Source organism: Rhineura floridana, chromosome 11 (assembly GCF_030035675.1).
Source record: "Rhineura floridana isolate rRhiFlo1 chromosome 11, rRhiFlo1.hap2, whole genome shotgun sequence".
Taxonomy (NCBI): domain Eukaryota; kingdom Metazoa; phylum Chordata; class Lepidosauria; order Squamata; family Rhineuridae; genus Rhineura; species Rhineura floridana.
In genome coordinates, this window is record NC_084490.1 from 70,072,837 (window position 1) to 71,081,537 (window position 1,008,701).

Sequence of the window (1,008,701 nt, forward strand, 5' to 3'; positions counted from 1 at the left end):
CTGTGTGTGTGTGTGTGTGTGTGTGTGTGTGTGTGTGTGTGTGTGTGTGTGTTTGAATACTGTGCTTGCACTTGGCACACAAAGTGGCCTCCATCACCCTCTCTGGCTACTGTGCTGCATTTGCAGTATTTTAACTTTTTTGCATCTCAGGAGAAAATGTTTGCTTGGGTGAGTGTCCCTTAGTTGGTGGCAGGGCAGGGTCCAAGAGGTGGTTAAGTGAGAGAGATTATGCTTGCTGGCTGAGGGGGGTTGCACTTGGTTTGACGTGCAAAGACCTGAGTGGCGGCCTCTGCCTCACTTCCCCCCTTCCTTACCAGCGGAGAGACCACCATTGCTATCTTATGGATAAAAATAATTATTCTACTACCTCTGGATGTGTGTGTATATTTTTAATGTTGTTTTAGGCTACTTAGATGTGCAGCAGCCAAGGCCAGCACCTTGCTGGCGTTTTTTTAAAAAGTAACTGAAATGTAATTGTAGTGATTACTTTTGAGAAAAAGTAATCAATTACTTTCAGAGCAATTGTAATGGTAATTACTACTTTTTGGGGCCTGTAATTGTAACTGTAATTTATTACTTTTTAAAGTAATCTTTTAAGCTCTGCTGGAGACATAGTCTCCCTTGCTGAGACCCTGTTTCCAAAAATGTAGGGGGTCTAAGACCTCTCCAAGACCCTGGGCAACTACACCCCTGGTTGTTGCCCAGAGTTCTCTTAGGATTGAGGGGTTAACAATATCCAAGATAGCATCTATGCTAATTACACCTAGCGATGCTGTACTCAGCCTGCCAAATTTCAACTATAAGTAGTAGTAATAAGACTATAACCATCTTACACGTTTTTTTCCTGACAAACTCTGTACCTTCAACAGCTGCATCACAGGAAAAAAACCTGATACATACTCACTAATTTGAGTAATGGTTTTCAAATTTCAGAAGAGCCTTGGTAAAATTTATGCTGAACTCTGTTGTGGAGGTGGAAACTTTTATTTTTAAATGTCAAGTACTGAAAATAATCAGGGGAAAAAGTGTTTTCAAAAATGAACATTGATTTGTATTTGATAAAACAAACACGTTCTCTGTTTTACTATTTCAGTTTCAATTTAAAAAGTCCATATTGTCTTTTAGTTTTTAGCGAGTCTTTTATTGGAGTGATTATTATTTTCTCATCGAGTTCTGTGAGCATAATTATTTATTTATTTATTTTATTACATTTTTAGACCGCCCTATAGCAATAAGCTCCCAGGGCGGTGAACAGCATTATAAAACAGATTAAAATACATGCGGATGTAAATACAATACAGTACACAATAAAACAATTAAAATTTCCAAATTTAAATTCAATTTTTAAAATTTTTAAAATTTTTAAAATGCCTGGGCAAAGAGTTAGGTCTTTACCTGGCGCCGAAAAGATAACAGAGAAGGCGCCAGGCGTATCTCGTCAGGGAGGGCGTTCCATAGTTCGGGGGCCACCACCGAGAAGGCCCTAGCTCTAGTTGTCATTCTCCGTGCCTCCTTATGCGTTGGGACACGGAGAAGGGCCTTCGACGTCGAGCGCAGTGACCGGGTAGGTACATAGCGGGAGAGGCGTTCCGCCAGGTATTGCGGTCCGATGCCGTTAAGGGCTTTATAGGTAAGAACCAACACTTTGAATCTGGCCCGGAAACATATTGGTAGCCAGTGCAGCTGGGCCAGAACAGGTGTTATATGATCAAATTTTTTAGTCCCAGTAAGGACTCTGGCCGCAGCATTCTGCACCAGCTGAAGTTTCTGAACCGTCTTCAGAGGTAACCCTACGTAGAGTGCATTACAGTAGTCCAATCTAGCATAGTTCTTTTAAATTTAAACTATGTGGTATAGTCTTTTTAAATAGAATTCACATGCAATCAAGACATGCCAATTCTGTTCATATAAGTCAGATATGGAAAACACAGGGTGAAAATGACAATATTTTCAACAACTTTAATTGCTGGTGAAGGTTCACTCTTCTCAGACGACAGAAATTATTTATTACAGATTAGGAGAAAGGAAGGGGGAATATTTTGATGTTACTGAACTGCATTTCTTCTTACTAATTGAACCACCCAAAAATGATAAATAAGGTGTATTTTTCATCTACTGAATATATCCATTAAAGTGGATTTATCTGCATCATTTGCCTTAAATTGCAATCATGCCCTGCTTTGTTGCAATTGTCTGTATTTTGTGAAATTATGTTATTTTTATTTGGGATAGCATTTTAATAGAAATTATAGAATATAGAGAGAGAGACAGTCACTTACGTCCAGTGATTTCAATGGCTTCACATTGATTTTCAGGAAGGTTTGAATTTGTACAATATGACAGGATAAATATGCATATTTGCATCTGAAGGTGCGACTCCAGCATCATCAGCCATTCTGTCCAACAAGATCAGAGCTTGGAAAAGTTACTTTTTTGAACTACAATTCCCATCAGCCCAGTCCAGTGGCCATGCTGGCTGGAGCTGATGGGAGTTGTAGTTCAAAAAAGTAACTTTTCCAAGCTCTGAACAAGATCAGCCTCAAAAGACCTTCTCTCTATCCCATCAGTCAAAACAGCTGGACTGGTGAGGACTAGAGAGAAGGCTTTTTCAATTGTGGCCCCCACCCTGTGGAACTCCCTCCCAAATGATCTCCGCCAGGCCCCGTCATTAATGAGTTTCCACCAGGCCATGAAGACCTGGCTCTTCAGGCAGGATTTTGGGGTGGGCTAGATTTTATTATTCTTGTTTCCAGATTTTTAATGCTTATTGTATTTGTATGTTTATGTTGTACGTCGCCCAGAGTGGCTGGATAGCCAGCCAGATGGGCGACTAAGAAATTCAATAAATAAATAAATAAATATTGCCTTTACATTAATAAAAGAAAAAGTCATCAGAGGCAATTTTACCCTAAGCTGCTCATTTTTTTAACTGTTTGAGCAAAATATCTATATGACATAGTGAAAACCTAATACTGACATACTTACAAGTCCTACTCAGCATAAACATATTGAAATTAATGAACCTCAGTTATGGCACAATCCTATTCGTATTTACACTGGGCTGGTGGGAGTTAGGATACTGTAGATCTCCAGCACACGAGGGAGGGCTGCTGCTGCCAACACCATTGGGAAAAGAGAGGGGGGGTTGGAGGTGCAGGCTGCCCATCCCTGGGGTCATCCCCGCCTCAAAAACCACCTGGTTGCTGTCTGTGCCGAGGCTGTAACTGTGTATCTTGTATTATTATTATTATTTATTGCACTTGTATCCCGCCCCATAGCCGAAGCTCTCTGGGCGGTTTACAGCAATCAAAAACATTAAAACAAATATACAATTTAAAACACATATTTTAAAATTTAAAACAATATAAAAACAATTTAAAACACATGCTAAAATGCCTGGGAGAAGAGGAAAGTCTTGACCTGGCGCCGAAAAGATAACAATGTTGGCGCCAGGTGCACCTCATCAATCAAATCATTCCATAATTTTGGGGCCACCATTGAGAAGGCCCTCTCCCTTGTTGCCACCCTCCGAGCTTCCCTTGGAGTAGGCACCTGGAGGAGGGCCTTTGATCTTGACCGTAGTGTACGGGTGGGTTTGTATCCATCAGGTATTGTGGTCCCAAGCCGTGTAAGGCTTTATAGGTCAAAACCAGCACCTTGAATTGAGCTCGGAAACATACAGGCAGCCAATGCAAGTGGGCCAGAATTGGTTTTATATGTTTGGACCGTCTGGTCCCTGTTACCAATCTGGCCATTTTGCACAAGCTGCAGTTTCCGAACAGTCTTCAAAGGCAGCCCCAAGTAGAGTGCATTGCAGTAATCTAATTTGGAGGTTACCAGAGCATGGACAACTGAAGCCAGGTTATCCCTGTCCAGATAGGGACGTAGTTGGGCCACCAACCGAGCTGGTAGAAGGCACTCCGTGCCACCGAGGCTGCCTGAGCCTCAAGTGACAGAGATGGTTCTAGGAGAACCCCCAAGCTACGAACCTGCTCCTTCAGGGGGAGTGCAACCCCATCCAGGACAGGTTGGACATCCCCCATCCACTCAGAAGAACCACCCACTAGCAGCATCTCAGTCTTGTCTGGATTGAGCCTCAGTTTATTAGCCCTCATCCAGTCCATTGTCGTAGGTTGCTTTCAATAAACTGTCCTTTCACATCTTCCCATGTGTGCATCCTCTGTGCGCAATTGGGGTGCTTGCAGGGTGCACAATCTGGGTGCTGCTCTGGCAGTCTGTGTTCTTCTGATTTCCCCCCCCCCCTGAGCTCTGCTGGCACAATCAGCGTTCTTCATGCCTGGGAGCTCCTGAACAGAGTTAGGATGTGATGGAACTTTATGCCACCTTCCTTTGCACCAATTCCACTTACACCAGACTCCTCCATGCTCTGCCCATCAGGTATACTAACTTTACTGAGTTTACTATGAGTAGGACTACCATTGAATACTACCTGTAAAATCAAGCTATAGGACAGCCAGTTTTTATTTCAATGGTGGCAATACTGCAGATTGAGGATAGGATTCAAATAAGAATTCTGAGTTCTGCCAAGAGCTTGGGCATACTCAGTACAATTTTTTACTTTTTACTTTTAACAGCAGACACCCCCATGCAATATAACAAACTGATTTTTCACCCCTCTCCATTCCAGAAGAGGTTTATGATGTGCATGTGGGATGGCTGTCAGGGAGTAACATCAATGTTTTCATTGGATGAGTGGCAAACAGTCATGCAGTTATTTGGATCCCAGTCACTGATGCATGCAAAAGTATCACTGAATTCAAAGGGATTTACCCTGTAAAGTGTATGCATATGCCCTTATTTTTGTCAGTATAATAAAACCTTCTTGCTTCCCCAGAAGTACTGACAACAAATATTAATTTATTATTTTATTTACATTTCTATCCCGCATTTCCTCCAAGGAGCTCAAGATCCTCTCCCTCCCTATTTCATCCTCACAACAATCATCTGAAGTAGATTAGGCTGAGAGACAGTGCCAGGTCACCCAATGAGCTTCATGGTTGAGTGCGAATTTGACTGGTTTCCCAGGTCATAGCTGGGAGTGGTCCTCTAACCACTAAACCACACTAACCATAACAGAATATTGATATTCATTAAAAAGCCTGCCAAAACTATTCAGATTGAGTAACATGCTATGAGCTCTTTTTATGCTTTTCATTCACAGCTACTTATACCAGATTGGGGAGAGAGGAGTTGGAACTATTTTTCAGATATAAAATGATTGGCATCCCAGTAAAGACAAGGAAGTGAGCCATCAATTCTAGTGAAACAAAATCCCAAGGCCCAAACTAGCCATTACAGGGGACCAGTAACTGCCACAATGACCCACATCTCCAACTTACATCTCCCCAGTAACGTTTAGAAAAAGACTACATCTCATTGGGCTTAGTTTCCCCACCTCCTGTTCCATTTACTGCTGTTATGATGTCATCCCATCACATGTCTTTTACTAGACATTATAGTAGCTCAAAATGGAAAACAAGTATCACTCAAGAGCAGCGGCGTCACTAGCGGGAGTGCAGGGGGGTGCGGACCTCCGGTGCTCGCCCTCCCAGGGGCATGGACGAGGTGGCTGGGCTTGTGTGCGCACGCACACTTGCAGCCAGTCACCCCGTCCATGCCCCTGGGAGGGCGCACGCTGGAGGGGCACCCAGCCGGAGAAGGCCTGGGAACACCGGCGCGCCGCCCTCATCCCGCCAACGCTGCTCCCGGTCTCACCCGCCCGCCCGCCTCTGAGGAGTTGGAGCAGCCTTGCTGGGCAATGGCACGGGGCGGGGTGGCTCTGGGTGTCATCCCCCTCATGGTGACACCCGGGTGCAGGCCGCACCCTCCGCACCCCGGTAGTGACGCCCCTGCTCAAGAGTCAGATATAAGAAACCATCAGACTAATCTAGCATGGGTGTGTTGAACAAGGAACAAGCACCTATAGAACAAGCACAAATAGAAGAGAATAAGGAAAGCTTGCTTGTATGGGAACTTCATGTGCATATTGAAGCATCCAAAAAATTCTGGACTGAGGCAATATCTTTTTCGTCTATCTTCTAATATCTATCTTTTGACATCTAAGGTCTGTTTGGAGGAAGAACAAACAAAATTTAGTGTCCTCAGAAGTACCTCTGTTTTCATCATTCTTATTTTACTTTTTTCCCCTCCTTGCTTGGCCTATATATTGGCAATGTAGCAGTCATACGTTCTGCTCTTGTGTGACTCAGAAAAGTTAGAAAGTCTAACAAGCTGGGGGTCTGTAAGGAATAATGGGGAGACAAAACAATTGGAAAGTTGCCTCCATAGTGCAACGGTAAAATTCTAGGACTAGATTAGTTTCCTTCTCACCTAGTGCAGGGTAGAGAAATATGCTTGCTCCTCCCTGTCCACCTGTTAATTTGGCCTGTGAGGCTGATCCCAGTAAGGATCTGGCCCATGGAGCCCAAAGGCTCCCAGCTCCTGCCTTAAGGGGTTATAGCCTCCTAGAAATGGACTCAAGGTAAGGTTATTTGGGTTGGGAAAGCACGTGGCCAACCTCTCCCAAACCTAACACCCGCCCCCCCCAGAATACTAAAAACAATGAAGGCTCAAGCAGGCCAATTCTCCCCTCCTGCATTTCCTTTCTCTTCTTTTTATTTCCTTCTGAACACTGACCCTCAGTTGCATTTTACATTCTGTGCCTCTTAAAGGCCACTGAGTATGTTTAGTCAACAAGCTTTTTTTGAATGGTGATGGGGAGATATCTTTCCTTTTCCTTTACAAGTAATATTTCTGCATACCTGCCCAGTCCTTCAAGTTTCCATAAACCCCTGCTATTGATCAAACTCATAGTCATGGTACCACCAAGTTCAAGGAATTGTTATATTTGAACTCTGTCCACAGAAACTCTTCAAGTGACTCATGTTCACTAAAACGACAATGCCCCATATTTTGAAAAAAATGAGACAAAGTTAGGATCTTTCTCAGAATTATGCTCTCCCTATCTTTGGGGTTACCAAAAGTTATAAAAATTGGGTCTCACATTAAAGGTGAGATATGCATTGTCTCTTTGCTGTGCAACTGCTGGGATGGGAGACATTATGATACGGAAGCCACTCTGAGCTTCTAAGAGGAAACGTGTAATAAAATTTAAAAATGTGTTCTAAGGAGCAGAAACTTTAGCTTCACAACTTAAGGTTGTTGTATTAGCCCTGAAGACTCAATGTAATTTGGAGGAAAGGAGGTTAAAAAGGAGCCAATGGAGGCTGATCTATTAGGGTGCATAGGGGACAGCCCTGCCAACTTCTGCCTGCGCCAACCTGCCCACCTTCTTACTTCCAACGTCAGGATGACTCTGACTGTTGCTGGTCCAGGCTTCACCTATTTGTTGATCTTCCTGCCTTTCATCTACCAGTACCAATGGGACACAGCCACCACGGGAAAGAGATGCTGCTTTATTCTTATGTTGTTTCTCTGTGCATGGTTTTAGGACAGGATTGGGAGCTTGTTGCCCTTTAGATGTTGCTGGACTTCAACTCCCATCACCCCTTACTGGCCATACTGGACAAGACTGATGGGAATCTGAGTGCAACAACATCTGGAAGGGCACAGGTTCTCCTCCAGGGGTTTGGAAAGATCATGTTTTCTTCCTCTTCTAATGCTTGTGTGAACCTACTATCCCAGTCCACAGATTCTTGCATGCAGTGGCAGGTTGTATGTAAACTACAGCATGCAGCAATCTCTGCACAGTCAACTGTGGAACAGACTGTTGGTACTAGGCTAGGGGATCCCAGAGACAGAGTTTAGAAAGGGAAACCCAGGTTCAAAAACTGAAAAACACTGATTAAGCACAATATCTTTTCCTTAACTTTCTGCCATTAGGCAGCCAACTCCAGCGTTGACCCAAACTTTCAGCTTTCACATTAGTATGATGAGGTAGTAAAGGTGCAGTTACCCACACAAATTCAATGTGGATTAGTAAGAGGCCACTCCCAGGGTACATTCCATCTACCCAGGCCTTGGCAAGTGGAGAAGAAAGGAACTTCATGCCTTCTCTGCAAGTGGACCATGCCAGCTTTACAGTCTGAGAACAACTGCATAAAATTGTTGGCTTGTTGCTATTTTTCCTTACCTGAATGAGTTATAAAATCCACCCAGCAGCTTTCCAGAGGGCACCAATGGATTATATGTACACAATGCAGAAATGAAAGTTTTATGAAGTCATATAGGCAGCTGATTCAGCAAAACTGAAACATTGAAAGGAACTCATTTTATCTCATGTGCTGCCAGAAAATAAGAATCTTCTAGAAAATAAATTGCTCTTTGGATGAAAATGCTAATTAAGTCACACTACTCCTTTTCCCCCTTTTCCAGAGCTTGGCAAAGTTACTTTTTTGAACTACAGCTCCCATCAGCCCAATCCAGTGGCCATGCTGGCTGGGGCTGATGGGAATTGTAGTTCAAAAAAGTAACTTTGCCAAGCTCTGCCCTTTTCTTACAAATAATCAAGGGCAGTTGTATCTACTTAGAAAGTTGTTCTCTATGCATTTGGGTACTTCTTAAGATATTGGAACCAAATTTTGCATGATTGTTCCTAAGATCAAGAAGCAGGTTTTTGTCTTGTTTGGATACAATTGGATGCCATTTTAAACCAAGATGGCAAATTAACCTTTCAGGACTGAATTGATTTTCACTAAATGTAACATATATGCAAGTTTTGCATAATGGTTCCCTAGATCAAGGAACAGGTGGTTTTTTTGTTTGCCTGGTTTTGTCTTTGGTTAGATATAGTTGATACCATATTGAATGAAGATGGTGGGCTAAACCTTTCAAAACTGCACTGATTGTTTTGCTTTCTTAGAATTCCCTAGCAACTTTCAGCTAGTTTTCAATATAAGGAATTTTCTGCTTTGCGTGTTTTACTAAGTTAACAGATTCACTAAATTTCAAAAAGTAGAAGAAGGAACAAGGGGATCGGCAATTCTGGAGCTGATCTTAACTAACAGGGACGAATTGGTCACGGGAATTAAAGCGGTCGGTACCTTGGGGGAAAGTGACCACGTAATGCTGGAATTCGGGATTCTGGGGAAAGCCAAAGAAGAATATAGTCAAATATGGACCTTGGATTTCAGGAAAGCCGATTTTAGCAAGCTCAGGGACATGATGGGTAGGATCCCGTGGCTAGATAGACTAAAGAAAAAAGGAGCCCAAGAAGTGTGGGAGTTCATGAAGAACGTATTACAAAAAGCTCAATCGCAAACAATTCCAAAGAGAAAGAAAAATGGAAGACATCGGAAAAAGCCAATGTGGCTACATGGAAGACTGGTGGAGGAGATAAAAGTAAAAAAGAGCATGTATAAAGAATGGAAGGAAGGACGCATCACCAAGGAAGAGTACCGACGAGCAGCTCAGGCTTGCAGGAATAGCGTAAGGAAAGCTAAAACCCAGAATGAGCTGAGGCTGGCGAGGGAAGTGAGGAACAACAAAAAGGGGTTTTTCAGATATGTTCGAAGCAAGAGAAAGACCAAGGAAACTGTGGAACTGCTGCTCAATGAGGATGGCAAAATGTTGACAGATAACAAGGAAAAGGCAGAACTGCTCAACGCCTATTTTGCCTCCGTTTTCTCCCAAAAAGGGAACAGTGTGCAACCTTGCATCGGTAGCAATCTCAGTAAGGGGTCGGGATTGCAGTTCAAGATTGATAAGGAGATAGTCAGGAAATACCTAGTTAACCTAAATGAGTTCAAATCTCCAGGGCCTGATGAACTGCATCCCAGAGTATTGAAGGAACTTGTGGATGTACTCTCGGAACCTCTTGCCATCATCTTTGAGAAATCCTGGAGAACGGGAGAGGTGCCGGAGGATTGGAGATGGGCAAACGTTGTCCTGCTCTTTAAAAAGGGTAAAAAAGAAGATCCGGGGAATTACAGGCCGGTCATTCTGACTTCAATACCGGGAAAGATATTAGAACAGATAATAAAAGAGTCCATTGGCAACTATGTAGATGACAATGCTGTGATTAGTAGGAGCCAGCATGGGTTTGTTAAGAAAAAACCCTGTCAAACTAATCTCATCTCTTTTTTTGATCGGGTCACTAGATTAGTAGATGGTGGAAATGCTGTAGATGTCATCTATCTAGATTTCAGCAAAGCGTTTGACAAAGTCCCCCACGACCTTTTGATTAGCAAACTGGTCAAATGCGGACTAGATGGAAATGCTGTCAGGTGGATTCACAACTGGTTGGAAAACCGTACTCAAAGAGTGGTCGTCGGTGGCTCTGCTTCGGACTGGAAGGAGGTTTTGAGTGGAGTGCCACAGGGTTCTGTCCTGGGGCCGATACTCTTCAACATTTTTATCAATGACTTAGATGATGGGGTGGAGGGAAGCCTTATGAAGTTTGCAGATGATACGAAACTGGGAGGGATAGCTAACACAATGGAAGACAGGAATAAAATCCAAAGGGACCTGGATAGACTAGAAAATTGGGCTGAAATTAATAAAATGAAATTCAATAAAGACAAATGCAAGATTCTGCATTTAGGCCACAAAAACAAAATGCACGGGTACAGGATGGGAAATACCCGGCTTAGCAGTAGTGCGTGTGAGAAGGACCTTGGAATTGTAGTGGATCGCAAGTTGAACATGACCCAGCAGTGTGATGCTGTGGCAAAAAAGGCAAATGCGGTTTTGGGATGCATAAACAGAGCTATAGTTTTCCAGATCGAGGGAAGTAATAGTCCCACTATATTCTGCATTAGTCAGGCCTCATCTGGAATACTGCATTCAGTTCTGGGCGCCTCATTTTAAGAAAGATATAGACAAGTTAGAGCGGGTTCAGAAGAGGGTGACGAGGATGATAGCTGGTATGGAGAACAAGTCTTATGAGGAAAGGTTGAAGGAACTTGGCATGTTCAGTCTGGTGAAGAGAAGGCAGAGGGGTGACATGATTGCACTCTTTAAGTACCTGAAGGGCTGTCACATAGAGGAGGGTACAGATTTGTTCTCTGCTGCCCCAGAGGGTAGGACTAGGTCTAATGGTTTTAAATTCCAGGAGCGTAGATTCAGATTGGACATTAGAAGGAACTTCTTGACAGTAAGGGCAGTTCGGCAATGGAACCGACTGCCTAGGGAGGTGGTGGGATCCCCTTCGCTGGATGTCTTCAAGCAGAGGCTGGACAGCTATCTGCGGGAGATGCTCTAGCTGTGGATTTCCTGCTGTGAGCAGGGGGTTGGACTTGATGGCCTACAAGGCCCCTTCCAACTCTATGATTCTATGATTCTATGATTCTATAAATGTGTGGGAGGCAGGATATACATACTGAAATAACATTTTAAAAGTATTCTTTTTATATCATCCTAACAGTCATTTATTTGAGAAACCTGACAATATAGCTATATTTATGTCTGAGGCAAGTGTTTATTCATATGAGGCATTTTTCTAGATTTTAATTTGCAGTACCACATCACCTTTGCATTTTACCTTAAGATGTTCAAAATTTCCCATTTAGATAATTTCTACATTTATCATGTGGGAAAGGTTGTTTATTTACTATCAATATTATTTTGATAGTTAAAACTAACATTGGTTCAAGAAAAGATATATGAGCAAGGAGCAAGTCTGTGATACAATTATTTTAGATTCTACTTTGCCACTCAAAAGGAAAGTCTCCAGTAAAAAAAGTGTGAATTTGCCAAACTGGTTATAACTTATTAGTGATGTTAAAGGAATCTGTTGAAAATGGACTATCAAATGGGTTTCTTTCCATCCACCCATTTGCCGCCTGCCATGGTGGCATAGACTTTTGCTGTGAAAGCTATTTGCCTTAGTTCTCTGTTTTAACATGCACACATTATACATAACTAGATATGTTAATTGCTTTGCAATGTACATTATTTACATAGTCATTTAAATATATATGGGTGTCTCTTCCTTTTTCTTTGGATGGGAATGGTGTACGCTGCAATTGATTTTGGTATTTTTTCTGTCCGGCCACCCAGAATAGATGCTCTGTTCTCACTGGTTTTCCTTCCACTGCCTGTGAAGTTTTCCTTCTGTATTAACTGACATTAGAAATGAAATCGGAAGATGTATTTCTACTTTCTTCACTGGTTATTTCCCCCCTTTTTCCCAAATTGCCCATCCCTGCAGGAAAGCAGGCTGAGTGAAAGATGATAGATTTTTGCCCCAAACTAAAATTATTCATGGCTTAAATCCTTATTATTTCCAAATAATGGTGTTGCACAAGAAATATCACACAGATGAAAATATCACACAGATGAAAAAGAATGTGCAACTGCTGCCTTGGTTGAGGAAAGCATGCCATTATGATAACATTTCGGAGCTGGATATCTCCCAAGGACGTCTAATCTCTGATTTATACAGTCTGTTGAGCCAGTCCCACCACCACTGCAGAAAGTGAGTTTGGGAAGATTTGAAGAACCAAAACTTTGTTATCAATGCTATCAACATCTGTTTATGCCATCAGAGCTGTGGAAATTTTTTTTTGCTAGATCAAGTCATCTCTTGCACACATACTTCAATTTCGTTGCATTACTTGTCAAAGCAGATTGCCACCTGTCACTGTCATTTTCCTGACAGCTTGTTTTTAGCATAGTTATTCAAGTTAGTCTCTGCATTGCCAGAGTCAATAACTATGAAGCATTTTTCTGTGTTTTTTAAAACAAGTTCACTGCACAAACTTGGGAGATCTCCAAGTTTGCCCATGCTGCTGAATGCATAAAATATTTGCACGATACATATCTACCTTCTTTCTTCTTTCTGATATTCACTCAGGTATATGTCACTGGGGCTATCGGTCTTCCTAGCCTATCCTTTAATATAATGAATATATTAAAGGATAGGAAAAAAATTTATTACATAAGCTTTGAGGGATTGCCAAAAATGATAAAGTAGGCTGTATTATTATAAACTGTTTTGCTAAAATTGCACTGTGATCTACTTTTCAGGATTGTTATAAAGCTAAAAAGCCTTGCTAGCCAAGCCAAAAATTGTAATTGTCAGAGCTCCTCACCTGTGAAATGCTCTACCAACATTTTCCAAGAGAAGGGCCATGTGTGTGTGCGTGTGTGCATGCATGCATGGGAAGGAGGATTGTGTGTGGTTGGGTACCACTTCTTTGGCGTGAAGCACCCAGTGATCCAATCCTCTTGGTCCTTCCTGAGGGAAAATCCTGGCAGGGAGGAAGCCAAAGGCACATGGAAAGCCTTCAAACAGCAGTGCTCAGTGCTATCCCTCAAGTCTTTCCCAAGAGGAAGGCAGGACAGGGCAAGAACAATCTGGGAAAATATGTGGAAACCATAGTTAAAGATAAAATAACCAAGCATATATAAGAATAGGCCATGCTAAAACAGAACCAGAATGACTTCTACAAGGGTAAATCCTATCTCACTAAGATAGAAACTCATAGAAACTGTCAACACACATATACTGTAAATAGAGGTGACCCACCTCAGCCAACACAGTGTACTTGTACTTTCAAAAAGCTTTAGATAAGACTTCTGAGTAAGCTCGGCAGTCATGGAATATGAGGAGAGATCGTCTTGTGGATCAGGGCTAGGAAACAGAAAGCAGAAGGCAGGGACAAATAGACGGGTCTCCCAAAGGAGGGATGTAGAAAGTGGAGTCCCCCAAGGATCAGTATTCAAAGCTGTGCTTTTCAACTTGTTCAAAAATGATCTAGAGTTAGGGGTGAGAAGTGAGATGGCCAAGTTTGTTGATGATACTCAGGGTCATTAAAACAAAAAGGCATTGCAAAGAGCTCCAACAACAGAACCTCTCTAAATGGAGTGAATGGGCAGTAAAAGGGCAAATGTAGGTCAATGTAAACTAGGGATGGGGTTAGCTGCCTAGTTCTCATCAACTTGAATTCTGAGAGTCCAGCTTTCATTACCAAGCTGTCCTTTTTTTGTTCCCCTTTGCTTTCGCAATTGCCAATTTGCTGACTTTTTAAAGTGAAAAAAAATAACATTTTTTAACAAAAATGGTTTTGAAAATGCTTATGCTGTTCCACCTTTTTTTTCTATTTACATATCAGTTAGGCAGATAATCACCCATTGAGTCTGTCTCTTGCCTCAGGCTAACTGATGTGCTCCTTAATGATTCCTCCCTCTTTCACTACCCTTGTTGAAGGGAGTTACAGCAGGCAAACACATTTAGCACACAGAGACAGACAGTCTATGATGAGCACCGCAGTAATGACAGCAATTCAGAAGCGAGAGGGCAGGTTGTGGTGGGTCAGTCATCTCATCAATCATAATTACAATCAGATATTGCAAGAGGATGAGGCAGATTCCGTATGCTCTAAAGAGCTGCCTTGTTGACACAGGAAAATGCAGGCAGCATGATTTGACAATGACATATAGCCTAGGCAGGCAGGCATCACTGGCTGGCAGAGTCTGGCAGCAGTACAAACACCTAGACAGCAATTAAGAATGCATCAGCTTAGAAGAAAGCCAATTACAAAGACGATAATGTAACATTCAAAGCAGATTTTTAAAAAGTGTCAATGACAGCTGCGACCCACATCAAGAAATCAAAGTCAATCCGAAAAGAGAGCAGATTGTCAGACTATGTCTAACTCCAGTACTAAATCTGATTTAGCAGATATTCTCCCCCATCCCTAATATAATCATATATACGGTCATGTGGTCTGAACTGGCAGTAACTGAGACTTTGGGGCCATAGTGGATACCTCAAAAATTGACCAGGTGTGCAGCAGCTGTGAAAAAGGCAAACTCCATGTTAGGGATCACTAGGAAAGAAATTAAAAATAAAACTGCTGACATAATAATGTTATATAAATCTTTGATGCAATCACATTTGGAATACCATGTGCAGTTCTGGTTGCCTCACCTTAAAATGGTATTATAGAGTTGGAAAAGGTTCAAAAATGATCAAGGGCATGGAGAGACATCCCTATGAGGAAAGGTTGCAGCATTTGGGGCTCTTTAATTTAGAAAAAAGGCAAGTAAAAAAGGCAAAACATGATAGCAGTGTATAAAATTATACATGGTATGGAGAAAGTGGACAGAGAAAAGATTTTCACCCTCTCTCATAACACTAGAGTTCATGAACATCCAATGAAGCTCAATGTTGGAGGATTCAGGACAGATGAAAGAAAGTATTTAAGAACATAAGAACATAAGAACATAAGAAGAGCCTGCTGGATCAGGCCAGTGGCCCATCTAGTCCAGCATCCTGTTCTCACAGTGGCTAACCAGGTGCCTGGGGGAAGCCCGCAAGCAGGACCCGAGTGCAAGAACACTCTCCCCTCCTGAGGCTTCCGGCAACTGGTTTTCAGAAGCATGCTGCCTCTGACTAGGGTGGCACAGCACAGCCATCATGGCTAGTAGCCATTGATAGCCCTGTCCTCCATGAATTTGTCTAATCTTCTTTTAAAGCCATCCAAGCTGGTGGCCATTACTGCATCTTGTGGGAGCAAATTCCATAGTTTAACTATGCGCTGAGTAAAGAAGTACTTCCTTTTGTCTGTCCTGAATCTTCCAACATTCAGCTTCTTTGAATGTCCACGAGTTCTAGTATTATGAGAGAGGGAGAAGAACTTTTCTCTATCCACTTTCTCAATGCCATGCATAATTTTATACACTTCTATCATGTCTCCTCTGACCCGCCTTTTCTCTAAACTAAAAAGCCCCAAATGCTGCAACCTTTCCTTGTAAGGGAGTCGCTCCATCCCCTTGATCATTCTGGTTGCCCTCTTCTGAACCTTTTCCAACTCTATAATATCCTTTTTGAGATGAGGCGACCAGAACTGTACACAGTATTCCAAATGCGGCCGCACCATAGATTTATACAACGGCATTATGATATCGACTGTTTTATTTTCAATACCTTTCCTAATTATCGCTAGCATGGAATTTGCCTTTTTCACAGCTGCCGCACACTGGGTCGACATTTTCATCGTGCTGTCCACTACAACCCCGAGGTCTCTCTCCTGGTCGGTCACCGCCAGTTCAGACCCCATGAGCGTATATGTGAAATTAAGATTTTTTGCTCCAATATGCATAATTTTACACTTGTTTATATTGAATTGCATTTGCCATTTTTCCGCCCATTCACTCAGTTTGGAGAGGTCTTTTTGGAGCTCTTCGCAATCCCTTTTTGTTTTAACAACCCTGAACAATTTAGTGTCGTCAGCAAACTTGGCCACTTCACTGCTCACTCCTAATTCTAGGTCATTAATGAACACAGCTTAAACTATGGGGTCATCTACACATGTGGTTTAGTGTTGTCCTTTTAATTTGCATGGTTCTCATGACATTACTGGCAAACAGGAAGCTATCATGCAGTTTTCCTCCTGCAAATCTGTACTACCCAATCTGCTGATAATATGAAAAGTTTAGAACAATACGGTTTCACAAGTCTTTAGTGAAGTTTTTAGTGGGCGGGTGCATCGTCACTTTCAGCTCTTCCCCTTTCTTCCCCCACTAACTCTCCCATGAATTCCATTTTGTTTCCAGTGGTTTATCTAGCAACTTCTGACTGCACTGTCCTCCCTCCTTCACAGTTTGCTGCAGCCCTTCCTTCTTCTCTCTTTCTCCCTGAGTAAACTTACTTCACTCCTTGTAACTAGTGATGGAAATAGCCATTGGATTTTATCATTCTTTCTTGTATTCTCTCTTTGCGGAGAGAATTTTGACATAACATCTCTCCATTCCTGGTTTCTGATTTTTTTTCTAAAAAAATCTAAAGCGGATTTCTTTTTTAAAAAGCCACCTCATAAATATCAATATTAATATTGATATTATGAGAAAATATCAGTATTGATATTGATATTTCCTCAAAAAATGATGATAATATTTTATTTAAAATATTGATATTATACTTATTTTTTCCAGTGGGGCAAAATTAACAGAAAAAGCAAGGGGCCGCAGAGAAAGGGAAGGGCAACATTTCAACTGTCAAATGTCAGGAAGCGGTGAGGGCAGGAGGGAGTGGAAATACCATGTAGGTCAAAAATATTTGTGCATGCCACCAGAGGGAGTAAAAATGTAAAATTAGAGGGTGGGGCCACAAGGAAACAGCGACACTAATCCTTCCCAGAGGAACACTGACTTGTAAATGGAAAACAACGGATTTAAAACTACCATTGAGCATGAAGTGTGGACCTTGCAAATCTATTACAACAGTAAAAGCAGTGTATTTGCTACGAAGAAATGCTCCCATGTGGATAAGCCCTATGGAATTCACTCTCACAGCAGTCAGTGATGGCCACCAACTTGGATGGCTTTAAAAGGGGATTAGACAAATTCATGGAGGATAACGCTATAAATGGCTATGCTCTGTTTCCATGGGCAGAGGCAGCATGCTTTTGAATATCAGTTGCTGGAAACTGCAGGAGGTGAGAGTGCTTTTGTGCTCAGATCTTGCATGCAGGCTTCCCATAGACATTTGGTTGATCACTGTGAGAACAGGATGCTGGTTGATCACTGTGAGAACAAGATGGGCCACTGACCTGATCTAAAAGATGGGCCACTGGCCTGATGTAGCAGGCTCTTTTAATGTCCTTACACTGTTGGCACCACTGCTTGAGAAAACATAGAGTGCCTTTGGTCAGCAGCGTCAAATTACCTCTTGTACCATTCTTTTCTGGTGGCAATGCTTAATAGTGCCAAGTCCAAATGCCAGGTCTGTTTGGCTATAAAAGACAAGCGCAAGAAATTCACACACTAAATAAATGCACATAAAACACAAAACCTGTGAAACTTTCCAATAAAACTGAAGCTATGTCTAGTGGTATACAAGCCAGGGTCTACAGAAATTTCTTCTCTCTCTTCATTTTTCAGCACAATCCTACACATGTCTACTCAGAAGTAAGTAAGTTAGTAAGAAGTACCTAAGTAAGAAAAAAGTCCCATTAAGTTCAGCAGACCATGCTTCCAGTAAATGGGTATAAAATTGCAGCCTCAGTTGTCGCACTTACTAATGAGCAGTATTGCCTTCCGCAAACTTACTAAGCTTCATTGAATGCAATAATGCTGATGTCCCAGCAAACATGCATTGAATTGCTCTGTTACTGCTGCATTCAATGTGGCTTGCTTCCAGATAAGAGTGCACAGGGTGGCATTCCTCTCACCAACAAATCACTGGCTTTTACCAAGAAGTGAGTGATAAAGTGTAACACTGATAACCATAACACATTTTGTTAACAGGTCAATAGGTACAACTAGGCTAGTGACAAGTTTGGCAGGGCTCTCAAGGCCCCTTTGCAGTGGCACATTGGGTGCAGCAGCAGCAAAAATAAATTTAAAAAATGCTCTAGCTAGCAAGTACTGCTGCTGGTACCCACGAGGCCTGGGTACAACAGAAGCAAGACACATCAGGTTTCACTTGTCTAAGAAAGAAAAGAATGCAAAATTAAGAATTAAAGCCAGAAGACATATTTTTATTGATATGTAATGGGCAAGTGTATCATGATCCCTTTGTGATTTACACCATCAGCTATGAGCCTGATCTGTACAATCGCAACCATTAATTTTAAAACAATAGCAAAACTCCAACAGATACTGAAGGCAAGAAAAGAGAAACACAATCTTGCTACACCAATTTTAATGCAGTCCAGCATGTTACAACACACTTTAGAGATAGCAGGATTGACATCCATTTTTAAATATATTAATTGATAAGTACATTTATAATCTCTCATTACAAGATATTGCACAAATATTATTCTTGTATAAAGTGAGGGTACACTGCAATATTAAACAAATAAATTTTCCTCCTTTTCAGCCCCTACACACCTTTGAAGTTTGATTTTCTGTTAAAGTATATTTATGAAATTACATAATTATGGCAAACAATACATAATTTCAGCAGTTTTGTAAGCTTTGGATGAAAGGGCACCTTGGTTCACTGATTAACCAGTCATAATACATAGTAAATCTATGAATGGCCAATTACATGTGGAGAAATAGTGCCAAACAACAGTGTTCAGACATACACATTTTACAAGCAAGTTTTTTGTTCTTCAGTGAATAAGACAATATAAGCACAACAGAATAGCAATTAACTATCTACCAAACTAGATTAAATGCAACAAACCTTTGCCATATCATATCACTCCCAGTAAGGTTGTCAGCTTTTTTTCCTGACATGACTATTGAACAGAAACGTTACAGGTTTTTGCCTGCAATGATTGGAAGAGTTTCAGCTGCTGAATTTCTGCCTGCCCATGCAGCTGTAAAAGCACAGGAGTCCTGCCAGCAAAAATAAATAGAAAAAGAGATAAGGACCTAAGGTTTGAAACAGTTTATTACTTTGTCCCAAAAACGTCCACAGGCTAATAATATTGTACTTTCTGGAATGCCACAACAGATCTGGGGTATTAAAAATCCATTTGTTGTACAAGTACTATTCATTTACAATCTGGAGTATATGAGTGTCTTTGGTAATAAAATGTTCTCCCTTGAAATGTTTATTTATTACATTTTATCCTCACAATACCACTGAGAAATAGTAACTAACCCAAGGTCGCTTATGGAGCTTAATGGCTGAGTGGTGATTTGAACATGAGTGTCATAGTCCAACACTCTTAACAACTACACCAGACTGCTGCTACTTGATGTTGTAGTGCTTGGTTATGATGGTTTTTTTAAACACCAGTACCAGTGCCAGTGGTTATGCCAGTGGTGATGAAGCCACTTCTCCAACCATAGAAGTATTAGGAGAGGATTTTATTACATCATCTCTGTGTAACCTATGTTCCTTTCGGGCTAGCAGTGATGAGCATGAGGGCCAGCAGTCTCTTTGTGTGGCCTGTGAGTGTCAGATGGACTTATTCCAGAGCATCTAGTGATTACGATCCATGTATGAGATCTATTTTTCCTTTTCTTTCCCTAATACAAGTAAGGCTGCTGACCAGTTGTCACAGTCATCACATGTCAGCTGGTGGCAACTGATCTATCACAAGTAACAGGAGCAGCAGTATCAGATTAGTGAGCAAGTTTGGCCTAGGAGCTCTTAAGGGGTCAAGCAGTAAGACATGAGTAGCTCTGGCCGCTTGTTGCTTTTGTGCTAATCCGACCGCAGTCTGCTAGCATGACTGGAATCCTTTGGCCAGGGCTGAGTTGGGTAAGAAAGGGATGGGTAAGAAAGTCAGTAAAAACCAACTGCCCATTGGACTACCACACAGGTTGCAAGTTCGCTATCTTTGCAGGCTGATCTTGTTCACTACAAGCTTCTGCAGCTTTACCCTGCTACTGGGTTTTTTTAAAAAAACAACAGTAAATATAATAACATTACATTACTTCAATGAAAGTGACAGCAAAATAAATTAAGCTTGTAATTAGAATCAGGGTTTTAGACATATCTGAGTTATTATACAGCCACAAGAGTGGCTGTAAACTATAGCCAATGTGGATTCTTCATATTCCACAATGTTAAATTGAAAATACCCCTCATGCCTTTCTGATGCTTCCCATAAGTCCATTTCAAAACAAAACCTTACAAAACTTATAGTCCTGTTCACAATGTTTTCCTTTTGGAAAAGGACTTTCCCTCTGCCTGGTGCCCACCCACCCAATCTCCTCCCCTCCCTGCCCCTCCCCCGGGTCAGCATTGGACTACAACTCGGGAGACCAGAGTTGGAATCCCCACACAGCCATGAAGCTCACTGGGTGACCTTGGGCCAGTCACTGCCTCTCAGCCTCAGAGGAAGGCAAACTACCTCTGAATACCATTTACCATGAAAACCCTATTGCCATAAGTCAGGACCGACTTGAAGGAAGTCCATTTCCATTTTCAAACATGATTGCACAGAAATAAATCCCACTGAACTCAAAAAGTATACAAATGATTAAACTCACCCTCCCATCTCCTCTCTCCTATCCCCTCTCTTTTGCCCCTCCCCATCCCCTTGCAATCCCCTCCTTCTCCTTCCCCCTCCTCCCCCTCCCTTTCCTCCTTCCCATGGTCAGTTTTACCTATCTTAAGAATATTGCATGGGAGTAAATACCATTGAACTCTATAAGCATGAAAATGATCAAACCTGCCCTCCCCCTTCCTTTGCCCCCTCCAATCCGCTCCTTCCCCTTCCCCCTCCTCCCTCCTCATGGTCAGTCTTACCTATTCTAACCATGAATGCATAGGAGTAAATCCCATTGAACTCAATAAGCATGCAAATGATGACCTGCCTTTCCCCTCTCCTCTCCCTTCCTCCTCCCCTCTATGCTTCCTTCTCCATCCTCCCCTGCCCACTACAGCCCTCCCTTCCTCCCCCCCGGTCAGTTTTACCTATCCTAAGCATGATTGCACGGGAGTAAATCCCACTGAATTCAATAAACATGCAAATGATCAAACCTGTCTTTCTCCTACCCCTACCCCTCCTGTCTGCTCCCATTCCAGTCCTCCCCTCTGCCCTTCCTCCCCTCCCTCCTCCCCTCCCCATCCCCTGTGGTCAGTTTCGCCTATCCTAAGCATGATTACAGGGGAGTAAATCCCACTGAACTCAATAAGCATGAAAATGATCAATCCACTCTCCTTGCACAGGATCCCATTTCTTACCTCCCGGATTAAAAAGCAGAGAAATTCACTAACAGACAAAAAACCTTGTGGTTTAGGAATCAGCCCAAATAATAGAAAGAAGACATGCACTGTGCTGATCTTGTTTTAGCAGGAAGGAAGCAATATTATTAAGACAGTTGATATAGTTCAGATGATCACTTTAAATATGTCTGATTTACTTTGCATTTTAATGAAGTTTCCTATAGGAAATCATTTTCTTTTGTTTTTATTTCTGTGAATATGTGAAGTACAGCAACACTCAAAATTTACACTAAAAAAACCTCAAAAGATAATTGTGGAATAATGGCACTGACTATTCTGCAGAATAGTCTCCAGTGGACATCAGGAGTGTCTCAGTTTGCACAAGATAAAACAGTGGGGGGTGAAATATATTCTAGCAAAATTCTAGGTGTGCTCTATGTTTTTAATTGACTATGCCCACCTTGCCTTAAATGAAGTGGTTTAAACATAGCACACTGGAAACATGCATCCCCTTTTTTCCAACAGCTAGAGTCATTGCTGAAGGAGCAACATATTGTAAAAATGTAAATGTACTGCCTTCAAGTCGATTCCAACTTATGGTGACCCTATGAATAGGGTTTTCATGAGGTTGAGAGGCAGTGACTGGCTGAAGGTCATCCAGTGAGTTTCATGGCTGTGTGGGGATTTGAACCGTGGTCTCCCAGGTCGTCGTCCAACACCTTAACCACTACGCCACACTAGCTCTGTAATCAGTCTGATTTTACATCAGACTGCAGTTTCAGATTCAACCGTTAATGCACCCAAAATAGAAATAGAGCATAACGTTCAATTTGAAACACAAAAGGCTGTCTTCAGCATCATATGACATTGACTAATAAAAAGGCTTTGAAATTAATAAAAATAAATTTGACAGAGTTTTCTAGGATGAATAATGAGGGAAATAAAATTTTCTAGATTAGATCTATGTAGAAACATTAGTAACACAGGAAAGAAACAAAGTAAGAAGAACACCAACAATCATACAAAACATACAAAAATATTCTTCATCTTTGGAGATGGCAGCAGGAAGTGGATTGGACTGTGGAAGACCAACCCAAATGGTGGTTGCATTTTGACCAATTTGTAGGGCAGTCCAATATCTCAGAGAGGAGGTCAGGTCTCCTGCTCCCCTGGTGCATTCACTAGAGCTGCCCAATTTCCCTGCTTTTTAAAGTTTGATAGAAATAGCTGTGGGCTACAGGTATGTTCTTAAACCGCAATGGTTTTTTGCCTATTAGTGAATTAATACTTTCTTCACTTGGATTTTGTATGTGTCATCACATATTTGTTCATACTAGCAAAATTACCATGTTAATGGGGGGGAATGATATGATCCAGAAGGATTTGTTTATCCAAGAAAGGTTCCTGGGATAACTACCCCTTAATTTGCATCAGTTTTTGTTTACATCATCAAGGAATTCATCAGAGGATGCAGGAACTAGCAAACTGAGAACAAAGAAAAAAGACTAGAGATCGTTTTGTTTTTCGGAACAAGTGACACTGGAAACATTTCATAATCAGTATCTGTAGTGATAGATGGGATTCAGGATTCAAGTAGATGGGAGTGAGCTGAGTAGAAGTAAGCAATGATTACTCATTCAGGGTAGCAACCCTCAGGAATCCCAAATCCTGAAAATGTAAAAAATATAGTGACTGATCCCAATAGCTTGGAAAAACTAATAATTAAGTGTGTTTCACAAACCAAAAGGATAGTTTTCCAAATATTATTAATTTCCAGTCTTAACACTACTAGCTATAATACAATACCATTTCTCTTCTTTTCTTACTACTTCCTCTTACAACTTTCACAAAATATGTGTTGTTTGTTTTTTAATATCTAAAATTTTAATATTGTCTGGTTTTGATCATCATTTTATTTCCACAAATGATTGTGCTCAAAGTGGCTTACAACAAAGGATGTGTACTAATTCCACCTACCACAAGATACGGTGATGGCCACTGGCTTAGATGGCTTAAAAAGAAAAAAAAGTAAGACAAATTCATGGAGGGCAGGTTTATAAAAAAATATTAGCCTTGATTGTTAAATGGAACTGCTATGTATAAAACCAGTATACCACTGCATATCAGATGCTGGGCACAAATAACAGAATACCCTCATTGTGGCTTGGTTGGAGGCCTTCAGAGGCATGTAGTTGGCCACTGTCAGGAACAGAATGCTTAGTCAGAAGGATCTTGGTCTGGGCAGGCAAAGCAATTCTTGTGTTTTTAGCTACATACTGCATTACAGCACAGTTTACAGATGGTAGTTTTGCAAGTATGAGACATGCCAGGAAACAAAATAATTAATTACTAGTTTGTCCATCATTCCTTAAATCTTCAAGTGAATCAAATCCTGTACTTTTAGCCATTACTTTTGCTGCTTCTGTGCTTTCAAAAGTTCATTTGCCAGCTTTGTGATGTGCTTCCAGGCAAACTGAACATGGGCAAACTCTACTGTGCGGGCACAAATTGCAAAACGCAGCACAAATTTCCCCTTAAGGTGGCATGGAACAAGATGAATCTTCCTGGCATCGTTTATGCTTTTGAGAAGAGCTTCATTAAGGTCATTAGTACCCTAGAATAAAGACAAAGGAAACAAAAGTGGTCATTAACATTGCACATGCCATTCTAGTAGCTCTGCCAAGGATAATAGGGGAGTAATAGAGTACCTCCAACCTGCAGGTCTGACTAGGCCCATGAGGCCATTTTGGGCAAGCCACACCAACATTTATTTTATTTAACGAAAGTAATGTGCAGTGAGCAGCTTTCCTCTTCATGACAGTACTCAACAGTGCCCTCAGGCACTGAGACGATTTGGGAGCCCTACCACTTGTTTTATATGTTTTGTTATGTACATCGCTCAGAGTGGCTGGTAAATCCAGCCAGATGGGCGATTAATAAATCGAATTAAATTTAAAAAATTATTTAATGCTTACTCAAGCAAAAGACCTCTAAGTGGTTTACAAAAGACAATATAAAATATTCATTTAAAAATACCAATAAAAGTGAACATTAAAAACAAATTACATATTTTTTAAAATAAAATTAGTAATTTTAAAACAATTATACTTACACAGAAAAATGACATGCCTAGGTAGGCTTGCTGGAACGAAAATGTTTTTAACAGGTGCTGAAACAATACAGCCAAACTGCCTGCCTCATGTCAATGCGCAGGGAGTTCAAAGGGTGCTACCACATGAACGGACTGATTTCTTGCAAGTGCAGAAGAAACTTTATGTGGCACTTGTAGTAGTGCAAGTTCTACTAATCTAAGCAGTCCAGTGGGCACATATGGACTGACGCAATCCTTCCAGTAAACTGGTTCCAAGCTGTTGAGGGCTTTATATACTAATAGTAACACCTTGACTTTGGCCTGCTAATAAATTGACAGCCAGTTCAGATATCTAGGGAGGGGTGCTACTTGCTGGTAGGGTCTCACTCCTGTCAGCGATTATGCTGCACCATTCTCCGCTAACTGTAGCTTCCAGACCAAACACGAAGGGAGCCCCATGTAGAGTGCATTGTAGTATTCTAGTCGTGAAGTCACTAATGCCTACCATAGTTAAGCTATCCTAATACAGGAATGGCTGCAGTGTCACACCAGCTGAAGCTGATAAAAGGTAATTCTAGCAACTGAGGCCACCTGGGCCTCCAATGGCAAAGCTGAATCCAGAAGCATCCCCAGACTGCAAACCTGCTCCTTCAGGGGGAGTCTAGGGATGAAAATTGGCCAGTTCTTCAGACATGGAAACCACTTGCCCACAGTAACCTCTGTCTTGTTAGGATTCAAACTTAATTTATTTTCCCTCATCCAGTCCGTCACTGCATCCAGACACTGGTCGAGGGCCCACACAACCTCTCCTGTTTCAGATGTTAAGGAGAAATGGAGCCAAATGTCATCAGCTCCTAATGACTAAAGCCTACATAGAGTGGAAGAAAATTCTCCAAAATCAGTCTTTGCCAGCACTAATGCAAAGGAGCATCATAGTCTAATCCATACAAGAGGTATTCTGAAAGAGGCCAACAAAGCTTTATTTGGAGTGGGGGACATTTAAAAAATAAGAACAAGAAAAGAAGCCACAGAAGCACAAACACAGTGGGCCTGCAGGCCTCAGCTCACACCCTTCTTAGTACAATAGTATACAATATAGTATTGAACCACTGTTTACACTATTTAAAAAAATAGTGACCTAACACAAAATGGTTGCCACCTCAAAAAGAGCAGAAAAAGAAAAGAGACAGAGTAATAGTCATGATTATGCTAGTTGATGATGCTTCTGCACTGTGTTTCCTCACTCCAACATGCAACAATTCGATCCCCACTCTGCTTCTTTCACCACTCCCCCACACACCCACTTCCCAAACACTCCTCCATGGACATATCAGCTGCTCATTGCCTCCCTTACGAGGCCAGCAAAACAAACAGGAGGTGAATGGGCACCAGCACCTCTCTCTTCTCATCCTCCATTTTCAAAAAGCCCCTCCATGTTGCAGATTACAACAAAATTACCCAAATTACTCCAAATAAAGCTACCCCCATCCCTGTTTGTCTTAGGGCTGTGCCATCACTTTGACTGAATACTGAGGTGTGGTGAGCATGTTTGGACCAAGGCAAACCCGTTACCAAAGCAATCCAAAGTGAATAACCCATTACCCCCCCAACCCTGCTATTCTTTACAGTTTAAAAAATGTGACCAAAGTCAGATGACCCATCTCCAAAATGAAAGGGAAAACAGGTAACAAAACACCATATAAGGGAAATGCTAAGGTGGGAGGTAGGGGAGCTGGAGTTTGTTCACTGACAGCACTAGCTTCAAATCTAGGGCTAGAATCTCCCCAACACTCTCCAATCACAGTGCTGGGGGGGGGAGGGATGCTGATTCTACAAATCCTTTTTCCCAGTGCCTTTTACAACAAAAGTTTGTTTCTTAGTTATGCTTGTCCTAGGATTTCTACTTGTTTGTTTTCTCTCAGTTCTTTTCCATCCCCATCCATCTTAGTTCCTTCTCCATTCTACACACACGCACACACAAGTGCCTCTTGTCTGTGTCTCAATTATTTATACTATTAGTCTTCAGTTAAATAGTGTTAGGTTTTGCATTTAAAGCTGTATCCTCTGTCAATCTACCTTATTCATTTATCTTTCAGTGCTTATTATAATTCTTTAATTGCTGCCTGCATGCGTAACGTATATTACTCACTGCATTTACAAAAATGTTACTGCCGTTCTGAATTTTCAAAACCCCTGAATCTACCTATCTGAAATTTGGCAGGGTTAATCCCCTCTTGAGGGGCTACTATATCTTCAGTACCTATGTGAAAAAAACTAGAAAGTTATGCCCATTTCACTTTTAATGTTTTTTTTGAAAAAAGCAAACTTTAAAGGCGATAGCACAGAAACCCCTTGATCTACCTGTCTGAAATTTGGCAGGTTACTCTGCCCACATCCACACCATACATTTAAAACACATGTAGAATTATTATTATCATTATCATCAGTGTTAGTATTAGCGCGGTTTGGCGTTGAATGTGGAATTTGTATTGTATTCATTTTTAGTTGGGATATATAGAGATTTCTGTTGAAATATAACATGGCATATAAATAAATCTCCAGAAAGAGTTGATTGATCCAGTAACCATTTTGTGTCCCGGAAGATCATCTGCATATTAAGTTTTTCTTTTCTTCTCTGATAAAAATGAAATTATTACAGAAACTGTAGCTAAATTGCTGTTGAGAGCAATGAAGACACTAGCTAAACTCTTATAGAAATAAATATAAGCATGTTTTCTTATCTGTCAATACAGTCAGTTGATCTTTTTGTCATTTTTGTTGGACTACAACCTGGGAGACCAGGGTTCGAATCCCAATGCAGCTATGAAGCTCACTGGGCCATTCACTGTCTCTCAGCCTCAGAGGAAGTCAATGGTAAACCACCTCTGAAACCACTTACCATGAACACCCTATTTTGCCATAAGTCAGGATCGACTTGAAGGCTGTCCATTTCCATTTTGTATGTTAACGAACATATTCACTAATAGGCAAAAAACCTTGCGGTTTAAGAACATACCTATAGCCCACAGCTATTTCTATCAAACTTTAAAAAGCAGGGAAATTGGGCAGCTATAGTGATTGCACCAGGGGAGCAGGAGACCTGAACTCCTCTCTGAGATATTGGACTGCCCTACAAAGTTGTCAAAATGCAAACACAATTTGGGTTGGTCTTTCACAGTCCAATCCACTTGCTGTGTAGCTTGGAAGAATTTGGTAACATGTGCCTCTGAGCATATGGTGAGTGGTGGCAACTCCTGCCATCCCCAAAGATGGAGGATTATATTTTTGTATGTTTGTTGGTGTTCTTCTTACCTTGCTTCTTTCCTGTGTTACTAATGTTTCTACAGAGAATCTAAACAAGAAAATTTTATTTCCCTCATTCATCCTAGAAATATGTATCATATTTATTTTTATTAATTTCAAAGCCTTTTTATTGGTCAATGTCATATGATGGTGAAGACAGCATTTTTTGTGTTTCAAATTGGAGGTTATGTTCTATTTCTATTTTGGGTGCATTAACAGTTGAATCTGAAACTGCAGTTTGATGTAAACTTGATATTGTAATCAGACTGATTACAATATGTTGCTCCTTCAGCAATGACTCTAGCTGTTGGAAAAAAGAGGATGCATGTTTTCAGCCTGCTATGTTTAAACCACTTCATTTAAGGCAAGGTGGGCATGGTCAATTAAAAACATAGAGCACACCTAGAATTTTGCTAGAATATATTTCACCTCCCACTGTTTTATCTTGTGCAAATTGAGACACTCCTGAGCTCCACTGGAGACTATTCTGCAGAGGTTGGTGCCATTATTCCACAATTATGTTTGGAGTTTTTTTAGTGTAAATTTTGCAAAGTGTTGCTGTACTTCACATATTCACAGAAATAGAAAAAAAGAAAATGATTTCCTATAGGAAACTTCACTAAAATTGCAAAGGAAATCAGACATATTCAAAGTGACCATCTGAACTGTCTTAATAATGTTGCTTCCTCCCTGCTAAAACAAGATCAGCACATGTGTTGTTTCTATTATTTGAGCTGAGTGTAGGTGTTGCCACCACTCACCATATGCTCAGAGGCACATGTTACCAAATTCTTCCAAGCTACACAGGAAGTGGATTGGACTGAGAAAGGCCAACCCAAATTGTGTTTGCATTTTGACAGCTGAGAGGCTTTTAGAATTCTGACGGTTCTTACTGAGCATGCCTTGCATTATCATAGGCTGACAGCCAAAATTTATTAAATTAATTAAAAATCAGCCAGGCATTTTTTTAACTTTTAAACTGCAGAAGATGAAGGTCAGAGTATGGGGCAAGGTCAGTATTAGGATTACAGGTACTCTGTGAATATCACTGATTTTTAATGAATTTCAACAGAATATGAGAACTCTCAGGGGGGGAAGTCCAAAAGGGCTCTGGGTTTTTTCCCTCTCTTTTTAGACTTTGAACTCTCTATTCTCTCTGACTGTTTTGTGTATCGCCATGAAAATTGAGAGGGTTGTTAAGCAAGCGTTTCTGAGTTCAGGACTGTAAGTTTTGTAAGGTTTTGTTTTGAAATGAGCTTATGGGAAGCATCAGAATGGCATGGGGGTATTTTCAATTTAACATTGTGGAATGTGAAAAACCCATGCTGGCTATAGTATACAGACACTCTTGTGGCTGTATAAGTGTTATTGTGAGGTCTGTGGACTGGCTTAATGAATTGACTGGGGAAAATGAAACAAGTTGTAAGAAACATGGGGCTGCCATCAAAACGGCAGGTCTGTGTTGAATCACCCTCCCATTCAACTTAACATATCTTGATTCATTACAGTGTTCATTTTCCTGCTATCATCAGTAACAGAAAATGATGTGATATAGAAGTGGGGAAATGTCCAGCATAATTATATCAAGCCACGGGAATAGTTATACTAGAAATCATGGAGATAAAAAAATCAACATAGAGCTACTTTTTTCAGTGGTAGCCTGATGTTCCTTGCAATGTGTAGTTCTGCTTTCACATTCTCAATAATGTATCGGGTATGACGTCTGAGAGTTATATCTTTTTCATTGAAAAATAAATGTCAGCTAAGCTTACAAGTATTTTTTTAAAAATATTTTCCTTGAAACTGGATGGAAAGGCGTGCCCAAATGATAAACTCTGTAACAAGGGTGAACCAAAAGGTTAATTTTCTCAATTTCTTTGCTTTTTGTAAAAACTATTTTTCCCTGGTTAACCAAGCCCCATAAATCTTAGCACATCTCTTTTTGTATCTGCTCATTTGGTAAGCTAACGATAGCTTGATATCTCACCATTTTATCTCTCCAAATGTCAAAGAAAGCAATCTGGAGGGTTAATGTGAATAAGGGTATGGTTTTGGTCGTCCTTGTCAAAGCAGCATATGAGCAGTATTAAAAAAGCTGATTATTTCTTTAAGAGAACTGGAAGAATGATATTAAACCTAATAGGGTCAATCACTGCCAACTATTTGTTTCCCACAGCCAAGGGAGAAATTTTAAACATCACTAATGTCAGTTTCATGTAGCAACCAGGTGCTTCAATTGCTCATAGTTAAGTGCTGCCACCAAATGAATGAATGGGCTGCCTTCAAGTTGATCCCGACTTATGGCGACCCTGTGTTTAGGGTTTTCATGGTAAGCGGTATTCAGCAGGGGTTTCCCATTGCCTGCCTCTGAGGCTAGTCCTCCCCAGCTGGCTAGGGCCTGCTCAGCTTGCCACAGCTGCACAAGCCAGCCACTTCCTTGTCTGCAACTGCCAGCTGAGGGGCAACTGGGACGATGCAACTTGCCCACGGCTGCACATGTGGCAGGGCATGTAACCCCTGAGCCACTGTGGGGGTGATCTTTAGCTGACCCTTGACACAAGCAGGGATTTGAACTCACAAACACTGGACTGCCAGCCAGGCTCTCCTCCCCACTGTGCAGCCACCAAAGTTCACCTAAAATCAGCTGAATGTTTAGGTCCTTGCTCCAGCAATACATGCAAGGAATTTCAAGAGAAGCAAAAGGAATTTTGAAAAGGACAGTGAAATTTCTCATGATGCTTTTGGAAATGTAATATAAGAAACATAACAAGGACAACATATTTTAAAAACCCAAACATTTAATTAATGACCGAATACCTGTGTCAAGTGAACAACATTCTTTACATTCCTCTAATAGAAGGGCTATGATAATAGAAAATCATTCAAACCAAGCACCTGCTTTAGTCTGCATTGTTTTCAATTAAATACTCTGACTGTGACTTATGATTAAGTTTAAAATGTTAGCTATAGTCAAAAATAACAAAGAATATAAGAACTGGAAATTACTGCAACTTTACCTTTAGTCGGAAGCACACCAGTCCCAGTATGACATCAGCACAGATCTCAAATCGATCATCCTGAAGCACTAAGTCCTTAAATTCATGTGCTAGCCTAACATGCTAAAATGATAAAGAGAAGTTACTTAATATATGTAACAGGGTTCATCCAAAAAAAGAAAGAAAGAAGAAACAGAATTGCAGGACTGTCATATTTTTTCTAGCTATCTAGTCCTATCTCTACCCTCCACTGAGGCTATTACATGTCTAAACAATGGAGCACATATAACAGAAAATAGATAGCAGTATTACAGAGCCCACCCTTACACATAAAGCCACAAAAGTTCCTAGTTCATTGAAGCTGTTGCTAGTAATCTGCCCACACATACCGGTGACATATCAGCTGCCTGATACTTAAAAAAGAATCAGCTCTTTTGGAATGTACAGACACTTCTCTATCTGTTCACTTGAAGGTGATTCTTACTCTCCATGGGTGATCAGTCAAAGGCTACTCTTTCTTCTCCACTCTTATACCATAAAAACAATTATACATGTCCTGACAGCAAAAAACCTCACTATGAAATGTATTTTTCTCTCTGTGATGTAATCCCTTCAAGTAGTAATAAGTGTTAGGGAAATAAAGACTGCAGATGAGAAGGTGGGGACTAGCCACTGAACCTGGAACAAAGACTGGTGGTTCCCATTCATCAAGCATTTTACAAACACTTTATAGAGTCTGGGAATATGTCAAATAAATCATGCTTTGCAAACCAAGCTACTGTGGAGCACTTTTCATGAAGCCTGAACCTGTAAGAAGTTAGTTGGGAAACTCCCTCTGGCAGACAGCCATTTCTGGTAGCAGCTAGAGACAAGAGATTAAATATTTCTAGCAGAATGTTGTCATTTCTTTTAAGCTACCATGATAAATTAGACATTAAAGGTATCACTTTGGTAATAAATGTGACTGCCTGCTTCCACAGGTGTGCAGAAAATCTCCAAACTAAGAATGGGATTTTCTGAAAATCTCGTGTCAAGCTTATCCACAGATTCCACACTGATTTTTTTCCAAATTCCAGCCTCACTCCTTAAGCTCAATGAGGGTTTTTTTTAAAAACAAAAACAAAACTGGTTTTACTAGCATGAACAATGTTTGCATATTATATGCATTATTATGGGGAGATGCAGAGTTGGAGAAAGGAGAGAAGGAGGGCAAGGTACATCAAAGTGCTTGTCCATGTGCTTCACCTGCTGTATTTCAGAATCTGGCTATGTCAGTTAGCTGCTCCCATGACCTGACGGTGGTGTTAAATGCCAAAATAAAACATCCATCATCCACAATTTAATTGTAGATGAGGGGACTGATATGGCATATATAAATGAGACCTGGGTGGATGAACTTGGTGGCCCTATGCTAACCCAGCTGTGTTTGCCTGGGTGCTTGTTGCAGCACCATTCCAGGTCAGGGGGCAGGGAGAGGAAGTTGCAGTCATCCATAACAATTCCATCTCCCTCACCAGGAGACCGATCCACACTCTGTCTGGGATTGAGGAATTGTTTGTGGTGTTGAGCCAGAGAGACAGAACGGGGATGTATTAATGTACCATCCTCCCTGCTGCACTATAACTCCCTAACTGAGCTGACAGAGGTAATCTCAGATATGGTTTTGGAGAGTCCTTTCATGGCGGTGTTGGGGGACTTCAATATCCACACCAAGGTTAACATAAATGGCCTCCATGACAACCGTGGGGTTGTCTCAATATTTCAATGGTCCAACACATCCACATTCAGATATACCTTCAAACCATTGACTAGGGGGCTTGCTGTGAGTCATGGGTGGACCATTCCCTGGTGAGGTTTGAGCTGAATGTAGTTACTCCACTCTGCAAGTGTGACTGTGTGTGGGGAGCCATTAAGATGGTTTGCCCTCTGAGATTTAAGGAATCTGATGGATTCCTGAATGCTCAGGGAGATATTCTGGCTGGCATGGCATTCCTTTCAAGGCTCTTGTCATATTGTGGAATGGTGAGATAAATAAAGCCATTTACACGATTGCTCCTGAGTGCCCTTGCCATCACTGTGGAGAATGTAGGTCCCCTTGGTACCATAGTGACTGTGTGCAATGAAGCAGGAGGTTCAGTGGCTAGGGCACAGCTGAGGTAAATCTTGGTCCAAACATGACTGAATATGGACAAAGTTGCATCACTGAGCCTACCACATAGGGCATGGCAGCAGCAAAGAAAACCTTCTTCGCCGCCACCATTGCATCAGTAATTGCCAAGCAGAACTTTTCTAAGTGGTGAATGGGCTTTCATCATCTGGCCAAGAGAGCATTGCTCTGACACCCTCCCATGAGGCACTTCAGGGGCAAAAAATCACTCAGATTTGGGCAGAGTTGGATGTCACAGTTACAGCAAGTCCAATGGAGGCATTGGAATTGTTTGTTCCAAAGAGAATGTCAAGCTTTAAAAAAAAATCTGTCCATATCTCAAAGCCACACATTCTATCCTGACCCATACAATTTTATACTTTGTTGAACTTACAGAGGTTTGTGAAGGCATTTCTGTCAATCTCCTGTTCTCTGGCCAATTAGCTCTCTGCAACACTCTGCAATGCTAATCCAAAAGTATAGGTATGGCAAAGAGATCCCTTTCATTTGTCTCTAAGTAGAAAAACCGTGTGACTGTCAGCATGGGATGGTCGGCTTTTCAGCCCTGCCTGGAAGGCTCCTGCTCCATCTGTTATGAAGACAATCCACCCCAGCCACTATAGAAGATTAGGGAAGAGTCAGGACTGCTTCAAGAACAGCCCTATGTGGCAATGCCAGTAAAGAAGTATATGTAAACAGAATCTCACTTTACACTGGATGATGCTTATATTCAACAGGTCTCAGTAGAATCTGTTGACTACTGAATTATGAGCACAGAAGATGCTCCAGAATCCTTTGGAATGGGCAGGGCAAAAAAAGGTCCCCAGAGTGCAGGAACTCTGAAGGTTTTTACAGGCAATCAGGAGAGTTTTACGGTACAGTATATGAACATGGAAATGTAAGATATTAAATGAATTGCCTTTTAAATATATGCCTGTCTGTCTATGGATGATATATATCATATATGTCAATATTTAAATGAATGTTATAAATATATTCTCTATGTGAAATGGAAATTGATGGTCTTCAAGTCAATCCTGACTTATGGTGACCCTATGAATAGGGTTTTCATGGTAAGCGGTATTCAGAGGTATTTCATGGTAAGCGGTATTAATGCCAACCTCTGAGGCTGAGAGGCAGTGACTGGCCCAAAGTCACCCAGTGAGCTTCATGGCTGTGTGGAGATTTGAACCCTGGTCTCCCAGGTCATAGTCCAGCACCTTAACCACTACACCACACTATGTACAATGTGGCTTTTTAGTAGATTAATATACTGAAGCTCAGTTTTCATTCAGTATGGCAACAATTTAACAATAACAATTTAACAATTTAATATTTAATTTGCCTCAGAAAGTTAGAACTGAGACACTAACTTGGCTTATTGTATTAATTTGTTTGGCAAATTCCAAATTGCTACTCAAACCTCTGCATAGCATCTCTGTTCAAATATTTAATAGTTCTTCAATTACAAAGTAGAAACAAGATTAAAATGCTTCTTTGGATTTACAGCAGGGTTTTTTAAACAGAAAAAATAGTTCACTGAGGTTTTAAAATCAGAACTCCTATTATTTATTAACTCTATAATGAATACCTCTTACCATGAAAACCCTATGAATATATCCAGAAGATTCATAGGGTCACCATCAGTCATAACTGACTTGAAGGCATATTAACAACAAATAATGAACAATATTTAATAAAACCACTGGGAGGCGCCAAGGGCTTTGGAGTTTAAAATTCCATAAAAGGCTGTGAACTGAAGTACTTTCTCTGTAGTTGCAACAAAATGCTTTACAGCCTATATCCCATGCATATACATACAGAAGCCAATTCCATTTTGTTCCCTTTGTTCCCAAAAAATATTTTGCCTTTTAAAAACTTAAAATATTGAAACTATCCCCAAGCTTTCTGGGGCTAATAGTTACTAGAGTACTAGTATTACAAAGGAGACATTTTATTTTATTTTTAAGAGGGATTGTGTGGGGATCTTCGTGAGGAGTTGGAGTATGAATTTTAAGAATTTAGGTGCCACATTCTATCAGCTGTTAATGGAGCAATACTTTAATATTATAGCAGAGTTCAGAATAATTTACAAAAGGCCAGAATAAACATAATTCTATGTGTTTATCATAATGTAGCCTATAAATTCTACTGCTGCCTAAATACTTATTGTAGAATCTTCACATTCTCAGTAAAACTGTTTAGCCTTAACACATGCTAAGCACACATGCCCACTGTATCCTGACCTAACATTGGACAAAATGTATCAGTAATACATATAGGCACAGAGACAAAGCAAAAAAACCACAATCTGTTCACAGAAAAATCAGGTAAAGGTTAGGCTGATTCACATGAGACGTTATGGGATGGATCCAAAGAGTAGTTGCACTTCATTCCCTTTGAAATCAATGTGAAATGTTAGCAGGTCAGCACCAGACTTCAAGAAGCCCTAGTACAATGCTACCAACAGCTTCTCTCCCATCTACACTTCCCTCCATGGCCATGAACATGCAGGGTTTTTTCCTGCTGCTGCAACTGCTGCCACAGTAGCAACAGCACTACTGCCTGTCCTGGATTGCCTTTTAGTGGTGGTTAATGCTGGTGTCACTTTCAATTTGGAGCCAAGCTCAGCCCCTATCTGTGATGGCTGCCCAAAGAGCAATGCCCTGGCCTATAGATCTATAGCCTCATCCAGCCTGATATGAAATGAGATATATAGTTTGGAAACTATAGTATGTGTAGTGTTAATATGACACAGCAGAAAATGGATTAACCTGAATTAACTTAGAAGCAGAAAAGCAAAATTCCTCTGTGGATACTAAAAGTGCCTGAGAAGGCCAAACTGCTTAGTTGCTGTTTGATGCTCAAAATGCTAGCTTACCAATGTAACGGGACACCTTCCAAGAAAATAGGGACTGAGCGAAGAATATGCTGTGCCTGGAGGAGTTAAGAACACAGCGGAAGAATGCTCAGGGTTAGAAAGCTAGCTCAATGCAGAGACAATGAAATTCACTGAGAAAGTGTTGCTAACAAGATGGGAGGGGCTGTTTTAGGAGGACTTGGAAGCCATATATCAATGTAATCTGTGGAGCTACGCTTTCAGACTAGGATTCTGGCGTTAGTCGAATGCTTTGTCTCTCTTTTACAAAAGATGTAGGTAATTAATCAATAAAGGTGTTGTTTTATATCTGGTTTCTCATCTGGTGATTATTGAAGCTTCCTCCAGATGTAAACAGCCTTTTTGCGTAACAAGCCTATAGATCTATGAAATTCAAAAGCAGTGTTGCTGCCTGCCTACTATTAAAATGGCTGTCCAGGAACTCAGCAGGGAGGGTGATGAGTAGAGATGGGCAAATCTCTCAGTGTTCACATTTGACCAATCTTAAATTCAGTTTTATTACATTTCAGCAACAATTTACAATTAAAAAAAAATCCTTATCAAAATAGTGAGAATTTCTCCATACATATTTTTGTATGCAGCTTTGACTAATATATACATCTTTGCAAGCAATTTTCCCTAATATAATGCATTTTGGTATTTTTTTTCCACCCATATATTCATTTTTATTCACACTTTACCCTAGTATATGCATTTGTATACATATTACTTTGGCTGGAGAACTGCATTATGAAATTCAGAGAAGTGTCCGTTTCAAAGAATGGCTGTTTCAGTTTGCATATTGTTTCAAAAAGTGCATATTTGGTAAGTTCATGTTTAAATGCCCTGAAAGCGAGCCATGAGTTAAGTCCCATTGATTACAATGGGAACTAACTGCAGATAACTGGATCCAATCCTATGAATACACATCACATATTATTTTATTTATTTATTTATTTATTTTATTTAATTTATATACCGCCCTAAGCCCGAAGATGTTTGTTTAATGTATAACCCACCCCTCCTCCCAGAAGAAGCCCAGGGTGGCAAACAAAAACATGAAAAACACTCTAAACATCTTAAAAACAAGACTTTAATACATATTAAAACAAAACATCTTTAAAAACCTTTTTTTAAAAAGCTTTAAAAACATCCAAAAAAGTAATTCCAACACAGGAGCAGACTGGCATAAAGTCTCTACTTAAAAGGCTTGTTGAAACAGAAAGGTCTTCACTACATGCCGAAAAGATAACAGAGATGGCGCCTGTTTAATATTTAAGGGGAGGGAAGTCCAAAGGGTAGGTGCCACAACACTAAAGGTCTGCTTCCTATGTTGTGCAGAAAAGACCTCCTGGTAAGATGTTATCTGCAGGAGGCCCTCACCTGCAGAGCACAGTGATCAACTGGGTATATAAAGGCTAAGACAATCTTTCAGGAATCCTGGTCCCAAGCTGCATAGGGCTTTGTACACCAAAACCAGCATCTTGAACTTGGCCTGGCAGCTAATGGGCAGCCAGTGCAATTCTTTCAGCAGTGGGGTTACATGTTGGCAATATCCTATCCCAGTGAGCATTCACGCTGCTGCGTTTTCCACCAGCTGCAGCTTCTAGACCAACCTCAAGGGTAGCCCCACATAGAGCACATTACAGTAATCCAGCCTGGAAGTGAATGGACAACAGTGGCCAGGCTATCCCAGTCCAGAAACGGCCACAGCTGTCTCACCAGCTGAAGCTCATAAAAGGCACTCCTAGCCACTGAGATCACCTGGGACCAATGATGGATCCAGGAACACTCCCAGACTGCTTTCAGAGGGAGTACAGCTTGGTACCAACTACACCTTATACGTAGGCTGCAACCCTACCTTCCTGTTCATCAGCTCCCACTGGTAGTACATGCCCTGGTCACCTCTCGATTAGATTACTGTAATGCGCTCTATGTGGGGTTACCCTTGAAAACGGTCCGGAAACTACAACTTATTCAGAATGCGGCGGCTCGATTACTCACAAACAGTCGTCGCCGGGACCACATCACGCCAGTGTTGTTCGATCTACACTGGCTTCCAGTTGTTTTCCGGGCCCAATTCAAGGTGTTGGTATTAACCTTTAAATTCCTACACGGTCTTGGCCCAGTTTATCTAAAGGAGCGCCTACAACGCCACCAATCATGCCGCCTGACAAGATCGGCCACACAAGGCCTTCTCTTAGTCCCGCCAACCAAAGCAGCTAGGTTGGCGGGCACTAGAGAGAGGGCCTTTTCAGTGGCGGCCCCCACCCTCTGGAACTCCCTCCCACAAGATCTTCGGCACATCTCTTCCCTGAATATGTTCCGCAAGGCCTTAAAGACCTGGCTTTTTCAGCAGGCTTTCAGGACTTTTGGGGAGGCTTAATATCTTTCTGTTTTAAATGCCTCCTATTATGTATTGTTTGCTTTTATAATTTATATTATTTCACTGTATTTTGTACTGTATTCTGCTATATTTATTGTATGTACGTCGCCTAGAGTGGCCACTGGCCAGATAGGCGACACATAAATTAAATTTATTATTATTATTATTACAACCCATCCAAAGCAGGCAACTGACTAATTATCTGAACTGGGAACAACCAATCTGCAGAGCCTCCATCTTGCTAGGATTCAGACTCAGTTTATTGGCCCTCATCCAGCCCACCACTGAGTCCAGGCACTGGACCAGGCTTCCACAGCCTCTCCCGATTCAGATGTTACACAGAAATAGAGCTGGGTATCATCAGTGTACTGCTGATACTTCACCCAAATCTCCTGATGAAAGCTACCGAGGACTTCATGTAGATCAGTGGTTCCCAACCTTTAGGAGTATGGGACCCCCTTTTTAAACTCAAAAAATTTTGTGACCCCCACATGCTAATTGTTGTAATTTTAGTATCTGTTAATTGAAAAAAATACATAATGAAGTGTTAAGTAATGTCATTTTTTGTTCATCTCAACAACAAATATGATATTTATTATCTGCCCTTCACCAGAAAGTCCCAGGGCAGATTACGGAATATAAACAACTTATAACAAAATTTGAAGGATAGTCAACTTACTAGGTAACTAGGGGCTTCACGCACCAACCCCATACACATACACATACATGTACACACACACACGAGCTCCCAAAACACACCCATCCACACCCATACCCAGGGACTCCCACCCCTCAAGGATGCTGTGACAGTGGCTCACTGTGTTACCATATTTCGATTTTGCTAACAAAAAAGCAAAACAAGGGATAGAAACTAAAGATAAAATCCCTTACATCTCTTTATCAAAGGGGGGGTGACAGAGGTACACACACACACACAATCTTCCATAAGCCAGCCAAAAATTACCTCTTTGTATCTGAACATTTTTATGATCCTTATGTATCAATACCACACTTACTCAGAGGGGTGGCACGGGACACCCTGAAGGTCATCTATTCTCCTTAACTATAGTGGATCAGTACAAGGTTGTTGCTTTTTAAAAGATTTGGGCCATATATAGAGTTAAGCCCCCAGATGAGAACAGGATCCAAATAACGAAAGGGGGAAGGGCTGTCCATTAATTTAAGAAGGGGATGGTTCCTTGAGCAAAGCAAGTTGGGAAACACACCGTCCTCTCCCTCCTTTTCATGAGACAGCCTGAACAGTTGTTAACTCCATCACACTCAGGCATCCCCTTGCCCCCCCACCAGACACAGGTTTGGCCAGACACCGTCCCACCCTGACCCCTCCACCTACTGCTTCCGCCCCCTCCCAATGTTAGCAACCCTGGGAGAAAGCCCTGCATATCACTAGTGGGGGGGAGGAGAAATGTGTGGGGCAGTCTCCCGCAAGCCTTCCCTCCACACCCTTCTAATTTGGGAACCTCTCAGTAGCAATTTCAAACCTAAGCGGAAAAAAGAGAGGGAAAGGAGTAGTCGGCTGGTTTCTCACCTGCATCTCCAGCAGGCCAGGCTGCTGCACAGGGGAGCCATGATGACGGAAGCAGCAAAGGACAGCGTGCTGCTGTTCCTGCTCCACTGTTGCTGCCCCTCCTCCTCGTTTGAGGCGGTTCCAGGAACGGAAGGATTCACCTCAGCACCATCACCTCCTCCACCCACACACCCCAATCCACCAGGGCTACCAACGGACCATGGAAGGAACATGCGAGGGGAGGACTTGTGTGGTGTCCGTGCACGCGCATAGAAGGCGGGCGCTGAACAAGCAGTGAGCCTTCCTGAGTTTCACTCTTGAATTTCTTGAAATAATCGCATATTCTTCTGCCTGCTGTTCTTGCGGTGGCGGCAGAGGCAGAATTCCTCTGCACTCTTCTTCGTGGGATTTTTCAGGAGCAGTCAGATCACTGCCTCTTTCAGGACAAGCTTTGATCCAGAAACTCCAACCTGAAAATTTCCAGACCAGCTTAGACTGGTATAGTTCAGACCAGTTGGATGATGGACTCCTGGAAGTCATAGAGACTGAAAGACCCACACAAGGAGCTGAGAACATTGCAGGATGAGAGTAAAAAAACCATAAGGCAAAAACTCTATTAATTCAATGTTTGGCTGACTCTCAGCTAATATATGCAAAGAATGAAAGGACTGCTAGGAGATGCTGTTAATCTTAAAAAATCTGTATCAGAAAATTAGAATGCAATATAGTATCCAGATTTATAAAGAGTTGTTTTCTACTCAATTAAAGGAGGGAAGTTGCCCTTTACAACATGTGGAAAAGTTGTTGGAACTTTTGGATACATTGCATGCCTCAGGAGGGAGACTTGATAATGAACAGAAAATTGCAATGTTGCTGGCATCTTTACCACAGGACTCTTCTTCTGTTTTGGCTGTGGATGCAAAGGCAAACCCAGATTTTAAAATGGTCCTAACAGACTTTTGGACATTATGATCTGAATGTCATACTTGATCTAGAAAGAATCTAACCAAAGGCATAAGAATAAAGGTGTGCAATAGGAGCAAAGCCAGATGCGTGAACTGCACAAAGGGGAAGGGCACAAGGCTGTCCATTCTCAGAGTGAAAGGCACTCAAGAAAGCCACTCCAACTGGTACACACTGACCTATGTGGACCCATTCAGACAACTTCTAAAGCAGGAAACCATTTACTTTGAGATGATTATTTCATATATTGTGTGAGCTTCGGGCAGGAAACTTCAAGCTCTTCAGACAGTCAATGGTAAGCATGTCACACCACACCCAAGCATAGCTAAGAGAGCAGGATATAGCATACAGACACACAATACCTTACATGTCTCAACAGAACAGGATTGCAGAAAGAACAGATGGACATGGTAAAATGCATATTGTTGAACTCTAGGCTACCCAACCAATACTGGAGAGAGGCTGTGATGACAGCTACTTTCTTGCAGAACCGACTACCAACCAAGGCAAAAGACAGGACTCTGTTTGAACCAGAGCTTGGAAGTAACTCGTTAGAAATAACAAGTTACTTGTAATTCATTACAATTTTAAGTAACGAGTGGGTAACTTCATTACATTTTGCTAGTAACAGAACGACTAGCAATTTCCTTACATTTTAGCAGTAACAATAACTTTTCCGACGTTTCTTTTGGATGTTACTTAGGAGGGGGGAGCAGGGGAAGCCTTCTGCTCCTGTGATTGGTGGACAAAAGACATTTGCCTCGCACTGCGCTTCTGCGCAGTGTAGCTCTTCCCTCATGCTCTGTGTTAGGAGGCATGAGGGAGGAAGTGGAGAGCCAGACCGTGCCAGAGGGTAAGCAGCAGAATGGAGGTGAAGAGCTAAGGTGAGTGATGATGGTGTGTGTGTGCATGAGCCTCCTTGCGGCTTTCCCCCTCATGCCTGCTGCCTCGCCCCCCAGCCGAGGAGATAAGAACAAGAGGCATGGGGAGGGCAAGGTGAGTGGTACTCAGGACCAGCGCCAGGCATGCTGTTCCCGCAGGCATGTCACCACCTGACCCCGCACCACATGGGCATGGATCTTTTCCTCGTTCAGAGTGCAGCCGGCACCTTTGAGCATCCTTGTCGAGAGAGGAGCCCCACAGGCTCTGGGAGGCTGCAAAGGTCACAGAATCCAAGACTTTGTTCAAATTTCCCGCCTGAATTGAGTTGCTCTGTAACTGCCTCTCCCCTCCCAGAGCTTCCACCTCCATTTATTTGCGTTTATGAGCTCATAAGCTCGAGACTGGGTTGGCTGTCAAAGTGAGTTTATAGCATCCCACAGGGGAGACAGAAAAGAGTAGAGCATTTTGGAATTCTAACTGCTATCATCCCTGACCATTGATCATGCTTTCTCTGGGACTGATGGGAGTTGGGAGTCCAATGACATTCGGAAGACACCAGGTTGGGGAAGCTTGTCCTAGATTAAAAGCCATTCATTGGTCTTGTTTGCCATGTAAAACAATAACTTTTAAAGCTTGTTCACACATTGCACTGAACTAAAGTACAAGCTTGTACAAGTGTAGGCCCCTTCCAACTCTGATTCTATGATTCTATGATCATCATCTTCAAATCCTACCTCAATTCATTGTACATGGCTCCCCCCCTTCATTTTATTCTCACAACAACCCTGCTAGGTTAGACTGGCCCAGGCAGGGTTATTCAGTGAGCAAAAATTATGCAAATAGGATCTTTTTAAATTGTGCTATCAACCTGCTTACTTCCACTCTGACTGGGGGGATCTTGCAAGACAGGGAGGAGATGGGGGCACACTTCACACTATTCTACTACCCTCTGTGTGTGTGTGTGCCTAATGTTGTTTTAGGCTACTTAGATGTGCAGCAGCCAAGGCCAGCACCTTGTAGGCATTTTTTTAAAAAAAAGTAACTGAAATGTAACTGTAGTGATTACTTTTGAGAAAAAGTAAAGTAATCAGTTACTTGCAGACCAATTGTAATTGTAACGGTAATTACTACTTTTTTGGGCCATGTAATTGTAACTGTAATATATTACTTTTTAAAAGTAATCTTCTAAGTTCTGGTTTGAACTGTGGCACAGACGAAAGCCAACCATGAAGCACATCAGAGTGTTTGAATCCAAGGCCTATGCGCATGCACCAAAAGAAAAGAGGATGAAACTGCATAGCAGAGCTGCAGAAGAAATAATGGTCAGCTATGCTTCAGGAAGCAAAGGCTACAGAATATTGGATCCAAGACCAGGAAAAATCACAATGAGCAGTGCTATGTACTTTGGTGAAAGTGAGAGAACTAACACAAACCATGCTGCTGTAGAGTATCCAACAGATGGAACCTGCAGTAAAAGAATCAAAATGACATACCAACCAGTATGCAAAGCCAAAGGTTACCCACCTCCATCACCAGCCGACAGTGGAGAGATGCAAGATCATGCAAGAGCAGAAGGGGATGTGGAACAGGCAGAGCTGGAAGTCGCCACACAAGCCAATGAAGCTCCTGAACCAAATTCAGATGTCCATCCTGACTGAACAAAGGCACACCAGCTACATGACTGCCCCACCTTGCAAAGGGCAGCAGTGCTATGAGAACACTCAATATGGGAAGAAATTGAAATAATACCCACAACAGAAGCTAGTGAGTAGAGAAAAGCTGCACAAGAGGCAATAGAGGCTCTGCACAAAAATCAGACACTCACAGAACTACCAGAAAACAAAAGGCCTGTGGGATGCAAATGGGTCTTCAAAGCAAAGCAAAATTAAGAAGGGGAGATCCAGAGATAGAAACCAGACTAGTAGCCAAGGGCTATTCCCAGAAATGTGGAGAGGATTACAATGAAACACTGATGCATGTTGAACACTTAGATGTAAAGATTGCTTCTCTACACAGAGAAATTAAGGAGTAAATCTACATGGAGCAACCTCCTGGGTTTGAGAAATCAGGAGACAAACCATTTAGAATCAGAGAATAGCAGAGTTGGAAGGGGCCTATAAGGTCATCAAGTCCAACCCCCTGCTCAATGCAGGAATCCAAATCAAAGCATTCCCGACAGATGGCTGTCCAGCTGCCTCTTGAATACCTCCAGTGTCGGAGAGCCCACTACCTCTCTAGGTAATTGGTTCCATTGTTGTAGGGCTCTAACAGTTAGGAAGTTTTTCCTGATGTTCAGTTGAAATCTGGCTTCCTGCAACTTTAGCCCATTATTCCATGTCCTGCACTCTGGGACGGTCAAGAAGAGATCCCAGCCCTCCTCTGTGTGGCAACTTTTCATGTACTTGAAGAGTGCTATCTTATCTCGCCACAGTCTTCTATTCTCCAGGCTAAACATGCCCAATTCTTTCAGCCTCTCCTCATAGGGCTTGGTTTCCAGTCCCCTGATCATCCTTGTTGCCCTCCTCTGAACCTGTTCCAGTTTGTCTGCATCCTTCTTGAAGTGCCGAGACCAGAACTGGATCCAGTACTCAAGTTGAGGCCTAACCAGTGCTGAATAGAGGAGAACTAATACTTCATGTGATTTGGAAACTATACTTCTGTTAATGCGGTCTAAAATAGCATTTGCCTTTTTTGCAGCCACATCACACTGTTGGCTCATATTCAGCTTGTGATCAACAACAATTCCAAGATCCTTCTCACATGTATTGCTGAGCCAAGTATCCCCCATCTGATAACTCTGCATTTGGTTTCTTTTTCCTAGGTGTAGAACCTGTTCCTAGGTGTATCCCTGTTGAATTTCATTCAGTTGTTTTTGGCCCAATGCTCCAGCCTATCAAGGTACCTTTGAATTTTGTTTCTGTCTTCCACGGTATTAGATGTGCCCCCAATTTTGTATCATCTGCAAATTTGATAAACATGCTCTGTATCTCCTCCTCCAAGTCGTTAATAAAAATGTTGAAGAGCACTGGACCCAGGACTGAGCCCTGTGATACACCACTCATTACTTCCACCCAGTTTGAGAAGGAACCATTGATAAGCATTCTTTGAGTACTATTCTAGAGCCAGCTGTGGATCCACCTGAAAGTTGTTCCATCCAGCCCTCATTTAGCTAACTTGTTAATCAGAATATCATGGGGCACTTTGTCAAAAGCTTTGCTGAAGTCGAAATATATTATGTCCACAGCATTCCCAGAGTCTACAAGGGAGGTTACCTGATCAAAAAACAAGGTAAGATTAGTTTGGCAGGATTTGTTCTTCATAAATCCATGTTGGCTCCTAGTAATCACTGCATTGTTTTCAAGGTGCTTCCATATTGACTGCTTTATAATCTGCTCCAGTTTTTCCAGGGATTGATGTTAGGCTGACTGGTTTGTAGTTCCTTCTTTTTGAAGATAGGGACAACATTAGCTCTCCTCCAGTCATCCAGCACTTAACCAGTGTTCCATGATTTCGCAAAGATAACAGAGAGCGGTTCTGAGAGTTCTTCAGCCAGTTCCTTCAATACTCTAGGATGCAGTTTATCAGGCCCTGCCGATTTGAACTCATTCAAAGTGATTACATATTCCTTGATCATTTGTCTATCAGTCTCAAGCTCCAATTCTGCCTCTTCTACTTCATGTTTCCCGGGAGGGTCATAGGCCCTTTTTTGGGAGAAGACTAAGCCAAAGTAGGAATTGAGCACTTCTGTCTTTTCTTTGTCATCATTTTGCCATCCTCATTGAGTAGCTGTGCCACCATTTCTTTTCTCTGTCTTTTACTAGAGACGTACCTAAAGAAAGCATTTTTTGTTGCTTTTAGCATCCCTCGCTAGCCTCAGCTCATTCTCAGCTTTAGCCTTCCTGACACTATCCTGGCAATTCCATGATACCTGCCTGTACTCTTCCTTTGTGGCCTGGCCTTCTTTCCACTTCTTATATGTATCCTTTTTTGTTTTCAGGTAATCTCTAAGCTTTTTGTGAAGCCACATTGGCTTCTTCTGCTGTTCCCCCCCTTTTTCCCTTGTTGGAATTGCTTGCCATTGAGCTTTTAGAATTTCCTTATTTAGAAACTCCCACTCAGCTTGGACTCCTTTTCTCATTGGGATGGCTTGCCATGGAACTGTACTTACAATTGTTCTGAGTTTATTAAAATCACCTTTCCTGAAGTCCAGGGTACGCATATGGCTACTCTCAGCTTTTGCTTCTGTTAAAATCAAGAATTCAAGTATGGTGTGGTCACTTTCCCCTAGAGTTCCCATAACTGCCACTTCATCTACCAAATAATCTCTATTGGTTAGAACCAAGTCCAGGATAGCTGATCTTTTGGTTGCTTCCTCTACTTTCTATAGGAGAAAGTTATCTCCAACACAAGTCAGAAATTTCTTGCACTTGTGTGCAAACTTCAGAAAAGTATATATGGATTAACAGGCAGCAAGAGCACAAAATGAAAAACTGAATCAGATGCTCATCAGAGAAGGTTTCAAACAAGATCAAGCTGAGGCCTGTCTCTGTGAATGATACAGAACTTGCAGATGGACATATACTCATTTATGTTGAAGATCTACTTTTGAGTTATGAGGATGAAACTAATAATGCATCACTTGAATTGAGAGGAAGCAACTGGGAGACATCACCCGTTACTTCAGGATTTTAATAGAAAGAGAGAAAGATGGAAGCTATCTCCTTGGCCAGAGACAAAAGCTCTATGAGTTATTGAAGTACCTAGGACTCAGAGATGCCAAATCCAGTGGCCACACAAATTATTTAAAGGGACATGAGAACAGTAAACCAGCAGGAACTTGTTCTTCTATGGAGGTGTAACAGTTAGATAGTAAAAAGCAAGATGCAGTGGCAGCTTCATGGAATGTGTTAGCCACTCCAGTATGCCATGAACTGAAATGGCTATGTCAGTTATTGGAAAATCTAGGAATGGATGAACCAAAGCCCATATGCTGGAAGACAACCAAAGGTACATAAAGGTCTCACAGCACATAAGAATCAGTGCACATACTAAACACATTGATGTGAAGCATCGCCTGTTGCATAACATGCACAAACAAGACCTTATTGAAATGGAGTATTCCCCAACAGGGGGCATAATTGTAGATATTCTCCCTAAGCCACTTCCCACACACCACTTCCACATATGCAAAAGCTTAGACAGCACATAGCTGAATAGCAGGCCTACAGACACATTGTTTTTAAAGATACCCCTCCCCACACCACCTGGTAAGTTGGGGCAAGACAAGACAGCAGAGCAACAGGGGTAGGGGGAGAAAACAGGGCAGCAGAAGTAGAGGCAGCACAGCAGCATGAAATGGGCAGCCCCTTGGAGGCACCTTGCCCAAGGGCTTCTTAAACCTAGCAGGCTGAAAAAAACAAGTGCAACCTACTGTTGCTAATGCATATATAAATCACTTTGCGCGATCATCCCCAGTATGTTTAGATAAAGCAAGAAGCTTGACTTTTGTTATTGTTGTTGAAATTATCTTCCTATATATAGTTATGTAAGTACAAGAATATATTCTTGTAGTAAGAACAGTACAAGGTTCTATATGCAGGTGCAAGCCTGCGCAGAAGCATTCATGTGTAGCATGACATAGTGAGGCAGGGCAGCAGTGGTACTGCCACTCACTCATGGCACCCGGTAACGGTGGTGGCAGCAGCACGAGTTGCCTGGCAACCAGCGGAAGCAGCAGCAGCAGCAATGCCCAAGGTGCTCGCTGGCAGAGGTGGCATTGGCAAGCAGATCAGTGACCCATTTTGGGGTAATTATTTTTCCATTATCCTTTGCTTTTACCGTTCTGATTTTTTCTCTCCCGAAAATAATATTATTAACAATGTTTTCCTTTGTGAAAGTAAAGGAAAGTGCCTTTCCCTCTGTCCAGTGCCCTGCCCAGTGCCCACCCACCCAATCCTCCCTCCCCCTACTCCAAAATAGTACTGGATCCTTCCCCCCAGCCCTGGGTGAAAGCAAGAGATTGCTTTAATATAAAGCAAAGATAAAGGCTCATCAATTTCATGTTAGCAAAGCACAGACACAGGCAAATCATTGTATCCTGAGCAAAGCAAAGACAGAGAGTGAGCAAAGCTAAGACACAGGGTTTTCAGTTTCATGTTAGCAAAGCAAAGACACATGTTGGTCAATTTTATGTTAGCAAAGCAAAGACATAGGCTTGTCAATTTAGTGTCAGCAAAGCAAAGAGGCAGGCTGCTCAGTTTCACAGCAGGGAAAAACCAGGGAAACTTGCAGCATTCACAATGGTTAGCAAACCTGCAAAATATCGGGAAGTCTGGTGCTGCCCTGGGCTCCTGCCGGGAGGAAGGGCAGGATATAAATCAAATAATAAATAAATAAATAAATAAGTTCAATTTTAGCAGAATTCTCACCTATCACTACCCACCATGTCAAATGCAGCATATCATCAGCCAGGTGTTTGACAGTCACCACTAAAAAAAAAATCAGGCCGGGCTGCAGGTTCTATCAAGTGTGTAATGGGTGTCATTACATTTGATAGGTCACAAATTGTTCAGCCCTGCATGAAGATATTGTGATATAATTTAAGAAAATATCGTATTATTTGACACCCCCACAAGCCTATCTGAGTGTAAAACTCTTTCATCTTTTCTCATCCTTTCTGAATATTCAATGATAAAATAAAATATGTTCACCTTGCGGATGTACTCTTGTAGTCCTTTCACACCATACATTCGAAACACAAACCACATTTTCAAGGAACGGAATCGCCGGCCTAAAGGAATCTGCCAGTGCTGGAGGCAAGACCAAGGAAAATTACTTTTGATACAGAACAGAATCTGCCTCAGAAGAAGAAACCGCTTAAACACTTTCATACTCCTCATTAACCAGGAGGATTAGACAAATTGTGACAAAAATGGTCAAGAAACCGAATGTGCCAGATTCCAGAGTTCTTAAGAAGCAGCATTCAGACATGTGGATATGAAACCCAGTCTCTCTCTTATGAATTATTTTGACATGAATGAAAAGTAAAAATATTGTGAGGTGTGAATTGATGTTCTAGAAGGAAAATCTGTACTTACCCTATAATCTGTAATAAGTCCTGCATTTGGGGAAAAAATATAATGTAATAATATAAAAACATACATTCACTACTATAGATCTCTTTAAGACAATAGCAACCATAGATCAGAAAGTTCTTGCTTTCCTGCATTCCCACCACAAATGTTTAAAATCTCCTTTCTCTTTATTTGCAATGCCAACATATCAGCACTTTTCCCAATTTTATAAGACTTCCAAGGTCTCCAGTGCCATTGGAAACAATCTTAACACAGTTTACTCTACAGCAAATTGAAATCGAAAAGGTGGATCTCTTCTCCAGACTTCTGCTGGTATATTCTGCTGCAAGACTTGGTTTCATTATCTTTATAATGCATGTTACCATTATTTAACAAGTTCTGTTGACTGGATTGTATCTTTTCTCCCTCTAGCTTACCACTTGATTTTCAATTCATTTTTCATTAATAATTTTTCAAACTTATTTTATTTTTATTTAGACTGTTTCTGTACCATATATATTATATATATAAATATATCTAAGCCGTGTACAGAAAACAAAAACAACAAATGCTATAAAAATACACAATAAAACCATCAACACAAATTGCCAATAAATATATATAGACAGCAGTTCCTTCCTCTGATATACCTCCCCACTCCCCATTTCTCAGCCTCCTGGCTCTCACCAAGGACTCTACACATTCACCCGGGCTCTCACCCAGAGCCCACATCACCCCCCCTTCTCACAACAAAGAGGGATCATGGAATCTGCTGACATCACCCTGGTCTCTCATTCTAGACTTAGTCTAGACTGCCAGATTTAGTCCAGAACTCACTGCCCAATCAGATCTCTTACTTGTGACATAAACCAGACCTGCAGCAAACCAAATGTTTCTTTTTTCCAAATGACAGTACCTTTTATCCTGATAATCGGCATATATCCCACTATCAGCATAATCCTGAAATGTCCTAGTTCTCTCCTGTAATATCCTACTTCTCTCCTGTCTATTAATGTTGGTTTCTCACAATGCTCAAGCACATAGTTAAGTCACATTCAGCGGATGTATATTTTGTGAATTATGATCTTAACCAAATGATTCTGGCTTATCTTTAGGGGTACTGTTCCCCACTCCTCATCTCCAAATAATTTCTGGAACTTGGTTTTATCCAATACAAGTCTCTGAGCGGAACTTGATGATACAAGCGAAGTGTGGAGTTCTCTCCTGATCCCCATTTATTGTTTACATTTTTATACCACCCATACAGCCATGCTTACATAAAGAATGAAATAACAAAATACAATTTACAATAAAAACACTTAAAACCAAAAAATAAAATCACAAAGCAGAAAGTCCAGCAAAAAACTCAGGTTAAATCAACATGAAGTATAGCAGCTAAAACCACATAAACCATCATGAATAGCAGCAAAGGGGAACTTGGTTCAAAAACTGAAGCATCCAATAGGTTGTAATTAAAAGGCCTGGGACAACAGAAACATTTTCATCTGGTGCCTAGAAAATCAGAGCATAACTGCCAGATGACCATATCTGGGGAAGGCATTCCATACATTTGATGTCACCAAAGTATAGTGGTGCCTGTCACACTTCATCAGTTAGGGGATACTGGAAAAGACCCTCTGAGGATAATCTCAAGATCTGGACAGCTATCTATGAAAGAATGTGATCCTTTGTGTAGAAATGGGTGAGAATTTCACTGAATTTGGATGTAGCACCAGATTTTCCATCTTAGCAGAACAATTCCATTTGCTCTGTGGCTTTAGCTGTGTCAACCAGCTTTTTTACTGTCAGAATTTCCCTCGAATATATTGTTCTTTTATTGATTTACTCACAGCGTAGCACAGCAGTACAGCTCTCTCTTTCTCTCTCTCTGCAATCCCCGCTCAAATCATCCAAGCTCCAAGCAGGGAGGAAGCAAGCCAAGCCTATAATAGCCTATAATAGCGGGGGACATGAAGCTGCTTTCCTTTCAAAATATTGACAATTCCTTTCCAAATATTGTATTAATATTGACAATTGGGGGAGAAAAAATGGACTAGTAAAAGCAATGGATAGTGGACAAAGAATGAACTCAAATCAATACTGTCTTTTAGTTGACAGAATGCTTTTGAAGTGGTGCCATCCAACAGATCTCATCCCTACCTTCAGGTAACTTGGCCCAAATTTTGTTGTAATATTTCTGTTGTAATGGTAGGTATTTGCCATTAAGAACTAGTGGATGGGAGGCAAATACACCAGGCTGGGGCAAACAGCCTAGAGATAATTTGCAGGACACCCATTCATCCTCTCAATGATCCTAAAATTGAAGGGTGGGGAACTGCCAGCCTGCAGGCCAAATGCAACCCTATATGCCTCCCCACCTAGCTTGCTGCCTCCTTGCCTTCCTCCAGTGCTGAATTGCACATTTTAAAACCTCATATTAAAGGGAATAGGAGTTTTTCCACAAGTCTAAATGTCATTCACGGGAACTGGTTTTTTTTGGGGGGGGGGATGGTCACAGCTGTGATCCCTCACTGGAAACACTCCAGCTCTGCCTTTCAGTTTTTTGGGGAAAATCTTCCTACTTGGCTCCATTAGATTTTCCCAAAACAAAATGCAGGGGGGAGGTATATGGGGTGGGAGGTCACAAGTGGGATGAATCCTTTCCTTCCCAGCTGTGACACCTCCCCCTCCCCAAAATCCCACTCCTCCTGCATTAAGGCTTAAAAAAACCTTTTTGGCTCTAATCGAAGGTCCTTGAAGCCTAATAGAAGGATTACAGTCTCTTACAGTGAGAGATTGGATATGCCTGTTTGTGTTTAGTGTGTGTGCATAATTGGGTGCAGCTGTACTAAGGGTATGTGTGGGGGTGGGGGTGTTAAATGGTGTACAGGTCCATGCGTATGTGTTTCGTAATGCTAGGGTTAAGTGTCTGTCTGCCTGCATGGACGTGAGAGAGATTGCGTGACCTGGGGTTTATGTTAGGCTGTGCAACTGTGTCTATTTCTGGATTTGCCCACTTTTTACAGCCTTTGGCTGGGTAGTGTGGCCCTTGGCCCAATAAAAAGGTTCCACATCCCTGATGTAATTGCCTACTGCCTTATTCCCATAATCTTGGCAAATATGGGGCCATGCATCTACCATCAATACATCAATATATAGATAATCCTCCCATTTATCTATTTCTGGAAAACAAATTCTCCATGGAATTAGCATAAATAAAGGTGTACAGAACTGGAATAATAAATATCTCATCTCAGTGAATCAGAACTCCAAATAAGCAGCAGAAAAGCATGGTTTCCATCTCACTGGCAATATTGATTTAATGGCTGCAGGACTGGAGCAAGAGACTGAAACAACTGGTAATGGATAACTAATTTCATGTTGCTATAACAGGTGATACATCTAATGAGCCACGAGTAACCCCTTAAAAACAAGCTGTACAGCATAATGTGGTCTGCTATTAGCCCTTGTCACCATAATTATAAGCTTACATCTCAGTGGAGCACAGATGAACTTAATTAAGGCTGCATATGCAGTATTTATAATATGGTATAAAGGCACATCCTTCCAGCACTGCCATCTGACTGCCATCCTTTGGCTGCCAGGAAGTAGAATACAATCACTGACACAAAATTATAGCACCAGACAAAAATATGGATTTTCTCCTCCAGAGCAGAGCTTCTTGACAATAATTGATTAGCAATTATGAACGTACATAGGACAAGCAGATGGACAAAAAAGCAACAACTAGCCCATACCACTTTGGTTTTCCAAAGAACAGCTTTTAGTATGTTAATCTGTCAGCTAGAGCCCCCAAACTGGACCTAAAATTAGGCTCTAACTTGTCCCTTCAAACATGCTTCCCTGGTTTTATATTCCCATTTCTCAACAAGAAGTACATTACAAGGAAACTGTCACTGAAGAGGCTAGGATCCATTAATTCCTAACCCTTTTCCTACTGAAAGTACAACGTTTATTCCAAGAGTTTCTTCCAAGAGCATGAAGCAGCTTTACGCAGGTCAGACAGGTACAAGACATTGAGAGCTGACCATTGGTCCATCTGACTGGTTCTGTTTTTATAGCATGGCACTTTTTAGAAACAAAAAATGGTGGCTGTTCGAGGAGCTTACAGACTAAATTTAAAGAAAGTGGAGGGGGATGGGAGGCAAAGGGAATAGAGGGAATGGGAGGGGGGAAATGACAAAAGAAATACGACCAAATGCACATACTTAGGCTTCATTTCATTTGAGGATGAGAATTAAGAGGATAAACCAATGTCTGCATCAAGGCTTATGAACATCTATTTCAAGCTGAAGTTGAAAATGGTGCAAAGAAAATGAATAAAAATCAAAATGGCATGTACTAAAAGGCTTTAAGCACAATTATGAAAATTTTACATGAAGGAAGTGAAAGGCAATATATTTTACAAAAACAGAATGAAGTGAGATAATGTTATGGGTGTCCTAGCAGACTTCATGAAGCAATACGTGGTCAGCTTTTCAGACATGACCAAGAAGTGCTGCAAGCATATTGTGTTCTGGTGATTTGTCTCTATGAGAGCTAAGAAGGCTAGCTGATGAGTCATCTCGATTCTATCCCAATAGTTCTCATCTGGGATGTGCAAACTCCTCCATACCTACCACTCACCAGCTACCCTCCTCCTCATCAGGAGCATGGACCTAAGGCACTGGGTGGGTAGGTAAGCATTTTAAATTGGAATGATTCAGCTGCTCTCAGCAGCAGCAGCTTCCTGTTATAAAATTACCCAGCATGCAATGTCCAGATGGGGTATTTCATGTTGGTAAATTAATGGCGGGCAGCAGCTGCCCAGAGGAGCCAAATCTGCACATTAGTCAGCCCGTTGAGTGTCTCTCCTTTCCCCAGGCAGCTCCTGGTGCTTCACTACAGCAAACAGACAGACAGCAAACAAAGCAGCAGCAAAGCAAGCTATTTGTTGTTATTGCTCTTTCTTCATGCTTATGAGGTTGAACTTGATGGGGACAAAAAAGTGTGTGTGTGTGTGCGTGCGTGCGTGCGTGCGTGCGTGCGTGCGTGCGTGCGTGCGTGCGTGTGTGTGTGTGTGTGTGTGTGTGCGTGTGCGCGCGCATGTAATACGTGGGGGAGGAGATCATTGCCAGTACTTTCTAAAATTTCTACTTAAGTTATCTGACTTCCACTTTTTTGGAGTGTTTAGAAATCATCTTAGTAAGATAGAGTTAAACCTGTATTACTGCATTGTTGTGAGTAGGGATGGAATGATCTGTCAATTTCTGTTCTCTCTGCTTCTCACTTTTTCCAGTCTTAAATTCTGTTCTCCACATTTCCGCAGAAATTTGCAATTTTTTTTTAAAAAAATCCTCATTAAAATTATCCAGATTTTAGTGTGAATTTCTCCTAATAAACACATATTTGTAGGCAGTTTTGACTCATATACATTTTTGCAAGCCATTTCTTATCATATAATACATTTTTGTATGTTATTTTCACTCAAATTTTTATGCACACGTTCTCCTAACATATGCATTTTTGTAAACATTGATTGGTGAACTGCACTGCAAAAGTCTAAGAACTGCAAATTTTGAAGGATGACTGAGTTTCAGTTCCCATATTGTTTTAGAAAGTGTGAATTTGATAGATTTGGCTTGAAACATGAAGTGAATCACCCATCCCTAGCATGAGTTTGTATGGTAGCACTTTCCTCCTCAAAATGATAGAGAGATTTCCAGAACAAATTGCCCTAAACAGTTTTAAAGAAGAGAAGCTACCTGACCTAACCATTTGCCTTTAGAAAATCACATTAACTGCTTAGCCAGGTTATTTTCTCAATGCTTTGATAACTACCTTCTGCATTAGCTTAGCTGGCATTAAGGAAAAAAAGTTTTAATATAGAATATTAAAAAAACTTTGAACATCCAACCCCTGAAAGCTGCAAAACAGCACCAGCTGTTCTGTTGTGATGAATAAAAAGTGAATTCATTTCAAAGCGTTACATAATAGTTTTTTTATTATGCATTTTCTCAATTAATGGTGCCTAAAATTACAACAATTAGCATGCAGGGGGTATCAATGTTTTTGGTTACAGGGGTCCTTGTACTAGTGAAAGTTTGGGAACCACTGTTCTACCCCTCACACACACACTCCCACCAATGGGCACAGGAACAGGAACAAGGTGTCTCTCTGTGTAAAAAGAACAACAGAACAATTTATCTCCTTTTCCTTCCTCTGTGCTTTCCATTTTTTCCTTGTGTGTGAGGACTGTAAGAGAAGGCAGCTGCATTGTCAGGAGAACTCGGAGGCAGCGTTCTGGACAGAAGAGGGCAAACTTAATAAATTAAGTTTATTACATTTTTTTCTCACACCCCCTACTTGGTCCCCCCCCAACATTTAGGCTGGCTATGAGCCTGTTATGATCAAATAAATAATACAGAAACAGTATGAATAAAAATACGAGTCATACTATCCCCCATTGCTACTCTGGCAATTCTTCCTAATCCGGCAAGAGGTGCTGCACGGGCAGTAGCTGAAAACACCAGAGATGTGTCAAACCCAAATAGATTTTTGCAACTTTCTGCTCTGACATTATTCACCACCTCAGGATGGAGAGACAGAGACAGATTCCAGTCTCCTTTCTCTCCACAACAGACATTCAAACCTGTCAGGAACAATCAGCAATTGGTAAAATAAACTTCTTGGCTTTTCAATAGAGTCCTGCAAATTGCTATGGGAAATCTTTCCATGTAACGTACAGTAGGGCCCCACTTTTCGGCATTCTGCTAATATGGCGGCTTTCAATTAGAGTAAGGCCCCACTCATACGGCGCTTGTTCCACTTTTATGGCATTTTTTGGGCATTGGGCGCCATTTTATTGATGGAGTTCTGCTTTTCGGCGGGTTTCGCTTTTCGGCAGGGGTCTGGAACGTAACCAGCCGTATGAGTGGGGCCCTACTGTACTTGGAATCAAAAAAATAATTGCTTAATTTCTCCCTTACCATACTCTAGCAAGCACCACTCTTTTATACTCTACAAACAGGATGCATCTTTTATATTCTTCCCATTAGTGCGTATATTGGTCATTTTAATGTCAGAAAGTTGTATTTTTCCCTCTTTGATTTTTGCAGACACTTCTAATATCAGACACTTTTCTGAACCCATGAAAATCTGATTTCCATACTTGGTTTACACTTCTTTTAAAGAAAAAATAGAAAAGATGAAAGCAATCTCTTACCATTTTGAAATGCTGAGAATGTTTAACCTGAATCAAACACTGATAGCCAAAAAGAATTTTAAAGTAAGGGAAAAGATAATACACTTTACCAGATTCCTGATGGTCATGCTTCAGATAAACAGGATCTATTTTAAAGGCACACGTTAAATCTGCTCTCTTCTTCACCCTGCACAAATTTTGAATATGGATGATTTGCCAGTGCATTGCCTTACTTAAGATTAAGTTCAGCTACTTCTGTGATGTTTAAAAGTAGAGGTGCAAGTTTTAGTCAATTTACTTGGTAGATTAATCAGTTTAAAAGCTTTGATTGCAGATTCAATTTGTACTGCCTCAACTGAAGGGCCCATTCTCTGCAAGTCCCATAGACATATCAGTTCCTTTCTTCTTGTGCTAGATTTGATTTAACATTGAATGTAACCCACTAAAACATGGCTTTTCCAACTACTTTGTATCCCAAACTAGGAGATATTTTGCTAGCTTTCCTCTCAGATTTATTTCATGTGTAATAAACTTTGGTAACATGATGGGCCACAACATGTAAACTGCCCCTAAGTAATCTCATCAAACTCTGGACACTAATTTCATCCCTTACCACATTTTCTTGAGATAAATTTTCTTGAGAGAAATACTGTACATTTGAACAGTCTGAGAGAAACAAAGACCTGGTTCATACATCACATGGTTTAAATCAAGGGTAACAAACAGGATCTGGCCAGTAGCCCGGATCCTTAAACCCTGCCCCATCTCCTGCAAGCCACTTTGACAGGTAGGCAGAGCTGCCCCCGTCAATCATGTGATGTCACAACGATGTCAGGTATCGTCCCAATTCTTTCCTGACTTCTTTTGCAGGTTTGCATGCAAAGGATTACCTGTGCTTGCAAAGGAACCTTTTTTCTTTGCACCCAGCTAGAGTTCAATGTGTGGCTGCAAAGGAAAAATATAATTTTTCAAGTTTGGTTATTCAAGCCATGGCTACAAAACAACATTTTCCTTTGTAGCCTGGCTCAAGCTTTCAAATAACTTTTCCCAGTTTTTGTAAGGTTCTGGCTCTATAAGCTCCCATCTGGTGATAGAGGGAGAAAGTTTGTCATAAGAAGCATCCTTGGCAACTGGATACTCGATGCTAGAGGAGGCAAAACACTCAAAGAAAGAGGAAAAAATCCCAAAATGTTGCGAGAAAATATTTATTGGGAAAAAATAAATTTTCTCTTAGCATTCTGGGGTTATTTTCTCTTTCTTTGTGGTTTTTTGGATGCTGTTTTTTTTTCTGGAGCCAAAAAATGCTGATTTCAAATGCACCTTACAGGGCAAAGTCACAGATGGAATTTACAAGCTGCAACTGCTACTGAAAGGGCAATTAGTGATAGGGGCAACCATTGGTGACTTGCAGTGGTGTCAGGTTATGTCACATGATTCAGCATGATCTTGAAGAAATAGCCTGGTGGGCCTAATTAGGCCCATAGATCATAAGTTCCTCACCAGTGGTTCATATAAACCTGAGATATTAAACCATGGCTTAGCATTATGTCTGAACCCACCACAGTGCCTTAACTATGGTTTAACTATGTTTTTTCTTCTTCGTGGAAATTGTTCTGACTTACTGATCTTAACTATGTGTTAACATATGAACATGGGCATATCCTCCTATGTTTCAAGTGTGGCTTGTTTTGTTACCCTGCCCAAATCGCCTACCAAGTAACAGAAATGCTAAGCAAGAGCAGCTGGAAATTTAATCCACTCTCAGAGTTCAGTTCCTCTCATTGGTGCTTTTACAGATACCAGTATTGCTGCTATTCAGCCTGGTAACAGGATCCTTCTCCCCGCCCAACTCCACCCTTTCCCCCCTTTGATTCACGGCTGTACCTCAAGCTGGAGTTAAAAACTTAAAGGGAACTATTTTGAACTATTGCTTTGCAGACACTTCCACAGCTAGGTGCTTGATTAATCTGGCTGGGGATGAACAATTTTAGGGAATGTGCCTCACTTCAATTTGGGCAGCTTTTCAAGGAAAAGTACAGGCAGCAAATATTGCTTCTTAACTTGCTATCTCCTCATTTCTTCACACCACCTGCCATCTATTCACAGCAGTGCCCACAGTGTGATGTGTAAAGTCATTTGTCAGTGAAGTGGTGGAAGCTTGGGGCAATTGTTGCTGAACTGTTTTGATTTATTAGAAGTGAATTATGTATTATGCCCACACAACACTTTTGTTTTGCAAGACATGCAGAAATGGAAAACAGTACCTGCAGTTCAAGATCTCAATAACAATATATGTGGGTAACAAAGACAGAATAATCATGTAACACTACCACTCCCATCAGTGACCCAGGTGACATGAGGTGCCTACACGCTTTATCAGAAAGACTTGCGCAGCTGGAAAAAGTTTACCTTTTAACACAGAAGTAGAAACATTCACTTTTTTTTAATAAACCTTTATTATTTATGCAATAACATACAACAAAAAATACAACTAATCCAAATGAAAACCCTTTCCCCTCCCACTACTTGTAATAATAAAGCACCTCATATATAGTACTACAGGATCATACAGATAAGCATAGAAGTACAGGTAAGTGTCTTACAATTCAAATAACCAATTTAAAACTAGAAAGCCTGAGTAACATAAAAAATGTGTGTTCCAAGTTAATTGCTCATGAGAGCCAAATAGTTTTTGCTGCTGAAGGAAGCCTGCCACAAAGTGTAATCTATAAACCTCCACCATATGGGCATAAATGATTCTGGTTTTGTATTGCCTGGTAGAAACCGGAGATGCAGCGTGATTTTGTCCAAGATTGCAACTGTCCAGATGTTTCTATACCAAACCTGTATGTCCAGCTCATCCAAATGTTTCCAATGTTGCACTACTGATATTCTTGCCGCCAATAACAATTTGGAAACAATTTGGTAAGCCTGAAAAGGAGTCATAGGTGACTAGAACAGAGATAATTTAGATTGCCAAGATTTCCAAATGGTGAAAGTAGCTTTTGTTGAGGGATGTGTAAGATTTCTTACCCAAGAGTTACGGATTAGCAAGTATGGTAAAATCCACATTTTACCTGGGGTCAGCATTAATTCCTCTAATCTGATCCAAGCCTTTGATGGGCGGTTCTTGGGCGGTTCCCCATATCCCTTCCCTCATTCTCAGCCAATCACGTATTTCCACTGTTGCGCATGTGCGCGAATGTCCAGGGAAAGCCCGGGGAAAAGGAACCTATCAGAGCAATGGTGTGGTGTTGGGGGGGCCCCCTGCAACTTCTACTGCGCAGATGCAAAAAAGCGCATTTGCGCAGAAGCAGCAACAGCGGTTAATTTTTAGCCAGCCTGCAAACTGGCCAGCCACTCAGGGTGAGATCTGCAAGTGTGGTTGTTTGTAAACTTTTTCAAGGGAGAAAATATTTATCTTTGCCTAACCTCCACCTCCCACCCCTCACCCCCCCATCTTGAATGTATTCGTCTTTGCTTCCAGGCATCCAGAGTCGAGGGAGAGGGGGGGAGAAGAGAAATAGAGGCTTTCCTCTTGGATTACAGACACTCATAAGAACATAAGAACATAAGAAGAGCCTGCTGGATCAGGCCAGTGGCCCATCTAGTCCAGCATCCTGTTCTCACAGTGGCCAACCAGGTGCCTGGGGGAAGACCGCAAGCAGGACCCGAGTGCAAGAACACTCTCCCCTCCTGAGGCTTCCAGCAACTGGTTTTCAGAAGCATGCTGCCTCTGACTAGGGTGGCAGAGCACAGCCATCACAGCTAGTAGCCATTGATAGCCCTGTCCTCCATGAATTTGTCTAATCTTCTTTTAAAGCCATCCAAGCTGGTGGCCATTACTGCATCTTGTGGGAGCAAATTCCATAGTTTAACTATGCACTGAGTAAAGAAGTACTTCCTTTTGTCTGTCCTGAATCTTCCAACATTCAGCTTCTTTGAATGTCCACGAGTTCTAGTATTATGAGAGAGGGAGAAGAACTTTTCTCTATCCACTTTCTCAATGCCATGCATAATTTTATACACTTCTATCATGTCTCCTCTGACCCGCCTTTTCTCTAAACTAAAAAGCCCCAAATGCTGCAACCTTTCCTCGTAAGGGAGTCGCTCCATCCCCTTGATCACTCACACACCCTTAGTCAATTTCGCTTTCCTGCCTGCAAGGAGTCTTGTCAATTTCAACCACAGCCTGCAGGTTCTCCGCAGCCCAGCTGAGCTGACAAGCATAGTCACTTTTGCGAAAGTGGTCTTGGATGTTCTGCTGAGATCCCCTAGACTGTTGGTGCTGGGGGATGTCAACATTCATGCCAAGGCCGCCTTATCTGGGGCGGCTCAGGACTTCATGGCTTCCATGACAACCATGGGGCTGTCACAATATGTTGTTGGCCCAACACAGGTAGCAGGACACACTCTGGATTTAGTTTTTGCCACTGGACAGGGCGATGGTGATCTGTATATAGGGGGTTTTACGTCAGTCCCTTTGTCATAGACAGATCACCGCTTGCTGAGGTTTAGACTTACAGCGACCTCTTCCCTCTGCAAGGGTGGGGGACCCATTAAGATGGTCCGCCCCCAGAGACTAATGATTCCTGAGGATTTTCAAAGGGCTCTGGGGAGTTTTCCGGCTGATAGGGCTGGCGCCCCTGTCGAAACCCTGGTAGAACTGTGGAATGCAGAAATGTCCCAGGCAGTTGACACGATCGCCCCAGTGCGTCCTCTTCGCTGTAGAGCTCATACAGCTCCATGGTATACCTTGGAGCTGAGAGCGATGAAACAGTGTAGGAGACGGCTTGAGTGCAGATGGAGGCGAACTCCTGATGGATGCAATTATGTACTGGTAAGTGCCTATACTAAGTTGTACTTAGCGGCGGTGAGGGCAGCAAAAAAGCAGTATTTTGCTGCCACCATTAAATCATCGATCTGCTGTCCAGCGGAGCTCTTCAAAATTGTCCGAGGGCTATTACATTCTGGCCCTATGGACATGGTGCAGTCATCTCAGGCGCGCTGTGATGAATTTGCTAGGCACTTCCAGGATAAGATCTCTTACATCCGCCAGGACTTGGACTCCAATGTTATAGCAGTGGAATCGATTGAGGTGTCCAGCGCACAGTCTTGTCCTGTTTTTTTGGATGAGTTTCAGTTGGTACAGCTTGAAGACGTTGACAAGGTGCTTGGTCTGGTGCGTGCGACCACTTCTAGGTTGGATCCTTGCCCTTCGTGGCTAATAAAAGCTAGCAGGACTGGAACAGCCAGCTGGGCCAGGGCGGTGATTAACGCTTCTTTGCGGGAGGGAGTGGTCCCTGGACTCTTGAAAGAGGTGACAGTAAGACCACTCCTAAAGAAACCATCCCTGGACCTGGAAAATCTTAACTATTGGCCGGTAGCTAATGACCCATTCCTGGGCAAGGTCCTGGAACGAGTGGTCGCCAACCAGCTCCAGACACTCTTGGATGAAATCGATTAGCTGGATCCATTTCAGTCCAGCTTTAGGCCCGGTTTTGGCACAGAGACAGCCTTGGTCGCCCTGTATGATGACCTTTGTCGGGAGACAGATAGGGGGAGTGTGACCCTTCTGATTCTCCTTGATCTCTCAGCGGCTTTTGATACCATCGACCATGGTATCCTTCTGGGGCGACTCGCTGATTTAGGAGTGAGCGGTACTGCATGGCAGTGGTTCCGCTCCTATTTGGCGAGCCGTCCCCAGAGGGTAGTGCTTGGGGAGCATTGCTCGGCACCTTGGGACCTCCGGTATGGGGTTCCACAGGGGTCAGTCCTGTCCCCCATGCTCTTTAATATCTATATGAAGCCACTGGGTGTGGTCATCAGGAGTTTTGGGGTGCGTTGCCATCAGTACACTGATGACACGCAGCTCTATTTCTCCTTTTCATCTTTTTCAGGTGAGGCTGTCGACGTGCTGAACCGATGTCTGGCCGCGACAATGGACTGGATGAGAGCTAACAAACTGAGGCTTAATCCAGACAAGACTGAGATGCTGCTGGTGGGTGGTTCTCCTGACCAGATGGCGGTTGTTCGACCTGTTCTGGATGGGGTTGCACTCCCCCTGAATGATCAGATCTGTACCTTGGGAGTTCTTTTAGAACCATCCCTGTCGCTTGAGGCTCAGATCTCCTCGGTGGCACAGGGTGCTGTTTACCAACTCTGGTTGGTGGCCCAGCTACGCCCCTATCTGGACAGAGAGAACCTCGCCTCCGTAGTTCATGCGCTGGTAACCTCGAAATTAGATTACTGCAATGCGCTCTACGTGGGGCTGCCTTTGAAGACGGTTCGGAAACTGCAGCTTGTGCAGAATGCAGCGGCCAGATTGTTAACGGGGACTAGACGATCCGACCACATTACACCGGTTCTGGCCCGCCTGCATTGGCTGCCTATATGTTTCCAGGCCCGGTTCAAAGTGCTGGTTTTAACCTACAAAGCCTTACATGGCACAGGACCACAATACCTGTTGGAACACCTCTCCCGATATGAATCTGCCCGTACACTATGCTCATCATCAAAGATCCTCCTCCGAGTCCCTACTTATAGGGAAGCTCGGAGGGCGGCAACACGGAAAAGGGCCTTTTCAGTGGTGGCCCCCAAATTGTGGAACAACCTCCCAGAGCAGATATGCCTGGTGCCAACGTTACTATCTTTTCGGCGCCAGGTTAAAACTTTCCTTTTCGCCCAGGCATTTTAATCATTTTAACCATCTTAATCATGTTTGTATGTATGTATTGGAATTGTTTTAATTTAATATTCTGTATTTTAATTGCGTTTTAATGTGTTATATGCTATTGTGTTTTTATGTTATTTTGTTCTTGTTAACCGCCCAGAGAGCTTTGGCTATGGGGCGGTCTATAAGTTTAATGAAATAAATAAATACATTTAATGAAATAAAATAAATACAAGCAAAAAACCCACAGGAATTATTGGCATATAAGTGGTTTGCTAGAGCGTCTCAGCCACCTGCAACCATAGAGAATGCTGGTCTACCTTCCTAGACATGACACATCGTTACTTGCTGTTCTGGAGAAATAAGTGGAATTGCAATCATGTGTATCTCCAGAAACGTTAAAGGTAGAAAAGCATACAGTCGGTTTTGCGAAATATCGCAAATACAAACAAACAAAAATACAGGAATTACAGGCATATAAGTGCTTTGCATGTTTCTTTTATCAGAGGGAACACCGCAAAGCCTGTGCTGGTCGCTTCAGCGCAGATTGACACAGCAGCATGCGGGGCTGTTTGCCCGCATTACCTGCCCGAGCCAAGAGCGGCCACCCTTGGGGGGGGCTGTTTGCTTCCCTCAGGGGCAGCATTCCAGCCACCGAGCTGCATAACGGTCGGGGCTGAAACCTGCAGTGAGTGAGCCCAAGGGTTACGGGGGATTCACCCAGCGATTACAAGCGCTGATCCCTTGCACTGCCCACAATCCCCCTGGATGGTCAGGGGCACCTGGAGACACCCCCCCAGCCAGCGCTGCTCCAGAGTGGTGAGCAACAAGGAACTCCATTACAGCCACTACTACCAAACCATCAGGAAATTCAAACTTTTGCGCTCGTACGTTCAAGCACATGCGCCTTGTTGTGCTTTGTTGCAAAGGGGGAGAGGAGCATACGTCATATTTTTGCGGACCAATTGGCTGATAGGGGGGAGTGTTATGGACGGAGTTGGGAAAAAGCAAGAAGTAGTACGGGTCCTCTCGCTGTGTGTGTGGGCGCAAAAAAGCAGGTTTTTTATAGGGAAAGAGCGAACAAACAGGCAAAGTGAGGACTGTCAGATGATGAACCGGATATGGAAAAAGTGGATTATCCCACTCCATTTGGATGAGCCCTAAATCTGGTTGCTATTATGGCTGGGAACAATTTTTTATCTTGATTTAGAAAGTTTATCGACTGATAAGATTCTACTTTCATCCTGTCTTTATTTGTCTTGGGAATTACTATTATACGAGATGACTTCCATGTGTCTGGAATAGCTCCCCCAGCCCAAATATGATTAAACAAATGCTTACTGCCCCATTCATAATATTTTTGCTTAGTGTACCAGATAAATTTAGCTGTTTTAGGGAGTCTAGTGCTTTCTATTCTTCCCCAACCTGTAATTCCTTATGGACAGATCACCGCCTGCTGAGTTTTAGACTCACGACGACTCTTTCCCTCTGCAAGGGTGGGGGACCTATTAAGTTGGTCCGCTCCCGGAGGCTTATGGATCCTATTGGTTTTCAGAGGGCTCTGGGAGTTTTTCCAGCTGATAGTACTGGCGCTCCTGTCGAGGCCTTGGTCGAACTGTGGAATACAGAGATGGCCCGGGCTATTGACAGTCTGTGGATGTGCTGAACCATTGCCTGACCGCGATAATGGACTGGATGAGAGCTAATAAACTGAGACTCAATCCAGACAAGACTGAGACACTGTTGGTGAATGCCTTCCCTGCCCAGATGGTGGATGTTTACCCTGTTCTAGATGGGGTTACACTCCCCTTGAAGGAACAGGTTCGTAGTCTGGGGGTTCTTTTCGATCCTTCCTTGTCTCTTGAGGTGCAAGTGGCCTCGGTGGCAAGGAATGCGTTCTACCACCTTCAGCTGGTAGCCCAGCTACGCCCCTATCTGGACAGGGATGACCTCGCCTCAGTTGTTCATGCTCTGGTAACTTCTAGGCTGGATTACTGTAATGCGCTCTACGTAGGGCTGCCCTTGAAGACAGTTCGGAAGCTCCAGCTAGTGCAAAACACAGCAGCCAGACTGCTGATGAGGACCAGCCGGTCAGCGCATATAACACCTGTTCTGGCCCATTTGCACTGGCTACCCATCTGTTTCCGAGCCAGATTCAAGGTGCTGGTTTTGACCTATAAAGCCTTACACGGCGTGGGACCGCAATATCTTGTGGAACGCCTCTCCCGCTATGAACCTACCCGGTCACTTCGCTCAGCATCTAAGGCCCTCCTCCAGGTACCAACCCATCGGGAAGCCCGGAGGACAGTTACTAGATCTAGGGCCTTTTCTGTAGTGGCCCCCGAACTGTGGAACAGCCTCCCCAAAGAAGTACGCCTGGCGCCTACGCTTCTATCTTTCCGGCGCCAGGTTAAGACCTGGCTATGCTCCCAGGCATTTTAAGCGTTTAATGTTATAATTTTAAATTTTCTACTTTCTTTTGTTGCTGCTTGTGTTCATTGTTTGTAGGCTGATTTTATTGTGATATTTTGTATTTTAACTTTTTTGTACACCGCCCAGAGAGCTACTCGCTATGGGCGGTTTATAAATGAAACAAATAAAATAAATAAATCCGCCGGGACCTAGACTCTCAAGTTATAGCAGTAGATCCTAGTGAGGTGTCCGGAGCACAGTCTTGTCCTGTTTTGTTGGATGAGCTTCAGTTGGTTCAACTCGAGGACGTGGACAAGGTGCTTGGACAGGTACGTGCAACCACTTCGGTACTGGATCCTTGGCCCTCCTGGCTGATAAAAACTAGCAGGAATGGAACAGGTAGCTGGGCCAAGGAAGTGATAAATGCCTCTTTACGAGAGGGAGTGGTCCCGGGCTGTCTGAAAGAGGCAGTGGTGAGACCACTCCTGAAAAAGCCTTCCTTGGACCCAGACAATTTTAACAGCTACAGGCCAGTGGCGAATGTTCCATTCCTGGGCAAGGTCTTGGAACGGGTGGTTGCTGGCCAGCTCCAGGCGCTATTGGATGAAACTGATTATCTAGATCCATTTCAATCGGGTTTTAGGCCCGGTTTTGGCACTGAGACAGCCTTGGTCGCCCTGTACGATGACCTATGTCGGGAAAGAGACAGAGGGAGTGTAACTCTGTTGATTCTCCTTGATCTCTCAGCGGCTTTTGATACCATCGACCATGGTATCCTTCTGGAGAGGCTCGCGGAGTTGGGAGTTGGAGGTACTGCTTGGCAGTGGTTCCGCTCCTACTTGGCGGGTCGTCTCCAGAAGGTAGTGCTTGGGGAACATTGCTCGACACCGCGGGCTCTCCAATATGGGGTCCCGCAGGGGTCAGTTTTGTCCCCCCTGCTTTTTAATATCTACATGAAGCCGTTGGGAGAGGTCATCAGGAGTTTTGGAGTGCGTTGTCATCAGTATGCTGATGACACGCAGCTCTACTTCTCCTTTTCATCTTCTTCAGGTGAGGCTGTCGATTTGCTGAACCGTTGCCTGGCCTCGACAATGGACTGGATGAGAGTTAACAAACTGAAGCTCAATCCAGACAAGACTGAGATGCTGTTGGTGGACGGGTTCTCTGATCGGATGGTGGATATATACCCTGTCCTGGACGGGGTTACACTCCCCCTAAAGGACCGGGTTCGTAGTCTGGGAGTCTTTTTAGACTCTTCCCTCTCACTTGAGGCTCAAGTAGCCTCGGTGGTTAGGAATGCGTTTTACCAACTTCGGTTGGTAGCCCAGCTACGTCCCTATTTGAGTAAAGAGGACCTTACATCAGTGGTACATGCTCTGGTAACCTCACGTTTGGATTACTGTAATGCGCTTTACGTAGGGCTACCTTTGAAGACAGTTCGGAAGCTACAACTAGTGCAAAATGCGGCGGCCAGATTGCTGACAAGGACCAAGCGGTCCGAGCATATAACACCTGTTCTGGCCAGCTTGCACTGGTTGCCAATATGTTTCCGGGCTAGATTCAAAGTGTTGGTATTAACCTATAAAGCCTTATACGGTGCGGGACCACGATACCTTGCGGAACGCCTCTTCTGATATGAACCGGCCCGTGCACTACGTTCTCCTACGAAGGCCCTCCTCCGGGTTCCAACTCACAGGGAGGCCCGGAGGGTGATGACAAGATCTAGGGCCTTCTCAGTGGTGGCCCCCGAACTATGGAACAGTCTCCCTGAGGAAGTACGCCTGGCAACGACTCTGCTTTCCTTCCGGCGCCAGGTCAAAACCTTCCTATTCTCTGAAGCATTTTAAGTTACATTGATCTAATTTTAATAATGTTTATTGTATTGTTGGTTGTATTTTAATATTATTTTGTTATTCATTGTATTTTTATACTATTTTATGTTCACCGCCCAGAGAGCTATCGCTAGTCGGGCGGTATATAAATTTAATAAATAATAATAATAATAATAATAAATAAATAAATACACTGTTGGAGCCTTTTTCCTTATGTTCAGTTTCTAACCTCTCCACTTCTCTTAATAACTGAATTTTAATAGGATCAATGTTACATTTCTTTTTAACTGCTTCAGCTATACAATGCCCTCTCATTTTAGCTTTCATAAGGTCCCAGACAATGTTATAGCTAATTTCTGGGGTAGTATTTATTTCAAAATATTTCCCCAATTTATCTTGTAATGTTTTAAAAACTGACTGATCTGAAAGAAGAAATGGGTCAATCCTCCACATGGGTGTGTACGGGGTACATGGGAGAATGTTTACAAACACCTCAACTGCTGCGTGATCTGAGACTAATCTAGGAAATATATCAGCTCTAATAATACCTGATACTAAATTAGAGGACAACAGGATATAATCTAACCAGGAAAATTATTTAAATCTGGATGAATAATAAGTGTAATCTTTAATTCCAACATTGGCATGATGCCAAGCATCTATTAACCCATGCCAATGTAACAATTTAAGCATGGGAGACTTACTCTTTCTAATAGGTGATTGTTGTCCCACACTTCTGTCCAGTTTGAGGTCACATATCATTTTCAGATCTTCGCTAATAATAATTTCTCCTAATGCAAATTTATGCAGCCATTTTGATGCATTTCATTTCTTCCTTGTGGAAGTCAATCTTGTAGATCTCTGAGGAATGACATTAATGTTGGAAGCCTCACCTCTCTGACACCTTCTACATTTAGTAGCCCAAGGGAAGGATTTCCAATCCTCCCCCACTACGACCATGTTAATAAGAGCGTCAGATTCAAGTACTTCTTGTTCCCAGGGTGATGTTAAATTGAGCAATGCCAGCAAGCTCACCAGTTCCTTCTTGTTTGCAGCTCTTTGCTGTATGCCGTCAACTTCCATTATCAGGGGAAATGGAAAGCCCCAGCGATACTTGGCACCGGATGCACACAGTAACAGGACGAAATGATTTATGTTGGCGTAGGGTTTCTGCACTCAAATCTTGTAGAAAAAGCACTGGAGTACCTTCAGTCTGGCCTTTGTCATATACAGCTTTAAGCAGTGCTTCTTTCTTAGCAAAGCTATAAAATGCAACCACAATGTCTCTTGGGGGGGCATTATTCTTCGACCGGGGGCCCAGGCTCCAATGTGCATGCTCTATATCAGAGGTAGTGATGTCCACTTCTGGTATTATTTTTGACCACCAATCTAATAAGACTTGAGTGACATATTTATGATCTGACCATTCTCCAATTCAACGAACTCTAAGATTCCAGCGACAGCCCCAATTCTCCTGATCATCCACCCGATTTAAGAGATCCCGTTGACTGCTCACAATATGTTTAATCACATCTGTGTGCTGAATTCCTAGCTCTAATGCTTCATCTGCTATTTTATAGCAGTGTCCTCCATTTTGTTTGTCAAAGGCAATTTTTTTTCATCTAGAACCCTAAAGCTATCACCCATTTTTTAATAAAGAGCTATTAATAAAGAGATGCTATTTGGGAAATGAGTGAATCTTGGTCAATATCGGGAGTTAATACGTGCAATAAGTTGTCTTTCGTTGTTCTAAGCATTTTCACCGCCATTTTGATGTCACAAATTCCCAGGCCTTCTCTTAACGTGCATTGCTGCTTTCAGAGGTAAAAACAGTAGCGGCAGTTATTTTTTATTTTAGAACGTTGAAAAGGCTTTGGGAGAATCTGCTATGACTTCTGACACCTCTTTTGCTGTAATTACGTCTCTCAGCAGCACAAAAGGGGCTTACCCTGCTGCTCCATCGATTGCACGCATGCAGCCCCCCAGAAACGTTCATGGTCATGGTAGGCATTCTTATTGTGGTCAGTGGATCCATGATCCAGGCACAAAAATTTAGATTTCCAATGCAATAAACTTTATGCATTTATTTATGGTGGTCCATAGCTTAGATCAGGTTCTCAAAGAGGTCTGTGACCCAAAAAAGGTTAAGAAACCCTGGGTTATGGAGTAGTGAATTGTTATGGGTGATGAATTGCTGTTTGGAAACAAACACATTTTTTCAAGAGAGCTCACAGGAGCAGCAGCTTTACACCTTGATAATGAGGCACAGAAATAAAACACAGAAACAGAAGAACAGGTGCTAAGGGGGGAGGGCAAACTGAGGTTCCTTCCTAGCAATCATTACAGCTAACAGGTTAAACTGCTTAAGTATGCAGTCGTTAAAACCTGCCTGGCAGCAAAGGGGAAGAGGAGAGGTAAGGGATGCAAGGCTTACTAAACATTAAGTCTGCGTCTGTGTTGGAACTGTTTTTTAATATGTTTTTAAAGCTTTTTTAATGGTTTTAAAATGTTCGTAATGCTTTTGTTTGCTGCCCTGGGCTCCTACTGGGAGGGAGGGCGGGATATAAATCTAAGAAATAAATAAACAATTTTTTAAAAAACAAGCTAAAACCATAAATTAATGGTAAGTGGAGAAGAAGAAAGGGAATCAAAACTTACAAGCTGTAAAAGAGTCTGAGTGTTTCTTTCTTGGGGAAACAGAACAGAGAGCAGCTGTTTGATGATAGCTGCCAAAGATTGCCATACCCTCATTCTCAGAGCCAACCAATGGAAAGAGACACAGTGAGCAATGCCAGCAGTTATACGTTGCAAAAGCTTAAGGGATCTTGTGTGGAGAGATAGCTGAGGGTGGGAAGGAGGCAGGGTTGAAGGATGCAGAGTATGATTTAACAAACCATAGTTACTTTGATCATCTGCAGAACATCATTTGGCTTAATTGTGTTTTGTTCAATAAATAACATTTTAAATAAACCATGGTTTAAGAATGGTTTAATGGGAACATGTGAACTCTCAATTTTTGTGTTTCTCACTTACCACATAGTAGAGCAGTCAAAGTTCACTAGGAGCCATTTGTGTGGGTTAAAGTTAAATGAATCTGCAAACTGAAAGGATTGAAAAACAATCAGGAAAATAATTACAACCTGATCAACAATTATCGGATGACAGACTTGCCAGATTTTCCAAAGAATCCACTTGGTGTTTTAATCATATATGGCAAACATTGGAATATTCAGAGCCGTCTATAGAGAAATTCAGCAGTTCACATTCACAGAGGAAGATTTTGAATGTTGGTGGGTTGGTGAAGCCCTCTTTGTAGTCTGGGGTTTTTATTTAAGATTCTATTCAGCAATTTCAACCTACCTTCTTAAAGTTAGCGAGGCATATCCAGGGCTATGCTCAGGGGAAAAAATGAAATGCTTTGGGTTAATTTTATGGGCCAAGATTCAAATATCTGTTTGGAAAGATCCATGTTTCCAAGAGTTTTTGAATGTGTATATTCTGAACAGCAACCCCTACCCTATCCCGATGCTGCATGACAAAAGGCTTTTGAAATTGAAGTTTTATTGAGCATTCATCCTGATTTGTTTGTTCAGAAGCTGTATGACCAGCACAGCAAGCAATTGTTATCCCACACTTTTCAATGCATTTTCTCATCTGCTCCCTTACTGCAAAAAGTCAGTTGTTGTTTTTTAAAGTGTATTTGTTGCACAAGAGCACCAGTCTGAATTTTCCAATACTTGATTGGATTCCACTGCAAAACAGAAAGAGTCTGGAAGTGGGCTGAGGAGACTTGGTAAAGCAGTTTGTGATATATCTTCCATACAACAAAAAGCTATTTGTATCTTGGCCCTGGTGACAGAAACGTCTTTCTCCTTGATAAACACAGTATAGCCTTTCCCATTTTCCCTAGGTAGCAATCCTCCATCACCGAGTGGCAGCTCTATAGGTTTTCCCCACAAGGATTTTCATGTCACAAACCCCATTTTGCAAAGTTAACAAATCATGTAAGTTGATTTTGTTGATTTCTGAAAGTATCTGTAGTATGAATGGTACAGTGCTTTGGAACATCAACATTTGTCTGTTTTGCCTAAGTACAATCCAATTTCATCAGCTTCCTTATTAATATACAGGTCTTTTGTCAAGAACCATTGAACTACCCTATTGGGGGGGCATATGGCTAGGGGTAGGAAATCTATTTAGATCTGTTGAATGGTTGCTACATTGAAGGTTAGCAACACTGCAAGTGATGATTCATTTCCTTCAGGAGCCAATAAAACCTACACAGGAAATTACAGCAAGCTTTGTTGATAAAAATGAGAAACAGGGATGGTTTATTGGTTAGGACTTTTTCGCTTCTTTTTCTTTATTAGCTTTTACCCACTGGCATTATTCAGCAAACAGTAATATTTTTTCTGTACTGACAAGGAAGACAAGGAGTTTATCTGGCAGCCTGGAAAGAGACTCAGGAAATTGCACTGCCCTTATCTAAGGAAGCACATGCAAAGCAGCCGGGCATTATTGAAAAATTTAAAAAAGAAGAAAGCCAACTATTTATACTATGTGAAACAGAATACTATTTGGTGGCTCTGCATGGACTGTTCAGACTAGATGCAAGCAAGGAAAGTGGTCACTAAATGATCATGTTTGTTTCAAATAATTGCTTGACAATATCTACATAGATATAACAGTGTAGAAAGACAGCCTTTTCCACCTGTTATTATAGCTCTGTGCTGCTCTGCCCTTCTGTGGGCAGAGGGCGATTCAGAGTAGACATTCCAGCATTAGCCCATGGAAAGATCAAGGGAATCTTTCTCCATTGGTTTTCTGCCAATCTGTTTATTTCCAGTATTTATGGTTGTGGCTAGGAGACAGCAGGCAGTGCCAGCAAAAAGGAAGAATACGTATAGGCAACTGAGCAACAGGCTTACGCTCACAAGGGCTTCTTCTACCTAACCAATAACCCAGCCACAGTCCCAAATCAACTGTTACACATACAAAGCCTACACATGGGTCATGGCTCTTTCCTTGCTTTTCTTCCTTCTTCTTTTTGTCCCTGTCTTCAAAATTTAGATTGCAAGCTCTTTGGGCTCCTGTCAAATGCCATATAAAGTTTAACAACAATAGAGACTACACTCATTCTCTCCAAATTTTATTTTGAGGGCTGCTTTCACACTGCACTTTATTCCAACATTCTGATGATTTCTTACCTAGTAATCTGGACATTTTATTTGATGTTTCACACAACATAAAAGCTAGTTCTGCAAATCTAGTGGAACACAGAGGAACTTTAGTGCTCATTTCTGTGATAAATTATTCTAGAAACAATCTGTTTGCAAGCTTGGGAACCCAGAAAATATGGAAGTTTTGTGCTTGCTGCAGCTGTTCACATGACAGGGATCCCTGCATGCAATGCATTCCTGCCCCTTTGGTACGCATCAATTTTTATTTATTTTGCACCTGTTTATTTTTGTACTGATATTCTGGGGTAGATGCAAGTAGCAGCTTCTGCTTTCTCCTTTTCTTACACATATCCCTGTGTCCAGTCACTAACTCATAGAGTGAATTAAGGGGGAACGACAGTGCGCATGTGTATAACGAGTGAGGGATGAAAACAAGACTTTGTTCATTACAGCTGTGTGAAAGACATTTGTGCGAAATGCCGGTATATTGGTCAAAAAAGGCACTGTTCCTTAATGCTACAGGTACTGCAGCGTGAAAAGAATTTTAGAAATCAGGACATAAGTGCTACCATTTTAATCCTCAAAAGTGACACAGGGTGCTTTCACACTGCACTTTATTCTGTTATTCTGACGATTTCTTACCTGGTGATTTGCGCATTATATTTGAGCTTTCACATGACATACCGGGTAGCTCCGGAATTCTGGTGGAATGTAATGCAAGTATAGCACTAATTTCCGCAATAAATGATACCAGAAATAATCCGTTAGCAAGACTGGGAACCCAGAAGATTGTGGGAGTTTTTCGCTAGCTGCTGCTGCTGCTCACGTAACAGGCTTCCCAGCATGCAGTGCATTCCTGAATTTTAGTCACGCAATATTTTTTTTCCTGACGAATGTTGTACCAGTATTCCGGCATCGGCACAGATAGCAGCAGCATTTCCCACACACCACTGTCTTGATACAACTAAAACAATTTTAAAAGCCAGATACTAAAGGGAGAAGGCTTGCATGGCAACGGGACAAGATCTTAGACCTCCTACACAGTGGGGAACAGTGTGCATGGGTGAGGGACGAAAACAAGCTGTGTGAAAGACAGTTGCGTGAAATGTCACTATATCGGCTGAAAAAGTACTGTTCCTTATTGCAAGAGGTACTGCAGTGTGAAAAGGATTTTAAAAATCAGGACAGAAGCGCTAACTTTTTTATCTGTTAAACTAGCGCTATTAGCCCCATGTGTGAAAGCAGCCACAGTAAGGGCTGATTCACACGGGAGCTTAACTTCATAGTAAATATGCACCTTTTGCCATCGCAATAGCTTTGGAAGGTTTACACTCCCCAGCTTCCAATACGTTTATTTTTACTTTCAATTCACATGGTGTTTCTCTGGAAAGGGTAGTATCACTGTTGGTTGCCCTGCCCCCAAATCTGCATGTTTACTCCCTCTGGAGTATTGCCAATGGAGAAGGGGAGGCAGTTTTTTTCATTGTCAATTGCACACTGAAGCGGGAAGAGCGTGGGGGGAACCACCCCTTTTCAAAGTATTTATGAAATGCATTTTTTAGTGGAAGCATGAGTGTGTGCCTTCTGCAGCCTCAAGCAACTACCTGGTCCTTGTTTACTCAGAAGTAACCCTCAACAGTGCTTACCCTCTGCTCAGAATGCATCACTGATAACCATAGAGAGGTTCCTCCCGACAGATAGACCATTGAAGTTGTTAGTTGTTATGCACTCAGGGCTCCCCCGAAGTCATTACTACCCTTCTCCCTCTCTCCCCCATGTTGCTACTTCTACAGAGAGAGATCTCTTACATGTTTACACCCTCCCAAGTATCGATTTTGCTATTGAAGAGGTGTTTTTTTGTCAGTGGCATTGTTTCTTGTCAATTACATGCCTCTCCGAAGCCTGGGGGGGGGGGGAATTGACATGAAAGGTGGGGGAGGGAGTGAAAGCAAAGTAGGACAACTTTGCAGGTGACAGAGAGACAGGGAGCCTTCTTTCATTTCTGCTTCTGATAGTAAACTGGGGTATTCCTCTCACATTTGTTTTTTTTTAATCTACTATTTTGCGATCAACCATAAAATAAAATGTTAAATTAATAATATTTCCACAATGGCAATTTTGCGATATTACACAAACAGAGTTTAGAGAGGTTTTTAACTGAGCATCCTTGGGCTGAAAAGCCTCTCTTTTCCTGCCCAACAGCTGATGGGGATGGGAGGGGGAGCTAAAAATCAGGGAATGTAAGGAAGGGGAAATCAGGTTCTCTCCCTCCAGGCAGACAGATCTGTGTGTGTGTGTGTGTGTGAGCGCACACACTATAAGTTGTGTTCTTTTCCTCCCAGCCTAAAACAACCCAGATGTTTATTTTGCTTGCACTTGGGGGAACATTAACGTCGCCCTTTTGCACACCCACAAACCTGTGTTAACGTTATGGGGGGGAGTGAAGGGGCAGAAAGGAAGGCTAGAGCGGTGGAAGTGGCCGGCTTAGCAGACGGAAATGAAATGGAGTTGATGGGGAGTTTAGTGGGGTGGAGAAAGGGGAGTATGTGCAAGTTATGATCCACCACCCCCAGCAGGAAACATCAGAATAAGGCGACTACATGAGCAGGATGCAGCGAAGCAGAGGCAGTTTTTTCCTTACTATTCAGATTTTCAGCAGATTGGTTTGATTCGCATTTAAAGGGAAATGTAGCGGCTCGCCCTCCCTTTCCAAAAAATGTTATGCGATCGCTGCAAATTAAAAGGGAATGCAGCCAGCCTCGATCTCATATTCAATTGCTGTGTGAACAAGCCCTAAGGCCCATGTGTGAAAGCAGCCCAGGAGATCTTGCAGATTCCATATGTGGCTGACCACACACAGGTTTAAAGGAGCTTAGGAGCTTTAGGAAATCTTAACCTAAGGTTAACCTAAACCTCTTCCATCTCTAAGGAGAGCATAGTTATATAGTGTTTGTTGGAACTGGAGTGAAAGTATGCCCTCCCTGGAGTGAACGAATGGCACCCATGGTTACCAGATGTTAATAATAATAATAATAATAAAATTTTATTTTTAGGTCGCCTATCTGGCCAAATGAACGGCCACTCTAGGCGGCATACATAATTAAAAATACAACATATAATACAGTTTTAACATATAAAACAATTATAATCCACCGACCTACATCTATACACTGTGAACTAAAATTATCTAGGAGACTTGTATGCCCGCTGAAACAACCAAGTTTTCAATCCTTGGCGGAAACCTACCAGGGAGGGGGCATGGCGAAGGTCGTATGGCAGAGAGTTCCAGAGGGTGGGGGCCACAACTGAGAATGCCCTCTCTCTGGTCCGCACCAGCCTAGCTGTCTTAACTGGTGGGACCGAGAGAAGGTCTTGTGAGGCAGATCTCGTCAGGCGGCATATTTGGTGATGCTGGAGGCGCTCCTTTAGATAAACTGGACCAACACCATATAGGGCTTTAAAGGTTAACACCAACACCTTGAATTGGGCTCGGTACACAACTGGTAGCCAGTGCAGATCTTCCAGCACTGGGGTGATATGATCCCGGTGGCGGCTGTTTTTAATATAGGAACATAATGTTTGAATAGGATGTAGATATACAAAATCCAGTATGCTTAGGCCTAAGTTTACACAGCTGATCCACAGGTTTTTCTGGGAGATTGATTGTACCATTTGAGTCTATGTACTTTTGATTTTATGTGTTCAAGTGATATCCTATTCAAATGATATGCTACTGCCAGAATAAATGCACCAAGACAGAAAGGTGTGATCTTACCTGTCTATTTTCAGTTGCATTAAAGGAGAGAAATGGAAGCAAAATCTTGCCAAGCCACCCAGCTTTCCACTGTATCAGGTATGATTATAAAGGTTGTAAAATCAGGGGTTAGCAACTAAAGATTCTACTTGAATTTCATTTTGAATTTCCATGACTATTGCTTACCTCCACTCCATTTAAAAGGTAGCGGAATTCAGGGCAGATGAATGAACTCCCAGCATAGGCTGCATCAATATGCATCCAAATATTCTCCTCATTACCTAGAAAGAAAAAAATCTTAGGAACAAGAATATTTTTTATAATTCATCTAATCAGCATCATGGGTGGAGTTGGGTTGCTGTTTGCAGAATACCCTTTTTAAAAAAAGACATTGCAGAATGTCCTTTTTTAAAAAATAAATTGTCGCATAACACAACTAAAAATTGTAAAGCTAATTCTGGGCAGTAATCAAAATAGTTAGGAAGTGCAAGTCTCACATGTATTTTGGCCTTTACACAAAATTTCCCTATTCAAACAGAAACGACCTTATGGCCTTTAAAGACTGACAATAATATTGTGGCATGAACTTGTAAGATATACATTTTAAGGATCCTCTCTAGTTGTGAAAGCAATTTGTTTTACGCTATTTTTAATAATGTATTTTATATTCTTGTGACCCACCCTTGGACCTACTGGTGAAAGGTGGGCAATAAATTTAACAATAATAACAGTAGTAACAATAATAATCTTGCTACAAAAGCTTGTGGCACAATTCATGGATTAATTTTTAAGGTGCTATAAAACTCCATTCTTTTTTCCTGCAACAGACTAATATGGATATTCTTCTAGTATTCATTTAAAGGTAACAGCACAATATCCAATCCACATATTTATTTATTTATTTATTTATTGTACTTTTATACCGCCCCATAGCCGAAGCTCTCTGGGCGGTTTACAGTAACTAAAAACATTAAAACAAATACAATTTAAAAACAGATCTTATAATTTAAATTTAAAATACAATTTAAAAATTTAAACAGTATAAAACACATGCTAAAATGCCTGGGAGATAACAAACAGTGAGACAAAAATAGCTTTATTTTATAAACATACAGTGAATAAATAAATACATATTTTTCTGTGTTGTTTTCTGATTTTGTTTTTAGTCTGTAAATTACTTTGAAGGCCTAGAAATACAAATGTGCTAAAATATTGCTACCCTAACCTTTTACCAATTTTCAGAGTAGATATGTGCTCCTGTGTTGGCAAATGTGCAGACTTCAAAGAACTACATTAATTTTTTTAAAGCTAAAGGATCACAAAACAATGAAATGTTGCTATGGTGGGGCAGTCTTGCTGATGTTTGCTTCTTAAAAAAGGCTTATGAATGGTATACAGTAGGGCCCCGCTTTACAGCGCTTCGCTTTACAGCGATTCGCTAATGTGGCGGCTTTCAATAAGGGAAAGTCCCCACATTAAGGCACTTGTTCCACTTTTACGGCGTCTTTTTAATGTTGCATGCCATTTCAATGTCATTTTCGCGCAATGCGCCTCATTATCATCAATGGGTTCTGCATTACGGTGATTTCTGCTTTACGGCAGTAGTCCGGAACGGAACCTGCCATATAAGCGGGGCCCGCCTGTATTCTGGAAATAGTCAAATTTTAAAGTATAAATTACAATATCTACTTAAGTGACAAAAAAAGCTCAGACATTATGTTGCCCACCACTTTACACATCACAGGCAATAGTGAGTGCTTGTGACACTTGCCCACAACCATGTTCTATGTAGCAATAAATGGGCTCTCAGGTGGAAGAGTCACATTTTCCCAGACACAATGTATAGCATATCCAGTGCTGAGAAAATGTAATCTTCCTGCAAGAAAGAGTGCAAGATGAAGGAAGGTGTTTAAATTGCTCACTGCATATGAGCAGTGATGTAATGGAGAGGGAACATGAAGGAATACAACTCAAGAACATTTTTCAGAAAAGTAGTAATGATGTCATCTGCCAAAGCTCCAGGGTAATTGTTTTACTCTGCTCTCAGCTTTAACAAGTTTAAAAACATACTAAATTAAAAAAACTCCCAGAAATGTTGACACATAATTGTTTGTTTAGTTAAACAGCATAAACACTGCTCACTAAAATTATTGCTATAGGATTGTGGGGTTGATTTGGATGATATCTGTGAGTCCCTCCCAGTTTATAATCCTGTGACCGTAAAAGATGTAGTTTGTATTATAGGGACCTGCCAGACTAGTCAAACCAGTTCCTTTCATAAGTTAATAGAACTGGCCAGGCCAGTTTCTTTGTTCTTTTGATGGGCTGATCTTCATACCTAAACATGCAGTTCAGAGAAATCCTGTTGCTATAGGAACTCTTGCAGGAAAGTGATTACCCCTTTCCTCCTGGGGCCAGGAGGGGCCCCAGGAGATGGGGCCAGGAGCTTGTCTCTGTGTGTGTGGTAGTCTGAGGGGAAAGTGGAAAGACACAGAGTGGCTTGCCTCGCTCTCTGTGCTGAACCCCAAGCTATGGCTTGGAAGTCTCCCCCCTTGAAGCCTAATGGGGAAGCAAGACCTGAGAACCCTTTCATCTTATGCTCAGGTTGTATATTTATTTATTTATTTATTTTATTACATTTCTAGACCGCCCTATAGCAGAAAGCTCTCAGGGCGGTGTACAACAAATAAAATCACAATTAAAATATGAGCAAGTGTGAAAAATATAACATGATAAAAATCCGAAATAGAATTGCCATGAGTTTATGAATTAAAATCCATATTAGGTTTAAAATTAAATTTAAAATGTTTAAAAAGCCTGGGCGAAAAGGTAGGTTTTTACCTGGCGCCGAAAAGATAACAAAGAAGGCGCCAGGCGTATCTCGTCTGGGAGGGCATTCCATAGTTCGGGGGCCACCACCGAGAAGGCCCTAGATCTAGTTGTTGATCTCCGGGCCTCTTTATGAGTTGGGACCCGGAGAAGGGCCTTTGACGTCGAGCGTAGTGAACGGGTAGGTACATAGCGAGAGAGGCGTTCCACCAGGTATTGCGGTCCGATGCCGTTTAGGGCTTTATAGGTAAGAACCAACACTTTGAATCTGGCCCGGAAACATATCGGTAGCCAGTGCAGCTGCGCCAGGACAGGTGTTATATGGTCAAATTTCTTTGTCCCAGTGAGAACTCTGGCCGCAGCATTTTGCACTAGCTGAAGTTTCCGAACCGTCTTCACAGGTAGCCCCACGTAGAGTGCATTACAGTAGTCCAATCTAGAGGTTACCATAGCATGGATAACTGAGGCGAGATTCTCCCTGTCCAGATAGGGTCGTAGTTGGGCTACCAGCCGAAGCTGGTAGAATGCATTCCGTGCCACCGAGGCTACCTGAGCCTCAAGTGACAGGAGCGGATCTAATAAGACCCCCAAACTACGTACCTGCTCCTTTAGGGGGAGTGTAACCCCATCTAGGGCAGGTCGAACGTCAACCATCTGGGCAGAGGGCCCTCCCACCAACAGCATCTCAGTCTTGTTAGGATTGAGTTTCAGTTTATTAGCTCTCATCCAGCCCATTATCGCGGCCAGGCAGCGGTCTAGTACATCAACAGCCTCACCTGACGAAGATGAAAAGGAGTAGTAGAGCTGCGTATCATCAGCATATTGCTGGAAACGCACTCCAAAACTCCTGATGACCTCACCCAGCGGCTTCATATAGATATTGAAAAGCATGGGGGACAGAACTGAACCCTGTGGGACTCCATATTGGAGTACCCAGGGACTCGAGTAATGTTCCCCCAGCATCACCTTCTGGAGACGATTCCCGAGATAGGAGCAGAGCCACCGCCAAGCAGTGCCTCCCACTCCTAAATCCGTAAGTCGCTCCAGAAGGATACCATGGTCGATGGTATCAAACACCGCTGAGAGATCAAGGAGAACCAACAGAGTTACACTCCCTCTGTCTTTCTCCCGACAGAGGTCATCATACAGGGCGACCAAGGCCGTTTCTGTACCAAACCCCGGCCGAAAGCCCGATTGAAATGGGTCCAGATAATCAGTTTCATCCAAGAGAGCCTGGAGTTGGCGAGCGACCACACGCTCTAGGACCTTGCCCAGGAATGGAACATTTGCTACCGGCCTATAGTTGTCCAAATTATCAGGGTCCAAGGAGGGTTTTTTTAGGAGCGGTCTCACCACCGTCTGTTTCAGGCAGGATGGGACCACTCCCTCTCGTAAAGAGGCATTAATCACCTCCTTGGCCCAGCCGGCTGTTCCATTCCTGCTAGCTTTTATTAGCCATGAGGGGCAAGGATCCAGAGCAGAAGTGGTCACCCGCACCTGTCCAAGCACCTTGTCCACATCCTCGAGCTGTACCAACTGAAACTCATCCAGTAAAACAGGACAAGACTGTGCTCTGGACACCTCATTAGGATCAACTGCTACAATAATGGAGTCAAGGTCCCGGCGGATGTTCATGATCTTATCACGAAAGTGTCGCGCAAACTCATTACAGCAGGCAATTGATGGTGTTATTGCGTCCTGGGAACCAGAGTGTAAAAGTCCCCGGACAACTTTATGAAGTTCTGCTGGGCGGTTAAGAGATGACTGAATAGAGACAGCAAAGTATTGCTTCTTTGCTGCTCTCACTGCCTTCACATAGAGTTTGGTAGAGACCCTCACAAGTGCATGATTACAGCCGTCGGGAGTTCGCCTCCATTTGCACTCAAGCCGTCTCCTTTCTTGCTTCATCACTCTTAGCTCCGGGGTAAACCAGGGAGCCAATTGAGTTCTGCAACGGAGAGGGCGCACCGGGGCGATCGTGTCAACTGCCCGGGCCATTTCTGTATTCCACAGTGTGGCCAGGGTTTCGACAGGACCGTCAATTCTATCAGCCGGAAAATTCCCTAGAGCCATCAGAAAACCCTCAGGATTCATTAGTCTCCGGGGACGGACCATCTTAATTGGTCCTCCACCCTTGCAGAGGGGAGAAGACAATGTGAGTCTAAACCTTAATAGGCAGTGATCTGACCATGACAAAGGAATAGATGTAAAATTCCTCACTCTCAGATCACCATCCCCTAATCCAGAGGCAAAAATCAAGTCCAGAGTGTGCCCCGACACATGCGTAGGGCCAGTAGCAAATTGAGACAGCCCCATGGCTGTCATGGAGGTCATGAAGTCCTGAGCTGCTCCAGATTAAGCGGCCTCAGCATGAATGTTGAGATCCCCCAATACCAAAAGTTTGGGGGAACGCAACAATAGATCCGAGACCACCTCTGTCAGCTCAGTTAGGGAGGCTGTTGGGCAGCAGGGTGGACGGTACACCAACAGTATTCCCAGTCTGTCTCGCTGACCCAACGTTATGTGTAGACACTCTAGACCATTAGCCACCTGGATAGGGTGCCTAACAAGAGGGATGGAACTTCTATAGACCACAGCGATTCCCCCTCCCCGACCCTCGGATCTACCCAGATGCTGAACCGAATACCCAGGTGGGCACAACTGGGAGAGATTAATACCTCCCAGGTCGCTCACCCAGGTCTCGGTAATACATGCCAGATCGGCCGCCTCATCCACAATTAGGTCATGGATGAGGGAGGTTTTATTATTTACCGATCTGGCATTGAAAAGCAGCAACTGGAGATCCGAGGGTTGGCTGATAGAACTACCAGCAATCCTGTGGGTGTGAGAAGGACCGGAACACGTCACAGCCACCAGTTGTCTGGGTCGAGTTCCCCTTAACTGGCATGTCCTACTCACAGCGCCATACCTCCCATTACCCGTCACTACACTAATAGGGGCCCCCTTTGGTCCTCCCTCCCACAACACTGTCCTCTCGCCCAGGCACATGATAAAAATAAAATAAATAATAAAACTCATGGCATATACACACAATCACACACTCACTCATACAACCCACTCATACATTCAGACAGCACAGCAGCATCCGAGGGGCTTCAGCAACCGGCAGTCCGTAGTAACTGATGTAATAGGGGCCCAAAAGTGATGGACAGCAGGCAATGGGTCTCCCAAGCCCCCTCAGCCAGCCGGCTTATATATCCCCTCCAGAGAAGGGACAGGTGGAACAGTATCAGGCACAGCTGGCTGAGTACCTGGAGCCTGGTCCTGCAAGGTGCCCACGTGCAGAGCAGGAGCCCAAGAAGGAGAGAGCAGAGATGTTGGCCAAGCAGCAGCAGCAAAGCAGGCAGATGGCTCTCCCTCCCTGGGCAGTGATGGTCCTCTTCCCCTTGCAGGCAGTGGGTATATATGTGTAGATAAACCATATATCGTAAAGGCAACACAGTCTCCAGTCACCTTCATTCCAAGGAAACCAAGCCCTGGGTAAGCACTGGAACCCATGCAAGTCTTGCATCGCTCGGAGACTGGGGTGGGAGTAACAGCATTTAATTATGTGACAATATGAAATTCCATGGAAATGAAATGGTAGTTGGTTTACAACAACTGATTTTCAACTCTGAGATAAAATGAATACTTGTTGACTTACAAATAGGACCCAGTTCTAACAGTTTATCAAAGGAGCAGCATGTTGTGGTTCCAAGCGTTGCACAAAACTACAGGACCAAAAACAAAAGGCAATAATTAAAAATAAAAACCTAATCAGCAAGCCAAAAACAAAACTACTAGCATACTCCTGGATGGTACAAAATTAGCTACATAGAACTAATATGAGAACTAACATTCATGCAGCATTTCCCATTACAAATTTCAGCTAAAACCAGTCCAGATTGGCTCCATGTTAAACATGATTACAGATAATATGGGCTAGTTTTATGAAATATGAGATAATTCCAGAACTGAAGAGCTACTGGATCATGATCACAGCACAGATCTATGATCCACTCCCCACTCCCCATGTGGGAGGCTTTGTCTTGGAGCTCTAAAGGACCTGTTGCTTCAGCAGTGAAGCAGCTCAGATTAAGACCTTAGACAGGAGATGGAGGTTCCACCCCTTCTAGCTTCTCAGCCAGATCCTTATCCAGGCAGGTGGTTACATGTATTTCTTCCCAAGTAGGCTCACGTGTAACTAACTGGGCTCTTTGCCAGCAACTCTAGTGTTCCTGCCTAGTTCATCATCTCTGCTGCTGTAGTCCAGGGCATGACAAGGAGTCTGACAGCTATCCAGGAAACCAGGGACTTGGTGCAAAGGCCATATTATTAATGGTGCAATTGCTTCAATTGCACCAGGGCCCTGCCTGCAAGAAGACCCAGACTCTGAGCTTTCTTTTTTGTAAAAAAAGTAAGTAAATCAGCCTTATATTAAGGAAATTAGGAAGTAAAACATACAAAGAGATGAGCCAGTCTTGGTTTTCCCTCCTTTTCAGTGCTTTTAGTTAATGAGTGAAGTCAATTGTTTCAACACCAGGATAAAGAAATTCCCAAGTCTTAAAGAGCAACTGTGCCCTGTGATGTCCTTCCCTGGTTCTCCCTGTCAGGTTCCCACCTGCTTGTGGCTACTGCCTTTCACTAGGCACCACCAGTCAGGACCGTCCTTGATAAGGTTTCTCACTCTGCTCTAGCACAGATCTCACTAGATCCCACTGCTAGGCAGCACCACCAGTTACTTTCTGTAACCAATACTCCCAGAGACCTTGCCTCAGTCTCTCTATAGCTTGTTACTTTGTGACTGTGTGCCTATCCCAACCCCCTTGTATCTTTATATATAAAGCATACAACTCTGGGTTGTTCTGGATACTTGACTTGTTACAATATCTCCCTTCAAATCTGCCACCATTAGATACAGTTTCTGTTCAGCCTTGGTAATTACCTTGCCCTCCCTTCTGGTCTGTATATTTCCCCAGCCAAGGATCAGACCTTTGGTAAACCAAATAAGTATTTATTTACTAACAACAGGAAATAACAAGATTACTTTAGGAATGTTTCACAAGCGTATGGCCACTCTTTATGTTTCTGTTCATATATATACTCTTTAAATATCAGCAAAATACAATCCAAACTTCCCTCAGAACTCTGCCAACCAACCCTCACCAAACGACCTCACTCCAACCAACTCAACAACTTCTCCCCCATCACTCACAAACCTCCATTTATACCTTCAGCCAGCCAGCCACTCAGCCAATCATCATCCAGCATACTTCAGCTTCTCACCCATGTACTCCCCCTTTCTCTCTCAGTCAATTATCATACATCACCTAATAGACCCGCACTTACCATATTTACAGATGCTTAACCTACAGCAACATCACATGCCCCCCCCATGTCTGTTTCCTAGTCTATCTCTGCAGTTCGCGGCAGCAGTCAGTCAGTTCAGAGAACACTATGTACATTTGTAATTGATGTATTACAGCCTTTCCCAACCTAAATATTTTGGTTATCTCCTTCCCACCCACCCAATTTTTTTTTTGGAGATTTGGGGATAGGAAGTGATTTATAGTGTTCTTCAAATTAAGAGTTTGGCTAAATTTAATCTGAACAGGGTTAGACTTTGCATCCTGAGGTTTGTGTTTGGCTTCAAAGAATGGAAGGAAGGACGCATCACCAAGGAAGAGTACCGACGAGCGGCTCGGGCTTGCAGGAATAGCGTAAGGAAAGCTAAAACCCAGAATGAGCTGAGGCTGGCGAGGGAAGCGAGGAACAACAAAAAGGGGTTTTTCAGATATGTTCGAAGCAAGAGAAAGATCAAGGAAACTGTGGAACTGCTGCTCAATGAGAATGGCAAAATGTTGACAGATAACAAGGAAAAGGCAGAACTGCTCAACGCCTATTTTGCCTCCGTTTTCTCCCAAAAAGGGAACAGTGTGCAACCTTGCATCGGTAGCAATCTCAGTAAGGGGTCGGGATTGCAGTTCGAGATTGATAAGGAGATAGTCAGGAAATACCTAGTTAACCTAAATGAGTTCAAATCTCCAGGGCCTGATGAACTGCATCCCAGAGTATTGAAGGAACTTGCGGATGTACTCTCGGAACCTCTTGCCATCATCTCTGAGAAATCCTGGAGAACGGGAGAGGTGCCGGAGGATTGGAGACGGGCAAACATTGTCCTGCTCTTTAAAAAGGGTAAAAAAGAAGATCCGGGGAATTACAGGCCGGTCAGTCTGACTTCAATACTGGGAAAGATATTAGAACGGATAATAAAAGAGTCCATTGGCAACTATGTAGATGACAATGCTGTGATTAGTAGGAGCCAGCATGGGTTTGTCAAGAAAGTATCCTATCAAACTAATCTCATCTCTTTTTTTGATCGGGTCACTAGCCTAGTAGATGGTGGAAATGCTGTAGATGTCATCTATCTAGATTTCAGCAAAGCATTTGACAAAGTCCCCCACGACCTTTTGATTAGCAAACTGGTCAAATGCGGACTAGATGGAAATGCTGTCCGGTGGATTCACAACTGGTTGGAAAACCGTACTCAAAGAGTGGTCGTCGGTGGCTCTGCTTCGGACTGGAAGGAGGTTTCGAGTGGAATGCCACAGGGTTCTGTCCTGGGGCCGATACTCTTCAACATTTTTATCAATGACTTAGATGATGGGGTGGAGGGAAGCCTTATGAAGTTTGCGGATGATACGAAACTGGGAGGGATAGCTAACACAATGGAAGACAGGAATAAAATCCAAAGGGACCTGGATAGACTAGAAAATTGGGCTGAAATTAATAAAATGACATTCAATAAAAACAAATGCAGGATTCTGCATTAAGGCCACAAAAACAAAATGCACGGGTACAGGATGGGAAATACCCGGCTTAGCAGTAGTGCGTGTGAGAAGGACCTTGGAATTGCAGTGGATCGCAAGTTGAACATGACCCAGCAGTGTGATGCTGCGGCAAAAAAGGCAAACGTGGTTTTGGGACGCATAAACAGAGCTATAGTTTCCAGGCCGAGGGAAGTAATAGTCCCACTATATTCTGCCTTAGTCAGGCCTCATCTGGAATACTGCGTTCAGTTCTGGGTGCCTCATTTTAAGAAAGATATAGACAAGTTAGAGTGGGTTCAGAAGAGGGTGACGAGGATGATAGCCGGTATGGAGAACAAGTCTTATGAGGAAAGGTTGAAGGAACTTGGCATGTTCAGTCTGGTGAAGAGAAGGCTGAGGGATGACATGATTGCACTCTTTAAGTACCTGAAGGGCTGTCACATAGAGGAGGGTACAGATTTGTTCTCTGCTGCCCCAGAGGGTAGGACTAGGTCTAATGGTTTTAAGTTGCAGGAGCGTCGATTCAGATTGGACGTTAGAAGGAACTTCTTGACAGTAAGGGCAGTTCGGCAATGGAACCGACTGCCTAGGGAGGTGGTGGGATCCCCTTCCCTGGATGTCTTCAAGCAGAGGCTGGGCAGCTATCTGCAGGAGATGCTCTAGCTGTGGATTTCCTGCTGTGAGCAGGGGGTTGGATTCGATGGCCTACAAGGCCCCTTCCAACTCTATGATTCTATGGTCCTATGATTCTGCACCAAGTGACAATGATGAGAAGTGTGTGGAAAAGAGATGGCTGATTGTTAAAGCATTTACATTTTTATTATTGATTAGAATTTGTCTTATTGCTGATCTTCATAAACTACTCTGGAAGCCTTTTTAAGCTGAACAGTGAGGTAAAATGCTTTTTTTTGTCAAAAGTATAGTATGCAAAATAGACTCAACAAACCAGAAACAATATTTTTTAAAAAATTGCAATGGTGGTGGTGGTGGTGAGTCCGAATATAAGAACCACCAGACGTGATGAAACCAAAGGTCTAGCATCCTGCTTCCCACAATGGCAGCCAGATGCATCAGGAAACCCATAAACAGGGTTTGAAGCCAATAACCCTTTTCTATTGTTTGTCCTTCCTCAGCATAATCAGAGGTAGACCACCTCTGAACGTTACCCCAAAGTTCTTGATAAATCCTTTCTGAAGAATTTATTCCGTTTAAAAGCTTTGCAAGTGTTTGCTTCTTCAATCCTTAAAAATTACAAGAGATAACAAAACGGACAGTGTTTTTCCAAATGTAGATGTTGCCCTCAGAATTTACTTGTGCCATCCCATCAGCAAATCATCTTCAAAAATGGCACATATAAAAAATGAACTGAGGGAAAAATGCTGAATGCAAGACTGAATGCTTTGGTGCTGATGAGTGCAGAAACAGTGTAGATTTTGAGGACATAGTCAATGACTTTGCAATAGCAAAGGCAACAAAAGGTCAATTGTAAGGAAAGCCTTCTGCTTTGTAGAACTCATTGTCATTTCATCTGATATTAGACACATACCCACAGTTTTAATTTTTAGGCCCCTAATTACAACATTTATTTCATTCTAGCCTTTTCAAGTGTATAATCTGCCATTATTTTATTATTGCCGTTTAATTAATGGTTTTTCAGAACTGCACACCATTCAGATATGAGTATGCATGTGTTGCAGTATACAAATACAACTAATAAAACAAATAAATAAGCATTAATTCAGTAAGATTTTTTTTTTTAATCATGCAAGTGCACCAGGGCCCCCAGCCACCTTAATGCAGCCTTGGCTGGTGTGATTGAAAACCTCCAGTACTGGGGCAGGAATATCTAGATCAGATAGCTCATTAGGGTCACTGGCAGAGTGGAGCCCTGCAACCCCTATTCTTCCTCTAAGGAGACTCTTAGCTCCTTATCTTGGCAGAACTGAAACCTGACATTCACTGAACACTGCAGCCTAGTGTTATTTTTGTTGTTACTTATTTTGAGAGTTTTACAGTAGAATTCCTGTTCCTCTTTCCCAAATATATACAAATATGTAAATAAATGAATAAGCTTTCATTTCCTATGATTCCCTTTCTCTTATCTTAAATGGTCCATACTCCATAAATGCTTTGGAAGGAAGGCACATGCATATGCAAAAAGGAACACTTAAAGAATAATCCATTCCCTGTCGTTCTCACTTTCTGCCCATTATTCTTTGGGAAAATAGACTTTAGTTTTTTTTCAGAGTTGTCATCTCCAGTCAAACAGGTTTTACGTAATGCTGCAAAAATCAACAGAATAATTTTGACCAGACATGATAAAGTCTTGGGGCACCAGTGGCTCTATCATATAATCATGGAACACCATCCTCAGACAGACTGACCGAGCGTCTATATTCTGATCTTTTTGGTGCTAGGTAAATATGCTTTAAGACCCTCTGTGGCACAGAGTGGTAAGCGGCAGTAACGCAGCCGAAGCTCTGCTCACAGCCGGAGTTCGATTCCAATGGAAGGAGGAAGTCGAATCTCCGGTAAAAGGGGTCGAGGTCCACTCAAAGAAAGGCCGGGAAAGGAACTGGCAATCCCACCCCATATATACGGTCTGCCTTGTAAACATTGCAAGACGTCACCCTAAGAGTCAGATACGACTCGCACTACAAGTGCGGGGACACCTTTACCTTTTTAAAATATGCTTTTATTTTCCCAGGCTTTTCAGTCTCTTCAGTTTTATAATTTTTTAGTAACTCATAGACCCTTTGGATATCTCTGAAATTTAAAGACATGTAAATCTTTGGTACTGCTGTCAGCTTTTTTTAATGGTTTCCTTCATTGCTGGTTTTACGGTCCATTAGATTATATGGGTTTAGGGTTTTATTTCTGCCTGCAACTGTTTTTAGCTTTTATTGAAAGGTGCCCAGACAATTTTAGTTATTGGGCGGCATATAAATAATGCAAATATATAAATAATGCAAATTTCAATTCTTTGACAAATATTGCTAGCCAGAGGTACAGTACAAAGGAGGGCCTTTGGGGAAAGTGCAACAATTAAACTGGTTTCAAATTGGTTTAAATAGTGAAGTGTAAACATACTCATTAATTTGTGGCTAAATTTGCTCCCAGGTGTGTGTAATGGCAAACTTCAAGTGTTGGGCTAGCACTGGGGAGACCCAGATTCAATTCCCACTTAACCATGAACCTGCATGGGCCTGTCACTGTCTCCCTCACAGGGTTTTTGTGAGAATAAAATGAGGGTTAGGGAGAACCATGCTCCTTGGACTCCTTCATTTGTTACACAAACTATAAATAAAGATATAGGCATATACTGGAAATAACGTTCCAATCTCTGATCATTTTGGATAAATCTGAACGTGCACCCATCCACGTGGGGTCACATTTGTATATACATGAAAGGGAAAGGCTGTAGCGCAGTGGAAGAATATCTGCCTTGCATGCAGAAAGCCCCGAGTTCAGTCCCTGGCTTCTGCAGGTAGGGCTAGCAGAGTATCCAGCCTGAAAGCCTGGAGAGCCAATGCCAGTCAGTGTAGACAATATTGAGCTAGATGGACCAATGGTCTGACTCCGCATAAGGCAACTTTCTATGTTCCTAAGAAATTTTGCAAATTTATTATTAGCACAAAAATGGTTCTGAACATTTTGCAAATGTAAATTAGTTCTTTAAATGAAGCATGTGCAAACTTCAAGATGAATAACAGATTATTATTATTTTTTAAGTGTTTGTTCTTGGCCAAAGATTGTGGTTATTGAGCAGAGCGTTTAACCATGAGGCAGCATTCTGTGCCAAACCTTGGCTTAGGTCATGGTTGCAAAGAGGACCAGGGAGAAGCAAAGCGGCTGTGAGCAACTCTCTAGGAGCTTGCACATTCACACAGTCCTAGAAAGCCAAGGTTTGGCTTAGCATGTCATGCAAACCAGGGCAAACATTGATTTCAGTGGAAACCACTAGAACCAAATTAAAGATACAACATCTTGGTGCCAATGTTCTCTTACTGCAGTTATACACAGGTCCCAATAATCAGTTCAATCTATACCATTACAAGAGATGCACACATGTGATGAAGCTCTGCTGGATTTCATTGTCCTGGATGTCTTTCCTGTAGAGATGTGTGACCTTGAAGCTCCTTGAATCTATTTCCAAAAGCTATAAAGCATCTGTTGTCCTGGGTAGGGAAGGGGTGTTTTTTATGCTGTGTCAGTACCAGCCAATGCCTCTAACCCAATTTGGAACCCATATTACAACAGTGTAATCACATCAGGAGCAGGGACAGGCTGCCTCTTGCAAATGGAGCTGACAATTTCGAGGAGGCCCTAGGCGTGATGATAGGATTGAATCAGATGATAGGATTAAATATAGCATTGCTGCTCTCACTCTGCATCAATCAGGAAATGATAGCATTTGGCTGAGCACAGGGCCTCACCTCTACATTTATTAGAGGCCCATAACCAGAAGCTTTGTAGTACTCCAGGCATAAAATAATATGGAGGACATAAATTATTGTAAAACAAAACAACACAACACCCAGTGTAATTAATACAACCAACAGCCCTATTGTACACTGAACACTAAGAAATTTATTCAGGCATAAACCTTTCTAGACCTAACTCCAGTTCATCAGTTGCATGAAGACAAGGTGCACAGAAACTGGTTTCCTTCCATTTCTGGTTCCCTCACAGTCTCTAGTTTGTGCTGAAAATTCGGGGGAATTTGGGCCCTGCATATATTTATGATATACTATAATGATCAATATGGGCTGTGTGATTTCCCTAATTAACATGGATGCACCCCTCCATGCAGATACAGTTCACAGCCTTCACAATACATTCACACAAATATTTGCACACCGCTCCCGTTCTCATATATGTGCTTTAAAATAATTCAAGGATCATTACCAGTCTTTGGAGACAGGATTGTCAATCTTTTCTTCTGGTAGGGATCCTGTTACTTTAACAGCAATACAACTGGCAAAAATCCAGTGTATAGGTCTATCCCATTACTGTCTCTTCATGCTCAGTTGCACTTTTAGAATGCCTACATGACATGTGGTTATTGCAATCCTGACAGGTTGCAAGGAGCAGAAGGAAGAGGAGGATGGGGAATTCTGCAAAGTAAAATTACCAAGGCCAGGAACAAACAAAGTTTTCCCCCCAAAAACTGCCCAATTCAAATATTGTTTGATATTTAATAGGCCCTATTTGTATCTTATTTGAACTAGGCGTTGTCCAACAATCTTGCTCTGATTAAGGAAAAATTTATTAAGAATATTTCTAACCTATCCTTCATTATAACTGATCTCATAGTGGGGTATAAAACAATTAAACAATCAAATTCAAACAACTGCAATGAAAACTATCTCACAAGAGGAAAAATAAACATAAATAGAACCCCAAATCTACAAGTCCTTTAAAGCAAAAGAGCAGGCTGCATACTTTCATGTACAGAATTAATATCATGCCAAATGGTCAGGCATGTTGCAATGCAACGCCTGTTGCATTTTTTAAAAAACCAAGAGCAGAATCCAATCTATACAGCTAGGAAACATGTGAGAAGTTTTTTATCTCTTTAATTTGCAGGCTTGGGCGGAGGGGGGAAATCCATATTTGCGCTGGAACCACAGTGCATGAGGAGGGAAGATTTAACTCTTTCCTTCCCAGCCACAGTCCTGGCAAAGTTCACACAGTCACATTGCAATACCTTTGGAACAGAAGCTCCCATTCCTGCCATGTGCTTGGGGTCCTAGTGCAAACTAAAGAGGCCCTGTGCCTGTAGTTAATGGGAAAAAACTTGCCATCCTCTGTAGCTACACAATAAAAATAATGTTCAGTTTGGCCATAAGCAAATGTTTTAACTACTGAAGTCAGGATTAAAAAGAACTTGTTCACCCTGAAGTTTAATGTGGAATTGAACCTGCTTGTGTTTGTTTTGTTTTGTTCTGTTTGTGGCATCCACACAACATCCTCCTCATCCAAGGGGCAGCCTGCACTCCCCCCACCACTCCACTAAACTAGAATTTTCCCAATCGACAGATAATTTGATAAAGGAAGAAAATCCAGTCTACAATCACATGTTCACTGTGAACACTCTGAACTGCATTGTGTGGGTGGGCTTTTTACATGTGTGGTGACATGTCATTGGGCGACTGTCACCACATCCCCTACCATTTTTTTCTATCTGCCCACAGAAAAGGATGCAGCCTGCCCTTTTGCACCAGTTGCTGAAGACATTGTCACAGTATTTTTACTTTTATTTTTAACACAGCTCGTTTGCACAAAACTGTTGTTACATAAAGCAGCTGTCCTAAAAAGAAAATGAAAAATTGCCCTTGCAGGTACAGGAGGCAGAAAAGGAAAAGGGGAGGAAAGGAAGGGGCAGCCTTTCATGTGAGCAGCTCCAAATTCTTCCCTGGCTTGGAGCAACACACTTTTTTAAAAAAAATGACTGCTTTTTTGTGCAAATCTGATAAATCAGCAAATTTACATTAAAAATGTAAAACTATCTGCACACAAGTAAACAAATACCAGCCTGCATACCCAAAATGGACCTTAGGCTCCCTGGCTTGGAGCAAAAACTGCTCTTTTGTTCAAGAGACACAATTCTAAAAATTATTATTTTTATGACTTTTTTTTTCCAAATCTGGTATATCAGAAATCTCATATTTAATTTAAAAAAATTAAAGTGCAGACAGAGCTAAACAACTGCCTGTGCACGTGCCTGCAATGAACTTCAGGTTTCCAGAGCTTGTGATGGGGACAACACCACAGAGTCCACTAGTGTGGACAGGAAACATTGAGACAGATTTTGGAGGCATACAATTGAAAGTGTTTATGTGCGGAGTTGACAACGATGCATAAATGCACACACAGAAACAACCCATGTGTGCACGAATGCCCTAGTGTGGACACAGACGAAGTGGTGGATTGTGTCCCAAGCTGATAAGTTGAATGTGTCCCAGGTTTCGATAAGTAACAAACAAGCAATGTGCTGCTGCAGTTTACTCTTCAAAAATTGACAGAATGTGTAACAGTTTGAACAGCTAGCCGCCCCCATCTTTCAAGATTGCCAAGCCGATAAAGCCAATGTTCATCTACATCAGTAGTTCCCAACCTGGGGGCTGTGACCCTCAGGGGGCAGCAAACAGTACATATTTTTTTTTAAGTCTTCACTCCCTAGACGCTGTCTGCTTCCCACTGCCGCTGCAGATGACACCCCCCCTTGCACCAAACAAGAGGGGAGGACTTTGCTTGAAGTGCCAGAGTATCTTTCAGGCATGTCAAGGGCAGGCATCTGCCTACCATGCATGGCAGATGCCAAAGGGGGCTGGGGGAGGTGCTACCAGGAGCAAGAAGGGATCACTATCCCGTCTCCTCGCACTGCCGCCGCTGATGACGCCCTTACTCAGAATGAGAGGAGAAGGCTTTTTGTGAAGCAAAAAGAAGCAAGGCTACAAGGAAAGGCTGCTTTGCCCCCTTCTTCCTGACAGCCAGCCTGCTTGCCTTGCTTGACTCCTAGTTCGCTGCCACCTCCTTTTAAAAATTAGTCTTGTTTTCAAGGCTGCCCAGATCTCGCCTTTGACCCAGACAGAGCCAAGGAGCAGTGAGGAAGCTCAGGACTTGCTTGCCCCCCATCTCTGAGGCTACGTGTGTGTGCCAATGCCCCCCTTTCTTCCAGGTACATTTTGCCCCCACAGCCTCTCGCTCCAAGACACTGCAGCAGTTGAGGGTTTTCCCCCTCCCACATACCCAAATGCATGCACGCCTGCAGATGCTTGCAGGGGGGCAGATGTGTTTGTGTCTGTGCATGCACTGATCTGTCTTCTGCTGCACTTTCATTCCCCAAGTGCACGCTAACCAAGTTATCAGTTCTGATTATTAAACGCACTCACCCCCCTCCTTCAACCTATCCACCCTTCTGTCTTCACAATCTAGCATCCCCAACACTAACACATTGCTGCTTCTTGATGATGATGATGATGATTTTAGAAAAGCTCAGCAGGTTGGCTGAGGCTGGGGTCCACATATTGCAGCTGAAATTTGTTTGTTTGTTTATTTATATCCCTCCTTTCCTCCAAGTTGCTCAAGGTGGTCACATGGTTCTCCCCTTCCATTTTATCCTTACACCAACCCTGTGAAATATGTCAGGCTGAGAGACTCTGTCTGGCCCAAGGTCACCCAGTGGGCTTCATGGCTGGGTGTGAATTTGAACCTGGGTCTTAGCCCAACACTGTAACCCTCTGGTGTTGGGAGACAGGATTGTACATCTTCAGATTGTCGGGGGGGGGAAGAGGGATCCCAATTTGATTGGACCTTTGCATTAAGAAAATAAGGCAACATCTCCCTGTCTGCAGGGAGCTTTTTATGGAAAGGGATATTTGGAGATGTGATTTAGCCACCCACCATTTTTTCAATTAACAGAGACTAAAATTACAATTAGAGTGGGGGGAGGTCATGAAATTTTTTGAGCTTACAAAGGGGGTCCCGTACTCATGAAGGTTGGGAACCACTGGGCCCTCGAGGACATTTTCTCTAAACCATGCACATCCGCCCACTAGCTAGCATTAGCTGATAAGCAGCCTTTTACACTGTGCATGTTTCTCCTTCAGACTGCAAATGTCTAAGGAAGAAGCATAGGGGGAGGGGCATTTGAAGGCACAGTCCCGTCTGCCCTTCAGCTGACGGGCTGATCAGAACACACCATCAATCCTCTCCATGCTTCTCTGCCGTGGTTGGGGAGGCATTTGAAGACATGCTTCCATCCTAAGCAGATTGAAGTGTGCCTTTGGGTTCGCTTTGAAGTCCCAGAAACCAGGGCTTCAAAGGGAAGTATCACTTGATGTCACTTTGATATCAGGTGATTGCTAGGTGGGTGGCCCCACCAGGGATCGGAGAAATGCAGATCTGGCCCACCAGCCACAAAAGATTCCCCATCCCTTGCACTAAGATAACAAAGCTTGGGTTGATATAAGGAACATAAGAACATAACATCAAATGAACCCTGCTGGATCAAGCCAAAGGCCCGTCTTGTTCTCAGTGGCCAATGAGAAACCCACAAGCAGTGTAACAGCACTCTACCCACTTGCGATTCCCAGCAACTAGGGATGGAAGGATCTCTCAGTTTCTCACTTTTCCAATCTTAAATTCAGTTCTCCACATTTCTGCAGCAATTAGCAATTTTTTAAAAAAAATCCCCATGAAAATTCTTTAGCATTTTAGTGTGAATTTCTCCTAATATACACATTTTGTATGCTGTTTTGACTAATGTGCACATCTTTGCAAGCATTTTCCCCTAATATATGCATTGTTAGAGCTACATCACAAATTTCAGGTAAATGAAATTTAAGTATGCCTGTGTTTCAGTTTTCACATTGTTTCAGAACATGGTAGATTCAGCTTCAAATGGGAATTGAGTCTAATTTCTCCCCCTATCCCTACCATCAACTGGTATTCAGAGGCATACGGACTCCAACAGTGGAGGGAGAGCATAACCATCACGAGTAGCCATTGATAGCCTTAATGTCCATGCATTTCTGTAATCCTCTTTTAAAGCCATTGAAGTTGGTGACCATTGCTACATCTTGCAGGATTGAGTTCCATGTGCTGTGTAAAGAAGTACAGTAGGGCCCCACTCATATGGCGGGTTACGTTCCAGACTCCTGCCTAAAAGCAAAACCTGCCTAAAAGCGGAACTCTGTCAATAAAATGGTGCCCGGCACCCAAAAAACGCCGTAAAAGCAGAACAACTGCGTATGAGTGGGGCCTTACTCTAATTTTAGCTGCCGTATTAGCGGAATGCCAAAAAGTGGGGCCCTACTGTACTTCCTTTTGTCTGTCCTGAATCTTCTAATTGCTCAGCCTCAGGTTCTAGTATTACGAGAGAGTGAGAAAAACTCCCTGCTTACTTTCACTACACCATGCATAATTATATACATCTCTGTCATATCCCCCCTTACTTGCCTTTTTGTAAGCTAAAAAGCCCCAAATGTTGTAACCTTTCCTCATAGGGGAGTTGCTCCAGCTCTTTGCTAATTTTGGTTGCCCTTTTCTGAACCTTTTCCAGCTCTACAGTATGCTGTTTGAGAATATTCAGCTTAAATTTTAGCTAACACATTTCTTGTGTACAAAGTGAAGGCCTGGTATAGATTAACTCCAGTTGATAGTCGTGAATTCATTAAACTGACCTTGCAAAGATAAGAAAGGAACAGATGAAAAAGAACAGTGCAAAAAAGCTAGTCCCTTGGGGCTAACAATACATTAAGGGCTGTGCAACCGCCACTGACTTTAATCCTCCCCACACCTCTCCCAGAAATGGTGAAAAAAACTCACACTACTGCACTTTGGGCAGACCTGCGTAAGGTTCTGGTGTCAAACTAGAGACAAAACATTCAATGCCAAAACCAATGATTTTTTAAAAAATTAAAAATGTATTTTATTTAAATCTGATGGTTTTTATTTAAACTGAATTTTTTATTTAAATTGGATTTAAAAAATTTAAATCAGATTTCAAAATTTTCTTAAAACTATTCTTAAAAAAAAGCCTAGGTCAAAGATATCATCATGAATACTAATTATACAACTTCTAATTATATTCTATGAATATCTTAACAGGAGTTCATGGAGATGGGAGATAATCTGATCAGTCCTATTCTGCAGGTGGGTGTACATGCACACACACACTCTCTCTAGGTCTTGCCTCTCTCTATGTGCAAAAATAGAGGTTATTAATAGAGAATTTGAGTAGATGGAACAGATCTGAAGAAGAGACCACTGAAGTGGTAATCTAGCTCTTAACAGTTTTCTCTGCAGAATTCTGCAGAATTTTTTCTTCCTTTGGACTAATTCATTCTAAACTGGGAAATAACTTGGGAAATGAAAAAGCAGAGAAGCTTGTATTTCTTTTCCAGACAATGAACAAGGAAGACAACAGTGAAGAAAAAGAAGTAGACTGAGTTAACAATATTTTAAGTTTCTCATGTTGACTGGGTTGAAATTGCCTACATTTTGTTTTTAAAAGAAGTTTACCTTTATCTAAAAACTGAAATGGTAAACCATGCAAAAATCCATGTTTATGTTTTGTTAATATTGTTTGTTGAAAAAGAAAATGAACCAAAAGAGTAAACAATCTTATTAGTACAATTTAAAAACCTGTTTGGTGATGATGATTCTGGCACATCATGATGATAATATCATAATTAATTGAACAGTTGGAGCTGGTTCATATCCTGAATGACTTCATAAATTCATTCTGCTTTAATGGCCAAATTATCATCCAATTTTTTTGATGAAAAGTAAACTGAAAACAATTCAGAACAACTGCTTAGGATGAAATCCAACCTGCATTGAGGCCAGGCTGAGGAGAGTTGATGTGGCTGGGACCTGGCTCAGCTGGGTATGCCGGCATAAGTCCTTCAGCCCAGCTTAGCCAGGGCTCAGCCGGCCCAGCCTGGCTCAGCCACCTCAGCAGACAGCAGCTTAAGTAAAGCCAGTGTAAGTGCGTAAATCCTGAAAAAAGGATGAGGCCAAGGGGAGGGAAGTTAGGCCACATCCAACTCGTGTTCAGAGCGCTCCTGCAAGTCCCAATTCAGGCAAAATTTCTGCTAGGAAAAACATCAGTCTAAGAAAATAAATACAATAGAAGTCAATGGAGAGGGGTATTTGAGAGAGCAGGCTTTTAGTTTCTGGTCCCTGCACACAGCTCCCAGAGGCTCCTGAACAGCAATTGGATGTGACAAAACTTTACACCGGCTTCTCTTGCGCCAGCACTACTTACGACTGTTTCCCCTGAGTTGGATTGCTTTGCCCACCGGTACCTACCTTCTAATGAAACCTACATCTCTGAATATGTATTAAGGTTATATTAAACAATAATGTATGTCTACTAAAATGATTAAATGGAATCTTCCTCATTAGTGATTTAAACTGTGATTTAAATGATTAAATTGAGTTGTTCAGATAAGTGATTTAAATCAAATCAACCATGTTCAATTCAAAACAATTATTAACTGCCAACTTGGGGAGACAGTGATTGCAGAGTCGGTGGGTGGCTAGAAGGGTAGTCTTCTCCATTGGAATGTCAGTGAGCACCATTCACTTCTGCTGGCTCTGGTTTTAGCAGACCATGTTCTTTTGGACACTCATGAGCCCCCTGTCATAATTACTGTCATGCTCCCACATTAAGTGCATTGTTCAGAAATAGTGCACAACATTTCAACTATTAAGAATATTATGCTGAGTATGTTTACTAGGGAGAAAGCCCTTCTGAACTCTGCAGGACATACTTTTCAGTAAATATACACCTCATTCCTGGATGTCAAGCTTCCCTGTCCCCCTCGTATACCACCAGCACTTGCTAGGCTTTTCAAGTTTCCTTACAGAGAGATGGCTAATCGATGGGCCATTAGGGAAAGAAAATTCTACCCGGGTGTCAGCTGTTCAATCCAGTCCTGATATGTGTGCAAGTGCGAGGACTGGAACATGCATCTGGAATGCATAAAATTCTATGCCATCCATAACAGCATCTCACATATGTAGTAATGCCCTAGTTTGGACACATTCAAAGTCACCTTATCTTCTATTTCTTTTACCAGCAGTAGGAACACATCAACCTGTACGTTTTAGGGCCAAAAGTAGATTGCATTTGTGGGAGGCCTCATGCAGACTGAGAACATCATGCAGGGTAGTAGGGGTCTTTCATCTGTGCTGTGGTCTTAAGCCAAATCAAGGGCATCATGCCTGCTATTTGGAGTGGGTGAAAAGCTTCTACTCGAGCAAGTGGAAGATTCACATTCACACACACACACACACACACAAATAATGCAAATAGCAGATGTGATGGGCTGATCCAGATTGGAACTTCAGTGGGGAGCAAAGGTTTAAGTTCCCTGCCCTTATGCCAACGTTGTAGTCCTGATCAGCCCCCACCCACCCATGCCTGCAATTTATTTTAAAGAAGCCATTCACACAATTGTTAATTGCATAAATTGTATCTTATGTAATTTTGTCCTCAGGCAGACTTTGCCAATGAAACTCTTAATGAAAGTTTTGATTTCCAAATGGGGGTTTTAAATTTAGAAATTAAAAGTGGGGGGAATATTGGCAAAAGAAAAGCTGCACAATGTATATTTGTGAAGAGGTTCTGAGCAGGCATACATAGTATACTGAACTGCTAAACTACTTCCTTTAACAAAGCACCCTGAAATCTTTAAAAGAAAATGTATGCGTTCTGTAAGACATACAGTAGCAACCAGCTCATAGAGATATTAAACATTTAATGTAACATCTTCATTTTAAAAACTTGGGAAAACCTAAAACTAATGCAAACTAATTTTGCTGGAAGCGCAAGATTTTGCCAATTGCCACTGACTATTATATCAATGACAAACAGGAAAGCCCTGACAAAAGCTAATGTTCGGTTTTTTGTTGGGTTTGGCAAAGGTTGCACAAGTTATCCAGCTGCTTCTTGTTATAATATGTGTAATTTTGTGAATCAGTTTTACTGACCTTGCTTCCTTTTCATAATGTGAGAATTTAATCTGATTTTAGGAAAGAAGATAGTACAATAGGAAAAAAGACAATATTTATATTTTCCTATATACCTTCCTTTGTTGTCATCTATAAAAATAAGGCAAATATGAAAAGAAATAGAGTTGGCTGAACTTTTGAACTGCTCCATTGCTTTCTGCCTAGAAACTGTTTATTTATTTATCCAGATTGATAAACCACTCTATGTTCAAATAATATGAGAGTGATGTACACAGAGTATAAAATATAATACAAATCATAAAACAGTGTGTTAAAAACATGATGCCAAGAAGAATTAAAAGCTGCAGAAATTAGCAGGTAAAGGTTTTCAAAGCATGGCAATAATGGCCCCGGATCTGCACTATACATTTAAAGCAGTCATGGCCTTACCCAAAGACTCCTGGGAAGTGTAGTTTGTTAAGGGTGCTGAGAGTTGTTAGGATATCCCTATTCCCCTCACAGACCTACAGTTCTCAGAGTGGTTTAACAATCAACCCCTGTTCCCAGGGAACTCCCATGATTCTTTGGGGGAAACCATGACTGTATTTGTATAGTGCAGATGGGACAGAGCAGCAGGCCAGTTCAAAGTTTGTCAACCCTAGTTGTCTTCTTATTAATTGGGCATTAGAACGATAAACCAAAACTGAGATATCAGTACTTACAAAGAATGGAATCAGACCAGCAGCTTTATCTTTGTCTATTACTTCCCTTAGGGCTGACCCACATACAGCAAATGTGTCATCTGTGGCGATCTGCTTAATTTTAACTCCAGCAATCAAGCCATCCTTTTCAACTGATGAATGAGCCTGCAATTAAATGGGACAAACTGTATCCTAAAAACAGTTACACACAAAGTTTAGTTTATTGAATTTATCACTTTACACAACAGCATCGCAAAATGAATTGCAAGAAAAATAAAATACACAATTACATAACAAAATGCCCATAAAAATAATACAAAAATAGTAAAAGTGTTCATCTAAAATCACTTGTTCATGCAAAAGCAGACATAGTATTATAGGACTGGAGGTTGGTTTGGATGATGTCTTTGAGTCTCCTCCCAGCCTATAATCCTGTGCCTGTAAAAGAGTAGCAGAGAAGTCTACTCCACTGGTCAAACAAGTTCCTTTGACAAGTTAATAACTCTGTCTGGTCAATCTCTTTGTTTGCTGGATGGACCAATCTCAGTATATGTCATACAAAGAGATCACATTGCTATGGGAACTCTTTCAGGAGAGAGGCCCACCTCCCCTCCTCACCTAGCTGCACCAGGAAATGGTCTGGGTTAGTGTTCATCTTGAGGTGCAGCTGAGAACTGAAAATAGAGAGAGAGGCTTGCCTGCTCTCTATTTCTGAATCTCAAGCTGTAACTTTCAGGTGCCTCCCTGTAAACTCGATGGGGAAGCAAGATCTGTTTGGCTGCTAATGTTGTGAACTCCTCTGTCTTACACATAGGTTGTATATATGTGTAAATAAACCATATACCATAAATATACCACAGTCTCCAATGACTTTCGTTCCAAGGAAGCCAAACCCTGTGTAAGCACAGAAACCCCTGGAAATCTCACACAGCTCAGAAATTGGGGTGTGCACAACAACACAAACAATTTTCTGCAACATTTTACAGAGGCAGGAATGCAATAAAATCAAAATGCAGGATATAGCAAACGTCCTGTACAGCCATGCATGTCACTCAATGACTGCAATCTCCAGTGAAGACTTACTGATGAGAAAGAGCCACCACAAAACAAATATGATAAAAGCAATAAAGACAATTCACAGTTTCAGCTATGTGTTATCAAGTGCTAATCAAGTGATGTACATGAATATGTTAGCTGGCTCACAGAAAGAGGGTGATCCAGCAATGTGTGTATGCAAATAAATACTAGTCTCAATCTCCCATCTGCAACATGGAGATAAAAGTACTGGCTTAGCTACCTTGCAAATCTGTTGTAAAGTTTGCCAAGAAAATGCATGTGATGCACTTTGAGTGCATGAAATTAAACAAACTGTTATCTTGAAGTGACATACCTGCTTTAATATCAGATCAAGGTTTACCTTTCGGTGAAATTTCTTAGCATGATAAACAAAGATCACAAATCCTGTTGCCTGACGTTCTAGGGTTCCTTCCTTCCAGTGAATATTATACTATAAGGTAGGGTTTCTAATTTACCTTTAATGATCTTGAATTAAATTTATCTGGACTAATAAATGTGAAAAATGTATCCATTGACAACAATTCTGTTACATTCCTTGAAGACTTTGCTCAAAACCTACAAATTAGAGATTCTGTGAAACCTTGCAGCATTCTGAATTTTGTAAGATCCTGAAGGTGGTTCAACACCAACATTTAATATTGCAAACAAGTCATTTTAGATATCACTTTTTTTAAAATGAAAAAACCTATCAGATGTTTCATGGGTAATTTTCAAGATTCATTTTCTCATCACATCCCTACTACAGCACTTCCCCATTTACAGCACAATCCTAACCGTGTCTACTCAAAAGTAAATCCTATTATTATTATTATTATTATTATTATTATATTATATTTATTAGTTGCCCATCTGGCTGGTTGACCAGCCACTCTGGGCGATGTACAAGATAAAATACAATGAACATTAAAAAATTAAAATTTAAGAACCCAACAGTAAAACTTAACCCATTCCAAAGGCCTGCCGGAAAAGCAATTCAATGGGGTTTATTCCCAGATATGTGGGATTAGCTTTGCAGGCTTACTCCCAGAAAAGTGAGTATAGGATTAATGCTCCATATTGGAAAGATTTTCAAAACAGACTATGAATTAGACAAACTGCCATCTTCAGCAGCCCAGGAAATTTAAACTTGTTATACTTTTCTAATTAAGAGGAGTCTAACATATTATAATGGCATCATAAGATGCATGTACACTTTTAAAAGATTTCTGTTCAAAAAATATTTGAAAGATCAAATGTGTAATATACTATTTTTGCAAGTAATTAAAAAAATGTGCATGTACACTTTTATTATTATAATTGTAACTGAAATTCTTTACTGTGCATGCTTACTAGCGATGCCAGGTCTCCGGCAAATGGCCGGAAACTCCGGCCCCGCCCTTGCTTTTCTCACCTCTGGCCAGAATTGCCCCCATGTTGTTTAATCTCTGGTTTTCGGCCGGAGTCTCTGGTTTTTTGGGGGGCCCTCCAGATTTCTGGCTAGCACCCCTTAATCTCCAGACTTTCAGCTTCAATCAAAAAAAAAAGTTTCTAGGTGGTCTGGTTCCCGAGATATACACCAAAATGTCAACCGCCCCTGCCCGACTGTTTTTTACAGATCTTTAGAACAATTCCTTGCTCTAGCTACAACTCCCATCAGCCCAATCCAGGCTCGGGCTGATGGGCATTGTAGTTTTAAAAAGTAACTTTTCAAAGCTCTGGCTGTAACCCCGCCCTTTCAGGATTGTAGCCAATGAAGCCAGGGTTGTGAGTTGTTGATCCAGGCATGCCTAGGCTTAATTTCAATGTCAGAAAATGGTGGCTTTAAGATTTTTGCAGTTTGTGTAAGTAATATGGCTTAACATTGTTTTTTCTCTTCTGTCCAAGAGTCAGACCCTGGGGTATGAAATATGAAACTATTTAATCCAATATCTGCTTTTCTGGGAGTAAAGCAATTCTAATCCCATGTACCTGGAGTAAACCCCATTGAACGCCATTAGGACTTACTTTTGAGTAGACATGGTTAGGATTGTGCTGTAAATTAATGGGACTTTTGAGTAAATATAGCACAGACTTGTGTTTGTGTTGTAAATCTTTCTCTCTCCCTCCAACCCTATTTTTAAAGAAATTAGGCAGAGTTTATCACAGTTTTTATTATGTAGGAAACATACTGATTTTTTTAAAAAAAATGAATGAAGTTTATTTATTTATTTTTATTTATTTATTATTTGGTTTATATCCTGCCCTTCCTCCCAGTGGGAGCCCAGGGCGGCAAACAAAAGCACTAAAAACACTTTAAAAATAATAAAAACAGACTTTAAAATATATTAAATGATATGAGGCGGGCGTTGGACAAGGGAGAATTCACCTTCCTCGTCCTCCTGGATCTCTCAGCGGCTTTCGATACCGTTGACCATGGTATCCTTTTAGATCGCCTGGAGGGATTAGGAATAGGGGGCACTGTTTTACGGTGGCTCCGTTCCTATCTCTCAGACAGGCACCAACGGGTGGCATTGGGGGATGAGGTTTCAGACCCTTGGCCTCTCAATTGTGGAGTGCCACAGGGCTCTATCCTCTCCCCCATGCTATTCAACATCTATGTAAAGCCGCTGGGGGCCATCATCAGGAGATTTGGGCTGCGGTGCCACCAATATGCGGATGACACTCAGTTCTATCTCTCATTTAACTCCTCACCAGAGGTGGCAGTGGACACCATTTCCAATGCCTGGAATCCGTAAGTGAATGGATGGGAAGGAATAGGCTGAAACTAAATCCCGACAAGACCGAGGTGTTGCTCATGGGAGACAGGGGCAGGTTGGGGGATATAGACCTGGTGTTCAATGGGGTAAAATTGCCCCTAAAAGACCAGGTCCACAGCCTCGGGGTCATTCTTGACTCCCAGCTGTCCATGGAGGCTCAGGTTTCGGCAGTGAGCCGGGCAGTTTGGTATCAATTACATCTGATAAGGAGACTGCAACCCTACCTTCCTGCCCATCTGTTCCCACGGGTGATACATGCCCTGGTCTTCTCCTGCTTAGACTACTGTAATGCATTCTACGTGGGGTTACCCCTGAAAATGGTCCGGAAATTACAACTGATACAGAATGCGGCGGCACGTTTGATTAAGAACAGCCGTCGCCGTGATCATATCACTCCGGTGTTAGTAGATCTACACTGGCTACCAGTTGCTTACCGGGCCCAATTCAAGGTGTCGGTGTTGACCTTCAAAGCCCTATAATGGTTTCGGCCCAGTTTATCTGAAGGAGCGCCTCCAGCAGCACCAATTATGCCGCCTGACGAGATCAGCCACACAAGACCTTCTCTCGGTCCCACCAGTTAAGATAGAGAGGCTGGTGCGGACCAGAGAGAGGGCATTTTCGACTGTGGCCCCCACCCTCTGGAATTCCCTTCCTTTTGACCTTCGCCATGCCCCTTCCCTGATGGGTTTCCGCCGGGCCTTGAAGACCTGGCTGTTCAGGCAGGCCTATGGGATCTCTGGGGTAGGTTGCTTTTAATACTGGTACTTTAATTACTGTTTTGGTTTTCATTGGTTTTTATTGTATTTTAATATGTAAATGTACGTCGCCTAGAGTGACCGTTAATTCGGCCAGATAGGCGACTCACAACTAAAATTTTATTTTATTATTATTTTATTAAAACAAAACATCTTTAAAAACATTTTTAAAAGCTTTAAAAACTTTTTTTTTTAAGAAAAGGTTTAAAAACATATCAAAAAGCAATTCCAACACAGACTCAGACTGGGATAAGGTCTCAACTTAAAAGACTTGTTAAAAGAACAACTTACTTATCACTTCAGGGTACAGTTTTCCCTGGTTGAGTAAGCCCCATATTGAATACATTGGGACTTGCTTCTGAGTAAACAAACATAGGATTGCACTATAAATATCTTTACAGGTTGTATAAATAATAAACATATTTGATAGTCATGCTTATATAAATATTTTCATAGAATCATAGAATAGTAGAGTTGGAAGGGGCCTATAAGGCCATCAAGTCCAACCCCCTGCTCAATGCAGGAATCCAAATCAAAGCATTCCCGACAGATGGCTGTCCAGCTGCCTCTTGAATGCCTCCAGTGTTGGAGAGCCCACTACCTCTCTAGTAATTGGTTCCATTGTCGTATGGCTCTAACAGTTAGGAAGCTTTTTCTGATGTCCAGTCGAAATCTGGCTTTCTGCAACTTGAGCCCATTATTCTATGTCCCGCACTCTGGGACAATCGAGAAGTGATCCTGGCCCTCCTCTGTGTGGCAACCTTTCAAGTACTTGAAGAGTGCTATCATATCTCCCCTCAGTCTTCTCTTCTCCAGCCTAAACATGCCCAGTTCTTTCAGTCTCTCCTCATAGGGCTTGGTTTCCAGTCCCCTGATCATCCTTGTTGCCCTCCTCTGAACCTGTTCCAGTTTGTCTGCATCCTTCTTGAAGTGCAGAGACCAGAACTGGATCCAGTACTCAAGTTGAGGCCTAACCAGTGCTGAATAGAGGGGAACTAATACTTCACATGATTTTGAAACTATATTTCTGTTAATGCAGCCTAATATAGCATTTGCCTTTTTTGCAGCCACATCACACTGTTGGCTCATATTCAGCTTGTGATCAACAACAATTCCAAGATACTTCTCACATGTCGTACTGCTGAGCCAAGTATCCCCCATCTTATAACTGTGCATTTGGTTTCTTTTTCCTAAGTGTAGAACTTTGCATTTATCCCTGTTGAATTTCATTCTGTTGTTTTCAGCCCAATGCTCCATCCTATCAAGGTCCCTTTGAATTTTCTTTCTGTCTTCCACGGTATTAGCTATGCCCCCCAATTTTGTATCATCTGCAAATTTGATAAGCATGCTCTGTACCTCCTCATCCAAGTCAATAAAAATGTTGAAGAGCACTGGGCCCAGGACCGAGCCCTGTGGTACCCCACTCGTTACTTCTGCCCAGTTTTGTCATGCTGAGTCCCTATAAGTATCTAATTTCACACTATGCTTGTACAATACTTCCTTTACATTTTAAGTATGCCTTGGGGTAGTCATGGTTCTCCATTGTTCTCATCCTGAGGGGCAGATAGGCTGAGAGATGGTGAGTAGCCCATGGTCACCCACTACAGTTTATAGCTCATTTCCATTTTGAAAAATTCATTACAACAATTTACATGCAGGCAATATTTATTAAGTGGATTCACACAATATGTGTAAAGCACATCCAACTCTCATTTAAAGTGCATGATTTCCCCTAAAGAATTCTGGGAAGTGTCATTTCCCCCTCACAGTTATAGATCTCACCACTCTTAACAAACTGCAGTTCCCATGGTTCTGTGGTGGGATTCATGTGCTTCAAATGGGTGTTGAATGTGCTTTAAATGGATTGTGTGGATCTGCCCTAGGTATGATGTTCATTCAAGAGTGAATTGAAAAGAACAATTTTAAAAGATACGTCTTACTCTTACTCATTTCTCAGACCTCTTTCTGAAGTAAAGGGTCAAATCTGTAAAAACGTTTGGAGCAGCCACGTTAAAAGATAAGAGCAGGGTATTCCAGGCAGGGGGTTGCCAACCCTGCTTGGATATGGATGTCTTTGCAGAAGAACCCTAGTCAAGGTTTACCAACAGCACAATCCAAACTATATCTACTTAGAAGTCAGTCCTGTTGAGTTCTATGGGGCTTAATCCCTTAGTAAGTGTGTTTAGAATTGCAGCCTTCAGGACCATCCATCTTTACTCTCCAAAGCTCCCATCTAACATCTCCACCACACTAGGCTCCCTGCAGTGGCCTTCTGGTGACTGCCCTGGCCTGAAGGCACTTAACCGTTCTTGCTGAAAACAAGTAGGCTAGATTAAATGTTCCCTACCCAGGCTCCATCTTTTAGCTAAGATTTCTATCTTAATTTCCAATCAGATTTTTTTAATTGTATGCTCCAAGCAACTGTGCTTGATGCTTAATGTATCATGCTTAATGACATCACTGGGGCCCACCCTGTGACATCACTGGGGCCCGCCCCGTGACATCACTCGGGCCCACCCTGTGACATCACTCGGGCCCGCCCCTCAAATCTCAGGTTTTGGGATGCTTCTGACCTGGCAACCCTAATGCCTATCAAGATCCTGCTGTGATCTGTTCTTAGAGCTCCTGCTTGATTATTGTGCAGTATATGCACACAGAAAAAAGGCCCTCTTCTTTCTGCTGAAAGCTATAAACTTATTCAACTTGTGATGTGCAGATAAGCAGGAAAAGGCAGCTGTTTTCAGGCCTTGAGATGGGTTCTAGCTATTTGCCTAGGGGTCAACAAATCCGTCGTCAATGACTTCACTTACTGGCTAAAAACAGACATCTGTCTGTTATTCAGACATCTGTCTGTTAGCTCATTTGACAGAAATTGTGTGGATGCAGCTAACATTTTTGGTGTATATCTCTTGAACCAGACCACCTAAGAGCTTAATTCTTTTTATAAAATGAAAGCTGAGAGCCTTCAGATTGGGGTGACTCACCTGGAGACCCGAAAGTACCCCCAAAAAAACAGAATCTCAGGTGAAAACCAGAGACCTGGCAACCCTAAGTTGGAGTGGGGAGTTGAGATGAGAGGGAGAATTGGTTGATGAGTGAGTAGCTGAGGGAAGAACTGAGGAAAGAATCAGCAGAGCTTGGAAAAGTTACTTTTTTGAACTACAGCTCCCATCAGCCCCAGCTAGCATGGCCACAGGATTGGGATGATGGGAGTTGTAGTTCAAAAAAGTAACATTTCCAAGCTCTGAGAATCAGTACCCAGGGTGTCATAGTTGTGTGATGAAATCAGAAGGGAGCTGGTTACTGAGAGGCTGTCCTGAAGAAAGGTGTTCCCAGATGAAAGTGACATGAATGGGGGGTTGTAATGGTGGCTAAACTGTCCAAACAACCTGGAGTGCAACCAGAGGAGCTTTGGGGTACAGAGGCAGATTGGCCCCAGTAGCTGGACTGGGTTGTGGGAGTAATTGGCTGGGCTGGAGAGGTTTAGGGAAATTGGCCCAAGGGGAGATGTACTTAAGAGGCTGGTGAGAGCAACTGTGTCTGGAGTCGTTAGAACCCATCAGCAAGTATCTGTAAAGTCTCAAAATAAGTATCAGTATTCCCTTTTGTAAAGAGCATCCCTCTAATAAACCAACAGACATAGTTTACGATTCATCCTGTCTCTCAGTGGTGGTGTCCATCTCATGCCTGGAACCTTCCACACATGCTATTAGGAGGGTTTTTAAAGTATTGCATGTGAATTGGTGGCAGCAAAGAATTGAGGAAGCCTGTGTGTACATGAAATGTGACTGAGGGCCTGGGGATCCCTGGAAGTTTGTCACAGAAACTACTAGTTGGAGATGCTTCTAGTAGGTGGGCTAACCCCAGTGGTGTGCTGGAGCCAGCTCGTACCGGCTCGTGAGAGCCAATTGTTAAATTTTTGGGAATTTGGGGAGCCAGCTGTTAAACACAGCCATCATTAAAAATTAAATCTCTTCTCATGAGGACGGATCCTGCCTGTTGGCATTTGTGCAGGAGCAGCATCACTCTAACTGAGGTACGCTCAGAGAGAGAGAGAGAGAGAGAGAGAGAGAGAGAGAGATTGGGCAGTCTCTTGGATCTGCCCCCTCAGCCGCAGGATGGTGTGACAGACCCACAGAGAGAGAATGATAATAATAATAATAATAATAATAATAATAATAATAATAATAATAATAATAAATTTTATTTTTCAGCCGCCTGTCTGTCCGGGTTAGGGACACTCTAGGCGATGAACAACAGAATAAAAGCAATACATATACATCAACATAATCAAATTTTAAGCTAAAGAAACCATCTGTTAATTCAATTATAACATAAATTAATCTGTCCCAATCTTGTAGGCCTGCCTGAACAGCCAGGTCTTCAAGGCTCGGCGATAGCTGGATAAGGAGGGAGCATGTCTGAGATCAAAAGGGAGGGAATTCCAGAGGGTGGGGGCCACAACAGAGAATGCCCTCTCTCTGGTCCGCACCAGCCTAGCTGTTCTCACCGGTGGGACCGAGAGAAGGTCTTGCGAGGCTGATCTCGTCAGGTGGCACAATCGGTGATTCTGGAGGCGTTCCTTCAGATATACTGGACCAAAACCGTATAGGGTTTTAAAGGTCAACACCAACACCTTGAATTGGGCCCGGTAGACAACTGGTAACGGGGGGAAGCGGGGAGGCGGCTTCGGCCGCCGTTTGCTGCTGTTGTCGTTAGCGGTGCATTGCATCCGGGCCTCTCCTGCCTCCCCGCCCCCTATTTCCCCTCATGTCAGGGGTTGGGAGCATCGAGCGCTGCCGCCGCCGCCCACCCCGGCCATGTTCCCCTGCCAGTCGCCTTGGAAGCATTGCCAGAGGAGGCTCCAAGGTGGCTATGAAAGGATGGACGCAGACAAGGTGACCATCCACAAGCAGAACTTCCGCAGCCAAGTGTGCATAGCCGCCTGAGTACACGGTGCATAGCCGCCTGAGACGGCGGGCCCTTTCGGGGCTGGCACCGCCTCTCTCTGTCTCTCTCTCTCTCTTCGTCCTGTAGCTGTAATGTCTTGACCTGAATTTGCCTGTTTATTATGTCGCTCACCCACTGCCCCCGCCCTGAGAATGCCCGCCGACACACAGAGTCGGATTAAGCTGAGGAGGGCCCCTAGGCTGATTCGTGTTTGGGGGGCCCTTCTCCTCTTAGGTAGATCCATGGAAACAGCCGCAGGAAGGATTGCAGGACAGGAGCTTCTGAGCCACCCGCCGTCCCGTCCCATCCCATCCACTTCACCTACCTTTCCGCTGTTTTTGCTGCTGCGCACACTGCATGCGCAGGTTTACCATCAGTCAAGATAGCGGCCGAGGTTTCCCTAAGGGGCTGAAGCCTCTGCCGCCATCTTGGTTGATGGCAGCAATGTGCGCATGTAGCATGCATGCGTGCCATCAACCAAGATGGTGGCAGAGGCTTCAGCCCCTTTTAGGAAAACCTTGGCCGCCATCTTGATTGTTGGCAAACTGCAAAAAACAGCAGAGAAAAAGGTAAGTGAAGCAGGGGGATGGCGGATGGTTCAGAAGCTCTTGCACGGGCCCCCAAGAGCTCCGGGCCCCTAGGCTTCAGCCTACAAAGCCTAATGGATAATACAGCCCTGCCGACACAGCCCCCCCCATGCTGGGAGAGGGTGCTGCGCTCTCGCTTATTGCTCCCTTACAAGGGGCGCCAAGTGTGGTTGTTTTACACCTTGCGTTTTACACCAGTAGTTTTTTAAAAACTTCCCTTGTCATAAGTTGCATCCAGCAGGTCCCCCACCTTTCGTGGGTCGCGCTTCGCCTCAGTGCTCTCCCTCCCCTGAACTTAAGAAAACTAGTTCACTTTTTTTGCTTATTTTGTGTACTTGCTCTTTGCAGTCACAGCTGAGGCTGCAGTCCAATACATACTTACCTGAGAGTAAGTCCCATTGAACCCAATGGAGCTTACTTCTGGGTAGATGTTTATTGGATTGCAGCCTTAGTGACGAAACCCAATCTTTTAAGCACTGTGTTGTTGTGAAGGCAAAAAAATAAAAAGGTAATAAAATCATTAACCAGGTTGCACTTCTCCAGTGCTAGTGACTGGAAGTGTGTGGTCAGAGTTTCCATCTCCAAGGAGGACTGGCCTAAGATGTTTCTGTACCTGAGCCAGAGAATCTAATTCTCTTTCTCCTGCTTCAAGGCAGACGAGATTTAACAATAAATACCAGTTCACTACCTTTGTAATAGTATCAATCTTCCTAATAGTTGGTCCAAATTGTCTCTAGAGGGGGGTTCTGCGTTCTGCTTAGCCCAGGTATATGGTGTAAGATATATGATTTTATGGTCTACAGCTTTATATATGCTGGGTTAATATTTATTAGTTGCTGATCATCACACTGGGATCCTTTTGAGAAGGGAAGTTTGGAAATAACATGAAAAAATGAACAAACATATCTGACACTACTGGGCAAAGGTAATGTAGGTCAAATGTATTCATAGGACACTTTTGTAGTGACCTTTTGTTTCAGCAAATAAAATACTGGTTGGCTGACATTTGGCTTACTAAGATCTTTTCAGCTTGGAAAAGCTTACCCTTGGCTTTACAGGGTAGGGGAAGAGCACTTGCTGGCGTGTGGGTCCTGGAGGTTGCTGAGTTTATAATGTCACCACTTGATTATGCTGGCGTCTTTTGCCACAGCTAGGTTATAGGCTTATAAATTGTACTTGCCTAGATTGCCCCCAGACAGTTTGCATTTTATGTGAGGTTGTTGTTATGTGCCTTCAAGTCGACTATGACTTATGGCAACCCTATGAAACGGCGACCTCCAATAGCATCTGTCATGAACCACCCTGGTCAGATCTTGTAAGTTCAGGTCTGTGGCTTCCTTTATAGAATCAATCCATCTCTTGTTTGGCCTTCCTCTTTTTCTACTCCCTTCTGTTTTTCCCAGCATTATGGTCTTTTTTAGTGAATCATGTCTTCTCATTATGTGTCCAAAGTATGATAACCTGTTTCATCATTTTAGCTTCTAGTGATAGTTCTGGTTAATTTGTTCTATCACCTAATTATTTGTCTTTTTCGCAGTCCATGGTATCCGCAAAGCTCTTCTCCAACACCACATTTCAAATGAGTTGATTTTTCTCTTATCCACTGTTTTCACTGTCCAACTTTCACATCCATACATAGAGATGGGGAATACCATGGTCTGAATTATCCTGACTTTAGAGTTCAGTGATACATCTTTGCATTTGAGGACCTTTTCTAGTTCTCTCACAGCTGTCCTCCCCAGTCCTAGCCTTCTTCTGATTTCTTGACTATTGTCTCCATTTTGGTTAATGACTGTGCCAAGGTATTGATAATCCTTGACAAGTTCAATGTCCTCATTGTCAACTGTAAAGTTACATAAATCTTCGGTTGTCATTACTTTAGTCTTTTTGACGTTCAGCTGTAGTCCTGCTTTTGTGCTTTCCTCTTTAACTTTCATCAGCATTCGTTTCAAATCATTACTGGTTTCTGCTAGTAGTATGGTATCATCTGCATATCTTAAATTATTGATATTTCTCCCTCCAATTTTCACACCTTGGACCATCTTGGTCCAATCCCACTTTCTGCGTATAGATTAAACAAATAGGGTGATAAAATACACCCCTGTCTCACACCCTTTCTGATGGGGAACCAATTGGTTTCTCCATATTCTGTCCTTACAGTAGCCTCTTGTCCAGAGTACAGGTTGCACATCAGGACAATCAGATGTTGTGGCACCCCCATTTCTTTTAAAGCATTCCATAGTTTTTCATGATCTACACCGTTAAAGGCTTTGCTGTAGTCTATAAAGCACAGGGTGATTTTCTTCTGAAATTCCTTTCTTTGTTCCATTATCCAACTTACGTTTGCGATATGATCTCTGGTGCCTCTTCCCATTCTAAATCCAGCTTGGACGTCTGGCTTTTCTTGCTCCATATATGGTAAGAGCCTTTGTTGTAGAATCTTGAGTAAGCATGGGATATTAAGGCAATAGTTCGATAATTACTGCATTCTCTGGGATCCCCTTTCTTTGGAATTGGGATATGTATTGAACGCTTCCAGTCTTTGGGCCATTGTTTAGTTTTCCATATTTCTTGACAAATTTTTGTCAAAATTTGGAGAGATTCAGTCTCAGTAGCTTGTAGCAACTCTATTGGTATGTCATCTGTTCCTGGTGATTTGTTTCTTCCAAGTATTTTAAGAGCAGCTTTTACCTCATATGGTTCTTCATCATATGGTTCCTCCGTGAATGAATCTAACATCCTTGCATCTCGTTTATAGAGTTCTGCAGTGTATTGCTTCCATCTTCCTTTTATTTCATCTCAGTCAGCCAGTGTGTTCTCCTGTTGATTATTCAGCATTCCTACTTGTGGTTTAAATTTCCCTTTCATTTCTCTAATCTTTTGGAACAGGGCTCTTGTTCTTCCCTTTTTGTTGTCCTTTTCTATTTCTATACAATAACTATTGTAATAGTTTTCTTTGTCCCTACGTACTAGTCGTTGTATTGTTGCATGTAGGGTTCTGACTGTGTTTCTATCTCCTTTTGCTTTTGCTTTCCTTCTCTCTTTAACCATTTTAAGAGTTTCTTCAGTCATCTATTGAGGTCTTTCTCTCTTTTTAACTAGAGGCATTGTCTTTTTGCATTCTTCCCTGATCATGTCTCTGACTTCACTCCATAGTTCTTCTGGTTCACTGTCTACTAAGTTTAGAGCCTCAAATCTGTTCCTTATTTGATCTTTATATTCTTCTGGGATGTTATTTGAGTTGTATTTTGGCATTATGATTGCTTTGTTGTTCTTCTTTAGCTGTACTCTGATTTTTGATACGACCAGTTCATTATCTGTACCGCAGTCTGCTCCTGGTCTTGTTTTTGCAGAAAGTATGGAACTTCTCCATCTTTTGTTTCCAATTATATAATCAATTTGATTCCTATATTGACCATCCAGTGATGTCCATGTGTACCCTTCACTGGCTTCATGAGTATTATATCCTGTTCCTGCTCCATTTTATCCTCACAACAACCCTGGTGAGGTAGGTTTGGCTGAGAAAGTGACTTGCCCAAGGACACTAAGTGAGCTTTCATGGCTAGCCATGGATATTTCAACCCAGATCCTAGTCAGACATCCTCATTGCTACACTACACTGCCTCATCCCTCCACCTCCTTAAAATAAAATAACCGCCTTTTAAAAATAAAGAGTATTGTATATTTTATAATTATTTGTAAATTGTGTGCTACTTATGCTTTATATCAGTACAATTTATAATAAACGTATGTATGTATATATATGCATACATTTTTTCCAGAGAGCTGGTTGTTAAACATTTACCAGCATACCACTGGCTAACCCCCTCCCCATCTAAAGACAATGTCTTTGGTGAGTATAGGAGGATGATAGGGCAGGGGAGAGACTCGGGGACAGATGGGGCTGGGAAAAGACACAGAAACTTGACTTTCTCTCTGGGCTGAATACAAAGCTATGACTTTGTGTGGGGTAGAAATCTAAATGGGAGCAAGATCTGTCAGATATGTATAAATAAAACCGTATATCACAAAGACGCCACAATCTCCAGTGAGCTTTATTCTGAGGCAACCAAACTAGACAATTCTCACCGTTGGGAGATAGCTCTGGACATAGTAATATGCATATAGACACACATGCCCTTCTTATAATAGTCCCACACGAAAGACAGTCATAGAACAACCACATTTGGAGGGAAAGGGGATGATCCATTATAATATTCCTGAACACTCTGCTATTTTTTATTATAGCAACCTTGTTAAACCTGATCTTTCTCCTTAGGTTGGATTTGTTCTCTCTCCTTTTCCATTACTGAGTCACACAGAAAGAACTGTGAGTTCAGCAACAGGCTTCTTTAAAAGGTCAGAAATGTCTTAAGGCAAATCCTTGTGCAGCCAAAAAAAAAAATCCCTGACCTTCAGCAGACATGGAGGCCTGTCAATCCTTACTGAGGATCAGCCATTTGCAATCCATGGTGGTGGTGGGGAATTCTATACAGTTGACTCAGGGCAGTATGGCTGGGACTGCACAGCAGGGATTCAAAGGCTCCAAAGAACAGAAGAAAGGCTTAATTGCTCACATAAGTGTTCACATAAGTGTTTCTGTGATCTTAAAGCAGGAATGAGGAACCTCTGGCCCATGGGCTGAATTTGGCCCGCCAGGATGTTTTGGGGAAGACATGCCCACCCACCCTACACTGGCCATCATACATGACATTAAATGTGGGGCAGGTAAGGGCGGTGCTCCAAAGCAACAATCAGGAGCATCAAGTGGGATCCCAATTGTTATTTTGCTGGAGCAAGGTGCACTCTCACACACCAATCACCTGATGGGCAGCAGGAGTGCACCTTCCTCAAGGAAGGGGAAGCTGCATTTAATGGAAACTGCTTCTCCCTCCCAGGGATGCTCTTTGAAGCAGCTTTGTACCACTCCTGTACATCTCTGAAAACCGGAGGTTTAAAGGAGCAGCACAAAGCTCCTTGCAAAGGGCTTCCAAACAGCAGGAAGCAGCCAGGTGTTGCTGCTTTGAAAATCAGAGGCTTCAAGGAGCAGCAGACAGCTGTTTAAAAGTCCTTTGCAAGCAGATTCATGCCACTCCTGTAAACCTCTGGTTTTCAGAGGTGTGACGCAGCAACGCAAAGCTGCTTCCAAGAGCAGTGCTGGGAGGGTTTAAAGGACCAGTGCATAGCTGTTTTAATGCCCTTTGCAAAAAGAAAAGGGCTTTCAAACAGCCCTGTGCTGCACTTTGAAAATGTGGCCCACCAGGGGCCGAGGAGATAACAATCCAGCCTGCCCACCTATCTTAAACCGTACCTCTCTGCTTTCTCACATTTCATCCCCTTCTCATGCATATGGTGGGTCCTAACAATACTTGGAAGAAATACAGACGTTGAAAAAGAAGCCTAGAGCAAGGAAGGAGAGGGAAATTTATTGAAACCACTTTATCTTTTATTTATTACAGTGAAACAAAATCATATGTTGCACATAAACCAGTTAAATATTTTAGTATTCATTTGTATTGATCGAATTACACAACTTATTAAGGGTAATTCTATCCTTTTGGAAAGCAGAGATAATTGCAATCAGTAACAGGCAACTGTTACTTCAAAGTTTCTTTCATCATACAGCCATGAGAGAGCATGGATTTTTCACATTCTGCTATGTTAAATTAAAAATACCCCATGGTATTCTGCTGCTTCCCATAAGCTCATTTCAAAGCATAAGCTTACAAAACTACAGTCCTGAAATCAGAAATGCTTGCTTAACAACCCTCTAAGTTTTCATGGTGATACACAAAACACTCAAGAGAAAATCCAGGCTTTAAATCTGAAACACGAGTAAAAGAATCCAGACCCCTATTGGACTTTTTTGTCAGTGGTCTCATAATTTGTTGAAATTAATTAAAAATCAGCCAAGTTTACAGAGTACGTGTAATAATATTACTGTCCTTGCCCCAAACTCTGACCATCTTCTGCAGTTTAAAAGTTTTTAAAATGCATGGCTGATTGTTAATTAAATAAAATTAACATTTGAGTCTATCATAGTGCAGGCATGCTCACTAAGAACCAACTGTCAGTGTTCTAAAAGCTAGACTAACAGCTGCTTGGCTTGGCTAATCAGTGGGCAACACCCATGGCAGACATTTATTCCACTTTAAACAGTCATGGCTTCCCCCAAAGAATCCTGGGAAGTATAGTTTGTGAAGGGTGCTAAGAGTTGTTAGAAGACTCCTACTTCCCTGACAAAGCTCCAGTGGCCAGAATGGTTTAATGGTCAGCCCCTCTTCCAAGAGAATTGTGGTGAATGTAGCTCTGTGAGGGGAATAGGATTCTTTGGGGAAAGCCATGACTGCTTAAAATGGAATAAATGTCTGGAGTGGATGTGGCCAGGGACAGTTTTGGTTTAAATTTGGGTGGGAGATTTTATGTGTCTGATGTAGAAGAAAAAGATGGAGGAAACCCCGAAAAATAATGATACTCTTAGCAATGTCTTCTTTTTGGAAAAGAAAGGGGCTTTTCCTCTGCCCAGTCCCCACCCACACAATATCCTCCCCTTGTTTTTCCTCCCCTCCCTCTTGCCTTCCTCCTCCTTTTCCTCCCCCTACTCTTCCCCTTCTCCCTCCATCCCTCTTTCCCCTCCTCCTATCTGCCCCTCCCCCAGGTCAATTTCCCCTGTCCTAAGAATGATTGTATAGAAGTAAATCCCACTGAACTCAATATGCATGCAAATGATCAAACCTCCTTTCCTCTCCTCTCCCCTCCCCACTCCACCTCCCCACTCCAGCCATTCCCCTCCACCTTCTCCTCCTTTGTGGTCCATTTCACATATCCTAAGCATGATTGCGTAGGTGTAAATCCCACTGAACTCAGTGACCATGCAAATGATCAAACCTGTCCTCCCCCTCTCCCCCTCCCTTCCCCTGCTCTCCTCATTCTCCTTTCCTCCCCCTCCCCCTTATCCTCCTCCCCCATGGTCAGTTTTACCAGTCCTAAGCATGATTGCATGAGAATAAATTCCATTGAAAATAACCATGCAAATGATCGATCCATTCTCAGCAAACTTGCACAGGATTCAATTTCTTATCTTCCAGATTAAAAAAGCAAAGAAGTTCACTCAGGCAAAAAACCCTTGCTGTTTAAGAATGTACTGCTAGCCAGGGCCGGCTCCAAAGGGTGGCCAGGTCAGGCCTTGTCCGAGGGCCCCATGGTCCACAGGGGCCCTTGAAGGGGCCCTTGTTAGAGTGGGGGAGTAGCACTTCCGCGATCCACGGCAGAGACCCTGCCACGGATCGCAGGGAGGGAGCTTCCAGGCTGCCCGCCGGTTCACTCACTCCACCTACCTCTCTCCTGTCTGTTGCTGCTATATACACTGCGCGCAGAGCGCTACCAGCAACCAAGATGGTGGCAGAGGCTTCTTTAAGGGGCTGATCCACCTACTGCCATCTTGGTTGTGGGTGCACGTAGCATACCGCACATGCATGCCATCAACCAAGATGGCGGTGATAGTATCAGCCCCTTAGAGAAGCCTCCGCCACCATCTTGGTTGATGGCAGCCCTTCGTGTGCAGTGTGCGCAGCAGCAGGATGCAGGAGAGAGGTAGGTGGAATAGGCAGGAGCTGCACGCCTGTGGCACATGCCTGGCTGCGTGCATGCCTGCAGGTGCTGGGGCCCAGGGCAGACTGGTGCCTAAGGGCCCTGGCATGCCTAGCACCAGCCCTGCCAATAGACAACAGATATTTCAATCAAACTTTAAAACAACAGGGAAATTGGGCAGCTATAGTAAATGCACCAGGGAGCAGGAGACTTGACCTCTCTGCCCAACAAATTTGTAAAAATTCAAACACAATTTGGGTTGGTCTTTCACAGTCCAATCCCCTTCCTGTGTAGCTTGAAAGAATATGGTAACATTCACTATAGCTGCCCAATTTCCCTACTTTTTAAAGTTTGATAGAAATATCCCTTGGCTATAGCTATGTTCTTAAGCTGCAAGAGTTTTTTGCCTATTAGTGAATTAAGTCTAAGTTGCATTCCTTCTTACATTTTATAAGATTTTGTCTTAGGGTTCTTTATTTAGTTTTTTGCTAGATATGCTGCCAATGGCATTAACTGATTTCTAAAGTGCAGCAATGAAAGAAGTTCATTTAGGTCTGAAGAAGCACTTTGCTGTTTCCATTGGATTCTCACTATGTTGTCCAGCAGAGCTTTCCCAAGTAATATGGTCATGGTACTTTCCTGATGCGCACCCTATACTCTGGACAAGAGGCTACTGTAAGGACAGAATATGGAGAAACCGATTGGTTCCCAATAGAAAAGGGTGTGAGACAGGGTTGTATTTTATCACCCTATTTGTTTAATCTGTACGCAGAAAGTGGGATTGGACCAAGATGAAGGAGGTGTGAAAATTGGAGAGAGAAATATTAATAATTTAAGATATGCAGACGATACCATACTACTAGGAGAAACCAGTAATGATTTGAAAAGAATGTTGATGAAAGTTAAAGAGGAAAGCACAAAAGCAGGACTACAGCTCAAGGGCAAAAAGACTAAAGTAATGACAACAAAAGATTTATACAGTTAAAACACAATAAGATAAAATACAATGGTACAATATAAAAACAGTAGAAAAACAATACAGCAGCAGACAATGATATTAAAACAGGGTATTAAAACAGGGTAGGAGGCAATTCAATCTCAGTAATTAATCCTCCCCGGAAATCCCAAAGGCCTGTTGAAAGAGCCAGGTCTTTAAAGCTTTACGAAATGTATTTAGGGAAGAGGTGTGCCGGAGATCTTGTGGGAGGGAGTTCCAGAGGGTGGGGGCCGCCACTGAGAATGCCCTCTCTCTCGTACCCGCCAATCTAGTTGTTTTTGTCGGCGGGATTGAGAGAAGGCCCTGTGTGGCTGATCTTGTCAGGCGGCATAATTGGTGGCGTTGAAGGCGCTCCGTAAGATAAACTGGGCCGAGACCGTATAGGGATTTAAAGGTTAATACCAACACCTTGAATTGGGCCCGGAAAACAACTGGAAGCCAGTGTAGATCGAACAACACTGGTGTGATGTGATCCCGGCGGCGACTATTCGTAAGTAGTCGAGCCGCCGCATTTTGTATAAGTTGTAATTTCCGGACCGTTTTCAAGGGTAACCCCACGTAGAGCGCATTACAGTAATCCAAACGAGAGGTGACCAGGGCATGTACTACCAGTGGGAGCTGATGAACAGGAAGGTAGGGTTGCAGCCTTTGTATGAGGTGTAGTTGATACCAGGCTGCCCGGCTCACTGCCGAAATCTGAGCCTCCATGGACAGCCTGGAATCAAGTACAACCCCAAGGCTGCGGACCTGGTCCTTCAGGGGTAAACTCACCCCATTGAACTTCAAGTCAACTTCTCCCAGCCTTCTTTTGTCCCCCACAAGCAGCACCTCGGTCTTATCAGTGTTCAGCTTCAGCTTGTTCCTTCCCATCCATCCACTCACGGATTCCAGGCACTTGGACAAGGTCTCCACAGCCGACTCTGGTGAAGATTTAAACGAGAGGTAGAGCTGAGTGTCATCTGCATATTGGTGACACTGCAGCCCAAACCTCCTAATGATTGTCCCCAGCGGCTTCATATAAATGTTAAACAGCATGGGAGAGAGGATAGAACCCTGTGGCACACCATAATTGAGAGGCCAAGGGTCTGTAACCTCCTCCCCCAATGCTATCTGTTGAAACCTATCGGAGAGGAAGGAATGGAACCACTGCAATACAGTACCTCCAATTCCCAATCCCTCCAGGCGATGTAAAAGGATACTGTGGTCAACAGTATCAAAAGCCGCTGAGAGATCGAGGAGGACAAGAAAGGAGAATTCTCCCCTATCTAATGCCCTCCTCAAATCATCTACCAGAGCGACCAAGGCTGTTTCAGTTCCGTGACCAGTCCTGAAACCCGATTGGTATGGATCCAAGTAATCTGTTTCATCCAAGTGTGCTGACAACTGGTTGGCCACCACTCACTCAATGACCTTGCCCAAAAATGGTAGATTCAAAATTGGGCGAAAGTTATTAAAAACGTGGGGATCCAAGGAGGGCTTCTTCAAGATGGGCTTTACAATTGCCTCCTTGAAGGCTGATGGCATCACACCCTCTTTCAAGGATGCGTTTACCACCGCTTTGATCCCCTCGCCCAATTTCTCTCTGCAGCTCATAAGGAGCCACGATGGGCAAGGTTCAGTTAGACAAGTGGTAGGCTTCACAGTTGTAAGCACCTTGTCCACATCCTCAGAAGGGAGAAGCTGAAACCGATCCCAACCTACCGGCATGCAATTGGCCAACTCTGGTTCATCCACTGTATCCACGGCGCACAGAATCGAGCTCCGTAAGTGTTCGATTTTATCAGCGAAGTGCTTTGCTAATATGTCACAGGAGGCCTTTGACTGTTCCAAGGGTTCCTGAGCAACTGGACTGACCAGGCTTCGGACCACCTGGAACAGCCTCCTGGACAGCACTACGCGGACGCAATAGAGGCAGCAAAGAAAGCCTTCTTTCCTGCCTTTATTGCCACCTGGTAGGCAGCTACTGCTGCTCTAACCTGTGTCCGGACATCTTCGGAATGGGATTTCCGCCACCAGCTTTCTAGTCGTCTCACCTCCTGTCTCAGACTACGCAACCGTGGTGTATACCATGGCGCCAGCTGAGTTCTATTCAGGGGGAGAGGACATTTCGGAGCCACTCGGTCTAATGCCCTGGTGATACCCTCATTCCACTCCTTCACCAGGGTTTCGACCAGGCGACCTTCAGCAGGTTCCAATTCCCCAAGCGCAGTCAGGAATCCATCCAGATCCATCAGGCGCCTGGGGCAGACCATTCTAATAGGTCCTTTACCCCTGCGGAGGGGGCATGGTATCGAGAAGTTCATGTTTACCAGGTAGTGATCTGACCATGACACAGGGGTGGAATAAACCACTCCCAACTTCAGACCACTTCTCTCCTCTTGGACAAACACAAGGTCAAGAGTATGACCGGCTACATGGGTGGGCCCAATATTACTAAGGTGCAGTTCCCTGGAAGCCATGGTTTCCAGGAAATCCCGAGGGGCTCCAGTGAGAGTGGTCTTGGCATGCACGTTAAAGTCACCCAGCACTAACAATTCTGGGGACAATGCCCGTACAGCCGAGACCACCTCCAGCACCTCCGCCAGGGAGTCTGCTGTGCAGCGGGGTGGGCGGTACACCAGCAGGATCCCTAAACTGCCCTTCGGGCCCAACCTCCAGTACATACAATCAACGAATTGAGTCCTATGAAGAGCAGGTCTGGCGAAAACTAAGGACTCTCTATAGATGACTGCCACGCCCCCTCCCCACCTTCCCACCCTCGGCTGCTGTGCATAACGGAAACCTGGTGGACACATGGCCTCAAGAATGGGAGCAGAGGCTTCGTCCAACCAAGTCTCCGTAATGCATGCCAGGTCTGCCCGCCCATCCAAGATCATGTCATGGATGAGTGAGGTCTTCTGCGTTACAGACCTGGCATTACATAACAGCAGTTGAAGGTCGGTAGGAACCTTGCGTCCCCCAGTTACCGTCTGGTTCTGAACAGACCCGGAACATGGGATGGATATAATGCATCTATCCCGTGTTCCCCTATTCTGGCATGGTCTGCCAGCAGCACCCTTCCAGCGCCTGCCGCCCAAACTTTCTATAACTTGGCCCCCCACCTCGCTCCCCAGCTTGCACATGCCTCTATCCCTATCCTAGTCAACAGGCCACCCACCCTAGCAAAATTAGTCCGGAGACCCACCTCCGTATCCTATACAGCTGTAATAATTAAAATAAATCAAATTAACTTAAACTAAATCAATATAAATTAATATAAATTGCAACCCAATTTCACATTCACACATTCATACACACTCCACAAGCCATCCAATTGTGACCAGCCATAATGATGGATCACCCGAACAAACAGTGGCAGTAAAGCTGCGATGACGAGTCCGCAACAGCAAGTGCTTGCTCCGGGTCATAGCGATGGTATTCCAGATGACACGACTCATAACGGTGGTATCCCAGGCGGCATGGGTGGGCATCGGCAATTATGACAACGCAGCGATGGCGGCGACAGCGCAAGCCGCACAGACCAATGTCCAAGCAGCAGTGCAGCCCGCAACGGCGGGACAACAGCAGCGACGCCCACTCTCCAGAGGGCAAGGGCGACAGCGACAAACAGACAGGTCACAATGGTGGCCCTCAAGGAACAACCCATCTGCAACAGCAACAACGGCACCGGGCCACAGACAGGCGGCAACGACGACGATGACGCAGGGCCGCGGCGCCCCGGCAACGGCACACCCGGCAGCGACACAAGGCCCAAGCAGGTAGGGAGCAGCAGCGGCAGCTGAGAAACCAGCCGCAATGGCGAGCCCCTGAAGTGACACGACCCCCAATGGCAGCAGCAAGCAAGCAGGCAGCGACCACAGCGACCCCCAACCACAGCATGGTTGATGAGGACATTGAACTTGTCAAGGATTATCAATACCTCGGCACAGTCTTTAACCAAAATGGAGACAATAGTCAAGAAATCAGAAGAAGGCTAGGACTGGGGAGGGCAGCTGTGAGAGAACTAGAAAAGGTCCTCAAATGCAAAGATGTATCACTGAACACTAAAGTCAGGAATATCCAGACCATGGTATTTCCGATTTTTATGTATGGATGTGAAAGTTGGACAGTGAAAAAAGCAGATAAGAGAAAAATCAACTCATTTGAAATGTGGTGTTGGAGAAGAGCTTTGCGCATACCATGGACTGCGAAAAAGACAAATAATTAGGTGTTAGAACAGATTAAACCAGAACTATCACTAGAAGCCAAAATGATGAAACTGAGGTTATCATACTCTGGACACAGAATGAGAAGAAATGATTCACTAAAAAAGACCATAATGCTGGGAAAAACAGAAGGGAGTAGAAAAAGAGGAAGGCCAAACAAGAGATGGATTGATTCCATAAAGGAAGCCACAGACCTGAACTTACAAAATCTGAACAGGGTGGTTCATGACAGATGCTCTTGGAGGTCACTGATTCATAGGGTCGCCATAAGTCGTAATCGACTTGGAGGCACATAACAACAACAACAATCTCTGACTGGAGATTAAAATAGAAATCTTACCTAAAATAGGGTGTTCCCAGGTCCATCTGAAGTGACAAGGTCATTCCTTCTCACAAGCTTAGGGAGCATGGATGCAAAATGGAAATGGACTGCCTTCAAGTTGATCCCAGATAGGGTCTTCATGGTAAGCAGTATTCAGTCAGAGGTGGTTTACTATTGCCTTCCTCTGAGTCTGAGAGGCAGTGACTGGCCCAAGGTCACCCAGTGAGCTTCATGGCGGTGTGGGGATTCCAACCCTGGTCTGCCAGGTCACAGTTCAATGCCTTTAGGGAACATTTAATCTAGCTTACTTGCTTCTGGCAAGAAGGGTTTTCGTGCCCTCAGGCCAGGCCATTATTGGAAGAAAGAAGCTTAGTGTTGCAGAGATGTTAGATGGGAGCACAGATAGATGCCCCTGAAGGCAGCAACTGTAAACATGCTTATTAAGGAACTAAGCCCCATAGAACTCAATAGGACTTACTTCTGAGCAGATATGGTTGCAGCCATGTTAAGGACAAGGGAGGGCATTCTAGGCAAAACAGACAAATAATTGGGTGTCAGAACAAATTAAACCAGAACTATCACTAGAAGCTAAAATGATGAAACTGAGGTTATCATACTTTGGACACATCATGAGAAGACATGATTCACTAGAAAAGATAATAATGCTGCGAAAAACAGAAGGGAATAGAAAAAGAGGAAGGCCAAACAAGAGATGGATTGATTCCATAAAGGAAGCCACACACCTGAACTTGAAAGATCTGAACAGGGTGGCTCATGACAGATGCTCTTGGAGGTCACTGATTCATAGGGTCACCATAAGTCATAATCGACTTGAAGGCACATAACAACAATAAAACAAAGGAGGAAAGCAGAACCAACAGTGGCCTGCTATGACATTTGCAAAACAGTTTGAGGATAAAATCGTTTATGTCCACTGGGACGTTTGGGTTATCTACATGGTGATTTATTGTGTGTTTGATGCTAGTCACATCTCCTTTTAATTTGCATAGTTCATATGACGTTATTAGCAAACAGAAGCTATTGCAGAGTTTTCTCTCTATAAATCCGTACTAATCCAATTTGCTGATAATACAAAAAGTGGAGAAAAATATGTCTCCATTGCCCTGCACTCCTCCTTGTAGGCACTTTGCTTCACTGTTTTCAGGTGGGTGCCAGTTGTTCTCCTCTCCATGCCTACTATCTCCTCCCTTCATTCATTTTGTTTCCTTTGGGCTAACAAGCACCTTCTGGTTGCTCTCCTCTATTCTGCTGGCTTTTTTTCTATTGATGGAAGCAGTGCCGTTATTTTCCTTCCCCCCCCCCCAACTTATGTGCAATAGCATAACATTTCTCAAACAAAGAGGTGTATGTCAGCTGTATTGTAGCTGTGAAAATAATAGCACTTCTGGGTGTGTGTTTTTTAAAAGGAACCTACTGCAGCTGGTAGATCAAACTGAACATTCTCAGTTACCTAGAAACCAGGAAACTGCGTGATTGATCCTTCATAGAGGGTGTGAATGGAAATCTACATGTTTGCAACTGGCATTGAGCACTTACTACAGACAGTTCAAATCTCTTACAAAGGGAAAAGCAGTATATTTGCTACAAAGAAATGCTCCCATGTTGATTATCCCTTTGACTCTGCTATTATAGCAGGTAAATCTCAAGAGGTATCTAGAACACTGTCTATGTCATGCCTCCATCAGATGAGTCCTCAGAGGAGGATGAGGAGCAGGGGATTGGCACAACAGACCCAGGAGAGGGAATAAGTAGACCCACCCAAGATTCAGCTGCAGACCTCCCATCACTATTTATTTATTTATTATTTGATTTATATCCCACTCTTCCTCCCAGCAGGAGCCCAGGGCAGCAAACAAAAGCACTAAAAACACTTTAAAACATCATAAAAACAGACTTTAAAATACATTAAAACAAAACAATTTTAAAAACATTTTTAAAAAGCTTTGAAGAATCTTTAAAAAAAAAGGTTAAAAAACATATTGTTTTAAAAGAAGGTTTAAAACATTAAAAAGTAATTCCAACACAGAAGCAGACTGGGATAAGGTCTCAACTTAAAATGCTTGTTGAAAGAGTAAGGTCTTCAATAGGTGCCAAAAAGATAGCAGAGATGGCGCCTGTCTAATATATAAGGGTAGGGAGTTCCACAGGGTTGGTGCCACTACACTAAAGGGCCATTTCCTATGTTGTGCAGAACGACCTCCTGATAAGATGGTATCACCGCCCAGGGAGGGAGAGCCATCTGCCTGCTTTGCTGCTGCTGCTTGGCCAACATCTCTGCTCTCTCCTTCTTGGGCTCCTGCTCTGCACTTGGGCACCTTGCAGGACCAGGCTCCAGGTACTCAGCCAGCTGTGCCTGATACTGTTCCACCTGTCCCTTCTCTGGAGGGGATATATAAGCCGGCTGGCTGAGGGGGCTTGGGAGATCCAGTGCCTGCAAGGGAAGAGGACCATCACCGCCCAGGGAGGGAGAGCCATCTGCCTGCTTTGCTGCTGCTGCTTGGCCAACATCTCTGCTCTCTCCTTCTTGGGCTCCTGCTCTGCACGTGGGCACCTTGCAGGACCAGGCTCCAGGTACTCAGCCAGCTGTGCCTGATACTGTTCCACCTGTCCCTTCTCTGGAGGGGATATATAAGCCGGCTGGCTGAGGGGGCTTGGGAGATCCAGTGCCTGCAAGGGAAGAGGACCATCACCGCCCAGGGAGGAAGAGCCATCTGCCTGCTTTGCTGCTGCTGCTTGGTCAACATCTCTGCTCTCTCCTTCTTGGGCTCCTGCTCTGCACTTGGGCACCTTGCAGGACCAGGCTCCAGGTACTCAGCCAGCTGTGCCTGATACTGTTCCACCTGTCCCTTCTCTGGAGGGGATATATAAGCCGGCTGGCTGAGGGGGCTTGGGAGATCCAGTGCCTGCAAGGGAAGAGGACCATCACCGCCCAGGGAGGAAGAGCCATCTGCCTGCTTTGCTGCTGCTGCTTGGTCAACATCTCTGCTCTCTCCTTCTTGGGCTCCTGCTCTGCACTTGGGCACCTTGCAGGACCAGGCTCCAGGTACACAGCCAGCTGTGCCTGATACTGTTCCACCTGTCCCTTCTCTGGAGGGGATATATAAGCCGGCTGGCTGAGGGGGCTTGGGAGATCCAGTGCCTGCAAGGGAAGAGGACCATCACCGCCCAGGGAGGGAGAGCCATCTGCCTGCTTTGCTGCTGCTGCTTGGCCAACATTTCTGCTCTCTCCTTCTTGGGCTCCTGCTCTGCACTTGGGCACCTTGCAGGACCAGGCTCCAGGTACTCAGCCAGCTGTGCCTGATACTGTTCCACCTGTCCCTTCTCTGGAGGGGATATATAAGCCGGCTGGCTGAGGTGGCTTGGGAGATCCAGTACCTGCAAGGGAAGAGGACCATCACCGCCCAGGGAGGGAGAGCCATCTGCCTGCTTTGCTGCTGCTGCTGCTTGGTCAACATCTCTGCTCTCTCCTTCTTGGGCTCCTGCTCTGCACTTGGGCACCTCGCAGGACCAGGCTCCAGGTACTCAGCCAGCTGTGCCTGATACTGTTCCACCTGTCCCTTCTCTGGAGGGGATATATAAGCCGGCTGGCTGAGGGGGCTTGGGAGATCCAGTGCCTGCAAGGGAAGAGGACCATCACCGCCCAGGGAGGGAGAGCCATCTGCCTGCTTTGCTGCTGCTGCTGCTTGGTCAACATCTCTGCTCTCTCCTTCTTGGGCTCCTGCTCTGCACTTGGGCACCTTGCAGGACCAGGCTCCAGGTACTCAGCCAGCTGTGCCTGATACTGTTCCACCTGTCCCTTCTCTGGAGGGGATATATAAGCCGGCTGGCTGAGGGGGCTTGGGAGATCCAGTGCCTGCAAGGGAAGAGGACCATCACCGCCCAGGGAGGGAGAGCCATCTGCCTGCTTTGCTGCTGCTGCTTGGCCAACATTTCTGCTCTCTCCTTCTTGGGCTCCTGCTCTGCACTTGGGCACCTTGCAGGACCAGGCTCCAGGTACTCAGCCAGCTGTGCCTGATACTGTTCCACCTGTCCCTTCTCTGGAGGGGATATATAAGCTGGCTGGCTGAGGGGGCTTGGGAGATCCAGTGCCTGCAAGGGAAGAGGACCATCACCGCCCAGGGAGGGAGAGCCATCTGCCTGCTTTGCTGCTGCTGCTGCTTGGTCAACATCTCTGCTCTCTCCTTCTTGGGCTCCTGCTCTGCACTTGGGCACCTTGCAGGACCAGGCCCCAGGTGGCGTTTTACGTGGGAAGAAGAACGGTCTTAGAGCTGGCGTTTGGGCGCACAGAATACGGGACTGTGTCTTCTGTGTGGGTTTGAAGTGGATGAATGGGTGTTATATGAGTGTATGTTGTGAGTGAATGTGTATTTTTATGTATATGAGTTTTTTGTATTTATAGTTTATCATGTGCCTCGGGAAGAGATTTTATCATCAAGAGGGGAGACCTGAGGGGGCCCCAATTGCCGTAGTGACGGGTAGAGGGAGGTATGGTAATATGAGAGGGACGTGCCAGGTAAGGAGAACGCAGCCCAGACATGTAGTGGCTGTGCCGCGTTCTGGTCCTTCTCATACCCGCAGGGTTGTTGGTTGTCCTATCAGCCAACTCTCAGATCTCCAGTTGCTGCTTTTTAATGCCAGATCGGTACATAATAAAACCTCCCTCATCCATGATTTGATTGTGGACGAGGTGGCCGATCTGGCATGTATAACCGAGACCTGGGTGGGCAAACAGGGAGGAGTTAGTCTGTCCCAGCTCTGCCCACCGGGGTATCTGGTTCAGCATCATGGTAGATCTGAGGGTCGGGGGGGTCGCTGTGGTCTATAAGAGTTCCATCTCACTCACCAAGCACCATGTCCATGCAATCACTGGTCTGGAGTGTTTGCACCTTGTGCTGGGCCAGAGGGACAGACTGGGAATCCTTTTGGTGTACCGCCCACCTTTCTGCCCAATGGCTTCCCTAACTGAGCTGACGGAAGTGGTCTCGGAGATACTGTTGAGATCCCCCAGACTATTAGTACTGGGAGATCTCAACATTCATGCTGAGGCTACTTTGTCTGGGGCAGCTCAGGACTTCATGGCCACCATGACAACCATGGGGCTGTCTCAATATGTTAGTGGCCCAACACATACATCGGGGCATACACTCGACCTGGTCTTTGTTACTGGACATGGGGATAGTGATCTGGATGTAGGGAGTTTTACATCTCTCCCGTTGTCATGGACAGATCATTGCTTGCTGAAGTTTAGACTTTCAGTAGCCTTTTCCCTCTGCAAGGGTGGGGGACCTATTAAATTGGTCCGCCCCCGGAGACTAATGAATTCTGAAGGTTTTCAAAAGGCTCTGGGGGTTTTTCCGGCTGATAAGACTGGCGCTCCTGTCGAAGCCCTGGTCGATCTGTGGAATACAGAGATGACCCGGGCTGTTGACACGATCGCTCCTGCGCGCCCTCTCCTATGTAGAGCTCATACAGCTCCTTGGTATACTCCGGAGCTGAGAGCGATAAAACAAGACAGGAGGCGGCTTGAGCGGAGATGGAGACGAACTCCCGACGAATGCAATTATGAGCTGGTTCGTGCTTCTACTAAGCTCTATGTAGGAGCGGTGAGGGCGGCAAAAAAACAACATTTTGCCGCCACTATTCAGTCATCTCTCTCACGCCCACGGGAGCTTTTTAAAGTGGTTCGTGGCCTACTTCATCCAGGCCTACAAGATACAGCAGATACATCGGTAGCTCGATGTAATAAATTTGCTGAACACTTCCAGCATAAGATCTCATGCATTCGCCGGGACTTAGACTCCTATTTAATAGCAGTTAATCCTACTGAGGTGTCCAGAGCACAATCTTGTCATGTTTTGTTGGATGAGTTTCAGTTGGTTCAGCTCGATGACGTGGACAAGGTGCTTGGACAGGTTCGTGCGACCACTTCGGTACTGGATCCTTGCCCCTCTTGGCTAATTAAAACTAGCAAGGAAGGAACAGTTGGCTGGGCCAAGGAAGTGATTAATGCCTCTTTACGAGAGGGAGTGGTCCCTGGCTGTCTGAAAGAGGCAGCAGTGAGACCACTCCTGAAAAAACCTTCCTTGGACCCAGAGGATGTCAGCAACTACAGACCAGTAGCCAATGTTCCGTTCCTGGGCAAGATCCTGGAACGTGTGGTTGCTGACCAGCTCCAGGCGCTATTGGATGAAACCGATTATCTAGATCCATTTCAATCGGGGTTCAGGCCTGGTTTTGGCACTGAGACTGCCTTGGTCGCCCTGTTTGATGACCTATGTCGGGAGAGAGACAGAGGGAGTGTGACTCTGTTGATTCTCCTTGACCTCTCAGCGGCTTTTGATACCATTGACCATGGTATCCTTCTGGAGAGGCTTGCGGAATTGGGAGTTGGAGGCACTGCTTGGCAGTGGTTCCGCTCCTACTTAGTGGGTCGTCTCCAGAAGATAGTGCTTGGGGAACATTGCTCGACACCGTGGGTTCTCCAATGTGGGGTCCCGCAGGGTTCGGTTCTGTCTTCCATGCTTTTTAACATTTATATGAAGCCGCTGGGGGCGGTCATCAGGAGTTTTGGAGTGCGTTGTCATCAGTATGCTGATGACACGCAGCTCTACTTCTCCTTTACATCTTCTTCAGGTGAGGCAGTCGATGTGCTGAACCGTTGCCTGGCTGCGACAATGGACTGGATGAGAACTAACAAACTGAGACTCAATCCTGACAAGACTGAGATGCTGTTGGTGGATGGTTTCTCTGATCGGATGGTGGATATATACCCTGTCCTGGATGGGGTTACACTCCCCCTAAAGGAACAGGTGCGTAGTCTGAGAGTCATCTTAGACTCTTCCCTCACACTTGAGGCTCATGTAGCCTCGGTGGCCCGGAATGCGTTCTACCAACTTCGGTTGGTAGCCCAGCTACGTCCCTATCTGAATAAGGAGGACCTCTCATCAGTGGTACATGCTATGGTAACCTCGCGTCTGGACTACTGCAATGCGCTTTACGTAGGGCTACCTTTGAAGACGATTCGGAAGCTACAGCTAGTGCAGAATGCGGCAGCCAGACTGCTAACAAGAACTAAGCGGTCTGAGCATATAACACCTGTGCTAGCCCGTTTGCACTGGCTTCCAATATGCTTCCGGGCCAGATTCAAAGTGTTGGTACTTACCTATAAAGCCTTATACGGCGCGGGACCACGATATCTGTCGGAACGCCTCTCCCGCTATGAACCGGCCCATACACTACGGTCTACTACGAAGGCCCTCCTCCGGGTTCCGACTCATAGGGAAGCCCGGAGAGTGGTGACAAGATCTAGGGCCTTCTCAGTGGTGGCCCCCGAACTATGGAATGGTCTCCCCGAGGAGGTGCGCCTGGCGCCGACACTATCATCTTTTCGGTGCCAGGTTAAAACCTTTCTCTTCTCTGAGGCATTTTAATTCCTGTTAATCGTAAATTATTATATTTTGATTTTAGACTGTACAGTTTTGTGTACAGTTTTGTGTTATTTTTATTGTATTTTTAATGTTCACCGCCCAGAGAGCTGTTGCTAGTCGGGCGGTATATAAGCTTAATTAAATAAATAAATAAATATCTGCAGGAGGCCCTCACCTGCAGAGCACAGTGATTGACTGGGTATATAAGGGATAAGATGGTGTTTCAGGTATCCTGGTCTCAAGCTGTATAGGGCTTTGTACACCAAAACTAGAACCTTGAACTTGGCCCAGTAGCAAATGGGCAGCCAGTGCAATTCTTTCAGCAGCTGGGTGACATGTTGGTGATACCTGCCCCAGTGACCAGTCTCGCTGCCACATTTTGCACCAGCTGCAGCTTCCGGACCAACCTCAAGGGCAGCCCTACATAGAGTGCATTACAGTAATCCAGCCTGGAGGTTATCAATTCGTGGACAACAATGGCCAGGCTATCCTGGTCCAGAAATGGCTGCAGTTGTCTTACCTGCCGTAGCTCATAAAAGGCACTCCTAGCCACTGAGATCACCTGGGCCTCTAGCAACAAAGATGAATCTAGGGGCACCCCCAGACTACGGACCTGCTCTTTCAGAGGGAGTACAACCCCATCCAAAGCAGGCAACTGACCAATTATCTGAACTCGGGAATCACCAACCCACAGCGCCTCCATCTTCAGACTCAGTTTATTGGCCCTCATCCAGCCCACCACTGAGTCCAGACAGTGGTCCAGGGTTTGCACGTCCTCTCCTGATTCAAATGTTGCAGAGAAATAGAGCAGGGTATTGTCAGCATACTGCTGATGCCTTGCCCCAAATCTCCTGATGACTGCTCCCAAGGGCTTCATATAGATGTTAAACAGCAGGGGGGACAAGATGGTACCCTGTGGCACCCCACAGCACAACTGCCAGGGTGCTGAAATGCTATTCTCTGAAAACAACTCTGAAGATAGGATTGGAACCAATGTAAAACAGTGCCTCCAATACCCATCTCACCAAGTCGACCCAGGAGGATACCATGTTCAATGGTATCAAAAGCCGCTGAGAGATCAAGTAAGAGTAACAGGGTCACACTCCCCCTGTCCTTTTCCCGATAAAGTTCATCCATCAGGGCAACCAAGGCCGATTCAGTCCCGTAACCAGGCCTGAACCCAGACTGGAATGGGTCAAGATAATCTGTTTCATCCAAGAGTACTTGCAATTGCTGCGCCACAACCCTCTCCATCACCTTCCCTAAAAGGGGGTATTTGCGACCAGTTGGTAATTGTCGCAGACCAATGGGTCCAGGGTGGGCTTTTTCAGGGTGGCTGGAACCACTCCCTCCCGCAATGATGTGTGGACCACAACCTGGATCCACTCGGTCAACCCCCCTTGGCAGGCTTTAATAAGCCAAGAAGGGCAAAGGCGAGAGGATATGATGCTGGACTAGAAGATGTTCAGGATACAGCTGGAGGCCCTCAGTCAGTGAGTGAACAGGAGGCCCCTCCACACCCTGCAGAGCAAAGACGCCTGTGAGTAGCACAGCAATGCAGGCATTCTGGCCATTTAAGGCTACAAGCTCCTGGGAGTCAGAGGGCTGATTGCTAGCACCTGAACCAGGGAGGGGAGCTTAAAAGGCTGTGAGTGGCTTGGGGCTGTTGCTGGAAACAATGTTGACCTTGCATGACTCCTTGTAGCCAGCCGGCTTGTCATGGTATGGCTTGACCCTGCCCTATCTCATTGGATTCCCTTGACTTTGGACTTCCCCAGGACTTGTCTGTTTTTCACTCTTGGTATTTACACTGACTATGGTTGTGGGCCTCTTGCCTCAAGCCTGACAGATTTATGGCCTGGCTGCTGGTTGTTATCTGTCAATTACTTTACAGCAGCCATAAATTATTGCCTTCAGTCAGCAGAGACTGATAGTCTAGTCTTGTTTTATTGGATGAATTTCAGGTGGTACAGCTTAAGGACAAGGTACAGGAGATCGTGTCTCTGGACCCTTGTCCCTCATGGCTGATAAAAACTAGCGAAGAAGGCATGGCCAGCTGGGCCAGGGAGGCGATCATTGCGTCTTTATGAGAGGAAGTGCAAAAGACGACAGTTGTAAGAAATCCTACCTGGATCGAGAAAATTTCAATAACTATTGTATGGTCACAAATGTCCCCTTCTTATGCAAGGTTCTTCAGTGAGCGGTCATTTACTGGTTCCAGGCTCTCTTGGATGAAACTGATTTTCCAGATCCATTTCAATCAAGGTTTAGACCAGGGATGGAAACTGCCTTGGTCACCCCTTTATGATGACCTCTGTCGAGAAAGAGACAGGGAGTGTGACCCTACTGATTCTTCTTGATCTCTCAGCAACTTTTGATACCATTGGCCATGGTATCCTCTTGGAGTGGCTGTCTGAATTGTGACTCGGTGGCACTGCTTTGTGGTGATTCTGTTTGGTCCTATTTGGATGGTCATCTCCAGAGGGCTTATTTGGAGAAAAATTCCAAATATCAAAGAAACAGTTCTATGACACTGATGTTTAGAACACTAAAATATCATCTTTGTTAGAAGATGCTACATTAATTGACTTCCTCTGGAAGGATTCACTGTTTTTTAAAAAAAGTAAAAATGGTAAAAGTGCAAGGTCAAGGTTAAATTTCATTTAAGTTCAAAAGCTTTTCCTGGTCCTGCTGAGAATTTATACATATGGATGGCTGCTAAATACTAGTCACATTGTGCAAAGAAGGACTGCTTTGGGATAAACATAAGGCCAGTTTAAATAAAATATTTTTTGACAGGACAATTTAGGTTACTCACTATCTGTTAAAAAGCCTCATATGCAGTAATATTTGAATATGTCATGCACCAGACTGCAAGAAGGTAATTGTGGTGCCAGTTATCAGTAAACATTTGAAACATCATCCAGTGGCGTCACTAGGGTTGGTGTCACCTGGTGCGGTAACTCATGGTGTCACCCCCATGGACCTCCTCCCGGACCAGACCATACAGATCCTTAGTAATGTTTTTTGTACTAATGTTACTCGTAAATCGTAATTCCTGTATATCACTGAATGTAATGGCAATAGTAGTGACATCAACAACTAGCAAAATTAAAATTACACCTTTAAATTACAATATCATATGCACAGCTCAAATTCTTGCTCTTATTACTAATGGGAGTTAATTATCTTGCATATGCCCATAGTAAATTTTCAGATACTTTCAGACCCTCAGCAATTTTCAAGTGGTCTATGTAGAAGAAAAGTTTGGGAACCCCGCTATAAGACATCTGCTTATGTCCCTATGCTGCTCTCACCCCTCATTTAGGTGCCTGGGATGCATGCGTGTGGACACACCTCCTTACAATTATGGAAAGTGATTCTTAATAATAAGCCTCCAGACACAAAGTTACATAGGTATTTATCAGTTGTTTAGTAGAAAATTCAGAAGTGCAGAGTACCTTCATGATAGTTGCAGCCACATACACCCTTTTTTACTCCTGGATTAAGGATGAGATCTTTGTTAATGCATTCTCTCACAACAACAAACATCTCTAGGAGCCAATCAGCATGTAAGTGGAGAGTGTTAGCAATTGAGAAGAGTCTTCTCAGTGGCTGACTCACCTCCTTTCACTCTGATTGGCTCCAATCAGCAGGAAAGGCAAGGAAGCCTATTAGAAGACTCTTCTCAGTGACTAACACACTCCCTTTTCATGCTGACTGTAGGATGCTTGGAGACATAGGGACCCTGCTCCCAAAAAAGCAGAGGGACTAAGTTTCCCTGGACGACTACCCTCCTGGTGCTTATGGACATGACCGTAATATATTTTGTGATGTGCAAGTTCGATATTATTTATTAAGTGTGTTTAGGATTACACTGATGGCATTCCCAAATATGTACTTTCACACAGACTTTGGTTTTCCATAACACAATGTTTGTCCAAGCCTCCACACTTGGGAAGGGGCACTACTTGCACACCCATTCCATAAGCACATCAAAGTTGGATACACACCTGAACCAAGACCCAGACAAAAGGGCACTCAAAACAAAAAGGTAATTACAGTGGCTGAGTAGATCTTGTACAGTGGTTATACTGACTGGGCAGCCACTGTCCTTCATATTTTACAAAATACTTTTTCCTATACAAAGATTAAATTTCTGTGTATGAAAAAGTAATATATGAAGCGGTCTCAATAGTGAGAAAAGTAAACAAGTGAATGGTGATCCAAATGTTTTTCATTCTCACGTTATGAAGCTAGCTGCCAGATGATGTATCACCTTCCCTACACATGCAGTGTAGACTGAAAAAACAGCACCCAATACATGCACGTGTTCTTTCCAACATGAATCTACAGGTCTCAAAAAGTAATGTGTGACAAAGTCCTCAAACACCGTATAACATTCCTCAGACATGGTCTCTTATTCTTCCAGCATGCCTTCACACCATCACTTTGCCAAAACATAAGGATAGGGGGAGGTTCACAATTATGATTTCCTATTTATTTAATCTAAAAATATTTAAAATACACAAAAACAGCCAGGGGAAGATATTGGAGAAATATAAAATAAATACAAATTAAAAAGGGGGGGAGGTGAAGAGACTTTAAATGTGCTACTCACCATCTCTCAGCCTCCCCTCCCCTCAGGATGAATAATAATAACAATAATAAACTTTATTTCCACCCCGCCCTTTTTCCAATAGGACTCAGAGCAGCTTACAACTAAAAACAACACCATTAAAACATACAGAAGTATACAATTAAAAAAGAATGAAACTATGAGAAAAATTAAAACCATAAAATATAGGTTAAAAACAGCGGACAATTTAAAATAATAAAATCATATAATGTAATCACCAAACCTATGACACTTAATCCTGGTCGTTCTCTATCCCAAATGCCCGTTGAAATAAAACAGTCTTTACTTGTCGCCGGAAAGACGGCAAGGAGGGAGCTGATCGCACCTCACTCGGAAGGGAGTTCCACAGCCTAGGGGCGGCCACCAAAAAGGCCCTATCTCGTGTCCACATCATATGTGCTTGCGAAGGTGTGGGGAACACAAGAAGGGCCTCACCTGAAGATCTCAAATCCTGGACAGGTTCATGTAGGGAGATACGATCTGTCAAATAGTCTGGGCCTGAACCGTATAGGGCTTTGTAGGTCAAAACCAGCACTTTGAATTGTGACCGGAAACAAAATGGCAGCCAGTGGAGCTGTTGTAACAGGGGAGTTGTATGGTCCCTGTAACCAGCCCCGGTTAGCACTCTGGCTGCAGCTCTTTGTACCAATTTAGTTTCCGAACAGTCTTCAAAGGCAGCCCCACATAGAGCATGTTACAGTAGTCTAAGCGGGATGTAACCAAGGCATGCATCACTCTAGTCAAATCAGGCAGCTCCAGGAACGGGCGCAGCTGGCGCACCAGTTTTAATTGGGCAAATGCGCTCCTAGATACAGCAGCAATCTGGGCCTCCAAATTCAAAGCTGAGTCCAGGAGTACACCCAAACTGCGAACCTGAGACTTCAGGGGGAGTGCGACCCCATCCAGCACCATTTGAATCCCTAGACCCTGATCTGCCCTCCGGCTGACCAGGAGTACCTCTGTTTTATCAGGATTTAATCTCAACTTGTTTGCCCTCATCCAGTCCATCACTGATGCCAGACACTGGTTTAGGACCTGTACGGCTTCCTTGGCTTCAGGTGGAAAAGAGAAATAGAGTTGAGTGTCATCAGCATACTGATGGCACCGAACCCCAAAACCCCAGACAACCTCTCCCAGTGGTTTCATGTAGATGTTGAATAACATGGGGGACAAAATGGAACCCTGAGGGACCCCATAGGTCAATGGCCAAGGGGTCGAGCAGGAGTCCCCCAGTACCACCTTCTGGGTTTGGTCCTCCAGGAAGGATTGGAGCCACTGTAACACAGTGCCCCCAAGTCCCATCTCGGCAAGGCGGCCCAGAAGGATACCATGATCGATGGTATCGAAAGCCGCTGAGAGGTGCAGTAGAACCAGCAGAGACACACTCCCCCTGTCCAGTTCTCTGCATAGGTCATCCACCAAGGCAACCAAAGCCATCTCTGTCCCATAGCCAGGCCTGAAACCAGATTGAAATGGATCCAGATAATCCGTATCATCCAGGAATCTCTGGAGTTGGGCAACCACCACATGCTCTATATCTTGCTTAAAAATATTGCTTAAGAATATTGGAGACTGGCCGGTAGTTACCTAGTAAAGAGGGATCCAGGGAGGGCTTTTTCAGCAGTGGTCTTATAACTGCCTCCTTTAAGCATGATGGAATTCTGCTCCCTTGTAGAGAGGCATTAACTACTTCCCTGACCCAATCGACCAGTCCCCCTCTGGTACTTCTAATGAGCCAGGAAGGGCAAGGGTCCAGTACACACGTGGTGGCACGCGCCGCTCCAAGGATCTTGTCCACATCCTCGGGTAGAACAAGTTGAAAAGAATCCATTTTAATTGGACAGGCACCGAAGTTACATCCTCAGAGACTGTATCAATTTTAGCATCCAAGTCACAGCGAATCTGAGCGACTTTGTCTGCAAAGTGCCGTGCAAATTCTTGACAGCGGTCTGCTGAGTGGTCAGAATTACCCTCACGGGGTCTGGAACTTAAAAGCCCCCTAACCACTTGAAACAGTTCCACTGGACGACTCCCAGCAGATGCAATGGAGGCCGAGAAGAAATATTTCTTCTTAGCCCGTACTGCCTCGGAGTAGGCCTTCAAATAGGCTCTAGCCCGAGATCAATCAGCTTCGCTCCGAGTCTTCCGCCAACGTCGCTCTAGTCCCCGACTGACACGCTTCATCACCACCAGCTCCTTGGAAAACCATGGAGCTGGTTTGGCTCCACTCCGAAAGAGGGGACGCTTGGGAGCGATCGTGTCCACCGCCCTGGCCATTTCTCTATTCCAGAGGTCAACCAGGGCTTCGACAGGAACACCTGCCAAGGTGACAGGAAAATCTCCAAGAGCCATCAGGAAACCATCTGGATCCATCAGCCTCCTGGGACGGACCATTCTAATCGGTCCCCCACCCCTGCAGAGGCTCTGAGTCCCAATGAGTCTAAACCCGGCCAGGTAGTGATCTGTCCATGACAACGGAACCACCGCAAGTTCTTCCACACCAAGATCACCGTCATCCCGACCAACACAGAAAACAAGGTCGAGGGTGTGACCAGCAACATGAGTGGGGCCAGATACTACTTGGGACAGACCCATGGTTGTCATGGAGGCCATGAAGTCCTGAGCCACTCCCAACAGAGCAGTCTCTGGAGAATGTCAATGGAGAACCATGAGCAACCCCAGGAAGAAGGGCACACTTAAAATGTAGAGGAAAAAATCATCTATAACCATAGTGTGAAATCAAATACTTATTGGGACACAGTATGAAGAAATATTTACATAAACATGACTCTCAAATATGTTTATAAATTACACAATCTGTAAATATATTTATAGTGCAATCCGATGTTTATTTACTCAGAAGCAAGTCCCAATGTATTCAATGGGGCTTACTCAAACTGGGAAGTGTGCAGAGAACTACAGCCTCAAGTGATAAGGAACTTGTTCTTTCAACTTGTTCTTTTAAGTTGAGACCTTATCCAAGTCTGAGTCTGTGTTGGAATTGCTTTTTAATATGTTTTTAAGCCTTTTCTTTTTTTAAAAAAAATGTTTTATTAAAGCTTTTAAAAAATATTTTCAAAGATGTTTTAATATATTTTAAAGTCTGTTTTTATGATGTTGTAAAGTGTTTTTAGTGCTTTTGTTTGCCGCCCAGGGCTCCTACTGGGAGGAAGGGCGGGATATAAATCAAATAATAAATAAATAAACTTCATTCACCCAACCCAAAATTCTGAATCATGCCTCTTTAGGCTGTTTTCCAACTGTTTATTCTTGCTTTATGGTTATTGGATTTTAAATGGCTTTATTTTTTGTTGTGAGCTGCCTTGGTTTCCAACCCTACCTCACGGGTTGTTGGAAAGACTACACACACACACTGCAGATGTATAAATACATACAGCCCATGTAATAGTTTATTGTCAAACCAGTTGGTCATTGCAGAAAAATCAGTATTAGTTTTTTAAAAAGCAGTATTAGTTTCCTACAGAATAAAAACTGTAATACCTAAGTAAGCCCTGCCTACTTGCTTTAAAATAGGACTGGAGGGGGGGGGACAGAAAGAGAACACAAACACAATTTTTTACATTCACTCCAATGTCCCATTGATTTTCAGCACATTCATAACCATGTCTACTCAAAAGTAAATCCTATTGAATTCAATGGGATTTACTCTGGAGATATGGGATTAGCAATGCTTTTACCCCCACAAAAGCAAGTACTGGGAAGGTTTTCAAAACACTGCCCAGGATCTGACTCCTACACACAAGAGGGGAAAAAACTGAAATGTATATACTTACCCAATTTATGAGATTTTCAGATAAACAGGGGGGGGGAACCACCATTTTCTGGCCTTGCAATGAGGTTTACTAGACACTGCCACAGGTCAAACAAACACTTCACTGATTGGCTGCAATCCTGAACGGGCAGGGTTAAAGCTACGAAGTGCTATACAGTAGTTTAAAAAAAGATTTAACAGGGGCGGCTGATGTTTTTATGTATATCTCAAGAACCGGACCACCTAGAAACTTAATTTTTTTTTAATTAAAGCTGAGAATCACCCCCCTCTGATGGTGTCACCTGGTACGGTCCGCACCCCCCGCACCCCCCTAGTGATGCCACTGACATCATCTCCTTTTAGTAAGTTATTAATCTTCCCTAATATGGTGTTCTCCATACATTTGGATTATAACTCCCATCAGCACCAGCCAGTATGGTTCTGTTGACTGAGGCCAATGGGAGGTTTAGTAAAAAAAAATCTAGAGGGCACCAGCTTGGGAACTGCATATTAGAACATTGCTTACAGAGTAAAGACCACAACATTCCAATGTCAGTAAACATAAGTTATTGTTCACTATTAGTGAATTCACTATTAGTGAATTTCCCTGCTTTTTAATCCGGGAGGTAAGAGATGGAATCCTGTGCAAGTTAGCACCAGCAGTAACAGAAATAGTTCAGCAGGGTATTTTAAATGTTATATTACCGTCAAGAATGCCTTTACTTTTACAAGAGGTCATGGCTTAGTGGCAGAGAACATGCTTTGCATGCAAAAGTCCCCACGTTCAATACCCAGCATCTCCAATTAGGGCTGGGAGAGATCCTTATCTGAAACCTTGTCAGTCACTACTGAGCTAGATGGACCAATGGTCCGACTTGGTATAAAGCAGCTTCCCATGTTTCCTATACTCTGCAGGGGATACACAAAGAAATATGCTTGAGACCCTTTCTTTAAACATTGTGCATCTTGCAATCTATATTACTTTGCAAAGTATCAGCAGGTACTACCTCTTCTGCTTTAATCTCTGAATGCCAGTCATAGGGCTCACTGTGACAGATTATACACTTAAGAAGCAACTGTGTGTTCTGAGATTCTGAAAAGAGTCACATTATCCACAGTATGGAAAATACTGATTAAAATTAAATCGTAGCAGACAACAGCAGTGTTGCAAAGGAAGGCTATATTACAACCAAGTTACTTTCCAAGCTAACCTCTGACTTATTTATTATTTAAATCCTATGAACCAATCAGCATGAAATGGGAGTGTGTTAGCTGCTGAGAAGAGTCTTCTAACATGCTTTCTTGTCCTTTCCTGCTGATTGGAGCCAATCAGAGAGAAAGGAGGTGAGTCAGTCACTGAGAATACTCTTTTCAGAAGCTAATACTCTCGTCTTTTGTGCTTATCCTACGGATGTCTATTGTTATGGGAGAAGGCATTAAAAAGGATCTTATTTTCAACCCAGCAGCAAAAAAAGAAGGAGGGGCATGGCTGTGACTATCATGAAGAGACCCTGCACTTTTTAATTTGCTACCGCACTACTGGTCACAAACAGAAAAACCACTTGGCCACCTCATTAGTGTAATATGGTTGTTACACTAACTGCAACAACCAAGAGCTAAATTCAAGATTAAAGTGTTAAAAACAAAGAGTCGCATCAAATCTCAAAATAACTACAGCAATGTTATGAGCACAGGTCAAACAGCCGCACACACTTCAAACAAAAAGTATTTGAGCATTTTGTCATTTATAAACCCATTTAAGGATTTATACCACCAGCATCAACCCAAACACAAGAAGCCTCTATTTTTCTCCCATGAGTGGGAAAACAATGATCCCTCCACCCATTGCCACCCTGGGCTCCTTCTGGGAGCAATGGTGGGATATAAATTTAATAAATTAAAGAAATAAATGCTGCTGCTACAGTCAATTTAAAAGTTCTTTTCAAAAAAGAAAAAACACAAAACCAAGAGACTGAGCAACTACACTTCAGGGTTGTCATACACAACTCCCTCTCAGCCCCCCCCCCACAATATCTGTACAGCCACACTAGGCTACTTTGCAGGGCTGCTGTAACCTATCCAGCACTATATCCACCCCTCCCCACTGCTGCACTATGCATATACTAATGAGTGTGTGTGTGTGTGTGTGTGTGAGAGAGAGAGAGAGAGAGAGAGAGATTTAAGAAGCAAGAGCTAAATTCAGGATTAAAGTGTTACAAACAAAGAGTCTCATACAATTTCAAAATAACTACAACAATGTTATGAGCTCAGGTCAAACAGCCACACACACTGCAATCAAAAAGTATTTGAGCTTTTGTCATTTATAAACCCATTTAAGGATAGGGGGTGGGGGTGGCAAGGGCGATTGAGCCAGCGGAAAGAGCAGGCAGCGGGAGACAGCGCGGGTGGCAACACACACACATCACCGTCACTCACCTCAATTCTGCTGCTGCCTTCTCCGTCATCCTTGCCCTCTGGCTTTCTCCCTCCATCGTCCATTTTTTTCTCTCTCTCTCTCCTAACTGTCTGGCTCTCCATTTCCTCCCTCCTGCTTCTTCACACAGAGCACGAGGGAAGAGCAACAGTGAGCAGAAGGCCAGTGTGAGTCACATGTCTGTTGCCTACCAATCACAGGAGCAGAAGACTTCCCCTGCTTCCTCCAAGTAACTGGAAGGGGAGCGGGAGGGGGAGTGAAACGAAAGAACTCCTGGTTTCTACTGCGCCTACATGACATTATAATCCACGGTAATGCATTTTTTATCTATTAATTAAAAACAAACCATGCTTTTTTTTTACTTTAAACCTACTGAAGATGAAGCTCTGTGTTTGGGGCAAGCTCAGGGATTTGATTAGAGATATGTTACAGTCAGTGGTGTGCTGGAGCTGGCTCATACGGGCTTGCGAGAGCCGATTGTAAAAGTTTCGAGAATTTTGCGAGCCGGTTGTTAACCGAGGGAGCAGGGGAAGTCTTCTGCTCCTCTGATTGGTGGATGAAAGACATGTGCCAGGAGCATGGACTTCTGGGCAGAGCTTGGAAAAGTTACTTGTTTGAACTGCAACTCCCATCAGCCCAATCCAGTGGCCATGCTGGCTGGGGCTGACTTTTAGTTCAAAAAAGTAACTTTCCCAAGCTCTGCTTCTGGGCAGCGTCGCTCTTCCCTCATACAGAGGCACAAGGAAGGAAGTGGAGAGAGGGGGGGGAAATGCTACCACAGTGGAGGGAGAAAGCCAGAGGAGAAGGCAGCTGCAGAATGGAAGTAAAGAGCTGTGGAAGTGAGTGATTATGATGTGTGTGTGTGTTACCCTTTCTGGCTTCCAGGGGTGAACTTTGCACATGCCCTACTGCCCACCCGCTCTTTCGTCTCCCTGTCCGCCCCCCGCTCTGTTTCTGTCAACAGCACAAGAAAACTGGGAATAATGAAACAAGCAATTCCTGTAATCACTGCTGACCTACCCCAACACCAAATTTGTTTTCTGTCTTTTTTGGGGTAGGGCTACAAATGACACAGCTCAGTGTAATTTTAAGAAATATAATTATAGTGATTAGCATTACTCATTTTGAGATGGCAGCAATTCTTTTCATGTACCTTGTCACATTGTGCTATACAGGACTATTTTTTTAACCATTCTGGGCCAATCATGCAATGGAAATGTGCATGGTTTGCAATTGTGCTGGGATTGTGGAATATTGCCAGAACCAGAGAGCAAAATCTAGCTGCTGTTAAAGCAATCTTGATAATCTGAGAGTATGTTTTTTTAAAAAAAGGTAGGTTTCTAGAACTAATGTTCTGGTTTCTAACTATTTAACTGACACTAGGAATTGTTTGAAAACAGTAATTTTGACAGTCCTCCTAGGGTCTGTCAACAGGGCTAGCCAACACCATGCCTTTTCATTGTTTTGGACTAAAACTCCCATGAGCCCCAACCAGCACGGCCAATTGTCAGGGACTATGGGAGATGTAGTCTACACCACCTGGAGGGCACCATATTGGCTACCCCTTCCCTAGAAACAGTACAAGAAAAATTATTCCAGTACTAATAGGATGAAATGGGTGTGTTTCCCTTGGCTTAGAAGCCCATTTCAGAAGCCATCATATTGGGTGGTATTCTGTTAACACATCTTGTTAATGCAGGGATTTCCATTTGCATAACAAGACTCCCGCCTCAACCCTCTGTATATGCCCCTTTCTCAAATCTGTTCTGGAGGGTTGGGGAAACCCCTACAACAAATTTAGAGGATGCATGGGGGAAGGAGAGGGGGGATGTCCTATCCTATCACTCAAGCAAAAATCTTTGCACTGATGGGACCACGACTAAATACATTGGATACAAGCTATTATGTCAAATAGTGTTGATCATCAGTTCAGAGAAGAGGACATAATGGAAGTCTAGATTTAGTCTTTCCCTTCCCCCCACCACACTAAATGGACGATAAGTGGTACCAAGCATAGCCTGACTGCTTCATTATTGAACTTTATGATTGATGGGAAACGTGCATGTAGCATGCATTTGCATGTGCATTTCCTCTTATTGGACCGAGTTGCTAGAGAAACTGAAATGGAGAACTACAAGAAGAAATGTCAATATCCTATGCTAGTGGCAGAATTATTATTCTGTTTTTATATATTTTTATATATATTTTCATATATGTCAAGCATACCGATGAGGTGCGCCTGGCGCCAACGCTGCTATCTTTTCGGCGCCAGGTGAAAACCTTTTTATATTCCCAGGCATTTTAATGTGTACTATTAATATTTATTGATGTATTTTGCTGCTGTTTTGATTTTTGTTTATGTCTGTTTGGTTTGATTCCATTGTATTATTGTATTTATATATTTTCTGATTGTTTTATTGTTATGTACACCGCCCAGAGAGCCCTTGGGCTTAGGGCGGTATATAAATTAAATTAAATAAATAAATTAAATTAAATTAATTTTTGAGACTAATAAATTTCTCTTTGTGTTCTGTTATTTTATATCTGTGTAGTTAAACCCTGATAGTTATTGAAAACTTCCATCCTGATGAATATATTTATTTATTAATTAAAAAATTATATACTGCTGGATTGTAAGAAACCTCTAAGAGCTTTACAAAACATTAAAATTATCAATAAAACAGTTAAAAACACTTTAAAACATTTTTAAATGAACTAAAAACAGCAACAGACAAACACAAACATCAGCATCTATGCATCTGGATAGGCTTGCCTAAACAAAAAAGTTTTAAGCAGGCGCCGAAAAGAATATAACAAAGGCACTTGCCTAATGTCAATGATTAAAAAGAAAGGGCATATTTAATTTGTTGTTATCTTGCAATCATTTATTTCTTTTCTTTTTTGCTCTCTCTTTTAGTTTTGAGTGATGCACATCATGGTCAATTTTCTAAAGTAATGCTCTAATTTTAGGTTCCTCATATGGCTAAAAGACATTGAGGAAGACTACAGAGTGGTTCTAAGGCAACCACAGTTTGGTATGAGAGTTCAGAAATTGGTTGCTATGTGCCTTCAAGTCAATTACGACTTATGGCAACCCTTTGAATCAGCGACCTCCAATAGCATCCGTTACAAACCACCCTGTTCAGTTCTTGTAAGTTCAGGTCTGTGGCTTCCTTTATGGAATCAACCCGTTTCTTGTTTGGTCTTCCTCTTTTTCTACTCCCTTCTGTTTTTCCCAGCATTATGGTCTTTTCTAGTGAATCCTGTCTTCTCATTATGTGTCCAAAGTATGGTAACTTCAGTTTCATCATTTTAGCTTCTAGTGACAGTTCTGGTTTAATTTGTTCTAACACCCAATGACTTGTCTTTTTCACAGTCCATGGTATGCACAAAGCTCTTCTCCAACACCACATTTCAAATGAGTTGATTTTTCTCTTATCTTCTTTTTTCACTGTCCAACTTTCACATCCACACATAGAGATTGGGAATACCATGGTCTGAATGATCCTGACTTTAGTGTTCAGTGATACATCTTTGCATTTGAGGACCTTTTCTAGTTCTCTCACAACTGCCCTCCCCAGTCCTAGCCTTCTTCTGATTTCTTGACTATTGTCTCCATTTTGGTTAATGACTCTGCCAAGGTATTGATAATCCTTGACAAGTTCAATGTCCTCATTATCAACTTTGAAGTTACATAAATCTTCTGTTGTCATTACTTTAGTCTTTTTGATGTTCAGCTGTAGTCCTGCTTTTGTGCTTTCCTCTTTAACTTTCATCAGCATTCATTTCAAATCATTACTGGTTTCTGCTAAGAGTATGGTATCATCTACATATCTTAAATTACTGATATTTCTCCCTCAATTTTCACACCTCATTCATCTTGAGCCAATCCCACTTTCCACATGATGCGTTCTGCATATAGATTAAACAAATAGGATGATAATACACCCCTGTCTCACACCCTTTCTGATGGGGAACCAATTGGTTTCTCCATATTCTGTCCTTACAGTAGCCTCTTGTCCAGAGTATAGGTTGTGCATCAGAACAATCAGATGCTGTGGTACCCCCATTTCTTTTAAAACCATTCTATAGTTTTTTGTGATCTACACAATCAAAGACTTTGCTGTAATTTATAAAGCACTGGGTGATTTTCTTCTGAAATACCTTGGTCCATTCCATTATCCAGCATATGCTTGCAATATGATCTCTGGTGCTTCTTCCCTTTCTAAATCCAGCTTGGATTCCCCCCCCCAGAGAGCTGGTTGTTAAACATTTACCAGCACACCACTGCTTACAGCCATCTCTGAGTTTTAATGAACGACAACAGATTATGAGAACTTCTCAAGAAAAAAGTTCAAACAGCTTCTTGTTTTTCTCTCTCCCATTTTTCACTTTAACCTGTGAATTCTCTGTGGGGGGGTTGTGTATCACCAAGAAAACTTTCAGAGTTGTAGAGCAAGCGATTCTGAATCCAACAGTATAAGACTTGTAAGTTTTTGTTTTGAATTGGGACTATACAAAGCACCAGAAAGGTGTGGGGGGGGTATTTTCATTTAACATGGTAGAATGCGAAAAATACCTACTGGCTATAGTATACAGCCACTCTTGTGGCTGTATAATGATAAGGCAGAATGGTCAAAAAGCATTAATGCCCAGTTCTTACATTTCTCAAATTGTAGGAACTGATTAGAAGTTATCCCCTTGCTTATTTTGTTGAATGACATGGAGAATGCTTTGAGCTGGATTCTGAACACTTTCTGAGCAATTAACTGCTTAAAAACTGCATAGATTATCGTCAAACTACATGTTATGATAACTACACATTTAAACAAGTGTGTTTAAATTAGCCACTTTTAATTTGAAGAAAAAGCAGCAGTAAGACCTCAGATCCAGAATGTGCTCCCAATCTACATTGGGGCCCTGCAACTGGTTCCTGCTGAAAATCCCAACTGCTGCTATTTGTCCACAGATGTGGAAGCAGTAGTGGGAGGGAAATTTCAGCGGGAAAACAGCACAGGCCCCCAATAAGGATCAGGAGCACATTAAAGATTGGAGCCCTGCAGCTACTTTTTCTACAAATATAAAAGCAGTTAATTTAAACATATGTTTAAAAATGTGTGTATCATAATGTGCAGTTTGGTCCTCAACTGTATGCATTCCTTAGGAACCACTCCATAAGCTAATTTGTCGGTAAAAGACATTACATCACAACCAAAGAGACTATATTGTTTGACTATTATGTGGCACATTATTCCCAACACCCATACTCCAGGGGGTAGAAGTACTCACTTGATCAGAGGTATAAGCCACCAGTTGACCAATGATATCTCCCTGAGTGAGTTTTGCATTTTCTGATTGGACACGATCGATTGCTTTGGTTCTAGCTGCAAGCAGCGCAACCAAGGTAGCTTCACTGGCAGTACTCTGTAATGAAAAAGAGGCACATTCAGTTGGACAGGCAAATCCAATGGAAAATGCCCCAGAATAGTGGTGAATATCCTTTGCATAGAAGAGAACTTGTTAAATATTTAGGGGGCTACCAAACTGGGAAAAAGGAAGCACAGCAGGAAGTACCTCATTAAACTGGCATTTCTTCTTGAAACAATTTAGAAACACTGTTTTGATACAATGAGTTATTTCTCCTGTACAGATTCTGCTAATCCATGTGGTCTAGCAGTAACCAGAATAGAAGTCCTTTCTTTCTGCTTCAGATGTGTAGTTTGCAGCTGACTGATGCTCTGATTTAGAGTGCCAGTCACCTGAAAACACATTTATGTGAAAGCATTGTAAGACAATTCTAGAAAGAGGAGGTCACCAAACATACCAACAAGGAATGCTTGTATAAGTAGCTTGTTAAAATAAAGGGCACAATCCAACTCAAGTTAAATGTTTTTAAACACTATTGATTTCAAAGGCCATTAAGCGCTTGCCTACAGCCCCCCCATTGGAATGAATGGGTCTTGAAATATGGCTGGATCAGGCCACAATAAAATGACAGAGGGGGGAAATTGCGGTGCCTATAATGAAAGCTCTGCTGAGAAAGATGGTTTTATGACATACCTACTAAGTAAAGCTGGCTATTATGCTTTTTTCTTCACTGCAAACACACAAAGGTTACCATGGTGAGCAGCTTCAAGAGGTGGTAGAAATATTGGTAATGCTGCTTGTGTCAACCAGAGCTCCAAGCTGAATTTTTCTTTCGTCTTTGAATTTTTCAAGTGTCACCTCTGAGGCAGCAAGAGAGGATTTCATAATGATTTGGTCTTTCAAACATAATTAAGCACCCATTTACAAAGGTCAACATTGCAATATTCATTTGATTTTAGATCCAGGAATGATTGTCAGTCTAATATAAAGTCCATCTCAGTCATGCCCTTTTTTGTTTTTGTAATTGTTGATGCAAGTATTAGGTGAGGTCCAACTCTACAAATTGCCTAATCTTCAGTAGCAGCACGGACATCCTCCACCCTTATCCTTCAGTCCCTAAATTAAATAATGATCTGCGTCCCAAAACTATAGGCAATCAGGAATTGTCAGCTGAAAAGGGCAGCATTTCCCTTTAGCAAACAGATATAATTGCCCCTTGTCCTCAGCATAAAATTGGGCCTACAGTGAGATCAAGTAAAAAGACACTTTTAGTCATCCTGACATTAGACTTCAGCAGCTGCTAAGGATTCAAACCAGGGTTGATAAAAATCAATATTTTTTTAAAAAAAATAAAAATCAGATTTTTAAAAATTTTAAAGGGATTTTCTTATAGAAATCTTTTAATTTAAATCAGATTTCAATTTTTTCTTAAAACAAATAGCAAAGGGGGCGTGGCAAAGGGGGGCATGGCCAAGACCCAGAGAGAATGGTCATTTGAAACGAGAGCTCTGTGGATGACCCCAGACGCATTCCACCATGGCAAAAGGAAAATTGGCTACAGGCTGTTAAGATTATTTGGAAATTGTTGGGGAATGTCTGTCCTATCCTGGAAAACTAAACTGGCAGAGATTTCAATTTTTTTTAAACCAAAGGAAGAAGACTTCCCTGCTGACAGACCTCCAGCTGAAAAGCTGCAGGCTAAAATGGCGATGGCGCCTATTAATCCAAAACTTGGAGAAACCAGTGAAGAATCAACAGAAGGTTAAGATTAATTTGAAAGAGGGCTTTGCAATGCAATTAACAGAGATGAAGGCTATGTTGCCTGAAACATTTAAAGAGTGGATGTCTCCGACGGAGAAGAAACTAACAACAATAAGTACCCAGCTGGAAGAGATAGTGGCAACTGCTTCTGCAGCAATGGATACGGGGATTAGACATGAGAAAAAAGAAACATAAAAAGGATACCAAGAAATAAAGGGAAAACTCACAGATCTGGAAAACAGAGAATAATACGCAAGAACCTATGACTTCAATATCCCGAACCTTGAGATCAGCAACAAGCAGAATAAGATGAGAGTTGGGGAGGAGGGGTGGAATATTATCCAAATATGATGATTAATAAGTCTATTAATTATTATTTATGAAACAAATGTGGTGTCCAGAAGAGCAATTTAATTCTATTTATTTTATGTATATAAACTTAGTCGAAAACTTAGTAGAAAAAATGGAAGTGTATTGCCCAAGCTATAGTCCTGGCAATACTTATGCCAGGAGTGGGAACAGCAGGTTAAGGTTCTCACGTCTTTGCTTAAAGGGAGGGTTGTTTTTATTGGGTGGAAATGAGCCAAAAAGAGTTTATGTTAATGGAAAATCAGTACAGAGTAACAGGTAATGGAGACAGAGGATGAGTGGGGGGGGATCGTTAAAGAAAATTATGAAACTCATGGAGGGAACATATCTTAAAGTGTTAACGTTAAATGTGAAAGGAATGGGAGATTCAGTTAAAAGGAGAAGGTTGACAAATTATGTTAGTGCATTGAAACCAAATATAATCTTCCTGCAAGAAACTCATAAGGCACAGCAAACAGAGACATTATTTAGACACAAGTGGTTTGGGCTGCAATATATAGCAAAAGGTACTGCTAAGTCAAGGGGTACAGCTGTAATAATTTAGACTTTAAAGTAACCAAAATATTAAGAGATAAAAATGGAAGATTTATATTTTTACGAGGTTTATTGAATAACACTAGACAGTTGACAGTTGGCTCGATATATACGCCTAATAGTTAAATTATTTATGATCTATATTTGCCAAATTAATGAGATTTGCTCAGGGGGGAATTATATTAGGTGGGAATTTAACCTGGAATATTTGTGGCCACTCTCAAAGAGAGATAAAGAAATTGAGGGAACACTGGATTCAGTTGAGGGAGGTGAGAAAACAGTTTAAAATGCTGGGATTATTTCAAGAATGGGGAGTAATTGATGTGTAGAGTGAACTTTATCCTACTAATAAACTTTTACGTTCCACTACGTTCCCCACAATACGAACACACAGATAGATTTTATTCTGACATCCAGTTCCCTTCTGGAGCAGGTTACCTGCAGATATAGGACAAATAAAGATAACAGATCATGCCCAGGTGGAGGTGCCACTTCCTTTGCATGGACATTCCCTGCAGTGGTAGTAACAAATCCAGAATGCAGAGAGAAATAGCATGAATCGATACAAAATCATTTGAAGAAAAATGATGTGGAAGGTATAAACAGTGTTCTGCTATGGGAAGCAAAAAAAGTCTGCCATTAGAGGAATTAGTATAAAGGAATACAGCACATCAAAGAGGAACAGAAGAGCAGACATTGAGAAGCTAGAGAGGGAAATAGAGGAACTAGCATTGAAATATAGGAGAACAGGGGCATACAGAATCTATAAACAGTTGGAAACTAAGCGAAGGGAATTAGAAGTTTTAAAAATAAATTGAGTAATGGTAAACTTGTATCTGAAGCAAAGGTATTAAGATATGGGGGCAAAGGCTCGAAGCTATTAGCTCAAAGCTATTAGCGCAACGTTGCAAAAAAGAGAGAGCCAGAGTCAAAAACGTAGTTAGGGATGAGCACATATTCCACTGAGAGTATCAGTGGAGAATTTCAGAAGTGTTATAAGAACTTGTATAGCTCATCAACCCCCCAGTGGAAACAATTAGGAAATATTTGAACTCAGTGAACTTACCACAGTTGACTGAAGACGATAGATCAATGTTAGAAGATCTGATTACAATAGAAGAAGTGAATCTAAAGTCAGCTTGAGCTGAGTGTATGCACTTCTAGCCACAGAAGCCACCTGGGCTTCAAGTGAGAAAGATGAGTCCAAGAGTACAGAACAAAAGGGTGCACTCCTGTTAAAGGACAGGTTGGGGTACTCTTGGAATCATCTTTCTCACTTGAAGCCCAGGTGGCTTCTGTAGCTAGAAGTGTCTATACTCAGCTCCAGCTGGCGCACCAGCTAGGGCAATCCCTAGACAGAGACAGCTTGGCCACAATTATGCACACTCTGGTAACTTCCAGGCAGCACCATATTTATTATGCCAACAGGGTGCCCAGACTCTGAGATTTCCTTTAAAAAAAGTAAGCCTCTCTGTTCTAGAAATATAAATATAAAGCATAATGTTCAGGCAACCTTCTAAGTAATTTCCATTAGATGAGTCAGATTGACTGTTCCTGCCTTTCACTGTTTTTAGCCAATAGGTGAAGTCAGAGCTGTAATTGATGAGTGAATAGTTTGGACACCAGGCTATAGGAATCCCTAGAGTACTAAAGAACTGTAATAATCAAGCATAGGAAAAAATAACTGAGGTACACATAAACTAGCCCTCCAACAGGATAAAAAGTACATCCTACATATAGGCTCAGACATACTAAACCATGGTTTGCACTAATCATAGCACAGAACCCAAAACAGAGTTTTAAATTTCAAATATACATGGCCAACCATGGTTTACAACTTGCATTTTCTATCAGTTGAGTCTTCCAATCTCCAGTGCAGTGGCTCCTAGAAGCAGGGCAATGACCATAACTATGGTTTGTTGATTTAGATGACATGTCAAACTATAGCTCAAATAAGGGTTTGCAAACCAATGTTCAACAATGATTCCTAATTCTGGTTTGTTTCCTTAACCATGTATTTGATGAGATGTCTGAACTGAGGCACTGAGACTGAGAGAAGCACACTGGTCATAGTCTATCCCAGACATTAAATTCACTGAAGACAATTGATTTTAATGGGCCAAAATGTGTTTAATTCAGAATGAGATATGGTCATTATTTTCACCCACCACAGTTGTTTTGTGACACGAATTTGTGTGGAGTGCGCTGATCCCATTCCCATTCCAGATTCACATGTTTTTCCCAGTGTCCACAGTGAAGGTTTGGAGAACTCAAAGCCAATAACAAGATATGATGACAAGCAGTTAACATATTTAGAAGAGGATCTGCAGCACAAATATTATTTTGAAATGGACTATAACCAAATGGAGCATCAACTGACCATGCTCACATTGCATCAACAGAATGAGGCCTTTCTTTTCCATTATTTGGCTAGGTTCTTATGCATGTCTTCTGCAAGTTTATGGGAACCATTTATCCATATAATATACTAAAAATAATTTAAAGATACATGAGTTTCAAACTAGTTTGAACAGAACATACACCATGCATTAACTAAAGCCACAAGAATTCCAGCTTACCTGGATCACTCCACCTCCCTCTCCATCCTTCCCAGCCAAAAATGGTGGAGGCAAATTGATCATCTTCCCTAGCCAATCCAACATGACTGTTTCTAGCTCTGTGCAAGCTGGACTTGATGCCTAGAATGGAGAAACATGGTAAAACGAAACTAGAAGAGTTTGGTAGCTTCCCCTCAATATTTACACATAGAAGCACAGAGCCCAACCCCCTGTTGATGCAGGAAACCTGCTCCTATAGCATCCCTGATAGGTGGCCATGCAGTCTGTGCTTACAACCTCTAATGAAAGCTGAGCCCATCGCCTTCCGAGTCAGTCTGTTCCACAGCTGAACAGTTCATATCATCAGGAAAGTATTTCTAAAATTTAGTCTAAATACTTTTTCTTGTAACTTGAAACCACTAGTTTGACTCCTATCCTCTGGAACAACAGAAAACAAATTGGCTTCATCATCTATATGACAGCCCTTTCAATATTTGAAGATGGCTGTCATATTGCTTCTTAATTATCTTTTCACCAGGCTAAACAAACCCAACTCCTTCCATCTTTATCTATATTTTTTTCAAATATCTATTTACCTCTTTGTATTTTTTTAAAAAATCTGAAGCGGTTCACAACCATAAAACAAAAAGCACTTGGTCTCCAGGCCCCTCACCATCTTTATCACCTTCCTGTAAACACTTTCCAGTTTGTTGATATCCAGCTTCAACTGCAGTGCCCAGAACTGGACATAGTACTCCAAGTAAGGTCTAACCAAAGTAGAATACATTGCTATTTTTACCTCAGATCTGGACTGTATATTTCTGTTGACGCAACCTAGAATTGCAATAGCCTTTTTAGCTACAGCATCACTCTCCTGACTCACGTTTAGCTTATGGTCTACTGAAACCCTTAAATTCTTTTCACATGAACAGCTTTCACCCATCCTCCATTTGTGCATCAGATTCTTCCTACCTAAATGTAGAACTTTGGGTTGTATTCAGATAAGTCCTACTCAGAGCAGACCCACTGAGATTAATGAACCTATTAGGCATGTTTATTAACTTCAGTGGGTCTACTCTGAGTAGGACTAGTGTTGAATACCACCATTTATATTTATCTCTGTTGAAATTCATTTTGCTAGTTTTGGCCAGTTCTCCATCTCGTCAAGCTCATCTTGGATCTTGTTTCTGCCATAAAGTATTAGCTACTCCGCCCAGTTTACTTCCAGGGATGGGAAACTGGATCCAGCCAGCAAGTAATAGTACAGTTGGGGAGGAAAGATGCTTCTCTGCAGAATCATTAAACAGGCACTTGAATGAACACATTTCATGAGGACAGGGGCATGCACAGAAGCCCCATCCCCAATGTCTCCCGGCATGTGGACTGGTCTTATTTATTTATCTATTTACCTAGTGTTTCTTGTACACCAGTTTTCATTGACCTCAAACAGTTAAAACAAAATATATTGATAAGAATCACAAAAACAGGTAAAAAAAGAATAAATCTATATAAAATACATAAAAATTAAAAATTCACACCTTATGTTTATTCCACTATTATTCCACTTTAAACAGTCCTGGCTTCCCCCAAAGAATCCTGGGAACTACAGTTTGTGAAGGGTGCAGAGAGGAAACTCCTATTCTCACAGAGCTACAGTTTCCAGAGTAGTTTAACTCAGTTTCTCTTCCCAGAGGTCTAATATTTGTCAGCATCCTTCACAAACTACACTTCCCAGGATTCTTTGGGGGAAGCCATGACTGTTTAAAGTGGAATAATAATGAAATAAATGTATGGTGTCAATGTGATCTAAGAGTGAAAAAAGTAAAAGTAAACTACACATGGCCTGTGAAAGCTTAGGAGAATAAATGAGTCTTTACTATGTGCTTATCAGTGTTATCAGTGTCCATTTACACCTCCAAGTTTCTAAATGCACAAAGGTTTGAAGAGGGTTTCTAAGTGAGTTCAGTTAAATAGACTTAGAAACCTCCCCATGAGTGAATACCCTGACTTATTAGGGCCTCTTCAGACGTTGGATTTAAAAGATGGAAAGTCTGAAAAGCAACCCATAACTCAGGGCATTGGGAGCAGGGCTTGTATGCACACCACCCTGCCCTTGTTGTAAGGCCTTCTTTTAAACACCTAAACACAGCTCTAATAAAATTATATAATCACAGACAGACAGACAGACAGATAGACTCTCTGCAGCATTACTGCACATATGTGATTACACTTCTGTCCACTATAATGGTGAGTGGCAAAGACATTTTTCATTGCAGCAGCTATTTTGAATTTCCCAAAATACACTCCCTCCAAAAATCATGGCCACTAATACTGTAGAAGATCTGATTCTCCCCTCTACTTTCTCCTAAAAGAAAAAGCAGAATTCAAACTGCAATTTTCAAGGTAGGGGAAATTATTTCAAAATCCTGTGTGTCATTGCAGGTCAGCCCTAGAGAAAAGTGCCTCAGAAACAGAGGCACTTTTGTTTACACAGAGATAATGTGCCTAGGGTTGATTGTGGCAATAAAGCTCTGTCAAAGCTGTAGCATTTCACAATGCAGGTGGAAGCTCACATGACAGAATTCTGCTCCAACTATCGCATGTACTTCTAAGATATTGGTGTCCAGCGTGGTCACCACTAGGGACGAGGGAGAAATTGGATTCAGTTTGCATTGAAAGCCAAATTTATCAAATTTGAACTTTCCAAAACAATATGAGAACCAAAATACAGCCATTCTTCAAAATTCACACTTAAACAAATTTCTCCAAAATTTGAAATTCTCCAACCAAGGACTTTTTACAAAAATGCATAGACGATGGGAAAGTGAGCACACAATGAATATATTGATAGAAATAACATACAAAAATGCATTTATATTAAGGTAAAATGCTTGCAAAAATGTGTACATTAATCAAAATCGCATACAAAAATGTATTTAGTAGGAGAAATTCTCACTAAAATGCTAAAGAATTTTAAAGAGGATTTTTTTAAAAAAAGCGAATTGGTATAGAAATGTGGAGAACCAAATTTAAGATTAGAAAAATGAGAAAGAGAGAACAGAAATTGACAGATCATTCCATCCCTTGTCACCACTTGCCACATGTGGTGAAATGGCTATTGACTGGTGGCAATTGGTACTTTACTTCTACCACCTATATTTTAAATACATTTTATACTTGCTCCAGTTCAAAAAAGTGTCCACCCTCTGCCCTTACCAATTACAGATTCATCCTTGGGTCCTATATGCTTTTCCAATTTTGAATTCATGCAGGATCTTTGATATTTACAATTCTCAACTATCTCAAGAGCTTATGAGGCTTCTTTCTCTAGAGAGGCACTTTTTCAAGACAGATTTTTGTTTTATTATTTATTTTTATTTAATTTATTAAATTAATATTTTGCCCTTCCTGCCAGCAGGCACTTAGCATTTGAAAGATGATTAAGTTGTTATGATGTGAACTCATATTTTAAATAAAAATGAGTTTGTGGTTCTAACTACAGTTATTCCAAAATTATTTTTTCAGTTTTTGGTTCAATGTGGCTCTGTAAGTCAACTTTTTCTGTGGTTAAAATGAAGAAATGAAAATATAGGTTGCAGATATTGCATGAAAAATTGGAGGCAGTTTTCTCTGCACTACTTAATGAAAAGACATGTCAGATTTCTCACTAATTCTACTAATAAATAATTCAAAACATTATTGTGTATTTTTCTACCTTCCAAAACAGTTTTTTTTGTCACGTGGTGAAAATGTTAACACATTTGCCACAAATTTGGCAAATATGAAAAAAATATTGGACACAAAGCTGTTCTAGGAGCATTCAGTCATGTTAGCCTCTGCCTACACTCTGAAGTAATATAGCCAGTTGCAGCTTTATCACCTGAATGAGCCTTTGAAGAACCCTTTTTATCCTGCTATTCACCACAAATATTAATAAACTGTCAAAAATTGCCCAACAATCCACCTTTGTAACTTTTTAATATTCAAAATCACCTCTTTGGACACTTAAAATAAAACCTTCATGGAAACTGATGAACAGATGTGTGCCTTCCTGGTAGTCCAAACATGATTGCTTTGTACTTTCTTTGTACTCGAATCAAACTTTTTCCTCATCCGTACCTGTAGGAATACTCTTTTTTGTTTACAAACTCCTCTTCCCTCCTTCTCACCTTTTTGTGTTGCTGATTGGCTCAGATTAGAAGAGAGATGGGTGAGGGAGTCAATGGGAACCCGACAGAAGCAGGAGGCATGGAAGGAGGTAAAATTAGAAAAAAAAAACCCACACACACACACAGAGGGAACTGCAAGTCAAAGCAACCAGCCTCCCTCCTTAGCAACTGTTTGCTGTTTCTCTCCTTTTCAGGGTATACTTGGTATTGGAAACTCCAGAGCTTGGAAAAGTTACTTTTTTGAACTACAACTCCCATCAGTCCAATCCAGTGGCCATGCTGGCTGGAGCTGATGGGAGTTGTAGTTTAAAAAAGTAACTTTTCCAAGCTCTGGAAACTCCGGATAAAGGCAGGGGGAAGTGTAGGAAAGCAATGACTGGAGGAGAACGTCATATGGATGAAGATGAATTAATGGAGCCACAGGGGCTTACGTTACAGATTATACAGATGTATGGAGGAGCCCTGAGAGAGGTGCCAATGCTCAAACCTTCTCAGGAGCCATAACCACAAATGAACAATTCCCAGATGGGCTCTTTATGAACTACATTACATGCCCACAAGGAACATACCCATGAAAATCCAATGCATCCTATGCCCCCAGACAGCATGTCAGCCAGAAGAGCTGGGAAAGAGTTGGCAGTTGGGAAGTAGGCAAAGAAGTAGGGACTATGCCAATGAGTCACCTGGTGGAAAGAACAGAAACAAGCATTCATCAGGACAAAGAGCTAGAATGAAGGATTACGGTTAATATTTCTGAATCTTGGACAAGATATTAAGAGGTTAAATGTACCATATTGACTATAAATTGACTATTGACCTTTGACTATTGAGTTTATATTGATTATAAACTCCAGCAATTATTTGCTAGGAAATGTCTTGATTATTTACAATTTCTGCTTTCTGAAACATTTAAAATTTAACTTTAACTTTAAATTGAAATAATATTTAAATTTAAATTTAAATATTATTTAAATATTTAAACATTTAATATTATTGGAAGATCTACATATGTATGCACAATTTAAATTTGAAAAGGAGGGGAGTGGAAGGCAACAGATTGCTTGTCTCTCCTTCCTCTATCAAAAGAAAAAGAGCTGAGTTTGGAGTGCCCCAAAATGTGGCCCCACTTAATTTTTTCCATGACAACAAACTACAGTATTAAAAATATTAAAAGTCGAATGACAGAATGATTGATCACAAACTAACATTTAAGCTTGTGAATACATTTATGATGAATTTAACAAAAGTGATCATGACAGTATGCAGAAACAAGAGGACAAAAATACTGTGGCATTTTAGAGATTAAAGCACAGATCATGTGTACTTACTGAGTCAGTGATCCTCCCCATATAGCTGGGGGAGCAAATGTGCACTATAGTCGATACCAGTGGGTAGCAGAATGTGCAAATGTGCACTTTCTAGGGCCAGACCCAATACCAGGCTCATCAAGACCAGCTTGGCCCTCACTTTGCAAACTGCCTCTGGTTTTGCTAGCACCCATGCTAGCACTTTAGTATATTCCTCACTTGATCTGTGTATCCCCTTTCCTCTCACTGGCTGCACATTTGCCCCCCCCACACACACACACACCATCATTTAAGAGGGCCTTTGCATAAGGCTTACAAAAAGAGCCAGCTCTGGCATGTGCTCATCTTTCCCTTAAGTAATATGTGAAGCAAGCATACCACATGGAGGCCAAATTCATGAAACAGTAGGGGCAGAGATTGAATTAATCAAGCTTTATGCATATACTGACCTCCAAATGTTATGTCATGATGTACACAATGTAGGGGAGGGGCAGATTCCCACTTTTCCACCACATTAATATGATCACTGGCTCAATAATGTATGGACACAATAACTGTTTCTCCATAACCTCTGAATCAGCAGAGGCTGTGAACGCTCTAGATCGGTGTCTGAATGCTGTAGTGGACTGGATGAGGGCCAATAAACTGTGCTTGAATCCTGGGAAGATGAAAGCTCTTTGGGTAGGTGGTGCCCATATCTGGGAGACAGGCAGGTTACTTGTTCTGGATGGGGTTGACCTCCCTCTGAAGGACCAGGTCCGTAGGCTAGGGGTACTCCCAGATTAATCTTTGTCACTAGAGGCCCACGTATCCTTTGTGGCTAGGAGTGCCTTTTACCAGCTTTGTCTGGTTTGTCAGCTACAGCCATTCCTGGACAGCCTGACCCCTGTAATCCATGCATAGGCTGGATTACTGCAATTCACTCTATGTGGGACTGCCCTTGGCCCTGGTTCAGAAGCAATAGCTGGTGCAAAATGTGGCCAGATTGCTGATGGGAGCATATAGCCAACAACATGTGACACCACTTTGAAAACATCTGCACTGGCTGCCCATCCACTCCTGAGACAGGTTCAAGATATTACAAAGCCCTGAAGAATTTAAGTCCAGGGTATATTAGGGACTGCCTGAACCCTTATATCCCAGCTCAATCACTGAGAAAATCTGCAGGGGCAGCTTTGGTCATCCCCCAAGTTGGCGAGGCTCATTTAACATTGACACAAAATGGAGCCTTCAAGGTCATCGGCACAGTTCTCTCGACTGCTCTGCCAACAGAGATTCAGCAGGCGCCTTATGTTTCATCTTCTAAGCGCCTGCTGAAAACCTTTCTGTTCCACCAGGATTATGCAGACAATTACGAAGATTTTTTTGCAAATTGACCTTTGTTTTTATTGTATTTTTAATGTCTTTTATTCTGTGGTTTTTCTTGTTGTTTTTAGTATGTTGTAAACCACTTTGATGTTTTTAATGAAATAGCGCTATACAAATATTTTTATATATAAATGAAATAAGTAAATAAGCCAGTTGCTTTCTAAGCTATCTAAACACTTTTTTTTGCTCCAATCCACAAAACTCACAGGAGCATGCACACAGATCCACACACCTACCTGTCCCTGTGGATACAAATTCACAAGTTTGCATATAGACTGCCACATGGGGATCTATATAAGGTAAAACATGATCCTGCCTGTTGTCTCTCACACAGCAAATGTGTTAACACCTGGTATACCAGTTCCATCCTTTCCACCAGAACCCCACTGTGATATGCATAGTTAGGGCAGGCATATGCCTTACTTTACAGTGAACAGCACTCTTCAAGGGCTGTCTGGTCTGTGTCCAATTTAAAGATTAAAAAACAAGGGAAAGCAAGGTCCTTGAAGTTGCCCATCAACAGCTAGCAGCAGGGCAGAAGACTGAGCAGGCAGGCATATAGATGGTGACTGCAACAGTTCAGGGTTTTGGCAGTGGCTTCTGCAGCAGCAGTTCTGAGCAACCCACTGCCATTGAGAGCAGGTCAAAGCTCTCTGGAAACAGGAAGGACTGCTACTGTAGAACTGTCACTGTCCTTCTCTTCTTTTTGAACAGGTATATCCTTTAATCACTGTGTTCCAGTCATGGGAGTCATCCCACCAAGTTTCAGTTACACCCATCCATATTTACTCTCCTGTATTAAGAGTTTAAGTTTGTCCTGTTTGTTTCCCATACTCTGGGCATTAGTATACAGGCATTGAAGACCATGTGATTTACGGCCTGACTTCTTCCTACATTTTTATGAAGACTATTACTTTGCCCTATTATAGCCATTCCCTCAGTTCCTTTTTGTTAGTAGTTACTACCAAGTTTACGTCTCCCTGAATTTCTCCATGCTGCGGCCACACACATTCTTCCTAGTCCTTGTGAGGTGCAACTCATCACTTGCCAGCAGTGCATCTTCCCGGAAGCATAGCCTGTGGTCCCAGAATCCAAATCTGTCACATCAGCACCACCTTCGTAGCCAGTCATTCACCCGGAGTATTTTTCTTTCCCTTTCCACTCCACTTCAAAATACCAGAAGGATGGATGAAAAAACTATCTGGGCCCCAAAGTCCTTGAGTTTCCTTCCCAGAGCTTCAAAGTCTGATTTGATTTCTTCTTAGCGCTGCTGGGCAGTATCATTTGTTCCCACATGGATGAGAAAGGGATATGTGTCAGTGGGCTTTATGAACAATGGCAACCCTTCTGTCACATCTCTAATTCATCCTCCAGGGAGGCAAGCATACCTGATGAGTCCATGGATTTTTCGGCATACTTGGGTGTCAGTCCCACACAGTAGGGAGTCTCCCACTACACTTCTCTTTTTTTTTGTTGTGGGGCATGGTTTCTTTGCCTCTGCTTGACTGAGCTTCAGCCTCTCACTTGCTGTTGTGGTGTCTCCTGTAATTATCAGTGTCACTACTGGTAAATTTGGCAGAGGACTGGCAGGCCTTTAAGAATGGCTTGGCAGCCTGATCCAGCCCAGTCACCATCCATTCTATATATGACCACAGTAGCGGCTGGCAAAGCAGTGTGAATGGGGTTGTGTTGCTGACCTGGCTTCCCAAAGCCATACATCACTGCTAGTTAACAAGAGGGAGGTGGAGGAGCAAGGCAGTGAGGAGCTCTGCATGGTGCAGCCACAGCATCGGAAGCATCGAATTGGCTCTACCACTGCTTCCACACCATACCAAGCTCCCTGCTGCCTTGCCCCTCCCTCTCAGTAACTGGCAGCAATGCATGGCAATGCTGGCTGCTACTGTATAATCATATTCAGAGCAACTAACAGATATTATAACCCTAACATTTCATAAAACAACTTTAACATTATTAAAAACACAGTTAAGCTAACATAACAAAAATGAAGGTTACAAAGCTCATAATGATACAGACTAAGCCAACTAAACACTTCAACACAGGAAAAAATTAAAGGTGTACTTTAAAAAGTGCATTTAAGGAGTCCTCTTAAATGTGGGGAAAGTCTGGCAGATCATCCCAGGGAAAGCATTTGGCACCACCATCCATGAAAAGTGCCAACCACATCTCTACTGGTGATCAGAGAGAATACAGGGTATCTGAAACTGACTTTGGCGGGCTCATAATGGAAAAGGCAGTTATTCATTTAAAATTGAGGGAAATAGGTAGGGCAAAAAGAAATGTAAAAAAACTCTTGATTTGTACAGGGATGCAGATCTTGTTCATCATATTGGTTATCTGATGAATGAGGAGGAGTGATATGCATTGCCATCACGGTACATGCCTTGGAGGAGAGGTTTAAACCTCTCCATCCTACCCAGTACCACAATGGAGATAAACATCACTCCATCTCCAATTGACTCTGTACACTTTTTTTTCCAGTGTCAGTGCTCCATCACCTCCAGAACATTCATTTGGGGGCTAATAGGCAACTGTGGCTGGCAAGCCACATCAGGCTCATGGGTCATTAGTTCCACCACCCGTGACTTAAGGCAAATACTCCACAACACATATCAGCTGCCACTTGGGAATAATTTTTTATTTAAAATGTAGTACTTCTTGCTAGTAGCAATGATGTCACCATGCAGCTAATTAGATTTGGCTATATTGCAATGCCATTAAGGGCAATTGGCTAGTTCAGAGTGAGGGCAATACTTATTCAGGAAGCGCTGCTCTCACTCTGAATTAGCTACATTTACTCTCAATGATGGCATCGCATAACCAAACGTCGCTGGGTAATGACATCGGTGTTACTAGAAAGGAGGACTTTTTTTACTCATACACATGTACACACAGAGTGACAAAGCAAAAGCCAATCAGGTCTACTTAGCAGCAAACTATTGCAAAAAAAAAAAGTACATTTAGAAGAGTCTTTTAAGAAATTTCTTCCCAAAGCCCCTTTTCCATGTCAAAAAATATTCATTTGATAACATTCAACTCAACCCTAAAACAGCACAAAAAGAAAGGACTCCAGGAGTGCAGCCTATGCAGAACACCCAGAGATGCATTGCAGCATCCTGGCATTTCTCCATCCTCATCATCATAATGTTAAGTATTTTACAAGGCAAGCAATAAATGATTAAATTTAACACAAAATTAATCTGAGCAGAAAAAAGAAATGTATAAAATAAATTTATAAAATAACTGAAATTATGTGCAAAGGAGAAAGGATATCACCAAGGTTACATCCACTCCATACAATTAAAGCAGGTGGCTACCCCCAAAGAATCCTGAGAACTGTAATTTGTAAAGGGTGCTGGAAAATATAGGTCTGTTGGGATAAACTACAGTTCCCAGGTTTCTTTGGGAGAATCCATGTGCTTTAAATGTAAGGTGTGGTTGTGACCACATACTCTTAAGGAAAAGCTTCCCCATGACATTGTAAATGCATCCATTGTTTATCTCTATTTGAAATCAGCAATGCAAAACAAACTCCCCAAATTATGTTATGTCAAATGACTTCTGGATTACATTAGGTGCTTTTGAAGAGAAAATGATATGGTAGGTCTCTAGTCTGATATTTAAATGAAAAGGGCAATTATTACGAGAAACCCAGGAAACGTCTAATGCTAGAGAAATGGAGATGCTGGCCACAGACCTTTCTGACTCATATTGATACTTTTGATGAGATAGAAGTGGGGAAGCAGCTTATTTTGATAATCCTGTGCAATAGTCTTAAATCACTGAGGGATTAATAAAAAACCACTCTCTTTTAGGCTATTTGCTGAATGAAACAAAAGAGAAGACTCTGCAAAGAGGCAGATTACAGAGAAAGTCAGTTATTTTGACACTCACTGGACTCTCACTCCAGCCTGGTACAGATGGCATTTTCTACATGGGAGTGGGAGAAGAGACTGTGATTGTACCAGCTGCCCCCCTTCCTTGATTTACCAGACTTCCACACACTGCAAAAAGTATCAAGAAGTGGATTGTTTATGGATTATGCAATGCATTCAGACTCCAGCTATACACTCTTATACACTCGTTTTGTCTGGTGGGCAGAACACACTGTTGGAGTAAAGACACCTTATGACAGATTTTATGTGCTGTAGTAATTCCTACAGACATGGAAGAGGAAGATTCAAGCATTCCCATATGCTGAAGTCTCTATAGATCAGAATGATTGCCTAAAGATCTTTGTTGCAACTATTTACAAAATAATTCATATTCTTTCAAGCTCATAAGTAGTTTATAGACATTATTACCCCAGGCATAATAATGTTTTCAACATCTTTAAGGATATCTTCAAATCTCTCAGGTTCTTCAGGAGCAGAATCTGGGATGAGGGGCCTCAGGTAGCCTGGCTCCACATCAGGATAGACCTGTCTCTTCTCTATTTTCTCAAGATAATCCGCAACATAGTCCACCATCTCTTTTCCTCTTTTCCGGAATTCTGTGACATCCATATCAAGATTTCAGAATAACCTAAAAGAAACAAATTGGCAATGTTTGAAAAATGAACACCTGAAATTGACCTGTTTTCATCATAAATGAAGTCTGATGCATACAAAAATGGTATGATTTTGCAACCACTTAAAATGCCAACAAATGGAAGCAGGATTGTTAGCTCTTGAAAAAGACAACAACAACAACAAGAAGAAGTTTGATAAAAGGACAAAGACTGGCACTAAAATGCATGGGCCAGAAACATGAAAGGTTTAGCAGAGATGGGGGAGAAATTCAATATAGTTTGCATTTAAACACATTAAATTGTGAGAATATGTTTTTCTCTACTGAAGTTCTCTCTGTGTAGAAATATTGTAATGAATGATATGGCCTTAACCCAAGTGTGTACATATTGTTATGGAATTCAGGATGCCTGCATTGCACATCCCTTCCAGCTCCCATGATTCTAGTTGTGAGACTGGGGTCTGGAGAAGAGGGGATTGCTAAAATGGTCAAACCAGTTTCCTTTTGTTATGTAAACAGATCTGACCAGGGCTTGCAGTGGATAAATGTAGTTTTTCTCAATCCAGAATCGTTTATGCTCATCCTCAACATGCTGCTTGCAGTCTAGATTGATTCTACATCCTGCTGTCCACAAGGGTAGGTGTGGTTATTCATTCACATTTAAAAACCTTGATTAGGTTATCCATGCCTTTTCCTCCCTAAACATGCTCCAGGTGAATGAAGAAGGAAGTGGCGATTGCGATCTTGGTATGCACCCACCCACATCGTAATCAGGTAGGTGTAGATACCCATTGATATCTACACATAGATATCCATTACTGGGACCACTTACATCTGTTTTAATCTATTTTCAAATGGACACACTACAGGGCAATGCAGAATCAATCTGCAAGGAGCTTTTATTTTTGGAATGAAGCCAGTTTCTCAAGAAGCACTTTTGTGGGGCAAAAAATATGCAATAGATCTAGATTGTGTGTCGATTATGTAGAAAAAACAAGTACTCAGTCTCCGTTGATTCTAAAATAAAGTGTTGTGTGTATGCACCCATGTTTGCTAGGGACAATAGGTTGCCATGGAAACTAAATAGTTGGAGACATATCTGGAAGATGAGAGCCAGTATGGCAAGAGGGCATAACTCCCCCGCCCCCCGCCTGGAAGAGATGTCAGTGTGAGCATGAAATAAAAAAGACCTGCAGGTTTGGAGTCACACAGAAGCCCCATCCAGGTATTCTGTTCATGTGCAAAGCCTACATGCGAGCAGAACAAGCAGGAACAAGTGTGCAAAGGTCTGTCCTAGACATTAACTTTCCTTGTTTCCCTCCAGCACATTGAGAGTGACTGTGTAAAGTAGGGAACCTATTCTAGCCTTACAGACTAGTCACATGAATTAGAACCCCAGTTTTGTAGAAATCCTCCACAAGTAGAGGATGCTTCAAGGGTAGGAGGAGGATGAGAATGGTGATGTAGAAGGTACAGCTTAGCATGCTTGTCTCCTCTCATCCTACTCATGTGCAGGGATGACACATGAGCAGGTTGCCTGAAAAAGAATAGAGCAGTGGTGGGAAACCTTTGGCCTTACAGATGTTGTTGGACTACAACTCCCATCAGCCCCAGCCAGCATGGCTAATGATCAGGACTAATGGCAGTTGTAGTCCAACAACATCCAAAGGTTGAAGGTTCCCCACTACTGGGCTAGACAGGGAGTCTGCGTTTAGACTCTGGAAGCTAACAGTATTTGGGGGGGGGCTGGTTGTATCATCCTAGGAATCTGATGGGGGAGCAGTGAGCTTTGGGACATCTGTTGGAGTTAAGCTGTATCTCCACCAATGCTTAGCCTGTGTAATTAAATTATGTATCACAAAACACCAATAAGTCTCCAGTGACCTTATTCCAAAGGAGACAGAACCTGGGTACACATTGCAGTGTTCAGGGAACTCGGGCACGCATAACAATTTAATGCAGAAGAATAGGCCACAGTCATAAGAAGCCTTGGTAAAATCATCAATCAAGCCAGCTATCACTGTGGCCAGCTAGACATGAATTAAAATTCTAGAACTGAACAAGATACCGATTACTCTTAAATTTCTAAAGGATGGGACTAAAATGAGTATAAGTATTCAAGCATATTTAAAATTCCCATTGAATTCAATAGAAGGTTGTTAAATATCATCTTGAAAACAACTTAGAGGGGCTATCACCAATTACACTGAAAGAGATAATGGGAAAATAATATATGAATATTTACCAACATAGGAAGCTGCCTTACTCTGAGTCAGACCATTGGTCCATCTAGCTCAGCATCGTGGTCACTGACTAGCAGCAGCTCTCCAGAGTTTCAGGCAGGAGTCTCTCCTTGCCCTACCTGGAGATGCCGGGGATTGAACTTGGGGCCTCAGATGCTCTATCACTGAGCTACGGCCCTTCACCTAGTTTAGATATGGAATCATATCCAGAGCTTGGAAAAGTTACTTTTTTGAACTCCCATCAGCCCAATCCAGTGGCCATGCTGGCTGGGGCTGATGGGAGTTGTAGCTTAAAAAAGTAACTTTTCCAAGCTCTGATCATACCCCTTGTTTGGATATGCGGGGATTTAACTATACACAAAAAGGGAATGTGATCCAGGGGCAAATATTTCACCTTGGGGTATCAAAATGATATGGTGAAATGTGACTAGAAATCTAATTAATGTTAATATGAAAGAAAACTTACAAAACAGTTCTATTGGTACCTGTTTCTTGATCAATGCATATATAATCTGCAGCATGTTAATTGTTGGTGATCTCACCTACCAGTTCCATATACCATGGACATCTCCCATACCTTTTTTTAAATAATTAAAGAAATTGCTAGTATTTCACAGGATTTTTTTAAAAAATAGTGCTCCTGGAATATTTAACAGATCCTATTACAGATTATGATCCTGAACTTTCTTAACAACAACAGCAAAAATACAGGCTGCTTTTTATTGGAAATATCTGAGACACCATCACATTTAACGGAATAGTAAAAAAAAAACCACCAGTCTGGGCTGTGACACTGTTAACTAAGCTCCTGGAACAGAGGAGAGCAAAAGAAATGACACATTTGATTGTTGGGAAACAGATTTTATTTACTATGCACCAGAAGAGTAAATTTCAAGATAAAACGCAACCTTATGCATTTTCACTTTTGAAATAAATAACTATACTATATAATTATCTTGTTCATTTTTACTGATATAATAGAATTTAAACAAACAGTTTAAAAGTATTTAACATTAGTTGGTTTATGCCCTAGCCTAGATTAACACTAATGATAATGCTAATAAAGTTAGCTTAAACTTTATATTTTGTCTTGTCATTTTAAACAGTTTCATTTAAATAAAATGTGTTCTGCTTCAGTTCCTATAGAATGGATCCTTTAAGATTTGATGTTTATTCCAAAACAACATATTTCATTATAGAGAACACAAAACAGAGAATTATGTGCCTGTTCTAGCCACTGCCTTATCTGCCAACACAGCTGAACAGTGCATTTGCTTTTATATGTAGAGTGCATTGTATGTACCTGCCCACCATTTATATTTTGATCCCAAAAATATTATACTGAAGACACATTTATTTGCAAATGCACTTTCTTTCATTTAATGTGCAAAGGATCAGCATATTTCAAGTTTATTTTGTCATATTATACAACCTCAAATATGCAAATACATGCTATGCATATTAAAATACACTGTCAATTTTGAAATGGTCACAAAATTAAACATTAATTTATGTGTATGTGTGCTTGCACGTGTGCAATTGAGACATTAGAAATATTGCTACTCACTGGCTATTTTAGTAAAGTTCTAGGCTAGTATGCAATGAAATACTGCATTAAGATGACATTTTCATTATTGCTAAGCTTAGAAAGTTAGGACTTATACTTACTGTTGGTGAAATTCTGTCCTGTCTCTTTCACCCGTCTGCTTTCTTTGTGACAGTTATAAAGATGATGCAGTTGCCCGTTTATATCTACAGTATCCACTTTTCATGAACCAATCAGAGGATGGTGCTTTGCATGTTAACATTCTGTACGTCACACTTCTCCCTTCCTCTCTGCATCCATTTATTCACAAACCCTACTTTAAATATCTTTAGAAAGCTCTGTTTAATGTACTATTCACCCTCAATATGTCAGTGAGCTTTCATTACTGTTGAAGCGTCTAAAACACATTTTATTTACACACCACAATTATTGAAGTAAACATTTGGCACAGACAGAGTTTTGTTTGAGCATGTCTGAAATATGTCCCTGCAAGCTTTGTTGGGTACACATCAATGAAAGGCCTATCTGTGTGCACAGGATTAATGTGGAGTTATACATACTGTGAGCTTTATGAGAATGGCTTTCCTTTTAGAAACCCATTTAATACAGGCTGAAAAACTACAACCAACTAACCAACAAAACCTAAGAAGCAGGTGTCAAATCATACAATTCCCATCCAAAACAAGCCTTGCTGAAATAAATTGTGGGCTTATTTTCTCTACTGTTTATGTGTTTCAAATTCCAGTTTGTTTATCTCTGTGGTACAGAGGAGGGGGTGGGCTGGGATGGATAATGCCTGAAATAATCACTTTAAGGTCTGCTTAAGGAGCTTATCAGTCTTTACCTCAAAAGGTACTATGACCTGCAAGATTACTAGCACTGTGAAAATTGTCAGGAGATTAAGAAAACTATGGAGAAGCAGAATAGTGTAGTGCAGTAGACAGAGCATTAGACTAGGACTTGCATTCAAATTTTTGCTCAACTATGACACTCATGTTGGCTTGGACAAATGGTCGCTTTCCCTCAGCCTAATAGGGGTGTGGATTCATTTCAGAATTAATAAATAATCGAACTAAATGGGATCTGTTTGTTATGCTTTTACACGTATAAATGCACCAAAAAAAGAATGGGTATACTATTCACTAATCTAATTAGTACCCATTGGATGGGAGGCCTACCTGCCCTGGTGACAGCAGAGAGCTAATCAGTGGCTGTCTCCAGATGGTCACCACTTTATGTCAGGTACCATTTGGTTGTCCCTCTCTACAGTTTGTTTTTATTACTATAGTGGGGTGTTTAATGGCGACAGGTGAGTTTCTAAGCTGCTTCCCGGCGATTTTCTTCCCAGATAGCTCCTTATTTTGAACAAGTTTAGAAGGCCGGTCTTTCTTCAAACGAACAGTTGAAAGTTTACAGCTGAAAACTTTAAGCATTCCTTCTGGCCAGTCGGTATAGGCAATTAGTATACGGCCTTGAAACTATCTGCTCGGTTTATCTACTGGCCAAGCATGCTAGCTATGTGTTTCTAATCACTAACTTGGCCGCTAGATAAGAAACCCAAAGAAATTTATAACCTACACAGCTGTCCTCTGGAGTTGAGGGAAGGTAACCTCTCACATTGATGTCTACTGCCTAGGGCCATAAGGGTGATATAAAGTACATGCACAAAAATGGCTTTGACAAGGAGAGCGAGGAAAGCTCAAGGATTACCCCCCCCCATGAAAGCTTACCTTTACGAAACTCCAAGAGAGGGAAGAAGGAACAGGCAATATCTCACGTACAACAACAACAGGCGGCAGTTGAAGCATCCAAGGAGCAGGGTGGCCAGCAAAAAATAACTCATTTTTTTTACACTATTCCTCAAAAGCCGTGGGAGACGGGGGCCATACAAGGGCTTCCGTCTCCTCATGACTGGTCCATTATGTCTAAAGATGTCTTGCAAAGGACCAGGGAAGAACCCGCAGGCATAAGCCTGGCTGAGGAAATTGCCATGGCTGAGAGCAAGAATACAATTTGTGTAACACCCGCACTGGGCAATAGTCGAACACAGCTACTATTAGATACTCTTGATGAGAGTGCACAGTGGCTTACTGATCAAATGCAGTCTCCCCCTATTGGTCTGATGGCCTTATCACCAGAACCCATGCTGATGGACTTGGGGGGTGGAAAGGTTTCTATTAATGAAGAACATAACAGTCCCCTACCGGAGTCATATAACCAACTTGCTCAAGCAGATTCCTCTGGGTTGGGGCTTATTCTGAAAGGCTGGATGTTTCTGTTGACATTGGAACTGGACGGGATGAAAACCTTCCTAAGTGAATGTAATCAGCTCTTAACATGCCTAGTTGAACAGCAAAAACAAAAACCCACTGTGTCTAGGTCACCCGCTGAGCTGACATCTATTCAAAAGGTTATTGTGTCAGATTCCCCATCACAATCTGTAACTAACCCCCCCGAAAGCCAAGCCTTCTCGTAAATGCAGACCAACTGTAATAAATGCCAAAAAGAGTAAAAACCAAAAAGTGCAAAAACCAGCGCGGGGAAATAAGATGAAGTTTAAGAGACTCTAAATTGATGGATAAAAAAACTTCAGTGAGTGGTGAGAAAACAAGATGTGTGTCTTCAAAGCAACCCAGCATGGAAGGGTCATCCCACTCACTAGTGGATGATACTAACTTGTGCCCCTTTCCATCTGCCAAGGACTTGCCCAGAAATAATTTTGCCAGAGTGCCGGATAGTTATATCCCTATGCAGGACCCTTGGCAAGATGCACTCAGGAGGGGACAAGAAACCCAGGATAGGGTGACATCGGACCCGGTACAACATTGGAATCTGGTCCTGAATCAGCGTAAGCTGGTATTTGCAAACTACCACAAACCCTGGGGTGCTATATCAGCAGTCGAATGGAAGTGCCACTTCGTTAAAACAGTACAGGCCGCCCTCCCATTAGCCATTTCGATAAAAGATATCGAGCAGGTGGAATACCTATATTTCAATGGCAGAAGAGCTCGTGCGGTGGTTACTTTTCTCACACAGAATGTTGCGAACCAAATTATTCATAATAAGGAGGCCTTGCTGTGTGCGGGATTAGTCACATTAAGATTCTTCGAAAATAGGATGCAGCCAACAGATCTAATGCCCCGATCCTGCTCACGACATAACATCTCCCAGGGAGTGGCCCAGCCAAACTGTGGTCTTCTGATTGACTTGGATTCACTGATAACCCATGATAAGAGAGGAACCCCTGTACTGAGGGCTCATAAGGGCTGGGAGGAGCTACAGCCACAGGATAAGTGGCAAAGTGTGGATGGGGACATTGTCCCCTTGGTTGAAGAGGAAATAACACTCCTACAATCTTTTGGAGCTCTCCCCTTTGCAGAGCGGAAAGCGATACTAAATAGACTGGACAGTCTAACCAAGCACCTTTCTGTTATACAAGCGCGAGCCAACAGCATTGAAGTATCACCTCCGCTTAGAACCTGTGAAGAAAGGGCAGGAGGCGAGGCCCATTTGGCACCCCATGAAAGACCCCCAACACCAAGATCAGCTGCAAGCTACAGGGCAATCAAGGAGGCTACCTCTCCCCTTGACTTAGGGTATAGCCCAAAGTATATGGATGAGGACAAGAGGGGAATTATTGAACATACTCTAGATACAAAGGCTCCTGCCTGTCGGAACATCATACACACTGTCATTGTGAGAGAGGGAGTAACAACTCCCTGTAGTACCCAAGAAAGGGTTCACCAGGGCCCTGGCTTGCCCGCGTTCCCTCGGCTGCCTTTACTCTCCTCAGCTAATGGCTGTGTATGCCCCTCAGAAGTAGCGGATGTAATACTCCCAGAATGACAATTTACAATCTTCTCATGGAACATAATGGGCTGGGATAGTAAACTTAGGGAGGATGACCTGAGTTCCTTTTTTAAAGGTTTTAAGATCATATGCCTTCAGGAAACATGGATCCCTCATGATAAAATATTGAGCCTTAGTGGCTTCCAAGCCTTTTCTACCCCGGCAGTTAAACTTAAACCCAAAGGCTGGGCTAGTGGTGGTCTCAGCATTCTTATTTCTGTTGACTTGCCGGCCGAGATACATACGCTAAATACGAACTGTACTCAGTGGATTCAGGGTTTGAGACTAGAAGGGATGGTCATGGGATCTCTTATCATTTTAAATGTTTATTTCCCCCCAGTTATCGCAAAGAGGGTTGAGGTGGGAAGCGTATGGGACCAACTATCGGAATATATAACCTTATTGGAGTCCCAGTTCCCAGGCTCTAGACTGATTATATGTGGTGATTTTAACGCCAGAATGGGGGGCTTGGGGCTGGTGGAGGGTCTTACTTTGAACCATGGACCCGATATCACTGCTTCCCCCCTTGTTAGGGTCTCCCAGGACCTTAAGTTAAACAAACAAGGTCGAAGATTAGGAGACCTTACTCAACAACATCAACTGGAATGTCTGCACGGCTCCTCGGTCGACATGACCAAAGGAGCTTTTACATATTCTACTAACAGAGGAGCCAGCGTGATTGATTATATGTTTGTATCCTGTGCATTGATGCCAGAAGTGGGAGAATTTGAGGTTGTCAATAGAATTGAAAGCGACCATTTCCCTCTGCTGACTCGGTTGAGTCTGCGCCATGCTCTCCCCTCCCCCCCTTCTGAAAAGTTAGAGGGAATTCAAATAGCTGATCGGAGAGTGCGCTGGTCTACATTAATTGAAAATTACATTCATCCACTACACAGCTTCTGGACAGTGTAGCACTACTTTCTGCCAGGCAAGAAATTTTGGACGCTGAGACAGACGTCCTTAAGCCCTATCAGCACATGATCTCTCTTCTGAGACCTATGTTGATCCAAGACAAGCAATCTAAGAACCAATGGCGTAGGGGCAACAGATGGTTCGACCAGGAATGTAGGGTTGCCAAGAGACACCTGATAAAATATGCCCGGAAGGCAATAAGAAACCCAGGGTTGTTTACCCACGACCGCCTGGTGTACCTCCGAACCGCGTACAAATCTTTGTTAAAAAAGAGAAAGGACTTGTACGTGAGAACACAATGGCAAAAATTAGATCAAGCAATCACGGACGGAAATGAGCGTCAGTTCTGGGACCTGGTGGCCATTGGGATGCAGGATTATAGACAACTAATAGCGGGTCAAATCCCTGCCTCTATTTGGCAAGACCATTTTTGTAGTCTCTACACGGCCCGTAATGTCAACAGCGGGCCCTGCCCCTCCCCGCAGGTGGCTGATTTACCACAGTGGCCCCCAGTCACCCCGGCACAGATTGGAGCCCTTATTTCCACATTAAAGTTGGGAAAGGCACCGGGGGAAGACATGCTAGTTTTTTAAAAACTTCCTGGAGTGGTGGGAGCCTATTTTGGCCAAGATTTTCACCCTCTTTAATTCTACAGGGATACTACCAGAGGGATGGAAACAGAGCATTGTAATCCCCATCTTTAAACAGGGAGAGAGGCAAGACCCGAAAAATTATCGTCCCATCAGTCTATTAGATATTGGTGCTAAATTATACAGCAAGTATCTGCTGAATAAATTAGAAGAGTGGGAAGCAGCTAATCAGATTATTAGCCTGGAACAAGCAGGCTTCCGAAAAGGACAAAACACAATAGATCACTGCTTTACCCTTTATTATTTAGTGAGGAAGAGTATCCTTGGCCCCACAAAGCACCTTTATCCGGCTTTTGTGGACTTGGCAGCTGCCTTCGATTTGATAAATAGATCTATGATGTGGTCCAAACTCGCCAAAACCAATATCGACAAGCGGCTTCTGTTTCTAATTAAAGAATTGTACTCTAACACCTCTGCTAGAATCAGAGTAGGCCCCTCTGGCTCCCTAACTGACCCTATAGCAGTTAACAAAGGGGTTAAGCAGGGCTGTCTTCTGGCTCCAGCCTTGTTTAACCTCTACCTTAATGATATAATCTCAGAATTAACGGGCCTGGCCTTCTTCCCCCCTTCGGCAGGGAATAGGAAAGTATCGCTATTGTTGTATGTGGATGATATGATCCTACTATCTATTTCCCATATAGGCCTAAGGAGACTTCTGACAAGTTTGAACGAATACTGCAAAAAGGAACAACTCCAGATTAATTACCTAAAAACAAAGGTTATGGTTTTCGGGAAAAGACAGCAGAATCTCAAATGGTCCATTGGGGGCCACTTTTAAATAGCTGGGTATCCAGTTTCAGGATACTCTTTCCTGGAAAAATCAGCTTGCCGCTATGAAAGCCACAGCTCTAAGAACATCCGGAGCTATTCTTAGATTCTACAGGACTGCTGGGGGTAATCTGGTGGCCCTGGTATTGAAAGTTTTCCAGAGCAAGGTCCTGGCGCAACTTCTTTATGGGGCAGCAGTATGGGGATGGGAGGACTCTCTCCTCCCTTCCCTCGAGTCCATCCAAAATAACTACCTTAGAAGTCTTTTGCGATTACCCACCGGTATGCTAGCCGCGTTTCTCCATACGGAGGCCGGTCTAATCCCACTTAGTGCACACATTCATTGTGCCCTGCTTACCTTTTGGGGGTTCACAACAAAGGCACCTGCTAAGATTTTATTGAATGCCTGTTACTCAACCGCCTCCACCGATAGTTTTTGGCTCAATAAATTTACGGACATAGCTCACAGGTACCATATCCCGATGCAGACTTTAAATACTCTCAGTAGAACAAAGTTACGGGAAGCCATTGCCGGGCACTGTGAGTGGATGGATAGATTAGCAATTACCAATGCCAAATTTTTGAGGTGGTATGGTCTATTTAAGCAGGACCATTTGAGGGCAAGCTATCTGACTTACCCTCTATCTGTCCAATTTAGGCATGCCTTTACAGAGTTAAGGTTTCAGATGATGCCCAGTGCGACCCTTTCTGGCCGCTATTCACAGGTACCCTGGGAGCAACGATTATGCATCTGTGGGTCCGGGAAGGTAGAAGACCTTCCCCACTACCTATTGGCCTGCCCTCTTTATAAACAGCCCAGGTCCAAATTTTTAGGTGATCTGATTCTATGGCAAGGAGTCCCACAGGGTATTAATGTTATTCCCTTTTTCGCTAGCTGACAATGACTATACGATCACATACAGAATAGCTCAATTTGCCCTGGTGGCCCAAAAACTACGGATTAAACATCTCGATGGCCTGGGTCAATAGTAGGCACGTGCCTACCAAGGGGATCCTGTAGAATTTTTTTATTTAGTTTTATGTGGTGTATTTTTGCTGTACATCTGGTTTTAATATGAGATTTGTGTTTGTCTGTTGTTGCGATGGCCTATGGCTTTGCAATAAAATTCTACCTACCTACCTATTACTATAGCAGTTATGGAAGTGATATTGTTTTCATATTTTTATCATTGTAATTTATAAACATAATTTGTAATACAGCTTTTACTGTATAACGTCCCTGAAGAAGAATTCATATGTGAAATGTATTGGGCTCAGTAAAACACACTTTTAGTGCATCTGCACCTTTCCCCATGCATCATAAGAATACCAGCTGTTGGATGGACTGCTGTTCCCCACCCTCCATTATATACCTCAGCATGACACAGTGTGTGGGACTTTGTGGGTAAATAAATTAAAATGGTAGCCAAGAGGCAGCCAAAACCAGCTTTGCTGCCATTATTACAGGCAATGGCAAAACATCATAAAAAAGAAAGCTACAAAGCTAATGTGTGGTGGTGGTGGTGAGCTCACCTTCAAAGATTCTGAGCTCTCTTCCCTGGACAGCAATGATGACATGATTTACACCAGATAATCATCAATCCTCCTCACAATTAAACCAGCAAAGGCTACAAGGATACTACCCATCACATCTGTGAATAAAGAAATCTTCACAGCTACTTCACAACCAGAGAAAGGGGGAGGGAGGGGAATAAGTGACACATTAACCAAAGATGAAACAATAGATCCAAACATGCCTCCAAAAGCCTTAAAACTCTAAAAGAAATAAATGGCCTCCTGGCTGAAATTAATCAAATCGTTGCTAAATCTGGGAGGACCTTACTTCTGAATGAGATGCAGCAATAAAACCATTAGAGACTAACATTAACGACCTGACAGACAAAATAGCAAATACTGCCAAAACAGCAAGTGAAGCCATGAATATGGGCACTGAACATCAAAGAAACGTAAAATGGCTTCAAAGAAAAAACTTAGAATTAGATCAAAGGCTCAAGACCCTGGAGAACCAGTCATAGATTAAATTTTTGGGTGCGGGCACAAAGAACAAATGGAAGCTTGATCAGTTATATTTACTCAGACTCTTTGCATGCACTGATCTGCAAACTAAAGCAAGAGACATTGTTGCCCTCCTCTGAACCTGTTCCAGTTTGTCTGCATCCTTGTTGAAGTGCAGAGACCAGAACTGAAAGCAGTACTCAAGATGAGGCCTAATCAGTGCTGAATAGAGGGGAACTAATACTTCACACGATTTGGAAACTATACTTCTGTTATAGCATTTGCCTTTTTTGCAGCCACATCTCACTGTTGGCTCATATTCAGCTTGTGATCAACGACAATTCCAAGATCCATCTCACATGTCGTACTGCTGAGCCAAGTATCCTCTTTTTCCTAAGTGTAGAACTTTGCATTTATCCCTGTTGAATTTCATTCAGTTGTTTTCAGCCCAATGCTCCATCCTATCAAGGTCCCTTTGAATTTTCTTTCTGTTTCCCATGGTATTAGCTATGCCCCCAATTTTGTATCATCTGAAAATTTGCTAAGCATGCTCTGTGCCTCCTCATCCAAGTCATTAATACAAATGTTGAAGAGCACTGGGCCCAGGACTGAGCCCTGTGGTACTCCACTCATTACTTCAACCCAGTTTGAGAAGGAATCATTGATAAGCACTCTTTGAGTATGATTCTGGAGCCAACTGTGGATCCACCTGATAGTTGTTCCATCCAGCCCACATTTAGCTAGCTTGCTAATCAGAATATTATGGGGCACTTTGTCAAAAGCTTTGCTGAAGTTGAGATACATTATGTTCACAGCATTCCCACAGTCTACAAGGGAGGTTACCCAATCAAAAAATTAGATAAGATTAGTTTGGCAGGATTTGTTCTTCATAAATCCATGTTGGCTCCTAGTAATCACTGTATTGTTTTCATGGTGCTTACAGATTGACTGCTTTATAATCTGCTCCAGAGTTTTTCCAGGGATTGATGTTAGGCTGACTGGTCTGTAGTTTCCCGGTTCCTCCATTTTGCCCTTTTTGAAGATAGGGACGACATTAGCTCTCCTCCAGTCATCCAGCACAAAGATAATAGACAGCAGTTCTGAGAGTTCTTCAGCCAGTTCCTTCAATACTCTAGGATGCAGTTTATCGGGCCCTGCTGATTTGAACTCATTCAAAGTGATTAGGTATTCCTTGACCATTTGTCTATCAAGCTCAAGCTCCAATCCTGACCCTTCTACTTCATGTTTCCCGGGAGGGTCATGGATCCTTTTTTAGGAGAAGACTGAACCAAAGTAGGAATTGAGCACTTCTGCCTTTTCTTTGTCATCTGTTATCATTTTGCCATCCTCATTGAGTAGCTGTGCCACCATTTCTTTTCTCTGTCTTTTACTATGGATGTACCCAGTTGTAAGCAAGCAACTAAATATTACTATTATACATATAGAATGGGACAAGGATGGTAGATATATATTTTTAAAAGTTAATGTGTAAGGCATAGTCTTAACAATAGGCTTTATTTATGTGCTCAACTCTCAACAAATGGCATTTTTACAAACAATGTTGGAGAAATTAGACAAACTTAAACAGGGAGATGTTATATTAGGAGGTGATTTTAGTTTGATTACTGATCCTAAACTAGACAGGAAAAGTGAAGGCAAAACTAATACATGGAGAGACACTGCAGAATTTAAAAATTGAATGTCTTCATACAACCTAATAGATGCATGGAGAACCCTTAACCCAGTGGTAAAGGATTTCACACATTATTCATCACTATATAATGCATACACCAGAAGATCTCAAAATATGATACCTAATTTGATAGATGCTGTATATTGTCACATTATCTGATCATGCTCCCATCTCCATTACACTATATACACATCTAAGCAAACAAACAATGTTCTCATGGAAATTAAACCTTATTCTATTACAAAATACATTAAACGCATAACAATTTACAGGAGATATTGAAAATTATTTTGAATTAAATCAGTCTGATGAGATATCCAATAATATAATCTGGGACTGTATGAAAACTGTCTTGTGAGGCCACCATATCCATGAATATAGTATATCACAAAAAAATTAAATGGAAAAGGGGGAAAATCATACTTTTCAAGAAATTGGAACAAATGGAAAAAGAACATAAACACACTGGATCTTAAAGACTATTAATTTTATTAGGAAAAATAGCAGAATTAGAAACATTGCATAAAATAATAAACTCAAAGCAATTTGTGCACCAAAATATTATGAATTTGGGGATAAAGCTTCAAAAATATTAGCTAATAATTTTAAAATGATATATAATAAGAAAATACAAAAGAGAAAATAATCAATTGGCACTTTTAACATATGATTCACTAATAGGCAAAAAATCTTGCAGTTTAAGAATGTACCTATAGCCAACAGATATTTCTATCAAACTTTTAAAAGCAGGGAAATTGGGCAGCTATAATGAATGCACCACGGGAGCAGGAAACCTGACCTTCTCTCTGAGATATTGTACTGGCACCAGGACTGGTTCCAGGCATGCCAGGGCCCTTGAGCACCAGCCTGCCCCGGGTCCCTCTGCTCCCCTTCCGCGATCTGTGGCAGGAGTGCAGATTACAGAACAGGAGCTGCCGAGCCACCCGCTATCCCCCCACTATCCCCCCGTTTCACCTACCTTTTTCTGCTGTTTTTTGTGGCTGCGCACACTGTGCACGCAGGGTTGCCATCAATCAAGATGGCGGCTGAGGTTTCCGTAATGGGCTGAAGCTTCTGCCACCATCTTGGTTGATGGCACTCATGCGTGTGCATTGCTGCCATCAACCAAGAGGCTTCAGTCCCTTACAGAAACCTCAGCCACCATCTTGATTGATGGCAACCCTGTGCACACTGCAAAAAACAGCAGAGAGAAAGGTAGGTGAATCAGGCGGATGGCAGGTGGCTCGGAACCTCCTCCTGTCCTGCGATCTGCAGCACCTGCTGCAGATCGCGGAAGGGTAGCAGAGGGGCCCCTCAGGGGCCTCTGTAGCTCCAGGGGCCCTCAGGCCAGTGCCCACCTGGCCACCCTTTAGAATGGGCCCTGCGTACTGCGCTACAAATTTGTCAGAATGCAAACACAATTTGGGTTGGTCTTTCACAGTCCAATCCGCTCCCTGTGTAGCTTGGAAGAATTTGGTAATGTGTGCCTCTGAGCATATGGGGAGTGGTGGCAACACCAGCAGTCAGCCCAAAGAATAGAAACAAAAAATGTGTTGTGCTGATCTTATTTTAGCAGAGAGGAAGCAACTATATTGAAACAGTCGATATCATTCAGATAGTCACTTTAAATATGTTTGATTTACTTTGCAATTTTAGTGAAATTTCCTATAGTAAATCATTGTTTTTTGTTTCTATTTCTGTGAATATGTGAAGTACAGCAACACTTCACAACACTAAAAAAAGCTCCAAAAACAATTGTGGAATAATGGCACTGACTGTTCTGCAGAATAGTTTCCAATGGACATGAGGTGTGTCTCAGTTTGAACAAGATAAATCAGTGGGAGGTGAAATATATTCTAGCAAAATTCTAGGTGTGCTCTGTGTTTTTAATTGGCCATGCCCATCTTTCCTTAAGTGGAGTAGTTTAAGCATAGCAAGCTGAAAATATGCATCTTGGGCAGACCAAGTTTGTTTTTTCCAACAGCTAGAGTCATTGCTTTAGCAACATATTGTAACCCGTCTGATTTTTACATCAAACTGCAGTTTCAGATTCAACTGTTAATGCGCCCAAAACAGAGCATAATCTCCAGTTTGAAACAAAAAAGGCTATCTTCACCATCATATGACATCGACCAATAAAAAGGCTTTGAAATTAATAAAAATAAATTTGACACAGATTTCTACAATGAATAATGAGAGAAATATAATTTTCTAGGTTACATTCTCTGTAGAAACAGTAGGAACTAGGGTTGCCAGGTCTCCGGTTTTCTGCCGGAGTCTCCGGCAAAAGGGGGCCATCTCTGGCCTCCTGCAATACTTTGTTTAAACTGGAGGATCTCCGGCTTTTCATTGGCCCCCTCAGCCACGCATGCGTGATTGACACACGCATACGTTGGGCTATGGCTGGCTGCCTTCCCGCTCTTTCTCAGTCAGGCAGCAGGGACTGCAGTGCAGACAGACAGGAGGACTTGAGCAGCCACCGCCCCTGCAGGGACCCCCCCAGCAGTAAAAAGTAAAATCACTCATTCTCCCTGCCTCCACCCCATTCTCTCCCCCGTCTGCCCTCCTAAATGGTTTAAAAGTAAGAGATCACTCACTCTCCCTGCCCCCACCCCCATTCTCTCCCCCCACCTGCCCTCCTAAATGGTTTAAAAGTAAGAGATCGCTCAGTCTCCCTGCCCCCACCCCATTCCCTCCCCCCGCCTGCCCTCCTAAATGGTTTAAAAGTAAGAGATCGCTCACTCTCCCTGCCCCCATCCCCATTCTCTCCCCCCACCTGCCCTCCTAAATGGTTTAAAAGTAAGGGATCGCTCACTCTCCCTGCCCCCACCCCCATTGTCTCCCCCGCCTGCCCTCCTAAATGGTTTAAAAGTAAGAGATCACTCACTCTCCCTGCCCCCACCCCCATTCTCTCCCCCCGCCTGCCCTCCTAAATGGTTTAAAAGTAAGAGATTGCTCACTCTCCCTGCCCCCACCCCCATTCTCTCCCCCGCCTGCCCTCCTAAATGGTTTAAAAGTAAGAGATCGCTCACTCTCCCTGCCCCCACCCCCATTCTCTCCCCCTGCCTGCCCTCCTAAATGGTTTAAAAGTAAGAGATCGCTCACTCTCCCTGCCCCCACCCCCATTCTCTCCCCCTGCCTGCCCTCCTAAATGGTTTAAAAGTAAGAGATCGCTCAGTCTCCCTGCCCCCACCCCCATTCTCTCCCCCTGCCTGCCCTCCTAAATGGTTTAAAAGTAAGAGATCGCTCAGTCTCCCTGCCCCCACCCCCATTCCCTCCCTCCGCCTGCCCTCCTAAATGGTTTAAAAGTAAGATCGCTCACTCTCCCTGCCCCCACCCCCATTCTCTTCCCCCGCCTGCCCTCCTAAATGGTTTAAAAGTAAGAGATCGCCATTCCACTCCTGCTGAGGCTGCCAGGCCCTTTGTCAGTGAGGCAGGCAGGGACTGGAGAGACAGGAGGAGGACTTGAGCCCCCCCCGAGCAGCAGCCCCTGCCTGAATCAGGTGAGGGTGCTGGATTGGAGCCGCCTGGCCATGAAGAGGTGGCGGCAGTGGAGGTGAGGCTGGGCGGGCTCCTTCTTAGCCCCAGGCCGGAGCCAGTTCCCATGCTCCGGAAAGGCCGGGCATCCGCTTCAACCCTCCTGCTGTGGGTGCCACTGGGCGGCAGTGGCTGCGATGGGGCTTAGCAGTCTCTGGCTGGGGGGGGCCATCGCAGCGGCTGCCGCCCAGTGGCGCCCACAGCAGGAGGAGTGAAGCGGCCGGCCATCCTTTCTGGAGCAGGGAAACCGGCTCCGGGGCTAGGAAGGAGCCGGCCCTGGCCGGCCTCCACTCCTGCTGAGGGTGGCAGGCCGCTAGACGCCATCTCCTAGCAACCGCTGCCGAGACAGGGCCCACGGGGCCTGGCAGCCTCAGCAGGAGCCGTGGAGGGCAGGCCAGGCAGGCTCCTTCTTAGCCCCGGAGCCGGTTCCCCTGCTCCAGAAAGGATGGCTGGCCGCTTCACCCCTCCTGCTCTGGGCGCCGCTGCAACATTCTGCAACACCTAAACCCCTAGTAAGTCCCACTGAATGTCTTACTTACGAGTGCACATGTTTATGACATATTAATAGCACACACAAATATTCCAGGTGACTGAGACTGGATCAATGGTCCCCTAGTGCCTGTAGTTGTCCTTCTGAATTCACAATCAAGGAGACTGAAGAATTTTTAAAGTCTACCTATGTTTCTCTGTAGTCTTTTCAATGCTTTCTGGTCTATGGGCTGGCCATTCTAATTTGTATTAACGATTACAGAATGGGGGAGAGAGAGGGAGGCAGATAACATGACATGCAACATGTGCTACTTTGATTAGTCCTTATCAACAAATGCAATAAAAAAATGGGGATGGAATAGGTAGCTTTGCCTATTTGCCTATATTGTGCAGCCATGAGGGCTAGAAACTTGCTCTTAAAAGCAATCAAGCCCATATATTGCCAGGAGACCAAATTCTGCACTTAAGTATTTCATTTCAGATTGATGGAATACATACAGCACTTCTTGTCCAAAGCTGGCCAAACTGTTTAAGAGAAAAAAATGAATCTGTGTTTGTGTATAAAATCTAGTCAATGGGCCATCTCTTTAACAAGCTTGAGCCTTTATCACCATCTTAGCAGTTTTGGCATGAGGAGAGGATCCTGGAGCAACAGCTAAATAGGCATCCTGTCCCTGACAAATAAGTTGTGGCTATTCAGTTCATCCTGCTTGCTGTTGTAACACGCCTGCATATGTCTTGCTTAATATATTGTTGGTACAGATTTGTCCCAGGACTCGAGAAATGGGGCTGCTCTTGGCAGTATTGGGTTGAGATCTGAGCAGCTGATGCTTCCTTTCTACAGAGCATTGGGCAGCCTTTCAGACGCAATTCTCTTGCACCAGGCCCTATGTGCTGTTGTGGCTGCAGACTGCATCACAAGACCGGGTTTCTACATAGGAGCTCAGTTTGCTGGGTGGCACACAGCGATAGCCTATGATGTCATGGTGTCACAAACCTCCCATCTACCAACTCATGTTCTTTTGTTCCTGAAATATTTAATTTAGGTCATGGGGGGATCCCTTTTCAAACAACATGTGATGACTGCATTGCTTTTTGCAGGATGAACTGTTGAATTCACTGGTGACGCAGTTTGGACACGACTGGAAGTTCCTAGCAAGTCACTTTCCTGTAAGTGGAGTTTTTCAGTAGAGTGGAAGGTTTTCTTCCTGTTGTTTTGCTAGGGTGTTTTTGACCAGAGATGAAAATAAGCAAGAACTGCAAAAGAGCAAGCTGCTAGTTGAATAAGGTGGCAGTCTCTCTCTCTGGTCCTTTTGGTTTCTCTGTATGCCTGCCCTAGCAACCTTCTCTTTAACATGTACCTATTTACATTTGCTCATGGAATCATGTCTTCTCATTACGTGCCCAAAGTATGATAACCTCAGTTTCATCATTTTAGCTTCTAGTGATAGTTCTGGTTTAATTTGTTTAACATGGCTGCAACCATATCTACTCAGAAGTAATTCCTATTGAGTTCTATGGGGCTTAGTTCCTTAATAAGCATGTTTACAGTTGCTGCCTTCAGGGGCATCCATCTGTGATCCCATCTAACATCTCTGCAACACTAAGCTCCTTTCTTCCAATAATGGCCTGGCCTGGGGCACAAAAACCCTTCTTGCCAGAAGCAAGTAATCTAGATTAAATGTTCCCTAAAGGCATTGAACTGTGACCTGGCAGACCAGGGTTTGAATCTCCACACAGCCATGAAGCTCACTGGGTGACCTTGGGCCAGTCACTGCCTCTCAGACTCAGAGGAAGGCAATAGTAAACCACCTCTGTCTGAATACTGCTTACCATGAAGACCCTATTTGGGATCAACTTGAAGGCAGTCCATTTCCATTTTGCATCACCCTAAGCTTGTGAGAAAGAATGACCTTGTCACTTCAGATGGACCTAGGAACACCCTATTTTAGGTAAGATTTCTATTTTAATCTCCAGAGAATTTTTTTTGAATGGTATGCTCCAAGCAACTGTGGTTGATACAATGTATCATGTTTAATGACGTCACTAGGGCCCACCCCATGACGTCACTAGGGCCTGCCCCGTGACATCACTAGGGCCCGCCCCCATTTTCTCAGGTTTTTGAATGGTTCCGACCTGGCAACCCTAGTAGGAACACAGAAAAGAAGCAAAGCAAGAAGAACACCAACAAATATACAAAAATGTAATTCTCCATCTTTGGAGATGGCAGGTGTTGCTACCACTCACCATATGCTCAGAGGCAAGGTTTTTTGCCTATTAGTGAATTTCCCTGCTTTTTAACCTGAGAGGTAAGAAATGGGTTCCTGTGCAAGTTTGCTGAGAATGGATTGATCATTTCCATGCTTAATGAGTTTAGTGGGATTTACTCTCTTGCAATCATGCTTAGGATAGTTAAAATTGACCATGGGGAGGGAAGCCCAGAGTGGGCAGGGGAGGAGGAAAAAGGAAGAGGGGAGGAGAGGAAGAAGGGAGGAGGAAGAGAGTGGAGAGGGGAAGAATGGAAAAGGCAGGTCTGATCATTTGCATGCTTATTGAGTTCAATGGGATTTACTCCTGTGCAATCATGGCTAGTATAGGTAAAACTAACCATCAGGGGGAGGAGGGGGAGGGGAGTCTAGAAGGAAGAAGGGGGAAGGAGAGCAGAAGGAGTGGGAAGGAGGGGGTTGGAAGGGGAGGGGTGAAGGAAGAGGGAGGGAAGGGGCAAAAGGGAGTGGATGGTAGTGAGGAGGAGGGGAGGGCAGGTGTGACCATTTGCATACTTATTGAGTTCAATGGGATTTACTCCTGTGCAATCATGTTTGAAAATGAAATGGACTGCCTTCAAGTCAATTCTGATTTATGGTGACCCTATGAATAGGGACTTCATGGTAAGCGGTATTCAGAGGTGGTTTACCATTGCCTTCCTCTGAGGCTGAGAGGCAGGGACTGGCCCAAGGTCACCATGTGAGCTTCATGGCTGGGTTGGGATTCGAACCCTGGTCTCCCAGGTCGTATTCCTAGGATATGTAAAACTGACAATGGGGGAGGATGAGGGGGACGGGAAAGGGCAGAGGAGAGGGGAAGGAGGAGGGGGAAGGAGGGGATTAGAAGGGGATGGGGAGGGGAAGGGAGGGGTGAAGGGGAAGGGGAGGGCAGGTTTAGTAATTAGCCCATTTTTATTGTGGAGTCTTAAAGAGCTTTTATTCTCTTTTCCTTCATTTTCATTTCCCCTCTCTCCCTTCCTTCTTCCCCCGCCCCCTTTCTACAGGGCCCTGTTCAGACCAATTTTATGACTCAAACTTATTATTCACAGAATACAACAGCAGGCTTGATCATTTGCATGCTTTTTGAGTTCAGTATTCCTGTACAATGATGCTCAGGATAGCTGAAACTGACATGGGGGAGGGGCAGGGAGGGGAGGGGGAGGACAGGAAAAGGGAGAGGAGGGGAGGAGATTGGATGGGTGTGCACTGGGCAGAGAGGAAGCCCCTTTCCTTTCCAAAAGGAAATCATTGTGAGCTGTATCATTCTTTTTGCAAGGTTTTCCCCACCTTTTTATTCTACAGCAGTCACATGTAGCCTCCCACCCAAATTTAAACCAAAGCTGTCCCTGGCCACATCCACACCAGGCTTTTATTTCACTTGGGAGAGTCATGGCTTCTCCCAAAGAATGCTGGGAAGTGTAGTTAGTGAAGGGTGCTGAGAGTTGCTAGGAGATGCCCTGTTCCCCTCACAGACCTTCAATCAGAGTGGCTGACTGTTAAACCACACTGGCCACTGGAGCTCTGTCGGGGGAATAGGAGTCTCCTCTCAGCACCCTTCACAAACTACACTTCCCAGGATTCTCCATGACTGTGTCAAGTGAAATTAAGGTCTGGCTTGCGTGTGGCCCCCTGATTAGGCAAGCCTAGCAGCTGTTAGTCTGGCTTTTAGAACACTGACAGTTGGTTCTTACTGAGCATGCCCGATACTATCATTCAGTTCAATGCAAAATTTCTTAAATTAATTAAAAATCAGCCAGGCATTTTGTTAACTTTTAAACTGCAGAAGATGAAGGTCAGAGTATGGGGCAAGGTCAGTAACAGGATTACAGGAACTCTGTGAACGTGGCTGGTTTTTAATTAATTTCAATAAATTATGAGACCACTGACAGACTGAAGTCCAACAGGGGTGTGGATTTCTTTCTCTCTTTTTACACTTTGAACTCTAGATTCTCTCTGAGTGTTGTGTGTATCACCATGAAAACGGAGAGGGTTGTTAAGCAAGCATTTCTGAATTCAGGACTATAAGTTTTGTAAGTTTGCCTTTTTAAAATGAGCTTATGGGAAGGACCAGTATGGCATGGGGGGTATTTTCAATTTAACATTATAGAATGCTAAAAATCCATGCTGACTATAGTATACAGCCACTTGAGTGGCTGTATAATAGACATAAAATTCTAGATCAATTTGTGAAACACTTTTCTTTACTGGATATACCTTGCAATAATTCAAAGGTTGATATAGCTGAACACTTGAACAAAGTACAGCTTTTGAAATTAACTCTGAAACAGACAGGCATGCTAACTAGAACAATATCAGAAGAAGTAAAAAGAACTATCAAAGGACTTAAAAATAATAAAGCTCCTGGCATAGATGGCCTGACTAGTGAATTTTATAAAGCATACCTTGAAATATTAGCACCTATCATCATGAATTTATTGAATGAAACAGATGGAGCTCCTATACTAGACACTTGGCAGATATCTAAGATTATTCTCTTACTCAAGATTCCCCTCTGACGAGCCCAACTGACCATACTGTGGCCACAGATCAAGGCTCACCACTCCAGCCAACACCTGTTAAGAACTGAAATGGAACATGAGAATAAAAAAACTATCCTAAAACGCTGCACCCAAGCAGACATAGACGATATCCAGGAGCACATTGTTTAAAACAGGGGTGGTAATCTCCAGCCTGCAGGCTTATTTTGGCCCACCAAGGGGTCTAAGTTGGTTTGTGAGGCCATTTCCCCCAAACCACTCCCACTCTTGCATCAGCTGATATGATGTCATCTGATGGGTGCAAGGGTGGGGTTAAATACTATGTTGGCTGCATGCTCTTGTTTCCAGGAGGAAATGGGACTGCAGCCAAACTAAGCAGGATTTACCCCCCATTCATCAGCTGATGAGTGGAGGTTAAATCCTGTTGTCCTGATTCCTATCCGGAGGAGCAGATTTAGGACCCAGTAACTGGGTTTTTCTTCATAAAGCTTTATTCCAGAAATCAGAACAGGAATCTAGCATCTCATGCTAGGCCTAAATTGGGATTCAAACAGGAGGAGGAATACTGGATGTTGAAAGCAGCAGTAGCCGAGTTGTCACAACAGCAAATAGAAGCAGTGCTGCTTCTTATATACAGAAAAAGGGAAGGCATTTGACACCATTCAGGTTCTTTTCAGCATGCGCTACAAGGTGGGGGCTACGACGGGGGTGGATGAAATTTGGCTACTTGTAAACATCTCATCTCTAACCTCTGCAACCTTGGAGACATGCCAGCAGGGTTGGCATCAGGCATGCCGGGGCCCTTGGGAACCAGCCTGCCCCAGGCCTGGACACACGCACGCATGCCCCACCTACCTACCTTCCACGATTTGCAGCAGCGTCAGCTTCCCAACCCTGCCAAAGATCATGGAAAGGGAGCTCCCAGACACACCCTACTGCCATGCAGCCCCACAACACCCACCTGCATGCTCCACTTACCTCTCCCTTGACATAAATGCTAGTTGTGCTGCAGGCACAAGCCTGCCATCAACCCAGATGGCAACCAAGGGGCTGATGCCTCCGCCACCATCTTGGTTGATGGCACACATGCGTGCTACACATGCATATCCCTGCCATCAACCAAGATGGCGGAAGGGGATTCAGCCCCTTAGGGAAACCTCGGCAGCTATCTTGGTTGTTGGCAGATTTGTGCCCACAGTGCAACCAGCATTTACTTCAAGGGAGAGGTAGATGGAGCATGCAGGCAGGCATCATGGGCCTATGTGGCAGTAGGAGGGTGTCTGGGAGCTCCCTCTCATGATCCGCAGAGGGTCAGGAGCCGAAGCAGATCATGGAGGGGAGCACTACCCATCCTAAGGAGGGCCCCTTGGGACCCAGGGGCCCTCAGCCAGGGCCTGACCTGGCTGCCCTCTGGCACCAGCTCTGCATGCCACTCTCTGACTCTGCTGAGTTACTTTCAGTTTCCCCTGTTCCATTGTTTTTGTTAGTACTTATCTGTTCTGCCATTATGCTTCGCCTTGGTGCCAGCAGAAGGTCATCACCAGCTGGCTAAGACAAGGAAAGTCTCTTTGGAGCCTTCCTCAGTGTTGGAAGTGGGGCAAGAGCAACTCCTGCTGTGTTCTTTTGTTTATATTCCAGAAGGGAGATAGAGCAAGGGTCCTCCAGATGGCTAGGCTTGACTACCTTTATGTGTGATTTTTAATTGACTCAGGCTGTACAACCCACCTTATGAAAGATAAAAACCTGTTTAAAGGTTTTAAAAATCATACACAGGAAGTAAAAACTGCTTCTGCAGACATGTTCAAGGAATAGGAATGGTGCAACTGCTTTGCAAAATGCCAGAAGGTGAAAGACGGCTTGAACTTAAAAACTGCCTATATATTCCAGATTTTAAAAACAACTTAATAAGTGCTACTAGAATTATGGAACTGGGAGGGGAACTTTATATGAGTGGAGAATTTTGCCACGTTCTAGATGAAGGAGAAATTTGTTGCACTGCGAATTTGAAAAATTGACTTTTACATTTCGAATACCTTGAAGCTATGCATGCAAATATGGTCAAGGAAACCTGTAATTCTGAATGTTTGCATATTTGGCATAGAAGAATGGGACATGCCAGATTAGCCAGAGAAAGAGAATTTGGCTAGAGGCATTAAAATGGGACAATGCAAATGTATAGCGCTGTATAAAGACAAAAAGTGTGAAACCAAAAGAAAAGTGAAAGGAAAACCAAAAGGCCTCTAGAATTAATTCACACTGACCTTTGTGGGCCAATGAAACTGCCATCCCAAGGTGGAAATTTATACATGCTGACTTTTATAGATGTCTGCTCGAGGTATACTACAATGTACCTGCTAAAAGAGAAAAGTCAAGTACTTCAAAAATTGAAGGACTATGTCAGAATTATGTCCAACACATTTGGCAGAAAGCCACAGATCATAAGATCTGACAATGGAGGAGAATATGTGTCTAGGGCTATGCAAGACTTTCTCCATGAGGAAGGCATAAAGCACCAGACTATGGTTGTCAACAACCCAGAACAAAATGGGGTTGTGGGACGCATGAACTGGACTCTTGGACAGATGATTTGTTCCTTGTTGGAAGATGCACAGTTACCACAGAAGTACTGGAGAGAAGCAGCGGTTACTGCTACCTACCTGCAGAACTGACTTCCTGCATCTGCAACCAAGAAAACACCATTTGAACTATGGCATGATAGTACACCAAGCATGTTTCACCTTCGTGTATTTGGGTGCAAGGCCTTTGTGCACATCCAGAAACAAAAGAGGTCAAAACTTAACAACACTGCCAGGGAAGTAATATTCATTCGATATTCTTCAACACAGAAAGGATATCAAGTAATAGATCCCAAAACTGGCGAAGTTGGAGTATACAGAGCTGTCCACTTTGATGAAGGAAAGCGTGTACACCAACCAGAAGGGGTGCCACACTAAACAGATGACAGCAAAATGGAAGAAGGCATTCTTCCACCACAGAGGGTATAATAATAACACACCTGCAGAGGAAGGCGAGGAATCTGAGCCAGAAGAGGCAACAGAGCCAGAAGGTGCAGCCGAAGCGCCAGCACCCAGATGCTCTGAACGTACCAACAGAGGTGTACCATCAGAAAGACTTGCTTACCTCGTGAGAGATGAACTTCCAGAACCAGAGACCTGGAAAGAGATTGAAGCCTTACCTAAAGCTGAAGCTGAGAGGTGGAGGCAGGCACCCAAGGAAGAGCTGGAAGTTCTACATAAAAGTAAAACTTGGACACTGACCAAGCTTCCTCAAGAAAGGAAAGCTGTAGGCTACAAGAGGAAATTCAAGAAAAAGCCAGATGCTAAAGGAAATGCTGAGAGATACAAGACAAGCCATCACAAAACATCTGTATATCAGTACAGTTACCAGGCCAGATGTGGTGGTAGCGGTGGGATACTTGTGCAGAAAAACCAGCTCGCCAACCAAGAAGGACTGGGAAGACAACCAAAGATGCATCAGACTCATGGAGTCAGAAGGGGTGAGTTCACGGACCAAGCACACAGAAGTGAAGCACCATTTCATTAGAGATACCTACTGCAGAGGACTACTCAAGATGTATTGTCCAACAGAAGACATGACTGCAGACTGTCTCAAGAAGGCGTTAGGCAAAGTCAGACATTGCAAGCTGTGAGATAAGATGAACCTCATGGGCTGACCAAACACTCATTGAGAAGGGGTGTTGGAAGTGGGGCAAGAGCAACTCCTGTTTTGTTCTTTTGTTTATGTTCCAGAAGGGAGATAGGGCTAGGGTCCTCCAGATGGCTAGACTTGAATACCTTTACCTGTGATGCCCTGACTGACTTCCTTCCATTGTTAGATTGCTATGCTTAGGGAAGCTTATCTGCCCCTCCTCCTTCCGCCCTTTCCTTTTCTTCTCTTGTTTGACTGTCTGAGAGAGAGGAGACACCTGAGCCATGAGGGCAACTCCCACATCTGGGCGTTGCGCCTCCAACTTAGTTAGAACTAGGTATGCCTTTCCTATCTACTATGTATTCCTATAAATGAAGTAGCTTTTCTTATTTTACTAAATCTTAAGTCTCAGTGATCTAAATGCAGGGTAAAAGCCTGCCACTTAGGTAAATGCACACACTGGCACACACGCATCTCTTGACATCTCTGCTAATATCTATACAAATTTACATAACACTCAGTACCTCCAGCAGCCAGCTTTGAGGCTTCTGGAGACACATTTTCTGTAATGCTTTCATTTCCCATCAGTGCTGGCAGTGCCCTCCTCAATGTTGGTTATCCCTGGAAACTGGCAAGACCAGCCCCCTGTCCTGTGAATGCACAGGATCAAGGGTCTTACTTTCTCCCCTTTACCCGTATCTGTTCAGAGTCCTTGCATGTTAGATGTTAGCTCATGTAAGCTTGCAGGTTTCCAACAGCAGTTGTCTGAATAGGAGGGTTAAATGGTTAGAGAAACCCCTGCTAAAATGTGTAACAGGGAGATCCTTGACTAGACTTTTCTTTGGTTCATGTCAATGGGCCATACTGTTAAGTCTTGCGTGCATGGCATTATGGGACCAGCTTCTCCATGACCCTCACTCCTGTCTGTGACATTAAGTTGAATGCTACATTAGATTCAGAAAAATGTAGTGAGACTAATATTGATAACAACTGACAATGAGAGATGTGTCTAGGAGAAATTCCCAACTGTTTTCAACTATCAGTCCTTCCAGAGAATAGGTTTCTTTTAACATCAGTGTCTGAGCAAGACTTAAGCTGCAATCCAAGACATGTCTACTCAGAAGTAAGCTCCATTGGGTTCAATGGATTTACTCCCAGGTAAGTGTGTATGGGATTACAACCTTCATTTAACAACCAAAGAGGAAGGTCCCCAATATAGGAGCAGAAAAGAAGACAAAAACAGGAACCAATAGGCATGAATAAAGTGCTGTTAATATGATCGATAATTAGGCAAGAAAGACCCAAAACATAAAAGAATGATAAATCAATACTACTACATAAACATAAATAAGATACTCCAAACACTCTGCTCCAATGATCCTCTACACATCTTCCCTAGGATCAACTTAAGCACACCGCTGGACACCAGACCAAGCGGAGGGTGATCTCTATTGCTTGAATTACCTGTTGATGTGGAAGGGAAGAGCTTAACTCTCACAGGCATAGAAATTATTATCCTAGTCCTTGCGCCCTGATCACCTTTTATTAATCTAATTGCAGGATTGCTCTAGTGAGAAGCCAGTGCATCTTGCCTGCCCCGGAGCTTTTTATGGGCACATGGCACTGATGTGGGCATCTAGGAACAACCAAAATAGCCAAACCAAGGACTTCCGGGAAGGGTGACTTCGCCTGTGCCTGCTTTTGAGACGAGCTCTCATCTCAGAAGAAGCTTTTTCAGTTTTAAAATCAGTCAGAACGTTCTTTTTGACTGGTAAAGATTTTCTCCCGGGCAGGGAGAAACGTAGAGATTAACCACAAAAGCCTGTGTTAGTTGGGAGGACTGGATTTCATTAATTTATGAGAGAAGGTTCAGCCAGCAATGCCGGATGGATTTTCAAACAAGCTCTAACTGATTAAGCGACACGTTTATCTTTTCTTCAAAGAAAAACGGATTCTAACAGGCAAGCACTCTTCTTTCTATTTTTTTCATCTGGTTTAAATTGTTGCAGCAAATAGAGATTTGTCAATGAATCAGCTATAAAGAATTTCTGGGTGAGTTATAACTCTTCTCTTTCATTCACGAAATTAAGGAGGAAAGAAATTGAAAAAGCTTATCTTTGTTTTGATTGCAAAAAGCTGACCTGGAATTGTGAATTTTAAAGATACAAACGGATGAGGGATTTCTATTCCAAGGAGATAAATAAATAAATTTGATTTATGAACTTTGGAGTATTTTATGTCTGGGACTATTTTTTTTTGGTCTATTTCATTTTGACGAATCTGCTTGTTCACGACGCCACTAACTGTTCTGAAGCTGTGAACTAAATTTGTTTTGCATTCCTGAACATATAAGAGATAAGGCAGGCTGTGTTGTCTACACTGTGATGTCATCAGGCCTGAAATATTAACCCAATTGTTGCTGAAATAAGAAGTGGTTTTTCTTTTTTCTTCGTGGTTTTAAGAATGGCAATCAAGAAAGTGGCTGAGAATCTGGAAGTAATTATGTTTCAGAAAATAATGGATGAGATTGAGATAACGAAACAAACCCTGAGACAGGGTAGAATGGAGATGAAAATTGAATTTGGCAAAATGAACCAGGAGCTTAAAGAAATAGGGGATCTTGTGAGAGAGGAGATTGATGAGATCAGAGATGAGAAAAGAAAAATTAAAGAGAAGATGCAAGCCCTGGAGATTGGAACAAATGTGGAATCGGAAAAAGACCTGGATTTTATGGATATTAGAGATAAAGTTTACTGTTTGGAATTCAACGTTGTCTCTGAAGAAATTAATGAAGATATTAGAGATATTAATGTCTTGGATAAATTTTTGGACTGGAATGATGTGACGGAGCTTGACATAGAAAAAATCTATGGAATTAACTACAGACATGTGACAATGGACAAACTCTCAAGAGATGTGCCAGTGCATTATGTAAAAAAAAAGAACAGAGATATGACTTTACAACAATATTTCAGCAACATATTCAGAATTGATGGCAAGGAAATATTTGTGAGAAAGGAAATTCCCATTAGACTCTTATTATATGACTATGGCTATGACAGCAAGATTATTATGGGATACTGACAATGGAAGAATGGCTACTGAAATTACTGGATTTAACAGGATTATTGAAGATGGAAGATGGAATTAACATTGATAATGGAAGAATGGCTATTGAAATTATTGGACCTAACAGATTTGATGAGATGGATTAAATATTTGTGAGAAAGGAAATTCCCATTAGACTCTTATTATATGACTATGGCTATGACAGCAAGATTATTATGGGATACTGATAATGGAAGAATGGCTACTGAAATTATTGGATTTAACAGGATTATTGAAGATGGAAGATGGAATTAACATTGATAATGGAAGAATGGCTATTGAAATTATTGGACCTAACAAATTTGATGAGATGGATTAATTGATATGTTTATTTGGAGAAAAATTGATAGATATATTTCTCAAGGAAGTGAAACCTCTCTTTGACTTTTTGTGGAAAGAATAAAGTAATGTTTATGAGATTTGATAACTAAGATAACTACTGGAGGAAAGTGATTTTGTAATATAATTTAAGAGACAGGATTGTTATATATTGTAGACCTATAACTGATCTGCGACAAATCGGAAGTCAACATTTTATTTTATTGTTTAATTATTTTTGTTTTGTTTTGTTATGTTTTTGAAAATTTGAATAAAAATTAATGATAAAAAAAAACAAAATAGCCAAACCAAGTAGAAAAAATAAGGAACTAGGGATGCCCACCCCAAAATATGCTTTGGGGACCACAAATCATACAGCCACACATATGGAAGAGGGTCCTCTACAGGATGGCATTGAATCTGACCCAGCCCAGAGCTTCTTCTGGGCTCATAGCACAGCGAAGGGCTATGTGCAACAAAAATAGTCAAAATGCATAGGAAAGAAAATAAGTAACTGGAGGCGCCCCCCACAAAAAAACCTCTGCGTGGGCCAGGACAAATTATACACAAAAGTGTAGGGGAGAGTGTCCTCTATAAGACGCCAATGCATCCCACCTGGCATGGGTCTTCTTATGGGTATGCTCTACGCACAACAAAAATAGCCAAAACGTGTAGAGGTAAGGAAATGGGGGTGCCCACCCCAAAATATGCTTTGCTGCATCACCCACATATATGGGAGAAGGTACTGTTCAGGATGACACTGGATGATGCCCAGCCTTGAGCTTTCTGTGGACACATGGTATCAACAAGGACATCTATATGCAGCAAAAATATTCAAAATGTATAGGAAAGAAACTCCACAACTTTTGTAATCAGGACTTGAGTACAGAGGATAATGAACACCTGTTTGAAGAGGAGATGGATGAACATTATGATGACTAATTTGAAAATGAGCAAGTTAGACTATATATGCCCAGGAAAACTTAAACAAACATTTCAGTTAACATTTGAAATTGTGAAACACCTTTTGCCTCAGGGCATGATGAGCCATCTTGAAGGGGAGAGTTTCCCAGTGATGGCGATATGTGATATGATATTTTTTGGTATAGGGTCAAATAAACTATCTAGGCTATTCCAACTGGGAACTAGGCAACAAATTCAGCTTCATAAAAAACATTTTAAGATGATAACTGCAAAGTCACCAACTATTTTCCAGCTACTTAAGTATAGAATCACTAATATGCAAAAAACCTTCCAGTTTAAGAATGTGTCTATAGCCAACAAATATTTCTATCAAACTTTAAAAAGCAGGGATTGGGCAACTATAGTGAATGCACCAGGGAAACAGGAGACCTGACCTCTTTTCTGAGATATTGGACTGCCCTACAAAGTTGTCAAAATGCAAACACAATTTGGTTGGTCTTTCACAGTCCAATCCACTTCCTGTGTAGCTTGGAAGAATTTGGTAACAGTTTGGTAATGGCTGTGTGGAGATTTGAACCCTGGTCTCCCAGGTCATAGTCCTAAGATAGATAAAAGTGACCATGGGGGAGGAGGAGGGGATGGGAAGAGGGGATGGGAAGGGAGGGGTGAAGGAAGGGGGAGGGGAGGCGCAAGAGGGAGGGGATAGGAGGGGGGAGGAGAGGGCAGGTTTGATAATTTGCATGCTTTTTGAATTCAGTGGGATTTACTGCTGTACAATGATGCCTCGGATAGGTGAAACTGACCTGAGGGAGGGGCAGGGATGGGAGGAGGAGGACAGGAAGGGGGAGGGAAGGGGGAGAGGAAGGGGAGATTGGATGGGTGGGCACTGGGCAGAGGGGAAGCCCCTTTCCTTTCCAAAAGGAAAACATTGTGAACAGTATCATTGCTTTTCAGGGTTTCCCCCACCTTTTTATTCTACAGCAGGCACATGTAGCCTCCCAAATTTAAAACAAAGCTGTCCTTGGCCACATCCACACCAGACCTTTATTTCCGTTTAGATAGTCATGGCTTCTCCCAAAGAATCCTGGGAAGTGTAGTTAGTGAAGGGTGCTGAGATTTACTAGGAGACACCCTGTGCCCCTCACACAGCTTCAGGCTGACTGTTAAACCACTCTGGCTACTGGAGCTCTGTCCGGGGAATAGGAGTCTCCTCTCATTTGTTTTGAAATGAGCTTATGGGAAGCATCAGATGGCATGGGGGGCATTTTCTGTTTAACATTGTGAAATTCAAAACAATCCATGCTAACTATAGTATAAGAACGTAAGAACATAAGAAGAGTCTGCTTGATCAGGCCAGTGGCCCATCTAGTCCAGCATCCTGTTCTCACAGTGGCCAACCAGGTGGCTGTATAATCTTGCAAAAAATCACATTCAACCTTATTCAGCACACCTGATACCAATTCACAATTTTTGGTGGTGTGGCTCATATATTATTTATTTATTTATTTATATTGCCGCTCTGGGCTCCTGCTGGGAGGAAGGGCAGGATATAAATCAAATAATAAATAAATAAAATTAATTAATTAATTAAATTTATTGTATCACACCCCTCCTCCCAGAACAATCCCAGGACAGCAAACATCAATAGTTAAACACTAAAAACATCTTTTAAAAAATCTTAAAACATTTTAAAAACATCCTTTTAAAAATCTTTTCAAAAATCTTAAAAACAATTCCAGTACAATACAGACTGGGAAAATGTTTCTACTTGCTTGCTTAAAAGAGCAAGGCTATGATCTCGGGCAGCATGTTTCCAGAAATATTAAGATGTAATGACACTCCTTTTATGTGTGGATGTCATCTCATAGAAGACACTCTCCCAGATGTGTGGAAGTATGATTTGTGCTGCCCCAAAGCATATTTTGGGGCAGACACCCCAAGTTCATGAAGTTGTGAAGTTTCCTTCTTTTTTTGTGTTTCAAACGTTTCAATATGAAGGCCATGAATAGAAAAGGGACTGTGCTATAGGTTTGGGGGTTTAGGTTGGGCAGTGCCCCACCTACCTTAATGGACCCATCTCCACTGTGCCTTAGTAAATATAAAACACACACAAACATTTTATTTTATGTTTTTATTTTTTTACTATTAGGATGGAAATGGTTGATGGGGAAAGGACTAGAAAACAAATGGCTGGGTGCTGGATGGTGGTAGCATAAAACAGAAAGGAAGATTGGCACTGCAAAGACTCCCACACGCATTCACACACAAGGCAAGAGAAAATGGAACAGACAGCTATGCAGACTTACAATATAGCATACAATATAGTGTGTGTGTTGTGTGTGTAAAGTTGGGTCATAATAAGACAATAAACAAGACAAGCTGCGTAATAAAACTAATCACCACACAAACTCTTACTAACAAACTATTTTAAATGTTCTCTTTCAAAGAACTAACAAAAGAATGAAGCCAGTGAAAAAAAGCTCATGGTTTTAAGATTTCACTATCCCTCTTCCAAATGCTGTGATTGACCAGTTGTTGGGTTTTTTGTAGCCCTGGTCCTGGACTAGAATCAAGACAGCTGCCTCAATAAGCAAATCCCCCGACACTTTTAGCCCTGGATAGGAAAGAGAGTTGTCAATAAGCAAGTCCACCTCCCTTCCCTACTCTGCCATTTTTTTAGCCCTGCATTGGAAGGAACTAGCTGTCCATAATAATAAGCAAAGTCCAGCAAACTCCTCCCCACCCTGATGTTTTCCTTATATAGCATCTGACTTTTTGTTTCATTTTAAAAAACAGTTTGGAGACAGTCATTCTGGGATGTTCTGTTTCTTTTTAACTCCGAATGACCCCAGACCTCGAAGACAATTTGAGATGCACTGCTGGGAAGTGATGGGTTGCATTTCACAAGGACTGGGAAGAATGTGTTTGGCCACAGCATGGAGAAGTTCATCTGGAGGGCTTTAAACTGATTCCTAAAGGGGAGGGAGACGTAAACTTGGTGGTAACGACTGATGAAGGCTTATGCACAGTAGTGGGACCAAAGAGATCGGCTCTAATAGGGCCCAGTAACAGTCAGAAAAAAGTATTCTTTACTTTATTTAATATTTGCATATAGCCAAAGGCTGTTACAAAAAAACAAGTGTTTATACAGGAAAGGTAGAAAATAAAATGCCCATTCTGGGTGAAATAGATAACATTCAACCAATTTAGTTACAACATCTGTTCATAACATAAGTAGCTCTGAGTTTCTTTGCTGCCAAGGCAAAGTTGGCGATAGAAAGTATTACATGTGGCTGATTGGAGGATAATAAAAAGATCACTGCCTGAGTCCTGCTGTCGTCGTTATTTGATTGGATTAATGGTAAAATGAATCTGGCTCTGGGAAGAGAGAACAAAGGACAATCTAACATATAATGTATTAGATCTTCTGGAACTTTGCACCCTACTATGCAAAGCCTTTCGGCGTAGGGGATACCGGAGTATCTGCCATGAAGGTACGCTGAAGGCATCACCTGAAAACGAAGCTCAGTGTATGCTTTTCGAAGGGGAGCACTTGTTAGGATGTCGAGGTAGTGAGGCCACACTTGGTTAGATTTAATCAGGGCAAACCATTTAGAGAATTTGGAAGTGGTGATCACTACACTATCCTGTTTAGCATCATGTTCATAAATCTGCTGTCGCAAAGCCTTTGGAGTTAGGTTGGCAAGCAAGGGGGGGTCAAAAGATATTGGACACCCAAAGCAGCCCAACCCCCTTTTTCCGTTTGATCCTCCCAACAAAGTTTAGCCAGAGAAGGAGGATCGGCAACCGAATATTTCTTCCATAGGCGTAAATACGCTAAATCGACCCTAGCCATTAAAGAGGGGGAATTGAGTTCAGCTCTTACGTGGGCCACCGGGGTACCCTTGGGTAGACCCAAAATTTGTTTATAGAAGGTGTTTTGAATTGGATCGAGGGAAGATCGCAAGGAAGGGCCCCAGATCTCACATCCATACAAAATAGTCGGGAGAATTTTTATTGTATATAGTTTAGCCATAGGTCTCAACAGTTGGCCTCCCTTAGAGTAGAAAAAATTCTTCAAAAAGTAGTAAGGAAGCCAAGCCATAAATCACATGGTCTTCGATGTCTGTATACTAATGTGCAGAGCATGGGAAACAAGCAGGACGAACTTGAAAATACAGGAGAGCAATTACGACTTGATAGGTATAACTGAAACTTGGTGGGATGACTCCCATGATTGGAATACAGCAATTGAAGGATATAACTTATTCAAGAAAAACAGAAGGAATAAAAAGAGAGATGGAGTTGCGCTATAATGTAAAAAAAATATATCCCTGCACAGAAATACAGGAAGATGAGCTTGGTGGCTCCACCGAGAGTATCTGGATTAAAATTAATGGGGCAAGTAACAAAAGGAATGTGGTGCTTGGAGTCTACTACCAACCACCCAATCAAGGAGAAGATGAGAAAGTAACTTTTGCAAAGCAAATTGCCAATGTTTCGAGGAGGCATGATGTAGTAGTAATGGGGGACTTCAATTATCCCGATATCTGTTAGGAGACAAACTGTGCCAAACGTGGCCCCTCCAAGAAATATCTGACTTGTGTTGGAGATAAATTTCTCCTACAGAAAGTGGAGGAAGCAACCAGAGGATCAGCTAACCTGGACTTGATTCTAACCAATGGAGATCATTTGGTGGATGAAGTGGCAGTTACACGAACTCTGGGGGAAAGTGACCACACCATACTTGAATTCTTGATTTTAACAGAAGCAAAAGCTGAGAGTAGCCATACGTGCACCCTGGACTTCAGGAAAGCTGATTTTAATAAACTCAGAACAATTGTAAGTACAGTTCCATGGCAAGCGACCCCAATTAGAAAAGGAGTCCAAGATGGGTGGGAATTTCTAAAAAAGGAAATTCTAAAAGCTCAATGGCAAGCAATTCCAACAAGGGAAAAAGGGGGGGAACAGCGGAAGAACCCAATGTGGCTTCACAAAAAGCTTAGAGAGGACCTGAAAACAAAAAAGGACACATACAGGAAGTGGAAAGAAGGCCAGGCCACAAAGGAAGAGTACAGGCAGGTATCATGGAATTGCCAGGATAGTGTCAGGAAGGCTAAAGCTGAGAATGAGCTGAGGCTAGCGAGGGATGCTAAAAGCAACAAAAAAGCTTTCTTTAGGTACGTCCATAGTAAAAGACAGAGAAAAGAAATGGTGGCACAGCTGCTCAATGAGGATGGCAAAATGATAACAGATGATAAAGAAAAGGCAGAAGTGCTCAATTCCTACTTTGGCTCAGTCTTCTCCCAAAAAAGGGCCTATGACCCTCACGGAAAACATGAAGTAGAAGGGTCAGGATTGGACCGTGAGATTGATAGACAAATGGTCAAGGAATACTTAATCACTTTGAATGAGTTCAAATCAGCAGGGCCTGATAAACTGCATCCTAGAGTATTGAAGGAACTGGCTGAAGAATTCTCAGAACCGCTCTCTATTATCTTTGTGAAATCATGGAGGACCGGTGAAGTGCAGGAGAGCTACTGTTGTGCCTATCTTCAAAAAGGGCAAGAAGGAGGAACCAGGGAACTACAGACCAGTCACCCTAATATAGGGTTGCCATATTCCAGTTCCACAAATCTGGGCAGGCTAATTTGCATATTATGTAAATTATTTGCATATTATGTATATTGTTTGCATATTATGCATATTATTTGCATATTAATATTTGGATTGTCCAGTTGTTTCATTTTTGTGCCTAGGAATTACCACCAAATACTGGGAAAAGATGTGAGAAATCTTTTTTTTAAAAGCAACATTTTCAGCCTTAAATGCCTAGACTCTAGTTTCCAACACTATGGAGTATTTATTGATTGATTAAGAGGATTTATATCCTGCCCTTCTGCTGTTAAAAACAGAGCTCAGCACAGCTTACAAATATAATAAAAACAATAAAAATACACAATCAATATAAAAACATAATAAAAACACACATAAAGTAAGTCAGGGCAGCAGTATGGTTAACCATATACGACATATTTCAGAGATGTGGTGGGTGGAGAAAAACAATAAGCCAAAATGTTAGGAAAAGGAGTCTTTCACACCACATGCTCAGTTCTAAATACTGTTGCAGCAAGTTTTACAAGTTCCTCCAGTATTCCACTGGTGCAGGCACTCAGACATTCAAAGTATCTGTATGTTTCTTAGGTTTTATAAAAGCAGAGCTTTGCTTAACTCAACATTTCTTCTCCCTTTGATCAACCACATCTACACAGGTTCCACCTCCATACTCAAAATGAAACTGGGCCTGGAAGTGTGCAACAACCCCACACATACCTTGCTAATTAGATTACCAATGCCAGGATGTCTGTCTTATCGACTACTCTCCTGCTCCCCCCCCCGCACCAGGCATCATTAAAGACCCAGTCCTGGGTTCAGAAAGAAAATAAATATCTGGTCCTCTTCAAAGTATTGATAAGCCTCTTGTTTTAATTGAAATAATAATTATAAATTCTTGTTCTTATCACTAATGGGAGTTAATTATCTTGCATATGCTGCTGTTGCTTCTATGGCTGTAACGGAGTGAGGTTAAAGATAAGTGAAATGCAAATAGGAAAAAAACAACACAAAAGGCAGTATCACTTTCCTAAATTTAATACCATACCAACCACAAGATTCCTTTGAGTAAGGCAGAAAACTAAGCATCTCACAACCAGTCAGGATTCCTAACCAAAAACCAAAAATAGGATACATGAAGAAATATTTATATAAGCATGACTATCAAATATATTTATTATTTACACAAACTGTAAAGATATTTATAGTGCAATCCTAAGTTTATTTATTCAGAAGCAAGTCCCAGTGAATTCAGTGGGGCCTACTCAAACAGGGACAGAAATGCAACCTCAAGTGATAAGCAACATATAGGATTAGCATTGCTTTTACAAAAAGCAAGTATTGGGAAGGTTTTCAAAACACTGCCCAAGATCTGACTCCTGCACACAAGAGGAAAAGAAACTGAAATGTATATACTTACACAATTTATGAGATTTTCAGATAAACGGAGGGGGGGGAACCACCATTTTGTTTTCTAGACACTACCTCAGGTCAATAAAACTGAAACCATCCTGGGTTCTCTGATTGGCTGCAATGCTGAACAGGCGGGGTTAAAGCTACGAAGTGCTATAGTACTGTATACAGTACTGTTTAAAGAAAGATTTAACAGTCGGTGGGGCGGCTGACATTTTTCTGTATATCTTCAGAACCGGACTACCTAGAAACTTATTTTTTTTTAATTAAAGGTGAGAATCTGGGCCACCTAAGGGGCTAGCCGGGTGCCAGGTGGCATGCAAAGAATCCGGGTAAAACCCGGCTAACCAGGCAATATGGCAACCCTACCCTAATATCAATCCCTGGAAAAATTCTGGAGCAGATTATAAAGCAGTCAATCTGTAAGCACCTTGAAAGCAATGCAGTGATTATTACGAGCCAACATGGATTTATCAAGAACAAATCCTGCCAAACTTATCTCATCTCATTTTTTTGATTGGGTAACCTCCCTTGTAGACTGTGGGAATGCTGTGGACATAATATATCTCGACTTCAGCAAAGCTTTTGACAAAGTGCCCCATGGTATTCTGATTAGCAAGCTAGCTAAATGTGGGCTGGATGGAACAACTATTAGATGGATCCACAGTTGGCTCCAGAATCGTACTCAAATGGTTCCTTCTCAAACTGGGTGGAAGTAATGAGTGGGGTAACACAGGGCTCAGTCCTGGGCCCAGTGCTCTTTAACATTTTTATTAATGACTTGGATGAGGAGGTACAAAGCATGCTTATCAAATTTGCAGATGATACAAAATTGGGGGCATAGCTAATACCATGGAAAATTCAAAGGGACCTTGATAGGCTGGAGCATTGGGCTGAAAACAACAGAATGAAATTCAACAGGGATAAATGCAAAGTTCTACACTTAGGAAAAAGAAACCAAATTTATTTATTTTATTTATTTATTTAATTTAATTTATATACTGCCCTAAGCCAAAAAGGCTCTCTGGGCGGTGTACATAGAAGATAAGCAAGAAAATATATGAATAGAACAAATATAAGAAAATCAAAAAGCAAAACAAACAAAGAACAGAAACCAAACAACATCAGAACATACCAGCAATGAAACACTGTTTTAAAATACACTACAAAACAATTTCTTTAAAAAGAATATTTTAAATTTTTAAATTTTTTAAAATGCCTGGGAGTATAAAAAGGTTTTCACCTGGCGCCAAAAAGATAGTAGCGTCGGCGCCAGGCGCACCTCATCGAGGAGACTATTCCACAATTCGGGGGCCACCACCGAAAAGGCCCTGGATCTAGTCACCGCCCTCCGAGCTTCTCGATGTGATGGCACTCGGAGGAGGGCCTTAGATGTCGACCACAGTGTACAGGTAGCTTCGTATTGGGAGAGGCGTTCCACCAGGTATTGTGGTCCCATGCCATGTAGGGCTTTATAGGTCAAAACCAGCACTTTGAATTTAGCCCGGAAACAAATAGGAAGCCAGTGCAGACGGGCCAGAACAGGTGTTATATGAGCGGACCTTCTGGTCCACGTCAATAGTCTGGCCGCTGCATTCTGGACTAACTGTAGTTTCCGAACTATCTTCAAGGGCAGCCCAACGTAGAGTGCATTGCAGTAGTCCAACCTAGAAGTTACCAGAGCGTGAACAACTGAGGCGAGGTCATCACTGTCCAGATAGGGACGTAGCTGGGCTACCAATCGAAGATGGTAGAAAGCGTTCCGTGCCACCGAGGCCACCTGGGCCTCGAGAGACAAGGAAGGATCGAAAAGAACTCCCAAGCTACAAACCTGTTCCTTCAAGGGGAGTGTAACCCCATCAAGAACAGGATGAACATCCTCCATCTGGGCAGTGAAGGCACTCACCAACAGCGTCTCGGTCTTATCTGGATTGAGCTTCAGTTTATTAGCCCCCATCCAGTCCATTATCGCGGTCAGGCAACGGTTTAGTACGTTAACAGCCTCACCTGAAGAGGATGAAAAGGAGAAATAGAGCTGCGTGTCATCAGCATACTGATGACAACGCACCCCAAAACTCCTGATGACCGTACCCAGCGGCTGCATGTAGATGTTGAAAAGCATGGGGGACAGTACCGATCCCTGCGGGACTCCACAACGGAGAGTCCAGGGTGTCGAGCAATGTTCCCCAAGCACTACCTTCTGGTGACGACCCACCAAGTAGGAGCGGAGCCACTGCCAAGCAGTACCCCCGACTCCCAACTCCGTGAGTCTCCCCAGAAGGATACCATGGTCGATGGTATCAAAAGCAGCTGAGAGATCAAGGAGAATCAACAGAGTCACACTCCCCCTGTCCCTCTCCCGACAGAGGTCATCATACAGGGCGACCAAGGCTGTTTCGGTGCCAAAACCGGGCCTAAAACCGGATTGAAATGGATCAAGATAATCAGTGTCATCCAAGAGCCCCTGGAGCTGGCCGGCAACCACCCGCTCCAGCACCTTGCCCAGGAACGGAACATTCGCCACAGGTCTATAGTTGTTCAGGTTATCTGGGTCCAAGGAGGGTTTCTTCAGGAGCAGACTCACCACTGCCTCTTTTAGGCAGTCAGGGACCACTCCCTCTCTTAAAGAGGCATTTATTACCTCCTTGGCCCAGTCGGCGGTTCCGGACCTGCTAGCTTTCACCAGCCAAGAGGGGCAAGGGTCCCGAACAGACGTGGTCGCCCGCACCAGTCCAAGGATCTTGTCAACATCCTCGAGCTGCACCGACTGGAACTCATCCAATAAATGGGGACAAGACCGTGCTCTGGATGCTTCATTAGGACCAACTGCTATAATATTGAAGTCTAAGTCCCGACGAATGCAAGCGATCTTATCTTGAAAATGCCTGCAAATTCATCACAGCGGGCCACAGATGAATCTATAATGTCCCGAGGGCCAGAATGTAAAAGCCCTCGTACAATTTTAAAAAGCTCCGCTGGGCTACCCTCACCGCTACTATATACTGTTTTGAACAGGCACTTACCAAGGCATAATTACATTCATCGGGAGTCCGCCTCCATCTGCACTCAAGCCTTCTCCGCTCTTGCTTCATCGCTCTCAGCTCCAAGGTATACCATGGAGCTGTATGAGCTCTGCAAAGGAGAGGGCTCATGGGAGCGATCATGTCAACCGCCCAGGTCATTTCCATATCCCACAAATCAACCAGAGCTTCAACAGGAGCGCCAGTCTTCTCAGTCGGAAAAAACCCCAGAGCCCTTTGGAAACCCTCAGGATCCATTAGTCTCCGGGGGTGGACCATTTTAACAGGTCCCCCGCCCTTGCGGAGGGAAAGGGTTGCTGTGAGTCTAAACCTCAGCAAGCGGTGATCTGTCCATGACAATGGTATAGATGATAAGTCCCCAACCTCCAGATCACCATCTCCATGTCCAGTGGTGAAGATCAAATCAAGGGTATGTCCCGACACATGTGTCGGGCCAGTAACAAATTGAGACAGCCCCATGGTCGTCATGGAAACCATGAAGTCCTGAGCCACCCCAGATAAAGCAGTCTCGGCATGGATGTTGAAGTTCCCCAGTACCAATAGTCTAGGGGACCGCAACAGTACCTCCGAGACTACCTCTGTCAGCTCAGTTAGGGAATTTGTTGAGCAGCAAGGAGGGCGGTACACCAACAAAATTCCCAGTCTGTCTCTCTGGCCCAGCACAAGGTGGAGACATTCCAAGCCAGTCGTCACTTGGACAGGGTGCTTGGTGAGTGAGCAAGAACTCCTATAGACCACAGCAACCCCGCCTCCCCGTCCTTTGGTTCTACCACAATGCTGAACCATATACCCAGGTGGGCAAATCTGGGAAAGAGCAACTCCTCCCTGGTCACCCACCCAGGTCTCAGTTATACAGGCCAGGTGGACAGCTTCTTCCACAATCAGATCGTGAACAAGAGAGATCTTATGACATACCAACCTGGCATTTAATAACAGCATGTGGAGATCCGAAGGCTGACTGACAAAACAACCAGCAGTCCTGGGGATGTGAGGAGAACCGGAACAAGTCACTGGCACTATTTGTCTGGGACAAGTTCCCCTTACCTGGCACGTTCTCCTCACAACACCATACCTCCCATTACCCGTCACTACGCTAATTGGGGGCCCTGAAAGTCTCCCCGAACGATGTATAATACTCTCCCCCAGGCACATATTAAATAACTAAAACTCACAAATACACACACACTGGGTAACATTCACACCAGACAATACGTATTAACACAATACACGCAAAAATTCATACATACACACACACACACACATCATTAACTCAGACAATAAAATTCACACTATACAGCCAATCAATTAATTACATAACGACAAAACAACAAAACTTCCAAATAAAAACATAAATACCAACCAACTCAATCATTCATACAAACACCATACACATTCAACCATTAATTACATCCAGGTGGCAACAGTGAGTTAAAATGTTGCAATCTCAAAGGCCGCAACTAAGTTGGCAACAGTAGCTGCACAGTTATAAGATGGGGCATACTTGGATCAGCAGTACGACATGTGAGAAGGATCTTGGAATTTTCGTTGATCACTAGCGGAATATGAGCCAACAGTGTGATGTGGCTGCAAAAAAGGGAAATGCTATATTAGGCTGCATTAACAGAAGTATAGTTTCCAAATCGCGTGAAGTACTAGTTCCCCTCTATTCAGCACTGGTTAGGCCTCATCTTGAATACTGCATCCAGTTCTGGTCTCGGCACTTCAAGAAGGATGCAGACAAACTGGAACGGGTTCAGAGGAGGGCAACAAGGATGATCAGGGGACTGGAAACCAAGCCCTATGAGGAGAGACTGAAAGAACTGGGCATGTTTAGCCTGGAGAAGAGAAGACTGAGGGGAGATAGGATAGCACTCTTCAAGTACATGAAAGGTTGTCACATAGAGGAGGGTCGGGATCTCTTCTCGATTGTCCCAGAGTGCAGGACACGGAATAATGGGCTCAAGTTGCAGGAAGCCAGATTTCAACTGGACATCAGGAAAAACTTCCTAACTGTTAGAGCCATATGACAATGAAACCAATTACCTAGAGAGGTGGTGGGCTCTCCGACACTGGCGGCATTCAAGAGGCAGCTGGACAGCCATCTGTCGGGAATGCTTTGATTTGGATTCCTGCATTGAGCAGGGGGTTGGACTCGATGGCCTTGTAGGTCCCTTCCAACTCTACTATTCTATGATTCTATGATTCTACTCCACCTTAGATCAATCCAGGTATTGCCCACCCTGCTCTGTGCCTGGCACGATTGTCTGAAGGCACCCCGATTCCATTTAGGGTTTAGCTGGATTGGTTGCCAGCCCTAGTCAACATACTAGCACTATATGCTATGAGAGGATCAGATGTCAGAGGCTGCTAGACATGCACTTTTTTGGTAAAATTAAGAACCTGAAAACCCTGCCTGCCACTAGTGACACCTTGCAGCAAAACATTAAGCATTGCCACCTGCAAACTGGAAGAGTATCCACTAGGTTGTAGCTGGAAAGAGGGTCTCAAATCCATTGCTAAAACAAAATTTCACCCCATTCCTCAGGCTTGCTTCAGTGTAGTGGAGGGCAGCTGCAAAACAGGGTGTGACAATTGGCTGTGCAAATGCAAGAAAGCACAACTAACTACAATGCACAAAACAGTGTTTCTATAGTGTCACCTCTGCAAATGTGGATTGCGCATTTAATTGTTCTGTATTTGTTCATGAAATCTTTGTTAAATATGTTTATATTTTAAACATCATAGAAATCATTCATTGCGGCTTGATTTCAAACAGATAAAATATTGTTAGCCTGTAAGCCATGCCAACCAGTCAAAGGACAATTGAACTCAAACTGCAAGCTACACTGACACCTGTAAATACAAACGTATTTTGAAATAGTGACAGCTCTATGCTTTCAGCTATAACATTTCATTTATTCTACTGTTACTAGAATGCCAGATATCATATTATGAAATCCAAATACTTACAAAACAAGACAATTTAAAGGAATTGTATGTTGTGACAGGACTATATGGGTTGCAGCACTGATTTTGTGACTTTCTGTTTTAGGACACTGATATATATTATGTTGATTTTGTAGGTATCCCAATTCAGTTACTGAAGTTCAAGCTCCTATACAGCCATGGAAACAGGAAGCATTAATTCAGGACATCACCTTGGCTGCCATCTTGAATTGTGGGGCATCACTGTGTTGACTACCAGAGAAAACACTTTTCCAGTTCAGAAATCAGCTTGGGAACTGTGATTTTCAGATTCATCATGATCAAATTAGTCTAGAAAAGTAGGGTTCCTTTTATTGTTTTTTTCCTATAGTGAAAATACACACCCACAAGGCTTCCTTCTTTTAATGTATGCTCAGTTGATCTAATTTTAGATTACCTGCAAGTGAGTAAACAAAACAAAAAAGGAAATTGGGTTCACTGAGAAAATCTTACTTAAGTATAACAAGGACAGAAATCCTCTTTCATGTGATTAAAAAAAAACTAATAGGAAAATCCAGGTTTCAAGTATACAGCAGTTGCAACAATCAAAGCAAGACTTTCAGAGTGAATGAACTACAAAGAAATCTGAAGCTGTAATGAGTCAACCAAAGAGGACATTGAAGTAGTCAAACCTTGATGACAGAAGGTAGACACAGAAAACCATTTAACATAGTTCCTATTTGTCACTGCTCTTTCCTTTTCCTTCTTTTAAGGCAGACCATGCATAGCACTTGATAGAGTGTTTCTGAGACTTTGGGGCAGGCCCTCTTCGGGCTGCATGGAGCACCTGATGGAGAGCAGGAAGTTCCAGGGAAGGGAAGAATACCAACCAAAACTGATTACTCCGTGGTGTCTTTACAATTGTTATAGCGTTTTTAACTTTAACTTTCACTCCACCATATAGTCAACTTAATTAATTACACCATTTGTTGATCTTCCCTTGGCTTGGCGGGCGGGGAGGTGCATCCCTCCTTGCCACTTCCCTTATTTAGCCTTCTAGCCAAACTGTCTCCTTAACAGCTCCTTGACAAGCTACAGTTACTCCACTGCAACCCTCTCCTCTCTTCTCAGTGGACTTCTGATTATTACCCACCATCTCTTTGGCTACCACCTTTGTTCGCTTGATTAGTCTGCAAATCAGATCCTCTCACACCTTCTTCCTGGCTGGCCTTTCCTCCTTTGCCTGCCTGGCATTTCCCCCATGTTGCCTGTTCCCCACTCCCTGGAGATAATATCAGGCCTTGTCTCTCTGCCAGCTCTCATAATCCACCCCTGCACTTTGGGGTTGCCAGGTTTGTGTGTTCCTCCTCTGTGGCAACTCCCTGATGGGCCAATGGCTGTTCTACATCTTCACAATCTGATTTTTAAATTACAGTTTGTACATTCTCTGTATGTGGGCTGCTTCTGCACTGACTGCATACAATACACTGGACTGTATACAATGTACTCACAAGGCTAACAAGGCACACAGAGAGAATACTAATAAAGACAGATACAGAAAACAACACAGCTATGAATACAGCACAAACCTAACCTAAAAATTAGGGATAAAATGGGAGGGATAAAGGGGGGTAAGGGAAGTGACACTGCTGAAGTATCTAAAAGTGAGATAGAAAATTTTGTAAGAGTGGGACTGGGACTGATTAGGAAAGGATTGGGAAATAAACAGGTATTTAAGAAAGGCTGGGAATTTGTATGAAGTGAAAAAATGAAAAAGGATGGGTAGTTGTTGTTATGTGCCTTCAAGTCGATTATGACTTATGGCAACCCTATGAATCAGGGACCTCCAAGAGCATCAGTCATGAACCACCCTGTTCAGATCTTGTAAGTTCAGGTCTGTGGCTTCCTTGATGGAATCAATCCATCTCTTTTTGGCCTTCCTCTTTTTCTACTCCCTTCTGTTTTTCCCAGCATTATGGTCTTTTCTAGTGAATCATGTCTTCTCATTCTCCAAAGTATGATAACCTCCGTTTCATCATTTTAGCTTCTAGTGACAGTTCTGGTTTAATTTGTTCTGACACCCAATTATTTGTCTTTTTCGCAGTCCATGGTATGCACAAAGCTCTCCTCCAACACCACATTTCAAATGAATTTATTTTTCTTTTATCCGCTTTTTTCACTGTCCAACTTTCACATCCATACATAGAGATCGGAAATACCATGGTCTGAATGATCCTGACTTTAGTGTTGAGGACCATTTGAGGATGGGACTGGGACGGATTAGGAAAGAATGGAAAACAAACAGATTATATTGAACAAATACCACCTAAGATCACCAAATTCTAATGTTCAGAGCACTTACAAAAAGAGTGAAAGGCAGTGAGAGCCAGTCCTCCCAAGCACTGTGATTGGAAAGTGTTGGTTGAGCTTCCAGCCCTTGATTGGCAGCTAGGGCTCTCAATGAGCAATGTTCTCTCCTCTCTCCCCCCCCCACATGTTATGACACAAGGAGAAAAACTGTTCTCTCCACCAGGGCCGGCTTTAAAGGGAGGCCAGGTGGGGCCCTGGCTGAGGGCCCCTGGAACTACAGGGGCCCCTCCCCTTCCACAGTTGGATCACAGGGCAGGAGTTTCCAAGCCACTCGCCATTCCCCCTCTCCACCTGTCTTTCTCTGTGCTGTTTTTGCTGCTGCGTGCACTGTGCACACAGGGTTACCATTAACCAAGATGGCAGCTGAGGTTTCCCTAAGGGGCTGAAGCCTCTGCTGCCATCTTGGTTGATGGCAGCAATGCACACGTGTAGCACACATGCGTGCCATCAACCAAGATGGCGGCAGAGGCTTCAGCCCCTTAGGGAAACTTTGGCCGCCATCTTGATTGATGGCAACCCTGTGCACGTACCGGTCTGTAATTTCTGGGATCCCCCTGGATCCCTTTTTAAAAAATGGTGTTACATTGGCCACTTTCCAGTCCCCAGGGATGGAGACTGGTTTTAGTTACATTTTTTTGTTGGAACATCAGTAATTTCACATTTGAGTTCTTTGAGAACTTTGGGGTGGATGCCATCCATATCTGGAGATTTGTCACTTTTTATTTTGTCAATAAGGCCTAGAACTTTGTCTCGTGTCACCACTATTTGCCTCAGCTCCTCAGACTCCCTGCAAAATTAGTTCAGATGCAGGGATTTCCCCATGTGCAGGGGTGGATTATGAGAGCTGGCAGAGAGGCAAGGCCTGCTATTATCTGCTGGGAGTGGGGAACAGGCAGAAAGGTAGGTTGAGTGAGGAAATGGCTGGCGGCTTGGAAGCTCCCACCCTGCGATCTGTGGTACCAATCCTGCTGCGAATCACAGAAGGGGAGTGCCGGGGCCTGGAGAAGGCTGGTGCCCAAGGCCCCGGTGTGCCTGGGGCCGGCCCTGATCTCTACTTTCTCCACACCATGCATAATTGCATACTATCATGTCTCCTCTAACCTTTTCTCTAAACTAAAAAGTCCCAAATGTTGTAACCATTCCTCATATGGGAGTTGCTCAATCCTATTGATAATTTCTTTTCTGAACCGTTTCCAACTCTACAATATTCTTTTTGAGGTGAGATGATCAGAACTGTACACAGTACTCCATGTGCAGTTGCATCATAGATTTGTATTATGGCATTATGATATTGACAGTTTTATTTTCAATTCCTTTCCTGATGATCCCTAGAATGGAATTTGCATATGCCACACACTGGGTTGACATCTTCACCTAGCTATCCACTATGGCCATAAGATCTTGTTCTTGGTCAGTCATTGCTGCTCCAGGCCACATGAATTTATATGTGAAATGTAGATATCTTGGCCCAGCATGCATCACTTTACATTTGTTTGCATTTGGCATTTTCTTGCCCATCTGCTCAGTTTGGAAAGATCCTTTTGGAGCTCTTCACAATCCTTTTCGTTTTAACAACCCTGATTATTCAGCATCATCAGCAAACTTGGCTATCTTCCTGCTGACCCCTAACTCTAGATTGTTTATGAACAAGTTAAAAAGCACAGGTCCAAATTTGATACTTGGGGGATTCCACTTTCTGCATTCCTGCATTGGGAAAACTGTCCATTTATTCCTACTCTCTGCTTTCTGTTTCCTAGCAGTTCCTAATTCACAAAAGAACATCGACTCTGATCCCATTACTGCTAAGTTTATTCAGAAGTCTTTGGTGAGGTATTCTGTTGAAAGCTTTTTGAAAGTCCAAGTACACTTTGTCAGCTGGATCTATCTATATACTTGCTGATACTCTCAAGAAGTCTAATATACTAGTGAGCAAGGACTTACTCTTGCAGAAGCCATGCTGGTTTTGCTTCAGTATGGCTTGTTCTTCTATAAGCTTGGCTATTTTTATTTTTAGCAATACTTTCCATCAGTTTTTTCAGAACAGACATTAAGCTAACCGGTCTGTAATTGCTGGGATCCCCCTGGATCCCTTTTTTAAAAATGGTGTTACATTGGCCACTTTCCAGTCCTCAGACTCCCTGCAAAATCAGTTCAGGTGTAGGGATTTCCCCATGTCTTTTGCTGTGAAGACAGATGCATAGAATGCATTCACCTTCTCTACAACAATCTTCTTATCCCCTTTAGCACATCTTTCATTGCCTTGTCATCCAAGGGCCCAACAGCCTCTATAGCCAATTTCCTGCTACTAATGTATTTAATTTTTTGTTGGTGGTGGTCTTTATGTTCTTAGCAATGTGTTCCTCAAATTCTTGTTTAGCATCCCTTATTGTCTGCTTGCATTTCTGCTGCCAAAGTTTGTGTTCCTTTTTGTTCTCCTCATTTAAATAAGACTTCAATTTTCTAAAGAAATCCAAATTAAAGCATACCCAACAAGTGGCTGTCCAGCTGCCTCTTGAATGACTCCAGTGTTGGAGAGCCTGTTGAGAAACTACAGAGTGTGTCATAATGTATAATAGAAATAAAGTACAGCCAAATTGAAGGTCAAAAGACCTCAGGGAACTGATTACAATGTACTGAGATAAGGATAAAGAAACTAGCTGGAAGTTCTGGTTTATCTTGTGTCTGCAGATGTAATAGGCAGATAGCCAAACGATGGCACATCTTGGCTTTCATTTCCTGTGTTAAACTGCTTGAGCTTTGTAACTTTTTATTGCCACATAGCATTACTGAGATAAGGTATACAATGAGGGCCTGCTCAGTAACATGCAGGCAGCTTAATTTTATGCATGAGCGTGTGAGTGTGTCTCTATTCTGCAGAATAAACTTGGGTTGAACCCTCGACTGACTGACTTCTCGTTCTTGGTGGTATATCAGAGAAAGCCTACCAAAGGGAACAAAAACTGGCGAGTCAGCCAGGAGTCCCCTGAGTGACTTGAGAGCCAGTGGCGGAGATGACACTAGGAGTGGAGGATGTCCCGAGTCCAGTTGAGACTCGCCACTTGAGCAGGGTCTGCGCCTCGGTAGCCTGACTTCCAATGGGCTCCTGTAAAATCGAGAGGAAGCAGCGAGGGTTCATTTGGGGATGGGATGCCATTGGCTTGGGACTGCCGCAAGAAGGGTAAGTGCAGCCTCTTTTCCCTACACCCATTTGGGAATCTGGTCAGTGGGGCTGGGTTCGTTTGCAGCACAAGCCAATTGACATTAGAGTAGCAGCACTGTGCAGTTGGGTGAATTATGAGGGCAGCTGAGTCTCATGAGGAGAAGAGAACGGATCCCTTGGCATGCATGCTTCAGAATTTTAAAGTGTTTAAAAGGGATTATGGGGTAGAAATGACCAAAGATAAGCTTATCATATTTTGTAACAGGGAATGGGTAACATTTGCGGTCAGCTGGCCGACCGGGGGTACTTGGGACAGAGAAGTAATTTCCGCTGTGCATCAGAAGGTGGTCCAAGATGGCCATTGGGATCAGTTCCCATACATTGATGTATGGCAGTTCTGGGAAAAGAAAAACCCACCATGGGTAACGAAGTGTAAAAGAAAAACTTGTAAAGCTATGATGGTGAAAACCTGATAGGGAAAGCGCCCTCCCGTAATACCTGACTCCAGACTCCCCGAAGGCCAATGGGGGTGTGGGGACCCTGGGAGGGACGCTCAAGGAATACCGGGTATAATTCGACCAGAAGCGGGGAGGCCAGTAGTCCCAAATAATGTCAGTAATGGGTCAGCGGGCCTTCCTGTCCAACCAGCAGAGGGGGAAGTGCCGCCACCACTGCCGTGTTACGGAGAGTCGTTAAAGGAAGCAGAAAATGCTGCATGGAGGGTGGACCCAGTTATAAGCACGGCTCTGGATGGAGGAGGAAATGTTTATTCAACCCCACATACAAGATCCTGAACCATTAAAGGCTCCTTTGAATGTCCAAGAGGATTGCCCCAAGGACACTTTCCTTTACGAGAGGCGGTTGGACCTGAGGGGGGCAGGGTCTTTGTATATGTGCCCTTCACAACCTCTGACTTGTTCAATTGGAGAAACCAAAACCCCTCTTAAAGAGAGGATTCGGAGAAAATGCACAGGTTGTTTACATCTATTTTCCGAAGCCATAACTCCACATGGGGAGATGTCCAGACCATGTTAAATGAACTATTGAGCCTGAAGGAAAGGAAAGAAGGTTGTCGAAGGCTAGAGAAAGATGAGTGCGTATTGCAGAGAAAAAGGCCACTGGCGCCAAGACAGCCCAAAGCTAAAGAAGGAGAAGAAGGGGGCGGATTTGGTTATGTTACAGGGCGAAGATTCAGATTGACGGGGACTGTGGATCCCAGACTATGGGGGAAAGCCAAACCCCTGTATGAGGCTCTAACAAAAGGAAATATCCCAAAGTGGAAATGGACCAAAGAAATGGAAAAGGCTTTTCTCAGTCTAAAGCAAACACTGCTTTCAGCTCCAGCCTTGGCTATCCCAGACGGTTTGCAGCTCCGGCTCAGAGGTTATCGCTTGAGGGGCCGTTACATTCACTAAAACCAGGTGACTGGGTACTCCTAAAGACATGGAGAGATGACCTGCTGAAAGAAAAGTGAATCGGACCGAAGCAAGTGCTATTGACTACCCACTCAGCAGCAAAGCTCGAGGGGACGGAGAAGTGGGTACACCATTCCAGGCTGAAGAAGGAGCCGGAGCCGGAGGACGAGACAGCCAAGGTCTCACAGCTGGGAGGGGAGAAAAAGCAAGCACCCAAAGAAAAGTGGTTATCGGAGACAGTACCGGGTCTCGACCTGGAGTTAAAGCTGAAAAGAATTAGAGACTAAAAGTTAGACGTTAATCAGAGATTTCGCATGGGAGGAGGACTTAAGCCCAGACTAAGTATGACATATCAGCTTTGCCCAGGTCCTAGAGAGCAAAAGGAAAGAGAAAGGCTAGGTTTGCAGCCCCATGAACGAGTCAGGGACCCCCAACCAATCATAAAAGGGCTGCCTTTTTGTGGAAACACTCCCATCTGTTGGAAGCAATTGGTAAAGGAATTTTGGGTAGGCAACAGTAGGGAGGTCAAACAGATTTTTAGGTGAACTTCAGTGGTTTATCCTATGGTTTTTGTTGTTTCACCACTTTAAAAGGCAAACCACGAGGCAAACGAGGATGGCTCAACTTGGGCTTATGTAGTTGACCTTAGCTCCTTGGCTGGTATAACACATGGGATACTCACACAAAAGTTGGATGGCCAGACAAATTGTAAACACGAGTTCCTTTTGCTTGGCAGGGGGAGTGTCAGTTAATCAAGTGTTTATGTCATGTTTGATCGGGATCAACACCCCACCGGAAGTCCTTATGAATGCATCCTTTCTGGGGAATTTTGAGAATCTCACTGGTGATTATAATTATCATGCTTGGGGCCAAATTTTCACCCATAACGACTGAAAGTGCTTTGCCCTCAAGGTTCAGATGGTAGCCTCTCCAAATAACACCCAATGTGTGAATTTCATTAATTGCTCTCAAGAATGTGTGGATATAAGTCCTACGAATGCTTTTAACTGTAATGATACGGTCAATGCCTCTTATATGTATGCCCATGTAGTGTTGCCTCCAGGATGGTTTCTTTTATGTGGAAAAATTGCATATTCCTATGTTCCAGCAAATATAACAGGTGGTCCCTGTGCGGTGGGAAGGTTAACAACTTGGCTTCCCCTTACCCACACCTGATAAAGCCCAGGAGGAGAAGGGACCTGAATACCTTGGATGCCACCTGTGATAATACTGTGAAATTATTAAGTAAAGGTGAAGTAGTGGCATTGGCTGTATCCCTGGTCGGGGTACCAGCCCTAATCATGGTCAACTTACAAAGGTAGCATGTGCCTTGGCTAAAAGTATAAACTTCACATCACAAGCAATAACAGCTCTGAATATGGATGTGATAAGCCTAAGGGAGGCAACTCTCCAAAATAGGGCTGCCATTGATTACTTATTGTTGAGACATAACCATGGGTGTGAAGAGTTTAAAGGGCTCTGTTGTTTTAACCTTTCAGATCATTCAAGACTCACACAGTCCAAGGTAGCAAGTCTCAAAGAGTTACAGACACATCTGAGACAGAGTGATGGATGGGACCTGTCCTGGCTTCTTTCTTGGTTACCTGGGTGGGGGTGGCTCAAACAACTCATCCTGGGACTCATAATTCTCATAATTGTGCTTTTGCTTATTACTTGTATGTTTAAATGCTTAATTTCCTGCCGGGCCAAGACAAATTATGGGTTATAGAGAAAAGCCTTTTGAGGGGAAAGTGTTGAGAAACTACAGAGTGTGTCATAATGTATAATAGAAATAAAGTACAGCCACATCGAAGGTCAAAAGACCTCAGGGAACTGATTACAATGTACTGAGATAAGGATAAAGAAACTAGCTGGAAGTTCTGGTTTATCTTGTGTCTGCAGATGTAATAGGCAGATAGCCAAACGATGGAACATCTTGGCTTTCATTTCCTGTGTTAAACTGCTTGAGCTTTGTAACTTTTTATTGCCACATAGCATTACTGAGATAAGGTATAAAACGAGGGCCTGCTCAGTAACGTGCAGGCAGCTTAATTTTACGCATGAGTGTGTGAGTGTGTCTCTATTCTGCAGAATAAACTTGGGTTGAACCCTCGACTGACTGACTTCTCGTTCTTGGTGGTATATCAGAGAAAGCCTACCAAGGGGAACGAATGGCAATATTTGCAACATGCCCATCACCTCCCTAGGTACTTCGTCCCATTGTTGTACCACTCTAACAGTTAGAATGTTTTTCCTGATGTTCAGCTGAAATCTGACTTCCTGTAACTTGAGCCCATTATTCCATGTCCTGCACTCTGGAATGATTGAGAAGCGATCCTGGCCCTCCTCTGTGTGGCAACCTTTCAAGTACTTGAAGAGTGCTATCCCACCCAGGGCCAGCACCAGTCTGCCTCAGGCCCCAGCACCCACACACACAGCCAGGCATGACTGGGCCCTTGGGCACCATCCTGCCCTGGGCGCACAGCCTCTGTCTGTTCCACCTACCTCTCTCCTGCATCCTGCTGCTGGGTGCACTGCTCGCGCAGGGCTACCATCAACCGAGATGGCGGTGGAGTCTTCTCTAAGGGGCTGATACTCCCTCCATCATCTTGGTTGATGGTACGCATGTGCAGTAAGCTGTGTGCATGCGTGCACATGCCTGCCATCAACCAAGATGGCAGTAGGTGCATCAGCCCCTTAAAGAAGCCTCCATCGCCATCTTGGTTGATGACAGCCCTGTGCACACAGCGTGCGCAGCAGCAGAACACAGAAGAGAGAGGTAGGTGGAATGGCTGAATGGTTGGGCAGCCTAGAAGCTCTCTTCCTGTGATCCACAGTGGATCACAACAGGGGAGTGCTACTCCCCCACCCTAATGAGGGCCCCTTCAGTGGCCCCTATGGGCCATGGGGCCCTCAGCCAGGGCCCAACCTGACTGCTCTTTGGCGCCAGTCCTGATCCTATCTCCCCTCAGTCTTCTCTTCTCCAGGCTAAACATGCCCAGTTCTTTCAGTATCTCCTCATAGGGCTTTGTTTCTAGTCCCCTGATCATCCTAGCCGCCCTCCTCTGAACCCACCTTCTTGTCTCTAATAGTGTCTTTGACTCTGCTTGTTAACTGCACTAGCATCCTGTTGTCCCTGGTGGTGCCTTTCCTGATCTGCAGTATACATTCCTGCTGAGCTTCTATTATCGTTTTAAACAACTCCCAAGCATTTTGCAGTGATTTGACTTTCTTGACTTTGCTTTTCAGATTGTTTTTTTACTAGTTTCCTCATTTTGGTGGGGATGTTTTCCCTTTTGAAGCCAAAAATGACCAAGTTGGATTTTCTTGGCAATAAGCCATTTACATATATATTGAGTCTGGTAGCCCTATGGTCACTGTTCGCAATGGTTCAACAACATCTCACACCATGTCCTGGGTGGCACTTAAAATTAAGTCCAGGGTCACTGTTCCTCAGATTAGTTCCATGACCAACTGCTCTAAAGCACAGTCATTTAGGTTATCTAGAAATTTTACCTCTTTATTGTGACAGCCAGTCCATGCCAGGGTAGTTGAAGTCACCCATTACTACAGCATTTCCTAGTTTGGATATTTCCTCAGTTTCATTTTTCATCTCAAGATCTCCTTCAGCATTTTGGTTAGGGGGACAATAGAGCATCCCCAGTACTAAATTGCTTTTGGTGCCCGGTATCACCAACCACAATGATTCTGTGGAGGTGTCTGCTTCTTTGGGGATTTCTAGCTTGTTCAGTTCTATGTCTTCTTTCATGTAAAGAGCAACACTCAGCTCCAGTACATCCTTTCCTGACCTTCCTATAGAGCTTGTATCCAGAGATAACAGTGTCCCAGTGGTTATCTCCATTCCACCATGTTTGCATTATCCCCGCTATATCAATACTGTCCTCTAAGACCAAGAACTCTTCAGTCATCTTAGCTCAGAAGCTTCTAGCATTTTCTGGAGTAAAGCACCAACACTTGTAACACGTATCCTGAACCAGTGGGGGGGGGGACTCAGTTTATTGTTCCTTATCCAGCTAACCACCAAGTCCAGGCACTGGTCCAGGGCTTGCATGGCCTCTCCCGATTCAGATATTACAGAGAAATAGAGCTGGGTATAATCAGCATACTGCTGACACCTCTCCCCAAATCTCCTGATGACCACTCCTAAGGGCTTCATATAGATGTTAAACAGCATTGGGGACAAGATGGTACGCTGTGACACCCCACAACACAACTGCCAGGGGGCCAAAAGACAATCACCCAAAGCTTTTCTCTGGAAATGACCCTGGAGGTAGGATCAGAACCACTGTAAAACAGTGCTTCTGATACCAATCTCACCATCGGCTCAGAAGGATAACATGTTCAATGGTATCAAAAGCTGCTGAGAGATCAAATAAAGATAACAGGGTCGCACTCTCTCTGTCCTTCTCCTGATAAAATAAGGGTGGCCAATTCAGTCCCATAGCCAGGCTTGAACCCAGATTGGAATGGGACTAGATCATTGGTTTCAGCCAAGAGAACTTGCATTGCTATGCTACAACCTGCGTGACCACCTTCCCTGAAAAGGGAGTGTTTGCAACTGGGCAGTAGTTGTCACAAACCAATCAGTCCAGGGTGGGCTTTTTCAGGAGCGGTCAGATCACCGCCTCTTTCAGGGCAGCTGAGACCACTCCTTCTCACAAAGACTTATTGACCACACCCATGACCAAGCTTAAATAAGCCAAGGGCAAGAGTCAAGAGGATACATTGCTGGCCACATAGTTGCAAACACCTTGTCCATGTCATCAAGCCACATCAACTGAAACTGATCCTAAGAAGTTGTGGCAGATATTGCACTGGACACCTCATGGGGGACTAAAGTAGATGTAGATGGGGCATCAAGATTGCTATGGAGGTGAGCAACTTTACCTTCGAAGTGCTTTGCAAACAAATCACAGTGAATCACTCAAGGGTCTAATACTTCATTTCCTGGAGTTGATGTGAACAGACCCGACAATATGAAAAAGCTCTACTGGACAGCTTACTTGGGGATGCAATGGAGGCAGTGGGCCTTCTTCACCACCCTCACTGCCACACAGTGGGCATGGTTATGATGTTTGACCCATGACCGATCAGCCTCACTACATGTCTTTTGCCACTTGTGCTCTAGCTGTCATCCAGCCTGTTTCATTGCTCTTAGTTCACTGGTGTACCAAGGAGCAAACCGGGCTCCATAATGCCAGAGACGGCACCCAGTGGCAACCTGTTCAGTAAGAGCCCAATGCATTGTTCCACAGCATGACAAGGGCCTCAACAGTGTCACCTCCTCTATCTACTGGAAACTCCCCCAGGGCATTCAGGAATCCAGTAGATTCAATTTGTCTCCTGGGGCAGACCATTTTAATCTGTCCACCACTCCTGCTGGGGAGGATTGGAGCCATAAGTCTAAACTTCAGCAGGAAGTGGTCTGAGCATGACAATGGGGTGACATCAACCCCCGCCCCCATCTCCAGACCACCTTTTCCTCCATCTGGAGCAAAAACCAAATAGAGGGTGTGCCCTGCTTTATGTGTCAAACTGGTGACAGCTTGAGACAGTCCCATGGTTGTAATGGAAGCCATAAAGTTGGAACACTAGAGGCAGCCTCAGCATGGACACTGAAATCACCCAGGACTATTTTTCTGTGCTCCTCCAATACCATAGCCAAGATGGCTTCTGCCAGCTCAGTCAGAGAAGTTGCTGGGCATCAAGAGGGATGGTACACCCACAGAAACCCTAGTTTACTTGGCCCAACACCAGGTGCAGGCTTTCACAGCAAGGTCCAAGACCAAGAGGTTTCCTGATGACAGAGATGGAAGTTCTGTAGACCACAGCAACCCCTCCCCTCTGTCCCTGCAGCTTGTGCTGGTGTTGCACCAAGTATTCAGGTGGGCAAAGCTGGGTCAAGTCAACTCCTCCCAGCTCACCCACCCAAGGTCTACATAATGCACACCAAATTGGCACCCTCATCCATGATCAAACCAAATCAAATCATTGATGATCAAATTATGGATGAGCATGGTCTTATTGTGTACCAGTCTGGCTACTTTTACTTTTTATAATAAAATGCTCAAATGCTTTTGAAGTATTGATATCATAAATCTGCAAGGTGATACAGTGTACCACCAAGCAAGGGTAATTGCATCTCTTCTCTTTGTTACCCCCCCCCATTATTCAGCACAATGGCCATATAGTTCAAGGTCCCATGCAAATAATGATCTAACTATTTTATCAGGATCCAGATTTCCAAGTGGGGAGAATATGACAAGAACAGAGATCTAAAGGAGATGAAGTCCAAAGACCACACCATGTCCCAAGTCAAGACAATAAGTGACCTGAAACAAAGGCAAAGAACTTCCAGTTTCTTTATTACTTTTAAAAAGGAATAAACTACAATTACTGTTACATGGCTGCCAAAAGGAATAAATTACCATTACAATTGTTATGAAAGGAATTGATTACTTTTCCATTATTCAAAAGTAATCACTACAATTACACTTAAGTTACTTTTAAAAAACCTAGAGTGCCTACAAGGTGCTGAACACCTAAGTTGCCTAAAGAACATTACAAATAAACAGACACACACAGAGGTAGTGGAATAATTCTTTTTATCCAAAAGATAGCAATGGTGGTCTCTCTGCTGGTAAGGGAAGTGGGGAGGGAGGCTGAGGCCCCTACTCAGATCTTTGCACGTCAAACCAAGCGCAACACCCCCACACACACTCAGCCAGCAAGGATAATCACTCTCACTTAAGCACCTCCTGGACCCTGCCCTGCCACCAACTAAGGGACACCCACCCAAGCAAACATTTTCCCCTGAGATGCAAAAAAGGTAAAATACTGCAAATGCAACAAAGTAGCCAGGGAGGGTGGAGGAGGCTGCTTTGTGTGCCAAGTGCAAACACAGTATTCAAACGTGTGTGCACGCACACACACACACACACACACATGTTGTCATCTTTCACCTCCACAATTCTTTATCTCCATTCTGCTGCTGCTTTCTACTCCTCCTTTATCCATGTTCTTACCCTCTGGCTCCTTTGTCCCTCCACTCCATTCTTCACCACCACCATCCATTTTTTAAAACAATTGTTTTCTCCACTCCACCCCGTCTCACTCTCCACCTCCTCCCTCATCACCTCCTACCCACCCACAGAGCACAAGGGAAGAGCGATGCTGCACAGAAGCCCAGTTTGAGGCACATGATTTTCATCCACAAATCAGAGGAGCAGAAGACTTCCCCTGTTCCCCCCCCCAGTAATGCCCAAAAGTAATGCTGGAAACATTACAATTACTCCTCAAAAGTAATAAAATTACTCCTCATCGTATTACAGGCAAAATGTAAAGGAATTATACACTCATTCCTCAAAAAGTATTAAATTACAAGTAATTCGTTTTTGGTAACTACTTCCAAGCTTTGCTGATTACTACCTATCCTGTTTTGTGAGGACTTCAATGGGCAACTTCAATTCAAAGTGAATTTAGGCAACTGCTGAAGAAGTGGTAGCAGACCACTAGGTGTCTGTAGTATCTGCCCATGCGATTAAGAAAAGTTAAGCCCGCATCCCAGCCAGAGATCTCACTGGGGAGTTAAGAGCAAATAGGCAGGGAAGTCTTAAATATACCTGGCAAGCAGGCCTGGCTTCAGGGTTTGAGACTGACTTTTGGGCCCACTGTCTACCCTGCTGTTCTCCCAAACTGCTGACAACAGCCACTCAGGCCCAGTATGTCTCTTAGCACTGGAGCTGTCATTTGTCAAGTGAACGTTCACTTTATTGTATTTTTTAATCATGATGCCATAGGTATATTTTGTAATGGGTGAACAAGTAGGCATTTGAAAACAGGCAAAAAACAGATTTGGGAAAAAGCCAGAATTATGAGAGGCATCTAACAAGCAAAAATCATGCTGAAAATCCCAACTGAATGCATGTTGTAATTTCCAACAAGCATGTTAAGGGAAACATTACTAAATTATTAAATGAATCTTTTGCCTTAGTTGTTAGAAATGAAGAAAGAATTGTTGGAGGGATGCCAACATTAAATATACATTTCCTAGAGGAATACTGAAACAGTACTGGATCATGCCTGGAGAAGAAACTTGAGTACAGAATAGGAAGGAAGCAAAAATAAATTAGAATTGAAGCATACAATAGAGCAGAAATGAATTTTTGAGAGAAATCTTTCAAATAGCAACCAAAGAGAGATTAACTATAAAGGTACCAAAAGTGTGGCATATTTTCTAGGGCTGTGCACTGACTCCAGACAAATCCTGGATCCCGAATCAAATTGGGCCCATTCAGATCAATCTGGGATTTGCCTAGAGTGGGTCAAAGCAGCTCCAGAGTGCCTTGGGTTGGGTTGGGGGTCACCCAGAGTGATATGGGGCTGTCAAAAAGGGGGGCAGTCATATGACCACATATTTAATCAGGGTTTAAAACCCTAAATAAGCATGTGTCAGTGATGAAGGGGAGACTCTTGCCTGTCCTTCCCCCTTCTCCTTGATGCCAACCACATGTTTAAATAGGGTTTAAAATCCAGATTAAACATGCCATAGAGGGGAGGGGGGACATGCAGGCAACAGTCTCTGCCTCTGTCTCCTTCTCCTCCACTTTCCTTGCACCAGTCACATGTTTAATGAGGGTTTAAAACATGATCACTGGGCCTATTTTGGCCTGAGTAAGAAATGTATACCATATCTAAATTTTATAACAATACGGCAGTTGTGTATGGCAGTTTTGGTTTTGGTTTTATTTATTTATTTATTAATTTAATTTAATTTATATACCGCCCTAAGCCCGAAGGCTCTCTGGGTGGTGTACATAAAGATAAAACAAGCACAGTGTATAAGTACAATAAATACAATAAATCAAGAACCAAAAACAAACAAACAATAAAAGAACCAAACAACGTCCAAAATACAAGATAATAGTGAAATGCAGTTAAAACACACTTTAAAATGCCTGGGAGTATAAAAAGGTTTTCACCTGGCGCTGAAAAGATAGTAGCGTCGGCGCCAGGCGCACCTCATCGAAGAGACTGTTCCACAGTTCGGGGGCCACCACTGAAAAGGCCCTAGTTCTAGTCACCACCCTCCGAGCTTCTCGATGGGATGGTACTCGGAGGAGGGCCTTAGATGTTGAGCGTAGTGTCCGGGTAGTTTCATATTGGGAGAGGTGCTCCACCAGGTATTGCGGTCCCATGCCGTGTAGGGCTTTATAGGTCAAAACCAGCACTTTGAATCTAGCCGGGAAACAAATAGGAAGCCAGTGCAGACGGGCCAGAACAGGTGTTATATGAGCGGACCTTCTGGTCCGCGTCAGCAATCTGGCCGCTGCATTCTGTACTAACTGTAGTTTCCGAACAGTCTTCAAGGGCAGCCCAATGTAGAGCGCACTGCAGTAGTCCAATCTAGAAGTTACCAGAGCATGAACAACTGAGGCGAGGTCGTCACTGTCCAGATGAGGACGTAGCTGGGCTACCAATCGAAGATGGTAAAAAGCATTCCGTGCCACCGAGGCCACCTGGGCCTCAAGAGACAAGGAAGGATCGAAAAGAACTCCCAAGCTACGGACCTGTTCCTTCAAGGGGAGTGTAACCCCATCAAGAACAGGATGAACATCCACCATCTGGGCAGAGAAGGCACTCACCAACAGAGTCTCAGTCTTGTCTGGATTGAGCTTCAGTCTGTTAGCTCCGTGAGTCTTCCCAGAAGGATACCATGGTCGATGGTATCAAAAGCAGCTGAGAGATCAAGGAGTATCAACAGAGTCACACTCCCCCTGTCCCTCTCCTGACAAAGGTTATCATACAGGGTGACCAAGGCTGTTTCAGTGCCAAAACCGGGCCTAAAACCGGATTGAAATGGATCAAGATAATCAGTGTCATCCAAGAGCCCCTGGAGCTGGCCGGCAACCACCCATTCCAGCACCTTGCCCAAGAACAGAACATTCGCCACAGGTCTATAGTTGTTCAGGTTATCTGGGTCCAAAGAGGGTTTCTTCAGGAGCGGTCTCACTACCGCCTCTTTTAGGCAGTCAGGGACCACTCCCTCTCTCAAAGAGGCGTTTATTATCTCCTTGGCCCAGCCGGCGGTTCCGGTCCTGCTAGCTTTCACCAGCCAAGAGGGGCAAGGGTCCAGCACAGATGTGGTCGCCCGCACCAGTCCAAGGATCTTGTCAACATCCTCGAGCTGCACAGACTGAAACTCATCCAATAAATAAGGACAAGACCGTGTTCTGGATGCTTCATTAGATCCCACTGCCATAATATTGGAGTCTAAGTCCCGGCGAATGCATGCGATCTTATCCTGGAAGTGCCTCGTGAACTCATCACAGCGGGCTGCAGATGAATCTATAATATCCCGAGGGCCAGAATGTAAAAGCCCTCGTACAATTTTAAAAAGCTCCGCTGGGCGGGAGAGAGATGCCTTAATTGTGGCAGCAAAATATCTCTTTTTTGCTGCCCTCACCGCTACTATATACCACTTAGAACAGGCACTTACCAAGGCATAATTGCATTCGTCGGGAGTTCGCCTCCATCTGCACTCAAGCCTCCTCCTCTCTTGCTTCATCACTCTCAGCTCCGAGGTATCCCATGGAGCTGTATGAGCTCTACATAGGAGGGGGCGCATGGGAGCGATCGTGTCAACCACCCGGGTCATCTCCGTATTCCACAAATCAACCAGGGCTTCGACAGGAGCGCCAGTCTTCTCAGTCGGGAAATCCCCCAGAGCCCTTTGGAAACCCTCAGGATCCATTAGTCTCCGGGGGCGGACCAATTTAATAGGTCCCCCACCCTTACAGAGAGAAAGGGTCGCTGTGAGCCTAAACTTCAGCAAGCGGTGATCTGTCCATGACAATGGGGTAGATGAAAAAACCCCAACCACCAGATCACCATCTCCATGCCCAGTGTTAACATATTTTAATGTTTTACCCTCTAAGTTTCTAGATGGCAGGTTTGCCAATGTTCCATTCAATATAAGGATGGAAAAGAACTTTGTTTGCATTTTCCAAAACAATGTGTGAACCAAACAAAACACAGATATCCTTTAACATTCACACTTATCCAAATTTTGCAGTTAAGCTTTCCAGCCAAAAATGCATAAACTAGTGTAAAGTGTATAAAATGCATGAATTACACAAAGATGCATCGTATTAGAAAATTGCTCTGCAAAAATGTGTATATTGGGCAAAATTGCACATGAAACGTGTATAGTAGAAATTTGTGCAAACAGAACTTAAGATGGGAAAAATGAGAAATACAGAGAAAGTGGAATTGTTCAAACAGTCTCTCAAGTGTTTTTATACTATAGATTTTATCAAGGGGTCAGGGAATGCATAATTTATGCCCTTACAGTAGGGCTCCACTTTACAGCTTTCCGCATTACGGCGTTCCGCTAATGTGGCGGCTTTCAAGCAGGGGAAATTCCCCATTTTAAAGCCAATTTTGCTGTTTTGCGACGTTTTGGCGTCATTTTTTTTGTGACGCAACCCATTATAGTCTATGGGGCCGCGCTTTACGGCGATTTCCGCTTTACGGCGGGGGCCTTGTCCCTAATCTGCCGTATTAGTGGGGCCCTACTGTATGATGAAGCTTCTTGGTTGATCCTTAAGAGATCATTTTAAGTATCTTTGAGAGGTCCAATCTGTTACTAAACAGTATCTGAATGTTGTAATATCTCTTAGACCTGATATGATTGTTAATTCTTAGCTTACTACCTTTAATACAGCAGTTAGTAATTGATTCTTCTTTGGCTGTGAAGTTGTACTTTGATTAATGATAGGACAAACATAATAAATATAGTATTGATTGAACCAGGAGGTTACTGAAGAACAATCATTATAGCAGTCAACTCCTATCCTAAAGCCACCAAACTTAGATGTTAACTATGATAAGACTACTAGAAATGGTGCTTTTCTTTTGAGCTATAGTTTAATTTAAGGATTATTTGGTCAACAGAAATATGTAAGTTTGTTGTGCAAGAGTATGCCAATAAATCAAGAGTACTTCTAGTCATTGTTCTCTGCATAATCATTTCTTTCTACAAACTCCCTTTAATGAGGTAATGAGACAGCTGACTAGTGTGATTTTGATAGCTTGGGACATATGTCCATAAAAATGGCTGACCTTTGCTTCCTTTTTCCTATTCTCTGGGTGAAGTCCTCTGAATAAAGCTGACTAATCTTTATTTATAACATTCTCACATTTTCTTGTATGTAACATACCCCAGCGCAGGCAGAGAAAACAAACAGATACTATTTCATTACTAATTTGACTCTGATCTTTATTGAAAATGGAAATGGGCTGCCTTCAAGTCAATCCTGAGTTATGGTGACCCTATGAATAGGGTTTTCATGGTAAGCGGAATTCAGAGGGGGTTTACCATTGTCTTCCTCTGAGGCTGAGAGGCAGTGACTGGTGCAAGGTCACCCAGTGAGTTTCATGGCTGTGTGGGGATTTGAACCCTGGTCTCTTAGGTCATTGTCCAGCACCTCATTTAGAACTTGTGTATGACTGTTGCATATGCTGTCTGTAATCTTATGCTTATAACAGTAAGAATATGCATGGAAATATGACATTTCCCCTTCCCTTAGCCTCCTCTTCCTCCACATTGCCTTTCTTGAGCCATCTGCTTTTCCAATACCATTTATTAGGGTAGCTTTCCATCCAAAAAGGAGAACTACAGGAACAACTTCACTAATGAAACAAGGAATGTGATGTTCAGCTCTGAATAATTATTATGAAAACCAAGGCAGGAATCAGACCAACAATCTCGTCTATAGCATATACCTTCAAAACCAGACTCACTGAAACATGTACTCTTGGATAACCTGGTCTCAAGTCCTCTGTGGTGTATTGAAATGCCTTTTCTCCTCTTAATTCAGACCCTGCTTCCTATCTTTCCTTTAGACTTCTCGGATTCTGCACCTGCTTCAATGAAATTTCCATTAAATGACTGGAAGGTGCCTGGATAAAAAGGCATATAACTTATGTTCATGAAAATAGCATTAAACATACTGTGATCTTATAAAACAGTAGTATTGAAAACATGGTATTCAACTAGTCAGTTACAATAGTGCAGAGCTGACAATTTTAGAAAGCCTAATACAAAGGTTAACCGATAATGTTCAGATTCCCAGTCCTTTTACTTACTTTTTCCTTGCAACTTCCAGATGTTTTGGATAAAGTGGATAGTACAGTGTAGAGTCCTTAAACCACAAACAAGTCAAGATTTAAGAAACAAGAATTCAGTTAGCAGGAAAACCAAGCAGTTTTACTCACAACTGAGCACAACAATAATTAACCTTCTGTAGCATTCAAAACTCCTCCCCCACACCTCACTCTATTCACTGGAATTTATTCAGTAGACACAAAAACAAAATTTGACTGCATTGGCAGTGGCTGATCAGGAAAGTGATCTTGGGGTCATAATGGATGATGGTATGGTATGGTATGAAAATGTTGAGCCAATGTGCAGTTGCTGTGAAAGAGGCAAATTTGAAGTTGGGAATAATTAGGAAAGGATTCAAAACTAAAACTGCCGATATCACACTTCTGTACAAATCTATGGTACACTTGGAATAAATACTGTGTACAGTTTTGGTCACTGCACCTCAAAAGGTTATTGTAGAACTGGAAATAGTGCAGAAAGGGCCAACCAAAATAATCAAGGGGCTGGTACAATTCCCCTATGAAAAAAGTTACAATATCTTTTTTCAAAGGTGAGTACGTGGGGGGGGGGGAAGAGATATGATACGAAGTGTATAAAATTATGCATGGTGTGGAGAAAGTGGACAGGAACACACACACCCCACTACTAAAACACAGGGTAATCCAGTGAAGCTAAATTTTGGGAGATTCAGGACAGACAGAAGGAAGTACTGTACTTGTTTACACAGAACAGCTATGGAATTTGCTACCACAAGATGGTATGATGGCCATCAACTTGGATGGCTTTAAAAAGGGATTAGACAAATTCATTGAGAATAAGGGTATAAATGGCTAGTCACTATAGTTATATATTACCACCAGGATCAGAGGCAATATACCTCTGAATACCAGCTGCTAGTGAACATGAGTGCATTCACATTCTCCTTTTGTAGGAATTTGCTTGAACTAGAATGTTGGACTAAATGGGCCAATGCAGCAGGACTGTTCTTATCACTGGCAGCAATGCCTCCATCATGCCATTTTCAACACTGTCTCATAACATAATCCATTGTCTAACTCCTTGTGTGGATATCTATAAATGTTGATAGGTATGGGAGCTCCCTCTGTTGACAGAATGAAATCAGCACAAAACACAGCACAATGCTGTGAAGAAGGCTCCCTCCCTTTAATAGCTCTGAAGTTTCAGCAGAAGCAGTTTTTCTTACCCCACATGAGAAGCTGCCACTGCCAAAATTACTTCTCCTGAACATCTAGGGGGTATTCACACATTACTCTGTACCCAAGTAGAAGCCCCCTATACCTGGGTACAGCTGCTCTTGAGAAAGAGGCCCTGTTCACACGTTACAGTCAACGAGTGTACAGTCTGTGTACCTGGGTACACAAGTAGCTGGGCTGTACACTCGTACAGTTATTCACATGTAACATTCACATGTTATATACACATTTGCTGCCAATGAAAGAAAATGGCTTCAATGACACTTTTTAAATTCGCCATTGAAGCAATTCCCTTTTACTGGCAACAAGGCAAGGCATGCTGGGTCTGTTATACTTCCTGAAACTGTTTCCTGTCAAGGGGTACATTCAACAGAAAGAGTTTTGGCAGAAACAGAAATGTAGTTTTACTCTTTTCATTTCATTCTTAAGTTTTTAAAATCAAAACCCCAACTTTTAAAAAGAAAATACTCACCTGTAACTATCATAATTATAGTTATTAAAATATTGCATTTTTCATTGCCTGTTATTAGAGTATGTATGGTTTTTGATGTAGGCGTTCATGAAACAATCCTATACATGTCTATACCAGGGGCGTCACTACTGGGGTGCGGAGGGTGAGGCCCGCACCCGGGTGTCACCATGAGGGGGGTGACACCCAGAGCTGCCCCACCCCGCGCCCTTGCCCGGCAAGGCTGCTCCAACTCCTCAGAGGCGGGCAGGCGGGCGAGACCGGGAGCAGCTTCGGCGGGGTGAGGGAGGCATGGCGGCGTTCCCAGGCCTTCTCCGGCTGGGTGCCCCTCCGGCGCGTGCCCTCCCAGGGGCATGGATGGGATGGCTGGCCTCGAGTGCGCATGCACGTGCATGCGCACGCAAGCCCAGCCACCTCATCCATGCCCCTGGGAGGGCGTGCACCAGAGGTCCGCAGCCCCCCGCACTCCCGCTAGTGACGCCGCTGGTCTATACAGTTCTATAGAGATCAATAGGACTTACTCATAGATAAATCTGTGAAAGTGCAGACCTAAATATATTGAATATTTATATATGAAAATATTTTGAGGGGGCTGCAACAAAAACAAGCTGCTTAAAAGAGAATAAACTGAAACTATCCTTCCAACATGGTACACCTGATTCTTTCTTGAGGATATCATCCGTTTTAATACACAAAACTACACTCAAAATATAAATGTGGGGGAAATTATTTATCAGTTGGGTTTTCCAGCCTACTGCTCCCACTGTAACATACTCTGTCCCCTGTGACCTCCTCCCTCCAGGAAGGCAGCTTGGCTGCCAGGAAGGGAGAAAAGCAGCCTTTGCTTGCAGCCTTGCTTCTTTTTGCTTCACTAAAAGCCCTCTCATTCTGAGTAAGGACATCAGCAGCAGTGATAGTGTGAGGAGACGGAAGTCAGTGGTAGTAATTCCCTCTTCTTTCTGGTAGCTCCACCTCAGCCTCCTTTGGTGTCTGCCATGTATTTTAGAGGCAGATGCCTGCCTTTGGTGCGCCTGGAAGATGCTCTAGCACTTGAGCAAAAGTCCTCCCTTCTCATTTGGAGCAAGGAGGAGGTGTCATCTGCAGCGGCAGTGGGGAGCAGACAGTGTCCAGGGAGTGAAGACTTTTAAAAAATAATAATAATTAATTTCTTTACTGTTCGCAGCCCCTTCCGGATTACTTCACACCGCCCAGGTTGGGAACCACTGATCTATGTCATAATATTTAGCTTTTGGATAGCACTTTAAATGCAGGGTGGGCAGAACGTAGATCAAAATGTATTGGTGTATCTCAGGATGACTCACAGAAGATCAGTGAGGATTTCAGAGTCCTGTTTCACAATGAAAACAAGAAAATGACCACCCCACCATTATACTGCTGAAATGAAAGTGGGGGGGGTAGTCTGAGTGGATTTTTGTGTGGAAATACTGTGAGCTCAGTTCAATTTTGGAACTCCAAACAAATTCCTGGGCTAAAAATTATTTAACTCTAAGTGCATATATTTTGTGGCTTGCTCTGGTTGGTGGATCTTGGGTTTTTGTAATAATAATAAAAAAATCAATACCAAAACCCTGAAGTCTAACCATCCTGATCTAGAGTATTAGATCCTGATCTAGTCTAACCATGACGTCTAACCATCCAACCATAGAGTATTTACCACCCTGGGCTCCTGCTGGAAGGGCAGGATATAAATCAAATCAAATAAATAAATAAGTAATCAAAACATTACGAGCCTACAAGGCAGGTTTGTGTTACCATAAAACCATGTGATGCAGCTACGCCTGACAGCAGTTTCTAATGGAGGCAGCCATTAACATGTGTTTGACCATCAGGTGTGTCTAATTTTGATGCACAACACTTGACATAAAAGGTAAGAGCTGCACAGAGATGAGCAGATCCACAATTTTTCTCTTCTCAATTTCTGGATACACAGTAGAAAGGTGACATTGCTTTTTTGAGAATGCCTTCTTTGTCAATGTTTTGAAGAGTCTTACCTCTGCTATTGTAGTTTCATTCTTGCAAGCACTCCTTTGAACCATGCTACAACAACCCTGCAAGGTAGGTCTGTGCCCATACAAATGATTTAGTGCAGGGATGGCCAGAAGATAGACTGTAATCTATTGGTAGATCCCTGGGAGATTTGTAGTTAATTGGCAAGCGCTTCTGGCTTCCAGTTGTTTAATAGCAACAAAAGGACACACATCTGTTTTGAAATTTGACAACTGAAATTAAGAATATTTGTGGAAAGTAGGAATAGATCTATGTGTGGAAAGACTGTGAGCTCATCTCAGTTCTGATAACCCTGTGCTCAGCAGCTTCTCAGACACCATGTTCTTTCATACTAGACTTATGTCTTTTACAGCTGGCTGCAGTTGGTGGTTCTTGAGGTTTTAGCAAAACGCAGGGTGGATCCCAGACTCTGCAATAGCAGTGTTCTCTCAGTAATGGCAGCATTGCCACTCACTGAATGAGACAAGGTGCCTGCAAGTTCAGAGCAGGTGACACCACCATCCTGCAGCACGTGGGCACACACCTGCAAGCTTGTGCTGCATTCCACCAAAGTACCCCCAACCTTGCCATCTCTGTGCCACTGCCATTCTCCCCCCCCCCATGTATCCCTGCTGACCTATGTCATCAAATTATTGGAAGAGTCTTGATAAATTTCTCTTATTGACCTTTAAGAGGAAATAGAAAGCACACAACAGAATTTACCTTACCAATGATTTCAATAGGTTTTAAAAGACCAAGGAAGAGAAGTATAAAGGGTAATTTATATTGGATTTATAAAGGTACTGTAGTGTACAAGTTCTGCAAAAGCCAGTGTGGTGTAGTGATAAGAGTCCTGGGCTAGGGCCTGGGAGACCTGGATTCAAACCCTCATTCAGCCATGAAACTCACTGGGTGACTTCTGGGCTAGTCACCTTCTCAGCCTAAACTACCTCATAGGGCTGTTCTGAGGATATATTTGAGAGGTGCAGGACTACGTATGCCACACTGAGCTCTTTGCAAGAAAGTTGAGACGTAAAGGAAATAAGGCATTAAATAAGATTAAGGCTACAATCCTTTGCACAATTACTTGAGAGTAAGCTTCAGTGAACTGTGAGTTACTTTCGATAAACCTGCTTGGGATTATGTTGTTAAGATACAAGGGATAGCTATTACCCAACATTTCTATTATTTATTGATAACTATCATTTCTGAGCAATGTGTTACCTAGCCATTAAGTTATTTTATTATTGCAGTTGTGATAGCAGCTATTATTCATTACCTGCACAGGGGGGTTGGAGCAACTTTTGGAATCTATTTGTGGCACTATCCTGAATAGTAGGTGTACTACTCGTAACAAGCAACAATAAGAGTCACGTGATGACACACTGAACATTTAACAGACATAAATTTTATAATATTTATTGATAAATCACCTAATATTTAAAGGAAAGGATTGAATTTAGAAGTTAAAGGCTGTAAGTCTATATTCACATTCACTTCAGGAGTAAGCCCCATTAAACTCAGTGGGACTCACTTCTGGGTAAACATGGCTAGGACTGGACTGGACTGTGAGCAGACACAGAGGCAAACTCCCCTCCCTTTCTCTGCCCCCCCCGTTTCTTTTAAGGGGCTGGAATCCTAATGCTTCTTACCTGGCAGTAAGTCCCACCAAACTGAATGGGATTTACTTTAGAGTAGGCATGGGGTTAGGATTGTCCTTTAACAATGTAAACAGTCCTTGCCTAGCTCTAGCTTCTCTGGCAGAACACTTGCTTTTTTTAGGCAATCCTAACTCCACTTACCTGTGAGTAAGCCCCATTGAACTCAGTGGGATTTACTTCTGAGTAGACATTTTTAAAATTCAAATGTGAATCCTGCAAAGCTCTCTCCTCTCCATTTTTTTCCTCTGTCCTTTCTTCAAGCTCACTCATTGCCAGCACACAGAAGCACTGCACTCAATGGGACTTTCTTCTGAGTAGACCTTTTAAAAATTGCAGAGAGTCCTTCAAAGCTCCCCCCCCCCGTTTTTTGCCTCTTCCCTTCCCTCAAGCTCTTTCGTTGCTTCAGGCTGGTCTCCCTTTCCTCTTCCTTGCACTTGCCTTCATTTTAGCTTTAGTCTTCTTTCCCTCTCCATGGCTCCAGCAACTGATGTTTTTCTTCAGCCCATTTCTGATTGGCTGTTGCTGCTGCTGCTGATACAAGGCTCAGGCTGTCCCCAGGGAGAAAAACTGATTGCTCACGATCAGCTCCACGGGGACAGCATGTAAGGAGAATCACCATGTGAGCAGAAGACGGCTTTTTTCAAGGTACCTGTACACGTGGTGATTTTTGAAGTCACCAAGTGTACACTCTTTCTCACGAGCAGCTGTACCCAGGTACAGGGGGCTTCTACCTGGGTACAGAGAATGTGTGAATATCCCTAGAGCACAGCTTGGAAAAGTTACTTTTTTGAACTACAACTCCCATCAGCCTCAGCCAGCATGGCCACTGGATTTGGCTGATGGGAGTTGTAGTTCAAAAAAGTAACTTTTCCAAGCTCTGCCCTAGAGTCTACACGTGGTGATTTCAACAATCACCACGTGTACAGGTACCCTGAAAAAAGACGTCTTCTGCTCACGTGGTGATTCTCCCTGCATGCTGTCCATGTGGAGCTGATTGTGAGCAATTAGTTTTTCTCCCGGGGGACAGCCTGAGCCTTCGTTCTAGCAGCAGCAGCAGCCGCCAATCAGAAATGGGCTCAAGGAAACATCAATTGCTGGAGCCACAAAATGGAGGGAAGGGAAGGGAAGGGAGACCAGCCTGAAGCAACGAATGAGCTTGAGGGAAGGAAAGAGGCAGAAAACGGGGGGGGGGGAGCTTTGAAGGACTCACTGCAATTTTAAAAAAGTCTATTCAGAAGTAAATCCCACTGAGTGCAGTGGGGCTTACTCCCAGGTAAATGGAGTGACTAAAAATGTGAGAGACTTGTTGTCATGGCCCCGTCAGAGGTCTCCTCAGATGAGGATGACTCGGGAGTAACAGCAGCAGACCCAGGAGCAGCAGGAGACATGGAGGAGCCTCCTGAGAATCCAGCTCCTTCTGCCCCTCAGCTGCAGAGCACCCCAGGGACAGCAGAGGCCCTGCAGCCAGACACAGACAGTGAACAGGATACTCCCCCCTCACCTGCAGAACGTAGACAGCAGAAGGTCAGGCAGAAGAGAGGCAGGCCTGTCTCCTTAAGGCCCAAACGCTGAGGGCTCACACCTGCTGTCCATCCTGCTCTTTATAAGGCACACCTTGGCTGCAGCCTGTTGCTGACTGCAACGTCAGGCGTGGCTTTGTGTAGACCTAGTTTCCCTGCGGCATCTCTTTGACTGATCTCCTTGGCAATTGATCCCGGACCTCCACTGACCTCGCTTCTGGACTTCTGACTCGGCAAGTACGCTTCGGATAGGCCTGGCCCTTATCAGCTCCCCTCCTCCTAGACCTGGCAGATTTATGACCAGACTGCCGGCTAAGGACTTTGCTTCCCTGCCAACCACCCAGGAATTTCCAGCCCCCCACCGGCACTGCTGACGCAGTGTAGAGCTGACATTTGTCAGGAAGCTAGAGCTAGGTTTAAAAAATAAATTTGTTTTACAAACTTAAATGGAGTTTAAGCCTCTTGTGGGCTCAGGCGAGTGAAAACTGCTATCTTGAGAGAAGGGCAGAAGGAAGGAGCAATCAGAAAGCGAGTGAAGAGAGAGGGCAGAGATTCTGAGGGCTCACAATATAATTCTACAAACATTACTCAAAAGTAAGTCTCACTGAGTTCAATGCGGCTTACTCACAGGTAAGTGGAGTTAGGATTGCCTAAAAAAAGCAAGTGTTCTGCCAGAGAAGCTAGAGCTAGGCAAGGACTGTTTACATTGTTAAAGGACAATCCTAACCCCATGCCTACTCTAAAGTAAATCCCATTCAGTTTGGTGGGACTTACTGCCAGGTAAGAAGCATTAGGATTCCAGCCCCTTAAAAGAAACAGGGGGGGGGCAGAGAAAGGGAGGGGAGTTTGCCTCTGTGTCTGCTCACAGTCCAGTCCAATCCTACCCATGTTTACCCAGAAGTGAGTCCCACTGAGTTTAATGGGGCTTACTCCTGAAGTGAATGTGAATATAGACTTACAGCCTTTAACTTCTAAATTCAATCCTTTCCTTTAAATATTAGGTGATTTATCAATAAATATTATAAAATTTATGTCTGTTAAATGTTCAATGTGTCATCATGTGACTCTTATTGTTGCTTGTTACGAGTAGTACACCTACTATTCAGGATAGTGCCACAAATAGATTCCAACACTTGCTCCAACCCCCCTGTGGACTCCCTCATCTTTCCAGTTCTTCTAACCTGCTCACACAGCTCTTCTAATGCTGCTACGATTTATTTATTTATATATAACTTTTTGATCCATAAGGAAGCCCAAGGTAGCTTACATACAAATAAAATTCACTAATAAACCCTTGCAGTTTAAGAATTCCTGCTTCCCATTAGCTCATTTCAAAACAAAATCTTACAAAATGTATAGTCCTGAATTCAGAAATTTGCTTAACAACCCTCTAAGTTTTCATGGTGATACGCACAACACTGAGAGAATCTAGAGTTCAAAATGTAAAAAGAGAAAAAATCCACACGCCTGTTGGACTTCAGACTGTCAGTGGTCTCATAATTTATTGAAATTAATTAAAAACCAGCCACATTCACAGAGTTCCTGTAATCCTGTTACTGACCTTGCCCCATACTCTGACCTTCATCTTCTGCAGTTTAAAAGTTAACAAAATGCCTGGCTGATTTTTAATTAATTTAAGAAATTTTGCATTGAACTGAATGATAGTATCAGGCATGCTCAGTAAGAACCAACTGTCAGTGTTCTAAAAGCCAGACTAACAGCTATTTGCCTTGGCTAATTAAGGGACCACACCCATGGCAGACATTTGTTCTACTTTAAACAGTCATGGCTTCCCCCATAGAATCCTGGGAAGTGTAGTTTGTGGAAGTGTTGAGAGCTGTTAGGAGACTCCTATTCCCCTAACAGAGCTCCAGTGGCCAGAGTAGTTTAACAGTCTGCTCCTCTTCTGGGGATTGTCATTTATTATATGCTGTATATGTAAATGTTTTTATAAATGTACTGATGACTGTCCAGTATTTTATTTATTGAGATTAATGTGACTGCATTTGATACTATTGTATTTTATCCCATTTTAATGTACATCGCCTAGAGTGGCTATCTGCCAGATAGGCGACACACAAATTAAATATTATTATTATTATTATTATTGTAGCTCTGTGAGGGGAATAGGGCCTCTCCTAGCTACTCTCAGCCCCTTCACAAACTAGACTTCCCAGGATTCTTTGGGGGAAGCCATGACTGTCTAAAATGAAATAAAGGTCTGGTGTAGATGTGGCCAGGGGCAGGTTTAATTTAAATTTGGGTGGGAGACTACACGTCTGCTGTAGAATAAAAAGGTGGGGAAACACATCCAAAATAATGATACTGTTCAGTGTTCTCCTTTTGGAAAGGAAAGGGGCTTTCCCTCTGCCCAGTGCCCACCCACCCAATCTCCTCCCCTCCTCCTCCTCCTCCTCGTCTCCCTCCCCTCCCCCTGCAATCACCCCAAATAACAGAAACAAGGCATGTGCTGTGCTGATCTTGTTTTAGCAGAGAGGATTAAGACAGTTGATATTTATTATTATTATTTATTCAATTTATTAGTTGCCCATCTGGCTGGTTATCCAGCCACTCTGAGTGACGTACAAAAACAAAACATACAAGAACATCAGTACAACAGTACAACAGAACCTAACTCTGTTCTTATCCAAAGCCTTCTTACTCTTCCCCGAACAACGACAGAGTGGAGCCGGTGGTAGTGTTCATGGTGGGCGGCAGTGATGTATAGGCTGGGAGCCGGTATAGATAGCAGCGTGGAATTCCTGCATGATTACAAGGGCAGGGACACAAGCCGGGCAGCGAAGGGGGACCTCGTCTAGGCGTTCGTATGTCACGGTGAGGCTCAGCTTGACCACAGAGCCATACAGCGCGCTGCCGCCGCCGCCCTTTGGATCAGTAAAGCTGTGCATCTCCAGAGCCTGCCATGCCCTGCCAGGAAGTCATTCTGTCTCATTAGCTGGAACGTTCCATTTTCCATGCACCCAAAGGTCACTTATTTTGCAAGTTTCTTATTGCTCCGTGGAGGAAGCGGCTTTCTTCCCTTGTAAGGTGTAGCTGATGAGGGCTCTTTCTCAGATAGTTCAGATAGTCACTTTAAATATGTTTGATTTACTTTACAATTTTAGTGACGTTTCCTATAGTAAATTTTCTTTTGCTTCTGTTTCTGTGAATATATGAATTATAGCAACACTTTGCATAATTTACATTAAAAAATCTCCAAAAACAATTGTGGAATAATATCACTGACTATTCCAGTGGACATGAGGAGTGTCTCAGTTTGCACAAGATAAAACAGTGGGAGGTTAAAATGTTTTCTAGAAAACTTTCTAGGTGTGCTGTATGTTTTTAACTGACCATGCCCACCCTTCCTTAAGTGGAATAGCAGGCTGAACACATGCATCTTGGATGAGCCAAGTTTGTTTTTTTCCAACAGCTAGAGTCATTGCTTAAGTAGCAACTACATCAAACTGTAGTTTAAGATTCAACTGTTAATGTACCCAAAATAGAAATAGAATGTAACCTCCAGTTCGAAACACAAAAGGCTATCTTCACCATCGTATGACATTGACCAACAAAAAGACTTTGAAATTAATAAAAATAAATTTGACACAGATTTCTACAATGAATAATAAGAGAAATATAATTTTCTAGGTTACATTCTCTGTAGAAACAATAGTAACACAGGAAAGAAACAAAGTAAGATGAACACCAACAAACATACAAAAAATGTAATTCTCCATCTTTGGAGATGCAGTCCTGATTGCAAGTGTTGCCACTACTCACCATATGCTCAGAGGCACATGTTACCAAATTCTTCCAAGTTACACAGGAAGTGGATTGGACTGTGAAAGACCAACCCAAATTGTGTTTACATTTTGACAAATTTGTGGGACAGTACAATATCTCAGAGAGGAGGTCAGGTCTCCTGCTCCCCTAGTGCATTCACAGAGCTTGGAAGTAACTTGTTAGAAATAACGAGTTACTTGTAATTCATTACTTTTTTAAGTAACGAGGGGGTAACTTCATTACATTTTGCTAGTAACAGAACGACTAGCAATTTTCCTACCTTTTAGCAGTAACTATAACATTTCATGCCTTACATTTGAATGTTACTGGGGGAGGAAGGGCAAGTCTTCTGCTCCTGTGATTGGTGGACAGAAGACATGTGCCTCACACTGGGCTACTCGCTCTTCCCTCGTGCTCTGTGAAGAGAAAAAAATGGACGGTGGAGGAGAAAGCCATGGGAAGGATGACGGAGAAGGCAGCAGGCAGCAGAATGGAGGTGAAAAGCTGTGGAGGTGAGTGATGATGTATGTGTATGTGTGTGTGTTACCCCCCACCCCACTCTCTCCCCCCACCTGCCCTCCCCACTCGCTCTCTCCCCCGCCTGCCCTGCCCGCTCACTCACTCATTCAGTTGCTTTATTGTATCTACAAAGTGGTATTTGTTTGTTCCCAACTCCTTCCATTCCACCCCCTTCCTCTCCCACCAACCCTCCCCTTTCCCTTCTCTTGGCTTGGTAAGCATGTATGAATGGGTGGATGGATGCAGAGCCTTGTACAGGAAACACCAAGAGGAAAAAGGAAGGGAATTCTTCAAAAAGCCCAAGCAAACAAACAGCACTGTAAGCGGCTCTGTGCTCTGCCAAGCTCTCTTTACATGAGATGGGAGGTATTTTACCTAACTACCTGCAAAAAGAGCTGTGTAAAGCCAAGGGGTTGAGGGACTAAAGGAAGACAGAATTGTTGAGCTTCCCAGAAAAGGTTGAGCTCCGTTCCTCCCTCCACCTTCCCTCCCCCTGCCTTTTCCCCCCCACACACACCCATTAATGAGGACACATTAAGAAAAGCAACAGCCCTGGTGCTCTCTTCTCCTGCAAAAGCCATTGCTCTGCAACGCACTGTGGCAGAGAGCAGTGATTTCGAGTGAGATATATTTATGTATAACAGGAGGGGGAGATGCCTTTTGAGACAGCTCAGCCTGGCCCTCTCTCCCGCTCAGCAGGGATTTAAATGTGCCTGCTTCCACTGATAGTAAATGCATGGTGGTGGGTTTCTGGTGTGTGTGTGTGTGTTGTTTGCCCTCAACTAAAAAACTCCTCCCCGTCAGCACAATCTCCCCTTCCTTGTTTTTTCTTTACAAAGACTTCTCTATATTTTCTGGTCATTTTACAACATGGACATTGTGAGAATCTACAACTGTAGACCACACAAACACACACACACAAATTGTTTTCTGTCCTTATGCATTTTATTCCCTGACAACCTGAGCCCATTTTTTTAAGCTTCTCTTGCAGGTAAAAATACATATATAACCTAAGAAGGTTGTCTACCCAGTGGACTAATAATGTGAACATCACCACAAGGCAGCTATTTTCTGGACCACAGTAGCAATTCTAGCCTCCCATTCAGAAGAAAGATTATGAAATTGATGGAGTACTACCTACCATCACTGGCAATGCCAACTCCAGAATTAGGGGATCTTTGGACTAAGTATTCTCAGAAGGCTCTCCTCTTTGAGTGTGCACCCTCCTCTTCCTTGCCACTGATAAAAGATATTTATTTATTTATTTTATTTGTTTCATTTATAGACCGCCCATAGCGAGTGGCTCTCTGGGCGGTGTACAAAAAGGTTAAAATACAAAATATCAACAATAAAATCAGACAACAAACAATAAACACAAGCAGCAACTAAAGAAAAAAAGAAAAAATAAAAAATTTAAATTATAACATAAACACTTAAAATGCCTGGGAGCATAGCCAGGTCTTAACCTGGCGCCGAAAAGATAGAAGTGTAGGCGCCAGGCGTACTTCTTCGGGGAGGCTGTTCCACAGTTCGGGGGCCACTACAGAAAAGGCCCTAGATTGAGTAACTGTCCTCCGGGCTTCTCGATGGGTTGGTACCCGGAGGAGGGCCTTAGATGCTGAGTGAAGTGACCGGGTAGGTTCATAGCGGGAGAAGCGTTCCACAAGATATTGCGGTCCCACGCCGTGTAAGGCTTTATAGGTCAAAACCAGCACCTTGAATCTGGCTCGGAAACAAATAGGTAGCCAGTGCAAACGGGCCAGAACAGGTGTTATATGTGCTGACCGGCTGGTCCTCGTCAGCAGTCTGGCTGCTGCGTTTTGCACTAGCTGAAGCTTCCGAACTGTCTTCAAGGGCAGCCCTACGTAGAGCGCATTACAGTAATCCAGCCTAGAAGTTACCAGAGCATGAACAACTGAGGCGAGGTCATCCCTGTCCAGATAGGGGCGTAGCTGGGCTACCAACCGAAGGTGGTAGAACGCATTCCTTGCCACCGAGGCCACTTGCGCCTCAAGAGACAAGGAAGGATCGAAAAGAACTCCCAGACTACGAACCTGTTCCTTCAAGGGGAGTGTGACCCCATCTAGAACAGGGTGAACATCCACCATCTGGGCAGGAGAGGCACTCACCAACAGTGTCTCAGTCTTGTCTGGATTGAGTTTCAGTTTATTAGCTCTCATCCAGTCCATTATCGCGGTCAGGCAATGATTCAGCACATCCACAGACTCACCTGTAGAAGATGAAAAGGAGAAATAGAGCTGCGTGTCATCAGCATACTGGTGGCAACGCACTCCAAAACTCCTGATGACAGCACCCAGAGGCTGCATGTAGATGTTAAAAAGCATGGGGGACAAAATCGACCCCTGAGGGACTACACAATGGAGAGTCCAAGGTGTCGAGCAATGTTCCCCAAGTACTACCTTCTGGCGACGATCCGCCAAGTAGGAGCGGAACCACTGCCGAGCAGTGCCTCCAACTCCCAACTCCGCGAGTCTCCCCAGAAGGATACCATGCTCGATGGTATCAAACGCCGCTGAGAGATCAAGGAGAATCAACAGAGTCACACTCCCTCTGTCCCTCTCCCAACAGAGGTCATCGTACAGGGCGACCAAGGCTGTTTCAGTGCCAAAACCAGGCCTAAAACCGGATTGAAACGGATCCAGATAATCGGTCTCATCCAAGAGCCCCTGGAGCTGATTGGCAACCACCCGCTCCAGAACCTTGCCCCAAAAGGGGATATTTGCCACCGGTCTATAATTGTTCAAGTTAACTGGGTCTAAGGAAGGTTTCTTCAAAAGAGGTCTCACTACTGCCTCCTTGAGGCTACTAGGGACTACTCCCTCACTCAAGGAGGCATTTATCACTTCCTTGGCCCAGCCGGTGGTACCAGTCCTGCTAGCCTTGACCAGCCAAGATGGACAAGGATCTAGAGCAGACGTGGTCGCCCGCACCATTCCAAGCATCATTGCTTCTTCCACCCAGAAGTCACGAGGAAAGACAAGGCAAAGGAAGACACTGCAACATTGTGCTGACCACAGTGCAACAAGGCATGTTGTCACACAATCCAGCACAGAGTCTGATGTTGATAACATTTCTGCCTTCCAGTTGCAAAGCTTCACACACGCCAGAACATAAGCACCTACTGGACCAGGCCAGTGGCCCATCTAATCCAGCATCCCGTTCTCACAGTGGCCAACCAGATGCCCATGGGAAGCCTGTAAGTGGGACCTGAGTGCAAGAGCACTCTCCCCTCCTCCAGTTTCCAGCAACTGGTATTCAGAAGTATAATGCGCCAGCTGCGCCCGTTCCTGGAGCTGCCTGATTTGACTAGAGTGATGCATGCCTTGGTTACATCCCGCTTAGACTACTGTAACACGCTCTATGTGGGGCTGCCTTTGAAGACTGTTCGGAAACTTAAATTGGTACAAAGAGCTGCAGCCAGAGTGCTAACCGGGGCTGGTTACAGGGACCATACAACTCCCCTGTTACAACAGCTCCACTGGCTGCCAATTTGTTTCCAGTCACAATTCAAAGTGCTGATTTTGACCTACAAAGCCCTATACGGCTCAGGTCCAGGCTATTTGACAGATCGTATCTCCCTACATTAACCTGTCCGGGATTTGAGATCTTCAGGTGAGGCCCTTCTTGTGTTCCCCACACCTTCACAAGTACATATGACGTGGACACGAGATAGGGCCTTTTTGGGGCCGCCCCTAGGCTATGGAACTCCCTTCTGAGTGAGGTGCGATTAGCTCCCTCCTTGCCGTCTTTCCGGCGACAAGTACAGACTGTTTTATTTCAACGGGCATTTGGGATAGAGAACGACCAAGATTAAATGTCATAGGATTGGTGACTACAGTATATGATTTTATTATTTTAAATTGTCCACTGTTTTTAACATATGTTTTATGGTTTTTAATTTTTCTCATAGTTTAATTCTATTTTAATTGTATATTTCTGTATATTTTAATGGTGTTGTTTTTAGTTGTAAGCCGCTCTGAGTCCTATTGGAAAAAGGGCAGGGTAGAAATAAAGTTTATTATTATTATTATTATTATTATTATTATGTAGTAGACGCTGATAGCTTTATTCTCTCTCTTTTTTTTAACATTAATTTTTATTCAAATTTTCAAAAACAAAACAAAACAAAAAGAAAAAGAACAAATTAATAACTAATACAATAAAAACTATTGACTTCCGATTTATCGTAGATCAGCTATAAGTCTATAATATATAACAAACCTGTCTCTTAATAGATTATAAAATCACTTTCCTCCAGTGGTTATCTTAACTGGTATCACATTAACATCATATCATTTTATTCTTTCCGCAAAAAGTCAAAGAGAAGCTTCCAATCCTTGAGATATATATCCATCAATTTTTCTCCAAATAGGCATGTCAATTGATCCATCTCTTCAAGTCTACTAAGTCCAGTAATTTCAATAGTTCTTCCATTATCCGTGTTGGTTCCATCTTCCATCTTCCATCTTTGCACACCCAATAATCTTGCTGTCATAGTCATATAATAAGAGTCTGATAGGAATTTCCTTCATCACAAATATTTCCTTGCCATCAATTCTGAACGTATCACTGAAATATTGTTGCAAAGCTGCATCTCTGTTCCTCTTTTTTACAGAATGCACTAGCACATCTCTTGAAAGTTTTTCCATTTTCACAAATCTGGAATTAATTCTGTAAACTTTCTCCATTTCAAATTCTATCAAATCCTTCCAGTCCTGGAATTTTTTCAAACCGATGATATCTTTATCTCCAATCTCTTCACCAATTCCTTCAGGGACAGCGCTGGGTTCCAAACAGTAATATTTGTCTCCAGGATCCATCACAGCCATAAAATCCAAATCTTTTTCCAAGTCCATATTTGATAAATCTATTCCAATCTCCAGGGCTTGAACCTTCCCTTTAATTTTTCTTTCATCTCCTTTTATTTGTCTAATTATATCTTTGGTCCTGTCTTCCTCCTTTCTTGTAGAATCCTCTATTTCTATCAGCTCCTGTCTCATTCTGCCAAATTCAATTTTCATTTCTTGTCTGCTCTGTCTCATCTCTTGTTTCATTAGCTTAATCTCATTCATTATTTTCTGAAACATATTTCCAATATAGCCACTATTCCCAAGCAAAGAACAGTTTATTTCTTTTTCCAGTCACAAACGAGTTAATCTTCCAAACCTGATGACATCAGTCCTCTAGACAGCACAAACTGCCTTATCTCTTATGTGTCCAAAAATGCAAAACAAATTTAGTTCACAGCATCCAAATAATTAGTGGCATAAAGAATCAGCAGATTCGTTAAAAAGAAGTAGACCAGAAAAAATAGTCCCAGACATATAATATTCAAATATCAAATAAATCAAATTATCTCTCTTCAAATCAGATGCCCCTCATCCATTTGTATCTTTATAATGCTCAATTCCATATCAGCTTTTTGCAATAAAAACAAAGATAGGTTTTTTTCGATTTTCTTCCTCCTAGTTCCGAGTGTAAAAGAGAAAGTTATAACTCACCCAGGAATTCTTGTTGCTGATTCTTTTGACAAATCTCTTTTGGTGTAACGATTTAAGCTAGATAATAATAGACAGAAGGATGCTTGCCTGTTAGCACGTTTTTCTTTGAAGAAAAAAAAATGTCTCGCTTAATCAGTTAGAGCTTGCATGTAATCCCCTGGCTCCATCCGACGCTTGCTGGCAAGACCTTCGTTCATAGACGTTCCTAATGAATTCCAGCCCCCAACAAACACCACAGAACTTCAGTGGGTAATCTCTAAGTTTCTCCCTTGCCTGGGAGAAAAAATTCCCAGTCAAAAAACTCTTCTAACTGGTTTTAAAACTGAAAAAGCTTCCTCTGAGACGAGAGCTCGTCTAGAGGCAAGCACAGGTGGAGCGATCCTCCTGGGAAGTCCGATAGCTTTATTCTCCATGAATTTGTCTAGTCCTCTTTTAAAGCTATCCAAGTGGGGTGCCTCTTATGGGAGCCAATTCCATAGTTTAACTATGTGTTGTGTGAAGAAGTACTTTCTTTCGTCTGTCCCAAATCTTGCAACATTCAGCTTCATTGGATGTCCTCATTTTGGGGGAAATCTCCACTTTTGAAGTCAAATGTGACCATTGGATTTTCTTGGTAATTGCTTGATTAATATTATAATAGTCTTCAGTGAAATACAAAATCAGTGACAAATGGAGACTTTTTTAAAAATGCTGTTGAGTCCTCAATATGTATTGTGATCTGATTCTCCCCACCCCAAAGAATTTTGTAAGGGATTTGCATGATCTATGCAATCTAGGTATTATCCATAGAACACTATTAAAAAGGCAGGCCTCCAGTCTTAAAGCACTCTCTGCGATCATTTCAATATTAATAGTCATATTCTACAAAAGTGATGCTGGGAAGAGGGGGAAAGCATCCAGGGTGAAAGGAAATTAGTTTTATTACATAGTAATTACAGGAAAAAATGGTGACAGCTGACTTTAGTCACCCTCTCATGTTATTCCAGTGCTGCTTGGTTAAAAAGATCTTGATCTATGCTGTTTGGCTAATGGCCAAGAGTTTTAGAAATGACATCTCCTAGGAACATGTTCTTTGCATTATGTGGGCCCTCCTTTTCTCTGATACAGTTGCTGGATCTTTCAAATTGTTGAGCACTAACAAATACAAGTAGTGCATTTTCTTCATTGTGGAGTATCTGGTGCTGAAAACATTTTAACGCTTGTTTAGTATTGCCTGAAGCTGCATATTCAAGATATATTGACCACCTCAGAAAACAACAAAATAACAGCAACCAGGGAGCAAAATGTACTTTCACTGAGTTGAAAAGGTGCAATTAGAAAGGCATATTTTGAGATGAAAGAATTGTTAAAGCGGTTTTCCAGAAAGTAAGGCCAGATGCAAATGCAAAGGATGAAAACACAGACTTTTGATCATAAGAATTTGGGTGGGAACCTTAGAAACAGATATGTTCAGCTAGCTCAGCCTTCACCACCCTGTTGCCCTCCAGATACTTTGGTGAAGGTTGAGAGAAAAACTTCCTCACCTTTGGGACCTTTGGTGCATGGCTGAACTTTCCTCTCCTGGCATCAGCAACCCCATTTGAAACATCACACTGTATATACAAAATGTCAGGGTAGAAGTTGCATCCTTGGTTTCCCCCCAGTGTGCTAAAGTTCAATTTATACAGGGAGATCCACTCTATGAAGGCTCATCCAAACATCTGGGCCCCTCTGCTGTGCCAACCTAGAGCTGGCACAGCAAAAAAGGTAAAACTAACTCAGGGCTGGATTAAGCTGAGGAGGGCCCCTAGGCTGTTTGGGGGGCCCTTCTCCTCTTAGGCACGCATGCGTGCCATCAACCAAGATGGCGGCAGAGGCTTCAGCCCCTTAAGGAAACCTCAGCAGCAATCTTGATTGATGGCAAACCACAAAAACAGCGGAGAAAAAGGTAAGTGAAGCGGGGGGATGGCGGGCAGTTTGGAAGCTCTTGTCCTGCAATCCACGGCTCCTGTCCTGCTTCTGTGGATTGTGGAAGGAGAGCGGAGGGCCCTCTGTAGCTCCAGGGGCCCCCCTGGCCAGTGCCCCATGGGCCCCCAAGAGCTCCAGGCCCCTAGGCTTCAGCCTACTAAGCCTAATGGATAATCCGGCCCTGAACTAACTGCCCCTCAGCTTTCACTCTGGACAGGGCTTTGGATGTGGAGGTCAATGCGCCCCCTGCTGCTCCCAGCCAGCACTTTGGATTTCTCCCTTAAGCCCTCTTGTCTGAAGGGGAAAAAATGAATACAAAACATTTGGACCCACCCATGAAGTCATATGGCTCCTCAGTTATTTTTTTTACTGATATTTTCCAATAATTGTGTGCATAGGTTAATAATGAAAGCAGCAACAAAAAAATGAGTACAGAGCCATTCATTTTACACACTTGTAGCAAGTGTTTTGTGCAAATTATATCCTGTAACAGAACAGCACTATGTGGCAAAACCTTCCTGAGATTTCAAATGATTTGGGTAACTTCCATTTGAGCTGCCATCATGGATTGGCTCTTTATGAAATAGCGCTGCTTTGCGAGATGGAATTGCTGGAGAGAGATAGAGAGATGGGGTGTGATGTCTGACATTCTAAACCCCTTTGTCGGACAGAATGTTTGTGCTTTCGACAGGTCCATAAAAAAAAATTATTCTACTACCCTCGGTGTGTGTGTATTTTTACTGGTTTTAGGCTACTTGGATGTGCAGCAGCCAAGGCCTGCACCTTATAGGCATTTTTTTTTTAAAGTAACTGAAATGTAACTGTAGTGATTACTTTTGAGATAAAGTAGTTACTTTCAGAGCAGTTGTAATTGTAACGGTAATTACTACTTTTGGGGCCATGTAACTGTAACTTACTACTTTTTTAAAGTAATCTTCCAAGCTCTGTGCATTCACTATTGCTGCCCGATTTCCCTGCTTGTCAAAGTTTGATAGGAATATCTGTGGGCTATAGATATGTTCTTAAACTGCAAAGGTTTTCTTTTCTTTTTTTTGCCTGTTACTGAATTTCTTTGCTTTTTAATTCAGGAGCTAAGGAATGGAATCCTATGCAACTTTACTGAGAATGGATTGATCATTTGCATGCTTATTGAGTTCAATGGGATTAACTCCTGTGCAATCACACTTACGTGGAACTGACCATAGGTGAGAAGGGTAAGGGAGAGGGGTGAGAGGAAGGATAGTAGGGTAGGGCAGGTTTGAACATTTGCATGCTTATTGAGCTCAGTGGGATTTACTCCTGTGCAATCATGCTTAGGATAGGTGAAACTGACCGGGGGGAAGCGAGGCGGAGGAGGGGGAAGTGGAAGGGTCAGCAGAGTTCCACTGGTGCAGCAGCACTTCCTTTTCTTCTCCTCCTGCTGTCCACTGTCAAAATCTTCTCCAGAGGGTCCCCCAACCCTCTGGAACTGATTTTGAGGGTGCATAGGGTGCTGCAGGGAAGAGGAGGGAAATGTTTCATAGGTTCATAAAACAGTAGAGTTGGAAGGGGCCTATAAGGCTAAAAAGTACAACCCCCTGCTCAATGCAGGAATCCAAATCAAAGCATTCCCAACAGATGGTTGTCCAGCTGCCTCTAGAACACCACCAGTGTCAGAGAGCCCACTACCTCTCTAGGTAATTGGTTCCATTGTCGTATGGCTCTAACAGTTAGGAAGTTTTTTCTGATGTTCAGTCGAAATCTGACTTCCTGCAACTTGAGCCTATTATTCCGTGTCCTGCACTCTGGGACAATCGAGATCCTGGCCCTCCTCTGTGTGGCAACTTTTCATGTACTTGAAGAGTGCTATCATATCTCCCCTCAGTCTTCTCCAGGCTAAACATGCCCCGTTCTTTTAGTCTCTCCTCATAGGGCTGTTTCCAGACCCTTGAGCATCCTTGTTGCCTTCCTCTGAACCTGTTCCAGTTTGTCTGCATCCTTCTTGAAGTGTGGAGACCAGAACTGGACACAGTACTCAAGATGAGGCCTAACCAGAGCTGAATAGAGGGGAACTAGTACTTCATGAGATCTGGAAACTATACTTTTGTTAATGCAGCCTAAAATAGCATTTGCCTTTTTTGCAGCCACATCACAGTTAGCTCATATTCAGCTTGTGAACAATTCCAAGATCCTTCTCACATGTCGTATTGCTGAGCCAAGTATCCCCCATCTTATAACTGTGCATTTGGTTTCTTTTTCCTAAGTGTAGAACTTTGCATTTATCCCTGCTGAATTTCCTTGTTTTCAGCCCAATGCACCAGCCTATCAAGGTCCCTTTGAATTTTGTTTCTGTCTTCCATGGTATTAGCTGTGCCCCCAATTTTATATCATCTGCAAATTTGATAAAGCATGCTCTGTACCTCCTCATCATGAGATCAGATTAGTTTGGCAGGATTTGTTCTTCATAAATCCGTTTTCAAGGTGCTTACAGATTCACTGCTTTATATCTGCTCCAGAGTTTTTCCAGGGATTGATGTTATGCGCACTGGTCTGTAGTTATGTTCTGCTAGTGCAAGCCTCTTACGCTAGAGGAATGGGAGTGTTGGATATAATACCTCCAATACAATAACCAATTTGGGTCTACTTATGCTCCCTCCAGCACATGGCACATTTTACTGGTTTCTATGAATTTAAATAGCTAAAAGATTTCTGTATTGCCTTAGCACAATGTCAAGTCTTGTAGTCCAGTTCAGTAATCACTGCTTCAGTTCAAGCAGTTTTGTTGCTGTGTCTTCTTGAGGTAGTTTCTTCTTGAGGCATTACAAACTATGTAGATCTTAGCCTGTGTTAAGGTCTCTAATTTTGCCATGCATTTCTAAAAAGCTATTCTATATTGTTTGGCAAGGACAGAGGGAGGAGCAGCTGTATCTTGGGAGAGCTCCTGAGTGTTTAGATTACCAGGAAGTGTGCTGCTTAATACCTTCCCCCAGGACCACAGGCATTTTTACTGTCCGTCAACGAGACCCCAAGGTGCAACAGCTGGGATTCAGACTGCTAAACCTGTGTGAGGGTTTAGTAATTTCCCAAATAAAAAGCTAATTTTAAAAAGTTCTGCTCTACTTCCCAGCAACATCAATCTATTTTTGAGTTGCTCCCTCAACTTCCAAAATACTACTTTTCATCTCTTAAGAACAGCCAATTTATCATAATAGGCTGCACTTAACCTGTATCCATTCCACCAAATGTTCTTGAAACTTTTGTACCCTGCCTTTCCAGTAGGGCTGTGAATGGACCTCCCCCTCCATCTGATTTGTGGCTCAGATTTGTAAACACAGATCAATTCAAATCAGGTCTGGACAGATTCGGACCCGATCAGACCTGATTTGGATGAGAATCTGGATCACAATCTGGATATTACAAATCTCCGCAAATCCTACTGATTTATGTACTTTGCAAAACCAAAATGGCCTAAACTTTCTTGGTTTTTTTTACCTAGAGACATATTTGACAACATGGCAGCTGCTATATAGTGGATTAAATCTGCCAGGTTGCAGGTGGGTAGCTCAAGAGATTTTTTATGATAGCCACCTTTTAACTTTTAAAATGTTTTAATATTAAAACAGACAATGGTTTGTTTTTTCACACAAGGACATGAACTTTGGTGAGATGGTAGCTCCTATAGAGGGAATTAACCATGTCAAATTTCAGGTGGGTAGTTCTAGGGTATTTCATGCTAACTGCCTTTAAAGTTTGTTTTATTCCAAAAATGTTTTTAAAAAGAGTGTGGCTGCTCAATCATGCCATGTTTCCCATTCCTTTCTTCAGGATTTTGAAAAAAAATGAGTTTTTAAAAATAAGGTTTGCGGTACTAGACATGTATGGATACCAGGCAAGCATGGGCTGGTAGCACCATGGAGATAATACGCACATAGGGACATGAAATTTGGGGACATGTAGCCCCTATAGAAGGCTTTAACCCTGCCACACCTCAGGTGAATAACTCCAAGGGTTTTCATACTAGCCACCTTTAAAATTAGCTGATGGTCTGTGCCCAACGGTCCCCAGAAAACTGGAGTCACCTCTGTCTGTCATATAAGGGGCTGTTTACCAACAGCAGCAGTGAGGGAAACAGAAATATTACTTAATATTAATAATATTCACTGGTGTTAGCAACTGGAGATTAATAACTACTCAGAATTCTGACTAATGTGCCCACAAGGGTTTGGCTGGCTGGCTGGCTAATAGCAATGATAAAAAAAAGTATAACCGCACAAGCTGGCTGCTTCTTATTGTGTGTGGGTAGCAACTGGAAAATAATAATAATACTGAATTCAGAATGCTGTTGGTAAATATGCTCACAAGGTTTAATCATAATTCTTAGCAATGAGAATAAAATCAAATAAAAAATAACACAAACTTTTTAAAAATGTAAATATGGACGGGACTGGGATTGTCGAGATGTGTAACTGCTTCAACGCAATCTGGACAGGATACAAACCAGTCCAAATTGGCCCGATTTGGTTTGTGATTCACACAAACACAGTGCACAGCCCTACTTTCCAGCCATGTGTCAAAGGTGCCTCATGCTACCAGTGTTCATCTGATATCCATCTCCACCTCCAACAGTTCATTCCTCCTAAATTGGCAGCCAGGAAATAAAGGTTCTGTGGATCAGAGAATGAAGCTTCTCCTCTGCTGGGCGTGCCTCACGCGTCATCTTCTGCTTTGCAGTAGCTCTTCCTAGTGGCAGAAAGGCCCGGGTGGGGAAATGCAAGATGGCAGAGTCCTCACCCAGCCCACATGTTTCAGCTGCTGCTCACTCTTGAAAATGTGGCAGGCCTGATATTATTTATATTTATTTATTTAATTAAGCTTATATACCGCCCGACTAGCAACAGCTCTCTGGGCGGTGAACATTAAAAATACAATAAAAATAACACAATACAGTATATCACAATACAAAACTGTACAAAAAACTGTACAGTCTAAAATCAAAATATAATAATTTAGAATTAACAGGAATTAAAATGCCTCAGAGAAGAGAAAGGTTTTAACCTGGCGCCGAAAAGATGATAGTGTCGGCGCCAGGTGCACCTCCTCGGGGAGACCATTCCATAGTTCGGGGGCCACCACTGAGAAGGCCCTAGATCTTGTCACCACTCTCCGGGCTTCCCTATGAGTCGGAACCCGGAGGAGGGCCTTCATAGTAGACCGTAGTGTACGGGCCGGTTTATATCGGGAGAGGCGTTCCGACAGATATCGTGGTCCCGCGCCGTATAAGGCTTTATAGGTAAGTACCAACACTTTGAATCTGGCCCGGAAGCATATTGGAAGCCAGTGCAAACGGGCTAGCACAGGTGTTATATGCTCAGACCGCTTAGTTCTTGTTAGCAGTCTGGCCGCCGCATTTTGCACTAGCTGTAGCTTCCGAATCGTCTTCAAAGGTAGCCCTACGTAAAGCGCATTGCAGTAGTCCAGACGCGAGGTTACCATAGCATGTACCACTGATGTGAGGTCCTCCTTACTCAGATAGGGACATAGCTGGGCTACCAACCAAAGTTGGTAGAACGCATTCCGGGCCACCGAGGCTACATGAGCCTCAAGTGTGAGGGAAGAGTCTAAGATGACTCCCAGACTACGCACCTGTTCCTTTAGGGGGAGTGTAACCCCATCCAGGACAGGGTATATATCCACCATCCGATCAGAGAAACCATCCACCAACAGCATCTCAGTCTTGTCAGGATTGAGTCTCAGTTTGTTAGTTCTCATCCAGTCCATTGTCGCGGCCAGGCAACGGTTCAGCACGTTGACTGCCTCACCTGAAGATGTAAAGGAGAAGTAGAGCTGCGTGTCATCAGCATACTGATGACAACACACTCCAAAACTCCTGATGACCGCCCCCAGCGGCTTCATATAAATGTTAAAAAGCATGGGAGACAGAACCGAACCCTGCGGGACCCCACATTGGAGAACCCACGGTGTCGAGCAATGTTCCCCAAGCACTATCTTCTGGAGACGACCCGCTAAGTAGGAGCGGAACCACTGCCAAGCAGTGCCTCCAACTCCCAACTCCGCAAGCCTCTCCAGAAGGATACCATGGTCGATGGTATCAAAAGCCGCTGAGAGGTCAAGGAGAATCAACAGAGTTACACTCCCTCTGTCTCTCTCCCGACATAGGTCATCAAACAGGGTGACCAAGGCAGTCTCAGTGCCAAAACCAGGCCTGAACCCCGATTGAAATGGATCTAGATAATCGGTTTCATCCAATAGTGCCTGGAGCTGGTCAGCAACCACACGTTCCAGGATCTTGCCCAGGAACGGAACATTGGCTACTGGTCTGTAGCTGCTGAAATCCTCTGGGTCCAAAGAAGGTTTTTTCAGGAGTGGTCTCACTGCCGCCTCTTTTTTGATAGGAAATATTTTTCTCATATCTGATGTCGCCTGGAAATCGGAGGTATCAGATAAGGACTAGTCCTTTAAAATGAATTAGGTTTATCTTTTCCACATATGGTTTCCAAGGTACCTCATTCACACCCCGATTAGAGAAGCTGCTACTGAGTAAATGCAATTTCCTCAGTCTAATACATCCCAAAGACTATCCTGTCAAACTACCTATTGAGAAAGCGTGTTCTGGTAGTCCAATGTTTCATCCAACAGCACAGAGGAGAAAAGCTGTAAAGTTCATGACACTTGTCTCCTAGTAAACAGGGCATGTTAAAATAAGAAATGCATCCTTTTAGGAGGTCAATGTGTCAATAAAACTAGGTGTTCAAATATACATCCCTCAGATCTTGAGGGGGAGAATGGAGCTGTGCCTAACAGCACTGCCCTGTTAATTCAGTATCCAGCCACACACCCTGTCATTCATGCACTGGTGGCCATGCCAACGTACAAATGTATGTGCCGAGTGCTCCTTCAGGAGGAGAGATCCTAGGCAAATCAAGACACCCCATTCTGTAGGGGAACTGTTTGTCCTTATGTTGACACATGTATACAGAGACCCTTAATATGGATGCTAAATACATGGCCAATGAGATGCATGTCCAGCAGCAGGACTATAATCTTTTTAAAACAAAAAGAGTGTGAAGAGCTCCAAAAGGGCCTCTCCAAACTGAGTGAATGGGCAGTAAAATGACAAATGCAATTTAATGTGAGCAGGTGTAAATTGATGCACATTGGGGCAAAAAAAATCTTAAATTTCACATATATGCTCATGGGGGCTAAACTGGCAGTGACTGACCAGGGTCATAGTAGGGGACAGTTTGATGAAGGTCCACATCTTCCATGCTAGAAAAAGGCAAATTCCATGCTAGGGATCATTAGGAAAGAAATTGAAAATAAAACTGCCAATATCATAATGCAGTTATACAAATCTACAGTGTGAATGCATTTGGAATATTTCATACAGTTTTGGTTGCCTCATCTCAAAAAGGATATTGTAGAGTTGAAAAAGATTAAAAAAGCTTTTAGTTGAGAGAAAAGATGAGAAAGAGGTGACATGATAAAAGTTTTAAAAATTATTCGTGGCATGGAGAGTGTAGATGGAGAGACGTCTTGCTCCCTCTCTCATAACATTAGCACTTGTGGACATCCAATGAAGCTGAATGTTGGAACATTCAGGACAGATAAAATAAAGTACTTCTTTACAAAACACACTGTTAAGCTATGGAACTTGCTCCCAGAGGAGGGAGTGATGCCCCCATCCCAATACGGAGTGCTTTAAAAAAAAGGATTAGACAAATTCATGGAAGATAACGGTATCAAAGGCTACTAGCCATGATGGCTATGCTCTGCCTCCACAGTTGGAGGCAGCATGCATCTGAATACCAGTTGCTGAAAACCACAGGAACAAAGAGTGTTTCCCCCAGGCACCTGGTTGGCCACTGTGAGAACAAGATACTGAACTAGATGGGCCATTGGCCTGATCCAGCAGGCTCTTATGTTCTTATGCAGCACAACACCTTCATGCATTATTTCAATGCATGAAAAGGTTTGAGTGCACCTCGCTACTGGCAGCACTATGTATGTGAGCAGGATCAATTGTCATTTACCCATGTCAAGTGGTAATGTTTGTTGTTAAGTAATTTTGATTAGTTTGGCACATGTACCCCTTCCAAAATACAAAACAAATATTACCAGCAATATAAAATGAATACCATTGTATGAATGTTTATTTTTAGTTACAAGAAACAGAATCAGCCCCTCATTTGTAGAAAAATACCTGAAAGATTACAATTAGGTTCACAAGCCCCCAAAAGCTATATACAGTACAAAGCAACACATACTGAGTAAGAGGTTTTGTCTCTTAAGTTAATACCTTTTGCATTCCCTGAAAACATCTTTTATTCCATATTACAGTCACTAAAAAGTCTTGCATTGTGACAATATAATTTACAATAAGCAAGTCTTGCCACTGGAAAGGTGCATTGATTGGTCAAATCAGTCAGGTACTTAGTGCAGAAAAGAGAAGACAAAACATCTAAAAACTGAGGCACATGTTTCTTCAAGATTAAGTCAACAAACAAAAAAGCTGTTTGTTTTAAAAATACCTACTTAATATAACTTATCTACTAATTTTTTCATTTTTTTTTACCAAATGGGTTTGGCATTTTCCTTCTCAATATATTCCAAGATTGCTACATGAAGTACTTTATTTAGAAAATAAAGATCACAGGTAAACAAACAAAACCAAAAAAGATAAAAATTCAACAGGCTCCAGAAACAACCCTGAGCGTCCCTCTTTACATTCATATCATTTAAATACAACAAAAAGTCAATTGTCCTTCAGTCCTTGGTTTTGAAGCTGCTAACCAGCTGTAAATACTTAAGGTAGGATTTTAACCATTTCATTTCCAGCAAAGAAAACAATAAAATGGAGGGGGGAGCAATAATGGTGTGCTCAAGTACTGCAGCTACCACTTTGATGTGGCTCATTTCTTTAAAACAGCTCATTTTAAAGTTGGGAAAGAGTGTACAAAATAGTCAGCCATCTCCATAGAAACTTATGATTAAACAGTCAAAGAATGCAAGTTGTATAAATATGAAACAATACAAAATGATTTTTAAAGTTTGCTAATTGCTTGTTTAGACAAGAACTTATTTTAAAAGTCTAAATGATCTTATTGAAACTGGAAAATGAGAATGTTAAACCATTTAAAATACTGTATATAGGAAGGGTGAAACAGAAAATTTAGAGTGACATCAGATATGCAAATTAGCTTAATATGATGCTTATGAACATTGACTTTTTTAATATGCACATATAAAACCAGCAAGTTTCTAATAAAAACTACATCAAGTATCTTCATATGTAGGCATTTCATGGGAAAAAGCTACTAGAATGTGTTCGGTAAACTAAGACACAGTGTTTCTATACCATTGATAATTCAGCTGGTATGCATGACTCAAGCTGGTTATTTTATCTTAAAGCTACTCTCACCACTTTATGAATATCTGGTGAATAAAGAACTGTTTTCCCAACTTCAATCTTTGGGATGGGCTATTAGTTACAAGAGATAATCAGTATAATCAAACTTGTATAAAATGATTCAGTAAGATCTCTGGAGATAGAAAGAAGATACTCATCTTGCAACAGTAATTCTGAACATTCCTAGGGTGAATACACTTCTTGCTTTATGAATCATGCAATACACACAAAATACTTCCTGTATGTACTTGACCATCATATCCAAAGTCTGACAGTCATTAAACAGTATGGCAATCCAACGGGACATCAGACCTTACTTTAATGCTAGCTATCTAGTTTAGCTAAACAAAGTAACTGACCTTCTTTAAATGCTATAACCAGGTGGAAAAAGCACTGCAATGTAGTAAACATGGAACAAGTTTAATATTGACAAGAGATTGTTGTGGTTCAGGTATTATAAAACTCTCTACAAGGTGTATCCCCATGCACACATCTGGTATTATGTGAACCAGCAAGACCATACTGACAGGTGCTACTTTTCAACTGCTTATATTTTACTTACCATATTTGCAGAAATTTCACTCAGAAAGCTGCACTTACCAATGTGGATCAAAGCTGGACCATGTGTTATTTGTTCCACACAGCCATGCCCACATGGATGCTTCTACATGGAAGGTTTTATAGAGCCTAAAACAGGTCTTAAAGGCCTGCTTTGCATGTAACTCTAGTTAACCATGAATTGTCCCACAGAAGATGTAACAAAACATGGCTTGTTTCTCCAAAATGTGTCGTTTTGTTTTCCAACTGCTCTTGCCTCATTGCTTTTTAGTTTGGTGAGCATTGGGGGCAGGAGGCAAACAAACCATGGTTAAGGAAGGGTGCTCATTTGGCGTGCAATACCAAGCTATGGTTAAAACAAGCCAAGATTCATAATCAGCTTTATATCATGGTTTGTTGCATTATGATAGTTAAACTGCTTGGCAGGTTCACACATACTGGTGCACCATGGTTTTAACAAACCATACTTTAATAAACCATGGCTTAGCATTCTGTGCAGACCAGGCCATAGTCTAAATCAGTGGTTGCCAAACGTTTTACCTCATGGACCACTTGAAAATTGCTGAGGGTCTGAGAGGACCACTTAATGATTTTTCTGCCTTTTGTAGCAATTCTAATGCGTGTGCTAGATGCTATATGATTTTTACTGCTTCTTTTATTTTTTATCTTTTATTTTATTATATTGCAGTTTGATTTCCATAGAATTCAATTTGTAATACAATGAAATACAAGCTAAGTAATAAAAACAATAAAAATGCATATTGCTACTAGTAAACGCAAATATGTTAATATTAAGCTACTTCATTTTAGCCTCTCAGTAACTTGCAGAGTACCTGAATGAAGTTTGTGGACCACTGGTGATCCATGGACCACAGTCTGGGAACCTTTGGTCTAAATGATGAACCAGGATTGAAGCAAGGCCGAACTAGTTTGCCACAGATGATAGGAATGTTTTAGTGCATATGTCCCCCAGTATCAATTGGCTGAATTGTCAATTATAAATCTAGCAACGGCATTAATGAATGTATCAGTGTAACAAGCCATTAAACCAGCACTGTAACCTATGTTCCAATCATTCTGGTGGCACATGCATAGGTTTTCTCTGGTCTGGACTGAAATGAATGGAGAGTGCTCAATGGATTATACCCACAGGCTCACTTTGACAATTCTGCAGAATGCAAGCCGGAAGAAGCCATTTCTCAGATTCACCTGGCTGGACATCACTATTACATTACCACCACAACCATCTCTTAGGAAAACAATTCTATGGGTTGTATCCAATGTTATTCATACTTAGAGTAAACCCAATAAAATTAATAGACATAAATAACTTGGATCCAATTATTTGTATGGGTCTACTCTGAGTAGAACATAGTTGGCCACAACCTATGTTTATGCCAGTGGAGCACTACCCAATGTTCTAGCCACCATTATCAGACTGAGAATTATCATTGCTACGTCCCTCTTCCTTTTTATTTTGCAGCCAATTACAGTTAGGGTTAGATCAGCATTGACACTTTTACTAACTAAGTAGCACCAAATCAATTTGCAATCGCTGTTAGAAGCTTATTTGCAATCTGTGCTTTGGTTATTGAAAATGCAGATTCAGAGGGTGGAGGGAAGGATTATGTGAGCTTACAGGGCACTCTTGAATTCTTAACCATATTTAGGAGATTGGGCAGTGTTACATTAAAGGCTCTGTGATATAGACATTAAACTCAAGGAAACAATGCTAAAAACACTGAATTTGTGCCATACTAGATTGACTAAACAAGTGAAGCTCCTCCCTCCCAGTGCACACAGAACCGGCTCCATAAGCTGATACCAAATATGGTCACTCAGCCATTCTAGCCATTCAAAGTGGATTTTCTCAAGGGTGTCCTGCAGAGGAGGAGTCTCTAGTAGGCAAGGGGGAGGAGAGAGAAAGCACACCCAAATAGGTTAAAACACATTTATGTACAGAATCAGTCCTTTGCATGACTAGCTCTTATTAGCATCCTGCACACAAGCTATAGCCATTATGCAGATATAAAAAAATAACTCTAAAGAACATATATTTTGTTGGTATGTATACATTGCCACAGTTGTATTCATATTGTTTCTTCAAGAACATTACTAATGACAGAGCCGCTGGTCTCCAGAGCCATCAAAACATATTTTTTTTCTTCAAAATCCTTGTTGGGTTGAAGCAACTCATGCAATACAAGATTTAGACTAATGTCCAAATCTTGCATAAATTTAAAAGCTTTATCAGCTCCTAATATAGGCCATATGCAGTATCCAAAAAGTAGGAGTGCAAAAAACCAAAACATAATAAGAGTGTGATCAATACAAAAAGTAAACACACTAACTCAAATTCTCAAGATTATTCCAGGGCAAGAGTTCTTTTCAAATTTTGCTTCACAAACCTGATTCTATTAAATGGACCTGCCAAGGGACAGTTTCCAGTTTTGTTTAACGATTTTACATACACTTTCCTGATTTTGAGGGGTTGCTAGGACACTCAGCACCAATCATGCTTGGGTGTTACACAAACCAGCAAAATCATAGTCTGTTGGCATCAGTTCAGTTCATCCCTTTCCAAATGCCCAAGGTGCATAATTGTTGTGAACTACTAGTCTGCCAATTCCCCAGTGTCAATTTTTTTACCATATTTCTCCAGCAACTTCAGTCTTTGAGCAATGCCAGTCTTCAGCATGGATCAGAATAGAGGTCATAAGGCCACACGGATGCAGTGGTGTTTGAGTTTACAGGGCAAAACTCCCTTGTTTAGTTGGTAGAACTCAACAAGCTGTATTAGGTCAGTAAATTTGGTGCTCCCATCATCCAGGCTGAAAAATATCTGTCCCTCATCTTCACACTTAGGAAATAATAAACAAAAAACCTTGCTAAGAGACAACAATAAAGAAGAGGCAACTAAAGAAGGGTACTAACTGATAGATACACTTCAACAAATGGTGTAAATTGACAGAAGCTATAAATTGCACTAAGACTGCAAGTTTCTTTAAATTTGGTTTCAACTCATTCACAATTCTGAAATTCAAAATTTAAATTTCACATTTCAAATTCTGTGGCAAAACGAAGTTCCACCTTTTCTGTGAAGTCTTTAATTTAACCCTTAGTCCACAGTCAGCTATAATGAAGCATAATGTACATATAACTATATTTGCCCATAATCATCCTGTTTCTTTCTCCTTTCCTTCCCTCCATATCTTGTGTCTCTCCCCCCCGCCAATAAGCAGCCTAGTATTATTGGTACAGAACAGAACATTGATTGCTCACCATGAAGGTAAGGAGGTACCAACAATAGGTTAATATATTTGCACTAATGCCCAGGAAGGCAGGAAATGAGACCTACTTTTTTTCACTAAGGCTGGCCTTGAAGCTCCCTACTCAGTTCTGTCCCATGGCAAAGCTCTGAGATAGAATGTATCTCGAGAAGAATAATTATAGGAGAATTAGAAAGTTGGAGTCTGAGCATGCCAAACTGTAGGGTGGAAGGTAATGCTGGCCTTGTGAAGAAGCTACAAATATCTCTGTGTAAAAGGGTTGTATGTCTGATGTTTTTAAAGAGACAGGCATTCCTAAACAAAAACAAAAAAACCCTCCCTGGATCCTGAGACACTTGACAACTACTACCTGGTCACAAATATCTCCTTTTGGGGTAAGGTGCTCGAGAAGGTAATGGTGGTATAGCTGCAGACATTATGGGAAGAAAATGATTATCATTTCAGACTGGGTTCATGCCCAGTTTTGGGATAGATTTGGCTTTGGTCACCCTGATGGATGGGGAAGTGCAATCCTGTTGCTCCTGCTTGATATCACTGACCACAGTATCCTCCAAGATAATCTCTGGGAGTTGGGAATTGGTGGACTGGGTAAGGGCCAACAAACTGAGACTGAATCCTGATAAGACAGAAACTGTGGACGAGCAGTTTCCAGGTCTGGGAGTTGGGGAGTTTACCATTCTGGATGGAGTCACACTCCTGGGTATGCAGTTTTGGGGTACTCCTAGATTTATCCTTGTCACTGGAGACCAGGTAACCTCAATGGAAAGGAACACCTACTATCAACTTAGAGTGATGTGCTAGTCATTTCCTTTTCTAGAGAGGGGTAGTTTAGCCACCATGATTTCTGTGTTGGTAAATTCACAATTGGGCTTCCCTTAAAAATGGGGCTTCCCTTAAAAATGGTCCAGAAACTGCATCTGGCACAGAGCAGTGTGGCCAAGTTGTTGAGTGGAGCACCTGTGCTGAGGGAACTGCACTGGCTGCTGAAGAGCTTTCAGGCCACATTCAATGTCTTGTTAACAACATATAAAGCTCTAAAAATGTGGGATCACCTGAAAGACTACCTGTACCTGTATATACTTATAACATCACGCATTTTACTCATGGCATAGCCTCTTAAAGAACAACAAAAGGACTGAAGGTAGAGCCTGACACTGATTTTATGCTTTCTACATTAAGTTTTACTGTTGTAATCCCTTTAGTACCACTCCCTATATATATATGTATATATGTTTGTGTGTGTATATATATTATATTTTATGTATTTTAATTGTATTTTATGTATTTAATTTATTTTAATGTTTTTGTGATTTTACTGTTTACAATTTTATTATGTATGTGCTTGATTTTATTTTTGTAAGCCGCCCTGAGTGCCCTATTATAGGGTAGAAGGGCAGGATAGAAATATTTTAAAATTAAAATAAACAAATAAATAAAATAAACAAAGAGTAGTGATCTGAAAACAGGTATTTTCTGACGTTGTCTCTGCACTCTGGAATGCCCTTCTCTGCCACATGTGAAACATCATCTATCAGTTGTTTCAGTCACCTTGTAAAGACTATCTTTTTGTCCAGGTTTTCCCTGACCCAGAAGATTGGACCCTGTCATTACTGAATTCATTTTTCATCTGTTTTTATTTCTTATCTATTTTATTGTTTTTTGTATTGTACCTTTGTTCTTATACTGTTTCTGTTTTGCATTTTTGTGTACTGCTTAGAGATTTTTAAATGTTAAGTGGTTTTGAAATGCTTTTAAATAAATAAAATAGGTAATAAATACACTCCTGAGAATTTCATTTTGTGTAAGACAGGTTCTATGTCCCCTATTTTCAAGGCGATCAGAGACAGCTAGATTTATGATGGCTGATTTTGTTGGGGGCCTGGAAGCCAGTGATGAGCAGAATTTGGAACTCCCTGATTGGTAAGCCTCCCTGATTGTCTTTATTACTTATTAAGTCCATGGCTAAGGCTTCTCAAGTGTGGAAGAAGTAACGAAAAGCTGCTGGCCATCAGAATTGTGCATAGCTTCCACCTGAAGACTGGGGAGAAGATATGCCAGAAGTTGGACCCTGGGTTCCTAGAGGAGAACTTTGCCCTAGCCTAGAAAGGGTCTTTGCTGTAGTCTCTAGGGCAAAAAGAGGGCTGTTTGGTAGGGGAAGAAGTTATGCTTTAGAGGTCTCCGTTCATCTCTCTTACTGGAGGAGAGCATGGCTTTGTGTTTATCCTTAGCTTCTCTTTTAAAAAGAAATGATGGTAGATTTCACCTGGAGGTTGCATCAGTGTTCCAGTGACTGAACCATGTCGTTCATCTAGCTAATGTAGATGCTGCTATGGCTGTTGCTGAGAATTGCAAGGAGTCTAGAGAGCTGTTGTTTACGAACCACTAAGGGGTTTGCCTTTAGAGGTCTCCGTTCATCTCTCTTACTGGAGGAGAGCATGGCTTTGTGTTTATCCTTAGCTTCTCTTTTAAAAAGAAATGATGGTAGATTTCACCTGGAGGTTGCATCAGTGTTCCAGTGACTGAACCATGTCGTTCATCTAGCTAATGTAGATGCTGCTATGGCTGTTGCTGAGAATTGCAAGGAGTCTAGAGAGCTGTTGTTTACGAACCACTAAGGGGTTTGCCAATTTTAATAGGGGGCTGCAAAGGGAGGCCTAGTCTAAATCATGGGCCTGTGTCAGGTTCTTTCTATTTGTATCAGGTAGCCCTTAGTGAAGGAGGAAGATGTAGAGGCAGCTCTGAGCTAGAGCAGAAGAATTGTGAACTTTATAAAGAGCAAAATCAGAGTGCCTTTAATAATATACTGGAACAGCATCATGCTAACATAAGGATAATAACATTTTGATGTAAAATGTAAACAGCATTTCAGATCCCATTACTACCTCTCCAGTCAACAGATTCAGACTACGTTTTCACACTCTGTGCAAATTTTGCCACATGTTTCACAATGGGGGATGTGGCTCTCTCTCTCTGACTTTTTCCCCATGTCAAATTTTCATTTCAACTCATCTTCCTCTGCCAATCACACACATCACCAAAGTGTCTCTCTTCCCTACTCGCCCTCTTCACTAGGATTGAAACTTAATGGGCCCATTAACTTTTGCACTTCTTGGAAGGTGGTCGCTATTTGAATGGTAACATCATAGCTGACAATAACTGTTGTACATACTAAAATATGCCTTTACGTTCTGCTCTTTGGATCTCTGGGATTCCTGCTACATGATCTGCCAGGTTCTGTGAAGTTCATACACTTGTTTACCCATTTAGATGTTGTACATTGTCTTTTTCAGTAAATTTGAGGAAAGAGTCCTGAGTTAGTCTGCCATCTTTATTGATGATATCACTACCTTGCACAAAAATGGTGCCATCTTTTTATGAGTTTGGGAATAGACTATGGCATGATAATTAGACTCATGGAGTTGGCTTGTGGAGGTTGACAAGCAAGGTCAGCATGTACAGGGTCTTATATGGTCAACAAGCATTGCTATAGTATAGTAAAGGTACTCTGGGCAAATTCATGGAAAGAGTCCCTTTGGCTTCTTGAGTAAGCTGTTTTTTTCTCCTGTACTATGTGAACATACTGTTTTTGTTTTGTTTTCACAGGATCAACAGCAATGCATTTCCTGGTCAATGCCACAAGGAACAGAGCAAGAGAAGACCGGGAGAGGGAGAAAAAAGGCAGCAAAAGATTTTTTTAAAAAAACAAGAGATGAAAAAACAAGAAATTAAAGTGTTTAGAAGAGATCAATATGTTACAAGGATCAAAAGTAAGGCCTGAGCCAGGAATAGTTAGCAAGGAGAAAAAGGAACATGCTGTGTCCTGGGCAAAGGCTGGGAAGAACTGAGGATGGAACCTCCAGGGCTAGTCTTAGTGAAAAAAAGTAGGTCACATGACTCCCTGTCTTCCTGGGCAAGTGGAAGAATATTAATCCATTGTGGGATATCTCTTACATCATACATATAAAGTCCTTTATGAACACAAAATAGACACTGAACATAGGTGAAAATTGAAATTGGTATTTACCATGAATTTCTGTTTGAAGATGAGATTGGAGGACATTTTGTATCAAGGATGATGCTTCCCACTGGACTTGATAGGCAAGGTCTTTAGAGCTTTTCACCTCCTCTTCCAGGGGCAAGAGTCATCTTGCCCTCCAGACTGAACTACTTAACCCTCTAATGAACTTAGACTGATACTCTCCAAAAACTACAAGGGACCTAGCTATAGACAGAACATACAAAAGGAAGAAAAGAACACCCACAGGAACAGGGACAGAAAAACAGGACATACACCCCATCTAAACATAATGTGTAATATGTGGGACACAGGCATAAGCTCTATTCCAAAAACTCCACACTCCAGAAGGCAGTTGCAGAGGAAGAAGAGGAGGGTAGAATGTCTTAAAAACAAATCTTCAAACAGAAATCCACTGTAAGTTCCAATTTCTGATTTTGCTAGATTAGAGGACATTCTGTAACGAGAATAATAAAATAGTAGACTTGGATGGGGCCCATAAGGCCACTGAGTCCAACCCCTGCTCAATGAAGGAATCCATCTTAAAGCATATCCAACAGATGGCTGTCCAGCTGTCTTATGAATGCCTCCAGTGCTGGAGAGCCCACCACCTCCCCAGGTAATTGGTTCCATTACCAATTGGTACTGCTCTAACAGTTAGGACGTTTTTTCCTGATGTTCAGTCAAAATCTGGCTTCCTGTAATTTGAGCCCATTATTCCATGTCCTGGACTCTGGTATGACTGAGAAGAGATCCCAGCCTCCTGTGTGTGACAACCTTTCAAGTACTTGAAGAGTGGTATATTACCCCTCAGTCCTCTCTTCTCAAGGCTAAACATATCCAATTCTATCTGTCTCTCTTCACAGGGGTTTGTTTCCAGTCCCCTGATCATCATCCTCTGAACCCGTTCCAGTTTGTCTGCATTCTTCTTAAAATCCAGTGTCCAGAACTGGACACAGTACTCAAGATGAGCCCTAACCAGTGCTGAATAGATGGGAACTATTACTTCATGTGATTTGGAAACTATACTTCTGTTAATGCAGCTCAAAACAGCATTTGCCTTTTTTGCAGCCACATCACACTGTTGGCTTGTATTCAGCTTCTGATCAACAATTCCAAGATCCTTCTCGCATGTAGTATTGCTGAGCCAAGTATCCCCCATCTTATAACTGTGCACTTGCTTTCTTTTTCCTAGGTGTAGAACTTTGCACTTATCCCTGTTAAATTTCCTTCTGTTGTTTTCAGCCCAATGTTTCAGCCTATCAAGATCACTTTAAATGTTGTTTCTATCTTCCAAGGTATTAGATATCCCTCACAATTTTGTATCATCTGCAAATTTGATAATCATTCCCTGCACCTCCTCATCCAAGTTATCAATAAAAGTGTGGAAGAGCGCTGGATCCAGAATCGAGTCCTGCAGTACCCTGCTCATTACCTCCACCCAATTTGAGAAGGAACCATTGATAAGCACTCTTTGTGTACGATTCTATAGCCAACTCTGGATCCACCTGATAGTTGTTCCATCCAGCCCACATTTAGCTAGTTTGCTTATCAGAATATCATGGGGCAGTTTGTCAAAAGCTTTGCTGAAATCAAGATATATTATGTCTGCAACATCCCCATCGTCTACCAGGGAGGAGACCCAATCAAAAAATGAGGTAAGATTAGTCTGGCAGGATTTGCTCTTGATAAATCCATGTTGGCTTCCAGTAATTACAGCATTTCTTTTATAGTGCTTACAGACTGACTACTTTATAATCTGCTGCAGAATTTTCCCAGGGATTGATATCAAGCTGATTTCAGGATATTTCAGAGCAGGATATTGTGTTGGTGCTCAACTCCCTATCTACGCCCTCTTGGACGCAACTTAGAAAATCCTTATTGTTCTTGGAGAGCGGATCTATACTGGACCTGGCACACCAGGACAAGAACGTACTCCAGGTAATGCCATATACCCAATTGGTGGACACTTTCCTAGAGAAAAGAAGGGTATCCAGGCCCTGCCTAAGAACTTGAGCTCAGTCAGACAGAGCTGCTCCACATCCAGGCTGTTAGATGAAAGTGTTCTGGCTAGGGATTTATTTATTTATATTATTACATTTATATCCCACCTTTCCTCCAAGGAGCTCAAGATGGCACACATCATTCTCCTCTCTCTCAATTTTTTTCCTCCAAACAAATGGATCACCAGACTCTGAATCAACAAATTGGGCTGAGCTGGAGGATACCACAGCTCCCACACAGATAGGTTCATCAGTTCCAGGAACCATGGTCTCTAAGGCCAGTACAGAGTGACCAAGATGACATCCATGCAAAGACACTGGGTTTGCTTGATTATGTGTTGAATGAGGCTGAATGGGGGAAATGTGTACATCAAACCCCTTGGCAATTCCATTTTGAGGGCATCTGTCCCCCAGGCCTTAAAACATAGAAGGCAGGATAGGAACATCTTTACCTGGGTGTTTTGAGGTGAAGTGATCAGATCTGCAACCAGTTGACCCAAGTGAGTTATTATCATGTGGAAGATCCCTGGGTTGAGCTGCCATTCTGCTTCCTTGAAGACTGTCTGACTGAGCCAGTCTGCCATCATGTTGTCTATACCTGCCAAGTGTTTGACATTTAGTGAAGCAAGATGTCCTTCAGCCCACCTGAAAAACTTATCCACCTCAGAGATCAGCCTCTAGGAGTGAGTCCTCCCTTGTCTGATGAAGTAAGCCTTTGTTGAGATGTTGCCTGTGTGAATCAGTAGATGTACACTCTGGATCTCTGGAGCAAAGGCCTTCAGTTTGAGAATGTTGATGCTCAATTCAATCTTGTTCACTGATCACATGCCTTGAACCATCTGATCTCTGATGTGAGCCCCCTACCTGAAGAGGCTTGATGTGGCACCTCCAGATCTATCCTGGATGAAAGCCATATCGGGACCAGCCACCAGCTGAGCTTCCTCCTATGGTGAGGGGGGATTTCAACCTGCAGTTTCCACCACTGAGCTATTTGATCCTGAAAAGGAAGCAAGAGCTGCTGTAGAGCACAGGAGTGAAATTATGCCCAGGGAACCATGTAGAGGATACCATCAGACCCTGCAAATGAACCAAACTCATCAGCTCCAGGGAATTCAATGCCATGGCCTGTAAGAGAGCAAGTACCTTGGAAACTTTCTCAGAGAACACCCACTTGCAAGAGAAACTGGGAGCTCACCTCCTGTTTTACTACAAACTCCAGTCTTCAAAGAGAGCACACAGTCAAAGAGCTTCCATCCTGCACCTGTCCTCTGTTGGTGTCTGGACCAAGGTATCATTGAGATGAGATGGATCTGGATTCACCAGGTCCAAAGATGTGCCACAACTGCCACCTGTAACTTGGTGAAGATCTTTGGCACCAAAGAGAGATCAAAGCACAATGCCCAGTACTCATAGTGTCTGCCAGTGTAGCTGAACCATAGAAAACAGTCTGATGGGAATATGGAGATGTGCCTCAGAGAAGTCTGTTGAGGTTATCCAATTTTCTTTCCTTAGTGCCATGACTGTGGAGCTCAAGGTCTCCAGCTTGAAGTGTATTCTTGCAATCCATCTGTTAAGCCACTTGAGGTTGAGAATGGCCTGAATGTTACAGTTCTTTTTGGGCACTAAGAAAAAGAATGAATAGACCTCAGACCTCCTCTGCGATGGTAGAACAATTTCTATGGAGTTTATCTCCAGAAGATGATGAATTGCATTCAGGTAATCCTGGTGTTTTATGGCATCTTTGATTTCAGAGTGGGAACAATCAGCTCACGTGGAACCCGTGCAAACTCCAGAACAAATCCCCTTGACACAGTCTGCAGAACCCATGTATCAAGGCAATTCCCCCCTGCCCCAAATGGTGGGCAAAGAGCCAAGCTCCCAGAGGCCACTGTACTTGAACCAGGCTGCAGTTAGGCAGAGAGGGGCTTTTTGTTGCCCTTCTGAAACTTTGAGGAGCTGAAGGAGGGATTTCTGGGTCTAGGAGAAGGGAGCCTGCTTCCTCGTCCTGTTTCTCCTAACATGGTCTATAGGAAGAAAAATGGAAATTTTCCTTACCGTGAATTTCTATTTGTAGATAGGGCTGGAGGACAATTCTGGTTAGGATGATTCCTCCTAGTGGACATAACAGGCAGGGTCTCTAAGCTTCTTCGTCTCCTCTCCAGGGGGAGGAGTCATCCCTCTCTCCAGACTGAGCTGACAGAGCAGGAACAACTCCTCAACCCCATATTGCCAATGATGCAGACATTCTATTGAGCAGAAGCCTGTACAGGGTAATAACTAGAGAAAGGTAACAGACAGAAACAGACACAGACAACTGGGGAGAAACGTCACACAGGAACAGAGACACACATTGCTAAACATCGTGTGAAAATGTAAGGCATTGGCAGAAGCCCTAAACCCACAACCCCTTGCTCCAGAAAGTCACAGCAGAGGAATGAGAGGTGGGAAAAATGTCCTCCAGCCCTATCTACAAACAGAAATTCATGGTAAGGAAAATTTCCATTTTTGCTAGACAAGACTGGAGGACATTCCTGGTTAGCAGTATACTAGTACACAGGGTGGGATTCCTCTGGCTAGGGAGGCAACACCTTCTGGAGCACCTTCCTACCAAATGCAGCATCCGCTGAGGAAAATGAATCTATTTTGTACTGCCTGATGAAAGTGAGTAGGGAAGCCCAGGTGGCTGCCCTACAGATATCCATGATTGGGAACCCTCCTTTATATGCCGCTGAGGCTGACACCTCTGAAGTGAGTGTGCTGTGATACCCAACGGAGGTTCCTTACCCAACATCTCATATGCTTGTTCTATCACTGTTCTTAGCCAGCGGGAGATAGACGAGGTTGTCACCTTGCACCATCTCAATTTTCCAGAGAAAGACATAAAGAGGGCCTCTGACCTCCTGAACTCTATTGTACTGTCTAGGTAAAACTGGAGCGCCCTCTTCACATCTAAGGAATGCCACCTACGTTCTTGAGTGCAGGAAGGAGTGGGACAAAAAGAAGGCAGAACCACTTCCTGAGACCTGTGGAAAACCGAGTTGACTTTAGGTAGAAACAACGGGTCTGGTTGGAGGACCACCTTATCCTGATGGAACATACACAGTTGGGGATCTGAGGATAAGCCCCCTAACTCAGAAACCCTGCGTGCAGAAGTAATGGATACCAGAAAAATTGTTTTAAAAGTCAGCATGTTCAGGGGACAGGTAGCCATCAGTTCAAAGGGTGGACCATTAACACTGTCAACACCCATTTTCCACGTTGGGAACCTATGGACCATTTGTGGGGAAATAAGTGCAACCCCCTTTAGAAAGCCTCAACCCCCCAGGTTGAGGAAAATGCTGAAAGAAACCACTTGATGCCTGATGGTAGCTGCATTCAGTCCCTTTTCCAGACCTGACTGAAGGAAACCCAAGAGGACCTTGACATCCCTGGACAATGGTTCAGCCCCATTCATGAAACACCAGGACAAAAAGACCTTCCATGTAGAGGAGTAGACCCTGTTCATGGATTACCTACGGGAAGCCAGCAGAATGTCTAACACTTTCCCTGTGAATCCCATGTCTCTCAACCAGACCTGCTCAGCCGCCAAGCTGTTAGCCAGAATAGGTCTGGTCGAGTGTGACAAACTGGACCCTGAATCAGAAGATCCAGTTGAATTGTAGCTGCCATGGGGTCCTGACTGACATATTCAACAGGTCTGGAAACCCAAGGGCGTCTTAGCCAATACGGAGCCACAACAATCAGTTCTGCCCTCAGTGTCTGAACCCACTGGACTGTGCGCTGTATCAACCCAAATGGGGGAAAATCATATAAAAGGCCCCACAGCCACTGCATCTCGAGCATTTGTACCCTGGGCCTGAGGACATGGTGTTAAAGAACCTGTCTATCTGCACGTTTTCGGGGTTGGTGAAGAGATCCACTATTGGATCACCCCACCATCTCACCACCTGTTGAAAAACTGCTGGGTTCAGTTGCCACTCTGCCTCCTTGATCACTGCCCTGCTGATCCAGTCACCTACAAGGTTGTTTGTGCCCGCAAGGTGCTCTACCCATTTGAACAGACGCTCTGCTTCGAGCATCAGACCCCCTCAATCAAGTGCCCTTTATATGCTGACATATGCTTTCGCAGATGTGTATGTTTCCTTTTGACCTCTGATGCAAAAGCCATCAGTCCTAGTCTGATGGCCCGTAACTCCTATTTATACTGAGCTCCGATTCTGCCGCTGACCAGGTGTCCTGTGCCACACTGTGATCCAGGTGAGCCCCTATCTGTATAAATTCGCATCTGAAGTCATGATTATATGTGGCGGATCTTCCAGGTTGACCCCTTGCTTCAACCACCACCTGAGCTCTACCCTCACAGCCGGAGGAATCAATACCAAGTGTCTGCACCGGAATAGAATTGTGTCTTGATGGGGTAGAAGGAGCTGTTGTAGTGTCCTTGAGTGGAATTGGGCCCATGGAACCATGTCATATGACGAGACCATGAGCCCTTGGAGTCGAGCTAGAAGCATCAGGTCCATCTCAGGGGATGGAGTTGATTGAGTTTCAACACCCTTTCTTCTGTGAGCCTCAATCAGAAGAGGTGCATGTCCAGCTGCACCCCCAAATGTATAATCACTTGGGATGGAATCAGCATGCTCTTTTCTGTGCTTACCACAAAGCCCAGCCCTTGGAGCCATGCTAATGTGAGGTGGGTGTCTATCCAGGACTGGCTCTCTGATGGTGCTCTCACCAGAATATCATCCAGGTAGGGATGTACACAGATCCCCATCATTTGAAGGTGGTCTACCAAGGCTACCAGTATCTTGGTGAAGGGGATCACTGCCGAGTAAGCAAGGACGGCGACAGCAGGTCCACTGTGGGAGAACGCAATGGTGCCATGATCTTGTCTGCAAAGACAATGTTTCTTTGCCCACTTGGCAGGTGGCTTTGATTTGCATGGCGATGCCCATTCCGCATCCCACACATGATCAAAAGCATGGGGAAAAGGAACAATAACTGGCTTCGCATCAGTTGAAGGAAAAGCCTTCTTAGCTCCTGCCGAAGCTGATTGGGCGGATGTGTCTCCTCCCCCCTCAGTCTCTGACAGTTGTAGCACTCTGTGTGCCTTCAAGAGGAGAGGTTGAAAAACCTCTGAGGTAAAGAGCCTAGGCTGCGCCTGTGTTGTCTCAAGTTCCTCCCTTGACATCTCCCTCCTCATCAGGTTCAGGGGTATCATCCAAATCAGACAGTGCTCCCTGTTGGCCAGTGACCTACTCCTTTAACCGCAACCCCTGAGACATCGTTGGTGTGGGGTGTGCATGTGTCTGCATGGCTGAGTGGTCCTGTTGACTCATAATGCCCCCCACCAGTCCACTGCATAGAGTAAGATCCTTGTCCCCTGTAGGGGCTGCCAGGACCCTCCCATTGCATGATGTGACGGGGGGGGGCTTTGATATGGTGGCAGGAGATGTGCCACCCCGGCTGGTGGCTGAAGTAGAGGAGGGGGGATCTGGAATAGCTGTGGCACAATGGCAAACTGCTAAATCTCCCTTCCCTGCTAGAGCTGCGCTTCCCCTTATGGGACTGCATGCGTGAGTGTCTGCCCACTTCTGTTTAAGGACATGGCTAATGGAGCCACTGATTTCAGAGGCTATAATCTCCTTAAGCCATTACATGAACTTGGGAAACTGGGGGGGGGGGGCTTCCATATCTTCATCATTAATACTCACCCCTAGCTGCCCCCACTTGGAGATGCAGAGAGAGCAGGCTGAAAACTCGGTGAGCCTTGCTGTTGCAGTTACCTAGAGTCCATCGTGTCTCCCGCGTGTCTGGGGTCTTTGGTGGGAAAACGAGGAAGGAGCAGACAAAGCCATAAAAATAGTGTCCATGGCTGTTCTGAGCCTGTGGGGAAAGTGCAGGAAGCCACTGCGATGGTGAGCTGCCTTAATGGGTGCCGCTCAACCTCCTGCTGCCTATAGTGCTCTGAATTCAGGCTAGATACCCCAGACAGCCCATCAAACAAGTTTTTTGGGGGAGTCGGAGACCACAATCCCACTCAGTGTGGGTGTGGGGAGAAACGTGGCTCCACGGCTAGCCACACTCCGCCAATGTCTAAAGCACCTCGTGTGGCACCAAAAAACCCCAGCCGGAGTCAACAAACCTCCCAAGCTCTTGATCCACAGAAAAACAGGAAATTCCCCCTAACTGGGAAAGAAACCCAGGGACTGTGGGTTGGTCACTCCACCACTGGTGACACTTGGTAAAGGCAAGATTGCACGGGTCTGCTGTCTGAAAGTGAGCCATTAGAATTGGGCAAGCCACCCGCAAGGGCTGGATAGACAGAAGGCTGACGGAGCAGCAGGAGAGACCACAATGGCATCTCAACACTCTCCCTTGCAGCCACAAGGAAAAGGATGGGAAACTACCACCAGTGTGTCTTACCAGCAGAGAGAAAGGAAGGCACCACTTTACCCAAAGTCAATGCGCACCCAAGTCTTAAAGAAGGGTTTTGCAGGGCTTTGTGCTAAAGTGCCAGGAAGGTGATGGAAAGGCAAAGTAGGTGATCCCGCTTGGAACAAAGGTTGTGAGAGTCTCACCAGCTGAGTGGAGTCAGTTGGGGCAAGCAGCGCACTTTGTATCAAAATATAATGGCAGTTTTGCTCAATAGTTTGGATGCAGAGCTCCATTCCCTTGTAATATCTTTTTGCAGCCCCGCAGGGGAGCCAGCCATCAGCTGCAGACACACACACCTTCCTGAGATACAAACAGCAGCCAAGGGTAGGGGGAAAAAAGACATTCAAACCAACAGGGCCAGAGAGAAAGAATGGGATCTTTAAAAAAAAGAAGGAAAAAAAAGATGGGCACTGGAAAGATGAAAAAACCTACAATGGGGAACTCACAGGAAACCAGGAAGGAAAGACACTAATCACAACCCAGTCAGCCCAAGACACAAACAAAGAAGGAGTAGAGGAGACACTAGAGGGAAGAAAAACACTCACAAGAAAGGCGCAAAAATGAGATTTTTCTTGAGAGAAGACTCAACCAAAGACAGCCATAGGCAGGGTAGGTCTGGAGAGCAGGATGACTCCTCCCCCTGGGAGAGGAAGTGAACTGCCTAGTGGGAGGCATCATCTTCACTACAGAATGTCCTCCAGCCTAACCTGACAAATACAACACTTTTCAGACATCTATAACAAATATGTTAATTGTGCCACTGGGGAAAAATGCATTTTGACATTTGAATTGTGGAACCCCACTAGTTAATTTTAGCTCATTTCAAAAAATGAACTGATTAAAAATTATGCTTTGTTCACAATTTTGTTACAAAAGATGTAAGCAGCTTGTTAAGCAGCAGTGTAGTGGCAAACTCAAAAGAACAGGGTCCCTTCATGTTAGTCACAGCCATGCCCCCTCCCCCTTCTTTGCTGCTAAGTTGGGAATGAGATCCTTGTTAATGCCTTCTCCCGCAACAGACATCCCTAGGAACCAATAAGCACGAAGGGGAGAGTGTTTGCTGCTGAAAAGAATCTTCTCAGGGGTGACTCATCTCCTTTTACTCAGAGTGGCTCCAAACTGTAGGACAGGTCAAGGAAGCATGTTAGAAGACTCCTCTCAGTGGCTAACACACTTTCACACTGATTGGCTCACAGGATGCTGGAGACATTAGGACCCTGTAGTAAAGGACACTAAGACCCCCCAAGACCCTGGATGACTACACCCCGTTCTTAAGCCTGGCTATCAATAGAGATAATTTAGCATTTAACAATGTTACCTGAGAAATAAAGGAATTTGTATCGCCTATGCGGAAAACAGAGACCTTTAAGGGAATACACAAAACTAAACACAACAGACTACACGTCTGAGATTAGCATGCCAATATAGATAAGGAATTGTAAAGCTGAATGGAGGAGGGTGGGGCAGGTGTACAATTGCTCTCCTTTAGGGAAAAGGTACTGTCCAACCTTGTCCAACATAACATGAAAATACAGAGAGGAAATAAGCAAAGTCCAGTTTCTGAAAGCTATCACTGGCTGAACTGAAAAGTTCCTGGGAAATCTTTAATAAACCCTATGATGAAATCTGTACAATATTTAAAAAAGTGCTCTACTCAAAATAAAAATCCAATTGGTAAGAATTTTGGGATACAAGTTTCCATTATACCTGGTGGTATTCTTACTATTTAGAGGGTTCAGTAAGGTGAGAACAAGTGATATTAATTTCTTATTTGCCGACAGCTGCAAGAATTTTATACATGGGAAAATGGAGAACCACTACAGTGCCAATGGTCAAGGAATAGTATAATAAAATATGGGACTGTGCATTAATGGCAAAATTAACAGATTATATTAGATTCCATTGTCAAAATGGAGTTAATTTTGTAGGGGGTACGGGTTATCTTCATGTGTAAGCTGTGGATTTACAATATTCTGAATGATGTTGACATTCCTTAGGTCTCTTTCTTTTATTGTGCTTCCTCTCCACCGCCCACCTGTACAGAAACATCTTTTGTACCCTGTTGTATAAATAAAACCTTTTGAAATGCAATAAATAAATAATAAAAGAAAAAAGAACAAATGCTGTACTTACCGGCAAAATCTGAAAATGCTTAATTTTTTGATGGTGACACAGTGTAAGTACAAATGCCTTTGGGTTACTCTGGCTATCCCGAAGAAGAAATAGTCTAGGAAACAATATTATACTTTACTATCAAACTGTCTACCACCACTCTCACAGAATAATCTGGAATGTAGCTGATGAAATAAAACAAACCTTGTAAATGCTCAGAGCAATAAATAAAGTTTATTGCTCTATCATCTGTGTGTCAGACCAGAGCAAGAGAATTCATGCCCTAAACATTTGAGCATTCAGGCCCCAAATTCCATCCCTAGCATCTCCATGTAGGGCTGGAAGAGATTCCTCTCCGAAACCCTGGAAAGCCACTGCCAGTAGACATAATTGTGAACTAGACAGACCAATGGTCTGACTTGTTATAGGGCAGCATTCTTTGTCCTACAACATCTTCACTAAAACAACATACCATCACATCCCTCGCCCCAGAACCTTATGCCACAGGATTTCCAAATTATGTAAACTTGGTGCATTTACATGAAAAATCAGATCATAGTGATATCTGGGACTCCAGGCACAGTGGCGAATATACACATTGAAAAAAACATACCCATCCACAAGACCCTGCTGCTTAATAATTCTGTGAGACTCTTCTCTAGAGATCCTGCCATGAAACCAGTTCTGTGTTCTATGGATAACTGAAGGAGAAACAAGTGGTTAGCGCTAGTATTTAGCATTGTACTATTTAGGTTTTCAAGCACATCAGGGCCATATACTGTCCTGATTTTTGTGCTACTACAATGGTCTGCATACCACAGATGTGAGACGAGTCACATGACCTGCTGTGCATGCCCCCCCAATACTTCTCTAAAATGGTTTGAAATGACCTCAAATGGCTAAAATGATCTTATTCAGAGAAAGAAATCTGCATATGATACTAGTTTTATGCTCAAATCTATTTTATTACCAGCATACAAGGCTGCTGCAATGGGAAATGCCAGCATCTAGGGTACTATATACTGGTGTTTGTTACCTTTAACACACTTTCTGCATCAGCCTTCTTCAACCAGTGCCGTTCAGGTCCAGCCAGCATGACTGTGGAGGGCACCAGGTTGGAGAAGGCTGGGCTGGATGCTCAGTCCTATAGAAAAATGTACAATGGAAATAATTTAAAAAGCCTAGAAATTGAACTAAAACAAAGTATTGAGAAAAGAACATGAGCATGTTTGAGGGTTGAGGGAAACTACTCTACCACTTCTCACTGTGTCACAAAAAGTACCAAATACATGGCAATGAAACAAGTCCGTCCAGATTCCACACAGCAAATAAAAGTGTTGCAGAGGGACATACTACTTTTTCCCAGGTACAAAATATGCAGTATATGTGCAGCAGAAACATTATCTTTTGGATGCATCAACAAGTAAACAAGTGTACACTTAAAATACACACAAAAGTAACTGGATAAAATGTTGACTGAATCCATGTATTCAGGGGCTGAGCACTGGGAAAGACAGTTTAAAACAGTTTTAGGGGATCAAACTAAACACCAACGTTCCTGTTTCAAAGGACAAATAGCCTTCTGACTCAAGAAGAGCAATTATGGCTTGATATAACCTTATGTTAAATTTTCATAAACATGACATCATCCAGCCAAAACTAAGCACTTAAGCCCAATTGAATTCACAGGAATCAGGGAAAGTTACTCTCAATCTCAACTTTCCCACAGAAATTATACAATACAATCTAACTCTCCAGCAGCTTGCCAGTTGCAATTTTTTTTACCTGTGTTCAGCATGGAAGGATGAAGTGGACTTTGGCTACCCAATATATTCACTCTTGTGCTGCGTTTCTGCAGAACAAAGAAGTCAGCATAAAACCCCGGTCAAATTATTAATGTTACCTGGTAGATGAAGTCCAAAAAAAACCATATTACAATACTCAACACAGTTCCAATTTCATGATGCCATTACAGGAAATATTTTGTGATGTGATGTGCTGAAAATACCAACACAAAGGATACCCAGCTTTTGCTACCTTAAAAAAATGCCTGGTGCTAAATTTTTGAACTCGCTTCCAATTTGAAGTCAGTCAAGAAGCTCACTGGATGACTTTAGACCAGACACTATCTCTTATCTTCATAACACTGGGAGACTAAGCACAGGGACAGGAGGACAGCAGAGAAAAATCACATAAGCTACTACCACCATGCATCTGCAGGAAAGGGAGGACAAAACATTGATGGCATCCCTCTGTCAAGCTGGGGAAAAACATGACAGTCAAGGGAAATTTCTTCAATCTTTGCATAACAATAAAACTATTATAAAATGCTGTTTTCCCACTCAAAATGTGTGTTTGTGTTTGTACACACGGAGCAAAAATCAAATTAAGCCTCTCTTAATCAAATGAGGGGCTGTTTGGTACTCCACTGATAAACCAAAGTGTAAGCCATTAGCCCTATGCAAATCATGGCCAGAGGGATTTGGGGTGGGGGAGAGGCATCATTTACACAGTCCCGCTCTTGTTGCTCTGGGACTTACTGGGCTGTGGGGTAAGCTTTGCGGCCACGGCTGAAGCCTGAGCCACCATTTGGGGGGGGCGGCATGTGCGCGTAGCGCTGTCACGGCACGCCACAAGGGGGTGGGGTGGCTGAGGGGATTTAAACCTGAGCCACCTGCTTCCCACCCTCCTTTGAATTTCTCGGTGGGAAGGAACTGTTGCTCCTTCCTTGCCGGTGCGGCAGCTCCTTTCTTGCGGCGGCGGTGCCGGATCGGCTGCTTTCTGGGCGGTGCGGCGGTTCCTTCAGCTCCAGCTTCTCTGGACATGCACAGTGCTGAAGAAAGGAGCGCAGAAGACGCAGGCTAGGCAGCCTTCAGGCTGCATTTCTTCTTTGTTTGGGGCACACAGGGGAGGTGCGCACTGCCCGGGAGGGAGCATCTTGCTGCAAGGCTAAGACCTTGCACCACTCCCCCAGCTACAGGCTGTGGGCAGCCTACTTAGGCAGGGTTGGCGCCTTACTCCTCACACACACCCCACCGCTAGTCACTCACTCTTCTGCTGCTTTTTAGTCCGTCTCCACCACTCTCTTCTGGAGAGTGAAGGCCCTTAGACTTGCAGAAAGGAAAGAGGGGCTACTGGCAGGTCCCATTGGGCATAGGGCTTAGGAGGAAGACAGCAGTGCTAGGCCTTCTACCACCGTCAGGCAGCTGAGGAGGGGCAAGGGGGCAGAAGAGGAAAGACAAGGCCCCCAAATCAAGTGGTGGGCACCCGTCTCCAGTTCCTTCAAATGAGGGGAAAGGGGATGGGCCATCCTGGGTGGCCATCCTGGCCAGGTTAGAAGCCTTAGAGGATGGTTCACACCAGCTGGATGTTCCCCAGGTTCAGCCTGCACCAACTAGGGCAAAGGAGCCATCGGCTAAGCATTCATGGCTGCCAGGCACACCTCAGGTTCAGCCTGTGGCAATGAGAGCAAAGGAGCCATTGGCCAGGCAAGCCCATGGGCAAACACAACGTAGGGTGAGCAGGGCTAACAAGGCTGCTATTGATTCTATCCTAGCTCGTCTAGATGCTCTCGCTGCCGGGCCCAGCATGACAGATATGAGGGCACCCAGCACAGAAACAGGGGCAGCTTCCACTCCGCAGTCCTCACAGCAGCCTGCAGCTGATGGTGTACCGGGTGAGTCTCCTTTAGCTGCACACCAGCAGGGTCAGCCACAGTGGAGCTGGCACCCATGGGGGTTTCCCTACTGGCCCTTTTCTCCTCTGTCTGAGACGGAAGTATACGGGCAATTAGGGTTTTCTGCTGGGAATGGGGATAGCCTGCCACAGCAACAGCCTTCTCTAGTGGAGGCCTGTGAACAGGCGTGGCAGTCCTCTGCAGGCATGTTGACGGAAGGGGGTACGTCCTTATCTGCCACCCCCCCTGCAGAGGCCGCTGACCCTCGTGGCTCTGCTACACCTATTGGGGAGACGTCAGCCCCATTAGGCTTTCACCTACTGCCCATCACCAAGGAGAAAGAATGGAAAGGGGAGTATGTGGACCTCCTCTCACTTTTATACAGGGAACTGGTTAAAAAGGATAAGGACAAGGGTGATGATATGCAACCAGATAAACCCAAGCGGTGACGCATAGAGCGCACCTGGGCTAACTGGCCGCCCACATTCCTAATGTACAAGGGTGTGGTGATGCAGAAGCAGCCACAGAGGAGCTCAGTCCTTATTAAATACCTTGATATCAAATATCGAGGTTATTCTGAGTTTCAAGGGGCTGCTTGGCTCGCCTATGATGAGGCGTTCCATATGAGAGCGGCTTTTGATACCTCCCTCCCCTGGGACAAAAAGGAGGCTGACCTGTGACTGCAGTTTATGTCACACTTCAAGCCTGTGGCTGGCGACAGGACAGACTATTGGCTAGGCAGGTGGCAGCAGCTCCTCCCCACGGGCGTGCGGGGCAGGGGATTCAACCCCGCCTGCTTTGCTGGGAATTCAGCTCCTGCGGTTTCTGCGGTTGGAGCCTATGCAGATTCAGACACAAGTGTGCAATACGTGAGGAGCCCCCACGCCTTCCCCAGTTGCCAGCCCTTTAGGAGTGGGAACAGGGACACAACTAGCTTGAGAAAGCAGGGAGCTGTGGACACAGCTCAGGGAAAAGGGCCCCAGCCCAGTTAAGCTTGCGGAACTCCAACGTTTGCTCAGTCTTTACCCCTTCCATTAGGCTGCAGTCCTGCTCTACACCCCAGGACTTACTGGGCCGCGGGGTGAGCTTTGCGGCCAAAGCCCAAGCCACCATCTTAGGGGTGTGTGCACACGCAATGCTGATGCAGCATGCCGCAAGAGGGTAGGGCGGCTGAGGGGATTTAAACCCGTGCCGCCTGCTTCCTGCCCTCCTTTGAATTTCTCTGTGCCTTCCCGACCCTCCCTCTGCTGCAGTGCGATTAATTTGGTTGCTACAGGGCTGACTAGGAATTTTTGGCCTGCTTGCCTCCGTTTGCCAGCAGGTTTCTTTTACCTACTACACACTGTGGTTAGCGGGAATGGTCAAGGGTTAGAACGGGTGCCTTTGTTTGTTAATAGGCTGATTGGTTTGTTTGGCTTTAATGTGTTTGAATGATCACTTGGGCAAAGTGTGGGAAAAGGTTCAAAGGGGAACGGCAGCCATGTAACACCTTTAGGCACCTTTGGGGGTGATAGGCAGTCTGGACGCCTGCAGCTCAGGGCTATACAGCCTGGGGGCAGAATACGGGCCATCTTTGGGGCCAACCTGCATCATCCACTCAGAGTTTCAGAGCATGCAGGTTGGACCCCCTACGCACCTTCAGGGTGTGGCCTGAGCTGGGGTCTGGCACAGGGGCAGGCCCTGACTCAGACAGGGTTTGGTTGCCCTATAGCTGCAAGCAGGCTTTGCCTGATTCATCATGATGCTCTCACACTTAATTTCCCTTCTGCAGGTTCATTATTCTAAATGGATTCTGTTTAATAAAGTGGCTGTATACCCTGGGGCATGTATGTGATTGCTATAACCATTATGCAAGGCTGCCTTATTGCTTTTATATGTACAAGTGCCTTTAGGAGGGTAAGATTTAATAGTTAAGCTCATAATGTTGTCTTCTGTAGCTTGGACACCTGCCAGAGAACTAGTTTGTTAGAAGATGAGGTTGCGGAACAGTCAATGTCCCTCAGCTGGGCCTTATCTATGAGGAGACTAGATGTAGCCTCAAGAACACCTCTTTGAAGCTCATCTAGATAGCCACTAACAAGCTGCATGTGCTGAGAACCGGTAGCACATGTGATAGGAGGCTGGTAGGGAGGGAAAGGACCGTTTGATGTACAGTAGCCTTGGCACTGATCCAGTTAGCTCTAATGAGCTACATGTGCCAAGGATGGGCTGCACGTGCTGATTAACAGTAGGGCACGCGCCATGGAAAGAGTAGCATAGAGAGGTCAAGATGTGCTTTGGCACCAGACCAGTGTCCTCTCACGTAAATAGGGTGATCCATCAGGTGCCTTGACACCCCAGATCAAGGGACGGGAATACTTCAAAGATAGTGAGATAGTAGCCATTGTCTATTAGGCATAGGGCAGCTTTGATGCCTAGTCTGATTAATGATGGACCCTGTCAAGATGTGCCGATTTGATGTTAGATATAGCTAATGATGCATTCTGTCACTGTGTATGCCTTGCCAAGATTTTCTCTATATAAGGTGCCTGTGCCATGAGCTCAGGATGCAGACCTTAACGCCTCTATGTGAGAGACCTTGGGTCTGTTCCGCTGGGTAGGCATGCCTGATATGTACCCAATAAAGCTTTCTCCTTTGTGAGTAAACCATGAGTCTGCCTCATTGTTCTCCTTGATACCGACCCTAAAATACTTGAAAGCCCACGGCCGGGGCAATACAGTGGCTCATAATTTTAACCCAAGGAATGGTGTCTGTGTCAATGGCAGTGATCAGGCACTATACTACCAGTCACAGCAGGCATCAGTTGGCAAGTATCAGTTGTTGTAAACCATTCAGAGAGCTTCGGCTATGAGGCGGTATATAAATGCAATAAATAAATAAATAAAAAAGTTCCCTTACCCTCCAAGCATATCCTTCTTCCAAAGCTGCACTCTGTGCTTCTGCTGGATTTTCAATAACTCTTCCTATTTGTCCAGAAAAATCCATTGCTACTAAGAAATTTTCAGACACACTTCTCTGAAAAGAAATTATTATTATTATTATTATTATTTAGTGAAGATAACTACTGATTGCTCCTATTATTTTTTAAATTCTCCTCCAATCCTGTAGATTTCCAGTTTTTCAGACTATTTTTAGATTGGTATAGACAGATATTGCTCTGGTGGGCCCCAAAAATAAGTAATTTAAAACACAGCTGTGGCAATGGTTTTTACTGCACCAAGCTTTTCGGGCACAGGTGTAGATAAGCTTTTGAGTTACTAAAGAGCTCTTCTTCATGGAGCAACCCTTTGAGTCAGAACCCACATTAAAATTTACAGGCCAGGATCCAGAAAATAGCACAACCAGTTCTGTACCCCCAAGGGGGCTTTGGGCTTAACATTACCTCAAAACAACAATTAATCTAACTGCCTGACAGCAGAATCACTTTTGAAATTAAAGAAACTTTCAAAAGCAGTTTGTAATATGGCATGGAGCAGGGAATGCTATTCAAAGAAAATCAAAAGTCATACTGGGCATGGCTTGTCTAAAGTGGTCATAGTTTTTGCCCTTCTATATACTCTACAGATTTACAGCATAATAAAAATAAATTCAGAGTAAAATAATAAGACAGATAACAAGCAAGCAGAGTCAGTAAAATGAATTGAGATACCACATAAGAAATCTGGGGAGTACAAGACAAACAATGCTGTGTTTCTAATAGTGTGATACTATGGAAAAGGCAGCCTTGGTCCAAGATGCATCTCTCGTGAAAAATGAAATACATATGTCTATGGGTGCGTGAAGTCGGAATAGTTGTAACTTGGAAGTCCAACTTTTTTTTTAAAAAAAGATGATCCATTAAAAACACCACTTTGCCCATTTTGTATTTTATTCCATTTTATTGATTTGTGAGTCATAGTCCCCCAAGTAACCAAAGAACGTGACTGGATTAGCATTCTGCAAGGGCCAGAAAACTCCCATTTTCAAATTAAACAGGACAAATCTTGTGATTACAGGATCTTTAGATATTTGAAATTACAAAGCAAAGAAGCTGCAAAATACAGTATTTCTCTCTTACAACCACATCAAGTGTGACACTTTTGCAGACCTAGTTAAATTTCATACACAAAACCTGTATTATCACCAAATGTGAAACAAGGTAAAACACGAGATTTTGTCAATAATACAAACTGGACCGCTAAAGCACCTGATACAGTGTCAAAGTTTCCATATGTTCAGGCTTAAAAAGAGTGGGGCTGGGATCAGAGAAGGAATTGAACTGGATATTCTACATTTTCACAATAATTGTCTACAGTGCCCTCCATGTGAACAAGTGTAGTTCTAGAATTATTTAACTCTATCTGGATTCATAGATTTAATTCTTCTAATTCTTCCTAAAGAGACTTGACATTCATAGTCAGGTGGTGGTGAACTGATTTAATTTAAAAATATCTAAACAGCCCTCAATCCAAATGGATCTCAAACATAATCCATCATAAAACAATTTAATTAATAAAAAACCTTTCAGTTAAACCTGTGCTAACGGCTTTCTATGTTCATTCAAAGTCTAAAATGCTGAGAAATTACAACTGTAATTTTCACAGATTATTTAGTCAATATGGATATGGGATGGTATCCTGTTTTGTGGTTCATCCCAGCTTCACCATTACCTTGGAGCTGGGTGCCATCAGTGGTAGAGAGGTGGACTTAAATCCCAGATTTGCCTGGTCACTTGAATAGACACATGCAGTTTATGCAACAGAAGCTCCCATTCCACCTTACAAGTACGCAACTGGCAGTCATTACCATCCACACAGAATAACAGAGCTGGAAGGGATCTTGAAGGTAATCTAATTAAGATTTATTTATTTATTTATTTAATTACATTTCTAGACCGCCCTATAGCAGAAAGCTCTCAGGGCGGTGTACAACAAATAAAATCACAATTAAAATATGAGCAAGTGTGGAAAAATATATATATATATATATATATAGTACAATTATAAAACATTAATAAAATTGCCATTGAGATTTATAAATTAAGATCATATTAAGTTTAGAATGTTAAATTAAAATATTTTAAAAATTACAAAATTTAAAAAGCCTGGGCGAAAAGGTAAGTTTTTACCTGGCGCCGAAAAGATAACAGAGAAGGCGCCAGGCGTATCTCGTCTGGGAGGGCATTCCATAGTTCGGGGGCCACCACCGAGAAGATATCTTAGTATGGAACAGCCACAGGTTAAGTATCCCCCCTTATTCTTCCTAAAATCTCCCACACTACCCAGGTAGTGGTGAAGTTGGAACTAGCCACGGGATAGGACACCATACCATATCAATATTGACTAAATAACTGCCTCATACTGAGTCAGACCATTTGTCCATCTAACTCAGTAATGTCTACACAGCGGCTCTCCGGGATTCCAGGCCGGGGTCTCTCTCTCCCATATCTGGAGACACTGGGGATTGAACCTGGGACAATCTGCATGCAAAACACATGCTCTTCTGCATTCAAATGAGATCTTCTATCAATGTACTATTAATGTGATTGTTTTGAGAATGTTATAACTAAAAGCAAAGGTTGCCCACCTTTTTGGACTAGGGGCACATTTTAGGTTTTGAGAGTGCTGAGGGCATCAGTCAAAAACAAAATTGCTACCATGGGAGCAAGGCATAATACAACATGGCTGCCATACCATAAAATTAGAGAGAGTACAGTCATTGCTGCTTCTCTTCCGCCCGCTCCAAGACTACCTCATGTTTATTATAGGTCAGCTATATCCTGTTGGTCCTGATTGTGGAGATACAGCTGTTAAAGGAACAAGAACCCTGTTTTTCCCAAACCAAAACCTGGATTGTCATTCTGTACCCTCTTACCTGGGAGTAATCTCCACTAAAACACAAAGAGACTTACAGTATACACGTCTACAATTACATGTCTCATTGTATAATTAACTTCTGAACTCTTAATGAATGCCTGGACCTCAGCTCCTGCACAGCAGGAGGCATGCCAAAGCCTCTTTGCAAAGTTTTCACATTTTGCATTTGCCATTTGGGGGTTGGGGATTTTTAAAGCATCCACCAACACTTATTGTGCAGTAGTATTTGCAGAAAATAATTCTAGGGAGTACCTGATCTCAGATGAACCAAACACAGGAAAGATGGATCCTGGATGCTAGGTAAAAAGGGAAACTATGGAGATTCCAAGGGCTACTAGAAAACAAGACAGAAGCAGAAAAAGAAGCTCTTTATGACCCCAGAGATTTCTATTGGTTGGTATCCAAACCACTCACTTATCAATTGTAGCTTTATTTTCAGTCATTGGCTAAAAACACTGACAGGCAGGAGCAGTCAGGATGGCTCATTTCAGAGAAATTGCTTAAAAGGGTACCTGCACATTTTGTTTCATTTCTTTGTTTCTTGGAGGAATAGAGACTTAAAAAAAAAATGAAACTCAAGAGTCTGGGGCTCCTGCCAAGGAGTGCCAATGAAGGCCTTTGCAGGTATCATGGCACCCACATGCCATGCACTGGGTTGGCAATCCCCAACAAAAAGTCTCTCATCAGGCAAACTTGAAATTGTAAAATTGAAAATGAGAAACTCAATGCAAAAAAGAAGAAATATCCTCACACACCACTTACAAGGGCAATAATTCACTTACAACTTATCTTCTGCCTAATTTATTGTGAAATAAAGTAGAAATAAGGGTTGCCACATTTTTTCTAACCAGACACCTATGTTTAATGGGGTTGCCAACTTTTACTGGCTACTACTGATTCTACCTATAACAACTGAGCAGGGGGTTGGACTCGGCCCTTTCAACTCTACTATTCTATGATTCTATGAACTGGTTCATTGGATGAGATTAGCTAGGCAGCATGTTGACTCCCATGCCCTACAACCCCTCCAGCTGATTTTTGCACGTTGTATGATTGTTAAAGATGCAAGGTCAGCTGGGGTGCAAGAGGGGACAGGTCAAATGGCAAGCCTAATCTTTAAAGTTGCAATGGAAAAAAAGGAACTTCAGCAGGTCACGCACACACAGCCATACAATTGGCATACAACTCTCCTGTCCTTCAAAAGCTGCCTGTCATCTGCTGGGCAACTCACAGATATTTTCCCTTCACCCCATGACTCGGAAACTCTTATTACTCATCTTCTTTGACTGCTTCTCTGTCTCCTTTCAAACCTAACTTCTAACCTCTTGCCGTACCTGAAATACATGCTCTTCAAGGCTGAAACCTAGTTGGTGATAATCTTGTCTAGAAACAGTAGGTTTCTGTATTTCCAGAGTCTAAGATTGGCCAGAAACGTTTGTCTAGCAACAGCAGAATAAGCAAATCCATTGCCTAACAATTACTAGAAAAATGCTTTTTTAAAATAAAAACTACAAACATGTAACACAACTCAGTGTCTACCACATATTAGGCATTCACCTTGACCTACACTGCCAAGTTTCAAATCACTCTGTTGAACCATTTTCAAATTATATGCTGCAGAATCTACTGACCCTCTTGATTTCTCACATGAAATGTGATTCGGCTGACTCACCCTTAATAAGGCCACAGCTGTGGTGCTATAATAAAACAAACAAACCAATCAATCAAGATACTTTCATCTCTCTTTCTTCTCCTCACTCCATCCAGTCCTTTTCTATCCCTCACACAGTAACACTCCAACTGGCCCTCTCTGCTGACACTAATTACCACTCCTCCCAAACTTCCATTCACACACACCCAGTCCACTTAATCTTCTTTCACAAAGGTTCATTCTAAGCATGCACGGGGGACCCCATTATGAAATCTCATTGGCTACAAAAGTGCCTTTCTAATAACAACTAAACACATTACCTTCATGGAAGCCTAATTAACCAGCAGGTGACAGCAGCTGGAGATCTTAATGCACAAGCAGGACAATACGGGAGGACATTCTCCTTCAGGTATTTGGGTCCTATGCTACATAGGGGTTTAAAAGAAAGCACCAGCATCTTGAATTGGTCCCAGAAGCAAATAGGCACAGAATGTAATTCTTTACTAGATTTGTATAATATGGCTCCGCCTATCCACACCAGACAGAATTCTTGCAGCCAAATTCTGAAATAAATTGAAGTTTCTGAGTCATCTTCACAGGAAGCCATTTGTAATGCATGACAATTGTACTACAGAAAGTTACCACGGCATCCTTCTGGAGAAAGAGCTGCAGCTGATGAATCAGCCTAAGCTGCTACAAAGTACTCCATGCCACTTTGAACCTCCGACTGCTGAGCAGAGTGTGACCCCATTCAGAATAAGAAGAATGGCAATGTTCTGGTCCTGAGAACCAAACTGAATTAGCCTTAAGCTTCCATGCGTTGGACAGTAGTACTGTTTTTATTTGCTTGCTTGCTTTTGATGCTATATTATTTTTTAAATTTTAAAATTTTAAAGATACAACAAAACAAAAATGGTGGTACTATTTTTGTTTGTGGTTCTTTGATATTATTTTTAATTCCATTTTTTAAAGATATAACAAAACAAAACAGTGGGGTACCAACACAGGAAATTAAAAAATATCTTGACTGCATATTGACAATCAACAAAAGTATATAAAAATACATTTCTTTCTGCACCTAGATACAGGGCAGATATATTGCTATCTGCCTCATTCATGTAGGAAATAAAACTCCGCCATTCTGTGACAAGTGTGTCCTTGTCTTCTGCCTTTTGCAATCTTTAACTTTTGTGTACATTTTTCTATTAATGCTGTCACATTTTATTGTATCACAAGAGGACAGAGATGCCATTCAAGCCCTTCCAAAATCGAACAATAAGAGACCAGGCTGCAACTAACATAAAACGAATGAACTGTTTATCCTTTAGGGCCAAATTTTCACTCAGAAACAAATTTAGTAGAGCCAATTTTAGAGTTCTATATATTTCTTGATTCATAATCTTTTCCCATTTCTGAAAACAGTGAGTCCCAGAACTTCAGTGCAGGTCCACCACACATGGGTGAATAATAATAATAATAAAATTTTATTTCTGAGTCACCTATCTGGCCGAATTAACGGCCACTCTAGGCGACGTACATTAATACAATAAAATACAATATAAAATAGATAAGACCATCAATCATCTAACCCACTCTCCCAGTTAATAACATGTTAACAACTAACCCATCCCAGAAATCCCATAGGCCTGCCTGAATAGCCAGGTCTTCAAGGCCCGGCGGAAACCAATTAAGGAGGGGGCACGACAAAGATCAAACGGGAGGGAATTCCAGAGCCTTTCTCTGTGAACTCCTCCAGCAAAGAGGGAAAGCAATCTTAGAGGTATAGGATAACTTTACAGAGTAAGAACTTTACTCCCTTTACTGTACGCTGTTGAACTGTGTTTGTTGAAATATGACTTGTACTTTAAAAAGTATTTTTTCCTTTTACATGTGATGAATTACAGTAGCCTATGGCATTGAGCAATAAAGATTCATTTCATTTCATTTCCAGAGGTTAAATACAATTTTTGAACCACTTTTAACATAAATTCCTTTGTTGCTGCAGACATATGGAAATTTTGTCCACATTGATATCCACAGGACTGTAGTACTGTTGAAACCATATTGTTATTGTTCACTGAGCCCCTTTCAGGCAATCATATTCTTCTTGATCCATCATTTGGCGACTCCAGAGTCACTGCTAGCTGGGAAGTAGCTTCTTATTTAAACTGTGAGAAAGGTGACTATAATGCAAGTGAAAGGATGTCTACACTTAAAATTAGAAACTTACTATAGGAGTGGTGAAATGTGGAAGCAGAGCTTTTCTCTGTTGCGGAATTCTGTAGTTCTGGTACAGCAACATCCCATACTGCAGATTGGAGGGGAAAATATTCAGAAGCTTATTTTGTTTAGTATTTATTTATTCAATTAATTAATTAACCATCCTTCACCGATAGGTTATGTATTATTTTACATAATTGTAAAATCATTAAATACAATATATAAATAATCTAAATAAATAAACTAAATCACCGCATAATCAAATCACTAACAGCAAGGTGAACGGTCATATATTCCAAAAAGCCTGGGTAAGGAGCTTCTATGTCTTCTAAATATACCCAGAACTTGATCAGTTCAAGTTGTCAAAATGGGTCCAGGAACAGAAGACCCTAAAATTTGTCTTGCAATTAAGTAAATTTCTGGGAAGTAAGTGAGGAGCATGACACAAACTTTGTCATACATTTTAGAAGGGGCCTTGAGTCATCTAGTTTAATAACGTGTTCAGTACAAGACCTGAAATTCAGGATACAGCTACAGAATCCCTGAAAGATGGCCACCAAGCTTCAGCTTAAATATCCTCAGCAAAGGATAGCCCACATATCTCAAATCAGCCTGTTCCATTGTTGAACAGTTCTTACGTCTGCAAAGTTTCTCCTAATGTTCCCTGTAATTTCCACCCATTTGTTAAAGTCCTTCCCTCTGGGATAAAAAACACATCTGCTCCAATATCTGCATAACAGGCGTTCAGATATTTGATGCTATCATGTCACACACACCCAGTCCCGCTCAATCTTCTCTTCTCCAGGTTAAACATACACAGCTCTTCCAGTTGATCCAGACTGGACTTTGTTTCCAGACTCCTTATTCCCCTAGACATACTGCAGTTGGTCAATGTCCTTCTTGAAATGTGACACTAACTGGACACAGTATTCTAGCTGCAGTTTTGACCAGTGTAAAATAGAGTGGAACTGTTACTTCTCAGTAATTACTATTTCTACTTACTATATCCATAATCAAAGACATTGGCGGCTTTCAGACATGGGGCTGATTGTGTTAGTTTAATGGATTAAAAAGGTAGCACTTCTGTCCCAATTTCTAAAATTTCTTTCAGACTGCAGTACCTGTTACGGTAAGGAACGCAGGTTTTTCAGCAGATATACTGGCATTTTGCACAACTGTCACATGGCTTGTTTCATCCCTCACCCATTATACACATGTGCACTATTCCCCACTGTGTAGGTCTAATATCTCATCCTGTCGCCATGCAAGCCCTCCCCTTTAGGATCTGACTTTTTAAATTATTTTAGTTGTATTGACACAGGGGTGTGTGTAGGAAATGCTACTGCTATCTGCACCAATGCTGGCTACTGGTACAGTTTTCATCAGGCAAAACACCCTCCTGCGTGACTAAAGGGTGGGAACACACTGCATGCTGGGATGCCTGTCATGTGAACAGCTGCAGCTAGCAAAGAAGTCCTGCAATCTTCCGGGTTCCCAGCCTTGCTAACGGATTATTTCTGGTATCATTTGCCACAGAAATTTGTACTAAACTCGCACTACATTCCACTAGAATTCCGGAGCTAGCTTGCACATAATGTGAAAGACCATATATAATGCGCAAATTGCCAGGTAAGAAATCATCAGAATAACAAAATAAAGTGCAGTGTGAAAGCAGCCACTGTGGAAATAAAGTGATATACGAAAATGTACCATTGGTCTCACCTGAAAGGTGATTTTCATAGGAGTGGGCCATCACTACGAGTAATAGTTCCACCTATTGTGCGAAGGCAAGAATGTTTTTTTTTTTGAAGTCAAGACTAGGGGCGTCAGGCCCCTCCCACTCTCCAGTTCATTCGTAGCAAGTCTAAAAAGAGATATCTAAAAATACAAGAACAAGGCCAACAGACCCGCCAGGAAAATAACACAGTAGTCACATGCATAATAACATGACTCTAACATAACAATATAACAGACTAAAAGTCTTGACTTCACTCTTACATTTAAATATAATAGCGTAACAATAATATGTAACCCATTAAAATTATCTAGTCATCCTCTAACTGATGGCCCACTCCTATGAAAATCACCTTTCAGGTGAGACCAATGGTACATTTTCCATAGGAGGTGGGCCATCACTACGGGATGTACCAAAGCAGCCCATACAGGGAGGGACCACCCACGTGTTAATCCTCATTAAGAACCTGTTGCAACACTCGTCTGCCGAAAGATGCGTCAGCAGAGGCATAACGATCAATTTTATAATGCCTTATAAACAAGTGTGGGGTAGTCCAGACTGCAGCTCTACAAATATCGGCAACAGGAGCATTAGTGGCAAAAGCAGCCGAAGTGGCAGCTGACCTGGTAGAATGAGCCGTTATACTAGCTGGAACTGACAGCTTCAGAGACTCATATGCTAAAGTAATACATGCCCTTAACCAACGGGATAAGGTAGGATTGGATACTTTATGCCCCATAGATCTTGGATGAAAGGATACAAACAGAGACTCCGTTCGTCGAATCTCTTGGGTCCTAGACAGGTAGGTCTTGAGAGCCCTCCGGACATCTAACGAATGCCAAGCCTTCTCGAGAGGATGGGTAGGATTCGGGCAAAAGGAAGGCAAAACAATGTCCTGGTTGCAATGAAAAACTGAATCGACCTTGGGACGGAAGGAAGGATCAATCTTCAACACAACAGAGTCCTTATGGAAGACGCAGAGGTGTCGAGCAGAAGACAATGCGCCCAACTCCGAAACGCGTCTGGCAGATATGACTGCGATCAGGAACAAGACCGTGAAGGACAGCATACGTAGGGGCACAGTCCTGATGGGTTCAAACGGAGGGCGTTGCAAAGCCTGCAGAACTTTAGGCAAACTCCATGAGGGGAACCGATGGACAACAGCCGGAGAGCGTAGGGCGACTCCCCTCAAAAAACGTTTGATGAACGGATGTGAGGAAATATGAGCTCCGGGAAAGGACACTGAGAGAATGGACGACAGAGTGGACGCATGTCGATGTAGAGTGTTGGGTCGAAGTCCCATCATAAAGCCGCTATGGAGATATTGCAACACCTGATGCACAGTGGCCTGAGATGGATCGTGGTGGTGGGACAGGCACCACTTGGAGAAAGCCACCCAGGTATGTTGATAAATACGAGTGGTAGATGGTCTTCTCAAGGCCAAAATAATATCAATCACAGCGTCAGACAGTCCAGCTGACCTCAAATGTCCCCGTTCAAATGCCACGCTGTTAGATTGAGCCAAGTAGGGTCCTGGTGCCATACTGGACCCTGGGATAGAAGGTCTGGCCTGACTGGAAGTGTCCAAGGATCCATCATTGACATTGCCAGAAGATCTGAGAACCACAGTCGGCGTGGCCAAAATGGTGCTATTAGAACCAGCTGTGCCCTCTCGGTTCGCGCCTTCCTCAAGGTTTTGGCTAACAATGGTATGGGAGGAAAGGCGTACAAGAGACCGTCTGGCCACGGTGTTGTCAGAGCATCCACTGCTTCCGCTGTTGAGTCCAGGTATCGGGCAAAGTACCTGGGAAGCTGGCAATTGCGACTGGAAGCAAACAGGTCGACTGAGAGGACGCCGAACCGACACTGGAGACGATGGAAAATGACTGGATGAAGTTTCCATTCTCCCGGAAAGACCTGTTGTCTGCTGAGCCAGTCTGCTGTCACATTCCAAATTCCTCTGAGATGTTCTGCTTTCAGGGATTGTAGATGTTGTTCTGCCCAGACAAAGATGAGGAAGGCTAAGTCCTGCAGAGGACGAGACCTGGTGCCCCCCTGTCTGTTCAAATGTGATTTTACACACGTATTGTCTGTTCGAATGAGCACATGGTCCAAAGGGAACAGAGACTGAAAATGACGTAGAGCTAAGTGGACAGCCTTTAGCTCCAGCCAGTTGATGCTTTGAGTTTGCTCTGCGGTGGACCAAACCCCCTGAACGTACTGGGAGTTGCAGTGGGCTCCCCAACCTATGAGGCTGGCATCTGTGGTTACAACGGTTCTGCGGGATTCCCTGAACGACGTGCCCTTGGAGAGGTGTTGAACCTTGGTCCACCAGCGGAAGGAGAGACACAGTGCGGGACTCAAATGAACTTTGCGATGGTTGGAGCTGGCAATGTCCTTTTGAAAGGGCAACAGAGTCCATTGAAGGTGCCGAGTGTGAGCTCGAGCCCATGGCACAATGTGGATTGTAGAGATGAACATTCCGAGCGCTCTGGCGAGAAGCATGACGTCTGCGGATGTTTGTTGCATCAGGGACCTTGCGATGCTTGTGATCGCAGTGATGCGATCTGGAGCCAAGAAAACCATTGCCTGCAGGGTGTCCAACATTGCCCCTAGATGTAGTAGGCGTTGGGTTGGTTGGAGATGGCTTTTGTCGAAGTTGACAAGCCAGCCGTAGGCCTGCAAAACATTGAGGGTGATCGTTAAATGATGATGAGCCAGCTCCTCAGACTTGGCCCGTATTAGCAGATCATCCAGATATGGGTAGAGATGAACCCCTTGGGTCCGGAGATAAGCCACTAGGATGAGTAGCACTTTGGTAAACACTCTTGGAGCAGAGGAGAGGCCGAATGGCATCGCTCTATATTGAAAGTGCTGGTGGCCAAAAGCAAACCGAAGAAACTTTCTGTGGGCTATGCAAATGGGCACATGGAGATACGCTTCCTTAAGGTCGATAGAAGCCAGGAAGTCTCCTTCATGCAGACTCTCCGTAATGGAGTGGAGTGATTCCATTTTGAACCTGCGATATGTTACAAAACGGTTGACAAACTTGAGGTCCAATACCGCCCTCCATGATAAATCTCGTTTTGGCACAGCAAATAGGAGGGAGTACACCCCTTCCGACCTCTCAGTTGTGGGGACTGGCTCTATTGCTGCTATGTCCAAGAGGTGATGTATAGCTGTCTGCATGATTCTGTGCCTGGCTGGTGCCGTTGGGCAAGGGGACGGATGGAATCTGTCTGATGGGGTTGCCCAAAACTCTATGGCATAGCCATAACTGAAAAGCTCCCTGATCCAGGAGACCGTAGTGAGGCGCAGCCAACGGTCTCCAAAATGAAGTAATCTGCCACCTATGGGAAGTGTGTTAATACTGCTTGCGTTGGCGAGGACCTCCCCTATATGAGGACAACGAGTTGCCCCTGCGCCCTTGGTACTGACCTCTGCCCTGGAAGCGTCGGTTCCAGGAGCCCCTGAATGAAGTGGGGTCATAGGATCTGAAGTCGCGGCCTCGTCCTCCTGGCCGCGTTCCTCGAAAGGGCTGGTTAGTACAGAAGGGAGGAAATCGCCTGAAAGGCCTGTGGTCGATGTTCTTGACAGTGGCCAGAACCGGTTTGTGGGCGTCTTTGGGATCAACCAGCACTGCCTTTAGAGCTTCCTCGTCGAAGAGTAAAGATCCGGAGTAAGGAGCCCTGGACAGATTCATTCTGGCCGCTGAATCAGCTTGCAGGGGCGAAGCCAGAGAGTCCGTCGAGTGACTATCTGAGCCGTCATGGCTCGCGCCCCCAACTGAGTGGCATCCAAGGTGGCATCGGCCACAAAAGCTGCTGTCTTACGCAACTTTATCAGTGACCTTCTGAGGGCGACAGGATCAGGGTTAGTGTCCTCTAGAAGATCATCCAGCCACATCATAGCTGCTCTGGAGAAAATGGAGGCTGAAGCGGAGGCACGCATGGAGAGGGCAGTGGCCTCGTGATTTTTGCGGAGGGCGAAGTCTATTCGTCGCTCAGTAATGTCCTTTAGTTGGGATTCCCCTTCCCTGGGCAAAAGAGATCGTGAAACGAGGCGAGCGATTGGTTCGTCTATGCCAGGGACGTCTAACTTGGTGGCAAAGTCCGGAGCTAGGGTGTAAAGCCTGTCAGCCAGGTTCTTGAAGCGTCGAGATTGGAATGGGTGAGCCCATTCTTCAGAGGCCAATTCCGTAATTGGGTCCGGCACCGGGATGTAGTGTTCAGTAGGTGCAGGGGATTTGAGGACCTTGGCCCCTTTGATAGCTGGGGCGGAAGTTGAAGGTGCAGTCTGGAGTCCAAGGGTATTAACTACCCTGCGTGCCAGGGGCTGATAGTCTGAGGCATTAAACAAGCGATACGAAGTATCCTCCTCATGATCTGAATAGTCGCTCCAGTCGTCTCCTTCAACATGGTCAGTGAAGGTTGACTCCTCCGCATATGAGGCTTCGTCAAAACATCTGCCTCTGGCTACATCGAAGGGATTTGGTAAACAGGAAGGATGAGCTTCATGACACGCACGTTGGTCCATGTTGAGTTGAGGTATGGCAGGAACTTGTGGTAGTGACTGCATTTGGGTGAAAAATGCCAGCATGGCTTGAAGTTGGGAGAGGAAATCAGGAGACAGCTGCAGCCCGGATGTGGCAGATGTTTGTGCCTGAGTAGCTATTGGAACAGATGTTTGGGGCGGTAGAACGGAGGGAGGCTGGTTAGGCGAAAGCTGAGTGGGAAAGCCAGCAAAATCTTCCTCGTCAGAAGCGGCAGGGGAATGAAGTATATCGCTTATGTGTGCCTGAGTTGCTGTGGTGATGGTTGGCACAGAGTCATAGCGTGGGCGCTTTGGTTTGCTATGGCTGGAAAGATGTTTTGTCTTAGCCAGTGCTTTAACATGTCTGGTCTTAGTCGCCTTAGAATGTTGTGGCTTGGCTGCTTGTGACATGCCTGGCTGATCTGGCATCAAATTGGCTGATTGCGACATGCCTGGCTGTTCTGCCATCTTATATTAACTTGGGTGCAGTACACGGCCACAGAGGAGGCAGGATGTAAAGACCCGAACTGGCACAGCGTACGACCACAGAGGGGGTAGGATACACTGGCAGATGGCTAAGTGCACTGCCACAGAGGGGGCAGGATGCACTATGGTATCAGCGTTCGTAATAATATAGGCTGTATTTTAGGCTTGGTACACTCAGATTAGTGCTGTAGGCTGGATTTCAGGCGTGATACACGGCCACAGAGGGGGCAGGATGTACCGAATATAAATCAGATTTAGTGCAAGTCAGCCACTAAAATTAAAGCTCCAGCCTTGAGAATACAAAACCAGCCACTAAGATTAAATTTCCAGCCTTGATAATACAATCACAGTAGATTTGTGTGAGGCAGCCACAGAAATTAAAGCTCCAGACTTGATGATACAGCCACAGTAAATTTGTGTGTAAGTAAGCCCTGTGTAAGCCTGTCTACAACACACATACAACACACATACAGATAGCTTGCAGGGAAGGTATCCGTTGGTTAATAAAGGGTAACAAAAAAGGCGGGAAACTTGAATCCAACCAAAAATGGCGCCCGGAAAAAAGAGCGGGAAAAATGATCCAAAAATGGCGGAGAGAGAAGGAGCAATGGCGGCCGTCTGGGGACGAACTGGGGGAAGGGCTGCCCAGCATAGTCTCGCAGGAGGAGCCGCAGGGCTGATAGCCGCACTTGCGGCTCCAAAAAACCCCAAGAAAGAGAGTGCCGAGAGAAGCCTGTGACGGATGAGGCAGCAGGAGGCAAGCCGCTGCCGCCGCCTGGAGCAGAGCTCTCCGCGGTGAAATTAGAGAGAGAGGGAGAAAGAGAGCCGTATCAACAGGCTCCAGTGAGGCAGAACCCCGGCAGGCTGAAATTAGGTGGCTGGGAAAAGGCAGGGAGCCGCAGCCGCAAACTCCCGCCTGGGAGGGAACCGCAGCCGCGGTCTCTCCGAGGGCTCCACAGAGCGCGGCTTGAGGCAGGAAAAAACGCTACGGGAGAGACAGAACCGCGATCTCCCGAAGCTCAAAATCGGCCAAAAAACGTAGAGAACCGCAGCCGCGGTCTCTGTGGGGACCGACAGACAAGCAAGGGAACAAACTTAAATGACAAGTTAAATACAAAAGAGGGAGAACCACAGCCGCGGTCTCTGAGGGAACCCTCAGACAAGCAAGGGAAATAAACTTAAATAACAAGTTAAACACCAAGCAGGGAAAAAAGGACTGGGGAGACGCACAAGTAACACTGGGCTCGCACCCAGTCAAAACAAATAAACAAATACGAGAAAACTTGGCTAAATGCTACGCTATAGGATCTCAATCTTGTTCGTACGAAGGCAAGAATGAACTGGAGAGTGGGAGGGGCCTGACACCCCTAGTCTTGACTTCAAAAAAAAAAAAAACATTCTTGCCTTCGCACGATAGGTGGAACTATTACCCGTAGTGATGGCCCACCTCCTATGGAAAATGTGTATATTTGTATGCTAGCAAAGAACTTTTTGTAATACAAATGGGTCTAAGTATTGAAGCTCCACCTGAATGGTTCTCCAGAGTGTCTGGCCCCACATATAGTGGGGTCAGCTGGGAGCCACAACTGCAAAGCTGCTGAATGATGCTATCTTTAAGGTTTAATATGGCATTCTTTTCAATGACAAACTCTTTCACCAGAGCAACATTAAGACTGTGACTGCACCACAATGTCTCAGTCTTACTATGTACATGGTGTTATATTTTGGCACACAATTGCCTTTTTCTGAGAGGAAGGTATACAGGCCTGTGCATTTAGGATTACATGTGACCATCGAAAAATAAGAGCTTAAAACATACAGGCTGGCCAATGGAAAGTTGTTTATTATATAGGCAAAATTCATATTGGAATCAACATAGCACAACACACTAGAGCTCATTTGGCTCCCCTTTCAAGTGGCAATTTTTTTGTTAGTTAATCATTTGGAAACTTCTAAGTACTTACTAGCAGCACACTCTGAAGACACAGATTCCTAGTGAGTCTTTTGGGGGAAGTTGAGTGGGGGATTTTCATTGTATAGAGCTGGGCTGGCTCACCTATTTTAGGATGAGGGCTGCACTGACTAATGGTCAACCCTCCAGGGTACATGTCAAAGTGAATGTGGCCCAAGTTTAAAAGTGGATATAGTGAGAACAGTAGCTCTCAATTACTGCCTTCTAAAAAACTTTCCCACCAGTTTTCTACACTATTTTAAATCATTTTTATAATTCCTTATTAAATTGTAAAAAACCCTATCTTTAAAAAAAAACTGGACAAATTTTTGTAGGGGGCTGGGGGCCCAGAAAAAAAGTTTGGCATCATAGTATGACAGCGGGGTCCTATGGGAACAGTGGGTAATATTTTTTTTAAATTAAAAAAAGAAACATTTTCGCAAGCTTTGGGGCCCCCCATAAAAAAACCTAATCACAGCAGGGAACCCACGGGAGTGGTCAACACATACACATGTGTCTACAGGGGGCACAAAATAATTTTGCAAGGGTTGGATACTTCCCGTAGGTTATATACTCCTGGGGTGAAGGAAGACCAAGACTCAAGACTCATCTTATTCGCCTGAATGATGCCACAAACATCACATCCATGTGCACGGTGCCCAGCCACAAGTCTTACAATGGCCTTCACCTAGAGATCATCATAAATGTAAACTGGCTCCAACATTAAAGGTAGACCAGTACCTTGAGAAGTCTAAAGGCAGTTATCCAGCATGTTCTGCTCTGCTCATCATCAGCACACAGCAATCTTAATTCTTTAGTTTCATTTCTCATTCTGTTGAGCTACAAAACAAAAGACAAAACATAATTTCGTATAGCAAACACAAAAGATTTACAGGATGAGTGTAATGATCATAGAAATGCTTACAACATTCCTGTTAGGTAGGTAAGATTATTCTTTTTTGCAGATGTAGGAGTGGTGGCTGAGAGAATAGTGGCTTGCCTAAAGTCATTTAGTGAGTTTATGGTTCAAGTGAGATTTGAAATGATACCTTGCTCATGAACCATGAGTTGTAGCCAAGAATCAACGGAAATTCTTACTGTGAATTTCTCTTCCCAGGGGTCCCTGGAGGGTATTCTGCTGCTTGGGGAGGCACCTCCCCCTGGCGTGCGATAGGCAGGGTCCAATCTTTAGATTATCTCACCCAGGGGGAGGGGCCATTCCGCTCTCTCCCAGACCCACTGGCAGAGCATGGACGACCCCTCAACTCCCTGAAGTGGTCCCTCGATGGAGTTGGACTCCTGGCCCAACTAGCCTGTCATCTCCATGAGAACCCACTGCAACTTGTGGTGACTACCATGCTAAGAGACTTCTGAAAGGAAAAAAAACTGGTAGATAAAATGTAGAAACTACCAGGGCATGAAACAGAAGGAAAAAGGTCATCCATGAAATCCCTGGGAGTCCCTGACTGCCTCTCCCTCATGTACTGTGCTGGCAGAAGCCACTGGAAACTAGCATGACTCAAGCCCTCAGCACCAGAATGAAGAGGTGGGGAAATGCCCTCCAGGAACCCGAGAAAAGAAATTTACGGTAAGAATTTCCACTGATTCCCCAGTGGTTCCTGGAGGGCATTCTGCAGCTTGGGATATTGAATGAGCAATAATAACTTCCTGGGTGGGATTCTGGTTGAGGGAAGGTCATGCCTGGACCACCCCTTGCAAAGCCCTCCTCCCAAATGTGGCATCCGCCGAGGCCCAGGAGTCAATTTTGTAATGCTTGGCAAAGGTACGCAGTGATGCCTACGTGGCTGCCCTACAGATTTCTATGACTGGGAAGCCTCCTTTAGCAGCCCCCTTTAGTAGATGCCCCCCACAAGGAGTGGGCCGTGAGCCCTCGTGGTGGTGGTTTGCCCAAAGCCTGATAGGCCTGGATAATGGCCTCCTTAAGCCATTGTGAGATGGATGAGGGGGGAACTTTCCTGCCCATCGTTACCCCAACCAAAGGTAATGAATAGTGCCTCTGACTTCCTAAAACTAGCAGTCCTTTCCAGGTAAAACTTTAGCACCCTACACACATCCAGAGTGTGCCAGGTACATTCCTTAGACGACAACAGATTGGGGCAAAATGAGGGAAGGATCACCTCCTGAGATCTGTGAAAGACTGAATTTATTTTAGGAATAAATGATGGGTCTGGCCACAAGACCACCTTGTCCTGATGAAATATGCAAAATTGCGGGTCTGAGGAGAGGGCCTCTAACTCTGATACCCTTCGAGCAGATGTGATAGCCACCAGAAAGGCTGTTTTAAGAGTCCAGAGCTTTATCTCACATGTGGCCAGGGGTTCAAGACACGGACCCATAAGGGCTGATAGTACTCAATTTAAGTTCCATGTGGGGAACTGATGGATGACTTGGGGATCCCATAATCCCACTCCCCTAAGGAACCGCCAACATAAGGGATGCAATCACAAAGAGGGATCACCCCTACAGCTCAGAATGCTACCAACAGCCAATGCCTGGAGCTTCAGGGTATTTGTACTAAGCCCCTTATCCATCCCAGCCTGCAGGAAACCCAGGACATCCTATATATCTAGAAGCTGGATCTCGCCCTTGGGCTCGGCACCAGTCTATGTATACCTTCCAGGTACAGCCATGAGTTTTATGGGTTGACACCTTTTGTGATGCCAGTATGGTATTCAGAACTGAGCCTGAAAACCCCAATTCTGCTAACCATTGCCACTCAGACTCCACGCTGTTAGTCGGAAGATCTCTGGGCAAGGGTGGAAGACTGGACCATGACTCAAGAGGTCTGGTCAGAATGGAATGTACCACAGGTCCTGTACTGAGAGGTGCAGTAACTCTAGAAACCATGCCCTCCTTGGCCAGTATGGAGCTATCAGAATCACCTCAGCTTTCAGATGCTTGATGTGTCTGACCATCTGTAGAACAAGAGGGATGGGAGAAAAGGCATAGAGGAGACCCGCTGGCCAGTCCGTCACCAGTGCATCCAGCCCCTGGGCTTCCGAGTGGTGGAAACGGGAGAAGAACCTGTGGAGCTGAGCATTATGATACGTTGCAAAAAGATCCACCTGTGGGACTCCGAAGATCTTGATATTTGTTGGAAGACCTGAGGATGAAGACACCACTCTGTATCTGAAAGGGAGGTTCTGCTCAGCCAATCCGCAGTTATGTTCTGGACTCCTGCCACATGTTCTGCCCTCAGGGACAGGAGATGAGTTTCTGCCCAACTCAACAACCTCCAGGCCTCTTTTGCCAGAGCAGCCAATTTTGTTCCTCCTTGATGATTGTATGCCTTGGTAAAGGTATTGTCAGTTCTCACCAAAATGTCTCTATGATGTGAACTCCTGGAGTGCCAGACACATGGCCTATAGCTCCAACCAGTTGATACTATGTCACCTTTCGCTGTTCTTCCATACTCCCTGTGTCACATGAGTATCCAGATATGCCCCCCATCCATAGAGACTGGTATCCAAGGTCAGAATCTTCCTCACTGGTGATTCTAGGCTTACCCCCATCAGCAGTCTCTGAGGGGCCAACCACCATTCCAACTCCACACGCAGACTTGGACTGATCAGAATCCTCAACCTACGTGACTCTGCTATCTGATGCTGGAAAGGCAATAGCACCTGCATCAGGGGACGAGAATGAAACCAGGCCCAGTTCACCAAGTCCTGGCAGGAAACTAGCATTCCCCACAACTTGGCTAGATCCATCAGGTCTACTGACTCTGAAGCAATCACTTTTGCAGTGAGGTCACGAATCTTGTCTATCCGGCTCTTGAATGAGCTTCTTGTTGAAAAGGGCTCAGTTTATCTGAACGCCTAGGTGACTGATGATCTGAGTCGGTTCCAGGGTACTCTTCTCGTAGTTGACCACAAAACCATGGTCTGTGAGACAATCCAACGTTGTCCGTACATCCCTGGCACATTGACCCCTGGAGTGAGCCCTGACCAACATGTCATCAAGATAGGGGTGAAACGTCAGCCCTAAGGTACTCAGATGGGCCACCAGAGCTACTAGTACCTTGGTGAACACTCTTGGAGCCAAGGTCAAACCAAAGGGCAGTGCCTTGTAATAATGCTGATTGGCGTAACAGAAACGAAGGTATTTCCTGTAATGGAGAATTTTATATATCCACATATATAATCACAGATATTAGAAAGTATATGTTTTGAAATCACAAGGAATTAAGCATAGGCTTGCAGGCCTGTTGAGCCCTAAGATCCAGTCTCACAGAGAACCCTAAAAATCCATAGGCCTTAGAATCAGACCTGTGAGAAGCAGGCAAAGTAAACTTAGTTTGAACTCCTGTGTTCTTGCCAGGTTTCGGCCGGTGCGTGACTGACAGTAATTAATTAGTTTATTGTTTAAACCCAATCAACATATAACTTGGTAAGCAGTGATTCATATATTATACTGTTTTGATCCTGGGAAATAGTTTCTTGTGTAGAGCAATAACGCCATCTAAGGCAAAAATTATGTAATGAGTATCACAGTTTTAATGAAAAGAAAACAGTGCAGTTTAATAGTGATTTAAAAATAACTAGGTGTGTTTTCTCACTTCTAATAAATAGAAAGCAAGTTGGTAAGTGGGTATTCAATGGGGAAAAGGTGTTTTGAGATGGTTTGCCTTTTTATTTCTCTGAGGCTGATTCAGAATTACCCAGTGCCTTGTCTTAAATGTATGGTCTCCAAGCACAGTACAGTACCTTAATCCTAATCCTTCCTCTATAGCCATGTATTTTTATAAGTAAGGAAATGGGATTTCTGAGAAAATATAAGGAATAAGAAACCTGTAGCAACAAATACAGCTGTAGGTGCTCATAAACTTTCAGGCACCCTAAGCCAAAACCCAACCTGACATAGTTAAGGAACATGTTAGCCTGGCCGATCAAGAACAATGGGACAACGGGTGTCCCGGGTTTGCTTGAAAGCACATTCACAATAGTAACTGGTTTCAACTGGCCTAAAAGAGCATTAGTCAAGGGGAGAGCAGAACAATGGTGATATTAGTAAGATGGACAGAATATTGGAATCAGCAGTGGTATTACCTAATGCTTTCTGATTGATTTGGAACGATTGCAGAGGGGAGGAACTGGGATGTTATGTGGGAAGGAACTTATGGGATCGGTGAACTAATGTCACATGCTGTATCTGTACTGCTTAAAAGAGCTTGCACACAGTGCCTCAGTGCAGTCTCTCCTGGATATTTCTGGGAGGCTGACCCTGCATATGCTTGTAAAGAATAAAGGCCTACCTTTTTGCTTCAAGCCTGTGTCTTCCAATTTCTTCAAAGACCCCCAGCAAAAGATCCCATAAGAGAAAATTCTCCATCACCTGTGTCACCAGCGAACTGGGATATGGAGATAGACCTCGGAAAGGTCTATTGATGCCATCCAGTCCTCTCGATCTATGGTCTCTGATACAGACTTCAAGGTCTCCATTTTGAACTTCTTGTAAGACATCCTCCGATTCAGCCAGTCGAGGTCGAGTATAGCCCACACACTCCCATTTTTCTTCAAAACCAGGAAGAAAATTGAGTATATGCCCCAAGCCCACTCTCAAGCAGGTACTGGTTCCAGTGCATGTATGTCCAGAAGGTGACCTATGGCCTTGAGAAAAGCCTGATGTTTTCCTGGTCTCCTGGACTTCAGGGTTGCAATGAACTTTTCCCTTGGAAGCCTAAAAAATTCCAAGAAGTAACCCGACGACACTGTGGAAAGAACTGAGCGGTCTGAGGAGGTTGTTGCCCATGCCCATGCAAAGTATAGCAAACTACCCCCTATGGTTTCATGCAGAGCTCCTGGCCTGGTGTCAGGACGCTTTCCCCTTCTTTGACCCTTTCTGGAACTTCAAAGTGGAGGGGAAAGGAGAGGCGGACTGTTGAGTGGGCCTGTTGGTGTTGGGGGTCCTGTCTGACTTTCCCCATCGAGATTTATACCCAGAAGTATATTGATGCTGAAAGTGTCTGGAGTTCCAAAATGACTGCTGTTGTTTGGTCTTGTGCTCATCCTTTTTTGCTTTGGAAACAGCCTTCTGCTTGTCCCCTGTCTCCACTAAAACTTTCTCCAGAGGATCTCCAAATAGCTTGCCCCCCCCCCGAAGGGAGAGTTCGGCAAATGGCTTTGTGAGCCAGGATCCACTTCCCAGTGTCTCAGCCATAGATTCCACCTAGCCACCATGCCGGAAGCCACTGCCCTGGCATCGAACATCATTGTACACCTTGTAGCATCTGCCTGGAAGGCTGTTGCCAGAAATATCTTCCTCAGCCCATATTTCACTTGCTTAGGGATGTCATCCCTGACTGCCAGTTCATTTGCCCACATCATGTTCACTCGTGCAAACACTGATGCCGCAGCCAAAGCTCTGAAAGCTGCACTTTGTGCCTCAAAATCCCTACGCAGCGCAGCCTCCACCCTTTTATCACAGGTGTCCTTCGATCCCCCTTCCCCTTCAGTGGGAATAGCGGCCGAAGAAGAGAGAGCAACCACTGCTGAGTCCACTGCCGGGGTTTTTAGCTGTCCCATGATAAGGATAATAACCCATGATAAGGACGATAAGGAATAGTGCTTACTAACCAGCTTATGCACTGGTTTGGGTTTGGCTGGGTTGGCCCATTCTGCATTCTACAGAGCCTGGAATGAGTCTGGGAAAGGCAGAATATCTATCTGCAACTGGCCCTCTGGAAAGGCTGCCCTGGAACCTTTAGATGCAGTGGAAGTGCCTGGCTCCTCCTCCTTGGGCTTTTCCTCGGGAAGTTCCAAAACCCATCTAGCCTTTGCTAGCAGAGCAGGAAAAAACTGCCTGAAAAAGTCTCCCCTTAGGAGGAAGTGCTTCCACTTCTTCCTCCGAGAGCTCTCCCTCCTCTCTGCCTTCTGAAGAGGAAGAGTAATCCGAGGCTGACAGGAATCCCAAGGCTGTAGGTGCCTGTTTACTCATCACCCTCTTATCCCCTTGCTTACTTCTATGGTGGTGAGAGGAATGTGTGTCTTTATTTTATTTTTATTTATTATTTATATCCTGCCCTTCCTCCTAGCAGGAGCCCAGGGAGTCTTTAGTGCTGCGTTTCTGTTTCTCCTTGTGCCTCTTCCCATGATTGCTTTGGCAAACAGGAGAAGGGGAGGAGCAGCCTGGGGATGAGGAGGGGAGAGGGGGAGATGCTGCTAGACGCACCTTCTTTTCTTGTGTCCCGATGTGAACCCATGCTTCCTCTTATGACACATAGATCTTAAACTGGGCTCTGCCCTTGCCTGTACCCCCGAGCTCCTGACTTGATTATCCACGATGCCCCTAACCCATGATAGGAATTTGGGGAAATCCTCCTGTCCTGTGAGGGGAAAGGGGAATCTTCCAAACAGCCTTTACTCACCCCCTCCACGTGGCGCTCAGGCGTCTCTCCTGACCGCCGGCAGCATGGCGAAATCTGCTGCTGCATCGAATTGCTCTGGTCCCCTTCTGAGAATGTGGTCATGTCTCCATTTGTAATTGCAGGCGGGAGGAAATTCAGAGCCCAGCCGACCCTGAAGTGGGGGTGGGGAGGGCCTGATAGCCGCCAAAGGCCAACAGCGCCTTTTTGCTCTACGCGCAGGCAAATGGAGGCCGCACCTCATTGCCTCCTCCTCCTCCGTTCTCCTCTGCCGATCAGATGGACACTGAAGTGGCAAGGAAAGGAACTGCGCCTGTATGTGCTGCACACAACTGCGCCTCTCCTTTAATTGAGCGGGCGCAAAACGCTATCCAATGCTCCACTGCCTCGTCGCGGGCCAGATGGCCCTCTAAGTGTTGCCCTGCCCCGCCCTGAGCTAGGTAGCTGGGGAGAAGTGGGGAGGGAGGGGAACAGACAGAAATAAAGTATCAGCGAAAGAGAGAGACAAGGAGAAGAAAAGGTGGAGAGAAAGGTGAGATTTTGGGGTGAATGAAAAAAACTAGAAACTAGCTGGATCTTAGGGAGCCCAGCCGGACCCTGACCGTCCACGACAGTAGGCAGGACAGGCCTGGGAGAGAGTGGGATGGCTCCTCCCCCTGGGTGAGATAATCTGAAGACTGCACACCAGGGGGAGGTGCCTCCCAAGCGGCAAAATGCCCTCCAGGAACCACTGGGGAACAAACTTTTTCAGCATCCTGGTTCAGACAAGCCATTAAGCAAATCCTTGGCTTAGCTCAGCATCACATGACAGCAAAAAGGACTGTTGGGAGCACAGCAGCTGTGAGCTCCTCTCTAGTAGCTCGCACATTGCAAGGTCCCAGTAAGCCATTGCTTAACTTACCATGTTGTGTGAACCAATCCAATCCAAGAGACAGTACTGGAAAGCTAAGTTTGGGGTTTCTAATTTTATTACCCCATTCCCCTTGCAGAAGGAGCATGTTTCTCCCAATGCATCTTAATCTACTGTAATAGGAGCAGCTGTCATGGCACAAATATATAGCAGGTAGGGCTACCACTAGCTCCACTCAAATCATAAAAGAGATCTATGTTCTATTTATTTAAATTGGATAAATTATGTTGAATCATCTTGCCCAGTTAGGCCTGCTAAAAGCTAAAATCCAGAAGATAACTGAAACTATTATTTTAAAATAATAAAATAATTATAAAATAATAAAAATCACATGATAGACCATAAGGAGTTTTAACATCACCAATTACAAATACAATTGTCTACTCAAACATAAAGAATTACCTTTATACAAAATCCAAAATCTGTAGGAGCATTGTAGAGCTTCTTGCCTGCTATCAATGAGTAAATATTGCTATCTTCAAGGTCGGCTAACAACTGCAGATGTCTTGGTTCCTATGGGAATAGTTGCAATGATTAAAGAGATAGCATTTAAGTCACTTCAGTTTGTACATTCTCTGAAAGTAAAAGTGCAGCCACAAGAGGGCAGGGAAAATACACTAAAAGGTTTTGATTCGTCATTTATATTGCAACACATAATTGTACAAAACCATAAACCACCAGGCATCCAACATGGGACACAGTGATAAAAACATCAGATATTTTGGCTTCAACAAACTGATCTAATATCTGTAACGGAAAAGATGGCTGCTGAAGCAAGTTGCTAGCTGCAAACCCTCTTCGGTGATTAGAACTAAAACCTTTCTACCCGCTACGAAATTCAAGTAAGTCTAACAGAATTGTTAACTTACCTTCAAAGGAAATCTTTCTGTTCTATTTATGCCAACGGGCAATGGCAAATGGAAATATAAATCCTTGGCGTTTCTTCAAGAGACATTCTGACTATTTAACGCTTAGTAACCTTGGGTGTCTTCCGGGAGTTGATTTAAAGGACTAAAATATCTTTCTTGGCCTTGGAATGTGAGTTATAACAAACTACAAAGAATCTTAGGAATTTGTGGGTAATACTGTTAATAACATAATAGCATTACAGAAACCATCTATCAAGTTGGTAAAACAAGTGTCGTTCTCAGCTCTGAACATTAGAGAAAACCACTTAATTGGCAATGGTCCTAACAAGGCAAAAATCTAAAGACCTAGGCATTACACTGAATTCTGACGAACTGTTACCTACATCCAGAAGGAAACAAGCCAAAATAACTCAATTTTATTACCCAAATTCTAACAGTTTAACCAGTGCAAATCACAATAAAATAAACCCCAGGGGTGATAATAATGAATCTTCACAACATGATAATATATCTAATAACTGGACTTTAACTAATTTCTCTCTATGGCACCAAAATAAAGAAGAGACTGGTTTTTTAAATTTGGCCCAAGTACTTGATGAGGTGGAAGATGATCAATTCTCACTGCAATTCAAGTCTGAGCTTAATAATTCTGCAACAAGTACATCTAGCTCGATGCCGCCACTTGAGTTCTCAGAATCCTATGAGACAAACAGACATAGCTCCCCGCTACCATTTACGCATTTAAAGGAGCCAAAAGCCTCAGAGTCTCTTAATTTTAGTCTAGCAGCATCGAATGAGTCCTGGTGCCAGGAGCGGTCTAATTCATCAACCCATGTTTCTGGGCTAACAGCAGATCGGAATTTGACGACAACTCCCTTTACTGTCCAAAAGGGCTCATCTAACAAAAAACCTATCCCTCCTAATGAAAGTTGGTGTCAGGCCATAACTCAATCGTTAACTCTGATTTCAAGCTTTGTAGCCAAATCAAATTCTCTTCTTACTACTTTAATTCAGTTCCTTGTCAAAAAAGACTGCTTTATGAAGGATGAAGTAGAAATTCCAAATACAAGGGCTCAAGCTTCCCAAACAACTCGAAAAGATTTTTCCCACCTGCCAGGCAGAATGAAGAAAAAGAGGAATTATACTTCAAAACAAATCAAGAAATCTAAAAATTTAAAACTATCAAAAAGGAGTTCAAAACGTCATATGAATTTTAACAAGCTGTTTAATTTAATAGATTCTCCAAATACTACTAGATATAGTCCTAAGGAAGAAAAAAAAAAGAAAAGACAAAAACAAAAACAAAATAAAAAAGATCAGAAAATCCAAAATGGTAAATACCAACAGCTCCTTAACTCCTATGTTACTTCCTATGACAGACCCTCACAATATCAACGAGAATATAACATCTCATTCCAGCTTAGAAACTACATCACATGTAGATTCGAAGCAAGTTGATAGCAAAGTTCAAGTTAACCGATGTCATAAATCTTGGAATCTGGTCCTTAACCCATTTAAAATTGCAATATCGAACTTCCCGAAACCTAACGGCTTTTCATCACAACGAGAACGCAGAACTCATCTTTGGCATATAATGGAAAACATAATGCCTGGTCTATTTAAGATTGAGGACATAGTTCGGACTCAGTATCTTTTTTACAACTATACGACGGCCAGAGCCTTAGTTACGTTTCATAATAAAAATTCTGTTAAAATTATCTATGGAAATAGACAGATGTTCTTAGACCATGACCTATTAATATCGAGAGTGTTTGAGAATACGGCTTCTCCTTTGAGTCTTATCTCATCTCAACCCAAAACAGCGAAAGTTCCCTCACCAAGTATGTTGGCCCATACAATCCCAAAAGAACTCAAGCGACAACAGGTTGACTTATCATCCACTAATGAACCTAAAGCTCCCTATATAGGCCTCTCTGATCCTCATAACATGCATTCCCTAGAGGCTGATACTAATTGTGCGGAGTTAGACTTTATACCAGAAGAATGCCATCTTCTTGAAACATTTGCACAACTATCGGCAGAGGCCCAATTGGAAATTACCAACAGATTTGAAAACCTGCTTACTGAGTTGAAAAAAAAGACAAAGACCTTGGACGCTAAAGACCTGTTATTGGACAGGTCAATCACTGTTGATCCTTGGGATATATCCAATCCATTGACAATCGACATATAAAACAGATTCTGATACTTTTCTTAGAACCCAGTCAAAGGATCCTTTTCATCATGCACCCTTAGCTCCCATACATCCAAATAGTACTAATCTCTCGTCATCCCACTGTTACCCGTCACAACAAAAGACGAACACGGACGTCGGTCATTTACCCGAGAAAAATGAAGAATCAAATTGTAATTATCCTCGGGTCATCTGACAAAGAACTGTATCTAACTCCTCCCAACTGAAGTTAGTCTCTTGGAACGTGGCGGGCTGGAAATCAAAGGCTAATGATCTGAACATCAAGAAATTTTTAACTAAATTTGATATTATTTTTTTACAGGAAACTTGGTTAGAAGGCGATATGACTTTAGATGGTTACTCATCATATTATATGGATGCTACCCCTAGTACAAAGGGTGGCCGCCCGAAAGGCGGCATCTGTACATTTATATCTACAACAACTAAGGCTGTAACCATTAAGACAAACCCGCTATCTGAATTGGCTCTTGCATTAATTTTAAAGTTTGCACATTTCTCTTTACTATTGATTAATGTTTATTTATCCCCTAGCCATGATAGGAATACTGCTACAAAGAAAATGGAGGTACTTGAGAACTATATAGCCAACTTATCTTTTCTCTACCCCGAATCCCAGATTATTTTAGCTGGTGATTTTAATGCGAGGGTAGGCCCGTCGGACGATTCTCTATATAATAAATACCAAATGATAGCATCCTCTCCAGATCTCATGCCCAATATTCCTTTTAGACAATCGCAAGATGATGGCATGAACTATGCTGGTCTTTTATTAATGCAGCTTACGGCCAAATCAAACCTAATACTTTTAAATGGACGTATCAACGGTGACTTGAATGGTGAACTCACCTTCTTATCGCCTAGAGGATCCTCTACGATTGATTTAATATTTGTATCCTTAGAACTATTTCAGCAGGTGGCTAACTGTAAGGTCACAAATCGATCAGAAAATGACCACTCTCCACTAACTACAGTTTTCTGTTTTGACAAGTACCTCTTACATTTAAGGCGACAGACTTTCATATCTGAAGAAATGATTATACGCCCAGGCAGGGTGAAATGGGCTCCAAATATTGATAACGAAATAACTGCTAGATTAAATTCACCTGAATGCCAACTCATTAAGGAACAAATTTTGTTTTGCTCCCAATCAGATGACCCGACTCAATATTTTCAACATTTAACATCTAGGCTTCAACAAACTCTGTCAGTCAACTCTAGGCAAAAATCAACTTGCCCAGTTTATAAAACCAAATCGTGGTTTGACCAAGAATGTGTAGCAAACAAAAAACATCTTATGGCCATTCATCAGACATACAAATTAACTCGATCCTCTGAATCTCTACAGAATTATTGTATAGCGAGAAAACAATTTAAACAACTAATTAAAAAAAAAGCATATAGAACAAAGAGATATTTGGCAACGTTTGCTACAGGCCTCTAAATTGAAAAATTCCTCTACTTTCTGGCATTTAATAGCATATCACTGGCCAAAACCTTATGTCAAACCAGACTGTTTTATTTCTTCAACTGACTGGGAAAATTTCTTTGGAAAAATATACCAGACAGGACATGGCCCGGAGGACACGTCGCTCTGTAAGCCAAATGAAGTTCCAAGTTGGCCCCCAGTTTCTTCAGATGAAATATTTGAACTTATAGCTGAGTTAAAATTAAATAAAGCACCGGGCCCTGATAATATCCCCTCTGAAATATTTAAATCAAATGCAGCGTGGTGGGCTCCTGTGCTTGCAGCCCTCTTCTCATATATTGATGCCTCAATCCAGATTCCTGATGATTGGAGATCAGCAATCATTATCCCTATCCATAAAAAAGGCTCTTATTCCGATCCAGCCAACTATAGGCCCATTAGCTTGCTTAATATAATTAGCAAGCTTTATGCGGCCCATCTTAATAAGAAACTTACTATGTGGATAGAGCAAAATGATATTTTAGCACAAGAACAAGCTGGTTTCCGTAAAGGACGATCTACAATAGATCATGCCATTGTATTGCACCATCTGATTTCAAAATATACCACCAAACATAGTAACGCCTTATATGTGGCGTTTATAGACTTAAAGATGGCATTTGACTCAGTCTCTAGAACAAGGCTTTGGAAAAAAAAATATAATCTAGGTATAGACAGACGTCTGTTAGCCTTAATAAGAGGCCTCTATGAAAAAACATCCCTCCAAGTCAGATGTACTAATATGGGTCACCTCTCAAATCCTATCTATACCTTTAAAGGGGTTAAACAGGGATGCCCTTTAGCCCCCCTTCTATTCGATATTTACATCAATGATGTGGTACCCAAATTGGCCTCTATACTATTGCATCCCCCTAGACTAGCAGGTGTCTCCCGTTTTTTACTTCTATATGCGGATGATATAGCACTAATGTCAAGGACTCCCATCGGTTTAAAGCGTCTATTAGCTGCCTTAGCCTCTTTTTGTACATCAGAATTTTTAACTATAAATTATTCAAAAACCAAGGTTGTTGTTTTTTCAAAAAGGAGACCAAAACATATTTGGCGTATTAACGGCCAAATAATTGAGCAGGTAAAGAATTTTAAATATTTGGGCCTAACCTTTCAAACTTCGGGATCTTTTAAATTACAGACTAACGCAGCAGACTTAAATGTAAAAAGATCAATGAAGGCGCTATTAACTTTTTTTTTATCAGCGAGGTGGCCAATCTTTTCCCTCAGCTCTTAAAATATTTCTGGCGAAAATTATCCCTCAACTTACATATGGATCCCAAATTACTGTTTCGGAGAAATTTACGATTTTAGAAACTATCAAAAACATTTTTATGAGAGCCACTCTTGCCGTTTCAACCTACATACCCAGTTTTATTTTGAGGTTAGAAACGGGACTTCAATCTATAGAATCACGTATCTGGGCTCTCAAAATAAATACACAGTTAAAATTGATTTTTGACCCAAATGGTCTTTCCCCGCTCATTTTACTTGATGATTTTAAATCAATATGGAAAATGCAAATTTTAGAAAAAAATTCCAACTTGTACCAATTTCTCTGTACCAATAATTTTAGAAATGGGACTAAATTCAGCTTGAACAGCCATCTTCCAACGCATCAAGGACAACGATTTTCAACATCATTTGATGCTAGTAAGAAAACATAAATACAACCCTAGATATTTTTCTCCTATGCCTTATTTAGCCGATTTAACACTTCCCAAACATCGAAGGGCTTTTACTTTGGTGAGGATGAACTCTCTCCCTTCTGCCCTTTTGGAGGGCAAATTTAATAAAATCTCCTATAATGAGAGAAAATGCCCCTGTGGCGACGGAGAAATCGAATCTAATGTACATGTTTTATTGAGATGTCCTTTTATTACGAACTAAGGAAACAGTTAATTTCCCCTATTTTAGCCTCTTTTCCAGGCAGACCAGAATTTTTCTATATTGACTATCTGCTCGGAGATTACTCCCCCCAGATTACGTTTAAAGTTGCAAAATATGTCGTGGCTTCTATTTCTTCCAGGAAAGTTCAGGTCAAGGCTCTGTGAATGTTTATTTTAATATCTACCTCTTGTTGGCATATTGTTTTTACATGTATGTTTGTATCTGGTCTATGACTGAAATAAACTATTGATTGATTGATTGAATATCTGTAACATTTCCTTGATGTTAAAGTACAGTATTGGGTGTTTTAAAAACTCTACTCAACTCCCCCCACCCCCAGTTTACTTTAGGATACATGTTGCCTTTCCCCACATGAAGCATACACTTCTGTATGAAGCACTCACATCTGATGAGGTTCTGTTGCTCTAAAGGCCTCACACTTCAGAGATTCATGCTGGCAATACTACAAGGCAGGGCAGCCTCTGCCACAGAATGCCCTCCCTCAGCTTTTTAAAGAAAAACTTTGAAGACCCTTCTGTTTCAGATGTTCTTCTCTAGAATTAGCTCTTTCATTTTGTTATGTTTTTTAAACTGACAAAATGCAAACGATGAACTGCTGCCATTTGGATACTTGGATATTTTTATTAAGGAAATATAACACATTTCTCATTTTAAACAAACTGGTTTGCTTTTCAAACTGTATTTCAAACTGTGAGCTGCCTTAGGGGTCAATGCCAGAAAGATGTGTTGAAATAGAAAAAAGGCCCCATTGGTTAAAAAAAAATTCTGAGCAATGGATAAGATTTTTGAAAAACGTAAAACTTAACACTCATTTCAACATCATGAAAGAGAAGTGTTCCAACCTAAAATGTTCATTTTAATGGGGCTTGTGCAGAAGAGCTTCCCTGTGGATGATGATGACTATTTATATCCATACTCCCTCCTGAAGGAGTGCAGGGTGGAAAACACATCTATGATAAAAATCTTTAAAAAACCAAAAACATTCTAAAAACAATTAAAAACATTATCTCAACCAGTGATCTCAGAGTTACCAGGAAAAGTGTCTTGTAATTGTGCCCAAACATTAATTAAAAAAAATAGAAGGAATGTCTTAAACGTGTAAAGCCTAAGTTTGTTAAACTAATCTAAGCAAAATTACCTTTGAAGACCCTTTTGTAGAGCAATAAAGTCCAGATCTCCTCAGACAAGCATACAGCTTCTTCCACGACTTCCTCCCCAGTTCTTTCACGTGCAAAAATCCTTGGATTTCAGGACAGCTACTTGAGTTTAAAAAATTCTGTTGGAGATTAAATGAAAATGCTGTAATTATACAGAGCAAATAAGAGCAAAAGAAATAAGCATGAGGCTCTAATTGCTTATTGCATCAGATAGCATTTGCCTGGTGGAAATTCAAGACCTGTGAAAAGTGCCACCTTAAATCAATAGCCCAATACTTCAGTAGAGAAGTCACATTTTTAGTGAGATACTTTACCGTTATTTCAGCTGAATTCATTGGGAGGTTAACTATAGACTGAAATATGGGATAGTGGAATAATTAATATGATATATGGGAAAGTGCAATCTATGGAGTTACAGAAAACAATTAGGGATGGTGCAATATAACTGAAGGATATTAGAAGTAAATTGAATTAATTTGTTTAAATTATTAAATTTCTGGGATTTTTGCAATATGTAATATTTCTAAATAGGAGAGGGCTATACAGTAATAAAAATGCTATGCAGACAGGTTTAAATAAGTATAAAGCATCATTAGATATAGATATGGATGCTCTGGAGGATATGAAAAATATGTTTAAAAATGAATTTTAAAACTTAAGTGATAACGTCAACGCTTTTGAAAAAAAAGATTAAAATTGAAAAAATAAAACCACATGGAAGTTACATACCCTTGAAGAAAGATTTGCAGAAATGGAAGCAAATCAAGAACGAATAGATCATGAGATAGGAAGGTAGGAGTACATTATGAAATAAAATCAATTATGGGGAAAAGAAAGCTGAGAATAGATTGCACTTGGTAAAATTAATGAACAGAAAATAGATTGATTAGCAAGTTATGTAGAAGAAATTGGGAACGGTAAGAGATGCCTTTGTATTAAGGTAAGAGGAATGAAAGAACACAGAAGTTGAAGCTTTAGATTTAAAATCTTTCATAGAGGAGTCATTAGTTTTACGATCAAGACCACAGAATGTAATGACTAAATCAGCACATAGCCTTAACACTGTAATATCACGTAAGAAGAAATTAAACAGGGACATCTTATCGTGTCTGTCTCTCTCTCTTCAGGAGAAATAGTAATGAACCTTGTGACAGAAATCCCCAATATAAAAATAGATGGGATATTGTTGTTATGTGCCTTCATGTTGATTACGACTTATGGCAACCCTATGAATCGGTGACCTCCAATAGCATCTGTTGTGAACCACCCTGTTCAGATATTGTAATGTCAGGTCTGTGGCTTCCTTTATGGAATCAATCCATCTCTTGTTTGGCCTTCCTCTTTTCCTACTCCCTTCTGTTTTTCCCAGCATTATGGTCTTTTTTAGTGAATCATGTCTTCTCATTATGTGTCCAAAGTATGATAACCTCAGTTTCATCGTTTTAGCTTCTAGTGATAGTACTGGTTTAATTTGTTCTAACACCCGGTTATTTGTCTTTTTCGCAGTCCATGGTATGCATAATGTTTTCCTCCAACACCACATTTCAAATGAGTGGATTTTTCTCTTAACTGCTTTTTTCACTGTCCAACTTTCACATCCATACATAGAGATCGGGAATACCATGGTCTGAATGATCCTGACTTTAGTGTTGAGTGATACATCTCTGCATTTGAGGACCTTTTCTAGTTCTCTCATAGCTGCCCTCCCCAGTCCTAGCCTTCTTCTAATTTCTTGACTATTGTCTCCATTTTGGTTAATGACTGTGCCAAAGGTATTGCTGGTCTTTAACAAGTTCAATGTCCTCGTTCCTGGTGATTTGTTTCTTCCAAGTATTTTAAGAGCAGCTTTCACCTCATATTCCAAAAATGGAAATTTTCCTTACCACAAATTTCTATTTGCAGATAGGGCTGGAGGACATTCCTGGTAAGGGATGACTCCTCTTACTGGTCATGACAGGCAGGTCTAGAAACTTCTTAGTCTCTTCTCCAGGGGGAGCAGTTGTCCCACCCTCCAGACCGAGCAAAAACTCAACCCAATCAATGCCAACCATGCAGACATTTATTAAGCAGACGCCTGTACAAAGTAGTAACTAGGAAAAGATAATAACCAGAGACAAAAACAGAGAACTGGAGAAAAACTTCACATGAAATGAGATACATGCAGTACTAGACATCGTGTGAAAATGTAAGACACTAGCAGAATGCCTCAAGCCCCCAACCCCTCACTCCAGAAGGCCGTAGCAGAGGAAGGAGAGGTGGGTGGAATGTCCTCCAGCACTATCTACAAATAGAAATTCACGGTAAGGAAAATTTCCATTTTTGCTAGATAGGGCTGGAGGACACTCCTGGTTAGGGATATAACAGAGCAGTATAACACATCCCCAGGGTGGGCTTCCTCTGTGTGAAACTAGTGATTTAACACCTTGCTACCAAATATGACGTCGGCTGGGGAATAGGAATCTATTTTATAACGTCTGATGAAGCTGTGTGGAGAGGCCCACGTGTCCCCCTACAGATATCCATGATTGGGAAACCGCCCTTGCATGATGCAGAGGCAGCCGCCCCTCTAACAGAATGTGCTGTGATACCCGCTGTAGGGTACAGGCCTGATCTATGGCCGCCCTTAACCAGCGAGAGATGGAAGAGGTAAATACCTTCTTCCCCTTAGAGTTCCCCAAGAAAGACACAAATGATGATTCGGGATGTCTAAACTCCAGTATGCAGCTCCCCTAACAGCAACAGGTGCCACCTACGCTCCTGAGTGCAGGAAGGAGATGGGCAGAAAGATGGCAAGTCCATCTCCCGAGACCTATAAAAAACTGATGTGATGGCCACCAAAATACTGTTGTCTAAGTCAAGGAGTTCAGAAGGCAGGTGGCCATAGGCTCTAAGAGTGAGCCTGTTAGTGCCGACAAGATCCAGTTTTGGTTCCAGGCCGGAAACTTGTGAACCGTCGGCGGAGAAACGAGAGCCACCCCTTTAAGGAAATGCTTAGAGAAAGCAGTTTGAAGACAACAGGGAACCCCCCCAGACTAGAGAATATACTACTGAGGGAAGCTGCCTGGCACCTGAGGATAGCTGCACTAACCCAGGAAAGCCTGAACACTTCTGGACAATGGATCCACCAAGATTTTTGAGCACCAGCTCAAAAACACCATCCAGGTGGTAGAGAAACCCCTAGACTGTTTACGTGAGGCCAATAATATATCCAGGACTTTCCCCAAAAAGCCTTGTCCCTCAACCCGATCCGCTCAGCCTCCAAGATGTCAATCGTACACTCCATTAATTGGAGAGAAACAACTACCACTGTGGCTCCCTCTAAGCCGGGTCTGGAATGGACACCCGAATTCTCACCTTTGCTGGAATGGGATCTTGGAATGGAAGCAGAAGCTGCTGAAAGGACTGGGGGACGAACCACAACCATCAGTTTATAGCCCAACACCCTCATGCAATTAGGTCAGAAAGAGCATGCCCAATGAACACTGGTAAAGTTTGTTATTTATACATCAGAATGGTTTGACTTTATTCAAAACTCTGAGGCAGAAGCTTCTGCAGCTAGATGCAGCTTCTCATACTTATTTGTGCTGGCAGACACTTGCCATGTCATGTAGACCTGTACAGTGCCAACCATCCCCATAATCAACTTTGTTTAAAGGGACATAAAAGACTAGAAGGATAGGGACTGATTTTCCTCTTGATTAAACAATATAGAAACAAGCATTTTCTGCTCCCTGATTCTATTAAACTGATCCTCAGACCGGGATTATCTGTGAAAGAGAGGAATAAAGAAATTTATGTTATATTTAACACATAAATGTAAGTGGACTGCCTTCAAGCCCATTCCGACTTATGGCAACCCTTTGGTTGTGTTCATAAGGTTTCTGTGGTAAGCGCTACTCAGAGGTGGCTTACCATTGTCTTCCTCTGAGGCTGAGAGACAGTGACTGGCCCAAGGTCACCCAATGAGCCCCACCAGCCACTGCCCCACACAGTCTCTCACTGAAAACATACATTTTAATTAATACTGAACTGCCAAGGCTCAGGCAGAAAGAAAATAGCCTCTGAGGTTGAATGGTCCATTATGTACAATCCAAGTTACACCTATGGTATAGAAAACTAAGCTCTTCCGAAGCTGTGTATACCGTAAGCCAGTATACTGAAACCCTGACAACACAGAGGCAAATGTAACTTTTTCCATGTCTAAGGATATAGCCTCATGAAAGTAGAAAAAGAGACAAGCCCATGTTTCACTTTCATCCACTGGGACACACCATCTTCTGGGGGGTGCTCAGACTCCACAAGGATTCTGACCCATAACAACCCCATGAATAGGGCCTCATGGAAAGCAGCACTCAGAGGAGGCCCATCATTGCCTTCCTCTGAGGCTGAGAGGCAGTGACTGCCCCTACACCACACTGGCTCTTAATAAGGTAATCATCCAAATTTATTCCAAACTGTGGCTACTGAGATGAGCCAATTGTCCTTGCAAATACTACCACATGTAAGGGTTGTGGGCCTTCTCCTGGGGGGAGGGGGTGTAATAATGTTTTGAATCCTCAAGAAAAGCTGAGGGTTTTCCATTTATATACTTTCTGACTGTGGCCCCCTAGAGGAGCCAACGGGCTCTTCTGCTGTTGTCAAGGCAACGCTCCCTGGGCCTACCTTTTCAGGCCTTTAAGAGACAGAATCAGCTCTCTAAATGTCTCAGCCCAGATTACTCATGTCCCTGTCTGTGCTGAGGAGAAAAATCTAATGACTGAAAGCAGAAAGAACAGAAAAAACAGAGGTAAAAGGAAGTTCTGAACAGAGAGAAGACCCAACCTTCACAGGCCGCAGGCAGGGCCGGTCCGGAGGGTGGGACGACTCCTCCCCCTGGAGAGGAGACTATGAAGTTTCTAGACTCTGCCTGTCATGACCAGTAGGAGGAGTCACCCCTAATCAGGAATGTCCTCCAGCCCTATCTAGCAAACTTCTGGTTCTTCATAATACGGTTCCTCCGTGAATGAATCTATCATCCTTGCATCTCTTTTATAGAGTTCTTCAGTGTATTGCTTCCATCTTCCTTTTATTTCATCTAGGTCAGTCAGTGTGTTCCCCTGTTGATTATTCAATGTCCCTACCCTTCATTTAAATTTCCCTTTGATTTCTCTAATCTTTTGGAATAGGGCTCTTGTTCTACCCTTTTTGTTGTAGAGAGAGAGAGAGAGAAGTGAGTTAGCAGACCTATGCCCCATGAAAGAGAAAATATAAACTCCAAAGCTGCTATTAAATGTAGCAAGAACTGAAATTGGACAGTTATCGATCTGATCATGCTTTAATATATGCTGTATACTAAATCCAGCACAGTAAAGGTAAAAGTGAAAATTGGAAACTTTGGCTGCAATCCAAACCCCAGATATGCCGGGCTGGATATCCCTATGCTGGCGAAAGATCCCTGTGCTGATGTAAGAGATATCTGACAGAGATATGCCTGGTGTAAGTATCAAAAAGAGGGCATGACAAAGGCAGACAAGTCCAGATTCAAATTCTGTTCATTTCATGAACAAGCCTCTACAACCCAGTGCAAGTTAAACTGACAAAAGTGTGATGCAACTTATAATTCTCCATAGAATTGACATGGAGGTCCAATCCTCAACACCCAGGCCCCAGCTTCACCTGCCAGCCATACAAACACTGGCCTGAATGTGCTCTCTGGATACAGCGTAACTCCAGTGAACCAGAACACACCAGCATCAGGATATAAAAGCAGACATTCTTCAGCCTCAGTTTACGTCTTGCCTCTCGCAGTGCGACATGCAGTACACTAGTGCCTCATGTGGGGAGACCCAGCACAAGCACTGGGCACGTTGAGCAAAGTTTGCTCCCCAGAACTGGGGAACACACAATGCCATAATGCAAACACTTCTCCCCCACAGGAGAAAGAGAAACTGTGCCAAAAACAGTCCCAAGGAACAGTTGGAGCCCAAACATAAGGTCAGTATGGGAAAGGAGGGAAGACCTCCCTGGGGGAACCCCAGCACCATACCCATCTCCCACAAAGATGAGTGGGCAGAAGCAACCCCCACTCCCGGTGTGAAGAGGGGTCCTCCACACAATCCCGTATACCAGGACAATGTGGAAGCCCTGACTCTTGTGCCTCATGCATTCAGCCCTGCCCCTCCACTGCTATACCCACTGCTGAACAATGGCACTATTGTTTCCATGCAGTTGCCTGCCCTCCAATGCCCATGTGATTACAGCACCATGGAGCCCCTTCCTTCTGCTGAGTGATCATGCCAAGAGCCCTGCCTCCCATGGCAATACCAGGACCAAGAGCCACCACTACTAGTCCAAACAGAAGCAGAGACATGCAGAATAAAAACAAAACTTTGAAATGCATTCTCTGTGTCTCATTTATCCTTCAGCAAGTTCAGACAAGTAATTCACACTCCCACCAGTAGGGAACACTTTGCAGAACTTTCCCTGCAACACTCTCTGATTCTGTTTCCACAGCTTCCATCACCCCTGCAACAGGATGCTTATACCCACCAGAAGAAAGTGAAGTGCTGTTCAGATCCTGGAAACAAACTGAGTGAAAATTCATTTGCAAAATACATGCACACACAGCAACACACACTCAGCGCATGATCTGTAGCAGAGAATACTGCAGAGCCCTGGGGGACAAGATGTCAGGCCAAGGACAAAATAACTATATTATATTTTTGTAAGCATCATGCTTTCCATGAACACTTCAGTGCAGGTTCATGGTGGCAGCGACAGTGGCTGAAGAGTTTGTGGCAAGTGGAGTGAGCAGGCAAGGTGGGCAGCTCAAGCAAGTGAACTGCAGCCGTGGTGGCAGCAGTCAAGGGTGGCGGGAGGTGTGTGTGCGCGTACATGCATGTATATGTGTGTGGGGTTAGCACAAGAAGCGCCTAGTTAAACATAAATGCTGAAATTTACTAAAAAGCTAAGACAAGTATCACTTTAAATTCAACACTGTGTTCATAAAATGGCTAGCCTTCAAACATGTATCTGCCCACAATATGCTCAATAACAGATTTTTCTTAGCATGGAAGACTAAGACTAAGCTCAACTTTCAGCATACCTGTAACAGTTGTGACTGTGGAATGTTGCCATTTGACTGCTGACACCAAGCAACCATTTGCTCTGGAAAAAAGTTCTGGAGAGTGGAAGGTAGAGAGAGAAACATTATGGCATTAGGATGCATCTAGCCTCTTCTGCATACAGACTGAAATCCTCTAAACTGAGGTAGCCAACACAGTGCCCTCCAGATGATGTTGAACTACAATTCCCAAAATCCTTGACCATGCTGCCCAGGACTGATAGACAGAGTCCATCAAAATCTGGAGGACACGAGAATGGCTACCCCGCTCTAAAATGTTCCAGAACAACTATGGGAATCAATTTGTCCATGGACAACAAAGTTTTGTGGCATTTTAAAAACTGAACAATTTATTATGGCATAAGCTTTCATGGACTAGAGCCGACTTCATCAGATACATAAGGCATTATCCTGAGTTGCAGGTATGGGTTACACATGGTTGGGGGTGGGGGGACTGTAAACATTGAGGTCAGATGGAAATGAAATGGTGAAGTACAGGCAGTGATAATCAAATTATTAAGAGTGATAATTAATAAATCAGCTGCTTGTGATGACACAGACAACCTGGTATTGGTACACTACTTAACCCATTTAACATGATTTAAAATTGGACAAACAAAACCTGATTCAAGACCAAGAGAACTGAACCTGTTGATTAACTGTAAATCAGCAGATTAACATTGCAGTTTCCCTTTGAAACTCCTTTGTTGAAGGATGGCCACTATAAAGTCAGACACAGTGAATCCTGGAAGGTTGAAATCCTCCCCATTGATTTTCAAATACTGTTATTTCTTATGTCAGATGTGTGTCTATTTTTTGCATGAAGGATGGGCTGTTTGTCATATGTAGAATGCACAAGGATATTACTGGTAGATTATTGCATACATCACATTGGAAGATGAGCAGGTGAATGTTGTGGATGACATTATTGTCCTGCTGGCAAAGTTGCTATGAGGACAGAGTTGGCATCTGGGTCTGCCACAGGGTATGGCCCCTAGGGAGCTGTTTTAGGTTGAGGAGCTGTCTGTAAGGAAGTAAAGCCCTACTACCTAAAACAGCTATTCACTGGCAACAACAGGCCATACAACAGAGATACAGACACGGACACATCAGAAATGGCAGTATTCAAAAACCAATAGTAGGATATTTCAACCTCTCAGGACATACTGTAGCTGGCCATCCTTGAACAAAGCAGCTTCAAAAGGAAACTTCTGAATTTCATAACATTTCATGCATGTGATGAAATAGACTCTAGTCCACCAAAGGTTGTATTGAAAGCTGTCTTCCACCACACAGCATAGTCCAACTGTGCAGATCCCTACCACAAAAAACTCACCCAGCTGGAATTTGGGGTAAGGAGTGGGAGAGAAATGACATATTGCTTTCTAAGGACCTGGATAATAACTGGTCCCATCCAGGTTGTGTGGGGTCATGGTGTTTCCGTTTAAACATTACAGCAACCATGGGATGACCTCACATAAAAAAGAGGCTCCCCACATGCCTGATTCAGCAGAACATCACATCTTCAGCAGCCAGAATGATTATAACAATACTGGGCAAAATCCAATGTTGCACAAACAGATTTCTCTTTCCTCTCCACCCCCTGCAGCCCTCCAAATCTGCTCTTCATGGTCTCCCAATTCTACGGATCAGAGTTGTTGGGTTTGCCCCTCACTTCAGCAGAGTGGCTGCTCCCCTGACTGATCTTTGCAGGAAATGCCAACCCAACTGAGTTCAGTGGTCTGATCAATGCCAACAGACATTTGATACTTTAAAGTCCTTGTTAATTAACTACCTGATTTAGAAACTCCAGATTTTTCTGCATTTTTTTTGTCCAAACTGACTTCAGATTTGGGAATTGGAACTGCCTTGATGCAGGCTGACTCAGCTGGAGATTTACACCCTGTTGCTTATCTCAGTAAAATACTTTTGCCCAGAGAGTGTAATTTGGCTACCATTGAGAAGGAGTGCCTAGCAAGTTGGTGGGCCTTGCACCATCTATGTCCATATCTGTGGGGGCGGCATTTTCAGTTGCAGACTGATCACTCACCACTCTGCTAGCTCTCCAAGATGAAAAACTCGAATCAAAAACTGTTGAGGTGGAGTTTAGCCTTGCAAGATTTTGATTTTACTGTGAACACATCAAAGGGCGAGACAATGTTGATGCTGATAGCTTGTCTCAGGCCTAGGCTCCAGATGACTGATTTTATGGCTGTGTTGACCTATGCTGTAGATTTGGACCTGATTTTTGGATTGACCCAAATGTTATCTTTTATTAATTTTAGTCATTTTTCTATGTCTTTTTAGAATGCTTTTTGGTTAGCAATTAATAGTCCTTTTCCCTCTTTTAATGTTTTTCTTTTTTGAATCAATGCTTTTTATAGCTTTAAGCTAAAGAGGTAGCCCAACACGCTTGGGATGCATAAAAAAAATTTCTTTTTACTATTAAACTGTTTTAAGGTTTCTTTGTTGGTTTATTTTCTAATCTGTGTTTAGCCAAAGATGAAACAGGTGTTAAACCTCTGGTTTCATCTTCTTGAACGGGGAATGTGTCAAGAACGCCTGGTTTGTAAGGTTGTCAACAAAAATGGTTCTGTGGCAAGGAATTGTGTGGGGAACATCTTGCCTGAATTAGGGCCTCTGGGAGGCCATGAGACTGTCACTTCCTACAGCTGAACCCAGTTAATTAGGCAGTGAGCAAGAACACCTGCTTATCAGTCTGAGACTGGGACCTCAAGGCCACAGGCCTGGGAAGGCTGGTGCAGCTTGTGACGGTTAGATGTTAAGGCTCTGGAAGATTTCATTATCAGAATGTCCCCTGACTGGCTAATTAATTCCTGGCTGTTGCTGGGCTTTCCCCCATAAAAACAGAACTAAGATTCTGAGTCTTTGTTCCTCAGTGCCACCTGATGTTGGGGTTCCATCTTCCATCTGCTATCCAGGCTATACATCTCTGGGGAGATGTGGAACCATGACGTTACTCTGCTGGTTTACCTATATTGTGTGAGTATAGATTAGGCTAGACAGATTTGTTATTTTTGCTTGTGAGTTGAACTCTCTGCCTTTTGTATTTTACTTAACCCTTGGCGTGTTTGGTTTAAGGAACTGTTTTGCAGCTGTTATTTTTTGCACTTATATTTTATTTTAATAAAGCTACCTCTTATTTACCAATGTGTATTCATTTCAGGGGGAAAGTGGCTCTGAATCCAGCCCCTTGGCCATTTAGCCACAGACTACCATATAGCTGAGTATTTTGCCTTAAGGCTCCAGGACAAGGAGTGCATCCGTGGCTCGTCTTTTGGAATCCTTGGCAGGTCTATTTCTGGCACTTTGGGTTTCCCCTTGGCTGAGAGTGGCCCAGGTTTAAGGAGTGGTGGCAGTCTACCTACCTTGCAAGGTTGTTATTGGTTGAACTCAACCCTGATAAGGGAGAAATGGGTTGTACCTGGCCGGGATCAATTGCCCTGGGCTTAGGAGTTGACCCCATGGTGAGAATGTTGAACATTTTTGACAGCTGAAGCAACCACACTGGTTCATTTCACAGAAATTACTTAGAAGGGTACCTACACATTTTCACAACTTTCTTTCTAGGAGGGCCAGAGACATTTTTAAAAAAGCTCTGGGACCCTTGTCTGGGGCATCAGTGAAGGTCAAGTTGGTGACCCCCACCTTAAATGGTATTATTCACCTCACAAATGAGGAACAAGCTTTATGATATCTAGAGCAATAACCATTCAATGTCACATGATCAGGAAAACCATATAGCTTGCTTTGAGGCACAAAGTGATGATGACATAGTGAATTTATGAAAATGCCATCTTGTCTACACTGATTGCCAGTGGCTCTCCAAGGTCCTTCCAGCCCTTCTGAGATCTTTCCAACTGGAGATGCCAAGGATCAAACCTGGTACCTCTTGCATGCCAAGCATGTACTCTTCACTCTATACATGAGCTATGTCCCCTCCTCAAAGAGGTGGTGGGGTACCTCCTCACAAGGCTGCCTTCCACATGACCCTGAGCACAAGCTGATGACAAAGTATACACAATAAAAAAAGAGGAAGTAAAGGCTGTAGGAATCCTCCTTTTGTAAACTAGCACAAGGAGTTAGTGTTATTACAAGGTCTTCTGCTGGGAGTTATTCTACACATATCTTGTAAGATTCTTATTATGCTATACCATCCTGGGCTCCTTTGGGAGGAAGGGAGGATGCAAATATAATAAATAAATATAAACAAATATCAAGTGTTTTTAAAACCATACTGTAGAAACCACATAGAGAATACATATTTTATTTCTTGGACTACATATTTTATGAGAAAACAATAGGATACTTACCACAGGATTCTTAAAGAATTCATATTTTGCATAGTTCTTCCTGAACAAAAATTTACTTTCACTTCCCATTGTAGACTCAACTTGAACAACAAGTTCATGATCTTCTAAGCACCTCTCTATAAACAGAAAATAAGATCCAAGTTTTCAAATTAATTAATGATCAGGGAGTAGGTGCATGTGCGTCTATATGTATGTCTGTGGCTGTGTGTGTGTCTGCACAAACTATGTGCATATAAAGGATAGAACAAGAACTGTGTGCCCCATAATGCATCAGACATTCCCTTAAGGCTGTGTATTGCAAAAGAAGATTGGTATGCCCATTATTTATCTTCCTATTGAGGATTTGCTGTTATGTTTTCAAGGAATTCCAAGGTTTCCCAGAATACAGATTGAAAACCTTATATAAAACAGACCACACCTCAGATGTTAGGAGACATTTCCTTCTCTCCTTCCCCCTTTCTAGGAAAATACTAAAGCAACAGGCCCCAAAACTTCTTTCTGCCTGCAAAGTGGTTATATAAGTGCTGTTACCTGTTATTTCAGATTGCAAGTTTGGTATTGGATGAGATGGTGTAGAGTTAATGGGGTTATTCTGCTAACCACAGTTAAGAGATATATGACATCAGGTGTGGGACAGGTGGGTGTGGTTTGGGGTAAATGGTCCTATTTGGATATTGAACAGTGGGAGATCATATTGCCTTTGTCAACCTATTTTTGGCAAAGAACGTGTCAATTTCTTAAGTTATCTCAAATTTGAAACCCAGAATAAAAATGCTAATGCAGTATGTTTTACAGAACCACTTGGGTTGCATTCATCTGACTTTTACTCAGAGCAGACCCACTGAAATTAATATACTTAAGTTAGTCGTGTCCATTAATTTCAGTGGGTCTACTCTCAGTAAGTTAGTTGAATATAACCCATTATCTGGAAGCCACACAGTGAAAACTTCCTAAGTGCATTCTTCTTTACAATTACGTGCTACTTACCACAATATTCACAGGAGGATAATCTATCAATAGTTACAGTAATAATCATGAAATCTAACCATGTTCAGAGGCAGTATAACTCAGCAGGAGACAATCGACAGGAAGGGCTGTTGCCTTCAGATACCAGCTGGCAGATGTCCTGGAGGCATCTAACTGGCAACTGTGGGAAAGGATTCAGGACTAGGGGAGAAATGTAGTCTGTCACAGTTCTCAGACGGAATGGGACTCAGTCTGTCCCATCTGTTTCCAGGTATACTTTTTAAGATGAGTACTACTTATCAGGTGGCCTTCAGGTTCTCTGCTACTTGCACCCAATTCCATTTTTTCTTTAAAACTTTTGAAATAGCATGTCCATCTGCCCACAGCCCCAGCGGCTAGCACAAGAGGTTCCTTGCCACTGGGTGCGTTGAATGAACATACAGCAAGTCTCCCTGACAGTGAATGGACTTGATGACATTCCAGTGCTCTCAGGGAAAATGGTATGGAAAAAACCATCACTGCCCCCATGTAAACATTGGGGACAGTTATATTTTTTCTGTATAATTCCCCCTCAGACTGATGGAACTTAATCAAGCCCTGATGCTCCCAGGGGGACTTGTTCCAGGTTTATTCAAGGTGTGCGGCAGCTGGATACTCTGCTTAAGAAGGTTTAAAGGGGGAATATTTGGGGGGGAATGTAGGCAGTGAACAACCCTAGGACCACCTCACAATATAATCCGCTCAAATGCAGATTCTGAAGTGGATCATTGATTCAATTTGGATCAAGATCCACCCAGATCAGATCAGGTGAATTTACCTTGGAATCCAATTGGGGCAGATTCCTCCTCCATTCCTATGCAGGACTAGATTGGCCTTATGTCCTTGAGTTACAAGGTCTAATCTTGCTGGAGATGTCAGTGATTAAACATAGGATCTTGCACACTAAGTAGGATGTCTTCCTTCAACTCTAAGAATTTTGAAGTTGTTCCCTTTGCATATTGTGGCTTATACATTTTTTTCTATCATCAAGGCAGCTGGAAAGTACAAGGGGGTCAGAGCTCCCCTGGCCTTGCCACTGCCCCCCCCAGTGAGCAGCAACATCCCTGCCAGGAGGTGCCACTGTCACTCTGCTATTCCTCGCCCCTCATGCACTGCTGTTGATTCAAGGGATGTGAAACCAGAATTGATTATTTGCAACTAGGTATGTGCCTTCTCCAATAGAGAGTGTTATGCTAGAGGTGATAATAGAAGCTTGTGGAGTTTGGCCTGAAATACTGATTTTAGGTACATATTCTCTTTAGGATAAGAAACCAGTTAGTTGCCATTTAATATTGAGATTTAATCCCCTGCTGCTGGACAACTTGTTAAGCGAAAATATGATGCCTGAGCCATTGCTGGTTACTTCACCCAAGAGCAGTGAAGATGCCTACCTTGTAGCAACTCCTTGGAGACAACAAGTATCTGCCCCACCTTGAAGTAATTGCCTTGGATACCAAAAGGAGTAATTTTGGACTACTACAAGCTATGGTTCACAAGAATAGTATGAATTCTTAGCAGCAGCATTTTGGATTAGCTACAGCTAGAAAGCTATAAATACAAATAATTAGGTTCACTTGGGGTTTATGGACGATTACCAGAATAAAAAAAAATTAAACAAAGACCATTTGAAACCTGGTGGCTTTCACACATTTAAATAGCAGGTAAATGCTAGTCTGGATACTCAAACAACATATGAAACTGTCAGGTGATTGATCCATTACTAGCAGCACTCCTCAGAGGTCTCTGGCAGAATCTTTTCCTACCCTGCTACTGAGATACTGTAATTTTAACTGAAGATGTTTGAGGACTTGTCTCGGAACCATATGCATGCAAGGCATGTGCTCCATCACTGAGCTACGGATCTTCCTTATTGTGGCTAGATATTTGTATGTCAAGTCCCATTTGGGTATGTAAAATATCGGTGCTAAAAATAATTCTTCTGGCTAACTTTTTCACAGTATAGGAGCCTTTCTGGAAAAAGGTTAATCAATGTTACAGCTTCCTTAGACACATGTACAAGGGACTCAGGAACTGCTAACCAGTTTTCAGGTCTTTCCCAGGAGGAAAGAAGATATATTAATCCTCCTACAACAGAAGAGCAACTTGCAGAAACACTCCTGTAATATAAATCTCTTGCTCATTTATTTGTAAATTCTAAAACACAAGTGTCACACCATCATTTGATCCCTTCCTTTTTATTGTCTTAAAAATTGAACCTCCTTGGACCCCAAAGACTAAGACCTCCATGGAACCAGAAGTGTTAAATAACCACAGCCCAGTGGCAAATATCCCTTTGTTGAGCAAAGCGCTCAAGAAGGTAGTGACGGTCAAATTGAAGAGGCATGCTCAGAGGAGACTGACTATCTGGATCCAGATCCTCTAAGTAAGGAACAACAAAATCTGTGAAACAAGACAAAAACTAATCATGGTAGATTTTGCATTTTGTTCATGGAACTATCCTTCTGATTTGTTGTTGTTATGTGCCTCCAAATGGATTAGGACTTATGGCGACTCTATGAATCAGCTACCACCAATGGCATCCTGTCAAACTAATCTCATCTCTTTTTTTGATCGGGTCACTAGCCTAGCAGATGGTGGAAATGCTGTAGATGTCATCTATCTAGATTTCAGCAAAGCGTTTGACAAAGTCCCCCACAACCTTTTGATTAGCAAACTCGTCAAATACGGACTACATGGAAATACTGTCAGGTGGATTCACAACTGGTTGGAAAACTGTACTCAAAGAGTGGTCGTTGGTGGCTCTGCTTCGGACTGGAAGGAGGTTTCGAGTGGAGTGCCACAGGGTTCTGTCCTGGGGCCAATACTCTTCAACATTTTTATCAATGACTTAGATGATGGGGTGGAGGGAAGCCTTATGAAGTTTGTGGATGATACAAAACTGGGAGGGATAGCTAACACAATGGAAGACAGGAATAAAATCCAAAGGGACCTGGATAGACTAGAAAATTGGGCTGAAATTAATAAAATGACATTCAATAAAGACAAATGCAGGATTCTGCATTTAGGCCACAAAAACAAAATGCATGGGTACAGGATGGGAAATATCCGGCTTAGCAGTAGTGCGTGTGAGAAGGACCTTGGAATTGTAGTGGATCGCAAGTTGAACATGACCCAGCAGTGTGATGCTGCGGCAAAAAAGGCAAACGCGGTTTTGGGATGCATAAACAGAGCTATAGTTTCCAGGTCGAGGGAAGTAATAGTCCCACTATATTCTGCATTAGTCAGGCCTCATCTGGAATACTGCGTTCAGTTCTGGGCGCCTCATTTTAAGAAAGATATAGACAAGTTAGAGCGGGTTCAGAAGAGGGTGACGAGAATGATAGCCGGTATGGAGAACAAGTCTTATGAGGAAAGGTTGAAGGAACTTGGCATGTTCAGTCTGGTGAAGAGAAGGCTGAGGGGCGACATGATTACACATGGAGGAAAGAAATCACTTCTCCCTGCAAGCCAACTCATACATTTAGAGTCATTTCGAATGTTAGTGTACTTACCCCAGAAATCAATGCTATCACCCCATATCCTTGACTTCAGTTTAATTCACCAGTTAACTTACCGAGCTCCCTGGGACGAACTCCTCCTTATCAATAATTTCCTGGAATATTGCAGGATGGAAGAGTAAGACAGCTGACAGCGCCCTATTACAGTTTCTACACTCATTTGATATCATCCTCTTACAAGAAACTTGGCTTACATCTGAGGACTCCTTTTCGTTCGAGGGTTATAAATCATGGCTAAAACCTGCCACTAAAACTGCTCTGAAAGGCCGAGGAAGAGGTGGTTTGGCCACATTAATAGATACCCAGCTTCTGGTCCAAATAATAGATTTAAAAGTGATGACTCCGGAGACATCTTTAGCCTTGGGAATGAAAATTCCTGGCTTGCCAAACTTTATCTGTGTCAATAACTACATTTCGCCATATAATGCAGTACCCCAGGATCCCCCTTGGCAGAACTTGGAACTATTTTTTGACAAACTTCTATCCAGATACCCATCATATGAACTCCTCTTAGGAGGGGACTTTAATGCTAGGATGGGAAAAATAACTCACTGGTTGATGACTCAACCAATGAACTCCCAGGGCATCTACCATTATTGAATAGATCTGTTCAGGACCCTGTAATCAACAAACATGGTATAGCACTTTCGCAACTAATTCAAAAATTTGATTTGATTTGTCTAAATGGTTCTCCTTTAGACACATCCAAAGGATCATTTACTTACCTAGCAAGTCAAGGGGCCAGTTTAGTTGATTACTTTTTAGGTACACATAACATAATAAATAGAGTAAAAGATCTTAATATACTATCAAGACCTGAAAGTGATCATCTCCCACTAAGCCTAACTCTAATACCTTACTCTAAAAATAGTGCTAACTTTAAAAAAACTGCAGCTATAGAATCTATGCATAGGTATAGACAACGTAAATGGACACAATCGGTTGGGAATAAGCCCGATTCCATACTACTAACATATCCATTTCCTTATTTACAACAGCTAGCCATAACAAATTCCCAGAATCCTATTAGAATTTATGATAAATTAATTGATGAACTTTGCCCCAGAATTACAGCCATAACTATGACATCGGATACATTTCAACCCAAATCGTGGTTTGATGATGAGTGCAGGAGGTCAAAGAAACAATTAATCAGGCAAATTAAAATCTTCAGAGCTAACAATCAATCTGATATTTTCCAACAGCTCACACTTCAGAGGAGAGCTTATAAATCCCTTCTAAAGGCCAACAAACTCGCTTTTTATCAAGCAAATTGGAGGTCTTTGGATAAAGCTGCGCGTTCGGGACACAAGAAAGAATTTTGGAGCCTTTTACAGGGGCAGTTCAAACCAAAGAACTATACAGCCTTGCCCCCAATTATGCAAGAGGAATGGATAGCACATTTCAGTTTAATTTTTGGTAGCTCCTTTTCCATACAAACTGTGGACATATCGAATGAGCTTGAAAACCTCACATTATGGCCTAAAATCACCACTGACGAGATCGAGAGGCTAGTGCATTCCATGAAAACTGGAAAAGCTCCTGGGGAGGATATGCTACCTCTTGATTTCCTGCTTCAGGATATAGCCTGGTGGGCTCCCCTCCTTGCGGCCCTCTTTACCAATATCAATAATACAGGATGCATCCCGAAGGGATGGCATACAAGCATAGTGGTTCCGATTTTTAAAAAAGGGGACCCCACTAACCCATCAAACTATCGTCCGATAAGTCTTCTAGACGTAACAGCAAAGATATACAGTGGCTTCCTCCTAAATAAATTAAATGATTGGGAGCAAGCAAACTCAATTATACATGAGGCCCAAGCAGGCTTCAGAACAAAACGGAACACAATTGACCAGGCCTTTATTTTGTATCATTTATTAAAAAAAATAAAGAAAAAAATTTGGCCATCTCTATACATAGCATTTGTTGATTTTTCTTCGGCATTTGATACAGTGGACAGAGGCCTTTTATGGCAAAAGTTAGCCCAATCGAATATTGACCGCAGACTGCTCTGGCTGATTAGGGCTTTATATCAATCAAATAACATTCAAGTACGACTTGGTTTCAATGGCGCCCTATCAAATAAAATTCCAGTATCCAGGGGAGTTAAACAAGGGTGCCTACTGGCCCCCTTTCTATTTAACTTCTTTATAAATGACCTTGCTGAGGCAGTATCTTCAACCTCCTTTTTTCCTCCCTCAGTAGGCAATAAAAAGGTTCCTATCCTTTTATATGCGGACGACGTGGCCATGTGCTCCTTGAATGAAATCGGTCTTAAACGAATGCTCAATAAATTAGATGAATATTGCCGAGTACAGAAATTAAAGATCAACCACACAAAATCTAAGATTATGGTTTGCGGCAAATTCTCTAAAGCTAAGAATATCTGGTTATTAAATGGGTCCCCAATTGAACAGGTCGGATCATTTAAATATCTTGGAATACACCTGTCCAACAACCTCTCATGGGCAGCGCAAATTAAAGCCATGTCACTTGCTGGAACTCAAATCCTAGGCCTGACCAGAAGGTTTTCTGTTTCGCAGGGAGGCCAATTAGTTCTTCCTATGGTTAAAATACTCAAATCTAAAATAATACCAAAGATCTTGTATGGTTCAGAACTGTGGGGCCTCTCAGCTAGTAGCCAACTAGAGTCAACTCAAAATGCATTTATGAGACTAGTATTAGGTTTACCAATGGGGACGCCAGCAGCTCATTTAAGAGCTGAAATGGGACTACCATCGATTGCAGCTCGTATTGACCTGGCCAATTTAAGATATTGGCAGAGAATCCTTAAAATGGAGGATTCAGCTCTGGTGAAACAATGCTGGTTGGAACAAATGCAAATCGAGGGTTTGGCCTCTGAATATCTAAAGTTACTGGCAAAATACGATCTCTCCCAGCCTGATGTACTGTATTTAAACAGATTAGCCCTTCGTAACTTAATTTTTGAGAATGATGCTAGCCAAGATCGAGCTTATATCATGACGGCCCCCTACTCTCGTTGGTACCCACGCTTTAAACTAAACCACTTTATGTCCAACTATCTTGATACTCTGGATAGAGTTAAAATCAGAAGAGCTTTTACAGCTCTCCGATTCCAAGCTATGCCCTCGGACTTTCTAGATGGCAGGTATAAAGGCATCCCTCTGGCTTCACGTCAATGTTCATACGGCTGTACTGCTGTAGACGAAATTGATCATTATTTACTACACTGTCCTCTCTATGAACAACCTAGACAAAAATTCTTAAAAACACTTTTAGAACCAATAGTATCTTACCCTGATGAGATTAAGGTAATTATACTTCTATCGGACTACTCTAGATCAGTTTCCCTCGCGGTCGCAAATTTTGCGATTGCCGCACAAAAACTGAGGGAGCTTTTTATCCTTGGTTAACAGTTTTATAGGCGTATCCTGCCTTTTCTGTTTTAATATATTGCTGACATACTCTTAATATATTGTTAATATCTGTATATGTATTTGCATAAGGCTTATGGCTTGGATTGCAATAAAGTTTGTTTGTTTGTTTGACATGATTACACTCTTTAAGTACCTGAAGGGCTATCACATGGAGGAGGGTACAGATTTGTTCTCTGCTGCCCCAGAGGGTAGGACTAGGTCTAATGGTTTTAAGTTGCAGGAGCGTAGATTCAGATTGGACATTAGAAGGAACTTCTTGACAGTAAGGGCAGTTCGGCAATGGAACCGACTGCCTAGGGAGGTGGTGGGATCCCCTTCGCTGGATGTCTTCAAGAAGAGGCTGGACAGCTATCTGCGGGAGATGCTCTAGCTGTGGATTTCCTGCTGTGAGCAGGGGGTTGGACTCGATGGCCTACAAGGGCCCTTCCAACTCTATGATTCTATGAACCACACTGTTCAGATCTTGTAAGCTCAGGTCTGTGGCTTCCTTTATGGAATCAATCCATCTCTTGTTTGGCCTTCCTCTTTTTCTACCCCCTTCTGTTTTTCCCAGCATTATTGTCTTTTCTAGTGAATCATGTCTTCTCATTATGTGTCCAAAGTATGATAACCTCAGTTTCATCATTTTAGCTTCTAGTGATAGTTCTGGTTTAATTTGTTCTAACGCCCAATTATTTGTTTTTTTCACAGTCCATGGTATCTGCAAAGCTCTTCTCCAACACCACATTTCAAATGAGCTGATTTTTCTCTTACTCCCCTTTTTCCCACTGTCCAACTTTCACATCCATACATAAAGATTGGGAATACCATCGTCTAAATGACCCTGACTTTAGTGTTCAGTGATACATCTGTGCATTTGAGGACCTTTTCTAGTTCTCTCATAGCTGCCCTGCCCAGGCCTAGCCTTCTTCTGGTTTCTCGACTATTGTCTCCACTTTGGTTAATGACTGTGCCAAGGTATTGATAGTCCTTGACAAGTTCAGTGTCCTCATTGTCAACTTTAAAGTTACATAAATCTTCTGTTGTCATTACTTTAGTCTTCTTGATGTTCAGCTGTCCTGCTTTTGTGCTTGCGACTTTAACTTTCATCAGCATTCGTTTCAAATCATTACTGGTTTCTGCTAGTAGTATGGTATTGTCTGCATATCTTAAATTATTGATATTTGTCCCTCCAATTTTCACACCTCCTTCATCTTGGTCCAATCCCGATTTCTGCGTATAGATTAAACAAATAGGGTGATAAAATACACCCCTGTCTCACACCCTTTCCGATGGGGAACCAATTGGTTTCTCCATATTCTGTCCTTACAGTAGCCTCTTGTCCAGAGTACAGGTTGCACATCAGGACAATCAGATGCTGTGGCACCCCCATTTCTTTTAAAGCATTCAATAGTTTTTCATGAGCTACACAATCAAAGGCTTTGCTGCAATCTATAAAGCACAGGGTGATTTCCTTCTGAAATTCCTTGGTTCGTTCCAACATATGTTTGCGATATGATCCCTGGTACCTCTTCCCTTTCAAAATCCAGTTTGTATGTCTGGCATTTCTCGCTCCACATATGGTAAGAGCTTTTGTTGTAGAATCTTGAGTAGTACTTTACTTGCATGGGATATTAAAGCAATAGTTCGATAATTACTGCATTCCCTGGGATCCCCCTTCTTTGGAATTGGGATATATATTGAATACTTCCAGTCTGTGGGCCATTGTTTAGTTTTCCATATTTCCTGACATATTTTTGTCAAAATTTGGACAGATTCAGTCTCAGTAGCTTGTAGCAACTCTATTGGTACGCTATCTGTTCCTGCTGATTTGTTTCTTCCAAGTATTTTAAGAGCAGCTTTCACCTCACATTCTAAAATTTCTGGTTCTTCATCATATGGTTCCTCTGTGAATTAATCTGTCATCATTTATTTATTTATTTATTTATTTTATTTCATTAAACTTATAGACCGCCCCATAGCCAAAGGTCTCTGGGCGGTTCACAAGAACAAGAAAACATCAAAAATACAATAAACATGTAACAATATAAAACACATTAAAAATTTTAAATGTTAAAAAGATTAAAACAATGTCAGCACATACTAAACATATTAAAATGACTGGGCAAAGAGGAAAGTTTTAACCTGGTGCTGAAAAGATAGTAACGTTGGCGCCAGGCGTATCTCCTCTGGGAGGTGGTTCCACAGTTCAGGGGCCACCACAGAAAAAGCCCTTTTCCGCGTTGCCACCCTCCGAGCTTCCCTATACGTAGGAACTCGGAGGAGGGTCTTTGATGATGAGCGTAGTGTACGGGCAGGTTCATATTGGGGAAGGTGTTACAACAGATATTGTCGTCCTGTGCCGTGTAGGGCTTTGTAGGTTAAAACCAGCACTTTGAACCGGGCCCGGAAACAAATAGGCAGCCAGTGCAGGCGGGCCAGAATCGGTGTTATATGGTCGGAAGGTCTGGTCCCCGTTGATAGTCTGGCCGCTGCATTCTGCACAAGTTGCAGTTTCCGGACCGTCTTCAGAGGCAGCCCCACGTAGAGCGCATTGCAGTAATCTAATTTCGAGGTTACCAGCGCATGGACTACTGAGGCAAGGTTCTCTCTGTCCAGATAGGGGCGCAGGTGGGCCACCAGCTGAAGTTGGTAAAAAGCACCCCGAGCCACCGAGGCTATCTGAGCCTCAAGTGACAGGGATGGGTCTAAAAGGACTCCCAAGCTACGAACCTGTTCCTTCAGGGGGAGTGTAACCCCATCCAGAACAGGTTGAACATCCACCATTCTGTCAGGAGAACCGCCCACCAGCAGCATTTTTTATTATTATTTTATTATTATTATTAGTTTATTTATACCCCGCCTTTTGGCCAAAGGCCCTCAAGGCGGCTTACAAAAAGCACAAATATAAAATACAATATAAAAATGCATCAATAAAACAATACCAAATACAAAATACAATCAACAAAAGTTAAATAACAATCCACATAGTAGCTCTTAATGGTGGCTTTATCTGTGGTACAACTAACTGCATTTTCTGTGTTAAATTCCAGTCTCCTCAAAGCCAGCTGAACTGCATTTGCAACTGTCCTGATTTTCTTGGGCGTCCAGCTGCCCAGGCGAGGCAACAGAGGGCAACCCCACTCCCCCTCCGGGGACTCCAGGGGTGCCTTGCACGGAACTTCCTCCTCCTCCTCCGCTGTCGCTGCCCATGTCGCCCCCCGCTTCGGGCAGCATCCGAGTCTAGCTGGGCAGGGTGAAGTCGGTAAATTCAAACTCAGACTCAGAGCCCTGTGTGTCAGCGCCCAGCAGCTCGGTCTCCTCCGGGTCTCAGAAAGTCAGCACCCGAGGGCTGGGCCCGCATGCCTCCACGCCCATGGTGGTCAGGGTGGTATGGCCGTGGGCCAGGTACAGGTGGTGACAGCTGACCCTGATCCTCTTTGGGTGATATCCAAATTATTTGTCCTCAGAGTAGGCCTTGTTGACATCCTACCCCACTAGGGTTGCCAGGTTCAGGGCCTGGCATCTCAGTCTTGTCTGGATTAAGCCTCAGTTTGTTAGCTCTCATCCAGTCCATTGTCGCAGCTAGACATCGGTTCAGCACGTCGACAGACTCACCTGAAAAAGATGAAAAGGAGAAATAGAGCTGCGTGTCATCAGCATACTGATGGCAACGCACTCCAAAACTCCTGATGATCGCACCCAGCGGCTTCATATAGATATTAAAAAGCATGGGGGACAGAACTGACCCCTGCGGGACTCCATAATGGAGGTCCCAGGTTGTCGAGCAGTGCTCCCCAAGTACTACCCTCTGGAGACGACCCACCAAGTAGGAGCGGAACCACTGCCAAGCAGTACCGCCCACTCCCAGATCAGTGAGTCGTCCCAGAAGGATACCATGGTCGATGGTATCAAAAGCCGCTGAGAGATCAAGGAGAATCAGCAGGGTCACACTCCCCGTCTGTCTCCTGACAAAGGTCATCATACAGGGCGACCAAGGCTGTCTCCGTGCCAAAACCGGGTCTAAAACCCGACTGAAATGGATCCAGATAATCGGTTTCATCCAAAAGTGTCTGGAGCTGGTTGGCAACCACTCGTTCCAGGACCTTGCCCAGGAATGGAACATTAGCTACCGGCCTATAGTTGTTAAGATTTTCTGGATCCAGGGACGATTTCTTCAGAAGTGGTCTTACTATTGCCTCTTTCAGGAGGCTAGGGACCACTCCCTCCCGCAATGAGGCGTTAATCACTGCCCTGGACCAGCCGGCTGTTCCATTCCTGCTAGCTTTTATTAGCCAAGAAGGGCAAGGATCCAACTTAGAAGTGGTTGCACGCACCAGTCCAAGCACCTTGTCAACGTCCTCAAGCTGTACCAACTGAAACTCATCCAAAAAATTAGGACAAGACTGTGTGCTGGACACCTCATTCGATTCTACTGCTACAACATTGGAGTCTAACTCCTGGAGGATGCAAGAGATTTTATCCTGGAAGTGCCTAGCAAACTCATTACAGCGTGCCTGCGATGACTCCATCATGTCCGTAGGGCCAGAATGTAATAGCCCTCGGACAATTTTAAAAAGCTCCGCTGGATGGCAGATAGATGATTTAATGGTGGCAGCAAAGTGTTGCTTCTTTGCTGCCTTCACTGCCCCCAAGTACAACTTAGTGTAGGCACTTACCAGTGTATAATTGCATCCATCAGGAGTACGTCTCCATCTGCACTCAAGCCGTCTTCTTTGCTGTTTCATCGCTCTCAACTCCAAAGTATACCATGGAGCTGGATGAGCTCTACACCGAAGAGGGCGCACAGGGGCGATCGTGTCAACTGCCCGGGCCATTTCTGCATTCCACAGTTCCACCAGGGCTTCAACAGGAGCACCAGCCTTATCAGCGGAAAAACTCCCCAGAGCCCTTTGAAAATCCTCAGGAATCATTAGTCTCCGGGGGCGGACCATCTTAATGGGTCCCCCACCCTTGCAGAGGGAAGAGGTTGCTGCAAGTCTAAACCTCAACAAGCGGTGATCTGTCCATGACAAAGGGACCGATGTAAAGTTCCCTACATTCAGATCACCATCTCCCTGTCCAGTGGCAAAAATTAAATCTAGAGTGTGTCCTGCTGTATGTGTTGGGCCAACAGCATATTGAGACAGCCCCATGGTTGTCATGGAAGCCATGAAGTCCTGAGCCGCCCCAGACAAGGTGGCCTTGGCATGAATGTTGACATCCCCCAGCACCAAAAGTCTAGGGGATCTCAGCAGTACATCCGAAACCACCTCCGTCAGCTCAGTTAGGGAGTCCATTGGGCAGCTGGGTGGGCGGTACACCAACAGAAGTCCCAATCTGTCACGTTGTCCCAACACAAGATGCAAGCACTCCAAACCAGTAGCCAGATGGACAGGGTGCTTGAAGAGGGAGATGGAACTCCTATAGACCACACCCACCCCCCTCCCCGACCCTCAGATCTACCCTGATGCTGAACCAGATACCCCGGTGGGCACAGCTGGGAGAGACTAACTCCTCCCTGCTCACCCACCCAGGTCTCGGTAATGCATGTCAGATCGGCTCCCTCATCCACAATTAAATTGTGGATGAGAGAGATCTTATTTCGTACCGATCTGGCATTTAAGAGCAGCATCCGAAGATCTGAGAGCTGGCTGATAGGACAACCAAAAAACCTGTGGGTGCGAGGAAGACCGGAAGAAGGCACAGTCGTTAACTGCCTGGGCTGAGTTCCCCTCACCTGGCAAGACTTCCTCACAACGCTGTATCTCCCTCTACCCGTCACCACGCCAATTGGGGCCCCCTCAGATCTCCTCACTTGACCCTGAAACTTCTCACCCAGGCACATAATATAAAACCTTAAGCACACATGCAATTCACAGACACATATACTCTCATCACGCGCCACACCACCACACTCCCACAAAAAAAAGAAAGCTATAAACATATACTGACAGAACCCTGCCAATAGCTCTTCTCCCAAAAAGTAAGAATTGGGCGATGGTGACAGTCAGAGAACAACAGCAGCGACAACCAGCATCCATCACGGCTCTCCCTCCTCGGATAGTAATGTCGCCCCATTCCCGACAAGCAGGTGAAAAAGATTAATCACGGCTGGCGGGCGACCAGGGCTCAGTCCTGCAAGGCACCACACCAGCCAAACTATAACAGCCCGACCAGGGAAAATATTGATGGTAAAACAGTTCCGAAGAAAGCAGCAGCACAGTCACAGTCACAGATAAATCGCACAGCTTTATCCTCCAGCAGACAGCAGCGACAGCGGCAACGGCTCCTTCGTCCTAGGATCCCTCCACAGCGCGTTTCGAGTAAACCAGGGAAGCGGAGCAGGCAAGCGCGCGAGCAGCAGCCGCAAAAGACACAAAGCAGCCTCCCCTCGCAATCTGCAGCACCGAGAGAGACAACAACTGACGACAATGGCAGCCGGACGGCAAGCCAAGCAGGCGTCGGAAACCAAGAGGAAGAACAGCAGCCGCGGAGATAACAAGGGGAGCGGAGGCGCAACACAGCCAGACGACCCAGCAGCAGGCCCCTTCACCTGCCCGTTCCTCGTCCAGACCGGTCCAAAAGGTATACCCTCGTCCTCACCCTTGTCCACAGCTGGAATATGACTGCCGCAAAATTGTCCCCGCACCGTCATTCGGGAGTAGATGAAGTAAGTAGATGAAATAAGCCAGGTATTCCCATTAATTGTTCAGCAGAGGGGAGGACAGAACAAACATGCCTCTCCCCCCCGGCGGCCATTTGTTCATTGCATCTCTTTTATAGAGTTCTTCAGTGTATTGCTTTCATCTTCTTTTTATTTTATCTCGGTCAGTCAGTGTGTTTCCCTGTTGATTATTCACCATCCGTACTCTTGGTTTAAATTTCCCTTTCATTTCTCCAATCTTTTGGAATAGGGCTCTTCTATCCTTTTTGTTGTCCTTTTCTATTTCTATACAATAACTATTGTAATAGTTCTCTTTGTCCCTACATACTAGTCATTGTATAGTTGCATTTAGGGTTCTAACTGTGTTTCTGTCTCCTCTTGCTTTTGTTTTCCTTCTTTCTTTAACCATTTTAAGAGTTTTGTCAGTCATCCATTGAGGTCTTTCTCTAACTAGAAGTACTGTCTTTTTGCATTCTTCCCAGATAATGTCTGTGACTTCAATCCATAGTTCTTCTCGTTCTCTGTCAAGTAAGTTTAAAGCCTCAAATCTGTTCCATATTTGATCTTTATATTCTTCTGGGGTGTTACTTAAATAGTATTTTGGCATTGCAATTGTTTTCTTCTTCTTCTTTAGCTTTATTCTGATTTTCGATATGACCAGCTCATGATCTGTACCATAGTCTGCTCCTGGTCTTGTTTTCGCAGAAAGTATGGCACTTCTCCATCATCTGCTACCAATTATAAAATCAATTTGATTCCTATATTGACCATTTGGTGATGTCCACATGTATAGTTGTCTTTTTGGTTGCTCAAAAATGTATTTGCAAGAAACAAATTATTGGCTTCACAGAATTCAATGTCTTTCTCCTGCTTCATTTCTATCTTCTAAGCCCCATTTCCCCACAATTCCTAGTTTTTCTGTGTTACCTACTTTTGCATCCCCCCATGATTATCAACACATCTTGTTTTGGTGTGTGATCAATTTCTTCCTGTATTTCTGTGTAAAATCTCTCCAATTCCTCTTCTGCATTTGCCGTTGGAGCGTAGACTTGGATGATGGTTATGTTAATATGTTTCCCGTTTAATCTCATTGATATAACTCGCTCAGACCTTGCATTATAGCTCTTGATTGCTTTTGCTACATCACTTCAATTAAAGCAACCACATTTTTTCTTAATTTCTCATTTCCTGCATAAAATATTTTGTAGTTGCCCGATTGAAAATGTCCAATTCCCGTCCATTTTTATTCACTCACGTCAAGTATTGTAATGTTGATGCGTTCCATTTCTTGCTTGACAATTTCTAACTTTCCCTGCTTCATGCTTCTCACATTCCATGTTCCTATTGTGTGCGTTGTACAACACCGGACTCTCCTTTTGGATCTGTGCGCATCAGCCTCTGGGCTTCCTTTTGGCTTTGACCCAGCTGCATCATTAGTCACAGCGCTACTCGTACTTTTCCTTTGTTCTTCCCCAGTAGCTCGCTGAGTGTCTTCTGACCTGGGGGGTCTCATCTTCCAGCACTATCTCATGTTGCATTTTGGATACTCTGTTCATAGGGTTTTCGTGGTAAGAGGTATGTGATGTTCCTGCTTATATTGTAAATATGATAAGTGCTGTTTATATAGAAGACATATGGTAAGTGGAGTGAAAGAAGAGGGGGGAGTACATGAGCAGTAGAATGCTGGATGATTGGCTGAGCGTTTGAATGGCTGGGAGTATAAATGGAAGAATGACAGTTGAATCTAGGTGGTGTTTGAGAGGTGAATTGGGTGGTGAATTGAGGAGGTGGATGGTGTTTGGTGTTGTTTTTGAGAGTGAGTCAGAGTTCTGAGGCAATTAGTAAGAAGTCAAGTACATAACAGAATATAGATGAAACCATACGCTTGTGAAACATTCTAAAAGTAATCTTGTTATTTCTAATACTAAATAAATATTTCTTGGTTAAACAAAGCCTGATTCCTTCAGCTGGGAAACACAAACCAGGGGAGATAGCAAGTAACCAAGGCTGAACAGTTGTATCGAATGGTGGCAGCGGCGGATCGGAGGAAAGTGTATCCAGTCCCACAGAGAAACCCAGGGCTGTATGCTTCAGTGCAAGAGGCTGCAGGGGGGTTTGGAAATTACCTATACCCATAGACACAAGGTATCGAGATAGCCAGGCAGAGACTAGGCACAGTCTAAAGGTTATAAGAGATACAGAGTGTGGGGTAGTAAGGCCTAGCAGGGGGATTTGTTGAAATCTGTGCTAGAGCTGTAAAGGGTAAGAAGAAAACCTGACGTTCCTGTCTGCTGGTAGCCACAAGTGAGAGCTTCACTGGTGGTGCTGGGGAAGGACGTCACAAGGTATTCAGAGGTGGTTTACCATTGTCTTCCTCTGAGTTGGATGCATCGTAGTCTGGTGTCTCACCTTTGACCATTCCGCCTTGGGTACCCCTGCTAGGAGTCTAGCTTCTTGGTCTAGACTCCTGATAGCATTGCTCTCAGCTTCTTCAACACTCCCAAATCCCCTCACCACATTAAGGTATGCATCCTAAAGGGGGTTCCTTCTGATGACATGACATGGACTGCCTTCAAGTTGATTCCGACTTATAGCAACCCTATGAATAGGGTTTTCATAACAAGCAGTATTCAGAGGGGTTTAGCATTGCCTCCCTCTGATGTTGAGAGGCAGTGACTGGCCCAAGGTCAATAGCAATATACAAAAGCACTAGGTTGCTGGGTCTTAGAAGAATCTCAGAAACCAGAATGCAATAATTTGAAAATTCTATCCTTATACTCAACAGAATGGGGTGGAGGTAACACTAGTTATGTCTTGAATTGTGAGCCATAAGAAGTTCTTGCTGGATCAGGCTAAAGGGCCATCAAATCCAACATTCTGTTTCCTACAGTGACCAGTCCAATGCCTCTCTAAAGCCCATAAAGAGGGCACAAAGGCAGTCGACCTCCACTGCTAATGCCCCCCAGCTTCTGTTTCTGAACTTGGGCATTCCAGATAGCGAACATGATTAGCACTTATTTATCTTCCATAAGCTTGCCCTCTGTCATAGAATCATAGAATAGTGGAGTTGGACAGAGTCTATAAGGTCACTGAGTCCAACCCCCTGCTCAATGCAGGAATTCAAGTTAAAGCATACCTGACAGATGGCTGTCCAGCTGCCTCTTGAATACATCCAGTGTCATAGAGTCCCCCACCTCCCTAGGTTATTGGTTCCATTGTTGTACCACTCTAACAGTTAGGAGGTTTTTCCTGATGTTCACTTGAAATCTGGCTTTCTGTAACTGGAGCCCATTATTCCATGTCCTGCACTGTGGGATGATCGAGAAGAGATCCTGGCCCTCCTCTGTGTAACAACCTGTGTACTTGAGGTGCTATCATATCTCCCCTTAGTCTTTTGTTCTCAAGACTAAACATGTCCAGTTCTTTCGGTATCTCTTCATAGGGCTTTGCTTCCCCTGATCATCCTTGTTGCCCTCCTCTGAACCTGTTCCAATTTGTCTGCATCCTTCTTAAACTGTGATGTCCAGAACTGGATGCAGTACTCAATATGAAGCCTAAACCAGTGCCAATTAGAGTGAAACTAGTACTTCCCATGATTGGGAAAGTATTCTTCTGTTAATGCAGCCTAAAATAGCATTTGCCTTTTTTGCAGCCACATCATACTGTTGGCTCATATTCCGTTTGTGATCAACAGTTCCAAGATCCTTCTCTTATGTAGTATTGTAGTACCCCCCCATCTTATAACTGTGCATTTGGTTTCTTTTTCCTAAGTGTAGAACTTTGCACTTATCTCTCTTAAATTTCATTTTGTTTTCAGCCCAATGCTCTAGCCTATCAAGATCACTTTGAATTTTGTTTCTGTCTTCCAGGGTCTTTTGTATCATCTGCAAATTTGATAAGCATTCCATGCTATCAGGAATACCCTATAAAATATGAGAAGGGGTGGTAGTGCTTACAGATTTGATCTGGGATTATTTACTGTGTAAGTGTACGGAGTGCTCTTGCCAGTTTTGATGTGGGGAGACTGAGTGGAGAACAACACTGTTTGGTGATTGTAAGACATAAGACACAGAAAGGACACATATTTTATTTAGAACAATACATAGGTTTTCACGAGAGAGGCTGTATACTAATGCCAATATCATAATGCCTTTATACAAATCAATGATGTGACTGTACTTGGAATACTGTGTACAGTTCTGATTGCCTAACCTCAAAAAGGATATTGCAGAAGTGGAAAAGGTTCAGAAAGAGCTTTTTGTTTAGAAAAAAGGTGAGTGAGAGGGAACATGATAAGCAGTATATAAAAATACACATATGGAGAAAGTGGATAGAGTGTAATTAACCTAGAACCCAAGGTCATTCAACGAAGCTGAATGTTGGAAAATTCAGGACAGACAAAAAGAAGTACATAGCAAATTCCCTCGTTTAACTATTTGCTATCATAAGATGTAGTAGAGACCACCAATTTGGATGGCTTTAAAAAAGGATTAGACAAATTAATGGAGGATAAGGCTATCAATGCCTACTGACCATGATGGCTGTGTACTATCTCCAGTATCTGAGTACCAATTGCTGGGGAGAACATGGGGGGAGAGGTTTGTTGGGTTTGTCTTGCTTGCAGGCTTCTCATAGATATCTGGTTGGTCACTGTGAGAACATGATGCTGGATTAGATGGGCCTTTGGTCTGACTGAGTTCTTTTTTATGTTCTTACGGAATGAAATAGAGTGGCTGGAAAGGGAGGCTAGAGAAAGAGACAGATATAAAAATAGTGGAATGAACCTTCTCATGGATAGGCTATTTCCTGGTTCACACTGAGAAGCTATTTATGTCACCTGGGACAGAACTGAAAGCTACTCATAGGCACCAGTGGAAAAATCAAAGATTTCACTGTACCTGAGATTGCGCATGTGTCCACACCAGCCCCCAAACCCCGAAAATGGAGAAGGGAAACCTCAAATTGGCCCAGAATGTTGATCAACTGTTTTGGAGTGGGGGAAAGGAAATTTGGAGGGAGAGAGAGAGAGATAATGGAATGGAGCAGCTGGAACCCTGAACATAAGCACTCTGCACTTCAACACTTTGTTGCAGGGTTCCACGTGTTGACCATTGAACCACACTGTCACTGAGTGTTTTTCCATCAAGTCTGAAAGTGTGGAAATCTGTAGCTAAGAGAAATTATGTCTTTGCCCAGTCTGGGAACGGATAGCCAAGGCTGTTGTCATGGCAGCATCAAGATAGACTGGGAGAGTTCTAGCAGTTATCTGTGTTGAGCTGAGTCTTCTGTGTAATGTCTTTGAACTGAGAACTTCTCTCCTAGAGGGGGGGGATCTTAAAGCCTTAAGCCATAATGTCTTAATAAAAGACTCTTAATCTGATCTAATGCATCTGAGAAGTTTCTTGAGCAACTTAACTCCAACGTAACGTATGCTGTTTCATGCAACAACGCACACACTTCAACAGGGTTATGGGCCCAGATCCACAGCGCATTACACGGGAGTAAGTTGCTGGTCTGAACGGCAGACGGAGTTCCAGAGGGCAGCTTGATTGATTGTACCAGACAGAGGTGAGCAACATGGCTGTAAACCTGTCTGGGGGAGGCTTGCCAATGGAAAGATTGACGGAAAAGAATTATGGCAGCTGGAAGCCGACGATGCGGGCTTTGCTGATAAAAGAGGATTTATGGGACATTATAGATGGACCCCCTCCGGCGGTACTGACCGCGGCCTGGACGCGTAGAGATCAGAAGGCGCAAGCTTTTATACTTCTGGCTCTATCAGACTCTCAACTTCTACACGTGAGAGATGTTACAAACGCCAAACAGATGTGGGACGTGTTGGAAGGCATTCATGTGCAACAGACTGCGGGATCTAGATTGTGTTTGGCACGGAAGCTTTACCAGATGCGCTTCACGGGTGAGTGTGAAATGAGTGAGCATCTCACGGAATTCAGATGTTTGTTTGCTGAGCTGACGGACCGAGGTGTCGAACACTCTGAACTTCAGAAGACCTATTTGATCCTGGCTTCACTCGATGGGACTTGGAATAATATGGTCATGGCTTTCGAAGCCATGCCTGACGGAGGTCTGAACGTTGCATTTATTGAGGAAAAGCTGACCCAGGAATGGCAGCGGAGACAAGAGGAGAAAAGTGCTGAGGAAAAGCAAAGAGCCAAGCTGAAAGAAGAAAGCAGCAGCAGACAGGAAAACAAGCAAGAACAGCAATGGCTGAAGGCTTGTTATGCCTGTGGGGCTCGTGGGCATCTCCAGAAAGACTGTGCAGTCAAGCGAAACTCCAGGGACGGAGGCTTGAAGCAGGGAAATGTGAACTTTGTTTGTAAACAGAAGTCTCAAGATTTAGGACCTGTTGACTGGATTGTTGACAGCGGGGCAAGCCATATATTAATCAAAGACAGAAGTTTGTTTTACACTTCAGAAAATGTGCGGGATTTTGTGCAACTAGCTGATGGATCGCAAAAGAGTGTGGAAGCCCGAGGACTGGTGAGATCTGATAAACTGAGAATACTTTCAGAATGTTTGTTTGTTCCAGAATTAGCTCATAACATTTTGTCAGTCAGAAAACTGGTGAGTTGTGATTTTTCTGTATTGTTCCACAAAGACAAATGTTATGTAATGAGGGGAGATCAAGTGTGTTTGCAGGGAAGCCTTAATGATTCACAGTTTGTAATAAAGAGCAGTCAAGCAGGGTGTGCTGTGTTAAATGCTGAGGCACGGGTACATCAGGGCTGCGTCCATGAATGGCATCAAAGGCTGGGGCATGCAAACCTTGACACAATTAAGAAAACCCCAATGCATAGTGAAGACATGCGTTTAAGAGATTGTGGACAGTTAATGGATTGTGATTCTTGTCATAAAGCTAAAATGACTATTGCACCAATTAACCGGGAGGCTGAAAGAACCACAACAGCTCCCTACCAGCTAGTTCATGTTGATTTATCAGGGCCAATAAATGCTTCACGTGGAGGTGCGAAATTCTTCATGGTACTGGTGGATGATTTTTCAAGATTTTGTCATGTTTTTCTGTTAAAGCATAAAAGTGAAGCTGAGCAAAAGCTGAAGCTGTTCATTAAGAGAATTGAAACTCAACATGGCGTCACTGTGAAAGCGATACACTCGGACCGGGGGGGGGGAATTCATGAGTAAAGCATTGAGTGACTTCCTTGAGAGTAAGGGAATAAAACAGAATTTTACTGCTCCATACAGCCCGTTTTCCAATGGAACTGCAGAGAGAAAAAACAGGGTGCTACAGGAGGCAATGAGAGCCATGTTAATAGATTGAAGTTTAGGGAATTCTTTCTGGGCAGAAGCAATTCTTTATGCGAATTACATTCACAATAGGGTATTACACAGTGCTTTTGGAATGTCTCATGAGAAAATCACTGGCAGAAAACCAAAAATACAACACATTCAAAAATTCAGGGCAAGATGCTGGATCCACATTCCACAGGGAAAAAGGAGGGGCAAGCTTGCACCGAGGGCGCAGCAAGGTTTTGTTTTGGGATTTCAGAATGCATATTTCAGAGTTTGGTGTCCAGAAACACAGCAGTTAATTCTGAGCAGAAGCATTAAAGTCTCAGAAAAACCTTGAGATCAAAGGGAAACAGTCATTCTTACAGGGTCAGATGACACACAATCACAAACATTTAAGCCAAATCCAGACATAAAGGTGGAGGGCACACATATTCCTCTCAGGGATGCGTTAAATGAGCTCATTTGTGGGAAATGAAGATCAAAGAAACATAAGGCTGAGGAAATGGAATCTCCTACGCAGGCTGTGCCAAGCACAAGCACAGATGGGGGGGCAGAGAGAGCAGAAGCCCTAGTGCCATTAAGACGTTCTACAAGAGTAAACATAGGGAAACCGCCAGAAAGATATACTGTGGGGGTAATTACCAGTCCTGGAATGCATAAACTGGTGGACATGGATCCTGACACTTTGTATTTGACATGTGTACAGCCAAAGTTTGATTGAATAAAGTTTTAGCTAAATGTGCAGAGATGTTCTGAACTGTACTGAAATGTAAGCTGTATTGCAAGATGTATTGTAGAAATGTATTATTGTAATTGTTGTAATGAATTACAGACATGATGGGAAAAGGGGGGGATTGTTGACCATTGAACCACACTGTCACTGAGTGTTTTTCCATCAAGTCTGAAAGTGTGGAAATCTGTAGCTAAGAGAAATTATGTCTTTGCCCAGTCTGGGAACGGATAGCCAAGGCCGTTGTCATGGCAGCATCAAGATAGACTGGGAGAGTTCTAGCAGTTATCTGTGTTGAGCTGAGTCTTCTGTGTAATGTCTTTGAACTGAGAACTTCTCTCCTGGGGGGGGGGATCTTAAAGCCTTAAGCCATAATGTCTTAATAAAAGACTCTTAACCTGATCTAATGCATCTGAGAAGTTTCTTGAGCAACTTAACTCCAACGTAACGTATGCTGTTTCACGCAACAACGCACACACATCAACACCACGTGGGAATACTACTTACTTAACTGATAGGAAATGGTTCTTGCAAGAATTGCCAAGATAAATATTTTATGTAAAGTGTTTTGAACTTTCTAAAGCATTACATAAAAGCTATCTATTATTAATATACTGTTGGTGAAAGATCAGTTGATTCAAACACATACATTGGCTGCATTCCAAGACAATGCTAAACTATGGTTTAGTGTTATGTGAATGAACCTCAGGCTCATCAGCTCCAGAGCAGCTGCAAGAAAGAAATTAGAAGCTTTTTCTCTAACCACAGTTTAGGGAAGCCTTTCCCAACTAGTGGGCCACCAGATGCTGTTGGACCACAACTCCCATTAGCCTCAGCCAGCATTGCCAATGGTCAGGGAAGACGGAAATTGTTGTCCAACAACATCTGGTGGCCCACTAGTTGGGAAAGGCTGGTTTAGGGTCATATCCAAAACCACAATGTGTTGCTAGTTCTGACTATGATTTCCTGGAACAAGCCAACTACCATGGTTTATGAAGTGTCACTAGCTTCAATAAACCGTAATTAAAATTAACCACAGTTTAGGATTCAGATGCAATGCTAAGCTACAGTTATTTTAAAACATTATATTGAAGGTTTCAGATCTTCTCCTAGCAGCAGTGCCAGGGGAGAAGATGGGAAAGGGAGGAGAGGGGACAGTGCACAAGCTAGAGGCTCATGCATGTAATGCTAAGCCAGAGTTTAGCAGAATTTATATCCAAATCAAACAATTCACTTTTAGATTAGTAAGAATCACCACAAATATTTGGCACATACAACTATGGAATGTAAATGTGGCAATATTTTTTCCACCATAGAAAAGCTTCAATGGGACAAAAGCTCTCATTTACATATTGCACAAGCCCTGGGTCTACACTGACTTTGGGCATCAAAATGGATTTCAACAAATTCAGAATGCAGTTGAAATAAAATACTGACTGATAAATGTATTGCTCCTTTCCCATTATTGTGAATTACCAAGTTATTTATGTATATAAACAGAAGCTTTTGATTTCCTCATCAGCCTCCTGCCTAATTTATTCAGCAATGGCACAAAGCTGTGTCTGACAGCACAATTAGTAACCATGAAAGCAATTGTGATGTCTGTCATAGCCCCTTCTGAGGACTCCTCAGAGGAGGAGAAGGACTCGGGGGCAGCAGCAGGAGATCCAGGAGAAGGAACAAGTCCCTGAGGAGGCAGCTCCAGCTCTCCCTCATCTGGAAAGTGTCCAGGACATGGCTGAAGCCCCTCAGTCAGCTTCAGAAAATGAACAGGAGGCTCCCCTCCCCCCTGCAGAGCGAAGATGCCAGCAAGTATTGCAACAACGCCATCGGTCTGGCTGTTTAAGACAAGCAAGCTCTTAGAAGCAGGAAGGCTGATTACCTGCACCTGTCTGAGGGAGTGGGATTTAAAAGGCAGTTCATGACTGCAGCAGGCTGCTGACTAAAATGTCGGTCGTGACCTCCATGCGAGACCCAACTTCCAGAACACGGACCCTTGGACTGAACTCTTGGCTCACTGGACCCAGCTTTTGGACACTGACTTTGGTACGTGTGCTCGGAACAACTCCTCTGACCTTCTCTCATCCCGTTCCTGTTATCTGCCTAGCTTTGGCAGATTTATGACCCAGCTAGCTGCCAGCTAATGAGTTTACAGCCCAGCTATCACCCCTCCAAAGGTGGCAATGTCAGACACTGAACTGTGGCATCATTGAAGGAATCTGGCAGGAGAAGAATACTGGACACCAAGGAGGAAAGCTGTTTACACAGAACCTTGGTAATCTTGGGTAGGAGAGGGCCTATAAAAATGAGGAACTAGATATTTTAAATGAGAATCCGTTAAAACAATAACATCGCTCAAAATGTGAACATGTCTGTTGCATTGTTTTCTTCCATATGTATTAGTCCACTAGTCTCTTTCTAAAATACACTACTTTTCATTAATTACGTAGTTGACTTTTTTTAAAAAAAACCACAAATTTACATCATTATCTACATAGAAAAGGTGAATGTATATATATAATGACTTTTTAAAGTCAAGCCAAATCAGAAGAATGTTGTAGATTTGCAAAATGTGAGTATCTAGCTTATATTATATCTTTAGTTATTGGTGTTCATTTAAGACGTCACAAATATGAAAAATGGCCCCTCCTATAAAAGGTCTAACAAATTTAACTAACAGCTTGATGACTACTTTTTCTCCCCTGCCTAGTGATAGCTTTTATTGCCTTTGAGTAGCAGCTACCCAAATGAAATTCACTGTCAATGTTTTAATACATGGGCACATTTTTCTATAATCTCTTTTGAGCAAGAGGCTGAAGTTATGTAGCACAACACACCACTAACAAATTTTAAAGAAAAGATACGAGACACATCAAGCAGTATCTGAGATCTTTCCAGGTATATGCCATCAGGGCTGGCCCCAGACATGTGGGCCTCTCCACTCCCTGCCATGAGCCAAGATGGTGGCAGAGGCTTCAGCCCATTAAGGAAACTTCTGCTACCATCTTGATAGCAGCGCTGCACGTGCAACTAAACAGCAAAGAAAGATAGGTTGAAGCAAGGGAATGGGGGTGCTCTGGAGCTCTCAGCATGCGATCTGTGGCAGCGATCCTGCCGTGAATCACAGAAAGGGAGCGGAAAGGCCCCTCAGGGGCCCCTTTAGCCGCAGGGGCCCTTGGCCAGGACCCCATCTGGCCACCCTTTGGAGCCAGCCATGCATGCCATTAAACCAGGTCCCCACTGTTATCCTTCACCAACTGTGAACATCTTAATTTCAATCAGGCACAAGGGCTGCTGCTGCTTAGAAAAGAGAGGTGCCAAGGTTTATGCAAAACTTGCCATGATGCATCATAAAGAGGTGTTGTCATTTTCACTTCCCTGAAACCAAGTCCAAGAAAGTATCTCTCTCTACCTGGGTCAGGATTTTCTTAGGTAGACTGCAATGACACAGTGTACTCAAGACCGAAGCCTTTCAGCTGATGATTAGCTGAGCTGACCAGGAAACCAAACTCTCTGCTGGGAGTCCAGATATATTTGTATAAATTGTTTATTTGCCAAAGTCAAGGACACACACGCACACACACAAAACCATTATTACAAAGCATTTCCAACATTTGATGAGTGTCAGCATTCATGTGTGAATGCCCGGATACAATTTGTAAATGTCACCTCCCCAAAAGTCAGATACACAATCAGTGAATATTGCCACCTAACACAATTGACAACATTCACTTGCATATATGTCCAAAAAGGGGGGCGTAAGAGAAAGAGCTCCAAATTTTGGGACATTCATAAAATTTATCTGGGATTGTCAGAATCTATACATGAATTTCCATACTCATCAGATATCCTGTATTAAACAGATATCAAAATCAACACCACTACCCCAGCCACTCTTCATGTAGCTCAAACAACTACCATTGAAACTTTTGCATAGTCTTCTCCTCTTACAGACAGAAATCCATTACTAGTACTTATAACAGATCACCTGGAAAAAGTAAACCCATTTATTGTTATGTATTGGACATCCAGGTTTAAGCCAGACTTTCTTCCCTACCTAATCCTAGGAGAGGGTGATGCTCCACCAGGGTCCAGCTGTTATCATCCACACAATGACTTTTGTAAATGAGTAACTGGCAGAGGTCCCGAGCCGTCATATCTGCTAGGATCTCAACCACTTTGGATGTCCCATCTTCACTAAAGACTTTTACATCCTGTAATACAAAAACGATATGCTTTAAAAATAGCAGTCTTGCATTTTAAAAAAGAAAATAAAAAACCAAACTGAACACTTATGATACCTGATTAGTGCTGTATGTATTCTGTACTACAATAGTGGAGCTCTATACGCAGATGCTATCCAAATTTTGTACCAAAAATCTGAATTCCTAGACTTGTACAAATAATGTAGACTAAGCATAATTTGCAAAAATTATTCTGGAAAGAAGCAAGGAGTTTTGCAGGACACTGAAACTTTACTCAGGTGCCCACATATACACACAGGATTCTAGTATTTTAACTGGCATTAAACTTAAACGTACTTTTATCTCTACTCATAAGGACTAGAAACATTTTTTTAAAAGAAAACCAAAATTCTCAGAAAGCTGAATTCTGTTCTCAAGAACACATCTGCACTTGTGTGCTTGAGGCTTCTTGAATTCCCAGGCACCTGGAACACCGCTTTTGCAACATTCGTTGCTCTTCTCCAGGAGGCTGGGCACAGATGACACCGGGGCTGTGGAGTCGGTATGTCAAACCTTCGACTGGCAAATGTATATTAATTTTTTTTCTGTCTGACTCAGACTCTGATTCCTTCATAAATGGCAAATGTATATTAATGACGCGATCGCCCCGGTGCGCCCTCTCCGCTGCAGAGCTCAATTGGCTCCTTGGTATACCTCGGAGCTAAGAGTGATGAAGCAAGATAGGAGACGGCTTGAGTGCAAATGGAGACGAACTCCCGACGCCTGTAATCATGCACTTGTGAAGGCCTCTACCAAACTCTATGTGAAGGCAGTGAGAGCAGCAAAGAAGCAGTACTTTGCTGCCTCCATTCAGTCATCTTCTAACCGCCCAGCGGAACTTTATAAAATTGTCCGGGGACTTTTATATTCTGGTCCTCAGGACGCAACGATACCATCAATAGCCCACTGTAACGAGTTTGCGAGACACTTCCAAGACAAGATCATGAACATCCGCCGGGACCTTGACTCCAATATTGTTGCAGTTGAATCCACTGAGGTGTCCGGAGCACAGTCTTGTCCTGTTTTATTGGATGAATTTCAGTTGGTACTGCTCGAGGATGTGGACAAGGTGCTTGGACAGGTGCGGGCGACCACTTCTGCTCTGGATCCTTGCCCCTCGTGGCTAATAAAAGCTAGCAGAAATGGAACAGCCGGCTGGGCCAAGGAGGTGATTAATGCCTCTTTACGAGAGGGAGTGGTCCCACTCTGCCTAAAGCAGGCGGTGGTGAGACCGCTCCTAAAAAAACCCTCCTTGGACCCCGACAATCTTGACAACTATAGACCGGTAGCAAATGTTCCTTTTCTCGGCAAGGTCCTAGAGCGTGTGGTCGCTCGCCAGCTCCAGGCTCTTTTGGATGAAACTGATTATCTGGATCCATTTCAATCGGGCTTTCGGCCGGGGTTTGGTACAGAAACGGCCTTGGTCGCCCTGTATGATGACCTCTGTCGGGAGAAGGACAGAGGGAGTGTAACTCTGTTGGTTCTCCTTGATCTCTCAGCGGCTTTTGATACCATCGACCATGGTATCCTTCTGCGGCGACTTGCGGATTTAGGAGTTGGAGGCACTGCTTGGCAGTGGCTGTGCTCCTACCTCGAGAACCGTCTCCAGAAGGTGGTGCTTGGGGAGCATTACTTGAGGCCCTGGGTACTCCAATATGGAGTCCCACAGGGCTCAGTTCTGTCCCCCATGCTCTTTAATATCTATATGAAGCCGCTGGGCGAGGTCATTAGGAGTTTTGGAGTGCGTTTTCAGCAATATGCTGATGATACGCAGCTCTATTTCTCCTTTTCATCTTCTTCAGGTGAGGCTGTTAATGTACTAAACCGCTGCCTGGTCGCGATAATGGTCTGGATGAGAGCTAATAAACTGAGACTCAATCCTGACAAGACTGAGATGCTGTTGGCGGGGGGGCCCTCTGCCCAGATGGTTGATGTCCGACCTACCCTAGATGGGGTTACACTCCCCCTAAAGGAGCAGGTCCGTAGTTTGGGGGTCTTATTAGATCCGCTCCTGTCTCTGGAGGCTCAGGTAGCCTCGGTGGCACGGAATGCGTTTTACCAGCTTCGGCTGGTAGCCCAACTACGACCCTATCTGGACAGGGAGAACCTTGCCTCAGTTATCCATGCTCTGGTAACCTCTAGATTGGACTACTGTAATGCACTCTACATAGGGTTACCTTTGAAGACGGTTCGGAAACTTCAGCTGGTGCAGAATGCTGCGGCCAGAGTTCTCACTCGGACAAAAAGATCTGATCATATAACACCTGTCCTGGCCCAACTGCACTGGCTACCAATACGTTTCCGGGCAAGATTCAAAGTGTTGGTTGTTACCTATAAAGCCCTTAACGGCACCGGACCGCAATACCTGATGGAACGCCTCTCCCATTATGAACCTACCCGTTCGCTGCGCTCGACGTCGAAGGCCCTTCTCCGGGTTCCAACTCACAAGGAGGCCCAGAGAGCAATAATGAGATCTAGGGCCTTCTCGGTGGTGGCCCCCGAATTATGGAATGCCCTCCCTGATGAGATACGCCTGGCGCCTTCTTTGATATCTTTTCGGCGCCAGGTAAAGACCTACCTCTTTGCCCAGGCATTTTAATTCTAGTTTTAATTTTATTTTATAGTTAATTAATTGTAATTTCTATTAATTTTGTCTTAATCTGTTTTTAATTGTGTTTTTATATCTATATGTTGTAATCCACATTCACTGGCTTTTAAATGTGGTTTTATTCTGTTGTACACCACCCTGAGAGCCTGTTGCTAAAGGGTGGTTTAAAAGTGCAATAAATAATAATAATAAATAAATAAATAAATAAATATTAATATTAATATTAATACATTAATATTAATTAAAATTAAAATATTAATTTTATTTTGAAGTCGGAGTCTGTACATTTCTACCGACTCCGACTCCACCCAAAATTGCTTCTGACTCCAACTCCGCGACTCTGACTCCACACCCCTGGATGACACAACTAGATAATGTATTAAGCAGGCAAAAAAGCTTCTAGTAGTAGTAATTAAAAAATTAACACTATCCAACACCAGGGCTTCAGAAACATTTGAGAGGGAGGGAGGTTCTAACCCCACAGTCTTCAGAGGAGGGCCTTCATTGTTTTACAGTAAAACTCAGTTAAAAATCTATCCTGTTTTGTTTGGTACTAATTTCTGATCACTTCATTTGCAGTTTAAAATCAAAAGATCGATGACTAACATTATTCACACTTCCTTCAGCCCAATATTAGTATGCTCTTACTAATGAGAAGAGACTATAGTTACCAAGCTCTCTGTGGCCCTCAGTTAGATGGATGGTTACTTGTTGCCTTATGTCACTTAAACAGGATTAACAAAAACTGCTCCCCAGAGGTTCAAATGCACAGCTTCAAGATGTAACCCTGTGTTAACCTAATATTTAAGAGGCATATTCTAGTACCCAGGAAGACAAAACAATTATTTGTGGGGCAGGATGGATTGAAGTAATGTTATGAGGAAAAGACAGCATGAAAAAGGCAGCAGTCAGAAGAACAAGATGGCATTTTAAAATATAGCTACTCTTTCATGGAAGAGTTTGTTCTTTACCTCTTCCAGTCCTTTGCAACTCCAAGCTGCAACACCCAGGCTGCTTTATAGTTTCAACAGATCAATTCACTTGAGTCACTGACAGAACTACTCCAGTCATATGTGCAGTTTTCTGGGGGAGGCGGACAACTCTCCCAGAGCTGTATTCAAAGGGTTACACATAATCTTTTAGGTAGTGAATCAAATCACAATGTACAGACCAATCCTAGTCCTCCCAATGACTGATCAAATCATTTCTCACACAACCCGTAGACTTCTAAATTATGTTGCTCAGCAAATTTTTTAAAAATGCTTTATGACCACCCACACGCATAAAAAAAGCACAACCAACATACACCAGTACATCACACATCAACCGAGAAACCACTCTCTGGTATCAAAAAGTTCAAGAAGAGGAAAGAGATATTCAAAAGCCCAAACCAAGCACACTCTTTGGACTGCTGGTTTCTTTGCCAAATAATTTTCAATAGCCCTCCTCACAGAAGTAAGCACTTGAACTTCTTTGAAGCTTGCTACCATTTCCCTCTCCTAGCAGGCTTTCCCCCTCCCCACATTGCTCCTTTTAAGCTCAACACTGGCTTTCGTAAAACAGACTGGCAAATTAAATGACTGGGAATATGCTCTAATAGGGCCAGGTCTTAAGCTACAGGGAAGAGCTGGGCACTCAAACTGTCTCCTAGATTTAGCAGTTGCATGAATGCAATACCTCGATTTCTCTTCCCTACCCCCAATTCTCCTTAGCACACAGTAGTGTGTGTACACAAAGTGGCACAGTTAGGGAGGAGTTAAAACTCAAATGGGAGCTAAAAAAGCAACTCAAAACTGGTGCCTCCAGGAAACAGCTTCTTGTGACAGCAGAGATGAGCCACCTTTCAGAAGTCTCCTTTCAGAGGGAGGGAGGGAGGGAGGCAAAATCCCTGATTCTGTTGTTCCTTGGAAAGCACACATTCCATACAATGGCTCAGCTCCATGCAAGCTCCCGCCAATCTGGAAGCAAACTGCAGAAAACCTAGTTTGGAAAGTGTATCTTTATTTTGTTTCCTCTCTGTATTAGATTCCTAGACAAGCAGTTTCTTTAAAATTAGGGATGCCCAGCTTCTGTCTTCTCAGGAGAGACTATATTCTCCTGGTACTGATCTGGACACTGGACAATCCAACCCCAACACACATGAACAGATCCTCTGATAGAAGCATTACAGGGGTGGAGCTCATTCACATGGATAGCACGTGAAGACATTGATGGGGGCAGCCAAGAAACTAACGTGCTTTCTGAAAGATTTACACAAGAGGCAGAGAACAGCAACACTTTGCCTTTTCAATTGTATGAGACCCACAGAGTTTCCTTGCTTCTTTCCCCCACAAACGAAACTACGGACAAAGCTTCCCACATACTTTTATTACAATCTAGTACGGATGCTGGAGGCCAGATGGAGTTGCCCTGGGAGCCAGACCCCAAAGTAAGTACATTTCATATGTCAAAGGTGCTTCATGTATGTTCAGCCATCCTTACAAACAGCCCAAGAAAGTGACTCAGCATCATTATTTCCATCCTGCAGTTGCTGGGCTGAGAGATACTGGCTTGTGTCAGAGGACCCAGTGAGGCTACAGCTGAAGTAAGATTTGGACTAGGCTCTCGGTCCACACTGAGCCCACATACCTCGCCCATTCTCCAACATGGGAATAACTGGCATTTATATTTTGGAGTGTTCCAATAGCTTCACATACATTATTATCTTTCAAAATCACCAGGAATCTCTATTATCAACCTATTTAAATTCATTTTAATAATCTGAGAAATATCTCTTGGAATCAAGATGCCTAGATATGTTTTGACCTCTGGGCACCAACAGAATTGCCAATTTTTATACAAAGTGGCTGATTTAATGCCCACTGGCATTATTTTTAATCAATTTATCGTATACACTGAAATCCCAGCTAAACAACTATTTGTATAAATTCTAGTGTAGATGTTTCAAGTCTATTAATACATTGTAACAAGTCAACCACCTACAAAGCTAATTTAAATTCTACTTGCTCATAACCAAAGCCATAAACAACATAAATTTGTCTTACCATGAATTTCTGTTTACTGGGAATGATGGATGATATTCCCGATAGGGATGATGCCTCCTATTGGAAGGAACAGGCAGGGTTCACAAAAGCCTTTTGCCTTCTCTCCAGGGGGATGAGTCATCCCTCTCACCAGACTGACTGGCAAAGCAGACAACTCCTCGACCTCACACTGACACTCCAACTTTAACTCTATTGATCCTTGAAACCTAACTTTCAGAAATTGTATGGAACAGAAAAAGAGAAACCCACAAGGAACAGAGAAGCGCAGTAAAAAAGGGCTTAACCACACCAAAATAGGACAGCTGCCTCAAACCCAATGGAGCACACACACGTGGAAAGGCCAGAAAAATGCCTAAGCATATGGATAGCAGCAGCAGGAGCCATAAACCACACCTCTCAGGTTGCCAGCTCATGAAGGAGAGGTGGATGGAATGTCCCCCATCATCCCCAGTAAACAGAAATTCATGGTAAGACAAGTTTCCATTTTTACCTGAGGATGTTGGATGACATTCCTGATATGGATATAACACAGCAGCCTCAAATACCTGGGTGGGCTTCCTCTGCCTCTCACCCCATTGCTTTACAGCCTTCTGAAGGACCTTCCTATCAAAGACTACAGCTAATGACAAAAAAGCACCCAGTTTTTAGTATCTCAACACTGTGAGGGGAAGCCCAAATTGCTGCTCTACAAATTTCCAGAACAGGAAAACTACCCTTAAAGACACTTGAAGCTGCTGCACCATTATACCACTTTGTGGTTGTTTGTGCAATGCCACACAGGCTGGGCTATGCATCCCTGAACTACCCAGAAACAGAAGAGGAAGGGACCTTCCTCCTAGCAGAAGGGTTGGTGAAAGCCACAAACCAAGACTCAGGAGTTCCCCAAGTCCTAGGTCTCTAGATAAAACCATAGTACCCTCCTGACATCTAAGGTATACTACATGCACTTGTGTGAGCATGAAGAGTTCTTACATAATAAGACAGCCCCACCTACTGGGACCAATGAAACACTATTCTGACCTTAGGAATGAAAGATGTATCAGATTGCAACACCACATTAGCAGGATGGAAAAACAAAACACAAGCTATGAGCAAGTAGCCATCAGCACAGTGAGGACAGAATTCAAACCACAAGTGAGAAACTGGTGGACCCCTGGAGAGAAACCAAGGCCAAACCTTTCATGAGATGCTTGTGGTTGAAATGTGAGGACAAAGTTGGGACACTGCTTAAAATGACAACTTGTATTTTAGTGGTGCTGTAGCCCAGCCCCTTATTCACCCCCTCTTGGAGAAAACCCCTAGCACATTTTAACTTCCAGTGCTGCTGGGTCAGCTTCAGAAACGATAACACCTCCAGGTAGAGCTGGATACCCCATTGCTTGAGGCCCGCTTTGAGGCAAGCAGAGTGTCTAAAACCTTGGATCAACAGATGGGCACCTGAACATCCAAAGCCAAAGACTTGAGGTCCAGGCAAATCACCTGAAACCCTAGGCTGCCGTCCCCAGGGTGACCACCTGGATGGGAATAGCATCCCAACTGAACAGGCTGGCATATGTGATCAGGATCAGTCTCCTCAGCTCCTCCCACTCACTCACACCATTAATTGGAGAGAAAACAACTACCATTGTAGCTCCCTTTACGCCAGGTCTGAAATGGACATCTGAATTCTCCCCTTTGCTAGAATGGAAGCAAAAGCTGTTGAAAAGACCATGGAAGAAACCACAACCATCAGACCAGTTTATAGCCCAACACCATCAGGCTGATGTCACCTTACATCCTGCAATCAGATGAGAAAGAACATGCCTAATGGACACCAGTAAAGTTAGTTAACTACAGTCCAGAATGGCATGACATTAACCAAAACTCTGAGAAAGAAGCTGCTCCAGCTAGATGAAGCTTCTCAAATTCACATGTGCTGGCAGAAACTTGCCATGCCATGGGAACTGCTAAAGCACCAGGAAGAGGGGATACATTGGCCCCTACACTGAGTTCTAACTTTAGGCATTACAAACTTGAGTGATTAACACAGTCTCCTAAAATCTTGATTAGCACCCTTTGCTCCAGCTGACAAACTCTGGGTAAATTATTATTATTAGATTCATTCGCCGCTTGATACCCAAAGGTCCGCAAGCGACATTTGCAATGTTAAAACAAAAAGAAACACACTATAAAACATAATAAACAACAACAAAACAACAGCAATAGCACTCCCACAAAGCCGCAGCCTCAGGAAGGTTCGACAGGTTATTAAAACAAAGTCTCAATCTATCAAATGCCAGGGAGAAAAGGTAGGTCTTTACCTGGCAAAGAAAAGATGACAACAAAGGCGTCAGATGGACTTCACTTGGGAGCATATTCCACAGGGACCCCACATCAGCCATCAAGGCAGAAACAAGGGGAAACTAGACCAATTCAAAAACTTCACAGAGAGAACCCACTCAGACCTCCAACTAGTATTGAAGGGTTGTAGGAAAAACAAACAAGCACCATGGGTTATTTTATTTCATTTAAGTATGTACTGAGGTAAAAAATTGCACCCAGTATAACAAAAACCAAATAGGGTGAGGAGGAAGCATAATAAAAAACACAGGCTCAGCAAATAGATAATAGGAAAGGCACAAAATCAAGGAAAGGCATATATGTGAGAGAGAACAAGAGGGCCCAACCATCACAGGCAGGGTAGGGCTTGTGAGAGGGATCACTTCTCCCCTTGGAGGGGAGGCAAAAGGCTTTAGTGGACCCTGCCTGTTCCTTCCAGTACAAGGTCTCATCCCTATCAGGAATGGCATCCATCATCCTCAGGAAAACACCCTATTCTGTCTATTCTGCATGCCACCGGTTTCAAACATAGATCAAACATCAATGGAGAAAGAGGGCAGCCCTGTCTTGTACTTCCCCCCAAGCCAAATGAATCTGGAAGGATTCTATTTGTCCTTAATTGCAATTTAGAAGAGGGCTATAATTTATTTATTTATTTATTTATTATTTCATTTATATACCGCCCTAAGCCTCACGGCTCTCTGGGCGGTGTACATAAGAGATAAAAACAACACAATATATAACTACAATAAACATAATAAAGTCAAAAACCAAAAACAAACAAATAACAACAAAAAGCAAACAGCATCATAATACAACACTAAAAGTACAGTTAAAATACACTTTAAAAACAGATTAAAATACACTTTAAAATGCCTGGGAGAATAAAAAGGTTTTCACCTGACGCCGAAAAGATAGCAGCATCGACGCCAGGCGCACCTCATCGGGGAGACTATTCCACAATTTGGGGGCCACCACCGAAAAGGCCCTAGATCTAGTCCCCACCCTCCGAGCTTCTCGATGAGATGGCATTTGGAGGAGGGCCTTAGATGTTGAGCGCAGTGTACGGGTAGGTTCATATTGGGAGAGGCGTTCCACCAGGTATTGCGGTCCCATGCCGTGTAAGGCTTTATAGGTCAAAACCAGCACTTTGAATCTAGCCCGGAAACAAATAGGGAACCAGTGCAGACGAGCCAGAACAGGTGTTATATGAGCGGACCTTCTGGTCCGCGTCAACAGTCTGGCCGCTGCATCCTGGACTAGCTGTAGTTTCCGAATTATCTTCAAGGGCAGCCCAACGTAGAGCGCATTGCAGTAGTCCAATCTAGAAGTTACCAGAGCATGAACAACAGAGGTGAGGTCATCACCGTCCAGATAGGGATGTAGCTGGGCTACCAAACGAAGATGGTAGAAAGCATTCCGTGCGACCGAGGCCACCTGGGCCTCCAGTGACAAGGAAGGATCGAAAAGAACTCCCAAGCTACGAACCTGTTCCTTCAAGGGGAGTGTAACCCCATCGAGAACAGGATGACCATCCACCATCTGGGCAGGGGAAGCACTCACCAACATCGTCTCAGTCTTGTCTGGATTGAGCTTCTCATCCAGTCCATTATCGCGGCCAGGCAACAGTTTAGTATGTTAACAGCCTCACCTGAGGAGGATGAAAAGGAGAAATAGAGTTGCGTATCATCAGCATACTGATGACAACGCACCCCAAAACTCCTGATGACCGCACCCAGCGGCTTCATGTAGATGTTAAAGAGCATGGGGGACAGTACCGATCCCTGTGGGACTCCACAATGGAGAGTCCAGGGTGTCGAGTAATGTTCCCCAAGCACTACCCTCTGGTGACGACCCACCAAGTAGGAGCGGAGCCACTGCCAGGCAGTACCCCCAACTCCCAACTCCATGAGTCTTCCCAGAAGGATACCATGGTCGATGGTATCAAAAGCAGCTGAGAGATCAAGGAGAATCAACAGGGTCACACTCCCCCTGTCCCTCTCCCGACAAAGGTCATCATACAGGGCGACCAAGGCTGTTTCGGTACCAAAACCGGGCCTAAAACCGGATTGAAATGAATCAAGATAATCAGTGTCATCCAAGAGCCCCTGGAGCTGGCCGGCAACCACCCGCTCCAGCACCTTGCCCAGGAACGGAACATTCGCCACAGGTCTATAGTTGTTCAAATTATCTGGGTCCAAGGAGGCTTTCTTCAGGAGTGGTCTCACCACTGCCTCTTTTAGGCAGTCAGGGACCACTCCCTCTCTCAAAGAGGCATTTATCACCTCCTTGGCCCAGACGGCCCCCTGCCAGCTTTCACCAGCCAAGAGGGGCAAGGGTCCAGCACAGACGTGGTCGCCCGCACCATTCCAAGGATCTTGTCAACATCCTCCAGCTGCACAGACTGAAATTCATCCAAGAAATAAGGACAAGACCGTGCTCTGGACGCTTCATTAGGTCCAACTGCTATAATAGTGGAGTCTAAGTCCCAGCGAATGCATGCGATCTTATCTTGGAAGTGCCCAGCGAACTCGTCACAGCGGGCTACAGAGGAATCTATAATGTCCCGAGGGCCAGAGTGTAAAAGCCCTCGTACAATTTTAAAAAGCTCCGTTGGGCGGGAAAGTGATGACTTAATGGTGGCAGCAAAATAGCTCTTTTTTGCTGCCCTCACCGCTACTATGTATCGCTTAGAACAGGCACTTACCAAGGCATAATTGCATTCATCGGGAGTTCGCCTCCATCTGCACTCAAGCCTCCTCCTCTCTTGTAATCGAATACTAGATTGGTGGGGAAAGATGGCTGCCGCATAAGAACTACTAGTAGACCGTTCCTGTAGTAGACCGTTCCTGCTGTTTTGCAAGAAATAATTTCTCCTACTACTATAAAGTCGTCTATTGCTCTGCTGACACTTGACAGATCATCTGTTTACCTATTTGGGATGGTTGACCCCCAAGCTTGTAACCTTTGAGCCTCGTGTGGTTCTCCACTGGCTGTCCTTGTTAACTGCAGAGGAGTAATTCATTATCTCGCCCAGCTGTCCTCAAGGTTTGCTTTCTTTGCCTTCTGTTTGATTGTGTCGTATGTAACTCCAGCTTATTTGCCAGTTGTTGAGGTTTTAGAGATTACTTCCAAAGTGTTTTGACTGCTTCTGCTAACTGTTTGTTAACTGTTTGATTGCCCACGAATGCTGGCTGACGAAGGAATTGTGACCAGGCTCAGCAAGACTGAGTTTTATACAGGACTGAGTTCCATACAAACAGAGTTTCTTACAAATCAAACCTGGTTCAAAAGTGAGTAAGCTGTTTTTGGGGTTTCTAAGTTTAGGCGAGATGGTACTTACCAGAGTTGGATACAAACAACTTGGACTGGTCCCCACGACGAATGATATTATGGCAGTCATTAAAAAACATAAACAGCGTAAAATTACAGATTTTTTCGGCTCTAATTTAAGTGCCTCGCTTACTACGAGATCTTAGGACTCAAAGGTATCTGACGGTAATGAATGTTTAGACTGGTCTTTGGGACCGCAGTGCCTGATGAAACCATCGATTGGGGACGATATGAGGGCAGGCGAGTGTTCCTTGGCTGTGGAACTGGAGCATGCTAACCCTCCTATTGTAAATCCCCAGCAGGCTTGTAGCCCAGCACAGTCGCAAGTATATGGGCATTCTGCAAGCGTTACTCCACCTTGCCCAGGTAAGAATGTGAGCGTGGATAGTTCATCTTCTTCAGTTCAGTTTTGTCTATCCTCCCCTCATCAGACATCAACGTACAAAGGACCATACTATGAAGAAACCGATCCCAGTACGGTGGATAAACTTTTTAAATCTCAGTTGGACCTAATTAAAAGTCTATTTATGAATTGGACAGAGGATCTGTCGCAGATTAAGAATCTCCTCACCGAGTGTATGGGTCAGCTGACAATATTAATGGCCTCAACATTGTCTTGCTTAAGGGGTTCCGCCCAGCCCTCCCCTACCACTACTATGTTAAAGGCCGAGTCGGATCTTAAGATTCGGGTGGACAGGAACTTTAGCCCCATACACGATCTCAGCTCTACAACTGGCCTGCCAGCGTGTGCAGTCCAACAGCAGGGTGATCGATCTCCAGATACGATTAAATCGACTAGCCCAATTCACACTCACAGTAAGCATGCCGATAACGCCGGGGTCCTAACAACAAAAAAGGGCTTCAAATGCAAAAACATCAAGGCTCAAACAAATTTAAAAAGGAAAACGAAAAACATAAAAACTGCCGGCAGCTTTAGAAAGGGCTCTAAAATGAATTTTAATAAACTTTTTAAGTTATTGGATTGTGAGGAGACCGCTCAATCAGGGCAAGTGAACAAAAGAAATAAAGTTAAATCCATTAAGACTGATCCTAAATGGACCCCTCAGCTGTACTGCCCAGATGTTTCACCCCCTGGTGTCAATGGAACATCTTTACCTGGGCACCAGACAATCGTGCAACCAACGACCAGGGGTGATGTCCCTCAAAATAATGCTGAAGCGTGTGAATACTGTGAGGGCTATCAACTACTACCCTTGGAAAGCAAAAGGTGGTGTCTCCAGCTGGATGTTAGAGTTTTGGTTTTTTCCAATTACCCTAAGCCTCATGGCTGGTTGTCACAGCAGGATCGTAAATGACATCTAATGAAGATATTGTCACCAATGGTCAAGTCCCCCTTGAAACTAGATGCCTTTACGAACATCGAGTATCTTTTTTATAACTCTAAAACAGCCCGTGCCTTAGTAACGTTTGCGTCAGCCTCTATTGTGGACTCAGTCTACTTGTGTAAGGAGAGGTTCCTAAGTAGGGGAATAGAGGCTAAAAAACACTTCAGGGACATGTCCCCTCCGGTGCTTTTGGTTACACGCAGCAAGGGGAACTGCTCTGCCCCTTCAAATTTGAGGTTGGAGAAGCCACGCACAGGAGTCTGCTCTCCGTACTGGTCCCCTCCCAACTTTTTCAGAAACCAACTCTGGATCTGATAATTTAGGACGGCCGAATTCCAGGACTCAGCAAGGCAGAGGGAGTCATTCCGAGTGTGAGACGGTCCCAAGCTTCAGGAATTTTCATCCTGAAGAACTTTTACTCATCCATAGTTTTGGGGCGCTTCCCAATCAGGAACAACGTGAGATTCTCACACGGCTGTCATCCTTGAAGGCCACCCTTATGAACTTGGTCAATCCGGGGAGTGAGCCGAAACAGAACGTTCCCTGTTAGTTAGTACCAGATAACAAGGCTGACTTGTATTTTATTCCTCCTGAGAAACCTATGGTGCAAGAGACTAGGTGCTCAGGAAAAACCCAACTTAGCTGCCTAGCTCGGAGCAACACCATTTCTACTGAATGTTATAATACAACTCTGTTGGGCCACCGTACTCTAAGCCCTGAAATAATTGTAAGATAACCGTCAAAGATGTTATCGAACTGTGATGCCCTGAGTACATCTAAAGGAGAGAATTTATCATTGTCACCTTCACTGTCGGCAAATAAAACAACTGAGGAACCACAATATTCCTCGGCGTATTATGAATACATAAACCAGGAGCCAAAATCCTATGATTGGTTGGCTGTTCAGTTTTTGGACCCACATGAGTGCAGTCATGAGTGTAATACTCCAGCTCATAACAGCTGCTACTCTGTACCTACTGTTCAGTCTTCGGCCTTTTGTGTTCCCCTTGGTAACTGTTGTGTCCTGAAGGCTCCTCAAGCCCCACTGGACAAAATTGAAGAGTTAGACTACGTCCATCATCTGACCCCCATTCACTAAAAATCCTATCCTGGAATATTGCGGGATGGAAACCCAAAAGCTGAGACCCAAATCTTCTGGCTTATTTGAGTAAGTTTGATGTCATCCTCCTTCAGGAGACGTGGTGTGGAGATCATATTTACATCGAAGGGTTTGTGTCATTTTGCACTCCCGCTTTCCCAAGTAAGAGCAAGGGGCAAGCTAGACAAGGTTTGTGTACCCTGGTCTCTTCCTCGTTGGATGCTACATTAAAAGAACTCCCGGTTCTTGATTTTTTTGACAATGATTCCATGGTGTTGACACTTCTTATACAACCAAGGTCATTACAGTCATCATTTCTTTTAACATCTATTTCCCCCCAACGTCAAACAGGGAGGCCGTAATGTCGCAGTAGCTTAAACTTGACTCCCTGTATGTCAGGCCCAGGATGTGACTCAGGAACCAGACCAACAGCTGTAGTTAATTCATGTTTTATTAGGGTAATGTCCAAACAAAGACTGCGTTTTCTCATGAAGCAATACAGGGATACAGGTCCTGCGGCATTGGGAGAAAGTTGACAGAGCAAGGGACTTCTTCCCGCCTGTTCTTTAAGAAGGGGCCAAACGGGCGCGCAATCTTTCGCTCCTCCTTAACTGCCCCTCAGGTACTGCCCGCCTTCCCCCCCTTCTCTCCTGTCTTTTCAGCTGTCTGCGTGTGCGCGGTGAGGGGGGAAGCATCACCCCCTCCTCTTCTGAAGTTTCCGATTCCAGGATGGGGGATAGGGGAGGGGCTGATGGTAAACTGCCTCCCCGCTTTTCGGCTGTGAGCAGCCCTCCCTCTTTCCCCTCTTGCTCTGAGCCTGAAAGAGGGGGAGGCGTGAGAATGTCCAGGGAGGGCTCAGGCTCCCCGTTGCTAAGCGACCTTATCACTGGCAGTTCCTCTGTTTCGTCTTCGCTCCAAAGGGGGGAAGTTCCTCCCCCTTCCCTCTGCTATCCATCCGAATACTCTTCTCCCAACTCTCCGGGATCCAGTTCCCCGGGATTGGGACCCCAGCTCTGCCTTCCGACACCATCCCCCCTCCCAGGCTGTGCCCCCCTCCCCTTGTCTGGCTTGGGACGGTGGGGAAAACGTTGATGGAAAAGTTTTACCAATTCTGGAGCATGCACATCAGCTGCATCTTCCCATGATCTGTCAGCCACCCCATAGCCTTTCCAGTGAATCAAGTACTGCAGCTTGTGGCGTCTGATCCTGGAATCTAAGATCTCCTCAACTTCAAACTCAAGCTGCTCATTTACCAGGAGTGGAGCTCCAGGAGGTTCCTCCGGCCGTAACTCACTGGGAGGGGCGGCTTTCGTTAAGAGGGATCGATGGAAAACAGGATGTATTTAAACGTGTCAGGCAGTTTCAGTCGGTACGCCATGGGATTGATTTGAGTTTCTATTTCGAAAGGACCCACCCTCTTGTCTTGTAATTTTCTACATTTGCCCGGCATCTGGAGGAAGCGGGTGGACAGCCATACCTGGTCTCCCGGTTGAAGGGGGGGGCCCTCCTTCCTGTGCAGGTCAGCAACTCGCTTGTACTCCTTTTTGGCTTCGTTTAACTGCTGTTTCAGTGTCTGTTGCACCGCTTGCAATTCCTTAAGGAAGTTCTCAGCTGCCGGTACCAGCATCCCTTCTGAGCTGCTTGGAAAGACTTTAGGATGGAATCCATAATTAGTGAAGAACGGGGTTTGTTGAGTGCTGGAGTGCAGAGAATTGTTGTAGGCGAACTCTGCAAAATGCAAATATGATACCCAGTCAGTCTGTTGATAGGACACATAACTTCGTAAATATCTTTCCAAAACGGCGTTCAAGCGTTCCGTCTGCCCATCTGTCTGGGGGTGATGGGCGGAGGAGAGTTTTAATTCCGTCTGCAACTGTTTCCACATTGCTCTCCAAAATTTGGCTGTGAACTGAGTTCCTCAGTCTGAGACTACACTGTTTGGCAATCCATGCAGCCGGTAGACTTCTTTTATGAATAACTTGGCCGTTTCTTTAGCCTCTAAGGCCCCTGCACAAGGAAGAAAGTGTGCCATTTTGGTAAGTAGATCCACCACTACTAAGATGGCTGTCATTCCTTGGGACTTGGGTAATCAGTTATAAAATCCATGGAGAGGTCCTTCCAGGGTTTGTGTGGGACAGGCAACGGTTGTAACAGTCCTGCTGGTGTCCCTGTTTGTGTTTTTGTCCGCAGACAGACAGAACAGGACTTTACATAACTCTCAATATCCCGACGCATTTTAGGCCACCAGAAGTCCTTGGCCACGTTCTGAATGGTCTTGTAAATCCCAAAGTGTCCCACTGTGATGGAATCATGACACTGGCGTAGGATTCTGAGCCTTAATTCCCCTTCTGGCACATATCTGGCGGTTTTGAACCATAACAGTCCATTTCTCCAGTGAAAGGTTACTTCTGAGTCTTGACCTTGTCCCGTCTCCTGCTGATATTTTAGCATGTCTGCATCTTCTTGTTGTGCCTTTTTGAGTTCCTCTTCCCATGAAGGCTGGCATACTCCCAATGTTAATTTCTCTGGCGGGATTACGTACTGAGGCTGGTCCTCGGATTCACTTTCTTTGTATTGTGGCTGTCTGCATAAGGCATCCGCTCTCTGGTTTTTGGCTTGGGCATGGTAAGTAATCTGGAAGTTAAACCTAGTGAAGAACTGGGACCATCTTATCTGTCTCTGGTTCAGCTTTCTGGCTGTTTGGAGGCTTTCAAGATTCTTGTGGTCGGAGCGCACTTCAATTCGATGAGAGGTCCCCTCTAGGTATTGTCTCCAGTTTTCAAAAGAGTCCTTGATGGCCAGCAGCTCCTTCTCCCAAACTGTGTAGTTCTTCTCTGCAGGCTTTAACTTCCGAGAGAAGTACGCACAGGGGTGCAGCTCCTTCCCTTCTTGGTCTAATTGTAGCAGGACCCCCCGATGGCAAAATCTGAAGCATCTGCTTCCACTACGAAAGGGCGGTTCGGATCAGCAAAGCGCAGAATGGGCTCAGTAGCAAACCTTCTCTTCAGCTCCTCAAAGGCCTCGGTGGCGTTCTCTGTCCATTGAAACTTCTTCTTCCCCCTTAAACAGTCAGTCAGAGGAGCTGTTAATTTGGAAAACCCTGGAATGAACTTTCTGTAATAATTGGCAAACCCCAAAAACCGTTGTACATCCTTTTTGGTGACAGGTTGGCCCCAGTCCAATATGCAGCTTACTTTCCCTGGGTCCATCTCCACGCCTTCCGCTGAGATTCGATATCCAAGGAAGTCTAGAGACTTGAGGTCAAATCCACATTTCTCTAATTTAGCATACAGGTGATTTTCTCTCAGTCTCTTCAACACCGTCTTCACATGCTGGTCGTGGTCTTCCTGGTTCTTTGAGAACACCAGGATATCATCTAAGTAACAGATTACATACGTGTCCAACAAGTCTCTAAACACGTCGTTCATGAATTTTTGAAAAATTTCTGGACTTCCACAAAGCCCAAACGGCATGACCAGGTATTCATACTGTCCGTAAGCGGTCAAGAATCCTGTTTTCCATTCATCTCCCTCCTTCATTCTGATCAGATTGTACGCTCCTCTCAAATCCAACTTCGTGAAGATTTTTGCAGAGCGCAGTCGGTCCAGCAACTCTGAGATCAGGGGCAGCGGGTAGCTGTTGGGGATGGTGATCTGGTTCAATGCGCGATAGTCGTTACAGGGTCTGAGTTACCCCCCTTCTTTTTCACAAACAATAGTGGCGCTCCAGCAGGGGATTGTGAGGGGCGTATGAATCCTCACCTCAGGTTTTTATCCAGGAATTCCTTCAGGGCCTCTCTCTCATTCTCTGTGAGAGAGTAGATTCTCCCTGATGGGATGCTGGCTCCTGGCACTAGGTCAATCGCACAGTCGTAAGGGCGGTGGGGGGGTAAAGTCTCTGCCTCTTTTTCATCAAACACATCTTTGAATTCTTCATACTTTGGCGGCAGGGTCACTTGCTCGATCTCTTGCACTGCCCCCGCTAAGGTGTTCTTGATTCCTTCAGGTTGACAGTTCTCCTGGCAATACTGTGAGGTGAACCACACCACCGCCTCCTTCCAACTTATTTTGGGTTCATGCTTTGCTAGCCAGGGCATTCCCAGAATCACCTCAAAGTTCGAGAGATCTGACACGTATAGCGAAATGAACTCTTCGTGCCCAGGGATTTGAAGTTTCACTTCCTCCGTGGCTTGTGTCACCCCTCCTGACTTCAGGGGTCTCCCATCGATAGTCTCCACAGCTAGGGGAGCGTCCAGTTTCCACCAGGAAATTCCATGACGCTTGACTAACTTTGCATCAATAAAATTTCTGGAGGCTCCACTGTCAATTAAGGCAGTGGAATTAAACACCACTCCTCTGGAAGTTGTAATCCGAATAGGCAAGACCAACACCCCCTCTGAGGGAGGTTGGATCGTTGGGGGGCCTTTATACAACGCTGCCCCCAGTCCACCGGCCTGCACGTGGACTGGGTGTTCTAGTTTCCCGACGGCTCGGCTTTCCCCCCTTTCAGTTCACAGTCTCTGGCCACATGGCCCGGTTTTGAACAATAAAAGCATAAACGTTCCCGGCGTCGTCTTTCCTTTTCTTCTTCCGACAGTCTTGGCCTAGCCCCTCCCTGTCCCTCAGTTGCATTACCTGCCATCCCTGCAGTGGGAAGGGTCTTGTTGCGGGATGCCGAGGCTGAGTATCTCGGGACCTCCTGCTTCCTTTCCAGGCGCCTTCCTTCCATCCGGTGATCTATCTGTAGGCATAGCCGGATGAGCCCTGGTAGGTCAGCGGGGGGGGAGGTCCTGGCCAACTCATCCAGGATTTCAGCATTTAATCCACTCCGGTACATAAACATCAGGGCGGCATCATTGTAACCAGTTTCCTGGGACAGAATTTTAAAAGCGTTAGTGTACTTGGAAACAGTCCCTTTAGCTTGCTTCAGAGCGCCTAGTTGCCGCGCTACTGTTTCAGCCCTTTGCGGGTCTTGAAACATCTCGGTCATCTCCTGTATAAATCCTCTGTACCTTCCTAAGACAGTATCCTTTCTCACCAGATATGGAGTCACCCATTTTCCAGCTTCTCCCTCCAGGAGGCTAATCACGAAAGCTACTTTAGCCCCATCATCTGGAAATTCCGTGTGCCTGACATCCAGATATAACTCACATTGAGCCACGAAGGTTGCCAACTGATCACTTTGTCCCACGTATTTTGGGGGCAATCCAATGGGAACCTTTACTATGGCAGCTGGAGGGGCTGTTCGCATCTGGTCTATCGTGGCCTTCAAGGTTTGATTATCCGTCTTCAGTGCCTTGACTGCTGCTAGCAGGGCTTGAACATCCGTCTGCAAATCAGCTACCTTAGTCCTCAAGAGTTCCACTTCTTCCATCTCAGAAGTGGGGTTCGTCCCCCCCGCTGCTCCCTTTGACATCTTGTCCCAGTCAAGTGAAGAGAGCATTGAGGGTGATTTAGGTGGCTCTGTCAAGCTGTCAGGCCCAGGATGTGACTCAGGAACCAGACCAACAGCTGCAGTTAATTCGTGTTTTATTAGGGTAATGTCCACACAAAGACTGCGTTTTCTCATGAAGCAATACAGGGATACAGGTTCTGCGGCATTGGGAGAAAGTTGACAGAGCAAGGGACTTCTTCCCGCCTGTTCTTTAAGAAGGGGCCAAATGGGCGCGCAATCTTTCACTCCTCCTTAACTGCCCCTCAGGTACTGCCCGCCTTCCCCCCTTCTCTCCTGTCTTTTCAGCTGTCTGCGTGTGCGCGGTGAAGGGGGAAGCATCACCCCCTCCTCTTCTGAAGTTTCCGATTCCAGGATGGGGGATAGGGGAGGGGCTGATGGTAAACTGCCTCCCCGCTTTTCGGCTGTGAGCAGCCCTCCCTCTTTCCCCTCTTGCTCTGAGCCTGAAAGAGGGGGAGGCGTGAGAATGTCCAGGGAGGGCTCAGGCTCCCCGTTGCTAAGCGACCTTATCACTGGCAGTTCCTCTGTTTCGTCTTCGCTCCAAAGGGGGGAAGTTCCTCCCCCTTCCCTCTGCCATCCATCCAAATACTCTTCTCCCAACTCTCCGGGATCCAGCTCCCCGGGATTGGGACCCCAGCTCTGCCTTCCGACACTGTATGCTCATTGGATGTCCAATTTCTTCGATGCTTTTCCAATCCTGGCCGGTGACTTCAATGCAAGAACAGGAACCTATTTGGAGGATGCTTTGCCGATTGGGTTCTTTACCAATGTTGACAGGAAACATCTAAGGTGTAATGCTCGTCACTCAAAAGACCATCATTTAAATTTAGCTGGGGTTGGTTTGCTCCAGTTTGTTGTTAAATTCGATCTGTGTATTTTAAATGGAACCTGTGCAGGTGATGACTGGGGGGAGTATACTTTCATTTCCTCCTGTGGGTCGAGTGTGGTAGACTATATAATCATACCAAAAGTGAGAAAACATGTGGGTTATGTGTTTAGACTCGCAATTCGTCTTGACAGTGATCATCTGCCCTTGGAATTCCTTCTCCCGATTTCTGGGGATGTCCAATTATACAAACCGCCTATGATACCCCTAATCACCCTCAAATGGTTAAAAGAAGATTAAATAGTCCCCCAAGATGGGCCTGGCTTTTTTAAATTTTACCCAATTTCCTTATACACGTTCACTAGTGTGTCAGCTGGTTTCAGGTAACGTGCCCACCTTGCGTGTTGCCATATATGAGGAACTGATTCAGGAGTTCATGCTTTATTCCCCACCAACACCTCTCTTAAGGCTGGTCACGTGATAGACAGACATAATAGCTGGTTCAATACAAAATGTAGACATTTACGGAAGAAAATTCTTTCTACTTACTGTAGTTATCGCAGTAACAACGAATGCCAGCTCCCACACTCCTATTATGTACTCCGTGAGTACAAGAAACTCATAGTTAGAAAGAAATACAAGGCTATTAGGGACTCGTGGCAAATGCTCATAGCCGCAACCGTCACGTGTAGCTCAAAGTCCTTCTGGCAGATGGTCACAGGAGCACTGACTAACCATAAGGACAACCCGGATTGTTTTATTCCAGCTGCTATTTGGGAGGAGCATTTCCGGGCTGTGTTTAACAACGTTGATTCCCTGAGTTCCTACTCTGTCTTCTCACTGCTGTCTGACACTCCCAAGTGGCCCCCAGTCGATGTTAACACCATTGCTGATTTACTTACGCAACTTAAGTCAGGTAAGGCCCCCGGCCCAGACGGCATTCCTCCGGAGTTGCTGAAATGCAATATAAGTTGGTGGGCCCCTATGTTGGCTTCCCTTTTTACGCTAATAAACAACTCTGGAACAATACCGGCATCATGGCTGAGAGCCTATATTATTCCAATTTATAAGAACGGTGCTAAAGACGACCCGAGTAATTATCAGCCTATCAGTCTGCTCTCTGTGGTGGGTAAGGTCTACACCAGTTATTTGGGTTCCAGGTTGAAACAGTGGGTTAGCACCAACAACATTCTGGGGGACAAGCAGATTGGATTTAAACCAGGGTACTCTACCCTTGTCCACTGCTTGGTCCTAGCCCAGTTGGTGTATAAATACTCTAACCCCGCGGAGGCAAATTATATGTTGCCTTCATAGACTTGAAGTCAGCTTTTGACTCTATCCCACGCGGTCACTTGTGGAGCAAACTAGAATCCCTTTCGACAGACAAGAGACTTCTGTCTCTGATATTGGCATTATATCACAGTACCTCAATGCAAGTCTGCTGTTATCACTGTGGTCATCTCTCTTGTGAAATATGCTCCTCCCAAGGAGTCAGACAAGAATGTGTTTTAGCACCCACTTTATTCAACCTATACTTGGCCGACCTTCCTTCTGCTTTGCGAGGGATACAATCTCACCCTCCTAAACTAGGTTCTGCTAAAGTCAATATTCTACTTTATGTGGATGATGCAGCTGTTATATCCCAAACCCAGTTGGGCTTGAAAAGACTACTCTCAGGTTTCGCAGAGTACTGCAAAGATAACCTTCTGACCATCAATCATACAAAATCTAAAGTCATCGTATTCTCTAAGAGGAAGGTCAGAGTTCCCTGGTATCTCGGCTCTGTTCAAATTGACCAGGTAAATTCCTTTAAATATCTGGGGATCTGGTTCCAAGAGATGGGCAACTGGAATTCCCAAGCCAACTACATCAAAGCAAAAGCTGGGAAAAACTTGGGAGCTTTAACCTGGTTCTATTTTGTTAAAGGAGGGAAATTTGTCCCAGCTGCAATACACATCTTTAGAGTTAAAATTATCCCAATGTTGATGTATGGGGCCCCTATATGGATTCCATATTTTAAGGGGCACTTAGAGGGTCCTCTTCATGCCTTTTTGAGATCTATCCTCGGTGTCCCTAGATGTGTGTCTGGAGCTACTCTTATGCTGGAAGTCGGTTTAAACTCCCTAAATTGTCTAGCCTGGCTCTATACCATTTATTACTGGCTACGGTGCTATTCTAAGCTTACCCAAGAGTCCTATGTGCAACAGATCCTAAAAGACTCTTCAAATGCATCCTGGCCGAAAGTGGTTTCAGAGAAAATAGTCTCGGTAGGTCTTTCTCCAGCAGAACTGCTGAGCATGGAGCTTAATGTAGCCAAGGCAATGGTGAAACGTCACCTAAAGGATATAGATAATCAAGAGCTTTCTATAGATGCTTCTGGCCCATGTTCCCCTCAGGCCTTAGGCTTGGACGTACCTCCCAGTAAAGATGGGATGCGTTACTTATATTGGCTATCTGTCCCTAAATACAAGTGGGCCTACTCATTGGCCCACTTTGAAGCTCTACCCTCAAAATTATTGGAGGGCAGGTATGATAAGACCCCGAGAATTCTTAGGTACTGCCCCTGCGAAACACATGAGGTGGAGACAGTCTCACACGTCCTTTTTAAATGTAAATTTTATGAGGAAGCCAGAAACGACCTCTTAACCCCTATCCTTTTAAATACACCGGGTCGTACTCTCAGCGTATTTTTAACAATTCTTTTTCAGGGCTCTAACAAAGAAACTACCATATCAGTGGCCAAATTTTTAAACCAGGCCATGATGATTAGGAAGCCCATGACTAGCTTGAGGCCCTGATTTTATCGGAATGGTTGAGTCCAAAGTAATTCATTTACTGTTAAATGTTCCTTTTCTTATGTGTTTATAGTTGTTGTAGTTTGTCTGTTTGCGATGGTCTGTAGACTTCGCAATAAAGAATTTGACTTATATAAAATTGTAATCCACTTTATAAATTCTTGAGGAAATCCATTTTTTCCCAAAGTAACGAACATATATTGTCAATATGTTTTGTCAAACACTTTTTCAGCATCAAGGGAAATTAGTGCAGATACAGCCGTTCTGTGACTTTTTAATGGTTACCATTCTCAAATTGTGAACCCTGTCTACGCTGAGTATAACCCACTTGATCCAAATGTACTACTGTTGATATAACTGCCTGAACTCTTAGCAAAAGTTGCTGTTAGTATCTTAACAGCTACATTTATTAAAGAGACTGGCCTATAATCTTCACCTAGCATGATCTTGGCCAGGCTTAGGAGTAACAGAAATATACACATCACACATTGAAGGTGACAGGGTATTCAATTCAAAAGCCTTTTGATAAACACAGAGAAGATGAGGAACCAAGAAATTTGAATATATCTTATACCACTCTATGGGGAATCTGCCTGCCCCTGGCACTTTCCGGGAGTTCCTTTTATGAATAATATTCTTAATTTGTTTCATCTGTAATGATTTTGCAAGAATTTCCTTTTGCTCATATCTAACTGCAGGAGAACCAACTGCCAGAAAAATGCTGCAAATTCATAATTCATAGGGTCATTATCCTGAGTTTATTTCTTTTGGTGTTGTATATACTGTGTTGTGCTCATCTTTAATTAATGGAATATAATGCTGACTGTTTTGATGTTTTAATTGAGAAGCCAAAAACTTAACCAGTCTCTCACCACTCTCTCAATACCTTCGGTGCAAGCATACCAATACAAATTCAGCTCTAGCACAAAATTATTCAATTCATATTTAGTGCACTGCAGACTATAATAAAGATCTGGGGAAGGGGATGCTGCAAATTGACATCAAAGTTTTCTTGCAAGGTTCTAATTCATTTCTTATGGGACACATATACTATATACTATAATCCTACACTGAATAAAGGCCTTACAAGCTTCCCAAGTTGTATCCTCATTATTTTCAAAATATTCCTGAAGTTCAGCACCCATCTGCCTTTAAAATTCTCATCATTCAAAAGTGAAACATTTAATTACCATGAGCCAGAGGTTTTGGCTACATCAGTTAGCTGCATAGCAAGAGATACTGGTGCATGATCCGAAACAGCAATGGTATCAATATGTCATATTGTTACATAAAGAAGTAGGGGAAAACAAAACAAAAAATAATCTTGTAGCAATGAAAAAAAGATGTGATGAAGGGTGCAGTATGTGCCAAACAACTGTCAGTCCAAATTCAGGCATACAGTAGGGCCCCGCTTTTCAGCGCCCCACTTTTCAGTGATCCGCTAATACGGCATCAGGCGCCATTTTGATTCTGTAATGTATAAAAAGGTTGGAAGTGTCTCTAATGGCATCCATTTTGCAAGTCTCCTGCCTCCCAGGCTCCAACCGGCACAGCAACAGTTCCTTCCACTGAAACCAAGTGGGCTGTTGCGTTGCCATACAATGCTCAACAGAGAAAACGCCCCAGGGTGGACCTGACCTGGGCCACCTCCATCTGTTCTGCACCAGCCTCAACGTGTCCTGCTCCACCCCGCCCATCCAGCCCATTAAAACGAGAGCCAAGCACACCCCTTCTGTCTTCAGCAGAGCCCACAGATGGCACCAGCACCGGGAGGGTTCGGGCTTCAAGTGACTGCCGCTGCTGCTCTTCGTTATCCTCATTCTTGCAGCCGCCCTGCTGCCCCTTGAGGCCTTTCAGGCGGGACACAGTGCATCCTCCTTGCCCGTCGCAGCTTCTGTGGCACCTCTCTGATGGTGAAGTGAGTGAACGCCGCCGCTCGGCCCAAAATGCAACACCGTTTTTTCTTTCTCCCTCATTTTGTGGGAGGGGGCCGTGTGGTATCACTCGCTCGAGTTTTCTTTCTTTGGGCGTGTTTGGCTGTCCTTGGAGGACTAGACAAGATCAGCTGAAAGTCCCTTTGTCTACCTCTCCCCCCACGCTTCCAATAGAGGAAGTATGTTCCACCTTATGGCAATTTTCTCTTTTCGGCGGGGGTCTGGAACCTAACCCGCCATATAAGTGGGGCCCTACTGTATATGCCTTTAGATTTGACCTCATAAAAGACAGGACTCCTCCCCATAAAATTCTATCTGAAATTGGATTACTCCCCTAATTACCAAATGATTGCAAATCATATCAATCAAATGGCTTAGACACTCATGGAACTTTACAGGAAAGTCCAAATTAGGACCATAGAATCATAGAGTTGGAAGGGGCCTTGTAGGCCATCGAGTCCAACCCCCTGCTCACAGCAGGAAATCCACAGCTAGAGCATCTCCCGCAGATAGCTGTCCAGCCTCTGCTTGAAGACATCCAGCGAAGGGGATCCCACCACCTCCCTAGGCAGTCGGTTCCATTGCCGAACCGCCCTTACTGTCAAGAAGTTCCTTCTAACGTCCAATCTGAATTTACGCTCCTGCAACTTAAAACCATTAGACCTAGTCCTACCCTCTGGGGCAGCAGAGAACAAATCTGTACCCTCCTCTATGTGACAGCCCTTCAGGTACTTAAAGAGTGCAATCATGTCACCCCTCAGCCTTCTCTTCACCAGACTGAACATGCCAAGTTCCTTCAACCTTTCCTCATAAGACTTGTTCTCCATACCGGCTATCATCCTCGTCGCCCTCTTCTGGACCCGCTCTAACTTGTCTATATCTTTCTTAAAATGAGGCGCCAGAACTGAACGCAGTATTCCAGATGAGGCCTGACTAATGCAGAATATAGTGGGACTATTACTTCCCTCGACCTGGAAACTGTAGCTCTGTTTATGCATCCCAAAACCGCGTTTGCCTTTTTTGCCGCAGCATCACACTGCTGGGTCATGTTCAACTTGCGATCCACTACAATTCCAAGGTCCTTCTCACATGCATATCTTCACTATAGCAATCATCATGTCTGAGGTCTTCACCAGCAAAATAAGAAAACACACATCTGGATCAACTACTGTTCATAACATTGGATGAGGAGCATTAGAATTCTTAGAATAATACAGCCATGACAGCGGCCTTATACTAGTCAGCATGCATTTTTCACATTCCGCAATGTTAAATTGAAAATGGAACGTTGGTTACTTACCGTGAATGGTCTTTTCCTGGCAGACTCTCCCACATAGCCTCACTTTGGGGATTATCAGTCTCCTCTAGCCCATGCAGGAAATCTCTCTTGTTAATTTGCATGCTCCTCCTCCTATCCCTCTCAGCGTCTCCTCAGTTTCCCTTCTGGCCCAGCCCTAAGAGCCTATGGACCTATGTAGTAAAACCTTAGAAAAACATTAACACAGAACGAGGCGTGCAGAAAAACAGAACAGCAGAACATGTAATGTAATAGGAACCTCTGCGTTGAAAGAGTGAGCAGATGAGTGCAGGGTGAGGAGCGGCTATGTGGGCTTCGTTTGCCAGAAAAAGACTGTTCATGGTAGGTAACCAATGTTCCATTTTCCTGGCAGACTCGCCCACATAGCCTCACTTGGGACCTACCAGAGCTGAAGTCCGTTTTGGGTGGGAACCTGCAGGTCCGCTCACTATGATGGTAGTATTGATTGAAGTCTACTCAGCCAAAGGCCACTGTAGAAGAAGTCCAAGGGCCCACTTCATAGTGTGCCTAGTAAATGTCAATGGCCATTTCCACCATATTGCAGATTTCTGCAATGCTGGTGGTGATGGCTAAAGCTGCAGAAAGCACTGCTGCCTGGTGGAATGAACCGTAATGTGACCAGAAGCAGCTGGGATTCATACGTTAATGCAACAGAGGCACCGATCAAGTGCTCAACTTAAATGTCTTTGTACATCAAATGTAAATGTCCAATGTAAATTTCCAATGAAAATGTCAAGTGCACACCTCAAATCCAATTTTGTGCCATAACTTCTCTGAGGAAAGTGCTGGCTCGGGGAAAAGAATGGGAGGATCAGTCCCTCAGACCTCTGAAAGGTAGACATGGCATTAGGAATATAAGGTGCGTCTGGCCCGAATACTGCCTTGTCTGGATGAAAAAATGCAGAGTTCAGCCTGGCTGGACAGACACTGAGTTCTCCCCTCAGGTGGCTGCAATAAGAGCCACCAAACCTGCTCCTTTAAAAGATCGGAGTCATAGTGACAGAGGCCAATGGTTCAAAATGAGATGTAGGAAGGGTGTTGAGCCCCTTGTGTAGGTTCCATGAAGGAAACCCGCGAATCATGGGTGCAGAAAGTAGAGTTGCCGCTCTTAAAAAATGTTTAATGCATGGGTGGTGTGAGAGCGCCACTCATCCAGGCCTGGAGCAAACTGATGACCGAGCCAGTACTTGACACTTCAAGGAACTGAGCTTAGCTCTTGGTCGAAGTCCTCCTTGAAAAGACGAAGTGACTGGACGCACTAGGTCCTGAAAGGACATGTCATCCCCTTTCTTGTGCACTAAGTGAAAAACGGCTTTCCACAGTGCCTCCTAACTCTTGTCAGTGGAAGCCCATCTGGATGCCTCCTTAGTGAGTACAGCTGGTGACGTAGCAGAGAGTCTGCCGGTCTGTCTCCATGCCGCTGGGTTGAACCCCCGAAATCTGGATGAGTGTTGGGACCCTGCATGAGAAGATCTGTAGAGAGATGGTATGGTAGTGGAGGAGATAATGCTAGATATAGGACGTCAGACAACCACAGCCTCCTGGGCCCTTGAGGAGCCAGGGTGTTCTCCAACTATTCTAGGCTGTGTTGATGGAGTACCTTCGCAAGGACAGAAGCCGGAGGAAAGGCCAAGTGGAATTCATGAGGCCACAGAGTGGTGAGAGCGTTCATCTCTTCAACTTGTGAAATCTGGTATCTTAAGAGTGAAGATCTAGAGATAAGTTGCCAAGTAACGGAGGACTGGGTACCCCCGATAAACTTGAAACAGTCTGAATGCGCTGTTGCTGAGCCTGCATTCCCCCTGGGTGAATCTGATGTCTGCTAAGGAAGGCTGTTGTCACTTACAACTCCCCTCTGATGTGGTTGAGCTGTCAGAGAAGGCCAATATGGTTCTGCTCATGTTATGATGTCCTGCTAGCTAGGTGAGGTCTGAATCCTTGTTTGCTGAAATGGCATTTGGTTGACATGTTGTCGGTGAAGACTAGTACGTGTTTGTGAAGGAGCATGTGATTAAAGTGTTAGAGGGCAAGGGCAACAGCCCTGAGCTCCAACCAATTTAAGCTCCAACCAGAATATGCTGAGGAAAAAAGGCATGGAACTCTGTTCCGAAGGGTCAGAGAGGCAACAACCACTGGGGAGATTGTCTGAGCTGCAGGCAGCAAGACCAACATGGGTAGTTTGGCTGCAATTGCATCCCAGTGGGAAGCAGGAGCCACTGTATCTGTCTGGTATGAGCTGTGACCCACGGAAGTGCGACCCTGCAAGGTATCAGGAGGCCAGGCACATGGTGTAGGTCCAGCAGGTCTGCGAATCTGTGTACTATGCAAGAGTGGACTGAGGCGTGGATCTTGGTTATGTGTCTGGTGCAGGGTTAATAATCCCTGTGGAGGTGTCTATCCAGGCTCCCTAAAGAGGAAAAAACTCCTGACGGGAACAACCAACAAAGCCTATTAGCAAAGGGTTTTGTTTTGGTTCGAGTGTTTGTTGAAGTGAAACAAAGGGAAGAAAGTGTGAATAGAGAGAAGAGAAACGCCTGAGGGAAAACAAAAACCAATTAAAGCCTACTAGGAAGCCAGAAACAAAAGACAGAGAAGGAGAGAGATGTCTGTTTGGGCTGGCAGGAAAATGAAACTGAGGAGACGCTGAGAGGGATAGGAGGAGGAGCATGCAAATAACGAGAGAGATTTCCTGCCTGGGCTAGAGGAGACTGATAATCCCCAAAGTGAGGCTATGTGGGAGAGTCTGCCAGGAAAATACCCCCATGCCATACTGGTCCTTCCCATAAGCTCATTCCAAAACAAAAGCTTACAAAACTTATAGTCCTGAACTCAGAAACGCTTGCTTAACAAACCTCTAAATTTTCATGGCAATACACAAAACAGTCAGAGAGAATTGAGAGTTCAAAGTCTAAAAAGAGGGGGGAAAACATCCCTTTTGGACTTCTGTCAGTTCTCATAATCTGTTCAAATTCATTAAAAATCAGCCAACGGACCTGTAATCCTGTTACTGACCTTACCCCATACTCTGACCTTCATCTTCTACAGTTCAAAAATTTAAAAATGCCTGCCCGATTTTTATTTAAGAAATTTAGCACTGAAAAAATAACATCAGGCATGCTCAGTAAGAACCAACTGTCAGCATTCTAAACGCCAGACTCACAGCTGCTGGGCTTGGCTAATCAGGGGGCCACACCCAAGCCAGACCTTTATTTCACTCGAGACAGTCATGGCTTCCCCTAAACAATCCTGGGAAGTATAGTCTGTGAAGGGTGCTGAGAGGAGACTCATTCCTCTGACAGAGGTCCAGTGGCCAGAGTAGTTTAACAGTTAGCCGCTCTGATTGAAGGTCTCTGAAGGGAACAGGGCATGTCCTAGCAACTCTCAGCACCCTTCACAAACTACACTTCCCAGGATCCTTTGGGAGAAGCCATGACTGTCTCAAGTGAAATAAAGGTTCGGCGTGGGTGTTGTCAGGGACAGCTTTGTTTTAAATTTGGGTGGGAGGCTACATGTGCCTGCTGTAGAATAAAAAGAAGGAGAAACACTGGAAAAGAATGATACTATTCACAATGTTTTCTTTTTGGAAAGGGAAGTGGCTTCCCCTCTGCCCAGTTCACACCCATCCAATGTCATCCCCTCCTCCTCCCCTGCCCCTTCCATTCATGCCCTCCTCCTCCCCTCCCTGCCCCTCCCCCAGGACTGTTTCACCTACCCTAAGCATGAATGCACAGGAGTAAATCCCAATGAGCTCAAAAAACATGCAATCAAACCTACCTTCCCCCCTCCCTCCTAACTGCTCCCTCTTGCACCTTCCCTCCCCCTTCCTTCACCCCTCCCTTCCCCATGGTCAATTTTACCTATCCTTGGACTACAACCTGGGAGACCAGGGTTCAAATTCCCACATGAAGCTCACTGGGTGACCTTGGGCCAGTCACTGCCTCTCAACCTCAGAGGAAGGCAATGGTAAACCCCCTCTGAATACCACTTACCATGAAAACCCTATTCATAGGTCGCCATAAGTCGGAATCGACTTGAAGGCAGTCCATTTCATTGTCAAGCATGATTGCACGGGAGTAAATCCCACTGAACTAAATAAGCATGCAAATGATCAAACCTGCCCACTCCTCCTCCGCCCTCCCATCACCTCCTTTTTACCTCTTCCTTCACCCCTCCCCTTCCAATCCCCTCCTTCCCCCTCTCCATCCTTCTGCTCCCCTTCCTTCTTCCCTCTACTCTCCCCTCCACTCCTCCACCCCCGTGGCCAGTTTTACCATGATTGCACAGGAGTAAATCCCACTGAAATCAATAAGCATGCACATGATCAGATTCACCTTTCTCATTCTTCCCTTCCCCTTTCCCTTCCTCCTCCCCTCCCCTCTTCCTTCTTCCTCCTCTCCTCCCCTGCCCACTCCAGGCCTCCCTCCCCATGATCAGTTTTTCTTATCCTAAGCATGATTGCACAGGAGTAAATCCCACTGAACTCAATAAACATGCAAATGATCAATCCATTCTCAGCCAACTTCCACAGGATCCCATCTCTTACCTCCTGGATTAAAAGGCAGAAAAAATCACTAATAGGCAAAAAACCTTGCAGTTTAAGAACCCACCTATAGCCAACACATATTCCTATCAAACTTTAAAAAGGAGGGAAATTGGGCAGCTATAGTGAATGCACCAGGGGAGCAGGAGACCTGACCTTCTCTCCAAGATATTGGACTGCCCTACATATTTGTAAAAATGCAAACACAATTTGGGTTGGTCTTTCACAGTCCAATCCACTTCCTATGGAGCTTGGCAGATTTTGGTAACGTGCCTCTGAGCATATGGGGAGTGGTGGCAACACTTGCAAACAAAATAACAGCAACAAGACATGTACTGTGCTGATCTTGATTTAGCAGGGAGGAAGGAACAATTTTAAAACAGTTGATACAGTTCAGATAGTCAATATGTTTGATTTACTTTGAAATTTTAGTGAAGTTTCCTATAGTAAATCATTCTCTTTTGTTTCTGTTTCTGTGAATATGTGAACTACAACAACAATTTGCAACACTAAAAAAATGCTCCAAAAATAATTGTGGAATAATGGCACTGATTCTTCTGCAGAAAAGTTTCCAATGGACATGAGTAGTGTCTCAGTTTGAACAAGATAAATAAGTAGGAGGTGAAATATGTTCTAGCAAAATTCTAGGTGTGCTCTATGTTTTTAATTGACCATGCCCACCTTTCCTTAAGTGTAGTAGTTTAAGCATAGCAGGCTGAAAACATGCATCTTGGGCAGGCCAAGTTTGTTTTTTCCAACAGCTGGAGTCATTCCTGAAGTAGCAACGTATTGTAATGTTTGATTTTACATTAAACTGCAGTTTCAGATTCAACTGTCCAGTTTGAAACCCAAATTGTGTTTGCATTTTTACAAATTTGTAGGGCAGTCCAATATCTCAGGTCAGATCTCCTGCTCTCCTGGTGTATTCACTATAGCTGCCCGATTTCTCTCCTTTTTAAAGTTTGATAGAAATATCTGTGAGCTATAGGTATGTCCTTAAACCGCAAGGTGTTTTGCCTATTAGTGAATGACCACCACCGCATACTTTCCCTACTCAGTCTGTACAAAATCTATCTTTATCTTCCACCAAAAGATTTAGAACATAAGAAGAGCCTGCTGGATCAGGCCAGTGGTCCATCTAGTCCAGCATCCTGTTCTCACAGTGGCCAACCAGGTGCCTGGGGGAAGCCCGCAAGCAGGACCCGAGTGCAAGAACACTCTCTCCTCCTGAGGCTTCCGGCAACTGGTTTTCAGAAGCATGCTGCCTCTGACTAGGGTGGCAGAGCACAGCCATCATGGTTAGTAGCCATTGATAGCCCTGTCCTCCAAGAATTTGTCTAATCTTCTTTTAAAGCCATCCAAGCTGGTGGCCATTACTGCATCTTCTGGGAGCAAATTCCATAGTTTAACTATACGCTGTGTAAAGAAGTACTTCCTTTTGTCTTTGTCTGTCCTGAATCTTCCAACATTCAGCTTCTTTGAATGTCCACGAGTTCTAGTATTATGAGAGAGGGAGAAATTTATTTATTTATTAAATTTCTATACCGCCCCATAGCCGAAGCTCTCTCGGCGGTTCACAACAAGCAAACTTTTCTCTATCCACTTTCTCAATGCCATGCATAATTTTATACACTTCTATCATGTCTCCTCTGACCCACCTGTTCTCTAAACTAAAAAGCCCCAAATGCTGCAACCTTTCCTCGTAAGGGAGTCGCTCCATCCCCTTGATCATTCTGGTTGCCCTCTTCTGAACCTTTTCCAACTCTATAATATCCTTTTTGAGATGAGGCGACCAGAACTGTACACAGTATTCCAAATGCGGCCGCACCATAGATTTCTACAACGGCATTATATCGGCTGTTTTATTTTCAATACCTTTCCTAATTATCCCTACCATGGAATTTGCCTTTTTCACAGCTGACGCACACTGGGTCGACATTTTCATCGTGCTGTCCACTACAACCCCGAGGTCTCTCTCCTGGTCGGTCACCGCCAGTTCAGACCCCATGAGCGTATATGTGAAATGAAGATTTTTTGCTCCAATATGCATAATTTTACACTTGTTTATATTGAATTGCATTTGCCATTTTTCCGCCCATTCACTCAGTTTGGAGAGGTCTTTTTGGAGCTCTTCGCAATCCCTTTTTGTTTTAACAACCCTGAACAATTTAGTGTCGTCAGCAAACTTGGCCACTTCACTGCTCACTCCTAATTCTAGGTCATTAATGAACAAGTTGAAAAGTACAGGTCCCAATACCGATCCTTGAGGGACTCTACTTTCTACAGCCCTCCATTGGGAGAACTGTCCGTTGATTCCTACTCTCTGCTTTCTGCTTCTTAACCAATTCCTTATCCACAAGAGGACCTCTCCTCTTATTCCATGACTGCTAAGCTTCCTCAGAAGCCTTTGGTGAGGTACCTTGTCAAATGCTTTTTGAAAGTCTAAGTACACTATGTCCACTGGATCACCTCTATCTATATGCTTGTTTTTCTTGTTTTTCTTCTTATTATTTGCACTGTATGAATATGGTATGTATTGATGTATAGTGATTGTTGTTCTCTATGTTGTAAACCACCCTGTGGTCTTTTGCCAAGATACAATTAAAAAAAATATTATAGATAGATGTGGGAGGAAGGGGCTTTGTATCAACCTCCTCAATAGGTGGGGTTGCACTGGTTAGTTCCCTGCTGTTATAACTTGTAGAGCCACATATTTGGCAGCTGTGTGAAGGCGTGTGTTTTCATTGTGCGAAGGAGTTCGTGAGTGATATCCAGCCAATCACAATGAATAGGTGCAATTAAGGATAGGTGTTTTTAACTGATGTTTTGAAGAAGGAATTCTTGCCTTTTGACTTTTCTAACCTCTGTAACACTATGCTGAGACAAGCACCACCTTCTGCCATTTCTTCTTCCTCACAACTACTGAAGTAATGAACTCTGTAGCATCTGTACAGGAATATTATTCTGTGATTCAGCTACTAGGTGACACTGACATTTGCTATGGCAGTGTGGGATATTCCTCTCACTCTGCAGCTCAAAGCTTGCTAACCTGTGGTCCTCTAGATTGGCTTTTCCCAACCTTTGGGTCCCCAGATCTTGTTGGACTACAACTTCTATCAGCCCCAGCCAGCATGGCCAATGGTCAGGAATTATCCAAACAGTTTAATATTGTTAATATTAACAAGTTAAGCAGGAGGAGAGGAAGAGAAGGACGTGTTGTTTGGAGGCTCCACAATCTACCACCTTTTGGTGCTTCTGCTGCTTTTTTGCTGTGTGTTGTTCTGCTGCCTTGCTGCTATAAATTATCAACCTTGTGAGTATCATCTGAGGAGAGTGTAAGTTGGGAATTTTATCTTAATTGCACTCTGTTTTGGACGTAATTGTGAGAACGCTATCGAGTGGCCTTGAAGATCATATTGCAGCCGGGGATTTGAGTTTCAACTTGCTCGCAAATCAAAGCAGCTTAGAGCCGTGTTTGCAACTGAAAAGCAATTGCAACTGAACGCAATTCAAAAGGAGCATTATATGGAGTATCTCAAGCGATGGGATAAGACTATTAGTCATAGCGACAACTACAGTCATAGCATTTGAGAAATAAGACAATATAAGTTTGTTATCCACCTTTTGACTGTTGGACTATTCCTGTCCTGTGAAGTAAACATTGCCGGTGAATATCTGTGAGAAAATATCTGTGAGAAACTTTTCTGTAAGCCTATATTTTATCATCTATGACTCAGCAACTTTGAGTGGAAGAGGAAGCCAACTTAATATCACCCAACAAGAGAACCGACACAGGACAGCTGCGTTGCTTTACTCCGGCCATTGTTTGGCTGGATTATATCAATGAGATTCTGTGGAAAACCTGCTCTTCTTCTGCTTCAGCTGATACTGGCTAACCATTACAGATTCAGGCCTCAAGAGATATCGCTGCTGGAGACTCCATTGCTGTGGTCCGTGCTGCCGCCATTGCTGCTGCCTGCCCGCTTACGCGTGGGGCGTTGTCATCTTCGCCGAGGTGCCGCATTGCTGCCGGTGGACTTCGCTGTTGCGGACTGTGTTGCCGCCATCGCCGCTGCTGGTTGCGGGCGTCTTCATCATCGCTGAGGGCCGTGCCGTTGCCCAGGACACTATCACTGCGGCGTATATCTTTGCCACCTCGCCGCTTTCTTGCTCGCGTGTGGCGCTTCTGTTGCTGCTTGGGGCTGTGTTGCTGTCCTGGTGTCCTTGCTGCGGCTTGCCTTTGGATGGGACTTGAGACTGCCATCGCTGCTTGACGAGGATTAACTCATTTTAACGTTTGTATCAGTGTGTGTGGGGGCTAATGTGGAGAGAATGATTGGTATGTTTGCTTGTTTGTGTGGTTTTGTGTATTTTTAACATGTGCCTGGGAGATAAGATTCCATCCTTCGTGGGGGGGCTCTCGGGGGCCCTGATTAACGTAGTGACGGGTAATGGGAGGTATGGCGTTAGGAGGAGAACAGGCCAGGTAAGGGGAACTCGTCCCAGACAAATTGTGTCTGTGCCTTGTTCCGGTTCTCCTCATATCCACAGGATTGTTGGTTGTCCTATCAGCCAGCTCTCGGATCTCCAAGTGCTGCTTTTGAATGCCAGGTCGGTACATAATAAAACCTCACTTGTCCATGATTTAATTCTGGAGGAGGGTGCCGACCTGGCATGTATAACCGAGACCTGGGTGGGTGATCAGGGAGGAGTTGCTCTTTCCCAGCTTTGCCCACCTGGGTATTTGGTTCAGCACTGTGGTAGATCTGAGGGCCGGGGAGGGGGGGTCGCTGTGGTCTATAGGAGTTCTTTTCCTCTCACCAAGCACCCTGTCCAGACGGCGACTGGTTTGGAATGTCTCCACCTTGTGTTGGGCCAGGGAGACAGACTAGGAATACTGTTGGTGTACCGTCCACCTTGCTGCCCAACAGCTTCCTTAGCTGAGCTGACAGAGATAGTCTCGGAGGTCCTTTTGAGGTCCCCTAGACTTTTGGTACTGGGGGATTTCAACGTCCATGCCGAGGCTGTCTTATCTGGTGCAACTCAGGACTTCATTGCCTCCATGACAACAATGGGGCTGTCTCAATTTTCTACTGGCCCAACACATGTGTCGGGACATACTCTTGATTTGATCTTTGCCACTGGACATGGAGATGGTGATCTGATGGTGGGGTGTTTTTCATCTACCCCATTGTCATGGACAGATCACCGCTTGCTGAGATTTAGACTTACAGCGGCTCTTTCCCTCTGCAAAGGTGGAGGATCTATTAAGTTGATCCGCTCCCGGAGCCGGATGGATCCCGTAGGTTTTCAGAGGGCTCTGGGAGATTTTCCGGCTGATAGGACTGGTGCTCCTGTCGAGGCCCAGGTCGCACTGTGGAATACAGAAATGACCCGGGCTATTGACACGATCGCTCCCGCGCCCCCTTCGCTGTAGAGCTCATACAGCTCCGTGGTATACCCTGGAGCTGAGAGCGATGAAACATGAGAGGAGGAGGCTGGAGTGCAGATGGAGGAAAACTCCCAGTGGATACAATCATGCCTTGGTAAGTGCCACCAATAAGTTGTATACAAAAGCGGTAAGGACAGCAAAGAAGCTCTATTTTGCTGCCTCTATTAGATCATCTTTAAGCCGCCCAGCGGAGCTTTTTAAAGTCGTGCGAGGGCTCTTACACTCTGGCCCCCACGATACTATGGAAACATCTGAGACCCGCTGTAATGAAATTGCTGGACACTTTCAAGATAAGATTGCATGTATCCGCAGGGACCTTGACTCTGATGTTGTGACAGATGAATCCATTGAAGTGTCCGGAGCACGGCCTTGTCTTTCTTTATTGGATGAGTTTCAGTTGGTGCAGCTCGAGGAAGTGGACAAGGTGCTTGGAATGGTTCGGGCGACCACGTCTGTTCTGGATCCTTGCCCATCTTGGCTAGTGAAAGCTGGCAGGGCTGGAACCACCGGTTGGGCCAAGGAGGTGGTTAAAGCCTCCTTGAGGGAGGGAGTGGTCCCTGGTAGCCTCAAGGAGGCAGTAGTGAGACCTCTTTTAAAGAAACCCTCCTTGGACCCAGATAATTTAAACAACTATAGACCGGTGGCGAATGTCCCTTTTCTGGGCAAGGTTTTGGAGCGGGTGGTTGCCAGCCAACTCCAGGCACTCTTGGATGAAACTGATTATCTAGATCCGTTTCAATCCGGTTTCAGGCCCGGTTTTGGCACCGAAACAGCCTTGGCCGCCCTGTATGATGACCTGTGTCGGGAGAGGGACAGGGGGAGTGTGACTCTGTTGATTCTCCTTGACCTCTCAGCGGCGTTTGATACCATCGACCACGGTATCCTTCTGAGGAGACTCACGGAGTTGGGTGTCGGGGGCACTGCTTGGCAGTGGTTCCGCTCCTACTTCGCGGATCGTCACCAGAAGGTAGTGCTTGGGGAACATCACTCGACGCCATGGACTCTCCATTGCAGAGTCCCTCAGGGGTCGGTTTTGTCCCCCATGCTTTTCAACATCTACATGCAGCCGCTGGGTGCAGTCATCAGGAGTTTTGGAGTGCGTTGCCATCAGTATGCTGATGACACACAGCTCTATTTCTCCTTTTCATCTTCTTTAGGTGAGTCTGTTGATGTGCTGAACCGTTGCCTGACCGCGATAATGGACTGGATGAGAGCTAATAAACTGAGACTCAATCCAGACAAGACCGAGACATTGTTGGTGAATGCCTTCCCTGCTCAGATGGTGGATGTTAACCCTGTTCTGGATGGGGTTACACTCCCCCTGAAGGAACAGGTACGTAGTTTGGGGGTTCTTCTCGACTCTTCCCTGTCTCTCGAGGCCCAAGTGGCCTCGGTGGCACGGAATGCGTTTTACCATCTTCGTCTGGTAGCCCAACTACACCCCTATCTGGACAGGGACGACCTCGCCTCCGTTGTTCACGCTCTGGTAACTTCAAGATTGGATTACTGTAATGCACTCTACGTAGGGCTGCCCCTGAAGACAATTCGGAAGCTTCAGCTGGTGCAGAATGCAGCTGCCAGACTACTGACGAGGACCAGTCGGTCTTCGCATATAACACCTGTCTTGGCGCGTCTGCACTGGCTTCCTATTTGCTTCCGGGCGAGATTCAAGGTGCTGGTTCTTACCTATAAAGCCTTATACAGCGTGGGACCTCAATACCTTGTGGAACGCCTCTCTCAATACGAACCTACCCGTTCACTTCGTTCAGAATCTAAGGCCCTCCTCCGGGTACCAACCCATCGGGAAGCCCGGAGGGTGGTTACTAGATCTAGGGCCTTTTCTGTGGTGGCCCCTGAGTTGTGGAACAGCCTCCCCGAAGAGGTACGCCTGGCGCCTACACTTTTATCTTTTCGGCGCCAGACCTTTTTATGCTCCCAGGCATTTTAATTTTCTTAACCATTTTAATCTTTTAATCCGTATTTTTAATTTTTGTCGTATTGTGTTTTTGTAGTGTTTTTTGTTGTTTGTTTGTATATGTTTTTATGATTTTTATTATGATATATTGTATTTTATCTTGTTTGTTCACCGCCCTGAGAGCTATTCTGCTAAGGGCGGTATATAAATTGAAATAATAAATAAATAAATATCATCAGCAAACTTGGCCACTTCACTGCTCACTCCTAATTCTAGGTCATTAATGAACAAGTTGAAAAGTACAGGTCCCAATACCGATCCTTGAGGGACTCTCTACAGCCCTCCATTGGGAGAACTGTCCGTTTATTCCTACTCTCTGCTTTCTGCTCTTAACCAATTCCTTATCCACAAGAGGACCTCTCCTCTTATTCCATGACTGCTAAGCTTCCTCAGAAGCCTTTGGTGAGGTACCTTGTCAAACGCTTTTTGAAAGTCTAAGTACACTATGTCCACTGGATCACCTCTATCTATATGCTTGTTGACACTCTCAAAGAATTCTAATAGGTTACTGAGATAGGACTTTCCCTTGCAGAAGCCATGCTGGCTCTGCTTCAGCAAGGCTTGTTCTTCTATGTGCTTAGTTAATCTAGTTTTGATAATACTTTCTACCAGTTTTCCAGGGAGAGAAGTTAAGCTAACTGGCCTGTAATTTCCGGGATCCCCCTGGATCCCTTTTTGAATATTGGCGTTACATTTGCCACTTTCCAGTTCTCAGGCACAGAGGAGGACCCGAGGAACAAGTTACATATTTTAGTTAGCAGATCAGCAATTTCACATATGAGTTCTTTGAGAACTCTTGGGTGGATGCCATCCGGGCCCGGTGATTTGTCAGTTTTTATATTGTCCATTAAGCCTAGAACTTCCTCTCTCGTTACCACTATTTGTCTCAGTTCCTCAGAATCCCTTTCTGCAAACGTTAGTTCAGGTTCAGGGATCTGCCCTATATCTTCCACTGTGATCTTCCATTTGTAGCACCACATCAGTTTTCGAGGTTTAGAAAGCACCTGTTTTCTTTTGTTAGGAGAGCTTAAGCTCTTCACATTCCACATAACAAGATTTAAAGCCATAGTAGATATATCCTGTATGTAAGTATCATATTAATGTTCACCGCCCAGAGAGCTGTTGCTAGTCAGGCGGTATATAAGCTTAATTAAATAAATAAATAAAATAAATAAAATTTAATTATTAGTATTCCCAACCACAACATTCGTAAATTCTCCTGAAGCTCAAGCATATACAGCTAATATAAAAATCCACATAACCATAAATTAAAAGGCAACATATTTGTGAATACTCTAGGAGGGCACATTCCAGGCTTCCAAATTGTTTTATATACAGTATAACACACACACACACACACCGTTCTTCATAACTAACAAGAAAAGGGGGGAAATAACCACCTGCTTTCAGTCCACTGGTTCAGTTTGTGTAGTTATCAGGATGCATATAAACCAACATCTGCAGTAGCAGGTGACAGGGCACCTGTGCCACCATCTAAACTGGAGGTCTTCAGCCTTTGATCATTTAACCTTTTCATACAATTTACTGCTCTAAGAGAAGCATATGAACCATGTTTCTGGAGAAAGATATTGCTAGAAAGACTAAGCATAATGAACAATTGCTCAAGAGTGTCTCACTCAAGTCCAAAGTTGACACAATCAATATTTAGAGGAAAGTGGCTTTATGATGATACAAACTATTTTATTTAGTTAGTTAGTTATTATTTGATTTATATCCCGCTCTTCCTCCCAGCAGGAGCCCAGGGCAGCAAACAGAAGCGCTAAAAACACTTTCAAACATCATAAAAACAGACCTTAAAATACATTAAAACATTAACTTTGTTTTGTTAAAAACATTTTTTAAAAAAAGCTTTAAAAACATATTTTAAAAAGGGGTAAAAACATTATTAAAAAAACATATTAAAAAGCAATCCTAACACAGACGCAGACTGGGATAGGTCTCAACTTAAAAGGGTTATTGAAAGAGGAAAGTCTTCAAAAGGCACCGAAAAGATAGCAGAGATGGCGCCTGCCTAATATTTAAGGGGAGGGAATTCCACAGGGTAGGTGCCACAACACTAAAGTCCATTTCCTATGTTGTGGGGAACAGCCCTCCTGATAAGATGGTATCTGCAGGAGGCCCTCACCTGCAGAGCGCAGTGATCGACTGGGTATATAAGGGGTAAGACGGTCTTTCAGGTATCCTGGTCTCAAGCTGCATAGGGCTTTGTACACCAGAACTAGACATTTGAATTTGGCCTTGTATTTTACAACTTTCTGGCACTCTTTCAGTCAATTTCTTCCCAATGCAATATCCAAAGTAAATGCTGAAGTTGCTTTCACAGATTACTAGAGTGTTCAGACATTTTTACAGGCTTAAAGCAGTTCTTGCTTCAGTTGGTTTGTAATGCAAGATTTAAAATCATACAGTGACCAGAATATTAATCTGCATTAAAAATGCCTAGCCTGTTTGCTCTGGCACATTAAGAGGGATAAAAATTCCTCCCAAAATGTATGAGACAATCCAAGGCAATTTAGATCTCTTCTGTATAGGAAAACTTCTTTCTATTCTTGACATGACCTGTTTTTAAAGAACAGCTTTTCTCACAAAAGCAGTGTCCACAACTGACAGCGGACCGCACTCACTCTAAAATCAACATAGGAGAATCTAGCAATAAAGTGGGGTTGCCAACTTTTCAACCATCTTCTGTAGCTGTTTAAATGTGCAGCTACAGTTGTTAAAGTTCAAGCCTCTGAGTGAAGCTGGATCTGCAGACGTTAACAAGGGATCATTTATCTCCCTGTATCGCAGTAGCACTTGACCTGCTATTTTCTGCAGATCAAACTGTTGTTAGAGGCACAAGAACAAGCCAGACGTTTTTCTTGGCTAGTAGGCAATCCAACAACAACAAAAACTCTTTTTCAGTTTAATTCTGCTAGAGTTAAAACTGCATCTTAATGGCACAGTAGATGATGGTGGCTGAAAGCCTTTGCTAGAAATATCTCACAAAAACAGATTCATCTTGAATTAAACACTCATTGCAAGTTTTCTCATGAACACATTTCAAATGGAAGAGATGGAGAGGAGAGTTTAACAATTAAACACCAAATTAAAAATCATATTTAAAAGACCTCTGGACATACATGCAAGGGCCAAATGATTTTAACAATGACTCTGAAAGTTTTCCAAGTTGCATCAGCTGCAAGAGGCACCTTCTATTCAAAATTAAGGGTAAGAATGTCCAGCCAGTCAGAGCACCAGATTGGCTGAACATTCAGTGCTCTAGTACACAAAAGGGCCAGATAACACTGGTCCATTGGCAGAGTTAATTTTCTTCTTAAAAAAGAGCTTTAAAATGAAAGCACTATAAAGTATTTAGATCAATGGTTTCATATCATCAGTTTTTATGATGTTGTGACTATTCATCTATTTAATATATTCATCTGCACTTAGATGCCACCAATCAACAGATTATTAAAAATGGTAATCTTGATTATCATGACTAGGCTTGCATCCAACACTGGCAGTACTGTTAATCTTTTATATTAAGGTTGCTTTTTGCACTGGTTTTAAAGAGACAGTTGAGTCTTTTCCCTAGAAGTAAAAGGCAAAGGTGTTTTTAGGTTTACAAAAGAGAGTACAGGCAAGTGGGGGCAATATATATTTATGAATGGTGTGAAGAGAAAGGCTATTTCAGTGGTTTAATTTTCTATACATCTAGGAACCCCAACCCCTCCTGCTTTGTTTGATGAAAAGTTCTGGAGAAAACAAAAACGTGCACACTATTTTGTGAAATTTTGGTTGGCCTAATGAAGATATTGCCCTGATACGTTTTTTGGAATTAAAACTTTAATATACACTTATTAGGGCAGACATCCAATATCAGAGATGGGAAACCTGTGGCCCTCCAGAGTTGTTGGACTTCAACTCCAATCAGCCACATGCAGCATGGTCAGAGATGATTTGACCTATTTCTAACACTACCTGGAGGGAACAATCCTGGTCTTTGTAAATGCAACAATCATACACATGCTCTTAGAAAGAACAAGGATTGGCTGTGGCTCTCTCAAGAGTACATAGCAGCAAATGACTGTGAGATATGTGGGACGATTTGAACTTTAATAACTCACCAACAGAGATTTTCAACCTGATGAATGTATTATAGTGAAGGAAAGAAAAAAGCTTACCGAAAGAGCAAATAACTGCACAAAAGTGATCAACAGACAGGAGAACCAGAACACATTGCTGGGACTTTCCTCATCTGAAGACAAAACTTCTTTCTAGACCAACATTATCCTATGTCTTATAGCTGGGACTTTTGTTTCACATAAAGGGTGTGCACAAATTTAATTACAGTTTTTCAGCAAACACATTATTTGAAAGAGCCTAGAAATTGATTCCCCCTGCTATTTTTATGTTTCTTCTCCATTAAAGTATTGTGTTGTTGCTGGTGCACCAGAAACAGATTTTTCTTATAATTGCACTAGGCTAACATCCTTAGAATTCTTTTTAGAAAAAGCTGCCTCTTGAAGGCCTCCAGTGTTGGAGAGCCCACCACCTCCCTGTGTTATTGGTTCCATTGTCGTACCACTCTAATGGTTAGGGATCTTTTCCTGATGTTCAGCTGAAATCTGGCTTCTTGTAACTGGAGCCCCTTCTTCTGTGTTGTGCACTCTGGGATGATCGAGACGAGATCCTGACCCTCCTTTCTGTGTACCTTACGTGCTATATATCTCCCCTTAGTCTTCCCTTCTCAAGACTAAACATGCCCAGTTCTTTCAGTCTTTCCTCATAGGGCTTGGTTTCCAGTCCCCTGATCATCCTCTTGCCTTCCTTTGAACCTGTTCCAGTTTGTCTGCATCCTTAAAGTGTGATGTCTAGAACTGGATGCAGTACTCAAGATGAGGCCTACCTACTGTTTAATAGTGGGAAACTAATACTTCATGCGATTTGGAAATTATACTTCTGTTAATGCAGTCTAAAATAGCATTTGCCTTTTTTGCAGCAACATCACACTGTTAGCTCATATTCACCTTGTGATCAACTACAATCCCAAGATCCTTCTCATGTATTGCTGAGCCAAGTATCCCCCATCTTATAACTGTGCATTTGGTTTCTTTTTCCTAACTGTAGAATGTTGCGCTTATGTTCCTGTTAATTTTCATTCTGTTGTTTTCAGCCCAATGCTCCAAACCATCAAGATCACTTTGAATTTTTTTCTGTCTTCCAAGTTATTAGCTATCCCTCCCAATTTTGTATCATCTGCAAATTTGATAAGCATTCCCTGCACCTCCTCATCCATCATTAATAAAAATGTTGAAGAGCACTGGACCCAGGACCGAGCCCTGTGGTACCAGTCATTACCCCCAGTTTGAGAAGCAGCCACTGATAAGCACTCAGTATGATTCTGTAGCCAAATGTGGATCCACCAGACAATGAAGGTCTGAATATGGGGCAAGGTCAATAGGATTACAGGTACTCTGTGAACATTCAACAAATTTCAACACATTATGAGAACTCTGACAAAGAAGTCCAAAAGGGGTCTGGTTTCTCTCTCTTTTTACACTTTGAACTCTCAATTCTCTATGACTGTTTTGTGTATCCCCATGAAAATTTAGCGTGCTGTTAAACCAAGCATTTCTGAGTTCAAGGATTATACGTTTTGTACGGTTTTGTTTTGAAATGAGCCTATGGGAAGCATCAGAATGGCATGGGGGTATTTTCAATTTAACATTGCAGAATGCGAAAAATCCATGCTGACTATAGTATACAGCCACTCTTGTGGCTGTATACCAAGAAAAATATACAACGAGGCCACACCACACTCACTCTCTTACACACACACACACATTCATCTCTCCCTCTCTCTCACACACACACCTCTCCTTCTCACAGATCACATATATAGGCACACACTCTCGCTCCCTCCTTCACACACATACATACATACACAGACCACATGCACAGACCTCTCACATACAAATAACAATCTGCAGGAATTTTTCTGGAGGGGTGTGTGTGGCAAAGTAAAACACTGAAAGGGTGGAGCAGGCTAATTTCTCACACAAATTGAGAAGAATTATGTCTGTAGGCTTTGCCTCAGAATAAAAAAAATGCTACTAGCTTGTTTCTTTTCAGCTAGGGATCTGGGGATTACGTTCATCCAAAGGCACCAAATAAGGCCTTTGTGGGGACTGGGTTGACAACCTCTTTGCTATGAAATAGCAAGGCAACTAGCTAGCCAAATGTGGGCTGGATGGATCAACTATCAGGTGGGTCCACAGTTGGCTACAGAATCATATCCAAACACAGCTTATCTATGGTTCCTTCTCAAACTGGGAGGAGGTAATGAGCGAGGTACCACAGGGGTCGGTCCTGGGCCCAATGCTATTCAACATTTTGATTAATGGATGAGGAGGTGCAGGGAATGCTTATCACATTTGCAGATGATACAAAATTGGGAGGGATAGTGAAATTCAAAGTGATCTTCGTTGGCTGGAGCATTGGGCTGAGAACAACAGAATGAAGTGGATGCAAAAAAGGCAAATGGTATTTTAGGCTGCATTAACAGAAGTATGGTTTCCAAATCGCCTGAAGTATTCCTTTCCCTCTAGTCCGCATTGGTTAGGCCTCATCTTGAGTACTGCATCCCATTCTGGACACCACACTTTAAGAAGGATGCAGACAAACTGGAACAGGTTCAGAGGAGGGCAACAAAGACAATTAGGAGACTGGAAACAAAGCCTTATGAGGAGAGACTGACAGAACTGGGCATGTTTAGCCTTGAGCAGAGAAGATTGAGGGGCATCTTCAAGTACTTGAAAGACTGTCACACAGAGAGGGCCATGATCTCTCCTTGATCTTCCCAGAGCGCAGGACATGGAATAATGGGCTCAAATTACAGGAAGCCAGGTTTCAGCTGAACTTCAGGAAAAAACTTCCTGTTAGAGCAGTACGACAATGGAACCAATTACTTAGGGAGTTGGTGGGCCCTCCCAACACTGGAGGCATTCAGGAGGCAGCTGGACAGGCACCTGCTGGGTATGCTTTAACTTGGGTTCCTTCACTGAGCAGAGGATTGGACTCAGTGACCTTATAGGCCTCTTCCAATTCAAATATTCTTCTATGAGCCATCAACACAGGTGCACTGAATGACCTCTCCAGCAATGTGAAGGTCAAGCAGCCCCTTGGTTTACCGGCAAGCTTCAGACAATGAACTAGGGCTGGGTACAGCTACAGCACAAGTCTCATTGTGAGGGAGACTGAACACAGATAAGAGGACTCAGTTTTGCTTACTGTATGATGACCTACTTTGCCACCTCAATTGCATACGTATTATTTATTAAATTCATATCCCACCCTTCCTTTCGAAAGAGTCCAGGGTGGCAAATATAAAAGAACAAAGTAACAGCAACAAATAGAAAAGCATTCTAAAAACAATTTAGAAACATTCTTCCTTGCAGTGGTCAGCCCCTGGTGGCAGCACCACCAACAGGCTCCATTCAGTGGAGCTGTTCCAAGTGCAAGGCTGTTGTTTTCATTTACCTCAGTTAACCTCATCTTGGAGCACTCAGAGACCTAGCGTGAAATTGTAAGGACAAAAATCACACACTAACACGAGGACTTGAGTGTCACCGTTGATTAGGGATGAGGTTCGCTGCATGGTTCCAATTCACTTGCATTCTGATAGTCCGTCATTTGATCCTGATCTGCCCTTTTTTTGTTCCTGCTTGCTCTTGCACTTGCTGATTTGATCTGCTGTGCGCATTTTGGGGTGATTCGATCCGCAGTTCATTATTTGTTTTGGTGGCCAAAATTTCGTAGTTATCAATGTAGATACTTATGTAAATGATGACAGTATTTGATGTGGGTTTTTGGTGGTGAGAAAAACATTGCATAATTTTTAGGTAGTTTACGTGAATGATCACAGTGTTCCACATGGTTTAACTCAATGTAAAATAGGAGGGAAAGTTTGAATGAAGAAATTCTTGCCTATTTGTAGCCATAGCCGCAAAATTTGTGCTGACTACAGCTGCGACCCGCAACAAGAAATAGGTGCAGGTCCGAATGGATGGCGAACTATCGAATTTGAATATATATATAAAAAAGTGCAATCTCCCCCATGCAACTGGCATTCAAAGTCAAACTGCCTCCAATACATGAGAAAATATATAGCCATTTTTACTAACAGCCATTGATAGCTGCCTTATCTATTAATTTGTTTAATCTTTTAAATCCTGAGATGTCTGTACTGAATTTGCCATATGTCTCAGTTTATAATTCTCATTCTAATACCACAAACTCTGGTTTCACAAGCCTGGCTGACTAACACCACCCCCAGTCCAATGTCAGGGCTAGAAGAGTTGCTGGTGCCTAAATTATTTCAAATATTTATTTCAAGTTGTGCCCTTGAGATCTTTTAAACAGTTGTGGAGGATGTCAAGCTGTTGTTCTGCTAGGAAAGAGCTCCTAGTTTCCCGAGCCAGACTAGAGCAAACAGGAACATCCTATAGACACGTTAACACCTACTCACCCAATCAGTGTGGCTATTGATGAAAAACAAACCATTTCAACAGAACTTCAGGAATTAAAGGCTCTCCCACCTGAAGGATTCCTTAACTTGAGCTGAATTACCTAGACACACGAGAAGTCTACCAGTTGTCCATGCTCTGGTAACCTCTCGATTGGATTACTGCAATGCGCTCTACGTAGGGCTGCCTTTGAAGATGGTTCGGAAACTACAGCTTCTGCAAAACGCGGCGGCCAGGCTGATAACGAGGACCAGGCGGTCCGAACATATAACACCTGTTCTGGCCCGCTTGCACTGGCTACCTATATGTTTCCGGGCCAGATTCAAAGTGTTGGTTTTAAACTATAAAGCCTTGTACGGCGCGGGACCACAATACCTCCTGGAACGCCTCTCCCGATATGAACCGGCCCGTACACTACGTTCAACATCGAAGGCCCTCCTCCGAGTTCCGACTCATAGAGAGGCTCAGAGGATGGTTACAAGAACCAGGGCCTTCTCAGTGGTGGCCCCCGAATTGTGGAATAGTCTTCCCGTTGAGGTGCGCTTGGTGCCGACATTGCTATCTTTTCGGCGCCAAGTTAAAACCTTTCTCTTTGCTCAGGCATTTTAGTTTAATATGTTCAAATTGGTTTTAGATTTGTGGGTTTTTATATATATGTTTTTGTACCGATTTATGTGATTTTATTGTATATACCTTCTGTTGTACACCGCCCAGAGAGCTATGCTAGTGGGGCGGTATAAAAATCTAACAAATAAATAAATGCCCTTCGTATTCTCCCATGAATAGCATAAAACTCCTGTTTTCTCCAGTAGAGTAAGGGGGGCATTTAAGACTCATTTGAGACACAGATAAGCAGAACTTTATATAGCAGCTTCTAGGCGATTTGCTACCCTTTCAAATACCATCCTACCAAATTCTGCATCTGCTGGTAACAGCAGATTTCTCTTATATCATCATGTGAATGTATGAATGGAAGCCCAAGTCAGTGCTCTACATATCTCCTTGAGGGAACCCTCCCCTAAAAAGTGGTAAAAGTAGTGACTCCTCTAACCAAATGGGTAGTTGTCCCATTCAGGGGAGCTTTATCAAAGCCTTCTGGGTCTCACAGATACATTGCCTCAACCATCTAGCCAAGGTAGCCTTCAAGACTTTCTTTGTCAGAGAAAGAGTTTCTGATTGTTGCAGTCCTATCCAGGTAGGAACTAAGTGCCCTTTGAATATCTAGCCTACACCACACCTCTCCTGAGTGTGGACATCATCCAGACAAGGGAAGGGAAGTACTACTCTTGAGTGTCAAATAACACTGAATTAATGCTGGATACTGGTTCAGCAGTTTCTATATTGCCTGAAACAGTTTAAATGAATTATTTTGGGAATGTGCCACTTACAAAATCAAATTTTCAGTTGGTATGTTATTTGAAGAACCAACTTCCTGTATGTGGATGTCTGCTTGTAAAAGTGACTTTCGGGCCATGTTGTGCATCTACAGATGTTTCATCTGTAGAGTTTTATATTGTGTATAAGGGCACTCCTATCCTTGGCAGGGAGGTATTTGCTGCATTGAATCTTAGTATAGTTAATAAGTTGTTCCTCCTCCGTTAAGTGTTACTGCAGTGCAAACACAAATTCCCATGCAATTAGAAGACCAAGGTGAAGACAAAGTTGGTTGTGCATATGGATTTATTCATAAAGTTAAAATGAAACAGAACGTGATACCTGTATGTCAAAAGTTATGTTTACCATTCGCAGTGAGAGATGCAGTATCAGAAGAGATTAAGAATTTAGTACAAAAGGATATTATTGAGGAGATTGATTCCTCGGAATGGGTTTTACCTATAGTAGAAGTAAGGAAGAAAAATGGTGGTATCTGCGTTTGTGTGGATTTGAGAGAGCCAAATAAAGCCATAGCCTCCCTCTTTCACATATAGAAGTCTTTGTAGGACTTCGGGGAGCAAATATGTTTTTTACTCTTGACTTGCAGAGTGCATATCATCAAATCATGCTGCACAGGGATAGTAGAGATCTTACAGCATTTATTACACATGATGGATTATTTCATTTTAAACATGTCCCCTATTGATTGGCATTAGCACCTAGTGCCTTTCAAAAAATGATGTCATCAATTCTTAGGAATGAGAAGGGAGTTCAATGTTATTTGGATGACATGGTATGTATGGTATGGTAATACTCCTGAACAGGATGAGAGTAATTTGCAATCCATATTAAACTGTATTAGTGCAGCAGGCCTGAAGCTTAATTTGGATAAATGTAAGTTTAGACAAACTGAACTTTCTTTTCTGGGGCATATAATTTCACCACAGGGGTTGAAGCCTGACTCAGATCATGTGTTAGCAATCCTAGAGGCACCTGTTGTTCCTAGAGATATGCAAACTTTGTGTTCCTTTTTGGGTCTTACTTCATGGTATAACAAATTTATTCCAAATTATGCATCTGTTATGGAGCATCTTATAGAATCATAGAATAGTAGAGTTGGAAGGGACCTATAAGGTCATCAAGTCCAACCCCCTGAGGGAATGGTTACAAGGAATTTAAAGTTTGATTTGCACAGCGGCTGCAGAAGTCAGTTTTGAGAAAGTGAAGGGCCTGATTGTTAATAGTCCTGCACTTGCATTATTTAATCCTGCATTGCCTGTAATTGTTTCAACAGATGCTTCTGATTATGGACTGGGAGCTGTACTTATCCAACTTCAAAGGGATAATATTTTTATTTATTTATTTATTTTATTAAATTTATATACCGCCCCATAGCCAAAGCTCTCTGGGTGGTTCACAACAGTCATACATCAAATACAAATAAACCACATATTTAGACAATTTAAAAACAACTTTAAAATTTTTAAATTCTTTAAAAAAGTTAAAAAACAATTTTTTAACACATACTAAAATGCCAGGGAGAAGAGGAGAGTTTTGACCTGGCGCCGAAAAGATAATAATGTTGGCGCCAGGCGTACCTCATCAGGAAGATTGTTCCATAATTCGGGGGCCACCACTGAAAAGGCCCTTTTTCTTGTTGATACCCTCCGAGCTTCCCTATGAGTAGGCACCCGGAGGAGGGTCTTCGATGTTGAGCGTACTGTACGGGTAGGTTCATATCGGGAGAGGCGTTCCATCAGGTATTGTGGTCCCGAACCGTATAAGGCTTTATAGGTTAACACCAGCACTTTGAACCGGGCCCGGAAACATATAGGCAGCCAATGCAAGCGGGCCAGAATCGGTGTTATATGTTCGGACCGCCGGGTCCCTGTTATCAATCTGGCCGCTGCATTTTGTACGAGCTGCAGTTTCCGAACCGTCTTCAAAGGCAGCCCCACGTAGAGCGCATTGCAGTAATCTAATTCAGAGGTTACCAGAGTATGAACAACTGAAGCGAGGTTCTCTCTGTCCAGATAGGGACGTAGCTAGGCCACCAACTGAAGTTGGTAAAAAGCACTCCGTGCCACCGAGGCTACTTGTGCCTTGAGTGACAGGGATGGTTCTAAAAGAACTCCCAAGCTACGAACCTGCTCCTTCAGGGGGAGTGCAACCCCATCCAGAACAGGGCGAACATCCACCATCCAGTCAGGAGAACCGCCCACTAACAGCATCTCAGTCTTGTCTGGATTGAGCCTCAGTTTGTTAGCTCTCATCCAGTCCATTGTCGCAGCCAGGCATTGGTTCAGCACATTGACAGCCTCACCTGAAAAAGATGAAAAAGAGAAGTAGAGCTGCGTGTCATCAGCATACTGGTGACAACGCACTCCAAAACATCTGATGACCGCACCCAGCGGCTTCATGTAGATATTAAAAAGCATGGGGGACAGAACTGACCCCTGCGGAACTCCATAATGGAGGGCCCAGGATGTCGAGCAATGCTCCCCCAGCACTACCCTCTGGAGACGGCCCACCAAGTAGGAGCGGAACCACTACCAAGCAGTGCCGCCAACTCCCAAATCAGCGAGTCTCCCCAGAAGGATACCATGGTCGATGGTATCAAAAGCCGCTGAGAGATCAAGGAGAATCAGCAGAGTCACACTCCCCCTGTCTTTCTCCCGACAAAGGTCATCATACAGGGCGACCAAGGCTGTCTCCGTACCAAAACCAGGCCTGAAACCCGACTGAAATGGATCCAGATAATCGGTCTCATCCAAGAGTGTCTGGAGCTGGTTGGCAACCACTCGTTCCAGGACCTTGCCCAGGAATGGAACATTTGCTACCGGCCTATAGTTATTAAGATTTTCTGGGTCCAGAGACGATTTCTTCAGAAGTGGTCTTACTACCGCCTCTTTCAGGCAGCTAGGGACCACTCCCTCTCACAATGAGGCATTAATCACTTCCCTGGCCCAGCCGGCTGTCCCAATCCTGCTCGCTTTTATCAGCCAAGAGGGGCAAGGATCCAACCTACAAGTGGTTGCACGCACCAGTCCAAGCACCTTGTCAACGTCCTCAAGCTGTACCAACTGAAACTCATCCAAGAAATCAAGACAAGGCTGAGCTCTGGATACCTCATTCGATTCAACTGCTATAACATTGGAGTCTAAATCCTGGCAGATGTAAGAGATTTTATCCTGGAAGTGCCTAGCAAATTCATTGCAGCGGGCCTCAGATGGCTTCACCGTGTCCCTAGGGCCAGAATGCAATACTGAAAGGACTGTGGCAAAGAACACCTGCTGAGGCTGAGAGGAAATATTTAACTATTGAAAAAGAAGCACTTGTTTGTGTTTGGGCTACAGAAAAGTGGAGGACATATTTATGGGCCCATGTATTTAAATTACACACTGATTAATCATGATTTAGTATCATTATTACCTACAAAAGGAGTGGAATGAATAGGAAACCGTATTGCCAGATGGTCAGCAAAATTACTTTCCTTTACATATGAAATGGAGTACAGACTTCATTGGCTTCAGATAATTACCAGGCAAAATTAAAGTTTTTACTGTTAACGTACAAAGCCCTAAACAACTTGGTACCAGAGTATCATACCTGCCCATTCACTTCAGTCATCTACAGGGCCCCTCCTTGTGACACCACATGTGCCATGGGTTTGCTCCATGGCAATTCTAAGTCCTTCAGTGCAGCAGTGCCTGCCTTGCGGAGCACACTGCCCACTGACGTGAAACTGGCTCCTACATTGTACTTATTTCGTTGGGTGATAAAACTTAGAATCATAGAATAGTAGAGTTGGAATGGGCCTATAAGGCCATCGACTCCAACCCCCTGCTCAATGCAGGAATCCAAATCAAAGCATTCCTGACAGATGGCTGTCCAGCTGCCTCTTGAATGCCTCCAGTGTCGGAGAACCCACCTCCTCTCTAGGTAATTGGCTCCATTGTTGTAGGTGTCCTGTTTAGAGCGGAATTCACGAGGCTGAGACGCAGGTGCAATCAAATCTTGTTTTATTAAAGTAATGGATACATCAAAAGCAGTACACTTCATAGAAATCTCTAAGCTAGCTCACTAGAAGTCCCTAACTGCACTCTAGACATGCTCTGCAATGCGTGAACAAAAGTGACTCAGCAATGTAACCCAGAGAGCTGCAGTCTTAAGTAGGGAAAGTTGTAGATCGTAATCTCTGGCTCCTTCGTAGGTCCTGCCTCTGTCCTGTCCGCTTCTCGCAGCGCCGAGAGCGGGGTGACGGGGTGTGTGCTTCCAACAGGTCATCCGAAAGAACCGTCTCCTTAGCAACCGGCTCGAGGTCAGGGGGCAGTGAGGTGCTTGAAGCATCCTGAGAACCGCTTAGTAAAGGGGGAGTCAACGCCCCCACTGAAACATCTTCCAACGGCTCCTCTAACCTATCAGGGGGCGGCGCACCCTCCGCTTCCAAGGCTGCGCCATCCGTGGGAACTGGCCCAGAGTCAAACTCACTCCCCCTCCCAAGGTCTTGCTCAGACTCAACAATTCCTTGGTCTTCCGCGCCCTCTGACAGCTGGGAAACCTGGAACTCGTGTCTCCCCCCTCCCTGGCTCTTGTGGGGAAGTGGAGGGTCAACATATGGCTCTAACAGTTAGGAAGTTTTTCCTGATGTCCACTCGAAATCTAGCTTCCTGCAACTTGAGCACATTATTCCGTGTCCTGCACTCTGGGACGATCGAGAAGAGATCCCGGCCCTCCTCTATGTGACAACCTTTCATGTACTTGAAGAGTGCTATCGTATCTCCCCTCAGTCTTCTCTTCTCCAGGCTAAACATGCCCAGTTCTTTCAGTCTCTCCTCATAGGGCTTGGTTTCCAGTCCCTTGATCATCTTTGTTGCCCTCCTCTGAACCCGTTCCAGTTTGTCTGCATCCTTCTTGAAGTGCGGAAACCAGAACCAATGAGGCCTAACCAATGCTGAATAGAGGGGAACTAGTACTTCACGCGATTTGGAAACTATACTTCTGTTAATGCAGCCTAATATAGCATTTCCCTTTTTTGCAGCCACATCACACTGTTGGCTCATATTCAGCTTGTGATCAATGACAATTCCAAGATCCTTCTCACATGTCGTACTGCTGAGCCAAGTATCCCCCATCTGATAACTGTGCATTTGGTTTCTTTTTCCTAAGTGTAGAACTTTGCATTTATCCCTGTTGAATTTCATTCTGTTGTTTTCAGCTCAATGCTCCAGCCTATCAAGGTCCCTTTGAATTTTCTTTCTGTCTTGCACGGTATTAGCTATGCCCCCCAACTTTGTATCATCTGCAAATCTGATAAGCATGCTTTGTACTTCCTCATCCAAGTCATTAATAAAAATGTTAAAGAGCACTGGGCCCAGGACCAAGCCCTGTGGTAGCCCACTTGTTACTTCCACCCAGTTTGAGAAGGAACCATTGATAAACACTCTGAGTACGATTCTGGAGCAAACTGTGGATCCATATGATAGGTGTTTCATCCAGCCCACATTCAGCTAGCTTGCTAATCAGAATATTGTGGGGCAATTTGTCAAAAGCTTTGCTGAAGTCGAGGTATATTATGTCCACAGCATTCCCACAGTCTACAAGGGAGGTTACCCAATCAAAAACTGAGATGAGATTAGTTTGGCAGGATTTGTTCTTCATAAATCCATGTTGGCTTCTAGTAATCACTGCATTGCTTTCAAGGTGCTTACAGACTGACTGCTTTATAATCTGCTCCAGAATTTTTCCAGGGATTGATGTTAGGCTGACTGGTCTGTAGTTCTCTGGTTCCTCCTTCTTGCCCTTTTTGAAGATAGGGACAACATTAGCTCTCCTCCAGTCATTGGGCACTTCACCGGTCCTCCATGATTTCGCAAACATAATAGAGAGCGGTTCTGAGAGTTCTTCAGCCAGTTTCTTCAATACTCTAGGATGCAGGTTTTCAGGCCCTGCCAATTTGAACTCATTCAAAGTGATTAGGTATTCCTTGACCATTTGTCTATCAATCTCAAGGTCCAATCCTGACCCTTCTACTTCATGTTTCCCAGGAGGGTCATAGATCCTTTTTTGGGAGAAGACTGAGCCAAAGTAGGAATTGAGCACTTCTGCCTTTTCTTTGTCATCTGTTATTGTTTTGCCACCATTTCTTTTCTCTGTCTTTTACTATGGACATACCTGAAGAAAGCTTTTTTGTTGCTTTTAGCATCCCTTGCTAGCCTGAGCTCATTCTCAGCTTTAGCCTTCCTGACACCATCCCTGCAATTCCGTGATACCTGCCTGTACTCTTCCTTTGTGGCCTGGCCTTGTTTCCACTTCCTATATGTGTCCTTTTTTGTTTTCAGGTCCTCTCTAAGCTTTTTGTGAAGCCACATTGGCTTCTTCTGTTGTTCCTCCCCTTTTTTCCTTGTTGGAATTGCTTGCCATTGCGCTTTTAGAATTTCCTTTTTTAGAAACTCCCACCCATCTTGGACTCCTTTTCTCATTAGGGTGGCTTCCCATGGAATGGTACTTACAATTGTTCTGAGTTTATTAAAATCAGCTTTCCTGAAGTCCAGGGTGCACGAATGGCTACTCTCAGCTTTTGCTGCTGTTAAAATCAAGAATTGAAGTATGGTGTGGTCACTTTCCCCCAGAGTTCCCGTAACTGCCACTTCATCCACCAAACCATCTCTATTGGTTAGAATCAAGTCCAGGTTAGCTGATCCTCTGGTTGCTTCATCCACTTATTTTTAAGTTTAAATGTAAGTCTTATTTTAAGGTTTTCCCAGTAGGATGAGTTGACTTGTGGGCAGTATCTGATCTTATTTTATTTTTTAGAATGGTTTTTATCTGCTTTCAGTTCTTTTATTTGAATTGTTTTATTGTACTCTGCTATGCTATTTTGTGGAGCCAATCTCTGCTGAAAGCATTGGGGCTTGTGTTCAATGCCAGATTTAAACACCCTTCACATACCACATGCAGTTCTGATTGTTCTTTGACAAAGGGGTTTACAGCCAGTGCAGTTTAAGTTCAGTACCAAGTGCAAGCTCCACAGCTTTGATCCACCTGATATATGAAGTCAGGTGATTTACAGATAGGAAGACACACCCACCTTTCAAAAGTGGCATGCTTTTTAATCTGTGGTCACTTTTTAATCTGATCAGCTAGGGGAAAAAACCTAGTTCTCCCTCCTCTCTATGAGAAGACTTACATCAGGGATAGACTATGTGATGGCCTTCAGATGTTGTTAGACTCCAGCTCCCAGCCAACAATCAGGAATGATGGAAACTGTAGTCCACAAACATCTGGACAGCACCACGTTGGCTACTCCTGCCTTAGACTCTTGCTAGATACTTTCAACTAATATTCTGTGCCACTGCAGTGACCTACATGTAATTATTCCATGCTTCTTCCAAAATACTTGTAAACAACAGCTTACATTACGGCTTACATTACTGGTTAGCTTTTAGTTTATACCCATAAGAGAAAACCAAACTTAAGTTATAGTATCATAGCTGCCTCCTGTTGAAAACATTCTTTTTTCCTCTGATAAGTGTTTAGTCTTGATAGGTTTTATCTTCTGATTGCAGTTGTTCTTGACCCATATTTAACATTGTTAAACATATTTCACTTAGAAGCCTTTGTACATCTCATTTTATAGTTTCTCCCTCAAGAAAGGGAAAGGGATTAAAGACCTTGAACTCTGAAAGGAGAGATCTCAGATATCAAGACCAAGATTAAATTGGGAGAGTTGAATTTAATCTCTTGTTGGGATGGGTGTACGGGAACAGCAATACACTATCACAAAGATTTGTGTGTGCTAGACAGTCATGACAAAATATACTATATGATTAAAACCAATAGTTCATATTATTCTCATTCTTTCTTTTTTGTTCATGGGATTTTCTAAAAAAAAGAGTTCAAAATATTCTAACAAAAAAGAAGTTCTTGTAGAAGTGTGTCAGCCTAGCACTCCCCCCCTCCCCAGAACACACACTGCAGACCTATAAAACAGAGCTGGCTGACCTGTGGGCCTCCATATGTTGTTGGGCTCCCAACTTCCACCAGCCCCAGTCAACACAGCCAATGGTTGGGGTAATGGGAGTTGTAATCCAACAACATCTGGAAGACTACAGGCTAGCCTTCCCTGCTATAAAGATACAGGAAATGGCATTTTAATTTCATCCAAATAGTCACAACTTGAATTTCTTACCAAACTCTTTCTTGTGCTAAACTGTTATGGAACCCTCCATTACAATTGGGGACCTCACATCATTTCACTCACCTCAAAATCTGTTGTCTGATCTCTCCCATCTAGCACCAACCTTACATCACTACTAAAAACTCTCAATGGAACCATGTCCGCCCAATTACTATTAAGTTATGTGCTTTCCCAACACATCAAATACTTGACCACCCCAGTTGTTCTGCCTGACCTTAGTACAGTCTCTCTTTACAGTGTCTATCATCTTTTCAGGCTGTCCTCAGCTGGCTTCATTTCCAGCCCTGCAAATTCCGGGTCAAAGAAGAGCTTTGTTTTAGCAGTTTCACACTCACAGCTTTGTCTGCGGCTACAAAACGATCTCTCAAGCTGCTGATCAAACTTTCTAATAGCTTACTCATTCATCAGGATCTAGATTTCTTGTGCACACAGATCACTTTTAAAAGACCCATCCCAAAGAACTGCTCTTACACAACTCTACCATTCTCAAGATTCTCCTTTTATGCTGAAACCATACTTAGTTGGATAAATTAGTTTAAGTAATTCATTCTGTTTGTTCCCAGGAATATTACTTTTGCAACCAAAGAAAACTGAAGCCGTTTTAAGAAACATATACTGTGAAAGACAGAGCACTCAGACAGTAATTATTCCAAATTACCTTTTTCGGTTGCCAATGCATAAAACAAGGAGTTTCTCAATAACACTACTTCCTTTAGTCAGGCTAAAAAAATTATAGCCTATAGTTTAAACTCATTCTATTTAAGGGACCACCATTTTAATCCATCAACAAAACTAAAAATTATAAGTAAGTAGATTACTAATGAGCTAATAAGATTAATCAGAGCTTTGAACAGGAAAATATAAAATAATAGGCAAGACAGGATTTTTAAAAGTTACATTTTGCAAGAAGAATATCTGTAGTTAAAATGTGTATTCTTCCTAAAATAAACTTTTTACTTCAACATATACCAACAGCAGCTACAGAACCTAAACTGATTACTTGGCATGAATTAATTTTTATTTCTTTATTATTTAATTTATATCCTGCCCTTCCTCCAGCAGGAGCCCAGGGTGGCAAACAAAAGCACTAAAAACACTTTAAAAAAGGTGTCCCTGCACTTCTAGTGCGAGTCGTTTCCGACTCTTAGGGTGACGTCTTGCGACGTTTACTAGGCAGACCGTATATATGGGGTGGGATTGCCAGTTCCTTCCCCAGCCTTTCTTTACCCCCCAGCATATGCCGGGTACTCATTTTACTGACCACAGATGGATGGAAGGCTGAGTGGACCTCGACCCCTTTTACCGGAGATTCGACTTCCTCCTTCCGTTGGAATCGAACTCCGGCTGTGAGCAGAGCTTCGGCTGCGTTACTGCCGCTTACCACTCTGAGCCACGGAGGATCATAAAAACACTTTAAAACATCACAAAAACAGACCTTAAAATACATTAAAACAAAACAACTTTCAGTCGGGTTTCAGGCCTGGTTTTGGCACAGAAACAGCCTTGGTCGCCCTGTATGATGACCTTTGTCAGGAGAGAGACAGGGGGAGTGTGACTCTGTTGATTCTCCTTGATCTCTCAGTGGCTTTCGATACCATCGACCATGGTATCCTTCTGGGGAGACTGGCTGAGTTGGGAGTGGGAGGGACTGCATTGCGGTGGTTCCGCTCCTACTTGGCAGGTCGCCTCCAGAAGGTGGTGCTTGGGGAACATTACTCGGCACCTTGGACTCTCCAGTATGGGGTTCCACAGGGGTCAGTTCTGTCCCCCATGCTGTTCAACATCTACATGAAACCGTTGGGTGGGGTCATCCGGAGCTTTGGAGTGCGTTGCCATCAGTATGCTGATGGCATGCAGCTCTATTTCTCCTTTTCATCTTCTTCAGGTGAGCTTGTCAATGTGCTGAACCGGTGCCTGGCTGCGACAATGGACTGGATGAGGGCTAATAAACTGAGGCTCAATCCAGACAAGACTGAGATGCTGCTAGTGGGTGGTTCTTCTGACGGGATGGGGGATGTCCAACCTGTACTGGATGGGGTTGCACTCCCCCTGAAGGAGCAGGTTCGTAGCTTGGGGGTTCTCCTAGAACCACCTCTGTCACCTGAGGCTCAGGTAGCCTCGGTGGCACGGAGTGTCTTCTACCAACTTTGGTTGGTGGCCCAACTACGTCTCTATCTGGACAGGGATAACCTGGCTTCAGTTGTCCATGCTCTGGTAACCTCTAAATTAGATTACTGCAATGTTCTCTACATGGGGCTGCCTTTGAATACAGTTCAGAAACTGCAGCTTGTGCAAAATGCAGCGGCCAGATTGGTAACAGGGACCAGACGGTCCGAACATATAAAACCGATTCTGGCCCACTTGCACTGGCTGCCTGTATGTTTCCGAGCTCGATTCAAGGTGCTGGTTTTGACCTATAAAGCCTTACACAGCTTGGGACCACAATACCTGATAGAACGCCTCTCCCGATACGAACCCACCCGTACACTACGTTCAAGATCAAAGGCCCTCCTCCAAGTGCCTACTCCAAGGGAAGTTCGGAGGATGGCAACAAGGGAGAGGGCCTTCTCAGTGGTGGCCCCCAAATTATGGAAGGATGTCTGTGACGAGGTGCGCTTATCTTTTCGGCTCCAGGTCAAGACTTTCCTCTTCTCCCAGGCATTTTAGCATGTGTTTTATATTGTTTTAAATTTTTAAATTGTGTTTTAAATTGTTCTTTTAAAAGATGTATTTTAAATTGTATATGTTTTTAGTTACTGTAAACCCCCCAGAGAGCATTTCTCTTTCCCCTTTTGTGATTAAGTTGTCAAACTCCAAAAAGCAAGAATTCTGCATTATAAAAATCGCCAGTCATCTTCAAAATCAAAAATGCAACAGAAAAGGCAGATCTCACCTGTTTATTAGCAGGTTGACTCTGAGGTAGAGATCCAGGTGCCAACACAGGTGAGCTTGTGGGGCTGCAAAGCTCAGGAAAAGGATTTGGTATGGCAGGCAAAGAGGATGTTCTGAACTGTTCCTCTTCTTGCAGACGTCTATAGAACAGATGAAGATTTTCAGATGGATACCTAGTCAGCATGAGTCTTTGTTAAAGTTGGTGCAGATGTAAGCCTAATTATGGCTGAAGATGCCAAAATTTTATTGGCAGGGGGGAGAATTCAGATGGTGTGAGATGGTGAGGGGCAGGGAAGCACATGATCCTGTGGCCTGCTCTCCCTCTCTTAATCATGTTTAAAAGACTGGGCCATTACATCTACACTGGAACACAATAGAAACATTTGCCAAAATAGTGGATTAGGGTCAAGTTGGCAGACAGAGTTCAGTTGTAAGAAAAAAAGGGTTGGGACAGGCTTAGTGAGTTCCACTATGAACTCTTCTCATGTGGTTGAGTCACTAGTACTCAAAAGAGTAGGGGCAGACACTTATTTATTTTTATTTATTTATTAAGTTTATATCCCACCCTTTCTCCCAGTAGGAGCCCAGGATGGCAAACAGCAGCACTAAAAACACTTTAACACATCATAAAAACAGACTTTAAAACATATTAAAACAACCATTAAAAACATTAAAACAAAACATCTTTAAAAACATTTTTAGAAAGCTTTAAAAACATCTTTTTAAAAAAAAAAAAGGTTTAAAAGCATATTAAAAAGCAATTCCAACACAGACACAGACTGGGATAAGGTCTCTATTTAAAAGGCTTTAAGGCCTTAAAAGGACTCATACACTTGAGGACTGACTATATCATTTACCAAGTGCACCATATTCAGACTTCAGGATGAATCACATGGCTGCTTAAGGCTGCCAAACTGGCATGGGAATACACTACAACCCCAGCATTCTGATCTGTATCATGGAGGATAAGGCTATCAACGGCTATTAACCATGATGGCTATGTTCTACTTCCACCACTGGAGACAGTATGTTTCTGAATACCAGTTGCTGGGAATCACAAGTGGGGAGAGTGCTGTTGCATTCGGGTCCTGCTTGTGCGTTTCCCATATGCATCTGGTCAGCCACAGTGAGAATAGGATGCTGCATTACATGGGCTTTTGGCCTGATCCAGCAGGGCTCTTTTATGTTGTGTTTTTATGTTCCATCAATCACCCAAACTTAGTTATCTTAGTGAATACATCTGCTAGTTCAAGGCATCTAAACTGTCCGTAACTACAGTCTAGTTAAATTACATGTCCTAACTAAATAAAATTAGGAACATGTCAATGACACTCAGTGAATGCACTGTGCCAAAGCTCTTTTACACAACAGCTCTTTGGAGCTAGTATTTTGTTGCCTCTAGGACAGCCTTCTATAGCCTTTGGTCCCCAGATCTGGTTAGACTACAATTCCCATATCCATGATCACTGGCCATGCTGGCTAGGGAAGCTGGGAGTTGGGGAATCCAACCACATCTGGGAACCCAAGATTGGAGAAGGCTGTATGTTGCAAGATCTTTTTAACGGGTTTATTCGTGGTTTTGCATTTTAAGCTAGTTAACACCCATGAGATATCATACTCTTATTCTGTCTAGGCCAATATAAAGCTATTTATTTTACTGTGAAACTGCTTTGAGATATTATTATTAGATTTATGAGTCACTTGTTACTTGAACGTCTCCAAGTGACTTACAACAATGTTAAAAACAAAAACAATTATGTCATACTATAAAAGCAAAACAATAAAGCAGCAACACCCCCACAGTAGCCATGATGGCTATGTTCCACTTCCATTGTTTGAGACAGTATGCCTCTGAATACCTGTTGCTGGGAATCACAAGTTGGGAGAGTTTTCCCATATTTTATGGGAAACAACTCATAAATGGAATTTTTTAAGTTTTATTTTATTAATTTCTTCAGCTGCACCATACTTATAAAGAGCCAGTACATACATGTGTGAGGGTTTGTGGGGGAGTGGGGACCTTGCTAGCCTTGGATCTGATGCTGTTCCACCAAAACTTGATCTTGGTATTTCAGAAATGGGTGTGGAGAAGATGCCAAACACAAGCAGCACATTCATGCCCCAGAGGTTTCTATAGTAATGACATGGATGAGTGAGGCAGGATGAAGTGTAAAAGCTGGAAGTCTGTGTTTGAAGGAGTGATGAGGACCAAGGCAAGCTTTGTTTTCTCATACTGGAGGAACAGGTAATGGAGCTAGATTTATTGAGCTGGAAAGTGAGCATAGTGACAAGTTTGACCTCTCTGATGAGTTAGCCCTCTCAAAGCTAAGTTCTCAGCTGGGAGATATTTAGCTCTCTCAGGGACGCTATGGAGATTCTGAATAGGCTTTGAGTAGATATGCTAAATAGGCTTATATTTTGTTTATAATCTCAAATTTTCCTTGGAGTCTAGATTAACAATCTCTCTAGAGAAAACTGATGCAGAAGTAGACATTATGTAACATGGCCTTTAATTTCTTCATTAATTGCTTAGCCAAATGAGTAAAGCATTTGGTCCTTATGGTTAATATGCTTTTCATACACAGACATGTCTACTTCTAGCTTAACTCCTTGGGCACTTTCAGAATTTTACATGCTCTGAACACTTGAAATGGGTCATGCTAACAGTGTGATCCTAAGCATATTTTTTCAGAAGCAAGTCCCACTGAGTTCAGTGGGATTTACTCCTTAACAAGGATATTTACGATTACAACCATATCAATACATTAACTGTGTGCTGGGGTACATTATTTTTATTTCTTATGGTACACTAAAGGATCCTATGAGCCTAAACACAGCAACCGACAGAGGAAACTGCCCAGTACTCTAGCCTTGCCTTCCACTTTGAGTGGGTAATTTCTGCCCAGTCTGTAACTGGAAGATTTAATCAGTCTTCAGCACATTGCAGAGTTACAGCAAAATTATCCACCCCCAGAGAATGTTGTCTGTGTGCATAAGGTATTTCACTAAGCTTTCTTCCTTCATCCTTCAGGACATCCCAGAGGCATCAGTTAGTCACTGTATGTAGCAGGAGGCTGAAGGAGACAAACCTTTGTTCTAATTCAGCACAACCTTTCATATCAGAAGGCACATCCAAAACAGAGACTCACTCAGAAACTGGGAGTGGGCTCTTCTGAATGTAGGCAATTCTTAAGTCTGAACACTTAAAAAAAATTTTTTTAGAAAGAAGTGTTCAATAGCTATATGAGATTTGGGAAATGCTGTGCAAAATATTATTTAATTTATACACTGTAGCTTCTAAAGCCAAGGACTGTTGCAGCATATCCCATTCACATATGGAACCACTGAAATAAGTCAATACTATTCCAACTGTACAGAGATGACAACTGAAGCAGAGGGAAAATGTAGCCCACTTGGCTGATTAGAATCCAGGTCTATGTATAATAATCTTCCTAGTGGGCCACACTGGCTTGTCAAGTGGGTTAGCTTCAGTGCTATTAGAAAGAAGTAATTGCTTTATTGATTCCATACCTGACTGCCATGATGCGTACTGGCTGAGACCTCTGTACTTTCTGTTTTGAAGTTACAGGCTGTAGTGAATTTGTTCCTGAGGCTGACAGCTGGCTGCGATTAAGCTGGCCATTCTGAAGAAGTGGTGTGCTTTCTGAATGCATACTGTAGGTGGAGTACAGACTTTCAAACGAGGAGTTCATATCATTAACTAAAGCTTCCAAGTCCACATCATCATCTAAAAAGAAATAAGAAAACAGACACATTGAAGGTCGGAAGCCACAAAATATAGGAAAAGTTGGCATTATTGGTATATACTAGAGACAGAACATGGGGGAGTTGCTCAGGTAAGTGACATATTGCACTGATTCAGATGTAATGCTAAATCATGGTTTAGTATTACGAGAATGAGCCACACAAGCTTTAGGCTCACACACTCCCCCCCCCCCAGCTTAACAGCACAGAGGAGTTTAGAAGCTTTTGCTTCTATCTTAGATTAACCACAGCTAAACCTAAATGAACTGGGATTCATTTTAAATATGGTTACTGGAAATAAGCTAGTTTCAAACCATAGTTTATAAAACTGGCTTGTTTAATAAAGATTAACCACAGTTTAGGATCCATCAACTTGCTAAACAGTGTTAATTTAAAATGGAAAAGAAAGATTCTGATCTACTCCTCACAGTTTTGCTGAAGATGAGAGGGGGAAAAGCTCTCAAGCCCAAGGCTCATTCTTATATACTGCTAACCATAGTTTAACATAACAACCAATGCAGCCATTGTGTGTACCCAGCTGACCGTCCTCTTCATTATCCAGACACCCAAGATAATTTGTGAAGGGTGTGTGTGCTCCATATGAAGGCCCAATTCACAAAAAGTTCTCCCATCCTTTTTCTTTGGGGGAGGAACTGCACATATTGAACTTCTGCATATTCAAGCCTCCATGTCATGCATGCGCTACAGATGTTACCTTAGGGTAGGGAAGGGGAATTTGATCCGGCCCATCCACTTTTGACACCTATTTTATGATGTCAGCTAATTCTTCCTTTCTTCCTTTGCAGCCCTGAGTTAAATTCAGTCTAAAAGGATCCCTACTGAAGATGTGGCTTGCACTCAGCGCTGAATTTTAAATTTAGTGCCAACCACAAATCCTGCTTTTAACAGGAATCAGCTCCACTTGGGAACTCCAATTGAGATCTCCTAAATGGAACCAATCCCATCAGGCTTGCATTTGGTGCCTCACTTCTACACAATTGGGACTGCAGAGTGGTCCTCTACAGCCACAGCTTTACCTGCCATTGTATGATGTCAAGCATGGGGCAGATGGATATGGCCAGGGAAAAACACCCTAGCAGGCCTAATTTGGCTCACAGGTCAGAGGTTCCCCATTCATGTCTTAGAGGTATACAGGCAGGGAGAGGAGCACATTTTGCTTCAGAGGAAATAGCTGTCAAGGAAGTGTGTTAACAAGCTATTCGCATTTCAAGGAAACTCAGTATTATCTGTAAGGCATTCAATATAAAAGGCATTCTTTCATGTTTTTAAGAGTGCAACATTTGTTCAATCTCAGAAGTTATGATACACCTACAAAACTCTTAAGTTTTCGAGACGTTACTCAGTGGCCCTATAAGGCAAGATTTTTGTTGCTGATTGCTTTCCTCCGACCCAATCTTGTCATTTTCTTTTGAATTGTAAAAACAAGGAACAACATAAAGTAGCTATTTCCAGTAAGACTAAAGAACCAGGATGCCTGTTATATTACTAGCAGACCCTTCTCCTCTGTGCTCTGCATACAGTAAAATAATCCTTACAAATCAGCATATTAGCTACTTCAGTCTTGCCAAGGAAGTCCAATATTCATTCCAGGTCCACAAAAACAAAAACAAGCAAAACTCAATCTTTAACTTGCTCAGCAAGATATGGCCAAAACGTTAAAGACTAAGGTTTTAAATCTGAGAACTCCACAAAAGCTTGCATCCTTTTAAATACAGTATTACACATTAGAATGGCAACAGGAATATAGACACAGACTACATTCAGAGACTTGCATGTTTCTCCATTCTGGCTCTCTGATGAGTTCCTACAATGTATGTGTGTTTGCAGCTAGAGATGTTAAGATCCAGGAAAAAAAACTGTGGGAAATTGAAGGAACCCTCCTCCATTTTTCCATGTTTTTCCCTGGAAAAAAATGGAATGGCAGTGGGGGGGAAAGCTGTTTTTTCCCAATTTTTTCCAGTTTTTCTCTGGTCCCTCACATCTCTATTTGCAGCATCCCTGGTTTCCATTTTTACCTTATGCCTTACCAAAAAATTAAAATTTTTAAAGTAGCACTAATTGGCTGTTTGAATTCAGAAAGTTCAAATGGTTTCCCAACTTTTAAAATATGCTTATTTTATGTAGTTCAAATTAACCTAAATTAGACATTTTGTTGATAAATAAGTTAATGTATTTTAAGGCTTTATATACCTTGATTCGCTGGTCTGCTGTATGTTTAGTTTCTCTCTCTCTCGATTATATAGACAGACAGATTGATTGATTAGAGTTCTCTTCAGGTATTAGCCACTTTGAGGACCCAATGCAACTATATTTGGAAAGGTACATATTTTAAAATGAAATTATGCTGCCTCTTGCCTCCATGGATGCCATGTTTTAAAATAAATGGATGACGGCCCAAAGCTATATTAACAGGCAGTAATCAACACACATCTTTTCATATCGCTGCACCCCCAATACTGGGAAAAGCTGTGGCTGTTGATTTCTTCCAGCTACAAGACCAACAGTTACAAGCCTTGAACTCCCAGAGTTTCCTTCCTAGTCTTTTACAATAGCGTTAAAGGGGTCTTGAATATATATATTTTAGGAAGGAAAATAGATTTAAGAGAATCTAAGGTTCCCTCCCTCCCTTGCCAAGAAACATGTAGGCACTATTGATGGGGAAAACAAAGGATGAATTTTCACTTCTGAAAGAGAGGTACAAATCTCTAGAAATGAGAACAGTGTAAAAAAAAAACCCTGAATACATTTCTTAATGCACAAACTCATACAGGAAATGCAAGTTACCAGAGTTATCACAGGTTTGTTGCATACCAACATGGAAGAAATATTTTGCTGCCAAACCCAAATGTTTGCGGGATCACCATACACAGAAGCACCACCACCCCTCAAAAGCTAGCTAACTTTGTCTCCTGGCAGGCTTTCCATGCCTCTGAGAGTTGCTGGAGAAGCAGGAATTTAGCCAATGAAGCTTTCCCCAGCAAGCTGTGATGCAGCAATGTGAAAAATCAACACTTGCTTAAAATTTCCTACTCATGCAGCCCCTACAAGACTGCCTGGAGAAATAGAAACTGGCAATCCATTCATAAGAACAGACTTCAGGATTGCATTATGGAAGTCAGATGTGCTCTGAAAGCAATCAAAATTATATTAGTTCCTGCCCAGCTCTTGACAAAATACATACAAATGCAATGATTTTTCCAAAAACAAAACAAAAACCATGTTACCTAAAAACCCTACAATGAGCATCCTGCAGGTGGACTCCAAAATGAGCCAGGGAGGAGGAAGGTTTGGGGATCTTGTGATGGGGGAAGAGGCACTCTTGAGGTAAGTAGCAAAATATTGGGTTTTTGAGAGAGTTCAGTTAAAAATAGGAGAGAAATGTGTACATGTGCAATAGATAAAAGGTGTCCCAAGTTGAGTTATTAAAACAGTCAGCAAATAAGCTGTAGGAACTTAGTGTCATGAGCGCTGCAGAAAGGGGCTGAAGTGGCGAGGAGGAGGACTTTGAATGAAATTATGGTTCCAGTGACAGGCCTATAGGCATGCTGGACTGTGAAAGCTCTCGCGCCATGGAAAGTGACCAGCTCCGCCTCTATAACTCCAGTTACCAGCAAGAAGGCTCGGCCTGGTCAGGAAGTTGCCTCTCCACCCAATGTTCACCCCTTTCTAACACCCACTTCACTGCTGCCACAGCGCAGCCCCCCTTCCTCTGATGGGGAGGATCTTGCTGAGACAGAGCAGCTGCCCTTGCCTCACACGTGGAGACTGTTGTGCTAGCAAACTCAACACACCCCAGTGTCCCCTCTGAGGAGGAGCGCTCATGTGTGTGTGCATTTTCAATGGTGATTCTCAGTTCACACAAGTAGCATGAACTTAAGGATGCTGAGGGGGCATGACTAGTTGCTGTGATGTCTTAGTGCAGTGTTGTCATGCCTAGTTACTCCTAGCAATGATGCTGAATTCTGTGTAACCTGTAAGCTGATTCATAAAGTGCTCTGAATTGAAACTTTCTATTAAATCTACTAAAGAAAAACACACCTCCAAGCTTGCGTCGGACTTCAGTGGGTTCAGGCAGGACACTTAGAAGGAAAGATAGTAACTCAAGTACTAAAATAAGAATCCTACAATGAGAGACTGAGACTGTTGATAGTAGTGCCTATGCTGAAGGGGGGTAAAAGACAGCTATCAACTGGGCTGGCATCGGCATGGCAGGACATCTCTTGATGTCCTCAACTTGCTGGGGTCTCACTGCTGACAGTCTCCTGACACCGCTATGCCTGTAATCGCCACCTTCTCTGTCACGCCACCCTCTGGCCTAGAGAGAAAGAGAACATGCGGAGTAGCAGCTAATCTCACCTCTTTACTCACCAGCTGTCTCCCTGCAAGTGAGCAGCCAGCAGCAGTTGCAGGGAGCTTGGCCCATTGAAGAAGAACCACACTAAATGTGCCCAAGGAACCCCCAGAATCAGGAGGCAGCACTGGTTGGCAACTTAGAAGGTAACAGAATAAACTGTGCATGTATAGTGAGGAAGGCTGGCCTCGACCTTCCTGGGAATAAATGGAAAATGCCTGATTCTCATATCACTGGTCAACACTAATTTTATTGCCAATGCTGTTTGATCGATTTTAGGGTAACTTTGTGTCGCTGATTCCAAATATGGCATCGGTTTTGCTAGATTGGCTCTAATTTTTGAGATAATGGATGCCCCCATTGAAAAACATAACAAATTCAAAAAATATAATGGTCAGGCATAGCCTACCCACAAATGACATGGAAACTGTCTCAAATCATACAAAAGTAAACACATGAAATACCTAATGATGTTGTATTCAGTACAATAACATTAAAACAAAGTAAGCTGATTCAGATAATCACAATTAATGCATAGAAAACCACTGTGTGTACCATTTTCTTTTATGTGGGGCATCAGGACAATCATGTTGGAGGCTCCAGCAGTAGTCTGCCATCATGTGTCTGTCCCATCTGCCTTGATACCTTTCCACCATCACCTTTATATCCTGATGGAACCTCTCCCCTTGTTCCTCACTAAAATCACCAAGATTATCCGGAAATCTGTCTAAGTGGCTATGGAGATAGTGTACCTTTATGCTCATATTAGTACCCAAAAGTTTAAAGTTAGCGAGCATGTTTTGCACCAATTCTTCATAATTGTGTGTTCTGTGGTTACCCAAGAAGTTCTTGACAACTGAGACATAACTGCACCAGGCAGAAGCTTCAACATCATTCATAAATTTAGTGAAATTCAAATCATTGATGAGTTTACGAATTTTAGGACCATCAAAGATTCCTGCTTTTAGTTTTTCCATAGTCAGTCCAAGGAACGATCTACAAATGTATTTGAAGCAATCACCATCTTTGTCCAAGGCCTTAACAAATTGCTTCATCAGTCCAAGCTTGATATGGAGTGGTGGGAGAATGATTTTTTCTCTGTCAACCAATGGCTTGTTAATGATGTTCGCTGCACCTAGTAAATGTTCCCTTGAAGGCCATGTCACTTTTTTCCAATGATCTCGCTTTGCCCTACTATCCCACAAGCAGATGAAACAAGGGTACTTTGTGTATCCACTTTGCTGCCCAAGCAAGAAGTTCACCATCTTTAGATCAACACAAATAGACCACTGGTGCTCATGATAGCAGAGCTTCTGCAAGACCATTTTGATATTTTCATATTCTTCTTTAAGTTTTGTTGAATGAGCAATTGGAAGAGATGCATAGCAGTTACCATTGTGCAATAAAACGCATTTCAAGCTTCTGGTGGAGCTGTCTATAAAAAGCCACCAATCTTCTGGTCGATATTCTGGTAGTCCCATTTGGAGAAGAAGTCCAGGAATGTTATTGCAGTATACAAGTTCTTCATCTAGGCTGAAGTGTGGAAGAAGTCCCTCCTCTCTTGTCCGATAAGCTGTTATGTTAGCTTCCGGCTGTAGACAGTTCTTTTCCATTAGCCTGGATGCTAAAAGTTCAGATGCTTGCTTTGACAGACTGAGGTCTCGTATCAGATCATTGAGTTCTTTTTGGGAGAACTGCTCAGGTGTTGAAAAGCGTTCTTCATATCCACTTCCAGGGCTACCACCTGTGCTACACTCCATGTCCAGCATTTCTTCAACATCTGACAATGGAAGGTCAGGCAGTGAGGTAAACACTGGTATGGGAACGTCTTCGCTGTGTGGCACAGGTCACCTTGCTGAGTCCAAACCAGGATACTCCCACTTATGTTTCTTGTAGCGACTGAAGCCTTTCACATTCACAACACAAAAATAACAATCACCGTGATGGTTTTGCGGCTCTCTCCACACCATAGGCACACCAAAGTTTAAATGTTTCCTTTCTCCATTTTTCCACTGTCATAGGCACTCTACACAGGTTTTGCAAACCTTATGGGGAGCCCAAGACTTATCTTGATCTCCAAGCTTCACTCCAAAATAAGCAAGATATGCTTGTTTTACAAAGTCAGTGATGTTTTTTCTTTGTTTTTGCAGAGTGTATTCGCCACCAGGGCCGGGTCCAGGAATGCAGGGGCCCTTAGTCATTAGCCTGCCCCGGGCCCCTCTGCTTCCCTTCTGCAATCCCGCAGATCGCAAGACGAGCTTCCGAACCGCCCACCATCCCCCGCCATCCCCAGCGCTTCACCTACCTTTCTCTGCTGTTCGCACAGGGTTGCCATCAATAAAGATGGCGGCCGAGGTTTCCGTAAGAGACTGAAGCCTTTGCTGCCATCTTGGTTGATGGCATGCAGCACGTGCATTGCTGCCATCAACCAAGATGACGGCAGAGGCTTCAGTTCCTTACAGAAACCTCAGCCGCCATCTTTATTGATGGCAACCCTGCGCAAACAGCAGAGAAAGGTAGGTGAAGCACTGGGGATGGTGGGCAGTTCGGAAGCTCGTCTTGCGATCTGCAGGATCGTGGAAGGGGAGCGGAGGGCCCCCCAGGGGCTCCTAGAGCTGCGGGGCCCTCAGGCCAGTGCCCAACCTGGCCGCCCTTTGGAACCCTCCCTGTTCGCCACAAATGTAGCAGAATGCATTAGGATTGTTTAAGCAGCCTCTTGACGAACTCATATTCCTCTTCAAAAATGTGTCTTTGCCTTGTGACATGTACCCTACCTCATATACGAAGAGCCCACCTTAAGTATAACACTGCTTGCTAATATGATAATCTTGGTGCTTGAATGCCATGCCTATATAACTGTGTGTAACTATGCCTCAGACAGAGAGACTTCCCTTGTGGTCAGGCAACTGGCACTGGGCACTCTCTCCTGATTTCATTTCATTTTCATTTATTTCATTTTTAAACCGCCCATAGCGAATAGCTCTCTGGGCGGTGAACAAAACAAGATTAAAATACAATATTACAATAAAATTACAATAAAATCAGCAACAAGTTAAACGAAAAAAAAATTAAATGAAACACATTGAACATTAAAATGCCTGGGAGTATAGCCAGGTCTTAACCTGGCGCCTAAAAGAAAGTACCGAAGGCGCCAGGCGTATCTCCTCAGGTAGGCTGTTCCACAGTTCGGGGGCCACCACAGAAAAGGCCCTAGATCTAATAACAATCCTCCGGGCATTCTGATGAGTTGGTACCCGGAGGAGGGCCTTGGATATTGAACGAAGTGAACGGGTAGGTTCATGGCGGGAGAGGCGTTCCACAAGGTATTGTGGTCCCACACCGTGTAAGGCTTTATAGGTCAAAACCAGCACCTTGAATCTGGCTCGGAAACAAATAGGCAGCCAGTGCAGGCGGGCCAGGACAGGTGTTATATGCACAGACCAGCGGGTCCTCGTTAACAACCTGGCTGCCGCATTTTGCACTAGCTGAAGTTTCCGAACGGTCTTCAAGGGCAGCCCTACGTAGAGCGCATTACAGTAGTCCAGTCTAGAGGTTACCAGAGCATGAACAACTGAGGCGAGATCGTCACTGTCCAGATAGGGGCGTAGTTGGGCTACTAAGCGAAGATGGTAAAACGCATTCCGTGCCACCGAGGCCACTTGAGCCTCAAGCGACAAGGAAGGGTCAAAAAGGACCCCCAAGCTATGAACCTGTTCCTTCAAGGGGAGTGTAACCCCATCATGATGATCATAAGTACTTTCTTTTTATTTCAATAAACATCTATCCAATTGACAGTTTCTCCTAAATTCAGTGTGAAGAGTTTTCCTTCAACAATAGGAACAGAGAAAAACATACAAGCAATTGCAAAAGCATAAAAGATGGCTTAACCCATTCCTATCTCTTGGGATATCAAAAAAGCAGAGAAAAAGAAATACACAAGTCACCAGGATCTGAATATCTAAACGCTTCTGTATTTATCCCTCATTCTTCTTGACCTTTGATACATCTGATCACCCTTTCCTATTTAATTCTCTTTATGACTCATGTCAACCTTTACCCACCTGTGGGCCGTACAACAGGTCATCATGATTCTGGCCTTAGCTGGTTTTCCTCCTTTCTAATCATCCTGCTTAAATGTTTCCATAGGTGAAGCTTTTCCTCTACTTTCTCGCTCTCTGTTGGGATCCCTCGGGATCAGTCCTTGGCTCTCTGCTCTTCAGTTTCTACACACTGTCCCCAGGTGACCTCCTCAAATTCCATGGCTTGCAGAACCACCTAAACACGGATAATACAGAGTTCTACTTCTGTCCCCATCACTCCAGTCCCATATCTCCAACTGCCTTTATAATATTACTGCTTGAATGCTTAGTCATCTCACACTCAGTATGTCCACCACCAAACCACTCGTTTTCTTCCCAAGCTCTCCTTTCCATATACATTTACTTTATCCACTAGCAATGTGTCTGGGTGCAATAATGGACTGCCTGAGGGCAAATGAACTTGAGGCTCAGTCCAGGTACTCTTACTCTTGTTTGCCTAGCTGAATGGTGTTCAACTTACTTACTGGAAGTTGCAGCTAAAAGAACATTTTAATAAAGTTTTGTATTTATGATATTTTATCGTCTATACATTGCAAGAATGTGTACAATTTTTACACGAGTTGCAATGTGAACAAAATCATGTCAATTTTAGAAAAACTAAAATAATTTGGACCAAGGTGATAAAAAGACCTAGACACGTTTGTAGGATAAAAATTAATTACACATCCAACAGTTATATTATTACAATGATTAAATGGGATAATACCAAGTAATTCCATAAGAATATTTGGGAAAATCCATAAAAGTATTTGGGAACATGTTTGTAGCTGCTAGAATATTACTAGCCAAGTATTGGAAAAGACAGAAAACTCCATCTTTAGGGTAACGGAAACAGGTAACTGGCATAAATTAATGTATGAAGTATCATTTTATAACTATCTATGGGAAGGCACTACAATAAATTTTTTTTTAAAAAAATTACAACATTGGCATAAATATAGCAAATATTGGAATAAAAAAAAGTTTAATTTAAAATTATTTGAGAAAAAGCCCTGGAAGTGATACAGGAGCCAAAGTATGTTTACTATTAAAATGGATGACTTAAAGGGTATTACTTGTTGAAGTAACTATAAAATTATTATTTTTTATAATTGTATCTTCTGGATAGATAGAACTATGAAATATATAATCATATATTCATATACAACTGATATTCATGCACTTTAATTTAAATTACATACTACTAGGTACTTAAATCTAGCCCACCTAAGATCATCTTCAGAGGTCCATCTCCCAATGACCCTGCCAAGTGACATATGGTGGTGGCCACCAGAGACTGCAGATTCCCTGTAAGTGGAATACACTCCCCAGAAATGTATCAACATTATCATTTTTTATTCTCCTGAGTGTTTTAATTTTTATACATTTTAGTACTTTTTGCTCTGCTGTAGTAACATTTGATGCTGGTGATTTTATTTTAGCTTTACATTGTGATTGGAGTCTCACTTATTATGATTTCAATTTTATTATTAGCCACCCATAAAACATTTCTTATTGACTGGTACATAAATATTGTAAATAAAGCCAATAAAATAAATGAAATGTTGCTATCCACCCTGTTAAACTTGCATATAACTTTAGTTTTATCTTTGACTCCTCTCTACTTTGTTCTCCATATTATTATCATTATTGTTATATCCTGCCCTTCCTCCCAGTAGGAGCCCAGGGCGGCACAGATCCTTGGGCCAATCACCAACTCTCAGCCTAAACTAACTCACAGGGTTGTGGTGAGGATAATATGGAGAGGGGGAAAGCCATGCAGGTCACCTAGAACCTCTTGGAAGAAATAAACATATAACAATGTAAAAAATACAACCCTTCCTCTCTGTTCACTCAGCAAAACTTCTGGTTCATGCCTAGTGATAATCTCTTCCATTCTCTAACTTTGCTTCCCTCACGTCTAACCCAGCACTGCTGCCAAACTCATTCACCTCTCTTATTGCTCTGATCATGATGCCCCTCCTCGAATCCAAACACTGGCTATCTGTCTAGCATGAACTCCTTATCTTTGCCTTCAAAGCCCTCCATAGCCTTGACCCCCTTAACTCTTGTCTGTTATATACCCATATATCCCTGTCCATGATATTCGCTGTTCCAGTACCATTCTCCTTCACAATATGAAGCTCTCCTGATCCCTCAAAAAAGATTGCTCTTTCTTCCTCGCCATTCCAAATGCTTGGAACTGCTTTCCATAACACCTGCTTGAAGCCATCTCTCATTCTCCCTTAAAATCCCTCCTCAAAATCCACCTTTTCTGCAAAGCCTTTGGCTCAAGCCACTAGTTCCCATGCCCTACACTAACTCAGCTTGCAACTAAATCGCAAGTATGTATCGATGAAACGGCATATTCCTTCCCTGCTTCTACCTCCACTTGCCTCCTCTTCCTCTGTTGTTTCTCCTGTGCCTAATGTTAGCTTCAATGAGGAGAACATGTGGCCCTCCAGATGTTGTTGGCCCACCTATTCCAGCAAGTCTGTGGGAAGGCCTCTTCATGGTCTCACACAAAAGACTGCATGCTTGACACCCCACCATTGTTTACCAAAGTCAAATACAAGCCAAAGTCAGGCGTGAGAAATCAATCCAGGGGTCAGCAACAAAGGAGATCCAATCTAGGCAAGGTAAGTCAAGAAATCTGGTATCAGGATTCTAGAGACCTGTGCTATTCCAACAACTGGGAAGCTCTAAGTAAGGTGTGCTATAGCCTCCTAGGCCGTTCCTAAAACCACCTACCAGTATGTCAGAACGCCCTTGAGAGCCCTTCATCCCAGGGAGCACCCTACTCCTAAGAAGCACTTCATTCCTGAGTTGCACAGCCCAGGTGTCAATGTTTAGGTGCCTTTATTCTCAATGGTTGTGGTTGTTTGACCTTTCCTTTGAATTCCACCAGGGCCTCATCCACTGGCACTTGGACTAGAATCTACCCTGACAGCCCTTCAAGAGAATACTCTGGCAGCAGCCCTAGGGAGGCCCCTGTGGACTCACAGGATCTTCAGGGCTGGTGATGGGGGAATCCTGCCTGCTCCCACAAGTCTCTGATCAATGAGAGGTCTAGTCCATCCTTTGAGGAGTTGGTATGTCTGCCTCCAGGTCAAGGTGGAACATGACATCAGCCCTGACTACTTGTTATGCTAGCAAGGACTGATGAGATGGAGTCCAACAACATCTAGAGGGCCACAGGTTCCCCACCTATGTGTTAGATTACAAGCTACTTGGGAAAGCTACTTGTCCTCTGGTACTCTGTAAAGCACCATGCACACTGATGGTGCCGTATAAATAAATAAATAAATGGCACTGAACAGACTGAGAAGAACTTACCCTGAAGCAATAATTACTGTTGGAGATGTAAAGTGCCTTGGCAAATATACATGTTACGTGGATATGTACAAAAATCCAGCTATATTAGAACTTAGTTTGGGGCAAAATAAAAAATATCCGGGGCTACCAACTCCCAAGGGAACCATTAGTAATTTAATTGGGCTTTCTTAAAGACAGAGTATAAGAAGAAGATACGGAAATGGCGATCTATTTGTTAACTGCAGGAAGAATGACATTATGCCAGAACTAGAAAAATATTAACTATCCTCCCATAGGTTCTTCATTGATCAACATCTGGGATATAGTATGTATGGTAAAGCTAAAAATTTTATAACTGTTAAGATAGGGTAAACAATGTTAAAATATTTTAATAGAGAAATGGAGCTTCTTTATTCAGTACTGGAATAATAAAGTACAGGACTCAGCAAATCTATATACTTTGATGGGGAAAATGTAAATAATTAAAGCATACAAATTTAACTCTAATTTTTCTTAATTATTATTGTTATTTATATTTTTACAAGATTGTGACGTTACTGGATGTACTAAAAGGATTGAGGATGTGACAAACACATCAGATTACTGTTTGTATAAAAATAGTATTTATACATTTTCTTGAGTATATAATATAAAGAATAAACAAATTTAACAAATCAGCCCCCCAATCATCCATGATACAATTTGAACTCATATCTCTCATTTTCTAACTTCATGCCATTTGATTGGCTACTGAAGGTTGCTGCTGTTAATATCTAACTGTGGCTTGCTTTGTTGTTTGACCCGTCCCCTCTGTTTCCCTCATGTCAAGAGAGCTAATTTAAGTGCTGTGTCATGGGGCCCTCCTTCCTTCACTTTGTATGTTTGAATCAAAAACAGTAGTTGTGAGCAACATGCAGTATAAGGGAACTGAATCCTTGATGTGTCAGAAGAACTGTGGGTGTGTGCTGTGACATCATGATCATGATGTGTATTGTGGGGTAAGAAACTGTCTTTGTAATGTGTCCCCATCACCATGGGTACTGAGTTTCATTTTGACTCCATTGTGTGGTGGGGGTTTTCTGTCCTGGGCAACTATAGGCTTTGGAATAGCAGCCGTGTCTTTTCTCTCCATCAAGAGGCAGCTGGACAGGCACCTGTTGGGTATGCTTTAAGCTGGGTTCCACATTGAGCAGGTGGTTGGACTCGATGGCCTTAGCCCTTCCTATTCTACTATTAAATGATTCTATGAACTATGCGCCCCCCCCCCCGGGCAAAATTGCTTTATGCAGATCTGCTTACCAATCAATATATGTTTTTTTAAAAAACTGTTTAAAATCAAGGGATATATGATAGCACTCTTCAAGTACTTGAAAGGTTGTCACACAGAATCTCTTCTTGATCATCCCAGAGTGCAGATCATGGAATAATGGATAAATAGATTTTAGCTGAACATCAGGAAAAACTTCCTAATTGTTAGAGGGATATGACAATGGAACTAATTGCCTAGGGAGATGGTGAGCTGTCCAACACTGGAGGCATTCAAGAGGCAGCTAGACAGGCACCTGCTGGGCATGTTTTAATTTGGATTCCTGAGTTAAGCAGGGGGTTGGACTCAATGGCCTCCAACTCTACAATTCTATGATTCTAAGGCAAAGGTTTACTTGTAGTAAAGAAAAGAGCAGGAGTAGAATACAGCAAGAGAGGTAGAAGCAACAGCAACTGATTTCCTCCCACAGCCCCAGTCTACGCTTATATATGTATATTGCCAGAGTATGTGTATCTCTTATTCTTAATTTGCTAGAAATGCACATTAATAATGAAATTCAGCAAAAAAAATGCTTAGTATCTTCATTCCAGATCAAATAGGATAGTCAGATGTTCAGATATGGTCGAGGGCAATCCAAAATAAATGCAGTATATGCACACTGGATTTGTTTTATGTCACAATAGCCTAACCAGCAGGTGGTACTGCTTCCTTTGAAAAGTGTAATTACTCTTAACTTCACTTGCTCTCAGGAGCCAAGTATCTGTAATTCAATACTTCATAAATAACTAGATATCAATCTATGCGTGGGCATGTTTACAACATATAGCTTTAGACCAGACGCTGCTATGACTGAGGAAAATAAGAAAAACTATTAGATAAATAAAAGAAATTAGTATACCAGTAAAAATTACTGAAACGTTTTGCAATTTAGTAGTGTTTGAAGTTCTGTTTCAGCTTGTTCACTGAACCTGTGTTTAGAAATGCAAGTTAACCTGGCATACAAAGGACTATGAATTCCCAGATTTAAAAACACAGCTTTGTCAGGACTACAACACAAGCAAAAAAGAATTGCTTGGTCTAATTAATGAGCATTTTCAGCAAGTTCATACAGGCGACAGTCCAAGAGCTACTCTTTAGTTGCCAGTACCTGTGTACAATATGCGTAGGGCTGCATCCAATGCTCCTACTCACACTGTGCTCCTTCCACCTATTTCCCCCTTCATCCCACCTCCCACTACAGGAAACCCCCTCGTCTCTACAACCTAGGCCTTTCCTGAGAGTCCCTCAACCCACAGGGAAGGCTTTTCAGTGACGCAGAGAGCTGCAGAAAGGGTTCCCAATCCACAAGTTCTCTTTGCCTGAGTGAGATTGCTGGATTCAAAACATTTGTGTAAAATGCAAAATGGTGCATCACCTGCATTTCAAAAAAAGGAAAAGCTGTGAAGTGTGTAAAGGATCAGAGTCCTACTTAACTATATTTCAAAAGCCAACATTCAAGTACATCGACATTTTATTTATCTATTTATTATATTTATATCCCACCCTCCCAGAAGGAGCCTAGGGCAGCAAACAAAAACACTAAAAGCACTCTAAAACATCTTAAGAACAAAACATATTTAAAAAACATATTACAACAGTTTTTAAAACACCTAAAAAAGCAATCCCAACACAGACAGGGATAAGGTCTCTACTTGCAAGGCTTGTTGAAAGAGGAAGGTCTTCAGCAGGCGCCAAAAAGATAACAGAGATGGCACCTGCCCAATATTTAAGGGAAGGGAATTCCAAATTCCAACATCCAAACACATAATGTATGCAGTGGTTCTAAATGTAGGAATAGCAATGAAATGAATGCAAAAAGACATACTTATGAAAAGATTTGCAAAATAAAAAGCAACCAGAATTGATGAGTGAGCATTGAACTGGTTTCAGAACTGGATTCTGAAGAGAATACCAAAGGTAATTTAACATTACTCAAGAGTCTGAATTCTAACACTTTTCGGAAGACATTTAATGTTATAACTGATAACCTTAAACTGTCTTATCTTAAGTGGCCAACAATATACCCTCTCACTGATCAGCTGAGCAGAAGGAAGAAAGGGACTTCAGGTAAAGATTAACTTTTTTCTGCAGTTTTAAATCTTCCCTCCCCCTCCCACGGTTCTGATGAAAAAATGGCTCCCACTCAACTTATATTACCCCATATATGTCTGTGTGCACACACAGTTTTTACTTTCTATTTGCATAAACCAAAGGTATATAGTCTATGATGTCCAACAAATTATCCTCTCTTCTCCAGAAAATAAACCTAGATGCAACAGGAATATATTCTAATCTAGGAGTGTAGGTAGACCAATGAAACAGTGCATAGCAACTACCAAATGTGGGGAGACAGGGGAAGCACAATGATTCTTCATTAAAGCAGTCAAAAACAGATGCCAAGTTTCAAAGTATGTAATCTAGTTACATTTCTTCTCCCCCCCCTTTAGTAGTAGGCCTGCCAATTACAATATATATTCACTAATAGGCAAAAAAACCTTGCGGTTTAAGAATGTACCTATAGCCCACAGATATTTCTACCAAACTTTAAAAAGCAGGGAAATTGGGCAGCTCTAGTGAATGCACCAGGGGAGCAGGAGACCTGAACTCCTCTCTGAGATATTGGACTGCCTTGTAAATTTGTCAAAATGCAAACACAATTTGGGTTGGTCTTTCACAGTCCAATCCACTTGCTGTGTAGCTTGGAAGAATTTGGTAAAGTGCCTCTGAGCATATGGTGAGTGGTGGCAACACCTGCCATCTCCAAAGATGGAGAATTATATTTTTATATGTTTGTTGGTGTTCTTCTTACTTTGCTTCTTTCCTGTGTTACTAATGTTTCTACAGTGAATCTAAACTAGAAAATTTTATTTCCCTCATTATTCATCCTAGAAATCTCTGTCAAATTTATTTTTATTAATTTCAATGCCTTTGTATTGGTCAGTGTCATATGATGGTGAAGACAGCCTTTTGTATTTCAAATTGTTGGTTATGTTCTATTTCTATTTTGGGTGCATTAACAGTTGAATCTGAAACTGCAGTTTGATGTAAAATCAGACTGATTACAATATGTTGCTACTTCAGCAATGACTCTAGCTGTTGGAAAAAAGAGGATGCATGTTTTCAGCCTGCTATGTTTAAACCACTTCATTTAAGGCAAGGTGGGCACGGTCAAAAACGTACAGCACACTTAGAATTTTGCTAGAATATATTTCACCTCCCACTATTTTATCTTGTGCAAATTGAGACACTCCTGAGGTCCACTGGAGACTATTCTGCAGAAGTCAGTGCCATTATTCCACAATTATGTTTGGAGTTTTTTTAGTGTAAATTTTGCAAGGTGTTGCTGTACTTCACATATTCACAGAAATAGAAACAAAAGAAAATCATTTCCTATAGGAAACTTCACTAAAATTGCAAAGTAAATCAGACATATTTAAAGTGACCATCTGAACTATATCAACTGTCTTAATAATGTTGCTTCCTCCCGGCTAAAACAAGATCAGCACAGCACATGTCTTCTTCCTATTATTTGGCCTGAGTGCAGGTGTTGCCACCACTCACCATACGCTCAGAGGCACATGTTACCAAATTTTTCCAAGCTACACAGCAAGTGGATTGGACTGTGAAAGACCAACCCAAATTGTGTTTGCATTTTGACATATTTGTAGGGCAGTCCAATATCTCAGAGAGGAGGTCAGGTCTCCTGCTCCCCTGGTGCATTCACTATAGCTGCCCAATTTCCCTGCTTTTTAAAGTTTGGTAGAAATATCTGTGGGCTATAGCTACGTTCTTAAACTGCAAGGTTTTTTTGCCTATTAGTGAATTTCCCTGCTTTTTAATCCGGGAGGTAAGAAATGGGATCCTGTGCAAGCTTGCTGAGAATGGAATGATCATTTGCATGCTTACTGAGTTCAGTGGGATTTACTCCCCTGCAATCATGCTTAGGATAGGTGAAACTGACCACAGGGGATGGGGAGGGCAGGAGGAGGAAGAGGAGGAGGGAGGGGAGGAAAGGCAGAGGGGAGGACTGGGATGGGAGCAAGCAGGAGGGGAGGGGAGGAGAAGGACAGGTTTGATCATTTGCATGTTTATTGAGTTCAGTGTGATTTACTCCCGCGCAATCATGCTTAGGATAGGTAAAACTGACTGGAGGGAGGGGGGGAGGGCTGGAGTGGGCAGGGGAGGAGGAAGAGGGGGGAGGAAGGGAGAGGAGAGGGGAAGGTGAGGGAAAGCAGGTCTGATCATTTATTTATTTATTTATTTATTTATTTAATTCAATTTTTATACCGCCCATAGCAAAGCTCTCTGGGTGGTGTACATCAAGCTCTCTGGGCGGTGTACATTTGCATGCTTATTGAATTCAATGGGAGTTACTCCTATGCAATCATGGTTAGGATAGGAAAAACTGACCATGAGGGAGGCGGAGGGGGAAGGGGCATATTGGAGGTGGGCAGAGGAAGGGGAGGGCAGGTTTGATCATTTGCATGCTTATAGAGTTCAATGGTAATTACTTCCATGCAATCATGCTTAATATAGGTAAAACTGACCATGGGGAGGAGGAAGCGGGGGAGGAGGAGGAGGAAGCGAAAGGAGGGAATTGGAAGGGGATGGGGAGGGAGGGGCAAAGGAAGGAGGAAGGAAGGGGCAAGAGAAAGGGGATAAGAGGGAGAAGGGAGAGTGGGTTTGATCTAGGGTTGCCAGGCTCAGGGCCTGAGTATGATTCTGTATCTATAAGAGAAGAGAAAATTCAGCCAAGTGCAGGTTTTCTTGCAAGACTGTAATGGGAAAAACCACAAGGTGAAATTCTCCCTTCCCCCAAAGATATAGAAGACCTCTTGGAGGCTGGGCCTAGCAACCCTAGTTTGATCATTTGCATACTTTTTGAGTTCAATGGGATTTATTTCTGTGCAATCATGTTTGAAAATGGAAATGGATTGCCTTCAAGTCGACCGAACTTATGGTGACCCTTTGAATAGGGTTTTCATGGTAAATGGTATTCAGAGGTGGTTTTACCATTGCCTTCCTCTGAGGCTGAGAGGCAGTGACTGGCCCAAGGTCACCCAGTGAGCTTCATGACTGTGTGGGGATTCGAACCCTGCTCTCCCAGGTCCTAGTCCAACACTGACCCAGGGGAGGGGTGGGGAGGGGAGGAGATTGGGTGGGTGGGCACTGGGCAGAAGGAAAGCCCTTTCCTTTCCAAAAGGAAAACACTGTGAACAGTATCATTGCTTTTCAGCGTTTCCCCCACCTTTTGATTCTACAGCAGGCACATGTAGCCTCTCATACAAATTTAAACCAAAGGTGTCCCTGGCCACATCCACACCAGACCTTTATTTCACTTTGGACAGTCATGGCTTCTCTCAAAGAATCCTGGGAAGTGTAGTTAGTGAAGGGTGCTGAGAGTTGCTAGGAGACGCCCTGTTCCCCTCACAGACCTTCAAGCAGAGTGGCTGACTGTTAAACCATTCTCTCAGGGGAATAGGAGTCTCCTCTCAGCACCCTTCACAAACTACAATTCCCAGGATTGTCTTGAGGGAAGCCATGACGGTCTCAAGTGAAATCAAGTCTGGTGTGGGTGTGGCCCCCTGGTTAGGCAAACCCAGCAGCTGTGAGGCTTTTAGAACTCTGACAGTTGGTTCTTACTGAGCATGCTCTGCGCTATCATTGGGTCCCAGCCAAAATTTCTTAAATTAATTAAAAATCAACCAGGCATTTTTTTTAACTTTTAAACTGCAGCAGATGAAGGTCAGAGTATGGGGCAATGTCAGTATTAGGATAACAGGTACTCTGTGAACATGGCTGATTTTTAATGAATTTCAACAGATTATGAGAACTCTCAAGGGGAAAAGTCCAAAAGAGCGCTGGGGTTTTCTCTCTCTCTTTTTAGACTTTGAACTCTCGATTCTCTCTGACTGTTTTGTGTATTGCCATGAAAATTGAGAGGGTTGTTAAGCAAGCGTTTCTGAGTTCAGGACTATAAGTTTTGTAAGGCTTATGGGAGGCATCAGAATGGCATGGGGGTATTTTCAATGTAACATTGCGGAAGGTGAAAAATCCACGCTGGCTGTAGTATACAGCTACTCTCGTGGCTGTATAATGAGATGCGGGTATGACCTGAGACCTCCAACTACTCAGGCACCAGATGCTTAGCAACTGCAGCTGCTCCTGTTATCCAGCTACTCTAGAATTTGCCCCACCTATTACAACTGCCCACTTTTTACTTCTTAGCTATTCTAAACTCTTCCAGTCTGAAGGCCAGGGTCTTCTTTCTAACGATGGGAGTGGCCAAAACCAACCCCCACATACATACACTCTTTCCCCCTCCACAGAAATTAGCTGAAATGCTTATTTCAAGCCTAGTAGCCAGAAGGAGGAGATCTCCCCAGGGAGGCATGTGTAACACTATCTGGAAACAGCCCACCATCGCATTGTGCCTCCAACTCCTAGCCAAGTGAGCTGCTGCAGAATAACATGCTCAATGGTATCAAGAGCCATTGACAGATCAAGGATAATCAACAGGATTACACTTCCCCTTCCCTATTCCAACAAAGATAATCAACTAGGATGACCAAAACCATCTCATTGCCAAAGCCAGGAAACTGGACTGAAACAGGGTCCAGATAATCTGCTTCATCCAAGCACACTTACAGTTGGGTTTCACAACCCTTTTGAATATCTTGTTCAAAACAACTACACATCAGAACTGTAGAAACACTTTGATCATCCTTAGACACACTGTTTCTCCTACTTGGGATTTGCATGTCTGCAAAGCATAGACTTATATTAGGGGTTCTTCCCTCTCCTCCTCACTCACACACCCTCAAATATGTTTCTCTCACTAATGCACAGATCAAGCCAAAGAGTAGCACACGGCAACTATCCAGATGCTTAGGCCACTGTCTACAAGTGACACCTGAATAAATATTTGCAAGACCTGCACTTGGTGTTGGGTCAAGGAGACAGTAAACTAGGGTTGCTGCTGGTGTACCATCCACCTTCCTGCCCAGCAGCTTCTCTAACTAAGCTGGTGAAGGTGGTCTTGACTGTGGTGTCAGAGGAGCCCAGAATGAGAGGCATAGTGGTATCAATATCCATGCGGAGGCTACCTGTAGCTCAGGACTTCATGGTCTGCATTTCAATTATGTGGCTGTCTCAAGTTGTCACTGGTCTGACACACAGGGCAGGACACACCCTCGATTTGGTTTTTGCTCCAGATGGAGGAAGAAGTGGGCTGGAGAAAGGGGATGGATAACACACTATTGTCATGATTAGATTGCTTCCTGGTGAAGTTTGGACTTACAGTTCCGATTGTCTCCTGGAAGGATGGTGAACAGATTAAGATGGTTCACCCCTGGAGACTAATGGAAATTAATGGATTCCTGAATACTCCTGGGTGGGGCGGAATCCAGAAGTTAGAGCAGGTGACCCTGTTGAAGCCCTTGTCATGCTGTGGAACAGTGAGATGTGTCAGGCTCTTGACATGGTTGCCTTGAGCACCCTTCTCCAGCATTGTAGAGCCCATTTTGTAACTTGGTACACCACCGAAGTAATGGTGATGAAACAGGCTGGAGAACGACTAGAGCATGTGGCAAAAGATGTGCCGTGAGACCAACTGGGCACAAGTAAATTTTGTTTTGTTCTTAGGATGTTTTTAGTGCTTTATCACTTCTTGTTTGCCACCCTCCATTTGGGAGGAATTCAATAAATACATTCAATAAATAAATAAATAAGACAATAAATAAGACCTACGTTAACTAGAATGTACCATCATTTTTTAAAACAGCCCAATTGCACTGTCTACTCTGAGATCAAAAGAGCAGTCTTCTGAATCGGGCCTAAGGCACATCTAGTCCAACACTGTTCTCAACACAACCAACCAGACGTCCACGTGAAGCCCGCAAGGAAGCCCGCAAGCAGAACATGAATGCAACAGCACTCTCCCCGCCTGCATTTTCCAATGCTTACTGGCATTCAGAGGTATGCTGCCTTTGACAGTGGAGCTAGAACAGCTATCACGCTGAGCAGCTACTGATAGCCTTATCCACAAATTCATCTAATCTTCCTTTAAAGCCATCCAAGTTTGTGGCCATCCCTGCCGCCTGTGGCAGTGAAACCCATCATTTAACTATGCACTGTGTGAAGTACTTTCATTTGTCTGTCCTGAATCTACCAACATTCAGCTTCCTTGGATGTCCACGAGTATGAGTGTAATGAGAGAGGAAGAAAAACTTTTCTCTGTCCACTTTCTCCATGCCATGAATAATTTTCTACACTTCTATCATGTCACCTCTAACTTGCCTTTTCTTTCAGCTAAAAAGCCTCAAATACTGCAACCTTTCCTCACAGTGGAGTCACTCCATCCCTCTGATCATCTTGGTTGCCCTTTTTGAACCTTTTCTAACTCTACTATCTCCTTTGTGAGGTGAGGCAACCAGAACACAGTATCCCAAATGCGGCCACATCAGAGATTTATGTAACGGTGTTATGATTTTGGCAGTTTTATTTTTAAATAACACCTTTCCTAATGACCACAGCATGGAATTTGCATTTTTCACAGCTGCTGCACACTGGGTCGACATCTTCATCGAGCTATCCACTATGACTCCAAGGTCTCCTTCCTGGTCAGTCACTGCCAGTTCAGACCCTGTGAGCATGTATGTGAAATTAACATTTTTTTGCTCCAACATGCATCACTTTACACTCAGGTTAAACTGCATTTGCCATTTTTACCACTCATTCACTCAGTTTGGGGAGGTCTGGCATTCAGATGTATTGTTACTGCCTAAATCAAAAGGACTAACCTGTGGCTCTCCATATTATGTTGGATTCCAACTCCCATCAGCCACAGTTAGTATCACCAATTATCAGGCCTGATAGGAGTTGGAATCCACAACATCTGGTGGGCCACAAGTCAGCTAATTGTTCATTTAAGCCAGGGTTAGCAGCTTTCAATAAAGCCCAAGCTAGAGTTACGGGGCTTTACTACGTTACTGGAAACTGGATGATCATTCAATCTAGCACATATTTCTTAGCAAACAGGACCTGGGATGTACAAAATCAACATTCAAAGCTTAAAATCCCATAGGGCAGCCCATACTAAATGATTTTCACTACTACTATAGAAATTAAGAATGATCAGTTTTTAACTTTTCTAGGAATAGTGAAAGTCATTTAGTACATGCAGCCTTATGGGATGTGAAGTATAAGCTATTTTTCAATTAGTAGTGCTGTAGTGGTTAAGGTGTTGGACTACAACCTGGGTTCGAATCCCCACATAGCCATAAAGCTCACTGGGTGACCTTGGGCCAGTCACTGCCTCTCAGTCTCATGAAAACCCTATTCATAGGGTCGCCATAAGTTGGAATTCACTTGAGGGCAGTACATTTACATTTTTATCAGTACCAGTGTCCAAGTTTGGGGTAGCCATGGGAAACTTTCAATCATGGAATCAGTTCAGAACCACTTTCTCAAACCTATTCTTTCTGCCATGTAATGTATCAGTCCAATCCATGGCAAAGTTGGTTGTTTTAGTGCTCTAACTTAAACAGGAATATAGTGGACTACAGGGCGGAGAATGAGAATAAGTTATTTTTTCTTGTTTGTTTGTTTGTTGATTAGTATACGGTCACAGACTCGTTCAGGTATTTTTTCTTGTTTTTCCTTTTCATGCCTGTCTGCTGTTACTGAAGACATGTTCAAGCATTTGTACCACACCCTTCCACAAACACACTTTACTTCCCAACCTTCCTCACGTTGCGCAGAAATGGGCTGAAGGAAGCTTCTAGTCATGTTTGTTTGAATACGAGTAGATTCCTCCATGCGACTGGGGCCTTGCTGTATCAAAGTCTCCAGTGGCAGGCAGGTTCAGTCACGCATCATACATAGTTTGAACTGTTAGCACGACACCTTTTTCTGTCCCATTGCATTCTATTATCTTTATTCCATTCCAAATTGCACTCTAGGATATTTTACATGCCCTGCAACTTCTTTCTTTCTCTTCCCCCACTCTTTTTTCCTAAGTATGCAACTAAAAAAAGGTGTCTACTACTCTGGAACTTTTTAGTTTGTCTCAAAGAGGTGTTATGCTGTTGTTGAATTTGGATTTTTTCCCCCTTATGCACCGGCACAGTAATCTAGACCTTACCTCCTTGATGACTTAATGAGATGTGACTTGATTGTGCTTGGAATCCAGGTTCCACCAGATCATGTCGCATATGCGCTGATGTCTGGTCTACACTGTCCTAGAACAAAGCAGAAAAAAGCAGAAAATCTTGTTCAGAAATGACATGAACAACCTTTGACTCTCAGAATATAATGAGAACCGTTCTCTATCAAAAGTGAAGCAGTAAGACAGATGTGCAGAGCTTGTGGCCCTCCAGATATAATTGAATTCCAATTCACAGCAGCCCTAGTAAGCATGTCCAATGGTCAGAGATGATGGGAGTTGTAGTCGAGCAACATCTGGAGGGCCAAAGGTTCCCTAACCTGCCGTAGGATAACAAATTGTTTGCATCAAGAGTAGAGAACAGAGTTGTCGCTACATTCCTAAATTGGGAATGGCTTACATACATTATTTTCTTTAACAGTCTGGTCATATTGAGAGCTAACAATTTTATTTCAACAGCATCAAATAGAATCGCTATCACAACAAAGCTGAAGGTTGGTTGCATTTCCAAACACAGACCTGGGCTGCAATCTTAAACATCCATTTCCAAGGGAGAAGGCCTACTGAACACTTCTGAATACAACACACATAGGATTACACTGTCAGATTGTTCACAGTCAAGATAATATAGAGTAGTGGATCTAAAAGTAGTTTTTACAGTCCTACTGTTGATGAGTGACACAAACTGGTGGCTCAGTGGCCACATGAAAAGACTCTGCCGATCTCATTTGAGAAATCATTTATTGCAAAAGACATCCAATACTTAACATGCTTTAAAAAAAATGGATGGGGGAAAATCAATAGGCACAGTCACAATAGGGAAGCAACCTAAACTCCAAGACAACAGGTGGTTATTACAGACAAGCTTCATTGACATCAGCTCTCCATGCTGTGTAAGGGACCAGAAGAAAGCAGATCAATGCAGACATAGACCCTGTTCTCGTGTAAAGCCATGGCTAGGCAAGAACACATGAGCATTCACTAAACAAACCACAAGTTGTCACCAGAATTTGTTATTGACTTATGACTTGTGGTCTGTCTGGAGGAGATAAGCAGCGAGCCCAGGTTTGCACATAATGCTAAGCCGAACCGTGGCTTAGTTCCAGGTAGTGTGGCAGCTGGAAGACCAGGGGAGGAACAAAGGAGCCATGATTTTTCCTGTGAATAGATGCAGTCTCACAAGTTTTCACCTGTAATCTGGCTTATGGCCAAGATCTGATTTTCTCGCCATCCTCCTCCCTTGCAAGCATATTGTAGACACTTAAGCACTGCAGTTTTATAAACTGCACCTAACTAAACTGCAAAGTGTCTTAACTTTGGTTCGGAAGGAGTCTCTACTGTCACAGTAGCTTCTCTGATGGGAGAAAAATTGTGTGGCCTCCACCTGTTCTGGTTCTCTCCCTATACCCCTCCTTTGCAAAGAAACAGTGGACACTTAATCACTGTAGTTTTAGTAATACACAGCACATAACAAAGCTTTAGTCCTATGTTAACTGTGTGCTCATTCATGACAGCTAAGTCATACATCTTCAGCAGTGAACAGAAACCTAGATCTCTGCTCATTCAGTGATGCTTTCCGAACCCCCCCCTCTCTCTCACACACATACACACACACACAGAGAGAGAGAGAGAGTTGATGGAAACTCACATTTAATAGGCACTACAAAAGGCTTTAGTCCCATGCTTGCTGTTATTAGGAAGCCCTACAGAACACAGTGGGATTTACTTACTTCTGAATAAGATAAAGAGGATTGTGTTAGGAACCAACAATGGTTGGAAAGTTCATTTTAAAAAGGAACAAAACAGTTCAGTTCAAGTTCATTCAAATGCACTTCATAATAATTTCTGCCTACTACACAGTGTAAGGTCTAAGGAAGCAGGTGGAATTGTCTTTGTCCTCCTGTGCCATTTCCTTCTCTTTCATTAGTTTCCCTGACCCACAACCATTTGGGTCTTGCATGTGACCACTGCCAACCCAGGTTAAAATGAAACCTCACATACTCCTAAACTCACTTTTTAAAAAAAAGAGATTGTGAGCTGCTTGGTTCATACTTAGAAGTGTACCGGGATACATAGAGAACCTAGATAGAGAAGTGGGACTCGTTGGGTGGTGTTCAGTGCTTAGTCCTATGCAAAATAGACACAACTAACTTTAATTTCAATGGGTCTACTCTAAGTGGACTTAGTTAAATATAACCAATTATTCCAAAGGCTGATTCAGTAAACCCTGATTTCAGTTGCAAACTGAAATGCAACTTAATGTACTCCTAAGAAAACTTTTTTTGCCCAAGGAAGTTCTGTTATGTGCTCACACACTCACGTATGGTATGTAGCTATGTTATCATTCCACTATCTATTTATACAAGGTGTTTAAAGACAAATAACAGCAGGCTGCCAACTACAACAGCAATCTAGGTGAACATGGAAAAAAACTCAGAAGATTAAAAAGTGTTCATCATGCCCAGCCCCTGTAGGGGCAACAAATATTCTGTGAAGATACAGACCATGCTTGCAATATCTCACAGTATTTTATGCTTGATAAATGGATAAACTATCTTCCTTCAAACAATGAAGATTTTTATCCCAAAACCCAAGGCATGCATTTTTCATTTAATATTGCAGCGAGTGAAATGCTATTTTCATACCCTACTGTAAACATTAGCTGCTATAAAATAAATTCACACTGGCCATTTGATCCAATTACACAAGACACCTTTAAGAAACCATGCGACACAAGGGAAACAGAAGATTGTGCAGGTTTTCATCCAAGAGTTTCTAGCTCGGCTTTCTTTCTGACTGGCAACAGCTATCCATGCAATTTCAGTTTCAGATTTAACTTGAGAACTTGTTGAGAATATTTTGTAACGCAATCCTGACAACTCAGTGTGAAGGAAGAGGAGAGAGGGGGTACATGGGTGACTGCAAATGTGTCATCCATACACCTTTTTGCCCCGTCAGCCTTATCCATACACTTGCCCACGTTTGCCTCCATTCCTTATAAGTATGTGGCTCCTCCTGATGAAAGAATGCAGTCCTCAGCTTAACTCAACTTAAAAAAAGGTTCCTCACCCCTGCTGTAACAAAAAATATGTGTGCACTTGCAAGGGATAGGTACCTGGGGGGGAAACCAACCTGTGTTTTAAAATTTGACCATTGTTGTACCACTCCTAGCTACTCAATTAGACTTGATTTGCAGCCATTCACCAACAAGGGATCCAGAAAGTTGAACTGCTGCGATGAGGTGACAAACATCTATAGTTGCTTGTCACAGCCTTTTCTCCACAATTATGTATGTCTGTTTTGAAAGTATTGCTTTATTATACAGAAGAATTCCTCAGCTTGGGAAAGGAAATTTTTGAATCAAGCAGCTGGAGTCACTATACACAAAACACCACACTAAATATTTATTTAATAAATACCTTTTAGAGAAAAGTATTAGATTGGTAGCAGAAGGAATGCGATATTCTAGCACCAAACCTCCAAAAAGATGCATCTTTCTTGTTAAAACATTTTAACAGAAAAAAATGTAATTTGCACTGCATGAGATGTGTATATAAACTTGAGAATAAACTCAAAGCTAAACAAGAAATTCACCTTTCAGTAGATGCCCTCCAAATTACACAAACTTAATTCTTCCCTTCATCAACAAGCTCTCAATAGGTTCTCTTAAAGGCTGAAAGCAGCTGTTAGACTATCTTATAGTAAAACCAATCTACAGCTGGCCTATATAACTTGTGGCCCAAACAGACCAATGATCATCCACAAATGCATTGACAACACCATTTTGCTAACTGCCTGGAATCTGCCATTTTGTCTCCAAAACCTTCAGCCATCAAAGCCTTTCTTCTGCTCCTCAGTTCACTCAGTCTTACAGCTTTGCTCTTCTCAGGGTAGGTTTTGTTCTTGCCTCATTTCAGTCTGAAGTCAAGTTTGCAATCTGAACCCAAGGTCTCTTCCCAACAATCTTGCTAAGACCTGTCCTGGAGTTGTAAGACTCCATGATGACCCAGCAAGTTTATCTGAGAAGTACAGAACACAAGGGGAGCTTTACAAAAATCTATTTCACCTTATATAAACTACTATGGGTCTGTAGTAGAAGTGCATGGAACAAGCTTTACTGAAGTTCAGTCTTCTTTGGCATCATCTTCCAGTTCATGAAACTGAGGAAAGGGAAAGCTCAATGTAGGCAAGACACATTTCCTGGACTTTAGGAAAGCTGCTTTCAACAAGTAAAAAGAAGAAGAGCCTGCTGCATCAGGCCAATGGCCCATTAGTGTGGCATCGTGTTCTCACAGTGGCCAGTCAGATGCCTATGGGAAGCCCACAAGCAGGCCCTGAGCACAAAGAGCCCTCGCCCTTTGTGTGGTTTTGAGCAACCGATATTCAAAGCGGGGCAGAGCTTAGCCGTTGCAGCTAGTAGCCACTGACAGCCTCATTGTCCATGAATTTGTTTAATCCTTTTAAAGCTATCCAAGTTGGTGGGCATCACTGCCTCCTGTGGGAGCAAATTCTATCGTTAAGCTATCTTCAGTCTGTCCTGAATACTCCAACATTCAGCTTCATTTGAAGATCATGACTTCTAGTGTTCTGAAAGGAGAAAAACCTTTCTCTACCTTCTTTCTTCATACCATGCATAATTTCATATACTTCTGTCATGTTGCCTCTTACTTGCCTTTTCTCTAAACTAAAAAGCAAAAAATGCGGTAACCTTTCCCACAGTGGAGTTGCATCGTCCCCTTGATCATTCTGGTTGCCCTTTTCTGAAGCTTTCCCAACTCTACATATCCCTTTTGTGACCAGAACTATACACAGTACTCCAAGTGCAGTTGCACCATAGATTTATAATTATGATACTGGCAATTTTATTTTCAATTCTGTTCCTAATAATCCCTAGCATGGAATTTGCCTTTTTCACAGTGACAGCACACTGGGTCGGCATCTTTATGCAGCTATCCACCACGACCCCAAAGTCTCATTCCTGATAAGTCACCGCCAGTTCAGATCCCTTGAGTGTATATGGGAAATTAGGATTTTTGGTGCTGACATGCATCACTTTACATTTGTTTACTCTGAACTAAATTGCCATTTTAATGCCCATTCGCCCAGTTTGGGGAGGGCCTTTGGAGTTCTTTGCAATCACGTTTTGTTTTAACAACCCTGAACAAATTAGTCTCATCAGCAAACTTGATCACCTTCCTGCTCACTCCTAACTCCATCCCAATACTGATCCTTGAGGGAATCCACTTTCTATACCCCTCCACTGGGAGAACTGTCAATTTACTCTTACTGTCTGCTTCCTGTTACTCAGCTAATTCCTGATCCACAAGATTACCTCACCTCTTTTCCATGTCTGCTAAATTTACTCAGGAGTCTTCGGTGAGGTACTTTATTGAAAGCTTTTTGAAACCCCAAACACACTTTTTCCACTGGATCACTTCAAATCAAATCCTTTATCTGCATTAGCCTCAAGCCATTGCAACTGGAATATATAAAAGTAAAAAGCAGATATACAGCTTAATCAAATTAACCTACTAAAATTCTAGCATTTATGTAGGATACTGACAGATAAAATTGATATATCCAAAATCCATCGTCATAACAGAAATGGACAAGTAAAACTATCAACTAAAAAAAACCTGTATCAGATTAAAACTCAAGGTACCATTGTAGTTCTTATTCTAATGGCACCTGCTAAAAAGTTGCAGACCATTTCTGTCACCCTCTGCTCTTGGTCTGCAAGCAGAAAAACCACACAGAAGTTAGTTGAACACCCTGGCAAAGATGGCAGCAGTAGGGTAATCAGCTCACTTCCCAAATCTCTATAGAAAGAGCAGAATAACATTACATGGGCTACTGTTTCAACACTACCATCTCTGCATGGGCATACACGATTTTGCAGAATTCTTTTAAAAATGTTCATTGTCCACTTTCCATTCCTCTGGTACGGAGGCTAATCTTACAGGCAATGTACATCTTTTTGTTAGAAATTTAGCAATTTCACGTTTGAGTTCTTTAAGGATTCTTGGGTGGATGCCACACCCAGCAATTTTTCAGTTTTTATTTTGCCTATTAGGCTTAGAACTGTGTTTCTCATCATCACTATAAGCCTCAGTTCCTCAGATTCCCTTCCTGCAAAAATTAGTTCAGGCACAAGGATCTGCCCTACATCTTCCACTGTGAAGACAAATGCAAATAATTCATTCAACTTCTCTGCAATCTCCTTATCCTGCTTTAGCACACCTTTGACTCCCTTGTCATCCAAGGGGCCAGCTGCCTCCCTAGCTAATCTCCTGCTACTAATGTATTTAAAATTTGTTGTTGGTGGTCTTTATGTTTTTAGCAATGTCCTCCTCAAATTCTTTTTTAGTATCCCTTATTGTCTGCTTGCATTTCTTTTGCCAGAGTTTATGTTCTCCTCATTTGGACAGGACTTCCATTTTTTGAAAGGAGCCTCCTTGCCTCTAATAGCTGATTTGACTCTGCTCATTAACCATGCTGGTATCCTCCTGGCGCTGGTGGTACCTTTCCTTATCTGCACTATACACTCCAGCTGAGCTTCTAATATTGTGTTTTTCAATAACTCATAGCTTTTTGGAGTAATTTGACTCTCTTGACTTTGCCTTTCAACTCTCTTTTTACCAGACCTCTCATTTTCGGGAAGTTTCCTTTTTTTAAGTCAAATATGACCGTGTTGGATTTTCTGGCTAGTGGCCATTTATATGTATATTTAACTGAATAGCACTATGGTCACTGCTCCCAAATGGTTCCACACCATTTACTTCTGACACCAGGTCCTAGGCATCACTTAAGATTAAGTTCAGGGTCTCTGTTCTTCTGGTTGGTACTATGACCAAATGTTCTAGTTCACAGTTATTAAGGGTATCAAGAAATGTTACCTTTTTTATCACGAAATAAACATCTATGTAGCCAGAAATACTGTATATCATCCCATGGGTACACATACTCAAGGAGAATACAGTTTTCAGAAGAGAGACATTGCAGGCACAATTGTAGACCATTCAACGAGCAAGAAAAATGCAAGGCATCTAAAGAAACCAGGGTGTTTGCATAAGCTTTCTGATGAGAGCAGATTTAAAAGGAACACATACAGTAAAGAGGAGCAAACCCCTAAAGACAGTACATATTAGTAGCTAAAGATGGAGGGAGAACGGCAGGAGTCAACTACAGCTCAGAATGAGCTTAGGTCCACAAGAGATGTTAAAAATAACAAAGTATCTTGAGGCTCTGTTCAGAGCAGGAGGAAGAACAGGGAAATGCTAGCTTCACTGCATGGATGAAGAACTACAGGCTGAATGACATGCAAAAGAAGTACATGCAGAAGTACATGCAAAAAGGTCTGGTGGTTTTAATAAACTACAAAGTAAGCAATATAGCAGCTAAAAACGGCTGAAACAATTATAGGCTGCATCAACAGAAGTGTAGTGGTCCAGATCATGGTACCACTCTGTTCTTCTTAGGGCAGACCTCCTGTGGAATATTGTGCCCAGCAATGAGCACCACAATTTAAGGATATTGACAAACTGGAATGTGTCCAGAGGAAGGCAACCAAGATGGTGAGAGGGCCTGGAGACCAAGTCTTATGAGGAGAGGTTGAAGGAGGTGGGTATGCTTAGCCTGGAAAAAAAGCGATTCACTGGCAATATGATAGCAGTCTGCATATCTGAAGTGCTGTTACATAGATAAATCATTTGTCTTCTGCTGCTGACCAAACCAATGGGTACAATTACATGAAGCAGGTTTAGACTTAACATTAGGAAGAACTTTGTGACAGTATAAGTTGGAACAGGGTGCTTCAGATGGGAGATTCTCCTTCATTAAGAGTTTTTAAGCAAATGTTGGATGGGGTAGCAACATATTTCCTCTATTGAGAGATAACTGAACTACATGATCTTTAAGATCACTTTCAACTTTATGAAAATCCTGCCTGATCTCCAAACCATGGTTAGGGAGACCAATAACAGGCTTGCAGACCTATACTGTCCCTTCTCCTTTTGGATACAAATTCCATACACACACACTTCCCCCCCCCCAGTTAACTTCTGTGTTTTTTCTCTACTAATGTTTGCAAACCCTGCTTTCCTCCACATCACAAGTTTGTAGCCCTGTAGTCTAGCTACAGCCATGGTGGTCAGTAAAAACACTAGTGCAGAGACAATATACTACCAGGCCCCATAATTAGGCAAAAAGAAAGAAGGGGAAGATATGTGAGACAGACAGAGGAGGAGCAAAGAGCAGGAAAATCTGCAAAGCAGTTCCAATAGTTTGGAACCTTAAGGCTTACACAGCAATGAACTGCTAATCTTCACAAAAATATACAGGCGTATCCCGCTATACAGACCTTCACTTTACGGCCACTCACGAGTACGGACGTATTTGGAAGATTGCTGATTTGACTTGTTTGGTCCCTGAGCGGCTTCCTTTCTCTCTTCCACATTGCAGAAGAGGATTTTAAAAAACACAACAGAGCCAGAGTTTCCCCCTGTTGTTTAGAAACATTTGCTTTTTCTCTGCACCCATTTTTCTTGTTTTGTATTGCTTTTCGTTTGGGGGGGAAGGGGAATGCCCTCCTTGAATGTAGCAGACGCGGCCGAAGGCATTTTAAGACTTCAGTTCTCCAGTTAAGGTCTCTTGAAGTCAGCGGGGGAGAGACTCCTAAAACTGAAAAGACGGCGCCCGCCAAAGCGACAAGCAAGAGACTCATGGCTTTAAAAAATAATTTTTTTTAGGTGTGTGGAGAAGGGGAGGAGGAAGAGAGCGCCCGTGGGAAGTGGTCTCTTTAATGGATACAGTGCGATGCTATTGGAGCAATCCTGCATGGGGTGAAAGATAAACAAACACACGGGCGCGCCGCCACGGCGATTTGCTTCCAACTCTCCCAGGTTTGGGTTTTTTCCTTTTTCCAAAATTGATCATCCCCGGGATCCAGAGGAAGGAAGCGCACCTGGAACCCGGTGACCACTCAATTGTTTATCTGTCTCCTTGCGATTTTGTTATTATTATTATTATTATTGTGGGAGTGGGAGAGGAGACGAGATAAGAAGGAAGCAGCCAGACCTTTAATGGAGAGTGGCATGTTTGTACAACCTCGCTGATCGCTAATACTAGGAGGTGCAAAAGAGGGAGGAGGGACCGAGGTGTGGATTGGGCTCCTCTTGTCTGACATCCGCCGCAGCAACCCATATTAAGTACATTTTCGGTTTATGTACTCACTCGGGACCTATTACATACATTAATGAGGGGGAATGCCTGTATTATGAAAATTTTAAGAAAAAAATCTCCTTGAACCAAGCAAATAGCTGTGGACAGAAGATCTACCAGACACTGTACACACCGAATAAGTACTTTCAGAGTGATTTGTTACTGTTCTCTGAAGCCAAAACTAATCAAAGTTTGCACCTAAAATAGTAGCCAAAATTAGATGCAAGCTATCATTTGTCTCCAGCAGTCCCCATTAGAGAGAAAGAAAAAAGACGGACAGAGCCACCAACTAGGAGCATCCGTTGTAATGAACTGGCATCCTCTTCTCTTGGCAGGCGAGCCCTTCCCACTGCCAGTCACCTCCAAAATTCATGGGGAGTAGCTCATTTTCTTTCATTTCATTCTGAACAATGAAATTAGCAACAGCTTGTTTTGCATTTTTGTTCCCTCCCAACTCAACTAGTGTAACTGACATGCTTGGAAACAAAAGGAAATTACTGCAAGGCTTTGGAAAAAAATACATTCCAACACTTCTGCAGAAACGGCAATGGCTCTTTTAACACTATATGGACAGACTAAAGCACCTGGCTTGCATTAACTTTCCTCCAATATCAAAAGGCTCCTGTAATTACCAGCATATTGGGAAGGGACATTTCCTTGTGTGCCATTAGTTAACAGAGTACCACTGCATACCAAACCAGGGACTGCTAACCTATTTCAACTTTCCGCCACGCCCCCGACAAATGCCTATTGAACATTAAGGTATTTGTGTGCTATTCAGTGTTATCTATTCATGCCATAATTCATGTGTTATCTATTCATGCTACAGCTATCCAAAGCAATGCAAAGATACTGCAACAAACAAGTGTGTTCAATGCTTTGAGAACAAAAAACAGAGAGTGCAAGAGAGAGAGATCACCAACACTTTAATATTTACTTAATATAAATCAACAAGGAAATGTTATCTAATGCATCCAGTATGTTAAGTAAGAGTGCAAATTATCCATCATGAAAGGACTTCAGTGGTGAACTTGCTGCTCCCTGAACACTGTCTAGGAAGCATTGTGCACATTACAGCAATGGAAAGAAAATGTACGGCCTTCAAGTCGATCCTGACTTATGGTGACCCTATGAATAGGGATTTCATGGTAAGTGGTATTCATAGGGGGTTTACCATTGCCTCCCTCTCAGGCTAGTCCTCCCCAGCTGGCTAGGGCCTGCTCAACTTGCCACAGCTGCACAAGCCAGCCCTTTCCTTGTCCACAACTGCCAGCTGGGGGGCAACTGGGCTCCTTGGGATTTATGCCGCTTGCCCACGGCTGCACAGGTGGCAGGGCACGTAACCCCTGAGCCACTCACGGTGGGGGTGATCTTTAGCTGGCCCTTGACACCCAGGAGACAAGAGCAGGGATTTGAACTCACAGACTCTGGACTCCCATCCAGGCTCTCTTCCCCACTGTGCTATACCAGCTGCAATTACAGCAAATAGGATTACAGCAATAGGGTCAGCTTATTCTCTTCCCTTTTGAATTTCAGCAGAGTAACAATTTACAAAGTGGACAAAATATTTTTAAGTGATCGGAAATAAAAGAAGAAAAGTTATTCTAATGAAGCTGGGCAGCTTAACACACACTCACTCTTTCCCCCAACACACTCACACTTAACCCTCCAACTCTGACATGCCACAAATATTTAAATATTTTGAGGTTGTAATTCCCCCCCAAATAAGAAAATTACTGTAATTAAACTACACTCCCCTTATTAAAGATATAATATGTAAATTGAAGGACTGGAAACATTACTTGTTGTCTTGGTTAGGATGAGTAGCAGCAATTCAGATTGCTATAATACCTAAATTGAGTTATCTATTTCAGAGTCTCCCAATACTGATCCCCCCCCAAAAGGCAAAAACATATTAAAAACTTCATCCACCAAAGAGAGAAATCTGGACTATCAAAATAATCTGTATAGAAATGTTAAGAAGGGCGATACAGGTATACCAGCATTCAATTATACCATGATGCTGCTCATCTTAAGAATGCACTTTCCTTGCTTCAAGGTGTCACAAAAAGTCTTGGTTGGATATAGAAGGGCAAGAATGCCTATATAAGAATCTAGAGGTCTTCCATACATAATTCACTTAAGCAAACAGGTGGACTCCTTAACTAATCTCTTCTTTGAAACGATTTGATGGTTTGGAAACAAAACCAAAGCCTGGAACAAAAGAATTATCTCCTCAATCTCCCCATAAACCCCTGTGCTTAACCATCCTTTGTTCTATGAATGCAATAATTTTTTGCAGTTCAAGTATTGGGAAATCAATGATCTATATGATGTAAAAGAATTTTATATTGGACTCTGCCCTAAAACTGGTATGCAAATTAAAACCCAATTAAAAAACACCACTTTGTTTCAACTACGTCAATCTGAGCATTTTATAAAAATGCCAGTGATCAAGTGCCAAGCCACCAAGCCTCTTTCTCCATTTGACACATTTATTCATCTCTTTGTAAGGTGTGGTAAATATTTTGCTGGACAATACTACAGGGACTTATGATGGACTATGGGAACACAACCTACAACTGAAGGTGGATGATGAAGGGACTATCTAGACCAGCCTTTCCCAACCAGTGTGCCTCCAGATGTTGCTGGACTACAATTCCCATCTTTCCTGACCATTGGCAATGCTGGCTGAGGCTGATGGGAGTTGTGGTCCAACAACATCTAGAGGCACACTGGATGGGAAAGGCTGATTTAGACCCTTTTCAATCAGGCTTCAGGCCTGGTCATGCGACAGAGACTGCCTTAGTCACCCTGCTTGATGACCTACGCCAGGCATCAGACAGGAGGAGTGCATCCCTGTCGGTGCTGCTGGACCTCTTGGTGGCTTTTGATACCATCAACCACGATATCTTTCTGGGCCACTAACTGGGATGGGATTGGGAGACACTGTTTGACAGTGGCTCTGGTCCTACCTGATGGACAGGACCCAGAAAGTGGTGCTGGGAGACTACTGCTCAACCCCCTGGCCATTGGCCTATGGGGTACCACAGGGTTCCATTGTGTCTCCCATGCTCTTTAACATTTATATGAAACCGCTGTGAGAGTTCATACGGAGATTTGGAGTACAATGTCATCAATATGCTGATGACACTCAGCTCTATCTCTCCCTACCACCTGATCATAGGGAGGCAGTGCTCATCCTAAACCAGTGCCTGGAGGCTGTGAAGGGCTGGATGTGGGCTAACAAACTGAAACTTAATCCAGACAAGATGGAAGTGTTGCTGGTCAAGGGAAAACTGTGCCAGGGACAAGGTTGCAACCTATTCTGGATAGGGTTGACTCCACTGGCTCCCAATTTGTTTCCAGACCCAATTCAACGTGCTGGTTCTGAACTTTAAAGCCCTAACAGTTTTGGATGAGTGTGAGGGACCATTTACACCTATAAGTACGTCCCCGGGATTTAAGATCATCTGCCTTGGGTCTCCTCTGCGTGCCTGGAATGAAAGACGTTAGACTGACAGGCACACGGGAGAGAGCCTTTTCAGCTGTGGCCCCCAAGCTTTGGAATACCCTACCCCAAGAAGCTTGCTCTGCTCCCTCCCTGATGGTTTTCCGGAGACTTCTGAAAATGATCTTGTTCCGCAGAGCCTTTGGGAAGGACTGAGGGTACAGCCTGACACTGACTTTATGCCTTTTATGTTAATTTTTACCTCTGTGGTCCCTTCAGTGCCACTCCCTATGTGTGTGTGTGTGTGTGTGTGTGTGTGTTGTATTTCATGTATTTAATTGCATTTTATGTATTTTAATTTATTTTAATGTTTTTGTGCTTTATTGTGTACAATTTTTATTATGTACATGTTCGATTTTATTGATAAGTCGCCCTGAGTGCCCTATTATAGGGTAGAAGGGAGGGATAGAATAAATAAATAATTTGTGGACAGAAATGTTGAAAAAAGAACCATTTAAGTCTGTGTCTGCTAGAGTCAGAGAGAATGCCTTAAAAGCTGGTATTTCACTAGTACCTCTTCCCGCACACTTTAAGCAGAATAAGCAATACATTCTCACTGTTGTGCTGGAGGGATGGTGGAGAGGCACCTTCTTTTATATATGGTGGCCTATGCACACATAGCTTCATTTTAGAGTGCTGCATACCAGGAAGTCAATACAATCACTGAGCAATCATTAAAGCTAGATCCACATTAAATCCTATTACTGATATTTAATGGTCCCTCTAAAGCAGCATTACATAAGGAATTTGTGACTTTCCACTTGACAGCTGTAAGGTTGGTTACTGCCAAAAATTAGAAGGTTCTTGAACCCAATTTACTTCAATGTTGGTATCAGGAGGGTGTGGAAGTTAGCACAAATGGAAAAATTGACTCAAATAGAGAACATTAAGGAAAGGATCTGAGGCAGACAAGTTCTATGAAATCTGGATTAGTTTTATTGAGTTTGTTTACAAGAAAGAAAATAACTGCAAACCATCAACAACACATGGACATCTCTGGCCTGGACTTATAGGATGACTCCTAAAAAGAACTGAAAGGACATGAGTGATTACATGGTTTGATTCTGAGACTATACGAAGCCATTACATTACAGTGTTATGTATCACTTTTCGTTTGTTCTGTCATTATTACTGCTGTAATAACATATGTAATATATATATATATAAATTAGTATTTTGCATAATAGCAGTAGCTAAGATAGATAAGCAGCATCCATTGAGGTAGTAGTTTAACTCAGTTATATTTTTGACCTATTGTTCCACAGACAGAGGCAGAGTGCTTCTGAATACCAGTTGGTGGAAACCGCAAGGGAAGGGAGTGCTCATACACTCAGGTCCTGCTTGTGGGCTTCTCATATTTATTTATGTATTTATTTAAAATATTTCTATCCCGCCCTTCTACCCTATAATAGGGCACTCAGGGCGGCTTACAAAAATATAATCAAACATGTACATAATAACATTGTAAACAGTAAAATCAAAAAACAGTAAAATAAATTAAAATACATAAAATATAATTAAAATACATAAAATACTATCTATCTAGCTACACACACACACACACACACATAGGGATTGGTACTAAAGGGATTAAAAGATAAAATTTAATGCAGAAGGAATAAAATCAGTGTCAGGCTCTACCTTCAGTCCCTCTGAAAGGCTCTCTGGATCGTTTTCAGAAGTCTCCGGAAAACCAACAGAGAGGGAGCAGAGCGAACTTCTTGGGGTAGGGTATTCCAGAGCTTGGGGGCCACAGCTGAAAAAGCTCTCTCCCACGTGCCTGTCAATCTAACATCTTTCACTCCAGGCACGCAGGAGACCAGAGGCAGATGATCTTAAATCCTGGGCAGGTACATATGGGCGTAAGCAGTCCCTCAGGTACATTGATCCAAGGCCGGTTAGGGCTTTAAAGGTCAGAACCAGCACTTTGAATTGGGCCCAAAAACAAATTGACAGCCAGTGGAGTCGATGAAGTTGGTCATAGACATCTGGCTGGTCATTGCAACAACAGCATGCTGGACTAGATGGGCCACCACTGTCCTGGTTAATCCCCATGGTGTCAGACACAGTAACATTAGGAAGTTTTTTCTTGTTTCTTTTAATGCAGAACTTGGATTGGGACTGAGCAAGCAAGCAGGCACTCAAACAGGTAGGCTGAATACTGGGCTCAACCAGTTCACATCTATGCATCTGATACCATGTCCTTGGTAATGGGAGCAGATACGCCTCACCAACTGGTCCAGTGGCTCCACTCCGAGTGCTCCTACTGCTTAGCTAGCATGTCTCAGCTATGAGGTGGATCGGAAGGTGGCAAATGCTCTAGCAAGGGAACGGATGCCTGTCGTGCTGGCTTGGTCTGACAGTCTGCTGCTCAGAGGTAGAGGTTTTCCTCAAACCCCACACCTCCCGCAGACCACAGGGACCTTTTCTTGGATCTCAGTCCTCCACCTCGCCAAAGCCACTCTGCCAAGAGTTCTCCATGGGGCTCATGACAACTGGCCTGATCCAGCCAGCTCTTATTTTTTATTAAGAGTCATTTGATTAGATTTTAAAGTTATAAATCCAAAGGTATGGCATACATGTATTTCAATGAATGTGTAACACAATAGAAAGCCATTACACCATTTTATCAAAAAATGAAAAAATATTAAAGATCTTATATGGGTGTCCAACTCAACCCTAGAGACCTTCACTCCTAACCCCAACCCCTCCCTCCCCCGGCATTGGCATACAAGCAGGGGAACAGAAGAAGAAAAATCCTTCTTTTAAGTAAGGATATTAATGATAATGGACTTAACAATAACGGTGGCTCTCATGTTCTTATGACAAGAGTCAGTATCTAAGGTAACTCTTACAAGAAGAATCCAATGAGGTAGTAGTTTAGCTCAGTATTATTGACACAGACGTAAAAACATATTGAGGTAGTTTAGCTTCATAGCAACATAGCGTATGTGAAAGTCAGTGGGTAACTACAGCTCAGCTGTGAAACTGACAGCCAGTAGATCTTAGGCAGGTATTCTTTCTCAGATAGTTGGGTGCAATATTATTTTGTTCTATAACAGTCACAGCTAAGACACAGCTCAGCTCTGGCACTGGCAGACAGTAACAGGATGGGAAGGAGAAAGGACTGCTTAGGAATAATTGGAAAATAATAATTATTAATTATTATTGGGTGTGGTGGCTGAGTTCACACAAACACAAAAAGACAGACAGCTGACACCCCAAAGTTAACTATTATTATGGAAGGAGAAAGCATAGAGTTGCTTTGGAAAATAACTGCTGGATTGCGAAGGATAAGAAAAATTAAAAAAGAATTAAAGGCTAGTCTTCCAGACACAAACACACACTCACAACTAATGGTGCAAAACTTGGGGGGATGATGATGTGGCCCTGCCTATCTAATAAAATAATTAAGATATAAAACAATATGACAATAATGAACTCCACCTCACCTCCTATGGCCCCTCCTCACTCAACTTGGCATTTTCCAGAAGAGACCCCTATTCCCCTCCCAGAACTACAATTCCCAGAGTAATTTAACAATCTATCCCTCTTTCCAGAGAACTTTGTAAATTGTAGCTCTATGAGGGGAACAAGGTCTTCTACCAACTTTCAGCACCCTTAAACTACAGCTCCGGAGATTCTTTGGGATAAGCCATGACTATTTGAAATTTAATAATAGGGCTTTAAATGTATAATGCAGATGGGGCTAAAGTCTGGAATTCCCCTCTTTTACTTTCCAACTAAATGAGTATTCTTTTTTACATGAAAGTACTTGTTATTCACATCTAAGCAGATAACTCAATGCATTTACTCCTGCTGCTTGTGTCAGCAATGTGGGGGGATGGGGAGGAAGCAACAGAAGAACTGAACTTTAAACTTTCCTCCCCCAAGATTCTTTTAGTAACTTCATGAGCTCTAGAGTAAGAGTCACTGCTTACATCACTGTTATAATGTTCATTTCCTCCTTCTGAAAAGTGTTCAAGTGACTGTGCCTGATTACTGCTGCAATTCCTGATTGCATAAGAACAGGAATGCACACACAGTAAGTCATCCCTTTTTTCTGAGAAATTCTGGGACTCCAATCTGAACTTCCAGGAACACAAGATAAATGCTGCCAAGTCTCAATGCTGCATTATTTTTGAAACCAAAGAGACAGTGTTTTGGAAAGGTCTCCTGAAAACACCAAAAAAGAGAAAAGGGTGTGTGTTTTTTATCCCCACAAGATTAGACAGTTTCCAAGGGAATGTGTTTGAACAGCAAATGGATTACATGGACATTTCTGGATCAGTAAGTACAGCTATTATGAGGAGGAACATATACTCTGTACAGAACAGTTAGTAAGGACATTGTTCAGCTTAGAACTAGGATCAACCTTCAGAACACTGCTTCCAGCTTTTAACTGGCAATCTAAGGGCCAAACTAGATGTGAAACTTGTCATGTAGTTTGTCTTTTCATAGCTGGGCTTTTTTAAAAAAGTAAGTAGCCAATGTGGGGTTGAGCTGCTTTAACCCATACAGCAGCCTTTAACCCCTTTTCCCCAGTTGTGGTCTCCACTGAAATTGCCCCCTCCACCTATTGTTCACAATGGGAGCTTTCTTCCATTACAAGTAGAAAGCATGCTGGGTCGGTGGGGGTGGGGGAAGGAGAATCTGTTTGGAACCATGGTGATAGTAAAGGGTTGGGGGGGGTTAATGCAAATTTATTAAAGAAAACAGAGAAGAAAAAGAACACACACAAAATCAGCTCACATTAACAACAACAACAAAAATGTTATTGTAGGATGGGAGCACCTTGGTGTGATGCAAGGGATGCTATAACTCTTTGTGGTTATAGCACTAGCTGTGTGTGTGTTTAAAATCAGCTTGGCCTTAATCTGTCACCTAAATACAGCATTTCCTCCAACGATTTATGATAGGTTGTGTAACCAGAGGGAAAATATGTTTGCTCTACTGACTACAAAACAAGGTCAACAAAGGTAAAATGATATAAAGTTGGGCAAAGGCAAATGAGATCTTTCAATATGAAAAGGAACAACACGGTTCCAAACTTGGAGCTGGGGGAAGGCGGCCCTTGACCTTGCACAGAGATACAGTGTGAGATTGGGCTGTCTGGTCTCTGACCTTAGTGCATCTACATGGAAGCAAGTCCCACTAAGTTTAACCTATATTACTTCCCCATCTAGTGGTGGCTAGTTTACTAGGGCAAGCAAGGCACAACCATTAAGCTTTCCCAAAGTTCTCAAAGTCTCATATCTGTCCATTTGAACATGCGTTGAACATGTCATTTTTGTTGTTTTGCTAAAATTGCACTTCCGGACTAGGCCCATGGACAGCCCCACATACAGAGCATTACACAGCATTACAGTCATCTAGTCTCGAGGTAACTAATGAATGGATTACAGTAGTAAAGTGATGCTGATGCAGATATGGCTGTAGCTGCTGTACCAGGCAAATCTGGTAAAAGGCACTACTAGCCACAGAGGTTACTTGGGCCTCCAATGACAGATGTATTCTGGAGTGTTCCCAAGGTACACACAGTACTTGCTACTTTAGAGGGAGTGCAACCCATCCAGGACAGGCAACTGACCTATCTTCCAGACACTGGAACCAATGACCCACAGAACTTCTATCTTCCCAGAATTCAAACTCCGTTTACAGGTACTCATCCAGTCCATCACCACATTAAGGCACCAGTCCAGTGCTTGTACAGCTTCTCCCAATTAAGAGTCACTCTCCCTCTGTACCTCTCCCAATTCAGGTCATCCATCAAAAAGGGTAAAGTTATTGCAGGCCTGACGTTGTCAGGTTTTTAAAAATCATGAGCCAATTCCAAGGTATCAGATTATGAACTTCCAAAAGTATTTTGAAAATGGACCCTTTTATAAAATGTTTGATCCTTTTACTCTCAACACCAGAGCATTTATTATAGTTACATTTGCATCCTACCTTTAGGGGACAAATTTGAGGCATATACTGCTGGAGACAACAAGTACAAAGAAAGTAAGCTTCCATACACAATCCTGAGCATCACACATAAGCAAAGGAAATGTCTCATAGATAGCTTGGGTAGGGGGAGACTTTTAAGAGAATGATTAGGATATAGTCCAGAAGTTACATCTTTGAAGAAAATGATTATAGTTCTAGTCAGACAAGTGCCCACATAGTGTAGCACTTATGTTGGGCAAGGAGTGGGGAGAACTGGATTCAAATACCCACACAGCCATGAAGGTCACTGGATGACCTCAAGCCACTCACCATCTCTCAGCACCACCTATCTCACAAGGTTGCTCAGAATAGAAGAATGGGTAGCAATACAAATGAAATACAAGTGAAAACCCCCCACAAATTATGACCAAAGCATGCCTTTGGAAAGGCATACCATTTTAACCATCCCATGTAGTTATTTTTTCAAGACTGTCAGATACCTGTTAGTCAGATCATTTCCTATATTTTGATGCACAAAGTGTCTAAATTGGTTTGATACTGACAAAGTTATGACTGCAAATAGGAGACACAGCGAAACCCTTTAAAGCAGAGGTATGAACAGCACATGCTATAAATGCCATGCAAATAAAGAATGTTCTCTTCCAGAGCTATTATCAATGCTGCATTATGGTCAGAAAATTATGTTTTATTTACACCTTTTCCCAACCTCGGGGTCCCCAGATGTTGATGGACTACAGTTCCCATAATTCCTGACCATCGGTTATGTTGGTTGGGGCTAATGGGAGTTGTAGTCCAGCAACATCTGGGGACCCAAAGGTTGGGAAAGGCTGTTTTATTAATTGCCAAAGAGCTTATCTGTGTACAATCATGTTCAATCATGAGACTGTATGAGGTTTATGGAATATATCATTTGCATAAAGAATATAAGGAAATTATAAAGCAATGGGACTGGAACAGTTGATGGTGTCGCAGATGATTTTTAAAAAATCATTTTTGAAACAGGTGCATCTTACATTTTGTCTTGCACCTGCTTACTAGTTCCAGATGATAACTTTGTCCAGACTACTGGTAAGACAAGCTCCCCTTTCCAGGCAGAAGTACATTCAGGAGCAACAACACCTCTTATGATCTTGTTGTAACTATATATTTACTTGGTAATTAGCATATGCAATACAAGCTCAAAAGGTACCATTGGTACTCACCTGAAAGATGTTTCTGAGGGGCACTAAGAAACCACCAAGTGGGTCGTCATCCAGGCTGCTTCTGCGAAACTCCTCCCCCTAGAACCTCAGTTCACCTTCTGGCTAAGCTTTGATTAAATATTTCGACAAGCATTCACACACAGATATTCATAATGAGAATCTTACATGTTTACAGAAAAAGCAGTTACAGTGCAGGACTTTCTCCTGAGTTCCTGAAAGTGAACCTCACCTGTTAACCTTTTGTATGTGGTTGATCAGCCAGCTAAGGGTAGCCCTTGGCGGTGTCCTAGTGTCCCTCACAAATACCTTTCATATGAGTACCAAGAGTACCTTCTCAAGTGACACTAGGATACCACCAAGTGGGATGTTCTAAAACCAATCCTCCTATTCCCTGGTAGGGTTGGCTGATTATTAGTCCAAAAGAACCTGTAGAGAACCTGCCTACCAATGATGGCCTCCACTGAGGAACAAACATGTCTATTTTATAGTGCTTAGTGTAGCACAGTGGTAAGCGGCGGTAACGCAGCCGAAGCTCTGCTCACGGCCAGAGTTCAATTCCAACGGAAGGAGGAAGTCGAATCTCCGGTAAAAGGGGTCGAGGTCCACTCAGCCTTCCATCCATCCGTGGTCGGTAAAATGAGTACCCTGCATGTGCTGGGGGGGTAAAGAAAGGCCAGGGACAGAACTGGCAATGCCACCCCCTACATATGGTCTGCTTAGTAAACGTTGCAAGATGTCACCCTAAGAGTCGGAAACGACTCACACTACAAGTGCGGGGACACCTTTACCTTTAGTGTAGCAGCAGGGATTAGTCCATGTTGCTGCCCTGCAGACCTCTTGCAGAGGGGTATTAGTAGTGATTGCAGCACTTGTCGCTGCTGATCTAGCTGAATGGGCTACAATCCCTGTGGGAGGAGGTAACTTCTGAGAGGTCTATGTCATCTGGACAGAATAGCCAAGGACACTCTCTGCTCCATGGAGAGAGGGAGAAATGAAACCAACACTTTTAGTGCTCTACGGATGTCTAAAGAGTGCCATGCACACTTAGATGGATGTTTAGGTTCAGGGCAAAAGGTGGGCAGGATTAACTCTTGTTGCCTGTGAAAGGCTGAGTTCACTTTTGGTACAAATGGCAGGTCTGTACAGAGGACTACTCTATACCTATGAAATATTCAGAGATTTATTGGCAATTGAAAGAGCTCGAAGTTCAGAGACTCATCTTGCCAAAGTAATAGCCACTAAAAAGAGGGCCTTGTATGACAGCGGTTTTAGTGGGACATCCTTTAGGGGTTCAAAGGGAGGGCACTGTAATGCTGTCAAGACTGTGTGCAGATAGGAATTTATGTTGGACCAGTGGGCTGGACAGTGCTGTTCCCCTCAGGAATTGTTTCAGATATGGATGAGACCCTATGGGTTCTGAGGAGGATGCAGATAGTACCAATGTCAGTGCTGATGCCTGCCTTGATTTTAGCTCCATTTTGAAGCCATCTTGCAGAAAGGCCAATACTTCCGGTAGCCCTGCCTTCTAGGCTTGGATCTTCTCCATATACCATGAAACCAACTTTTCCCCTCGTAAATGCATTTGGCAGATGGTTTTCTTGAGGCTAACATTGTTGCCACTACATCAGGTGGCAGCCAGGCCTTCAGGAGATAACACTGCTCAGCTTCAAGGTGGCTAATCTTAGCCAGTGTTAGGGAATTTGGGGATTTTAGCATTTTGCGCTTTCATAGAAATGACTAGGTGCTTGCAAGAGGAAAAAGCAGACAGCTGTTTTCAGACATGTGTTATAGACAAACGTGACAAAGGAAAATGTGACAGGAGATACCATCTACAACTGACTCATAATTGTGATTAAAACCCAGTATAAGGGTATAAAGACAGTATCTTTGGTGTATACATCCAGATATTGAGAAATTTGTGGTTGAAAAACAAGTAGTGGAACATCTTGTGGTTAAGAAAACAGAAACTATAACATTTTGCAGTCAAAAGAAATGCAGCAAGCCCTATGATGAGGTCTCTTCTAATAAATCATTCTTTTGTTAATCAATAAAGTAATTATTTCATCAATATTACTGGGGTGTGTGTCACCCAATCTGGTGATTAGGATTTGCTGGGGCTCTGCGCCTATTTGGAAAAGATTGCTGGGAACTGGAGTCTTGCCCCTTCATGACTCTTCGTTTTCACCAATCTATTTTTAACCCTAACACCAGTCAGAATCCAAATGAAGTATCAGCCCCCATGTCAGAAGGTGCTGGTAGCGTCCATGTTGGTTTGGTGGTTAGTTGAACAATTTCCAAAAACCATGATCTCCTGGGCCAAAAGGGAGCTATTAGGACTACTGATGCTTTCTTGGCACACTTTCTTTAGCACTCATGCAATCAGTGGTGTCAGAGGAAAGGCATACGGTAGGCCCTTGTTGTTATCTGCCTTCAAGTCAAATAAGACATATGGCGACCCTATAAATCAGTGACCTCCAAGAGCATCAATCACCCTGTTCAGATCTTGTAAGCTCAGGTCTGTGGCTTCCCTTCTGGAATCAATCCATCTCTTGTTTGGCCTTCCTCTTTTTCTATTCACTTCTGTTTTTCCCAGCGTTATTGTCTTTTCTAGTGAATCCTGTCTTCTCATTATGTGTCCAAAGTATGATAACCTCAGTTTCATCATTTTAGCTTCTAGTGATAGTTCTGGTTTAATTTGTTCTAACACCCAATTATTTGCCTTTCTTGCAGTCCATGGTATGCACAAAGCTCTCTTCCAAAACTACATTTCAAATGAGTTGATTTTTCTCTTATCCATTTTTTTCACTGCCCAACTTTCACATCCATACATAGAGATTGGGAATACCATGGTCTGGATGTTCCTGACTTTAGCGTTCAGTGATACATCTTTGCATTTGAGGACCTTTACTAGTTCTCTCATAGCTGCCCTCCTCAGTCCTAGCCTTCTTCTGATTTCTTGACTATTAATATCTAATTTAAGATAAGCAGACAATACCATACTATTAGGAGAAACCAGTAATGATTTGAAATGAATGTTGATGAAAGTTAAAGAGGAAAGCACAAAAGCAGGACTACAGCTGAACGTCAAGAAGACTAAGGTAATGACAACAGAAGATTTATGTAACTTTAAAGCTGACAATGAGGACATTGAACTTGTCAAGGATTATCAATACCTTCTCCCCAGGCATTAATTTCCTGCAGCTCAGCCAATCCACCCACACATTGTCTGTCCTTTGGACATGTACTGAGAGCAGCACCTTGAGATTTCTCTCCGCCCAGGACAGCAAGATGGTGGCTTCCACTTGGAGGACTTGCTATCTTTGCCTCCCTCACAATTGATACGTTCTTTGGTTGTAGTGTTGTCAGTTCAAATCATCACATTCTTCAGATCCAGGGATGGGATGAAGTGTTGTAATGCTAGCTTTGCTGCTCTCAGTTCGAGCCAATTTATGCTTTGGCTGGCCTCCATTCGGGTCTAAGTGCCCTTTACAGTTTGTCCTCTGCAGCCCATAAGGCTGGCATCTATTATTAAAGTTTCCCAAACAGTTCACTCTCTACATATGTGACAACCAATCTTTACTTTTTTTTAACATCGTCCTGTGTGTACTTTGAAGCAAAAGTTTGTCGTTTTTCTTTGTTTTGTTTTTAGTAGATCATAAAGTGGGCGAGTTGCAGTGATTAATCATTCTTTGGTATTATGGACTGCCAAATTTGTATTCCTCATTTATTAGCCATCAACAAACCAGCAGTCACATCATCTGTAGCCATATCTTTTGTAGTTAGCAAGACCAGAGGTGCTGACATTTAATTGAGCACCAGACAAGATTTTGTGTATATTTAATAGGCACCAGCTTGACTGGAGTTTCTTAGTCTTGACAATTTGCTCTGATGTGAACTAGCTGCAGCATGCCTTTTGTTGTTTCAGTTACTGCCTCCAAATCTCCTTCAGTACTCTTCATTCCTATCCAATCTAGGACTATGACATTCTTATGACACAATTTCCACATCTCTCTCTCTCTGTCTCTCAAATACATTAATCTTCTCTTTTGTTGATGCCAATTATAAAATTGGTCCTGCAGTTTGGCAAAATAAGCACTATGTATATACTACATTGCCAAAATTTCCTTTTCTCTTAATTGTGGCTATAGGATCTATGCCTGTTGCATTATGTCTTTATCTGCACTGAAGAGTATTCAACAAGAATAACTGGATTTATTACAGCAATGAAGTAGCATATTATTATGTTTAAGCTTCACACAAGATGCAACAGAAATTATTCTTCTTCTCCTAAAACTGAAAAAACTGAACGACAAAACTCAAAGTACAGCAGGTCTACAGCTCCCAATCTGTTTTCTTCTACAGTTACCCAGCTTACATCACCTTACACAGCAGGGGTGGGGAACCTTTGGCCTGTGGGACAATCTTAGCCCACCAGAGGGTCTAAGCTGGCCTACAAAGCCACTTCCCCCAAAGCACAATCAGCTGATGGCATTGGGAACATGCTGGTGAAAGCAGATATCTGCAGCTAAGAGGACTGAACCCTCCACTCACCAGCACATCGGATGATTGACAGATGGCCTGTCAAAGTTGGCCTATTGGGGGAGAGGTAAACATCTGGCCCACCAGGCCAGAACGTTTTCTCATTCCTATTCTACAGCCAGGCAATTTAATCTTTTTACTTTTTCCACATGCTACATATTGCTTTGGCAGATCATCATCACACTTAACTTTCTACACAATAATCTTTATTAATATGATATAGCTTTGAAGGTATGGCTGCGGAACAGAAAAGTCATTATTTCCTTGAAGTTTATAGCACATGCTTTTCATATTATACTTGCTTTAAGAGGTATGGTCATGTCTCCTATTTACAGTCATACTTTATTAATATAAATTTGACTTGGACATACCATACATCACATTACAGGAAATGTTCTGCCTAACAAATATGTAATAGGCTTGAAATAGTTATGTGCAATAGTATGGCATTCCAAAGCCATCTGTTGGTCATAATTTGTGGTGGTGTTCAGCTGGGTAGGTGGAAAGGCTGAAGGGCTCCATAGCAGCTTAAGTGGAAGCTATCAGCAACTATGTGTGCTGGGAGTTTCATTCTGTTTCCTTACTCCTAACTGAGCAGAGCAGAGGAAGCTGCCTCACCTGGCCTAGAGGATACACACGTTATATACCAGTGGGACTCTCCTGTTAACCTTCAAGGAGGACAGGACAAACACAGGCTATTCCAATACAAGTAGAAAGATTGAAACAAAAGGCAGTACAGACTATGGATAGGAAGGACACTCTAGTGATGGTGACCTGCAGGTATGTGCAATGTTTGTTTTCTTGCCTGAGAACAACATAGTGTACACGTGCAACAAGTGCAAGGTGGTTGCACTGTTGGAAGGCAAAGTGAGAGGTCTGGAGCAGCAGGTGGTCACACTCAAGAATTTAAGAGGATGAAGAGTTCTTAGACAGAACGCTGGAAGAACAACAGCAATGAGTAATACAGGAGCTGGAAGAACAGCAGAAGCTGAAGGAGAAGAGGAGAGAGTTCCAATATTAAATAAAATGCAAGCCAGACCTAAACCATCTGGCAAACTAGAACATACCATAAATCTCCAAGATCGGAGATCACAAGAACTGAAATTTGTTTAAAATTGGAAGCAAAATCCAATCACAGTGGTTTATTGATATAATGAGAAATTCTGGTTTCCTTTTAAATTTGAACCTGTATTTAGGATCTAGCTGAGTTCATAGAGGCAAGATTTGCATTTAGAAGTTCTTCGTTTACACATTAATTTTAGCCACATATCTACACTAGCTAAAACACATTTAACATTGCTATGGTGTTCAGGTAAAAGGGCAGTTAATGGATTAAAGAGAAGCATCAATTATAAAGTGTTATTAATTTGACTTTCCACCCAACTGAGCACTCATGTAAACCACTCATCAAGCAATGTGCATTGCCTACACAGTAGCCAAGCACTCAGCTTAGTGAACAGACTTCACCATCATAGCTAAATCCCATGCATTTAAAATATACTTAAGTTATAACTTACTATTCGGTATGGATGGTGCAAAAAGGAGTCAGGGCAACCAGCTAAAGCCATTTGTGCCTTCAGAGTGTCTTCAAAATTGCATCTACTGCTTTGCAGCACCTGCAGTGTAAAAACAAGACAGGGAGAAGAGGTGTTAACAAATTGTTAACATGGAAAATCATTGGGAGAGAAGGAACAAAGAACGGAAGAAGAAAGAGCTCCTACACTTCTGTCAGTTACAGTACTACAGCAGCAACGGGAGGCAAGCAGTCAGGTTCATGCCATTTAGATTCTAAGAAGCTCCCTTTATTGTGTAACAGAAAGGCTGGTATAAAGCCCACAAAAGTTGCTAACTCACAAAAAAAATACTAGTGTGCACACTTGTGCACACACACACACTTAAGTTGCTTGAGGCACAGCAATTTCTGCATGCAAAAGAACACTCTCCCAAATCACAAGGAGATTTCCCTGCCTAATCACTTGGAAGGTCTTCTTGCTTGCCACAGGAAGCCAGACAAGTGACTACTTTAAACCTACAGGACATCATGTAGAATAATCCTGGATAGACACTGCTTATTTTATCAACTTTGTCCAAGCATTTAGTTCACTTTAAAACTACTGAGTCCAACCACTGTAATGTAGAAAGAAGTGCTCTCTTGCTATATATTGCTATCACCTGCACATGCAAAAGCATAATCCTCTTAGAAACAACAGATAACAAAGTGTTTGTACTGTGCACAGGCCCAGCAGAGACAAGCTTATTTGGCATTATACTGCACATCACATGGTCTTTACTAGCTGCCTGCACTCTAGAGCTAAACACACAGATATTCCATTTAGGTGATGGTCACCTCTGAAGAGCTCCATTTAAAAGCTCACTGCTTGGATGACTGCTTTTCACCATTCTTCTAGAAAGGAAACCATCATTTCCGAGTCTGGACATATGGAACAGAGGAAGACACTTCTCACTTTACAACTGTTAGGTAAAATCCTATTTTCTGGGCCTAAAAGATACTTGGAAGCTTTGTGAACCAAAGTTGGAACACGATGCAACACTGCTAAGGCCGGAGGAGGGAGGGGGGCAACAGCCGCTCTAAGTTTCGTTTCCTCCCCTGGGAACTTAGCCCCAGAGGTGCCTGCCAGTCGGCAGCAATGTTTTAGCAATGTCTTAGAAGATAATCATTCAGCTGTCCTTGACTGTTTTACCTCTCATGTGCCTTGTACTTTCCTCACGCTCATGTATCTGTCTTGTAAATAATCAGAGGCTTGTATTGCTTTCTGAATTCTCTCTGGATACTCCCTTACAGATGTAGTAATAAAATCTCACAAGGTTATTGATAAGTGCCCCTTTCAGGGCTATATGTATTTTCTTGTGTGAATGTTCCCATGTTTTATGACCCCCAAAGTGTCATACCAACCCCTCTTCCCAGACCTTATCTTAGAACATATTGCTCAAGGGTCCGAATTTCAAAGGAAGGACATCGTGACATCCGATACGCAACCAGTGATATGTATCTTGGGCCTGTTACTTGTCTCGTATGTTATGTTACATTCTGTTTGTTGATGTTTTGCTTGTAAATCCTATATATTGGCACTGTTACAAATAAACGGGGTCTTCATTCTTGCCAGGCTGTTGTGCCTGTGTTGAGACTGAGGCCACTTTTTGATCAAGAAGTTGTGTGTGTCTTTACTTGGTACCTGGCTGTCAGGCCCAGGATGTGACTCAGGAACCAGACCAACGGCTGTAGTTAATTCGTGTTTTATTAGGGTAATGTCCAAACAAAGACTGCGTTTTCTCATGAAGCAATACAGGGATACAGGTCCTGCGGCATTGGGAGAAAGTTGACAGAGCAAGGGACTTCTTCCCGCCTGTTCTTTAAGAAGGGGCCAAACGGGCGCACAATCTTTCGCTCCTCCTTAACTGCCCCTCAGGTACTGCCTGCCTTCCCCCCCTTCTCTCCTGTCTTTTCAGCTGTCTGCGTGTGCACGGTGAGGGAAGCATCACCCCCTCCTCTTCTGAAGTTTCTGATTCCAGGATGGGGGATAGGGGAGGGGCTGATGGTAAACTGCCTCCCCGCTTTTTGGCTGTGAGCAGCCCTCCCTCTTCCCCCTCTTGCTCTGAGCCTGAAAGAGGGGGAGGCGTGAGAATGTCCAGGGAGGGCTCAGGCTCCCCGTTGCTAAGCGACCTTATCACTGGCAGTTCCTCTGTTTCGTCTTCGCTCCAAAGGCGGGAAGTTCCTCCCCCTTCCCTCTGCCATCCATCCGAATACTCTTCTCCCAACTCTCCGGGATCCAGCTCCCCGGGATTGGGACCCCAGCTCTGCCTTCCGACACTGGCCGAATACCCAGCCGTCAATCAGGTTCTCCTCAGCTTGCACTTCCACTCGGGAATTGAGGTGAGTATCACACCGTCTTGGCGGGTGCTAAAAATAGCCTCAACACAACCACGTCAGAGAAATTGAGGATCCCTTCCTTGAATATAATGGTGGAAAATCAGTCAGGCCTCTAATGCTACAAACATCTATAAAGTTATGCAAAAAGGTTCTAAAGGTAATCATTTCTACATGTGTAATGACAACCAAATTAAGCCTACAATCCTGTATGTGCTAACCTTGATTGGTTCCACTGAATACAGTGGGGATTGCTTCTTAGAACACATACATAGGTTTGCCCTGTTTTTTTTTAGAAAAAGTTAACAAGCATCTTGTACCCTTCAAAGGTCAGTGGGAAACTGCATTACAGAGGGGGAGGGGGGATTGTGTGATATGGGGCTACCACTTTCAGTCTTATATGTATATTCTCAAAGAAGCATTGAAGGAGTATAAATAAACAATGTCCTTTCATTGGCCACTCTGAAATACTTGTAGCCCATTCTTCTGGTAAGCTGTGACAATTGCAAAGGGAGACCAATACCTTCTCAAGGTCCAGTGGAGACCTCTAGCATCTGACAGTCGTAACAGTTGAGAGAACGACTGGTTTCACAGTATCTCTCCTCCAGCACAGCTCCTGTTCCTAAGCCCTCCTCTCCAAACTCAGCAGGGGTAGGGGTACAGAATTCAGTCCATTATATCCTGCCCTTTTTCTCAGTAGAAGCCCAGGGTGGCAATACCTACATGGGAAATCCTCCCCTTGTTATTCTTTCAGAGAAGTGAGCATTGATGGACTCCAGCAACCCCTTTACACTTTGCCCTCTTACAAGTAGCTTGCCTGGTTCTAGCTCCCAATACTTCTCAGGCCTTGCCACCTCTTGCTTCTTCTTGACAAAAACTAGCCTGAACAACCCAGACTTCCCTGGGTGACAATGGCACCATTTGGGATTGGCCTGTTCCCAGGAGCAAGGGTGCTCCCTCTGGGCAAAGAAAATAGCTGGTACTCAACGGTGCCACCTGTCCTATGATGCTGAGTAAGTCCATCACCTCCCTACCTGTGGCCTGCTGCCATTACCATCGACAATCTGGCCAACACCACCTTAGAATGTGACCATCCACCGCCACCCCTTTACTGATCCTTCCCCTCACCTTCTGTATTCTCCTTGGCTCACCACAGGCAAAATCAGTTTCTTCACTGGTCCATGCCCCTGCTGCTCCTGCCCTCTGCCCTCATGCCACCTGTGTCATTTTTTACAGTTCAGACAAGGTTGTGACGGGGTCACAAGCCTCCCACAAACTCCCTGTGGTTCTGCCAGCAGATATTGTTTGGCTATGGAACTTCCAATCAAGAGTGACACTCCAGGGGATGCTGATGCCCTCAGGGGCTATGGTTCCAGTTAGAAAAGATATAAGCCTTCACCAAAGTACACAGAGCCATTAAGCTCACTGGGTGACATTGGGCCATTCACTGCCTCTCAGCCTCAGAGGAAGGCAATGGTAAACCCCCTCTGAATACCGCTTACCATGAAAACCCTATTCATAGAGTCGCCATAAGTCGGGATCGACTTGAAAGGCAGTCCAATCCAAAGTACTTACCAATGAGACCAGGGTTGCAGACGCAGCACAGTTCAAACAAACTAACATCAAGCACAGAGAATCAGCCTAGATCCAAACAAGATCCATCCAAGGTCAATGTCACCAGGAGTTTAGGTAAGATACAACACAGCAAGGCAGAGAGACAAGTATCAGAAACTAGGAGCTAGAGACTTGTGTTGTTTCCAGAAATTGGAAAGCTGAAGAGGAAGGACTGATATACTCTGGTCTTCAAGACCACACCTTAACCACAACTGTTGGCGGTGAAGGATTATTTGAATGCTTACTCACAAACAGATCCCTTACTCACAAGTAGACAAGTTGCATTCTGGGGATGAAGGTGCATACTGTGCCACTCTTTGGCCTGGATCCTAAGCTTTGGCGTCACTGCTCTCAAGGGCTGGGCAGGAGCTCCACCACCTCCTTTGACAGTTTCAGTGGCTCTTCATCAGGTATGAACATTTAATGCAATGAATACATATGGAACAAAGACAGGAGGAACTTATTGAGGGGTCCGTGGGTAGGTAGGATTGGTTGCAAAAGGCAAATCATCTGTGTAAGGGTTGGGAAAAGACTGAAAAGGTTTGTACTCAAAGCACCCCACAGATCTGATCATCTACAAAAAACCCTTAAAACCTGTCAGTATTTTCTATTTCTAGATTATTATTATAAGGCAACTATCTCACAACAAGTGCTAGGAACTTAGTGACATCAGAAGCTGCCTTATACAGCGTTAGACCATTTGTGCATCTAGCTCAGTATTGTCTACACTGACTGGCAGTGGGTCTCCAGGGTTTCAAACTGGGGTCTCTCCCCAGTCCTACCTGGAGATGCCAAGAATTGAACTAGAAACCTCTGGCATGCAAAGTAGGTGTTTTATGGCCCTCCACCATATTTAAGGTTCCCCATGCCAGTGGTTGCTTACATACTTGATTGTTTTATCTAAATTTTGTCCCCAAATCTGGCCCTGTTTTTTCCTAAAGATCCAAACCAAGTTCTTGTCTACCATCAATTTGCCTCCAGTATGAGAAATTGAATATATTCATTCATACATGTTAGGAGAGTCTGAAACAAATTGCTGCATCTATCCTGCAATAAACAGCCACTTATCACACAACATCGCCTGAAACTCATATCCCTGATTTGGTTTTTGCCATTTTTATCATGTCTGCAGCCTATAAGTAATGTGTGAGCTTATTACTGCTGCTACACTAAAGATCTCTCTCTCACACACACACACACCTTTTAGCATCACTACATTTAAATTTCCTTGAGGCCAAGGTGGCTGACCTGGAAAAGAAGAGAGGTGTGTGGATGAGGCCTTCAGGAACATTATAGCTGTGTCCCACTCCCATGGATGATAGCTCTTCTGCTATCATTGAGAACGATGGTCTCGGGGAAGGAGAGCATCCAGCCGAGGAAGAGGGAAACGATCCCTTAGAAGGGACCCATTCCTTGGGGAATGAGCAGCTATCCTCTTGTGCCGAGGATATATCTCCGGGGGGTGGAGGGATCCTTGTAGTGGGTGATTCAATCATTAGGAACACAGACAGTGGGGGGTGTGATGGGCGTGTAGACCGCAAGGTGATTTGCCTGCCTGGTGCGAAGGTTGCGGACATTACCTGTCGTTTAGATAGTTTGGTAGACAGTGCTGGGGAGGAGTCAGTGGTCATGGTGCACGTTGGCACCAACGACATGGGGAAATGCAGCCGTGAGGTCCTGGAAGCAAAATTTAGGTTGCTAGGTAGGATACTGAAAGCCAGGACCTCCAAGGTGGCTTTCTCTGAAATGCTACCGGTTCCATGCACAGGACCAGCCAGACAGGCCCAGCTTTATAGACACAATGGTGTCGGGAGGAGGGGTTTGGATTTGTTAGACACTGGGGAACATTTTGGGACAAGCTGGGCCTGTACAAAAGGGACGGGCTCCACTTGAACCAGAATGGAATCAGACTGCTGGCACTTAAAATTAAAAAGGTGGCAGAGCAGCTTTTAAACTGACTGAGGGGGGAAACCCGACAGGAGCTGAGGAAGGTCCGGTTCGGAATAAACCTCCCCCCTGGGATAAAGACCAAAGAGATGATGAAATTTTAAAAGGGGTAGGCCTAGAAGTAGGCATTGTGAGAGCAGGGGCACAGGATATAAATTCAGAAGGGCAAAATTACCACAGGCCAAACCACAAGTGCCAAAGACACTTGAAGAGAGACACTGCTTACAAGTGCCTGTACGCCAATGCTAGGAGCCTCCGAACCAAGATGGGAGAACTGGAGTGCTTGACCTTAGAGGAGAGCATTGATATAGTGAGCATAACGGAGACCTGGTGGAATGGAGAAAACCAGTGGGATACGGTTATCCCTGGATATAAACTATATCGGAAGGACAGGGAAGGATGTATTGGTCGCTCTATACGTGAAAGAAGGCATTGAATCCAGCAAGCTGGAAACCCCAAAAGAGGCGGACTCCTCCACAGAATCGTTGTGGGTGGTGATACCATGCCCCAGGAGGGATTTAATACTGGGAACGATCTATCGTCCCCCTGATCAAAATGCTCAGGGAGACCTGGAGATGAGATATGAAATTGAGGAAGCATCCAAACTAGGAAATGTGGTAATAATGGGTGACTTCAACTATCCAGACATAGACTGGCCACATATGTGTTACAGTCATGACAAAGAAGCAAAATTTCTAGACATTCTAAATGACTATTCCCTAGACCAGTTGGTCATGGAACCGACCAGAGGGATGGCAACCCTGGACTTAATCCTCAGTGGGGACCGGGACCTGGTGCAAGATGTAAGTGTTGTCGAACCGATTGGGAGCAGTGACCATAGTGCTATTAAATTAAACATACATGTAAATAGCCAATTGCCAAGAAAATCCAGCACGGTCACATTTGACTTCAAAAGAGGAAACTTCACAAAAATGAGGGGATTGGTAAAAAGAAAACTGAAGAACAAAGTCCAGAGGGTCATATCACTTGAAAATGCTTGGAAGTTGTTTAAAAACACTATATTAGAAGCTCAACTGGAGTGCATACCGCAGATCAGAAAAGGCACCACCAGGGCCAAGAAGATGCCAGCATGGTTAACGAGCAAAGTCAAGGAAGCTCTTAGAGGCAAAAAGTCTTCCTTCAGAAAATGGAAGTCTTGTGCAAATGAAGAAAATAAAAAGGAACACAAACTCTGGCAAAAGAAATGCAAGAAGACAATAAGGGATGCTAAAAAAGAATTTGAGGAGCACATTGCTAAGAACATAAAAACCAACAACAAAAAATTCTATAAATACATTCAAAGCAAGAGACCATCTAGGGAGGCGATTGGGATCCTTGGATGATAAGGGAGTCAAAGGTGTACTAAAGAACAAAGAGATTGCAGAGAAGCTAAATGAATTTTTTGCATCTGTCTTCACAGTGGAAGATATAGGGCAGATCCCTGAACCTGAACTAACATTTGCAGGAAGGGATTCTGAGGAACTGAGACAAATAGCGGTAATGAGAGAGGAAGTTCTAGACTTAATAGACAATATAAAAACTGACAAATCACCAGGCCCAGATGGCATCCACCCGAGAGTTCTCAAAGAACTCAAAGGTGAAATTGCTGATCTGCTAACTAAAATATGTAACTTGTCCCTTGGTTCCTCCTCTGTGCCTGAGGACTGGAAAGTGGCAAATGTAACACCAATATTCAAAAAGGGATCCGGGGGGGATCCCAGAAATTACAGGCCAGTTAGCTTAACTTCTATCCCTGGAAAACTGGTAGAAATATTATTAAAGCTAGATTAACTAAGCACATAGAAGAACAAGCCTTGCTGAAGCAGAGCCAGCATGGCTTCTGCAAGGGAAAGTCCTGTCTCAGTAACCTATTAGAATTCTCTGAGAGTGTCAACAAGCATATAGATAGAGATGATCCAGTGGACATAGTGTACTTAGACTTTCAAAAAGCGTTTGACAAGGTACCTCACCAAAGACTTCTGAGGAAGCTTAGCAGTCATGGAATAAGAGGAGAGGTCCTCTTGTGGATAAGGAATTGGTTAAGAAGCAGAAAGCAGAGAGTAGGAATAAATGGACAGTTCTCCCAATGGAGGGCTGTAGAAAGTGGAGTCCCTCAAGGATCGGTATTGGGACCTGTACTTTTCAACTTGTTCATTAATGACCTAGAATTAGGAGTGAGCAGTGAAGTGGCCAAGTTTGCTGATGACACTAAATTGTTCAGGGTTGTTAAAACAAAAAGGGATTGCGAAGAGCTCCAAAAAGACCTCTCCAAACTGAGTGAATGGGCGGAAAAATGGCAAATGCAATTCAATATAAACAAGTGTAAAATTATGCATATTGGGGCAAAAAATCTGAATTTCACATATACGATCATGGGGTCTGAACTGGCAGTGACTGTCAGGCCCAGGATGCGACTCAGGAACCAGACCAGAGGTTGTAGTTAATTCGTGTTTTATTAGAGTAATGTCCAACAAAGACTGCGCTTTCTCATGAAGCAATACAGGGATACAGGTCCTGCGACATTGGGAGAAAGTTGACAGAGCAAGGGGCTGCTTCCCGCCTGTTCTTTAAGAAGGGGCTAAACGGGCGCGCAACCTTTCACTCCTCCTTAACTCCCCCTCAGGTACTGCCCGCCTTCCCCCCCTTCTCTCCTGTCTTTTCAACCGTCTGCGTGTGCGTGGTGAGGGGGGAGGCATCACCTCCTCCTCTTCTGAAGTGTCCGATTCCCCTATGGGTGATAAAGGAGGAGCTGAGGGTAAACCATCTCTCCGCCTTTCTGCTGTGATCAGCCCTCCCTCTTGCTCTGAGCTGCGGAGAAGGGAGGGCCTGGGAATGTCTGGGGGGGATTCTAAAACTTCAAGGCTCTCAGGCTCCCCGTTGCTAGGCGACCCTATCTCTGGCATGTCCTCTGTTTCGGCTTCACTCCACAGAGGGTAAGTTCCTCCCTCCTCCCTCTGCCAGCCATTTGAATCCTCTTCTGACAACCCCCCAGGAGCCCAGCTCATCCTCCCGACAGTGACCGACCAGGAGAGAGACCTCGGGGTTGTAGTGGACAGCACGATGAAAATGTCAACCCAGTGTGCGGCAGCTGTGAAAAAGGCAAATTCCATGCTAGCGATAATTAGGAAAGGTATTGAAAATAAAACAGCCGATATCATAATGCCGTTGTATAAATCTATGGTGCGGCCGCATTTGGAATACTGTGTACAGTTCTGGTCGCCTCATCTCAAAAAGGATATTCTAGAGTTGGAAAAGGTTCAGAAGAGGGCAACCAGAATGATCAAGGGGATGGAGCGACTCCCTTACGAGGAAAGGTTGCAGCATTTGGGGCTTTTTAGTTTAGAGAAAAGGCGGGTCAGAGGAGACATGATAGAAGTGTATAAAATTATGCATGGCATTGAGAAAGTGGATAGAGAAAAGTTTTTCTCCCTCTCTCATAATACTAGAACTCGTGGACATTCAAAGAAGCTGAATGTTGGAAGATTCAGGACAGACAAAAGGAAGTACTTCTTTACTCAGTGCATAGTTAAACTATGGAATTTGCTCCCACAAGATGCAGTAATGGCCACCAGCTTGGATGGCTTTAAAAGAAGATTAGACAAATTCATGGAGGACAGGGCTATCAATGGCTACTAGCCATGATGGCTGTGCTCTGCCACCCTAGTCAGAGACAGCATGGCTTCTGAAAACCAGTTGCCGGAAGCCTCAGGAGGGGAGAGTGTTCTTGCACTCGGGTCCTGCTTGCGGGCCTCCCCCAGACACCTGGTTGGCCACTGTGAGAACAGGATGGTGGACTAGATGGGCCACTGGCCTGATCCAGCAGGCTCTTCTTATGTTCTTAAATTATCTAAAAAAGACAAAACACCATTGACATTTTTCAAAAAGTATGTTATTGTTTTCTTATCAAAGTGTGACATCACAACTTCTCAAGATCTAGAGAGTTTTCAAAGGTGTCATGAACTCCTCTCTGGGCGTATTTACACTGCCAAATTAAATGGATCAGGGATCAAAGAATTCTCAGCAAACTACAATTCCCAGGATTCTTGGAAGAAAGCCATGCCAGTTATGCCACTATAAAAACCAGATGTGTCTGTTCTGTAGGTCTGTCTCCAGAGCTTTTCTAGCTAAGTGTTCTGAATCGGCCAGGAACTAAATAACCAAAATAAACTCCAATGATTTTTGTGGGAAAGATGAGTTTTCTCTACTATGCTGGAGTCATGGGTAGATTCATAAGATAAAGTCTTCTCAGTAAGAATGCAGTAAGTCAAACAATGTGGTTGCACTTCAGACAAACAAAAAAGGAGAGTGTGAGAGAGACTGCTGGTAGTAAGCTGTTTTATTCAGGGAAGCATGTTCCAGGCCTTCCTCTCCAAATTACCTAGCATAGATCTAGCAGGCAGGAAGAGAGAGACAATCTTATTTCCAATTTGCAACTTCCTAATGTGCCTCCCTCAGTTTTACACTTGACCAAAAAAAGACACCACCTTATCACCAAAGGTGACTGGATGTGGGACCTCTATGAGAATTAGGGGAAGGTATACTTATTGGGGAATAGTGAGGAACCCAGCTGCAGCAACAGCCCCCATTTACAACACCAACAGTATATTATTAAGAATGAGGTCCTGCATCATTAAGACCAATACACATCTGCACATCTTTCTACCACAAGGTTGAGAAGCAACAATTCCATTAAGAGCCAGTTTTTCAAAAGTGCACCTAAATCTTCAAATAGAAAAAAAACTATGATCAAACAGAATGAAATATTAATCAAGGCAGTGTCTGAATATGAAGTTAAATTTTGAAAAAATAAACTCACCATAGATCACCAACTGCTGCAGATATTTACAACTGCATTTAGTAATCAGTGTTCCTTTAAAAAGCGATTTCCAACACTCACAGTGACAGATAAAGCTTTACAACAGAAAAAGCAGCCTATGCAAAGGCTCTGAAACATCAAGGCAGAGCTTGGAAAAGTTACTTTTCTGAACTACAACTCCCATCAGCCCAATCCAGTGGCCATGCTGGCTGGGGCTGATGGGAGTTGTAGTTCAAAAAAGTAACTTTTCCAAGCTCTGCATCAAGGTATCTGGGTGTGGGGCATTCTGGATTCCTGTACATTAGGTAAAACCTTTATATCCTCTGCAGCATAAGATACAATAGAGAACCCACAAGGAACTTTGGGAGAGGGGGATGAAGGCCACAACCAAGAGTTGTCTTCCTTTTGGCATCTGCCTCCGCCCACTCAAAGAGTGGAACACTTGCATAACCAAGCAGAAAGGCTGTGGTGAGAGCAGTCCCCAGGGCTGACTCATGGGACCCATGCCTGGGGAGATCCATCACGACTGCTCTTCTTAAGCTGGGTGTTCTTTCCAGCACAAGCCAAGGGCCATCTAAAAACTTCTACTGTTCTATAACTTCAGCAACAGACTCATCAGATGGACATCTGCTAAACTGATCAGCAACAACTAGCATTCTTTTCTTGGCATCTGAGGTAGCACACCTATGTAACCCTCAGCCTGTGCTAGTTTTGGATGGCTTGCTAACACAACAGGACAACCATCCCACTTTGCTATTTTATCAACCAGTAACTCTGCAGAGTGACTGCCCACAACAATTTGTAATTCTCAATAGGTGATATTCAATACTAGACCTACTTAGAGTAGGCCCTGTGAAGTTAATAGACATGACTAATGGGTCTATTCTGAATAGGACTTAGTCAATTACAACCCAATGTCTGAAAGTGACCTCTGAGGCTTAAAATATATAGGAAGTATAAAGGCAATTTTTCTTAAGTTATGCAATCCAGACTTCTAAATAGACACTTGCCATCAATGAGTAGTACCTCTTCCCCCCTGCCCTACCCCCAGGTCAGTTTCACCTATCTTAAGCATGACTGTATAGAAGTAAATCCCACTGAACTCAAAAAGCATGCAGATGATCAAACCTGCCCTCCCTTCCTCCTCCTCCCTCTTTCCCCTCCCCTCCCCTCCCCTCCCTTTCTCTTTCTCTTTCTCTCCATCCCTTACTCTTTCCCTCCCCCATGGTCAGTTTCACCTATCCGAAGCATGACTGCATGGGAGTAGATCCCATTGAACTCAATAAGCTTGCAAATGATCAAACCTGCCCTCTTATGCTCCTCCCCCTCCTGCCTGCTCCCTTCCCCCTCTTCCCTTCCTCCTCCTTCGCTACCCCTTCTCATCCTTCCCTCCCCCCTCGGTAAGTTTCACCTATCCTAAGCATGATTGCAGGGGAGTAAATCCCATTGAGCACAATAAGCGTGCAAATGATCAATCTATTCTCAGCAAACTTGCACAGGATCCCATTTCTTACCTCCCGAGTTAAAAAGTAGAGAAATTCACTAACAGGCACTAACTGATTGCAGGTGTTGCACCACTCACTATATGCTCAGACACTCATGTTAATAAATCCTTCCAAGCTACACAGGAAGTGGATTGGACTGTGAAAGGCCAACCCAAATTGTGTTTGCATTTTGACAAATTTGTTGGGCAGTACAATATTCTCAGAGAGGAGGTCAGGTCTCCTGCTCCTCTGGTGCATTCACTATAGCTGCCCGATTTTCCTGCTTTTAAAAGTTTGATAGAAATATCCAGAGCTTGGAAGTAATTTGTTACAAGTAACGAATTACTTGTAATTCATTACTCTTTTGAGGAATTGATTGTAATAGAACAAGGAGTAATTTTAATACCTTTGTGGAGTAATTGTAACGTTTCCAGCATTACTTTTGGGCATTACTGGGGGGGGGAGCAGGGGAAGTCTTCTGCTCCTCTGATTTGTGGATGAAAATCATGTGCCTCGAATTGGGCTTCTGTGCAGCGTCGCTCTTCCCTCATGCTCTGTGGATGAGTAGGAGGCAATGAGAGAGGAGGTGGAGAGTGAGACAGGGTGGAGTGGAGAAAACAATTGTTTTAAAAATGGATGGTGATGGTGAAGAATGGAGTGGAAGGAAAAAGGAGCCGGAGGGCAAAAATATGGATAAAGGAGAGGAGAAGGAGGCAGCAGCAGAATGGAGATAAAGAACTGTGGAGGTGAAAGGTGACAATGTTTGTGTGTGTTTGCACTTGGCATACAAAGTGGCCTCCACCAACCTCTCTGGCTACTGTGCTGCATTTGCAGTAGTCTAACCTTTTTGCATCTCAGGAAAATGTCTGCTTGGGTGAGTGTCCCTTAGTTGGTGGCAGGGCAGGGTCTGGGAGGTGGTTAAGTGAGAGAGATTATGCTTGCTGGCTGGCTGAGAGGGGGGATGTTGCTCTTGGTTTGATGTACAAAGATCTGAGTGGCGGCCTCTGCATCTCTTACCAGCGGAGGGACCACCATTGCTATCTTATGGATAAAAAGAATTATTCTACTACCTCTGGATGTGTGTGTTTATTTTTAATGTTGTTTTAGGCTACTTAGATGTGCAGCAGCCAAGGCCAGCACCTTGCTGGCGTTTTTTTAAAAAGTAACTGAAATGTAATTGTAGTGATTACTTTTGAGAAAAAGTAATCAGTTACTTTCAGAGCGATTGCAATTGTAACGGTAATTACTACTTTCAATTTTCACAGGTTCAAAATCAATCCTGGCCATTTCCGATGACAACTTTACAGCCGTCATCACAATGTAAGAACTCAATTCCTACAACAATACCTCTTACATCAAATAATGATCGAGACTCCCCCCCAACTATGAGGGGCTCAATGTGATATCACCCGATTCTTTCTTGGAATATAAGGGGCTGGTTAAACAAATACAAAGATGAAAATTTCTTAACTTTTTTTATGGATTTTAAAATTATATGCCTTCAAGAAACCTGGACACTGCCAGATGTCCCAATGCAGCTAAACGGCTACCAAGCGTTTACCCTACCAGTGAAAAGACTTAATAATAAAGGCAGGGGCAGTGGGGGTCTTTGTATCTTTGTATCAGATGACTTGGCAGTTTCTACTCAAATTATTTCCCCTAATTGTGACCAGTTTGTCCAGTGTGTAAGGATAACCGGCCCTCTTATAGGTGACCTTATAATTATAAATGCATATATACCCCCAGATGTGGCTAGAAGTTTTACTCCAGGCTGCATCTGGGCTTGTCTTTCTGAATTGCTATTCTTTGTTGTACACCAATTTCCCTCTTCTAAAATTTTACTTTCTGGAGATTTTAATGCCAGATTAGGGTCAGCGGACAACGATGGGAAGTCCACGAACCAGGGCCCAGATTTTGATTTCCCTATAATTCCCAGATATTCGAAAGATCCGTTTGTAAACAAACAAGGGAAAAAATTGGCAGAACTTACTCAATTATACCAACTGGAATGTCTACATGGCTCCCCATTAGATCTGACTAACGGTGCCTATACATATGTCTCCTCGGTTGGGGCCTCTGTAATAGATTATATTTTTGTTTCAAGATCTATACTTCCAGAGGTTTATACGTTCCAAATTATTGATAGAGTAGAAAGTGATCATTTCCCCATCCAGATGATACTTAGTTTACGAAACCATTCACCATCTGCTAATCCCACAAATCTGGAGGATGTACAAATAGTCGAACGTAGACTACGTTGGTCCACAGCTTTAAACTTATCCATTGCCCAATCCTTGAATAGTGATCCTATGCTTTTTCTTAGAGATGAAATTATGACCTCAGAGGTTGACATACTTGCCTCCTATCAAAATATTATTTTTCATCTTAAACCTCTCATGATAACAAAAGGTCGTTCTAAAACTTTTTGTCCTTTGGAAAAGAGGTGGTTTGACAGGGACTGTAAAATGGCTAAACGTAACTTAACATACTTTGCACGTAGGTTTATAAAGGAACCATCTATTTACACGCGGGAACACCTAGTTTTTTTACGCTCCTCCTATAAGAAGCTATTAAGACAAAAAAAGACCCTATTCGCGAATAAACAATGGCAACAGCTTATCCAAGCCCAGCGGGATGGAAATGATCACTTGTTCTGGGAAATAGTTATGGGTGGATATAGATCGAGTAGCCAAACCACAACTGACCAAATTTCCGCCCAAGTGTGGCGAGCCCATTTTAATAAACTTTACTTTTCCCCGTTTGTATCGGATGATACATTACTGGTATTTAATGAGGCAAAATTCTGTTGCTGGTCCCTGGTTACGGTAGCACAAATTCAAATGCTAATTTCTTCTTTGAGAAAGGGCAAGGCCCCCGGGGAAGATATGAGCCCGCCTGAACTGTTTATTGATTTTCCGGACTGGTGGGCTCCGATTTTAGCTAAACTTTTTACCCGGATAAATAATGCAGGTATAATACCAGAGGGCTGGAGGCAGAACATAGTTATTCCTATTTTTAAAAAGGGACGGAGACAAGATCCTGCGAATTACCACCCAATTAGTCTTATAGATGTAGGAGCGAAGCTTTATAGTAAATTTCTTTTACTTAAATTACAGGATTGGGAAACTGAGAACATGATTATCCATCCGGAACAAGCGGGGTTTAGAAAAAGACAAAGCACAATAGATCATTGCTTTATCTTATATTTTCTAGCTAGACAATCGATAAATGGACCTACAAAACATCTTTATGCCGCCTTTATCGACTTGGCGGCAGCCTTTGATTCGATTGATAGAGAGCGTTTATGGTCCAAACTGGTGAGTACTAACATCGACAAACGCCTTTTACATTTAATTAGGGTTTTATACTCGAATAATACTATAAGAATAAGATCAGGGAATACCATCACTGATCCTATAAAGGTGACTAAAGGTGTTAAACAGGGCTGCCTACTAGCTCCTTTTTTGTTTAATTTTTATTTAAATGATATTGTAACAGAGCTTCAAGATTCATCCTTCTTTGCCCCTTCAATAGGAAACAAAAAAGTTACAATTCTTTTATATGCAGATGATATGATTTTATTATCTCTTACTCCAGTTGGACTAAGGAGATTATTGACAAATCTGGACCAGTATTGTAAAAAGGAATATTTGCAAGTTAACTGTCAGAAAACCAAAATCATGGTTTTTGGAAACAGATATAGACAGCACAAATGGTCTATGGGAAATCTGTCTATAGAACAATGTCGCTATTTTAATTATCTGGGGATATGGTTCCAAGACAACCTCTCCTGGAAAAGACATCTTAATACTATTAAACAATCAGCAAATCGGGCGGTGGGAGCATTACTTAGATTTTACAGGACGGTGGGGGGCTTCCAAGCGGCCGCTGCACTGAAAATTTACCAGTACAAAGTACTATCCCAGATTTTATATGGAGCGGCAGTTTGGGGATGGGATGCTATTGCATTCCCGTCTCTTGAAACAGTCCAAAACAACTTTCTAAAACAATTACTACGTTTACCACCTGCCTCTCCTTCAGCCTTCTTACACTCTGAATGTGGACTTTTACCAATTAGCATCCATATTCATAAGAACTTATTAACATACTGGTCTAATTTAAGCAACTCAGCTACTAAGGTTCTAGCGAAGGCCTGTTTCGATCAGTCCATGGGGTCCAGATTTTGGAAACAGAGATCCCTTAGCATTTATAAGCATTACCATTTTACAGTACAATCTCCCCTTTTACTTGATAAATCCAAAATTCGTGCCCAGATAACACAGCATTCCAACTGGATAGATAAAATAACCATTCTTAACTCTAAGTTCTCAAAGTGGTTTGGTACATATAAATGTGAACACACAAGGGCTGATTATTTGCTAAATCTTCAATCAGTACATCTAAGACATGCATTTACAGCCCTCAGATTCCAAACCATGCCCTCTGCTATAACATCAGGTCGCTACTTACAAACTCCATGGGAACAGCATTTGTGTATCTGTCTCTCTGGGCAGGTAGAAGATTTGTCACATTACTTACTTGACTGCTCCTTATATAAACAACCAAGAGCTATTTATCTGGACCCGGTGATTAAAAATTTGGGCACTACGGATGTCTCTCAAATTATTGTTCTCCTTCTTTCAGATAAAGATCCTCAAACTACTAACATGGTGGCCCATTTTGGTTTTGTTGCGCAAAAATTGAGGGCTAAATTCCTGAATGTTTCTGAATTTTAGAGACTTTGTCTAGGTTTCTGGTTACATATGTTATTACTCTGAGAATTTTAATATGGTTTTAAATAACTAATGTTTTATATGTAAAATGCATGTTTTAATTTTGCGTTGGCTTATGGTCTGGCAATAAATCTTGACTGACTACTACTTTTTGGATCATGTAATTGTAACTGTAATTTATTACTTTTTAAAAGTAATCTTGCAAGCTCTGGAAATATCTGTTGGCTATAGGTCCATTTTTAAACTGCAAGATTTTTTTTTCCTATCAGTGAATTGTCTCCAAGTAAATCTGCAGGGAAGATTCTGTAAACTGGATGAGAGTTGGCTCCTTCTCTTTTCCCTTCAGGTTGCTGACGTGGATTGGTCAGCATGAAGCAGAATGATTAATAGCTTCTGTAGACTTGTTGGCTGGATACATTGCTTTAGCTGAACACCATGAGCAAAAAACCCCTACAGTGTGTGCATTAATTCCATTACAATATAAATAATCCACATGGTTGATGTCTGCTGTGGTGATCAGACCCAGGAGATTTCCCTCCAAACTTTTCAACAGATGCAACTGGCGATCAGCTTGTGTCAGGATGCCTCTACGTTTAGGATAATTAGCTAGACCAGCTTTTGACAGTTTAATACTAATTTCCATTTGCTATCATTTGCTATTGTGATTTTCTTCTGATTTGTTTTCCTATTCATCAGAACATCTGACCATGGATCTTCTAAAGCAGAGTCTAAGTCCTGGGCTGGTATAAGTACGGTGGGTTGGAAGGAAAGATCAGATATAATTTCAGGATGGGAATTAAAATTATCCTAACTATTTACCCTACTCTTAGGTCTTATCTTGGTTTCCTTCTCTCCTTTCTGTTTAGGACTTTTTCCCAATAGTTTAAAAAGTTTCTTGAAGTCCATTTTCTTGTACCTTGTGGCCTTTATATTTTTAAGGTTCTTGGTCTTCATTCTGTTTCTTTCTCCCATTTTTACTTACCCTGCTTTTAGGATTGGGAGGTTTATTTATTAAGGCACTAGTATTATTTGGCTTTGGTTGAGGGTTCTCACCAGATATACTTGATTCATCTTTTTTATGCATTTCCACCAAAACAGTTAATAGATGATTACATTCTGCCAAAAAGGATTTGACATGATCAAAGTCCCTTGTCAGCATATAGATCAATCCTTCAATTGGTAAATTATTCCCAGTTACTTCTTCATGCTGCACAGGGGACTCTTTCCTTTATGCCTTCACATCACTGCTAGCCAGCTCTGAGAGTTGCTTCAGCATCAGCTCATTTATCTGAGTAGCTTTGCCAGGTGATTGAGTTAGCACTTGCGAGGAATCCAACATCTGCAAGGTTATCTCTTTTGCAAGATTTAAAGAAGTATACTCCTCCTCAAAGGCTTGGATATTTCCCTTGAGGGCCAAGGACCAGTCCAGGGAAAAGTCCAGAGTGTGTAAAGACTCATCATCAACTTCATAGTTTACCACTATGGGGGTAAAGTCGTGAGTAACATCAGTTTGATTTAATTCTTCAGCCCCCTTCGGGGGTATTCTTAACAGAGGGAGAAATCCAGGACAAGGAGGAGCTGTAAGTGAGGATTCTTGTGTATATTTCATGCATGCAGTAATTCTCGCATAGTTAATGTCTTTCTGCCATATCTGGAAGGCTTTTCTTTTTTTGTTGATATGTTCAATCTCACTATCATTCTCATCAAACCAATGCTGATGTTTCTTAGTTTGGTATCCAATAGTTTGTTCACATGCTGCAATAATGGAAGTCTTCAGTTTAATCCAGTGTTCCTTGACATTTTCACGGAGTTCTGTCGGTAGATGCTTCTTGAGAGTTGTTTGAAAGCAGGCTCACTTAATAGGATCTTGAAGGGCGTGGATGTTCATTTTACGCCTTGGTTTTCTTCCTTGGAGCCTACGTTGAGGAACAATATTAATGGCCATAGTGGATCAAATTAATCGGTGATCTGTCCAGCAGTCATCAGCACTCGTCATGGCCCTAGTGAGGAGTACATCACAACAATCTCTGGCATGGACAATTACATAATCCAGGAGATGCCAGTGTTTTCACCAAGGGTGCTTCCATGATATTTTAAATTTATTTTTTGATGAAAGAGTGTGTTGGGAATAACAAGATTAGGCTCTGCACAATTAGTCAAAAGTAGAATGCCATTCAGGTTGCTATTGCCAACTCCTTCTTTCCCAATGGTTTCTGGCCATAAATCGAAATCACACCAAACTCTTGCATTGAAATCGCCCAGGAGGATAATTTTATCCTCCTTAGGTATCTCTGATAAGATGGTGTCCAACTGGGTATAAAAATTTTCCTTTATGTCTTCATCAGAATCTAATGTTGGTGCATAAGAACTTAGAATAGTTGCCTACTGGCTTTTGGCAAGTTTTAATCGGAGAGTTGAGAGTCATTTGTTAATGCCAGTAGGAACTTCTGACAAGAGCTTCACAAGATTATTTTTAATAGCAAAGCCTACTCAATGTATTCGTCGTTCTTGTTCAGGCAGTCCTTTCCAGAAGACTGTACACCGCCCTGTGAGCTTGTTGCTATAGGGCGGTTTAGAAATGCAATTAATAAGAAGAAGAAGAAGAAGAAGAAGGTATAACCTCCCTTTTCTTCCTTCAGTTGTCCTTGTCCTTCTCTTCGAGTTTCTTGGAGTGCTGCCATGTCAATATTACAACATCTCAACTCCCTCGCAATGATGGCAGTCCTGCGTTCAGGACGTTCACTATCTGTATTGTCCAGCAATGTCCATATATTCCATGTTCCAAAATTCAGTTGTCTTTTGCGACTGCTAAGTGGTGACCCCACTGGATGCAGTGATCCTGTCAGGGAGAGAGATGAGGCAGACTATGTTTAGGGCACCTTTTCTAGCCCCCTCCCCATATGGGGTGAACACAGTGGATACTGAATAGGGCTGCTCAGTAGTGGATATAGCTGCCAACCTACTCAACTGCCTCGGTCCTTGAGCCAGGACGACTGAGTCTGCATTCACCGCCCATGTGCCGGTCCATGACTAGGAGCTTCTGGATTTCACAGTCCTGCCCCTGTCGCCATTCGCCGATCACCATGGGACTTTTGGTTTGGTTGGAAGACGCCTGTGCGTGAATTCGTTTTATGAGGGGAGATCGGTGCACAACGACAGAAAAACGCTTTGATCCAATGGCATGGATACCACGACAATTGGAAGTCTTTTATCTGCTGCAGCCTCAGCCTCCTTTTGCATCTGCCATATGTTTTATAGGCAGATGCCTGTCCTTGGCACACCTGAAAGATGGTCTGGTACTTCAGTAAAAGACCTCTCCTCTCATCTGGAGCAAGGGGGAGGTGTTGTCTGCAGTGGCAGTAGGGAGCAGTGTCTAGGGAGTGAAGATGTTTTTTAAAAAATGAATAATTCATTTCTTTACTGTTCGCAGCCCCCTTTGCATTACTTTGCGCCCCCCAGGGGTCACTGCCCCCAGATTGGGAACCACTGCTATAACCTGTCTAGCTGCAGCTAAGAGCAGTGCTAACATTTCTTCATAAGGTACATCTAGATTTTCACCATAATATATACTTAATAATGCAAGTGTAAGTTCTTTATGATGGCTAGCAATTTTGCTGTGTTCTGAAATAACTGAATTACCTTTTTTCCAAAAGCCTTGTTTCACATCCCAACCACATATGAACATATGTGCACATTGCCAACATATCGGACTCACTGAAGCATACATTACTCTTAGCTTTCTTAGTCTGAGATACGAACAAGGTGTAAAATTAAGTGTACATTCTCTGGTTTGTTTTATTTTACTTGGAGATTACCTTTATGGCACCCCATTAATATTTCCAGCCATTTTGTTTACCTTGTCTTCCAGCTGATTATTTCTGTTAGATCCTCTCTAATTTCAGTCCTTAAGTCATCTTTCAATTTAGAAATTTGGAATATAATCTCCAATTTTGGCTTCTATCAATCTTTGGCGAGCTTTGGTATTTGGGGTTCGATGTTAGAATCACTCCTAAAAGACTTATCAAAGTCACTCTTCTCTTTTGCTTCAAAATAAGAACTAGGCTCTTAAACTCTTTGCAACCTGAATATTTGTGAGCACAAAATGAAACAATAACAAGACTTGAGAGCCTTAAGACTCATTTAGTAAACATCCAGCTCAAACGTAATGGATCTACAAACATTAAGGGTGATAATGCGAATCTACTGACTCCTGATTCTATTCATCTCGACAATAAGCCAAAGAGCATGGAAGGCACAGATCAACTGGCATGTATTCAACCAGATCGATTAGGATCTACAACTAAATTGGGGAATTGCATGGATCCAGAGCTCCATTTAGGATGCACACCTTAATGTGGTGAGGGGGTTTGAGAGCGTTGAAGAAGCTGAGAGCAAAGCCATCAAGACATATCATACGGGAAGTGGGACTGCACCAAGATGAAGGAGGTGTGAACATTGGAGGGAGAAATATCAATAATTTAAAATAGGCAGATGACACCATACTAGTAGCAGAAACCAGTTAACGATTTGAAACTAATGCTAATGAAAGTTAAAGAGGAAAGCACAAAAGCAGGCTACAGCTCAATGTCAAGAAGACTAATGACAACAGAAGATTTATGTAACTTTAAAGTTGACAATGAGGACATTCAACTGGTCAAGGATCAATACCTCGGCACAGTCATTAACCAAAGTGGAGACAATAGTCAAGAAATCAGAAGAAGGCTAAGACTGGGGAGGGCAGATATGAGAGAACTAGAAAAGGTCCTCAAATGCAAAGATGTACCACTGAACACTAAAGTCAGGATCATTCAGACCATGGTATTCCCTATCTCTATGTATGGATGTGAAAGTTGGGCAGTGAAAAAAGTGGGTAAGAGAAAAATCAACTCATTTGAAATGTGGTGTTGGAAGAGAGCTTTGTGCATACCATGGACTGTGAAAAAGACAAATAATTGGGAGTTAGAACATATTAAACCAGAACTATCACGAGAAACTAAAATGATGAAACTGAGGTTATCATACTCTGGACACATCATGAGAACATGATTCACTAGAAAAGACAATAATGCTGGGAAAAACAGAAGGGAGTAGAAAAAGAGGAAGACCAAAGAAGAGATGGGTTGATTCCAGAAGTGAAGCCTATGACCTGAACTTACAAGATCTGAACAGGGCGGTTCACGACAGATGCTCTTGGAGGTCACTGATTCACAGGGTCGCCATAAGTCTTGTAAGCCGCCTTGAGGGCCTTTACCCGAAAGGCGGGGTATAAATAAAATTCAATAATAATAATAATAAGTCGTAATCGACTTGAAGGCACATAACATGGATCCAGAGTCTTTAGCCCGCTCTCATCTGGGAAACCATTCAAAGAGGGTTGACAATTTAGGGCAACTCTTGTCTGTGGTGCAGAATTGTCCCCCAAGTTAATGTAGAAATTAATCCATTAATAACCAAGATTGATTTAAGATCCCCTAAGAAGGATCTAGTTTATAGTACACTCACTGAAAATTTTGTGTCACCAAAGCCCAATGCCTGGCTGAATATGAGATATTTAGAAGAGGAAATTGGTTCCTCTGAGAGGATATCCATTTCTGCAGTTCTCCAAACAACTATCCCAAGACCAGTCATCTCAAATGTCAGTAGACTAAGTCCATCGATGGAGGTAATTATACCAACAGAGGAAGAGTCAGACGATCCAAGGAAGGGCATACTAAAAAATTATAAGCTAATAGGACATTTGAGTACTCCTTCAGCTAACTTGATTCAACAAGATTTATTCTATAAGGAATCTGTAAATATAGTGCAGTCATCCTCCCTTACGAAGGACTTGACTATCTCTCAGAACTCTATCCAGGGAACATTTCCTTCAAAAAAAATGAAAGTCTTTTCTAAATGAATAAAAAGGAACACAAACTCTGGCAAAATAAATTAAAGGGACAATAAGGGATGCTAAAGAAGGAGGAGCACATTGCTAAAAACATAAAAGCAAACAAAAATATTTAAATAGATTAAAAGTAGGAGACCATCTAGGGACCCTTGGATGATAAGGGAGTCAAAGGTATGGTAAAGAAGGATAAGGAGATTGCAGAGAAGCGAAATGAATTGTTTGAATTTGTCTTCATAGCAGAAGATATCAAGCAGATCCATGCGTCTGAACTAATTTTTGCAGGAAGGGAGTCTGAGGAACTGAGGCAAATAGTAGTGAAGAGTAGGGATGGGCAAGAAATTCAATTCAGTTCACATTTCAAGCTAAATCTATCCAATTCTCACTTGCCGAAACAATATAAGAACCAAAACACAGCCATCCTTCAGAATTCACATTTATTTGAATTATGCAATGCAGTTTGCCAAACAATGTTTACAAAAATACATGTGAATTCCTCTTGCCTCTAATAGTTTCTTTGACTTTGCTTGTTAACCACACCAGCATCCTCTTGGTCCTGGTGGCAACTTTCCTTATCTGCACTATACACTCCAGTTTTTTATCTAGAGTATATTTATTGTTTTAAGAACATAACTAAGTATCAGAATTTATACCCCGCTCCAACAGGTTTTTTCCCCTAATACTACCAGATTCCAAATATTTTTAAACCAGGCCAAGGTATCCAGCCCATCCAAGTTCTTCCACCTTTGTGTTACTGTTTTGTCTTGCCACCATTAAAAACACTGAAATTAACTTTTTAAATCTTAAATCCAAATTGGGCATCTCATATAATGACAAAAATAAATTTGGTGTTAATTCCGCATTCTCTCAGTAATGTACAGGCGGGCCCCGCTTATACGGGAGGTTCCATTCCGGACCCCTGTCGTAAAGCGGAAATCGCCGTAAAGTGGAACCCCACTGAGTATAATGGGGCGCGTCACGCAAAAATGCCACAAAAGTGGCTTTAAAACGGGGAATGAAAGCTGCCGCATTAGCGGAACGCCGGGAAGCGAAGCGCCGGGAAGCGGGGCCCTACTGTATGTGTCTTTCTAAAATCTGTTTACGTTCTTTACATGATCACCAGAGATAAAGGTACATCCCTGTATGTCCATACAGCCTCACCAATATGTAGCTGCATTTGATTCTGATGTGAGTGACGTATACAGGTGTTCTATACTACCTATGAAATATGTTTAGATTAATTTATCTGATGGCAGCTGAACTGGACTTGTTCCTCTTTCTATAGCATAGAACAAGCCACTCTGGTCTTTCAATATGTCTTCTTCCCACTGTTTTTGAAGGCCTGGAAAGTAACCTGACTGTGTTTATACATTCCAGTTGAGCTTCTAATAGTGCGTTTTTCAACAAAGGTTTTTGGAGTGATTTGACCCTCTTGACTTTGCCTTTCAAATTGCTTTTTACTAATCCCCTCATTTGGGGAAGGTTCCTCTTTTGAAGTCAAATGTGACTGGGTTGGATTTTCTTGGCAACTGACCATTTACATGCATGTTTAATTTAATAGCACTATGGTCAGTGCTCCCGATCGGTTTGACAGCACGTGCATCTTGCACCAGCTCCTGGGTGACACTTAGGATTAAGCCCAGAATTGCCACCCTTCTGGTCGATTCCATGACCCACTGTTCTAACACACAGCTATCCAAAAAAGGGTATCCAAAAAATGTACTTCTTGGTCATAACTGGAACACATATGTAGCCAGTCTATGTCAGGGTAACTGAAGTCACCACATTACTATAACATTTTCTAGTTTTAATGCTTCCTCAATTTCATTTTTCATCTCAAGATATCCCTCAGCATTTTGATCAGGGGGACAATAGAACGTCCCCAGTACTAAATTATTCTTGGGCCCGGTATCACCACCCCAACAGTTCTGTGGAGAAGTCTGCCTCTTTTGAGGTTTCTAGCTTGCTGGATTTAATGTCCTCTTTCGCGTATAGAGCAACACCACCTCCAATAATCCTCCTCTGTCTTTCCTATATAGTTTATATCCAGGAACAACTGTGTCCCACTGCTTTTCAGCTGGCTTCAGGTTCTTCTTGAGTGTCCGTTGGTGTCTTCTGTGGGCCAGGAGCCATTGTGTATAACTATAATCATTTAGGAGGCCCAGGCCTTCCATGGCAAGCAGACTAAAGTAATGTTAGGGCTCCTTATTTGCTCTTTAGGATACAGGCAACATTCCCCAGTTCCCATCCATAAAAATAGGGCAGTTTCGTGGTGTTTAAGACCCACAGAAGGGTTTTCCCCCTTCAGATGAGATCAGAGCAAGGTGACTATGCCGCCATTCTGCAGCTCCTCGGGCCATGTCCCTGTTCCTCCAGTGCATCTGGAGATTCTTGAAACTGTTCAGACTTCACAAGGTATTTTTATTACATCACTGGATAGACAGCCACAGTGCCCCTCCTCATTTCACGGCCAACACCAAGAGTTAAGGTCAAATGTCAGATAATGCTGCTCTTCTAATCTCTTTCCCCATCCAATACAAAATGATGTGGAATGGAAATATTTTTCACTATTATATTTTTCTGAGGAAGTTCAGAAAGGATCCCCCCCATAAAAAATAGAACAAAATAAAAGTAAAATTGTGCAACTGGGATGAATGCAATACTAGGCAAATCCAAGGTCATCATGGTTATTAATGTTTTGGACAACTAACCCTAGAAAGCACATAGATTTTTATGTACACTGTCTTCAGGTAAGCTAAAGTTAACATGTTACCAGTTTTCTATGCCTTTATTTTCCCCCTGAATGTAAGTAGTGTAAGGGAAGTGTATGCTACTGAGTTGTCATGCATTTAAAGTCCATTATGCCATCTCTTCCTTCCTCTCCTCAAAATGTACCTCATCTTTTCTATGAGGTCTTTACTTAAATCCTTTAACCAAACTGAACGGGCTTTTGCTGCCCTTCATGCCTTGTTACCATTGTCTTTCTTTCTCTTTGCTGTGCTTCCCTGACTGACAGATGCAGATTAGAAATTCCTAGGGGTAGAGACCTGTCTATTTTTGCATATGTAATTCTATAAACTGTTGTGTATATTTTCACTGTATTTACATAGATAAGTCAATTAAAACTATTTTCATAAACATTTAAACAATACTAAGTGCACTTTATGAAGTTTTCCCCCTTCACTAGATGTTCCAATTCTACCACTTTGGGCTGTCAGAAAACCTTTGAGGTATGTTTAACAAAGAAAAAACTACAAAGCATACGTCAAACATGACAGATCATATATCTAATCTATTTAGGGCCACAGAAAGATTTTGAGAAAACCTATCCAACACTGTGACAAAAGTAGGGGGGAGAGAAGACGAGTATAGTAGGGTCCCGCTTCTCTATGTTCCGCTAATATGGCGTGAGCCCCATCCTCCGCCCCCTTCTTCTCCCTCTTCTGGGAGCGGTGGCATGGCCTCACGCAACAACAGAGCAGGTCCCCACTTACTTTTGTTTGGAGACCTGTTCTTTTAGAGTGGGGGGGCAGAAGGAGGCAGAGCGTGCTCAGCTGGAGCGCGGCCAAGCGCTGTCAGCAGGAGTGTTGAATCACTGTTCGTGTTGCTATGGAGCAACGTATATCTAGATAAGGAAACACGGCGCATAAGGCCACAATTAAGTTTTCATATTTATATGGAATATATTAACATTCGAGGAAAGATACAGAAATCCATGTTATGGAGCTTTTTCCAGGAAAAAAATATTTGAGATTGCTGCTCTCTTAATAAATTAGCTCTACTAATCTTGCATCAAGACTGCAGAAGCAAAATAGAAGGAACATAACATAACCTGCCATAATCTGCCATCCATCATCTAACTGAGAGACCTGGCACCCAAAGTTCTCCTTGGCTTTCCCTTCAAATATCTACTTTCTGAAACAGAGTATGTTCTTCTTCAAAATCACACTGAACACACGTCCCAGTTTATTTTAGCATTTGACTTTTATCCCAGCCCTCCTTGTAGAAATCTCACCTTAAACAGGCATTGAACAATATTAGAAATCATAGGATAAGGCAGGTCCTCTTACTGATTAGTTATTGGTTAAAGAACAGGGAGCAGGGAGTAGGACTAAATGGACAATTCTCACAATAGAGGGATGTAAGAATTATCTGTATCGGAACCTATGATTTTTCCTTTAAAAAAAGCTAAGAGTAGGATAGTATTACACGTATCAATATAGCTAAGTAAAAATACAATATACAGCATCAACAATTCCTGCAAACCAAATCCAAGAGGAAAGACTTTCCAGTTTTGCAACAATTCCATCTCCCATTCTAGTCCTTGTTCCCGAGCATGAGGAATTCTGCCCATCTTACTCCTGTTGTGGGTCTGTACTCTGTAATATTAACTACAAGTATGTCCCATGCCACAGAAAAATCCAGCACTGACAATTTTCCCTTTGTTAATCGCAAGGGGAAGTCAGTTTCTCAGCCACTGCAATATGCCAGAGACGGTTGGTCCCATTTTCTATTGTTAAATGATTGGCCCATTTCCAATTCCTCAGAATCTCCATACAGGCAACTGGCATCATTCTTAAAATGATCTGAGTTAGGGGTGAGCATTGAGGTAGTCAAGTTTGCAGGTGACACCAAGTTATTCAGGGAGATAAGAACAAAAAGGAATTGTGAAGAGCTCCAAGATATCCCCAACTGGATAAATGGCCATTAAAATGTAGTTAAAAGTGTAAAGTAACGTACACCGGACAAAAAATCCTAGCTTCGCATGCACACAGTGCTAGTAAGGGAACAGGAAAAGGATCTTCAGGTTGCAGTGGACAGCTTGATGAAAGTATCAACCCAGCAGATGTGAAACAGGTGAATGCCACATTATGGATCAATTAATGAAAATAAAACTGCCAGTACCACAAAGCCTATATATAAATCTTCTGGTCACTGCATCTCAAAATGTATATTGTAGAGCAAGAGGAGATGCAGAAAGGGGCAGCTAAAATTATCAAGGGCCTGTAGCAACTCCACTATGAGGAAAGGTCACATCAGGGGCTTTTTAGTTTAGAGAAAAGGCAATTAAGTGGGAGGAACATGATAAAAGGTGTAGAAAATTATACATAGTGTTCTGCTGGAGTGCTCCTTGGTGACTTCTGTAGTCTGGGGGTCATCTTAGAGAAAAAGCAAATGGCGGGAGGGAGACATGAAAAAGGGTATATTAAGTTACATCAAGTGGTAACCTATCTTTAAATTGAATGATGGGGTTCTCTTGTAGCAATAGCAGGGGTAAGGGCCCTTTGCTCCCCAGCCCTGCAGGACAGAAGCAGGCTACACTCTCCCAAAAGAGCTTTTGCATTCTTTGCAAGTAAGCCAAATGGTCTACTCCTCCTACTGGCCATGAACTGTAACCGCAGCCATTTCGGAACAAAATTAAGGGTACAGGCCTCTGGAAGAAACTTGGATAAAGCATAGAGTAAAACACACACAATATTTATCACAGTAGCTAAGAGAGTTGCCAACTAGTCAAAATTTTACTCTTTTACTTCCCAGATGTTGATGGACTACAACTCCCTATCATCTCTGACCATTAACCATGCTGTCTGGGGGTGATGGGGATTGTAGTCCAACAATATCTGGGGACCCACGGTTGAAGAACACTGCTATAGAGGATGCTCCTTCTCTTATTTTGTTTATTTGAAGGGACATCCTCTACAGACACTCCAGAAAACTCAAGGTTGACGAACAGTGCTCTGTAGGACTGTGACCCCCCCGGAGTGCAGTAAGGCCAGCACTAGCAGTCAAAACCTATGGAAGACTGAGGAAAGAAGGCTTATCATTTCCCTCTTGATAAGAACTCACTTGCTCTGAACTGTATTGAAGTCAGGCTGCTGTGGACCTGGAGTGCAGCAACATCACATTAAAACAAACTATGTTTTAATATGAACATGCAGTGTGCTAGCATGATGTTCAGAAGTTCTTTGTCCACTCCTCCCTTGCTCCTACTGCACCACTAAGAAACAATCTGGTATGACTTGTCATGTTGCTTGAATCCAGATTTGTGGTTTGTTTCCCCCAAACAAACCATGAGCAAATAACAAACCTTGGTTGCGCTTTGTGGTTTGGAGAGAAACAATGCCCAACAATGTTTGGATATTGTAATTTATTTTTAACAATAGTTTAATGGAACATGAAAGTCAGGTCATAGTATGGATTAGCTTTTTTTGTCTAATACATATATTCAGAGCAAAAATGGAAGTGAAGTCTACATTATTTCTTTGTTGAAATATTTGTATTATGTGAACCTGATGTTTTCTAACAGACGTATTTCAAATGCCCCCTCGCTGGATCGTCACCTTGCAGTGCTGAGTGGGCTGGTGTGTTCCGATGAACCCTGTGAGCGATGCCGTCGGGAGACATGTACTCCCAGCAGGGTCACCCATGATGGTAAGGTCAAGGGAAAGGAACCAGACAAAGAACGATCCAAGAAAGTCTTCAATGGCAGAACAGGTGGAGGATAACAATGTGTATTTTATAACGGCTGTGAAGGCAGATGAAGGCTGGAGCAGATAAAAGACTTCCAATTGCCGTGGTATCCCATACCATTGGATTAAAGCTTTTTTCTGTCAAGGTTGTGTGTTGATCGTCATGCCCCGATCTCCCCTCATAAAACGAATTCACACACAGGCGTCTTCCAACCAAACCAAAAGTCCCATGGTGATCAGTGAATGGTGACGGGCAGGACTGTGAAATCCAGAAGCTCCTAGTCATGGATCGGCACATGGGCGGTGAATGCAGACTCAGTCGTCCTGGCTCAAGGACCGAGGCGGTTGAGTAGGTCGGCAGCTATATCCACGACTGAGCCCGTATGGGGAGGGGGCTAGAAAAGGTGCCCTAAACATAGTCTGCCTCATCTCTCTCCCTGACTGGATCACCGCGTCCAGTGGGGTCATCACTTAGCAATCGCAAAAGACAACTGAATTTTGGAACATGGAATATACGGACATTGCTGGACAATACAGATAGTGAACGTCCTGAACGCAGGACTGCCATCATTGCGAGGGAGTTGAGATGTTGTAATATTGACATGGCAGCACTCCAAGAAACTTGAAGAAAAGGAGAGGGACAATTGAAGGAAGAAAAAGGAGGTTATACCTTCTTCTGGAAAGGACTGCCTGAACAAGAATGACAAATACATGAAGTAGGCTTTGCTGTTAAAAATAATCTTGTGAAGCTCTTGTTCGAAGTTCCTACTGGCATTAATGAACGACTCTCAACTCTCCGATTAAAACTCGCCAAAAACCAGTAGGCAACTATTCTAAGTTCTTATGCACCAACATTAGATGCTGATGAAGACATCAAGGAAAATTTTTATACCCAGTTGGACACCATCTTATCAGAGATACCTAAGGAGGATAAAATTATCCTCCTGGGCGATTTCAATGCAAGAGTTGGGCATGATATTGATTTATGGCCAGAAACCATTGGGAAAGAAGGAATTGGCATTCTACTTCTGACTAAATGTGCAGAGCATAATCTTGTTATTACGAACACACTCTTTCACCAGAAAGATAAATTTAAAATATCATGGAAGCACCCTTGGTGGAAGCACTGGCATCTCCTGGATTATGTAATTGTCCATGCCAGAGATTGTTGTGATGTACTCCTCACTAGGGCCATGACGAGTGCTGATGACTGCTGGACAGATCACCGATTAATTTGATTCACTATGGCCATTAATATTGTTCTTCAACGTAGGCTACAAGGAAGAAAACCAAGGCATAAAATGAACATCCGCGCCCTTCAAGATTATTATTATTATTATTTATTAAACTTATATACCGCCCGACTAGCAATAGCTCTCTGGGCGGTTAACATAAAATACAATAAAATTACAGAATCTAATACAACAAGCATATAAAAACTACACAATCTAAAATCAAATTACAAACATTTAACTAAAATTAAAATGCCTCAGAGAAGAGAAAGGTTTTAACTTGGCGCCGAAAAGATGATAGTGTTGGCGCCAAGCGCACCTCCTCAGGGAGACTGTTCCACAAGATCTTATTAAGCGAGCTTGCTTTCAAACAACTCTCAAGAAACATCTACCTACGGAACTCCCTGAAAACGTTAAGGAACACTGGATTAAACTGAAGCTGCCATTACTGCAGCATGTGCACAAACTATTGGATACCAAACTAAGAAACATCAGGACTGGTTTGATGAGAATGATAGTGAGATTGAACATATCATTGACAAGAAAAGGAAAGCCTTCCAGATATGGCAAAAAGACATTAACTGTGCTGCTAAGAAAAAAATCTATGCCAGTGCAAAGGCTGAGGTCCAAAGAAGTAGACAACTTAAGAACGCCTGGTTGATAAAGAAAGCTCAAGAAATCCAGCATTATGCAGATGCTCATGATGCACGGGGCCTTTTGATGCCACAAAGGCCATCTACGGACCAACAAATTATGGTACAAATCCCTTACGTTCAATAGATGGTACTAAACTTCTAAAGGACAAAGAGTCTATTGCACTGCCTTGGAAAGAGCATTACCTCGATCTCCTTAATCGTAACTCTATTGTGGCTGATGAGATCATCTTGCAAATCCCACAACAACAAATTAGAGATGAGCTTGCGATATCCCCTAATTTGGATGAAGTCAGTAAAGCCATTAATCAAATGAAGAATAACAAAGCTAGTGGACCTGATGGGATTCTTGCTGAAGTCTTTAAAGAAGGTGGGCCTGAACTTACACAACAACTTCATAAGCTCATCGAAAAAATCTGGATGAGGGAGGAGATCCCGGAAGACTTTAGGGATGCCATAATTATCACTCTTTTCAAGAAGGGTGATAGAACAGATTGTGGGAACTACCGAGGCATCTCTCTTCTAGCTACCGCAGGTAAAATCCTTGCAAGGATCCTCGCCAATCGTCTCCTACCTATCTCAGAAGACATCCTCCCTGAATCCCAAAATGGTTTCCACCCTTCCAGGAGGACAGTGGACATGATCTTCACTGCACGACAGCTTCAAGAAAAATGCAGGGAGCAAAACCACCCTCTGTATATGGCGTTTATTGATCTGACTAAGGCCTTTGATAGTGTGAATCGAAGTGCTCTCTGTACCATTCTTCTGAAAACTGGATGCCTTGATGAATTTGTGAATATTTTGCAACTCCTCCATGACAACATGATGGCGACAATTTTGGATAACAATGGCTCTCAAAGTGATCCATTCAAAGTGGGATCAGGCGTCAAACAGGGATGTGTCATTGCTCCTACCTTATTTGCTATTTTCATCACCATGATTCTACACCTTGTTGAAGGGAAACTTCCCACTGGTGTGGAAATCACATACCAAACAGATGGAAAGCTTTTTAATCTCAGTAGTCTGAAAGCAAAAAGTAAGGTAATTACAACCTCTGTCGTAGAACTTCAATATGCCGATGATAATGTAGCGTCCGCACATTCAGAGGAAGATCTTCAAACTATCCTAAACGTCTTTGCAGAAGCATATGGAAAGCTTGGCCTCTCGCTTAACATCAAAAAACCCAAAGTGCTTCATCAGCAATTGTGAACCAATCCCTCTGTAGCACCATCAATCCAGCTTAATGGTGCGACACTGGAGAATGTCGATCACTTTTCTTATCTTGGCAGCCATCTCTCCGTAAAAGCTGACATCGACACTGAAATTCAGCATTGTCTGAGCTCTGCGAGGACCGCATTCTCCCAAATGAAGTGTAGAGTATTCGAGGATCGGGATATTCGCAGGGAGACCAAAATGCTTATTTACAAAGCCATTGTACTACCAACCTTACTGCACGCCTGTGAAACATGGACCATCTATAAACGCCACTCCCAACTTCTTGAAAGATCCCACCAACGCTGCGCCTGGAAAATTCTGCAAATTACTTGGGAAGATAGGAGTAGTAATGTTAGCGTATTGGAAGAAGCAAAGACCACAAGTGTTGAAACAATGATCCCCCCAATATCAACTTAGCTGGACCGGCCATGTTGTTTGAATGCCCGATCACCGTCTTCCAAAGCAGCTACTTTACTCCCAACTTAAGGATGGAAAACGGAATATTGGTGGACAGCAAAAGAGGTTTAAAGATGTTCTCAAAGCTAATCTAAAAAAATGTAACATAAGCGTCAAGAACTAGGAAGCCTTGTCCCATAAGCGTCCCAATTGGAGGTCGGGCATTATCAAAGGTGCTATGGACTTTGAAGAAGCATGAGTACAGGGCAAAAGGCAACTGCCTTGGTCCTTGAGCCAGGATGACTAAGTCTGTATCCACCGCCCATGTGCCGGTCCATGACTAGGGGCTTCCGGATTTCACAGTCCTGCCCCCATTGCCATTTGCTGATCGCCATGGGGCTTTTTGGTTTCGTTTGGGTGGAGGATGCCTGTGCATGAATTTGTTTTATGTGGGGAGATCGGTGCATGACGATCAACACACAATCTTGACAGAAAAAGGCTTTGATCCAATGGCATGGATACCATGATGATTGGAAGTCTTTTATCTGCTCCAGCCTTCATCCGCCTTCACAGCCATTGTAACATACACATTGTTATCCTCCACCTGTTCTGCCATTGAAGACTTTCTTGGATCGTTCTTTGTCTGGTTCCTCTCCCCTGACCTTACTGCCATGGGTGATCCTGCTAGGAGTACATGACTCCCAACAGCATCGCTCACAGGGTTCAATGGAACACGCAAGCACACTCACCACTGCAAGGTAACGATCCAGCGAGGGATTTCCTTAGAGTATATTACAATGCAAATCAAATACTCATCTGACTTTATTCACTGCTCTCTTAACCCTCAGCATATGAATGTCACAATTTGACCTGGAACACCAAAAAGGTTGAGGAGGGGGTTATTTCACAGCTGTCATAACACGATATTAAAGCCATTACACAGGAAAGCACCATTTACCACCAAAAGCCAAACTAAATAAAATATAGATTTTGCATTTGTTGTGGAAAATTACCAGAATCAAGCTCACGAAGCCTCCCAGGATCTCCGTTCAGCCTGGTTTTAGGTGTCCCAACCTTCTGCCAGAATACATAGGAGATCTAGTCCACTGCAGGCCTAACTGGCTACCTCCTAAGTGTACCCTCCAATCTTAAACCAGCCCTAACAAAAGAGTCCAAACCCATTTCTTTCGGTGGCTGGCTAGATGTTTGCCAAAAAAAATCACACACACACATAATTCATATTCTCCTCCATTACTTAAAGAAGGGTTTCCCCACTCCCAGGGAAAAACCTCGAACTTATCTCCCTGCTCAGCAGAAAAATTCTTTTTTCACACTTCTGAATTGAGATCACCCAACTGAGGACTCGAAGAATCAAATTTCCCAGCTACCTTCACAACACAGTTAACTCGGGACTTCCCGGAAGGAGTGCTCTGCTGGTGGTGCCTCTGAGTGAGCTCTGTCTCAGAGGAAGCTTTTTTCAGTTAAAAACCAGTCAAGAGGAATTTTTGACTGGTGTAAATGTTCTCCAAGCCAAAGGTGAACCGAAGAGATTATCCACGGAACTTCGTTGAGCTGTAGATAGCTGGAATTGATCAGGAATCCCCTGAGATAAGAAGGCTGATCTAGCAGCGGAAGACGAAGTCAGGACTTCCAGCAAGCTGTGCTGAAAAAAAGCGATGTTTTTTTTCCCTTAAAAACGTTCTATAACGACTTCCGGGAAGGGTGACTTCGCTTGTGCCTGCTTTTGGGACGGGCTCCCGCCTCAAAAGAAGCTTATTCAGATATAAATCAGTCAGAACATTTTTTTTTTGACTGATGAAATTTCTCCCGGGCAGGGAGAAACGTAGAGATTAACCTCAAAAGCCTGTTTTTGTTGGGAGGACTGGATTTCATTGATTTATGAGATAGGGTCCAGCCAACAATGCCGGACGGACTTCCGAACAAGCTCTATCTGCTTAAGCGATACGTTTATCTTTTCTTTAAAGAGAGAACGGACTAACAGGCAAGCACCCTTCTTTCTATTATTTTTTTTTTTTACTTGGTTTAAATTGTTGCAGCAAAAGGAGATTTGTCAGATTGATCGGCTTTGGAAAACTTCTGGGTGAGCTATAACTCTTCTCTGTTATTCACGAAATTAACAGCTTATCTCTGTTTCTGTTGCAAAAAGCTGTCCTGGAAGTGCATTCTAAAGATAATAAACAGAAGAGGGATTTCTATTCCTGATTTCTATTCCGAGGAATATTATATTGTCTGGGACTATTCTCTTTTTGGTCTATTTTATTTTGACGAATCTGCTTCTTCACGACGCCACTAACTGTTTTGATGCTGGGAACTAAATTTGTTTTGCATTCTTGAACATAGAGAGATAAGGCCAGTTGCTCTGTTTATACTGTGATGTCATCAAGCCTGGAATATTAACCCAATTGTTGCTGAAATAAGAAGTGGTTCTTCTTTATTTTTGTTTTGCTTTGTTTTCGTGGTTTTAAAAATGGCAATCAAGAAAGTGGCTGAGAATCTGGAAGTAACTATGTTTCAGAAAATAATGGATGAGATTGAGATAACGAAACAAACCCTGCGACAGGGTAGTAAGGAGCTGAAAATTGAACTGAGCAAAATGACGCAGGAGCTTAAAGAAATAGGGGATCCTGTGAGAGAGGAGAATGAGATCAGAGATGAGAAAAGAAAAAATAAAGGGAAGATACAAGCCCTGGAGATTGGAACAAATGTGGAATTGGAAAAAGATCTGGAGTTTATGGATATTAGAAATAAAATCTACTGTCTGGAATTTAACATTATCTCTGAAGAAATTAATGAAGATATTAGAGATAAAGTTATCAATGGCTTGGATAATCTTCTGGACTGGAATGATGTGATGGAGCTTGATATAGAGAAAATCTATGGAATTAACTGCAGCCATGTGACAATGGAAAAACTCTTAAGAGATGAGCCAGTGCATTTTGTAAAAAAGAAGAACACAGATATGACTTTACAACAGTATTTCAGCAACTTATTCAGAATGGATGGCAAGAAAATATTTGGGATAGAGGAAATTCCCATCAGACTCTTATTATACGACTATGGCTACAACAGCAAGATTATTATGGAATACTGATAATGGAAGATTGGACACTGAAATTACTGGACTTAACAGGACTATTGAAGATGGAAGATGGAACTAATAGGGATAATGGAATAATGGCTATTGAAATTATTGGACCTAACAGATTCTGATGAGATGGATTAATCAAAATGTTTATTTGGACTATGGTTATGACAATAAGATTATTATAATTATTAACGAGATGGATTAATTGACATGTTTATTTGGAGAAAAATTGATAGATATATTTCTTAAAGAACTGAAACCTCTCTTTGACTTTTTGTGGAAAGAATAAAGTAATGTTTATGAGATTTGATGATTAATTAAGATAACTACTGGAGGAAAGTGATTTTATAATATGATTTAAGAGACAGGATTGTTATATATTGTAGACCTATAACTGATTTGATATGTGACAAATGGGAAGTCAACATTTTATTTTTTTGTTTAATCATTTTTGTTTTGTTTTGTTTTTTGTCTTTGAATGTTTTATGATTTTGTTTTCTATGTTTTATGAAAATTTGAATAAAAATTATCGTAAAAAAAAACATTCTATAACGAGCGAGCCTCCTTCTGTCTAAATCTTATCATTGGGTTTAAATTACTACAGTAAAAGAGACTTGTTTACGAATCAGCAATTGAGAAACCTGGGTGAGTCAAACTTTTTTCCTTTTATATAAAATTAAAGAAGAAAGAAAATTTAAAGAACTTAATTTATAGTTTAATGACAAAAAGCTGGCTTGAATTTGGAATTATAAAGATTAAAACGGATGAGAGGCAACTTATCTGATAAGATGATTTGATTATTTGAAGGAAATATATCTGGGACTATTTTTTTTTCTTTTTTTTTGGACTATTCTCTTTGGACGAATCTGCTGTTCGTGTATGTTACTGACGGTTGGGTGCTGTGAACCAAACTTGTTTTGCATTCCTGGACGTGCAGGAGATAAGAACTGTGCTGGCTAGATCATATTAACAGGCCTGGAATATTAACTCTTTTGTTGTTGGGGAAAAAAAAGAAACAGACTGCCTCTAGGCTTGGGAACATTGGTTAATAGCAGAAACTAAAGGTTTTTTTTTCAAGAATGACAACTAGGAAAGCAACTAAAGCCCTGGAGCGAAGAGGTTCAACTGATGCACAGGAAGGGGCTGTCTCCCCAGACATGTTCCAGAAAATAATGGATGGGATTAGTGATCTTAAACAAGATCTCAAACAAGAGATGAAACAGGATAGACAAGAAATTAAAGATGAATTTGGCAAAATGAAGATGGAATTGAAAGATATAAAAGAACATATCAAAATAGAAGTGGATGAGATTAAAGGCACAATTGGGCAAATAACACAGGAGGTAAAAAACGTTAAAGGAAAGGTGCAAATCTTGGAGAACAGAACAGATATATTAAATATGGAATTGGAAAAAAAATTGGATCATATCGCTGTGATAGAATTGAGAGATAAAGAATATTGTTTGAGATTTCGTGCAATTCCTGAAGAAACAGGTGAAGATATCAGAGATAAAATGGTTAATGCTCTGGTAAAATTTTTGGATTGGAATGAAGATCTCACGGAATTTGAAATAGATAAAGTTTATAGAATCAATTCAAGATATGCAACAATGAAAAAAATTCCAAGAGATCTGCTTGTGCATTTTGTAAAAAAGAGGACCAGAGATATGGTATTACAACAACATTTCAATAATATCTTTAAAATTGATGGCAAGGAAATACTGGTGATGAAAGAAATCCCTATTAGACTTTTACGCAAGAGAAAAGAATATGCTTTCTTTACAGAAAAGCTTAAACAACGTAAAATTCAATTTAGGTGGGATGTTCCAGAAGGAGTGATTTTTACATTCAGACAACAAAAATATCGATTGAACACTGTTCAAAAAGCAAGCGACTTCTTGAGAAAAGCTTCAAAAGACATGGAAGAAGACAAACTCAAAGACATGGATATAATTCCTGGGAAACAAAGACAACAGGAACATGCAGAGGAGGGAAAGGAAGATGATGGATTAAAGGGAGCATCAGGTACTTTTTAAAATACATGCTTAAAGATGGATTACAAATATCTAACTTGGAATATAAATGGAGCCAATACGTCGCAGAAGAGAAAGAAAGTGTTTCATTATTTGAAAAAATTAAAATTGGATATAATTTGTCTACAAGAAACTCATATTAAGAAGAAAGATTCCAAATATTTGATTTGTAAAAATTTGGGTGAAGAATTTATTTCGGCTGGATCAAAAAAAAAATGGTGTTGTTCTTTATATTAACCCACAATTGTTTCCTAAATTGATATTATTGGATGACAGTGGAAGATTTGTGGGGGTTGAAATTACTTTACAAGGTACAAAAATTTTGATAGTGGGCATTTATGCCCCCAATGAAGATAAAACAAGGTTTTACACAGGACTTATGGAAAAATTGTCAGAGTTTTCATATGATCATTGGTGTATTATGGGTGATTGGAATGGAGTAATTTTACAAAAATTGACAGACTTTCTGAGAAAAATATTAGAGACACAGGGTAAATTACCGAAGATTTGCTTTGAATTGATGGAAAATTTAGAATTGGTGGATGCTTGGAAATATATAAATGACAATGCAAAAGAATTTACTTATTTTTCAGAAAGACATAAAACATTCTCGAGGATTGATATGATTTGGATGTCTAAAAGCCTAGTGAAAGACATTTCCAAAATGGATATATTACCAAAAACTTTTTCGGATCACAATCCAGTGATATTGACTTTAAAAAAAAAATCTTGGATTTAGATGGAGACTAAATGAATCTTTATTACAGAATGATAAAATAGTGCAAGAATGTAAGAAGAAATTAAAAGAGTTTTTTGAACACAATTTACATAAAGGAACAGATGAAAATATTGTTTGGGATACAAGTAAAGCATTTATGAGGGGATATTTTATTAAATGTAACTCTGAATTAAAAAAGAAGAAACAACAGAAAATGCAATTAATCTTGGAAGAAATAAAACAAAAAGAGGAAGAATTGAAAAAGAATCCAACTAAAGTTTCTATTGTAAATCAAATTAAAATGTTACAGAAACAAGTGTCAATGTTGACAGTTAGAGAAATTGAAAGGAAATTAAACTTTGCCAAACAAAGGACTTTTGAATTTGCAAATAAACCGGGGAAATTGCTAGCATATAAATTAAGAAAAGAACGACAAAAAAATCTTATTTTAAAGATACAAGAAGGAGATGAGATGTTGACAGACAATTTATTTTATTTATTTAATTAATTACATTTCTAGACCGCCCTATAGCAGAAAGCTCTCAGGGCGGTGTACAACAAATAAAATCACAATTAAAATATGAGCAAATGTGGAAAAATATATATATATATATAGTACAATTATAAAACATTAATAAAATTGCCATTGAGATTTAAATTAAGATCATATTAAGTTTAAAATGTTAAATTAAAATATTTAAAAATTTACAAAATTTAAAAAGCCTGGGCGAAAAGGTAAGTTTTTACCTGGCGCCGAAAAGATAACAGAGAAGGCGCCAGGCGTATCTCGTCTGGGAGGGCATTCCATAGTTCGGGGGCAACCACCGAGAAGGCCCTAGATCTAGTTGTTGATCTCCGGGCCTCTTTATGGGTTGGAACCCGGAGAAGGGCCTTCGACGTCGAGCGTAGTGAACGGGTAGGTACATAGCGAGAGAGGCGCTCCATCAGGTATTGCGGTCCGATGCCGTTTAGGGCTTTATAGGTAAGAACCAACACTTTGAATCTGGCCCGGAAACATATCGGTAGCCAGTGCAGCTGTGCCAGGACAGGTGTTATATGGTCAAATTTCTTTGTCCCAGTGAGAACTCTGGCCGCAGCATTTTGCACTAGCTGAAGTTTCCGAACCGTCTTCATAGGTAGCCCCACGTAGAGTGCATTACAGTAGTCCAATCTAGAGGTTACCATAGCATGGATAACTGAGGCAAGATGCTCCTTGCTCAAATAGGGTCGTAGTTGGGCTACCAGCCGGAGCTGGTAGAATGCATTCCGTGCCACTGAGGCTACCTGAGCCTCAAGTGACAGGAGCGGATCTAATAAGACCCCCAAACTACGTACCTGTTCCTTTAGGGGGAGTGTAACCCCATCTAGGATGTATAAATGTAAAAATCCAAAAAGTTTTTCATCAATATTATTCAACTTTGTACAAGTGTCAGGAAATTCCCTCTGAAAAAATAGAAGAGTATATATCTAAACAGAATTTGCCTAAAATTACAGATTTTCAGAGACAAGCTATTAATGGTCCTATTACATCAAGAGAAATATCTGAGGCTATAAGTAAAATTAAATTAGGAAAGGCGCCAGGACCGGATGGACTATCAGCAGTGTATTACAAATGCTTGGAGGAGGAACTCTTATTACCTTTACAGTATACAATGAATTCTATTTTGCAAGAGGGGAAGATACCGGATAGTTGGAAAAATGCCAATATAACATTAATACCTAAAGAGGAACAGGATCTAACTAAAACAAAAAATTATCGGCCGATATCTTTATTGAATAATGACTATAAAATTTTTACAACGATTTTGGCAGAAAGAATGAAAATAATATTGCAACAATTTATTCAGGAAGATCAAGCAGGGTTTCTACCTAAAAGACAACTACGTGATAACGTCAGGAATGTTTTGAATGTGTTGGAATACTTAGAACAACGAAATGATAAACAAGCAGCTTTGATCTTTTTAGATGCTGAGAAAGCATTTGATAATTTGAATTGGAAATTTATGTTTAAGGTCTTGGAGCAAATGGATTTTGGAGATAACTTTATAAAATGGATTAGATCTATTTATACATCTCAGAAGGCACAGATAATTGTTAATGGAGGGTTAACGGACTCATGTGAAATACAAAAGGGTACAAGACAGGGATGTCCATTATCTCCCCTTTTATTTATTCTGGTCTTAGAAGTGCTGCTTAGAGATATAAGGCAAGATAAAAGGATTTTGGGAATAAAGGTAAAAAAAGAGGAATATAAATTGAGAGCATTTGCTGATGATTTGATAATTGTATTAGAAAATCCATTGGAAGGAATTAATGCATTGATGGACAAATTAAAAGAATTTGGACCGTTAGCAGGATTTAAGATCAACAATCAAAAAACAAAGATGTTGGTGAAAAATTTATCTTCAAGGGAACAAAAAGAGTTGATGGACAAGACAGATTTTAAAATAGAGGAAAAGTTGAAATATTTAGGTATTATTATGACAAATAAAAATTCAAAGTTGTTTCATAATAATTATGAAAAACTATGGACAGAGATTAAGAAAGACTTGTTAAGATGGGATAAATTACAACTGTCATTAATGGGAAGAATATCCGTGATAAAAATGAATGTACTGCCGAGAATGATGTTTTTGTTTCAAACAATACCTGTAATATCCTCTGATTTACCTTTTAAACAATGGCAAAAAGATATTTCTAAATTTGTTTGGCAGGGAAAAAAACCAAGAGTTAAATTTAAATTATTACAAGATGCCAAAGAAAGAGGAGGACTGGGATTACCGAATCTGAGACTTTATTATGTTGCCTGTTGTTTAGTCTGGATAAAGGAATGGTTTTTATTGAGGAATAAAAGGCTATTGGATTTGGAGGGCCATGACCTGAAGTGGGGATGGCATGGATATCTATGGTATGATAAAGTAAAAGTTAATGTGGATTTTAATAATCATTTTATAAGACGTCCTCTGTTGAAAATATGGAATAAATATAAACCAAGGCTTTATTCGAAAATACCATTATGTATCTCAAGTCAAGAAGCGTTTTACAGAAGAGAAATGGCTGGAAAAGAGAAATGGTTAACATATCAAGAACTATTAGAAAATGTACATGGAGAATATATAATGAAAGAGAGAGAACAACTGATAAAGGAAGGATATAGTTCTCAATGGTTTGCCTATTTACAATTGTTAGAAAGATATAAAATGGATAAGAAAATGTATGGGTTTGAAATAAATAAATCTGATTTTGAAATAGGTTTGTGTACAAATGATGAAAATATAATTGTGAAAATGTATAAACTCTTGCTGAAAATGGATATGGAAGAAGAACAAGTAAAAGAGTGTATGGTAAAGTGGGCAAAAAAATTTGGTTATAATATACAAATGGATCAATGGGAAAATATGTGGAAAAAAGGCTTGAGATTTACATTATGCTATAATCTTAAAGAAAATTTTTATAAAATGATGTATCGTTGGTACATGACTCCAGAAAAGTTGTCAAAAATGTATAGTAATGTTTCTAATGCTTGTTGGAAATGTAAACAACAAGAAGGATCATTTTATCATATGTGGTAGCTGTGTAAAAAGGCAAAATCATTCTGGGCACAGATAGGTAGGATGATGCAAAAAATCCTAAAGATAAATATTCAGTCAAAACCAGAATTTTTTTTATTGGGTTTTATGGATAAACAAATAGAAAAGAAATATGGAAGAATAATATTATATATGATTACGGCAGCAAGATTATTATATGCACAAAAATGGAAAATGGAATCAACACCAACAATGGAAGAACGGCTATTGAAGTTAATGGACTTAGTAGAGATGGATAAATTGACATGTTTACTTAGAGAAAAATCGACGGATACATTTCTTAAGGAATGGAAGCCTCTCTTAGACTTTTTGTTGAAAGATAAAAATGAAATGATGATAATGGGATTTGACGACTAATTAAGATAGACTATGGAGAACAGTGATCTTGTATGTATTAAGGGACAGGTTTGATATATATCATATATTTATAGCTGATCTGTGACAAATCGGAAGTCAAATTTTTTATTTTTATTCTTATTGTGTTATTTTTTTATTTTTATTTTTTGTTTTATGAAAATTTGAATAAAAATTATTGTAAAAAAAAACACAGTTAACTCAAAAGGTTCAGTTTTTTCACTCTTTCAGTTACATGCACAGAAACCGTATTTCAGAGTTTAAATAACCACTCACCAAGAGAAGGCAGTCGTGCACTTGTCATGCTCCTGCTAATACCTACCTTTTCCCATAGTCCTTCTGTGATTATGTAACAACTACATTTTTCAACAGAAGCCTGGTTAGCAATGTACTTGCTGAGATCTTGGCTATTGCTCCGATGCCTTTTGGAGCCTGTGGGTACATTTGCAAACTAAAGAAACTGTCATGGGCATCACATACATACCACAATCAAGCACACATCACTAATCTATTCTACTGGCTACAACAGAATGTTTCTTTCAAGCCTAATTTTTGGGAGAGCCACAGGTTTCTCAACCCTTGTGTACTTTGTGTGATCATGTGTTTATGGCAGATTGTATCATGTACCACACTGGCAACACACTGCTTTGAACAATGGAAGCAGCCATGGAGGAAGGCTAATGGGTAGGCAGGCAGTTGCATATACCTTAAAAGAGCGGAAAAATCATCAAACTTGAAGACAGGACCTTTCTGATGGTTGCACCCTGTCACTTCAATTTCTCACATTTACTGATCTACACTAACTCAGAATGTAAGCTGAAGAATCTCTCTTCAACTAAGGAGCCACAAGCTATTATTGATGAGCCTTCAGCCCATAATAAATTTCTTCTTTATGAAAATGCTACTATTGACTTGCCTATTTTACAGATTACAGGGGAAAATATATTAAGTATTTTGAACACTCAAAAATGCTAAAGATTATTTTATTTATTTATTGCATTTGTATACCGCCCCATAGCCGAAGCTTAAGGTAAGGTGAAGTTTAAGTTGAATGAATGAGGACTATAATGCTACTGAAAACTAGTGCTGTGTCAAAATCTGTCCTTCAATTTCTCAAAAGTGTTATTCCCCTGTAAAAGGTGCGTCCATTTTTCTGCCTCATTCTCAGAGCACTTCAGAATTTCTGTAGTATTTCAGTGGGCGTGGGGTTTTCAGCTTACTTGAATGCTGCAGGTGGCCAAGGGTAATGAGTATATTTTTATTTCCTGTAAACATTCCAGCATGCTGCAGCCTCCTTGGATGCCTGCACTTCCCAATATGAAAAATCCCCATGGGAGGAGCTAAAGATGTCTTTCCCTGGACTGTAACTGAAGGACATACATTCAGGAAGGCTGCAGAGTGCAGACCGCTGGTGAGATGAGCTGTAGAATGAAGATACTGGATATCTGTAGTCACTTCTAGGAGCTCCAAGCTGATTTATGTTAGAGCTAATAGTTAAACAGCCAGAGGCATAATTACAATAAAAGGTTTGCTTGCATTTTGTTTAATACTAGCATGCATCGTCAGATTAGAGACTGCAAAGCTGCAAGTTATCTGCTCCTAACTGGGCACTTGTCTAAAATTATAAGGTTATTTTTAGCAAGGTACTTTAAGTATCTCAACAACAGCCTGTACAGCAAAAGGCTGACATATATCACTCTCCCATTCCAGGAGGCAAAGGGAAAAAACAGTATTAAAAACAACGGTACATACAAAACATCTCAACTAAATATCTTCAACTTCTTAATATTATTAGTTCAACCCCTAAACGTTTTTTTTATATAGCCTGTTCCAATTCTGTTGATATTAGGTTGAACATATTAGCCCTAATCAAGCATTCTAGTAATCAGGAAATATGAGACAAGATTAATAATAATAATAATAATAATAATAATAACAACAACACAACAACAACAACAATAATATCTGGCCCATCCTCCCAAAGGAACTCCAACCTCCATCTCCACCCTCTATCTGCCAGTGCAGGTTAGACAGCTATCTTAAGCAAGAAGCCTACGCAGTCTGAATCCTGGAATGATCTGCACCATGAGGAAACCGACACAAACATAGTCTCCTTACTTCAAACAGAGGTAGCTTCCAGGCACTACCAAAGTCCCTTTTGTCCAAATCCCACCTTTATCTGACCTACATATATGATATCAGATGTAGGACAGGTAGGCATGGCATGTCCAAAATGGCCTCATGGATCAAATGGGGAGGCCTGCTGAACCTAATTAGGCCCACGGGCTGGAAGTTCTCCACCTCTGCTATACAGTTGTTATTGTCACTGACTTTCTTGAAGAGGAACTATTTTTTTGTTTTGTTCTTTAAAATCTCAGCATTGAACCTAGAAGTCTATTCCACAAGTGAACTCTGAAAAGTGATATAAAAATAAGCACGGGGAGGGGAATCATAGCATCATAGAATAGTAGAGTTGGAAGGGGCCTATAAGGCCATCAAGTCCAACCCCCTGCTCAATGCAGGAATCCAAATCAAAGCATCCCCGACAGATGGCTGTCCAGCTGCCTCTTGAATGCCGCCAGTGTCGGAGAGCCCACTACCTCTCTAGGTAATTGGTTCCATTGTCGTATGGCTCTAACAGTTACGAAGTTTTTCCTAATGTCCAGTTGAGCCCATTTTTCTGTGTCCTGCACTCTGGGACGATCAAGAAGAGATCCTGGCTCTCCTCTGTGTGACAACCTTTCATGTACTTGAAGAGTGCTATCATATCTCCTCTCAGTCTTCTCTTCTCCAGGCTAAACATGCCCAGTTCTTTCAGTCTCTCCTCATAGGGCTTGGTTTCCAGTCCCCTGATCATCCTTGTTGCCCTCCTCTGAACCTGTTCCAGTTTGTCTGCATCCTTCTTGAAGTGCCAAGACCAGAACTGGATGCAGTATTCAAGATGAGGACTAACCAGTGCTGAATAGAGGGGAACTAGTACTTCACGCGATTTGGAAACTATACTTCTGTTAATGCAGCCTAATATAGCATTGGCCTTTTTTTTGCAGCCACATCATACTGCTGGCTCATATTCAGCTTGTGATCAATGACAATTCCAAGATCCTTCTCACATGTCGTAAGGTTGAGCCAAGTATCCCCCATCTTATAACTGTGCATTTGGTTTCTTTTTCTTAAGTGTAGAACTTTGCATTTATCCCTGTTGAATTTCATTGTTATTTTCAGCCCAATGCTCCAGCCTATCAAGGTCCCTTTGAATTTTATTTCTGTCTTCCATGGTATTAGCTATGCCCCCCAATGTTGTGTCATCTGCAAATTTGATAAGCATGCTCTGAATCTCCTCATCCAAGTCGTTAATAAAAATGTTGAAGAGCACTGGGCCCAGGACCGAGCCTTGTGGTACACCACTCATTACTTCTGCCCAGATTGAGAAGGAACCATTGATAAGCACTCTTTGAGTACAATTCTGGAGCCAACTGTGGATCCACCTGATAGTTGTTCCATCCAGCCCACATTTAGCTACCTTGCTAATCAGGATATCATGGGGCACTTTGTCAAAAGCTTTGCTGAAGTCGAGATGTATTATGTCCACAGCATTCCCACAGTCTACAAGGGAGGTTACCCGATCAAAAAACGAGGTAAGATTAGTTTGGCAGGGAGGAAGGAAGGGTTTTATTTGGGTAGCTCTGTTACTTCAATCTGAAAGTTCTAGTAGTTTCTGGATTCCCCTTTGTGAAAAGCACACTATAACAGGAAAAAGAAACTATAAAAGGGAAAAAAATACCCAATTAGAGAGTGGTAATCTTGTTCCCCATATCACAACGCTCCCATCCCAAACTGCAGTTATGTGGACTTCCCCAGTTTTTATGCTATATCTTTTGCCCAATGTGTTACTGATCTGGTGTTGCTCAAACACTGACAGATTTGATAAAGAAAAGTCCCAAGACTCAATCGTGTCTTTAGCCATCACCGGTCCTGTGCAGTTGTTCACTCTTTATTGTAGATGTGAAGCTTAATGAATAGTAAAATAATTACAAAGGGCTATCTCATTGTCTCTGAAGTATAACCATTTCCTCTCTTATAAGGCACCCTATTCACTTGCCACCATCTGCATCAATAAATCTTTTTTCAAGGCATAAAGTGAGCAAATGGCAAATTCAGTTCTCAGTTACAGTGGCCACACATGTTAGGGTTAGAGATGTGAAAGCCCGGAGAAAAAACTGTAAAAATTGGGGAGGGGAGTTCCCCCTCCCATTTTTTTCCAGGTCTTCACATTTCTTGTCAGGGTAAGCCATAAACCATGCCTTACTGTGCACATGTCAATTACACTTGCTTCACTTCTTCCCACCAACTTTGGGAAGAAGCAAACCACAATCCCTGGTTTAACATTACATGTGAACCAGGGGCCATGGTTTATTTCACTCCAAACAAATCACTAAGCCAAGGTTTGTTCTTGGCTTATCATCATGGCTGTTTGGAGTGAAACAAACCACAATCTCTGGTTTGGATGTGTCACTAAACTAGGGATAGTGGTTTCTTTCCTGCCAGCATGAGCAGGGAGAAGAGAGATATCCCAGATAGTTAATGGTTTGCCATGAGTGCACCTTTCACTTACTGCGATGTGTGCACTGGCCCAGAGTTGCTGAGCCTCTTAGCAGAACTTGAACCTATGCAACTTTAAAAACATATTGAGATTACGAGTTTCCTTATACCATCAATTTCACTGGGCTTGTTGGCTACAGTTCCTTTGTTATGTTCTCTCTGTGTCCTAATCATAAGGCAGAGAGTGAAAACCGAGTTGCTAACCCTACCAAAAACGTTCTGCATCACGGGGAGTATATCAGTATCAACCACCAAACCCCTACATAGAGATGCTCTCCACAACATAGAACAACATGGAGAATCAAAGTGTATAGTATAGACACCATCATGAAGAGGCAGTTTCCAACTGGTCAGCCCTCTGGCATGGAGACATGCAACAGGAGTGAGACATTCCACAACAGAGGAGCAGCCACTGAGAACATTTCTCTGTGCACTCCAGCAGTCCTGATACATAGATCAGAATGAGCAAGAGATTGGCCAAAGGTCATCCAGTACAATGCAGACCATCTAGCATTTGCTGGGGATCTTGAGAAGAATGCTAGATTAGATGGATCCTTGGTCTGACCCAGCAAGGCACTTCCTCCTACACAAGAATGGGGAAGAGGCACAGTTCAGTTGTAAAGTACATGCTTTGTATGCAGAAGGTCCAAGCTATCTCCACACGGGCAGGGAAAAGGACCCATCTGAACCACAGGAGGGTCACTACGACACAGCGTAGACCGGGGTGGGGTCCTGGATCTGGCCAGTAGGCCAGATAGTTGTCTCCCTCACCCCTTCAGGCCAAATTTTATGGACATCACAATGACATCACATGGCTTTTTTTGCCTGCACATGTCTTACAGAATACTTTGCAAGGGGCTTCTCAAGAACAGACAACTGGCTGATTGTCAGGTCTTGCTGCGCCCCCTGCAAAGCACTGCACAAGTTCGAAGCCCCTTTCAACATGAGGAGCACTTTGCAGACCCTTGCAAGCCCCCTTTTCACATAGCCAGGTTTTTATCTGCCTCACACCTGGTGTCATATACAACGCCAGGTGGTGGCCATGGCTTTGCCAAAATAGCCTCATGACCCAGCCTGGCAGGCTTAATTAACCCTATCTCTGATGTAGACAATACTAAGCTACATGGATCAATGACCTGATTATATGAGGCAGCTTCCTATGTTTCTATCAGTTAATACATATACCTTAACTGTAGAGGGATTCCAAGCATACACACTAGCCTTGTCCATTTTTAACATATATTAATGAACCATAGGGATGCAACCCTAAACCATCATTCTGAGCAGGAGTGGGAAATCTGTGGCACGTGCACCCAGTGCACCCCCTCCAGGCCTCCCCATTTGGCCTACAAGACAATTTTGGGGAAACCATGCCTACTCACGGGTCAGGGCAAGGCTTCAAAGGAAGAATGAGGAGCTTACAGGGGGCTCCTTATTGTTCCCTCACAAGACCAAGGCACACCCTGAACTTCCCATCAGTTGATGGGAGATGAAGCCCGTCTTGCTCAAAGAGGGGGAAGCAGTTTCCATTCAATGGAATCTGCTTCTCTCTCCCAGCCTGCTTACCACAGCAGCATAGGCAGTGGTGGTGGTGGGGTGTTAAAGGGGAGAAATAATACTCTGCTCCCCCCCCTATATTAAGAAAGAGAAGAAGCCTTCCTTGCTCCTGGTACTTCTGTTTCTCATTGACCCTAGCAGCAACAGGGACAAAGGGAATTATTCTGTCCCCCCCATCTCTCTGCCACTGCCGGGGTAAACGAGAGGAGAAAGAAGAAAGCCTGCCTTTTAAACTGCAGGCTTCTTTCTCAAGCTTCCCTCCGCAGCAGAGAGAGCTTGGGAACCCCACCCCCACATGAGATTTTGACAGGTGGGCAACACAACCCACTTGTCAGTCATGTAATCTCATGACAACTTCATCTGATTGCCAGGTGAACAGCCCTACCCACCAGTCAAATTTGGCCCGCAAGACCAATCCTGATAAGGATCTTGTCCATGGAGCCAAAAAGGTTCCCCACCCCTGGTTTAGAGCTACATGAATGAGCTCTTCCGCCCTCAGAACAGCCACAATTTTGGAAGAATTCACTTCCTGGCTTAAACAATGGTTAGTTTCTCAAAAACGACAAAACAGAACAGACAAAAAACATTTTAATCCCTTGCTGTCCACTATGAATGGCAACAGAAACTGAAAGCGCCCTCTCTCTTACTAAGATCTAGGCAAAAGACTATGATTCACAACGTGAAGAGTAGCTGAATCTCCCACACAATTCTTTTCTTTCACACTTTATCCTCTCAGCTGTGTTTACCTGATGTACATAAAGGGCAAACTCTACCGCTGTAGAGTTAAGGATTTCTTTGCCTGTAATGTGCCTACGGTGTCAGGACACCAATTGCAGCTGGTATATAGCTTTTGATAATTATTAATAGGCAAAAAACCTTGTGGTTTAAAAATGTACCTATAGCCCACAGATATTTCTATCAAATTTTAAAAAGCAGGGAAATTGGGCAGCTATAGTGAATGCACCAGGGGACCAGGAGCCCTGAACTCCTCTCTGAGACATTGGACTGCCCTACAAATTGGTCAAAATGCAAACACAAGTGGACCCTGCACTTATTACTGACTCCAATATTAATTCTCTTAAACTAATTAAAAAACAGTCAGGCATTTTTTTTAACTTTTAAACTGTGAAGGATAAAGGTCAGAGTATGGGGCATGGTCAGTAAAGGCACTCTGTGAACATGGCTGATTTTTAATTAATTTCATCAAATTATGAGACCACTGACAGAAAAAAGTCCAACAGGGGTCTGGATTTGTTTTACTCTTGTTTTGGACTTTAAACTGACAATTCTCTCTGAGTGAAAATTTAAGAGGGTTGTTAAGCAAGCGTTTCCGAGTTCAAGCCTATACATTTTGTAAGTTTTTGTTTTGAAATGAGCTCATGGGAAGCAGCAGAATGGCATGTGGGGTATTTTCAATTTAACATGACAGAAACATGACATGGAAAAAAATCCATGCTGGCTATACCACACAGCAGTAATTCCCAACCTGGGGGCCATGAACAGTAAAGAAATGAATTATATATTTTTTTATATTTTAAAAAAGTATTCATTCCCTGGACTGCCACTGCAGACGACACCTCCGCCAGCTCCAAATGAGAGGAGAGGACTTTTGCTGAAGTGCCAGAGCATCTTTCAGGTGTGTCGAGGGCAGGCGTCTGCCTATAAAATGTGGCAGACTCCGAAGGAGGCTGAGGGTGGAGCTACCTGGAAGAAGAGGGGATTACAATCACAAACTCCTGTCTCCTTGCACTGCCACTGCTGATGACACCCTTACTCAGAAAGAGAGGAGAGGAATTTTCATGAAGGAAAAAGATGCAAGGTTGCAAGGAAAGGCTGCTTCCCCCTTCCTTCCTGGCAGCCAGCCTCCCTGACTTTCTTGGCTCCTGATACACTGCAATCTCCTTTTAAAAATTATTCTTATTTGCGAGGCTGCCCAGATCTCACCTGCAGCCCAAACGGGGTCAAGCAGCAGTGAGGAAGCTCAGAACTTGCTCCCCCCCATCTCTGAGGTGTGTGTGCCAGCGTCCCCCCTTTCTTCCACCTACACTCTGCCTCTCCAATATCTCTCTCCAAGATGCTGCGGCAGTTGAGGGCTTCCCCCCTCCCACGTGCCCAAACGCATGCAGATGCTTGCAGAAGGGGCAGGTGTGTTTGTGTGTGTGTGTGCGCGTGCTGATCTGTCTTCTGCTCCACACTCATTCCCCAAATGCATGCTAACCAAATCATCAGTTCTGATGATCATCCCAAAGCCTAAAAGCACTAACCCTCCATTCAATCTATCCACCCTTTTGTCTTCACAATCTAGCATCTCCACCACTACCACACTGCTACAACTTTTATTATTATTATTATTATTATTATTATTATTAAGCCACGAGAGTGGCTGTATACTACAGCCAGTGTGTATTTTTCACATTCCGCAATGTTAAACTGAAAATACTCCCCATGCCATTCTGATGCTTCCCATAAGCTCATTTCAAAATAAAAACTTACCAAACTTACAGTCCTGAACTCAGAAACGCTTGCTTAACAACCCTCTCAATTTTCATGGCGATACACAAAACAGAGAGAATAGAGAGTTCAAAGTGTAAAAAGAGGGGGAAAACCCAGAGCCCTTTTGGACTTTTTTCTCTGAGTTCTCATAATCTGTTGAAATTCATTAAAAATCAGCCATGTTCACAGAGTACCTGTAATCCTAATACTGACCTTGCCCCATACTCTGACCTTCATCTTCTGCACTTTAAAAGTTTAAAAAATGCCTGGCTGATTTTTAATTAATTTAAGAAATTTAGCATTGAACTCAATGATAACGCTGGGCGTGCTCAATAAGAACAGTCAGTGTTCTAAAAGCCAGACTCCCAGCTGCTGGGCTTGCCTAATCAGGGGGCCACACCCACACCAGACTTTGATTTCACTTGAGACAATCATGGCTTCCCTCAAGGAATCCTGGGAAGTGTAGTTTGTGAAGGGTGCTGAGATGAGACTCCTATTCCACTGAGAGAATGGTTTCACAGTCAGCCACTCTGATTGAAGGTCTGTGAGGGGAACAGGGTGTCTCCTAGCAACTCTCAGCACCCTTCACTAACTACACTTCCCAGGATTCTTTGAGAGAAGCCATGATTGTCTCAAGTGAAATCAAAGTCTGGTGTGGGTGTAGTTTAAATTTGCGTGGGAGGCTACATGTGTCTGCTGTAGAATAAAAAGGTGGGGAAAATGCTGAAAAGCAATGATACTGTTCACAATGTCTTCCTTTTGGTAAGGAAAGGGGCTTCCCTTCTGCCCAGTGCCCGCCCACCCAATCTCCTCCCCTCCCCCTCCCTGCCCTCCCCCAGATCAGTGTTGGACTACGACCAGGGAGACCAGGGTTCAAATACCCACACAGCCATGAAACTCACTGGGTGACCTTGGGCCAGTCACTGCCTCTCAGCCTCAGAGGAAGGCAATGGTGAAACCACCTCTGAATACAGTTTACCATGAAAACCCTATTCAAAGGGTCGCCATAAGTCGGAATTGACTCGAAGGAAGTCCATTTCCATTTTCAAACATGATGGAACAGAAGTAAATCCCATTGAACTCAAAAAGTATGCAAATGACCAAACCCACCCTCCCTTCTCCTCCCTCCTATCCCCTCCCTTTTGACCCTTCCCTTCCTTTGCCCCTCCCTCCCCATCCCCATCCTACCCCTCTCCTCATGGTCAGTTTTACCTATTTTAAGCATGATTGCACGGAATACCATTGAACTCTATAAGCATGCAAATGATCAAACCTGCCCTCCCCTCTCCCTTCCTTTGTCCCCCTCCAATACGCTCCTTCCCCTTCTCCCTCCCCCATGGTCAGTTTTACCTATCCTAATCATGATTGCATAGGAGTAGATCCGATTGAACTCAATCATGCAAATGATCAGACCTGCCTTTCCCCTCCTTCCCCTTTCCTCTCCCTTTCTCCTCCCCTTGCCTCTTCCTTCTTCCTCCTCCCCTGCTCACTTCAGCCCTCCTTCCCCATCCCCTGTAGTCAGTTTCACCTATCCTAAGCATGATTGCACGGGAGTAAATCGCACTGAACTCAATAAACATGCAAATGATCAAATCTGTCCTCCCCTCCCCCTCCTGCCTGCTCCCATCCCAGTCCTCCCCTCTGCCTTTCCTCCCCTCCCTCCTCCTCCTCCCTTCCCCATCCCCTGTAGTCAGTTTCACCTATCCTAAGCATGATTGCAGGGGAGTAAATCCCACTGAACTCAATAAGTATGCAAATGATCAATCCATTCTCAACAAGCTTGCACAGGATCCCATTTCTTACCTCCCGGATTAAAAAGCAGAGAAATTCACTAATAGGCAAAAAAACCTTGCAATTTGAGAATGTACCTATAGCCCAGATATTTCTATCAAACTTTAAAAAGCAGGGAGATTGGGCAGCTACAGTGAATGCACCAGGGGAGCAGGAGACCTGACCTCCTCTCTGAGATATTGGACTGCCCTACAAATATGTCAAAATGCAAACATAATTTGGGTTGGTCTTTCACAGTCCAATCCACTTGCTGTGTAGCTTGGAAGAATTTGGTAACATGTGCCTCTGAGCATATGGTGAGTGGTGGCAACACCTACACTCAGCTCAAATAATAGAAATAAGACATGTGCTGATCTTGTTTTAGCAGGGAGGAAGCAACATTATTAAGACAGTTGATATAGTTCAGATGGTCACTTTAAATATGTCTGATTATCTTTGCATTTTGGTGAAGTTTCCTATAGGAAATCATTTTCTTTTGCTTTTATTTCTATGAATATGTGAAGTACAGCAACACTTTGCAAAATTTACACTAAAAAAAATCCAAACATAATTGTGGAATAATGGCACTGACTTCTGCAGAATAGTCTCCAGTGGACCTCAGGAGTGTCTCAATTTGCACAAGATAAAACAGTGGGAGGTGAAATATATTCTAGCAAAATTCTAGGTGTGCTCTATGTTTTTAATTGACCGTGCCCACCTTGCCTTAAATAAAGTGGTTTAAACATAGCAGGCTGAAAACATGCATCCTCTTTTTTGCAACAGCTAGAGTCATTGCTAAAGGAACAACATATTGTAATCAGTCTGATTTTACATCAAATTGCAGTTTCAGATTCAACTGTAAATGCACCCAAAATAGAAATAGAATATAACCTCCAATTTGAAACACAAAAGGCTACCTTCACCATCATATGACATTGACCAATAAAAAGGCTTTGAAATTAATAAAAATAAATTTGATACAGATTTCTAGGATGAATAATGAGGGAAATAAAATTTTCTAGTTTAGTTTCTCTGTAGAAACATTAGTAACACAGGAAAGAAGCAAAGTAAGAAGAACACCAAGAAACATACAAAAATATAATTCTCCATCTTTGGAGATGGCAGGTGTTTGCCACCACTCACCATATGCTCAGAAGCACATGTTACCAACTGTGTTATCTTTTCGGCACCTACTGAAGATTTTCCTCTTTCAACAAGCCTTTTAAGTTGAGACCTTATCCCAGTCTGTGCCTGTGTTGGAATTGCTTTTTAATATGTTTTTAAACCTTTTTCTTTTTTAACAATATGTTTTTAACCTTTTTTTAATGATGTCTTGAAAGCTTTTTTAAAGGGGTGTTTTTCGGGATATTTTGTTTTCATGTATTTTAAAGTCTGTTTTTATGATGTTTTAGAGTGTTTTTGGTGGTTTTGTTTGCCGCCCTGGGCTCCTGCTGGGAGGCAGGGCGGGATATAAATCAAATCAAATGAATGAATAAATAAATGTTGGTAACCCCTACATTAGCAATTATTTTGTGCTATATCCAGGATTCAGTTATCAGTGGTGTTGGCTTCTAGCTTTGGAAGCACAATATGTGGCTTATTGTGACTGAAAACTGTTTATCTGTAGTCTATACTGCTCTCTCTGCCTCTCTGTTTGTCCAAAACCAATCAGAACTTGTGGGACAATGGGTAAAATTGTAAGACCTCTGGAATGACTGGGTTGCATTGCTCATCACAAATTCATCTGGTATGCCAAAGTGAAGAAGACAGGCAAGAAGCATCCATCTCCAGTACACCAGGGCTCAGGAAATTGTGGCCTGTCTGATGTTGTTGGGACTCCAGTTAATATGACCAATGGTCCGGAGTAACAGAAGTTGTAGTCCAACATCTGGGGGGCCACAGGTTCTCCATCGCTGCAATAAACCCAGGTTATCTGCTAGTTTTTTCCAAGGTCTATGGAATAAGGGTGTAAAGAGTAAAAATCTCCTTCTGTTGTTTTGTTCTACTTCTTTCACAATAGTCACAGGATAAAGGTTTTGTTCTTGACACTTCCAGTACCAGGCCACCATGCTGCTTGCTTGGTTCACTCACATTTGGTTAGACTTTGATTTCCTTGGTGGATAAGGAGTTTGGGTCCCCCCCCCAATAGATTGTGGTGCAACAGTGCAGTTGCTTTTTGTTATTAGATTTTCCAGTTCACTCAGTTGTCTGCTGTCAGTACTTACTAGTAATCTCTGTGGCACTGCTAAAATATTTAGATACTCCTGATCTGATATAGTGTAAGAAGTTCTACATCTCCATGAGCAGACTTTGGGATTTCATGAAGCCCATTTTCAGATGCTGGTAGGGAAGTGAGCACAGCATAAAAATAAGATCCTCCTCAATCTGTGATTATTTGCAACATGAGGCTTCATGACAAGGAATCTGCTCTGAACATTTTTTATTCTGGGAATACAGCTACCAGATTGACTCTCACCACTTCCATTAGAACACGTTGCCATCACGATGATACTTGACCCAAACCCTTTCCTTCTACCAGAGGTCTGTGAGGAAGCTGATAGGAGGTCACACAGGTATTTGTAAAAGGATGTGCATTCCTTTTAAATATATCCACAGAGTGTTTCTGCTTCAGTAAGAGTTCTGGAGCAGAATGCAACTGGTATCAATGCTAAACCACGCAGTTTTCGGAGAACTCTTAACTAGTTTGTAGCTGCTTCACTGGCATTAGCCATTGTGTCTTTGTGGGCATCATAAAACAGTAAAACTGGAGCACTGGTGATCATATCCATTATCACTGTGAAAGCAGCTTCTAGCTCTGACCCCCAAAACGAGGATGTGGTGCATTTCAGTAGCAGGTCTAGTGGTTTTGCCTCTGCAAGAGAAGTTCTTCCAAGTATTGACCTAGATCGCTCTGTAGTGTTATCCAAGTGCTTTCTGCACTTAACCTTCTATGGGCATGACTTTGTCTCATGATTTGTGATTACTTATCCTAATAAATGTTTCATCTTGGCAAAAAACATACATCATCTTGTTTTCCTTGAGCACCAAAACATAGATCCCATTCAAGATTATGACCAAAGTTTTGTTATGGTCTTCCACAATGTGACATGTATCAGAATGTTGTCCATGAAGACAGCAATTCCCTTTGTGTCTAATTTATTCCATCTTCTTCCTTTGAAATATATCAGGAACATTTGTGATTCCAAGCATTAAAAAGTTGAATAAAAAAACTTCCAAAAGTCAATTGTAGTCAAGTTAGCACTTCAGTTCTCAAAGGTATTTGCCAAAAACTGGGGCAATTTGGAAAATAAATACTTTGGCTCTTGCCACTTTCAGAAGCAGGTCCTCTAGCGCTGGGAGCAAGTATCTTTCTCTGACTACAGCTTCATTCAGCTTTGCCAACTACAGTTTTATTAAGCTTTCAAAGATCTACACAGATGCATATTTTCTTAGTTTTCATTATGACTAGGCTTTGCTGGTCTACGACCGAAATAAATAAATTCATTCATTCATTATGACTAGGACCAGTGGTGTACAACACAAGGTAGGTGCAGATATTTTCTTAATTATGCAATGTTCCTTCATCCTTTCCAGTGCTATTTCAGTCTTGTGAAATAAGGGAATGAGGAGTCTGCAGAGTGTTTAAGATCTGATGCCAAACTATACAGTGTACAATGTCCACAGGATCATCTCCATGGAAAGACTTTGGATTTGAAGAAGCCCAACTGCAGATGCTGGTACAAGTCTGCTTAATACACTGTGTGAACCAAAGATATTGCTAGATTACTTTCCAGAATCCTGTGCAACACTCAGGGGATTCACAGCGGACAAGCTGATGCAGAAAGGTTTCCTTGAAGTTAAGAATGTTTGGAAACTACTGTCACAGTCTTTATTCACTAATGTGTTTAGACACTGACTACTTATATTTCCCAGCATAACCAATCAAGAAAACAGACCATTTTTACCTTGGATAGCCAGGGTATCCAACTGCTATGTCAGTATTCCACTATTATGCAATAAAACTTCATGTACTCTGCACTTAGCGTTCTGTATATGATGATGGAAGACCGAATTATTAAAACCCAGAATCCTTGATTTTCATAAGGCACTGCTGATTTTAACAATGATGCTGGCACTGAAGATAAAAAAACGTTGTTTAATTTTACACATACCTCTCTGTGAGATAGGGTTTGCATTACTTGGCACCCTCAAATCCAAAAACAGGATGAATGCTGAACCTGACCCAGGGCTAAAACTAACAAATATCTGACTTTAGCTCACAAAAGCAAAACAAAAAAATACATCAATCACATTAGAAAGACAAGATCACAATTAATATTGAGTTACGTCCATACTTTGATTAAGTTTAAACTGTCCACTAAGGCCCCTAGCAATTCTCAAGGGGTCTGTGAAGAAAGTTTGAAAACTGTACTAAGGGAGAACGGTTGTACTTTTAACCACAATATTACCTCAAGGAGGTAAAGGAAGCTATGCTTTCCCTCTACCCAGGCCAATAAAATGCAACAAATACCAAAACTTCATAAAATGGTGTTCCAAGAACACCCCGATAGATACCATCACCAAAGCAGATGTAGATGGAATCCACAGCTGCCAAAGTATTGTAATATCCTTCTACAAGTAGTTCCTACAAAACAGCAAGTAGCAGCAGTAGCTTTCTGTACTATCTTATGTGCTTTCAGGCCAGTTGATTTCCCTTCACAATGCAAAGCCACCGGATACTTTTCATACTCTTATTTCAAGAACCTCCCTTTGGGGAAAAGGATTTTTTTTTAAAGTATTGTAACACTGCTACCAATTTCTCCTACAAACACCCAGTGTTCCCAAAAGATATAGCTGGGTAGCCAAGAGAAACGGAAGGGAAACAAAAAGTGTGCAAAGCATTTTCACTGCCACATGTGCAATCTTCCTAAATAAGCCCTAAATCAACACTGGCCACAACGTGGCTGGGAAAAGGCACTCCGCACGGTCTTTAATCCCACCTCTTTTCAGATAAACATTAAACATTTATATCTTACCGGACTACGACAGTCCTAGCAGTTTTCCTCCCCAGTTTGTCTCCTTAAATCTTTAAAAGTAGCTTCGTTTATTTTATTTTACTTGACCAAACAGACGTCCAATCTCTACTGAAAAGAGAACAGAGCACACACCCAACCCCATCTGATTGGGAAGAACCGGGCAAGCCCCTCAAATCTAGTTACTTGGGGAAGGGGGGAGGAGGACGAGGAGGAGGAGTGGCTCCGCCCTGATTTTATGATGCAATGTGGAAAGGGCACCGAGGCTTCGAAAAAGTCTCGCCCTCCTTTAAAAAAATGAAATGATAAAGAAAACCCACGCAGCTAAGATTTGTATCCCCAAGGAAACGCCTCGGAGCTTTTTAGATAGTTCAATTGGCCGTATAAACTCCCCGGTTCTCCTCCCGCAGCCAGCAGCTTGCGTGCGCGCAAAGTTGGAACAAGGGAGGCTAAAGCAATAATCCTACGCACGCTTAGCAACGCCTCAGTGAGATTTACGCCCGAGTAAGCACGGTCAGGCTCGAGGCTACACAGTTTCACAACTGCAGAACGAGGAGCGAGTACTTCCCCGCTCCCGTTCTGGGCGTAGAGAAGTACTGCAACATTTCCTCGCCTTTCTACTTGCAGAGGGCCGCTGTTGCAGCAAGCTCACCTCTTCACCAGCACCACACCCGCCCACCGACCCCTTTTCCAGAATCCCAGCGCTCCCCTACCTGTGAGGTCTTGGGTTACCCCGACAGCTCCTCGTGGCTTTCCTTCGCCTCTTGTTGCCGGAGGACTCGAGCGAGCGGTGTCCCCCGCCTCCTCCTGGCGACACGCTTCTGATGACGCCGCTCTGATCGCGTTTAGGGCAGGCTGGGAACCGCAGTGCAAACCCGAGAGGTCCAGACAGAGCGGAAGAGCGTCCTTCTGTGCAACTCTCTTGAAGATGAAGCGAGAGACGGGGAGAACTCCTGCCGCACACGACAGTGGGGAGGGGACAGACACCTAGAATTAGCCGGGCAAGCCCGAGGATCGCAGACGAGGAAACAAAACGAACAGCGCAGAAGAGCAAAGGCTCGCTGCTTCTTGCGCGCCTGCTTACTACCGTTCGTCCTCGCTGTCCCTGGTATTACTTCAGGACTGCGCGCCTCCTCCGCCAGCCAGCGCTCGCGGCTCTACTCAGCTGACTCCTCTCCCCAGCTTAGGAGGCATCCCCTCCCCCTGGCATGGGGCTTAAACCCTCCCATCTCCCCACCTCCCGCTGTTGTTGTACGCAGTCGCAGCCGGCAGCTTCGTGGCGGTGCGTGTACCGGTCTCGCCTGCAGCCGCTGCTAGAAAGCCGGCCGCTCCGGCAACGGGCGAGGGAAGGGCTGTTGCTGCTTCTCACGAAACGAGGACTCGCAGATACGTTAGCCGTGCCTGCACGACAGTCCTACCTAATTTTGTTTTGACTCGCAAATAAGCCCCTTTTTATTAAATGCGACCTGTTTCCAAAGTAAGGCTGTACATTTATCTGGAAGCCACGCCTCGTTGAATGTAGTGGGACTTACTTCCGTGTAAACACGTCTAGAATCCGACTCGACGTTCTGGATCACGGCCGTGCAGTGTGATTGTAAGCACTGTAAATTGTAAGCGTCGTCTGAACTAAGCCTCAAAGGCTTGTGCTAGAGTTAACGCCCAAGTAAGTGTGTACAGTTGCTGTGTTAATAAGTTCTTGATACAAAGGGGTAGTCAAAGCCCCTCTGCAGAAAAATGGAGATACTACTTCCCTCGTTTTCCAGCTATAGTACTCCCACCCCATTTTTCAGCAATATTGTCCAGGTTCGGGCTGCATGAGGGACGTTTAGTGGTACAGCAAATGCTTTGTGCACAGAGTGATCCAAGTTCAGGCCCTGGCATCTCCTAGGAGTAGGATTGGCCCTTATGTGTAAAATCCTAGATTCTACGACAACAGAATAACATTGAAACAAATATGCTCCTAAAGCCTATTTTCAGAATATTTCTTTCCAAATTTTGAGGATAGTCTCTGGTTATCCAGTGGATAATATCTAGATTTGACATAATAGATATTTGATTTTAATTATGTCAGTATTTTATAGTTGACACGAAATGGTATGTATTAGTTTACTGTATGTGAGAGATGGCATACGGTGGCCTGTGGCCAACCATACTTAAAGGTAAATGGCCCCGAAAGGCTGGGAAATAGTTGGAGATTCCCCTGGGTTGTGAGAACCAGTTTGGAGAACAGTTTGCTACCCCCTCCCACCTCTGCCACAGCATGGACGGATATTGCGCTCTCTGTATATGGAAAGGAGCAAAAGAAAAACTGCCAGTTTTTTAACAGAAAAGCAGAATGGAGGAGGCAGAGAATTAGCAGAAAACATTCTGGGGGTGCTAGGTATATCTCTGAAGATCTAGTGCTGGAGGTTTGATTTGCTGTTTACAGGAGGCATCAGTTGTTTGTGTCTGTCTATGCTCAGATTGTATTCACTAAAAGGCAAAAAACCTTGTGGTTTAGGAACGTACCTGTAGCCAACAGACATTCCTATCAAACTTTTAAAAGCAGGGAAATTGGGCAGCTATAGTAAATGCACCAGGGGAGCAGAAGACCTGACCTCCTCTCTGAGACATTGTACTACCCTCCAAATCTGTCAAAATGCAAACACAATTTGGGTTGGTCTTTCACAGTCCAATCCACTTCCTGTGTAGCTTGGAAGAATTTGGTAACATGTGCCTCTGAGCAAAAAGTTCCATCTTTGACTCATCTGTCCATAGAACATTGTTTGCCAGAAAGCACCTGAACGATCGTCAAGAGTTCTGGAACAATGGATGGAACTTTTTGGGCAACATGGCCCCCGTTATGTCTGGCGAAAACCAAACACTGCATTCCACATGAAGAACCATACCAACTGTCAAGCATGGTGGTGTCATGGTTTGGGGATGCTTTGCTGCATCAGGACCTGGAAGACTTGCCATCATTTGAAGGAACCATGAATTCTGCTTTTATCAGAGAATTCCTCAGGAGAATGTCAGGCCATCCACCTGTCAGCTGAAGCGTGGCTGGGTCATGCAGCAAGACAATGATCCAAAACACACAAGTCTACATCAGAATGGTTGAGGAACAAGAAATTTAAAGTTTTGGAACGGCCTAGTCAAAGTCCAGACCTAAACCCCATTGAGATGTTGTGGCAGGACCTGAAAGGCACAGTTCTAGCTTGAAAACCCACAAATGTCACTGCATGGAAGAGTGGGCTGAAATTCCACCACAGAGCTGTGAGAGACTGATCAAGAACTACAGGAAGTGTTTGGTTGCAGTTATTGCTGCTAAAGGTGACATAACCAGGTTTTAAGTCTAAGGGGGCAATTTTTTTCACACGAGGGCATTGGGTGTTGCTTAACTTTAATAAATAAATGAAGTAAGTATCAAAATTTTGTGTTATTTGTTCACTCAGGTTCCCCTTTCCCTAATTGGTTTGGTTCAAGATCTGATAACATTCACTGCCAAAAATATGCAACCATGCAGAAAATCAGACAAGGGACAAATACTTTTTCACAGTGCTGTGTGGCTGTGTGGTTAGGGAACTTGTCTCTGGAGGTTGCAATATGGTTTCATGTCCAGAGAGCTCACTCTCTTTGGCCCTGATGTGATGATGGTTTGGTTTAGTTTTTGGTCAGGTGTGCAAAAGGCCTAGTGGGCTCAAACTCCCATCTCCTGCTTTCCAATCCTGTGCAGGGAGCCACTGGAAGCTGCTGTTATCAGTGTGTGTGTGACAGCCCTTATTGTGGGACATAGCCCCACAGCTTGGCCAAAGGTTCCCTCCCAAGTCTTGAACCTTTCTTGTTGGAGTACTCTATAGGCTCCTGCTTAAGAAGTTGTGTGGATGCTCTGTTGTATATGTGCTTCCTCCCCTTTGTGTGCTGTGCTCCAAAATGGTAGTAGTAAGTAGTATAAGTGAAATTGATCCCTGTCTAAAAGAATGCCTGGGGACTGGTAGTACTGGGGTCATTGCTGCCTATGCCACTGGTGTTATGTGTTGCAATGCAGGGGTTTGTGGCCATCTAGTGAGTTGGTTGGCTGCCTTCATATATGGGGCATACCCGACAGATGGCTGCTTTAACTTGGACTCCTGCATTGAGCAGGGGGTTGGACTCAATGGCCTTGTAGGCCCCTCCTAATTCTACGATTCTAATGGGCTGCATGTGAGGGTTGTTGCCAGCATGGTTCCTGGTTAGGGACACCAGCGGTGTTTCCTGATGTGTTTGCTCAATTTTTGTATCTTCTTGTGTGTGTTTTCCCTCACTTCTTGGGCTGATGGGCATGCACTGGATTTTGCAACTGTGCTGCTGCAGTGCCAGTGTAACTCTAGTCCTGGCCAGGGTTGATTAGATTTAAATCAAATTGCCTTAAATCATTATTTAAATTGCTTCTCTGACTTTATTTTAATGATTTAAATCACTAGTGAGGAAGATTCTATTCAATCATCATTTTTAGTAGTAGTACATTATTGTTTAATATAATCTTAATACATATCCAGAGATGTAGGTTTCATTAGAATGTAGTTACACCCTAAGCAGTTATTCTGAATTGTTTTCAGATTAATTTTCATCAAAAATGGGATGACAATTTGGTCAGGGTCCCAGTCCTTGCAGCACTTACCAGGGACTTCAGCTGTCTCAAAAGAGAGCAACCCAAAGGCGCAGTCAGCAAGCACCCAGATGCTCAGAGACTCACTCCCAGGGCACGTCTTCTTCAGTCCCTCTAGTGCTGCAGCTGTTCCCCTACATTAGAATGTAGGTACAGTAGGGCCCCACTCATATGGTGGGTTACATTCCAGACCCCCGCCAAAAAGTGAAACCTGCTAAAAAGCAGAACTCCATCAATAAAATGGCGCCTGACACCCGAAAAATACCGTAAAAGTGGAACAAGCGCCATATGAGTGGAGCCTTACTCTAATTGAAAGCTGCCGTATTAGCGGAACGCCAAAAAGCAGGCCCCTACTGTACACACTAAGCAGTTCTGAATTTTTGAATTAATTTTAATCAGAACGAGATGATAACTTGGTCACTTTAGAACTAAAGCAGAATGAACTTGTGAAGACATTCAGGAGATGAACCAGCTCCAGCTGTGCACTTAATCATGCTGTGATTGTCCTGATGCTGCAGAATCAGCACCTCCAAGCAGGGTTTTAAATTGTACTAATACCATTGTTTATTCTTCTGGTTAGTTTTCTTCTTCAGCAGACAACAACATTAACAAACCCCTGGGCTCCTGCTAGGAGGAAGGGCGGGATATAAATCTAATAAATAAATGAAACATGCAAATGGATTTTTGAATGGGCAACTATTTCAATATCTAGCTAAAGGTGAAGTTTTAAAAAAATTAAATGTTGGCAATTTCAACCAAGTCAACATGAGAAACTGAAAACGTTGAGTGACACAGTTAACTCAGCAGTCTTCACCTTTGTCTTCCTTGTTCATTGTCTGGAAAAGAAATGCAAGCTTTCCTGCTTTTTCAGTTCCCAATTTAGAATGAGTTGAAAGGAAGAAAGCATTCTCTCTACACCTGCAGAAGAGGCTACTGCTGTTAAGAGCTGGATTACCACTTCAGAGGTCTCCTCCTTGTTCAGATCTACTCCATCTCCCCAAATTCCCTGTTCATTGATCTTCTCTACCTTAGCATTTAGAGAAAGGCCAGGCCTTCAGAGAGAAAGAATATGCACTTCATGGACACCACCTGCAGAATAGGACTCATCAGGTTATCTCCTGTCTCCATAAACTGCTGTTAACATATTCATGGAATATAATTAGAAGTTGTATATTCATGATGATATCTTTGACCTAGGCTCTTCTTCTGCTAATTATTTTAAGAAAATTTTGATGTTTGACATTTTAATCTGATTCAAATGTAAAAAGTCATTTTAAAAAAGCACTGATTTTTCTCAACCCTAGCCCTGGAGTAAGGTAAGTATATTGTTGTGTGCCTCCCCAATCTCCGAGCGGTGAGATTTCCGGGGTCCCTGCGCTTCTCCAGGGTTTGGTTTCCTTTGGGAAGAAGGTCAGCGGAGACTGCGGTGTCTTTATGAAATATGGTTTATTTATTTACACACCTTCCAACCTGAGCTTAGGATGGAGGGGTTCAAGGCATCAGCAGTCCAATATGCAGCTTTTCCATCTGGGTTTCAGGAGGCATCCTAAAGCCATGGTGCTGAGGGATAGCCTCTCTGCCTGCCTCCAGTCCCAGCCATTCTCTAGACCCTTCTAAAAACACTCAAAGCACAAACTTCTGCTAGCCGCCAGGAAGGGGGGGGAGGCTCTCCTGAAGAGTTTCAATGACAAAAAGATCTTCCTGGCCCATTCACCAGTTGCTGGGCAACTGATAGACCCATTATCCTACCTGGCCGCTCTATTATCTTAACAGAAGAGACTCATGTGACCAGCAGAGCGAGTTCCTCATTCCAAGGTACAGGATTCCAAATCAGAGGCTGGAAGGGGACCCACAGGGATCATCCATTCTAACCCCCATACTCATAACAATATGATTCTTTGACCCTTTACCAAAAAACTCTAAAAAATTAGGGAAGGGGCTTGGAATATTCCTGAGGGGCCTGATACCTATAGGATCCTTTCCTATTGTTACAGTCCCAATTCCAACCTGTCGTGAGTCATCAAGCTACACATACCAGTAATTCACTGCTGCATGAGAATTAAAAACAATTGAGCAATAAGATACTGGGGTCTTCCTTGACTCATCAAACTTTAGCTTAACTATGGCCAAGGGTAAGTGTACTGCAGGAGTGGGGAGCCTCCAGTCCCTTTTGGCACCCGAGGTCATTCCCCTTGCCAAACCAGGGTTTAATCCTGCCTTGGTTGCCTGATTCTGTTCCCTGCAGGGAACAAGATCGCACAGCAAAAGCAGGAGCTGTCACCAGCTGTATGGGAATTAAAGCCCGGCACCAAAGCGCCCTTTGAAGCAGATCACATGCAAGCTATTTCAAAGACGCTTCTGCAATTGTCCTGCTCTCCCATTTGCTCAAACAGGAGATTAAGGCCTGAATTAAAGCTTTTCCAAAAAACTCCCTCCTTCCCCCCATCAACTTTCCAACATTGGGGATAGAGGGGAGAGACTTGGAAAAGCCTTTGCAAATCTTATCCCCTCCTCCTTCAAATCTGTAATATCAGGAACTTAAAGCGGGAAGGAGGAAGACTCCCAAAGCCTTTTCCCCTCCCCCTTCAAGTTCTAGATGTTGGGAACTTAATGAGGGAAAGGGGGAGACTTGGAAAAGCCCTTCCTTTGGGTGGTGTGAGAAAGGAGAGAAGTAGGATTCCCAAGTAGCAGCAGTAAGCATTTATTTGTGCATTTCCAATAATAAATATAAACAATCTTACTCAAAAGAACCCCTAACTCCTCCCCTCCCTCCCAGACATTCCGTGTGTGTAATCATTCACAAAGAGGTAAGATATTTAACAAGTGTGTAAGTATTGTGGTCAATTGCAGGCTTTAGTTATTGTCATGTTCATTGTCTCAGCAGGTTACTCCAGAGATTGCCATGAGTTGATGGTGGTGTCCTACACATGTTGCCTCTAATATGTTGAATGAAAGTGTACCACGTTTCCTCAAAGTCATCTTTGTTTGATGTGTCTTTTAGAGCCTTAAGTTGCTTGGAGGGTTTTTCCATAAGTGCAATGATCCATATTTTTTCATACCAAGCCTCCAGTGTCAGGTCTTCTAATTTTGAGCTAAGATCTGTCTGGCAGTGTCCATAAAAAGGGTCAATAGTTCTTTAAACAATAAGCCCTTTAAATCTCCAGTAAACAAGTTCAGTAATGTTAGCCTGGGATCACAAGGAACCTTCTGACCTGTAATAAGACTTACATCATCTATTATTAAGGTCCAGAATCGTTGGACCTTCTCATAGGTCCACCACATATGGAAGTAAGATCCCAGTTGCTGGTAACCTCTCCAACATAGTGGGTTTGAATGTGGATTTATTTTATGACATCTGAGAGGTGTGTGATGCCATCTAAGTAGTGTCTGTATGCTATGTTCTTTAATTTTTGCTGATACAGACTTTAATGGCCGTTTTCCCCAAAGTTTGTGCCATTCAGCTGGTTCAATTGTACAGTTCAAATCTGATTCCCATAGTGATTTTAAAGAGTCCAGATTGCCCGTCATTACATCACAAGAGAATTTTATAGATATGTGATAGTAATTTTTTGGATGTGTTTTGTTATGTGACTCCAAGTCGACTACGACTTGTGGCGACCCTACGAATCAGTGACCTCCAAGAGCATCTGTCATGAACCACCCTGTTCAGATCTTGTAAGTATGTACTGTTTAAAAGTAGCTGTTCTATTGGTTTGAGTGGTCTGATGGCCTGAGACCTCACTATAGGATTAGAGGCAAAATGTATTACTTGGTGAATTGTCAGCCAGTCTGTCTGTACGGTTCCTAGTTTTTCTTTTAGTTGAGTACCTGTCAGTGGAGTCACAGCAGCAGTAAGCATTGGCTTCCTTCTTTCCCTTCCAGTGGCGCAATGGCTTAGGGACAAAGAAGCTTTTTCTCCTTCACCCCCCCCCCCCGTCCTGCACTGCTGCTACTGGTGGCAGAAGTGAAAGTAAAAGGCAGCACTTCCTGCTAATGGTTGGGACCCTCCCTGGCAAGAGATGCTGACAGGTGGGCGGGGTTGCCTGCTTGTCAATCACGCAGTGTCATAATGATGTCATCTGATTAACAGGTGGCAACCATTACCTGTCAAATTTTGCCTGCAAGGCTGATCTTAATAAGGATCTGGCCCATGGGGACAAAAAGGTTCCCCACCCTTGGTGTACTTCATCTCCATTTCTGCAGTGAAACAACAAACTCATCTGTTCTCTATGTTGGGTAGGTGTCTGAAATTAGCTTTAAGAACATTATCTGTGATTTTATTGGATTGAGAGTGCAGTCCTCCTAACCATGTTTCCTCACAAGTAAGTCCTACTGAATTCAATAGGATGTACTCCCAGGTATGGGTTTGGCATTGCAGCCTGAATTGTAACTTTAATGAAATACATTTTATAGAAAATAAAATGACTTGTACCAGAACTAGCTTAGTTTTTATTTCTGTTAACTTTTGTAAAAGACAAGGCCGCAAATCACAGATAACAAACATGAGAGAAATGTCCAGAATTACACAAAAGACAAAAACAAATGAAATATGGGGGGGGGGGTCAGTGTTTAGTCTGATTATTCTGTCTCTTCTCACAAGTTCCATAGTGTGCAGCATAGAATTCCCAGGTCATTGATGTTTGATGTGTTTCAGTCATTTCAGAGTTTTATAAACTTGCATACTTTGCTGGTTTATTTTGGGGTCTCTGCTCCCTCATTTATATATTTAATAAAGTCAAACTGGATAAAATATGTCTTTTCCTGACTGACCATCACGCACTTTTGGAAGTACGTATAGTGCCTTGCAAAAGTACTCAGACCCCTGACCAATGCTCTCCTATTACTGAATTATAAATGGTACATTGTAATTTCGTTCTGTTTGATATTTTATTTTGAAACACTGAAACTCAAAATCAATTATTGTGAGGTGACATTGGTTTTATGTTGGGAAATGTTTGTAAGAAACATAAAAAACTGAAACATGTTGCTTGCATAAGTATCCAGCCCCTAGGCTGTGGAAGCTCCCAGTTTACACAGATGAAAAACATTGTAATTCATTAATATGAGAGCATGTTATTGGAGGTCGCTGATTCATAGCGTCGCTGTAAGTCAAAATTGATTTGAAGGTGCATAACAACAACAAAATATGACAGCATTGGTCAAGGGTCTGATTACTTTTGCAAAGCATTGTAGATAAGGCTGTGGTGCACATTTCATATGATAAAGCCTGGTTTCTGGCCATGTCAGAAAAGCTAACTCAAAAAGTTCATTTACACAGGTGGAGCCTTGAGGTATTTCTGTACAATTGCTTATGACGATGAGAAACAGTGTACAGTTGAATAGTTGCTAAATGGGTGTTGGTGCATTAATTTCCTTGTACTTTTTCTTTTAAAGGACATTCTGAAAGGGGAGACAAATGCGTTGCCTGATCCAGCAGTTAATAATGAAAAGTGGCTGAAGAATATTGCCTGGGCATTCTGAAGTGGGGTAATTTTTTGTTTGTTGTTATGTGCCTTCAAGTCGATTATGACTTGTGGCAACCCTATGAATCAGTGATCTCAAAGGGCATCTGTCATGAACCATCCTGTTCACATCTTGCAAGTTCAGGTCTGTGGCTTCCTTTATGGAATCAATCCATCTCTTGTTTGGCCTTCCTCTTTTTCTACTCCCTTCTCTTTTTCCCAGCATTATTGTCTTTTCCAGTGAATCATGTCTTCTCATGATGTGTCCAAAGTATGATAACCTCCGTTTCATCATTTCAGCTTCAAGTGATAGTTCTGGTTTAATTTGTTCTAACAACCAATTATTTGTCTTTTTCGCAGTCCATGGTATGCGCAATTAGTAGATATGCTTAATTTTGCTGGGTTAAATCTGCATTGTAGGAGACAAAGTTATTCTGAGATAAAACTGTTATGGAAAGGATTATCACAGAATTGGTTATATATAGCTCTGGCGCTGGAGCCTTGTTTCAGCAGCCTCCCAAGAGCATCTCGTAATCTGAGGCATCCACTTTTAACTTACCAATGTTTGAGTAAATATACACAAAACAGACTTAAGGAAAAAATAACACTTCATTGGAAAATAAACTTATTAGTGAATACAGTACATGTCTACTCAGAAGTTGTGTTTAATGGGTATATGAGCACATGATGGCAACCTAGGTTTTAGATTAGGGTTGGCAATGGGAGGAAAACAGGGTTCTTAAAAGCTTGTGGCAGGCAGAAATTCAACAGGTCAAGCCTTTACTAGTATGGAAATACAATTAAGAGAAAAGCTTCACCATCACAACTTTTATGTTTTGTGTTATGCCATAACCATTATGGCAGCCATTTTGTGTCCCCAGCATCCTCTCAAAATTTGCAATGTGCCCTTGGGCTCAAAAAGATTGGTGACCCCTGGTGTGTGTGTATGCATTTTTTATGTTTGTTGGTGTTCTTCTTTGCTTTTTTTCGGTGCTACTACTGTTTCTACAGAGAATCTAACCTAGAAAATTATATTTATCTCATTATTCATCCTAGAAATCTGTATCAAATTTATTTTTATTCATTTCAAAGCCTTTTTATTGGTCAATGTCATATGATGGTGAAGACAGTCTTTTGTGTTTCAAACTGGAGGTTATATTTCTATTTCGGTTGTGTTAACCTTTGAATCTGAAGCTGCACTTCGATGTAAAATTAGACTGATTACAATATGTAGCTACTTAAGCAATGACTCTAGCTGTAAATAGAAAATACTTTATTTAAAAAAGAGAACCTGAAAAATATACCTTACATTAAAAAAGAAATCAGGGATACTTTAAACAACCACAGTACTAGTATTTTACCAATATTAAAAATTTTGAAACAAAGAAAAATTAATGGCAGGGATCTCCTCATTAATCATATAAAGTTACCCAGAATCAGAATTCAGTACTAAAGATAGACAAATCAACAATTCAGTGCTTCAGCAAAATCTACACAGACTTAAAGACTATTATAAAAATTCACAACCTGTTCCAAGATTTATGGAAGAATAAATTACAGAATAAAGGAATTGCATGGCGTATGTGGTATCAGGTGGGGACATTATCAGATAACCTCACATTAAAAAACAAGTAACCAGGTCTCTGACCCAATTTGAAAACCTATTTCTGGACTCAGGAATATGAAAAAGGGCTAGTCTCAGTGATATAGAAGATACAGTTATAGGATCTTTAAGAGGTAAAACAGTTGTGCTAAGTGGAATGGAATCTGTCTATAGCAGATGATCAATGGAATTCTTTGTGGGATAAGTTCAATTATAAATCTCCATCAGCTATGGCGAGGAAAATATCTATTAAGATTGTTCAGAAGTGGTACCTTACTCCTCTAAGAATCTCATGCATGTACAAAACAAATGCATCTAGTTGTTGGAGGGTTTGTGGGGAAACTGGATCACATATGGTGGAAATGTAAAAAGGTTACTGAATTTTTGCATCAGATTTTGGAAGAAATTTCTAAAATAATTGGAAAAACTATACACAATAGCAGAATTAGCACTACTAACTTTGTTCACTGGGAAAAATCATAGCGTAAAAAATTGGGTGGATATCTCCTAGTGGCAGCTTGGATACCTAAACCTAGATTTTGGAAGAATTTGCATTGCATTTCTCTAGTAAAATGATATAATAAAATATTGGAAATTGCCTTAACCGAAAAACCTATGCAAAGGTTGTGTATGGCTAAACAGCAAAAGAAAAATAATATATTTGCTGCAGATTGGTGTTTATAACATACACCAACACAGCAGAAATATTAAACCTGTGCCCAAAGCCTTTTAGAGTTTATGGATTGCATGATATTGTAAGCCCTGTGGAATTTATTTTCTGTATTTGCCTCTTTCCCCTCCCCCCAGATCTTGTTTTTGTGATTGTAAGTAGCTTCCAGAAAATATTGAGAATAAATTGTTGTTGTTGTAAAAGTTTTTTCCTCTGCTGTTGTGTGTTTTCTGTAATAATTTGAATAATGAATAATGAACAACACTAAATTGATAAACTGGCAAAAGACAATTATAACATTAATATAGCTTAATAAACCACATGGAATCGCTAGTGAAAATCTTTAGCAGAAAGGAGGCCTTGGAATCCCATATCTTATTAGGAACTACCAAGCTGTAAATTTAGCCACAATTGTTAGCCAGTTTGAAGATAACAATCTAATCAAAAGTGAGCAAGAACTGTATAATAAGCAGTTAGGAGAATTATGGTTTAAATCAAGAACATACTCTCTTAATTGCCTATCTTCAACCAAATCAGTTCTGAAAATTTGGTGCAGGTATCATCAAAACTTGGTTCCAGCTGTATCCTCTTACCTCTCTGTTAACAAATAAATTCACAGGAGAACTAGTTCATCACTGTGGGTCACTGCTGCAGACCAAGAGGCAAAGGGACAAAGCACAGGGAACTTGACACAGTATAGCATGCAGCAGCAGAGCCAATCCAATGCTCCTGCCACCATGGGCTGCATACCACCGAGCTCCCTGCGCCTCACCCATCCCCTTCAGGCAATAGCAGCAGCAACCCTCAATGTTGGAAAGCTGGGAGAGCAATGGAGCATCACCCATTCCACCCCACCCCACCAACTATTGCCTTATAATTAAGCAGCTATACAAGTAACCCTCTGTATTTCAAGTAGTTTCAGTTAAAACACATTGTTTATTTAATTTATTTATTTCTTTAATTTAATTTATATACCGCCCTAAGCCCGAAGGCTCTCTGGGCGGTGTACATAAAAATAAATCAAGAACCAAAAACAAACAATAAAAGAACCAAACAATGTCTAAAATACAAGATAATAGTGAAATACTGTTAAAATACACTTTAAAATGCCTGGGAGTATAAAAAGGTTTTCACCTGGCGCCGAAAAGATAGTAGCATCGGCGCCAGGCGCACCTCATCGAGGACACTGTTCCACAGTTCGGGGGCCACCACTGAAAAGGCCCTAGTTCTAGTCACCACCCTCCGAGCGTCTCGATGGGATGGCACTCGGAGGAGGGCCTTAAATGTTGAGCGTAGTGTACGGGTAGGTTCATATTGGGAGAGGCGTTCCACCAGGTATTGCGATCCCATGCCGTGTAGGGCTTTATAGGTCAAAACCAGCACTTTGAATCTAGCCCGGAAACAAATAGGAAGCCAGTGCAGACGGGCCAGAACAGGTGTTATATGAGCGGACCTTCTGGTCCGCATCAGCAATCTGGCCGCTGCATTCTGGACTAGCTGTAGTTTCCGAACAGTCTTCAAGGGCAGCCCAACGTAGAGTATTACATGTTTTCCCAAAATATTATTTTAAGGGGAGAGTACAACAAATATGCCAATTCATATTCTAATTTTCTATTATATATAACATTTCCAGAATAAGATTTAAATACACAACTGAATATTAAAAAACCCTTAATAGCATTTTTGTCCAATTTATTTAAACCAACAAACCTACAAAAACACATAGGAATGTAAGCAATATTTTCACTGTCTTTTTTTAAAAAGTCATAGTTTTCCTTATGCACATGAGTCCAATGAAAGTGAAACCTCATTTATTTCAGTGAGAATGCTACTCAAGCTGTATAATATACCAATAACTATGGACTACCATGAGCTTGAGAAAGTTACTTTTTTGGACTACAACTCCCATCAGCCCACTCCAGTGGTCATGCTGGCTGGGGCTGATGGGAGTTGTAGTTTAAAAAAGTAACTTTTCCAAGCTCTGAAATATACAGTCTCTGAGAATCTTGATAAAACCTTCACTGAAAATTAATTAGCAAAAACTCCTCAATATTAACAGAAATCAAACTAAATCAATTGCAACCAACCTTTAAGAGAAACAAGGGCAACAAGTGAGAGAGCCTTCTCAGTGGTGGCCCCAAAATTATGGAATGATCTCCCTGATGAGGTACACCTGGTGCCAACACTGTTATTTTTTCGGTGCCAGGTCAAGACTTTCATCTTCTCCCAGGCATTTTAGCATGTGTTTTTAAATTGCTTTTTAAAAATGTGTTTTTAAATTTGTGTATTTGTTTTTAATTTTTATATACCATCCAGAGAGCTTTGGCTATGGGGCGGTATACAAATGCAATTAATAATAAAAATAAAATACTACTACTAATAATAATAGAAAATGGGAGATTTGGCAATTTAGACTGCAACCCAATGCACACTTACCTGGGAGTAAGTCCCATAGAATCCAATGGAGCTTACTTCTGAGTAGACATGTATTGAATTGCAGCTTTATAATCCCTCCATAGATTAAGATGACTGGGTTGACTATTTGAAACCATCTCATGCCAACTAATAACTTAAACAGATCTTTTTTCAGATGTAAGTAGCACTTAATCCCTTACAAACTATGAAAAAATCTATAAAGTCAGTATTTATTGCTGGTAGGTCTGGGACAATCTGTCAGTTTCCCTCCGTTTCTCATGTTTCCATTTGTAAATTCTTTTCTCCGCATTTCTGCATCAGTTTGCAATTATGAGGCATTTTAGCTTGAATTTCTTGTAATGTATATTTTAATGCAATTTTGCCTTGCACAATTTTTTGAAAAGCATGTTATTTCTGGATGGGGTTACACTCCCCCTGAAAGAACAGGTACGTAGTTTGGGGGTTCTTTTCGATTCTTCCTTGTCTCTCGAGGCCCGTGGCCTTGATGGCACGGAATGCATTTTACCATCTTCGTCTGGTAGCCCAACTACGCCCCTATCTGGACAGGGACGACCTCGCCTCCGTTGTTCATGCTCTGGTAACTTCAAGATTGGGTTACCGTAATGCGCTCTACGTAGGGCTGCCCTTGAAGACAGTTCGGAAGCTTCAGCTGGTGCAGAACGCGGCTGCCGGACTATTGACGAGGACCAGTCGGTCTTCGCATATAACACCTATTCTGGCGCGTCTGCACTGGTTTCCTATTTGCTTCCGGGCGAGATTCAAGGTGCTGGTTTTGACCTATAAAGCCTTACACGGCGTGGGACCTCAATACCTTGTGGAACGCCTCTCTCGCTATGAACCTACCCGTTCACTTCGTTCAGAATCTAAGGCCCTCCTCCGGGTACCAGCTCATCGGGAAGCCCGGAGGGTGGTTACTAGATCTAGGGCCTTTTCTGTGATGGCCCCTGAGTTGTGGAACAGCCTCCCCGAAGAGGTACGCCTGGCGCCTACACTTCTATCTTTCCGGCGCCAGGTAAAGACCTTTTTATGCTCCCAGGCATTTTAATCTTTTAATTTTCTTAATCTTTCTACTTTTAACATATATCCTTCTTAATTTGTGTTCTATTTCGTTTTTGTTGTGCTTTCTGTTGTTTGTTTGTACATGTTTTTGTGATTTTTTACTATGATATATTGTATTTTATCTTGTTTGTTCACCGCCCTGAGAGCTATTCTGCTAAGGGCGGTATATAAATTGAAATAATAAATAAAATAAAAAATAATAATATGTATTTTTATGCACACTTTAGCATGTGTACTTTATATACATTACAGAACTGCATTGCAAAATTTGGAAAAGTGTGAATTCTCAAGAAGATAAATTTATAGAAAGATGGTTTTATTTTTAAATTTTGGGGACGGGAAAATTAACAATAACATTCTTCCCTACAGTTCCTTCTCGTCAATTGAAATAACTGGCCAATGGGGTAAGTTCTTGACAGAACAGAGTATACAAACTTGTATAAATTTATTTGCATCTTTAAAAATTGAATGCCAGCAGGCATTTTGAGGTAATGTTTAGTTTTATGATTATTTTATTGTTCTGTTGTTTGTTTTATGTATGGTTTATTTTTATGTAATTAATATATGCAAATTTATTTGTTTACAAAAAACCTGAAAGACATTAAGATAATTATATAAAAATAACGATAAACAAAACATGATGCTGCAGTTATGTTGTGTTTCTTTAGTGGTATTACGATTCATGTGAACATTCTGCTTTTCAAAAACATTGCCCTTTTTTTAAAAAAAAAAGTCATTTCAAGTATGATCAAGCACAGATGTAATTCACAGGAGTGGTTTGAAAATTAAGGCTGCAATCCTAATGCAATATGCTGCATAGGCTGTAGATAGAATATATAGTTTTTAAGTAAAATAAAGGTGGTGTGACACAAGCACTATCACAGGGACTATTTATTTATTTATTTAGTATATTTGTATGCCGCTTTTCATCACAGGTGACCTCAAAGCGGCTTCCATAGCAAGAACAAAACAATAAAATAAAAACAATTCAGAAAATAATAATAATAAAACTACAACAGTATCAATAAATAACACCAAAAATATCACAAAACAGGCTGAAATCTCAAATCAATTTAATCTGCAAAAGAAAGAGAGAAACAAATATACAATAAAGTCCATCACACTTTTTTTTTTATTCTGCTGTCACCCCTGTCAAACAGGCTTTTGCAGCATTACAGAAAGTTACGAATTTTTCTTATCAGGTATGACAGTGGGATGCACTGGCACACCACATGCAACACTGCTTCTTTGATACCACCAAAAGAAACTATCATCCCTTGCCCACCTGATTCGTACACTGAGACAAAGATGACATGTAAAACTTGCTTTTATTTTATTTGTGGCACTAAATTCAATTTGTAATTTACAGTATATAATATACAATGGAAGGATTGCAGATCACCAATAGCACACTTGAAAATGTTAGCAATATTACACAGTACCTTTAAAAATCATTTTGAATTTTATCCAGTGCTGTAATTATTATTAAACCCAGGTACATGTATTAAGGTGCATTTTAAAAGCTCTTAAATAACATACAATAAATGTGAAAAACCAAGACTTTCATAATTATTTATGCTAATTTTCTTTTAACAAAATATTTTCAAAGTATGTAAATCATCTACAGAAGTAGCTTCATTTTTAAAAAATATGCCAGTAGAATACTTTTTAGTTTGATTGATATCAATGGATGTCCAGCCCTGGAAGCCTCACCTCGGATGTCTTGACCTGGAAATGGATGTTAGGTGACCCCCCCCCCATGAGCACATGAATGCCAGTGAACCAATTGGGTGAGGTTTTAGTCCTCTAAGCCAAAATACGGTTCCAGATTGGCCCTACAGAGACATGAGGCCCCTCTATGAGCACATGATCCCCCGTGGATGAATCAGAAAATATTTGAAGCCTCTAAGTCAAAATAGAGTGCTAGAAGTGAACCCCAAACAGTTCCATTCTGACCCCTCTCTCTGGATTGGTCCTATAGAGAAAAGTGACCCTTCTACAAACACATGATCTCACAGTGAACCAGTCAGAAGAGATTTTAGACCCCGAAGTAAAAATGGGGTGAGCAGAAATGAACCCTGGATTGGCCAAATGAGAAATGTGTCCTCCCTGCAGATATGTCACCCCACAGCAGACCAACAGGGTGAGCTTTTGAAGCCCTAGTCAGTCAGGAAACAGTACAACCAGGCTTGGTACAGGGGTCCATGGTGCATGCCCAAACACATTCTGAGGATTGAACATGGAGGCATCAAGAACATAATTGAAGGAACAATTTTTTCCTGTCCCCCAGCAACTTTGAACATCCATTCCAGAACAGAAGAGAGAAGGCAGATAACACCTAGGAGGTATGAAAAATGAGACCCGATCAAGGACAGCCTCTGAATTTAAGGGGAAAGAGCTCTGTTTCAACATGAAGCATACCTGTAGCTGTGTTTACGGCTGGACAAGATCCATATCCTAAAATCGCATCTAGGCAAATCCTAGTGAACTCTGATCTGATACAGAATGCAATTGTGATTTGAAAGCCGTGCTCTTAAATGATGAGCGCATGAAAACTACAGATGGTAGCTTACTTATAAACAAACAAAGTGCTGCATGATGGTGATTTTGAGAATCTGGCCATCAAATGTACCCCATGTCTGATTCCTGACAGCTGAAGCTTTTGTACCAATAAATGTTTGCAGTGCCTGAAGACATTACAAAGAATATACATTATTCCAGTTGGGTAGGTGCAGTGGACCAACATAACTGAGAGAAAATCTTTCCCCAGGAGAAAAGACTGCCCTCTGAACATAAGGTCTCAAGTTCTCCAACCAGTATACTTGGTCTCTCTGTCTTTTCTCTCTCATATCCTACCACTTTTATGATTTTAAAAAACTTTTAAAAATTTTATTATAAAAAAGTCCATAGAATAGCAGAGATTAACAGAATTTCTTCACGTAAGTTGTTCTGATAATTGTTTTTGTGTTTTTTAAAAAGTTTCAAATCTCTACTCTGGTTACTTTTCAAATTAAGCTATCATACCAAGCATGCTTGCTATACTATCGAGCAAAATGAGGCTTTTAAAATAGAGATGCAAAGGATTGAGTTGTTCTTGCCTCTTGTAACTTGTTTTGTCTCATAGACTGTAAAAGTATTGTGTGCTTTATCCCTTTCAGCTTAGTTTAAAAGTATTACATTTTTTCTTATGCCTCTTTCATGTAGGCAATTTTAAAAGCTTAAAGAGAGGGACTTTTGTTTTTAGTAGGGGTGTCTGGAGACCTTTATTTAAATTCTACAAAGCCTTGTGTAGGCCTTAGGTTTAAAATGAGGGGTTTCTGTCAAGCTTGATTTTGTTTTTCAAGCCAGAGAGTAGGGATTAAAGGCAGGGAACTTTGCAGACCTGGGTATTTTAATTTTTTTTTTTTGTGACTGGACAAGTTTAAATAAAATGTCTACAGGCATGATTAAGCCCTGGGTATTTTGGTTTGGACTCCTAGATGTGTCATTTATGTTCATTCCCTGAAAAGGAGGAACGTTGCAAGCCTAAGTATCTACAAAAGCCACATTTAAATTTGTACCTGTAGAATGATTGTTAAACTCTACAGGACCTGCTACAAGGCAGACTTGGCAGAACAGCACAACAGAGGACTTTGGGCAGGAATGCAGATTTAGCCCAATCTGTATTTTGTTCTGTATTTTATTTTCACATAAATGCTCTGACTTTTAACACTGACTACAATGCCAATGCAAATTTGCAGCAACAAAGCAATTTAGTTTACATGAAACACTGCAAGCTAGGGAACATGTTCAGGTTCAGAGGTGTCCTTTTAGGCTTAATCCATGTCACCTGTGAGGTATGTAGTTAGGCACCCTATTTTTATTTAGACGACTAAAACCTCACCCAATTGATCCACTGGGCATCATGGGCTCATAGGTCACATAGCTTCTATTTCTGGGTTGAGATATCCAGGAAGCGGCTTCCAGGCCAGGACATCCAGTAATGTCATCAGGGACAAGAACTTCCAGGACAGTGATGTCATCTTGCAAACTAAAAAGTGGTGGGGGGCTGGTGATTTGACAGGAGGTAGGCTTGCTATATTACTTAAGTTATTTAAAAATGTTGAGGGCTTGATGGATGAGAATGTAATCTTCGTATGTGGGATGAGTACAAGCCCACTGAAAGGGTCTGGCATCCTGACCCACTAGCAGCAGTTTTGGAAATAAATTAAAACCAGCAGTCCCTAGGAAGTAATATAAACAGCATTTTATATGCACCTCCACTGGAAAGTTCTTATACAAGCCCCAATGAAATGAGTGGGAACTGTGCAAGATCACTAATATGCTTTGCTTGCTTACAGGAGCAGTTAAAGTTTGTGCTAGACTGTGCCCTAAGTATTCAAACTATCACTTCTTGTGGGTTCAACATATTTGCAGTAACATACATGTACTTTATATCCCCTCCCCTAAAATAAGCTATCAAATGGATCCCCTTTCTCTAGATCTCTAGTGATAACTACCTTAGCTAGAACGTTTAGGGCAATAAAACTTGCTTGATTATAAAAAGTGGTGACTTCAGCATATGGCAATGTAAACCACTGAGTTTTGGTCATATTCTTTCCCCTGCCGCCATCCTATTTTTATAGATCTACAGTCTGTCCTTTAAAGTTTTAATTAAAAGCAAATGAACTACATGGTTCAGAACACCTACACATTTTAAACTGCTTACGAATAAAATAATGTTGTGCTTCAGATACGCAGAAAAAGTGTTTGATTTTGCCCATATATGAAATTTATGGGGGCAAATGGGGGGGGGCAAGGAACTCCCAAATCCTTGGCCCAGAAGCCATGTAGCAACCTGTGAACCAAATAAAAAATACAGAGAAACTCAGAGAATACAACTTATTTTGGCTTGTAAACAAAGATAATATGTAGTACTTTGATTTTTTTGCCATGGGTGTCTATTCTAACCAACAAGAATGAGTGAGAAATTGCGTAACAAATAGGTGACTGGAGCATCCAGCATTCAAACAAGCAGAGGGACCTGAAATAAAACAAAAATACATTATAATTGATTATATTTTCAATCTTAAAAATGAGGACATTATTATGTCAACTTATCTTTGTAGGTCTAGCTGTTACATTATGTGTTTCTACCAGGCCCCTTTTAGATGTGTAGATCTACCCTGCAAAAAGTTTATAATGTTTGCATAGATCTCAGTCTGAAGCAAGGTTTAATATGATTTCAACTTCACAAGCAAGTCATTGCCTAACCCATTTGATCACATTTCCCCTCACCTTACTAAAATATCGGCCAGACGCGTCAGAAAAGAATTAGAGAATCTGATTTGAAAAGTTATCTCCTTTAATATTTCCATGTTCTTCCACAACAGTTTCTGTTGTTCAAAAGGAGCTATTCCACCTTCTAGTCATTAATCAGGAGATCCAATCAAGGCCCATGCACATTATGCAAATTCTGGCCTATGCATACCCCAAGAGTTAATAGAATCCTGTATGAAACCAAAAGCTCCCAACAACACTCTAACTCCATGCACATCCTCAGGACAAGGCATTCTAGCCAAAGCCTCTGCTCTCTGTGTTGTAATAGAATGTTCCCCACTACCTAGCAAAACCCCTGTAGAATGAAGCTCTCATTTAACTAGCTGTGCCTTATCCCAAAACAATTTTAATCCTGATTTCTTAATGAGATCTAGCACCCTATGAGTCCTCTCACTTCAAATTCAGATTTTCCAGTAATCAAAACTCATTATAGCAAGGGGTTGGAGGAAACAAGATGCACCCACATTATATGGCTTCTGTGTTTTAATTAGAAACTGCACTGTAAGGGTTAAAGTGAGCAAGTACAGTACAGTATTGGTTCCTAGAGACCCAAAAAAAACAACCCCACCACTCCTGTGGCTGAGGAACTAAGCGGAATGGAAGAAGCAGGAAGGGTAACAGAAGGAAAAACAAGTTACTGTAATAATAAAGCTCCACAGACAATAATATAAGAATTTGAAGAAGGCTTGAGAGGCTTTTCCCTTAGGAAAATAAACACCAGGAAGAAAAAGGGTGGGAGAGAGGGGGGACACCAGGAAAGAGATCTTTTAAAACATTGAGAGGAAAAAAGACTCAAACACCCAGGGGAAGCCAACAGAGGACTCACTGGGAACAATGAGCACAGAGGATGAAAAAACACGGTATACCAAACAGAACAATAGGGCATACAGTATTTACTCGGGGATATGATGACACCAGCGGTGTATCTAAGTCTGCAGTACAATGACACATCCAGCTTTCACTGTATCAGCCCCATAGGAAGTCACCCAAGGATGGCTGTAGGAATCTAACTGATCCCACATTCAAGTAACACGTGCATATGCAATAGCAGGAGCATTGTGAAAACTCTGTGGAACAAAAGTAAAAGTATAATGTTTTTTATCAAAAGTAAACGCCAATTGTGGCTGACTCTTCTAGTGGGATTGAAAAGAAGCAGTTACTAATATCTAGTATAAAAACTGGTTACTGCATAAGAACAGGCTTCAGCATGGAGGCTGGCCAAAATGTCTGGCAAAAACACTACAATTGGGGCCATGTGGGCTGTGGCATTGTTTATTATTCTGAGGTCTCCTGTAAGATGATAATTAGGTGAATTAAGTGCATTTCCTGCAATTTTCTTCAATATGGGTAACATGGGAGTATTATATGCATGTTGACATTGCTTAATCACACCCTCTTGTTCCAAATCATCAATCAATACTTTCAAATGAGGTGTAGCTCCAGGAGGATATCTATATTGAGGGGATGGAGGAACTAAATCTCCCACAATCTCTACACAAGCATCAATTTTTCCACATTCAGATTTTTTTTTTGCCCAAACATTATGTAAGCTAATCCATTCATTATTTGGGAACTGAATAGAACACAATCCTCTTCCACAATAAGTAGGAAGATAACTTGAGATATGAGATATACAAGTATCGTCCACGTATCTATCAGCTTTCCACAACCATTGTCAGCTAAATCAAGCAATAGGCCCTCTTGTCTCAATAAATCTGCTCTGATTATGGCTGATTCACTCAAAGTATCAGATATTATTGTATCAATTATGAGTTTTCACACTCCCAATTCCCCAAAATAAATCTTTTATTATACCAGCCACAAAAATAACAGATCCTACAAATCCACTCAAAGGTGTCTGGTCCGTTATTTTAGTAGCCAAAGGTTGTTCTTTTTGTAGTGTACATTCAGCTGCTGTATATAAAAATGTCATCATTTGAGGCTGAGTTCCTAACCCCTCTTGTTTTCCTTGTTTAGCTAATACATAAGTTCTTCCACTAGAATGTGGTTGTAAACGTGCTACACAAGTCCAAGTCTGATGGTCCTAAAGGTGATGTTTGCAGACATACTGATCAAATTAAATTGTTTGTTCTCAAAACAGATCATAATCAATGCCAGTGGATGTGCTGATGGAGCAGTGGAATGCAGATGCATGGGAGGATTGAGCTTGAAATAGGGGTAAGAGCCTGAAACACTTGCTAATTTCACCAACTATTTCTTACGTCTTTCTCCTAGTAATGGATTAGATAGTGGGAGGAGGTAGGGAGAGGGGGCATGAACATTCTGTGGGATATGGGTTTCATGCATTTCCAGATGGATCTAGTTGTTTACAATCTGAAGATAAAGACCTTCCATGGAGTCTCAGTGGTAGACTTCTATTTTATCATGCATACACGGAAAGAATGGTCTTAAATATTTTTGGAGTGTGATGCTGAGTGAGGGATATGATATATGAATACCAATGTGATTTATTGCTTATATCCTGACAAACACGGACTTCCAACATATGGACCTACAGTACTTACAGAAGAAGACAGAGAACTGGTCCCTGTAGTCATATTTTGAATGTATTATACTCAAGTGTATTGATGCAAAATGTTCCATGTACAAATGGGCTCATGCATACAAGGTGTTATTTCAGTCCGTTTGGATTGTTTGGATGAAATGTTGATACTGATACCACAGTATCTAATTATGTACCTCTCCTGCAAGAATTGACGGCCTCAGGCATGCTATTAAAGTGCAAGGTCCTTCTGGTTTGAATCCTCTGAAATGGTCTCTAGCCCCTGTACTTTGGTCAGTCATAGAAACTGTCTGGAAAGGTCCAGTGGGAGCACATCTGTCATGGTGGGGCTGGGATAGGTATGCACACTGTGCTAGGGATAGGAATTTATATAGCAACTAGATGTGCCAGACCAGATCCATTTCTGGAAGTAGGGTACTGGGAATTTTGAAGTAAATTTCCTAATTAATATTTTCATAGATACTGTGACTTTGGACTGGATGATAACTTGATGACTTCTTTGATGTTACCCATTCCTGGATTTTCACAGACTTTGAAGCGTGATATGGTTGCGTACAGCCTGACTGTGGAATATAGATTCCAGATGAAGATAACTTCTTTATATAAACAACTATTTTTGACTTTTTATGTATGTGGCATATTTCTAAACATTGACACTATTACTACTGTAATGTATTTTATATTTGTATTTTGAACTTTTTGTATCCTATTTTATTGCTTTTATAAGTCTACAGTACTGAACAAAGGCAATTTCTATGGGATCAATGGACTTGGATATTGTTGAGGACATTCTTTTATACTGTTCAATGAGCAGATCAAGTAATTTGGTATATTTGGTTGTCATATCTGTGTTAGGCCTTTGCTTAAACGTATACCAAGTTGAGGAAACAGTTAGTTTGGCCCTTGTTAGGCCAAGAGCTTGGAAGTAATTTGTTACAAGTAACGAATTACTTGTAATTCATTACTTTTTTGAGGAACAAGTGGGTAATTCCTTTACATTTTGATTGTAATAGAACTAGGAGTAATTTTATTGCTCTTGTGAAATAATTGTAATATTTCCAGCATTACTTTTGGGCATTACTTGCGGGGAGAACAGGGGAAGTCTTCTGTTCCTCTGATCTGTGGATGAAAATCATGTGCCTCAAACTGGGCTTCTGTGCAGCATCGCTCTTTCCTCATGCTCTGTGGGTGGGTAGGAGGAGACGACGGAGGAGGTAGAGAGTGAGACGGGGTGGAGTGGAGAAAGCAATTGTTTAAAAAAATGGATGGTGGTGGTGAAGAATGAAGTGGAGGGACAAAGGAGCCAGAGGGCAAGAACATGGATAAAGGAGGAGTAGGAGGCAGCAGCAGAATGGAGATAAAGAACTGTGGAGGTGAAAGATGACAACGTGTGTGTGTGTGTGTGTGTGTGTGTGTGAGAGAGAGAGAGAGAGAGAGAGAGAGAGAGAGAGAGAGAGAGAGAGAGAATGAATACTGTGTTTGCACTTGGCACACAAAGTGGCCACCACCCACTCTGGCTACTGTGCTGCATTTGCAGTATTTTAACATTTTTGCATCTCAGGAAAATGTCTGCTTGGGTGAGTGTCCCTTACTTGGTGGCAGGGCAGGGTCAGGGAGGTGGTTAAGTGAGAGATTATGCTTGCTGGCTGGGAGGGGAGGTGTTGCACTTGGTTTGACGTGCAAAGACCTGAGTAGTGGCCCTTGCCTCCCTCCCCACCTCCCTTACCAGCAGAGACACCACCATTGCTATCTTATGGATAAAAAGAATTATTCTACTACCTATGTATGCGTGTGTTTATTTTTAATGTTGTTTTAGGCTACTTAGATGTGCAGCAGCCAAGGCCGGCACGTTGTATGCATTTTTTTAAAAAAGTAACTGAAATGTAATTGTAGTGATTACTTTTGAGAAAAAGTAAAATAATCAGTTACTTTCAGAGCAATTGTAACTGTAACGGTAGTTACTACTTTTGGGGGCCATGTAACTGTAACTGTAATTCATTACTTTTTAAAAGTAATCTTCCAAGCTCTGCTTAGGCCTACACATGTAGCAACTGTGGCATAAATTGGGCAGAGCAGCAACCATAATGAACAAGATGGCTGTTTCATTTCTGGGCAAAAGCTGCATGCACCTCTGTACTACTTATACTGCTGAAAGCAAGCAGAATATGAAGCCTGACAAGAGAGTGGCAAACAGTTATGCAGTCAAAAAAATGACAGAATGCTATGTTTTGGCAAACTGGCAAGCTTTGGTGTGTGGGAAGACACTATCTGGAAAATCACTGAAGAAGCAAGGGCCCATTTACTCATTCCTTCCCCCCCCCCAGGACAGATTATGGCAATTCATAATTACATATTATGAGGGTCCACCTCCATTATCATTGAAATTAATGTGGAATATAGTGAATAAGTCCAGCCTCCTGATCCAGCTGCTGATCCATACAAAGGGTATATTCAAATTTTGGGTTAGTTAGATTTTCTTGGGAAGGGAGGGAGGATTTGTCTTTTGGATTACTTTTTATACTTTCTCATTTGCCTCTATCTGCCTTGCTTCCTGCTTCACCTAATCTGAAAGTCAAGTGGCCTGAATGGCCTGAGCATCTGTCTGGATTGGTAACTATGATATTCGTTGATTGAGTTTGCTAGGGAACGTAGAGCTAAAACACAAAATAGAAGGGCAGGAGGAAGTTAGGTGGCAAATATAACCATTTATCTAGAATGTCTGTTTTGTAAATGCTATCTTTGATCATAATTATGTCAATGTTACCTGTTCATATTTTTATCAATTGATTGGTTTATGTCATCATTAAATATTAGTTGACATACATATCTTTACGTTCTTTTCAACTGTTATATATATAATGCCTATAATACCATCAAGCAAAAATAGTTCTTTAAGACACTTTAAATTATTTTCAGATTATCTTTGTTTTATATTGCATTCTATCAATTCCATAATTAACACTGATGACTAAAAGTACAGGGTATTAAATACTAATAGTAAATAAATATTCAATCAAACGTCCTATGGATAAAGAGCACCTTTCTGGGAGAACAGAAAAGGAAGGAAATTTTTAGTTTCATTTAGTTTATTATATTTATCACTTCATACATCCAGTAATAAGGTAGGCTCCTGAAGCGATTTACAATGATAAAATACAAAATAAATAAAACAATTCCATTAAGCAATAAAAATATTGTTTTTCCCATTGTCTTTTCTACCCCTTTCTATCAGATTCTTTGAGGCAACATGTGGTCTACAATACAGGATGCCATCTTTGACCTTAATAGCTGAGGAAAAAGTTTACAAAAAGGGACCATGCTGATGAGGAGCTCTGCATGACGACTGAGAGCATTATCTCTCTGTGGCCTTTGACAACATGGTTTATACAGTGCTGTTTTTAGTAGTCTCTGAAAACTACTGTTTTTTTCTTCAGTGAGTAAGGATTTTCTGTGGTTTGTGCTTCCTAACAAAAATGCTTGGAAGCTGTATCATTTCTTTTATGACTTTTGTGGGTTTCTTTTTCTTTGAAGGGTAGGCAGATAAGTTTACATAGTATTTGCATGCTTGTGGTAAAATCTGAGGCAGGAAAATTCCATCTGCATTTGCAAACACAAACAAGATTACTTCCTGGGAAATTCTAAAAGTTTTCAATCCATTAATATCAGAGAAATAAATTATTTCTATAGGTTTCACTAGTATTATTCTAAAGCAACTGTACTAAGCCTTTACATTATTTTTTATATGTGGTGCTACCAGTCAGAATGATAAAGATGTACTCCTTGCATTGATTCTGTGTGGCTCCACACTGTCAGGACTCAGTGGCACTAGGCCTTGAACCTGGCTTATGCCGGAATCAACTCTGGGGCAACTCTGTTACTAAAGTCCACTACTGTTCCCATAGTATATGAGAGGCAAATTTACTCTAAATAGTCTTGGTGTAGATTAGAAGGTGGGCAGGTTCAAATGTTAATCCTTTTACATAAAATCGATCTATGCAGGAGGACATAATACTTAGATTAGGCTTACTGCACACGTCAACCCAATTGTGTGGAATACTTTCAGGCTAGCTGCTGGTGCAGAACTGTTGCATGGAACTCGACTTTCATGCTAATCCCAATGCAGTAATTTAATCCTACTAGGCACAGCTCTACCATTGGTCTTCTGACAGTCCCCCCTTGGAAAGGGGAAGTGCTTGAATTGGCCCTAAGATCTGTTCCACAAAAAATAATGTCCTGTCACAGGATGTCAGAATGCCTAAAGTGTCATCAGTTATGGTATGTAGTTTGTAAAAGTTGCTTCTAATTGAAACAAAGCCTAATATTATTGTGCCATGTCTAGTCCTTTCCCTCTCGTACCAAACACTCCTGCTTCCCTATCAACCGTTGCCCACAACCCATACCTCCTCCTGTTCATTGCATTCCTGCCATGAAGATGTTTACCTTTCTTAAACGTAATGCTCCAGTTCCTGAGCGGATTGCTTCCATTAGTGCCTGCCTTGGATCTGGACTATCTGTTATCTGACTTGCAAAGTACCTAGGAGTTTTCATTGTCAGTTGAGTAGGAGGTAGAGGTGGCGGCAGTGGAGGTGGCAGCTTGTAACCCTCTTGTTCTGTTGTAGAAACCTCTCTGTTTTGCAAGGCTACCTTTGCTTTTCGGAAACTCTGCAGCTCTTCAGAAGCAGATGAGGAGATCTACCATTCAGAAACATAAGAGAGAAAAGAAAGAACTATGTTGATAGGAGGCACCATGGAACAATTGTATTGGCTGCATATTTTAATCCCTTCCCCTCCTGGACATCCACAGATGTAAGCCTCATAGCAACTTTTATCTTCCTGCAAACATCTGTTCCTGCTTTCTCACCTAATTTAAAGTGGGGGGGGGGATGGACCTCCAGCCTATGGACCAAATGGGCCCAAGAAGAAAAGGTCCAAGGGGTTAGTGAAACATCATATAAGCCCAAGAGAAGCCTGAAGTCTTGAAAAAATAGCATTATACTGATTCCAGACCCAGTGCCTGCAGGAAGAAGAGGACTACCATTGCCCAGCAAAGAGGGAGAGCCATCTGCTGCGGCTGTCAGCCTGCCTGCTTGCATGCTGTCTTCAAAGGCAGCCCCACATAGAGCGCATTGCAGTAAACTAATTTGGAGGTTACCAGAGCATGGACAACTGAAGCCAGGTTATCCCTGTCCAGATAGGGCGTAGCTGGGCCACCAACTGAAGTTGGCAGAAAGCACTCCGTGCCACCGAGGCTACCTGAGCCTCAAGTGACCGAGATGGTTCTAGAAGAACCCCCAAGCTATGAACTTGCTCCTTCAGGAGGAGTGCAACCCCATCCATGACAGGTTGGAAATCCACCATCCGGTCAGAAGAACCACCCACTAACAGCATCTCAGTCTTGTCTGGATTGAGCCTCAGTTTATTAGCCCTCATCCAATCCATTGTCACAGCCAGGCACCGGTTCAGCACATTGACAGCCTCACCTGAAGAAGATGGAAAGGAGAAATAGAGCTGCATGTCATCAGCATACTGATGGCATCACACTCCAAAGCTCCGGATAACTGCACCCAACGGTTTCATGTAGATGTTGAACAGCATGGGGGACAGAACTGACCCCTGCGGAACCCCATACTGGAGAGTCCAGGGTGCCGAGCAATGTTCCCCGAGCACCACCTTCTGAAGACGACCCACCAAGTAGGAGTGAAATCACTGCCATGCAGTCGTCCCCCACTCCCAACTCAGCCAGTCTTCCCAGAAGGATACCATGGTCGATGGTATCGAAAGCCACTGAGAGATCAAGAAGAACAGAGTCACACTCCCCCTGTCTCTCTCCCGACAAAGGTCATCATACAGGGTGACCAAGCCTGTTTCCGTGCCAAAACCAGGCCTGAACCCCAACTGAAATGGATCCAGATAATCGGTCTCATCCAAGAGTGTCTGGAGCTGGCCCACAACTACTCGTTCAAGGACCTTGCCCAGGAATGGAACATTTGCCACCAGCCTATAGTTATTAAGAATTTCTGTGTCCAGCGAGGGTCTCTTCAGGAGTGGTCTCATTACCGCCTCTTTTAAAATTTGTAATTTGTTTTTAATTGCTGTAAACCGCCCAGAGAGCTTTGGCTATGGGGCGGTATATAAATAAATATGAACCTCAAAGACCACAATGTGATCTATGTTGGTTTTCACTGAACATGGGTGCAACCAGCAAAGTAAGTAGGCATGGCATATTAGGTGGTAGGTGCAACACCTACACCCCACAGTCCCTCTTGAGTGTTAAGATCTGCAGAGGGAGCTTTCATGGTAGTTCTGCCATCCTCAGATGTGCAGGGAATGGCAGTCTGGGAGAAGACTTTCTCTGTGGCAGCCCTTAAATTGTGCAACTCCCTCCTGATACAGGTGAGTCTACATCTTTGTTGTTCAGGTTCCACTGTATGCTGAAGACACACCTCTTTACCCTAGCTTTTGACAGATAAAAGTATTTTTGGGGGGGGATCCATCTCTTTTGTTGAATTTATACTGTTCTGGTTTGGTTGGAGCGGGTTTACTTGTTTTTTAATTGTAACTGCTTTACTTGTTTATATAACCGTATGATTAAATGGTTATAACATGCCCTGGGACCTTATGGTGAAGGGCAGGTGAGAAATCTTATAAATAAATAAAATAGTTGTAGTTTTTGATTGCAAAGGGATAATTTTGCAAAATCCTGCTTTGACCCATCACTGCTAAAGCAAGGGTACAGCAAACACTAGCATAGACATGCTCTAGTAATACCTATTTATAACTCTAAGGGCTTTTTCACATACTACATTTTACATGTTACATTTTTTTTAGGTTTACACATAAGATGCTTTAAGTGTAACATGTCACTACAACAAATACATGTTTGCAAATATGTATCATACACTAATCAAAACTTAGGTTTTCCTCTCTGTAGCTTGTAAAGTAGCCCAGAGTGACACAATACTAGATGAGAGGAAAACAAGGTGTTTTTCTTGAAAGTACTATAATAAAGTCTCTAAAGTACTGCTTATTTTTCAAAATATTTAGGACAGAATAGTAAGCAGGTTTATATCCAATGTTAATGATATAAATATGAGCAAGTCATTAACAGTTTCTTCACAGTGCGTGCATCCTTTGGTGGGACTGACAGAAGCATAAGAACTGTGTTCTTCCTTTGCACTCAGTCATATCTCTGTCAATTTAGAATTGTCAGGTGCTATAGATATCCAGAGAGTTCTATTCCCTATACCACTGAGCCAGGGGGCCAACTGCAGGAACGGTTGAACTCTCAGGTACCAATGGCAGGTACCAGTCTTGTACCAGTTCTAGTTCTGGGACAAGCCTCTCATCTCAGCAGAACATAGGACATTTCCTTTTACCAGGTTTCTCCATGTGCCTGTGTTGTATACTCTGACTGGGGGCAGCTCCCCAATGTCTCAACTACAGGCCTTTCATGTGTTTTACCACAGAACTATGGTTAGGTAAATTTTTAAGCAAATTAAAATGTCTAGTATCAGCTCCAGTTGGACTTTATGAAGTCAGTGAATGCAGAATGTATGTATGCAATATGCCTACACTGGCTTAATTTTTCACTTTAGATTGGTAATTAGAGCAGAGCTTCATTTAAAGCATTTCCAATGTGGTGCGATGGATGAACAAGCTACTGAAATGATACTGATGCTGTACTTACCTTTCTCAACCCTGAAGTGCCACTATGACCTCTAATGGCTGCCAGAAGGGCAGAGCGCTCATTCTCGTATTCTGTGAATAATGGTTTCTTCTGAGCTCCATTAACTATGCTGCGTGACATCTAGCATGTGACAAAATAGACATAAAAATTGTTTTTACCTAGTTTGGAAACAGATAATTTGAACATCTAGAAGGTCACTCTGTTGGAAGCTGGCGTACCTGACTCTGCCCTTCATCCAACCTGAGGACACTGAAAATTAGATATGATTTATAAGAGTAGGTCCTGTTTATCAGAGCCTTACCACATACCAAAAGTAGTGCCAGTTAAAATATTTTGTTATTATGTTTGATTATATCTCTCCAAAGCATTGCATGGTTATTACTTTTATGAGTTCAATTTATAATTAGTTTGCTCTCTCTGTCTCTGAATGGTGTAACATAGTGCAGAAGGTACCATTGGTACTCACCTGAAAGATGTTTCTAAGGGGGCCCTAGGACATGACCAATTAGGTTGCTGTCGACCAATTGCTTGAAGAGGAAGAAAAATGTCAGAGCTCCAGATTGCTTCTGGGTAGTCCTTCCCCTGGAGCCTCAGTTCACCTTCTAGCCCAGCTACACACAGATAATACATACATTCATACCATTTTAAATAGGTAAATGTTTGTACAGGTAGGAGATATGGCATCATGACACTTTCTAGAATTCAAGAAGTACATGTCTCCAAATGGATTATGCTTATATATGTGAGGTATCAAGCAGCCAAGGGTGGGCCTTGGTTGTGCCCTAGTGCCCTCTTAGAAACACCTTGTAGGTGAGTACCAAAGGTACCTTCTCCAGTTGGCACTAGGACACAACCAAGTAGTATGTTCTAAAGCCGACCTAGTTATGGCCAGGGCTGGCTGATCAGTGGCTCGACAGAACCTGTTGAAGGAACCATCTCCCAGGAACCACACACATCCATCTTATAATGATTCATGAATAAAAATGGATTGACCCATGTAACTGCTCTGCATGTGATGTGTATGCCAATGAAATACATGTTCTGATCCATCTCAATGGAGTAGCTGAGAATACCTTTTGACCCAAGGAGAGTGGGTGGAAGGAAACTAATAGGGACTTTGTTTTATGAATGGGTCCCATTCTTGCAATATATACTTTTGGTGTTCTACAAAGAGCTAGGGAGTGTCATGTGTGCTCCAAAGGGCATTTTAGATTGGGACAAAAGTTTGGGAGTACTAACTCCTATTGTTGGTGAAAGTCTGAATTAACCCTTGGTTAATTCTTCCCATCAAAGGGATAAGTTGCTACCATGAAATGCAAGTTGTGATCAGCCTCCCATTGTCTCAGCCATACAGTAGGTCTTGCCACTATCTTTGCTGCTATGGCTCTGAAGATAAACTGATTATGTCCACAGATGCATCTTCTACAAAGGCTGTAGCCCTTGCAATCGAGGGCTGTCTTTCCAAGCTGGGTAGGATCTGTGAGAATATCATCTGTCCATAGCTTTGCTGTCCTGGCACACATGGAAGCTATACAAGATGCTTTTATTGCCAAGGGTGCTGCTTCATGTACTTTTTTGAGTGTGAAATCAAGCTTGCCCTTTGTCATAGAATCATAGAATAGTAGAGACCATCTACTATTATCTACCTATAGTAGATAAGGCCATCAAGTCCAACCTCTGCTCAATGCAGGAATCCAAGTTAAAGTATACTTGACAGGTGGCAGTCCAGCTGTCTCATGAAGGCCTCCAGTGTTGGAGAGCCCACCACCTCCCAAGTAATTTGTTCCACTGTCATACTGCTCTAACAGTTAGGTTTTCTTGATGTTCAGCCGAAATTTGGCATCCTTGTTACTCGAGCCCATTATTCCATGTTCTGCACTTTGTGATGACTGAGAAGAGATCCTGACCTCCTCTGTGTGATGAAATCATGGATGAGTGTGGTCTTATTGTGTACAACAGCACACACAGGCCAGTGGGCACAACAGATGAGCAACAAAGAACCCATCCATACTTGAAAGAAGACCATTAACAGGACATGAAAGAAAAAGATAAGGAATGTTGATGCAAAGCAGTATTTAAAAATATTATCTGTGGCTAGGATATACATGGGTTCACCTGAGCTAGGAACCCAATAAGTGACCTAAGTCAGGTTCCTAACAGAGATGAGAAGGGCTGGGGAAAACCCCCCCAAAATAATAGAATCATAGAATAGTAGAATTGGAAGGGGCCTATAAGGCCATTGAGTCCAACCCCCTGCTCAATGCAGGAACCCAAATCAAAGCATTCCCAACAGATGGCTGTCCAGCTGCCTCTTGAATGCCTCCAAGTGTTGGAGAGCCCACTACCTCTCTAGTAATTGGTTCCATTGTCGTACTGCTCTAACATTTAGGAGGTTTTTCATGATGTCCAGTTGAAATCTGGCTTTCTCTAACTTGAGCCCATAATTCCATGTCCTGCACACAGAGATCCTGGCCTCCTCTGTGTGACAACCTTTCAAGTACTTGAAGAGTGTGATACTTTCTCCACTCAGTCCTCTCTTGTCAAGGCTACACATACCCAGTTCTTTCAGTCTCTCCTCATAGGGCTTTGTTTCCAGTCCCCTGATCATCCTTTGCTGCCCTCCTCTGAACCTGTTCCAGTTTGTCTGCATCCTTCTTCAAGTGCAGCATCCAGAAGTGGATGCAGTACTCAAGATGAGGCCTAACCAGTGCCGAATAGAGGGGACCTAGTACTTCATGCAATTTGGAAACTATACTGTTAATACAGCCTAAAATAGCATTTGCCTTTTTTGAAGCCATGTTGCACTGTTGACTTAATATTCAGCTTGTCATCAATAACAATGTCAAGATCCTTCTTGCACGTAGTATTGCTGAGCCAAGCATCCCCCCTCTTATAACTGTGCACTTGGTTTCTTTTTCCTAGATGAAGAACTTTGCATTTATCCCTGTTAAATTTCATTCTATTGTTTTCAGGCCAATGCTCCAGCCTATCAAGATGACTTTGAATTTTGTTTCTGTCCTGCACAGCATTATTTATCCCTCCCAATTTTGTATCATCTTCAGATCTGATCATCATTCCCTGCACCTCCTCGTCCAAGTCATCAATAATAATGCTGAAGAGCACTGGGCCCAGGACTGAGTCCTGCGGCACTCTGTTTGTTACCTCCCCCTACTTTGGGAAGGAACTGTTAATAAGCACTCTTTGATTCTGTAGCCAACTGTAGAACAGGGTTGATAAAAATCAATGCTTTTTTTAAAAAAATAAAAATTGGATTTTTAATTTTTTAAAGATGTAAATTGGATTTCAAAATTTTCTTAAATCAATTAGAAAAAAGACCTTAGGTCAAAGATATCATAATGCATACTAATTATACAACTTCTAATTATATTCTGTGAATACATTAACAGCAGTTTATGAAGATAGGATCAGTCCTATTCTGCAAGTGGTGTACATAAAGTTCTTTCTCTCTCTAGACCTTGCCTCTCTCTAAGTGCAATGGTAGAGAAGATCAATGGATAGGGAACTTGGGGGGATGGAGTAGATCTGAACAAGGAGGAGACCACTGAAGTGGTAATCCAGCTCTTAACAGCAGTAGCCTCTTCTCCAGGTGTAGACAGAATTTTTTCTTCCTTTAGACTCATTCATTCTAAATTGAGAAATAAATTGGGAACTGAAAAAGCAGGAATGCTTGTATTTCTTTTCCAGACAATGAACAAGGAAAACAAAGGTTGAGAAGAAGACTGAGTTAACTGTGTCGCCCAACATTTTCAGTTTCTCATGTTGACTTGGTTGAAATTGCCTATGTATTTTTTTAAAAACTTCACCTTTATTTAAAAACTGAAATAGTTAACCATTCAAAAATCCATCTCCATGTTTTATTTATTTATTAGATTTATATCCTGCCCTTCCTCCTAGTAGGAGTCCAGGGTTTTGTTAATGTTTTTGTCATCTGAAGAAGAAAACTAAAGGTGAAGAAGACTGATTTAATTGTACCACCCAGTATTTGCTCATGCTGACATTGTTGAAATTGCCTAAATTTTATTTTAAAGAACTTTACATTTATCTAGAAACTAAAATAGGTAGCCATTCAAATATCCATGTGTATGTTTCTTAATGTTTTTTGTTGAAGAAGAAAACTAACCAGAAGAATAAACCATCTTGTTAGCACAATTTAAAGGCCTGTTTGGTGGTGGTGATTCTGTCACATCATGACAAAGATATCATGATTAATTGAACAGTTGGAGCTGTTTCATCTCCTGAATGCATTTCACAAGTTCACTCTGCTTTAGCACTAAAATGACCAAATTATTCCATTTTTTTAATGAAAATTATTCTGAAAACAATTCAGAATTGTTTAGTGTGTACCTACCTTCTAATGAAACCTACATCTCTGAATGTGTATTAAAGTTATATTAAACTACAATGTACTTCTACTAAAAATGATTAATAGTATCTTCCTCACTAGTGATTTAAACTGTGATTTAAATCATTAGAATTGAGTCCTTCAGGGAAGCAATTTAAATCATGACTTAAATAAATTTGATTTAAATCAAATCCACCCTGCTGTGGATCCATCTGATATTCTATCCAGCCCACATTTAGCTAGCTTGCTAATCAGAATATCACGGAGCACTTTGTCAAATGCATTGCTGAAACTGAGATATATTATGTCCACAGCATTCCGATACTCTACCAAGGAGATTACCAGATCAAAAAATAGGGTTAGTCTGGCATTTGTTCCTGACAAATCCATGTTGGCTTCTAGTAATCATTCCATTGTTTTCAAGCTGCTTACAGACTGAGCTCTGGATTTTCCCAGGAATGGATGTCAGATTGATTGGTCTGCAGTTCCCAGTTTTCTCCTTTTTGCCCTTTTGAAGATAGGGATAACATTAGTCCTGATTCAATCATCTGGCACTTCACCCATCCTCCATGATTTCACAAAGATAATAGACAGTGGTTCAGAAAATTCTTCAGTCAATTCCTTCATTACTCTAGGATTCAGTTTACTGGGCCCCAGTGATTTGAATAACCCATTTTTCTATCCATCTTAATCTGCAATCCTGCCCCTTCAACTTGTCATGCTGCAGAGTTGACTCTCCCCATCTCTGAATAGAAAGTGTTTTGAGACCAGTGCTGAAATGGGCATATCAATGGCCAGAATTTTCAGCTGCTCCATCATTTCTGTGTCTAAGTGTAATATACATTAGCATAAGGCAGTGACTTTTTTATTGTAATGGAGCCTACCATTTCACTTTAATTACCTTCTTTACTAGGTTGGCTACTCACAATACTTTCTGTGTTGGTTTGGGGTCTGCCACACTTAAAGAAGGCATAGGCTCAGGAGCAGGATTTTAACTGTACTACTGCCATGGCTTTTGTCAGCAATGATTTGAAGTAAAAATATTGAAATAAGTGCATGGATGCTTGTTTCTCCACCTCAGAATCCTCACTCCATTCTGCTTTGTCCGCTTCTGGAATGTTACTGTTGAGCTCATCTACAATTGACCTGTCCTCTAGCAGTGGGTGCATTGCTCTAGGGGCTAATGGACTTGATCTACCCTAATGTCTTAGGCTTTTGTGAGCAAACAATGATGGTGGTTGTTGCATCATTATATTCGCTGGAATTGGAGTGCCTGCAAATTATTGGGTGCAATGTGCTGGTCAACTGATAAATTAGTCATTGGCATGTGGTTTGATAAATGATGTATGGACATTTCAGCCATTAAGGCTTCCTTTAGTTGTCTGATTAGCAATGAATTAAAAGCAACAATTTCTTGTTGCTGTACTATATTATGAACAGAGCTGGCAGCAGGGGCTAGCCACAGGATGAGAACCATGCTGCATTGTATTTATGTATTGGCTCTGTTGCAGTACTGTATGTTGACCACCAGGGGTTTCATGGCTTGCCTACCCTGTTAATCCAATATTTATGACTTCCCTCTTCAGAACTTGAACAAAGGAGGCAGAATAATATTGGGCTCAAGCTGCTATTGCAGCCTATGACCAAAGGTGGCAGCAGAATCAATGTAACTCAGTGTTTCATTTGAATTAATAAAGGGAACCAAATCATTGCCCCCAATGGTGAGAATTTTTGAGTAGACCTGGTGATCCAGGGCCGGTTCTTGCTAATCATCTGGTTCAGGCAACTCCTCCTCATTAAGGTTCTGCAGGCGATTTTGGCTTGCCTCTGCTGACATTTTCTTTTTTAACTTTTTCCCTGCTACTGCAGAATGAGAATCAACAGAGTTTTGAGCTGTCTCTCTGCTTGCTGGTGCTGCCGCTACCACAGAGCAATTTGGGCTTGGTTGTATTGTTAACATGCCTGCTGATGTCTCCACTACCGCACAAGAGGTCAGGCTCTGCTATGCTGCACTGGTTTGGAGATCCAACACGGCGGGTACTATTTTTCCTGCTACAGCTGCCTTTCTTGGCTTGGTTAGGTACTTCATTGTCCCTGATTCCTCCAAACCTTGGTTTAGTCTCAGAAGACAGTCTGCCTATGTCTTTTTTACATTTTTGGTCATCTTTAGAATTTGATTGAAACCAGGATCCAATTTGAATACTTAAGGAACAGCCTGAATGGGAGCAGCTTAATCAATCAGAGTATTGATCAAATTGCAATTAATTGTTTTGTAGATAATTAATTGGGGGAGACAATCAAAATGAATTTAATTGTTAGTTAAAAACAAGCTAAATTGGATGAGAATTAACTATAATCACACTTGAGCACTTCAAATTAGCAATTAAAGATTCTAGAAATTAGTGCTAACCAGAAAAGACAGATAGCAAATGTCAGATCCAAAGATAAACAAAGACAAACATGCACCATTGCAACCACTGAAACTCTCACACTCCAGATTGATCAAATGCATTCAAGGCCAGAAGAGTGCCAGCCAAAGTATCCTTTTCAAACGAGACAGAAAAATGAGCTGATACTCCAGGGGAGGGACTACCCAGAAGCAATCTTGGAGCTCTGATGTTTTTCTGTCTCTTCAAACAATTGGTGGACAACACACTTGGTTGTGTCCTAGTACCAACTGGAGAAGTGACAGTATCTTGTTATACTTTTTTAAAAAAAATAGATTCACTGGAAACAACAGATGTTATAAGACAGGCTGATGCCTGCTAATTATATATATATAAAAGGCAGGATTCACTTTTTTAAGAATTGTAAGCACTACTTCTGATGTTACAGGAAACTTCATGCATCCAGCAAGAGGTACTTCCTGTAACATTCAAAGTTTCTTTCAGCTAAGTTATTTTACCTTCCGAAGATTTTCTTTTCCTCCTGCATTCCGGATGGCTTCCATTAAAGCACTGTGTAGTGATGTGTCTTCTGGAAGTGGCTTCTGGATGATTGGTTTGAACTTCTTCTTTGGCCCAAAAACACTGGCAGTGTCATCATCTCTGATATTAGACTCTGCATTATTGCTTATAGATGCATTGTCAAGTTTCCCATCTTTTTCTGAAACCACAAGATTAACAATAGGTGTTCCATTTAACTCTGATGATCCACTGTGAATAGGATGCTCCTTAGCTGACTTCACACGACAGTTGAAAGTGACAGAAAAAGAGTGAGCATTAGGTGATCTAAGGAAGAAGGGACAGCTAGCCTGATCAGTCTGTTCCTTCCTTTCATTCAATATAGAAGGTGTATCTCTAACAATTACATTTTGTATTGAACCACAGCTGGGCTTTTCTCCTGTGAAACCATTATCTTTAGAAGATGCTGTGGTAAATGGCTCACTGAAGCAATTAGTAGGGTTATTCTGATTCAGCAATTTGGTGTTGGCAGTGCTATTTCCTATCCTGGGATGAGTACCAAGTGGTAAAGCATCTGATGCATTTTTGCTGCAATTACTAGAGGAAAATTCTTTTGTTTTTGCTGGCTGTGTTTCTACTGGGCAGTATTTGGCCACAACAATGCATCTTTTGGGAAGTGGTTCTGTTTCAGTTTTTACCCCCTTTTCATCATTCATCTCTTCTTTGTCATGCCTTTTTTTGTTGGTTTTAGACTCAGGTGGATCAATGTATTTTGCAATGGCAGAGGCTATATTATGGCTTGACGTTCTTTGAGGCTTCTGAAATGGGAGCTCCATCTTATCTGTCTTGACCACTGGAACACTTAGTGTTTTAACTGAAGACTGCATGATGTAAACAGGTGGCTTTCCCCACCCTGGCCCAACATTACTGTCAACTGTAATAGAACCAACTAGCGGTGACGTTGCTGCCTTCAGATGTGTAAGGCAATCCTGCTTTGTTTCAGTTATTTTACTGAGAGGTTTGAAATTGGTGATGGCTACAGACTTGGTAGAAGAACCTACTGCAAACTCCTCCAGTTGTGTTTTCATAGATTTTGATTGCCAGTATGCTTTCGCTCTCCCAATGAGAGTTTCCTCTGTTTCACTTGAACTTGTATTTACTGTGATCTTTTTAATACCACCAGCATTTGGAGTCACCAGGTTGCCTAATTCATCTATTTTAATGGCACCAGTAGAAACAGATGTCTGTCTGTCAAAATATTTTACTTGAGGTTTGGGAGGTACAACTTTAAAGGTTGTGAGGCCTATTTTAGGCTCATAGTTTGTAACTCCATTGTGAACACGATAACACCATAGAGATGGTGAGGAGCTATCTTTCTTCTGATCAGGACTTTTTGCTGATGCATATCCGAATTTCAATTCAGTTTTAATTTTGTTTGGAAGCCCCTCCTTGGTATTTTCCTCATTTAATTTCTTTACTTTCTCCTTTTTTCCATTACCTTCATTCACAGAACTGAAGTTAGAAGTCATCACTTTGCATTCTTCAGAATTGATGCCATTTTTTGAGATGATTTCCAGGGCTGCATCCTTCATGTTCCTTTTTTCACATGAAGATATGTGTGTCTCAAATGCACATATGTGCTTTTCTTCAGTTTGGTGCCCGATCTCTTCTTCAGTTGACTGCTGTTGTAATAAGCTTTTGGATAAACAGGGAGATCTACCATCTATGTTACCCTTAGTGAAAGATCCAGCATTATTATTTTCATTACTCTGCTTCTCTAGGATAACAGGATCCATTGGAATATCAGCTTCAGGAACTTCATCTATTATTGTCACTGGCACAGGAACGGAAACATCTTGAGCAGAATCAGCATTCTGTGAAAGAGGGAGGGATGCGCCATTCATCTCACTAGATACAGATCCATTTTCAGAATCATCATGCATACTCTCCATCGCTGCAAAGAATATCAACAATATTTTTCAAAAATTATGTACCATGACACTGCAATTTATCACAAAATATTACCACAAGCAAGGGATCAAAGGAATAAACAAAGGGATCTGGAAGGAGGGCACTTTTAACATTTTCTCTGTTCAGCATCCCCTATATTGTAAACTACCATTGAAACTCTTGTTGCAAAAGCTGTTTCAGCATAAGGGGCTGATGTTATAAGAGAAAAAAAATCACAAATCCATTGCGTGTGATGAGTATTATTCTCTGGATGCTTCCATAATATTTTAAGCTTTTTAAAAAATTATATATGTTAAGGGCAATGTAGGCTGAGCAGTTAATGTGCATATCAAGCAGTCAATGTGCACATTCACCAGGTCTCGCGGAAAATGCACACATAATTTATTTATTTATAAAAATGTTTGTATACTGCTATTTCATTAAAAACATCAAAGCGATTCACAATATGTTAAAAACCACAAGTGTCCATGAAGAGAGAATTGAGGATATTTCCTGGTCAATATACATAATCTCCAGCAGGCCTTGGGAAATGTGCATATATTGACTGAATTTTGTACATTCTCTGGTCAGTATGCACATTCTCTAGTTAATATGCAGTCTCCAATTAAAATACCCTTTCCCCCTATTTCTTATTCAGAAGTGTGCAATCTGCATCCCCCACGCCGCTTCTGGCCCACTGCCTGATCTTACATGGCTGACAACATGCCCTCCTACAGATTAGCCAAGCAGCAAGGAGGGGTGGAACTCCAGATAAAGATTTATTCTTTTCTGCACACTCTCCTTTTCACCACGTTCAGCTGTGCCCCATGGGGTCAATCAACATCAGAATTGCAGGGGAGGGAAGATTTAATCAGCTGAGGGTTACCCAACAGGGGGAAAAAAGGCTGGGAGAGAAAGTGTGTGAAGGACCTCTGATCCAAGACACTACTATTTTTGGCCCCACCCACTATTAAGAAATTACTCCAAAAGAATCCAGCTCTTGGTGGAAAAAAGGTTGCTCTCACCTGCTCTCAATACTGTGGTCTTTCAAGGCTTCAGAACTGGATGTTGGCAGGTCACGAACACAGCATACAGTAGGGCCCCGCTTACCGGCGCTTCGCTTACCGGCGTTCCGCTAATGCGGCGGCTTTCATTCCCTGTTTTAAAGCCAATTTTGCGCTTTTGCAGCATTTTGAGGCATTTTCACGCAACGCGCCCCATTATACTCAATGGGGTTCCGCTTTACGGCGATTACCGCTTTACGGCGATTACCGCTTTACGGCGGGGGTCCGGAACGGAACCTGCCATATAAGCGGGGCCCGCCTGTATATGCATAATCCAAATCCTGCCAGAAGAGTATCATCTACATCCACAGCCCTGCTACTCAGAACAGCCATCAGAAGGTCAGCAGTATCAGCTTGGAGCTCAAATTGGGCCTGATGCCATCACATGATGGCAGTGGGTCTGGCTCACCATCATTTGCTCTGACAAGCATGAACAGCAGGGTTGGAGATGCAATGGAGGTCCTGCCCCACCACTAAGCCCTGATGTTCTCCAGCCAGGGGGGCTGGATTGCAGTTTCAAGAAGTAATACAGACCATAAACATAGTCTCTGACATGATGTTGGAGAACTCATGCTTTTTGAGATTGTTTCCTCCTGTGATGGGGTTGATTTGTGCAAATTGCACTCCAAACCCAGGGAGGCAGTGACCACCTTCTGGTCCTGGCCAGGTCTCGTGGGATTTCCTACGAATCTTCACAGTATTGTGAGACTCATGGGGAAGACGGGAGTTCCCTCCTTTAAAAAGGGCTTCGACCACAAAAAATGGGTAGGAAGAAAAAAAGTGGAAGGCATCCAATAAAAAGAAACAGAAAAAAGGTTGCAAACCAAAAATGCCAAAAATGAAAAATAAAAATATATATTTATTGTAAATCCTTAGTGAGAAAAACTCTAAAACTCTTTAAACATTACAAAGGAAACATATATTGTTTTTCCAAAACATATTTTGATTTTTGTATATGTGGGTCTATCTAGTTTTAGAGTTGATATGTATCCTATATATGTCTGTCCTTAGATATATTTGGTCTGATTATGCTTTTCTGTTGAATTTTAGCCCCTGATGAAAGCCTATGTTTGGCTGAAACGCGTTGGGCAGCTCACTAAGGATTTACAATAAATACGTATTTTTATTAATTTTTCATTTTTGGCATTCTTGGTTTGCAACCTTTTTTCTGTTTCTTCGACCACAAAGCCAAGCCTCTTCTGATCATGGCTTTTTCCTCACCCCCACCAACGGTTTTAGGCCTCTTGGTGGGAACTTATATGGTTGCTGGTTTACAGGGCTGGGAAGGTATTTCATTCATATCCAATTGGCCTTTGGTAATGAGGCTTTTGCCTTCCCCTCAGCAAGAGAGAGAGAGAGAGAGATAAGTGCTAATCATTTGCTAAATATTCTTTGTCAGAACATAAGAACAGCCTGTTGGATCAGGCCAGTGGCCCATCTAGTCCAGCATCCTGTTCTCACAGTGGCCAACCAGGTGCCTGGGGGAAGCTTGCAAGCAGGACCCGAGTGCAAGAACACTCTCCCCTCCTGAGGCTTCCGGCAACTGGTTTTCAGAAGTATGCTGCCTCTGACTAGGGTGGCAGAGCACAGCCATCATGGCTAGTAGCCATTGATAGCCCTGTCCTCCATGAATTTGTCTAATCTTCTTTTAAAGCCATCCAAGCTGGTGGCCATTACTGCATCTTGTGGGAGCAAATTCCATAGTTTGACTATGCGCTGAGTAAAGAAGTACTTCCTTTTGTCTGTCCTGAATCTTCCAACATTCAGCTTCTTTGAATGTCCTCGAGTTCTAGTATTATGAGGGAGAAGAACTTTTCTCTATCCACTTTCTCAATGCCATGCATAATTGTATACACTTCTATCATGTCTCCTCTGACCCGCCTTTTCTCTAAACTAAAAAGCCCCAAATGCTGCAAACTTTCCTCATAAGGGAGTCGCTCCATCCCCTTGATCATTCTGGTTGCCCTCTTCTGAACCTTTTCCAACTCTAGAATAACCTTTATGAGATGAGGCAACCAGAACTGTACACAGTATTCCAAATGCAGTCGCACCATAGATTTATACAACGGCATAACTTTGAGTGGGGAAATGGCATCAGGCAGGATTGTTAATTTAAGGGGACTTAGGGTGTTGGAGGGCCCTAGCTTTAGGGGCCAGGCACTGTAAACCCACATGCTTGGTCTGCACCACATTGAGAACCTTTTTGCTGGCAACTCCCTGGGCTCCTACTGGAGGAAGGGTGGGATATATGTTTATATGTTTTATATTTTTATAGGTTCTTAATGATGTGTACTTGTTTTTATCTGGAAGCCGCCTTGAGTTCCAGTTTGGAAAAAGGGCGGGGATAAATAAAGATAATAATAATAATAATAATGATATAAATCTAATAAAATATAAATCAAATAAATAACAAACTCCCTGGATGGGCCCCGGAAGACAGGCGGGGTGGAGCATCAGGTGGGCTCTATGGTCACCAACCGTTACGTCAAGCCTAGCCAACCACAATACTTCCTATAACCAATAAAGTTATGGCCTGACTTCACCCATAATTGGTCTATGTCTCCCATTTGTTCCACTCCTGAGGACAAGCTCCATTATGTATGGTGCACAATGTGAATTCATTTTCTAGTCATTATGAGAACATTTCTAACACCCCACAAACTTTCATTTCAAAACATTACAGACTTTTTATATCCAATTATGAAAAACTGTAAGACACAGTAATACAGCCCCCCCCCCAAAAAAAGTTAGTGGAACTTAGGCTGCAATTGAATACATGTCTACTTAGAAGTAAGCTCCATTGGGTTCGATGGGACTTACTCCCAGGTAAATGTGAATTGGATTGTAGCCTTAGAATATTTTATGCTGGCTGGGGCAAAAGAAGGCAAGTAATTTGACAGCAGTGGCTTGGGCCAGAAATGGCAGTGGCTTGGATCAGAGATACTTCACACACCCTCTCCCTCTCCCCCAGCCCTTTTTTCCCAGCTAGGTAACCCTTCCTCCGCTGGTTAAATCTTTTCTTCCCTGTAACTCTGGTGATTACTGAGCTCATGCTGCTATTAAGCTTTCCCCTAAACTGAATTCAAGAGGCAACTGGACAGGCACCTGTCGGGTGTGCTTTGACTTGGATTCCTGCATTGAGGGGGAGCTGGACTCGATGGCCTTACAGACACCTTCCAACTCTACAATTCTATGATTCTAAGCTTAACAGCAGCACGGGGGGGGGGATAATTTCCATCTGAATCAAGGAGGATGGGGAGAGAAAGTGTAAAACTTTCCTCTCCCTGCAATCCCCTTTGTGCTGCTCAGCTGTCTGAGGAACAGCTAAGACTGGTGATGGACTGCAGCAAAAAGTCAATCTTTATCTGGAATCACAGCCCCACAAAATGACTTCAAGATACATGCATTCCCCAAGTTCTGTTACAGATTACGCCTAATAACTGGAGAATGTACAAAACCTAGTCAATATATGCATGTTTCCCAAGACCTGTTTGGGTTTATGTATACTGACTGGGAAATGTGCATTATTCCCTCTTCATGCATGATTTATGTGCACATTCTCCATGAGGCTTGGTGAATGTGCGCAATGACTGGTTGTAATCCACATTAATCCACTTTGCTCAATTTATATTTCACTTAACAAATACATTCATGTCAAATGTTTCCCAAGATGTCTTTTGCTTACTGTTCAGTATCCAGCCAAGAATGTGTCATTTACACAGTTTACACTTGTGGGTAAGCATGTAAAACAGAAAACAGTCCTTAAGAAAGCAAACCATGTATTATATGCATTTGCACATTTTCCCCCAGGTATCAAGATGAAGAAAATTAATAGCAATAACCCATGAACTGAAAAACAGCATGCTCTGAGATACAATTGTGAGAGGTTATTAGAGAAAACTGCATTTCTCTGCAACGTGAAATACTAAATATAGTTATCTGAATAGGAATGATACTATAGTCCTTTTTCTCCAGTTCTATATAAGAATTTCATATTTTTATTTTCAACGCACAGATAAAGCAATCAGAAAAATATGCTCATAACTGCAGACACCAGATTTGTTCTAAAAACAATTAACAACCTGCTGAGCTGAATTTCTTCACTACACAATTCCATTTAAGGTATGCTAACAGACAAGTTGCCTAGGCAGTGCTATTGATTTTTTCTGTCAAGGAATGATCAATATCCTTCCAATGTAATGGTCAGAATAAATAACAATATTAAGAAACTAATTGGCTTATTTCAATTTTTCACTCTGCTCCTATAAAGTAGCAGATTGTTGTCTAATGCAGAGAAGCCCCAAATAGGTAAGATAAGGATGGCAATGGAAGCTGAACAGTCTGATGAGGTATATGCTGCTACTAGATAGGGCTTGAGTTATGATATCTTTTCCACCTTCACAGATCTTCCAATGTGGGCTACTCTCTAACCTGCCTAACTGCAGGGTTATTCTAATGTGCAGCTAGGACACATTTTGTGCAAATGTCAAAAAAACTTGTGCAGTGTGAAATAGCTTTTGTGCAGTTGAGCATATGGGATTTAATAAGGAGCTAGATAGTTTCTAAAAAGAAATATTTATTTATTTTTATTTATTAAATTTATTAGTCGCCCATCTGGCTGGCTGTCCAGCCACTCTGGGTGATGTACAAAATAAAAACATACAAATACATTAAAACATTAAAAATCTCAACAATAATAATAAAACCTAACCAACCCCAAAAGCCTGCCTGAAGAGCCAGGTCTTCAAGGCCAGGCGGAAGCTCATCATCTGGATCCATTTTAGTCGGGTTTCAGGCCTGGTTTTGGCACAGAAACAGCCTTGGTCACCCTGTATGATGACCTTTGTCGACAGAGAGACAGGGGGAGTGTGACTCTGTTGATTCTCCTTGATCTCTCGGTGGTTCTGCTCCTACTTGGCGGGTCGCCTTCGGAAGGTGGTGCTTGGGGAACATTGCTCAGCACCCTGGACTCTCCAGTATGGGGTCAGTTCTGTCCCCCATGCTGTTCAACGTCTACATGAAACCATTGGGTGTGGTCATCTGGAGCTTTGGAGTGTGTTGCCATCAGTATGCTGATGACACGCAGCTCTATTTCTCCTTTTCATCTTCTTCAGGTGAGCCTGTCAATGTGCTGAACCGGTGCCTGGCTGCGACAATGGACTGGATGAGGGCTAATAAACTGAGGCTCAATCCAGACAAGACTGAGATGCTGCTAGTGGGTGGTTCTTCTGACGGGATGGGGGATGTCCAACCTGTCCTGGATGGGGTTGCACTCCCCCTGAAGGAGCAGGTTCGTAGCTTGGGGGTTCTCCTAGAACCATCTCTGTCACTTGAGGCTCAGGTAGCCTCGGTGGCATGGAGTACCTTCTACCAACTTCGGTTGGTGGCCCAACTATGTCCCTATCTGGACAGGGATAACCTGGCTTCAGTTGTCCATGCTCTGGTAACCTCTAGATTACTGCAATGCACTCTACGTAGGGCTGCCTTTGAAGACGGTTTGGAAACTGCAGCTTGTGCAAAATGCAGCGGCCAGATTGGTAACAGGGACCAGACGGTCCGAACATATAAAACTGATTCTGGCCCGCTTGCACTGGCTGCCTTTATGTTTCCAAGCTTGATTCAAGGTGCTGGTATTGAGCTATAAAGCCTTACAAGGCTTGGGACCATAATACCTGATGGAACACCTCTCCCGATACGAACCCACCCGTACACTACGTTCAAGATCAAAGGCCCTCCTCCGGGTGCCTACTCCAAGGGAAGCTCGGAGAATGGCAACAAGGGAGAGGGCCTTCTCAGTGGTGGCCCCCAAATTATGGAATGATGTTTCCGACGAGGTGCGCCTGGCACCAATACTGCTATCTTTTCGGCGCCAGGTCAAGACTTTCCTCTTATCCCAGGCATTTTAGCATGTGTTCTATATTGTTTTAAATTTTGTTTTAAATTGTTTTTAAAAGATGTATTTTAAATTGTATTTGTTTTTAGTTGTTGTAAACCGCCCAGAGAGCTTCGGCTATGGGGCGGTATACAAGTTTAATAAATAAATAAATCATAGAGGGGGCATGGTGGAGATCATTTGGGAGGGAATTCCACAAAGTGGGGGCCACAATTGAAAAAGCCCTCTCCCTAGTCCTCACCAGTCTAGCTGTTTTAACTGGTGGGATAGAGAGAAGGCCTTTTGAGGCTGATCTTGTTGACCCTGATGATGTTGGAGGCACTCCTTCAGACAGACTGGGCCGAAACCGTATAGGGTTTTAAAGGTCAGAACCAACACCTTGAATTGGGCCCGGAAAACAACCGGTAACCAGGGCAACTCCTTCAGCACTGGAGTGATGTGATCTCACCGGCAGCTGCCTTTAATCAGGTGAGCCGCCACATTCTGTACCAGTTGCAGCTTCCGGACCGTTTTCAAGGGTATCCCCACGTAGAGTGCATTACAGTAGTCTAGGCGAGAGGAGACCAGGGCATGTACCACAGATGGGAGCAGATGGTTGGGAAGGTAGGGGCGCAGCCATATCAGATGGAGTTGATACAGCACCGCCCAGCTCACAGCCGAGACCTGAGCCTCCATGGACAGCTGGGAATCAAGAATGACCCCCAGGCTGCGGACCTGGTCTTTCAGGGGCAGTTGTACCCCATTGAGCACCAGGTCAACATCCCCCAACCTTCCCTTGTCTCCCACAAACAGTACTTCGGTTTTGTCAGGGTTCAGCTTCAGCTTATTCCTTCCCATCCAGCCACTCACCGACTCCAGGCAATTCAGATTGGACATTAGAAGGAACTTCTTGACAGTAAGGGCAGTTCGGCAATGGAACCGACTGCCTAGGGAGGTGGTGGGATCCCCTTCGCTGGATGTCTTCAAGCAGAGGCTGGACAGCTATCTGCAGGAGATGCTCTAGCTGTGGATTTCCTGCTGTGAGCAGGGGGCTGGACTCGATGGCCTACAAGGCCCCTTCCAACTCTAGGATTCTATGCCTAACCTGTTCAGGCGGTCCAGAAGGATACCATGGTCAACGGTATCAAAAGCCGCTGAGAGATCCAGGAGGACGAGGAAGGTGCATTTGCCCCTATCCAACGCCCTCCTCATATCATCCACCAAGGCGACCAAGGCCGTTTCAGTCCCATGTCCAGGCCTGAAGCCTGATTGAAATGCATCCAGATAATCCACTTCCTCCAAATAGATGAGGAAAAAATTTAAATAAATGAAAACAAATACTGGTTCCTTTCAAATCTTTATAACTTTATACTACTAGTTAGTGCTTTTTTTGGTAAAAAATGAGGTGCCAGTACTCACATCTTGATGGGTGCCAGCATAAAATGACTGGCATGGGTAGCAAAAAAGGAGGTGCAAGGGACTCCATACTGGTGAGTGCTGACAAAAAAGGCCCTGCTAATAGTATATGATGGGATTAATTACTTGTCTTGTTTGGGAGTGGGCAGTGTGCTGGCTGCTTGTACAGTAGGGAAAAGAAAGCTTAGAATAAACCCCAACTGATGGATTGCAACCATTTGCCTTTTTCCTTCATTTTTTTTGCAGCACAGATGTGCAAGTTTAAACTGTCTTCAACCTACCTGTTAGATTTTTGTCCAATGCAGCTATGAACACATCTGCATTTTCAAACTTAGCTTCCATCATTCCGTCCTCATCCCTGCTAGTGACAGGAAAAAAAAGGGGAGGGGGAAGTTTGGTCCCTTTTCTATTGATACTGCCTAACCGAATGTCAAATAATCAGTACATTGATTCATTCAGTCAACAAAATCACAATAAAACGTATACATCAGTTCAAGTATAAAAATAACATACCATTACTGAATATCTCTGTTAACAGGTAGGCAAACGTAATTACATTTGTTCAGATAAGATTTGTAAAAAAGTAAAGGTGTCCCTGCACTTGTAGTGCGAGTCGTTTCTGACTCTTAGGGTGACGTCTTGCGACGTTTACTAGGCAGACTGTATATATGGGGTGGGATTGCCAGTTCCTTCCCCGGCCTTTCTTTACCCTCCAGCATATGCCGGGTACTCATTTTACTGACCACAGATGGATGGAAGGCTGAGTGGGCCTCGACCCCTTTTACCGGAGATTCGACTTCCTCCTTCTGTTGGAATCGAACTCTGGCCGTGAGCAGAGCTTCGGCTGCATTACCGCCGCTTACCACTCAACTCGTATCTTTATTGCTCTCAACAAAAATGTAGCTACAGTTTCTGCAGTGATTTTTTTTTGTATTTGAGAGAAAAAGAAAAGCATAATGTTCCGATTATCTTCCAGGATACAAAGTAGTTACTTGATTAATTTCTTTCTAGAGATCTCAATAAAAGTTACAAAATAGTAAGTCATGGCCTACTGTTTTAATTTCCTCTGAAACACAGATACATAACTAGGGATGGAAAGATCAGTCAATTTCAGTTCTCTCAGTTTCTCATTTTTCCAATCTTAAACCCAGTTCGCCATGTTTCTGCATCAATTTGGTTTTTAAAAAATTGTCATGAAAATTCTCCGGCTTTAAATGCAAACTGATCAAATTTCTCCCCCCTCCCTAGACAGAACCTATCAGAGTAGGGCATCTGACTCAGGCTGCCATCCTAATCCAATTTACCTGGAAGTAAGCCCCACTGAATTCAATAGTATTTACTTCTGAGTAGATGTGTCAGAGTGTGCTGTCAATCTCCCATCCAAGAACTGAAGGTATCAAATTGAAGTGTGCAAGAGAGAATGCCCTCCTGTTTTTGCAATGCTTCAGTTCTGCAAATATTGTTCTACCTGACCAAATTCAATTCTCACTGGCTTCAGCCTAGATTAACAGAATCTACTCCCAAATCAAACTGTGTTCATATACAAAAACTCGACTACCCTTTCATCTTTTTTTTTTTAAAAACCCCAATTCAATTGGCAGCCTTGACTCACTGGCACTGAGAGTACACATGGTTAATGGTTTGGTTTGTGGCTAAGCCAAACATGCCAGTACCACCATTTGCACTGTGATGCTGTGGCACTAGAAAGTGGGACCATCATTTCAATAGTTACAGACATTGCTTGTGCTGCACTCATTACTCACTGCACATCTATATATATTTTTAAGAAACCAAACTGCTAGTAATGATTAAGGTTTTTAGGGAATAGGTGTGAGTGATAAGACCACAGGTTTGCTTAGTGGGGATCTGAGACGGGAATTAAAGGATCCAGACAAATAGCAGGATAAATGAACAAGGTTTTATCTTTTTTAATACAACCCAACTATTTATCTCCTTCCATCTCATAGTCTATTAACCCTTCCTCTCCAAGTTTCTATACTTGCGTGCCCACACAGTTTCTCAGACAGAATAAAATGACTATATACTGTGACTGGCTATGCTGAGAACTGAATCTATGGGCTCTTCTACATGGGAGCACTGCTTTCCCCTTCACTATTCATTTGCACCAAACGCAGTTTCTACTCAATAGTAGCTCCAATTGCTTTTTCCCATTCACACAAGTAGGCATTCCTCTGGAAGGATTAGTCTTGCTGGTTCCTTGTGGCCCTGCCCTCTAACTACACATTTCCACTCACTCTGGTTGCTAAGTGACCAAGCATGCTCAGTCTGTTCTACCAGCTGCAGTAGGCTCCTTTAAAAAAATAAAACCTGGAAGTGTGAATATCTGGGTGCCTACGGCTGGTAGAATACAGCTGAAATACAAACCTTTGTTTAAGCAGTGTTATGTTTTTGCACACAAGTTAAGGGGAAAAGAGTGTAAAGGCACTGTTTGCAGCAACATAAAAAAGGCCAGCAGAAGGGAGGAGAGCAGCCAGAAGTTGTTTGTCAGCCCACAGGAAACAACATGAAAGAAGGGAGGAGGAAACAGTGGATGTGAAGAGGGGAACAAGTGACACACCCACCTAAAAACATCAGAGCAAAGCATCTGCAACCATTAGAGCAGCCTTTCCCAACCAGTGTGCCTCCAGATGTTGTTGGACCACAACTCCCATCAGCCTCAGCCAGCATTGCCAACAACATCTGGAGGCACACCGGTTGGGAAAAGCTGCATTAGATAAATATAGTGGAGACTTTTTTCTCAGCTTTTTGTATTATCTGTGGATTGGGTTAGTATGGATTTACAGGGGGGAAACTGCATGATAGCTTCTGTTTATTGGTAACGTCATATGAACCATGCAAATTTAAAGGAGATGTAAGTAGCACCAAACACCATGCAGATGAGCAGCATCCCTGTTACTGTGCTGGTCTGGGCAGTTAGTTTAAAGCTCAACGCCACCACCTCCTGCTCAAATGATGATAATAATAATAATATTAAAGTCACTGATGCAGCAACCAAATCTTGGGAGAGCTACCAGAAATTGCTTGGGAGGATGGATATACCCCATGGGGATACCCACTCATCAAGAATACTGGTTCTTTGGCCTAAAAACATGTCTCTGCCCTGCAGAATTGTGGGTAAGATCTTGTTACTGGGAACAAGTCTGTGCTTATCAGCAGAGACATAATCTCATGCTGCAGCATCTGTGTTATCTAGTGAAAATGGTGCTCAAGGCCATACGTTGGAGCCTACTAACTCAAAGGCCTAGCTAGCTGTAAGAAAGCACATTTGCCAAGGTGCGAATGAGTCCTGGAAAGTTCCGTCCTAGAAGCCTCCCAATTGTTGCTATGCTTTTCCCTATACAAGTTAGCCTTTTCTTTGTTCTGGTACCTCTGCATCTTCCCTGACAACTGCAATATTTGGGTGATATGTTTCTATGTTACTGATGAGGTCAATATTTCTAATCTAGGTTGGCATGTACAGCATTAGGCTTTGGTAGTCTTTCTTGTTTTATCTTTTCATATATTTCCCCCAAATATCCTTCTAGTTGCTGGGTTTTATCTTTGTTACTTTGATGGGTGTTCTGGATTCTTTTATGCTGCTATTTTCCTTAATTTTATTTTAAATAAAGCTATTTCACATTTCCTGGTGTGTGTTCTTTCAGGTAAGCCCTGGTACTAAATCCAGCATCTTGGCCATCCTTTGCTAACTGCTAGTGAGTAACCAGTTTGCCTGGGGCTCCTGGAAGCATAGACTCCAGCTTTTAGCTTGTGCTTCTTTGGAATCTCAGGCACATCTGTTTAATTGAAGGTTTGGGAATTTCCTTGACAAACTAGTAGACAGAAGGAGAGGTGGCAGTATTCTATGTTTCATGGTTTGTTTTGGTCCTGGTAAGTTAGCAACTGCTGTGTGCCTTACAAGAAATGGTTCTCAGATGTTTGGGACCTAGCGATCTTGACAATCCCTCCTCTAGAAGGTCCTGGAGGAAGCTTTGTGTATGCACGGGTTCCACATGTGGCTACAAAGGCCACAAAGATGATTAGGGATTACACTCGCCTCTCTCTGTTTAAATCTTTCCTTGTTTGGTTTTTCTGTATCTTCCCCACTCCCATTATGAAGGTGAAACTGTTTCAGCCATTTTGTGTTATAAAATGGTTGCTTTTTGTTTTAAACTGAGGCTGTTCTAACCAGGAGGGTCAAAAGTTCTGCCCATGAAACTGACACCTAGAGAGAATGTGAAGACTAAAAGGGTGGGGGAGAGAAACTAAAAAATAACGTGGGAAAGAGAAACTCAAACAGAATTCGACTGCCATTCTTATTGGCCTAGATGTTGACAGGATGTGTGGAAATAATGTATGTAAGTTAAAGCTGAAAAACAGAAGTAAAAGTTCAAGTACTTTTGCAGAAAGAAGAGCTGAAATCAAAAGAAAGCCAGGATGGAAGGGCTGCAGTGGGCCCAAAATCCATAAAGAGAACAGAAAGGACCGGAAACTGTATTATTGATAAACAATTATGAAAGACTATATTTTCTAAGGATAAGTGTGTTGGAGTTCCACAGGAACACTGCTAGCAATAATTTATAATTAGAAGCATCAGCACAAATTTGCATTTGGCTCTCATAGTTGACTTTTAGAGAAGTGACATTTGTATTTATTTTTCATATTAATTAATTTCGTATTCTTCTCTCGCAATATGTAACACTAGAGACTGGAGGCAGAAAGGCTAAATGGAATACAGTTGTAATAGGTTATGTAATAACAAATACTTATTATGTTTTGCACAACCCCATTTAGTAATACACAGTACACTCAAAAATGAGCAACTTTTCCTTCCAGAGCCTTTCCCTGGTTCTCTAGACTTTCTTGTTGTTGACAGGCCTGCTCTGGCCTGCATTCAAGTAAAACACAAGGCCTTTTCCTGATAAGTATTTTACAGGCCAGATAACTATTACCAACAGCATTTTCTCACACACTCTTTTTAGCATAGGAAAGAACATGATAAACTTGAAACCTCATCCTCTCTAAAACAGAAAGGGCTGAAATCATACCACTGGGGAATTTCTTGAAGAATGGATGGATTAGTAAAGAGTTCATACATCAGCACACAGAATTGAGAACAGCAAAGTCTCAGAAGCACTAAATTATTGACTTTTGGATTTGGTAAACTAAAGTCACTGTGTAATATTACTCCACAGCAGTCAGCTGCACAAAAGTGCAGGTTAAAATAGCACTTTGCCAAAACAGCACCATGAGAACAGAGCCTTTATGACAGAGCAAATAAAATTAAAGCTATACTTACAGTGTATGGGTAGATTCTATAAAAGATCATAGCTGGTAGAAGAATAATGAATGTGAAATACTTCGTTATTATTTATCAAAGTTATATTCTGCCCTTCCTCCCAGTAGGACCCCAGAGTGGCAAACAAAAACACTCTAAAACATCATAAAAACAGACTTTAAAATATATTAAAACAAAATATCTTTAAAACATATTAAAACAAAACATCTTCAAAAATATATATTAAAAAAGTTTTTAAAACATCTTAAAAAACAATTCTAACACAGATACACTGTGATAAGGTCTCTAATCAAAAGGCTTGTTGAAAGAGGAAGATCTTCAATAGGCACAGAAAATATAACAGGGGTGGTGCCTGTCTAATATTTAAGGGGAGAGAATTCCAAAGGGTAGGTGCCACTACACTAAAGGTCCACTTCCTATGTTGTGCAGAACAGACCTGCTGGTAAGATGGTATTGCAGGAGGCCCTTACTTGCAGAGCATAGTGATTGACTGGGTATATAAGGGATAAGACCCGTGGTGTGCTGGAGCCAGCTCGTACGGGCTCGCGAGAACTGATTGTTAAAGTTTCCAGAATTTTGTGAGCCGTTAACAGAGGGAGCAGGGGAAGTCTGCTCCTCTGATTGGTGGAAGAAAGACATATGCCAAAAGCATGGGCTTCTGGGCAGAGCTTAGAAAAGTTCCTTGTTTGAAGTGGAACTCCCATCAGCCCAATCCAGTGGCCATGCTGGCTGGGGCTGATGGGAGTTGTAGTTAGGGTTGCCATATTGCCCGGTTAGCCGGGTTTTACCCGGATTCTTTGCATGCCACCCGGTGCCCGTTTAGCCCCTTAGGTGGCTTCTCAGTAGATACTACAGTAGAGTAGATTCTCAGCTTTAATTTAAAACAAAAAGTTTCTAGGTGGTCCGGTTCTCGAGATATACATAAAAATGTCAGCCACCCCCCCACTCTTAAATATTTTTTTAAACAAATCTGTCCTTTATAGCACTTTGTAGCTCAGTCTAACCCCACCCGTTCAGGATTGCAGCCAATCAGTGTGAAGCCAGTTTGGTTGACCTGGGCAGTGTCTAGAAAACCTCATTGCAATGCCAGAAAATGGTGGTTCCCCCCCCCCACAGTTTATCTGAAAATCTCATAAATTGGGTAAGTATATACATTTCAGGTTTTTTTCCTCTTGTGTGCAGGAGTCAGATCCTGGGCAGCGTTTTCAAAACCTTCCCAATACTTGCTTTTGTGGGGGTAAAAGCATGCTAATCCCATATACCCAGAGGAAATCCCATTGAATTCAATATGACTTACTTTTGAGTAGATATGGTTATGAATGTGCTGTAAATTAATGGGACTTTTGAGTGAATGTAAAAAAGAATTGTGTTTGTGTTCTAACTCTGTCTGTCCCCCTCCAGTCCTATTTTAAAGCAAGTAGGCAGGTATTACAGTTTTTATTCTGTAGGAAACTAATACTGATTCTTTTAAACTAATACTGATTTTTCTGCAATGACCAGCTGGTTTGACAATAAACTGTTATATGGGCTGTATGCATTTATACATCTGCAGTGTGTGTGTGTATGGAGTCTTTCCAACAACCCTGTGAGGTAGGGTTGGAAACCAAGGCAACTCACAATAAGAAATAAATTCCTTTAAAATCCAATAACCATAAAGCAAGAATAAACAGTTGGAAAACAGCCTAAAGAAGCATGATTCTGAATTTTGGGTTGGGTGAATGAAGTTTATTTATTTATTATTTGATTTATATCCCGCCCTTCCTCCCAGTAGGAGCCCAGGGCGGCAAACAAAAGTACTAAAAGCACTTTAAAACATCATAAAAAACAGACTTTAAAATATATTAAAACATCTTTGAAAATATTTTTAAAAGCTTTAAAAAACACCTTTTTTTAAAAAAAGAAAAGGCTTAAAAACATATTAAAAAGCAATTCCAACACAGACTCAAACTGAGATAAGGTCTCAACTTAAAAGAACAAGTTGAAAGAACAAGTTCCTTATCGCTTGAGGCTGTAGTTCTCTGCATACTTCCCAGTTTGAGTAAGCCCCACTGAATACATTGGGACTTGCTTCTGAGTAAACAAACATTGGACTGCACTATAAATATATTTAAAGATTGTGTAATTCATAAACATATTTGATAGTCAATATTTCTTCATACTGTGTCCCAATAAGTATTTGATTTCACACTATGGTTGTAGATGATTTTTTCCTCTACATTTTAAGTGTGTTCTTCTTCCTGGGGGTGGTCATGGTTCTCCATTGTTTTCATCCTGAGGGGAGGATAGGCTGAGAGATGGTGAGTAGCACATTTAAGGTCTCTTCACCTCACCTCCCTTTTTTATTTGTATTTATTTTATATTTCTCCAATATCTTCCCCTGGCTGTTTTTGTGTATCTTAAATATTTTTAGATTAAATAAATAGGAAATCATAATTGTGAACCTCCCTAAAAGCAATTTACTTATCATGTTTTGGCAAAGTGATGGTGTGAAGGCATGCTGGTAGAACAAGAGACCATGTCTGAGGCATTTTATAAGGTGTTTGAGGACTTTGTCACACATTACTTTTTGAGACCTGTAGATTCATGTTGGAAAGAACATGTGCACGTATTGAATGGTGGCTTGGGTGCTGTTTTTTCAGTCTACGCTGCATGAATAGGGAAGGTGATACATCATCTGGCAGCTAGCTTCATAACGTGAGAATGAAAAACATTTGGATCACCATTCACTTGTTTACTTTTCTCACTATTGAGACCACTTCATATATTACTTTTTCATACACAGAAATTTAATTTTTGTATAGGAAAAAGTATTTTGTAAACTATGGACAGTGGCTGCCCAGTCAGTATAACCACTGTACAAGATCTACTCAGCCACTGTAATTACCTTTTTGTTTTGAGCGCCCTGTTGTCTGGGTCTTGGTTCAGGTGTGTATCCAACTTTGATGTGCTTATGGAAGGGGTGTGCAAGTAGTGCCCCCCCCAAGTGTGCAGGCTTGGACAAACATTGTGTTATGGAAAACCAAAGTCTGTGTGAAAGTACATATTTGGGAATGCCATCAGTGTAATCCTAAACACACTTAATAAATAATATCAAATAATAGTAATGTCTCCAAGCATCCTACAATCAGCATAAAAGGGAGTGTGTTAGTCACTGAGAAGTCTTCTAATATGCTTCCTTGCGTTTCCTGCTGATTGGAGCCAATCAGAGTGAAAGGAAGTGAGTCAGCCACTGAGAAGACTCTTCTCAGTTGCTAACGCTCTCCACTTACATGTGGTTACTTGTGATGTTACAAAATTAACAAGTAACTGCAGGGTTTAGTGGTTGATTGGGCCACTACTCTGATAGCTTCTATGGAGGGAGACCCAAGACTTGAATTTGCTCCATAATCTGTTTCAGCAGCAAGACTATAAATTGTTAAATGAAACTTCCTTATTCCAGTAACAAAACTATTGGTTACAATATTAGACAGAGCTCTTACCTTAGTAACAGGGCTTCAATTAAAAAAAAAGTTGTGATCATACTTTCTCAAGCATACTTATGCATACAATTAATGCACCTGAATGAGGCTGGATATTCTGGTGCACATGCTGCCTATTGATTTCCAATTTGCTGTAGGATGGGGGAGTTCTTTATACAGTTCTGGGGCTTGGTGGCTACTGCTTTCTACTCAACAGTTACCCCTTCCCTTCTTCAGCAAATTTACATGGTTTGTTGTTGCTTACTGGGAATTACCCCACATGACTTTTGATGCGAGAGTCTTGTTTTTAAATGTTTTGACTCTTGAGCCAACCTCACACATACACATGCTCACTCATGGATATGTCTTGTCCACCCTTATAAGTATTTTCTTGTATCAGTATCAGACATCGTGGTAATGGTAGTTATCATTAACCAGAAAAGGGAGGGGGAAAGGGGAAGAAGAATGTGAGAACTTTCAGAAGTAGTCCACAATTTTGAGGAGGAGGAGCAATGCATTAGCCTAACTAATAGCCAAGCCATTCTTTGACTATCAGAGAATCCGACATCTTAATCAGGCTGTGGTGATCAGGTCCAGTCCCAAGGGTAGCTAGGCTGGGCCCTGGCTGAAGGCCCCTGGAGCCCCTAAGGGGCCTTTTAATAAGATGGGGGAGGAGTAGCGCTCCTTTTCCATGGTCTGCTGCAGAGAGTAGCTGCCACAGATCACAGAGAGGGAGCCTCTTCTGCCTGCCCATCTCTCCTGTCTTTTGAAGCTGTGTGGGTTACGTGCGCAGGACTGCCATTAACCAAGATGGCGGCCAAGGTTTCCCTAAGAGGCTGAAGCCTCCAGTGCATCTTGGTTGATGGCAGCGATGCGCACACATAGCAGTCCGGCAGCCACAAAAGACAGAGACGGAGCCAGCGAACAGGTGAGTGGAAGAAGCTCCCTCCCTGCGAGAGACAGGTAGGTGCATGTGTGCACATGCATGTGCGCCAAAGCCCAGAGCAAGCTGGAGCCGAAGGGCCCCAGCATGTCTGGAGCCGGCCTGGGTGGTGATGGATAGAGAATAGTTACAAATTAATTAGTCAGTTTATATTTTGTTTAGTCTCTATTTTTCTTCAATAGTTTCCTTCAACCCAGGCTGCCAACATTTGTCTTCACAATACTTAGGATGGGAAGTGAAGGAACAGGGCTACCTTCAAGTTGTGACTCTGTTGGAACAATGTGTGATATACTGATTTGCCAAAGATATAAAGTTGGATTATCTAACCCATATTACTTCAACTAAAACATCCAACAGTTCTGTTGTATCTTCTGGGGAGCATATTAGTTTTAGTGGCAAATGACCTCTGATAATGTTAGTTATATCAGACCTCTGATAATGTTAGTTTATATAGCTTTTTTCCTTAACATGTGATCTCAGTGACCTTTATAGCATCCCTATATGGAAGACCAGTATCACCTCAATATTACACGTTGTAGTTGATAGCGTTGTGAAAGTCGGGGGGGATTGAAAAAGTAAAAACAACAACTATTTCCCCCCATTTTTTCACTTTTTCAGAGGGAAAAATGGAAATATTCTGAAAAAAGGATTAAATGTTACTTTGTTTTCTGCAGAGCAGAGGAAGCTGCCTCAGCTGATCTACAAGTGAGCCAGCTCTCAGAGAGTAGCAAGCAAAGCAAGCAAACAGGAAGAGCTAGCAGGAAGTGTAGTGAGGAAGAGGTGTAGTTGGGGAGGAGACAAAGGCAAAGAGGTGAGCAACCTGGAGTAACCCCAAGAGGCTGTCTGTTCTGTCACCATGTGCTCAGCTGGGTAGGTGGAAAGGCTGAAGGGCTCTATAACAGCTTGAGTGAAAGGGATGTGTCCTGATAGCTGTTGATTAAAGGGGCGTAGGCTGATAACTGTTGAGTGCAACTATCAGCAGATGTGTGTACTGGCAGTTTCTGTTTCCTTACTCCTAACTGAGCAGAGCAAAGGAAGCTGCCTCAGCTGGTCTACAAGTGATACAGGTGAGCCAGCTCTCCAAGAGTGAGTGAACAAGGAGAACTTACAGGAATTTGGCAGTGGAGTTTGGCTGGGGAGGTCAAGGGCGAGATCCCTTACAAAAATATTTCATGAAGCATGCATTATATACCAGTGGAACTCTCCTATTAACTTTCAAGGACAGGACAAAGCACAAGCAATCCAATACAAGTAGAAAGAAAGAAACAGAAATGTAATAGAGACAGTGGGTGGAAAGGACATTCCAGTGGTGGTGACCTGCAAGGTGTGTGCAATGTTTGTTTTCTTACTTGAGAACAACATGGCATACACGTTATAAGCAGAGTAACTTGAGCAGGGTACCGCAGGGCTCGGTCTTGGGCTCAGTGCTCTTCAATATTTTTATTAATGATGTGGATAAGGAAGTGCAGGGAATGCTTATCAAATTTGCAGATTATACAAAATTGGGAGGATAGCTAATACTCTGGAAGACAGAAACAAAATTCAAAGGGATCTTGATAGGCTGGAGAATTGAGCTGAAAACAACCAAAGGAAAAAGAAACCAAATGCACAGTTATAAGATGGGGAATACTTGGCTCGCAATAATACATGCAAGACAGATCTTGGAAGTGTTGTTGATCAAAAACTGAATATGACCCAACAGTGCAAAGTGGCTACAAAAAGGCAAATGCTATTTTATGTTGCAAGAAGCGAAGTATAGTTTCCAAATCACGTGAAGTACTAGTTCCCCTCTATTCGGCACTGGTTAGGCCTCATCTTGAGTACTGCGTCCAGTTCTGGACATTGCACTTTAGTAAAGATGCAGACGAACCAGAACAGGTTCAGAGGAGGGCAACAAGGATGATCAGGGGATTGGAAACACAGCCCTATGAGGAGAGATGGAAAGAAGTGGGCATGTTTACCCTTGAGAAGAGAGAACTGAGTAGAGAAATTATCGCACTCTTCAAGTACTTGAAAGGTTGTCACACAGAGGAGGCCAGGATCTCTGTGTGCAGGACATGGAATTATGGGCTCAAGTTAGAGAAAGCCAGATTTCAACTGGACATCATGAAAAACCTCCTAAATGTTAAAGCAGTACGACAATGGAACCAATTACTAGAGAGGTAGTGGGCTCTCCAACACTTGGAGGCATTCAAGAGGCAGCTGGACAGCCATCTGTTGGGAATGCTTTGATTTGGGTTCCTGCATTGAGCAGGGGGTTGGACTCAATGGCCTTATAGGCCCCTTCCAATTCTACTATTCTATGATTCTATTATTTTTGGGGGGGTTTCCCCAGCCCTTCTCATCTCTGTTAGGAACCTGACTTAGGTCACTTATTGGGTTCCTAGCTCAGGTGAACCCATGTATATCCTAGCCACAGATAATATTTTTAAATACTGCTTTGCATCAACATTCCTTATCTTTTTCTTTCATGTCCTGTTAATGGTCTTCTTTCAAGTATGGATGGGTTCTTCGTTGCTCATCTGTTGTGCCCACTGGCCTGTGTGTGCTGTTGTACACAATAAGACCACACTCATCCATGATTTGATCATGGATGAGGATGCTGGTTTGGGGTGCATTACCGAGACCTGGGTGTGTGAGCTAGAAGGAGTTGATCTGATACAGTTTTGTCTGCAACACCAACACAGGTGCAACACAGAGACAGGTACAACACCAACACAGGCTGCAGAGATGGTTGCTGTGGTCTACAGAACTTCTGTCTCTTCCACCAGAAAACAACTGTGTCATGGAGCTACCTGTAAGGGCCTGCACCTGGTGTTGGGCCAAGGAGACACTAAACTAGGGTTATTGCTGGTGTGGTATCCACCATGCTGCCTGGCAAGTTCTCTGATCGAGCTGGTGGACACTGTCTTGCCTGTGGTATTGGAGGAGCCCAGAACAATAGTCCTGGGTGATTTTAAAGCCCATGCTGAAGCTGCCTCTAGTGTTCCAGCTTGGGACTTCATGGCCTCCTTGATGACCATGGGGCTGTCTCAAGTTGTCACTGGCCCGACGCATAAAGCAGGGCACACCCTTGACTTGGTTTTTGCTCCAGATGGAGGAAGGGGTGGTCTGGAGATAGGGGGGATGTCACCCTATTGTCATGGTCAGACCACTTCCTAGTGAAGTTTAGACTTACGGCTCCAATCCTCCCCTGCTGAGATGGTGGACAGATTAAGATGAATGCCCTGGGGAAGTTCCCAGTAGATAGAGTAGGTGACCCTGTTGAAGCCCTTGTCACACTGTGGAACAAAGAGGGGCGTCTGACTCTTGACATGGTCGCTCCTGAGTCCCCTCTCTGGCATTGTGGAGCCCGATTTGCACTTGGCACACCAGTGAGCTAAAGGCAATGAAACAAGCTGAATGATGGCTAGAGTGCAAGTGGCGAAAGATGTGCTGTGAAGCTGATTGGGCATGAGTAAAACATCATAACCATGACTACTGTGTGGTGATTAGGATGGTGAAGAAGGCCCAGATCCACCCTTCACCCTGAGGTCCCAGAGTGGGTTACAAGAATCTAAACTACATCCTTTAAAACAATTTACAATCACAAAATGGGGTTGGTCCTGAAAACACACATTTCAGTTGTCAAAGGCCAGAGTAAAATGGTGTGTTTTCAGCATTTGCCGAAAATTGTATTGCCAGATGCACCTCTGTGGGGAGGGAGTTACCCAACTTAGGGTCTGCAACAGAGAATGCCCTCTCCTGGGCTGCCACCACCTGAGCTTCTGAGGGTGGCACAAGTACCAAGAGGGCCCTCTCTGCTGATCTTAACACTTGAGAAGGTCCGTAGAGAAGGAGACAGTCTTTCAGATATCTGGAGCTTAATTTGTTTAGGGCTTTAAACACTAACATGAGCACCTTAAATTGGGCCCAGAAATGAACTGACAACCAATGCAGATATCCTAAAACGGGTTATAGGAGATCTAAATGGAATGGCAGCAAGTAATCTGGCCACTGCATTTTGGACTAATTGCAGTTTCTAATCATCTTCAAGGGCAGTCCCACGTACAGCACATTGCAACAATCCATTCTGTGATTTACCAAAACATAGAGAACAGTGACCAAGTCATTCTGTCCAAAAGGGGCTATGTAGCTGGCAAACCAGCCAGAGCTGGAAACAGGCACTCGTCGCTACCGAGGCCACCTGAGCCTCCAGTGACAGTGTTGGATCCAGGAGCAGCCCCAAGCTGTGAACCTCCTTCTCCCAGAACAGGCCCACCTCACAGCTGTGAGAACTCAGGACACATGACACCTCTGTCCTTTCAGGAGTCAGCCTCAATTTACAAGGTGTCTCATGCATCTTAAAAACTAATAATTATGGCATCATCAGATGCACAATGTTTACACATTATCCTATAATAAATCTTTAAAATACCACAATAAGTCTTTGTTACCACTAAACTGAAAGTGAAGAGGGATCTAAATGGGAAGGAGGAACAGAGTAGGGGAGGAGTGTGTAAGCATATGGGGCACTCTAGATTACCAAACCATGGCTTGGTTATCAGAAGACATGACTTCTAAAAATGGTGTAGGAATTCTTATAATGTACCTATGGTGCTTTCTTTTCTAACTATTATGATGCTGTTTGCAAATGTGCAGTGCTATATTGCTTTGAGAGAAAGGCTTTCCAGTGCTATACTGCTTTGGGGGAAAGGCTGATTTTGCAATGTGTACACTGCCAGTTTTTATGATTAGATATCACAAAGGGGACCTGCACCAAAATACTGTAGTGTGAATGCTCCTGCTCAGGGTTCCAGCCAACCAGTACTCTGTTCCATTCCTACACCACCCCAGTTTTCCAGTCCATCCCCCGTATAGATATTCAGCATTCTACTGAGTCTGCTCACTCCTCATTGGTCTGTCTTCTCATGTATGCTAATACATGCCTCTTGTTTCCAAGTGGCCCCATTTTGGCTACTTAGCCATCACCTCCCAATATTGCTATTGCAGGGATGATGGTTATTACTCTTTAAGCCACTTTAGAGAGAAAAGACAGCATGTGTACATGATACACTGCAAGTTATTAAATACTGGCCAATCCATGGGCCAAAGAACCTACAACTTAAATTGCTTTTAACATAGCAAGTAGTGACAAGGAATATCAGATGGAAAAATGAGGACATGTAAGGAAAGAAAACACTATGTGAGAGATAATTCATATTGATGAGCATATTACATCATAATAGCACCATAATATATACTAATTCTCCAAATGCTTATCCTTATGTAGCTAAAATGGCAACTTGCATGCACAAGAGGAAGGTATCAGCAGGCTTGAGGGAGCCCCAAATTTGCACTAGTACAAAAAAAAAAACCCTTAAGGGAGGAAACCCCAAAACATCCCAATAAGGACTGTCCGTGCCCAGTAGGCAAGGAATGCTGACTACTAGGTGGACAGACAGAAAAGTAGGGAGGATGGAATGGAGTAGAGTGATTGGAAACTCAAAGAGGAGCACTCCACACTACAATATTTTATAAGTAAATGTTATGAATACTGCAATGTTACTGCAAATAAAAGTGGGCTTTATTAAGATTTGGCTGTAATTTTCAGATGAGTCTATAAGTTTAAGGCCAGGGATGTAGTCATCCAGGGTCTCTTAGACCCCTTACATTTTTGGGAGCAGGGCCTTTACATCTCCAGCATCCTACAAGCCAAACAGCATGAAAGGGGAGTGTGTTGCCACTGAGAAGAGTCTTCTAACATGCTTCCTGGTCCTTTCCTGCTGATTGGAGCCAATCAGGGTGAACGGAGGTGAGACAGCACTAAGAAGACTGTTCTCAGTAGCGAACACTCTCCATTTTCATACTTATTGGCTCCTAGGGATGTCTGTTGTTATGGGAGAAGGCTTTAACAAAAGATTTCATTCTCAACCCAGCAGCAAAAAAGGGTGTATGACTAACATGCAGGGACCCTGCACTTCTGAATTTGCAACTACACTACTGTATAAGGCTTGTATATCTGAGAATGTGTACTAATACAATCTTTTTGAAGCTCCTTAAAATTGCTTGTTCTTTAAGACCTGCTGAGGAGGATCTTCTTCATGGCTCACGTTTGACCAAGGCTACACCAGAAAAGGGCTGTGTTTATGGAACCATGCTTCAGGAGATCCATCTACCCTCTACAAATACACTTTTGCTGCTTTATTAAGACATTTATTCTGACAGGCATTTGACCTCCTGACTGCTGTTATATGGATAAAGCCTTATGTTACTTGCTTTCCCCTGCTGTGTCTTTTTTAAAAAAATAAATTTATTCTTCATGTCTTTAACCTCTGTTGTTATTTTATTAGTATTTGCTGTTAGTTACCCTGGCCATTTGAAGGGTGGGATATACATTTTCTAACACAAAAATGAAGAATGGTTGTGTGTTCTATAGGCAGCACCATATTCAATGATGGGAGTCACGTGCTTAGATATGAGAAAACATGTAATGTATGCCCTATTGTGCATTTTACAGTATTCAAAGTACTCAAAGGTCAGTTAGTATCATGTCTGTTCTGGGAAAATTGGTGATAAGTATTGTCGAAGATAAAATAACCAAGCATATGCTTCTGCAAGGGTAAGTCTTGTTTCACTAACTTATTAGAGTTCTTTGACAGCGTCAACAAGCATATAGATAGAGATGATTCAGTTAACATAGTGTACTTGGACTTTCAAAAAGCTTTCGACAAGGTACCTCAGGAAAGACTCCTGAGTAAGCTTAGCAGTCATGGAATAAGAGGAGAGGTCCTCTTGTGGATCAGGAATTGGTTAAGTAGCAGGAAACTGAGAACAGTAAAATGTGGACACTTTTTCCAGTGGAGGGATGTAACAGGAGTTGGTGCAAGGCAAATGACACACCTTAATTAATTATCTCATGAATGTTTTCTGAGAGTTCCAAATGTGTAACCCTGGTAAGACATTTCACCAGTTTTAGCAAAAATCTTCTGAGCATGAACATCTAAATTTGTCTCAAATTTTCACTTTTTATGTAGATCCTATGCAACATTATGAAGATCATACTTACATTATTTTGGCTACATGATATATGGCTGCCTATAAAAATGATAGTAAGACTTTCCACAGCCTGTTTCAAATTTAATTTCCTTTCTTGCTATCTATTTTACTTCAATATCACAGTGTTTGAGATAGAAAATACACCGGCATGTTAAGGGTACTAATCTTGGTTCCGGAAGAATGTAAAAATATAAAGAAGCCTTCCCCCATCGCCTCAGAACCTGCTTTTGATCTGGCAGTTTTCTTTTACTTAAGCTTCAGAGATAAGATTTGCACAATGCAAATGAACATTAGTTATGGTAGGAAAATAAATATGGAAAGCTACAGGGAAAAAAGCAGAATGTCCCCAGTGTAACTAATGCAGCAAAAATAACTAAAATATTATTTATTTATTTATTAAAAATATTCATAGCCCTCTCTTCATTACTAAAAAGGCACCTCAGAGTGGATTACAATATACATACTTACTTGAAAGGTTAGGGCTATTGAGGAATAACCTGAAAAACAGAATCCTACAACAGTGAGAATTACCAAAAATTGCTACAAACATATAGTAGGCTCTTTGGCATCAAATGTTTTCATTAGGATGAGGCCTTAGGTTTGAGTTTGATACTGGCTTCAGATACAGCAACAAAAGGTTAGCTTGCAAAACACTAGCTTAAACAGAGGTCACTCCTCCAAATTGCCTCACAAACAAGACTTACCTTTGGTAAATGTTTCCAGATTCATCACTGTTGGAGGAAGTATTCTTTACAGAACGTGATTGTGCAACAAACATGGAATTCATTTCAGTCAAGGTCTCCTGGTCATGGGTGGACTTGTCTCTTGACTTCATACTGTCACTTTGAGAACCCAGTGATAAAATATCAGAGGGGAAACTTATAACACCTGAATCTTCTGTGGTGTCCTCTGAGGCAAAGCAGCTGCTAAGAGAGATAGTATCCTCTATTTCTGCCAGTTCCAGAACTACATTTTCCATGCTAGAAACATCATGTGAAAGCTGTAAATTGCCTAGAGAAAACATGGCAAAACCCAGTTAAATACCATTCTTTACTCTTTTGAGATACATTACACATAGCTAGTACTACTCTGTTTTTCAGAATTTTATCACCATGAAGTAATCCCCTCCCCCCTTTCTTTTGCACAGTGAGACCAAATTTCCTATGGCAAAATTACACATTTCCATGTGCTAAAACTATTGCCATGACACTCCTAAACTGGTAATGTGAACTGTATCTCACATAGGATTCATTGAATTTGAATAAAAATGAGGGATTCTGTTATACTGACCAGAAATAAATGGAATGCTTCAGAAATAGCATACATTGAAACAATAATGGTTGTACTTTTAATACAGATAACAGTGATATAAGCTATTGAGACTGAATCTGTCCAAATGTTGACAAAAATTTGTCAAGAAATATGGAAAACTAAACAATGGCCCACAGACTGGAAGCTTTCAATATATATCCCAATTCCAAAGAAAGGGGATCCCACAGAATGCAGTAATTACCGAACTTTTGCCTTAATATCCCATGCAAGTAAAGTAATGCTCAAGATTCTACAACAAAGGCTCTTACCATATATGGAGCGAGAAATGCCAGATGTCCAAGCTGGATTTAGAAAGGGAAGAGGCACCAGAGATCATATCGCAAACATACGTTGGATAATGGAACGGAGCAAGGAATTTCAGAAGAAAATCACCCTGTGCTTTATAGACTATAGCAAAGCCTTTGACTGTGTAGATCATGAAAAACTATGGAATGCTTTAAAAGCAATGGGGGTGCCACAGCATCTGATTGTCCTGATGTGCAACCTATACTCTGGACAAGAGGGTACTGCAAGGACAGAATATGGAGAAACCGATTGGTTCCCCATCGGAAAGGGTGTGAGACTGGGTTGTATTTTATCACCCTATTTGTTTAATCTGTACACAGAACATATCATACGGAAAGCGGGATTGGACAAAGATGAAGGAGGTGTGAAAATTGGAGGGAGAAACATCAATAATTTAAGATATGCAGATGATACCATACTACTAGCAGAAACCAGTAATGATTTGAAACGAATGCTGATGAAAGTTATAATAAATAATAATAAATTTAATTTATGTGTCGCCTATCTGGCCAATGGCCACTCTAGGCGACGTACATACAATAAATATGGCAAAATACAATACAAAATACAGTGAAATATATAAATTATAAGAGCAAACAATACATAATAGGAGGCATTTAAAACAGAAGAATATTAAGCCTCCCCAGAAGTCCCGAAAGCCTGCTGAAAAAGCCAGGTCTTTAAGGCCTTGCGGAACATATTCAGGGAAGAGATGTGCCGAAGATCTTGTGGGAGGGAGTTCCAGAGGGTGGGGGCCGCCACTGAAAAGGCCTTCTCTCTAGTGCCCGCCAACCTAGCTGCTTTGGTTGGCGGGACTGAGAGAAGGCCTTGTGTGGCCGATCTTGTCAGGCAGCATGATTGGTGGCGTTGTAGGCGCTCCTTTAGATAAACTGGGCCGAGACCGTGTAGGGATTTAAAGGTTAAAACCAACACCTTGAATTGGGCCCGGAAAACAACTGGAAGCCAGTGTAGATCGAACAACACTGGCGTGATGTGGTCCCGGCGACGACTGTTTGTGAGTAATCGAGCCGCCGCATTTTGAATAAGTTGTAGTTTCCGGACTGTTTTCAAGGGTAACCCCACGTAGAGCGCATTACAGTAATCTAATCGAGAGGTGACCAGGGCATGTACTACCAGTGGGAGCTGATGAACAGGAAGGTAGGGTTGCAGCCTACGTATAAGGTGTAGTTGGTACCAAGTTGCCCGGCTCACAGCCGAAATCTGAGCCTCCATGGACAGCTTGGAATCAAGTACAACCCTGAGGCTGCGGACCTGGTCCTTTAGGGGTAAACTCACCCCATTGAACTTCAGGTCAACGGTTCCCAACCTACTCTTGTCCCCCACGAGCAGTACCTCGGTCTTTTCGGGGTTCAGTTTCAGTTAAAGAGGAAAGCACAAAAGCAGGACTACAGCTGAACGTCAAGAAGACTAAAGTAATGACAACAGAAGTTTTTATGTAACTTTAAAGTTGACAAGAGGACATTGAACTTGTCAAGGATTATCAATACCTCGGCACAGTCATTAACGAAAATGGAGACAATAGTCAAGAAATCAGAAGAAGGCTAGGACTGGGGAGGGAAGCTGTGAGAGAACTAGAAAAGGTCCTCAAATGCAAAGATGTATCACTGAACACCAAAGTCAGGATCATTCAGACCATGGTATTCCTGATCTCTATGTATGGATGTGAAAAGTTGCCCAGAAAATAGATACGATCATAATTTAATTTTTAAAAAGGAAATTTCTCAAAAATTAGGTGATCAGTTAACAAAAAGCTGAAAATTAGAGTAAGAAGGGTCAGATCTTTTCAGGAAGGTTGAATGTTCAACCAATAGTAATAGAAGTTCAGCTAGAACAAACAGCAGATAAAAAAGAGATGAAGATGCCAGCATGGCTAACGAGCAGGGCCAAGGAAGCTATAAAACCCACAAAAGCTGTTGCATCAAACTAAGGAAAATAAAAAGTAGAGCAAATTCTGACAACACAAATGCAAGTTGACAAAAATGCAAGCAGGGAAAAATGAGGGAATGACTGCTAAAAGAATTTAACACAAACAATTCTATATTTCTTTAAACAGCAAGAAACCAGAGATAGAGGCAGTCAGACTGCAAGATGACAAAGGAGTGAGTGGATTTTAAAACATGATAGGGAGAATACAGAGAAGCTAAATGAATTCTTTATCTAATTTTAAGAATTGTTATTTAATTTCAAGAATTGTATTATTTTATTGATGTATTATGTTCTATTGATGTATGGTTATGTTAGTTTTCTTTTGTAAGCCGCCTTGAGGGCCTTTTGGCCATAAGGCAGGGTATAAATTTAATAAATAAATACATAAATAATTCTTTAGATCACTGCAGAAGATGTTAGGCAGATATTCAAGCCTGAACCAGTCATTTTGGGGTGGGCATCTGAAGAATTTCATCAAACAGAGTGAAAAAGAGATGAAGTTCTAGAGCTAAACTGACAAAATACAAATTAACATGTCACTGGGTATGCATGGCATACACCTTATGCATTCTTAAAGACATCAAATTTGAAATATTGATACTGTTAAAAATGATCTTCAGCTTGTCCTTAACAGAGGATTGGGAAGAGCCAACTGCATTAGGGATGGATGGGCTGGTCTTGATCTGCTCTGTATCAGCTTCACATGTGCTAATTCTAAAGTCCATCTTGTCCTATTCTGGAATAAATCTACACTAAAAGACTCCACAGAAATTTGCATTATTTTTGTATGCATTTTATCCGCAAATAGGCATTTTGTATGCATTTTACCATAAAATATATAATTTTACACATTTTAATCTAAAATGCACTTCTTTATAATAATTTTGGTATTTTTTTTGAGTTGACAACTGTATTGCAAAATTAGGAGAAAACCAAAATCAAAGGAATAAATGTATTCCGGTCTGCTATCTGGGAAGTCAGGTTGATCTGTTTAAAAACCAAACATAATCCTTGAGCATCTTTATATTGTATAAAACCAACTTCTAAAAATTAGTCAGGAAATTACAGACCCATTCACCTAACATCTGTGTCAAGTAAAATTGCAGAAAACAGAATTAAACAAAGAGAAAAACAAGTCATGCTGAGAAGAATCTGCATAGCTTCTGCAAAGAGTATTCCTACCTCATCAATCTTGTAGAATTCTTTGACAGTGTCTATAAATCCACATGGGTTTGACCCAGAGCAGTGGGGTCCTATTCTTTATAGTTAAGATAGTTTGCACCCAAAGTTAAGCACTTTTAAATTGCATTGTTTTCAATATAGCATGTGCTTAACTTGCACTTAATTTTTAGAAATATCCAGTAGCGGAGGTTTGGTAGGGCAGACACGTTTACTTGACCTTCTGGCAAATGAATTGCTGCTGCTTACTGGTAGGGGGAGGTTGATGTGGTGCAAATCTACCAGCACAGTCAATCTAGCACTCCTGCCAGTGCCTCTGCACTGCACTGCCCTCCCTGCCTCTCCCGGTTAGCAGCAGCGATTCACCTCGGAGGTCAGGTAACCGTCTCTGTCCCACCACACCATCTGCTACAGAAAACATCCATAAACTTCATATGCATGCAGAAATACTGAGTGAGAATATGAAATGCACTCCTTGATAAAAGATTTAACGGAACCACTTAAGGTACGCTGTAGTCAATTTAAAATCTCCTATTGATTTTAACAGCTAGACTTCACCCTAAGTCTTAACACTGATAAAGTAGGGCCCCGCTTTACAGCGCTTCGCTAATGCGGTGGTCTCAATTAGATGCAATTAGACTAAAGCCCCACTCATACGACGCTTGTTCCGCTTTTACAGAGGTTTTTGGGCATCGCGTGACATTCTATTCAATGAGTTCCGCTTTTCAGCGGTTTTCATTTTTCGGCGGGGGTCCAGAACATAACCCGCCGTATGAGTGGGGCCCTACTGTAATTATTTCTCCAAGTGCTTGTCATGTTGACAGAAGAAAATATGCACACACACATCAGAAATGTTAATATCTCTATGATTCTTCTGATTTTTAGTGATGTAATAATAAATTAAGCATATTAATAATTCTCCCATTGAAATCAACACCAACTAAAAGTGCGTTTTGGATGGGCTGTCATTAAGCTGCAATCCAAACCACATTTACCTAGAAGTAAGTTCCACAGAACACAGTGAGACTAACTTCTGTGTTAGCAGGCATAGGATGTTTCAAGGATATCTTATAGTAAAATCATAAGCCTATTCAGAATAATTCCAGCTGAATTTAATGGGGCTTACTCTCTTTTATTTAAGGACTATGTTGGACATACAGGATAAAATGCAAAAATTAGCTTTCATTTAAAACAATATGGATCTGGAAAAACTTTCAGAAAGCATTAGTCAATTAAATTTTGTTCATTTAGAAATAAATCAAATTTTAAAGAGATCCATTCCTTCTTTTCAGGTTTTCAGGAGTGAAGACATTGTATTTAGACTATTGTCAGAGGTCGCCAATCTTTCTGGACCAGAGAGTACATTTCAAATTTTGAGAGAGTGCTGAGGGAACTAGTCACAAAATGGCTGCCCTGGGGGCTGTGGCATAACACAAAATTAGACAGTAGTCATAGTGAAGCTTTTCATATAATTGTATTTCCTTACTAGAAAATGCTTGACTTATTAAATTTCTGCTTGCCGTACAGCTGTTAAAGGCACAAGAACCCTATTCTTCCCCAATGTCAACCCTAAACCAAAGCCTAGACTGCCATCCTGTACCTATTTACCTGGAAGGAAGCCCCATTAAACACAAGGAGACTTACTTCTGAGTAGACATATATATCATTGTACTGTAAATTAACTATACAGTGAATTCTTAACAAGTCCCTGAATTTTAGCTCCTGCAAAGCAAAAGACATGCCTAATCCTCTTTGCAAAGTTTTCACATTTGCCTTTTCAGGGAATGAGATTTTTTAACATTCATCCACACATATTGTATAGTATTATTTGCAGAAAATAATTTATAGGCACTACTTGATCTCAGATGAACCCACACCAGGAAACATGCATCCTGGTTTATAGGGAAAAAGGAAGGGCAAACTATGGAGAGTCCAAGGACTAGATAAAAAGAAGCCAGAAAAGTGCACTAAAATGGAGGACAAAACACCAGCTCTTTAGGACCTTAAGGATTCCTGTTGTCTGGTGTCCAAACAGTTCAGGTATCAATCACAGCTCTGTCTTCACTAATTGGCTAATAGCACTGACGGGCAGGAGCTGCCTAGCTGGCTCATATCACAGAAATGGTTTAGAAGGGTCCTGTACATTTTGCTCCATAACCTTCTTGCTAGGTCAGAGATTTACTTAAAACAAAAATGAAAAGTCAGTTTCTGGACTATTTGCTGGGGGTGCCACTGAAGGCCTTCATGGGTGCCATGGCACTCATGGGCAACAGGGCAGTGACCCTTGGCCTATGTGTATGTCTTAACTTAAAGACAATTACAAGTTTCCAAAAAACCTTGGCAAGTTTATTACTAAGAAACATGAAGATTTTCAGCACTAGTTCAAATTAAAATCAAACTATATATGATTTGTTTATTTACAACATTTGTATACCGCCCCATAACAAAGTTGCCTGGGTGGTTTACAATAAATAAGTAAAATACTAAACACAAAGTAAGATATATCAATTGCAATGTAATAAATACGAATGTCAATGAAACTGAACCAGAACAGCATCTATATAAACTCAGATGAAATAAAAAGTTACATAATCACTCATATTTTAGAGAACATGATCATAAAAATACACTAAAATTATATACAAAATTTTCTATCAGTTAAAAAAAAGTAAGAAGGAAAGAAGAAAAGAGAAGATAAAGCAGCAGAGTAGGAAAATGCACAGAGTAGTCATTTGATTTTCAATAAATGCTCAATGCAATATATGCTACTTTTCCTCCCTGACTTGCTCTGAGAAAGGGCCAGGGTGGGGAGCTTCATTAGACTGAGACATTCTGGGTGACATGTAGGGATGTCAGAGAAATTTGTTATCTTCAAACTTAGTATTGAATTCATCCATATTTTGCTGCTGTGATGCCTAAACCAAGCAACAATTCTTCATGTGACCACTGTTGAGTGTTCACGGGATTTAAAAAAATAATCTAAAATTAGTTCGTGTTTTCCAAAAAACTCAGTCCTACTTTTTATAAGTTACTTTTCATAACCTTTGTCTGCGTTACATCTGATCTGAGGTGCTTTAATATGTATACCTTTCCTTTGAACTTCTCAGTGAGGGGTGCTGATGGTAACCATGAGCTTAACAAACAATAAATGTTATATACAATTATGTTGCCTCAGGCAAACAGCCTTCCTCACAGTCACTGTAGTGCTGCACAGGGAAAACAGAAATTAGTCAGACAGAGGAGGAGGAGGAAGAGGGATGGAACCAAAATGATTAGCAAAAGAGTTCCGTACTGTGTGGGTGGATCAAGCATTACAGAGTATGGATTGGCTTCCTTTACAGGGGTGTAATTACAGGTGATATGCAGGTGAGGAGAACACAGCGCTTTGCCTGAAGTTTGTTTACACACTCACACAAGTCCCCTTGGCCCCTGCTTAGCGTCTCAGTCTCACACAGACACACATTTTACAAAATAACTACATACACATACTAAAAGATGCTTACACTGCATGTGAAAGCTAAATTTAACTGCAAAAACAGATAAACCTGATGGCTTCTTGAAGTTAAGTAAAATACCATAAACAAAGAAAACTTAACGGTTTTGTAAGAGGCATCCATGTGCTCCACAAGGCAAAACCAAAACAATTACAAAAACTTCACAAGCCACGGCAAACTGGAATGAAAAAGCCATAACATTATGAAATACAAACAGCTATGGATTGGGATTGACTGGCAATCAAACAAAAGTGAACAAAAACGTTTCTTTAAAAGCTTTGTTTAAACCTAGGAAATATTTTAAGGGCGTTTCCACACTGACTGAATTTCCATCAGAAAAAATCAAGTGCATATGGAAACTTTAGGTTTGCACAACTGAAGTAGTTTAGAGCTCTATTGCCCTAGCACAACAAATCCATTTTTAAAAAAATTCCAGACTTTTTGCAGTTTGGAAAGTGACAAGGAAAATCATTGAAAAGAGTGGAATGCACAAATGACTAACAGCAAGATGTATAAACAACCTGCAAGCAAATCACAATGAATGTAGGATAAATGCTCATTGTTGTATAACCACCCTGCACACAAATCAGAACAAATGCTCAATAAAGACTGGACATAGGGCTCGTCCAAACTCACCTAGATAATCCACATTTTCCCTATTCGCGTTGTGCTTGGATAGTCCCCACTTCTGCTGTTTTTTTGCTTTTTTCAATGTAAAGAAATCCGCTGTTTTTGCACCCACACATTAAACACATTATTTTCAGTTTTTCCCAAAGCCCCACCTCATTCCCACCCCTGTGAGGCAATTGGTCTGCAAAATATGACATGTCCTCTCCCCTCATTGCACCCAAGCACACTAATGCGCAGGCACTTGGACGCAAGAGCGCGAAATTTGAATTTGCTGTTGGTTGCAGTTGGGGCAGACTGACGTTCAGCAAGCCCATGCCGACGCTGCCCACCCCGGCAGGGCTGAGGATGGAGAGGGCCGCCAGCAGGTTGCCCTGGACTGCTGGGGGATGCCGATGCCTCTCACACCATCCAACACCATGATTTCCCACCCACTGAGCCTCCAGCAAAGCCCAGGGCGTCCCTGTGGAAGCTGCTGCCGCCTTCCTTGCCGCTTGCCACTCGGGAGCGGGGCCGGCCGGGGGGGGTGTCTCTAGGTGCCCCTGACCATCCAGGGGGATTGTGCAAGGGATCAGCGCTTGTAATCGCCGAGCGAATCCCCCCATAACCCCTGGGCTCATTCACTGCAGGGTTCAGCCCTGGAGCGTCATACAGCTTGGCAGCAGGAATGCTGCCCCTGAGGGACACAAACAGGCCCCCCTGGCGGGTGGCCGCTCTGGGCTCGGGTAGGAAATGCGGGCAACCATCCCCATGCGCTGCTGTGTCAATCTGCACTGAAGCACCCAGCACAGGCTTTGCGGTGTTCCCTCTGATAAAAGAAACATGCAAACCACTTATATGCCAATAATTCCTGTACTTTTGTTTGCTTGTATTTGTGATATTTCACAAAACTGACTGTATGCTTTTCTGCCTTTATGCATATTAAAGTTTCTGGAGATACACACGGCTGGCGATTCCACTTATTTCTCCAGAACTGCAAGTAACGACATGCCATGTCTAGGAAGGTAGACCACCAGTCTCTATGGTTGTGGGTGGCCGAGACGCTCTAGCAAACCACTTATATGAGATTAATTCCTGTACAGTATTGTTGTTTGCTTGTATTTGCGATATATTACTAAACCGAATGTATGTGGTTTTGCCTTTATGCATATTACACTTTCTGGGGATACACACAGCTGGCAATTCCACTTATTTCTCCTGGAACTGCAAGCAGGTAATGACATGTCTAGGAGAGGTTTGGATTCTGGGACCATGGTCTAAGCTTCTTGGAGGAGGGACTGTTGGCAAGAGATGGGCTGCACCTCACGAGGACTGGGAAGAATCTCTTTGGCAGAAGTATGGCAAAACTCATCAAGAGGGCTTTAAACTAAAGCCTTTGGGGGATGGAGATGATAGCTTAAAGACCGATCCAAAGACAGCGGGTTGTAAACGCAAGGATTTGAAGGGTACAGGAAACACTGGGAGAGAGAAAGGAATGCATGGCAAAGCTCACGGTATATTAACGGAGGAATCCAATCGGGACAAAAGAGACTTCTGGTGTCTATATACCAATGCGCGGAGCTTGGGAAACAAGCAAGGGGAGCTTGAAGTCTTAGTGCATCAAGGCAAATATGACTTCATAGGGATAACAGAGACTTGGTGGGATGACTCCCATGATTGGAATATAGCCATTCAAGGATATAAACTCTACAGAAAGAATAGAAGCAACAGAAAAGGAGGGGGAGTAGTGTTATACGTCAAAGACAAATACACCTCTATGGAAATCCAAGAGAGCGAACAAAGGGGTCCGGTAGAGACCATTTGGGTAAAAATAAATGGAGAAACAAATAAAACCGACATGGTAGTAGGTGTCTACTACAGACCCCCTGGCCAAGAAGAGGTGGTAGACGAGGCCTTTCTCAAACAAATCTCTGAAATCTCAAGGAGGCAAGAAGTAGTAGTGATGGGGGACTTCAACTACCCAGATATCTGCTGGGAGACAAACTCTGTGAAGCACAAAGCCTCCAACAAATTCTTGATAGGCCTTGCTGATAATTTCCTCTTTCAAAAAGTAGAAGAAGGAACAAGGGGATCGGCCATCCTGGACCTGATATTAACTAACACGGACGAATTGGTCACGGGAATTAAAGCGGTCGGTACCTTGGGGGAAAGTGACCAAGTAATGCTGGAATTTGTGATTCTGGGGAAAGCCAAAGAAGAATATAGTCAACCATGGACCTTGGATTTCAGGAAAGCTGATTTTAGCAAGCTCAGGGAAATGATGGGTAGGATCCCGTGGCTAGATAGACTAAAGAAAAAAGGAGCCCAAGAAGCGTGGGAGTTCATGAAGAACGTATTACAAAAAGCGCAATAGCAAACAATTCCAAAGAGAAAGAAAAATGGAAGACATTGGAAAAAGCCAATGTGGCTACATGGAAGACTGGTGGAGGAGATAAAAGTAAAAAAGAGCATGTATAAAGAATGGAAGGAAGGACGCATCACCAAGGAAGAGTACCGACGAGCGGCTCGGGCTTGCAGGAATAGCGTAAGGAAAGCTAAAACCCAGAATGAGCTGAGGCCGGCGAGGGAAGCGAGGAACAACAAAAAGGGGTTTTTCGGATATGTTCGAAGCAAGAGAAAGACCAAGGAAACTGTGGAACTGCTGCTCAATGAGGATGGCAAAATGTTGACAGATAACAAGGAAAAGGCAGAACTGCTCAACACCTATTTTGCCTCCGTTTTCTCCCAAAAAGGGAACAGTGTGCAACCTTGCATCGGTAGCAATCTCAGTAAGGGGTCGGGATTGCAGTTCAAGATTGATAAGGAGATAGTCAGGAAATACCTAGTTAACCTAAATGAGTTCAAATCTCCAGGGCCTGATGAACTGCATCCCAGAGTATTGAAGGAACTTGCAGATGTACTCTCGGAACCTCTTGCCATCATCTTTGAGAAATCCTGGAGAACGGGAGAGGTGCCGGAGGATTGCAGACGGGCAAACATCCCGCTCTTTAAAAAGGGTAAAAAAGAAGATCCGGGGAATTACAGGCCAGTCAGTCTGACTTCAATGCTGGGAAAGATATTAGAACGGATAATAAAAGAGTCCATTGGCAACTATCTAGATGACAATGCTGTAATTAGTAGGAGCCAGCATGGGTTTGTCAAAAAAAATCCTGTCAAACTAATCTCATCTCTTTTTTTGATCGGGTCACTAGCCTAGTAGATGGTGGAAATGCTGTAGATGTCATCTATCTAGATTTCAGCAAAGCGTTTGACAAAGTCCCCCACAACCTTTTGATTAGCAAACTGGTCAAATGTGGACTACATGGAAATACTGTCAGGTGGATTCACAACTGGTTGGAAAACCGTACTCAAAGAGTGGTTGTCGGTGGCGCTGCTTCGGACTGGAAGGAGGTTTCGAGTGGAGTGCCACAGGGTTCTGTCCTGGGGCCAATACTCTTCAACATTTTTATCAATGACTTAGATGAGGGGGTGGAGGGAAGCCTTATGAAGTTTGCGGATGATACGAAACTGGGAGGGATAGCTAACACAATGGAAGACAGGAATAAAACCCAAAGGGACCTGGATAGACTAGGAAATTGGGCTGAAATTAATAAAATGACATTCAATAAAGACAAATGCAGGATTCTGCATTTAGGCCACAAAAACAAAATGCACGGGTACAGGATGGGAAATACCCGGCTTAGCAGTAGTGCGTGTGAGAAAGACCTTGGAATTGTAGTGGATCACAAGTTGAACATGACCCAGCAGTGTGATGCTGCGGCAAAAAAGGCAAACGCGGTTTTGGGATGCATAAACAGAGCTATAGTTTCCAGGTCGAGGAAGTAATAGTCCCACTATATTCTGCATTAGTCAGGCCTCATCTGGAATACTGCGTTCAGTTCTGGGCGCCTCATTTTAAGAAAGATATAGACAAGTTGGAGTGGGTTCAGAAGAGGGCGACGAGGATGATAGCCGGTATGGAGAACAAGTCTTATGAGGAAAAGTTGAAGGAACTTGGCATGTTCAGTCTGGTGAAGAGAAGGCTGAGGGGTGACATGATTGCACTCTTTAAGTACCTGAAGGGCTGTCACATAGAGGAGGGTACAGATTTGTTGTCTGCTGCCCCAGAGGGTAGGACTAGTAAAGTTAATTGAGGTTTTTTAAGCAAGTGGGAATATCACACTAGGGATAGAGACTGGGTGGGACATAAAGTAGTCAGCACATTGCATGCCACTGTGATTGCTGGAAATGCTCTCAAAGTCATTCATTTAATCTTACAGAGAATAAGTCTATCAAGAGCTGTTAGCCATGACAGCAAATGGAACCTCCAGAGTTAGATCCGAAGTATCTGAATCTCAGTTGCTAGATGGGGTGGGGGAGTAATGCCATCATGCCCTGATTACATAATTCCCAGAAATATCTGGCTGATAACTGTTAGAAAGAGGATGCCAAACTAGATGAACCCTTAACCAATCCAACAGGGGCTCCTGTTATGTTCCTATGTACTCTCACAGCAGCATGCAAAAGGCAGCATGGATTTACTCAAAACCATTATGTGTCAGTTGCTCAGAGTTTGGGGGAAATGGACCCCAAATATATTAACCAGAGAGTTGACACACTCCCAGTACAGAGCCACCACAATTGCTATTTCTATGTAGCAAGTTGGTAGACCATGCTCTGGGACAAATGACATAGGTAATTTAAAAATATTTAATCTATGTTCCTGCTTCTACATCTGTGGAGCTCCTAGTCATCTTCCATCTAAGTTATTGATAAGGTGTGCACCCTACTAGCATAAGCAACTCTGCAATATCAGATATTACCAGATAACTCAATGGGCCTCACATTCAAGTCCTGGTCTTTTCAGTATTTTACAGGTTAAGAAGAGAACAGTAAGCTTAAGAGTGGATATATGCAATTTCAACAGGGTTTTTATTTGAGAATTGAGGTTGGGGAGTCTAGCAACAATTTGTAAAAAGAGAAAACACTAAAGATCTAGAAACCAAAAGTTATTTTTGAACAAAGGATTCTTAGGAAATGTGATCTTGTTCATATTGTATTGGCAACCACTGTTAACATTAAGGGGCAAAGTTTAGCAACCCACACTCTGCAATGGAGCACATTTCAGGAGCTGAACAGATTGAGCTGGTGATTTTGAAGAGCCATTTTTGAGAACAGAGACTCCAATAAACATAAAAGTACTTTGAAAGTACATTCTTCCAAGTTGGGTTTTTTATTTTGTTTTTTATCTCTTTACTATACCAAACAAATAATCTCCATTTGGTTATGAAAAAGTATGCAGGAAAGGAACATACTTTGTTTTTAAATTCAACACTTCCACTTTCCATCTGTTTCATCCAAGCCATTCTTTCTTCCTTATTTATGCAAGGATCCCACAAAATCTCTCCATATTTCTGTAATCCAAATTTTAATAATAGAAAGCCCTGTCATAATATGGCCGCTGTAAGAATAGAATATTGGATTAGATGGACCTTTGGCTTGATCCAAGAGGGCTCTTCTGATATTCTTAATATACAAGGCTTTGTAAAAAATGCGAGCTATCAAAACAGAAAAAGATGACGTATTTCACAAAGCTAAAAAAAAAAATTCAGTAGGTCAAGATAATAGTCCCACTATATTCTGCATTAGTCAGGCCTCATCTGGAATACTGCGTTCAGTTCTGGGCGCCTCATTTTGGGAAATTCAGAGCTTGGAAAAGTTACTTTTTTGAACTACAACTCCCATCAGCCCCAGCCAGCATGGCCACTGGATTGGGCTGATGGGAGTTGTAGTTCAAAAAAAGTAACTTTTCCAAGCTCTGGGAAAGATATAGACAAGTTAGAGCGGGTCCAGAAGAGGGCGACGAGGATGATAGCCGGTATGGAGAACAAGTCTTATGAGGAAAGGTTGAAGGAACTTGGCATGTTCCGTCTGGTGAAGAGAAGGCTGAGGGGTGACATGATTACACTCTTTAAGTACCTGAAGGGCTGTCACATAGAGGAGGGTACAGATTTGTTCTCTGCTGCCCCAGAGGGTAGGACTAGGTCTAATGGTTTTAAGTTTCAGGAGCGTAGATTCAGATTGGACATTAGAAGGAACTTCTTGACAGTAAGGGCAGTTCGGCAATGGAACCGACTGCCTAGGGAGGTGGTGGGATTAAGGTTGCCATATTCCCTGGTTAGCTGGGTTTTACCCGGATTCTATGCATGCCACCCGGCGCCCGGCTAGCCCCTTAGGTGGCCCGGATTCTCAGCTTTAATTTAAAAAAAATTAAGTTTCTAGGTGGTCCGGTTCTTGAGATATGCATAAAAACGTCAGCTGCCCCCCAACTGTTAAATCTTTCTTTAAACAGTACTGTATACAGTACTACAGCACTTCCTAGCTTTAACCCCGCCCATTCAGGATTGCAGCCAATCAGGGATTGTGTTTCAGTTTCACTGACCTGAGGCAGTGTCTAGAAAACAAAATGGTGGTTTCACCCCCTGTTTATCTGAAAATCTCATAAATTGGGTAAGTATATACATTTCAGTTTTTTTTCCTCTTGTGTGCAGGAGTCAGATCTTGGGCAGCGTTTTGAAAACATTCCCAATGCTTGCTTTTTGTAAAAGCAATGCTAATCCCATATGCCCAGAGTAAATCCCATTGAATTCAATAGGACTTACTTTTGAGTAGACATGGTTATGAATGTGCTGAAAATCAATGGGACTTTGGAGTGAATGAAAAAAAGAATTGTGTTTGTGTTCTAACTCTTTCTGCCCCCTTCTCCAGTCCTATTTTAAAGCAAGTAGGCAGGGTTTACTTAGGTATTACAGTTTTTATTCTGTAGGAAAGTAATACTGATTTTTTTTAAACTAATACTGATTTTTCTGCAATGACCAACTGGTTTGACAATAAACTATTATATGGGCTGTATGTATTTATACATCTGCAGTGTGTGCATGTGTGTGTATGGAGTCTTTCCAACACCCCTGTGAGGTAGGGTTGGAAACCAAGGCAGCTCACAACAAGAAATAAAGCCATTTAAAATCCAATAACCATAAAAACAAGTATAAACAGTTGCAAAACAGTGTAAAGTGGCATGATTCGGAATTTTGGGTTGTGTGAATGAAGTTGCTTATCACTTGAGGTTGCATTTCTGTCCCTGTTTAAGTAAGCCCCACTGAATACACTGGGACTTGCTTCTGAATAAATAAACCTAGGATTGCACTATAAATATCTTTACAGTTTGTGTAAATAATACATACATTTGATAGTCATGCTTATATAAATATTTCTTCATTTATCATATTTTTGGTTTTTGGTTAGGAATCCTGACTGGCTGTGAGATGCTTAGTTTTTTGCCTTACTTGTAGGAATCTTGTTGTGGTTGGTATGGTATTGCATTTAGGAAAGTGTTACTGCCTTCTGTGTTTTTTTTTCCTATTTGCATTTCACTTATCTTTAACTTCACTCCGTTACAGCCATAGAAGCAACAGCAGCATATGCAAGATAATTAACTCCCATTAGTGATAAGAACAAGAATTTATAATTATTATTTCAATTAAAACAAGAGGCTTATCAATACTTTGAAGAGGACCAGATATTTATTTTGTTTCTGAGCCCAGGACTGGGTCTCTCATGATGCCCGGGGGGGGGGGAGCAGGAGAGCAGTCGATAAGACAGACATCCTGGCATTGATAATCTAATTAGCAAGGTATGTTGTACACTTCCAGGCCCAGTTTCATTTTGAGTATGGAGGTGGAACCTGTGTAGATGTGGTTGATCAAAGGGAGAAGAAATGTTGAGTTAAGCAAAGCTCTGCTTTTATAAAACCTAAGAAACATACAGATACTTTCAATGTCTGAGTGTCTGCACCAGTGGAATACTGGAGGAACTTGTAAAACTTGCTGCTACAGTATTTAGAACTGAGCATGTGGTGTGAAAGACTCCTTTTCCTAACATTTTGGCTTCTTGTTTTTCTCCACCCACCACATATTTGAAATATATCGTATAAGGTTAACCATACTGCTGCCCTGACTTACTTTATGTTTGTTGCTATTTTGTGTTTTTATTATGTTTTTATATTGATTGTGTATTTTTATTGTTTTTATTATATTTGTAAGCTGTGCTGAGCTCTGTTTTTAACAGCAAAAGGGCAGGATATAAATTCTCTTAATCAATCAATAAATACTCCATAGTGTTGGAAACCAGAGTCTAGGCATTTAAGGCTGAAAATGTTGCTTTTAAAAAAAAGATTTCTCACATCTTTCCCCAGCTTTTGGTGGTAATTCCTAGGCACAAAAACAAAACAACTGGACAATCCAAATATTAATATGCAAACATTTCCATAATATGCAAATACTATGCAAATAATTTGCATAATATGCAAATACTTTACATAATATGCAAATTAACCTGCCCAGATTTGTGGAACTGGAATATGGCAACCCTAGGTGGGATCCCCTTCGCTGGATGTCTTCAAGCAGAGGCTGGATAGCTATCTGCGGGAGATGCTCTAGCTGTGGATTTCCTGCGGTGAGCAGGGGGTTCGACTCGATGGCCTACAAGGCCCCTTCCAACTCTAGGATTCTATGATTCTAAGACAGGAAGAGCTGAAAATTTTGGTCTCAAATATGAGCAAAGAGATGGCATTTGTTGTACAGAAAAGTAGAAATCATTGCTCAGCAGCATCTGATAGGAATGCCGTTTCAACGTCTTGGAAGTAAACAGCTTTGAAAGGTCCCATAGTTATACATTAGACGGGTAGTCCTGCTAATGCTTACTGGGAAGGGCCACACACACACTGCTTTGGTGGTATATTAATATTTGAAAATGAGCTAAAACTAAATAAGAAAATCTTTATCATGATGTCCTCACCTCTGATGGCAATAAATATTTAACTTTTTTTTTATATTTCTGGCACTACTTCATATGTCTTCATATGAATTATTGCCACCCTGGGCTCCTGCTGGGAGGAAGGGCAGGATATAAATCAAATAATAAAAATAAATAAATAATTATTGTATTGTTCTTGTAATCCAGAACCATTTTCATCCATTACATCTCATCTCCCCAGGTATACTTGTAAATAATAATATCTACCATACTAGTATAACAATTATATGCCCCTTCACCTTGCTTCACCTTGCAGCATGTAGGCACATGCCTGCGCAGAATCATTCGTAGCGTGATGCTTAGAAAAATATAATATTTTTCTAAGCATCACGCTACCTGTGAATGATTCTGCGCAGGCATGTGCCTACACGCTGCAAGGTGAAGCAAGGTGAGGGGGCAGCACTCAAGGTGCTTGGTGGTGGTAGCACACGACGCACCCAGTGGTGGTGGCGGCGGCAGCAGTGGCAGCTCCTGAGGCACCCTGCAGCTGCATTGAAGAAGACACCCCACGGCAAGCAAGAGAAAGAGAGGAGGCAGAGGCAAGCAAGGTGCCTGGCAGTGGTGGTTGTGCTGGCTGGGCCTGGCCCTTGGGCATTCGGTAGGTTGGTGGGTGGGAGAAGGGGACATGAGGGAAGGGGAGAGGACAGGACAGGAGAGGGGATGATCCATGGGGGGAGTGAGTGAGGGAGAGGGGAAGGCTGGTGACCCATGAGGGGCAGGGGGGACTGGGGAGCTGGGAGAGCGGGTTGGTGACCCATGGAGAGGAAGGAGGTGGGTAGGCTGGTGACCACTGAGGGGAGGGAGAGGGGAGGGCTGGTGACCCATGTGAGAGGGAGGGGGAGGGCTGGTGACCCATGTGAGAGGGAGGGGGAGGGCTGGTGACCCATGTGGGAGGGAGGGGGAGGGCTAGTGACCAGTGTGGGAGGGAGGGGGAGTGCTGGAGAGCCATGGAAGGGAGGGGGCAGGGGAGTGCTGGAGAGCCATGGAAGGGAGGGGGCAGGAGAGTGCAGGTGACCCGTGGGGGCAAGAACAATGGTGACCGGTGTGCATGGAGAGGGATGGGAGTACTGGCAACCCATGGGGAGGAAAGCAAGGAAGGGGGAGTGCTGGCAAGCAGAGCCCCATGTGTGTGGGGGGTTCAGCACAGCTTGGGACCATCTTATTTGTCCCATATATACTGCCTGATTGTAACTGTCAGCTGGAGAGTAGTGCCACATGATGTTCACCTTGCTTCTACAAGAAATACATTTATTTAGTGTGTCTGTGCCTAGGTTGTGGAACGTCTTGCCTATTAATGTTAAGTAAGCACCATCAGTACTTTGTTTCAAATGCCTGCTTAAAACCCTTCTGTTTACACAGGTCTTTTCTGATGTATAGCATATTTCATCGGTTGTGTATCACTGTCTAGATGTTAAGTAATTTCATGCTGTTTTAATTATGGGTACTGTTCATCATCTAGATCAGTGTTTCCCAACTTTTATGAGTACGGGACCCACTTTGTAAACTCAAAAAATTTTGTGACCCCCACATGCTAATTGTTGTAATTTTAGTCTTTGTTAATTGAAAATAATACACAATGAAGTGTTAAGTAATGTCATTTTGTTATTCATCTCAACAACAAATATGATGATATTTATTTGATTATATTTATTATCTGCCCTTCACCAGAAAGTGCCAGGGCAGATTACAGAATATAAACAACTTCTAACAAATGTTGAAGGATAGTCAACTTACTAGGTAACTAGGGGCTTCACGCACCAACCCTATACACATCCACACACACACACTCCCAAAACATGCACACACACATTGCAGAGCTCCCAAAACACACACATCCACCCCCAACACCCACCCCCAGGGATCCCCACGTGCGTGTGAGCACATGCGCGCGCACACAGAGGGACTCCAGAACAGGCCCCTCCCAAAATGAATCTGCTCAGATTACTTCTGAAACTCACAATGTGAAGAGTGAAACCAGGCCACATTCACACCATACATTTATTCCGTTATTATTCCACTTAAATAATCATGGTTTCCCCCAAAGAAGCCTGGGAAGTGTAGTTTATGAAGGGTGCTGAGAGGAGACTCCTGTTCTCAGAGAGCTACAGTTCTCTGAGTGGTTTAACATTCCAACCCTCCTCCCAGGAAACTCTGGGAATTGTAATCTGTGAGGGGAACAAGGGTCTCGTAACAACTCTCACCACCCTTAAGAAACTACATACTCTGGGGGAAGCCATGACTGTTTCAAGTGGAATAATAGTGGAATAAATGTACCGTGAATGCAGCCCAAGAGCGTTCAAGTGACCCAATGATTTAACTGTTGACAGGTTCTTAAAATCAGGCTCATACATCCATGGTATAACTGAGTTAATGGGAAGGCAGGTGCTGTTTTGCAGCTATCAGAGATTGGAAGTCTGGTTGAAGCGATGTAAGTTTCAACCTTAAATCTGGTTCCACATCTAACTTGTTTCGATATTTTTATTTCAGTGCAACAAGTGCATTGGCTTCTTTTCTACCCCCCTTCTCCTCACCTCCCCCCCCCAGCAAGAAAAGGGATTTCTCTTACTTTTCAAGAAGCTACCATGCTGGGAGGGAAGAAGAAACATGCCTTCTGACTTTTTCAGCCCAACGCTGCTCCCCCTTCATCAGAGAGGAGAAAAGCCTTGGTAAAAGCTTCTCCTGCCTCCACTCCCTTGTCCCTTTACTGCAGGTTTTCAATCTGGGCTGGCTTCCTCCTGCACACTGTGTTTGGCAGGAAGATCTGCAGTGTAGGCACTCTAGAATGGGAATGATCCAGATTGCATGTGTAGTGGCTGCCTGGCAGAAAATTACCAGATATAGAATGTATGTTGGGTAGTTTTAAGCTATGCAGCCACTATGCATACAAGCTGAATCACTTCTGTTCAAAAGAGCTTGCAGTGCACACCTTCCTGTTCAGCCCAAATAATCTAGTTCAGGAGGAAGGCGGCTAGTAGGTGGTGGTGCAGCAGTGTTATGTCTGGGACTGGGGAAGAGAAGCGTTTAGCACCCTTAACTAACATGCAGCTGCGGTGCCTTTAGTTTTGAACTTGTTTCAGGATTTCTCACAAAATTCCCTAGAATGACATCACAAACACACACACACTGAGCCTCATCTGCTGCCCACCCAGGAAAGATAGGATACCTGAAATCCTATTTGTGGGCATGAGGTTTTACACAGGTGTTGACTTGGGGGGGAGATATCTTACCTGATTTTGCTTATATAATTCTATGAGGAACCGTATGCATTTGAGAGCACAACACGAACACCACCCCGGGAGTAATCCTGCTTCCATGTAGCTTCCTGTTGCTCCAGAGACCTCCCACCCTCCATGCCCTCACCTGCCGCCTGCCCCAGCCTCAGCCGTGCACTGACCATTCTGCTCTCCGAGGAAAACCAACCTGAACTTGCGCAGCAAGTTGCCGAACTCACTGCTGGCTCCTCCAGGTGCCAACATGACAGGCAAGCAGGGCTGGCAGCGGGGGGGGGGGTGGAGAAGGAGGAAGAAAGGAGAGGACCCTGCAAGGAAGAAGGGAGGGAAAAGCGGCCAAGTAGCTGGGCTGGGCTGACCAGAAAAAGACACAGCCCCAGCAGAGCTCCAGCCGCCTCACAGCCAATTGTGTTACTTCCACTCTGCAACTATGCACCCCCTTCATGGATTTAGGCAGGAAGGGTGAGCTCATCCAGTGCTGTGAGAGGAGACAATGGGAGCGTCATGGGTGGAAAGGTTATGTTGCTGGCGGCTGGGTAGTACCGCAGAGATAGAACAGGAGTAGAGCCAACTTTCCACCCGTGGCTTACCATTATTTGCAGTTCCTTTAAAAAAAACACTGTCATCTTTGCAACCCCTTTCTGATTTCCCAGGTTGGGAATCACTGATCTAGATGCTTTGTGTATTGTGTTGTATATAAACCTATTAAATAAAATAATGGGTGATAGCTAACTGATTCATACTCTGAGCAGACCTACTGAAATTAATGGACAAGTCAGTTCATTTATTTCAGTGTGTCTACTCTGAGTATGACTAACATTGGGTATCACCCGTTGGATTTTAAGCATATGTGTTTGATACTATTGCTGTTATTGCTATTCTATCTCTGATATTAAATATATGGGTGCCCAAAACTAGAGATGGCAGTTGCCAGTAAGAACAAAAAGTCCCATTGAGACATTTGACTCAATAATCCCAAAGTAAATAGAGCCAGTGAATTAAACATTTCACACACAGTAATACTCCCATTTACCTTATAGTTAAGAATGCCCAAAATACAAGTAACTGATCAACAACACATACTGCCAGCAATATAGCATCCCCTTCAAAATCCACAAAATGTAAATTCTTTTTAAATACCTTGCTAAAAAAAACCTGAACCCTACTGGGTATAGGACTGACTTTGTGTTTCAAGTTAATTAGAATAGATTGTTATTCTCTGTTGGGTATTCCAATATAGAAGTCCATTCAAAACAGAAATTGCAATAAACACACCATTAGGTAAAAGATTTAAAGGAGTACAATAAAATTGCTCATTTTTCTGTTCTTTAACTGCATCTATAATTTCAGTAATTTCTTACATGGGGATAGGGGAACAGGGATTGGGTTGTGCTTCTACTGAATATCTCCTCTAAATTCCGACCCCTTTCTGGCAGAGCTTCTTCCTTCATCCTGGGGCTCAGTCTCACGGGTCTTCTGGTTGTGGCCTGTTGCTGGCCTTCTGCATTGCACGCTCAGGAAGAATTCCTCCCTTAAGGCCAGGCCTCACACCACTCCTGTGCCTTGCCATGTGGCACCTTGTCTGGAAAACCTTAGGTGGCTTTCACTTGCTCCTTTCACTCTTTCCCTGGCAGCCCTGGCATTTTCCATAGGAAGTGGGCCATCACTGTGGGGAATAGTTCCACCTATCGTGCGAAGGCAAGAATGTTTTTGAAGTCAAGACTAGGGACGTCATGCCCCTCTCACTCTCCAGTTCATTCTTGCCTTCGTACGAACAAGATTGGAATTTTCATAGCATTTAGCTAAGTCTTGTATCTGTCTTTAAATCCTTTCTCTTTTCTGTTTGTGTTTAGCCTCTGAGGGTTCCCTCAGGGACCGCGGCTGCGGCTTCCTCACCCTTCCCTCAGAGCTATTCAATCTATTTTTATGTACTTGACTGGGGGCTCCCTCTGAGACCGCAGCTGCGGCTCTCTTCGTTTTGGCAGTTTCTAGCCCCCCCCCCGCTCAGTTGTCTCTTTAGCCAGGGGGCTCCCTCAAGGACCGCGGCTGCGGTTCTCCCCTTTTGATCGCTTCTGATCCTGATCGCTGTTAACCTCTCCCCCCCCCGATCGGTTGCCGCGGCTGCGGCTTATCTGATCTCAGCGGGAGCTTGCAGCTGCGGCTCCCGCCGTTAACCCTCTGCCTCAGATCGCCCTCGCAACGTGGCTTAAATCCCACTGAGGGCTTTACAGACCGCGACGGCCGCTCTCTCTGCGGTGGCTGCCGTTTTTCCCCTACCTGTTTTCTCCGGGGATTTTTTGGAGCCGCTACTGCGGTTTTTGGCGAGATCGGCTGGGCAGACCTTCCTCCAGTTCGCCTCCGATGGCCGCCATTGCTTCTTCCCTCTCTGCCTTTTTTTCCCGCTCCTTTTTTCCGGGCGCCATTTTTTTCTTCTTTCAGAATTTGAATTTCCCGCCCTTTTTGTTCCCCTTATTATCGGATACCTCCCCTACAGACTATCTATCCGTATGTTTGTGTATATGTGCTGCTGACTAATTTACACACAACTGATTTACACACTTTACTGTGGCTGTAATCATAGTGGCTCAATTATATTATCAAGGCTGGAGCTCCAATCCTAGTGGGCTGGATTGTATTATCAAGGCTGGAGCTTTAATCCTAGTGGCTGGATTACATTATCAAGGCTGGAGTTTTAATCCTAGTAGCTGGATTACATTATCAAGGCTGGAGCTTTAATCCTAGTGGCTGGATTACATTATCAAGGCTGGAGCTTTAATCCTAGTGGCTGGATTACATTATCAAGGCTGGAGCTTTAATATCAGTGGCTGAATTGTATTAAATCTGATTTACATTACATATCCTGCCCCCTATGGGGCCGTGAACAAGCCAAAAACCCAGCCTACAGCACTAATCTGAGTGTGCCTACTCTAAACAGCCTATATTATATTAACGCTGATACTTCTGTGCATTCTGCCCCCTCTGTGGCAGTGCATTCGCCATCTGCCAGTGTATCCTACCCCCTCCGTGGTAGTACGCTGTGCCAGTTCGGGTCTTTACATCCTGCCCCCTCTGTGGCAGTGTACTGCACCCAGGTTCATATAAGATGGCAGAACAGCCAGGCATGTCACCATCAACACACATGGTGCCAGATCAGCCAGACATGCCACAATCAGCCAAGCCACAACATACTAACACGTCTAAGACCAGACATGCCAAAGCACTGGCTAAGACAAAACATCTTTCCAGCCATAGTAAACCAAAGCGCCCTCGTTATGTCTCTGTGCCAACAACTACCACAGCACAGACACACATAACTGATATTTTCCATTCTCCTGCTACGGCCTCTGACGAGGAAGAGTTTGTTGGCTTTCCCCCTCACGGTTCGCCTAACGAACCTACCTCTGGCTTACCGCCTCAGACATCTGTTCCAATAGCCCCCCAGGCACATATATCTCACACATCTGGTCTGCAGCTGTCTCCTGATTTCCTCTCCCAACTCCAAGCCATGCTGGCTTATTTCACACGAATGCAGTCACTACCACAGGTTCCTGCCATACCCCCACTCAACATGGACCAACGTGCGTTCCATGCTGCTCATCCTTCCTGCTCACCAGATCCCTTTGATGTAGCCAGAGGCAGATGTACGGACGAAGCCTCGTATGCGGAGGAGTTAACTTTCACTGACCATGTTGAAGGAGACGACTGGAGCGACTATTCAGATCATGAGGAGGATACATCGTATTGCTTGTTCAATACCTCAGATTACCAACCGCTCGCACGTAGGGTACTTCACACCCTTGGTCTCCAGACCGCGCCTTCAACTTCGTCCGCTCCAGCTCTCAAAGGGGCCAAGGTCCTCAAATCCCCTGCACCTACTGAACACTACATCCCGGTGCCGGACCCAATTGCCAAATTAACTTCCGAAGAATGGGCCCACCCACTCAAAGCTCGACGCTTCAAGAACATGGCTGACAGACTTTACGCCCTAGCCCCAGACTTCACCACCAAGTTAGATGTCCCTGGCATAGATGAACCGATCGCTCGCCTCGTTTCACGATCTATCTTGCCCAGGGAAGGGGAATCCCACCTAAAAGATACTACTGAGCGTCGAATAGACTTCGCCCTCCGCAAGAACCACGAGGCCACTGCCCTAGCCATGCGTGCCTCCGCCTCAGCCTCCATCTTCTCCAGAGCATCTATGATGTGGCTGGATGACCTTCTAGAGGATGATAACCCTGATCCTGTCGCCTTCAAAAGAGCACTATTGAAATTACGTAAGACAGCAGCCTTTGTGGCCGATGCCACTTTGGATGCCACCCAATTAGGGGCACGAGCCATGACGACTCAAATAGTCGCTCGTCGTACCCTCTGGCTTCGCCACTGGCAAGCTGATTCAGCGGCCAGATTGAACCTGTCCAAGGCTCCTTACTCCGGATCTCTACTCTTCGGCGAGGAAGCTCTAAAGGCAGTTCTGGTTGATCCAAAAGACGCCCATAAACCGGTTCTAGCCACAGTCAAGAACATCGACCACAGGCCCTTCAGGCGATTTCCCTCCTTTCGTTCTAACCAGCCCTTTCGAGGAACGCGGCCAGGAGGACGAGGCCGCGATTTCAGACCCTATGATTCCAACGCATTCAGGGGTTTCTGGAACCGACGCTTCCAGGGCAGAGGTTAGTACCAAGGGCGCAGGGGCAACTCATCGTCCTCATATAGGGGAGGTCCTCGCCTACACAAGTAGTATTAACGCCATCCCCATAGGTGGCAGATTACTTAATTTTGGAGATCGATGGCTGCGCCTTACTACGGTCTCCTGTAGAGCTCCCATAGAGTTCTGGGCAACCCCATCAGACAGATTCCACCCGTCTCCTTGCCCAAGGGCACCAGCCAGGCACAACATCATGCAGACAGCTATACATCACCTCTTGCACATAGCGGCAATAGAGCCAGTTCCCACAACTGAGAGATCGGAAGGGGTGTACTCCCTCCTATTTGCTGTGCCAAAATGAGATTTATCTTGGAGGGCGGTATTGGATCTCAAGTTTGTCAACCGTTTTGTAACATACCGCAAGTTCAAAATGGAATCTCTCCATTCCATTACCGAGAGTCTGCATGAAGGAGACTTCCTGGCTTCTATCGACCTTAAGGAAGCGTATCTCCATGTACCCATTTGCATAGCCCACAGAAAGTTTCTTCGGTTTGCTTTTGGCCACCAACATTTTCAATATAGAGCGATGCCTTTTGGCCTCTCCTCTGCTCCAAGAGTATTTTCCAAGGTGCTACTCATCCTAGTGGCTTACCTTCGGACCCAAGGGGTTCATATCTACCCATATTTGGATGATCTGCTCATACGGGCCAAGTCTGAAGAGCTGGCTCATCATCATTTAATGATCACCCTCAATGTTTTGCAGACCTACGGCTGGCTTGTCAACTTCGACAAAAGCCATCTCCAACCAACCCAACGCCTACTACATCTTGGGGCAATGTTGGACACCCTGCAGGCAATGGTCTTCCTGGCTCCAGATCGCATCACTGCCATCACAAGCATCGCAAGGTCCCTGATGCAACAAACATCCGCAGACGTCATGCTTCTCGCCAGAGCGCTCGGGATGTTTATCTCCACAATCCACATTGTGCCCTGGGCTCGAGCTCACACTCGGCCCCTTCAGTGGACTCTGTTGCCTTTTCAAAAAGACATTGCCAGCTCCAACCATCGCAAAGTTCGTTTGAGCCCCGCTCTGCGCCTCTCCTTCCGCTGGTGGACCAAGGTTCAACACCTCTCCAAGGACACGTCGTTCAGAGAACCCCGCAGAACCGTCGTGACCACAGACGCCAGCCTCATAGGTTGGGGAGCCCACTGCAACTCCCAGTACGTTCAGGGGGTTTGGCCCAACGCAGAGCAATCTCGAAGCATCAACTGGCTGGAACTAAAGGCTGTCCACTTGGCTCTATGTCATTTTCAGTCTCTGTTCCCTTTCAATCATGTGCTCATTCGAACAGACAACACGTGTGTAAAATCACATTTGAACAGACAGGGGGGCACCAGGTCTCGTCCTCTGCAGGACTTAGCCTCCCTCATCTTTGTCTGGGCAGAACAACATCTACAATCCCTGAAAGCAGAGCACCTCAGAGGGATTTGGAATGTGACAGCAGACTGGCTCAGCAGACAACAGGTCTTCCCGGGAGAATGGAAACTTCATCCAGCCATTTTCCATCGTCTCCAGTGTCGGTTCGGCGCCCTCTCAGTCGACCTGTTTGCTTCCAGTCACAATTGCCAGCTTCCAAGGTACTTTGCTCGATACCTGGACTCAACAGCAGAAGCAGTGGACGCTCTGACAACACCGTGGCCAGATGGTCTATTGTACGCCTTTCCTCCCATACCATTGTTAGCCAAAACCTTGAGGAAGGCGCGAACCGAAAGGGCACAGCTGGTTCTGATAGCACCATTTTGGCCACGCCGACCGTGGTTCTCAGATCTTCTGGCAATGTCAATGATGGATCCTTGGACACTTCCAGTAACGCCAGACCTCCTATCCCAGGGCCCAGTACTGCACCAGGACCCTACTTGGCTCAATCTAACAGCGTGGCGTTTGAACGGAGACACTTGAGGTCAGCTGGACTGTCTGACGCTGTGATTGATATTATTTTGGCCTCGAGAAGACCATCTACCACTCGCATTTATCAACATACCTGGGTGGCTTTCTCCAAGTGGTGTCAGTCCCACCACCACGATCCATCCCAGGCCAATGTGCACCAGGTGCTCCAATTTCTCCATAGTGGCTTTATGATGGGACTTCGACCCAACACTCTACGTCGACATGCGTCTACTCTGTCATCCATTCTCTCAGTGTCCTCTCCTGGAGATCATATTTCCTCACATCCGTTCATCAAACGTTTTTTGAGGGGAGTCGCCCTACGTTCTCCGGCTGTTGTCCATCGGTTCCCCTCATGGAGTTTGCCGAAAGTCCTGCAGGCTTTGCAACGCCCTCCGTTTGAACCCATCAGGACTGTGCCCCTACGCATACTGTCCTTCAAGGTCCTGTTTCTGATTGCAATCACATCTGCCAGACGCGTTTCAGAGTTGGGCGCATTGTCTTCTGCTAGACACCTCTGCGTCTTCCATAAGGACTCTGTTGTGCTGAAGACTGACCCTTCCTTTCGTCCCAAGGTCGATTCAGTTTTTCATTGCAACCAGGACATTGTGTTGCCTTCCTTTTGCCCGAATCCTACCCATCCTCTTGAAAAGGCTTGGCATTCATTAGATGTCCGGAGGGCTCTCAAGACCTACCTGTCTAGGACCCAAGAGATTCGACGAACGGAGTCTCTGTTTGTATCCTTTCATCCAAGGTCTATGGGGCATAAAGTATCCAATCCTACCTTATCCCGTTGGTTAAGGGCATGCATTACCTTAGCATATGAGTCCCTGAAGCTGCCAGTTCCTGCTAGTATAACAGCTCATTCTACTAGGTCAGCTGCCACTTCGGCTGCTTTTGCTACTAATGCTCCTGTTGCTGATATTTGTAGGGCCGCAGTCTGGTCTTCCCCACACTCGTTTATAAGACATTATAAAATTGATCGTTATGCCTCTGCTGATGCTTCTTTTGGCAGACGAGTGTTGCAACAGGTTCTTAATGAGGATTAACATGTGGGTGGTCCCTCCCTATATGGGTTGCTTTGGTACATCCCACAGTGATGGCCCACTTCCTATGGAAAATGTACCATTGGTCTCACCTGAAAGGTGATTTTCATAGGAAGGGGCCATCACGACCCTCCCAGTTGGAGGATGACTAGTGATTTTATCAATGGGTTACATGTTATTGTTTCCATATTATATTTAAATGTAAGAGTGAAGTCAAGACTTTTAGTTCTGTTATGTTATGAAGTTATGTTAGAGTCATGTTGTTATGCATGTGACTATTATGTTATTTTCCTGGCGGGCCTGTTGGCCTTGTTCTTGTATTTTTAGATATCTCTTTTAGACTCGCTACGAATGAACTGGAGAGTGGGAGGGGCATGACGTCCCTAGTCTTGACTTCAAAAACATTCTTGCCTTCGCACGATAGGTGGAACTATTCCCCACAGTGATGGCCCCTTCCTATGAAAATCACCTTTCAGGTGAGACCAATGGTACATTCTTTCTGTGACAAGAACAAGCCATTTGCTCTACCACACAACCCCTCCTTAAAGCCTTCCTTGTTCCTTTTCTCCTTACAACAAACTTTGTAACTAGGGCTATTAGGCCTGGACCAATCACCAGCCACGCTAACCAATCTTATCTCTATTGCTGCCTAGACATTAAAAAAAAAAGATTTGACCTTACCATGATTGGTTTAGACTCCCTTATAGTTGGGCTGCGGGTCTAGCTAAAAAGTAGCCCACTCCCTTTCAGCCTCACAAGGATGTTTTACAACTAGGCTAAGCCTCAAATTAATATCTATTCTGTTTCATATGCAGCTACAGAGGTGTAGTCATCCAGGGTCTCAGGGTCCTAATGTCTCCAGCATCCTATGAGCCAATCAGTGTGAAAGGGGAGTGTGTTAGTCACTGAGAAGAGTCTTCTAATAAGCTTCCTTGGGGTTTTTTTTTTTTTGGTGACTGGAGGCAATCAGAGTGAAAGACTCTTCTCACTAGATAAAACCCTCCCCCTTTTGTGTTATTGGCTCCTGGGGATGTCTGTTGTGGTGGGAGAAGGTATTAATAAAGACCTAATTCTCAACCCAGCAGCAAAAAGGGGTGTGTGTGGCTGTAACAATCATGAAAGGACCCTGCACTTCTGAATTTGCTACTACACTGCTGCACAACTATGTAAAATATTGACTTAATTATGGCCAGGAAAAGGTCCCATTATGTCACAGTTACATGTTGAGATTCAGTGTCATCTTCCACTCTAACATACCATTTTCTATTTTCATGAAAACTTTAAACAAAATACCCAAAAAATTGGTGACCAATGTGACAGGGTCAGGGCAGGGGCCAATGGTATGTACAGGAACTGAGGTGTGTGTGTGGGGAATCTTTGTAGGGGCATGGGGGAAATTGCCTCAGTCCCTCCCCCAGGCACCCCTGCAGCTTTGCAATGTTAACAAGCTTGTGCAGGACTGCAAAACAAAGCAGTGTAACAGGCCCTGCTACTCCCAGGCATGCATACATTTATTAGATTTATATCCCGCCCTTCCTCCCAGTAAGAGACCAGGGCGGCAAACAAAAGCACTAAAAACATAAAAACAGACTTCAAAATATATTACAAGAAAACTTCCTTAAAAAAGTATTGAAACAAATCTTTTTTTAAAAAAGCTTTAAAACATCTTAAAAAGCAATTCCAACAGACGCAGACTGGAATAAAGTCTCTGCTTAAAAGGCTTGCTGAAAGAGGAAGGTCTTCAATGGGAGCCGAAAAGATAACAGAGATGGCACCTGTGTATTATTTAAGGGGAGGGAATTTCCCCCAAAATGCCTATGTAAAGCCGCTGGGGGCCATCATCAGGAGATTTGGGCTGTGGTGCCACCAATATGCGGATGACACTCAGCTCTATCTCTTGTTTGAGTCCTCACCAGAGTTGGCAGTGGACACCATTTCCAAGTGCCTGGAGTCCGTAAGTGAATGGATGGGAAGGAATAGGCTGAAACTAAATCCCGACAAGACCGAGGTGTTGCTCGTAGGAGATGGGGGCAGGTTGGGGGATACAGACCTGGTGTTCAATGGGGTAAAATTGCCCCTAAAAGACCAGGTCCACAGCCTCGGGGTCATTCTTGACTCCCGGCTGTCCATGGAGGCTCAGGTCTCGGCAGTGAGCCGGGCAGCTTGGTATCAATTACATCTGATAAGGAGACTGCAACCCTACCTTCCTGCCCATCTGCTCCCACGGGTGATACATGCCCTGGTCTTCTCCTGCTTAGACTACTGTAATGCATTCTACGTGGGGTTACCCCTGAAAACGGTCCGGAAATTACAACTGATACAGAATGCGGCGGCACGTTTGATTAAGAACAGCCGTCGCCGTGATCATATCACTCCGGTGTTAGTAGATCTACACTGGCTACCAGTTGCTTACCGGGCCCAATTCAAGGTGTCGGTGTTGACCTTCAAAGCCCTATAATGGTTTCGGCCCAGTTTATCTGAAGGAGCACCTCCAGCAGCACCAATTATGCCGCCTGACGAGATCAGCCGCGCAAGACCTTCTCTTGGTCCCACCAGTTAAGATAGCGAGGCTGGTGCGGACCAGAGAGAGGGCATTTTCGACTGTGGCCCCCACCCTCTGGAACTCCCTTCCTTTCGATCTTCGCCATGCCCCCTCCTTGATGGGTTTCCGCCGGGCCTTGAAGACCTGGCTGTTCAGGCAGGCCTATGGGATCTCTGGGGTAGGTTGCTTTTAATACTGGTACTTTAATTACTGTTTTGGTTTTCATTGGTTTTTATTGTATTTTAATATGTAAATGTACGTCGCCTAGAGTGACCGTTAATTCGGCCAGATAAGCGACTCAGAAATAAAATTTTATTATTTTTATTATTATTATGAATACAGCCCAGAAAGTGTTATCTCTTATTTGCTGTTCTGCCTTCAGGACACTGCAGCTCCAGTGCTAGGATCCCAATAAAGTCTCTGTCATGTTGTATGGTTGGCCTAAAAGGATGACTCTCATAGAGTTGTAGGCCTATATTCTTTATTATGTTCAGCACATACACAAAATAGCTCCCAGTGCAAGCTCTCCTCACTGAGATCCAACACCCCATTCTCAGCTACAAGTAGGGCCTCTGTCGGAGCAGTATAATTAGTCTTAAAGGGCAGTACCACCAAACACAGTAGGGCCCCGCTTGTCGGCACCCCGCTTGTCGGTGTTCCGCTAATACGGTGGCGCCAGCGGGGCAATCAGCTGGAGCATGGGGAGCTCGCGTGCTACAGCTGATCACTGTCAGCTGGAGCACGGCGACTGGAGCTCCCCGCGCTCCAGTTGATCGCACGCTACAGCTGACAGGGATCAGCTGGAGTGCGCAAACTCCCTGCGCTTCAGCTGGAGTGCAGTGGGTGGAGCTCCCTGCACTACAGCTGATCACATGCTGTAGGACGGGGAGGTCACACGCTCCAGCTGATCCCTGTCAGCTGGAGTGTGGGGAGCTTGTGCGCTCCAGCTGTGTAGGGCCCCACTTTCCAGCGTTTTTTGTTTTTCAGCGGGGACCTGGAACGGAACCTGCCATATGAGTGGGACCCTACTGTACTATAATCTCCCAAGCTGTAGCTTCTTCTTCAGTCTTCTTCCCTTGTTTTTTTAACTTTGAAAATTACCATTGCCCCACGTATGCCAACTGGTTTTGTAGCACTAGTGAGGCTGATTCCACCATACCACCTACCATAGCAGAGTATACATATGTGTCTTGACTGGGGTATTTTTGGAAATGTCTTCTACAAAGCTGGTACACAGCAAAACTATCACAGGTTTTGCTTTTAAGATTTTTTGTTTTCTAGCCATTTCTATCTTTTGGTGAGCATTCTTTATTTTAGAATACCCATTCATTTTATCTTTAAATAAAGACAAGTTATAAATAAGAAAGGTATCCACCTGACCTCTTACAACTTATGGCTTTATTTTATTATTATTGCTTTAGTGCTTTTAGTTTTTATAGTATTTGAAGTGCTAAGTGCTCAGTCATTCATTCATTGGCGATTGCTCGTGGCCGAATAAGATTGTCTTCCAAGATAAGGTCTTTAGCGGTGGGTCCGTATGTGACTGTGGAAGCCTCCCACAGTGAGGACATAGGTTTCCAGATGGAAGATGGTCGCAATGAGGATTTGTTTGATGTGCCTTCCGTTTAGCTCATTTGTCCCGTTCGCCCTGTATTCATGCTTCTTTAAAGTCCACAGTACCTTTGATAATAGCCGACCTTGAAGGCTTTTCTTTTTTTGTTGATGATATGTTCAATCTCACTATCGTTCTCACAAACCAATCCTGATGTTTCTTAGTTTGGTATCCAACAGTTTGTTCACATGCTGCAATAATAGTTGTCTTCAGTTTAATCCAGTGTTCATTGACATTTTCAGGGAGTTCCATCGGTAGATGTTTCTTGAGAGTTCTTTGAAAGCAGGCTCGCTTAATAGGATCTTGAAGGGGATTGGATGTTCATTTTACGCCTTGGTTTCTTCCTTGGAGCCTATGTTGAGGAACAATATTAATGGCCATAGTTGATTGAATTAATCGGTAATCTGTCCAGCAGTCATCAGCGCTCGTCATTCCCCTAGTGAGGAGTACATCATGATGATCTCTGGCACAGACAATTATGTAATCCAGGAGATGCCAGTGTTTTAAGCAAGGGTGCTTCCATGATGTTTTACATTTATTTTTCTGGCAAAAGACTGTGTTTGTAATAACAAGATTATGCTCTGCACATTTAAGTCAAAAGTGGAATACCATTCAGGTTGCTATTGCCAACTCCTTCTTTCCCAATGGTTTCTAGCCATAAACCGAAATCATGCCCAACTCTTGCAGTGAAATAGCCCAAGAGGATAATTTTATCCTCCTTAAGTATCTCTGATAAGATGGTGTCTAGCTGGTTATAAAATCTTTCCTTGATGTCTTCATCAGCATCTAATGTTGGTGCATAAGCACTCAGAATAGTTGCCTGCTGGTTTTTGGTGAGTTTTGATCGGAGAGTTGAGAGTCGTTCATTAATGCCAATAGGAACTTCTGACAAAAACTTTACAAGATTATTTTTAATAGCAAAGCCTACTCCATGCATTCATTGGTCTTGTTCAGGCAGTCCTTTCCAGAAGAAGGCATAACCTCTTTTTTCTTCCTTCAGTTATCCTTCTCCTGCTCTCTGAGTTTCTTGGCGTGCTGCCATGTCAATATTAAAATGTCTCAACTCCCTCGTGATGATGGCAGTCCTGTGTTCAGGATGTTCACTATCTGTATTGTCCAGCAATGTCTGTATATTCCATGTTCCAAAGTTCAATTGTCTTTTGCGACTGCTAAGTGGTGACCCCACTGGATGAGGCAATCCAGTCAGATGATGCAGACTATGTTTAGGGCACCTTTTCTAACCCCCTCCCCATACAGGGTGAGCAGAGTGGATCCTGAATACGACTGCTCAGTTGTGGATATAGCTGCCAAACTAATTAACTGCCTTGGTCCTTGAGCCAGGATGACTTAGTTTGTATCCACCGCCCATGTGCCGATCCATGACTAGGAGCTTCCGGATTTCACAGTCCTGCCCCCGTTGCCATTCACCGATTGCCATGGGACTTTTGGTTTGCTTTGCTTGGAAGATGCCTGTGTGTGAATTTGTTTTATGTGGGGAGATTGGGGCATGACGATCAACACACAATCTTGACAGAAAAAGGCTTTGATCCAATGGCATGGAATACCATGATGATTGGAAGTCTTTTATCTGCTGCAGCCTTCATCCGCTTTCACAGCCATTGTAATGTACACATTGTTATCCTCCGCCTGTTCTGCCATTGAGGACTTTCTTGGATCGTTCTTTGTCTGGTTCCTTTCCCTTGACCTTACTGCCATCGGTGACCCTGCTGGGCATCGCTCACAGGGTTCATTGGACTGGAACATGCAAGTCCACTCACCACTACAAGGTGACGATCCATTACAGCATTGTATACCAATAAACCAATGTTTCAATCACATTCTTGAGTCTGTGGTGATCATTGGTTATGCTTTACTCCCTGTTTCACTGGGTTAATTGCTAAGCAAATGCAAGCCCTGATTGAACAACACAGTTTGCATTAGGGCACTGGCTAGGGATTGGCAAGGTATGCACTTGCATTAATTAGATGCTTGAATTAACATTGGAAAGGCAATTGTTATAAGGACAATGGCAGGCAGAGAGTCAGAGAGTCAGAGAGTCCATTCTCAACTCCCTATGACCCTAAAGCTGTTCTGGCTTCCCCAATACTCCTATTTATATAACAAAAACACATGTTGATTGCATTCACACAATTAACACTATTTTTAGCTTGACCTTTAGAACCAGTTTCCCCCCCAATATTATTACATAATTATAGAGTGCCACCCTGGGCTCCTTTTTGCCATGTGGGATGAAGGGTGAGATATACTGTAAATACTTATGCCACAGAGAAGCCAAGGTGACTACCACTTTCACCATTTTGTGAGGGAGTGAGTCACCTGCTCCCATGTGAAGAAGACAGCAGAACCATATCTTGAGCATCCCAAATACCTGTTAGATCAGCATGTGCTTAGAAGGTCATCAGTCACCCCTGTTTAGCAGCACAGAAGAGAGATCAGCTATCAGCAGCACCCACGCACTGTTGGCCATACCCCATCTGCCCACAGCATACCTCCACCTACCCAATAGCCACCCACAGACTGTGGGTCAGCCCCCCAGCAGGTGCAGCATACTGGATGCTTCCAAGACCTAGGAGTCACCCATAATACCTGCCTTCATGTAGATAAAAATGTCCTCTGGCCATGACTTCAATCAAACACTTGTAGTGCATATTGCAGCAAAGGTGGGGCATAAAGATTAAGTCAGAGCCTCCAGGATGGATAGGAAGCCATTCACCATGTATAAGGCATCCATTATCCTCACAAATGTACCCTCTATTCACAGGGAAACAGATAAACTCTCAGCAGTGTGCCACCATGCCATCCAAGAGTTTACAGGCTGTTGGGAAGGACTGGGAAACGGGATGGGCTATCCAGTGAAAATCCCCAGTGACCAGGTAGTAGAAACCCAGTAGCACCTTTTGGACCACAGGGAAATGGTGCTCAGCCTAGAGGAAGTATTGCTGGCAGGGTGGTAGCTACAGACACATCTCTGCAACATGGCAGGTGCTGCCAGAGCTGTTACTGCTGGCATTCCAGGAGGGGCTCCCTCCCTCTAGTGGCTATGTTGGGTGCCCTGGATGCGTAGGTTGTGAAGGAATCATCACCAGAGATTTTGGGGAGGGGAAGCTGTGTCCTCTCATTGCAATGTGTGTATGTCTGTGGTGGTCCTGATGAAGGGAGGGGGGAGCCATCTCCAATGTTGAGTGTGCCACCTCAAGCAGCAGGGAAGAGGTACATAAAGGGGTGCAGGAAAGTGGCCAGTGGAAGCAATGAAGTTGACAGGATGCCACCCATGAAAGAGGGTGCAGAGCTATTTGATTGGTGGCATCAGCAGTAGGTGTGGGATGTAGGGGACAGGGTGAAGGTGGAGTGGGTGGAACAGGAGGTAGAACAGGATGTGGATGAGGGAATCCCCCTCTGTCTTCAGGCATGGGACTTGCACCCTATGATGCTGTTGTTAAGGATTGTGGCTACTCTATGAGCAGATGGAGCACAGTCAAGTAAAATGGGATGCTTGTGGCAGAAGGTGGATGTTGTTTTCAGTCTGGCCCTGATGATGTTCCAGGAAGGCATTGGGAATGTGGTGACACAGCTTCACTGGGTGTGCTATGCAGTCAAGCCTTCATGGCCTCCCTAGGCTAGGTCAATCACTCCATGCAAGCTGTGGGTAATGTTCTTGCACTCAGGTCCTGCTTGCGGGCTTCCCCCAGGCACTTGGTTGGCCACTGTGAGAACAGCATGGTGGACTAGATGGGCCACTGGCCTGATCCAGCAGGCTCTTCTTATGTTCTCTATGAGCTGGTGTTGCTGACAGCAGGAGTGTCGGAGCTGACACCCCTTCCTCCATGAGCTGAGGAAGTATGGGCCACTGTGGTCCATCCCTGGATTATACAAGGGGGGGTAGATTTCAGGGTGTTATGTGTGTATTTGTGAATGATCCAAGAAGCATGTGATTCTGCAAATAGGACTAGCTATTCATCCTAGCACAACATATTACATAATAAAAAATATTCAACACCTATAGCCTTTTGAGTGCATAATACAGCTGAAATGATGTTCACATCAAACACATTTCACAATTCAGCACAAAATATATGCCTAACCGCTTTTCACATAATCAGCTTTCACGTTGGCAAAACATCGACAGTTGTATTAACTAGGAGCGGATTCTTTTTAAAAAAACACATAAGCATGCAATACTCTTGAAGAGGCTATTAAAATGAAATTGTAGGGTTAGATTTAGCACGACACAAATAGTGGTTTAAAATAATTTGATTAAATAGTTTATAGTGTAATAAAATCACAACAAAATAGTTAAAGGCAGCAATAATGTGAAAAGTAGAGAAAAGACTATGGGTTGTATTCAACTGAAATTAGTAAACTTAAGTAATCATGTCTATCAACGTCAATGAGTCTGCTCTAAGACTAGTATTGAATACTACCCTATGAATAAATATATATTTAAATGTACCTTCTGCAAAGGTTCCTATTATGTCTGACAGACCCTTAATAGGGCATAGCCAGAAGTAAGCCTATATTTTCAATGGAGCTTATTCATAGTTGCGTATAGCACTGCACTCTTCCCTGGGAGTAAGTCCCATTACTTCTGCATAGGCATGTATGGAATTGAACTGCATGTTGCTTATTTTCTTGCTAATGGGGAAAGCAACAAAAGTTACCTTGTAATTTTGTTTTTGTTAAAGACACATCCAAGTATCTATTTAGCCAGATGGTACAGGAAAAGATGAGTAAAGAAAATGTCCTGTTTAGAAAACTGTTACCCTAAATAAACCAGGTGTGGGGAACCTCATAGGCAACAAGACACTGCTAAAATGAAGTGTTCTTTTCTCCATCATTTTAGCAGCTATTTCAATATAAACCCTAAACAGCTGCTAAAACTAAGGTTGCTTCATTTGTTCTAGCAACACCTTGCAGCCTGAGAAGTGCTTTGAAATCCTGACAGCAGGTGCTCAACATGTGGGTGGCTCTGCCCACCCCTCAGATTTTATCTGCAAGGCCAATCCTATAAGGAACTGGCCTGTGGAGCCAGAAAAAAGTGTTTCCCATCCCCCAGATGTTGTTGATCTCCATCTCTCATCAACCCCAGAGAACATGGCCAGGGATAATGGGAGTTGTAGTCAAACAACATCTGGAGGGCCACACAGTCCTCATTCCTGATGCAAATCAAACAAAGCCTCAAAGAAGCAATATAGATACAGGGTTATTTTGAATCAACATAACATACTGAACAAATTGCCGAAGTTTCTTTTCGCTACGTGAAAACATTTTCTATTTACTCAAGATGTGTAAATTCAGAAGGAAAAAGAGTCAGAAAGATGCCATTCACACAAAAAAACTTTTTCCCATAGTGAGGAAAAAGAGAACATAAAGAGAATTAAGGTAGAGAGGCAAAAGTTTTCAGAGGTATGGAGATCATAGGTAGAGGCAAGCTGTGTCAGACGGGCTTGGTACGTGACGGGAATGATGCACAACAATAAACTGTTGGGGGAGAAACAAATAATAAAATTAATGATTGAGCAAATATATTTTAGGTCATAATCCTATACTCACCTGGGAGTAAGTCCCATTAAGCTCAATGGGGCTTAGTTTTTAATAGACATGTATAGACTTGCACTTCACATCAACACATTCGTTAGTGATTGTTGCCACTAGGGACAAACTTAATTCAATTTTTGGAAAAAGAATTGCAACTGCTTGTCCTAAAATGGAGATGGCCCACTTCTGTATTTTCAACAGCTACACTGTTAGACTGGTTTTCAAATGAAGCTCATAGAATTCTGTGTAGGGCTGAAACAAATGTCTTCAATGTAGAACTTTCAGCTTGAATTGGGGATGGGAAAATGAAACTCAGGCCCCTGCAATAGGGGGTAATTTCAGCAATTTGGGTGGTAATGAAATTCATTCCCATGTTTGCAGGAGCCCATCATTAGCAACCATGATGGTGGTTCTTCCCTAACTTTAAAAACACAGCTACCATACATGGCAGCATCAACAGCAGAGATCTTCTCTCATCAATCCAGTCTCTATTTTGTTTCCCCCCAGAATGCTCTGGACACTAAAAAATCAATAGGTCAGTCTATTTCTAGTCTCTATCACTTTTGCCTGTGTTCATTCCATCTTGTTTTTGCATTCATTTTCAAATGTTTTAAATTCTGCACAAAAATGTATCTGAATACCTATTTAATTACAAAATTCTATGTAAATATGTATTTTGAATGCACACATTTCCAAACATATTGTAACCTAAAATACACATTTTGGTCTGCTTTCTGAGCTGACAATAGTATCACATAATAGGGAGACGTAAAAAATTTGAAGGGTAATTATGTTCCATTCTGCACATTATTCTGGAAGTTGCAGGTCATGTTTGCCAGCACTGGAATTCACAGAAATTAAAATGGGTTGTTACTCCTACTAACATCACTGGGCATGATTATTCAAATAAAGAGGGCATCATCCTGTGTGAGCATCAACCTCTTCCTCTTTAGTTACACAACTGTCAAAGCAAAATCTTTAAACTTTAAGAGAAACCAAACTGGCATGGGAACTGTGGAAGTAGATGACCAAGGCAGAAAAAAGGAAAGAAAAAGGAAGAGGAAGTGCCTGAAATCATTCCCCCCCAAGACACCAAACACCATAGCAGATTTTAGTGGAGAGGGGGATAGAGATCTCCTCCATCCCCTGCAGAACATGATCATGGTAAGTCCAATGTTCTATTTTCTTGTGGTGAGGGAGGTGATCCTAGGATGGGATATACCACAGCAATCTCCAAGCAGGTGGGATTTTGCTGCAGCATTTCCCCGAGGCCTGGACTACCTGCTGCAACACCCTTCTGGCAAAGGAGACCTCAACAGAAGGGTAGCTGTCCAGCCTATAGTGCCTGACAAAAGTAGACACTGAAACCCAAGTGGCTGCCCTACAGAGGACTCCCATGGGTACATTAGTTCAAATGGTGGCAGAGGAGGAGACATTCCTAGTGGAATGGGCTGTAATCCCAGCCACAGCAACAATAGACAACCCCTCATAACTCTTGGTGAGGTACACCTTCCTCCACTGGGCAAGTGAGGTTGAAGAAAACTTCCTCCCTATGGTGCTGGGCTGGAATAATACAAATAAAGAGTGAGAACATCCAAAGTCTTTGGTTCACTTTATGTAAATCTGGAGGGCTTGGAAAACACTGTGCCATTCCTGTCCCTTAGAGCATTTGAGGTGCAGACAAAAGGAGGGGAGAACCACCTCCTGGGCCCAATAAAAGATGGAATTAACCTTTGGTAGGGTTGAGATGGAGCATCACTGAGTTCTGATGGAACAGGCAGAGCTCCTTGCAGAATGATAAGGCCCTCAATCTCAGAAACCCTCCTGACAGAAGTTATAGTCACCAGGAATAAAGTTCCAGCTGAGGAACTTCAAAGGGGCTGATCTGAGGGGCTCATAAGGAACCTGATGGAACATAGGAAGCTGCCTTATACTGAGTCAGACCATCGGTCCATCCAGCTCAGCACTGTCTGCACTAACTGGCAGCAGCTCTCCAGGAATCCAGACAGGGTTGTCTCCCAGCCCCACCTGAAGATTCTGGGGACTGAACCTCAAACATTCTGCATGAAAGGAAGATGTTCTATCACTGAGCGATGGCCCTTTCCACAGGGGACCGAAAACTCTATTAAGATCCCATGTCAAGTAACAATAGATGCGAAGGCTTGAGCAAGGAAGCCTCACACAAATAATGCTTGATCATGGGATGGGCCCCTAGTAAGGATCCCAAGGTTCTCACCAAAATGGAGTCCAGTGCCACCACCTGATGCTTTAGGGTATTTGGGCAAAGACCCTGCTCCAAACCTGATTGCAGGAAGGCCAAAATGACACTAACTCCACCTTTCAGGGGATTCTCCCACTTCTTCCTAGATCATCTAAAGAAGGCTCTCCAAGTGAATTCTTATAAGTGCTGTGTCGAAGTTCTCCTGGAGGCCAAGATGGTGGAAACTATCTGGGTATTAAAACCTAATCCTTTAAATTGTTGGCACTCAACACCCTAGCATGAAATTGTAACCAGTTGGAATCTCGATGCGGCACCTCCCTCTCTTTTAACAGGTCCCTTTGAATGTGAAGGGACCAAGGCTGGACTAGAGACAGAATTATGAGATCTGAAAACTGTGTTCACCTTAGCCAGTACAGAGTCACCAAGATTACCTGAGCCCTCTCTGACCTGATCTTGTGCAGGGCCCTCTGCAACAGGGCCATGGGTGGAAAGGTATATACCAGTCCTAGAGGTCATATGGATGATAGGGCATCCAGCCCTGTGGCCCTCTCAGTCTGAAACCAGGAGAAGCAGTTCCTCGCCTTCATGTTCCCCAATCACAACAAAGTCCACCTGGGAAAGGCCGAAACAATCCATTACATGCTTGAAAACGTTGGATGCAGGATCCACTTGGCCTGGGACACCTTCTGTTGGCTGAGCCAATCTGCTGCTATGTTGCAGACACCAGAGACATGCTCTGACAGAGATATACAAAAGGTTCCTTGGCTCAAGCAATGAGCAGAGTGGACTCCCTCATGACAGATGTGATCTGCCACCCCTTCTAGATTAAGTGTACCTTGGTAGTTATGCTGTCAGTATGAAGCTTAGAAAGGAAGCACAGAAGAGCCAGACACACTGTCCTGAATTTCAGCCAGTTGATGGGTATGCGGGACTCTAGTTTAGACCACTTCCCTTGAGCAAAGCTGTCTCCCAGACAGGCCCCTCAGTTTGACAGTCTCGTATCAGTCATGAGCTGGATACACTTTTCTTCCCAGATAAGAGATTCCTTCCTGATCATTGGAAATAACCACCAGCGTAGGGAGCAACACACTTCCCACACACCGCCTGTACATTCAAGTTCCATTTCTGAAGGATTTCCTGGTGGCAGGAAAGGATACACCATTGGAGTTTCCTGGAGTGGAAACTGGCTCACATATACCTGGCAACAAATTGCATGGAGGGTATGCAGGCATCTGCCATAAAGGCAGAGGAGTTCCACAGCCCTTGTTTTAGATGAGGAAAATCCCTGTGGACCTCTCTTCAGGGTTGATAAAAATCAATCATTTTTTTAAAAAAATCAATCAGATTTTTTTATTTAAATTGGATTTTTGATTGAATCCAGATTTCAAAATGTTCTTAAACTATTCATAAAAAAGGACCCTAGCTCAAAGATGCCATCATGAATATTAATTATACAACTTCTAATTATATTCTATGAATATATTAACAGCAGTTTATGGAGATGGGATCAGTCCTATTCTGCAGGTGGTGTACATGAAGTGCACTCTCTCTGTCTCTCTTTCAAGTGCAAAGATAGAGAAGATCAATGAACAGAGAATTTGGGGAGATGGAGTAGATCTGAACAAGGAGGAGACCACTGAAGAGGTAATCCAGCTCTTAACAGCAGTAGCCTCTTCTGCAGGTGTAGAGAGAATTTTTTACTTCCTTTGGACTCACTTCATTCTAAATTGAGAAATAAATTGGGAACTGAAAAAGCAGGGAAGCTTGCATTTCTTTTCCAGACAATGAACAAGGAAGACATGGGTGAAGAAGAAGACTGAGTTTATCTGTGTCACCTAATATTTTCAGTTTCTCATGTTGACTTAGTTGAAATTGCCTACATTTTACTTTTTTTTAAAGAACGTTACATTTATCTAAAAACTGAAATAGTTAACCATTCAAAAATCATGTGCATGTTTCGTTAATGTTGTTGTCTGCTGAAGAAGAAAACTAACCAGAAGAATAAACAATCTTCTTAGTACAATTTAAAACCCTGTTTGGAGGTGCTGATTCTGCAGCATCATGACAATCGTAGCATGATTAGTTGAACAGTTGGAGCTGGTTCATCTCCTGAATGTCTTCACAAGTTCATTCTGCTTTAGTTCTAAAGTGACCAAGTTATCATCTCGTTCTGATTAAAATTAATTCAAAAATTCAGAACTGCTTAGTGTGTACAGTAGGGGCCTGCTTTTTGGCGTTCTGCTAATACGGCAGCTTTCAATTAGAGTAAGGCCCCACTCATATGGCGCTTGTTCCACTTTTACGGTATTTTTCGGGTGTCAGGCGCCATTTTATTGATGGAGTTCTGCTTTTTGGCAGGTTTCACTTTTTGGCGGGGGTCTGGAATGTAACCCACCATATGAGTGGGGCCCTACTGTACCTACATTCTAATGTAGGGGAACAGCTGCAGCACTAGAGGGACTGAAGAAGACGTGCCCTGGGAGTGAGTCTCTGAGCATCTGGGTGCTTGCTGACTGCGCCTTTGGGTTGCTCTCTTTTGAGACAGCTGAAGTCCTTGGTAAGTGCTGCAAGGACTGGGACCCCCTGCCTGGCCCTTGCTCCAGAGAGAGGCTGCAGTTAATCATGTAGCCTCTTGCATCAGCTCCTGGCTGGGTCAGGAGGCATAAAAGCCCAGCTGCCCTCGGGGAGTCCCAAGGGCGAGGGGGCTACCCTCTTCTCTTTCTTTCTTTCTTTTGTTCTTCTAACCAATCTGGAGGAGATTGGGTAGTGGGGAGGCTGTGTGGCTCATGTGTAGTTCCTGCGCAGGGTGAGAGCGTGGCAGTGAACTGAATAATAGGAGAAAGTCACCAGATGCCGTCAGAGTCAGAGTCTGTAATTGGCAGAAAGCTGACCCTCCCTGGGTGTGAGACAGAGTGAAAGACATTGAGTGGGTTTTTCTGTTCCTAATTCTCGCAGAGGCCTACTGGGAAAATTGGCTCAGGTAAGTTTTGTTGGGTCCATATCAGGTGTTTAGGAGGAGTCTTAGTAAGGAGGGACATGGGTGATGCCACCCCAGTTTTGGTGATCACGGGTAAAGGGAAGTATAGCTATGAGGAGGTGGTGAATTACCACAGAAGATGAGGGCAAGGCTATCTACACCTTGCTCTTTGCTGCCACTCCTCTCATGGATGGGTTCCTCATTGCTCATCTGCTGTGCACACTGGCCTGTGTGTGTTGCTGTTTAAACCCAGAGCAATAAGACCACACTCATCCATGATTTGATTGTGGATGAAGGTGTCGATTTGTTGTGCATTACCGAGACCTGAGTAGGTGAGCTGGGAGGAGGTGATCTGACCCAGCTTTGCCCACCTGGATAGCAACTAGGGTTGCTGCTGGTGTACCATCCACCCTGCTGCCCGGCAGCTTCTCTGACTGAACTGGCTGAGGCCGTCTTGGCTGTGGCATTGGAGAAGCCCAGAACGATAGTCCTGGGTGGTTTCAATGTCCACACTTTGGCTGCCTCTAGTGTTCCAGCGTGGGACTTCACGTTCTCCATGATGACCATGGGGCTGTCTCAAGTTGTCACCGGCCCGACGCATAGGACAGGGCACACCCTTGACTTGGTTTCTGCTCCAAATGGAGGAAGGGGTGGTCTGGAGATAGGGGGAGTGGATGTCACCCAATTGTCATGGTCAGACCAGTTCCTAGTGAAGTTTAGACTTCTGGCTCCAATCCTCCCCTGCAAGGCTAATAAACTGAGTCTGAATCCTAGCAAGACGGAGGCACTATGGTTTGGTGATTCCTGAGTTCAGATAATGGTCAGTTGCCTGCTTTGGATGGTGTTGTACTCCCTCTGAAAGAGCAGGTCCATAGTCTGGAGGTGCTCCTGGATCCATCTTTGTCACTAGAGGCCCAGGTGACCTCAATGACTAGGAGTGCCTTTTACCAGTTTCAGTGCCTTCCCCTACCATGTTGCTCCTAGCCCCAACGTCAAAGAACAATGCACAAGGAAGAATAATAGTTTGTTTTTTTAAAAAAAAGGAGAGTAAGTGTAAAGTTTAGTAACTAACAACACAATCCTGTATATTTCTACTTAGAAGTAAGTCCCACTGAGGTCAATTGAATTTATTAGCCTAAGGTTGGAAACCTTTACTCACTTAACTGGGAATAAACTCCACTGAATTCTAAGCAGACATGCATGGGATGACACTAATTTTTTTAGAGTGGTATCTGTATCTGTTTCAGAGACAAAAATGCCACCTAAAAGTGTTAAGACTAACAAAGAAAGGAAGCAAAATACATACAAAGAGGAATACAGTAAAGAATTTGCATGCACAAGAAACAGGACAACTTATGAAGGATACTGCAGCCTTTGTAAGTGAGTTGATGGTTGCTTAATTAGACTAATAGCACAACCCTGTACTGAAGTAAGGCACACTATGTTCAGTGGGTTTACTCTAAGGTAAGGATTGTCACTTTAGACTTCTTACAGTGTTGCATGTAAAGGTACCTTAAGAAAACACTGTCATCTGTTTCATTCCTATAAAGGCAATTTTGAAAGGGACTATGTGGAATGGGAAGTCAGCAGGGAAGAAGCTGCTCAAAGCTTCTGCAACCTACATGATTTGCATAATTAGCAAGTATTATTTATTTATTTATTTTATTAGATTTATATACCGCCCGACTAGCATTATTTATTTATTTATTTATTTATTTTGTTTCATTTTTAAACCGCCCATAGCGAGTAGCTCTCTGGGCGGTGAACAAAACAGGATTAAAATACAATATACAATAAAATCAGTGACGAACAACAGCAAATTAAACAAAAACATTAGATAGAACATATTGACATTAAAATTGAACATTATAATAACATTAAAATGCCTGGGAGTATAGCCAGGTCTTAACCTGGTGCCTAAAAGGAAGTACCGTAGGCACCAGGCGTATCTCCTCAGGTAGGCTGTTCCATAGTTCGGGGGCCACCACAGAAAAGGCCCTAGATCTAATAACAATCCTCCGGGCATCCTGGTGAGTTGGTACCCGGAGGAGGGCCTTAGATACTGAACGAAGTGAACGGGTAGGTTCATAGCGGGAGAGGCGTTCCACAAGGTACTGCGGTCCCACACCGTGTAAGGCTTTATAGGTCAAAACCAGCACCTTGAATCTGGCTCGGAAACAAATAGGCAGCCAGTGCAAACGGGCCAGGACAGGTGTTATATGCGTGGACCAGCGGGTCCCTGTCAACAACCTGGCTGCCGCGTTTTGCACTAGCTGAAGTTTCCGAACGGTCTTCAAGGGCAGCCCTACGTAGAGCGCATTACAGTAGTCCAATCTAGAGGTTACCAGAGCGTGAACAACTGAGGCGAGATCGTCACTGTCCAGATAGGGGCGTAGTTGGGCTACTAAACGAAGATGGTAAAACGCATTCTGAGCCACCGAGGCCACCTGAGCCTCAAGCGACAAGGAAGGGTCAAAAAGGACCCCCAGACTACGAACCTGTTCCTTCAAGGGGAGTGTAACCCCATCTAGAACAGGATAAACATCCACCATCTAGGCAGGTAAAGAGCTCACCAACAATGTCTCAGTCTTGTCTGGATTGAGCTTCAGTTTATTAGCTCTCATCCAGTCCATTATTGCAGTCAGGCAACGGTTCAGCACATCAACAGCCTCACCTGAAGAAGGTGAAAAGGAGAAGTAGAGTTGCGTGTCATCAGCGTACTGATGGCAACGCACTCCAAAACTCCTGATGACCGCACCCAGAGGCTGCATGTAGATGTTAAAGAGCATGGGGGACAAGACCGACCCCTGGGGGACTCCACAATGGGGAGTCCAGGGTGTCGAGTAATGTTCCCCAAGCACTACCTTCTGGCGACGATCCGCTAAGTAGGAGCAGAGCCACTGCCAAGCAGTGCCCCCGACTCCCAACTCCGCGAGCCTCCCCAGAAGGATACCATGGTCGATGGTATCAAACGCCGCTGAGAGATCAAGGAGAATCAACAGAGTCACACTCCCCCTGTCCCTCTCCCAACAAAGGTCATCATACAGGGCGACCAAGGCTGTTTCAGTGCCAAAACCGGGCCTAAAACCGGATTGAAATGGATCCAGATAATCGGTTTCATTCAAGAGCGCCTGGAGCTGGCCAGCGACCACCCGCTCCAAGACCTTGCCCAAAAAAGGGACATTCGCCACCGGTCTATAGTTGTTCAAAATATCTGGGTCCAAAGAAGGTTTCTTTAGAAGAGGTCTCACTACTGCCTCCTTGAGACTACCAGGGACTACTCCCTCTCTCAAGGAGGCATTTATCACCTCTTTGGACCAGCCGGTGGTTACAGCCCTGCTGGCCTTCACCAACCAAGATGGGCAAGGGTCAAGGGCAGACGTGGTCGCCCGCACCATTCCAAGCGCCTTGTCCACTTCCTCGAGCTGCACCAACTGAAACTCATCCAACAATGAAGGACAAGACCGCATTCTGGACACTTCAATGGAATCAACTGTCATAACATCAGAGTCTAAGTCCCGACGGATGCAAGCAATCTTATCCTGGAAGTGCTCCGCAAATTCGTTGCAGTGGGCTTCCGATGTTTCCATAGTGTCATGAGGACCAGAATGTAAAAGCCCTCGTACCACCCTAAAGAGCTCTGCTGGGCGGCAAAGGGATGATCTAATGGTGGCAGCAAAATATGACTTTTTTGCCGCCCTAACCGCTTTTACATACAACTTAGTGGAAGCACTCACCAAAGAATGACTACATCTGTCAGGAGTTCGCCTCCACCTGCACTCTAGCCTCCTTCTCTCTTGCTTCATCGCTCTCAGCTCCGGGGTATACCACGGTGTTGTATGAGCTCTGCACCGAAGGGGGCGTGCGGGAGCGATCATGTCAATGGCCCGGGTCATCTCCGCATTCCACAGATCGACCATGGCCTTGACAGGAGCGCCAGTGCTATCAGCCGGAAAAACTCCCAGAGTGCTCTGGAAAGCAACAGGATCCATAAGCCTCCGGGAGCGGACCAACTTAATAGGTCCCCACCTCTGCAGAGGGAAAGGGTTGTTGTGAGTCTAAAACTCAGCAAGCGGTGATCTGTCCATGACAATGGGGTAGATGAAAAATACCCCACCTTCAGATCACCATCTCCATGACCAGTGGCGAAGATCAAATCAAGAGTATGTCCTGATACATGCGTTGGGCCAGTAGCAACTTGAGACACCCCCATGGTAGTCATGGAGGCCATGAAGTGCTGAGCCGCCCCGGACAAGACAGCCTTGGCATGAATGTTGACATCCCCCAGTACCACAAGTCTGGGGGATCTCAACAATACCTCCAAGACTATCTCCGTCAGCTCAGCTAGGGAAGCCATTGGGCAGCAAGGTGGGCGGTACACCAACAGTATTCCCAATATGTCTCCTTGGCCCAGCACAAGATGAAGACACTCCAAACCAGTCGCCGTCTGGACAGGGTGCTTGGTGAGAGAGAAAGAACTCTGATAGACCACAGCAACCCCGCCTCCCCGGCCCTCAGATCTACCACAGTGCTGCACCGAATACCCAGGTGGGCAAAGCTGGGAAAGAGCAACTCTTCCCTGCTCACCCACCCAGGTCTCGGTAATACACGCAAGGTCGGCGCCCTTCTCCACAATTAAATCGTGGATAAGGGTTTTTTTATTAACGACCGACCTAGCATTTAAAAGCAGCACCTGGAGATCCGAGAGCTGGCTGACTGTACAACCAACAGTCCTGTGGATATGAGGAGAACCGGAACAAGGTACAGACACAACTTGTCTGGGCCGAGTTCCCCTTACCTGGCACGTTCTCTTCCCATTAGCTCTCTGGGCGGTGAACAACAGAATATAAAAATACAAAACATCTCAGATCTCATAATAAATACAGCATAAACATATATAAAACAAGAAATCAAAAACAATTACAACAAAATTTAAAACTAAAACGAGTTACATATTAAAACGCCATAGCAAAGAGGCGTCTTAACCTGGCACCAAAAGGAGAGCAATGTCAGCGCCATACGCACCTCTTCGGGGAGACTGTTCCACAGTTCGGGGGCCACCACTGAGAAGGCCCTAGATCTTGTCACCGTCCTCCGAGCCTCCCTATGAGACGGAACTCGGAGGAGGGCCTTCGATGTGGAGCGTAGTGTACGAACAGGTTCATATCGGGAGAGGCGTTCCGATAGGTATTGTGGTCCCGTGCCGTATAGGGCTTTATAGGTCAAAACCAGCACTTTGAATCTAGCCCGGAAGCATATTGGCAGCCAGTGCAAGCGAGCCAGAACAGGTGTTATGTGTTCCGACCGCCTGGTCCCCGTTATTAATCTGGCTGCCGCATTTTGGACAAGCTGTAGTTTCCGAACTGTCTTCAAAGGCAGCCCTACGTAGTAGTCCAGTCGTGAGGTTACCAGAGCATGTACGACTGATGTTAGGTCCTCCCTGCTCAGATAGGGACGTAGCTGGGCTACCAGCCGAAGCTGGTAGAAAGCATTCCATGCCACCGATGCCACTTGGGCCTCAAGTGACAGGGAAGGATCTAAAAGAACCCCCAGACTACGAACCCGGTCCTTTAGGGGGAGTGTAACCCCATCCAGGACAGGGTGTATATCCACCATCAGATCCGGGAAACCGTTCACCAGCAGCATCTCAGTCTTGTCTGGATTGAGCCTCAGTTTGTTAGCTCTCATCCAGTCCATTATCGCAGTCAGGCAACGGTTCAGCACATCGACAGCCACACCTGAGGAGGATGAAAAGGAGAAATAGAGCTGCGTGTCATCAGCGTACTGGTGGCAACGCACTCCATAGCTCCTGATGACCGCACTCAGCGGCTTCATATAGATGTTGAAAAGCATGGGAGACAGAACCGAACCCTGCGGGACTCCACATTGCAGAGCCCACGCTGTCGAGCAATGTTCCCCAAGCACAACCCTCTGGAGACGACCCGCTAAGTAGGAGCGGAACCACTGCCAAACAGTACCCCCGACTCCCAACTCCGCAAGCCTCTCCAGAAGGATACCATGGTCGATGGTATCAAAAGCCGCCGAGAGATCAAGGAGGATCAACAGAGTTACACTCCCTCCGTCCCTCTCCCGACATAGGTCATCATACAGGGCGACCAAGGCTGTCTCAGTAATTTGTATAATATGCGTATCAGGCCATTCAGATTTGAGAGAATGGGATATGGCAACCCTAAGATTTCCTCCTAGTATGTAATATTTAAAAGCTCTCAAGAGGTAAGTTCTAGATATTGCAAGAATTCCTTTGATGAGTTATCCACTTACTCAGCAATATCTGACAACTGTTGATCTCTCTTTTTAAAAAAGATTTAGGAGACAATAATTTAAATTTAGTTTGTACACCTTCTCACACATACACAATCCTGCTGATGCTTCTAAATAAGAGACATACTTGGGACAACTTTTTTTGTGTGGGGGTGGAACTTCACAGAAACCATTCTAGCATAATGAACACTTAATTATGCTTAATTAACATAAGACTGTTTATGGAAAACTGCCCCCCATCAAAGCCATTGCTACCTCAAATAGCCCCCCAATATGACTGATTGACACTTACAAAGTTCTAATTCTCACTTAGGTAAACCTGTGTCTGGACTGCACCACTTTAGAGTACACATGGGGGTTCATACGATTCATTCAGCCATCCTTCCCCCAAGCCGGTGCCCTTCAGACATTTTGGCCTACAACTTCCAACAGCTCCAGCCAGCATAAGTGATGGTCACGGAAGAATGGCCACAGCATGGAGAACATCAGGGGGGCTTTAAACTTAATCCTAAGGGGAAGAGAGACGTATACTTGGAGGTAATAATTGATGAAGACTTAGACACAGTGAATGGGACTGAGAGAACAGCTCTAATGGGGCCCAGTAATAGTCTTCATAAAAATGTAAGAAAGAAGCCAGACCATACATCACATGGTCTTCAGTGTCTATATGCCCAGAATATGGGAAACAAAGAGAACAACTTTGAGTTCTTAATACAGGAGGATACATACAACTTGATAGGTATAACTGAAACTTGATGGGAGGACTTCCATGACCAGAATGCAGCAATTGAAGGATATAACTTGTTCAAAAAGAACAGAAGAGAAAGGGAGGTGAAGTTGAACTATAGGTTAAAAATATACATCACTGCATAGAAATGAGGATGAGGTTGGTAACCCCACTGAGAGTATCTGGATTAAAATAATTAGGGCAAAGAATAAAAGAAACATGGTAGTTGAAGTCTAGTGCTGACCACACAATCAAGGAGAAGACAAGGCTGAACCTTTTGAAAAGCAAATGGCCAATGTTTTAAGGAAAGCATGATGTAGTAGTAATGGGGGACTTCAATTACCCCAGTATCTTCTGGGAGACCTAGTCTGTCAAACACGGCCCCTCCAAGAAATTCCTGACTTGTGTTGCTGAAAACTTTCTCCTACAGAAAGTGGAGGGAGGAACTAGAGGATCAGCTATCCTCCACTTGATTCTAACAGAGATGACAGTAGATGAAGTGGCAGTTACGGGAACTCTGGAGGAAAGTGACCGTGTTATAACTGAGTTCTTGATTTTAAAGGAAGCAAAGGCTGAGTTGTAGCCATACGCATACCCTGGACTTCAGGAAAGCTTAATAAACTCAGAACTATGATAAGTAAGGTCCCATAGGAAGAGACCCCAATGAGAAAAGAGTCCAAGATGGGTGGGGGTTTCTAAAAAAAGAAATTCTAACAGCACAATGGCAAACAATTCCAATAAGAAAAAATGTGGAAGACAGCAGAAGAAGCCAATGTGGCTTCACAGAAAGCTTAGAGATTACCTGAAAACAAAAAAGGCACATATAAGAAATGGAAGCAAGGCCAGGCCACAAAGAAAGAGTATAGACAGGTAGCACTGAATTGAAGGGATGGCATCAGGAAGTCCAAAGCTAAGAATGAGCTGAGGTTAGTGAGGAATGCTAAAAGCAACCAAAAGGTTTCTTCAGGTACATCCACAGTAAAAGAGAGAGAAAAGAAATGATGGTTCAGTTACTCAATGATGGCAAAATGATTACAAAGGACAAAGAAAAGGCAGAAGTGCTCAATTCTTACTTTGGCTCAGTCTTCTCCCCAAAAACGGTCTATGACAATGGTGAAGTACAAGCTGAACAGGCAGGATTGCACTTTGAGATTGATAGACAAATGGTCAAGGAATACCTAATTACTTTGAACGAGTTCAAATCTCCAGGGCACTATGAACTACATCCTAGAGTAATGAAGGAATGTACTGAAGAACTCTCAAAACCACTGTCTGTTATCTTTGCAAAATACAGTAGGGCCCCACTCATACAGCAGGTTCTGTTCCAGGCCCCCGCTAAAAAGCAAAAACCACCGGAAAGTGGGGCCCTACTCAGCTGTAGTGCGCAAGCCCCCGCCCTACAGCTGATTGCGCCATCAGCTGTAGCACAGGGAGCTCTAGCCGCCATGCTCCAGCTGACAGCGATCAGCTGGAGCACACAAGCTCCCCGCGCTACAGCTGATCCCTGTCAGCTGTAGCGCACGATCAGCTGAGTGTGCGAACTCCCTGCACTATAGCTGACAGGGATCAGCTGGAGCGTGCAAGCTCCCTGTGATACAGCTGGAGCGTGAGGGCTGGAGCTCCCCATGCTACAGCTGATCGCCTCGCTGGCACCGCCGTATTAGCAGAACGCCAAAAAGCAGGGCACCGACAAGCAGAGTCCTACTGTAATGGAGGATGGGTGAAGTGCTGGATGACTGGAGGAGGACTAATGTTGTCCCTATCTTCAAAAAGAACAAAAAGGAGGAACCTAGGAACTATAGACCAGTCAGTCTGACATCAATCCCTGGAAAAATTCTGGAGCAGATTATAAAGCTGTCAGTCTGTAACCACCCTGAAAACAATGCAGTGTGTGATGTGACTCCAAAAAAGGCAAATGCTATTTTAGGCTGCACTAACAGAAGCATTAGTTCCCCTTTATTTGGCACTGGTTAGGCCTCATTTTGAGTACTGCATCCAGTTCTGGACACCACACTTTAAGAAGGATGCAGGCTGGTGGACGTGGAGAGTAGGGTGACCCATACCATGCGCTCCCTCAGGTTAGGCTTCTTCCATGGTTCACTGCCCTCCCCCTCTACAGGCGGTCAGTAATATTGCAGGCCCTGCCCATGCAATGCCAAATTGTCTAGACTCTAGATGCTGTTAGTAATAAAGGGGCAGACACTGGTTGGGTTTCACTATCACTTTCCTTCCCACTCTGCTCCCTTTCTAGCTGCAAATGCAACTACACATTTAAAATTTCTATTAAAAATAGTCAAAATTAAATGGAAAACTGTGAATTTTGTTTTTCATTGTTACTTTTCAGCATTTGAAAATGCTGTCTAAAGAGTTCTTCCCCACCCCACATAAACACAGTTATACATGCGTGATAAGTCAGGTGTTTTTGAAAAAGGCAGAACCGTTCAATATTTTAAAGATACTAGGCTGAATGTGGACTATTTATTATTATTTATTACTCAAAGGAGTATCTTCGTAGGAAATGGAAGAGGAAAAACCAACAAAGCTGTGTTGAAATGAAACAAAATGAAACAAAAATATCAAATAATGAACCTCATCATTTTAGTATCCAAATGCATAGAGCATGATCTGTAGTCATTATCATTGCAAGATAATGATTATTATCAGTAAGGAGTTGACATTATTGAATCTAATATATTAATTAGTCAAGTTAATATAATGCATTGAGCATTTACAAAAGGATACAGATTGGAAAGGAAAACACATGCATGACTGGAATGTGAACAGTGGAAAGTCTGGAAATAGCCCCTTCCCTTTTGCTGCCACAGAAGTCAAGAAAATGAAATATACAATTATTCAAACATACGTTTAGGTACCAGCTTGGTTGCATCTGTAACATCTGCTTCACTGTACAATACAGTTGGATCCACAGTATCTCTGTCAGGAGGAGGGTATGGTGGGGGCGGGGGAATCACTAACTGGGGTGGACCACGTGTGTTGCCTCTAGGAGGCTTTTGTGGCACATGCCGTCCATTACCTACAGGGGAATCAATTGGAATTCACTAGTTACCTTTATCATCAAGTCAAATATCTGCTGTTTAGCTTGCTCTAATGTATGTAAAAGTCACTTTTTCCAAAAGCCATCCACTGATTAGTGTTTCGGAAGTTGGCTATCCCAAAGTTTACAGGTTATTAACTAATAATATTGGCTATTTTTAGTAGGAGGCATCTAAGAAAATAAATAAATAATAGACAGTTTTTAATAATTGTGAAAAAACATGCTGGAGATTGTATAATTTTCAGGTATGGTATTGTGTAGATATACTTTGGCATTTTTCATGATAATCCAAAACTCCAAAGCATGCGTGCACAATAGCATAAAATATCACCTTGTCATATGTAATTGCTTACTTGATAATTTTTTTTTTTTGGCTTTGCATTGTCTGGTCAGGTCAGGAGGAATGACCCATTATTATCCCCCTGTATCATATTTCAAGTGGGTCTACTCTCAGTCTGACTTAACTGGATATCACCCGAACATCCATTCACATAAAAGTTGTTAGCTTGCATACATCCTCAGAAGTTATTCTTCAGGGATTTGGAAGAGATAGTCACCAACATAACCAGTGAGCTTCATTGCTGAGAGGGGATTGGATCCCAGATCTCCTCAATCTAAATCTGACACTTTATTCACTAAACCACATGACCGATTCTCTTTCATCCAGCTTGTGCCAAGCAATGACATGCAGTTATCAGGAGATATCTTATAACTCTGAATGCCACTAGCCAATATAGAGAGGTTGATCTGGGATGGGTGGTCTGGTGAGGTTGTAACACCCAGAGCAATTAAAGAGGTAGCCTGTGTTCTAAAAATTGTCCTTCATAATAACATTCTTTCTAGAGAATATAAACAAACATGTCAGTGTTGCCTAACATAATGGACTCCGTGTTGTTGTTGTTATGTGCCTTCAGATCGACTTCGACTTATGGCAACCCTATGAAACAGCGACCTCCAATAGCATTTCTCGTAAACCACCCTGTTCAGATCTTGTAAGTTCAGGTCTGCGGCTTCCTTTTGGAATCAATCCATCTCTTGTTTGGCCTTCCTCTTCTTCTACTCTCTGCTGTTTTTCCCAGCATTATTGTCTTTTCTAGTGAATCATGGCTCCTATCGCCACTTAAAAACTGGCATTAAACATGAGATAATTTAGTGAAAATAAAAGAAGACATAAAGCCAAACAGTTTCTTTCAAAGTGGGAGGCATCTGTAATGTAAGCAATTAGACAAGACAGAGTATTCATTTATGTTTATGTTGCTTTAAAGGACATGAGGCCATCAGACATGATCATTTTAATGTACTGTTAATCATTTCTGTTGTTCATAACTTTATAGGTTTTGGAAATCCATCAAAAAGACAGCTTGCTAATGACTTGACAGTATAATTTCAACTGATCATGATGAATTTCCAGCGGAAGAAAGCTTATTCAGTATTTGGAGGAGTTTGCCTCTCCCCCCCCCCCGCGAATGGTTTACATCTTATTATTTCTAGACATTGGATAACTCTGCCCACTATATTCAGTATACACCACTCTTTCTTGAGTGCTTTATGTGGCTGGATATAGGTGCAGAAGTGTTGTGTCCTTTGAGTACCCAAGAAAACAATGTTAAAGCATCAGAAAAGTCCTGTTTAATATTCAACATTACAATGAAAATATTTTCCTTTGAAATCAATGAGACTACAAAGTGCTTAATACTGGGCATGTTTTTCCCTCATTTGTATATGTTAACATTTGAAATTATTGTCAATGAAAATTAGCCTTTCCAGTGAACTTGGAACTGATTTTAATTGGAGAGTTTATAAAAGCTGCAGTCCTATACCCACTTACCTAGAATAAGCATATATATAGGACTGTTCTGTAAATCTCTCCCACGACAGAATTTGAAAGTACTTAACTGTGCCTGGACCATGTTGTAAAGCAGTCATTGAATCAATCCTACAGAGAGCAAGCCAAGATGACTGCATCTTAAAATTTCACCAATTATTTAACGCACTGGAGCGAGAAGGACCTGTCAATGTTGGTTCTCTCAATTTCTCATTTTTCCAACCTTAAATTCAGTTCACCACATTTCTGCAGCAATTTGCAATTTTTTTTAAAAAAAATCCTCATGAAAATTCTTTTGTGCAAATTTGTAATAGATTTTTGTATGTAGTTTTGAGTGATGTACGTGTTTTACAAGCAATTTCTAATATAATAATAATAATAATAATAATAATAATAATAAATTTTATTTCTGAGTCGCCTATCTGGCCGAGTCAACGGCCACTCTAGGCGACGTACATAAATAGAATGAATACAACATATAACCAACTTTAGTCAATAAATAATCTAAAAAACCATCCAGCTATAACAAGATAAAACTAGTCCCCGGAAATCCTGTAGGCCTGCCTGAATAGCCAGGTCTTTAAGGCTCGGCGGAAACCTACCAGGGAGGGGGCATGGCGAAGATCATATGGCAGAGAATTCCAGAGGGTGGGAGCCACAATCGAAAAAGCCCTCTCTCTGGTCCGCACCAGTCTAGCTGTTTTAATGCATTTTATATGCTATTTTCACTAATGTATTCATTGTTATGCACAATTTCCCCTAATATATGCTCTTTGTAAATATTGTTTAGTTGGAGAACTGCATTGCAAAATTTGGATAAGTGCAAATTTTGAAAGATAGTTGTGTTTCAGTTCTCGTATGGTTTGGAAAGTGTGGATTTGATAGATTCACTTTTGAATATGAATTGAATCAACTCCCATCCCTATTACACACACACCACTATATAAAGTTCTACAATCATTTCATAAAATATCAAATTTCCAGACTTTCTTTCTGTCATATTTTCCAGATTACATTGTCTCTTGTCCTTGGAGGAATATTTTAGTATTATTACCAATACATCACACAACTTGCCGGTCAGCACAAAGCACATGCAGTGGGTATAATCATAGCAAACAATTCTTACCAACGGTGCTTTTCCTCTTTTCTTCCATTTCTTCTGTCCTGTTTTGTATGGTAGGAGTTGGTGGGGGAGGAGCACGTCTCTTTTTCTTCTGTAATTCATTTTGTGATGAGCTTTGGGACACCTATCAAAGATATTGGGGAAAAACACTATACTAAATATTTGAACAATTGCTTCTGGATAACCACAGCTATTTGTGATACAAGTAATAAATAAATAAAATGGATGAAGAATGGTGTCCACCCCTCCACCCCGCAGTATGTTCTAGTGTTTTGGACAAGCTCTTTCAAGTTAATTCAACTGTCTGTAAGGTCTGCATTAAAACTGGTGCTACACAAGAAAAGGTAGGTTTTAATCCACTCGGAAAACAATATTTGAAATAGGATAGGATCATTTTGATACAATTAAAGTTCAAATTCAAACCTAATTTAGCACTCATAGAAATATATCTGTTTTTGACTTTTCCAGTCATCTAAGTTTTCATCGTAACCGCTGCATCTGTAACCATAAGCTTTTGTTTTTGTTGTGCCCGTTACAATTAGTGCTAGGCTGAATCTTTCTCTCCATTTTTACAAAACCATTTTCTCCTCAACACAAATTGATAGTTTCTTTTCTGGTTTGGTAAGAAAATGTCTGCACAACGTTTTGAGGACTGGAGTTGGCTTACATTACTGAACAGATGAGTTAGTCAGGGGTATTTTTCCCCTCAATTTCTTACACTTTAAAAGAAGCCTTAACAGCCACAGCCAGTGGCCAGCAAACCTCTTAGTATCTCTACAGCCTTCTGCCATCCTTCTGGCTCAACTTACTATTCCTGTGCCAGAACCCTATGGAAACAATATTAGCTAGTGTTGTTTTCATGAAGATCTGGTGCAAGAAAAGCAGCAGAGTCAGAAAAAGGCCGTGATGAGATGGAGGCTTGATGGCCACTGACTGTGGCTGCCCAGGCTTCTTCACATCAGGGTTGCCAATGTACCACCAGTACCTCCGATAGTGCCCTCGAAAATCCTCAGCCTCTCCTGCATTGAAACTGTTATGCCGTGCCACTACAACAGCCACACCCCCATGGTAGCCCATTTGTGACTGGCACCCACAGCACTTTCTCAAAATTCCAAAAGTGCCAACTGGGACAAAAAGGTTGGCGACCACACATGCATTATGTTAAAAAGGGGGGAGGGAATCTATTTAACAAAATGTATATACTGCTTAATAAAACAAAAGACATCTAAGTGGTTTACAAAGGACAGTCTAAAATATTCATTTAAAATACCAATAAAAAACAAATGTTAAAAACAAGTTACATTAAAAAAAACTGTAATTTGAAAACATTTATACCTACTAAAATCATGTGTCAAGATTACGTGCTACAATTACATGCCTGGATAGGCTTGCTGATAAAAAAAAGTTTTTATTGGGTGCTGAAAACAATACAGTGAAGACACCTACATAATATTGCTGGCCATGGGGTTCCAAAGCGTAGGTGATGCCATGAAAAGTAATTTATTTAATACCAGTGCCAAACAAACACTAAGTGGCTGTGGCACTTGTAGAAGTGCACGTTCCACAGACCTCTGTCTTGCCAGGATTCAGACTCAGTTTATTTTCCTTCATCCAGCCAATCACTGCATCCAGCCAGGCGCTGGTCAAGGCCTGTGCAACCTCTCCTGATTCAGATGTTATGGAAAAATAGAGCTGAGTGTCATCAGCATGCTGATGGCATTTTGCCCCCAAACTCCTGACCACTTTCAGTGGCTTAATGTATGTGTTAAATAGCACTGGGTATAAAATATTGCCCTGCAACACCTCATAGCGTAACTGCCAAGGGTGCAAAAAGCATTCTTCCAATGCTACTTGCTGAAGTTGGCCACACAGATAGGACTGGAACCACTAGATTTAATAAGCTAAGGGGGTCACATGATCAGGCATACAGTTGCAAGCAACTTGTTCACATTATCAGGCTGTATAAACTGAAACTGATCCCACAACACATCATCGACTGTGGAACTGCGTACTTCAATTGGACCTGCAACAGCAGCAGAGCCAAGGACACTCTAAAGTTGTTGAGCCTCAGCTAACCCAGAATGGACAGCGAAGGGGGAGGCATGAGTTTCATGCGCCTCCGCTGCCAGAGGAAGCAGAGTTGGGAATTGTTGAGTCTGAGCAGGACCTTGCGGGAGGGGGTCAGCCTGCTCACCAGCCAATTCCCACGGGTCCCACACTCTCTGAGGAACAGAGTGCGCCACCCCCAGCTGCTGCAGAAGACTTGTTGGGGGAGGCTCCAGAGACAGTGCCAGCTCCTCCCTTGCCAAGCAGTTCCCAGGAGGGTACCAGTGTGGCACAGCCCCCTGATCTTGAGCCTGTTGCTCAGGAACAGGTGTCTTCCGATGAGCCGTTGGAAACGCCCTCTGTCCCCGCGCTCCCGCCGCCGCGAGAAACGGACAGGCAAAGACAGGAATTACGCAGGAGTCAGAGATTACGTTCGAAAACGTTCCCTTCTTAAGCTTGCCGCTTACAGTGGGGAGTTGTTGAGTCAACTTCCTTCACACACTGCAGAGCATGTCTAGAGTGTAGTTAGGAATTCTAGTGAGTTAGCGCAGGGTTTTCTATGAAGTGCAATGCCTTTGATGTATCCATTACTCTAATAAAACGAGATTTACTTGCACCTACGCTTCAGCCTCGTCCTTCCGGCTCTGAACGGGACAAAAGTTGAGTGACTTTATGCTGAAAACGTGCAGCCAGTTGGTCACAGTGGGTCCTAGAAGGCTCCAGTAGTCCTTCCCCAACAGTGGGGCTCAGTAACCTTCAGACCACCCAAAACAGCTCCAGCAGCTGGCTATGAAGTGCACTCTCTTTGCCTCCCACGCTGCCATACAGTAGGCACAATTCTGTGCACTGACATGTGTTTGGTAGACTTCAGAGTGAGACTTGCACCACTTGCACTCTAGTCGTCATCTGGCTAGTTTCATATCCTGTAGCTATCCAGAGTACCAAGGAGCCGCTTGGACTCTGCAATTTTATCCTGCAAAGTTGGTGCAAGGATTACCAAGCTGAAGTATGTGACGTACTTTGGAAATGCTCTATAGCCCTACAGATTCTCCCTGGCATCTGTAATGAAAAGACTGAGAAGCATAACGTTATGATGTAGGCAATTCTGGAACCATCTTATAACAGAAAGGCTAACCTATCTGATCAATGTCACAAAGAACCAAGTTTTTTTTCCACATGGCAACTCTTCGTGGCCACCACTCTACCCAATAATCAGAATGTAGTTGTTCTGTTTAACATATGCAACCTAGTACAGTATATATGAAATAAATATATTTTGCAGTTACTATATAATGTTATTATATAACTTACTTATGTTTCAGAATCTTAACCCATTAAGTGGGGGAGCTTTGCCCTCATCCATTTGCTCTAATCTTTTTTTGTCCATTTTCCCATACACCCCCCCAATGATATATTTATTCCAATGTATATTGGTATTGTTTGGTATATGTTGGAGAGCCACTACCCATCGATGCAGACAGTTCTCACTTAGTCTAAGCCAGCTTTAGATGTTTTTATCCTCCTCCCACCCCTGTAACACTTACTCTTGGGATAAATGTGTCAGTCAGGAAATGATATCCATAAACAAATTCCTTATGTTCAATTGCTCAAGTGATTTTGATTTCCTGTCTCTGCACAATATTTCCACCCAAGGAAGTCACTTTGCAACACCAAATATTTTCACATGAGTTGAAATGCGTAGATTACACATGTCTGCGTACATTTGTTTTGGCAAGTAAAAATGTAACTTCCTCCATTTCTCTAAATACAATCCTTTTTGACACCTTCATTTAGTGAACAAGGAACAAAAATGTGCAGAAACCTCCAAAACCCACCAGACTTCAATTTGGATTCAGGATTAAAATATATTCCAACAATGCATGGTGCTTATTTATAAAGAAAAGGAATAACTTTCAATTTGTATTTCATTCATATCCTGCCTTTCTTCTGTGAAATTCAAGGTGGCACATAGAGACTTCCCAAGCAGTCTCTTATCCAAGAGGTGGCCAGATGAAGAACTGCATAGCTTCAGTGCCTTCAGAGTAAGCCCTCAAACCAGTGGCAGATTTATAGGTACGCACAGTATGCCCAGAATTAGGGCACCCAAGTTAATTGTATATAATGTTAACTGAGAGGACACCTTTGAAATGTGACTACAAGTAATGAATTGCTATCGTTTAATTCTAGTATTTTAGTGTGTTGCATTGTTTCCACTCTTCATTTCTCCTAATCCCCAATTAAAGTCAGTGGAGGCTGGTCCAACCAGGGCTTAGCCCTACAAAATGAAATGTTAATAATTTTTTTAAACGTTTACCACAAAATCTCAAAAGCACACGGCTTCCTGTTCAACACGTCCTTCCATAATCCATTTGAACTTAATCGACCTACTGTTTAAAAGAGGATTAGACAAATTCATGGAGGAAAATGCTATCAATGGCTACTAGCCATGATGCCTATGCTCTGCCTCCATAGGCAGAATGAAAATACCAGTTGCTAGAAGCCACAGGAGGGAAGAGTGCTCTTTGCACTCAGGTCCTGTTTGTGGGTTTCCCATCCGCAGCTGGTTGGCCACTCTGAGAACAGGATGCTGGACTAGATGGGTCATTGGCCTGATCCAGCAGGCTCTTATGTTCATATGTACTGATTCTAAGTCCTGGTTGTGCACTTACCCCCTCTCTCCTGTTGTTATATGATGGCAATCTAGCACAGTAGCAGGTCTATTCTTCTGGTACACCCTGGAGCCCATGCATCTGTTTTGAGCATGCTCAAGGCTGTTTTTTTTTTTTTAAGGCTATGCCTACACAGTAGCAAAGCTCAGGGCTAGCTTCCCTGATCAAACTTGTTTGATTCTTTATTTCTTCTTTCACAATTTGTGTGAGTGAACGCCACGGGACACAATGAGTGTCTTGTTTGTAAAAATAAGTGGGTTTTTTTTAAAAAACCTTATGGATAGGGATGACTGAGATGGCAAAATATTTTTTGAAAAACCTTTTTGCCACATTTCCTGTAGCAGCTCACCCTTATTAGAAGTTGATGAAATTAATAAGATAGCATAATTATGCTAAGAGGAGAGAGAAGAGGTGGGAAGACAAGACAAAAGAAGGGAGGGAGGCTGGCTGGCTGGCTGGCTTTCTTTTGTTGCTTTCTTTCTTTTGGCCAACAATGGATGCTTTATGCCTTGCAACTTTTTTTTTTAAAAAGAAAGCCTAGACTGGAACTACTTTAGGCTCTGGTGAAGTGGAACACATAAAACACTGACTAGATACCCTGAACATTACAGTGATTATTAGCTGTTCATGCTAGAGCCACTTGCTTCAAGTTTTGCTTGTCTTGGCATTTTGGTAAAAGTAAAGAGTGTATCATGTGCTTAACTGGCAATGAAGGGTTGTGTCCAATGCCAGTCCTACTCAGAGAAGACCCACTGAAAGTTTCAGTGACGTTTGGCTCCCCATCACAGGGAGGATACACTGCTATCCCTAAGACTTCTTCCTCAAGCTTCCCTCCCAAACATGAACCTAGCAGCAGTTCCCTAAACAACAAGGAACATCCGCAATTGCTCCCACAGAATAGCTGGCACGGAGCCCACCTACAAGGTAAGTCCAGAAAAGCCCGCCCCAAGTTAACTCCCAAGTTAACACCTATCCCTCGCATGTAGGAATGGCAACAGCAGTAACATTTGATCATTTGCATGCTTATTGAGTTCAGTGGGATTTACTCCCTTGCAAACATGCTTAGGATAGGTGAGACTGATCACAGGGGATGGGGAGGGGAGGAGGTGGAGGGAGGGGAGGAAATGCAGAGGGGAGGGCTGGGATGGGAGCAGCAGGAGGGGGAGGGGAGAAGGACAGGTTTGATCATTTGCATGTTTATTGAATTCAGTGTGATTTACTCCTGTGCAATCATGCTTAGGATAGGTAAAAGTGACCAGGGGGAGAGGAAGGGAGGGCTGGAGTGGGCAGGGGAGGAGAAAGGAAGAGGGGAGGGGAGGAGAAAGGGAGAGGAGAGACAAAGGAGGGGAAAAGCAGGTCTGATCATTTGCATGCTTATTGAGTTCAATGGGATTTACTCCTATGCAATCATGGTTAGAATAGGAAAAATTGACCATGCGGGAGGAGGAGGGGGAGGGGGAAGGAGAGTATTGGAGGGGGACAAGGGGAGGGCAGGGGAGGGCAGGTTTGATCATTTGCATGCTTATAGAGTTCAATGGCATTTATTTCCGTGCAATCATTCTTAAGATAGGTAAAACTGACCATGGGGATGAGGAAGGGGAGCGGGAGGAGAGGGAAGGAGGGGATTGGAAGGGGATGGGGATGGGTAGGGAGGGGCAAAGAAAGGGGAGGGAAGGGGCAAGAGGGGGGATAGGAGGAAGGAGGGTTTGATCAGTTGCATACTTTTTGAGTTCAATGGGATTTATTTCTGTGCAATCATGTTTGAAAATGGAAATGGACTGCCTTCAAGTCAATCCCAACTTATGTTGACCCTATGGATAGGGTTTTCATAGTAAACGGTATTCAGAGGTAGCTTTACCATTGCCTTCCTCTGAGGCTGAGAGGCAGTGACTAGCCCAAGGTCACCCAGTGTGCTTCATGGCTGTGTGGGGATTCAAATCCTGGTCTCCCAGGTCATAGTCCAACACTTACCTGGGGGAGGGGCAGGGAGGGGAAGACCCTTTCCTTTCCAAAAGGAAAAGATTGTGAACAGTATTTCGCTTTTCAGCCTTTCCCCCACCTTTTTATTCTACAGCAGGCACATGTAGCCCCCCACCCAAATTTAAACCAAAGCTGTCCCTGGCCACATCCACACCAGGCCTTTAGTTCACTTTGGACAGTCATGGCTTCTCTGAAAGAATCCTGGAAAGTGTAGTTAGTGAAGGGTGCTGAGTTGCTAGGCGACACCTTGTTCCCCTCACAGACTTCAATCAGAGTGGCTGACTGTTAAACTTGTCTGGCCACTGAAGCTCTCTCAGTGGAATAGGAGTCTCGTCTCAACATCCTTCACAAACTACACTTTCCATGATTCTCTGAGGGAAGCCATGACTGTTGAGGAAAAAGAGGGTTTTCTGAAAAACCATAAATGTGATACACCAAAAATTATAAACGTAGTTGTATTTTCTTTTTATTTTTTTCTTTATAAAAAACTTCTTTCTTCATAAAACAGCCCAACGCGTTTCGGCTTTTGTTAATAGCCTTCGTCAGGGGACTTCACTTTTCTTATTCACGTCTCTTTCTTACTGTTGTTCACCTTGCTCTTGACTGTCTCATGTGAAATCAAAGTCTGGTGTGGGTGTGGCCCCGATTAGCCCAGCAGCTGGGAGTCTGGCTTTTAGAACTCTGACAGTTGGTTCTTACTGAGCATGCCCAATGTTATCCCAGGCTTCCAGCCAAAATTTATTATATTTATTAAAAATCAGCCAGGCATTTTTTAAACTTTTAAACTACAGAAGAAGAAGGTCAGAGTATGGGGCAAGGTCAGTATTAGGATTACAGGTACTCTGTGAACATGCCTGATTTTTAATGAATTTCATAGAATAGAATCATAGAATCATAGAGTTGGAAGGGGCCTTGTAGGCCATCGAGTCCAACCCCATGGAAATCCACAGCTAGAGCATCTCCCGCAGATAGCTGTCCAGCCTCTGCTTGAAGACATCCAGCGAAGGGGATCCCACCACCTCCCTAGGCAGTCGGTTCCATTGCCGAACTGCCCTTACTGTCAAGAAGTTACTTCTAATGTCCAATCTGAATCTACGCTCCTGCAACTTAAAACCATTAGACCTAGTCCTACCCTCTGGGGCAGCAGAGAACAAATCTGTACCCTCCTCTATGTGACAGCCCTTCAGGTACTTAAAGAGTGCAATCATGTCACCCCTCAGCCTTCTCTTCACCAGACTGAACATGCCAAGTTCCTTCAACCTTTCAACAGATTATGAGAACTCTGGCAGAAAAAAGTCCAAAAGGGCTCTGAGATTTTGCTTTCTCTTTTTACACTTTGAACTCTTGATTCTCTCTGACTGTTTTGTGGATAATCATGAAAATTTAGAGGGCTGTTAAGCAAGCGTTTCTGAGTTCAGGACTATAAGTTTTGTAAGGTCTTGTTTTGAAATGAGCTTATGGGAAACATCAGAATGGCATGGGGGATATTTTCAATTAAACATTGCGGAATGTAAAAAATCCCCGCTGGCTATAATATACAGCCACTTGAGTGGCTGTATAACGTTTTCATACACGCGTCTAAGCCCTGGGAACTTGGCCTTCAAAGGCAGCTGCAATAAATCAGGCTGCATCAAAGCAAAGACACTGACCAACCAAATCGATAAACAAAGGCAGAAGTGTTAACTCCAAAACTCCGGATGACTGCACCCAATGGTTTCATGTAGATGTTGAACAGCATGGGGGATAGAACTGACCCCTGTGGAACCCCATACTGGAGAATCCACGGGGCCAAGCAATGTTCCCCAAGCACCACCTTCTGGAGCCAACCCGCCAAGTAGGAGTGAAACCACTGCCATGCAGTTCCTCCCACTCCCAAATCAGCGAGTCTCCCCAGAAGGATACCATGGTCGATGGTATCGAAAGCCACTGAGAGATCAAGGAGAATCAACAGAGTCACACTCCCCCTGCCTCTCTCCCGACAAAGGTCATCATACAGGGCAACCAAGGCTGTTTCCATGCCAAAACCAGGCCTGAAGCCCAACTGACATGGATCTGGATAATTGGTCTCATCCAAGAGTGTCTGGAGCTGGCCTGCAACCACTTGTTCAAAGACCTTGCCCAGGAATGGAACATTTGCCACCGGCCTATAGTTACAGTAGGGCCCCGCTTTTCAGCGTTCCGCTAATACAGCGGCTAAAATTAGAGTAAGGCCCCACTCATACGGCGCTTGTTCTACTTTTATGGCAATTTTTGGGCGTCAGGCACCATTTTATTTAAGGAGTTCCACTTTTTGGCGGTTTTCGCTTTTCGGCAGGGGTCTGGAACATAACCCACCATATGAGTGGGGCCCTACTGTATTAAGATTTTCTGGGTCCAGGGAGGGTCTCTTCAGGATTGGTCTCACTACCACCTCTTTCAGGCAGCCAGGGACCACTCCCTCTCACAGAGAGGCATTAATCATTTCCCTGGCCCAGCCGGCTGTTCCATCCCTGCTAGCTTTCATTAGCCAAGAAGGGCAAGGATCCAGTACAGAAGTGGTTGCACAAACCTGTCCAACCACCTTGTCAACATCCTCAAGCTGTACCAACTGAAACTCATCCAAGAAATCAGAACAAGGCTGTGCTCTGGATACCTCACTTGATTCACCTGATATAACACTGGATGGCCAGCCCCCCTCAGCCAGAGGGGGAAGTTGAGGTCCAGCCCTTCTCCTCCCGCTCTTGCAGGATTCAGAGGCGCAAGAGCAATGGCCGGCACTTTGAAGGAGCAAACATTTGTGCGCAAAAGGAAAGCCTATTTAAGGGGGAGGAGACAAGGAAGGGGTGCTAACTCAACGTCTGTAACTGGGGAGTAGGTTGGTCAGTGTCAGGCAGGGAAATAGTTCCTAGAAAGTTTAGTTAGTTGAATGAGCTGAAAAGCATTTAAGGTTGATGTAACTTTAATAAAACGAAAAAGCTTTACTGAAACGTATGGGCCTGCGTTCCTCACCTCCAAACAGGACACTAAGGGTCCGGGGATTAAGGTGACTCATCCAGAAATCTGGAGAGGACCCTCAAAACCGGAGTGTCTGTGCGAGAACCAGAGACTTGACAACCCTAGTTCATATTACACAAAGCGCTTTATAATTTTCATTCTAAAGAGGCTAGAGATTTATTTATTTTTAAAATGAAAGCTTAGGATCTGGGCCTGGTACAGCTGTATCTCCATATTCTCTTTTCTGCTCCTCCTCCAAGGAATTAGAAGCATGTTTGAAAAGTTGAAGAAAAAACAGCATGAAGAATTATCCAGGGAAGGGCTTGAATGACTTGAAAAATACTGTGTTAACTTTTTTTGCAATTTTATAAATGTGACATTGGTAATGGAACAACAATGTTGAACCTCAAGAGAGACAAAAAGAATGGGTGTGAATATGGATAAGAACTACAAAAAGTAGACATCCATCACTGAGAATTAAATAACATATTAGGCATAACATATCCTGTACTGATACTCTTCAAATTTATACATAATACTTGTCAATCACCACTGTGACTTCACTCATTGGCTAAAACACTGAAAAGTGTTCATATCACACAAAGTATTTGCTTCAAATGGTGCCTGCACATTTTGCTTCATAATTTTCATTCTAAAGAGGCTAGAGTTTTAACCACTTCACAACTGATATTAATCTACTATTTGGCACTTCCAGGCTCTAGTTCAGGGGTGGGGGAACCTGTATCCCTTCTTATGTTGCTGTATCACAACTCCCATAATCTCTGACTGCTCACCATGCTAGCTAGAGTTTATAGGAGTTGCATTTTAACATCATCTGGAAGGCCACAGGCTCCCCATCCCTGTTCTAATTGTTTTGTTGTAGCCTGCATTCTTGCCCTAACTGTTGAACTTACTAGGGTAAGATTTGGAGATATATACACACTCTGTTTCCATGGTAAATGCTTTGCTTCCATTGTAAATGCTAGAATAGTATGTGTGTTTCTAGAATATTTAACATTTGTAGTGGTTTCTTCCCTTTTTGCTGGGAATGGCTACCTTATATCCTTTACCCCTGCAACTAGTACACCTGTTTATCATAGTACATTTGATGATGCTACATACTTCTACCTGGGACAACTTAAGTAACTACTCAGAATGTTGGAACTATTCTTGCTGGTTGAGCAATCATTAAAGCTGGCAACAATGTACCATTGACATGAACATTTGCAATAGCAGGTAGTGAACAGCCTGAGGAGGAGGAGGAGGAGAACCATTATTTATATGATATAGGTGTGCAGAAGTTGTTTTCTAACCCAGTGGTGAGCAGGGGCAAAACTGGTGTTCCCCCCCTCTTTCTCATCACCCACATGAAATTAGGACAAGGGTTGCAGGTTGCCCACCCCTATATAATAATTTCAGCCATGTTTAACCAAATGAGTTAAAAAGGATAGGACCTTCTTACATTCTCACAATCAAGCTACAAGACTAAGAGATAAGGAAGGGGAAGAAAAATGTATCAATTCATATGTTGACTCTGCAGTAGTAATAAAACTAAAAAGTGCTTTCTTGTGGTATAGGCTAGAATGGTTATTTCCCATGTTAGTGGCAGTAGTCCAAATTGGGGGAAGAGGAGCACTAGAACGTGAATACTTATGTGACCCAAACAACCCATGTGATGCACACGTTTCATATGCAATACATGTAACATTACCATGGGGGGAGCAGCTTTTTTTTTTTTCCAAACGTAAAATATGAATTGGTGCATAGTCTACAATAAGACTAAAGGAAAAGAAAAATACCTGAGCTGCTTTAAAAGCTTCCAGAAAAATTAGATGTTGATAACACCCTAAATTGAAAGGGGAATAAACATCAGTGTAACCAAACCAATTTAGTAAGGAGGAGAAAAAGGCAAAATAGTGGGGGTTCATATGCCTACACCTTTTCACTTAAAGAATAGATACCACAGGTATTCAAGCTCTGTTTCCTAGAGTCTTAACTGACTCCTTATGTCTCTTTGCATCATAACGTATGCTCTGGACAGTATTATTATTTGATTAATATTTATTGCATTTGTTAATTGCTCTATACAAAAGAAAAAGTCAAAGTGACTTAACAAGATGAAACAGCACAGATAAAATCTGGAAAATTTAAAACACTGAACAATACAGTAACATATAAAATGCTCATCCAATAACACATTAAATAAGGGCAAGTCCTACTCGCACCACTAAAAGTCGAGTACTGCCATAAGGGACAACTGAATTACAAAAGAACTGGGTAAATAAAAAGGTCTTCGTCTGGTGCCTAAAAACGGATAATGGTGATGCTAGGCACTTCTCCCTGGAGAAAGCATTCCGTAGGTGGGGAGCCACCACTGAAAACACCACTTCTCAACTGGCCACCCTCTGCACCTCTCACGTGTGGGGTGCATGGAAAAGGGCCTCCGAGCAGGGTCTGAGCTGCTTCATATGGAGAAAGGCAGTGCTTGAGATATTGCAATCCTGAACTGCTTAAGCCTAAACCCTTAGTTCAAAACCAACACTCTGAATTCAGCCTAGAAACTAATCAGTAGGCAGTGCAGTCAGGCCATATTGAAGTAATATGCTCAGACCTTCTGGTCCCAGTCAAAAATCTAGCCACTTAATTAAAAAGATGTGGATTCCTAAAGGCCCACCAAACTAGCCTACTCTGAGAGGGAGTGGCAACTTTCCAACCATTTAGGGTGGTGCTCAAGGCATGAGCTTTGATGGGCAACAAGGCCACCATCGCTACACGTGTTTTCTGGATCAGAAAACAGGGCATGCAATGGAAAAACTAACACCTACTATGGAGGAGCATGTTCTGCTGTTTGCCCCACTGGATCTCCTGCTAATTCAGCTTGGGGAGAATGGCGTTGGTGTACAAAACAGCCTAGACCTGGTGCTGGTAGTCAAATCGGGCCCGGCCAAAATGACAAAGGCATTTCCTGATATGACCCTTAGGTGGTCCAACTGGCTGTAGTGGTGCATCTAGAGGGGCACAATGGAACCACCTCAGGTGGACAAGGCAAGGTTCAAGATGAACAAAGCACTGGCACGTTCAGTCACATTGCTGGGTGTTACGGCCAAAATCTGCCACTTCAAGATGCATACTGTGAGGACATCTTCCAAACTGATGGAGTACCAAAGAGGCCAACAATGTGTGGCTTGAAGACCTACATTCCAGCCTCCTGGTCTTGCTACAGCAGTAAGTGGTGGTGGCAGTGAGCCAGGCAGCTACACAGCCCACCTCTTGTGGTGGAAAATGGGATTGGGTGGAAGCATCTATTCTTCACCCTGGCCTTTGACACCTGAGATGTATATTTTTAGGACTCACCCTATTTTTTGTGATGTTGTGATTTTAAGTTGTTTTAAATTGTTTTTAGAGAGATATTTTAAACTGTTGTAACCCGCCCTGGGACCTCAAAGTGAAGAGCGGGTAATAAATTAGGAGGAGGAGGAGAAGTGGAACACCCATACAGGGTTTGGGGGGTGGCACAATGGACTGCGGTACTAACTGGGGGGGGGTCAAACTGATGTCAATTTACCTCAGGTTGCAAGCTGGCTCCCAATTCCATGGCTTAAGCCACAATGAGGATTATTAGGCAACAACCAAGGGGCATGCTCAGCAGGCAGTCTGGACCTGGTTTCGAACAGCAGCTAGATTGTTTGAATATGGATCCCTATCCTATGCCAACGCTGCTTGTAGTAACAAATATATTGTATTTTATGGCTGGTTTTACTTGTTGTTAGCTGCCCTTAGTGGTGCACAGGGAGAGAGAGAGAGAGAGAGAGAGAGAGAGAGATTACAGTTAAACCAGTTTCAAATGGTTTTCAGTTTAGAGCACAAATGTACCCTAAATGCCAGTTGAATTGTCTGCAACAAATTCCTGAGTGAACCTCCCCTTGTTGCCCTCAATGAGCCTTCCATTATGCATAGTAAGAACTCACAACTCCTAGTTTGCAAAAGCAAATAACTGCAAGATATTATTATTAATAATAATTATGATAATAATAAATAATAATAAAAATCAATGTATAACTGATCCTTTTTCAATGGGAAATGACTTTGCTTTCATATCCTGAGGGAACTTAAACGAACTGGGAACTAGATTGGAAAACTTTGCAAAAGGAAATGTGAGTTCTGAGCAATAGCTTATTTCAAATGGGAGAAACTGATTCACTGCATCCTGCCTCAGAAAATAGATACCAACTCTTATTCACAGAAGACTATTAGATGCACAAGACATGTCATTCAGTGTTGAGGGAACAAAGGAAATGTGTTATGAGAGAAAGGTTAAGAAGATATGGCCTTGAAATCAAAAGAAATTTCCTTACTGAAGAAAGGCAAAAACATACTCAAGTCTCCTGATGGTGTTTTCTGATTTAGGTGTCAAGGAGATAACTAATCTTAACCCGCCCATCCTTCTTGCTGACAAAACATTTCCACTGAAATGTGCTCCTGACAATGAAATGCTCATGACATTGATCAAACACAAAAGTTACAGCAGAACAAAAAGGCAAAATATGTAAAACTAAAGTGAACAACTATCAGCAAACCCTTTGATGCTTCTGATAAGGATGCTTACTTGACAGTTAACCCCATTGATCATAATGGAATTTTTTTGTTGTGCCTTCAAGTCGATTACGATTTACGGCGATCCTATGAATCAGTGACCTCCAAGAGCATCTGTCATGAACCACCCTGTTCAGATCTTGTAAGTTCAGGTCTGTGGCTTCCTTTATGGAATCAATCCATCTCTTGGTTGGCCTTCCTCTTTTTCTACTTCCTTCTGTTTTTCCCAGCATTGTTGTCTTTTCTAGTGAATCCTGTCTTCTCATGATGTGTCCAAAATATGATAACCTCAGTTTCATCATTTTAGCTTCTAATGACAGTTCTGGTTTAATTTGTTCTAACACCCAATGACTTGTCTTTTTTGCAGTCCATGGTATGCGCAAAGCTCTCCTCCAACACCACATTTCAAATGAGTTGATTTTTCTCTTATCCACAACTTTCACATCTGTAGTTCTGAATAAATATGCATATGATTGCACTGTGTGATATAGCTATCATGGAATCAACTAAGGATTTCTACAAAAATGTCATGCAAGAGTATTCAAAGGACCCTTATGCTACTGACTATACAGAACAAATAATCCTTGCATATTCAACTGGTGGCTTTTAACTATAGTAAAACAACACCTTGGTAAAAATGAACCATGAGGTAATTCGGCTGCACAATTGCTTCGCATCTACATTCTGACCTACATGACCCCATTAATGTTTCATAAGTGCATCATGTCAAAATTCATTCCCTATGATCAGTTGGGCACCCTGATCCTAAAGATATGCATGTCACATAACTCCAAATAAAGACTTGCTTTACAGCAATATTTTAAGTCTAGTCTGTCTTGCTCTGCTGCAAACAAATTCAAATATCAGAACAGGTCACTCCTGCATTATCAGGTAGCTTTGTGGTACCAGCAATGCACCTGATGCATGGGTGAGCAGTTTCACCCCATCCCATCTCTACCCTTTGCCGTTACATGTAACAACTTTAAGGTACATCATAGTTGGCAAAATTGCATTTAACATAATTGCACTGGCCCATCTTCTTGCAACAGTACATCAGACCAGCTCTCACCACTAATGCAACACAAAAGATTATAACAATGTGTTGAGGTGCCCATCATAACCACTTGTTTGTTATGCAATCAATTTAAGATGTTTTATGAGAATTACAGCAAGAGAAGGAGACATGTTTATAATATATTTAAAGTAAGAGCAACAATTTTTGGTGAGCTTATTTTATGGGTCAATTACAGGAATAATCTACCCAGCACCAATACTGCATCAAGTCCATTAACTTAAACAGAGTTTAAAAGATAATCCAGAACAGGGAGCACTGAATCATATTACATTTGTATTCCACTTTCTCCAGAGAAAAACATGCATTGGATTATCCCATTTATTTTCAAAACAGCTGTGTGGGGAGGTTAGGCTGAGAGATAGTGATGCACCACACAGCATGATTCACAAGCAAGAAGATGAACGCTGGGTTACACTGTCCATGCCCAATACACATCCATTACACCCTGGTGGTTCTCTGAGAGAAGTACAATTTACACATCAGCAGTAACAATTCAACTGCATCTAACATAGCAACCAAGTCACTTTTTGGACATATTCATAGAGTTAGTTCCACAATCAGAATGAGAATATTTATCAAGATCAGGGATGGAGAAGATGTGGCCATCCAGATGTTGCTTAACCACTGGTCATGCTGGCTGGGGGTAATGGGAGTCTAACAACTTCTGGAGGGTCACAGGTTCCCCATCTCTCATCAAGATACCCCACTGTCATACTAACTTACTAAAGGAATGTCTGCTCCTGCATGAACCTGCCCAGAGATTAAGCCTGGTCTCAGGGGCCCCATTTCATGTCCTCCAACCATCTGAAGTAAGGTGGGTGGTGATGACCGGAGTTGGACTAATTTCTGTTGTGGTGCCCCATCTTTAAAAAATGCTTCTCAGAGAGGTTTGTCTGATGTCATCTTTATTTTCTTTTTATAAACAGATTAAAAGTTCTTCCTTCCTTACTTTCTTTCTTTCCTTCCTTTCTTTTCCCAAAACCTTTTAATCTTGTTTCTGTTATTAAGTTTGATTTTATGCCGGGTTTTTAATTGGCTGCTGTAATTTGTATACTGTGCTGGGGATGTGTGTGTGGTTTTATTATAAAGCTGCTCTGAGATACATTGCTGAAAAACATCCAATAAAGAATATAAATAAATACATAACATTAATTTTCATTCGTTATTTAAAGCATGAACCTTCCATTTTGTAAAGAAAACACACATCCATCCACGTATAGAAGATACTTGAACACAGAGCCAAATTCAGTGTCACAAAGGAAAGACATTCAAAAGTGATACCTGAAATTTACTTGAGGAGGACACACTGAGTACATGAATACATATAGAGAAAAGAGAGTTCCCTTTGCCAGCTGGTCTTGCCACGGAACTAGAATGTGTTTTTTAAGTAATCTAACAAAGAGAAAAGAGCTATATACACAGCTGTGAATGACAGCCTCAACACAGTGGCTCATAGAATCCTATCATCTTGAATTAATAAAGGAAGATTTAAAAAACCCTCATTTCCAAAGAAGTTGGAGGGAGCCATAGCAACACGGTAGATGTTTTTAAATAGACTACATTGCTAAAACAATCAGAGCCAGCATAGTTCAGACTATTCACAATAGTGTAAGGTTTCTAAAACTTTATAAATTCAGGCCTCTATATCACAGGTAGACAAGTTGTGGTGCTGGGACCGCATGTATCTCCTGATCTCATTTTGTGTGTCACCCCAACTTTTTGAAACGGTTCAATTTTTCCATTCCATAATGAGTTCCTTCCTTCCTGTAAGCTTCCTCCTTATCTTTCCTGACTTTTAAAAGTGTTTTTTCCTCTTTCTATGGCTGGAATGTAGCCTACAATGCAAAGGTAGGAGTCGCATCTATTGCTCCACCCACTTTTTGCCACTGGCTTTGCCCATGAGGGAATATGGCCCTCAAGCTGAAGGGGTTTCTCCACCCCTGCTCTAAAATATACATTTATAACTAAAGGGATGTTTCTCTGTTAGCAGAAGCTAACACCAGCGGGAGAGCTGCATCGGCTCCACCAATGCACGTGCATAACTCCAACCTTGTTCGTAATTTCTCCCGCCCTAGCTTAGTCCAGATAAGCTACAGCAACTCAATGTCAGGGGTGGTAGCTCCACCCCACCCCACCGGCCTTTATTGGTTATACTTAAAATGTATTAGGCACAAAAAGAAATTGGAGTAGGTCTGCAAATAAATAGTGGATTGTATTCAGTGTTAGTCCTACTCAGAGTAGATCCACTGAAATTGATCCATATGACTTAGGTACTTAGTAGAACATAGTTGGATACAGCCCAGTATCATTTTCTTTGGTAAGTTCTACTTTGTTCCACTGGGCTTATTCCCAAGTAAGTGTGCATACTATTACAACCTCAGTTGTGACTAACTTTAGCTGGATCAGGGCCAATGTACAGTTTCCTCACATGCCTATCTATACTGTCACAGGATTTGTATAAAGATTTATGAAGACCAGAATATTTAAAAAAAAAATCTATTCTATATTTTTCTCGGTTCTTAAAATATGTTTAAGTTAAAATACAAAATGTATTTCCTTTTCCCCTTTTTTTGTAATATCCCCTAGTCTCTCTGAAAACAAACATGTTCTCCTATTGCAGGATATTCCTGTTAGTAACAGTTGTACATAAATAAAGTTCAGTAAACAAGCTTCTTATCTTTTTATGGAAGGAAGTCAATTAATAAAGTACTGACGTTCTTCCCTGAGGATGGGATGCAAATCCATCCCCATAACTCAAGACATAAAAGAACATCCTGACCTTTTTTATTTCATTTTCACAGCAGATTTGATCACCTACACACAGACACAGATAAGTTATGGCTGCTGGTGCTTCCAAGCAAATAGTACCCCTATTGCTTTCTCCCCGTATAATGGTGCCTTTTCTTCCTTTTTCTCTCAGGGCTGATTCCCATGTTATGAGTTTCATTCACTCGTATAATCAAAACAATTGATGTGGAGTGCATTTACCCTTGGGTCTACTTGCATTCAGACAGGTAGGCTGGACCAGATTCTTTATCATACCCATTCCTGATTTTTATACAAACACAGGTAGAAACCTATCATCTGATAAATGTTTTGTCACGGTAGTGAATTGCACACATACTCTCATAAACTAAAGCATGACAATGTAGCAGCCCTGGTTTTTTTAGCTAGAAAAAGACTTTGGCTCATTTTTGTTCAAACCAGTCAAGAAGTCTATAGCATTTAACAGTCTCAGTAGCATATTGCATCCAGGTCTCAGCTATGCAACTTTCACTTAGGCTACTGAAAGGTGACTGAATTTCCCCTTCATAATTACATGTTAGCTACATCCAACTGGTACCTGCTGATCTGGAGACTTCACTGAGTTTTCATAATTCAGTTTTGAATTTAACATACAGTCCTTACCTGACTCTGTGTTTTTTCTTGTTCGCTTGTCTCTTCACTCTCCACCTGTGGAATCAGTACTGGTGGAGGAGGAGCTCTCCGCTTTTTGATTTCAGTGCTTGCAGTAATTCCTGAGATGTTCCCAAGAGACAATGATGGACCCAACACAGAGGAACATGAATTCACTGAAGGAGAATCTGGAGCTGTTGTAACTCCCTGTAAATAAATATACAACCTCATCAAAATCTCTCAAGTATGAAATTTCAAAGTCAGTCCCTATAAAATATATCTGGGAAAAAAGCAAAAACAAAAAGCCACAGAACCCCACATCAACCCATCCTGGACATTTTATCTCATGCTGCTTATGCAACTTAACCACATCGAATTTAAAACCAAGCAACCATTCATTTCTGAGCGATAGAAATGAGAATGGGTACAAGAATGATTAGCTACAGAGGACTGAAGATTGTGAATTTCTTTCATTCACACTTTTCCTTCCTATGCTGAGAGCCATCTCAGTTCTTAAAAACTAGTTTTAAAATCATCCTTATGTTCTAGGTGTTTCCTTTGCCTTTGAAAATGGAAATGGACAGCCTTCAAGTCGATCCCGACTTATGGCGACCCTATAAATAGGGTTTTCATGGTAAGCGGTATTCAGAGGTGGGTTACCATTGCCTTCCTCTGAGGCTGAGAGGCAGTGACTGGCTCAAGGTCACCCAGTGAGCTTCATGGCTATGTGGGGATTCGAACCCTGGCCTCCCAGGTCGTAGCTTTACAAGCCCAAAAATGCAATTTAAAGGTCAGTGAGGAATAGAACAGTGGTTCCCAACCTGGGAGCCATGACCCCCAAGGGGGCCGCAAAGTAATCAGGTGGGGCCTTGAACAAGAAATGCATTATTTATTAATTTTTTTTAAAAAGTGTTCACTCCCTGAATGCTGTCTGCTCCCCACTGCCGCTGCAGACAACACCTGCCCTTTGCTCCAAACAAGAGGGGAGGACTTTTGCTGAAGCACCAGAGCATCTTTCAGGCATGCTGAAGGCAGGCATCTGCCTATAAAACACATGGCAGACACCAAAGTAAACTGAGGATGGAGCTACCAGGAAGAAGAGGGGATTACTATTGTTGACACCCGTCTCCTCACACTGCTGCTGACGCCCTTGCTCAGAACAAGAGGAGAGGGCTTTTTGTGAAGCAAAAAGAAGCAAGGCTACAAGGAAAGGCTGCTTCCCCCTTCCTTCCTGGCAGCCAGCCTGCCTACCTTTCTTGGCTCCTGCATCACTGACACTTCATTTTAAAAATTATTCTTATTTGTGAGGCTGCCCAGATTTCATCTTTGGCCCAGATGAAGCCAAGGAGCAATGAGAAAGCCCAGGACTTGCTCACCCCCCATCTCTGAGGCTAAGAGTGTGTGCCAGCATCCCCCCTTTCTTCCACCTACACTCTATCCCCCTATCTCTCTCTCCAAGATGCTGTGGCAGTTGAGGGCTTCCCCATTCGCACATGCCTGAACACATAAAAGCCTGCAGATGCTTGTGCATGTTTGTGCACTGATCTGACTTCTGCTCTGCTCTCATTCCCCAAATGCATGCTAACCAAGTCATCAGTTCTGATTTCCCAGGCCTAAAAGCACTAACAGTCCAACTTAATCCATATACCCTGTTGTCTACAGTGCACAATATAGCATCCCCATCACCACCACATTGTTGCTTCTTGAACTTTTTTTTAAAAGCGCAGCAGCTCAACACTGTCATCCACTGTTAGGAGACAGAACTGTACATCTTCAAATTGTGTGTGTGGCTGGGGAGGGGGATATCAATTTGTTTGCATTAAAAAAGAAAGTAACACCTCCCTGCGGATAGAATAGCACATCAGGGAGTTTCCAATCCAATTCATGATTCAGGGTTTCTGTCTGCAGGGAGCTTTTAATGGAAAGGGTCATTTGGAGATGTGATTTTGCCACACACCATCTGAAGGAGTTCACTCCATTTCTACCACTTCAGAACTGAACATAAGAACAAAATCACAGTAGAAAACATAAAGAAGGAGGCTTAATGAAAGTAGGATGAATCAGGAAAAGGCAAAACTGAAAATCAAAAGTGGTAGGAAGTCATAAAGAGGGAAGATAGTCAAATACAAAGTGCTGACCACCCTCCTCAATCTATCCACCCTTTTGTCTTCACAATCTAGCATTCCCACCACTATCACATTGCTGCTTCTTGATCATTGTTATTTTTACAAAGCTCAGCAGGTTGGCTGAGGCTGGGGTCCACATACTGCAGCTGAAATGTATTTATTTATTTATTTATTTATTTATTATTGCATTTATATCCCACCTTTCCTCCAAGTTGCTCAAGGTGGTGCATATGGTCCCCCCCATTCCATTTTATCCTTACACCAACCCTGTAAGAAAGGTCAGGCTGAGAGACTGTGTCTGGTCCAAGGTCACCCAGTGGGCTTCATGGCTGGGTGGAAATTTGAACCTGGATCTTAGTCCAACACTGTAACCCACTGATGTTGGGAGACAGGACTGTATATCTTCAGACTGTGGGAGGGATCCCAATTTGATTGGACCTTTGCATTAAGAAACACCTCCCTGTCTGCGGGGAGATTTCTATGGAAAGGTTTATTTGGTGATGTGATTTTGCCATGCAACGTATTTTCAATTCACAGAGACTAATATTACACTTGGGGGGGTGTCACAATTTTTTTTGAGCTTCCAAGTGGGGTCCTGCAATCATAAAGGTTGGGAACCACTGGAATAGAACATCGTCTGCCTCTGAGAGTGATGAGGGTTCCTGTCCTCTCTCTTGATATGAATACAAAAAGGAATATGCTAAGTTCTTCTGGTGTGTGTGTGGTGGTGGCTGTTACAGCAAAAGATTTCTTCTGCAGCCCTGTGCCAAATCCTGCTTATTTGAACTGTCTCTCTTCCATTTCCCCATGTCCTTAAGTCAAAATTAACAACTGGGTTTGTCTTAAAAACTGGAGTTACCAGATAGTTAGAGGAGCAATTCTTTTTATTATTGTTATTATTGTCATAAAATAATAGCAGCAGAATACAAATGACAAACCCCAAAAGCCTTTTATACAGACAACACTGTGTGTGCGTACAAATGTTTTGGGCAAATAAAATCAAGGCCCACGGAATTTCGAGGTATATATTTTAGTAGAACAAACATCTTCATGATAAACTAAATAGTAGTAAAACAGTCGTTCAGAACACCACAAAACTGAAAATACAATGTTGTCTATGGCTTGCTTTAGAAGTCTTAGAAGTTTGGCTTTAAATGAATCAAAGCAAAATAATTCAGAAACCTCAGAACTAGTGGACTGTGCATAGTTTTTTTCCTTTAGATTGTAAGTCTGTGGGCAGGGACTGTCTTGTTTGTTGTTTTTATTAATATTTTGTAAGCCACTCTGGGAGCCTTTTCGGCTGAAGAGTGAAGTAAAAAAAGGCTTTAAATAAATAAATAACATAGTTCTTCTGGAATAAAATGCATTAACATAAATATATACATTTCAGTAACACTGGATCTACAGTGAGGAACAAGCTTGCTTATCAATAAGCTATCACTTTCTTTCAGACCTTAGTACTAAGGGTACAATTTAGGTGGGCAGCAATCACACGACCGCATCCAATTATTCCTCAAAAGTACCAATATTTTTAGTTATGATAAAGGTAGCAACATTATAAAAATAACCACAACAAATGCTTTTAAAATGCACCACAATTTTGGAATTTACACTTGAGTACATAAAAGTGTGGGTTTTCAATTGTCACTGTGAATCTTGCCTTACCCCCAAAAAATCTCCACCCCCAAAACATGACATGGCACAGCCATTTAATACAGATCGTACTAGAAAGGAAAATAACATTCCCAAAGACTGACCAAAAGGATAAGTGAACTGTTGGCTCTAGTACCTAAAAAGTTCTTTAAACCATGACATCCACCATGGTCTTCAAGTTCAGTTATGTAAAGCAGGGGTAGGGAACCTCCAATCTACAAGACAATTTTCACCAATCATGGGATCCAATTTGGCCCATGAGGTCATTTTGTCCAAATCACAAAACCCGCTGATGTCACTCGTGACATCAGCTGATGGGTGGGAGGACTGGGTTAAATCTTGGACTGGCTGTGTGCATCTCTTCCCGGCAGGGAGTAGGCATGCACAGCAAAGGCAACAGGATTTAACCCCAGATAAGTGGGGGTTAAATATTACTCAGTTCCTCAGGATTCCATGCAAATCCCTTCCTGAAACCCCTGCTAAAAGGAAGGTTTTTTCCTTTGTTTTAGCAGGGAATTCTGATGCAAACCCCTTCCTGATTCAAGAGTGGGTTTCCATCAAAATCCAACTAAAACTAAGGACTTTTGAACAGCCTTACACATATTCATAACAGCCAGAGAAGTACCAATGTGGGGAGAGAAGAAGGACCGAGGATGAGGGAAGACGAAGAAGAGTTGGGGAGAGCAAGGCAAGGTGGTGTTTGTTTCCTCACAGAGCAGGGGAGCAAAGGAAGACTGGAGAGCATGGGGGGAGACAATGACGTCAAGGCAGCAGCAGGAGGAGACTGCGTCACAGCATTTGTTGCCATCTTCTTCAACCCCTTCCCATGGGGAGGAGAAAGAACCGCTTTGCTGGCCCTATGCTTAGCACTTTGGGAAACACTGAGCATAGGGTTACAGTGCACCTTGTGTTACGGTTCCCAAGTGCCTATCAGCCAGTCAACTGTGACATCATAATGACATTAAGTGATTGACAGGTGGGTGGCCCTGCCCACCTATCAAATTTGGCTCACAAGGCTGATCTTGATAAGGATCTGGTCCATGGAGACAAAAAGATTTCCTGATGTTGCTTTAAAGTGGTTGGGGTTTTTTTTAAAAAAAATGGATCCACTTATGTGGCAATTTTGACAATGGGAAAGTGAGCAGGAAATGGTGGCAGAAATCAGGCTTCTTTCCAGGAACAGGAGGTACTGTGATATGGACAGCAACAACTAAGATCAGAAGAGCATTGTTGCACTGCCATGGTAACAAGACACTCTTATGTCACCAGCTCATGTTCTGGGTAACAGGGAACTAGTACCTGAGAGCTCAGTCCAGCTCCCAGAAACTACCCATTTGGTCCCTAGCATATTCTCTAATCCAAATCCCTCCCTTTCAGTTGTACACGCCAAATGATTTCACCCAAGCAAGATACTTACATAGGGCTATGTTGGCAATTATGCACCAAGGCCATAAGCTAGGATGTGTATGTGCCACTGCCACATATATTCAAGACCCAATTCCTGAATTGTTAAATTTCATGTTTAAGAAGGTAGAATAGTAACCGTCCATTACTTTCACATATCTAGAATTACTTATACTGTCTTTCCAGGAGCAATCTCTCTTACCTCCCCTCCATGCCCCTGGAAGCCCAGTCCCTTGATCAATATGCAAGACAGTACAGCATTTATGTAAGGCTAGCAAAGTGAAAGACTATATGTTCTCTCACAGAACTGGCTTCTGTTGTCCACCGTGAGACAAAGTAAAGGGACTAGAGATCTTATTTAACTGGAGATAAATCCTGCATCCTGCAGCAGAAGACTAGAGTCACAAAATGTATGGCAGGGGTTATGTTTTGCTCCTCATTCAGTGATTCCCCATCCAACACCCCTTATTTATTTCTGAAATATTATTAGAAAAGGCTGCAGAATAAGTATGAGAGTAAATTCCAAGGTCAAGGCAACAAGGAGACAATTTGAATAAGGTTTGCTTATACGTTATGCAATTGTGATACGAATGCCACAGTAAGGATATTTCTGGGCATCCCCCACAACACCTTCAGAAAATCTTATATTCAATTAAAATATTATATACAACTAAGTATGCAGTTCTAAGTTCTGAATCAGCTTGCTGTGTGGTAGTAGGGCATGTTGGAATCCCTACTTTAAATGTGGGGTGGGAACTCTGTGCCCCAAATGAAGATTTCATGCTCAGCAAACTCCCCCTCTGACCACAGGGCCACCAGAATCCTGGAAACACTATGCCATCCACGTAGCTGCAGTGGAGGGGCCAGAAATAGGGCATGCCATGTGTCAAGAACTTGCCCCCAAACCCAGAAACCAGTCCTTGTTGAGTCAGCAGTTGCCCAATGTCCAGTGTCTAACACCAGCCCAACATGTTATGGTGCCACCATTCCTTTGGCCCAACCAGCCTGGGTCAGGAGACTTCCAGAACTTACTGGAGTCAGATGTTTCTAAGATTCCAGAAAAATAAGAGGTAAAAACAGGATTCTCTGCTTCCTGAGCCTTAGGCTAACAAGATTGCCCAGTAGCAGGTAATCAAGAAGTGAGGAACCGGATTCAGTAGCAAGGATTAACCAAAGAAGAAACACACAGATTGTACAAAAGATAGATTTATTAAGGAAAAAAATAGCAACATTAAAAAGAGCCAAGGTACACCTAAAAGAAAATACACATTTAGAAAATCCAGTTGAAAAATAACATTGGGAATTATAAACCAGAATAAAAGAACAAAGCTAACTTGCCTCACTCTACAGTAGCCTTTCCCATCCAGTGTGCCTCCAGATGTTGTTGGACCACAACTCCCATCAGCCTCAGCCAGCATTGCCAATGATCAGGAAAGATGGGAATTGTGGTCCAACAACATCTGGAGGCACACTGGTTGGGAAAGGCTGCTCTATACATACCCTAAGAACATTGGTCTCACAGAAGCAAAGGACTCAACGCAAAAGAGGTGTTACAAAGGTATCCAGCAAAGTTGTAGGGTACCAAAGCCACAAATAGGGCCAGCTTTATACTACAAAGCATAGCAACTAGGGTGAATCTTATTAACCAATCAGAAGGCTTCTAGGCTAGAATCTCCTGGTATTTTGGCATATATACCTTCCCACTACTGAAGCCACCTTCCCAATTAACAGGCCTCATCCATGACTTTGAAGCACAGCAGACTTAGATACCGCAGGTGTCTCAGCTTCATGAGATCATTCCCTTAAAGGAAAAATAGCTTCTAATCCAGAAACCTAAAGCAGGGATGCAATTTTCTTGACACCATGGACCTGATGCAGCCTGTTTACAAAGCATCTGAAACCACTTCAGATCATGGACACATCCAATGTGAGCATAGAAAGTCAGACATACTCAAGGGCAGATGCAAGTAATTCCATCCCCTAGGAGTGTTTGCAACCACTTCTGTGCTGGATCCTTGCCCTTCTTGGCTAATAAAACCTAGCAGGGATGGAATACCCAGCTGGGCCAAGGAAGTGATAAATGACTCTCTGTGAGAGGGAGTGGTCCCTGGCCACCTGAAAGAGGCGGTAGCGAGACCACTCCTGAAAAGACCCTCCTTGGACCCAGAAAATCTTAATAATTACAGGCCGGTTGGAAATGTTCCATTCCTGGGCAAGGTCTTGATTGCAGGCCAGCTCCAGACACTCTTGGATGAGACCGATTATCTGGATCCATTTCAGTCGGGTTTCAGGCCGGGTTTTGGCACGGAAACAGCCTTGGTCACCCTGTATGATGACCTTTGTCGGGAGAGACAGGGGGAGTGTGACTCTGTTGATTCTCCTTGATCTCTCAGCGGCTTTCGATACCATCGACCATGGTATATTTCTGGGAAGACTGGCTGAGTTGGGAGTGGGAGGGACTGCATGGCAGTGGTTGCACTCCTACTTGGCGGGTTGGCTCCAGAAGGTGGTGCTTGGGGAACATTGCTTGGCCCCGTGGATTCTCCAGTATGGGGTTCCACAGGGGTCAGTTCTATCCCCCATGCTGTTCAACATCTACATGAAACCGTTCGGTGCAGTCATCCGGAGTTTTGGAGTGCGTTGCTATCAGTATGCTGATGACACGCAGCTGTATTTCTCCTTTTCATCTTCTTCAGGTGAGGCTGTCAATGTGCTGAACCGGTGCCTGGCTGTGACAATGGACTGGATGAGCGCTAATAAACTGAGGCTCAATCCAGACAAGACTGAGATGCTGTTAGTGAGTGGTTCTTCTGACCAGATGGTGGATGTCCAACCTGTCATGGATGGGGTTGCACTCCTCCTGAAGGAGCAGATTCATAGCTTGGGGGTTCTCCTAGAACCATCTCTGTCACTTGAGGCTCAGGTAGCCTCGGTGGCATGGAGTGCCTTCTACCAACTTTGGTTGGTGGCCCAGCTACGCCCCTATCTGGACAGGGATAACCTGGCTTCAGTTGTCCATGCTCTGGTAACCTCCAAGTTAGATTACTGCAATTACTGCTCTACTAACCTCCAAGTTAGATTACTATGTGGGGCTGCCTTTGAAGATGGTTTGGAAACTGCAGCTTGTGCAAAATGCAGCAGTCAGATTGGTAACAGGGACCAGACGGTTCGAACATATAAAACAGATTCTGGCCCGCTTGCATTGGCTGTCTGTATGTTTCTGAGTTCGATTCAAGGTGCTGGTTTTAACCTATAAAGCCTTACACAGCTTAGGACCACAATACCTGTTGGAACGCCTCTCCCGACACGAACCCACCCGTACACTACGCTCAACATCAAAGGCCCTCCGGGTGCCTACTTGGAGGGAGGCTGGAAGGCTGGCAACAAGGAAGAGGGCCTCCTCAGTGTTGGCCCCCAAATCATGGAATGATGTTCCTGACAAGGTGCGCCTGGCGCCATCACTGTTATCCTTTCGGTGCCAGGTCAAGACTTTCCTCTTCTTCCAGGCATTTTAGCATTTTTAATTGGCTTTTAAATATGTGTTTTTAAATGTGTATATTTGTTTTTATGTTTTAATTGTTGTAAACCGCCCAGAGAGCTTTGGCTATGAGGCGGTATACAAATGTAATAAATAAATAAATAAATAAATAATTTTAAACAGATTTTTTAAATCTAAGATTTACAGATTCTTTTAAACCTTTTAAGATTTTTAACACTTTAAAAAAAAAGATTGTTTTTAAAGTTTTTAAAGGTGTTTTGTTTTAATATATTTTAAAGTCTAAGGTATTTTACTGTTTTATTTGCTACCCTGGGCTCCTTCTGGGAGAAAGGGCATGAAATAATAATAATAATAATAATAATAATAATAATAATAATACACGAGAGTGGCTGTATACACTATAGTCAGCATGGATTTTTCGCATTCCGCAATGTTAATGAAAGTTTTGCTTTTTTAGTAATGAGGGAAAGCAGGGAATGTAAACGACTGAACTACCGTACATACATTATATTATACTAGTATTTCACTTCTTATAAAGCCACAACAGGAGGTCCGCCTGGCGCCGACGTTGTCATCCTTTCGGCGCCAGGTTAAAACTTTCCTTTATTCCCAGGCATTTTAATTTTAATTTTAATTTTTAATTTTAATTTTTGTTAATGTATTGTAATGTCTGAAACTTGATTCTGAGCCTTTGCTGTTTTAGACTGTGATATTTGATTTTAGACTGTGAAGTTTTTTGTACCATATTGTATTTTATTGTATCTATGTTCACCGCCCAGAGAGCTATTGCTAGTCGGGCGGTATATAAGTTTTAAAAATAAATAAATAAATAAATAAATAAAAATATACTATTAGCCAGCATGGATTTTTCGCATTCCGCAATGTCAGTGTTCTGAAAGCCAGACTCACAGATGCTAGGCTTGCCTAATCAGGGGGTCACACCCACACCAGACTTTGATTTCATGTGAGACAGTCGTGGCTTCCCCCAGAGAATCCTGGGAAGTGAAGTTTGTGAAGGGTGCTGAGAGGAGACTCCTATTCCCGACAGAGTTCCAGTGGCCAGAGTGAAATAACTGTCAGCCACTCTGATTGAAACTCTGTGAGGGGAACAGGGCATCTCCTAGCAGCTCTCAGCACCCTTCACTAACTACACTTCCCAGGATTCTTTGGGATAAGCCATGACTGCCTAAAGTGAAATAACAGTCTGGTGTGGATGTAGCCAGGGACAGCTTTGGTTTAAATTTGGGTGGAAGGCTACATGTGCCTGCTGTACAATAAAAAGGTGGGGGAAACCCTGAAAAAGAATGATACTGTTCACAATCTTTTCCTTTTGGAAAGGTAAGGGGCTTCCCCTCTGCCCAGTGCCCACCCACCCAATCTCCATCCCTTCCTCTCCTCTCCCCTTCCTTCCCTCCCCCCACCCCTCCCCCAGGTCAGTTTCACCCGTCCTAAGCATGATTGCACAGGAGTAAATCCCACTGAACTCAAAAAACATGCAAATGATCAAGCCTGCCCTCCCCTCCTCCTCCCTCCTCTCCCCTCCCTCTTGCCCCTTCCCTCTCCCTTCCTTCCCCTCTCCATTCCCCATCCCCTCCTTCCAATCCCCTCCTTCCCCCTCCTCCTTCTCCTCCTTCCCCTCCCCCTTCTCCCTCCTCCTCCTCCATGGTCAGTTTTACCTATCCTATAGGACTATGACCTAGGAGACCAGAGTTTGAATCCCCACACAGTCATGAAGCTCACTGGGTGACCTTCAGCCAGTCACTGCCTCTCAGCCTCAGAAGAACGCAATGGTAAACCACCTCTGAATACTGCTTACCATAAAAACCCTATGCCATAAGTCAGAATTCACTTGAAGGAAGTCCATGTCATTTTCAAGCATGACTGAACAGGAGTAAATCCCATTGAACTCAATAAGTATGCAAATGATCAAACCTGCCCTCCCCTCCTCATCCCTCCCTTCACCTCCCTTTTGCCCCTTACCTCCCCCTTCCTTCACCCCTCCCCCTGCCCTTCTAATCTCCTCCTTCCCCCTTCCAATCCCCCTCCTTCTGCTCCTCTCCCCCTTCTTCCTTCCCTCTATTCTCCCCTCCCCCTCCTTCTCCCCCATGGTCAGTTGTACCTATCCTAGCCGTGATTGCACAGGAATATATCCCATTGAACTCAATAAGCATGCAAATGATCAGACCTGCCTTTCCTCTCCTTCCCCTCTCCTCTCCCTTCCTCCTCCCCTGCCCACTCCAGCCTTCCCTCCCTTCCTCTCTCTTCTCCTCCCCCCCATGGTCAGTTTTACCTATCCTAAGCATGATTGCACGGGAGTAAATCCCACTGAACCCAATAAACATGCAAACCTACCCTCCTCCTCCCACTCCTACCTGCTCCCACACCCCTCCTCCCCTCCCCATCCCCTGTGCTCAATTTCACCTATCCTAAGCATGATTGCAGGGGAGTAAATCCCACTGAACTCAGTAAGCATGCAAATATATTCTCAGCAAACTTGCACGGGATCCCATTTCTTATCTCCCAGATTAAAAGCAGGGAAATTCATAACAGGCAAAAAACCTTGCAGTTTAAGAATGTACCTATAGCCAACAGATATTTCTGTCAAACTTTAAAAAGCAGGGAAATTGCATAGCTATAGTGAATGCACCAGGGGAACAGGAGACCTGACCTCTTCTCTTGAGATATTGGACTGCCCTACAAATATGTCAAAATGCAAACACCATTTGGGTTGGTCTTTCACAGTCCAATCCACTTCCTGTGTAGCTTCGAAGAATTGGTAACATGTGCCTCTGAGCATATGGTGAGTGGTGCCAACACCTGAAGTCAGCCCAAAGAATAGAAACAAGACACGTGTTGTGCTGATCTTGTTTTAGCAAGGAGGAAGCAACTATATTAAAACAGTTTACATCGTTCACATAGTCACTTTAAATATGATTGATTTACTTTCAAAATTTAGTGATGTTTTCTATAGTAAATCATTTTCTTTTGCTTCTGTTTCTGTGAATATGTGAACTACAACAACAATTTGCAACACTAAAAAAATGCTCCAAAAATAATTGTGGAATAATGGCACTGATTGTTCTGCAGAAAAGTTTCCAATGGACATGAGGAGTGTCTTAGTTTGAACAAGATAAATCAGTGGGAGGTGAAATATATTCTAGCAAAATTCTAGGTGTGCTCTATGTTTTTAATTGAAGATGCCCACCTTTCCTTAAGTGAAGTGGTTTAAGCATAGCAGGCTGAAAACATGCATTGTGGACAGGGCAATTTTGTTTTTTCCAACAGCTGGAGTCATTGCTTAAGTAGCAACATATCTGTCTGATTTTACATCAAACTGCAGTTTCAGATTCAACTGTTAATGCGCCCAAAATAGAAATAGAGCATAACTTCCAGTTTGAAACAAAAATCTTCATCATCATATGACATCGACCAATAAAAAGGCTTTGAAATTAATAAAAATAAACTTGACACAGATTTCTACAATGAATAATGAGAGAAATATAATTTTCTAGGTTAGATTCTCTGTAGAAACAGTAGTAACACAGAAAAGAAGCAAAGTAAAAAGAACACCAACAAACATACAAAAATGTAATTCTCCATATTTGGAGATGGCAGGTGTTGACACCACTCACCATATGCTCAGAGGCACATGTTACCAAATTCTTCGAAGCTACACAGCAAGTGGATTGGACTGTGAAAAACCAACCCAAATTGTCTTTGCATTTTGACAAATGTGTGGGGCAATACAGTATCTCAGAGAAGAGGTCAGGTCTCCTGCTCCCCTGGTGCATTCACTATAGCTGCCCAATTTCCCTGCTTTTTAAAGTTCGATAGAAATATCTGTGGGCTATAGGTACATTCTTAAACCGCAAGGTTTTTTTTGACTATTAGTGAATAATAATAATAATAGTTGTTATCATTATTACATTACAACAGCACCACTTCGAGGTCATGTCAGTACTTACATCAACATTTTGCTCAGTTTCTGTGGTGGATTTTAAAGGACCTTCACTGACAGAATCCCTATCCATCCTCATCAAGTATTCTTCTGCCTAGAAAACAAATGAGCATCCTACACAACTACTCAAAAAATGCATACTGTGCTAGCTATGAAAACAGCACTAGAGCAGACTACTAAAATACTCTATGGGTGGGAAAGCTAGCTGTACATACAGAGATCATTAATGCTTGATGGTAATAAAACATCCAAGCAGTTTACAAAAACATTAAAATTATCAATAAATACACACACAAAAAAGTAAATAAAACATTTAAAAGGAAATCAACAGAAAGCTGAAAGTGGTTAACACATGTCATCATTTACATGCATGGAAAGGCTTTGCCTACACAAAAACGTTTCAATCAGGTGCCAATAAAAGCACAGTGGCAGGGTGTTCCAAAGTGTAGGTGCTGCCATAGTAGACGATCGATTTCTTCCAAGTGCAGAATGAGTATTATGCAGCACCTGTAACAGTGCCAATGTGGTAAATTGAAGCAAACCACGGTTAAGCAACAGTTAGGTTCAGACATAACCTTAGTTAAAACAAGTCACAATTCATACACCAACTATAAACCATGGCTTCACATCATAAGCTTGGTTACTGCTGGGCTGGGTGCAGATGTTCAAACAAACCACACTGTTACTAAACAAACCATGGTGTCACATGAGAATTAGGCCATACTTATTAAGTAAGAGACAAAATTATGTTAAACCTTTTCTTGCCATTCATCCTTAGAAAAGGCATTAACACTTAGTCACTTTGATCCAAGGAAATTTGATTACAGCTCATGTGCCTAAATGGAACTTTGTTGTTGTTATATGCCTTCCTCTAAGCCTACGGCATCTGGTGATCCCAGGCGGTCTCCCATCGAAGTACTAACCAGGCCTGACCCTGCTTAGCTTCAGCGGCGTCACTAGTGGGAGTGTGGGGGGGTGTGGACCTCCAGTGCACGCCCTCCCAGGGGCATGGACGAGGTGGCTGGGGTTGCGTGCGTGCGTGCGTGCGCGCGCCTCCCTTGCCCCGCCGACGCTGCTCCCGGTCGCGCCCGCCCGCCCGCCTCCAAGGAGTTGGAGCAGCCTTGCCGGGCAACGGCGCGGGGCGGCTCTGGGTGTCACCCCCCTCATGGTGACACCTGGGTGCGGGCTGCACCCTCTGCACCCCAGTAGTGACGCCCCTGCTTAGCTTCCAAGATCAGATGAGATCGGGTGTGTTCAGGATAGTATTGTCATAGGTAAATGGAACTACTACAAACATATATATGCCATGGGGGGGCGAAGCATATACACAACAACTATAACAAACAATTAGTTTAATGAATGCATAAAAATATTTACCTGAATGTTTATTTTATTAGTCTTGAAAAATCTCAGAAATTGTTTTTCTTTTTCTGTTGTGTTGCAGCTAGTTGAAGATCTTGTTTCTGTAATACACACAATATGTCATAACTGAGAAGAGGAGACTGAAGGGAGATATGATAGCACTCTTCAAATACTTGAAAGATTGCCACACAGAGGAGGGCTAGGATTCTTCTCGTTCATCCCAGAGTGCAGGGCATGGAATAGAGCTCAAGTTCTAGGAAGCCAGATTTCAACTGAACATCAGGAAAAACTTCCTGTTAGAGTGGTACGACAATTGAACCAATTACATATGGATGTGGTGGGCTCACCAACACTGGAGGCATTCAAGAAGCTGCTGGACAGGCACCTGTCAGGTATACTTTAATATGGATTCCTGCACTGGGCAGGGGGCTGGACTTGATGGCCTTATAGGGTGCTTTCAACGCTACGATTCCATGATTCTAAGATTCTATGAACTATTCCAATCCAGCACAAACTATCAATTAAAGCATTTTTTAAAAGCTTATTATTAAGCTGGAAGGCAAAGTCAAGATTTATACACATATAATTTCTAATCAATTTTACTGCAATATTAATTATTCACATGAGGGAGAGACTATGGATAGTTTTTCCAAGATGCCAATTTAGACCTAACCTTATGTACCTGTATGTTAGCCCAAAATTACATTAACATGCATTCAGGCTTAAAATCACCACAGACCACACTTTGTACATGTATTTTTTCTACAGCAGTTTGAAAACAGTTTGCTGGATCGCTAAACTGTGGGCCATATTATGTGTTACATACAATGGCCCAGTTCACATATTTATTTATTTAAAATATTTCTATCCCACCCTTCTACCCTATAATAGGGCACTCAGGGCGGCTTACAATAAAATCAAACACATACATAAAAAATTGTACACAATAAAGATCACAAAAACATTAAAATAAATTAAAATACAATTAAAATACAATACACACACACACACACACATATATAGGGGAATGGTACTGATGGGACTAAAGAGGTAAAATTAAAATAGAAGGCTAAAATCAGTTCATGCTCTACCTTCAGTCCCTCCCAAAGGCTCTCTGGAACAAGATGGTTTGCAGAAATCTGTGGAAAACCATCAGGGAGGGAGCAGAGCAGGCTTCTTTGGGTAGGGTATTCCAAAGCTTGGGGGCCACAGCTGAAAAGGCTCCCTCCCGTGTGCCTGTCAGTCTAACATCTTTCATTCCAGGCACACAGAAGAGAACAAAGGCAGATGATCTTAAATCCTGGACAGATATATATGCGTGTAAGTGGTCCCTCAGGTACATTGGCTCAAGGCCATTTAGGGCTTTAAAGGTCAGAACCAGCACTTTGAATTGAATTGAATTGAAACTTTATTTTTGAATTGGGCCCGGAAACAAATTGGGAGCCAATGGAGTCGATAAAGCACAGAGGTATGTTCCCGGCGCTGTGCTCCAGTTAATATCCTGGCTGCTGCATTTTGAACCAACTGCAATTTCTAAACCATTTTCAAAGGCATCTCCACATAAGAGTGTGCTACAATAATCAAGCCTCAATGTCACCAATGCATGTGTCACTGTGGCCAAGTCAACTGCTTCCAGGAATGGGTGCAGCTGGTAGACCAGTTTGAGTTGGCCAAAAGCACTCCTGGCTACCACAGCCACCTGATGTTCAAGCAGCAGGGCAGGAGCAGGAGGACTCCCAAACTGCGGGCCTGCTCCTTCAAGGGTAGTGCAACCCTATTCAGAATAGGTTGCAACCCTATCCCTGGTGCAGTTTTCCCCTTGACCAGCAACACTTCCACCTTGTCTGGATTAAGTTTCAGTTTGTTAGCCCACATCCAGCCCTTCACAGCCTCCAGGCGCCGGTTTAGGATGAGCACTCCCTCCCTGCGATCAGGTGGTAGGGAGAGATAAGAGTTGAGTGTCATCAGCATATTGATGACATTGTACTCTAAACCTCCGGATGACCTCTCCCAGCGGTTTCATATAAATGTTAAAGAGCATGGGAGACAGAATGGAACTCCATAGACCAACGGCCAGGGGGTCGAGCAGAAGTCTCCCAGCACCACTTTCTGGGTCCTGTCCATCAGGTAGGACCGGAGCCACTGTAAAACAGTGCCTCCCAATCCCATCCCAGCTAGATGGCCCAGAAAGATATCATGGTTGATGGTATTGAACGCCACCAAGAGGTCCAGCAGCACCGACAGGGATGCACTCCTCTTGTCTGATGCCTGGTGTAGGTCATCAAGCAGGGCGACCAAGGCAGTCTCTGTCCCATGGCCAGGCCTGAAGCCTGATTGAAAAGGGTCTAGACAGTCCAATTCATCCAGGAAACTTTGGAGCTGAGCAACCACTACCTTCTCAATCACCTTGCCCCAAAAGGGGAGATTAAAGACTGGGCGGAAGTTGTTAAGATCCGCAGGGTCTAATGAAAGCTTCTTTAACAAAGGTCTTATCACAGCCTCCTTTGACAATGTTGGCACATCACGTTAAAATGTGAACAATGTAACTGCAGGTGCTTCAGATCATCCCTGCTGCTGCCGCACTGCCGGAAGCAAGCCACAGGTTAGCTTCTTGTGTCATCCAAAATCTAGAATCATGGTTTGTCTATCTCCAAACAAACCATGACTTGAAACCAAAGAGAATGTCCCATCACCGGGGTTGAAATAAGATTTAGCTGTCAGTCCCGTTGGCTTCTGTACATGGAATGGGGAGGGGAACCACCTTGCCCTTTTGCCTGGAAATAGCATTATGTAACACTGCCTTTCTGAGCTGATGGCTACAATGACAAGAAAATATTGTCTGCAATATGCATAAATGAACTTCCACAAATTCACAAATGTGAGTTCTCTCCAATGAAAAAAATCCACATAATTCCATAGCATGCCCCATTTCTTTTCAGTATTTATTCATTGTTGCTGTTATGTGTCTCCAAGTTGACTACAACTTATGGTGACCTTATGAATCAGTGGCCTCCAAGAGCATCTGTCATGAACCACCCTGTTCAGATCTTGTAAGTTCAGGTCTGTGGCTTCCTTTATGGAATCAATCCATCTCTGGTTTGGCCTTCCTCTTTTTCTGCTCCCTTCTGTTTTTCCCAGCATTATTATCTTTTCTAATGAATCATGTCTTCTCATTATGTGTTCTAAGTATGATAACCCCAGTTTCATCATTTTAGCTTCTAGTGATAGTTCTGGTTTAATTTGTTCTAACTCCCAATTATTTGTCTTTTTTGCAGTCCATGGTATCCGCAAAACTGTCCTCCAACACCACATTTCAAATGAGTTGATTTTTCTCTTATCCGCTTTTTTCACAACTTTCACATTCATACATAGAGATTGGAAATACCATGGTCTGAATGATCCTGACTTTAGTGTTCAGTGATGCATCTTTGCATTTGAGGACCTTTTCTAGTTCTCTCATAGCTGCCCTCCCCAGTCCTAGCCTTCTTCTGATTTCTTGACTATTCTCTCCATTTCGGTTAATGACTGTGCCGAGGTATTGATAATCCTTGACAAGTTCAATGTCCTCACTGTCAACTTTAAAGTTACATAAATCTTCTGTTGTCATTACTTTAGTCTTTTTGACGTTCAGCTGTAGTCCTGCTTTTGTGCTTTCCTCTTTAACTTTCATCAGCATTCGTTTCAAATCATTACTGGTTTCTGCTAGTAGTATGGTATCGTCTGCATATCTATATATATCCCTCCAGTTTTCACATCTCCTTCATCTTCGCCCACTCCTGCTTTCTGTATTAAATGTTCTGCGTATAGATTAAATAAATAGGGTGAGTATAGGTTGCGCATCAGGACAATCAGATGCTGTGGCACCCACATTTCTTTTAAAGCTGTAATCTATAAAGCACAGGGTGATTTTCTTCTGAAATTCCTTGGTCCGTTCCATTATCCAACATATGTTTGCGATATGATCTCTGGTGCCTCTTCCCTTTCTTAATCCAGCTTGGACATCTGGCATTTCTTGCTCCATATATGGTAAGAGCCTTTGTTGTAGAATCTTGAGCATTACTTTACTTGCATGAGATATTAAGGCAATAATTCAATAATTACTGCATTCCCTGGGATCCCCTCTTTGGAATTGGGATGTATATGGAACGCTTCCAGTCTGTGGGCCATTGTTTAGTATTCCATATTTCTTGACAAATTTTTGTCAACATTTGGACAGATTCAGTCTCAGAGCTTGTAGCAACTCTATTGGTATGCCATCTATTCCTGGTGATTTGTTTCTTCCAAGTATTTTAAGAGCAGCTTTCACCTTGCATTCTAAAATTTCTGGTTCTTCATCATACAGTTCCTCCGTGAATGAATCTGTCATCCTGGCATCTTCTTTTTATTTCATCTCGGTCAGTCAGTGTGGTCCCCTGTTGATTATTCAACATCCCTACTCTTGGTTTAAATTTCCCTTTCATTTTCCAATCTTTTGGAACAGGGCTCTTGTTCTGCCCTTTTTGTTGTCCTCTTCTATTTCTATACAGTAACTATTGTAAGAGTTCTCTTTGTCCCTACGTACTAGCCGCTGTATTGTTGCATTTAGGGTTCTGACTATATTTCTATCTCCTTTTGCTTTTGCTTTTGCTTTCCTTCTCTCTTTAACCATTTTAAGAGTTTCTTCCGTCATTCACTGAGGTCTTTCTCTCTTTTTAACTAGAGGTATTGTCTTTTTGCATTCTTCCCTGATAACATCTCTGACTTCAATCCATAGTTCTTCTGGTTCTCTGTCAACTAAGTTTAAAGCCTCAAATCTGTTCCTTATTTGATCAGACAGACAGACATTCTTTATTACGGTCAACGACCCGTCAAAAGAGATAAAAAGAAATTTTTTTACAGACAATATGGCAAATTAGCTAAAATAAGGACTAAAACTACTAAAATGGTATTAAATCTACAGAGAGGAGTTCAAAGCAAGTAACGATCATTTACACTGAGCTGCATAGAAATACTTAGCAACTGAAATCAAATGGGTACTGTCCTTACCAGATAGCAACCGTATCATCAGCTGTTCTGGAGATCTATTAGGAAACTTTGGGATGAGAGGTGTAATATATCGGACCCTTTCCTCAGCATATAACGGGCAGTCAAATAGAACATGGGAAAGGGATTCTACATGTCCTTCCTTACACAGACATAAGCATTGCGCTAGAGGTATACCCTTAAATCTGCCCTCCAGCAGCGCCGACTCTAGGCAGTTGAATCGCGCCTTAGAGAAGGCTAATCAATATTTAGGGTTCGTTAGAGCGTCTAGATAGGGAGCGTGCTTTATAAAATTGGAGCACAATTTGTGCTGAAGGGGAGAGCACGTTTTAGCTGCAGCTTGCATTGTAGATTGTCTGTCGATGTCCTGTAGCCGGGACCTAATAATCTGCCCAGCCTTGCTGGGGTCTTGGGAGAAGAGAAATTCTATAGATAGGCCAAGGTAAGGCAGCTTATATAAAAAAACATTTCATCCAGGTGGAAAGGTACCCGTCGTCCCTTAGGAGCGACAAGTAGCCTGACGGGCATACAAGAATAATTTTGGTCCAAAAGGTAAAGGCGAGGGACCACGCTTGGCATTCAACTGTGCTTGATCCCACCTCTATTCTTAAAGCAGCATTTGGTACACAGTTCGGGACACCAAAGACTCGGCGTAGGAAAATGGACAACACTGACTCAATAGAGGGATTAAAATCATGTATCCAAAGTTGGACACCATACAGTAGTTGGGATAATATTTTGGCTCTGAACACCAGGATAGCTGCCGGAATATGTTGGCCCCCATTATTGTAGTAATACCTTATGATGCTCTTCATTGATGACCGAACCGTCGCAACTGCCGCACGTATGTGTGGAATCCAGGAAAGGGAGAAGTGGAATATAATGCCTAAATACTTATAAGATCTAACTTGCTCAATAATGTGACCATTAATTTTCCAATTTGAAATTAAGGGAGATTTTACAAATGCTAAAATTTTGGTTTTTTAAAAATTAATCGTTAAGGAGTTCTCTGAGCAGTAGTTCATAAAGATCTTAGTCAGACTTTTAAGACCGACTTTTGAGAAGGAGAGCAGAGCCGCATCGTCAGCATAAAGTAGGATTGGGCAGCTGCTTCTCTAATTTTAGGCAGATGAAGGTCAGGCGAAAGGCATTTAGGGGCCAGATCGTTCAAAAAGAGATTAAAAAGGAGAGGGGCCAGAACACAACCTTGTCTGACCCCTCTTGAGGTAGTGATTGAACTGGAAAGATCTCCTTTTTGGCCACAGCGAACACGAAGGGAGGTATTCAAATGCAGATTATATATCAAAAACAAGTCTCTTGTCAATGGATGTTTTAGCCAATTTGGCCCACAGAATATCCCTTGGTATAGAGTCAAACGCCGACTTCAGATCGATAAAAGCAGCATATAGACCACTCCCTACCTGATTCCGATATTTTTCGGCTAGGTGGTTTAATAGGAGGCAGTGGTCCATGACCAATTTGCCACTCCTAAAGCCTGCTTGTTCCCATCCTAATATGTTTTCCTCCTCTACCCAGTTGGACAGTTTCTTCTTTAAATAGATGGCATAAAGCTTTCCAATCACTGAAAGCAGGCTAATTGGCCTGTAGCTGGAGGGTTCAGTCCTAGGTCCTTTCTTATAGATAGGTACCACTATGGCTTCCTTCCAGGATTGTGGAAAGTGACCTTTGTGACCAATGTGAATAAATTGGCCAGGATAGGTGCCCACCAATCTGGATGTGTTTTTAGAATCTCAGGGGGAAGACTGTCACCACCTGGAGCTTTAGCCGGTCTTAGGTTTTTAATCATGTCCATTATTTCAGACTGCGTAACAGGGGGCCAATTAGGCAGAGTTTCGCAGTCAACTGCTGACAGTGTCATCGGATAGGAATATTGTGAGTCCTTTTGGAAGTCCGCAAAATGTTGCTTCCAGACACTAGGAAGGATATTACAGGGGGCAGAATTAAAAGGTCTGATAGAGCCATTAACTAATGACCAGATTTTTTTGGGATTTTTGTCCTTGGCTGCCTGTCTCAGGGACTCCCATCCTTTTTGTACTGCTTGCCGTTTTTTGGTAACTAAAAGGGCCTTATATTTCCTTTTGGTCTTGTAATAGGCCTCCGGCAAGACTTTGGCATTTTGATAACGATAGTGAAGATATATCTTTTTCAGTTGTCTCTTTAGATTTAAGCATTCATGATCATACCACCTATTTGGGCCTGCATATACATTTGATCGTCTAAACATATTATTTGATACTAATAACGGTTGAAGTGACTCAACCAGGAAATCAAAAATATTTAACGATTTAGAGAGATCAGCGGAGTTTCCAAGAGACTCTTGTATGGTCTTAGCCAAGGGGGATGTCATGACTTCTGCTATTTTAGAGGCTACCAATTGGGTCCACATAGGGCGTTTATGATGGAAGTACAGTTGATTAACAACCGAATTGTATTCTGCCTCTAGCCGACAGTTCGTCTTTAATCGCAGTGAAAAGGATAAAGGGAGGTGATCGCTGTCTAATTCTTTGCCGACTGAAAAATTCGTTATTAACTGCGTGAGATGGGGAGAGGTGATCGCATAATCGATCACACTACTTCCCCTGTTTGAAATAAATGTGTATTCCGTGCAGGCATCAAGGGGCTTCAAGCCATTAAGAATGGTAAGGTTATGACAACCAACAATGCGGGTCAAACATATCCCCGGGTAATTAATGCTATGGTCTTTAGAGGTTCTCTCTAGCTCTGGAACTAGGTGTATATTGGTTTCACCCCTCCAGAGCTTAGAAGCTAAGAGACTCTCATTGTTCTGCCCAATTCTTGCGTTAAGATCCCCCAAAATAATTAATGGGACTTTGGGGAATCGTGCCTCCAGCTCTGTAATATAATAATCTAAGTCCTCCCACACTGGATCCGTAAGTGCCCTGGAGGTAGCTGGACGAATATAGACATTGATTAATAAGAGGGATAGTGTATCAAAAGTCAGGTGAACAGCCATGGTGAGATTGTGGCATGGTGGAGTTCTAATACAATGAACATTTAGTGCTGTGGATATTAGGATTGCTAACCCTCCTTTAAGGCGTCCCTTGGTTTTAGTTATTTGAGGGGCAGCTGGTAGGGATATAGTATTGAACCCGTCTATATTTAAATCACTGGTATACCAAGTCTCCTGCAGGCAAATTAGATCTTGGCGATTTAAAAAGTTAATAAAGGCTGGTGTATGTTGTTTAGCAGGCCAGCCAGAAATGTTCCAGGACAGCAGGCGTACTGTACAATCAGTCCTCGGTAAGGTATGGTGATTACATATGGGATGAGTTCCCTCCGGTGAGGCTAGCCTTGGCTGAGGCAGTCAATGTAGCACTTCAATGTGGTTCAAAAGGCCTAATTCGTCCTTAAAGACTGCTCCAGAGGATGGACGTGAATTCGAGGTTGTAGCGTAGGTCAAGGATAATTCAGATGAAGAAGAGGTCGTATCAGAAGTAAAGGAAGTAGACGTTCCCTCAATAGAGCTCTTATGTTGGTTTGTATCCGTGAGGCGCTGAATTAGGCAATAAAGTTTATTAATAACCGCGTCTCTCTCCAAGTCTGTTAGTTGGGTGTATAGATCTGCAAGTTGGATCTCTTCCGGTTCCAGCTCCCCGAGTAAGATCGAGAGCGATAGAGCCGGGACAGCTGAGGCGTCAGTCGGAGTTCGTTCCTTGTGCTGGGAGTAAACTGAGTTCAGGGCTACCTCTGTTTCCGAGCAGTATGGACTCGCTGGGCTTCCAGAGTAAGGCCATAGTGGTTCTGGGGGAGAGGAGTTGATATAGTATCGCTGTATCAATAAGCCTCTATAATGTAGTTCCTCTCTTACTCGGAAAATCTGGTTGGCTATTGCCGGGGAATGCAATACCACAATTAGACGCCATACTCCAGGTCTTGCAGATACGTTAATCACGGATTTGATGTAATTAGTAGGTTGTCCAGAATGTAGAGACTGGGCAAAGCATTTGTCCAGGAAGGTTATACTTGGGAAGGTGGGCCAGCTTCTAGAAGTCCTGGAGTTATAAGATAATAACAATTTTCCAGGATGTAAGACCAGATTCCAGGGACGAGGCTGCATTTTAGCATATACTGTCTTTTTATTCATTTGTGCCGACGCTATAATAGCACTCTCTTCCCCAGATATAAGTTCGCTGGATGAGACTCCTGTGGAATGTGTAGGAGATGCTTTCTGCTGGATGTTTTGTTTGGTTGACAATGTTGGCGCATGCACTTCCATGGAGGAATCCAGTCCTTGTGGTCCGAGAAGGTTGAATAATGGTTTAAAGTTCATCATTATTTTTTTTTAGTTGCTGAAGTTTCTGTATTTTTATAGTTCTTGGATTTCTTGCCATTCTTTGTTTGTCTTATCTTTTCCCTCCCACAAGAAGCGACCTTGGGCTGCTGCTGTTTGTTCTTTTTCTTCCTTTTTTTATTGTTAGCTGTTTCTCTTACAGGCACCAGCTGCTCTAGAGAGCCAGGACCCGCCGCTACAGGAGCTGGGTGCTTCGGGGGGCCACATGCAGATTGTGGCCCCCAGGACTTCACCAGGGTGGTTAGAAGGCTGTTAGTTTCATTAATAAAGGATTTAATTAGTCTCAGTTCCTGCAGAATAATATGATGCCCATCTGGGTCCATTCCTTTATGAACGTCAGTAACATCAGCTACTGGAGAGGATGATTCAAAGGCTCCAAGGGACTTGATGGTGGAGCAGTTTTCACTGAACTGCTCATGAAATGAATCGATGGTGACGGTCTCCGAAGGAGGTATATCGTAAAGTGAGTTGAAGGAGTTAAATGAGCAATTAAAACCAGCATCTCGCAGCTCCTCGGCTAAACTTGGAGCTGTGGCTTTGGCAGCATTCTCTGTATGGCTATTAACAGCAAGAGATTTCCCTAGTGACCATTCATGTGCCACTGCTGGTAGAGGGTCCTTAGCCTGAGAATACTGTGTGGTTTGAAGGGGATACACTGCATCCTGCATTCGTGGGAAATAATTAGTTATATTGGGTTGCCATTTGTTTAAGCCTTTTCCGTTCTCCATGACAGGCTCTTCGCCTCTCTCAGTTGCTAACGTCGTTTTACTTATTCAAGCCGTTGCTTAACATATAACACTGAGGCACTTGCACCCTTCGCTTCCTGTGTGAGTTACGTTGTTTATCTGTGTCTTTATACAAGCTTGGCCTCAAGGCCGGGACACTTTGAGAGGGAGCCGAGTAACTGCTCTTGCATGAGTTGCATATACTGCAGCAGTTACCCAGGTTAATGGTGGCAATTAGCCCAGATGTATGAGGCTTCTGTTTACTCTACTGCCTCTCTTTATTGCTTTTAACTGTAGCCTTCTGGTGCTAGCAAGCGGCTTGCGTATAAAAGGCTCCAAATTCACAGATGTGATAGATAAGAGCACGTATTTAATGCAAAGTTCTAGTAACTACAGGAGCTTTCAGATAAGCGTCTTACCGGAAGACGATCCTTGCCCCGCCTCCCCCTTATTTGATCTTTATATGCTTCTGGGATGTTATTTAAATTGTATTTTGGCATTATGATTCCTTTGTTGGTCTTCTTTAGCTTTACTCTGATTTTCGATACGACCAGTTCATGATCTGTACCGCAGTCTGCTCCTGGTCTTGTTTTCGCAGAAAGTATGGAACTTCTCCATCTTCTGCTACCAATTATATAATCAATTTGATTCCTATATTGACCATTTGGTTTTTTTTTTTTTTCAATAATTTTTATTCAGATTTTCATAAAACATACAAGACAAAATCATAAAACATTCAAAGACAAAAAACAAAATCAAAAATAGTTAAACAAAAAGAAAAAAAGAAAAGAAGAAAAAAAAAAAATAAAGAGTAAAATATTGACTTCCCATTTGTCAAAGATCAAATCAGTTATAAGTCTATAATATATAGCAATCCTGTCTCTTAAGTCATATTATAAAATCACTTTCCTCCAGTAGTTATCTTACTTAATCATCAAATCTCATAAACATTACTTTATTCTTTCCACAAAAAGTCAAAGAGAGGTTTCAATTCTTTAAGAAATATATCTATCAATTTTTTTTTCCAGATAAGCATATCGATTAATCCATCTCATTACTAATTATGATAATCTTATTGTCATAACCATAGTCAAAATAAACATTTCAATTAATCCATCACATCAGAATCTGTTAGGTTCAGTAATTTCAGTAGCCATTGTTCTATTATCTCTATTAGTTCCATTTTCCATCTTCCATCTTCAGTAGTCTTGTTAAGTCCAGTAATTTCAATATCCAATCTTCCATTATCAGTATTCCATAATAATCTTGCTGTCAAAGCCATAGTCATATAATAAGAGTCTGATGGGAATTACCTCTATCCCAAATATTTTCTTGCCATCCATTCTGAATAGGTTGCTGAAATACTGCTGTAAAATCATATCTCTGTTCTTTTTTTCAAAATACACTGGGTCATCTCTTAAAAGTTTTTCCATTGTCACATGGCTGCAGTTAATTCCATAGATTTTCTCTATATTGGGCTCCATCGCATCATTCCAGTCCAGAAGATAATCCATGCCATTGATAACTTTATCTCTAGAATCTTCATTAATTTCTTCAGAGATAACATTGAGTTCCAAACAATAGATTTTATTTCTAAAGTCCATAGACTCCAAATCTTGTTCCTGTTCCACGTTTGTTCCAATCTCCGGGATCTCCTCTCTCACAGGGACCCCTATTCCAGTCTCCAGGGTCTCCTCTCTCACAGGGACCCCTATTCCAATCTCCGGGGTCTCCTCTCTCACAGGGACCCCTTCCAGGGTCACCTCTCTCACAGGGACCCTTATATCTTTAATCTCCTGCTTCATTTTACTCAATTCAATTTTCGTTATCTCAATCTCATTCATTATTCTCTGAAACATAGTTATTTCCAGATTCTCAGCCACTTTCTTAATTGCCATTTTAAAAGAAAAATATAGGAAAACCACTTCTTATTTCAGCAACAATTGGGTTAATACTCCAAACTTGGTGACATCACAGTATAAACAGAGCAGACAGCCTTATCTCTCCAATAGTTAAGTAAACAAAATGCAGTTCCCAGGATCGAAGGAATTAATGGCAATCGTCAAGAAACAGATTCGTCAAAATAAAATAAAATAGACCAAAAAGAGAGTAGTCTCAAAACAGTATAATATTTTTCAAAATAAAAATCTGGAATAGAAATCCCTCTTCTGTGTGTATCTTTAGAATGCAAATCCAGGACAGCTTTTTGCAACAAAAACAGAGATAAGCTATTAATTAGTGCGTAGCAGAGAGAAGTTACGGCTCCCCAGTGAGATGTCAAAAACCGATCAATCTGGCAAATCTCTTTTAAACAGCAACAATTTAAGTCAAGTAAAAGAAAAATATAGAAAGAAGGGTGCTTGCCTGTTAGTGCGTTCTCTCTTAGAAGATAAGATGAACGTTCGCTTTAACAGATAGAGCTTGCTGTTGAAAATCCGTCCCACCTTCGTCGGCTGGACCTCGTCCCATAAATTAATGAGATCTGGTCGTCCCAACAAAAATAGGCTTTGAGGTTAATCTCTTCGTTTCTCCCTACCCGGGAGAAGTTTAATCAGTCAAAAAAAAAAGAAAAAACTGACTGATATATCTGAATAAGCTTCTTTTGAGGCAGGAGCCCGTCTCAAAAGCAGGCACAGGCTAAGTCACCCTTCCCGGAAGTCCCTATATTGACCATTTGGTGATCTCCATGTATACAGTCATCTTTTCGGTTGCTCAAAAAACATGTTTGCAACAAACAAATTAGTGGCTTCACAGAATTCAATAAGTCTGTCTCCTGCTTCATATCTGCCTCCTAGGGCCCATTTCCCCACAATTCCTAATTCTTCTTTGTTCCCTACTTTTGCATTCCAATCCCCCATGATTATCAGCACATCTTGTTTTGGTGTGTGATCAATTTCTTCCTGTACTTCTCTCCAATAAAATCTCTCCAATTCCTCTATTTCTGCATTTGCCATTGGAGTATAGACTTGGATGATGGATATGTTGATAGGTTTCCCGTTTAATCTCATAGATATAACTCGCTCAGATCTTGCGTTGTAGCTCCTAATTGCTCTACCTACATCACTTCTCACTATTAAAGCAAGCCTTTCTTCTTAATTTCTCATTTCCTGCATAAAATATTTTGTAGTTGCCGGATTGAAAATGGCCCATTCCTGTCCATTTTAGTTTGCTCACACCAAGTATTGTAATCTTGATGCATTCCATTTGTTGCTTGACAATTTCTAACCTCACATTCCATGTTCCTATTGTGTGCATCGTACAACTCCAGACTCTCCTTTCGCATCTGTGTGCTACATGCACGCGTTGCTGCCATCAACAAAGATGGTGGCAGAGGCTTCAGCCCCTTAGGGAAACCTTGGCCGCCATCTTGATTGATGGCAAACCTGCGGACGCCACAAAAAACAATGGAAAGGTAGGTGAAGTGGGAGGATGGCGGGCGGCACGGAAGCTCCTGTCTTGAAGTCCACGGATGCTTTCCATGGATCATGGAGGGGGAGTGGAGGGGCCCAGGGCAGGCTGGTACCCAAGGGCCCCGGCATGCCTGGGGCCGGCCCTGGCTGGAAACCGCAAGAGGGGAGCGTGCTGTTGCTTTCAGGTCCTGCTTGTGGATTTCCCACAGGCATCTGGCTGTCCACTGAGAAAAGAGGATGCCAGATTAGATGGGCCACTAGACTGATCCAGCAGACTCTTCTTATGTTCTGCTAATAAGTCTTGGCCCTTCTTTGACAATTTTACCTATTTAAGACTAATATCAATGCTGTCACCCTCCTCCGAAGTCCTGCCACTTCCCTCTGTCTTTTACTTCAAAATAATCATGGAGATTTCATTCTTTGGGCTGAGAGATTGTGGGGAGAATTCTCCTTCTCAAAGTAACTGTCTCCCCAGAGGGTTCACTACTATTAAATCATTAAAATACCTATAAATTGCCAATCATGGAGTAGAGTGACAAGTAAGTAATTCATGATGGTGGACCCAACCCTCCCCAGCATGCATTTCTCTTGCATTAATTGCTACAAACTAGAGTGTGATGTACTATCAAATAAAATTACTAGACACTGATATAGTAAAATCCATTCAAGGCATGGCAGAATAATCAATATAGCACAAATAAATACACAATTTTCTCTTGTGTATACTGATTCATGCTTCCAAATTTCAGCTGAAAGAACACAAAAAGTTAAATTCCATATTAAAAATGGCCATTGACCTGGACTGTGTAACTAAGTAGTTAATTTCAGAGTCTTTTGTTTCAACAGTGGTGTAAAACAGGCTGCAATAATAATGCTCAGCTCGTATTTACAATTAATTATTACAGAACAAAACTAAGATATATGGCACCTGTGGGCATGAAGCATTAGCCCGGGTGTTATAAAGAGAAATTCAAAGAGACAGTTTGAGAACAAAGAGGCTCAAACAGGGATAAGTATTGCTCATTAGCACTTTGTTTGCTGCCCTGGGCTCCTGCTGGAAGGGTGGGATACAAATTAAATAATAAATAAATAAATTTTCTGTGAAAGTATGCTCTGGCTTGCTTCCATACATGTTTCAGTTTATAGATGTTAAGTCTTGCTAGGTTACACTCATGTTTATACAGAATGAGTTCAATGAGAAAAAATCTGCCTTACAGAACCCTGTTGGGTTTATATGCTGATCCACCTGGCTCATACTCAAGGCACAGGTAACACCCAATGTTGGTGAAAGTTGTAACTGCAATGAGAGAGGTGTCTGCTGGCACTTCTGGTGGGCTTGCCTGGGGGGGTGCAACCACTTTGGGAACAAGTGGTAGGGGAGATCAGTATTACTACTAGCAAAAGAATTATGCTTGACCCTAAACTGTGTCTGCTATTTATGTTTGAGGAAGAAAACATCAGTATCATCTGGAAGGCTTTGGTCACCTACTTAATCATTGCAACTTGGCTTGTCATTTCACAAAGCCAGAAGGACTCATCAGTTGTTACTCTGGATAAATGGTATGCAAAAGCATTGTTTATTGCCACTTCCAATAAATTGACTCATCAGTTAAAAGAAACCACGCTGACCTAGGGGATTATGTGGCATTCTACTGGAAATTCATATTACAATCTTTCCATTGGGGAATAAAAGCTTGTAGGCCCCAACTTTGGTCAAAACCTTGCAGACACAGAAGGGGTGATGGGTAGGATGGCATTGGAATGCTGCAGAGAACATATACAGGATGTGTCAGGGTGTTCTGAGAAAAACTGCTTATGTTCAGCCTTCTAGAAGGCCACAAGTAGATAAGCTTACGTGCATAGTTTGGGCATTTCTTTTCCAAGTAGTGGAAATATTTATGTGATGAAATCTGCTTTATGTAAACCTTAGAAATTCTGCTATAAGAGTGAGCTGAAAATTGTCTATGGCAGAGAACCTTTGGGGGGGGACTTATGCCTGCCTGAATTTTCTCTCCAAGCAGCTGTTTGCTTTGCTTTGCTTTCTTTTAATAAAAGTGTCTCTAGCCAGTCTTATTAATTTAACACAACGTGAAGGTCTGTATTCTTCCACACCATACTCTTGCCTCTTCTAAGCTGGAGTTTATTTGGTAGAATTTGTAATATTTTGTTTAACTTAAGTCCCTTTGAACAACAAAACCTTCCTAGCACTGGCAGATCACTGAATGGGCCCTTTGTTATGTACTGTTGTGAAAAAATATTTTCTTTATGTTGTTTAATGTTTTCTATAATCTTGCTTATAACATCAATAAAATGTTTTAAAGAGGGAAAGATCTGCCCTGTGTTATCTGTAGTGCAAATGATGTACTAAGATGTCAGCAGGAACTCTTACTGACCATTGGCCACATTGGCTGGGGCTGATGGGAGTTGGAGTACAACAACATCTGGAAGGCCACTGGTTACTCATCCCAAACTTAATGTCAGTCTCTGCTGACTGAGTGAAATAGTTTATGGCTGCAGTAACGTAATTAGCAGATAATGGCCAGCAGCCAGGCCATAAATCTGTCAGGCTTGGGTTGAGGCAAAGAGGGCCGCAACTACAGTCAGTGTAAATACCGGGTGGGAAGAGCCGAGAGAGTAGAGAACAGATGAGAACTGGGGAGAGTCCAAAGTCAAGGTACCGGAGATCCAATGAGACAGGGCAGGGTCGAAGACACGCGATCACAAGCCGGCTGGCTACAAGGAGTCATGCAAGGTCAACGTTGTTTCCAGGAAGAGCCCCAAGCCACTCACAGCCTTTTAAGCTCCCCTCCCTGGTTCAGGTGCTAGCAATCAGCCCTCTGACTCCCAGGAGCTTGTAGCCTTAAATGGCCAGAACACCTGCATTGCTGTGCTACTCACAGGCATCTTCACTCTGCAGGGAGTGGAGGGGCCTCCTGTTCACTCTCTGAGTTTGACTGAGAGGCTCCAGCTGTGTCCTGAACTTCTTCCAATGATGGGAGGTCTGGAGCTGCCTCTTGGATGAGTCTGCTTGTTCCCTCTCCTGGGTCTGCTGTGCCAATCCACTGCTCCTCTGAGGACCCATCCAAGAGAGGCATGACACTTACACAGCAAACCTAAATGCATTACTCATCAAAGCCATGCAGAAATAAAAGAGAAAAGGGAAAAGGGAAATCCTCTCTCCAAGCCTAATTATACAGTACCTCTATTGTTCAGAGAAGGTTCAGACTGAGCTTTTGATGGAAGAACTGGAAAGGACAGGAAAGAAAAAGGATAAAAAGGGTAAAAAATGAATTATTAAAAGATGTAAAACACAAAGCCCTATTTGCTTTCATGAATGTCACAGGTCTGAGAGTAGCACCCTCCTCTTAGGAAATGCAAGAGCTCACAAACAACCAGGTAACTACAGTTAGAGATAGAAAGACTCAGGGAACATTCCCAAACTCCATCACTAGGACTCAATTTTTATTCAGGACCTTGCCTTATAACTTTACTGAGACTAAATTTTCCCCAATCTTCCTTTCTCCTGGCTAACTTTTCCCCTAGAGCAAGGATCTTTTTGCTCCCCAGTCCTAACGTCTGGGTGCTGCTAGGGCATCTTATGCCACATGTTGCATAGTTACACTATGGAATTCGCTACAATAAGATGTGATGGCCACCGACTTAGACAGCTTTAAAAAAGGTATTACACAAATGTACGGAGGAGAAGGTTATCAATGGCTACTACCCACCTCCACTATCAGGCAGTATGCTTCTGAATGTCAGCTGCTGGGGTTCACAAGCAGGAGAGTACTATTGGGTTCATCTCTTGCTGGTGAGCTTCCCATAAGTGTCTGGTGGCTACTGCAAGAAAGGAATGCTTAACTAGATAGGCCTTTGGATTGAGCCAGCAGGGCTCTTGTTACGTTTGTTGTTTCTGACCTCCCCCATTCTTCTTCCTGTTCCCCTTTTAAAGCCCATTCACGTCAGCTATGGGGAGTTCACAGTTAACTGAAATAATCAGTCACAACACTATATAAGATTTATATTAGTATGAAAGCTGTTGGAGAGAGAGAAAGCTACTGCAATGTACAGTAGCTGTGAATCAGGAAATACCGACATTCAACATTCACATGAAGGTCATTCCCTCCATGAGGCTGAACCCCTTCACCTGTGGTCAGAGAACCACATGGCAGGAGTGCCCAATAGGAGGAGGAAAGCCAGTCCAGTATTTAGGGCTGCACCACCCCCTTCTCTTCCTATTAACAGCTTCAAAAGCAATCTGTTTAGAGCAGCTAGGAAACAGGGGGAATGACAGGCTTGGTTATTGCAGCTCAGTTGGTTAGAGCAGCATTTCCCAAATGGTGGGTATAGGACCACTAATTACAGCCTTTTAGTTAGGCTGATGCCAGTGCCATAAACTGCCCTCATCGTGAGTGAAGGTGGCTGAGAGAGAAGTTTGGGGAAGAGGGAGTGCTGAAATAACATTTTATCTCTTTTTAATTTAATATTTCTGAAATAATACATCGGGAATAGAAAGGTACAGGATAAGAGGGGGAAGCTATTATAGGAGGATGTGGATGTAAAAGGATGGATGAAAGAAACTGACAGTTTGGAGGAGAATAAGATAGAAGTGTGAAAGGAGACAGTTTCAGAGGTTGGGGGGGCAGGGAAAATATAAAATTAAACCCTCTGTCCTTAGAGCTCCTGGATCAGCAAATTCTTCTTAAAATGAAGACCTGAGCCACGCTGTCATGGCCTTGCACCCCCACAGGGTCAAGTACATGCTTCGAACCCAATCACCCCACCTTGGGCAATTGATCCGGAACCCAATTTCCCTCCTTGCCAAGCCTGTGCAAACCAACACCAACCCTGCAAGGTAGAAGATAGGCTGCCACCACCCCTTCAACTGGTTCTCACTCTGAGTTAGGGGAAACCCAGAGCCCAGACATAGGTAAACCAAGGATTCCTAAAGACAAGAGCCAAACAGGCACTCCTTGTCCAGAAGCCTTTGGTAAAGCCAAAATTCAGAACCAAATTCTTCTCACTCAATGAACACACATAGGTAATAAGAAGTAGCTTTATTAATAAAATATAAGTGCACAATTAATAGCAACAAAACAATTCCTCAAAACCCCACATCCTACTAGGGACTTGGGCACAATATATAAGAGAGTTCAGACACAACAAGAAAATAAGAAAACTAACTGACCTATTCTACTTACATGAAGAGGTAGTTGTTGTAAATCTCATCTCTCCTCAGAGAGACATAAGCAGGATAGTAAAGGCAGTGGAACCCCACTCAGGTAACCACCCAGGTAGATGGAAACCAGGGGAACAAAGCTATGGGTCTCACCCCCTATACTTAAGGGGAAAAACCCAGCAACAGTTCACAATGATTCAGCCAATCAGGGGGCTTTCTAATGAAGTAATATTCCCGAAGCTTCTTCACTTTTCAAGCCTTGGCAGGCCCCCCTCCCTTCCTGAACTTAACTCTTCTCAGGCCCAGACGAGTACCAGGCTCTCACCAGATAACAGAGATAACCAGGTGCTGTTCTTCAAGCCTCCTCATTAGTTGAAGCTGAGAAACGAAAGGTAAACGTTTTCCACTCACACAGAGGCCCATCTCCTCCCAAGATGAAATCCCCACAATTCTCTGCATCTGAGCCATATTGCAAAAAACCATTTTAAACAATGTTACGATTTCATGACACGCTCCCAATGTTTCAATTTCAAGACACACACTACTTTCAGTATTAATGCCTGTATTTAATTTGTCTAAAGCTGAACTATGTAAGTTCTTGTCACAAGTAAAACACTATGATAAAGACTTTAGCCATTTCCAAAGAGGAATTAGATATCAACAGAAAATGTTACTAACTCCATCTCCATCTGCCACCATTTTGTAACCAATTCTGACCCTATACTGCCATTACGTGACTGGAGGGCCTATAGATAGTAATCTTCAGCCTTATCAAATGGGCCCTGCGGGTAGAAAGCTAGAGGACCCCCATTTTACGAGTGTAGTGCTATTAACCCTAAGGTATACTATTAATAGAGGGGGGTTCATAATAGCATGCACAGCATATCTATGAATTACTACTGAGACATTTCATTTCCCCCCAAAACCAACTCTGCCCTCTGTTTTCAACTACCAATAACCAAGTGAACTATTAAAAGATGAGAATTAATCATCAGAGCATTTGCAAAGTGTCTTATCCATTTTCCCAAAGGCACAGTGAGTAAATCAGCAGACTGGGGAGTAGGAAAGAAGCAAAGGCAACAGGATCTGCTCTTAAATGAGACAGTGAAGGGCCTAGTAGCAATTGGAAGGAATATGATGCCATAAAGCACAGGCTTCTGCATTCTTTCTGTTACTGTGCTCAAGAAAAAGAGGGAACAGCTACAACATTGGAGTAAGGAGGGCCAGAACCATTTCTAGCACTAGAGGGATTGACTAGTATTCAGGCCGCTAAACGTGCTTCCTCTCTTGTTCTGTCATTCAAACAGGTCTATTTGACAGCATCCTTAGCCAAAATGGACCCTCCAGGTTCAAAAGCAGTCCTACCTCTTGCATACTAAATGCTGGAGATAAAACAGAGGTTTCCAAACCATCACTGTTCTGCAAGTTTCATTCAGGTGATCCATGATATGTCTGCAATAAATATTCATATTGATTTTTAATTGTATTTTATTGCTTCTTTTAATTCTTATATTCTATTTTATGGTATTACAATTTGAATTGAATGCAATGCAAATTGTAATACAATAAAATACAATGTAAGCAATAAAAGAAGCAATAAAAATACAATTAAAAATCATACAGCACATAAAAATTGTTAAAACTAAAGATAGTCTTACCCCTTATGTACCTAGTTGATCACTGTACTCTGTAGGTGAGGGCCTCCTACTGATATCCTGTTATTCTTACTTGATCTCTCAGGGGCTTTCGATAGCATTGACCATGGTATCCTTCTGAGCTGACTTGGTGAGATGACTATCAGAGGCACTATTTCACAGTGGTTCCAATCCTATATCCGTGGTTGGTTTCAGAGAATAGCGTTGGGTGATCGTCTTTTGGCCCCCGGGCAGTTGTGCTTTGGGATGCCACGAGGTACCATCTTGTCCCCAATGCTGTTTAACATCTATAAGAAGTCACTGGGAGCAGCCATCAGGAGAACTGGGGCAAGGTGTTAGCAGTACGCTGATGGTACTCAGTTCTATTTCTCTGTAACATCAGAATCAGGAGAAGCCATGCAAGCCTTGGACCAGTGCCTGGACTTGGTGGTGGGCTGGATGAGGGCCAATAAACTGACTCTGAATCCTAGCAAGTACTGTGGGTAGCTGGTTCAGATAATTGGTCAATTGCCTGCTTTGTACTCCCTCTGAAAGAGCAGGCTCATATTCTGGGGGTGCTCCTGGATCCATCTTTGCCGCTAGAGGCCCAAGTGACCTCAGTCGCAGGAGTGCCTTTTACAAGCTTCAGCTGCTTCTGGACTGGCATTTATTTATTATTTATATATCCCACCCTTCCTCACAGCAGGAGCCCAGGGCGGCAAACAAAAGCAGTAAAAACACTTTAAAACATCATACAAACAGACCTTAAAATACATTAAAACAAAACCACTTTAAAAATGTTCTTTAAAAAAGCTTTAAGAACATCTTAAATAAAAAGGGTTTAAAAAGCATATTGTTTAGGGGAGGGGGAAGGTTTTTAGAAAGCATATTAAAAGTATAGCCTGACTACTGTTGTAGTCAGTCACTGGTAACCATCAGGCTGGATTACTGTAATGTGCTCTATGTTGGTCTGCCCTTGAGGTTGCTCCAGAAGCTGCAACTGATGCAAAACGGGGCAGTGCAACTGCTCACTGAGGTAAAATATTGCCAACATGTTACCCCACTGCTGAAAGAATTGCAGTGGCTGCCCATTAGCTGCCGGGCCAAGTTCAAGATGCTGGTTTTGGTGTACAAAGCCCTGTACAGCTTGGGACCTTAAAGATCATCTTATCTCTTATAACACCCAGTCAATCGCTGCATTCTGCAGGTGAGCACTTCCTGCAGATACCATCTTATCAGGAGGTCCATGCCACACAACATAGGCAGCGGACCTTTAGTGTTGTGGCACCGACCCTTTGGAATTTCCTCCCCTGAAATATTAGGCTGAACAAATTTTGAATCATCTTCCTGCAACACTTGCCAATAATTTCCACAAGAAAAAGAAAAGACCACCCAGTGGCCTTATGGCCTTTTCAGGGGAATAAAGGAATTGAGCTGCCCCTGGAAGGTTTTTAACCTTTTAGTTTCTCCTCTCAGACACAGGTCACTCTCCCAGTTCCTATGGTGCTGCCCTGTCATACCATCCATCCAGGCGACTACATTTTCATGAAGAGCCAAACAGAGACCCTGGCCAAAGTCCTGATGACCACTTATACAGCTATCCAAGTGGAGCAAAGAGTTGTATGGATCTACACAACCCATGCTCATAGACCACTTGACCTGAGCAACAGAGACCACCACCCCAGCCCAAGGAGGATGACGTCTGTCCAGAAACGACAGAGGAGATGACAGAATGGCTGAGAGATGAATTCTATTCCACAGATGAAAGCATTAATCCAGACCTGAAAGTCCAAGTAGGAGCTATGGGAGAAGCTCTGAATCCTCTTTGGGATGTCCTCAAGGATGACTCCAGCTCTGATGGGATGACATCAAGTCCGCCTGATATTCCTGTGGAACCTCAGCTAGAGGACCTGGGCGATAGTGGATATCAGATCGTAGATGCCAGCAACTGCCACTACTCTGGTGTTCCTTGCCAGTATGAACTGAGACCAAGAAGAAATTCAACTCCTTGCCCTTATAATCCGAGGCAAGGGAAAGAAAGACGATCAAAGGGGGTCTGTACAGCAGGATACAGATACTTGTCCACAAAGCTCTTTGAACTTATTTTTGACTATAACCTGGGAGCGGCTGAGCGGGCAGGTGGAGCTCACCCTAACTTGTCTGCCACTCTTGTATCCTCAGAAATGATGGAGGGCCGCAAAGCTTTTGAAGCAAATGGAGCATGTAAACATTGGTTTAGTTATGATGAGATGGGGGAGGAGATTCCCTGGGTCTGCCCAAAGCCCATTGATTTACTGGCTCCACTGGTTGAGCCAGGAGGTGAAAGTCAGGAGAGATTCACACAAGCTGAACGTGAGAAGGGCACTGCAGAGGAGCTCTATCTTTCCAGAAAGAGTGTCCCTGACAGTCCCCATGAGCCTGACGAAGGATCTCGTTTGCTATGAGCCACCCCTGCTTATTCCTCTGGCGGAGGAGTACCCATGGGATGGAGCCGAGAACAAAAAGAGTTAAGAAAATTGTGTGAAGCTAATTTTTCTTCAGCTTCGGATGGGGGAATGATGGAGAACCCCTAAGAGGTCCTGGCCCCAGGCAATTTGGGCCCCTGAAAATTGATTAAGGAAAAATGGATTTCTTTCCCCTAATTCACACACAGCAGGCGTTAAAAGCAAAGCCTGTGTGTAGGGAAAAGCAGAAAGGTCAAGCTCACTTCTCTGAAAAAATTCCTGAGCACCCTTCCGTGCCAAGAAGGACTAGAAGCGTGACCAAAGATCATTAATTTAGTATTGTTTAAGATTAATATACTTTTACTATTTGATCTTGGAAACCGGGGTTTCTGAGCTCTCCTATTGAAAAGCAAAAGGCTTCAGCTAAAAAGAAATCTTTATAAAGGAAAATCTAAGTAGATAGAAATTTTAACTTGATACTGATTTTATAATGGCATGATGTATTCCATAAAATCATTAAGTGTGTTCTTGAGGTAAGGGGTATTTTGAGATGGGCTGCCTTTCTGCATTTCTCTGTGTTTTATGGAGAAGTGGCTGACTCAGATTTACCCTTTTTCCTTTTCTGTGTTCCCTAATCATTCTTTATATTACATGGCTTTTGGTTATAATATGGTGATTTAAATTAATCTTTCTTTATAGCAAGGAAGTAAGAGAAATTTTCACATGGAACTTCCAGTCACTCTAAGTGAACCAAAAACTTGGCTTTGACATCATGGCAAGGAACATGCTGCTATGTCCTAGGGATGTTCCTTGACCAGCTTGAATGATCAGGAGCCATGATAGAAAGGAATGTAATGGTACATATTCAGAACAGAACAGTACAAGATCATCAGTAATATATGACAGTTGAATAGTGGTATATCAGCAAAGGGGACAGGTTGACATCAATGAACACAATAGAGATGGGAGATATGAATATACATGTATTCATTTTAATAAAGTTATCTGGTTGGCTGGAAATATTTCAAGAGGGAAGAGCTGTTATGTCACAGAGGGAAGAACTTGGGGGATTGGTAAAATGATTGTCACATGCTGAAACTGTTCTTTATAAAAGGAGCTTGCCCACAGTACCTCTTTGCAGTCCCTCTTGGATACTTCCTGGATTTGTTCTGGGGGACTGACCTTGCATATGCTTGTTTTATTTTTTTTAATAAAGGCCTATCTTTTTGCTTTAAGCCTGTCTCAGAGATTATTATTTAAGGGACCCCCAGCAAAGAAACCACAGGAGAAATATAAAATTCTCCAACAGACACCAACTCTGCTATCTTTCCAGCACCTATTGAAGACCTTCCTCTTTCTGCAAGCCTTTTTAGTAGAGATCTTATCCCAACCTGCGCCTGTTTTGGAAATGCTTTTTAAGATGTTGTTAAAGACTTTTTAAAAAAACATATGCATTTTAAGATGTTTTAAGATGTTTGTCTCTTGTTTGTCACCCTGGGAGACTTTAAGGCATATGAACACTCGCAGGGTTGAAACCTGTTACCCTATGTAAATCTGCTCATGATACTGTTCCTATGTCCTTGCAGCTTTCAACAAAGGCTAATCCAAATGCTACCACCATTCTTCCCCTCACTGGCATAAAAATGGTTTGGACTTAAAAAGGAACTCCATAGTGCCTATCACTCCAATTTGGGAGGTGGATGAAGATTCTTCTCCCCCCTTCCATTTACTGTGCAACACAACTCACAGTAGCACCCAATGAACAAAGGAGACACAGCTAAATGCAATTGTTGATGGGCTAATGTCTTCAACTATCAGAAGGCCATTGAAAGCCAAGTTGGGCACAGCTACCATTTTGGGTGCAGTGCAAAACATAGTAATATGAATAAAAAGCAATCTCTACACCAAGGATGGAAGACCTTCTTTTTTAATCCCTTTGGATTAAATCTTTGGAGAGTGGCATGCTAGTGGTGGGCAGGGCTGAAACCAGTGGTAGGTCGGGCCAGAACCAAAAATAGATGGGATACCTGCTTTTCTCTTTCTCTTTTTCTTTTCCCATCTCTCTTTCTGTCACATTCTATCTTCCAATTAGGCCAAGGGCCACATTTACCACTTGGTGGCAAATTTTTCATCTATGTATCTTAAAGGTGACACTCTTTCAAAAAAGAATATATATTCCCCATGCCCCTTCCCCATCCACCCACCCACCCACAAAAACACACACACACGGCTATGCACATGATTCAGTACCATCAGTAAATATTAATACATAGTTTTCTCAGGGTATATTAACATATGCCTTAACTTACCTCTTTTCCTATCCCATGCATAGAGCTCCTTTATCCCCAGTTCATTCAATGACTTTGTAAGTTCCAATTCCTCTCCAGTGAAGGTATCTCTCAAGAGGACAAGGTATTCCTGACTGACCTCACATTTTTCACAAATCACTGGGATTATACTGCGGAGAGGCACCTCAGGGCTCACTCGAACCACTGCCTTTTGTGTCTTGAGATAATTTACTACCAGCCTCATGGTTTTCTGGGGGAAAACAAGGAAACAGAAAAGCCTCTGTGAGTCACACCACTTCAATAGTAGATTTTGCTTTCAGATGATTCATACTGAGCAAGAGGGTTAAAGAAAGATCAAACAATGTCATATTCATTGAGCCAGAATGTCACTTTAGAGACAGAACAGGATTCCTTAGAGCATTCTTCTTGTAGGTATGCATCAACACATTTAAATCACTTATTAAATACTTGTATATACAATACTGAAAATACATGAACACAAACATTGTGAAGGAGAGAAACAGTTCTTGGAATACCAGATTGAGAGAGTGCTGGGAACCAAGATCTACAAACCATAATAGCCATAATAGTCCTTGGAGTCCAAACAACTTCTTGCAACCCTTGCACGACCTGCAGATGAGAATCATCCAGAATGTTCCCATCCTGGAATCACAGAATTAAAAAGTTGTATGGGACCTTAGAAGTTTAGTTCAGCCCCCTGCTCAGTGCAGGATGTGCAGTGCTACGATGGAAATATAGAACACCTGCCAGATGGCTGTCCAGCCTTAGCTTAAATGCCTCCAGTGAAAGAGAGGCCATCACTTCTTGAGGCAGTTGACCACTGTCACACAGATCAAACCATTAGAAAGTGGCCCCTAACATTTAGCTGAAATGTATTTCCTTGCAGTTTCCACCATTGGTTCCAGAGGAACAAGAACAGAGACACGTGAAATCCTTTTGCATGTACTGCTGCCAAGCAGGTCTCCCCCATTCTATACTTATTCCTTTATTTTTGTACCTAAATACCAGACTTCACAATTATCTCTGTTGAATTTCATCTTGTTGGTTTCAGTGCAGTGTTCCAGCCTGCCAAGATCATTTTGAACCTTGATTTTATCTTCTATGGTGTAAGCTCTCTCTCCCAACACTGTCATCTGCACTAACCACACTTATTGTAGAACAAAACTTAACTCTCAGCCTCCACTAGATAGCAGAATTTATTATGCTGCAACTCTGTCCATTTTACCTGCCTCCTAAAATTTAGCATTTGTAGTATGATTATACCAATTAAAGTTTTTTCTCATCTGAACTGCTGCACATTTTATGTTGAAACGACCTCAGAGCCAAGACAAACGACAAAGCACAGTATTCTGCACACTATACTGTGTGATACTGAGGCCTGACATGACCTGAGGTAACTCAGCCTCCAACAAGAATCCAGACCTTCCAGAGTCAGAAAATCAGGAGAGTAGACAGAGCCACATAACTAAATCACTCATCCAGAAGATCAGGGAGAGATCTCACTAGGCCTGCAATCAGAGGATGCTCTAAAAGGACCCTCTGGGTGGATCCCTGCCTTGCCTATGGCAAAGCAGCCCCTATCCAAGCTAGAGGGTAAGACTTAACCACCTCCAAGCCCTTGAGAGTGTCAGTGCCAGAAGGTGCAAGCTCAAACAGCTGGTCAGTGAAGGACCGCATATGTGAGAGTGCAATGTCACCATACAACTCAAGGATAGAGGGCTTCTTGGAAGAAACACCACTTCTCAAAAGTAAAAGGTTCTTCAAGAAGCTCCTGAAGTTCCCTCAAGAAGTTCCTCGAGAAGCTCCTGAAGCTGGATTTGGGCAAGGTCTTGAATGCCGTTCTTCATAAACTTTCAGTTCAGGTTAGCGATGGAAAGATCTGTCAATTTCGGTTCTCTCATTTACTCATTTTTCCAATCTTAAATTCAATTCTCCACATTTCTACAGCAATTTGTGATTTTTTTCAAATAAGAATCCTGATGAAAATTTCCCAACATTTTACTGTAAATTTCTCCTAGTAAACACGCTTGGTTGTAGGCAGTTTTAATTAAAATGCACATTTTTGCAAGCTATTACTTGTCATACAATGCATTTTTGCCAGTTATTTTCACTCATTTTTTTTTTATAGACACTTTCATATACACACTTTTGGAAACATTGCTTGGTTGGCAAACTTTACTGCAAAATTCAAGTAAGTGAAAATTTTGAAGGATGGCTGTATTTCAGTTCTCACATTGTTTCTGAAAGTGCAAATTTGATGGATTCAGCTTGAAATGTAAACAGAATATTATTTCCACCCATCCCTAGCTGAGGTCCACTAGCAGCTGAAGAAACATATGCCTTTCAGCTTCTTACTCCTATAACCTGACTTCCCTGTATTTGTCCTGCCTTCTGACTGATCTTCCTAGCTGCTGACCTCTGCTCGATGACTCTGCCTTTGGATTATGTTAGACTCAGGATTGCTCTCATAGAATCATAGATTATAGAACAGTAGAGTTGGAAGGGGCCTATAAGGCCATCAAGTGCAACCCTCTGCTCAATGCAGGAATCCAAATCAAAGCATTCCTGACAGATGGCTGTCCAGCTGCCTCTTGAATGCCTCCAGTGTCGGAGAGCTCACTACCTCTCTAGGTAATTGGTTCCATTGTCGTATGGCTCTAACAGTTAGGAAGTTTTTCCTGCTGTCCAGTCGAAATCTGGCTTCCTGCAACTTGAGCCCATTATTCCGTGTTCTGCACTCTGGGATGATCAAGAAGAGATCCCGGCTCTCCTCTACGTGACAACCTTTCATGTATTGAAGAGTGCTATCATAATCTCCCCTCAGTCTTCTCTTCTCCAGGCTAAATATGCACAGTTCTTTCAGTCTCTCCTCATAGGGCTTGGTTTCCAGTCCCCTGATCATCCTTGTTGCCCTCCTCTGAACCTGTTCCAGTTTGTCTGCATCCTTCTTGAAGTGCGGAGACCAGAACTGGATGCAGTAATCAAGATGAGGCCTAACCAGTGCTGAATAGAGGGGAACTAGTACTTCACGCGAAACTATACTTCTGTTAATGCAGCCTAATATAGCATTCGCCTTTTTGGCAGCCACATCACACTGTTGGCTCATATTCAGCTTGTGATCAACAATTCCAAGATCCTTCTCACATGTCGTATCCCCCATCTTATAACTGTGTCTTATAACTGCGCATTTGGTTTCTTTTTCCTAAGTGTAGAACTTTGCGTTTATCATTCTGTTGTTTTCAGCCCAATGCTCCAGCCTATGAAAGTCCCTTTGAAATTTGTTTCTGTCTCCCATGGTATTAGCTATGCCCCCCAATTTTGTATCATCTGCAAATCTGATAAGCATGCTCTGCACCTCCTCATCCAAGTCATTAATAAAAATGTTGAAGAGCACTGGGCCCAGGACCGAATCCTGTGGTACTCCATTCGTTATGTCTGCCCAGTTTGAGAAGGAACCATTGATAAGCACTCTTGATAAGTACAATTCTGCAGCCAACTGTGTATCTACTTGTGTCAGGCCCAGGATGGGACTCAGGAATCAGACTGGTGGTTGAAAGCAATTCAGTTTTTATTAAGGTAATATCCAAACAGAGACTGCGCCTTCTCATGAAGCAACACAGTTACAGGTCCTGCGACGTAGAAAGAGAGTTGACAGAGCAAGGAACTGCTTTCCCGCCTGTCTCTTAAGAAGGGGGCAAACGGGCGCGAAGCCTTTCATTCCTCCTTAACGGACCCTCAGTCACCACCCTCCTTCCCCCCCTCCTTTCTTGTCTTTTCAACTGTCTTTGAGTACACAGCGATGGGGGAAGCACGGGCCCCTCCTCTTCTGAAGTCTCCGACTCCGGTATGGGGGAAAGGGGGGAGCAGGTTTAAAACAGTCTTGCGGCTTTTCTGTCTTGGGCAGCCCTCCCTCTTCCCCCGCCTGTTCTGATCTTCGGAGCAGAGGAGGGGTGGGAACTTCAAGGGAAGACTCTGAAACTGTAAAGCCTTCAAGGTCCCCATTGCTAGGTAACTCTATCTCTGGAATTTCCTCTGCTTCGTCTTCACTCCACTCTGGCGAAGTGACCCCCTCCCTTCTCTCCAGTTCTTCTGAATCCCATTCTTCTGAATCCCCGGGACCCCAACCCTGCACCCCGACATCATCCCCTCTCCCAGGCTGTGCTCCCCCCCCCGACTGGCCTGGGGCGATGGGGAAAACGTTGGTGAAAAAGTTTTACCAAATCTGGAGCGTGCACATCAGTTTCAGCTTCCCAAGATCTATCTGCTGGTCCATAGCCCTTCCAGTGAATCAAATACTGCAATTTGTTACGCCTTATTCTGGAGTCCAGGATTTCCTCAACTTCAAACTCAGTCTGCTCATTTACCAGGAGCGGAGCCCCTGGAGGCTCCTCTGGCCGTAAATCACTGGGAGGGGCTGCTTTCATTAGCAGAGATCGATGAAACACAGAGTGCATTTTAAACGTGTCTGGTAACTTCAGTCGGTACGCCACGGGATTGATTTGAGCCTCTATTTCAAAAGGCCCCACTCTCTTGTCTTGTAATTTCCTACATTTGCCTGGCATCTGAAGGGAACGGGTGGACAGCCATACCTAGTCTCCTGGTTGGAGGGGGGGGCTCTCTCCTGTGCAGATCAGCAACTCTCTTGTACTCCGTCTTGGCTTCGTTTAGCTGCTCTTTCAACGTCTGTTGCGCAGCCTGTAATCCCTTCAGAAAGTCTCCTGCAGCTGGCACCAACACCCCTTCTGAGCTGCTTGGGAAGGCTTTAGGATGAAATCCATAATTAGCGAAGAACGGGGTTTGGTTAGTGCTGGAGTGTAAGGAGTTGTTATAGGCAAACTCTGCAAAATGCAAATATGACACCCAGTCAGTCTGTTGGTAGGACACATAACAACGTAAATATCTTTCCAAAACAGCGCTCAGTCGTTCCGTCTGACTGTCTGTCTGGGGATGATGAGCTGAAGAGAGTTTTAGCTCCGTCTGCAGCTGTTTCCACATTGCTCTCCAAAACTTAGCTGTGAACTGAGTTCCTCGATCCGAGACTATACTGTTTGGCAATCCATGCAACCGGTAGATTTCCTTGATGAATAACTTGGCTGTCTCTTTTGCCTCTAAGACTCCTGAACAAGGAAGAAAATGCACCATTTTGGTGAGTAAATCTACCACTACTAGGATGGCCGTCATTCCTTGTGACTTTGGTAGATCAGTTATAAAATCCATGGAAAGGTCCTTCCAGGGTTCGTTTGGGACAGGTAGCGGTTGTAACAGCCCTGCTGGTTTTCCTGTTTGTGTTTTCGCTCGCACACAGACAGAACAGGATTTTACATAGTCTTCAATATCCCGACGCATTTTAGGCCACCAAAAGTCCTTGGCCACGTTCTGAATGGTTTTGTAAATACCAAAGTGCCCCGCGGTGATGGAGTCATGGCATTGACATAGGACTCTGAGTCTTAACTCCCCTTCTGGCACATACCTGGCTGCTTTAAACCATAACAGTCCATCTCGCCAGTGGAAACTTACTTCAGGGTCTTGATCTTGTCCCGCCTCCTGAATATATCGTTGCATGCCTGCATCTTCCTGTTGGGCCCTTTTGAGTTCTTCTTCCCATGAAGGCTGACATGATCCCAACGTTAATTTCTCTGGCGGGATCACGTACTGAGGCTGGTCCTCGGACTCGCTTCCTTTGAATTGTGGCTGCCTGGATAAGGCATCTGCTCTCTGGTTTTTGGCTTGGGCATGATGAAGTTGAACCTAGTGAAGAACTGGGACCATCTTATCTGTCTCTGGTTCAGCTTTCTGGCGGTTTGGAGGCTTTCTAGGTTCTTGTGGTCGGAGTGCATTTTGATCTGATGAGAGGCCCCCTCCAAATATTGTCTCCAGATCTCAAAAGAATCCTTGATGGCTAGTAGTTCCTTCTCCCATACTGTGTAGTTCTTCTCTGCAGGCTTTAACTTTCTAGAGAAGTACGCGCAGGGGTGCAGCTCCTTCCCTTCTTGGTCTAATTGAAGAAGGACCCCCCCGATGGCAAAATCCGAAGCATCTGCTTCCACGACGAAAGGGCGGGTTGGATCGGCAAAGCGCAGAATGGGCTCAGTAGCGAATCTTCTTTTCAGCTCCTCAAAGGCGTTTGTAGCGTTCTCTGTCCATTGAAATTTCTTCTTTCCCCTTAAACAGTCAGTCAGAGGAGCTGTTAATTTGGAAAACTCTGGGATGAACTTTCTGTAATAATTGGCAAACCCTAGAAAACGTTGTACATCCTTTTTGGTAACAGTTTGGCCCCAGTCCAATATACAACTCACTTTCCCTGGGTCTATCTCCACTCCCCCCGCTGAGATTCGGTACCCAAGGAAGTCCAAAGACTTGAGGTCAAATCCACATTTCTCTAGCTTAGCATACAGATGATTCTCTCTCAGTCTCCTCAACACAGTTTTCACATGCTGATCATGGTCTTCTTGATTCTTTCAGAACACCAGGATATCATCTAAGTAACAAATTACATACGTGTCCAACAGGTCTCTAAACATGTTGTTCATGAACTTTTGGAACACGCCTGGGCTCCCCAAAAGTCCGAATGGCATGACCAAATATTCAAACTGTCCGTAAGAAGTCAGAAATCCTGTTTTCCATTCATGTCCCTCCTTCATCCTGATCAGATTGTACGCTCCTCTTAAGTCTAGCTTCGTGAAGATTTTTGCTGAGCGCAGTCGGTCTAGCAGCTCTGAAATCAGGGGCAGTGGGTAACTGTTAGGGATGGTGATCTGATTCAATGCACAGTAGTCGTTACAAGGCCTGAGCTCCCCCCCTTCTTCTTCACAAACAACAGGGGCGCTCCAGCGGGGGACTGTGAGGGACGTATGAATCCTCGCTTCAGGTTCTTTTCCAGAAATTCTTTCAGGGCTTCCCTCTCAATCTCTGTGAGAGAGTAAATTCTTCCCGATGGAATGCTGGCTCCTGGCACTAGGTCAATCGCACAGTCGTAAGGGCGGTGGGGGGGTAAAGTCTCTGCCTCTTTTTCATCAAATACATCTTTGAATTCCTTGTACTTCAAGGGGAGGATCACTTGCTCGATCTCTTGCACCGCCCCCGCTAAGGTGTTCTTGATTCCTTCTGATTGACAGTTTTCCTGACAATACTGAGAGGTGAACCACACCACCGCCTCCTTCCAACTTATTTTGGGTTCATGCTTGGCTAGCCAGGGCATTCCCAGAATCACCTCAAAGTTCGAGAGATCTGACACGTACAGCGAAATGAACTCTTTATGCCCAGGAATTTGAAGTTTCAATTCCTCCGTGGCTTGTGTCACTCCTCCTGACTTCAGGGGTCTCCCATCGATGGTCTCCACAGATAGGGGAGCATCCAGTTTCCACCTAGAAATTCCGTAACGCTTGGCTAACTTTGCATCAATAAAATTTCTGGAGGCCCCACTGTCAATTAATGCAGTAGAATTAAACACCACTCCTCTGGAAGTTGTAATCCGAATAGGTAGGACCAACACTCCTTTAGAGGGAGGTTGGATCGTTGGAGGGCCTTTATACAACGCTGCCCCCAGTCCACCGGCCTGCACGTGAACTGGGTGTTTTAGTTTCCCGACGGCTCTGCTTTCCCCCCTTTCAGTCCACAGTCTCTGGCCACATGGCCCGGTTTCGAACAATAAAAGCATAAACGTTCTCGACGTCGTCTCTCCTTTTCTTCTTCTGACAGTCTTGGCCTAGCCCCTCCCTGTCCCTCGGTTGCATTACCTGCCGTTCCTGAAGTGGAAAGGGCCTTGCTGCGGGATGCCAAGGCTGAATATCTCGGGACCTCCTGTTTCTTTTCCAGGCGCCTTCCTTCCAGCCGGTGATCAATCTGCAGGCACAGCCGGATTAGCCCTGGCAGGTCAGTGGGGGGGGTGTGGTCCTGGCCAGCTCATCCAGGAGTTCAGCATTTAGTCCACTTCGGTACATAAACATCAAGGCTGCATCATTATAACCAGTTTCCTGGGACAAAATCTTAAAAGCATTAGTGTACTCAGAAACAGTTCCTTTTGCTTGTTTTAGCGCGCCTAGCTGTCGCGCTACTGTTTCAGCTCGTTGCGGGTCTTGAAACATCTCGGTCATCTCTTGTATGAATCCTCTGTATCTTCCTAGGAGGGCATCCTTTCTCACCAGATACGGAGTCACCCATTTTGCAGCTTCTCCCTCCAGGAGGCTGATCACAAAAGCCACTTTAGCCCCATCACCCGGAAATTCTGCATTCCTGACATCCAAGTATAACTCACATTGAGCCACGAAAGTTGCCAACTGATCACTCTGTCCCGCATACTTTGGGGGTAGTCCAATGGGAACCTTTACTGCAGCGGCTGGAGGGGCTGCCCGCATCCGATCGATCAAGGCCTGATTATCTATTTTCAGCGCCTTGACTGCTGCCAGCAAGGTTTGAACGTCCGTCTGCAAATCAGCTACATTAGTCCTCAAAAGTCTCACTTCTTCCGCCTCAGAAGTGGGATTCGTTCCCCCCGCCGCTCCCTTTGACATCTTGTCACGGTCAAGCGGAGAGAGCGTTGAGGGTGATTTAGGTGGCTCTGTCAAGCTGTCAGGCCCAGGATGGGACTCAGGAATCAGACTGGTGGTTGAAAGCAATTCAGTTTTTATTAAGGTAATATCCAAACAGAGACTGCGCCTTCTCATGAAGCAACACAGAGTTACAGGTCCTGCGACGTAGAAAGAGAGTTGACAGAGCAAGGAACTGCTTTCCCGCCTGTCTCTTAAGAAGGGGGCAAACGGGCGCGAAGCCTTTCACTCCTCCTTAATGGACCCTCAGTCACCACCCTCCTTCCCCCCCTCTTTTCTTGTCTTTTCAACTGTCTTCGAGTACGCGGCGACGGGGGAAGCATGGGCCCCTCCTCTTCTGAAGTCTCCGACTCCGGTATGGGGGAAAGGGGGGGCAGGTTTAAAACAGTCTTGCGGCTTTCTGTCTTGGGCAGCCCTCCCTCTTCCCCCGCCTGTTCTGATCTTCGGAGCAGAGGAGGGGTGGGAACTTCAAGGGAAGACTCTGAAACTGTAAAGCCTTCAAGGTCCCCGTTGCTAGGTAACTCTATCTCTGGAATTTCCTCTGCTTCGTCTTCACTCCACTCTGGCGAAGTGACCCCCTCCCTTCTCTCCAGTTCTTCTGAATCCCATTCTTCTGAATCCCCAGGACCCCAACCCTGCACCCCAACAACTTGATAGTTGTTCCATCCAGCCCACATTTAGCTAGCTTGCTAATCAGAACATCATGGGGCACTTTGTCAAAAGCTTTGCTGAAGTCGAGGTATATTATGTCCACAGCATTCCCACAGTCTACAAGGGAGGTTACCTGGTCAAAAAATGAGATAAGATTAGTTTGGCAGGATTTCTTCTTCATAAATCCATGTTGGCTCCTAGTAATCACTGCATTGTTTTCAAGGTGCTTACAGACTGACTGCTTTATAATCTGCTCCAGAGTTTTTCCAGGGATTGATGTTAGGCTGACTGGTCTGTAGTTCCCCAGTTCCTCCTTTTTGAAGATAGGGACAACATTAGCTCTCCTCCAGTCATCCGGCACTTCACCAGTCCTCCATGATTTCGCAAAGATAATAGACAGCGATTCTGAGAGTTCTTCAGCCAGTTCCTTCAATACTCTAGGATGCAGTTTATCGGGCCCTGCCGATTTGAACTCATTCACTGTAGGAAATTTTAATTGCTCAGAGCTATTTGCCATCACAATAAAATACAATAAAATACTATAAAATACAAGAGCAGATACAGGAATATACAAATATTACAAAATAAAAAGGAGTAGATAAATATATGTACATATATACCCAAAATATATAGTTAAAAGTGTAATATTAAATATTTAAAAGCTGTTCCTGAGCTGAGGCCAAGTGTTTAACATACTTAGACCTCATTTTCCCGGCTGCCAGAGCAAAATTTGCCACTTGTTGTGTTACATAGGTGTCGTTGCCCACTAACAGGATAGTTATTTGCTTCATGGTAGGCCTTCCAGACATAGAGTGGATTATGGGGTATAAGAATTTGTGCCTAGGATCTTTATAGAGGGAGCATCTCAAGAGGTAGTGGATAATATCCCTCACGTCCCCCGATTGACATGAAAAAGGAGATGAGGGGGAGTATTAGCATAGCGCCCTTCTAACAGGGCTGTAGGCATAATCTGGAGTCGTAAGGCAGTGAATGCTCTTCTCAGAGAAGGTACTGTTAAAAGGGCAAAATAGGGCCCATGTTAAATGATGTTTTGTACCATGAGTACCCTGGTGAAAAAGGAGATTGGTTGGCTGAGTGGAGAATCCATCTTTGGGTATATAAGAGTATCCTATCCCTTAACAATTTTTTGGCCCTAGATGATAATTGGGTTGGTAAAAGGTCAATGGAGATCCCGTAGGCTGCCATTATAGGTTTTATCCGACTTAGCCACGTAATAAAGAGGGGTGACCGTAATTGCTCAAGAAGGCATTTTTTGGAAGACAAGAATCATCCATGGCAGCCAACCTCAGCCAATAAGAGGCCAGCGCAACATGAGCCAGTGATTCAACTGAATGTGAGCCGGTCTCCAACCTTAATAAAGAAACAGGAGTGCCGCGGGGGGCGGCCAGGATAAATCTAAGAAAGTGATTTTGGACTTTCTCGAGGGGAGAGATGTTGACATAACCCCAAACCTCTGCCCCATATAGAAGTTGTGGGATTATCTTCCTACAGAAGATTTCTACCGCTGGGGTGACCAAGCTTCCACCTTTGGTGTTAAAAAAGCGACAAAGCTGGTGAGAGGCATGAGTGGCCTTTAGCTGGGCCGATTCCAGGTGTAAATTCCAAGAGAGATTGGAGTTAAAGTGAAGGCCCAAGTGGCGGTAACTACGTTGCTGTTGAATGGGTTTACCATTTAATCTCCACACATGCCTAGCCCTTTTCCTTCCAAACACCACCACCTTGGTCTTAGCATAATTAATCTTGAGATGTTCCCTGGCACAAAATGAGCCCAAACTAGCAAGCAGTCTTCTCATTCCAATTTGGGTAGTAGAAATCAAGGCCAAATCGTCGGCATATAATAACACAGATAGTTTATCTGTTAAAATTGAGGGCGGGAAATACTGTGCGCCTGAAAGATCCTGGACAATATTATTTATGTAAAAATTAAAGAGAAAAGGGGCCAGGAGGCAGCCCTGACGGACCCCTCTTTTAGTAGGGATTTCCCCAATCTCACCCTAAGGGAGGTATCTGAGTGCAGGATTTGCAGTAAGGACAGAAGGCGTCTATCTATATTTGTATCAGCTAATTTTAGCCATAGACGCCCTCTATCTATCCAGTCAAAAGCAGATGAAAAGTCTACAAAAGCGACTAATAATTCTTTTCTATTATAGAAGGCATATTTCTGGATTAGGTGAGATAAAATGTAACACTGATCTAACGTGGACTTGCCTTTAACAAACCCTGCTTGCTCCTGTGCGATAATAGCATTCGCTTTAGCCCAATTTTCCAACTTGTTTAAAAGGTACTTGGCATAAATCTTGGAAGCAATATCCAGGAGGCTAATCAGCCTAAAATTGTCAGGATTGGACTTAGATCCACCCTTATGAAGGGGCACCACAGTACTGATACCCCAACCTTTGGGAATAACTCCATGACTGTTAATAAAGGTGAATAATTTTGCTAACACCAGTGCCCACCATACCGGATTAGACTTAAATATTTCAGGGGGAAGCATGTCCTCACCTGGGGCCTTATTATTAGACAGAGAGTTAATCAGTGGGATAACTTCCTTGGGTAAAACCGGTTCCCACTCAGGACATGAGTATAAAGACTGAATTATTTTATTAAGATCTGGCTGAGAGCTTAATGTACCATTACTATAAAGTGTAGTAAAGTGCAAACACCATTGGTCTGAAGTTATTTGATTCTCGATGATTGCACAGTGACCCTTCAGTCCTTTTGAGACAAGTTTCCAAAATTTAGACGTGTTTTTCTCTGCAGAAGCAAGACCCAGCTCCCTCCACTGTTGCTGAATATAATTAGCTTTTTTTTGCCTTAAAAGTTTTTTATAGGAGAAGCGGTGGGACAAAGAAGTATGGAAATTTTCGTAGGAGTCATCCTGATGCAGGCTCCTAATGGCCTGCGATAAATCACGTTTCGCTTTTACACAATGGTGATCAAACCAACCCGTGTTCTTGAAGGTAGAGGGACGTGTATTGATCAAGAAAGGCTTTAACATCTCGGCAATGGAGTTATAAAGGGTAGCTGGATTGGATGAAGACAGAAGAGATTCACGTAGATCTAATAAAATAGGGAGATTTAGGAAGGAGTTTATAACTGCCTCAGTTTTACCATTCCAGAGAATTCTTTTACCACCTTGAGAAACTAAGTTCATAGATGGTACAAAAACATTAGAGGCATCGAAGACCATGTGATTTATAGCTTGGCTTCCTTACTACATTTTTCTGAGGACTGTCACTGATCCCTATTGCAGCTGATCTCTCTGTTCCCGTTATGTGTTTGATATATGTTTTTAATTGTATACTGGATGTTTTTATGCTGTAAACCGCCCAGAGAGCTTCGGCTATTGGGCGGTAAAGAAATATAATTAATAAATAATAAATAAAATAAATACTGTGCACAAGCCTTCATCAGTCGTTACCACCAAGTTTATGTCTCCCTCCCCCTTAGGATTCTGTTTAAAGCCCTCTTGATTAACTTCTCCATGCTGTGGCCAAACACATTCTTCCCAGTCCTTGTGAGATGCAACCCATCACTTGCCAGCAATCCATCTTCCAGGAAGCATAGCCCGTGGTCCCAGAATCCAAATCTCTCATGTCAGCACCACCTTCGTAGCCATTCATTCACATGGAGTATTTTTCTTTCCCTTTCTACTCCTCTTCTAAGTACTGGAAGGATGGATGAAAAAACTATCTGGGCCCCAAAGTCCTTGAGTTTCCTTCCCAGAGCTTCAAAGTCTGATGTGATTTCTTCATAGTTCCGTTTGGCAGTATCATTTGTTCCTACATGGATGAGGAGAAAGGGATACCTGTCGGTGGGCTTGATGAGTGATGGCAACCTTTCCATCCCATCTCTAATCCATCCTCCTGGTAGACAGCATACCTGGCGAGTCCACGGATTTTCTCTGCATACTTGGGTTTCGATCCCACGCAGTAGGGAGTCTCCCACTACTAGTACTCTTCTCTTCTTGTTGTTGTGGGGTGCGGTCTCATTGGCCCTGCTTGATTGAACTTCAGCCTCTTGCTCTTTGTCGCATGGGGTCTCCTGTAATGCTTCCACCACAGGCTGTCCTCCAGTCTCATCCTCGAGTGGTTGAAAGCGGTTCCATAGTTTCACTGGTGAAGGGTGTCTTCTAGCTCTTCTGCTCCTAACTGTCACCCTTTCCCACGGAGTTTCCTCCACTTCGTTGTTCCTCTTCAAAGCAGTCTCCTCTTCTGCTACCACATGCTGTTGCTCCTCCTCCTCCACATCTCTTTGCTGCTGTTGTTCCAGCGTTCTGTCTAAGAACTCCTCATCTTCTCTTATACTCCTCAGTGTGGCCACCCACCATTCCAGGCCTCTCACCTTTTCTTCCAACAATGTCACGAGCTTGCACTTGTTGCACGTGTACGCCATGTTGTTCTCAGGCAAGAAAACAAACATGGCACACACCACCGGAGTATCCTTCCTGTTCATACTCTCTTCTATCTTTTGTTTCCTTCTAACTACTACCTGTGCTTTGTCCTGTCCTACTACAGGGTAAACTTGAGAGTCCCATTGGTATGCGGTGCGCTGTACAAGGAGAATTAGTAATTTGGGGTTCTTTAGGGACCTCCCCCTTGACCTACCCTGTTGAGCTCCTTTGTCGAACTCCTGTTTGCTCTCCCTGTTCACTCACTCTGTTTGCTCGCTCTCTGAAAGCTGGCTTGCTTATATGTCCTCACCTGTAGACCAACTGAGACAGCTCCCTCTGCTCTGCTCTGTTAGGAGTCAGGAAACAGAATGAAAGTCCCAGCACACACAGCTGCTGCTTGTTGCCCTCAGCAGTTCTCAGGCTACACCCTTAAGCCAATAGCTAACAAGCCACACCCCTTCCAATCAAGCTACTATGGAGCCCTTCAGAGCACATGGCTTGGAGCACACGGCTTCAGAGCCCTCTCGGCCTTTTTTCTTCCTCACCAGAGCTCCTTTGTCAAACTCCTGTTTGCTCTCCCTGTTCGCTTGCTCTCTGAAAGCTGGCTTGCTTATATGTCCTCACCTGTAGACCAACTGAGACAGCTCCCTCTGCTCTGCTCTGCTCTGAGTCAGGAAACAGAATATACTTGGCCTAGGCTTCACCTTGACTTTGCTGTTGGACTCCCCTTGTTACTGCTAAGTGCTATTGTGTTCTGGATCTGAGCCTACAGCAGACCCTCATGTGCGATATTGTCCCAGTCAAGCTTGGGGACTGAAACCTAAGCCAGCCAGAGTGGGACATTCTGTACCATAACAATGAACCAAGAAACAAGACACTGTATTAAGGCTTTGGGACAAAGAGCACTTCGTTCAGCTGATGAAGGATTAGCCAATGTGATGCCCTTCATATTTATTTATTTTTACTACAACTTCCATCAGCCCCAGCCAGCATGGCCAACAGTCAATGATGATGGGAACTGCAGCCCCAACATCTGCGGGACACCATGTTGGCTATCCTGAGCTGCTGGATGGAGGGGAGGAATAGGTATGATCACTGGGGAAGTAGACACCAGTGAGGCTAGGCTAAACTGCACTCACTGCCCTTCTCCACAAGGCTATAATTCCATGTTTGTAAATATTGTACACCAGGGATAGGAAACATGAAGCCCACCAGAGTTATTGGACTCCAAAAGCCCACAATCGCTGACTGCTGGCCATGCTAGCTGGGGCTGATGGGAGTTGGAGCCCAACATCATCTGGAGGGCCACAGGTTCCCCAACCCTACCTACAGTTGACACTCCAACTCATAGGAGGCTACAGTCCCCTAATAAATAAATCTGCACCATCAAGAGACACTGCAGTTACTACCTATTGTCATTTGCTCAGACTCTACCTTCCATCATAAGACTAAGCTCAAGGCCAAGTATTAGTGATGTCAAAATCATTCAATATAGTACACAAGGGGGAAAGGACTATCCCCACCATTCCTTGACATTTGTGCAAAGCATAGTTATACAACAGAAAGTTCCAACCTCAGGAATTTTGAGTGGAGGAGGCTGCTTGGTCTTTCCTTCAGGAACCTTCTCCTTCAGAAATATCTTCCATACATCCAGCGAACCTATCAAGGTATTTGGCTTATAATTCAAAGTCTGTTGGGTCTCCAGAGACTGCAGCTCAAGAGTGTGATGAGCTGGATTTAAATGGTGCTGGCTGCACAATTCAACTAACAGGTCCATCACAGCTTTACTGTAAGGAAGAAGACAGAAGAGGCTGCTCAGAAACAGGCTCAGTAGGATACAGTAGGATTTTAATGCACATACATGGGACAGGTTGAAACAATACCCAGACAATGCATATACATATGTATAAATATGAAACTGGACCATGCTTTTTGAAAGGTTTTGTAAATATTTCAAAATAATCATGTTCTTCAAAACATCCATGGGGGAAAAAATTCCGTCTGAGCTGAAATGTATTGGCCAGTGTCGGGCTCAGGGTGCGAAGCCCCAAATTGTTTCCTCATAGCACTGGATGTCTTACCAACTGGACCTCATACCACCACCACACCCACAGATCAGCTACAGGAAAGACTGCAAGGGTAGAGAGCCAAGCATGAGTGCTCTCATCCATCTGCTGTGAGACAGCTCCCTGTTCGTTAGCTGTGAATAGGGATGAGCAAATTTAATTTTTGGTTTCTCATTTCCCCCCAATCTTAAATGCGATTATCCACATTTCCACATCAATTTGTGGATTTAAAAAAAACTCATGAAAATTCATCAGCATTTTAGTGCAAATTTCTGCTAATATATACATTTCTGTATGCAGTTCTGCCCAATAAACATTTTTCCAAAGCAATTTCTCCTAATATAATGCATTTTGTATATTATTTTCACTGAATGTATACATTTGTAATGAACACTTCACCCCAGAGTATGCATTTGTGTACACATTACTTGCCTGGAGAACTACACTGAAAAAATATAGAGAACTGCAAATTCTGAAAGATTTATTTAATTTGTATCCCACCCTTCCTCCCAGCAGGAGCCCAGTGATGACAGTGTTTCAGTGCTTGCATTGTTTCGGAAAGTGTGAATTAGGTAGGTTTGCTGTTAAATGCAAACAACCAAACTTCTCCCCAATTACCAGATGGGAAGCAGCTGGGGGTGGGAAGCCCACAAAGCCTCAACTCACTGATCAGTTGTGTGGCCGGGTGAAGCCAGCGGGTCACTACACAGGTGCTGAAGGAGGCCGACTGCAATCCACACGATGGGAGATTTTGAGGAGTAGCAACTCAGCCGCAAAAAAAGGAGAGGGAGTCAATGAAAGAGACAGAGACTTGCCTAATGAGAGCTTGCCAGAACGTGGAGGGGGCAGTGAGCAGAAAGGCCCAAGAAGTCCCTACCCACATAGCCTCCACAGCACCACTTGTGTTCCTGCTGGTGTTGAGGAATAGAAAGGTGAGGAGAGGCCTTCACATTGCCTTTGCAGTGACGCTGCCACTTTACCTGGGAACTGAAGTGGAGGAAGAAGAGAGGAGAGGCCAACTGGGAAAGGCCTCCACATGTTCTTTGCAGGGCCACAGGTTTATTCTGGGCTAGGGGGAAGAGGCAAGGAGAGACCTCCACATGACCTCTTTACTTCTTAGATATATACAGGGTTACACCTAACCTGTCATATAAAATGTTGGGCAATAATTTGTTATTATCCCAAAATTTATTAGATGCTTGTTTCATCCAGTCTTGGTCCCCATTTGCTTGCCCCTAAGATGTTTGTGTGTGTGGAAACCTCTTTTCTGGTCTTTTTCATTCCCTCACTGATTTTCCTCATGGGTGCCTCTCTTCAGTCATACACAATGCCTCAGAGGCAAAACAAATGGGATATTTCACTGCATATTGTAAATAAATAAAACAAATAAAAACAGTAGATCAAAATATGAATATATACATACCAATTAGCATATGTAAATTTTTGTTTCTGAGCCTGAGCCTTTGATCTTTTGAGTACTTAGCAGTGTCCCTGCTTACTTACAACAAACATACAAACTCTTTTTATGACTGAAGTCTCCAGAAAAACATCCAGACAAATAACAATAGAAACCCTTGTCCATTCTGGTTAATTAGGACGGCTCATTAAGACATGCCATCTCAAAGACAGAGGTGAGAAACACTTATTTAAAAGACTTGAAGGAGACACTTATTCCCCAATTATTGAAAGGTCACCTTTAGATTTCTCAGATCTGTGTAAGGACCAACCAGTATCTAAGATTGTACCACTGGAGCATGTGGTGTCATTCCAGATTTTTCTAATATATTACTGGATTATCTATACGCTTTCTAGTCAGTGTTTCTAGCCTACTTTGGGATCTGAAACTGCCTTGATTGCCCTACTGACTTATAACAGAAAGACAGATGAAATGTAATTGTGTTGGATTCTCATTCAGTACCGCTGATCATAGTATCCTTCTGGGTTGCCTTCCATGGGTATTTAAGCGGACCCACTCACAGGCAGATCCTAGTAGGTGATGCTGGGAGACTACCATTCTGCTTCTTGACCTTTAGGGTATCAGAGGTTTTCTCATTGTCCATCATGCTTTTTAACATATACTTAATCTACTAGCTGAAGTCGTTTGAAGATTTATGCTGAGGAGTTATTAGTTAACAGCCAGGTCACTCTCTCATTTCACCAGCTCCTAGTAAATCAGTGGAAACCCTGTGCTGTGGCTTGTAGGCTATGAGGGACAGGATGGGGAAGGAGAACAAACTGAAACTAATTCAAGTAAGCCTCAGTTAATGTTGGCCAGTGAGCTATCCAATCTCATAGGAGGGGTATACTCTGTTTTTAGTCAGGGTTGCACTCTGAGAAATCAAGTAAGCTTGAGTGTCATGTCGCCCTCAGAGGACTCATCCAAGGAGGAAGAGGAATGGATGAGAGCAGACCCAGGAGAGGGGACAAGCAGGGAGATAGCCCAGGACCCTCCACCATATCAGGAACAAGCCCCTGAGGGAGTCCACCTGGCAGAGTCAGGAAGCGACCAGGAGGCTGCCCTTTCCCCAGCAGAGATAAGACACCAACAGGTGTTGCAGCAACAAAAGCAATCAGTGCGATTAAGCAGCAGGAGAGCTCGCAAGAACACATGCTGATTGTAAGCATCTGGCCCAGAACACAGAGTATAAAAGACTGGAAGGAAAGGGAGACTCCTTACTAGAGTCAACGTCAAGCCTTGTTGCAGACATTACTCCAGCTCTCCTGTTGACCCGTACCCTTGGACCCTGCCCTGCCTGATCGAAATTTCTTGGTTTATGAACACTGAACTACCTTAAGGACTCTCTGCGCATTCCCCTTCAGCACTTCCCAAACGGTAACACACTGCCTGGCAGATTTATGGTTTGGCCTGCAACTGGTATCTGTTAATTATTTATTTATTTTATTTATTTATTAAACTTATATACCGCCCCATAGCCGAAGCTCTCTGGGCGGTGCACAAGACCAACATCAAAAATACAATAAACACATATTAACAATTTAAAACACATTAAAAGATTTAAAATTTTTAAGAGATAAAACAATTCCAACACATGCTAAAACATATTAAAATGCCTGGGCGAAGAGGAAAGTTTTAACCTGGCGCCGGAAAGATAAAAGTGTTGGCACCAGGCGTATCTCCTCAGGGAGATTGTTCCATAAGTACTCTGTACATCCCCACATTTGACAAATTGACTCTAGCCAGACCTGCAAAGTAAAAGCAGCTAAGGCTGAGAGTGTTCAGCTATGGAGCAGCTTTTGCCGGAAAACCTTGTCCTGTGTTCCCAGGTCGACCAGTTAACCGCAGCTGTGCAAGCCTTTCAAGCTCAGCAGTGAGCAGCTGCCTCTCCCACACCGGCCATCAAAGTGAAATGCCTGGTGGCTGCCTCAGAAAAGTTCTCTGAAGCGGCCGACAAGCTTTCAACCTGCTTGGCACAGACCCAGCTCTACATAGACCTGAAACCTGAAGACTTCCCAGATGACAAGGTGAAGTTGGGATTTCTAATTAGCCTGCTGACCAGTGTAGCAGCGAAGTGGGCCACTCCCCTGTTCTTGGAGCACAGCATGGTGCTGACTGATCTGACTGCCTTCACCAAGGAGCTCCGAGCCGCTTTTGAGGACCCTATGCAAGCTGCCACCACAAACCGTCGTATACACCGGTTAAGACAAGGCTGACACCCTCTCATAGACTATGTAACTGACTCCCATCTGCTGCAACAGCACCTAGTTTGGAATGAAGCAGCCTTCATGGATCAATTTCAGGAGGAGCTGTCAGATGGACTACTGGATGAGTTGGACTGGGTGGAATGCCCTGAAACCTTGAAAGCCTTGATTCGCTTGTGCCTCCAGATTGACTGGAGATTGGAAAGCAGGCGAGCCTCAGCCCACCTCCGGCCAGGCCACAGAGGCCCTGTCTCCACACCATTCGAGAAGCCCATGCAGCTGGGCAGGCCTCAACCACGTCTTTCCCTGGAGGAGAAGCAGCAGCATAGGCAATGTGGCCTCTGTCTGTACTGTGGGGCCCCGAGCCATTTTGCAGCACAGTGTCCAGTCAAGAGCCCACCACCAGCACAACAGGAAATGGCAGCACCCCGGCCACAACAGGCCCCTAGACCAGGGTGATGCCACCGTCAAGAGGGCCTGTCAACCTAGCCCTCCCCCGGCCCAGCACCTGACTGTGCTGGTCACCCTGAAGATCCCTGAACAGGGAATCCTACAAGTGGAAGCCATACTGGATTCAGGCTCCACTAGCAGTTTTATGGACATTTCCTTTGCCACCCTGCGCCATGTCCCACGACAGCCTACCACCCAGCCTGTACTGGTGGAAACCATTAATGGGTGGCTCCTGACCTCAGGACAAGTGGTGCAGGAGACCACGCCTTTAGAGATGACTTTGGCAGGACACCAGGAACAAATCCAATTTTACCTGGCGGCGGTCCCCCACTTCCTGTTAGTGCTTGGTTTGGTGTGGCTCAAGCAACACGATCTGTGCATTCAATGGTCAATGGGCCAGATATTCTTCCCTTCCCCACTGTGCCGAATGACTTGTCAGATCCAGACGCAGTGGGCCATGAGTACCTCAGAAGAGGGCCCCGAACTGGACAAACTGCCGAACAAGTACAGGGAGTTCCGGGAGGTGTTTGGGAAGCGGAAGGCAGAACGGCTGCCATCTCATCACCCATATGACTACCAGATCGACTTGATACCTGGGGCCAAGATTCCCGTGGGGAGGATTTATTCCTTATCAGAACCTGAATTGGCAACCCTACAGGAGTTCATTGATAAGAACCTGCACTGAGGTTTTACCCAATCTTCTACTTCGCTAGCTGCTGCCCCGGTGTTGTTTGTAAAGAAGAAGTGTGAAGAGCTCCAGCTTTGCAATGATTACCGGGCCCTTACCGGATCACTGTTTGGAACCGGTACACTTTGCCTCTGATCCCAGAACTCCTGGAGCAGTTACATGAGGCACGAATCTTTACAAATTTGGGTCTGCGGGGGGCCTACAACCTTGTGCACATTTGGGAGGGAATGAATGGAAGACAGCCTTCCATACCAGATACGGGCATTTCAAGTATACCGTGATGCCATTAGGTCTATGTAATGCTCCAGTGGTCTTCCAGCATTTTATGAATGATGTCTTCCGGGACTTCCTTGACCGCTTCCTAGTGATTTACCTGGTCGACATGCTCATCTACTCCCCAAACCCCCAAGAATACAAGCAACATGTCTGAGCTGTGTTGCAGAGTCTGAGGTAACACCACTTGTTCACCAAGTTTAAAAAGTGTGAATTTGATCTAACCACTGTCATCTTCCTAGGCCACCGGATCTCCCCCTCTGGTATTCAGATGGACCCAGCAAAGGTAGAGACCATACTACAATGGCAGCCCCCATGCTGCGTCAAAGACATGCAACGCTTATTGGGCTTCACCAATTACTACCGCCAGTTCATCTCTCACTTCTCTGTTCTACATGTGCCCATTTATTTATTTATTTATTTCATTAAACTTATAGACCGCCCCATAGCCGAACCTCTCTGGGCGGTTCACAAGGCAAGAAATAGCAAAGTACAAGACATGCATCAATATAAAACATATAAAAAGTTAAAAATTATTAAAAATTAAAACAATGTCAGCGTATACTAAACATAATTAAAAAGCCTGGGTGAAAAGAAAAGTTTTAACCTGGCGCCGAAAAGATATTAACGATGGCGCCAGGCGTATTTCCTCTGGGAGATCGTTCCACAGTTCGGGGGCCACCACAGAAAAGGCCCTTTTCCGCGTTGCCATCCTCCGAGCTTCCCTATGAGTAGGAACTCGGAGGAGGGTCTTTGATGATGAACGTAGTGTATGGGCAGGTTCATAACGGGGGAGGCTTTCCAACAGGTATTGTGGTCCTATGCCATGTAAGGCTTTATAGGTCAAAACCAGCACTTTGAACCGGGCCTGGAAACAAATAGGCAGCCAGTGCAGGCGGGCCAGAGTCGGTGTTATATGGTCAGACCGTCTGGTCCCCGTTAACAATCTGGCCGCTGCATTCTGCACAAGCTGCAGTTTCCGAACCGTCTTCAGAGGCAGCCCCACGTAGAGCGCATTGCAGTAATCTAATTTCGAGGTTACCAGCGCATGGACTACTGAAGCGAGGTTCTCTCTGTCCAGATAGGGGCGCAGGTGGGCCACCAGCCGAAGCTGGTAGAAAGCACCCCGTGCCACAGAGGCTATCTGAGCTTCAAGTGACAGGGATGGATCTAAAAGAACTCCCAAGCTACGAACCTGTTCCTTCAGGGGGAGTGCAACCCCATCCAGAACAGGTCGAACATCCCCCATCCCATCAGGAGAACCACCCACCAGCAGCATCTCAGTCTTATCTGGATTAAGCCTGTTTGTTAGCTCTCATCCAGTCCATTGTTGCAGCTAGACATCGGTTCAGCACGCCGACAGGCTCACCTGAAGAAGATGAAAAGGAGAAATAGAGCTGCGTGTCATCAGCATACTGATGGCAACGCACTCCAAAACTCCTGATGACCGCACCCAATGGCTTCATATAGATATTAAAAAGCATGGGGGACAGAACTAACCCCTGTGGGACTCCATATTGGAGGTCCCAGGGTGCCGAGCAATGCTCCCCAAGCACTACCCTCTGGAGACAACCCACCAAGTAGGAGCGGAACCACTGCCAAGCAGTACCGCCCACTCCCAGATCAGTGAGTCGTCCCAGAAGGATACCATGGTCGATGGTATCAAAAGCCACTGAGAGGTCAAGGAGAATCAGCAGGGTCGCACTCGCCCTGTCTGCCTCCCGACAAAGGTCATCATACAGGGCGACCAAGGCTGTCTCCGTGCCGAACCCAGGTCTAAAACCCAACTGAAATGGGTCCAGATAATCGGTGTCATCCAAAAGTGTCTGGAGCTGGTTGGCAACTACTCGTTCTAGGACCTTGCCCAGGAATGGAATATTAGCTACCGGCCTATAGTTGTTAAAGTTTTTCGGGTCCAGGGACGTTTTCTTCAAGAGTGGTCTCACCATCGCCTCTTTCAGGAGGCCAGGGACCACTCCCTCCCGCAGTGAAGCATTAATCACTGCCCTGGCCCAACCGGCTGTTCCATTCCTGCTAGCTTTTATTAGCCAAGAAGGGCAAGGATCCAATTTAGAAGTAGTCGCATGCACCAGTCCGAGCACCTTGTCAACGTCCTCAAGCTGTACCAACTGAAACTTATCCAAAGAATTAGGACAAGACTGTGCGCTGGACACCTCATTCGATTCAACTGCTGCAACATTAGAGTCTAAGTCCTGGCGGATGCAAGAGATTTTGTCCTGGAAATGCCTAGCAAATTCATTGCAGCGTGCCTGTGATGACTCCACGATGTCCGTAGGGCCGGAATGTAATAGCCCTTGGACAATTTTAAATAGCTCTGCTGGATGACAGATAGAAGATTTAATAGTGGCAGCAAAGTATTGCTTCTTTGCCGCCCTCACTGCGCCCAAGTACAGCTTAGTATAGGCACTCACCAGTGTATAATTGCATCCATCAGGAGTTCGCCTCCATCTGTACTCAAGCCGTCTTCTTTCCTGTTTCATCGCTCTCAGCTCCGGGGTATACCATGGAGCTGCATGAGCTCTACAGCGAAGAGGGCGCACAGGAGCGATCGTGTCAACTGCCCGGGTCATTTCTGCATTCCACAGTTCCACCAGGGCTTCGACAGGAGCGCCAGCCTTATCAGCGGAAAAACTCCCCAGAGCCTTTTGAAAATCTTCAGGAATCATTAGTCTCTGGGGGCGGACCATCTTAATGGGTCCCCCACCCTTGCAGAGGGACGAGGCCACTGTAAGTCTAAACCTCAGCAAGTGGTGATCTGTCCATGACAAAGGGATCGATGTAAAATTCCCCACATCCAGATCACCATCCCCCTGTCCCGTGGCAAAAATTAGATCTAGAGTGTGTCCTGCTATATGTGTTGGGCCAACAACATACTGAGACAGCCCCATGGTTGTCATGGAAGCCATGAAGTCCTGAGCCACCCCAGACAAGGTGGCCTCGGCATGAATGTTGACATCCCCCAGCACCAAAAGTCTAGGGGATCTCAGCAGTACCTCGGAGACCACCTCCGTCAGCTCAGTTAGGGAGTCCATTGGGCAGCTGGGTGGGCGGTACACCAACAGAAGTCCCAATCTGTCACGTTGGCCCAACACAAGGTGCAAGCACTCCAAACCAGTAACCACATGGACAGGGTGCTTGGTGAGGGAGATGGAATTCCTATAGACCACAGCGACCCCCCCTCCCCGACCCTCAGGTCTACCCTGATGCTGAACCAGATACCCCGGTGGGCACAGCTGGGAGAGGCCAACTCCTCCCTGCTCACCCACCCAGGTCTCTGTAATTAAATTAAATTGTGGATGAGGGAGATTTTATTTTGAACCGACCTGGCATTTAAGAGCAGCATCCGTAGATCTGAGGGCTGACTGATAGGGCAACCACAAAACCCTTGGGTGCGAGGAAGACCGGAACAAGGCACAGTCGTTAGCTGCTTGGGCCGAGTTCCCCTAACCTGGCCTGACTTCCTCGCAACGCCATATCTCCCTCTGCCCGTCACCACGTCTATTGGGGCCCCCTCAGATCTCCCCACACAGCCCTGAAACCTCTCACCCAGGCATAGTATAAACCTTAGATGTACATGCAATTCACATACACACACACTCTCATCACACACCACACCAACACACTTCCACAGAACAAAACTGTAGACACGTGCTAACAGAGCCCTGTTAGTATCTCTTCTCCCAAAGATAAGAGTTGGGGTGGTGATAACAACCAAAGAACGATAGCAGCAGTATCTAGCAACAGTCACAACTCTTCCCCCTCGGATAATAATGATGTCCCTTCCCAACAAGCAGGTGGAGAAGATTAGTTGTAGCTGGCAGGCAGCCAGGGCTCAGTCCTGCAAAGCACCACACCAGCCAGACTATTACAGCCTGACCAGGGAAGTATTGATGGTAAACAGTCCAGAGAAAAAACAGCAGCACAATCACATCCAAATCGCACATCTCCACCCTCCAACAGACGACGACGACAGTGACGGCGTCTCCCTTCGTCTTCTTCGATCTTCGTCCTAGGGGGTCCTCACAACGCGCCTCAAACGGACCAAGGGAAGCGGAGCAAGCAGCGTGTAAGCACGCGAACAACAGCCACAAGAGATGCAGGAAGCAGCGACGCACACACAGCCACCCTCCTCTCACCACCCGCAGCACCGAGAAAGATGACAAGAGACAACAACGGGAGCCGGGCGGCAACCCCAAACGGCACACCCAGCAGGCGTCAGAGTCCGAGAAGAAAGATAGCGGCAGCCGCGAAGAGAGCAAGGGGAGCATTTCAGATCTGCTCTGGTCTAAAGATAAGTTCCATTAGACTGATGCAGCTCAGCAGGCATTTCACTGCCTCAAGGAAGCCTTTACCTTGGAACCCATCCTTCAGCAGCCCGACCCTGCTAGGTCCTTCATTGTGGAAGCCGATGCATCAGACAAAGCCGTAATGGTGGTACTGCTGCAGCCAGTAAACAAGGAACACACTCTGCTCCCATGTAGGTTTCATTCCCAGAAACTCAACTCCTCAGAGAAAAATTATACTATTTGGGAAAAAGAGCTGCTTGCAATCAAGGTGGCTTTCGAGACATGGCACCATCATCTAGAAGGGGCACGTCATCCGGTGCAAGTACAGACTGATCATCGGAACCTGGAGTACTTGCAGACTGCCCGACGGTTAAATCAGCGCCAGATCTGGTGGTCCCTTTTCTCTTCCCGGTTCAATTTCACCGTCTCCTACTTTCCTGGGCATCAGAACAAACAAGGGGATGCGCTCTCCCGCAAACCAGAATACCAGACTGAGTCAAGCCAGGTTCCCCTGCACCCCATCCTACATCCAGAAAACCCAGCAACTCCAGTCCCTACTGGACCAGGTAAGAGAACACCAGCAGAAGGACCCGTATGCGCAGAAACACCTGCAAGAGCTTGCATCAGGAACTCCAGCCACTGACAGTCCACTCTCGCTACACCATGGCACCTTGTGCCACCGGAACCAGTTATACATGCCCCCGGGGGTCCTAAGAGGAGAAGTGCTTTGCCTGTAACATGACAGCCGGCCAGCTGGGCACTTTGGGATGTACAAGACCCTCCACCTAGTGTTGCGACAGTTCTGGTGGCCCCGAGTCCATGCGGACATCAAGGACTACGTAGCCACCTGCAATACCTGCCAGCAGGCAAAGAGCCGCCCCGAGAAGCCACTAGGGCCCCTGCTTCCACTCCTGACTCCCCCAGGATCCTGGAGATCGGTCTCCCTGGATTTCATCATGGATTTGCCTGCCTCCAGGGGAATGACTACTATCATGGTAGTGGTAGACCTGTTTACTAAGATGGCCCACTTCCTCCCATGTACTGGACTTCGCTCAACTCCCAAGACCACTCGGGTGTTTCTTGCCCAGGTATTCCGTCTGCATGGCCTTCCAGATCATCTGATATCAGACTGAGGAGTCCAGTTCATCTCCCGATTTTGACAAGCCCTGTTTCGAACCCTAGATGTCCAGCTCCATTTGTCCTTAGCCCATCATCCTCAAACAGATGGTCAGAAGGAACGCACAAATGCTACGGTGGAGCAATACTTGCGATGCAATGCCAGCTTCCAGCAGGACAACTGGGTGGATCTGCTGCCTCTGGCACAATTTGCATATAACAACTCTCTGCATTCATCCATACAACAAACCCCCTTCTTTGCGACTTAAGGTTATCATCAATCTAGCCTCACTCGCCAGTCCCGGCAGCAGATCTCAAGCTGCAAGAATTACAGGCCATCCAGGCAGTCCTGAAAAACCAATTAGACTAGGCAAAGGAAGCATACAAATGCTTTGCGGACCATCATGGCCAGCCTGGCCCTCCATTGAAAGTAGGGGACTGGGTGTGGCTCTCCACCATGTACTTGCAGCCCCAAGGGCCGACCTGGAAACTAGATGCATGACACATTGGCTCCTTCCTGATCACCCACCAGATCAACCCGGTGGCTTTCCAATTTAAGTTCCCGGCATCCTTGCATGTCCATCCGGTGTTCCAGTGGTCGTTGCTCAGTCTGGTACACCCACCTCACCCTTTGAGTGCTCAGCTGCGGCCTCCACCCCCCATCAATGTCGATGGGGAGGAGGAGTTTGAAGTGTCCCGGATCCTGAACTCCTGCAGACATCGGGGCCAGCTCCAGTATCTGATAGACTGGAAGGGGTATGGCCTGGACAAAAGATCCTGGAAAGATGAGTCTCAGATGCATGCCCCCCGTCTGGTCCGCCGGTTCCACCTTCATTACCCAGTCAAACCAGGGCCGGAATGTCGGGGGAAGGAGGGCCTTGGGGCAGGGGATAGTGTCATGCCCCCCTCAGATGACTCATCCAAGGAGGAAAAGGAATGGGAGAGCACAGACCCAGGAGGACAAGCAGGGAGACAGCCCAGGACCTGCTGCCAGATCAGGGACAAGCCCCTGAGGGAGCCCACCTGGCAGAGTCAGGAAGCAACCAGGAGGCTGCCCTTTCCCCAGCAGAGAGAAGACGCCAACAGGTGTTGCAGCAACAAAGGCATTCAGCGCGATTAAGGAGCAGAAGAGCTCGCAAGAACACATGCTGATTGTAAGCATCTGGGCCAGAATGCAGAATATAAAAGACTGGAAAGAAAGCGAGACTCCTTACTAGAGTCAACGTCAAGCCTCACGGCAGACATTACTCCAGCTCTCCTGTTGACCCGTACCCTTGGACCTTGCCCTGCCTGATTGGAATATCTTGGTTTATGAACATTGACTACCTTAAGGACCCAACTCTCTGCATTCTCCTTCAGCACTTCCCAAACGGTAACACTCTGCCTGGCAGATTTATGTTGTGGCCTGTGGCTGGTATCTGTTAATTAGTGGCTCGCTTCTGTTCACCCCTGCGTTTGACATTGGGGGTGGTTCTTGATACAATGCTACTTCTAGATGATTCAGTGGAAGTGACTAGGAGCATTTTTTATTAGTGTGGCAAGTGCATTAGCTGCATCCTCTTCTTGAGAAGGCTGACTTAGTCACGGTCATTTATTCTCCAGATGTGACCACTGTAACCTCTTCTACATCCTTGAAAAGTGTTTGAATACTTCAACAAGTACAAAACACTACTACAGTAGATGTGCACTATGTGAAAGATATTGAGTGGGTCTGTCTGTTCCCAATTCTATCAGAGGCATACAAGGATAACTGGTTCAGGTAGGTTTTGTTGGTGGGCTCTTGTCGGGTCAGTTTCAGTGATCATGGGCAGAGTGAGTTATAGCCACTGTCTAAGTGCAAACAAGAGAATGTGGCATTTGGATTGGAGAGATGTGGGGCCCCAAAGCATACTTCATTACATGGCCTATCATGCATATTAATCTGGCACAATACAGATCTAAAGCCTAATTTAAACTTTAGCCTGTACAGCTTTGTTTTCTTCACTTTTATGTTCTACCGTGCCTCCACATCTCCAGAAAGAATACATGAATAATTTCCAATACAGACAAAAATCTGTATTGCAAATAACTTAGGTCAATAAACAAAGAATGTTCATGTGGGAGGCATTAAAAAGAGAAACAGTTTTCTCCAATACTTTAAACAAAGATCTCCTGATGAAAAAGAGCTCTCTTGCTTGAAAAATGGGAAGGAATTGAGTCAACACACCCGGACAAAGCAAACCAAGCCCCACACCAATAGAATGAGGCACTGGGATATTTCTCCCTTTACACATTTGAAACACCCTCAGTTGGGAGGGAGTACACTAAACTAACCTAAAGCTGCACCAAAAGTTGCTGAAAACAAACAGTGATTTGGAGCTCTGGAATTGTTTAATTGTTTACGGGGCACTTACTCTTGTAACAATGCCCTCTTTTTGCTTCCTGGTTTTTACCTGGAGCCAAAACTATATTTTCCCCCACAGTAAAACAATGGTGTGGTTTCTTTAAAAAGGTAAGGTACTGCTTGCCAGCACAATGCCCTCCACCACTGAAACCACTAAACCATTTCAAGCCCCACCCTATTACTATTATTATTATTAGTAGTAGTAGTAGTAATAGTAATAGTAATAGTAGTATTGGCTTTTTTCTAATAGTACTCACTGGAACTTGTGCACAAAAGCATAACTCTGCTCAAACAAAGATTTGTATTTCGTCTGTTTTGTACCAGTGAAAATAGAAATAATCGCACTTCCGGGTTGTTGTTGTTTTAAAATGAAACTTACTGGTAGGACAAACTGAGCATGCTCGGTTGCCAGGTAAATAGGAAGTGGAGATGTTAAATTAGAGGGTGTAGTCTTTAGGAAACTGTGTGATTGATGCTTCCCCTCAAGTGTGACTAGAAAACACTGTGTTTGCATCTGGCATTGATCCCTTACTGTAGACGATGTAAACAGAAAACAGAGGTAAAAACAGCATCTTTAGCATGAAGTTATGCTCCCATGTGGATAAGCCCACAGTCTCTCAGCCTGACCTATCTCACAGGGTTGAGGTAGGGATAAAATGGAAAGAGGGGAGAAACCATATGCACCATCTTGAGCCACTTGGAGAAAAGGTGGAATACAAATAAATAAATAAATAAATACATTTCAGCTGCTGTGTATGGACCCCAGCCTCAGCCAACCTACTGACCTTTTTTGATGATGATGATGATGATGATGATAATGATAATGATGATAATAATAATAATAATAATAATGAAGAAGCAACTTGTGATGGTGGTGGGGGTGCTATATTGTGAGGACAAAAGGGTAGATGGATTGAGGAGGGGGCTTAGAACTTTTAGGCCTTGGGATGATCATCAGAACTGATGACTTGGTTAGTGTGCACTTGGGGAACAAGAGTGGAGCAGATGCCAGATCAGCACACACACACACACAAACATACCTGTCCCTCCTGCAAGCATGCATTTGGGCACATGGGAGGGGGAAAGCCCTCAACTTCCACAAAATCTTGGAGAGAGAGACTGGAGGACAGGTGGAAAAAAGGGGGGATGCTGGCACACACATTTAGCCTCAGAGATGTGGGGCAAGCAAGTCCTGAGCTTCCTCACTGCGCCTTGGCTCCATCTGGGCCAAAGGTGAGATATGGACAACTTCGCAAAAAAGAATAATTCACAAAAAAGAATAATTTTTAAAAGGTGGGGGCAGCAAAACAGGAGCCAAGAAAGGCAGGCAGGCTGGCTGCCAGGAAGGAAGGGGGAAAGCAGTCTTTCCATGCAGCATTGCTTCTTTTGCTTCACGAAAAGCCCTCTTCTCTCGTTCTGAGGAAGAGCAGCAGGCAGCAGCAGCGAGGAGACAGGAATCAGTCCTTCCCTCTTCTTCCTGCCCTCAGCCTCCTTCAGTGTCTGCCACATGTTTTATAGGCAGGCGCCTGCCCGCAACACACCTGAAAGATGCTCTGGTGCTTCAGCAAAATCCTCCCCTTTCGTTTGGAGCAAGGGGGAGGTGTCATCTGCAGCAGCAGTGGGGAGTAGACAGCATTCAGGGAGTGAAGACGTTTTTTAAAAAATAATTTCTTTACTGTTTGCAGCCCCCTGGATTACTTCGCAGCCCCCTAGGGGTCCCAGTCCTTAGGCTGGGAATCACTGGTATAGGTTGTGCAGGCCTGGCCTTCAAAAGCAGGAATAGCTAATGCCACAGAGGCAGCTAGCTTCCCTTTCCATGCTGGATGAAAGACAGGCTAAGAATCTGGGGACACAAAGCAGGAGCTCATAATCTAACATCACATACTGATGTTAGGAGGGGAGAGAAAGAACACCTAAACGCTTCTATCTACACCTTCCTCGTAAAAATATTTTTAATGCGCAGAGATTAGAACCACAATTTGTTCCAAATGTCTGAAATCCTTACCTCCCATGCACAGTATTTTTCTGTTCTTCTCCATCTGGAAAAACTACAGTAAAATCCACTGTCCTGTTAATCAGATTTTCCTTCATATTTATCATGCCTTTATCAGTCAGCATTCCCAGGTCCGTAGTTAATTTATGTTCATTATTAACTTTACAGGAACTGGGAGTTTGGTTTGGTGGAGGGGGAGCACGAGCCTTCATTCTTCGTCTGAAAAAGAAAAAAAAAAGTAGAAAATTGATTTGACACATACATGCCTGAAAAGAGCAGTTGACACCATCTGCCCAGGTGACATGCGTGCTCTCTTTGGACACTAACAACATACATTACTTCGGTTTTAGAGATTGGTAACTCACTTCCAGGACTGGTGGGTTATTGCCATGTGGTCACTGATATTCCAGAAAGACAACAACAGCAACATGACAGCTGGGGAAACAGCATTTTATATAACCTCCAACAGCCTCTTCCATTGAGAGTTCTAAGAGCCTGGACCTGCTGGCATTCTTTGCCCAGTGAAGCCTATAGGTTTCAAAGAAGAGTATATGAAACTGTAGTTAAAAAAATAAAACTTGAGAAGGTGTTTTAGGATGTTTTAATTTTGCCCAAACTTACTGTGTAAAATATTTTGTCAATCTTTTGTTAAAAGGTATATAAATAATCTAAACCAATAATCTAATTTATATGAATAATGTTAAAATAATATAACTGAATTGTAATAATAAATCATGAAATGCCTCATTTACAAAAAAAACTAGGGTGCTTAGCTGTAACTATATGGTTCTTCAGGTGGTCATCTTAGCAGTCACACGTGTGGTTTCTGTGCCTATACAGAACTAAATTTAGAATCTTCTAGAATTAGCCAATAAAGATTCTACATGCACCTCTCACTGAGTTTAGCCAACAAAGATTTTTGGTAGGAGGCCCACCCAAAGCTCTCAGGATGCATGCTAAAACAGGTGTTGTCACTGCCTTTCTGCTCAGTACCTCTATATACACCGCCCAGAGAGCCACTTGCTATGGGCGGTCTATAAATGAAACAAATAATAATAAAATAATAAGAAGAAACCACCAGAGAAAGAGATGTTTACTGGAAACACCAGTAGTGCAGGTTATGTCACTACACAGATAAGCATTCAAAGAAATACAGTTAAGGTGGTCAGTATGTTTTTTCTCTTTGCGGTCTTGGTGCAGTCCCTCATAAAGCAGAACAGCAAGTTATTTTATCCAGAAGAAGGGCAAGTGGCATCAGTACAACTTCAAAAGATGTATGTGCTCAACCTGAAACACCCAGAGCACAATGTTTGATGAACGTCAGGTAGGTTTGCTAGGTCAGAAGCATCCCAACTCCTGATATTTCAGAGGCAGGCCCTAGCGGTGTCACGGGAGTGGGCCCTACCATTAAGCATGAGACATTAAGCATCAACCACAGCTGCTTGGAGCAAACCACTTGAACAAAAAATTTTCTCTGACTGGAAATTAAGATAGAAAGCTAAATGAGGGTGTTCCCCGGTAAAGCTGAAGTGATGGGATAATTCCTTCTCACTCGCTTAGGGAGCCTGGGTAGGGAAATCTAGCCTATGGCAAGAAAGGTTTAAGTGCCCTCAGGCCAGGCCAGACCAGGCCAGTCACAAGAAGGCCATTGTAGGAAGAAGGGAGCCTAGTGTTGTGGAGATGTTAGATGGGAGCACTCAGAAGTAAAGATGGATGCCCCTGAAAGCTGGAATTCTAAACACACTTACTAAGAGACTAGCCTCATACAACTCAACAGGACTTACTTCTGAGTAGATATGGTTAGGATTGTGCTGTTGGTAAGGCTTGAGTAGGGATCCTCTGCAAAAATATCCATAATCAAAGCAGGGTTGGCAATCCCGTCTGGAATGCCCTGCTTGCCTTTTAACATGGCTGCAAAAAACATCTTTACAGACTTGACCCTTCACTGCAGAGAGAGGTTTGAGAAGATTCTCTACTCTTTCCTACCCATCCTGTGGCTGCTATAAAAATTACTTTAACACCTAACCCTGTGCTGTGAGGATGTGTGTGAATTTGAGTGGGTGAGTGCAACTGTTGGAATCTTGATGGGATGTGCCGGGATGTGTCTAGGTGTAACAGCGTTAGGGGAGGAGGGATATGTTTAGGTGGCAGGATGGGTCCTCTTGGGAGATGTGGTCATAGATGGTTGCAGTGTGTCCCCTCTCTGATTCCTGTATTGGTCCCGTTGTGCCTGGTTGCTCTTCCAGCAAGCTACCTGCTCTGGTGCTGCTGCTGCTTAATGTCAGGTCAACTTGAAATAAAACCTCATTCATTCACTGTGTGATTGTGGAGAGGGAGCTGACATGGCATGTAGTACTGAAACCTGGGTAGATGAGCTGGGTGGACCAGATCTCATTTAGCTTTGTCTGTCTGAGTACTCTCTGCAGCACCAGGCCTGGTTGAGGGGATGTTACTGTAGTCCATAGGACATCTGTCTCTGTCATTAGGAAACCATGCTGCCTTGGAGTTGGGCTTCTGGCATTGGACCAAGGAGGCAGACTGGGGGTACTGCTGGTATACTGCCTACCCCCCTGTCCAGCAGTATCCCTGACTGAGCTGGTGGAGGTGGTCTCTGACATATAATAGAGGCTGCCTCTGGAATTTCTGAGGACTTTATAGCCTCCATGATAATCATGTAGCTCTCATGAGTTGTCATCGATCCGACACACCGAGTGGGACATATCTTCAATTTGGTCTTTGCTCCAGATGGCATGGCTGGTGCTCCAATAATAGCATGGAGTTGGACCACTTCCTAGTGAAGTTGGGGCTTGTGGTGACGCATTCCTCCTGAAGGGATGCTGGACCTATTTGGATGATCTGCCCCAGAGTTTTATGGAATCTGATGGATTCCTGAATACTCGGGGGGGGGGTTTCCAGTGGATACAACTGGCAAGGCCCTTATCTTGCTGTGAAATTGTGAGACTGAAATAGTGGCTGTAGACACGATAGCTCCTGAGTGCCCTCTCTGCCACTGTGGAGCACCTGATACTCTAGGGGCTTGTAGGCAATGAAATAGTCTGGATGATGACTCGAACTCAGGTAGAGAATATCTCACTTGAAGGCCAACTGAACATGTTAGAGTGCATAATTGCACCTACCATGTGGCAGTGATGACAGCAAAGAAGGTGTACTTTGTGGTCTCCACTGCATCCTCAAACAGCCACCCAGTGAACTCTTCAGGGCTGTCCAGAGGCTGTTGTCCATGAAGGTTACACCACTGGGCCCCTTGGAGTCCTGCTCTTATATGTCTGCAGAGCCCTGCACTTCAAGGATGAAGTTGCTCACCTTCAGAATTATCTTGGTGCTATGGTTGTGGCAGTTCCTAAGGAGGCATCAAATTTTACAACTTGCCCTGTTTTGTGGTGTCAATCTCAGTTCGTGGGGAAATCAAGCCACATGTGCAAGACAACAGGTAACAGATTCACATGCAAGATAGTTTGTTAATCCCAGCAATCACAAAAAATATACTTAATCATTTTTCCACGTGCAACACTGCCAATGTCGTTTATGCAATCCAGTGCAGATGTAAGAAACTATGCATAGGACAAACATCTAGGATTGTCAAAGACGTATAGGGGAACACCTCAGTAACATCAACAACAAGAGACTTGTCCCCCTCCTTGTTGAACATTTTATTAGATGTCATCACTCTGTTGCTGATTTCAAGTTTTGGGTTTTAGAAAAAGTGGGGAGAGAAGCCATACCCTAGTAAGGAGGGAAATAGCATGGATTCTGGATCTTAAAACGATGAGAGTTTAGAATTGCTTCCTCTCTTGTGAAAAAGGAAAAATATCCAGGATCCCTCCTACATTGTTTTGCCTCAGGTGGTATCAATTTTCCATTCTTTGAGTGGGCTCACCGTTGATATGACCCCTGGGAGGATGTATATGAATACACCCAATGAACTCTTTCTTGTAGTGGTTGAATTGGTAGCAATTTTGTGCACAGAAAAATATTATACACCAGCTATTGTAAGTACAAAAAATTTTCTATAGAGATTTATCATGTATGGTTTTAATGTATATGTTTATTAATGCAGTTTGTCCCTGCTATTTTATTAAATTTACAGCCCCTGATGAAGGCCTTTACATAGTGACTGAAACGTGTTGGGCTATTGAATAAAATATATTTTTCTAGCATCTTGGGGTTCCCCCCTTTTTTCTTTTTTCTGGTTTTGAATGCTATCCACTTTCATCTGCTGAAATGAACCAAGCCAATTCAGGGGGAATCCAAGTGTCACTCAAGTGAAGTTGCAACAACCCTCAATTGACACAGGTCAGGTAGCCCAAAGTGATCCAGAGCTGCCGGGGGTGGGATATCAGGTAAGAAGGAGAGGAAGGAAAATTGCAGGCGCGAAGAAGAAAAACCATGAAAAGACAGATACCTTCCTGAGAGCTGGGTGTCCTCCCAGGAGGAGGCAGGAGTGTGTGTGGGGGATGCCTTTCTCTGCAGGGTGCTGGCTTTTCCATCCTGCCTCTCCTTCCCAACCAGCCACTTGCCCAATGCCGCACTCCCTGAAGCAGCACCCTGCCTGATGGAATCCACTGATAAGTGGAGAATTCCATCCTGCAGGGTGCAGGTTACTCATGAAGGAGCAGCACCCCATAGGACCAAAAACCCCTGCTCTTACCAGAGGGGGAGGAGACAGTGTCTCCTTGTTTCCCCTCCCCATTCCAACCATATGTTTAAATAGGATTAAAAAACCTAATTACACATTAGCCCCACCCCCTGAATTGATCTGGGGTGGGTTAGCCTGATCCAGGGGCAGATGGGGGGCTGCGCACAGCCATATGTTAAAATTTTCCATATCCTTTACTTTCCCTGCCAACTCTGCAAAGTCTTCCAAATTTTTATTTTGTTTGATATATAGGACTTGATATTTCATTTTTGTTTCCACAGTTTGTATGAAGCACTGGATATAGGGATAAATGCTTAGGATGTGAAATGTGAACCAACATATATTTCATAACATGGAGCAAATGAATAAGCAAACTAAATATAGTTCCTGCTATTCTCTCATTTCTGTATTTTTAGTAACATTAACTAAGTGGCAATTAAGGGCTTTATTACTATGTAATATTTACTATTTCAAGAACTCAATAAACAGTTAAACACTTGAACTGTATTCCCAGAAAACTGTCAGATGAGTAGGAGAATCCTTAATTTTGAAAGAGAACTCAGGATTGTATGTTAATATGCCATGTATCCTCGCAGGAAGCCTTGCTCTTTAATTTTAAGTCAGGGGAGAGGTTCCAGATGATCAGTGGTGAAGGAACAGTTCTCTGAACGTGTTCAGAGATACTTTTGTGGTTTTTTAAGAAAGAGCTTGAGACAAATGGAAGATGTTTGCACTAAATAGGCATGGTTAAGATAGAGTGGATCTACAAAAAGACCAACGATACCCACAAGAGATTTTTTCCTAGTTGCCTCACTGATGAATTGAAAATTAAATGAATACTTTGCTATGAACAATAAAACGGAGTTGGGGATGGTGTCTGAAAACTTATAATCTTTATCACTGTGTGCTACTATTGAGCCAACTTATTATTATTATTATTATTATTATTCTAGATTTGTTAGTTGCTGCTTATCTGAAGGTCTCCAAAAGGCTTACAACATTGTTAAAAACAAAATTAAATACATCACAGCATAAAAACAAAACAATAAACTACCCCCATACAGCCACAAAAAGCTTTGGCAACACGCTAATAACATCATCATCTCAGTCTATCAAATACCTGGGAAAAGATGTTAATGAAGGTGCCAGGCAGACCTCACTAGGAATTGCATTCCACAAATGGGGAGCCACAACTAAAAAGGTCCTCTCCCTTGTCAGCACCCTTTGAGCTAGGGATGGGGTCCATTGGCCAGTGCCGGTACGAAAGCATTCTGTCAACCTAACAGGTTGGTATCGATTTGAGTTTGGTCTTTATCCACTAGCCACTAGTTTTACCGATCAATGGGGTTTTTTCTGCTTAGAAAAATACTGATATTAATAATATATTTAAAGGAAATATTGATATTTCCTTTAAAATATTGATATTTTGAAGGAAATATCAATTATCAATTTTACAAGTAAAGATTTAAAGGTAATTTTGGAAAAAAACTGCAGAAATTCACTACATTAAAATCTGATCCTCAATAATTGAGAATAAGCAAAAACTGAAAATTCTACACCAGATCCGAACTCAGAATTCTAGCACATCCCTACTCTGACCCTCCTTTAAAGAGGGGATCTGGAGAAGGGCCTCAGAAGAAGATCTAAGGGTCGGGTAAGTTCATATCGGAACAGGTGGCCCAACAGATATTGGGGTTCTGAGATGTAAAGAGTTTCATAGGTCAAAACCAGCACTCTGAATTGGGCTCAAGAGCATATTGGCAGCCAGTGTAATTGGAACAAAATTGGTGTTATATGATCTGTTCACCTTGATCCCATCAACAGTCAGGCAGCCACATTCTGCACTAATTGAAGCTTCTGAACCATTTCAAAGGCAGCTCCATCTAAAGCGCAATTCCAATAATCCAACCTTGTATTACCAGAGCATAGATTACTGTGGCCAGGTTATCTCTGTCTAGATAGGGTTGTAGCTGGGCCATCAGCCTAAATTGATAGAAGGCACCAAAACCTTCAAAATACTAATAGTTAATTAATTCCATGCATAAGCAGGTTTGATGTTTAGAGTGCATCACTTAATGCTGTGGTATGTTCAATAATTTTTTTCACAGATAGAGTAGTCAAAAGGTTACAGCAGGATATGTGCAAAGGATACAATCATGGGATATCCCTTTAAGAATGACTAAGCAAAAAAAAAAAATCAGTGAGCCCTGACATGCATATAATCTCATCCTGAAGCCATAGTTTGTAAGAAAATTGGCTGACATATGAGAAATTATTGAATTATAAAGGCTCAGAGACAGGGTCCCAGAGGGTTGCCAGGTTGGGCCCTGGTTGAGGGCCCCTGTGGCCCAGGGGGCCCCTGAAGGGCCTCTCCTTAGGTTAAGGGGATAGCACTCCCATTCCACAATCTGCAGCAGCATTGGCTCCCAACCCTGCTGCAGATCACAGAGATGGAACTCCAGGGCATCACCCATACAGTCAGTGCAGGCTTCAATTAGCCCCCACGCACACCCCACCTACCTCTCCCGTCCCTAATGATGCATGCACTGTGCACACATGCCTCTCATCAACCCAGATGGCAGCAGAGACTTCCCTAAGGGGCTGATGCTCCCCTAGCTTGGTTGATGGCACACATACATGTGCAGCGCTCATTCACAGGGAAAGCAGAAATAGGTGGCATGTGTGGGTGGGCATATTAGCCCCATGCCACATATATGAGGGGGTTGGGCTACAATGCTGTGGGCCCAGGACAGGCTGATGCCCAAGGGCCCAGGCATGCCTGGCACCAGCCCTGTTCAGAGAAAGGGTGAGTGTTATATGAGATTATGCAAACAGAAGGAACATTAAGGTTTTTCAAGTTGTAATTTAAATGTAATTGAGATTTGTAACATTTGTTTTTAAACTTACTCTAGAGTAAATACATCAACTGACCAGCCTTAGAGTTTCCAAGCAAGACAGATGCTCAGACAATACACTATATAGGTGAGTTTCTTAGGTGTAGATGCAGAAACCTCCCCCTCCCTTGTTTTTATAAATAAAGTGAGAAATGATATAAACTTACATCCTATTTCATTTATAGGTTATAGGACCTAAAAGGAGCCTATTATGACACTGCACAAATTTTCTAATAGTGACCACTGAAGAAGACCTGACAAAGGTCGAAACATGTACGGTCTTTTTGGTCTTTAGCTAAGTTGTTTTCAGTTTTGTTTTTGTTATAAGAATTTTTGGTTAAGTTGGTATATATGCACACAAATAATTGTGGATGTTATGTAAACCTTTCATCTTTACACATTATGATATATGTTATAAAAACAGTTGTTTTTATTATGTTTTAAGTATGTTTATGGTGATAACTGTTAACCAATACATATGTATATATTTAACAACAGAGGTAACATTAGTTTGCCCAATACTTTTATTTTCAACATTAGATTGCATCGCTCAACATACTCTGTGTGCACAATTGCCTCATCACAACCAGCTAACATAACTGGAAGTTGAAGGTAGAGTTTTCAATTGCAGTGTAACTCGCTTTGGATTCACTTTTGTAAAGAAAGGCGCCTAAAAAAACTAATAAATAATGCAGAGAACAGTTTGTTAGCAATAGATACAAATCCTTTATGTATCCCTCTTTTATATTACCACACTCAAAAAGCTATAACATAACTATATCTGCTAAACCTTAGTCCAGCCTTTCCCAACCTTTGGGCACCCAGATGTTGCTGGACTATAATTCCCATCATTCCTGACCCTTGGCCATGCTGGCTGGGGTTGATGGGAATTGTAGATCAGCAACATCTGAGGACCCAAAGGTTGGGAAAGGCTACCTTAGTCTACATCAAACTGTCAATCATGAGTATACATTCACAAAGATCACACCTCAGAATCATGAATTTTGTCCAAAGCATATCCAAACTACAAGGCCATCTCCGAAAATATTTCAGGCCTGAAATGTTAGATAAGCTAAGCCATGTTGTTATTGTTATGTGCCTTCTAGTCAATTACGACTTACGGCCACCCTATGAATCAGCGACCTCCAGTAGCATCTGTTATAAACCACCTTGTTCAGATCTTGTAAGTTCAGGTATGTGGCTTCGTTTATGGAATCAACCCATCTCTTGTTTGGCCTTCCTCTTTTTCTACTCCCTTCTATAATTCCCAGCATTATTGTCTTTTCCAGTGAAGCATGTCTTCTCATAATGTGTCCAAAGTATGATAACCTCAGTTTCATCATTTTAGCTTCTAGTGATAGTTCTAGCTTAATTTGTTCTGACACCCAATTGTTTGTCTTTTTCGTAAGTCCATGGTCTGCTCAAAGCTCTCTTCCAACACCACATTTCAAATGAGTGGATTTTTCTCTTATCCATTTTTTTCACTGTCCAACTTTCACATCCACACATAGAGATCGGGAATACCATGGTCTGAATGATCCTGACTTTAATGTTCAGTGATACATCTTTGCATTTGATGACCTTTTCTAGTTCTCTCACAGCTGCCCTCCCAGTCCTAGCCTTCTTCTGATTTCTTGACTATTCTCTCCATTTCAGTTAATGTCTGTGCCGAGGTATTGATAATCCTTGACAAGTTCAATGTCCTCATTGTCAACTGTAAAGCTACATTAATCTTCTGTTATCATTACTTTAGTCTTTTTGATGTTCAGCTGTAGTTCTGCTTTTGTGCTTTCCTCTTTAACTTTCATCAGCATTCATTTCAAATCATTACTGGTTTCTGCTAGTAGTATGATATCGTCTGCATATCTTAAATTATTGATATTTCTCCCTCCAATTTTCACACCTCCTTCATCTTCGTCCAATCCTGCTTTCCATATATGTTCTGTGTACAGATTAAACATATAGAGTGATAAAATACACTCCTGTCTCACACCCCGTCCAATTAGGAACCAATCGGTTTCTCCATATTCTGTCCTTACAGTACCCTCTTGTCCAGAGTATAGGTTGCACATCAGGACAATCAGATGCTGTGGCACCCCCATTTCCTTTAAACCATTCCATAGTTTTCCATGATCTACACAGCCAAAGGCTTTGCTGTAATCTATAAAGCACAGGGTGATTTCCTTCTGAAATTCCTTGGTCCATTCCATTATCCAATGTATGGTTGCGATATGATCTCTGGTGCCTCTTCCCCTTGGTGTCCAAGCTGGACATCCGACATTTCTCGCTCCATATATGGTAAGAGCCTTTGTTGTAGAATCTTGAGCATTACTTTACTTGCATGGGATATTAAGGCAATAGTTCAATAATTACTGCATTCCCTGGGATCCCCTTTCTTTGGAATTGGGATGTATATTGAACACTTCCAGTCTGTGGGCCATTGTTTAGTTTTCCATATTTCTCGACAAATGTTTGTCAAGATTTGGACACATTCAGTCTCAGTAGCTTGTAGCAACTCTATTGGTATGCAATCTGTTCCTGGTGCTTTGCTTCTTCCAAGTATTTTAAGAGCAGCTTTTACCTCACATTCTAAAATTTCTGGTTCTTCATCATGCGGTTCCTCCATAAATGAATCTGTCATCCTGGCATCTCTTTTATAGAGTTCCTCAGTGTATTGCTTCCATCTTCTTTTTATTTCATCTTGGTCAGTCAGTGTATTCCCCTGTTGATTATTCAACATCCCTACTCTTGGTTTAAATTTCCCTTTCATTTCTCTAATATTTTGGAATAGGGCCATATTGTTTCCTATAGTGCATAATATGTTCCACATCTCCTTGCATAAAAGCACTTACTCACTGTACCACAAATCCAGCACTGCTAATACCCTTCCAGTATGATTCAATGGTGATAAAAACAATCTTACTTCACAGTAGATTTGCCAGGTCTCTGGTTTTCACCCAGAGACTCGACATTTCTGGGGTCCTCTCCAGGTCTCTGGATAAGTCACCTTAATCTCTGAACTCTAAGCTTTCGTTTTTTAAAAAAATTAAGTTTCTAGGTGGTCTGGTTCATGAGATGTACACCAAAATGTCAGCCAGCCAGCCCCCGCAGCTTCTGCTAAATGAGCTCATAGCTGGCTGCTCGATCCCCACCCGTTCAGGTTTGTAGCCAATAAGTGAAGTTAGGGTTGTGATTGACAAGGCAGTAGGTAGACCCCATTGCAAGGCCAGAAAACCTTTTTTTTCCTGATTATCTGAAAATCTCATAAATTGAGTAAGTACATAGCTTTCAGTATTTTTCTCTCTTGTGTGCAGAAATCAAACAAGTTTAAATTTTCCTGGGCTGTTGAAGAGGGCAGTGTTTTGAATTTTTTCCCTATATGAAGCTTTAATGATATACTCGCTTTTCTGGGAGTAAAGTTGCAAGCTAATCCCACATTCTCAGAGTAAACTCCATTGAATTCAATAGGACTTACTTTTGAGTAGACATAGTTAGGATTGTGCTGTAAATTAATGGGACTTCTGCGTGACATAGGGAAGAATTCTGATGGTGTTATAAATCTTTCTCTCCCCCTCCAATCCTATTTTTTAAAGCAGTTAGGTAGGGCGTACTTAGGTATCACTACATTTATTATATAGGAAACTAACACTGATTATTTTTTTTAATGTTCTGCAATAACCAACTGGTTTTTACTATAAACTATTATATAGGGTGATCAGCTCTGAAGAGTTCACTGGATGGCTATTTGAGGATGCAGTGGAGACCAGAAAGTACACTTTCTTTGCTGTCCTCACTGCCACATGGTAAGTGCAATTACGCACTCTAACATCTTCAGTTGGCCTTCAAGCGAGATTTTCTCTACCTGCATTCAAGTCATCATCCAGACTATATTTCCATCTCCGCACTTCAAGAAGGATGCAGACAAACTGGAACAGGTTCAGAGGAGGACAACAAGGATGATCAGGGGACTGGAAACAAAGCCCTATGAGGAGAGACTGAAAGAACTGGGCATGTTTAGCCTGGAGAAGAGAAGACTGAGGGGAGATATGATAGCACTCTTCAAGTACATGAAAGGTTGTCACATAGAGGAGGGCCGGGATCTCTTCTCGATTGTCCCAGAGTGCAGGACATGGAATAATGGGTTCAAGTTGCAGGAAGCCAGATTTCCTGTTAGAGCCATACAACAATTGAATAAATTACCTAGAAAGGTAGTAGGCTCTCAAACACTGGAGGCATTCAAGGGGCAGCTGGACAGCCATCTGTTGGGAATGCTTTGATTTGGATTCCTGCACTGAGCAGGGGGTTGCACTTGATGGCCTTATAGGCCCCTTCCAACTCTACTATTCTATGATTCATTGGCAGAGAGGGCACTCAGGAGCTATCGTGTCTACAGCCACTATTTCAGTCTCACCATTTCACAGCAAGATAAGGGCCTTGCCAGTTGTATCCACTGGAACCCCCCCCCCCGAGTATTCAGGAATCCATCAGATTCCATAAAACTCTGGGGCAGATCATCCAAATAGGTCCAGCATCCCTTCAGGAGGAATGCGTCACCACAAGCCCCAACTTCACTAGGAAGTGGTCCAACTCCATGCTATTATTGGAGCACCAGCCATGCCATCTGGAGCAAAGACCAAATTGAAGATATGTCCCACTCGGTGTGTCGGATCGATGACAACTCATGAGAGCTACATGATTAGCATGGAGGCTATAAAGTCCTCAGAAATTCCAGAGGCAGCCTCTATTATATGTCAGAGACCACCTCCACCAGCTCAGTCAGGGATACTGCTGGACAGGGGGGTAGGCAGTATACCAGCAGTACCCCCAGTCTGCCTCCTTGGTCCAATGCCAGAAGCCCAACTCCAAGGCAGCATGGTTTCCTAATGACAGAGACAGATGTCCTATGGACTACAGTAACATCCCCTCAACCAGGCCTGGTGCTGCAGAGAGTACTCAGACAGACAAAGCTAAATGAGATCTGGTCCACCCAGCTCATCTACCCAGGTTTCAGTACTACATGCCATGTCAGCTCCCTCTCCACAATCACACAGTGAATGAATGAGGTTTTATTTCAAGTTGACCTGACATTAAGCAGCAGCAGCACCAGAGCAGGTAGCTTGCTGGAAGAGCAACCAGGCACAACGGGACCAATACAGGAATCAGAGAGGGGACACACTGCAACCATCTATGACCACATCTCCCAAGAGGACCCATCCTGCCACCTAAACCATATCTTCCCCTGCCCAAAGTCACTTCAACAGGTGTGGCACCTCCCGCCTACCCTAACTCCGTTCCACCCAGACACATCCCGGCACATCCCACCAAGACTCCAGCAACTGCACTCACCCACTCAAATTCACACACATCCTCACAGCACAGCACCCCACCATACTCATATACTGTACCATTGCCTCACACATATCTGCACCAATATGTTCACTAAGCATGGCTAGCTCCAAATTACACAGATTTGTTTTCTCGTTCTATTAACCAAATATAAAGATATAAATATTGGACATTTGAACAAACTTTGTGACTAGTTTGACAAGATCAAGAGATTAAGTATTGTTAAATTTAAATTTAAACCCAGACTACATTGGACACAATACACAATGTTGCCAAATGGTTGCTGACTCTTCAGTAGCTCATTTGCTCATTTAAACACTCAGGTTTAGAGTTGCTCATTTAAACACTCAGGTTTAGAGTTAACCTGACCACCTCCTTCTTGCCCATCCAGGTGCTTATTCCTTTAGTTGTCGACTCAAAATAGCACAACCAGAACCACGGTTAGCTATCACATATGCCTTAAGTTGCTACAAAATGCTTTTGGTTAAGGAAACAGCTTGTTTTCACAACCCACGTGGTCTTAAATGCAATACTGCTTATTGTGCACTTTAATAACAAAGGCAGTGTTAGAATTATGTGAAATTTTACCAGCCTTTTTCAAAAGCATTCACTGTAACAAACATTTGTGTCTGAAAGCAAACTCAATGCATTCACAGATGAAAAAACATACCTAAGGTCTTGATGACCAGCCTCCTACCTACTGTGATTTTTATAGCATCATGGCAAATGTGAAACTGGTTATATGTAACCAACTCCAAGAACACTAAGCTTACAGCAAGCTTGGTTTGGAAGTTTGCCAAAGTATGAGAGGTTCAAAAGTTAATCATATGACCAAACTCTATTTGAATCCCATGGAGCCAGGACTACAATAAACCAAAACATAAGATAAAATCACTTGCCCTATGGAAAGCAGAGATTGTCAGTCTGCCACAAAACATCCAAAGCCATATGTTTTTGACAAAGGGTTTCCCACCTTGCATAGGGACTTCCCGGGAGGATAGGTACTGAAGTAGGTGAAAGAGATTACCATCTGACTGCCCCCTCCCAAGAGATTGTAATCCATGGGAGGAGGTTCCACTAACATTAGATGAGATTCTTCCCTTTTAATGCAAGGGTTTGCTTTGCAAGCCTTCCCCATAGAAAAGCATCCCACAGGATTTAAACCTCTGCTCACAAGTTTATGAGCAGAGGATTCAGTCTTGCGGTCCACAGGAAGGTGGCACAACATGGTAGAGCACACAAGGAGAGAGACACCCTGCAAACTGTGGAAACACCTTTTTTCAAATTAGGAGGCAGAGGAAAGTGTGTGATATCACTGGGAAGGGGCCCTCAAGAGCTTTCCCCATGGTGGGGGTGCATATGGAGGCTGATCCCTGAGCCAACTGATTCCAGGAGGCAGTGGCAGCAGCAGAAGGTGAGCACAGCAGCTGACTGGTGGCATACACTAGGCAGGACAAAGGACAGCAGAACTCAGGTCCTGCACAAGATCAGAGACCAAGAGAGGGGTAGAAACTTATGGGCTACAGGATGCTCCTTTGCAAGTGCCTTCCCCACAGGGAACCCTGTCAGACTGAATTCTCCTGCTCTCAGTGTGGTCGTGAGGAGGAGATGCAGCATCTCCTTCTTCCCCTGCACCGCCCCCTCCCTACTGTAGTTTAATTAGGATTTTTGAAATACAAATTAAACATTAGCCTTGACCCTGAATTGATTGGGTCAGGTCCAGGTCGGGTGCCCCCTGGGTTGGGGGGTGTATACAGCCCTAAAATCTACCCTCCCCCTCCATCTATACTGTGGATATCCCAGAGCTTGGAAGTAACTTGTTAAAAATAACGAGTTACTTGTAATTCACTACATTTTTGCATAACGAGAGGGTAATTTCGTTACATTTGCTTGTAACAGAACGAGTGGTAACTTAATTACTTTTCAGCTGTAACTGTAACGTTTCCAACGTTCCATTTACCTTTACTTGGGGGAAGGGGAAGTCTGCTCCTGGGATTGGTGGCCAAAAGAATGTGCCTCACACATGGCGAGCCAGACTACAGAAACAGAATGGAGGTGAAGAACTGAGATGAGTGGCGATGGTGTGTGCACGTGCGCATGCATGCACCTCCATCGCTTGTCCTGCCGCCCCTTCCTGCCTGCCTCCTCCTCTCCTCTCATGCCTATCGCTGGCTGCCTATCGCTGGCTGCCTCTCCCCTCCCTGCTTGTTGCTGCCTCTCCCCCGCGCCTGTCATTGCCTCTCTCCTCCCTGGGTGTCGTTGCCTCTCCCCACATGCGAGTCGTTGCCTCTTCCTTCCCTGCGTGTCATTGCGTCTCTCCTCCCTGCGTGTCGTTGCCTCTTCCTTCCCTGCGTGTCGTTGCCTCTTCCCTGTGCCTGTTGTTGCTTCTCTCCTCCCTGGGTGTCGTTGCCTCTTCCTTCCCTGGGTGTCGTTGCCTCTTCCCTGTGCCTGTTGTTGCTTCTCTCCTCCCTGCGTGTCGTTGCCTCTTCCTTCCCTGGGTGTCGTTGCCTCTTCCCTGTGCCTGTTGTTGCTTCTCTCCTCCCTGGGTGTCGTTGCCTCTCTTCTCCCTGCGTGTCGTTGCCTCTCCCCACGTGCGAGTCGTTGCCTCTTCCTTCCCTGCGTGTCACTGCGTCTCTCCTCCCTGCGTGTCGTTGCCTCTTCCTTCCCTGGGTGTCGTTGCCTCTTCCCTGTGCCTGTTGTTGCTTCTCTCCTCCCTGCGTGTCGTTGCCTCTTCCTTCCCTGGGTGTCGTTGCCTCTCTCCTCTCTGGGTGTCGTTGCCTCTCCCCACGTGCGAGTCGTTGCCTCTTCCTTCCCTGCGTGTCATTGCGTCTCTCCTCCCTGCGTGTCGTTGCCTCTCCCCATGTGCGAGTCGTTGCCTCTTCCTTCCCTGCGTGTCATTGCCTCTCCCCACGTGCGTGTTGTTGCTTCTCTCCTCCCTGCGTGTCGTTGCCTCTTCCTTCCCTGGGTGTCGTTGCCTCTTCCCTGTGCCTGTTGTTGCCTCTCTCCTCCCTGGGTGTCGTTGCCTCTCCCCACGTGCGAGTCGTTGCCTCTTCCTTCCCTGCGTGTCATTGCGTCTCTCCTCCCTGCGTGTCGTTGCCTCTTCCCTGTGCCTGTTGTTGCCTCTCTCCTCCCTGGGTGTCGTTGCCTCTCCCCACGTGCGTGTCGTTGCCTCTTCCTTCCCTGCGTGTCATTGCGTCTCTCCTCCCTGCGTGTCGTTGCCTCTTCCTTCCCTGCGTGTCATTGCGTCTCTCCTCCCTGCGTGTCGTTGCCTCTTCCTTCCCTGCGTGTCATTGCGTCTCTCCTCCCTGCGTGTCGTTGCCTCTTCCTTCCCTGCATGTCATTGCGTCTCTCCTCCCTGCGTGTCGTTGCCTCTTCCTTCCCTGGGTGTCGTTGCCTCTTCCTTCCCTGCGTGTCATTGCGTCTCTCCTCCCTGCGTGTCGTTGCCTCTTCCCTGTGCCTGTTGTTGCTTCTCTCCTCCCTGGGTGTCGTTGCCTCTCTCCTCCCTGCGTGTCGTTGCCTCTCCCCACGTGCGAGTCGTTGCCTCTTCCTTCCCTGCGTGTCATTGCGTGTCGTTGCCTCTTCCCTGTGCCTGTTGTTGCTTCTCTCCTCCCTGGCTGTCGTTGCCTCTTCCTTCCCTGGGTGTCGTTGCCTCTCCCCACGTGCGAGTCGTTGCCTCTTCCTTCCCTGCGTGTCATTGCCTCTCTCCTCCCTGCGTGTCGTTGCCTCTTCCTTCCCTGGGTGTCGTTGCCTCTCCCCACGTGCGAGTCGTTGCCTCTTCCTTCCCTGCGTGTCGTTGCGTCTCTCCTCCCTGCGTGTCGTTGCCTCTTCCTTCCCTGGGTGTCGTTGCCTCTTCCCTGTGCCTGTTGTTGCTTCTCTCCTCCCTGCGTGTCGTTGCCTCTCCCCACGTGCGAGTCGTTGCCTCTTCCTTCCCTGCGTGTCACTGCCTCTCTCCTCCCTGCGTGTCGTTGCCTCTTCCTTCCCTGGGTGTCATTGCCTCTCTCCTCCCTGCGTGTGGTTGCCTCTCCCCACGTGCGAGTCGTTGCCTCTTCCTTCCCTGCGTGTCGTTGCCTCTTCCTTCCCTGCGTGTCATTGCCTCTTCCTTCCCTGGGTGTCGTTGCCTCTCCCCACGTGCGTGTCGTTGCCTCTTCCTTCCCTGCGTGTCGTTGCTTCTCTCCTCCCTGCGTGTCCTTGCCTCTTCCTTCCCTGGGTGTCGTTGCCTCTTCCCTGTGCCTGTTGTTGCGTCTCTCCTCCCTGCGTGTCGTTGCCTCTTCCTTCCCTGGGTGTCGTTGCCTCTCCCCACGTGCGAGTCGTTGCCTCTTCCTTCCCTGCGTGTCATTGCGTCTCTCCTCCCTGCGTGTCGTTGCCTCTTCCTTCCCTGCGTGTCATTGCCTCTTCCCTGTGCCTGTTGTTGCTTCTCTCCTCCCTGGGTGTCGGTGCCTCTCTCCTCCCTGCGTGTCGTTGCCTCTCCCCACGTGCGAGTCGTTGCCTCTTCCTTCCCTGCGTGTCATTGCCTCTTCCCTGTGCCTGTTGTTGCTTCTCTCCTCCCTGCGTGTCGTTGCCTCTCTCCTCCCTGCGTGTCGTTGCCTCTCCCCACGTGCGAGTCGTTGCCTCTTCCTTCCCTGCGTGTCATTGCCTCTCTCCTCCCTGCGTGTCGTTGCCTCTTCCTTCCCTGGGTGTCGTTGCCTCTCCCCACTGCGAGTCGTTGCCTCTTCCTTCCCTGTCCCTGCTGCGTCTCTCCTCCCTGCGTGTCGTTGCCTCTCTCCTCTCTGGGTGTCGTTGCCTCTCCCCACGTGCGAGTCGTTGCCTCTTCCTTCCCTGCGTGTCGTTGCCTCTTCCCTGTGCCTGTTGTTGCTTCTCTCCTCCCTGGGTGTCGTTGCCTCTTCCTTCCCTGGGTGTCGTTGCCTCTCCCCACGTGCGTGTTGTTGCCTCTCCCCTCAGCACAGAGGAAAGGGTCCCCAAATTATGCAAGAACAGACAAAGTCAATACTACAAGAGTAAGTAATTGTATTGGTAGAAATTATGATAGTACATAAGAAACAAAAGGTATACATATATATATATATATATGAAATAGAGCAATATTAACAAAATATGTGCAAAAAAGACTCAGGGAACTTCCAGAAGATTTGTTTATTGAACATTCAACCTGATTTGTTTGCAGGGAGATTTGATGACACTGCATCAAAACAAGCCTTGTCCCTTTCCAGTGTATTTTCCTGTTACTTTTCTCATTGCAAAAAAATCTGATATTCAGTGGAAGGTTTGTGGCGCAAGACCCCCTCATCAACTACAATTGTATAACCTGAGTTTGCTGGTATGTGACTGAGTCCCACCCAAAACTAGTGGCAAGTCTGAAAGTGCCTTCATGTAGTAGCCAAAAAATATACTGGAAATGCAAATATTCTTTTCAAGCTGAAGCTAAGAAGAATGTATTACAGAGTTGTTGGACGAGATCTCCAGATTACATTCTGTTCCTTTGCTTCATCAAAACCAATTCAGAAATGAGTGTGTAAATGTAACTCACATATAATAAATGAGTTCTACATATCTTAGAGCACTATCACTTCTGCAAATATATCTCAATGCCTACTATGCAGGAAGTGAGGGGAAGGCAGAAGTGAAGAAGCCTAGGCCAGGGAGCTTGTGCCATCAGCTCCTGGGGTTGGCCTGGAAAATATTCTGTATTTGTTGCTTATTCAAAATATTTTAAATGCCTCCCCCCCCATCTGTATATTGATTTTTAAATAGTAGCAAAAGACAATTGGGTTGCATGATGAGGATCAAAAGTTCACAACACTCTTCACCCCTCCATAACCCCAAGAAATTGGTCCTAAATTTAAACTATAAAAAAGAACAAATATGACACATTGGCTGTACATATGCATGCATGCATGTCCTCACACACAGAGTTAATTTTCATTTAGGCTGCCTATCTAATGCAGAAACATCATACATTTTGACTGTTATGTCCTTGAATATAAGAATCAAAACTGGTTATAGAAACAGCTAGCAGCCCTTGTTTGTGATCAGGGTGGTGGTGGGGAAAAGTCAGTGCAGTTATGAAGCCAAAATTCCACAGTGCAGTCCATAAAGGTGGCAACAACAGTGGGTCTAGACATCAAGCAACTTTCTTCTGATGACAAGTACAGATAGGCAGAAACAAGAGCCGTCCAAGAATTATGATCTGCACTGGCTGAGCTACATTCCAGTATTACCATGTACAACTGAATGTTTACTCCTGTTGCAAACCATTGTTGTTATGTGCCTTCAAGTCGATTACGACTTATGGCGACCTTATGAATCAGAGCCCTCCAATAGCATCTTTCATGAACCACCCAGTTCAGATCTTGTAAGTTCAGGTCTGTGGCTTCCTTTGGAATCAATCCATCTCTTGTTTGGCCTTCCTCTTTTTCTACTCCCTTCTGTTTTTCCCAGCATTATTGTCTTTTCTAGTGAATCATGTATTCTCTGTTGCGCTGTGTGTGTTTGTGTGCTTAATTAAGTTTAAAACAACACAGCAGCAGCAGCAGAGTAACAGCAGATGTTGAAATGCAAGTGTGCCAGCGTGTGTGTGCGTTAGGCTTTTACCCTGCATCAGCATCACTGAGACTTGAGACTTAGTAAAATAAGAAAAGCTAGTTTATTTATAGAAATACATAGTAGATAGAAAGGCATACCTAGTTCTAACTAACTAGGTAAGTTGGAGGCGTAACACCCAGGTGCGGGAGTTAGCCCCATGCTAGGAGAGAGAGCAGAGACAGAGAAGGAAGGAAGTGGAAAGGGCAGAAGGAGGAGGGGCAGGTAAACTTCCCTAAAGACTTAACAGTCTAGCGACAGAAGGAAGTCAGTCAGAGCATCACAGGTAAAGATAAACAAGCCTATCCATCTGGAGGACCCTTGCTCTATCTCCCTTCTGGAACACAAACAAAAGAACAAAACAGGAGTTGCTCTTGCCCCACTTCCAACATTCTCATGATGTGTCCAAAGTATGATAACCTCAGTTTCATCATTTTAGTTTCTAGTGACAGTTCTGGTTTAATTTGTTCTGACACCCAATTATTTGTCTTTTTCACAGTCCATGGTATGCACAAAGTTCTCCTCCAACACCACATTTCAAATGAGTTGATTTTTCTCTTATCCACTTTTTTCACTGTCCAACTTTTACATCCATACATAGAGATTGGGAATATCATGGTCTGAATGATCCTGACTTTAGTGTTCAGTGATACATCTTTGCATTTGAGGACCTTTTCTAGTTCTCTCATAGCTGCGCTCCCCAGTCCTAGCCTTCTAATTTCTTGACTATTGTCTCCATTTTGGTTAATGGCTGTGCCGAGGTATTGATAATCCTTGACAAGTTCAAAGTCCTCATTGTCAACTTTAAAGTTACATAAATCTTTTGTTGTCATTATTTTAGTCTTCTTGACGTTCAGCTGTCGTCCTGCTTTTGTGCTTTCCTCTTTAACTTTCATTATTGTCATGATCTGTATGTGGGTAGGAGGCGACAAGGGAGGAGGTGGAGAGTGAGACGGGGTGGAGTGGAGAAAACAATTTTAAAAAATGGAGTGGAGGGGAAAAGGAGCCAGAGGGCAAGAACATGGATAAAGGAGGAGAAGGAGGCAGAAGCAGAATGGAGATAAAGAACTGTGGAGGTGAAAGATGACAATGTGTGTATGTGTGAATACTGTGCTTGCACTTGGCACACAAAGTGGCCTCCACCACCCTCTCTGGCTACTGTGCTGCATTTGCAGTATTTTAACTTTTTTGCATCTGAGGGGAAAATGTTTGCTTGGGTGAGTGTCCCTTAGTTGGTGGCAGGGCAGGGTCCGGGAGGTGGTTAAGTGAGAGAGATTATGCTTGCTGGCTGAGGGGGGTTGCACTTGGTTTGATGTGCAAAGATCTGAGTAGTGGCCTCTGCCTTCCTCCCCACCTCCCTTACCAGTGGAGAGACCACCATTGCTATCTTATGGATAAAAAGTATTATTCTACTACCTCTGTATGTGTGTGTTTATTTGTAATGTTGTTTTAGGCTACTTAGATGTGCAGCAGCCAAGGCCAGCACCTTGTAGATGTTTTTTTTAAGTAACTGAAATGTAACTGTAGTGATTACTTTTGAGAAAAAGTAAAGTAATCAGTTACTTTCAGAGCCATTGTAATTGTAACTGTAATTACTACTTTTTTGGGCCATGTAACTGTAACTGTAATTTATTACTTTTTAAAAGTAATCTTCTAAGCTCTGGGATATCCCACACGGAAATCCTGCGAGCTGATGTTATTGCCACAAGGAAGATGACCTTCAAGGAGAGATGTCCTTTAACAGTTTGAACAAGGGCTCCATGAGTGTCTTGAGACCAGATATAGATCTCAAGACAGAAACGTGTAGATCCTGAATGGTGTCAAGAGGGTTGCCACCAACAGGAAACACAAGGGCTAGAAAATAAGACAGAAGCAGGAAAAGTAAACTGAAAAGGCGGGGGAGAGCAGCAGCTCTTTAGGGCCTCAGGGATTCTTACTGCCTGGTGTCCAAACAGCTTGTTTATCACAGCTCTGACATCAGAGCTCTGACTTCACTCATTAGCTAAATACACTGGCAGATAGGAGCACCCACGCTGGCTCATTCACATTGAACTTAATTAATTAGGCAGTGAGCAAGAACACCTACTTATCAGCCTGAGACTGGGACCTCAAGGCCACAGGCCTGGGAAGGTTGGAGAAGCATGTTCAGTGCAAAAGCTCTGGAAGATTTCATCATCAGAAAGCCCCCTGACTGGCTATTTAATTCCTGGCTGTTGCTGGGCTTTTCCCCATAAAAATAGAACTAAGATTCTGGGGTTATGTTCCCCAGTGTTCCTTGGTGCTACCTGATGTTGAGGTTCCATCTTCCACCTGCTATCCAGGCTATACATCTCTGGGGAGAAGTGGAACCATGAAGTTACTCTGCTGGTTTTCCTCTATTGTGTGAATATAGGCTAGGGTAGACAGATTTGTAATTTTTGCTTGTGACTTGAACTCTCTGCCTTTTGTATTTTACCTAACCCTAGGGGCTTTTGATTGAAGGAATTATTTTGCTGATACCAGCCCTGGTAAGGGAGGCACAGGTTGTACCTGGCTGGGATCAATTGCCCTGGGCTTGGGAGTTGACCCCTGGTGAGAATTTTGAGCATTCTTGACAGAAGGAGGAATAGGAAAAGTTGCTTGCTTGGCCAAGGTCAGGAAACAAAATTGGAGTCAGCCAGCAGAGTGAGGGAGAAGCCAATAAGACTACTAGATATTTCCTGTCTTGACTCGCACAACTGGAGCAGATAACTATTAGATGCTTCTCCAACACAACTGAAAAAGTCTATCAATATATAGCTACTATTTCTGATGGTTATATGCTACCTCCCATATCAGGGGCAGTATGTCTCTGAATGCCATTTGCCATGGAACATGACTGGATTGTGCTGATGTCCTACTTGTGGCCTTCCCATAGGCATGTGGTTGGCCATTATGAGTATCAGAAGCTGAACTAGATGGGTCTTTGGTCTGATCCAGCAGGGCTCTTATGTTTTAAATAACCATGTTTTCCTGGTTCAGACAATACAGGAAACTGGTTAATTAGCTATTTCCTGGCTTACTGGCTTATTAAAGAGCACCATGAAAGAAGGTTCTGTAACCCCACACGCCACCCCTGATAACAAACGTTCTCTGAGTAGCTTGCAATTAAAGTAAAAAAAACCTGTATTTTCAAAAAGCCTGCGTAAAACCAGCAATAGCAAACAAGCCCCCCAAAAGTTAAATCAAGATACCCTGAACTGTGGTGGCAGTTTTGAACAGTGAGCACCATGGAAGGAACAGATCTAGGTGAAAACCATTTCTCTCAAGTGTACTCCTAAGACATGAAAATAGGAACGACTATGGCTCTTTTACAATTTGCCAATCTCCTCTAAAGTGAATACATGTGTCTGTTTGGAAGGACTCTGTGCAGCTGCATCTGTTGCCATTTGCCCACAACTCTGCCATATCCTTTTCTTCTGCTCCAAATATATAAAGGGGACAGGCTGCCTGAGGCAGCGCCTCAGCATGCGCCTCGGCATCATGCAAAGTGCAACGCTTTAGCGTCACACTAGGAGTCATATTGGGGTCTGGAATCCATCGTCCACCAAGAAAAATCCAGCTGCAGGTGCTGAAGAGAAAAGGCAAGCCAATGAGTTGTTGCGATTGAAAGCCTGCCCTTCTTTCAGACGAATATTTGAGATTTGAATGGTTTTTGTTCCTCAGTTGAGAGATGAGGAAGTGTCATTGTCTACTATGTTGGAAAAAGTGGTTTCTATACCCCCAGGGTGAGAGCCTGGTGGGCATAGTTTCTACCCCCTTCAGTGAGAGACAAGGGTTCGGTATGAGAATGTTTGGTACGAATGTTGTACTTAGAATATGTGTGTGCATTATTTGGCTGTATGTAGATTTGAGTGGTCGCCATGGATGTACATGTGAGTATGCTGTTTTTAGGATGTGTGGTTAAATTATGTGAGTGCTTGTAGAGTGTGATTTGAGGTAAGTGTGGGTGTGTTGGTTTAGAATGTTGATAGGTTTCAATATGAATGTGCTAGTTTTGTAAGGGTGTGTTTGAGTAAATTAAATGCTTTTTTTTCTTTTCCCAATGGTAGTAAGGCAAAATTCTGATACAATAGGGGCCGGCTGTTTTAATTGTTTTGTTTTTTATTATACTGTGATTAAGAAATTTGATTTGTTTAATTTATTATGTTTTAAAATAAGCTTGTTTAAACATGTTTGTTTTTCCTTGAAATGTAGGGAATATTCTGTTTAGTCTATTATGTATATTATGCTTTTTTTCTTGTACTTAGTTTTATATGCAATATTTATATTACGTTGATACTAAAGAGGATGTTTTGTTCAGTTAACTATATTTTGCTGTTTTTTGTAGTTATTGTTTTAAGATGTTTGGACTTGTTGTACACAGCTTAGAGTTTTATTTAAATATAAGCAGTATATACTTTAGTCCAATTAGTTAAGTGGAATAAATAAATAAATAATAAATACGTGGGGTACAAAGTTTATTTGACATCAGGAATTCTCAAATACATTTTGTCAAGCCTTTCTTTAGAGACTCAGTCTAGTCCTGCAATGTCTCTTCTGTTTTCCATTTAGTACTTAACGATGCTCTGTGCCATATCCTGCCCACTCAAGATAGGAGCTATCAGTACTCTTGCCTTCTGTATTTTCACGGTCTGTCCCACCTATATATTTTGAGCCCGATTACTGGTAATGCAGGAATGCCAGGTTCCTGCCATCCTCCCAACGTGTTTCCAAGGGGGTGTGGAGAGAGAGATCAGATAAATCTCAGTTCATTTCCAACTGAGAATGACGAAACATGCAGGTAATGAAGTGTCCTGCTTTAGCACAATAACAGGGTTGTTATTAGAACATAATAATTAGATGCCTCAGCTACTATTATTAGGACATTCCACAACTTAATTTGAATTTGAATATGATTTGAGTTTTTCTTTTTTTAAAAGCCAGAGTGCCACCTTTCATTTCAGTTTATGCTTTCCTCAAACTCACATTTACAGGAAGAAAAACATTCCTACAGAGAATAAGCATTATAAATATACACAGCTCCCACATATTTTCCTGACTGTATTTCAAACTCCAGTGAAAAAATATTTGTCATTTCCTTATCAAACTTATTTAAACAAAACAATAGAAAATGCCTTGGAGTGCACAGAATTACTATAGTTATCCATTATTTTGCTAATACTGTACTGAATACTCTCATAAGATTTCTGAAGGAAATAGGAAACATTTTGCAACGCTGAAAGCTAACATTTTAAGTGTATTTCCTACCTGTTTGTTTCCAAGATCAATTTAAAGTGCTGGCATTACCTCTTAAAAAGCCTACCACATGCCATTATCACCCTGCTCAAACTTTAAGTTTAGCTTCAGAGACTGCCCTGTTCCCTGATTAAATGAGATTAGACCAAGAAGCAACAGGGCCATTTCAGTGATGGAATGACTTCCTTGTGAAAATATGCTAAACAACTTTAACAAACCTTGGAGTATTGATGTACACATTAGCCATTTCCTCTTTAAGTTCACACTTCTGTTACAATGCATTAATGAATTAACAAATTTGTGGGCAGTGTCCCAGACTCCAAAGGCAGGATCAATGGCAGGGTACCTTTCCTAATATACATTATGAAACATGTAAGTATCTGCATGAATTTCCAAACAGTGTTAAAAACCTGCTTAAAGACCTAGCTCTGTGCATTTTAAGGGTATACAAGGTAATCTAAGCACTCTGAAACGATGAGAAAGGCATGCCTTGGAAAAGCTCCCAAAACTTACCATCTTCCAGAGGACATTCTCTAAGAAGTCCTGTTATCTCTAGATGCCCTTGCCCTCCTAGCCACCACATTGTCTATATTTATCAGGTCCCTAAGACTGGAATTGATGGCGATGGGACAGGAGTAAACAATTGCTCTCACAGCTTCCATACTTGCAATGTGTTATGCAAAGAAGGGCAAGGTCCTGGAACGAGTGGTTGCAGATCAGCTCCAGACACTCTTGGATGAGACTGATTATCTGGATCCATTTCAATCGGGTTTCAGGCCCGGTTTTGGCACCGAGACAGCCTTGGTCGCCCTGTACGATGACCTTTGTTGGGAGAAAGACAGGGGGAGTGTAACTCTGTTGATTCTCCTTGATTTATCAGCGGCCTTTGATACCATCGACCATGGTATCCTTCTGGGGAGACTCGCTGATTTGGGAGTTGGAGGTACTGACTGGCAATGGTTCTGCTCCTACTTGGCGGGTCGTCTCCAGAGGGTAGTGCATGGGGAGTATTGCTCGGCACCCTGGGTCCTCCAGTATGGAGTTCCGCAGGGGTCAGTTCTATCCCCCATGCTTTTTAACATCTACATGAAGCCACTGGGTACGGTCATCAGGAGTTTTGGAGTGCGTTGTCACCAGTATGCTGATGACACGCAGCTCTACTTCTCCTTTACATCTTTTTCAGGTGAGGCTGTCGATGTGCTGAATCGGTGCCTGGTCACGACAATGGACTGGATGAGAGCTAATAAACTGAGGCTCAATCCAGACAAGACTGAAATGCTGTTAGTGGGTGGCTCTTCTGATCAGATGATGGATGTTAGACCTGTCCTGGATGGGGTTGCACTCCCCCTGAAAGAGCAGGTTCGCAGCTTGGGCGTTCCTTTTCTACCCATCCTTGTCACTTGAGGCTCAGGTAGCCTCAGTGGCACGGAATGCTTTCTACCAACTTCGGCTGGTGGCCCAGCTACGCCCCTATCTGGACAGAGACAACCTTGCTTCAGTCATTCATGCTCTGGTAACCTCTAAATTAGATTACTGTAATGCGCTCTACGTGGGGCTGCTTTTGAAGACGGTTCAGAAACTACAGCTTGTGCAAAATGCGGCGGCCAGATTGTTAACTGGGACAAGGCGGTCCGAACATATAACACCGATTCTGGCCCGCTTGCACTGGCTGCCTATATGTTTCCAGGCCCAATTCAAGGTGTTGGTTTTAACCTATAAAGCCTTACACGGCATGGGACCACAATACCTGTCGGAACGCCTCTCCCGATATGAACCTACCCGTACACTTCGGTCAACATCGAAGGCCCTCCTCCGGGTGTCTACTCAGAGAGAAGCTCAGAGGGTAGCAAAAAGAAAAAGGGCCTTCTCAGTGGTGGCCCCTGAGTTATGGAACGATCTCCCCCTTGAAGTACACCTGGCGCCAATGTTAATATCCTTTCGGCGCCAGGTTAAAACGTTCCTCTTCTCCCAGGCATTTTAATTAATTATGTTAATCATTTTTAATCATTTAACATTATAACATCTTTGTATTTTATACTTTATGCTTTTAGTATTTAGAATATCAGTATTTTTAACGTTAGTATTTTTGAGTGTTCTAATTCTATATGTGTTTTAATTGTATATTGATGTATTTATTCTGTTGTGAACCACCCAGAGAGCTTCGGCTATGGGGCGGTATAGAAATTTAATAAATAAATAAATAAATACTGATTTTCCCCATCGCTGGACTACGTAGGGGTTAGAAAAGAGATAGGTTTTGCTGTCAGTTTATGCTGTGTGGCCTCCATGGTCAATCAAGACACATTCAGGTTTATATTGATTGCTGACACTAGCTGCCTAAAAGAACCCTAAATCCAGACACATAGATACTGTTTTAATGTTTTTTTAGTTTGTTGCTGTTTTGTTTTTAAAGCATTCTAATTGTTTTAACTGTTATTTTTGATAATTTTAATGTCTTTGTAAACTGTTTAGACTTTTTTTCATTCAAACCGTATATAATTTAAAAATAAGAATAATAAGGCATCCCACCCCCCAGCTTGTCCGTGCATGACTGTCCTACTCTATCTAGGCCTTTTGTCTTGACGCACAAAATTTTCCAGAAGCCTTTGTCACCTTTTAAGTTGTGCCTCTGGTATATGGCCAAAACAAAGAGAAATCTCAGAAGGCCTGTCGTCTTGATAGTCGTTACCCATTCTAAACATGTGAGCTTTAGTTGTCACCAGCTCTGGAACTCCACTTTCAATGTGTTCAGAACAGAGCCATAGGTTTTGGTCCCACGTTGTTTCAAGGTCTTGGGAATAATTATCCCTAGATGTCTAACGTAGTTTGTTTTTGTTGTAGTTTTAAACAAGTGGTATGCTGTAGCTCTTGCTGTTGCCCTAGTGAGAAGTTGATACATAATAATTCTGATTTAGGGTAACTAAGTACTCAGCTAGAAGTTTGGGGCTTTTAAAAAAAATTCTTCCAGTAGATGTTTGATCTACAAGACTACTGACACTGGGTTGCTTAAATATAGCAAAAAGTTATCTGCATAAACTCCTACAGTGTGCTCTTGCCCATTTACTCTGACCACTTTTATCTCTTTATTTGTCCTGATTGCTAAAGTCAGCATCCCTGGAACAACAGAATCAGAGACAGAGAGCAAACCTGTTTGGTCCCACAGTTCAGGGTTATCAGCTGCGAGTCTAGTTCATTGGTGCAGATCAAGGTCTGAGAAGCAAAAAAGCTGTCTCTAAAATTTAGGTTGCTCAGGAGCCCACATAGAAACTTCCATTCCACCCTTTCAAAAGCCTTGTATACATCTAGTGATAACAAGATGACTGAGGAGTGTGTGATGTACAGTATTCAAGGTCCAGCAGATCAAGTGTGCCATATGCCAACCTGGCAGAAATCCAAATCGACCCAGGGAAATACACTGTTATAAACATTTTCAGTCTATCGACCAACACAGTTATGAAGAATCTGACACCCTAGTTCAAAGGGGCAATAGGACAATATAATTCCAACTCCTTCATATTTTTCTTTGGGTTTAAAAGAACTAGTTGAAATTGCACTGTACATGAGAATCCCACCGAATAGCTTCAACAATTGCAGTATCAGGGTAACAGCATATGCTTTACAAAATTTGGCTCCAAAGTCATCTGTACCTGGTGTTTTCCCAGCTTTGAATCTATTTAAAACTTGTTCTATCTCCAGCTGTGTGATCAGTAGTTAATTTTATCTACTTTTAAGATTGTAGTTCTTTTTTCCTTCCTATTAATCTCCATTATACTTTATAATTTCCTGCAGATATATGCTCTGCTTCCAGACCCACAATCTCTGCCACCAGTACTGTCCTACTCAACTGCATTCTATTTTTGCTTCATTTATGCATAGCCCCTTGACCACTGCTTTAATTGCATTCCAAACCAGTGAAGGTACTAGATCCAGGGTTGCATTTGTTTCAAAATAGCACTCCAGGTCCTTTTTGCAGATTCTCACATATCTCAGAGCAAGATAATAAACTGGGATTAAAGCTCCACACAAATTAATGCAATTGCAGGGTTGTTCATTTAAGGTCCACAGAAACTGGGGCATGCTCCAAAACAGTTATTACACCTATACTATTGTATGTCATGAGCCCCATGGAGAACTCGTGGCAGAGCAGGTCCAAAGAGGAGGACTGGAAACCAGGGGAGAAGCCTGGTCTGTAGGGGGGGCAACAATGCTGGGGAAGATCTCACTAGTCTGCCAAGTGGCAGCCTCACCCCCGAGGTGTGGGCTGCCACAGACAAGGTGAAGTTACCAGGCAATCCCTCAACCATGCCACATCCTGAATGGTGGCTGTGTACTGAACCACCTCCTGCCTCCCTGCCTGTTATAGATGTGCCTGTGGAGCAACAGAAGTGCTCAGAGAGAAAGCCAGGATTGAACAGGCTGGGGTGTCTCTGCCTCTGTTACCAAGTATTCTCCGCTGACTGTGCAGGTACAAACAGATCAAGCCTGCTCTCCCATCTACTTGTAGGAGTGCCCAGTTGCCTGTCCAGTCCTGGTTCAAGAAACAATTCCCATGCAATCCTACTTAAGGGGTCTGGGAGGTATCAAATTGTTGCAACAACATCGTCACTTGAGCAGCCGTGCCTGGCAGAGAGCCAGAAACCTGTGTGTCCTGTAGTCTGTATAGCTCTCATGTTGTTTCACATTAAATGTGACCCCCAGTCTGATTCCAAGGGCAGTAGCCAGGAGACTATGCTAGACAGAAGCTCTGGAGAGAGCAGGCTGTAGTCCCACTACCGGTCTTATGCCTCGCTGAGTGGAAAGTGTAGTCTCTGCTCCCTGCATGGGAGTAACCTCCAAGCATCCCCCAAACAGTGCTCTTTCAATGTCTCCCCAATTCCTCAAACATTGTGATCTTCCCCCTCCACTCCTATCGATTATGTCATGTATCACTTCATTTACCACACCGGTTTGGAATTGTGTCACTTTGGCTATAGCTCCTTCCAGAAATGCTTTTTCCTTATAATTTAAACTGTATATAGACCTCAAAAGCAACCGTCTTCCCTTTAACTACATCTTCCCATAAATCTATTGACCCCTGGGGTCTTTGAGTACATCTTGCACTGGAGTGCCAAGGGATTATATAATCTCTGTGATTTTTAATCAGAATGGCCATTGGAGAAATCAACCGCAGGAAATCCCATTCCCATGGTTATTATGGGTACAAATCATTTTTTTAAATAATCCAGAAAAAAAAGAAGCTGCAACACGCAGATTTACCAGATTTGAGAAATTAATATTAGCATATTCAGAGGATTCAAAGGGCCTGACATCCTATAAACCTTGGTTGATTACAAAGCAGGAGTTACATCAGAGTTAAAATTGTGGTGGGAAAGGGACCTTGGAATTGAACAGGAAGAGTGGGTAACACAATGGAATAAGCCATCACACTGAAGAATAGCAGCTGAACACAGAGAATTGTCTCTGAAAATCATATATAAGTGATATCTGACATCTAGAAAAATAGCATTGAAGATGTTCCTGGATTTATCAATGTGGTGGAGGGGATGGCAAAGAATCAGTACATATATACATATGTGATGGGAGTGTCAAAAAAATTCACAGATTCTGGGCATCTGTGATTAAGGAGATTGAACAGATAACCCAACAAAAATCACATTAACACCACAATTAGAAATATTAAATTTACTTCTGAATGAAGATGTTGATATTAAAAATAAGAAGTTGGTAAGCTTGTTAGCAGCAGCAAAGATTACTATTGTGCGATTTTGGAAAGACCTTGAAGGAGCAAATATAGATTCTTGGTATAAAACAGTTTGGGATATAGCTCTACTTTAAAAACTAACAGATAATTTAAAGAGAGCAAGAGCACAAAGTAAAGGGACTAATTTCATTTCAGTACAGTATGATTTTATCAATTATATAAATCTACAAGATACAAGGATCCCTCTGCCAATGGCATACACATGGATGTGGTACTATGATTATATGGTCCAATAAATGAAAGGATAGCAATGATATTCAACAATCCTGCAGGACAGAAAAAGAAAGGGAACTGTATAATGTATGATCTAAAATTGTGTTAATAATTCACTATAGATAATCAAAATGTAATCTTTACAATCAATATGATTATGATCTACATCAGCCTTTCCCAACCAGTGTGCCCCCAGAAGTTGTTGGACCACAATTCCCATCTTTCCTGACCATTGGCAATGCTGGCTGAGGCTGATGGGAGTTGTGGTCCAACAACATCTGGAGGCACACTGGTTGGGAAAGGCTAATCTACATAATGTAATAAATGTAAATGTCCTGCCTTCAAGTCGATTCCAACTTATGGCAACCCTATAAATAGGGTTTTCATGAGGCTGAGAGGCAGTGACTGGCCTAAGGTCACCCAGTGAGGTTCATGGCTATATGGGGATTTGAACCCTGGTAATACTTTGGGTTTATATTGCTGGTTATATTTATATTTTGTTTATTCTGAAATTTTAAAAAATGTTTAAAAAGGGTATTTGCTGGCAACCAGTCTCTTGACTTCAAGGACATTGCTGCAACCAACTATTCAGCAATCCATTTACTCATAAGATTGTTACTCAACTTATTTTTGTGTGTGTCTCCTGAAGAAAAACCATGTCAGGATGATCTTTGTTCAGTTATGAAGCTACTCTAGTCCATTTGATGGGTTCTCCAGGTTCTTGACATTCAATGCAACAACTGTTAACATCACTATCAAATATGATTGTCTTAATAGGGAGTGTCAATTTACAATTATGTTATAATCAGTATTCCAATGTCAAATACACTATTAAACTTCCCACCACCACTAATTCCCGCTCCAGAGAGCCAATTCTGACCCCAACTTGGTCTTCCATTCCCCCCGGACACCTTCACTGCTGAGCCCGCCCCCTAAATGTTATCACGTCCCCAACAGGGTAGGTTATCCCAGGAGAGCTAGCTTACCACCCCCTTCCTTGGTGATTGCCAATAATATGTTCTTCTCACAACCCATATTGCATTGTATCTAATTAGGTGGCTGAGCTTTTTCTAAAATTGCAGCAACAATCTTGCACTAAGCACTTTAAATGTCATGACAACAATAATGTGAAAAGCAGCTTAAATATATGGTGAAACCGACTAACTTTATGATCAATTAATACAACCTCTCCCCTCAAAGGGTTATCTCACGGGATCCTAATTCTCATCACTGTGGATCAGTGAGGGGAGCAATGCTTGTTGTGGGTCTCCATGGGGTCCCAATCTGGTTTTCTTTTCCACATGTTTTCTTCTATTTCATTCTCTCCATTTTGCCAGTGATTCTTCTGTAGGCTCAGACTCATTTGAAGGTAAGCATGACACTGGGAGATGAAATGCCTGGACAAGCTCTCTAGCTTGTTCTTTTAGGTTTGCCGTTAACAATTTATCTTTGCTCTTAACTAAGATCTTGAAGAGAAATCCCCTCCTATACTGAATTCCAGCCTTTTGCAACTCTTCTCTAAATGACTTGGAGTTGCACCACTTCTGCAGGTTGTCAGAGCTCAGATTCCAATACACCTGCACTACAGCATCACTATACCTTGAAGTTTTAATGTCTATGATACCATCTTTTAATCTCTCAAATCAAATTATGATGTGCATGCACACATACCATTATCAGACAGAAAAACGCATGCATGTGCATGCACAGGTACATCCAATCTAGGAAAACGGTTCCTCCTGAAATTACATTAAAAATTATCCCAAGTTCCTACCACCACTACCACCAAATTACAGATTACATCCATCTCCAATGACTTCAACTGTAATAATCACAGACTAATGTTTTCCAGAGCTGCCATGGTACAAATGCATGAATCATAGGCACCTCTTTATGGATCCTTAATCATAGAATCATAGAATAGTAGAGTTGAAAGGAGACTATAAGGCTACCAAGTCCAACTTCCTGCTCAGTGCAGGAATCCAAGTTAAAGCATATTCAAGAGGTGCCTGTCCAGCTGTCTCTTGAATACCTCCAGTGTTGGAGAGCTCACCACCTCCCTAGGTAATTGGTTCCATTGTTGTACCACTGCAACAGTTCAGGAGTTTTTCCTGATGTTCAGTTAGAATCCGCTTCCTGCAACTTGAGCCCATTATTCCATGTCCAGCACTCTGGGACGATCAAGAAGAAATCCCGGCCCTCCTCTGTGTGGCAACCTTCCAAGTACTTGAACAGTGCTATCATATTTCCCCTCAGTCTTCCCTTCTCAAGGCCAAATATGCCCAGTTCTTTCAGTCTCTCCTCATAGGACTTTGTATCTAGTCCCGTGAACATCCTCGTCCTCCTCCTCTGAACCTGTCCCAGTCTGTCTTTACGAGGGATTCCCCCCAAGCCACTACCAAATCAAAAGTCATTTCTGTGTCCACAGATGTGTCTTGTGACATGTTAATCATTTTGCAGAGCTTGGAAAAGTTGCTTTTTTGAACTACAACTCCCACCAGCCCAATCCAGTGGCCATACTGGCTGGAGCTGATGGGAGGTGTAGTTTAAAAAAGTAAGTTTTCCAAGCTTTCTCATTTTGTCATAGTCCTATGTAAATGACATGAAAACCCATGCAGATCTCTGCCTTGGATCAATGTGCTTGTGGTACTAGCAGGCACTAGATACATGATTTTTACTGTGTAATCTCTCAGTGCAAGCTTTAATTTGATGGTGGTCCTTTTGGGAACTCAATGTGAAATCATGAAAATTAAAGAGAATCCATTCTAATTCTACAGGCAGACAAGAAAGGCAGACAAGAGTACACACTCTGTTCCTATCCATCTGAGGAGCAAGAAGATTAACCTGGGGGAATGGGGAGAAAGCAACAGGAAGGAGCAATTCCTGTGGCACTCTCTCAAAATTACAAATGTGACTGTGGGCCCAAAAAGGTTGGTGGCCCCTGGCCAAGATCCTTTGATGCAAACTCAGGATTTATATGCTTTCTATATGTAGTACAAATTGAAACTGAATTACCGGTATTTAGAGATTCTCCCATTTTACATAGTTCAGCATAAAACATTTAAAAACAGATACTTTGTACCTCATGGTTTACAATGATCCCCTTTTCAATGTGGATTCTTTGTTTTATTATAAATGGGAAAGCTGCAGGATTTAAAATTAAAGAACTGGGGAGAGGAAAATTGTATGTTTTAAAACCAAGGAAAATTTGCAGTGAAACATTGAACCTCAAGAGTCCTAACTGTATCTGCTCTTTTTCAACTGAATCCAGTCTAACAAGTAAACACTGTGTGCAAGAAAAGAACACTGGCTCCATTATTGGTGCTCATACAATAACCTTTCCCTCTGGAGTGAGAAAGAAGCGGAAACATTAACTTACTATGAATGGAATGGGATTAGACATTTCGATAGAAGTCCATCTTAAAACTCTTAAGAGATGTCAGTTGTTTATCAAAAGTTTTTTTTAACTTCCTATCTCGCTGTTAGTATGCTGAAACACATTACTAAACTAATTCTATTCAACTATAACAAAACAATTAATGTTATGTCTAAGGCTTTAATATATATATACAATGTGTACCAAACACATTACTGTAATACAGTTTTATAAACTAGGCATGAATATGTACATCCAAGGAATGCTATAAAAAAACCCAGTTTTACAAAAATATGTTTTTGTAATTTTAAGTGGATTTGGTTAGGTATCACTTACACCTTAAGAGGGTTTTTGTTTTACTTCTTTAGAGGCTAAATGCCAGAACATTCATGGGGTTAAACTCCAGTGGGGCTAACATTTGTTTCTTTAATCTCTTGATTACTCTGCTTCTTCCCCCACTTTCTATTCTATATTTAAATCAGGTTAGTCCCCCAACAGTTTTTGTGGCCCCACACAAGAGCCCCTCATTTGTATGTTGTAAAAAAAAGTTCAACATAAAGTATAGACGGAGTAGACCCATTAAAATTAATGGACCTAAATAAGTGATGTTTATTATTTTCAGTGAGGACCACTAACATTGATTAGAATTGTAATTTTAAGTGTTTAATTTTTACATTTGACCATCCCCATGGGTCCCCATTGTGATTCCATTATGCCACAAGATTTTTTATAGCTGCACATTCTACATTTATCCATTAATTTTTATTGAACTTTTTAATGAATTTAATAATGAATAATGAGTGATGAAAATGCTTTAGAATAGTGTAGAACAGCTGATGCTAAAATCTTTTGGAAGTCAGTCCTGAGAACTGTTCTCATCAAGCTCAATTTTACTCTGGCCATGCTCACTTTGAGAAGGGGCCCTTGGAGGGTTGACCACCTTTTTTCTATGTATTTTTTCTCTACATTAGTCTCTAAAGCATCATGTACACTGATAACAATATATTCAATTAACAAAAAACCTTTTGGTTTAACTTATGGTTAGCGCTTTCCATATTCCGGTTCAGTGGGATCGGTTCCGGCCTCTCCCTTCTGAGGATGTGGACAAGGTACTTTCAACGGTGAAGCCTACCACCTGTCTGACTGATCCTTGCCCATCATGGTTCCTTATGAATTGTAAGGAGAAATTGGGCGAAGGGATCAGGGCGGTGGTAAATGCATTCTTGAAAGAGGGTGTACTGCCACCAGCCCACAAGGAGGCAATTATAAAACCTATTTTTAAAAAGTCCTCCTTGGATCCCCAAGTCTTGAACAACTTTCGCCCCATTTCGAATTTGCCATTTTTGGGCAAGATCATTGAGCGAGTGGTGGCTAGCCAGTTGTCAGCACACTTGGATGAAACGGATTATTTGGATCCATACCAATTGGGTTTCAGGATTGGACATAGTACTGAAACAGCCTTGGTCGCTCTGGTAGATGATATGAGGAGGGCATTAGACGGGGGAATCCACCTTTCTTGTCCTCCTGGATCTCTCAGCGGCTTTTGATACCGTCGACCACGATATCTTGTTAGATCGCCTGGAAGGATTGGGAATAGGAGGCACTGTTTTACAGTGGTTCTGTTCCTTTCTCTCTGACAGGCATCAACAGGTAGCATTGGGGGATGAGGTTTTAGACCCTTGGCCCCTCACTTGTGGAGTGCCACAGGGTTCTATCCTCTCTCCCATGCTATTTAACATCTATATAAAACTGCTGGGAGCTATCATCAGGAGTTTTGGGCTGCGGTGTCACCAATATGCTGATGACACGCAGCTCTATCTCTCTTTTAAATCCTCACCGGAGTCGGCTGTGGAGACTTTGTCCAAGTGCCTGGAATCCGTGAGTGGGTGGATGGGAAGGAACAGGCTGAAGCTCAATCCTGATAAGACCGAGGTGCTACTTGTGGGTGACAGGGGAAGGTTGGGTGCTGTTGACCTGAAGCTTAATGGGGTGAGTCTACCCCTGAGGGATCAGGTCCATAGCCTTGGGGTTGTTCTTCATTCCAGGCTGTCCATGGAGGCTCAGATTTCGGCAGTGAGCCGGGCAGCTTGGTATCAACTGCACCTCATACGGAGGCTACAACCCTACCTCCCTGTCCATCAGCTCCCACTAGTAGTACATGCCCTGGTCACCTCTCGATTAGACTACTGCAATGCGCTCTACGTGGGGTTACCCTTGAAAACGGTCCGGAAATTACAACTGGTGCAGAATGCGGCGGCTCATTTGCTTACAAACAGCCGCCGCCGTGATCACATCACGCCAGTGTTATTTCATCTACACTGGCTTCCAGTTGTTTTCCGGGCCCAAGTCAAGGTGTTGGTGTTAACCTTTAAATCCCTATACGGTTTTGGTCCAGTTTACCAGTTTACCTGAAGGAGCACCTCCAGTACCACCAATTAAGCCGCCCAACTAGATCAGCCATGCAGGGCCTTCTCTCAGTCCCACCAACAAAAACAGCTAGGTTGGTGGGGACTAGAGAGAGGGCATTTTCAGTGGCGGCCCCCACTCTCTGGAACTCTCTCCCGTTCGATCTTCGCCAAGCCCCTTCCCTGGATACATTTTGCCGAGCCTTGAAAACTTGGCTCTTTGGACAGGCCTTTGGGATCTCCGGGGTGGGCTAATTTTTCTGTGATTGTTTTATAATTGTTATTGATTGCCCTACATGGTTTTATACTGCTACATTAGTGTTGACTGCATCGTATTTTATTTTGTATTACATTGTATTTTACTGCATTTTAATGTGTACGTCGCCTAGAGTGGCTTCGGCCAGATAGGCGACACAAAAATTAAATTGATTATTATTATTATTATTCCAAAATGTCAGGAAATTGCAGGTGTTAAGGGCCACACCCATATTGTCTGTTGCCTGAAATAGACACTTTCCACAAACACGCAGCTGGCAACCATGACCATCCACAGAGAATGACAGTTGGACAGGTCTTGAAAATCATCTGGTCCAACCTGTTGCTTAGCACAAGAGAACCCCACATGAAGATTTTTACTTCTACTGTAAAACTCCCACCCAGGAGTTGGGTTAGTTTGAAATTCTCAAACAAAAACCCTGTTAATATTTCCACATACTACAGAATAAACAAATGAAGAGAGAAGGAAAGCCTAATTTTTACATTCTTTATGAGTTTATAGCACATGCAGGATTAAAAGTTTGGAATCATAGGTTACTAAACTGCATTACAATGGTATGCAAACTTAGTCAAATATAAGGATTGGGGTTAGGGCAGAGTAGTTCACAATTACATTACCATGTTAATGAATGAATGAATGAATTTATTGTTACGGTCGATAGACCTCTCAAACATTAGACAATACAATACAGTACTATACATATAAAATTAGTCGGGTAATACCAAACAATCTGATATTGAGCCCTGTCAATAAAATAGTTAAAATCGTTAGCATCTATTGATAAATTATGTTGCCTCTGGGTTGGTTTTAATCGTTTTCCTATAATGAATGGCAGCTGCGGTATATTTAGCAACTGCAAAGGTCACATCCGGTAGATGGTCACCTAATAGATGATCTAAGTAGAATGATTGGGTTCTACCTGGGAAAGGTGATAAAATAGGTAGGATTAGTTGGTTTCTTAGGTCACGATAGTAGGGGCAGCAGAGAAGGACATGCTCATTGGATTCTACTTCACCCTCAGCACATGGACAGAGTCGTTCGGAGTATGGGATTTTATTATATCTGCCATAAAGGACAGCAGAAGGTAATATATTTAGCCTCATTAACATAAAGGCTCTACGGTAATTAGGAAGTTCCAAAGTTGAAAGATAGGACATTAAGGTACAGAACTTGGGATTGTGTATTTGGTTCCTGACAAGTAGTAAATGATGTTGGAAATCAATATCCCTAAGCCGTTTTTTAACTAATTTACGAGCAGATTTAAAGCCCAGTTGTAAAATATAGGATAGAGATAGACCTAAACTTGATATTTTATCAAGAATCAGTTTTTCCCGAGGAGAGTGATAATTATCTATAAGGACATGTGGAGCCAGCCCAATGGGGTTAAAAATCAGTTTCAACCATAGTAGTATTCTCAGCTTCCAAACACATGATTCAACAGATTGGAGTCCACATTCTAATCGCAGAATATGGTTAGGGACACAAGTGGGCACTCCTAATATAGATCTTAAGAAGGAATTTTGGATAGTTTCCAGCTTTGCATAGTTCGTGAAAGTGCTAATTTGAGTGCCGTATAGAAGTTGGGGAACGATTTTAGTAACAAAAACTTTTCTGGCCGGGGAGACAAGTTGACCCCCTTTAGTATGGAAAAAGGATAATAGGGTCTTTGTTGTACGCCTAGCGTTTAACAGACTGGAGGTAATATGCTGTTGTTGAGAGCCAGATGATTGAAAGGTAAATCCAAGATATTTAATGGATTTAACCTGATCAATAGGGCGCTTATCAATTCTCCAGATATGTTTTATCTTTTTTTTGGTAAAGACTAGGACTTTGGTTTTTTGGAGGTTAATTACTAGTTCTTCTTCTAAACAGAATGATGTTACAGTCGCCATCAGTCTTTTGAGACCAATAGGGGTCTGAGATAACAAAACCATATCATCTGCATATAATAGACAAGGTCTCGAAATACGAGAGAGCATTGGAGAATGCGATGAAATAGGCGCAAGGCTAGTCACTAGGTTGTTTATATAGATGTTAAATAATAAGGGGGCTAGTACGCACCCCTGTTTAACACCCTTTGAAGTAGTTATTTGCTTCGTTAAATGGCCTTTATTATTGCATCGTATTTGTAGAGAAGTGTTTTGATAGAGACCTTGTATTAGTGCTAATAAACGCCTGTCTATACCCAGATTTTGTAGTTTCAGCCAGAGTCTTGGTCTAGATATTGTATCAAATGCAGCTTTTAGGTCAACAAAAGCTGCAAATAGAGCACTGCCCTTAGAGCTACTATATTTTGAAATCAGATGCTGTAGGACCAAAGTGTGGTCGCAGGGAGAACGTCCAGCTCGAAAGCCGGCTTGCTCTGGTGCTAATAGGTCCTCTTGATTGATCCAATCTGAAAGTTTTCTATATAAAAAGGTAGCATAAAGCTTAGTTATTATATTCAGCAGACTATAGTTTGCTGGGTCCAGATGAGATCCTTTTTTAAAGATAGGTATTATTATTGCAGCGCCCCAACCTTCTGGAATGACCATCGAGGAGTTGATCTTGCTAAATAAGTCAGCCAAAAAGGGAGCCCACCAATTGGCATTTAATTTGAAAATTTCCGGGGGTATGTTGTCAGGCCCTGGTGCCTTATTTAATTTGAGAGAGTCTATAAGATCCAAAATATCATCAGTGGTGACAGGTGGCCAAATTGGAAATTCCATTAAAGGGCTTGGTAACACCTCGACTTCAGGGGAATTTGTTTGATACAAGGTGGCAAAGTATCTTCCCCAGACAGCTGGGGGTATGGCGCAGTCTAATTTAAGATTGGATTTCGGCCATTGTTGGGCTATTATATGCCAAAACATAGTTGAATTTTTTAGTTTTGAGGCGTGAATGAGACTTTGCCACATTTGCATCAGAGCCCAGTTCTTTTTTGTTTTAATTAGCTGTTTGAAAGTTTTCCTGATCTCTCTAAATTTTTCTAAGCAGTCAGGAGTTCCATGCAATTTATAATCTTGATGTATAGATTTAACTTGCTTTTTGATTTCAAAGCACTCTTGATCAAACCAAGAATTCTTCCTATACCCAAATCTTTTTGAAGTAACCACAGCATCCTTTCTGAGAAGACTTTGAATGGTAATTATCAGTTGGTATAGATGGTAATAAGTCACCGTATCATCAGAGTTTAGTATAGATTGATTTTTAATGGTCTCTGATTCTAAGGAATTTAAACTATCAGAGATCTCCTTTTGGAGGGCATATTTCTACTTCTGTTACATCAAAGGTGTGATGGACTAAGACAGGGGATTCATTGATATCTTTAATTGAAAAAATCACTGGAAAATGATCACTTTCAGGACGGGCCAAAACTTTACAGCAGTCAATTAAAGCAAAAATTTCCTGTGATACAAATATCAAGTCTATAGCAGACGCTCCTCTGGCCATTAAATAGGTTAATTTCCCTTCCAAATCTCCATTTGGACGGCCATTCAGCAGTAATAAATTTAGCTTCGTAGACAGTAACGTTAGATATAGTCCTGCATAGTTGGAGCCCTTATCCTTAGATTGCCTCGTAGGAATATTTGATGTCCCTGCTAACTCAGGGGGTTCTAAATGAAATTTCGTGTAAAGGTCATTATCTGAGGAGCCCAATCTGGCATTGAAATACCCTGCTAATATTAGCATAGCTTCGGGGAAAGAGTCTATCAAGTTTAACAAGTAGATCTCTAGATTCTTAAATTGTTTTTTAATCAGATTTTTATTATTATTGGGTGGAATATAGATGTTTATAATTAGATATGTAGAGTGGAGAAATTTTAGTAGTATTGCAGCTGCAAGGCCCAAAAGCAGAGTCAGGGGGAGAATTTCGACTTGTATCTTGGTGGTAACTAAAATACATACTCCACCTTTAGCTCTACCTCCGCTAGTACTTGGCAAAGCATCCATTGTAAAGGGCAAAAAGCCATCCAGATATATTTCACCTATTGACCAGGATTCTTGAATTAGGATAATATCATATTTAGATAGAAAATTCTTGACGGTTGGGAGTTGTATTTTATTAGCCCAGCCAGCAATGTTCCACAAAATCAAGTTCAGCTTCCAGTTGGAAGCGGATGTTCTTGGTCAATTTCTAGAATTTACTAAGGACCTTGGCTGAAGTGTGGTCAGTGAGGGACTCTTTAGTGATTGAATATTGGTGCTTTTCGGACTGGTATGGACATTACTGAGTAGACTAATTTGGCCAAAATTGATATCCCCAAGTTTTGAATCCCTATCCGGCTTATTTGGTGTTTGAGACTTTAAAGTCGTTAATAGAAGTTCCATATTTGTAATTATCTCTTTTTTTGCATCTCCAGATAAGGAAGAGAATGAATCAAGTAATAATAGCTCTTCAGGAGTAAATTTCTCATTATTTAAATTAACTGTATCATGAGTATGACATAAAGTTGTTATAGGCAAGTGAGATCGATCGTTAGGCATTTCAGAAGTGACATTGGATTGCATTTCGTGCCTTCCTGTAATATCCAATTTGATCTGCAGAGATGGACTGGCTTTAATTGAAGTAATCGGTATCAGGCATTGAGGTGGAGCACAGTTTGCAAAAATTCTAGACATTGATAAGTTATGATTCATAAAAATCTGCCTTCTGCTATAGAGATGCTTAGTTAAGTTATCATCACATAATGTTATCAATACTCTAATAGATACATAGTTATAAAACAGATATTCTACAGAGATAATTTGATGTATATTTAGAATCCCGGAAATTATGTTCCCCAAAATGTCGCACAAATGTTGTTTCCTGGCTTGATGATTTAATATGCCCCAAGGTTTTGGATTGTTTAATATCGCTAACATATTCCCTTTGCAAATTAGTTTCCAATTGTCGCTCTCAGGGGCTGGTGAGGAGTCAGAATCCTTTGAGATTTGGGGTTCTAGAGATTGTTCCTCTTTTTTCTCAAGAAGGGGAGACAATTTTGTATTAGCTATGTCTATGTTGGCCGGCAGGATGAGATCTAGTGGATTTCTTTGGAGATACATGGAAGATTCTGAATTTGTTTCTTTTGATTTATTGTTTTTTTTCCTTTTTTTCCTCTTTTGTTTTTTAGTCTTGAAGCTCGCTGAGTCCATGATTTTATAGAGTTTGTTGAAGTTCAAAGAATTTTTACGCTGGCCTTTACGTGATTTCTGATTTTTGGTTTTCTTAATTTGGTTTTGTTTGCAAGGTTTTTTAGCTCTCCTGAGATTTCCATTTGAGGTCACTAGATGGCAGTATTGTACTTCCATAGTTTGCGTCAATCTGGAGACTGTATTTGTTGGTGCGTTAACATTGTTTGTTGTAATAATTTTATTCCGAAGAAAGTCCGTTAGGGTGGTAAGTAATAAATTTGATTCGGCTACAAAATCTGCAATCTGAATTAACATTTGTGTAGTTGTGTGGAACCAGTTGTCATTTAAAGAGGTAGATTTCATACAGGGAGACTGAGGATTTTCATACTCCTGATGATGGAAAAAGTCAGTTGCATGGCTGAAATTGGCTGAGTCATCACAGTGTGAGGATTCCAAGGTAGGCATTGACAGCGATGTTTCAGGAACAGAGTCATTTAACACGTTATTAAGTGCCAAGGATTCCTCCTGAAAGGCGGATCCCATAGCTTGGGCCAATTCCTGGGCCAAGTTCATAGTACCATCTGCTTCCTTCGGGAACGTGCTTGAAGCGCTGGATATTGTCCAGTCATGATCACGAGGAGAAGCCATCAATATCTTCACAGGGTTGGAAATAGCCTGTGGTTGGCAAAAGTTCGTTATTCTCGTCTGCCTTGTCGGCCTCCCCAGAGTTGGGGCTGTACTGATATCCACATCTGGAATGAGGCCCAGGTCTTTATAACTTATCCTAGTAAGCACCATTTTTATGGCGTTATATAATTTCTGGTTGCTCTGTAGATGGTGCCAACATTTTATCTTATCCACCTATGGTATTTCAGTCTTTGGACTGACATTAATTGGAAAATAACTCTTCCGTGTCTTACGTCGCTCTGTTCAACTTCGTATGGCACAGCAAAAAGCAGATAAGTAGGACAGAGTGAAACGTAAATAAGATAAGGTGGTTATATTTGTTCTGTATGGACAGTCTGAGGGGAGTGCAGGCTATAAAACAAAATAACTTACAGAGCACTCGTTAGCACGTCCGCTGTGTCGCCGCCATTTTCCTCATGTTAATAAAATTCATAATCAATTATTATTTTGCAATGTTAGTCTATGCCATTGACCACTTGGTTGAAAGTCTTGCTTTTTTAGTAATGACGGAAAGCAGGGAATGTAAACGACTGAACTACATACATCATATTATACTAGTATTTCTCTTCATTATACAGCCACAAGAGTAGCTGCATACTACAGTCAGCATGGATTTTTCGCATTCTGCAATGTTAAATTGAAAATGTCCCCTGGCTATTCTGATGCTTCCCATATGCTCATTTCAAAACAAAACCTTACAAACCACATAGTCCTGAACTCAGAAATGCTTGCTTAACAACACTCTAAATTTTCATGGCGATATACAAAACAGTCAGAGAATCAAGAGTTCAACGTGGAAAACAAGATTTAAAAAATCCACATCTTCATCTTCTGCACTTTAAAAGTTTAAAAAATGCCGGGCCGATATTTAATTAAGAAACTTAGCATTGGATTCAATGATAACCCCAGGCATGCTCGGTAAGAACCAACTGTCAGTGTTCAAAAAGCTAGACTCACAGCTGCTAATCAGGGGGCCACACCCACACCAGACCTTTATTCCACTTTAGACAGTCATGGCTTCCCCTAAACAATCCTGGGAAGTGTAGTTTGTGAAGGGTGCTGAGAGGAGACTCCTATTCCTCTGACAGAGGTCCAGTGGCCTGAGTGATTTAACAGTCAGCCACTCCAACTGAAGCTCTGTGAGGGGAAAAAGGCATCTCCTAGCAACTCTTAGCACTCTTTCCTAACTACACTTCTCAAGATATTTTGGGGGAAGTCATGACTGTCTAAAGTGAAATAAAGGTCTGGTGTGGGGGTGATCAGGGACAGCTTTGGTTTAAATTTGGGTGGGAGACTACATGTGCCTGCTATAGAATAAAAAGGTGGGGGAAACCTTGAAAAACAATGATACAGTTCACAATGTTTTCCTTTTAGAAAGGAAAGGGGCTTTCTCTCTAGCCAGTGCACACCCACCCAATCTCCTTCCTGCCCCTCCCCCAGATCAGTTTCACCTATCCTAACAATGATTGCAAATGATCAAATCTGCCCTTCCCTCCTCCTCCTCCCACCTATCCCCTCCCTCTTGCCCATTCCTTTCCTCCTCCTCCTACCCACCACCCCCTTCCAATGCCCTCCATCCCATTCCTCCCCCTTCCCCTCCCCTGTCCCCTCCCCTTCTCCTTCCCCATGGTCACTTTTAACTATCTTAAGCATGATTGCATGGGAGTAAATCCCACTGAACTCAATAAGCATGCAAATGATCAAACCTGTCCTCCTCCTCCCCTTCTGTATGCTCCCATCCCCTCCTCCCCCTCCCATTCCTCCTCCTTCCCTCCCCATCCCCTGTGGTCAGTTTCACCTATCCTAAGAATGACTGCAAGGGGAGTAACTCCCACTAAACTCATTAAGCATGCAAATGATCAATACATTCTCAGCAAACTTGCATAGGATCCCATTTCTTACCTCCCGGATTAAAAAGCAGAGAAATTCACTAATAGACCAAAAAAACCTTGCAGTTTAAGAATGTACCAATAGCCAACAGATATTTCTATCAAACTTTAAAAAGCATGGAAATTAGGACTTCCCAGGAGGATCGCTCCGCCTGTGCTGCCTCTGGGACGGGCTCCCGTCTTGGTGGAAACTTTTTCAGTTTTAAAACCAGTCAGAAGGGCTTTTTGACTGGGGAAAATTTCTTCCAGATAAGGAAGAAACGTAGAGATTTTCCACAGAGCTTTGTTGTGTCTGTTGGAGGCTGGAATTCTGTGAAAGAAGGTCTTCCAGCAGCTCGGACGGAGCTAGGATTTCCAACCAGCTCAACTGATTGAGTGAGCCATTTTTTTTCTTCAAAGAAAAACGGATTAACAGGCAAGCATCCTCCTGTCTTTTCTCATTATTTTGTTATCAATACAGCTAAAGAGATTTGTCAAAGAACCAGCAATTAAGAAATCCTGGGTGAGTCATAGCTTTCTCTTTTATTCACAGAGCTAAGGGGAAGAAAATAAAAATAGTTTATCTTTATTTTTATTGCAAAAAGCTGGCATGGAATTCAGCATTATAAAGATTACAAACGGCTGAGGGGTTTCTAATTTAAAGAGAAATTTTTTTTTTCATTTATAAGACTTTTGAGTAATATATGTCTGAGACTATTTTTTCCGGTTTACTTTTTTTTTTTTTTGACGAATCTGCTCATTCTTCCTGCTACTAATTATTTGGATGCTGTGAATTAAAGTTGTTTTGGCACTTTTGGACATACAAGAGATAAGGCAGTTCGTCTTGTCTAGAGGGTGACGTCAGCTGGCTTGAAAGATTAACTCCTTTGTAACTGGATAAAGAAATAAACTGTTCTTTGCTTGGGACATTGGAAATTGAAGGGATTGTGGGTTTTTTTGGTTTTAAGAATGACAATCAAGAAGGTGGTTGAGATCATGGATGTACAAGAAGGGACTTTCTCTTTAGATATGTTTCAGAAAATAATGAATGAGATTAAGCTAACAAAACAAGAACTCAGACATAACAGACAAGTGATGATAAGTGAATTTGGCGAAATGAGACAGGAGCTGAAAGAAATTCAGGATTCTATGAGAAAGGAGAACAAAGATAATTTTGGAAAATTAAAAAAGGATGAAAGAAAAATTAAAGGGAAGGTTCAAGCCCTGGAGATTGGATTAAATATGGTCTTGGAAAAAGATTTGGATTTCCTGGCTGTGATGGATCCTGGAGACAAATATTACTGTTTGGAATTCAGCGCTGTCCCTGAAGGAATTGGTGAAGAGATTGGAGATAAAGATATCATTGGTTCGAAAAAATTCATGGACTGGAAGGATTTGATGGAACTTGAAATGGAGAAAGTTTACAGAATGAATTCCTGTTTTGTGACAATGAAAAACCCTTCAAGAGATGTGCTAGTGCATTTTGTAAAAAAGAGGAACAGAGATGCGGTTCTGCAACAATACTTCAGTGATACGTTCGGAAATGATGGCAAGAAAATATTTGTGATGAAGGAAATCCCTATCAGACTCTTATTATATGATTATGACAGCAAGATTATTGGGTGCATAAAGATGGAAGATGGAATCAACACGGATAAAGGAAGAAGAGCGATTTGAAATTACTGGATTTAATAGACTTGAAGAGTTGGATTAATTGACATGTCTATTTAGAAAAAAATTGATGGACATATATCTCAAGGATTGGAAACTTCTCTTTGACTTTTTGTAGAAGAATAAAATGATATGAGGTTAATGAGATTTGATACCAACTAAGATAACTGCTGGAGAAAGGTGATTTTATAATTTATCAAGAGACAGGTTTGTTATATATTATAGACCTATAGCTGAACTACGACAAATCGGAAGTCAATAGTTTTTTTTCTTTTTTCTTTTTATTGTATTAGTTTTAATTTGTGTTTTTCTTTTTGTATTGTCTTGATTTTGAAAATTTGAATAAAAATTAATTGAAAAATAAAAGCACGGAAATTAGGCAGCTATAATGAATGCACCAGGGAGCAGGAGACCTGACCTCCTCTCTGAAATATTGTACTTCCCCACAAAGTTGTAAAAATGCAAACACAACTTTCGGTCTTTCACAGTCCAATCCACTTTCTGTGTAGTTTGGAAGAATTTGGTAACGTGCCTCTGAGCATACGGTAAGTGGTGGCAACACCTGCAATCAACCCGGAAAAAAAAAACAGAAACAAGGCATGTGCTATGCTCATCTTGTTTTAGCAGGGAGGAAACAACATTAAGACAGTTGATATAGTTCAGATGGTCACTTTAAATATGTTTGATTTACTTTGCAATTTTAGTGCAGTTTCCTATAGTAAATCATCTTCTTTTGCTTCTATTTCTGTGAATATGTGAAGTACAACTATGCAACACTAAAAAAAAACTCCAAAAACAATTGTGGAATAATGGCACTGACTATTCTGCAGAATAGTTTCCAATTGACATGAGGAGTGTCTCAGTTTCCACAAAATAAAACAGTGGGAGTTGAAATATATTCTAGCAAAATCCTAGGTGCGCTTTATATTTTTAATTGCATGCCCACCTTTCCATAAGTGGAGTGGTTTAAGCATAGCAGGCTGAAAACATGCATCTTGGGCAGGCCAAGTTTGTTTTTTCCAACAGCTAGATTCATTGCTTAAGTAGCAACATATGGTAATCAGTCTGATTTTATATCAAACTGCAGTTTCAGATTCAACTGTTAATGTACCCAAAATAGAAATAGAGCATAACCTCCAGTTTGAAACACAAAAGACTGTCTTCACCATCATATGACACTGACCAATAAAAAGGCTTTGAAATTAATAAACACAAATTTGACACAGGTTTCTAGGATGAATAGTTAGAGAAATATATAATTTTCTAGGTTAGATTCTCTGTAGAAACAGTAGTTGTACATGCTCTGGTAACCTCGCGTTTGGATTACTGCAATGCGCTCTACGTAGGGCTGCCTTTGAAGACAGTTCGGAAGCTACAGCTAGTGCAAAATGCGGCTGCCAGATTGTTAACAAGGACCAAGTGGTCCGAGCACATAACACCTGTTCTGGCTCGCTTGCACTGGCTACCAATATGCTTCCGGGCCAGATTCAAAGTGTTGGTATTAACCTATAAAGCCTTATACGGCACGGGATCACGATACCTGTTGGAACGCCTCTCCCGATACGAACCGGCCCATATACTACGTTCTGCTACGAAGGCCCTCCTCCGGGTTCCGACTCATAGAGAGGCCCGGAGGGTGGTGACAAGATCTAGGGCCTTCTCAGTGGTGGCCCCCAAACTGTGGAACAGTCTTCCTGAGGAGGTGCGCCTGGCGCCGACACTGTTATCCTTTTGGCGCCAGGTTAAAACCTTCCTCTTTTCCAAAGCATTTTAATTTAAGTTAACCTGATTTTCATATCTGTTGTACTGATTTTAGATTGTTCTTATTTTATATGTTCTTATTGTATTATATTGTGTATTTTATTGTATTCTCTGTGTTCACCGCCCAGAGAGCTATTGCTAGTCGGGCAGTATAAAAGTCTAATAAATAATAATAATAATAATAATAACAACAACAACAACAACACAGCAAAGAAGCAAAGTGAGAACACCAACAAATATAGAAAAAATGTAATTCTCCATCTTTGGAGATGCAGTCCTGATTGCAGGTGTTCCCACCACTCATCATATGCTCAGAGGCACGTTACCAAATTCTTCTCAGCTACACAGGAAGTGGATTGGACTGTGAAAGACCTACCCAAATTGTGTTCGCATTTTTACAAATTTGGAGGGCAGTACAATATCTCAGAGAGGTCAGGTCTTTCCACCCCGTGTCACAAGATAGAGGTGTGCCGGGTGGGACCCTCTGAAGTGGAAGCACAGATCAACCCTGTGGTATACCCGCTGCATTTTCTAACGTTCCTTGTTGACTCCTGAGGAAGATCTGCATCCTTACCAGACACCAGAGCCCTCACCCACGCGCATACTCATCAGTGGCAAGGAGGAATATGAGGTGGAGCAGATTCTTGACTCTTGTTGGCGCCAGGGGAAGCTGCAGTACTTGATCCATTGGAACGACTTTGGACTAGAGGACTGTTCCTAGGAAGCAGTGTCAGATGTCCACACTGGTTTTGGTGAGAGTTCCACGGCTGCTATCCTGGTAAAACCAAGCCCCTGGGATGGGGTAGGGGAGGAAGTGCATGGGGAGGGGGATGATGTCATGAGTTGAGTGAGTTGGCAATGGAGCAATGAGGAGGAGAAACGCAAGACAAATTTGGCCAATGGGAAGGCACCAGTGACACATATCCGGACGAGGGTGAGCTTGAAGCCCCCACGCTTCTGACAGTGACAGCTCCGCCTCTATAGCTCCAGTTACTACCGGGAAAGCACTGCCCAATCAGGAAGTTGTCTCTCCCCCTTCCCTTCGCTTCCTTCCTCACTCACCCCATTGCTGCCACCAAGCAAGCCCCCTCCTGAGGGGACTGTTGAGGAGGGAACCCAGCCCCCCTCGACTCAGACATGTAGGCGTTGGCGCTGACAATCTGAATGAGCCCTCACTGTCCCTCTGAGGAGGAGCGTTGGTCTGTGCATACGCTCTCCACAGTGACACTCAATCCACGCACATAGGGTGCCTACCCATCCTTACTTAAGGTCAGTAAGGTGGAGTGTCTGCTGCAACAACGTCTTAGTGCAGTGTTGTCATGCTTTGTTATTCCTAGTAAAGCTGCTGAATCCTCTGTAACCTTAGACTCCAGACTTAGAATCCAGTGTTATAGCAGGTGAATCAAGTGAGGTATCCAGAGCACAGCCTTGTCCCGACTTCTTGGATGAGTTTCAGTTGGTGCAGCTTGAGGACGTTGACAAGGTGCTTGGACAGGTTCATGCAACCACTTCTGTGCTGGATCCTTGCCCTTCTTGGCTAATAAAAGCTAGCAGGGATAGAACAGCCGGCTGGGCCAGGGAAGTGATTAATGCCTCTCTGCAAGAGGGGGTGGTCCCTGGCTGCCTGAAAGAGGCAGTAGTGAGACCACTCCAGAAGAGACCCTCCTTGGACCCAGAAATCTTAACTGTAGGCCAGTGGAAAATGTTCCATTCCTGGGCAAGTTCCTTGAACAAGTGGTGGCAGGCCAGCTCCAGACACTCTTGGATGAGACCTAATATCTGGATCCATTTCAGTCGGGTTTCAGGCCTGGTTGTGGCACGGAAACAGCCTTGGTCACCCTGTATGATGACCTTTGTCGGGAGAGACACAGGGGGAGTGTGACTCTGTTGATTCTCCTTGATCTCTCAGCGGCTTTTGATACCATCAACCATGGTATCCTTCTGGGAAGACTAGCTGAGTTGCGAGTGGGAGAGACTGCATGGCAGTGGTTGTGCTCCTACTTGGTGGGTCGGCTCCAGAAAGTGGTGCTTGGGGAACATTGATCGGCCCCGTGGATTCTCCAGTATGAGGTTCCACAGGGGTCAGTTCTATCCCCATAGTGTTCAACATATACATGAAACATAGATCATAGATCATAGAATCATAGAGTTGGAAGGGGCCTTGTAGGCCATCGAGTCCAACCCCCTGCTCACAGCAGGAAATCCACAGCTAGAGCATCTCCCGCAGATAGCTGTCCAGCCTCTGCTTGAAGACATCCAGTGAAAGGGATCCCACCACCTCCCTAGGCAGTCGGTTCCATTGCTGAACCGCCCTTACTGTCAAGAAGTTCCTTCTAATGTCCAATCTGAATCTACGCTCCTGAAACTTAAAACCATTAGACCTAGTCCTACCCTCTGGGGCAGCAGAGAACAAATCTGTACCCTCCTCTATGTGACAGCCCTTCAGGTACTTAAAGAGTGCAATCATGTCACCCCTCAGCCTTCTCTTCACCAGACTGAACATGCCAAGTTCCTTCAACCTTTCCTCATAAGACTTGTTCTCCATACCGGCTATCATCCTCGTCGCCCTCTTCTGAACCCGCTCTAACTTCTCTATATCTTTCTTAAAATGAGGCGCCCAGAACTGAACGCAGTATTCCAGATGAGGCCTGACTAATGCAGAATATAGTGGGACTATTACTTCCCTCGACCTGGAAACTATCGCTCTGTTTATGCAGCCCAAAACCGCGTTTGCCTTTTTTGCCGCAGTATCACACTGCTGGGTCATGTTCAACTTGCGATCCACTACAATTCCAAGGTCCTTCTCACACGCACTACTGCTAAGCCGGGTATTTCCCATCCTGTACCCGTGCATTTTGTTTTTGTGGCCTAAATGCAGAATCCTGCATTTGTCTTTATTGAATGTCATTTTATTAATTTCAGCCCAATTTTCTAGTCTATCCAGGTCCCTTTGGATTTTATTCCTGTCTTCCATTGTGTTAGCTATCCCTCCCAATTTCATATCATCCGCAAACTTCATAAGGCTTCCCTCCACCCCATCGTCTAAGTCACTGATAAAAATGTTGAAGAGTATCGGCCCCAGGACAGAACCCTGTGGCACTCCACTCGAGACCTCCTTTCAGTCCGAAGCAGAGCCACCGACGACCACTCTTTGAGTATGGTTTTCCAACCAGTTGTGAATCCACCTGACAGTATTTCCATGTAGTCCGCATTTGACCAGTTTGCTAATCAAAAGGTCGTGGGGGACTTTGTCAAACACTTTGCTGAAATCTAGATAGATGACATCTACAGCATTTCCACCATCTACTAAGCTAGTGACCTGATCAAAAAAAGAGATGAGATTAGTTTGACAGGATTTTTTCTTGACAAACCCATGCTGGCTCCTTCTAATCACAGCACTGTCATCTAGATAGTTGCCAATGGACTCTTTTATTATCCGTTCTAATACCTTTCCTGGTATTGAAGTCAGACTGACCGGCCTGTAATTCCCCGGATCTTCCTTTTTACCCTTTTTAAAGAGCGGGACGACATTTGCCCGTCTCCAATCCTCTGGCACCTCTCCCGTTCTCCAGGATTTCTCAAAGATGATGGCAAGAGGTTCCGAGAGTACATCCGCAAGTTCCTTCAATACTCTGGGATGCAGTTCATCAGGCCCTGGAGATTTGAACTCATTTAGGTTAACTAGGTATTTCCTGACTATCTCCTTATCACCCAAACCATTGGGTGCAATCATCCAGAGTTTTGGAGTGCATTGCCATCAGTACACTGATGACATGGAGCTCTATTCTTCTTCAGGTGAGGCTGTCAATGTGCTGAACCTGTGCCTGGCTGCAACAATGGACTGGATGAGGGCTAATAAACTGAGGCTCAATCCAGACAAGATTAAGATGCTGTTAGTGGGTGGTTCTTCTGACCAGATAGTGGATGTCCAACCTGTCCTGGATGGGGTTGCACTCCCCATGAAGGAGCAGGTTCATAGCTTGGAGGTTCTGCTAGAACCATCTCTGTCACTTGAGGCTCAGGTAGCCTCAGTGGCATGGAGTGCCTTCTACCAACTTTGGTTGGTGGCCCAGCTACGCCCCTATCTGGACAGGGATAACCTGGCTTCAGTTGTCCATGCTCTGGTAACCTCCAAGTTAGATTACTGCAATGCGCTCTACGTGGGGCTGCCTTTGGAGACGGTTCAGAAACTGCAGTTTGTGCAAAATGCAGCAGCCAGATTGGTAACAGGGACCAGATGGTTCGAACACATAAAACCAATTCTGGCCTGCTTGCATTGGCTGCCTGTATGTTTCCGAGCTTGACTCAAAGTGCTGGTTTCAACCTATAAAGCCTTACACGGCTTGGGACCACAATACCTGATGGGACACCTCTCCCAACACGAACCCACCCGTACACTACGCTCAACATCAAAGGCCCTCCTCCGGGTGCCTAGTCCGAGGGAAGCTGGGAGGCTGGCAACAAGGGAGAGGACCTTCTCAGTGGTGGCTCCCAAATTATGGAATGATCTTCCTGACAAGGTGCACCTGGCACCAACACTGTTATCTTTTTGGCGCCAGGTCAAGATTTTCCTCTTCTCCCAGGCATTTTTAATCGCATTTGAATAGCATGTGTTTTAACTTGCCTATTGGTTTTTATGGGTTTTAATTTGGTATGGTTTAAATTTGTATACTTGTTTTTAATGTTTATTTATTGTTGTAAACCTCCCAGAGATCTTCAGCTATGAGGCAGTATATAAATGCAATAAATAAATAAATAAATATAGCCTGTAAGCTGTTTCACAAGCCACTCTGAAACTCTCTATTAAAACTACTAAAGCACACCTTCACATTCATGTCTGTTCAAGACGTTTATCTTGTGCAAACTGATACACCCCTCTCATTGGACCCACCAGCGGATGCGCCTCCTGGGGCACAGGTATTTTGGTGACCAGTTTCTACACCCAGCACCTGTAATTCAAGAGGGATAGCAATACTCTTTGTGGCAACCTTCCCTTTTAAGACCTTGGCTGTGAGAAGGGATCCTGGGAGAAGATATGTATTTGTCAAGGGAATCCTGAGCTCTTTGTACTCTTTCCCTTTGCTTCCATCTACAACCCTAACTCCCATCAATGGCATTTTCTTCACCGAATTCTTCACTTGCTGGGAGAATTTAAGGAGGGAGAAGTTATCTTGGGTGGGATTTGAGTATGTGCCACAGAGAAGGCCTTGATTGGAGAGGGATGTCCCCTCCATTCCCCCTGCCAGGGAATGACATTCCAGTGCCCTTCTAGACTTGTACAACTTTCAGGATGCATGATGGGAATGGCAGCTGACTGAGCCAGGCTTTACATCTTGCTCTTCCTGCCATGGATTCTTCTCAAGGATAGACTGCACGCTGCTAGATTTATCTCTTTAAGAATTCCTGCTAGGAATGGTTCTTGGCCCCAGGCTGGTGCCTGCTCATTCCCTGATAGTCATTAATTTGACAATATTAGGCTTTCAGAAATTGTCCCCAATTTGGTATTTTAATTCAACTTTACTATCATACCAGGACTCCACTCGGGTTCTGTGTGATTCAATTCACCAATATTTTGAATTAAATGCTAACAGTGAACCTCTTCATCCAGTTGTTTGGGATGCCAAAAAGGCAGTCCTGAGGGAGGTGGCTGTGATGCGTCCTTCCCTGGCTCTCCCTGTCAGGCTCCTACCTGCGCGTGGTTACTGCCTGTCTCTAGGCACCACCAGGGACTCCACCAGTCCGGACCGCACTCTCTTATGGTTTCTCTCCCCGCTCTAGCACAGATCTCAACAGATCCCCCTGCTAGGCAACCACCAGTAACGTCCCAATACTAGTATTCCCAGAGACTCTGAATACTGGTATTGTTATTCTCTTCACCGCTGCCACCATTTGTTACAGTTCCCCTTCAGCCTTGGTCATTACCTTACCCTCCCTTCTGGTCTGTGAAACCCCAGCCAAGGATCAGGCCTTTGGTAAACCAAATTAAGTATTTATTACGGATAACAAAGCTAACAAGATTAACAAGATTTCTTCTTAAGGCACATAAGCATATGATTTTACTCAATACTAATCCGAACTCCACCTCCCTCCTTCTTCACGCTCTCCTGGCAAACAACTCTCTCAAACCCCACCAAGCAATCCACTCTTTCTCTTCTCCCCCCCCAGATTCCACTCTCACTCCTCCTTTTATACATTCAGCCATTTTAAACACTCAGCCAATCATCTCGCATTCTACTGCCCATTCACTCCCCCTCCTCTTTCACTCCACTTACCATGTATCTTCTAAAACAACAACACTTACTATATATACATTAATATAGGAACATCACAGTGGCCATCAATGAAACAGCAAAACACAAGAAGCTGGCCACCCCCCTCAGAACTCAATTGCTGGCAGAAGTCACCACTTTGGAAAGGCAAATGGATCCCACATAGTATACCACACTCTCCTTGCTATGAGGAAGTCCCTGGAAGCCCTTGAAGTCAACTCAGTATCCAAAACTAATATATTTGGAGCCGTCCTGGGCTCCTACTGGGAGGAAGGGTGGGATAAATCTAATGAATAAAAAATAAGTTGAATACAGCAATAGAAACTCACACTTCCTGGCAAATGCAATCAAATGTAAACAGACTAGGTGCCATGTTTTCCTACTGCAGTCAACCAGAGGCGCTGAGATCTCTCACCCTGAGGCTATACTTTTATAGCTTTGCTAGCTTTTATAAAGATCTATACACATCTAAAAATCCGGATGCTAACCATATTAAGGCTTTTTTGAACAGTATAACTATTTGCCCCTTCTCCCAGGATTTTCATGAAAGGTTGAATAGTAAGGTTACAATGGAAAAGGTGTTGGCAGTATCTCTAAAATTAAACTTTGTAAGTCCCTTGGTCCGGATGGATTTTCTGGTGATTTCTATGAGTGCTTAAAGGAATCTCTAGCTCCCCATCTGCTGGCCTTTTTTAACGTGCTATTTGATGAGGATGACATTCCTGAGTTGTGGTTGAGTACCAGAATGGTGGTAATCCCAAAGTCCAGGAAAGATGCAGGGAAGGTGGGTCCTTACCACCCCATAGCCCTCCTCAACCAGGACCAGAAATTGTTTACTGCACTCCTTACGGCACAATTGAACACCTGCATTGCAACATATATCCATCCACACCAGGCGGGATTTGTACCTGGCCAGCAACTTTCAGATTCCATTCAGCAGCTGCTAAACATAATTCGGCATGCTAGGACCACTCACACACCACTAGCCTTGGTTACATCTGAACTTTCAAGGTGTTTGATTGCCTTGAATGGCGATCTCTTTTGGTTCTCCTTGAATGGTATCAAGTTGGAGAGAAGGTACTTGGGGCAATTACTAAGCTGTATGCCCCTACACAAGGTGTGGTGTGTGCTAACAATGTCGACTCCACCCCTTTCTCCCTCTTACACAGGACCTGACTAGGTTGCCCCTTATCCTGCCTTCTTTTTATACTCTTATTGGGCCCCTTTGCTGTTTCGCTCTGGGCTTCCCCACTGGTTAAGGGTTATGAACTCAGAGACCAATCCCATTTGTTAAGTCTCTTTGCAGACGACATTTCTCTCATACTTTCAAATCTACCCACCTCCATGCCTGCCGGAAGTGATTCATATTATTTCTGAGTTTGGGGCCTTCTCTAGCTTGCGTATGAACTATGACAAATCTGAGTCCCTTTTTTGGAACATCAGCCCCAGGACCAGCTCTCTTTTCGCTGGTCTAAGGGATTACAATGCGTAACCTGGGCATTCAGGTTCCATGGAACTTGGACAAATTATTTAGGTTGAATTATTTTTCTGTTATGAGAGCCATTTCCTCCAACTTAAAAAAATGGAAAAATTTGCACCTAACCATCCTGGGCAGAGTGGCAGCATTGAAAATGAGTGCCCTCCCAAATCTTTTATTTTTTATTTCAGGCTCTTCTGATCCCCATCCCCTCAAATATATTAAAGGGGTGGAAGCGGTTATTCAACAAGTTTATTTTACAAAGTTTTCCAGGCTGTCTTAGTCTCTGCTATATTTGAAATCTGAACTGGGGTGTGTGGAAGTTTCCACATTTGTATTCTTATTTGATAGCATTTCAAGTTCGTCAAATTGCTCCCATGTTATTTTTAGATCACCCAAAATTGTGGGTATGTATTGAAGCTGAAGATCCCCTTCCCCTCCCATTGAATGTTTTCCTTCTCTCCCCCATACTGCAGGTTTCCTGATGCAGCATATCTAATCCATTCACAAAATGCACTCTGGGAATATGGAGTAGGTGGCAATGTACACTTTTGTCTTTATCATCTCCTCTGACTCCATTACCCTTTTCTCCACAATTTTCGAGCTTTGGCTAGGGACGCTCTTTCAGATTTACTTACCCAAGCTGGCCTACCTCATCTATGTGATTTTTATCTACGAGGTACCACCTTGTTGGAGCAGCAGTTAATGGCACGTCTGCAAGGACTTAGAATTAAGTAGTTACATGTGTGCCAAATCAGTTCCTTTATTGCATGTCTGGAGGTTAGGACATGGGGTTCTAAGTCTCTTAAACCATTTGAAAAAAAATGTATGTGAATATACTGGCTCATACAGGGGGGTGGTTTCTAGGTTGTATTTCTTGCTGGTAAATGGACAATTTCGTGAGTTCAGGCTCTCCACTTTGCTGGTGGGACTGTGTGGATTGGGGCACTCACTACCACATGGATTGGAGCTGTCGGTATATTTCTGAGTTTTGGCACATGATAATCAAGGAAATTGATTTAATTATCACAAGGGAGGTGTACTGGATCCCAGATTATACCTACTTTCTATTTTTGTTGATCTCAATTCGGAGTTAACATATAAGGCATTGTTTGTTAACTGCTGCACCTTTGACCGTAGTCCAGGGATGGAAAGATGCCTCTTCTGTTTCATTGGACACTTGGTTCCAAAAGGTACTCTTCCTTGCCTTTTCTGAAAAACTGATTTATCACCTTAAAGAGATTAAAAATACGGTAGACCCTATAGACTTTGCTGCCATCTGGTGGCCTGTTGTGACCTACATGAATAAACAAACACATGGATGGACAGTTCTGACAAAATATGCCTTTATTTGGTTTTCTTGATGATCAGTTTTATGCCAATCCCCTTTGTATATATTACATTTCATTTTCTCTCTACCCCCCGGATTTATTTGGTACCTTTTGTCTATGATCCCCCACTTACCATGTCAACAGCATCGTTTTTCTTCCATTTCACCCATCCGATTGAGATTCATGATGTTTCTGTATGTTTTTACTTTTTTTTAATTGTACTGTATGACGCTCTGAATAAAGGTTGTTTAAAAAATTTTTAAAAATTCTGTCAGCTATAGTTTTTAAATTGCAGGAGTTTTTTGCCTATTAGTGAATTTTATATTTGGTGGGGGATGACATAATCATTCTAACATGTCATTTTAGCCAAGAACTCTGTTTTCAATTGGATGTAATTGACAAAAATCACTACCTAATGTTGTAAATAGCCCCAGAAACAGCGGATTTCATTTGGTTATGAGCCAGAACTCACAATACACTAAAAAAAAAAAAAATAGGAGATACCCAGATGTACTTGATCTTTAGAAAATCCCAGCTGGCCCTAACAGATGAAGAACCCAATGACATACTAAGTATGGTACATGATCTGATCAAGTATGTTCTAGAGAAATTTCAGAAGGATCTTTGAGATGAATGGTCACTGAAATTGGGTCCAATCAGGAACTTCTTGATCAAATTTGAATACTCTGGGACTAATAGTCTCTACCAAATGCCTAATGAGTGAAATTCTGCAGTGGGTTGGGCTCCTACTGATAGGAAGGGCAGGATACAAATCTGATAAATAAAATCTTACTTGTTCCTCTGCATACTATAACTGTTCTACAGACTGCCAAAACAGGAATATCTCCCACATGAAGGATAAGTTTTTTGGTCTGAATAGGAGGACTGGCAGAATAGAAATTATTAAAACAGGGCTTTCTGAGATATGCAGAGATCTTGATTTTTAAAAACAGTAAATTAGACTTGAAATCTGTAAGTCATACAAATGATCTCTTAAGGGTATGTGTTTCTATTTTGATAGTTGAGACTGAACACTGTAAAACAAAAATACTGTGTGTCCCCTATGTGTTATCCAATACATGTGGCAACACCCATGTCTAGAAGGAGTGATCCAAAATAACTGTAGCATTAATATTACACAACTATAATTTTAGATATTGCTAGGAAAGTAGGAAGAGGTTTCAGCAGCTCTGCTAGAAAGAAATATTGTAGTTTTATAGCATCCACATTCTTCAAAATTATCTAGATACAGCATAAATGTTTTAATTGTCTGTGAGTGTAGGAGAGCCAGTGTGGTGTAGTGGTTAAGGTGTTGGACCAGGGTTCAAATCCCCACATAGCCATGAAGCTCACTGGTGACCTTGGGCCAGTCACTGCCTCTCAGACTCATAAAAACCCTATTCATAGGGTCGCCATAAGTAGGAATCAACTTGAAGGCAGGACATTTATATTTTTCTTATTCTTAAGCATGATGCAACAAAAAGTGCAACTTAAGATGCATCCTACAAAAGGAATGACTCATTAGCTGAAAATTCTTTAGGGAAGAATATTAATTTGCAACTCATCTGTAAATCATCCAAAAAATGAATGAAATTGGGAGAGAAATGATGTGCACTAGCTGAACTTTGTTGTTGTTGTTATGTGCCTTCAAGCTGATTACGACTTATGGTGACCCTATAAATCAGCGACCTCCAAGAGCATCTGTCATGAACCACCCTGTTCAGATCTTGTAAGTTCAGGTCTGTGGCTTCGTTTATGGAATCAATCCATCTCTTGTTTGGCCTTCCTCTTTTTCTACTCCCTTCTGCTTTTCCTAGCATTATTATCTTTTCTAGTGAATTAGGTCTTCTCATTACGTGTCCAAAGTATGATAACCTCAATTTCATTATTTCAGCTTCTAGTGATAGTTCTGGTTTAATTTGTTCTGATACCCAATTATTTGTCTTTTTCGCAGTCGATGGTATCCGCAAAGCTCTCTTCAACACCACATTTTAAATGAGTTGATTTTTCTCTTATCCGCTTTTTTCACTGTCCAACTGTCACATCCATACATAAAGATCGTGAATACCATGGTCCGAATGATCCTGACTTTAGTGTTCAATGATACATCTTAATTCTTTTAAATTGAAAATATTATTTTGAATTTATCCAATTTCAGGATAATTTTTTTTGGCAAATATTGGGCACTGCCGTGGCCTGCCACTTTGCCCCTGAGCTTGCCAATTTATATATGGATTATTTTGAATGTAATCATATCCTACAGGAAAGAAATGTATTTTTAAAAGTATATTACCTTATGTAAGAGGTACTTGGATGATATATTTATGATATGGGTGGGTACAGTAGAGACTCTTGAGGAGTTTTTGCAGTACGTCAATGGAGTTCATGAGATCATCAAATTTGATATGAGTTACAATCAATATAAAGTTCATTTTTTGAATGTGGAGGTCTCCATAAACTTAGAAGTAGCCTATTTCATAACAATACTGATGCTAATTCATTTTTACAAGATGATAGTTACCATCCAATGCACATTAAATGCAGCCTTCCCTACTCCCAAATGTTGAGAATAAGAAGAAATTGTAGTGAGATTAAAGATTTCCGTATACAGGCCAGAATACTCACAGAACAATTAAACAGAAGAGGGTATCCACTGAAATTACTGAGAGGCAGTAAATATAAAGCCCTAAATAAGGACAGAAGAGATTTAATGACATCAAAGCTCAAACAAAGGAAAGACAACATGGTGATCCCTCTCACTTTTGATAGCCATACAGACATAATAAAGACTATAATCAAAAAACATTGGCATCTAGTTGTGCATCTGCCAGGATGCAAGGATGGCCCCTTATTTGCATATAAAAGACAGAGGAATCTAAGGGATATACTGGTTCACAGTATGTGTAAACCAAAGTCAACCAGTAGAGATCAAACATTGATGGGTACAGCCATAACGGGTAATTTTCCATGTGGCAATTGCAGTGTTTGTGGGAACTCTAACAAAGGAGAAGCATTTATGAATCCTATTAATCATTAAAAATGTTTATAATGGTTTGTTTAATTGTAATACAAAAGGGGTTGTTTATGCTATTATTTGTCCGTGCAAAAAAAAAATGTATTGGGATGACAAGAAGAGCAATTAAAATTAGAATATGCAAGCACAAGAGCTGCATCAGGACTAGAAAAATGCAAGCCCCCTTGGTTCAACACTTTGTGGAATGTGGACATAATGTGCAAGACATAAAATTTTCTGCCTGGAGAAGATACAAGCTCAAGGATATCAACTATATCACAGACTTCAGCAAAGAGAACTTTTTTGGATTTATACTCTCAACACAAGAATACCAATAGGCCTTAATGAAGATGTTAATTGGATGGTGATGCATTAGAAGTTATTATGGATAAATGTAGAATCAGTGTGTAGGCCTATAGGGTTATATAATGTTTATAGGTTGGCCATTGTATTTTCACTAGGAGTTCAGTTACATGCAGCAATACTGCCTTTGATTGATGTGTTGGATATCTCTTTAAAGGTTTTTTTCTTAAATACAAAGGCATCTGTTAGGCTTACTAAAAAGAAACAGCTATGTTCTTATACATAAGTAATTTTGGAATCAAGCAGAACTACAGGATGTTTTAATATTGGTGCAGTCTTAAGAAGCAAATAATTTTATTGGGTAAGTGAGTCAGGTATGTTTGTCATGCCAATGTTTTTTTACTTCTTTATTTTAATTAAATTGAATGTTGAGCATATTGGATTTTTATTGTTTATATATTTACTTTTTATATTAGGTTCTAACAGAAGTCCTGTGCCCACAGAGTTTGAGAACAGCTTCTCTGTCTATACATTGTGGGGCAACTTTCAAGAAATTACCAGTCTATAGCTCTATAGAGTTACAGGTTGAGTGATGTAAGGAATATCTAGAGTTTTTATTTGGATCAATATTATATCTCCAGTATGTAAATATTAATTTTTTTATCTCTGCAGGAGCTGCACCTTGAATCACATTGTTATATTTAATGTTGAACTGTGTAGTAGTTGTTCATACATGTGTTGACCACTGAAGAAGACCATGTCGAAATGCATTTGGTCACATGTTTAGGCATTTCAGTTCATAAGTTGTATTTGTTATGTATTTGTGATATTTTACCCCAACAGTTGTTGTTGTATATATTGATTGTATTTACTGTTAATTAGCTGTGACAGTGGTATATATTTCTCTTTAAAATAATTTTCTATAAAGGATCCACACCTTCATTTTTAGTGTTTTTAGTGTTTTTCTGGTTTCCAATTCTTTTTCCTTTTCGCTTTTCAGTTTGTTGGAACACACCTGTTGGTTTGTTTTGGTTCATGGAAAGAACTTAACACAACATGTTAAACCTTTTTCTCAAATGAATTTGATTACGTTTTGAGGAGGCTGTGCCTACAACTCTCTCATCAGGCAATCAAGAAATTGAAAATGAGAAACGTAATGGAAAAAGGAAGAAATATCTTCATTAAGATATCACACATCATCCAGAAGGGCAAGAATTGACATGCAACTTTTGTTATGCTTATTAATCAAGGTTAGAAATAATGTTTCCAACTTTTCTGTATCTTTAATAGGGTTGCCAACCTTTACTGGCTGCCACTGCCTCTCTGCCTATAACAAGGAGCTCAGTGGGTGACATTCATTCATTCATTATTAGATTTGTATCCCGTTCTTGCTTCCTGTAGGAGCCCAGAGTGGCAAACAAAAGCACTAAAACACTCAAATACATCATAAAAACAGACTTTAAAATATATTACAACAAAACATCCTTAAAAACATATTAAAACAAAACATTTTTTTTTAAAAAAAGCTTACATAAGCATAGGGCCTGTTAGTTCCTATGCCCTACAATCACTCTTGTCTTATTTCTGCAGATTGTCAAAAGATAGAGAGGCAGACTTAGCTGGAGGTTTTCAGATGAATTAGCAAGCCTAGCCTTTAAAAAAGTTGCAATAAACAAAAGGAACGTCAACATATAAAGCACACATAGAGTCAAGCAGTTGACCTCTAAATCACTCTCCCCTTTTTCCTGAACACTTCTGCGCTTTCAAAAGCTGCCCATCAGAACCCAGCTACTATGCGCTTTAGGGATACTTTCCCTCCCCCACCACCATGCCTCTCATACAATTTTTACTCTCCTGTGATTTGCTTTCTCCATCTCCTTTCACATCTAACCTTGTGAAAGACCACTAATATTAGTCACAAAAATACCTTTTTATTAAAACATGACAGCTAGTATAGCACAGTGGAGAGGAGAGCCTGGATGGGAGTCCAGAGTCTGTGAGTTCAAACCCCCGCTCTTGTCTCCTGGGTGTCAAGGGCCAGCTAAAGATCACCCTATAGTGAGTGGCTCAGGGGTTACGTGCCCTGCCACCTGTGCAGCCGTGGGTAAGCTGCATAGTTCCAAGGAGCCCAGTTGCCCCCCAGGTGGCAGCTCCGGACAGGAAGGGGCTGGCTTGTGTAGCTGTGGCAAGCTGAGCAGGCCCTAGCCAGCTGGGGAGGACTAGCCTCAGAGGGAGGCAATGGGAACCCCCCCCCTGAATACCGCTTACCATGAAAACCCTATACATAGGGTAGCCATATGTCAGGATCAACTTGAAGGCAGTCCACTTCATTTTTCATTAAAACATGATACACAACTCATGGATAATGGCACACACTAGACGTTCCCCTTGACCTAACACAAGCCATTTCCCAAAAGACAGTATAAATGGAGAAACCTTTCCCCAAAAAAGTACCCCACCAAAGTATATAAAATAAAAACATACATCACCTGCCAACTTCCCCAAATCCCTTATCAAACATTTTAGTCATTCAAAATAAACCATTTCTTATCCTTTATATCCCAAAGTCAGAATGAGCCTTCCTCATACTTGTACTGCCAAGTTTCAGGTAAATCCATTGAACCATTTTCTATCTATGAGTAAGGATGGAATCAGGGGCTGCCACAGATTTGCCCCTAACCTGCCCCCACCCCCACAGAAGAGGAGGAAGCAAGAGAGAAGCCCACCCAGCCCCCAGGATGAATAATACAGCAGAGGACTCAGCAACAGTCTCCCTGAGCAGAGCCAAACCACAGAGGAGTAACTGGAAGAGGAGGCACCACACCACGAGGCAAGAAACAGGCTGCAGACGCGGATGGGTGAATAATCCGAATAATTCCATCCCCCCTGCAGTCATAATTAAGATTTTTCACCTATCACAGCCTGCCTCTTGCATTGCAGTGTGGCACCACCTCTTCCTGTTCCTCCTCTGTGATGGGCCTATCCCAGGGAGGCTGTTGCCGAGGCCCCTGCTCTATTGTTCAGATGGGGGGGGTGTCTTCTCCTGCCTTCTTCTCCATGCGGGCAGGGGTGGATCAGCAGCAAATCCGCTGTGGGCAGATTCCATCCCTAACTATGCCGTCCCTGCCAATTTCTCATTATGACAGAATGTGATTCGACTAACTCACCCTTAACACAGGGCTACAACTATAGTAAAACTAAAGGTGGTGTAGACACCTGTGACAAAATGGTCACTATATACACTTCTAAATGCAGGATCTAATACTGGCTAACCCCCCACCCAATTTAGTGTGCGTTACTGATTCAATCACTACATTGTTTGTCATGAAGTGATTACCCACAACACAGTGAACATCCCAAAAGACGCATCTTCCTAATAGACCTGAGTCTTAAGTTTATCAAACCCTGGGTCCAGTCAAGACACATGGCCAGCTTTTGTCTGAGATACCAAGGTGAGGCCTTAGAACTGGTATGGCCTGCCAATTGTAACGGCAAGAAAAGGGGGAAGGAAGGGAGATGTCATCTCCGTGATCAACACAATGACAGAAAATCACAGCAACAATGTGCTAGGTGTAATTGCTGTCTGTCAATCAATCAATCCATCCTTTATTTGCTTATGGCCATAGGCCGTTGCAACATGAAACAGCAAAACAGTAATTCTAAAATACATTTAAAATAAGAAGGTAAATCAACAATTTATTCACACATTGAGGTAATATACTTTAATATTTCTGGCAGCAAGAGCGAAATTTGCCACCGCAATAGTAGTTTGGTTATTGTTGTCCATCAAAAGGGCAATTATCAATTCATTAAAAGAAAGACCGCTAGAAAAACAAGGAAGAGGAACCAAAAATTTTCCTCTCGGGTGTATATAGAGGACAGAGTAACATATAATGTATTAAGTCCTCAAGGACCATACAACCAAAAATGCAAAAACGATTTGCGAACGGAATTCCCTTATATCGGCCCTCTAAAATGGCAGTAGGCATGGCTTGGAACCTCAGCTCCGTAAAAGCTTTACATAATGGTCAGAGTAGTAAAATAAGATGGTGGAGCGTGGTTAAGTTTTATTTGAGGGAACCACGAGGAAAAAGAAGCTGCCACGATTGAGGCTCTATCCTGATATGCATCGTGATTAAAAATCCAATTTTGAAGATCAGAGGAGGAAAGGCTTAGGAACTTGGTTGGAGTAAGATCGTAAAACGATAATAACTCCGTGTTTTTTTTTTCCCCCAGACATTCACTCCCTGCGGGTCGTTCCAACAAAGTTTTATAAGGGAGGAATCGTCCAGAAATCTGGACCTTTTCCAATATCTTAGAAAAGCCAGATCAATCCTAGCAGCCAGGGACGGAAGGCCCAATTCCGCCCTTAAATGGGCTGCAGGAGTACCTTTAGAAAGACCCAAAATTTGCTTCATAAATTGGTTTTGGAGAACTTCAAGTCTATTTTTAACCGAATGGCCCCAGAGCTCTACACCATACAGAATTTTTGGAAGTAGTTTGCTGTCTGTCCTGCTCATGCAGTTGTCAAATGTGGTAACTGTACATAGTCTGTAATGTGTTATGGTTGCAAGCTCCATAAAATGAGTTACTACAGATAATTTACAACTCATGGCTAATATTTATCTGTTAGTCATTTATATGTTAATGGTACAGTATTTTTAAGGTTCAGAAAACCATGAGATCAATTAGACCCATAGATTCTTGTAGGTATTATGTACTTGACATAATCCTGGCTTGTTCTCATTGCTTGTTTGGAGAGAAACCAGGAGTTGGTTCGCACATAATGCTAAGCCAGCACTATGACTTCCTCTCAACACATCAAAGGGAGGGGACATGATTTGAGCAGCACATGCTCATTCCAAGTTAGCCATAGTTTAACTATAGCTTACTGTTACGTGCGAACTAGACTTCTAACAAAATATAATCAGAAAACTGTATTTCCCTTTTTAAAAAAGAAAGTCCTATGCTTTGTATATTTAGTAGGGTTTTTTTAGGTCCTTTCTCACTGATACAAATTTTGGATGAGACTATTCAAGCAAGTTTTCAAGCACAGATTATCCTAAAAATCAGGCCCATATGCAAAGGCTGCTGTGAACTAGCACCTGCGTCTGGACATTGAAGCGACCCCTATCAGATTAAGGCAATGCACACACCCACTAAACAGAGGGTCAGCTTCACTGCCACCTGTCACCTATTTTGACTGGAGTATGGGCAATGAACTGCCCTCACTACCAAGGAGATCAGGATTATCAAAGCTGGCAGCAGTGACCATCTCTTCAGCAGTTGCATGCATTCTTGGTAATATCACCACACTCTAAAGTTGAAGGGGGGGGTCCGGGAGAGGCCATTCTCTGTGGCAGCCTATAAATTGTGTTATTCCCTCTCCACAGAGATGTATCTTGCACCTTCATTGTACAGCTTCTGTTGCATGATGAAGATGAACCTCTTCACCCTGGTCTATGATACTTGAGAAAGATGTTCTTAGGACCCTCTCTGGTGGTGAATGTAACTTGTTTTAAACTAATATCGTATTTTATATTGTTATGACCTGGTCTAAGATATTCTGGTAGAGAGCAGGTAATAAATTTAATAATAATATTCAGACCCTCAAATGCAACATATGTAGAGAAGTACTATAAGGATCTAAGGACAAACAATATTTTCTTATATAGTTTGAATACGATGCAGATATCACTACAGACCAGTCAGCCTAACATCAATCCCTGGAAAAACTCTGGAGCAGATTATAAAGCAGTCAATCTGTAAGCACCTTGAAAACAATGCAGTGATTACTAAGAGCCAACATGGATTTATCAAGAACAAATCCTGCCAAACTAATCTTATCTCATTTTTTGATCGGGTAACCTCCCTTTGTAGATTGTGGGAATGCTGTGGACATAATATACCTCGACTTCAGCAAAGCTTTTGACAAAGTGTTCCATGATATTCTGATTAGCAAGCTAGCTAAATGTGGGCTGGATGGAACAACTATCAGGTAGATACACAGTTGGCTCCAGAATCGTACTCAAAGAGTGCTTAGCAATGGTTCCTTCTCAAACTGGGTGGAAGTACCACAGATCTCGGTTCTGGGCCCCGTGCTCTTCAACATTTTTATTAATGACTTGGATGAGGAGGTACAGAGCATGCTTATCAAATATGCAGATGATACAAAATTGGGGGGCATAGCTAATACCATGGAAGACAGAAACAAAATTCAAAGGGACCTTGATAGGCTGGAGCATTGGGCTGAAAACAACAGAAGGAAATTCAACAGGGATAAATGCAAAGTTCTACACTTAGGAAAAAGAAACCAAATGCACAGTTATAAGATGGGGGATACTTGGCTCAACAATGCAACATGTGAGAAGGATCTTGGAATTGTCGTTGATCACAAGCTGAATATGAGCCAACAGTGTGATGTGGCTGCAAAAAAGGCAAATGCTATATTAGGCTGCATTAACAGAAGTATAGTTTCCAAATCGCATGAAGTATTAGTTCCCCTCTATTCAGCACTGGTTAGGCCTCATCTTGAATACTCCTTCCAGTTCTGGTCTCCGCACTTCAAGAAGGATGCAGACAAACTGGAACAGGTTCAGAGGAGGGCAACAAGGATGATCAGGGGACTGGAAACCAAGCCCTATGAGGAGAGATTGAAAGAACTGGGCATGTTTAGCCTGGAGAAGAGAAGACTGAGGGGAGATATGATAGCACTCTTCAAGTACATGAAAGGTTGTCACACAGAGGAAGGCTGGGATCTCTTCTCAGTCATCCCAGAGTGCAGGACATGGAATAATGGGCTCAAGTTGCAGGAAGCCAGATTTCGACAGGACATCAGGAAAAACGTCCTAACTGTTAGAGCCATACGACAATGGAATCAGTTACCTAGAGAGGTAGTGGGCTCTCTGACACTGGAGGCATTCAAGAGGCAGCTGGACAGCCTTCTGTCGGGAATGCTTTGATTTGGATTCCTGCATTAATCAGGGGGTTGGACTTGATGGCCTTATAGGACCCTTCCAACTCTACTATTCTATGATTCTATTAAGACTTTCAGAAAGAACCAATATTCTCAAGTCTCAAATGACATAGCAGTTTTGAGATTAAAGAACATCACAACGAAATAATATTTCCCCATAATTAGCAGCTCATTAGGCAAAGATACACTAACTTAAAAAAGAGCTCTAGGCAAAAATGCATGCAATTGCAGCGAATGAAGTAAAATGAATACTGATGCATCTGTTTTATACTAAAAGAAAAACCTAAAGTGAACAACCAGAACTTCCAAATCAGTTCTTTTTATGCCTATTAAAATCACTTGTAAAATAAAGCATTTAATTATTATACCATATTCTAGTACAAAAACACTATTGTATTTACAGTTAGGGGAAAGTACATTAAAACACACACACATCAGAATAATGCAGCCCATTATTCCATCACTGACTGCTTTCCTTCCATCTAGGAAAGAGGTATCATTCATTCACTCACAAAGACACAGCACTCCATGACTACTTTGATTTCATCCTTAAACAATTCAAGGAAAAATAAATTTAATACTGTACAGGAAACTCCCAGCTGCTGAATGAAGTAGCTTGTGATTCTTTGTTTCAATATAATATGTATAAAAGATGGACAACCATCCAGTCCAGCCAACATGTCCAGCCAGGTCCAAAGCCCTGCTGCAATTTGAGCTTCAATACCATCTTACTAAATGACCCTTTCAACATTCAGGATAAAAGCACATTCAGATAAAACTGCAACCAACATATTTACTGGACGCTAGTGAATTATATTCCTTTTTATAACTGTGGTTTTCAAACCTTTATACCTTCAAGGAGGAGTTTCCACATGAGCTTATCTCCAAGAAACCCATGTACATGTGACACACAACCCCAGAACATAGTACAGAATCCAGAGAATAAATTATGAATTTTCTATGTGAAAATCATTGCCATGTAGGAATTGCTCATAGTCCACATATACATCATGTTTGACAAATGCATATATTCCTCTTTTGTTACATTTATTTACAATATTTACACAGTGCTATTCATAAGCAGTTTCACTGTGGCGTACAAGCTTACACACCCCATAGGACACTGTGTTCTGCAGGAGTTTCTCCTTGAAATCCCTACAGAACTTAGAAGCCTGCTCCACAGTAACTCAGAGCAGGGCTTTCAGGATAGCTGCCCCATCCCTATTGAGATATGACAGGTGCCCACTATTTGTACTTTCCGGAAACAAATGAAGACACTATGTTTTGACAAGTTTTTCCAGCTGGTTGAAAAAGTCTACCTTAGTTTTAAAGGAGATTAATGAATTAAATAATTGTCTGTGCAGAAGCAAGTTCTACTGTCTTCAGTGGGACTTACTTTCAGATAAGTATGTATAGGATTGCAGCCTAAATCTATTTGACTGAAGAATCTGGGGGTTGCAGCACCACACTGTTTTCTTCACTTATTTCTGTTGAGACTCCACCATTTTCTTCCCTTGCCACATGTTGCAATTCCAGAACTCGTGCAATTCAGCACTTGAGGTATGACAATGCGCATGGCTGACTAAAAATTACAAGCCCATTTCTTGGAAAAGGAGAGTACTCATGAGCAGAGATGTGAAGGCCCAGAAAAAAAATGTTAAGGTTTTTTTTCCTAAATGTTGTTTTTCTGAAAAATTGGAAACAGACGGAAAACATGGTTTTCCCCCTGAATTTTTCATTTGTTTTCTTCAGGACCTTCACATCTCTACTCATGAGATGTGAATTTCCAAACTGTACACATCTAAAATAAGAACTGTAAAACACTAGGGTGGGCTTATTAAACTTACATATCACTTCCTAATAAGAAGTCACAAAGCAACTTATAAGTAAAAAAAAAGTAATACAATAACAAAAATATGTTAAAAACAGATTTGACAATACAATATCATTGGCGCTGTCCAAATGCCAAGGAAACCAAAAACATCTTTGCCTGGTGCCAAAATGATGACAACATTGGCATCAGATAGGCTTACCTGGGGAGATCATTCCATAAATGGGGCAGTTACTACAGAGAAGGCCTGTTCTCTTATCGCAATCCTCTGGAACTCCCTCAGAGTTGGCACCCAGAGAAGGGCCTCAGATGACAATGTCAGATTCTGGATAGGTTCATATGGGGAAAGGCAGTCTTTTAGGTATAGTGGTCCAGAGCCATATAAGGCTTTAAAGGTCAATGCCAACACTTTTAATTGGACCCAGAAACAAAACTATAGGCTTTCAGATTATCCCAATTAATGAGTCTGAAGAAGCACTACCCCTACTTGATAAAAACCCACTTTAATAAATCATGCTTCTCTTCTGAACTTAAAGAACTGGCAGAATATACACTCTTGGATCTATCATTTCTTTGCCACATATGCACCTCAAGAACTACTGTGCAATTCACGTTTTCCCCTCTCTGACTTCTCCTGTAATGATGTGAATCAAATTGCAGGAAAACCTGAACCTCAGCTTTTTAGGCCTACTGTCCCTAGACCTGCAAATCAATGTATTCTCCTAGAATTATCTAGAGCTGGCTCAAGACATCTTGCTACCTGAGACGTGGCAGCAAATGACATCCCACCCCCAAAATCAAGGTGCATATTAACCAAGACTGGCCAGGTTATTCTAGCACCTGAGGCAGAAAATCCCACAAGTGTCTCTCCCCATCCTTGGCCATAAATATACAACAACAACACATTAAACCATTAACAATTTGCTGCCCTTTCATGACACCCAAAATGAACAGAGATAGCCATTCTGCGTAACGGCAGAGCCAGCTCTATTATCCCAACCCACTTGCCCAGTTTAAGACAGAAACAATCCAATGCTGATTTCCCAAATCCATTAGTGTACATTTATTAGTGTCTTCACAATTGTATCTTAATCCACAACTTCTATATAGCATTAATTAAGTGTCAAAATCATAACATGAGACGCTCTAGATTACCTGTTCATTTAAATTTTATTTAGGAGACTGGTTCTCCCCATTCTTTTCTTTTTACTGTACTTTAATATTAAGGGATAACTTAATAGTATTGAGCAATTAATTGCCAACATCTATCCATGGACTTTCTACTCTCTTTACAACATAGCTTCTGATACAGCAATGCATTCCCTCCCAGTAAATCCAGAACTCTCAGAGTGTCGAGGAGAAGGGCAGCTACACACTCAGTCTTTAACAGCACAATGGTCAAGAATTCACAGATGCTTTACACCTCCTCCATGCCAGGAAACATTTCGCCCCTTCCATTTCTTCCATTCAGTTGTTAAAACCACTGCTTTCAGTTAAAAATACCAGCCTCACTAATAACAGTAACTAAAAAAAACTGAGGGTGCACTCCAGGGCTCCTCCCCACTTCCCATTTACCCAGCCTTTGCTTTCTAATCCCCACAAGGATTATTCCTTTTTCTGCCGCACCCTGCTCCCTTCTTCCCCTTTAAGAGTGGCCTGCTTTTATCCACAGAGCATTCTCTTCCTCCACCTGTCACCCAAGGCCCCGCCTGCCTGAGCCTTCTCTTGGCAACCGCTCAAAAGAGCCTGCCCTTTCCCTGCCTGCTACCAGCTTACCCAGGCATCTCGCCTTCCCCATCCACCCTCTCAGTTGCCTGCCAGACTCCTGCTTCTCCCCATGCTGTCAACAGCTGAAAGGGGGGGGGAGAGAAGAAAGGAAGAAGAAGAGGGGGGAAATCCCAGGGTGCTCCCCCTAGCCCAATCAGGTGGCAGGTTTGAGCATGCTGGAGGCCACTACTGCTCTGTCTGTTATATAGGGAAGCAGCCTTTTGTTTGTGGCCTGCTTATTAACAGCAACAGCAGCTGGAAGGGAAAGAGATAGCAATGAAGAAGAGTCACCTACTGAATTTCTGCCTGACTTGTGAGAGGCATAGAGATCTTGCAAAGGGAGGGAGGGATAGCTAAACCAAATCTGTTAAACCTTCAAAGTTACCCTGGCAGTCAGAAGTGCAAAGCAAAAAGGTGCACTTCCACAATACATTCCACGACACTTGTCTTCCTGCTCAGAGCAGCATGAAAAGAGGGGGACAACAGCGCAGACTAGAGTGATGGAGCAAAGAGCCAACTAACAGCAGTTCTTCCTTTGTATCTCACCCAACCAAAGAAGCACCCCCGAAATGTTAATTCCCGACATAAAATCTCCCAGGGCCCTTTCTTACCCGCTGGAAGGTTTACAGTCCCCGGGCTGAAGTACCGTTGCCTCCATGGTGGGTAGCTTCTCTTCAGCTGCCTTCTTAATGAAGTTGCTGCTGCCGGAACTTGATCAAATTCCAGTCGGTGGAGGAAGGTGGTTTTAAATAAGTAAATAAAAAAGGCTCCGCTGAACCGACTTCCTTCTCTCCTGGTTGTTGTTCTTCCTTCACACTTTAACCCCACTCCAGCTGAGGATCATTCTGCCCTTTCATCTCCACGAGGCGGCTAAAGGAGGCACAGTACAGAAAGTAAAGTTACTGGCGGTTGCTGCCTGGCATCCAAACAGCAAATAATTCAGCAGTCTCCGTGCCCTGTCTCAAGCCAGACTGGGGACAGAGAGGCACAAGCAAGGGGAGTTTCTGGTTTTGTCCCTCCTGTGGGTCAGGAATATCCGCTGACTAGTTTAAGGCTTCTACGGCTTGTTTTGCAAAGATGGTATGCAGAACGCACAGGAGAAGCTATGCAATATTTATGCGTCCAACAGATATTTCTTTCTGAGGCCGAACAAACGGGCTTAGTTTAAAAAACAAGGTGAAAGTCTCGAAGGCACCTGTCAGATTTACCAACCACCGAGAACATATCGCAATTCTCCCAAAGATCTATCAGAATACATGAAGCAAATGATTAGGCAGAAAATGCAAGACGGTGCAACAATTATAACCAGGGATTAAAATTTGAGGTAGGAGAGCCCCAAAATCAGTTTTTGGATTTGATTCATAATGCTGCAACACACAATGTATGAGTATATACAGAGTGCCTTTTGTTTACCACTAAGGCTGCAGACTGCAGTACAACTGTGTACACTTAGGTGGGAATAACCCCCATTCCACGCAGCGGGGCTTACATTTGAACAAGCATGCATAAAATAGGGCAACCAGCCTTCATAATCCTGGATTTCAAAGAGGCTTGAGTTGCTGTAGTTAATAGTACAAGGTACAGCATGACAATGAACGCCATTGCTCCCAATAGACCAAAAGCTGCTCCACTCGACTTACTTCGTGGCTGAACTCGACACCTCCTGCGCTAGAACAGAGTTGTAACGCAGCAATTCCCAGCCACCAGGCTGTAAAGCCAACTTGCAGTTCTTCAAAACCGTGCTGAGCGAAGCAGGAGCAGCTGTTACAGCAGCGAGCGCAGCGTTTCCATGTGACTGCCCAGGACAAGTACAAACACGGCGAAGAAGGAACCTCTCTGGAACAGAGCAACCAGTGGCACGCACGCATGCGGAGCACGCCCCTTCATCGCGCCCACAAGCAAAACCCAGCCAAGCGACCTGTATCGAGAGGAAATTCTTTCCTTACATAACCCAAATGCAGGTAAGATATAACTACCCTTGAGAGTACAAAGCGGAGTTGGCAGTTGGGCAGCCCAATGAGCGATGTTAAGTTAGGCAACAGATCATAATGTTCCCTTATATCTTTTCCATGTTACAGACACTTAAGGCTGCAATCCTAACCCAGTTTACCTGGGAGTAAGCCCCACTGAATTCAGTAGGACTGACTTCTGAGTAGACATGGTTGGAATTGCCCTGTCAATTTCATGCTTCCAGAAAGTTATGCCTAAAAATTAAAAATAATCAAAAATGTAAAATGAAAGCTTGTTCAACAATCTCCAGATCAACTGTGACAGCTGTGAGCTCAACCCACAAGAAATCAAATCATATTAGAAAAGGTTTGTTCAAAAATAAGATATATGCTCACACACAATCAACTTGGTGCATTTCTAGGCCCAATTCAGACCAATGGTAGAGACACACTTACTGTTGTGCCGGTTCAAGTGCAGCACCACCTCTTTTCTGAAAACGGGCACACAATGCTAGTCAAACTCTGCCCCTTTTTGCTGTAAAAGCTGGTTGGGTCAGCTCCTGTGCAGTTCAGCTTCATACAGATTTTATAACTGATTGGTAGATTAACCCATTGTGCCTGCAGGTGTGGCCAACGCTTTGCTGTGGGTGGTCCAGAAAGGTCTTAAGTCAGCAATGGGGAAGGGAGATGTGTGCAGCAGAGGGCAGAGTCACTTCAAAACTCAGCCAGAAAAAATCTGGCTGAGGGATCTCTGCCTCTCTCATCATATATTTGCTTGCAAGGTTTCAGATTTCTTTAAGAGTCTGTATCAATCTAGGATTATAGGTCTTCAACCAGCAAGTTGCAAAGCCACACCAGGTGGGTCGCAGCTAGGGTTGCCAGGTTCAAGCCTGAGGCTGACCCTGTATCTTTAGGAGAAAAGAAAGTCAGCCAAGTGCAGGTGTTCTTGCAACACTGTAATGGGAAAAACCACAAGGTGGAATTCTCCCTTCCCCCTGCACAACTTTTAAAGATACAGAAGACCTCTTGGAGGCTGGGCCTGGCAGGGGGAAGGGAGAATTCCACCTTGTGGTTTTTCCCATTACAGTGTTGCAAGAACACCTGATCTTGGCTGACTTTTTCTTCTCCTAGAGATACAGAATCAGTTTCAGGCCCTGAACCTGGCAAACCTAGTCACAGCAAAGCTGTTGCTACCATATTGGACTTTTAACTTAGGATGACCAGACAAAAGGAACAGTACATGCAGTGTCTGGGCTAGAATGTGTTCTTCTGATAAGATGCTCATTTTATCAGTTTCCATGAAGGCGGCAATGGGTCAGGCGAAAGGCATGAGCCTTCCCGAGTAAGATACATTTCTGGCCAACCATGTGCCCCATCTTTCTATACCTATGCCTCTAGTGAGAGAGCTTCATACGGAACATTCTGTTCACTTTCTAGAATATTTCTATAGCTTTCTAGGTTTCTCCTAGAATAGAAGTATTCTGGGACTAGAATGAAGATGGGTTGCCTGCTGTGGAGTAGCTTGGTTGCCAAGCAGTTGCCATCATGGCAGCTGCTGGGAGCCCAGGAAGTGAGAGCAGGCATCTGGTAGCTGCATGAAGTAAAAGTTGAAGAGATCAGGAATGTCACATCATCCTCACACCACTCCTTGCAATGTGAAATGGGGCTGGGTCAGGGGGGAAATTCCTTGCTAAGTAGACGGGGGGAATCCATTTACAGGTCTTTCCGTACAGTTGCCAAATTCATGCCTCCAGAGGCCCTGCTTCCATTTCCCTCCTCCCATTTCAGGATATCAGTGCCGGCCATGTGCCCACTTCAGTGAGCTGTGCAACAGCACTTTTTAGCTCGTGTTTTCTGAGCTGCAAGGGAAGAATGCTGTGCTGAACTCTCTATGTGTTTGGTGATGGAGGAGGGTGGAGAGGGAATTGTAGTTTTTTTTTCTAAACATGGAAGTGTGATGGAATGGAACTGAATGCCTATAGAAAAGGCAACAATAGCAGGTGAAGAAAGTAGAAGACGAGAGAAGGATCGAAATGTGTAACAAGATAAAAGGAATGTGGAAGAAGATGTTTGCAGAGAGGAAAAAGCAACAGATTGTAATATCCCATGGGTTTGGGAACAGTACTCGCTGTGTAGGGAAACCTTGCATTGGGTATGCCCTAATACCAGGAAGCAGCAGTAGTCAGGAAAACTGAAATAATTGTATTAATTGTGAACAACAGATCAACAACTCAGCATAGCAGCTAAGATAACTAATACTAACTTCCTACTAGTTTTCACTGAGCTATGAAGGGAAACGCACCAGGGAGGTCTATTATAGACCAGGCATCATCATCATCATCTTCACTATTAATTACCCACCCTTCACCCTGAGGTCCCAGGGCTGGTTACAACAATTTAAATTGCATTCTTAAAAGAAATTTAAAAACAACTGACAAGTAAAAACATATGATGGTTTCTAAAAATATGTATCTCAGGTGTCAAAGGCCAGGGTAAATAGGTACAGCTTGACTTTATAATGAAGTTGCCAGATGTACCTCTGTGGGGAGGGAGTTCAACACCTTAGGGGTTGCCACAGAGAATGTCCTCACTTGGATCACTGCCACCACCCTGAGCTTGTGAGAGCAACAGAACACTACCAAGAGGGCCCCACCTGCTGATCTTAGTACCCAAGAGGGTGTATAGGAAAGGATACTGCCTTTCAGGTATTTGGGGCCTAAGTTGTTTAAGGCTTTAAAAGAGTCACATGAGCATCCTGAATTGGGCCCAGAAATGAACTGGCAACCAATGCTGCTGTTTTAGAACAGGGGTTATATAAAATCTAAATGGAAACCCAACCAGCAATCTGGCTACTGCATTTTGGACCAATTTAAGTTTTCAAGGGCAGCCCCACATAGAGTACATTGCAATAATCTAATCTGGAAGTTACCAGAGCATGGAGTACAGTGCCCAAGTCATTACTGTTCAAAAGGGGCAGTAGCTGGCAAACAAAGCAGAGCTGGAAAAAGGCACTCCTAGTCACTGAGACCGCCTGAACCTTCTGTGACAGTGTTTGGATCCAGGAGCACCCCCAAGCTACAGACCTGCTCTTTCCAGAATAGACCATCTCCCATCCACCAAGACATGAAAACGGGGGACACAGAACACCTTTGTCTTTTCAGGATTCAGCCTCAGTTTATTGACCCACATCCAGTATGTCACTGCACCTCAACTGCTTCTCCCAATTTAGATGTAACAGAGAGACAAAGCTGGGTGTCATCTGCATATTGATGACACTTCACTCCACATCTTCTGATGACAGCTCCTAGAAGCTTCATATAGGTGTTTAAATACCATGGGGAACCCCTGAGGACACCACAGGACAAGCTTCCATGGGGCCAAAGAGTAATCTCCCATAACTACTTTCTGGAAGTGGCTCTGGAGGTATGAGCAGGACCACAGAAGTACAGTGCCCCCAGCCCCCACCTCCCTGAGACACTCTAGAAGGATATCATGGTTAACAGTGTCAAAAGCTGCTGAGAGATCAAGGAGAACAACCAGAGTCTCACTCCCCCTATTTCTGTCCTGACAGATGTCATCAGCTAAGGCAGACAAGGTGTCATGGTCAGGCCTGGAGCCAGACCGGAATGGATCCAAATAATCAGTTTCCTCCAAGTATGCCTGAAGCTAGACCTCCACTACCTACAGCACCTTGCCCAAAAAGGGGGTATTTGCCACTGGGCTATAATTGTTTACCACTTCTGGGCCCACAGAGGTCTTCTTCTTCTTAGGTCTCCTTCAAGGCAGATGGTACCTTCCCATCCTCTAATGAAGCATTAATCACTTCCTGGACCCACCCAGTCAACCCCTGTCTAGGAAGCAAAGATGACCAAGAGTCAAGGGGACAAGTGGCTAGCTGCACATGTTCAAGCAGCTTGTCTACAACCTCAGGCTGCAATAACTGAAATGGATCGAGTTGGAACAAACAGTATTCTGGATGCCTCCATTGGACTTGCTCTAACCGTGGCACTCAACTCTGCCCGAATCTGAGCAAAGTTACTACAGTAGGCCTATGAGGGCTTGTCTCTTAAAGAGAGAGGCCACACTCGCTATATCCCCCTCTTTGGCTTCAAATCCATGAACAATCAATCTTCTGGATCAAAACATACTTCTCAGGTTTGGAGTCAGAGATTGAAGACATGACTCCATTGGAGTCGTTCCCACTTCCCCACAATACAATAATGGAACTTGGGAGGGTATTATACAACTTGACCTCTCCTAATTCGGACTAACTGCTGAGGGTCTCTGGATGCCTCTGGAGGCTCAGATTGTTGTCAACAGTCTTGAGGCAATGGATCTCCATCCACTCCAGGGGGTTGTCCATTGGATTCATCCTGTGATGTTTCCACTGATGTGGAGATGGGACATGGAACTTCCTCAGATTCCTCCTTGCATTTTCACTTCACATGCTCATGAGTCATTCCTCTTTCCAGGCACTAAGGCTGAGACCCATTCCTGGGTTGTTTGCATTCAGATTTCATTGCCAAAACACAGAGGAGGTATGAGCTGATGCCCCTATAATAATGTGACTTCTGTTGATGCTGAAGCTGACTAAGCTGTGTGTGTACCCGATAGCACTGCCAGAGATAATGCTGCTATAGTCGCAAGAAGCATACTATGCAAAAAGTGTCTCATCAACAATTGAGCTGGAGGTGACAGGAAGACCCATACTGGTGTGTGCCTGACATTTAGCAGGGCCAGATGGAGTTTTGTACTATCTTGTTGTGCCTTTTCAAGCATTTTTTAAATGGTCTGGAGTCAGCTAGGCCATTGGACTGAGGGTAGGTTGGGCTCAAGTCAGCCATGATGGTACCCCATTCTCTGACAAATTGTTGCACACTGTTACTGCCAAATAGAACCATGGTCAGACCCAATCTTCCTAGAGATACCATGGTGGGCAAAAACCACTTTCAGTTTTGCCATTACTGTGGCAGCTGATTTATCAGTGAGATGGAGAATTTCAGGATATGTTGGCTGCATACACATTAACTTGTTTTTACCACAAAATGTAGCTTTTATCTCAATCTGGAATCATTCATGCTCGTCCTCAACATGCTGCTTTCAATCTAGATTAATTCTACATCCTGCCATCCACAAGGGTGGGTGTGGTTATTTGATACTCATTTGAAAATCCTCCCCTTGAGTAAGCTTGCCATGCCTTTTCCTCGCTGCACATGCCCTAGGTGAATGAAGGAGGAAGTGGTGATTCCTTCTAGTTATACACCTGTCCACAATGTCATTTCACAGGTGTGGATACATACACATACTATCACTGGGACCGCCTACATCTGTTTTCATCTGCTTTCAAGTGGACACACTGGAGTAATACAGAATCAATCTGCAGCCAGTTTTTATTTTCAGAAATCAGTTTCTCAATTAGGACTTTTAAGGGGCAAAAAATATGCAACAGATCTAGATTATGTGTGGACGATGTAGAAAAAACAAGTGCTCAGTCTCTGTTAATTGTAGAATAAAATGATGCTAATACACAGCCTTTCAGTAGTAATCTGTTTTCAACAGGTCTGAGCATTCCTTGAATTCAAAAACGTCAGCTGCAACCTTCAACCAGGGGAGGCAGGAATCATGTGGCAGCATGGACGCTTGATGATTGGCTGTAAGGACTGACACTGTGGGCAGCTACCTACCCATTGCTCGATGTGGGCCTTCATGTTTGGCTATTACATGAGGAGTCAAGCTTTGGCTGTGATCCTTTGAACTTCTTGGTGTGGAAAGCGCAACAGCATTAACATGTCGTCTCTTGCACCTTGCAGAATGATCATCCTCAACCCACTCATTAGCAATTCATTTTCAATCTGAATCTCATCTTCAACAATATGCTCTTAGTTCTGACTTCACCTGTTTCCTTCTCCGGGGCCACCTGCTAAGGTGTTGAGTCTTGAGGCTGTGGAGGACCCGGTCAGCATTGGCATTGCATTACAACTGCTGAAGCATATGGTCACCAATTAATTCTGTTTCTGTAAGAGCATACATGACTTTTTCATCAAAGGGTATCTCCAAATCACCCTGAGGAGTGTTCAGTGTGGCCCTTAATAAGATGCCAGTTACAAACATGTCCTTGCCCTGTGTGTAGACAATTTCTAAGTAATATTGTTGAAGTTGCAAGAGCATCCTTTGTAGTCTTGCTGGGGCCTGTCCAATGGCTTTTGTAAAAAACTCTTCCAAGGGTTTGTGATCTGATTGGACCAACATCCTGTGGGCTGGATGGAACAATTATCAGGTGGATCCACAGTTGGCTCCAGAACTGTACTCAAAGAGTGCTTCTCAACAGTTCCGTCTCAAACTGGGGAGGGGTAACGAGTGGGGTACTGCAGGGCTCAGTCCTGGGTCCAGTGCTCTTCAACATTTTTATTAATGATTTGGATGAGGAGGTGCAGGGAATGCTTATCAGAATTGCTGATGATACTTCTCAGTCAACCTTTATTGCTTAGCCATAGGCCATCGCAAAGCATACAAAATACAAAGTATCTAGTTTCCTCTACAAACATATTAAAATTACATAATAAAATATAAGACGAATATGGCGCAATCTAAAACTGTGCTATTTGTCCTATAGCATCTCTGAGCAATTGCATGTCTGCTCTTCTATGTGCTTCACCCGGAGCTTTTGCGCTGTGAGTGCAAACTGAGCAACTCTGTACGTAATCGTGTCGTCCTTGTCTGATAAAATAAGGGAAATAATATGTGGGTCCGAAAGCGCTCCCTGCCATGGCAGGAGGCCTCCCAAAAATTTGATCTGAGGATTGGAGTACAAAGGGCATTCCAATAGATAATAGGGCAGATCTTCAACCACTGCCACTCCACATATACACAGCCGCTGAGCCCACGGAACCTGCTTGTATTGTCCGAGCAGCACTGCATTCGGCATCGTTTGGAATCTTAGTGCTGTAAAGGCCTGCCGGCGATTTATCGCAAGGGGGTAGGCCAAATAACTCGCTCTAAGGTGGTCCTGCTTGAATACTCCATACCACCTGGAGAATTTCGAGTTAATAATAGGCAGCCTATCTAACCAAGAACAGTGCCTAGAAATAGCCTCATGCAGCCTTCCTCTATTAGAAAGCATTGGGGAGTCCTGGACTGGGATATGGTACAAATGATAAAAGCCAGATAAACTGGACCACCAATGTTTGTCCATAGAAGCCGATTCATAGCAAGATTTCAGAATTGGTTTGGCTGTGGCATTTTTAGCTGACTCCCAAAAATTAAGTAGAGAGCAGTGTGCTCGGGCTCTAACTGCAGGTAGACCAGACTCTGAGCGTAAAAGTGCCACTGGGGTACCAGCCGGTAATCGGAGGAGTTTTTTCAGGAAGCTGTTTTGAATTGTTTCTAGGCTGGAAAGATGGTGATCCTCCCAGCCCCAGACTGGAGCTCCATACAGGATCTGAGCAAGGACTTTACCTTGGTAGATTTTCAGAGCAGGGGGGATAAGGTTTCCACCTGCTGTCCTATAAAAATTAAGTATGGCTCCACATGATCTTAATGCAGCAACTTTTGTGTGGTCGATGTGCTTTCTCCAAGACAGAGTGTCCTGAAAGTGAATGCCCAAATACGTAAACACCTGGATTTGCTCTGTTGGGTGCCCACCAATTGACCAATTAAAATTACGATGCCTCTTACCGAAAACCATTTCTTTTGTTTTTGAATAGTTAATCTGAAGTTTTTCCTTGGCGCAATAAACATTAAGTTTTGTAAGTAATCTCCTTAGTCCTTTACGGGTAATGGGCAATAGGACCATGTCGTCTGCATAGAGAAGCAATGAGATTTTCCTGTTTCCCAACGGAGGGGGGGGAAGTCAGGGCCCACCAGTTCCACAATTATATCATTAAGATAAAAATTAAAAAGAAATGGAGCTAGGAGGCACCCCTGTTTGACCCCCTTATTAACAACTATGGGGTCTGTTAGTGAGCCAGTAATTCCTACCCTTACTCTAGCGTTGTTGTCGGAATACAATTCTCTTATGAGAAACAAAAGCCGCCTGTCGATATTTATTTTAACTAGTTTGGCCCACATCATTGATCTATCTATAGAATCGAAGGCGGCAGCCAAGTCCACGAAAGCAGCATAAAGATGTTTTGTGGAGCCAAGGACACACCATTTTGCTATAAAATATAATGTAAAGCAATGATCGATGGTACTTTGCCCTTTTCGGAAGCCAGCTTGTTCAAGAAGAATAACTTGGTTGGCGGCTTCCCACTCTTCTAGTTTGGTCGATAGATATTTAGAGTAGAGCTTGGTGGCTGTGTCAAGGAGACTAATGGGCCGATAATTATTAGGATCACTCCTGTCCCCTTTCTTATAGATTAGGACGACTATACTCTGTTTCCACCCCGCGGGAAAGTACCTGTGTTGTTAAATTGGGTGAACAGCTTGGCTAGTATGGGAGCCCACCAATCCGGAAAGTATTTGTAAATTTCAGGGGGCATCATGTCTTCACCAGGCACTTTACCCACACTCAAGGTAGTTATAAGCGTTTTGATTATGGTGACCGCGGGCCAGAAAGGCAGGGAGAGCTCCTCCATAGGAGAGGAGAGCATAGACCTTCCTGGGGAGGACACGTAAAGCTTGCTAAAATGAGTGGACCAAACTTTAGCAAGGATCTGGCTGAAGTTTAACGGTCTGGGTGTTCGCATCCCTTTAGCAACCAGGTCCCAGAATTGTCTCTCGTTCCTCTCCGCCACCGACTGACCCAGTTGTTGCCATTGCGATCTAGCATATAAGTCCTTTTTCCGCTTTAGCAGTAGCTTATATGAAGATCACAAGGACACTAGGTGGTCATGGACGAAATTATCTGGATTTCTGGTAGCTTGCCTGGCATAGTTCATCAGCCGTCTCTTAGTGTCCTTGCATTCGTGATCATACCATCTATTAGCTGTGAGCCAGGAGGCCTTGAATTGTTTATTCTGGGTCAGCATGGGTCTAAGGAGGGACATAATAGACAGGTATGGCTTCAGGGCATCTGAATTGGAAACTAATAATGCTTGTCTAATAGATTGAGGTAAATTACTGGACAGAAAATGTGAAACAGTAGAGAGGAGAGCTGAGGACCAGCAAATTCTCCGGTCCGCAACTTGAATTCCCTCCAGGGTTGACTGTACTGGAGGGGGAATAGGTTGCTGGGGCCTCATTAGCATCAAAAGGGGAAAGTGGTCGCTCTCCACTCTGTTAACCACATCAAACCTAACCACATCTGGGAACATGATGTTGGATACAAACACATAATCTGTTACACTAGCTCCCCTGCTAGTTAGGTAGGTGAAAGCCCCTTTGGACACATCAAAAGAGGAGCCATGTAGGCATTCCAGATGGTGCAATTGCAGAAGGTCCACCAATCTACAGCCCTGCTAATTGGACATATGGTCTTGAGAGACCCTGTCGCCCAATGGGGCATAAAAACTAGGACCCTGATTGGAGGAGGTCCCTGTATCCGACCCAACACCCCCCGTCCTAGCATGGAAGTCTCCACACAGGATCAGTCTGGAATAGGGGAACTGACGCTCCAGCTACAGGAGAGTTTCTGACAATTGATCCCATATACTGTCAGGGCCCACAAGCCTAGCTATGACTGGGGGGAAATACACATTAATAATTATAAGGGAACCTGTGCAGATCCCCACAAGCCTCAGAGCCTGAGCGTACTGTCCACAATCCGTATTCAGACGCTGAATCTCTACCGGTAGATCCACAGAAATAAGGATGCTAAGGCCACCACTACCTCGGCCTTTAGGGTTCCGCTTAACCGCAGGGGAAGAGAAAACTCTAAATCCATTAAGAAACAGAAGGTTAGCTTGGGTCATCCAGGTTTCTTGGAGACACAGGATTTTAAATTTATTTATTTATTTATTTATTATTTCAATTTATATACCTCCCTTAGCAGAATAGCTCTCAGGGCGGTGAACAAACAAGATAAAATACAATATATCATAATAAAAATCATAAAAACATATACAAACAAACAACAAAAAACACTACAAAAACACAATACGACAAAAATTAAAAATACGGATTAAAAGATTAAAATGGTTAAGAAAGTTAAAATGCCTGGGAGCATAAAAAGGTCTTTACCTGGCGCCGAAAAGATAGAAGTGTAGGCGCCAGGCGTACCTCTTCGGGGAGGCTGTTCCACAACTCAGGGGCCACCACAGAAAAGGCCCTAGATCTAGTAACCACCCTCCGGACTTCCCGATGGGTTGGTACCCGGAGGAGGGCCTTAGATTCTGAACGAAGTGAAGGGGTAGGTTCGTATCGAGAGAGGCGTTCCACAAGGTATTGAGGTCCCACGCCGTGTAAGGCTTTATAGGTAAGAACCAGCACCTTGAATCTCGCCCGGAAGCAAATAGGAAGCCAGTGCAGATGCGCCAAGACAGGTGTTATATGCGAAGACCGACTGGTCCTCGTCAGTAGTCTGGCAGCTGCGTTCTGCACCAGCTGAAGCTTCCAAATTGTCTTCAGGGGCAGCCCTACGTAGAGCGCATTACAGTAATCCAATCTTGAAGTTACCAGAGCGTGAACAACGGAGGCGAGGTCGTCCCTGTCCAGATAGGGGCGTAGTTGGGCTACCAGACGAAGATGGTAAAACGCATTCCGTGCCACCGAGGCCACTTGGGCCTCGAGAGACAGGGAAGAGTCGAGAAGAACCCCCAAACTACGTACCTGTTCCTTCAGGGGGAGTGTAACCCCATCCAGAACAGGGTTAACATCCACCATCTGAGCAGGGAAGGCATTCACCAACAATGTCTCGGTCTTGTCTGGATTGAGTCTCAGTTTATTAGCTCTCATCCAGTCCATTATCGCGGTCAGGCAACGGTTCAGCACATCAACAGACTCACCTGAAGAAGATGAAAAGGAGAAATAGAGCTGCGTGTCATCAGCATACTGATGGCAACGCACTCCAAAACTCCTGATGACTGCACCCAGCGGCTGCATGTAGATGTTAAAAAGCATGGGGGATAGAACTGACCCCTGCGGAACTCCATACTGGAGGACCCAGGGTGCCGAGCAATACTCCCCATGCACTACCCTCTGGAGACGACCCGCCAAGTAGGAGCAGAACCATTGCCAGTCAGTACCTCCAACTCCCAAATCAGCGAGTCTCCCCAGAAGGATACCATGGTCGATGGTATCAAACGCCACTGAGAGATCAAGGAGAATCAACAGAGTCACACTCCCCCTGTCCCTCTCCCGACACAGGTCATCATACAGGGCGACCAAGGCTGTTTTGGTGCCAAAACCGGGCCTGAAACCGGATTGAAACGGATCCAGATAATCGGTTTCATCCAAGAGCGCCTGGAGTTGGCTGGCAACCACCCGCTCCGGTCTGTAGTTGTTTAAATTATCTGGGTCCAAGGAGGGTTTCTTTAAAAGAGGTCTCACTACTGCCTCCTTGAGGCTACCAGGGACCACTCCCTCCCTCAAGGAGGCATTAACCACCTCCTTGGCCCAACCGGTGGTTCCAGCCCTGCCAGCTTTCACTAGCCAAGATGGGCAAGGATCCAGAACAGACGTGGTCGCCCGAACCATTCCAAGCACCTTGTCCACTTCCTCGAGCTGCACCAACTGAAACTCATCCAATAAAGAAAGACAAGGCCGTGCTCCGGACACTTCAATGGATTCATCTGTCACAACATCAGAGTCAAGGTCCCTGCGGATACATGCAATCTTATCTTGAAAGTGTCCAGCAATTTCATTACAGCGGGTCTCAGATGTTTCCATAGTATTGTGGGGGCCAGAGTGTAAAAGCCCTCACACGACTTTAAAAAGCTCCGCTGGGCGGCTTAAAGATGATCTAATAGAGGCAGCAAAATAGAGCTTCTTTGCTGTCCTTACCGCTTTTGTATACAACTTATTGGTGGCACTTACCAAGGCATTCTTTACATTCTTGTAAAAAGGCATCCAAGTCCGCATCCCAATGTTTATTGGCCCAGCCCATTATGTTCCAAGATAGAACCAACAGTTGTCATTCTGGTAGATTGAGTTCATTTCTTTGGAGACACACATGCAGCCGTTTGCTGTAGGATGTAAAATGGGAGGGGTTAGAATATGCGGCTCTCTTCCCAATGGATCTATAGCTTGGCCCCTCTTGAACCTAGGCACCCTGTCGTGCTCACCTTGAAGAGTGATAGGCTTCTGTTTAGGGGGTGCCTTTGCCTCTATTGGGACCAGAAATTTAGAGCACAGAGCTTCAGTAGGGGGGTGGGAGCATTCTGGGTAGCCTAGTTCTGCCTCCTCCAGAAGTCTCATCTTAAGCCAGGAGTTGGGAGAGATAGTATTGGCCCTTCCCACCTTTATAGAATGTGAAGGGGATAACTCCGAGGTCCTGGGAATACCGGGGCTCACTGGTGCTGTACAATCCGATGCGTTCCCTTGATCTACTGAAGGATCGGCCCTCTGGGATACAGTCCATCCCACCCCCTCACCAGCCCCTGGGCTACTAAACAGCAACACAGAGGCTGGCCCAGGGGGTACCCACGCATGGATATTTAGGAGCTGCACCTTTAGCTGGTCTAGTCTGCACAAGATTTCAAATCGTCCTCTTGGGGAGAGAGAACCAAATGAGTGAAGTAGCATTTGTTCCTCCTTATCAAAAGGGTCAGCAGACCAGCCAGCAGATTGAGATCTAACTTGTGTCCTTACATCCAATTTTCCTGTATGGATGACTGTTTCAGCGACTCCATTCCTGCTACTCAGTTCCAGTGCATCCAGATCAATGAACGGTCCTTGCGTGCCCCTTAACACATCCTGGCAAAGGTTTGAATGGGGACGGGAGCACGGTGTTAAGGCCATTGGCATAGCCCTATTTTCAAAATATCTTAGTGGTATTAAACCCAGGAGGGCCAGTTCATCCTTCTTATACAGAAGTTGGGTCGGGATTTTCGACGAGAAGGTGACCACGGCCCATGCCTTGCTACCGTTATAATACAGATATTCCATCTGGTCAATATCCGAAGTGTTAAGATGTATCGAGGGGCAGCTCTTTAGTATTTCCACGAGGTGGCATTTGCAGGTGGGTTGGTCTAGCATACCCCTAGGTTTGGGATAATTTACAAGGACCAATTTACACTGATTCAAGACTAAGTTCCAGTTCTGTGCACTTGGCTTTTTTGCCTGACCCTGGTTGACATGCTCTCTTAACAGAGCATCATGCCACGGATCCTGGTGAGGAGGAGGGAAATCCTGCATTCTTGGGGAGAAATCACATGGAGGGGTCAGAGTGGGAATAGTAATAGGGCAGAGGTTAAAACCGACCTCCCGATGTACTGGATAGTGGTTCTTATTTGGCTTCTTGCAGGGTGAGGGCCTCTTTTTCTCCCTGTCCGAAGTCGGTGAATGACCCAGCAAGTCAAATAGTTTTTTAAAATTCATTTGTTTGCCACGTACCCGTTTTTGATTTTTCAAGTTCTTACTCTTATTATTGATGAGCCGCTTCCTACCCTTCCGGCAAGGCTTTCCCTTCACAAGGATGGACTTATGCACTGGGGGAGGGGGTGGTGCAGTATATTTTTGCGAGGAGGGAGAGTCAGCTGTCAGTAATGAAGCCGTGGGTTTTTGATGCCATTTAACTAAGGTTGTTAAAAGAAGATTACATTCAGTCAAGCAAGTTTTCACATTCTCTATCTCTGATGCCAGCATAAACATCCACCCCATGAGCGATAAACCCACCACGGGAGGATCGGATTGACTTATTGAGCATTGTGGCTCTGGAGATGTGCTGGAATTTTTTCTCATTTCCAAAGCCTTGGCGGGGGGGGGGGCTCCTCCGTTAGCAACTCATCTAGAAGGGCCCCTGGACCAGGCGATAATATCCGGGTTACATTGTCTGATAGTGCACTCTCAGGTTGGGCTTTGGCTTTGGAATCTTCCTGAAGCGTGCCCAGCGTAGTAATCTTCCACTCACTTGCTGGCAGATGAGCTACATTTCCATCTCCCTGTTTTTCAGCCTGAGCTATTTCAGCTGCCAAGCTTAAGGCTGATGGCTCCCCCATATTCCATTGTATATTATCCTTTGAAGTGTAGGACCAGTCAAGGGTGGATGGTTGAGCGGAGATGGCGGCCACGTCTAACTGAGGGAGGGTTGTGAAGTAATGTGTGATTTTTAATTGCTCCCCAGAGATTTTTGACGTCTTATCTGCCATCTGGGGAGAGGGAGAGGTTAGAACTTGCTCTCTCCTCCTTCTCCTCTGTACTCTCTGTCGGGGAAGGCTCTCAAATATAGATACAGCTCCCAGAGCTTTCCGTCCTTTCCTTGTCAGAACCATTTAGATAGTATTATTTAATGGTTCCGAACACCCCCCGGATATTTCTCGAGGTTGCATCAACTTAGGAGGGTGTTCCGTCGATGGCTACACACCTCCAGAAGGACTTACTAGGGCACGGCCTCGTTATGTTTAGTTGGAGTGGTTGCCTAATAAGCTCCTGAGGCACTCCTGTATTTTGAGTGTCCTTTGCAGTATTTGACATCCGGCAGGAGGGAAGTGATAGGCCTTCAGTTAGTAAGCTATGCAATTAAGCACGCGCTGGACGATTTTTCAAGGCCGCTGACACAGTGATTTATCAGGTTACTATTTACTAGACTAAATATCGGGCTGCTTTTCTTCTTCCGAGAAAGATATAATCAGAGCAGCAAGCAGCAAGCATTAGGGACCTTGCCTCTTTTGAAATAGTACTGTCCAAGGGGTTCTCTAAATAAGGTTAAGAGTCTGGCCAGGGAGAGAGCAAAGAGGAAACTCACCCGGAGCCATTAATCATCCAACCTAGCGGTTCCTTCACATGCCAATCAGTAACAGCCACTGCACTGGTTTGAATCCTGGTTTGATTCCCACGGGCACTGCCTGGCCTTTTTAAAAAGAGGCCAGCTTAGCTGATGATACAAAATTGGGAGGGATAACAAATACCTTGGAAGACAGAAACAACATTCAAAGGGATCTTGATAGGCTGGAGCACTGGGCTGAAAACAACAGAAGGAAATTGAACAGGGATAAGTGCAAACTTCTACACCTAGAAAAAGAAACCAAATGCACAGTTATAAGCTGGGGGAAACTTGGCTCAGCAATACTATATGCAAGAAGGAACTTGGGGTTGTTGTTGATCACAAGCTGAATATGAGCCAACAGTGCGATGTGGCTGCAAAAAAGGCAAATGCTATTTTAGGCTGCATTAACAGAAGTATAGTTTCCAAATCATGTGAAGTATTGGTTCCCCTCTATTCAGCACTGGTTAGGCCTCATCTTGAGTATTACCTCCAGTTCTGGACACCGCACTTTAAGAAGGATACAGATAAACTGGAATGAGTCCAGAGGACGGCAACGAAGATGATCAGGGGACTAGAAGTAAAGCCCTATGAGGAGAGACTGAAAGAACTAGGCCGTTTAGCCTTGAGAAGAGAAGACTGAGGGGAGATATGATAGCACTGTTCAAGTACTTGAAAGGTTGTCACACAGAGGAGAGCCGGGATCTCTTCTCGATCATCCCATAGTGCAGGACACAGAACAATGGCCTCAAGTTACAGGAAGCCAGATTTCAACTGAACATCAGGAAAAACTTTCTGTTACAGCGGTACCACAATGGAACCAATGACCTAGAGAGATGGTGGGCTCTCCGACACTGGAGGCATTCAAGAGGCAGCTGGACAGCCATCTGTCGGGAATGCTTTGATTTGGATTCCTGCATTGAGCAGGGGGTTGGACTCGATGGCCTTATAGGCCCCTTCCAACTCTACTATTCTGTGATAACACTGGCACACCAAACAAATATTGGTGAAACTTCTTTGCGGTAAATACAGTTGCTAGAATTTTTTTCAGTTTGTGCATAGTTTTGTTTGTCCTGAGTTAGGGCTTGAGAGTCATAGGCGATTGGCTGCTTGTTCTGTAAGAGACATCATCTAAGCCACCCTTATATACATCTGCTTGAACTTCTAGATCCCAGTTCCTTGGGATCAAATAAGTTTAGGACCAAGGCTATTTTGATGGCTTGTCTTCAGGCTGTTCAGAGCTTGCTGATGAGTCAAATCCCATTGCCATTGTGCATCCCTCCATAGAAGAACGCTTATGGGCACTGCCAGGGCTGATTCACTGGGGATATACTGAGAAAGATACTGTATGATCCCCAGGAGCCTTTGGACACTCTCTTGTTCATTGGCAGTAGCATTTGACATATGGCTTGGACTTTGTATCTGGTTCAATGCTGTCTTTTGAGATAATGTGCCCCAAGTACCTGATCTTGTCAAACAGTAACTGGACTTTATCTCGTCTGAACTTGACACCATTATGACATGCTCTGTCTAGAACCTGTTTAAGGATGGTATATTCTGCATTTGTCACTACACAGCTATGATCATGTCATCTGCAATGATGTGTATGCACATAATGTCACAGAAGAACTCATGGTTCTTTTGCTGAAAGACTTTACTGATTTGATGGCAAAGGGCAATATGTTGACATCATAGTGACCCCAAGGAGTGTTGAACATACAAAGTTCAGCTGATTCCTTATCAAGCTCAACCTGCCAGTAGCCACCTTTCTAATTCAGAATGGTGAAGACCCCCCCCACTAAACTGCACTGTACATCTTCAATGGTAGGGGCACAGAAATGCTGTATTTTGATGCCTTATTTAGGTCTTTAGGGTCAAGACAAAGGCAAAATAAATCATATTTTTTCTGGATAATGATGTCAAGGCTATTAATGCACACTGTTTGATCACCCAGGAAATGACTCCTAATTTGTCCAAATGGCCCAGGGTCTTCTTAAGTGAAGCCAGAGTAGCGTACACTGGGTCTTCCAACACTGGCAAAATAGTGGGGTCTGTGTAAATGAGTGCCTGGAAATAGGCCACATACTTCAAATACATCAGCAGATCCTCTTTGGATGACAAAAGAGTCACTCCATGCAACCTCCTGATGAGGTCCAGGGCAATACAGCCTGGTCCACCCAATAAGGGCTGGTTCATCATCCCCTGGGATGTAGAACAGGAGTTCCCAAACTATGGTCTGTAGACTACCAATAATCCACAAACTTCATCCTGGTGTCTGCAGCATGTCTACATTAAATATATATATTGATTTTTAATTGCATCTTTATTGCTTCTTTTATTTCTTATATTGTATTTTATTGTATTACAATTTGAATTCTATGGAATGCAAATTCTAATTCTATAAAATACAATATAAGAAATGAAAGAAGCAATAAAAATAAAATTATGAAGAATGCAACATTTAGCCCAGCACATTACAATTGCTACAACAGGCCAAAAAATCATTAAATGGTCCACCAAGAACACCCGCAATTTTCAAGTGGTTCATATGGGGGGGGGGGAGTTTAGGGACCAGTGATGTAGAACATCAAAGTTGCTTCACGCAAGTTTGGCTTGCAATGTGCTGTGACTGATCCTTTGGGTTCAATACTGACCTCACCAAAAGCAATTAAAATCACATCTGCTGCTGCTATCTGCACACGCAGTTAATGGATGAGGGTATGCTTTCAGGTATGGTATTTGTTTCAGCCCCACTGTCTAACTTACAGGTCACTGGGACTCCAGCTACGTTAACAACAGTAAACCATAGTGGGGAGCTAATGACACTTTCTGGAGCTTGGGATGCTGTTAAAATGCCTACACACTTTTTCCTGTCTGGGTGCTGCATGCTTACTTCTGCATATCGTTGCAAAATGATTTTGGCTCCCGCAATTGTGGCATGAAGCTCCAAAATCTGGACAAACTTTTGGTTTATGTGCACTACCACATCTTTTGCCGGGTGGTCTTGTGTTGATGAGGGACTGCAGACTGTATTGAAGACCTTGCTGCTTTGTGCAGTGCATGTATTTGCTTGTTCGCTTAGCTGACTGTATGCACAGGCATTGCAGACTCTGTAGCCAATGCAAGGGCTTGTGCATGGGTGAGAGCTTGAGCTCTGCAAATGTCTATTGCTTGAGCAAGTGTGAGATCAGAATGCTGAAGTTGTCCTTTTTAAACTTTCTTTCAGGGGTATTAAAAACAATTTAGTCCCTCATCATTACATCATTGGGGGCTCTAAACTCCCAGTCCTGAGCTTTGTACCTTAATTCTGGTCATCAGGTACCGGGCCAAGTTCAAGGTTCTGGTTTTGGCAAAGCCCTGTACTGCTTGGGACCAAGATACCTGAAATATAGTCTTACCACTTATATACCCAGTCGATCATTGCCCTCTGCAAGTGAGGGCCTCCTACAGATACCATCTTATCAGGAGGTCCAATCCACACAACACAGGAAGCAGACCTTTGGTATTGTGGGACCTACCCTTTGGAATTCTCTCCTCTAAATATTAGACAGGCACCATCTCAATTATATTTTCAGTGCCCATTGAAGACTGTCCTCTTTCAACTTAAAATCTTTTAAGTAGAGACCTTATCCCAAATGCTGCATCTGTGTTGAAATTGTTTTTAAAGATGTCTTTAAGGCTTTTTTTTTAAAGATGTTTTTAAAGATGTTTTGTTTTCATACATTTTAAAGTGTGTTTTAAAGATGTTCTAGAGTGTTTTTAGTGTTTTGTTTGTCTCCCTGGGCTCCTTCTGAGAAGGGCTGGATATAAATTTCAACAACAATTCTGTAACAAAATTATCACTTCCTTCTGTTTCATTTAATTTGAGTTTCCAAAACTGACAGCGTTCAAACACTAGGCTTTTCCTAGGCTCACAATAGTGTTAACAGGTTTTGAAGTTTCTGCCAAGGTTTTCTGGGTTGGATCTGCATACAATTTTACATATTACTGTAGATGTCCAGTTCCTTGTCACCAATGCAATGCAAAAGAATGGCAGTCTTATAATCTTCTGGTTTGTTGTTGCATTAGATACAGTGAGGTAGAGATCCCAAAAGGAGGTGTCTAGATTGCATGGGAGAACTGCAGGCTTGCATGCAAACTACATACTTCATAATAAGCCACACCCCTTTCAATCAAGCTGCTATGGAGCCCTTCAGAGCACATGGCTTAGAACACATGGCTTCAGAGCACACAGATTCACAGCCCTCTTGGCCTTTTTCTTTTCCTCGCTACAGCTCCTTTGTCAAACTCCTGTTTGCTCTCCCTGTTCACTCGCTCTCTGAAAGCTGGCTTGCTTATATCTCCTCTCCTGTGGACCAGCTGAGACAGCTCCCTCTGCTCTGCTCAGTTAGGAGTCAGGAAACAGAATAATAAAAACCTATACGCTTATAGCAGACCTGAACATGAAGACAGGCAAATGAATGGTGGGTCTCTGCACAGCTAGCGCTGATACTTCTTCTTTTATTGATGATTTTTAAAACAATACAGTAACAAAATATAACATCATACAACCAATACAGTTGGCAGTTACACGAACTCTGGAGGAAAGTGACCACACCATACTTGAATTCTTGATTTTAACAGAAGCGAAAGCTGAGAGTAGCTATATGAGCACCCTGGACTTCAGGAAAGCTGATTTCAATAAACTAAGAACAATTGTAAGTACGGTTCCATGACAAGTGACCCTAATGAGAAAAAGAGTCCAAGATGGGTGGGAGTTTCTAAAAAAGGAAATTCTAGAAGCGCAATGGCAAGCAATTCCAACAAGGAGAAAAGGGGGGAAACAGCAGAAGAAGCCAATGTGGCTTCACAAAAAGCTTAGAGATGACCTGAAAACAAAAAAAGACACATACAGGAAGTGGAAAGAAGGCCAGGCCACAAAGGCACAGGCAGGTATCACGGAATTGCAGGGATGGTGTCAGGAAAGCTAAAGCTGAGAATGAGCTGAGGCTAGCGACGGATGCTAAAAGCAACAAAAAAGCTTTCTTCAGGTAAAAGACAGAGAAAAGATATGGTGGCACAGCTGCTCAATGAGGATGGCAAAATAACAGATGACAAAGAAAAGGCAGAAGTGCTCAATTCCTACTTTGGCTCAGTCTTTTCCCAAAAAAGGGCCTATGACCCCCCGGGAAACATGAAGTAGAAGGATCAGGATTGGACCTTGAGATCGATAGACAAATGGTCAAGGAATACCTAATCACTTTGAATGAGTTCAAATCAGCAAGGCCCAATAAACTGCATTCTAGAGTATTGAAGGAACTGGCTGAAGAACTCTCAGAACCACTGTCTATTATCTTTGCGAAATCATGGAGGACCGGTGAAGTGCTGGATGACTGGAGGAGAGCTAATGTTGTCCCTATCTTCAAAAAGGGCAAGAAGGAGGAACCGGGGAACTACAGACCAGCCAGCCTAACATCAGTCCCTGAAACAATTCTGGAGCAGATTATAAACCAGTCAATCTGTAAGCACCTTGAAAGCAATGCAGTGATTACTAGGAGCCAACAAGGATTTAGGAAGAACAAATCCTGCCAAACTAATCTTATCTCATTTTTTGATCCTTGTAGACTGTGGGAATGCTGTGGACATAATATATCTTGACTTCAGCAAAGCTTTCGACAGTGCCCCATGATATTCTGATTAGCAAGCTAGCTACATGTGGGCTGGATGGAACAACTATCAGGTGGATCCACAGCTGGCTCCAGAATAATACTCAAAGAGTGCTTATCAATGGCTCCTTCTCAAACTGGGGTACCACAGGGCTCGGTCCTGGTCCCAGTGCTCTTCAACATTTGTATTAACTACTCGGATGAGGAGGTACAGAGCATCAAATTTGCAGATGATACAAAATTGGGGGGCACAGCTAATGCTATGGAAGACAGAAACAAAATTCAAAGGGACCTTGATAGGCTGGAGCATTGGGCTGAAAACAACAGAAGGAAATTGAACAGGGACAAATGCAAAGTTCTACCCTTAGGAAAAAGAAACCAGATGCACAGTTATAAGATGGGGGATACTTGGCTCAGTCATACGATATGTGAGAAGGATCTTGGAATTGTTGTTGATCACAAGCTGAATATGAGCCAACCGTGTGATATGGCTGCAAAAAAGTCAAATGCTATATTAGGCTGGAATAACAGAAGTATAGTTTCCAAATCGCATGAAGTACTAGTTCCCCTCTATTCAGCACTGGTTAGGCCTCATCCAGTTCTGGTCTCTGCACTTCAACAAGGATGCAGACAAACTGGAACAGGTTCAGAGGAGGGCAACAAGGATGATCAGGGGACTAGAAACCAAGCCCTATGAGGAGAGACTGAAAGAACTGGACATGTTTAGACTGGAGAAGAGAAGACTGAGGGGAGATATGATACCCCTCTTTCAAGTACATGAAAAGTTGCCATACAGAGGAAGGCCGGGATTTCTTCTCAATCATCCCAGAGTGCAGGACACAGAATAATGGGCTCAAGTTGCAGGAAGCCAGATTTCAACAGGACATCAGGAAAAACTTCCTGTTAGAGCCATACGACAATGGAACCAATTACCTAGAGAGGTAGTGGGCTCTCCAACACTGGAGGCATTCAAGAGGCAGCTGGACAGCCATCTGTTGGGAATGCTTTGATTTGGATTCCTGCGTTGAGCAGGGGGTTGGACCTGATGGCCTTATAGGCCCCATCCAACTCTACTATTCTGTGATTCTAAGGACCCAGATGTTCAGATACTCATTTCCAGGGCAGGTCTTCTTCAGTCCCCCTAGTGGTGAAGCTGTTCCCCAATTATTGTGAATGTCAATCCATAGGGGTGGCTGGGCGGGGAAGAGAGATAAGTGGATTCTTTTATGTACTTTATTTAAAAAGTTAAAGTTAAAAAACCCAATAGCCTCTTCTGCAGATGTAGAGAGATTTTTTTTCTTCCTTTGGACTCATTCATTCTAAATTAAAAAATTAGGAAAGAGAAAGCAGGAAAGCTTGTATTTCTTTTCCAGACAATGAACAAGACAGATGAAGGTGGTGAATAAGAAGAAGACTGAGTTCACTGTACCATCCAATATTTTAAGTTTCTCGACTTGGTTGAAATTGCCTACATTTTATTTTTTAAAGTACTTTATGTTTATCTGAAAAGTGAAATAGTTAACCATTCAAAAATCATGTGCATGTTTTGTTAATGTTGTTGAAGAAAACTAACCGGAAGAATTAAAAAAATTTACAAGTACAATTTAAAAGCCTATTTGGTGGTGGTGATTCTGGCATATGACGACAAAATTATCATGATTAATTGAACAGGTGGAACTGTTTCATCTCCTGAAAAGCTTCACAAGTTCATTTTGCTTTAATACTAAAATGACCAGATTATGATCCCATTTTTGGTGAAAATTAATATGAAAACAATTCAGAATAATTGCTTAGTGTTTACCTACCTTCTAATGAAATTTACATCTCCGAATTATGTGTTAAGGTTATATTAAACTGTAATGTACTTCTACTAAAAATGATGATTAAATAGAATCTTCCTCACTAGTGATTTAAACTCTGATTTAAATCATTAAAATGGAGTTCTTCAGAGAAGCGACTTAAATCATTATTTAAATCATGTTTTAAACAATTTTATTTCAATCATATCAACCCTGCTAAATGTTAAAAGGCACAGAGTCTCTGGTCAACCATAACACTGCAAGCCTGACTTGCATGTTTTTAGGCCATTTAACATATGTACAGTATTTTCATAATAAATAATCAAGAACAGAAAGTGAGGGGGAACATTTGCCATTTTGAGAGTACCATAGGCACCTCTGGTTGTTTTTTTCCCTTCCACCCTGAGTCACTCTCAAAAAGAGAAACACACACACACTTAGTTTTTCCATGGGGTCAGGGTAAAAGGTAGATCTAATAGAATTAAATCCTCTTGAATGTGCATTATTTTACAGAGGGCCCCCCCCCCCCGCCACAAACCCACCATCAAATTAAAGCTTACATTGGTAGAATGCAAAGTAAAACAGAACTGATGCTTTCCAGCACTATAGAAACACTGATCCTTGGGATAGGTTCTTATGATTTTTACATAGGAGATAAAAAAATCTCACAGAAAGTATCTGTGGATGCAGAGGTGACCTATGATTCCCTGGTGATTTTTGAGGGGATCCCTGGTAAAAAAAATCCATACCTCAGCCCCATGTTTTTGCACCATGTTAGATCTGTGATTTTTACAGTTCAGTCAATAGAGCTAGACATAAACTGTGATGTGATGGCGGTTGTGGGGATGAGTAAATTATGTATTTTCAAGAGGATTCATTTTACTGTATACAGCTTAAGTGTGCACACAACCTCTCTCTTTCATTCTTGATTCCTTTGGCCCACTACATTTTCTCCTACTCTTTCAGTTGTTCCATTCAATTGCTATCTGAGACTTGAAAAGCTGAGCTGTTTTTTCAAGGCTCAGAACTAGTACCAATCACAGCCTTGAAAAGAACGTAAGAGTTGAAAGGCGAAGTGAGACAGAGCATTGCTCTTTCAACTTCCTCCTTCAGCTCTCTGCACTTGTCACCACCTGTCGCGCTCAGGCTGGGATTCAGTAATCAGACTCGATGGTGTTATAAATTCCTTCTTTATTAATGAGATTTCAACATTGTATTTACTCCGCTTCATGTGAATACCTGCTCTAACTCACTACTCCTCTAACTATCTATTCCTGCAGCGTTGATATGAAAGTTGACAGAGCAAAGCTTTCCCGCCTCTCCAACCCTTATGAAGGAGGAAGGTGCGAGCGTAACCTCGCGCTCCTCCTGAGAGATCCCTCTCCTTCGCCCTCCTCTGTTCCCCCCTTTTCTGTCGTCGCCGGGCGCGCGGAGAGGGGGGTTTCTGATCTGCTTTCCATCCGAAGTACTGGCACTCTTATCTGGCGCGGGAGGGGCGAAGGAGGGAGAGCTGGGCAGTGACTTCTTCCCGGGACTACTGGGCGAAGGAGGGGTTAGGATGCCCCTCTCCTCCCCTCCCCGCTGTGCGAAGGGAGGCGTGAGAAAGGGCAGGGAAGAGTTTTCGGCCGTTGGAATTTCAAGGTCCCTAACTGTTGGCATCTCTCTCTCATTCTCCTCTTCGTCTCCCAGCTGCACCTCCTGGAATCCCAAATCCCCCTCCCCACTCTCTGTAGCATCATTCTTAGGTTCTTGATCCAAAGTCCCGACACCACCTCATGAAAAAGAGGGGGGGAGCAGAGGCTTTGTGGACACCAGGCAGTTTGCTGCAGGTGTCAACTGTACCTTAGAGTTAGGAACAGCTCTCTTCTGCTTTCTTTATTACCAGCATTCACATGTATACACATATAGTATACAAGAGGCCCAGAGATGCAATTCCTATCATGGATGAAGATACATCAACATCTGTTTATTTATTTGATTTTGAAATAAAATAAATAAATAATCCATCCTTCCTGCCAGTAGGGGCCAAGGGCAGCAAATTTATTAGTAGTAGTAGTATCCTGCTTTTCAGGAAATAAATCCTTCTAAATCAGGTCACACAAAACATCAAATTGCATTAGAAGAACATAGAACTACATACTTGTACCTAAGTTTGCTTATTTCTCCCACCTCCCACTCCATTTTCCTTTTTAGATTGTAAGCTAGAGTAGGGACTTCTCCCAGTAAAGTAGCTGTGAGAGCTTTCTTTGGCTGAACACCAGAAACCAAATCATTTAAACAAATAAATACATACCACAATAAACAGTATAAACATAAAAAGTCATTAGGATCCTTCGCACTGGGCAGTTGATGAAAGAATGGCCCTGTAGTGGGGATAGTCCAGCTGGAAAAGGCTCTGAGCTGGCCTTTGCCTATGTCTTTCCCTTCTGGAATCGTTCCTACAGGGCACTTGGCAACAGACACCCCTGTTTGGTGAGAGGAAAGTCCAGCTGGAGCAGATGGTCTTTGTCTGCTACCCCCACTTTCCTGGAATCCTTCTCCTGGAATGATCACAACACAATTAATCTCTATTAATTTCAGCACCTCCTGAGGAGGTGGGGGAAGAACAAATACTGCCATGAACAAAAATCTGCATTTATTTCTGCAGTCTATTTATTTATTATACTTGTATACCGCCCCATAGCCAAAGCTCTCTGGGCGGTTTACAGTAACTAAAAACAAATACAATTTAAAATACATCTTTTAAACAATTTAAAACACAATTTAAAAATTTAAAACAATATAAAAAGTTAGAGAATAGAATTGTCATACTTTTCTGATACAACACCTGCACTTTCAAAAAAAAGCTGGCTTTCTAAATTAAAGTACAAAAACCTGAAACCAAAACAAATTTGGCAACCCTACAGGGAGAAAATAAATCAAGGGATTATGACACAGCTGGCACTGGGCTATTTGACTGTTAGCCAACCCCCAGCTTAAAGACGATTTTTTTCACAGAACAGCTAAAATATTTTACAGAAGGAAAACATGCTGATATACTATGTGCTGACGGCATGAGGAGGGCACAGATTTGGGACCTAAGACTTAAAGCTTTCAACAAACAACTGAGCTCCTTTCCCACCTTACTTCCTTTGAATACCTGAAAAAGAAAGAAAGGACCAACGGATAGGAACACGTAGAAACGTGCGTTGTAATCTTTCGCGCACGCGCAATTTCTTGTTGAACTGGTCCGAAAGCTGGGACCGCGCAAGCGCACCGAGCCCTTGGTGGTGTTTTTTTTTAATAGTGGCTGTGTTGATGCAATGTGGCGCAAGCGCGCTTCAAACCTGTCTGTCAGAAGCTTCCGGGGAGCCAGTACTAGCCCAGGTAAGCACAAAACGAGTGGCTGAGGGCCACTGTAATTAGAGTGCCGCGTCTCTTCAGGCGGAAAGGTAGAAGGGGTTACGGTCTCATCCCCAATCTAGGAGAGGGAGATGGTGCTCCTCGGGTGTATTATAGCTGGATTAGTTTGAGTATTTGAGGGCTGTTATCACGAAAAGATAGCCAGTCTTGCAGCGCTGATAGCGGAGGATTATTGTAGCCTGAGTGGGAAATGTCTTTCTTCGTGTGTGTGCGCGTGCTTTGTAGGCGATTCTCTTTTGTGGACTCTCTCTCTTTTTGATGGCCATAGGTGGGTCTACCGGGAGAGGTGGCGTTTTGGTTTTTCTTGGTCTCTTAGCTACCAAATAGTGTGGGGAGGAGACTTGTAGGGTGCCTCTCATGCCCCCAATAATTTGTAATGTAGGGCTGTTTCAGAGATGGAATGAACTTCCTAATGACTATCCATTTGTTGTGGGAAGCTGCGTGTAACATCCAGATGACACAACAGCAACAAGCAAACCAATTTTGACTTCATTGCATGTGCCAGTGTGTGAGTGTATGTGTCTCACAGCTAAATAAGTGTATGTTTATTGCACATGAAGCTGTACATATGTCCAGTTTCCAGCACAGAAGTTGTAAATCCACAGATGAAACCTTTCATGTGTAAAACAGCCTGTAGTTGAGTTCGGTTGGCTGTTATATAGCCATGTTGGCTCTAGGATGTCCTGGAGATCTGTCTCATCTCCTACGGAAAAAAGCAACATGTTTTTGACTGAAAACAGGCACAACACTTGTAAGAGGAGAAGGGCAACTTTGGACTGAATGTAGTATATTCGCCAGAGCTGAGCTCTGAAAAAAACAACAGTCCAGCAAGTTTGAACTAGCTATGCAGGCTTAAGCAGATTTGATTCTGCAGTTAATCAGACTGTAATGCTTTCAATTTTATTTATTATTTATTTCATTTATAACTTACCTTTTCTCCAAAGAGCTCAAGGTAGCATACAAATGTGATTCCTCCCTCCCAATTTTATCTTCACAACAACCCTGTGAGGTAGGTTAGACGAGAGCCACTGACTGGCCCAAGGTCACCCAGTAAGCTTAATGACTGAGTGGGAATTTGAACTCTGATCTCCAAGGTCCTAGATCAACACTTCCACTATACCATACTGGCTCTCAGTGCCTCAAAGTGCCAGCATCTGCGTTTCTACATTTAAATTGAGAATTTATTCTACAAAACAAATTATTCTGATTGCATAGGATTTATGCAGTTCACTGTCTCATTTATTAGTATAAAATAGGGGAAATGAATAAAAATAAAGTATTAAAATGTTTCAAAAGCTTTATATGATAAAAAAGATAGCACACAGCACATATGCTGGTGGGACGAGGAATGAGACATACATGATGAAAGGAGGCTGTGCAGACAAGTTTTAATTATACTTCCCATGGTATCACCAATACAATCTCTTGAAATGCACTTTTGCACTACTTAACACATTTTTATCATGATTGTTGTTATGTGCCCTCAAGTTGATTTTGAATTATGGTGACCCTATGAATCGGCGACCTCCAATAGCATCTGTTATAAACCACCCTGTTCAGATCTTGTAAGTTCAGGTCTGTGGCTTCCTTTACGGAATCAATCTATCTCTTGTTTGGCCTTCCTCTTTTTCTACTCCCTTCTGTTTTTCCTAGCATTATTGTCTTTTCTAGTGAATCCTGTCTTCTCATGATGTGTCCAAAGTATGATAACCTCAGTTTCCTCATTTTAGCTTCTAGTGACAGTTCTGGTTTAATCTGTTCTAACACCCAGTTATTTGTCTTTGTCATGGTCCATGGTGTCTGCAAAGCTCTTCTCCAACATCGTATTATAAATGAGTTGAATTTTCTCTTATCCACTTTTTTCACTGTCCAACTTTCACATCCATACACAGAGATCAGGAATACCATGGTCTGAATGATACTGACTTTAGTGTTCTGTGATCCAACTTTGCATTTGAGGACCTTTTCTAGTTCTCTCCTAGCTGACCTCCCCAGCGCTAGTCTTTTTCTAATTTCTTGACTGTTGTCTCCATTTTGGTTAATCCTTGACAAGTTCAGTGTCCTCATTGGCAGCTTTAAAGTTACATAAATTTTCTGTTGTTATTTCTCAATCTCTGGTAAAGGTAAAGGTGTCCCTGCACTTATAGTGCGAGTCATTTCCAACTCTTAGGGTGACGTCTTGCGACGTTTACTTGGCAGACCATATATATGGGGTGGGATTGCCAGTTCCTTCCCCGGCCTTTCTTTACCCCCCAGCATATGCCGGGTACTCATTTTACCAACCACGGATGGATGGAAGGCTGAGTGGACCTCGACCCCTTTTACTGGAGATTCGACTTCCTCCTTCCGTTGGAATCGAACTCCGGCTGTGAGCAGAGCTTTGGCTGCGTTACCGCCGCTTACCACTCTGCGCCACAGAGGGTCTATAATCTCTGGTACCTCTCCCTTTTCTAAATCCAGCTTGGACATCTGGAATTTCTCGCTCCATATATGGTAAGAGCATTTGTTGTAGAATCTTGACTTGCTTGGGATATTAAGGCAATAGTTCAATAAATACTGCATTCTATAGGATCCCCTTTCTTTGGAATTGGGATATATATTGAATGCTTCCAGTCTGTGGACCATTGTTTAGTTTTCCATATTTGTTGACAAATTTTTGTCACAATTTGGACAGATTCAGTCTCAGTAACTTGTAGGAACTCTATTGGTATGCCATCTGTTCCTGGTGATTTGTTTCTTCCAAGTATTGTAAGAGCAGCTTTCACCTCACATTCTAAAATTTCTGGTTCTTCATCATATGGTTCTTCCGTGAATGAATCCGACATCCTTTCATCTCTTTTATATAGTTCTTTGGTGTATTGCTTCCATCTTCCTTTTATTTCATCTTGGTCAGTCAGTATGTTCCCCTGTTGATTATTCAGCATCCCTACTCTTAGCTTAAATTTGCCTTTCTTTTGGAATAGGGCTGTTCTACCTTTTTTGTTGTCCTCTTCTATTTCTATACAATAACTATTGTAATAGTTCTCTTTGTCCCTACGTACTAGTCGCTGTATTGTTGCATTTAGGACTCCTTTAGCTTTTGCTTTCCTTCTTTCTTTAACCATTTTAAGAGTTTTGTCAGTCATTGAGGTCTTTCTCTCTTGTCTTTTTACATTCTTCCCTGATAATGTCTCTGACTTCAGTCCATAGTTCTTCTGCTTCTCTACGTGTAAAGCCTCAAATCTGTTCCTTATTTGAACTTTATATTCTCCTGGGATGTTATTCAAATTGTATTTTGGCATTGTGATTGCTTTGTTCTTCTGTAGCTTTACTCTGAGTTTCGATATTTCTAGTTCATGATCTGTACCGCAGACTGCTCCTGGTCTTGTTTTGCAGAAAGTATGGAACTTCTCCATCTTCTGCTACCAATTATTGAATCAATTTGATTCCTATGTTGACCATTTGGTGATGTCCACATGTACAGTCATCTTTTCGGTTGCTCAAAAAATGTATTTGCAAGAAACAAATTATTGGCTTCCCAGAATTCAGTAAGTCTTTCTCCCGCTTTATTTCTATCTCCTAAGCCCCATTTCACTACAATTCCTAGTTCTTCTCTGTTCCCTACTTTTGCATTCCAGTCCCCCATGATTATCAGCACATCTCGTTTTGGTGTGTGATCAATTTCTTCCTGTACTTCTCTCCAATAAAATCTCTCCAATTCCTCTTCTTCTGTGTGCCGTTGTAGCGTAGACTTGGATGATGGTTATGTTAATAGGTTTCCCATTAAATCTCATTAATATCACTCTCTCAGACCTTGCTTTATAGCTCCTAATTACTTTTGCTACATCACTTCTCACTATTAAAGCAACCTCGTTCCTTCTTAATTTCTCGTTTCCTACATAAAATATTTTATAGTTGCCTGATTGAAAATGTCCCATTCCCATCCATTTTAATTCACTCACACCAAGTATTGTAATGTTGATGTGTTCCATTTCTTGCTTGACAATTTCTAACTTTTCCTGGTTCATGCTTCTCACATTCCATTTTCCTGTTGTCTATGCCGTACAACTCTGGACTCTCTTTTCGCATCTGTGCACATCAGTCTCTGGGTTTCCATTTGGCTTTGACCCAGCTGTGTCATTAGTCACAGTGCTACTCATACTTGTCCGTTGTTCTTCCCCAGTAGCTCACTGAGTGCCATCTAACCTGGGGGTCTCATCTTCTGGAACTATCTCATGTTGCATTTTGGATACTATGTTCATAGGGTTTTCTTGGTAAGAGGTATTCAGAGGCGTAGTGGTTAAGGTGTTGGACTATGACCTGCGAGACCAGGGTTCGAATCCCCACATAGCCATGAAGCTCACTGGGTGACCTTGGGCCAGTCATTGCCTCTCAGCCTCATGAAAACCCTATTCATAGGGTCGCCATAAGTTGGAATCGACTTGAAGGCAGGACATTTACATTTTTAGTCTGGTGTCTCAGCTTTATCCATTCTGCCTTGGGTGCCCCTGCTAGGAGTCTAGCTTCTTGGTCTAGACTCCTGACGGCAATGTTCTCTGCTTCTTCAACACTCTCAAACCCCCTCACCACGTTAAGGTGTGCATCCTAGAGCAGTTTTATCATGTACATATATGTATATAAAATGTGTGATGAATGGATAGGCACACTGAGTATCCATATGATGCTTCAAGAAAAACATGGACAGCCAACCGGAAGCATGGGAGGGTAAGACTGATGGCTCTGCTGGGAATTTATTTGCTGGCGTGCTCACCTATAGTTTCAGTTGCAAAGCTGTGAAGAAGCCAGGCGCAGAAGGGGGGTATTATTATCTGTAAACAGCAAGAACCAGTTACTTATAAACGGTGAGAATATTTATTGTTAACATATGTCTTAATACAAGGTTTTCAAGGTTTCTATCCCCAGGGCCCATTTGAAAGGGCTTCAAATTACTGAGACCCACCAGTAATCACAAAATTTGTGTTGCAGTGGTGGAGCCAGTCACAAAATGGTGGCTGATGGAGTTGGAGTGTGGCATGATTAGTTTGCAGTTACTGACATAGCTTTCTATTGATATTTAATCTCCTTTTAGAAAATATAGCTTTGGTATATTTTTCTAAAAGTGCAGTCTATAAATATTTCAGTAAATAAATACAAATTGCAAAATCCTTTATCATAGCATTTTACTTGTGGCTAGAAGTTCCATATTTCAGCTTTCCTCAAGGTTGCTATAAGCTCTGGAGGTATTGGCATCAGCACCCCACTCTAATCCAGGAATTCTCACACTTTATACCTCAGGAACCCACTTGAAAGTGAGAAAAATTACTGAGACCTGCCAGTCACAAAATGGTGGCAGATGGAGACAATTTAATATAATCAGCTGACAATTCCTGACATCAATTTCTATTGATATCTGAAGTCTGCCTTAGACATTACTCATTTCTTTGCCACAGCAATTTCCTTGTGGCAAGGAGTTCCATAGTTCAACTTTTATCAGCCTAAATACAGATATTAGTTCTGAAATCAGTGTGACTCTGCTTCCTATTTTAGGAAGATTTGCTCTAAGTACTCTTAAGTACAGAGGGCTTTTTATTTTATATTTTCTCCTCCCCCCAGAAGTTTTTGTTTCTGTTTGTTTGTTTGTTTATTGCACTTGTATACCGCCCCATAGCCGAAGCTCTCTGGGTGGTTTACAGCAATCAAAAATATTAAAACAAATATAGAATTTAAAACACATATTTTAAAAACAATTTAAAACACAATTTTAAAATTTAAAACAATATAAAAACAATTTTTAGATTAACCACAGTTTAGCTTGTTGTCTAAACCCTTAACTGTGGGTTATCTTAACTATGGTTATTTGAAACAAGCTTGTTTCATAAGCTATGGCTAAAGTTGGGTGTTTCATTTAACCACAGTTAAGATAACCATAGTTTGTCTAGGTTTAGACAACACAGCAAGCTGCACTTAATAAAAACAGAAGCAAAAGCTTCCAAACCCCTCACAGCCAGGAAGGAGAATGTACAAGCTGAAGTTTGTTGCAGCTTATTCTTGTAGTACTAAACTATGTGTTATGCTATGTCCAAGCCATCCTAAAATGTTCTCTCTCTCTTTCCCTCTCTGAGCTGCTTCAGATGTGAGGGGAAGTGTTATTTGCAGAGCAAGTGACTTTTTTTCAGTTACCTGGTTGTGCTTGTTGGTGACATCTGAAGGGGAATGTTGCCTAGGCTCAAGGAGCATCTACAGCAGTATTTCTCAAACTATGGACTGGGACTGACCACTAGACCTCAGACCATCGCCCGGTTGTATTGTAGCCTTTTGGTTGGAGTACCGCCAAGAACAGCAGCTCCCCTCATGTATAGGCAGAAACTGAAATGAGGGCAAGGCATACAAAGTTGCCGAGGAGTAAAGGAAAGAAAGAGAGGAAATGGATGACAGATGGACAGAGTGGCCAGCTGAGTGTGAGGGAAGGGAAAGAACTAGAAGGAGGGAAGTGAAAGGGACCAACTGAGGGAGAGGGAAAGGAGAGGTTCCTGGGGCTGCTGCAGCACCTTCTGGCTCCTCCATTTCACTCTCTCACACACACACCCATACCCCAGTTCTCCTTCCTTTTCCTGTCCAGTCTTCTGCTCGGTTAGGAAGCCTCTTCTCTGAGGGGAATGGGCCAGAGAGACCACAGAAGGAAATTATAAAGGGGGGGGGAGAACCGCCTTGCTACATGGAAAGAAACAAAAGGTTAAAAGATTTATTACTGATACTATTTTTTATTGTGAAGAGAAATCAAGGAAAATTCTGCACCAGCAAATTCCTCCCAAAATGGGAAGGCTGAGTCATTATACCACAGACACTGGCTTCCTTCATTGGAATAAAGCTGAACTATGGGACTCCATGCTACCAGGAAAATACTGGAGCAAAGAATCTAGCAATTTCCAAAGAAAAATTAGATATCAATAGAAAACCAATATTAGTAACTGTCAGCTGATTATACCAAATTCTGACTCCATTGATCGCCATTTTGTGACTGGTCAGCCTGAGTAATTTTCAGCCTTCTCAAGTGGACCCTGGGGATAGAAAGGTGGATAACTTGGCTACAGAAGCTGCCCTTCAGACATTAACAGGTATTGCTAGACAACCGTAGAACTTATTTATGCATTTGGCTGTCACTGCTTCATCTGGAGAGGTTTAGACAGTTATTTTCTATGCTCGGGGAGTCCCAAAGTGATAAAACAGGAAATCCATAGTAAACGGATGCTCAACCTCACATGACTTACCAGATATCAGAACATATTTTCTATCCGTGTGAGGCTGTAAAGCTGAACAATCAATGAATAGATTTAAAATGGAACAATTAAACCAAGTGATTGCTGCCCTGGGCTCCTGCTGGGAGGAAGGGTGGGATATAAATCAAATAATAAATAAATAAAATCTTTTACTCATATTTTGTCTGTCACTTTTGCTACCATGCTACAGGCACTTACCTTGCAGCTACCAAGGTTCATGTGTTCTATCTGCTTAAATTGTCTTTGTTGCTAGCAAATGTATTGGATCTATTCCTTTTATAAGAGCTGAACTGTAAAAGAGGTCTCTAAATATTTTATTACCCTGTTTCTTCCGTGTCCCTTGAGATAGTAACACATCTACATTTTAAGACTTTGCTCAAAAATGGAGGAGACTGACAGAGAGGCAGTTGCAACAGCTGTACAGAGGGTGGCTGGGATGCTGCAGCGGCCAGACCAGCTGGATAAAGTGGAACAATATCGTCGGAGGGAAGCCCGTAAGAAGGCTTCCGTGGAAGCTAGACTAAAGGTATGAAACCTCAGTACTAAGCCTATGTCATTATAGTGAATAATAGAATAGAATACTCTAGATAAACTCTGTAAAATCTTTTTCTGTAGAACCACAGTGCTAAAAAAGATAAAATGTTCTATCTCAATCACCATGCAGGACACAACTATTTAAAAGGTGTCTCGTGCAGCCAAAGAGCTGGGGAGGAGGACGCTTGTACACAGGGAAGGGATGGGGAGGGGAAAGAGTCTCCTTCTCTCTTCTTGGTCCTTTTACTGTGTTGGTCTTAGTTGGGGGTGGGGGGAGCATCTCATTTACCTTTTGGGGAAATCAACAGTCCCACGGCACCTTAAACAATAACAATACAACCCATGATATCTACTTGGAAGTAAATCTCATTGAGTTCCACATGGCTTACTCCCAGGTAATATAGGCATATAGGATTGCAGTGGAAGAAATGAATTGAGGCCTAATCTTTCATGGACTGGAGTTTACTTTTCAGATGCATGTCAGTTCTGCCTATGAAGCCTTATGCCACAATATATATTCTTTAAGGTGTCCCAGGTCTCTTTTTGGGTTTGGAATAGCAAACTAACACAGCTACCGCTCTGGAATTTCATATGTTTTGCCCCCTCCCCTTTTTAATTTCTGTATCTAATTATTTTAAAATTAGTTTCTTCATCTACTCCTGCTCCTCCCTCGTATTTCACCATCAGCACTTCCTTCATCCCACAACATTCCTACTGATGTTAACTTAACTCTTGGTTTAATAATGTAGTATCGTAATGCTGAAGCTTGTCTTTTCAGGCAGCAATCCAGTCACAGTTAGATGGAGTCCGAACTGGTTTAAGTCAACTGCATAATGCACTGAATGATGTCAAAGATATTCAGCATTCTTTGATTGATGTAAATAAAGACTGGCGGCAAAGTATAAACACCATAGAAAACCTCAAGGATGTTAAAGATGCTGTAGTTCAACATAGCCAACTAGCAGCCGCTGTAGAAAACCTCAAAAATATATTCTCAGGTATGAGTCTACAATGAGTGGTCCCACTCTGAGGCAACACCAGCAATGTAGTGGCAAATTCAGAAGTGCAGGGTCCCTTCATGATAGTCACAGCCAAGCCCCCTCTCCCTTTTTTTCTGCTGAATTGAGAATGAGATTCTTGTTAGTGCCTTCTCCTACAATAACAGACATCCCTAGGAGCCAATCATCATGAAAGCAGAGTGTTTGCTACTGAGAAGTGTCATCTCAGTGGCTGACTCACCTGTTCACTCTGATGGGCTGCAATCAGCAGGAAAGGACAAGGAACCATGTTAGGTTAACACATTCCTCTTTCATGATGATTGGCTCTTAGGATGTTGGAGATATTGGGACCGTGTTCCCAAAAAAGTAAGGGGTCTACGATTTCCCCAAGACCCTGAACAACTACACCCCAACACACCGAGGGTACACATGTGCTGGGGCCAGCAAGGCCCCCAGAGTCTTAGCTTCCTTTAAAAAAAAAGGAAGATAATCTGACATCTATAAAAAAAGTTAGAAAGCAAAACATGGAGGAAGTGTTCTAAGGCTTTTTACAGAGAAGCTGCTGTTGCTAAGGATGCTTAATCACTGTTGTTGAATAGTCAGAGGAAGGAATGCTGATCATTGCTATCTGGGACTTGAGGAGTGGGGCTTCCCAGAGCAGCAGAAAATTTATTTATTTATTTATTTATTTATTAAATTTATATACCGCCCGACTAGCAATAGCTCTCTGGGCGGTGAACATAAAACAGCATAAAAATACAATAAATAACAAAACAATACTAAAATACAAGCAACAATCCAACACAATAAACATTTTTAAAATTAAATCAGTGTAATTTAAAATGCTTCAGAGAATAGGAAGGTTTTGACCTGGCGCCGGAAGGAGAGCAGAGTCGGCGCCAGGCGTACTTCCTCAGGGAGACTGTTCCATAGTTCGGGGGCCACCACTGAGAAGGCCCTAGATCTTGTCATCACCCTCCGGGCCTCCCTGTGAGTTGGAACCCGGAGGAGGGCCTTCGTAGCAGAACGTAGTGCACGGGCCGGTTCATATCGGAAGAGGCGTTCCGCAAGGTATCATGGTCCCGCACCGTATAAGGCTTTATAGGTTAATACCAACACTTTGAATCTAGCCCGGAAACATATTGGCAACCAGTGCAAGCTGGCCAGAACAGGTGTTATATGCTCGGACCGCTTGGTCCTTGTCAGCAATCTGGCCGCTGCATTTTGCACTAGTTGTAGCTTCCGAACTGTCTTCAAAGGTAGCCCTACGTAAAGCGCATTACAGTAATCCAAACGTGAGGTTACCAGAGCATGTACCACTGATGTAAGGTCCTCTTTACTCAAATAGGGACGTAGCTGGGCTACCAACCGAAGTTGGTAAAACGCATTCCTAACCACCGAGGCTACTTGAGCCTCAAGTGAGAGGGAAGAGTCTAAAAAGACTCCCAGACTACGAACCCGGTCCTTTAGGGGGAGTGTAACCCCGTCCAGGACAGGGTATATATCCACCATCCGATCAGAGAACCCGTCCACCAACAGCATCTCAGTCTTGTCTGGATTGAGCTTCAGTTTGTTAACTCTCATCCAGTCCATTGTCGAGGCCAGGCAACGGTTCAGCAAATCGACAGCCTCACCTGAAGAAGATGAAAAGGAGAAGTAGAGCTGCGTGTCATCAGCATACTGATGACAACGCACTCCAAAACTCCTGATGACCTCTCCCAACGGCTTCATGTAGATATTAAAAAGCAGGGGGGACAAAACTGACCCCTGCGGGACCCCATATTGGAGAGCCCGCGGTGTCGAGCAATGTTCCCCAAGCACTACCTTCTGGAGACGACCCGCCAAGTAGGAGCGGAACCACTGCCAAGCAGTACCTCCAACTCCCAACTCCGCGAGCCTCTCCAGAAGGATACCATGGTCGATGGTATCAAAAGCCGCTGAGAGATCAAGGAGAATCAACAGAGTTACACTCCCTCTGTCTCTTTCCCGACATAGGTCATCGTACAGGGCGACCAAGGCTGTCTCAGTGCCAAAACCGGGCCTAAAACCCGATTGAAATGGATCTAGATAATCAGTTTCATCCAATAGCGCCTGGAGCTGGCCAGCAACCACCCGTTCCAAGACCTTGCCCAGGAATGGAACATTCGCCACTGGCCTGTAGCTGTTAAAATTGTCTGGGTCCAAGGAAGGCTTTTTCAGGAGTGGTCTCACCACTGCCTCTTTCAGACAGCCCGGGACCACTCCCTCTCATAAAGAGGCATTTATCACTTCCTTGGCCCAGCTACCTGTTCCATTCCTACTAGTTTTTATCAGCCAGGAGGGGCAAGGATCCAGTACCGAAGTGGTTGCACGTACCTGTCCAAGCACCTTGTCCACGTCCTCGAGTTGAACCAACTGAAGCTCATCCAACAAAACAGGACAAGACTGTGCTCCGGACATCTCACTAGGATCTACTGCTATAACTTGAGAGTCTAGGTCCCGGCGGATACATGAGATCTTATTCTGGAAGTGATCGGCAAACTGATTACAGCGGGCCTCTGATGATTCCACCGTGTCCGGAGGGTTTGAATGGAGAAGCCCCCGGACAACTCGAAAGAGCTCCGCTGGGCGGCAAAGAGATGATTTAATAGTGGCAGCAAAATGATGTTTTTTAGCTGCCTTCACTGCTCCTACATAGAGCTTAGTCGAAGCACTAACCAGCGCATAATTGTATCCGTCGGGAGTTCGTCTCCATTTCCGCTCAAGCCTCCTCCTATCTTGCTTCATCGCTCTCAGCTCCGGAGTATACCATGGAGCTGTATGAGCTCTACACAGGAGAGGGCGTGCAGGAGCGATCGTGTTTACAGCCCGGGTCATCTCCGTATTCCACAGAGCGACCAGGGCTTCAGCAGGAGCGCCAGTCCTATCAGCCGGAAAATCCCCCAGAGCCCTTTGAAAACCTTCAGGATCCATTAGTTTCCGGGGGCGGACCATTTTAATAAGTCCCCCACCCTTGCAGAGGGAAGAGGTTACTGAAAGTCTAAACTTCAGCAAGCAGTGGTCTGTCCATGACAAAGGGAGTGTTGTAAAACTCCCCACATCCAGATCACTTTCCCCATGCTCAGTAGCAAAAACAAGGTCTAGAGTGTGCCCCGATACATGTGTTGGACCACTAACATATTGAGACAGTCCCATGGCTGTCATGGAAGCCATGAAGTCCTGAGCCGTGCCAGACAAAGTGGTCTCGGCATGAATGTTGAAATCCCCCAGTACTATTAGTCTGGGGGACCTCAACAATATATCCGAGACCACTTCCGCCAGCTCAGTTAGGGAAGCCATTGGGCAGCAAGGTGGGCGGTACACCAAAAGGATTCCCAGCCTGTCCCTCTGGCCCAACACAAGGTGCAAACACTCCAGGCCAGTAACTGAATGAACATGGTGCTTGGTGAGTGAGATGGAACTCTTATAGACGACAGCAACCCCACCTCCCCGACCCTCAGATCTACCATGATGCTGAACCAAGTACCCCGGTGGGCAGAGCTGAGAGAGACCAACTCCTCCCTGCTCACCCACCCAGGTCTCGGTTATACATGCCAGATCGGCTGCCTCATCCACAATCAAATCGTGGACGAGGGAGGTTTTATTATATACCGATCTGGCATTTAATAACAGCAACTGGAGATCTGAGAGTTGGCTGATAGGACTACCAACGACCTTGCGGGTGTGGGAAGGACCGGAACAAGGCACAGCCACAACATGTCTGGACCGCGTTCCCCTTACCTGGCACGTCCTTCTCACAGCGCCATACCTTCCTTTGCCCGTCACTACGGCAATTGGGGCCCCCTCAAGTCTCCCCGCCTGATGGATAAAACTCTCTCCGAAGCACATAATACAACTAAAATATACAACAATTAAACGTATAAAAACAGCTATATATACAGCCATATATACAGCATATAAACATACACACTCACTCAGACATACATTCATATAATCAGGCACCCATTCATCTCAAATTGCATCAACACACACACACACACACAAAAGAAAAGAAAAGAAAAGAAAAGAAAGGAGCAGCACAGCAGCAGCAGCCTCTCCTTCCCTTGGGCGATGCTTTCTTTCTCCTGCAGGCCCTGGGTCTCCCAGGCCACCTCAGCCAGCCGGCTTATGTATCCCTCCAAAGAGGGACAGGTGGTAAGAATCAGTCCTGGCTGGCTGGGTACCTGGGGCCTGGTCCTGCCAGGCAGAAGTCCCTCAGGGAAGGGTGGTGGAGATGGTGGTCCCACAGTAGCAGCAGCAGCACAGCAGCAGCAGCCTCTCCTTCCCTTGGGGCGATGCTTTCTTTCTCCTGCAGGCCCTGGGTCTTGCTGCTGCTAGCCTGACACTGGATGGAGGTTGTGTACTGGGTTCTTTTTTTAAGCACTTTCCCCCAGGTCCACATTTTTCCATTTATTCCCCATTTCGCTGGCTTTGATATATTTTTCTTGGAAACAATTCCCTTGAAATTTATTTCTGCCTTTTGCTTTCCAGTGCCAGAAATAGTTCAGGAGACCCAAGACTTGATTGAGCAGGGGGAATTGCTGCAAGCCCATCGAAAACTGATGGACTTGGAGTGCTCTCGAGATGATCTGATGTATGAACAGTATCGTATGGACAGTAAGAACATCCATGATATGAACCTCATTGACAACTACTTTGGAGATATGCAAAAACTTTCTGAAGAGTTGGCCAAACAACTCTGGATGGTCATTCAGAGGTCTCTAGTTACTGTCCGTCGAGATCCCACCTTGTTGGTTTCCGTTGTCAGGATAATTGAGAGGGAAGAGAAAATAGACAGGCGAATGCTAGATAGGAAAAAGCAAACTGGGTTTATCCCCCCTGGCAGACCTAAAAAGTGGAAGGAGAAAATGTTTAATGTTTTGGATCGAACAGTCACCACCAGGATTGAAGGCACTCAAGCAGACACTCGAGAATCTGACAAAATGTGGCTTGTCCGCCATTTGGAAATAATTCGCAAATATGTCCTTGATGATCTGCTGGTCGCCAAGAATCTTATGGATCAATGTTTCCCACCACACTATGAAATTTTCAAAAAGTTACTAAGCATGTATCATCAGGCACTATCATTACGCATGCAGGACCTGGCTTCTGAAGATCTGGAAGCAAATGAAATTGTTAGCCTTTTGACATGGGTTTTAAATACTTATAAAAGGTAAGGGTGCTGTCTTTTAGGAATAGTAAATAGTAAACATAGATGAAAGAACACATGGTTGTAGATTGATGCCTATAAGTCAGTATATAGTGGTAGAATGGTGTGAATTATATTTTTATATACTGCTGATCCACAAGTTATTTCCACAGACTTGCACATTTTTTCTAGCAAGTCAGAACTTCGGTGCATGTAGCACAATACTATCTACTCTGACTGGTAGCAGCTCTTTATGGTCTCCATGAAGAGGTTTTTCCTAGCTTTCTGATTTTTTTCAATTAAATATGTTAGGGATTGAACCTGGGGTCTTCTGTATGCAAAGCATGTACTCTGCCAATGAGCGAGAGTCCGTCCTCAATTAGGTACAGATACTTATGTGAATATTTCAGTTTTGCCTATATTCCATCTGGGTAAAAATGAGAGTATTTTGTCAAAGTTTCCAATCGTGAACGCATTTTACATGTCCCACTGCACTTGGTGGATCTTAGTTCTGATGAAATATGGTTAGGCCTACTCTGCACATAAACTAAGGTATAGGTAGGGTTGTGCCTGCTGATCTCGTTCCCAGTGTTGCACTTGGAATAAATTATATAGTGTTACATATTACACACCGTTCATTCTGCTCTCAAGGTCCATGCTTTCAAGGACTTCATAATGTTTTGGAAGGAGAAAGGAAAGAAAGTGGAAAGTGCAAACACACTTCCTGGTCATCAGGTGCTCAGGTGTTGAGAAGCAGTGGATGAGTAGGGGCAGGCTGGAGTATGAGCAGAAATACTATTGTGTGAAGAACTTCAAAATGTAGGGTAAGACGAATACGCCCCATCCATTTATATTAAGTGCCTGTCTTTAGGATCCAAAGAATTCTAGATCTTCCTTTTTAAAAAAAATGTTTCTAGCCCCAATTCTTGCAACATATTTGAAATTGTGATGACAATTTTGAAAAGTCAGGAAAAAGTAAAAATGAGTGCAGATTTGTTGAACTTTTTTTCTTTTTAGAATATCCATGTATCTTTTTCTCCCTAAGATTAGATGAATGTGCTTTAAATTTATTGATACATTTTTTTTCTGGAGAAAAAAATAGAACAAGTGCAATGTCAACCAGTTGTACTTTGACATCAGCTTTGTGTATGAAAATGATGCATATTGTGGTAATATACAACTGAAATATGCAAAGTGTCCGTAGTCCACCTCTTTGAGGATGTATTTCTAATGTGGTGCACATATTTAGCAAGCTTCCTACAATGGTGATACAAGCAGTAGGAGTGACAATTCCAGTTCTAGGGCTGTAGCCATAGAAAACCTGTAGAAGCCTACCCCCCTCAAGGTTAGTTCACTCCCTTTCTGTCAGTTTCACTTTTGATTTTTTTTAAAAAACCCAAACACCTATGTAGCCCTTTTACTGACAGAGAAAATAAGGAAAATTGTGCAGACAGTATTGTACCACTTGCTCAATAAGAAGTAAACCTTCCTTTGTCTTCCAGCATTCTGGCCATTAAGTGCAAATGCACTAGGATGACTGGCAGCCGCTTGGCTGTGTGGCACTTAACTTTTAATAAAATTAAACTTTTACTGTAGTAATAAAAAACTTTAAGCATATTAGATTACTTGTGTTTGGGCGCTGTTTTGACCCACTGCAAAATATCTGGCTATGGGCATGGCATTCCTTGCTTTCCAATGTCTGGGGCAAGAAATCCTGGTAGTAATTTCTCAGCATTGCACCTGCATTCTGTCTGTTCTCTCCAATTCAGCATAGAGATGATGGGAAATTCAGAACTTGCACCAGAGGTGGATGTGAATGCCCTGCAGCCTTTACTTTCTCAAGATGTGGTGGATGAGCTTCTTAGCACATACATGTCAACTCTTACAGTAAGTAATAACAGTAATTTTGTCCACTCCATCAAATGGAGTTGAAATGCTGATAACCATTACTGGCTCTTCCCACCTCAACCCCCATTTCCCCCAGCTCAGATTTTACCATGCATCTTTGCGAATGGGTTGTGCCCTTGGTGAACATTGTGCATTCCACTGCAAACTTTCCTAATGTGGGTTGTGTGGCCACAGGGAAAACTGAGTTTTGCTACATGACTGTTGATTAAGAATAATGGTTCAGGGCATGAGACATTTTAATTTAGTATCCAGATTCAAGAACTTTGTCTTTCTTTCTTTTTAATTTTCCTGTAGTCCAACATCATTGGCTGGCTACGAAAAGCACTGGAGACAGATAAAAAAGATTGGCTAAAAGAAAACGAGCCAGAAACAGATCAAGATGGATACTATCAAACCACACTCCCTGCTATTGTATTCCAGGTATAAACAACTGACTTCAGTGTACTGATTGGGGTAGGAGTAAGGGGAGAAGCTCTGAAATTTTAGAAACAAATGAAATGGTTGATGAGTATATGTTACTGTTTTTGTTTTTTCTGAATAGTCACTTGACCACTTAAAGCTACAATCCTGTGCATATCTACCTATGAGTAAGCCCAATAGAACATAATGGAACTTACGTCTGGGTAAACATATAGCATCTGCCATTGAAATATATTCAAATTCTATACTTTGGCACTTCATTCTTGAAAAGCATGGGTTCCCTTCCCAGGGCACATCATTACATTTGGTAATGTTGCGCTTGTTGGTTTTGCATCTGCTCTGCCACCAAATAAACTATTCCCAATGTAGCAACAAAAGAGTAGGGCCACAGCTGACATCTTCAAGTGGCATCTGCAAAACGCCCATATCTTTGGGCAGAACAGGTGGATGGAAGTCCTGTACATTGCAGTGATGGGTTGAGGAAGAGGCAAAGTTCATTGTTCTGTGAGCAGATGCGCTAGGCACAAGCTGTCCTATTTGCTTCATAATAACTTCAGTCTTCAAAAACCATAATTGCTAACTGGCTGCTTCATTCTGATTAACTGCAGTTATTGGTTTTTGTTTTTATTAGATGTTTGAACAGAATCTTCAAGTAGCTACCCAGATCAGTGAAGATTTGAAAATAAAGGTACTACATTTGTGCCTTCAGCAAATGAGTTCATTCCTCAGCAGGTAAAACTGAATGTTAGCTTTCACTCACTGTTTATTACATACGGGAATGTTTTCTATCCAGATATGCTACCCAGCTGCTAGAACCTCTACCTGTTGTTCACTTCAGCTATTCTATCCCCTAAAAGTAAGACGTGAGCAGAGGAGCGTTCAGCCTCCTGTTCTCCCTTGTGAACAGGGCAATTGCTGACCTGCTTTAAATTGGAAGTTTAATGCCCCATCCACATCTATTGGAGTCCCCAGTGAGGTGTCCAGTGCAACGTTTGCTGCAACTTCTTGGGAACGGTTTCAGTTGATGCGGCCTGATGACGTGGACAAGGTGCTTGTGACGATGTGGCAAGCAACGTGTCCTCTCGACCCTTGCCCTTCTTGGCTTATTAAAGCTTGCCAGGGAAGTTGACCGAGTGGATCCAGGATGTGGTCAATTCATTGGTGCAGGAAGGAGTGGTTCCAGCTGCCCTGAAAAAGGTGGTGATCCAACCACTCCTGAAAAAGCCCTCCCTGGATCCACTGGTTTGTGACAACCAGCCGCCAGTTGCAAATACCCCCTTCTTAAGGAAGGTGGTTGAAAGGTTGTGGTGCAGCAATTGCAAGCACTCTTGGATGAAACAGATTATCTTGACCCATTGCAATCTGGGTTCAGGCCTGGTTATGGGACTGAATCAGCCTCGATCGCCCTGATGGATGACCTTTATTGGGAAAAGGACAGGGGGAGTGCAACCCTGTTATTCTTACCTGATCTCTCAGCAGCTTTTGATACCACTGACCATGGTATCCTTCTGGGTCGACTTGGTGAGATGGGTACTGGAGGCACTGTTTTACAGTGGTTCCAATCCTATCTTCAGAGTCATTTTCAGAGAATAGCATTGGGTGATTGTCTTTCGGCCCCCCGGCAGTTGTGCTGTGGGGTGCTGTAGGGTACCTTCTTGTCCCCCATGCTGTTTAACATCTATATGAAGCCCTTGGGAGCAGTCATCAGGAGATTTGGGGCAAGGTATCAGCAGTATGCTGACGATACCCTGCTCTATTTCTCTGTAACATCTGAATCGAGAGAGGCCATGCAAGCCCTGGACCGCTGCCTGGACTTGGTGGTGGGCTGGATGAGAGCCAATGAACTGAATCTGAATCCTAGCAAGATGGAGACGCTGTGGGTTGGTGGTTCCCGAGTTCGGATAATTAGTCAGTTGCCTGCTTTGGATGGGGTCATACTCCCTCTGAAACAGCATGTCCATCATCTGGGGATGCTCCTGGATTCATCTTTGTCGCGAAAGGCCCAAGTGACCTCAGTGGCTAGGAGTGCCTTTTACCAGCTGTGGCTGGTAAGATACCTGTGGCTGTTTCTGGACCGGGAGAGCCTGATCACTGTTGTCCTTGCACTGGTAACCTCTATGCTGGATTACTGTAATGCGCTCTATGTGGGGCTATCCTTGAGGTTGATCTGGAAGCTGCAGCTGGTGCAAAATGGGGCAGCGAGACTGCTCACTGGGGCAGGGTATCGCCAATATGTCACCCCGTTGCTGAAAGAGTTGCACTGGCTACCTATTAGCTACCAGGCTAAGTTCAAGGTTCTAGTTTTGGTGCACAAAGCCCTATACAGCTTGGGACCAGGATACCTGTCAGACCATCTTATCCCTTATATACCCAGTCGATCACTGTGCTCTGCAGGTAAGGGTCTCCTGCAGATACCATCTTATTAGAAGGTCCATTCTGCAAAACATAGGAAACGGACCTTCAGCGTAGTGGCATCTACCCTTTGAAATTCCCTCCCCTTAAATATTAGACAGACACCATCTGTGGTATCTTTTCAGTGCCTGCTGAACACCTTCAACACGCCTTTGGAGTACATACCTTATCCCAGTCTGTGCTGGAATTGCTTTTTAAGATGTCTTTAAACCTCTTCTTTTTTTTTAAAGAAAATGTTTTTAAAGCTTTAAAAAATGTTTTTCAAGACGTTTTGTTTTAATATATTTTAAAGTCTGTTTTAAAGTATTTTAGTACTTCTGTTTGCTAACCTGGGCTCCTACTAGGAGGAAGGGTGGGATATAAATAAAATAATAAATAAATAAAATAAGTGGAGTAGCAACTCTTTCTAGATTTTCATCAGTATGTCCATGGTCTAGCTCTTGTTTCCATCCATCACAGGAGTGGGTGGAAGGTTCTCCTGGTAGAGCTCTGTAATTTGCAGTAGATGAGAAAGTATTTATTTCTTCCAATCATTTGACAATGGCACCAACACAATTACTATCCCCGACCGTGCCCTAAATTATACTGCTGAAATGAAGAAAACTTTGAGTAACCAGGTGTGGATTCTTGTGTGTGGAAGCACTATGAATTAAGTTCAGTTCAGGTAGTTGAAACTACTTCCTGAGCTCAGAATTCTTTAATTCTAAGTGTGTATCATCTGCACCAGGTTGCAGCTGGTGGGTCTTGGGGTTCTATAATAAGAAACAAAGTAGTTCCTGCAAGACTGAAGTGTGCTAGTCCAAGGGAGGTGTGAAAATCCTGAACAGGTTCTGGAGGATGTTTTGGGATGATGGATGAAGGCAGCAAGGAGATGTTTAATCCAGATAAGGTGGGTGGTGAACTCTGCTGATCTAGATGGAGGTTTAAAACTGGTTTTGCATGGGTTTGCACTCTCCCTAAAAGAACAAGTTTGCACTTGAGGCTGTCCTGGATTCAACATTGTCAGCAGAGCTGCTAATGGTATTTGTGGTGAGAAGTGCCTTTTATTAGGTTCACAGCTGGAGAACCAGCCTAAGCCATGTGAAGAAGGTAGATTTTGTCACAATTATGCATAATCAGGTTTCATCCAGACTGTATTATTGTAATGTGCTTTAAGTAAATCAGGTTTGGAAACATCAACTGGGATAGAATGCATCTTCTCAGATATTTGTTGGGGCTAGGTACTCAGAACATATAACACCTGTATTGTACCAGCTGCATTGGCTGACTGCGGCCTGGTTCACACATCACACTAACACAAGGTATGGCACCGAGGGACCACGCAGGCGCATAGAAAGCAGCTCGCAGCTGCTTTGTTCTCTCTGGTCTTTTTTGCTACCACACCATGCTTAGCATGTCTGAATCAGAGCTTGTGGTTAAACTCTCTCCTCATTAAACGTGAGCTGTAACCAAGGTTCAGACAACACACTAGGCCCACACACTTGTACAATCCCACTAAGTAATCATTTAGCTTAGCATGATGTGCAAACCAGGCTTATTTTTCTCTAAACCCAGTTTTAAAGTACTGGTAACAACTTCTAAAGCCCAAAGTGTTTTAGGGCCAGGTTATATGAAGAACTGCCTGCACACATATGAACCTGCCTTAAGATCAGATTCAGAAGCTCTGGTGTCATACCTGTTACCAAGATCTATCCAATTTTTTATTTTATTTATTTATTTCCAAATTAGCATGCACTAGAGATGGGAGGCCTTTTTAGTGGTGGCTCCAAATCTGCGGAACTCCCTGCCTATGGATATATGTATGGCTCTGTTTCTAACAGTTTTTTAAACAGGCCATAAAGTATTTTTATGTTTATAATTTTAATTAGGGTGCTGTCTGTTGAGCTGTCTATTGTTTTAATCTGCTGCTGTTATTTTTGTGTTTAGTCATTGTTTTATATGTTTGCTAAATAATTGTATGTTTTATGTGAGCTGCCTTGGGAGATTTTTGCCTTTAAAAGGCAATATACAAATACTGAAACAAATAAATATATGGTGCTGGATCATAAGACAGGTGGCAGTACTCCCTCTTCCCATCTGCAGGTCACCAGATACCTGAATGGACACTAGTGAATAGTTTCTCTTTTTCCCCTTTATTCGATTTTGTCCCACCCTCCATTATACAGGTACAAAGATGAAGCTCATTTATATAAAGAAGAGCACTTAAGAAACCGTCAGTGTCATCCATGCTATGTTCAGTACATGGTTGCCATCATCAACAATTGCCAGACCTTTAAGTAAGTTTTGCACGTTGAGGTTTTAAAGGGAAACAAATCCATATTTGATATTTAATTGTAATGCACACTAAGGTTGTGCTATGATTAGTGTGACAAAGGCAATTTTGCTGCTTTATAAAGAGACATACTACTATTTGAGAACAGCTATTGCAAAACACAATGTACATGTTTCAGTGAAGGTAGATCTTGAATGGGAAAGATCCATCTATTGCCTGTTCTCTGTGATGACACAGAGCCCTGCCTTGATCCCTAAAGCAGATTTGTAACTATTTATTTAAAATGTTTGCAGTTTCAGATTTGTTTTCAATAAGGGAAGGATGAGTGTATAAATGAAGAAACCTATTTGGCCCTTTACAAACTAAAAAAAAGCGGCAGGGAGGTAGCCTGGCTGAAGCATGGGAGAAAGTTACGACTAGATGGTTGAGCCAGCATTTGATTCCCTGTTATGTATATCTGTCATGCAAACTGCAAACCTGGAAGGAAGCTGGGCATATACCTTATTGAAAAACCTGCTCTGGACTCTTTTGTGGGATGCTCTTATAGTTAAGGCATGTAGCAAAAACAATGTTCCACCATTATAAGCCTAAACATTCTGTAGCTTATAAAAATGACACCTGTTGAGCTGAAGTTTAGCATACATAATCTATCTGATGAGGTCTATGATGATGCCAAATTTCAAACCAATATAATAAAAAATTCTAGAGGTACAGCAAGTGCTGAAATGTTTATTTTGACCCTTTGTTTTTCTCAGAAAGCATATTTCTTTCCAATTTTGCTGAAACCGGTTTCAGGAGCACTTACCAGTGATGGACATGGCCAAGACAAAAGTGGGCACAGCCCCCCCACACACACACACACTTACACTTTCTAGGCTTAAGAAAAAGCCTTCTTTTGGTTTCAAAACAAGTCTTTCCCCCCTCAAGTCAAGTTGTAGTTGGGGAAGACAAGAAACTGTAGTCTGGATGGGGAAGCCCTAGAGTCTGCATCTCTCCTGGGATTCTCCACCCCTAATCTGTTGTTGTTATGTACCTCCAAGTCGACTACAACTTATGGCAACCCTATGAATCGGCGACCTCCAACAGCACCTGTCATGAACCCCCCCTGTTCAGATCTTGTAAGTTCAGGTCTGTGGCTTCCTTCATGGAATTGATCCATCTCTTGTTTGGCCTTCCTCTTTTTCTACTCCCTTCTGTTTTCCCCAGCATTATTGTCTTTTCTAGTGAATCATGTCTTCTCATGATGTGTCCAAAGTATGATAACCTCAGTTTCCTCATTTTAGCTTCTAGTGATAGTTCTGGTTTAATTTGTTCTAACACCCAATATTTGTCTTTTTCGCAGCCCATGGTATCCGCAAAGCTCTCCTCCAGCACCACATTTCAAAGGAGTTGATTTTTCTCTTATCCCTTTTTTTCAGTGTCCAACTTTCACATCCATACACAGAGATCGGAAATACTATGGTCTGAATGATCTGAATGATCCTGATCCTGTTCAGTGATACATCCTAGCATTTGAGGACCTTTTCTAGTTCTCTCACAGCTGTCCTCCCCAGTCCTAGCCTGATTTCTTGACTATTGTCTCCATTTTGTTTAATGACTGTGTCAAGGTATTGATAATCCTTGTCAAGTTCAATGTCCTCATTGTCAACTATAAAGTTGCATAAATCTTCGGTTGTCATTACTTTAGTCTTCTTGACATTCAGCTGTAGTCCTGCTTTTGTGCTTTCCTCTTCAACTTTCACCAGCATACATTTCAAATCCGGTTCAATGGCACCGAAAGCCCATAAGCACTTGTTTCAGTGCTGGAATATGTTGCTGGTGGTGGATGTTATTTATCACTTACGTAAAGCATCTAATTTTTTCTAAGCATTTTAGATAGAGTAAAAGATAAAGACAGCCCCAGTCTGACTGACACAATACAAAAGGAATGGGAAGCGAAGTGGAAAACAAACTAATTAAAGAAGCAGTTCTTGGAAGATCCAAATTACAAAGTTTATCTGAGACGGTTGTTTTCAAGCAGTCTACCATCACTGAACCATTTCCACATCAACTTGTCTGCTGAGGAGCCCATGGACTTCAGTTATGAAATCCAAGCAGAGTTTTGGAGCATGTTCTAAAGCACATACTTATTTTAAATGATGCACTGGCCAGGCCTGTTGGGACCTCACTGTTGCCCCCATTTAACTGAAAGTGTGCTCTAAAACAAACCCAATACATCATGCACCTTCAAGTTGCAAGGGAAGATTGCCTACCACTAGCAATCTGACTTGTAAGACACCTGCCCAATGTTACTTATTTTTAATTAATTAATTAATTAGGTTGTTTGTAAAGGAGCCCCCAATAAGTGTCCAAGGAACCTTTAGATTCCTTGTAACGCATTCTAGAAATCGTTGATCTAAACCAGTTACTGGTTCTCCAAATAAATATCTCTGGGTTTGCAGTCATGTTTCTCAAATGGTATCATCATGCAAGAGGAGCTATTATAGTTCTTGAGAAGCAATTGTACATAAGTTATCAGAGCTTTTTTGTGTAGATGGCATAATCTCCTCAGCTTCCTGTGATATCACATGTTAGCTATCACTTGAACTAACTGGCTGAACTGGCTCTTGTATGCACCTATTGGAATGCTGAAGGATCTTCTCTTGCTTGTCAAAGGGAATCTATCATCAGTTTGAAAAAGAAATACTTGACTCCTGTGATGGAAGAGATAATGGCAAGCAGTCATGCATGCATCGATGCAGTTCTAGATGATGTTGCCAAGGAGGGATGTGCAAGCCTGCTTGATGAAGTTTTCATGGATTTAGAGGTTAATTTTTCTTTCATTCAATACCCTCTTTAAAAAAAAGTTGAAAGAGTATCTGTCTGTGCATAGTGCAAACAGACAGAAGTGCCCTGATCTAGCAACTGAGATCCATTTTTGTAGGTAATTCCAATGTGCATCCAGACGAAGATGCACATTGCAGTGGTCATCCAGTTGTTATTCAGCTTTGGTGTATCTGATGAGGATGGAGGTCTTTGTGTAGGGCCACTAGTTGCATGCAGCTAATAAATACATTATTAGACCTAGATCTGGTTGACAGTGTTAAGCCATCCTGGAGATCAATTATCAACTGTAGTATGAGCTTTAATGAGCAACAGCCAACTTTGTCAGATACATGATGACTTCTTCAAAATGAGGTAGTGAAGGATTAACAGTGGGTTGTAACCAAGGTTGGTCCCACTCAGGGTAAATCCATTGAAGTTAATGGCTATGACTAACTTAGTTTCATTAATTTCAGTGGCTCTGTTCTGAGTAGGACTAACATTGGATATAACCCAATAACTGTAGATTCTTTCTTGTGCATCAATCACACCACTTTATTCAACTTATGAATTATTTAAACAGGATATATATTTTGAAGCACCATGCTACATGATATAAATTTTGAACATCTTGAGATGTTAAAGTAAAGCAATGCTACTAAAAATAAGTTTGTACAGGAAATGTTGTTCTATATTCAAAGTCCTAGGAGACAGGTGTGGAATACCTTTCTGGCCTGTCAGGCCACATTTTTATCTCCCCTGTCCCCACTCCACCCTACAGGCCAACATTGAAAAGTGGTCAGAGCTATCCACACGTCAGTCTTCTGAGATGATGCTGAGTGACTGATAGGTGAGCAGTCCCACCCATCTATCACAGCTGACTCACAGGAGTGGGGGAAGGGTCTGCTTCACCAGTGCGTTCCCCGCAGGAAACTTGCTGGCAAGGCAGCATCCAGCAGGATTGAATGCTCACCGGCTGATGAGTGGAAGCTTCCAGTCCTCTATGCAGAGATCTTCTTCACCAGCAGTATTGATCCCTGACCCCTGCTGACATTACCCAATAATAGCAGCTGATTGGCAGGTGGTCATGGTTTTGAAGAAACCAGACCGCCTGTTGGGCCAAGATTGGCCTACAGGCAAGAGGTTTCCTACCCCATAGTAGAATATAAAATCATGTTTGGAAGCTGAAAATATGTGGCCTAAAAGGAGGACCAGAAATCCATCCACCCATCAAACACATGCCTACAGATCAACAAGGGAGCACGCCACAAACAGAGAGACAGCACACTGCAGAAACTGCCTGCAGAGTAAATAGTTCCTGAGGTCTAAAGCTACTAGCTTAATCTGACCCAGATCCCCAAAGTTTTTCTTCTGGGAACCAAATATGTTAACTCCTGACTATGAGCAAAATCCAACTAAAAGTTTTCCAAAAGATTTTGCAAGTGTGTAAGGAGGTAATTGGACGTGCAAGCTCCTTTTCTCTAGTTGTGGCAATCTCTGATGCATCTATGGAAGGATCAGTGAAAAATCATTTCCTTACTTGAGTGTGCCCAACTGATACTCGAATACAGAAGAACACAAGGTGTTTTTGTACAGTGGTGGTTCTGGGTCAGGACCTTGGAGTAGAAGTTCAGGACTCCACTCAGCAGAATGAGCAGGAGAGCCCCCAAATGCAGCAAGATTGGATTACTACATTTTGAAGTAAGTGAAGTAATTCACATTACTATCTAAAGAGTACCTCCTTCAGAATACCATCTAAATGTATCTAATTGCACCACTGATTCTTCATGAATGTATCCAATTCAGTTTTGAACACAGTGAGCCAATAATGAAGCCAACAAGGGAATTTTTAGTCATTAGCCACGGCTTGAGAATAAAAAGATTATTTCGGTTGAGATTACTTTTTGTAAACACTAACAAAAAAATTAAAACAGATGCCAGATTAATCCTAAACATTTGCAATAATTGTCCTCCTACAATTCTGGCGCTATGTCACATTTAGTTCAAATGCTTCCATTGAAGCCAATAACTACTTAACGTGAAAGACTTTTGCAACATTCCAGTTTTTTAGAACAATTAAGATTATTCACTTATCGTTCTGGGATATACAACGAGGGACCTAAAGATGAAAGATATTGTTCGAAGTGATTCTATCCTATATTCCCTATGTTTGCACTTTCTATTAGCCACATCTCAGCGACCTGATGACAAGAAAATGGCTGGCAGGATCCAATGCCGTGGATACAATCTGTGTAACAGTAGAGGATTATTTCAATGATTTTGCAAGAATAAAGAAACCCTATAAGAAGGTATTTGCAAAGTCTTGTTTAGAATACTTAAATGGTGTAGTCTAATGGAGTGACATGCTGCTTTACAATTCCTAAGTATTTAATTATCTTGACTTTATATTCAGTTAGAGTCACAAAAAGCAACATACCGTGAAAAAGAATAATCTGATTCTATATCAGTATAAAGCTCACTGTCTGTAAATCAGTATTCTGTCAGGATATTTAAATGTTAATTCCTGCAATCCATTCCATTCAAATGGTAATGTAATTTCCAGATATATTTCCCACGTTAATGAGAGCTGCCGGAACAAACTGAAATAGGTTAGAGAAGGAACCAATATTTTTTTGCAGTTGCCATTATGAAACTCAAGTGGGTTTTCGTTCTAAAATTAGCACAATAGATCTTCAGTGCATTTATCTTTCTGAGAGCTATAGCAAATCAACTCATTGGTCTTGTTTGGGGAAAGATATGAATGAGCCTTTTCCCCACATGCACAGACCCTTTGCTCTTCATGGCACGAGTAGTTTCTAATTAGCCATAGTCTTCCATTTTTCCCCAAATGGGAAACTATGATTACCACCTTCAGAACAAAACAGGATATTAAACCAACTTCCAACCATGGTTTACTATCCCAGCTTGTTCCAAAGCTGATAACCATAGTTTCCCAATTTGGACAAAATGGGAAACTAGAGCTATTAAGAGATTTCCTGGTTTGATTGCTCGTGCCATAAAGGGCTGTGTATGTGGGCAAAAGGCTTGTTCATATCTCTGCTTAGTAAGCCAAGAAATGATTGTCCAAACTCAGCTACTATCTAGAAGTCATAGATATTAACCATTTTGTACGCTTCTGGTAGAATGATTTCTTATACTTGTCCATCCTAAGAACAAAAAATTGCAGTGATTTGTTCTTTATTGCAACTTTTTTTGCCAATTGCACTTTCTGTATTAAAATTTGAAAATGTGAACCCGGGGATTGAGGGGTGTGGAGAAAGACAGATGCTATATTGATTGAAATCGATACGTCATTTATTGTTTACTGCCACTAGAAAGGTCCTAGAGTTTATACTAGCCATACTTTTCTCAGAATAAATACTGGTGTGAAAAACTAGAATCATCATCATCACCATCACCATCATCACTGTTTATTTTTATGCTGCCTTTCCATAACAATTTATGCACAAGGCTCACAATATGAACAGAAAAAAGTTACACAATTCACTGTAAAAAAATGGTCAATAAGTCAACAAAAACATCTTTAAAAACATACAATAAAGTGATACATACTTATAATTCCTAATAAAGTCCAACAATAAAATACAGAAGCATAATCCCAATAACAGCAAACCAAAAAACCGACCAGCAGAAATTACATTTTTACCCAAACGGAAGCCCCTAAACAACACCCCACAGTCAAGATGGTCTCTGGCATCTTCAGGTAGTGATGCCTTTTATAAGTGCAGTCAGTCAAGACCCCACCTTTCCAGGCCAGGTGGAAAGAGGCCAGCAAGCATGGAGAGGGTCTTGCAGGTCTTGCAAGATGGTAAATTGAGAGATTATGAGATGACATGGATAAAGTGTTGGACTTTTGACAACCAATGTCAATAAATAGCCACTGGAAGTTGAGCATCATGGTAAAATCATAGTTAATGGTTTACTGTGAACAGAGATTGATCCTTCTAGCCAAAATGAGTAATAAGCCACAATCCCTAACCTACTGTAGCTATACTTTCAAACCAAGGATCATGGTTCCTTTTACTCCAAACAAATCATGAAATTAAGCCATTTTAAGTGCTTTGATTTTCCAGCCAGTAGGCCCAATCCTGAGTTCCCCGTACCCTTGGTGGCCCACTTTGACAGGTGAGCAGGGCTGAAGTCACTAATGTCAGTTGGCCCATTTTTTCTTTGCAGCATGGTTTGAGTTTGGCAGATAGGTGTAATTTTGGGGAAATTGCCTTGTGAGTCAAATTGGAAGCTGTGCTGGGCCTAATTGGACCTATGAGCCAGAGATTCCCCCTTTCAGTAGTAAACTATTAACTATGCTTTACTATGAAATGTGAACTGAGTTGTTGACTTCGCACCACTTCATACATTAAAAATACACAGTCATTTCCCTTAAAGTGATTTACTGAAGGGGGAGGCCTCACCTGTGTTCATGACTTGTAGCATTCTCCTCACTATTCTCACGTACAAAGCAGGCCTTTCTGGATAACCAGTTCCCTGCTCCAAACTTACCCTCTGTTCTGGGTGGCAGTGTTTCTCTACAAGTTTTATTCAGGTTCCTCAGCTCTATTGGCTGGCTCTCCTCTTGAATTATTAACAGGTTGCTGACAAAATAATTCTCCTGCATTGGCAACAAGTCTAGTGTATGGTACAATGTGGCCCTGTCCTGTTCAGAGCGGGATTCACGAGGCTGAGACGCAGGTGCAATCAAATCTTGTTTTATTAAAGTAATGGATACATCAAAAAGCAGTGTGCTTCATAGAAATCTCTAAGCTAGCTCACTAGAAGTCCCTAACTGCACTCTAGACATGCTCTGCAACGCATGTAGAAAGTTGACTCAGCAATGTAACCCAGAGAGCTGCAGTCTTAAGTAGGGAAAGTTTTAGATCGTAATCTCTGGCTCCTTCGCAGGTCCTGCCTCTGTTCTGTCCGCTTCTCGCAGCGTCGACAGCGGGGTGATGGGGTGTGTGCTTCCAACGGTTCGTCCGAAAGAACTGTCTCCTTAGCAACCGGCTCGAGGTCAGGGGGCGGTGATGCACTCGGGGCATCTCGAGAACCACTTGGTAAAGGGGGAGTCAACGCCCCCTCTGTGACATCTTCCAATGGCTCCTCCAACCTGTCTGGGGGTGGTGTGCTGTCCGCTTCCGAGGCTGCGCCATCCGTGGGAACTGGCCCGGAGTCGAACTCACTCCCCCTCCCAAGGTCTTGCTCAGACTCAACAATTCCTTGGTCTTCCGTGCCCTCTTGACAGCTGGGAAACTTGGAACTCATGTCTCCCCCCTCCCTGGCCCTCGTGGGGCAGCGGAGGCTCAACAGGCCCCTGCACACAGAGTTTATTTACACTTAACTATCTTCCTAAGCACCTTTAAAGTGGAAAGCCTTGGCCAATAAGTAAATGTCCTAGATTGCTCTTGTACATGGTGACTTTGCTTGAAGAATTTTCTTTCTTACTCCTGTCCACCATTCCTTGCAAGGAACATGGTCAGAAGTAAGTACTTCTTCAATGAAGTGGACAGATTAAGATGGAATCCACTGGATTCCTGAATGCCCTGGGGGAGTTCCCAGTAGATAGAGCATGTGACTCTTGTGAAGCCCTTGTCACGCTGTGGAACAACAAGATGCGTCGGGCTCTTAATACGGTTGCCCTGAGCATTGTGGATCCCAATTTGCGCCTTGATACACCAGTGAACTAAGGGCAATGAAGCAGGCTGGATGATGGCTAGAGTGCAAGTAGCAAAAGACGTGCTGTGAGTCTGATCGGGCACAAGTAGAACACAACCGTGCCTACTGTGTGGCAGTGAGGGCAGCAAAGATGACCCACTTCCCTGCCTCCACCGCACCCTCAAGTAGCCATTTAGTGGAGTTTGTTCATACCGTCAGGGTCTGTTGACATCAACTCCACGAAATGGAGTTTTAGACCTTTTCGGAGGCCCACTGTGAATTGTTTGCAAGGCACTTTGAGGGTAAAGTTGCTTGCCTCCGTAGCAGTCTTGATGCCCCATCCGCATCTACTGTAGTCCCCAATGAGGTGTCCAGTGCAACGTCTGCTGCAACTTCTTGGGAACGGTTTCAGTTGATGTGGCCTGATGATGTGGACAAGGTGCTTGAGATGATGCAACCAGCAACGTGTCCTCTTGACCCTTGATCTTCTTGGCTTTTTAAAGCTTGCCGAGGGGGTATGACCGAGTGGATCCATAGTGTGGTCAACGTGTTTTTCTGGGAGGGAGTGGCCCCAGCTGCCCTGAAAAAGGCAGTGATCCTTGGACCCATTGGTTTGTGACAACTACCGACCGGTCACAAATACCCCCTTTTAAGGAAAGTGATTGAGAGGGTTGTGGCACAGCAATTGCAAGTACTCTTAGATGGAATAGATTATCTTGGCCCATTCCAATCTGGTTTCAGGCCTGGTTATGGGACAGAATCAGCTTTGGTCATGCTGATGGATAACCTCTATTGGGAGAAGGAAATACAATACAACTCTGTTAATCTTACTTTATCTCTCCGCAGCTTTTGATACCATGGTATCTTTCTGATCTGACTTAGTGAGATGGGTATTGGAGGCATTGTTTTACAGTGGTTCTGATCCTAACTTCTCTGATCCTACCTGAGGGCAAGGTGTCAGCAGTACGCTGATGATACCCTGATCTATTTCTCTGTAACATCTGAATCAGGAGAGGCCCTTGCAAACCCTGGACCGGTGCCTGGACTTTGTGGTGGGCTGGATGAGGGCCAGTAAACTGAGTCTGAATCCTAGGAAGATGGAGGTGCTGTGGGTTGGTGGTTCCTGAGTTTAGATAATTGGTCAATTGCCTGTTTTGGATGGGATTGTACTCCCTCTGAAAGAGCACATTCATAGTCTGGGTGTGCTCCTGGATCCATCCTTGTCACTAGAGGCACAGGTGACCTCAGTGGCTAGGAGTACCTTTTACCAGCTTTGGCTGGTAAGACAGCTGTGGCCCTTTCTGGACCTGGATATCCTGACCACTGTTGTCCATGCACTGGTAACCTCCAAGTTGTATTACTGCAATGCGCTCTATGTGGGGCTGCCCTTGAGGTTGGTCTGGAAGCTGCAGCTGGTGCAAAATGTAGTGGCACGACTGATTACTGGGTCTGGGTATCACCAACAAGTCACCCTGCTGCTGAAAGAATTGCACTGGTTACCCATTAGCTATTGGGTCAAGTTTAAGGTTCTGGTTTTGGTGTACAAACCCCTATACAATTTGGGACCAGGATATCTGAAAGATCTTCTTACTCCTTGTATACCCAGTCGATCACTGTGCTCTGCAGGTGAGGGCCTCCTTTTAAGAGGTACGTTCCATGCAACATAGGTAGTGGACCTTTAGTGTAGTGGTACCTACCCTTTGGAATTCCCCCCCCTTAAATATTAGACAGACACCATCTGTGGTATCTTTTCAGTGCCTACTGAAGACCTTCCCCTTTCAACAAGCCTTTTGAGTACATACCTTATCCCAGTCTGTGTCTGTGTTGGAATTGCTTTTTAAGATATTTTAAAGCTTTTTAAAATATGTTTTTAAAGATGTTTTCTTTTAATATATTTTAAAATCTGTTTCTGAGATGTTTTAGAGTGTTTTTAGTGTTTGTTTGCCACCCTGGGCTCCTTCTGGGAGGAAGGTGGGATATAAATTTAATAAATAATAATGAAAATGTCCCTTTCTCAAAGAACCCTCCCCAGAAGTGTCTTCTAATAAGGATGAGGTTTGGACTGTGCCAGCTTTTTTCAGGATGTAATCAAGGAAGTACATTTCATGAAGGCATAAGACAGGGATGCAGAACCTCTGACCCTTGGGCCAAATGTGGCCTGCAGATCTCTCTGGCACTTGGAATTTTCCCCGGTCCATACCCCTCATATACACTGGCCCATCCCTGCCTCATGTGCTTTTGCCTAGCTGGAATGTGTCTTTGAATAGTAATAATGCCTTTTGGTTGCCTGGACAGTGAGAAGTGTGTGGTGGAATCCTTTTCTGCATGGCTAGAAGAAGCCTACTGTACCAAGAGACACATCTGTTCCTCCACACTCTTTTGCATCAAGCTCCACTTGGCTCTCATCATACCCAATGGACAGTTTCTCCCTATGACTAGGCTGTTGTATGGTAATCATAAGCCCAACCATTTTTCTTCCATAGAATTTGGGGCCAATCCAGATACAGCCGGCAGCAAACACTGTCCCCTAATGTATTTTACTAAGGCTGTAATCCAATGCACACTTACCTGGGAGTAAGTCCAGTTGAACCCAATGGAGCTTACTTCTGAGTAGAGATGTATTGGATCGCAGCCTTAGTCAGTGTTAATTTCTTACTACTCAGATTGAATATAATGTAGTAGTCTAATATTTAATTATTGACTAAATTATAGAAGCAATAGAAACAAGTATTATAAGTAAATGTTCTGGTTGCCAATTGTTTAATTTCAATATTTCTTTTAGAAAATGACTATTGAGTGCCATCGCAGAGTTGTTGTAGAGTACATCAAGGCTATTATGTTAAAGCGTATTACATTCAAGAATGCAGAAGAAAGAAAAGAAGGTGCTGAAAGAATGAACAGAGAAGCCGAACAGTTCAGATTTCTGTTCAAAAAACTTGCTGCTGTAAGTATAAGAAAACTGAAATGTCAGTAGAAGAAATTTTAGAAGTAATTGTAAATTGGCATTCCAAGATGTCCCTCTCTGGAATTTTATTCTATCATGGTTCCTCTAGTGTGTGCTGCAGGCCTACCATAAGCATATCTTGGTTGGTGTTGAAAGTCAGTATTAAGTTGATGGGGTTCCCAGTCTGGTCCATGGACCACCAGTGGTCCACAAATTGTAATACAATATAAGAAATAAAAGAAGCAATTGAAATGCAATTAAAAATGATCTACCACAGCACATTACAATTGCTACAACAGGCAGAAAAATAATGAAATGGCCCGCCAAGATCATTAGCAACCTATAAGTGGTCCATGAGAAAAACATTTGGGGACCACTGAAATAGATGGTTTTCTTTATGAAAACACAGGCTGATTCACACACAATTATTCCATTTCTAAAGGGCACAACTGAATGATAGTATACATAAATACTTTCAGCAGAAAACTAACATTACTTATTCATGTATATTTAGTACTCCCAAATTATTCCTTTATGGAAACCTGTTCTAATAACTTGTTTCATTTGTTTTGGGAGGACCAATGTGGTTTTACAATGTACAGATAAAACTCTTCTAAGCTTGGGGCATGGCAACAACTTGCTTGTGTCCTTATATAAACCTGTTTCTATAGTGTATTAATCAACCTACTTAGAAACTATGTGTTATATGGTATATAAATAGTTGAAATAAGTAAATAAATAATTCATTAATAGGCGTTTAAAAACATACATATAGCCAACAGATATTTCTATCAAACTTTTTAAAAAGGGAAATTGGGCAGCTATAGTGAATGCACCAGGGGAGCAGGAGACCTGACCTCCTCTCTGAGACATTGTACTACCCTCCAAATTTGTAAAAAAGCAAATACAATTTGGCTTGGTCTTTCACAGTCCAATCCACTTCCTGTGTAGCTTAGAAGAATTTGGTAACGTGTCTCTGAGCATATGGTGAGTGGTGGCAACTGGAGGGCGGGAGTGAGGAGAAGATAGGGAGGGGAGGACAGGTTTGATCATTTGCATGCTTATTGAGTTCAATGGAATTTACTCATGTGCAAGAGGGAAGGAGGAGGGAGGGAGGGGAGGAAATTGGGTGGGTGGGCACTGGGTAGAAGGACAGGTCCTTTCCTTTCCAAAAGGAAAACATTGTTAACACTATCATTATTTTGGGGGGTTTCACCCACCTTTTATTCTACAGCAAACACATGTAGTCTCCCACCCAAACTTCAAAGAAAGCTGTCCCTGGCCACATCCATACCAGACATGTATTCCAGTTTAAACAGTCATGGCTTTCCCCAAAGAATCATGGGAAGTGTAGCTTGTGTAGAGTGCTGAGAGCGGTTAGGAGACCCCCATCCCCTCAAAGAACTACAATCACCAGCATTCTTTGGGAAGAGGTGCTAACTGTTAAACCACTCTGGCCACTGGAGCTCTGTGGAGCAAACATGGCTTGCAAGGCCTCCGCATTTGATCTGTGAGGCTGTTTTGGGCAAGCCACAGCCAGCCACTCTACAACGTGAGGGCAAGTTACGGGGGGGTTCGAATTAGCAATTGGAAACTTACAATGAACTCTTGGTTGTTCCTTTGCTGGAATTCACACTTCCTGTCAGCTAATGGGCAGTGGGAACATGCCTTGCTCCAAGAGAGAGGGAAGCAGTTTCCATTGAAACGGCTGTTAAAATGGAGGGGGGGGGAATCTCTTTAGCAGCAGTTTCAGTGAAAACCATTTCTCCCTCCCAGTGCTGCTCTTTCAACCTCTGAAACCTGGACATTCCAAGAGCAGTGCAGCCGACACTCCTCTTGGGAGTTCCAGGCTTTCCAGTCTATACCAGGTTTAAAGATAAAGAACGACAAGAAAGGAGAGGCCTGCAACAGTTAACACCTAGACAGCAAACTGAGTAGGCACACAGGTCACCTGGTCACAGTCTTGTTCCACACTATTATGAAATGTATTGCATTTCTATTTAAATTATTCATTATTTCTAAATGTATATATAATTATAAATTAGTATATGCAGATTTTATGTATGTGTATATCCCCTTTTGTCTTGTTTTTTTTTTTGGTGATTCATAAGTGGCCACCCTAGGAGAAGGGAGGGTACAAGCCAGAGTCTTATTTGGGCTCATTCCAACTTGTGCATGTAGTATTAAACCATGGCTTAGTATTACGTGTCTACTGGGCCATCATTTCTTAATCTCTGACTCCACAATGTCTCTTAGTGTGTATCTAAGAAATTCAGAGACAATTCAAATGGAAAGCAGAAGAGCTGCAGTATGCAGTTATTAACCAGCCACTCAATTAAAGTAGATAACCAAATCAGCCACTTAAAAAAGAGGGCTCTAGAATCAAGACTAAGTAGATAGAGAGAATAGGCATATAATAGGTAATCTAACTGTAAACATTATATTTAGAAATTATTGTAACAGATAAATTATATGTGTTGTACATTAATTCTGCACATGTTGGATTACTGAAAGAATGTTAGTGTAGTCTTGATAAATATTCAAGCTGAACAAATACTATAGCCACAGCTCAGCACAGAGTTAGGCAGACACACTTACTCTCATTGAAATCAAGGGGCATGTTACCTGGTCTAGAATGTGACCTACCTTTATAAATAATAAAAATAGAACATGACAAAGAGTTTATTTGCCAGTTTGTTCTCATGCTCTAACCTGCATATTAACCATAATTTTGATATTATATGTCTGACAATGATGATGGTTTAATAGGGATCTGGGGAGGACACAGAAGGACTTTGTGATGTCATTGAAGCCATTGCAGAAGTTTTCAAGTTGACAGACCCTTCACTACTTTATCTAGAAGTCTCAACTTTAGTTAGTAAACACCCAGATATCAGGTAATAGTGTTACTTTCTAAAATTTCTAACAATATCCTCATTCTTTCAAGGTTATGAGGCTTGACAAAACTCATTGGTATGTAGTTTTTTAGTGGTCCTTGGGAATAGGCTTTGCCAAAATGAAGTGTCTTGAGGCAACCCTGCACGTTATGAAGGAAATGCAGGGCTCACAGCACCCAATGTGGGGAGGGATTTGCAGGGCAATTGGTGGGAGGGCAACACTTAATTCTTCCTCTGCTTACTGATTCTCTTCTGTGAATGCTCCTCCTCTCCCAAACTGAACTCTAAGACCAAAAATAAGAGTGGCTGAGGGGTGGTGGTGAGCAACTGCCTTAGAGAGATGTTTGCAGGCAGAAAATCAGAAGGTGTCAGAAGGGTTAAGTATCCTTCCACTCACAAGTGTCCCCCTTCCACCTCTTGGCAAAAATAGGTTTGGGAATGTGCCCTCAGTCCTATAACTCTGTAGGACGGAATGAGATCTGATTACTGTTGGATCCATGAACTATAGTTCTTTGTGATTTGAAGGGAAAGGTTGAAATACATGGGATATAAATGCATTATTCATTCCAGACTGTTCATAGTTCCATAGTACATCTGTTCCATCCATTTGCAAAAATGTATACTGTAGCAAAACAACAACAAGGCAATGGGAGGGGAATTTTAAGTCATAGAAGGGTGTTATTGGTGAAGTGGGCCTGGAAACAGATTGATATAGAAATGTGTTGTAGAAGGGCTCTTCTAACAAAAGTTATTGGGCAAATTGGCCTGTAAGCTACTCTAAAATTTAGAGTGTTTGGAAAATAAGTGGCACTCAGCTGTGAGTGCAGAATGCATGGTCTGTGAAGTCTATGTTACTGATCATTCCCCACCCTCATTAACAGATTTTGCACTAATGCTGTTCTTTCATTGACAGGGATGACCATGTTGCAGCTTTATTGACAATGCGAGGAGATGCTAGCAGAGAGATGAAGCAGACCATCATTGAAACATTGGACAAGGGTCCAAGTCAGCCAAATCCAAATTATGTGCCAATTTTTAAAGAAATTACGGTTCCAACATTAACTGTGCCAAAGCTTCTTAAGTAATAGTAACAGGTTTCAATATGAAACGCTTTTGGTGTGATGATATCTTGTAGCCTATTTTGGCTATACACTTAGTAAACACCAGAGAGTTTCTTGCTGGGCTTTTAGTCTTTTGTGTCTCCTGTTAGCTTAGTGAATCCCTTGAAGAATATTGAATATTGTGAGGGTCAGAGTGCTCTAAATTGGCATCATGGGCAGTTGTTCTGAGAAAGTCTATCTTGAACTTTTTGTGTGTTGCATAATTGAATGTGTTTTAGAAAATGTATTAGAGATGAATTTGCTTTAGTGATGGAAAAAGTGAAAAACAACTTGTCATTTTTGAGGTGCACCAGTGATTTGTATTCCCCTCCCCACCCCCACTGAACTGCTAACTGGATTTAAAAACAGATATGTATACAGGACTGCTAAAAATATAACATTTGTGTTGGGTTTTGTAATGCAGACTGTTCATTCCCTTCAGGAAACTTAACATGAACTTTGTACATGCTCTCTAATTATTTTCAGCATTTGTATGCCGTACATGTTATGTATGCTATAGCAAAAGTTCTCTAGGTGACTTACAATAAAAACAATGTCATAAAATCAAAACTAAAAACAGAATAGAGCACAGTGTACCACCAAGATTTAAATTTTGTGCAGCTTGTGTAAGAGGTGCCTAACAGTACAATCCAATTCTAAGAATCCATGATTTACAGCTGCAAGCGGTGCCAGCATAAAACCTACTGCATCCAAGCCCCATTTCGAGGTGGCTGGGAGGGGCTGTGGCCAGTAGAAGGAGGCTGAACACGGGAGGAAACAAGCACACATTCAGGGCATCCATAGGAGCACTGCCAACTGCACATAATGAGCACATACAACACAGCCAGCACACACATGGCCAATCACAGGTGCACATGCACAAATAGTGTGACCAAGCATGACAATCTAAACAGATGCACATTGAGCCACTGGCACCCCCAAGCAAGATGTGATTACACCTCTCACAAACACTGCTAAAAACATCACACATGCCAAGGAACCACCACAACATATGGGAGATGCTAAATAAAGCTCTATTGCAAGCAAGGAAACAGATATGTAGCCTGCACAGCAGCTCAGAGCCAAGCCAGGCAGAACAGACATCTCACACACACACACACACACCAAGCACCATCAGGTGAGGTGGCATAGTTGTGGTGGCACCGTGACTATAACCAGCCAGGTGGCCACAGCTAGGCTCTAGGCCACTTCCAGCTTTTGAGGTCCCTGCCCATAATATAAATAAAGGGACATGAAAAGAAAGCAAGGCAGTGTCACAGTTGACAAAATCAGTTAACAAAGAAAATTATGTCTTTTACAAAATCACACCTAGTATTTGCTTAAATTTGCAGCTGTAAGCTAACACAGGGTGTCACATTTTGGTCCAGTGTGCATAAAAACAAGTTGTGAAACTTAATCACATGCAAATATGCACACTTATTTATTAGGACTTCAGCTGAACGTCAAGAAGACTAATGTATTGACAACAGAAAAGTTATGTAACATCAAAGTTGACAATGTGGACATTGAGCTTGTTGAGGATTATCAATACCTTGGCACAGTCATTAAACAAAATGGAGACAACAGTCAAGAAATTAGAAGAAGGCTAGGACTGCTGAGGGCAGCTATGAGAGAACTAGAAAAGGTCCTCAAATGCAAAGAATTATCACTGAACACTAAAGTCAGGATCATTCAGACCATGGTATTCCTGATCTAGGTCTAATGGTTTTAAGTTGCAGGAGCGTAGATTCAGATTGGACATTAGAAGGAACTTCTTGACAGTAAGGGCAGTTCGGCAATGGAACCGACTGCCTAGGGAGGTGGTGGGATCCCCTTCGCTGGATGTCTTCAAGCAGAGGCTGGACAGCTATCTGCGGGAGATGCTCTAGCTGTGGATTTCCTGCTGTGAGCAGGGGGTTGGACTCGATGGCCTACAAGGCCCCTTCCAACTCTATGATTCTATCTCTATCTATGGATGTGAAAGTTGGACAGTAAAAAAGAGGGTAAGAGAAAAATCAATTCATTTGAAATGTGGTGTTGGAGGAGAGCTTTCGCGGACATGATTCACTAGAAAAGACAATAATGTTGGGAAATAGAGATGGGAATAGAAAAAGAGGAAGGCCAAACAAGAGATGGATTGATTCCATAAAAGAAGCCACAGACCTGAACTTACAAGATCTGAACAAGGTGGTTTATAACAGATGCTATTGGAGGTTGCTGATTCATAGTGTTGCCATAAGTCGAAATCGACTTGAAGGCACATAACAACAACAGGTTTATATCCTGCCCTTCCTCCCAGTAGGGGCCCAGGGCGGCAAACAAAAGCACTAAAAACACTCACAAAACATCTTTAAAAACATCCTAAAACAAAACATCTTAAAAAACGTTTTCAAAAAAGCTTTAAAAGCATTTATTTTTTTAAAAAAACTTTTAAAATGTATTAAAAATCCCAACACAGATGCACACTGGGATAAGGATTCTGTTTCCTGACTCCTAACAGCAGAGCAGAGCAGAGGGAGCTGTCTCAGTTGGTCTACAGATGAGGACATATAAGCAAGCCAGCTTTCAGAGAGTAAGTGAACAGAGTGAGCGAAAAGGGAGAGCAAACAGGAGTTCCACAGGGGAGGTTAAGGGGGAGGTCCCTAACCCCCCCCAAAAACCAAATTACTAATTCTCCTTGTACAGCGCACCACATACGAGTGGGACTCTCAAGTTTACCCTGTAGTAGGCCAGGACAAAGCCCAGGCCACTCCAAAACAAGTAGTTAGAAAGAAACAAAAGATAGAACAGAGTATGAACAGGAAAGATACTCCAGTGGTTGTGACCTGCAAGGTGTGTGCCATGTTTGTTTTCTTGCCTGAGAACAACATGGCGTACACGTGCAACAAGTGCAAGCTCGTGACACTGTTGGAAGAAAAAGTGAGAGGCCTGGAATGGCAGGTGGCCACACTGAGAACTATAAGAGAAGATGAAGAGTTCTTAGACAGAACGCTGGAACAACAGCAGCAAGGAGAAGTGGAGGTGGAAGAGCACCGGCGTGTGGTAGCAGAAGAGGAGACTGCTTTGGACAGAAGCAACGAAGTGGAGGAAACTCCGTGGGAAAGGGTGACAGTTAGGAGCAGAAGAGCTAGAAGACACCCTTCACCAGTGGAACTATGGAACAGCTTTCAACCACTCGAGGATGAGGACAACCTGTGGTGGAAGCATTACAGGAGACCCCATGCGACAAAGAGCAAGAGGCTGAAACTCAAACAACAAGAGAAGAGTACTAGTAGTGGGAGACTCCCTACTGCGTGGGATCGAAACCCAAGTATGCAGAGAAGATCCGTGGACTTGCCAGGTATGCTGTCTACCAGGAGGACGGGTTAGAGATGTGACAGAACGGTTGCCATCACTCATCAAGCCCACCGACAGGTATCCCTTCCCCCTCATCCATGTAGGAACTAATGACTGCCAGACGGAGCTATGAAGAAATCACATCAGACTTTGAAGCTCTGGGAAGGAAACTCAAGGACTTTGGGACCCAGATAGTTTTATCATCCATCCTTCCAGTACTTAGAAGAGGAGTAGAAAGGGAAAGAAAAATACTCCGTGTGAATGAATGGCTACTAAGGTGGTGCCAATGTGAGAGATTTGGATTCTGGGACCACAGGCTATGCTTCCTGGAAGATGGATTGCTGGCAAGTGATGGGTTGCATCTCATAAGGACTGGGAAGAATGTGTTTGGCCACAGCTTGGAGAAGCTCATCAGGAGGGCTTTAAACTGAATCCTAAGGGGGAGGGAGACATAAACTTGGTGGTAACGACTGATGAAGGCTTGTGCACAGTAACGGGAACAGAGAGATAGGCTGTAATAGGGAACAGAGAGATCAGCTGTAATAGGGACCAGTGACAGTCCTCAGAAAAATGTAGTAAGGAAGCCAAGCCATAAATCACATGGTCTTCGATGCCTGAATACTAATGCGCAGAGCATGGGAAACAAGCAGGACGAACTTGAACTCTTAATACAGGAGGACAATTACGACTTGATAGATATAACTGAAACTTGGTGGGATGACCCCCATGACTGGAATACAGCAATTGAAGGATATAACTTGTCCAAAAAGAACAGAAGAAATAAAAAGGGAGATGGAGTCACGCTATATGTTAAAAATATATATCTCTGCACAGAAATACAGGAAGATGAGCTTGGTAGTTCCACTGAGAGTATCTGGATTAAAATTAATGGGGCAAGTAATAAAAGGAATGTGGTGCTTGGAGTCTACTACGGACCACCCAATCAAGGAGAAGACGAGAAAGTAACTTTTGAAAAGCAAATTGCCAATGTTTCAAGGAGGCATGATGTAGTAGTAATGTGGGATTTCAATTATCCCAATATCTTTTGGGAGACAAATTCTGCCAAACACAGTCCCTCCAAGAAATTTCTGACTAATGTTGGAGATAACCTTCTCCTACAGAAAGAGGAGGAAGCAACCAGAGGATCAGCTATCCTGGACTTGATTCTAACCAATGGAGATGATTTGGTGGATGAAGTGGCAGTATGGGAACTCTGGGGGAAAGTGACCACACCATACTTGAATTCTTGATTTTAACATCGTCAGCACAAACAGACTCCAGAACTGACATGCTCATAGCTAGCGCCAAACTCCATTCTTCCCCTGGAACCTGGTTCTTCAACCTACTAAATTAGTTATTACTTACAATCGTTCACCCCAAGGATCTAAATTTCATTTTCCAAGTATTCCTTATTTGGACAAACATTTTGGCAGAGCATTACAATATGGTACCAGAACTAACTATATTAAGTCAATGAAGAATATATCCATCAATCCCTATAAGTTCCGACTTATACTGACCTTTCACTCTCAGCATTATGCCACACAAATCTTTCAAGAAAAAGACTATCTCTTAAGAAAATATAATTTTACTCTACAAAGGTATTTTATTAACATGGCTTTCCCTGATCCACTTGCTGTGAAATCTGCTCCTGTCACATCTGGGAAATATCATAGCAATCTCTCTACAGAAGATATAGCTACAGATGCTAATCCCTATCACTCTATCCATCCATCTCAGATGGCATCAACACCTCTTGCTGGCACAGTTCCAGAAGCCTCACCGATGTTAAGTAGACTGAAAGAGCTAGAACCGGAGGAAAATCAACTTACACAACTCTACACACAACTACCTGATACAGAACGCCAAATTCTCATCAATAAGTTCAATAGACTGATTAAACACCTTAAGGATACTGCAACAGAGGCTGATTATATCAAAGAGTCTACAGAACACGGATTATTTGGAAATTTTCTGCCAAACACCTCGCTCCAAGGCCTAAGGAATTCTCCTCCAGTTCTTAATTCATCTATATCTCTAAATCCAATCATGGTGGGAGATTCATGGGACAAAGCGCGGTTTCTATATCCAAAAGAACTTGGTTCTCCATCTAATCCTAGTGAGAAATCCCAGTGGAATATTAATATCGGAAGTTCCGCAACAAAGAGGATTACAATTGCATGAAGCTGACATCAACAAAGTCTCCCTTGTAGTTGCATCTCCTGCTCAACTTACCGAAAAAGCCTTATGTGTTTCATGTCTTTCGAAGGCTGCTATAACAGTATCAGATACTCTTGAAATCACAGCCGCGCCCGTGCTAGATAAATGAGATAATCATTCAAACCTTATCCCTCCTCGTCAGTTCCCCCTTTCGCCTGTCCCTCCCCCTATTAGTCAAAGGGGAAAGTCCCTATTTCTTCATTGCCCGAATCATTCTTCTGTCAGACATTTGGACATAACATGCCTCTCATGGAATTTTGCCGGCTGGAACAACAAAGCCAGGGACCCAGATTTTACAATTTTTTTTCAATCCTTTGATATTATTTGTATTCAAGAGACCTGGATCAGTGACCAAAATCCATTTATTCTCCAAGGCTTTAGAACCTGGGTCAAGCCAGCCACAAAGAGTGCTAAAATGGGACGAGCTAGCGGGGGAGTTGCTACATTAATAGATACTACGCTCGATGTTTTGGTAACAACTCCTGCTGAGCCCTCGCCTGACTTTTGCCTGGCGTTAATAATCACGTTCCCTAACGGCGTTTCTATTATATGTTTAAATGTCTATTTCCCTCCCTTACACTCACAAATTTGTCTCTCGAATTGGATTTCATTGGATAATTATTTAGAAATCCTTGGGCTTGCCTACCCATCTCACTTGCTTTTAATTGCTGGGGATCTAAATGCAAGATTGGGTCAGAACTACCCTTTAGTGGGAGATCTAGTGGGAGTTTCTCTGGATGATCTTCCTCTAATACCCAAAGATTCAAGAGATAAATCCATAAATTCAAATGGGAAATCCTTGTTTAGACTAATGATTAGTCACCAGTTAATTTGTTTTAATGGAACCTTTCTTGACTCCTCCCATGGTTTTTACACCTTTATATCAACTGGGGGAGCCAGTGTGGTTGACTACTTCGTAGGTACCCCTTCCTTACTTCCGCTGGTCAAAGACATGGTGATATTAAATAGAGCAGATAGTGACCATCTTCCCCTTTGTCTACATGTAAGAGCGCCTAGCCTAAACATCTTCCCTTGTGTTTCTAGACCTATTTTAGACAACTTTATAGGCTTAAGGCGCATTAAGTGGTCAATTGACACTGCAGCCTCAGTAAAACAGTGCTTAGAATCACCTCTACTAACAGAGTTACGTAATCAGGCTATTACTGACCCTGAGGACATCCTGGGAATATTTGAGAAAGTGTCCTTAGCTCTCAAAAGTCAGGTATCCTCTGTTACTCCTATAAGACCAAATAGAGGTCCCAATTCCTGGTTTGACCGGGAATGCAGAGACAAGAGGAGAGAGTTATCATCAAATATTAAATTCATGTGCCACAATTACTCAAATGAAGCCACTCACCATTTATTGCTACTGAAGAGAGCTTATAAAAAACTCCTAAAGGAAAAAAAACAAAATTTATATGTAAATAACTGGAGAGAGCTGGACCAAGCATTCCAACTGAGAAAGGAAGATGTCTTTTGGAAACTTGTCCAGGGGGGTCTTGCTCAGTCTGATCCAGTTTCTATCCCTCCGATTCTACCTGAAACCTGGGTCGCACATTTCACTAACATTTTCGGTGCAGTGTCATCAGCCCCTCCTTCCCCCTCAACAAGGTGCCCTAACTTGCCCCATTGGCCAGCAGTTAGCTGCTCCGAGATTGGCGACTTGATATTAACGCTCCGTACAAATAAAGCTCCAGGAGAAGACATGTTGCCCCCAGAGATTTTCCTTGAGGAAATTTCATGGTGGACTCCGCTATTAGCCCCTCTCTTCACCCACATTAATAGCACGGGAGACTATCCACAAGGCTGTCATACCAGTATAATTATCCCTATCTATAAGAAAGGTGACCCAGCTGAGCCTAGTAATTATAGGCCTATCAGTCTCCTCGATATTTCTGCTAAACTTTATGGCCGTTTTTTACTAAACAAACTGGAGGAATGGGATATAAAGAACTCGATTATACATCAAGAACAGGCAGGATTTAGAAAGGGAAGAAGCACACTAGATCAAGCATTCATCCTACACTATCTTACAAATAAGACTTACGTTGGAGATAACCTTCTCCTACAGAAAGAGGAGGAAGCAACCAGAGGATCAGCTATCCTGGACTTGATTCTAACCAATGGAGATGATTTGGTGGATGAAGTGGCAGTTACACGAACTCTGGGGGAAAGTGACCACACCATACTTGAATTCTTGATTTTAACAGAAGCAAAAGCTGAGAGTAGCCATACGTGCACCCTGGACTTCAGGAAAGCTGATTTTAATAAACTCAGAACAATTGTAAGTACGGTTCCATGGCAAGCAACCCTAATGAGAAAAGGAGTCCAAGATGGGTGGGAGTTTCTAAAAAAGGAAATTCTAAAAGCGCAATGGCAAGCAATTCCAACAAGGAAAAAAGGGGGGAAACAGCAGAAGAAGCCAAAGTGGCTTCACAAAAAGCTTAGAGAGGACCTGAAAACAAAAAAGGACACATACAGGAAGTGGAAAGAAGGCCAGGCCACAAAAGAAGAGTACAGGCAGGTATCACGGAATTGCAGGGATGGTGTCAGGAAGGCTAAAGCTGAGAATGAGCTGAGGCTAGCGAGGGATGCTAAAAGCAAAAACAAAGCTTTCTTCAGGTATGTCCACAGTAAAAGACAGAGAAAAGAAATGGTGGCACAGCTACTCAACGAGGATGGCAAAATGATAACAGATGACAAAGAAAAGGCAGAAGTGCTCAATTCCTACTTTGGCTCAGTCTTCTCCCAAAAAAGGATCTGTGACCCTCCCGGGAAACATGAATTAGAAGGGCAGGATTGGAGCTTGAGACTGATAGACAAATGGTCAAGGAATCACTTTGAATGAGTTCCAATCAGCAGGGCCCGATAAACTGCATCCTAGAATATTGAAGGAACTGGCTGAAGAACTCTCAGAACCACTGTCTATTATCTTTGCGAAGTCATGGAGGACTGGTGAAGTGCCGGATGACTGGAGGAGAGCTAATATTGTCTCTATCTTCGAAAAAGGCAAAAAGGAGGAACCGGGGAACTACAGACCAGTCAGCCGAACATCAATCCCTGGAAAAACTCTGGAGCAGATTTTAAAGCAGTCAATCTGTAAGCACCTTGAAAACAATGCAGTGATTACTAGGAGCCAACATGGATTTATGAAGAACAAATCCTGCCAAACTAATCTTATCTCATTTTTTGACCAGGTAACCTCCTTTGTAGACTGTGGGAATGCTGTGGACATAATATATCTCGACTTCAGGAAAGCTTTTGACAAAGTGCCCCATTATATTCTGATTAGCAAGCTAGCTAAATGTGAGCTGGATGGAACAACTATCAGGTGGATCCACAGTTGGCTCAGAATCATACTCAAAGGGTGCTTATCAATGGTTCCTTCTCAAACTGGGCAGAAGTAACGAGTGGGGTACCACAGGGCTCGGTCCCGGTCCCAGCGCTCTTCAACATTTTTATTAACGACTTGAATGAGGAGGTACAGAGCATGCTTTTCAAATTTGCAGATGATACAACATTGGGGGGCATAGCTAATACCATGGAAAATAGAAACAAAATTCAAAGGGACCTTGGTAGGCTGGAGCATTGGGCTGAAAACAACAGAATGAAATTCAACAGGGATATATGCAAAGTTCTACACTTAGGAAAAAGAAACCAGATCCACAGTTATAAGATGGAGGATACTTGGCTCAGCAATACAACATGTGAGAAGGATCTTGGAATTGTCATTGATCACAAGCTGAATATAAGCCAACAGTGTGATGTGGCTGCAAAAAAAGGGAAATGCTATATTAGGCTGCATTAACAGAAGTATAGTTTCCAAATCGCGTGAAGTACTAGTTCCCCTCTATTCAGCACTGGTTAGTCCTCATCTTGAATACTGCATCCAGTTCTGGTCTCCGTACTTCAAGAAGGATGCAGACAAACTGGAACAGGTTCAGAGGAGGTCAACAAGGATGATCAGGGGACTGGAAACAAAGCCCTATGAGGAGAGACTGAAAGAACTGGGCATGTTAAGGCTGAAGAAGAGAAGACTGAGAGGAGGTATGATAGCACTCTTCAAGTACATGAAAGGTCACACAGAGGAGGGCCGGGATCTCTTCTAAATCATCTCAGAGTGCAGGACACCGAATAATGGGCTGTAGTTGCAGGAAGCCGGATTTCTACTGGACATCAGGAAAAACTTCATAACTGTTAGAGCCATACGACAATGGAACCAATTACCTAGAAAGGTAGTGGGCTCTCCAACACTAGAGGCATTCAAGGGGCAGCTGGACAGCCATCTGTTGGGAATGCTTTGATTTGGATTCCTGCATTGTGCAGGGGGTTGGACTTGATGGCCTTATAGGCCCCTTCCAACTCTACTATTCTATGATTCTAAGTTCTTGAAAGGTTGCCACATGGAGGAGGACCAGGATCTCTTCTCTATTGTCTCAGAGTGCACAACACGGAATAGCAAGCTCAAATTACAGGAAGCTAGATTTCAACTCAACATCAGTAAAATCTCCCTAATTGTTAGAGTGGCATGACAATGGAACGAATTACCTAGGGAGTTCGTGGGCTCTCCAACACTGGAGGCCTTCAAGAGGCAGTTGGACAGTTATCTGTTGGATATGCTTTAATTTGGATTCCTGCATTGAGCAGGGGGTGGACTTGATGGCCTTCTAGGACCCTTCCAACTCTACATTTCTAAGCACTGTGGCCATAGACCATGAACGATACGCCAGAGCTTGGAAGTATCTTGTGACTTGTAATTCATTACTTTTTGAAGGAACGAGTGGGTATTTCCTTTACATTTTGATTGTAATAGAACTAGAAGTAATTTTATTACTTTTGTGGAGTAATTGTAATGTTTCCAGTATTACTTTTAGGCATTACTTGCAGGGGGAGCAGGGGAAGTCTTCTGCTCCTCTGATTTGTGGATGAAAACCATGTGCCTCAAACTGGGCTTCTGTGCACCATCACTCTTCCTTCATGCTCTGCGGGTGGGTAGGAGGCGATGAGAGAGGAGGTGGAATGTGAGAAGGGGTGGAGTGGAGAAAACAACTGTTTAAAAAGATGGATGGTGGTGGAGAAGAATGGAGTGGACGGAAAAAGGAGCCGGAGGGCAAGAACGTGGATAAAAGAGAAGGAGGCGGCAGCAGAATGGAGATAAAGAACTGTGGAGGTGAAAGATGACAATGTGTGTATGTGTGAATACTGTGCTTGCACTTGGCACACAAAGTGGCCTCCACCACCCTCTCTGGCTACTGTGCTGCATTTGCAGTATTTTAACTTTTTTGCATCTGAGGGGAAAATGTTTGCTTGGGTGAGCGTCCCTTAGTTGGTGGCAGGGCAGGGTCCAAGAGGTGGTTAAGTGAGAGAGATTATGCTTGCTGGCTGAGGGGGGTTGCACTTGGTTTGACGTGCAAAGACCTGAGTGGCGGCCTCTGCCTCACTTCCCCCCTTCCTTACCAGCGGAGAGACCACCATTGCTATCTTTTGGATAAAAATAATTATTCTACTACCTCTGGATGTGCGTGTTTATTTTTAATGTTGTTTTAGGGTACTTAGATGGGCAGCAGCCAAGGCCAGCACCTTGTAGGTGTTTTTTTAAAAAAGTAACTGAAATGTAATTGTAGTGATTACTTTTGAGAAAAAGTAATCAATTACTTTCAGAGCAATTGCGATTGTAATGGTAATTACTAATTCTTGGGCCATGTAATTGTAACTGTAATTTATTACTTTTAAAAAAGCTACGCAACACACAAACGTCACATTCAGAAGATTAACAAGGCAGGCCATGCTGGTCCAGAAAGGTCCTCTCCTTCCTTTTTGAGGGAATCCCAGGGAGTTCTGTTCTCCAGTAATATATAAAGAATCCTGGATCAGACCAATGGTCCAGCTAGTCCAGCATCCTGTTCTCACACTGGTCAAATAGATCTCTGTGAAAGGAGCTAAGTGCAATAGCATTCTCCCAACATGTGATTCCCAGCCAGGAGTATTTAGAGGTACACCGCCTCAGGCACTGTAGAACATCAGCCATCATGACATCACAGAGATAAGAAAAAGGGTGGTAAAAAGAGCTTGCGCGTTTGTTTGTTTTTCATGCTGTTTTTTTCTTCTCTCCCCCTCTTAAAAATGAAAGCTGCCCATAGAAGACAATGGAGAAATCCAGATGTTAATGTAGCTGTGATTGAGCAGCAGCATGGCCATCCATAAACAAAAGATAACAGCAAAGATGGGTGTTCGTGACTGGGGTCCTATTTTGTACAGGAAAGACCCTTTCCTTCATTTGTAGTTTCTCAGAATTTAAAAAATGGCAGTATTAGTGACATTGTCCCCGTATTGGGCATAGTTGAAATAGTGAGTTTCATAGTGCTTATTAGAGGTGGAGCTGTGGTTGGTTTGGATTTCAAACCAAAATCACCCATACAAAACAGGGTTTTGAGTTGCAGCACAAATCATTCTGCTTAAATTTTGGACTTTTGATGTCATCCTGCTGGGAGGAAGGGCGAGATAGAAATCAAAAAGTAAATAAATAAAATAATTAATAAAACCAATACACTAATGAAACTTAACTCCATCCTTCCTTTAAACTGAATTCAGGTGAGGTGTTGGAAGTGCTGAATTGTTGCCTAGAAGCACTGATGGATTGGATGAGGGCAAATAAACTGAAGCTCAATCCAGCCAAGATGGGATATACCTACAACAGTGTTCTACACTGGGTTGCACTCCTGCTAAAGGATTAGGTTGAAAGTATTGGGCTGCTAAGAAACAGCCCTACCATTAGCAGAGTGAGGTGACATCCCAGGCAGCTGATTTTGAGTGACATGAAAGTAAACTGTCCAAATCTCACTGGTAGTAAAAATATAACAATAATAATAATAATAATAGCTTTATTTTTATTGCTAGTGAGAGTTGCTTGTGCGGTTATCTGCTTCAGGTGCTAAAACAACTTGCACCTTGCTGGGGGGGCACTATTTGCCACTCAGCCTCAGGTAGCAAAATGTCTTAGGCCAGCCTTGTCTGCGGAAGGCACTGATCCAGCAATATCGCTATTTGCTCAAGAACCATCGGGTATGGAGTGCCGTTCACCAGCTAAGCCTGGTACATCACCTGCAACTATGGTTGCCAGGTCAGAAGCATCCCAAACCCTGAGATTTCAGGGGTGATGCCATGGGATGGGCCCTAACAATATCACGGAGTGGGCCCTAATGATGCCATTAAGCATGATATATTAAGCATCAACCACAGTTGCTTTGAGCATACCCTGGTCTCCTATTGGGAGGAAGGGCAGGATATAAATTTAATAAATAAATAAATACCATTCAAACAAAAACATTTCTCTGATTGGAAATTAAGACAGAAATCTTAGCTAAAAGATGGCATTCCCAGGTCAAGCTGAAGTGATGGAATCATTCCTTCTCACCTGGTTATGGAGCCTGGGTAGGGAACATTTAATCTAGCCTACTTGCTTCTGGAAAGAAAGATGTAAGTGCCTCAGTCCAGTCCAGTCACCAGAAGGCCATTGTAGGAAGAAGGGAGCCTAGTGTTATGGAGATGTTAGATGGGAGTACTCAGGAGTAAAGATGGATGCCCCTGAAGGCTGCAATTCTAAACACACTTACTAAGGGACTAAGCCCCATAGATCTCAACAGGACTTACTTCTGAACAGATATGGTTAGGATTGTGCTTTGGTAAGACTTAACTAGGGATACCCTGTAAAGATAACCATAACCATGCAGGGTTGGCAACCCCCTGCCTTTTAACATGGCTATTCCAAACTTCTTTACAGGCTTGACCCTTCACTTCAGAAACAGGTTTGAGAAATGAGTAAGAGTAAGAAGGTTCTCTCCCCCCACTATGATGCACACCTCAAGGGGGTTTGAGAGTGTTGAAGAAGCTGACAGCAATGCCACCAGGAGTCTAGACCAAGAGGCGACTCCTAGCAGGGGCACCCAAGGCAGAATGGTCAAAGCTGAGACACCAGACTAAGATGCATCCAAACTCAGAGGAAGGCAATGGTAAACCATCTCTGAATACCTCTTACCACGAAAATCCTATGAACAGAGTATCCAAAATGCAACATGAGATAGTGCCAGGTCAGAAGAGACTCAATGAGCTACTGGGGAAGAACAAAGGACAAGTACGAGTAGCGCTGTGACTAATGACACATCTGGGTCAAAGCCAAAAGGAAGCCCAGAGAGTGATGCGCATAGATGCGGAAGAAGAGTCTGGATGCACACAATAGGAACATGGAATGTGAGAAGCATGAACCAGGGAAAATAAGAAATTATCAAGCAAGAAATGGAACATATCAACATTACAATACTTGGTGTACATGAATTAAAATGGACGGGAATGGGACATTTTCAATCAGGCAACTATAAAATATTTTATGCAGGAAATGAGAAATTAAGAAGAAACGGGGTTGCTTTCATAGTGAGAAGGGATGTAGCAAAAACAATTAAGAGCTATAACGCAAGGTCTGAGCAAGTTACATCAATGAGATTAAATGGGAAACCTATTAACATAACCATCATCGAAGTCTACGCTACAACCGCAAATGCAGAAGAGGAATTGGAGAGATTTTATTGGAGAGAAGTACAGGAAGAAATTGATCATGCACCAAAACACGATGTGCTGATAATCATGGGGGATTGGAACGCAAAAGTAGGGAACAGAGAAGAAATAGGAATTGTGGGGAAATGGGGCTTAGGATATAGAAATGAAGCAGGAGAAAGGCTTATTGAATTCTGTGAAGCCAATAATTTGTTTCTCGCAAACACATTTTGTGAGCAACCGAAAAGAAGACTGTACACATGGAGATCACCAAATGATCAATACAGGAATCAAATTGATTATATAATTGATAGCAGAAGATGGAGAAGTTCCATACTTTCTGCAAAAACAAGACCAGGAGCAGACTGCGGTACAGATCATGAACTAGAAATATTGAAACTCAGAGTAAAGCTACAGAAGAACGAAGCAATCATAATGCCAAAATACAATTTGAATAACACCCCAGAAAAATATAAAGATCAAATAAGGAACAGATTTGAGGCTTTAAACTTAGTTGATAGAGAACCAGAAGAACTATGGATTGAAGTCAGAGACATTATCAGGGAAGAATGCAAAAGACAATACCTCTAGTTAAAAAGAGAGGTAGAAACAAGGTTAGAACCCTAAATGCAACTATACAGCGACTAGTACGTACGGACAAAGAGAACTATTACAATATTTATTGTATAGAAACAGAAGACAACAAAAAGGGTAGAACAAGAGCCCTATACCAAAAGATTAGATACATTAAAGGGAAATTTAAACCAAGGGTAGGGATGTTTAATAATCAACAGGGGAACACACTGACTGACTGAGATGAAATAAAAGGAAGATGGAAGCAATACACTGAAGAACTATAAAAGAGATGCAAGGATGATAGATTCATTCGTGGAGGAACCGTATGATGAAGAACCAGAAATTTTAGAATGTGAGGTGGAAATTGCTCTTAAAATGCTTGGAAGAAACAAATCACCAGGAACAGATGGCATACCAATAGAGTTGCTACAAGCTACTGAGACTGAATCTGTCCAAATTTTGACAAAAATTTGTCAACAAATATGGAAAACTAAACAATGGCCCACAGACTGGAAGCGTTCCATATACATCCCAATTCCAAAGAAAGGGGATCCCAGGGAATGCAGTAATTATCGGATTATTGCCTTAATATCTCATGCAACTAAAGTAATGCTCAAGATTCTACAACAAAGGCTCTTACCATATATGGAGTGAAAAATACCAGATGTCCAAGCTGGATTTAGAAAGGGAAGAGGCACCAGAGATCATATCGCAAACATACGTTGGATAATGGAACGGAGCAAGGAATTTTAGAAGAAAATCACCCTGTGCTTTATAGATTACAGCAAAGCCTTTGATTGTGTAGATCATGAAAAACTACGGAATGCTTTAAAAGAAATGGAGGTGCCACAGCATCTGATTGTCCTGATGCGCAACCTATACTCTGGACAAGAGGCTACTGTAAGGACAGAATATGGAGAAACCGACTGGTTCCCAATCGGAAAGGGTATGAGACGGGTGTATATTATCATCCTATTTGTTTAATCTGTATGCAGAACATACCATACGGAAAGTGGGATTGGACCATGATGAAGGTGTGAAAATTGGAGGGAGAAATATCAATAATTTAAGATATGCAGATGATACCATACTCTTAGCAAAAACCAGTAATGATTTGAAATGAATGCTGATGAAAGTTAAAGAGGAAAGCACAAAAGCAGGACTACAGCTGAATTTCAAGAAGTCTAAAGTAATGACAACAGAAGATTTATGTAACTTTAAAGTTGACAATGAGGACATTAACTTGTCAAGGATTATCAATACCTTGGCACAGTCATTAACAGAAATTGAGAGAATAGTCAAGAAATCAGAAGAAGGCTAGGACTGGGGATTGCAGCTATGAGAGAATTAAAAAATGTATTGCTGAACACTAAAGTCATGATCATTTAGATCATGGTATTCCCCATCTCGAAAGTTGGACAGTGAAAAAAGGGGATAAGAGAAAAATCAGTTCATTTGAAATGTGGTGTAGGAGGAGAACTTTGCGGATACCATGGTCCGCAAAAAAGACAAATAATTGGGAGTTAGAACAAATTAAACCACAACTATTACTAGAAGCTAAAATGATGAAACTGGGGTTATCATACTTTGGACACATCATGAGAAGACATGATTTCCTAGAAAAGACAATGATGCTGGGAAAAAGAGAAGGGAGTAGAAAAAGAGGAAGGCCAAACAAGAGATGGATTGATTCCATAAAGGAAGCCACAGACCTGAACTTACAAGATCTGAACGGGGTGGTTCATGACAGATGCTCTTGGAGGTCGCTGATTCAAAGGGTCGCCATAAGTCGTAATCGACCTGAAGACACCTAACAACAACAAATGATTTAGAAAGGCGATGAGCGCCTGTCTCTACTGCAGTCGTTTGTTGGTGCGTCTCGTCCCTGCTCAGTCGCAGCGGCATTGAAATCCTGCCTGCGTCCATTTCTATGGCGAGTTATCACTCTGATACCAGAGACAGAAAACATGGCATGTAAAGTCAGCACAAAAAGTATCCTTGCGCCTAGTAAGAGAAATATAATTAGTGGAAGCGGAAGAGGAGGAGGATTCAACCGACCCGGGAAGGAGCTCTGCCTCAACTCCTCCCGGAACGCTCCTCGCGCGCTGGGCCCTCCTCCGGGAGCGGAGAAGTTTCGTCACAGCAGGACGCGTCGCAATTTGCGGGTGGAGGAGGAAGAGGCGGCCCTCTCTTTCCTTGCCAGTCTAACGGAAACCCGGAACTGTGATCGTCAGGAGGGGCCTCTTCATTTGATAAGCGGCGGAGCGGTTGGTTTTCTTCGCCGCTGAGGTCGGTCGGGGCAATGGCGGCGATGGGAATGGCCGACCCGAGCTTCTTGTGGGGAGTCTTCCAAAGGTGAGCGCGCTAAGTCCCCTTCTCTCGCCCCGCACCCCCTTCTCAGTGAGGTGACTCATAATGGTGAATGTCAGAAGGCTGCCCGGCTCTTCCCTCAGCCGCCGCCCCCGGGAATTCTGGGCGTGAGCACTGCACTAGGGCGCGTTTGGTTGCGTTCCCATCCTTCACAGTGGAAACGTCCTTTTGTGTTTGACCACAGGGTTGATAAGGACCGCAGTGGCATCATCTCAGACGTCGAGCTCCAGCAAGCGCTCTCTAATGGTAAGTCACGACCTCACTTCCTTCTTCCTAACCCTACTGTACGACGCTGAAGTTGGGTCCTTGTTCCCAGTTCTTTATTTGCTTGAAAGTTCAAAACACCAAAAAAGAAGAAAAGTTCAAAAGAAAGTTAACATGTCTCTGAACCCCCAAATATATGTTGAGGTACCTTATATCATATATTGCTATAATCTGGGGACTCTACCCATCAAGAATATCAATAAATGTATTGCATCAAAATTATCAGGCTTCTGAAATGCTCATAAATGCATAATGATGTCATAAAATCATAAAAAGTAACAGGGTGCCCTCCCCAAAATCTGCTATGCGCCAGGACAAATTATACACCCCAGGAAAAAAGAGATTGTACTCTGCGAGATGCCAGTGCTTCCTGTCTGCCCTGGAACTTCTCCTGGGCCCAAGGCACGGATAATTCATCAACACAAAACCAAAATAGACAAAATATGCAGGAAAAATAAGTAACTGGGGGTGCCCCCCCCAAAATCTGCTCTGGGCCAGGACAAATCATACACCCCAGGAAAGGGGAGGGTGTCCTCTACAAGGTGCCACTGCTTCCTGTCTGGCCCAGAGCTTTTGCTGGGCTCAGTGCACGGATAAGGGCATCTAAGCACAATGAAAATGGACAAAAACATGCAGGAAAAAATAAGTAACTAGGGGCGCCCACCCCTAAATCTGCTCTTGGCCAGGACAAATCATACAACCTAGGAAACGGGAGGATGTCCTCTGTGAGATGCCACTGCTTCCCATCTGGCCCAGCGCTTCTCCTGGGCTCAGGCCACGCATAAGGGCATCTACACAAAACCAAAATAGGAAAAAGCATGTAGAAAAAAATAAGTAACAAGAGATGCCCACCCCACAATCTGCTCTGGGCCAGGACAAATCATAGATCCCTGGAAAGGGGAGGGTGTCCTCTATAAATGCCAGTGCTTCCTGCCTTGCCCAGAGCTTCTGCTGGGCACAGGGCACAGATAATGGCATCTATGCACAACCAGAATAGATGAAAACATGCAGAAAAAAATAAGTAACTGGGGGTGCCCACCCCAAACTCTGCTCTGGTCCAGGGCAACTCATACACCCCAGGAAAGGGGAGGGTGCCCTCTACGAGATGCCAGTGCATCCCACCTGGCCCAGAGCACCTGCTGGGTACAGGGCATGGATAAGGGCATCAATGAACAACCAAAATAGACAAAAATGTGTAGACAAAAGAAGTAACGGAAGGTCCCCAACCCAAAATGTGCTCTTTCCTGGGGTGTATTGTCTGTGCTGGCCTAGAGCAGAGTTCAGGATGGGCACACTCAATTACTTTTCTTTTGCATGGTTTTGTCTATTTTGGTTGTTATGGATGTTCTTATCCACACCCTGCACCCAGCAGAAGCTCTTGAGCCAGGCAGGAAGCAATAACATTTGAAAGAGGACACCCTCCCCTCCCCTTTCCTTGGGTGTATGGTTTGTCCTGGCTCAGAGCAGACCTTGAGGTGGGCACCCACAGTTACTTACTGTTCTGCATGTTTTTGTCTATTTTTGTAGTGCATAGATGCCTTTATCCATGCCCTGTGCTCAGCAGAACCACTGCACCAGGCAGAATGCGTTGGCATCTCATAGAGGACACTTCCCCTTTCCTGGGGTGTCCTGGCCCAGAGCAGATTTTTGGGTGTGCACCCCCAGTTATTTTTTTCTGCATGCTTTTGTCTATTTTGGTTTTGTGTAGATGCCCTTATCCGTGCCCTGCGCCCAGCAGAAACTGCAAGCCAGGTGGGGGAAAATGGCATTTCAAAGAGGACACCCTCCCCTTTCCTCGGGTGTATGCTTTCTCCTAGCCCAGAGCAGAATTTGGGGCGGGCACTTTTTTTGTTTCTGCTTGTTTTTGTCTGTTTTAGTTGTGCACAGATGTCCTTATCTAGGCCCTGCACCCATCAGAAGCTCTGGGCCATGCGGGAAGTACTGGCATTTCATAGAGGACACCCTCCCCTTTCCTGGGGTGTATGATTTGTCCTGGCCCAGAGCAGATTGTGGGGGGGGGCACCCTTAGTTACTTATTTTTTATGATTTTATGACATCGCTATGCATTTATGAGTATTTCAGAAGCCTGATAATTTTGATGCAATAAATTTATTGTTCTTGATTGGGAGAGTCTCCAGTTCACAGAGATCCCAGGGTACCCCAACTTATATTTGGGGGTTCAGAGACATGTTAACTTTCCTTTGGAGTTGCTGTAGCTGTGAACTTTTCTTTTTTAGTGTTTTTAACTTTCAAGCAAATAAGGAAGTGGGAACTAGGAACCAACTTCAGCGTCGTACCTATTGTTCTGGTGGCAGATTCTCTCTCCTCCCCCCATCATCAATACTAGTGTGAAGCAGGGGACAGTTTTTTTAAATACTTGTTTTTAATTCAGCATACTCATGTTGTACAATAGGATGTAATAATCAACAGTACAACAAAATAGTTAAAGGAAAGGGGGGGGAAACCTGGCTAACCCATTCCAGGGAAAGTTGCCTTGCACTTCTGAGGTTTACCTTTCCATGTGGTGCTGAAAGGTGGGTTCCCTGGGCAGAGGGTTCCAAAGAGACCTTGCAATCAGTGAGAAGGGCTGATTTCACCTCATCACTCTCCTACCCAAAGTGGACAGAACCCAGAATAGTTACCTTCCCAGTCCTTGCAAGACAGTGGAGAATATATAGAAGGTGATTCTCCGTGTACATGGGACTTTCAAGATAAGAAAGTTGTTGGACTTTAATTAGAAAAACCTGTGCCGAATTCTCTTGCTTAACCATAAAGCTCTGTGCGTGGCCTTGAGGGGGTCAATCTCTCAACCTAGACAACTTTGCAGGATTAGTGAGAGAACAAAAACAGGTACGCTGCTCCGAAAGAAAAAAAATATGGTATATTTTTAGTCTTTAATACATTTGTGTTATTCCAAAGGTCATAAAATATTAACTGTTTCTCTGTAGGAAAGTGCACAAAACTCACATACAGATTTGTTATGTGAATATCACATGTCTCTTGTTATAGACCACAGTCACATCATATATGTATTCTGCTTTAAACAGTCGTGGCTTCCCCCAAAGAATCCTGGGAAGTGTAGTTTTCGAAGGGTGCTAAGTGTTATTAGGAGACTCCTATTCCCCTGATAGAGCAACAATTCTCAGAATTCTCTTAGAGAGACTGACTTCAGTGGTTATGGGATTTGTTGTCCTGTGATGTTTCCTCTTTCCCACTTTCAATATTTTTTTAAGTTTCACTTACTGTTGTAAGTTTCTCTTAGATGAATTTACCCCTATTGAAATGATCGGGATATGGAAATGGAAACTACAAGGGCCTAATCTAAATGGAGTCCATTTTTCCTCCAGCAGTTAAGAACATAACAACAGCCTGCTGGATCAGGCCAGTGGCCCATCTAGTCCAGCATCCTGTTCTCACTGTGGCCAACCAGGTGCCTGGGGGAAGCCCGCAAACAGGACCCGAGTGCAAGAACACTCTCTCCTCCTGAGGCTTCCGGCAACTGGTTTTCAGAAGCATGCTGCCTCTGACTAGGGTGGCACAGCACAGCCATCATGGCTAGTAGCCATTGATAGCCCTGTCCTCCATGAATTTGTCTAATCTTCTTTTAAAGCCATCCAAGCTGGTGGCCATTACTGCATCTTGTGGGAGCAAATTCCAGTTTTTCAAAGCAGGGTAGGGAAAATGACCTAGCATTTCATCTTTTGTGGTTATACCACTTCAAGACCAGTGGAATAGAGTTATTCTCTTTGGCAAATTCACACAATGCATTTATTCCACAAACTACACTTCCCAGGATTCTTTGGGGGAAGCCATGACTATTTAAAGTGGAAAAATAGTGGAATAAATGGTGTTGGAGGAGAGCTTTGTGCGTACCATGGACTGCGAAAAAGACACATAATTGGGAGTTGGAACAAATTAAACCAGAGCTATCACTAGAAGCTAAAATGATGAAACTGAGGTTATCATACTTTGGACACAGAATGAGAAGACATGATTCACTAAAAAAGACCATAATGCTGGGAAAAACAGAAGGAAGTAGAAAAAGAGGAAGGCCAAACAAGATACGGATTAATTCCATCAAGGAAGCCACAGACCTGAACGTACAAGATCTGAACAGGATGGCTCATGACAGATGCTCTTGGAGGTGGCTGACTCATAGGGTCGCCATTAGTTATAATTGACTTGAAGGGTCAGCAACAACAACTGTGCCACTTGTGGCTTTCCAGTGTGTGTGCACCCAATGGGAAAAAGTGGGATTCTTGCACATGACAGTGAAAACACTCCAGTAATGAGACTATTGAAGTAGGAAAATGGTGCCAGTTACACAGTGTACGGTAAGGCAGAAAAAAGCATCGGCCTCTGAAGTGCAAAGGGTTCTTATTATAGGTATTAATTTCAGAAGAATCCAGAGTAGCTAACCTTTTAATACTATACTCACAATTAAGACTGGCTAGAATGAATTTGCTTCTACACAAATATTCCTTGAAAGTATGGGCAAATCTCTTGCCTTTTATTAATTATTGCAGGTAGCTGGGGGGGGGGCGAGGGGAATTACGCAGATACAGAGTCCGAGCTTGGCGTAATGTGTGTAAAAAGAAGCTGTTCGAAGTAAACAAGTTGAAACAAAGCAACTTCTTATCCATTATTATGAGACATCAATAATTGCATTATGCTGATGTTGAGTTTAAAGACGTAAACGAGATCATGAAGGATTGATTCCAGAACTCCTAGTATTCAACACAAGACGTTTACAAATTGTGTCTGGGCTTGGTATCCCAGTATGAGTTGATGTAGCAGTACAGTACAGTCCCACCTTGATAGTGCAGCGTTATATGAATTTATCAGCACACATACTGTCTGAAGTTATGTCATATAGACTTCATTGCAGATTGAATTGTGTTTTTGCTAACTTTAAATCTGAGATTCATTCGACAACTGTTGATAGGGGTTTGACTGTTTTCCCTACATACAAATGTTTTATAAAAAGTTCACATATTCTACAATATTTACACTATTGTTTTCTGATGCAATTGCAGAATGGAAGAAACGTGTGGGATTTAGCCAGTAAGGTGCTTATTTTACTTTACTGTTGAAGTTTTATTACACAAATGAAGGGTGAATTAATTCTTTCAAAGTGTCTGATAGCACCTTAAACAATGAAATTTTTTGTTGCATGAGTTTAGAGGTTAGATGCTGTTTTTTCCCCAAGCTGGATCGCTCAAACTCTCTGTCCGTGGGGTTTGGGAGAGCTGTGCAGGGATTTATTTATGGAACCTAATTTTTGGCATGCAAGCTCCTTCATTAGGGCCTCAGTTGTGAATTTATTTCCTCCTTCAGCAGCCTCCATGGTACATGATCTGATCCATTCATACTATCACCAGCAGATACCACTTCGCTGTTATTGCGTAGTGAAAGAATCCAAAATTATTCTAATTATAAGAGATATAAGAGTTATTTACATGAATGTTCAAATCTGTATGCCTCCAAAGTTTTTTAAAAAAGAGTAAAGGTTTGTTCAAAAGGGAGTGGATGTGAAATATTTGCTGTCTGTTCCAAGTTATAAAACATTGCCTAGCTTCCAGGTCTTCACTATTATATTCTCTGATCCTGCAGTCCTTTGTATACTTACTTGGGAGTAAGCGCGACTCAGTAGTGCTTCCATCTGAGTAAATATACATGGATGTTAATTGGAAGTTCAAACAGTCTTATAAAGATGTTTTGTCATTTAAATTTCTAGCCTGAAGTAACCTTACCAAAGAAAAGGAGATAATTATCCATGCAGTGTGGTTCTTTTCTTATTCCTTTAATAAAATGTATTTAGTCCCTCAAAGTTAGGAAAAATGCTTTCAGTACTTATATTACATAGGGACTGCAAGGGTTGCCAACTAAAAGAGAACCAGGCTCCATCCTCCATTCCCTAGACTTGATTTTTTTAAAGTCAGAATTCTATTTATTCTGATTAGCATAGATCACCTGTGGCTGTCTAGATGTTTGGGTCCAACTCCCATTAGCCCCAGCTGCCATTGTCAGAGATTACAGAATACAACATCATCTGGAGGACTGCAGGTTCCCCATCCCTGAGATAGCTTAGCAAACATTCTACTACAGCAGGGATTGGCAGCCTTTTTGCCCCCAAGGACTGCATGGGGCAGTGAGTGATGGGGTCTCATAAAATCCAGGTTTGTTCTTATCTCTTAATTCTTTATTGTTACTGTTTTTAGCCAATGACCATTACAATATACAAAAGGACATGTTTATAAAACATTGAAATACAATCTAATATTAAAAGCCTAAAACTACGAATGAGAGTGATAGTAGTTTGCTCCTAATTTGAATAAACTCAGATGAGCTCCCCTTAGCTTTACTTGATAGATACGTGTTAAACATGTTTAATTAGTAGGTTATACCCTTGGCTGGACATGGGCAGTCACATTTAGGAGCTTGCGTGGGCTGAGATGCAACCTGAGGCAAGGATTGCATGGCAGGAGCTAGGTTCTTAGCCAGGTCTGTCACAGAGCTTCCTTAAACTGTTACAGCATGTCAAGGAAAAACTGCCACTGATTTACAGGAGTTGGATCGTGGGACGTATTAATAGTAGCAATAGGCCCAGGATAAGGCCCTTGGATTTACATGGATGAATGAACAGTGAGCATCCTGGAAGACCCTTCAAATCTTCCGAACTCCAAAGCCACATCTGTGCATTACCGCTGCCAAAATCCAAGAAGCTACAATTAAACTACATTTACGGTGGCACTGGACTCTAATAATAATAATAATAATAAAATTTAATTTTTGAGTCGCCTATCTGACCAAATGGCCACTCTAGGCGACGTACATTTAAAATACAATAAAATTACAATATAAAATACAAAACAGTCATCAGTGCAGTAGCGATACACAGCAGCAGGTAATCAATTAAACAATCATAAAGGCTAACCCGCCCCGGAGATCCCAAAGGCCTGTCTGAACAGCCAGGTCTTCAAGGCCCAGCGGAATACATTCAGAGAAGGGGTGTGCCAAAGATCAAACGGGAGAGAGTTCCAGAGAGTGGGGGCTGCCACTGAGAATGCCCTCTCTCTAGTCCCCACCAACCTAGCTGTTTTAGCTGGTGGGATAGAAAGAAGGCCCTGTGTGGCTGATCTTGTTGGGCGGCATAATTGGTGATGCTGGAGGCGCTCCTTCAGGTAAACTGGGGCGACACCGTATAGGGATTTAAAGGTTAACACCAACACCTTGAATTGGGCCTGGAAAACAACTGGAAGCCAGTGTAGATCACATAACACTGGAGTGATGTGGTCACGGCGGCGACTATTCATAAGTAATCGAGCCGCCACGTTTTGTACCAGCTGCAATTTCCGGACCGTTTTCAAGGGTAACCCCACGTAGAGCACATTACAGTAGTCTAATCTAGAGGTGACCAGGGCATGTACCACCAGTGGGAGCCGATGAACAGGAAGGTAGGGTTGCAGTCTCCGTATGAGACGTAATTGATACCAAGCTGCCCGGCTCACTGCCGAAATGTGAGCCTCCATGGACAGCTTGGAGTCAAGGACAACCCCGAGGCTGCGAACTTGGTCCTTTAGGGGCAAACTCACCCCATTGAACATCAAGGTGACATCTCCTAACCTTCCTTTGTCTCCCACAAGTAGTACCTCAGTCTTGTCAGGATTTAGCTTCAGCCTGTTCCTTCCCATCCAGCCACTCACGGATTCCAGGCACTCTAGTACAGCTTTCTTTCATGGTCAAGGACAAGTCAGCATGTTGGGCAGGCTGTGAGGAACAGGGGATACTATTCTGCATGTGGTGTTGTGAAATAGTTCAGAAGTTTTGGAAAGAGGTCTTTGTGGTTGTTGCTAGCATCATAAACCAAAAATTGTTGCTAGATCCTGTACTGTGGAGTTGTCCATTGAAAGTGATAAAAACCCAGCAGTGGTCCATAAGGATTTATACGCTATGCTCCTGTTGGCAGCTCGCTTAGAAATAGCACAACACTGGAAAGGGACAGTCCACTCCAGGTAATGTGTGGATGGACAGGATATGGGACATAGCCTTGTCTGAGCATGTAATTCAACACTGTAGTAATGAAAGATATGGCCAAACACAATCACTTTGATGTGACATGTGCCCCATTTCCCAGTTTTGTTAATAGTCCCAAGGGAGAAAAACATGGTGCTGGTGCCGCTGGCTCCTCAGTCTTACAGTCCAGTGATGCTAAAGGGCCTTGGGCAGGAGCTGCTGAAATCCCCAGAAGTTCCCCAAATCTCAATATCTGCAAACTGAGAAACTGCCAAACCACCCTCATGCTGGGAGGTAGAGGGGTTGACATGGGCCACCATTATTGCTATGCTGTCTCTCACTGAGACCATTAGAGGGGCTTGTGTGCTTGAAAAGATTTGCTTTGGCTTTCCCCATTGTTGTGAGGTGTTTGGCCCAAAGCAAATGGGAAGACTGAAGCTTGTGGTGCTGAAGCTCCTGCTGCTGGCAGGGGGAGAACAAAATGGAGGGCACGTTGGGATGGAAGCTTTGAGAAAGATGAGAGAAACAACTGCATCTTATAGAAATGTTTTCAACAGTGAGAAGGGACACCAAGCGGAGCAGCAGTGGAGAAACGGGCAGCTGCGGAGGGTGAGGCAGGAGTCAGTACTAAGGCAAAACTCACAAAGAAACAGGAAAACAGTAGAAAGACCTGAAACTATAGGCATGCACAATAAAACTTGTTATAGAGTATAAGGGAGATGCAGCTCCTATTTAATGAAACAGCTTTATCTGCCTTCTAGCACTAGCTAGGGGAAAGAAAATTGTTGGTAGTCTAATGGTGTTTTGACCTCATGGAAAAGCAAAGTAATAAGTAAAGTAGGGGGTTGGAGCATACTGTCCCTCAGGAATTCTGTGTGTGGGGTTTTTGTTTTGAAATTTTCTGTCTGGAATAAAATTAATAATTTTTTTTTGAAAAAAACAAAGTGGGGTATGGTAAATATCGGTTGTGTCAGGAGGGAAAGGGTGACTTCACCCATATGTGGTGGTGGCGTAAGAAGGTGCAGTCCTATTGACATAAGAACATCAGAACCTAAGAAGAGCCTGCTGGATCAGGCCAGTGGCCCATCTAGTCCAGCATCCTGTTCTCACAGTGGCCAGCCAGGGGCCTGGGGGAAGCCCACAAGCAGGACCCGAGTGCAAGGACACTCTCTCCTCCTGAGGCTTCCGGCAACTGGTTTTTGAAATTTCACAAATTGTGATTTCCATTATTAAGGAAATGTTCCACCTGGAAATAAACATAGAACCACTTGTATGTCTATTAAGTTATATGTAGCGGAACATACACATACAAGTACAAAACACAGATATTATATACAGTATTCTTACTCTTGGAAGAAAGTCATTTTGAAAAACTTGGAAAGAAAGTCAGAGCCCAGAAAAGTTGGAATTGATAAGGAACAACTGGGGATTATTAATTTGCCAGTATGTTGTGAATGTCTAAAACAATGAGAGCTGGAATGTATAAACGGAATTTAGCAATACGAAATAATGAAAAGAATTAGATATTGCTGGCATAGGACTAGATTGTATGCTGCCATAAGTATTTGCCTAGGAAGGACTAAGTACAAAGCATTGCAATCCTTGATTCTTTACTTTTAGAATTAGGATGAAGCAATATTTAAGATTGTAAGATTATGATAGAATGTACCATTAACAGTTTTCAAACTGTAAATTATTTGCAAGGAGTATTTGTATGGTTTTGTTATTATGTGCCTTCAAGTCACTCATACTTATGGCGACCCTATGAATCAGTGACCTCCAGTAGCATCTGTCATGAACCACCCTCTTCACATCTTGTAAGTTCAGGTCTGTGGCTTCCTTTGTGGAATCAATCCATCTCTTGTTTGGCCTTCCTCCTTTTCTACTCCCTTCTGTTTTTCCCAGCATTATTGTCTTTTCTAGTGAATCATGTCTTCTCATTGTGTGTCCAAAGTATGATAAAGTGAGGGGAGAGAGAGAATCGGTAGTGATTCTGAGTAATGGTTCTTATCCCCTTGTCTTCATAATTTTATAACATTGAGCTTTTCCTGTATGCATGCTTTCATGGTTTCCTTCCTGTTTCTTTTAGGAACATGGACTCAATTCAATCCAGCAACAGTTAGATCTATCTTATGTAAGTGATTTCATATCATGATACTTTTAAACAACTTTTGGTTTTGTACTCTCATGTAGCATTGTTAGAGAGATTGGAGGGAAGGTCCACAGTATGCCAACAAAATGTCATAATAAAATGGTTAAATGAATACAGGCATGCCCCACTTAACGTCGCTTCACTTAACGTCGCCTCGCTATAACGTACATGCTCCATACGTCACCATATCCCGCTTAACGTACGCGCGCTTTGCAATTACGGACTCTTAATGGCATGACGCCACTGCCGTCTAGTGGCGATTGCAGTGCAGTACATGCATAGATAATTGCTTCACTTTAAGTACATTTTCACTTTACATACACGCTCCGGTCCCATTGCGTATGTTAAAGCGGGGTATGCCTGTATCTTCGGTTTAAAATGACTTCCATTTGTATTGTCCTCTTAAACCATTACTCTCATGTAGATCAATACTCTGAAATGGGGATCAAAACAGTACTTTTAAACAGATTGTTTAATTGTCAATGTGATACTTTTGAGTGATCATATGCACGGTCTCACATGGATTCTGTGCCTGCATAGAGCACAATTAGGCACCTTCTAGAGCTAAAAGACAAAGATTTTTTTATGGGATGTCTGCTCTAGGACACATACTTAAAGGGATGTGACCCCACCTTTCCACTTGTCCTTAACAGTGGCTTGTGTATAAGGAAGCACTAGAGAGAGAGGAGCTCACTAGAGACTTGCAGTGGAGGAGGAGTCTGGTTATGTGGTGGCACAGATGACCTGTTGAAGAACTAGTTACAGGGAAGCAGGTAACAACCTGTTTTTCTTTTTCATGGTCTCTGTGCAGAAGCACATGTGGCTGAACAGCAGAACGTTCATGAAAATTGTACCCAGTTATGGGCACATGCTCAGGCAACTACTTTTTCTCCATATGGTTCTTTATTTTAATTAAAAATAAGAATTGCGGTTTGAAGATACAAATCATGTAACGTCATCCAAACAAAAATTTACTGAGCTAGATGTAGCTCTGAAAGGTATATCCACTCAAGCCCAAACACCCGGATTGTAGGATTAACATTGAGGACTGCAATCAGATAACAACATTACATATTTCAAGAACAAAGAAGCCTCAAGGAATAATGTGGGTGAAGCAACTGTCCTTGTTGAGTGTGTATACATTTCTGAGAGAATCTGAAGCCAAGTCCTCTTGAAGCATAGGTTAATGGTACATGAGATCAAATGCTCAAGAAAACTGTGTCAACCTCAGTCGATCCTTCCAAGGACTTGTAGAAAGTGAAAAGACAAAGGTTGAGATGGAACCCAGCTTTTTTTTATTGACAAAGGCACAGGCATGCTGTATAACCAATGCATACAGATAACACTTCAAGTTTGATAAGGGCTTTGGGTAGAACATGGAAAAATGTCCTGGTTTAAATGGAACACCAACACTACCTTCAGCAGAAAAAACAAGTCAGGTAGGCTTGAGGATTGTATTATTCCAATGCAAGATGACGGATTTACGTTTTAGCTTGTTTGACCTTATCCGAACCAAAACTGCTCCTAGACACTTGGTCAGAGTTTCCATCGCTTTTTTGGGATTAGAAGATGAAAAATAGAGGTAGAACTGTGTGTCATCTGCATATTGATGGCACTTAAGCCCAAACCTCCAGGTGGCTTTACTCAGCAGTTTCATCCCTGATGCTGGGGTTAATAGAACTCCAACAATAACTGGAGAGGTAAAGGTTCCCTACCTCTGATGTAGATGTTGAAGAGAATGGGACTATGGTATTCCAAAGGTCATGAGGTAGAACAGAAGTCCCCTAACAGCAGCATCTGGTTCTTACCCTCCAGGTAGGACTGAAGCTAGTGTAAAAGAGTGCCCCAAAGTTCTAACCCAGGGAGATGTATTTGGATTCTAACCCAGTGTAAAATGATTAAGAACAAAAGAAGAGCCTGCTGGACAGACCAATAGTCCAGCATCCTGTTCTCACAGTGGCCAACCAGATGCCTCTGGGAAGCCTGCAAGCAGAATCTGAGTGCAAGAACACTCTTTGCTCCTGTGGTTTACAGCAACTGGTATTTAGAAGTATACTACTCAAACTGTAAAGGCAGAGCTTAGCCATTGTGGCTATTAGCCACTGATAGCCTTATCCTCCACGCTGATCTTCCAATCAAAAAGCAGTTTTCTTTTCTCTGTGTGTGTTACAGAGAAAAAAGCAACAAAAGACATTAGAAGAAGCTGTTTGTGTAGAAGAGAGATGAAGCTAAGATGCAGTATGAAAAAAAGTGTCGCTTCTCTCTGTTCCCCAACATCCTAGAAGCTTTCCTGCTTGTTGATTAGTTCAGGCTGCTGCCACCACCCTGCTCACAACTAAAATGTGCCCTGTGTTTGTAAATAACAAGTCACAGGATAAAACACCTGCAGTTTTTTTAATTTTAGAGGTTGAAATTATCCCAAGCAGATATTTCTGCCCTTAAAGCAGACATTCGGGCCTGCTTAAAACCATGAACTAAAGTTCTCTTGATCAAAGTTTACTTCCATTCCACAGCTTCTGGGGAGATCACCTTTACAATGCATGCAGATTCACCCCAAAAGTTGAGCTCAGTAACATCATGGAGATGGATAGAAGTTTCATCTGTGTGCTCACCTTGAAAGGTGCCACCTTGACTAGCAGCCTGGAAGTAATGAAATAAAAATTAAGACCACATAAGTATTCCAGTCACTACTTGAATGGTCAGTGGTGATGGCATGCCACAGTGAACTGATGTGTCAGAAGGCACTTATCTGAAAATGAGGACTCAAGCAGGCCCTTGGAGGCATTTCATGCTTTGGGGTTGGTAGACCTTGGAACTTCACAGATCTGAAAGATTTTTGACCTGAGCAAAGAGGCTGATGAGAAGACAGTGTCCTCAGTAAACAGGACATATGATGCTGAGAGGAATCTTGTCTGCCATGGGCAGTATATGGCTCAAACCCATGTACTGAGCTGTAGCTTGAGCTTCCCTACCACCATGTAGAGCAGCCTTTCCCAGCCAGTGTGCCTCCAGGTGTTGCTGGACCACAGCTCCCATCAGCCTCAGCAACCATTGCCAATGGTCAAGAAAGATGGGAATTGTGGTCCAACAACATCTGGAGGCCCACTGGTTGGGAAAGGCTGATCTAGAGTGTCAGTCTTGGCACTAAACAGAGCACAGTGAAAAGGATTAATCTCATTGCATGGTTGACTTGGAGCGAGGCAGGATAACATAGAGCTATGGAATGTCAAACTACAGTCGACCATGCAATGAGAATAATAATAAAAATAATAATTTAATTTATGTGTCGCCTATCTGGCCAATGGCCACTCTAGGCGACTTACATTCCAGGCACAATAAAATACAGTATAAAAACAGTGCAATTATGATAATAAAACAGTACAGAGTAGCAGGCATTCAGTCATAAAAATTAACCCGCCCCGGAGGTCCGGAAGGCCTGTTTGAAGAGCCAGGTCTTCAGAGCTTGGCGGAATGCATTCAGGGAAGGGGCATGCCGGAGATCCAGCGGGAGGGAGTTCCAGAGAGTGGGGGCCGCCACTGAGAAGGCCCTCTCTCTCGTCCCCACCAACCTAGCTGTTTTAGTTGGTGGGACTCAGAGAAGGCCCTGTGTGGCTGATCTTGTCGGGCGGCATAGTTGGTGGCGTTGGAGGCGCTCCTTCCGGTAGACTGGGCCGAAACCGTATAGGGATTTAAAGGCTAATACCAACACCTTGAATTGGGCCCGGAAAACAACTGGAAGCCAGTGTAGATCAAACAACACTGGGGTGATGTGTTCCCAGCGGCGACTATTTGTAAGTAATCAAGCCGCCGCATTCTGTATAAGTTGTAATTTCCGGACCGTTTTCAAGGCTAGCCCCACGTAGAGCGCATTACAGTAGTCCAATCGAGAGGTGACCAGGGCATGTACTACCAGTGGGAGCTGCTGGACAGGAAGGTAGGGTTTCAGCCTACGTATAAGGTGTAGTTGATACCAAGCTGCCCGGCTCACTGCTGAAATCTGAGCCTCCATGGACATCTTGGAATCAAGGACAACCCCGAGGCTGTGGACCTGGTCCTTTAGGGGCAGACTCACCCCATTGAACATCAGGTCAACATCTCCCAACCTTCACTTATCCCCCACGAGCAGCACCTCGGTCTTGTCGGGGTTCAGCTTCAGCCTGTTCCTTCCCATCCATCCACTCACGGATTCCAGGCACTTGGACATGGTCTCCACAGCCAACTCTGGCGAGGACTTAAACGAGAGATAGAGCTGAGTGTCATCCGCATATTGGTGGCACTGCAGCCCAAATCTCCTAATGATTGTCCCCAGCTGCTTCACATAGATATTAAACAGCATGGGAGAGAGGATAGAACCCTGTGGCACACCACAATTTAGAGGCCAAGGGTCTGAAAGCTCTTCCCCCAATCCCACTCGTTGACGCCTATCGGAGAGAAAGGAACGGAACCACTGTAAAACTGTGCCTCCTATTCCCAATCCGTCCAGGCGATCTAAAAGTATAGATGTCCTGCTTAGCCAAATGATAAGCTGCATGCTGGATGGCTTGTGTGAGCTCCCAATTGTTGTCTGAGGGGAGATTTTAAAAAGTAAGCCTTTCCTAACAAAGGTATTCAAAATGAGACCTGTGGGCCTGGTAGTTGGCAATATAGAGTGAATAAACCATAGCAGAATTACATTCCCATGACTTGGCAACTTTTGTCCCCTTGATCTGCTGGAGCTGAAAGGCTTATGCTGTTACTTCCCTTGAGTTGCCTCCACAGTTTATAGTTTGGGGCTATATGTTCAAAATAGAACTTACCAGTCATCATGGCAGACTCTGTACAAGTTCTCAAGCCTTCTAGAAGTGAGCAACACAGAGGAAAATCTCTCCCAGGACTCCTTGGCTGCTTGACACAAGGATGAAGGTGAAAAATAAATGGGGCTACTGCAAATGATGCTGTAGGCATGGTAGGATCAGAGTTACCAGCAGCAGTATTGTCAGTTCAGCATGATGATGTGGCCATCAGAGCAATAATAACACACTTCTGGATGCATGGAATGAAGACGCTTCTTTCTGTGAAGGTAATATGTCTTAACACGGAGAGCAGTCTGAGCTCTGGGAGAAATGGGAACCATAAGGCTACAGTTCGACATAGGATTTAAGGGCATTGGTCCTAAGAGCTCATAGGATCCTGAAGAGAGGGTGGAGGCTGAGAATATCAGTCATGAAATTGTGCCCTGTCAACCAGATCCCAGAGATCAGCATGTAGTCGTGAGCAAAGTGGTAGTAGTCCTACTTGGCCAGGTTCTGGAGAGGCTTGAGAACCCTATGGAGAGTTACTATAACACAGATAATAGTAATAACTGCCCCCATTACAATGGTCACCTCATCAAGCCAAGGAATCCCTCAGTTTGGAGGAATCTGATCCTTAATCTCTTCTATCCCTATCAGAGAAACCCAACCAGGCACTGAAGCTGGAAAAATGTATTGGAGTCCTTCCAGTATCAGCTGCAAGGAGAATGGTGCCTGAGTAACAGCAGCAAACTAAATGGAAGCTGGTTCCAAGGCTAGCTGGTTTGAAGGCACTAATCCATCCCCTTTATGCTTATTTGCTCTGCCTTCATCAGTGAGGAAGATAGCAATGAGGAAGATAATCACATCTGACAAGCAAAATCAAGACAAGGGGAAACTACCTCTACCATGAACTCTGGTTTTAAACTTGGTATCTTCTCAGCTGTTACTAAGGCTACCATATCATAGTTGGGTCAACTCCTGTGCTGAGCACTGTCTCAGCTTGGCTAGAGGAGATTGCCATGTCAGGAATTGCCAATCTTTTGGGCCTGTGAGCACCACCCCCTCGGTCACTCTTCTCTCTGAAGATATGGAAATTTCTTAGAATTTTTGTCCTTAATCTTATGGACGGTACTCAGGATGGTGCCTTCTAATGGAGCCCTGCAGGCAGAGCAAATAAAACTTTATTTACTCCTAAAGGAGGCACCACCTTCTAATCCTCAGACCAAACTGGCAAAAGCAGGCAACTCAGAGTCCAAATTGTAACAGAAAAAAAAATAACACACAATTTAAAAAAGGAATCCAGGGGGAACTGTGGAAACTACAGGCTAGTTAAATGTTGGTCCTGGGAAAACCGGTGGAAGCAATTATTAAAGATAAAATAACCCAGCATATAGTAGAGCTAAAGTCTTGCTGAAGCAGAACTAGCGTGGCTTCTGCAAGGGTACGTCCTGTCTCACTAATCTTTTAGAATTCTTTGAGAGTGTCAACAAGCATATAGATAGGGGTGATCCAGTGGACATAATGTACTTGGACTTTCAAAAAGCTTTTGACAAAGTACTTCACCAAAGACTCCTGAGTAAGCTTAGCAGTCATGGAATAAGAAGAGAGGTCCTCTTGTGCATTGGTAACTGGTTAAGAAGCAGAAAGTAGAGAGTAGGAATAAATAGACAGTTCTCCCAGTGGAGGGATGTAGAATTTGCCTTCACAGCTGCAGCACACTGGGTTACAGCTTCACTGAGCTATCCACTTCAACCCCAAGGTTCCTGCTTAGCCTCTTGGAAACTGCTACACATCTGCAAGAGCACAGAATGAGTTAATAAAGATGTGTGACCAAATTTTGAGGGAAGGTGTTTTGAAGGCTAATGCTTCCATGAGATTCTTAGTGTTAGCAGCATAGACCAATTATCTCTAGGTGTAAGATTTGTGGAAGATAGTGATAGGAATGCATCTGTACATGAAGAATCTTGGGTTCATTTCAGTCACAGAAATTGCAGTAGGCACAATCTTACCTGCTTGTTCTGATTTTGGACTAGATTTCAATAAGTCAGTTGGACAAGGATACTAATGGTTGTACAACTATGGCAGGCAAAGAAGGTTACACACAAATCAGGAAAATCTGTCCTCAGTCTTTGTCCACTGCTTATCTCACAGACTTATTCTCATTGTAAATGATCTGAACAGTGTAAAAGACGTGTATAATACAGTTAGTACAGTTAAAGCCATCATAATTTTTTCTGTGAGCGCATCCAAAGACGACATCAAATACCCATCATACTAATGCTAAGTGAAATGCAGTGGGCTCAAAAATACAAGAGTATCTGTATGTTTGCAGAAAATAACACATGCATTGTCTCGCAACTCAAGCAATTAGCAAGGTCAAGCAACACCAAGACAAGAAAACTTTTGTACCAGTTGTGTGCATCATGCGCATCAACTTTTATTCTTTGTCTTGTGATCATAAGCAAATATTCTTCAGTGCTTGAGCCAGTCACCCCGTCTGTGCAATTTGTAAAGTCAGATGTAATGGAAATGAAAGCACATATACAAGAGGTGCTTGGAATGATAGAACAACACAGGGAAGCTAGTACACAATAATGAAGAAGTGCAGAAAGCTGGGAGATGAAGTGGATGAAGCACCCAGACAAACCATACAACAGAAAAAATCATGCTTCAACCAATCCAGCATTCTATCCCTGGTCCATCTACATGCCCTACCTGGATTTGCTTATTACCTCACTGAGGACTTATTTCAGACATGAATGCCAAAGTGCTTACAGTTTCTGAAACTCCATCCATCTCAGGTGTACCACACTAAGAAAAAGTCTTCCAAACTCATGTCAATCCCATTCAACAACTTTACAAATTTGAAAATGTTGGGGATGAATCTGTTCCTTGGTATGAGTGGGCAAAAAGACATAGCAAAGAAATACATGCCCATGATTGTGTGACACATGCAACATGAGATTTACTAAGCTGCTGGACTACATCAAATGGTTATCTGCTATTAAAATGGCCATCCTTACAGCACTTTCTCTTCCAGTGAAAACATGCACAATTGAACAATCCTTTAGCACTTTGTTCAGGGTGAAGCCATGACTGCATTTGACAGTGAGTGAAGATCGATTGCCTGGCTTGTTTTTGTTGAGTGTCCATAGAGAACTGTTGAATACATATCCCAAGGAGAAATTTGGAAAAGCAACTATTGACCATTTTGGCCAAGACCCTCTAAGACTCCAGTTCTTGTTCAAAGATTGTTCCACTTTTGTATTTTCCTTTATGTTATGGACAGACAAGCATTACCAAAAAAAATCTGACTGGTTTCAGACCTTCTGTCATGCATTCTCTGCAGCCAAGGCAGATTCTGTGTGAGAGATATGAAATTCAGCCTTAGGGATCTTTAATTTGCTTTAGAATCCTACAGTATTGTTCAATGGAGCAACTAAAGCTGTCTTTCTAGTGTTGTTGCTAAATGGCAATTTGTCAGAAGCTACTTCTGAAATGTATAATCTTGTACAATACAGTAAATCAGCAACTGGCACAGCCCACCATTGTTTCTTGTTACTTCTCTTTAGCACCATCAACAACCTTTGGTTACCAGTCATAAACCTTTCCCACCCACCCTGAATTATATCTGTGGACTTTCATGGGATGGCCTACTACAATTTTGGTCCAAAAATATGAGAACATTTATAGTGCCATAGCACTATAAATAGTACATCTGGAAGGGCCCTAAGAGTTGGCATGCCAGGGGGTCAAGAGCCCACACTCTGTTCTTTGATTTCCTACTCAGCCAGTCTACTGTTTGATTGGAAACTCCTGCCAGATGTCCAACCTGGATTGATAGATTAATCTCTGCCAGGGATAGTAGGTTGTTTGCCAGTTTATCCAGGGATACTGAGAGTGCCCCTGCTTCCTCACATTTGTGGACACCAGGGAAAGGGTGACAGGTGCCATATTGGCAACCCCAGCTTCAGATCCTGCAGGGAGGCATGACCATCAGTAATGAGAGACAATGTGGAGAGAGAACTGAGATGCATAGCCAGTGGCGCTCTGGTAACTTTGGCTTCGTCATCCACTGTCAAGTGGGCCTGTGCCCACCTGGTTGCTTGAATTCAAGAGAGCATATTCCAGCATTTCTATCTCAGGAACTTCTAACAGTGGGGTAAGGTGAAACACAGGAGATGACGATCAAACCTGCTGGAACGGTTCATGTAGCAGATGGGCACTTTTAGAGCAGGGCCTGCTGGTACAGTATGCTAGCAGATGCAGACTAATTCACCAAGGGGGGAAAGAGACAATGGGGGTGGGGACGGCAGGAATAAACAGCCTCTGTCTTTTTCTGCTGAGGAAGAAAGTTCCTTCCCATGCAACTGGTGCAGTCGTGAAGGAACTGAGAGGGAAGGGCTGCAAGGGCGGGTCTCCCACCAAGCCTTTAAGTCACCAAACTCTAGAAGATTCTGCATTTGCTCTGTGCAGGTACCAAGCACACGTGTCGCTGCATAGAGACCACAAAGAATATTTTCAAATTGTATGCCGTGCCTTTCTACTCTAAATGGATGTTCAAAGCAGCTCCAGTAGCCCTGACTGGGGTCCTCAATTTGGTGCCCACTCAGACTTCCTGCCCCTCCCTTTTTGTGTATGTTTTGCCTTTATAATCTTTGGGTTGTTTGGTGGGGAAGTTGCCTACTCATTGCGGGGTATTTTTTGGGGTGGTGCAAGTGTTCTTCCTGTTTGGAGGCCAGGGTTCCGAGTATCACTAGTTTCTTCTGTGACGTTAATATTTTGTGGTGCCTGCATCAGATTCTTTAATTTCCAACTTTGCCCCGAGCCGAAAAGGATTGGGGACCTCTGCCCTGTGAGAAGCTGTTTGCTGTATGAAGTCAGACAAAAATGGATGAGGTACCCACCTCCCCGTTTCTACAGCACTTTTCTTCCCCATGCTTACCAACCTCTTTGGTTTCATCATTGGTAAGATGTAGATGTTTAAATACTCTTTAAAACAAATCACAACTTTCTTTGAAGAAACCACTGTGAAATCTGGTTCTCTTTGCATCCCATGTCTGAAGCGGAAATGAACGTTTAGTGCGTTCTGTGGCATCTTTCTAATAGTAGCTGTGCGATACCATGAACTCTGGAGCTTGACAAAAAGACATCTAAGAGTATACACCTGTAATTTTTAAATATTTTCCTTTCTCCTATTTAATAATTTTTATTAAATGTTTACACGCCACTTATCACCAAGTGATCCCAAAATGGTTTATACAAGAATAAATTATATCAGTAAAAATTACAAATACAATTTAAGATAGCAATAATAAAACTAGAAACTGTAATTCTAAATAGATTTAAAAACAATCTAACCATAGCATCCCAAAGCTAGAGAAAACAAGTTTTTAGAAATCTGCCTCAAGTAGTCTTGCATTTTTCTATTCTGACTCTGTAGCAGAAACAAATGAAGGTTACTTGCAAATTACAGAAACTTTTGTTAAAATTCATGCATTCATGTAACCTGTACCCATTCCCCCTGCCTCGGGATTTTTAGGATGTGAAAGAACAAGGCAATGTTCAAGGATTGCATGTATACAAGGGGCCTTGCTCCCTCAAAACTAATTATTTCCTTATTCATTTTAAAGTCTGTCTTTGTTTCTCTTGTACTGTATTAATAGAATGCATTCTATAATAGACATGCTGCATAATTATCAGGATAGAGTAGACACAAGAGCAGCTATCCATTATAAATCATGATTAAACGATCAATAAAATTATTAAAAGCTTGATGCTTATGACATCTACCCCGGATGTAACAATAGGAAGCCTTTCTTGAAAAACCATGTGATTTCTTGAGTAAAAAAAAACATCTCTTGTGATGACAAATGGCAATTGGGTTTCTCCAAAGAAAAGTGCTGACAATACTCAATTTTTCTTAGCTTCTATAGGTCACATACTGACTGTGTAGAAACTATCACTGCTGTTTATTTTTCTTGATGTGAAAAAGTCAAAAGCAAAAGGAAATATTTGCAATACAGTTACATTTTTAATGAGGTATTTCACTTCAGCAGTAGTACGTTCCTGCCTCTTAAGCTTAACAGAAAATTATTGATGTCTTATTCTGTAACCTAAATGTATTAATATTGTGGTGGTTTGTTTCAGCCATGTTTGACAGAGAGAACAAAGGTGGTGTGAACTTCAATGAATTCACCGGAGTCTGGAAATACATATCTGACTGGCAGAATGTCTTTCGCACGTATGATAGAGACAATTCTGGAATGATTGACAAACATGAACTAAAGCAAGCACTAACAGGTTTTGGTAATTCATTTGCCGTTATATTTGACCATGTATCACAATAAGCTAGACTGAGGGTTAAACCAAATCGCATACTGGAATATTCCAAATAGGAAATGGGCATGTTTCCCTTGTGGTCCTTAAAAAACAAAACCTAGAAATGCTACCCAGAGTTTACTTTTTCAGAAGAGTTTTTTTCACTGAGAAGAACTTTGCAATACCATAGGCATTCTGTACTTATTTTTACAAATAGATTCAGTTGGGGCAAATAGCCACATACCTGCTTAAGAAATATAAAGGTCTAACAACTTGGTTTAGTTACTATCAAGGAACAGCTGGAGAAGGTATTTATGGCTGTAGTCCAATATTCACTTACCTGGGAGTAAGCCCTATTGAACTCATTGACACTTCCAATAAGTATATTCATAGAATTTAATCAATATTTCAAGAATTTACAAGATCATTCAGCCATTTTACTAAGGCACTTAACTTAATGGTCACAGTCTAAAATTAAATAAGCAGTGCACAACTCCATCAATATTTGTGGGTTCAAACATGCCTAATTTAATGCTAGATTATGGTCAATGTATGTGTTCTGTTACTTTTTTTAACAGTATAACAACCAGGGAGTTAAACCACTAAGAATGTGTGTTCTAGTCTAACTCTCTAGTTCAGTTCTGGAAAGAGACAAAAGGTGCAATCCAACTGCTATTTATGCCAGGCTCAGAGGAAGTGGATATGGCGGACCCCCCCTGCTAAACCAAGACCAATCTGGGCCAATATTATGCTAGGAAAAAGGTCCATCTAAGAAAATAACTACAATGGAACTCCATGGAGGGCACTTACTCCCTGGTAGGGGTATTTGTGAGAGATTTTATGTTCCGGTCTCTGCACATAGCTCCCGGCTGAGTTAGCATTCAGCTGGCCTGGAGGCTCTCAAACAGTAATTGGATGCCACAGATCTTCCTGCCAACTCCTCTTATGCCAGCACCCCTTCTGCCAGCTGGGTTGAATTGCTCTCCCCATCAGAGCTAGCTTTTTTAAAAAAGATAACTAGTTAAATGAAAAACTTACAGTTGCAATGTAATGCATATAAAAAGAATAGCAATATATAATTTAATTTGGGAGGAGGGGATTAAATATGCAGTTTGGATGACCTAGTGCCACATTATCCAGAGCTGATGAGAATAATTAATTTTCCCCCCAATATTATTTCTACATTTAACATAGGAGTAACAGAAAACACAATTTTTAGCACATTTCTACTGGCAGGTAAATACACTAAGTAAAATGCTATTGAATATATTGTGTGCTGTGGCTGCAGTGAATATGCTGTGTATAGTTTCTGGTTATGTTTTTACAAAAAGGGTATTATAGAACTGAAAAGGGCACAAGCAGATATATTTATACCAAAAAAATTACACCCTGACTCATAAAGGGGCACAGTATGACTGGCCTGTGTTGTAGCTTCTGCCTTGCCATAAAACGAGTGGGGAACCTTTTCCAGTTTTCATTCCTTTCTAGGCAACCTTCTGGGGGCCACATGCTGGTGAGCAGAACAATTCATGTAGATTTTACCTTTTGTGCAGTTGGCTGGTGTCTGCACACACTCACATAGACCTCTCTGTCCACCATCCAGGAAAGTAAGAACATTATCAGAGTTCCAAGGATATACATTCCAACCAGCCCAAAATGTGAAAGGTACAAGTGAGGGGTAAGCCGAGAGGCAGATAGAAAAGGTTGGAGGCCATATTTGGCCTGTAGGCTTGTGGTTCCCCACCTCTGCCAGGGTATCTTAAGACTCTAGAAAATAGACCAAGCCAAGCCCCACAAGGATTTTCAATTTCTTCTGAAGGCTTTATATCATTGCTGTCTGTATTTTGTTCATTCCGTGAATGGAATTGGCCAGCTCTCTAAGGACTTGGTTTTGTTTTTTCTAGTGTCAATAAACCACAATCGTCATTTTTTGAACATAAGGTGACTGCGCTGTGTGTGCAGCACAGCACCTGGTTGCTTTCATTACCAACACATTTTTTCCCAAGTTTGCATGAATCTCCTGTAGTTTTTGGTGTTTTGGTTTTGTGGTGTGTTGTCTTGTGTAGTTTGTTTGGGTTCATTTGCTTAAATACATTGCCATATTGTTGCCCAATTAATCCATAAAAAAGGGGGCTTAGACTTTAATATTTTCTTTACTTTGCTCTGGTATGCCTTCAATTCTTTCAAGGTTATCGACTATCTGACCAATTCTACGATCTCCTTATTCAGAAGTTTGACAGACAAAGAAGAGGACAAGTGGCTTTTGATGACTTCATTCAGTGTTGCGTTGTCCTACAGGTAATAACAAACTGGATTACTGAATAGCTAAGATTTAGAGGGACCAAATAAAATGAACCTAAAAACATAAAAGTTAAGCAAATACCCAGTTATTAACAAATCCATACCTGATTGGAATTTAGCGATAGAGGTTTCTTTTTCTAATGGTAGCAGAAATGCAATACTTTCCACTGTCTTCAATATTTATTTTGCCATCTCTCTTTGTGCTTTTTGTGAACTCTGGGTTTTTGGAAGATGCCAAAGAGCCCAGTTACTGCTTGCTTTAAAGTAGTAAACAGTAAATGCATGGAATGGCTACAAGATAAAAGATTTCACACCACTATTTTTGTTCCAGCAAACTGCATGCAGTGAAGCTATCAAATAAATTTTTCAGAACTAGCTAGAAGTCAAGTTAAGGAATGTATAAGTGTAACTCTCAATGACTTTTCAGTTGATGCTATTCCTGTTGCAGAAGGGGTCTTTAGCCATAGTAGTAACTCTAGTAGAGGGATTTCAATCTGAAATATAGCAATATCACTCCATACAAGCATTATTCAGCTTTTTGATTTTTCAGTGAAGGTGAGCTGTATAATCTTGTCAGTTACTTGGTTTTTAGTCAAAAGGCTTTTGTAACAGTGCAGTGAGGCATTTATTGACGTCAGTTTGGATTCAAGATAATCGCAGTTGTCTCCAGGTTAGTATAAATAAGGTTATAAATATTTCTAAAACACTCTGAACTAAATTTTAGTACTACTTAAACAAGTGGTATGCTGGGCTTAAAGTAATCAAATCTGGAACAAGTCAGCAATGAGTTTGTTCCCACTGAAATAAGTGGGAACCAAGTCCAACTAGTGTAGCATATAGACACACTGATGTGCTGGTTCCAGTGCATCTCCACCTCTCTTTTCTGAAAATGGAGACACACAATGCTAGTTTTTTCTCTAAAACCTGCCTGGATCGAGCTTTTTTTAAAAAAAATTCAGCTTCAAACAACCCACTGCTCTTGCAGGTATGGCCAATGGAAATGTTTTGCTGTGAGTGGTCCTAAAATGTCTGAAATCAGCAGTAAGGAAGGGAGGTGTGTCCACTAGGGGGCAAATTTGCTTCAAAGCACAGCCAGAAAAACCATTCTAGCTACTTTTGAAGGACTAGTGTGCCCACAGCCTTAGTCTGGATTCAGACCAGTGTTTAAGCCTTGACAGCTACATGAACGCCTCTAGATTATGTATACTAGATTACTAATCTCAATTGAACCAACCCTCTCAACTTCAATTCTTGTTTCATGACTGATAACTGGATTTCATTGTTAGAATGCAGCAGTAAATCTATTTTTAACATGTTCTTTTCAGAAATGGACCGATGTCTTCAGACGCTATGATACTGACCAAGATGGATGGATCCAAGTGTCATATGAGCAGTATCTCTCCATGGTCTTCAGTGTTGTATGACAGCAAAAACTGTTCCATTAGAATATGGACCAGAATTGCCAACTTTCTTGTATACCAAAACAAAAATGGATAATTTTTCACTCTCTCAAATGTTGTATAGAGGATCGTTAGAATTTTACTAATAATCATGACCATTCTAACTGCTGCTTTGAAACTTAGCATTGCATCATGTACATTAGATTTTTGGAAGTATCTGAAATGCCAAACAGTAGTAGCAATGCATGTGCCTTATTTACTTTTTAAAAGAAATTTAAATGCCCGAATTATGTTTTATTTCCATATCAAGAATGATTTAAAATTTACAGTGTTTTTAGCTGTACATTACATGTTTGCTGTAGCTACAGTGGAGGGATACGAGTGTTTTTTTAATTCCTTCATGCATTACAATTTGGTGCATGGAGACACTATGAATGTTCCATAACTCTGTGTTGTGTGCAGTGAGATGCCCTGCCATCCTCTCCAGCTTATCATCCCTGCAGCTGTCCTGCATGCAAAGGTAATACAACCAGCGAAAAGCCCAAATTCTAAACCGGGTAAGGCAGGGACGTCATTTTGCTAGGGGACTGTTGGTAGTGCAACACTGTTGGTGCCTTGGTAGCCTATAGCAAAAAAGTAAATCAAGAACTGAGGGATCTTAGTAACCATCATACAGCTCTGTGTATTATTATTTCTATCATTTATTAAATGTATATCCCACTGATTTTCCCAGAAGGAGCCCGGGTGGCAGTCAAAAACACTAAAAACATCTTTTAAAAAAATCTGAAAACAATTCCAACACAGATGCAGACTGGGATAAGGTCTCTAGTTAAAGGGCTTGCTGAAAGAGGAAGGTCTTCAATAGACACTGAAAAGACAAAAGAGATGGCACCTGTCTAATATTTAAGGGGAGTGAATTCCAAAGGAAACTTGATTTCATTGTAGACCTCACTACAGGGTTCATAGCAAGCATGTTCGCTGTCATGTAACGTGCAAGTACAGTCATCTGGAAAAGTCACTTTGAAAATAAACAAGGAGCTAAGGGAAGAGACACAGTAAATGACAGTCAATTGGGGCGGGGTGCGTGTGCAAGAGCTCCCTTTGAAGGGGGTGGGTGTTAATGCAAACCATCTCATGAAATAGCAATGACGTTCACAATGTGGAAAAGTTATCTTTATTTTTTAATTTGGGTACACTTGTGGGAGAATGCTTAACACTATGGTTTACCTTACTAGTAAGTAGAAAAGCAAGTGCTGAAGCTTCAAAGGCTTTAACAAAACATTTTGTAGAACCCAACCCACGATTTGTTTCAGAACTATACACTTGCATATTTACTTTGAACTAGTTTTAGATGCTAAACAAATATGAGTCAGATCTTCTTTCTCTAACTCTTAAGTTCTAACTTCTCAGTTGGCATCCTCATATGGTGAAACAGCATTTGCCACTTCATCTTCAGTTGATCCTTAATTCATTTCACTCAGAGCTTGGGCTAATGCATGAATATTAATTTCTAGGGGAAAAGAAAAATTGCTGTCAGTTCAAAGTAGCTCTACAATACAACCATCACTTTCCATTTTTTGCCAGGGTAGAACACACAGACCGTGTTCATATGTCACACTAAACCTTTGGACCTGTGACCACACTAGAATTTTGCAAAACTGTTGAGGACATTAACCAGTCAAAATTAGCAATGTTGGCCCTGTTCCATGGGGACCCCCCAAAAAAAACCTACAGAGAGAAGAAATGGGAGGGGGTACAGAAAAAATGACTGCTTTATTCTAGCAATAGAAGCACAACCCACCAAAATCTTACTTCCAGCAGTTTTTTGCTCAGCACAGAAAACAGAAGGTGCTCAAGCTTCCTTTCCCCCCTCCCTCTCTCTCTCTTCTTTGTCATGTGTTTTACATTTTATGCCTGAGGGCAGAGACTCTTTTTGTTGTAACCTGTGATTACACGGGACGCTTTTTCCACTGGAGAAGCAAAAAATGTCACTTTCATTGTAGACCCCACACATAGCAGCACCCTACCATCCCACAACAAGAAAAAAGCATTCCATTGGAGACTGAGGAGAGCCTTATGCAGGTGCAATGGAAGGTCACTGGTTGTAGCATGTTGGGGGTGTCCTAAATCAGTTTCAGGACCCTGTGACCCTGCAGCTGCCAGGCTACTACTTCCATCATCCCCAACAGGCTGTTGAAAGTTGAAATGGAAAAACATTGGGAAAGCCACAGATTCCCCAGCCCTAAACCAAACTATAGGCAGAGCTTGGAAAAGTTACTTTTTTGAACTACAACTCCTATCAGCCCAATCAAGTGGCCATGCTGGCTGGGGCTGATGGAGTTGTAGTTCAAAAAAGTAACTTTTCCAAAGCTCTGAATAAGTTAGTGCAGGGCATCATTAACAAACTACAGCAAGCTTTTGGCTCATGTACTTACCTCTCGTTCCTTGGTCAAGAGAAGTTCAAAAGCCCTAACTTCCATTTTTCCTTAAAGGTAAAGGTGTCCCCACACTTGTAGTGCGAGTCGTTTCCGACTCTTAGGGTGACGTCTTGCGACGTTTACTAGGCAGACCGTATATATGGGGTGGGATTGCCAGTTCCTTCCCCGGCCTTTCTTTACCCCCCAGCATAGGCCGGGTACTCATTTTTCCTTACTTGCAGCCAAATACACAAACTGCAATTAACATTCATTATGATTTACTTAAAACAAGCCCATGAGTTACAGTAAGTTACGGTTTAGCACAGTGGTTCCCAAACTGTGGCCGGTGAACTTCATTTAGGTGGTGCTTGACATGTCCACATAAAACATTAGTATTAATTGTATTTCATTGGTTCTTTTATTTCTTATATTGTATTTTATTGTCTTACAATCTGAATTCTATGGAATACAAACTGTCGTACAATAGGATACAATATTAGCAATACATTGTAACTGAAAAACCATATAGCATCCATCACAGCACACTGCAATTGCTACAACCTGGAGAAAAATTATTAAGTGGTCCACCAACACTATCAGCAATGGTCAAATGGTTGGGGGGGGAGTTTTGGAACCACTGGTTTAGCATATGTGAATAGTTAGTTCCTCCTTCCCCCTCTCTACTTCTTCAGAGCTGAATCCAATTCCAATTCCCCACTAAGACCATACACTTTTTCAAATCTACAGTTCTCACCCTACCAGATCTGTGACTGTATTATGACCATATATATATATATGTATACATAGTCTGGCATTCAATACGCATTCTGCCAAATTAACTTGATATGGGCTGGTTGCCTACACAATAACTGAGGTAACTTTCTTAATATATGGCAGTGCATCTGGAATGAGGTGTAACATAAGACAAAGGATGTGCTAAAGGTTCAAAAACCTATTGCTACTTTGAATTGGGCACATACCTTCCATAGGTTTCTTTCACCATGAGCAGGAGAAACTTGTGTTTGCAATTCTGAATGAACCACTTGATCTTGTACTATGAAATTACAGTAATGTAACTAGTGCAATAGCAGCTGTATTGATTCCCCTAAACCCCACTGGTTCTACTCTGGCAAAAGTAGAGATTTTCTGGATGCTGCAGACAAGCAGGCTTAAATTTACCACTACTTCTTGGTACTTTCCCCCCACTTATAATACTCTGCTTCTGGTAACTCCCCAACTCTTGGTTGCATCCTCATGCAGATATGGCACAGGTCTTCTCTATACCCAACTTCATTATCTCATTCATTGTCCTTTGTGTTAACCCAATAAAGTTACAAGATAGCAAGATACTTCATGCACTCACTTTGAAGGTCCGGATAATGGGGAACCAGTTGCTGAAGCATGTTTGTCAATGTAGCTGCATCCTTTCCTCGAAGCTGACTCATAATGTCGGCAGTAGGGCCACTGCTACATTCACCCATGATACTATTCATCTGTGTATTCTGCAGTTGATAATTACTGTGTGAGCTGCCACCACAGAAGGACAGATAAGACCTCAAATCGCCTTCACGGTTTGATTGCTGGTAGCCTGAGTGATGGGGCCAGCCAGGACCACCACTTTCAGAAGGAAAGGAAGGTACTGGCATCAGAATTCCATGCCCAGATTTATCACAATCCCAAGAGGGAAATTTTTGTGAAGGGTAATTTGGTTGATAGGTTATTGGAGGAGGATATGAGATGGAGGTGGCTTGATATGTTCTTGAGTCAGATGAATTTCTCATACTATCCCATTTTCTTGCTTCATTGTTTGTCATTCTGTTATCAAGTACTTGTGGTACTGTGTAACTGCTTTGTGGTGATGTAAAGTAGGGAGACTTTTCTGCAGCTGGAGTTGACTGAAAATAAACAGAAGCAGATTGGTTGAATTGCTTCATCCATTCATTGATTCCACAACCAAAGCCTGGCTGATGAATCTGGCCAAATGAATTCTGAAGGGCAGACACTGCTGCAAATTCTTTAGAACTTATGGCATTCGAAGAGGCATTCTCCCTCATTTGATAAATATATGAATCAGTAGGGGTGTGTGAAGTACGTGGTCCATGCTGTAGTAGGGACTGTAACTGTGCTAGTCCATTAGTCAGACATCCATGCTTCCAATTATTGTCTCCTAGAAAGAAAAACGATCCATTGAAAGTTTTGACAAAATGCTATTGCTATTAACCATGCATTCAAAACTACCCTTTTCCAGAATGTATAGACCAGCATTTCTTAATCTTCGATCAGAGGCACTACCTATTTTACAGGAGACCAAAGAAAAGAGATTCGTACAGCATAGTAGCAGTCCTCCCAGGGCATTGCCCACTGTTTGGGAATTACTGCTTTAGAGGTGCTTTGAACACAACGTTAAGACAAACTATGGCTTAGCATGAACACGTGGATCCCAAAGGAAGACTCCAGCCTCTGCGCTCTTGCTCCTGTTGTAAGCTAAGCCATCATTTGGCTTAGCATGTCTTCCAAACCAGGGTTTGTAGTTTGTCTCAGTTCAGACAAACCATAAACCCAGGAACAAAACATGGTCATACCTTGTTTAAAGTCTGGTCATAGTTTGGTCGTGGTTTGTCTGAAGCAAGATAAACCATGAGTCCAATTTTAGATGACACACTAAGCTAAACCATGGCTTAGCTCACAGCAGCACAGGATGAGCAGCAGGGGAGGAGTATAGAGGCCATCTCCTCTGGGAATCCATGTGTTCATGTTAAGTTATGGTTTGTTTTGCTGTATGTGCAAACCAGATCTTAGACTTTGAATATCTGTCTGCTGACTTAACAAGAAACAATCAACTTGCTATTCAGAGAAGTGGCAAAATAACTGATGGCGTCCAAGAAGGACACATGAATATATATATATGTTTCCTTCCGGCACTAATAGAAGTAGTTCACCAGGCTACTTTCAACAGGTATGCAACAAGAAGTAACTATCATGAATATCTTCCTACTGCCCCAGCAACAATAATGCTAAAATTACATATGAGTTGCAATTATGGGTCTGAAGTGAAAAGGCAAATCATGTCAAACTGAGCATTTTAATAAATATGTTGTTCTGTTACCAGAGTCTAATGTAGGGACATTCTTTGGGCTAAGAAGTACTGTTACCATACAAAATATAGAATGAATTTAGTGGTTATGAAAGCATAGGCATACAAAGCATCTGATAAATAATTGAATTTGTGGCAGATTAGATTGAATTTAAATAATAAAAAGGCTAATTTAACTAACCAATTAATAATAAAACATTATTTCTGAATGAAACTAATTAACAACTAATCAGTTGCTATAACCATAGAAACATACTGTTTTATAATTAAAGTGCTGACCTTGAGCAAGTTACCAAACTCAGGTCATGCTAGGAATAAAACAGGAGTAAACGGTCACTCGGAAAGGGTCCCCTGGCCCCCAGAATCAACAATAATCCTAATGTTAAGTACAGGCACTATTTCCAGTATGACCGACGATCTTTTCTCTATAGTTCTTCCTTAAAAGAAAAAAAAAGCCTTACGTAAGAGGGTAACAAGTTTAGCTGTAAGATTATATGCGTATTCAGATTCCATTTTAAAAGTAAGGGTATTTTAAAAGGGAATTATAGTGGAAACTTTTTTTGAGAAAAAAATGGAATGACTTTTGTCCTCTGCTATATGGAGTGGACCCACCTATCTGATTCAATTCTAAATTCAATTGCACCACTCTTGCAACGAAAAACTATCCCAGTTCCATTGTTCATACAGCCATCATAGATGTACCATATTTGATACAAAAATTCCAAAAACATTTTAAGAACACTGACATACCAGGAATTTTAACTATTTGTGGTTGTGGTTTTCAAATATCATACTTGTATGAAATAATGCAACCTCTAATTCCGATTATGGGTGCTTCTAGTGTGGGCTTTATATTTCAAATAAGCTGTTCAGGTTTTTTGCAAACACATTAGCTTCTCTACATTTCTGCTGAATCAGGCCAGTAGCCCATCCAGTCCAGCATCCTGATTGCACAGTAGCCAACCTGATGCCTATGGAAAACCCACAAGCAGAATACGAACCCAACAGCACTCACTCCTCCTGTGGTTTCTAGCAACTTGTATTCAGAAGCATACTGTCTCCGGCTGTAGAGACAGAATGTAGCCATCAGGTTTAGTAGCCACTCATAGCTTTGTCCTCCATGAATTTGTCTAACCCTCTTTTTAATCCAAGGTGGTCATCACTGCCTCTTGCAGGAGTGAATTCCATATTTTAACTATACTCTGTGAAGTACTTTCTGTTGTCTGTCCTGAATCTTCCAGCATTCAGTTATTGTTTCATAACAAGCTAAATGGCGGCTTCTGCTTCTCTGGAGAGGGGACAAATATCTACTCCCATTTTTATGTTATTTCTCAATTTTTGAAACAGTTCTTCTGCAAGGATTATATTCAACTGTACTTCTCATCTGTATGATATGGTGGAAGTTGGTGGCAATATCTTTAAAAATTTAGGAATACCCCAAGCCTGTATAGCAGTTAACAGCACAACAAAAAATCCTGCCCCCAAAAATAACCTGCAACAGCAATGAGACCCCTGTACTAATTTGTGTCAAAAGAAGTCTGATTTCAGTCTCTGGGGGAATCCCCTACATTACTGTATGCAAATCTTGAGAAAATAGGTCTGAACCAGAGTGCTGAAATTTGTCCATGCCTTCAGCATGTTGCACTAAGTGAACATATGTATATTTTGTTTGTTATTGGGGATTGCTTGGGAAGGGGGAATGGCTAGGTTATGCTGAGGAGCAAACACTGAAACTCAAAGTCAATTATTGTGAGGTGATAGCGGTTTTATGCTGAGAAATGTTTGTAAGAAACATGAAACACTGAAACATGTTGCTTGTGTAAGTATTCAACTCTTGTGCTGTGGAAGGTCCCAGTTTACACAGATGAAAGAAATTGCTCTATGGAGGACATAGTTACCTTACCATTGGCCTCCACCTGTGAACCATTAAAGTTGCTATCACATTGTCAGGATAAACCCCCCAGTGTTGAAGGATCATTGGTCAGGCTGTGGATCTGAAGGAAAATGAAGACCAAAGAGCATTCTACAGATGTGAGAGATAATGTCATACAAATACATTAAGAGTACAAAATAATATCCAAGTGTTTGGATATCCCAGTGAGCACAGTTGGATCAATAATGAGGAAGTGGAAGCTGCATCACACCACCCAGCACTGCCAAGAAAAGGCCGTCCCTTAATACTCAGCGCTCGAACAAGGAGGAGACTTGTCAGAGAAGCCACAGAGAGGCCAACCATCACTTTGAAGGAGCTACAGAGTTCAGTGGCTGGGAGTGGAGTAATGGTGCCTGTATGGGAGGGTGGCAAGAAAGAGAAATTACTCAAAAAGAGTTCCCCAGCTGCGATGTGGGAAAAGGTTTTGTTGTCAGATGAGACCAAGATACAGCAGGGCCCCACTTCGGTTCTCGGTGCTTTGCTAATGCGGTGGTTTTGAATTGTATCCATGTTCCGTATGTTCAGCGCTTGTTCCGTTTTTGTGGCGGAAAATTGCCAGAATACAGAGAGACGCTGAGTGCACAAATTGATGGCGCCTGATGCCCTTCTCAGACTCGGCTACTGAGCGTGTTGTCAGAGCTTGGAAACATTCCTTTTTTAAACTACAGTTGGGCTGATGGGAGTTGTAGTTCAAAAAAGGAACATTTACAAGCTCTAACGACACACTGAACAGCTGAGTCCAAGAAGGGCGTCTGGCGCAATTTTATTGTTGAGGGAGGTGGCGGAGGGTAAGTGAGCGCACAGGCAGGGGGAAGGGCGAGCAGGCAAGGGGGGACAGGCGAGGGAGGCAGCGGAGGGCGAGGGAGGTGGCAGAGGGCGGGCGTGTGGGCAGCTCCCTCCCTGCAATCTGCAGCAGGCAGCCTGCTGCGGCAGGGGAGCACTACTCCCCCACCATAATGAGGGCGAGTGAGCATCAATCAGCTGTTGTGCGGGGAGCTTCAGGGCCCAAGCGCTGTCAGCTGGAGCTCCCTGTGCTACGGCTGATCGATGTTCCGCTTTTTGATGGTTTTCGCTTTTCGGCGGGGGTCTGGTCCCTAACCTGCTGTAAAGTGGGGTCCTACTGTAGAGCTTTTTGGCCAAAACTCAAAAGAGCTATGTGTGGCACAAACCTAACACTGCCCATGCCTCAAGACACACCATCCCTACAGTGAAGTATGGTGGTGGCAGCATCATGCTGTGGGGATGCTTGTCATCAGCAGGGACTGGGAACCTTGTTAAAATCGAAGGAAGAATCGATGGAGCAACATACAGGGAAATACTGCAAGAGAACCTGCCTTAGTCCACTAAAAAACTGAAGCTTGGGAGGAAATTCACTTTTCAGCAGAACAATGATCCCAAGCACAAGGCCAAAGCATCATTGGAGTGGCTCAAGAAGGAAAAGGTGAATGTCCTACAATGGGCCAGTCAAAGTCCTGATCACAGAATCTATGGCACTCCTTGAAAAGTGCTGTCCAACCAACCTGAACGACCTGGAGCGAATTTGCCAAGAAGAATGGGCCAGAATCCCTGAGACACTGTGTGCAAAGCTGGTACTTACCTACCCCAAAAGACTTACAGCTGTTATTGCAGCGAAAGGTGGCTCTACCAAATATTAATGTGTGGGAGTTGAATGCTTATGCAAGCAACATGTTTCAGTTTTTTATGTTTCTTACAAACATTTCCCAACATAAAACCAAAGTCACCTGACAATAATTGATTTTGAGTTTCAGTGTTTCAAAATAAATTATACAGAACAAAATTACAATGTACCATTTGTAATTCAGTAATATGAGAACATTGGTCAGGGGTCTGATTACTTTTGCAAGGCACTGTATTCCCTGCCCCCACCCCGAAACTCTAATCAATGTGGGTAAATTCTGACATTCTCTGTTCAACGTCTCTAATCAAAGATTACATGATTGCTCGCACAGAGAGAACCCCTTCCTACAAGGTGACATATCAGACTTTGAATCCCCGAATGTGTTCACTGCTCTGAAAGAAAAAGATCAAATGGAGATATTCAAGTATTAAAGTTATCAAAATGCAATAGTGACAGTACGTTAAATACCCCAGACAATCATTTGGACATAAATAGTCACATAAGAACCCGCTAACCCCGTTAATTTCAAACAAACTGGGAATATAAATCAAGTGGGGAAAAGAGATCAACATTCCTCACGAGTAGGGTTACACCAAATTTTTGTGAAGTCCATTTAGGGCAGAGGCTTACACTGTTGATTGCCTCCTTTCAAGTGGCAGTTGCAGCCACTGTTATGGCAATGAAGGAGGCAATCTGCCATATGATGTGCAGTGCAACCCTCCCCCTTGTGGCAAGGGAGGGAAATGACTCTGCTGTACATAGCAATTGCCTCTATAATGAGCTACAGCTAGGGATGGAAGGATCTGACCATTCTGGGTCTCTCATCCCCATTTTTCCCAGTCTTAAATTCAGTTCTCCACATTTCTGCAGGAATTTGTGGATTTTTAAAAAAATGCTCATGATAATTCTTCAACATTTTAGTGCGAATTACTTCTTTTTGTATGCAGTTTTGACTAATGTCCACATTTTTGCAAGCAATTTCCCCTAATATAATGCATTTTTGTATGTTATTTTCACTAATCTATTCATTTCTATTTATGCTTTCCCCAATATAGGCATTTTTGTAAACATTCTTTGGTTGCATCACAATATCCAGAGACGTATGAATTTTGAAGGATGTTTATGTTTCGGTTCTCAGATTGTTCTGGAAAGTGCAATTTTGATGGATTTGGCTTTAAATATGAACTGAATTGAATTTCTCTTCCATTCCTAGCTATAGCCACATTTAGCCTGGCTATACCTAGAGAAACTTCAAAATACCTTGGGCAGTTTTTGTCATCATTGTTTCACTGAAGACATCTCTGCCTTGATCATCTTTGTAACTTTCAAATGACTGATTAGGTTTATGCTGCTTTGCATTTCTTGTTCCTGGTGACATCAATGGCGGAAGGCTTCTAATATAGTTGAGCTGGAAGAACAACAAAGTCTTAACCCTGTATGGATTTTCCCTCTCCTGTGGAAGTATTTAAAAGAAGCCTGAGAAACTTGGCTCCTCAGATTTGCTTCATTGTTCATTCAAGGATCATCTATCCATATGAACTTTTGCACAAAAACCAACTGGATTCCTTACAGACCATCTCATGGGCTGCAAACAGAAGTATCTTTAAAAACAAAAGCATTTCAGAAACACTTCTTTCTTCTGCCAGCCTTTGGGATCTACAAGTCATCAGGTTTTATGCCTCGGGAATAGGTTAACATAATATATTCCACACAAAATGTGTAAGTTCAAGAAAAACTCCTGCAATAGGGCAGCACACACACAAAAAGGGCAGATTTCAGAGAAATAGCAAAAGATGGACAAATTACTTTTAAATTACCATCCAAGTGACAAAATTGACTAAGAAAAGAGGAAAAAATTGCTAATTTCAGGTTGTATCCAACGGTGTCTAGAGAATGCTCTCTGATTGAGCAGAGACTCTTGTTACCAGAATGGAGGAGTGTATGTTCAATTCTCTCTCTCTCTCTCTCTCTCTCTCTCTCACACACACACACACACACACACACCTCTCTCATGCTGTTCTAACAGTTCTCTCACCCTCTGAAGCAGATCTGGGGGAGGGGGCTGTGAATATGCAAAAATGGCCTGCCTTCTCCATTATGCAGACAAGAGCTTCTGCTATATTAAACAGCTTTCTGTCAGCAGAGGGACACCATTTGATATAACCATTCATATATAATCTTAAGTAGATCATTCTCTCTAATAATGTTTTTTTTGTAGATGAAAGCTTCTTGCAACCTTTTCCTTGATGACTGTGTTTTCAAACATTGGTGCAAGTAGATTATGCGAACATGTAAGGGACATTATCAGGCTTTACTTGACCTACAGTTAACCAGAATGTGGTTCACGCATACCCAAATTCTCAGGCTCCCTCTTACAGAATCTGCACTGATTTAGCCACATAACTGGAAAAAGAGTTACTGCTTTTACCAAAACAGGTAATAAAAATGATGCTGCGTATTCAGCTTGTGGGGTTCAAGGCAGCTGAGACGATACATCACAGGTTGGCAGAAAAGCAGTGGATGCTATAGAGTTAACTAATCTTTTCACTTCATCAATAACCTTTTAATATAAGGGCAAAGGATGTTCAGTACAGAAAGACTAAAATCAAGGGGCTAAGCATTTCCTCTAAGGTTTAAGCATTTCCGATCTTTCCTGACCATTGACAATGCTGGCTGAGGCTGATGGGAGTTGTGGTCCAACAACATCAGGAGGCACACTGGTTGGGAAAGGCTGCTCTAAGCTGAGACCTGAAATCTGTCGGTCCCCCTTTGAACGCCTTCCAGCACCATCTACTAGAGGAGAGATGGGGGACAGAAGAGCCCAGGTGAGAATGGAAGACTGCCAGAAGTGAGAGGTATGGCTGTGAAAGTGTACACAGTGTGTGCAAGTTAATTGTAGGGATCCCAATGCCTGGAATGGAATCCTATTTATTTACTGCATTTATATTGTGCCTTTCTTCCAAGGAGCTCAAAGCGGTGCACATCCTTCCCCCCTCTTATCCTCACAACAACGTCTGTGTGCGAGGTATGGGGAAGGACCATAGCTCAGTGGCAGAACATCTGCCTTGCATGCAGAAGGTCCCAGGTTCAATCCCCAATGGCGGCATCTCCAGGTAGGGCTGGGAGAGACTCCTGCCTGGAACACTGCACAGCTGCTGCCAGCCAGAGTAGCCAATACTGAGCTAGATGGGCCACGTGGTTTGACTCAGTATAAAGCAGATTCCTATGTTCCTAGGTTAGGCTGAGAAACAGTGACTGGCCCAAGGTCACCCAGGTCATCATGGCTGAGTGGGGATTCAAACCCTGGTCACAAATCCAACCACTACACCACACTACACCGGCTCTCTAAACAGGACTTCAAAAATTAGTCAGAAACTCATACATGTTCCTCTCCACAGAAATATTTATTAAAAGGCAAAAGATTTATACAATCTGAAGAGAAACCAGAGTATTTGGCTTTGTATGTGTAATATTTTAATTCTGTGCTAGGATTTATTCTCTTTGCTGATTGGTTCTAATATACTGGATTAGATCAGTTTATTATGTGTTGATACTAGAACTATCTTGATATTTTTCATTGTTCATAGCATGTTTTAATTGTTATATGTATTACTGTTCATTTGATAGTTTGTGAGCCATTTTGGGTACAATCTTGTGGAAAAAATCATACAAATAAAGTAATGAATTATTAAGACTGAGAAACAATTGATGTTTTTCCTTTCTACAAGAAAAAAGGAATAGATCATGTCTAATTTCCAGAGGTTTTCATTCCTAAAAGGTGCCTGCATAATATGCAAAGCAAACTAATCAAGCACTAGGTCGTCAACAACAGTGCTGGAAAAAAGGTTTAGAAGTTGCTTGTTGTTGTGAGTAAAAATCTGTGATTTGAAGCAGTAATAGGCACACATGAAATAGAACTGCTCACATCCAAGGCTTTGATATTGTCACTGCAGTGGTTCTCAATGTTGAAGAGAGAAATGTTATCCAGTTTTTAAAAGCACATTGTCTCTTAGGCAGTAGGATCTACTGTGGTGAAATCAAACAAATGCTTTAGATGCTGGCATGGTCCCACCCCCAAACACACTGCTTTTTTGGAACATGGCTATGCATTCTTTAGTATCTGCAGAACACCTGAATGATACTATTCACTAATAGGCAAACAACCCTGCAATTTAAGAATGTACCTATAGCCCACAGATATTTCTACCAAACTTTAAAAAGCAGGGAAATTGGGCAGCTCTAGTGAATGCACCAGGGGAGCAGGAGACCTAAACTCCTCTCTGAGATATTGGACTGCCCTACAAAGTTGTCAAAACGCAAACACAATTTGGGTTGGTCTTTCACAGTCCAATCCACTTGCTGTGTAGCTTGGAAGAATTTGGTAACATGTGCCTCTGAGCATATGGTGAGTGGTGGCAACACCTGCCATCTCCAAAGATGGAGAATTATATTTTTGTATGTTTCTTGGTGTTCTTCTTACTTTGCTTCTTTCCTGTGTTACTAATGTTTCTACAGAGAATCTAAACTAGAAAATTTTATTTCCCTCATTATTCATCCTAGAAATCTCTGTCAAATTTATTTTTATTAATTTCAAAGCCTTTTTATTGGTCAATGTCATATGATGGTGAAGACAGCCTTTTTTGTTTCAAACTGGAGGTTATGGTCTATTTCTATTTTGGGTGCATTAACAGTTGGACCTGAAACTGCAGTTTAATGTAAAATCAGACTGATTCCAATATGCTGCTACTTTAGCAATGGCTCTAGTTGTTGGAAAAAAGAGGATGCATGTTTTCAGCCTGCTATGTTTAAACCACTTTATTTAAGGCAAGGTGTTCACAATCAATTAAAAACATAGGGCACACCTAGAATTTTGCTAGAATATATTTCACCTCCCACTGTTTTATCTTGTGCAAATTGAGACACTTCTGAGGTCCACTGGAGATTATTTTGCAGACGTCAGAGCCATTACTCCACAATTACGTTTGGAGTTTTTTTAGTATAAATTTTGCAAAGTGTTGCTGTACTTCACATATTCATAGAAACAAAAGCAAAAGAAAATGATTTCCTATAGAAAACTTCACTAAAATTGCAAAGTAAATCAGACATATTTAAAGTGACCATCTCAACTATATCAACTGTCTTAATAATGTTGCTTCCTCCCGGCTAAAACAAGATCAGCACAGGACATATCTTCTATTATTTGGGCTGATTACAGGTGTTGCCACCACTCACCATATGCTCAGAGGCACATGTTACCAAATTCTTCCAAGCTACACAGCAAGTGGATTGGACTGTGAAAGACCAACCCAAATGGTGTTTGCATTTTGACAACTTTGTAGGGCAGTCCAATATCTCAGAGAGGAGTTCAGGTCTTCTGCTCCCCTGCTGCATTCACTATAGCTGCCCAATTTCCCTGCTTTTTAAAGTTTGGTAGAAATATCTGTGGGCTATAGGTACATTCTTAAACCGCAAGGTTTTTTGCCTATTAGTGAATTTCCCTGCTTTTTAATCCGGGAGGTAAGAAATGGGATCCTGTGCAAGTTTGCTGAGAATGGATTGATCATTTGCATGCTTATTGAGTTAAGTGGGATTTACACACACACACCAGGCAATCATGCTTAGGATAGGTGAAACTGACCACAGGGGATGGGGAAGGGAGGACTGCAGCAGGTGAAGGTCAGAGTATGGGGCAACGTCAGTATTAGGATTACAGGTACTCTGTGAACATGGCTGATTTTTAATGAATGACAACAGATTATAACTCTCAGAGAAAAAAGTCCAAAAGGGCTCTGAGGTTTTTCTCTCTCTTTTTACACTTTGAACTGTCTATTCTCTCTGACTGTTTTGTGTATTGCCATGAAAATTGACAGGGTTGTTAAGCAAGCGTTTCTGAGTTCAGAACTATAAGTTTTGTAAGGTTTTGTTTTCACATGAGCTTATGGAAAGCCTCAGAATGGCATGCAGGGGTATTTTCCATTTAACATTGCGGAATGTGAAAAATCCCCACTGACTATAGTATACAGCCACTCTCGTAGCTATATAATAATTAGCATTTCAAACATTCTGAAAAAGTCTTTCCCTTAAACTACAATCCATGTTTCTCAATCCGCTTCAGAACATTATTCAAAAGTACTTCAAAAACAAACAAACCTCCTTCCATTTTGATACATGTCCTGCTGCTATTGATAGTTACAGAGTGAGCTATTAATCTCTTACGAGAAATGCAGCCACTATAATACATTAAATCCTATAGTAAAACACTATGTTGCATAATTAAAATAAAATCACTTACAGTTGCTTGATTTTCACAAAAGGCCTTCAAATCTTCTGACAAAGACTGTGCGATGTTTATTACTCGAGTTGCTTCTTTGTCTGATGTTATCTCAAAGTTTTCCTATCAAAATTTTAAAATGATTAAGAATTGAGTGTTAACTTTACTAGAAGCCATTTCATTCTGCAATGGTATCTATAAAATACTCTCTCTTCCTAATGCCAGGTCTGCATTTAACATTTGGCATTATGAAAAGAAAAAAAACGACCCTCACCCTCACAGTAGCATTTTATGTTTCCTAGCTGCCTATGGGGGGGGGCCTATGGGGGGGGGATCCAGAGTCCTCCTCATAGAGTCAGAACACACCCTGACCCTATGCATGTGTACTCAGAACTGCACCTCACTGATTTCAGTTGGATGCGGGCCCAAGTTAGTGTCTTTAGAATTGCAGGCTTGGAAAACATTTCTCGAAACTAGAGTCTAATCTACAAAAGAAACATTGTTACTAATGTGCTTAACATTGGTTTTGGTTTTAAAAAGCTACAGCATGAGTTTTGCTGCTCATATCTAATTGAATTTTTATCCAAAGGAACTTAACTGCAGCCTAAGAATCTTTCCCTGACCACATCCTTCCCTTCCCCCACTAATTTTGACATTATCACTGCCACCGGTTTCCCAAAGTCCTGAATCTTAGTACTTGCTAATCCCACACATAGTATTTAGAGAAAGGCATCTTTAACAGTTGCCAGACAGGTTCCAATTATGTTTCTTCACTTGCTGGAGTATTAGGTCAGCCTTCTAAATAAACCAATAAAAGTTACTTACATGCCAAAATCTCTATTAGACTGCTGAGGGCTTACAGAGGTGGCTACATTCCTCCTGCAGCAGTCCACTAAAATTCTGTGCTGGGTAAAGGGGAAGAGGCTTCCTCTGACAGTCTACTTGATTTCTGTACTGGGCACGGAAGAAAGATGGAATCCTCCATCCCTTCTCCATTCACCCATTCAGTTGCATGCAGTTCCTTGTAGCTACAAGACTAGTGCTTACATTCAAGGCTGGAGTTGGATTCCTGGACTGAGCAGGGGGATGGACCCAATGGCCTTGTAGGCCCCTTCCAGTTCTTCTATTCTATGATTCTAATTACCGGTTGTTCAATACCTTAAAATGATTTTCACCTGGTGGAAAAAATGGAAATGGACTGCCTTCAAGTTGATTCCAACTTATGGCGACCCTATGAATAGGGTTTTCATGGTAAATGGTATTCAGAGGGAGTTTTACCGTTGCCTTCCTCTGAGGCTGAGAGGCAGTGACTGGCCCAAGGTCACCCAGTGAGCTTCATGGCTGTGTGGGGATTCGAACCCTGGTCTCCCAGGTCGTAGCCCAACACTCTAACCACTAAGCCACACTGGCTCTCTTTTACCTGGCAGAGCTAGAATATTGAACATGTAGAAGAGGATGCTTCCCTATGTGCTCACTGCTATCTTTCAATTTTTATATTTTTCCTATTCTCTCCTGTTATGTTGAGATCAGAATACAGGACAGTGTAGATAAGACTACAGTGTAGATAACAACTATTAATTCCTTTGAATCCACTCCAAGTCCAGATTTGTACATTTACCAGCATTTGTTTTAAAAATAGACTAAATATCATAACAAAAAATCATTTCACCAGCATGTTTTCCCAGGTTACTATTAAGGTCCTAAGATGAAGATTTCCATTACTGTGAAACAGCATATTTTCCCTTTTAACCCCAGCAATGATCACCAAGGGACCAGTATCGTGGTTCTTTTATATGACAATTAAGCTCTTTGCTTGGATTGTATCTTGTGGATTAGAGTTTAGTACTGCAGTTCTTTGTTCAAATTGTATGTCGCCTATTAGTTCAATCTATTTTATGAGAAGTACGTTGTAGACAAGTAATTGTTTGAATTATGTGAGTTCAACATATGAATGTATTATTTCTTTATATTTGTTTAATAAAAATAGTTGAGAGGACAAGGAAACACTGGTCATACAGGGCTGAGCTTCAGTTGGGGAAAGTTACCAAAAGTCCATTTCTGAGGCAGCAATATCCTCACACAACACAAGCCATTTCTTTATAAAATACACTGGGTCAATACTTACAGTGCCTTGCAAAAGTAATCAGACCCCTGACCAATGCTCTCATATTACTGAATTACAAATGGTACATTGTAACTTTGTTCTGTATGGTATTGTATTCTGAAACACTGAAACTCAAAATCAATTATTGTGAGGTGACATTGGTTTTATGTTGGGAAATGTTTGTAAGAAACATAAAAAACTGAAAAATGTTGCTTGCATAAGTATTCAACCCCTGCGCTATGGAACCTCCCACTTTACACAGATGAAAGAAATGGCCTTATCAAGGACACAATTACTTTACTCCACCTGCGGACCATTACAGTTGCTGTCACATTGTCAGGATAAAACCCACAGTGTTGAAGGATCATTGGTCAGGCTGTGGATCTGAAGGAAAATAAAGACCAAAGAGTATTCTACAGAAGTGAGAGATAATGTAATACATAGATTAGGAAAACGGTACAAAATAGTATCCCAGTGTTTGGATATCCCACTGAACACAGCTGGATCAATAATCAGGAAATGGAAGCTGCATCACACCACCCAGCACTGCCAAGAAAAGGCCGTCCCTCAAAACTCAGTACTCAAACAAGAAGGAGACTTGTGAGAGAAGCCACAGAGAGGCCAACCATCACTTTGAAGAGTTCAGTGGCTGGGAGTGGAGTAGGGTTGCCAGGCTCAGGGCCTGAGAATGATTCTGTATTTTTAAGAGAAGAGAAAATTCAGCCAAGTGCAGGTTTTCTTGCAACACTGTAATGGGAAAAAGTGGGATTCTCCCTTCCCCCTGCACAACTTTTAAAGATACAGAAGACCTCTTGGAGGCCGGGCCTGTCAACTCTTCTCTTAAAGGTACAGGATCATTCTCAGGCCCTGAGCCTGGCAACCCTAGAGTGGAGTAATGGTGCACCAACCAACCATATCAAGAGCTCTGCATAACACTGCCCTGTATGGGAGGGTGGCAAGAAAGAAGCCGTTACTCAAAAAGTACCATCTGAATGCATGCATGGAGTTTGTCAGAAAGCATGAGAGTGCCCCAGCTGTGGTGTGGGAAAAAGTTTTGTGGTCAGATGAGACCAAGATAGAGCTTTTTGGCCAAAACTCAGTGCTATTTGTGGTGCTAACGTAATACTGCCCATGCCTCAAGACACACCATCCCTCCAGTGAAGTATGGTGGTGGCAGCATCACTGCTTCTCATCAGCAGGGACTGGGCACCTTGTTAAAATCAAAGGAAGAACGGATGGAGCAAAATGCAGGGAAATACTGCAAGAGAACCTGCTCCAGTCCACTAAAAAACTGAAGCTTGGGAGGAAATTCACTTTTCAGCAGGACAATGATCCCAAGCACAAGGCCAGAGCAACATTGGAGTGGCTCAAGAAGGAAAAGGTGAATGTCCTGCAATGGCCCAGTCAAAGTCAAAGTCCTGCAATGGCCCAGTCAAAGTCCTGATCTTAATCCCATCTTAATCTGTGGCGCTCTTTCAAAATTGTCCACAGCAATGTCCAAACAACCTGAATGACCTGAAGTGAATTTGCCAAGAAGAATGGGCAAAAATCCCTCCAACACTGTGTGCAAAGCTGGTACATACCTACCCCAAAAGACTTACAGCTGCTATTGCAGCGAAAGGTGGCTCTACCAAATATTAATGTCTGGGGGTTGAATACTTATGCAAGCAACATGTTTCAGTTTTTTATGTTTCTTACAAACATTTCCCAACATAAAACCAATGTCAACTTACAATAATTGATTTTGAGTTTCAGTGTCCAAAATAACTATCATACAGAATGAAATTACAATGTACCATTTGTAATTCAGTAATATGAGAGCACTGGTCAGGGATCTGATTAAAATCCCACAGAAGTGTGTGTTAAGAAAAAGCAAACATTTGTTATACATCTGTATACTTTGATTTTTAAACAAAAATAATTAATAGAATCACTCAGAAAACCCTGGCAAAATGTCAGTTTTACCATATATTCCAGAACTTTCTCTCTCCGTACTGGATCATTCTGTAAGAGAGAAAAATTATAAATGAATACAGAAAAGTCTCAACTGATAAAAGTGAACTGAGAGAGCCTTGGATCCAGAGCAGCCTTTCCAGGATCTCAGTGGAGGCTCACAGAAGCGGGAAGAGGCAGCAATATCCACTGATCTGCCTTCCTCCTATAGCTCCAATGTGCAATCTCCCATATTGTTCTGAAGCGTCCTCCGACAGCTCAGAGCAGACTTGGGTTTTGGGGGGGAAATTGCCCCTTCCCCTACCATCAGTGGAACTTTGCTCACGGAATCTCTGGATCAAACCCAGAGATCTTACATTCCACTGCCCTTTCTGGGCAGAAGGTACACACCCCTGGATGGTATCATAATGACCATGGGCCTGACACCATCCACCTAATGCCAAAACACACACGTGTTCCATGAAAAGGTAGAATTAGTGGGTGGGTGGGTACAGGCTAATGTGGTTCTTGAGAGCAAGTGGGGAGGTTAAGCTACCTAGATCAGCCCTCTCCAGGCATTCAGACTGGACAAACAATAGGAAAAGCGTGTACAGCACGAGTCTCCAAACTGCAGTCTGTTGACCATCAGGGGTCTATGAACTTCATTCAGATGGTCCACAGCATGTCTGTGGATTTGTGGTTGAAGGCAAAAGATTGCACATTCATCATATTAAATATTCATAGGGATTTTAATTTCTTATTCTTCTTCTTACCATATATTTCATTGCACTACAATTTGAATTATAGAAAATACAATATGTAAGAAATGAAAAAAGCAAATAAATAAATAAATTAAAAACCATACAGGACATTACAATTGCAACAACAAGCAAAAACAAAACCCCATTAAGTGGTCTGCCAAGACCCTCAGCAATTTTCAAGTAGTCTGTTGGGGAAAAAGTTTGGGAACCATTAGTGTAGAGGGATGCCAGCACACATCAGTCATGTCCCACTATCTCGGCACACGTTGGGTGGACCCACTCAAACCCAATCTTCATGTGTTTAGTACAAAGGTCTGTCCTACACACAATGACAGATGTTTTACATGGTAGGAGTGCAAGCACATTTATACTGTTATGAAACTGCGTTAAACAATGTCAAGGATGTGCAGGACAATGCTTAAAGTTGGGAGTACATATTTCCAGAATTTCCCCAAATTTAGGCTGCATTCAGACATAGAGTTTATTGCGTTAGTTTTACTGATTATAATGGTAGCGCTTCTGTCTCAATTTCTAACATTCCTTTCACACTGCAGTACCTGTTGCATTATGCACCTGTGGCTTTTTCTGACCAATATACTGCCATGTTATGCTAAATTTCATTCACACCAGTGGCCATGATGTGACACAACAATGAACATCACTGGATGTATCGCTACTCGCTCACCCTTTTCATGCACACACACTTCTGTTTCTCCATGAAAATGGTAGGAAAGAACTGTAAACCAGTATACTGCCTCAAGTTTCTTTACTCCTGCGATTTTCTGGGTTAGTGGGGTTGCAAAGGGATTGTTTTCTAGAAGCAATTAACATGGAAATGAGTACTAAACCCATTACGTTCTGCTAGATTTCCAGAAGTGACTTATACATCATGTGAAAGAAAATGTGGAAATTATCAGATAAAGAAATGTCAGGAAAATTGAATAAACTGCTATCTGAATGCAGCCTAAAAATACCAAAGCTTGTATCCCAAACTAACTTAAGGAAGTTCTTGGAAGGAAAGATTCCTGTCCCTATCTTCCTGTCACCACTGAAAAGCCTCTCTTGTCCTGCCCAAAGTTGAGAGACTCAGATTCAACAGTGGAGTGTTCTCTTTTTATTAAAGCAATAGACAGTTGCAATGCAGACAGCCTCATGAAACTAGCTACTCTTTCTAGGAACTTAACTTCTTCTAACACTAGCTAAGCAGACTTTGCGATTACAGACATTGACTTAGCAACTGGATTCCCCCCAGGTCTGCTTAAGTAGGTTGAGAGCACACTCGCAAATGGAGGCTCCTCCTTAGTTGAGTCTGTTGAATTTCCCGCTTCGAGCGTCTTCATAAGCAGGGCGAAGATGGAGCCTCAGCCAGTCTGTTGTCTTCCCACTCCGATGGAGGAGAGCTGCTAACTATCAGTTCAGGCACGGGAGGTGGAGGTGTTCCTGGCTAGGAAGCATCTGACAGGGCTGGCTGAGCTTCCACACAGGGGTCTAGAGTTGCAGGGGCTATGGAGTCCAAGACCAGTGTCAGGGTGCCCTCTAAGTCTGTTCTGCTGCCAGCCCCCTCCCCAAGTGATTCCTCCCAGTCCATGTTCTCATCCTCTGACTCTCTCCTACCTGACCACTCTCGCCCGGTGGGGGTCACAACATCATTCCCCCCATGCCAATTCCCCTACCCCACTCCAGGGGCTTGGGTTTCTCTGGGTAGGCTTCATGGAACTTTCTCACCAATTCCAGCATGTGAACATCTGTAGCTGCTTCCCAGGATCTTTCCCCTGGACTGTAGCCACACCAATGGATTAAGTACTGCAGCTTCCCTCTACACCGGCGCAAGTCAAAGAGCTGCCCTACCTCGTAGTCCTCTCCATCAACCATGACTAGTGGTGGTGGGGTGTCAGGTGCCCGATTGGAGTCCAGCAACTTCTCCAGGGAGAGCAGCAAGAGATGGAACATGGGGTGGATCTTCATGGAGGCAGGTAGACGGAGATTAAAGGCCACTGAATTGATCTGATTGAACTTCAAAGAGCCCCACCCTCCAAGCTTCCAGCTTATGGCAGGGTATTTGCGTTGGCAGGTAACACATGGAGAGCCACACTTTATCGCCCACTGTATCTCAGGTCCAGACTGAAGGTGTTCGTCCGCTACTTTCTTGCAATTGGCCATTGCTCTAGCTAGCTGTTCCTGCAACAGTTGTTGCAATGCCTGCAACTCTTGCACAAACTCCGCTGCCACGGGAACAGCCAGGTTGGAGTTGTGGGTGGGGAACACATGCTGGTGATAACCAAAATTGGCAAAAAATGGACTCTGTTGGGTAGACGTATGCACAGAGTTGTTATAGGCAAACTCAGCCAAGGGTAGCAAAGACACCCAATTATCCTGCTGGTAGCTGACATAGCAATGTAGGTATTGTTCCAGGGTAGCATTCACTTTTTCTGTTTGTCTATCTATTTGGGGGTGGTGGGAGGATGACAATCTTTGTTTGATCTGTAACAGCTGCCACAGGGCCCGCCAGAATTGGGCCATGAACTGGGGTCCCCGGTCTGAGACCAGATTGGTGGGGAGACCATGCAGACAGAAAATGTGGTGAAGAAATAACTGGGCAGTTTCTTTGGCTGTTGGCACACCGACACGGGATGAAATGAGCCATTTTACTGAAGGCATCCACGACCACCAGAATGGTGGATTTCCCCTGGGAAATGGGTAAGTCTATGATAAAGTCCAGTGTCACCATTTGCCATGGACCCTCAGGTGTGGGTTGTGGCTCCAGTAACCTCATGGGTCGTCCTGGGGAGCGATTAGCCCCCATGCAGGTAGGGAAGGTCTAGACACATCTCTCAACGTCATGCTTTACTCTTGGCCACCAGGAGTCTTTTATGACAGCCTGTAAAGTCTTAAACACTCCAAAGTGCCCTGCTGTGGGGGAGTCGTGGCACTGCCGAAGGACCTTGGCCCGCACCTCTCCTGGAGGCACATACAGGGCTTCGAAGTGGTAGAGCAACCCCCCACTGTGAGAACCCTGGCGTGCAATCCTGTGGTGGTTGCTCCAACTCCCGCACTCTCTCTTGGGTGAAAAGGTCTTGCTCTTGTGAGCAGCACAGTTCCTCTAGCCATGGATCTGGGCAAGCCGCCGCCACCAACCTTTCAGGGGGTATGATGTGATGTAATGGAGATAGAGATTGGGCTTCATTGTATTCTATCTTGCAGGACAGGGCATCAGCCTGGCGGTTTTGTGCCTGAAGAATGTAGGTAATATGAAAGTGGAACCTAGAGAAGAACTGTGCCCACCACACCTGCCACTGGTTCAACTTGCAGGCCATCTGAAGATTCTCAAGGTTCCGATGGTCAGTGTGGACCTCCAACTCATGTCGAGCCCCTTCCAAGAGGTGCCACCAGGTCTCAAATGCATTGCAGATGGCTAGTAGCTCCTTTTCTCAAACAGTGTAATTCCTTTCCGCAATAGATAGCTTACATGAGAAACAGTCGCAGGGCTGAAGCCCTCCCCCCCTTTTGTCTGGTTGTACTAACACCGCTCCAATGGCTACATCTGAGGCATCCGTCTCCATCACAAAAGGTTGATAGGGGTGTGCATGCTGGAGTATGGATTCTGAGGCAAACAACGCCTGTTGAGCTGCGTTAGTCCAACAAAAAAGGCCAGGTCCTTTTAAGCAGTTGGTTAATAGGACTGTCATGTTGAAGAAGACAACAATGAAACATCAATAGTAGTTGGCAAACCCCAGGAACCTCTGTAGGTCTTTTCTGGGAGGGTGCCAAGAGAGAGTACACTGTGCACCTTTTCTAGGTCCATCTTGATCCCCATGGGGGTAATCTGATATCCCAAGAAGTCCAAGGTGTTCAAGTCAAAATCACACTTCTCGAGCTTGGCATACAAGTGATGCTCTCTCAGTCTTTGTAACGTTGCCTGGACGTGCGCTTCATGCTGCTTTGGGGAGTCAGAGTAAATAAGGATGTCATCCAAATAAACTATCATAAAGTGGTCCAGGTAGTCTCGGAAGATGTCATTCATGAAATTTTGGAAGACAGCTGGGGCATTTGATAGTTCAAACAGCATAACCATGTATTCAAAGTAGCCATACCAGGTCTTGAAGGCAGTCTTCCACTCATCTCTCTTCTTGAACCTGACTAGATTGTCAGCTCTGAGCAGGTTCAGCTTGGTGTACATCTTGGCGGCTCACAAACGCTCCAGCATCTCACAGATGAGAGGCAAGGGGTATGTGTTGGGGATGGTAACCTTGTTTAGTTCCTTGTAGCCTTGACAACGGCATAGCTCCTGACTTTTCTTCTTGACAAACAGCAGTGGGGGCCCGGCAGGAATCTTAGATGGTCTGATGAACCCTCACTGCAGGCTGGTGTCTAGGAACTCCCTCAGCGCCAGCAACTCCAGTTCAGACAAGGAATATATTCACCCCGAGGGAATGCTGGGCCCCAGGATCAAGTCTATGGCACAGTCATAGGGACAATGGGGTAGTAGCTGGTCGGGTCCTTCTTATCAAAAACATCTTGGAAGCCTTTGTATTTTGTAAGCAGAGTAGTCTCTTCAGACTAGGGAGTGGCCGCCAAAGTCACTGAGGTGGCCGTCTCTGGAGGATGGCAGTACAGCTTGCAGCAATCCAACAGGAAAGTCACCGTGGCCTGCCCCCAGGCAATAACTGGGTCATTTTGGGCCAACCAGGTCATCCCCAGCACCACCGTGAATCAGGGCAGGGCAGCTAGGTAAAATGATATTCTTTCAACATGACCGGAAGTCTCCACTCATAGCTCTGTTGTGGCCCAAGTGACAGTACCCGAAGTCAGGGTCCTCCCATCTATAGTTTCTATGGACAGTGGCTTCATGAGCTTAACAATGGGCACGCTGTGTTTGTATGAACTTGTTGCAAGACACAAAAAATGGCATGACTTTCAACATTGCTCCCGATTATGAGCTTCACGTATCAACAGCCATTAGAATTTTCCCCGTTTTTGGATTACCTAAATTCAGAATATTTCGTGAATCAAGCTGCTAGTTTGTTAACAATTTGCCCCATGTGTGGCAATTCAATCTCTTGCAGCCAAAGGACAGAACCAGGTTTTTACTCTTTCTAAATCACCTTTACATGTGTTAAAGTGATTTACAAACATAAAGAGAGCTAAAATAGTTTTTAAAATAGTGTAAAAATCACTGAAAATAGATGTTTATCATGTGTTGTTTTTAAACACATGCAGAGACCTTTTCATCTAGTTGGAAATGCTTGTTGAAACAAAACTTTTTTCAACTGTTTCCTGGGGGAAAAAAGATAGTGAGTATCTGTTGTATCTCAACAGGAATGCAGTTCCACAGAACAGGGGCAGCCATACTGGACACCCTGCTCCAACTTACTGTGGAGCAGGTTTTATATTTTTGGAACTTGAAGGAGAAACTCTCCTGCAGAATGCAGAGGCCTACTGGGTATATAAGGAATAAGCAGTCTCTCAAGTAACCTAGTCCTGAGCTGTAGAAGACCTTATACGTTAGCACCAAAATGCTGCAAAGGTGTTATATGCTGGTGGTTGTTTGCCCCCATTAACAATGTAGCTGTGGTGTTCTGCACCAGTTGTAGCCTCCGGACCAATATCATGATAGCCCCACAAACAGCACATTGCAGTAATCCAACCTTGAGGTTAACCAATGTATGGGCAACTGTGGTCAAGCTATCCTGATCCAGAAACAGCTGTTGGTCTTATCAACCAAAGCTAGTAACAGGCACTCCTAGCCACGGAGGCCACTTGTGCTCCAGTAAGTGAGCTGGATCTAGCAGCACACCCTGGTTGTTCCTGTTCCTTCTAGGACAGGCAATTTACTAACTTCCTAGACCCAGGAACCATTCACCTGCTTCTTGCCAGGATTCAGATTCAGCCCTCAATCTCCTCACCAATGCATCCAGTCCAGGGTCTTCTTAGCTATTCCCAATTCAGATGTTAAAGAGAAATACAGTTCAGTATCACTAGCATTCTGACACCTCAATTCCAAATCTGTTAATGATTGCGCCCAATGGTTTCATGTACATTAGGGGTGGAGAACCTCCTGCCTGTGGGCGAAGCTTGGCCCACAAGGCCATTTTTGGGAAGTCACCTACATGTGGCATCATATAGGTCGTGTTGAGGCTTGAAAGCCAGGCACATGGAGTGGCCCCGCAGGGGAGGGAGAAACCTTGGCAGGGGCCTGAGAAGCTGATGGTAAGTGGATTTTTCATTCAAACTGGTACTTGTTTATTTTTGTCCCAGGTGCTGTCACAAAACATTGAAAGGAAGACTAAGAACAAGAAAGAAGGGAATCTTTTGGATGGAGGCAATAAGGACGAACGCAAGGTAGAGAGAAGGAAGAACAGGTCTGCATTGGGTGAAGGCAGGGACAAAAACTGAAGGGGAAACCAAAGGGAAGACACTATATTAAGCAGTCAAGTCACATGCCCCTACTTTGGGTGAATCAGCGGACACAACTTACTACAAGGATGGCTCAAATGCTAACCTGGGAAAGGGAATTTTTTAGTCTGACGAAATAAGCAAAAGGAAGAGCAAATAGCCTTTGGCTTACACTGTAGAGAATCCCAAGTAAGCATAATCATTTTGCAATTAATCATTTAAGATCCCATTTGTAATCATTCCAAATTATGGAATGATCTTCCTGATGAGGTGTGCCTGGGGCCAACCCTGTTATCTTTTCGGCGCCACATCAAGACTTTCCTCTTCTCCCAGGCATTTTAACAGCATTTGAATAACATGTGTTTTTAACTTGCTTATCAGTTTTTATGGGTTTTAATTGTTTAAATTTGTATACTTGTTGTTAATTGTTGTAAACTGCCCAGAGAGCTTTGGCTATGGGGCGGTATATAAATGTAATAAAAAAAATACATTTGTAATAGGCATATTCATGAAGTGCCATTATCTGTTTTAACATTTATTATGTACAAACTAATTCAAGAACAATGGCAAGTTCAGAAAGGAGTGAACTCTTGAATTCAAATAAAAAAACATTTACCTCAGGCTTGTAGCCACCACCAAACCTAAAATAAGACATATAAATAGTATTAAGAGATCACCTTTAAGTTTAAGTCCTTACTAAAAGCATATTTCTCGTGATAATGGAAACCAAGATGGTAACACTGGGACAAAAATAAGAATAATCTGAACAGAATATCCCATCAGTTCAGGAGAGCTCTGACAATTAACAAAGCATTTCAGCAATTAGCAAAAAGATACAGAAATATTAACATGCTCTTAGTTTTATAACACACAGTTTATTATTTTTTATATTTCAAGTACAGCAAATACTAATAGTTCTTCTATATCTAAAACAGTCCAAACAAGAATCCCAAAGTGTAACAAGGACTCAAAAGCTCATGTTAAATAATCCGAAAAGAAATGACATCCCTTCAGGTTTTGGTAAACAGGCTGCAAGTATTGAACAAGAACGTTTTCTTAACACTGGCTGAAAAGGACTGGAGATTAACCAACACACTTTCTCATCTACAACAGGCATATCATCACATTCTGTGTTTGCCAAAGACAGACACACATAAAAGGAGCAAGTATGTGGATTAACTGTTCACAAATCTTTTTCAATCACATATTCAGGGTGCTTGCCTCTGGAAGTGTTTTAAATTTTTAAATTGTGTTTTAAATTGTTTTTAAAAGATGTTTTTAAATTTGTATCTTTGTTTTATAGTTACTATAAACTGCTCAGAGAGCTTTGGCTATGGGGCGGTATATAAATACAATAAATAAATAGATAATAAGCATCATAGCTGATTCAAGCAATATTTGAAAGCTGGGGTACTGGTTTGTAAAGAAATACCTTAGAAGGGAAGAGGTTAAGAGAGAAACCCATACACTAATTAGGTATTGCTAGTTCCATTTCAATGGGTAAAAGACAAAGATACCCAACAGCTGACAAGAGTAACTGACCCATGCAGGCACATCACAAATAGGTCTCTTTACAGATGAAAGACATCTGCAAAATGGTGAATGAAACAACAGACCTATGCCCCTATCGCCAGTCAAAAATAGAAAGGAACAAAATAGCCAAGGGCAACTTGCAACTCCTGATAGAGGAGCAGGACAACCAGAGCAGATAGTCCAATATCTGGATCAGACATATGCCAGAGCTGGGTGGGGAGAGATATGGCTGTGTTCCTCATCTAGAGGTTTAAAGATCTAAAGGCCTAGATGTGATACCAAAAAACTCTTGAGGGGGCACAGGGATCTTTAGGGAAATGCCTCCCCCCCCCAAATGGTGAGAGAACCCATGATATAATTGTGTAATGTTTTAAGATTTCATCTGAAGGGAAAAATATTTATGGCACTCCAGCTTTCACAACGTTTCATATAAAGATGTAAAGATTCAAGTTTTCCAAGACATAAGCCCAGAAATGCTTAAAAGACAACTTAAACCGATCATTGAGGCTCTGAAAACAGTGGGGGTACACTATAGATAGGGGCTCTCCTTGAAACTGTTAGTAAGGCATGAAGAGAAATCTCTTGCTACAATGAGAAAACAAGTCAGCAGAATTTTGGAGAGTGCTGCACCTGGAAGTTCCAGAAATTTCCTTGGATGAGGAACCAGAAGCCTGGCACTGAGATGAGAAGTCAACTTGGAGACAGTAGAATGGGGTGAGGGGGAGGAAAGAAGAGGTTAGCAGTATTTGCACTGCAGAAATACATGCATGTTTAATCCCTTAACTTATATTTTATATGCTTTATTGCTGGTTTTGTGTACTTACAGGTTCTCCAAGATCTCCCTGTTGTATTATAGTACCACTTGTTTTTGTTAATAGCTCAGCAGAGGAAGGGAAGTTAAACACCACCACTCCTTCTACTGTTAGGCAGTTTAATCATTCGTAAGCCTACTTCTTGCTCTCAATGGAGTGGGAAGGTATTCAGTAATCTAAACCTATGTCACCAGCCCCCCAAATTGTTCCCCAGGTTCAATGGAAGGGGGTGTTCCTCTCAAGGGATTTTGTCTGACATAATCTACACCTGGTGAGAAAGATTTGTTCCTGATTTAAACCCCCATTTTTTTTCTTTGATCATATTCAGGGGTAAACTAATCAATCAGTATGAATAACCTAGTCAATTTAGTAGTCACTTGCAAAGGTAAGCATAAACAAAATTAAAATAGTATCACAATGTAAAAGGTCCACACTCTACATCAAAAAGGGTAAGGACTGCTTCGAAGTTAAAGAGGGAGGCAACTGACATGTTGCTACAAGAGAGATTCCAGTGTTCTGCCACAAGCACTGTGATCAAACATCATGTGCTGGGGGAGCAATACTATGTTTCTGGCTCCTCAAAAGATAGGGAGAAGTGCCTGCTTACTGCTTTTGAGTCTTTAATTGTACCCAAGGCTAAACTTGTTTTTGTAAAAAGTACTTTGGGAAGGAATCAGATCACAGTGAGTTCAATCTACAGGCCAGTGTAAATTTATTTAAAAAGATGCTGAAAATTTTGGACAAATTCAAGCAAGAAGTGATTCTGGGAAGAGAACTCAATAGCATCATACAAGTGCATGAACCAATTATGTGTGGCAAGGCAGGCACCCCACTTCAAAGGATTATACATTCTACTCCCCAAGACACCAGACACACTCTTGATTCCATTAAATCCTGATGTCTAAAGTAATGCAGGCCAGAGTACTGGATGTGCAAACAGCAGTAATCTCTGTACCTGACCATGCCATGTTGGTGCTGGAAGTTGCCCTGGGAGAGTTGCTCCCAGGCTCATTTGCATGCTGCTTGTCCCCTAATCAAATACTGAACAAGAACATCAGAAATTATCACCAACATGGATGCAGCTCTCGGACTGGCAACCACACAACAGACATTGCACACTGAAGAACTTGAAGGAGAGCAAAAATAATCTGGTAAATTGTGTGTATATACAGAGCTGTTAGACGGAAGGCAAGATGAACTGAAATCCATAGAAATAGATGGTATGATAATGAAAAGAGCCTATTAAGAGTTCAGTAACTGCTGTTCTAAATTGCTCACCAGAGCATTAAAAAAAGTTACAAGGAATTATCACCAACATGGATGCAGCACTGGGGCTGGTAACCAGATGGGATGCTACGAAGGTGGTTATTAGGAGTCATTGACTCGGCTAGACATATACATTGAAGAGGGAGAGGTGGTCTGCACAACAGACACTGCACACTGAAGAACTTAAAAGAGAGCAAAAATAACCTGGTAAATTGTGTGTATATACGGAGCTGTTAGAATGAAGGCAAAGTGAACTGAAATCCTTAGAAATAGATGGCGTAAGTATGATAATGAAATGAGCCTATTACAAGTTCAGTAACTGCTGTTCTAAATTGCTCACCAGAGCATTAAAAAAAAGTTACAAGGAATATGATTTACAGGTGATTAATAGACACAGAGATATAAATTAATTATACAAAGCCTGTAAGGACATCAGGCAAGATACATGAAACTATGCTTACAGTGGCATTTGGCCAGTATTGTATGCTAGTCGTCTAAATAAGGATCTGTCTCTGAACTGCTGGTGAGGCTGTGCGGTAAACAGTTCATTTTACCATATACGGCGAGGGTGTTCACTTGTGAAAACCTCCTGGAACATGATTTTTGGAGATCTCAAAATGTAGTCCATTGTCCCAAACCAAGCTTTAATAACAATTTTTCATGCCAACTCTCATGTGCTGCTACACAAGGATTTGTCTTCCTTATAACTACAGCCTCTATGGAAAGAGCACATCATTGGAGGACTCTTTCCTTTACAAAAGAAAAAAAGGCTGGCTGGACAGGGTGTGGAAGGTAACAGAACAAGTCAGAGTCCAACGGGGAACAGGATATCTTGCATCCACCTGGCTCCCCTTTCTGTGGTTTATTAAGAATAGCACACAGGACAAAAGACCACCAGTCTCAAAAAGCTTTTTGAAAAGACCTTTCCCCAAATCTACCATGTGATGCAACTTAATCAATAAATAAAAAATAGTGGAACAACCCTTTTTCTATCTCTGTACCACTCATGAGGAGTGAGAATGACACATATGTATACAATTTGTTTATATCAGCTAATCTGTGCCCCTCTAGATGTTGCTGGATACCATCAGCTCCAGTCAGCATGGCCAGTGGTCTGGAGTAATGGGAGTTTCATCCAAAAGCAGGAGGGCCACAAATTAGATACACCTGGCTTCCATGTTAAAATTAAACTGAATTTAATTTAACTGAACATTTTTTGTGCAAAGGCGGCATACAAATAAAAAGCATGTTGATGAACTGAAAACTATATATGGGCCCATGAATATTTCCAGGGGAAGGCCATTGCACAAAGGTGGAATTACCACTAAAAAGGCAACATTTTACAGATCTCTAAATGTTGCATCCTGAAAAGAATAGGAAGCCACAGTTGGAATTAGTGGGCTGACGGCTTACATTACAAGCAAATTTGTAATATTAAAAGAAGTTTAACTTTACAGTTAAATGCTATTCTACCTCAAATATTATGCTGACTGTTAAAGTGATAACAGCAAAAAAATGTAGGTTTTTGTACAGAGAAATGTAACCTGGATTTGATGATAACTAGAAATATTTGGAGATATAAGCCAAGTCTCCATTACGGTGATCAACCTTTTTTTAACCTACCTTAGTGCTTTCTTCTTTGCTGTTGTAGCTAGAAAAAATAAGTAAATAAAATGAGCATATTAGCAGAAACATAGAGAACTGCATAATATAAAGATGGATACCCATGAGATTTTAAAGTATTTTACACACACATACAAATCCCACCCACCCACCCACCCACAGTACTTAACTCTCTTTCTACCCCACCCCACCCCCCATCATTACTGGAAATGTAAGAAAAGTCCCCTGCTGAGGAGAAAGAGATTGCTAGAATTTCCAACAAAACTGCAGTCCATTTCTTCCTATCCAGGGCAACTGAGGAGCTTAGCCCCATTATGTGGTGAGAAATGAAGCCTGTTCATGGTTTGGCAGATGTCAGAAAAAAGAAGAGGAATGGCTAGGAAAGGCAAGGGGATACAGTCATTCCCCCAAGCAGCTTCATTCACAGACTTTCTAAAACAACTCAAAGTGACCTCAGGTATTCCCTCATTGTTGTTTTCCAACTGCTCAGCCAATTCTTTAAAGAAACCCCCCAGAATTACTCCTTTTCCTTTCATAGACAGAGGACTAAGAACTCAGGGACTGAGTCTTACCATTCTAGCTGTGATTTCCAACACATACCCTGAGTTCTCTGGTTCTGAGAGCAACCAGAGCTTATCTGTTTTTCTTCCTTTCCCCAACAGTGTTTAATTTATTTGGACATCCAGCCTCAACAAAATGCTGCAATGTATCGCTACCCCCTAACGGGAGTGCTCCTGTTCACTTAGTATCTACCAAGAACCATGAAATTCTGAGTTGGAAAAGAAAAAGTAAGAAATGGGGGGGGGGGGCGCACAGGAGAAGAGTAAACTGGCTAGTTGTCTCCAGCCATGGAACTTGTCCATGTTTATTAGGCCCACTTCATACATTACAGATTCCAATCATAAATAAGGCATACAAAGACAACATCTGTAGCAGCTACACACGACTGTCGTATATACATATATCAGGAAGCCAAAATCAAATGTAAAACCTTACCACATCTACACTCAAACAGACTCACTTAGCCATTTCAAATGTGCATCACGTGTGCAAGCCGTGTAAATTCACAGCATGTCATGCAATAGTCTGACCACTAACAGAGGTCATGTACCATGGTATAAATAACAACAACAATAATATAATTACAGTAATCAATTTACAAACTGAGGACTTGCTACTAATACAATACAATACAATATCTTTATTATGGTCAAAGACCAGCCAGAGTATACAAAATGTAAAAAATACAGAAGGGAGGAAGAAACAGTTTTTCCTTAATAACTTTAGAGTATAAGTGTTAGGTTTGTAATTACATTTTATATTAAAGAGAGTAGCACTTATAGAAACTAAATAACTAAAAATTTAGTTTTCAGTGATTTCTCTACGATTAAAACTATTGTAGAGAATTTGATGATATTAAAAGTTTTCTGGTGCGAATTGCTGCTGCACAAAAGCTAGCTACCTTTAGTGTGACCTGTTGACACTTGTCTGCTAGAAGGTAGTCAGTTATCATTTTTTCATCTTTAGTAGGGATTTGGTTCAGGATTGGATCTAGGAGCCTATTATTTATTTATTTATTTCATTTCATTTTTAAACCGCCCATAGCTAGTAGCTCTCTGGGCGGTGTACAAAACAGAGTTAAAATACAATGTTACAATAAAATCAATTTCAAATAACAGGAGAATTTAAAACATTCACATAAACATTAAACATTAACATTAAAATGCCTGGGAGTATAGCCAGGTCTTAACCTGGCGCCTAAAAGAAAATACCGTAGGCGCCAGGCGTATCTCCTCTGGTAAGCTGTTCCACAATTCGGGAGCCACCACAGAAAAGGCCCTAGATCTAGTAGTAATCCTCTGGGCATCTTGATGAGTTGGTACCCGGAGGAGGGCCTTAGATACTGAACGAAGTGGACGGGTAGGTTCATAGCAGGAGAGGCGTTCCACAAGGTACTGCGGTCCCACACCGTGTAAGGCTTTATAGGTCAAAACCAACACCTTGAATCTGGCTCGGAAACAAACAGATAGCCAGTGCAAACGGGCCAGGACAGGTGTTATATGTGCGGACCGATTGGTCCTCGTCAGCAGCCTGGCTGCCGCGTTTTGCACTACCTGTAGTTTCCGAACTGTCTTCAAGGGCAGCCCTACGTAGAGCGCATTACAGTAATCCAATCTAGAGGTTACCAGAGCGTGAACAACTGAGGCGAGATCGTCACTGTCCAGATAGGGGCGTAGTTGGGCGACTAAGCGAAGATGGTAAAACGCATTCCGTGCCACCGAGGCCACTTGAGCCTCAAGCGACAAGGAAGGAAGGAACAGTAAAGTAATACATGGGTGACCGTTTCTACTACATCGGCACCACACGGGCATACTCTATCAGAGTAGGTAATTTTCTTATACCTACCCTGTAAGAGGGCTGATGGCAATACGTTAAATTTTGCTAAAGTAAAAGCCCTCCTGTATCTAGGGACAGTTAAATTAAATAGATAGCGGGGGATGGAGAATGGAATTAAATTGTAGCCAGAATTAGGGGCAGGTGTCATCCTCATTAGGTGATTTTGGAGTTCTATATCGTGTATTCTTTGTTGGATCTGTGATTTTGCTTTTATAAAGCCCCATGACAATATTATAGATATAGAGAACCCTAGAGAGGCTATTTTATCTGTTACAGATGTTAGCCATCTTCAACAAAAAACATCAGTTAAGATGAGAGGGGTGAGGCCCACTGGCATAAACAAAATTTTCAGCCATAGATTAATCTTAGCTATCCAAATGCGGGCTTCCAAGGTTATGAGGCCAGCTTCCTGTCGTACGATGGAATTTGAAACACAGGTAGACTTGCTACTAATACATTAGCAGTATTGTGCAATTGTTTCCTTGAATAGCAATAGTTTCCTTTAGTGTATCTGATGACTCAGTAGGAAGAGATAAACCTTAAGGCATAATAATTATGCTTCACACAGATGTCTTTTATCATTATGACCAAGCACTTTAATTACCTTAAAGGCTGATCTATGCAAAATCCTAATGCATGGAGAATATTTAAGAAATGTGTACTTTTCTGAATGAATACACACAAAAGGACCCCAAGAGCACTTTGTATTTCCCAGCTAGTAGTAAAAGTTTTGTATGCAGTTAAACACAATCTGTACAACCAGGTTATTTTTAAATGAGTATTTTAAAAATACCGAGTTCCTACTTACAACTTATGCAGGGTCTCTCAAAATCTTCACGCTAGAGAACAAGGAGAGATTTGATCAGATTTCATCTTGCTATAGTCAATTCAATTGTGCTGGGGGGAAGGAAGGAAGAAAACTCAAAAAGGTTTTATTTTTCAATAAAAACTTGTCCTATAAAGAAAAAAAAGTGAAAAGGTATGATTCTCTGTGTATGTGAAACTTCATTTGAAGGTGGTTTCTATTTAGAGTGGATGTAAGCCCCAAAACTGCTTTAACATATGCCAATGTGGGATTACCCCTCATGCATCTGAAAGCTGATGCCATGGGCAAGAAGGAATTCCATACAGGCAAGTGCATGGAATTCCATCCGTGTGAATAAGCAGGCAGGCAGAGTAGGCATGGATTGCTCCATCCCTCTCTGCCAGCCTGCTTGTTATATGTTCTGGCTGCAGGAGAAACTAACCTCCTTCCTTCCAGCCAGCATGGAAACAGTAGATTGACAGAGGAAGAAAGGATAGATCACCTTGTTCCTCCTCTGTCAGCCTGCTATGCTTCCAAGCTGGCAAAAGATAAAGGAAAGCCCCTTACTCCACAGCCAACAAAGAAACCAAATGGGCTGGCAGACAAGGGACATCGTGTTTGGACATAAGGATAAATCCTGGTCAATACAATCAGATGTTCACAAGCCAACTTCAAAGCATGGTTTGTTGGCCAAACACACACACATCAACCACAGTTAGTTAGAAACTAACTGATCTTCACTTGTTGCTTTTGCCAGTGGACAGGTCTATCATGCATCAGATATCTACTCCTCAAATCAAAGTTCACTTTCATAAACACTTTTCTAAGTTGCAGCTAAACCTGCTACAGTCACACAATCCTTGGCCTCCAACAGCTTACTGGTAACAATTCAGGGTCCAAATTCTTTTAACCCTGTATCAATAGGAAAAAATACTATATCAATGTAGGATCAGGGTCAATACATCCCAAGAAAGCCATACAAATAAAATGTCCATCAGACATTAGTAAGCATTACACCATTTGCAAGTTAAAAACCCTCATGCCTTCAGTAAAACCTTCCCTTTTCCAGTAAAACAACACAGTTGCTCCTAAGTCACTGGGGTCAACAATACCCCACTGTGTAAAGTGCAAACACCTACACAATCAGTATTGTGGAGCTTAACTGACCACAGATTTTTTTAAAAAATAACATGAATTGTGCCATTAACATACATAGGACACAATTATAATAGTTACACAAGTGCAGAAACTGGTTGGGGTGTGTTCACCTAGGGCTCCTAATTAAGGTTGTTTTGTCTCCTTCCCCACCCAGGAAAGGCCTATGCCTTGGCGGAAGCCACAAAGTGAAAGCATAAGGGCTCCTGTCCTAAAGTTCTTGGCCAAGGGGAAGCAGCCAGTAGGAGACAGGACCAGTAGGTGCAGTGCGGGGCACAGCAGCAGACAAAAGGTAGCTGAATCATCAGAAGTGAGGGGGACTTCCAACTCATTAACACCTTTAAACTGAGTGTCAAGAGTATGGATGTTGTTGTGGAGGAATTTCTAACACCTGCCCTCCCCACCTCCTGAGGAACTTTTACTGGCCCCATAGATCCACATCACCTGGCAGCAAGAACTGCTGGAGAAGATGCTGCACTGTCCACTTTTTGTATTTGTTGGCAAGGAATACTGGGAACATTTCTCACTGGTTCAGCTTTTTAAAAAATGTGCCAACTAAAGTCATGCATTTCTTAGGTAGCCCAGTGGCACACTGATGAAGATGTTATCAATTGGCATATTTTGCTCAGAACCTCGTAAAAATGTGGTGTTGGTTTCTCAACTGCTGTCAGACTTAGGTTTTGAGCTGATGGGGCAACCTTCTTCCTTCAGCACATATAAGTCTGCATCATAAGCATATGATGCTTTGTAATCACAGCACAATAATAATATCATGCCATACTTTATAGGATTGGACAGCATATACTGCATCATTGGCCATTTTCCTTTGAATAGCACAAAGTGTTCATCATATGGCATAAAGCATTGTGAGAGAGTGTTGGTAAATACATCCCACAGGTCATGCACAGGGGCAAGTTCGTCTCACACACTGCCAGCTCAGCTTTGAAGATGATCACCAAATCTGAAGACTTTATTAATTATTTTGAAGGAGGCCACTAACATTGTGTCCCAGACATGTTGAGGGCAACTCTCAATAACACATTTTGTAGGAACGTTTGCTTGAACAGTGAAAGGTAGGTAGTGTAAAGGTTCTTAATTGAGAGTCACCACTAAATGAGAATGCTGGTTGCTTGCAAATATTTGCAGATGCAATTAGGGTGTCAGTGGTCTCAGAAGCATTTGTTAAGGAAAGTGAGTGATTTCCAATTAGACTAAACATTGTTTTTTCACCTTCTGCGCTCCTTTCTCACATGAAATGGATAGAATAGATTTTTGGCTAAGTATTTGTAGACATGAAAAGTAACTAATAACTTTAAACAGCACTTTGTGGGGTCACTAGCTCCTTGTATGCAAGGTCTTTTTTTTTTTCAGTCATTCTAATAGTGGTAGAACTGATACCCAAAGCTGTAATGTTGATTTTTCAGAGAATTAAATAGCTCTCCTCCCCCCAAAACACTACATGACAATTCATAGCTCATCATGGTTTGAAGACCACCTGGAACATGGAGCTGTGGAAACACAAACATTTTATTTTTTCTCAATTTATTTTATTTTTAACCTTGTGTTAACAAGGTGCATTTGGCTTACCTGTTGGAGGATTAACAAAAATATTCTAATTTCTTACATACACTGGTTTACTGTTTCTCATGGAATTATAGCAGAATTAACAGCTAAAATCCAAACTGACCTTATACATGTTTAATCCTTCTGTCTTCTCTACTTCTCTTGCTACCTTTCTAAGAAATGCAGCTTTGTCCTCGTTATAATCATTTGCAGTCCTCTTTGTCTTATCTGGGTAATGTTTTATCTGCCAAGGACATAGAAAAGACAGGTCAAAAATTTCACATTTCTGTTTTTCTTGTTTTTAGCCTACTCCAATCTCAAGAGCTAGAATCACATTGAAAAATGAAATGGATTGCCATCAAGTCAATTCTGACTTATGGGCGACCCAATTAATAGGGTTTTCATGGTAAGCGGTATTCAGAGGGGGTTTACCATTGCCTTCCTCTGAGGCTGAGAGGCAGTGACTGGCCCAAGGTCACCCAGTGAGCTTCATGGCTGTGTGGGGATTTGAACCCTGGTCTCCCAGGTTGTAGTCCACAACAACAACAAAAAGGGAAAGAAAACTATGAATATCAATTTAAATGTTCTCATACATCTCTTTGATATCCTGGGTCCAAGCAAGTTCCATTGTTCTCAAATGAGCAAGATGACTGTTGCTCTCCTGTGCAACAGACATCTGACTCCAGAGCAGCAAGCTAGTTCCTCTGAGTCACTACTAGTGTGGCCCTGGCATATCACAACAGTGCTCAACACAAAATAAGAATGCTTCAGAGTGTAAGAAGAATGAGAAGAGAACACCACCTCCATCCAGTGGAGACACCTCAAACTAGCCTATCTAAGTTTCTCTTTCCTTAACCACAACACTTTAAGCCAATTTATGGTGCACGTAAAGTTTTATTGAGAATAAGTGGAGCAAGGGAAAGTATAACAAATATAATAAAAATACCACTAGAACTACAAAGGAATTTCTTGGAAAACTAACCTGTTAAGAGGTCCGATTCTTTGCCCATTCCCAATCCCTGCTCAGAATTGGTACCAGAAAGCCAGAGTTCAGAATTTATTTGTAATTGTAAACTTTTAAAAAATTCATACAAACTGTATACACTTTACATTATCACAATAATCTAAAGCTGAGATGGGGAACCTCCAATTGATGGTTGGGAGTCAATTCTGCATTCGCTATGGGTCCCTGTTCCCAACACAGCAGGATTTAACCCCCACCTATCTGCTAATAAGCGGAGGTTAAATCCTGCTTAATTTGGCTGCACATGTCTGTTCCCAGCCTTTAAAAGCCTGCGGCCATTTCTGGACCAGGATAGCCCGACCACTGTTGTCCACGCACTGGTAACCTCCAGGCTGGATTACTGTAATGCACTCCATGTGGGGCTGCCCTTGAGGTTGGTCCGGAAGCTGCAGCTGGTGCAAAATGTGGTGGCGAGACTGCTCACCGGGGCAGGGTATCACCAACATGTCACCCCACTGCTGAAAGAATTGCACTGGCTGCTCATTTGCTACCGGGCCACGTTCAAGGTTCTAGTTTTGGTGTACAAAGCCCTATACAGCTGGGGACCAGGATACATGAAAGACCGTCTTACCCTTATATACCCAGTCAATCACTGCGCTCTGCAGGTGAGGGCCTCCTGCAGATACCATCTTATCAGGAGGTCCGTTCCCCACAACATAGGAAATGGACCTTTAGTGTGGCAGCATCTGCCCTGCGGAATTCCCTCCCCTTAAATATTAGGCAGGTGCCATCTCTGTTATCTTTTCGGTGCCTATTGAAGACTTTCCTCTTTCAACAAGCTTTTTAAGTTGAGATCTTATGTGGGCAGGACAACCCACATGTAAATCATGTGACATCATAATGAAGCCATGTGATTCATAGTTGGGTGGCCATGCCCACCTGCTAAGTTTGGCCTGATTGGCCCGTGGAACCAAAAAGGCTCCCCATCCCTTATCCAAAGGAACAACACTAAGATTAATTTTCAAAAAGCACATATGAAATTATTGAACACATCATACCATTACTTCACTAGAATAAAATAAATAAGTATAAACACAACGATAACAATAATAAATACTTCAACTGGTGTCCAGCTTATTCTTCATCTAATTAAAACTTTTCCCCTGGTATATTATTTTCATTTCTTCACAAATATATGTAATCAATTCCCTACCCTGAAATTCCCAACTCCCTTTTTATATACTGGGTTACTATCTCCACTTATTCATACTTTCTCTGTACCTCTTTGCCTCGAGAACAGCAATTAATTTAACAAAGTTTAGATTCCCTACACCTTCCTTATCAGATCCAATTTACTATGTTTCTGATTTTTCCCTATGCCTTTGCTGCATACAATATTCGGGTAGTTTTGATGACTCAGTTTTGATGACTAATTCTTATGTTCTTTTACACAGTTTAATAGGCACAACAGAGGGTCCAATGGAACTGAATACTCAATTATTTCCTGAAGCACAGTCATAACCATTTGCCACTAGGTCTTTGCTTTGTTACATGTCCCCCAAAGGTGGGGGAAAATCCCCTTTGGTAGCTACAATGCCAGCACCTGCAATCTCCCCTACCTCCAACTTTAAATGACTTCCAAGGGGAGCAGTGCCACTGATGAATCATCCAGAACAATTTTCTCTGTAGCTGTTTGGAACAGAGAAAATAGAGCCCTTATTTAATAAGAAGCTCCAAATCTGTTTAGTATGCTACCTTATGTATCATGGTTACCTTTTGTTCTTGATTCCCCCTTTTTATGTTAGTTAAGTTTTTTATCTATATGAGCTTAATAACTGTTCCCAATCCCAAGAGGGATTCCAGAGATCGTGTTCTCTGCACATTTTCCACAGAAGCAGGATTTGTCATTCTAGGCCAGATTTCTCCATCCTCACTCCTACCGCCATAGGAAGTAACATTTAGGCCCATTCATTAAATATAATTTAAAACAGATAATAGTTGCATTCCCTTCTTTTCATAAGCTATCCTTATGTACAGTACGATTAACTAGAGAACTATCTCTGACATGGTGAAGTTTAAACTTCCCTGCAAGGCCTGAGTGTATACTTTAAAGAAATTTTATTTCTCTAACTCCTGGTAGCTGAGAAAAGATGCACACTTCCAGGGTGTACAAGAACAGCAGAGCCAAATATAAAGCTTTGCATAGGTAATTGATATTGACCTTTGGCCTTTTTGGTATTTTATTAAATCACTTACAATAACTTACAAGATATGCTTTTCTGTGTCTTTGACCTGTAAGATGCTCTATCATTGGTACCATCTCTGTATTAAACATACATAACTGACATTCATAGGAAGGCTCTCTTCTCCCTTTAAATCGGACTTCAACGACATATTCCAAACCTGTAATCACAAAAATAGTGAAGGATATAGAGATTTGTTCAGGCAACATAACGTGTATCTGAATGTCAGAAGTCATACTATTGTACTTTCTCCATGTCACCCGCTAAAGACAAACATGTGAAACAAACGAATTCAGAGGCTGTTTCACTAGCATATTTTTTTACATTTTTTTTACATAGTATTGAGAAGATGAAACACAGAGTAGCTTTGCTGACTTCCAGCAAAAGGTCTAGTACCACTTCAGTCTGCAGATAAAAGCTCACATTATGGAACACTTCTCCATACAAAAACATCCCTCAATGTAAGATGTACTTACCCTTCTCCCTGACATATTAGGGTGTTTAAAAAAAATGGGGGGGGATTTCGTCATTTGGGCCCCACTTGCATTCTGAAGCTGTAGATAGACATGTTAAATTTCTGGAAATATTGAAGTCATTGGGGAATATACAAATTTTCCCCCAAAAAAACAAAATGGAAATTGAGAAAAATGGTAATACTCGCAATACTTATTTTCCTGTTAATTCTAAGCTGGCTGCACTACTTTAAAAACATACAAATATTATTTAAAACTGTTTTTATGTAAAATTGTACTGTTAAACAAATTTAGTACAAAATAGCTTAGTTTTACTCAAACAATAGTTATAAACATAGCCCGTAAAAATTTCTAGATGGGTACCTATGTTAGGCATTTGGAGCAAGAACAGCAAATATTATTAAAATTGAAAATATATATTATTAGAATTCGGCATACTTTGCCATTGTCCTGGATAGGCTGGATAGGATATTGCATCTATTATTTTTGTTTATTAATATACCACTTCAAGTTCTAACCATATCTTGGATTCTCGCACACCTACACTGGCTACCAATTAGTTTCCAGGTTCAATTCAAAGTGCAGGTTTTGACCTATAAAGCCTTATACAGCTCAGGACCCCAATACCTCAAGGACCGCTTCTCCCCATATGAACCAACCCGGGCCCTGTGTTGGTTCAACCTGAGGCCCTCCTCATGTACCCCCTGCAAGTGAGGTATGGAGGGTGGTGACATAAGAGCAGCCCTTCTCAGTGGCCCTCCCTGCTTATGGAATGCTTTTCCCAAGGAGAGCATCGTTATCAGTTTTTAGGCAACAGGCAACAAGAGTTCTCTTCTCCCAGACATTTGGCTCCTAATTTTGGAGGGCTCTTGAAGTTGTAGCCTCTTTTAGGGGGTGGGTTGTTCTACCATTGTTATATTTGTTTTTAATTTTGGGTTTTTTTAATACTGGTTTTAAACTTTTTATTGATTTTAAGTTGGGTTTACTTTGTGAAGAAAAGAGACTAATAAATTTAATAAATAAATAAATAATTCTTAGCTAATTGGCAAAAGACCATGGTGGATTTTGGGGGCTTAAAAAACCCACAACAGTTTCAGGAAAAGTCCTTTATAAAAGAACTCAAGGAGGAGGAAGGGGAGTGCCTTATGTTAAAGATTACAACCAGGCAGTTAGAGTAACACTTCTAAAATATTGGTTTTATATGAGTCCTGTTAAGACAAGCAGAAAATTCTATTCTAAGGAGACAAACAATCTTTTTGTGATACCATGAACCAAACTGGGAAGAAATAAAAGACTCAATATCATATGTGGATACTGGACAACATATTTGGTACAAGTTATACCTGTCCTTTTTACAAGGAGTGTTTGATGCATACACAGGATATAATAGAAGATTTGACACAATGATTTCAAGGAGTTACATGAAATATGAACACTGATGAATGGATGTATTGCAAAACCTTATGTTGAAATCTGTCTTATAATGGGCAATTCTGGATCACAGCTTTTCCGCCGCAGAAAGAGATGAGTGACATGAGTGGGGCAGCTAACTGAGACAGGGAAAGTGGGGAGAGGTACAGAACTTAACACCAGGCCTCCCAGCCCCGGCAGAAGGAGCTGTCTCCAAGAGGCTATTGTTTTGGGGAGACAGTAACAACAGGGTTAGGCTCCGCGGAGGCTGAGGCTGTGTTCCATTTGCCTGAGTGGCTGCAGCTGCCCAGGGCACTCCCCAGAATAGCAGACCCAGCAGTCATGATTGGGAAGGGAAGAATATAAGCCAAGTCTCCCAGGGATAGCAGAGGGCAACACTAAAGGGGAGTCATGTCTTTGGGGTGTGATGAGAGTAGATGTACCCCCTTTTAATTAGTTTTTTAGGGCAGGGTTTTATGTGTGATGTTGATTCCTTGTTTTCTTTGGGGGGGACTGTCATGGTTATCTCTAGACCTCTTCCAGGGTCAGAGGCTGGTGGTGGTCTGCAGCAGTGTGCACTGGTGGAAAGTGGTTTCATGCCCCTGGAGTAAGAGTTCAATCCATCATGAAACTGTGTCCTTCCTGGATGAGAGTTGAGGGGGGGGGAGTGATGAGTTTTTGTCTCAGGTGAGAAATGGGGTGCGAGTCTTGTTAGATAGTCAAACAAAGTAGACTGTCCTATCCTCTGCTGTTTCCTTTGTTTTCTAGAGGTGGGTCAGGGATGCGTTTCTTGGTCAGGAATTGGGGGGAGGGGAGTGGGACTGCCATCCTTGTGATAATAGGTGGGGGAAGATTTGATTGATTGATTGATTGTATTTATATACTGGTCCATAGCCAAAGCTTTCTGGGCGGTTTACAGTAACTAAAAACATTAGCTTCGTCTGCTGTGCTTCAGAATTTGGGGATGCTGTTCAGCCTTGTGGTGGTGGTGTTAAATGTCAGGTCTGCCCAAAATAAAATATGTATCATCCAAAATTTGATTGTGGATGAGGGGACATGCTTGGCATGTATAATTGAGAACTGGGCGGATGAGCTCGGTGGCCCAGAACAGCCCCTCCTTAGGAGCTCCCACTCCATGATCCACACCAGTATCAGATTGTGGGACTCAGCAACCCAACACTGCCGCAAATTACAAACCAGGAGCTCCCAGGAAACACACATATCTGCTGCAGGTGGAGTGGGCTTAAACAGGCCCACCTACCCCACCTATCTCCCACATCTCCACATTAGTGCATAGAATCATAGAGTTGGAAGGGGCCTTGTAGGCCATAGAGCTCATCCGCCCAGTTCTCAATTTGGACCCGATCAAAAAAAGAGATGAGATTTGTTTGACAGGATTTTTTCTTGACAAACCCGTGCTGGCTCCTTCTAATCACAGCATTGTCATCTAGATAGTTGCCAATGGACTCTTTTATTATCCGTTCTAATATCTTTCCTGGTATTGAAGTCAGACTGACTGGCCTGTAATTCCACGGATCTTCTTTTTTACCCTTTTTAAAGAGTGGGACGACGTTTGCCGTCTCCAATCCTCCGGCACCTCTCCCGTTCTCCATGATTTCTCAAAGATGATGGCAAGAGGTTCCGAGAGTACATCCGCAAGTTCCTTCAATACTCTGGGATGCAGTTCATCAGGTCCTGGAGATTTGAACTCATGTAGGTTAACTAGGTATTTCCTGACTATCTCCTTATCAATCTCGAACTGCAATCCCAACCCCTTACTGAGATTGCTACCGATGCAAGGTTGCACACTGTTCCCTTTTTGGGAGAAAACGGAGGCAAAATAGGCGTTGAGCAGTTCTTCATGTGCATGCCTACCATCACCCAAAATAGTGCTGGGGGCATCCCTAAGGAGTTGATGCCCTTGCCATGATTTTTGATGATGGCAGGCATGCGCATGCAGTACACTAGCGTGCTGATGCAACCACATGGGAGGTAGGTGGGGCGGACAGGCATATTTAAGCCTGCGCCACCTGCATCAGAAAGGAGTGTTGGAATATGATACTGCAGGCCCAGACCAGGCAGGTGCTCAAGGGCCCAGTCATGACTGGCACCTGCCCTGGGAATCATCCATAAAAAATCCATCTCCCTCACCAGGAGACCAATCCACACCATGTCTGGGTTCAAGGGATTGTTTGTGGTGTTGGACCAGAGAGACAGAACAAGGATGTTGTTCTGTCTATCCCATTGCAGTACAGCCTCCCTAACTGAGCTGGCGGAGGTAATTTCGGATGTGGTGTGGAGAAACCTTTCATGGTGGTGTTGGGGGACTTCAATATCCATGCTGAGGCTGCCTCAAATGGGCCAGCTCAGGACTTCATGACAACCATGGAGCTGTCTCAATACATCAATGGACCAACACATGTGGCTGGGTATACCCTCAATCTGGTCTTTGCCACAGAGCTGATTGGTAATACTCCGTTGATTGTGACTTGCCAAGTCTGTTGTCATGAACAGACCATTTCCTGGTAAGGTTTGGGCTGAATGTAGCTACTCCACTCTTCAAGAATGGTGGACTCATTGAGATGGGCTGCCCTTGGAGACTTATGGAATCCAATGGATTCCTGAACGCTCTGGGGGACTTTCTGGCTGACATGGCTGGTGCTCCTGTTGAGGCTCTTGTCTCACTGTGGAATGGTGAGATGCATAAAGCCATTGATACAATCGTTTCCGAGAGCCCTCACCATCACTGTGGACCATATATGCCACCTTGGTACTCCAGTGACTGTATTGCCCATTACCAGAAGAATCTAGATGTACGAGGAGGCTTTGGAATGGCATGTGCATGGCCTGTAATTCATGCCTCATACCTCTCATGTATTGAGGTGCTGATTGCTTTGCACACTGTAATTGTAATGTATTGGAATCTGGAGAACTCAAAAACAGGCTCTCTAATGGTTCACTCTGTATTCAAAAACAGCACTTCAGGAAAGTTGTTCCAGTTAATTAAAACAATCCAGTTTGTCCCACACTCCTGCTTGCCAGGTGGGCTTGTGTTTAGCTTTTTCAAGCTTTGAAGGGACAATGAGTTAATTCACCTACAAATGTTCTCACTTGGCTTTTGTAAACAAGCATCAGAGGAAGACTCTTGGTAGTCAAAACAACATGTGCAGCTGGGAATAAGCATCACAGCTGTATGTCCAACACCAAGTTGTATCAGAAGACAGTAAACAAAAATCACCTGAGAGGGAAACAAGCAACGTAGATGATGGGAAGATAATGATCTCATAGGTATAGGGTGCTCCCTCCCAGAGGGTATTTCAGGTATAAATAAGGGACCCCTAGATTGGGGAGATTATGCCTCCAGGGGGCTAACACAGTCTCAAAGTACCATCAAGAATAAGGAAGAAGACTCAACCCCTCCCAAGCAAGAATTCTCATTGTGCTGTTGGGAGGTTTCCAACCAGTGAAGAGCGTAAGACGGGGGGGGGGGGGAGGCAGAGAGCTGCTAGATATTTAGTTTCACTTTAGCTGCTTGTAAATGCTGCTCTAATAAACCTTTAACCTTTTCACCACCAGCAGTGTTCATTATCCCTTTGAAATCTCAAACTTATTTGTCTTGTGCTAGGCATTTGGCATTACAATGACCTGCATGCAATGAAACAGGAGGGTTTGCAGCTGGAGCACTGGTGGTGTAAATCTCAGTCTGAAGCTGACCAAACATGGGTAAGGTTGCACCATCATGCCTACTGTGTTGCAGTGGCAGCAGTAAAGAAAGCCTACTTCTCTGCCATCATTGCACCTGCAAGTAGCAGTCCGGCAGAGCTTTTCCAAATGGTGATGGGCTTGTGCATCTGGACAAGAGAATGTAACTCTGAAACCCTTGGAGGCCTGCTGTTAACAACCTTGCAAGGCACTTTAGGAACAAAATCACTCAGATTCGGACAGAGTTGGATGCCACAGTTAGGGCAAGTCAATGGAGGCATCCAGAGCACTGTCTGTTCCATCTGTACTGGATCAGTTTCGATTATTGCGGCTTGAGAATGTGTACAAGCTGTTTGAAGACGTGCTCCCTTGACCCTGGCCCATCTTGGCTTCTTTAATCTAGCCCCAGGGGGCTGACTGGGTGGGTCCAGAGAGTGATTAATGCTTCACTGGAGGAGGGAGAGGTAAAATCTACCTCAAAGGAGACAGTGGTGCGTCCCCTTCTTAAGATCACCTCCCTGGACCCAGAAGTGTTAAACTATTGCCAGGTGGCACATATCCCTTTCTGGGCAAGGTGCTCTCGAAATTGGTAGAAGTCCAGTTTCAACATGCTTGGAGGAAACTGATTACTTGGACCAATTCCAGTCTGGGTTCAGGCCCAGCTGTGGCACTGAAACTGCCTTGATTGCCCTGGTTGACATCTGTTAGGACAGAGATGGGGGAGTGTGACCCTGCTCATTCTCCTTGATCTCTCAGCGGCTTTTGATACTGTGTACCATATAATCCTTTTGGAAGGTTCCAGGGAGGTGGAGGCTGGGGGCACTATATTTCAGTCGTTCTGCTCATGCCTCCAGGGCTGTTTCCAAGAAGTATTATGGGAGGCTACTATATGGCACCATGGGAGCTGTCCTGTGGCGTTCCTCAGGGTTCCAGCTTGTCCCGCATGCTATTCAACATCTGTATGAAGCCCCTGGGAGCTATTATCAGGTAATTTGGAGTGAGGTGTCATCAATATGCAGATGACACCCAACTCTATCCCTCTGTTCCATCTAAATCAGGAGAGGCTAGACCAATGGAGACAGTGATGGGCTAGATATGGGCCAATAAATTGAGGATAAATCCTGAAAAGACAGAGGTGTTGTGTGTCCAAAGTTCTCATGTCCAGGAGGTAGGGCGACTGTCTGTTCTGGATCGGGATGCACTCCCCTTAAAGGAGCAAGTCCACAGCTTGGGGATACTCCTGGATCCAACATTATCACTGGAGGCTCAGGTGGCCTCAGTGGCTAGGAGTACCTTTTTCCAACTCCGGCTGGTTTGCCAGCTTCAGGCCCTTTCTGGACAGAGATTACTAGGTCGCAGTATTCCATGCTGTTAACTTCCAGACTGGATTATTACAATGCACTCTACATGAGGCTGTCCTTGAAGATGACTCAGAAACTTCAACTGGTCCAAAATGCCGCAGCCAGATCCCTATAGATCTCATATAAACCCTATTTTAAAACAGCTGCATTAGTTGCCAGTTCATTTCTGGGTCCAATTTAATGTGCTCATGCTAGTTTTTAAAGCCCTAAACAACCTAGGTCCCAAACATCTGTAAGACCACCCCTTTCCCTATAGATGCTCTCAGGTCTTGAGATCAGCACAGGGGGCCCTTTTAGTAGTTTCACCACTCTTGGAAGCTCAGGGGGTGGTTGCCAGGAAAGGACACTCTCTGTGATGGACCATAAATTGTGGAACTCACTCTGCACTGAGGTGTGTATGGCAACTTCATTGTACAGTTTTTGGTGAATGCTGAAGAGACACCTCTTACCCTGGCCTTTGACAACCAGATGTATTTTTTAGGATCCACCCTATTTTGTGATTTAGGTTGTTTTTAATGCTGTATTTTAAAATAGTTGTAACCCGCTCTGGGACCTTTGGGTGAATGGTGGGCAATAAATGTTATTGTTATTATTGTTGTTATTGTTAATAATAATAATATTGAGCTTAATTAGAAAATTTGGAGAAATATGAACAGAATCTAAAACAGTAAAGTTACTTTTATCAGAATTTGATAAAGGCTGAATTAGCAAATTCTGTCTGATAATACTGGAATTAGAGAAGTCATTGGCAAATTTTATGATGAAGTGTGAAGATCTTCTCCAGGAACAAGATATTTATACAGAAGAGTGCAATCAGATATGGGGCAAGGTTGCATCCAAACTGACAACAGTTGATCTAAAAGAGGACCACTATAAAGTTATGTATCAATGGTATCTAACTTCTCACAGGTTGAGTAAAATTTATGATGTCCAGAATAGGTGCTAGAGATGTAATAAGTTTAATGCTGACATTTTGTATATATTTTGGAGTCGTTCAAAGGCACAGGTATATTGGAATTCAATTTGTAATATAATTCGGGATATGCTGGGGTACCCAGTATCAAATTATCATAAATTATTGTTCTCGGGTTATTTAAAATACATTGTTCTTCAAGATGATTTGAAAATGGTACTGAATCTTTTGACTGCTGCAACAATAAATATCACAAAACCATGGAGACAGAAAACATCTTCCCCTATTTTTGACTGGTATGAAAGGATTTGGGCCATTGTCACACTAATTTGACTTGCTATAGGAAAAAAATATAGACAAGCAACATGGGTTTTGGAATGCTGGACTGTCCTTTTGATGCATTGGAGTAACAAATTTCAATTTCAGGTACATCAAATTCAAGTTGTACCTAAATTTATATTTTTTTCTATTTTCCTTTTTGTGTATGTGTTTTAAATGTCGAATGTTGGAATTATTATTTTTGAAAATAAAAATGATTTAAGATATAAGACTAACAAATGCATTATGGCATAAGTCAGGGGTCTCCAACCCAGCACACATGAAGGCTTTCATTGGTGCCCCTAAAGGCACCAGACTTTGAGCTTTCATTTAAAAAATAAAATCTCTAGCCCTCCTAGAAAGAAAGTTACGAAGTAAAATGTTCAGGTATACTTCTAAGCAGTTTCTGTGAAATGAGGCAGCTGTTTTGTGCTGTGCCACGTGCCCCACCTATGGCAGCCATTTTGTGGTATGTTTTAGTGTCACATGCATACAGAATACATCAGGGATGGGGAACATCAGGCCTGGGGACCAAATGCAGACCTCCTGGCCTCTGTGTCTGGCCCTCAAGACTCTCCCAGGCAATATACCTTCCTAAACCACATCCTTCACCAGCTTTGTTTTGCACCTTGGATCTTTTTGCCTGCCTAGAATGCATCCTTGAACTCTGACAGTACTTATTACTTGTCTCAATGGAGGATTGAGAAGAAAGTGCAAGTGTGAAGAAACTAGCCTACTGTGCAAAGTTAAAATTCTCACTTATTGCTCTGCTTACTTTTGCTGCTGGCGCAACTCACCACTAGTATGTTGCCCCTGGAAGGTTGACCTAAAGGAAATGTGACCTTTGGGCTGAAAAAGGTTCCCCACCCCTGGAATGCATGTTCAGCTGCTAGAATTCTATGATCCTATTATTGTTTCTGAACAAAGATGATCTCTGTGAAGCAAAAAGGGCCAAACATGTAGCAGTGGGGCTGGCAGCTATGCAAGTTATTGTTAACTTATTTTTGTACTGTGCGCATCCCCAGGATTTCAGCAATATAGACATTCTGTCCAATACCACCCCACCTGTCATTATGAGCATTTTGCTACTTTAAAATGTTATTTAGCTTATAGCGATGATCTAGAAAATAACGACATTGATCAAACTGAAACAGCCAACCTATGAGAGGTTCTTCTCTGTTTGGATCCTTCATGAAATCTTTCAGACATCTTATATTTTTTGATAGCGGTTTCTTTACTGTGAAAAAACAAACTTGTATTAAAGGGGTAAATGTAGAACAGAGTTAACAAATTTTCAACATAGAGAAATATACAAAGATCAAAGAACAGAAAATAGTACATTTTACTGAGATGTTTAAAAAAATTTTAAATCTGATTCTTCTTCCTGCATGAATCTTTAGCGTTAAGAGTTCGATAAAAAGCCACAGAGTAACTTCTGAAGTTAAGACCAAGAACTTTTCCCATTCTAGTTTTAATAATTTTGCTTGGTGTTTGAAGAAGCATCTTAAGGCTTAAAAAGCTTTCAACATTTAGTTAGTTTAAATAAACTTTTAGTTAGTTAAACTTTTAGTTTAGCAAGTTAGGGAGAAGATAACAATTTCACATATGGTTTCACATATTCTTGGTCATGTTTTATAGAACCTATTCACTAACAGGCAAGAAACCTTGCAGTTTAAGAATGTACCTGTAGCCTATAGTAACATGTGCCTCTGAGCATGGTAAGTGGTATTCAGAGGTGGTTTACCATTGGCCTTCCTGTGAGGCTGAGAGGCAGTGACTGGCCCAAGGTCACCCAGTGAGCTTCATGGCTGTGTGGGGATTCGTCCTATGATAGGTAAAACTGACCATGGGGGAGGAGAGGGAAGGTGGAGGAGGGAGGGGAGGGGAAGGAGGAGGGAGGGCAGGTTTGATCATTTGCATGCTTTTTGAGTTCAGTATTCCTGTACAATGATGCTTAGGATAGATGAAACTGATCTGGGGGAGGGGCAGGGAGGGGAGGGGGAGGACAGGAAGAGGGAGGGGAGGAGATTTGATGGGTGGGCACTGGGCAGAGGGGAAGCCCCTTTCCTTTCCAAAAGGAAAACATTGTGAACAGAATCACTGCTTTTCAGCGTTTCCCTCACCTTTTTATTCTACAGCAGGCACATGTAGTCTCCCACCCAAATTTAAAACAAAGCTGTCCTGGCCACATCCATACCAGACCTCTATTTCTCTTTAGCTGGTCATGGCTTCTCCCAAAGAATGCTGGGAAGTGTAGTTAGTGAAGGGTGCTGAGAGTTGCTAGGAGACGCCCTGTTCCCCTCACAGACCTTCAATCAGAGCAGTCTGGCCACTGGAGCTCTGTCAGGGGAATAGGAGTCTCCTCTCAGCACCCTTCACAAATGACACTTCTCAGGATTCTTTGGGGGAAGCCATGACTGTCTAAAGCGAAATAAAGGTCTGGTGTGGGTGTGGCCCCAATTAGGCAAGCCAAGCAGCTGTGAGTCTGGCTTTAAGAACACTGACAGTTGGTTCTTACTGAGCATGCCCGACAATATCATTGAGTTCAAGCCAAAATTTCTCAAATTAAAAAAATGCCTGGCTGATATTTAATTAACTTTTAAACTGCAGAAGATGAAGGTCAGAGTATGGGGCAAGGTCAGTAATAGGATTACAGGAACACGGCTGATTTTTAACTAATTTCAACATATTATAAGAACTCTGACAGAAAAAGTCCAAAAGGGGTTTTTTCCTCTCTCTTACACTTTGAACTCTCGATTCTCTCTCTGACTGTTTCATGTATTGCCATGAAAATTGACAGGGTTGTTAAGCAAGTGTTTCTGAGTTCAAGGCTATACGTTTTGTAAGGTTTTGTTTTGAAATGAGCTTATGGGAAGCATCAGAATGGCATGAGGGGCATTTTCTATTTAACATTGCAGAATGCAAAAAATTCATGCTGACAATAGTATACAGCCACTCTCATGGCTGCATAATATGACTGTAAGATTCTTGGAAGATCGAACCAGGCCTGCGCTCAGTCTACAGCAAAAGCCAGCTATATGCCTTTAGGAAATTCATAAAATGAGCTGATGTTAGGAGGCCATTTCCTGTTTGTTCCCAACATCTAGCAGTCAGAGATACGCTAGTTTTGCAGAGGGGTTCTCTTATTATTATCCTGCCTAACATCCTCTGGTAAATTTATCCTCCGTGAACATCTACCAATGCTAGATGCCATCAATACAATAAGTTCCTTAATGAAAACTAGGTATTGTCTTGATCATATTTTCCATAAATTTTATTCTGACCTCTACCCACTCAGAAAATCCATCACTGACTCAATATTGTTTATTAGTATTCTTACATGACATTGGTTCTTCATATATCACTGGAACACCTAGGAAGACATATTTATATTTATTATGTTTTCATATGAACAGTCAATACATTTTATGAGGCCATTTCTTCAGCAGACACCCTCAGGTTTTTCCCTAAGTACAGTAGGGCCCTGCTTTTTGGCGTTCCGCTAATACAGCGGCTTTCAATTAGAGAAAGGCCCCACTCATACGGAGCTTGTTCCGCTTTCATGGCGTTTTTCAGGCATTGGGCACCATTTTATTGACGGAGTTCCACTTTTTGGAGAGTTCTGCTTCTCGGCAGGGGTCTGGAATGTAACCCGCCGTATGAGTGGGGCCCTATCATATAGAAAGACATTGCAATCAAGCTCTTGGATTAGCTCTGTCTTTAGCACCCTGAATCTTGCTGGAGGTAGAAAATTTTGCCTCTCCTTCCCAGCTTAGAATTTCTGAATATTAAGCAGTAAATACATATCTGGAATAAATAAAATGAAATTTCACTTAGCAACCTAGTCCTTACATTCGCTAGTACAATACCCCAACACATGATCACATCTCAGCTAAAAAATAATAATTAAAAGGACCACACACATTTTACTGTTCTACCTTTGAGAGTTTTACACAAATTAGTTGTCTGAACGGAGTTAGATGATTTTGTTTCCATAAGTCATTTGTTTATTAATTTGCCTCATAGAAACACTAGCTGAGATCTAAACTTCCTGAATAGCAGACTCTGCATCCAAGACCTTGCTCCAACAGTGCAGTCTCTACATTAGTATCAGCTTCCAAGGAACAAGTGATATCTATTCTGAGGAGCTCTTGCAAAATTATGATTCTCATTCAGAATTGCCACCATACAGAAGCATTTCCAGTTGCTCCCAGATGCCTGCTGCAACTCTCCTATGACTGCAGTCCTATGCACAATTGCTTTGAATTGCCAATAAAATCAATGGCATTTGCTCATGTTTTAAGGCCCAAATTAGACATTTGTCAGCATTATTGTGAAATAGGTAAGACTTATGGGAGTGGGAAGCAGAATCTGAAGCAGCAGCAGGGGTTTAGCCTTCTCCCACCAATCATTTATTTTCACCCCCCTTTGCCAGCCAGAATATGTGCTATAGCAGCTGAGGGAATGAACCACAGGGCAGCCCTCCCACCACTTCCTCTCTATTGTATCTCCCTACAACATTTTCTAGTTATTTGGTGGAGACCGAAGTTCCCTGACCTGGGTATGCAGCCTAAAATCCAATTTTAGCCTTTACCTCAATAATCTGTCATATTTGTGCTATAGAACATGTGCCTGCCCATTCTATTCTCATTATATTATTATATATTAATTCTCATTATTTCCAATTAAAGGTTAGATGTCCTTTTAATTTTGAAATGTGGAATGAGTACAGTAAGACTAGCAGAACCAGAACAAATTAATTTTTTGGAAACAACTCCAAGCATGAGCCATCAGAGCCACAAGAGATAAAAAAAGGTTTTACACTTACGTTTTGCCTTCAGAGTTCTCTCTCTCTACATAAAGGTGCAAGTGTTCCCAAAATAAAATAAAAATAGAACCATTAGTGAGCTACTTTAAAAAAAATGAAGAAGAAAGTGTCACCGTAGCTTCTGCAGACAAATTATGACAAAGGTCAACTTTTACTGGAAAATTTAAAAAGTACTGCCTTCATGATTTTCTGCAAAAGCTACAGAGTACTGAAAAAGAAACAATGATTCCAAGGAATGCCACAAGGTTAACTCAAGTTCAGCCCTATTAGTCATAAGCACTGATCGATTCATGCAATGACATGGCCTACATTGATAGATTTTAGGGGAGTCATAAAATCTTGATTTTTGTACAGTTATCGCTCCTATAGTTGTAGGAGTTGAAACCCCTCAAAATCAAGATTTTGGGTTATCTGGTAAAATTGGCTGGGTAATCAAGTTTCCCGAAATGTCTGAAAAAGTGAATAGGAAATGTGAAGGGCTGAAATAAATCCCATCAGCAAAACAGATTAGGGGGAAAAGGGAACTAGAAGAGGAACTCGAGTCTCCTGACTATGGAAGAGATGCTAACCACAGAACTGAGAGATCTCAAAAGAATTACATAAAAACCTCAAAGTCATTATAGTCTTCTTGCATTTTTTCAAAACACAAGTTTCTAACATTCCATCTTTTTTACACTTTGATGAGAACAATCCAAGAGAAAATGATTGAATGACATTTTTGAACTATTTGGTGCCCAAAAGCAGATCTTGCATAATTTTATAACAATAAGAACTTCTTAATTCATACCCAGCTGACAACAGAGTAAGAGTGGCGGTTGCCTACTCACTAAAGAAGGAGGACAAGTACGAACAGAGGATACTGACTTTATATAACCCATTCACACTTGCACTTATTATTTTATTTTTCTTCTCCACAAAAGGTGCCCTGTTATTTATTTGCCAAATTAAGTATTTTACAAGGTCATGAGTGTCTGATAGACAAGGTACAGAAGAATAGTTCTATGTTTTATTGTGGGGAAAAGTCAGCTTCTGCCTTAGATGGGTGTCTGTCATCAATGATTCAACAGATGAATGGAACAGATTTCCCCCTAAATTCACTTTAATTTCTCACCAAAATATGCATATTTACAAGCTCAGTTGAAAAGAAATTTGCATACAGAAAATTCTATCAAATACAGATTGCTAAATACAGACTGGTGAGATAGTCTAAGTTTTCTGCAGAACCTAAGCTTCCTTTAATAAATTCCAAAATGATTGCTAAGACTGTATAGATTCTTATTATTTATTCCATGTATATCCCACCCTTCCTCCCAAAGGCCAGGACATCTTCAGAACTTAAGAAAATGCAGTGTTTTTGCTTGAAACCAATGTAACAGTATGTGCCTGAAGATTTCTAGTTCAAGCATTTAGTCCAACACCCAATTCTTAATTTAAGTGTTCACCACTTCATCTGGATCTTATTTAATAAAAAGAGTTGGAAAGATCATACCATGCAGAAAGGAGGCTTATCATATGAAACTATTATATGAAACTCATCCATATGATTTTCCTCAGTCCAGAAAAAGATGCATTACCATGAAAGAGAATCATCTTTAGGGATGGAGTCAAGAATGGCCTCCCCACCTTCACTCTCGGGCCACAACTGGAGGGCACTACTTTATCATCATACCTAACTTTGGTTATCCCTAAAGCTGGTGAATCATCAGATGTCATTCTGCAACAACTCTATCCCTAAAGGAGTAATTGGGAAGTAAGAGCACATTTTCCATGCCAGGGGTTCTCCAACATGGACCTCCATGACTGTGGGGGAATGGATGGCTAACCAGGCAAGGCTCATTCTTGCCCTCTTGTCCAACAGAATAACAAGGTAACGAGAAAGGCCACATATGAGCCTAAAGTTTGGAAAGAAGGGACCTAAAGTTCCACCTGAGCTTATCTTACATGCATGGGAGAAGTATTCCAATCTAGGTTCTAAAGGTTGTCAAATAAAGCAAGTTTGACAGAAGAGTAAGATTTTGTTAAAAGCCTGAATTTTCATTTTAAAGTTCATTCCAGTTTAAGGTATGTATATTATTAATGTTACTTTGCTTTATTATATTTTATTTATTTTGGTCCTTTTTACTTTAAAGGACCTAGGGACCTTTCTTGGCCAGGAAGTGGGGTATAAATATAGTAATAATTAGCCACTCTGTGCTCCTAACTCCGTATAGGCCACCCTATGCCACAATATATTCAAATTAAGAAACTTAGATCTCTCCTTATAGGCTTTGCTTAATCTGTTCTAAGTGAATTGCAAGTCAATCAGTACTGCTGAAAGTTTTATTCTATATTTATAATTGTCTAAAAATACAAAATAACATCAACAGTTTTGGTACTGACTAGGAGAATCCTAGAACGGTGCTCAGCTTGAAGCATGGAAATAATATGATAAAGGCAACATCCTCACAGAATGCTATGACCAAGACCAGCCTCTCCTAACATAGTGCCCTCCCAATGTTTTGGACTACAACTCCTCCTCCCTGACCACTAACCATGCTGGGGCTGATAGGACGTGTAGTCCAAAACATGTGGAAGGCACCAGGTTGCGGAAGGATGACCAAGAGTAATAAGTAGTAATACTTTGACAGGGAAGACTACAAAAAAGAGCCAGGCTACTTAAGCATGTTTGCTGACAACATTGTCAAATATTATCTCTTCTCCCATGTCTGTAAGTACTAAAAGCACTCCTTAGGGGGCATGGCCAGCGGAGCTGCAAAATGGGTGCATAACATCACTGCTCTGTCCCTTCCAGATGGAAAAGCCTCCCTAATATTAAATCAGGACATTGTCTTATTCATAAATGAAAGCTATTTCAAGGGGGGATGCTCCTCGGCATATGTAAAGGAAAAGAAGGCAATTGGGAGGACTATTTTAAATTGCAAGACACAGAAGGCCTGAGCGCAGCAAGGCAACAACTACTAGACAAGATAGATCCCAGATCTCAGAAAAGCTCTAAAACAGCACCTGCAGATGCAAATTTCGTGGCTGCTTCTTGGAAGGAACAGCTAGGTAAGCAATTTCAGTCTTTTAAACTGGACACAGCAAGTACCTAGGATGCCTCTTTTCAGCGCTTGGAGGTTAAACTGATGGACCTCGCTGCACGTTTGGATGATGTAGCACAATCATCATCAGAAGCACTGGATCTGAGCCTAACCAATTCAGAGGAACTATTGCTACTCAGACATAAGAATAAGATTATAAAAAATAAGCTGGAGGACATCGAGAATGGGGTACATAGATCGCATATTCGTTTTTGTGTGATTAAAGAAGGGGCAGAAGAACATTCTGCATCAATGGCCGCCTTTTTGGCAGCATGGTTAAATTGTGTACTCCCGGGCCTAGAAATATCGATAAATGATTTCAAACCAGCTCACCGGGCACTAGCTGCAAAACCCAATGATAAAGCACACCCATGGGATATTATTGCTTGCTTCACGAGGTTCACAAAGAATTAAAGTGAGCCCTGAGGAAGATTAAAGATTTGCAGTTTGTTGGCAAGCCTGTTATGGCATTACAAGATTTATGCCCTGATACTCTGAAAACCGAAGAAATTTTAAACCGGTCACCACCCTCTTGCAGAAGGTGGGAATCAGTTACGGCTGGGAATTCCCTTGTTTGTCTCTAAAAATGGAGGGCTGCTGACAGCAAGCACCATGGAGGAGGCTCTATCCCTCCTGACAGCATGTAACATAGAACACCCTGAAGGGATCAGAAAGGAAGACCTAGAAACTCATGAAAACGGCATGCAACACAGATACATGGGAGCTGGGAAAGCAGCAAGAAAAATCTTCACCCTTGCAAACGCACCCCTACAGAATCAACAGCTAATATCTGTGCAGAAGCTTGATCTCTCCTCATCAAGTCCTTCTAGTGCAAGACGAAGAGACTACACATCAATATTCACATACTTCTGACAAATTCTCCAGCGTTTAAACCTCCAAAACGATGTTGTTAGAGAAATACGCCACAAGTCACCCATATATTAATCTTGGTTGCTTCTAATATTAAAGGGAGGGGGCGCAAGGGGGGGAAGGAGGGGGCAATGATAGTTCTTCCTTCTCCCCTCTTTCCTCATTCCTTCCCATTTGTCCCCAAGACTTTTTTCTTCATTTTTACCTCATATTCCATCGGGGGGGGGGGGACAAAGGAAATGGTGGCTTTTTGCAGCAGTCTTCCCCTTTCCATATTCTTTTTTACCTTTGGGCCTTTTCCACAAAAAACAATTGTGTTTATCACAAGGCCCATGGTACAGCAGTTGTATTCAAGAGAACTTTTGAAGTGCAAAAAATAGTTAAAGACCCAGAAGGGCACTTTATTTTTTGTGTGGCCCAATTAGAGGGTTCCCATCCAATAACAATAGGCACATTATATGCTCCAAACTCAGGACAATAAAACTTCTTAACTAATGCATTTCGGAGACTAAAGAAAATTGGAAAAGGGGACTTTATTCTTGAGGGAGACCTAAATCTAAGTTTAAAAGGGCTAAATCCAGAATTGCTTGTTAAATCCAAACTGCAAAAATCAATTATTAAAAACAACATTAAAGAAAAACTACAAATTCTACAAATGCTGCATAAATGTGGACTAAAAGAAGTTTGGGCAGAACTGCACCCAGGGGACCATAGTTTTACTTTTTCTTCAAAGACCCATCAAACTCAGACATGCCTGGATAGCATCCTAGTATCAGAAACATTACTGACACGGGTGGCAAGTGCCACCATAGGGGCTATTAGAATCACTGATCATGCCCCTGTCATAGCATCTTTTTGAAACCTGAGCACTCAATGAAACTCCCCAGTTTGGAGGTCTAGCCCAATCCTTCTTACTACCCCAGGCAGCGCAAATACTATAAAAACACTTTAAAAAATTATTTCATAGAAAATGAAACCCCAGACACTACCCAATGGAAAGCCATGAAGGCGGTGGTGTGCAGCATCTGTATAAAAGAATGAGCAAATATTTAAAAAAATAAGCAGGTCACAGACAGACTTTATAGCAGGAGAGTTGGAAATATTGACAACTGAATATGGGAGAACAGGATCCAGAAAAATAATGTGCTCCACGGAAACAAAAAGACAGAAATTGGATTTACTAGAGGTAAACAAAACAATGGTCAGTCTGCTATATGTGAAGCAACATTTTTATGAATATGGAAATAAAGGCTCAAGATTATTGGCGAATTGGATCAAGAAAAAAAACCCCAAAGGGTGGTACAAAAACTACAACAAAAAGATGGGAGGCTAATATGGGAAGCTAAGGCAATTAATAGATAATTTACTATTTTTTATAGCAAACTATATAAGGATAGAGGCAGCTCAATGAGTGCCATCCAGGAGTATTTATCGAATGTGCAACTGGCAGCTCTAACAGGGGAGGAGAGAGCGGCACTGATAGCCCCTATTCAGTCTGAAGAAATTGATGAAATCACAAGCAACTTAAAGACTAATAAGTTTCCAGGCCCACATGGGTACACCAATGAGTTTTATAAACATTATAAGGAGCTTCTCACTCCAAGGTTGGTGCATTTATTTAATGGAATATTAGCTGGTAACGTCTTTCTGGAAACCTGGAGATATTCCAAGATAGTGGTTTTACCAAAACCTTTTAAAAATCCTCTATACATGGAATCATACAGACCAATTTCGTTATTGAACTCTGATTATAACATTTTTACAGCTATTTTAACTAAACAAATGAGTTTAATTATCACAAAATTAATTCATCCCGACCAAAAAGGCTTCATTCCAATGAAACAAATTGCTGACCCTATTAGACATTAAGAACATAAGAACATAAGAAGAGCCTGCTGGATCAGGCCAGTGGCCCATCTAGTCCAGCATCCTGTTCTCACAGTGGCCAACCAGGTGCCTGGGGGAAGCCCGCAAGCAGGACATTAAACATTGTAAAGATAATAAATTACCCCTTGCTTTTTTATCTCTTGACATTTTTAAAGCTTTTGATTGAGTAAATTAGACTTTTTAAAAAGAAACTGCACGTAGAATGAATTTTGACCCCACAATGTTATCAATCATAGACAAAATATATAATACCTCCTTTGAGTCTGTCAGAGTAAATGAAATTGATTCAAATTTAATTTCTATTTATAGGCATACAAACCAAGGGTGTCCCCTCTCTCTCCTGTTTTTAATAGCCATAGAACCCCTGGCACAACGCCTCAGGAGCAACAATGCCATCTCTGAGATCTCCATAAGAGGTGACACTCATTTACTAAGCTTTTATGCCGATGTCATGGCATTGCCGATTACAAATCCGGTAAAAGCGGCCTCTCACATTTAAAAAGAACATGGTCAATCTGTTCAGGTTATCAGGATTGACAGTTAATTTCCAAAAATCAGAGGTATTATGTTTTCATTTACCCCCTAGAGATCAAAATATATTTGGAGAAACTTTAGGTATAAAACTCTGTCCAAAACAAGTACATTATCTGGGAGTGCACATACATAAGAACTTTAGCAAACTATTTCAAGCAAATTTCAGACCTATTTGGATGTCGATTAAGGCGGACACGAAAAGTTGGAGCAAACTAAATTTCTCTTTAACAGCAAGAATAGCAGCACTTAAAATGAACGCACTTCCCTGACTCACCTTCCTCTTTCATGCACTCCCGATATGGATTTCTGACAAACAGTTTAAAATATGGCAAAAAGAGTGGGAATTCTTTGTATTTAAATCAGAGGGGCCCAGAATCAGGAAAAAATTAATGTACCGACAGGAGGGTGGGGGATGCCCAATCTAAAATTATATTATGAAGCCAATCAACTCTACCATCTTATTTTCCTGATCCTGGACAGCACTAGAAAGCGATGGGTCCAAATTGAGAATGTATTGGTGGACCTTTAAACACATTATTTTTTAGAAATTTTTAGTTTTACTAAAACTACATTACAACACATGATGGGAAATTTGTTCAGGGCCACACTGACTAAGTTCTAGAAGAAGTGTGAAAAAACTCTGGTTGGTTTAAATTCTCCTTTGACTCCTCTCTTCTTCCATCCTGATTTTTACAATACAAAAGTAGATATACAGCCCGGCAGGATTGGACGTTGAGGGGACTCTTCCGTATTCAAGACTTTTTCACTAACAACCAACTAATAACAGAGCAATCTTTTGGAGATACGCTGGGTGACACGAATTTTACTTGGATCCAATGGTGTCAGACACATTTTTTACCAAAGACATGAATGAAAGAACAGGCCTGTTGCTAATTAAAAGCTTTTGAACAACTGATTGTAGCTGTAAATAATGGTGAGAGATGCATTGTTTCTCCAATATACTCAATGCTGCTATCACTTGAAGGGTCTGACTTATCCAGTCTCAAGATGCAATAGGAGAACGGCTGTAATATTTTCATAGATGAAGAGGTGTGGTGTACTTACTGACAAAAACCTATAATAAAATCAGCCTGCAACCAACTACACAAACTATGCTCAAATTGGTGTATAGATGGTATGTCACTCCGGTGTAGCTGTCCCGAATAAACCCAGCAATGTCTGGACTTTGTTGGAGGGGCTGCGGGGAGTGGGGCACATATTTTCACATGTGGTGATCTTGCCCTCGGGCCCAGTCATTTTGGAATCTGGTATTTGAAGAAATCCAATTGACTGTGCCTGGGCCCATGGGGCAGGACTCCACAGGTGGCACTTCTTAATCTTCTCACTGATGTAGATATGGATGAGAGGGACAAACCATTAATTGGGCATCTACTTATAGCAGCACATCTAACAATAGCAAAAACATTGGCAAGACCTAAAAGACGTGACGATACAATATTGCTATCACAAGATCTACTTCACTGCTTTTATGAAAAAACTAACATACAAACTAAGGGCTGCCTGTGGTATTTCTAAAACTGACAAATTTATGTCAATATGGTTTCCTTTTATCCAATATGTTAACAATCCACCATCTTATACTAAAATTTGGAGCGGCTAACATTAAATTTAGAAATGTTTATTTTGCTCACCTGCTTCATCCACCATTATTCCCCCCTTCTTTCACCCCTTTCTGTTTCCCCTCCCCCCTTTCCCCCCACATCCTCTTATTCCTCAAGTAATGCCACCTGGTTGGGGGGAGGGGGGTTGTTTGAGGTGCTTGTAATTAGTTGTACTGAAGTTGACATTTGTGTAAAAGATGCATGTTCTCAATTAACTACAATGTGTGTATTACCCTCTTAGAAGAAACAACAAAAACTTATGTTATATCACACTGTAAATTTTATCTGGAAAATCAATGAAACGTTATATACAGAAAAGCACTCCTTAAAAGCAACCTTTGAATATGCTATGACTGGGGAAAATCCAACTTCATACCCTAATTTTTGCTGAAACCTTGCCAAGTATCCAATACTTGTTGGTGGTCTTCCAGCAGACTCAAGCATGCAACAGGAGTCTCACATCTCTGCTACCACAAAATATTCCTTTTCCCATCTGCTATTTCCCACGTCCAGCCTTCAGCCACCAATCCATATCAATGTTTGTTACATTGTTCTGAGATTTCATGACAACAAATACTTGTGCTCCTAGAGATGAATAAGTTAATGTCTTACATGAGCCAAATTATCAGAAGAAATTTCTTGTCTTACCATGAGACTCCCACCATCTGGCCAGAGTCAGAAGGCAAAGACCTGGCTATCTCCCACATAGATCATGATAATTATGCTGGTCTCAATGTTTGACATGTTCTTTTGAAGCACAGTTCTCCTGAGAATTCTGCAGTCTTGGCACAGCTCCTGGAATAATTTCTGGGCACTTGACTGAAAATCTTCACGTTACATGTTCACAAATGCAGTCATTTTACAGACCAGGAAACAAATCGCATGGAATGAAAAATGCAAGAACAGAATCCAGAGTTCACAATCATTTCTCAAAATTCTTTGCCAACTGCTTTTTTAGTTGGTAAAGTTATTTGCCTTGAAATTATACTATTAATATTAATATTAAGTGTTTTTTGGCAATCAAATGCCTTGGAAAACAGGAATGTTTTTAAATTCTGCCTGAAAAATCAATAATGAGTGAGGCAGTGTTGGCTCGATACGCTGAGTCATTCCCCGTGTTGGGAATGGGTTAATTGTTGCACTGTAAATGTGTGAAGGACACACAGCTGCACCGGATCAAAGGGCTTGGCTATAAAACACAAGCTCAGAGAGCCAGACTGTGTGGGGGGATGAAAGTAGGAAAGAAGTATATGTTGGTGACTGTTTTATATTTGCACTCTGATAAAGTTTGTTTTGCTTGCACAAAGCCGAAGAGTGTTGGAGTGCTTTCTTATCGTTTTACTGACCAGACGCGCTGTTAACACGCACATCTCTGTGTTCTCCGAGCAACAAGCCGCGAGTAACCTGTTGGTTCAGGACATAGAGTCTAACAGGCAGATGCATTCCATGAATGGGCAATTGCCACTGAGAAGGCCCTATCCACCAACTGAACAGCCCCTAGTGGCAAACACCAAGGCCTCGCCTACCAAGATGGATTGATATTGGGGAAGGCACTCTTTTAGAAGTTCTTCTAACGACCAAATGGAGTGGAAGGGTTCAAGAAGAGAACCAGAAAGCTGCTGGTTTCTCAGCTGCACCAGTAAAGTTGCTCTGCATTCCTCCTCAGATGTAGCCTGATGTAATGGCTGCTGCCAAGTGGCAACTGATGGAGGGAGGGGCCTCACTGGTGATGGCCCTGCATCACCTCTGCGACATCCTGACGTAATAATGTCCAGCAAGGAAAACCTTGCACAGTAAGCTGTGAGCTTTTAAACTAGTTTGTTTACTTCAGCCCCTGAATCCCTAAAAGTGTGTATGGGGGGGGGAGGGGAGAGGAGAACAGACAGATCATCTTATTCCAACACCTGGCCAAAGGCAGTACTACCTACCTACCTACCTTCACATATCAAAATATACAATCAAGACCAATTATGTAATTTTCACAACAAAACATTACAAGAGGAAAATCCAACAGCATGTCAAAGGACACTGTGACATCTAACAAGAGTTATGCTGCAAAGATAGATATTTCCCAGAGAGTAAAAAATTAGTCCTCTGCCGTTCTTATGAAACTGTGTTACACTTTAAGAGAGTTTTTGTCTAACAAAAAGCATATCATTTATGTTGTTATGTGCCTTCAAGTCGATTACATCTTATGGCGACCCTATGAATCAGCGACTTTCAGTTGTTGTTGTTGTTATGTGCCTTCAAGTCGATTAACGACTTATGGCGACCCTACGAATCAGCGACCTCCAAGAGCATCTGTCATGAACCACCCTGTTCAGATCTTGTAAGTTCAGGTCTGTGCTTCCTTTATGGAATCAATCCATCTCTGGTTTGGCCTTCCTCTTTTTCTACTCCCTTCTGTTTTCCCCAGCATTGTTGTCTTTTCTAGTGAATCATGTCTTCTCATGATGTGTCCAAAGTATGATAACCTCAGTTTCATCATTTTCGCTTCAAGTGACAGTTCTGGTTTAATTTGTTCTAACACCCAATCATTTGTCTTTTTCGCAGTCCATGGTATCTGCAAAGCTCTCCTCCGACACCACATTTCAAATAAGTTGATTTTTCTCTTAACCACTTTTTTCCCCACTGTCCAACTTTCACATCCATACATAGAGATCGGGAATACCATGGTCAGAATGATCCTGACTTTAGTGTTCAGTGATACATCTTTGCATTTGAGGACCAGTCCTAGCCTTCTTCTAATTTCTTGACTATTGTCTCCATTTTGGTTAATGACTCTGCCAAGGTATTGGTAATCCTTGACAAATTCAGTGTCCTCATTGTCAACTTTAAAATTACATAAATCTTCTGTTATCATTACTTTAGTCTTCTTGATGTTTAGCTGTAGTCCTGCTTTTGTGCTTTCCTCTTTAACTCAGCATTCGTTTCTGATCATTACTGGTTTCTGGTAGTAGTATGGTATCGTCTGCGTATCTTAAATTATTGATATTTCTCCCTCCAATTTTCACACCTCCATCTTGGTGCAATCCCGCTTTCTGTACGATATGTTCTGCATATGGTTTAAACAAATAGGGTGATAAAATACACCCGTCTCACAGAAATTTTAGAATGAGAGGTAGAAGCTGCTCTTAAAATAATTGGAAGAAAAAAATCACCACGGATAGCATACCAATAGAGTTGCTACAAGTTACCGAGACTGAATCTGTCCAAATTTTGACAAAAATTTGTCAACAAAAATGGAAAATAAAACACTGGCCCACAGACTGGAAGTATTCAATATACACTCCAATTCCAAAGAAAAGGGACTCCAGGGAATGCAGTAATTAGCAAACTATTGCCTTAATATCCCATGCAAGTAAAGTAATGCTCAAGATTCTACAACAAAGGCTCTTACCATATATTATGGAGAGAGAAATCCCAGATGTTCAAACTGGATTTAGAAAGGGAAGAGGTACCAGAGATCTTATTGCAAACATACGTTGCACAATGGAACAGACCAAGGAATTTCAGAAGAAAATCACCCTGTGCTTTATAGATTACAGCAAATCCTTTGATTGTGTAGATCACAAAAAACTATGGAATGCTTTAAAAGAAATGGGGGTGCCACAGCATCTAATTGTTCTGATGCACAACCTATACTCTGGACAAGAGGCTACTGTAAGGACAGAAAATGGAGACACCAATAAAACATTTCATCACAATAGCTTCATAATTCTAGTCTTGTGTTTAAAGGTTACACCGGAAAGACTATGTTCAACAACACGGAGAGCCTTCAAATTCATCAATAAATGATGCCATACTGAATACACAGATATCTAAATGTTCACAAAGTTCTGCTACACTAATGGTTTTGTTTTTCAAATTTCTAGGGGTGGCTTCTAGACTTTTAAGTATTTTCTGTGAAAAGATTGAATACCCAGTTGTTGCATAGTCTCCTTTTTGGATTTGTTTTCTTTGAACTATACTCAGCCATTACCATATTGAAGTAATGCAGTAATAATAACACAGGTCTCAGAACAGAATTTTGTCAATTACATAAATCCTGCTATTTATAAGAACTATACTCTTAAATTGATAATTAATTCAAAAATCCCTTTCACAAGTATCTTATGGATTCATCAACTGTTTTGGCTGTTTCTATTGGGCTCCTACTGGGAGGAAGCGCGAGATATAAATCAAATAATAAATAAATAAATACATATTTCCATGTTCTTCAACCAAAAAAGGCTCCCAATGCATTTGTCTATTCAAATATAATCCACAACATCTCAAAAATATTCATATGTTTTCATACGTTATTCAAATAGTAAAGTAATTTGTTTCAGGGATTAAGGATAGCATGCTCATTTTTAAATATTAGTAGAAGATGAATTACCTTTTTATGCCTTATTCCAGCAAAGTGTGTCTGAAGTGTCATAGCGCTCATACATGGAACTTTACAAATCTTTAAAAAGTTCAAAAAAGTTTTCAGTTATAAAATTATATTCTGTTCATGAACTTCATTGTGAAGAGAGGAAAGTTATAATGTTCTTAAAATGATAATTAAAACATGGAAAACATACAAATACAAGCTCTTTGTCACCATTTGGAAATGCAGCCAACGTTACCAAATTTTCATTTCATCAGTTTCTGTGAACTGCTTTTCAACACAAAATGTTAGTCTATATAAATAACAGTATTACTACTTCTAGCAGTAAGACTACTGAGGCACCATTTCAAAGTGCAATACTTCAATGAAACTTAAGCTTAACAGTAACAAAACGAAGACTGAAGTATCCTGTCTCAAAAAACTTCCACCAGCAAGGGAAATATAGATCTGTTGTTTTAAGCATAATCCTGCTGTAATTTTACTGAACTGGCCACAAACATCAGTTTTATCACAATTCCTGTAGTGACGATGAAACATATGGGGAAAATCCTTAAGGCCCACAAATGCAGCATAGCGTACAGCATGGCTGGAGAACCACACCCTTCTCCTTCTTCCTCAAGTGCTTCTGCCTATCTGGAATGTTGTTTGAACTATGACAATGCATCTTTCTTGATTAGATGGAAATATATGTTTTTGTGTAGGACTCTGTGACTTGCATAGCTGAAATGTAGCCTACTATACAAAAGGAAGGAAGAATTGTGTTCAGTGTTCTTCCCACTTTTGTCTCTAGCCTTATCCATTTTTCACCTGACCTTACCCTCCACTGGCATATGGTCCCCAGAAAGTTGTCCATGAGGAAATGTGCCTTTGGGCTGAAAACGTTCCCCATCCATGGTACACAGAATACCCCACAGCAATCTGTAGAAGCTTTCACAAGTTGCTGACATACCAGAAATTCAGCATTATGGCCAGGTCATTTATTACTGAGGGTCAGGAACTTCTCCTGAGGGATTATGAGCTTATGAATGCTTGTAGAGGAGGAATGGGTCTGCTGTGACATGAATGATGTAGCATGATGCTCTGTAGCAGAACATGGCAACCTAGCAGAGGAAAGGACTCTACTAATTCTGATAGACTTGCTCTACACAATATTTTATGCATGTGCAGAATTTCACCCTTTGCTCTTTAATACTTCAATTTTGCTTTCTTCTGACCCCTTCCAAGCTTGTCTTAAAGAGAAAACAGCTTTCATATACCTTTTTTTTTACTAATAGGTATCCACAGAAGAATCTCAAGTTCTAGTGAACTAGAAATTATGATGCTGTTGCTGTGGTTGAGCAAATATGACTTGACTTCCAACTTAGATCTCTTTTCTAGAATCTGTTATTACAGATGCTAGCTACATAAACAATTTTGACACTTCAGTGATGAATTAGCCATAGGATTTATAAATTTTAAACCACATACTTTGTTATTTAGGACTAGCTTCATTTCAAGGAACTCACCTCACAATAATATATCTTGGTTGCTAGTCCCTCAGATTCTGGTTTGGGAACCCCTTCAGATTCTGGTTTGGGAACCCCTTCAGACTGGATGCTCATTTTGCAAGAAGTGGTTTGTTAAAAGGCTGTTTTAAAGTATTAGAGTTTAAACCTGTTAATAAACAAAAATCAAAAGCTTGAGTATAGCAAATCACTATTTATATACCATCATTGATATTCACTACAGAGTAATACAGCATAAAACAGAGCCTATAATCAAAATCTTGATTGAGATAAGAAAAAGACTAAAAGAGCGGTAACAAAAATATGCACAGCTACACATAATCAAGTTTGGTTTCTGTATGGTCTGAAAACTAAATGACTAAGCCAAAAATCTCACTGAAAGTGTGATTTGGGGGGGGGAATGAAGTAGGGGAAAAGGTGTTAGCACATAGGTGTGAACTGGCTTAAATCAAGGGAATTGGTGCAAAGACAACCTTTGAATATCTGAGGATGACAGTGGGAGAAGCAAAATCCACATAAAAAGATATACTGGGAAATGATACCATAAAGTTAGCAGGGTGAAAGCAATGCCACGGTCTGCAGCAACAACAGAGCTTAAAATTTGGGGGTGGGGGAGAAGTGAGAAGATTGCAATAACAAGCTAAAAGACTAGAATGCCTTAGCCCATATGTGCCCACTTGAGCACTTAATTCTGCAGAATAGGCACTGTTAAAGGTGCCACATAATGTCCGTTCTGCACTTGTAAGAAATCGTTCATTTAGTGTGGCAGCACTAACCCTTTGGAACTCCCTGCCTACTGCCATCAAGTAGGCACCTTCACTGTACTCTTTTCAGCACCTACTTAAAACCTTTTGGTTAGGCAAGCTTATCTAGCTACAGACACACTGATATGTTTTAATGTTTTTGTCTGTTTTAAATTTATTTTAAAAAATGTTTTTAATTACTTGTTTTAACTGTTTTATTGATCATTTAATGGCTTATATCAACTGCTTAGAGGTTTTTACAATCTACTTGTAAATGCAGCAGCATTCAGAATACAGGATCACCAAATGCTGCTACAGCAATAATACACCCAGGTATAAGCAGGTTCCAGAGGGCCAAGACAATAAAACGAGAGCCCTTCCTAGCCACAACAAAAGTCTTAATTTATGGTATACCACCAGCTATAGCATCTGTTTTCAATGCCTGGGCTCAACCCCTGGAAAAAATGAAGCACAGATACACCATGTAGAGTGAACTCGGCTCACCATCTATGTCCCCCACAACATCAGGGGAAAAGCACTTCGGAAGCCCATTCGCCACCTATAGATTTAATAATTTAAGTCAGGGTAGCCAACGCGTGGAGGTAGCACTAGCGGAGCAATTACCAGGAAGCAAAACCACATAAGGGTGAACTCAGTCCAGATGGGTGTTGCGAGAGATCTCGTCACTGTAACGTACTTGGTACTGCTGTCCCGGGGCATTATTAACTTTATGAAAACCAAGGTAACCTTCCATCTCAATCACGTAGACCTTTTTTTTTAATTAGTACTCTTTCCCACCCATCCCCATGTGGAAATAGACAAAAACATAAAGTCGAATACCCAAGTACAAGTCAACGCTGCCGAACGATAGCCCACTAGACGACGAGAAAGCTTGCTCGGTGTCTCTCCTCACGAACGACAGCCACATCCGGGACAGTTACGTAACCTACGCAGCCTCTGCGCAAGCCCAGACCTTTCAACCAATCGGCGAGATGGAGACATATAACTAGCCACCAATCAGACAGGGAGAGAGAGAAGCACCAAAGGGTGGCCGCTAAGCAAGGGGTGGAGGCGGAAGAAGCGAGATAAAAGAGCGTGAGAGTTGGCTGAAAGGGCGTTGATCTCCTTGTCCAAGCGAGTAAGCGGTCTTTCAACCCAAGCAGCGTTTGACATGTTTTATCCTGCTACTACAGAATACACACCATACGTACATAGTACAGAACGACTCCTTCTCCTTGCAGACTAATCTAGTACTTGTTTACTGGGAAGTAAGCCGCTTTCAATTCAATGGAATCGAAAAACCCACGTGAGACAAGTGCACTCTGCTTATCCTCAAGGCCACCTGCAACTGTTCTTTATTTGTTCCAGGGATCGAGACCAGGCATTGAAACAAGATACCACAACTCAGCGCTGGCACCCCACAAATTAAGCCCTGTAATCTTGATTATTATTTAGGTTGAACTCCTGCTTCATCGCCTCTAGAGCTACCTTAGCCTGATTTCATACGTCTCACCTTTGGTTGTTATCTGCTGTTCCTTTTGCAAAAAGTGACTAGCTTTCTTCAAACGGTGCCCTCCAGATTTTTTAAAGGCTATGGTTGCCATCATCAACCCCGGGTAATTGGCCATGGCCACAGTGATAGGAGTTGTAGTGCAAAAACATGATGGGACAGGCTGGACTAATTACTAAAATGTTTCTGATCTAAAAAAATGAAATAGAATACACATCAAACCAGTGGCGTCACTAGGGTTGGTGTCACCCCCTCATGAACCTCCTCCCGTACCAGACCTAGGGTGCCTAGGGGCGGGGCGGCTCTGGGTTAGGGTTGCCATATTCCAGTTCCACAAATCTGGGCAGGCTAATTTGCATATTATGCAAAATATTTGCATATAATATTTGCATATTAATATTTGGATTGTCCAGTTGTTTTGTTTTTGTGCCTAGGAATTACCACCAAAAACTGGGGAAAGATGTGCAACTATCTAGATGACAATGCTATGATTAGTAGGAGCCAGCATGGGTTTGTCAAGAAAAAATCCTGTCAAACTAATCTCATCTCTTGTTTTGATCGGGTCACTAGCCTAGTAGATGGTGGAAATGCTGTAGATGTCATCTATCTAGATTTCAGCAAAGCGTTTGACAAAGTCTCCCACGACCTTTTGATTAGCAAACTGGTCAAATGCAGACTAGATGGAAACACTGTCAGGTGGATTCACAACTGGTTGGAAAACCGTACTCAAAGAGTGGTCATCGGTGGCTCTGCTTCGGACTGGAAGGAGGTTTCGAGTGGAGTGCCACAGTGTTCTGTCCTGGGGCCGATACTCTTCAACATTTTTATCAATGACTTAGATGACGGGGTGGAGGGAAGCCTTATGAAGTTTGCGGATGATACGAAACTGGGAGGGATAGCTAACACAATGGAAGACAGGAATAAAATCCAAAGGGACCTGGATAGACTAGAAAATTGGGCTGAAATTAATAAAATGACATTCAATAAAGACAAATGCAAGATTCTGCATTTAGGCCACAAAAACAAAATGCACGGGTACAGGATGGGAAATACCCGGCTTAGCAGTAGTGCGTGTGAGAAGGACCTTGGAATTGTAGTGGATCGCAAGTTGAACATGACCCAGCAGTGTGATGCTGCGGCAAAAAAGGCAAACGCGGTTTTGGGATGCATAAACAGAGCTATAGTTTCCAGGTCGAGGGAAGTAATAGTCCCACTATATTCTGCATTAGTCAGGCCTCATCTGGAATACTGCGTTCAGTTCTGGGTGCCTCATTTTAAGAAAGATATAGACAAGTTGGAGCGGGTTCAGAAGAGGGCGACGAGGATGATAGCCGGTATGGAGAACAAGTCTTATGAGGAAAGGTTGAAGGAACTTGGCATGTTCAGTCTGGTGAAGAGAAGGCTGAGGGGTGACATGATTGCACTCTTTAAGTACCTGAAGGGCTGTCACACAGAGGAGGGTACAGATTTGTTGTCTGCTGCCCCAGAGCGTAGGACTAGGTCTAATGGTTTTAAGTTGCAGGAGTGTAGATTCAGATTGGACATTAGAAGGAACTTCTTGACAGTAAGGGCAGTTCGGCAATGGAACCGACTGCCTAGGGAGGTGGTGGGATCCCCTTCGCTGGATGTCTTCAAGCAGAGGCTGGACAGCTATCTGCGGGAGATGCTCTAGCTGTGGATTTCCTGCTGTGAGCAGGGGGTTCGACTCGATGGCCTACAAGGCCCCTTCCAACTCTATGATTCTATGATCTTTTTAAAAAAAACTTAACATTTTCAGCCTTAAATGCCTAGACTCTAGTTTCCAACACTATGGAATGTTGATTGATTGATTAAGGGGATTTATATCCTGCCCTTCTGCTGTTAAAAACAGAGCTCAGGACAGCTTACAAATATAATAAAAACCATAAAAATGCACAATCAATATAAAAACATAATAAAAACACAAAACAGCAACAAACATAAAGTAAGTCAGGGCAGCAGTACGGTTAACCATTACATATACGATATATTTCAGAGATGTGGTGGGTGGAGAAAAACAAGCCAAAATGTTAGGAAATTGAGTCTTTCACGCCACATGCACAGTTTTAAATACTGTTGCAGCAAGTTTTACAAGTTCCTTCAGTATTCCACTGGTGCAGGCACTCAGACATTCAAAGTATCTGTATGTTTCTTAGGTTTTATAAAAGCAGAGCTTTGCTTAACTCACAATTTCTTCTCCCTTTGATCAACCACATCTACACAGGTTCCACCTCCATACTCAAAATGAAACTGGGCCTGGAAGTGTACAACAACCCCACACATACCTAATTAGATTACCAATGCCAGGATGTCTGTCTTATCAACTACTCTCCTGCTCCCCCCCCCCTGGGCTTCATGAAAGACCCAGTCCTGCGCTCAGAAAGAAAATAAATATCTGGTCCTCTTCAAAGTACTGATAAGCCTCTTGTTTTAATTAAAATAATAATTATAAGTTCTTGCTCTTATCACTAATGAGAGTTAATTATCTTGCATATGCTGCTGTTGCTTCTGTGGCTGTAACGGAGTGAGGTTAAAGATAAGTGAAATGCAAATAGGGGAAAAAAACACAGAAGGCAGTAACACTTTCCTAAATGTAATACCATACCAACCACAACAGGATTCCTATGAGTAAGGCAGAAAACTAAGCATCTCACAACCAGTCAGGATTCCTAACCAAAAACCAAAAATAGGATACATGAAGAAATATTTATATAAGCATGACTATCAAATATATTTATTATTTACACAAACTGTAAAGATGTTTATAGTGCAATCCTAGGTTTATTTATTCAGAAGCAAAGTCCCAGTGTATTCAGTGGAACTTACTCAAACAGGGACAGAACTGCAACCTCAAGTGATAAGCAACTTCATTCACACAACCCAAAATTCTGAATCATGCCACTTTACGCTGTTTTGCAACTGTTTATACTTGTTTTTATGGTTATTGGATTTTAAATGGCTTTATTTCTTGTTGTGAGCTGCCTTGGTTTCCAACCCTACCTCACAGTGTTGTTGGAAAGACTACACTCACACACACACACTGCAGATGTATAAATACATACAGCCCATATAATAGTTTATTGTGAAACCAGTTGGTCATTGCAGAAAATCAGTATTAGTTTTTTAAAAATCAGTATTAGTTTCCTACAGAATAAAAACTGTAATACCTAAGTAAGCCCTGCCTACTTGCTTTAAAATAGGACTGGAGAGAGGACAGAAAGAGAACACAAACACAATTCTTTTTTACATTCACTCCGAAGTCCCATTGATTTTCAGCACATTCATAACCATGTCTACTCAAAAGTAAATCCTATTGAATTCAATGGGATTTACTCTGGACATATGGGATTAGCAATGCTTTTACCCCCACAAAAGCAAGTATTGGGAAGGTTTTCAAACACTGCCCAGGATCTGACTCCTACACACAAGAGGGGAAAAAACTGAAATGTATCTACTTACCCAATTTATGAGATTTTCAGATAAACGGGGGGAAACCACCATTTTCTGGCCTTGCAATGAGGTTTACTAGACACTGCCACAGGTCAACCAAACACTTCACTGATTGGCTGCAATCCGGAATGGGCGGGGTTAAAGCTACAAAGTGCTATACAGTAGTTTTAAAAAAGATTTAATGGGGGGGCTGATGTTTTTATGCATATCTCAAGAACTGGACCACCTAGAAACTTTTTTTTTTTAAATGAAAGCTGAGAATCTGGGCCAGCTAAGGGGCTAAACGGACGCCGGATGGCATGCAAAGAATCCGGGTAAAACCCGGCTAACCGGGCAATATGGCAACCCTACTCTAGGTGACACCCCCCTCTCATGGTGTCACCCTGGTGTGGTCCGCACTCCCCACACCTGGCTAGTGACGCCGCTGCATCAAACTTTCTGGTGAAGAGAGACTAACATAGCCTTGCCTTACATCACCACTTTGAAGTTTGATAAGCACATTGCTGCCCCTTGTGTTTGTGAGGCAACACTGTCATGGATTTCTTTTGAGGTCATGGGACATATTGTTAAGTCCCTTCTTTATCATGTGAATCCTGCTACATTCTATCGGTAAGTGCAACAAATAGTGGAAGGATCTACATGATGTTTGAAAGCACTCTCTTTTTGTTTTTTACCCAGGTTCACAGTTGTGCAGACTGGGGATTTCTCCATTTATTTTTACCCAAATGGTCTCTACCAGACCACTTTGTTCGCTCTCTTGGATTTCCATAGAGGTGTATTTGTCTTTGACGTATAACGCTACTCCCCCTCCTTTTCTGTTGCTTCTATTCTTTCTGTAGAGTTTATATCCTTGAATGGCTATATTCCAATCATGGGAGTCATCCCACCAAGTCTCTGTTATCCCTATGAAGTCATATTTGCCTTGATGCACTAAGACTTCAAGCTCCTCTTGCTTGTTTCTCAAGCTCCGTGCGTTGGTATATAGACACCAGAAGTCTCTTTTGTCCTGATTGGATTCCTCCGTTAATATACCATGAGCTTTGCCGTGCATCCCTTTCTCTCTCCCAGTGTCTCCTGTACCCTTCAAATCTTTGCGTTTACAACCCGCTGTCTTTGGATCGGTCTTTAAGCTATCATCTCCATCCCCCAGAGGCTTTAGTTTAAAGCCCTCTTGATGAGTTTTGCCATACTTCTGCCAAAGAGATTCTTCCCAGTCCTCGTGAGGTGCAGCCCATCTCCTGCCAACAGTCCCCCCTCCAAGAAGCTTAGACCATGGTCCCAGAATCCAAACCTCTCCCGTTTACACCGTCTGCGTAACCAGTCGTTCATTGGAAGGGGAGGGGGAGGGAGGGGTGAAGGAAGGGGGACAGAAGGGGCAAGGGAGAGGGGAGTGGAAGGAGGAACGGAGGGCAGGTTTGGTCATTTGCATGCTTTTTGAGTTCAGTGGGATTTACTCCTGTACAATGATGCTTAGGATAGATGAAACTGACCTGGGGGAGGGGCAGGGAGGGGAGGAGGAGGGCAGGAAGGGGAGGGAGGGAGGAAGGGGAGAGGAGGGGAAGGGAAGAGATTGGGGCACTGGGCAGAGGGGAAGCCCCTTTCCTTTCCAAAAGGAAAATATTGTGAACAGTATCATTCGTTTTCAGTGTTTCCCCCACATTTTTATTCTACAGCAGGCACATGTAGCCTACCACCCAAATTTAGCGATGGAGCCTGCTCCACGAGCTAGAGGGAGCCCCAGCTGACGAAGTGTCAAGGTCCCAGCTGACAAAGCGTGAAGGCGAGTTAAGCAGCAGAGGGTAAGTAGCTCCCATTTATTTCATTATTTAATTGAATTAAAACAGCTCAGAGCAATAAGTAATAAGGGCAGCCTAAGGTCACCCTGAGCTAGGAGCCAAATCCTGAAAGAACCTATATCTTAGGAGACAGATCCTAGGAGAAGGAAGCCTATAGAAAGCTAGTTTTCAACACCACCCTAGCAGGAAAGCTTCAGGGGACACTGTAAACAAGGCTAAATTCCAGTCGGAGAGAAGGGGGAAAAGGAAACTCCATCAATACATACAGGGAGAGAGTCAGCTCAGTCTTTGCTAAAAAGGGCAGCTTTAGCCTTCCTTAAACACAACCACAAGCTCTGTTTCCCTAGGTTAAAGAAACGTCAGGCTGTTCTAGGTGGGAAAACAACAAACAAACAAAAAAGACTTGCCTGGAAGTCGCAGCCCCTTGCTTAGATTAAAAGCAGCCAAAAGCTAGTCTAGTTTGTCCAGGCCAGAGTGCAAGGCACCACTTAAAACTACAGGGGAACTTGCACTGATAAAAGTGGTTGTTGTCAGCAAATAAAATAAAAATAGAGTAAAAGCTAGTTAACCTTTCTTAGTACCACTAGTCAAAGTCCTTAAACAGCCTCGCCCCCCAAGGAAGGAAGTGTGCCTTCCTGCTTTCAAAGGAAGGAAGCCTGAGATAATCCTAAGGAGTTAAGCCCCAGCTGATAGTTGAGCCATCAGCCTCAATTAACACATCATTGGCTGGCAGCAGTAGCTGGGAGGGACCAGCCACACATATAAAGTCAGAGCACCCTAGCGAGGGAGCCCCAGCTGACAAAGCATCATGGCGAGTTAAGCAGCAGAGCGAGGAGGACAGGGCCCTCCACTCTGCCTGTCTGTTCCCTGACCTCAACTAAACCGCAGTTTCCAACCCATTGACGTAATAAATCTTAAACAAAACTATGCAGGTAAGAAGCCAGCAGGGGTGTGGGGGCTTTCCAGTGTTTTGCACTGCCTGCAGCATGTATGACTATCTCCCTGTTGGACAGAAGTCGTGGGTGTGCTCTCGGTGCAATGAGCTCCTGGCTCTCCGAGAATGACTTCATTTCCTTGAGGCCAAGATGGCTGACCTGGAAAAGCTGAGAGAGGCAGAGAGGTGTGTGGAGGAGGCCTTCAGGGACGTTATAGCTGTATCCCACTCCAAGGATGATAGCTCTTCTGTTATCATGGAGAACGATGGTCTCAGGGAAGGAGAGCATCCAGCTGAGAAAGAGGGAAATAATCCCTTAGAAGAGACCCATTCCTTGGGGGATGAGTAGCTATCCTCTTGTGCCGAGGATATATCTCCAGGGGGTGGAGGGATCCTTATAGTGGGTGATTCGATCATTAGGAACATAGACAGTGGGGTGTGTGATGGGCGTGCAGACCGCAAGGTGATCTGCCTGCCTGGTGCGAAGGTTGCGGATATCGCCCATCGTTTAGATAGTTTGGTAGACAGTGCTGGGGAGGAGTCAGTGGTCGTGGTGCATGTTGGCACCAACGACATGGGGAAATGCAGCCGTGAGGTCCTGGAAGCAAAATTTAGGTTGCTAGGTAGGATGCTGAAAGCCAGGACCTCCAAGGTGGCTTTCTCTGAAATGCTACCGGTTCCACGCGCAGGACCAGCCAGACAGGCCCAGCTTTATAGACACAATGGTGTTGGGAGGAGGGGTTTGGATTTGTTAGACACTGGGGAACATTTTGGGACAAGCCGGGCCTGTACAAAAGGGACGGCCTCCACTTGAACCAGAATGGAACCAGACTGCTGGCACTTAAAATTAAAAAGGTGGCAGAGCAGCTTTTAAACTGGCTGAGGGGGGAAACCCGACAGGAGCTGAGGAAGGTCCGGTTCGGAATAAACCTCCCCCCTGGGATAAAGACCAAAGAGATGATGAAATTTTAAAAGGAGTAGGCTGTCAGCTCTGCACCGAGACAGCAGTGCAGGCAGGGCTGGAAATTCCTGGGTATCTACCAGGGCGGGAAAGTCCTTAGCTGGCAGCTTGGTCGTAAATCTGCCAGGCTAACGAGGATGAAGCATGATAAGGGCAAGGCCCTTTCCAAGCTTACGTGCCAAGCCAGAAGTCCAGAAGCAAGGTCAGCAGAGGTCCGGGTTCAAGTGCCGAGGGGTCAGTCCTAGATAAGGTTCAGGGAAACTAGAAACACACGAAGCCACGCCTGACGTTGTAGTCAGCAACGAGCTGCAGCCAGGGTTTGACTTTTAAGGAGCAGGTTTGTCAGCAGGTGTGAGCCCTCAGCATTTTGGCCTTAAGTGGACAGGCCTGCCCCTCTTCTGCCTGACCTTCTGTTGTCTACGTTCTGCAGGTGAGGGGGGAGTATCGTGTTCACTGGCTGCGTCTGGCTGAAGGGCTTCAGCTGTGTCTGGGGTGCTCTGCAGCTGAGGGGGAGAAGGAGCTGGGTTCTCAGGAGTTTCCTCCGTTTCTCCTTCTGGGTCTACTGCTTCTGGGTCTGCTGCTGTTACTCCTGAGTCATCCTCGTCTGATGAGTCCTCTGACGGGGCCATGACATAGGCCTAGAAGTAGGCATTGTGAGAGCAGGGGCACAGGATATAAATTCAGAAGGGCAAAATTACCACAGGCCAAACCACAAGTGCCAAAGACACTTGAAGAGAGACACTGCTTACAAGTGCCTGTACGCTAATGCTAGGAGCCTCCGAACCAAGATGGGAGAACTGGAGTGCTTGGTCTTAGAGAAGAGCATTGATATAGTGAGCATAACAGAGACCTGGTTGAATGGAGAAAACCAGTGGGATACGGTTATCCCTGGATATAAACTATATCGGAAGGACAGGGAAGGACGTATTGGTGGCGGAGTCGCTCTATACGTGAAAGAAGGCATTGAATCCAGCAAGCTGGAAACCCCAAAAGAGGCGGACTCCTCCACAGAACCGTTGTGGGTGGTGATACCATGCCCCAGGAGGGATTTAATACTGGGAACGATCTATCGTCCCCCTGATCAAAATGCTCAGGGAGACCTTGAGATGAGATATGAAATTGAGGAAGCATCCAAACTAGGAAATGTGGTAGTAATGGGTGACTTCAACTACCCAGATATAGTCTGGCCACATATGTGTTCCAATCATGACAAAGAAGCAAAATTTCTAGATATTCTAAATGACTATTCCCTAGACCAGTTGGTCATGGAACCGACCAGAGGGATGGCAACCCTGGACTTAATCCTCAGTGGGGACCGGGACCTGGTGCGAGATGTAAGTGTTGTTGAACCAACTGGGAGCAGTGACCATAGTGCTATTAAATTAAACATACATGTAAATGGCCAATTGCCAAGAAAATCCAACACAGTCACATTTGACTTCAAAAGAGGAAACTTTACAAAAATGAGGGGATTGGTAAAAAGAAAGCTGAAGAACAAAGTCCAGAGGGTCACATCACTCGAAAATGCTTGGAAGTTGTTTAAAAACACTATATTAGAAGCTCAACTGGAGTGCATACCGCAGATCAGAAAAGGTACCGCCAGGGCCAAGAAGATGTCAGCATGGTTAACAAGCAAAGTCAAGGAAGCTCTTAGAGGCAAAAAGTCTTCCTTCAGAAAATGGAAGTCTTGTCCGAATGAAGAAAATAAAAAAGAACACAAACTCTGGCAAAAGAAATGCAAGAAGACAATAAGGGATGCTAAAAAAGAATTTGAGGAGCACATTGCTAAGAACATAAAAACCAACAACAAAAAATTATATAAATACATTGAAAGCAGGAGACCATCTAGGGAGGCAATTGGACCCTTGGATGATAAGGGAGTCAAAGGTGTACTAAAGAATGATAAGGAGATTGCAGAGAAGCTAAATGAACTCTTTGCATCTGTCTTCACAGTGGAAGATATAGGGCAGATTCCTGAACCTGAACTAACATTTGCAGGAAGGGATTCTGAGGAACTGAGACAAATAGTGGTAACGAGAGAGGAAGTTCTAGGCTTAATGGACAATATAAAAACTGACAAATCACCGGGCCCGGATGGCATCCACCCGAGAGTTCTCAAAGAACTCAAATGTGAAATTGCTGATCTGCTAACTAAAATATGTAACTTGTCCCTCAGGTCCTCCTCCGTGCCTGAGGACTGGAAAGTGCCAAATGTAACGCCAATTTTCAAAAAGGGATCCAGAGGGGATCCTGGAAATTACAGGCCAGTTAGCTTAACTTCTGTCCCTGGAAAACTGGTAGAAAGTATTATTAAAGCTAGATTAACTAAGCACATAGAAGAACAAGCTTTGCTGAAGCAGAGCCAGCATGGCTTCTGCAAGGGAAAGTCCTGTCTCAGTAACCTATTAGAATTCTTTGAGAGTGTCAACAAACATATAGATAGAGGTGATCCAGTGGACATAGTGTACTTAGACTTTCAAAAAGTGTTTGACAAGGTACCTCACCAAAGACTTCTGAGGAAGCTTAGCAGTCATGGAATAAGAGGAGAGGTCCTCTTGTGGATAAGGAATTGGTTAAGAAGCAGAAAGCACAGTGTAGGAATAAATGGACAGTTCTCCCAATGGAGGGCTGTAGAAAGTGGAGTCCCTCAAGGATCGGTATTGGGACCAGTACTTTTCAACTTGTTCATTAATGACCTAGAATTAGAAGTGAGCAGTGAAGTGGCCAAGTTTGCTGACGACACTAAATTGTTCAGGGTTGTTAAAACAAAAAGGGATTGCGAAGAGCTCCAAAAAGACCTCTCCAAACTGAGTGAACGGGAGGAAAAATGGCAAATGCAATTTAATATAAACAAGTGTAAAGTTATGCATATTGGAGCAAAAAATCTTCATTTCACATATACGCTCATGGGGTCTGAACTGGTGGTGACCAACCAGGAGAGAGACCTCGGGGTTGTAGTGGACAGCACGATGAAAATGTCGACCCAGTGTGCGTCAGCTGTGAAAAAGGCAAATTCCATGGTAGGGATAATTAGGAAAGGTATTGAAAATAAAACAGCCGATATCATAATGCCGTTGTATAAATCTATGGTTTGGCCGCATTTGGAATACTGTGTAGAGTTCTGGTCGCCTCATCTCAAAAAGGATATTATAGAGTTGGAAAAGGTTCAGAAGAGGGCAACCAGAATGATCAAGGGGATGGAGCGACTCCCTTATGAGGAAAGGTTGCAGCATTTGGGGCTTTTTAGTTTAGAGAAAAGGCGGGTCAGAGGAGACATGATAGAAGTGTATAAAATTATGCATGGCATTGAGAAAGTGGATAGAGAAAAGTTCTTCTCCCTCTCTCATAATACTAGAACTCGTGGACATTCAAAGAAGCTGAATGTTGGAAGATTCAGGACAGACAAAAGGAAGTACTTCTTTACTCAGCGCATAGTTAAACTATGGAATTTGCTCCCACAAGATGCAGTAATGGCCACCAGCTTGGATGGCTTTAAAAGAAGATTAGACAAATTCATGGAGGACAGGGCTATCAATGGCTACTAGCCGTGATGGCTGTGCTCTGCCACCCTAGTCAGAGGCAGCATGCTTCTGAAAACCAGTTGCCGGAAGCCTCAGGAGAGGAGAGTGTTCCTGCACTTGGGTCCTGCTTGCGGGCTTCCCCCAGGCACCTGGTTGGCCACTGTGAGAACAGGGTGCTGGACTAGATGGGCCACTGGCCTGATCCAGCAGGCTCTTCTTATGTTCTTATGTTCTTAAACCAAAGCTATCCCTCACCACATGCATACCAGACCTTTATTTCCCTTTAGATAGTCATGGCTTCTCCCAAAGAATCCTGGGAAGTGTAGTTAGTGAAGGGTGGTGAGAGTTGCTAGGAGTGCCCTGTTCCCCTCACTGAGCTTCAATCAGAGCGGCTGACTGTTAAACCAGTCTGGCCACTGGAGTTCTGTCAGGGGGAAGGGAGTCTCCTCTCAGCACTCTTCACAAACTACACTTCCCAGAATTCTTTGCGGGGGAGCAATGACTGTCTAAAGTGAAATACAGGTCTGGTGAGTGTTTGGCCCCTTGATTTGGCAAGCCAAGCAGGTGTGAGTCTGGCTTTTAGAACACTGACATTTGGTTCTTACTGAGCTTGCCCAGCTTTATCATTGAGTTCAATGCTAAATTTCTTAAATTAATTAAAAATCAGCCAGGGTTTTTTTTTTTTACTTTTAAACTGCAGTAGATGAAGGTCAGAGTATGGTGCAAGGTCAGTAATAGGATTATAAGTACTCTGTGAACATGGCTGATTTTTAACTAATTTCAACAAATTATGAGAACTCTATCGGAGAAAAAATCCAAAAGGGTCTGGGTTTTTTCTCTTTCTTTGTGCACTTTGAACTCTTGATTCTTTCTGACTGTTTTGTGTATCAGCATGAAAATTTACAGGGTTGTTAAGCAAGCATTTCTGAGTTCAGGGCTACAAGCTGTGTAAGGTTTTTTTTTTAAATGAGCTTATGGGAAGTATCAGAACGGCATGGGGGTATTTTCATTTTAACATTACGGAATGCAAAAAATCCATGCTCACTATAGTATACAGCCACTCTTGTGGCTGTATCATACAAAGTAATACTAGCCTAAATAAAAGAGCAAATGTAGGAGGTTTGAGGATAGCACATTCTAGCATGTATTAACCAAAAAAAAATGAAATGGACTGCCTTCAAGTCGATTCTGACTTATGGGTGACCCTATGAATAGGGTTTTCATGGTAAGCGGTATTCAGATGGGGTTTTCCATTGCCTCTCTCTGAGGCTAAGAGGCAGTGACTGGCCCAAGGTCACCCAGTGAGCTTCATGGCTGTGTGGGGATTCGAACCCTGGTCTCTCAGGTCATAGTCCAACACCTTAACCACTACACCACACTGGCTCTCGCTATTAACCAAGGTGTAGTACTATTCCTCTTTTTTAGATTTACCTAGTAAAAGCTTCATTATAGGTTTTTAAAAAAAGATTGTCAGGTGTTGCAAATACTAGCATATTTTACCATGACTGTTTGAATATTAATATCATTATTTACAAACAAGATAAAGCTTTGCCATATACTCAAAAAGATGCCTTTTTTATTTGACCTCAGCTCAGTCTTAATATTTGGTTTTATTTTTCCACCTTGGGAACAAAACATACTCAGTTAAACCAAGCCTTTTTCATCAGTCCCACAAAATGCTTCCAATTTTTAGCAATAACCATCTGAGCTGTTACTAAGACAGACTAGACCAGCTCTTTATCTGTTCCATTTTCATATGGTCCATACCCAGCAATGCTAGTGAAGGTATTGGCTTGAGGTCCTGTCTATTGATTTAATTAATTTCTTGAAATGCCATTTTCCAAATTTCCAAACTTTTTAATAGGAAAAATAAAGTGGATGGTAGAAAAGAGGAGACTGAACAGGAACTAAATGTTTCATCCTTGATTTAAATACTGAAATTGTGTTTTTTAAAGGGCTACAAACCCAGTCTGATCTGTCAGCATTAAAAAACTGAGAATAGGGATCATGGGGACGTTAGGGTGGGGCATATTTTTTTACCAGGATTTCCAGACTCGAAGGTTATTAACTCAGAAGGGGTTGGTAATTTTATTCAAACTGTGAGCATTGAACCAGAAATAGTAGATCTTTCAACTCTTGCCCTTCCTCAAATTCCATGGAAAAGAATTGTATCTGGGGGGTGTGTGGCTTACCTGAATGCAAGATGGCTGCTTGAGCTCTTCTCTCCCAGTTCCGTGAGGGCCTATTATACTACTACTAATCAATTTAGAGCAAGCTTCAACCTCTAATTAACTGCTGATGGTACAGGAATGATTACAGCATATAGTAAGATAAAAGCAAATGCACGTTAGAGCATCTGTCAGAATCTGCTTGTCAAACATGATTGAATTGATATGGAACAAAGGAGTAAAGGAAGAAAAGGCCCAAAACTGCCTAATGTCCTGCTAGATGACAATGAGATGGCATGCAACTCCCCTGTTAAAAAAGCTCCACTGGCTGCCAGTTCAAAGTGCTGGTGCTGACCTATAAAGCCCTATATGGCTTGGGTCCAGGTGATTTGTCAGATTGCATCGCCCTCTATGTGCCTGCCCGGACCCTGAGATCTTCAGGAGAGGCCCTTCTTTCAATACTTACATCCGCACAAGTACAACTAGTGGAAATACGAGATAGGGTCTTCTCGGTGGTGGCCCCTAGGCTTTGGAATTCCCTCACTAGGGAGATAAGAATGACCCCTTCCCTGTAGTCCTTTCGCCGACAGTTAAAAGCTTTCTTATTTCAGCAAGCCTTTGATTCCGAAGGCGGCCAAGGATAGGCCCAAAAGGATATTATATTGTTCTTGCCAGTTTATTTTTTAATTCTGATTTTATGATTATGTTTTTTAATTATTAGAAACAGTTTAATGCTATTTTAAAGTAGAGTTCATTTTTTAATTATATCTGTTTATACTTATTCATTTATGTATTATATGCTTTTATTTTTGATAGGTTTTTAATTGTATGTGTCTTTTATCTGGAAGCCGCCGTGAGTTCCAATTTGGAAAAACGGCGGGGTATTAATAAAGTTAATAATAATAATAATAATAATAATAATAATAATAATAATAATAATCCAATCCAATCTTTATTCGACCATAGGTCAGCTTAAAACATAGTAAGACAAAAACATACATGTAGCAATATGCTATATGACATTTTAGTTAATACATAGTTTTATATATAAAAACATGAATTTTTAAAATAGCTTAAGAACATTTAAAACTTAGATTTGTTAATTAAATTTCCGTGAGGCCTAGGTTAAACTTTAATTTACAATGTTAATATATCTAACATATCATCTTAAATTAACTATAATCAATCGCTTGGCACTTTATAATAACTTATTAAGACAACACATTTGTCAATAAATATCTAATCCAGTATGACAGATTATAATTATCATTTACAGAAAGAAATAGCTTTTACAATATTAGATCGTATATTTTGCACGGCTACACTATATTTTAAGTGTAATTTTAGGGGAGGTATCTCCCAATAGATATTCTAATTGATCTAATTCAGATTTGTGAAGTATGTTTATTAACAATGGGGTAATTATTTGTTGCCTTAGTGTCTTATATAGGGGGCAGTGAAGAAGTATGTGTTTATTATTTTCCACATCACCTTCTCCACAAAGACATACTCGATCTTTATATGGTATTTTGAGTAGTCTGCCATCCATAACAGCTGAAGCAGAGCTTGGAAAAGTTACTTTTTTGAACTACAACTCCCATCAGCCCAATCCAGTGGCCATGCTGGCTGGGGCTGATGGGAGTTGTAGTTCAAAAAAGTAACTTTTCCAAGCTCTGAAAGGCATCACATCTAATCGGATCTTAGTAAAGTCTTTGCGATGTTTAGGTATTTCTAAGGTCAGTAAATAAGGCATTGGTTTAAAAAAATTTTGGTTGTGTCTTTGATTTTTTATTAAAAGTAATTGCTGTTGGTGGTCTATATCAGACAGACGCTGTCTTATTCCAACCAACGCAGCTTCATAACCCATAAATTTAATAAGATGTGTTGAAAAGCCTATCTGTGATAGTTTGTCTGTAATTGATTTCGCCCAAGGGGATTGATGATTATCAATCAGAATATCTGGAGCAATACCTATTGGGTTAAAATTAAGTTTTAACCATAGATTAATTCTCATTAACCAAATTTTGGTTTCAATCATTTGAGCCCCTGCTTCGTGTCTTAGAATGTTATTAGATACACATGTCGGGGTTGACATAATGGATCTCAGAAAGATAGTTTGTATTGCTTCAAATGAACTAAATTTCTGATTTACATTTGTTTGGGATCCAAAGGTCAGTTGGGCTACTATTTTAGCGTTGAAAATCTTCATAACTAGAAGAAAAGTTTGACCTCTTGTATAAAAAAATGCTAATAATGCTTTTAAAGTTCTCCGTGCATTCATAATCATACACTGATTATGCATCAAATAGCTGCCAGAGGATTGAAATATATAGCCTAAATACTTTAAGGAATTCACCTGTTCTATTTTGTATCCATGAATTTGCCAATCAGATTTAGATTTTTTCTTAGTAAATGCTATTATTTTTGTCTTTTGATAATTTATAGTTAATAATTCGGTGGAGCAGTAATTTACTAATTTAGTTAAAAGTCGCTTAAGGTCAATTGGAATCCTTGAACATAAGGCTACATCGTCTGCATATAAAAGGATATTACGTGGTTTTTTAGCCAAAATAGGAGGATGGGATGAAACTGGTGCTAAATTGTGCACTATGTCGTTGATATAGATGTTAAATAGGACTGGCAATAGTACACACCCTTGTTTCACACCTCTTGATGTTAGTACTGGATTTGTTAAGTGGCCATTAATACTACAGCGTATTTGAAGCGAGGTATTTTTGTATAATCCTTGGATCAGAGCTATAAGACGTTTATCCATACCTAAATAGTTAAGTTTTGACCAAAGACGAGTGCGGGAGATCGAATCAAAAGCCGCCTTTAGGTCTATGAAGGCCGTATAAAAGGACCCTCCTTTCCTATTTGCATATTTGTCTACTAAATGATGTAAAACTAATATATGGTCAAAAATTGATCTATTCGGGCGGAATCCTGCCTGTTCGATCGTTATGATATTACTTTGGTCAATCCAATCTGCTAGTTTTAAGTATAGGTGGGCCGCATATAATTTACTGATTGTGTTTATCAAGCTGATTGGCCTATAGTTGTTCGGATCGTTGGCAGGTCCTTTTTTGTATATTGGGACTATTGTAGCCATTCCCCAATCTTTTGGTATTTCAAGTGTTAGATCAATATAAGTAAATAATGAGGCTAACACCAGGGCCCACCAATGTATATTTTCCTTAAACACTTCTGGGGGAATGTTATCAGGTCCAGGGGCTTTATTGGATTTTAATTTATTGATTAAGTAAATGACCTCGTTTTTGTTTACTGGCGCCCATTCCTGGATTCTCTCATCAAACATACATGGTGTTAATCCGATATCAATCTCCTCCCAATATAATTTTCGAAAATGGGTTTCCCAAATATGAGGTGGAACGTTTGCAGAATTATGGTGCTGGGCCTTCGGCCAATGTGCCGTTACAAGCCCCCAGAAAGAATTGGGATTTTTTAATTTGGCAGCTTCGAATAGTTTCTGCCATACTTTATTTCTTTCTTGTTGTTTTTTAAATTTTATTAAATCTTTGTATTTTTTCTTTATTTCACAGTAAGCCTGTAAATCGTCACGTGATCTCGAGACATTCAATTTTTGGTAAGTAGCTGTCATTTGTTTTCTGACCTCAGCACATTCCTTATCGAACCACGTCTTAGATTTAGGTCTATGAGGGAATTTATGGGAACATGCACAATTTAGAATAAATGTTTGTAAAGTTGTTATAAGTTTTTGCAAAGTTATAAGTGGGTTAATTTCAGTAATAGGTGCTAATATTTCTTTTTTAATTGTGTCCATTGCTGAGGAATTCAGAGTATTAGTGATCTCAAGTCTAATTTTAGGTAACCATTTAACTTTGGTGGATCGCATTTCTATTTCATTATTAGAGAATGTCTTGCGTGGTAAGTGAACCTCTTCTGAGTTCATATCGATTTCTACTGTAACTGGTAAATGATCGCTCTCTGGTCGATTAACTATATTTAGTTTATTTACTAAGAAAAAAAGTTCTGTTGACACAAACATTAAATCTATGAGTGACGAGCCCACCGTTGAATAATACGTAAGATCTCCCATATCATCTCCAGAGGTACGACCATTCAATAAGGTTAGATTAACCACCATACACATCTTCATTAAAATTAATCCTGTGTGGTTCATACCCTTATCTTTAGAACTGCGTGGAGGGATGTTATTAATCTCTGATGGTAACAGAGTCATTTGATGATATTTTTCGTATAAGGCCAGATCTGAGGTGCCAATTCTTGCATTAAAGTCTCCATGCAAAATTAATCTTTTTTGAGGGTTTTCTATCGTCAGTTTTGTTATAAAATTCTCAAGCAGCAAAATTCTTTCTTCAGCAATTTTATTATTTCGAGCCGGTGGTAAATAGGTATTAATAAGTATTATTGCATTTTGACTGAACTCCAGGATAAGAGCAATAGCCAAGTCTTGTAAATTACCTAATGGTGTTATTTTAGTTTTCAAAGAGGTCGAAATAAATATACAAATCCCCCCTTTGGGTCTACCTCCTCTTTCACTTGATGTCGCTAATAAGTGAAAGGGTATATATCCATCTAAGCTGGGTTTGTTCGTAGACCATGTTTCTTGAAGTGAGATTATATCGTAATGAGTTAAAATGTCAATGGTGTCTTGGTTTGTGGACTTATTGGCCCAACCGGAAATATTCCATGATATCATATGCAACTCTTTTCCCTTCATGTCAACTTTAAGTCAATTGCCTGTATTATCTATGATTGAAGGTTGTTGTTCCATCTCATCTTTGCTCTTGTCAGCGCTTATTGAATGATTTTGTTGTCAATTCGGGGTTGGTTGGTTTAGAGAGTTATCCCAAGATGGTTTTTCATTATTTCGAACTCGCAAAGCATCTGCCTTGTCCATAGAATTAGTTGTGGAAATGAGATTTTGTATATCCACTAGATTGGCTTCTTCCTCTGGGTTTTCCATAAGTCGAATCAAATTTTTGAGTCTATTTATTGTCTCTTTTTTCTCATCAGCATTAAACTTGGGATATAAATCAAGTAATAACTCTTCTGGGGAAAAGGTCTGAGTCTTCGTTCTGTTTAAAGTAGATGTTAAATTTAAATGTTGATCTTCTGGAGTAAAGTGTGAGTCGGTTTCTTCTGTTGTATCTCTCTCTTTCATAAGTTGTTTTCCTTGCATGTAAGAGTCATTTATTGGTGTTGCCATTTTCAGGAGAGGACTTGGTGAATTGGAGTTATCGAAACATCTAATAACCCATATAGAATAGAGAGATAGTTTTTCTCTGTTTGCATATATCTTGTTTGTTGTTTCGGAATCATGGAAAGTTACAATAGCTCTAGACGCAGTTTTAGTATAGAACAGATATTGTACGTTATTAATTGCATCTATATCTATTGACCCAGGTATGATGCTCTCCAATATCTCCCACATATATTGTCTTCTTTGATAATAATTAAGCCATTTCTTTGGCTTGGGGAAGTTTAGAAATGCTAATTTCTTCTTATTCAGTGTCAACTTCCAATATGATTTTTCTACTTTATTGCTTTCCTTTATATCTTTATTACAAACATTTCCTGCTTGAGTTTGTTCCATAATGACATGGTTAGGTTCCTCTATTTTTTGTAAGGGTATTTCTTGTTGTAGATATTGATTTAATTCAGCTATTTCAGGTGTTTGAAATGTTTTAGATTCTTGTGATTTCACATTTTCTTTCATTTTCTTTGCTCTCTTTCTTCTTTTCTTTCCCTTTTTATTTTTCTTTTTTGAATCTTGTCTAGGGGCATCTAATAGCTGAAATATCTTCCCATAATTCATATATGTCTTCTTAGGTTTTTTATAATTTTTTATATTTTTACTTTTCTTTCTTTGTTGACCATTTTGTTTTTTACCAATCTTATTTGTAATATCCTCTTTACGTTCTTGCATCTTAGTCTGAGTCTCTTGTGATTTTTGTATTATATTACAACTCCTGAAATTAGTTTGCGCATCTATTTTTGTAACAAGTTGAATAAGCGTCGTTATAAGAGAATTTGACTCTGCTATATATGTCCCTATTTGAGAGAAGTAATTCTTTACTGATGTAAACCATTCTTCTCTTAATGGGGGTTCTGTCACTTTAACTTCATCCAAATGTTCCACTTCATTTGCATAGCTTTTTTGTAGCTCATTTGTAGCATCTTTCCTCCCTTCTTTATATATTGAGTTAATGTAATCTATAAAGTCACATACACTTAAATCTGATTGATCTGCTACATTCTTTCTTGAGAAACAAGTTGTTAGGATTTCTTCATTTCTTGTTGACGTTAGTTCTTGTATCATCTCTTTGTGGGTTGACTCTAAGGTAGGCATGGAGCTAGATGTTGATAAATTATTTACACAGTCCGCTATATATATATCCTCATAATTCAAAATTATATCTTTTTGTCCTATTTGCAATAGCTCCTCTGCCAAGTTCATACCAGAAAAACTCTTTCTCTTTTGTGTCAGTATATCTATGTTAGTTAAAGGAACATCAAGGACATTCTTGTTTCGAGTTACTTGAGGGTTGTAAAGCTATCAAACTCGCTTTCTCTTTTTTTTCACTTTCTTTACTGCTGGTTTTGATATTTCCCTTGTAAAATTGTGTGATTTCCGTTTGTTTATGTTTAAGGTGTAGTTGTCTGGAAACAAGCGGCGTCTACTCTAAAGTAACATAAACGCCCAGCTTATTACAAGCACTTCTGGTAAGAACCATTTCTGTTTACTGCCTGTCTTCTAAATAGGTTGTTAAATTTCTTCAGTATTTTTTCTCTTTAACTTTCGTGAGTTGTTAGTGATATAATTAGGTCTTTCTCCTTGAGGTTACTCTCAACTCTTAATGATATAACTCAGTCTCTTTATCTTTATCTCATGTATATTTGGCGTTTAGAATTGTCAGGGTATGTTAGCAGTCGCCTTTCATGTTCACTTTCTTCTTAATTTGATGGACTCGTTATATCACTCATATAAATGTCTTAGTAAAACTTAATAAGATGAACTTAATAAGATGAATCAGTTGTTTGAATCAACTCACTAATCAGATAATCCAATGTCCAGGGAGCTCCGAACTTAACGTCTTTTCCTCTCGGCAGACATCTTCCTTCCTCGACCTAATAATAATAATAATAATATTCTAAACTCCTGCATAAAGATTGAGCAAGTGACACATAAGCAGCTATTGCCCCACTTGACCAAAAACTTTCAGACCTCCAGGAGCAATTTTCTAACATAGCTAATACAGCTGGAATGGCATTAGATCTGCATTTAAAACACAAACCCAAGATTAAAATGCCTGAAAAAGTCACTAGAGATATGCAAATTCAACTTGAATACCAGGGCAATATCAGTCATAAAACCAATATTTGCTTTCAAGGTTTTCCGGAGCGAGAAGAAGGGGGATCTTCAATTGAATTTATACTCAGATGGTTTCAAGATCTGCAAATTGACATTAACCTCTCCCCTATGGATACTGAAGTTTCTAAAAAAGGAAATTCTAAAAGCTCAATGGCAAGCAATTCCAACAAGGGAAAAAGGGGGGGAACAGCAGAAGAACCCAATGTGGCTTCACAAAAAGCTTAGAGAGGACCTGAAAACAAAAAAGGACACATACGGAAAGTGGAAAGAAGGCCAGGCCACAAAGGAAGAGTACAGGCAGGTATCACGGAATTGCCGGGATGGTGTCAGGAAGGCTAAAGCTGAGAATGAGCTGAGGCTAGCGAGGGATGCTAAAAGCAACAAAAAAGCTTTCTTCAGGTATGTCCATAGTAAAAGACAGAGAAAAGAAATGGTGGCACAGCTACTCAATGAGGATGGCAAAATGATAACAGATGACAAAAAAAAGACAGAAGTCCTCAATTCCTACTTTGGCTCAGTCTTCTCCCAAAAAAGGGCCTATGACCCTCCCGGGAAACATGAAGTAGAAGGATCAGGATTGGACCTTGAGACTGATAGGCAAATGGTCAAGGAATACCTAATCACTTTGAATGAGTTCAAATCGGCAGGGCCCGATAAACTGCATCCTAGAGTATTGAAGGAACTGGCTGAAGAACTCTCAGAACCGCTGTCTATTATATTTGCGAAATCATGGAGGACCGGTGAAGTGCCCAATGACTGGAGGAGAGCTAATGTTGTCCCTATCTTCAAAAAGGGCAAAAAGGAGGAACCAGGGAACTACAGACCAGTCAGCCTAATATCAATCCCTGGGAAAATTCTGGAGCAGATTATAAAGCAGTCAATCTGTAAGCACCTTGAAAACAATGCAGTGATTACTAAGAGCCAACATGGATTTATCAAGAACAAATCCTGCCAAACTAATCTCATCTCATTTTTTGATTGGGTAATCTCCCTTGCAGACTGTGGGAATGCTGTGGACATAATATATCTCGACTTCAGCAAAGCTTTTGACAAAGTGCCCCATGATATTCGGATTACCAAGCTAGCTAAATGTGGGCTGGTTGGAACAACTATCAGATGGATCAACAGTTGGCTCCAGAATCGGCTCCAGAATCGTACTCAAAGAGTGCTTATCAATGGTTCCTTCTCAAACTGGGCAGAAGTAACGAGTGGGGTACCACAGGGCTCGGTCCTGGGCCCAATGCTCTTTAACATTTTTGTTAACAACTTGGATGAGGAGGTACAAAGCATGCTTATCAAATTTGCAGATGATACAAAATTGGGGGGCATAGCTAATACTGTGGACGACAGAAAGAAAATTCAAAGGGACCTTGATAGGCTGGAGCGTTGGGCTGAAAACAACAGAATGAAATTCAACAGGGGTAAATGCAAAGTTCTACACTTAGGAAAAAGAAACCAAATGCACAGTTATAAGATGGGGGATACTTGGCTCAGCAGTATGACATGTGAGAAAGATCTTGGAATTGTCATTGATCACAAGCTGAATATGAGCCAACAATGTGATGTGGCTGCAAAAAAGGCAAACGCTATGTTAGGCTACATTAACAGAAGTATAGTTTCCAAATTGCTTGAAGTACTAGTTCCCCTCTATTCAGCACTGATTAGGCCTCATCTTGAATACTGCGTCCATTTCTGGTCTCCGCACTTCAAGAAGGATGCAGACAAACTGGAACAGGTTCAGAGGAGGGCAACAAAGATGATCAGGGGACTGGAAACCAAGCCCTATAAGGAGAGACTGAAAGAACTGGGCATGTTTAGCCTGGAGAAGAGAAGACTGAGGGGAGATATGATAGCACTCTTCAAGTACATGAAAGGTTGTCACATAGAGGAGGGCCGGGATCTCTCCTCAATCGTCCCAGAGTGCAGGACATGGAATAATGGGCTCAAGTTGCAGGAAGCCAGATTTCGACTGGACATCAGGAAAAACTTCCTAACTGTTAGAGCCATACAACAATGGAATCAATTATCTAGAGAGATAGTGGGCTCTGCAACACTGGCGGCATTCAAGAGGCAGCTGGACAGCCATCTGTTGGGAATGCTTTGATTTGGATTCCTGCATTGAGCAGGGGGTTGGACTCGATGCCTTGTAGGCCCCTTCCAACTCTTGTATTCTATGATTCTATGAACAAGTCTATAGAGTGGCAGGCAATCACAATCAAACTGGTGGTTCCATAAGAGATCTTGTGGTTCGCTTTGATAAATACTGTATATAAGCGGAGGTTTACAAAGCTCTGCATAATTTCAGAGAACTTAAATATGGAGATGCTTTTGTTCAAATTTACCAGGATGTTTGTGTGGAAACACTTAGAAGACGGCAAAGCTTAAGATCAGTTCTGCAAAAGGCTACAGTGCAGTACCAATAGGGATCTCCATTTAAACTTATTGTTCACCACAAAGAAAAGACTATGACTGCAGTTAAGCTGAAGGGGGCAATAGCTCTTCTTGCAGAAATGCAACTGGAAATTCCTGAAGACTCCATGATGGAAGCGATGATTATGGTGATTCAGTTCCTGGCTGGGAACAACAAAGAAAAAAAAGTAGTGGGAAAGCGTAAAATCTAAAAGTCTGCACACACAAAAATGGAAAAAGGCACCTCTATTAGAAGAGGATCACTAAATGATGATTACTGAAAAAAACCTTTTTCTTCAATACCAGAATCTGCCTTTTTCTCCCCTTTTACTTTTCGCACTATTGAAGTACTTGGCTCAGTTTTAGCTATTTTCTAGCTTTCCCCCCTATAATAGTTCTCCTTTGTTGTTGCAGAGGAAACTCATTTTTTGGCTTTTGTGAGAAGTATTTTTTTAACTCTGCTCTTAAATTAGATAGCGCTTATGGTCAGGTTGTATGAGGCCTCCTTTTGTTAGCATCCTGGCCCCTCTGGCCCACCCCAGGTTTACTCAGAGTAGCTCATGTTTTAGTCATAGATGCACCAGTTGTGTTCCACTCCTGGAGGTGGTGGTTTTTATTTCCCCCCCCCATGTATGTCACTGTTAACCCTGTTTTGCCAAGTTCCATTCCCTTTGTTCATTTTTCTTCTCTTTATAACAGTGGTTTTCCCCCCTCCCCTCTTTTATTAATAGGCTGAGGGCTGAATTACACCTCTTAACCCTCTGATGAGAACATTAAAATTAATCTTCTGGAATGTCAAAGGGCTGGGAACAGCTCGTAAACATTCCCAGGTAGCTGCAGCACTAAAGGCTGAGAAGCCGGACATTATTTTTCTTCAGGAGACCCATCAGAAAATGGCTCATGTAAATGTTATTAAGCATTGTTGGCTGGAGGACCAATACAGCTCATATGGACCTTCTAAAGGCAGAGGGATCTCTGTAATGCTAGCTCAACGCTGCCCAATCTGTGTTGATGTTAAAACAGACACAAGAGGGCGCTATGTCTATATAAGAAGTTCTTTAGAAGTAGGTGAGTAACACTTGGCTCTATCTGTAGTCCTAACTCAGGCCAGTTAGAATTTCTAACAGAAGCACTAACTGATCTACAATCTTTTAGCCCAGGAAAAGTTATTTTGAAGGGGGGGGGAGATTTAAATATGGTCGTCAATGAGACATTAGACTGTAGTGATTCTTCTCATAGAGTTTCTCATGATATTACTCCTCTAGGGTCTCTCTTACATGACCATGAGCTTGTGGATGCCTGGCGTCTAAGACACCAACAGGATAAAGGTTTTATATTTTTCTTGTCTTGTTATAAAACTTATTCGAGGATTGACTTTTTATTATCACAAGATGCTAGCGATATCATACAGAGGGTGAACATTGGTGTCATTTCCTTGTCTGACCATGCTCCACTGTCAATAGAGCTAAATCCTGGTCAGAGAATTGAATCTACTTTTTCATGGAGGTTACCTTTAAGTCATTGTTGCTGAGGGAGATTAGAGATGGATTACTTGAGGTTGCTAATAACTATTTTGCAGAGAATATCACCCCTGATGTGGATTGGGCTACCATCTGGGATGCTATGAAAGTTGTGTTGCGAGGGCATTGTATACAGGAGGCAGTATGGCTCTGAAAAAGTACACAATTTGAGAAATCTAATCTAAAACCTTTTGGATGAGGTAAAGCCTCTTTCATGCGCCCAAATAGTGCTTAAGGTACAGTTTCCCCAGGTACACTGGTTATTGCTTGCTCAAGTGAAAGCATTGGGAGCACATATTAGCAGGACAGAGGGACCTCCTAGAATACTTACCTTTTATGAAATTTTCGGTATTGGGTCAGGCAATTTGAAAGGCATGATTTCTATATTGTATAAAGGTCCTCTTACATTGATTTGAGGATCTACAATAAGTTTAAAAGAGGCATGGGAAGCAGACTTGGGATTGGCCATTGAAGATAGCTCTTGGTGAGCTCTGTGGGGGGGGGGACCCTTTATGCTCCATTTCAGCCAAATGTCATGAAACTATACTTAAACTTATTTTGCTCTGGTATTACATGCTACTCAGGCTGGAAAAGATACATTCTACACTCTCTGCAGACTGTTGGCGGGGCAGCTGCATGATGAGAACATACTACCATATGTGATGGTCCTGTCCAATAGTGTACATTTTCTGGACTTGGATCTTTCAAAAGGTGTCTGCTATAGTCTCACAAATTATTCCTCCTTCTCCACAATTACCTCTTTTATTACTTTTCATTGGGCATCTACAAAAACTGCATTATAAATCACTAATAGTATTTTTGCTACCAGCTGTGCAGTTGGAAATTGCTCAGCATTGGAAACATGATACTCCATTTTCTGTATCCGGGTGGTGGGCTAAAGTGTGGAATATGGCTACATGAGAAAAATGGGCACAACAGAACAGATTGAGTAGAGGTGTAATTAAGTCTGAATGCTCCAGCCGTCCTCCTGCAGACCACTTTGTCAGCTGGTCCGGACTAATCAGAAGGTGTTAGAAGAGCTGTTTCAATTATTGCTTTTGTATGTCTGATATTTGTATGATTTTCTGTCACCTCCAATATGTTTCTTTTGTTTGTAATGTTTGATCATTCAATAAAAAGTTATTATTAATAAAGAGAAAAGCATGGTGACTGTGAGTCTCCCTGTATTATCAATATGCAGTGGCAGCTGGTGGGTCCATGTCGGTGGAGCAGTGGAATCTGCTCTGGGTTTTAGTCCACACATTCAAGGAGCTGTCCAAGGTGATGAAAAAACAGGTCCAGCTCCTTGGACAGCTCCTTGAAAAACCAACAGATTATGAGAAAAAAAGTCCAACAGGCATCTGGGTTTTCTCTCTCTCTCTTTAGACTTTGAACTCTCTGTTCTCTCTGACTGTTCTGTGTATCGCCATGAAAATTGAGAGGGTTGTTAAGCAAACGTTTCTGAGTTCAGGACTGTAAGTTTTGTAAGGTTTTGTTTCAAAATGAGCTTATGGGAAGCATCAGAATGGCATGGGGGTATTTTCAATTTAACATTGTGGAATGTGAAAAATCCACGCTGGCTGTAGTATACAGCCACTCTCATGGCTGTATAATAAAACTCAAGCAATTGTTGCATAGCTTCTTCTTCATTATATGTTTAGTGCCAGGGTTGGTGCCAGAGGGTGGCCAGGTTGGGCCCTGGCTGAGGGCCCCCTGAAGGGCCCCTCCTTAGGGTGGGTGGGTAGCGCTCCCTTCTGCAATCTGCAGCAGCATCAGCTCCCGACCCTGCCGCAGATCATGAGAGGGAGCTCCCAGGCACCCCGCACTGCTGTGCAGGCCTGTGACACCTGCCTGCGTGCCCCACCTACTTCTCCATTGACCCAAATGTTGGTTGTGCTGCGGGCGCAAGCCTGCCATCAACTAAGATGGCAGCAGAGGTTTCCCTAATGGGCTGATGCCCCTGCTGCCATCTTGGTTGATGGCAGGAATGCGTGTACAGTGTGGGTGGCGTTCACCAAGGGAAAGGTAGGTAGTTGGGGTGTGCATGTGTGTGCCGGGGCCCAGGGCAAGCTGATGCCCAAGTTTAGTACCCCCAATTTTCAGTGAATGAGTTTCCTTTTTCATTTCGTATTATGTATTGGATTGGGATATTGCAAGGAGTTAACAATTTTGGGATATTTAAAACATTATACAGTCACGAGAGTAGCTGTATACTATAGACAGCATGGATTTTTCACATTCCACCATGTTAAACTGAAACTGCCCCCAATACCATTTTGCTGCTTCCTATAAGCTCATTTCAAAACAAAATCTATAGTCCTGAACTTAGAAAAGCTTGCTTAGCAGCCGTTTACGTTTTCATGGTGATACACAAAACATTCAGAGAGAATCCAGAGTTCAAAGTACAAACCAAGACTAAAATAATCCAGACTATTGTTGCACTTTCTTCTGTCAGTGGTCTCATAATTTGTTGAAATTAACTAAAAATCAGCCATGTTCACAGAGTTCCTGTAGTCCTGTTACTTGACCTTGCCCAAAACTCTGACCTTCATCTTGTGCAGTTTAAAAGTTAAAAAAAATCATGGATGATTTTTAATTAATTTAAGAAATTTAACATTGGAGTCTATGGTAGTGCAGGCATGCTCTGTAAGAACCAAATGTTAGTGTTCTAAAAGCCAGACTAACAGTTGTTTGCCTTGGCTAATCAGGAGGCCACACCCATGCCAGACATTTATTCCACTTTAAATAGTCATGGCTTCCCCCAAAGAAGGGTGTTGAGAGTTGCTAGGAGACTCCTATTCCCCTGACAGAGCTCCAGTGACCAGAGTGGTTTAACAGTCAGCCTGTTTTCCCAGAGAATTCTGGGAAACATAGACCTGTGAGGGGAAAACAATGATACTGTTAATAATGTTTTCCTTGTGGAAAGGAAAGGGTTTTCCTTCTGCATAGTGCCCACCCAATTTCCTCTCCTCCCTCCCTCCTCCTCCACCTCCCCTCTTGCACAGGAGCAAATCCCATTGAACTCAATAAGCATGCAATGATCAAACCTCCCCACCTGCCTCCCCTCCATTCCGGTCCTCCAGTTGCCACTACTCACCATAATGCTCAGAGGCACACGTTACCAAATTCTTCTAAGGTACACAGGAAGTGGATTGGACTCTGAAAGACAACCCAAATTGTGTTTGCATTTTTACAAATTTGTAGGGCAGTTCAATATATCAGAGAGGAGGTCAGATCTCCTGATCCCCTGGTGCATTCACTATAGCTGCCCAATTTCCGTGCTTCTTAAAGTTTGATAGAAATATCTGTTGGCTATAGGCAAGTTCTTAAACTGCAAGAGATTAGAATGTAGTAATGTAACAAAGTATGATATTTGACTGAATAAAATGTATAATCCCTATCAATAGGGTGCAATGCCCTCTAAGCATCAGTTAACTTGCAGTGCACTAAAAGCCTTTAAAGTGCCTTGGGGAGCACACAGGGCAGTTTTATATTGATGTAACACCTTGCTTCTATCTGATTGGTTGTCCTAAATTAAATAGAGGTTGCCTCCTATAGTTAATCTGCCCCTCTTAAAGTTGTTGATGTGAAAAATGGTATTTTTCAGAAATAATTCTTGTTTCATGCTTGGACTGCGTATAGAGCCTACAGTAAATCATTCCTCCTGAATGATTCCTTTCTAAGAACAGAGATATTAGGGTCACTGAGTGTATCCTTAATTGTCAGTCCCATTCTATCAGTTATCCAAAGGCAACACTTCTAGACTTGGAATTTCCCTGGGAGGGGAACCATCTCCTCCACAGAGTAGTGGTCTGGTATCTATAAAATCCTCCACGTTTTTGGATGCATTTCTTGGATTAATACTAAATCTGGAGTTTCTTGCTTGACTAATTTCCAAACTCTGTGCCACTTCACCATTTTGCCTCAACCACAGACATTTCAGGACAGTGTCTTTGATTGTGGAATATGTGGGGTTTTTGTATACATTTTTTATTTTTATTTTCAGAAATCTTTAGGTAAAACCTCGTACATATATCAATCCAACAACACAGTCCAATACAAACAATATTCAATAAAAATATAGAAACAAAAGGAGAACGAGATCTCTCGAGGAACTTGTCCAAAAACAGAACCAGCGTATTGTCCAGTTTATGGAAAGATGTCACACTTAAATCTCCTATGGAGTAGTTTCCGTAGTTATATTTGTTTCCAAATTTGCCTTGCCTCCATGGATAGGCAATGCCCAAATGAATATTTGGAAGTATGTTCAATAAATGAATGCCAAGCTATATAGAAGGAGCCTGGTGTCTCTTTTCCTTGTTTTATTTTCAATTTGTGTGTAAGCTTTTCCATTAGAGCAATATTCCAAAGGGAATTGTACCATTGTTCAATTGTTAGACTGTCTGCAGTTTTCCATTGCGATGCAATTGTCAATTTTGCTGCCAGAGTCATGTAGATAATAAGTTCTTTAGAGAGCAGTTTTGAGTGTGCATCATCAAAGATGTTTAGCAATAGCAGTTTAGGTAATGATCGATACCCCTCGTGGTCGACCGACAGGGCAACGAAGATCTGGCCCTCAGGGCATGCACATTGTGCATCTGTTGGCCATCTGGGGGTGGGATGTATTGGCCGGTGGGCAAATGCTCAGCCTCTTCACCAGCAGAATAGCTGCCTGTAGGCAAGGGGGGCTTGTATTCCCCCCCAGCCTTAGTTCCAGAGTTTAGCATTCAGCGTAAGATGGGTCAAGGGACGGCCAATGTGAACTCAGAGCCACCTGGGGCCTAATCTGAGGTTGCTAACGAGCCTTCCAGTCTGATGTTCTGCCAAGAATGCCGTGTGATGCTGGGAAGGTGCCTTGCTAACCAGATAGTGTAGACCTTGGAGCAGTTACCTCCCCGCCAGGAAACTAGAGGCTTTGCTTATCAGCTATTGTTATGCTGTATGACCTTGGGAAAGAGCCTCTATCACTGGAGGGCTATGCTGGGAAAGCCATGACTTAATCATTTGTAGTAATTAGTTGCTCATTATTGTGCTGTAAACATGTATCCTATAAAAGGGTTCTCTGTTGCCCAGTTTGGTCTTGTTCAGACTGACAGTGATCAGTGCAAGGCCATGCAGTTTGTTCCACTTTATTGGGTGCACCTGAGCGTCGTAAGTTACCCAATAAAACTCTCCTTTTAAGCAAACCTGCTGAGTCTGCCTTATTTGTCTCTCTGGTATCTCTGAAACCTGAGTGCCCAGGCCAGGGCAATACATCTTGGTATCTATGAAATGGCAAATCCAAATCCAATAGTGAAAAAGGTTGGGTTGGCACTTCGATGACAATGTTGTGTAGATAATTCAAAATACTTGCATGATTAGCAGAATATCCACAATAAACTCTCATAAAGATGAAAGGGTTAAACATCCTTAAGCTTTATCTATTATTGAATTTTTTTCCTCATGAAGATGGGCTTACAGTCTGAGCCCAACTCCAGTGAATCAAAGATGCTAAAATTTTATGTATTCATTCGTTTCATTTTTGTCATGCTTTTTTACATAACATGTACTCGAAACAGCATAATATGTACTAAAAGCAAATTCATGGAATTTCCTTGCAATGGTGATAGCTAATGCGGAGGATTGTTTTATTTTAAGAAAACAGGTCAAAATATATTTGTCTGGGCCTTCAGAACCGGACGATGTCAATGCTGGGCAGAGTTTAGGTTTAGTGTTGCTGTTTTTATATAAGGAACATACAATTTTATTTGGCTTTGTTTTATTTTATATTACTGTTATATTGTATGTTGTAAGCCACCATGTACTCTGATCTGAAGGATGGATGGGGTACAAAAACTTTGAAATAAAGTATTAATATAAAATAAAAAGCATAAAACATAAAAAGCGCAAAAGATTACACACCAAATGACTGTTTAAATAAAATGTTTTCACAACCAACCTAAAAGTGAGGAGGGAGTCTGTTAGATCTGTTTGCCAGGAAATAAACGAGTAATGGAAACAGCTGATATCAAGTTGGTGCGGTGTGTCCAACTGCAACTTATCAACAGGCAAGTGCATTTTGTACCAACTGCAGTTTTTGGATTGTTCTTAAAGACACAACAAGAACATTGCAGTAGTCCAGTCTGGATGCAAGTAGAACCACCAAAGAACTGGTATGACAGGTCCAAGGGGCATACTGTAAAAAATACAGGGGAAACCACAGAGGTAAGGGGCAATGGAGGTACAGGTAGAAATGAGAATGACATGTGATCATTTTAATTACACATACTTTGGCTTAGTTACAATAAGGTATAGGGACTAGTGGAATAAAGGATTGGCAAATCCAGAGGGGACAGGAGAAGGAAGTCTGGGGTGGGAGAGACAATGAATACTAGTGAGATTAGGAGGGAGAGAGGGCTGGGTGCTATAATGCTCAAAACAGGTGTCTCAGGGAGTTCAAGCTAACGGGGCATATACAAATCGGGGGCTTCTAGCAGTTGCTAGCGTTCTTGGGGTGGGAGAGGCCACAAAGTCAGAGAGACTCAAGCATTTCTGATCCACCTTGATACCTGCAAGCTCTTCAGGGGCTTCTATCAGTTGCAGCAGCCCTACAAAGAACTCATCTTCCAGCAGCCACTTGATTTACCTCCTATCATGCTCCTTATCAGCATGGGGGAGAGAAGGAGCAAAAGGGAGGACCCTCTTTTTAAAAATTCATACTTGGTTAAAATCTGAATTAATGTTAATAAATATTTGAATTAATGCCAGTGGGCAATTATAGATCAAGTCAAATGATAAAAATTAGCGTGGATAGGCTAATAAAGGAGATTTCCAGTGATTCACAAAAATGGGCACTACTTAAATTTATTTGGGTAAGGTTAATACAATGAAGATGAATATTCTGCCACAGATAATAAATACACTTTGTGGTATTTCTCAATATATTCCCCAAGTGTATTTTCAAAAGACTAATGGTATAGTTAGGAAGTTTATCTAGGATAATTCTCCACCAAGTTTCTCACTTAAGAGAATGCTGCTGCCAGTATTGGAAGGAGGATTTAATTTTCCAGACATTTTTTTATACCAGGCTTGGGGAACCTCCACGGGCAAGATACTTATCAGGATTTGCCTCATGGGCTAAATTTGTCAGCTGAGTGGGATTGCCTTCAGTCAATCACCTGATGTCACAAATGACATTAAGGTTTTCGTCCTTTGAACCCTCTTTTCAGTGAAACAGCTGCTGAAACGAAGAGAAAAACACTTGTTATTAGCACTGCCTTGCTGCTGGCTACATGCTTTGAAAGCCCAGCCAAGCTGGCTTCTGAAGGGAGCTCTCTTATGCACCTGGACCAAGCATGATCACCTTCCCCTCACATCCACTGATGCGGAGGAGAACAATCATGCTTAGC

At 42.7% G+C, this 1,008,701-nt stretch overlaps 6 protein-coding genes, 1 long non-coding RNA gene and 1 other non-coding gene across 37 annotated transcripts; 3 read left to right on the top strand and 5 right to left on the bottom strand.

The window, feature by feature from the left end:
• Positions 1–18,455: 18,455 nt before the first annotated feature.
• DDC (dopa decarboxylase) lies at positions 18,456–226,822 on the bottom strand. Of its 4 annotated transcripts, none has more exons than XM_061589210.1 (14): positions 226,699–226,822; positions 162,903–163,122; positions 156,475–156,588; positions 151,758–151,877; positions 146,437–146,571; positions 99,658–99,801; positions 82,300–82,366; positions 75,993–76,087; positions 69,906–69,973; positions 56,066–56,142; positions 48,776–48,795; positions 48,389–48,487; positions 30,917–31,018; positions 18,456–19,218 (listed from the first exon to the last, which is right to left on the bottom strand). In XM_061589210.1, exons 2-14 carry the CDS (start codon positions 163,101–163,103, stop codon positions 19,135–19,137), a joined length of 1,326 nt encoding a protein of 441 aa, XP_061445194.1. In that variant the 5' UTR covers positions 163,104–163,122; positions 226,699–226,822; the 3' UTR covers positions 18,456–19,134. The 4 variants fall into 4 exon arrangements, with proteins under 4 accessions (XP_061445194.1, XP_061445193.1, XP_061445195.1 ...); XM_061589209.1 differs by lacking the exon at positions 18,456–19,218 and adding an exon at positions 21,414–24,119; XM_061589211.1 differs by lacking the exons at positions 18,456–19,218; positions 99,658–99,801 and adding an exon at positions 21,414–24,119.
• Positions 226,823–253,485: 26,663 nt separating this feature from the next.
• Positions 253,486–520,911, bottom strand: GRB10 (growth factor receptor bound protein 10). Of its 9 annotated transcripts, none has more exons than XM_061590042.1 (18): positions 520,241–520,911; positions 461,462–461,560; positions 435,504–435,600; positions 412,054–412,270; positions 408,524–408,662; positions 349,299–349,455; positions 322,649–322,764; positions 318,297–318,371; positions 311,194–311,331; positions 303,989–304,099; positions 296,034–296,132; positions 286,598–286,675; positions 279,760–279,876; positions 274,970–275,036; positions 273,798–273,885; positions 273,206–273,299; positions 270,349–270,520; positions 258,104–258,186 (listed from the first exon to the last, which is right to left on the bottom strand). In XM_061590042.1, exons 2-18 carry the CDS (start codon positions 461,510–461,512, stop codon positions 258,182–258,184), a joined length of 1,821 nt encoding a protein of 606 aa, XP_061446026.1. In that variant the 5' UTR covers positions 461,513–461,560; positions 520,241–520,911; the 3' UTR covers positions 258,104–258,181. The 9 variants fall into 9 exon arrangements, with proteins under 9 accessions (XP_061446028.1, XP_061446023.1, XP_061446026.1 ...); XM_061590043.1 differs by lacking the exon at positions 520,241–520,911 and adding an exon at positions 519,531–519,815; XM_061590045.1 differs by lacking the exons at positions 461,462–461,560; positions 520,241–520,911 and adding exons at positions 414,499–414,613; positions 416,347–416,623 and having other exon boundaries at positions 435,504–435,590.
• LOC133366681 (uncharacterized) lies at positions 520,156–544,066 on the top strand. 2 transcript variants are annotated; one of them, XR_009758470.1, is made up of 3 exons: positions 520,156–521,190; positions 542,805–542,881; positions 543,687–544,066. It is a non-coding gene; the product is annotated as an uncharacterized LOC133366681 (long non-coding RNA). The 2 variants fall into 2 exon arrangements; XR_009758471.1 differs by lacking the exon at positions 520,156–521,190 and adding an exon at positions 535,753–535,788.
• On the bottom strand, positions 536,362–803,438 carry COBL (cordon-bleu WH2 repeat protein). 8 transcript variants are annotated; one of them, XM_061590024.1, is made up of 20 exons: positions 803,275–803,438; positions 802,510–802,787; positions 801,481–801,739; positions 799,305–799,427; positions 730,423–730,585; positions 730,070–730,276; positions 714,695–714,908; positions 699,511–699,739; positions 691,145–691,189; positions 674,470–674,555; positions 673,100–673,186; positions 660,465–660,659; positions 641,724–641,844; positions 638,581–638,751; positions 585,922–586,228; positions 568,764–568,840; positions 558,183–560,134; positions 550,915–551,034; positions 547,668–547,919; positions 536,362–540,407 (listed from the first exon to the last, which is right to left on the bottom strand). In XM_061590024.1, the coding sequence occupies exons 5-20, from the start codon at positions 730,485–730,487 to the stop codon at positions 540,390–540,392; spliced, it is 4,146 nt and encodes a 1,381-aa protein (XP_061446008.1). In that variant the 5' UTR covers positions 730,488–730,585; positions 799,305–799,427; positions 801,481–801,739; positions 802,510–802,787; positions 803,275–803,438; the 3' UTR covers positions 536,362–540,389. The 8 variants fall into 8 exon arrangements, with proteins under 8 accessions (XP_061446008.1, XP_061446005.1, XP_061446006.1 ...); XM_061590021.1 differs by having other exon boundaries at positions 568,764–568,843; XM_061590022.1 differs by lacking the exon at positions 799,305–799,427 and having other exon boundaries at positions 568,764–568,843.
• Positions 802,669–865,421, top strand: EXOC3 (exocyst complex component 3). Of its 7 annotated transcripts, none has more exons than XM_061590033.1 (13): positions 802,669–802,830; positions 836,066–836,246; positions 837,033–837,252; positions 841,762–842,443; positions 844,189–844,306; positions 844,622–844,747; positions 845,379–845,479; positions 849,325–849,435; positions 852,087–852,237; positions 854,420–854,542; positions 860,686–860,847; positions 863,617–863,744; positions 864,658–865,421. In XM_061590033.1, exons 2-13 carry the CDS (start codon positions 836,103–836,105, stop codon positions 864,827–864,829), a joined length of 2,238 nt encoding a protein of 745 aa, XP_061446017.1. In that variant the 5' UTR covers positions 802,669–802,830; positions 836,066–836,102; the 3' UTR covers positions 864,830–865,421. The 7 variants fall into 7 exon arrangements, with proteins under 7 accessions (XP_061446017.1, XP_061446016.1, XP_061446014.1 ...); XM_061590032.1 differs by having other exon boundaries at positions 836,070–836,246; XM_061590030.1 differs by lacking the exon at positions 802,669–802,830 and adding an exon at positions 828,336–828,428 and having other exon boundaries at positions 836,070–836,246.
• A 16,162-nt stretch (positions 865,422–881,583) lies between these two features.
• On the top strand, positions 881,584–907,790 carry PDCD6 (programmed cell death 6). Of its 2 annotated transcripts, none has more exons than XM_061590052.1 (6): positions 881,584–881,878; positions 882,078–882,139; positions 892,263–892,307; positions 903,248–903,406; positions 905,607–905,716; positions 907,045–907,790. In XM_061590052.1, the coding sequence occupies exons 1-6, from the start codon at positions 881,826–881,828 to the stop codon at positions 907,141–907,143; spliced, it is 528 nt and encodes a 175-aa protein (XP_061446036.1). In that variant the 5' UTR covers positions 881,584–881,825; the 3' UTR covers positions 907,144–907,790. The 2 variants fall into 2 exon arrangements, with proteins under 2 accessions (XP_061446036.1, XP_061446037.1); XM_061590053.1 differs by having other exon boundaries at positions 881,585–881,878; positions 903,248–903,400.
• Positions 907,791–908,269: 479 nt separating this feature from the next.
• On the bottom strand, positions 908,270–976,612 carry LOC133366676 (uncharacterized). 4 transcript variants are annotated; one of them, XM_061590047.1, is made up of 16 exons: positions 976,486–976,612; positions 974,903–975,050; positions 973,404–973,472; positions 961,030–961,054; positions 959,542–959,574; positions 957,361–957,438; positions 948,048–948,184; positions 944,942–945,061; positions 942,103–942,133; positions 938,898–938,925; positions 934,280–934,304; positions 926,543–926,581; positions 922,495–922,596; positions 917,463–917,610; positions 910,900–911,703; positions 908,270–908,629 (listed from the first exon to the last, which is right to left on the bottom strand). In XM_061590047.1, exons 2-16 carry the CDS (start codon positions 974,996–974,998, stop codon positions 908,583–908,585), a joined length of 1,782 nt encoding a protein of 593 aa, XP_061446031.1. In that variant the 5' UTR covers positions 974,999–975,050; positions 976,486–976,612; the 3' UTR covers positions 908,270–908,582. The 4 variants fall into 4 exon arrangements, with proteins under 4 accessions (XP_061446031.1, XP_061446034.1, XP_061446033.1 ...); XM_061590050.1 differs by lacking the exon at positions 976,486–976,612 and adding an exon at positions 976,270–976,458; XM_061590049.1 differs by lacking the exon at positions 976,486–976,612 and adding an exon at positions 976,150–976,238.
• On the bottom strand, positions 919,538–919,654 carry LOC133368124 (U5 spliceosomal RNA). The gene has a single exon (XR_009758590.1). It is a non-coding gene; the product is annotated as a U5 spliceosomal RNA (small nuclear RNA).
• Positions 976,613–1,008,701: the final 32,089 nt, after the last annotated feature.

Excerpts from the sequence above, each read along its gene's own strand:
- EXOC3 (XM_061590033.1), top strand. The coding sequence starts at position 836,103 with ATGGAGGAGACTGACAGAGAGGCAGTTGCAACAGCTGTACAGAGGGTG. Across the intron at positions 836,247-837,032 it reads CCGTGGAAGCTAGACTAAAG|GCAGCAATCCAGTCACAGTT; the intron begins GTATGAAACCTC and ends TTGTCTTTTCAG. Across the intron at positions 849,436-852,086 it reads AACAATTGCCAGACCTTTAA|GGAATCTATCATCAGTTTGA; the intron begins GTAAGTTTTGCA and ends TGCTTGTCAAAG.
- GRB10 (XM_061590037.1), bottom strand. The coding sequence starts at position 444,246 with ATGAGTCTCTTGCTTGTCGCTTTGGCGGGCGCCGTCTTTTCAGTTTTA. Across the intron at positions 311,332-318,296 it reads CACAGTCACAACTGTTACAG|AATTTTTTAAACTCAAGTAG; the intron begins GTATGCTGAAAG and ends AATCTCCAACAG. Across the intron at positions 304,100-311,193 it reads CTACAAAAGGGTCTTCAAAG|GAACCAAGACATCTGCAGTT; the intron begins GTAATTTTGCTT and ends CTATTCCCATAG.
- LOC133366676 (XM_061590047.1), bottom strand. The coding sequence starts at position 974,998 with ATGAGCATCCAGTCTGAAGGGGTTCCCAAACCAGAATCTGAAGGGGTT. Across the intron at positions 957,439-959,541 it reads ATATGAAGAACCAATGTCAT|TAAAGAAACCGCTATCAAAA; the intron begins GTAAGAATACTA and ends GTTTTTTCACAG. Across the intron at positions 911,704-917,462 it reads GATGACAAAAACTGCCCAAG|GAGACAATAATTGGAAGCAT; the intron begins GTATTTTGAAGT and ends TTTTCTTTCTAG.
- COBL (XM_061590022.1), bottom strand. The coding sequence starts at position 730,487 with ATGTTGCTGTTGTTGTCTTTCTGGAATATCAGTGACCACATGGCAATA. Across the intron at positions 699,740-714,694 it reads CTCCACTCAAAATTCCTGAG|AAAACCATGAGGCTGGTAGT; the intron begins GTTGGAACTTTC and ends GTTTTCCCCCAG. Across the intron at positions 673,187-674,469 it reads CTAATAAAATAAACATTCAG|GCAGAAGAATACTTGATGAG; the intron begins GTAAATATTTTT and ends TTTGTTTTCTAG.
- PDCD6 (XM_061590052.1), top strand. The coding sequence starts at position 881,826 with ATGGCGGCGATGGGAATGGCCGACCCGAGCTTCTTGTGGGGAGTCTTC. Across the intron at positions 881,879-882,077 it reads TTGTGGGGAGTCTTCCAAAG|GGTTGATAAGGACCGCAGTG; the intron begins GTGAGCGCGCTA and ends GTTTGACCACAG. Across the intron at positions 903,407-905,606 it reads GCAAGCACTAACAGGTTTTG|GTTATCGACTATCTGACCAA; the intron begins GTAATTCATTTG and ends AATTCTTTCAAG.
- DDC (XM_061589209.1), bottom strand. The coding sequence starts at position 163,103 with ATGGATGTCACAGAATTCCGGAAAAGAGGAAAAGAGATGGTGGACTAT. Across the intron at positions 151,878-156,474 it reads GATGCATTGGATTTTCATGG|GCATCAAGTCCAGCTTGCAC; the intron begins GTATGTTCCTTG and ends TCTCCATTCTAG. Across the intron at positions 24,120-30,916 it reads TGGTGTGCTTCCGACTAAAG|GGTACTAATGACCTTAATGA; the intron begins GTAAAGTTGCAG and ends TCTTTATTCTAG.